Source organism: Rhinoderma darwinii, chromosome 6 (genome assembly GCF_050947455.1).
Source record: "Rhinoderma darwinii isolate aRhiDar2 chromosome 6, aRhiDar2.hap1, whole genome shotgun sequence".
Taxonomy (NCBI): domain Eukaryota; kingdom Metazoa; phylum Chordata; class Amphibia; order Anura; family Rhinodermatidae; genus Rhinoderma; species Rhinoderma darwinii.
Window position 1 is genome coordinate 67,637,324 of NC_134692.1, and position 1,153,433 is coordinate 68,790,756.

At 42.3% G+C, this 1,153,433-nt stretch overlaps 1 protein-coding gene across 8 annotated transcripts; it reads left to right on the forward strand.

The window, feature by feature from the left end:
- Positions 1-230,718: 230,718 nt before the first annotated feature.
- Positions 230,719-821,060, forward strand: GULP1 (GULP PTB domain containing engulfment adaptor 1). Of its 8 annotated transcripts, XM_075829911.1 has the most exons (15): positions 230,719-230,835; positions 397,578-397,729; positions 513,772-513,854; positions 577,079-577,200; positions 582,443-582,514; positions 604,761-604,822; positions 662,190-662,261; positions 669,570-669,668; positions 739,469-739,606; positions 761,876-761,992; positions 763,846-763,938; positions 791,011-791,238; positions 793,639-793,777; positions 805,310-805,404; positions 819,484-821,060. In XM_075829911.1, the coding sequence occupies exons 5-15, from the start codon at positions 582,487-582,489 to the stop codon at positions 819,553-819,555; spliced, it is 1,143 nt and encodes a 380-aa protein (XP_075686026.1). In that variant the 5' UTR covers positions 230,719-230,835; positions 397,578-397,729; positions 513,772-513,854; positions 577,079-577,200; positions 582,443-582,486; the 3' UTR covers positions 819,556-821,060. The 8 variants fall into 8 exon arrangements, with proteins under 8 accessions (XP_075686026.1, XP_075686029.1, XP_075686025.1 ...); XM_075829910.1 differs by lacking the exon at positions 577,079-577,200 and having other exon boundaries at positions 230,720-230,835; XM_075829914.1 differs by lacking the exons at positions 577,079-577,200; positions 582,443-582,514.
- Positions 821,061-1,153,433: the final 332,373 nt, after the last annotated feature.

Here is a 1,153,433-nt window from a genome sequence, read left to right on the forward strand (position 1 = left end):
GACACCCTTCCGTAGCTGCTAGTGGCACCACCGGGCATGGGGGGCCCACAGGCCCCGTAGCAGCCACTATGGTTGCTGCATCGGTAGTTACGCCACTGTATGGGCCCCCCCCCCCAATGCCACTTCACAACGGAACACCTGTAAAAATAGCCCTTCTTTCTGCTAAAGTTCTAAGCCTCGTAATATCCTAGAGAAATAAAAGAATGCTTATAAGACGATGCCAATCTAAAGTAGACATATGGGAAATGTTAATTGACATCTATTTTGTGTGGTATTACTATCTGTCTTAGAAGCAGATACATTTAAATTTAGAAAAATGCAAATTTTTGCAATTTCAAAAAATTTTGGAAAATGCTGTTTTTCACAATTAAATACTGAATGTCTCGACCAAATTCTACCAGTAACATAAAGTCCAATGTGTCTCACGAGAATACAATCTCAGAATCGCTTGGATAGGTAAAAGCATTCCAAAGTTATTACCACATAAAGTGAGACATGTCAGATTTGAAAAATGAGGCTCTGTCAGGAAGGTAAAAAGTGGCTGCAGCAGGAAGGAGTTAATATTTATTAATTATTTAAAAATTTATTACAAAAGTATTCTTAAAATTAGGGGTGCAAAGTTGAGTGCCAGGTACCCAAAGTTGTGTGGCAGTTTTGATTCTGCTGAATGGCTGTGAGGGCTTACGGTCATGAGTGATATAAATGCAAGCTATTTCCAAAATCTCATATTACCACTTTGAGCATTTTTAGGGCATCTTACAAATATAATAAATAAGCAGAAGCGCTTGTATGCAGTTGTACACAGTTATTTACACACATTGCTGTTGTGAAAAGTGATACTACTACTACTGCTACTACTATTGTGTTAGCTAATAAATATTATACTTTTAAATACTTGAAATAGGCATTTTTTATATAGTCATAAAAATGTGAGATATTTCTGGTCTCATACTAAAACTATAGAGAGTAAGAAGAGCATGATATAGAAATATAATGAGAACCTCAGGGAAAGATAATTCTGAGGCAGTTCTAATCCTTAGCTTTCACCCTCATTTTAACCCATAAATGCTGCTGGCTTTCTGAGTACAGTTTTTTTATTTTTTTTTATTTGCTAACTTAAACGCTCCAATTTTAAAAAAATGGGTAGATAGGGGAAGTATATAACTAAGCATTTATTAGGTATTTATTCTAAATTATTAAAATATATCTGTAAACATGTTTATCTCCTTACCACCGCAGCCCCACAGGTGTTTCACAGAATTTATTTGAACACTTGTCAAAATAAAAAACTGTATTTTTTCCAATGAAATGTAGTTTTAGTTAAAAAAAAATATTAATTTTCACAATGAATACAGGAGAAAAAGCACCCCAAAATTTGTAAAGCCATTTCTCCAGAGTACAGCAATAGACCATTTTAGGAAATAAACTGCTGTTTGGACACACGGCAGGGCTCAGAAGGGAAAGAGCGACATTTGGCTTTTGGAGCATCAATTTTGCTGGAATGGTTTGCAAAGACCCTTAGTGACCAAAACAGTGAAAACCCCCAGTGTGACCCTATTTTGTGAACTACCTCCCTCAAGGAACTAATCTAGGAATATAGTGAGCATTTTAACCCCACATTTTTTTTATTTATGTTTCTACAAAGTATTAGTATTGGCCAGTGAAAATGAAAAACAAAATTTTCCAATAAAATATGGTTTTAGCTAAGAAAAATGTAGGAGAGAAAGGCCGTCAGACTGAGAGTGAGAGAACACAGTTAGATAGTGGATTAGTGTCATTGGGTGTGTTTCATAGTGAGGAGAAGATAATAATTTAATTTATGATAATTTGATATAGGAGGTAGATATTAGAGAGCGATTGGAGTCAGTGTCATAGTGTTAGTTAGACAGGCACAGGCAGCCATTGCTGTGAGTGAGTGCTGCTGCACCTATACAATTCTTAATTCATTTTTTAATCACTAATCTTCATCAGATCATTTGCAAATCTTCTTCAATAATATTAACCCTGGAGCTCATAAGGTGCCGCTGACTGCTGAAACAGACGTCATGGACGTGACATTACTCATTGTTTTGCATACATCTAATTGCTAATAGTGGCACCAAAAATTGGTGTATTATTCTGCGTCAAGCAGTTGTACAGCACCGTTATACATCAGTCTGTGTCAAAGTGACAATTTTTGTTTAAATAAATACATTTTAAATTTAAATCCTGGTGTTGATAGTGTGTTGCTGCCTGCTGATACAGATGACACGAACGTGATGTCACTCATTGTTTTGAATATTTCTTATTGCTAATAGTGCCAACAAAAATTGGTGTATTATTATAATAAATTAAATAATAGAAGAAAACCCCAAAAAGTGACCCATCTTAGAAATTACACTCATCAAGACAATTATCAAGGGATGCAGTGAGCATTATGAACCAACAGGTGTTTCACAGAATGTATTATTCAGAAATGAATTGCTAAACAGATGGTGCAAAGTAAAAAGTATACCATTATGCTGTACCCAGCTTGTGCAACCAGAAAAACACACCATGAAATTTTAGCCGGGTTCTCCCGGGCACAGCAATGCATACATTTGGATGTTAACTCATATTGGACACATGGCAAGGTTCAGAAGGCAAGAAGCAGTATTCGGCTTTTGGAGCGCAGATTTTGCTAGATTGATTTACAGGCGCCTTGACGCTTTTGTAGAGCCTCTGAGGTACCAGTACAGTTAAAACCCTCGAGAAGTGACCCCATTTTGGAAACTTTAAGCCCTTAAGGTATTCATCTATAGGTACAATGAGAAGTAGTAGTGTTATTTGGGATTTTAAAATCACAATATGGGGCACATGTAAACTGTGCAGCGTATATCAGGGCATAATAAGGTGGTGTAATATTGGGATAAAAATAAAAATTAAATCTAAAATTCATGAATATGTGGTACGTTTTAAGCTATCCTTAAGGCACAGGCCAAGTTTTTTGGGGCAGATTTCATATTGGTAAATAGTATCCTTTCTTATGCCCTTTTTTGAACATACTCCACACCTTTTTTGGTACTTCCCTTCTTTGATATTTGGGCAACTTCATTGTGGAAATGATGTCCTGCTACAACATGGGCGTTCTCACTTCTAGGAGTACGTGGGGCGCTTCCATTCTGGGTTTCCATAGAGCCTTGATAACCAACTTAAAATTTCTGCGATTGTCAGTCAGAATTGGTTAATTGGGGAGTGGGGGAGATGGTCCCCTGGGCGATGAGTAGAGATCTCCTGCTAGCAGATATGGCTGCCATCCTTACTTGGTCACATTGTCATTAGACATAATGACTTCTTCCCGTTGCACCGTACATGTTTGGCAGTTTGCAGGAAGCACACTTCCTGACAGCGCAGTACCTATATGGTAGCTGTCAGGAAGGCATTAATGAACAGATTACTGATGGAAAAAGAAACATAACACTAGAATGCTGTATTATATTTGGAAAATGTTGCAGTTCCTGTGATTTACATCTGTATGCTTTTTATAGAGTGCTACGATCTCTTCCAAATTTATTCCATGTATGTATATATTGTGAGGGATTTAGCGTCAGTCCAGAGAGGCAAGTAACTTCACAGCAGTAAGGGACAGTGACACAGCAAATATAGTCCAATTAGGAAATAAGTATTTGATCCCCTACCAACCATTAAGAGTTCAGCCTCCTCCAGACCAGTTACATGCTCCAAATAAACTAGGTGCCTGCATTATAGACAGCTCTTACATGATCACCTGTATAAAAGACTCCTGTCCACAGACTCAATTAATCAGTCTGACTCTAACCTCTACAACATGGGCAAGACCAAAGAGCTTTCTAAGGATGTCAGGGACAAGATCATAGACCTGCACAAGGCTGGAATGGGCTACAAAACCATAAGTAAGACGCTGGGTGAGAAGGAGACAACTGTTGGTGCAATAGTAAGAAAATGGAAGACATACAAAATGACTGTCAATCGACATCGATCTGGGGCTCCATGCAAAATCTCACCTCGTGGGGTATCCTTGATCCTGAGGAAGGTGAGAGCTCAGCCGAAAACTACACGGGGCAACTTGTTAATGATCTCAAGGCAGCTGGGACCACAGTCACCAAGAAAACCATTGGTAACACATTACGCCGTAATGGATTAAAATCCTGCAGTGCCCGCAAGGTCCCCCTGCTCAAGAAGGCACATGTACAGGCCCGTCTGAAGTTTGCAAATGAACATCTGGATGATTCTGAGAGTGATTGGGAGAAGGTGCTGTGGTCAGATGAGACAAAAATTTAGCTCTTTAGCATTAACTCAACTCACCGTGTTTGGAGGAAGAGAAATGCTGCCTATGACCCAAAGAATACCGTCCCCACTGTCAAGCATGGAGGTAGAAACATTATGTTTTGGGGGTGTTTCTCTGCTAAGGGCACAGGGCTACTTCACCGCATCTATGGGAGAATGGCTGGAGCCATGTACCGTCAAATCCTGAGTGACAACCTCCTTCCCTCCACCAGGACATTAAAAATGGCTCATGGCTGGGTCTTCCAGCACGACAATGACCCGAAACATACAGCCAAGGCAACAAAGGAGTGGCTCAAAAAGAAGCACAATAAGGTCATGGAGTGGCCTAGCCAGTCTCCAGACCTTAATCCCATCGAAAACTTATGGAGGGAGCTGTAGATCCGAGGTGCCAAACGACATTCTCGAAATCTTAATGATTTACAGATGATCTGCAAAGTGGAGTGGGCCAAAATTCCATCTAACATGTGTGCAAACCTCATCATCAACTACAAAAAAGTCTGACTGCTGTGCTTGCCAACAAGGGTTTTGCCACCAAGTATTAAGTCTTGTTTGCCAAAGGGATCAAATACTTATTTCTCTGTGCACAATGCAAATAAATATATATAATTTTGACTATGTGATTTTCTTTTTTTTTTTTCATATAATCTATTTCTCACTGATATAACACCTACAAAGAATGGGGTACAATTAACACACAAAATATAGAGCAAAATAATCACAATCTTTATTAATATATGTAACAATGATAAAAGATGAGTCATGCAAAGCATTGATAAAAACGTTCTAAGATTACAGGGAATGTAAGTACAGAAAACAGAGTATGGTGGCATGAACTAAGGTAGTCAAAACAGCAATACAGCAATGGTAAAGTTTTTATATAATCAAGTAACATACATTGATGCTGATATATGATAGTGGTAAGTATATAGCAAGTCTGTTGCCAAAACACTACTCTACCATGAAACTGTAATGAAGATGAATACATATAAATACATAATGCTCCAAGTGAGTATTTTCATGGAAACAAGCAGCATGGGGGGAGTAAATGCAATGACATACCCATGGTGGTGATAACCCTGTAATGAGAGACCGTCAGACCCGACGCGCGTTTCGGCGGGATGCCTTCGTCCGGGGGTGGCGTCTCTCCAGCTGGTATCCTCCCTTTTCTATAAACCACTGACCAATCGTGTGCCTGTGCACAAAGGTGATGTAATTCAATGTCAGCTTGTCATCGGTGTCATGCGCCAGGTGTAGATGGGACCGCTTACAAACCTCCGACAGCACGTCATCAGAGTGGTAGAGGAACAACGGCGTCTGACGCCGGAGTGCAGCGCCACCTCCGATGCAGACACACCAATCGGAGGAAAACGGAAACCCATCCCCCTGACGTAAGCGCACAGCACAAGCGCCAGTATAGATGATTGGATGTACAGAGGAGGCACACGATTGGACAAATTGGCAGAAACCATCGAGACAGCATTACATTGTGATATAAACAACTACTGTGGATTCCTTATACCCCATGTTAATAATCCATATGTATGTATACAAACATTTAATACTAGTGACCATTAGGAGTGGTGTCATTTATAAAGTGAATATCGATTTCCAAATAACTCTCAAAAAATGATGAATCAATCAAATAACCGTGTGTAAATCTGTATAAGTTATGTTGATATGAAAAACGCACCAATGTGAACAGGGCTATACCCAAAATAACAAGTGAAGAGATAAACTAGAAAATAATAATAAATAATAATAAAATTAGTTGGAGGGTGATAAATATTTTATGAATAATGTTCCATACAGAAACATCGATACTCATAAGATCAAATAAAGAAATAAAGTATGTAGTGCAGCATAGGAAAGAGTATATCTGAAAAAATATGTATAATATATATATGTATACATAAAAATATGTGTGTGTAAACAAATAATGAAAAATTAATAGTATTAATGAACAATAAAAAATAAAAAATAGTAAAAAATAAAAAATAATAATATAATAATAAAAGTGGAAAATTAAAAAATGATAAATAAAGAGTGAAATGTGAAGGAAAAGCTCAGTAATCGATAATATATCGGATGGATATAAAGTATATGTAGTATGTATATGTGTATGAATCACAATAAATAAATATATATCCAAGTGTACAAAAGTATATACATAGTGAATTTTATAAAAATATAAAAAAATATATATAAAGAAATTGATTACATAAATAAGGATATAAATATAAATATAGGCAATTGTATACAATATATATATACATACACAAATATGAATATATAAGAATGTATAAAAGTACAGATGGATGACATAAATAGTAGTAAGGGATAATAATACAACCATAAATAATCAGCCAGTAGTATATTATTATTACACGAAAAAGAAAATTTCTTCACATTCTTCGTAGTTTCCAAGTCTCGGTTTCCTCTAGCTATAAAGTAGTCAATTGGTTCTATATGAAAGGGAAGAGAGTAATTAGTTAAATATATAAAATAACAAAAATAGTTAAAACATACTTAAAAGAAATAACCCGCTGGAGGTCAACGGTCAGAGAAATGGAGCAAAATTTAGGTTTTCATTGAGTCCCAGAGGACGCATTGTTCTCAGAGTCCAGATCCATTTTGACTCGCACTTCGCCAGGTTTTTTGCAACTTCCCCTTTATGGATATTGTGTTTGATACAGTCTATCCCTTTTATTTTCAGTTTGGTGGGATCACAGGAGTGATACGTTTTAAAATGTCTTGCAATAGGTTCTAAGGTCTCAGTCGCCTCTATCTCCTTAGCCATTAGGATGTCGCGTACATGTTCCCTTACTCGAATTTTAAATTCTCTCGTGGTCAAGCCAACGTAGATCTTGTGACAGGGGCAAGTTGCATAATAGACAACTGCTTTCGTCGAACAGGTAATTGAGTGTGTAATATTGTAAGAAATTTTACCTGTTGAATCGGAGAAGGATGTCGCTTGCTCAATGTTGGGGCAGGCAACACAATGCCCACATGCCTTGCATCCCCATTTAGGACCTTTAGTTCCAAAAGGGAATCTGTGGTTCTTACTCTGATAGTGGCTTCTCCCCAGATAGTCTTTAAGATTCTTGGACCGTCTCGCTGTGACACTAGGGTATCTAGGAATATATTTTGCGATGGTCGAATCTGTGAGTAAGATAGGCCAGAATTGTTTTAAAATTCCCTTCATCTGGTGCCAGTGTGAGTGGTATTCTGTAATAAATCTCACCTGTGTGCCGGATTTGTTTTTGGACTTGGGGAACAGAAGGTTTTCTCTGGAGGTGTTCCTAGCGCGATGGTAAGCCTTCTTTATTGAGCGCTTACTATACCCCCGTGCCAAGAAACGATTGGTGAGATCGTATGCCTGTTTCTCGAATCCGTCCAAGGAGGAACAGATCCGTCTAATACGTAGGAATTGACCCGTTGGAACGGCCCGAACTGTCTGTATGGGGTGAGAGGAAGAGGCAAGGAGAAGAGAGTTAACTGCAGTGGCCTTCCGAAAAACATCAGACTGGAGAAAACCATCTGAGTCTCTAGTTAATTTAACATCCAAAAATTCCACCTGATGTTTATCACAATGATATGTAAGTTTGATGTTCAATTTATTTTTGTTCAAGTCCCCAATAAAGGTTTCAAATGACTCAGATGTACCCTTCCAGACGAGGAGGATGTCATCTATGTACCTGGCCCAAAAGATGACCCTGTCCATAGAGACATCCTGCCTCCCCTGGAAGAGGTCCCTCTCCCACAACCCCAGGAACAAATTGGCATATGACAGGGCACAAGCTGCCCCCATCGCCGTTCCCTGGAGTTGTAGGTAGAAGTTCTCGTTAAAGACAAAAAAATTATGCGTAAGTGCAAACTCCAATAGTGTGACCAAGAAGCTGGAGAAGGCACTTTCCCTATTCCCTGACGTCAAAAAGAAGGAGACCGCTTCTAAACCATCGGAGTGTCGAATGCTGGTGTAGAGCGACAACACGTCGCATGTAGCTAACAGCATGTCTTCCTCTATACTGATGCCATCTATTTTTTGCAATAGGTCTGCCGTGTCTCGAATATATGATGGTAAAAGTTCTACAAGGCTCTTTAGATGATGATCGATAAATTTACAGATCTTCTCAGTCAGGTTACCCCTACCTGAGATTATAGGTCTTCCTGGAGGAATTTTTGGGTCTTTATGAACCTTCGGGGTAGATAAAATGTAGATTTCGTCGGTTCTGTTGGAATGAGTGTTTCGTAGAGTGCTTTAGTAATGATGTTATCCGATACAGCTCTTGTCAGAATCTTATCCAATTCTGTTCTAAAAGTGCAAAGGGGGTTAAATGTTAGTTTTTTATAACAATTTTTCTGATGCAATTGTCTATAGGCCTCTGTTTCGTACATTGTACATGGCCAAATTACAATATTACCGCCTTTGTCGGCTGCTTTGATTACAAGGTCACTGAGTTTGGTTAATTTATTTAGACTTTGACGTTGCATTTTTGACAGATTATCATTGTTAATATTACTGGAGATTCTCTCAAATTCTTGGCTCACTGCCTTGACAAAAGAGTCCACTGCTGGACACATTGTCATTGCTGGAAAGCGTTTTGATTTAGTCCTTAAAGATAAGGGGATTATACCTGTTGGGTCATGTATTTGTTCATTCAGCAGTTCCTCTAAATCCCGCAGAGTCTGCTGTTCAGTATCGGTTGGATAATTGTCATCGTGTTCTGATCTGTGAAAGAATTTTTTATATATCAGAGACCTACCAAATATGTGTAAGTCCTTGACGGCAGAAAATGTATCAAACTTAGCACATGGAGAGAAAGTCAGACCTTTTTCTAAAACCTCCATGTCAGTGGTAGAAAAAATATGCGTGGATAGATTAATTACCTTGAGAGGGTTTGGTATCTCATCCATCTCAGGTTTTCTTTTATTAGACGTTTGTCTATATGTTGCTTTTCTTTTCTGTCTAGTTCCGTATGGATGGTAAGGTCGTTGGTGTGACCCACCTTCTGGTTCGCTTTGAGATGATAAAGATGTTATGGACAGAGAGCGATTGTTCTGTGACGGATGGTTACTTTTTCTCCATTTATATATTTTCTTCTGGGCATAGTCATTAGTGTCACGTAAAAAATTTTTGGACCTTATTTCTTTAATATCCTTCTCCCATTCACCAAACTGTTCCTCCAGTGAACGGTTAAACAAAGCAAGGCCCTCTGATGTCATTCTTTGATTCAGGTGACCTTGCACTTCATCGATCTCTACATCCATCTGATCGAGTGTGGTTTGGTTTAGATTCATAAGTAACTCCATGAATCGAAACGAACTCTGATCACAGATCTCTTCCCATCGTGTGATGAAGGTGATGTCATCTATGGGAAAGGACGGGAAGATCTGGACTCTGAGACCTTTTTTTTTATTTTTTATTTTTTATTGTTCATTAATACTATTAATTTTTCATTATTTGTTTACACACACGTATTTTTATGTATACATATATATATTATACATATTTTTTCAAATATACTCTTTCCTATGCTGCACTACATACTTTATTTCATTATTTGATCTTATGAGTAGCGATGTTTATGTATGGAACATTATTCATTAAATATTTATCACCCTCCAACTAATTTTATTATTATTTATTATTATTTTCTAGTTTATCTCTTCACTTGTTATTTTGGGTATAGCCCTGTTCACATTGGTGCGTTTTTCATATCAACATAACTTATACAGATTTACACATGGTTATTTGATTGATTCATCATTTTTTGAGAGTTATTTGGAAATCGATATTCACTTTATAAATGACACCACTCCTAATGGTCACTAGTATTAAATGTTTGTATACATACATATGGATTATTAACATGGGGTATAAGGAATCCACAGTAGTTGTTTATATCACGATATAATGCTGTCTCGATGGTTTCTGCCAATTTGTCCAATCGTGTGCCTCCTCTGTACATCCAATCATCTATACTGGCGCTTGTGCTGTGCGCTTACGTCAGGGGGATGGGTTTCCGTTTTCCTCCGATTGGTGTGTCTGCATCGGAGGGGGCGCGGCACTCCGGCGTCAGACGCCGTTGTTCCGCTACCACTCTGATGACGTGCTGTCGGAGGTTTGTAAGCGGTCCCATCTACACCTGGCGCATGACGCCGATGACAAGCTGACATTGAATTACATCACCTTTGTGCACAGGCACACGATTGGTCAGTGGTTTATAGAAAAGGGAGGATACCAGCTGGAGAGACGCCACCCTCGGACGAAGGCATCCCGCCGAAACGCGCGTCGGGTCTGACGGTCTCTCATTACAGGGTTATCACCACCATGGGTATGTCATTGCATTTACTCCCCCCATGCTGCTTGTTTCCATGAAAATACTCACTTGGAGCATTATGTATTTATATGTATTCATCTTCATTACAGTTTCATGGTAGAGTAGTGTTTTGGCAACAGACTTGCTATATACTTACCACTATCATATATCAGCATCAATGTATGTTACTTGATTATATAAAAACTTTACCATTGCTGTATTGCTGTTTTGACTACCTTAGTTCATGCCACCATACTCTGTTTTCTGTACTTACATTCCCTGTAATCTTAGAACGTTTTTATCCATGCTTTGCATGACTCATCTTTTATCATTGTTACATATATTAATAAAGATTGTGATTATTTTGCTCTACATTTTGTGTGTTAATTGTACCCCATTCTTTGTAGGTGTTATATCAGTTGTTGAGGATCAATGCACCAAGTTATACTTGGTTTTACGCAAGATCTTGTGTTCAGCATTAATGCTATGATTTTTTTCATTTGTTAAACAAGATCATTTCCTGTCTGTACGAATAGGTTTTCGTTCTATTTCTCACTGGTACAATTAACCTAGCCTAAAAATTCTAGACTGTTCATGTCTTTGACAGTGGGCAAACTTACAAAATCAGCAAGGGATCAAATACTTATTTCCTTCACTGTATATATATACACTACCATTCAAAATTTGGGGTCACCCAGACAATTTTGTGTTTTCCATGAAAACTCACACTTATATTTATCAAATGAGTTGCATAATGACTAGAAAATATAGTCAAGACATTGACAAGGTTAGAAATAATGATTTTTATTTGAAATAATAATTTTCTCCTTCAAACTTTGCTTTCATCAAAGAATGCTCCATTTGCAGCAATTACAGCATTGCAGACCTTTGGCATTCTAACTGTTAATTTGCTGAGGTAATCAGGAGAAATTTCACCCCATGCTTCCAGAAGCCCCTCCCACAAGTTGGATTGGCTTGATGGGCACTTCTTGCGTACCATACGGTCAAGCTGCTCCCACAACAGCTCTATGGGGTTGAGATCTGGTGACTGCGATGGCCACTCCATTACAGATAGAATACCAACTGCCTGCTTCTTACCTAAATAGTTCTTGCATAATTTGGAGGTGTGCTTTGGGTCATTGTCCTGTTGTAGGATGAAATTGGCTCCAATCAAGCGCTGTCCACAGGGTATGGCATGGCGTTGCAAAATGGAGTGATAGCCCTCCTTATTCAAAATCCCTTTTACCTTGTACAAATCTCCCACTTTACCAGCACCAAAGCAACCCCAGACCATCACATTACCTCCACCATGCTTGACAGATGGCGTCAGGCACTCTTCCAGCATCTTTTCAGTTGTTCTGTGTCTCACAAATGTTCTTCTGTGTGATCCAAACACCTCAAACTTCGATTTGTCTGTCCCTAACACTTTTTTCCAATCTTCCTCTGTCCAATGTCTGTGTGCTTTTGCCCATATTAATCTTTTCCTTTTATTAGCCAGTCTCAGATATGACTTTTTCTTTGCCACTCTGCCCTGAAGGCTAGCTTATCGAAGTCGCCTCTTCACTGCAGACGTTGACACTGGCGTTTTGCGGGTACTATTTAATGAAGCTGCCAGTTGAGGACCTGTGAGGCGTCTATTTTACAAACTAGAGACTCTAATGTACTTGTCTTGTTGCTCAGTTGTGCAGCGGGGCCTCCCACTTATCTTTCTACTGTGGTTAGAGCCTGTTTGTGCTGTCCTCTGAAGGGAGTAGTACACACCTTTGTAGGAAATCTTCAGTTTCTTGGCAATTTCTCGCATGGAATAGCCTTAATTTCTAAGAACAAGAATAGACTGTCGAGTTTCACATGAAAGCTCTCTTTTTCTAGCCATTCTGAGAGTTTAATCGAACCCACAAATGTAATGCTCCAGATTCTCAACTAGCTCAAAGGAAGGTCAGTTTTATAGCTCCTCCAAACAGCAAAACTGTTTACAGCGGTGCTAACATAATTGCACAAGGGGTTTCAAGTGTTTTCTAATCATCCATTAGCCTTCTAACACAGTTAGCACACACAATATACCATTAGAACACTGGAGTGATGGTTGCTGGAAATGGGCCTCTATACACCTATGCAGATATTGCATTAAAAACCAGACGTTTGCAGCTAGAATAGTCATTTAGCACATTAACAATGTATAGAGTGTATTTTTGATTAATTTAATGTTATCTTCATTGAAAAAAACTGTGCTTTTCTTTCAAAAATAAGGGAATTTCTAAGTGACCCTAAACTTTTGAACGGTAGTGTGTGTATATATATATATATATATATATATATATATATATACACAGTCGAGTCACATTATTATGACCTCCTCCTACTTTCTAAGTAGGCAGCGCATAGCCCATGAAGGAAGTAATGTGTCGTGGGCTGGCTAGGTGGGTATATAAGGTGTGTGATAGGCTATCTGAATACATATCACTCGTTGTTGCCATGGGTAATAGGGGTGATTTATTAGAGTTGTAAAAAGGGATGATTATTGCCTTTTTTCGGCCGAGGGTGGCAGCATTTCATAAACAGCGCAGTTTGTGAACTGTTCACGTGCTGCTGTGGTGACAGTGTATCGTGAGTGGAGAAATGCCACCTTTGGGAATAACCGACGTGGAAACAGCGGAGCACCACGTGCCATTGATGTGAGAGGTGAACGTCAGCTACGAAGGTGCAAAGAAGGTAGAAAAACTGCAGCACAACGTTACCCAAGTACAAAATAAGGTGTCTTTGTTTCACCAAAACAGCGACGTTTCGACCCCAAGGGTCTTTCTCTCGCTGTTTTGGTGAAATAAAGACACCTTATTTTGTACTTGGATAACGTTGTTCTGTGGTTTTTCTACCTTCTTTGCCTGTTTTGAAGTTGTTTTGGCTGCAACTCGACACTGCCTGCACCGACTGAAAAATGCCTTCCTGCTTAAAAGCACGCTGTGAATGCTCTCTGGGACTGTGATGTGCTGCTGATCTCTCTTTTTTAGCTACGAAGGTGCATGGGGGCCGAACGACATGATACATTGGAGCAGCTCACCGTGAAAATCAACCAGGGGGCTACCAGACGTGTGTCTAAAACAGCAGTTCAGCGAACCCTACTGCTTATGGGGCTCCGAAGCAGATTAATGGTCACTTCTCCTATGCTAACAAAGGTGCATCGTAAAAAAAGGCTTCAATTTGTACGGCAGTATCGGATTTGGACCACCGATGATTGGCAAAGTATTGCCTTCTCTGATAAGTCACGTTTTATGCTTCATCGAACGTGTCAGGCGAGAAACATCAGAGAACAAACACCCTGCAACCATTGCTGGAAGAACTCAAGCTGGTGGCGGCAGCGTTATGGTCTGGGAAATTTCTTCAATGCATTCTCTGGGCCCACTCATCCATGTGGCAGGCAATCTGAGCCAATTGGGGTATGAATCCATAATTTCAGATCACGTACACCCATACATGCTGTTTATCTTCCCTGGGGCAGATGGAATCTTCCAGAAAGACAATGCGACATGTCATGTCAGATACCTGAGACAACCTACCAGCAGCTTATTGAGTCACTCCCAGCCCGTCTACCGGCTGTCCGTGCTGCACATGGCGGTTACCCTGGATATTAGCTGGTGGTCATAATAATGTGACATATATACAATAATGATAAATATATACAATGTATATGTATATATATACAGTGCCCACCAAAAGTTCCGGAACACCCTCATAACTTTTGAACGGCTCGAGGTAGAGGGTTAAAATTTGGTGGAATTTAATGGGGTCATAAAATCTAACAGTTAACGCCAAAAAATAACACCCCCACCCCCTTGGGGGCAGCAAAATCTTAAATGACACGGGGTATCGAGTGGGGGCTCATTTGAAAGCTCTTTTCAATACAAAAACGATGCTGCTAACGATTTTGAGAAAGGATTTTTTTCGCTGAGATATTTAACGTTAAAATTATCATCTTCATTATCGGCAACCGCCGGTGTAAGCATTACCCAAAATGTACCGCGCAGGTAAATTCCTAAATATGTGTGGGCACGTGTGCGTGTGTGTGAGCTTGGGAATATCACATCAAGGTGACTTTAAATTATATATCATTACAATCGGCCTCGGCGATACAAAATGGACCTTGTCTATGATTGTAACATGATTTCATGTGTACACTACTAGCACTCTGCCTGGGACTCCTGCTCTGCTCCTGACATCACTGTCCATATATGGATAATGATGTCTGGAACAGAGATGAAGTCCCGGGCAGAGCGCTAGTAAAGTCTCTGCTCCGGTACTCCGGCTCTGGGGATGTCCCTGAAATCACTGTCCATATATGGATAGTGATGTCAGGGGCAACCCCAGAGCCAAAGTCCTGTGCAGAGCGCTACTAGCACTCTGCCTGGGACATGGGTCAGCTCCTAACAACACTGTCCATGTATGGACAGTGTTGTCAGGGGCTTCCCCAGAGACGTAGTCCCGGAGCAGAGCCACTTGCGCTCTGCCAGTGACTCCTTCTCCCCTACTGACATCACATATGGACAGTGATGCCATGACAATGGCAGCGTCAGCACCCGGTAGCCGAGTGGGCCCCACCAAGGGCACTGGGCCCCGGCACTTGCCCGGGTTCACCGGGTGCTGATGCCGGCCCTGGTTTGGACACAGCCTTAGTGTTTGTATAGGGGGTGAAAAATTCAGTCAAGATAAACCTTGCTACATCTGTACCTATATTATCCCCAATTTAATTTGCATAATTTGGTTAGTGTATTTCTGCGGTTTTGGCGTTTAACACGCCCACCTCTAAAAGTAGACATGTGAGGTTTGCGTAAACCCCTTACATATACGTTTTTTTCTGAGTACATTTTGTTTACATAAGGTGTTTGCTTATGTATGCATTTTAGTCACAAAGTTAAATTTTTTAGGCAATTTTTACTTATAACCACAGTTTGATGAAAAGTTTCGAAAAGGTGGTTGATTGTATAAATGATTAAATTGTATTTTAATGCACAAAATACCATGCGCTGTCAAAAATGTAAATTTTTCTAGCATAGTAGCTGTTTGCCGTGTGCAGTATATATTTAACACATTTGTGGATGACAGGTCCGCTGTGATATTCGCAACGTATGAATTACCTGTCAAATATGCAAATGTTGGTGCAGATTCGTTGGGTAATTGCCCCGAATCTGCACCAACATTTTCAGTGGAAAAATTCCACCATGTCTGAACATGGCCTTTCAGTGTTTCAGAACACAAGCTCTTGTTCAAGCAGATGCATGAGGTATATTTAAACTTTAAACACCTTGGTCTTTAGTTTTTACATTGTTTTTGTGTGTAAACCTCTGCTTGTAGGTGAGTTTTAGGAAAATTTGTATACTTCCTATAATGTTTTAAAAGATAAATTCCTGTTTGTCAGAAAGTTACATAAAGGTGGTGTGATGGTGCATTATGTGTGGTTTATTGTGAGTCCTCAGCAGAGAGGGATTACTCTCTAATCAAGTACCACAGGTCATGTCTCCAGCCTATGGACAATAGGAGAAGTCCACAAGACATAAAGTGAACTCATTGTCCAGTCTCCACAGGGGGTCATCAGGAGGCACCACAGTTATATTCAGCTCAGGTGCAGACCAGCCAACAATGGTGATCCAATTATCTCCCCCATTGTGTTCTCATCCCGGATGTGGCAATACACATGATAGCACAAAGGACCACAACTCATTTACAGAAAGTGAAACTGAAAAGATATTCCTCCCCCTGAGGGGTATATAAGGGCTTGTCCTGGGGAAGATGGAGATCTTCTGGATTTAGACCTTCAGAAGAGCTGAAGCTGAGACCAGCGCTCTGAAGATGTTCCTGTGATCACCTTATTTTGTGGACTGTGTGTTGTTCCTGCATTGAACGCGACTTGTTCTGTCAACATTGGATACAATAAACCCTGTTGAAGTTGCCCTGTCGTCACTGGCTCTGTTGATCGTGCATTAACCTAACGAACCCCATGACAACTGGTGTCAGAAGTGGGATCAACAGAGCGCAGGAGAGATGGACAGAGGTCTGCACACCAGGATGTATATTGTGAGGAGAGCAATTGTGTTTTACCAGGAGGCAATGGACTACCTTGGACCAAAGTTTACAGAAGACATTGAACGCTGGGCTTGGGATAAGGCTCTGACTATGGCAAGGAAGGAACAAGTCCTTGTGCGAGCTCGGGAGTTGTACCAGGAGACCATGGATGTTCTGGGATGTTTGGCCTCCAAGGATGATAAGTTCTGGGACTGGAATTGGCGTCTGGCACAAGCGGAGAGAGAGGTGCCGCAAACATGGTGTGAACGGCCAGCACAGTGTTATAAGGATCGTGCTGCTGCTCCAGGCTCTGTTCGCTACAGGTCTCCAGAGAAAGCTCTAGAGTGTCCTGAGGTGAGTGATGTGAAGTCTGTGGGAAGCTTATACCATAAGACATGGGAGCACCAGGAGGAAGTAAAGGATTCTGGGCTTGATTCAGGACCGGAAGGAATGCATATAGGGGATGTCAGTGTATCTGCAGAAACGAGTCCTGCGGATGATGAAGTTGCAGGAGATGTGGCTAGCACTGATGTGGATGATGAAGATACAGGAGATATAACTAGCACTGGTGTGGATGATGAGGACACAGGAGATATAACTAGCACTGGTGTGGATGATGAGGACACAGGCTATATGGCTAGCACTGGACCTCCTGAAACCTTTGCCACTGAGATCACCAGTGCCAGTTCTGAAAGCCCAACTAAGGTTAAGTCACACGATACAGCCCCACTAGTGAGCAATGATGTTTGTGCTTCTCCTGGCGATGTGTTTCCTGCATTCCCTTCACCCCAGGATTTCCAAGAGGTTGAGGAATCCAGCTGTGTTGTTGCCTTGAGGTCTGATTTGTCTTTGTCCAATGATGTTGTGGATGTTACGGTCAGTATGGACTCTCCAAGCGCACAGTCTTCCAACATGGATGAGGATGACACTGGAGTGCCAGCAAGTTCTAAGGTGGAAGAAGGTGCGTTGGAGGAGCAGGTCTGCGAAGGACGACAACAGACTGGTCCTAACAACAGTGGTGACCTTCATGATGGTGAGACTTCAGACCCTTTTCAAATATGCCCATGACCCTTGTTTTCTCGAACCGATTGGACTTCTATCTCCCCATCTTTTGCCACCAAGCTCTCAGGAGTCACTACAGTTCTGAACGGTGACTGTGTTTTCTGGTGTGATCTTTGCCTGGGTGGTGGGTCGGATAGTGGGCCAGCGTTACCCAATGTGTTGTGCTGGGATGCAATGTGGAGATAGGTGTCTGGATGGTCCATGTGGAGTCTGCGGCGACATGTAAACTGGATAAAAGGTCCCAAGGAACCTCCAGACTCCAGAGACTCCATCTCACGTGCTGGACTGTCCTGGAGGCTATTGGATCAGCTCTTCGAAAGCAAACAGATGACGTGGAACTTTTGTGGAAGTGTCTTGAACTTTGTGGTTGTGTTTCCAGACATTGCCCCGGATGTACATGTGCACTGGACTTTCTTTACAGCCTGTGGACTGTTCTTATTGAACTGTAATAAGTGGCTTATGAGTGAGGTGGCCAGCGGCCTGTGTAGGCCACATGGCCAGCTCACTTATTATATGAGGGGAGAGGTTGTGATGGTGCTTTATGTGTGGTTTATTGTGAGTCCTCAGCAGAGAGGGATGACTCTCTAATCAAGTACCACAGGTCGTGTCTCCAGCATATCAGACGAGTCAGAGGTGAAGTCCACAAGACATAAAGTGTTGTCATTGTCCAGTCTCCACAGGGGGTCATCAGGAGGCACCACAGTAATATTCAGCTCAGGTGCAGACCAGCAAACAAGGCAGATCCAATTATCTTCCCCATTGTGTTTTCATCCTGGCTGTGGCAATACACATAATAGCACAAAGGACCACAACTCACATACAGACAGTGAAACTGAAAAGCTCTTCCTGGGCTTGTCCTGGGGAGGAAGGAGATCTTCTGGATTTAGACCTTAAAGGAACAGTGTCGCCACAATTTTTTTTTTTAATATCAGTTTGATGTTAGTGTTTTATTAAAAACGTTTGTATTTATTTGTGTGTTTGTGTGTTACTTTTTTTTCTTTTTACACTTTTTCTTCCCTTTGGGGGCTGCCATTTTTTTTCCATTTCTGTATGTGTCGATTAACGACACATACAGACATGGAATGCGGCAGCTCCAGTCCCATAGGGACTGCGAACGGGGCCCGTTCCATCCACTATGGTGTACGCCGTCTGTGGGAACGGCGCATGCGCCGCTCCCACACAGTCCAATTTGAAATGCGCGCCGTCCGGCGCCATTTTCCTGTGGACCGGAAGTCGCGGGCGGACAGTAAGATAACTACTTCTGGTCGCGGCTTCCGGAGTTGTGCACATGGAGCAGCGGCAGCAGACGGAGCGGACGGTCCGGTGGGAGCGGCGGCGACTGGAGCAGGTAAGTGATTTCTATGTATGTTCGTGTTTTACTGTGTGTTTACTAGTGTATGTTAACCTACTACACTGTGTGTTAGCTCAAAAAATGGCGACACACAGTGTAGGAGGTTAGACCGTTCAATCCCCTCGTTTCTCCCGGCACTAGCCAGGATAAAGGAGGGGGGGATTCTGAGAGCTCACTAGAGCGTGGGATTTTTTCCCAATTTTGCAGCATAAAGCAATGTGGTTGCTTTACCACATGCAATGCTGCAATTTTGGGAATTGCTCCTTCTAGTGACCAGCAATGGAAAATATTATAAATTGAATCCAATTTATAATATTTCCTGACTCGTGAAAAAAATAAAAAACATTAGAACAATGTTTAATCACCCACACACTAATTGTTTAACTAAAAAAAAAAATACCTTTTTTTGCTAACAACACATTCCCTTTAAGGAGAACTGAAGCTGAGGGCAGTACTCTGAGGATGTTCCTGTGATCACCTTATTTTGTGGACTGTGTGTTGTTCCTGCATTGAACACGACTTGTTCTGTCAGCATTGGATGCAATAAACAGCCTGTCAAGACTACTGCAATCAGATTTTTGCTCTCTTAAATTCTGGTGATATTATAAAGAAATATGTATGTAGACTTAGGCATACCTAGTATGTATGAACTCAGCACATATTACTATTTTTATTTTCAAGATGTTAGGGGCATCTAATGTTCTGCTTGGGTTATACTTGTAGCCATATATAAAAATGTATATGCGTTTTCTATGAAAAATTACACTTTGAAACAATTTTAACAACGTGTAGTTGGCGTTGGACTTACTTTGCAGTGCTGTTGAGCGGTAAAAATGTTCCTTTTTTTTGTAATACTTGTATGGTGTTTTGGATTTCACCAGTTTTTTTTTTTACCTGCTCTGGCCTGAGGGTTATATATTCTGTTGTGAGTTATAGAGCCAGGGTTTTTCTTCTATTTTGAATTTTAACAACATGCCAGGTGTCTACTTTCAGAAAATATATAGGTATTGGAATTTAGTATGATTTAGAATTTTGTAATTTAGGTTTTATTTGTACATGTCAAAAGTGTGAACATTTGTCCTTGCTACCAGAGGTGCAAAATGTCCAAAACCCTCTGATAGTGAAAGGGTTAATTGTTGGTGGATTAAAAACACCTCAGTTACAGGAGCTACATTTCACTAAGTCTGGTACTGCAGCTCAGCTCTGCTCATTTGAATTGGTTGAACTACAGTATTGCACCCATGCACATGTGCGTGAATGTCTGTGTGTGTCACGTAATGCCTGTAAAGTAGACGTTAAAGTCAATGGTTGATGTATTAAAAATCTCACACAAAGAAATAAAAAACACATCTGAGGCCGAATTCACAAGAGTGTGTGCGTTTGGCGCACGCAAAAAATGCGGCATTTTGCGTGCGCAAAAGGCACTTAACAGCTCTGTGTGTCATGATCATATGGTGCGCGGCTGTGTGCTTTTCGCGCAGCCGCCATCATTATGACACTTTGTATGTTTGTAAAAAGAAAAGCACGTGGTGCTTTTCTGTTTTCATTCATACTTTTCACTGCTGTTGCGCGAAGTGCTTCCGTGTGGTGCGCGTGATTTTCACGCACCCATTGACTTCAATGGGTGCGTGATGCGTGAAGAACGCACAAATACAGGATGTTGCGAGTTTTACGCAGCGGACACCCGCTGCGTAAAAATCACGGTCTGTCTGCACGGCCCCATAGACTAATATAGGTCTGTGCGAGGCGCGTGAAAATCATGTTCGTCTGAATAAGCCCTGAGGGTATGTGCACACAACCTCTTTTCAGATGTAATGGAGGCGTTTTAAGCCTCGAATTACGCCTGAAAAGACGGCTCCAATACGTCGGCAAACATCTGCCCATTGCTTGCAATGGGTCTTACAATGTTCTGTGAAGACGAGCTGTCATTTTACTCGTCGCTGTCAAAAGACGGTGCGTAAAATTACGGCCACGCCAAAGAAGTGCAGGACACTTCTTGGGACGTAATTAGAGCCATTTTTCATTGACTCCAATGAAAACCAGCTCCAATTAAGTCCGTAAAAGACGCCGTGAAAAACAGCTCTGTAATTTCAGACGTATTTGGCGTTATCGTGTGAACATAACCTAAGGTCTCTTTCACATGGCACTATTTAGGTCAGTATTTTTCTTCAATGTTTGGAAGCCAAAGCCAGGAGTGAAACATGAACAGAGAAAAGTATAATGACAAGAGTTGCACCTCTTTGGGTATGTGCACACGAGAACTGACTTTTACGTCTGAAAAGACAGACTGTTTTCAGGAGAAAACAGCTGCGTCGTTTCAGACGTAAAAGCTCCTCCTCGCATTATGCGAGGCGTCTTTGACGGCCGAAAATTTGAGCTGTTCTTCATTGAATTCAATGGAAAACTTCTCAAATTACGTTTCAAAGAAGTGTCCTGCACTTCTTTGACGAGGCAGTCATTTTACGAGTCGTCGTTTGACAGCTGTCAAACGACAACGTGTATATGACAGGTCGTCGGCACAGTACGTCGGCAAACCCATTCAAATGAATGGGCAGATGTTTGCCGACGTATTGGAGCCGTATTTTCAGACGTAAAACGAGGCGTAATACGCCTCGTTTACGTCTGAAAATAGGTCATGTGAACCCAGCCTTTCTGTATTTCGTTTTGGCTTAAAACTGCTATGTCAAAGTGTCCTAAAAATGCCTAAAAACGTAAGTGTGATCCCAGCATTATTAATGTTTAACTGCGAGCTGCAACCAATGTTAAAAAACACTGTTCCACTGTACTTCAGATATTTCCTATAGCAGATCGTAAGTGCGTGCATTTATGCTTCTCTATTAATGCCTTGTATTGCACATATTTTATTTAAGGAACCCTTTTACTTAGGCTATTAGTGTCTGAACACATTTGCTGTTTCTTTCTGTGATGTATAGCAGTTTGGGACTATTTCCTCTATTATATAAACAGATAAATTGAGTTATTCTCCTGAAAAAATAAAAAATTCTATCAATTATGGCTGCAAGGGGTGTGAGACTGATAATTCAATCATTAATGGTTCTGCAAAACATAAACTAACAGAACATGTATTTTATGTAATATACATAAATAACATAAATTAAGAAAAAAGGAAAAATATATTTAAAAAAATAATTGAGCGATAAAGAAGGGCGGAAACGTAATGGCTCTATATATATATATATATATATATATATATATACTAAACTAAACGTTAAAATTTAAGATGCCATCAAGTAAGACGTCAATTACTTAAAAGGGTTGTATTAGATAAGAATAAAAGCATCTGCCTTATTCAAGAAACAATATCTCACTTGTCCAGGCACTATATCTGGAATTGAAGTTCAGCACGATTCAAACAAATTGGGCTAAACGGCGATACCACACAAAGGCCATGAAAAAGAATGATGCTCCCTTCTCCCATGGGCACCTGCATTGCCGTAGAATGCATGTGCATACACATGAAAGGATTAATCTTTGCGACCAGCATTTTTGGGCTCCCAGGATCTACCAGGTAGCCCCCCCTTCCCCATTGTTCACTTGCTAGGATAATCGAGTGACCAATCCTGTTCTAAACACCATTTATCACACTTTTATGGCATATCTAATAGAAATGCCATATGTCTTGATCGGAAGAAAACTCATTTGTCTTGAAGTATAACTGATAGGGAAAACAAAAACGCCAAAATCCCTAGTTATTAATTATTCACAGTGGAACAAACCTGATGATCCAAATTAGACAATTGCCAGAGAGAAAATTATTAAAAGTATGCTCAGCTTCAGTGCGGAGGTACTCAAGATCCAACATATCAGGAAAAAGTGTTGCTAATTTACAATGTAAGGTTTAGACAGATAGCATTAATCGGAATTTTGTGGAAGTGGAAATAAAAAAAAAAGAATTTGAAAACAGTAGGCAGAAATTTTATGAACAAAGATGAAAAGGCAAATAAGGGTATCGTATGAAGAACATAGGGGGAGAGCAACAGCAGTTTATGTAAAGGTATAATAAATGGCCTCCTTGGTTAGTGCGGCAGTCATGGATACGTTTTAAATGCTGTACAGTAAGGTTGTGTCTCTAGTTAACAGCACCTGGCCAGGCTATTGCTTATACGAGTTGGTAAACTATGGAGCACGGTGTGTTTTCCTTCTTGTATACACTACCGTTCAAAAGTTTAGGGTCACTTAGAAATTTCCTTATTTTTGCAAGAAAAGCACAGTTTTTTTCAATGAAGATAATATTAAATTAATCAGAAATACACTCTATACATTGTTAATGTGCTAAATGACCATGCTAGCTGCAAATATCTGGTTTTTAATGCAATATCTACATAGGTGTATAGAGGCCCATTTCCAGCAACCAGCACTCCAGTGTTCTAATGGTACATTGTGTTAGAAGGCTAATAGATGATTAGAAAACACTTGAAAACCCTTGTGCAATTATGTTAGCACCGCTGTAAACAGTTTTATTGTTTAGAGGAGCTATAAAACTGACCTTCCTTTGAGCTAGTTGAGAATCTGGAGCATTACATTTGTGGGTTCGATTAAACTCTCAGAATGGCTAGAAAAAGAGAGCTTTCATGTGAAACTCGACAGTCTATTCTTGTTCTTATAAATGAAGGCTATTCCATGCGAGAAATTGCCAAGAAACTGAAGATTTCCTACAACGGTGTGTACTACTCCCTTCAGAGGACAGCACAAACAGGCTCTAACCAGAGTAGAAATAGAAGTGGGAGGCCCCGCTGCACAACTGAGCAACAGGACAAGTACATTAGAGTCTCTAGTTTGAGAAATAGACGCCTCACAGGTCCTCAACTGGCAGCTTCATTAAATAGTACCAGCAAAACGCCAGTGTCAACGTATACAGTGAGGAGGCGACTCCGGGTTGCGGGCCTTCAGGGCAGAGTGGCAAAGAAAAAGCCATATCTGAGACTGGCTAATAAGAGGAAAAGATTAATATGGGCAAAATCACACAGACATTGGACAGAGGAAGATTGGAAAAAAGTGTTATGGACAGACAGACGAATCGAAGTTTGAGGTGTTTGGATCACACAGAAGAACATTTGTGAGACGCAGAACAACTGAAAAGATGCTGGAAGAGTGCCTGACGCCATCTGTCAAGCATGGTGGAGGTAATGTGATGGTCTGGGGTTGCTTTGGTGCTGGTAAAGTGGGAGATTTTTTACAAGGTAAAAGGGATTTTGAATAAGGAAGGCTATCACTCCATTTTGCAACGCCATGCCATACCCTGTGGACAGCGCTTGATTGGAGGCAATTTCATCCTACAACAGGACAATGACCCAAAGCACACCTCCAAATTATGCAAGAACTATTTAGGGAAGAAGCAGGCAGCTGGTATTCTATCTGTAATGGAGTGGCCATCGCAGTCACCAGATTTCAACCCCATAGAGCTGTTGTGGGAGCAGCTTAACCGTATGGTACGCAAGAAGTGCCCATCAAGCCAATCCAACTTGTGGGAGGGGCTTCTGGAAGCATGGGGTGAAATTTCTCCTGATTACCTCAGCAAATTAACAGTTAGAATGCCAAAGGTCTGCAATGCTGTAATTGCTGCAAATGGAGCATTCTTTGATGAAAGCAAAGTTTGAAGGAGAAAATTATTATTTGAAATAAAAATCATTATTTCTAACCTTGTTAATGTCTTGACTATATTTTCTAGTAATTTTGCAACTCATTTGATAAATATAAGTGTGAGTTTTCATGGAAAACACAAAATTGTCTGGGTGACCCCAAACTTTTGAACAGTAGTGTAGCTCTCATAGTATTGTAGAAACCTGGATCAGCAGCATGACTGATTAATCGTGGAAAGCATCAAGCACAGCACTGTGGGCAGCAGGATGGAGCTTGTGTTGCTAGAGTGGATTGAGATGTGTTGCAAAAGTGAGGAGCCAAAGATGTCTGGGTGGTAAACTCTGCTGAGATGAGTCGTATCTGGGAGAAGTCTTCATGCTGGTCTAGGCCAAATGGAGAATAAAAGGGAAAGCAAATGACAATCAAAGAAGTCGTCAATTGCGAATCATTGGATTTCATTGTTGTTTATTCTGCCTCTGATTGTGTCTGATCAGTATGTATGGCAATGAGGTGGTACCATTTTGGATTATGAAATAAAAACTCACAGCATACCCTTACCATTGTCCAGGCCACACTAGGAGCTGTAGTTTCACACTGCCCAAACTACTTATATAACAGTGGTTAACTTGACTCGCTAATTAATAATCCATGGGAACCATTCAAAAGTTTGGTATGGGGCCCAGCGTTTTCTAAAGAATCAATGTAATTCCTCTGCGCCACATGGCTTCAGCTCTCTTCAACCTTTTAGATCTGTGCATTGCTTGGTGTGATATTCCACCTCTTATTGCCAGGTAATCACGTAGATCAAAATGGGTTTCCAAAGCACTGGATATAGATTTTCTAGTTACGCCCCTGGTAGTCACTATTTTTATAGGTAGTGTTAAAATGCTCGCCCCTGAAACCCCCACCTCTCAGAAAGCCTGGGGTCCCCTGGTGACCGTTTTGCAATCCTATTTAGCCGAGAAGAAGTGGAGAGGTGGTCATGTATGCAAGTGAATCCCAGCATTGAAACTGTTGGCTCTGTTGTAACTCTAATTGACTTCAGTGGAGAGGGCAACATGAATGTGCGGCACCCCTCCTTCATGTTGTTGCTACAAGGGGACAGGTGGTCTCAGAGGTGTGGACAGGTGGTATCAGAGTTGGGAAAGAGGCCCCATTAAATTTCTTGCCCAGGGCCCCTATGTTAGGCCCCATGCACACGACCGTATTTTTTCCCTCCCGTAAATACTGGCGTAAATACGGGTCCCTTGTCACACGTTTTTAACCAATATTTAACCCGTATTTACGGACCCGTACCCGTAAATACGGGTCCATTGTCATCCATATTCCACCCGTATTTACGTACCCGTAAAAAGAAAGTGGGTCTGGAAGTGATGTCACAATCATGTCCAAACCCCTTAAAAGGGTCACATGATTGCTCAGGTGCCATTTTATCTGACATTTGTGCATTGTGAGAGCTGTGTGGGATTCCTGTGCTGATATAGTTTGGGATCTTGGCGTTTATTACATAGCAAGGATGTCAGACCGTCTGTTGTCAGACTTCCATCCTGGAATCACCTTACAGGACACCAACATGTGACGGTGCATCTCTCCAGAGGAATGGCTCATCGTCACCCTCAGGTAAGAACACATAATGTCCCCTGTACCCATTCCTGCCATGCCTTACTACAGATAGTATAACCGTACTTGTCCCCTGTGCCCATTCCCGCCATGTCCTGCATAACCATAGTTGTCCCCTGTGTGAACTGATGTCCTGTCACACCAGCAGTACTATTTTTTTTTTGTTTTCTTCACAGATTCCTGGCAACCGGCAACTCATTTGCATCACTGCATTTTGAGTTTTTGCTGAGTTTCTCAACCATTTCGCAGATCATCCGTCTGACCCGCAAAGTCATCTCGCAGCGTCTGAGAGCATCGGTGATGCCACAGCCCAAGGCAGAAGATTGGCTACAGATAGCTGAGGGCTTCTACCAATCTGCCCAGTTTCCCAACTGTGTCGGCGCGCTGGATGGGAAACACATTCGTGTGAAGAAGCCGCCTCACTCTGGGTCACTATATTACAATTACAAACAGTTTTTCTCTGTGGTGCTGTTGGCCTTGGCTGACAGTGACTACTGGTTTGTGATTGTTAATATAGGGGCCTATGAGAGCTCCTTGGATGCTGCCATCTTCAGGGCTTCCCGAATGGGTGAACGTCTTCTGTCCAACCAGCTCGTCATTCCTGAACCTAGACAACTACCTGGATCTTCAGGACCACCAGCGCAATTCGTCATCGTGGCAGATGAAGGTTTTGGGCTATCACCCCATGTGTTGCGGCCATTCCCCCGCCGTGATCTTGATGACCGGAGGCACATTTCTAATTACCGGCTCACCTGTGTGAGACGGTATTTGGAATGTGCCTTTGGGATTCTGAGCAACAAATGGCGTTTATTCCAGAGCCCCTTTCAATTTGATCCCCAGCATGTGATGCTGGTTATCCAAGCCAGCGTCATTCTCCACAATTTTTTCAGAATTCACAAGTAAGCGCTAGACATTGACCTGGACAATGTACCTGCAAATTCTTGCATCCCTGTGGACAACACCCTGCATGGAAGATACGGAGCAGCAGGTCTGTTGACACGGGAATTCTATGCGGACTACTTTGTGTCCTCTGCTGGGGTGGTCCCTTGGCAGATAGATGCAATCCACAGCGGAACATTGTTGGATATGGGAAGTTGTCATTTTTTAATTGGTTCAGGACTGTTTATTTTAGTTAGTTGAAGTTATTTAGTTAGGGACTCGCAAGCCAATGAGGACCCTTGACGTGGGTTGCGAGCTTATACATTTCTGCTGCAATATCATTGTATGTTATGTAAGGGCATGGTTAAAGCTATTGTGTGCAGAAATACATACCAATACTTCATTACAATTGTATTTTCACTTTTTCAATAAATAAAAATACAAACACAATACACAGAGTTCACACTTAGACGTAGAGGCAGTATAGATACACACTGCATATATATCCTGCAGTGGAATTTCTGCAGGGGCCGAAGCGCTTAAGCTCAAAGAAATAAGGGAAAAGAAAGACTCCTACGAGCGCTGCGGCCCCTTCCAACCACAACATAGCCGGGTGACCTGGCATTCGCAACCCGCCACATCAGCTGTTAAAGAGCTATTCCCAGGATAGTCGACCATTTTTAAGAGGCAGGATAACCACTTTTACATCAAACAGTTATGAATCTGCCTAAAATGTTTTAAAAAATTAAATTGATAAATTTTGGTGTTGGGTAAAATTAACACACGTTCACAAATGCATGTTGCTAAAATCCATACCAATATGAAGAGTAATGTGGAAATCTACATACATTTTGAATACAGTACAACAAAACATACATTCCACATACAACGAACGTAACCATACATTAATCTGAAATGTATTGTACCTAATAAGAGAAAAAAAAGGACAACGCCAATTATTTCGGTGCAAAATTTTTTAAGTAAAAAAAGCTCCATTTCCAGAAAATCAACAAACTTTAAAACAGTCACATAAAATAAAAAAAACTACTAATGGACAAAGTCCTCAGTAGAAGACCCCACCACATTATCGCCTTGCAGTTCCCCTCCCTGCCCTTGCTGGTAACCGTATTGGCAACTGGGAAACTGGCCGGGGACTCTGAACGTGTGCCGATCCTAGGAGAATTGAGGCTGTGAAGAGGGAACATATCCACGATAGGTGAAGGCACACGGTGGCGGTGGAGAGGCGAGAGGTGCTAGATGCATGACATGCCTGCTTAGATGAAACTCTATTGCACTGTAGAGTTCCATCGGAGCAGGATTGACCATGAAGGCCTCCAGGACTCCAAGTATTGCTGATTTCGTAAGGCATCCGTTTTAGGTGTAGAGCCACTGTACGCCCAAATACGTCCTCCACACTGTCCTCTGCTCGTCGCTGGAGATGGGCCAGCACCTGGGTGTCTATGGACGACCTTGTCTCCTCTTGTTGACGTCTTCGATTACGACGACGTGGTGTGGGCGATGTCGTATCTTGTTGTCCAGGCTGATCTGTACTTTGGACTTGGGTGTAGGGATTTGTGGATCCTGAACGAGACTCCACCAACGTCACATCAGAGTCCCCTTCCTGAAGGTTATCGATAGTTCTATGTTTAAAAAAATATTATTGAATCAGTTCAATATACCTAGCTAAAATATTATTAAAGCTTTTTTTAAGGGAAAAAAAAATAATTACAGATGGAGCTATGCGATGTCCCACAGGTACTTGTGGGACATAACATATCTCCATGCATTTAAAATAAACACAATACCATCTCTCCTAGCAAAATTACAAAGTGTGACGGGTGGGGATATGCGATGTCACACAGGTATCTGGGGGACATAACAAATCCCCATGCGTATAAAATAAACACAATAGCATGTGATATTTGACATAATTGTATACTTACAACCCAATGTTCATCACAGCTTTCAAAAACTGCAACTGCTGGGTGTAGACATATGGCCTTTTCTTGTTCTGTCCTTTCTCGCTGCGGCCTTTGAACACCATCTCCCGCCTGAACTGGTCGCGGCAGGAGCTCCATCGCGATTTAGCATTGGCCACTGTGAGAGAAAAAGAAATTCAAAAGTTTAATGTATAATAAAACATGTTTTTTCAAAAAAGGGTGATTGCAATAACATTTGGGGGGAGGGGGTGGCAACTTACCGAGTTGTGGCGATCTCTCGCCGTAGCTTATTCCCATTCCTCCGGTTAGAGGGACTTAACAACCTTGTTCCAACCTTGCTCTTTGGCGACTGTGTCTTTATACTCTTCAAGCCTTTTATCCCATATCACCGGGTAGTCCTCAAATAAGAGAATGAGGCTTTCCACTTGTAATTTAGTGAGGGCCATTTTCTCTGCCTCTCTTAATTTAAAAATTAAAATCGGGCATCGGCCTACAGACAGGGGAATCCCCTGACGTCGCCTAGCAACGCTCTCGTAATTACGGGTGCACACACATAGCCACCCGTTATTACGGGAGCCCCATAGACTTCTATGGGCCTGCCCGTGCCGTAATTACGGCCTGAAATAGGATATATTTTTCAACGGCCGCGGGCACCTTCTCGTAAGCAAAGTTAGCCTCCGTGTCTGCCATGGACGGAAGCCTATCAGGACCAGCCTCCAGCAGGAAGTGACAGGAAGTCATTGTGTCATTCCTGATGCACACACTGTGTCATTCCTGATGCTGATTTCGGCACATAACTCCTTAAATGCGGCGATCGATTGCGATCACCGCATTTATGGGGTTTGTAGCACATCGGCAGCCCCCATGCAATCGTGGGGGTTGCAATGGTAACCGGAGGCCAGACAATGGCCTCCGGGTCTGCTATGTATGTAAGCCTAAGAGGACCAGCCAGAGAATTACTGTCAGAGTGACTGTGACGTCTTACTGACAGTTGGAATGCATTACACTACTAGGTAGTGTAATGTATTCCAGCAGCGATAAGTGCTGCAGGTCAAAAAAAAAAGTGTCAAAAGTTAATAAAAATGTTTTCTAAAAGTGTAAAAATAAAAAAAAAATTCTCCTATAATTAGTCATTTATTATAGGAAAAAAATGAAAACATTAAAAAAAGTACAGATATTTGGTATCACCGCATTCGTAATGACCAAAACTATAAAACTATAATGTTATTTTTCCTGCACGTTGAACACCACAAAAAAATAAATGAAAAACTATGCCAGCATCGCTATTTTTTGGTCACTACCCCTCTCAAGATATAGAACAAAAAGTTGCATGTACCCCAAGATAGTATCAATAAAAACTAACACCCGTCCCGCAAAAAATAAGCCCTTACACAGCTTTTTTGACTAAAAAAAAATAAAAAAGCTATGGCTCTCAGAATATGGTGACACAAATTTTTTTTTCATAATAATATTATTTTATTGTGCTACTAAACATATGGTATCGCCGTAATCGTACCAACTTGCAAAATAAAGTAAAATGTAATTAAATGTGCACGATGAACACCGTAAGAAATAAAGAATTTAAAACGCCAAAATCGCTGTTTTTAGGTCACCCTAGCTCTAAATTTCTTTTTATAAAAAGTGATCAAGAAGTTGTATGTACCATAAAATGGTACCAATAAAAGCTACAGCTCATCCCACCAAAAATAAGCCCACACACCGCTCAATCGACCAAAAAATTAAAAAGTTATGCCTCTCAGGATGTGATGATACAAAACAATTTTTTTTTTAACAAATAGTGTTTTCTTCGTAAAAGTAGTAAAATATTAAAAAAACCTATATAAATTTGGCATCCCTGTAATCATATTGAGACGCAGAATAAAAAAAAATTGTTGTTTTTACCCCACGGTGAAAGACGTAAAAACAAAACCCCAAAAACAATGGAGGAATCACAGTTTTTTCCAATTTCAGCCCACAAATAATTTTCTTTCAGTTTCCCAGTACATTATATGGTACTTTAAATGGTGTTAATAGAAACTACAACTCCTCCTGCAAAAAATAAGCCCTCACACCAATCTATCGACAGAAAAATTTAAATGTTATGGCGCTTGGAAGTGAAAAATGAAAATTAAAAAGCAAAAAAGGATCAGTCAGGAAAGGGTTAATTCATTTCTAAAAAAAAAAAAAAAAAAAAAAAAGACCATTTATGACCACATATTGTTGTACTCGGGAGAAGTTGATTTTCAAATGTTGTTGTGCTTTTTATCTTTTATACCTTGTGAAAATTTAAAATTTCAACATTTTACTGGACAAAAATGTTGATATTAATTTTCACAGCCTAATTCCACTAAATACTACAAATAAACTGTGGGGTCAAAATGCTAACTATACCCCTAGAAAAATTCCTTGAGGGGTGTAGTTTCCAAAATGGGGTCACTTTTGGGGGGTTACTACTGTTTTGGGCCCTCCAGGGCATTGCAAACCCGACATGGCACTGAAAACCAATCCAGCAAAATCTGCACTCCAAAATCCAAAAGGTGCTCCTTCCCTACTGAGCACTGCTGTGGGTCTAATCAGTTTATGACCACATATGGGGTATTGCCTTAATCGGGAGTAATTGTTTTACAAATGTTGGGGTGCTTTTTCCCCTTTATTCCTTGTAAAAATGAAAAAAAGCAGATTTTCCACTAAATTCTACAAAAAAACTATGGAGTCAAAATGCCAACTATACCCCTAGAAAAACGCCTTGAGGGGTGTAGTTTCCAAAAATGGAGTCACTTTTGGTGGGTTTCCAGGTCTTTTGGCACCACAAGACCTCTTCAAACCTGACATAGTGCTTAAAATATATTCCTAAAAAAGGAGGCCCCAAAATCTTCTAGGTGCCCTTTTGCTTCTGAGGCCTGTTTTTCAGACCATTAGCACACAGAGTGGGCCCCCTACACCCTCTAGACCCTCTAGGCACTTGTGCAGCTGAACAGGCTGAACAAATTATGTCAGTCCCTGGTGATTTGTTAGAAGTACATAGATGACATTATATTCTTATAGATATATAAATAATAGGCAATTATTGCAGGAAAGGACATATTGTCTGTGTTCGCGCTGTTACTCACCACGCCATGATCCAGCTCCCTTCTCTCGCTTCCTCGCAGCGGTCGCACCATGTTGCTATGACTTCCATTGGCTACTTCCATGATGAGGTAATTAAAGGGGTTTCTCCCGTTGAAGTAAATGAAAGAAAAAGGCTGCAATACTTGTGAATTGCGCCATATCCGTGTCAAAGATTCACAGTGAGCAAATAGAAATTAAGTGGAAGCAGCGCTCATACAAAACAGCTGATCAGCGGGGAGTCCCGGGAGTCGTACCCCAACCCATCAGCTATTGATGGCCTATCCTCAGCATAGGCCATCAATAGCAGAGGATAGGCCATACTGCGGATAGGCCATCAATTTTTATTGGCTGGAAAATCCCTTTAAAATCAGCGAGGCCTTCACTCATTGCCTGTGTGTCAGCCTAGCTACTTCTGGTTCCGTTTTAGCTCCTGGCCTGTATACTGCCTCAAGCCGTTTTGTACCTTTAGTAATTCTTCAGTTTGTTCCTCTGTCCAGATTCCGTTTCTAGGTTTACAACAGATTTCAGACTGTGTCTAGGTTCAAGCTCCAGGTTGTTTCTCTGCTTCTGTCAAGTCTTCACATCCAATCCAATTGTCGATGCTGTATCCAGCTGCCCCATTAGTTGCGGCCTACATGGTCCACTGTCTCGCCCGAGAACTTTACATATTTGTTACAGTGTGAGCACGGGCGTAACTAGGAAAGACTGGGCCCCATAGCAAACTTTTGACTGGGACCCTCCTCCCCTGGGTATGACACAGCCCCCCCTTGTAGATAGTGCCTACCTATAGATTCCACCACACAGCGCCCCCCTATAGATAGCACCATACACAGCCCCCTGTAGATAACGCCTTACAGCCCCCTGTAGATAACGCCATACAGCCCTCCCCTGTAGATAATGCCATACAGCCCTCCCCTGTAGATAACACCTTACTGCCCCCCTGTAGATAACGCCATACAGCCCTCCACCTGTAAATAACACCATACAGCCCCCTGTAGATAACGCCATACAGCCCCCCTGTAGATAACGCCATACAACCCCAAACCCCCTGTAGATAACGCTATACAGCCCCCCTGTAGATAACGCCATACAGCCCCCCTGTTGATAACGCCATACAGCCCCCCAGTAGATAACGCCATACAGCCCCCTGTAGATAGTGCCATACAGCCCCTCCCTTGTAGATAAAGCCATACAGCCCCCTGTAGACAACGCCATACAGCCCCCTGCAGATAACGCCATACAGCTCCCCTGTAGATAGTGCCATACAGCCCCCTGTAGATAATGCCATACAGCCCCCACTGTAGATAACGTCATACAGCCCCCAGTAGATAACGCCATACAGCCCCCCTGTAGATAACGACATACAACCCCAAACCCCACTGTAGATAACGCCATACAGCCCCCCCTGTAGATAACGCCATACAGCCCCTCCCCTGTAGATAATGCCATACAGCCTCCCTGTAGATCATGCCATACAGCTCCCCCTGTAGATAACGCCATACAGTCCCCCTGTAGATAGTGCCATACAGCCCCCTGTAGATAACGCCATACAGCCCCCCTGTAGATAACGTCATACAGCCCTCCCCCTGTAGATAACGCCATACAGCCCCCCCTGTAGATAACGCCATACAGACCCCCTGTAGATAATTCCATACAGCCCCCCTGTAGATACTGCCATACAGCCCCCCCTGTAGATAGTGCCATACAGCCCCCCTGTAGATAACGCCTTACAGCCCCCCTGTAGATAACGCCATACAGCCCCCAACCCCTCCCAAAAAAAAACAGCCTATAGTTTGTCCTACAAAAGAGATGTATCCCCTATCCACAGGATAGGGGATACATGTGTGATCGCTGGCAGCGATAAGGAGAACGGGGGACCGAAAATCCCCCGAAGTTCTAAATGGCAACCCTCTGACTTCCGGGGTCTGCGCAGTTCAATAAAAATTAAAGGAGCGCTGGTCACGCATGCGCACAAGCGCGACCGATGCACAATTCATTTCTATGGAGCTGCTGACAGACCCCGGAAGTCCAAGGTTTGTCATGGAGAACTTCGGGGAACTTTCGGTCCCCCGTTCTCCTTATCACTGGCTGTCCCAGCGATCCCACATGTATCCGCTATACTGTGGATAGGGGATGCATCTCTTTTGTAGGAACAACCCCTTCAGTGGCGTCGCGCTGTAGCAGCCATAGGGGCTGCTAGCGGAGCCTCCAGCCATGGAGCTCAAATCACATGATGAGGGCCTCGCATCACCGGACCTCATCATGTGATTTGAGCGCCGATTTGCAGATCATCCACAGGTGAAAAAAGTTTTGTGTTTCCAGCATTTCTACTTAAACTCCGATTATTTTAGTATAGTCAGCTCCTGGGCGAACCCGGTCGTAGGCGAAACGCGCATCGAGGCATTTTTTCTGTGCCACATCTCCTGACTTGCCCACCTCCCTCTACCATGTCTTTAGGTACGGTTTCATATATTTTTTGGTGATACATCACTAGGTAATATTGACATTGCTGCATTTAGGTCTGGCCTTATGCGTATGCACCAATTATTCTGCATACCTATAAGTTTTACATCTGGTTATTTGGCCATTGTCGTTTAGCAACATATGTTTTGTATTTTAAGGTGAGGCAGGGTATGGGATGTCTTGTCTGAAATGGGTTGTTCTGTTTACCTCTGGGTATAAATACATCTATACCTCTTTGGTGCTGCTCTTCGTGTATAACCTGTTTTATTGTGTTCATTTATATATATACTTATGTGATACCATGTATTGTTGTTATTTATTATCAATAAAGATTTCTATTTTTGACAATACGTCTTAGCTACATATTTTCATATTCTAATTGGGTGTTATGTTCCCTGTGCTTTAGGTTGTTCTACATTCTAGTTGGGACTCTGTAATGACGGGGTAGGGAGACAGACAGGTGAGCCTTAATCTACCCGACACTCAGTCCCTGCCTACTTGAATGACCCGTCCTAGGCGACGGCGTACAACTGGACGACGGTCCCTACGCTCAATACGTGCACAACAGACAAACAGACAAGGGTACACAGAAGCTAAGGGAAATGGGGCAGTTGCCCACGGCAACACCGTGATCAACAAGAGTAGTGAACGAGCCGAGTCAAAGCAGGAGTGTACGAGGTACCAAACGCAGAGCAGGAGCGTAGTCAGTAAGCCAAGGCCAATTTGAAGCAGAGGTCAATAGTACTAGCAGAAACAGCAGAGCCAGGAAACAAGACAGAATCACAGGCAAAGGAGTAGCAGGAAATGAAGGTATAAATAGACCGAGGGCGGGAGCTAGCTCCGTCTGGCCAGGCTGTGATAGGTTCTCCCACTCCTCAGCCTACCAGCCTGAGTGGTAGCAGACCGAGTCACTCTATCAGACCTAGGAGCAGGTGCAGACTGATTAACCACGGGCATCGACACAGAAGCTGTGTCTGGCAAATCCTTTACAGTACCCCCCCTTTTATGAGGGGCCACTGGACCCTTCCTAGGTAGACCTGGCTTATTGGTGAACCGAAGATGGAACCTCCTGAGCAATACCCCAGCGCGAACATCCCGGGCGGGTACCCAAGTCCTCTCCTCAGGCCCGTATCCTCTCCAATGGACCATGTACTGGAGGGAGCCTTGGACCATCCTGCTGTCCACAATCTTGGCCACCTCGAATTCTACCCCCTCACGGGTGAGAACAGGGACCGGAGGTTTCCTCGAGGGAGCCAAGGACGGGGAGCAGCGTTTAAGGAGGGAGGCATGAAAGACGTCGTGCACTCGAAAATACGGGGCAACTCCATCGGAAGGAGACAGGGTTAAGGACTTCAATGACCTTGTATGGCCCTATAAACCGGGGAGCTAATTTTTTGGACGGAACTCTAAGACGCAAATTCCTTGAAGACAGCCACACCAGATCCCCGACCACAAACAAGGGGTTAGCAGAATGTCTTCTATCTGCCTGAGTCTTTTGTATGATCTGGGACGCCTCTAGGTTCTTCTGAACCTGGGCCCAGACTGTGCACAGTTCCCGATGAACTACATCTATCTCGGGATTGTTGGAACCACCAGGTGAAACGGAGGAGAACCTTGGATTAAACCCAAAATTACAGAAAAAGGGGGAGACCCCTGACGAGTTACTGACTCGGTTATTAAGGGAAAATTCGGCGAGGGGAATGAAGGAGACCCAATCATATTGACAGTCAGAGATAAAACATCTTAAATATTGTTCTAGAGACTGATTAGTCCTCTCAGTTTGGCCATTAATTTCAGGATGGAAGGCCGAGGAGAAGGACAGATCAATCTCCAAATTTTTACTTAAAGCTCTCCAAAACAATGAAACAAATTGTACCCCTCTGTCAGAAACAATATTGACAGGAACCCCATGGAGACGCAGGATGTGTTCGACAAACAAGGTAGCTAACGTCTTGGCATTGGGTAGTTTCTTGAGGGGCACAAAGTGGCACATCTTACTGAAGTGGTCTACTACAACCCACACCACTGACTTTACTTGAGATGGAGGCAGATCAGTGATAAAATCCATGGAGATATGGGTCCAAGGTATCTGGGGAATGGGCAAAGAACATAGTAAGCCCGCTGGTCGGGACCTGGGAGTCTTGGACCTAGCACAAATTTCACAAGCGGCGACGTAGGCCTTAACGTCTTTAGGCAACACAGGCCACATATAGTTTCTAGCAATGAGGTGCTTGGTACCCAGGATGCCTGGATGGCCAGATAGTGCAGAGTCATGATATTCCCTGAGTACCCTTAGCCGGAATTGGAGGGGAACAAACAGCTTGTTCTCAGAAAGGTTCCCGTGGCTGAACCTTGATCAGCCGCAATTTCGGAGGATATTATTATACCTGGGGGCAAAACACAAGCAGGATCTTCCTCCGAAGGAGGGCTGGCCATGAAGCTACGTGGCAGTGCATCAGCTTTAATATTTTTAGACCCAGCCCTATAAGTGACCACAAAGTTGAATCTAGTAAAAAACAATGCCATCGAGCTTGTCTCGGGTTTAGCCTCCGGGCAGATTCTAGGAAAACCAGATTCTTGTGGTCGGTAAGGACCTATACCTTGTGCCTAGCCACCTCCAAGAAGTGGCGCCACTCTTCAAATTCCCATTTAATGGCTAAGAGTTCGTGGTTGCCCACGTCATAGTTACTCTCAGTGGGCGAGAACTTCCTGGAGAAGTAGGCACAGGGACGGAGATGGGTGAGGGACCTGGTACCCTGAGACAAGACAGCACTTACTCCGACCTCGGAGGTGTCAACCTCCACGATGATTGGCTCCATTTGGTTAGACTGAATCAGCACTGGGGCAGAGATAAAGCACTTCTTGAGGATCTCAAAAGCCTGGACCGCCTCCTGAGGCCAGTGGAGGAGATCAGCACCTTTTCGAGTAAGATCCACAAGAGGCTTAGCGATGACCGAGAAGTTAGCAATAAATCTGTAATAATTAGCAAACCCCAGGAAGCACTGTAAAGCCTTCAGGGAGGCAGGTTGGACCCATTCAGCCACAGCCTGAACCTTGACAGGTCCCATGCGGAATTCATTAGGAGTGAGGATTTAACCCAAAAATGGTATCTCCTGCACCCCAAACACACATTTTTCGGATTTAGCAAACAGTTTGTTTTCCCGAAGGGCCTGGAGCACCTTCCTGACATGCTCAATGTGGGAAGACCAGTCCTTGGAAAACACAAGTATGTCATCAAGGTACAGTACAAGAAGTACCCCCAGGCAGTCTCTTAAAATCTCATTTATGAAATTCTGGAAGACCGTGGGAGCATTACACAACCCAAAGGGCATGACAAGGTATTCGAAATGACCTTCGGGCGTGTTAAACGCAGTCTTCCACTCATCCCCTTCTCTGACTCGGATAAGGTTATAAGCCCCCCGAAGATCAAATTTAGAGAACCATTGGGCCCCCTGAACCTGATTGAAGAGATCAGGAATCAAATGAAGGGGATACTGGTTCCTTACAGTGACCTTATTCAAGTTTCGGTGATCGATGCACGTCCTAAGACCACCGTCCTTCTTCCCTACGAAGAAGAAGCCAGCACCTACCGGAGAAGTGTAGGGGCGAATGTAACCCTTGGCCAGGCTTTCCTTTCATATATTCTCTCATGGCCTTACGTTCGGGGAAAGAGAGATTAAATATCCTACCCTTAGGGAGCTTAGCTCCTGGTACCAAATCGATTGCGCAATCGTATACTCTATGAGGAGGTAACACTTCGGAGGACTTTTTAGAAAAAACATCAGCAAAGTCCTGAATAAACTCAGGTAGAGTGTTCACCTCCTCAGCTAGAGAAATAAAATTAACAGAAAAACAGGACGTCATGCATTCATTACCCCATTTAGTAAGATCCCCAGTACTCCAGTTAAACGTGGGATTATGCATCTGCAACCAGGGAAGGCCTAAAACCAAATCGGACGATAATCCCTGCATCACCAGTACAGAAAACTGCTCCAAATGAATGGAGCCAACAATGAGTTCAAAAACAGGGGTATGCTGCGTAAAATAACCACTAGCAAGTGGGGTGGAGTCGATACCCACTACCAGGACAGGTTTAGGCAAATCAATCAATGGCATAGCTAGAGACATAGCAAATTCCACAGACATAATATTAGCAGAAGACCCTGAATCCACGAAGGCACTGCCGGTGGCAGACCTACCGTAAAAAGAGACCTGAAAGGGAAGCAAGATCTTATTAGGTTTCATATTTCATATACCTGTGCGCCCAAGCGACCTCCCCGATGGTCACTTAGGCGCGGAAGTTTTCCGGCTGGAGTATTCTTACGCCTAGGATAGTCGTTCACTTGATGCCTGTCATCCCCACAGTAGAAGCAGAGACCATTCTTCCTGCGGAGCTCTCTACGTTGTTGGGGAGACACGGAGGCCCCGAGTTGCATTGGTTCATCTGAGTTTTCCGTGGAAGAACGAAGCAACGGAACCTCGGGAGCCATCATGGGGGAGTCAGAGGAGAAAACAGAAAAACGTTAAAGTCGTCGTTCCCTGAGACGTCGGTCAAGACGTACCGCTAAAGTCATAACCTGATCTAGAGAGTCAGAAGAGGGATAGATAACTAACAGGGCTTTCAGGGCGTTCGACAGACCCAATCTAAAATGGCACCTCAAGGCAGGGTCATTCCAGCGAGTAGCTACACACCACTTCCTAAAGTCAGAACAGTACTCTTCAACGGGTCTCTTACCCTGACGTAAGGTCACCAGCTGATTCTCGGCAAAGACAGTCTTGTCAGTCTCGTCATAGATGAGCCCGAGAGCGAAAAAAAAAGGTCAACAGAGGAAAGTTCAGGGACGTCAGGAGCCAAGAAGAAGGCCCATTCTTGGGGGCCGTCCTGGAGCCGGGAGACAATAATACCCACTCGCTGGCTCTCAGAACCTGAGGAGTGGGGCCTTAGACGGAAATAGAGTCTACAACTCTCCCGAAAGGAGAAAAAAGTCTTCCTGTTCCCTGAGAACCGGTCAGGCAACTTGAGATGGGGTTCAAAAGGTGAGGTGGAGGGCACTAGCTGGTTAGCATCACGCTGGTCGCACCTCTCAGCCAGGGCTTGGACCTGTAGGGAGAGACCCTGCATTTTCTGAGCCAGGGTCTCAAGGGAGTCCATAGTAGTAGGAACCAGGGTAGAAAAGGTATATGGGCCTGTGATTATGTAATGACGGGGTAGGGAGACAGACAGGTGAGCCCTAATCTACCCGCCACTCAGTCCCTGCCTACTTGCACGACCCATCCTAGGCGACGGCGTACAACTGGGTGACGGTCCCTACGCTCAATACGTGCACAACAGACAAACAGACAAGGGTACACAGAAGCTAAGGTAAATGGGGCAGTTGCCCACGGCAACACCGTGAGCAACAAGAGTAGTGAACGAGCCGAGTCAAACCAGGAGTGTACGAGGTACCAAACGCAGAGCAGGAGCGTAGTCAGTAAGCCAGGGTCAATTTGAAGCAGAGGTCAATAGTACTAGCAGAAACAGCAGAGCCAGGAAACAAGAGAGAATCACAGGCAAAGGAGGAGCAGGAAATGAAGGTATAAATAGACCGAGGGCGGGAGCTAGCTCCGTCTGGCCAGGCTGTGATAGGTTCTCCCACTCCTTAGCCTACCAGCCTGATTGGTAGCAGATCGAGTCACTCTATCAGACCTAGGAGCAGATGCAGACTCATTAACCACGGGCGTCGACACAGAAGCTGTGTCTGGCAAATCCTTTACAGACTCCCTTGTTCTTTAGTTTTAGGTTTCTTGTAGGTTTACCGTTTGTTGCAATCCAGACTTTTTGCCGGGTCTCCAACCACTGGCCTTTTGGTAGTGGCTTAACAAAGGCTCCTATAGAATTAAGGACTCTTTGTGGGGTGGGGGTGACATGAGATCTTTAGAATTTTTTCAGGATTTTCATGCACTTCCTTCCCCTGAGGTGTTTCGATATCACCAGATTAAACAATTTCTCCAGACCTGGAAATCCAACCATGATGATATCACTATCATGACACCTTTAGAAAGATTATGTTGGTCCTCTTCTGCTTTGGGGGGAAACATATCCTGTTTATATGCTAAATTGGTCTCCCGGGGGGAGATTGCTTTATATGTTACAGTGGGAAGGGGATATGGGACAGGAGTTAGAGATATCCCAATGGAGAGAGATGGCCTATACTATCTCTAAGGTTGGATTCACACGAGCTTGTTCGGTCCGTAAAGGACGGAACGTATTTCGGCCGCAAGTCCCGGACCGAACACACTGCAGGGAGCCGGGCTCCTAGCATCATAGTTATGTACGACGCTAGGAGTCCCTGCCTCTCTGTGGAACTACTGTCCCGTACTGAAAACATGATTACAGTAGGGGACAGTTGTCCCGCAGGGAGGCAGGGACTCCTAGTGTAATACAGAGTTTGATTGTATCCAGGTTGTGGAGTCCAGTTTGTCTTCTTCCTTGATGTTTCTTTTCCCATCCCAGCTTGTGATGTCATATGTGTTTTGTCAGAAAATAATTCTTTCAGCTGCAATCTGCGGAAGTATTTCTCCACATCGCTGCAAAACTGAGCCCTGTCAAGTGGTCCTCATAGGTTTCTATACTTAGCAGACCTGGAGGCCGTTGTCTGGCCTCCGGTTGCCATGACAAACATCAGAAACCCCCACGATTGCATGGGGGCTGCCAATGTGCTAAAAAACCCCTAAATGCGGCAATCGCAATAGATTGCCACATTTAAGGGGTTATTTGGCAATGAACCGCTGATTGGCAGCAGTGGATTGTCAGCTGTCGGGGACAGCTGACCTCCCAGTTCTCGATGCACACTGTCACCGACAGGAGAGCTAGCCTTAGGCTTCCATCCATGGCAGACACGGAGGCCATTGTTTGGCCTCCGGTTGCCATACCAACCATCGGCAAACTCCGCTATTTCATTGTGGGATCTGCCGATGTGCTAGAATCCCCTAAAATGCGGCGATCACAATTGATCGCCGCATTTAAGGGGTTAATTGCCAAAACCAGTTGCAAAGGACCGCTGGCCAGCAAGAGTGGAGTGTCAGTAGTCGGAGACAGCTGACCTCCCAATTCCCAGTGTACACTGTCACCGACAGTGTGCAACGGGAACCGCGCAGTAACTGTGCATCGTGGTGCGTGAAGTAACCTCCTGCCGCGACGTACAGCTGCGTCCTGTTGTGCCTAGGGGTTAATACTTGCTTGGTTAGACTTGATTCAGGTCCTTGTATTGAATAATTTAGGGAATTAATCTAATTTTGGATGATGGTTCTTTTCTTGTTGTAAACAAATTTTATAAAGTGATTCTACAGTCTTTCAGATAATCCATATCAAAGTTTCTGTAAAAATTTGTGTTGTAGCTATATTTAGTTGGATTCTCGATCATGAGGCATTTGGGGACTAAGGAAGAGGGTGGGTTTCAAAATACCAGAAGGAAATCAAAATCCACATAACAATTTGGATATACCATCCTCTGTTGCAAACCTCTCTCAGTATGAGAGCAAAATGGAAATTAATGTTCTATCTAAAGGACTTACATTTTGTTCCACAAAACCACTTGACAGGGCCCAGTTTTGCAGTGACGTGGAGGAATACTTCCACAGATTGTGGCTGAAAGAATTATTTTCTGACAAAAGCGAAAGCGCCGCAGATCTGCTAAAAAGAATGTATTAATAAGTTTCTTATTTTAATGTTTGACTCTCATTTAGAAATAGTGCACCTAAAGTGGCCAACCCTGTTAAAGCAGACCTCCAGTTTCACTGAAAAACAGTTATAGTGCAGGAGTAATAATCGTTTTTCTAAATAACTTGTATCAATTATTCTGATTCTAACTACATCATGGACTGGCTGCTGGCAGCTCATAACTCTGCAGTTGTACAGGTCTATCTGCAAAAAGATCCTGTCCTTCTGCAGGTGATTATGCTCCTGTTTTAGTAGATCCTACACCACTTAGCATGCTCTGCTGTACTTGAAACAGTAAAACAGTCTTCCGCAGTATTTTGTGCTGTCTAATATTCTTATACAGTTAAATTTTATTCTGCACATGCCAGACAGCAGAGAGCTGTCAAAAGAATATCTCCTGTAGGACATTAGCAAAGCAGATAACTTGTACCTGGAATTCAGGCTCTGACAGCTCATCAGGGATTCCTGACACATCTTCAGGTTCTTTGAGGAGGCCACTCAATTTGTGAGCAGTGCTGAACCCTCCCTTAACAATGCCATCCTGCTCATATTTATTTTAAGACAGAATCTCATTGCAGCATTGTGAGGGAAAACAACATTTCTAGAGATCAGTGTATCAAAGATCTGAGAGACATGAATAACTAATTTTATACAAAATAAAAAGAAGAAACAGCAAGTCTTGTATAAAAAAATATATATTTTTTTAATGTCCCCAGAAGATAAACCCTATTTAATGAGGTTGTTCATTTTGAAGGGCTATACTTATGGTACAACACCTTTTAGGGCCTTGAGTGAAAACTAGCTGCTGCTGCTGCCTGCCTCTGCTGGGCCAGGAGGTCTGTAAGTTTTCAGTTTCAGAAGTCCAAGAAAAGGAAGGATCTTTCTTGGCCGCACTGCTTTCTTAAGAAATCCAGTGGATCCAGAGTTTTGTTTAACCTCTTAGGGCGGGTTCACACATAGCGGAATTTCACTTAAATTCCGCTGCGGACACTCCGCAGCGTTAATCCGCAGCGGAGCCGTTTCTCCATTGACTTTCACTTTAAATTAGCAGTGTTCGTTTACACGATGCGTACAATTCCGCTGCGGAGCATAGGCTGCGGAGCGGAATTTGGTGTCCGCAGCATGCTCTGTCTGTTGCGGAGCAGTGGCGGACTCATGGCGGAATTTCTCCATTGACTTCAATGGAGATTCAAAGTTCCGCAATGAAGTCCGCAGCTGTCATGCACATGTCATGTGTGCTGCGGATACGTCTTGCTTTTTTAACTTGACATTTCTTCATTCTGGCTGGACCTATGTATTTCTAGGTCTACAGCCAGACTGAGGAAGTCAATGGGGCTCCCGTAATGACGGGAGCGTTGCTAGGAGACGTCTGTAAATAGTCACTGTCCAGGGTGCTGAAAGAGTTACGCGATCGGCAGTAACTGTTTCTGCACCCGGGACAGTGACTACCGATCTTAATATACATGTATCTGTAAAAAAAAATGAAGTTCGTACTTACCGAGAACTCCCTGCGTCTGTCTCCAGTCCGGCCTCCCAGGATGACGTTTCAGTGTAAGTGACGGCTGCAGCCAATCACAGGCCAAGCACAGGCTGCAGCGGTCACATGGACTGGCGCGTCATCCAGGGAGGTCGGGCTGGATGCCGAAAGAGGGACGCGTCACCAAGACAACGGGCGGTAAGTATGAAAATCGTTTCCTTTCACTAGGGAAAGTGCTGTCCCTTCTCTCTATCCTGCACTGAATAGGGAGAAGAGAAGCACTTTTCCTGCAGTCCGCAGCGGCCAGTCCGCATCAATTTTCTGCACATTTTGTGCAGATCCGCTGCAGAATCTGCAACGCAGATTCTGTGCGGGATTGATGCGGACAGTTGCGGAGGAATTCCGCCATGTGTGGTCATGCCCTTATAGACACACACAATTTTAATATATATTTTTTTCATACTCGCATTTCAAGAGCAATTAAGTTTTTATTTTTCATTTGACATACATATACTTTGTATAATGTTGTTTTTTGTTTTTTTTTGTGGGACGAGTTGTATTTTTTAATGGTACCAGTGTAGGATGGAATTGGAAAAAAATGCAATACGCCTTAGTTTTTGGGTTTGTTTTTACAGTGCAGTAAAAATTCCATTAGCATTATTCTTCGGGTCAGTACGATTATGGCAATACCAAATTTATATTGTTATTTTTATTTCTTTATTACTTTTACTACATAAAATAAATTTGTAAAAAAAAAATCTCAGTCTTTCCATATTCTGAAACTTTTAATTCCATTATATTGGGGAAGTGAGGTGACCAAAAAATAGCAATTATAATATTGTGAATGTTTTTTTTCTTTTAGCATTTATGCTGCGGATTTAATAGCGTGATATTTTAGTAGAAATTGTAAGGAGGAAAGAGGGGGTAGGAGGAAACCTCCAGCTCACCAGCTCCACGTTCTTGCATTTGGATCTCGCCCGGATCACCGCGACGGCACACGGCAGGCAATACAAGGAAAAAAGGAGAGGATCCAGCGTTGTATAATAGAAGTGGGGAAACTCGGTTTCCAATTTTATTGGATGTGAGCAATAAATAACGAACACAAGAGGAGTAACAAAGTGGTTGGGATGGAAAATAAATAGAAGCCTATGCGTTTAGAGCACTGACCGTGCTCTTATTCATGGCTAATTCAAGTGAGCTGCTGCAAGCCATAGATGTAGATATATCCTTGGATAAATGAAAGGCACTGCCCAGACAGTGACCACAATCCAACCTCCAGTTTTCAACAATCCCTTGTGAATCTGCTTAATAGAGGCTTGGGTAACGGCACAATTACGAAAAAACAATATGACTACCTGTTAGTCAAAAACCCGACTATTCCCTTTCTTTATGCCCTACCCAAGACACACAAAGGTATCATTCCCCCACCCATGCGCCCCATCGTTTCTGGCATTGGGTCACTCACTGAAAAATTCTCTGAGTGGCTGGACTTTCCGTTACAGCCTCTTGTACAGAGAACCCCTGGTCACCTTAGAGACACCAAAGATGTCCTACACATTCTTGACAACAAAACTTGGGGCCATAACCACACCTGGCTGAGCTGTGACGTGGTGGCATTATATACATCTATACCCCACTCTACAGCCACTCAAGCTCTAGAACATCATCTATCAAAGTATAGCTCTTATGACGAGACAGTACAGCTTTATCTGTTAGATGTACTTCAATTCCTTATGACCCATAACTTTTTTCAATACGAGGGTTGTTTTTTCATCCAAAATAGAGGGGTTTCCATGGGCGCCAAGTTCTCCCCCTCTATAGCGAATCTGGTCATGGCGTGGTGGGAGGAAACTGCTCTGTTTTCCGTTCTCAACCCGTTTTTTCAACAGGTACACTGGTATGGCAGATACATCGATGACCTCCTAATCATCTGGGAGGGAGATGTCTCTGCCATACCCGAATTCCTTGAATACATCAACATTAATTCTTGCAATCTAAAATTTACCCACACTTTCCACCAAACCACCATTAACTATTTGGATCTGACATTGTCGGGTACTGCGGGTAATATTATTCAGACCGAGATTTTCCACAAACCCATTTCTGGTAATACCATCCTCCATGCTTCCAGTAGCCACCCTAAGCATACCATTTCGGCAATACCTGTGGGTGAGCTAACCAGGGCGTAAAGAAATTGTACCAGTAACCAAAGTTTCGTACTGGAACAACAAAAAATCTGCAAAAAATTGTCTAACAGGGGGTATAAGAAATGGACCCTCAATAGAGCGCAAGCTATAGTCAGCTCCAAAGACAGGAAGGACCTATTAGCCATAGATAATGGCAGGATAGATAGTGACCCCTCAGGAGCTTCAAGAGTATCAAAACCCACACTTGTCCTACAATTCAGCAATCAGTTCAACGAAATACGAGATATGGTGCACTGCTATATTCTCATACTCTTTGAGGATGCCAAACTTGAATCAATACTTAAGAACGGCTGTCGCATAGTTTCCCGCAGGGCACCAACTTTGGGGAACATTCTTTCCCCCTTATTTTTGTCATCTCACAAAACAATTCCGACTTGGTTACATTACACAGGTTTTTTCAAGTGTGGATCTCATCCCTGTAAGGTATGCACAGTCAGCAAAACCACTAAGAAGTTCTCAGATTCCAATGGTGCAACTAATTCTCCAATAAAACTCACATTAACTGTAACAGTGACCATGTAGTTTACATTATTGAATGTTCTCAATGTAATCTAAAATATGTGGGTTGTACCACAAGGAAACTCAAGGTCAGAATTTTAGAACACCTAAGCTATATTAGAAACCCGGCCATTGTTAATATTTCAAATGTCAGCAGACATTTCATAACCTGTCATAACAAAAATATAATTTTTTTCAAAATATACGGTATTGAAAAAATAATTAGAACCAATAGAGGAGGGGATCTTAATCATAGATTACTAACACGTGAAGCATTCTGGATCTATCATCTCAACACGAGATTTCCCTCGGGTCTTAATCTTAGTAAAGAACTGATGTTTCACTACTGACATTTAAATATCATTTTTAACCACTATCTATATATAATGAAAGAACATTATTATAAAAAAAACAAAAAATTAAAACAAAATTACATAAGTCAGATACACATGATATCTTCCAAACTAGTACTGATGTACTGTTCAGGGCTAACATTACCTTTTCAGTACGTTTTTGTCTGTGCTATTTCCATTCTGCTGACCTGGTCCTGTTCACACCTGTTGCTTCTTCGTGACCGCTTTTGATCCATTTATTCTATCTGCAAAATAAAGCATACATAGTCATTATCACTATCATTATTAATGTGACTTACACACTATTGCTCTCGTATACTAACCTCCAAACTTTGTTTGTTTGGCTGTAGCTCTTTGATTGCGACTATTCCGTTCTAGACCCTCTCTCTTTTTTCTGCAAAATAATGCATATATATAGACAACACTACTGCTGCCCATATGTACACCAGTGCTTTAGCATACGTATCTATGCATAGTTTTTAATAGCAATCTTGTATTATTCACTTCTGTGCTTTATTATACCGATCTAGTCTTCTAGTTCGCTGTCATTACAAAGATACTCCGTTTTTATGTTTACACGTCATATGCTTGTTACATTTTTATATTACTATTAATCTTCTATTATAACGATTATTGTGCTTAGGTACTACTCTACTATCTCACAGCTCATGTGTTAAGGATCTGCCAGGCACAGCTTCTGTATCCACGCCCATAGGTAATCAGTCTGCACCTGCTTCTATGTCTGGGAGACTGACTACTTCTTCCACCACTCAGGATGGCAGGCTTAGGAGTGGGAGAGCCTATCATAGCCTGGCCAGACGGAGCTAGCACCCACCCTCTGTCTATTTATACCTGCCTTTCCTGTTCCTCCTTGCTTGTGATTCTTCTTATTTGGTTTCCTGGCCCTGCTGCAGCTTCTTGATCTATTTCACCCTTCTTTATATTGACCCTGGCTTACTGACTACTCTCCTGCTCTGCGTTTGGGTACCTCGTACACTCCTGGTTTGACTCGGCTTGTTCACTACTCTCCTGCTCTGCGTTTGGTACCTTGTACACTCAGGGGTGAACCAAGCCCCTCTGCTGCCTGAGGCGAACTATAAAAAGGCGCCCCCCCCCAATCTATCGGAGTTTTCACATTACTAGCTTTACACAAACACGCAATATATAAATTTTTTAAATAGGAAAACATTTGATGTTTATTTGTTAGGCCCTGTTCACATGGAGTATTTTGACGAGTTTTTTGGCGTGGAAACCGCTCCGCAAAACTCGTCAAAAGCCAGCCGAAAATGCCTCCTGAGAAAGAATGGACATGCCCTATCTTCACGCGTTTACGCCTCTGACTTCCCATTGACATCAATGGGAGGCAGAGAAAGCATATTTCGCTGAGTTTTTTGCCCGTAGCACTCAATGGGCGCAAGCGAAAAACGCGGCAAACGACGTGCAGGAAGGGACAAAATCCGCCTCAAAATCTCAAACTGAATTTTGAGGCAGAATTTTCCTCCTGCAAAAAACTCAGTGTGAACACAGCCTTAAAGTGCTGTTTGAAGTATGGAAAATATTTAAAGAATTATTCTTACTGCCAATCAGTGTAGTGCAAATAGTACAGTCTGCCCTGCACTGCCCCATATCTCTCCTCGGCAGCCAGTCTCATTTGCGGCGTCACTCTCTGCAATTACATTCAGGCCAGTCCAGGACAGATCGCGCTTAGTGCTGTTTTGAAGCGGCACATCCTGGGCCGGTTTCTTTGCTCTACCTGCTGCATTGTAGTGGTCTGCCTGTGCTGGCTCGATGCCAGTGGTGGATTAATATGATCTTAGGCCCTGGGCTGTGCACAAGTTATGGGGGTAACAGTATGGGGGTATTATTCAGTAACAGTATGGGGGTATTATTCAGTAACAGTATGGAGGTATTATTCACTAACAGTATGGGGATATTATTCAGTAACAGTATGGGGATATTATTCAGTAACAGTATGGGGATATTATTCAGTAACAGTATGGGGATATTATTCAGTAACAGTATGGGGGTATTATTCAGTATCAGTATGGGGGTATTATTCAGTAACAGTATGGAGGTATTATTCAGTATCAGTATGGAGGTATTATTCAGTATCTGTATGGAGGTATTATTCAGTAACAGTATGGGGGTATTATTCAGTAACAGTATGGCGGTATTATTTGTAATGTTGGTCTTACAATCTATGTACATTACTGTGGTGGGGGCTGTGGGGAGGTGTGAGTGTGGCAGCAGATGATCAGGCTAAGAGACCGTCTGCAGAGTGGCATGTGATGTACTTTGACATGTAGGTGATACTTACGTGTAGGATGTGTAGCAAGTTATGTGCAGGGTAATGAACATACAGACAAGCAGTATAAGGGTATGTTCACACGCTGAGAGGCAGTTACGTGTGAAAAGACAGACTGTTAACAGCTGCCTCGTTTCACACGTAAAAGCTCCTCCTCGTAATTTACGAGGCGTCTGAGACGCTCGTAAACCTTGAGCCGTGCTTCATTGATTTCAATGAAGAACGGCTCAAATTACGTGGCAAAGAAGTGCCCTGCACTTCTTTGCCGAGGCAGTCAATTTACGGGTCGTCGTTTGACAGCTGTCAAACGACGACTCGTAAATAACAGGTCGTCTGCACAGTACGTCGGCAAACCCATTCAAATGAATGGGCAGATGTTTGCCGACGTATTGTAGCCATATTTTCAGACGTAAAACGAGGCATAATACGCCTCGTATACGTCTGAAATTTGGCCGTGTGAACATACCCTAAGACTGAATTCAATGAAATGCTCAGCCCTTAGTCAGTCTTCTACTGCTTGTCTGTATGTTCATTACCCTGCACATAAACCAATCACGTTCTCCGAATATTCACAGCGCAACCAATCTGAAAGTTTACAGTGCTTGGGAATAAGTGACTGGGGCAGCAGAGGATGGAGGCGCAGCCTTATATAGTGGATCGAGCGAGTTCCCCAGCAGCATTTAAAAAAAACAGGATCCTCACCTGTCCACAGAGTTTAAGGCAGCACAGAGTATTTCAGGAGATGAGCGTGCGGATCTTGTGCGGGGTGGTGACTTGCCAATCATGTGAAGGTGTTATTGAAGACAGGAGTGGAGGAGAGGTAACAGACTGAGAGATACGTAATGGTAAGAGCAGAGTTCACAGCAGCACAGAATATTTCAGGAGAGGAGCGTGCAGATGTTGAGGAGTGTATGACGCTGACTGGTCACTGATTGGTCAGCGTCATACACATAAACACGCCCAGTTAAAAACACAATACACGCCCAGTTGGACATAACGAAAAAAAAACGCCCAGTTGTCCATTTCAAAGCTCTTTTGCATATATAAAATAGCTCATAACTTGGCCAAAAATGAACGTTTTAAAAAAAACAAAACGTTACTGTTATCTACATTGCAGCGCCGATCACATGCAATAGGAGATAGGGATTTGAGAATCTGGTGACAGAGCCTCTTTAATGTTAGCAGGTGCAGAGGCTAACACTAACCCCCATTATTACCCCGGTACCCACCGCCACCAGGGGTACTGGGAAGAGCCGGGTACGAACCAGTACCCGACCATCTGCAGTGACGGCCAGACACCGGGGCGGCCGCAGGCTGGTAGTATTAGGCTGGGGAAGGCCAAAAACAGTGTCCCCTACCACCCTGGTAATGCTGCCTGCTGCTGCTGTGTTGTATCTGGCTGGTTATGAAAATTAGGGGGGACCCCACATCGTTCTTTCCAATTATTTTGTATTTTTTTTTTTTTTAAATAACGTGGGGTCCCCCCCATTTTTCATAACCAGCCAGATACAATAAAGCAGCAGCAGCCTAGCATTACCAGGGTGGGAAGGGCCACTCTATAAGGCCTTCCACAGCCTGCGGCCGCCCCATTGCCCGACCATCACTACAGATGGTCAGGTACTGGATCGTACCCGGCTCTTCCCAGCACCCCTGGTGGCGGTGGGTACCGGGGTAATAAAGAGGGTTAGTGTTCGCCTCTGCACCAGCTAACACTAAGCCCCGCCTTAGCAATGGACGCTGTCAATCAGCCGGCGGCCATTACTAAGTCGGTAGTAATAAAGTTAAAAAAAAAACACAAAGACATAGAAAAAATATTTTATTGAAATAAAAATAAACCACACAACCCTCATTAACAATTTTATTGATAATAAAAAAAAGCCGTCATCGAAGTAGTCCTGGAATCTAAAATCTTGTGTAAGAAAACACACAAAAAACGATTAGTAACACGTGTTAGGCTTAGATACAGGGCCCATGTGTGATACTGTCTGTGGGACCCTGTATCTAAGCCTACCACAAGGTCGGCTTATATACAGGGTCAGGCAGACAGTAATCTTATACAGTAATACAGGGCCCATCAGACAGGATCACACATGGGCCATGTATCTAAGCCTACCATGTGATTGGCTTAGATACAGGGCCCAGCAGAAAGCATCACACAATCTGTGATCCTGTCTCATGGGCCCTCTAAACCTGCTACATCGTAGGCTTAAAGGACTTGTCCAGTCCCTAAACATTGATGGCCTATCCTCAGGATAGGCCATCAATAGCTGATGTGTCGTTGTCCATCTCCCGGGACCCGCCAATCAGCAGTTTTGAAGGGGCCGCAGCACTCGTACGAGAGCTGCTTCCCCTTCATTTCACCACTCGCTCACACTGTGAATCGCCGACACCGATTCACAATCTGACCGGAATGAAGTGACCGGAATGAAGGGGAAGCAGCTCTCGTACAAACACTGCGGCCCCTTCAAAACAGCTGATTGGCCGGCTCCCGGGAGACGGACCCCACCAATCAGCTTCAGCAGACAGGGATATTAATCTTACTCTCCTCTTCATCCGTGGAGGAAGCTCTGTCCTAACTCTATCCAGGATCACGATGTTGTGTGCGGTGAATAGCGCTGTGACGTCATGCGCTGCGCACAGCGCTTGACGTCAGGACCTCCACTGCGCTCCGGAACCAGGAGGGTAAGTACTGTCAGTTACTATAGTAACAGGGGCCCGCGGCCCGAGTTACTATAGTAACTTTTTATTGATGTGGTGCGGGGGGCTGCGGGCCCCCCTGGCTCTGGGGCCCGGTCGTAATTGCGACCGCTGCGACCCCTACAGCTACGCCACTGCCTATTATATTGCAGCATACACTACGCACAATACTGCTACACAGTCTACACACACAATACCAGTATATACACTATATACTCTACACATCAGTTTTCCCACTATTTACAAAAAAGCACAGCAAAAACAGTTTCTAAATTATTGCTGCAAAACTACAATGTGTGAATGACCTTACAGTATCATATGTACATGAGAATCATATATATCCACATACACACAGATTATATATACATATATATATATATAACACACACATTTACACACTCATACACACACTTACCTTCTATGTAGGATCTCTAATGCAGATAGTCTCATATATAGACGAGAATAATATATATATATATATATATATATATATATGCACGCACACACACACACACACACACACACACAAACAAACATTTTCACACTCATACACACACTTACCTTCTATGTGGGATCTCTCATGCAGTCTCTTGAAGCAGCAGAGGCATCCCATGACAGCAGATATAACCAGCTGCAGAAGTAGCTGGTCTGTTAGACAAGTAGGGGGACACAGCACACGAGAGGAGGGGGGCAGAGGAGAGGGGGGATACAGGGGACACAGGAGAGGAGGGGGGCAGAGGAGAGGGGGGGATACAGGGGGCAGAGGAGAGGGGGGATACAGGGGGCAGAGGAGAGGGGGGGATACAGGGGGCAGAGGAGAGGGGGGATACAGGGGGCAGAGGAGAGGAGGGGGGCAGAGGAGACACAGAAGAGTGACCCAGGGGAGGACTAGACACGGAGCTTCCTCTGTGCAGACGCTGAGGCTGTGAACTCTCCCCTCCCCCTCTTCTCTGCACCGACTGCTTCAGACGAAAGGGAGAGAGAGGGAGAGGAAGTAGTTTGTTTGCACAGCAGTCTCACCTCATTCGTTTGGTCACTTGTTTGAGGAGACGACCGCTCCTCCTGCAGACCTGCTCCTCTCTAGTGGCGCGTGCTTCATACAGCGTCAGAGAGGAGCAGGAGTGTGGGCACGTCTGCTAAGTAAAATAATCCCCCTCCCCGGTCCAGTCCGTCTCTGGATCAAAATGCCGCCCCCCACTTTCAGCTGGGCTGCACCGCCTGAGGCTGTCGGCTCACATTGCCTCATGGTAGATGCGGCACTGCGTACACTCCTGGTTTGACTCGGCTCGTTCACCACTCTTGTTGCTCTCGGTGTTGCCGTGGGCAACTGCCCCTTTCCCTTGCTTCTGTGTACCCTTGTCTGTTTGTCTGTCGTGCACATATTGAGCGTAGGGACTGTCGCCCAGTTGTACCCCGTCGCCTAGGGCGGGTCATTGCAAGTAGGCAGGGACTGAGTGGCGGGTAGATTAGGGCTCACTTGTCTGTTCCCTTACCCCCGTCATTACATAATCACAAGCCCTATACCTAGTCTACCCTGGTCCCTCACACTACTATGGACCCCCTTGAGACGCTGGCTCAGCAAATGCAGGGTCTCTCCTTACAGGTCCAGGCCCTGGCTCAGAGGGTCAACCAGCCTGATGCTACCATGGTAGTGCCCCTCACCTCACCTCTTGAACCCCACCTCAAGTTGCCTGACCGGTTCTCAGGGGACCGGAAGACTTTTCTCTCCTTTCGGCAGAGTTGTAATCTCTATTTTTGCTTAAAGCCCCACTCCTCAGGTTCTGAGAGCCAGCGGGTGGGTATAATTATGTCCCGGCTCCAGGAAGGGCCCCAAGAATGGGCCTTCTCCTTGGCTCCTGACACCCCTGAACTTTCCTCCGTTGATCTTTTCTTTTCCGCTCTCAGACTCATTTATGACGAGACTGACAGGACTGCCTTTGCCGAGAGTCAGCTGGTGACCTTAAGTCAGGGTAAGAGACCTGTTGAGGAGTATTGCTCTGACTTTAGGAAGTGGTGCGTAGCTTCTCGGTGGAATGACCCTGCCTTAAGGTGCCAGTTTAGGTTGGGTCTGTCGAACGCCCTGAAAGACCTGCTAGTTAGCTATCCCTCTTCTGACTCCCTAGACCAGGTTATGGCTTTAGCGGTACGACTTGACCGACATCTCAGGGAACAACAACGTGAACGTTTTTGTGTTTTCTCCTCTGACTCCCCCATGATGCATCCCGAGGTTCCGTTGCTTCGTTCTTCCACGGAAGACTCGGAGGTACCTATACAACTCGGAGCCTCCGTGTCTCCCCAACAACGTAGAGAGTTCCGCAGGAAGAATGGTCTCTGCTTCTATTGTGGGGATGACAAACATCAAGTGAACACCTGTCCTAGGCGTAAGAATAAGCCGCCGGAAAACTTCCGTGCCTAAGTGATCATCGGGGAGGTCACTTGGGCGCACAGGTATTTCCCGTAAATATGAAACGTAATAAAATCTTGCTTCCCTTTCAGGTCTCTTTTTGTGGTAGGTCTGCTACCGGCAGTGCCTTCGTGGATTCAGGGTCGTCTGCTAATATCATGTCTGTGGAATTTGTTATGTCTCTAGCTATGCCTTTGATTGATTTGCCTAAACCTGTCCCGGTAGTGGGTATTGACTCCACTCCTCTTGCTAATGGTTATTTTACACAGCATACCCCTGTTTTTGAACTCCTTGTTGGCTCCAAGCATTTGGAGCAGTGCTCTGCACTGTTGATGCAGGGATTATCGTCCGATTTGGTTTTAGGCCTTCCCTGGTTGCAGTTGCATAATCCCACGTTTGACTGGAATACTGGGGATCTTACCAAATGGGGTAATGAATGCTTGACGTCATGTTTTTCTGTTAATTCTATTTCTCCCCCTGAGGAGGTGAAAACGCTTCCTGAGTTTGTTCAGGACTTCGCTGATGTTTTCTCTAAGGAGGCCTCCGAAGTTTACCTCCTCATAGAGAATACGATTGCGCTATCGATTTGGTACCAGGAGCTAAGATCCCTAAGGGTAGGATATTTAATCTCTCTTGTCCCGAACGTGAAGCCATGAGAGAGTATATCCAGGAATGCCTGGCCAAGGGTTACATTCGCCCCTCTACTTCTCCGGTAGGTGCTGGCTTCTTCTTTGTAGGGAAGAAGGATGGTGGTCTTAGGCCATGCATTGACTACCGTAACTTGAATAAGGTCACTGTAAGGAACCAGTATCCCCTTCCTTTGATTCCTGATCTCTTTAATCAGGTTCAGGGGGCCCAATGGTTCTCTAAGTTTGATCTACGGGGGGCGTATAACCTTATCCGCATCAAAGAGGGGGATGAGTGGAAGACTGCGTTTAACACGCCCGAAGGTCATTTCGAATACCTCGTCATGCCCTTTGCGTTGTGTAATGCTCCCGCGGTATTACAGAATTTCATAAATGAGATTTAAGAGATTACCTTGGGGTATTTCTTGTAGTTTACCTTGATGACATACTTGTTTTTTCCAAGGACTGGTCCTCCCACATTGAGCATGTCAGGAAGGTGCACCAGGTCGTTCGGGAAAACAAACTGTTTGCGAAATCCGAAAAATGTGTGTTTGGGGTGCAGGAGATACCATTTTTGGGTCAAATCCTCACTCCTCATGATTTCCGCATGGATCCCGCCAAGGTCCAGGCTGTGGCGGAATGGGTCCAACCTGCCTCCCTGAAGGCAATACAGTGCTTCTTGTGGTTCGCTAATTATTACAGGAGATGTATTACTAACTTCTCCGTCATCGCTAAGCCTCTTACGGATCTCACTCGCAAGGGTGCTGATCTCCTCTGCTGGCCTCCTGAGGCTGTCCAGGCTTTTGAGGTCCTTAAGAAGTGCTTTATCTCGGCCCCGGTGTTGGTTCAGCCCAACCAAATGGAGCCATTTATCGGGGAGGTTGACACGTCCGAGGTGGGAGTGGGGGCTGTCTTGTCCCAGGGTACCAGGTCCCTCACCCATCTCCGTCCCTGTGCCTACTTCTCCAGGAAGTTTTCGCCCACTGAGAGTAACTATGATATTGGCAACCGCGAACTCTTAGCCATTAAATGGGCATTTGAAGAGTGGCGCCACTTCCTGGAGGGGGCTAGGCACCAGGTAATGGTCCTTACCGACCACAAGAATCTGGTTTTCCTAGAATCTGCCCGGAGGCTAAACCCGAGACAAGCTCGATGGGCGTTATTTTTTACCAGATTCAACTTTTTGGGTCTAAAAATATTAAGGCTGATGCACTGTCGCATAGCTTCATGGCCAGCCCTCCTTTGGAGGAAGATCCTGCTTGTATTTTGCCTCCAGGTATAATCATTTCCTCTATTGATTCTGATTTAGTTTCTGAAATTGCTGCTGATCAAGGTTCAGCTCCCGGGAACCTTCCTGAGAACAAGCTGTTTGTTCCCCTTCAATTCCGGCTAAGGGTACTTAGGGAAAATCATGACTCCGCTCTATCTGGTCATCCAGGCATCCTGGGTACCAAGCACCTCATTGCCGGAAACTATTGGTGGCCTTGGTTGCCTAAGGACGTTAAGGCCTACGTCGCCGCTTGTGAGGTTTGTGCTAGGTCCAAGACTCCCAGCTCCCGACCAGCGGGCTTACTATGTTCTTTGCCCATTCCCCAGAGACCTTGGACCCATATCTCCATGGATTTTATCACCGATTTGCCTCCATCTCAAGGCAAGTCGGTGGTGTGGGTTGTAGTAGACCGCTTCAGTAAGATGTGCCACTTTGTGCCCCTCAAAATACTACCCAATGCTAAGACGTTAGCTACCTTGTTTGTCAAACATATCCTGCGCCTCCATGGGGTCCCTGTCAATATTGTTTCTGATAGAGGGGTACAATTTGTTTCCTTGTTTTGGAGAGCCTTCTGTAAAAAGTTGGAGATTGATCTGTCCTTCTCCTCTGCCTTCCATCCTGAAACTAATGGCCAAACTGAGAGGACTAATCAGTCTCTAGAACAATATTTAAGGTGTTTTATCTCTGACTGTCAATATGATTGGGTCTCATTCATCCCCCTCGCCGAATTTTCCCTTAATAACCGGGTCAGTAACTCGTCAGGGGTCTCCCCCTTTTTCTGTAATTTTGGGTTTAATCCACGGTTCTCCTCCGTTTCACCTGGTAGTTCCAACAATCCCGAGGTAGAGGTCGTTCATCGGGAACTGTGCACAGTCTGGGCCCAGGTTCAGAAGAACCTAGAGGCGTCCCAGAGCATACAAAAAACTCAGGCAGATAGAAGACGTTCTGCTAACCCCTTGTTTATGGTCGGGGATCTGGTGTGGCTATCGTCTAAGAACTTGCGCCTTAAAGTCCCGTCCAAGAAGTTTGCTCCCCGGTTTATAGGGCCGTACAAGGTCATTGAAGTCCTCAATCCTGTCTCCTTCCGACTGGAGTTGCCCCCATGTTTTCGAGTACATGACGTGTTTCATGCATCCCTCCTTAAACGCTGCTCTCCGTCCTTGGCTCCCTCGAGGAAACCTCCTGTCCCCGTTCTCACCCCTGAGGGGGTAGAATTCGAGGTCGCCAAGATTGTGGACAGCAAGATGGTCCAAGGCTCCCTCGAGTACCTGGTCCATTGGAGAGGATACGGGCCTGAGGAGAGGACTTGGGTACCCGCCCGGGATGTTCACGCTGGGGTATTGGTCAGGAGGTTCCACATTAGTTTCCCCAATAAACCAGGTCCATCTAGAAAGGGTCCGGTGGTCCCTCATAAAAGGGGGCTACTGTTAAGTATCTGATAGGCACAGCTTCTGTATCCACGCCCATAGGTAATCAGTTTGCACCTGCTTCTATGTCTGGGAGACTGACTCCTTCTTCCACCACTCAGGATGGCAGGCTTAGGAGTGGGAGAGCCTATCATAGCCTGGCCAGACGGAGCTAGCTCCCGCCCTCTGTCTATTTATAGCTGCCTTTCCTGTTCCTCCTTGCTTGTGATTCTTCTCATTTGGTTTCCTGGCCCTGCTGCAGCTTTTTGATCTATTTGACCCTGCTTCATATTGACCCTGGCTTACTGACTACTCTCCTGCTCTGCGTTTGGGTACCTCGTACACTCCTGGTTTGACTCGGCTTGTTCACTACTCTCCTGCATTTTTTCTTCTTTAAATCTAATGTATATTTTTTTCTATTTGTGTTTCTCTTTCCCTGCCTTCCAAACATTCATTGGTGATGCCCTGCAAGCCTATCATTTCTGGTTATCGCTGCGTTGCGTTCATATTTTTGCAACCTTTTCTATGTTACAACTCTTTTGGTCCTGTTATTTGAGACCATTACGTTACCATCATTTATAAATTATTCGGTGTATTGTATTTTGCCCGGACTCACGTACATCCAGTTTTATTCCTTCCACTTCCAATTCTGCTATGGGAGATCAATCTCCCACCTGAAACCATTATGATTTAGGGGCGTTGTCACTGTCTGGGCACTGCCTTTCATTTATCCAACGATATATTTACATCTATGGCTTGCAGCAGTTCACTTGGACTAGCCATGAATAAGAGCACGGTCAGTGCTCGAAACGCGTAGCCTTCTATTTATTTGCCAAAACATCAGTAATGGTCACTACTCCTATGCTAACAAAGTTGCATCGGAAAAAAGGCTTCAATTTGCACAGCAGTATCGGAATTGGACCACCGATGATTGGCAAAGGTTTGCCTTCTCCGATGAGTGAGGTGTTCTGCTTCATCGAACGGATGGACGTTGGTGTGCCAAGCGAGAAACATCAGAGAACAAACACCCTAAAACCATTGGTAGAAGAACACAAGTTGGTGGTGGCAGCGTTATGGTCTGGGGAATTTTTTCATGTCATTCTCAGGGCCCACTCATCCATGTGGAAGGCACTCTGAACTGATTTGGGTTTAAATACATCATTGCAGATCATGTCCACCCATACATGCTGTTTGTCTTCCTTGGGGCAGATGGAAACTTCCAGCAAGACAATGCGACATGTCACAAGGCTAGAAATGTCTGACAGTGGTTGGAAGAGCACGACCAAGACTTCCAAGTACTTCCCTGGCACCCTAATTCTCCAGACTTGAACCCAGTTGAGCATCTGTGGGACCACCTCGATCGTCTTGTTCGCTCTATGAATCCTCCGCCATGCACCCTCAAGGAATTGTGGGATGTACTGAAGTCAGTATGGCTCCAGATACCTAAGACAACCTACCAGCACCTTATTGAGTCACTCCCAGCTCGTCTAGCTGCTTTGCGTGCTGCACACGGCGGTTACTCTGAATATTAGCTGGTAGCAGGGCCGTCTCTAGGATAGATATCGCCCCTTGCAAAATTATGTTTCGGCGCCCCACCCAATGGCGGATTCTTAACCCTAGAGTCTACCTGAGTAGCATCAGAGGGGCTCCGCCTTTTTTTTTGCAGCTGGCTGGTCTCTTCGCTGGCCAGGTTTCACCAGGAGGAGGTCTGGACACTGTTGCCTTTGAGGATGTCTCCGGAAGTGCTGAACCTTTTGCTTTATGCTCCGGTGAGTTCTGCACTAGAGTGACAGGAGATGTTTCCTCCCATTCTGCACTCTCTTCTTCTTGGTTGTTCTCTATTCTAAAAAAAGCCCTTTCTGACATATAAAAAAAAACATTCAATGCGCAGTAAAAATGACATGGCAACTTGATTCTTTGGGTCAGTAAGATACCTGTATTTTTTTTTCTCATATTTACTACTTTTACAAAATGTAAAACTTTTTTTTTTCTTTTTAAATTTCCTTTGTATTGCCATATTTTGAGATCCATAACTCTTTATTTTCCATAAGTGAGCTGAAAGGATTTTTGTGGGGGGCTGTAGATTTTGCTGACAACATTTTGGGTAACAGGACTGTTTGATGACATTTCGTACAATTTCTATGTGGGTAAGATCACCCAAAAACAGAAATTCGGTGTCATTGCGAATTTTTTTCATTAAGGCATTTACTGTGTGGTACATATAACATAAAAATTTTTAAATTCAAACCTTTTTTTGGATGTAGCCATGCCAAATTACCATTATCATTTACTATTAACCCTTTACTATTATTTACCATTTATTGCCAGTATTACCATGAAATAAAAAAAAAAAATAGAAAAGGAAATCTAAAAACTTACAGTCGCAGAACCAACACCTCACACAGAAACATCAGCTGCTGGGTGAAATAGGCCTCTTTTGTGTAGAGCAGCTCCACTTCTCCCCTTCTTGGTCAGCTCTTGCCAAGTCTAGCCTAGATCTCTTCCAGTACAAGAACAAACATAAAAAGGTGACATATTGTGTCATTGGGTAAAAGGGCATTTACGGTAGCAGCAGCTCAATCAAGGGCACAGGGTGGCAAATGTGTAAAGGGGCATTTACGTTGGAATTTGGTGAACATAGGAGCACAACTATGGTTGCGCTTAACAACCTTATCTCTCTCTAAAGTAATGCTTTTCTCCCTTTGTCGAGGGAACAGGTTTTGGAGACCTCGTGCCATGCACCATAATTTTTGACCCAGTTGTGGTAATTGATTTATTTGCCCTGGTGTCCCACCATCAGTCCGTGTGGGAAATTAATTGCCACATTGACTACCATAGGTCCGTTTCCTGTTTGTGTGCAGTCCATTGTACATATGGACAGCACACAGATGTAAACAACATTTGTGCGAACTGTGCCTAACTCGGAAAAATATTTTTTACTTTTAACCCAATATTATGACGGCTTGGTCTACATAGTCACATAAGATTGTGGTAATTTTTAGTATAATTGTAGTTGCAATGAAAATACAATTATTCCCAGTGGGGAAAATGATGCAAGTGACCATACAACTTTTGTAAAAATTCTAAAAGTGTTGAAATTTTTGCCATTGTCGCACAGCTCACTTGATATGTTTTTCCTCATCTGGAACAATTGAACTTGTGTTGTGACTATGATTTTACCAACTTCACTGTGTAGCCTAAGCTTTAATCAATGATTGACGAGATGCAATATATTTCCAGAACAAATTGGTCAAACAAGCTTACATACAGGACAGACTTGTATAGTAAGTAAACACAAATATTGATTTTAGCTAAGTGTCAGTGACGAATATGTTTTTAAAACATACAGGATTGATTCTGACAGCTGACAATGATGATTTACAGAGCTGGCATGTAGCAGCAAGAAGTTTATTTATTTTTTTATTATTATTATTGTGGCATGTATAGACTTTTAAATGGACATTGTGCACTTTCCTTACTGTTTTAGTCCAAATGCTCCTTATTTTATGGCATTATTACTAGAACATTGGTATCATTATCCAAATTTAGTCTAAATTATTTCGGCTAGATGATTATTTATTGACGAATGGCATTGAAGGTTAAAATTAATCAAGCAATAAATCAAAGGGTAATTGATTAAGAGAGGTTGAAATTGTTGGAACTGTGTCTATTTTCATCATACTGTATGTCATTAACATCCATTAACAAAACATAAATGTAACCTGCAATACTTACTTCTCACTCAGCGGTTTGAATCCAAAAGGTTAAACATCTGCATAGAGCTTGCCTGTCTCCAGGTGTAGAGCTTTCTACTTCATTCCTCAAATTATTATTTAACACACACATATGATGAGTATGTATCAACGATTGTGAGTACAACCTACTCCATTTTCTTAAAGGAAAATAAAGAAACAAATCTGCTACCTTTCCAAAATCTCTTGACCATGGTCTAGTTCTAGTATTGCAAATCATCCGAATTCAAGAGGAAAAAATTGAAAAAAACAAACATTATATGGACAAAAGTATTGGGACACCTTAATATTATACCTAGAGGAATTTCCTGAAATCCCTATCTAAATTCATAGGCACATAGGCATTAATATAAAGTTGGTCCACCTTTGTAGCTAAAATAGCTACCACACTTCTGAGAAGGATTTCTACAAGATCTCTGAGGTGTGTGCAGAAAAGGGCCTTCCTCAAACTGTTCCCACAAAGTTGGAAGCATACAATTGTGCAAAATGTCTTGATATGTTGAAACATTAAGATTTCCCTTTACTGCAACTAAGGGGCCTAGGCCAACCCCTTAAAAACAATCCTGTACCATTATCCCTCCTCAACCAAACATTACAGTTGGCACAATGCAGTCAGACAGGTAACGTTCTCCTGGGATTCGCCAAACCCAGACTCGTCCATCAGACTACCAGATAAAAAAACGTGATTCATCACTCCACAGAACATTTCCACTGCTCCAGAGTCCAGTGTTGGCGTGCTTTACACCATTACACTTGACATTGTGCTTGGTTGGTTATGTAAGGCTTGCATGCAGCTGTTTGGCTAAGGAAACCCATGTCAAGTTGCTCCCAGAACACAGTTTTTGTGCACATGTTAATGCTAGTGGAGGTTTAGAACTCTACAGTTATTGAGTTAGCAGGGCATTGGTGACTTTTATGCACAATGCGCCTCAACATTCAGTGACCCTGCTCTGTAACTTTACGTGGTCTGCCACTTTGTGGCTTAGTTTCTGTGGTTCCTAAATAATTCCACTCTGCTATACTACCACTCACAGTTGATGGTGGAATATCTAGGAGGAAAGAAATGTACGAACTGACCTGCAACGGTGGCATCCTATTACATTACTGTGCTTGAACTCAGTGAAATCTTTAGAATGACCCATTCTTTCATAAATATTTGTAACCGCAGACTGCATGGCTAAGTGCTGGATTTTATACACAATGGGACTGAATGAAACACCTGAATTCAATGATTGGGAGGTTTGTCCCAATACTTTTGTCCATATAGTGTATGTAAAAATGCATTACAGAATTGTGATTGGCAAAATAACTAGCATCCTAAAAAGAATAGAACTGAACCCTAGCGAAGTTCATTTTTGACAGGAAGCAGATTTATTAATAATCGTCTTTCTTGTTTTACTATTGTAAAGACTATTACATATCCTATGTTTTGTACATATCTCTATTCCCTGTGTTCAACAAACTTCTCATCTACTGAAAATAGATCAATCTATAAATGCCATCTTGCTAAAATAGTTCTTATCTTGTTTAGTAATGCATAATAAACATGAATCACTCACTCCTCCATCAGTGAAACCATATTACTAGCCAAGCCTTCTGAAAATAATCAACTACTACTTTACCTAGCACAAAAAAATGCCTAAAGTTATTTTAAAAATTGTATTTGATGTCAGGGGAATCATGTGCATTAAACTATATTAAATCTTAAGAAAATGAGCTGTCTCATTGAATTTAGAGAAAATAATGAATTGCGTTACTCTCCTGAAAACTAGATGGAAATTCGAAGTCAATATATTCATAATGTTGCTACTGGGGCTGCAGGTTTAAAGCAGATGTTTTTACCTAAATATGGTAACTTATTTAAAGGGGTAGTCTCATCGCTAAGATATGTTCTCAATTTATGATCGATGATCCGACCTATAGGACTTCACCAACCCTGATAAGGAAAGGGCCGCAGTGCTGCTTTAGTACTGCGGTCACTTATTGTTTTTCCATGCACAGCGACACCTTGGCCACCCCACGTTGCAGGGAACTGCAGCACTGCTCTATTCAAGTGAATGCTGTGCAGGGAAACCCTAAGAGGAAACGCAGCGCTAAATAAAAATAAAAAGTAAATAAATATAAAAATTACACAATCTTCCCTAAAAAGGAAAAATTCCCTCCTGATCCCAAGTAGCATTCCAATTGTATTAACATTCAGACAACAATTCTATATATTGACATAGGCGCTGATATTTGCTAGTTCTAGGAATTATGTAAACCTTTTTTTAAAGCCACCTACTGTCCCTGCTGTGACCAGCTCCTGCAGAAGCCTATTCCATAGATTCACAGTTCTCACAGTAAAGAAGACTTGTCCCCTCTGCAGATTGAACCATTTTTTTCTCCAGAAGGAGGGAGTGGCCCATTGTCTATTGAGAGGGTTTTACATGGAAAAGGTTTTCATTATATTTATTGTATGGGCCATTCATATATTTATAAAAGTTAATCATGTCCCCCTTTAGGCCTCATGCACACGAACGTGCTTTTGCGGCCGCAATTCCCCCGAAAATCCACGGGAGAATTGTGGCCCCATTCATTCCTATGGGGCCATTCACACGACTGTGGTTTTCACGGTCTGTGCATGGCCCAGGAGCCCGCACCGCAGAAAGAACGGGTATGTCTTATTACGGCCGTGTTCTGCGGTCCGGGCTCATTGAAAATAATGGCCGCGGCCATGTTCACGGCCCGAGATTTGCGGGCGGCTTGTGGCTGTCACTCCGTAGCCGGCCGACCCAAAAATCACGGCCGTGCACATGGCTACGGTCGTGTGCATGAGGCCTTAGTCGTCTCTTTTCAAGGCTAAATAGGTTTAATTATTTTAATCTTTCCTCATAACTTAGATTCTCCATGTTCCTTATTAGTTTAGTTGCTCTTTGTATTTTTTCAGGGCAACCTTTCTATGAACTGGAGACCAGAACTGAACTGCATATTCTAGATGAGGCCTCACTAATGCTTTGTAAAGTGGTAATATTATATCCCTGTCCCGCGAGTCCATGCCTCTTTTAATACATAATATATATAATGAATGCATAATGAACTGCTGTGCACCGGTTTGTTCCCAGTTTTTTTTACTGCATATATGTGCAAACTACACGTGCAAACATTGTTAACTGACCTGACGAAGGGACCAGTCCGGTCCAGAAACGCGTCGTACTTTGAATTAAAGATCTCCTTGATCAAACTCATCTGGCTCCGTTCCTTGTCCTCCTGACCCTGGCGCCGAGGCCCGTTACTACACTGCAATTTTTCTTATACATACCTTGTCCCAGGTACTAAGAATTTAGCACCGAGGGACCGCAGTGGGCGGCAGCCGGCAACCTATACCTCTCCACTTCACACATCGTCTCGGAGGAGCGCCACCAATCCCTCAACTTTTTCCGCTGTGCAACTCATCTTTTAATACACAACAGTATATTGCTGGCCTTAGAAGCAGCTGACTGACATTGCATGCTGTTATTTAGTTTATGATCTACAAGTACACCCAGATCCTTCTCAACAGGTGAGTAAAGCTCCATCTAGGACATATGATACATGCAGATTGTTGGTACTCTGGTCAAGTATGATACTATTTTTTGTCACATACTCCGTTATATAGTCTCTTAAGAGCCCCTCAAACATTTTCCCCACGATGGATGTTAAGCTTACTGGTCTGTAATTACCCGGGCCAAAACCTAGAGCCATTTTTGAAAATAGGCACCACATTTGTTCTGCGCCCATCCCTTGGCACTATACCAGCCACTAGAGAATCTCTGAATATTATGAACAGGGGACAGAAATAACTGAACTAAGTACATTAAGATCACTTGGGTGTAACCCATCTGGTCCCGGAACCTTGTTCACATTTATTTTATTTAGCTTGGATCATATTCAGGGGCATATTTGGAGTTGGTGCTGCCCTATGCACTTTTAGTGCTGTCACCCCCGATAACGCAACTTTTCTGCCACAAAAATCTCAACATGTGGTAATTGTTGCGGGTTCTATCTTCCCATTATATTCAATGGGGAAAACCAGCGATCCCGCAGCATAATTTTACATGCTGTGGATTAAAAAACGCACCGCAGGTCAATTTATGAACGATTTTTCTGTGAGTTTTTTATGCAGTGTGTGGATGAGATTTGTTCAAATCTCATCCACTTTACTGCTACTGTATTACAATGCAGATTTTTCAGAATGAAATCTGTTGCAGAAAATCTGCAGTGTTTACGCAACATGTGGATTTACCCTAAAAAAATGTTCAGTGCTACCCAATTAACATTCCCGTCCGTGCCACCCCACATGAACAATGGGGCCCATTTCCTTTATTATTGATCAGGTCACAGTTTATTATTTTTTTGTAAAAAACAAAACACTCCTGCAGCGGACCACCATTCCGACTAGAGCAAATTACACCCCACCGGTTACATCAGTACATTGTCTTACTTTTAAAAGTAGGCCAATGAACTGAGGTAACCTTGGATGATGTGATGTCAACTAACCAATGGCAGTTTAGAGCTGTCACTGCTTAGTTTACTGTCACAGACCCAGGAAGAAACGTATGTGTCACGATCTATGGGTATGTGAACCCACTGGGCTGTATCGCCATAGCGGTATAGAAGCTGTCCAATACAGAGTACCAAGTAAAGTCTATAGTTCAAACAAGAGAACCTGTGGTGGTTCAGACAGTAGCGATGACTAGGCTCAGATGGGATCTTGGCAGCAAACACCAGGCATTGTGTAACACAGCAGACAGATTGGTAGTACAACACGACTCCAACTCTTTAAGGCACAGGAACAAGGTAGCACTGGATACTGGACACAGGTAGCAGGTACGGGAACACTGGGAACTGGAAGACACTAAGAGACCATTTGCATAGACTAATACAGGTAACACAAACAAACCTTAGGCAATGGAGGAAGGGGCAGGGTCCTTCTTATAGTCCAGGGTGATCATGGGAGCAATCAGTCAATCTAAAACATGTGTGTTCTCTGGCTCATTAAGGCCGGGAATGAGTTTGAGCGCGCACCCTAGTTGTCAATGCAGGACAGGACGGCCACATGTGCTGGCATCTCTGGGGAGGAAGACGTCTGCAGGATGATAGAATAGGAGTCGTACCGTTACAGTATGTTTTTTGTGTGTTTTTTTACAGGTTCGGTTGTTGGACTACATCGGATTCGAGGACTACTTTGATGACGGCATTTTTATTTTTAATAAAATGTTTACCGATGGTTGTGTGGGGGGGGGTTTATTTCAATAAAATATTTTTTCTGTGTTGGTGTGTTTTTTTTAAACTTCATTACTACCGCCTTAGTAATAGTGGTTGTCTGATAGATAGCGTCCATTACTAACCCCGATTATTACCCCAATACCCACTACCACCAAAGCCAGGTAGCTATCATTGGTTAGTTTACACCCCATGGTATCAGGTTACCTCAGTTCATTGGCCTACTTTTAAAAGTAGGCAAATGAACTTAGCTAACTGGCCTCCACATGATTTAAGCTAACCAATGACAGATTAGAGCTATCACTTTTTAGTTTAGTGAGCCATGTAAGTGGTGGAGGACCACCTGAGATGCGCCAGAATTTTGGCCCATCTCAGGTGCGTGCGCCGTTATAAACCTAGTGTGCGGGCTCCTTCAGATACAAAGGAGTCCCTGTGCTAGGATTTACTAGCATTTGCGGGCCTCACCAATAACATTTCTGTTGATGCAGGCCTGGTCTTTTCTAATCAGGCCTGCTCTAGCGGAACGACGGGAGGCAGTGCGATGATGTCATCACGCGGCCTGCACCAGAAAAAAAGCGCTGAATGATAAGGAAGAGAACTGATGGTTCCCTTGCTTCACAGTTGCTTTCAATTGTATCTGCTTCCTAAGGACTCAGATGCAAAAGAAGTATATTACATTACACAGTTCATTTATACATACCAGACCTGAAATTTGGTATTACTTTAAGCAATGAGCAATGGAGGAGGGTGGGGGTGGGGGGGGGTAAAGTGAGACGACGAAGAGAGAAGAAATAAGAATAGATGACTGAGAGGATTTCGTTTTTTAGGTTAGTTATATTTATTTTATTTTTGTTGAGTTTCGTTTTATTTTTTAGCTCTTTTTTTCTTAATATTATGGTATATTGTAATATTTTAGTAATCTACATTATGATTTGCATTTTTTTTTGGGGTATTTGTTTTAATATTAAAAAAAATTCTGAGTAACAACAAAAAGAGGATTGAAGCTTTTAATTATAAAGATTTAACCCGTTAGTGACCGCCAATACGCCTTTTCACGGTGGCCACTAACGGGCTTTATTCTGATGCATAGGCCTTTTCACGGCACTGCATCAGAATAAAATTGCGGCGCCGTGAAAAGAGATAGCTCCCTGCTCTCAGCTACCGGAGGTAGCTGAGGGCTTGGAGCACACTCTGGGGACCGTTGTTTGCGGTCCCCAAACTGGCGTTCGCCGGTATTCAACGAATACCGGCGACCGCCGTTACAATTAACGCAGCGGTGGAAAATCGACATTTTTATCTCCTCTCACCATGAATGTTTGGTGAGAGGAGATAAAAAACTAACCTGAAGGGCCTCGGATGCCCGCGATCGTGCCCCCCTTCTCTTCTCCTCCCGCAGCTGCCGGGAAGAGAAAAAAAATGGCGCCCGCGCATGCGCACACAATCTAATTAAGATTGCGGCGCCGTGCAGAGTGATAGCTCCCTTCCCTCAGCTACCAGAGGTAGCTGAGGGCTTGGAGCACAGTCTGGGGACCGTAGTTTGCGGCCCCCAAACCGGCGATCGCCGGTATTCAACGAATACCGGCGATCGCCGTTACAATTAATGCAGCATTGAAATCTAACTTTTTATCTCCTCTCACCATGAATGTTTGGTGAGAGGAGATAAAAAACTACTTGTTAGGCCTCCGATCGTGCCCCCCCCTCCCCCCAACCGCCGGGAAAAAAAAAAATGTTGCACGCATGCGCTGTCAGTTGAAAGGCAGCTATTCTGCCTGTAAATAGAAACTGATCAGGGACCGTTATAATTGGTCCCTGATCAGATGGTCACTGTGATATACCTATCACAGTGACCATAGTCCCATATTTTCAAAATACAGTACAAGATTTGTGCTCTTTCCCTCTCTCCTCTCACTGTAGTTGATCTGTGAGAGGAGAGAGAGAGATACTATACAAATCTTGTGCTGTATTATACTGTAAAATACACCACATACTTACTCACCAGTGTTCCGATATTATCCGAATATTGTCCGTAATTTACCCCAGATTACCCGTAATCACCCCAGATTACCCGTAATTACCCCAGATTACCCGTAATTAACCCAGATTACCCGTAATCACCCCAGATTACACGTAATCACCCCCGTTTTTTTGTTTGTATTCTAAAAAAACAAAACAAAAAACAATTATTAGTGTGGTGAACATGAACCGCAGAAGCCGCAGAATGTTCTCTGCAGAGCAGGCATACGCCATGCTATGCTCTAGCGGTTCCGGCAGTGATACGGACACTGCGTCAGAAGCAGAACTTGGCTCAGAAAGCGACACAAGTTCTGCTTCTGCCACTGGACTCCCCAGCCCTATGGTGGTGGACGCAGCGGTCAGCGGTGAAGCGTCAGGAGATGGGCCTAGTACTGCAGTCCCTTCCGCAATTTGGGATCCTGCAATTGCTTTCTCCCCCCAAGTTTTGCCATTTACAGAGACTCCAGGCATCAACGCAGATGTCTCAAATTTTAGTCCCTATAATTTTTTTCATTTGTTTATAGGCGATCAGGTCCTGGAACTAATCGTCCAGCAGACGAATTTATACGCCAGGCAATTTGGCACCCAAAATCCCAGGTCTTGCTATGCCAGAGGATGGATCCCCACAACAGTTTCTGAAATAAAAAATTTTTGGGGAATTACCCTAAACATGGGGATAGTAAAAAAAACCTCTATCAGCTCCTATTGGGCTACCAGCGCTATCCATAGCACGCCTGTATTTGCAGCCGTTATGGCCCGAACGCGCTATGAGACTAATGCGTTTCATGCATTTTTCTGACAATACACAAATCCCCCCAAGAAGTGACCCAGCCTATGATCGCCTCAACAAACTGAGACCCCTAATCTCCCTCCTAAGTGACTCATTTTTCAATTTATACACCCCAGTCCAAAAACTAGCGGTAGATGAGTCCCTTATGTCCTTCAAGGGCCGTCTATCGTTTCGACAATACATCCCCTCCAAAAGAGCCCGATACGGAGTGAAACTCTATAAGGTGTGCGAGAGCACAACGGGCTACACCTGTGGCTTTTTCATTTATGAGGGCAGGGACCGCCACCTTAATCCCCCAGGATGCCCAGAGGATATTGGCATTAGTGGGAAAATTGTCTGGGAACTCATGGTGCCATTCCTACAAAAAGGGTACCATGTGTACACCGACAATTATTACACCAGTGTCCCCCTGTATAAGTTCCTCCATGCTGCTAATACAGGGGCCTGTGGGACGGTACGAAAAAATAGAGTCGGCTTCCCTCAACGACTGGTGTCCAGGCGACTAGTAAGGGGTGCGTCACTCTCATTTGCAAGTGACCAGTTGCTCGCTGTCAAATGGAGTGACAAAAAGGACGTGTACATGCTCTTCACCGTGCACGAGGACACCACAGTGGCAGTAAGAGAGAGGGGCGCTACCTCCGATAAGAGGAAACCGGTCTGCGTGGTGGACTATAACAAGTTCATGGGGGGAGTCGATCTATCTGACCAGGTCCTACAACCGTACCTGGTCAAGCGCAAAACTAGAGCCTGGTATAAAAAGGTAGCGATCTAACTTATCCAAATGGCCACTTACAACAGCTATGTGCTCTACAAGACCCAGGGAACGCTCAGTTTCCTCCAGTATCAGGAGAAAATTATAGAGCACCTCCTGTTTGACTCCCCCGCACCTAGAGACTCCTTCGAGTCAGAGGATGTCAAAAGGCTCACTGAGCGCCACTTCCTTTACCCCGTCCCTGCCTCTGTGAACCACAGATACCCCCAAAAGAGATGCCGGGTGTGCAGTAAACACGGAAAGAGGAACGATTCCCGGTTTTACTGCCCCATGTGCCCTTCAAATCCAGGCCTGTGCAACTTCCCCTGTTTTGAGACCTACCACACCGTTTCTAATTATTAATTTTATCTATAATTTAGGGAAAACCAAAAAGGGTAGGGTGGGGGGGGGGGATTCTTTTTAGGGAGTCAATTTCATTTATGCATATTTTTTTGTTTAGTTTCTGGGCTTTCCAAGGGAGGGAGGAATTCTCATGGGGAGGTTTATTTATTTCAGACTGTAAAACTAATTTTCCCCTTTAGGATTTTTTTTATACAATTCTTGGACAATTAAATCCAGGACTTGATCACTCACAAATGAATACAGTTTATTGTGCAGGAGCCCACATCTGTCTATTCAGAACATGGACCCCACAAGTGTTCTTGAAATAAAAAATAAATGTGGGCATTGCATTTATTAGTAGATAAATCCAACACCTGCGGCCCGTGCCGCCCCTGAATTAGTGGAAGTCGTGCATTTTAGCAATGGTTACAAGAATAAATTGAGGACGTGTTTCCTTGTTCTGATGACTATGTCCTGCCACATACAGCTGTTACATTCCTAATTCTGTACCGTGATACGGGCATGATATTTTTTTTTTGGAGGATCTCTAATAATCGAGCTGTTCCTTATCAATACACCATGGGCTTTGTTACGGTTCTTCTGGAAATACTGACATCATTTTGGGGATTAATGATCCTTTACTGTTCCTATAGATGGTTTTGGACACTGTCCCTTTATATATTCTGTAGGTGATTGGTTGTTTTGTGCACATAGCGGTTCCTACCTTGCCGGGCAGGGGCCTGTTATGGTGTACCGCGTCACTTGGCACATTCGTCCCTCATAAGGATTGATGGAGCTAAAGAGACGTTGTACAACCAGTCACTGAAAAAAAAAAACCTTGTCTTGACAGCCCTGCAGGTGTTCTTCTATCTAGTGAACAGACTCGAGTTTGCAACATAGTTGGATACATTTTCCTCCATTTGTTTGAAGATATTGCCCGTCACTCCAGTACAGTTTATTTTTTCCTCTCTGACTGATTTTATATTAGGACAGAATTCTGTCCACAATGACATCATAATGGCACCTACTGCTTCTTCAGCAAGACATAGTCATAAGTACAGGCAAATACGTCTATAGCGACATGTATCCGTTATGAAAACACGGCTTCACTTCTATTCTGTGCCGCACAAATTTATTAATGTGGCATATTTCTAACAAAATAACCTTCTACCACATCTCCTCTATTTCATGTGGAAACGTAATAAGAGTTTGAAGAAAACATTATATACCCATAGTGTCTGAAATGATACCCATTATTTCCTCCTTTAAAAAATTTTTGGTCCGCATGCCCACTACACCACTAGATGAATACCTTTAGGGGTTTAGTTTTTAAAATGGGGTCATTTCTGCGTGGTTTTTTTTTTTGTTCAGGCAGCTCAATGCCTCTAAATGCATGATATTGTGCCTAGAATTTATTCAATTGTGCCCTGAAAGCCAAAGGGTGCTCCCTCTCTTTTTGTCCCAGCCACACGTCTAATAAGCAGATTGGGGCAACAATGAGAGTATTTTTGAAAACAGGAGAAACGGGGTGATAGATTTTGGGGTGTGTTTCTTCATTTTCATGTTCGCTTTACAAAGAAATCGGTCTTCAAAGTGATACTTTTATGAAAAAAGTGAAGTTTAATTTTTTTTCACCTGCTATGTATTAAATTTAGCAAAAAACTGTGGGGTCAAAATACTCACTACACCCCTAGATAAATACCTTAAGGGGTCTAGTTTTCTAAATGGGGTCGTTTATGGGGAGTTTCTATAGTTCTGCTAGTTCAAAACCTCTCCAAATATACAGTGGGGCCTAAAACATTTTCAAGCAAAATATGAGTCCTGAAAGCCTCCGGGTGCTCCCTTCCTTTCAAGCCCTGCTGTGTGTCCAGGCAATGCATTAGAGCCACAATGGGGGCATTTTTGAAAACAGGAGAAACAGGGTGATAGATTTTGGGGTGTGTTTCTTCATTCTTATGGTTGCTTTACACAGAAATCGGTCTTCAAAGTGATATTTTTATGGAAAAAGTGATTTTTTATTTTTTTTCACCTGCTATGCATTAAATTTAGCAAAAAACTGTGGGGTCAAAATACTCACTACACCCCTAGATAAATACCTTAAGGGGTCTAGTTTTCTAAATGGGGTCGTTTATGGGGAGTTTCTATCGTTCTGCTAGTTCAAAACCTCTCCAAATATACAGTGGGCCTAAAACATTTTCAAGCAAAATATGAGTCCTGAAAGACTTCGGGTGCTCCCTTCCTTTCAAGCCCTGCTGTGTGTCCAGGCAATGCATTAGAGTCACAATGGGGGAATTTTTGAAAACAGGAGAAACAGGGTGATAGATTTTGGGTTGTGTTTCTTCATTCTCATGGTCGCTTTACAAAGAAATCGGTCTTCAAAGTTATACTTTTATGAAAAAAGTGAGATTATATTTTTTTACGCCTGCTTTGCATGAATTCTTACAAAAAAACTGTGGGGTCAAAATACTTACAACACCCCTTAATAAATACCTTAAGGGGTGTAGTTTGCAAAATGGGCTCACTTGTGGGGGTTTCCACCATTCTGACACCTATGAGCCTCTGAAAACCTGGCTTGGTGCAGGAAAACCAAATGTACTTCAAAATGTATAAAATTATTACTAAACTTGTAAGTCTTCTAAATTGCTAAAAAAAAAAATGTTTTTTCAAAAGTGCTGCCAAAATAGAGTAAAGAGATGGAAATATATATTTAATAAAAAAAAATTGTACTGTATGTATGTACATATGTGACATATTGCCGTTAAAAATAGGGAAAAATTATAATTTTTACAAAATGTCTTCATTTTTTCAATTTTTTTTATTAATTTCCGTAAATCGTATCAGTCTACTTTTACCACTAAAATAAAGTACAACATGTGACGAAAAAACAATGTCAGAATTACTTGGATATTCAAAACTTTCGCTGAGTTATTCTCTGATAAAGTCAGACATACCAGATTTAACAAATCTGGCTTGGTCATTAAGGCCCAAACAGGCCCGGTCAATAACACTCCATAAAATATTATTCCTCTTAAAATATAGCCTATGAGAGTATAATGGTTAACCAATCTTAAAATGAAATATATACTTCCTATATTTGTTTTATAATACAATTTTCAAAACTGTTAATGTCATTTTATGTACCAGTGTGCCGCATATCATATAGGGTATCAAAATGTATATGACAATTTCCTGGTAAAACACTGCTATGCATGGTAATAGAGCAATGTGTCTCCTGTTCGCCTAAAGTCGAAGTATGACGTGCTCCATTCTAGAATTCATTTCTGTAATATTGACTGTAAAATTGCTGTTTTTATGAACATAATGTCTGTTTCTTATTGATTGCTAAAGCAAAATTTAGAAATAAATAAATTCAAAGGCCTTAATAAATGATGTTAACGTCAGGAACAAAAACTTTTCTGAAATGAATTTGTTTTCAGTTATATAAATATGATTTGCAGTGATTTGAAATATGTTTCCAATGGTAATTAGATTTCAGACTTTCCTGTGCCAATGAATTAGTATTTCCTTATTTCCTACAACAGATTTTCAGCATCTCTCTGTATCACACCAATGTATATGACAACACAGTGTTTGTGCTACTAAAATATTTATGCTTTTTAACCCTTTCACGTTGCCAATCTGGATATTTACATCACTGCAGCATACAGTATACCTCATGCTGCAGCAACATAATTATACATGGACCTCCTTAATGGCAGATTATTGCCATTAGAGACATCAGGCTGACACTGTGTCATTGGTGCATAGTGAAAGGGATATGATCTGTGTCATCCCAGCAATCCTCCCTATGCAGGTCACTACAAAAGAGATTTAATGGCCAGAAGGTATTAGATCACTATTATCTATGATCTGCACACAGAGAAATGCTGGGATAAAACAAATTGTTATCCTAGCTTCCTCCAGACACACCCACAAAAAAAGAATAAAATTAAAAATTAAAAATAAATAATTATGAAAAGTAAAAAAAAATTATACAAAAAAAATGTAGACATATATAAAAAAAATTATATAAAAGTGAAATAAAAAAAATATTCTAACACATCGGCACTGTCAGTGACTATTGTCTTTAACATTGATGCAATTTACATAGATGGATACAATAATGTGTCCATAACTGCAGAATCTATGTTATATCAAATCCACAAAAATGATTACCTGTCATATCCTATCATGTCATGTCATATCTTATCTCTAGCTCCTAGCAGACCCTAACTGCTCTTATGCCTACAATAAAAATGTCTTGGCCATTAGAGCGATGATGTAGGGAAAGTGGGGCAAGTGCACATTTTTGGTATCGTAACACCTGGGAGAGAGCAGGAATTATTTTGGAACATTCATTTGTCTGGTTAAACTAATTATGTCAACTATATATATAAAAAAAAAAAAGAAAATTAGCATTTTCCCCTACATAAAACTTAAAAAATTAAAAGATACATGTTGTATCTTGGTACCACATTAAAACCCCCAAAAATTACTTGGCCAAAGTCACGTTATGGTTTGCCATGGACATTATGGCATTGGAATACCTTGGTCTTGAAAGGGTAAATTACATACTATATTATCAGGCTGGAATTACACTAGCTTCTCTTTAGGGCTCATGCACACGGCAGTATTGTAGCTGCATTTTCTCCTGAACAGTTAAACAGCTCACCTCACCTACTACAGTACCTCCGCATGCCTCCAATTTGATCCTCAGAATCCAACAGGGAAAAAATTGTTGCATGCATCCTTAGACTTTACATCTACGGCATCTATGGAGATATGCCTCTCTAGTAGCAATGCTTTTATGTGTGTTAGTTGTCCAATTTATAACTAATAATAAGGAAAAGTATACAACTCTGCAAAAAAAGACAGAGTAAATGCATGAATTAGAGACAGGGGACAAAGGTAGGATCCAGCGCTGAAAGGCGTTAAAATGGAATTCGATTTTCCAAGTTTAATGTTGTAGGTTTAAAAGGGAGTCCAGTGGTATTAGGTCCTGGGTGTGTATGAAGTGGAGGGAGGGTATCCTCTTGGGCCTACGCGTTTCGGACGACGCTGCCAAGTCTAAGGACGCAGCGTCGTCCGAAACGCGTAGGCCCAAGAGGATACCCTCCCTCCACTTCATACACACCCAGGACCTAATACCACTGGACTCCCTTTTAAACCTACAACATTAAACTTGGAAAATCGAATTCCATTTTAACGCCTTTCAGCGCTGGATCCTACCTTTGTCCCCTGTCTCTACTTGATATTCCGTGTGCCGACACGAGGATCCGGGCGCTATCAACGACACACCGGAGTGTGTCAGGTGAGCTGGAGGATTTCTCTACATTTTTCTCTTGTCATAAATGCATGAATTATCTAGTCTAGTGCGCACGTACAAACATGGACTTACTATATATAACTGACGTTACTTCACTTATATATGTAAAATAATCTGTACTTTAATGGATTCTGTAGTATTTAATTTAACCTTTAGCTTTAAACATTATTTTGTTTTACGTCCAAAATTCTATCCTGATTAAACTGAAAATACATCTTTATATGGGTTGGAATTCCATGTTGCTCATACAGAACTCCAACCTCCATGCTTCCTGCACATATCTATAGCGTTAAATGATAACGTTCTGGCTGTCTGTAGGCACTACTAGGAGGAGTTTACTGAGCTTACTGCATACACATTTACTATTGAGTTCAATGGGAGCTTTTTTAAACCCATATGCAGCACGCTTCCCCTAGTGGTGGGTGCAGGCAGCCACATTTTATTTAGCATTATGGGGCAATTTATCAACCTTTTGACGTATTTATACCACCCTTGCCACTTTTGCTGCATCGCATATAAGGCCCTGATGCTGCTTGGTGTTAGCACCTTGTATGATCCGCACTGCAAACATGAAGGGACCCGGATGGGAGAAGAGGAGCGGTGAGTATGTATTTTTAAAATTACGAGCGATGTAGGGTGGTGCATGGCCGCGCCGAAAAATGTGACACATTTGTTAAGAAGCTTTTGCCAATTTTTCTTGCTATTTACAGAGCAATTTATTAAGACACCCGATTTATACACCAGTCTAAATAGAAAGAAAAATTGGAGTAAAGCGCGACACATTTATTAAGAGGCGAAAGCTTCTTAATCAATGTGTCACATTTTTGGGCCGGGACGTGCAGCGCAGATGTGGTGCAACGACGGCGGCCATGTACTACCCATTCCCCTTACAACGCTCATAAATGAAAAAAAAACATACTTACCTAACAGCTCCACTTCTCCATTCTGGGTGTCTTCAACATTCTAGCGCTGCTCATACAAGGTCCTGACACTGAGCAGCGTCATGGCCTTCAACGTCATCAGTGCTGCGACGCATAAAACTTTCTGATGCTGCCCAGGGTCAGTAAGTTGTAAGAGCCACTTACTGGAATGATGAGGGACCCGGAGATGATAAGTGAGGTAAGCACAATGATTTTTTTACTTAACTCTCCAATGGGGAGGGGCAAGGTATGTGCCTGGCACGGTCCTATACCTTGCTATGCCCCATAAAATCAGTCTTAATATATTCCCCTCTTAGGGTATGTTCACACATCTTAACAAATTACGTCTAACAGCTCCTGAATTTCAGACGTTTTTGCAAGTACTCGCGTTTTTCGCGGCGTCCATTACGGACGTTATTGGAGCTGTTTTTCAATGGAGTCAATGAATAACGGCTCCAAAAACGTCTAAAGAAGTGACATGCACTTCTTTGACGCAGGCGTCTTTTTACGCGCTGTCTTTTGACAGCGACGCGTAAAATTACACCTCGTCTGAACAGAACATCGTAAAACCCATTGCAAGCAATGGGCAGATGTTTGCAGGCGTAATGGAGCCATCTTTTCAGGCTAATTCGAGGTGTAAAACGCCCGAATTACGTCTGAAAATAGGCCGTGTGAACATACCCTAAGTCTGTTTGAATGGAAGCAGGTTATTGGATAAACAGGGTGTTAAAAATAATCTGTGTCTGCTAATGGGCTGCCAGGAGAGCCACAGCAAATAAAAATTACTCATGGCTTCCCTGTCCTGTTTTAAGAATACTCACATTTATATGGGGAGCAATTCCAATTATGGTCACATTATAGACTATATCAGAGTTCACCCTTCACTTTAAATTAAATCAACATCAGACTTCAATGTGCCCCAATGATTTGTGATAATTTGTAATGCTACATTTTCAAAAACCTTAATTTTTACGCCTTTGAAATAGTTGTTTTTTGTTTGTTTTTTTAATAAAAAAAAGTGTATCAGTGTGTTTGGTGCAACTTTCTAAATACTTTTTATTAAAAAAATATTTTAACTTTTTGAGATACAGCTGCTTTATATGCTGTATACAGCAGTTGTATTGTTTTACATTGGATATTTTTTTCCCACTATTTCTTTTGAAAATGTAATTTAAGTTTTTGTAAGATTTTACTTTAGTTCCACTATGGGAGTTCACGTCTGAGATGCACCCATGCGGGACGAGTTATCACTGATGCCTCATAGACTGGAGTCTATGGAGGGATGCGTGAAAACGCAAGAGAATAGGACATGTCCTATTTTTCCACGGACCCTTCACACGCTCCATTGAAACAATGACCGTGTGAATGGCTCCATTGAAATACATGTGTCCGTGTGACGGCCGTTGTTTTAACGGCCGTCACACAGACTAGTTACGTGCTCGTATGAATGAGCCCTTTGGTGCTGAGGTGATTGAAGCAGGGTGTAAGCTGTATGATACAGCTGACATCTCCGGTGACTGCACCATCACCGCGCCATATTTTAATGGGGCTGTGCGGGGAAGTACATTTAATGAGTGCTGTATGGCACGATGTGGGAAAGGGTTATAGTCTATAGCACATCCTATCTGTTGTGGATTTCATTATTGTAATGTAATCGGTAAAAAATTAACATGCAGATTTAATTAGATTATTTCCACTGAACGTGAACCCAAACTAAGGCCAGATTCACATGAGTATTTCCGTTTTGCGTCCGCAAAAATCGGGCACGTTTGTTATGCATTGCAGTTCCGTGTGCCATCAGTGTTTGTGCCGTGTGGCATCAGTTGTTTATGTCAGTGTTGGTGCACATTTCTTAATTTTTTTTTCTCTGCATCTCAAGGAACTGGTGCATGAATCACGGGCAGCACACTGATGTGCGTTCGTGTGCTGTCCGTGATTTACACGCACCCATTGACTGCATGTCTGAATGGCTCCATTGAATTGCATAGGTCTGTGTGACGACCGTTGTTTTAACGGCTGTCATACAGCATCTCAGCGGGAGTCAGGGGTCCGGGTGATGCTAGCGCCTGTGAGAGTTTTTTCCCTGCTGCGTACTGCTACGTGCGGCTATAAACACTGCTTTTAAGCATAGCTCTTGTTGGTTGATATTTAGCCAATCAGTGCTATGCTTGTTTTTGCTCCGCACCCACCCCCCCCCCCCCCCCCCGGCTCAAGTTGTCAAGTCAGTGCAGTCTGGGGCCGCATAGGAGTCAGGAGGGACTCCATTTCCTTCAATAGGTAATTCATCTTCTCCAGAATTTTTTCACTAGAAGTGCCCTGCTCTAAAGGGGTGGGTCTCAAACAGTGTATGGGGCCCCCCACACAACCCCCTCAGCCTACCACAACCCCCCTTCCCCCAAAACCCCACCAGCCCACTACAACCTACCCCCCGGCCCACTAAAACCCCCCTCCCCCACGACCACCTTCTCTAATTAATGTTTTCTCTAATTAATGTTAGTAGTACAACTGGACAAGAGCTGTTCTCAGGCATGAAAGAGCAATTGGAGAGTTGTTCTTTGGATGGGGATGCAAATATGAGCGGATGTTACAATAGTGTTCAAGCTTACATAAAGACCATGTCATGCAATTCTGTATATACTTGGTGCCATGCGCATATTCTAAACTTGGTCATTGTTGAAGCTACTAAATGTGCCTATAAGGTGAAATCTTTCTTTGGTATTTTAGAGAAGACCACTGTCTTTTTCTCAGAATCGTATAAAAGATCTGCTGTATGGACTGAACATGTTTCATCCAGACTCAAGGGCATGCCAAATTGGCTAGGCTTAAAAAAAATTGGTGACACTCGCTGGTGGAGCAAGCCAAGGGCACTACGTACAATATTTGTTTCCTCCCATGACCATTCTAAGCAACTGTATAGCACACTATTGTACTGCTTGCAGTACATTTCAACATGCCCCACATTTGATGACAAAGCTATAAGTGAGGAAAATAATCTACTTCATTGCTGGATAAGATATAAAACATTGCTTGTTGCATTTTTGTTTATACAAATTTTCAAAATTGCTACTCCAGTATAAGATTATTGTGGTCTAGATGTTTTACAGGCTTGGCACACGATTGAAAGTGCCAAAAGCCAAATTTTAGGCTTAGGAGTATCTTTCCTGATCTTATTGAAACAGTGAATTCATTTATTGAAAAGATTGATTCCACACTTGAGGAGCACTCCGTAAATGCTGTGATTGAAAAGACTTTATGTAAAGGATTTGCCAGACACAGCTTCTGTGTCGACGCCCGTGGGCAATTAGTCTGCACATGCTCCTATGTCTGTGAGACTGACTCCATCTTCCACCACTCAGGATAGCAGGCTTAGGAGTGGGAGAGCCTATCACAGCCTGGCCAGACGGAGCTAGCTCCCGCCCACTGTCTATTTATACCTGCCTTTCCTGTTCCTCTTTTGCCTGTGATTCTTCTATGCTTGTTTCCTGGCTTGCTGCTGCTGCGTGTACTACTCATCATCTGCTTGTCATTGACCTTGGCTTTCTGACCACTCTCCTGCTCAGCGTTTGGTACCTCGTTCTCTCCTGGTTTGACTCGGCTCGTTCACTACTTTTGTTGCTCACGGTGTTTCCGTGGGCAGCTGCCCCGTTTCCCTAGCTTCTGTGTACCCTTGTCTGTTCGTCTGTCTTGCACTTACTGAGCGTAGGGACCGTCGCCCAGTTGTACCCCACCGCTTAGGACGGGTCGTTGCAAGTAGGCAGGGACTGAGTGGCGGGTAGATTAGGGCTCACCTGTCTGTCTCCCTACCCTGTCATTACATAATCACAGGCCCATATACCTAGTCTACCCTGGTCCCTGACACATCGATGGACCCCCAGGAGACCCTGGCTCAGCAGATGCACGGCCTCTCCCTACAGGTCCAGGCCCTGGCTCAGAGGGACAACCTGCGTGATGCTTCCCTGGTAGTGGCCCCCACCTCACCTCTTGAACCCCACCTCAAGTTGCCTGACCGGTTCTCAGGGGACCGGAATACTTTTTTCTTCTTTCGGGAGAGTTGTAGGCTCTATTTTCGCTTAAAGCCCCACTCCTCAGGTTCTGAGAGCCAGCGGGTGGGTATAATTATGTCCCGGCTCCAGGACGGGCCCCAAGAATGGGCCTTCTCCTTGGCTCCTGACGCCCCTGAACTTTCCTCCGTTGATCTTTTCTTTTCTGCTCTCGGGCTCATTTATGACGAGACTGACAAGACTGCCTTTGCCGAGAGTCAGCTGGTGACCTTACGTCAGTGTAAGAGACCTGTAGAGGAGTATTGTTCTGACTTTAGGAAGTGGTGTGTAGCTTCTTGGTGGAATGACCCTGCCTTGAGGTGCCAGTTTAGATTGGGTCTGTCGAATGCCCTGAAAGACCTGCTAGTTAGCTATCCCTCTGCTGACTCCCTAGATCAGGTTATGGCTTCAGCGGTACGACTTGACCGACATCTCAGGGAACGACGACTTGAACGTTTTTGTGCCTTCTCCTCTGACTCCCCCATAATGCCTCCCGAGGTTCCGTTGCATTGTTCATCCACGGAAGACAAGGATGTACCTTTGCAACTCGGAGCCTCTGTGTCCCCCCAACAATGTAGTGAGTTCCGCAGGAAGAATGGTCTCTGCTTCTACTGTGGGGATGACAAGCATCAAGTGAACAACTGTCCTAGGCGTAAGAATAAGCAGCCGGAAGAACTTCCGCGCCTAAGTGATCATCGGGGAGGTCACTTGGGCGCACAGGTATTTCCCGTAAAGATGAAACCTAATAAAATCTTGCTTCCCTTTCAGGCCTCTTTTGGTGGTAGGTCTGCTACCGGCAGTGCCTTTGTGGATTCAGGGTCTTCTGCTAATATTATGTCTGCGGAATTTGCTATGTCTCTAGCTATGCCATTGATTGATTTGCCTAAACCTGTCCCGGTAGTGGGTATCGACTCCACTACTCTTGCTAATGGTTATTTTACACAGCATACCCCTGTTTTTAAAATCCTTGTTGGCTCCATGCATTTGGAGCAGTGCTCTGTACTGGTGATGCAGGGATTATCGTCCGATTTGGTTTTAGGCCTTCCCTGGTTGCAGATGCATAATCCCATGTTTAACTGGAATACTGGGGATCTTACCAAATGGGGTAATGAATGCATGACATCATGTTTTTCTGTTAATTCTATTTCTCTCCCTGAGCAGGTGAACACTCTACCTGAGTTTGTTCAGGACTTCGCTGGTGTTTTCTCTAAACAGGCCTCCGAAGTGTTACCTCCTCATAGAGAATACGATTGCGCAATCGATTTGGTACCAGGAGCTAAGCTCCCTAAGGGTAGGATTTTCAATCTCTCTTGTCCCGAACGTGAAGCAATGAGAGAGTATATCCAGGAATACCTGGCCAAGGGTTACATTCGCCCCTCTACTTCTCCGGTAGGTGCTGGCTTCTTCTTCGTAGGGAAGAAGGATGGTGGTCTTAGGCCGTGCATCGACTACCGGAACTTGAATAAGGTCACTGTAAGGAACCAGTACCCCCTTCCTTTGATTCCTGATCTCTTCAATCAGGTTCAGGGGGCCCAATGGTTCTCTAAGTTTGATCTACGGGGGGCTTATAACCTTATCCTCATCAAAGAGGGGGATGAGTGGAAGACTGCGTTTAACATGCCCGAAGGTCATTTCGAATACCTCGTCATGCCCTTTTGGTTGTGTAATGCTCCCGCGGTCTTCCAGAATTTCATAAATGAGATTTTAAGAGACTACCTCGGGGTATTTCTTGTAGTGTACCTTGATGACATACTTGTGTTTTCCAAGGACTGGTCCTCCCACATTGAGCATGTCAGGAAGGAGCTCCAGGTCCTTCGGGAAAACAAACTGTTTGCTAAGACCGAAAAATGTGTGTTTGGGGTACAAGAGATACCATTTTTGGGTCAAATCCTCACTCCTCATGAATTCCGCATGGACCCTGCCAAGGTTCAGGCCGTGGCTGAATGGGTCCAACCTGCCTCCCTGAAGGCGTTACAGTGCTTCCTGGGATTTGCTAATTATTACAGGAGATTTATTGCTAACTTCTCGGTCATGGCTAAGCCTCTTACGGATCTTACTCGCAAAGGTGCTGACCTCCTCCACTGGCCTCCAGAGGCGGTCCAGGCTTTTGAGGTCCTTAAGAAGTGCTTTATCTCTGCCCCTGTGCTGATTCAGCCTAACCAAATGGAACCATTCATCGTGGAGGTTGACGCCTCCGTGGTGGGAGTGGGTGCTGTCTTGTCCCAAGGTACCAGGTCCCTCACCCATCTTCGTCCCTGTGCCTACTTCTCCAGGAAGTTCTCGCCCACTGAGAGTAACTATGATATTGACAACCGCGAACTCTTAGCAATTAAATGGGCATTTGAAGAGTGGTGCCACTTCCTGGAGGGGGCTAGGCACCAGGTAACGGTCCTTACCGACCACAAGAATCTGGTTTTCTTAGACTCTGCCCGGAGGCTAAACCCGAGACAAGCTCAATGGGCGTTATTTTTTACTAGATTCAACTTTTTGGTCACCTATAGGGCTGGGTCTAAAAATATTAAGACGGATGCACTGTCACGTAGCTTCATGGCCAGTCCTCCTTCGGAGGAAGATCCTGCATGTGTTTTGCTTCCAGGTATAATCATTTCCTCTATTGATTCTGATTTAGTCTGCGAAATTGCGGCTGATCAAGGTGCAGCTCCCGGGAACCTTCCTGAGATTAAGCTGTTTGTTCCCCTGCAACTCTGGCTAAGGGTACTTAGAGAAAATCATGACTCTGCACTATCTAGCCATCCAGGCATCCTGGGTACCAAGCACCTCATTGCCAGAAACTACTGGTGGCCTGGGTTGCTTAAAGACGTAAATGCCTACGTCGCCGCTTGTGAGGTTTCTGCTAGGTCCAAGACTCCCAGGTCCCGACCAGCGGGCTTACTACGTTCTTTGCCCATTCCCCAGAGACCTTGGACCCATATCTCCATGGATTTTATCACCGATTTGCCTCCATCTCAAGGCAAGTCGGTGGTATGGGTTGTAGTAGACCGCTTCAGTAAGATGTGCCACTTTGTGCCCCTCAAGAAACTACCCAATGCTAAGACGTTAGCTACCTTGTTTGTCAAACACATCCTGCGTCTCCATGGGGTTCCTGTCAATATTGTTTCTGACAGAGGGGTACAATTTGTTTCATTGTTTTGGAGAGCCTTCTGTAAAAAGTTGGAGATTGATCTGTCCTTCTCCTCGGCTTCCCATCCTGAAACTAATGGCCAAATGGAGAGGACTAATCAGTTTCTAGAACAATATTTAAGGTGTTTTATCTCTGACTGTCAATATGATTGGGTCTCATTCATTCCCCTCGCTGAATTTTCCCTTAATAACCGGGTCAGTAACTCGTCAGGGGTCTCCCCCTTTTTCTGTAATTTTGGGTTTAATCCACGGTTCTCCTCCATTTCACCTGGTAGTTCCAACAATCCCGAGGTAGATGTCGTTCATCAGGAACTGTGCACAGTCTGGGCCCAGGTTCAGAAGAACCTAGAGGCGTCCCAGAGCATACAAAAGACTCAGGCAGATAGAAGACGTTCTGCTAACCCCTTGTTTGTGGTCGGGGATCTGGTGTGGCTTTCTTCTAGAAATTTGCGCCTTAAAGTCCCGTCCAAGAAGTTTGCTCCCCGGTTTATAGGGCCATACAAGGTCATTGAATTCCTTAACCCTGTCTCCTTCCGACTGGAGTTGCCCCCGTTTTTTCGAGTGCACGACGTCTTTCATGCCTCCCTCCTTAAACGCTGCTCCCCGTCCTTGGCTCCCTCGAGGAAACCTCCGGTCCCTGTTCTCACCCCTGAGGGGGTAGAATTAGAGGTGGCCAAGATTGTGGATAGCAGGATGGTCCAAGGCTCCCTCCAGTACCTGGTCCATTGGAGGGGATACGGGCCTGAGGAGAGGACTTGAGTACCCGCCCAGGATGTTCACGCTGGGGTATTGCTCAGGAGGTTCCACCTTCGTTTCCCCAATAAACCAGGTCCACCTAGAAAGGGTCCGGTGGCCCCTCATAAAAGGGGGGGTACTGTAAAGGATTTGCCAGACACAGCTTCTGTGTCGACGCCCGTGGGCAATTAGTCTGCACATGCTCCTATGTCTGTGAGACTGACTCCATCTTCCACCACTCAGGATAGCAGGCTTAGGAGTGGGAGAGCCTATCACAGCCTGGCCAGACGGAGCTAGCTCCCGCCCACTGTCTATTTATACCTGCCTTTCCTGTTCCTCTTTTGCCTGTGATTCTTCTATGCTTGTTTCCTGGCTTGCTGCTGCTGCGTGTACTACTCATCATCTGCTTGTCATTGACCTTGGCTTTCTGACCACTCTCCTGCTCAGCGTTTGGTACCTCGTTCTCTCCTGGTTTGACTCGGCTCGTTCACTACTTTTGTTGCTCACGGTGTTTCCGTGGGCAGCTGCCCCGTTTCCCTAGCTTCTGTGTACCCTTGTCTGTTCGTCTGTCTTGCACTTACTGAGCGTAGGGACCGTCGCCCAGTTGTACCCCACCGCTTAGGACGGGTCGTTGCAAGTAGGCAGGGACTGAGTGGCGGGTAGATTAGGGCTCACCTGTCTGTCTCCCTACCCTGTCATTACACTTTACCAAAAAAGAATAGCAAAAAAAAGACAATGCCTGGTGAGTTAGTAAATAATGAGTCCTCTTCTGACCCCCTGAAATGTTTTCGGCATTGTGTTTTCTATGTAGTCATTGACCAGGCAACAATGAGTATTGAAACTAAATTCTCAAAAAACAAAAACCTGATCCAAGTTCTAGTTTACCTTGACCCCAGACAGTTTGGGCAAATGAGCCATACTAACATTCGATCACAGGCATTGAAGACTGTAGCTGAGTTGATATTATAAAACTTAACATTGAGCTGCTTAGTTTAAAAGAGAACTATGCAGATCTAAAAAATCCCTGCCCTCCTGTGAATAAAATCATAGAAGAAACAGAGGAAGAGGTAGTCATTGATGCCAAAACGTTAGCGTGTGAAAACTGCCTCACTTGCTGCTACAGACTTTTGTATGACTGCAATTTGCAATCTGTTGCTTTCACAAACCTTTATGCTTAGTACAAGACTCTTCTTACCCTTGCTTGCACCCAGGTTTCATATGAAAGAGTGTTCTCAAAGCAGAAAATCGTAAAAAATCGACTGAAGTCCCTGATTGGACAGGAACTTTTGGAGTCACTTATTTTGTTAAACATTGAGCCTGATATTTCAAGGGATTTAGACTATGTTGACATTATTAATAGATTTTGCAATGTCATCTTCTGCTAGCCTTCTCTATTAGGTCTAATTCACACGAGCGTTGCGCATCTCGGACGTGAAAACGCCAGTTTTTCACGTCCGAGGTGCATCCGTGCTCAGCGATGCGGGACGCGATGTCTCACATTACCCATAGATGAGACTTTATGGAGGGATGCGTGATGCGTGAAAAAATAGGACATGCCCTATTTTCCCACGGACCCTTCACATGGTCCATTGAAACAACGGCTGTGTGAACGGCCACATTCAATTACAAAGGTCCGTGGGATGGCCGATGTTTCAACGGCCATCCCACGGACGTTAAACACGCTCGTGTGATTTAAGCCTAAGCGTGTGTTTATTTGTTGTTAGGTGGTTTTAAGAAAGACGTATCATTATCTAAAGCAGTGTATTGAGTTTATGTCATGCCATGCCTCCAGAGACCCAGTACAAGGAATTACACCGTGTTTCTGTTTTCCTGGAATGGAGTCTTTCTTTAATTTGTTATTTATTCAGTAAGTTAAATTGGTTAAGTGATTAATAAATATCTTGCTTTCTCTTACATACAGTGAAGGAAATAAGTATTTGATCCCTTGCTGATTTTGTAAGTTTGCCCACTGTCAAAGACATGAACAGTCTAGAATTTTTAGGCTAGGTTAATTTTACCAGTGAGAGATAGATTATATATAAAAAAAAAAAACAACAGAAAATCACATAGTCAAAATTATATATATTTATTTGAATTGTGCACAGAGAAATAAGTATTTGATCCCTTTGGCAAACAAGACTTAATACTTGGTGGCAAAACCCTTGTTGGCAAGCAAAGCAGTCAGACGTTTTTTGTAGTTGATGATGAGGTTTGCACACATGTTAGATGGAATTTTGGCCCACTCCTCTTTGTAGATCATCTGTAAATCATTAAGATTTTGAGGCTGTTGCTTGGCAACTCGGATCTTCAGCTCCCTCCAAAAGTTTTCGATGGGATTTAGGTCTGGAGACTGGCCTGGAAATACTTTATATCAATATAAATTAGATAGATAGATAGATAGATAGATAGATAGATAGATAGATAGATAGATGATAGATAGAAAGAAAGATAGATAGATAGATAGATAGATAGATAGATAGATAGATAGATAGATAGATAGATAGATAGATAGATAGATAGATAGATAGATAGATAGATAGATAGATAGATAGATGGAGGGGCATAGCTAAAGGCTCATGGGCCCCGATGCAAAAGTTAATCTTTACCCCCCAAACTTCTTCTCATGGCCCCAATACATATGTCCCCCCCCCCCAAAAAAAAAGTGTGTGCGTGCATGTATATGTATATATATATATATTTATATATATATATACATACAGTATATATATATATATATATATATATATATATATATATATAGGAGGAAGCATATCTATAGCACTACGACCCTATAGCTATGGATAGGATTAGATACATTGCTTCAGCAGACAGTATCACACATGATAGGCTTAGTTAGCTATAGGGACCAGGTAAGATAATAATTGTTTTACTTTTTTATGTGTTAACAAAATAATTTGTGTTTGTGTTTTTTTACAGGTTCGGATGTTGGACTACTTCTGATTCGAGGACTACTTTGATGCATTTTATTTTAATTCTTAATAAAATGGTTAATGAGGGTGGTGTGTTTTTTATTATTTCAATAAAATATTTTTTTATCTATCCTTGTATTTTTTTCAACTTTATTACTACCACCTTAGTAATGGCTGATTGACAGTGTCCATTACTAAGGCGAGGCTTAATGTTAGCCGATGAAAAGGCTAACACTATCACCCCATTATTACCCCGGTACCCACTGCCACCAGGCGTAATAGCTGATAGGTCAGGCTCCGACTGCCAGGATTCCTGCCAATCAGCTGTTTTGAAGGGGGTGCGCTGCTTCCCCTTCATTCCGGTCACTCGCGGTGTGTCGGCCATTCACAGTGTACTGTGAATGCACAGCATACTTACCCTCCTCTTCGGCCCCGGCCGCAGTGGAGGTCCTGACTCCATCCAGATTCAGGATGATATGCGCGGCGCACAGCGTCGTGACATCATGCGCGATGCACAGCATAGTTTATTACATAGGCCCCAGCTACTATAGTCAACGTGGTGCGGGGGGACAGCGAGCCCCCCTGGCTTCGGAACCCAGTCACAATTTCGACCGTTGCAACCCCTATAGTTACGCCACTGGATAGATAGATATGAGAGAGATACATACATATATATATATATATATATATATATATATATATATATATATATATATATATATATATGAGAGAGATAGATGTTAAGTGACAGAAGTCATGCAAGTCTTGATCCTGTAAATGTCGAATGACCTTGTGAGAATAGCTACAGGCCTGCATGTAATAAAATAAGTGTTGTCGCAAGAAATCGTATTGTATACGTAGTTCATTAAATAAGTAAAGACGACGAGTAAGCATGTCAATTATCTGGTTTATACAAGTGACTGCAAATTTATACAACAGACAAGAAAATGGTGACAGCACACTACGAACACTAATGCCACTTAAACCACTAAATATAAATAAATATGCATTACTGCTGAATCTACTTACAATAGGAAGGTTCTTAGCGCACACTTTAATCACATTGTGTAAAACCACCTGCCACGGCAAGGCGCCCTCTATAAGGTGGGTCCCTAACGCTGCTCATACACCCAGAACTGAGACTAAACCTACATATATATGAGGATCGTAGAAACTAGCATTAAATTAATTAAAATCACCCAGGGCAAAATGGGAGGAGTACAAGATCAAAATATGGAGGCAGTCACTAACCCCACATATATGCAATACATAAGAACACAAAAGTTTGATTAGCACATTCCAGCAAAATGAAACAAAATGTGTATACAGGTGCAAGAACGCCTGTGACTGCAAATTTATACAGCAGACAAGAAAATGGCGACAGCACACTGCGAACACTAATGCCACCTAAGCCGCTAAATATAAATAAATATGCATTACTGCTGTACTACTATATGTAGGTTTAGTCCCAGTTCTGAGTGTATGAGCAGCGTCAGGGACCCACCTTATAGAGGTCGCCTTGTCGTGGCAGGTGTGTGCTAAGAACCCCTCTATTGTAAGTAGATTCAGCAGTAATGCATATTTATTTATATTTAGTGGTTTAGGTGGTATCACAATCGCTCTACCGTTGGATTTTGGCCCTGGGGAAGCTCCTTACTGTCCAAATATGGAAATCAGGAACAGCGCCTGGAGTCCCTGGGCAGAGCACTAGTAGAAGCCCTGCCCGGGGACTCTAGCCCTGGGAAAGCTAGTAACGTTGCTGTCCATTTATGGACAGTCAGACAAAAAATGGACAGAGGCAGCACTTCCAAAAAGTATCAACAATTTATTGACCCGTGGAACGGTTGAGTCCAGCAGGACCTTTCTCAAGCATGGACGACTGAAACGTCGCACGGGTGAATAAATTGCTGATACTTTTTGGAAGTGCTGCCTCTGTCCATTTTTTGTCTGCCTGATATTGAGGACCGTGGACCAGGTCCAATTGAGGTGTGCACTCAGCTGCAGTCCAGTGCTGTGGAAGCTATTTGTTTTGTGGTATTTATGGACAGTGACTTCAGGAGTTTCCCCTGGGTCATTCCCCGGGGCGACATAGTCCATACAGTGGGATACGTTTTGGCTGAATTGAAGGAAATCCAGGGAATTAACCGATTATGTGCCTGACCCATGGTTTCGTTCACTGTAATTTACATCAGTACGAAAATCAGTTAACGCGCATAATGTACAAACGTGAGCGCACCGCTTTCCGGTGCCATTTTCTATTTTAAATGTTTGGGAAAACCTACCATTGACCGCTATTCTAGCTGAGGGGTGTTGGTACATCGTCAAGTTTGCGTTCACAAATTGTAGTGGGATTATAAATTTAAGAAGGGTAGCTTTCATAAAGGGCAAGGAAATTCTGGCATATGTCTTTTCAGCTTTTGTACCAAGCAAAATTGTATTAATCTTATTAGTTTGAGCAAATTGAATGAGATTAAGAATTTTGTATGTATTATCTTTCCCTTCTCTCATAGGGACAAAACCCACTTGGTCTGTGTTACTAAGGGTGGTCAGGAAAGGTTTTAAATGCATAGCCAATAGTTTAGCAAACAATTTTAAATCCGAACTTAGTAAGGATATGGGTCTATAATTATTGTATTTGGAGGAATCTTTACCTTCTTTTTGGATAATATATATGTTTGCTGATAGGGTCTGGGGCGTAAATGGAATTCCACCTAGAGCATTGTTTAATAGACGAGATATGTAGGGTATCAGAGTATCTTGGAAGGTGAGGTAATAATGTGGAGGAAGTCCATCAGGACCTGAGCATTTATTTTTAGGCATATGTTTAAGTGTTGTAAGGATTTCACTACTATTAATTGGCGCACAACTTCTTAACCTATGTTTCAGATATACATGGCAGGGATATCGAGTCTAGCAAATCGGCTGTAAGTTTTTCTTTGAGAAGTGAGGTTACCACATCATCTTTGGAATTAAGGTTATATAAACTATAATAGAATTTATGGAATTCTTTAGCTTTGGAATCTGTATCCTAGCACAAAGTTCCATCTAAAGCAGCAATTTTGCTTATAAAATCTTTTGCTTTCCTTTTCTTTACTTGGGAGATCATAAATTTTGTGGGTTTGTCTCCATGTGTATAGTGTTTAAATTTCGAGGCCAAATAAGCCTTGGCAGACTTTAGATTTAGAAGGGTTTTAACCTCAGATCTCAATGAAGATAATTCTTCAACACTTTGGCCGTGTTCCCACGGGACGGATACGCTGCGTAAAAATCATGCAGCGTGTCCGACCTGGAAGCCGCAGGACATTCCGTCCGAAAAATCGCACCACATTATGAAAGCCATTCATACTAACCCCCTCCCTCCTCTGACATCCGCTCCGGCCTCCCTGGATGACGTTGCAGGCCATGTGATGTTTCAGCCTGTGATTGGCTGCAGCGGTCACATGGGACGTCATCCCAGGAGGCCGGACTGCAGGAAGAAGGAGGGCGTTCTGGGTAAGTATGATTTAATTTTTTATTTTGCAATGTGGCGATTTTTGCAGCGTAAACGCTGTGATTACGCCGCAAAAGTCGCAACGCTTGGCTTTCTGTTGCGGGTTTTACATTCCCATTGAATTCAATGGGGGAAAACCCTCAATGGAATATCAACAAAAACACAGCATAAATTGACATGCTGCGGATTTAAATTCTGCACTGCAGGTCACGTTATTAACGTTTACGCTGCTTTTTTTTCTGCAAATCTGCAAAAAAGCATGTGATATGAATAAGTAATCTATTCTATTGATAAGAGCCATGAGGATCTGAGTAATGTGTATAATCTTTCATGTGCGGATTAATTATGTCTTTAATACCATATCCATGAATGCAGCGTTTTAAGTTACTCAGGGCCCTATAAGAGATTGCAGATTTACCTGTAGATGTGTCTAATAGTGGATCTAGAGTGACATTGAAGTCGCCTCTCAATATTGTAATACCCTCTACAAAGTAGATTTCAGCCATTTAGTTTGATCCGAGTTTGGAACATATACATTTGCGTACCTAATTTACATTTTAGGAATATATATCTACCATCTACGTCTTTTGCGCATCTATAAAAGAGAAAGGTATGTGTTTGGAGATCCCAATACTGACTCCCTTGGTGCTCCCGTGGGGTATTCACTGTAGAACAAGTTAGAGAACTGTTATTTAATTAATTAATTTATTTTTTTAAAACATTAAGGCCCTGTTTAGGCCTCATGCACACGACCGTAAAAACAATAACGGGCCCATAGACTTCTGTTAGCCACGGGTACCTTCCCGTTTTCTCACGGAAAGGTGCCCGTGCTGTTAAAAAAATAGAATATTTTCTATTTTTTTATTTTACGGGCCGTGCTGCTATACTTTATAATGGGAGCACGGCTCGGAAAAGCGGCCGGCTGCCCGCGGCCGGCAGTGCTCGTAATTACGAGTTGCAATTACGAGCACGGTCGTGTGCATGAGGCCTAACACTAAGTTTTTTGACACTTTTTTTTACGCGGAAACCACGCCGGAAAAAGCGCCAAAAAATGGCCGAAAACGCCTACCATTGATTTCAATGGGAGGAGGAGGGCTTTTTTCCCCACAAGCGGTAAGACTGGCTCGCGGGAAAAGGAAGCGACATGCCCTATCTTCGGGAGAAAGCGTTTTTCGCGGCGTTTTTGCCCACAGCGCACAATTGGCGTGGGCAAAAAAAGCTGCGAGAAACGCAGCAAATTGCGTGCAGGCAGAAGAAAATCTGCCTCAAAATTCCAGACGGAATTTTGAGGTAGAATTTTCAGTCTGCATAAAACTCTATGTGAACATACCCTAACTTTTTATTGTTTAAAGTACATGCAAAGAATATAAAAGCAATGGTTCTTTTTCAAGGAAAGTAATTATTTGACCCCTTTTAGATGGGGAGTTCATACCTCTGATATTCTAAGAAATAAAAATAATATCAGCCATATTACATAATGAATCGTGTAGGACTGAAATCATCTTGAGTTTGGTCTTCTAATCTCATATAAGAGAAATGTATCCCTGTGTATTTCTTGGGTGAAAAGGAGAGGGGTAGGTAATTAAACTTTTGCAGGGAAGGGGTAAATGTTGAACAAAAATGTGAACCAAGGTGTATACCTTGTATACCAGGAGAAGACATGCTTTCTGAGCATGAGAATTGCATCATAGTGTTTGACATTAGTTGACTCCTATAGTTAATCTATCATAGGCCACTATGGGTCTTTTAGTTACATATGCAAATAACAGCTATATGTAGCATCATAAATGAAGAGGTTAATTGAAGTTATTAACAGTAAACATTTTAGAAACCAAAGGATACAGCTGGGTTCAGGTTAGAAATGTTCAACCCTTTAAGTATTATCAGCGAGTAGTCTTTTCGGTGTTGATTTGCCTGTACGTCTCTTGGACTTAGTGCTGCCATCAGACGCCACCATGGACTGCGGTGTTGGAGGTGGAATAGTCGATAGGTATGACATGACTTGAACGATGGACCAGTCCTGAATTGTATCTCTAGATGTTCTAGTAGTCCATCCAAATCTGTATGATGACGAATGAGATATCTTTTCCCATCTACAGACGTAGTAAGATTAAAAGGAAACAGCCAGCCGCACAGGATTTTTTTTAGAATGAAGAACATCTGTGAGCAGTTTTAAGAGTCATCTCTTGTTCAATGTAAAAGGAGCCAAGTCTTGAAAAATGGTGATGATTTGGTTTCATCGTATGGATCCTTCAATGTATGGATCCTTTTGCTCTCACCTTCCTTAAAAGTTATTCTTTGGTTTTGTAATTTAGTATACAGCAGACAACATCTCTAGGTGGTTCAGTTGGTATTGGTCTGGCTTTCAGTGACCTACCGGTATGTGCTTGCTTAATAACAATCGAGTCCGGATAGTTCCATCGCTAGTTGTTTTATGGTGGAGGGGAGCAATTCTGGAGCGATTTCCTCTGAGATATCTCTTAGATGAATATTATTGTGACACCCTCTATTATATTGGTCTTCTAGGTAATCAAAGAGCAAGTTTAAGTGTTTTTGACAAGACTTGAAGTTTTCGGCGGTAGCCATTGTACGTTCACTTATAGAGGCTTGAGCTGCTTCCAATGCCTCTACTCTAGATCCAATTTGTTTGACATCTTGCTTTATATCTTGAAGGTCTCTTGCTATAGGATCCAATGCTGTATGGAGAACTTGCTGTACAAATGAGCGGGATATGGGTAGGATATTGCTATTCTATGCCTTCATGCTATCACTTTGCTCCCCATCAGACTCTTCTCGTATCTTAGGTTGGGTTGTCTTAGAGGAATGAGGTTTGTTCACGACACCCAACATAGTCTAGCTTTCTTTGTATGAATTTGTCAATCTCGCCTTTCAGAGCTTGAGATTTAGAGTTTGAGCTGTGGACCTTAGGGGTGCTTCCACCGTATTTAGACATTATGAATTATCTGCACAGACATTTGGAGCACAGGAATCATAGTAATGGAGATTTCTGTTTACATCATGTTGTGTGCAGGTTCAAGTACAGGCTGATTGATCAATGGCTTGATTTCCAGTGTCATTTTTACTTTAAGGTGTTTTGTCTGACACCTATTGATGCCAATGTCATCTGAAGCGAAAAATCTCTGACAGTCTAAATGGGGTCCAACGAAGGTCTGTGGTAGCAGAGTTTTTGAGATGGTGGCTCCTACAGTGTTAGAACAATTGCAAAATGTAGCGGTAGGCGCTTCCAGTCCAGGAGTGTCTTTATGGGGTACTCTGGGGGAGCTAAAGCCACATCATGTGGTGTCAGTCCCTTAGAAAAAGTGTGGGCGGGTGTGGGCCGCTGTAGATGAACTTTAAAATAAAGTCTGGGGATCCGGCTCCCTCATTAGGCCCTATTTGTAGTAAATCTTTCTCATTGTATGTAACAAAACTGCACTGACAAACATTCATGTGAATGTGACCTAAAAAGGGAAGATGATGACAAAAGAACATTTTATAGCATAAATCGGCTCAGGGCCAGATTAAGGTTGGTGGAGACCTTAGGGCAAAAAATTTGGTGAGACCCCAATCCTACCTCTGGGACCCAGAACCCACCTGACCACATATAACAGTCACATACAGAACAGGTGCCACCCATGCACATTGCCCTCTCCACTGAGGTCTATGGGTATAACCGAGCCAGCAACTCCCTTAGACTTCAAAAAAGTAAGCTTCACGCATGCATACCTACCTTTCCACCTATTCTCAGCTGAATAGGATCGCCAAACAGCTATCAATGGAACTCTATTTTCCCAAAAGGTGGAGTTCCCAACGGTTGTCACTCTCATGGGCGTAACAAGAAAATGCTGGGCAAGGTGGATTTGGTGGGTGGAGGCCCCCTAAATTCTGAAAGATTACCTATTAAGCCCTCCATATAATTTATACCATATAGCCTAATATGTACATAAGACATTTCAACAAATTTTATATCAGATTCAATTAAATGTTAATGCGGTGGCTTTCGTTTTCACAGATTCTAGAGACAAAGTAAAACTAAACGCCTGTTGATATCAGTACAGAATCCAGTTCTGGTTAATTTGCGCAATAACAGATTGTAATAGCTTTTTTTTTTCTTCATAAATCTGTTATGAAATGAAATCTTTAGCTCAGTCATTAGTCACTGTTGTATTTCAGTCACAGCTTTGCTCAGTTTATGCTAGTTATCTTTCATATCTAGAAATATATGAACCAGTTTTGATTGGTATCTATCTCTTATCCTCTGCACCTTGTTAATATGGAAGCATGCATATAGATTTTTCATGTTGCTGTTTGGAAGATGAACATTCATTTGCAGATTTTTTTGATCATGACGATTGATGAAATGTCCTTGCCACCTGCAAGTAAATGAAAGAAAAAATTCAAAAAAAAATAGCTTAGGATAGTGTGGATCTATACACAATAAACATATCTTTTTTAATACCTGTCACCTTTGAAGCCATGTTAAGACAACTAGCCTGCTTACATATTGCAGTTCAATAAAGTCCTTTTCATATAAATACACGTTGTGATAAAATGTTAACATTCAAAATAAAAACGATGAAAAGTAAAAATAATAAATGTCATAGCTTTGAATTGACATTGCAAGCTAAATCCAGCTATTTTTTTTAATTACAAAATATGAATTTGTTGTTGACATCGTTTCTTATGGTAGTATAGCCGATGCTTTAATATTTCCTGCATCAATTATAGGATAGTGCTTGATGTCCTATAATTTATCACTACTTATTTAGACCAAGCTTTCTGGCACCCAGGATACCTCAGTTGTCATATGTGATCATAGCAGATTAGGTCTTTGCACTTTGCCCAAAATTTGTTAGGCCACACCCAAAGAGAGGTCTGTATGTGCATAGAAGAGTATTTATTTAGGAAGATTATATTGAAGAAGTAGAGACTGTACCTCAATGCCCTATTTATTTGGCCCATTATAGGTGAATAATGTCAGGACTTTCCACAGAGTAAAAGCTAGGCTTTCTTCACCCGGGGAAAAAATTCAGTTTGCTGCCCTAGACCATTATCTAAATACCCTGGGTATTCAGCCCCCAAACTAAGCATCTAAAGCAGGGGTCTCAAACTCAGCTTGGTAAATGGGCCACACATAGAAAAAATGTGAAGTTGACGGGCCGCATTACATTCAAATCCGATACAATGCAAAATTACTGTTAATCAATTAGTTATTTGAACTACAGTACTACTATAACAATACTACATTACTATAACAATACTACATTACTATAATAATAATACTACATTACTATAATACTACATTACTATAACAATACTACAATGCTATAAAAGTACTACATTACTATAATAATACTACATTACTATAACAATGCTACATTACTATGATACTACATTACTATAACAGTACTACATTACTATAATAATACTACATTACTATAACAATACTACATTACTATAACAATACTACATTACTATAATAATACTACATTACTATGATACTACATTACTATAACAATACTACATTACTATAATAATACTACATTACTATGATACTACATTAATATAATAATACTACATTACCATAATAATACTACATTACTATAATAATACTACATTACTATGATACTACATTACTATAATAATACTACATTACCATAATAATACTACATTACTATAATAATACTACATGACTATAACAATGCTACATTACTATGATACATTACTATAACAATACAACATTACTATAATAATACTACATTACTATAACAATGCTACATTACTATGATACTACATTACTATAACAATACAACATTACTATAATAATACTACATTACTATAATAATGCTACATTACTATGATACTACATTACTATAACAATACTACATTACTATAATATTAACCACAGAAAAGGCCATACTTAATACATGGGTTGGTAGACACCAGTTCCCACCAGGCCTTTTCTGGTTTGGTTTTTGAGTATATCTAGGTTCCCATTTTTTCTGTGTTTTGCTTTTATGTAGGGAACGAAAAGTTCTAGCGTAGGGACTCACAAGACCATGAGGACCCTTGACGTTGGGTTCCGAGCTTGCATATTTGGCCAAAATAACAACTAATACCTTAGGTTTTTCATGGATATGTTTACTGTATATACTTTTTTCAGGATGCAGCCAGGTCTTATAATGTCGGGAGTGTATAGTGTGCCTTTGTTTGTTGTGGCGTGCAGGGCAGCCCGCCTGATCGAATAGTATGGGCGTGACTAATAGGCTGTGATCTGGCAAGATACGCTGCGCCTTGCAAACTGGCACATTATTTGAAGCTTTAGTTGTGTGTAGTGATAACACTGAGCAGCCACTCCCCTAAAGACTAGTGGGAGTGGATATTACTATTTAATGCACCTCAGCCCTCTCCCTCTGTAGCATTTTTGACTTGTCTGTGTCCTGGTGGGCACTGGTGTCTACCAACCCATGTAGTAAGTATGGCCTTTTCTGTGGTTTTTGAGTATATCTATGTCCCCATTTTTCTGTATTTTACTATAATAATACTACAATACTATAACAGTACTACATTACTATAATAATTCTACATTACTATAACAGTACTACATTACTATAAGGGTATGTTCACACGGCCAAATTTCAGACGTATACGAGGCGTATTATGCCTCGTTTTACGTCTGAAAATAGGGCTGCAATACGTCGGCAAACATCTGCCCATTCATTTGAATGGGTTTGCCGACGTACTGTGCAGACGACCTGTTATTTACGAGTCGTCGTTTGACAGCTGTCAAACGACGACCCGTAAATTTACTGCCTCGGCAAAGAAGTGCAGGGCACTTCTTTGCCACGTAATTTGAGCCGTTCTTCATTGAAATCAATGAAGCACGGCTCAAGGTTTACGAGCGTCTCAGACGCCTCGTAAATTACGAGGAGGAGCATTTACGTGTGAAACGAGGCAGCTGTTAACAGCCTGTCTTTTCACACGTAACTGCCTCTCAGCGTGTGAACATACCCTAAGGCTGGGTTCACACGACCTATTTTCAGGCGTAAACGAGGCGTATCATGCCTCGATTTACGCTTTAAAATAGGGCTACAATACGTCGGCAAACATCTGCCCATTCATTTGAATGGGTTTGCCAACGTACTGTGCAGACGACCTGTAATTTACGCGTCGTCGTTTGACAGCTGTCAAACGACGACTCGTAAATTGACTGCCTCGGCAAAGAAGTGCAGGGCACTTCTTTGTAACGTAATTTGAGCCATTCTTCATTGAAGTCAATGAAGAGCAGCACAAGATTTACGAGCGTCACAGTCGCATCGCAGAATGCGAGGAGGAGCTTTTACGTCTGAAACGAGGCAGCTGTTTTCTCCTGAAAACAGTCTGTCTTTTCAAACGTAAAAGCCTCTCATCGTGTGCACATACCCTAATAATACTACATTACTATAATACTACATTAATATAACAGTACTACATTACTATAATAATACTACAATACTATAAGGGCATGGCCACACGTGGCGGAATTGCTCTGGAATTCCACTGCGGACACTCCGCATGGGAAATCCACAGCGGAGCCGTTTCTCCATTGCCTTCCACAGCTTTTTAGTAGGGTTCATTTGCACGTTGCGGACAATTCCGCAGCGGAGCATAGGCTGCGGTGCGGAATTTGGTGTCCGCAGCATACAATGGTTGTTGCGGACGTGTGGCGGACTGGTTGCGGAGTCATTGCGGAATTTCTCCATTGACTTCAATTGATATTCAAAATTCCGCAATGAAGTCTGCCGATGTTATGTAGATGCTATGTGTGCTGCGGAGCGTATTGGATTTTTAACATGACATTTCTTCATTCTGGCTGGACCTATGTATTTCTAGGTCTACAGCCAGACTGAGAAAGTCAATGGGGCTCCCGTAATTATGGGTGACTACGTGTGTGCACCCATAATTACGCGTGGCTACGTGTGTGCACCCATAATTACGGGTGACTACGTGTGTGCACCCGTTATTACAGGGGTGTTGCTAGGCGACGTCAGTAAATAGTCACTGTCCAGGGTGCTGAAAGAGTTAAGCGATCGGCAGTAACTGTTTCAGCAGCCTGGACAGTGACTTCCGATCACAATATACATCAACCTGTAAAAAAAATTGAAGTTCAAACTTACCGAGAACTCCCTGCTTCTTCCTCCAGTCCGGCTTCCCAGGATGACGTTTCAGTCTAAGTGACGGCTGCAGCCAATCACAGGCTGCAGCGGTCACATGGCCGCATCATCCAGGGAGGTCGAGCTGGATGCCGAAAGAGGGACGCGTCACCAAGACAACGGCCGGTAAGTATGAAATTCTTTTACTTTCACTAGGGAAAGTGCTGTCCCTTCTCTCTATCCTGCACTGATAAAGAGAAGGGAAGTACTTTCACCTCAATACGCAACGGCTAGTCCGCATTAATTTACTGCACATTTTAGGCAGAGCCGCAACAGAATCTGCAACGCAGATTCTGTGCGGCATTGATGCGGACAGTTGCGGAAGAAATCCGCCACGTCTGGGCATGCCCTAACAGTACTACATTACTATAAAAATTCTACATTACTATAACAGTACTACATTACTATAACAGTCCTACATTACTATAACAGTACTATATTAATTTAATAATTCTACATTACTATAACAGTACTACATTACTATAATAATTATACAATACTATAACAGTACTACATTACTATAATAATCCTACATTAGGAAAAGGAGAGAAAAATCCAGTGCTGTGTTGATTTTAAAAAGGAAATATATTCCCAATTTTATTGCAAAAACAATTTAAAAAACACACGGAGACGCAGTCTCAATGTGTATGTGGTAGTGGGCTGTATAGCCTTAGCCTACGCGTTTCGAGCAAACATGTTGCTCTTAGTCATGGCAAAAGAATGTGAATGTCCCTAGTGCTGTGTCTGCTTAATATGCAAAGGTGGTGATTGAACAAGGATCGGAATTGGCTAGCATTAATTGGTAATTAATTCTGCAGGTGGAATCTTTAGCTGATGTGGTAAGTATGGGCGGAGAGTGTTTTCGTTACACTGTGCAACCACCTTTGGCTGCACAGTGAATCGGCTCAGGTTATTGATAATCCACTTATTAGTTGATACAGGGATAAAACATTATTAGTATATTTTTAGTTGTTGAACCGTGCTTATTGGGCCATGTTTAATACGATAATAATTGTATTTGCAATTAATACCTACTGCTGCATGTAAAAGCAGTCATCCGGCAAAGCAAAGACACAGCATATAAGGGCAGACACAAGTAAAACATTCAAGATATACAACAGACAAAATAAAGATAAAAAAATATGCAAATCATGATCTAATAATATAAATCCAAATAAATCTGAAACAAATGTAGATAAAGATAAATACAGCGGAAAATCTGTATGTAAGTAGTATTTAGACACAGAATTGCATTGGCGAGTGTTTAAAATAAAAAAAGGGGGGAGAAAAACTCCCTACTAGTATGACCGAACGTACTTAAAACCAAGAATTCTCAAACATATATATGAGATATGGGAATTATATTTCTTCCATAAATATACTTGTATTCTATTTGGAAAGTCGGGACATGCACGATTCTACTTGAGTTGGAATATCTTGCCAATGTATCTCCCTTTTTGTAAATATTGTTTAAAAGCCCAAAAAAATATTTTTTGGTGATAGTATGGTGGAACAAACTCCAGATATAGGTGAATACAACACCCAAGAATCCCCATGGTTTTGGTGCTGATACTATACGTATAAAAACTGAAGGGGTATTTAAGTGTATAAATATAATACTTGCAATAACTGTTCATATAGAAATTTTATCTCTTATTATAATTTTTAATTGAATGTTGTCAACACTTATACCAGGAGACTCCCCTCTTGGGAACACCAGAGGACACAGCTGGACCTCAATTGACCCAAAAAAAAAAAAAAACAGTCTAAGAAACGCTCAGTGTGAACGGTGAGTAGAACTCTGCTATTTTATTTGTCTTTACTTTTCGATTTATTAAGGTTTCACTTAAACTGGATATCCCGGGTATTTTGACAATGTAAAAAAATAAGAAATTAAGTATTTGCAAGTGTAAATATAAACAGATGATAAAATACAAGGATAACTATAAATAAGCACCGAAAAGTATAGATGAGTGCCATTAACCATCTGGTTGTGTTTGAAGATTGATAATGAAATGCCCCAAAGGGAATATGGACCCAATAATAAATTAATTATGTCCTGTAATTGTGTGGTTCTTCTATCAATTCTCTAGACCGTAATATATTTCATATTCTATGCTTTAACCATTGTAACTGGAAATATGTACATCCGATAATTGTTATTTATACATATTTATAACCGTTATTAGTATACATAGTAACTAGGAAAAATATAGAATGTCCATTCAATTTGTTTTATACATGCTTGTGGTTATTATACGCATGGTCGAGTGTAGAAAAAAGTTGTTGTTTTGTCTAGCTTGATGTTTGGAACTTTGTAGTTTTGGATATCTTTGGTTGGAAACTACTTGGGCTATGCAGAGTTTAATGATAATATAATGTGTTTAATAATGAAACATAAGCTCTTTTTTGAAGTTTAAACCTGCAGGAAAACGTGTCTGAAGATTATATATCCAGAAAGCCTCTCGGGTCAGGAGAAGGTGTTTAAGATCCCCTCCTCTCATTGTTCCTCTAGTTTTTTCTATTGCATATGTACGGAAGGAATTTATACATCTGTCATGGCAAGATATGAAATGTCTGGCGGCATTGGAGATATTGGTTATATTGGGATTTCTTATATAACCTAAGTGTTCTAGGATGCGTATTTTAAATTTTCTTGTCGTGCATCCCACATATTTTAAATTGCATGTGGTGCATTCGATGATATAGACCACGTTAGTACTATTGCAATTAATGTATGATTTGATTGGGAAGTTAATATTCTCCGTAGAATTAGAAAATTGTTTTGTAATTTTGGATATGTTGCATGTTTAGCAAGGATGTGTTCCACATTTAATATAACCCTTCTGTGTTAACCAAGTAGGTTTGGGATTGTTACATACTAGAAGTGAAGGAGACAGCATGTTGCCTAGGGTGGTTGCCCTCCGAGATACAACTCTACAACCATTTTGCAAAACCTGTTCTAGTTTAGAATCTTCAAACAAAAGGGGGATATATTTTAGAACCATGTTTTTTATTAAATTGAACTGATTACTGAATTGTAATACTAAAGTTGGCATGTTGGAATTCATTGTATCCAACTTAGAAAATTTCGTATTTTTGTCGGTAACCAGGAGGGAATCTCTAGTTTTGGTACTGACTATTTTTTTAGCCCTATCTAATGTCCAGTTTTTATATCCTCTGGCTTTTAGTCTATGACATGCCTCATATTCTTCTTTAAGATAACCAATCTCTGTGCTGCAGTTCCTTTTGCCACGTGTTAATTCACCTACTGGTATTGCCGTGATGGTATGTTTTGGATGACAACTAGTGGCATGCAGTATAGTGTTTCCCGAAATGGGTTTGTGAAAAATTTCTGAGTCAATATAGGAACCTGTAGTAGATGTAAATTTTATATCAAGAAAATTGATGGTAGTGTTGTTATAAGAGTGAGTAAATCTGAGATTGAGGTCATTATCATTTAGAAATGCAAGAAATTTAGGTATGGCAGATACATCCCCCTCCGAGAATCCTACATTACTCTAACAGTACAACATTACTATAATAATTCTACATTACTATAACAGTACTACATTACTATAACAGTACTACATTACTATAATAATCCTACATTACTATAACAGTACTTCATTACTATAATAATCCCACATTACTATAACAGTACTACATTACTATAATAATCCTACATTACTATAACAGTACTACATTACTATAATAATTCTACATTACTATAATAATACTACATTACTATAATAATCCCACATTACTATAACAGTACTACATTACTATAATAATCCTACATTACTATAACAGTACTACATTACTATAATAATTCTACATTACTATAATAATACTACATTACTATAATAATCCTACATTACTATAACAATACTACATTACTATAATAATATTACATGACTATAACAATACTACATTACTATAATACTACATTACTATAATAATCCTACATTACTATAACAGTACTACATTACTACAATAATACTACATTACTATAATACTACATTACTATAACAGTACTACATTACTATAACAATACTACATTACTATAACAGTACTACATTACTATAATAATACTACATTACTATAACAATACTACATTACTATAATAATACTATATTACTATAACAATACTACATTACTATAACAATACTACATTACTATAATAATAATACTACATTACTATAACAATACTACATTACTATAATAATACTATATTACTATAACAATACTACATTACTATAACAATACTACATTACTATAATAATAATACTACTTTACTATAACAATACTACATTACTATAATACTACATTACCATAATAATACTACTACATTACTATAATACTACATTACTATAATAATACTACATTACTATAATAATTCTACATTACTATAACAATACTACATTACTATAATAATCCTACATTACTATAACAGTACTACATTACTATAACAATACTACATTACTATAATACTACATTACTATAATATTACTACTACATTACTATAACAATACTACATTACTATAGTAATCCTACATTACTATAACAATACTACATTACTATAATAATACTACATTACTATAATAATTCTACATTACTATAACAGTACTACATTACTATAATAATTCTACATTACTATAACAACACTACATTACTATAACAATACTACATTACTATAATACTACATTACTATAATATTACTACTACCTTACTGTAATACTACATTACTATAACACTACTACATTACTATAATAATCCTACATTACTATAACAATACTACATTACTATAATAATACTACATTACTATAACAATACTGCATTACTATAAAAAAAATACTACAGTAATATAACAAAACTACATTACTATAATTATTGCGATAGGTTTAAACTTAATGGAAATTTTTGAGTTCACTCCACGTGCTTATTTTAACAATCGTGTTTTCCAGTTTAAGTGTCGCTAAATGCAGTCTGGCTGGTAAGTTGGCAGCATTTGTCAGGCACAAGAATATGAAGATTGGGCAGCAACTTTTTATATAGTGCCACAGTGTCCTCTGTAGATAATGCCACAGTGCCCTCTGTAGATACTGCCACACACCCAACCGTAGATAATGCCACAGTGTCCTCTGTTAATAATGCCACAGTGCCCTCTGTAGATATGGCCACATTGCCCTCTGTAAATAATGGCATAGTGCCCACTGTAAATAATGCCACAGTGTACTCTGTAGATAATGCCACAGTGCCCGCTTTAGATATTGCCCCTGTGCCCTGTGTAGACGGCAGGGGATCCTACTGAGCCAGAATGTGATGTCAGGGGCAACCCCAGAGTCGGAGTCCCAGAGCAGAGAACTAAAATAGGCTCTGCTCCGGAACTCTGGGGGAAGCCCCTGACAATTCTGTTCATATATGGACAATGATGTCAGGGGCAATACCAGAGCCGAAGTCCTGGGCAGAGTGCTTCCAGCTCTCTGCCTTGAATTCCATCTCTGCTTCTAACATCACTGTCCTTATATGAACAGTGATGTCAGGGGCTTCCCCAGCCGGAGCCCCGAATCAGAGCCGCTTCTAGCACTCTGATTGGGACTCCAGCTCTGCTCCTGACATCACTGTTCATATATAAACAGTGATGTCGGGGGCTTTCTCAGGGCAGGTGTCCCAGAGCAGAGCACTACTATAAACTCTGCAACTCCGGCTCTGGGGAAGCCCCTGACATCACTGTCCATATATGGACAGTGACGTCAGGTGCTCATCATTCGCCCGTGCACTCCTCCTTCGGCCTGCTCTCCTCTCCCTAGGAAGCTGTCGTGCCCCACGTGTTTAAGACCACTAAACAAAAGCCTATGCAAAGCATTTCCAGTCTCTAAAGTTGCTGTGACCCCGGCAGATGGTTTATGTATATTTTTTCATAGCTAGTACCTTATTTATTTTCTTTAAATACGTGTATGGGAAGTTGAATTTTTTTTATTTTGTAATAAAAAAAACAATACCTTGACAATGTGTTGTTTTACTAGTACATACATTTTGTTTACATTTTTTTAGGGGGACATATGTATTGGGGCCTTGAGAAGAAGTCTAGAGAACTGGGTTGTGACACTAAGGTAGGGGAAAAAGGGGTATATCAATAAATCAACTAAACATTTCAAAGGATGAATTCTAAAATAATATACATTTAAAAATAATTTCCACAGTTGCAAATCATCAAAGTCCACCCACTAAATATACAAGTGTCGCTCCCTGAATCCTGCTGATAAAGTCTCTCATAGCTTGGGATGACTTTGGATTATTCCCTGTGATGTGGCATCTTGGCTGAAATCAGGGTCCTGCAAATCCTACAAAGTGTGATTGCCGCTTTCTGTTACTCCCCTTAAAGGGATCCTGTCATCAACATCTTACCTGTTAAACTAGCCAGACCCCTCAATGGCCGCAGCTGTCCAGAGTTCGTTCCTGTTCTCTTCTTTCCTGAAGTCCTCCTCTGTCTGTAAATATCGTCGTTTAAACTTTTCCCGCCTTTTATGGTAATTATTTTTCCCTCTGGGATGCAGCTTCTTAACCCCGCCCACCGCTGCCACCTGTCCTGCCCTGACTGGCTAAGGAGCTGTCAATCAAAAAGAAGGAGGTGGAGTCCACTCTGAGATGCTGAGGAATGAAAACCTGACTCTTTTCAGATGAAGATTTGACTCTTTTCTGCTCATTTACATACAGCGTGGGACCACTGAAAAACTGAATACTAAAGCTACAGAGCTTAGAACATATTTATAGCTTAGATGACAATGATTTTTCACCCACTTTCACCAGGTATTGCTGGCTTTATAGCTAAAATGCTGGTGACAGGTTCCCTTTAACAACCCATCCTAATTATTGATGTGAAAATATGGATGCAATCAAGATGCCATTCGGAGGAAATTTGGATGATATACAGATAAATCTGTAATTTGAGGGGCCCCAAAGAATTTATTTGGCATATTTTCGCTCCAAAAGGTAAACTAAATACTGTTTATAAAAAAACAACTGCATTTTAAATACATATGCAAACAGCCACATTGATTACAATTAGTTCTGTATAGCAAACCAACAAAAAAATGCTTTGATACTGATAAAAATGCCCTTGTGTGAAAGCAGCCAAAGGCCTCATGAACATGGCAGAACCGTAGCTGTGACGTGATACCTCCCTCACAGATATACTGTCCCCTTAAGACAATACTTGAAGGATAGGATACCTCTATAATACAGAATTAGATGGAGCACAGCACAAATATTTTCTATTAGCTTCTTTATGAATGCAGCAGAGAACAATCTCCATATGCTTCCAGACAATGTTAATATGACCCCAAAGACTGCTATAGGTGCCATATTATAGTTTATTTTTATTTCCAGATGCTTACTAAACTGTATGGCAGAAAATCAACAAAGCCTTAGTAATTTTTGCTGTTCCACTATAAGGATGCTAATAATAACCTGCCTTCAATCTTCTGCTGTCCTTTAGCAGTTGTCGTCATGCCAGTTGCTTTTGGCAGCCACTTGTGACATTACTTGTACTGTGTTCTGTTTACTTGTCTGCTTATTCAGGTATAGGTATCATCATTGCACAAGTAAGCTCCTAAACTATCTGACAACTTCTACTACAGGAGAGAATAGCTCCATAATAAGGGATCCAATGGAGCACGCTGCAATTTTACATCCTCCATTCCTTCATACAGTATGGTTCTGCGTGAAAAGGCATACGGAGGTACAGTCAGGCCCCATAGAAGTGTATGGGTGCCCTATTAATATTCAGTAAAACTCTGAAGTTGTACAGAGTTGTAAGACGACCATGTTCAAGCGCATTAAATCATAATTTTGAAAAACAATATCAGGATGAGATACAAAAACGACCAACTTCAATATGTACTAACAAAAACAGAAAACATGACATCCTTGTAACTGTATGCTATACATAAGTGTACTGTATAAACATTGTATTTACTTTCCAAGATACTTTTCCCTTAAAGGGGTATTTCAGAACCTGTATATTGATGGCCTACCTTTAGAACATGTCATCAATATAAGATTGGTAGGGGTACGACTCCCAGCACCCTCGCCGATCAGCTGATTGATGGGGTCGCGGCTTTTGTCGCCACAGCCTTTTCCCAGCTTGCAGGCACAGCGCCATACCATTCCATAGCGGCTGCGCCTGGGATTGTAGTTCAGGTCCCATTCCTGCAATCCCAGGCACAGTCGCTACGTAAGTGTAGGGCACTTTTCCTGGTAAACACTGAAGAGGCCACGACACAAACACCATGGCCCCTTCAGTCAGCTGATCGGTGGGGGTGCCGGGAGTCAGACCCCCACTGATCTTAGAATGATGACCAATCCTAAGGATAGGCCATCAATATAAAAGTCCCGGAGAACCCGTTTGACTGATAAAGCTTATTTATGTAGTTAAACAGATTGGCATGGCTTATTTCATTATTTGTGTGCATGTTGTTCATGACAGCTTGATAAAAGACAGCTATTTCCTTCCCTACTTCTCTTACTGAAATTTAAGGCATTACTGTATGTTATTAGAATAGAATTTAGTAAATCACTAGAGACTAGAGACTAAATATCACACCAGGAAGTGTGCACTCTGTTGTGTCAGTGAATTTCTTTACTGCTCATGTTTAGTATTGGTAATAGGTAAATAGTTATTTTCTAAGGCTTCGTTCACATCTGCGTTGGAACTCCGTTCATGGGTTCCGTTGTACCTTTCCGTTAAGTGAACCCATGAACGGAATCCAAACTGAAACAAACGGAAATCATAGATTTCCATTTGCATCACCATGCCTTGATGAATGCAATACCGTAGTCGACTGCACTATTCATTCCGTAAAAACAACGGAACCCTTAAACAAGGGTTTGTTTCAGTTTGGATTCTGTTCATGGGTTCCCCTGACGGAATTCTCAGACGGAACCCATGAATGGAGTCCCGACACAGATGTGAACGAAGCCTTAGCTGCGTAAAATGTATGGAAAGGTAGCTCATAATCTGCATGCAGGGGGAGTGTTTTGGGTATAAATGTAATGTGATTAGCCAGGGCACAGATTGTATTTTGAAAGTTAGCTCAGAATAGAAATAAAATAAAATAAATAACTTTACTAAGGCACTAATATTATCAATAAATAATTCAAGGGAATACAAGACTACAGAGTCAATGCATTTTAAACCAACATTCTGTTTCACAAAGGGTTGGGATTTTATTAAAATGTATATTCTTAATTCTATAGCTGTTTTAAATGCATTTAATATGTAAAAAAAGATAACTAATAATAAAGAGGTAAATATAGAAAGATGGACCTTTCTTGTGACACCTTCAAGATCTGATTTTGTTTCTCAAATTCTTAACAGTTACCTACCAGTTCAGCCTTTTATCCTGTAATGTGGATTCAGAGGAAGGCAAAAAACCTGATGAGACGAAAGACAATTTTCCTCATCTTAGGGAAGAAATTTCCTTCCCAACTCCAATATGGCTATCAATATATATTCCTGGATTGGCTGTTTGGAGGTACTGGAGGAGTTTGGGGAGGGTACCATCATCCTAGGCAGGGATTTTAATGTTGCATTAGACCCAACCGTAGACATCTCTACCGGTTAATCTTCGCTCTCACTTTCCCATCTCCGTTGTTTTCACCGGACCCTTCATGACCATAAATTTATCGACTCTTGGCGTCTTCTCCATCCTTCGGACAGGGACTTTTCTGTCTACTCCCCAGCACATGACACCTATTCCAGACTAGATCTTGTTTTTTCTCAAACATCATTCTCTTCATTCCCTCACATCTGCTGACATTGACACGATCACCTTCCCTGACCATGCTCTCGTCACAGTGAGCCTTTCTTTTCACTCCCCACTCCCATTCCAGTCTCAATGGAAATTGAACTCCTCCCTTCTTAATGACACGATTGTTGCCTCTGACATACAACGCTCCATTGATGAGTATTTCACATTCAACGCCACAGACGCCACTAACCCGTGCGTTACGTGGGAAGCCCACAAATGTGTCATTCATGGTACGTTTATCAAACATGGTGCTCGCTTGAGAAAGGAACGTTCTAAGGCCATCACCCTCTTACCTTCTGAGCTTATGACTTTGGAAACTGCTTATAAACGTTCCCGCGATCTAGATTGTAAGGTAGCCCTTCTTCAGAAACGTGAAGCCCTTAGCTCCCTCCTGTTATCTAAGGCTAAAACTTCCCTATCCAAATGTAAACGTCATTTTTATGAATACGGAAACAAATGTAGTAAATCTCATGCTAGAGCTTTGCGCATTCAGCAATCACACTCTTATGTGCCCTTTCTAATCCCCTCTCCTCGCTTTCGGGTCCACCTTCTATTGGACATAGCAGCCACATTTCGCGACTTCTATGCTTCTATATACAACACTGACTCTACTAATCCAGCTACTCTCTCTAGTAATTTTAGATCACATATTAAAGCCTACATTGCTGACTCTGTCCTCCCCTCCTTGTCAGAGGATAATCTCTCTGCTTTGGAAATTCCGATTTCTCTACAAGAATTACCTCATGCCCTCAAACACTCCCAGTCGGGCAAAGCTCCCGGACCTGATGGGTTTACGCTACTGTACTATAAAAAAAATTTGGATACCTTGAGCCCGCATTTATTGGCCTCCTTGAACTCTATTTCCACCTCTTCTACCACCACTCCTGATGCACTCAGAGCACATATTGCGGCGATTCCTAAACCCTAAACCTCTCACAATGCGCTAGTTACAGATTGATTTCCCTTCTCAACGCAGACGTAAAGATCTTTGCTAAGATTCTTGCTGTTCGTTTGGCTCCACTATTGGGGGATGTCGTTCACGTAGACCAGGCTGGGTTCATGTCAGGAAGGGAGGCACGTGACAACACTACTAAGACCATTAATCTAATCCATAAAGCCCAGTTGTTTAATATACCACTCGTGCTCCTTTCCACAGATGCTGAAAAAGCTTTTGACAGAGTTAACTGGACATACATGGAGGAAACTCTCCTCTGTCTTGGTCTTAAATCCCACATCCCACATGATGGGTTGGATGATATCCTTGTATTCATGTCCCTCTGCTAGGGTTCATGTGAACGGCATCCTTTCGGACAAGTTCTCCATTCATAATGGGACCAGACAGGGTTGTCCTCTATCTCCCCTAATTTTTATTCTGACCCTAGAGCCTTTTCTCTGACATATCCGCGCGAACCCCGATATTAATGGTATAAAACTGAGAGAGGATAAAGTTGCAGCTTACGCAGACGACCTTCTATTTTTCTTGACCAACCCATCTATTTCACTCCCGAACCTTATGCATGAGTTTCAGCAATATACTAAACTCTCCAATTTTAAAATTATTTTTTCTAAGTTGGAAGCCATGAACATCTCCCTTCCCCCATCTATCTTATATCCCTTGGAACAGTGATTTCGTTTTAAGTGGACCACGTCAGCTCTCAATTACCTTGGGGTTAAAATCCCGTCTGATCAGAAAGACCTTTTTAGATTGAATTTCCCCCCGCTCCTTGCTAACATACAGTCTGACTGCGCTAGGTGGACGAAAGGTACTTTCACATGGATGGGTCGATGTACCATATTCAAAATGAATATTTTACACAGGCTCTTGTATTTGTTCCAGGCTCTTCCTATAGCTATTCCTCTTTAATTTTTCAAAGCAGTCAACTCCCTGCAAATTTTGTTCGTTTGGGCCGGGAACCCGCCTAGGCTTAAACGCACGCTGCTATGTAGATCTAAGGAGTCAGGGGCTTAACACTTCCTGATATCAGATCTTATTACATTGCCTCCTACTTTCGAGGGTAGCAGACTGGTGCAGGCATGCTCTCCTCAAACCGTGGGTAGGTTTGGAACAGAGTTTCACTGAGATCCCTCTTTCTGTCATCCCCTGGTTAGACCGTAGTAAACTCAAACCCCTTCGCCAACACCCTACCGTTGGCCCTGCATTGCTATCCTGCTCCTTATCCTCAGTGAGCTCCTCCCTACTCCCGGTCCACTCCTCAATGTATCCCATTTTTGGAAATCCACTCTTCCTTTCAGGTCTGGAGGATTCAATATTCCGGTCTTGGTCCGCCTCCGGCACCTTTAGGGCCTCAAGTTTCCAGAGTGGTTCGGATTGGCTCTCTATTGTTGAAGTGTCTCATTTGCCTAATCTCGCGCACTTGGGTCACTGGAGATCTTTTCAGTTTAGGCATTTTTGCTCCTCCCTTTTGCCCCCCTCCTTGAATCAAGCCAGCAGGACTCCTCTGGAAGATTTGTGTGACGGATCTGGACTGATTCTCCATACATTATCGATGATCTATACCATGCTTCAGAACCCTCCGGATCTAACTCCCCTAGCTACCTCTTGCAATGGGAGGTGGATTTGAATATGTCTCTCTCAGATGCACAAAGATCTCGTATCCTCATCCTGGCGCACAAGACTTCGATCAGTTCTCGTTACCAAGAAGTCAGTTATAAATTGCTTTCTCGTTGGTACCGGGTCCCGGTTCGTTTATACCGCTTTTTCCTTTCACTTTCTCCTCTTTGCTGGAGATGTGGTTTGGAGGAAGGTACCCTCCTTCACACCTTTTGGTCCTGTTCTCTACTTATGCCATTTCGGGATGGAGTTAAGCAGGTGATCCGCGAGGTTACGGATACAGACCTTCCTTTGGATCCAGTTTTCTTCCTCCTCCATCACTGCGACGTCCCAGTTGATGCTTATAGACGTTCTCTGCTCCACTTTTTGGTGATGGCAGCTTGCCATTGCAACCCCTTAAAGCGGAAGTATACCTCTCCTCCTTCCCTGTCCCTCTGGATTTCCAAGGTCAATGGTCTCATGCACATGGAAGACAACCTCTTCTCTCCATGACTCATATAAGAAGTTTTTTCAAATATGGGCTCCTTAGATGGATTTTCAGAGCTCTGACTCATACACGGATATCCTGCTTATGACGAATCTTGACCGACAACCCGATTGAGAATCCACTGTCACGATGCGACATGCTACACCCTGATACTCTACAATCCTTTCCTTCCCCTCCCCTTTTTTTTTTTGTCTTTCTCTCTTCTCGCTCTCCTTTCTTCTAGTATTCTTAATTGCTTTGTAGCTTGAAGTCTTTTTCTCTTTTTCTTTCCAAGTGTTCTGGGGTATTTGTATTTCGCCTTACACCCTATGTATGTATAGGGATTATTGTTCATGTTGAGTACCTAGATATTTCTTTCTTTGGTTCTTGTTATCTGTATCCCTTATGCTATGGAAATGGACCTCCTAGGTCATGAAAATAAAGAATTTAAAAAAAAAGAGATATATTCCTGTATTAACAACCCACTTCCAGTTATCTAGTAACAATGACTTGTAATATTATTACTTCCAAGAAAGGCATCCAGGCCCCTTTTTAACTCTTTCACTGAATTCACTATAAAAGCTTTCTCTAGCAGAGAGTTCCATAGTCTCACTGTTCTTACAGTAAAGAATCCCTTTCTATGTTTGTGTAGAAACCTTCTGTCCTCTAGACGTAGAGAATGTCCCCATGTTATATTTAAAGTCCTGGGTATAAAAAAATATATATCATTGGACAGATCTCTGTATTGAGAGTTGATATATTCAACCTTTTCATGACTGGGGATGATTTGGTCCTTCATGCCAAGAGAAAACATTCACTTTTTGGAGTGCTGCATTCTAAAGGTGGTCACGCTGTAGAAAAAGAAGGAAACAAAGCGCACATCGTGCATGAACCTATATAATAAAAGGGATAGAAATGGTGGTAAATTGTGCTGACCTGATAGTGTTATGCAAGGAGCATAACATCCAATGATGCGTGTCCAAGTATACACTTGTGTGAGACAGTTGAAGCCCAATATCCGATCTGGAGATTTTGGAACAAACTCCGCTGTGTAAATCCCGGAGATAAAAGAGTAAAAACTGAATATCCAAGGGCGCATCAGTGTCGAAAAGTAATTTTCGACACGTCTGCGCCCTTGGATATTCAGTTTTTACTCTTTTATCTCCTGCATTCTAAACGTGAGTGTTTGTTTGTTTCTTAGTCTACTCCAAAATGTTTTGCTTGTTTGTTGGCAGGAAACATAAGACTTTTTTAGGAAAAATAACGTAAGGTAACAGAGAAAAATAAAGAACCGTATTACAGCTTCCTCTCATTCAAGTGAATGATGGATTCAATTATGTGCTATCAAAGTTTTTATTTGTGGTGTATTTATCGGGATTATTGTAATATATTTAATCTACATGCTGTTCTATAAGGATCTATTGTGTCATTGATATATTGTACCACATATTGGCCAGTAACATTTTTATGAGTTGTGGACTGTATAGATAATGTATGTTCGATTCAGTAACTATTTATTCTAGACTGCGGCAGTGGAATATTTTTATTGCAGTTATAGTTAATATGGAAACATCGACACCCCATAAGAATCAGATACAAAGTGTCTGTAACTTAATAGCGGCTGTGGGATTTGTTGACCATGGATATTCAAAGTATAGGGACATTAAGAGACTTTTGCAAATGCTTCCCTTTTCCACAAATTTGTGGATAAAGCTGCGGTATGCAGTGACAATTTGATAAGTCAGAGCACTCCTGATGACAGATAGGAAGAGAAAAACCTCCCAACCTTGTTATTCTGTCAGGTCTATTGGTTGATATTCAGTCCAAAAGTGTTACAAAACAACGCTCAGCCTGTACTTACCTGGGCAAGAGCTCCCTCTAGTGTCTGGAATGCAAAATTACAATCTGGAACTCCCTCTAGTGGCTAGTGCATGGCATTACCTACAATTCTGGTAAACTCCCCCCTGACCTCAAATGACCTCAGCATTGTACATACCTTATCTGACTCCCTGTGTAATGACTTCTGCTTGTATCTCTGACCTCTGCATCCGTGCCTGTGACCCTGACCTCGGCTATTCCTGACCACATCCTGTGCTGCATCCGTGGTAACATCTGCACGGTTCTTTTAAGGGACGTGATCTGCATATTCCCCGCAGCGAAGTAAAAACAGCCTTGCGGCGGTCCCAGGTGAAAACCGGGGAATGTTAGTATCGGCGCCTCCATGATTTAGGCGCTACTAGAAGCTGGCAAAACGGAATCCCATCTGCCCTGCCAAGTTCGTGACAAAAAGGGCACTCCCTCTAGTTGGGTCCTGCACCGGTTGGGAAAGGTAATTGTAAAGGATTTGCCAGACACAGCTTCTGTGTCGACGCCAGTGGTTAATCAGTCTGCACCTGCTCCAAGGTCTGATAGAGTGACTCGATCTGCTACCACTCAGGCTGGTAGGCTCAGGAGTGGGAGAACATATGCCAGACGGTTCTAGCTCCCGCCCTCGGTCTATTTATACCTTCATTTCCTGCTTGTCTGTGCCTGTGATTCTTTCTTGTTTCCTGGCTCTGCTGCTCCTGCTATTATTATTTACGGGAAATACCTGTGCACCCAAGTGACCTCCCCGATGGTCACTTAGGCGCGGAAGTTCTTCCGGCTGCTTATTCTTATGCCTAGGACAGTTGTTCACTTGATTCTTGTCATCCCCACAGTAGAAGCAGAGACCATTCTTCCTGCAGAGCTCTCTACGTTGTTGGGGAGAGACGGAGGCCCCGAGTTGCATTGGTTCATCCGAGTTTTCAGTGGAAGAACGAAGCAACGGAACCTCGGGAGCCATCATGGGGGAGCCAGAGGAGAAAGCACAAAAACGTTCAAGTCGTCGTTCCCTGAGACGTCGGTCAAGACGTACCGCTAAAGCCATAACCTGATCTAGAGAGTCAGAAGAGGGATAGCTAACTAACAGGTCTTTCAGGGCGTTCGACAGACCCAATCTAAACTGGCACCTCAAGGCAGGGTCATTCCACCGAGAAGCTATACACCACTTTCTAAAGTCAGAACAGTACTCCTCAATTGGTCTCTTACCCTGACGTAAGGTCACCAGCTGACTCTCGGCAAAGGCAGTCTTGTCAGTCTCGTCATATATGAGCCCGAGAGCAGAAAAAAAAAGATCAACAGAGGAAAGTTCAGGGGCGTCAGGAGCCAAGGAGAAGGCCCATTCTTGGGGCCCGTCCTGGAGCCAGGACATAATTATACCCACTCGCTGTCTCTCAGAACCTGAGGAGTGGGGCCTTAGACAGAAATAGAGCCTACAACTCTCCCGAAAGCAGAAAAAAGTCTTCCGGTCCCCTGAGAACCAGTCAGGCAACTTGTGGTGGGGTTCAAGAGGTGAGGTGGGGGGCACTACCAGGGTAGCATCACGCTGGTTGCCCCTCTGAGCCAGGGCTTGGACCTGTAGGGAGAGGCCCTGCTTTTGCTGAGCCAGGATCTCAAGGGGGTCCATAGTAGTGTCAGGGACCAGGGTAGAAAAGGTATATGGGCCTAATCTACCCGCCACTGAGTCCCTGCCTACTTGCACGGCCCATCCTAGGCGACGGAGTACAACTGGGCGACGGTCCCTACGCTCAATATGTGTACGACAGACAAACAGACAAGGGTACACAGAAGCTAAGGGAAATGGGGCAGTTGCCTACCGCAACACCGTGAGCAACAGGAGTAGTGAACGAGCCGAGTCAAACCAGGAGTGTATGAGGTACCAAATGCAGAGCAGGAGCATAGTCAGTAAAGCCAGGGTCAAAATGAAGCAAGGTCAATAATAATAGCAGGTGCAGCAGAGCCAGGAAACAGGATAGAATCACAGGCACAGACAAGCAGGAAATTAAGGTATAAATAGACCGAGGGCGGGAGCTAGAACCGTCTGGCCAGGCTGTGATAGGTTCTCCTGCTCCTGAGCCTACCAGCCTGAGTGGTAGCAGATCGAGTCACTCTATCAGACCTAGGAGCAAGTGCAGACTGATTAACAGAAGCTGTGTCTGGCAGATCCTTTACAGTAATGATCTTTACTGGTTGACAGAAACCGGTTCCCTTTATGAGATCCACAGGTTTCAGTTTCCCAATTTATATCTGGGTAGTGGAAGTCGCTCATAAAAACAATCTCATTGTGATTTGCTTCCTCATCTATTTGCTTTAGCAGTAGATTTTCTGTGGTTATATTTGGTGGCTTAAATCAAACCTCTAAGAATATCTTATTACTGTTTTCCCTCCATATATTTCCACCGACATATTCATTTCCCTCACAAATATTATCCTGTATTGTGGGCTTTATACAGGGCTTTACATAAATGCAAATACCCATTCCTTTTCATTTTTTATGATTTGTGACCAAACTGTAACCTTATAAGATAACTGCCCAGTCATAGCTATCATCCAGCCATGTTTCCATTACTACCAGTTTGTCATACTTTTCCTCTGACATTATTAATTCCAGTTCATCAATTTTATGTGTCAGTGTTCTACCATTGGTCAGCATACAATTTAAAGGTTTTGGGGGTATTTTTTAAATTACGCGATTACGGGGGCCGATTGTTGCTATGGCAACCAGAAGCCTAACAAAGGCTTCCGGTCTGTCATCTATGGAAGGTGATTAGGTCCTGCCAGAGGCAGGACCTAATATGCCACCTGTCAGTGTGAAACTGACAGGTATAATACCCATAAGTATTGCAGGGTATTATAACAACGATCCAACAATTGGATCTTCAAGTCCCTAGTGGGACTAAAAGTTAAAAAAAAATAAGTAAAAAAAAGTTACAAAAAAAACGTACAAAAGTAAAATTTCAAAATAATAAAATAAAAAATCGCCCTTTTCCCTTATAGAGTCCTTTATTCTTAGAAAAAATAAAAAAAATAAACTATGCATAATTTGTATTGCCGCGTCCATAACGACCTGAACTATAAAAATATAATGTAATTTATCCCGCACGGTGACCGCCATAAAACAAAATAATAAAAAAACGATACCAGAGTCGCTATTTTTAGTCACTTCAGCTCAAAAAAATGGAATAAATAGGAATCAAAAATTAGCATGTACCCAAAAATTGTACCAATAAAAACTACAGTTTGTTCCGCAAAAAACAAGCCCTCACACAGCTTTCTTGTTGGAAAAATAAAAAAGTTGTGGCTCTTAGAATATGGCGACACAAAAACTAAATATTTTTTTTAAAACCGTGATTTTATCGTGCAAACGCCGTAAAACATAAAAAAGCTATATACATATGGTATCGCCGTAATCGGATCGACCCACAGAATAAATTAAATATGTCATTTTTAATGCACGGTGAACGGCGTAAAAAAAAACAAAAAAAAACAATAGAAGTTTTCACGGCCTAATTCCACTAAATTCAGCAAAAAACCTATGGGATCAAAATGCTCACTATACCCCTAGATAAATTCTAAATTCTTTTTAGAGCTGTAGTTCCCCAAATGGGCTCACTTCTGGGGGATGTCCACTGATTTGGTCCCGCAGGGGCTTTGCAAATGCGGCATGACACCCGAAAACTAATCCAGCAAACTTGAGCTCCAAAAACCAAATAGCGCTCCTTTCCTTCTGAGTCCCGCTGTGTGTCCAAACAGCCGTTTTTTACCACATATGGGGTATTGCCGTAATTAGGAGAAATTGCTTTACAAATCTTGGGGTACTTTTTCTTCTTTATTCCTTCTAAAAATGAATAATTTCTAAGTTTTATTGGAAAAAATTTAGATTTTCATTTTTACGGACAAATTCCACTAAATTCAGCAAAATAACCTGTGGGGTTAAAATGCTCTATACCCTTTTATAAATTCCTTGAGCGGGGTAGTTTGCCAAATGGTCTCTTTTTGGAGGTGTTTCCACTATTTTGGCCTCACAAGACCTCTTCAAACCTGACATGGTGCCTAAAATATATTCTAATAAAAAGGAGGCCCCAAAATCCTCTAGGTGCTTCTTTGCTTCTGAGGCCAGTGCTTCAGTCCAGTAGCACACTAGAGCCACATGTGGGATATTTCTAAAAACTTCAGAATTTGGGCAATAAATATTGAGTTGCGTTTCTCTGGTAAAACCTTTTGTGTTACAGAAAAAAATGGATTAAAATGAACTTTCTGACAAAAAAAAGAAATTTGTAAATTTCCCCTCTACTTTGCTTTAATTCCTGTGAAATACCTAAAGGGTTAAGAATTTTTCTAAATGCTGTTTTGAAAACTTTGAGGGGTGCAGTTTTCAAAATTGGGTGACTTATGGGGGTTTCTAATATATAAGACCCCCAAAGCCACTTCAGAAGTGAACTGGTCCCTATAAAAATAGGTTTTGGAAATTTTCTTGAAAACTTGAAAAATTGCTGCTAAAGTTCTAAGCCTTGTAACGCCCTAGAAAAAATAAAGGATGTTCAAAAAATAATGGCAACATAAAGTAGACATATGGTAAATGTTAATTAGTAACTATTTTGTGTGGTATTGCTATCTGTTTTACAAGCAGATACATTTAAATTTCAAAAAATGCTAATTTTTGCAAATTTTCTCTAAAGTTTGGTGTTTTTCACAAACAAGTACTGAACTTATTGATCACATTTTTCCACTAACATAAAGTACCATATGTCACAAGAAAAGAATCTCAGAATTGCATGGATAGTTAAAAGCATTCCCAAGTTATTACCACATAAAGTGACACATGTCAGATTTGAAAAAATCGGCTGCGTCTACAAGGCCAAAATACGCGAAGGGGGTTAAACACAGCTTCACACTCCCTATTTAGCTGCAGCACATCCTTACCGATGAGTCTGAAGCCAATAGAAAAGTCGGCCCAGTTTTCCAAGAGTCAAAACCCTTCCCTTGGCTGTCAGTAAAAGTGTCTTGCCGCAGCAGTGCAATCCCTGAACTGTTGTCCCCCTCTTTCACTAACTTGGCACAGTTATTGGGGTGTCCCGGTTTAGGACTAGCCTTCCAGAAACTTTTCCCTCTACAAGTCATTCTAACTGTTACCAAGTTAGGCTTCGTTCACATATCCATCAGGGCTCTATTTTAACGCTCCATCAGAGCTTTCCGTCAGAATGGAGCCCAGACTGAAACAAATGGAAAGCATAGGTTTCCGTTTCCATCACCATTGATTTCAACGGTGGCAGATCTGGTGTCAAGGGTTCCGTCATTTTGACGGAATGAATAGCGTAGCGTAGCGTAGCATTACCAGGGTAGGAACGCCCACTGTTTTTGGCTTTTCCCAGTCTACTAATACCAGCCTGTGGCTGCTCCAGTGCCCGACCATCACTACAGATGGCGGTGGGTACCGGGGTAATAATGAGGGTTAGTATTAGCCTTTGCACATTCTAACACTAAGCCCCGCCTTAGTAATGGATGTTGTCAATCAGCCAGCGGCCAGTACTAAGGCGGTAGTAATAAAGTTTAAAAAAATACAAGGACATAGAAAAAGTATTTTATTGAAATAATAAAAAAACACATTCCTCATTATTCATTTTATTGAGAATAAAAAAGCCGTAATTTAAGTAGTTCTCAAATCCGATGAATTCCAACAACTGAACCTGTAAAAAAACACAAACATACCCAATGTCAGCAAGCTCGGCCCTATATCTAATCCTATCATGTGTGATACTGTCTGCTGAGCCACTGTATCTAATCTAATCTTATGCATAGCTATAGGGTTGTAGTGCTGTAGATATGCTGTCTCATATATATATATATATATATATATATATATACACACATACATACATACATACATACATACATACATACATGCACACACAATTCAATTTGTTTTAGGAGGTGAACATATGTTAGTACAAGGATACTTAGATACAGGGCCCCAGCAGTAAGTATCATGTGTGATACTGTTTGCTGGCCAATGTATCTAAGCCTATCATGTGTGATACTGTCTGCTGGAGCCCTGTGTCTAAGTCGCTCATATGTGATACTGACTGCTGCGGCACTTTATTTAAGTCAATCATGTGTAATACTGACTGCTGGGCTATCTGTCTAAGCCTATCTTGTGTGATACTGTGCTGGGGCCATGTATCTAAGCTTATCATGTATGATACTGTCTGCTGATACAAGGTGGGTATGTGGGACTACATACAGGGGACTGCATGACACTGTCTACAAGGGGGATGTATGGCAGGGGGACTGTGTGTGGAACCATACAGGGGGGCTGTGACACTGTAAACAGGGGGCATTGTGTGGATAACTTTCTTCAGGTGTCTTTGATTAGAGCCCCGAGGCATAACTTTGCTTGGGGCCCCAGAAATGCCAAATTTTCCCCTGAGGTTTAGTACAAGGATACTTACTGCTGGGACCCTGTATCTAAGGCTACATTCCCACGAGCATGACAGATTTACGTGTGTAAAAAAACGCGCATAAATCTTGTCGTGTGGGGGGCTCACTATGCTTCACATGTGGCATGTGTTTCTCACGCACTTGCAAGCACTTTTGGGTTTTTTTCAGTGTACTTAATGCGTGAAAAACGGACAGCACACAGATGGTTTTCACGCACCCATTGACTTCAATGGGTGACTAGGTGAGTGAAAACGCACCAATATAGGACATGCAGTGAGTTTCACGCAATGGACACTGAAATCAATGGGTCCGTGTGCTGTGCGTTGTTTCAATGCACAGCACACGGACGAGAATCACGCTCGTCTGAATGAGCCTTAAGTCTATCATGTGTGGTATTGTCTGCTGGAGCCTTGTATCTAAGCCTATCATGTGTGATACTGTCTGCTGAGACAATACATCCAATTCTATCTAGCAGCGTAGCTATAGGAGCCTTAGTCTTAAGGATTGCAATCTCTGATATGTATGTAAAAATGTATTGATTTTTCCTGAGTCGCATAAGAATATTCTCAGATAAGGTGACCATTCTTCTTGCATTCTTGCGGAAGACTCAGCAAACAAATCTCAGGTGTATACGGTATCGAGACAGAATGAAGCTTAGACAGAAAAACAATAACCTGCAATAGGTGGACAGCTCCACATCATATGCTAGAAGTCTGCAACCAGCGCATGGCATCTTGGGCAAGCAGTGTCAGGGGAGCAACCCATCCTATAAAATTGGAGGTGAGTGAGATAAGATTGATGAATAATGTAAAGTTGTGTCATCTAGATACTAATGGATGGTGATACGTGTATGTGCAATACTAATGAATCTGAAATTTATTCATCTGTAAGAGTCGGAATATTTATTTTACATGCATCTATCTCTTTCAGCCGGTTCTGCATTCGTTTATTGTGTGTTTATAAGGTGGGTATACAAAGCAGAGATCAATCCCCTGGGTCCCTGAAATGTAAAAACTCCTGTAAATAGGTAATATGAAATAGGTTGCAAAGCAAGGCAAGGTTGTTAATAACAGAAGAATATATGTCTGGGCAGGTCATAGTTGTAACGTCCACAGACGCGGACCGTCGTTCTGACTTACCCCTCGACGGCCGCGGCTATGGACGTGTGAGTGCTGGGTGGAATCTCCCTCCTCAGAGACGCCGGCACTCACTTATGCCTCGACATGCTGGTTCCCGTAGGAAGCGCGCACAAGCTCGAGCCCAGCCTTATAGGGCCAGTGCGCGCACATGTAAAATATCACTAATTAGCCCATGATCACCCTGGACTATGAAAAGGGCTCTGCCCTTTCACTCATTGCCTGAGCGCTGTTGTGTTTACCCATGTTAGTCTTAGCAAATGGTTCCTTAGTGTTATCCTGTTCCCATTGTTCCCGTGCCCTGCTACCTGTATCCCGTGCTATATTTGTTCTTGTGCCTTAGAGTGTTGTAGTCTTGTTGTGCCACCTGTCACGCCTGCTGTTATACACCACATCTGGTGTCGTCTGTCTTCAAGTTCATCTGTGCCTAGCCTCCGCTACTGTCTGGACTATCAAAGGTACTCTTGTACTAGGACTGTTGTTTGGCCAGCTGCTACTCAGATACGGCGGTGCGGCCTAGTGGGTCCACATACCCACAGATGGTTATAATACGTTACTTTCATATATATCCTCTAGAGTTCGATCTCTCAAATTAGCCCATATTGAAGCCCCAGAAAGGCTGTAAAGTAGTGTTAGTATAGGATTATGAAATATAGCCATATCAGCCACCACATCATTAGGCCTTATTCACATGAACGTGTACGTTTCGCGCGCATAAAAAAAGACGTTTTTCCTGCGTTGCAGTTCCGTGTGATGGTGCGTGTGTGCGTTTTTTACGCGTGCATGTCATCCGTATGTCACGCGTTTTAAGTCAGCAAAAAAAACTGAAGGCGGTGTTTTGGAGACCCAACCCTTTAAATACCCTCCCAAGAACGACACATGATTGCTCAGTGCACATGTTCTCATGCTTTTCCTGCTTGTTAAAAGTTTGTAGGTATTTGTGAGCTTACTGCGTTTGTTCTTGTTTGCATTTTTGATCGCAATCCAAGCCGTATACACCGCTGGACCATGTGATGTTAGCGTGGCTGATTTCACGGTGATTTGGCGAGCGCCATCAGATGGTTGAGGAGGAACCGCGGAGGAGGCGGCTTTGGGTTCATCCTCTTGTGTCCCAACGCAACTCAAAAGGTCACTTTCATACCCTGTATGAGGACCTGCACCATCACCCTGAGAAATTTCACTCATTTTGCCGGATGTCTGTACCCACCTTTAATCTGCTGCTTGAGGAGATTCGTACAGGAATCACACTCAAGGACACAAACATGCGGCGCATCATTTCCCCTGAGGAACGACTCATTGTCACCTTGAGGTATTTATGGATCATCTTTATTTGAAATCTGAATAATTGTGTCATTTTTTACCTACATAACATGTTCCCTTTGTTTTATGTTGTTTTTATTTTCTTACTTTCATACAGATTTCTTCCCAGCGGGAAACAGTTACCGTTCCCTACATTTTGACTTTCGCATATTTAGGGCATCCAGAATGGGTCAACAGCTTATGAGCAACCAGCTTGGTGTACCTGAACCCTGCATACTCCCTGACTCAAGCGGACTACCGGCTCCATATGTAATTGTGGCAGATGAGGGTTTTGGCCTTATAACCCTTGTGATGCGTCCATTTCCTCGAAGGGGCTTGGATGTTCGAAGGCGCATCTTCAATTATCGGCTAAGCAGAGCACGACGATTTGTGGATTGTGCCTTTGGCATTATGTCCAACAAGTGGAGGGTATTTCTGGCAGCGATGCAAATGAATCCGGATAATGTTAGTCGTGTCATTCAAGCCTGTGTAGTTTTGCATAATTTTACACACATACATGATGCTACATTTGATGCTGATTTTATTGAAACCATGCCAACCACACCAGGCATTGTTCCACAAAATCCTCAAGGGAGGGCCGTAACATCTGGACTCCGAATTCGCTAAATGTTTACGGAATATTTTGTGAGCCCTGTTGGAGCGGTTCCATGGCAGCACGATTGTATTTAGGTTGACACATTTGGCGAGAATAATGCAGAATATTTAGATTTAATATATGTCTTGTTTTTTGGGTTGTAGTGTAGGGCCTCGCAATACATGAGGACCCTTGACTTGGGTTGCGAGCTTATTTTTGTTGGTGTTTCCACATTATTTTTATATGCAATACATTCTTGGGTTGCATTTATCTTCGCATAAAGCAATGTTAATTTTCTGTCTTTGATGATCTTTTTATTTAAAATATTAAAGCACAGCAAGGTCTGCATTACTTGTGATTTTAATAATGACAAACACCAAGAGATGAACTAATACCTCATTTATGTTGTTTCTCAATGTTTCGTTTTTAAGAACAGCTAAAAGAATTAAAGACCATCATGTATTTAAAACATTAATAACCATGTGTAAAATAAGAGACACACTTATTGTCACCAACTAATTCAAACTTTATCTTGGGTATGGTTTTTTCACTTAGCAAAAAAAAAAGCAAAAAAGTGTTTTTTAAAAAACAAATAACAAACATCAACATGATGTGAACATAAAAATCAAAAGCATATGTAGAAATGTTTACAAACTTGGTACCCAAATTATACCATTTACAGGTCTTGAAAATGGTGGGGCGAGGATGCTGTTGTGTAAGGTTCAGCACCAGTATGCTCTCCTCGGGCCTGATGTGCATGTTCAGGTACAGAATAGTGGTGCTGATGTTGACTGTGGAACACATGGCTAGCTTGAGGAGGACAGCTCTCTACTGGTCTGGAGTAGGCCTGATAAAGTCTATCCTGTGTAAAATATGGACCAGGAGACATTCGTGTGGACATTGGCCGATACGGATGCTGCGTCCCAAGATGGGAAGCAGAATGTGATGGTGTGCTGGAACCAATGGCGTTCTCTGCAAATAGAGCTATAGAGCAGTGGCGTGGATTGTTCGGTAGGGTGTCACTTTCAATCAAAGAGAGAATGGCCACCTGTAGTCGCATTAGCCAGTCCTCAGGCACCTTTCGTAGAAAAGGGGCAATAGTGCAGCAGAATGAGTCACAACTGTTCTCCTGGGTGCTCCGCCTCAGAAACTCAAGGACATGCGAGTCCACCTGGCTAGCAGGCCTCCTGCCTGTTGGTTGGCTTTGCAAATTTACATCATGTGCCACATCTATTTGGGAGGAAGACTGTGCCACCGGCTCATCCATTCTGGGCTCAGGTGTACTTGGCAGTAAGGTGGACATTTGCTCTACTGCCTGCGACTGGTCCTGCCCATCCTCCTCTTCAGAGTCTGCCATATTGTCAGTGGTTCTAGAATTAAAATATAAGTTTCATATTAGTATTTCAAAAAGGGGCAAAGAAACTAATGACTGTATGAGAGGCAAAAACAGACATTACAATAATTAATAATTAGAAAACTTACGGCCTTATCTCCAAGATGTCTTTCAAAAACATTAACAATTTCGTGTACATGTATCTTCTCTTCTTGGAGGATCCATCACCACTTTTCCTTTTTACACCATATTCGCGGCGAAATTGATCTCTGGTGCTTCGCCATCTTGTCTTCACATCATCAACTGAAAGAGTATAAACAAACTGTGTTTTAAAGCCTTTTTTTTAACAAAACAATTAAACATTTAAAAACACTTAAAAAAAACCTCAAAAAAGGGCCAGAACAGCAAATTCAACAGTGACACCTGGGACAGCCTGTACAAACAGGGATATTTAACACCAAAAACAGTATGTACTTACCAATTTTTTTCCTTTCACCAGTTGTGCTTTTACTCCACTGCTAGGGAAACAATGTTTTCCCTATGTCGTCCCACGCAACATCCTTTTTAATATGGTCGTTGTAGTCTTCACTCCGACTGTCCCAGAGTTCAGGCTTCTCTTGAACCAGACATTAATTTCTCAATATCAAAAGAGCGTGGCATGGCTGCACTTCCATCCTGACAAACTCACACTGCTAAAACCAGCTCAACCAGCACTTCCTGGTTTCTGCCTGTTTCTAGATCTTTTCAAACTCATTTACATGTAATTTGCAACTCTTGCGTGAAAAACGCATGTCACACGGATGTGCGTCCGTGTGCTGTCTGTGATTTTCACTCACCCATTTATTCCAATAGGTGCGTGATGCGCAAAAAACGCACAAGTATAGGACACGTAGTAAGTTTCACGCAGCGGACACACGCTGCGTGAAAAACACTGAATGTCTAAATGACCCCATTGACTTGAAAAGGTCAGTGTGAAGTGCGTTGTTTTCACGCGCGTAACACGGACGTGAAATACGCTCGTGTGAATAAGACCTTACTGCCAGTTATTGATTTTGTGACTTCCCATACCTGAATAGCTTGGCGATGTATCGGTAGTAGGTTAGTCTGAGGCAAGGAGTTAGTCTATAGAAGGCTCCAGAGACTGCAAATATCCATGAAGTGTTGTAAGTGGTGTCCCCAGTTCGGTAGGTAAGTTGGGAATGTTTTTCAAAGGTGACATGATACTTAGATACAAATTTTTGTCTCTTGAATAAAGAGCCATCTCAGAAATACAGTATTCGTACTAGAACTGAAACAGAACATAGCATTAAAAAAAAATAAAAAAATAGATCAATCAAGAACCAAAAGTGTTTGAATGTAACGGTGTACTTGAAATAATTAAAAAGTATAAATCTCTCATGCATTAATTAGGAAATCAGTAAGTATGTAAGTAAATTCACACAAATGTCCCCATGTCCTCATGTATGTAAGGAAAATTATCAATACATCATACTCCTAAGGGCGGATTCAGACGAACGTGAGCGTTTTTCGCCCGCACAAAACGCATGTGTTTTGCGCGCGTGGCAGCAGCGTGACAGCTCCGTGTGTCCTGTTCATATGGATGCGCGGCTGCAGGCTTTTCGCGCAGCCGCCATCTTTATGACACTCCGTTTGGATGTTTGTAAACAGAAAAGCACGTGGTGCTTTTCTGTTTACATTCATTCTTTTACTGTTGTTGCGCGAATAACGCTCGTCCCACGGAAGGGCTTCCGTGGGGTGTGCGTGATTTTCACACACCCATTGACTTCAATGGGTGCGTGATGCGCGAAAAACGCCTAAATATAGAACATGCCGTGAGTTTTACGCAGCTGACTCACGCTGCGCAAAACTCACGGACTGGCTGCACTGCCCCATAGACTAGTATAGGTCCGTGCAACCTGCGTGAAAACCACGGACGAAAATCACGTTCGTCTGAATTCGCCATAATAGTTATAGTGACTGTGCCACTTAAAAGTACATAATACAGAAGATAGCTAGCATTTTCCCACGTGTTTTCCTCTTGCATTCATTTGCAAGAATTTTTATTAAAGGCTGCAAGTTTAGAAGTGAGGAAGAAATAGTTTTTTAAAGAAAAGTATGATAAGAAAATGACATATTATTTAGTCAGGTTTTTCACTATAAGTATAGTTTTAAAAAAAAAATGATTAGTGGTTTGTTTTGTTTTATTTTTTTATGAAAATATCCATATTAAAAAAAATCCTAAATATTGCAGTTTTTACACTGGTCACTGAAGCACACAATAGACTGTTTCCTGTTTTTTTAAGCTCACTTGACAGCTTTGCTGTGGAGACTGGGACATAGTCAGCACAGGGGAGGAGATTTAATAACATGTGACAGCTCTATTGTAATGTTGAAAGACTAGATAAGACAACACTATACATTACATTATATACACAGATAAGGCTGTATGCATTTTCGGGGAAGAAGAATGTACTCCATCACTTTTGGAGATTATATTAGTGTAATGACATTTATCTGTCCTTCTCTAGTCACAACTTCTCATTCATTGCAGCTGCCATAAAGCATACACTCTCTGCTGAACAGTCTATAGACAATGCATGTAGAATGTGTGTGCCTCCAATATGTCTGATCCCATTTAAGTCTTTAAAAAATTAAAATTAAAAAGGTTATGACATAAAAAAAATAACAACGTTTCTCATCTAACATTACACATATACTTTCCATTTAAACTTAAGAGATATTGTACTTTGATTCATTTTCTTCCACTACGCAAAGAAATAAGATATTATAATTTTATGTTTTTATGCTGTTGGTGTTTTATCCTTGTCATAATTATTCAGAATTCTAGGGTTTGTCTGTTCTTACAATGGAACATTTTTTATTATCTTTAACATAGTGCAAAAAATAAATAATTAAAAGAGCAACCTATTCCAAAGCGAATGAAATACACTGACTAGAACTCTTCCAATTACAGAAGTACCATATAGCTTGTATGTATGTCTGTCAACCTGTCAGGTCCGTATTTCACACCGAATAACCACCTCTGTAAATTGAAAGCTGAAGGCATGCCTGGAAAGAAGTAAACCAGCCAGAGATGTTTGGTACACAGCTTTCCCTTCATCAGACAAGAGGAGAACTGCCCTTTATTCAGAAAAAAGAAACACACAGAGAAAAGACACATGCCCCTCCCTAGAGATGTGGGACTTGCTTAAGTCCCATTGGCTCCTCAGCTGTAAGTTCTCCTGTACATTCTTCTGCACACTCCTCTTTGCATTCCAGGGGGCGGTGTCTTCCATAGGCGTGTTATGCAGGATCTTTGTGCTCCATGAATCCAATCTCTTTGTGTAATATACTGAATATATATATATATATATATATATATATATATATATATATATATATATATATATGTAAGGATTATATTTTTCAAACAATATACATGGTAATGATCCCTGACAAACCCACCTGGCATTGCAATTCACTTTCACTGAATTTAATACAGTAAATACATTAAAAATATATATTTTACATAGCTCTAATAAATTCTTGTTCCATTATCCTGTCAAAATAAGCAATATGCATAGCTAAGCGGACAACTCAGACACAGGCAAAGAGAAAGAGAAGCACATGATGCACTTATATACATGGGAAATTAGCATTGCTAGAGGTTGTGACCTTCTTAACTATATATATATATATATATATATCTATACATATAGATAGATAGATATATATCTATATATATACATATATACATACATATCTATATATATATATATATATATATATATATATATATCTATATATATAGATATCTCTATATATATATATATATATATATATATAGAGATATCTATATATATATATATATATATATTGATAGATAGATAGATAGATAGATAGATAGATAGATAGATAGATAGATATACGTATATAGCTATATACATATATATATATATATATATATATATATATATATATATATATATATGCACATGAGATGATAGATTAAGGCTCTGTTCTCATCACACTATGGCTTCCGTTCATAACAGAAGCCATACCGCTGTTTCAGAGCTGTGGTACAAAAGATCTGAACAGCACCCCGAGGACCCCACTGGCTTATAAATAAGTCAATCGGGGTTCTGTCACTATTCTTGCCACCATATGTGGAAGAAATCCTGCTACAATGTACTTTACTGTGAAATATTGTGCCCTATATTCTTTCTATTTCATCAGTTATAATATATGATAAACTGGCTTTTTGATGGACATGTGTCTTTTTTCAACCGTACAAACTATGTAACTATGTAACTATGTAACTATATGTTGTTTAAAGCATAAAACCTTCTCTACTCAAAAAAAAAAAAAAAAAGACTCCTGTAGTCCCCCATTCACTCAAAATAAAGACATTTAGCCCATCCATATTGCTCTCACTCAGGCAAGGAGCAACCTCCACCCCAGAGACCTACTTTGTGAAGCATACACTATGGGGAAGAGCTTTCAATACATTAACAAACTTTGCACACGTCTTACCCCCATTGTATCGTGTTGATCGCTAAGTCAAAGGATTGAAACAACATTGTTTTTTTACCGACACATTCTAAGAAAAAATGTCGCAAATCTTTGATAATTAAGCCACTCTCAACATGTATGTGTCACAAAAAGCGGCAAAGGGACTTCATAAATATGGCATTTGTCCCGAACACAGATTTTTTTCACTGCATTCACACCAGAAAATTGGAGTAAATACATCCATAAATCTTCCCTAATGTCACTGTTCAATCCACGACAGCTACTTCCCTGCAGCAATATTATAATCACAAGACATAGTCTGTAGTTAAGAAAACCTATATACGCCTCATATAATTATATCCATAAAAAGAGTCTTTTAGACATATGTAAGTCCAAAAAAGAAATGTTATTATTCCACAAATTGGAAGCCCTCCCAAGGATACCCATACATATACATACAAAATTAAAACATACTTAAAATTGAACAATCTCCGATTGGTGCCGCGGCGATGTGTGGTGCAGCAGCGGGGTTCCAGGTGGGGGATTTCCACCGCCGGTGTTGGGCACTGGTGGTGGTCTCCCTTACCCGTGCCTCCGCTGATGGTGCTTGGTGTACCGCACATTGGCGTGGCACACACATATTTGGGCTATACCTATGGTGCAGGTATAGGGATACAGCATATATCTGTTCACATATAAACATAGTTGATATAACTGACTGTGATGTGAACTGATGGCTGTTGATGGACACTATAAACATTTTCTACTCCTCTCCGTATTAACAATAATAATTTTTAGATAGTCTGAATGGCAGATTCATATTGTAACGCTAGAACGCTTGACACATAGGGTGATGTGCGTATGCGCTTGATTGGCCGTCCACATGTTGTGTCGGAAGTTGTCAGAGATAGGGCGGAAGTGCAGGGATGGGGAAACCTGCCACTGCACTGAACGCTCCTGACGCAGATTACACACGTGGGAGGGCTTAATGAACCGCTATGTGCCATTGGTCACTGGTATACAGGTGGAGTATTTAAAGAGGTTCTGTCACCAGATTATAAGTGCCCTATCTCCTACATAATCTGATCAGCGCTGGAATGTATATAACAGCAGTGGTTTTTATTTTGAAAAACGATCATTTTTGAGCAAGTTATGAGCAATTTTAGATTTAGTTTCTTATTGCCCAACTGGGCGTGTTTTTACTTTTGACCAAGTGGGTGTTGTAAAGAAGTGTATGAGGCTGACCAATCAGTGACCAATCAGTGACCAATCAGTGACCAATCAGCGTCCTGCACAATCTCACTGTGCTGTGGATCATGCTTGGCTGGAACAATGAGAAGTGTATGTCACTGATTGGTCACTGATTGGTCAGCCTCATACACTTCTTTACAACACCCACTTGGTCAAAAGTAAAAACACGCCCAGTTGGGCATTAAGAAACTAAATCTAAAATTGCTCATAACTTGCTCAAAGATGAACGTTTTTCAAAATAAAAACCACTGCTGTTATCTACATTCCAGCGCCGATCAGATTATGTAGGAGATAGGGCACTTATAATCTGGTGCCAGAGTCTCTTTAAACCATACTCCATTACACTTTCATCAACTCCTGACGAAGGGTGCGAAACGCGCATCGAGGTGTTCCTCTGCTGAGACCATCAACAGCCATCATGTCAGCCACAGGTAATAGAGATATAACTATGCACATTACTTACGTATGGTAGCCAGTTTAATATCTTTAACAGACATTATCTAGGTAGAGTGGAGGCAGATACTATTAGGACCTCTTACGAGTTAAAGATTACATGCTCTTTCTCTGTGTTGTTACGCTACCTGATGTATACCATGCACTATTATAATAATTAGGCTATGGTGGTCATTTGATGACTTCGGAGATTGTTCAATTTTAAGTATGTTTTAATTTTGTATGTAAATGTATGGGCATCTTTGGGAGTGTTTCCAATTTGTGGAATAATAAAATTTATTTTTTGGACTTACATATGTCTAAAAGACTCTTTTTATGGATATAATTATATTAGGAGTATATAGGTTTTCTTCCCTGCATTGGAGGGCTAAACCCTTAACGCAAAACGACATTCATGTGGGAGCCGGGGTGATTGAAAGCTGGTCTCCTGCTGAAACCGCCCTTTAACGCCTTAGTGACTAGCCTATTTTAGGCCTTAATGACCAAGCTATTTTTTACGTTTTTCCATGGTCTCATTCAAAGAGCTATAACTTTTTTATTTTTGCGTCGACATAGATGTATAAGGTCTTGATTTTTTGCACCGTTTATCGTGTGGTATAAATAACATAATAACTTTATTTAGCGGGTTGTTACGATTGCAACTATACCAAATTGATATAGATTTTCTATGTTTTACTACTTATACACAGTAAAAACACTTTTTTAAAAAATTATTTGTTTTTGTGTCTCAATATTTGAAGAGCCATAACTTTTTTATTTTTCCGCAGATGCAGTTGCATGAGGGCTTTGTTTTTGCGGGACAACTTGTAGTTTTTATTGGTATCATTTTGGTGTAGATGCAACTTTTTGATCACTTTTTCTCACATTTTTTTTACGGCAGGTTTCACAGAAAACAGCAGTTTTTGTATTGTTTTTTATTTTATTTTTTATGGCGTCTACCGTGCGGGTTAAATAATGTAATAACTTTATAGTCTGGGTCGTAGCGAACGCAGCAATATCAAATACGTGTACCTTTTTAAAAAAAATTAAGTTTTTTTAATAATAGCATTTTGTAAGGGGAAAAAGTGGGTTTTTCATTTCTTTTTTACTTTTTTTCTATTAACTTTATTAAACTTTTTTTTACTTTTTTACTAGTCCCACTAGGGGACTTCACTATAAGATCCTCTGATCACATTTATAATACACTGCAATACTTTTGAATTGCAGTGTATTAGTGCCTGTTCGTGTAAAACTGATAGGCATCTGCTAGGCCATGCCTCTGGCATACACTACAGGCAGACCTGGGGTCCTTTCTTAGGCTACCCGGCTGCCATAGAAGACACTGACACCCGGCGATCTTATCGCCGGGTGCCGGTGTTATGAGAGGGAGCTCCCTCCCTCTCTCCAAAACCACTCAAATGCGGCGCTCGCTATTGAGCGCCGCATCTGAGGGGTTAAACGGATGAGATCTATACTGATATTGATCTCATCCGTTAGAGCAGGGATGCCACCAGCCCTCAGCTACCTCTGGTAGCTGAGAGCAGGGAGATTTAAACCCTTCCCGACATTTGTCGTAAGTATACGACATGGAAAGCCAGTGCTTCCCGCAAAATGTCGTATACTTACGCCAAATGTTTGGTACCGGCTCAAAAGCTGAGCCGGTGCCATCATCGCCGGATCTCAGCTGTATCTTACAGTTGACATCCGGCTGTAATGGTGGGGATCGAAATTAGCTTAGATCCCCGCCATTAACCCCTTCAATGCAGCATTCAAACGTGATCGCTACATTTAAGCTGTTTGCAGCTCATCGAAACCCGAGCAATAAAATTGCCGGGGTTCCGGTGGCTGCAATGGCAACCGGAGGCCTAAAACTGGCCTCCCGGTCTGCCTAGCATGGAAGCCGGTCAAGATCCGCCCGGCGGCGCAGCCTGATCGGCTTCTGATGGCGCCTGCTCAGGAGCTGATCCGGCGTCATCAGGGGTGGAAGTTAGCTGTATGTTACAACTGACATCCACCTGTAATGGCAGGAACCGGAGCTAGCACCGATCCCTGCCATTAACCCCTTCGAAGCAGCAATCGAAAGCGATTGCTGCATCGTAGCGGTTACTAGCAGATCGCCCGCCCTGACAGGCAATCAGGACTGGCGACTGCTACTATGGCAACAGGAGACACAATAACCTCCTGCTCTGCCATTACGGAAGCCGATTAGGCCCCGCCGGGAGGCGAAGCCTAATCGCCTTGCTGTCAGTGAATAACTGACAGATCTAATACATTGCACTGTGTAGGTAGTGAAATGTATTAGAAAAAAAACATCAGACAGTTGGAACTTCAAGTCCCCTAGTGGGACTTGAAAAAAAGTGTAAAAAAAAAAAAGTATAAAAATGTGTTAAAAAAAGTGAAAAAAATAAAAGTTTGAAAACAATAAAAGTTTCAAGTAATAAAATAAAACACAATCGCCCTTTTTCCTTTATCAAGTCCTTTATTATTGAAAAAAAATAATAAACCATACATATTTGGTATCGCCGCGACCGTAACGTAAATATTATATTATTTATTGCACGCGGTGAAGAGCATAAAAGACAAACGTAAAAAACGATACCAGAGTTTCTGTTTTTTGATCACTTTGCCCTACAAATATTGCAATAAAAAGTGATCAAAAAGTCGCACGTGTCCAAAAATGGAACCTATAAAAACTATAGCTTGTCTTGCAAAAAACAAGCCCTCATACAGCTCCGTTGACAAAAAAATTTAAAAGTTATGGTTCTCACAACTTGGTGACAGAAAAAATACATTCTTTTTACAAAAGTAATTTTATTGTGCAAAAAGTTGTAAAATATAAAAAAGTGCTATAAATTAGGTATCGCTGGAATTGTACTGACCCGCAGAATAACGTGAACGTGTAGTTTATAACGCATGGGGAACGCTGTATAGAAAAAACTAAAAAAACTATGGCAGAATTGCGGTTTTTTGTTTACCTGGCCTCCCAAAAAATAGGATAAAAGGTGATCAAAAAGTCGCATGTACCCCAAAATGGTACCAATAATAACTACAGCTCGTCCCGCAAAAAAAAAGCCCTCAAACCACTACGTCTATGAAAAAATAAAATTAGTTAAGGCTCCAATAAGTCAGGAAATAAAAAATATGCAGTTGTGCCGACCCGAGGGGAACATTTCTTCTGTTTCAATAGGCGATTTATCAAGGACCTAAAATTAGGGAACCAGGAAGGGGAGGGCCCAAACATATCTGCTGGAAGCGAGGGTGCCCGTATTATACCAGGACTTTCCCAGCAAAATTCCCCAAACTGCAAAGGTGCGGAGTGCGGACCAAAATGAGCATAAGAAAGGACGCCATATATTAATGCGACACCGGCCTGTGCAGAAAGGATTGTGTCACAGCATAACACACATCTATGGATTATCTTATTGTTTTTTTACCCCATTATTATGCCACCTGACTATGCTCCTGATGTACTCTGCCCAGCTTACATGTACCCCCACATTATAAACGGAAACACCAGCAATACTCAAACAAAACTACTACCAAGCAAAACCCGCTCTCCAAAAGCCAAATGGCGTTCCCTCCCATCTGAACCCTACAGTGTACCCAAACAGCAGTTTCTTCCACATATATGGCATCGTCATACCCGGGAGAACCCTTTTAACAATTTTTGGGATGTGTGTCTCCAGTGGCATAAGCTGGGCATGACATATTTGTCACTGAAATGGCATATCTAGGGAAAAATATAAATTTTTAATTTGCACCATCCGCAGTGCAATCATTTATGGAAAAGAACGGTGGGGTGAAAATGCTCATTACACCCCTTAATAAATGCCTTGAGGGGTGTAGTTTCCAAATGGGGTCACTTCTCAGGGGTTTCTTTTTAGTATTTCACATCTGAGCCTCTGCAGTTGTGAACCAATACTTTGTAAATCGCCAAATTTGGCCTAAATTTTGCATGGTACGCTTTCACTCCTGAGCCTGGTCGAATGTCCAGGCAAAAGATTAGTGCCCCATCTAGGGTGTTTCTAAAACCGGGAAACACTGCATAATAAGAGAGCTGTCTTGTTATGGTGGTACAAGCTGGGCACCACATATTGGCATATCTATGGAAAAAATCCAATTTTCACTCTGTGACATCGAGTGCAAACTAATTTCCACAAAACATCTGCAGGGTTAAAATGCTCACTACATGCCTAGGTAAATGCATTGAGGGGTGTAGTTTCCAAAATTGGGTCACTTCTGGGGGGTTTCCACTGTTTTGGGCCCACAGGCGCCCAGAAACCAATCCAGCAACATCTGCACTCCAAATGGCGCTTCTTCCATCTGAGCCGTGCCGTGTGCCCAAACAGCAGTTTATGACCACATATGGGGTATTGCCGTACTCGGGAGAAATTGCTTTACAAATGTTGGTTTCTTTTTTTCCTTTATTTGTTGAGAAAATGAAAAAATTTTCGCTAAAGCTACGTCTTATTGAAGAAAAAGGATTGTTTTTATTTTCACTGCCCAAATCTAATAAATTCTATGAAACATCTGTTCGGTCAAAATGCTTACTACACTCCTAGATGAATTCATCAAGAGGTGTAGTTTCCTAAATGGTGTCACTTTTTGGGCGTTTTTATTGTTTTGTCCCCTCAGGGGCTCTGCAAATGTGACCTGGCCTCCACAAACCATTCCTGCTAAATGTGATCTCCTAAAGCCAAATAGCGCTCTTTCCCTTCTAAGCCCTGCCGTGTATCCAAACAGCCGGTTATTACCACATGTGGGGTATTGTTTTACTCGGGAGAAATTGCTTTCCAAATTTTACGGTGCTTTTTCTCCTTCAGACCTTGTGGAAATGAAAAAAAATTTGCTAAACCTACATTTTCTTTGAAAAAATTTAGATTGTCATTTTCAGAGCCTACTTCCAATAATTTCTGCAAAAAACCTGTGGAGTCAAAACGCTCACTATACCCCTAGATAATTTCCTCAATGAGTGTAGTTTCCAAAATGGGGTCACTTGTGGGGGGTTTCCACTGTTTTGTCCCCTCAGGGGCTTTGTAAATGTGACATGGCCTCCGCAAACTATTCCTGCTAAATTTGAGCTCCAAAAGCCAAATACCGCTCTTTGGGCATGACCACACGTGGCGGATTTCCTCCGCAACTGTCCGCATCAATGCCGCACAGAATCTGCGTTGCAGATTCTGCTGCGGATCTGCACAAAATGTGCAGTAAATTGATGCGGACTAGCTGCTGCGGACTGCGGTAAAAGTACTTCCCTTCTCCCTATCAGTGCAGGATAGAGAGAAGGGACAGCACTTTCCCTTGTGAAAGTCAAAGAAATTCATACTAACCGCCCGTTGTCTTGGTGACGCGTCCCTCCTTCGGCATCCAGCCCGATCTCCCTGGATGACGCGGCAGTCCATGTGACCGCTGCAGCCTGTTATTAGCCTGTGATTGGCTGCAGCCGTCACTTAGACTGAAACGTCATCCTGGGAGGCCGGACTGGAGACAGAAGCAGGGAGTTCTCGGTAAGTATGAACTTCTATTTTTTTACAGGTTGCTGTATATTGGGATCGGTAGTCACTGTCCCGGGTGCAGAAACATTTACTGCCGATCGCTTAACTCTTTCAGCACCCTGGACAGTGACTATTTACTGACGTCTCCTAGCAACGCTCCCGTCATTACGGGAGCCCCATTGACTTCCTCAGTCTGGCTGTAGACCTAGAAATACATAGGTCCAGCCAGAATAAAGAAATGTCAAGTTAAAAAAGCAAGACGGATCCGCAGCACACATAACATGTGCATGACAGCTGCGGACTTCATTGCGGAAATTAGAATCTCCATTGAAGTCAATGGAGAAATTCCGCCATGAGTCCGCCACTGCTCCGCAACAGACAGAGCATGCTGCGGACACCAAATTCCGCTCCGCAGCCTATGCTCCGCAGCGGAATTTTACGCCTCGTCTAAACGAACACTGCTAAATTAAAGTGTAAGTCAATGGACAAACGGCTCCGCTGCGGATTAACGCTGCGGAGTGTCCGCAGCGGAATTTAAGTGAAATTCCGCCACGTGTGAACCCAGCCTTTCACTTCTAAGCCCTGCCGTGTGTCAAAACAGCCGTTTATTATCACATGTGAGGTATTGTTTTACTCGGGAGAGATTGCTTTACAGATTTTTGCTGTGCTTTTTCTCCTTTAGTCCTTGTGGAATGATGAAAAAAAATCGCTAAACCTACATTTTCTTTGAAAAAATGTAGATTTTAATTTTCACGGCCTAATTCCAATGATTTCTGTAAAAAACCTGTGCGGTCAAAATGCTCACTATACCCCAGATAATTTCCTTGAGGTATGTAGTTTCCCAAATGGGGTCACTTTTGAGGGATTTTCACTGTCTTGGCAACGCAGGAGCCCTTCAAACCTGACATGGTGCCTAAAATATATTATAATAAAAATAAGGCCCCAAAATCCTGTAGGTACTACTTTGCTTCTGAGGCCGGTGCTTCATTGCAGTAGCACGCTATGGCCACATGTGGGATATTTCCAAAAACTGCAGAACCTGGGCAATAAATATTGAGTTGCATTTCTCTGGTAAAACCTTCTGTGTTATAAAAAAAAATTATTTCTGCAAACAAATATGAAATTTGTAAGTTTCACCTCCACTTTGCTTTAAATCCTGTGAAATGTGTAAAGGGTTAAGACATTTTCTAAATGCTGTTTTGAATACTTTGTGGGGTGAAGTTTTTAAAATGGGGTGACTTTTTTGGGGTTTCTAATATATAAGGCCCTCAAAGCCACTTCACAACTGAACTGGCCCCTGTAAAAATAGCCTTTTGACATTTTCTTGCAAATGTGAGAAATTGCTGATAAAGTTCAAAGCCTTGTAACGTCCTAGAGAAATAAACGGATTAAAAAAACGCTGCCAATCCAAAGTAGACATATGGGGGATGTTAATTAGGAACAATTTTGTGTGTTATAACTGCCTGCCTTACAAGCAGATACATTTAAATTGAGAAAAATGTTAATTTTTGCAATTTTTGGTGTTTTTCACAATTAAATACTGAACATATCGAGCAAATTTTTCCAGTAACTTAAAAGTCCAATGTGTCACGAGAAAACAATCTCAGAATCGCTTGGATAGGTGAAAGCGTTCCGGAGGCTCTGTCAGGAAGGTCAAAAGTGGCCAAAGAGGGAAGGGTTTAACCCTTTCACGACCAAGGACGAAAATGCACGGCCTGGTCGGTTGCTAGTTCCCACACCAGGACGTGCATTTTCGTCCGAATTTCAAACTGTCACTCTGTGTAAACACAGAGTGACAGACGCGCGCTGACAGCTGTCCTAGACAGCTGAGACATCAGTCTCGCCGGACAGCGGACCATCGCCGCTGCTTTCGGCAGTTAACCCCTTAAGTGCGGCGACGGATTGCTGTCGCCGCATTTAATGGTTTGAAGCACATCGGCAGCCCCCACGAAGTGATCGTGGGGGCTACCGATGGTTGTCACGGCAATCGGAGGTCAGATAATGACCTCCGGGTTGCCATCTATGGAGGCCTCGGAGGAACAGCCTCCGGCCGTTCCTCCTCTGCTTCCTGTCAGTGTGACAGTCACGTCACAATGACAGTTAGAGTACATTACACTACGTGTGTAGTGTAATGTACTCTAGCAGCGATCAAAGCTGCAAGACTAAGTGTCCCCTAGTGGGACAAGTGAAAAAAGTAAAAAAAAGTAATAAAAATGTTTTAAAAAAAGTGTAAAAATAAAAGTTATAAGTTCTATAAACACTAAATGCTTTTTTTCCTATAATAAGACTTTTTTTATAGAAAAAAAATGAACACGTTAAAAAAGTACACATATTTGGTATCACTGCGTTCGTAACGACCCCAACTATAAAACTATAATGTTATTTTTCCCGCACGATGAACACACCTAAAAAAAAATCAATAAAAATCTACGACAGAGTCACCACTGCTCCCTAAATAAAGAATAAAAAGTGATCAATAAGTCGCATGTACCCGAAAATAGTACCAATAAAAACTTCTATCCGTCCCGCAAAAAACAAGCCCTTACACAGCTTTTTTGACTAAAAAATTAAAAAATTATGGCTCTCAGAATATGGTGACACAGAAATTAGTTTTTTTATAAATAAGTCATTTTATTGTGCAAATGCTAAAAAAAAGGACCAAACCTATATACATATGGTATCGCCGTAACCGTACCAACCCGCAGAATAAAGTAAAAATGTCATTTATAGCGTACGGTGAGCGCCGCAAAAAGAAAACCTAAAAAACGGTGTCAGAATTCCTGTTTTTTTGCTCAGGATTGCAAAAAAATGTAATAAATCGTGATCAAAAAAAATCGCATGTACCCCAAAATGGTACCAATGAAAACGACAGATTGTCCCGCAACAAATAAGCCCTCACAGGGCTCCGGTGGTGAAAAAATAAAAAAGTTCTGTCTCTCTGAATATGGCGATGCAAAATGTGCAGAGTGTCCAAAAGTGGATAAGATCAGGCGCCATTTATCAGTGCGACACCGGCCACATATCTATGAAATATTATTTATTTACCGCATTATTATACACTCTTATTATGCCCTGATGTTCTCCGCACAGATTACACATGCCCCCCACATTATAAACTGAAATACCAGCGAAACCCAAAACAGAAACCTACCAAGCAAAATCTGCGCTCCAAAAGAAAATGGCACTCCCTTCCTTCTGAGGTCTGCAGCGTGCCCAAACAGCAGTTTGCGCCCACACATATGGCATCGCCATACCCGAGAGAACCCGCTTAACGTTTTATGAGGTATTTGTCTTCTGTGGCACAAACTGGGCACAACATATTATGCACTAAAATGGCGTATCAGTGGAAAATTGCAATTTTCACTTTGAACCATGCGCTGCGCATTAACCCCTTTGCGCACTATGACTTAATTGCCCGTCATGGTGCGGCGGTTGATGTATGGAGCCGGCTCACGTGCTGAGCCCGCTCCATAAGCTGCGGGTGTCGGCTGTGTATTACAGCAGGCCCCCTCGTTACTAATGGACAGGTACAGCGATCGCTCTGTTACAGAAGCCTGTAAGAATAACAATATACTGCAATACATTAGTATTGCAGTATATTGTACCAGTAATCCAATGATCGCTGGATCAATTCCCCTAAGGGGATTGATTAATAAAATGTGTAGAAGAATTATAGTTATTAGTAGTGAGAATTATTTTTTTTAAGTTAAAAAAACAAAACACCTTTTCGCATTTTTCTTCTAAAGTAATGTACACCTTAAAAAAATGTAATAATTGAAACCGCCAAAATCGCAGTTTTTTTTTTTTTGTCAACTTCGCTCTAAAAAAAAAATGTAATACAACTTTTGAATCACTTCTTATGTACCAAAAAATGGTACCAATAAAAACTGCAGCTCCTCCCGCAAGAAGTAAGCCCTCCCACCGCTCTATTGATGGAAAAATAAAAAAGTTATGGCTCTTGGAAAGCAGGGAATGAAAATCTAAAATATGAAAGCAACAAATGGATCAGTTCTGAAAGGGTTAATTAATTTCTAATGAAAAAAAAACTTTTGACCACATGTGGGGTATTTCCGTACTTGGGAGAAATTGCTTTATAAAAAATGGTTGTTTTTTTCCTCCTTAATCCCTTGTGAAAATGAGAAAATGCAACATTTTAGTGGAAAAATTTTTGATATTAATTTTCGCGCCCTAATTCCAATAAACTCTGCAAAAGACCCGTGGGGTGTAAATGCTCACTATACCCCTATAAAAATTCCTTGAAGGTTTTTCCAAAATGGGGTCACTTTTGGTGGGTTTCCACTGTTTTGGTCCCTCCAGTGCATTGCAAATGCGACATGGCACCGAAAACCATTCCAGCAAAATCATAAATCCAAATGGCGCTCCTTCCCTTATGAGCCCTGCTGTGGGTCCAAACAGCAGTTTATTACCACATATGGGGTATTGTCATAATCGAGAGACATTGCTTTACAAATGTTGGGGTGCATTTTCTTCGTTATTCCTTGTAAATAATAAAAATTTCTATGTTGTTTCAGAAAAAAAGTACATTTTAATTTTTACATACTAATTCCAATATATTTAGCGAAAAACCTGTGTGGTCAAAATGCTAACTATACCCCTAGATAAATACCTTAAGGGGTCTAGTTTTCGAAATGGGGTCGTTTATGGGGAGTTTCTATCGTTCTGGCAGCTCAAAGCTTCTCCAAATGTACAGTGGGGCCTAAAACATTTTCAAGCAAAATATGAGTCCTGAAAGCCTCCGGGTGCTCCCTTCCTTTGGGGCCCTGCCGTGTGTCCAAACAACGCATTAGGGCCACAATGTGAGTATTTTTGAAAACAGGAGAAAGAGGGTGATAGATTTTGGGGGGTGTTTCTTCATTTTCATGTTCGCTTTACAAAGAAATCGGTCTTCAAACAAATACTTTTATGAAAAAAGTGAAATTATTATTTTTTTCACCTGATATGCATTAAATTTAGCAAAGAACTGTGGGGTCAAAATTATTACTATACCCCTAAATAAATACCTTATGGGGTCTAGTTTTCTAAATGGGGTCGTTTATGGGGAGTTTCTATCGTTCTGGCAGCTCAAAGCCTCTCCAAATGTGCAGTGGGGCCTAAAACATTTTCAAGCAAAATATGAGACCTGAAAGCCTCCGGGTGCTCCCTTCCTTTTGGGTCCTGCCATGTGTCCAGGCAGCGCATTAGGGCCACAATGTGGGTATTTTTGAAAACAGAAGAAACAGGGTGATAGATTTTGTGGTGTGTTTCTTCATTCTCATGGTCGCTTTACAAAGAAATTGGTCTTCAAACTGATACTTTTATGAAAAAAAGTGAAATTATTATATTTTTCACCTGCTATGTATTAAATTTAGCAAAAAACTGTGGGGTCAAAATACTTACTATACCCTTAGGTAAATAGCTTAAGGGGTCTAGTTTTCTAAATGGGGTCATTTGTGGGGGTCTCCATCACTCTGAGACCTATGAGCCTCTGAAAACCTGGCTTGGTGCAGGAAAACAAAATGTACTTCAAAATTTATAAAATTATTATTCAATTTGTAAGTCCTCTAAATTGCTGAAAATGTATTTTATTTTTTCAAAAGTGCTGCCAAAATAGAGTAAAGAGATAGAAATATATTTAATTTAAAAAATTATACAGTATTTGTGTACATATGTGACATATTGCAGTTAAAAATAGGGGAAAATGGTAATTTTTACAAAATTTCTTCCATTTTTCTATTTTTTTATTAATTTCCACAAAACGTATCAGTCTACTTTTACCACTAAAATAAAGTACAACATGTGACGAAAAAACAATGTCAGAATTACTTGGATATTCAAAACTTTCACAGAGTTATTCTCTGATAAAGTCAGACATACCAGATTTGACAAATCTGGCTTGGTCATTAAGGTACAAACATGCCCGGTCATTAAGGGGTTAACGGCTCCCTACTCTGTTTATTTATTCTGATGCAGAGCCCGCCCCCAAAAATATTTTTTTAAATATCACCATGAGAAATTGTTCTGTAGAATATAATTAACCTACTATTTATACCCTTAAACAAGCCCTCATACAGCTACGTTGATGGAAAAATCAAAACATTATGTCTCTCAGAATGTGAAGAAAATTTACTTATTTCCATAAAACATGTTTTAATTAAGCAAAGGTACTAAGAACTATATCAATTTGGTATCAACTTATTTCTAACGACCGGACCCTTGAGCAAATTTAAAATGCAATCGACAATGGTGAAATTCCAATTATATGTACCCCAAAATGGTACCATTGAAAAATACAACTTTTGCGCTTGCTGGATAAGTGTCTTGTGTAAAATTGGAGTTAATAAACCATAGTTGTGCTGTTGTGTGTGATTCTGTGAATGGATTGAGTGCTGGCAAATAGATTGCAAGGTTATTTTTTTTGTGCAGCTTGTGTACTAACAAGTGACATAATTTAAAACACTTTTTTATTTTCTGCTGTGCACCTAATAAGGTGGAGGAGTAAATTACTCTCATGTGCTTCCATTTACACTGCAGAACTCATTTTGAGCTCGCTCTCACTGAGCTTGGTGGACTAAATGGCTTGTGTATAAGTGAAGGTAATAAACTGGAGTTAGGCCTAATTCACACGAGCGTTTTTCACGTCCGTGTTACGCACGTGAAAATAACGCACGTCACACGGACCTATGGAAGTCAATGGGGCCATTCAGACATTCAGTGTTCCGCTGCGTGAAACTCACTGCATGTCCTATACTTGTGCGTTTATTGCGCATCACGCACCCATTGAAGACAATGGGTGCGTGAAAATCACGGACAGCACACAGACGCACATCCGTGTGCTGTGCGTGATTCACGCAACAGTTGCTAAAGAAATTATGAGAAAAATAAAACCACCTCCTTCAGTTTATTTTGCTGAAGTAAAAAACGCATGACATACGGATGACATACACGTGTAGAAAAACGCTGACAAGCACCATACACTGATGTCACACGGAACTGCCACGCAGAAAAAACGCTGCATTGTTTACGCGTGCAAAAAGGCACACGTTTGTGTGAATAAGGCCTAAAAGGAGGAATAAAAGTCCCTGTAAATACTCTTCTTCTTTTCTTTTACTTTTTAAATTGTTCACTGTTCCCTGTAACTGGGATAATGGATAGTAAGATTGGAGTTTTTTTTATCAGTACACGGTACTCAATATGTATGCACAACTAGAGCCGGAGTTCCAGGGTAAATACCTCTGTGGCAGATGTTGAAGCTCGCATTAGAAATCTGGAGGAGCGAAATACAACACTGAGGGTGATAGACAATCTTGAGCGGAGCATTCTGCTCACTGAGCAAACAGTTAGTGGGATAGATCTGGAGGGTGAAGACGTGGGTCGGCAGGACCAGGCAAGTAGCTGGGTTAATATAGTTTGGGGCAGTATAAAATGGTCCAAGAAAAGGAAGGCCACTCCTGTTTCTATTATTTCAAGCAATATTGCCAAGTTAAGTGATGATCCAAGGGTTTCAGTCTCAGAAATTCTGGCCCTAGTGGATACTGATGTCCCTAACAGCCGGGAGAACAGCCCAGCTAGTAGTCGGCGGGATGGTAATGCAGGTAAAGCAAGACAATTAGTTAGATAGAATAATTTGTCGCCAAGACCGCCTCAACCGAATAGTTTGCAGTTTCCCTAGTGCCAGTGGTTGGCATGTGGTGGATTGGGTGGATAAATTACTGGGAAGGACTGGTGATGATCCGGCTGTCGTGGTCCATGTGGGTACCAACGATAGAATACATGGTAGGCGAAGGAACCCTAAGTATAATTTTAAAGAACTAGGCTACAAGCTGAAGGGAAGGACCTCCAAGGTTGTATTCTCTGGAATACTGCCTGTGCCATGCGCATCACAGGAAAGACAACAGGAGCTCAGGGAGTTAAATGCATGGCTGAAGTCTTGATGTAGAGGAGAAGGCTTTGGGCTCCTAGAGCACTGGGCTGACTTTTCATTGGGGTACAAACTGTATTCTGCAGACGACTTAATGGAAGGGGGTCCGCTGTGCTGGGGGAGAGAATTCTAGCAGGGGTGGTGGAGTATTTAAACTAGAAATAAAGAGAGAGATCAATGTAGAAAATAAAGGGGTACTTAGCTTAGAAAGGTGTCAGACTATATTGGTGGGTGGAGAAATGGACTGTGGGGAGAGGATTATGCAACAGGATTAGGAGACCCGTGTGTTACGAAACACCATTGAAGATAAATATGCCAACAAAATGTAAAAAAAAAATCACATTTCTGATACTAAATGTGAAAAATTGGAAGGCAGGTTAAAGTGTATGTTCACAAATGCCAGAAGTCTGGCAAGCAAAAGGTGGAGCTTGAGGCCTTGGTACTGGAGATACATATCGATATAGTTGATGTTGCTGAAACTTGGCTGGACTCTTCACCTGATTGGGCTTTAAATCTACAGGGCTTTACACTGTTTTGGAAAGACAGGGCAAATAGGAAAGGTGGTGGTGTATGTCTGTATGTGAGAAGTGATATGAAGGTGAATGTGAAAGAGGTAATAGTGAGTTTAGATTGAGTGGAGGTTGAAACCTCGTGGGTGGAATTACAAAGGGAGGTAAACACTGAAAAAAATATTTTTGGTGTAATCTATAGACCCCCCAATATAACTGAGGAGATGGAAGGTCAGCTATATAAACAGATGTAGCGGGCTGCACAGGCTGGTACTGTAGTGATAAGGGGAGATTTTAATTACCGCAATATTAATTGGTGCCATAGTTCGGCTACAACTGCCAAGGGGAGAAATTTCCTCAACCTGTTGCAGGATAATTTTATGGCCCAGTATGGAAGACCCGACTAGAGGTGAAGCTCTGTTGAATCTGGTCATTTCTAATAATGCAGAGCTTGTTGCGAGTGTCACTGTTCATGAAATCCTTGGTAACAGTGACCACAATATAGTTGCATTTTACCTATACTGTAAAAACAAACAAAGGCTGAGAGGACAAAAAATAAAGCCCCATTTTTCTACAGTATATGATTGGTGGGGGTCTGACACCCGGACCCTGCACCGATCAGCTGCTCTGGGCACGGGATGTCTATGCCGGAAGCAGGTGGCTCCGGTAATGGAATAGCGGCCAAGCTGCTGTACTGCAGCTCTGCTACTATTCAAGTGAATAGTAGCAGAGTTCCTGTTCTGCAGCATGGCCGCTATGCATTATTCCGAGCCATCTGCTTCCGACTCCGAAAACTGCATAACATTCGGCGCCTGAAGGTAGCCGGTGCATCTGATCGGTGTTGGGTCCTCCCACCGTTCATATACTGATGACCTATCCTGTGAATAGGTCATCAGTTGTCTGTGCATGGACAACCCCTTTAAGGTCACAGACTGGGAATAACTAATGTCAAATAATGGTACAAAGGATAAATGGTAAATCTTAAAAGTGCAAAATGTATTCCGATAGCTTACAAGTATAAATGACTAAAATTAAACCCCACAATTAAACACCTTCTGTAAAATGGGCAATATATGACAAAAAAAAAAGACATTTGAATAACATAAATCTGAGGGTACAACTCTATAGTTTGAAATTACAAAGAGCTAATAAAATCTGTAAAAAAGTAATAAAATCAGCAAAAAAAATACAAAATAATACGGAGGTGGTGAAAGATAGCAAAAAAAATCCCCAAAAATTCTTCAAGTAAATAAATGCAAAAAAGCCTAGGTCCCTAAAAATGTAGGACCCCTAAATAGTGATAATGGGGAGTTTGTCACAAGGGACCAAGAGAAGTCAGAGTTACTAAATTAGTTTTTTTAGTTCTGTGTATACAACAGAAGAAAGAGCAGCTGATATGGGCAGTGCCAGTACTGTTAATACTTCCCGACATTTGACGTATCCATATGCCAAAGTTGGGTAGGGGAAGTATGGAATGGGCTCACGGAGTGAACCCGCTCCATACGATGCGGGTGACGGCTGTTTGTTACAGCCGACACTTCAGAGTAACAAGCGGCATCGCGCTCGAGCGCGATCCCACTCGTTTAAAGGGAATGTGTCGAATGATTACACATTGTTCTATTATTTTATTTTTTTTCACAAGTCAGGAAATATTATAAATTAGATTCTAGAGGGAGCAATTCCCAAAATTGCAGCATTGCAATGTGGTAAAGCAACCTCATTACTTTATGCTGCAAATTTGGTGTAGACACACCCACGCTCTAGTGTGCTCACACAATGCCCCCTCCTTTATCCTTTCTTTTGGACTGTGTGGGAGCGGCGCATGCGCCGTTCCCACACAGACGGCGTACGCTATAGTGAATGGAACGGCTCCCATTCGCATTCTCTATGGGGATGTATGTGCCGAATTCCATCTCTGTATGTGTCATTAATCGACACATACAGAGATGAAAAAAAATGGCAGCCCCCATAGAGAAGTAAAATAAATAAAAAATAAAAAAGTAAAACACAAAAACACAAATAAATAACATTTAATTTAATATCATACTAAAAGCAAAAACATACAAAAAAAACAATTTTCGTGACACCTTCCCTTTAACTCGTTCATTGCTGCAGTCAATAGCGACCGCAGCATTTAAATCGTTAGAAAGAGGGGGGTGACCCCCTCTAACAGCTCATCGCACCCCCCACAACGCAATCGCGGGGGAGCGATGATTGCTATGGCTGCCTGGAGGCCTAATGAAGGCCTCCGGCAGGGCTTAATGGATGCCTGTCAGAATCACGATATACTGCAATACATGCAAGTGATCTAACGATTGCTGGTTGAAGTCTCCTAGGGGGACTAATAAAAAAAAGTAGTAAAAATAGTTAAATAAAGTTGTATTTTTGTGTAAAAAAAATAATAATTCAAAGTTCAAAAAACCCCCCTTTTCCCATTTTCGTAATAGAGCATAGTAATAAAATAAATAAATAAACATAATTGGTATCGCCGCGTCCATAAAAGTCTGAACTATTACAATATATCATTATTTAACCCGCACGGTGAACACTGTAAAAAAAACTAAATTCTAAACGCCAATATCTATTTTTTGGTCACCTAATCACCCACAAAAAATTTGATAAAAAGTGATCAAACCATCGTATGTACACAAAAATGGTATTAATAAAAACTACAGCTTATCCTGCAAAAATAAGCACTAATACCACTTAATCGACGGAGAAATAAAAAAGTTATGGCTCTCGGAATTTGGCGACACAAAATAAATTTTCTTTTTTACACTTAGGTTTTTACTTGTAAAAGTAGTAAAATATAGAAAAAACGATATATATTTGGTATCACCGTAATCTTATTGACCCACAGAATAAAGCTAACATGTTGTTTAATTGCACAGTGAATTCCGTAAAAACGGCACACGGAGGAATCGCTGTTTTTTTCATTTTCTACCCCACAAATATTTTTTTTCCCATTACCTAGTACATTATATGACAAAATAAATGGTGCTACTAAAAATTACAACTCATCCCGCAAAAATCAAGCCCTCATAGTACTATATCGACGGAAAAATGGCTTTTGGAAGGTGGAGACGAAAAAAAGAAAATGAAAATCTGAAAAAGGGCTGCGGCGGGAAGGGGTTAATTAATATATTACATTTGCTTAATGTAGATGTGGTCCAAGCTAAGTTAAAGATAATGTTAACAAGGCTCTGGGACCACATGGGTTACACCCAAGCGTTCTTAAAGAACTTAGTTCAGTTATTTCGCTCCCCCTGTTCATAATATTCTGAGATTCTCTAGTGACTGGTATAATGCCAAGGGACTGGTGCAGGGCAAATGTGGTACCCAGTTTCAAAAGGGGGTCTAGGTCTTTCCTGGGTAATTACAGACCAGTAAGTCTAACATCCATTGTGGGAGAGCTTTTTGAGGGGCTCTTAATGGACTACATACAGGAGTATATGACAAAATTTTTTATTATAAGTGAAAGCCAGCATGGATTTACTAAAAACAGAAGTGGTCAAACCAACCTGATTTGTTTTATGAAGAGGTGAGTAGAAACCTAGACAGAGGGGTGGTTGTAGATATAAGGTTTTTGGGCTTTGCAAAGGCATTTGACACTGTCCCTCATAGATGTCTAATGGGTAAATTAAGGACTATACATTTAGAAAATAGTTTGTAATTGGATTGAAAATTGGCTCAAGTACCGTATCCAGAGAGTTGTGGTCAATGATGCCTAATCTGAATGGTCCCCGGTTATAAGTAGTGTAAACCAGGGTTCAGTGCTGGGGCCACTATTATTCAACTTATTTATTAATGATATAGAGGATGGGATTAATAGCACTTTTTCTATTTTTGCAGATGACACCAAGCTATGTAGTATTGTTCAGTCTATGGAAGATGTTCGTAAATTACAAGCCGGTTTGGACACACTGAGTGTTTGGGCATTCACTTGGCAAATGAGGCTCAATGTGGATAAATGTAAAATTATGCATCTGGGTACCAACAATCTGCATGCGTCTTATGTCCTAGAGGGAGCTACACTGAGGGAGTCACTTGTTCAGAAGGATCTGGGTGTACTTGTAGATCATAAACTAAATAACAGCATGCAATGTCAATCAACTGATTCTAAGAACATCAAGTTATTGTTGTGTATTAAAAGAGGCATGGACTCACGGGACAGGGATGTAATATTACCATTTACAAAGCATTAGTGAGGCCTCATCTAGAATATGCAGTTCAGTTCTGGGCTCCACTTCATAGAAAGGATGCCTTGTGTAACGTCTATGGCCGTGGTCTGTCGTTCTAACTTACCCTTCGACGACCACGGCCATGGACATCCTGCTGCTGAGCTGCATCGTCCCCCTGTGAGGCATCGGCACTCACTTCCGGGTATCGAGTCTGTCTCCCGGAGGGTGCGCGCGCTCATGCCCGCTCTTAAAGGGTCAACATGCGCGCATGAAATCATCATCAACTCACATGATTTCCTGAACTATAAGAAGGCCCCCACCCTTCTGATCCTCGCCCGAGCATTGTTGTTGTTTCCCAAAGTCTGTCTTGCAAATGGTCTTCAGAGTGTCTTCCAGCTTCCCAGTGTTCCCCATACCTGTATCCTGCTATCCAGTGCTAGCCTGATCTACTGCCGTGCTGAACTGTTGCCGTGCTGTGCTGCATTTCCACGCCTGCTCTGCTACTCCACGCCTGACGTCTACCTGCCGCCTGGTCCCATCCATGCCTGCCTTGCCACTGTCTACATTGCCTCAGGTAACCTTTCTGGACTATTGACTCTGTACCATACCTGTTTGGCCAGCTGCCATTCTGCTATGTGGTATGGCCCAGTGTGTCCACACCCCGCATCGTGACACCTTGGAGTTGGAAAAAATACAAAGATGAGCAACTAAACTAATAAAGGGCATGAAGGATCTTAGTTATGAGGAAAGATTTAAATAATTAAACTTATTTATCCTCGAAAAGAGGCAACTAAGGGGGACATGATTAACTTTTATAAATATATAAATGGCCCATACAAGAAGTATAGTAAAAACCTGTTCAATGTAATATCCCCTGAATAGACAATGGGGCACTCCCTCCGTCTGGAGAAAAAAAGGTTCAATCACCAGAAGCGACAAGCGTTCTTCACTGTGAGAACTGTGAATCTGTGGTATAGGCTACCGCAGGAGCTGGTCACAGCAGGAACAGTAGATGGCTTTTAAAAAAGCTTAGCTAATGTCCTAGAATGAAAAAATATCAGTTCCTATGTCAATATGTAGAATTCTTGTTTGAATGTTGAACCAGTCGGATTGGCCCTTGGGATCAAGAGTGGATTTTTCCTTTTGAGGGAAGATTGGTTAATGCCTTATGGGTAATTTTTATATTTATTATTTTTTTACATTTATTTTCTTAAACCTTCCTCTGAATCAATATGGGTAAAACCAACTTCTATAAATTCTCCCATCCCTTCCCTTTCTCCCAGTCCTTTGTTGAATTTGATGGACATATGTCTTTTTTCAACCGTACTAACTATGTAACTATGTAACTTGGCCCGTAAAAAATAAAAAACAACCCTTACACAGCTACATCGATGATAAAAAAAAAAAAATAGCTTGTTACGTAATGCCCAAAATTGGCTGGTACATAAGGGGTTAATTAATTTTAAAGAAAATAAAAATAACTATAAATAGCTTCTTGATAATAATCATATTCATGATATATTACGTTACAACGTATAACTTGATATTTATACTGCAAATATTCTCAAACATGGACTGGGGAATACCAACATCTGGTTATGTTTCATGGGAGTTTCTTGAAAAAATACAGTTTAAATTATTGAAATTTTTCATCTAAAAGAAATATTGTATATATATATATATATATATATATATATATATATATATATACATATATACATTGTAGCAGAGCATATTTATAGTTGTGGTTAGTCTGCCTGGAACAGCTGTTCAAACTTGCTTGTTTATCCAAGCCTTGTTTAATTCACAACTCTGATTTTGCTTAAAAGCTTTCCACAGAAAAGTGGCTGCTGATCTAAGCACCATTTTCCATTTTAATATTATAATATGTAATACTGAAACATAAAAAAAATCCCACATGTTGTATCTGGCTTGAGTGCATATGTTTTTTTTAAAAGCCAAGCAAGCAATATGGCGGCCTCTATGGTTTTTGAAATCTTTAAATATTTAATTTCTGAGTCCTTTCTCAAATATAATGCTGATTATTGAGTCTTAGGAGAGTTTGAAATAGTTTCATATATAAACTGTTAGCAGTCTGACACATTATTGTACACCTTCTCAGACATAATGTGACAATGTAAAACATGGATTGAAGTGACCACAAAGCAAATGCAGAATTTAGATGAGAACACTATATAATACATACTATCAAATACAAATACCAGAAATGAGAAAACAGAGACTATTTTTAGGAATATACAGATGAACTGTACCACTTTTTGTCTTGACCCTTTACGCATTAAATACACTGCGGCAGGAAGGTTTAACTAGACTTTTTCAATGACTTTTCAATGGCTTTTGCAAGTTTTTAGAGTCAAGATAAACTGGCCACGGCTGTACAGTGTCTTTACACTAAGTGGCAATTAGTTTATTGAAGTAATCGACAATATTAGCCCATCAGAGTGACATTCACTTCCCTAGCCTGTTCTCTTGATTTAGTTATTATCTGGACATGCCTGCATGGCAGTGAAAGTGTCCATCAGTGTGTATTGACATGCTTATAACCTCTCTTGACGTGTATGTTTTAGAAAACACATGTATTCCCCATGAAATAATAATTCTGAAGCATCTTTTCTTAGAACTCTACGTTGTACAGTTCCTCTGTTATTCCTCCTAGAGATTTATGAATAAATTGACAACTGGGTGTTTCCAGTTGGGGGTGTGTCCCTATACAGTTTGAAACTATCCAATTAGTGGTGACAGAGTAAGGGTATGTGCACACGATAACTGCAATTACATCTGAAATTATGGAGCTGTTTTCAGGAGAAAACAGCTCCTGAATTTCAGACGTAATTGCATGTACTCGCGTTTTGCGGGGCATCCATTACGGATGTATATTGGAGCTGTTCTTCATTGGATTCAATGAAAAACGGCTCCAATTACGTCCCAAGAAGTGTCCTGCACTTCTTTGACAAAGCTGTTATTTTACGCGCCGTCTTTTGACAGCGACGCGTAAAATTACAGGTCGTCAGCACAGTACATCGGCAAACCCATTGAAATGAATGGGCAGATGTTTGCCGATGTATTGGAGCCGTGTTTTCAGGCATAATTCGAGGCGTAAAACACCTACATTATGTCTGAAAATAGGTTGTGTGAACCCAGCCTGAGAGTGTATAAGGACACAACTATTTGACAAGCGGAATGGCAACACCCAGTTGTCAATTTATTCATTAACTTCTGGGAGAAATAACAGTGGAAAACAACAACGCAGAATTCAAAGAAAAGAATACAAATATTTACTAAAATAGACATATCTGGAGACAGAATATATCCTCTTTAATAAAAATCCTGAAACTCACAGTCCACCAAGCTTCTGAAAGGGAATACTTATCCAATAATCCTACAAAGATAAAAAGGAGGGAGAGAAATGCATTTATAATTAATACTATCCTGAAAGATATTGAGAATGTAGCAGTTATCTAATCGAATCCATTGACAGCTAGGTTACATAATTTAGGCTTTATGCACATGACCGTAACCGCTGCACGGTCCGTGATTACAGCACAGGCGGACCGCAATCGCGGATCGCGCACTCACAAGATGAGCATTGACTTTAAATGCGGCAAAATGACTTGTCCTATTTTTTGTTGTCCGGGCTCCCGGACAATGCACTTACTGCGGAAAACACGATCGTGTTCTGCAACGTCTGGCAGGTATGTGGACCCACTGGGCCACTCTGCCGTAATGGAGCAGCTGCTGATTAACAAAGTCAATGGCAGTCAAAGAGTTGAAAGTATCTGGATAGTCAGAAGTGGGTAAATGCCAGATAGTCAGGGGGAAGCCTCTGCAGGATGATGACGGGAAGCTAGGGCTTCGGACTGGAGTAGTGCAGTCGTCTCGGACACTGGACTTAGCTAGAACCAAGGACTGGAGTAATGCAGTCGTGAAGCAGAGTGGCGTGTAGTAGTGCAGATGGTGACGTCGTCTCGGACACTTGGTTTGGCATGGGCACCGGACACAGATGGTGAAGTCATTTTAGACACTCGACTTAGGCACTGGAACTAAACACAAATACTGGATACGGGAAACAGGATACAGCTAAGGAACGATTTGCAAGACAAACGTAGGGAAGACACAACATTGATCAGGCAAGGTGGAAGTGGGCAGAGTCCTTCTTAAAGTCCCAGTTGAGCTGGGATTAGACAGGGACAATTTTACTGGTTTTACAGGTTTTACTGTCCTTAGAGCCCTGCGGTCGCAGCAGGCATTTAGTGGGAAATGCCGGCGGTCAGCGACCACAGGCATTACAGAACCCCTTCTAATTCCCCTCTTCTTAGGTCCAGAGCATAGGAGGAACTTCCTGATGAGAGCTGGGGCATCCACATTTCCTTCAGGCTCCCATGACCTCCCCTCAGGACCAAACCCTTTCCAGTCCACCAATTAGAAGGTCTCCCATCCTACCTTCTTATAGTCCAGGATCTCTTTTACTTCAAAGACATCAGAAGAACCGCAGGGAGCAACTGCAGAACCAGGGGATTTGCTGTATAGGTTCAGGACCACAAGCTTTAGGAGGGACACATGGAACAAGTTGGGAATTTTGAGTGTAGGAGAAAGCCGAAGCTTATAGGACACCGACGAATCTGGGAGCAAATTTGTGGGAAGGGATCTTCAGGCGAATATTTTTTGAGGACAGCCAGACCTTGACTCCGGGAGGAAACTGAGGAGGAACTTTTCTTTTCCTATCGGCATATCTCTTCATGCGATCAACTACCTTAAGGTCAGCGGACTTAGTTTGCCGCCAGATGTGTAGGAAACTTCCGAAAGAAGAATTAGCTGCAGGCGCTTGAGACATAGCTGGCACAGTAAGAGGAACATGTGGATGTTGACTGTACACAATGAAGAATGGAGAAGAGGCAGTAGACTCACTCGTATAGTTATTAAATTAGAAAGATAAAAACAAGACACGGCGCCACATAGTGCAATAAAGCGAGGGACTATAGTGAGCAATATGACCACAAGAAAATTGCTCACCTTGGAGAATGGATACCAGTAGGTATCAAAAAAGCAAGAAGCTGCAGCCAGCCAAAAGTGTTTTGCTGTCAAGGTAAATATTTGAGATGATTCAGGAAAAAGGACCACCGGCGCTGCTAAGTAGGATGTCGAGGCAATGAAATAAATAAATAATATTTATTTGTAAAGACAGGGCTACGCGTTTCGACGCCGGACCGGCGTCTTCATCAGGCCAATACACAATGTGCGATGCACGCATGTTTAAATACACAGTAAATAAGGACTAATTAACATTCAAACACAAAAAAAACGCCAATGCGGGCGGGTCAAAGGTCAGACAATTCAGATTACATAAGCGTCTTTTTGCAAAGACACAACCAACAACAGAAGAACATGTTTAAAACACTAAAAGAATTTGCATGAAAAATAGGGAAGATGCATAAATATAATATGGTTAATTAGAAATAAAAACAGTTATAAAGAGCAACAGTGGCATAAAAAGAAAAAAATGCTGTAAGCAAACACAATTATTTGTATTATTAGACTCACCCTACGTACACTAGGAGTAGATCCGAGATAGAAGGGGAAATTTACGGGATGTGTTATAAAAATAAAGATTACCGTAGCGCTGAAAAGAAATTATAAGGCGTCCCTAAAACCTAGGTAACGCAAAAATTACGGTGGCCGAAATGGGACATATGTATAATGAACCGCATATTGGAACGCAAGCATGACCTAACGCAATCACATGGGCAGTGAGCCGCAAGGTGGAACGCGAAATTCCAGAGACCAACGTCGGAAACAAACCCACGATATTGCGAAGAGAAAAAAGGACACTATAAATTGTGAGTAATAAATGGAATAGGCTATAGTTGTATGTAAATGTAAGAATAAAAATTTAAAAACTTTCCTAAATAAAAATTACTACAGTTATTACATTTACGGTATGATTTCTTACTTTATGCAAAAATTTCTTTCTTTACATAAACATTAGTATAGATGCATGTAGAAAAGAACGGGAAAAGAACAATTTATATTAAAAACCCGTATACATAGATATTACTCAATTATTAAGAGAAATAATATATTTAATCTAAAGACGTTTCAGTAAGGTGGTTTAGACCACTAGGGTGTAAAGTCTCAAGTTTAAAAATCCAGAAATTTTCTCTTTGCTTTAACCTATTAAACCTATTAGGCACATCCACTGGGATTTGTTCAATTGGTGTCACGACTATATTTCCAAAGCTACACTTGTGTTTGAGTGCACAGTGGCGGGACACACTGTGTTTAAAGAGGCTCTGTCACCAGATTTTGCAACCCCTATCTGCTATTGCAGCAGATCGGCGCTGCAATGTAGATAAGAGTAACGTTTTTATTTTTAAAAAACAAGCATTTTTGGCCAAGTTATGACCATTTTTGTAGTTATGCAAATGAGGCTTGCAAAAGTCCAAGTGGGTGTGTTTAAAAGTAAAAGTCCAAGTGGGCGTGTATTATGTGTGTACATCGGGGCGTTTTTAAACACACCCACTTAAACTTTTGCAAGCCTCATTTGCATAACTACAAAAATGGTCATAACTTGGCCAAAAATGCTCGTTTTTTAAAAATAAAAACGTTACTGTAATCTACATTGCAGCGCCTATCTGGTGACAGAGCCTCTTTAAGGAAACCCTGTCTAACATTGAAACGATGTTTATTAACCCGATTTCTCAGCGTTTGGGTGGTCCGACCCACATATTGCAAACCACATGTACAGTGTAGCAAATAGACCACATAAGAGCTCCCACAGTCTAAATGATTTTTAATGGGAAATTTTGCACCAGTTTTAAATGAGGAAAATTCTATCATTTTATCAGAGATGTTATCACAGCAAAGGCATATCTTATGCCCACAGGAAAAAGACCCCTTATTTCTCATTAGAGGATCTAAAGTTTTCTTTTTATTATTAGACAGTTTACTAGGTGCTAATAGGTTCCTCAGTGTTTTCGATCTTCGGAACGTAATTAACGGTTTTTCAGGGAGTAGTGGTTTAAGAAAAGGATCACTAGTCAGAATGTGCCAATGTTTCATAAAAATGGACGTAATGTGTTTGCTACCTTTATTAAAAGACGTAATAAAATTTAAATTATATTCACTTGATTTGACTTTTTTGCCATCGGTAACGTTAGGTGCAAGTGTTTGGATGCATTCGAGTTGTGTCATGCCCCTAGCTCTTAATTCTGCCCCCTTAATCAGACTCTTAGGAAAACCTTTATCTATAAACCTTTTGTTTAGGATACCACATTCTCTATTAAAACTAAAATCATCAGAACAATTCTTCCTTATTCTGCGGTACTGGCCAAAAGGGAAATTTTTTAGCCAAGGTGTATAATGCGCACTCCTAAAATCCAAATAGCTGTTTACGTCGACACTTTTAAAATGGGTATTAGTACAAAACTGACTCCCATTATTAGTAATCGTAAGATCCAAAAAATCAATAGTAGTCCCCGAGAATGTATGCGTAAAACTGAGACCGAACTTATTCTTATTTAAAAAATCTATAAAAGCATTTGCAGAAAATACGTCACCTTTCCAAATAAAAAATAAATCGTCAATGTAATGTTTATAAAAGACGATATTGTTGGTAAAATCATGTGCATTCATAATATGAGATTCCTCAAAACAACCCATGTAAAGGTTTGCGTAGGAGGGTGCGAAACGCGACCCCATTGCACACCCCTTTATCTGTCTGTAAAATTGATTGTCAAATGTAAAAGCATTGTGTGTTAAAATAAAATCAATGCATTCAATGATGAAATTAAGCTGTTTATTTGAAAAACGGAGGTCTGATGTAAGAAATGAAGAGATAGATTCCATACCCTGTGTGTGTGGAATATTGGTATCTAATGAAGACACGTCAGCAGTTAAAAAACTAAAATCAGATATATCACAATTGGATTGCAATTCAAAGAGATCCCTAATCAATTGGGTGGAATCTTTGAGGAAGGAAGGCAATTTCAAAACAAAAGGTTGGAGGTGAATATCAACAAAATGGGACAAATTATTAGTAAGGGATCCTATTCCAGAGATGATAGGTCTACCCGGAGGATTCAACAAGGACTTATGTATTTTTGGGAGATGATACATGAAAGGGGTAGCAGGAAAGGGAACAGTAAGAAAACTCCTCTCTTTTTTGCATAGTAGATCATCATTGAAGGCTGACTCAATAAGGGTTTTGTATTCAAGCTCATACTTAGGAATGGGATTAAAAGTAAGCTTTTCATAAAATAATGTGTCCGAAAGTAGTCTCAATGCTTCATTAACATAATCTCCTCTGTCCTGTACCAGAATGCCACCCCCTTTATCCGCAGAGCGTATGACTATATCAGACATTTTATGCAAATTCCTCAGTGCAATGCGCTGAGATTTGGACAAGTTATCAGGAATATTGCAACAGTGTTCTATAGTCTTAAATTCGTTACTGATCAAATTTGAAAATGTTTCAATTGCCGGACCCCGATGATGGAGAGGATAGAAAGAGATCTTGGGTTGTACATTAGTTCTCACAGGCATAGTATTGTCTAATGGAATAGTGACCAGAGGGGGCACAAAGGGAGATATTGAAAAATGGCGTTGTAGGGTCAATTTGCGAAGAAATTTATTGAGATCCATAAACAAGTCAAATTCGTCAGGAGAGGAAGTGGGGCAGAAAGATAATCCTTTAGAAAGTAAACTTAGTTCATTATCATTAAAAATATGTTTTGATAAATTGAAAATTTTTACTGTGTCAGCCTGTGTTTTCTCTTTGGTGATAAGGGTAGGGTCCTTGTGATGACCTCTACCCCCTCTGCAACCTCTGAATCTAATTCTAGTTTTCTTTTGGATGAGAATTTTTGAATTTTTTGGAAATAAGTGCTGATATTCTGAGTCTTTGGGTATATGGATGTTAGTGGATTGCCGTCCTGAATTGGAAGTCTGGGAGTGATGGGGGGCATTGTGAGATGAGCAGACAGAAAATTTGAAGAATTTTCAATGATTCCACAGATATTACTGTATGTCCCACTAATCCCCCCTGTTCCATATCACCTGCTCTCTACTCCATTCCATCCGTTCCACATGCCCTTTTTCACAATTCTTCCAATCCTGATGATCTCATCTTCTTCCCCGATTCTACTAATCATAGTAGTTCTTTTTTAGGTCTGTCTGCTCATCTCACAATGCCCCCCATCACTCCCAGACTTCCAATTAAGGACTGCAATCCACTAACATCCATATACCCAAATACTCAGAATATCAGCACTTATTTCCAAAAAATTCAAAAATTCTCATCCAAAAGAAAACTAGAATTAGATTCAGAGGTTGCAGAGGGGGTAGAGGTCATCACAAGGACCCTACCCTTATCACCAAAGAGAAAAAACAGGCTGACACAGTAAAAATTTTCAATTTATCAAAACACATTTTTAATGATAATGAACTAAGTTTACTTTCTAAAGGATTATCTTTCTGCCCCACTTCCTCCCCTGACGAATTTGACTTGTTCAATAAATTTCTGCGCAAATTGACCCTACAACGCCATTTTTCAATATCTCCCTTTGTGCCCCCTCTGGTCACTATTCCATTAGACAATACTATGCCTGTGAGAACTAATGTACAACCCAAGTCCTCTTTCTATCCTCTCCATCATCGGGGTCCGGCAATTGAAACATTTTCAAATTTCATCAGTAACGAATTTAAGACTATAGAACACTGTTCCAATATTCCTGATAACTTGTCCAAATCTCAGCGCATTGCACTGAGGAATTTGCAAAAAATGTCTGATATAGTCATACGCTCTGCGGATAAAGGGGGTGGCATTGTGGTACAGGACAGAGGAGATTATGTTAATGAAGCATTGAGACTACTTTCGGACACATTATTTTATGAAAAGCTTACTTTTAATCCCATTCCTAAGTATGAGCTTGAATACAAAACCCTTATTGAGTCAGCCTTCAATGATGATCTACTATGCAAAAAAGAGAGGAGTTTTCTTACTGTTCCCTTTCCTGCTACCCCTTTCATGTATCATCTCCCAAAAATACATCAGTCCTTGTTGAATCCTCCGGGTAGACCTATCATCTCTGGAATAGGATCCCTTACTAATAATTTGTCCCATTTTGTTGATATTCACCTCCAACCTTTTGTTTTGAAATTGCCTTCCTTCCTCAAAGATTCCACCCAATTGATTAGGGATCTCTTTGAATTGCAATCCAATTGTGATATATCTGATTTTAGTTTTTTAACTGCTGACGTGTCCTCATTATATACCAATATTCCACACACACAGGGTATGGAAGCTATCTCTTCATTTCTTACATCAGACCTCCGTTTTTCAAATAAACAGCTTAATTTCATCATTGAATGCATTGATTTTATTTTAACACACAATGCTTTTACATTTGACAATCAATTTTACAGACAGATAAAGGGGTGTGCAATGGGGTCGCGTTTCGCACCCTCCTACGCAAACCTTTACATGGGTTGTTTTGAGGAATCTCATATTATGAATGCACATGATTTTACCAACAATATCGTCTTTTATAAACATTACATTGACGATTTATTTTTTATTTGGAAAGGTGACGTATTTTCTGCAAATGCTTTTATAGATTTTTTAAATAAGAATAAGTTCGGTCTCAGTTTTACGCATACATTCTCGGGGACTACTATTGATTTTTTGGATCTTACGATTACTAATAATGGGAGTCAGTTTTGTACTAATACCCATTTTAAAAGTGTCGACGTAAACAGCTATTTGGATTTTAGGAGTGCGCATTATACACCTTGGCTAAAAAATTTCCCTTTTGGCCAGTACCGCAGAATAAGGAAGAATTGTTCTGACGATTTTAGTTTTAATAGAGAATGTGGTATCCTAAACAAAAGGTTTATAGATAAAGGTTTTCCTAAGAGTCTGATTAAGGGGGCAGAATTAAGAGCTAGGGGCATGACACAACTCGAATGCATCCAAACACTTGCACCTAACGTTACCGATGGCAAAAAAGTCAAATCAAGTGAATATAATTAAAATTTTATTACGTCTTTTAATAAAGGTAGCAAACACATTAGGTCCATTTTTATGAAACATTGGCACATTCTGACTAGTGATCCTTTTCTTAAACCACTACTCCCTGAAAAACCGTTAATTATGTTCCGAAGATCGAAAACACTGAGGAACCTATTAGCACCTAGTAAACTGTCTAATAATAAAAAGAAAACTTTAGATCCTCTAATGAGAAATAAGGGGTCTTTTTCCTGTGGGCATAAGAGATGCCTTTGCTGTGATAACATCTCTGATAAAATGATAGAATTTTCCTCATTTAAAACTGGTGCAAAATTTCCCATTAAAAATCATTTAGACTGTGGGAGCTCTTATGTGGTCTATTTGCTACACTGTACATGTGGTTTGCAATATGTGGGTCGGACCACCCAAACGCTGAGAAATCGGGTTAATAAACATCTTTCAATGTTAGACAGGGTTTCCTTAAACACAGTGTATCCCGCCACTGTGCACTCAAACACAAGTGTAGCTTTGGAAATATAGTCGTGACACCAATTGAACAAATCCCAGTGGATGTGCCTAATAGGTTTAATAGGTTAAAGCAAAGAGAAAATTTCTGGATTTTTAAACTTGAGACTTTACACCCTAGTGGTCTAAACGACCTTACTGAAACGTCTTTAGATTAAATATATTATTTCTTTTAATAATTGAGTAATATCTATGTATACGGGTTTTTAATATAAATTGTTCTTTTCCCGTTCTTTTCTACCTGCATCTATAAAAATGTTTATGTAAAGAAAGAAATTTTTGCATAAAGTAAGAAATCATACCGTAAATGTAATAACTGTAGTAATTTTTATTTAGGAAAGTTTTTAAATTTTTATTCTTACATTTACATACAACTATAGCCTATTCCATTTATTACTCACAATTTATAGTGTCCTTTTTTCTCTTCGCAATATCGTGGGTTTGTTTCCGACGTTGGTCTCTGGAATTTCGCGTTCCACCTTGCGGCTCACTGCCCATGTGATTGCTTTAGGTCATGCTTGCGTTCCAATATGCGGTTCATTATACATATGTCCCATTTCGGCCACCGTAATTTTTGCGTTACCTAGGTTTTAGGGACGCCTTATAATTTCTTTTCAGCGCTACGGTAATCTTTCTTTTTATAACACATCCCGTATATTTCCCCTTCTATCTCGGATCTACTCCTAGTGTACGTAGGGTGAGTCTAATAATACAAATAATTGTGTTTGCTTACAGCATTTTTTTCTTTTTATGCCACTGTTGCTCTTTATAACTGTTTTTATTTCTAATTAACCATATGATATTTATGCGTCTTCCCTTTTTTTCATGCAAATTCTTTTAGTGTTTTAAACATGTTCTTCTGTTGTTGGTTGTGTCTTTGCAAAAAGACGCTTATGTAATCTGAATTGTCTGACCTTTGACCCGCCCGCATTGGCGGTTTTTTTGTGTTTGAATGTTAATTAGTCCTTATTTACTGTGTATTTAAACATGCGTGCATCGCACATTGTGTATTGGCCTGATGAAGACGCCGGTCCGGCGTCGAAACGCGTAGCCCTGTCTTTACAAATAAATATTATTTATTTATTTCATTGCCTCGACATCCTACTTAGCAGCGCCGGTGGTCCTTTTTCCTGAATCATCTCAAATATCGTATAGTTATTGTATGGGGCCGAATTGTCGTGTTGAACTGAAACAAAATGACAAAGATAATTTTCAAGTACTTGGTTAATTCTTTCAACTGGGCTTTTAGATTGCGGGTGAAAAGCAGAGGAAATGTTCAATATCACTTCTAAAAGTTTACATAGGGCTATATATGCTGAATGAACACTTGCCAGACGAGGAGCTGAGGGAAGGCCATTTAGACGAACGAAATGTGCTATCTTAGAGAAGCAGTCCACAATGACCCAGACGGTGGTACACCTAGCAGAAGGAGGAAGGTCGGTAATAAAATCCATGCCCCTGGCAGTCTGAAACGCGTAAGCGTGGTCCTGGGATTTTTGTTTTAATCTTTATGTTTTAAAATGACCGAATAAACCATTAACTTTTATACCGAGTGCTGGATACACCTTTCATTGTTCACTTCCATTAGCTTGTATACCTGCTGTCGACACAGGACTTCGTTGGGGGTATTTTCAAGCACCTGCAGCATCTGGACAAAATGACCAACTAGCACATCGGAAACGCGGTGAGCAAACTTTCTGTAATATATTTCTTCTTTAATAAAATCCATAGCAATATGTTGACAGGGACCATCAGGAACAGTCACAAGTTGGAAAAGACCAGCTGGCTTGGAATGGGTAGCCTTGTTTTGGGCACAGTTGGTACAGTAGGAGACATAGTCTACAACATCTTTAGGTAGCGTGGGCCACCAGTAGTGACAAGAAATAAAGACACCTGAGTGACCAGTCAGCTTGAAAGTATGTCCCCAGAGGAGAATTATTTTCCTGTCAGCAGGTCGAACATTAATATTTCCAGGAGGAATGTCTTTGATCTGTAGAGGGTTAACTGCAATAATCCTAGAAGGATCAATAATATTTTGAGAATCTCCTTCAGAGTTGTCAGTTTCAAACGGACGGGACAGGCCATCAGCCTTAATATTTTTATCTCCTGGGCGGAAATGGAGCAAGAATTGAAATCTGGCAAAGAATAGTGACCATCTGGCTTGATGAGGATTCAAAGTTGTGCAGACTATAAATATGTGACATTCTTGTGATCGGTGAAGATGATGATGTGATGAGCAGTCACCTTCAGCAGGTGCCTCCACTCTTCTAAGGCTAACTTGACAGCCAGTAATTCACGATCCCCAATGGAGTATAGTTGCGCTCGGCCGAAGAGAAGAGTTTGGAGAAAAATCCACAGGATATTGCCTTACCCTTGGAATTTCTTTGGAAAATAAGTGCTCCAGCACCAATGGAACAAGCGTCAACCTCCAATGAGAACTACCGAATCACATCTGGCTGGTGAATGATGGGAACCGAAGTGAAGGCGTTCTTGAGACTGATGAAAGCCAACTCTTCCTCAGGGGTCCAGTCCTTAGCATTCACTCCCTTCTTGGTAAGAGCAGAGATGGGAGCAGTAAGAGATGAGAAATTTGGGATGAATTGTCTATAGAAATTTGTTTCTCCAATCAACCCTAGGTGATGGAGTTTCCCAGCTTCTTTGGACATTCACGTACAAAATGACCCTTGTGGCCGCAATACAGACACAAGTGTCTGCGCTGTTGCTTTTAGTCGGATAATCTGAGACTGCCCACCTGCATGGGCTCCTCAGGAGCGACCACTGGAGGAGGGAGTAGGGGTCTCTGGAACCTGGGTGCCAGTCTATAGGACCTTTTCTCCCAGCGAGCTACCTGGACACGTTCCTGGATCCTCATGTCTATCCGAGTAGCCAACAGAATTAAGGCACTGAAGGTGGATGGTAGGTGATGAGCCGCCAGATCATCCTTTATTTGAGGAGCCAGTCCCTGACAGAAAGTTGCCACCAAGGCCTCGTTTTTCCAGGCAAGTTTAACTGCTAAGGTATGGAACTGGATGGCATATTCTCCTACTGTCGGTTCCACTTGATGGAGAATCAGAAGAGAGGCAGCTGCAAAAGATATTCAGCCCGGATCTTCAAATACAGTACGAAAAGTCTCCAGGAACAACTGTAGGTCTGATGACTCTGGCCCCTCACATTTCCAGATAGGGTTCGGCCCTGCCAGGGTTTTGCCAGGGAGGAGGGAGACAATAAAAGCAACCTTGGTCACATCAAAGGGAAAAAGATGAGCGTGTAGTTTAAAGTGGATCTGACACTGGTTGATGAAGCCTCTACAGTTTTTTGCATCTCCATCATAGCAAGGTGGTAGAGGCAGCGAAGTTCTTGGCCCATAACTGGCAGGAGGGATAGCAGGTTGTGGAGCAGTGGAAGCAGCCACAGAAGGCACAGAAGGAAGATCCAAACGAGTAATAATAGAATTTACAGCGTGTAGGACCTGATCCTGTCCTGCCGGAAGGCCACGTATGTCTGCTTGCATCAACTGGACCGCTGTCTTGGTTTGACTAGCGGGATCAATGGCCTGAGCAAACTGTAATGACTGGCAGGTATGTGGACCCACTGGCCACTCCGCCGTAACGGAGCAGCTGCTGATCAACAAAGTCAATGGCAGTCAGAGAGGTGAAAGTAACTGGATAGTCAGAAGTGGTTAAATGCCAGACAGTCAGGTGGAATCAGGCTTGTTCAGGATGATGACGTGATGCTAGGGCTCTGGACTGGGGTAGTGCACTTGTCTTGGACACTGGACTTGGCTAGGACACCAGACTGGAGTAGTGCAGTTGTCTTGGACACTGGACTTGGCTAGGAAACCGTACTGGAGTAGTGCAGTCGTCTCGGACACTCGGTTTGGCATGGGCACCAGACACAGATGGTGAAGTCGTCTCGGACACTCGATTTGGCACGGCAACGGACACAGATGGTCAAGTCGTCTTGGACACTCGATTTTGCATGGGCACCAGACACAGATAGTGAAGTCGTCTCGGACACACGCAGACCCTAAGGGTAGCAGCGGGGAGATGAAGAAGTGTGTGCCGTAGTCTCTGGGGAAGGAGACACCAGCAAGTTCTGAGAGCCCTGCGGTCGTGGCTGCCGGTAAGTTGGGAATGCCGGGTGCTCAGCGACCATGGGCATTACATGTTCATTGGACTATAGGATAGAATGTCTCCTACACTAAGCGCAATTGTGGCTAGGCAAAACTATGATCGCGTGCATGAGGCTTTAGAGTGTACGTATAACCTCCAACTATGCTAGCAAAATATCAAAAAATGGCCTTAAGAAACATCAGTTGTTAGAATCTACAAAAGCATTGTTTAAGGAGACTGTGTCAACTTCCCTAAACTACAGTAATCCGGTAATAGATTAAAAGATGCTCATTCTGAATCTTTAATTTTTATCTTCCTACTCACTTTCATTCCCCTGCTGATGACAAGTTCTAGGAGTCCTCTCCATTATATCGCCGAGCTTATGAGTCTTCTAGAATTAGCGTCTTTTAAGCTATTTACTGATTACTGTAATTTAGGGAGGTTTACGGAGTCACAGTCTCTTTAAAGAGGCTCTGTCACCAGATTTTGCAACCCCTATCTGCTATTGCAGCAGATAGGCGCTGCAATGTAGATTACAGTAACGTTTTTATTTTTAAAAAACGAGCATTTTTGGCCAAGTTATGACCATTTTCGTATTTATGCAAATGAGGCTTGCAAAAGTACAACTGGGCGTGTTGAAAAGTAAAAGTACAACTGGGCGTGTATTATGTGCGTACATCGGGGCGTTTTTACTTCTTTTACTAGCTGGGCGTTCTGACGAGAAGTTTCATCCACTTCTCTTCAGAACGCCCAGCTTCTGGCAGATCACGCTGTGACGTCACTTCCCCAGGTCCTGCATCGTGTCAGACGAGCGAGGACACATCGGCACCAGAGGCTACAGATGATTCTGCAGCAACATCTGCGTTTGCAGGTAAGTCGATGTAGCTACTTACCTGCAAACGCTGATGCTGCTGCAGAATCAACTGTAGCCTCTGTCTAGTCCTCTCCCCACAGTCTATTTCTCCTACCCCTAATATAGTCTGACCGCTCCCTAACCTGACTACCCCTTTATTTTCTACATTGACCTCCCTCCTCAGCCCTAGTTTAAATACTCCACCACCCCTGCTAGAATTCTCTCCCCCAACACAGCGGACCCCCTTCCATTTAGGTGCAAATCATCTGCAGAATACAGTTTGTACCCCAATGAAAAGTCAGCCCAGTGCTCTAGGAAACCAAAGCCTTCTCCTCTGCACCAAGACTACAGCCATGCATTTAACTCCCTGAGCTCCCGCTGTCTTTCCTGTGATGCGCATGGCACAGGCAGTATTCCTGAGAATACAACCTTGGAGGTCCTTCCCTTCAGCTTGTAGCCTAGTTCTTTAAAATAATTCTTAAGGCTCCTCCCCCTACTATTTATTCTGTCGTTGGTACCTACATGGACCACAACAGCTGGATCAGCACCAGCCCCTCCCAGCAATTTGTCCACCCGTTCCACAACATGCCGAACCCAGGGAGACAGCAAACCATTCGGTTGAGGCGGTCTTGGCGACAAATTATTCTATCCGTCTTCCTGATTATAGAATCCCCTACAACTCGCAATTGTCTTGGCTTACCTGCATTACCATCCCGCTAACTACTAGCTGGGCTGTTCTCCCGGCTGTTAGGGAGATCAGTATCCACCAGGGCTGCCATTTCTGAGACAGACACCCTCGCATCATCACCCAACTTGGCAATTTTGCTTGGAATATCAGAAACACGGTTGGCCTTCCTTTTCTTGGACCCCTTTCTACTGCCCCTAACTACATTAACCCAGCTACTTGCCTGATCCTGCTGACCCATGTCTTCACCCTCCAATTCTACCCCATTAACTGCATGTTCCGTCAGCAGCATGTTCCGCTCAAGATTGTCTATCCCCCTCAGTGTTTTGCATTCTGCTCCTCCAGATCACTAATGCGAGCTTCCAGGTTACCAACATGCTCACATCTGCCACAGAGGTATTCACGTTGGAACTCAGGCTCCAGTCGTGCATACATATGGCAGACTGTGCACTGAAGAAAACCTTCAATCCTGCTCTCCATTATCCCAGTTACAAAATAAACAGTGAACAGTTGTTAAAGTAAAAGAAAAGAAGAGTACTTACAGGGGCTGTAACTTCTCTTTTTAACTCCGGTTTTGTAACTCCACTTGATATACAAACCACTTGTTTAGCAAGCACACCAGAGCAGGCTCTCCAGAGTCTAATTTATACCACCTGGGACCAGTTAACCCTTCCCCCTAGTCAGCTGCTCAGCAGGATATAAGCTGAAAAGAAAAAAATCATTTTAAATTGTGTCAGTTTTACAAACTTCTTTTAGCAAGCACTTAATTCATATATCACATACAATAGCCCACACTTTGTCAGACACAAATACAGCAAGTCAATGCGGTTTTGTAACTCTACTTGATATACAAACCACTTGTTTAGCAAGCCCACCAGAGCAGGACCCCGATTCCCCCTCACAGTGAGAAGTATTTTGAATAGAGCAGTTGTGCAGTGAGATGGAATGGGGTTCAAACCCCCGCTCTAGTGATCGGTGGGGCCCCCAGTGATCATACATTTATCATCTATCCTGTGAATAGGTGATAAATGTGTTTAGTGGGAAAATCCCTTACACAGTGACAAGAAACTTTAACGTGACTTTTGTTGTGTTAAGTGAGAAGTTATAACGCTGCAGGAAGTTATTAGTTATTAGTGTCTAGTTAAAAATTGCTACATCTGTAGGGCAAAAAAAGCACCTAAATGTTTTTGACATATAGACCAGGTTCACCAACACTGGTGCAACGAAATTTCAATGTTTTCCCTATCTCTAATTACTGTCTATTAATCTTCATTTGATAAAATCAGCATAGCACCTTTACATTGTAGCTGTATATTGCTATCTAAATGAACATTATACAACCATTGACTTGTGTAGTCTGTTGTATATGTTGCCTACAGTTTTGGTTTGTTTGTAAAAGAGTTTTCACGCAGTCCGTTGCGTGAAACTCACTGCATGTCCTATATTGATGCGTTTTCACGCACCTAGTCGCTCATTGAAGTCAATCTGTGCATTAAAACCACGTACAGCACATGGACGACATCCGTGTGCTGTCTGTGTTTCATACATCAATTACATTGAAAAAAAAAAATTCTTGCAAGTGCGTGAAAAACACATGCTACACACAAAGCACACTGATGCAAAAACGCAACGCAAATGGACAGATTTCCGTGTGTTTTTTTTACGTGCGTAAATCTTACATGCACGTGTGAATGTAGCCCAATGATGAAAGTCAAAAGGGAGTCCCTGTGGTGAATGAATTTTCAGTTGACAGGTTCACGCGGTATTTGACACATTTTTTTGAGCATTTTTTATGTGCCGAAAAACGTGTGAAAAAGGACTTGACTAAGCTTTTCATTTAGATAAAGCGCACCGTTTGTATATACAATGTGCTTTTTTATGCAAGCGGTTTTTAACCCCTTCCCGCAAATGGGCGTTACTGTACGTCCTTTTTAGCGGCTCGATCCCGCAAATGGGCGTACAGTAACGTCCTGAGGATGAAGCAGGCACAGGAGCTGTGCGCGCTTCATCCTCAGCGGGTGTCGGCTGTAATATACAGCTGACATCCCGCTGCAACGGCGGCGATCACTGTTATGTCCGATCGCCGCCATCTAACCCCTCAAATGCCGCTGTCAATAGCGACAGCGGCATTTAAGTGATTGATACAGAGGGAGGGGGCTCCCTCTGTACCCCGTTGGCCCCCCGTGAAAAATCGCGGGTTTCTGATGGTTGCAATGGCAACCAGGAAGCCTAGCAATGGCTTCCTGGTTGCCAGGTACTGGAGCCTATTAGGTCCTGCCCGAGGCAGGAAGTAATAGGCTCAACTGTCAGTTATAAAATGACAGTTATAATACACTGCACTGCACAAGTAGTGCAGTGTATTGTACAGGGGATCAGAAGATCAGATCTTCCAGTCCCCTAGTATGTGTAAAATAAAAAGTAAAAAAAAGTTTAAAAAAAGTTTTAGATAAATAAATAAATAAAAGTTTTATGTAATAAAAACAATAATCATCTTGTATCCCTGATCAAGTCCTTTATAATTAGAAAAAAATGGAAAAAAAGACAAAAACTAGACATAATAGGTATCGCCGCGTTCGTATCGGCGTGACCTATAAAAATATAATATTATTTATCCCGCACGGTGAACACCGTAAAAAAAATACAATAAAAAACAATGCCAGAATTTCCTTTTTTGGTCACTTTGTTTCCAATAAAATGGAATAAAAAGTGATCAAAAAGCCGCATGTACCCAAACTTGGTACCAATAAAAACTACAGTGTGTCACGCAAAAAACAAGCCCTCACAAAGCTCCGTCGACATAAAAATAAAAAAGTTATGACTCTCAGGACATGGTGACACTAAAATATTTTATTTATAAAAAGGGTTTTTATTGTGTAAAAGTAGTAAAACATATAAAAACAATATAAATTTGGTATTGCCATAATCGTATCAAACCGCAGAATAAAGCAAACATGTTGTTTATGCAGCACAGAGAACGCCGTTAAAAATAGATTTAAAAAAAACAGCGAGAGAATTTCTGTTTTTTGGTCTTCAAAAAATTGAATAAAAACTGATCACATTATCACATTTACCCCAAAATGATACTAATAAAAACGACAGCTCATCACATGAAAATCAAGCACTCACACAGCTCGTCAACGGAAAAATAAAAAGTTCTGACTCTTGGAACGCAATAATGCAAAACGACGACCCAGACTAATTTATATGTGCAGCAGTTCTTCACCTAAAACCCCACGTCATCATTTGCAGCCCCCATTTGTAGACCCTGTAAATGCAGCGGAATCTATGAAATTTTGGGGTCTGTGCTACATATGGGGCTAGTGAAGTCAAATATTAGACAATGCTGGAGTGCGGATATTTTGTACAATACCACGGACACCCTTTAGAAGTGCGACTCCTACACCCAAAAATCCGGCCTGTGCATGAAGGATTGGTTGAAAGCGTACGTCACTATCCATGGATCATTCATTGTATTATTCATTCTCCCCATTATTACATCATCCTATTATGACCTGTTGCACTCCGCACAGCTTACATATACCCTGATGTACTCCACATAGCTTACATATACCCTGATGTACTCCGCACAGTTTACATATACCCTGATGTACTCCACATAGCTTACATATACCCTGATGTACTCTGCACAGCTTACATATACCCTGATGTACTCCGCCCAGTTTACATATATCCTGATGTACTCGCACAGCTTACATATACCCTGATGTACCCCTCACATATTGCATATACCCTGATGTACTCCGCCCAGCTTACATATACCCTAATGTACTCCTCACATATTACATATACCCTAATGTACTCCGCCCAGCTTACATATACCCTGATGCACTCCGCCAAGCTTACATATACCCTGATACACTCCACCCAGCTAACATATACCCTGATGCACTCCGCCCAGTTTACATATGCCCACATATTATAAGCTGAAACACCAGTAAAATACTAAACAAAACTACTACCAAGCAAAATCTGCGTTCCAAAAGCCAAATGGAGCTCCTTCTGGGCCTGGCAGTGTGCCCAAACAGCAGTTAATGACCACATATGGGGTATTACTGTACTCTGGAGAACCCCTTAACAATAATTTATGGGGTGTGTGTCTACGGTGGTACAAGCTGGGCACAACACATTGGGCACTGAAATAGCATATATGTGGAAAATGGCAATTTTAAATCTGCAACATCCACTGTGCACTAATTTCTACAAAACCTTTGGGGTTAAAATGCTCACTACGCTTCTAGATGAATTCTGTAATGGCAGGGGGTAGGGAGACGGACAAGTGAGCCCTAATCTACCCGCCACTCTGACCCTGCCTACTTGCAACGACCCGCCCTAGGCGACGGGGTACAACTGAGCGGCGGTCCCTGCTCTCAGTAAGTGCACGACAAACACGACAAACATACAAAGGAACACAAGCAAGGAAAAGGGGCCATTGCCCACGGCAACACCGTGAGCAACCAGAGTGGTGAACGAGCCGAGTCAAGCCAGGAGTGTGCGAGGTACAAAACGAAAAGCAGAAGAGTAGTCGGTAAGCCAGGGTCTGTATGGAGCAGGATCAAAAATAGCAGGAGCTGTAGCTGGGCCAGGAAACCACAAGGAGGGAAACACAAGCAATAACAAGCACCGAGGGACAGGAAGTGCAGGCTTAAATAGACCGAGGGCGGGAGCTAGCTGAGTCTGGCCAGGTTACGATAGGCTCTCCCACTCCTAAGCCTGCCAGCCTGAATGGTGGAAGCAGGAGTCAGTCTCAGGGATGTATTCTCAGGTGCTGACTGATTAGTTCTGGGAGTTAACCCCGAAGCTGTGCCTGGCAGATCCTTTACAGTACCCCCCCTTTTATGAGGGGCCACCGGACCCTTTCTAAGTGGACCTGGCTTACTGGGGAAACGCAGGTGGAACCTCCTGACCAATACCCCAGCGTGAACATCCCGGGCGGGTACCCAAGTCCTCTCCTCGGGCCCGTATCTTCTCCAATGGACCAGGTACTGGAGGGAGCCTTGGACCATCTTGCTGTCCACAATCCTGGCCACCTCGAATTCCACCCCCTCCGGGGTGAGGATGGGAACAGGAGGTCTCCACGAGGGAGCCAAGGACGGGGAGCAGCGTTTGAGGAGGGAGGCATGAAACACGTCGTGTATCCGAAAAGACGGGGGTAACTCCAGCCGGAAGGAGACAGGATTGAGGACCTCAATGACCTTATATGGCCCAATAAACCGGGGAGCAAACTTCTTGGACGGAACCTTGAGACGCAAGTTCCTAGACGACAACCACACCAGATCCCCAACCATAAACAGGGGGTTAGCAGAACGTTTTTTATCAGCCTGAGTTTTTTGTACGCTCTGGGACACCTCTAGGTTTTTCTGAACCTGGGCCCAGACTGTGCACAGTTCCCGATGAACGACCTCTACCTCGGGATTGTTGGAACTACCAGGTGAAACGGAGGAGAACCGTGGATTAAACCCAAAATTACAAAAAAAAGGAGAGACCCCTGACGAGTTACTGACCCGGTTATTAAGGGAAAATTCGGCGAGGGGAATGAAAGAGACCCAATCAAATTGACAGTCAGAGACAAAACACCTTAAGTATTGTTCTAGAGATTGATTAGTCCTCTCCGTTTGGCCATTGGTTTCAGGATGGAAGGCAGAGGAGAAGGACAGATCAATCCCCAACTTCATACAGAAGGCTCTCCAAAACAATGAAACAAATTGTACCCCTCTGTCCAAAACAATATTGACAGGGACCCCATGGAGACGCAGGATGTGTTTGACAAACAAGGTAGCCAACGTTTTGGCGTTGGGTAGTTTCTTGAGGGGCACAAGGTGGCACATCTTACTGAAGCGGTCCACCACCACCCACACCACCGACTTGCCTTGGGATGGAGGCAAATCGGTGATAAAATCCATGGAGATATGTGTCCAAGGTCTCTGGGGAATGGGCAACGAACGCAGTAAGCCCGCTGGTCGGGACCTGGGAGTCTTGGACCTAGCACAAACCTCACAAGCGGCGACGTAGGCCTTAACGTCTTTAGGCAACCCAGGCCACCAATAATTTCTGGTAATGAGGTGTTTGGTACCCAGGGTGCCTGGATGGCCAGATAGTGCAGAGTCATGATTTTCCCTTAGTACCCTTAGCCGGAATTGCAGGGGAACAAACAGCTTGTTCTCAGGAAGGTTCCCGGGAGCTGCACCTTGATCAGCAGCAATATCAGAGACTAAATCAGAATCGATCGAGGAAATGATTATACCTGGAGGCAAAATACAAGCAGGATCTTCCTCCGAAGGAGGGCTGGCCATGAAGCTACGCGACAGTGCATCAGCCTTAATATTTTTAGACCCAGCCCTATAGGTAACCAAAAAATTGAATCTGGTAAAAAATAACGCCCATCGAGCTTGTCTCGGGTTTAGCCTCCCGGCAGATTCTAGGAAAACCAGATTCTTGTGGTCGGTAAGGACCGTTACCTGGTGCCTAGCCCCCTCCAGGAAGTGGCGCCACTCTTCAAATGCCCATTTAATGGCTAAGAGTTCGCGGTTGCCAATATCATAGTTACTTTCAGTTGGCGAAAACTTCCTGGAGAAGTAGGCACAGGGGCGGAGATGGGTGAGGGACCTGGTACCCTGGGACAAGACAGCCCCCACTCCCACCTCAGATGCGTCAACTTCCACGATAAATGGCTCCATTTGGTTGGGCTGAACCAGCACCGGGGCCGAGACAAAGCACTTCTTAAGGACCTCAAAAGCCTGGACAGCCTCAGGAGGCCAGTGGAGGAGATCAGCACCTTTGCGAGTGAGGTCCGTAAGGGGCATAGCGATGACCGAGAAATTAGCAATAAATCTCCTGTAATAATTAGCGAACCCCAAAAAACACTGTAACGCCTTCAGGGAGGCAGGTTGGATCCATTCCGCCACAGCCTGAACCTTGGCGGGGTCCATGCGAAATTCATGAGGAGTGAGGATTTGACCCAAAAATGGAATCTCCTGTACCACAAACACACATTTTTCAGTTTTGGCAAACAGTTTATTTTCCCGAAGGACCTGGAGCACCTTCCTGACATGCTCAATGTGGGAGGACCAGTCCTTGGAAAACACCAGTATGTCATCAAGGTACACTACCAGAAAAATCCCCAGGTAATTTCTCAAAATCTCATTTATGAAATTCTGGAAGACCGCAGGGGCATTACACAACCCAAAGGGCATGACGAGGTATTCGAAATGGCCTTCGGGCGTGTTAAACGCAGTCTTCCACTCATCCCCCTCTTTGATGCGAATAAGGTTATACGCCCCCCGTAGATCCAATTTAGAAAATCATTGGGCCCCCTGAACCTGATTAAAGAGATCAGGAATCAAAGGAAGGGGATACTGGTTCCTTACCGTGACCTTATTCAGGCTACGGTAGTCAATGCATGGCCTAAGACCACCATCCTTATTCCCCACGAAGAAGAAGCCAGCACCTACCGGAGAAGAAGAGGGACGAATGTAACCCTTGGCCAGGGATTCCTGGATATACACTCTCATAGCTTCACGTTCGGGACAAGAAAGATTAAATATCCTACCCTTAGGAAGCTTAGCTCCTGGTACCAATTTGATAGCGCAATCGTATTCTCTATGAGGAGGTAACACTTCGGAGGCCTCCCTAGAGAAAACATCAGCGAAGTCCTGAACAAACTCTGGTAGCGTATTCGCCTCCTTAGGGGGAGAAATAGAATTAACAGAAAAACATGACGTACAACATTCATTACCCCATTTGGTTAGCTCCCCAGTATTCCAGTCAAACGTAGGATTATGCAACTGCAACCAGGGAAGACCTAGAACCAAATCGTACGATAATCCCTGCATCAACGGTACAGAGCATTGCTCCAAATGCATGGAGCCAACAAGGAGTTCAAAAACAGGGGTATGCTGTGTAAAATTACCATTAGCAAGAGGAGTGGAGTCGATACCCACTACCGGGACAGGTTTAGGCAAATCAATCAGAGGCATAGCAAGGGACATAGCAAATTCCACAGACATGATATTAGTAGAGGACCCTGAATCCACGAAGGCACTGCCGGTAGCAGACCTACCACCAAAAGAGACCTGAAAGGGAAGCAAGATCTTAGTACGTTTCATATTTACGGGAAATACCTGTGCGCCCAAGTGACCTTCCCGATGATCACTTAGACGCGGAAGTTCTCTGGCTGCAATCTTACGCTTAGGACAGTTGTTCACTTGATGCTTGTCGTCCCCACAGTAGAAGCAGAGACCATTCTTCCTGCGGAATTCTCTACGTTGTTGGGGGGACACGGAGGCCCCGAGTTGCATAGGTATCTCTGAATCTTTCGGGGAGGAACGAAGCAACGGAGCTTCGGGAGGCATCATGGGGGAGTCGGAGGAGAAAACACATAAACGTTCACGTTGTCGTTCCCTGAGACGTCGGTCAAGTCGTATCGCTAAAGCCATAACCTGGTCTAGGGAGTCAGAAGAGGGATAGCTAACTAGCAGGTCTTTCAGGGCATTCGACAGACCCAACCTAAACTGGCACCTTAAGGCAGGGTCATTCCACCGAGAAGCTACGCACCATTTCCGAAAGTCAGAGCAATACTCCTCAACAGGTCTCTTACCCTGACTTAAGGTCACCAGCTGACTCTCGGCAAAGGCAGTCCTGTCAGTCTCGTCATAAATAAGTCCGAGAGCAGAAAAGAAACAATCAACGGAGGAAAGTTCAGGGGCGTCAGGAGCCAAGGAGAAGGCCCACTCTTGGGGCCCTTCCTGGAGCCGGGACATAATTATACCCACTCGCTGGCTCTCAGAACCTGAGGAATGAGGCTTTAAACGAAAGTAAAGCCTACAACTCTCCCGAAAGGAGAGAAAAGCCCTCCGGTCCCCTGAGAACCGGTCGGGCAACTTGAGGTGGGGTTCAAGAGGTGCGGTGAGGGGAACTACCAGGGTAGCATCAGGCTGGTTGACCCTCTGAGCCAGGGCCTGGACCTGTAGGGAGAGACCCTGCATTTGCTGAGCCAGGGTCTCACGGGGATCCATAGTGGTGTCAGGGACCAGGGGTAGACTAGGTATGGGCTTGTTATTATGTAATGGCAGGGGGTAGGGAGACGGACAAGTGAGCCCTAATCTACCCGCCACTCTGACCCTGCCTACTTGCAACGACCCGCCCTAGGCGACGGGGTACAACTGGGCGGCGGTCCCTGCGCTCAGTAAGTGCACGACAAACACGACAAACATACAAAGGAACACAAGCAAGGAAAAGGGGCCGTTGCCCACGGCAACACCGTGAGCAACCAGAGTGGTGAACGAGCCGAGTCAAACCAGGAGTGTGCGAGGTACAAAACGAAAAGCAGAAGAGTAGTCGGTAAGCCAGGGTCTGTATGGAGCAGGATCAAAAATAGCAGGAGCTGTAGCTGGGCCAGGAAACCACAAGGAGGGAAACACAAGCAATAACAAGCACCGAGGGACAGGAAGTGCAGGCTTAAATAGACCGAGGGCGGGAGCTAGCGGAGTCTGGCCAGGTTACGATAGGCTCTCCCACTCCTAAGCCTGCCAGCCTGAATGGTGGAAGCAGGAGTCAGTCTCAGGGATGTATTCTCAGGTGCTGACTGATTAGTTCTGGGAGTTAACCCCGAAGCTGTGCCTGGCAGATCCTTTACAAATTCCTTGAGGGGTGTAGTTTCCCAAATGGGGTCACTTTTCGGAGGTTTTCACTGTACTGGTACCTCAGCGCAATGCAACATGGAGTAAAAAAGAAATTTTGTAAAATCTCCACTCCAAAAACGAAATTGCGCTTTTTCACTTTAGACTCTTGCTGTAAGTCCAAATAGCAGTTTACAACTACATATGTGGTACTTCCCTATTCAGGAGAAATTTTGTCACACATTTTGGGGTGTCTTTTCTCCTGTATTGCTTGTGTAAATTATGTGCTAAATCTATAGGTTATTGGAAAAAATAAATTTTTCATTTTCACGGCCCAATTCTAATAAAATCTATAAAACACCTGAGGGCTCAAAATGCTCACTACACCTCTAATTTAATTCTTTGATAGGTATAGTCTCCAAAATGGGATCACACCTGGGGAATTTCTACTATACTGGTACTTCAGGGGCTCTGCAAATGCGACACGGCCCCCGGAAACCAATTCAGCAAAATCTGAGCTGCAAAATCCAAATGGTGCTCCGTCCCCTCTGAGCCCTGCCGTGGGTCCAAACAGCAGTTTATTACCACATATGGGGTATTGCCGTAATCAGGAGAAATTGCTTTACAAATGTTGAGGTGCTTTTTCTCCTTTATTCCTTATAAAAATTAGAAAATTCTATGTTTTTTCAGAAAAAAAGTCTATTTTCATCTTCACAGACTAATTCTAATAAATTCAGCAAAAAACCTGTGGGGTCAAAATGCCAACTATACCACTAGAAAAATTCCTTGAGGGGCATAGTTTCCAAAATTGATTCACTTTTGGGGGGTTTCCCCTGTTTAGGTCCCTCCAGGGCATTGCAAACACGACACGGCACCGAAAAATATTCCAGTAAAATCAGTGCTCCAAAATCCAAAAGGCGCTCCTTCCCTTCTGAGCACTGCCGTGGGTCCAAGCAGCAGTTTATTACCACATGTGGGGTATTTCCGTAATCGGGAGAAGTAGCTTTACAAGTTTTGGGGTGCTTTTTCTCCTTTATTCCTTGCAAAAATTCGAAAATTCTAAGTTTTTCCACAATAAAAGTAGATTTTCATTTTCACAGACTAATTCGAATAAATTTAGCAGAAAATCTGTGGGGTCAAAATGCTAACTATACCCATAGATAAATTCCCTGATGGGTGTAGTTTCAAAAATGGGGTCACTTTTGGGGGTTTCCACTGTTTTGGCACCACAAGACCTCTTCAAACCTGACATGGTGCCTAAAATATATTCTAAAAAATGGAGGCCCCAAAATCCTCTAGGTGCTCCTTTGCTTCTGAGGCCTGTGTTTCAGTCCATTAGCGCACTAGGGCCACATGCGGGACATTTCTAAAAGCTGCAGAATCTGGGCAATAAATATTGAGTTGCATTTCTCGGGTAAAACCTTCTGTGCTACAGAAAAAAAATGTATTACAAATGAATTTCAGCAAAAAAAATAAAATTTGTAAATTTCACCTCTACTTTCCTTCAATTCCTGTGAAACGCCTAAAGGGTTGAAACACTTTCTGAATGCTGTTTTGAATACTTTGAGGGGTGAAGTTTTCAAAATGGGGTGTTTTATGGGGGTTTCTAATATATAAGGCCCTCAAAACCACTTCAGAACTGAACTCGTCCCTGAAAAAAGTAGCCTTTTGAAATGTTCTTAAAAATGTGAGAAATTGCTGGTAAAACTCTAAGCCTTGTAACGTCCTAGAAAAATAAAAGAATGTTCAAAAAACGATGCAAACATAAAGTAGACATATGGAAAATGTTAATTAGTAACTATTTTGTGTGGTATTACTATCTGTTTTACAAGCAGATACATTTAAAATTAGAAAAATCATAATTTCTTCAAATTTTCTCTAAATTTTGGTGTTTTTCACAAATAAGCAATAAATTTATCGACCAAATTTTTTCACTAACCTAAAGTACAATATGTCACGAGAAAACAATCTCATAATCGCTTGGATAGGTAAAAGCATTCCAGAGTTATTACCACATAAAGTTACACATGTCAGATTTGAAAAAATGGGTCTGGAACTGAAGGCCAAAAATAGCTTGGTCTTAAAGGGGTTAAAAATTCGTTGCGTAAATAAAGAAGTGTTGAGTCATTTCTTTGGCACGTAAAATGCGCCAAATGTTCCCATAGCCAATGGGAGTCCCAATTATGCGCCAAAAAGTGAGCGGTTAGTACATACTATGCTCTTTATTACACAAGTGTTTTTTAAATATAACACGTTGGATCAATTCTTTTGTGCGTAAAATGTGCCAAATGTTCCCAGAATCAGTGGGAGTCCTAACTATGCGGACAAAATATGCAAAAAGTGCAAACAAAACACGCAAAAAAAACACGCAAAAAATTTGTCAAAATCCCTGTATTCTAAAAACCGCTTCACATGTCATTTTTTCTTAGCGCTGTGTGAACATATCCTAAAGGAATTATTTTTCATTGGCCCCTACTTTACATTGCGGCGCAGTGAGAAGACAGAAGTCTGCTGTAGGTGATTATTTTTCATAATAATTAAATTTTCATAGTAAGGCCTCATACACACATCTGTTGCTCGTCGTACAGCTGCAAATCACAATTCCATGAATCATGGACCGCATAAGAATGGCTTCTGTGTGCGGTCCGTTGTTTCAACGGACTAAATGAATGGAATGGCCGAGACGGTTCCACAATTAACAGACAGGAATAGGACCTGTTAAAAAATAGAAATAAATGGGTCACTGTGCTATCCGTTAAAAAAACCACATAGTGCACTGAAGCATTACACTGAAGTGTGCTTGAGGCCTAACTTTACTTTTCTGTTTCAGGTTCTGTACCTATTGGACTACGTCGTAGATTCGGTGGACTACTGCAATGATCTACGTTTTTTTTTTAAATAAAATTATTAGCGAGGATTGTGTGGGGGATTTTTTATTTCAATGATGCTAGCCTTCTGGTATGTTGCAGCTGGCTGGTTATGAAAATTGGGGGGGACCCCACGTAATATCTGTCATTTATTAATCTTTTTCTTTTAAAAAAAACGATGTGGGGTTCTCCCCCATTTTTTATAATCAGCCAGATACAACATAGCAGCAGCAGGCTATTATTACCGGGGTGGGAAGGGCCACGTTCTTGGCCCTTCCTAGCCTCTTAATACCAACCTGCAGCCTTCCCAGTGCCCTACCTTCACTACAGATGGTCGGATACTGTACTCGGCTCTTCCCAGCACACCTGGTGGCGGTGGGTACCGGGGTACTAATGGGGGTTAGTATTAGCCTTTTTACTGTCTAACACTAAGCCACGTCTTAGTAGTAGACGCTGTCAAACAGACAACTGCCATTATCAAGGCACTAATAAAGTATTAAAAAAACACAGAGACATAAGAATATATTTTTATCTAAATAAAAACTCCCCCCCACACACACCCTGCAAACCACCACACAACCCCCCTCCCACAAGCACCCCCCCAGACACTCCCGCACCACCCACACGTGCACCCCCCCACAAGCACCCGGCACACACCCCCCACAAGCACTCTGCTCGCACCACCCCCACAGACACCCTAGCATGCATCCTTCCACAATCACCCTGCACTTGCCACCACCGCAAACCACCGCAAACCACCACAACCCACCCCAAGAACCCTGCACGCTCCCCCCCCCACAGTCACCGCCACACGAACCCCCCACAAGCGCCCTGCACGCACCTCACCCAGACGCAACCCCGCAAACCTTACCTGCTATGCTGCCGTGCTGCTGGGCTTCAACAAGATGGCACCGGTTATCCCCCTACAAATCAGCTTCTACGTTGGTCGCTGTGAACTGCGCATGTCACAGAGCATGCACAGTTCAGAGTTAGAATGGTAGAAGCTTAGGAGATAGGGTCGGCTACCTTCCCTATCTCCTATGCCCTGTAGCTGCCGTATTCCATCTGTGTATGTGTCGTGAAGAGACACATACACAGAAGCAATAAAAAATGGCAGCTGCCATAAAAATAAAAAAATGTTAATAAAAAAATAATTTAATGTGAAAAAATAAATAAATGAAATATAATATTAAAATAAAGAAAAACATATACAGTGGAGGAAATAAGTATTTGATCCCTTGCTGATTTTGTAAGTTTGCCCACTGTCAAATTCATGAACAGTCTAGAATTTTTAGGCTAGGTTAATTTTACCAGTAAAAGATAGATTATATAAAATAAAAATAAGAAAATCACATTGTCAAAATTATATATATATATTTGCATTGTGCACAGAGAAATAAGTATTTGATCCCCTACCAACCATTAAGAGTTCAGCCTCCTCCAGACCAGTTACACGCTCCAAATCAACTTGGTGCCTGCATTAAAGACAGCTGTCTTACATGGTCACCTGTATAAAAGACTCCTGTCCACAGACTCAATTAATCTGTCTGACTCTAACATCTACAACATGGGCAAGACCAAAGAGCTTTCTAAGGATGTCAGGGACAAGATCATAGACCTGCACAAGGCTGGAATGGGCTACAAAACCATAAGTAAGACGCTGGGTGAGAAGGAGACAACTGTTGGTGCAATAGTTAGAAAATGGAAGACATACAAAATGACTGTCAATCGACATCGATCTGGGGCTCCATGCAAAATCTCACCTCGTGGGGTATCCTTGATCCTGAGGAAGGTGAGAGCTCAGCCGAAAACTACACGGGGGGAACTTGTTAATGATCTCAAGGCAGCTGGGACCACAGTCACCAAGAAAACCATTGGTAGCACATTACGCCGTAATGGATTAAAATCCTGCAGTGCCCGCAAGGTCCCCCTGCTCAAGAAGGCACATGTACAGGCCCGTCTGAAGTTTGCAAATGAACATCTGGATGATTCTGAGAGTGATTGGGAGAAGGTGCTGTGGTCAGATGAGACTAAAATTGAGCTCTTTGGCATTAACTCAACTCGCCGTTTTTGGAGGAAGAGAAATGCTGCCTATGACCCAAAGAACACCGTCCCCACTGTCAAGCATGGAGGTGGAAACATTATGTTTTGGGGGTGTTTCTCTGCTAAGGGCACAGGACTACTTCACCGCATCAGTGCGAGAATGGATGGAGCCATGTACTGTCAAATCCTGAGTGACAACCTCCTTCCCTCCACCAGGACATTAAAAATGGCTCGTGGCTGGGTCTTCCAGCACGACAATTACCCGAAACATACAGCCAAGGCAACAAAAAAGTGGCTCAAAAAGAAGCACATTAAGGTCATGGAGTGGCCTAGCCAGTCTCCAGACCTTAATCCCATCGAAAACTTATGGAGGGAGCTGAAGATCCGAGTTGCCAAGCGACAGCCTCGAAATCTTTTTTTTTTTATCAAATCTGTTTTTATTAATTAATAACAGGTACAAGGTACAGCAACTCCAAAATACAAAAGTACACAAATAGATAGAAACACATGTCATTTCCATACTGCAGTACTAGGTAGGGTAGCATTAAACATGACAGCCATTTTTGCATTCAATGATTGTACTAGTTTGTAATACGATTTTACTGAATTTGAATAACTCTGCGGTCTCAGACATTTGGTTTGATAACATAATACCAATTCATTCTTGGTAAATATCTGTTACCCCAACTCTTACAGTTCACTATTCCGCCCTCTTTAATGAACGGTGCCCCTTTGGAGAACCTGTACCCACCAAAACAGGGTCAAAATGATAATAATACAAAAACTTGGCTCTAGGAGCCGGATAAATCGAGAAACAGGGGATGGTAAGATGACAGAAGAGCAGGAAGAAAAGAAAGGAGTAAGGGGGGGGGGATACCTCTCAAGCTAAGTCAATAAATTGGCGTTAACAGCTCTGCATGATACTTCAAGTTACTGTGAAGCTCTAAGTAAGTCATCCCGGTGTTGTGTCCAGGGAGCCCATATCTTTATAAACGAGTCATATGTGCCCTCACCTCTATTGGTCAATTCTTCTAACCGATAAATTTGATTCACCTTATCAATCCACTGGTTCATTGTGGGAGGTTCAATTTGCAGCCAGTGTAAAGGTATTAATGTTTTTGCCGCAGCCAGCAAATGAGTGAATAAGTTTTTCTTAGATAGAATTATATCTGATGAAGGGAGTGCCAGAACAATAAGCGCTGCATTCAACTTAACCTGTGTGTCGCATACTGTGTTGGCAGCTACCTCAATTTGTTTCCAGAACTTTGTTATCAGTGAGCAATGCCACCAAATGTGCGAGTAAGATCCTTGCTGAGATTTGCATCTCCAACAGATATCCGAATCTGCCAAACCTATTTTATAGAGAGCTACTGGTGTTTTATACCATCTAGTAAGCAACTTATAATGATTTTCTTGTAGTTTTACGCACCTTGAAAATCCATGAGAATGAGCTAGGATGAAACCTCTCTCCCGTTCTGACAGCTGCAGCCCAAGCTCCATCTCCCACGAAGAGACAAAGGATGGCAGATCCGCCACATCGGGTATCAACAAATGGGCATAGATACTCGAAAGTTTATGTTTCTTCAACTTATGTGTAGCTAGGCATTTTTCAAACCAGGTAAGTTCTCTATTTGCCTTGTGTGTTACTAAAAATTACTTGTATACTATGCAATTGGAGGAAGTTAAGCTTTCGGGCCGAGGACGACATCAGAGACTGGAGCTCCCCTGTCGTAGGGATCTGATTCCCCGGCATCATCTCCGCAATCTGCACTCCGGAGAAGTGTGTCCATATATCTGAACTATAATGCACTGGGGTGGAAAGTAGTTTTGGCAATGCTACCGCTGGTGTCAAAGGTGACGGTTGAGAGACCCCTTTATCCGTTGAACAATATCTTGCCCAGACTTCTAACGTCCCCTTTAATAAAGGGTTCGACAATGACCTAAGGTCTTGATGTGTGGGCACCCATAATGTGGAATGAAAACTCTCTACGGAGTATAAGGAAGATTGATCAGCTCCTCCTGGACCACCTATCGCTGAGGCCATATCCAGCCATCTCTGTAGATGAATAGCTTTATAATAAGTTTCTATGCTAGGGAGGCCAAGGCCTCCGTACCGCTTCCCCCTGGCTAGGAGTCTATATGAGATGCGTGGCCTTCTTTGTTTCCACAAAAATGTGGAAAAAAGGGACTGAACTTTCTGAAAGAACGTTTTCGGTAGGTGAATGGGTACCATAATCATAGTGTATGGGAGCACTGGAAGTATATATGTTTGAAGCAGATTTTTTCGTCCTATCCATGAGAGATATGGGATATCATAAGATACCAGCAGACCCTTAATTTTTTGTAGCAGAGGTATATAATTAAGAGCATACAAGGAGTCAAGATCTTTAGGAAGTCTAATCCCAAGATATTTTACCGAATGAGTGGGCCATGTAAAATCTGAGGTAGTTTCCAACCGTCTCGCCTGGGCCGATGTTAATGATATATTGAGGATTTCAGATTTAGTATAGTTTATTTTAAAATTTGAAATAAGGCCATATTTACTGAAAATTTGTAGGATAAATGGAAACGCCGACACTGGGTTCGTGATGGTTAGTAGCAAGTCATCCGCGAAGGCGTGCACCAGATGTTGTCGAGAGTCTACCTCTATACCCGCAATCCGCGCATCCTGTCGCAGTGTCTGCAAAAGGGGTTCTAAAGTTAATATGAACAAAGTGGGTGACAGGGGGCATCCCTGCCTAGTTCCATTACCAATAGAGAAAGAGGGGGACAGAGTCCCATTTACCCTGATCCTGGCTGAGGGTTTACTATACAACGTAAAAATTGCTTTTATGAGACCTACTGGGAATTTAAACTTGGCCAGTGTAGCCGCCATGAAGTCCCATGCAACTCGGTCAAAAGCTTTTTCAGCATCTGTACTCATTAGGACCATAGGTATCTTAGAATCTCTAGCCTTTTGAATATAATTCATCAAGCGGATGGAATTCTGTCTCCCCTCTCTCCCCGGGACGAATCCCTCTTGGTCCGGGTTTACTAGGTTTGCTAGGTATTTATTAATTCGCGTCGAGAGTAATTTAGCCCAAATTTTTAAATCTAGGTTTAAAAGCGATATAGGTCTGTAGCTTGAACACAAGGTAGGGTCTTTACCCTCTTTAGGCAGTATGGTAATGTAAGCCTCTAGAGATTGTGCTGTGAAGTCCCTGCCCTGGAGTAATTCATTAAATGTGTCAACTAAGTGAGGTAACAGTATGTCTTTAAATTTCCTATAATATTTAATCGTTAGGCCGTCCGGGCCTGGGCTCTTCCCTGAAGGAAAGGATCTTAGAATGTTAACCACTTCGTCAAGTGTAATCTGTTTCATAAGATCCCCTGCTTCTTCATCTGAAAGTGACGGCAACATTAATGGGTCTAAAAAATCCTGTATTTGTTGCTGTCGGGAATCGTCTGCAATGTTTGGAGGTGTTGAAATGTTGTACAATTCCGAATAATATGCACTAAACGCTTCTGCAATATCTGCAGTATTTTTGCACTTATTGCTGAGTTTTTAATTACTTTAATGAAAGATTTTTCCTTTTTCTTTTTGATAAGTGCCGACATAAGTTTTCCTCCTTTGTCGCCATGTGCGTAAAGCTTCTGACGATAATACATTAAGTTAGTCGCATCTTTCTTATTTAATAAATCATTTAATTTAGTTCTAAGGATTGTTAACTCTGTTTGAGTGGCTTTAGTGGAAGAACATTTATGTACTTTTTCGGATGCTGCAATTTGCGAAAGCAAAGATCTGAGTTCCTGTTCTCTTTCTTTTTTCACTCTTGTGCCCAATGATATCAGCATACCCCTTATGTATGTTTTATGTGCTTCCCACACTATAGTAGCTGATACATCCTCTGTAACATTCGTTTCAAAATACTTCTGCAACGAATCAGTTAAATACTTAATGTGCTCCGGGTGGTCCAGAAGGGTCTCATTCAACCTCCATGTCCATTCTCTAGCGGGCAAAGCGGATATAACCAGTGTGGTGAACACTGGTGCATGGTCTGATACTGTCATCGGGCCAATACTAGCCGATTGCAGAGTCTGTACTAAGTGGGTATGTACAAGAAGGTAATCCAGTCTCTGATGCGATCCATGAGGATGAGAATAAAATGTATAATCAGATATCTGGGATGTAGTAGTCTCCAGGTATCGATCAAGTTAAGTTTCTGTAACTTGTTCAAAAATTTTCTACGGCCTGCTTTTGGTAAAGAAGATTTATGTGTTAAGGAATCAATCTCTGGGTGAAGCATGAGATTTAGGTCTCCTCCCATAATTATGGGGCCTTCCGCAAAAGATCGCAACTCCTCCATAATATGTAGGAGCCATGAAATCTGCGATTTGTTAGGTACATATAAATTCGCTAGTGTGCATGTCAATGACCCCAGTTTACCTTTTATCAATAGCGCTCTGCCATCCCTTGAATCATGACTAGCTGTTCCGATGAATGGTAAGTCCTTGTGGATTGCAATTGATACTCCTCGCGAAGCAGAGCTCGAGCTGCAGCTATGATACCAGGAGGAAAAGAAATTAGTGGGTAATTTTGGCACTCTATCTACTTTAAAATGAGTTTCCTGTAAAAAGGCTATAGACACTTGTTCCTTTTTTAACAATGCAAATACCTGGCTCCGCTTCTGAGGAGAACCTAAGCCATTAGCGTTATAAGTTACTATCTTCATAGTCGCCATTTTTTGGCAGTTTGCGGTTTCGTCTGATTTCTGATAAAGCCATAGGGGTAGGGATAAAGAAGAGGAACTAAAGGGAAAAAAAGGAAAAAGGGGGAAAAAGTGGAAAAGGGGGGACAGAAACATGTGGAATAAAGAATCAACATATAGCTGCAGCTAATCTGTGTTCCGGTTGGCATCCAGAACTCTCTTATACGAGATCTAAGGCCAACACACTGCTGCATCTGGGGGAGGGGAAATAACTTCCTGAGCCGAGGCCCAGCTCAGATCCTTCATGAGTTAAGAATAAACTTAAAAAATCAAGTAAATTAAAATTGTCTAACAGAGGCAAAATATATCCTAGAGTACACTTGGTTGCAAGATGACCCGACACTTTTGGTCGAGTATAGTACGCCAGTCTGAGGATGAGAGTTAAGTCATATCAGTGAAAGCAAATTGCACCGCTCCCTGTTACCTCCACAGAAGAACGCGCAATATCGCTTCATCCCTATCCTCATGCATTGGCAACCACGTGACTCTACGTCATAGACCCGGATACTTCTCCTTGGTCTATTGCAATGATAATAATAATATTAACCATGGTACATTTGGCGGCAAGCGGTTTGTGAAGTAAGAAACAAAATGAATAAAATGAAATGAATAAAATGAACAATATGAACAATCTCAATACCGCTAGTAAAATCACCAGTATTCATCTAGTAGCACAATATGGAGAAAATACATAATAAAGAAACACATAGCGTTATATATATATAAAGGATTCAAGTGGTGGCATCTTCTGATGCTGTAGCACGCGATTTCTTCCCCTTCGAGGATCGTTGCTTGGAGTGCACCGACCACGCTTCCATTCTTGGTAGTGCAGGTAGAGATATGTCCGTTTGGGCCGGCAGCCATGATGGCAATTGTAATGGCGGAATTCCCAAACGCTCCCATGCCTCCTCCAGGTCAGCAGGTGTATGGATCAAGATCCTCCTTCCATCCTTCAGTATGGCCAACCCAAAAGGAAATAGCCAAGTATAGGGTAGCTTGAGATCTCGCAATTTTGCAAGTAGTGGACGCATTATACGTCATTTCGCCAATGTGGAAGCTGCGATATCATGGTATAATTGTAAGGGCGCTTCTTCGAAAACTAGATGTTGTTGCTCTCTGTTTGCAGCCAGAATAGCCGCTGTGTCCACAAAGCTTAAGAGGCCACATATGACATCTCTAGGCGGGTCAGCAGGTTTCGGTTTGGGACGTAGCGCTCTGTGGATACGTTCTATCACCACTCTACTGGCCCTGTCTTCTCCCAAGAGTGAGGTAAAAATTTGCTTCGCTACTGCAGGTAAGACTTCATTAGCGTAGGATTCTGGGAGCCCCTTCAGCCTAACATTCTTTCTACGGCTTCTATTCTCCATATCTTCCAACAGGGTAAAAGCTCTATTGAGCTGTGTTTCTTGCACTTGTAACTTATGCTCCACTGAGTCTGAGTGATTTACAACCTCCGACACCACATTCTCTAAATGCTCAAGTCTATTCCCCATGAGTTTGAAATCTGACCTGAAGTCGGTGAGTTCCTTTAGCACCGGTGTGATAGCCTGCTGTAGGGTTTTTTTGAAGAAAGCCTTCGTTATCATACCAGAGTCTGTGGCTGAGTTGTACGCCGTCGCTCCACACATGCTGTCTGCATCAGAGTCCTCTGAAGCAGGATACGGCGCCATCTTGGCTGCTCCAGCTCCGGACGGCATGTCCTTCTTTTGAAGGAATTTTCCCAGGTCTGCTTGATGCTTTTGCATTCCTGGAGTGCCTGAGTAGTCTCTTATCTTGTCCTTTCCAATCTTGACCATGGTTAAGCTGTTATGCCTCGATAATATGAAGGATCCAAGCTGGTTTGTGAGGAGCTCAAGTTTTATGCGTCCATCACGTTCAGCGGTCAGGCTCCGCCCCCCGACAGCCTCGAAATCTTAATGATTTACAGATGATCTGCAAAGAGGAGTGGGCCAAAATTCCATCTAACATGTGTGCAAACCTCATCATCAACTACTAAAAATGTCTGACTGCTGTGCGTGCCAACAAGGGTTTTGCCACCAAGTATTAAGTCTTGTTTGCCAAAGGGATCAAATACTTATTTCTCTGTGCACAATGCAAATAAATATATATAATTTTGACAATGTGATTTTTTTTTTATTTTTTTTATATAATCTATCTCTCACTGGTAAAATTAACCTAAAAAGAAAAGAAAAAGAAAAAAGATCCAGAAATATATGCAGGCACTCTCAGGTATAAACAATTCATATAAAAATCACATTTATTTAAACCTCCGAATAATTCCAGATATATCAATATATACATACAAATATTATATAAAAAAATCTCCTGACCATAAGAGATGGATAACAAGTGATCTAATACACCAAAACATGTAGATAAATTCTCTCATATGCTACATTTGTTCTCACTAAGCATAGGGACAAAAAAGAAGAAAAAATAATCTGAACAGTCACTGGGTTGTGTTCACACTTGCGTTTTTTGACAAAATAAATTTTATCATTTCAAGGTGGCCACCATTCCTATTCGCAATGGGTAGCATTCTTTTTTGAGTAGTAAACTCCTATGCGTAGGAGATTTAGACTTAGGAAATAAATGATCCTATGGAACATGATCTGTTTTAACGGCAGATTTGTATGATATTAAGCTCTTCCCTCCTATTTCATGCAGCCTTATATTTTAAGGATGATAGATAGTTATAGGCAGTCTATTCAATAGACACAAGATCTCAATAGATCCCACTCCATCCTCTTTATTCAAGGGCGAATGATTTTCCCAGACTTTATCTGGAGGCTTATGTATTTACCTCTGATGTTCAGGTCAGCCTCTGTGATCCATATGCGGGAGCAGTCCATTCATAAGTGGGACGGAAAGACCTTCCAAAGAGAAGTCCCAGGCTGTGTGATCATCCGTATAACAGACCACTTCCGAACTCCACTGTAAAACCGGATGGCCGGCGACTTTCTCCTTTTCAACGTCCACTCAGTCCACAACGTGCGCGAGGAGATACGCAGTCCGGGAGGGCAAGAGCATATGCCGGTAAATGAGTGAACTTCTATTCACATGGTGTCTCCTTCCATATCGTGTCTCCAAATTTAGTCAGGGATTTGCAGGGCCAGGTAAGGACGTCACTACCTGTCCAGCTTGATTAGATCCATTAGAACAGCTGACGCGTTTCATCCCTACACGGGATTTCCTCAGAGCCGTTTTGGCAAGTGTAATCAAAGGCATTGTATTTATAGTGTCCCAAACGTTTTTTATTGGTTCCTCCATTACAGATATCAAGAGGCTTCATTTCATATATATAGGCAAAATGTGTATAGATTCTTTGTACATTGTATTTATTCACAACTTATAATTCGTTCCAAAAAGAAAACTTTTCTTTTACAGGTTATTCTGAACGAATAAACAAATAATTCATCTTATTATAAATCCATATCTATATAATATTCTATTTATTCGCGTAATAGCGGAGGATCAGTGGCACACCTTCAAAAGGAACTGAAATATTCCCATGGTTCAAACATAAGTAGCGAAAGGTAAAGAACATTTTTGTGATAGTACTATCATTACAGATTATATGTTTATTATTAACTAATAGTGGGACGGGCAAAGAATTAATTATCCTCCCCCAGTGGGACCATTCCAGACATACAGCCAAGATCTCATCTTTTTTAGCGTCATGCACTATCGCGACTATACAGTCTCTCGGAGAGGGCAGGGAAACCAGGCCTCATGCCAAAGGGCAATGAAACCTGTGTCCCCACCCACTCCAAGATTCCGCAAATCCATAGCCAATAACCACAAGGAAAATTCCTTTAATAAAACATTCTTGGTGCAAAGTTTTTATTATCATTCCATATAGGACAATCCTTTTTAATTTTGTGTTTCTCCACTAGTTATATAGAGTGCCTATTCCTAAGGACGTATAATTACTTCTCCTATAGTACAAATCAATCATAACATTTCGTATGCAAATTTCTGATCATACGAGAAATTTTTTGAAACAAAAGTCAAATCTTCACCATGTTCCAAAATCAAATCATTCCATATTCTTGAAGTACTTTATCCATGTATTTCAATTATTTTTATTTTAATTTTAAAGTTTTTATTTTCATCACATCCCAAAATTAGAGCCCTTACATAGGGATATCTAATATATACTGGAATCAACATTTATTTTAGGGAACTATAGAGGAAAAGGGGGAGAAAAAGGGGGAAAAAGGCCCATATGTTGTCATCCTATGGTATTTGGAAATCCTATAGAGAACAGGAATTTGTGTCATTCCATTTTCAATAATTGGGAGCAAGTGGAGACTGCTAAAGACGCTGGTAAAACAGCCATCCCAGAAGTAATCAACCCGCTCCCAACATTGTATATTCAGAGGAACATATTGAATTTTATTTCGTTGTTAAGTCCCTTGGGGCTTAAAGTCCCTAACGTATAAATCCACATAGTCTCCTTTTGTAGGAGTATGCGATTCCGATCGCCCCCTCTTCTATCTTCAAACAATTGATAGATTCCCATGAATTTCAAACCAACAGGTGACTGTTCATGGTGTGTCTTAAAATGTGCTGCTAGTGGGTTCTTTATTTCCCCCTTGGTGATATCTCGGATGTGTTCATTTATGCGTATATGTAGCTCACGTTTCGTTTTCCCGATATATTGTTTCCCACAAGGACAAGTAACAGAATAAACAACCATCATCGAGCGACAATTGATAAAATTATAAACTTTAAATTCTTTTTTGTGTTCACTATCGAAAAAGGTATCTGATTTTGTTGCATATTTGCAACATCTACACGAGCCACACTTAAACATCCCCTTTGGGCGTTTTTGCAGCCATAGGTCCCTTTCTGGGGTATTTCTCTTGAATTCAGAACTAACCAGTTTATCCCTAAGTGTAGGTGCCCTTTTGGGGACCATACTAGGGATGTTCCCTACTATTGAATTAATCCTTTTGTCCAATGTTAAGTATGGCCAGTTCTTTATCATAAGGTTCCGCAATATATCCCAATGAGACCCAAATCTGGAAATTAATCGAACTCTATTATCACCATTATCTCCCTTGTTTCTCCTCATAATTTCCTCTCTACTTTGTCTAAAGTGTGGGTGGGGACACAGGTTTCATTGCCCTTTGGCATGAGGCCTGCTTTCCCTGCCCTCTCCGAGAGACTGTATAGTCGCGATAGTTTTTTCTCTCAGTCCAAGTAATAAGTAGACATACAGGGGGAGGTTTTTCAAACAGTCTAAAATTATTTCATTTCTGAAAATTAAATCTTAGTGGCACTGGCATTTACTCAAAGACCAAAAAATTGAAAAATAGAGCTTCTCAAGAGTTGGACAATTCCCGTAGATCTTTGGGTCGTCTAATGCAATGATTAGAGTTGAAAATGTATCAGCCAAGATTAATCCATAGATTATTAGAGGTTGATATAGATCGTCGTTTACCATTTTGAATGAAGAAACACAAGGAGACGGTATTATTAGAAAAATAACTCGGCCCAATGAAGCCAAGTTCAAATTTTCAGGTTGTTTATTACTCAACAGAAAACCCCCTTGCAACAATTGAAGAACAATCGAATCAATCTGGGGTTACAATTTGGATGGCCCTTTCATGTAAAGGGGTAATTGGACCTATCTACTACAATACAACGGTTACCTCAAACCTGTACCTTAACATGCTCCAAGAAAATGTAATACCTCAATTCCTTGACGAAAATTACCCAATAGGTGGATAGGTAGACAAGGCCCGGTTGAATGGCCACCACGATCACCAGACTTTACCTCGATGGACTTTTTCTTTTGGGGAGTTATCAAAGATAAGGTATATTCAAGAAAACCACGCACGGTTGATAACATGATTCAGTTCAGAAGCATGCCAAGAAATTAATGCCAATAAAGACCTTTGTGCCAGAGTGTGCTTGAGTGTAAAAACTAGATTACAGCACTGTGTAAATAGTGAGGGCTGCCAATTTTGGCATATAAAAGATTGTAGTTAATTGATTTGTTATTCTATAAAATACTATTTAAACTATATATCTATTATTATTATTAGTACTGCTTTCTCATGTAATCCTTGCAGTAGCTGCTTCTGTCTCCCTGTCTGCTTTTTTCTTATAGCCTGTTGCGTAACTATAGGGGTTGCAGCGGTCGCATTTGCGACCAGGCCCCGAAGCCAGGGGGCCCGCGGCCCCCAGCACCACATCAATGAAAAGTTACTATAGTAACTGGGGCCTATGTTCTACATGGCCCTCCGTTACTATAGCAACTGACAGTACTTACCCTCCCTCTTTCCGGAGCACAGCGGAGATCCTGACGTCACAGCGCTGTGTGCAGCACATGACATCACAACGCCATGCGCTGCGCATAACATCCCGACCCTCGATGGAGTCAGGAGCTCTGCTGCGGCCGAAGAGGAGAGTAAGTTTAGTACCACTGTCTGCTGAAGCTGATTGGTTGGGGTCCGACTACCAGGACCCCCGCCAATCAGCGGTTTTGAAGGGGTGCAGCCGCTCATACCAGCGCTACTTCCCCTTCATTACCTTCAATTTTTTACACACTGAATCGCCGATACAGACGTGTCATGTATTCACAGTGTGAGCAAGTAAGGGAAATGAAGGGGAAGCAGTGCTTGTAGGAGCGCTGCAACCCCTTCAAAACAGCTGAACTTGGGGGTCCCGGGAGTCAGACCCCGACCATCAGTTATTGATTGCCATCCGTTTTTTTACATCTGTAAAAAAAAAACGAAGAATGTCCTTAATAGTCCCTACCCACTGAAAAACACCACCTGGGTGGTCACATGACTGCGTAAGCGCCATTTCCTATTGCATATAGCATTGCGAGATTCTTCTCGTGTGTATTTTTGGCTTCTGACAATGTCTTGTATTCGGGACCCCACTGTTCTGGCTATACGTCTTAATTATTAAAGGGAATGTGTTGCCAGAAAAACATGTTTTTTTTTAAAAAATTAAACATTTAGTGTGTGGGTGATTAAACATTGTTCAAATTTTTTTTATTTTTTTGCACGAGTCCATGTAATATTATAAATTATTTCTAATTTATAATACTACCCATTTTTGGTCACTAGATGGAGCTGTTCCCAAAATTGCAGCATTGCAACATTGGGTTAAAAGCCCTCGCTCTAGTGAGCTCTCAGCATCCCCCCCTCCTTTATCCTGGCTAGTGCCGGGATAAACGAGGGGTTTGAACGATGTAACCTCCTACACTGTGTGTCGCCATTTTTTGAGCTAACCCACAGTGTAGTAGGTTTACATACAGTAGTAAACACACACAAACACGAACATACATTGAAATCGCTTACCTGCTCCTGCCGCCGCGGCTCCCTCCGGCCCGTCCGCTCCGTTTGCTGCCGCTGGTGCAAGTGCACAAATCCGGAAGCCGCGACCGGAAGTAGTAATATTACTGTCCGGCCGCGACTTCCGGTCCACAGGAAAATGGCGCCGGACGGCGCCAATTTCGAATAGGACTGTGTGGGAGCGGCGCATGCGCAGTTCCCACACAGACGCCGTACACTGCAGTCAATGGGACGGGAGCCGTTCGCAGTCCCTATGGGACTGTGGCTGCCGTATTCCATGTCTGTATGTGTCGTTAATCGACACACACAGAAATGGAACAAAAAATGGCAGCCCCCATAGGGAAGAAAAAGTGTAAAAATAAGAAAAAGTAAAACACAAACACACAAATGAATATAAACGTTTTTAATAAAGCACTAACATCTTTAACATATAAAAAAATAATTTGTGATGACACTGTTCCTTTAAGTATCCTCAGGCCACCATCCCTGAAAAATGGAATGGAACAAATGGCCTCTGTGTGGTTCGTGAATAAAGACTTACATCTGAATTGGCTCATTAACTATAATGTGTCAGAGTTCAGTCTGGGTGCTGTCCATTTTACATTCGGACAGCACCCGGATGTGAAAATCGTTCATCTGTATGAGCTCTGAGAAGATAACCTACATGTGCTCCAGTAGCGATTAACTGGCTGCTTGCAGTCAGGCAGGCTGAGTACAGGAAACGAGCTTTAGCCGAGAGACACAGCCACTTCCTGCATTCTGTCTCCTATTCTCTGTAACTAGAGAAAGTAGAGACTGAATTTGCATGACAACCAGGTTGGACAGCAGTTGACAGCAAGGGAGACACCTAGTGGCAGAAAATTCATACACACTTTACAAGGAAATAACAGATTGTTTTGTGAAGAAAGTTGCTTGATATCCGGTATGCTATTAGAAAAGCACAAGCCGTATGAAAAGTCCATTAACCCCTTGAGTACCCAGCTCATTTTGGCCTTGAGGACCAGACCCATTTTTTCAAATCTGACATGTATCACTTTATGTGGTAATAACTCCGGAATGCTTTTACCTATCCAATTGATTCTGAGATTGTTTTCTCGTGACATATTGTACTTTAGTTTAGTGCAAAAATTTGGTCGATAAATTCATTGCTTATTTGTGAAAAACACCAACATTTAGCGAAAATATGAAGAAATTATGATTTTTCCAATTTTAAATGTATCTGCTTGTAAAACAGATGGTAATACCACACAAAATAGTTACCAGTTAACATCTCCCATATGTCTACTTTATGTTTGCATCGTTTTTTGAACATCCTTTTATTTTTCTATGACCTCACAAGGCTTAGAACTTTAGCAGCAATTTCTCATATTTTTAAGAAAATTTCAAAAAGCGATTTTGTCAGGGACGAGTTCAGTTCTGAAGTGGTTTTGAGGGCCATATATATTAGAAACCCCCATAAAACACGCCATTTTGAAAACTGCACCCCTCAAAGTATCCAAAACAGCATTCAGAAAGTGTTTCAACCCTTTAGGCGTTTTACAGGAATTGAAGGAAAGTAGAGCTGAAATTTTCAAATTTCATTTTTTTTTACAAAATTCATATGTAATAAATTTTCTTCTGTACCACAGAAGGTTTTACCTGAGAAACGCAACTCAATATTTATTGCCCAGATTCTGCAGTTTTTAGAAATATCCCACATGTGGCCCTAGTGCGCTAATGGACTGAAACACAGGCCTCAGAAGCAAAGGAGCACCTCTTGGATTTTGGGGCCTCCTTTTTTCAGAATATATTTTAGGCACGATGTCCGGTTTGAAGAGGTCTTGTGGTGCCAAAACAGTGGAAACCCCCAAAAGTGACCCCCATTTTTTAAACTACACCCCTCAGGGAATTTATCTAGGGGTATAGTTAGCATTTTGACCCCACAGGTATTTTGCTATATTTTCTGGAGTTAGTCTGTGAAAATGAAAATCTACTTTTTTTCTGGAAAAACGTAAAAATGTCTAATTTTTGCAAGAAATAAAGAAAAGAAAGCACCCCAACATTTGTAAAGCAATTTCTCGCGTTTACGGAAATACCCCATATGTGGTAATAAACTGCTGTTTGGACACACAGCACGGCTCAGAAGGGAAGGACCCCCATTTGGATTTTGGAGCTCTGATTTTACTGGAATGGTTTTCAGTGCCGTGTCACGTTTGCAACGCCCTGGAGGGACCTAAACAGTGAAATCCCCCCAAAAGTGACCCCATTTTGGAAACTATACCCCTCAAGGAATTTTTCTAGTGGTATAGTTAGCATTTTGACCCCACAGGTTTTTTGCTGAATTTATTGGAATTAGTCTGTGAAGATGAAAAGAGACTTTTTTTTGGAAAAAACACAGAATTTTCTAATTTTTATAAGGAATAAAGGAGAAAAAGCACCTCAACATTTGTAAAGCAATTTCTCCTGATTACGGTAATACCCCATTATGTGGTAATAAACTGCTGTTTGGACCCACGGCAGGGCTCAGAAGGGACGGAGCACCATTTGGATTTTGCAGCTCAGATTTTGCTGAATTGGTTTCTGGGGGCCATGTCGCATTTGCAGAGTCCCTGAAGTACCAGTACAGTAGAAATTCCCCAGATGTGATCCAAATTTGGAGACTATACCCCTGAAAGAATTAAATTAGAGGTGTAGTGAGCATTTTGAGCCCTCAGGTGTTTTATAGATTTTATTAGAATTGGTCCGTGAAAATGAAAACATTTTTTTTTTTCAAATAACCTGTAGCTTTAGCTCTGAATTTTTCATTTCCACAAGGAATACAGGAGAAAAGACACCCCAAAATGTGTTACACAATTTCTCCTGATTACGGAAATACCCCATATGTGGTTGTAAACGGCTATTTGGACATACGGCAAGGGTCTAAACGGAAAAAGTGCAATTTCGTTTTTAGAGTGGAGATTTTACAAAATTTGTTTTTGACGCCATGTTGCATTGCGCTGAGGTACCAGTACAGTGAAAACTCCCGAGAAGTGACCCCCATTTAGGAAATTACACCCCTCCAGGAATTCATCTAGAAGTGTAGTGAGCATTTTGACCCCCAAAGGTTTTGCAGAAATTAGTGCACAGTGGATGTTGCAGATTGAAAATTGACATTTTCCACATATATGCTATTTCAGTGCCCAATGCGTTGGGCCCAGCTTGTACCACTGGAGACATACGCCCCATAAATTGTTAAGCGGTTCTCCAGAGTACGGTAATACCCCATATGTGGTCATAAACTGCTGTTTGGGCACACTGCCAGGCCCAGAAGGAGCGCCATTTGGCTTTTGGAGCGCAGATTTTGCTTGGTAGTAGTTTTGTTTAGTGTTTTACTGGTGTTTCAGTTTATAATGTGGGGGCATATGTAAGCTGGGCGGAGTGTATCAGGGTATATGTAAGCTGTGCGGAGTACATCAGGGTATATGTAAGCTGTGCGGAGTACATCAGGGTATATGTAAGCTGGGCGGAGTACATCAGGGTATATGTAAGCTGTGCAGAGTACATCAGGGTATATGTAAGCTGGGCGGAGTACATCAGGGCATATGTAAGCTGGGCGGAGTACATCAGGGCATATGTAAGCCGGGCGGAGTACATCAGGGTATATGTAAGCTGGGCGGAGTACATCAGGATATATGTAAGCTGGGCGGAGTGTATCAGGGTATATGTAAACTGTGCGGAGTACATCAGGGTATATGTAAGCTATGTGGAGTACATCAGGGTATATGTAAGCTGGACGGAGTGCAACAGGTCATAATAGGATGATGTAATAATGGGGAGAATGAATAATAAAATTAATTATCCCTGGATAGTGACGTACGCTTTGAACCAATCCTTCATGCACGGGCCGGATTATTGGGTGCAGGAGTCGCATTTCTAAAGGGTGTCTGTGGTGTTGTACAAAATATCCGCACTCCAGTATTGCCTAATCTTTGACTTCTTCACTAGCCCCATATGTAGCACAGACCCAAAAATGTCATCGTTTTCGCTGCATTTACAGGGTCTACCAGTGGGGGCTGCAAATTATGACGTGGGGTTTTAGGTGAAGAACTGCTGCACATATAAATTAGTCTGGGCCGTCGTTTTGCATTGTTGCGTTCCAAGAGTCAGAACTTTTTATTTTTCCGTTGACGAGCTATGTGAGTGCTTGATTTTCACGGAACGAGCTGTCGTTTTTATTAGTATCATTTTGTGGTACATGCGATAATTTGATCAGTTTTTATTCCATTTTTTCTGAGGTGAGGAGACCAAATACCAGAAATTCTTTCACTATTTTTTTTATAATTTTTTACCGGCGTTCTCTGTGCAGTATAAACAACATGTTTACTTTATTCTGCGGTTTGATACGATTATGGCAATACCAAATTTATATAGTTTTTATATGCTTTACTACTTTTACAAAAAAAACAAAACTTTTTTCTAAATAAAATGTTTTAGTGTCACCATGTCCTGAGAGCCATAACTTTTTTATTTTTTTGTCGACGGAGCTTTGTGAGGGCTTGTTTTTTGCGTGACACACTGTAGTTTTTATTGGTACCATGTTTGGCTACGCGCGACTTTTTGATCACTTTTTATTCCATTTTTTTGGAAACAACGTGACCAAAAAAGGAAATTCTGCCATTGTTTTTTATGGTATTTTTTTTACGGTGTTGACCGTGCAGGATAAATAATATGATATTTTTTTAGGTCAGGCCAATACGAACGCGGCGATACCTATTATGTCTAGTTTTTGTCTTTTTTTTCATTTTTTTTCTAATTGTAAAGGGCTTGATCAGGGAAACAAGGCGATTATTGTTTTTATTACGTAAAACTTGTATTTATTTATTTATCTAAAACGTTTTTTTTACTTTTTTTTCACTTTTTATTTTACACATACTAGGGGACTGGAAGATCTGATCTTCTGATCCCCTGCACAATACACTGCACTACTTCTGTATGTACTGATGTAGTGCAGTGTATTGTAACTGTCACTTTACAACTGACAGTTGAGCCTATTACGTCCTGCCTTGGGCAGGACCTAATAGGCTCCCGTACCTGGCAACCAGGAAGCCGTTGCTAGGCTTCCTGGTTGCCATTGCAACCATCAGAACCCCGCGATTTTTCGCGGGGGGGGGGGCAATGGGGTGCAGAGGGAGCCCCCTCCCTCTGTATCAATCACTTAAATGCCGCTGTCACTATTGACAGCGGCATTTAAGGGGTTAAACTACAGCGATCGGAGAGGACAGTGATTGCTGTAGTTGCAGTGGGATGTCGGCTATATATTACAGCCGACATCCGATGAAGATGGAGCGAGCACAGCTCCTGTGCCCGCTTCATCCTCAGGGCGTTACTATACGCCCATTTTCGGGAAGGGGTTAATAAAAATAGTGTTTTGTTTTTTTACACCGCTTTCTCTGATCTCCTCACGTATCTCACAGAAGTAAGGAGATCAGAGAAAGTGACAGGAGCTTTCTCCTGCAGACGACGTCACAGACGGCTGTGATTGGTCAGTCTTCAGAGACTGACCAATCACAGCAATCGCCGGCATTGGGGACTGCTAATTGGTCCCAAGGCCGGTAGCAGAGACGGTTAGCTGTCAATGACAGCTGCCGTCGCTGTTATGTCACTATGTGATTTCACATAGTGACAGTTTATTCCTGCGCCGTAATAGTACGGCGAAGGTACGCTGGAATAAGCGGCCAGCGACGTACTATTACGGCGAAGGTACGCAAGGGGTTAAAGTTCGGTGTTCATTTTGCAAAAGTAAAAACAAAATGCCTTATTCTAGTGACTTTTCCTTAGGTTAGATCACATAGGTTTTACAGAGGCTTTACAGCCGACCAGCATAGAAAGCTGTGAGTGAATTTATAATTTCCAGAGTCTTCCTCCCTATCAGTAAGAAAACCCTGGGGATTATGTTGCCTGGTCCACGCCAATCTTGTAGCAACGCAACACATTGTAATCTAATGAGAACCCCTGTGTCCTCCAGAAGGACATGCAATTTTATTCTTTATGTGAATCTGCTCCACATGCACAACACAGACTTTCTTAATTCTAGTATTGACTGTGACAAACAACATTAACACCACAGGTTCCCATAGCAGTTTCACAGAACTAGCAACTAAACTATGAGATATAATAGAAAAAAAGTAGATAAATGCCAGCAACAGGCCCTAAAGCTTGTTATCAACAATATAAATGCTGTATTTCTAATTAGTGTAAATATCTAAATAGATTGAGAATTTTATTACATAGAACTTTCCCATCCCACTTCCCCTTTCCCATCCCTTGGTTGAACTTGATGGACATGTGTCTTTTTTCAACCGTACAAACTATGTAACTTAGCTACTGATAAACTTGACAACTAACAAAAAAAAATAACAAAAGTGTCAAAGAAAATGAACAAGCATTTTTATTGATATACAGCAGACTGGAAAACAAAGTTAGCGCAGAATATATTGGGCCACATTTTTTTCATCAGATTTTGCCGTAACTGTGCCTTAAAAAGTTGCAAATAATGGCTATTACCTAACAGCGACCGAGGTCGCAAGCGCCGCATATCCTTATCCACGGGAGTAATCCGTGTCTGAAGAAGGTGGAATGTATAGACCGAAACGTTAAACCTATTTTTGGATTACTACTTTTCGCTATATGTAAAATAAAATATCACTTATTGCATAATACCTTGGAGTGCTGAGTTTCCATTTTTTATACGTTGGCGTGGAAGCCTATTCACGCACCCTTGAAACATGGAGTGCTGCGGGATCAAGAAAGTACACCATACTTGCCCAAAAATGTTTTACTTTTCTCAGTATTTACCAAATTTGAAAAGTGCTGCAAAAAGTGGTCGCGGTTTTCAGGGCGTAGGCATGGTCTCAAAGTTTCAGGGTGTATTCACACTGTGCATTTTTGCCACGTTTCTGGCGTGCATCCTGTTACAGGACTGGTATTTAATGGGGTTCACTTGGCTATTATCCCTCACTCTTACTATCCCTTTTTTTAGAGTCACTAGGGTTATGCCTAACTCCCTTACCTTTTTCCTTGTTTTACACTTACTATTTGCCTTATTAACTAAGTGTGTGTGCAGTGATTCACGACACAAGTGTATAATAAGGCAAGGTTTACACAGTATATAAAAAATATATATAATCACGGTATAGTATCAGTATACCTCAATACATATAATAACTAATAATATGTAATAAGTATACTAGCACTATACATGGTACAATTTAACAATAAAATATTACAATCTGATCCTAGTACCCACCCACGTACCTAAATACACATATTAAATACAATGCACACACTCACGCGCAGGGGTGGGATTAAAAATTTTAACAACAGGTTCCCTGTTTTGCGGACAAAGATATACGCGTCAGGGGGTGACACGTGTTTTGCGCTGTATCACGCACGGAAAATTATTCTAACAATATGCCCTATATTAAAGTGGACTCTAAATAAAGACATTCCATGTACAGAATGTTTTAGTGTGGATTTCCACACTATGTATATAATTTACATAAGCCTAACTACCTACCAACCGAAGCTCATTATATTAAACTCACCCATTACGTATAGACCTATATGTGCACATTCAGTATCCTAAGCGGGCTCAGCCCATTGAGTTAGGCTGTGGACTGTGAAAAGGGTGGAGGACAGTGCGGCGTGCACAGTAAGCTGTGACCACTCCCCCAGCTAATGCACCGATACGGTGCCAGGAAAAAGCTCAGTACATATAAGCAGCTCCAGAACCAAGCTCAGTACATATACACAGCTCCAGAACAAAGCTCAGTACATATATACAACACCAGAACCAAGCTCAGTACATATATACAACACCAGAACAAAGCTCATACAAATATACAACACCAGAACCAAGCTCATATACATATATTCAGCACCAGAACCAAGCTCAGTACATATATACAGCACCAGAACAAAGCTCCGTACATAAATACAACATCAGAACCAAGCTCAGGACATATATACAACACCAGAACCTAGCTCAGTACATATATACAACACCAGAACCAAGCTCATTACATATATACAACACCAGAACCAAGCTCAGTACATATATGCAACACCAGAACCAAGCTCAGGTCATATATATAACACCAGAACCAAGCTCAGTATATAAATACAACACCAGAACCAAGCTCCTAAATATAATAGTATCATACACTGTGCCCCCAAATATAATAGTATCATACACTGTGCCCACGAATATAAAAGTATCATACACTGTGCTCTCGAATATAATAGTGCTACACACTGTGCTGAATATAATAGTACCATACACTGCGCTCCTGAATATAATAGTACCATACACTGTGTCCATGAAAAAAATTGTGTCAAACACTGTAAAGCAATGCACCACATACAGTGCCCCTTGTAGATAGTGCCCCTTATAGAGCCCCCTGTAAATGAGGGCCTTTTACACCTGCCGATATTCGTCCAGTGCAGCGAGCACCGATCAACGATACATCGTTGCTTGTTTGCTCCTGTTATACGGAGCTATGGATGGGGATGAGCGGTCGTTTACACAGGGAGATGTGCTGCCGACAACGATAATATTTCACTTTTTTTAAAAACAATGCGACCAGTAGATGATCAAGCGTTTGCTCGTTCATCTGCTGATCGCTGCCCTGTTTACACAGGGCAATTATCAGAAACGAGTGTTATATGAACACTGGTCTGCACGATAGTTGCTGAGTGTAGAACCTCCTATAGTGGCTCCCATAGAGCGCCCTGTAGATAGTGCCTCTCACAGTGCCCTCTGTAGATAGTAGCGTTCCCTGTAGATAGAGCCCTCTGTGGCATTGTTATTATTGTTGTTCCCTATAGATAGTGCCCCCTATATAATCCTCCCCTGTAGTTATTGCCCCCTATATAGTCCTCCGTTGTAGTTAGTGCCCCCTATAGAGTCCTCCCCTGTAGTTATTGTCCACTATACAGTCCTCCCCTGTAGTTAGTGCCCCTAGATAGTCATCCACTGTAGTTAGTGCCCTCTATATAGTCCTCCCCTGTCGTTACTGCTCCCTATATAGTCCTCCCCTGTAGTTAGTGTCCCCTATACAGTCCTCCCCTGTAGTTAGTGTCCCCTATATAGTCATCACCTGCAGTAAGTGTCCTTATATAGTCCTCCCCTATAGTTAGTGCCTCCTATAGAGTCCTCCCCTGTAGTCATTGTTTCATATATAGTCCTCCCCTGTACTTATTGTCCCCTATAGTTAAGGCCCCAACACTGCCCACAGTAAAAGGAAAAAAACATTATCATTACCTGTCCTGTTGCTGCGCTATCCACCAGCGACACAGTCCTCCTCCGCCGACTGCATCATCACTAAGGCGCAGAATGGTGAGGCATCATGTGCCTCGCCAGGGCAGCGCTAGTGAACTCAATTGTATCCACGTCCTAAGGATTATTATTGTTCTCTATAGTTAGTGCCCCCTATATAGTTCCACCTGTAGTTAGTGCCTCCTATATAGTCCTCCCCTGTAGTTAGTGCCCCCTATATAGCCCTCCCCTGTAGTAAGTGCCCCCTAAATAATCCTTCCCTGTAGTTAATGCCCCTATAGAGTCCTCCCCTGTAGTTAGTGCCCCCTATATAGTCCTCTTCTGTAGTTATTGTCCCCATATAGTCCTCCCCTGTAGTTAGTGCTCCCAATAGAGTCCTCCCCTGTAGTTAGTGCCCCTCATATAGTCCCCCCTGTAGTTAGTGCCCTCTATATAGTCCTCCCCTGTAGTTAGTGCCCCCCTATATAGTCCTCCTCTGTAGTTATTGTCCCCTATAGAGTGCTCCCATGTAGTTAGTGACCCCAATAGAGTCCTCCCCTCTAGTTAGTGACCCCTATATAGTCCTTCCCTGTAGTTAGTGCACCCTATATAGTCCTTCCCTGCAGTTAGTTCCCCTATATAGTCCTCCCCTATAGTTATTGGCCCTCATATAGTCCTCCCCTGTAGTTCGTGCCCTATATAGTCTTCCCCTGTAGTTAGTGCCCCCTATATAGTCCTCATCTGTAGTTATTGTTCCCTATAGAGTCCTCCCCTGTAGTTAGTGCCCTCTATATAGTCCTCCCCTGTAGTTTGTGCCTCTATATAGTCCTCCCCTGTAGTTAGCGCCGCCTATATAGTCCTCCCCTGTAGTTAGTGACCCCTATATAGTCCTTCCCTGTAGTTAGTGTGCCCTATATAGTCCTTCCCTGTAGTTGTCCCCTATATAGTCCTCCCCTGTAGTAAGTGCCCCTACATAGTTCTCCCCTGTAGTTAGTGCCTTCTATATAGTCCTCCCCTGTAATTAGTGCCCACTATATAGTCCTCCCCTGTAGATAGTAACCCCTATATAGTCCTTACCTGTAGTAAGTTCCCCCTCTATAGTCCTCCCCTGTAGTTAGTATCTCCTATATAGTCCTCCTCTGTAGTTAGTGTCCTATAAGGTCCTCCCCTGTAGTTAGTGCCCCTGTATAGTCCTTCCATGTACTTAGTGTGTCCTATATAGTCCTTCTCTGTAGATAGTGCCCTATAGAGTCCTCACCTGCAGTTAGTGCCTCCTATATAGTCCTCTCCTGTAGTTAGTGACCCCTATATAGTCCTCCCTGTAGTTAGTGCCCCTATATAGTCCTTTCCTGTAGTTAGTGCCCCTATATTGTCCTCCCCTGTAGTAAGTGCCTCCTATATAGTCCTTCCCTGTAGTTAGTGCCCCCTATATAGTCCTCCCATGTAGTAAGTGCCCCTATATAGTCCTCCCCTGTAGTTAGTGTCCCTTATATAGTCCCCCCTGTAGTTAGTGCCCCTATATAGTCCTCCCCTGTAGTAAGTGCCTCCTATATAGTCCTCCCCTGTAGTTAGTGCCCCCTATATAGTACTCCCCTGTGGTAAGTGTCCCTATATAGTCCTCCCCTGTTGTTAATGTCCCTTATATAGTCCTCCCCTGTAATTAGTGCCCACTATATAGTCCTTCCCTGTAGATAGTGACCCCTATATAGTCCGTCCCTGTAGTAAGTGCCCCCTATGTAGTCCTCCCCTGTAGTTAGTGCCCCCTATATAGTCCTCCTCTGTAGTTATTGTCCCCTATAGAGTCCTCCCATGTAGTTAGTTCCCCAATAGAGTCCTCCCCTCTAGTTAGTGACCCCTATATAGTCCTCCTCTGTAGTTAGTGCCTTACATATAGTCCTCCCCTGTAGTTAGTGCCCTCTATATAGTCCTTGCCTGTAGTTAGTGCCGCTATATAGTCCTTCCATGTAGTTAGTGTGCCCTATATAGTCCTTCCCTGTAGATAGTGCCCCTATAGAGTCCTCCCCTGTAGTTAGTGCCTCCTATATAGTCCTCTCCTGTAGTTAGTGACACCTATATAGTCCTCCCCTGCAGTTAGTGCCCCTATATAGTCCTTCCCTGTAGTTAGTGTGCCCTATATAGTCCTCCCCTGTAGTTAGTGCCCCAAGCTAGTCCTCCCCTGTAGTTAGTGCCCCTATATAGTCCTTCCCTGTAGTTAGTGGCCCTATATAGTCCTCCCTTGTAGTTAGTGCCCCTATATAGTCCCCCTGTAGTTATTGTCCCCTATAGAGTCCTCCCCTGTAGTTAGTTCCCCCTATATAGCCCTCCCCTGTAGTTTGTGTCCCTATATAGTTCTCCCCTGTAGTTGTTGTCCCCTATAGAGTCCTCCCCTGTAGTTAGTGCCCCCTGTAGGGTCCTCCCCTGTAGTTATTGTCCCCTATAGAGTCCTCCCCTGTAGTTAGTGCCCCTATATAGTCAACCCCTGTAGTTAGTGCCCCCTATGTAGTCCTCCTCTGTAGTTAGTGCCCCCTGTATAGTCCTCCCCTGTAGTTAGAGCTCACTATATAGTCCTTCCCTGTAGGTAGTGTCCCTATATAGTCCTTTCCTGAAGTTAGTGCCTCCTATATAGTCCTCCCCTGTAAATAGTGACACCTATATAGTCCTCTCCTCCAGTTAGTGCCCCTATATAGTCCTCCCCTGTAGTTAGTGTCCCTATATAGTCCTCCCCTGTAGTTAGTGCCCACTATAGAGTCCTCCCCTGTAGATATTGTCCCTTATATAGTCCTCCCCTGTGGTTATTCTTCCCTATAGTTAAAGCCCCCAACACTGCCCACAGTAAAAGGAAAAAAACATTATCTTATGCTTACCTGTCCAATGCCGCGCCATCCTCCAGCGACGCACAGCTCCTCCAGCGGAAAATCGCAGTGGCGCGATGACGTTACCGCGCCGACTGCATCATCACTAAGGTACCGAATGATGAGGCATCATGTGCTTTGCCAGGGCAGCGCTAGTGAACTCAATTGTATTCGCGTCCTAAGGGGTGCAGGGGACCGGTTCCGTTTTCCCGCTCCACCCAGTTTCTGCGAACCGGCTGTAATTTTAACAACTGGTTTGGGGGTACCGGGGTGAACCGGCCGAATCACATCCCTGCTCACGCAAAATTCTTTGACCCTTGCTTATCTGGCTTTAACTGTCCCTGTAACTAAGGGGTTAATACAAAAAGGGGCTATAGGGAATTGAGTGATAAGTACAAAGGGTAGATTGTCGTTGCAGCTGACTGGCAGTGAAGGGGTTAACTTGCTTTGGTGCTGATGATAGTGAAGGGGTCAACTTGCTTTGCTGCTGATGGCACCGAAGTGCTTAACGTGCTTTGAAGGGGTTACAGTAGGGAGGTTGAGGTTATAGTGTAGGGTTAGGGTTAATACAGCTATTGCTGTATATTGTGTACAGGGTTATGATAGGAGGGGTTTAATGTCCAGGGGATATAGAGGTTAATGCTCGTTGTCCAGGGGAAGGGAAGGGTTAAATGTAGGCGAAGAAGGGTAGGATAGTGTATAGGCGAGATAAGGGTTAAATGCTCGTTGTCTAGGGGAGAAAGGTAAGGTTTAAGTGCAGCTACTGCTGCAGGAGGACAAAAGGTGGAGGATACTTATTCTATAAAAGCTTGTTCCTCCAGGGCAATATAGCATGGCCAGCGGTAGTGTTGATCGTTGGTGGCGGTGAGCGGACTCTGCGAGGAGAGCGGTGAGTTGGTGGAGCGGTGGGTATGCTTGTTTGTGAGGGGAGCGTCTCTGGATAGGAACTAGTGCACAAGCCCTGGGCTATTTAAATGCAGCGGGTGTGCTCGTTCCTGAGCCAGGGGCAGGCACAATAGTGTCGCTTGCGCCCTGCTCACATGGGACGGCACAGTGATATGACGTCACCGGCTAACTCATGAGCGCGCAAGGGGGAAGCAGCCTGTAAGACTGTCCTGTAATGCAGGAATGCATGACAGGGCGTATCCTCAGTTTATGGCTCCCACCGCCCTCAGGGTAGGAGACAAGAGGATCAAAGGAGAACCTCTGCTCCTCCCAGTGTAAACAAGACAAGACATAGCAGACATAGATTTAATTTTCTGACTTTTCAACAGTCCAAATTGCACCAAATTTATTATAAGACATGTAACTTTTAACAAATTTAGCGCAAATCACTCCAACTATCTTTTTCCTTAGACTGACATTTCTTAGTAAATGTAGACTATTGTCTTATATTATTTTCTGGAATTTTATTGCATCAACCACAAAATGATTGTCCTTGCAATCTAAGTAAGTCAGGTAAAAAAGAAAAGCTATCTATGCTAGTAACATTGCCTCATCACATGCCAGTATATTACATTAACTAGCCATATCTGTCTCTTTATTCCATGCTGCAGTGTTCCAACTTCTACAGGTATATTCACACACAGATTTGTTGCAGAAATATCTGCCGCTGTCCTATTCATCTTAAAAGGGCTAGCAAAAATCTGTGTGCTTGCTCCCAAAACAACTCTATGCAGATGAATGGAACAGTTTTTCAGTCACATGTCCCAAATCTGCCACGCCATCTATGCCCTAATAAAACCTAACCTAGAAAGAAAAGAAAAAAACAGGTACAACCCTGATGTATGCAGAAGGTAATGGTGAGATGAAGCTGCGGCTTGGTTAGATCCGGTCACAACTACAGTTACCGCAAGTAGTACAATAATCGATAAGAGCAAAAATAAACCATAAATAGCTCTGCTAATACCAAACCAGATCCACAACATTGATAAAGTAGATAAGGGCTTTATTAAGACTTGATATGGCTACATGTTTTGACACTGCACTAGTGTCTTCCTCAGGCCGTGGAACAAACTAGACAAGTGAGAACAACTTATATAATGTAGTCCAATTGTATCAACTGTTTAAAAAGAAAAAACGCTAGAAAGAGTAACTGCTCTCTGATGTCAGGGGGCAGTTTGACAGGAGATAAGGGAAATTATGTTCATTTTGTCTCGCAAAAGGACACAGTCAATATACATAAACATAGATACACAAGGGAGGGGTTAAATGAAAAGGAAAATAACAATATAAATGTAATTCATATATGCACACGTAATGACATATTGGTACTGGGAAATGAGAGTAAAATAGCAAACAGCATCAGTCAGTAAAGTAAAACCAGACTTTGAAGAGGGTAGTGAGTGGGGAGTAATATGGAATAATAGATTGGGGAAAACAAAAGTTAAGTTACGGAGGCAAGTCTCAGGTTAACGAAAAGCCCTGTGGCAGCCAAAGCATCCCTGTTGTCATGGAGGTGTCGGTAAGAGAAGAAACTACGGCAAGAGAGGAGGGACAAACAAAAAATTTAAAAAAAGCAAAAGATTGCGTCCACTTACGGGTAACTCACTGTATACAAACAAGGGACAAGTTAGGGGGAGAAACAGAACTAAGGGCAAAATCAAGCAGAATTTGAGAAAATGTATGGATATGGAGGATAAGTTGATTACTAGAGGCAGTAACAAAAAAAAAAATGAGTATATGGACCATTAAAATATATGTTGTGGAAGATTCACATGAATGTGACAATAAATAAATTATACATGATATTAATACTTAGAAGGTAACAAATTGTTGCTAAAAATATAATATAGTACAGTAAAAAATATATATATGTGTAATATATTGTGTGATATAAAAGCAAACATATTTTGTAATAGACAATAAATAGCAAATGATATAAAAACGCTACAAAATGATGTGCATAAGGAATAATTAGTCATAAAAATGTACAGTTGGAAGGAAACAATATATTCAGGGGTATCATTAAGTCCACCAGTTGTAAACACGCCATTTTGTATATCCGATAATTTCCTATCGCTTCCGTTTGCATTACCATATAATTCCTCTCAGCAGCGCCTAAAGTCCAGCCATTGTTTTTCCTCTACAGGTATGTTCAAGAATTGCACAGGAGAGATCTAAAAGACAATATTGTGTTAGCATGGTGTTACTTTTTTTTTATATGCCAATATGTTGAAAGTGAATATGTGGGCATGTTTTACTAAAGGACCTTTTACACTGGGCGATTATCGGGCAGACAAGCATTCATAGAACGCTCGTTCCCACTAATTGCCCTGTGTTAACAGGGCAACGATCAGCAGATGAACGAGCAAACGCTCGATCATCTACTTATCGTATCGTTTTAAAAAAGTGAAATATTATCGTTGTCGCAAGCACATCTCCCACGCTGCCGACATGATAACGTATGGGGACGAGTGATCGGAGTAACGACCGCTCGTCCTCATCCATAGCTCCACGTGACAGGAGCAAACGAGTGCCGATCAACGATGTCTCGTTGATCGGCGCTCGCTGCACCGGCCGAATATCGGCAGGTGTAAAAGGCCCTTTAGATACACTTCTGTAAGTTATATAGGCCAGGAAACTTCTATAAAAAAATAATGTGGGAAATGTCTAAACCTTTTTATACCCACTGAGAGGGTTCATGATGAAGGAACCTCATACTTCAATTGGATTAAAGTTTGTACCTTAAATTTCCAAAGTGTCTACTTCTATATAAATTTATTTTATTTTTGATGTGTTGACATTTTGCAGCTGAAAATAATTATATCAAATAACTTTTAGTCACAGGCTAAATGAGCCACAGCTTTCGAACTGGCAAACATAATCGGGCATGGTAATTTGTAAATGCAACTAAATGTATTAATCAGAGTATTTTTGGAAGCATGGCTTAGAATAGCAATAAAGGCTCTAAGTGATAAATATCACATACTCTGTATTAAGCTGATGCATATGATAGTCAAGGTGATCTTCAGCTCGGAGCTCAGCCTATGTACTCCTAAAGAATTTTAAAGTAATGCATAGTGTTCTTATCTTTTACATTTCAGAATTATTGTTATACTGTCTGCCTTACAAACATTTTTTATTACACTACCATAGCTAGGACTATTAAAAGTTCACATGGCTTAGTTCTAATGTTACTATTACGCATACTGTGGCATATGTTTTCTTTCAGAATTTCTAAAAAAAATTCTGTCATTGAATAAAAGTTAAATTGTATATCTGAAAAAATGAAGCTTTTTTATTTTATTTTACTATAGATACAACAACTTTGAATGTGCATGGGCAGCTTAAATCCAGACTCAGTAGAAATAAACATCAATGGCGTGGAAATTATCATTTACTAGCATTAGAATATGTACATATGTCACAATTTGATCCCAATAATTTCTAATTACCGGGCAGGAGATAAAGAAATAAAATATATATGTATATATATATATGAGATGTATATATATATATGAGATGTTATGAAAAGATATGGATATAAAATAAATAGCAAGAAATCAGATGCATTAATGTTAAATAAGGAGGTAAATACTTTATGGAACTCTACTTATAAAATGCACATAACAAAATCATATTTCCAATATTTAGGGGGTCTGAATAGATAGAAATCCAACAGAATAGTATAGAGTGAACTATGTCCATAGTTCTTCCTTTGTCTGTTTGGAAGATGTAATATTATAAAGATGATTCGTTTTCCCAAATTACTGTATTGTATGCAGATGCTACCCTGTTTAATAAAGCATATGGATATAAAATTGCTTAAAAATGCATTTCAGAGAGTTATTCGGAAAAGGAAAGTTCCAAGAGTGCCTATCTCACGTTTAAAGAAAGAGAGTAACAAAAGAGGTGTCTCACTTACAAATATAATGGTTCACAAGATTGCTTTCCTGGTCATTATTGCAATGGAGTGGTCATACAAGAGGAATAATTTCCAGGCTTGTTGCTGTCTACCTCCAATTTTCCTTTGCTTTTATACGCTTTTATTAAATCCAATTTTTCCTTAAAGTTCAAGATTCTTGTATGTACAGGTCTACTTTTTTTTGTATCCCTCCTCTCTTAGAGATCCTAATCTATGAATTCTTTCAATTTTGATTTCTTCTTGTAGGCCCACCTTCTCAGTTCTGTTGTAGGCACATTTCTGGTACCCCCACTATTCGTATATTGCTCTGTCTAGATCTTTTCTCTGAGTTGTTAACCTTCTCTTCTTATGCATCATTTTATTTTTTATTGTCCTGTAGCTTCGTATATAGTTCTTCTATTTCATCCTCCATGGTTATCATTTGATGTTCTAGTTGTTCCACCTTTTATTTTTGATCAGTCAGTTCTATTTGCATTTTTTAAATGGCTTTTTGAACTGCACTCAATACATGGCCCTTTATAGTATTGAGAATTTCCTTTGCTACTGCTTCCACTAGGCTCCTCATGTTATTCTATGTGTAATTAACCTCCACAAATTAATTGACTTTCGTTTTGCTGTGGAGGCCATAGCTCTCTTTGCGCCCCCCTCCCCAGCTTACTGAGCCCACTCATCCTCCTCCCATCCCTCCCCTCTACACCCTCCAGATCTTCCCCCACACTCATAGAGAAAGGGCAATGGAGAGGAGGGGAGAAAAAGAGAGGGGAAAAAAAAGAAGAAACAATAAAAAGAGAGAAGAAAGAAAAAACACAGCCAGTAAAATATGTATGTATACTGATGTTACATAGTTACATAGTTAGTATGGTTGAAAAAAGAAACATGTACATCAAGTTCAACCAAGGGATGGGAAAAGGAAAGGGAAACATTTCTACACATTGACATAGGAGCTGATATTTTTTTGTTCTAGGAAATTATCTAAGCATTTTTTAAAGCCATCTGCTGTCCCTGCTGTGACCAGCTCCTGCGGTAAACTATTCCATAGATTCACAGTTCTCACAGTAAAGAAGGCTTGTCGCCTCTGCAGGTTGAACCTTTTTTTCTCCACAGAGGGAGTGCCCCTTTGTTTTTTGAGTGGGTTTCACCATATTTTTTGTATGTGCCATTCATATATTCATATAAGTTAATCATGTCCCCCTTTAGTCGTCTCTTTTTAAGGCTAAATAGGTTTAATTCTTTTAATCTTTCCTTAAAACTTAGATTCTCCATGCCCCTTATGAGTTTAGTTACTCTTCTTTTTATTTTTTCCAACTCCAGGGCATCCTTTCTATGAACTGGAGCCCAGAACTGAACTGCATATTCTAGAAGAGGCTACACTAATGCTTTGTAAAGTGGTTATATTATATCCCTGTCCGGCGAGCCCATGCCTCTTTTAATACACAAATAAATTTCCAGGAATACATTTTATTTATATTTTAACTTAATGGGACATATATAATTAACTTTGTAATATAATGACTATTTACCTGTGGTAGCGTTACTTAGTTCTGATTAGCGGTCACGTACCGCACCCAGAGTACATATTTCATTTCCTGCTATGTTCTGTGTCTGTGCTTAGCCAGCACTTTCGTCTATTCAGAGGCACAGCTCGCCATTAACTACATTTAAAGGCAGGGGGCCGGGCGGATGTTTCATGAGCTCTTCAGAGCTCCGCCTCTGGTCCCAATGCCTGTAAATGTAGTTGATAACGCACCATGCCTCTAAATAGCCAGAAGTCCTGGCTGATCATAAACACGGAGCGTCACCTCTGCTAGTACACGTCCCCTCCTCCTATTATCTCGTCGTCCACACCTCCTTCTCCTTCTTCACACTTGTAATTCCGTACTGCCTGGCCGCCTTGTCACTCCAATAAAACACCCCCTCCACTGCTTATCTCGACTGCCAGGCTCCCTCCTCCTTCTTCTCTATGTTCACCGCACCAGCCTCCTCTTGCTGCGTCCGAACCTACGCTACTGTCCCTTTTTCATCTATTAGCCCAGGGGTCTCAAACACGTGAGGTAGCCCCTGACATTACTGTCCGTACACAGTATGGACAGTGATGTCAGGGGCTTCCACAGAGTCCCAGAGCAGAGCCTATACTAGCGCTCTGCTCTTGTTCTGCGAGTCTGGGGCAACCCCTGACATCCCGGTCCATATATGGACAGGAATATCAGGGGCTTCCCCAGAGCTGGAGTCCCGGGCAGAGCGCTAGTATAGGCTCTGCTCCAGGACTCTGGGGAAGCCCCTGACATCACTGTCCATATATGGACAGTGGTGTCAGGGGCTTACCCAGAGGCGGAGTCCTGGGCAGAGCGAAATTATAGGCTCTGCTCCAGTACTCTGTGGAATCCCCTGACATCACTGCCCATATTTGGACAGTGATGTCAGGGGCTTCCCCAGAGTCGGCTAGTAGAGGCTCTGCTCCGGGACTCTGGGGGAACTTCTGACATCTACACAGGGCACTGTGGCATTATCTAGAGGGGGTGTGGCATTATCTACGGGTGGGTGTGCAGCAGTATCTACAGAGGGCACTGTGGCAGTATATACAGAGGGCACTGTGGCAGTATCTACAGAGGGCACTATGGCACTGTGGCAGTATCTACAGAGGGCACTGTGGCAGTATCTACAGAAGGCACTATGGCAGTATCTACAGAGGGCACTGCGGCATTATCTACAGAGGGCACACTGGCCATATCTATGGGTGGGTGTGTGGCATTATATACAGAGGGCAATGTGGCATTATCTACAGAGGGCACTGCGGCAGTATCTACGGGTGAGTGTGTGGCATTATCTACAGAGGGCACTGTAGCATTATCTACAGAGGGCACAGTGGCATTATCTAGGGGGTGTGGCATTATCTACAGAGGGCACTGTGGCATTATCTAGGGGGATGTAGCAGTATCTACAGAGGGCATTGTGGCATTATCTACCTCTATTATCTATCTGTAAAAAAAAAAAAATTAACCATTGTTTGGACTAGTGTTTGATGTTTGATTCACTGAAAGGGTAAGTTCACATGTTGTGTAAATACTGCGGTTTTTCTGCAACGTAACTAGTTGCGGAAAAATCTGCAGCAAATACGGTAGCAGAAAAGTGGATATAAAACAAATCTCATTCACACGCTGCGTAAATACTGAGCGGGAAAAAACGCTCATCAATTGACCTGCGGTGCAGAGTTTTATTCCGCAGCATGTCAATTGTATTTGCGTAAACGCTGCTTATTTGTTACAGGTTTTGCCCATTGAATTCAATGGGGAGGTAAATCCCGCAACAATTTGCAGTTGTTGTGTTTTCTGCGGCGGGTTCGCAGCCATCCCGCCGCAAAAAACGCAACTCAAAAAACAAAAAATATATTATACTTACCTAGGAGTCTGTTTCTTCCTCCAGGCTGGACTTCTGGGATGATGCATCATCTAATGTAACCGCCGTTGCAGCCAATCACAGGCTGCAGCGGTCTCATGGGACGAAACGTCCAGCCTGCTAGCAAGTGCTGCAGTTTTTCGCAGTGGACATTCCGGGCGAAAAACAGCACCACAGCTTGGTGCGGTTTTTAATACGGAATTCCCTATGGCGCACAGGGTGGATACACTGCGTGCTTTTACGCAGCATATCTGCCCTGTGTGAACTTAGCCCAATACAGGATCTCTTGGAACAGATCTAGCAGCAGGTGAGGAAGACGTGCTGACTGGATTGTGTGTCAAGCTGGATTCACACGAGGTCATTACGTCCGTAATTGACGGGCGTATTTCGGCCGCAAGTCCCGGACCGAACACAGTGCAGGGAGCCGGGCTCCTAGCATCATAGTTATGTACGATGCTAGGAGTCCCTGCCTCGCTGCCGGACAACTGTCCCGTACTGAAAACATGATTACAGTTCAGGGCATCTGCACAATTGAATACTTTAGCCCAGCCTCTTCTACCTTTATGCCAGCACACAAATCATTTCTGCCCTTTAAAAAGTATTCACAAAAGTTAAATTTTCATATGGCCTGAATCCCAGTGCTTGTAGCGGCTGCTCAGCTGATGCTTTGCTTCTGCTCTTCAGTTCTTCAGCATCTCCACTGCCGCGCTCCCTCAATTCAGTGCTCTCCTCTCTGGGTTTTCCCACGTGTGTTGCTCCTGCAATGCTGGCTGGAGTGTGTCTCTCCTTTTTATCTCCCTTTTCGAACACATTTTGTACCTTTTTTTGTCGCCATATTCTGAAAGCTAAAACATTTTAAATTTTTTGTTGACAAAGCTGCATGATGGCTTATTTTTTTTTGGGACAATCTATAGTTTTGATTAGTACCATTTTTGGATACATGCAACTTTTTTTATTACTTTTTATTCTATTTTTGAAAGGCAAGGTGACCCAAAAAATTGCAATTCTGATATTGTTGCTTTTTTTTTTTTATGGCGTTCACGGTGCGCTATAAATTACATTAACTTGATTCTGCGGGTCGATACGATTATGGCGATACTAAATTTATAAAGTTTTAGCGCGTTTGCACAATAAAATCACTTTTTTCAAAAATCATTTATTTTTTGTGTTGCTGTATCCTAAGAGCCATAACTTTTTTCTGTCGAGAAAGCCGTGTGATCTGTGCTTTTTGATCAATTTATATGACATTTTTTTTGAGGTGAGGTGATTTAAAAAACAGCGATTCTGGCATTGTTTTTACTTTGACTTTTTTTTTACGCCGCTTACCGTGCGGAAAAAGTAAAGTAATAGTTTTATAGTTCGGATCATTACGGACGCGACAATGCCAAATATATATATATATTTTTTAATGATTTCATTATACATATAATGAGATAAAAGGAGTTTTGTGGTTTTTGAACCTGTAATTTGTATTTTTTTTATTTTTCTAAAACACTATTTGTTAATTTTTTTTTAGCTTTTATTTTTTAGTTCCTCTAGGGTACTTGAAGATCCTAGTATCTGGTATACAGTAATCCACTGCAATACTTCTGTATTTCGGTGTCCTATACCTGTCAAATCTAAACTGACAGGCAACCTATTAGGCCTTGCCTCTCACAGGGCCTTATAGGCTTCCGTAGATGGCAGAGTTGGAGGGCATTGTTGCCATAAGAAGGTGATGTCCTTCTAACCCCTCAGATGCTGCTTTCGCTTTTAATGTTATTAAATATGTTTTATTATTTGTATACATTTTAAAATTTTAAACCTTTTTTTCCATTTTTAGGCATATCACAACGTTTTAAAAAAATGAACACATTTTGTAGATATTTAGTGTTTACTGTTTCTATCAGCCAAGTAGACTTTGAATGCAGCCTCTGCTCCATTCAAACCCCTCCTAGACGCTATCTTGCGGCTGGGAGGAACGGGGACCGTAGTCTATCTTCTGGCTTTCAGTGGGTGTCGCAGCGGTTGGATCCTCATGATCTTGCATTTTTCACCTATCTATAAATGATTAAATAACCCCACTTGATGTTTGAAGAGACTGAGCTGCCAGAATGATATAAAACCAACAAAAGTGACCTATTTTGAAAACTACACCCCTCAAATAATTAATCTAGGGTTATGAACAGTATTTTGACACCAATATTTTTTTGCAGATTTTAGTCGAAAGAAGCAGTGAAAAATTGTGTTTTCTATTTTTTTTGACAAATGTGTCATTTAGAGGACATCTTTTTCAGACACAGAGAAAATGGAGAAAGGCACACCCCCAAAGTGTGAAAAATCTGCTGCCTGCACACATGGCAGGGACTGGAAGTAAAGAAGCAGCTTAAGGCTTTCAGAGGCCAAATTTTATTTGAATAGTTCAACAACCCCATTTGATGCTTGATGGGGCTCTGAGCTTTTTAGAATGATGGAAAAACTCCAAAAGTGACCTTATTTAAAAAACTACACCCCTCAAAGAATTTATCTCGAGGTATGATCAGTATTTTGGCTGTATGTTATTTTTTTTGTAGAAGTTAGTGGAAAGCAGGAGTGAAGAATAACATTTTCAGTTATTTTCAGTAATTCAAACTTACAAGCTGACAAATTGATTCTGACAGGGCTGACAAGTTGACAAACTGACCCCATCTGAGGCTGAGAGACTGACAAGTTAAAGGACTTACACTGATGGACTGACAACCTGATGGACCGACAATCTGACATGATGGACTGATGCTGACGAACTGATGCAGATGGATTGACAATCATACAATCCGACAAATTGACAATCTGATGCTGACGGACTGACAAGCTAAAGGACTATCGCTGACATATTGAAAGGCTGACCTTGATCACAATCTGACACAACAGATTAATGCTGATGAACTAACGCTGACGTACTGACAATCGGATGCAATGGATTGACGCTGACAAACTGATGATCTAAAGCAATGGATTGACGCAAACAAACTGTAATGACGGGGTAGGGAGACAGACAGGTGAGCCCTAATCTACCCGCCACTCAGTCCCTGCCTACTTGCACGGCCCGTCCTAGGTGACGGCGTACAACTGGGCGACGGTCCCTACTCTCACTATGTGCACGACAGACAGACAGACAAGGGTACAAAGAAGCTAAGGGAAAAGGGGCAGATGCCCACGACAACACCGTGAGCTACAAGAGTAGTGAACGAGCCGAGTCAAAGCAGGAGTGTACGAGGTGCCAAACGCAGAGCAAGAGAGTAGTCAGTAAAGCCAGGGTCAATAAGAAGCAGAGGACAAATAGTACAAGCAGCAGCAGCAGCAGAGCCAGGAAACCAGCAGAATCACAGGCAAAGGAGAAGCAGGAAACGAAGGTATAAATAGACAGAGGGCGGGAGCTAGCTCCGTCTAGCCAGGCTGTGATAGGCTCTCCCACTTCTCAGCCTCCCAGCCCGAGTGGTAGATGATCGAGTCACTCTATCAGACTTAGGAGCAGGTGCAGACTGAGTAACCACGGGCGTCGACACAGAAGCTGTGTCTGGCAGATCCTTTACACAAACTACCTAAATACCTAAAGCTAATAGATTTTATTTTGTTTCTTTGCTGCTTTATGGCAAAAAAAAAATGACAGCTAATCTCCCATTCCCCAGACACTGTCAATTGTGACAGTTAGCTCTGGGACATAACCGTACGTTTTGGTGCAGTGAGGCCTTATTCACACGACCGTGAAAAACAGCCGTGTGATGGCCGTCCTTTTAACGGCCTTCACATGGCCGTTTTCAGAAAAAATGATATTCCATGGGTACATTCACATGGCCGTTTTTTTAATGGCCCGTGAATAATGGCCGTCAAAAAATAGGACATGTCCTATTTTTGGGCCGTTTTAACGGCCTGACGGCCCCATAGAAGTCAATGAATCAGTTTTTAACGGCTGTCAATACATGTAACAACCGTTAAAAATGGATCTGTTACATGGGGATTGGCAGGGGAACTACTAGTTCTCTTGCTGGCTATCGTTGGCATACTCACTGTTGCAGCGCTTCTTCAGGTGTGGTCACTCGTCTTCGCGGGTTTGAAGGCGCATCGATGACGTCATCGCGCCGTCGCGCTGCCTTGCCAGATCCCGTTCAGACGAGTGACTACACCTGAAGAAGACGAGAGACGGCACTGCACCCGTGAGTATTTATGGCATTGTTGTATTGAGTATGTAGGTAATCATATACACGGATGGGTGTGGCATAAATTACAGGGGGTCTGTGTCGCATATACAGGGGGTCAGTGTGGCATGATCTACAAGGAGGCTGTCTGGCATCATATACAGGGAGGTGTGTGGCAGCAACTACAGTGGGTCTGTGTCGCTTATATAGGAGGTCTGTGTGGTATAATCTACAGTGGGCTGTGTGGCATCATATATAGTGGGTCTGTGTCACATATACAGGGGGTCAGTGTGGCATCAACTACAGGAGGTCTGTGTGGCATGATCTAAGGGAGGCTGTGTGGCATCAACTACAGGAGGTCTGTGTGGCGTGATCTAAGGGAGGCTGTGTGGCATCAACTAAAGGGGGTCTGTGTGGCATGATCTAAGGGAGGCTGTGTGGCATCAACTACAGGGGGTCTGTGTGGCATGATCTAAGGGAGGCTGTGTAGCATAGTTACATAGTTACATAGTTACATAGTTAGTACGGCTGAAAAAAGACACATGTCCATCAAGTTCAACCAAGGGAAGGGACAAGGGATGGAAAAATTTCTACACATAGGAGCTAATATTTTTTTGTTCTAGGAAATTATCTAACCCTTTTTTAAAGCCATCTACTGTCCCTGCTGTGACCAGCTCCTGCGGTAGACTATTCCATAAATTCACCGTTCTTACTGTAAAGAAGCCTTGTCGCCTCTGCAGCTTGAACCTTTTTTTCTCCAGACGGAGGGAGTGCCCCCTTGTTTTTTGAGGGGGTTTTACAAGGAACAGGATTTCACCATATTTTTTGTATGTGCCATTAATATATTTATATAAGTTAATCATGTCCCCCCTTAGTCGTCTTTTTTCAAGGCTAAATAGGTTTAATTCTTTCAATCTTTCCTCATAACTTAAATACTCCATGCCCCTTATTAGCTTCGTTGCTCTTCTTTGTATTTTTTCCAACTCCAGGGCATCCTTTCTATGAACTGGAGCCCAGAACTGGACTGCATATTCTAGATGAGGCCTCACTAATGCTTTGTAAAGTGGTAATATTACATCCCTGTCCCGCGAGTCCATGCCTCTTTTAATACACGACAATATCCTGCTGGCCTTTGAAGCAGCTGACTGACACTGCATGCTGTTATTGAGTTTATGATTTACAAGTACACCCAGATCCTTCTCAACAAGTGAATCCGCCAGTGTAGCTCCCCCTAGGACATATGATGCATGCAGGTTGTTCGTACCCAGATGCATAACTTTACATTTATCTACATTAAACTTCATCTGCCAAGTGGACGCCCAAACACTTAGTTTGTTTAAATCTGCCTGTAATTCATGAACATCTTCCATAGTCTGAACTATATTACATAGCTTGGTGTCATCTGCAAAAATAGAAATCGTGCTATTAATCCCATCCTCTATATCATTAATAAATAAGTTGAATAATAGGGGTCCCAGCACTGAACCCTGGGGTACACCACTTATAACCGGTGACCATTCAGAGAAGGAATCATTGACCACAACTCTCTGGATACGGTCCTTGAGCCAATTCTCAATCCAATTACAAACTATATTTTCTAAACCTATAGTCCTTAATTTACCCATTAGGCGTCTATGGGGGACAGTGTCAAATGCCTTTGCAAAGTCCAAAAACACTAAATCCACAGCGGCCCCTCTGTCTAGACTTCTGCTCACCTCTTCATAAAAACAAATTAGGTTGGTTTGACAACTTCTGTCCTTAGTAAAACCGTGCTGGCTGTCACTTATAATGCTATTTATTGTCACATAATCCTGTATATAGTCCCTCAATAGCCCCTCAAACATTTTCCCCACGATGGATGTTAAGCTTACTGGTCTATAATTACCCGGGGAAGACCTAGAGCCCTTTTTGAAAATAGGCACCACATTTGCCCTGCGCCAGTCCCTTGGCACTATACCAGTCACTAGAGATTCTCTGAATATTATGAAAAGGGGGACAGAAATAACTGAACTAAGCTCTTTAAGAATTCTAGGGTGTAACCCATCTGGTCCCGGGGCCTTGTGCACATTTATTTTATTTAATTTAGCTTGGACCATCTCTACATTCATCCAATTCAGTATATCAACTGATATATTAACAGCACTGGCACCGGCTACATCAGCTGCTCCTTCTTCAGTTGTATATACAGAGCTAAAGAACCCATTTAGTAACTCTGCCTTCTCTTGATCCCCTGTGATCAACTCCCCATTACCATTATCTAGGGGTCCTAGATGTTCAGACCTGGGCTTTTTTGCATTTATATGCTTGAAGAATTTTTTGGGATTTGTTTTACTATCCCTGGCCACCTGCCTTTCATTTTGTGTTTTTGCTAATTTTATTACATTTTTACAGATTTTATTAAGCTCTTTATATTTTACAAAGGCTACAGCTGTACCCTCAGATTTGTATTTTTTAAATGCCCTTTTTTTGTCATGTATTGCCCCTTTCACAGAAGGTGTAAGCCATGTGGGGTTTAATTTGAGTCGTTTATACTTGTTACCTGTAGGAATAAATTTTGCACTATAATAACTCAAAGTAGATTTGAAAATCTCCCATTTATCATTTGTTCCATTATTTGACATTAGTTCTTCCCAGTCCATATCCTGAATTGCAGCCCTCATCCTGGGGAAATTGGCTTTCTTAAAATTAAATGTTTTTGCCCTCCCAGCCTGCGTTTGTTTTTTACAGTATAGGTAAAATGTAACTATATTATGATCACTGTTACCGAGGTTTTCACGAACATTGACATTCCCAACAAGATCTGCATTATTAGAAATGACCAGATCCAACAGAGCTTCACCTCTAGTCGGGTCTTACACAAACTGGCCCATAAAATTTTCCTGCAACAGGTTGAGGAAATGTCTCCCTTTTGCAGTTGAAGCCGAACCATGACACCAATTAATATCCCGGAAATTAAAATCTCCCATTATCACTACAGTACCCGCCTGTGCAGCCCGCTCCATCTGTTTATATAGCTGAACTTCCATCTCCTCAGTTATATTGGGGGGTCTATAGATTACAACAAAAGTAATTTTTTCAGTGTTTACCTCCCTTTCTAGTTCCACCCACAAGGTTTCAACCTCCTCACAGTATTCACCCACTATTGTCTCTTTCACACTCGTCTTCATATCATTTCTCACATACAGACATACACCACCACCTTTCCTATTTGTCCTGTCTTTACGAAAAAGTGTAAAACCCTGTAGATTTACAGCCCAGTCATGTGAAGAGTCCAGCCATGTTTCAGCAACACCAACTATATCTATATTTTCTTCCAGTATCAAGGCCTCCAGCTCCCCCATTTTGCTTGCTAGACTTCTGGCATTTGTGAACATACACTTTAACTTGCCTGTCAGTTTTTCACTTTTATTATCAGAAATGTGATTTGACATTAATCGGGCCTTTTTATTTACACTGATGTTTTGTAACGAAAGGATCTCCTTATCTTGTTGTCTAGTCCTCTCCCCACATTCTGTTTCTCCCCCCACCAATATAGTCTGACCCCTCTCTAACCTGGCTACCCCTTTTTTTTCTACATTGACCTCCCTCCTCAGCCCTAGTTTAAATACTCCGCCACCCCAGCTAGAATTCTCTCCCCCAGCACAGCGGACCCCCTTCCATTTAGGTGCAAATCATCTGCAGAATACAGTTTGTACCCCAATGAAAAGTCAGCCCAGTGCTCTAGGAACCCAAATCCTTCTCCTCTACACCAAGACTTCAGCCATGCATTTAACTCCCTGAGCTCCCGCTGTCTTTCCTGTGATGCGCATGGCACAGGCAGTATTCCTGAGAATACTACCTTGGAGGTCCTTCCCTTCAGCTTGTAGCCTAGTTCTTTAAAATTATTCTTAAGGCTCCTCCACCAACCATTTATTCTGTCGTTGGTACCGACATGGACCACGACAGCTGGATCATCACCAGCCCCTCCCAGCAATTTGTCCACCCGTTCCACCACATGCCGAACCCTGGCACCAGGGAGACAGCAAACCATTCGGTTGAGGTGGTCTTGGCGACAAATTATTCTATCCGTCTTCCTGATTATAGAATCCCCTACGACTATCAATTGTCTTGGCTTACCTGCATTACCATCCCGCCGACTACTAGCTGGGCTGTTCTCCCGGCTGTTAGGGAGATCAGTATCCACTAGGGCTGCCATTTCTGAGACTGACACCCTCGCATCATCACCCAACTTGGCAATTTTGCCTGGAATGTCAGAAACCGGATCGGCCTTCCTTGTCTTTGACCCCTTTCTACTGCCCCTAACTACATTAACCCAGCTACTTACCTGATCCTGCTCACCCATGTCTTCACCCTCCAGTTGTAACCCACTAACTGCATGCTCTGTGAGCAGCAAGCTCCGCTCAAAATTGTCTATCCTCCTCAGTGTTGCATTCTGCTCCTCCAGATCTCTAATACGAGCTTCCAGGTGAACAACATGCTCACATCTGCCACAGAGATATTCACCCTGGAACTCCGGCTCCAGTCGTGCATACATATGGCAAACTGTGCACTGAAGAAAACCTCCAATCTTGCTATCCATTATCCAAGTTACCAAAAAAACAGCGAACAGGTGTTAATCAAAAAGATAAAGAAGTAGACGAGTACTTACTGGGACTTTAACTCCTCTTTTGAACTCCGGTTTTTGGAACTCCACTTGATATACAAACCACTTGTTATTCAAGCCACAGAGCAGGCTCTACAGAGTAGTGAGGCCTGATTTATAGCACCTGGTAGCAGCTAACCCCTCCCCCTTACTCAGCTATTCAGCAGGAAGGAAGCTGCAAGGGAAAAATGGTTTAAAATAATGTCACTTTTGCAAACTTTGTAGCAAGCAAGCAATCAATACATATATCACATACAATGGCCCCCCACTTTATCACCCACAACACAGTAAATCAATCCGGTTTTTGGAACTCCACTTGATATACAAACCACTTGTTATTCAAGCCACAGAGCAGGCTCTACAGAGTAGTGAGGCCTGATTTATAGCACCTGGTAGCAGCTAACCCCTCCCCCTTACTCAGCTATTCAGCAGGAAGGAAGCTGCAAGGGAAAAATGGTTTAAAATAATGTCACTTTTGCAAACTTTGTAGCAAGCAAGCAATCAATACATATATCACATACAATGCCCCCCCACTTTATCACCCACAACACAGTAAATCAATCCGGTTTTTGGAACTCCACTTGATATACAAACCACTTGTTATTCAAGCCACAGAGCAGCCACATGATCTAAGGGAAGCTCTGTGGCATGATCTACAGGGAGGCTGTGTGGCATCATATACAGTGATGCGTGTGGCATTATCTACAGGGAGGCTGTGTGGCATGGTCTAAAGGGAGGCTGTGTGGCATCATATACAGTGAGGCGTGTGGCATCATATACAGGGAGGTGTGTGGCATCATATACAGGGAGATATGTGACATCATATAAAGGGGGGCTGTAAATAGTGTCTAGGTGAACATGTGACCTTCCTTTGGGTGTTTTCAGGGGGCTGGGAGAAAAAAAACCTGACCAATGAAATTCATCAGTTTTTTTAACGGCCTTGAAAAACTGATGTAAAGTGGATGCCAAACGGCCATTAAAAACGGACAGACGGACTGGAAATGGATGAAAAGTTGGAGACAAACTGATGCAAAATGGCCATGAAAAACTGACAGTTGATCAGTTTTTAATGGACATTTTTTTTCATTGTCGTGTGAATAAGGCCTAACTTAGTCAAAGCCAATACGTACAGTTATGTCATTGTGCACATAGAAGTTCAACTAAAATAGTTTAATTTAAAATAATAGTTGCAGAGTCGATAAGTTTGAAAGAAAACACAGGTCCATTAAGTCACACCTATAATCCTAACGTGTTGATCCAAAGAAAAGCAAAAATGCCTATAAGGCAGTTGCCAATTGCCCCATAATATGGGAAAAAATGCCATCTTCAGAATCTAGTACCCATAATTAGTAATATTTTATTTTTCAAGAAAGGCATTCTGGCCCTTCTTGAACTTGTTCAATTATTAAGCCATCACAACATCCTGTGGCAGAGAGTTCTATACTCTTATTGCTCTTACCGTAAAGAATCCCTGTCGTGATGATGGTGAAGCCTTCTTTACTCTAAAAGTAGAGGATTTCCCCTTGTCAGGGTTACAGCTTAGGTATCAGTAGAACATTAGTCACCTCTCTGTAATGTCCATTTATATATTTGTACGTTGTTATTAAAGGCGTTATCCGGAGACCAAAAATTGCAGTAATATATTTATGTGAAACGACGTAACTTATTAATATACTTTAATTAAAAATTCTGTACTAAATCCAGCCCCACTCCCGACGTCACTGTCCATATATGGTCAGTGACCTCAGGGGTTTGCTATCGCTGGAGTTCCCATGCAGAGCATCAGCTGATGCTCTGCCCAGGGACTCCATCCCTGCTCCCGACATCACTCTCCATATATGGTTAGTGACCTCAGGTGTTTCCTATCACTGGAATTCCCAAGCAGAGCATCAGTTGATTCTCTTCTCGGGACTCCAGTACTACTGCCGACGTCATTGCCCATATATGGACAGTGACAGTGACGTTGGCAGCAGTACCGGAGTCCCTGAGCAGAGCATCAGCTGATGCTCTGCTCGGGAACTCCAGCGATAGGAAACCCCTGAATTGACCAAATATGAACGTCGGGATCAGGGCTGGTGTCCCGAGCAAAGCGTTAGCTAATGCTCTGCTCGTGACTCATGCAATTTGCAATGTGATTGCCCCTTGCGGTCATGTTCATGAACAACACATGAAGCAAGCCCTCAGTTACGTGGGGCTGTGTCGGAGCGTCATCATTATTAGAAAAGCTCCAGCACTTCCGGCAACAATTCACGAGGTTTGAACGGCACCATTTAGTACAAAATTTTAAATGAAAGTACATTAGTAAGTTACTTCGTTTCACATAAATATATTATTGCAATGCAATTTTTGGTCCACGGATAACTCCTTTAAATTGCCCCTAAGCCATCTTTTTATAAACTGAAAAACACAAAGTTTGATAACCTTTTTTGGTACTGCAACCATGTACTTTCATAAGCATCTATGCCTCTTTTGATGTACTTAATGATTTTATGTGCCATGGCAGTAGCTGCATGGCACTGGTTGCTGTAGCTAAGTGTCCCACTGGTAACTGTGACCCAATCTCAGGATGTACTATAAATAGCCACCCAATTACAAATTTTTCCGTAGACTCAGCATTCTCATTTTATGTACCAATTTTTTATGTTTCACAGGATCATGCTTATTGAAATATCCAGAAACACAACATCCACGGAAATTACAGTATCACCTCATAGAAAAACATCAGATTAATTTAACAGGACCGATCCCTCATCAACCCACGCTGATGCTGTGTTATAAATTTATTTGTATCGAAATACTGAATACAGCTGGATTAAGCAAGTCATATTTAATGTATAATTGACGTTATCCCTAATCATGTCTACTGTCATTAGATTTTCCTGTGTAAAGACAGTAGAGAAGTAGGCATTTAATAGATTGGCATTCTCCAATACCTTCTCATACTTAAAGCTAACCTGTTGCCATAACATAAAATTAACCCCTTCCCGATATTTGATGAATGGCTACGTCATAGACGGGTAGTGTTAGTATGGAGCGGGCTCACGGATTACAATGCGGGTGTCGGCTGTATGTTACAGCCGACACTTTAAAGTAACGAGGGGGATCATGCTCGAGTACGATCCTGCTTGTTTAACCCGTTAAATGCTGTGGTCAATAGCAGCATTTAAATCGTTAGAAAGAGGGGGCGACCCCCTCTAGCAGCTCATCGCGCCCCCTGCAATGCAATCGTGGGGGGGGCGAAGTTGCTATGGCAGCCTGAGGGCTAATGAAGGCCCCCAGGTCTGCCATCTTTGTGATCCTATTAAGCTCTGCCTAGAAGGCTGTCAGAAAAATGATATACTGCAATACATTAGTATTGAAGTATAGTGCAAGCGATCCAATGATCGCTGGTTCAAGTCCCCTAGGGGGACTAATATTTGGGGGTCCATGTGAGAAGTGAGAATGCACATGTGTGTATCGATATCTGTAGTAACTGTGCATGTTGTGAGCATAGATTTGTGTGTGTCCATGTAATGTAGTAACAAAGTATTAATGTAATGAAAGTAATGTAATGACGTGTATGTAATGTAATGTAAGTAAAAAGTAGTACGGCACTCACCAATATTCTTGATGCATTTATTTCACATAGTAAATAAAAAACTCGTGAGTGCTGTACTACTTTATTGTGGATTGTTACTCCTGCTACATTGTGTCTCTGTTTAGGAAACGTACGGAGCACCACTGAAATGCTGTCTAGCCACATGTAGAGTGTGAACATTGACCTACCAAGATTGTGTAATGCAATATGTAGTGCCGATCACACCTTTTCTATATGAAAGAACTATCCAAGTATTATAGAGATTGCACTCTGGGGGGCATATTCTGTTAAATTAAAATTGGGGGTTGGCTAACAAAAAGGATGTCAGGAAATCTTTGTATGGATCTCACCGCATGACATACTGTTTTTACGGAGACCAGTGGGGGTGGGGGGTAACTGTACCTCCTTCTCATTTTAAAATGTTGAAGGTTATGAAAATAGTAAGAAAGGGGGTGCCACTCTTTGAAATCTTTGCACTAAGCTCACCAACGCTGAAACAAAGGGGCAAAAGTGCCAGAAGTGTGAAGTTATCCTATGATAGTCTAAGGGGCACTGTGCTGTGCTGACTTAGACCCCCACCAATCAAAACTATTTAACCCTTTGCCGACCCAAGACGGAAATACACGTCATGGAGGGGGTGATGTTTGGAGCGGGCTCACGTGCTAAACCTCGCTACATACACCACAGATGTGTTTTACAGCTGACACGCTTCTCTAACGGCCAGAAACAGCGATCGCACTGTTCCTGGCTGTTTAACTAGTTAAATGCCACGGTCAATAGCGACCGCGGCATTACAACCATTAGAAAGAGGGGGCAGCCACCTCCGACAGCCCTATGGCCCATCACAGCGCGATCGGGGGGCGCTGATTTTTGTTATGGCAGCCCGGGGGCCTAATGAAGGCCCCCAGGTCTGCCTTCTGTCTGCCTCTGCTAAGCCATGCCTGTGGCAGGGCTTAACAGAAGCCTGTAAAAATGCCAACATACTGTAATGCATTAGTATTGCAGTGTATTGCATGAGCGATCTGACGATCATTGGCTCAAGTCCCCTAGGGGGACTAATCAAAAGTGTAAAAAAAACGCAAATACATTTTTCAGGATTATAAAAAAAATAAAAAATAAATATTAAAAGTAAAAAAAAAAAACAACTTTTGGCATTTTACCCCAAGCACAATGTAAGAAAAACAACCCAAAAAAACTAAATTTATATCGCCGTGTCCGTAAAAGTCCAAACATTTACAATATACCATTATTTAGCTCGCATGGTGAAGGCGTAAAAAACTAAACATTTTAAAACATGAGAAAGGTTGTTTTTTGGTCACTTTAAAAGCTGAACATTTTTTTTATAAAAATTTCTCTAAAATCGTATGTAACAAAAAATGGTACCAGCAAAAATACAGTTCATCCTGCAAAAAATAAGCCCCACACCGCTCAATCGACCAAAAAATAAAGACGTTATGGCTCTCAGAATGTGGTGAAACAGAACAAATTTTTTTTCAACAAATAGTTCATTCTTTGTAAAAGTAGTAACATAAAGCATAAAAAAACCTATATAAATTTGGTATCACCATAATCGTATTAAGCCGCAGAATAAAGTTACGTTGTCGGTGAAAGCCGTACAAACAGGGCTGGCCTTCGGATAAATGGCACCCTGTGCGAAATGATCTTTCGGCACCCCATCCCATGAGGCAGCACTGGCAAAATAAAATTTCCTCAGGGCACCCCTACCAAAAATTATTTAGGGAAAGACAGAAAACGGATAAAAACAAGCACTACACTCGTAGGGTATTTTCACACAGTGTTTTTTGTAAGGCCAAAATAATCTGCCTCAAAATTCCTTCAGGAATTGACAACGTTGTTTGACCTTTTTTTTTTAAGCCGTTGAAGCTAATGCAGCCCCCCACTGACAATAAAATGACCATCAGCCCCCCACTGACAATAAAATGACCATCAGCCCCCCACTCACAGATTCCCCCTGTAGTGCCACACAGCCCCTTGTAGGTAGTGTCACACAGCCCCCTTGTAGATAGTGTTACACAGCCCCTTGTAGGTAGTGCCACACAGCCCCTTGTAGGTAGTGCCACACAGCCCCTTGTAGATTGCACCACATAGCCCCCTTGTAGATAGCGCCACACAGCCATCTTGTAGATAGTGCCACACAGCCCCTTTGTAGGTAGTGCCACACAGCCCCTTGTAGATAGCGCCACACAACCCCCTTGTAGATCGCGCCACACAGCCCCCTTGTATATGGTGCCACACAGCCAACTTGTAGATAGTGCCACACAGCTCCCTTGTATAGTGCCACAAGCCCCTTGTAAGTAGTGCCACACAGCCTTTGTAGGTAGTGCCACACAGCCCCTTGTAGATTGCGCCACACAGCCCCCTTGAAGATTGCGCAACACAGCCCCCTTGTAGGTAGTGCCAAACAGACCCTTGTAGATAGCGCCACACAGCCCCCTTGTAGATCGCGCCAGACAGTCCCCTTGTAGATTGCGCCACACAGCCCCCTTGTAGATAGAGCCACACAGCCCACTTGTAGATAGCGCCACACATCCCCCTTGTAGATCGCGCCACACAGCCCCCTTGTAGATAGCGCCACACAGCCCCCTTGTAGATAGTGCCACACAGCCCCTTTGTAGATAGCGCCACACAGCCCCTTTGTAGGTAGTGCCACACAGCCCCTTGTAGGCAGTGCCACAAAGCCACTTGTAGATTGCACCACACAGCCCCCTTGTAGGTAGCGCCACACAGCCCCCTTGTAGATTGCGCCACACAAACCCCTTGTAGATAGTGCCACAGAGCCCCCTTGTATAGTGCCACACAGTCCCTTGTAGGTAGTGACACACAGCTCCTTGTAGGTAGTGCCACACAGCCCCTTGTTGGTAGTGCCACACAGCCCCTTGTTGGTAGTTCCACACAGCCCCCTTGTAGATTGCTCCACACAGCCCCCTTGTAGATTGCGCCACACAGCCCCCTTGTAGATTGCGCCACACAGCCCCCTTTTAGATAGCACCACACAGCCCCCTTGTAGATAGCGCAAAACAGCCCCCTTTTAGATAGCGCCACACAGCCCCCTTGTAGATAGCACCTCACAGCCCCCTTGTAGATAGCGCCACACAGCCCCCTTGTAGATAGCGCCACACAGCCCCCTTGTAGATAGTGCCACACAGCCCCCTTGTAGATAGCGCCACACAGCCCCCTTGTAGATAGCACCACACAGGGTCTGTGTGGCGCTATCTTCAAGGGTGCTGTGTGGTGCTATCTACAAGGGGGTTGTGTGGCGGTATCTACAAGGGGTTGTGTGGCACTATCTTTTGTATTGTGGAGAGGACACCGCTGTTCATCCACAAATATGATAGGGGTTAATATTAATACTCAGTACCTATTATTGGTATATAAGTTTGATTATTCATGTATGTGTATTTTCCTTTATATATTTGTTTAATAATACAATTATAATAACATATAAAAAATAGGGAAATATATATAGGACCTTGTGTCTTAGTACAAAAAATAATTTTTGCAGTAGAGTGAATAAGTGAATAAACCTGTTCAATTCAAGCCTGGCACTATAAATATAGCACATTCTATTGCATTCTTTGAATGGCTGTGAGGAAATCCTGGTCAGGGATGAAACGCGTCAGCTGATCAATCAAAACATACTCGGCAGGTAGCGACATCAACCTTGCCTTGCAATCTCCGACGGTGTTGAAAGCACCACATGGAAAACAGCACTACACAATTTCGAACTTACCTTCCTGACGGTGCATGCCTCCTTCTGGACTCTGTGTCTCTCCCTGTGTCCTTTTGGCCGCCTTCGAGTCCTTGAAAGTGAGGACTTTGCAACCTAATATCCTCGGCGGCGTTTAAAGCACCTTAAGGACAACAGCATTATATCATTTTCAACTTCCCTTCCTGGCGGTGTGCGTTTCTCCCTTAGTAGTGACTCTGCCTCTCTCCTTGCGCTCTCTCGGCTGCCTTCGGGTGTTTGGAGGTGGGGACTCTACATACAAATACCGATATCGATGTGATACATAGAAGCAACATTGTGACAGTCATGGATATCTATTTTGAGACCTAAGAGATAAATCCTAATCTAAAAGAAGATTCCAAAGCGTATTCCTGCCTCATTCATGTAAAACTCGGATTTCAAACAGATGAGTATAAAATGCATATAAAACTGACATCTTAGTCCCATTTTTTGATTACTATCATGTCTGATGAAGTGTTTATGCCAGCTTGTGATCAAAACATAAAAATATAGAAAATCGCAAGTGTGAACTGAGACCAGCAGTTTTGACATAAAATAAATAAGTTTTGCTAAATTATGTATGCGACTTATCTTATCACATGTATGTGCTTGTATTTATTTTAGTCCCTATTTTATTTATCATCATGCTTGATGAAATGTTCGTGCCAGCTTCAGATTGAGAACCGCAAGTGTGAACGGAGACCAGCGGTTGAGATATGAAATGAATAAGTCCTGTGAAATTACATATGTAACTTATTCTATATGAAGGGGGACATGCTAAACGGAAGTGGTGTCATAAATATGTACAGTATGCGTCTGTATCCTGGCCAGGAGATTTTGTAAATAATTTTGTACATTCTGTTTGGTAAAAGTAATTCTATCCAAGCTTCTTTTTCTATAAATGTATACTCAATACTCTAAAATTTATTTGGAACTTAATAAAATATTTGTATCTATTTCTTATCATCCCAAGAGTACCTGTCTTGTTTCTGGAAATATATATATTTCCAGAAACAAGACAGGTACTCTATATATATACTGCAGCACTTGAGCGGGCACTTCCCCAGCACTTCACCTCACACTCAGCAGCAGTAGGAACATCAAGGCTCCTCTACAAAAAGCGCATGGATTCCTGTCGTTTGTTCCAAGATTAGTAAATAGGGCTTTTTATTGCCTGAGCCAGAAGCATGCAGAGAGGGTGTGACAGCAGTAATCCCTGGCTGCCGTCCCAGTCATGGGCACAGGGGGATAGAGGTTGCCCCTGGTCGCCTCAGCGCTCTAGCAGGCAAAGGGTGCTTGGAGCGAGCGGCAGGGAGGGGGCATGTCGTGACGTCACTGGGCTGGCTGAGGCGCTGCGTCTCTGCTCGCACCGAACACAGGGAGAGCTGGTGTCGCGGCGGCGGCGGTTCTTCTGCAGAGCTGGGGGTAAGTGACTGGCACCGGTGGGGGCTGGGCTCCTCGCATTGGCAGTGTTTGCGTGTGACAGGTATAGGCAGTTGGAGCCGCGTAATAATAACATGAGCGGCTGTAAGTAAGCGGAGGAGGCTAAACTTTATGTCAAACTCTTCTAGGATGTGTTTCTTTTACATAAATGCAGACGCGACTGGAAACTTTCTATTTTCTGTTACACTGGTGTGTGCCGTGCCTGGAAGTGATTCCCACAGAGCAGCAGCAAGTTCAGCCTTCACATTGCCGCTCATAGTGCACGGTGTGTGGAGAGGATGAGGCAGTGTCACCGGCTCAGTGCGCTCCCTGTACTCCGCATATGATGCTCCGGACACGGGTGACCCTCCTCCCGACCCTTCCTACTGTCCTCTATGGGGCCGCTCGCTTTATATTTGGCTGTTACGGGCATGTGTGGGCTATTTGGCTGTTTGAGTCATGTTGGAAGAGTTGATGAAACTTTTGGCAGAGGAACGTGCATTGGAAGGACTGCTGCTAGAGATTCTGTTTCCCTTGTTACAACCCCTCTGTGGTACTGGAATGCCAGGGACAGATCCTCTGTGGTACTGAAATGCCAGGGACAGATCCTCTGTGGTACTGAAATGGCAGGGACAGATCCTCTGTGATACTGAACCAGGGACAGATCCTCTGTGGTACTGAAATGCCAGGGACAGATCCTCTGTGGTACTGAAATGCCAGGGACAGATCCTCTGTGGTACTGAAATGCCAGGGACAGATCCTCTGTGGTACTGAAATGGCAGGGACAGATTCTCTGTGATACTGAACCAGGGACAGATCCTCTGTGGTACTGAAATGCCAGGGACAGATCCTCTGTGGTACTGGAATGCCAGGGACAGATCTTCTGTGGTACTGAAATGCCAGGGACAGATCATCTGTGGTACTGGAATGCGAGGGACAAGATCCTCTGTGGTACTGAAATGCCAGGGACAGATCCTCTCTGGAACCGAAATGCCAGGGACAGATCCTCTGTGGTACTGAAATGCCAGGGACAGATCCTCTGTGGTACTGAAATGCCAGGGACAGATCCTCTGGGGAACTGGAATGCCAGGGACAGATCCTCTGTGGTACTGGAATGCCAGGGACAGATCCTCTGTGGTACTGGAATGCCAGGGACAGATGCTCCTCTATAGTACTGGAATGAGGGACGGATCTTCCTCTGGGGTACTAGAATGCCAGGGACAGATCCTCCTCTGTGGTACTTGAATATCAGAGACAGATGCCCCTCTGCGGTACTGTATTGCCAGGGACCGATCCTGTTGTGTAGTACTGGAATGCCAGGCACAGGTGCTCTTTTGTGATACTGGAATGCCAGTAATGGATCCTCCTCTGTGGTGTTGGAATGCCATGGACAGATGCCTTGGCGATGTGGTGATGGAGTTCCAGCCACGGGTTCTCTTCCGTGATACTGCAATCCCAGGGACGTAGTCTTCCCTATGGTACTGGACAGGGACAGATCCTCCTTTGTAGTACTTGATTGCCAGGAATAGATCCTTCTCTGTGGTACTGGAATGCCAGGGACAAATGATCTTCTGTGGTACTGAAATGGCAGGGAACGATTCTTCTTTGTGGTAATGGAATTTGGAGTTGGAATGCCAGGGACAGACTCTCTTCTGTGGTACTAGAATGCCAAGGACGGATCATTTTCTGTGGTACAGGAATGCCAGGGGCAGATGCTCTTCTGCGGTGCTGGAATGCCATAGACGGATCCCCCTCTGTGGTACTGGAATGCCAGGAAAGGATCCTCCTTTGTGGTGCTGGAATGCCACTGACTGATCCTCCTCTGTTGTACTGGAATGCCAGGGACAGATCCCCTTCGCCAGGGACAGATCCTCCTCTGTGGTACTGGAATGCCAAAGACAGATCCTCCTCTGTGATACTGGAATGCCAGGCACAGATCCTTCCCTGTGGTACTGGAATGCCAGGAATTGATCCTCCTCTGTGTTACTGAAATGGCAGGGAGAGATCCTTCTCTGTGGTACTGGATTGCCAGGGATGGGTGCTCTTCTGTGGTACTAAAATGCCAGGGATGGACCCTCCTCTGTGGTACTGGAATGCTAGGGATGGACCCTCCTCTGTGGTACTGGAATGCTAGGGATGGACCCTCCTCTCTGGTGTTGGAATGCCAGGGACGGATCCCCCTCTATAGTTCTGGAATGTCAGGAACAGATCCCCCTCTGTGGTACTGGAATGCCAGGGACAGATCCTCCTCTGTGGTACTGAAATGTCAGGAACATATCCCCCTCCATGGTACTGGAATGCCAGGAATAGATCCTCCTCTGTAGTACTAGAACGCCATTGACAGATTTTTTTATGTGGTACTGGAATGTCAGTGATGAATCCTTCTCTGTGGTCTTGGAATGCCAGGGACGGATCCCCCTAGCCAGGGACAGATCCTCCTCTGTGGTACTGGAATGATAAAGACAGATCCTCCTCTGTGGTACTGAAATGTCAGGAACATATCCCCCTCCATGGTACGCCATGACAGATTTTTTTCTGTGGTACTGGAATGCCAGGTACGAATGTTCTTCTGTGCTACTGGAATGTCAGTGATGAATCCTTCTCTGTGATCTTGGAATGCCAGGGACGGATCCCCCTCGCCAGGGACAGATCCTCCTCTGTGGTACTGGAATGCTAAAGACAGATCCTCCTCTGTGATACTGGAATGCCAGGCACAGATCCTCCCCTGTGGTACTGGAATGCCAGGAATTGATCCTCCTCTGTGTTACTGAAATGGCAGGGAGTGATCCTTTTCTGTGGTACTGGATTGCCAGGGATGGATGCTCTTCTGTGGTACTAAAATGCCAGGGATAGATCCTCCTCTGTGGTAATAGAATGCCAGGGGCAAATCCACCACTGTAGTACTGGAATACCAGGAATAGAACCTACTCTGTGGTACTGGAATGCCATTGGCAGATCCTCTTCTGTGGTACCGGAATGCCAGGGATGGATTCTTCTCTGTGGTAATAGAATTCCAGGGGCAGATCCCCCCGCTGTGGTACTGGAATACCAGGAATAGATCCTCCTCTGTGGTACTAGAATGCCATTGGAAGATCCTCTTCTGTGGTACTGGAATGCCAGGCATGAATGCTCTCCTGTGGTACTGGAATGTGGTGTTGGAATGCCAGGAATGGATTCTCTTCTGTGGTACTGGGATGCCATGGACAGGTTCTCTTCTGCGGTACTGAAATTCCTGTGATAGATCCTCCTCTGTGGTGTTGGAATACCACAGACATTTCCCTTTTCTGTGGTAATGGATCGCCAGGGACAGATTCTGCTCTGTGATGCTGGAATGCCACAGATGAATCTTCTTCTGTGGTAATTAAATGCCAGGGATGGATCCTTGTCTGGAGTTCTGAAATGTCAGGGATGGATCTTCCTCTGTGGTACAGGAATAACAAGGATGGATTCTCTTCTGTTGTAGTGGAATGCCAGGGACGGATCCATTTCTGTGGTGCTGTAATTACTGGAATGGATGCCCTTCTGTGGTACAGGAATGCCAGGGACAAATGTTCTTCTGCGTTTTGGAATGCCAGGGACAGATCCCCCTCTCTGGTAGTGGAATGCCAGGGACAGATCCTCCTCTGTGGTACTGGAATTCCAGGGACAGATCCTCCTCTGTTGTTCTGGAATGCAAAGGACGATTCCCCTATGTGGTAATTAAATGCCAGCAAAGGATCCTCCTCAGTGGTACTAGAATGCAAGGGACGAATCCTTCTCTGTGGTGTTGGAATGCCAGGGACTGATCCTCCTCTGTTCTACTGGAATTCCAGGGAAGGATCCCCCCTCTCTCGTACTGGAATGTAAGAGACAGATTCCCCTCTGTGGTACTGTATTGCCAGGGACCAATCCTCCTACGTGGTACTGGAATGCTACTATTGAGAAAGAGATAAAAAGTACACAGCGCACATAGTGCATCATCCAATGAAATACGGTGACAATTATAGGTGCTTATGTGCTACTCACCTGTTGACGTTGTGCAAGGAGCACAACTTCCTGAAGTGCCAATAGAAATGGAGAGGACTGCCACCCGGAATTCAGACGGGAACCAACAGGATACCATTGAGACTTGAAGAGAATGAGGAAAAAAATGCAATCCAATCTTGGCGCTGTACCTCTTCTGCAGCGATGTATGCTTGGAGTGTTCTGATGGTGGAAACCCCATAGATATGATAAAATACTGCATTTGCGCTTAAATAGTCCAAGGGTTTATTAAAATGTTAACTTAAAAGAGTACTGGAATGCTAGGCACAGATGCTCTTCTGTGGTACTGGACTGCTAGTGATGGATCCTCTGTAGTTTTGGAATGCCACGGACAGATCCCTATCTGTGGTAATGGAATGCCAGCTACATATTCTCCTCTGTGGTACCGCAATGCCAGCGACTGATTCTCATCTATGGTACTAGAATGCCAGGGACAGATCCTCCTCTGTGGTACTGGAATGCCAGGTACAGATCCTACTCTGGTGTTGGAATGCCACGAACAATACCCTTTCTGTGGTAATGGAATGCCAGCGGCAGATTTTCCTCTGTAGTGCTGGAATACCACGGATGGATCTTTGTGGTACTGGACTGCCAGTGAGGGATCCTCCTCTGTAGTGTTGGAATGCCATGGACAGATACCTTTCTGTGGTAATGGAATGCCAGCCACAGATTCTCCTCTGTGGTAACGCAATGCCATGGACATGTGCTCCTCTGTGGTACTGAAATTCCTGTGATGGATTCTCCTCTGTGGTGCTGGAATGTCACAGATGGAATTTCTTCCATGGTAATGAAATGCCAGGGAGGGATCCTTGTCTGAAGTTCTGAAATGTCATGGATGGATCCTCCTCTGTGGTACAGGAATATCAGGGATGAATTCTCTGTGATGCTGGAATGCCAGGGATGGATCATCCTCCGTAATACTGGAGTGTCGGGGATGGATCATCCTCCGTAATACTGGAGTGCCAGGGATGGATCCTCCTTTGTGGTACAGGAATATCAGGGATGAATTCTCTGTGATGCTGGAATGCCAGGGATGGATCATCCTCCGTAATACTGGAGTGCCAGGGATGGATTCTCCTCTGTGTTACAGGAATGACAGGGATGGAACCTCCTCTGTAGTTCTGGAATGTCAGGGACAAATTCTCCTCTGTGGTGTTGGAATGCCTGGGATGGATCTTCCTCTGTAATACTGGAATACCAGGGATGGATCCTCCTATGTGGTACAGGAATGACTGGGATGGATCTTCCTCTGTAATACTGGAATACCAGGGATGGATCCTCCTATGTGGTACAGGAATGACTGGGATGGAACCTCCTCTGTAGTTTTGGAATGTCAAGGACAAATTCTCCTCTGTAGTACTGGAATGTCAGGGATAGATCCCCCTCTGTAGTGCTGGATATCACAGATGGATTTTCCTCTGAGGTACGATAATGCCACAGATGGATTCTCATCCGTGGTGCTGGAATGTCACAGATGAATCCTGCTTTGTGGTGCTAAAATCTCAGACATGGTTCTCCTCTGTGGTTCTAGAATGTCATGGATGGATGCTTTATAGTGCTGGAATATCAGGGACAAATCTTTTATACTCAGACTATGCAGGGACTAACATTTGCACCCAAATTTTGGTGAAATTATCACGATGATGCATTCTTTATTGCCTCTGGTGAATTACGCAATTGAAGTTCAATCATGACTGCCATTTTTTCAAAATTTGCACAAAACTTTAATCTTACATGTAGCTAAAGTTTTACAGTGCTTGAATGTCAGGGATGGAACATGCTCTCATACTGTTAGTTTTGCTGCAGAGTTTAAGAGGTTGTATTGATGGCATATCCCCAGGATTTGGCACTATTTCGGGATCATTAAGAGCTCATTCACACGAGCGTAAATCTCATCCGTGTTTTCATAGAAACAACGCACAGCACACGGCCCCATTGATTTCAATGGAGCTATTCCCACATGTGTGAGTTTTCAAGCAGCGAGTGTCCATTGCATGAAACTTACTGCATGTCCTATATTGGTGCGTTTTCATGCACCTAGCCTCAAGTCAATGAGTGCGTGAAATTTACGGACGGCACACGGATGCACATCCATGTGCCATCCGTGTTTTCCATATCAATTACATTGAAAAAAAAAGAAGTGCTTGCGAGTGCGTGAAAAACACATGCCACTTGCAAAGCACACTGATGCGCAGCGCACACGGACAGATTTACACACGTTTTTTATGTAGCCTTAGGATCCGACTAAGAACACAAGAATAAAATAACTGAATAAAGCTGAGCTGCAATACTATACACAGCGCGCCGTGGACAAGTGTGGCTATATTCGTGGAAAACAATTGCTGCATCGCCTGGTAATCAATCAGGGTTCTAGTGGTGGGACCCCTAATTATTACACAGTGATGCAATATCCTAGCAGTATGCCATTCATGTTTAAGGTCAATGCAAATCTTTATGGAACATGGACATAAAATTATATAGGTGCCATCCCCAGCATCAGTGTGCGCTCCATGCAGTGACATAGGTAAACTGGTGACAATGGAGCTTGTATAATGTGGCGTATTTATGAATTACAATTTTTATTAGATGTAATTGAGATACACGGAGGTTTAACAATATCTTTTAATAACTGTTTAGTTATATGTAAGACAACATATTTTAAATGATGTCGCATTGGTTTACACTGAAAAGGAGGGAGGACTGGCGGCTGCTGGACATGCCAATGTCACTTCACACTCGAGATATTTGTATAGCATGTTATGTAATCTGTGTGGTAATATTTTGTTGAATGCTGTGCCCAGCAGGTAAACAATGGTCCGATTCTTATCGTTTTGATGCATGTCTCCATTGTAGGATGCGTCGTGAATTTGCATTATTGTTTTGTATAATAAAACATAATTTGGTTCAATTATAATTACGGGCTGTGTAGCCCGAAAATGTGCCTTCTAAAAGATCAACTTATTTTATATGGTGTTGATATAATGGCATGCAGATTTAATGATTGACCATCCATGCAACAAATTTCGTGTTCCACCACGTGCCAAAGATACTATGGGATTAATAGCTGGCCACTGAGCTCATTGTCTGGTTTGAGGAGCCGGCTGGATATGACGTTTGCTTTATGACTAGGTGCTGTATCCCATTAGAAGTAGCCATCAGATGAGTAGACTGTAGCCATAGAGAGATGTCCATGATCAGTAACAATACTCAGGTAGTTTATGGCATTCAAACTAAACCCAGTTCGTATCAAGGATTAATGTATTACAAGAAAACATTTCCCACACCACCAGCCTGAACCATTGTAACAAAGCAGGATGGATCCATTGGTAATGCCAAGTTCTAACCATACCAACTGCATGAAGGAGCAGAAATTCAGACTATTCAACAGACCAAGATTGGTGAGTCTGTGCCCATTGTAGGCACCTTTTGTTCGTAGTTGTAGTGGAACCTGATGTGGTTTAAAGAAAAAAAAAAACATGTTCACAGTAAAAATGAAATATATTTTTTCCCACCAAAAACATTTTAATTTTGCAGAGTGTTAAAAATTATATTAAAATACACATATATGGTATCACCGCAATAGTGACGACCCATATAATAAAGCTAGTACGATATTCTAAGCGTAAATTGTACGGCATTAAAAGGAGACCAGGAAAAGACAACAGGAAAAATCGTTTTTTTTTTTCCCACCCCATCCCCAATAAAAATAGTCAATCAATAATTTTTAAGTACCCCAACATAATTCCATTAAAAAATCGGCCCTTAAAAATCATGCCTACATACGGCTACATCGACGGAAAAAAAAAAAAAGGTTATGTTTCTAGGAATGAAATAGTCTTAAAAATATTTTTTTTTTCTATGAAATGTTCTATTGTGCAAAAGCAGTAAAAAAAAACAAAAAATGACACATATTTGGTATCGCCGTTATCATACCAACCCATAGAATTAAGGTAATATGTTATTCATGCTGCACGGCGAACAGCATTAAAAAACAAAATGGCGGAATTTTGTTGTTTTCGATTCCACCCCCCAAAAAGCTAATAAAAGTTAATCAATAATCTATATGTATCACAAATTAGTTCCATTAAAAAATATGACTTTTCCTGCAAAAATCAAGCCCTCATACAGTTACATTAACGGAAAAAAAAGTTTGGGCTCTCAGAATGCGACTAAAAAAAAATTAAATAAGATGCTTCCTCATAAAAACCCAAAATAGGCCAGTCCTGAAAGGGTTAACAAGCAGGTTATTGTTGTTTTTTCAATAGCCAAAAAAAGGATTTGAACCTAAAGGGAGCAGCAGTATATGAAGTGTTCACATGTATTCACATGTACTAGATTTTAAAAATCCTGCTCACACAAAGCAGTAGACAACTACACCGTTCTTACAGCATAGTGCATTCTTACTATTGTAAGTTCCCTAAGGCTGGGTTCACACACAGAATTTAAACTACATCAATAAACGCTTCTAAAAATGCTAGCATTATCAAAACGTCTCATGCGTTTTGTATGGTGTTTTTTGTATGGTGTTTTTTGGGCGTTTTTTTAGTTAGTATCATTTTGCGCATGCTTTTTTTTTCTAGCTTTTTTTGAAGTCCTATCGAGAAGCCTATGGGAAAAAAGCCTTAAAAAAAGTCATACACAGAGAATGCTGCGTTTATAAAAATGCCACTAACCACAAAATTGCCTGCAGTGCATTTTATATTTCACCATAGACTTTAATGTAACATCTGGCCGCACTAATAGACGCATCAAAAAATGCTGTTAAAAATGCACAAAAACACAGCAAAAACACTGTGAGTGAATCCATAATGCTAGAATTTCACATGCAGTTTTTGCGTCACTTTTGAGCCAAAGCCAGAAATGAATCCAAAAAGTGGGAAACGTATTAGGCCAGGATCACACATGCAATTTTGTTGCAGTTTTTGGTTCATCTTTTGGTTCCATACACAGGAGTGGATAGAAAAAGGAAATGCATCAGTCTTTTCATTATACCTTTCCTTCCTTTTGGATCCACTTCTGTATTTGGCAAAAAAACTGAGCCAAAAACTGCATCAAAACTGTGTGTGTGGTTCTGGCCTTAAAGAGGCTCTGTCACCAGATTTTGCAACCCCTATCTCCTATTGCAGCAGATCGGCGCTGCAATGTAGATAAGAGTAATGTTTTTTTTTTTTTAAAAACAAGCATTTTTGGCCAAGTTATGACCATTTTTATATTTATGTAAATGAGGCTTTCTAAAGTACAACTGGGCGTGTTTAAAGTAAAAGTCCAACTGGGCGTGTATTATGTATGTACATCTGGGCGTTTTTACTTCTTTTACTAGCTGGGCGTTGTGACGAGAAGTATCATCCACTTCTCTTCACAACGCCCAGCTTCTGGCAGTGCAGACACACAGCGTGTTCTCGAGAGATCACGCTGTGACGTCACTCACTTCCTGCCCCAGGTCCTGCATCGTGTCGGACGAGCGAGGACACATCGGCACCAGAGGCTACAGTTGATTCTGCAGCAGCATCAGCGTTTGCAGGTAAGTAGCTACATGGACTTACCTGCAAACGCCGATGCTTCTGCAGAATCAACTGTAGCCTCTGGTGCCGATGTGTCCTCGCTGGTCCGACACGATGCAGGACCTGGGGCAGGAAGTGAGTGACGTCACAGCGTGATCTCTCGAGAACACGCTGTGTCTGTGCACTGCCAGAAGCTGGGCGTTGTGAAGAGAAGTGGATGATACTTCTATACACAACGCCCAGCTAGTAAAATAAGTAAACACGCCCCGATGTACATACACAATACACGCCCAGTTGTACTTTAGAAAGCCTCATTTACATAAATATAAAAATGGTCATAACTTGGCCAAAAATGCTCGTTTTTAAAAAAAACAAAAAAACGTTACTCTTATCTACATTGCAGCGCCGATCTGCTGCAATAGGAGATAGGGGTTGCAAAATCTGGTGACAGAGCCTCTTTAAGTAAAGACTGAATGTCTCCACTTTGTTGTGTCCACTCCTGTGTTAAGCTCAAAAACTGCCCAAAAAAAAAACCCTGCAGTGCAATGCTAACCTAATATTGCTAGCCACTATCTTCTCATTGATTGACAGATGTCTCTATATACATACACACAGGAAAGACTGACCATCATTGAGTCTTTCACTGGGCTCATAAAACTTAAGCGAGCAGGGATTCAACGCGTACCTGTCATTTCAGGTGACTTTAGAATCGGCTGTCATGTGTGTGTACCTGAGAAATAATACTATTTCTGACCATTATATGACTTATATCTGGACTTTTCAGCAGTTTTCACCTCTGCAGACCTTATCTCTAATTGTCAGTTGTCCCATAGCTCAGGACCGGAGTGGGCAGAGACTAACTGCTATGATGTCTCCTATACATAGCACACACAGGGAAGAGGAAATCCTGCTCCCCTTTCTCTCTCTCTCTCTCTCTCACACACTCAGAAGCAGCTGCAGCTCTGTGTGTCTGTGTCTCTCTCTCGCTCTCTGCAGCAGCAGCTCCCTCCTAATGCTCCCCCTCACCTCTCCATAGACCTCTCTTGGCAGCAGATGTAAGCTGAACTCTCAGTGAGGCAGATAATCTGTCTTTATCACTGCCACCCTATTGATGTAGCGCATAAAATACCACGCGTTTCGGGTAACCCCTTTTTCAAGTAAGCATAAGACAGTCTGAACTGTCTCAAGCTTACTTGAAAAAATGGCTTCTGTTTCCCCAAAACGCGTTGTATTTTAGAGACTCTTGTTTTTTATTATTTTTTATTGTTCGTATGCAATAACTTTTACCAAACATCCGATTGACCCGTGGATGTTTTTTTTGGATGGTTTCGTTTTCTTATAGTGAATCCCACCTGGTCTCCATTGCTTATATATCCCTATTGATTTATGAAAAGGTTGTTGTACCGACACACCATGCGCAACAATATTCCCATTAATGAAGTGTATATTGTGAATTTGGCGCACCTCAACCAGTGTGAAATGTTATAGGAATATTCTGTGTGAAATATGTAAATATGTAAAACATTTTGAGAAATCTTTACTTTAAAGGATATTATCTATGTACTTTCTGCTTTTTTTTCAAAGCTGCCTTTGAAAGTTTTCATGTTTAAGTATATTTATGGTAATCAATGCTAATAATGGTTTATGTGATGGTGCGAACTCCTTCGCTGAAATGTTTGCTGATAATGTTGGAAAATAAATATCTGTTATATAGTTACATAGTACAGATAAAAAAAAGACATATCCATCAATGATTCAGTCTATATTTACACGTAGCCGAAATGCTGCAGATTTCCTGTGTGGATTTGTGGACAGATAATCCGCCGCAGCATGCAAGTGACTACAAAGGAGAAGTTGAAAACCAGAATCAAATTCTAGTGTTACAGATTTTGCTGCGGATTACCTGAATATCCGCTGAAAAATCTGCAGGTGTGAATAATCGTTTAAATCTTTAATTAAAAAAAAGCAGTATACTCGCATTACCAATCCCGTAGCGCTCCCGTGGTGACACTTCCCTAGTCCACCACCAGTCCCTGTTTATTGACCTCCAGCGATGACGTATTTAATCGCAGGCTAGCGGTCACTTATGTTGACACACATTACGTCATTACTGGAGTTTTGTGAGAAACCAGCAAAAGGTAAATCCGCCCCAAAATTTGGCTCAAAATCCACATGAATTGCTTCCGATTTTCCTCTGCGGATTTATTTGGCTCTTCTGCAGAAAATCTGCCGCATGTTTACTTTTTCCTAAAGTAATTCCTCATGAAGATGGCACAGGGACTGTACAGAGGCACAGGGAATTCTATAAGTCACTGTACTACGGAGCCACAGGGACATTGTGTGCCGCTGTACAATGCACAGTCATGTGCTGAACATACGGAGCTAATCTCCCGTGTTCATATCGTATATGTTCAGGCAGAAACATGCGGAGCTAATTTCAAGAGAAAACAGTCTCTAAAATCGAGGTGTTTCACTAGCGGATTTTCAAAGTGTTTTTCAATTTTGCAAACGTATGTGCAGCGTATTTTGAATCAAATTTAGAAACCTCTATGGGAAAGACTTCAATGGAAAAAATTAGCTTGTAAAACGCTTCAAAAAGTGATATGTCGCTACTTTCTTATGGAACAGCTCAATACGCAGCGTTTTTCAATTCAGCACCGTAAAAATACGCATTGTGGACATCAATTAAAAGCTGTTTGCAGGCATATTTCAAGTGTATTTTGGCGTGTAATATGAGCGTTTTACACACAAAAATATGCCTGAAAATATTCCATGTGAACATTGCCTCCTTGATTATTAGCAATATTACAGCAATATTATATTAGTAGGGATTGGGATTTTATCAAGCTTAATCAGTAGTTACAAACCCAGTGCATTTAAGTAGACATTGACCAATCAACATGTCTGGATGATTAACAAATCACAACATTTCATTCAATAAAACATCTTAATAATACTGTTATAATAGTGCATTACATATAATAATATAAGTGTATCATACCTCCATGTGAACCCTTCAACAATAATATATGCGATTGCATAATGGAACATTCCATACACAGTTTAAAATGATAAGAACGACACTCACTGACGAACGGCTCAATTTCTAAGAATTGCTACTGGGCATGCTCAGTGATTACTGCCATTGGTCTGATTCAGACAAACCCCCATTATCATGGGAACTCACATCAAGATTACACAGTGAGCCTATTACACAGGTGCAGTATTCAACCAAGCTCATTCGTTTGTCGGATCACTTCCCCCTACTGCCATGACAATAGTGAAATACATGAGAAAACCTCATTACAATAGATAGCATAAATAAAGTTAAAAAAAACAAGGATATCTGGGCACTGCTGGATAAAAGGACATAGACTGTAATCCATCTAAAAGTGTGTTTTATAGGGCTACGCATTTCAACACCGAACAGGTGTCATCCTCAGTTTCTTCGACTTTCCAGAGGAAGACACATGTTTTATTGGTACCATTATAGGGTACATGCAGCTTTTTGATCACTTTTTATTCAATTTTTTTGGGGAGCTTAGGTGACCAAAAAACAGCAAATTGGGGATTTTTTTTTTTTTTAAGGTGTTCACCGTGTGGGTAAATAACTTTTTATTTTAATAGTTTTTACCCTTATGGATGCGGCAACACCAGTTATGGTAACTTTTATTTTTTTATAACATTACGTTAGGGAAACAATGGGAAAATGTTTTTGTTTTTTTTAATTTCTTATATTTAATTTTTTGACATAAAGAAAGCTTTATTTAACTGTTTATTATTTTTTTTTATCCCCTACGGGATTGAACCAGTGATTGTCACTGTAAGGCCTCATTTACACGAGCGTATTATACGCGCGTGCGACGCGCGTGCTTTTCACGCGTGTCGTACGCACCTATAATAGTCTATGGGGCTGTTTAGACGATGCGTGAATTTTGCGCAGTGCACGTGCGTTGCGTAAAACTCACGACATGTTCTAAAATCGTGCGTTTTTCGCGCATCACGCACCCATTGAAGTCAATGGGTGCGTGAAAACCACGCATGCCGCACGGAAGCACTTCCGTGCGAACTGCGTGATTCGCGCAAGAGCTGTCAAACTCCTGAATGTAAACAGAAAAGCACCACGTGCTTTTCTGTTTACAAACATCCAAACGGAGTGTCAAATTCGAGATGAGCGCACCGAACTTCACCGGGTTCGGCCAAACTCGTTTTGACCGAAACCGGTAAAAAATGTTCGGGTACGCGACGTCAGGAGACAGTCTCTGTCCACGGTGCTGAAAGCGTTAAACTGGTTCAGCACCATGGACAGTGACTTCCGCTCCGAAAATCCATGAACCTGTAAAAAAAAAAAGACGTTCTGACTTACCGATAACTCCGGTCCGACCTCCCGGGATGACAGTTAAGTCCAAGTGACAGCTGCAGCCAATCACAGGCCAAGCACAGGCTGCAGCCAATCACAGGCTGCAGCGGTCTCATGGACTGCGGCGTCATCCTGGGAGGTGGGGCCGGATGACGAGAGAGGGACGCGTCACCAAGGCAACGGCCGGGAGACCGGACTGGAGGAAGCAGGCAGTTCATGGTAAGTTTGAACATCTTTTTTTATTCACAGGTTGGTGTATATTGTGATCGGCATTCACTGTCGAGGGTGCTGAAAGAGTTACTGCCGATCAGTTAGCTCTTTCAGCACCTTGGACAGTGACGGGCGTCGACTAGCCTCATCTCTATGATGGCGGCTGCGCGAAAATCACGCAGCCGCGCATCATACACGGATGACACACGGAGCTGCCAAGTGCCTTTTGCGCGCGCAAAACGCAGCGTTTTTTGCGCGCGCAAAACGCAGCGTTTTTTGCGCGCGCAAAACGCACACGCTCGTGTAAATGAGGCCTAATACTAATGTATTTTTCCCCCCCCCCCTCCTTCTTCATGTTACACATCACAGAATCCACACCATAGGAAGCCGTTCCATGCTACTCTTTATTTTTAACTATACACAACACCCTGCAAACCATTCATATTGTAAGTTCTTCTTTTTCCTGTTTCCCTCTGGCACACATCGCTGATGGATCGCGCGCTGGTGTTCATGACATCCTGATCAGATGTCTATGTCCGAGGGGGGAGTGGCCCTGGCCTCTTCAGACCGCTGTCTAGATTCGGAGTAGGATATGTGGGGGGCGTGGTTAGTCCGCGCTGCCCCACATCCTCTCTGATGACGCGGACCGGAAGTGGGGCAGCGCCATCTTGGTACCCCGCACCAGACGCCGTTTTTCGTCATTTGATTCTGCCTCCTCCTCTTTTTACATTACAAACACCTGAACTATGCTCTATATATGGGTAGATTTTAGCAGCTTGACCCTAACCCCGGACGAAGGCAGTTGCCGAAACGCGCGTCGGGTCCAGACATCCTCATCATGTCCACTGGTATGTTATACAGCTTCCACTGATTTCTTTTGCCTGGTATTGGCCTGGTACCTTTCTATACGTCCATGTTATACAGCTTTCACTGACTTTTTTGCCTGGCATTGGCCTGGTACCTTTCTATGCGTTCATGCACATTGCTGCATGTCACCTGTAGCACTGATCCTGTAATACACACTATGGCGTATATCTGATTATCATACATATACAGATAATCACTATAATCAGGTATCCGCACATAATTATTGCCACATATATACTTTCATAGAGGGTATCCAGGCAGTACATACATGCATTTTTTCCTTGTTGACCTCTTTCTTGCCATCATTTATTAGGCCTCATTAGCCTTAGGTCCGCATAGGCACGTACACCGTCCTCCCTTGCTGTATCAACAAATAAATAAGCTTGTATAGATTTATGTTACATCTACATCCAGTGCATGATTGTTGTCGATGTCCTTTTATTGAGTTACTCATTCCCTGTTCCAGTTTTAACCTTTGTTATGGCTTCATGTTAATAAAATTTTGTATTTTTTGCTATCCATTTGTTGTGCTTCAGTCGATCATTTCTCTCTGTTGGTTTCATCTATTGTTGATCGATGCACCAAGGTCATCTTGGTCATATTTGGGATGCAAACACAGTAGATTTCATATTGTTCAGCAACGTTGCTTTATATTGAACATTACTCTGTGTCTGTGCCCCCTTTTTTTCGGTGGTATTGTATTTGTATATACTTAACCCTTTCTGTGTTCTCACAGAGTCCAATACATCGGGTCCCATGGACTATAAAGCCAGGGAATGTGCCTGGCGTTCTCAGATGGAACAGGTTTTTAAGGATGAGTCCCCAATACATGGTTTTAATGTGTGCAGAAACGTGACTGAGCTCCAGAACAAATACACCAATTTATTACACCGCCGCATGAAAGTGTGGTGGAACAAAACCTTCCTGGAAAATTATATCCAGAGAGACCTGGTCCCAAGGGGTCTAAGAATTCAGATCTTCCCATCATTTCCTATCATAGAAGAAGAATTCATCTCCAAGTGGGAAGAGGTATGCAACCAGGGCTCCAAAAAATTCATGGAACTTCTGGTTGACCTCAACCACAAAATGATACTGGCCATGGATGTAGAGATTGAAAGTGTACAGGCACAATTGTTCCCACTCATGTCTGCAGATGGTATGTCCAAATTTAAACACAACCTTGATATCCAATTTGTGGAGTGGGAGAAAGACATCCAAGAAGTTAAGTCCAGAAAATTTTCCAGAGATATTGGAGATTTCCAAAATAATAAAGTATACAGGTGGAGAAGGTATCAGGCCCCAGGTGGTCTTAATCGCACCCCTTCCATCTCCTCCATTTCGTCTCAGAGTGAAACCGATACAATGCCCTATAGATCTACCTTCAACACTCGGCCTAAAAGAAAACTGGCACAAAAACAAGCAGCTAATAAAAAACGACCAGATATACGCGAACCAAGTAGTCAACTAAAGGTAATTAATTTGTCATCACATGTATTTTCTAAAATTGATTTGGAATTGATAGCCAAGGGCCTGACTTTTTCACCCAGTGCTGCCTTTGATATATTTTCTGCAGTAAAAGATTTACACGTCTTTGGCCGCTCACTCATTTTCAACAAATGGTTTAACAAACCAGTGGATAGGGATCTGTTCCCTACATCTGAGGAACAGCAGGCACTCAAGGCGCTTGAAGATTTGCTGGGAGAACATAACACGGATGAAATTGCAGGTAATATTCCTGCATGCATTAGGATTAAATCAAAAAACTTTCCTGCCCTTAGTCTATGCCCCGCGGTGGACCTTTTCATTAAATCAGTAACTCAAGAATTTCATAACATCCCTAGATACATCAAATGTGATAATTTAACTTTGCTAGAGAGAAACAGCTTAAAACAATTGAAAAAAATCAAAGATGTGGTATTCAAGGCAGCAGATAAAGGGGGTAATGTGGTAGTGTGGCCATGTGTTATGTATGAGGCGGAGGCTAACAGACAGCTGAGAGACAAACATTGCTACAAGAGGCTGACTTTCAACCCTTTATCGGCCTTCAAACGGGAGTTGCAGATCAAACTTCTCCAGGCAGTGGAAGATAATGTCATCTCTAAAGAACTCAACTTGGCACTCTCAATTGATGAACCCACAATTCCCACCCTTTATCTGCTGCCTAAGATCCATAAAAATGAGAGGATTCCACCAGGGAGACCTATCATCTCAGGCAGGGGCAGTCTCACTGAAGGGATATGCAGATTCATTGACCACCATTTAAAAAATCTGGTGGTCAACTTACCATCGTATATTCGCGATACTGCTGATCTTTTGCAGAAGATCAGCGGTATCAGCATTGATGGTGACATGCTCCTAGTCACCATCGATGTAGAGTCTCTTTACACATGCATTAAGCATGAAGATGGTCTGAGAGCAGTCCAGTACTTTTTGTCAACATCAGAACTTGACAAATCAACATGTGCATTTATTGCACAGATGCTTGAACACATTTTAACACACAATTTCTTTGTGTTCAATGATCACTTCTACCTACAGCTCCAGGGAACAGCCATGGGGGCAGCATGTGCACCATCTTACGCTAACCTTTTCCTGGGGCTGTGGGAGAGGACTCTATTCTCAGATGACCGGGAGGAATCAATGGCGCGGGTCCTTTTTTGGGCCCGCTACATTGATGACATTCTGGTCATCTGGAAGGGCACACATGCAGACCTGGATTCCTTCATGGTTGGGCTCAACATGAATGATATAAACCTCAAATTCACCCATAAAGCACATCCCAGTTGTGTGGATTTTTTGGATGTCAAGATTTTTACTGATGAGAAGGGCTTCATACATAGTGACGTATTCCGCAAGGAAACCTCTGTGAATGCACTGCTCCATTCTTCCTCATCGCATCCCCCACAGACCATTTCAGCGGTCCCCATTGGACAATTTTTACGGATTAAGAGGATATGTTCCTCTGACTCGTTATTTGAGAAACAGGCAGTAGATCTGAAACGTCGTTTCCTAGAGAGAGGATATAGCGCTAGATCAATCAAAAAAGCCTATCGTAGGGCAAAAGGGACCCCTAGGGATGATCTGCTTTTTCCTAAAAAGAAGGCAGAGAAACAGAACCAGGTCAGGTTCATTACAGGATACCATTCTCGATGGCCTCAAATGAAGGAAATCCTTAAAAGATACTGGCCGATTCTCCTGACCGATCCCTCCCTAAGCAGATTCATCACAAAATATCCCTCCGTGACTGCAAGACGATCTAAAAATCTAAAAGATCATCTTGTAAGAAGTTTCTATGACCCAATAAAAACTAAATATCCATTCGGGACCAAGGGTCCAAGATGGGGATGTAAGCCTTGCGGAAGATGTGTAGCGTGCCCTAATGTAGAAGATGTCACTACTTTCACCGATGTATCTGGCAGTAAAACCTTTAATATCACTCACTCCATCACATGTACTACCAAAGCCGTCATATATTATGCTGTATGTCCGTGCCCGAAGATTTATATTGGTCTTACTTCCAGAGAGCTGAAGGTGCGAGTACGTGAACATATGGCGGACATAAAGCGAGCAGCAGGGGCAGAAATTTTGGAGATGTTGAAACCTGTGGCCCGACATTTTAGAACACACCATGCATGCGATCCCTCTAAGCTTAAGGTGAGAGGGATTGATCATATTATATGCGGTACGAGAGGCGGGGCCACTAAACAAAAACTCGCACAATGCGAGTCTCGTTGGATCTGGACCCTTGGGACAATGTCTCCACATGGATTAAATGAATCTTTGAGCTTTGTTTCGTTTCTGTAACCATTGACTCCTTGTGGGTCTTGGCTTTTATCTTTTCCTCATCCCTTTGTCATTTTTTTAAAAAACTAACTACCCTCTTTTGTTGTGTTTTCCTGATATACAGAATTACGATATTTTTCCATTGAGTTCATCTGAGGAGGTGTCTTGCGGTCCATGCTTCGCAACTTCCAGGAGGAAACAAGATACATTATACTGCGCTCTACATATATTTTCTGCATTGGCCATTATATATATATGGTATTATTTGTATCACACACTTCTCATTTACTATTTATCTTTATCCTGTATGGATCATTTCGATCCTTTACGTTGTACGATTCATTTCCAATACTTTATTTCTGTATTTTGTTATATTATGCTCTTGTGTATGTGTTCTGTATAAATTTATTTAGTGCCACCAGTAGCATTTATCAGACACAATTATATATGTTCAGTTCTTATAAACATAGAGAACTTAAAGTGATGTATATATTGCTTACTGTATGTATGGACATTGGTGTGCAGTGTATTTTTGTACTAATACATGCGGCTTCAATATTATGGTTCTTCCAGACTTAGTATTTAGGTGTTATTCAGTAATTGATTTTTATAGCATAATTGGGTGTTTACTACACTTGCATTTTTACACACACATTAACCGGCATATCTTTTTGATTTTTTTGCTTTCTCTATGTTTCATCACATTCCCAGCACAACTCACCAGCATCACACTTCACATCTGTCATCCCATTCACGATTTTATTAGCACTCACATTCATCATCCTATACATTCACAAATTTTCATTTTTAATTTTCTACATTCATATTCATCTCACTATTGCCAGTGGTGCATTTATTTATCGTTTCACATCACAACCAACCCTCTTTTCTCTCCCCCCTTTTCCCCCCCCCCCCCTCCTTCTTCATGTTACACATCACAGAATCCACACCATAGGAAGCCGTTCCATGCTACTCTTTATTTTTAACTATACACAACACCCTGCAAACCATTCATATTGTAAGTTCTTCTTTTTCCTGTTTCCCTCTGGCACACATCGCTGATGGATCGCGCGCTGGTGTTCATGACATCCTGATCAGATGTCTATGTCCGAGGGGGGAGTGGCCCTGGCCTCTTCAGACCGCTGTCTAGATTCGGAGTAGGATATGTGGGGGGCGTGGTTAGTCCGCGCTGCCCCACATCCTCTCTGATGACGCGGACCGGAAGTGGGGCAGCGCCATCTTGGTACCCCGCACCAGACGCCGTTTTTCGTCATTTGATTCTGCCTCCTCCTCTTTTTACATTACAAACACCTGAACTATGCTCTATATATGGGTAGATTTTAGCAGCTTGACCCTAACCCCGGACGAAGGCAGTTGCCGAAACGCGCGTCGGGTCCAGACATCCTCATCATGTCCACTGGTATGTTATACAGCTTCCACTGATTTCTTTTGCCTGGTATTGGCCTGGTACCTTTCTATACGTCCATGTTATACAGCTTTCACTGACTTTTTTGCCTGGCATTGGCCTGGTACCTTTCTATGCGTTCATGCACATTGCTGCATGTCACCTGTAGCACTGATCCTGTAATACACACTATGGCGTATATCTGATTATCATACATATACAGATAATCACTATAATCAGGTATCCGCACATAATTATTGCCACATATATACTTTCATAGAGGGTATCCAGGCAGTACATACATGCATTTTTTCCTTGTTGACCTCTTTCTTGCCATCATTTATTAGGCCTCATTAGCCTTAGGTCCGCATAGGCACGTACACCGTCCTCCCTTGCTGTATCAACAAATAAATAAGCTTGTATAGATTTATGTTACATCTACATCCAGTGCATGATTGTTGTCGATGTCCTTTTATTGAGTGACTCATTCCCTGTTCCAGTTTTAACCTTTGTTATGGCTTCATGTTAATAAAATTTTGTATTTTTTGCTATCCATTTGTTGTGCTTCAGTCGATCATTTCTCTCTGTTGGTTTCATCTATTGTTGATCGATGCACCAAGGTCATCTTGGTCATATTTGGGATGCAAACACAGTAGATTTCATATTGTTCAGCAACGTTGCTTTATATTGAACATTACTCTGTGTCTGTGCCCCCTTTTTTTCGGTGGTATTGTATTTGTATATAATGTATCACAGTGTATAGTCATCTTTTACAGGCTCCAGCAGGGCTTAAAAGGAGCAGAAAAAAGGCAGTCGTTGGGGCCCTCATTAGTCGCGAGGGGCCTATGGGCTGTTGGAGGTGTCATCTAAAGGGGGCTAAATGGGAGCAATCAAAGTGATATTTGATTCCACCCGTTGCAGTGAGGTGTCAGCTGTATTACACAGTCAACACCCACTAAGTATGGAGCGCGCTCAGCCCGTTAGCCCGCTCCATACTTCTCTTTAACGGCTGTCATGTACATGTTAAAGAGGTTGTCCACTACCGGACAACTGATGACCTATCCACCAGATAGGTCATCAATACATCATTGGTGCGTGTCCGACACCCGAACCCCGCACCAATCAGCTGCTTTGGTGGCCTGCGGGCACCGGATCTTATGGCACATTATGCAATGTACGGAGCCGGAAGCAGTTGGCTCCGTACATTGCATAGCAGCCGTGTTGCCGATCTGCAGCTCGGCTGCTATTCGATGAACGAGCTATCTACTTTTGGCAGCAGCTTAACGGTGCGGGGTCCGGGTGTCTGACCTCCACTGATCATGTACTGATGACCTATCCGGTGAATAGGTCATCAGTTGTCCGGTAGTGGACAACCCCTTTAAGGGGTTAAACAGGTTTTCATTCTAATAGATAACCAGGTCGTGAGGCAAAACAGTATTACATGGATCCCTAGATCCTGGTTAGTTACAATAATAATGTAGATTGTGTAGTGCATTAGCCTTATTTTTAATAGGATTTTTAATATATGTTTTTGAATGTTTCAGAAAAGAAATGTATAAAGGATGACACTCACTTTTGGCGTCGGCATGACATATTAATTGAAGACTGCACGTTCATCCCGGATATACTCACCCTACTGCCACAAAGATTAATCATAAATATAGTAATGACTTTATTGTGATGAACAAGGTAGTGCAGTGTGATATGTATATACACGCATTCCAAATTATTATGCAAATGTTATTTTTCGCTGATTTTCCTAAATAGTCTATGCAAATGACAGTCAGTATAATCTTCAAGCCATCAACCGTTGGAGTATAATGCAAATTTTATTGAACAAATCTCCTAACAGATTTTTTTTTAGAAGTAAAAAACTCAAAATGCACTGTTTCAAATTATTATGCACAACAGAGATCAAACCATTTTAAAGGTTGTAAAGAGAACTAAAATGGTAATTTGTTGAATTTGCAGCATCAGGAGGTCATATTTACAGAAATCAAAAGCTCAATCAATAAAAAAAACACTTCACAGGCCAAGTTACATGTTAACATAGGACCCCTTCTTTGATATCACCTTCACAATTCTTGCATCCATTGAATTTGTGAGTATTTGGACAGTTTCTGCTTGAATATCTTTGCAGGATGTCAGAATAGCCTCCCAGAGCTTCTGTTTTGATGTGAACTGCCTCCCACCCTCATAGATATTTTGCTTGAGGATGCTCCAAAGGTTCTCAATAGGGTTGAGGTCAGGGGAACATGGGGGCCACACCATGAGTTTCTCTCCTTTTATGCCCATAGCAGCCAATGACACAGAGGTATTCTTTGCAGCATGAGATGGTGCATTGTCATGCATGAAGATAATTTTGCTACGGAAGGCACGGTTCTTCTTTTTATACCACGGAAGAAAGTGGTCAGTCATAAACTCTACGTACATTTCAGAGGTCATTTTCACACCGTCAGGGACCCTAAAGGGGCCTGCCAGCTCTCTCCCCATGATTCCAGCCCAAAACATGACTCCGCCACCTCCTTACTGACGTCGCAGCCTTGTTGGGACATGGTGGCCATTCACCAGCCATTCACTACTCCATCCATCTGGACCATCCAGGGTTACACGGCACTCATCAGTAAACAACACGGTTTGAAAATGAGTCTTCATGTATTTCTGAGCCCACTGCAACCGTTTCTGCTTGTGGGCATTGTTTAGGGGTGGCCAAATAATAGCTTTATGCTACACCTTGAGGTTCGCGGGACTCCAGAGGCACCAGCGGCTTCAAATACCTGTTTGCTGCTTTGCAATGGCATTTTAGCAGCTGCTCTCCTAATCCTATTAATATGTCTGCCAGAAACCTTCCTCATTATGCCTTTATCTGAACGAACCAGTCTGTGCTCTGAATCAGCCACAAATCTTTTCACAGTACGATGATCACGCTTAAGATTTCTTGAAATATCCAATGTTTTCATACCTTGTCCAAGGTATTGCACTATTTCACGCTTTTCGGCAGCAGAGAGATCCTTTTTCTTTCCCATATTGCTTGAAACCTGTGGCCTGCTTAATAATGTGGAACGTCCTTCTTAAGTAGTTTTCCTTTGATTGGGCACACCTGGAAAACAAATTATCACAGGTGTCTGAGATTGATTACAATGATCCAAAGAGCCCTAAGGCCTCATTCACACGACAGGGATTCCCGGCCGGGTGCCGGCCGTTCATAAATCGGCCGGCACCCGGCTGCATTAGGAATAATAGACCCCTAATGGGGCTATTCACACAACCGATTTTTTGCCGGCCGGGAAAAAATAGGACATGCTCTATCTTCGCCCGGGTACCCGGCCGCCCGGCTCCCATAGAAGTCTATGGGGCCGGGTATTACACGGCCATCACCGGAATGTGTTCCGAGTGATGGCCGGGTTTCCCGGCGCTTGCGCTCTATCTCCTCCTCCTCACAGCGCAGAGTGCATGTGAGGAGGAGGAGTTGATGCCATTCTGACGAATGGCATCGCTGCACACGGTGTGGCAGGGCCGGGGTGTACAGCAGGTGGAAGGGAGCGCTGCGCTGGCTCCTGTCCCCTGCTTGTTTTCCTGGCCCGGCGACACCTTCGATGGCGCCGCTAGTAGCAGCAGCTGCTGCTGCTGCTACTACTACTGCAGCGACGCCACTATAGCAGAGCGGGGAGGTATCTCCCCGCTCTGCTATGTGCTAGCCGCACTTTAGCTCCTTGAAGGAGCGGAATCTCCGTGTTTTCGGGGATTCCGCTCCTGGACAGAGCGCTTTATGTCTCTGTCCATATCTGGGCAGTGACATCAGGGGAAACTCCTGAAGCGAAATCCCCGAACACATGGGGATTCCCCTTCAGGAGTTGCCGCTGATGTCACTGTCCGGATCTGCCCGGCCCGGCACGGATGCAAAACTTTATGCAAACCGGCCGGGCAGAATGGCCGATTTTATCGGCCGGCACTCGGGCTCGGGCGCGACCCGTTCGTGTGAATCCCGCCTAAGACACAATACCATCCATAAGTTTAACCCCTTCAGAACTGAGCATGTTTTGGCCTTCGGGACGAAGCCGATTTTTCAAATCTGACGTGTCACTTTATGTGGCAATAACTCGGAATGCTTTTACCCATCTTTACCCATCCAAGTGATTCTGAGATTGTTTTCTCATGACATATTGTACTTTGTTAGGGAAAAAATTTGGTCGATAAATTCAATATTTATTTGTAAAAAACACCAAGATTTAGAGAAAATTAGCAAAAATGAGCATTTTTCTAAATTTAAATGTATCTACTTGTAAAACAGATAGTAATACCACACAAAATAGTTACTAGTTTATATTTCCCATATGTCTACTTTATGTTTGCATCGTTTTTTGAACGTCCTTTTATTTTTCTAGGACGTTACAAGGCTTAGAACTTTAGCAGCAATTTCTCATATTTTCCAGAAAATTTCAAAAGCCTATTTTTTCAGAGACCAGTTCAGTTCTGAAGTGACTTTGAGGGCCTTATATATTAGAAAGTCCCCATAAATCACCCCATTTTGAAAACTGCACCCCTCAAAGTATTCAAAACAGCATTCAGAAAGTGTTTTAACCCTTTAGGCGTTTCACAGGAATTAAAGCAAAGTAGAGGTGAAATTTACAAATTTCATATTTATTTTTTTCGAAAATTCATCTGTAATACATTTTTTCTGTACCACAGAAGGTTTTACCCAAGAAATGCAACTCAATATTTATTGCCCAGATTCTGCAGTTTTAGAAATATCCAACATGTGGTCCTAGTGCGGTAATGGACTGAAGCACCGGCCTCAGAAGCAAAGGAGCACCTAGTGGATTTTGGGGCCTCCTTTTTTTAGAATATATTTTAGGCACCATGTCAGGTTTGAATAGGTCTTATGGTACCAAAACAGTTAGGACCCCTCAAAGTGACCCCATTTTGGAAACTATACCCCTCAAGGAATTTATGGGTATAGTTAGCATTTTGAACCCACAGTTTTTTTTTCTAAATTTATTTGAATTAGTATGTGAAGATGAAAATCTACTTTTTTTGTGAAAAAACGTAGAAATTTTAAATTTTTACAAAGAATAAAGTAGAAAAAACACCCCAACATATGTAAAGCAATTTCTTCCGATTATAGCAATACCCCATATGTGGTAATAAACTGCTGTTTGGACTCACAGCAGGCCTCAGAAGAGAAGGAGCACCATTTGGATTTCTGATTTTGCTGGAATAGTTTTTCAGTGCCGTGTCGTGTTTGCAATGCACTGGAGGGATGAAAACTTTAGAAACCCCCCAATAGTGACACAATTTTGGAAACTACACCCCTCAAGGAATTTTTCTAGGGGTAAAGTTAGCATTTTGACCCCACAGTTGTTTTGCTAAATTCATTGGAATTAGTCTGTAAAAATAAAAATCTACTTTTTTTCTGTAAGAACTTAGACATTTTTCATTTTTACAAGGAGAAAATGCACCCCAACATTTGTAAATCAATTTCTTCTGAGTACGGCTATACCCCACATGTGGTCATAAATGTTTTTTCATTAGAAAGTAATTAACCCTGATCCATGTTTTGCTTTTTCTTTTTCGTTTTTCCTCCCCGCTTTCCGAGAGCCACAACTTTTTTATTTTTCCGTCACTAGAGTGGTGTGAGGGCTTATTTTTTGCGGGACGAGCTGTAGTTTTTATTGGTACCAGTTCATGCCACTGAAGACAAATACCTCAAACTGTTAAGCGGGTTCTCCCGGGTATGGCGATGCCATATATGTGGACGTAAACTGCCCGTTGGGCACGCTGTGGGGCTTAGTAGGGAGAGGCGCCATTTGGCTTTTGGAGCGCAGATTTTGCTTATCGGCAGTTTTGTTTGGCATTTTGCTGGTATTTCAGTTTATAATGTGGGGGCATATGTAGGCTGGGCAGAGTACATCAGGGGCATAATAAGAGGGTATAATAATGTAAATAAATAATAATCCGCAGATATGTGGCCAGTCTCGCACTTATAAATGGCGCCCGATCTTATTCGCTTTTGGAACACTGCACATTTTGCATCGCCATAATCTGGGAGCCGGAACTTTTTTTATTTTTTCACCATCGGAGCTGCGTGAGGGCTTATTTGTTGCGGGACAATCTGTAATTTTCATTGGTACCATTTTGGGGTACATGCGATTTTGTTGGTTACTTTTTATTCCATTTTTCGGCAAGCAAGGTGACAAAAAACCATCGATTCTGACAATGATTTTTATTTCTTTTTTACGGCGTTCACCCTGGGCTATAAATGACCATTATATTTTATTCTGCGGGTCGGTACGATTATGGCGATACCATATGTATATAGGTTTTTTTTATGTTTTGCAGCGTTTGCGCAATAAAATAATTTATTTACAAAATAAATTATTTTTTGTGTCACCGTATTCTGAGAGCTGTAACTTTTTTATTTTTCAGTCAAAAATGCTGTGTAAGGGCTTGTTTTTTGCGGGACGGGTTGTAGTTTGTATCGGTACTATTTTGGCGTACATGCGACTTTTTGATCACTTTTTATTGTATATTTTGGGAGGGGTAGTGACCAAAAAATAGTGATTTTGGCATTGCTTTTTTATTTTTTTTGCGGTGTTCACCGTGCGGGAAAAATAATATTCTAATTTTATAGTTGGGGTTATTACGAACGCGGTGATACCCAATATGTGTACTTTTTTTTTACGTGTTCATTTTTTTCCTATAATAAGAGACTTACTATAGGAAAAAAAGCAGTTCTTGTTTATGTCACTTCTAACTTTTATTTTTGCACTTTTTTAAAATATTTTCATTCTTTTTTTTTACTTGTCCCACTAGGGGACACTTAGATTTGCAGCTCTGATCGCTGCTGGAATACATTACACTACCTACGTAGTGTAATGCATTCCAACTGTCATTGTGACGTAACAGTCACACTGACAGGAAGCCTACGACGACCGGCCTCCGGCTGGTTCTCATAGGCCTCTGTATATGGCAGCCCGGAAGCCATTGTCTGGCGTCCGGTTGCCATGGGTACCATCGCCAGCCCCCGTGATTTCACGTGGGGGCTTCCGATCGGCGCTAAACACCTTAATTGTGGTGATCAAAATCGAACGCCGCAATTAAGGGGTTAACTGCCGAAATCAGCGGCGATGGGCCGCTGATCGGCAACGGGGAATGCAGGGCAGACACCCTGCACAGTTAACCGCTGCTGTAGTGTAGCGCCGCGCGGCGGTTAACTGTCAAAGCACAGACGTAACTGCACGTCAAGGTGCGCGAACTTACTGCACACATCGACGTGCAGTTACGTCAAGGTGCGGGAAGAGGTTAATTGAAAAACGAATAATTAAATGTTTATGACACCTAAATCCAATGTGCATAATAATTTGGAACATGGTATATGGCCTCTGTAATAAAGATGATGTTGGTAACATTCCTGATGATAGTTTTATATGTGGCACTTACAACAATATGATGGTATGGACATTTGCGTCACATCTATGTTGGACACCGATTTGCCGATTTGGGCAGCAGTGGAACATCTTGGATATTGGTGATCTGTTAACTTGAATAAGGACTTCATCCTTTTGCACTCTGTAGTTATAGGATTATAGATTGGTTACATGCAGTGGAGCACCCCTGACTGGTTGTTGCACGTTTTTCCTCATGGGTGGACTGTGCTCATAGTTGAGCATAGAGTACGTTTAAGAATATGCTTTTCAGACACCAACATTTTTTTTAAGTACTTTAAACCACATAGTGCATGATATGAAAATAATGGGGCTATATATATGTGGAGACCTTTGGGTATTGTTGCTCCAATTCTAAATACAGCCGCTTGCATATCAACCCCTTAACGCACCATGACGTGCCGGTACATCATGGTGCATGACGAGAAGTATGGAGTGGGCTCACACGTTGAGCCCGCTCTATACGCTGTGTGTGTCAGCTGTGTATTACAGCTGACACCCGGGACTAACGGCCAGGAACAGCGATCGCGCTGTTCCCGGCAGTTTAACCCTTTAAATGCTGCGGTCAATCACAACCGCAGCATCGGAGGCATTAAAAAGAGGGGGTGGCCTCCTCTGACAGCTGATCACTCAGCCGCGATGCGATCACGGGGTGCCGATGGTTGTCATGGCAGCCCAGGGGCCTAATGAAGGCACACAGGTCTGCCTTCACTCTGCCTCTGTTAAGCCGTGCCTGTGGCTGGGCTTAAAGATGCTCTGTCACCGCATTATAAGTGCCCTATCTCCTACATAAGGAGATCGGCGCTATAATGTAGATGACAGCAGTGCTTTTTATTTAATAAAACGATCTATTTTCACCACTTTATTAGCGATTTTAGATTTATGCTAATGAGTTGCTTAATGCCCAAGTGGGCGTGTTTTTACTTTAGACCAAGTGGGCGTTGTACAGAGGAGTGTATGACGCTGACCAATCAGCATCATACACTTCTCTCCATTCATTTAGTCAGCGCATAGGGATCCTTTTAGATCAGTATGTGCTGTCTTATACTAACACATTAACAATACTGAAGTGTTTAGACAGTGAATAGACATTCCACGGGATGTCTATTCAAATCTCTGCACTTCATTACTGTTTCTATGGTAGTTACAGCGGAGGAGGCGTAATCTCGTTGTAACCTGTCATTTACTGCGTAATCTCGCGAGATTACGCTTCCTCTGCTGTAACTACCACAGACAGAGTAACCAAGTGCACAGATTGTGAATAGACATCCCAGTATTGTTAATGTGTTAGTATAAGACAGCACATAAGGATCTAGCAGGATCCCTATGCGCTGAGTAAATGAAGAGAGGAGTGCATGACGCTGATTGGTCAGCGTCATACACTCCTCTGTACAATGCCCACTTGGTCTAAAGTAAAAACACGCCCAGTTGGGCATTAAGCAACTCATTAGCATAAATCTAAAATCGCTAATAAAGTGGTGAAAACAGATCGTCTTATTAAATAAAAAGCAGTACTGTCACCTACATTATAGCGCCCATCTCCTTATGTAGGAGATAGGGCACCTATAATGTGGTGACAGAGCCTCTTTAACAGTAGCCTTTAAAAATTACAATATACTGCAAAACATTAGTATTGCAGTGTATTGTACCAGAGATATCTGGATCAAATCCCCTAAGGGAATTAATAAAATGTGTTAAATAAAGTTATTAGTAGTAAAAAAAAAAAATGTTTAAAAACGAAAACGTTAAAAAAAAAACCTTTTCCTGAATTTCCTCTAAAGTAATGTAAAAAAAATTCAATAAATGAAAAAAAAAAAAAATTGGTATCGCTGTGTCCGTAAAAGTCCGAACTATTACAACATAGCATCGTTTAATTCGCATGGTGTATGCCGTAAAAAGAAAAAAATACACCAGAATTACTGCTTTTTGGTCAAGCTAGTGGTGGAAAAAAAATTATAAAAAGTGATCGTATTGACCAGCAGAATAAAGTTAAATTGTCGCGTAAAAACAAAACCCATGAGAAAATGGAGGAATCACAGTATTTTCCCAATTCCAAACCACATGGATTTTTTTTTCCGTTTTCAAGTACATAATATAGTAGTTTAAATCGTGCCAGTAGAAACTACAACTCCACCTGCAAAAAAACTAGCGTTCACACCACACCAATGACAGAAAAATAAAAAAGTTAGGGCTCATAGAATGTGGGGAGTGAAAAACTAAAATGAAAAATCAACAGATGGCTTGGCTTGGACTTCAAGGGGTTAAAGCACTGCAATGCAGGTTGAATAACAGCCATGTAATACTGTTGCCTCATGACCTGGTTATCTATTATAATGAGGTTTTCTCACGTATTTCACTATTGTCATGGCAGTAGGGGGAAGTGATCCGACAATCTAATGAGCTTGGTTGTATATTGCACCTGTGCAATAGGCTCACTGTGTAATCTTGATGTGAGTTCCCATGATGATGGGGGTTTGTCTGAATCAGACCAATGGCAGTAATCACTGAGCATGCCAAGAAGCAACGTCAGTGAGTGTCGTTCTTATCATTTTAAACTTTGTATCGAATGTTCCACTATGTAACATACATTTAGGTCCAGAATTATTTGGACAGTGACACAATCTTCATGATTTGGGCTCTGCATGCCACCACGTTGGATTTGAAATTAAACAACTGAGATACAATTGAAGTGTAGACTTTCCAGTTTAACTCAAAGGGTTGAACAGAAATATCCTGTGAAACGTTTAGGAATTGCAACTATTTTTCTACACAGCCTCCTCATTTCAGCGGTTCAAAAGGAATTGGACAAATTTCCATTACCATAAATAAAATGTTTTTTTTTAATACTTTGTAGAGAATCCTTTGCAGGCAATGACTGCCTGAAGTCTGGAACCCATGGACATCACCAAATGCTGGGTTTCCTCCTTTGTGTTGCTTTGCCAGGTCTTTACTGCAGCGTCTTCAGTTGTTGCTTGTTTGTGGGTCTTTCTGCATTAAGATTTGTCTTAAGCAAGTGACACGCATGCTCGATCGGGTTGAGAGCTGGTGATTGACTTGGTCATTGCAGAATATTCCACTTCTTTGCATTATAAAACTCCTGGGTTGCTTTCGCAGTATGTTTTGGGTCATTGTCCATCTGTACTGTGAAGTGACGTCCAATCAACCTTGCTGCATTTGGTTGAATCTGAGCAGAAAGTTTATCCCTGTGCACTTCACAATTCATCCGGCTGCTTCTGTCTTTAGTCACAAGTAACCCAGTGCCTTTGGCAGCCATGCATGCCATCACACTGCCTCCACCATGCTTTACAGGGGATGTGGTGTTCTTTGGATCAGATCATGAGCCATTCCAAGCCTTCTCCATACTTTCTTCCTCCCATCATTCTGGTACAGGTTGATCTTAGTTTCATGCTGTTCCAGAGCTGAGCTGGCTTATTTAGATGTTGTTTGGCAAAGTCGAATCTGGCCTTTCTATTTTTGAGGCTGATTAATGGTTTGCACCTTGTGGGGAACCCTCTGTATTTGCTCTCATGAAGTCTTCTGTTTATGGTAGACTTAGATACTGATACACCTACTTCCAGGAGAATGTTCTTCACTTGGGTAGATGTTGTGAAGGGGTTTTTCTTCACCATGGAAAGGATTCAGTGATCATCAACGACATCCGTCGATGTCCAGGCCTTTTGGAGTTCATGAGATCACCAGTGCGCTCTCCAGACCTTTTACCTGCTTAATTGATAATGAATTAAGGAGGGAATAACCCATGCAGCCCATTAGATAGCTTTGGAGATAATTGTCCAAATACCTTTGGTCCCTTGAAAAAGAGGCAGCTACATATTAAAGAGTTGTAATTCCTAAACCCTTCCTCAAATTAGGATGTGAATGCCCTCAAGTTAAAGCTGAGAGTCTGCACTTTAAGCCCATATTGGTTATATAACTGTATATTCAATATGATTTGGTAAACAGCTAAAATGGCAAAATTTGTGTCACTGTCCAAATTATTCCGGACCTAACTGTATATTATTGTTGAAGGGTACACATGGAGGTATGATACACTTATATTATTATATGTAATGCACTATTATAACCGTATTATTAAGATGTTTTATTGAATGAAATGTTGTGATTTGTTAATCATCCAGACGTGTTTATTGGTCAATGTCTACTTAAATGCACTGGGTTTGTAACTACTGATTAAGCTTGATAAAGTCCCAATCACTACTACAGGTCGAAACGTTGCTGTTTTTTATTCTGTATGACTACTTGGGCAAAATAATAATTTTTGAATACCGAGTTGGATTCTGTTGCCTTTACTATTCTTTTGGATATCGTACTTGGAGTGCACACGTTTCAATTTTATGCATACCTGCCTCCTATTGCTTGGGTCTGTTGATGTTCAGCAATGTGGTTTGTTGGATGAAAATTCTTTGTTTATAATCACAAGCAAATAAAAGTACAGTAAAGGCCCTATGTAATTTATAACATGACCTTGAACATTTGCATGGATCCAAAAAAAAATAGTTGCACACACAAACAGCATGGGCCGGTTTTCTACTTTTGGTATATGAGGGACTAATACCCTTATTGCTGTGCAGCAAATGGAAGATGGCAAGTCTTCTAAATTCCACGTAGTGATCAGAGAGGTTCTCAGCAGCAAAAAAACAATTAGTCACCACTGAGCCCTCTGATTGGCTGTGGCGGTTACATTCTACGAGTATGTAAACAACCGCCTGGAGTGCCGCCGGAACATCAGCCTGCATTGCTGGGGGCAAGGATAGGTAAGTATTGCTTTTTTGGTATATTTATTCCATTTCCAGCCCCTTCTAAAAAAATATTTAAGTAAAGTACTTTAGCTATTCAACACTACAAAAAATAAAAATGACAGTTTTTTGTTTTTATTTTTGTGCAATAGAAGTTAATAGGCAAGAAGAATTATTGTCTATTTGGCACGTTTGCACAGTATTAGTAATATAAAAAAATATATAGATTTGTTTGATGACTTCATCAAACAGAACGCTCAAAAATGTAAACATGTACATCAAAACAAATACATTTAAATGTTTTAGTGCAGACAATGCAGGTTGAGGAGCCACACATGGCAATTTGTGAATGTGAGGCAGGAGCAATGTAATTGGTGCACCAAACAAGTGTTTATTGTAGATGCAAACAACGTATTGTGGAAGTGATAGATTTGTTTCTAAGAAATTTTACAGAAGATTAGTAATTGGATCTCTTTTACTCGGTTACATGAGGATTATATTCCGGGTGAATTTCTAGCAGTACACACGAAAGCTACTGCTTGTGTTTCTTTTGTTTTAGCAAAAGTGAGTTTAACGGGTAACTAAACGTTTAACAAACTTCTGACATGTCATAGTGACATGTCAGAAGTTTTGATTGGTGGGGATCCGAGCACTGAGACGCCCACCAATTGCTAAAACTTTTTCTTTTTTTGTTGCCACTTGATAAACTATAACAGATGCATCTCACCATTGTTGTTTATTCTGCCAAAAACATATTCCTGTAAAAACCAAGCAACACAAAAGCCATACATTAGGAAAATATGATTCCTAGTGGTTTTTAGATTTTATACCACCGTGGTTAAGATTTCTTTAGTGTTTTGAAAATTTACAAGAAATGTGCAAACATGTGGGTTGATTATGCTACAGATTTTAAAATGTGAATTGCTGAACTCTGTTAAAGGGTTAATGCATGTTACTTAGGCTGGATTCACGCGATCGTGTTCAGTCCGTGATATACGGTCCGCAGGTCGGCTGCATTTCCCAGACTGAGCACACTGCAGGGAGCTGGGCTCTTATCGTCATCATTATCTATGACGCTAGGAGTCACTGCCTCGTTGCGGGGCAACTGTCCTGTACTCTAATCATGTTTTCAGTACGGGACAGTAGTTCCGCGGAGAGGCAGGGAATCCTAGCATCATAGATAACAATGATGCTAGGAGCCCGGCTCCCTGCAGTGTGCTCAGTCTGGGAAATCCGGCCGACCTGCGGACCGTATATCACGGACTGAACACGCTCGTGTGAATCCGGCCTAATGGTCATGAATTATTTAGAAATGTCCTCTTTTAAGGCACTTTTGAGCGGTAGCAATGCATGTTCTTTTACTACATACTACATACAATCATGGACATACTATGGCATTGAAATCTGTGTACACACTTATAGCAGCAGCGTTACAATGTACAGGGTGGGCCATTTATATGGATACACCTAAATAAAATGGGAATGGTTGGTGATATTAACTTCCTGTTTGTGGCACATTAGTATATGGGAGGGGGGAAACTTTTCAAGATGGGTGTTGACCATGTCGGCCATTTTGAAGTCGGCCATTTTGTATCCAACTTTAGTTTTTTCAATGGGAAGAGGGTCATGTGACACATCAAACTTATCGAGAATTTCACAAGAAAAACAATGGTGTGCTTGGTTTTAACGTTACTTTATTCTTTCATGAGTTATTTACAAGTTTCTGACCACTTATAAAATTTGTTCAAAGTGCTGCCCATCGTGTTGGATTGTCAATGCAACCCTCTTCTCCCACTCTTCACACACTGATAGCAACACCGCAGAAGAAATGCCTGTGAAGATACGAGATGTGCAGCAACTGAAACTACGGATACTGGAAGCCTGTGCTAGCATTTCTTCTGCGGTGTTGCTATCAGTGTGTGAAGAGTGGGAGAATAGGGTTGCATTGACAATCCAACACAATGGGCAGCACTTTGAACACATTTTATAAGTGGTCAGAAACTTGTAAATAACTCATGAAAGAATAAAGTAACGTTAAAACCAAGAACACCATTGTTTTTCTTGTGAAATTCTCGATAAGTTTGATGTGTCACATGACCCTCTTCCCATTGAAAAAACTAAAGTTGGATACAAAATGGCCGACTTCAAAATGGCCGCCATGGTCAACACCCAGCTTGAAAAGTTTCCCTCCTCCCATATACTAATGTGCCACAAACAGGAAGTTAATATCAGCAACCATTCCCATTTTATTTAGGTGTATCCATATAAATGGCCCACCCTGTAGATGTGCTGATGTATGAAACTACCCAAGTTGACAATGTTTATGCACCTTCCGTGCTAAGGACAATTAGTTGTATTCCTTAGTCTTGGAGAAACCCCTAAAGCTTCTCTTATAGAAGCGAGATGAGTGTTTTATTTCAATTGTCATTTAGAATTTACTTCTTTGCTCATCATTTCACTTACAAAACTTCTGTTGGCATTAGAAAGCAATAACTAGCAATAGTTCTTGTTCAATTGTCAGGCTAAGGAATTTCCTAGGAGAGCTTGATTTTAACTTAGTTCGCTCCTCTTTGTAGTTTTGACTTTTCCTTCCAGCGTAGAATGTCTGTCATGCTTATCAGGTATAGTTTTGCTTTGTTTTTACTTCAGATCTTTTTCTGCTTCTGGCAGGACATAGATTTATTTTTAGCTTTTCTGTTGCATTCGTTAAAATGAGGGGTACAGTTGCAAATAAAAGTAAGTGTAACCTTTGGAATTACCTGCATTTTCTTCATTGATTTCTAATCAAGAGTGGTCTGATTGTTCTATAAGTCAGAATCATAGACAAACACAATCTAACGAAACTAATAACACAAAGAGTTGTACTGTTCATGTCTTTTATTGAGCACATTGAATAAACATCCTCAGTGCAGGGAGAAAAAGTAAGTGAATCCTTGAATTGAATAACATGTAAATCCCTTAGCAACAATCACCTCTACTAAATGTTTCCTGTAGCTGCAAAAAATATTTGCATAACATTGAGTAGGAATTTTGGACTATTCCTCCCTGCAAATATTTTTTAGTTCATCAATATTTCATGGAAAGGTCATGCCTCAGCATCTCCATAAGGTTAAACGGGTTTCTGGCAAACTAAAAAAAAAATACCTTAAATCCATTTGTTATCTGGTTCTTCTTCTCCCTGGCAAGTTAGAGTTGCTAATTTTTATTTATTCACTATATAGTCTGTTTCTGTTCCCGGACTGCAAACAAGCTGTACTTCCTGAGAATGGGTGGTCCATAAGCTAAGCGCACACCACTTAAAACTACAATTTCCATTAGAATTTGCAACATATTGTCTGTATACCCTCCTCTCACCCTTATTCTACATAGCTCCACCCCTTCATGTTACGTCTTCTCCCTCCCATCCCCATTATCTGTCTCCCCACTCTGTAAACATTACGTGGACTATTCCTGCTTTCCTTCCACATTCATTACATCTCTTTCTGCCCCTTACTCTTTTCATGCTCTCTCTGCGCCTCTCTCTCCTCCACAATCTCGGTAATTACACCCCACAACTCCCTTCAGTAGTGTAAAGAAGGGGGACCAAGCTGCGGTCACGTGATTACGTCATGCAGTTAAGGCAGGCAACGTTATGCATTGGGAGGATAGAGGGGGGACGCAGCACGTGGGACTGGCATGCATCACCGCGAGGAATGCAAGCCAAGCCCACAAGAATGACGACTGCTATGACGTATAGACACAGAACTGAGGGGAGGAGTTTACTAGTGCAAGAGCCTATGTCAACAAGCTATTATGAATCCACAAAATACTGAACTTCCGGCCGAGCAGCGTTCGGACTAGAAAAGAATGAAGCAGGCAAAATTTGAATACGAGTTACATTAGGAAGGTATGTAACTCTGTACATACTGTCACTTTCTAAATAATTTTGTTTGCCCGGAAAACCCCTTTAAGGTCAAGACTTTGACTTGGCCATTCCAAAACACCAATCTTCTTTTTGTAACCATTCTTTAGTCTTTACTTTTGTGCTTTTGTCAATGTCTGGTTGCATCACCCAACCTCTCTTCAACTTGAGGTCATGGACTGCTGCCCGTACATTCTCCTGTAAAATGTTTGCCACTAACCATAATGCTCACTCCGCGAGGCTTCACAGTTGGGATAAGATTTTGGTGATGTTGTACAGTGTTCTTTTTTTCTCTAAGCATATCGTTGTGCATTTGTGCTAAAAAAAAGTAAATTTTTCTCTCATTTGTCCTCAGAAAATAGTTCTTGTAATAGTGGACACATGAACAAAGTTTTTTTTGCTGTTTGTGGAGACTTTAGTAGCTCTTTTGTTCTAACCCAGATCAAAACCTCTTTCAGGATTGAGCGTGGTACTCTTGGAGTGATTTTAGGACGGCCACTCCTAGGAAATAATTTGTCTAACAGGGTTTATATACACACAGGTCTGAAAGTTGTTTCCTTGAAGCATGGTTTACACTAACCAATTTTTCTTGAGAAGAACAGATTTGTCAGTAACCAGGCTTTATGTGCCTTTATTTAATGGGCAACACACCTGAAACCCGCACATCCAATCTCATTTCCTTAATAAAAACACATTTTGCTATAGTTTGTGTGTTAGTTTAGTTGGATTGTGTTTGTCTATAATTGTGACTTAGATAACAATCAGACTATGTTTTATTTGTTATCAATGCAGAAATTCAGGTACTTTTTCTTGTAACTGTAGAAATTAAACAATAGCAACTTCTGTCATATCTAACTAGATGCTCTATTATAAGTGTTGCTACCGTCCTTTGTGAAAGTTTGGGTACAACTAGTCAAACTACATGCTCTGTTAATTCTAAGTAAAAAGAAGTTAAATAGGTTGACACACGTGACTGCTACTGCCAATTAATGTCCACAGCAGTGGCTGCAGAGGTCACGTGTGTCAAAGTGATGTCATTACTGCAGCACAGTAAACAGAGACCGGCGGGAGCACTAGAGCGGTGGTGCTGGAGCGACAGGGGCTATTATTATTTGATGGCATTTCTCCCGATTGGTTAGTTTTTGGTGATCCCGGACAACCCTGTCAAAAATTTTTTTTCAAGGAACAAACGTATACTTATATTAATGCAACATAACTTTTTATTTTCTGAGTTTATCATAGTGGAAAAAATAAAATAAAAATTTGGCATATGCAACAATCAGTGCATCCTATTGTAAATTCTTGGCAAAGCCCAATTTATCAGAAATCCTAACCTCCAAACATTTCTTGTAGCTAACCTTACATGTTTTTAAGAATTTTTGTTTTTACTTTTCTTTGCAGAACGTTTTTAGTTTAGAAATATACTTTGGTCGCTTTACATGCATAGCATGTTTGAGAAGTACCCACATATTTAGAATAATATTCAAGTCTGAGGACTGTGGACCATTCCAAAACTTTAAAGTGTAACTAAACGTTTGACAAACTTCTGACATGTCATAGTGACATGTCAGAAGTTTTGATTGGTGATGGTCCGAGCACTGAGACCCCCACCAATCTCTAAAACAAAGCGGCAGAAGAACTTGTGTGAGCGCTCAGCCGCTTAGTTTATTTTCTGCTTTTTCCGAAAATCAATGTAGCGGTGTACGGGCTCAATAGAAAGTCTATGAGCCCCTACTCCGCTACATCGGCTTTCCAGAAAAAGCTGAACAGAAACGAAGTGGCTGAGCTCGGACCACCACAGATCAAAACTTCTGACATGTCACTGTAACATGTCAGAAGTTTGTCAAACGTTTAGTTACACTTGAACCCTAAATTTCCAAATAAAAAAAATCATACTAAACCCCCAATCCATATATTTTTTTAAAGAGGCTCTGTCACCAGATTTTGCAACCTCTATCTGCTATTGCAGCAGATCGGCGCTGCAATGTAGATTACAGTAACGTTTTTATTTTTTAAAAACTAGCATTTTTGGCCAAGTTATGACCATTTTTGTATTTATGCAAATGAGGCTTGCAAAAGTCCAAGTGGGCGTGTTTAAAGTAAAAGTCCAACTGGGCGTGTATTATGTGCGTACATCGGGGCGTTTTTACTACTTTTACTAGCTGGGCGTTCTGACGAGAAGTATCATCCACTTCTCTTCAGAACGCCCAGCTTCTGGCAGTGCAGACACACAGCGTGTTCTCGAGAGATCACGCTGTGACGTCACTCACTTCCTGCCCCAGGTCCTGCATTGTGTCGGACGAGCGAGGACACATCGGCACCAGAGGCTACAGTTGATTCTGCAGCAGCATCGGCGTTTGCAGGTAAGTCGATGTAGCTGCTTACCTGCAAACGCTGATGCTGCTGCAGAATCAACTATAGCCTCTGGTGCCGATGTGGCCGACACGATGCAGGACCTGGGGCAGGAAGTGAGTGACGTCACAGCGTGATCTCTCGAGAACACGCTGTGTGTCTGCACTGCCAGAAGCTGGGCGTTCTGAAGAGAAGTGGATGATACTTCTCGTCAGAACGCCCAGCTAGTAAAAGTAGTAAAAACGCCCCGATGTACGCACATAATACACGCCCAGTTGGACTTTTACTTTAAACACGCCCACTTGGACTTTTGCAAGCCTCATTTACATAAATATAAAAATGGTCATAACTTGGCCAAAAATGCTCGTTTTTTAAAAATAAAAATGTTACTGTAATCTACATTGCAGTGCCTATCTGCTGCAATAGCAGATAGGGGTTGCAAAATCTGGTGACAGAGCCTCTTTAAAGTAGACACCTGACACATTGCCAAAATACCACTCTGCAGTTTACAGTATACACACAGACACCTTCATGCAATTTTGTGTCAAAATGTTTTTTTACCCCAAAAAATGCATACAAAAAGCAGAAAATTAGACGCATTACACATCCTAAAAATTTTGTTTCAAGTTTATACAGAGTTCATACATACTTCTTAGGCCTATATCTACATGCATATATCTTCATAAAATCACCGGAACTGGAGAGAGCAAAATTCTGGCTTTAATATGGAAATGTAAATGAAGTAAAAACCTATAAATACAGGGACTACACATCTTGAGAATTAAATTGAGATTTTTTTTTTAAAAATGCATTAAAACATACATATGTGATTAAAACTTACATACAAGCTGAGGTTTACACACAAAAAAATAATAGATCAAAGAGTGCAAAGTTCATATATACCTCAAACATCTACATAAACAAGATATTGTTCTCTTAAAAAATATTAAATAAATTGCACACCACAAACAGCTACTATGCTACCAAACTAATTTTTTTTGAAAGCGCACAGCATACTGTGTATAACAATACAACTTAAGGGCTATGTACACTTTTTATTTTATTTTTATAAAACAGTGTATCAGTGTGATTGGTGCAACTTTTTTATTAAAAAAGTTTTTATTTTTTAGATACAGCTGCTTTGCATCCTATATACAGAGCAGCTGTATCGTGCACGTCCTGTGTGTGTCTCTCACATGCAGGATCGAGCTGTTATCGGTCACATCTAAGTTCATAATCGCAAGATACAGCTGCTCTGTATACAGGATAAAAAGCAGCTGTATCTGGAAAAGTTAAAATAATTTTTAATAAAAAGTAATTAGAAAGTTGCACCAAACACACTGATACACTGTTTTATTTTTGTAAATTTTTTTTCAAAGGTGTACATAGACTTTAATAATTTATACAATTTATACACTCAACCACCTTCAAGCAGCTTTGCATCAACCAACTAAGGAAAAGTTGCTAAAAAATTCTAAGATGTGAGGAGTTTATACATGCCACACATGTCTAGGTTCACAGGTGCATGTGTTAAAGAAACGCCAACATCACAGAAATGATATATAATATTCCATCCTATTTGTAATTTGAGGAACTCTAATCAGTAATTTCAAATCCCAAAACTTAATCGAATGTGTTAACTAATACTGATTTTTTTGGGAGAACTAGTTGGACACAATAATTTATGTTGACAGTCAGCTGGTGAAAATAAATTTTATGACTGACAAAAAAAGTTTATATCCATCTGAAATGTATAGTATAAGGGTACATTCACACATTGCTGTCATATTTCGGTTTATTGCCACAAAATTTCTGAAAAACACTGCAATTTTTGCAAATTTGACGCAAAATCACTGCAGTAATCATGGAAATAAACCGCAATTTGACCACAACATGTGACTGTACCCTAAGACTTTCCTTTCTAGCGATAATCTTTTGATACGATTGTAGAGTGTAACGGATATCGCTAGAGTAGCGGGACATTTTATAGATTTTGACACTTTAGACCTAGTCTTTGAGGCTTCAAAAGATGTGCAAATGAACATCCGTTTGTCCAGTCTAAGGAGAAATATTGAGGTGAAAATTGGGGATAATGAATTATATTTAATATTCCTGGTCTTGCTGCAACGAAACCCATGAACGGAATTCCGACGCTGACGTGAACAGGCCCTAACCGAACCACCCCTTGTACTTTTTGTTTTTTTCTCCAATAATTTTTATGGTGATTGTAATATTTTATTTTCATCGAACTTAAGCACTTGATTTCAAAATGCCTGTAATTTAAGTGTGCTTGTTTTTTGTGCGCAAATGGACATGTCAGAAGAACTTTGTCGTTTACGTTCAGCTTGTAAAGGACTGTGGAACATATAATGTGCGTTGCACAGTCTGGATCTTTAAGCCTACATCCCCGCTATAGGAATGGGTTACAAAGTTACATAGTTAGTACGGTTGAAAAAATACATATGTCCATCAAGTTCAACCAAGTGATGGGAGAAAGGGAAGGAATGACACAAAAATGTTACACATTGACATAGGAGCTGATATTTTTTTGTTCTAGGAAATTATCTAAGCCTTTTTTAAAGCCATCTATTGTAGCTACTGTGATCAGCTCCTGCGGTAGGCTGTTCCATAGATTCACAGTTCCCACAGTAAAGAAGACTTGTCGCCTCTGCAGGTTGAACCTTTTTTTCTCCAGATGGAGGGAGTGCCCCCTAGTCTTTTGGGGGGGTTTTACATGGAACAGGTTTTCATGATATTTCTTGTATGGGCCATTCATATATTTATATAAGTTAATTATGTCCCCCCTTAGTCGTCTCTTTTCAAATAGGTTTTATTCTTTTAATCTTTGCTCATAACTTATATTCTCCATGCCCCTTATTAGTTTAGTTGCTCTTCTTTATATTTTTTCCAACTTGAGGGCATCCTTTCTATGAACTGGAGCCCAGAACTGAATTGCATATTCTATATGAGGCACGAATCCATGCCTCTTTTAATACACGACAATATCTTGCTGACCTTAGGAGCAGCTGATTGACATTGCATGCTGTTATTTAGTCTATATGACATATGATGCATGCAGATTATTATTACCCAGATGCATAACTTTACATTTATCTACATTAACCCCTTCCCGCTGTGGCCACTTTTGACCTTCCTGACAGAGCCTGATTTTTCAAATCTGACATATCTCACTTTATGTGGTAATAACTTTGGAATGCTTTTACCTATCCAAGCAATTCTGAGTTTGTTTTCTCGTGACACAAAGGACGTCATGTTACTGGTAAAATTTGATCGATACGTTCAGTATTTAATTCTGAAAAACACCCTAATTTTACGAAAAATTACAAAAATGTGAATTATTATAAATTTAAATGTATCTGCTTGTAAGACAAATATTTATACCACACAAAATAGTTGCTAATTAACATTTCCCATATGTCTACATTAGATTGGCATAATCTTTTGAGCATTCTCTTATTTTTCTAGGACGTTACAGGGCTTAGAACCTTAGCAGAAATGTCTCACATTTTCCCCAAAAATTCAAAAGGCTATTTTTTCAGTGACCAGCTTTGAGAGGCATTACAATACAAACCCCCATAAATCACCCCATTTTAAAAACTGTACCCCTCAAAGTATTGAAAACAGCATTAAGAAAGTTTTATAACCCTTTAGGCGTTTTCACAAGAATTAAAGCAATGTAGAGGTGAAATTTACAACATTCATTTTTTTTGCAGAAATTCATTTTTAATAAAAAAAATTCTATAACACAGATGATTTTATGAGAGAAACACAACTCAATATTTATTGCGGGTTTTTTAGCCACCGGCACCCCAGCAACGTGATCGCTGGGTTGCCGGTGGCTGCAATGGCAACTGAAGGCCTAATACTGGCCTCCTGGTCTGCCAGCTACGGAAGCCTCCTATGCCCCACTCGGAGGCGGGGCCAAAAAAGGCTTCTGGTAAAGACAGGAAGATGGTGCCGGTTCAGCTTCCGGCTCAGAAGCTGAGCCAGCATCATCAGCGGCGGGTGTCCGTATGTTACGCGGACACCCTGCTGTAATGGCAGGAACCGGAGCCAGCTTCGATCCCTGCCATTAACCCCTTAGATGGAGCGATCGAAAGTGATCGCTGCATCTTAGTGGTCTGTAGCAGTCCTGCCATGCGATCACAGAGCTGCCGACTGCTACTATTGCAAGAGGAGGCCTAACAATTGCCTCCTGGTCTGCCATTACGGAAGCCGAACTATAAAAATATTATATTCTTTATTCAGCACAGTGAACACCGTAAAAAAAAACACCTAAAAAACATTACCAGATTTGCTGTTTTTTGGTCACTTTGACTTCCAAAAATGTAAATAAAAAGTGATCAAAAAGTCACATGAATCCAAAAATGATACCTATAAAAACTATAGCTCGTCTCACAAAAAACAAGCCCTCATACAGCTCCGTCAATGAAAAAAATTAAAAAGTTATGGCTCTTACAAAATGATCAGAGCCCCTGCAATTGTGAACCAATACTTTGTAAGTCGCCAAATTAGGCCTTAATTTCACATGGTACTCTTTCCCTCCTAAGCCCGGAAGATCGTCCAGGCAAAAGATTAGGGCCACATGTAGGGTGTTTCTAAACACAGCATAGTAATTAAGAGAGCTGTATCTTCATGGTGGCACAAGCTAGGCATTATATATTGGCATATCTATAGAAAAATTGCCATTTTCACTCTAATACATCGAGTGTACACTAATTTCTGTAAAACAAATGCGGGGTTAACACTATCACTACACCCCTAGGTGAATACCTTGAGGGGTGTAGTTTCAAAAATAGTGTTCACTTCTCGTGGGTTTCCACTGTTTTGGTCCCACAGGGGCATTGCAAATGCGACATAGCGCCCAGAAACCAATCCCGCAAAATCTGCACTCCAAAAGTCAAATGGCGTCACTTCCTCCCACAGGAACTTCATCGCGTTGGACGAGCGAGGACACGCTGTCTGTCTGTGCTCTGCCAGAAGCTGGGTGGTAACGATGAGAAGTGTATGCTGCTGATTTGTCAGCATCATACACTTCTATTTACAACGCCCAGCTAATAAAACAAGTAAACACGCCCAGATGTTACAAACACAATACACGCCCAGTTGGAAATAAAAGAAAACACGCCCAGTTGTCCATTAGAAAGGCTTATTTGCATAAATATATAATTGCTCATAACTTGGCCAAAAATGATCGTTTTTAAAAAATAAAAAAAACGTTACTGTTATCTACATTGCAGCGCCAATCACATGCAATTGGAGATAGGGATTTGATAATCTGGTGACAGAGCCTCTTTAAGTTGATCACCTTAACTTCGGGCATTAGCTATATTTATACACATGTTGCAGATTTGAACCCCATCTCAGCAACAAAAATATTTCACATGAATATGGCCTTAATTTTGAATGAGCATTGAGGTAAAAAAAAGTTCCTTACAAGGTTGGAATATTTTTATTGTGTGTTTTATATTGTGTTTCAGCTTACAATGTATTGAACTTATTTAAGTTCTAACAAATTATTATTTTTTTTTAACTTTTTCTGTTGATTAGACATAGAACTTAACACACATGTACATAGAGTATCTAGTATTTTTTTGTGCATTAAATTGCTTTTGGTATATGTACATATATATTTTGATTATATAATTTCTCTAATTTAGTTTGCCTCTCATTCAATAACCTGACTATGCGTTAAATCATCCAAGCTCACCACCCACGACTATTGTAATGGTGGGGGTAGGGAAACAGACAAGTGAGCCCTAATCTACCCGCCACTCAGTCCCTGCCTACTTGCAACGACCCGCCCTAGGCGACGAGGTACAACTGGACGACGGTCCCTACGCTCAGTAAGTGCACGACAGAAAAACAGACAAGGGTACACAAAGCTAAGGGAAATGGTGCAGTTGCCCACGGTAACACCGTGAGCAACCAGAGTGGTGAACGAGCCGAGTCAAACCAGGAGTGTACGAGGTACCAAACGCTGAGCAGGAGAGTAATGAACAAGCCGAGTCAAACCAGGAGTGTACGAGGTACCAAACACAGAGCAGGAGAGTAGTCAGTAAGCCAGGGTCAGTATGAAGCAGGATCAAATAGTACAGAATCTGCAGCAGGGCCAGGAAACCACACGAGAAGAATCACAAGCAAAAAGGGACAGAAAAGGCAGGTATAAATAGACAGAGGGCGGGAGCTAGCTCAGTCTGGCCAGCTGTGATAGGCTCTCCCACTCCTAAGCCTGCCATCCTGAGTGGTGGAAGAAGGAGTCAGTCTCACAGACATAGAAGCAGGTGCAGACTGATTACCTATGGGCGTATACACAGAAGCTGTGCCTGGCAGATCCTTTACAGTACCCCCCCTTTTATGAGGGGCCACCGGACCCTTTCTAGGTGGACCTGGTTTATTGGGGAAACGTAGGTGGAACTTCCTGACCAATACCCCAGCGTGAACATCCCGGGCGGGTACCCAAGTCCTCTCCTCAGGCCCGTATCCTCTCCAATGGACCAGGTACTGGAGGGAGCCTTGGACCATCTTGCTGTCCACAATCTTGGCCACCTCGAATTCCACCCCCTCAGGGGTGAGAACGGGGACAGGAGGTTTCCTCGAGGGAGCCAAGGACGGGGAGCAGCGTTTAAGGAGGGATGCATGAAACACGTCGTGTATTTGAAAGGATGGGGGCAACTCCAGTCGGAAGGAGACAGGATTGAGGACTTCAATGGCCTTATACGGCCCTATAAACCGAGGAGCAAACTTCTTAGACGATAACCACACCAGATCCCCGACCATAAACAAGGGGTTAGCAGAACGTCTTCTATCTGAGTTTTTTGTATGCTCTGGGACATCTCTAGGTTCTTCTGAACCTGGGCCCAGACTGTGCACAGTTCCCGATGAACGACCTCTACCTCGGGATTGTTGGAACTACCAGGTGAAACGGAGGAGAACTGTGGATTAAACACAAAATTACAGAAAAAGGGGGAGGCCCCTGACGAGTTACTGACCCGGTTATTAAGGGAAAATTCGGCGAGGGTAATGAATGAGACCCAATCATATTGACAGTCAGAGATAAAACACCTTAAATATTGTTCTAGAGACTGATTAGTCCTCTCGGTTTGGCCATTAGTTTCAGGATGGAAGGCAGAGGAGAAGGACAGATCAATCTCCAACTTTTTACAGAAGGCTCTCCAAAACAATGAAACAAATTGTACCCCTCTGTCCGAAACAATATTGACAGGGACCCCATGGAGACGCAGGATGTGTTTGACAAACAAGGTAGCTAACGTCTTAGCATTGGGTAGTTTCTTGAGGGGCACAAAGTGGCACATCTTACTGAAGCGTTCTACTACAACCCACACCACCGACTTGCCTTGAGATGGAGGCAAATCGGTGATAAAATCCATGGAGATATGGGTCCAAGGTCTCTGGGGAATGGGCAAAGAACGTAGTAAGCCCGCTGGTCGGGACCTGGGAGTCTTGGACCTAGTACAAACCTCACAAGCGGCGACGTAGGCCTTAACGTCTTTAGGCAACCCAGGCCACCAATAGTTTCTGGCAATGAGGTGCTTGGTACCCAGGATGCCTGGATGACCAGATAGTGCGGAGTCATGATTTTCCCTAAGTACCCTTAGCCGGAATTGCAGGGGAATAAACAGCTTGTTCACAGGAAGGTTCCTGGGAGCTGAACTTTGATCAGCCGCAATTTCAGAGACTAAATCAGAATCAATAGAAGAAATGATTATACCTGGAGGCAAAATACAAGCAGGATCTTCCTCCGAAGGAGGGCTGGCCATGAAGCTACGCGACAGTGCATCAGCCTTAATATTTTTAGACCCAGCCCTATAGGTAACCAAAAAGTTGAATCTGGTAAAAAATAGCGCCCATCGAGCTTGTCTCGGGTTTAGCCTTCGGGCAGATTCTAGGAAAACCAGATTCTTGTGGTCGGTAAGGACCGTTACCTGGTGCCTAGCCCCCTCCAGGAAGTGGCGCCACTCTTCAAATGCCCATTTAATGGGTAAAAGTTTGCGGTTGCCAATATCATAGTTACTCTCAGTGGGCGAAAACTTCCTGGAGAAGTAGGCACAGGGACGGAGATGGGTGAGGGACCTGATACCCTGGGACAAGACAGCCCCCACTTCCACCTCGGATGCGTCAACCTCCACGATAAATGGCTCCATTTGGTTGGGCTAAACCAGCACCGGGGCCGAGATAAAGCACTTCTTAAGGACCTCAAAAGCCTGGACAGCCTCAGGAGGCCAGTGGAGGAGATCAGCACCTTTGCGAGTGAGGTCCGTAAGAGGCTTAGCAATGACCATGAAGTTAGCAATAAATCTCCTGTAATAATTAGCGAACCCCAAAAAACACTGTAACGCCTTCAGGGAGGCAGGTTGGACCCATTTCGCCACAGCCTGGACCTTGGCTGGGTCCATGCGGAATTCATGAGGAGTGAGGATTTGACCCAAAAATGGTATCTCCTGCACCTCAAACACACATTTTTCGGTCTTCGCAAACAGTTTGTTTTCCCGAAGGACCTGGAGCACCTTCCTGACATGCTCAATGTGGTAGGACCAGTCCTTGGAAAACACAAGTATGTCATCAAGGTACACTACAAGAAATACCCCCAGGTAATCTCTTAAAATCTCATTGATAAAATTCTGGAAGACCGCGGGAGCATTACACAACCCAAAGGGCATGACGAGGTATTCTAAATGACCTTCGGGCGTGTTAAACGCAGTCTTCCACTCATCCCCCTCTTTGATGCGGATAAGGTTATACGCCCCCCGTAGATCAAACTTAGAGAACCATTGGGCCCCCTGAACCTGATTAAAGAGATCAGGAATCAAAGGAAGGGGATACTGGTTCCTTACAGTGACCTTATTCAAGTTACGGTAGTCAATGCATGGCCTAAGACCACCATCCTTCTTCCCTACGAAGAAGAAGCCAGCACCTACCGGAGAAGTAGAGGGGCGAATGTAACCCTTGGCCAGGCATTCCTGGATATACTCTCTCATAGCTTCACGTTCGGGACAAGAGAGATTAAATATCCTACCCTTAGGGAGCTTAGCTCCTGGTACCAAATCGATAGCGCAATCGTATTCTCTATGAGGAGGTAACACTTCGGAGGCCTCCTTAGAGAAAACATCAGCGAAGTCCTGAACAAACTCAGGTAGCGTGTTCACCTCCTCAGGGGGAGAAATAGAATTAACAGAAAAACATGACGTCAAGCATTCATTACCCCATTTGGTAAGTTCCCCAGTATTCCAGTCAAACGTGGGATTATGCAACTGCAACCAGGGAAGGCCTAAAACCAAATCGGACGATAATCCCTGCATCAACAGTACAGAGCACTGCTCCAAATGCATGGAGCCAACAAGGAGTTCAAAAACAAGGGTATGCTGTGTAAAATAACCATTAGCAAGAGGAGTGGAGTCGATACCCACTACCGGGACAGGTTTAGGCAAATCAATTAAAGGCATAGCTAGAGACATAGCAAATTCCACAGACATGATATTAGCAGAAGACCCTGAATCCACGAAGGCACTGCCGGTAGCAGACCTACCACCAAAAGAGACCTGAAAGGGAAGCAAGATTTTATTACGTTTCATATTTACGGGAAATACCTGTGCGCCCAAGTGACCTCCCCGATGATCACTTAGGCGCGGAAGTTTTCCAGCTGCTTATTCTTACGCCTAGGACAGGTGTTCACTTGATGCTTGTCATCCCCACAATAGAAGCAGAGACCATTCTTCCTGCGGAACTCTCTACGTTGTCGGGGGGACACGGAGGCCCCGAGTTGCATAGGTACCTCCGAGTCTTCCGTGGAAGAGCGAAGCAACGGGACCTCGGGAGGCATCATGGGGGAGTCAGAGGGGAAAACACAAAAACGTTCAAGTTGTCGTTCCCTGAGACGTCGGTCAAGTCGTACCGCTAAAGCCATAACCTGGTCTAGGGAGTCAGAAGAGGGATAGCTAACTAGCAGGTCTTTCAGGGCGTTCAACAGACCCAACCTAAACTGGCACCTTAAGGCAGGGTCATTCCACCGAGAAGCTACGCACCACTTCCTAAAGTCAGAACAATACTCCTCAACAGGTCTCTTACCCTGACGTAAGGTTACCAGCTGACTCTCGGCAAAGGCAGTCCTGTCAGTCTCGTCATAAATGGGTCCGAGAGCAGAAAAGAAACAATCAACGGAGGAAAGTTCAGGGGCGTCAGGAGCCAGGGAGAAGGCCCATTCTTGGGGCCCTTCCTGGAGCCGGGACATAATTATACCCACCCGCTGGCTCTCAGAACCTGAGGAATGAGGCTTTAAGCGAAAGTAGAGCCTACAACTCTCCCGAAAGGAGAGAAAAGTCCCCTGAGAACCGGTCTGGCAACTTGAGATGGGTTTCAAGAGGTGAGGTGAGGGGCACTACCATGGTAGCGTCAGGCTGGTTGACCCTCTGAGCCAGGGCCTGGACCTGTAGAGAGAGACACTGCATTTGCTGACCCAGGGTCTCAAGGGGGTCCATAGCAGTGTGAGGGACCAGGGTAGCCTAGGTATATGGGCTTGTGATTATGTAATGGTGGGGGTAGGGAAACAGACAAGTGAGCCCTAATCTACCCGCCACTCAGTCCCTGCCTACTTTCAACGACCCGCCCTAGGCGACGGGGTACAAATGGTCGACGGTCCCTACGCTCAGTAAGTTCACGACAGACAAACAGACAAGGGTACACAAAGCTAAGGGAAATGGTGCAGTTGCCCACGGTAACACCGTGAACAACCAGAGTGGTGAACGAGTCGAGTCAAACCAGGAGTGTACGAGGTATCAAACGCTGAGCAGGAGAGTAGTGAACAAGCCGAGTCATACCAGGAGTGTACGAGGTACCAAACGCAGAGCAGGAGAGTAGTCAGTAAGCCAGGGTCAGTATGAAGCAGGATCAAATAGTACAGAATCTGCAGCAGGGCCAGGAAACCACAAGAGAAGAATCACAAGCAAAAAGGGACAGAAAAGGCAGGTATAAATAGACAGAGGGTGGGAGCTAGCTCCGTCTGGCCAGGCTGTGATAGGCTCTCCCAGTCCTAAGCCTGCCATCCTGAGTGGTGGAAGAAGGAGTCAGTCTCACAGACATAGAAGCAGGTGCAGACTGATTACCTATGGGCGTATACACAGAAGCTGTGCCTGGCAGATCCTTTACAACTATGTGCCTTTATTTTCCTGTATGTCTCCACTATAAGAAACTGGGGTCTGTCGCGTGCTGTGGAATCTGTGATACAACGTTATGGTATGTCATGAATGGAGTCCGTAACGCATGTGTGAACAGAGCCTTTAGAGAAATTGATATAACTTCTTTGCTAAGGTGCTCTTTATGCAGACAAGTTTTTCCCCTCAGCAAAACTCCAAAAAGGGTCATGACATTTGAATATGGCTTTTACTTTATGGGGACTATCTCTATCATAGATTGCTTTCTCTATGAAATATTCCATTTAACGTACACATTGCCGGACTAGTGTGCTTTGGACGTACCCGAGGATATTATTCTACTGGCCTACAGTCAAACTAAATGGAGTGTGTACATTTCTACTACTAGTTAAATACTAAATTATTATGTAATCTATGTATCCGCAGATCATATTATGAATAAATTCGATTCTGTTATTTGTGAATCATTAAGATTTGCTGGCAAAATGTGATTGGCTCCGAATCATCTTCAGAGTTGTCAGTGCTGTTCAGAAGTAATATGAAAGCGAGTGTGAGAGAGGCAATGTTGGATGAACATTGCGAAGTTGTTAAAAACTTGTGGGGTGGCATTACAAAGGGAGGTAAAGGTTGAAAAATATTTTTTGGGTGCAATCTATAGATCCCCAAACAGCACTGAGGAGTTGGAATGTCAGCTGTAAAAACAAATGGAGCGGGTTGCACAGGCTGGTACTGTAGAGATAATGAGGGATTTTAAATACCCAAGTAATGCTTTGAGGGATCTGGTCATTTCTAACAATGCAGAGCCTGTTGGGAATGTCACCTGGAAAACCTAAGTAACAGTGATCACAGTATAATTTAATTTTGCCTAAACTATAAAAAATAAACACGGCCGGGAGGACAAAAACATTTAATTTTAAGAATGGCAATTACCCAGGTTGAGGGCTGCACTTCAGGACAAAGACTGGGAACAACTAATGTCAAATAACGATGCAAATGCTAAATGGGAAATGTTAAAATCTACTTTTGAGTAATTACGCTGCAAAATCTATTCCCATAAGTAACCAGTATAAACAACTAAAATTAAACCACACATGGCTTACACCTTCTGTAAAAAGGGCAACACATGACATTTGATAAATACAAATCTGAGTGGTCTGCTCTAGTCATTGAAAGTTACAAAGAGCATAAAGGGGTTTTCCCATAATCATTATTTATCACCTATCCACAGGATAGGTGATAAATATCTGAACGGGACCCCCACCGATCACGAGAACAGGCTTATCTTGCTGCTTCTGGATGCCCCATAGGAGTGGAGCGGTAATGTGCATTCTCCCCCGCCGCTACATTAATTTCTATGGGGCTGCAGAGCCCTACCTTTAGCAGCCCCATTGAAATGAATAGAGCAGTGGCCGAGCATACGCACTACTGCTCCATTCCTATGGTGCACCCAGAAACGACAAGATAAGCTTGATCTTGTGATCGGTGGGGGTCCCAGCGGTTGGACCCTCACCGATAAGATAGAAATCACCTTTTCTGTGGATAGGTGATAAATAATGATTATGGGAAAACCCCTTTAATGCAATCTGTAAAAATGTTATGAAATTGGCAAAAATACTAAATGAAAGGCAGGTGGCCAAAGAAAGCAAAAGAAATTCCCAAAATTCTTTAAGTATATAAATGCAAAACAATAGAACGTGTAGGACCTTTAAATTGTGGTAATGCTGAGTTGGTTACTCGGGATAAAGAGAAGACAGAGTTACTAAATAGGTTCTTAAGTTCTGTATAAGCAAAACAAGAAAAAAGTAGATGATGTAGGTGGTGCTACTGCTGTTAATACATCAGTTAATACACTTAATTGGCTGCTAAATGTAGATTTGGTCTAAGCAAAATTAAAACAAATGTAAACAAGGCTCCGGGACCAGATGGGTTACACCCAAGAGTTCTTAAAGAACTCAGTTCAGTCATTTCTGTACCCCTGTTATAATATTTAGAGATTCTATAGTGACTTGTATAGTGCCAATGGACTTGTGAACTGGTGCAATGCAAATGTAAAAAGGTCTCTAGGTCTTCCCCAAGTAATTCTAGACCAGTTAGCTTCACATCCATTGTGGAAAAAACGTTTAAGCAGCTCTTAACCCCTTACGGACCACTACACGTAAATATACAGCAGCTTGCAGTGTGCCAGTCTGCAGAGCTGCCATTTATTTACGATCCCACTGCTGCATCGAGTGTTGAGATCTTGTTGTAACTACAGCCTATAGTCCAGATGCAGCCATCGGCACCTGATTGGTTCGGGTTTCGATAACGGCACCTGGACCAGAAGCTGTTAATTACTTTCAGACTTGGACACCTTTATGCTTCTGGAACGCTGCGATCACCAGGTTCCAGCAGCATAAGGTTGTTTACGTCTAACAGTAACTAACAAGAGCTGATCTGGATGTCATTATCGGACCTGAATAAATAAATGTAAATTATAAATAAATAAACTGTTAATCCGGTAGTGGCAATACGCCTTTTCACATAGGTCACTAATCAATTATACCTCACAAACCGACAATAACCTTCAAACGTGCCCCCACACTAAAAAGCATACTGGCACCCAGCAGAGTACGACACTGGAATGAAGATAAACCCTCTGAGAATAAAATTGGAGCATTGGGGAGCTACAAGTGTGGGGTAACAAAATGCCTTTGTTGCAACTCCATTACCCACCAACTTACCAGTCTCAAATCAAATTCACTAATGGTCCTTAGGCTAGGCCGCCACCTTTTCATGGCGGCCTAGTCTTTGTTCAGCACGGATGTCCCACGCTGGCTGAAGCGGTTGCTTGCCTGTCTTATGACAGTCGGGCTCCTTCTGTAACGGTTGCGATTTAAGTTTTCTTCTATCGCGACCGTTTAACCATTCAAGCACGGCATCTAAATGTATTACTGAGGGAGACGACTCCCTCTGTCACCCATCAGCGACCTGCAAATACAATCGCGTGCCGCTGATGTTTTGCCATGGTAGCCGGGAGCCTATCACTGGCTCCCAGGCCTGCCATGACTGTATGCCTAATATACTGCCTGTCAGTTTTACACTAAATTCATGATCTTAGATGTGATTGATAACAGCTGTATCCTGCGTGTTAGAGACATGCAGCACCAGCGTTCACCAAAGCTTTCACCGCAAGATAAAACGTCTATGTATACAGGATACATAGGGTCTGTATCTCAAAACGTAAAAAAAAAAAAATCCAATTCAAAAGTTGTTCAAAAATAAATAAAACATTGATTTAATTATGTTTTTTAATTGTCTTCAAAAGTGTACATAAAATGTAAGATCTGTCACTCTGTGGAATAGCCTACCTTAGGAGCTGTGGCCCCAGCTATGCCAATCTTTTCATGGGGGATTTCGAAGATTCATACATCTTGAACCATCCCTGTGCTAAACCAAATATACTGATGTGCAAGAGGTACATTGATGATCTCTTCTTTCTATGAAAAGGAGATAAGGAGAAAGCTATACTCTTTTGTGAATCCCTAAACAATAACTCGTGGGGCCTCACTTTCACCAGCAATTGAATACAGTGATACAGCCATTGAATATCTGGATCTTGTTATTTCATTCACTAATCACCAATTTACAATGAAAACCTTCTTCAAAGAAGTAGATACGAATAGCTATTTGGATTACAAAAGTGGACATTTTTCAATATGGATAAAGAACATACCATTTAGCCAATATAACAGAATCTGAAAAAATTGCACTAGACAAAGATTTTGTCACTCAGTCAAGAATTCTAATACCCCTATTCTGTGAAAAAGGCTATCCCAAGCAACTACTAGTAGAAGTTTTCAAAAAAACTTCCCAACTATCCCAAGAAGCTAGTTTAGCTCCTAAAAATTCCCTTTCCCGACTCAGACCGCAACGCCAACTGCCAATAATCTCAATTTTATTACCACCTACAACATAGCACATAAAAAAATCTGTGAGAGTTTGAAGAGACACTGGCATATTCTTGAATTGGATCCATATCTTAAATCAATTATACCTCACAAACCGACAATAACCTTCAAACGTGCCCCCACACTAAAAAGCATACTGGCACCCAGCAGAGTACGACACTGGAATGAAGATAAACCCTCTGAGAATAAAATTGGAGCATTGGGGAGCTACAAGTGTGGGGTAACAAAATGCCTTTGTTGCAACTCCATTACCCACCAACTTACCAGTCTCAAATCAAATTCCACAGGAACTTCCTTTTAAATCATCTAATGTTATTTACCTAATCAGCTGCACCTGTAAAAAAATGTATGTAGGTAGAACAATACAACCCCTACACTGTCGCCTCAACAAACATAGGTCAAACTGTATGAAACAAATTATGCAGCACAGCATATCACGTCATTGCACTACCGAACATAAGGGAGATTTTAATCGTTTTTTGATCACTCCAATTGAACAAATAGACCCCTCCCTCAGTAACAGTTTTGAGAATTTATGCAAAAGGGAGATCTTCTTGATCTACAAACTAGACACCCTCAAACCTATGGGTCTCAATGAGGTCACTGAAACCATCATTTGACACCTGAAACTGTGTTAGAGGCGGTAACGCGTCTCCTTAGCAACCAGAGATGCCTACCTGTCTCCTGGCTTCCGAGCGTTAGCGCTCGATCTCCATAGCGACCTGAGACGCACATCCTGCGATCCCCGCTGTAAACGGCAGACACATATTCTGGAACATTCCTTAACTGTTAGTATGATATACAGTATCCCAAGCCCTTGAAGTTTTAATCTTTGATCACACGGTTAGAAATGTCAATGACCGTAATACTGGCGGAATTTTTTAATTTTCAATTTGAACAATTTTTTTAGTTCCACGAGCACAACGGCAAAAGCGCTCATGTTTCTCCTACACTGAGCCACATACACTGCAGAACAGTAATACAGTTCATGTGTACAGTCTCTATGTTTAGCATCAATTTTGGGTATTTGTTCAATTGCATTTGTTATTAAAGTTATTATTATTTTTTTTTGCCTTTGACCTTTGACCCCAGAAACGTTCTTTTTGGCAGTCTTTTTAAGCTATTTAAACCCGGCTGGGTCCTCCATCATCATGTATGTTTCTTTGCCTGATGAAGAGATCGGTCCGATCTCGTAACGCGTAGCATTCTTATCCATTAAACATATATCTTATTTAAACTTCTTGCCTTGCATTGAATCCTTCAATTCCACAACATTTGGACAGCGCTGGAGAATTTTATCCTCCTTTTTTTTCTCCATTTATCTCGATCTACTGAGGGAGCCCTGACAGCCCCTGCACGGATTTACCAGCTGCAGTCCTTTGAGACCATACAGGCACTTCTGGGTGTTGTGCTCCTAGCACAACACCACAAGGTAAGCACAATCGCTTACCCCCGACCCTTTGTCACTTTAAAAACGAGATGATGCACAATGTGCGCCGGGTGTTTTTTGTTTTTTTCTCTCCTTGTCTATAGATACCTCAGGAGCTGGTCACAGCAGGAACAGAAGATGACTTAAAAAAAGGCTTAGATCATTTGTTAGAACTAAACAATAACAACGCCTATGTCAATGTATAGAATTCTTGTCTCAATGTTCATCCAGTCTGATTGCCACATGGGATCAGGAGGGACATTTTTCCTTTTAGGACAGATTGGCTTATGCCTTATGGAATTTTTTACTTCCTCTGGATCAATATGGGTGAAATAAAGTTCTTAAGTTTACCCATACCCCTTCCCTTTATCTACATACTCTCCCATCCCTTGTTTGAACTTGATGGACATATTTCAATCATACTAACTATGTAACAACGGGGTTGTCTTCTGCTGGACCTTTGGGGCCCATTATTGTGGCAGGACCTGGGCCAACTATAGGATCCTGGGCAACAGTGGTGGGCCCGTCTGGCCTTCAGCAAAAATATCATATTTTTTAAGAATAAGATTCATTTTATTTTGATAAGTAAATGTCTATTCTGTTGCAGAACAAACAACAGAAATGTGTCTTAAAATCTTGGCCAGACAATGTATATTTGTATTATGTGTTTTATACAGCTAGATGATTCCAAATACTGATAGTGTTTGCTCAACACCACTGAACTCATTAATACAAAGGCACCAAGCATCTAGTAGAATGTATTGATTTTCTGTCTAGATCAGCTCGAGCTTGATTTGAACCAGCCTGAGAAAAGGCAGACTGTTTTTTTAATGTCACTCAATACTAGTCAGTTGCCTTTTAGTTAAAACCAATCATTACAGAGCTAAAAGAAAAACCCTGTAAAACAGCATCATGTTATCCCAAATAACAAAATAAAATAAATATCCTTTATGTAAACATACATAATAATTCTAATATGTTTTAATGGAGATACAGAAAGTAATCTATTTAAATACTCATAGCATATTGTTAAAAATGAGTGAAGTTATTCATGCATTTTATTCTGCTGTAATGTAACTTTTTGCAGTCACTCAATCACATTGCAGCTGAAAACGTCACGTTAATGGAAATTTATTGTAAAATATACTCTTTGAGTCACATAAGCAGCATGCAGTGCTGTGAGCTTATTATTGATACGTTTACTCCCCCACTCATTGCATACTTGTCACACTGAATAGCTTCTAAGCTTAACTTCGGGGCTTACATGTATATATTGATGCCGATAGGGACACGCTGATGTTCATGACCATGTGTGTAAAACAGAGCTCCGCTGTATTGGATGAAAAAAAATAATAATTTTCTTATGGTGGAGATCAGAGAAACCTTGTATCTCTACTATTATTGTTAAAGGAACTCTGTTGTCTGCACTAACTGCATGAAAGTATAGGAAAACAAGTGACAATAAACCAGAGTTTTATTTTGGCCGGACTGGGTCCCAGGGAGGAAACAGAGCTGTCTTGCTACCTTTTATACTGCCTGATATGCCCTGAAATTAGTTTATATCTGTAATATATCTGAATCACTGTTTCTTAAGGTTCCTAAACCAAGTACCCCCTTATCAAATAAACTACATCAAAGTACTCAGAATGGTAATACACTGTGCTGTCCATGAAACGTACCGCATGTGCACACTGTGACTAGGGTCTAAAGATATCACATGTACCCTTTGGTTGAAATCCTAGGTTTTAAATCTATGTTCGACAAACGATTGGTGGTTTAAAGAGGCTCTGTCACCAGATTTTGCAACCCCTATCTGCTATTGCAGCAGATAGGCGCTGCAATGTAGATTACAGTAACGTTTTTATTTTTAAAAAACGAGCATTTTTGGCCAAGTTATGACCATTTTCGTATTTATGCAAATGAGGCTTGCAAAAGTACAACTGGGCGTGTTGAAAAGTAAAAGTACAACTGGGCGTGTATTATGTGCGTACATCGGGGCGTGTTTACTACTTTTACAAGCTGGGCGTTGTGTATAGAAGTATCATCCACTTCTCTTCACAACGCCCAGCTTCTGGCAGTGCAGACACAGCGTGTTCTCCAGAGATCACGCTGTGACGTCACTCACAGGTCCTGCATCGTGTCAGACGAGCGAGGACACATCGGCACCAGAGGCTACAGATGATTCTGCAGCAGCATCGGCGTTTGCAGGTAAGTCGATGTAGCTACTTACCTGCAAACGCTGATGCTGCTGCAGAATCAACTGTAGCCTCTGGTGCCGACACGATGCAGGACCTGTGAGTGACGTCACAGATCTGCACTGCCAGAAGCTGGGCGTTCTGAAGAGAAGTGGATGATACTTCTCATCAGAGCGCCCAGCTAGTAAAAGTAGTAAACACGCCCCGATGTACGCACATAATACACGCCCAGTTGTACTTTTACTTTTCAACACGCCCAGTTGTACTTTTGCAAGCCTCATTTGCATAAATACGAAAATGGTCATAACTTGGCCAAAAATGCTCGTTTTTTAACAATAAAAACGTTACTGTAATCTACATTGCAGCGCCGATCTGCTGCAATAGCAGATAGGGGTTGCAAAATCTGGTGACAGAGCCTCTTTAAATAGTCCTTACGACTATCTAATGGACATTTCCATCGGTACAAGGATAAAAATGTACTGATATGTCCATCACTACAAGGATCATATGGTCCCAGTTCAAAGAGAAATTAGGTCGGCACTGCTCTCATGGTTCCTATGACTTCGAGCGTTCCGTACTCCAGTGCCATAGTAACCATAAACTATCATCATGATGAAATAACACATTACAAACACGTTACAAAACATTATAAAAATACACTAAAATAATTTTTAGCATTAAAACCTAAAGAACCCATTGGAATGTATAATCCACCTCACTTTTTTTCTCAATAGCATTTTTGTCACCTCCTGTCTGTAAGACCAAAACATATTCAATACCTTCAAACCTCAATACATCTGGATTCCCCATATGGGCCTTTCTTATGTGTTTTATTAAACGCGGGGAACTTTCTCTCGTGGAGATGGATTTGTAATGTGCTTTGGACCTTTTGTAAGGCATCTAATTGTCTTGCCTATATAGAAATAGCTGCAAGGGCAGAATATTACATATACCGTGAATTCCATTTAACAATTAATAATTAGTTTCATAACATGAGAGACAACTCCAAAATCCAAATATTTGGCTTTTAAATGAGTCACAAAAGGCACAATGGCAATATCTAAATTTCCATTAGGGATCATCCTGTTTAGCCAAGTGGTTTTGAGGGTTATTGTCCCTAATAAGGTGTCTAATAATGTAGGACTCCGACTGAATGTATTCGGGGTGGGGGGGAATTATGTTCTGTAAGCGATTTTCTTTTAAATCTTTATCTTCTTTAATCAGATGCCAGTTCTTTCTGATAGCTGATCTAATCACCGGAACTATGTTTAAAAGAGAAGGTATATCTTCTCTTTCTTTTTCTGAGGTGATGTAGCAGATCATGCTGACCATAGCTACTTGCTTTTCATAAAGCTTCATCTAAGATTTTGATGGGGTAACTTCTCTGTACTAATTGTACCTTTAACTCAGCCACCTGTTGAAAAGAACATGTCATCATTACTATGGATTCTCCTTAACCCCTTCCCGACATTTGCCGTACATGTACGTCATGGAAAGCATTGACTTCCCGCATCTTGCCGTACATGTACGCCGAATGTTTGGGACCGGCTCAGAAGCTGAGCCGGTGCCATCATCACCGGATCTCAGCTGTATCTTACAGCTGACATCCGGCTGTAACGGCGGGGACCGAAATTAGCTTCGATCCCCGCCATTAACCCCTTAAGTGCAGCGCTCAAACGCGATCGCTGCACTTAAGGTGTTTGCAGCTCATCGGAACCCCAGTAATGAAATTGCCGGGGTTCCGGTGGCTGCAATGGCAACCGGAGGCCTAATACTGGCCTCCCGGTCTGCCTAGCACCGAAGCCGGTCAAGATCTGCCCGGCGGCGGAGCCTGATCGGCTTCCGTAGCTGCCGGCAAGATGGCGCCGGGTCAGGAGCTGATCCGGCGTCATCAGCGGTGGAAGTCAGCTGTACTGTACAGCTGACATCCACCTGTAACGGCAGGAACCGGAGCTAGTTCCGATCCCTGCCATTAACCCCTTCGATGCAGCAATCGAAAGCGATTGCTGCATCGTAGCGGTTACTAGCAGATCGCCAGCCCTGACAGGCAATCAGGACTGGCGACTGCTGTTATGGCAACAGGAGACACAATGTCCTCCTGCTCTGCCATTACGGAAGCCGATTTAGGCCCCGCCGGGAGGCGAAGCCTAATCGGCTTGCTGTCAGTGAATGACTGACAGATCTAATACATTGCACTACATAGGTAGTGCAATGTATTAGAAAAAAAAAATATATGACCGTTGGACCTTCAAGTCCCCTAGTGGGACTTGAGAAAAAGTGTAAAAAAAGTATAAAAAAGTGTAAATAATAAAAGTTTGAAAACAATAAAAGTTTCAAGTAATCAAATAAAACACAATCCCCCTTTTACTCTTATCAAGTCGTTTATTATTGAAAAATAATAATAAACCATATGTATTTGGTATCGCCACGACCGTAACGACCTGAGGTATCAAAATATTATATTATTTATTGCACGCGGTGAACAGCGTAAAAAAAAACGTTACCAGAGTTTCTGTTTTTTAGTCACTTTGCCCTACAAATGTTAGAATAAAAAGTGATCAAAAAGTCGCACGTATCCAAAAATGGTACCTATAAAAACTATAGCTCGTCCCGCAAAAAAACAAGCCCTCATACCATACACCTCCGTCGACAAAAAAGTTAAAAATTTATGGTTCTCACAACTTGGCGACAGAAAAAATACATTCTTTTTACAAAAGTAATTTTATTGTGCAAAAAGTTGTAAAACATAAAAAAGTGCTATAAATTAGGTATCACCGGAATCATACTGACCCGCAGAATAAAGGTAACATGTAGTTTATAATGCATGGTGAACGCTGTATAAAAAAAAACGAAAAAAGCTGTGCCAGAATTGCGTTTTTTTGTTTACCTGGCATCCCAAAAAATAGGATAAAAGGTGATCAAAAAGTCGCATGTACCCCAAAATGGTACCAATAATAACTACAGCTCGTCCCGCAACAAACCAGCCCTCATACCACTACGTCTATGAAAAATAAAATTAGTTATGGCTCCAATAAGTCAGCGAATAAAAAAATATGCAGTTGTGCCCGAGGGGAACATTTCTTCTGTTTGAAGAGGCGATTTATCAAGGACCTAAAATTAGGGAACCAGGAAAGGGAGGGCCAAAACATATCCGCTGGAAGCGACGGTGCCCGTATTATACCAGGACAACACTTCCTATCAAAATTCCCCAAACTACAAAGGCACGGAGTGTGGATCAAAAGGGGGATAATAAAGGACGCCATATATCAGTGCGACACCGGCCTGTGCAGAAAGGATTGCTTCACAGCGTAACACACATCTATGGATTATTTTATTGTTTTTTTACCCCATTATTATACCACCTGACTATGCCCCTTATATACTCCACCCGGCTTACATATGCCCTACATTATAAACGGAAACACCAGTAAGACTCCAAACAAAACTACTACCAAGCAAAATCCACGCTCCAAAAGCCAAATGGCATTTCCTCCCATCTGAACCCTACAGCGTGCCCAAACAGCAGTTTCCTTCCACATATATGGCATCGTCATACCCGGGAGAACCCTTTTAGCAATTTTTGGGGTGTGTGTCTGCAGTGGCATAAGCTGGGCACGACATATTTACCACTGAATGGCATATCTAGGGAAAAATATAAATTTTTAATTTGCACCCTCCACAGCGCATTCATTTATGGAAAAGACCTGTGGGGTGAAAATGCTCACTACACCCCTTAATAAATGCCTTGAGGGGTGCAGATTCCATAATGGGGTCACTTCCCAGGGGTTTATTTTTATTATTTCACATCTGAGCCTCTGCAGTTGTGAACCAATACTTTGTAAATCGCCAAATTAGGCCTCAATTTTACATGGTACGCTTTCACTCCTGAGCCTTGTCGACTGTCCAGGCAAGAGATTAGGGCCACATGTAGGGTTTCTAAAACCAGGAAACCCAGCATAATAATTAGAGAGCTGTCTTGTTATGGTGGCACAAGCCGGGCACCACATATTGTCCACATATCTGTGGAAAAAATCCCATTTTCACTCTGCAACATCGAGTTCACACTAATTTCTACAAAACACCTGCAGGGTTAACATGCTCACTACACCCCTAGGTAAATGCATTGAGGGGTGTAGTTTCCAAAATTGGGTCACTTCTGGGGGGTTTCCACTGTTTTGGGCCCACAGGCGCCCAGAAACCAATCCAGCAACATCTGCACTCCAAATGGCGGTCCTTCCCTTCTAAGCCCTGCCGTGTGCACAAACAGCAGTTTATGACCACATATGGGTATTGCCGTACTCGGTAGAAATTGCTTTACAAATGTTGGGTTCTTTTTTTTCCTTTATTTGTTGCGAAAATGAAAAAAATTTGCGCTAAAGCTACGTCTTATTGAAGAAAAAGGATTGTTTTTATTTTCACTGCCCAATTCTAATAAATTCTATGAAACATCTGTGGGGTCAAAATGCTCACTACGCCCCTAGATGAATTCCTCAAGAGGTGTAGTTTCCTAAATGGTGTCACTTTTTGGGCGTTTTCATTGTTTTTTCCCCTCAGGGGCTTTGAAAATTTGACATGGCCGCCGCAAACCATTCCTGCTCAATGTGATCTCCAATAGCCAAATAGCGCTCTTTCCCTTCTAAGCCAAGCCGTGTCTCCAAACAGCTGTTTATTACCACATGTGGGGCATTGTTTTACTCGGGAGAAATTGCTTTACAAATTTTGTGGTGCTTTTTCTCCTTCAGTCCTTGTGGAAATGAGAAAAAAAATTTTCAGGGCCTATTTACAATCATTTATTCAAAAAACCTGTTGGGTCAAAACGCTCACTATACCCCTAGATAATTTCCTCAATGGGTGTAGTTTCCAAAATGGGGTCACTTGTGGGGGGTTTCCACTGTTTTGTCCCCTCAGGGGCTTTGTAAATGTGACATGGCCTCCGCAAACCATTCCTGCTAAACTTGAGCTCCAAAAGCCAAATAGCGCTCTTTCCCTTCTCAGCCCTGCCGTGTCTCCAAACAACCGTTTATTACCACATGTGGGGTATTGTTTTACTTGGGAGAAATTGCTTTACAAATTTTACGGTGCTTTTTCTCCTTTAGTCCTTGTGGAAATGAGAAAAAAAATCGCTAAACCTACATTTTCTTTGAAGAAATGTTGATTTTAATTTTCACGGCCTACTTCCAATAATTTCTGTAAAAAACCTGTGAGGTCAAAATGCTCACTGTACCCCTAGATAATTTCCTTGAGGTGTGTAGTGTCCCAGATGGGGTCACTTTTGGGGGATTTTGACTGTTTTGGCACCGCAAGAGCCCTTCAAACCTGACATGGTGCCTAAAATTTATTCTAACAAAAATAAGGCCCCAAAACCCACTAGGTGTTCCTTTGCTTCTGAGGTCGGGGGTTCAGTCCAGTAGCATGCTACGGCCACATGTGGGATATTTCCTAAAACTGCAGAAACTGGGCAACAAATATTGAGTTGCATTTCTCTGGTAAAACCTTCTGTGTTATAAAAAAAATTGTACTAAAAATTTATTTCTGCAAAAAAATATGAAATTTGTAAATTTCACCTCTACTTTGCTTTAATTCCTGTGACATGTGTAAAGGGTTAAGACATTTTCTAAATGCTGTTTTGAATACTTTGAGGGGTGAAGTTTTTAAAATGGGGTGACTTTTTGGGGGTTTCTAATATATAAGGCCCTCAAAGCCACTTCACAACTGAACTGGCCCCTGTAAAAATGGCCTTTTGAAATTTTCTTGAAAATGTGAGAAATTGCTGCTAAAGTTCTAAGCCTTGAAACGTCATAGAAAAATAAAAGGATGTTCAAAAAACGATGCCAATCTAAAGTAGACATATGGGGGATGTTAATTAGCAACAATTTTGTGTGGTCTAACTGCCTGTCTTACAAGCAGATACATTTAAATTGAGAAAAATGCAAATTTTTGCAATTTTTCGCAAAATTTTGGTGTTTTTCACAATTAAATACTGAACATATCGAGCAAATTTTGCCAGTAACTTAAAGTCCAATGTGTCACGAGAAAACAATCTTAGAATCACTTGGATAGGTGAAAGCATTCCGGAGTTATTACCACATAAAGTGACACGTCAGATTTGAAAAATGAGGCTCGGTCAGGAAGGTCAAAAGTGGCTAAAGAGGGAAGGGGTTAATCTAATGAATTGACCATAAGGTATTGCTTTTTTAACATGGTAGTACTAAAAACTCAAAAATTTTAGGAGTAAATTTGTAGCTGTCGGTTTTCTAAACCCGGAAGTAACCAGGGTGTTATTCTGAACTGTGATTAATATATCTAAAAACTTCAATTGTGTCTCACCAAATTGTCACGAACTCCAGGAACTGAGATTCAATGACGGTCCAAATTATGAAGATGTCATCCACAAACCTCAAAAGGAATTTTATATATTGTATATACGGGATACATTGAGTGAATACCTTCCAATCCTCGAAAACTGCAAGGAATTTATTGGCATAAGTGCAAGCGACACGCGTACCCATCACTGTGGCTATTACGATACCAGAATTTGGACTTCGATACCGATACTTCATTTAGTATTGTGATTTCGATACCAATTCGATACTTTGCCAACAGTAATAAAAAAAAAAAAAAGTTCTTCCTTTTTCTGATGTGAGGCGCGTGGTGTGATGATGAATTTAACCTCCACGTGCCTCACGTTAATAGTAATTAACCCCATCATGTGTCTCAGTCATAATGGGTTAATGTGTAAGGTACATGATGGGGTTAATTACTATTAATGTGAGGCACATGCAGGTTAAATTCATCACACCTCGTGCCCCACAATAAGTGATAGAAAGCAGTTTCTATTTTTTATTTTTTTACAGCGTACACATCATAAATGATGCAAAAAAAAGTGTTGTGCAGGTTATTACGGCCGCGCCAATTCTGAATGTGTGTATTTTATGTATTGAGACTTATTTTAATGTTTATTGTAAAAAAGGTGTATGTGTATTTTTTTTAAAAATTGAATATTACTTTATGTTTTTATTTTATTTTTTAAACTTTAATGTACTGGCATATATCTATATTACAGTACATTAGCCTGTGTACTGATAGCACACAGGCAGTTAGGACATACCTAAGTATGCCCTAACAACCCTTCAATGGACCCTGGGCTGTCTGCCCATATATGGTATGTCCCTCAATCACGTCACAGGAATTCCCTGCGACACGATCTGAGGGTATGTGCACACGATAGCAGGCTTTTACGTCTGAAAAGACAGATTGTTTTCAGGAGAAAACAGCTGCCTCGTTTCAGACGTAAATGCTCCTCCTCGCATTTTGCGAGGCTTCTCTGACAGCCGTAAATTTTGAGCTGTGCTTCATTGAGTTCAATGAAGAACAGCTCAAATTACGTCTGAAAGAAGTGTCCTGCACTTCTTTTGACGAGGCTGTATTTTTACGCGTCGTCGTTTGACAGCTGTCAAACGACGACGCGTAAATGACAGGTTGTCTGCACAGTACTTCGGCAAACCCATTCAAATGAATGGGCAGATGTTTGCCGACGTATTGTAGCATTATTTTCAGACGTAAAACGAGGCATAATACGCCTCGTTTACGTCAGAAAATAGGTCGTGTGAACCCAGCCTAAGGGGCATCCCCCCTTCTCATTTTCCCCTGAATGCTGCAGTCCGCTGTGATCGCAGCATTCACGGGAATAATGGCGGAGAGGAGAGGTTTCTCAGATCTCCGCGGTTATAGAGTGGGGCTGCGGCTGTGAAATACAGCCATTGCCCCGCTCCTGACAAGTGCGCGCGCGGTCAGCATGAGGAGATGCGGCCGGCGCTGCACTAATGAGCTGCGGCGCAGGAACTTAGGATTGAACATGGGGGTGTTTTGCAGCGCGCCCGCCATGTTCTGTCTTCAGTGCCGCCGCTCATTAGTGCAGCGCCGGCCGCATCGCATCATCCTGACCCCGCGCACTTGTTATCAGGACTCAGGAGCGTGGCAATAACTGTATCACACAGCTGCAGCCCCGCTCTCATACATTCATGTATTACAATACTGAGCTGTGATGCCGCACAGCTCAATATCGAAATACATTAAATAACGGTATCGAACCGTTTTGGGGATGCACAGTATCGAAACAGTATCGAAGTTTCCATGCATCGTGCATCCCTAGTGCCTATTCTGTAAGATACTGAAAATCTCCGAACTTGAAAGCATTACGGGTAAGTATAAATAAAAGGAATTGCAGACAAAGCCAATATATTCCCTGCTTTTCCCGGCACTGCATAAGACCTGACTAATTAATTTCATACCGTCATCATAAGGAATTCGAGTATATAGACTTTCATCATCAATTAAGGCAATTGGAAATCCTCTTGCCATGGGACATTCCTCAATGCCCACAGAAATACATTAGTGTCTTTAAGATATGAAGGAATGTCCCTCAGTACATAATAGCCAGTCGACATAGCTTGACGGTGGCTTGGTAATTGAACTGAACCCTGCCTAATGCATTTTAAGTAAAAAGTGCCAACTGTATCGTTCGCTATAACCTGAATCTGTTAGATACGCCTACTTGACGGGTTTAGTATCAGTGGGTCCTTCGAGTCTCTGACACGCAGGATCCACGTGTACTCTCTCGCATCTAAATTATTAACTTAGATGTGATAGATTACAGGTGGATCCTGCGTGTCAGAGACACGCAGGTACTGCTTTCACTAAACCCGTTAATCCCTTGGACTTGACGGGAACAAGATTTAGCGAATGATACAGCTGCTCTGTATAGAGAATACAGAGCTGTATCTCAAAAAGTAAAAATATTTTTTTTACAAAAACTGTTTAGAAAATTGCACCAATCACACTGATTGATCTTTTTTTATTAAAAAAAATGCCTTTCAAAGGTTTACACAGCCTTTAAGAAAAGAAGTGAGTGTTACGATTAGCAGCAGGACTACTGCTAATCAATTATTTCTGCTATCTCTGTGTTTGGGCATTGCTAGGCAATGCCTTTGGTCTGAATCTGGATTTGGTCATCATTTAGCTTTGCCTGGTTGATTAGGGCAGAGTACTTTTCATGGGCCTATATATACTTCAGGCCTGGATTACTCGAGTGCTGGTTATACTGTTTCTGGCACTCTTTCCAGATTCTTGTTTGTGACTTTGTTCTTGTGTAGTGTTTGTACTGTGGGACCTGTTGGTCCTCTGAGGGATCTAGTTTTTGTATAATAGTTTTGTGTGCATCCTGGGATCAGTAGTTCCACTGGTTTGCTTGCCATTCCTGTGCTTTTGGTCTGATGCCAAGCTGTTGCCTTACCCTGCTGTGGGATATTATTCAGATTACAGTGAGTGCTGTAAATTTTGTCCACTCTCTATTCGTCTGTTAACTGCTTGCACGCTATTCATCTGCCATCCACTTAATTTGTGCATCATCTCGATCTTCTGCTGCCTTCGATGTTCGGTTCTGCTCATCCACTAGTGAGTTGCTTGTTCCTTTTGTTTAATGTCAGCGTTGATGCGTGCTTCAGACATTCGATAGAGATTGTCTGGTGTTGCGGTCTTGAGCACCAAAAACACCGAAAAAGGCCATACTTACAAATGGACACAGCCAGGTCAGAAACGCTGATGAAGGCGAGTGAGCAGGTGCCTTAAATAATAATAGCCACTCCCACTAGTCTTGAGGGGAGTGGTATGTGGTGCATGGGATGTGTAGTAAGAAATAATAAATGAATAGTGTATGTGCAAGTGTAATAATGTAAGTGAAATATAGGGGCAGTAATGAGTAAAGTGCCTAAAAAATAAATGAATAATGGGATGCAAGTGTGTGAAACATGGAGGGATAGTGTGTAAGTCATGAGGCGCAACGTGTGTAGCCAGGTAGAAGCCTATTTGTGACGCCTTGATAATTCATAGAGCGGGCTACCCTGCTTACACACTATCCCTCCATGTTTCACACACTTGCATCCCATTATTCATTTATTTTTTAGGCACTTTACTCATTACTGCCCCCTATATTTCACTTACATTATTACATGTAAATGAGGCCTCACAGTGATGGCCTGTTACTAGAAATTTCAGATTCACAATGGAAATTGTGTTTTTTTGTATAAAAGTTATGCAATTAAGTAATATACTTAGGTGCAGATTTACTAGTTGTTCTACTACGTTACCTATTTATGAAGAAAATGTGGCAAAAAGAACAGATGTTTATGCCTCACTAGAGACTTTTGTAAAGTGTGTCTGAAAAGAGAGTGGCTTAGCGAACAATGGATGTGGATTAAATATGCCAAAGAAAATATCTGGCGTGAACTAAGCTAACAAGTCTAGCAGGATGCGCCAAATTTGTCATTTTCTGACTGCCTGGTTCAAGTTTACGCTATTTAAATCTTAGACAGCATTAGTAAATATGCCCCTTTGTGTATCAATTCCTTAAAATGTATAACCCCTTCCTGCCCACACTAGGTAAATTAACGGACTCTGTGTCAAAAGCCCATCATTTATATGCTCTCCTTGATGGCACTACATGCTTCTGCACACAGTGCCATCAGCTAAATCGGACTGTCACACCTACAACTTGATCCTGTACTGAAATAATCAGTTTCCTTTCACTAAGGGTATGTTCACACGAGGTCATTACGTCCGTATTTGACGGACGTATTTCGGCCGCAAGTACCAGACCGAACACAGTGCAGGGAGCCGGGCTCCTAGCATCATAGTTATGTACGACGCTAGGAGTCCCTGCCTCGCTGTCGGACAACTGTCCCGTAGTGTAATCATGTTTTCAGTACGAGACAGTTGTCCGGCAGCGAGGCAGGGACTCCTAGCGTCGTACATACACATCCCATGCACCACATACCACTCCCCTCAAGACTAGTGGGAGTGGCTATTATTATTTAAGGCACCTGCTCACTCGCCTTCATCAGCGTTTCTGACCTGGCTGTGTCCATTTGTAAGTATGGCCTTTTTCGGTGTTTTTGTATAAATGTCCTTGTTTTTATCTGTTTGGTCTTGAGCACCACCAGCGTCGTAACAGCGAGGTGTATTGTACTTTCAGCACAATGGGTTCTATAGCATTTAATGATAAACATGACTTTGTAACAAATTTTTGATGTGTTGTTTCACCATGATGATTGTTTAAAGTTGTTTAAAGTTACCATGGCAACACGCCATGATGCATGATACCAGAGAAAGTGCATTGGAACGGCCGTCACCTAGTCACTAACTGCTTCTTTATTTGGAGACTAGTGGCATACGGTATGTATTACAAATGTAAATGTTGGAGGAGCTAACAAATTTTTGTGTATGCACATTCAATTTTAATCAAATCTTTTTAGACAAAGTCCTTCCGATACCTTTTCGATGAATATTTTTTTAATTTTATTTTATACTTTGGCCAAATGTTATTTTTTCCTTTTTTTAAAAATTTTTTTTTTTTTTTGTGGTACCAAGCCAGAACTGGTATTTTTTTAAGGTTTATGTTGAGAAAATGGGAAAATAGGGGAAAAATGCAAATTTCCTTTTGTAATTTAACATAATTAGTTCAACTGGACAAAATAATCCTCCCACTCTGTCGTGTATAACGATATCAAATACTTTTCCCCACTGACATCATCACTATACTTCCTGAATAAAGGTTAGCATTTTTATCTAGCGCGCCACCTGTGCATAGAAATTGTCATTGTAGGCATAAGGACTGATAGGGGTGGGGATAGTGGGACAAACATTAATGACAGGTAATAAATTGTGTGGATTTTCTGTATGTTACAGAAAATAGTCCCTGGCAGTGCAGGTGGCTTGTTAGAATTTTTTTTATTTCACAGGCTTTTTAAAAAAAAATATATATATATATGTCTTAGTTTTTTTTTATTATTTATTTATTTATTCCTTAAACTATTTTTTAAATGGTTTTTTTTTCTGGTATGGAGGAAACTGGGATAACATGATGTGAGTTGTCGCAGCATTCATCTGTATGTAGATAATGGATAATAGTGGTCTGATGCCTGCAGACCATTAGACCACTATTGGCTGTGATCTGCATACAGAGGAATGCTGGGAGGAAACAGATCATATCCTCCCAGCATGTTCTTCGCCCCCCCCCCCCCCCCCAATCCATCAGACTGTTTGAGCCTGTGATGTAATTATTTTTCTCATTTATTTTCATTAGTTTATTTATTTTTACAACGTACTATATTTATTTATAAATTAATTTGTTTTTAACTTTGGGCACAGATAAGCAAGGAGCACATTATCTGTGTGTACCCTGTTTTCCCTATATACAGATCACTGATAACAGTGATTTAATGATAACAGCCCATTAGATCACTGCTATTCTATTAGTGATCTGTATACAGAAACATGCAAGGAGGACGCAAGTCACATCTTCGCTGCATGTCTCCAAGACCTCTCTGCACATGGAATCACTATAATGTCATGAATGATGTTACAGGGTTCTCTAAAAACAGCCGGAGTGCAGAAGCGTCATTGTGAATGCTGTGTTCTGGAATTTTAGGGTATGTTCACACGAGGTCATTACGTCCGTAATTGACGGACGTATTTCGGCCACAAGTACCGGACCGAACACAGTGCAGGGAGCCGGGCTCCTAGCATCATACTTATGTACGACGCTAGGAGTCCCTGCCTCGCTGCCGGACAACTGTCTCGTACTGAAAACATGATTACAGTACGGGACAGTTGTCCGACAGCGAGGCAGGGACTCCTAGCGTCGTACATAACTATGATGCTAGGAGCCCGGCTCCCTGCACTGTGTTCGGTCTGGTACTTGCGGCCGAAATACGTCCGTCAAATACGGACGTAATGACCTCGTGTGAACATACCCTTACTGAAAGGAAACTGATTATTTCAGTACAGGATCAAGTTGTAGGTGTGACAGTCCGATTAAGCTGATGGCACTGTGTGCAGAAGCATGTAGTGTCATCAAGGAGAGCATATAAATGGTGGGCTTTTGACACAGAGTCCGTTAATTTACCTAGTGTGGGCAGGAAGGGGTTATACATTTTAAGGAATTGATACACAAAGGGGCATATTTACTAATGCTGTCTAAGATTTAAATAGCGTAAACTTGAACCAGGCAGTCAGAAAATGACAAATTTGGCGCATCCTGCTAGACTTGTTAGCTTAGTTCACGCCAGATATTTTCTTTGGCATATTTAATCCACATCCATTGTTCGCTAAGCCACTCTCTTTTCAGACACACTTTACAAAAGCCTCTAGTGAGGCATAAACATCTGTTCTTTTTGCGACATTTTCTTCATAAATAGGTAACGTAGTAGAACAACTAGTAAATCTGCACCTAAGTATATTACTTAATTGCATAACTTTTATACAAAAAAACACAATTTCCATTGTGAATCTGAAATTTCTAGTTACAGGCCATCACTGTGAGGCCTCATTTACACGAGCGTGTGCGTTTTGCGCGCGCAAAAAACGCAGCGTTTAGCGTGCGCAAAAGGCACTTGACAGCTCCGTGTGTCATCCGCGTATGATGCGCGGCTGCGTGATTTTCGTGCAGCCACCATCATAGAGATGAGGCTAGTCGATGTCAGTCACTGTCCAGGGTGCTGAAAGAGTTAACTGATCGGCAGTAACTCTTTCAGCACCCTAGACAGTGAATTCCGATCAGCATATCGAGTAACCTGTTTAAAAAAAAGAGCTTCATACTTACCGAGAACTTCCCGGCCGTTGCCTTGGTGACGCGTCCTTGGTGACGCGTCCTTGGTGACGCGCCTCTCTTGACATCTGGCCCCACCTCCCTGGATGACGCGGCAGTCCATGTGACCGCTGCAGCCTGTGCTTGGCTTGTGATTGGCTGCAGCTGTCACTTGGACTGAATTGTCATCCCGGGAGGTCAGACTGGAGGAAGAAGCCGGGAGTTATCGGTAAGTCAGAACTTTTTTTTTTTTTTACACGTTCACGTATATTGGGATCGGAAGTCACTGTCTAGGGTGCTGAAACAGTTTAACTCTTTCAGCACCCTGGACAGTGACTGTCTCCTGCTGGGTTCGGTCAAAACGAGTTCGGCCGAACCCGGTGAAGTTCGGTTCGGTCATCTCTAAGACACTCCGTTCGGATGTTTGTAAACAGAAAAGCACGTGGTGCGTTTCTGTTTACATTCAGTTTGACAGCTCTTGCGCGAATCACGCAGTTCGCACGGAAGTGCTTCCGTGCGACCTTCGTGGTTTTCACGCACCCATTGACTTCAATGGGTGCGTGATGCGCGAAAAACGCAGATTTTTAGAACATGCCGTGAGTTTTTTTCAGCGCACTCACGCTGAGCAAAACTCACGGACTGTCTGCATGCCCCCATAGACTTGTATAGGTCCGTGCGACCCGCGTGAAAAGCACGCGAGTCTCACGGACGTATATCACGTTCGTGTAAATGAGGCCTGAGGGTAAGTTCACACGGCTTATTTTCACCCGTTTGTAGGGGCGTACACATCCAAAAAAATTCTGAAGCAGAATGCCTTCAAACATCTGCCCATTGATTTCAAAGGGAAAAAATGCATTCTAAGGGTATGTTCACACGCTGAGCAAAAAACGTCTGAAAATACGGAGCTGTTTTCAAGAGAAAACCGCTCCTGATTTTCAGACTTTTTTAAGCAACTCGCGTTTTTTACGGAAGTTTTTGGAGCTGTTTTTCTATAGAGTCAATGAATAACGGCTCCAAAAACGGCTCAAGAAGTGACAAGCACTTCTTTTTCGTATGCGTTTTTCAAAACGGCCACTTAAAAAAACGGCCCGTCGGAACAGAGCAGCTTTTTTCCAATTGAAATCAATGGGCAGATGTTTGGAGGCTTCTGCTTTCGATTTTTCGGCCGTTTACGGCCTGGAAAACGTCCGAAAATAAGCCATGTGAACATACCCTTAGTGTATGTTCGCATTGTGTTTTTTGCAGGCAGAGAAAAATCTGCCTCAAAATTCCATCAGGAATTTTGAGGCAGATTTTGACCTGCCTGCACTTTGCCTGCACGGCAAAAACCGCCGTGAAAAACGATTTCTCTGCCTCCCATTGATGTTAATGTGAGGTCAGAGATGGGAACGCGGGAAAAAAGAGCATAATGGCAATTCTTTGGCGCGGTTTCCAACATGGTATCCGCATTAAAAACCGGCAAAAAAACTCAGTGTGAACAAGCCCTAAGGCCCTGTTCACACTGAGTTTTTTTGACGAGTTTTTGGGCACGGAAACCGCTCCGCAAAACTCGTCAAAAACCGCCCGAAAATGCCTCCCATTGGTTTCAATGGGAGTTGGACGAGTTTTTTTACCGCGAGCAAAAAAAAACGCGTTGCGGTAAAAAGAAGCGACATGACCTATCTTGAGGCGGTTTCCGCCTCCAAAACCCCCTTTCAATCAGTCAGTCAGAAAGGGTAAAAAAACACCTCGACGAGTGTTTTGACGAGTTTTTGTCAAACCACTGTGCAAAAAACGTCTGGAGCAGTTTTTGCAGGAGGAATTTTCATCCTGCAAAAAACTCAGTGTGAACACAGCCTTAGGCTATGTTCACACGGGGTATTTTGGCGAGTTTTTTGACGCGGAAACCGCGTCGCAAAACTCGGCAAAAACGGCCCGAGAACGCCTCCCATTGATTTCAATGGGAGGCGTCGGCGTCTTTTTCCCGCGAGCAGTAAAACTGCCTTGCGGGAAAAAGAAGCGACATGCCCTATCTTCGGGCGCTTCCGCCTCTGACCTCCCATTGACTTCAATGGGAGGCAGAGAAAGTGTATTTCGCGCTGTTTTATGCCCGCGGCGCTCAATGGCCGCGGGCGAAAAACGGCGAGAAAATCGCCGCGAAAATCGGCGTGCAGGGAGAGGAAAATCTGCCTCAAAGTTCCAAACGGAATTTTGAGGCAGATATTCCTCCCCCAAAATACTCCGTGTGAACATAGCCTTATGGCTTTCGAATAATAACATTAAATTAGGAAATATAAATGTATAAACAACAAATATGTTTTGTTGTACTGACTACCACAAATTATCTCCTCTAATATTTTTATCATTAGCTATTGTAATTAGCTTTTAAATTAGTTTCAAATATATTTATTTTTTTCGTTTGTGCTCAGTAATTGCTTAGTATTAAATTCAGTACTGCATTTTTGTCTTTCCGTTATTCGCTTTTCTCCCCCCATAAAACGGTGTATGCTGTCAATTACAGACTGTCCTTATCTTTTGCTCTTGAAGTCTTGAAATATAAATTTACCACCATAGATCCTGTGCAGTGATATCAGCTGGAGAATGACTGCTTGTGTGCTGCTAAAACTGGCAGAGAGGTAATTAGTTATCTTGGTGACAAGCGCTGTAATATTAAAGTCCTGGAAGTACTATACACGTGTGTTATACAGCAGATATGAGAATGTGAAGGAGAAGATAAGCAGAGAAACAGTCTTGAATTGTTGTGTGCTTTATTTGATTTAAAGGGTACGTGTCGTTTCATTTGACTTTTCAGGATAAGCTACCATGTGTGTGTACATGAGGAGTAGCATTATTTTTGGCCATTATATGACTTTGATTTTGCAATTTTTAGCAGTTTTCCCTTTTGCATGCTAGATCTGTAATTTGCATTTCTCTCTGAGCTAGATGGGTGGAAACTAGCAGCAATACACTACAACAGTAAAAAGAGGAGAATCTGTTCCATAGCCTTCTCTCTCACTCAGAGACAGCCCCAGGATCATGCGGAGCATATATACATAAGCACTGACCTGTACAGGTGTGAATAAAGTGCTTTGGTTGGGATAACAGCAGAACGACAGTCATAGAAATATCTCTTATCTCCTTTACTTCCTGCTCACTCTTCCCGCCCTTCCCATCTCCATAAACTTCCATAGACATGTGTAATCTGATACATGTGAGCTGCAGTCCAATTCGAGACGGATAGAGCTGAATTTTCAGAGTGAGTCAGTTTAACTGAGGTAGGGGGAGAAGGAAAAAAGCCATATAAGAGCAGAAACAGCTTGTTACTCTAATAAGATATATTACAAAGTTTCTTATAATGGCCTGTACTTGTAAAGGATCTGCCAGTCACAGCCTCGGGGTTAACTCCCATAGGTAATCAGTCTACACCTAAATCTACGTATCGGAGACTAACTCCATCTTCCACCACTCAGGATGGCAGGCTTAGGAGTGGGAGAACCTATCGCAGCCTGGCCAGACGGAGCTAGCTCCCGCCCTCTGTCTATTTATACCTGCCTTTCCTGTTCCTCCCTTGCTTGTGATTCTTTCCGTGTGGTTTCCTGGCCCAGCTACAGCTCCTGACTTTTTGATCCTGCTCCATACTGACCCTGGCTTACTGACTACTCTCCTGCTCTGCGTTTGGTACCTCGTGCTCTCCTGGTTTGACTTGGCTCATTCACCACTCTGTTGCTCACGGTGTTGCCGTGGGCAACTGCCCCTTTCCCTTTGCTTTGTATTCCCTTGTATGTTTGTCTCGTGCACTTACTGAGCGTAGGGACCGCCGCCCAGTTGTACCCCGTCGCCTAGGGCGGGTCGTTGCAAGTAGGCAGGGACAGAGTGGCGGGTAGATTAGGGCTCACTTGTTCGTTTCCCTACCCCCGTCGTTACAGTACTATTAATTTATGCAAAGTTTGTTGAAATGACAGTGTCCATTTTGAGGTAAATATTCCTGTAGTATGATATACGCTTGGCTTTATTCTATGTTGTTGTTTGATGCCTGGCTACTGTAAACTTACAGTTTGTCTTCATTTTCATGCTCACATAATGAAACACAGAGCATTTATTTCTTTATTTTAGTAGTCAATAAAGCTACTCGAATTATACATTTTAAAGAGCTTTTTCATCTAAAAAAATCCATTAAATAGTGGAAATAAATGCTGTGCATTTGGGGTGGCGGAGTATTTAAACTAGGGCTGAGGAGGTAGGTCAATGTAGAAAATAAAGGGGTAGTTAGGTTAGAGAGGGGTCAGACTATATCGGTGCGTGGAGGAATAGACTGGGGAGAGGATTATGTAACAGACCTGTGTTTTACAAAACAAAATTTACGATAAAAATTCTTCTCTCTTGAAGGATTTGAGGGTTGGAAAGCAAGAGGTATCCTTTATGTCTCACAGTTGCTCCAGGAGGATGTATTTAAAACTTATCAACAGATCCAAGAGGAGTTTGAATTACCTCGAAATTCCCTCTATCAATACTTATAGATAAGACATGCTTTTGATGCCCAGAAGAAGGTTGTGGATTTGGCAATACATGCAGATGGGGTGTTGTCTGTTTTACATACCGGGAGTGTTACATCGGGGGTTATCTCACATATTTATCAGTTGTTGATCAGTAAATTTTTTGATAAATACCCCCTGATGGCTTCTAAAAAATGGGAAAGAGATATGGGTCCCATCTCTGAAGAACAATGGATAGATATTATGAAAGCAGTTCCGAATATTTCTCTTAGTGAGGCTGGGCGCCTTTCTCAATTATATATTATCCATAGAGTATATAGGACTCCTAAATTTCTCTTTCATATTGGGGTAAGGAGTGATTCGAAATGCCCCAGATGCGCGGAAGAGGGGGCTGACCATATGCATATGTTGTGGTCCTGCCCACAGTTAACCACGTACTGGATGGATGTACTGAAGGTGATTCAGGAGGCCTATGGACCTGTGTTGCAAGGGACTCCTATGTAGTGCGTTTTGGGATGTATTATGGACACCCCACCCTCTACTTTGGAGTGGTTGGCTATTGTAAGGTTGCTATATATAGCTAGAAAACTAATTGCACTACATTGGATACAAGGCGCCCCGCCGACTAGGAGCGAATTCATTGCAAAAGTGAATAAAATGATTGTATTGGAAAAGGTTGTCTATGTAAAGCGCAAAACGCTTATAAAATTCGGATCCATATTGGGACCATGGGTAGGGGTAATGGAATCTGTATTATAAAATTTATTCAGGGACTCTGTATGACCGCCAGCCTTTACACGGTATTGGGGTTATGTATGTGGGATAAGGAGAAGGGGGGAAATAGAGAGGATTAAATATCTGCCATATATTATATCTGTTTTGTATTATGCATGCTTGTAGATGATTAAGCTACTTGACATTTGGAAAATGATCTGTCCCATGTACCTTGTATTTTGTGAATAATGTATTCGATATTTGGTACAATTTCTATTTCATATACTATCTAATTTGGAATTTTATGACGGTGCCTGGGGGAGGGTTTGGGATAGAGTGTGTTTAATATGTTTTGTACTAAATAATTTTGAAACTTCAATAAAAAAAACAGTATGCAATGTCAATCAGTTGCTTCTAAGGCCAGCAAGATATTGTCGTGTTTTAAAATAGGCATGGACTCACGGGACACGAATATAATATTACCATTTTACAAAGCCTAAGTGCAGCCTTATCTAAAATACACAGTTCAATTCTGGGCTGCAGTTCATAAAAAGGATGACTTGGAGTTAGAAAAAAAACAAAGAAGAGCAACTAAACTAATAAGAAATAAGATTAAAAGAATTAAACCCATTTAGCCTTGAAAAGAGACGACTAAGGGAGGACATGATTAACTTGTATAAATATATGAATGGCCCATATAGAAAATATGGTAAAAACCTGTTCCATGTAAAATCCCCTCAAAAGAGAAGGGGGCACTCCCTCCGTCTGGAGAAAAAAAAGGTTCAATCTGCAGAGATGACAAGCCTTCTTTACTGTGAGAACGGTGAATCTGTAGAATAGTCACCGCAGGAGCCGGTCACGGCAGGGACAGTAGATGGCTTTAAAAAAAGTTTGGATCATTTCCTAGAACGAAAAAATATCATTTCCTATGTCAATGTATAGAATTCTTGTTTGAATGTTGAACCAGTCAGATTGCTCCTTTAGATCAGGAGGGAATTCTTCCTTTTTAGGGAAGAATGATTAATTATTTATGGGTAATTTTTATATTTATTATTTTTATTTATTTATTTTTAAACCTTCCTCTGGATCAATAGGAGTAAAACAAACTTCTATAATTTCTCCCATCCCTTCGTATTCTCCCACCTCTCTGTTGAACTTGATGGACATATGTCTTTTTTCGACCATACTAACTATGTAACTACACTACCTGTCAAAAGTCTTAGAACACCTCAATTTTTTTATTGATATTTACACATTTTAATTTCTCAAATGTACTTTGAAATGAAAGCACAGAAGAAATAAACAAGTTAAGATGAATAAAAATAATGGATTAACTTTGTTTCACAAATTATATCTAGATTTTTGACTCTTCAAATTAGCCACCTCTAGCTGATATAACAGCTTTACACAATCAAGCCATTTTCCTACAATTGCATTCAGATATTGTTCAGTAATTTTTTCCCAACATTTTTGCAGTGGTGCCCACAAATGTGCTGCACTTGTAGGTTGCTTTGCTTTCACCCTTCTGTCCAGTTCATCCCAAACAATCTCAATTGCGTTTAAGTCTGAAAACTGCAGGCCATTCCATACTTTGAAGCCTACCGGCTTCTTCTTGTCTTCTTAGGTAGTTCTGACATAACCTACAAGTATGTTTTGGATCATTGTCTTGCTGTAATATGAACCCCTGACCAAGTAGTTGTACACCAGAGGGTACTGCATGGCACATCAAAACTATGTGGTAGCATTTTTTATTCAGTGTGCCAGTAACTCTGTGCAAGTTGCCAATTCTGGATTCAGCAAAAGAGCCATAGACCATCTCACTTCCTCCTCCATGTTTGACAGTTTGTGTCATACACTGAGGAAGCATCCTTTTACGTACTAATTGACATACAAAAACGCTGTGTGATGTACCAAAATAGTCAAATTTTGATTAATTAGTCCAGAAGACCTTCTTCCACTCTTCAGTAGTCCACTGCATGTGCTTCTTGGCCCAGACAAGTATTTTTATTTATTTTGCAATCTTAGCAGTGGCTTACGTACGGATACTCATCCTTTCAAACCTGCAGATAGAAGTCTTCTCTTCACATTTGAAATGGAGAGGTGTTTATATTTTGCTGCATTAAGCTGGGCTTGAAGATTTTGTGTCAGAAATTCAGACTATTGTTGCTTTTGAGGTTAAAAATTCATTTTATTTTGTTGTTTTTAACTTACTTTTGAACCTTTGAACCATTTCACGTTATTTGCTGTATCAAACTGTGTTAATGTAATAAGTAACTGGAAAATTGAGGTGTTCTAAACTTTTGACAGGTTGTGTATGTAAAAAGTTGTTTTCCAAAAATGTCAGGAAGTTGCTGCCAGGTTGGTACCTAGATTTCTTAGACTCCTGAGTAGGTATGCAGTGAGTAATATGAAACTAGAGAGGATATACTTTTATTTTAATAGGCATATTTACTTTTCAAGAGTCTGGAACTTCTATTTGACCATTTCCAAGTGAGTTTTGGACTTCTAGTTATATTTAGAAAACACCACAGGAAGAATGGATGAATAGGATTATACATTTTAATGAAGAGGGCAATGCAAGGAACTTATATTCATTGACGATTTGTATTTTTATCATAGGTGACAGTCCACATACTTACACTACCGTTCAAAAGTTTGGGGTCACCCAGAAAATTCTGGATTCATCATCTCATCCATAATAACCAGCCTGTTGAGAAATACACCCCCTCCATTAAGTTTTCAGCCACAGGCTTACAAATATATATATATATATATATATATATATATATATATATATATATATATATATATATATATACATATATACACACTACCGTTCAAAAGTTTGGGGTCACCCAGACAATTTTGTGTTTTCCATGAAAACTCACACTTATATTTATCAAATGAGTTGCAAAATGACTAGAAAATATAGTCAAGACATTGACAAGGTTAGAAATAATGATTTTTATTTGAAATAATTTCTCCTTCAAACTTTGCTTTCGTCAAAGAATGCTCCATTTGCAGCAATTACAGCATTGCAGACCTTTGCATTCTAGCTGTTAATTTGCTGAGGTAATCGGGAGAAATTTCACCCTATGCTTCCAGAAGCCCCTCCCACAAGTTGTATTGGCTTGATGGGCACTTCTTGCGTACCATATGGTCAAGCTGCTCCCACAACAGCTCTATGGGGATGAGATCCGGCCACTCCATTTCAGATAGAATACCAGCTGCCTGCTTCTTCCATAAATAATTCTTGCATAATTTGGAGGTGTGCTTTGGGTCATTGTCCTGTTGTAGGATGAAATTGGCTCCAATCAAGCGCTGTCCACAGGGTATGGCATGGCATTGCAAAATGGAGTGATAGCCTTCCTTATTCAAAATCCCTTTTACCTTGTACAAATCTCCCACTTTACCAGCACCAAAGCAACCCCAAACTATCACATTACCTCCACCATGCTTGACAGATGGCGTCAGGCACTCTTCCAGCATCTTTTCAGTTGTTCTGCGTCTCACAAATGTTCTTCTGTGTGATCCAAACACCTCAAACTTCAATTTGTTTGTCCATAACACTTTTTTCCAATCTTCCTCTGTACAATGTCTGTGTGCTTTTGCCCATATTAATCTTTTCCTTTTATTAGCCAGTCTCAGATATGGCTTTTTATTTGCCACTCTGCCCTGAAGGCCAGCATCCCGGAGTCGCCTCTTTACTGTAGACGTTGACACTGGAGTTTTGCGGGTACTATTTAATGAAGCTGCCAGTTGAGGACCTGTGAGGCGTCTATTTCTCAAACTAGAGACTCTAATGTACTTGTCTTGTTATTCAGTTGTGCAGCGGGGCCTCCCACTTCTCTTTCTACTCTGGTTAGAGCCTGTTTGTGCTGTCCTCTGAAGGGAGTAGTACACACCGTTGTAGGAAATCTCCAGTTTCTTGGCAATTTCTCGCATGGATTAGCCTTCATTTCTAAGAACAAGAATAGACTGTCTCTTTTTCTAGCCATTTTGAGAGTTTAATCGAACCCACAAATGTAATGCTCCAGATTCTCAACTAGCTCAAAGGAAGGTCAGTTTTATAGCTCCTCTAAACAGCAAAACTGTTTACAGCGGTGCTAACATAATTGCACAAGGGTTTTCAAGTGTTTTCTAATCATCTATTAGCCTTCTAACACAGTTAGCAAACACAATGTACCATTAGAACACTGGAGTGATGGTTGCTGGAAATGGGCCTCTTTACACCTATGTAGATATTGCATTAAAAACCAGACGTTTGCAGCTAGAATGGTCATTTAGCACATTAACAATGTATAGAGTGTATTTCTGATTAATTTAATGTTATCTTCATTGAAAAAAACTGTGCTTTTCTTTCAAAAATAAGGAAATTTCTAAGTGACCCTAAACTTTTGAACGGTAGTGTACATGCTGGTAATATTTGCCTTAGGGTCCATTTAGACGGTGTAATTAAGGTGCAGTTAAAACTGCATAGAAAAACTGCATCCGAAACCCGCACTTGTTTTTACTGTGATTTGGTGCTTTTTTCGATGCAGTAGAAAAAACAACTGTATCGGAAAACCCACCAAGTCACAGTAAAAACACGTGGATTTCAGAGGTGGTTTTTCTATGCAAATTTATCCAGCCCTTAACCGCAACATCTAAATTGACCTTTGGAACTATACACTGTTCAGCCACAACATTAAAACCACTGACAGGTTAAATTAATAGCATTAATTATCTTGATACAATGGCACCTGTTAAGAGGTGGGATATACTGTAATAGCACATCCCGGTGCGGGGTGTGATGTATGGAGCAGGCCCATCCGCTGAGACCTCTCCATACGCTGTATATTACAGCTCACACCGAGGACTGATGGCCAAGAACAGCGATCTCGCTATTCCTGGTCGTTTAGGCCCTTAAATGCTGCGGTCAATCGCAACCGTAGCACCTAAGGTGTTAGAAAGAGGGGGGCACACCCCTTAAACAGCTCATCGGCCCCAGCGCGATGCGATTGCAGGGTGCCGATGTTTGTCATGACAGCCCAGGGGCCTAATGAAGGCTCCCAGGTCTGCCTTCTCTCTGCCTCTATTAAGCCCTGCCTCTGGCCTGTCAAAATCACATTATACTGCAATACATTAGTATTGCAGTGTATTATACTAGCGATCTAATGTATTATACCAGCAATTTAATGATCGCTGGTTCAAGTCCCCTAGGGGGACTAATAAAATGTGTAAAGAAAAACGTAACATTTTTAGTAGTGTAAAAAAGACAATTAAAAATTCAAAAAAACACCCTTTTTTCCATTTTTCTTCTTAAGTAATGTAAAAAATAAGAATCAGAGCGACATTAACAAGGGCCAAATTGTGATGGCTAGACAACGAGGTCAGTGCATCTTCAAAACAGTAGGTTTTGTGGGATGTTTCTTGTATGCAATGGTTTGTACCTACCAAAAGTGTCCCAAACAAGGACAATCAGTGAACTGCCTACATGGTCATAAGTTCCCAATGCTTATTATGGTGCGTGGGGAGCAAAGGCTAGCCCATCAGAAGAGCTACTGTGGCACAAATAGCTGAAAAATGTAATGCTGGCTATGATAAAAAGTTGTCAGAACACACAGTAAATCGTTGCTTGCTGTATTTGAAGTCCATGCTGACCCATTTTCACCCCTGAAAGCACCTACAATGAGCATCAGAACTGGACTATGGATCAATGGAAGAAGGTGGTGTAGCGCTGGCGGCCGCCGTTTGCCGCTATCCGGCTTCTCCTAGCGGCCGCCAACAGCTGTTACCTGTGCGCCGGCATCCTCCTCTTCGAGGACGCCTGCATATACTGCACCCGTCCTCTGCTCGCTCCCGTAGGGTTCGCGTGTCCTGGAGTCCTCTTAAAGGGCCAGTACGCACCATTAGAAACTTTCCCAGCCTATCCTTGTGCATACTGTCCTATATAAGTCTGTCCTGCCCTACTTCCTGTGCCTGAGCGTTGTTGTTGTTGTCCCATGTTAGTTAAGCAAATGGTCCCTTCGTTGTATCCTGTTCCCAGTGTTCTCGTATACTGCGTCCAGTATCCTGTAACTGTGTTTTTGTTTCTGAGCTGAAGTCTAGTGTTGGAGTCATGTTTGTTCTATCTGCTATATCCAGTGTCATATACCAAGCCAAGCGTCATCTGTCACGCCAGGTGTCACCTGTGCCACAAATCATCTATGCCAAAGCATCTGCTACATCTCGTGTCTGTCTGGAATCTCATAAAGGTACTCTTGTGCTAAGACTTTCCATTGACTGTTGTTTGGCCAGCTGCCACTCCGCTATGGCGGAGCAGCCTAGTGGGTCCACATACCCCAGAATCGTGACAGGTGGCCTGGTCTTATGAATTATGTTTTCTTTTACACCATGTGGACAGCAGGGTGCGTGTTCGTCGCTTACCTAGGGAAAAGATTGCACTAGGATCCACAATAGCAGAAGGTAAGCTGATGGAAGAAGTGTGATAATCTGGGCAATGTTCTGCTGGGAAACCTTGGGTTCCGGCATTCATGTGGATGTTACTTTGACATGTACCACCTATCTAAACATTATTACAGACCAAGTACACCCCTGCATGATAACAGTATTTCCTAAAGGCAGTCGTCTTCAGCAGGATAGGTGTCTTGCAACACTGCAAACATGTTTCAGGAATGGTTTTAGTTCAAGGTGTTGATAACAAATTTCCCAGATCTCAATCTGATAGAGCATGTGTAGAATGTGCTGGAAAAACAAGTCCGATCCATGGAAGCCTCACCTTGAAATTTACAGGACTTAAAGGATCTGCTGCTAATGTCTATACCACAGGACACCTTCAGAAGAAGTCTTGTGGAGTCCATGCTTCAGTGGGTTAGACCAGTTTTGGTGGCACGAACGGGACCTACACATTATTAGCCAAGTGGTTTTAATGTTATGGCTGAATGGTGTATCTCCTGAGAATTTTGTGAGCAAATTTTGTTCAATCTGCAGAGGCGACAAGCCTTCTTTACTGTGAGAACTGTGAATCTATAGAATAGCCTACCGCAGGAGCCGGTCACAGCAGGGACAGTAGATGGCTTCAAAAAAGGGTTAGATAATTTCCTAGAACAAAAAATATCAGCTCCTATGTCAGTGTGTAAAAATTTTGTTTCATCCCTTCCCCTTTTCCCTTCCCTTGGTTGAATTTGATGGACATGTGTCTTTTTTCAACCGTACTAACTATGTAAGTATGTAAAATATAAGGGAAACATTTGAAAATGATTTCCATCTGATAGTATAGCACAGCAATTTGCTATAAAAGAACAAGACAGATTATTTGGTGAACACTTAACAATGGTTAGTCTCTCAATGTCATTTTTCTTATTTGCATTGTCAAAATGATTCAATGTAGGAATAGAAATATCCTTTAAATGCAATCGCTGTTTTAAAATTCCCAAATCCTAAAACTAAAATTACCATAGTAACTGCAATTGAAACGAATGAGCTGATCTGCAAACAGAAATCTGTGACAGGGAAGAAAAGAAAATGTCAGATGAGCAACATATTGCTGGGGAATGAGACAATAGTGGAAAATAAATGAGCTAAAATGATTCCAATAGCTATTAACAATCTAAAACACCAGTGAAATGCAGCTAAAAATACTAAAGGAACCAAGTCCTCCCAGTCCAGCAGCTGCCTACTTGGTATGACTTGTTTTTTTGTAGGCGAGCACAGCATTGCATTGTTTATGAAAGAACATGAATTTGTTATTATGATCATTTCTGTTTAATTACTGATACACTGTTATTACTGTTTGAAGCATACAATTGTCCAAAATGTCTTGGTATGCTAAAGCATTAAGATTTCCCTTCGCTGGTACTATGGAGCCTAGGCCAAGCCCTGAAAACAAACCATAGCATTATCCCTTTACCACACATTTTTACAGCTGGCACAATGCAGTCAGGCAGGTAACGTAATCCTGGCATTCGCCAAACCCAAACTCATCGACCAGACTGCCAGATAGAAAAGCGTGATTTCTAGTTCTCCATGGTCCAGTGGTGGCATGCTTTACATCACTCCATCTGACGCGTGGCATTGAGCTTGGTGATGTAAGGCAGGTAACATTCTCCTCATTTGCCAAATTAGACTCGTTCATCAGACTGCCAGATAGAGAAGCATGATTCATCACTCCACAGAACACGTTTCCATCTCTCCATACGGCACCTGGCATTGTGCTTTCTAAAGTAAGGCTTGCATGCAGCTGCTCGCCAAGGAAACCCATGCCATAATGCTTCCCCGGCACAGTTTTTGTATGGATGTTATTGAGTCAGTAGAGTGTTGGTGACTTTTATGCTCCCAGCACTAGGTGACCCCACTCTAACTTTACGTCGTCTGACACTTCGTGGCTGAATTGCTGTGATTTCTAAACGCTTCCACTTTGCAATAATACCTCTCACAGTTGATCGTGAAATATCAATATGTTGCAGCCGTGGCATCCTATTACAGTACTACGCTGGAATTCAGAGAGCTCTTTAGAACGACCCATTCGTTCACAAATGTTTATAAAGACGAACTGCATGGCTAGGTAATGGATTGTATACACCTGTTACAATGGGACTGAATAACACCTGAATTCAATGATTAAGAGGTGTGTCCCAATACTTTTGTCCATATAGTTTATATAAGGGATACGATTAGATTAGTATACGTTGTTTGAAAAGTTAGTGTCCATTGAAAAAAACAAAAAGCAGCAGGACAAGGAGGGTAAAACTGTAGTTATCGAGCCAAACCAGGCAAAATTCAGATTTAAAGTTTTTCCTAGAATGTCACTTTAGCAATAGAAATTTTGTCATAATGGCGACACTAATAAAAATTACAGCAGTAAATAATGATTAAATAAATGTAAAGAACAGAAGTTACAAAGTTTTGTTTTAGTTATAGAGCTCACCTTTAATTTTTCAGAGCAATCAAATGACTTCCTGGTTGTCAAATTATTTTTGAGTTTTAGGCTTTGTTCACATCACGTTTTTTGGCCTACGTTTGACGTACTGTATATGCCGGGAAAAGCTCCTGACTTATACGTTAAGCGTAGGCTGTGACTGATGACTAGCAGTGGCATCCGTCACCCATAGGCTACTAATGGTATCCATTTAACGGATACGTCATGAACTTTTTTGACCCTTTTCATGAGGTATCCATTAAACGGAACCCTTATAGCCCATGATTAACGGATGCCACTGTTTGCCATCTGTTTAACACATCCATCACCTATAGGCTACAATGGCAATCATTTAACAGAAAAACTATTGAAAAGCTCATGAAGCATACTTTTAATGGATGCCTGTGTCAAATGGCATAAAGTGGCATCCATCATCCATAGGCTACAATGTTAAAAAAAAAGTATACCTTTAACGTATGCGTTGTTTAACGGATTTCACGGGGTTGAATAGCGTAGTCTACTATGCTACTGCATTATTGTTTTTTGTTTTTTTTGCAGTATACTAACTTATGCCACCCATCAGGAGGCCAAAAGGGCACTCTTGGTCTCCACGTCTGACTATAAACATGAAGCCCTATGGACATCTTTAAAGTCGACCTGTCACCAATTCAGTAAAGCCCAATAGCCTACCTCATATCATAGGTGTATCAGAATATATCAATATCAGTGTAATTTGTATCTCTATCCGTTTTTTACTTTAAAAAATATGAGCCATTTTTATTATGCTAAATGGGCCGTACTAGCCAAAGGGGCGGTAATGCTGAGGTTTCACTGGGTGCGGTGTCTGTGTTGGCTGTATGATGCGGCCTTATGTGGTGCTTAATTGCAAGTAAATACTGTTGTATTCATTTATAGCAATCTTGGTGTTTTATTAAGTATTAACCCCTTAATGACCGGGCCATTTTGCACGTTAATGACAAAGGATTATTTTTTGCTTTTTCATGGTCGCATTCCAAGAGTCGTAACTTTTTTTTTATTCCGTCGACATAGCCGTATAAGGGCTTGTTTTTTGCGGGACGAGTTGTATTTTGTAATTGCACCATTTTTAGGTGCTTACAATATATTGATTAACTTTTATTAACTTTATTTTAGGAGAGAATTGAAAATAAGCAGCTATTCCAGCATTAATTTTCACGTTATAAATTTACGCCGTTTACTATGCAGCGTAAATAACATGTTAACTTTATTCTATGGGTCGGCACGATTACGGGGATACCAAATATGTAAAAGTTTTATAATTTTTTTCTACGTTTGCACAATAAAAACCCTTTTAGAAAAAAAATACTTGTTTTTGCATCGCCGCATTCCAAGAGCCGTAATTTTTTTATTTTTCCGTCTATGTGGCCGTACGTGGTCTTGATTTTTGTGGGACAATGTGTAGTTTTCATTAGTACTATTTTGGGGTACATAGGACTTATAGATTAACTTTTATTTTATTTTGCCGTTGTTTTTTGCGTTTTTTTTGGACGCCGTTCATCCGGCAGTTTAATTAATGTGTTCATTTTATTGGTCAAGTTGTTACGATCGCGGGGATACCATATATGTGTATGTGGTATTTGTTTTGACACTTTTACTGAATAAAACCACTTTTTGGGCAAAAAAAGTAGTTTTATTTGATTTTGACTGTAATTATTATAGTTTTTTTTTCAACAAACTTTGTTTAACTGATTGACATTTTTTTTTTTTAAGTCCCACCAGGGGACTTCACTATGCGATGTGCCGACTAACAGGCAGATGCTGAAGGCAGACCTGGGGGTCTTTGTTAGACCCCCGGCTGTCATGGAAACCCGACGGCGACCCGCGATTTGTTTGCGGGGGCGCCGATCGGGTGACAGAGGGAGCTCCCTCCCTCTGTCAAACACATAATAGTGACAGCGGCATCTAGACAGCGGCATTTAATGGGTTAAACTGCCGGAATCGGAGCGCACTTTGATTCCAGCAGTTGCAGCAGGAGCCAGGCTGTGTATAACAGCCGTGCTCCTGCCGCTGATCGCGTGGGTACACTGTCAGTACCCGCGCCATCACAGGACGGATATATCCGTCCTCCTGCGCGAACTAGCAGCTGCTGAGGACGGATATATCCGTCCTTCGGCGTTAAGGAGTTAAGTTTGCTGAAATACAAAAGCAAAAAAGTATATACATTTCTGTTTGTGTAGTGGAGAGCCAAAATGAAGTGATATAAAGAGCTACCAAACTTCTCTAAGCTACTGAGTTTCACATCTGTACACCTACAATTATCTAAGTTTCAAGTCTAACAACTTTCCTTATTCTCAGAGATGTCAGCATAGGTATGTGGTAGCCATAATAGAAGTGCTTTGGCAAACGCTTTACTGTGAGACGTGGACTGGGGCCATTATATTATATTATAATCTAATACACTATGTGTTCTATATGTTTGAAGGTTCTTGCGTGGACCTATTGTTAAAGTCTGATATCGTTCTTGTTTTTCTTTTCCTGTACTTCTGAAAAGTTAAGAAGTGCTTTGGCAGACACTATAAGGGCCCTATAGTCACAGGTTTATTTGTATGGACATTAGGGCTGGTACTATTATAATGGCATTATAGCTGCCATTCTTACACTGTTCAGCCATAATATTAAAGCCAACTGCTTTGTGCCACCAAAACAGCTCTGACTCCTCAAGGCATTGACTCCACAAATCCCACAGAGGCTCGATACGGATTGAGATCTGGGGAATGTGTAGGCCAGGTCAACACTTTGTGTCAAATTTCTCAAACCATTCCTGAACAATTTTTGGAATGTGACAGTGCGCATTAACATCTTGGATTTTCATTTTTGTTTTTTCCTCCCCGCCTCCCAAAAGTCATAACTTTTACATTTTTCCATTGACATAACTGTATGAGGGCTTGTTTTTTGTGGGACAAGTTGTAGTTTTTCACTGCATTATTTAATATAATTTACTGAGAAGCTGAAAAAAAATGCTTTGTGGGGTGAAATGGGAAAAAAACTGCGAGTCCACCTTTGTTTTTTGGGTTTCATATTTACTACGTACATCGTGCTGTAAAAACGACATGTTAAAGTTATTCTATGGGTTGATAGAATTATGGAGATAACTTTAAATAGTTTATATAGTCTTTCATGTTTTACTACTTTTATTAAAAAAAAATAAAAAAAAAGGGGGTTTTTGAACTTTTAATTATTTCATTTTTTTTCATTACAAAACTTTCTTTAGCTGTATTTTACTTTTTTATTATTCCCCCCTCTGGGACTTGAACCAGGGATTCATAGGAGTACAAGAATGGCAGACCTGGGGCCTTCATTAGGCCCCCAGGCTGCCATAACAACCATTGCCCTCACCGATCGTGTCATGGGGGGTCTGATGGCACCCTTATTTTAGTTTGTTATAGTTATAGTCCTGGGTTTAAATAGATTATGAGAGAGATCTCTGTATTGACCTTTGATGTATTTATACATAGTTATTAGACCACCCCTCAGATGTCATTTTTCTAAACTAAATAACCCTCATTTTAATAATCTTTCTGGGTAATATAGTCCACCCATTCCATTTATTACTTTAGTTGCCCGCCTTTGAACCCATTTAAGCTCTACAATGTCTGTCTTGTGCATTGGTACCCAAAACTGTACACCGCATTCCATGCGCGGTCTTATTAGAGATTTATAAAGTGGTAGAACTTATTTGTCATGTGTATCTATGCCCCTTTTAAGGCACCCCATGATCTTATTTGCCTTGGCAGCAGCTGCCTTACACTTGTTGTTACAGTTAAGGTTACTGTCAACTAAAATTCCTAATTCCTTTCCCTTGTCAGTTTTACCCACTATTTTTGCACTTAGTATGTGATGGTGACATGTATCTTCCCTTTCCAGGTGCATAACCTTACATTTATCAGTTAGGTAGTAGTTCAGAGCGCACATGACCAAGGTAAGTGCACGAATAGGGTCCCAACCCAATCGTATAACAAAGAAGTATTCGGCACACAAGTTAGAAGTTTTTTGAAAATTGTTGAAATTTATTTAATCAATAGTTGATGCCAGAGGCTTAGTGCGTGCGACGTTTCGGTCGTAACTTAGACCTTTATCAGGCACTATTGGAGCAAATTATATTGTAAATAAATATATTAGCATCATGTAAATGTATATATTTCATATAAGTCATATATCATAACAAACAAAATGTAAAGAAAATAAATTGTATCTAAATAAAAATAAAATTAGAATAGGAACAGTATCTATGACATGTGCGCAGACATTGTACATAGAGGTAATACATTGTGGAAAATTTCGTAATATACATATCATAATGCAAAGATATATTATATAGCGTATGTACAAGGATATGACATATAATATATGCACATAGAGAAAAGAAGACATCCTAGCATAGGAAACAATGTCAGGATATGCAGTATTGTTGTGTAAGTAATTAGAGTAAAATATTTAAAGGAAAGTATTTGAAAAAGATCTGTTTATCATGTTTTATGTCGCTAAATTGAAGTCTAAGTGCCGGCCACAGCTCCACCCACATGACATCACATAAAACCGCTTTTTTCAGCTACGATCTTTTGCGCCAAATGCAGCGGTCAGTCTTTTTTTCGACCTGCTGACTAGTGTCGTGCACGAGCCGGGTTAATGATATAGGTACGCAATAGGTGTCTCCTGGTCATTAGGTGTGTTAACCTAATATTATTGTGACCCCTGATGAAGCACCCTGATAAATAAGTGGTGCGGAAACGCGTAGGGACACATCTTTACTGGCACGGATTGACCAGGTGTTTATTACATAACTCAGGAAGGGTGAATTATCTCCTTGCGTTGTGTGGTACACTCACCTGACAGTATCCACATGTACCACCCCCCCCCCCCTTTTGCTGGACAATCGTGCTTACGCCTTCATTAGTATTTTGGCTATCTAGCCTCACTTTAGTTTGGTATTTCTATAATAAAATTCAATTTTAACCCCTTTAGGACACAGCCTGTTTTGGCCTTGTGGACACAGCCTATTTTTTCAAATCTGACATGTGTCACTTTATGTGGTAATAACTCCGGAATGCTTTTACCTATCCAAGCGATTCTGAGATTGTTTTCTCGTGACATATTGTACTTTATGTTAGTGAAAAAATTTGGTCGATAAATTCAATATTTATTTGTGAAAAACTTCAAATTTTAGCAAAAATTTGCAAAAATTAGCATTTTTCTAAATTTAAATGTATTTGCTTGTGAAACAGATAGTAATACCACACAAAATAGTTACTAGTTAACATCCACTATATGTCTACTTTATGTTTGCATCATTTTTTTTCACGTACTTTTATTTTTCTAGGACTTTACGAGGCTTAGAACTTTAGCAGCAATTTCTCATATTTTCAATAAAATTTCAAAAGGCTATTTTTTCAGGGACCAGTTCAGTTCTGAAGTGGCTTTGAGGGACTTATATATTAGAAAGTCCCCATAAATCACCCCATTTTGAAAACTGCACCCCTCAAGGTATTCAAAACCACATTCAGAAAATATTTTAACCCTTTAGGCGTTTCACAGGAATTAAGGCAAAGTAGAGGTGAAATTTACAAATTTCATTTTTTTTGCCGAAATTCATTTGTAATAAAAAAAAATCTGTAACACAGAAGGTTTTTCCAGGGAAACGCAACTCAATATTTATTGCCCAGATTCTGCAGATTTTAGAAATATCCAACATGTGGCCCTAGTGTCCTAATGGACTGAAACACAGGCCTCAGAAGCAAAGGAGCAGCTAGTGGATTTCGGGGCCTCCTTTTTTTAGGAATATATTTTAGGCACCATGTCAGGTTTGAGGCGGTCTTGTGGTACCTAAACAGCCGAAACCCCTCCAAAGTGACCCCATTTTGGAAACTACACCCCTCAAGGCATTTTTCTAGGGGTATAGATAGCATATTGACCCCACAGTTTTTTTGCAGAATTTAGTGGAATTAGTCTGTGAAGATGAAAATCACCTATTTTTCTGTGGAAACATAGAATTTTTTCATTTTTACAAGGAATAAAGGAGAAAAAGCACCCCAAAATTTGTAAAGCAATTTCTCCCGATTACGGCAATACCCCATATGTGGTCGTAAACTGATGTTTGGACCCACAGCAGGGCTCAGAAGGAAGGGAGCGCCTTTTGGATTTTGGAGTGCAGATTTTGCTGGATTGGTTTTCAGTGCCATGTCGGGTTTGCAATGCCCCGGAGGGACCAAAACAGTGGAAACCCGCCAAAAGTGACCCCATTTTGGAATCTACACCCCTCAAGGAATTTTTCTAGTGGTATAGTGAGCATTTTGGCCCCTCAGGATCTTTTTTAGAGCTAGGGTGACCAAAAAAACAGCGATTTTGGCGCTTTAAATTCTTTATTTATTACAGCGTTCACCGTGCGCAATAAATTACGTTTTAATTTATTCTGCCGGTCGGTACCATTACGCCGATACCATATGTGTATAGTTTTTTTTAAGTTTTGCAGCGTTTGCACAATAAAATTAAGTTTCTATAAAATAATTTATTTTCTGGGACACGCTATTCTGAGCCGTAACTTTTTTATTTTTTCGTCAAAAAAGCTGTGGGAGGTCTTGTTTTTTGCGGGACGGGTTGTAGTTTTTGTTGGTACCATTTTGGGGTAAATGCGACTTTTTGATCACTTTTTATTCTATATCTTGGGAGGGGTGGTGACCAAAAAATAGCGATGCTGACAGTTTTCCGTTTATTTTGTTTGCGGCGTTCACCGTGCGGAAAAATTAACATTATAGTTTCATAGATTGGGTCGTTACGAACGCGGCGATACCAAATATGTGTACTTTTTTTTTAACGTTTTCATCTTTTCCTTATAATAAATGACTTATTATAGGAAAACAAAACCTTTTATTTTTAATTTTTATTAACTTTTTTTTACTTTTTACACTTTATATTTTTGTTTATTAACTTTTCTTTTACTTTTTACACTTTATTTTTTTGACCTGCAGCTCTGATCGCTGCTAGAATACATTACACTACCTAGGTAGTGTAACGTATTCCAACTGTCAGTGTGACGTCACAGTCACTCTGACAGTTGGTCTACGAGGATCAGCAGAGGCTAATCCTCATAGGCTGACATACATGGCAGACCCGGGGGCCGTTGTCTGGCCCCCGGGTGCCATCACAAGCATCAGAAGCCCCCACGATTGCATGGGGGCTGCTGATGCGCTACAAACCCGCTACATGCGGAGATCGCAATCGAGCCCCGCATGTAACGGGTTAATTGCCGAAATCAGCGGCGATGAGCCGCTGATCGGCAACACTGGAGAGTGTCAGCTGTCGGGGACAGCTGATCTCCAAGTTCCCGACGCACACTGTCGCCGACAGTGTGCATCGGGAACGGCACAGTGACTTTCTGTCACTCTGACAGGAAGCCTATCAGGACCAGCCGAAGGTTGGTCCTGATGGGCTTCTGTCCATGGCAAACCCGGAAGCCATTGTTTGGCTTCCGTTTGCCATGCTAACTATCGGCAGACCCCGCGATTTCGGACGGGGGTCTGCCGATATGTTAGAAACCCCTAAAATTCGGCGATTGCACCCGATCGCCGAATTTAAGGGGTTAATTCGCCGAAATCAGCGGCAAAGGACCGCTGGCCGGCAAGAGGGGAGTGTCAGCTGTCGGCGACAGCTGACCTCCTGGTTCCCGGTGCACACTGTCGCCGACAGTGTGCACCGGGATTAACTCAGTAACTGTACGTCCTCGTGCGGGAAGTAACTTCCCGCAACGACGGACAGTTACGTCCTGGTGCGGGTAGGGGTTAATCGTTCATATAGGCAGTGACATACATCCTAGCATAGGAAACAATGTCAGGGAATGTCAAGCAAAACAAATAAATACAATCTGTGTTAGAGATCGGCTCACTATTTTGTATGCATTACAAGGAAGAACAAGCTTCAGTAGCAGGCACAAGGAAAAGTGGGTTTATTGTGAATTTAATTCATATCTGGACTTGGTGTTAAGGAGCATGGTCCTGAAGTTATTGAATACGTATATTTCATTCTTAGTGTGGGTGAAACATAGGTAGAATGTATATATTATTATTGAGTGTAAAATCGTTTGAGAGGGATATTGCGTTGTGCATAGATAGCCCCACAGTGTTGCTTGTCAGAGGTGTATTCTCTGTACGTAAGTGTTTGTACGTTGGTGTTTGTATGTTGCTTGGGAAACCAAAGACCAAACTTTTTTCTGTGCGTCACCCAGGGCACACCTACAGTCTCTATTATTATGCAGAGTACGTCACTTGACAGTTTTCTATGTTCTTACCTTTGTCCTTCTGGTTACTGGTGTATCGAGTCGTTGGCGCTATGTCTTCAATGGCGGCTGACCGCTGCATTTGGCGCAAAAGATCGTATCTAAAAACAGCGGTTTTATGTGATGTCATGTGGGTGGAGCGGTGGCCGGCACTTAGACTTCAATTTAGCGACATAGAACATGTTAAACAGATCTTTTTCAAATACTTTCCTTTAAATATTTTACTCTAATTACTTACACAACAATACTGCATATCCTGACATTGTTTCCTATGCTAGAATACTTCTTTGTTGAGAGAACCTATAGAGAATAGTCAAAAAACTAATACAAATATAACAAATAAATAGAAGTTCATTTTATTAACAGATAGATACAAACAAGATTAAAAATTATGAGTCATACAATGTTAAAAAATGGCGTCAACCGATTGTGGGACACAGATAATACATATAGGGTATAAATAAAGTGCTGGGAAATAGGATGACAGCATGAAATGTACTGGTTATGCCTGATATGCAACCAGATAATTGGATATGAAGTACTCTTTGACAGTGATGGTATATTAGTAAGGCTAATGTGCTCTGGAAAAGATATAAGTGCAGAGCACTAATGAAGGAATAAATGGATACAGGCCAGGACATATAGAAAACACCAGTACATTGGTACAATGTAATACACATTCATGTCAGAAGATGGTGCTGTTTAACCATCCCAGATTGTGTACCATCAATATGGAGTAGTAAAGTACGTACCCAGATAAGTTAAGTGATCCCACATGCAGGAGACGCCAGACCCGACGCGCGTTTCGGCAGATGCCTTCGTCCGGGGGTGGCGTCATCCAAACGGGGCCCTCCCTTTTATGTTGAAGGTAAAAAACCTAACATCCAATCCGTGGAAGCCCAAGAGAAGGAGCAATGGCGACAGGGCGAGGGTACAAAGATGACCACTGCCCCACTTCCGGATCCGCGTCATCAGAGAGGATGTGGGCTGGCACTGTCTGACAGCGCCACCCACATCTCACCCTGATAGGAGACAGTGTCCCGTAAGCTGCAGAGGCCACTCCCCCCCTCCCCCAGCGCACCAGCCCCTCTCCAAGACCCACGGACTGGAGTAGCAATATGTGCAGCCGAACAGAAGTAAACAAAGGAAGACATGGTGAATGTTACAATCTGTCAGTGTGTGTTCTTTCATTCATAAAAGCAGCAATGCCTCTGACTTGATATATGACCGAACAAAGAGGGAAATAAAGATAACAAAAACAAAACTCGGTGTATACAAACGTGTTAATGTAAGACGGATGCTGAAAAAAGAAGACCCGATGGTGATATATGAAAAATTGGGTATACGATTGGGTTGGGACCCTATTCGTGCACTTACCTTGGTCTTGTGCGCTCTGAACTACTACCGAACTACTACCTATTTAGTTTAGAAAAATGACGTCTGAGGGGAGGCCTAATAACCTAGTAACTATGTATAAAAACATCAAAGGTCAATACAGAGATCTCTCTCATAATCTATTTATACCCTGGACTATAACTATAACAAGGGGCAAGCTGGCAGAGGCAGTGTCATGCTCTGGGCAATGTTCTGCTGGAAAACCTTTGGTCCTGGCATTCATATGGATGTTAATTTGGTCTTCAACAAGGTTTAGGTTGGCTGTACATGTCAAATACACACTTTTATGGCAACGATATTTCCTAATGGCTGTGGCTTCTTAACCCCTTGGCGACATGACACATACATACGTACGTCACATGTCGCCAATGGGAAGTATGGAGTGCGCTGCGCTCACTGGTTAAGCACGCTCCATACTGAGCGTGTGCCAGCTGTATGTTACAGCTGACACCACAGTGCAACTTAGATTCCTACCGTTTAACTACTTAAACGCTGCGGTCAATAGCGACCGCTTCATTTAAGCCGTTAAAATAAGGGTGGCTGCCCCCTCTGATGTGCCCCCATGATGCGATCGGTGGGGGTGATGGTTGTTATGGCAGCCTGGTGGCCTAATGAAGGCCCCAGGTCTGCCATCCTTGTACTCTATGAATCCCCGGTTAAAGTCCCAGAGGGGGGAATAATATAAAAGTAAAATACAGTTAAGGAAAGTTTTGTAATGAAAAAAAATGAATAATTAAAAGTTCAAAATATATGACTTATATGAAATATATAAATTTACATGATGCTAATATATTTATGTGCAATATAATTAGCTCCAATAGTGCCTGATGAAGGTCTAAGTCACCTGCGAAACATCGCACGCACTACGCCTCTGGCATCAACGATTGATGAAATAAATTTCAAGAATTTTCAAAAAACGTCTAACATTGTTTTACATTTATCAGCGTTAAACCTAATCTGCCCAAACCTCCAATTTCTCCGGATTTGTAACAGAATAGTATTTCTGTGTTAATTACTTTACCCAATTTAGTATCATCTGGAAAACATTTAATTTTACTGTCTAATCCATCTACAAGGTCATTAACCCTTTCAGGACCAAGCTCATTTTGGCCCTTGAGGACCAGCCCCATTTTTTTCAAAACTGACGTGTCATTTTATGTGGTAATAACTCTGGAATGCTTTTGCCTATCCAAGCGATTCTGGGAGCGGCATTTGGCTTTTGCTTGGTAGTGGTTTGGAGTTTTGCTGGTATTTCAGTTTATAATGTGGGGGCATATGTAAGCTGGACAGAGTACATCAGGGCATTTTAAGAGGGTATAATAATGTGGTAAATAAATAATAATTCATAGATATGTGGCCGGTGTCGCACTGATAAATAGTGCCCAATCTTATCCGCTTTTGGAACGCTCTACACAATTATGTCGTTCTATTCTGAGCGCCAGAACTTTATTTTTTCTCCACCGGAGCTGTGCGAGGGCTTATTTATTCTGTTACAATCTGTAGTTTTCATTGGTACAGTTTTAGGGTACATCACTTTTATTAGATTTTTTTTTTGCCAAGCAGTGACAAAAAAACACATTGTGACAATGTTTGTTTTTTGTCATTTTTTGTTTTTTGCAGTGTTCACCGTGCGCTATAAATGACATTTTACTTTATTCTACGATTTAATTTCCTATAATTTATTCTACGATTACGGCGATACCATATGTATATAGGATTTTTTTATGTTTTGTGGAGTTTGCGCAATAAAATCACTTTTCTATAAAATTATTTATTTTTTGTGTCACCATATTCTGAAATTTTTTTTTTGCGGTGTTCACCATGCGGGAAAAATAATATAGTTTTATAGTTTGGGTCGATACGAACGCGGTGATACCAAATATGTGTACTTTTTTAAAGTTTTTTCCTATAATAAAATACTTATTATAGGAAAAAAGCATTTTTTGTTTTTACACTTTTATAAAACATTTTTATAACTTTTTTTTTTTTTACTTTTAGACCTGCAGCACTGATAGCTGCTATAATACATTACACTACCTAAGTAGTGTAACGTGTTATAAACTGTCAGTGTGGCGCTGAGAGTCACACTGGCAGGAAGCCTATGAGGACCAGCCTCCAGCTGGTCCTCATAGGCTTCCGTGCATGGCAGACCCGGAGGCCGTTGTATGGCCTCCGGTTTGCCATGCAACCGACGGCAGCACCCGCAATTAGTCCCCGGGAAAGTTTGTTGTAGCAACAAACTTTCCCTGCGATCACATGATCGGGACATGAAACAATCAGGTCCCGATCATGTCTCCGGGACCAGAGGCAGGGGTTAACAGCGCTACTCTGAGACACCCGGATGGTGCTTTTAACACCCACTGTGAATTCACGTCGGCGCTGCACAGAGTCCAGCAAGCGCCTACGTGAATTTACTGTGGGCGGTCGGGAAACAGTTAAAAATGGTGATCATATTCTCTGTAGCCAAACCAATCGGTTCGGCTGTCAGAGAACAGGTTGCTGGGGAGCCGCGGACACTGACACCACCGGCGTCAGAGCGATCTCCCCAGCGCTATGAGGGCAGAAGGAGAGGTCTGCAGATTCACGTCCTATCTGCACGGGGTATATGCGAATAGGACGTGAATCTACAGATTGTCGAAATGAAAGGGTTAATAAATATATTAGGGCTTGTCCACACATAACGGATTGCTGCAGAAAATTTCTGCAGCATTTCCGTTAAAACACGCAGACTTTCCGCTGTGGAAAAACCGCACCATTTCCTGCGTTTTTTACTGCAGAAAATGGTGCGGATTTTGTTGCGTTTTATTTAAGTCTGTGAGATGGTGAATTTCGGGCCGGAAATTTTACGCAGTGTGTGAATGAGATTTGTTAAATCTCACCCTCTTTGCTGCTACTGTATTCGGCTGCGTATTTTCTGTCCGCAATTTCGGAGGGAAAATACGCAGCAATTTCGTTACGTGTGGACAAGCCCTTAAACAGTTTATGGCACAATATTGACCCCTATGGTAGCTTACTAGTAATGGTGACCTCATATAAGTATATACCTTTAATAAACACCCTCAGTTTTATATTACTGAGTTACTTACCATCTTACGTACATTTCCCCATAGTCCCAGCAATCTAATTTTATGTACCAACCTTTTATGCGGCACAGTATCAAATGTTTTGGAAAAATCAAGATATAGCACATCCAATAACTCACCCCAGACCTCCTCATAGAAGCTGATCAGATTAGGTTGACAGGAACGATCCCTCATAAACCCATGCAGATATGGAGTTACACCTTTATTCTCATTGAGGCACTCCAGGATAGCATCTTTTAGACAACATTCAAACATTTTACCTACAATGGAGGTTAAAAATGTACAGGCCTATAATTTCCTGGCTCACTTTTTAAACCCCTTTTTAAATATTGACATAGCATTTTCTTCCCATAGTGCATCCCCTAGTGTCGTTTTTCCCTAGGTAAGTGACGCACACGCACCTGTCCAAATATTCTAAAATATTGTGTAATAAGGTCACCTTTTTCCATTGCTCCATAGTCCAATTCTGATTTTTACATACTCATTGTAAGTGCTTTCGGCGGTAAAAAACAGGGTCACCACGGCACTCTGACCAGTTTGCAGCTATACAGCTCTAAACGTAGCAAGCTGTGATACACTGTATGTTTTGACACCTTTCTATCATAGCCATCATTATATTTTTCAGCAATTTATGCTACATTAGCTCTCCTGTGGGAACAGACTAAAGAGGCTATCCTTCTATGTTATGCGCAACAATGAACCTTGGGCACCCTTCAACATATCGCCAGATAACCTCATGTCCTTCCTTGGGCCACTTTTGGCAGATACTAACCACTGCTTACTTTGAACACCCCAAAAAAATTACTGTTTTGCAGATGCTCTGACCCAGTCATTTGGCCATTACAATTTAATGCTTGTCAAAGTCACTCAGATCATTACACTTGCCCACTTCCCCGGCTTCCATCAAATCAACTTCAAGTACTGAAGCGTCGGCAAACTTGTGGTCTGGCATTCCACTCCTAGAGGTAGCTTCAGTGGCGCTATCAACAGGGGGTGTGTGGCTGAATATAGCCTTATAATCTTCTTCACTCTCCCCTCACAGCGATCCAGGCTGACGGAGAGAGAAGACGACTAATTGCTACAGGGCTGCAACAGTGTGTATATACATAAATCTTTATACATATAATATATATAAATATTTATATACATATATCTATATATCTATATATACAGTCCAAGGGTAGATGAACACAGCACTCCAATGGTTCAAAAAGATCAGGCCATGTGCTCGTTACCTGGGGGTGAATCAATTGCCCAACATCCAAATAGAGAAAAACAAAGAGCGCAGTAACGGCACCAGGACTTCAAGGTAGATGAAAGCAAAAGTGGATTTATTCACCTCAACACAGCAACGTTTCGGTTCAACAGGAACCTTTCTCAAGCCAAGTGGTGACGAGCACATGGCCTGATTTTCTGGATCTGTGGAGTGCTGTGTTTATCTGCTCTTGGCCTGTATGTCTATATATAGATGTATAGGTAGAGATAAGCAGCACTCTGCGACAGATTCCAACACGGTAATGGGTGCAAGCAGGTAATCCAGATCCGTGGATTATAAAACAAACGAAAGAAATCCCACAGCACTCCGATGGTTCCAAAAAGCATGCTTGAAAGGTCCTATAGCAGGACGGAAACGTTGCAGCTGTTGACTGAATAAATCACATACTTTTTGGAACCATCGGAGTGCTGTGGGATTTCTTTTGTTTATGTATATATATATATATATATATATATATATATATATAGATATATATATATAGAGATATATATATATATATATATATATATATATATATATAAAGTCCAAATACAATGTCAGCCGCACAGACTTGTGAATCATGGATGGGTGCCGACCTGCCCAGGTCAGGGCTAACAGACCTGCTGTAGTAGAATCCAAAAATCAGGCAGCACTCCAGTGGAGTGCTGCCTGATTTTCGGATTCTATATATATATATATATATATATATATCGGGGTTGTAGAATAGGTGGAGAACTTTTGGTTTAGTCACCAAGGGAGCAACGTTTCAGTTCACATCTGAACATTTCTCAAGAAATTGCAAAGTGATAGATATAAATAGGAAGTGCATACAGTGAACAATGAATCACTGTATTAGCAAACATTTAATAAGTTAGGCCCCATACACACGACTGTAGAATTTGTCTGTAATTGTATTGACCACAGACACATTCCCACATATTTGCGGGAATGTGTCCGGGCCATAGAAAGCCTCTACAAAAGATAGGACATGTCCTATCTTTTGCTTTTTATGAACCATGCTCCCATACTTTATATGGGAGCACGGGCCGAAAATACGGATTGCAGTCCACGGCCGCCAGTGGCCAGCCATGCCCGTAATCGTGGAGCGTGATTACGGGCACGGCCATGTGCAGGGGGCCTTATACAAAATGTCAAAGTATATATGTGTAAACAATAATCCACATTACATAGATATATAACAATACAATGTGCAATGAAATATCAACAGAAAGTCAAGGTAGATATCAAAATATTATAATAAATATTAATGATACTAATTAGGGGGAGGACAGAGACCAATCATATATTTAAATAACTGTTTTATGAACTTACATTGCCATACAGAGGAACGCGTGTGCACCGATGATTGACTTATAGACACTACTGGATTTACATCTTATGAGTCTGAAGGTACAAAATGTCTGGTATATGAATTCTAGGGCCCTCTTATTGTTCACACTGAAAACCAAGTCCATTTTCCAAATAAACTTCTGAATTGAATCTGAGATAAATTCATATTATTGGCCAAGATCCATCAGAGCTACATCATGTGCGCAGCAATGTTGAATGGAACATTGCATTGATCTTTTGGAGCAATGTTTACTTTCTAATTTTATAAATTTTATATACTATTAGATATTTTAATACTATATTATATATACATGTACATCACCACATATAAGCTAGGTGCCAGTAACTTAAAATATATATATATTTTTTTAATTGCAGAGCGTAATCACTTTCCTATGCTCACGTTTTCTGGCTGAATGTTACAAAACTGTGGCTTTTGGAACAGCTGTCACTAGGATATATTAGCTTTAGCTAAGGCTTTCCAGTGGAATACACAATGAAGCTGACAGTGTCATTATTGAAGTATTTCCTGATAAACGTAACTACTAGTTACTATGTATAAATTTATATATGTAAACTGTAATATGTCCTATTTATTTCAAGACCTGTGTAAATGTTTTATAGTCCAAATATAATATATGTGTATCTTACATTGTCACAGCAAGGTGTATTTGAGCTGTCAAATTCATTATATATTGAACTGTCAGTTTGGGAGTTTATATGAAACAAAAAAAAATCCAAGAAGGGATGGATGTGATTCTGTTATCGTTGACTATTATGTGTAATATTTCTTTCTCTGACAATCTGCAGTCAAAAATTGTAAATTATATATAGTATTCCCCCATACAATGTTTCAGATCCAATATTTTTTATTATCAGATTCTATAAGCAAGCATAGAAACAATGAACAAAACATATTATCATGATGATTATTATAATTTTAATCCTAATTATTTTGGCATAACCAGGCTAAAAAAAAATATTTGGGCACCTTTGATTGAAGTCTAATCAATTAGGAACCAAATTATATGTTTTGGTCACTATATTAAAAATGTACATTACTACATGTAAAAGAAAGAAAGCATGTACATTAAACTGTGAACTGACCAACTGCAGCATTTACTTTAGACTGAGGACTGACTTACCTTAACGTTGACTGATCTGGCCAACCAAAGCATTTACACTAGACTGTGGGCTGACGGTAGAGTTTCCACTAAACTATGGAGTGATTGACCACAGTGTCTACACTAGACTGTGGATTGACTTTAGTGTTTACATATGACTGTGAACTGCCCGACCACAGCGTTTACACTAGACTGTGGACTGCCCGACCACAGCGCTTACACTAGACTATGGACTGCCCGACCACAGCGCTTACACTAGACTATGGACTGCCCGACCACAGCGCTTACACTAGACTATGGACTGCCCGACCACAGCGTTTACACTAGACTATGGACTGCCCGACCACAGCGCTTACACTAGACTATGGACGGCCCGACCACAGCGCTTACACTAGACTATGGACTGCCCGACCACAGCGCTTACACTAGACTATGGACTGACCGACCACATCGCTTACACTAGACTATGGACTGCCCGACCACAGCGTTTACACTAGACTATGGACTGCCCGACCACAGCGCTTACACTAGACTTTGGACTGCCCGACCACAGCGCTTACACTAGACTATGGACTGCCCGACCACAGCGTTTACACTAGACTGTGGACTGACTGACGGAAGCGTTTCCACTAGGGTTGTCATAATACCAGAATTTGGACTTCGATACCGAAACTTTTTTTAATTTTTTTTATTTTTTATTAACATTTACTTTATCGTTTACTTTTTTACTTTTAAACTTTAATGTACTGGCATATATATATATATATATATATATATATATATATATATATACAGTGAAGGAGATAAGTATTCGATCCCTTGCTGATTTTGTAAGTTTGCCCACTGTCAAAGACATGAACAGTCTAGAATTTTTAGGCTAGGTTAATTTTACCAGTGAGAGCTAGATGATATAAAAAAAAAAAAGAAAATCACATTGTCAAAATTATATATATTTATTTGCATTGTGCACAGAGAAATAAGTATTTGATCCCCTACCAACCAGAGTTCAGCCTCCTCCAGACCAGTTACACGCTCCAAATCAACTTGGTGCCTGCATTAAAGACAGCTGTCTTACATGGTCACCTGTATAAAAGACTCCTGTCCACAGACTCAATTAATCAGTCTGACTCTAACCTCTACAACATGGGCAAGACCAAAGAGCTTTCTAAGGATGTCAGGGACAAGATCATAGACCTGCACAAGGCTGGAATGGGCTACAAAACCATAAGTAAGAGGATGGGTGAGAAGGAGACAACTGTTGGTGCAATGGTAAGAAAATGGAAGACATACAAAATGACTGTCAATCGACATCGATCTGGGGCTCCATGCAAAATCTCCCCTTGTGGGGTATCCTTGATCCTGAGGAAGGTGAGAGCTCAGCCAAAAACTACACGGGGGGGAACTTGTTAATGATCTCAAGGCAGCTGGGACCACAGTCACCAAGAAAACCATTGGTAACACATTACGCCGTAATGGATTAAAATCCTGCAGTGCCCGCAAGGTCCCCCTGCTCAAGAAGGCACATGTACAGGCCCGTCTGAAGTTTGCAAATGAAAATCTGGATGATTCTGAGAGTGATTGGGAGAAGGTGCTGTGGTCAGATGAGACTAAAATTGAGCTCTTTGGCATTAACTCAACTCGCCGTGTTTGGAGGAAGAGAAATGCTGCCTATGACCCGAGGAACACCGTCCCCACTGTCAAGCATGGAGGTGGAAACATTAGGTTTTGGGGGTGTTTCTCTGCTAAGGGCACAGGACTACTTCACCGCATCAATGGGAGAATGGATGGAGCCATGTACCGTCAAATCGTGAGTGACAACCTCCTTCCCTCCACCAGGACATTAAAAATGGCTTGTGGCTGGGTCTTCCAGCACGACAATGACCCGAAACATACAGCCAAGGCAACAAAGGAGTGGCTCAAAAAGAAGCACATTAAGGTCATGGAGTGGCCTAGCCAGTCTCCAGACCTTAATCCCATCGAAAACTTATGGAGGGAGCTGAAGACCCGAATTGCCAAGCGACAGCCTCGAAATCTTAATGATTTACAGATGATCTGCAAAGAGGAGTGGGCCAAAATTCCATCTAACATGTGTGCAAACCTCATCATCAACTACAAAAAACGTCTGACTGCTGTGCTTGCCAACAAGGGTTTTGCCACCAAGTATTAAGTCTTGTTTGCCAAAGGGATCAAATACTTATTTCTCTGTGCACAATGCAAATAAATATATATAATTTTGACAATGTGATTTTCTTTTTTTTTTTTTATATAATCTATCTCTCACTGGTAAAATTAACCTAGCCTAAAAATTCTAGACTGTTCATGCCTTTGACAGTGGGCAAACTTACAAAATCAGCAAGGGATCAAATACTTATTTCCTTCACTGTACATACATATACCAGTACACTAGCCTGTGTACTGATAGTACACAGGCAGTTGTTACGACATACCCAAGTAAGCTCTATCAAAAGAAAATTTGATCAGACAGCGCTGGGATCCTTCAATGTGCCCTGGGCTGTCTGCTCATATATGGTTAGCCCTCGATCGCGTCACAGGGATTCCCTGTCACGCGATCCAAGGGGCATCCCCCCTTCTCATTTTACCCTTGAATGCTGCGGTCAACATTGATCGCAGCATTCAAGGGAATAGCGACGGATATCAGAAGTTTCTCTGATCTCCGCCGTTAGAACGGGGCTGCGGCTGTGTAATACAGCCATTGCCACGCTCCTGACAGCAAGTGTGTGCACGTGGTCAGCATGAGGTGATGCAGCCGGCACTGAACACAGTATATGGGGGTGTTTTGCAGTGCGCCCACCATGTACTGTCATCTGTGTCGGCGCTCATTAGTGCAGTGCCAGCTGCATCACCTCATGCTCACCGCGTGCACATACTCGTTGTCCGGACGTGGCAATGGCTGTATAACATAGCCGCAGCCCCGCTCTGACAGCTTTCATGTGTTACAATACTAAGCTGTGTAACCACACAGCTTAGTATCGAAATACATGAATTAACGGTATTGAACCATTTGAAGGTGCACGGCAAGGAAATAGTATCGATATTTAGATGCATCATGCAACCCTAGTTTAAACCATACTGACAAACGGCAGCGTTAACACAGGAGTGTGGACTGTGGACCGACCGGCTGTAGCAAGTACACTACACTGTGACTTACCAGTGACAGGATTGACCATAGACTTTGTACTGACCGGCGGCAGCATTTACACTAGACTATAAATTGACCGACTACAGCGTTTACACGAGACTGTGGACTGACCGACATCAGCATTTACACTATACGGTTGTCTGACCGGGCAGCAGCACTTACATTATACTGTGGAACACAGCATTTATTCTATACTATGGATTGACCAACCGGTGGCAGTATTTACAATATACTATGGACTGACCAGTGGCAGGATGGACCATAGACTAGGGCTGGGCAATTAATCGAAAAATAACCAAAACCGAAATTCAGTGCAATTATTAAATGTCATCTTGTACATTTCGTTTTTTTCAATTATTTCAATTTTTTATTTCCCCAGGCATTATACTGTGTGGAGGGCAGCAATAGTGGGCATTATACTGTGGGGAGGGTAGCTATAGGAGACATTATACAGTGTGGAGGGCAGCTATAGGGGGCATTATACTGTGGAGGGCATCTATCGAGGGCATTATACTGTGTGGAGGACAGCTAAACGGGCATTATAATGTATGGAGTGAAGCTATAGGGACATTATAATGAGTGGAGGCAAGTTATGGGGGCATTATACTGTCTGGAGGGCAGTTATGGGGGCATTATACTGTGTTAAGGGCAGCTACAGGGGCATTTTACTGTGTTGGGGCAGTTATGGGGCATTATACTGTGTGGTGAGCACTATGGGGCAGTGTCAGGGGGTATTTTATATACAGTAGTATACAGCAGGCTCGGACGATAAATATAAATTCAATGGTGTAGCATGCAAATAGGGGCGTGGCATGAAAAATAGGTGTGGCCTAAATAATCGTTCATTAATCGTAATCGGGGTTTCATGTTCAATTAATTGTGATTTTGATTAAGGTCATAATCGCCCAGTCCTACCATAGACTGTTGACTGGCAACAGATGTCTACAGTGGACTGACCAACCACAGCTTTTAGACTAGACTATGAACTGGCCAACCCTAGCCTTTACCCTATGCTGTGGATTGACCAACCGCAGCGTTTACTCTACTAAACCAGCACAGCATTTACACTAGACTGAATTGGCCGACTGCAGCGATTACTCTAGACTATGGACTTACTGGGAGCAGCGTTTACACAATACTGTGGACTGACCAGTAGCAGCACTGACCATTGACTAGCGGCAGCATTTACACTTGACTGTGGACTGACCAACAGCAGCTTTTTCACTATACTGTGAACTGACCCACGACATTATTGAAACAATACTGTAAACTGACAAACCACAATGTTTATACTAGACTTGTGACTGACAAGCTGCAGCATTTACACTTGATTGCAGACTGACTATACAAAGCTTTTACACTAGACAGTTAACTAACTCACTGCAGAGTTTTTATTAGACTATGGACTGACCAACCCTAGCATTTACCCTATACTGCGGACTGACCGACCACAGAGTTTACCCTAGACTTTGACCCACTGCAGCATTTACACCAGACTGTGGGCTGGCAGTGTTTACACTACACTGTGGACTTACCAATGTCAGCATTGATCATAGACTGGGGACTGGCTGACTATAGCGTTTACCCTATACTATGGTCTGAAAAAACGCAGCATTTATACTAGAATGTGGACTGATAAAACACAGCGTTTACCCTATACTGTGGACTGAAAGACCGCAGCGTTTACACTAGACTGTGGACTAACCAACCCTAGCGTTCACCCTACACTCTGGAGTGACCAACCACAGAATTTACTCTAGACTGTGGACTGACCAACCACAGCGTTTATACCAAACTGTAAACTGACCGACTGTAGTGTTTACACTAGACTGTGAACTGACCAACCCTAGACTGTGAGCTGACTGGCAGCAGCATTTACACTATACTGTAGACTGACCAATGGTAACATTGACCATAGACTATGGACTGGCTGACCGGCAGCACCATTTACATTATACTGTGGACTGATTGAGCACAGCATTCAGCACTTACCCTATGCTGTAGACTGACTGAACAAAGTGTTCACAGAACATTATGTTCTCTACCTCCTTGCTACCTGCAGCTGCCACTAGAGGGAGCATATGCGTATACTGCATACTATTATCCATTGAAGCCAATAATAATCAATATACAGTATGCTCCATGTCATCTGGGCTTTGCCCATGGACCTTGGCTTGATTTTTTACTTCTTATGGGGCACCCTCCAGCTTAGTTCTTGGTCTTCTGTAAATACAGTTTTGGATAGATACTTTTATTGGTTAGCCACAGAAGAGATGGTTTCAGTAATCTAGGCTGGACATAACGAGTGATTGGACTAGCATTTTGCATATTTCATGCATGATGAAGTGACACAGTTGAATTGGAGGTGGCAGAAGTTTATTTCAAATGTTATCCCTTACCATTAGGCTAGTTGAGAAAAGGTTTAGTTGGGCATTGCCAACAAATATTGGTATAGAAAACAAAATAAATTGGGGACTTGGTCTAAACAATAGTTGTAGATGGAAAAAACAAAACCTTGTTTCAGGCTAATAAAGGAAGAGAAAAAGAGATTGGTGGCTGGATGGCATGAAATGCTCAATCAGAAAGATAGAAGGAAATCCAAGAAATAGCGGTATCACAGACACATACAATAAATAGTGTCTGACAGTGTCAGGTCCAGAAGAATGACTATGGAGCCTCAAGATTTGGTAGTAAAGATGATTATTAGCAACTTTAGTTAACACCGTTTCAGTAGCATGGTTAGTGTGGAATCCAAATTGTACTCTAATATAATAGCAGTAATTCTTATACAGCTTTAGAGCTTTGGGGGAAGTTTCCAGAAAAAAACTGCTGACTGCTTCATAGACCGTGCCACATGATCCTTCTCAACCAATCAGGAGCTCTGACTGAGACTAACGGAAAGGTTAACACTGCATTGTTGGTCCATTTTGTGAATGATTTTTTTTTTTACCTCAGTTTTGCTTAAATAGAACCATGCAGAATATATATTTTCTACATCTAACTTTATTTGGCTGTGTTATGTATTGGAGTACTGTACAGATGTATTATAACATTGACAAGAATTATCTTTGTATTGTCAATTAAAACACTGTTAGTGAAATACTTTTGGTTACCAAGTGACGTTTCAAGCTAATTAAAGAGATGAGACTGCATCCTTGAGTCATTTGCAGCACACAATGGAAATTCCTGAAAGATTAGTAATATGACTGTTCTGAAGGAATAATTCAGAACAATTAGCATTTAATGGATTCATTAACCATAGTTTAAGAAGTGATTCAATTCCGAAAATGTGTCTAGCATGCATAAAGATGTTATGGTGATTTACACTGCACTGTCTTATAGATGGATGTCATGGTCTGAGGGTATGTGGACCCACTAGGCCGCCCCACTGTATCGGAGAGGCAGCTGGCCAAGTCACAGTCTGTGCAAAGTCCATACAAGTCCGTAGCATATGGGTACCTCAGATAGTCCAGACAGTGGCAGGGGCTCTGGCACAGATGGGGCGAGATGGGTCTGGTTGCGCCAGACGTGACGGATGGTACCAGGAGTGGCAGATGACAGCAGACGTGGTGTATACCAGCAGGTGTGGCAGGTTGCACCAGATGTGGCGGATGATACCGCAGGCAGCACAACACGACTCCAATACTAAACAGGCTCAGAAACAAAACACAGTACGGGATACAGGATACGGGTAGCAGAGCACGGGAACACAGGGAGCAGGATAACACTAAGGGACCATTTGCAATACAAACATGGGAAAAACGACACAACAACCCTCAGGCAAGGAGTGAAAGGGCAGAGCCCTTTTTATAGTTCTGGGTGATTATGGGTAATTAACCATATTTTGCTTGTGCACACGCTGGCCCTTCAAGGCCGGGCACGAGCGCGCGCACACGCACTACGGGAGGCTGCAGAGCGGAGGTGAGTTCTGGTGTCTCCTAGGGAGCAGATGCCGGCCAGCACTTACAAGTCCATGGCCGCGGCCGTCGAGGGGTGAGTAGGAACGACGGTCCGCGGCCATTACAGTATCCCCCCTCTTATGCCCCCTCTTCTTGATTCCAAAGTGAGAGGAATTTCCTAATGAGTGTAGGAGCATTAAGGTTTTCTTCTTGTTCCCAGGACCTCTCCTCAGGACCAAACCCTCTCCAGTCCACCAAATAGAAAATCCTTCCTCCTACCCTCTTGTAGTCCAGAATCTCCTTGACCTCAAACACATCAGATGAACTGCTGGGAGCAACTGCAGGACTTGGAGTTTTAATGTAGCGGTTCAGGACCACAGGTTTCAGGAGGCACACATGAAACGAGTTCGGGATTCTGAGGGTTGGAGGCAGCCGAAGCTTATAGGAGACAGGGTTTATCTGTTGTAGGATCTCAAAGGGTCCGAGGAACCTGGGATCAGTTTTGTATGAGGGCACCTTCAAAATGAATGTTCCTTGAGGATAGCCAGACCTTAACTTCAGGAGAGAACTGAGGTGGAATTTTTCTTCTTTTATCGGCATGCGTTTTCATGTGGTCCACTGCCTGGAGGATCACAGACTTTGTTTGCTGCCAGATATGAATAAAAGTCCCAAATGAGGAATTTGCTGCTGATAATTGAGTCATGTATGTAGAAAGGAGACGAGGCAGTAGAATCACTTGTGTGATTGTGGTTACAAGAATTCTGCCCAAGGTAGAAGTACCCAATTGTCGTGTTTTTGGACGGAAACGAAATGACGAAGATAATTCTCCAAAATTTGATTGATCCTCTCCACTTGACCATTGGACTGTGGGTGATAGGCGGAAGAGAAGTAAATTTTAACGTCTAGCAGGTTGCACACGGTTCTCCAGAACTTAGATGTAAACTGTACACCCCGGTCCGAGACAATATGCAGAGGAAGTCCTTGTAGCCGGAAGATGTGCAGAATAAACAGATTTGCCAGGCTAAGAGCAGATGGAAGACCAGTCAATGGAAAAAAAAGTGCCATTTTAGGGAAATGATCCACTACTACCCAGATTGTAGTACATCCAGCTGAGGGGGGAAGGTCAGTGGTAAAGTTTATAGTGATATGCTGCCAAGGGGCATCAGAAACAGGCACAGGTAGTAACAGGACTGCAGGTTTGGAGCGGGTAGATCTGTTCGAGGCACATTTCATACATGAGGAGACATAGTCTGCAACATCTCCAGGCAGAGTAGGCCGCCAATAGTGAGGAGGAATGCTCTAATTTGCAGAGGGTTAGCTGCAATTATCCTAGAAGGATCTACTATGTAATGAGGAGTCTCCTCAGAGTCATTGGTTTCAAAGGAGTGATACAAGGCGCCAGCCTTCACATTCTAGTCTGCAGGACGGAAGTGAAGCAGAAATTGAAACCGAGCAAAGAACAACGACCATCTGGCTTGGAGTGGATTTGATTGCTGAGCCGACTGTAGGTATGTGAGGTTCTCGTGGTCAGTATAGATGATGATAGGATGGATAGCACCCTCCAGCAAGTATCTCCACTCCTCTAAGGCCAACTTGATGGCCAGCAATTCCCGATCCCCAATAGAATAGTTATGTTTTGCTTGAGAGAATAACTTTGAGAAGAAGCCACAAGCCACCATCTTGCTTTAAGTGTTCTTTTGGAACAGTAGAGCTCCCGCACCTACGGAAGAGGCGTCCACCTCCAGAAAGAACTACCGAGAAGCATCAGGGTGATGGAGAACAGATGCGGAGGTGAAAGTGCTCTTGAGATTAGTAAACGCGGATTCTACCTCTGTAGACCAAACCTTGGAGTTCACTCCCTTTTTGGTGAGGGCCGAGATTGGGGCAGTCAGAGATGAGAAGTTCGGGATGATTTGCCGATAGAAGTTTTCAAATCCTAGAAATCGTTGGATGGAACAAAGACCCTGTGGTCGTGGCAATTCTAAGACGGATCTCACCTTCTCTGGATCCATCTTGAGACCATGGTCAGATACAATGTAGCCCAGGAAGGGCAGAGAGTTCCTCTCGAACACACATTTCTCGAATTTAGCATACAGGCGATTCCCCCTTAACCGTGAAAGAACTTGGCGAACATGCTTCCGATGTGTCATCAAATCAGGTGAGTAGATCAGGATGTCGTGCAGATACGAAGCCATGGCAGGCCCAGCAGAACAGGGTTGATTGCTTTAGGCAGCACGAGGAAGATGATTTGTTCCGAGTGCAGACTCCCGATTTTTAGTGTCAGTGGTTTGCTGATAGCCACAAAAGCGTCCGGCAATGGCAGTCCATTTACAGAGGCAGCAGCCAGGGATCTCTCTAGAAGAACTGTGGGTAGATATAGGCAATCCACTAAATCCTGCTGGATGAAATTTGCAGCTGCTCCGGAATCCAGATAGGCAGAGGAAGAGTGTGAAGTCTCTCCAGAGATGAAGGTCACAAGAAAAGATAATTTGGGGGAGGCTTGGACGTATGACATCGTCCCACCTAGAGTTGTCTCTCCAACCAAACCTAGGTGCTGGAGTTTCCTGGCTTTTGCGGACATTGGTGCACAAAATGGCCTTTAAGGCCGCAATACAAACACAGACCTGAGGAGCGTCTGCATTATTTCTCCTGCTCGGACAATTTGATTCTGTCTACCTGCATAGGTTCCCCAGGTAGAGCAACAGGAGGAGGCAATAGTGATCTCTGGAACGAGGGTGCCAGTCTGTGGAAATGTCTCTCCCGCCGAACTCCCTGAGCACGATCCTGGGTCATGTCGACCCGGGTAGCCAACAGGATAAGGGCATCCAGTGTAGAAGGAAGATTGTGGACTGCTAACTCGTATTTGATGTCCGAGGACAGTACCTGCCAAAATGTCGCCACCAATGCGTCATTGTTTCCAGCCAACTCTGCTGCCAGTGTACGGAAGGCTATAGCATACTCTCCTACCGTGGACTCTCCTTGCTTGAGGGTTAGCAGAGTGGCAACTGCAGAGGATGTTTGACCTGGCTCCTCGAACACAGTATGAAAAGTCTCAAGAAATAACCACAGGTCCGAGAATTCAGGGCCCTATCGTCCGAAGATGGGGTTCGCCCATGCCAGTACATTACCAATGAGAATGGAAATGATGAACGCTACCTTGGCCTCATCAGAGGGGTAAAGGTGAGCACGCAGTCTAAAATGGATGGTACATTGATTGAGGAAACCTCTACAGGCTCTAGGATCACTGTCATAGCAAAGTGGTAGAGGCAGCAAAACTGTGGATCTGGAACAGACAGGAGGAGTAACAGGCAGTGGCGTGGCAGCAGCAACCTGAAGCGGAGCAAGGGGCTGATCCAGTCGGGCGATGATGGAGTTTACTGCCACGAGGAGTTGATCCTGGTGTGCATGCAGGTTACGCATATCTAATTGCATTACCTGAATCGCAGTCTTAAGTTGGCCAGTGAGTTCCATGGCCTGAGCGTACTGTCACGGTCTGAGGGTATGTGGACCTACTAGGCAGCTCCGCCGTAGCGGAGAGGCAGCTGGCCAAGTCACACTCTATGCAAAGTCTATACAAATACATAGTACAAGGGTACCTTAGATAGTCCAGACGGTGGAAGGGGCTCTGGAACGGATGGGGCTAGATGTGGCGGATGATACCAGCAGTGGCAGATGACACATGGCGTATAACCACAGGCGGCACAACACTGCTGCAATACTAAACAGGCTCAGGAATAAAACACAGCACAGGATACAGGTAGCAGGACACGGGAACACTGGAAGTAGGATAACACTAAGGGACCATTTGCATTACGATAATGGGAAAACTACAGCAATGCTCATTCAAGGAGTGAAAGGGCAGAGCCCTTTTTATAGTTCAAGATGATTATGGCTAATTAACCATATTTTGCATGTGCGTGCGCTGGCCCTTTAAGGCCCGGAACAAGCACGCGCACACTACGGGAGGCTGCAGAGCAGAGTGGAGGTGAGTGCTGGCGTCTCCTAGGGAGGAGATTCCGGCCAGCACTCACAAATCCTTGGCCGCGGCCGTAGAGGGGCGAGTAGGAACGACAGTCCGCGGCCGTGGACGTTACAATGGATTTGTTGATTTAAGATATTGCTTCTAATATTCACAGCTTTAAAGGTGTATTCCTGCACTTAACATTTTTAGCCTATCCACATTTCCCTGTCCCTCTCAACCAGCACATTCAGTGTGGGGAGAACTTGTATGGAGCACTGGCCAAGCATTCATACTGCCGTTCTATACAAAAATTTGGGTTTAGAGCTGAACTAGAACACTTTGTTGTTTACTGTCATGACTGAATTCATGCAACTTTGCAGCACCAACATCAATATTGAATGGGTTAAACGCCCTGAAAAGTGAAAGTACCCGGAACCAAGTTTTTTCCTGAAAGCTGGCAACTCAACAATTGCAAGGGTATATAGTTGATGAGGTAAAAAAAAAACAAGTCCAACCTATAATCCTACCGTGTTCATCCAGAGTAAGGCAAAACACCCCTATGAGTTCACAGCTTTGAGCACCTTCCTACAACTTTGAGGCACAAATTAATTAGTTTTTTTTTAAATTGCATGAAAGTTTAAGTTCACTTACCTAGAAAGGTTCTTCAATTTAATGGAATTCATACATGCCACATATTCATATGTACTGGCACAAAACCTAGGTTTTAGGCCTCTTTTATGATAATTCCTAATAAAGGGTCATGCAGCAGCCACTGTGAATTGGCAAACGGGGTCATGGGACCCCCTTCTCATAGATGAGTGTCCTTGAGGTGAGACCCTCACTTTTCAAGCATTTATGACATATTCCGTGGATATGGTTCCTAAAAAAATCTAAAAAACATCTTATATGGCTACAGTGATAAAATAAAAAACTAAATAATGCCCAATCATATGCAGAACAACAATAAATTTTACTCATTTAAGGCAAAAATCAGCTACATCATAAGAGTTAATATTCACCAGACATTTAAATTTATATACCAACAATTTTTACAAACATAAGTTCAATGGGGCAGATTTATTATTCAAAATGCACTAAAATTCTGAGTCAAATTGAGCCAGAATTCTGGTGTACATGCCGTGCGCCAAATTTATTACGTGTTTTAGACAGTTTTTTTACACTCTCGACAAGAGGGTGTGGATTATAGGGAAACGGAAGTAGTCTAGCGGGAAGGGCGTGGCTTAATTGTAACACTGTGCGCCAAAAATGTGCAAAAACGTTGGTGTAAAAAACAGGTGTAAACTAAGCCAACTAATAAGTAGTATAAAAAAGAGAATAGTGTCTAGCATGTTTAGCAGGATCTGCCAAATATTTCATACAGCATGCACCATTTTTTCATATTTGCCATATTTTCTGACTATCTTAAATACGTTTATGCTGTTTAACCGGTTAAGGACTAGGCTGTTTTACAGCTAAATGACCAGAGCAAATTTCACAATTTTGCTATGCGCTTCTTTAGATGACTATAACTCTGCAGGTGAATAAAGTTCATCTTTGAATTTTACACTCTTTTTAAAGGACAGATAGGGCTTTGTTTTAGTGGCATTGGTCAGTATATATCATTTTTATTTTTTTCTCTAAAGTGGGCAAAATGTGAAAAAAATTGCAAGAATTTAGCAATTGCGTCAGCTTATGCTAGCATTTTTCACACATAGTATGGACCACGGACAAAATTCATCTCCTTTCACATTCCTCCACTTATCCCGTGCATGGGGATACCAAATATGTGTGCTTTATTCACTGTGCGGGCATGTGCCAGGGCTTGGCATAAAAGGAAGCTTTTTGGCCTTTTCGGTCCAGGAATTCTGCATTTGATTTAATAGCAGCATACTGTTTTCTGGGGGGCGTAATGCTGCTGAAACATTAGAAACACCCCATAAATGACTTCATTCACACAAGTAGACCCCACAAGGTTTTCTTCAAGGGGTTTATCATATTTTTAGAAAGTCCAGTTTTCTTCTGAAAGTTTCTTGAATAAGATGGAACAAAATAAAATTAGCAAATGCGTCAGTTTATGCTAGCGTTTTTCACACACGGTATAGACCACGGACAAAATTAATCTCCTTTCACATTCTGACACTTCTCCTGTGCATGGGGATACCAAATATGTGTGCCTTATTTATCACATCGAGATGTAGGAGGGCGGACGATAGAAGAAGCTTATTTCACAAATCGCCTTTTTTCAAAGCTGGTTTTACAAAACTCAGAGTTTCTATAACACTACCAAAATATCTGCTCTTGAAGCAGAGATCCCAAAATATTCATCTAGGGGTATAGTGGGAATTTATTTTTTTGGGTTTTCTAAAATAATAAATTGCAGGTTTATGCAAATGGAGCTCTCCAGCAGATGAACTTTAGAAAATATGCAAACATGACATCCACCCCCCAACCATTCCCTCCCTCACCCTTGGAGTAAAAATCAGGGGAAAAATAAAAATGTAATGTAGGGCAAATATATTCAAGTAATTAACTAAAATCTAATAATTTAGAACAGTGTGGTATTTTTTAAAACATGGGTCAATGCACAGGCCTGGTTGCGAGGGACATGAGGGACAGAAATATCGGGAATCTTTGCGGTGCCCGTCTTTTCTGCAGACGCAGCACTTTTTCTGGCGGTTGCTTCTAGTTGGTGTTGGGGGAACGCGAGTGATGAAATGTCTTTCAGTCAGTCACGTGACATCCTCAGACTGGGGGCATTCTCTGGTGTCCTGAACATCAAATATGAGGCCTTCGATAATTTTCTCCTGGAAATCCAGGTATGTGTCTCTGCCTCTGTTTTTTTTTATAGAGCACAAATGAATTGTGGATTGCCACCTGTAACAGATAAATGGCCACTTTTTTGTACCAGGTTTTTGTTTTGCGTTTTACTAAATATGGCTATAAAACCTGGTCGCTTAAATCCACCCCCCCCATGTACTTGTTATATTCGGACACGCTCACTGGTTTGTGCTTGTCCGATGTTGCCCCCCTTTCCCTCACTGCCACTGTTCCTGCGGTATGAATCGTGCTTAGCACATATACATCTTTGCGATCCCTGTACTTGACCGCCAGCAATTCCTCAGATGCATAAGCACAGGAGTCCCCCTTTACCATGCGCTTCCCCACTAATTGCTGCGGAAAAACAATTCGGTTTTTGCGCATGGTACCACATGCCCCAGTCCTTGCAGCATGCAAATGCCTAAACAGGGGCACACTCAAATAAAAATTATCGCAGTACAGGTGGTATCCCTTGTGAAGCAGAGGCTGCATTATCTCCCACACGATCTTACTGCTGGTATATCCTGACTCGCTTTCACACAATTTGTAGAGCTTAACGCCATATCTTGCTCTTTTGGAAGGTAGATATTGGCAAAAGCTAAGTCTTCCATGGAAGTTGAGGAGGGATTCGTCCACGCTTACATTCTGCTCAGGGGTGTAAAGTTGCAGGAATAAATTATTGAGGGAATTTATTAGCGGTCTTATTTTGAACAACTGATCACGGTTTGCATCGGTACTTGGGGGGGGGGGGCTGTGCATTGTCATTGAAGTGGAGGAACCTCATTATTGTCTCATAACAAGACCTGGGCATTACTGCAGAATACACAGGGGTGGCTTGGGCGGGTCTTGTTGACCAGTAAGACCTAATGGAGGGCTTTTTGACAATACCCATATTTAGGGTGAGCCCCAAAACATTTTTTAATTCCTGCAAATTGGTGGGCGTCCAATCTCTGGCATGGGTGGATGAAGGTTTCTGCCTTATATACTGAGCGGCATATACATTTGTTTCGTGGACAATGATATTTAGGAGGTCGTCGGGAATAAATAAATGAAAGTAATCCATTTGGACAAAATTTTTATTGTCCACGGTTATGCCAGGCGTGGCAGTAAATCTGTGGATTCTAGGCCCAAAAGATGGAGCAGGTACTCAAACAAGAGCCTGAACTGGAGGGACCAGGCTGTCCCGTGCTACAGCGCTACTAGGCCCTGCGCTTCCATGTTCTCCAGTTTCAACTGCATCAGTGACCACGTCCCCTGAAGATGAACCTGAAGTGACGCTTTCATCGTCACCACCTAAAACAGGTTCCAACTCTGACGGCATTTCTGATGCGGTCTCAGACTCAGACCACAGCATGGCGTATGCCTCCTCAGCGCTACAAAACTTACTCGCCATAACGTCCCTAACACTGACTAAACAAACTTTTTATTTGTATTTTTTATAAACACACAAACTAACTGATATATATATATATATATATATATATATATATATATATATATATATATATATATATAATATATATATATATATATTGAAGAAAGTCCTACAGCACTCCGTGTTAGTGAAAAAATGGTGGTTTATTAAGCTGGCACAAGCTGCATGCTTGATAAAGGTCCTATAGCAGGACGGAAACGTTGCAGCTTGTGCTGGCTTAATAAACCACCATTTTTTTCACTAACACGGAGTGCTGTGGGACTTTCTTCATTATTGATCTATATCCCCTGGATCGGGATTACCTGCTTGCACCTGAGACCGTCTTGGAATTGCATTGTGAGTGCTGCTGCTTTTCCATTGTATGTATGTATGTATGTATATATATATATATATCTAAACTACCGCTAACAAAAAAATTAACCGCTATATATATATATATATATATATATATATATATATATATATAGAAAATTATATATTCCCTACCTGCCTATTCTAATATAATAAAAGATAGAAAGGTACATAGATAGAAAAAAAGACAGATGGATAGATTGTATAGATAGAAATCTATGTATACAGAGAATGTTTTATAGTGTAACACTGTATTTTTTTTGTAACTGTAATCTTGTAATCTTCTGGCAGCAATTCTCTCGAGTCTCTTCTTCTCCTCACACTGAAACAATGTTTGAGGAGAAGAAAGGAGGCAGGAGATTTGCTGCCAGAAATGTCAAAATAAAACAAATGTGATCGCTGTGATTGTTTGTCACAGCGATCACATGTTCAGGGACCAAAAGATTGGCCCCTGACACTCTGCCCAGTGCCCATGGCTGTAAGCAACAGCCAGGGCACAGAGCTGTGTGCACGCGATCGCGCATGCACAGTCTCTGAAGTGCCGCCGTAATTAGTCTATACGGCGGACTTCAGAGACCCTGACCGCTGGCTGTAAATACACAGCCAGCGGTCGGGAACCTGTTAAAACTTAGACATTAATAGTAAATCTGCCCCAATATCTATAGTAAAAAAAAAAAAAAATGTGCTTTCTGCTATTTTAACCCCTTCCCGACATTTGTCGTAAGTATACGACATGGAAAGCCTGTGCTTCCTGCAAAATGCCGTATACTTACGCCAAATGCAGGGCACCGGCTCAGAAGATGAGTCGGTACCACCATCCCCGGATGTCAGCTGTATCTGACAGCTGACATCCTGCTGTAGCGGCGGGGACCGAAGTTAGCTTCGATCCCCGCCATTAACCCCTTGAATGCAGCCATCAAAACCGATGGCTACATTTAAGGTGTTTGCAACTCATCGACATCCCAACAATGAAATTGCCGGGGTGTCGGTGGCTGCAATGGCAACCGGAGGCCTAATACTGACCTCCCAGTGTGCCTAGCACGGAAAACTTCCTGCCCCCGCCCGGAGGCGGGCCTGAAAGGCTTCTGCAAGATGGCGCCGGCTGAGGAGATGAGCCGGCGTCATCAGTGGTGGATATCAGCTGTATGTTACAGCTGACATCCACCTATAACGGCAGGAACCGGAGCTAGCTCCGATCCCTGCCATTAACCCCTCAGATGCAGCGATTGAATGCAATCGCTGTATCTTTGTGGTTTCTAGCAGATCGGCAGCTGTGCCCTGCAATCGCACGACTGTCGACTGCTATTATGACACCAGGAGACCTAACAATGGCCTCCTGTTTGCCATTACGGAAGTCGATTAGGCCCTGCTCGGAGGCGAAGCCTAATCGGCTTGCTGTCAGTGAATACTGACAGATCTAATGCATTGCACTACGTAGGTAGTGCAATGTATTAGAAAAAAAATCTGACAGTTGGACCTTCAAGTCCCCTAGTGGGACTAAAGGAAAGTGTAAAAAAAAAGTGAAAAAAATATAATAAACGTTTTAATTCATAAAATAAAACACAATTGCCCTTTTTCCCTTATCAAGTCCTTTATTATTGATAAGAAATAAACCATACATATTTGGTCTCACCACAACCGTAACGGCCTAAGCTATAAAAATATTATGTTATTTATTCCACACAGTGAATGGCGTAAAAAAAACATAAAAAATAATGGCAGAATTTCTGTTTTTTGGTCACTTTGCCCTACAAAAATTGAAATAAAAAGTGATCAAAAAGTCGCATGTATCCAAAAATGGTGCCTATAAAAACTATAGCTCGTATCGCAAAAAACAATCCCTCATACAGCTCCGTCGACAAAAAAATTAAAAAGTTATGGTTCTCACAACATGGCGACAGAAAAAGTACATTCTTTTTACAAAAGTAATTTTATTGTGCAAAAAGTTGTAAAACATAAAAAAGTGCTATAAATTAGGTATCGCCGGAATCGTACGAACCCGCAGAATAAAGTTAACATGTAAATTATAATGCATGGTGAACGCTGTATAATAAACCCCTAAAAAGCTATGGCAGAATTGCAGTTTTTTGTTTACCTTGCCTCTCACAAAATAGGATAAAAAGTGATCAAAAAGTCTCATGTACCCCAAAATGGTACCAAAATAACTACAGCTCATCCCGCAAAAAAACAGCCCTCATACCACTAAGGCCTCATGCACACGACCGTAAAAACTCCCGTTATTACGGGTCATAATTACGACCCGTAATAACGGGCTCATAGACTTCTATTGGCGACGTGTGCCTTCCCGTTTTCTCACGGGAAGGTGCCCGTGCCGTTGAAAAAGATAGAACATGTCCTATTTCAGGCCGTAATAACGGCACGGACAGTCCATAGAAGTCTATGGAGCTCTCGTAATGACGGGTGGCTACATGTGTGCACCCGTCATTACGGCAGCGTTGCTAAGCGACGTCAGTAAATAGTCACTGTCCAGGGAGCTGAAAGAGTTAACTGATCGGCAGTAACTCTTTCAGCACCCTGGACAGTGACTACCGATCAGTATAAACCTGTAAAAAATAAAAATAAAAGACTTTCATACTTACCGACAACTTCCTGCATCCTCAAGTCCGGTCTCCCGCCCGTTGCCTTGGTGACGCGTCCCTCTCGACATCCGGCCAGACGTCCTGGATGACGTTTCAGGCCATGTGACCGCTGCAGCCAATCACAGGTCAATCACAGGCTGCAGCGGTCACATGGACTGCCGCGTCATCCAGGGATTTCGGGCTGGATGTGAAGAGAGGGACGCGTCACCAAGACAACGGCCGGGTAAGTATGAATTTCTTTAACTTTTATTACAGAAAAGGCTGTCCCTTCTCTCTATCCTGCACTGATAGAGAGAAGGGGCTGCCGATTAGTGCAGTGCTATTTTGCCGCCAAAAACGTGCTCGTAAATACGGGTAGAATACGTGTGATACCGGACCCATATTTACGGGCACGGGTTCGTAAATACTGGTGCAAAACGGGTGGAATACGTGTGACACCGAACCCGTATTTACGCCAGTATTTACGGGTGGGAAAAAATACGGTCGTGTGCATGAGGCCTTAGTCTATGAAAAAATACAATTAGTTAAGGCTTCCATAAGTGAGGATATAAAAAATATGCAGTTGTGCAGATCAGAGGGGAACATTTCATCTGTTTCAAGAGGCGATTTATCGGGGCCCTAAAATTAGGGAACCAATTATATCTACTAGAAGCGAGAGTGCCCGTATTATACCAGGACAACACTTCCTAGCAAAATTCCCCAAACGGCAAAGGTGCGGAGTGTGGACCAAAAAGGGGGATAAGTAAAGGCACCGTTTATCAGTGCGACGCCGGCCTGTGCAGAAATTATTGCTTCACAGCGTAATACACATCTATGGATCATTTTATTGTTTACCCCATTATTATACCCCCTGACTATTCCCCTGATGTACTCTGCCCAGCTTACATATGCCCCCACATTATAAACTGAAACACCAGTAAAACTCCAAACAAAACTACCACCAAGCAAAATCCACGCTCCAAAAGCCAAATGGCGCTCCCACCCATCTGAGCCCTACAGTGTGCCCAAACAGCAGTTTACTTCCACATATATGGCACCGCCATAGCCTGGGGAACCCTTTTAACAATTTTTGGTGTGTGTGTCTACAGTGGCATAAGCTGGGCACGACATATTGGCAACTGAATTGGCAATTCTGGGGAAAAATGTTAATTTTTACTTTGCACCATCCGCAGCGCATTCATTTATGGAAAAGACCTGTGGGGTGAAAATGCTCACTACACACCTTAATAAATGCCTTGAGGGGTGTAGTTTCTAAAATGGGGTCACTTCTGGGGGGTTTCTTTTATCATTTCCCATCTGAGCCTCTTCAATTGTGAACCAATTCTGTGTAAATCGCCAAATTAGGCCTCAATTTTGCATGGTACTCTCACTCCTGGGCCCTGTCAAATGTCCAGGCAAAAGATTAGGGCCCCATGTAGGGTGATTCTAAGACCAGGAAACACAGCATAATAATTAGAGAGCTGTGTTGTTATGGTAATTGAAGAAAAATGGAAAAGGAAGGATCTTATAAAGCGCTGCTACGTGGCTGATAGAAAGTACAGGAAAATAGCAAGCAGACTTTCCCATACTTTCTATCAGCCACGTAGCAGCGCCTTATAAGATCCTTCCTTTTCCATTTTTCTTCAATTATTTTGTCAAGCGGTGACCGTACGGTTAACCGTTCTGGATCTTGGCAGCAGCACTTGGGGATTATCTTTGTGACTACCTTTTCAATATTGTTCCTATGCAATATCTAGGTGAGCATGGTATGTTACTACCTTTAGCTTGCCTAACCCGATTGGCCTGCACTATGTGGCGCCGTGCTTTTTGTTCTTATTTCCACCGTGTTGTTATGGTGGCACATGCTGGGCACCACATATTGGCATATCTATTGAAAAATCCCATTTTTACTCTGCAATATCGAGTGCACACTAATTTATGCAAAACACCTGCGGGGGTTATCATGCTCACTACACCCCTAGGAGAATAACTTGAGGGGTGTAGTTTCCAAAATGGGGGTCACTTTTGGGGGTTTCCACTGTTTTGGTCCCACAGGGGTTTTGCAAATGCTACATAGCGGCCAGAAACCAATCCAGCAAAATCTGTAGTCCGAAAGCCAAATGGCACTCCTTCCCTTCTGAGCCCTGCCGTGTGCCCAAAAAATTGTTTATAACCACATATGTGGTATTGCCATACTCGGGAGAAATTGCTTAACAAATGTTCGGGTTCTTTTTCTGCTTTTATTTTTGAGAAAATGAAAAATTTTGCACTAAAACTATGTCTTATTGGAAAAAATATGTAATTTTTATTTTCACTGCCCAATTCAAATAAAATCTATGAAACAGCTGTGGGGTCAAAATTCTCACTACACCCCTAGATTAATTCCTCAAGGGGTGTAGTATCACAAATGGAGTCCCACTGTACTGGTACATTAGGGGCTTTGCAAAAGCGACATGGTGTCAAGAAACGAATCCAGCAAAATCTGTGCTCCAAAGGCCAAATACCGCTCCTTCTCTTCTGAGCCCTGCCGTGTGCCCAAACTGCAGTTTATGACCACATATGGGGTATTGCCGTAGTACTAGGGAGAAGTTGCCTTACATATGTTGGGGTTCTTTTTTTCCTTTATTTGTTGAAATTTTTTATATTTTCACTGCCCAATTCGAATAAATTCTATGAAACGCCTGTGGGGTCAAAATATTCACTAAACCTGTAGATTAATTCTACAAGGGGTGTAGTTTCTAAAATGGGGTCACTTTTTGGGCGTTTTCATTGTTTTGTCCCCTCAGGGGCTCTGCAAATGTGACATGGCCTCCGCAAACCATTCCTGCTAAATTTGAACTCCAAAAGCCAAATGGCGCTCTTTCCCTTCTCAGCCCTGCCGTGTGTCCAAACAGCCGTTCATTACCACATGTGGGGTACTATTTTACTCGGGAGAAATTGCTTTACAAATTCTGCAGTGCTTTTTCTCCTTTAGTCCTTGTGGAAATGAGAAAAAATTTGCTTAACCTACATTTTCTTTGAAAGAATGTAGATTTTCATTTTCACGGCCTACTTCCAATAATTTCTGCAAACAAACGGTCTGGTCAAAATGCTTACTATACCCCTAAATAAATTCCTCGAGGGGTGTAGTTTCCCAAATGGGGTCCCTTTTGGGGGGTTTCCACTGTTTTGGTACCACAAGAGCTCTTCAAAGCTGATAGGGTGCCTAAAATATATTCTAATAGAAATGAGTGTCCAAAATCCAGGTGCTCCTTTACTTCTGAGGCCTGTGCTTCAGTCCAGTACCACACTAGAGCCACATGTGGGAAATTTTCTTAAAAATGTGAGAAATTGCTGCTAAATTTCTAAGCCTCGTAACGTCCTAGAAAAATAAAAGGATGTTCCAAAAAACTATACCAATCTAAAGTAGACATGTGGGGGATGTTAATTAGCGACTATTATGTGTGGTATAAGTGCCTGTCTTACAAGCAGATACATTTAAATTTAGAAAAATTCAAATTTTTGCAATTTTTTGCTAAATTTTGTTGTTTTTCACATTTAAATACTGAATGTGTAGAGCAAATTTTGCCAGTAACATAAAGTCCAATGTGTCACGAGAAAACAGTTTCAGAATCGCTTGGATGAGTGAAAGCATTCCGAAGTTATTACCACATAAAGTGAAATATGTCAGATTTGAAAAATTAGGCTCTGTCAGGAAGGTAACTGTTAGGCGCTTCAAAATACACATAGAATACCCACCCAAATTACCCTGACCCAATTACCCTAAAATAGAAATGTAATATATCAAAATTTACGGTAGACGATAATAAATAAAAGTTCTATTTTAGGGTAAAACGATATTATTACCAGAAAAAAAATAGCTAAAATATAAAAAAGCTTATTTTTTTTACTATTTATTTCAAACTTTAAGCCAAAAAGTCTAAAATAGCATATGTATAAAAATGATAAAAAAAGAAACCTGCATTGCCTACGGAAAAAACATCGCAAAAATCACGTCGCTAGCCCAACCGATAAATAAGTCATAGCTGTTTAACTAACGCGAGCTAAATATGGCTAAACAGTGTCTGGTCCTGAAGGCTCAAAATAGCCCGGTCCTGAACCGGTTAAACAGTATGCTTTTCTGCTGTATCAGAAAAACAAAATTCCACCGAAGGCATTTGTTAGGTGGCCTGGAGAAAGGATTCACTAATACGTAATGATATGTCACCAGAAATTCTGCATTACAGTGAGAAACTGAAATATAGATTCTTAATATAGCAACTGTGTTGATAGAAACGGGGGATTACAACATGGTGGTCCTGCCAGTGTTTTCAACTGTAGTTGAATGATTTCTGAAAATGTTTTACCTAATGTAAAATCGAATATAATTCAACTGATTCAGTGTAGATACAGAAGGGTAAGAACACCAGTTATCACTGTAATTATTGCACGAAAATGTAGTTAAATAATTATAAAGCTTAGAACACAAGACTACAGGAAATGTCAATGAGAGTGCATTGATATATAACAAAAGAAAAGCAGCAGCATTTGCCTAAAGTTCCAAATTATTTATTCAAATATCAGTGCAATACGTAATAGATTCTAAATCCTTAGCCGAAAACCAGTAGATCGAGAACTACTGGTAGATCTTTGACCGGTCCCAAGTAGATAACTGATATTTTAGTTCAACAACACTATATGGACAAATATATTATGACACATACATACACATTACATCTACAGGAGCTTTTATGACATTCCATTTTTTAATTTATGGGCATTATTATGGAGTTGGTTCCCCCCTTTGCAGCTAAAAGAGCTTCCACTCTTCTGAGGACTTTCTACAAGATTGTGGAGTGTGTCTGTGGGATTTTTTTCTCATCAAGAAGAGCATTTGTGCGGTTAGATACTGATGTTGGATGAGAGGGCCTTCCGCAATCTCTGTTCTAGTTCATATCAAAGGTGTTCGCTGGGGTTGAGGTCAGAGCTCTGTGCGGGCCAGTCAAGTTCTTCCACACAAAATTCAACCAACCATGCCTTTATAGACCTTGCTTTGTGCACTGGGTCCCAGTCATGCAGGAAAAAAAGCTTCTTCCCCAAACTGTTCCAAAAAAGTTGAAACCATAAATTTTTCCAAAATGTCTTGGTATGCTGAAGCATTAAGATTTCCAGTCACTGGAACTAAGAGGCCTAGGCCAACCGCTGGGAAAGAAAAAAATCACCATAGTATTATCCCTCCTCCACCAAACTTTACAGTTGGCACAATGCAGGCAGGTAACGTTCTCCTGGCATTCACCAAATCCAAACTGACAGAGTAGGGTGATTCGTCACTCCACAGAACACATTTCAACTGTTCCAAAGTCAAGTCGTACACCACCCCATCTGATGCTTGGCATTGTGCTTGGTGATGTAAGGCTTGCATGCAGCTGCTCGGCCATAGAAACCCATGTCATGAAGCTCCCGGCGCACTGTTCTAGTGCGGACGTTAATGCCAAAGGAGGTTTGGAAACCTTCAGGTTTTTGAGTCAGAGCGTTGGCGGCTTTTATTCATTATGCGCCTCAGTTCTTGGTGACCCCGCTCTGTAACTTTACTTGGTCTGCTACTTCCTGGCTGAGTTACTGTGCTTCCTAAACGCTTCAATTTTAATAATACCACTTACAGTTCATCGTGGAATATGTAGGAGGGAAGAAATTTCACGAACAGACTTGTTGCAGCGATGGCATCCTTTTACAGTACCACGCTGAAATTAAGTGATCTCTTTAGAACAACCCATTATTTCACAAATGTTTGTAAAGTCAGACTAGACCTCATGGCTAGGTGCTGGATTTTATACACCTCCGGCAATGGGACTGAATGAAACACCTGAATTCCATGATTATGAGGTGTGTCCCAATACTTTTGTCCATATAGTGTGAATATATATATAATATATATATATATATATATATATATAAAATCAGGATTGCCAACCTCCACTTCAGAAATTTCTGGACAACGGAGCTAAAATTCATGGACAGACCAACATTTTTACGGATGCATTACAAAATCAATGCCTGTGCACTGTGCAACGGGCTAGGAGTGACTCCCCAACCACAGCTCCGCTTGTAGCTTTCCCACACTAACTTCGGTGATGTTTTCTATGATTGGTCATTCACTTCCCTTTTTTTTCTCCACCGGCCCAGACCACTGTGACGAATTATTCCAGCCACGACTCGTCTCTGTAGAATTTGACACACAGACATGTTGGTTTCTCGCTTTTCCAGCACCCTCCATGCCTATACCCCACCCTCTAAACAAACTCGTAATCCAGTGATCCAGATGGTAATAATGATCCCTTAGTGCCCGACATAATAAAAGTGCTCCATCTGTAACCGTGCCCCCTGCAGATAACTCCACCGACAGCCCCTTGTAGATAGCGCCACACAGCCCCCCTTGTAGATAGCGCCCCACAGCCCCTCCTTGTAGATAGCGCCACACAAAGCTCTCCCTTGTAGATAGCCACACATAGCCGCCCCTTGTAGATAGCCACACACAGCCCCCTGTAGATAGCCACACACAGCCCCCTGTAGATAGCGCCACACACAGCCCCCCTTGTAGATAGTGCCACACAGCCCCCCTTTTAGATAGAGCCACACAGCCCCCCTTTAGATAGAGCCACACACAGCCCCCTTGTAGATAGCCGCACAGCTCCCCCTTGTAGATAGCCACACACAGCCCCCCCTTCTAGATAGCCCCTCTTCCCTTGTGAGTAGTGCCGCACAGCCCCCCCCCCCTTCCCTTGTACTTAGTGCAAACAGATCAGAGAGCGGTAGCCTACCGCTACCACTCTCCGCTCTGCTTAACACGACTCACCGTCTAGAGGAGGAGGTGGTCACAAAGCGAAGTGGCGCCGCGGCGGATCACTTTTGAATGGGGTCGGGGACGGCGCAGGACTGGACCAGTCCAGTCACCTGACTTGAGTCACCTGACCTCATGTCAGGTGACAGGATTGGTCCACTCCCGTCACCGAACTCACTTGGCAGCAGCCGCCCTGAATATTTTCAGATTCCTGCAAAATCTGAATATAATCCTGGCCGCAGCATACTATTCTTTTGCACTATGTACATTTGGCGCATGCGCAATGCAAAGTACCGGGAGACTTCAGAAAAATCCCAGACGTTGCATTTTTCTGCCGGACACTATGGACAGCAGAAAAAAACATCCGTTTTTACAGACTGTCCGTAGATTTACATACGGTTGGTAACCCTGATATATATATATATATATATATATATATATATATATATATATATATATATATATATATATATATATATTTATTTATTTATTTATTTATATATATATAAATGCTATTTATGTATATTTGTTTGTGATTTTTTTTTGCAGTACTGGTAGCGGTGATTATGATGAATATATAATATATGTTTTTCAATCAACTTAGAATGAATATAATGAAATACATTTTGCTAAATTTTATGTAAAAATGGAAGAATTCCTTTTGCAAAGAATGCAATTTGGCTACAACTTAAAGCAAAATGAATTACAAACAATTTCATGCCCTTTAATTCTTAAGCAGCTTTAAAGCCCCCCTTGAATCCTAATAGATAATAGTAATAAGAAAATCATTGAGGTCTGAGTTTTGAGAGTTTCCAGGAAGTGATTTGCATGACATTAAAAGTTCTAAATGGAATAGATGAGAAGGGAAGTCTCAATAATATGCCTTTATGAAAGAGATTCATAGATAGAAGTACACCTACTGCATGTTTATTGGCATTGTAACTTTTCATTACTTTGCAGTGTTAGAAATATCTATTTACCTTCCAGATGTCCTTTATTATCAAAAGTTGATTACTGTAGTTGATATAAAAAAAATTATTCAGCATATAACACATATGAAAACGTTACTGCCCCCATAGTTACTAATAGCAATAATTAGCTAAGTTGTTATTATTTTATGTATTAATAAAGTTTATAATATTGTCACAGTCCATGAACATAAGTGGTGCTGTGTCCGTAATAAAAACTATTTGTTATTTCTAATCTTATACAACCCCTTTAATCCGATCCTTCCTTTCTACTACTCAGTGTGCACTTTCAATGAGAATGGAAAAGATCTTATCGGATGCTAACATCTTAGCGCCTGATACCACAGCACATCTTCAGGGGGGTCCATGCAGAGGACCTACACAATATTAAGCAACTGATTTTAATTCCTTTCTGCAAAAGGATGTATGTATATATGTCCTAGCAGGAGGGGAGTGGGCTGTTAGCTGTTTATTATGATCCCAGCCGTTTACCACGTAGATTCCGCAGTCAATAGTGACCAGGGCATCGAAGACGCTAGATAGAGAGGGAAGGGTTCCTCCCTCATCCTATCGCCCTTCCCAAACAGTGCGAGGTGCCAAATAATTATCATGGCAGTCGGGGTCCTAATGAAGGCCATCAGGTCTGCTATCTTGGTCCTCCTAATAAGCCCTGGTCCCGCTGTGAAAAAAAACAAACAGAATTGCTGTTTTTTTTGGTAACCTCACCTACCCGAAAAATTTGAATAAAATATTATCTAAAATAAAATCGTATTTACACCAAAATGGTTGCTCACAAAAAAACAAGCCCTCACAGTGCTCAATCAACATAAAAATAAAAAAGTTATGGTTCTCAGCACATGTCATTATTATCGAAGAAACCACGGCACTTAGTATAGAAGGGTGCTCAGGTAGGGTTCAACTCCGTAGTATTTTGGAAGAAAAACTAGCACTCCGAAAATTCTTTGTTTTTGAAAAATAATTTTATTTGCAATCCACAGACTTAGACGATGTGACGTTTCGGTCAAAATAACAAGATCTTTTTCAAACAGTCTGTAAAATTAATAAAGAAGTTTTTTCTATTAACCAATAACAATATTCATGTCATCACCATCAAAAATTTACATTTTAGCCAATATGAAAATCATCATATCAATATAAACAAATGTTCTACATACTGCATTATATATAATCAAAAAATGAAACAAAACTACTCATATGTTATAGATATTGCAAATCATATCTTATTATACATAGGAAACGAATATGAGCAACATTCATTGGAAAATTTGTACACTGTAACAGAAAATACTTTTTCTGCTGCATGGAAAAAATAGGATAAAAAAATAAGCATAGGTATAATGAGTCAGCCTTACCGGATTGTGTTTAGTATGAACAGGATCTATGCTGTGCTGCGACGTCCGCCGCTAGCAAGGAAATGAGCCGCTCATTCATATCCCTCAAGGTTTTTAAACACTGAGCCAATCACATGATCAGCAGCTGGGTGTAATTATCGTGAGTACTTCCCCTCTTGTGTTGCCAAGTAATGCAATGTATCAAACAGAATGTGCCAGGTTTTCTTCCAAAATTCTCAGAATATGTCGACACAAATTTTTTTTTTTTACAAATTTGTAAAAATTTGTAAAACATAAAGAAAACTATACCAATTTTGTATTGCCATAATCATATTGACCCACAGAATCAGTTAACATAAAAAAACAAAAAAACATGGAGAATATTTTTTTAAAAAGATTCTCAGTACCTTATACGGTGCATTCAATTCTGGTACTAAAAAAATACATCACATGGCTATGGCTCTTGAAAGGTGGGATGCAAAAACAAAAAACAAAAACAGGCCTGGTCCTAAAATTGATTAATGTTATGGCTGATCGTGTATACATATAGAGGTTGTACTAAATATTTTTCACCCTATTTACTTTTAAATTGAGTTATCATAAATTATATAATCTTCCTTGGCTTAAAATCCACCTAAGAAATTCTAAGAATAATATTTTTACCCTGCTGAAAATCTATTTAGTGCGACCTCTGGCCCCAACAGAATTAAAAGGCGTTATCAATTGCACTTTTCCAAACAGCTGTATACAAAGAAAAAGTTTACTGTGCGGTATATGTTTTTTTTACAGCTCTCTATTTAACTGAGTAGGCATACAGTTGCATATGTTTGACTATAAGATTGGTGGGACCGTTTTAAATGTCCAAAACCAAACACCACATGAGATATGAATTTAGCCATAGCCATATTTCTACATAATGTGAGGTTATGGGGGAATGGTTGTAGGAAGAGGTCTCACATTGATTGGTCGTAGGGAGAAAGCGGTAATATATGTAAACATAATTTTACTCTATTATAAGAGCAATTACAATTATGCTGGAGTTCTAAACTCTGCAGAGGCTTGACTGCAACATCACCATTGTTTGTTTAAAGTGCTGATCCAAGATCACATCCCCGTAAGAGATTAACTTTGTGACCCCAGGGGTGGCATTTTAGACCAGTGTTCTACCAGCATCAAAGTTAGTTTCTAAGGTCTTGAGGATATGGCCACACTGTGTATGTATTATTAAAATGTTCTCCATATGATTTATGCTGCAAGCTTTTCTAGAGATATATGAAAATGTGATTTCTGTAACCAGAAAAAAATGCTGTAGGTGCAACACTGCAAGGGCTTTGAATACAGTTCATTTTACAATAAATTCTAGAATAAAGGACTATTTAGATTTCATGACTATTTAACTATAATTTCCCTGGATATTGTACATGTCATTTTCATTGAAAGGACAAGAACTAGGCACTGTGAGGGTATGTTCACACGCCCTATTTACGGACGTAATTCAGGCGCTTTACGCCTCGAATTACGTCCGAAAAAATTTCTCCAAAGCCTTTTTTTAAAAAGACGCCCGCCTCAAAGAAGTGTATGTCACTTCGTGGGACGTAATCGGAGCCGTTTTTCATTGACTCCAATGAAAACCTGCTCCAGTTACGTCCGTAAAAGACGCCGCTAAAAACGCGTGCACTTGTCAAAACGTCTTCAATTCAGGAGCTGTTTTTGCCTGAAATGTTAAACAATGCAATATATTAGAACTTTGATGAACTTTAAAAGAACAACTACAACTTAAATAACAACCTTTGACCCCCAACATTAACTGCTGTTAAATGAGAACATATTAATAACCTACACCGCATTCCAAATTATTATGTAAATGTTATTTTTCGCTGATTTTCCTAAATAGTCGATGCAAATGACAGTCAGTATAATCTTCAAGCCATCAACCGTTGGAGTATAATGCAAATTTTATTGAACAAATCTCCTAATGATAACAGATTTTTTTTTAGAAGTAAAAAACTCAAAATGCACTGTTTCAAATTATTATGCGCAACAGAGATCAAAACATTTTAAAGGTTGTAAAGAGAACTAAAATGGTAATTAGTTGAATTTGCAGCATCAGGAGGTCATATTTACAGAAATCAAAAGCTCTTTCAATAAAAAAAAACTTAACAGGCCAAGTTACATGTTAACATAGGACCCCTTCTTTGATATCACCTTCACAATTCTTGCAGCCATTGAATTTGTGAGTATTTGGACAGTTTCTGCTTGAATATCTTTGCAGGATGTCAGAATAGCCTCCCAGAGCTTCTGTTTTGATGTGAACTGCCTCCCACCCTCATAGATAGTTTGCTTGAGGATGCTCCAAAGGTTCTCAATAGTGTTGAGGTCAGGGGAACATGGGGTCCACACCATGAGTTTCTCTCCTTTTATGCCCATAGCAGCCAATGACACAGAGGTATTCTTTGCAGCATGAGATGGTGCATTGTCATGCATGAAGATAATTTTGCTACAGAAGGCACGGTTCTTCTTTTTGTACCATGGAAGAAAGTGGTCAGTCATAAACTCTACGTACTTTGCAGAGGTCATTTTCACACCGTCAGGGACCCTAAAGGGGCCTGCCAGCTCTCTCCCCATGATTCCAGCCCAAAACATGACTCCGCCAACTCCTTGCTGACGTCGCAGCCTTGTTGGGACATGGTGGCCATTCACCAACCATCCACTACTCCATCCATCTGGACCATCCAGGGTTGCACGGCACTCATCAGTAAACAACACGGTTTGAAAATGAGTCTTCATGTATTTCTGAGCCCACTGCAACCGTTTCTGCTTGTGAGCATTGTTTAGGGGTGGCTGAATAATAGCTATATGCACACTTGAAAACCTCTGGAGGATCCTACATCTTGATGTTCGCTGGACTCCAGAGGCACCAGCGGCTTCAAATACCTGTTTGCTGCTTTGCAATGCCATTTTAGCAGCTGCTCTCCTAATCCTATTAATTTGTCTGGCAGAAACCTTCCTCGTTATGCCTTTATCTGAATGAACCCGTCTGTGCTCTGAATCAGCCACAAATCTTTTCACAGTACGATGATCACGCCTATGTTTTCTTGAAATATACAATGTTTTCATACCTTGTCCAAGGTATTGCACTATTTCACGCTTTTCGGCAGCAGAGAGATCCTTTTTCTTTCCCATATTGCTTGAGACCTGTGGCCTTATTAATAATGTGGAACGTCCTTCTTAAGTAGTTTTCCTTTGATTGGGCACACCTGGCAAACAAATTATCACAGGTGTCTGAGATTGATTACAATGAGCCCTAAGACACAATACCATCCATGAGTTTAATTGGAAAAACTAATGATTAAATGTTTATGACACTTAAATCCAATGTGCAGAATAATTTGGAACTCGGTGTACAGTTCCTAGAAAAAGTAAGTGAACCCTTTGGAATTACCTGTATTTCTTTATTGATTAATAATATAAAAAGTGGTGTGATTGTTATTTATGTCACAAACAATTATAGACAAACACAATCCAACAAAACTAATAACGCATAAAGAGTTGTACTGTTCATGTCTTTTGTTGAGCACATTGAGCAAATATCCACAGCACAGGTAGAAAAAATAAGTGAACCGTGTACATCCCTCTTTAGCAGCATTCACCTCCACTAAATGTTTCCTGGAACAACAAATAAGATTTGCACAATGTTGTAGAGGAATTTTGGAACATTCCTCCCTGTAAAAGTGCTTTAGTTCATCAATATATCTGGGATGGCTTAACTGCACAGCCCTCTGTAGGTCATGCTCCATCGTCTCAATAGGGTTAAGCTCGTGACTCTGACTTCGCTATTCCAAAACAAAGATCTTTTTTTTAAAGATTCTTTAGGTGATTTACTTGCATGCTTTTGGTCATTGCTTTGTTACATCACCCAACATCTCTTCAGCTTGAGGTCATGGACTGTTGCCCTAACATTCTCCTGTGAAATGTTTTGATACACCTTTGAGTTCATTGTTCCCCCAATGATCTCAAGGAGTCCAGACCCTAAAGCAGCAAAGCGGCCCCAAACCATGATGCTCCCTCCACCATACTTCACACTTGGGTTAAAGTTTTAGTGTGCATTATTCTTTTTCCTCCAAGCATAGCATTGAGCATTTGCGCTAAAAAGTTCCACTCTTGTCTCATCTGTCTATAGAACATTTCCCTGCCTTATGGAACATTCACGTGGCAAATTTAAGATGGGCTGCAATGTTTTTTGTGGACAGCAGCGACTTTCTTCACGGTGTCCTTCCATGAACACCCTTTTTGTTCAATGTTTTACTAAGGCCTCATGCACACGTCAGTATTCTGGTCAGTATTTTGAGTGGGTCCATAACACGGAAGAAGTGCAAATCTTTCCATTATAGGTATTCTCTGTTTATGCTACACTACTGGTTTTGGCTTCAAAGTACTGAAGAAAATGCTGACCAGAATACTGACGTGTGCATGAGGCCTAATGGTGGACATATGAACACAGGTTTTTGCAGTTTGTAGAGTCTTCAATAGGTCTTTTGCTGTTACCCTCAGGTTCTTTCTCACCGCAAAGCACATGTAAAACCTACACTTCCAATCTCATATCCTTATTTGGAATACTTTTTGCCAATTATCTCTTTTAGAAGTCATTAACACAGAAGTTCACTTACTTTTTCTCTATGCACTGTGGATGTTTACTCAATGTGCTTAATAGAAGACTTAAATAGTACAGTGTTATTAATTTAGTTATATTGTGTTTGTGTATAATTGTGACTTAGATAACAATGAGAACACATTTTATTAGTAAGCAATGCAGCAATCCAGGTAATTCCAAAGGGATGACTTACTTTTTCTTGCAACTTTATATAAGTAGAGAGTAAAGTATTATTTTAAAGTACAAGCCTGTGCAGAGGGACTACAGAGTTATTCGGGAATTTTCTATGTTCTTGGCTTGTTGAAGTTCATGGAGATACATTGTATCTTATTAATTATATAAATTTAACTATCCAACAGCTGCATTCCTGTTATGTCATTGTCCCTGCCTAGTGAGACTGCCCTGGGACCCACCTCAAAGAAGACCTGTAAGCTCTTCTGACATGTCAAAGTAAATACTTGTATTCCTCATGAAATAATGCTGGCGCATCTTTTGTGAGAACTCTGCATAGTGCCATTCCTGTTATTCTTTCTGTATATGTACGAATAATTTGACAACTAGGTGTTCCCCCAGCAAGGTGACTGCTGGGTTGTCAGTGGCTTCAATGGCAACCGGAAGCCTACTATGCCCCGCTTGGAGGCGGGGCCTAAAAGGCTTCTGTACTGTCGGTAAAATGGTGCCGGCTCAGCTTCCGGCTCAGAAGCCGAGCAGGCGCCATCAGCAGTGGGTGTCCGACTGTATGCTACAGCTGACACCGCGCTGTAATGGCAGGCACTGGAGCTAGCTCTGATCCCTTCCATTGACCCCTTAGATGCAGCGATCGAAATCGATCGCTGCATGTTAGTGGTTTGTCGCAAATCGGCAGCCCTGATATGCAATGGCAAGGCTGCTGACTGCTACTATGGCAACAGGAGGCCTAACAATGGCCTCCTGTCTGCCATTACAGAAGCCATTTATGCCCCGCCCAGATGCGGCGTCTGATCGGCTTGCTGTCAGTGAACAACTGACAGTTCTAATACATTGTACTACATAGGTAGTGCAATGTATTAGAACATCAAGTCCCCTAGTGGGACTAAAAAAAAGTGTCAATAAAGTTAAAATAAAAGTTGAAATAATAAAATAAAAGTTTAAAGTAATAAAATAAACACAATAGACCCTTTTTCCCTTATCAAGTCATTTATTATTGAAAAAATAATAAACCATACATATTTGGTATCGCTGCGTCCGTAATGACCTGAACTATAAAAAATATTGTGTTATTTGTCCAGCACAGTGAACGCCGTAAAAAAAAACTAAAAAATACTGCCAGAATTGCTGTTTTTTTGGTCACTTTGTCTTACAAAAATTTAAATAAAAAGTGATCAAAAAGTTGCATGTATCCAAAATTGGTACCTATAAAAAGTATAGCTCGTCTCACAAAAAAACAAGCCCTCATACAGCTTCGTCAACAAAAAAATGAAAAAGTTATGGCTCTTAGAACTTGGCGACAGAAAAAATACATTATTTTTACAAAAGTTCTTTTATTGTGCAATAAGTTGTAAAACCATAAAGTGCTATGAATTTGGTATCGCCGGAATCGCACTGACCCGCACAATAAAGTTAACATGTCATTTATGATGCGTGGTGAACGCTATATGAAAAAAAACAATATCAAATTGCTGTTTTTTGGTCACCTTGCCTCCCAAAAAAAGGATAAGAAGTGATCAAAAAGTCGCATGTACCCCAAAATGCTGCCGATAATAACTATAGCTTGACCCGCAAAAAAATAGTCCTCATACCACTACGTCTATGAAAAAATAAAATTAGTTAAGACTCCAATAAGTCAGGAAAGAAAAATATGCAGTTGCGCAGGCCCGAGGGGAACATTTCTTCTGTTTCAAGAGGGGATTTATCAAGGCACTAAAATTAGGGATCAAGGAAGTGGAGGGCCCAAACACATCTGCTGGAAGCGAGGGTGCCCGTATCATACCAGGACAACACTTTCCCAGCAAAATTCCTCAAACTACAAAGGTACAGAGTGTGGACCAAAAGAGGGATAAGAAAGGACATTTATCAGTGCGACTCCGGCCTGTGCAGAAAGGATTGTGTCACAGCATAACACACATCTATGGATTATTTTACCCCATTATTATACCACCTGACTATGCCCCTGATGTACTCTGCCCGGTTTACATGTACTCCCACATTATAAACTAAAATACCAGTTAAATTCCAAAATGAAAAGAAAAAAAAAGAAAAATCCCCGCTCCAAAAGCCAAATGGCGTTCCCTCCCTTCTGAACCCTGCTCAAACAGCAGTTTACTTCCACATATATGCCATCGCCAAACCAGGAAGAACCCTTTTAACAATTTTTGGGGTGTGTCCAGTGGCACAAGCTGGGCACAACATACTTGCCACTGAAATTGCATACTTGGGAAAAAATGGTATTTGTACTTTGCACCATCCACAGCGCAATAATTTATGGAAAAGACTTGTGGGCTGGAAGTGCTCACTACACCCCTTAATAAATGCCTTGATGGGTGTAGTTTCCAAAATGGAGTAACTTCTCAGGGGTTTCTTTTATTATTTCACATCCGAGCCTCTCCAATTGTGTACCAATAATTTGTAAGCCAAATTAGTCCTCAATTTTGCATGTTACTCTTTCACTCTTGAGCCCTATAGATCGTCCAGGCAAAAGATTAGGGCCACATGTAGGGTGTTTCTAAAACCGGGAAACACAGCATAATAATTAGAGAGTTGTCTTTTCATGGTGGCACAAGCTGGGCACCACATATTGGCATATCTATGGAAAAATTCCCATTTTCACACTGCAATATCTAGTGCACACTAATTCCTGGAAAACACCTGTGGGGTTAACATCCTCACTACACCCCTAGGTGAATACCTTGAGGAGTGTAGGTCTAAAATGGGGTCACTTCTACGGGATTTCCACTGTTTTGGTCCTACAGGGGCTTTGAAAATGTTATATAGCGCCCAGAAACCAATCCAGCAAAATCTGCACTCCAAATGCCAAATGGCCATCCTTCGCTTCTGAGCCCTACTGTCCCAAACAGAAGTTTATGACCACATATGGGGTATTGCCGTACTAGGGAGAAATTGCTTTACAAATGTTGGGGTGCTTTTTCTCCTTTTACTTGTTGAGAAAATGAATAATTTTGAGCTAAAGCTACATCTTACTTGAAAAAATATATATTTTTATTTTCACTTTGCAGTTCTAATAAAATCTATGAAACACTTGTGGGGTCAAAATGCTCACTACACCCCTAGATGAATTCCTCAAGGTGTGCAGTTTCCCAAATAGAGTGACTTTTAAGGTGTTTCCACTGTTTTGGTCCCACAGGGGTTTTGCAAAAGCGACATGGTGCCAAGAAACCAATTCAGTAAAATATGCGCTCCAAAAGCCAAATAGCGTGCCTTCCTTTCTAAACTCTGCCATGTGCCCAAACAGCAGTTTATGACAACATATGAGGTATTTCCGTACTCTGGAGAAGTTGCTTTACAAATGTTGGGGTTCTTTTTTTCCTTTTAGTAAGATAGTCTTCCCCAGCAGTATCAGGTACTATTGAGAGTGAGTTTCTCTTTGAAGTTCTTTGAAGTGACGAGTGACGCCTGAGATACAGACATTTCAGAGTCTGTGTCTTGAAGCATGGTAGGCAGAGAATTTCTGCAAAATATAGCCAGGATTGAGGACTGTGTTGAGGATGCTTTAGGTGTCTAGCCCTGCTTTGTCATTAGGTCGTAGTCAGGGGACCTTGTAGTCAGTTGGCTGTTATGGAGTTAATTCAGGTCCGTGGTAGGAGGGCATGTGGCGTGTCAGATCATATAGGAGGTTAAGGCATTTTATGGAGCAAATTGACTGTAGAAGAGCAAAACAGGTACTTTCTGCTATATTGTTGTATGATGTGTCAGAAAAAAACATTCTGTTGAAACATAAAGGTAGAGGAAACAGGTGTTGGATTAACAGTTATGGCCTGGTTTGATATTGAAGACTGTAAGTTCTGTCCCAACTCTGCGCTCCGTTGAGCAATACACCACAATTTAGATGTGCTCTCCCTGTATAACCTGGCTTAGTTCAATTTTAAGCACCCATTCTGACTGTGTAAAGACACTGACATACATACAGCGTCACAGAGTTCAATCTGGACTTGGAAAGAACTCCAGGAGTATTCAGTGGATCCCTGGGTAGATTAGATAGCATTGATGTGGGCAGTTTGGGATGTTATGTTACTGCCAGCCTATATCAGTCCTATTTCTTTACAAGCGCCATCTTCCTCATCAGAGTCTATTGTTAATAAGCTGCAGGAAAGAGACCTCTAGCTCTTATTTCTGCCGCAATTATCTGGCCACTGCTGTTTTCTCACAGGCAGGAGAGGTGTTGGGAATGGGTGCTTACCTTTTTGTATGTTCCAGCCGTGGTCCCGGCCAAGGGTCGATCCGAAGGCGGCCTCGTGCCCAAATCTAGGCCACGGCTTCACATGCGGCGCTAGGCTGCAAATTTAAAAATGTCTATAGGGGTTTAGTATAGGTGTCAAAGTTTTCCCCTCTCTCCGGTGACACCTAATATCAGTATATCTTTCTCCTTGGAAGAAAGGGAGAGCAGTACACGGCCTCCCTGAACTATTACAATATATTTTACTCGTGTGCGGTGAACGCCGTGAAGAAAAAAAACCATTTAAAATGTCCAAATATCTGTTTTTTGGTCAACTTAGCTCTAAAAAAAATGTTATCCCTCACACTGCTCAATCGACGGAAAAATAAAAAAAGTTATGGCTCTCAGAATGTGGTGAAACAAAATAATTTTTCAAAAAAATAAAAAAACATAAATTTGGTATCACGATAATCGTATTGAGCCTCAGAATAAAGTTAAGTTGTCATTTTTTAACGCACCGTAAGGCCGTAAAAATAAAACCCAAAAAACAATGGAGGAATTGCAGATTTTTCCGATTTCAGCCCGCAAAGTTCAAAGTTGTTTTTTTTTTTTTTTCAGTTTCCCAGTACAATACACTCTATTGGCGGAAAAATAAGTGTTATGGCTCTTGGAAGGCGGGAAGTGAAAAACGAAAATAAAAAATAACAAAATGACTCAGATATTAAGGGGTTAATTTAGAATTTTTGCAATGTAATAAAAAAAATCGTAATAATAAAAAGGAACAGTACAAAACATGCTGTTCATAGATGAAACACAAGCATTAGCATAATAATAAGCACTTATAAAAACAAATGAAAACACTGAGTAACATAGCTGAGATGGCTACATTGTTTATATATAAATTATTCTAGTCTATTTAATTAGTTAGATGTTAATAAATTGTTAAGTCATACCAATCCCCTTATATCACAATTAGCTAAATATTAGTAGCTGAACGATACATGTAGATGAAGTATATTGCATATACTTAAATGCCCTCATTGTGTCTTTTGGATCAGCCACTTTTCTAAAGTGAGGCTACTTTAGTGGTTCATTTTAATCTTTCTCCTTTAGAAATGGTGAAATGCTTGTAGGACAGAGAAAGTGTTTCTTATACCTTTTAAATGGATTAATATTAAATATGGAAGACTTTAATAAAACTTTCATGGTGATACACACTGAGTAACTTGTACAGACTAGATAAAGACTTGAAAGGATTCTTATTCAGCTTTTAATTATGTTTCCAATTTAAATGAGAAGATCTAGTTTTTTGCCCGCAAGAAACAATAGGTTAAGCGAAAAAATGGAACTAATTATTACCAAAAGTAAGAATGTAAAGGTAAGATATAATTAGAATTTTCCAAACCAATTTTTGTGTTCGGTGAGATCTTTCATTCCGGATATAATTAATAAGTGTCCTTTATATCTCTCATTATTCCTTTTGGCCTTTAGCATTTAACTTGATAAGCAAAACTAAAAGCAATTAAAAGAGCATGAAAACGAATATAATGAATGATAGTTCTGTGACGTTATCTGAATCTCAGGAAGTATTTTTCTTTTTATTGGTATTCTCCCACACTCATAACACTAAAAACAGTTTATATTTTTGCTAAAAGTTTTTGTTGCTCTATATTACATAAATATGTGTATTTTTTTTTTTCATTTGAATACATCTGTATGATTTCTAAGTTTGAAGTAACTTTACAACAATTTGTTTCCGAAGTAATTTTATAAAGTGGAAAACTGTAACCGCTCCAATTTCAATCCTCATTTACTTAATCCCTTAGCCAATTTCATAGATTCACAATTCTGGAAAGGCAGAAACATTTAAATCCTGCTCTAAATGTTAAATTTTAACTCCTGCTAAAAGTTTTAAAAAAAAAAAAAATACTGTACATCTCACTAAATATCAATTTTGGATTCAAGCATACAAACTGTGCATTGTTTCTTTTTTTAATCTTGGTCATGGAAATGTGCTTAGAAAACCATATGAGATTAAAAAAAAAAAAGCAAAAAATACAAATAGCACATTAGTTGTGAATGATTTGTTTTTTCATCAAAAACCTTTCCTTATTCTGCCTACATTAAAAGCATCTTCTTTTCACTAATATCTTTTTTTTTCTAACCTCCTTACGCTTTCTTTTTCTTCCCTTCTATCACATTGCTATATGCAACTTGAAGGCTTGATTATGTTCCTATGAATAAATCATGTACAAGTTCTTTGTATTAACCACACATGTTAATAAGATAACCTCTAAGGGATAAATGTGTGTGTGTATATATATATATATATATATATATATATACACACAGGGTGGGCCATTTATATGGATACACCTAAATAAAATGGGAATGGTTGGTGATATTAACTTCCTGTTTGTGGCACATTAGTATATGGGAGGGGGGAAACTTTTCAAGCTGGGTGTTGACCATGGCGGCCATTTTGAAGTCGGCCATTTTGTATCCAACTTTAGTTTTTTCAAAGGGAAGAGGGTCATGTGACACATCAAACTTATCGAGAATTTCACAAGAAAAACAATGGTGTGCTTGGTTTTAACGTTACTTTATTCTTTCATGGGTTATTAACAAGTTTCGGACCACTTATAAAATGTGTTCAAAGTGCTGCCCATTGTGTTGGATTGTCAATGCAACCCTCTTCTTTCACTCTTCACACACTGATAGCAACACCGCAGAAGAAATTCTAGCACAGGCTTCCAGTATCCATAGTTTCAGTTGCTGCACATCTCGTATCTTCACAGCATAGACAATTGCCTTCAGATGACCCCAAAGATAAAAGTCTAAGGGGTTCAGATCGGGAGGCATTTCTTCTGCGGTGTTGCTATCAGTGTGTGAAGAGTGGGAGAAGAGGGTTGCATTGACAATCCAACACAATGGGCAGCACGTTGAACACATTTTATAAGTGGTCAGAAACTTGTAAATAACTCATGAAAGAATGAAGTAACGTTAAAACCAAGCACACCATTGTTTTTCTTGTGAAATTCTTGATAAGTTTGATGTGTCACATGACCCTCTTCCCATTGAAAAAACTAAAGTTGGATACAAAATGTCCGACTTCAAAATGGCCGCCATGGTCAACACCCAGCTTGAAAAGTTTCCCCCCTCCCATATACTAATGTGCCACAAACAGGAAGTTAATATCACCAACCATTCCCATTTTATTTAGGTTTATCCATATAAATGGCCCACCCTATATATATATATATATATAGGCAATATTACATTGGGGTCTCCCTCTTTTGTATACCCATAACTCTTTTGCAGCAGCTGCTAGATATTGAGTACTGCTGCTTAGCTTACTTGTAACCAAAATACCAAGTACATAGTTAAAAAAAGACAAATGTTCATCAACTAAGGGATGGGAGAGGATGTGGATGAAGGAAAGAGGTACACTGTTTCCGTAACTGCCATTCACTTCTATGAAAGTTACGAAAACAGCGTAGCTCAGCGAGCTAATCTTTTTTTCTGACTACATGGTCAGAAATTACAAGTGGCAGCGAGATCAGAGAAAGGTAGAACAGTGTTTATGGGGCACCGTTCTAGAGATGGGTACGAGTCCCCCAAGTGGGACCCTTTCCTATCTGACATTTATGGCATATCCTGTGGATATGCCATGAATGTCCCTGATGGGCAAATCACATTTTTGTATAGGCAATAATGCTATTACTGCGGCCTAGAAACATTACTTTACATTTATCTATATTAAATTTAATCTCCCAGCTTTTCAAGGTCTTTCTGTACTATTTTATAGTCAAGTTTAGTTTTAAGTATCCTACAAATCTTTTTATCACCAGCAAAAACTGACGCTTTCCTTTCAGTCCCATCCACAATGTCATCAATAAAACGATTTTACAGATGTACTGTAGCTTCAGTACAAGGCTGTTGTGATGTACAGTATAAAATGCTTTTGCAAAATCCAGATATATCCCATCATCATGACCAACATCCAGATTTGCACTTACCTCCTCATAGAAACCAGGCAAGTTGGTTAGACACAAACTGTTTTCATGAATCCATGCTGGTTATCAGTTATTAGATTATTTGCTGTTGTGTAATTTACAGTTAATCGCTTAGAATACCTTTAATATTTTACATACCACAGCTGTCAGACTTAACAGACTGTAGTTTCCCAGTTCCACTATCTTCTTAAATAATGGTAAAAAATCAGCCATACTCCAATCTTGTAGTATTGATCCTGTTACAAGAGAGTCTAAGAAGATGAGGTCCAGTATAACGGCCTATAAATTACAAAGCTTAATTCCCTTAATATCCCTGGATAAATGCTCTCTGAGCCAGGGGCTTTATCAATATTTAATTTTCTCAGAGGCAGCTGTTTTTCCTCTTGCGTTAAGTACAGTTGTGTCCACCCTTAAAGTTATACAATTTGTGAGATATCAATTCAAAACTTATCTCAAGCTATCCAGGATTTTTTTTTTTAACATATATATTTTTTAACATAGAAGTCTATAGGTGATGGATGGCCTAGCAATAGTATCAGTCAGAGACGCCTGTCACAGCCATCGAGTAAAAAAAAACGTATAAGGTAAACGTATATGCTATTTTAACATAAGGCTATGTGTACACACACTAATTACGGACGTAATTCGAGCGTTTTTGCCCCGAATTACGTCCGAAAATAGCGCCTCAATAGCGTTGACAAACATCTTCCCATTGAAAGCAATGGGCTGACGTTTGTCTGTTCACACGAGGCGTATATTTACGCGCCGCTGTCAAATGACGGCGCGTAAATAGACGCCCGCGTCAAAGAAGTGACCTGTCACTTCTTTGGGCGTAATTGGAGCCGTTATTCATTGACTCCAATGAATAGCAGCGCCAATTACGTCCGTAATGGACGCGGCATTCAAGCGCCTGCACATACCGTCACGGCTGAAATTACGGGGATGTTTCCTCCTGAAAACATCCCCGTAATTTCAGCCGTTACGGACGCTGTCATGTGAACATACCCTGAGGGTTTATGGGCTAGGAATGGCTGAGTATCCATGAGGGGCATCTGTCAGAGGTATACTTCTTTTAACATGTTTAACATCTTGCGCCACACATCTCGAGATATGTCGGGTTTGGAGATAAGTGAAGTTAGCACACATTAGTAGGTAATATTAGGTGGATAACATAGATTACTGTCCCCTTGAATAAATTCTGTCACTGGCAGCTCATCAGTGAACACAAATTAAAAGTACATGTTTAACCCCTTGGTGAATCTGCCTTATATTTACGGCGCTTGCGCTATGTAGTTAGCACAAAATACCATAAATGTGTGGCATGGGAATGGTGCAGACACAGAAGCAGTGCCATCCAGAGCGAATGCCAGCTGTTCAGTATAGCTGACACTCTGCTCATCAGCCGGGATCGGCGGAGTGCCAATGTTTTGCTATGGCAGCCTAAAGAAGGCCCCCAAGTCTGCCATGTGTGTATGATGGCATAATACACTGCAGTACAGAATGTATTGCGATGTATTATGTAAGCAGTCAAAATGCTTTATTATGGACAGAACAAAAAATATTTTAAAAAATGTACACATAGTTGATATTGCTTCAAATAGTTCTATATAAAATAAAACTATTTCGTTATTTTTCCCACACGGTAAAAATGTATCAATAAGTTCAATGTACTGCAAAATGGAATCAATGAAAACAAGAACTAATTCCGCAAAATAGCAGTCATGAAGCTCTGTCGACAAAAAAAAAAAAGAATTGTTCTCAAAATGTGGCAATGCAAAAACATAATTTTTTTTAAAGTGTTTTTATCGTGCAATAGTAGTAAAACATAAAAAAACAATAAAAATGTGGTATCGTTGTGATTGTAATGACCTGCAAAATATAGTCAGAATGTCATTTTATACGCACAGTAAACACTGTAAAAAACTGAACCCAGAAAACAATGGCAGAATTGCTTTCCATTTTCTTTTTTTCCACCCCACCCCCCCCCCCAAAAAAAAATTGTTTATAAAAGTTTTTTAAGGCCAGGATCACACAGTTGTGGTGCAGTTTTTGGCTCAGTTTTTTTTTCTTTCGCTAAACACAGAAATGGACACAAAAGGAAGAAAATGCATCAGCCTTTTCTTTATACCTTTCCTTTCTTTTGGATCCACTACTGGCTTTGGCTAAAAAAAATAATGAGCAAAAACTGCATGAAAACTGTTTGTGTGATCCTGGTCTAATACATTATATATACCCAAAATAATGGCATTAAAAAACAAAACTTAAGGCGCATGCGGGGCTAATGGCGGATGTACCTCAGCGAGAGGCTCCAGCTAATTTTAGCTATTTTCATCTACTCACTCTGCCCGGAGTAATCCAGAATCCCTCCATCTCTCTCCTGGGGATCTTTTAATGGCGAATGGGAATGCCAGTAAGTCTGGGATCCTCACTAGATTAGCGGCAGCTGAAACGGAGCCATTGCACCAGGCCGCACATACAGAGCTGACGGCTGTAATGGTGCCTCACTTACCAAACCTGCACCCATCTCCATCAGAGCGGATGCACAGCATTGATGAAGGTACTCACATTTTCAGAACCCAAGCCCTGTCTCTGACTGATTTGGTGAGGAGGACTCTATTGCATCCTCCATGAATCAAGCGAAGGCTGGGGTCTCTTTTAGCTAGAAAAGACAGAAGACATCCTCTCAGATATCTAAAGCACAAACACCTATTAAAACAAATGTGACATCTGGGGCTTATTCAAGTGATAAAGTCCTTATAGACCGTTTCTCACAACTACTGCAACAAGAATTAGAATAGACTTGAGTTAAGAATACTTCTAAACTTATAGCTGACTTTCATGCATTGGGGTGTGGGATGAAAGATATGGAGGCTAAAATTGATGATACAGTGAATACTGTTAACCAACACTCTGATCGCATTGATGATATTTACCAACAGCATGAAGAGGCTCAATCCAAACTATAGGACATGGAAAATAGATCCAGAAGGAAAATTTTCCGTATACAGGGTCTATCCGAAAATATCCTGAACTTGGAAGCTATGGTTCATGAACTCTTTAAAACTCCTCTGCCCGATTTACCTAACCGTTACTTTAATATTGACAAAGTGCATAGAGCGCTTACAGCATTTCGTACTGACGGTCTGCCTAAAAATTTGCTGGGAAAACCACAATATTTTTCTGTGAAAGAAGAAATCATGCAAGCCTCAGAGCGGCAACAACTGCACAATTGCAATATTCAGATCTTTGCTGACATGGCACCTTCCACAATTCAAAGGCGTTGTGCTTTAAAACCTCTTGTAATGACGAGGTAGGGAGACAGACCGGTGAGCCCTAATCTACACGCCACTTAGTCCCTCCCTACTTTCACGGCCCGTCCTAGGCGACTGCGTACAACTGGGCGACGGTCCCTACGCTCAATAAGTGCACGACAGACAACAGACAAGGGTACACAGAAGCTAAGGGAAATGGGGCAGTTGCCCACGGCAACACCGTGAGCAACAAGAGTAGTGAACAAGCCTAGTCAAACCAGGAGTGTACGAGGTACCAAACGCAGAGCAGGAGAGTAGTCAGTAAAGCCAGGTTCAATAGGTTCAAGAGGACAATAGTACAAGCAGCAGCAGCAGAGCCAGGAAACAGGCAGAATTACAGGCAAAGGAGGAGCAGGAAATGAAGGTATAAATAGACAGAGGGCGGGAGCTAGCCAGGCTGTGATAGGCTCTCCCACTTCTCAGCCTCCCAGCCTTAGTGGTAGATGATCGAGTGACTCTATCAGACTTAGGAGCAGGAGCAGACTGATTAACCACGGGCGTCGACATGGACCTGGCTTATTGGGGAACCGAAGATAGATCCTCCTGAGCAATACCCCAGCGTGAACATCCCGGGCGGGTACCCAAGTCCTCTCCTCAGGCCCATATCCTCTCCAATGGACCAAGTACTGGAGGGAGCCTTGGACCATCCTGCTGTCCACAATCTTGGCCACCTCGAATTCTACCCCTTCAGGGGTGAGAACAGGGACCGCAGGTTTCCTCGAGGTAGCCAAGAACTGGGAGCAGCGTTTCAGGAGGGAGGCATGAAACACGTCGTGTATTCGAAAAGACGGCGGTAACTCCAGTCGGAAGGAGACAGGGTTAAGGACTTCAATGACCTTGTACGGCCCTATATACCGGGGAGCAAATTTTTGGGACGGGACTTTAAGGCGCAAATTTTTGGAAGACAGCCACATCAGATCCCCAACAACAAACAAGGGGTTAGCAGAACATCTTCTATCTGCCTGAGTCTTTTGTATGCTCTGGGACGCCTCTAGGTTCTTCTGAACCTGGGCCCAGACTGTGCACAGTTCCCGATGAACTACATCTACCTCGGGATTGTTGGAACCACCAGGTGAAACGGAGGATAACCGTGGATTAAACCCCAAATTACAGAAAAAAGGGGAGACCCCTGATGAGTTACTGACCCGGTTATTAAGGGAAAATTCGGCGAGGGAAATGAAGGAGACCCAATCATATTGACAGTCAGAGATAAAACACCTTAAATATTGTTCTAGAGACTGATTAGTCCTCTCGGTTTGGCCATTAGTTTCAGGATGGAAGGCCGAGGAGAAGGACAGATCAATCTCCAACTTTTTACAGAAAGCTCTCCAAAACAATGAAAGAAATTGTACCCCTCTGTCAGAAATTATATTGACAGGAACCCCATGGAGATGCAGGATGTGTTTGACAAACAAGGTAGCTAACATCTTAGCATTGGGTAGTTTCTTGAGGGGCACAAAGTGGCACATCTTTCTGAAGCGGTCTACTACAACCCACGCCACCGACTTGCCTTGAGATGGAGGCAGATCAGTGATAAAATCCATGGAAATATGGGTCCAAGGTCTCGGGGGAATGGGCAAAGAACATAGTAAGCCCGCTGGTCGGGACCTGGGACTCTTGGACCTAGCACAAATTTCACAAGCGGCGACGTAGGCCCTAATGTCTTTAGGCAACCCAGGCCACCAATAGTTTCTGGCAATGAGGTGCTTGGTACCCAGGATGCCTGGATGACCAGATAGTGCAGAGTCATGATTTTCCCTGAGTACCCTTAGCCGGAATTGCAGGGGAACAAACAGCTTGTTCTCAGGAAGGTTCCCGGGAGCTGAACCTTGATCAGCCGCAATTTCGGAGACTAAGTCAGAATCAACAGAGGAAATTATTATACCTGGGGGCAAAACACAAGCAGGATCTTCCTCCGAAGGAGGGCTGGCCATGAAACTACGGGACAGTGCATCAGCTTTAATATTTTTAGACCCAGCCCTATAGGTGACCAAAAAGTTGAATCTAGTAAAAAACAACGCCCATCGAGCTTGTCTCGGGTTTAGCCTCCGGGCAGATTCTAGGAAAACCAGATTCTTGTGGTCGGTAAGGACCGTTACCTGGTGCCTAGCCCCCTCCAAGAAGTGGCGCCACTCTTCAAATGCCCATTTAATGGCTAAGAGTTTGCGGTTGCCAATGTCATAGTTACTCTCAGTGGCGAGAACTTCCTGGAGAAGTAGGCACAGGGACGGAGATGGGTGAGGGACCTGGTACCCTGGGACAAGACAGCACCCACTCCAACCTTGGAGGCGTCAACCTCCACAATGAATGGCTCCATTTGGTTAGGCTGAATCAGCACTGGGGCCGAGATAAAGCACTTCTTAAGGACCTCAAAAGCCTGGACCGCCTCTGGAGGCCAGTGGAGGAGATCAGCACCTTTGCGAGTAAGATCCGTAAGAAGCTTAGGGATGACCGAGAAGTTAGCAATAAATCTCCTGTAATAATTAGCAAACCCCAGGAAGCACTGTAACGCCTTCAGGGAGGCAGGTTGGACCCATTCAGCCACAGCCTGAACCTTGGCAGGGTCCATGCGTAATTCATGAGGAGTGAGGTTTTGACGCAAAAATGGTATCTCCTGCACCCCAAACACACATTTTTCGGTTTTAGCAAACAGTTTGTTTTCCCACAGGGCCTGGAGCACCTTCCTGACATGCTCAATGTGGGAGGACCAGTCCTTGGAAAACACAAGTATGTCATCAAGGTACACTACAAGAAATACCCCCAGGTATTCTATTAAAATCTAATTTATGAAATTCTGGAAGACCGCGGGAGTATTACACAACCCAAAGGGCATGACGAGGTATTCGAAATGACCTTCGGGCGTGTTAAACGCAGTCTTCCACTCATCCCCCTCTCTGATGCGGATAAGGTTATAAGCTCACCGTAGATCAAACTTAGAGAACCATTGGGCCCCCTGAACCTGATTGAAGAGATCAGGAATCAAAGGAAGGGGATACTGGTTCCTTACAGTGACCTTATTCAAGTTTCGGTAATCGATGCACGGCCTAAGACCACCATCCTTCTTCCCTACGAAGAAGAAGCCAGCACCTACCGGAGAAGTAGAGGGGCGAATGTAACCCTTGGCCAGGCATTCCTGGATATACTCTCTCATGGCTTCACGTTCGGGACAAGAGAGATTAAATATCCTACCCTTAGGGAGCTTAGCTCCTGGTACCAAATCGATTGCGCAATCATATTCTCTATGAGGAGGTTAAACTTCGGAGGCCTTTTTACAAAAAACATCAGTGAAGTCCTGAATAAACTCAGGTAGAGTGTTCACCTCAGGGAGAGAAATAAAATTAACAGAAAAACATGACGTCATGCATTAATTATCCCATTTGGTAAGATCCCCAGTATTCCAGTTAAACGTGGGTTTATGCTTCTGCAACCAGGGAAGGCCTAAAATCAAATTGGACCATAATCCCTGCATCACCAGTACAGAGCACTGCTCCAAATGCATGGAGCCAACAAGGAGTTCAAAAACAGGGATATGCTGCGTAAAATAACCATTAGCAAGTGGAGTGGAGTCAATACCCACTACCGGGACAGGTTTAGGCAAATCAATCAATGGCATATCTAGAGACATAGCAAATTCCACAGACATAATATTAGCAGAAGATCCTGAATCCACGAAGGCACTGCCGGTAGCAGACCTACCCTCAAAAGAGACCTGAAAGGGAAGCAATATCTCATTAGGTTTCATATTTACGGGAAATACCTGTGGGCCCAAGTGACCTCCCCGATGCTCACTTAGGCGCGGAAGTTCTTCCGGCTGCTTATTCTTACGCCTAGGACAGTTGTTCACTTGATGCTTGTCATCCCCACAGTAGAAGCAGAGACCATTCTTCCTGCGGAGCTCTCTACGTTGTTGGGGAGACACGGAGGCACCGAGTTGCATTGGTTCATCCGAGTTTTCCGTGGAAGAACGAAGCAAAGGAACCTCGGGAGCCATCATGGGGGAGCCAGAGGAGAAAGCACAAAAACGTTCAAGTCGTCGTTCCCTGAGACGTCGGTCAAGACGTATCGCTAAAGCCATAACCTGATCTAGAGAGTCAGAAGAGGGATAGCTAACTAACAGGTCTTTCAGGGCGTTCGACAGACCCAATCTAAACTGGCACCTCAAGGCAGGGTCATGCCACCGAGAAGCTACACACCGCTTCCTAAAGTCAGAATAGTACTCCTCAACGGGTCTCCTACTCTGACGTAAGGTCACCAGCTGACTTTCGGCAAAGGCAGTCTTGTCAGTAACGTCATATATGAGCCCGAGAGCAGAAAAAAAATATCAACAGAGGAAAGTTCAGGGGCGTCAGGAGCCAAGGAGAAGGCCCATTCTTGGGGCCCGTTCTGGAGCCGGGACATAATTATACCCTCTCGCTGGCTCTCAGAACCTGAGGAGTGGGGCCTTAGACGGAAATAGAGCCTACAACTCTCCCGAAAGGAGAAAAAAGTTTTCCGGTCCCCTGAGAACCTGTCAGGCAACTTGAGGTGGGTTTCAAGAGTTGAGGTGGGGTGCACTACCAGTGTAGCAACATGCTGGTTGTCCCTCTGAGCCAGGGCTTGGACCTGTAGGGAGAGGCCCTGCATTTGCTGAGCCAGGGTCTCAAGGGGGTCCATAGTTGTGTCAGGGACCAGGGTAGAAAAGGTATATGGGCCTGTGATTATGTAATGGTGGGGGTAGGGAGACAGACAGGTGAGCCCTAATCTACCCGCCACTCAGTCCCTGCCTACTTGCACGGCCCGTCCTAGGCGACGGCGTACAACTGGGCGACGGTCCCTACGCTCAATAAGTGCACGACAGACAACAGACAAGGGTACACAGAAGCTAAGGGAAATGGGGCAGTTGCCCACGGCAACACCGTGAGCAACAAGAGTAGTGAACAAGGCGAGTCAAACCAGGATTGTACGAGGTACCAAACGCAGAGCAGGAGAGTAGTCAGTAAAGCTAGGTTCAATATGAAGCAGAGGAAAATAGTACAAGCAGCAGCAGCAGAGCCAGGAAACAGGCAGAATTACAGGCAAAGGAGGAGCAGGAAATGAAGGTATAAATAGTCAGAGGGCGGGAGCTAGCTTCATCAGATTTAGGAGCAGGTGCAGACTGATTAACGATGGGCGTCGACACAGAAGCTGTGTCTGGCAGATCTTTTACACCTCTACTTCAAGTCCTGATGCGACAAGAGATCAAATATAGATGGGCTTTTCCTTTTCGCCTAATGTTTTCCTACCTCAATCGACCATACAGCTTCACATCCCTCCAGGAAGAATAATCCACTGTGGAACACCTGGGCCTCATCTCTAAAGATGGACCACCTCCTTCAAAGAAATCACCGCTACGCGCTTGCTCTTCTTCTGCTGGCCATCTTCAACCACTATGGTGCTGCATCTCGTCCTTCCATCTCTCCTATGACTTGAAAATGTTGAGGCCCTATTATCTGGTTATTTTGTATACCACAGTATCCCATGACTGGGAATCTCTAGCCGTTTTGACCTCTTTTGTTGGTTATAAGTATGTGTGTTCTTTTGTATATCTTTGCCACTGATGTCCCGGCATATTATGCCCTTGGATCTAGCTCTAGATAAAAGTTGAGTAATTAAGAACTGCCCGTTCCATGCCCTCCTTGGGATCTTGAGATACCCCACTGGTAATAGTTTTATGCTGTTGGTGTTGGTCTGTCAACACCCCCTAATGATCCTGACTGGGCATTGTTCTGTATGTTTCTGTACGTACCTAGATCATTTTTTTTCTAGATTATCTCTCTTTTTCCTTTTGTTCTTTTTCTTTTCTGTCCTGTCTCCCTGTCTCGATTAGACCATGGCTGACTCACAAACTTCCTTTTAAATTGTCACCCACAATATGCAGGGACTCAATTTGCAGACTAAAAGGCGACAATCCTTCCAAACATATAAATCGTTATACTGTGATATACTATTTCTTCAAGAATTACATTTCTCTACTAAGTACTGTCCTAAATTTACGCGTAACCATTATCCTTTGTATTATCTAGCAGTAGCTGCGGAGAAGAGAGGCGTGTGCATTTTTTTTTTTAAAGAGGAACCTTCCTTTTACACATCAACCCACAATCGCAGACCTGAGGGACGGTTTCTGCTTGTTAATGGCCAACTTCAAGATATCTAGATTACATTTATTTCATACTATGCTCCAAAGGTATTCTTAGGTGGAGATTTCAATTTAGCGCTAGATCACCTCCTAGATACATCTGTTCCTGGGTCCTCCTCCCTACGCCCCCTTCTAAACAAGGCCTTAAATTAGCTAAGCTTTTACATGCCCATGATTTTGTAGTCGCATGGAGGTCAGTTAGCCTCTCTGCCAGAGATTATACCTTTTTTTCCCCATGCTCATTCTTCTTACTCTCGCATAGATCACATCTTCCTTCCAGCTTTTACATAGCCTCCTTCATGCCAAGATTCACCCTATTTTGTGGTCAGACCACGATTTGGGTTTGTTCATGCTAGATTGCTTCTGGCTTAAGCATTTGCCTTACTCATGGCGCTTGAATGAATCCTTCCTAACTAACCCCCAGATTTCCCAAGAAATATCGACTGAACTCTTACACTACTTTCAAACTAACTGCACAATTGACACTTCTGCTATTCATTGGGAAGCCCACAAAGCTACCCTCAGAGGGAAACTTATTCAACTTGCCTCACGACTGAAAAAAACTAGAGATAAAACTATCAAAGATAAAGAAGCAGCCTACTTAGCCTGATACAACAGCAAAAATCTGACACTAAATTAGATTTTCGCTCTAAAATCGAAGAAGCCTGTACAGAACTAAACTTGTGCCTAACTACATTATCTGAACGTCATCTTAGATGGACACAATATAGATTTCTTGCCCAAAGCGATAAACTAGGTACTCTTTTAGCTAGGAAGCTTGGTCCTTTGTCTCGCACTTTAATGGTACTTAAACTAAGCTCGGCGAATGGCAATCTTACACAACATCCTAAAGAGGTTCTAAACTGTTTTTTCTCCTTCTATTCCTCACTATACAAATCTCCTTCCCAGTTTGATAACTTTAGAGCTGAAAACCTGTTTAAAGATATCTCCTTACCTACAGTAGCTGACCCCAATAAAGATAGCTTAGAGACCTTTATCACTTTACCTGAGGACTTGGCAGCTTTTAAATCTCTTGAACCTGCTAAAACTCCAGGCCCTGATGGTTTTTCCAAATTATATTATAAACAAATTGCTGATATATGAGCTCCCCATTTAGTTACTTTTGACAACTCTTTGAGGGATGGAAGGTCTCCTGGCCCAAAGCACTTAAAGCTTATATTTCAGTCATTCCAAAACCAGGTTAAGACCCTCCTCTTGCCAAAATTATAGGCCTATCTCACTCAATAATGTTGATATGAAAATATAAAAAATTTTGGCCACAAGAATTAATGCTTTTTAATATATTTATCCTGATCAGGTAGGATTCGTCCCTAATAGGCAGGCGGCTGACCAGACTAGAAGGATTATTGATTTTATATCCCTTGTTCGTTCACATTGGGACGGTTCATTTAAAACTGGAGTGTTGTGTTTGTCTTTAAACCTGCACAAAGCCTTTGATTCCTTGACTTGGGAAGAATCCCTTACGGTACCCTATATTCTCCTAAGGTATCTGGGGGATTAGGTTTACCAAATCACACCAAGTATTATTATTCTGCTCGCCTTGGTTTCACTCTATAAAATACGCAACCAACCGTGCTGGGTTCCCATTGAACAAGCTGCTTCTCCTAACATTCCTGTAGTGTATGTGGTTGAGACTCAATTAAGATCAACTGTGTTATGCTCACTCCCCTCTTCTTCATTGTAGTTGTGGGATCGTTTGAGCCATAGATTCCAACTTTGTTATATACACACGCACCATCTGCCAGATTATTTTCTAATCCTAATTTTGCTCCTGGGCTCCAACCTCCAGCGTTCAAATGGTGGATAGACAAGAATCTTTACCGTATTGGACATTTCTGTAGTAGTTTCGGCATAAAACCTTGTCACTTTCATCAATCTATATATCAAATGCCAGATTCTGAACTTTTCCGGTTTCATCAAATACATCATTTTATGTCATATCTCAAACCTCTGACGGACATTACCATTACTTCTGTATTTGAAAATTTATGTCTGAATAAATCTGATGGTCGTCACCTACTCTCCAGTATATATGTATATTTGATATAAACTATCATATAGGACTATGTGGGGAAGAGAATTACATAAATCTTTTTCTGTTAGATAATGGCAAGATATGGCGGAGCGAACTGCTAATGTGTCCATTAATTTTTTGCTGGTTAACCCCCGAAGGACGCAGCCTAGTTTGGGCCTTAAGGCTCAGAGCCCATTTTTCAAATCTGACATATTTCACTTTATGTGGTAATAACGTCAGAGTGCTTAAACCTATTCAGTGTTTATTGGTGAAAAATTGCAAAATTGAGTGAAAATTTATAAAAAATAGCATTTTTCAGAATTTAAATGCATCTGCTTGTAAAACAGATGGTTATACCACCAAAAATAGTTACTAGTTCACATTTCCCATATGTCTACTTTAGATTGGCATCGTGTTTTGAACATTATTTTATTAGAACATAAACAGCAATTTCTCATATTTGTAAGAAAATTTCAAAAGCCTTTTTTTTAAGGTACCTGTTCGGTTCCAAAGTGGCTTTGAGGGGCCTATGTATTAGAAACCCAAATAAAACACCCCATTTTGAATACTAGACCCCTCAAAGTATTCAAAACAGCATTTAGAAAGTTTATTTAACCCTTTAGGCATTTCACAGGAATTAAAGCAAAGTGGAGGTGAAATTTGCAAATTTAATTTTTCTTGCTGAATTTCGATTGTATTAATTTTTTTCTGTAACACAGAAGGTTTCACATGTGTCTCTAGTGCACACGTGGACTAAAACACAAGCCCCAGAAGCAAAGAAGCACCTAGTGCATTTTGAGGCCTCTTTTTTATTAGAATATATTTTAGGCAGCATGCCAGGTTTGAAGAGGTGTTGAGGTGCCAAAACAGTAGGAATCCCCCAAAAGTGACCCCATTTCGGAAACTACACCCCTCAAGGAATTTATGGTTGTTGTTTTGACCCCACCGTTTTTACACGGCACGTATTTGAATTGGGTTGCGAAATTTAAAAAAAATGAAATTTTTTACAATAAAATGTCATTTTTCATCAAAATTTCTTATTTTCACAGGAAACAAAATATCCCATTTTGTTGCCCAATTTCTCCTGAATGCAGCAATACCCCATTTGTGGCGATAAATTGCCGTTTGGGCCCATGGGCGGCCTCAGAAGGGAAGGAGCACTGTGTGTTCTTTGGAGTGCAGATTTTGCTGGATTGGTTTTTGGGTGCCATGTCGCATTTGCAGAGCCCCAGAGGTATCAAAGCAATGGAAACCCACTAGAAGTGACCCCATTTTGGAAACTTCACCCCTCAGGGAATTTATTTATGGTTGTTGTGACCATTTTGACCGCACAGTTTTTTCACAGCGCGTATTTGAATTGGGCTGTGAAATTTAAAAAAAATATTTTTTTCCAATTAGATGTAATTTCTGATCAAAATGTCTTATTTTCACAGGGAACAAAATACCCCATTTTGTTGCCCAATTTGTCCTGAGTGCAGCAATACCCCATTTGTGGTGATAAACTGCAGTTTGGGCCCATGGGAGAGCTCTGAAGGAAAGGACTACCATTTGGCCTACTGGGGATTTTCCTCATGCAAAGTCATGTATGCAGAAGCCCCTGAGGTACCAGTAAAGTTGAAACCCCCAAGAAGTGACCCCGTTTTAAAACTACACCCCTTAAGGCATTCATCTAGAGATGTAGTGAGCAATTTGACCAGAGACATACACCCCATAAACTGTAATGTGGGTTCACCTGGGTATGGCAATACCCTACATGTGGCTGTTATCAGCTGCCTGGGCACACAGCATGGCTCAGAAGGGAAAGATGAGGGGGGTAAGCTGTGCGGAGTGCTTCAGGGTAAGTAAAACTGGGGTAGATTAAAAATCAAGGAATGTATGATACATTTTAAAACACTCTTTCATACAGAGCCTTAGTTTTTCAGGACACGTGTCACATTGATATATTGTGTCCTCCCTTACCCCCCTCTTATAACAGACTTTGCACCTCTTTTGACTTTTTTTTTCACTTCTTGCCAGTTTGGGGAACTTCTCCTGGAAAGTTTTGCCCTGGTGCGATGTGTGTGGCCTCGCTTCCAGAAGTACTGGGAGCCCCCCCCATTCCTGGTCCCTAAAAATTAGTTTCTTGATAACCACCTCTTGAAATTCCAGGAAAGTTACTGTCTGGCCTGTACATCGACGTAGCACGTATGCATTGTATAATGCCATCGGTATGATGTGCACGGCCAGCTTCTTATACCACACCGCATGGCACTGTAGGGCTTCAGGTCTTTATCTGACAAGTCCACCCCTCCCATGTACCTATTGTAGTCCAGGATGCAGTCTGGTTTGGGGGTCTCTGTACTGGTACCTCGTACAGGTACATGGGTACTGGTGTGGCCATGTATTGTTGTTAATACAAGGACATCTCTCTTGACCTTGTACTTGACACACAGTATGTTGCTGCTGGATTGTGCCCTGCTCTCACCCCTTCTGAGTGTTTGCCCAAGCAGAGTCTTAGGGAGGCCTCTCAGATTTCTTCTAGCAGTGCCGCATTCCGCAGTACTTGTGGAAGCGAGGCACTTGAAGAGTGAGACACTGGTAAAAAAAATTATCCAGGTAGAGGTGGTAACCCTGGTCCAGCAGTGGGTGCACCAAATCCCAAACAATTTTTTCATTAACTCCCAGTCTGGGGGGGGGGGCATTCTGGGGGCTGAATACTGCTGTCCTTCCCTTCATATATCCTAAATCTGTGGGTATACGCTGAAGCACTCTCGCGCATCTTATACATCTTCACACCATACCTTGCTTGCCCTCTTACCCTGCAGGTACTGGCAGAATTGAAGCCTCCCTTTAAAATGTACCAAGGACACATCAATAGAAATACAATTCTCGGGGGCGTATGCTTGGGAAAACCAGGCACTGAAACGGTCTAATAGGGGTCTCTGTTTATACAAACGATCAAAACTGGGTTCATCTCAGGGTGGGCACGACTCATCAGTATAATGTAAGAAGCGAAGTATTGCCTCATTTTTTATTTATTTTTTAGGTTCCAGTTCAGTTCTGATGTTGCTTTGAGGGGCCCATATATTAGAAGCCCCTATCAAACACCCCATTTTAGAAACTAGACCCCTCAAAGTATTCACAACAGCATTTAGAAAGTTTATGAACCCTTTAGGTGTTTCACAGAAATTTAGAGCAAAGTAGATGTGAAATTTACATTTTTTTTTTTGTCAGAGAATCCTTTTTATACCATTCTTTTTTATAACACAAAAGGTTTTCCCAGAGAAACGCCACTCAATACTTATTGCCAAGATTCTGCAGTTTTGAGAAATATCCCACATGTGGCCCTAGTGCGGTAATGAACTGAAACACCAGCCTCTGAAGCAAAGGAGTGCCTAGTGGATTTTGAGGCCTCCTTTTTATTAGGCACCATGTCCGGTTTGAAGAGGTCTTGTGGTGCCAAAACATTGGAAACCCCCCAAAAGTGACCCAATTTTGAAAACTAGACCCCTTGAGGAATTCATTGCAGTTTTCATGGGGTGCATGCGACTTTTTGATCAGTTTTTATTCTATTTTTAGGTGGCGGTGTGACTAAAAAACAGCAATTCTACTATTGTTTTTTTCATTCTATTTTTTTTTACAACGTTCACCGTGCGCTATATATGACATATTCACTTTATTCTGCGGGGCGATACGATTACGGCGATACCAGATGTTTATAGCTTTTTTATGTCTTATGGCGTTTGCACAATAAAATACTTTTTGTAAAAAATCATTAACTTTTTGTGCTACCTTATTCTAAGAGCTATAACTTTTTTTTATTTTTCCATCAATAAATCCGTGCGAGGACTTATGTTTTGCATAATGAACTGTAGTTTCGATCGGTACCATTTTTAGGTACATGCGACTTTTTGATCTCTTTTTAATCCATTTTTGGGAGGTGAAGTGACCAAACAATTGTGATTCTGGTACGGTTTATTATTATTTTCTTTTACAGCGTTCACCGCGCTGGATAAATAATGAAATAATTTTGTAGGTCAGGCCGTTACGGACGCGTCAATACCAATTATGTATAGTTTATTTGTTTGTTTATATATTTTTATTAATAATAAAAGACTGATAAGGGAAAAGGGGGGATTTTTACTTTTATTACTTTTAAAACTTTTATTTTCTTATTTTTACACATCTTTTTTTTTACTTTATTACTTTGTCCCACTAGGGGACTTGAGGACAGGAGGCCCTGGTCGCTATTTTAATACACTGCACTACATGCGTAGTGCAGTGTATTAGAACTGTCAGCTACTCACTGACAGCAAGCACAGTGGGTCCTGACTTGGTCAGGACCCACTAGGCTTCCGTCGATGGCATAGCCGGATGCCATTGTTAGGTGTCCGGTTGCCATAGTCACCATCGCCGGCCGCTATCATGTAGCAGGCCGGTAATTGTAGCTTAACCCATAAAAAGCCGCGTTCGGTATTGAACACGGCTTTTAAGGGGTTAATCAGCGGGGACACAGCGATCTGTCCCCGCTGTTGGAGCTGCGGCAGCTGCTGTATGAGACCGCAGCTGTCACAGCTCCTGCATGTGTTGGGAAGACGGCCGAAATGGCCGTTACTCCCGCTGAGTGCGAACGGCATGGTTAGCGCGACGGAATATTACGCCGCTGAGCGTTAAGGGGTTAAAGCTAATTACAAAGTTTAAGTACGCTGGTATCTTGTTCCCTCAAGATTAGCCAAGATGTTCCCTACTTCCTCATCTTTCTGCTTTAGAAACTGTGGAAATGTGGGAGACCCGTTGCATATATGGTGGGATTGTCCGAAGGTGCATAGTTTTTGTAGATGGATTTTTAATATGTTGTATTCTATAACACAGATTAATTTGAAACTATCTACTTCTCAAGTTTTACTAAATGAGACCGTCCCAGGTTTATCCAAAGCCTCACATTGATTTGTTTCCTTCCTTTCCTTGGCGGCAAAAATCACTATAGCTACGTAATGGAAAAGTCCGGTTATTCCTCTACACCTGGTAAAGACTAAACTGAGTTGGATTATGGTCAATGACCATTTGCACTGTATGGTTTCAGAAAAAGATGACCTATTCCTTAAAGAGGCTCTGTCACCAGATTTTGCAACCCCTATCTGCTATTGCAGCAGATCGGCGCTGCAATGTAGATAAGAGTAACGTTTTTTTGTTTGCAGGTAAGTAGCTACATCGACTTACCTGCAAACGCCGATGCTGCTTCAAAATCAAATGTAGCCTCTGGTGCCGATGTGTCCTCGCTCGTCCGACACGATGCAGGACCTGGGGAAGTGACGTCACAGCGTGATCTCTCGAGAACACGCTCTGTGTCTGTGCACTGCCAGAAGCTGGGTGTTAACGAAGAGAAGTGGATGATGCTGAATCGTCAGCATCATACACTCCTAGTCACAACGCCCAGCTAGTAAAAGTAAAAACGCCCAGATGTACATACACAATACACGCCCACTTGTACATAACTTTAAACACGCCCAGTTGTACTTTAGAAACCCTCATTTGCATAAATATAAAAATGGTCATAACTTGGCCAAAAATGCTCGTTTTTGAAAAAAAACGTTACTCTTATTTACATTGCGCCTATCTGCTGCAATAGGAGATAGGGGTTGCAAAATCTGGTGACAGAGCCTCTTTAAAGTTTGGCAACCATGGCTTAACCAGTCTCTTAAATTCAAGTCACCTAGAGAATGTCTGACCAATTCCCTTTTTTTCCCCCTTCTTTTTTCTATTTCTTTCTCCTCTTATTCACTTTATCTGATTTCATAACGTATGTCTATACGTCTGCAATTGTTTGCATTAAGGGGCATGTAACCCCACATGCTAATTACACTATTCGGTGTATAGTTTGTTCTGATTTGAACTCTTTAATAAAACTTATTAAAATATAAAAAACAAAACTCATTCCGCAAAAACAAGCCCTCTTACAGCTATGTCATCAGAAAAATGGAAAAGATATTGCTCTTAGAACGCAGCAATAAAAAAAAAATACTAAATTGTTGTTTTCTCAAGGCCCAAAATAGCTTCATCCTTAAGGGGTTAATATTTCAGTCTTTTCTTTGTCCTTTACAATTATATTTCCCTGGTCATCTTTTAAAGGACCGATTTATTATCAGATATTTATGTTCTTCTTTGCCTTCATATATTTCTGAGTTTTTGGGGGATTTATTTTAGCCCCTTCCCTCCGTAGCCATTTTTTTGTAAAAAAATGTTTATTTTTGCTTTTTCCTCCCCACCTTTCAAGCCACAACTTTTTTATTTTTCTGTCGATATAGCCGTAGAAGGGTTTGTATTTTGCAGTACGAGTTGTAGTTTTTCATGGCACCATTTATTTCACCATATAATGTACTGGAAAACTGAATTTTTTTCATTCCTGCCGTGGAATGGGAAAAAAAAAATGATTCCATCATTGCTTCTGTGGTTTTGTTTTTATGGTGTTCGCTGTGAGGTAAAAACTGCATGTTAACTTTATTCTGCCGGTCAATACAATTACGGCGATACCAAATTTATACCAATTTTTTTATGTTTTACTACTTTTACAAGGAAAAAACAAATTTTTAAAAATGTAATTTGTTTTGTGTCACCATATCCTGAGAGCCATAACTTTTTATTTTGACTTGAACCAGTCGCTTGCAAATATTTCTCTTAACCCCTTGGCGACATACGACGTACTTTCCATAGCATTTTAATTGGATTCTAGTCAGGAGTTTGACTCGGCCACCGTAATTTTGTTTCTTTTAACCACTTCACGCAAAATCACGTAACTGTACGTCATGAGGGTTAAGGGGAAGTATGGAGCGAGCTCACAGGCTGAGCTCGCTCCATACACAGCGGGTGACAGCTGTTACACACAGCCGATACCTCCCTGCAATGAGCGGAATCAAAGTTCACTTTGATTCCGCCCGTTCAACACCTTAAATGCCGCGATCAATCGCGACCGCAGCATTTAAGGTGTTAGAAACAGGGGGGCGCTCCCTCAAACATACGATCGTGCCCCGCCCACCCCCACCCACGGCACGATCGGCCGGTTACAACGGTTGCTATGGCAGCCTTTGGGCCGAATAAAAGCCTCCAGGTCTGCCAACTTTGTACTCCTTTGAAGCTCTGCCTCCGGCAGGGCTTAAAAGGAGACTGTCAGAATCATGATATACTGCAATACATTAGTATTGCAGTATATCATGCAAGCGATCCAACGATCGCTGCTTCAAGTCTCCTTGGGGGACTAATAAAAAAAGTAAAAACAGTTAAATAAAGATTTTTGTTATGTTCCAAAAACAATAAAGTATTAAAAGTTCAAAAAACCCCCCTTTTCATATTTTTCCCCTAAATCAATGTTAAAAAAAATAAAAGTTAACATAACTGGTATCGCCACGTCCGTAAAAGTCAGAGCTATCACAATATAGCGTTGTTTAACCCACTTGGTGAATGCTGTAAAAAAAGTATATATAAAACACGCAAATTGCTGTTTTTTGAGTGAAAACTACAGCTCGCCCCGCAAAACTTAAGCCCTCACATCGCTAAATTGATGGAAAAAATAAAAATATTATGGCTCTCAGAATACGGCGAGTTTTTTTTATTTAGCAAATGGTTTTATTTTTTTAAAAGTGGTAAAACATAAAACAAAACATATAAATTTGGTATCGCCGTAATTGTATCAACTTGTAGAATAAGGCGAATATGTAGTTTTTACCGCCTGATGGACTCCGTAAAAACAAAACCCCCCAAAATATGACGTAATCGCAGTTTTTTTGCCCATTTCACCCCACAAATATTTTTTTTTCAGCTTCCCAATACATTATGCAGTATAATAAATGGTGCTATGAAAAACTACAACTTGTCCTGGAAAAAACAAGCCCTTGTATGGCGATATAGACAGAAAAATAAAAAAATGATAGCTATTGAAAGGTGGGGAGAAAAAAACAAAAGTAAAAATTTGAAAAAGGGCTGCGTCCTGAAGGGGTTAATTAAGTCATTCAGAGGTGAACTTGCTTGTGTGCTTCGGATCATTGTCCTGCTGCATAATCCAACTTGAGCTTTTGGTTACGCACTGACGGCTGGACATTCTCCTTCAAGATTTTTTGATAGAGAGCAGAATTCATGGTTCTATCAATGATGACAAGTCCAGGTACTGCAGAAGCAAAGCAGTCCCAGACCATCACAATACCATCACCATGTTTATCTGTTGGCAATGGCATGATGTTCTTATGGTAGAATGTGGTGTTAGCTTTACTCCAAATGTAACGATATCCATGTCTTCCAAAAAGTTTCACCTTGGAATCATCAGTCCACAGAATATTACCTAAAAAGTCTCAGGGGTGATGTTTTTGGGCAAATGTAAGATGAGTCTTTGTGTTCTTTTTGGTCAGCAGTAATTTGCGACTTTTAACACACCCGGACGTTATTTTTACCCAGGTTCTTATTGTGGAATCATGTAAAATTACCTTAACTGAGGCAAGTGAGACCTACAGCTTTAGATGTTTGTTTGGGTTCTTTTGTATGCTCCTGGATGAGTCTTCGATGCGCTCATGGTGAAATTTTGTTAGGCCGGCCACTCCTGTTCCAAGTTTTCTCCATTTGTGGATATTGGCCTCTGCTGTGGTTTGCTGGAGTTCCAGAGCCTTAGCAATAAACCCTTTCCAGACTGTTAGATTTCAATGGCTCTGTTTGGCATCTGTATTTGAATCTCTTTAGAACGTGGCATAATATGCTATTTTTTGAGTCCTTCTAGCCTGCTTCACATTGCAGGACAGGTTCTATTTAAGTATTGTTTAGATTCAACAGGTCTGGCAGTAATTATTTCTGGGTGTGGCTAGTAAAATTTAACCATTTTTTGGTCAACTAAAATAATCATTTAAGAACAGAATTGTGTTCTTACTGCGGTTCTCTTTGACTAATCTTAAAAGTAGTTTAATGATCCAAAACATTCAAGTGTGACACATACGCTTTTACACAGCACTGTATATTCTTCTGTTACTAATTATCAGATTTAGGCCTCATCCAAATAGCAGAGCAGTGTGTTTGAGGCTGTAGGCACACGGACTCCCTGCAGCTCTGCATCATGGAGTGTGTATGAGCCTTAAAGGGGTTGTCCAAGCACGGACAACTGATGACCCACCCACAAGATATGTCTTTAGTATATGATCGGTGGGGGCCGGACACCAGGACCCCGCACCGATCAGCTGCTCTGGCTGCCTCCAGGCATCGGATTTCCATGCCGGAAGCAGATGGCTCCGGTCACAGAATAGTGGCTGACTCTGCAGTACTGCAGCTCTGCTCCTATTCAAGTGAATAGGAGCCCAGTTGCTGCTCTGCAGCACGGCCGCTATGCAGTGGTTATATCCATCTACTTCCGTCTCCGAATACTGCATACCCTGCATAGCATCCGGCGCCTGTAGACAGCCGGAGCAGCTGATCAGTGCGGGGTCCGGGTGTCAGACTCTGACCGATCATATACTGATGACCTACCCTGTGGATAGGTCATCAATTGTCCGTGCCTGGACAGCTACTTTAAAATCATTAGTCCATATGTCCAGTCTCATTGTTCTAGTGCTTATTTATTCAAAACCATAGCATGATGTTGTCTTATTATAATGTACTGTACTGTAAGGCTATGTTCACATGCTGCTGATTTGTTACAGAAATTTCTGTGACTGAAAATCAGTTCTATTTATCTAAATGGGGTTGTTTTGCATCAGGCACATGGATTTCTGCAAACCTCAACTAGATGAACGGCACAGATATTTCTGCAACAAAATTGCCACCTACAAATTCGCCATAATTAATATATTTAAAAAAACGCTGATATACTTGATTGGACAATACAGTGTGTCAAAAGACAATCTCTGCAATATCTGTAACATACAAATAGTCCAGGAGTTTTGACTGAATTTGGTGTAGGAACCTTTATTGATTTTTGTTTATTAATCTGAGAATCTTACATCTCTTATTTGGCACTTACGAGCTTTCAGATAATATCCAAATTAGGAGGCAGATTTTCATTCTGCTTGTTTATATCTAATTAAATGTTTAAGTTTCCAAAAATTGATATTGAATTGATTTTATGTATCACCCTTTTACTATAAAAGTTGTGGACACACATATCCTCTGAGTGGGGAAACCTAATAGGATATAATTAGAACTGCATCTGTCATGAGAAATATACTTGAAATAAAAAGCAACACCTGACGGATATTCATACAGAGTTTACCTGTTATACATCCACTTGAACTCCAGTTTACAAGTGATGCAGCCTGATGCCACTTACTGGCTGAAGCAGTCAGCTGGGCCATGCACTACTATGGAATCGCTACCTATCATGCCACTCTTGAGTGTTTGTATAGGTGTTTACAATGTATAAATCTCTCACAATATATGTCTATATGCCCATAGACATTAATAGCTAAACGGATGCCAAAAGCTAGTATACAGTACATCAGGATATTGAGCCTCAACTGTATTGAAAGGGTAGCTGATGCTTTCCAATACAACTGTATAAAAAAACATACTGAATGCTATATTTTATTTTTAATTGGAGTCAACTGTGTAGGCGCACCCTACAACAAAATACCATACTGGGCACTCCTCTGCAGTACGCCATTATTATTAAATGTCCTCCAATACCTAATTTTGCTATTTTTGCCTTGAGTAATGATTAAGTTACGGTGTGCAAGTACAGTAGAAGCTAAAGTTAGCATCCGAAATTATATTCAAAATAAATCCGTAAAGAAAGTTCTAATAGTCATCGCCAAAGTTTTTAATATTCTGACTTGACGTTACTTAAGGTTAATTGTGGCCGAGATATTGCTTTTATATTGGATGCATATTTAGCATTTTTCTAGAACAAATCATCTATTTGCTAGACAGAACATAATTAAGCACATGTTTATTATTATTATTCACCTTTGCACTGGTCAGCAGAGCTGTAGGGAAGCAATAAATGAATAATGAACAGAGTAATTTGTAGTGAACTGTGGTATGAACTTCTGTACCACATCAAGTGCTCAAACTCTGAAATGCCCATTAAATTGTTTTTTCCTATCTGAGTTTTACATTTTAAACCAAACCATACCAAGTAATTGAAGTAAAATGTGATCGCCTCATTTTATAATTCTTGCTTAAAATTTTTAGTGGTAAATTTCTAGATTATGTGATTGTGATTAATTTATAATTTTACAACATTCTATGTCATAATGACCCCATTTAGAAGAAATTATCATGTTTAATTAGTTAAGTAAATAATTGATTATTCACAATTTTTAAAACAATGTTTCATATGGACTGTGCAATAGATGTATGTAAAGTATATATATATATATATATATATATATATATATATATATATATATATATATATATATATATATATATATTATTGTAAGCCTGTGGCTGGTATTGTGCTGGAGGGGCTGCATTTCTCCCCGGGCTGGTTAAGATGGATGAGGTGAGAAATCCAGGAATGTTGGGTTTCTCGGCAAAACGTAGTTTGCAGGGGTTTTTGTTAAGTCTGTTTTCCGGGCCAGTATTTCTATGCAATGGCAGGTAGAATTGGTAGAGGAACTTGCCATTGCTCCAGTACATGTTTTTTCCCTAGCACAAATCAGTACAGGTATAGCTATTGGGCTATTTAAGGCTGCGGTGGTTGCAGTCCAGAGTCAGAACTTGGAAATCCACACAAGGATAGTATGAAAAGCCCGATCTAAGGAATACTGTACTTATGATATATTATAGGTGAGAAAACCTGCTGTTTAGTTAGTGCCCGGACAGGTCAGGTGTTTGTTTTATTTATACACTGCAAGTCTTGTATGCTGGATAAGCACTTGTTTATTTTGGACTGCAATGAAGCCGAGTGTGGATTTTAAATTTTAACTACATCTACATTTTCATTGCCAACCGCAACTCCCCCATACATACAGATCCCGACCTCGTTGGTTGTCGTATTCCGAAACCATGGGTGTTAATATGAAGTTGACTTCCTTTTGCGGCTATATCAGCCTCCACTCTTCTGGGAAAACTTTCCACAAGATTTTGTATTGTGTCTGTGGTGATTTGTGCCCATTTAGCAAAATAGCATTTGTGAGGTCCAGTTTACTATCATCCTTCCAATTTATCCCAAAGTTGTTCAATGGTGTTGAGCTCATGGCTCTGTGTAGGCCACTTGAGTTCCTCCACACCAATCTTGTCAAACCATGTCTTTGTGGAGCACAAGGGCACAGGCATGCTGAAACAGGAAAGGGCTTTACCCAAACTGTTGCCTTAAAGTTGGAAGCATACAATTGTCTAAAATGTGTTTGTATGGTGTAGCATTAAAATGACCCTTCACTGGAAACAAGTGACCTAGCCTATACCCTGAAAATCCGCTTCCAACCATAATCGCTTCTTCACAAAATTTTACAGTAGGCAGTATGCTGCTGGTAAGTAGCTATCCCTTGGTATACACAAAACCTAGGTTCGTCTATCATACTGCCAGATAGTCTTATCCAGAGAACGTGTTTCCACTACACCAGGGTCCAGTGGCAGCGTGATTTACACCACACTTGCCAATCCACATTGTGATCATAGGCTTGTGTACAGCTGCTCGACCCTGGAAAACAGTGCTTGGGCCGATGTCACTTAAAGAGGCAGTTTAGAACGCTAGTGAGTAATATAAAAAGGATAGGCGGTTTTTAAGTGTAGCACATTTCAGCACTGGGCGGTTATGCTCTGTGAGTTTGGGTTTTCTTTTGCTTTGTGACTGAGCTGTTGACACTACTAGACGCTACCACTTCACGATTATAGCACGTAAAGAAAAAGTATTGAGGGAATACTGATACCTCTTCTATCTTTTGTATCCACTACTGGCTTTGACTTAAAAAATTCTTCAAAAACTATCAAAACTGAATGTGTGAATCCAACCTAGTAGTCAAGTCTGATGTTGCAAAAATTAATTCTGTCTTTGTTTATAGGTGGTTGGAACATTCTAATTCTCTTTTTGTTTCTTCTTAAATATAGGATCTGAAAAATTCATTTATTTTTGTTCCTTGGTCTTAAGGCAATTGCACATACAGTATTACGTGTGTTTTGTTTGATGTTTTCCAGTTCTTTGAGATTTTTTTTATAAAGTTTGTAAGGTGAGCAACTGAGACCGCTTTAGCTGGGTAAATATAGGTTCACAATAATTACTTGCTCTATTATACACCCTATATCCTTTTTGAAAAACCTATTTTAGCTACTTTATGTAGACATATCCACTTGATTTTTTTGATGTGTTCTTCATGTTTTCCAGAGTGACACTTAAACATTGAAAGTCGGAATACACTTGGATGCACAACTGGAAAAATCTGAATAATTTAAAGTAAAGGAAAATTTGGAAATAATCTCAAGTTTAAAGTTGGTTTAATCAACAGCGCCAAGAAGCTTTGCGGCCAGGCTCAGCAGGTAAGCCATCTGCGACAGGGGTTAAAACATTGTAAATTAAGTTCTAAATTATTCCTCATAATCCCCAAATATATTGTAGCTGTACATAATTTGACAATTTTTTTTAGACACTGAATATGATAATATTGATCATATTCTTAGCATGGAAGACGTGTATAGGAATCTTTTATTTCCCTGGAGGGATGCCTAGCATTATTGTACAAAGTTACATAAATAGGAAAAGAAACAATTGAACATTTCATTGCCATAGTTTTATATACAGATTGTTATAAAGTGTCACCAGCACAATGGTTTTAGTATGGTAAAGCTGGTAAAATTATACCAGTCTGTAATATTAGTTGCCAGGTCATGATTTGATGCTCATTTGTTTCACGTTTTGTGTCTAAGTCTTTGTTTGGTGGCCTAGTCTCTACTAGTATAGAATCCAGTCCCTGAACTCTAGGGGTTTAGTTCACCAGTGCCTTCTGTCTGTTGGTGTAGTTCCTTTATTTAATATTTTCAGTTGTTTGCTGCTTTCCAATGGTGTGTATTCTATATTCCAGATATCAAGTGTTTTTACCATACACCGAGGCAGATGCTGCCCTCTCTCTTTGTGTTCTCCCAAACTTGTCCAGAAATATACAGTATATTTGACATGAACACATTTTATTGTAGGTATTGTAAACTTTGTAACTGTGAAACAAGCTAACACATAATTCCTTTTTTAGAGGTTACACATTAATTAAACAAGTCCTGCCAGTTTTTGATGGTTTGAAATTACCCCCTAAAAATTAAAATATGTTTTCCAGCACCCCTGTGCACAGTTGTTTCAAATGCTACTTGTTTGCAACTGTCATGTGAAGCCTGTCTGTACTTATAATGAAATACGGCATCCATTGTGTACCTCGATATGCTCATTATGTACCTCCGTATGCCCACTGTGTACCTCCATATGTCTTCAATTTTCTACGGAGGCCTTCTGAAGGTTTTGCTGTTGGATTCTGTACAAATCTGACAGAAATAAAATCATAGCATTCTCCATTGGATCCTGTATGTTTAGAGGTATTCTCTGAAGGACACGTACAGCCTCCATTTATTGCTAAACAGGCACCGTGAAAAATTTAACTTAAAAACAATGTTTAAAAAATAAGTATATTATTTATTTATACAGCGCTATAAACTTTCAGGGATTTTATTGAATTTTTACATGAAATACGAAAAACAAAATAAACAAAGTTTTAGATATGAGAAACAAGCATAGATTAGACTGGATAAACCCCAGTCTTTGAAATATTTGCCTGAGAGAGACCTTGCTGATGCAATATAACTATCTTCTGTTTTGGTGCTGTGCTCAGTCTTGCCACAGTGGACCTGTGATATGAAACTGTCTTCCACAACCTCACCCTTGTAACAGAGTTTGGCTGTTCCTCACCCAGTTTTAAGCCTCCTACACAGCTGTTTCTGTTACAATTAATGACTGTATTTCAACTTACTGAATATGGTTTAACCTACTGAACTTAAACAATACCTGGAAACTTTCATCAAAACGTTGCTACATACTATATTATCATAGACCGAGCTCAAAGCGTGCCAAGGCCAAGGGATGTGCTGGCACGTAATATTTTCTGTTATAAAAAAAAATTAAAAAATATATATATATATGTATATGAGCCATAGCATTGGGACACCTATACATTAAACCTACAGGAGCTTTTATGACATCCCATTCTAAATTTATAGGCACTAATTAATTAATTAACACTGGGGAACAGTCATGCTGGAACAGAAAAGGGCCTTCCCCAAATTGCACAATGCAGTCATGCAGGTAACATCCTTCTGGCATTCGCAAACCCAGACTCGTCTATCAGACAGCTAGTGTAGCGTTAATCATCACTTCACAGAGTCCAGTGGCGGCATGCTTCATACCACTCGATCCAACGCTGTCACCTAGGGTTTCGTGGACCCACTGGGATTTACCGCCTTGGTGGTATGGCAGCTGGTATGGCAGCTGGCCAACAGGGCGCAGGTCAGAGTCTATAGTTCATATAGGGTACCTGTGGCAGCTCGGACAGTAGCAAGGCAGGCTTGGCAGGAATTAGGCAGCAGGTAGACGTCAGGCATGGAGAGGCATGGTATACAGCACGGCTACAGCTCAGAACGGCACTGGATCAGGATACAGGTTACAGGATACAAAAACAGGGAACACTGGGAGCAGGAAACACTAAGACCATTTGCAAGACAGACTTGGAATACGACAACAACGCTCAGGCGTGGGAGGATGGGGCTGGGACCTTCTTATAGCCCAGGGTGCTCTCGGAGCAATTAGCTCAATCTGCAACATGCGTGCGCTCTGGCTTCTTAAGTCTGGACTGAGCTCGTGAGTGCACCCTGGTGGTCACTGTGGAGCAGGACGGCCGTATGTGCAGACATCTCTTGAGAGAAGGGCATTGACTGGATGGAAGGAGTTTGTGGTCAGCGACCACGGGCGTTACAGACGCTTTGCATTGTGCCTGGTAATGTAAGACTTGCATGCAGCTTCTGAGCCATAACAATCCATGACATAAAGCTCCCGGGGCACAGTTTTTGTGCTGATGTTATTGAACTGACTTGTTGCAATGGTTGCATCATATTACAGTACCACACTCAAATTCAGTAAGCTCCTTAGAACAACCCATTCTTTCACAAATGTTTGTAAAGGCAGAGATGCTTGAGTTTATACACCTGTGGCAATGGAACTGATTGAAACACCTGCATACAATGATTAAGAGGTGTGTCTCAATACTTTTTGTCCATATAGTGTTTCTGATGAAGGTAGCTAGAAAAAAAATTTGTTGAACCCCAGGGGCGTAACTAGGAAAGACTGGGCCCCATAACAAACATTTGACTGAGCCCCCCTACCCACAACCAACGCCAGCCCCACCCCCACAACCCCTGCCCTCCCGACGATGAATGTTTATCATTCTGTGTGCAATATAAAAATACAGAGGGGCCACAAAGTTGTAGATGATCTACCCTCTCATTTTATGAGATCCCATTAAGAATGATTTCACTGTTCTCCTGTAGATAGTGCCACACACCCTTGTAGATAGTGCCAAACTGCCACCTGCAGACAGTGCCCCACAGCCCCCTCTTATAGATCAAGCCACACAGCCGCCTTGTAGATAGTGCCACACAGCTCCCCATTATAGATCGTGCCACACAGCCCCCCTTGTAGATCGTGCCAGTGCCACACAGCCCTCCTTGTAGATAGTGACAGTGCCACACAGTCCCCCCTTGTAGATAGTGCCATACAGCCCCCCTCGTAGATAGTGCCCGCCAAACAAATAAAAATATATTGTACATATCTAGCCCCGTTCCCACGACCAAGAGAGCTGCTCCACAGCCTCCTCTGCAGCCTGTGAACGCTGAGACGGGATAACTTGCATATGGTGGTATGATCTGTTGACGTCATCACGCCGACCTGCGCACAGATCCTGTCCCAGCGCCTTATAGGCTGAAGGCCTACTGTGACCTGTAGCCTAGTGAATGGCATAGTAGGGAGCTAGCTAACTACGCAGATACAATTGAATGTGGCAATTGACCGGGCCCACGGATGCCTGGTTCTAGCGACGCCATCGGGCATGAGGTGACCCGTGCCGCTCATTTTGGGCAGGGGTCCCCTCATGCTGCGGGCTCTGGGGGCAGCTGCTACGACTGCTATAGCGGTAGTTTTGTTACTACTGAACTCTATCAACATTTTTCTTTTCACATTTACTTATCTGCAACAATTCTTCAACTTTGCCACCAGTTGGATCTAGCACATCAACACTCCGTGACAATAAAATTCCTCACAGATCGGGATTTGCAGTTCACCTTATGATCACCCAGTGCAACACCCCTCACACCATTAAAACCATACAAACTCCTACAGCAATGGTACTTACAGATACCAGATATATATACAGCACCTAAAAAGCCACCTCATCACGTAATTGATAACTGACAAACTATCTGTCCCCGCAAGTAGGTACATCACTGAGTTACAGCCTTTTTTCAATGGAGTATCATAGGACAGATTAACTTTTTACCCATTTGTTTTGCAACTGCTCATAATGCTGTTATTGTTTTACTCTCCACAGGTACACAAGTAAGTTTTTGCTGCCCATATTATAATTTTTATTTAATTTGTATTACGTTTGCTCTGGGATAGAGTGTATTATGCCATATTGTAATGGACGCGGTCACGGACCGCAGCCTCCCCTTACCTGCTGACGACCACAGACCTCGTTCCTGTGGCCGACGTCTCGTTCCCCAGAGACGTCAGCATATCCGGCCGCTCTGTCCTGCAATGTCCGCGAGGGGGCGCGCGCTTATGTAATTAATTAATTATTTCCTAGACCTCCCTACCCTTTCACTCCTTGCCTGAGCGTTGTTGTAGTCTTCCCATGTTTGTATTTCAAATGGTCCCTTCGTGTTATCCTGCTCCCAGGGTTCCCGTGCCCTGCTACCTGTATCCTGTATCCTGTGCTGTGTTTTGAAACCTGAGCCTGTCTAGTGTTGGAGTCGTGTTATGCTGTCTGCTATCATGCACCACGTCTGGCGTAACCAGCCACGCCTACTGCTATATACCATGTCTGGCGCAACCTGCCACATCTAGCCATGTCCGTTCTAAAGCCTCTGCCATTGTCTGGACTATCTCAGGTACCCTTGTGCTACGAACTCTTTGTATAGACTTTTGCATTCACTGTGACTTAGCCAGCTGCATCTCCGCTACAGCGGAGCGGCCTAGTGGGTCCACATACCCCTAGATCGTGACACATATTTTGGGTTCATCCTCATACTTATCCCACCCTGATATTCATCTCTCCATTTAAGTTTTCAATTCTTGTTAATGATATTATGTGGGGCTTATTCAGTGCACTTATACTTACCTGTAAATCTACTTAAAATTGCCTCAATTAATGTTAAGGGCTTTCAGTGTCCAAAAAGGAGGGATACATATGGCCTGAAGACAGACTGTTAATATGTTATATTTTCTTTACAGCCTTCCATTTTGTACAGGAAATAATAGACCCCATTGGACGCTATATAATATTGGTATGTTCCTTCAATAATATTCTCCATACCATTGCCACACTATATTACCCCTGCAAGGGCCAAATTCGGCTTTTCCGTAAAATACAGATACTAACTTCTAAAATTAAACAAGAGAAGCTTATAATCTGTGGGGACTTAAATGTTGTCTCTGATCAACATACACAGACTGCTAATGTTTATTACAGACAGAGATCTTTTGTTGCTATCCATGGAAACTACAGTTGACACAGCCATAGCACTAACAATTGAAGAACACCAAAACTTACACCTACTTATCTCTGGAGAAGTAACCCCTACCCTATGTCCCCCTCCATTTGAAAGAAAGAAACTTAAACTGAACTGAATAAATATTTTCAATACTCCTTAGTGTTGGAATACCCTGTCTAACACTAACATACATTGGAATTCCCATAAAGCATACATAATTGAAACTTTTATTAAATTGGGACACAGGGGCAAAAAAGAGAGGAATAAATTGATCACTTCTACTCTGGTAGAAATAAGGAGGTAAGAATCCATTAACAAAATAAACCAGATCCCCCAACAAGTTGAACAACTATTTCAACTATGACAACACCTATGTAGTTGCTTATTGCATTACTATGAATAAATAACTCAAAAAAGTTACATCTAAATGTTCAGAAAATAATAAGGAATGAAAACTGTTAGCCTCCTATCTAAAAATCTAATATGCAAAAGCTAGAATCCCTTACTAGTTGAACTCAAATTTGGAGGAAACTTGTATAGACATCAAGAAAGTACTAACAGATCTGAGGACTATTATTTAACACTTTATTATTTACACTTAGACTCTTTTATCTCTCTCATTTTTCAATTTCAGAACATAATATTCAGATGTTCTCACAAAAAGTTAAACTTACAAATTTATCAGAAGTACATTTGAACATCTGGAAAATCGGCCGGACGGCTGTTTATCAAACGACCACTATAAAACATTTCAACATATCTGACCAACACATTTGTGTACCATGTGCCAATTGTCAATGACTACGGGCTCCTTCCCTAAGAAGAACCAAGCAGCATTAATTGTTACCCTCTCCAAACCAGGCAAAGCTACAAACATCCCCAAAACTTTAGGATCATCATACGCCAAACTTCTTGCTCTACTCACTATCCCCATTTCTTCCGAGTTTGATCAAGTAAAATCAGGTTGGTTTTGTAAAGGGATTGCAAAACTCTAAAAATACAAGAAAAGTAATAAATATTATACAGTCTCTAGGGTCCAAATGGATCCCTTCAGATTAACTATCACTTGATGGCAAGAAGACGTTCGACCACATCTACTGGTCGCATTCCTTTATGGTCCTGAGGGAGATGGGTTTCATGGGCTACATTCCTAAGTTCCATCTTTGCAGTATACTTAGCTATACCAGATAAGGTATTTGCCAATGGGTATCTCTCTGAAGAATTCCCCAAAACAAATGGCACATCATTATCCCCATTAATTTTATTCTTTCTATGGAGCCACTGTCTAAAGTCCTTACTGACAACCCGAACATGAAGGGAATTCAAATAGGCAACCACACACTCACTGTATCGATATATGCAGATGAGTAATTTTTACTCTTTCGGACCCTCAACCTATTGCAACAATTTCTCAATTTCTTCAAGAGTAAATTTCTTTGTCAATCTAAGGGAATTCAATGCCTGGGAATTACTATGACATCCCCATATAAGCTCTTATACTCTTCAGGACCACCCACTGTGAATATACGTTTGCATTTTCTGGTCACTATGCCGAACCAATGTATATTTACGTCCATCCTTTTGCTGGCGATTATGTCCCCCAGAGCAGCCCCAACACCTGGATCTGGATGTTACTAGCAGCCTTTATTCCTGGTGAGATCATTGGGACCTAAATGGTGCATTTCCAAATCATGTGATCACAATAAGAAAAAAATTTTTGGCATTCACGGGAAAAGTCAGTGGCAATAACACATTTTCTCAGAGTCTCTCTCTTCCTGTCTCCTGTCAGAGTGAGATCTAAAGAGAGCAAGTAGGTGTTATATAGAACAGACATACATTCGGCTGAAAGAAATTAGCCATCAACACCTACCTGCCAGCTCCAGTTATATTAAAGTGCTACCAGCTTAGTCATTTGAATTTACATGCAATTTAATAATTATTAAGTTGTACTTTAGTACACGGCATGCTGTGTGCTTTCTCAGAAAATAATGATTTTGGTAGCATAGTAGCTGTTTGGTGGGTGCAATACATATATGTTATCACATTTGCGGATGAAGGCCAAATGTTGCATTGTCCCTGTTTCAGTGCTTTTGATTGTCGAGTGTATTTGATGGTATCTTTCACTACTATATCAGGTAGCATGACTTTCTCCAAAGCTAAATTAACAATATTATTCACTAGCATTAAGCCTGTAAGCACCATAGTTGTTATTGGTAGACACTCCATTCAGTGCTACTATTTGTTCACGTATCTTTCTATTTTCCCTCAAGCCTGATAGAAAATAAACTATCATGAAGCAAAGATGGAGGCTGTCTGGCTAGTAATTCTGCTGACTGTCTAAACTACGATTCTGCAAAGAAATATTTTCTACAGTATGCTGGTACTGTTCACCTCAACACTATCGTATATATCATATATCCCACCTACATCCTTTGACAATGTCTTGTGTCTTTTCGGTCTTTGAGCTTTAAAATGATATTGTAAATACTACACCTAGAGGTTCACTCCAACCATTAAATAGCATTACTTTTCCTAGTAATCTCCGACAGTTTAGACTCCTGACTTGTAGAAGGCTAATAATAAAATTGGCCTTGAGTCGTTACTTGAGTCAGGACTATCAATACTATTTATACCTAAGGAAGGGTACTTGTATTTAAAAACGCAGACGCTCACTCTCTCAACAACACATGGGCTCCTTAGACAGATGCACTAATGACCTGGTAACATTTATGGCACACTGTATATTAATTATTTTGTTCATGTTTTGGGTATGTTAACTTTGTAAAAAAAAAAAATTTGTGGATGTCTAAAGACCTATATTTATTGTTGGTAGATTTATTTCAGTCTCAATAAGTGTCCTGAAAAGCTGATACCTGCTCCTTTTAAACTTGTTTGCAAGTATTTATCTAAAACGCGGTATACTACATACAAAAACCTGTTAACATAATTTATTATTTTTTAAATATGGATGTTGGGAATGTACAATATAATCTAAATAATCTAAATATCATATAAATATATAGAAATATATCTTCAAATGCACCATGAACTATGAATAGTAAATATACATTTTTAACCTTAACCCGTTAGTGACCGCCTCATAGTGTTTCTACGTCGGTCACTTACGGGCCTTATTCCGATGCAATAGACTTTTTACGTCGCTGCATCGGAATAAGTAAACAGAGCAGGGAGCTGTCAAATGTCCCTGCTCTCAGCTGCTAGAGGTAGCTGAGGGCTGGGGGCGTCTCTGCTCGAATGTGTGAGATCGATATTAGTATCGATCTCACCCGTTTAACCCTTCAGATGCGGTGCTCAATAGTGTGCACCGCATCTACGTGGTTTTGGAGAGAGGGAGGGAGCTCCCTCTCATCCCACTGACACCCGGCGATTAGATCGCCGATTGTCTGTGTCTCCAATGGCTGCCGGGTGCCTAATAAAGGCCCCCAGGTCTGCCTGTAATGAATGATTGCTAGACCTAGCAGATGCCTGTCCGTTTTACACGGACAGGCATAATACACTGCAATATAGAAGTATTGCAGTGTATTATAAATGCGATCTTATAATCGCACAGTGAAGTCCCCTAGTGGGACTAGTAAAAAAGTTTAAAAAAATTTAATAAAAAGGAAAAAAAAAAAAAGGGAAAAAAGAATGAAAAACCCACTTTTCCCCCTTACAAACTGCTTTATTATTAACAAACAAAATAAAGTAAAAAAGTTACACATATTTGGTATTGCCGCATCCATAACTACCCCAACTATAAACTTATTGCATCATTTAACCCGCACGGTGAACGTCGTAAACAATAAAGTAAAAAACCATTCAAAAATTGCTGTTATCTTTTTATCCAGCCTTAAAAAAAATGTGATAAAAAGTGATCAAAAAGTCACATCTACTCTAAAATGGTACCGATAAAACTACAAGTCGTCCCACAAAAAAAAAAAGCCCTCCTACAATTGCATCGCCGAAAAAAAAAAACGTTACGGCTTCAAGTATAGAGACACAAAAACAAATAATTTTGAAAAAAAAGTGTTTTCACTGTGTAAAAGTAGTAAAACATACAAAAACTATACAAATTTGTTATCGTTGCAATTGCAACAACCCACTGAATAAAGTTATTGTGTTATTTATACCACACGGTAAACGGCGTAAATTTAGGACACAAAAAAGTGTGGCGAAATTGCTGTTTTTTTTCTATTACCCCCCCCCCCCCCAAAAAAAAAGTTAATAAAAGTTAATCAATAAATTCTATGTACCCCAAAATGGTGCTTTTAAAAATTACAACTTTTGCCGCAAGAAACAAGACCTTATACAGCTATGTCGACGCAAAAATAAAAAGTGTGTAGCTCTTTGAATGAGATGATGGAAAAACGTAAAAAATGGCTTGGTCATTAAGGTCTAAAATAGGCTGGTCATTAAGGGGTTAAGCATTAACAACACATGTTTATGACTTCTTCATATTGTTCACTGTATACGACTAGTGAGAACGTCGATACTAATTTATGAAGTGCCTTCAAATAAATACAATCCTTGGACTACCATTTAGAAAAAGGAACTAAATCGATAGACCGAGATAAAAAATGAATGCAGTGAATGAAATTGTAAATAACATTGAATAGCAACATTGTATTTCAAAGAGCATCTTAATGCAAGCTAAATATGAGTATTGAAGTTAAAATATACAGCTCAGACAGATCAATTATGTTTAGTATCAGGGCGTAGATGTTGTCCTGCAAAAATATTGATTTTGGCAGATCATATCCAATGTAATAATAGGGCCTTGATGTTGTTGTGAAAAAATATTGACCTTGGTAGATCATCTCCAATGTAGTAGCAGGGTCAAAATGTTGCATGAAAAATAGAAGTAGTAATGTATCAGGGGGACTGCAGCTCTGCTATAATTGTTGTAACACTATGATGCAAATCTATTACATACAAGGTCAAAATTCCAATTCTGCAAGGTGAAAGAAATTATGGTCAATCAATAATGCATGATGTTATCACAAAGCTCTACATAGTCGAACCTTAAATCCTAAACACTTGTTTTCTGTGCATAGATGGTTCTAAAGCAGTTTACGGTAACACACTTAAATATACAGTATAACAAATGATGTACTTAGTATGATGGAGCGCCTCCGTGCTTGTATGAGCCCTCATGCAGCTACTACAGGATTGCTAGTGTCTGATTGATAGCGCAACTATAGCGTTGCATACATATACTGTAGATATGAAAATACATTCTTGTTATTGAAGTCACATATTTCTATGAACCGTATTCAGTTGGCAGTGCAGATAATAGTACTAGCTGTAAGACAGGTGAAGTATAAATCTTAATCCTAGCTTTCAACTGATTTATTACAAAGCCTATAGACTATATATATGTTATTTAAAGACTAACAGTCTCTATAAAATAAAGAATTCCGGTGTTTCATTAAACAGAGTATGGATATAAATCACACTACATGTTGGTATGAACTATCGTTATTGACTTAGGGCTTATTAATCGAAATGCCATCTGTAGTTTAACCCCTTCATGACCAAGGGTCATTGATGCCCCTGTGTCCAGGTCAAATTTTCCAATTTGATACGCACTTCTTCAAACGATAATATCTTTGCAACCGCTTTGAATATCACAACTATTTTTTACATTTTTTATTTTTTTTTTACAAGACTTAAGAGGTATTCACTGTCTGGATTAGTTTAATTAATTCCACTATTTAAATTTTATTATGAGCAGACAAATCAGAAAATGTGAAAAAAAAGAATTCTTAGATACATTTTTCTATATTATATATATATATAGATATAACTATATAAACTTTTGCAGCTCTGTAACAATTAGTCTTCCTCTCTCCGTCAGCCTGGGTGGCTGTGAGGGGAAAATGAAGAGGGCTATAAGGCTATAATCACGCAACATGCCATGAAAGAAAAGGCAGTTAAAAACGGATCAACTGTCTGTTTTTCATCAGTATGTCTCAAAATTTGAATCAATTTCCTGGCTGTCTGACTGTTCTTAACCGGCATTTGCGGTCTGTGTTTCATGGTAGTTAAAGAACCCATGTAAGTAGTGTCACAATACCCCTATAGATAGTGCCACATTGCCCACTGTAGATAGTGCCAGTGCCCACATAAATAATGCCAACTCTAAATAGTGCCACAGTACCCGCATAGTGCCACAGTTCCCACTGTAGATAGTGCCCACATAGTGCCACAGTTCCCACTAGAGATAGTGCCCATGTAGTTCCACACACAGCGCCCATGTAGATTTTGCCACTGTTTCCCCTGTAAGTAGTTCCCATATAGTGCCACGGTGCCAATGTAGATAGTGCCACACCCCCTGTAGATAGCGCCAAACCTCCTGTATTCAGCATCCCATCCCATGTAGATAGTGCAACCTCCTGCAGATAGTGCCACCCCCTGTAAATGGCACTCCTCCCTGTAGACAGCACCATCCCCCTGTATATAGCACCATCCCTTTGTAGATAGTGCTACCCCCTGCAGATAATACACTCCTTCAGAAACTCCCCCCGTAGATAGCACCAGATCGCCCCCCTGTAGATAGCGCGACCTAAGCTCCCTTTAGGAGCAGAATCCCCGTCAGAGTGCTCTGGCTGGGGATTCCACTCCATATATAGACAGTGATGTCAGGGGTTCCCAGCCAGAGTGTTGCCGACGCTGAGAGGCCTATATAATAGAAATCCCCAATAAATCCCCCCATTTTAAAAACTGCACCCCTATGACTATTCAAAACAGCATTTATAAAAAAAAAGTAGAAGTAAATTAAAGCAAAGTAGAAGTAAAATGTAAAAATTGTTCTTTTCTTTTCAGATATTAAATTTTCATCAAATCTTTTTTTTAGCACAGCAAGGGAAATGCATCTTAATATTTATTACACTGATTCCGCAGTTTTTAGAAATGTTCCATATGTGGCCTTAGTGTGCAACTTGCCTGAAACACAGGCCTTAGAAAAAAGAGCACCTTGTGGATTCTGGGACATTTTTTTAATTTTTATTGGATGTTTTCCAGGCACCACTATAGGTTTGCTGAGGCCTTGAGGTGGCAAAACACCCCCCAAAAAAACCATATTGGATACTACACCCCTCAAAAAATTCATCTAGGGGGATAATGTGTATTTTGTTGCCACATGTGTTTCTTAGAGTTTATCAGAATTGGGCCGTGAAAATAGAAAATTATACTTTTTCTAATAATACGTAGTTTTAGCTCAACATTTTTTATTTTCACAAGGCATAATTGTAGTAAAAACACCCAATAATTTGTTATGCAATTTCTTTCAAATACAGTAATACCTCATATGTAATCATAAACTGCTGTTTTGGCAGACAGTAGGACTGAGAAAGGGAGGATCGCCATTTTAACAGGAGACAGGTTAACTTTATTCGGCGGGTCAGTATGATTGCGGCGATACCAAATTGATATAGTTCTTTTTATGTTTTACTACTTTTACACAATTAAAACACTAATGTCTTTTGTGTTGCCATATTCTAAAAGCCATAACTTTTTTTTATTTTTCCATATATGGAGCTGTTTGAGGGCATGTTTTTTTGCGAGACAATCTCTTTTTCATGTGACTATGTCATCACTTTTTGTTATTTTTTTTGGCAGGCGTGGTGACAAAAAACAGCAATTCTGCCATTGTTTTTACTGGTGCTCACAGTGCGGGATAAATAATGTAATGTGTTATAGTTTGGGTCGTTACAAACATTTGGTGATACCAGGGGACTTGAAAGTCCAACTATCTGATCGCTGTTATAACACATTGCACTACTTTTGTAGTGCAATGCATATATCTATCCGTTTTACCCTGACAGCCTCTGGCAATGCCTGATGGGCTTCCACAGATGGTAGAACTGTAGGCCATTTTTAGGCCCTATGGTTGCCATATAAATAATTAGCACCCCCACTAGTGCGTTGCAGGCGAGGGGGGTGATGAAGTTCTGACCACTTCGCCATTGACCTCAGTATCTAAGGGGTTAAACGGCTGGGATGTAACATACAGCTGACACCCACTGGTAATTGCGCTAGACTTAGCTTCTGAGCCTGCACCATCATCACGCAATAACTGTATGATTGTTTGCTGGAAACCCCTGCCGACAAAAATTATTTACATTATTTTATTTACATTATTTGGCAGATGTTCCCAATTTTTAGTAGTATACTTCTCACACTGAAAGGTTTCTCATCTTTAAGGCCCCATGCACACGACCCTGCATCTGCGTCCGTATACTATTCACAATTGCAGAGCAGCAATTGCGGATAGTATAGGGCACGTTATGTCCTATGGGCTAATGCATACGATTGTGGTTTCCACGGTTCGTGCATTGGCCGAAGCCCAGACTATAACAAAATAGGACTATTTATTTTACGGGCCGCATTTGCACGATCCGTGATTGCGGACGGCCCACAGATGACACTCCTCCGGCCATCCGTGCAGAATCTGCACACCTCTACGGTCATGTGCATGAGACCAAAGTGGGATGTTTAACATTGCAAAAAGATGGCAGCTTTCTTCTAGAAACAGCGCTATTCTTGTACATGAATTGTCTGCTATTGCAGCTCAGCCCCCTTTACTTGAATGGGGATGAGCTGCGAAAACAGACACTGCCTATGGGTAAGATTGGTGCTGATTCTTGAAGAAAGCAGACATGTTTTTTTTTAATCTTAAAAAAAAAATTTGCATGTCAAATATGTACCTACTTAATCTTAACAACTAATTATATCTAGTAAAGTAGTAACTCTTGCAACCATGATGGCCGTAGCTGTGGAAAATGGTCACAGTGCATGGTTTACATAAATAGAAAAATATTACATTAAGTTACGAAGGACACCTTTAGACATTTGTGAAACACTGATCCATATATTGAGACAGTCTATCAGGCAAATATTTTTAGAGATTGAACTGAGGCAGTGTTTCCCAAGGTGTGTTCTATAGTGGGGTCCCCAAGGTTCCATGGACTTCGTCACATTCATATTGATGGTCTGTTCACAAAAAAAAGAGTGTTTTTCTTTAAGAACGCTACTGTCAGACACTGCCGAGCTTCTCCTCATGCCTGTTTGGCCATACACAACTGCGGGCCAACTGTCACTTGCTGTCACTTGGCTCTGTTCCTAGGCAATTGTGCTAGTGAAGGGAAAAAAATTAGGAACAGAGAAATATTTCAATTATAAAAGTAAAAGACAAGCCTATTGAGTTACTAAACCTAGTAGCCAGAATTGTCCTTTACAATCCATGATTATGTTTCTTGACTTCAGCTCAGTGCCTTTATACATAGTTGTAAACTGCAGAGATGTATGTTTACCAAAGCTTGAAAAGAATGAAAACCAAGATTATACCCACGGAGGGATTTGATTCAATAGCGATAGTACAGTAAATGACATCAAGGTATTAGTACACTATGTTTGCCTTAAGTTAATAACACTATGAAAGATCCGTAAAACTTGGTGCATTGATCATATACACAGCTAGAAGAACACTACAGAGTGAAAAAATGATCAACTTCAGCAACAAATGTTGAGATATAAAAATATACAAATTTTATTATAAATATACATAACAGAATAAAAAGATGACCAATACAAAGATGAGTCACACAATGAGAAAGGCGTCAACCTATGCTAGACCAAGAGAATGAATGAGTATAATCAGCATGTTAATGCATATCTACAGCAGGATACCCACAATGTATATCAAAGCCCAAGGGAAACAGCCAAATCGTATACGAAGTGCATCAAATTTTTGCTGGATGTGAAGTGGTAATCAAGAACAATACTAAATGAAATAAATATATGGTGAATACTCCAGATACACAGCACTGGAGAAACTGAGTTGAAATACTGTAAAAACCAGGGGACTGGATCATATCAACCTGTCAATGTAAAATAGCTGACAAATGTAGGAAGGTACATACCAAAGGTCATGGTCTCACAAAGGAACAAGGCCCACACCCGACGCGCGTTTTGGCAAATGCCTTCGTCTGGGGGTGACAGCTTGAAAAGACATATGCTGTTTCAGAAAATCCTGCTGCTAAATGTATAAAATATATTGTTATATGTTACATTTTACAACAAAGAGATCAAACTAGATAACACACGGCAACATTTAATGACTAGTTATAGATCAGTTTAGTACTATACTACAATCTCTTCATGTATTACCTGACATTGCATTATATGCACAGTGAAAACATTACATTTGTAGACATTCATGCCGTCAAGCCGGGGAGGTTACGTTCTAGGATGGGAATCAGAGCACTCTTTAGTCCGGTTGCTAATATGTATTCTCTTAGGTCCTGCAGCAGCACAATGATGGGGTATCTCTGGCTCCTGTGAACTAGTAGGGCAGTTCCTACTAGAGACAACTAGTTATTAAGATTAAGTGGGTAGATATTTTCTCACATAGTTGACATGCAAAAAAAAATATTTTTGCCCTTTGGACTTGGACAAGATGGGTTTGCACTGCTTGTTTGCATTGTGTTAGGGTATGTTCACACGGTTAACAAAATACAGCCGAAAATATGGAGCTGTTTTCAGGGGAAAACAGCCTCTGATTTTCAGCCGTTTTTTAAGCTACTTGAATTTTTTGCAACGTTTTTTTACGCCCGTTTTTGGAGGTGTTTTTCTATTGAGTCAATGAAAAACGGCTACAAAAATGTCTCAAGAAGGGACATGCACTTCTTTTTTTACGGGGTGTTTTTTTTTACGCTTTTTTTTTAAAACGGCACGTAAAAAAATGGGCAGATGTTTGGAGGCGTTCAACCTACATATTTTCAGCCGTTTTTCGGGGCGTTTACGGTTGTTATGCTGAACTTCTGACATTCCTGGGAGATGTACTAAGGGTGTTTTAACCCTATTTCAGTCCGGAGACTGATGCTGTAATCTGATATTAGGGTTTAGCTGTTGTTACAAAAAATGCACTTTAAACTTTTCCCTCCCACTAGGAAGCTGACTGCGGAAATGCCCAGAGAGTTCAGCGTTTCAGATAAGAGTCTTTGAGAAAGTTTATTATGAAGAGCAATCCTCTTCCGTTTGTTCATGTATGCATTTAGTCTGAACATATTGCTACACTGCCTCATTGAGCGCAGCTATTGCTTGGTATAAAGTGCTAACTAATCTATTTATTAGATGTCTTCAGAAGGTTCTGGTGATAGATATTGTAGGAAGCTCCTCAGCAGATACAGTTGCCTGCTAGAGAAGGAGCAATATACTCAGACATATTGGAACATGTCTGCTGTGTAACAAGGATCTGTGTGCAGCCCCAGCTGTGGGTTTTAAAAGGAAGAACAACCTCCAATTGAGAGCACAGTAGCTGCAGGGACTGTGATATTCCCCTGCCTGTGGCTAGGAACCATGGCTGTGTTAGACTAATGTGCCTCCCTGTGTCAGATTACAGAAGCTATGCAGCTTAAGGCCTGGCAAGCACCTCTATGGGAGACAGCATGATTTAAGGACAGTTCAAAGATCCATGTGGAATAGAAGAATTGTGATTCCTTCTTCAGGAAATTCTAAGTGTTGCCAGGGGCAGCGCCTCAAGTCAATTTATCATTCCCATGGAAATTGTGGAAGTCCATCTGGTCAAGGGACCAGGATGTTGACCAGGGAGAAGCGCTTGTCTCCACCTCCAGGGGGCCTAGGGCCATTTAAGTGGATGATGCTTTGGAATAAAGCTATAATGGCAGAAGAGGAAGCATCTTGAATATGGTCCATATTTTCTTGGAAGGGCCACACTTAAGCAGTGAGGTCCTCCTCCAAGACCATTGAGGCTATTGTACCTGCTGAGTCAGGTCAATTCTCCCAAGTGTGCAGCTGAAGGGCCTACTCTGCTGAGCAGGGCCAGTAGAGCAATTTATTACGGACCACAGAAATACACAGCAAGCTGTTGTGGAACTGCAACTCCCAGCATTTCCTGACAGCCAAATAAAATGAAAAAGACCTATTCTACAGCTAGGCTAAATATGGAGGGCTAGGCTGTAGGTGCCTGGTCTCATCAGATCGCAGAAGTTACTCAGCTTGAATTCTTGCAAGTACCAGCGTGGGAGAGCTGTCTGTGAATCCGTGCTTAGTTTCATTGACTTCTGGAAGTCTCTCTCTACTTTAAAGAGGCTCTGTCACCAGATTTTTGCAACCCCTATCTGCTATTGCAGCAGATAGGCGCTGCAATGTAGATTCCAGTAACGTTTTTATTTTTAAAAAACTAGCATTTTTGGCCAAGTTATGACCATTTTTGTCGTTATGCAAATGAGGCTTGCAAAAGTCCAAGTGGGTGTGTTTAAAAGTAAAAGTCCAAGTGGGCATGTATTATGTGCGTACATCGTGGCGTTTTTAATACTTTTACTAGCTGGGCGTTCTGACGAGAAGTATCATCCACTTCTCTTCAGAACGCCCAGCTTCTGCCAGATCACGCTGTGACGTCACTCACAGGTCCTGCATCATGTCAGACGAGCGAGGACACATCGGCACCAGAGGCTACAGTTGATTCTGCAGCAGCATCAGCGTTTGCAGGTAAGTAGCTACATCGACTTACCTGCTAACGCCGATGCTGCTGCAGAATCAACTGAAGCCTCTGGTGCCGATGTGTCCTCGCTCGTCTGACACGATGCAGGACCTGTGAGTGACGATGTACGCACATAATACACGCCCACTTGGACTTTTACTTTTAAACACACCCACTTGGACTTTTGCAAGCCTCATTTGCATAACGACAAAAATGGTCATAACTTGACCAAAAATGCTCGTTTTTTTTAAATAAAAACGTTACTGTAATCTACATTGCAGCGCCTATCTGCTGCAATAGTAGATAGGGGTTGCAAAATCTGGTGACAGAGCCTCTTTAAACTCTGACTCGCAGTTAATGCTTCCAGGTACAGCATCTGTGAGTTAAAGTATGAGTCAATAGACTCTTGGGGTCCAAGCTGACTAAAGGTTTAGAGAGCTTCTCTAAGAAGAAGGTAGAATCATTACCGCAGTCAGTTCAGGTAGTTCAACGTGAAACTTCATCTGACATCACAGACGTCAATACCAAGGCAGGCCAAGGTTCCTTAGAAGGGAACTAATAGGCCCCATAACCCTTAACAAGGTCAATCAGGATGACCGAGCAGTCTAGGGCTCTGCGTTAAGTCGCATTTCCCCCTGGAGACGGTGATTCTAATTCCACTTCTGACACCAGAAAGACTAAACTCTGACACTGGATCCCTTCCTGTAGGGGGCGCCTCCAACGCTCTTCTGAAGCTGGTAAGGTATAACCCTTCCTACAGTTGAAGATCAGGCAGTCCAGCTATTCAATACGCTTCCTCTGAAGGCATTTCCCGCACTGCTCCTTTACATCAGGTCATCCTGGATGTCTCCTTTCTACAATTCCTTGAAGGAAAGGTATCGACCTCCTTTTTTTCAGAAAGAAGAAAAGTAAAATAGGAGACAATTAGATCCATGGAAATGAGATGTTATGGCCTCCCTAGTCTTAAAGGATGCATTCCTTCATATAGAGATTTTCCAAGAGGCAGAGAAAATGGCAAAGTACAGCTGTGTAGATATGAGGCAGTGTCAATTCACAGCTCTTTTCTTTAGGATCTCTTCGGTTCTCAGGCTTTGTTATAATTTCCCAGGAGATATTCTCCCTTCTGTCTGCTTGTCAGGAAAGAATATTGGCATCGGATGGGGTTAGGTTTAGGTCAGCAGCTGCAGAGGCAGTTCTTTGGGCCTTAGGGCACTGGTGACCCCTCCAGAGAGAGATCCAGAACCGAAAGGTAACACAACCCGGAGTGGTTGAACAATACGTGTACCCTGTCATTCCAAACTCATGAATCCATAACATGTGGAAACATTTTAGGGACGTGAGGTGCCTGGACCAGAGAATTGGATCTTGTCGATTACAGATGCACCTCAACTAAGTTGGGAATACTCCTAGAGTGGTACGCAGAGTCCCCTCTAGAGCTCTATGTCCTTGATCCTAAATGAACTCAAAGAGGCAGGGTGGTACCTGAGCAGAACCCCTTCTCAGGAAGGTGGGAAAGATCTTGATATGGACAGAGTTGAATCTACCCATCTTCTGCTGTATATATGCAAAGCTCCGACTGAGTCAATGGCTAACAGTCCAGGAGCAATGTCTCAATCTAGAGATCGTCAAGCAGATCACCAGGATGTGGGAAGTGCCAGAGGTCGATCTCATGGCCAACAGGTTCAGCGCCAAGGTGGAAACATTCTCTCCCTTTGTCAGAGTGACAATCCCTTGGAAGCGGATGCCCTGTCCATCCCTAGGCGGTTCAAGCTGGCCTACGTTTTCCCTCCGGTTTCCTTGATACCCAGGGTATTGATGATAATTATTCAAGACCAGGCCACGGTAAAAGCCATCATACCGTTCTGGCCACAGAGGTCATGGTATTCCCACCTCATTCAGATGAGTTGAGGGTGTTACTGGAGACTTCCACCAGTGCAGAACTTGGTGTCATAGCACTCAAACTCTGCCAGGCCCCATAGAGTCTCAACTGACAGCCTGGAGGTTGACCAGCCCCTTTATAAGCTAAAGGGCACTCCAATCAATTCATGAAAACCTGCCCACTGTCCAGGTCTGGAACTACCAAGAAGGCTTACACAAGGGGCAAATAGTTTGTTTCAGCTTTTTCCATTTATGGAGTGGATAGTTGCAACCTGCGGCTTAACAACATCCTACACTTCCAGCAGGAAGGATTCGGGAAAGGACTGAGTCTATCAACCTGGAAGGTCCAAAATTTAGTCCGTGCCACATTTTGGGTAAGATCCTTTCCACAGGTGCCCTTTGTGAAAAGGTTCCTGAAACGGTCTTCTGGATGAGACCTGTTATCCTCAGACCTATTGCAAAAGGAGACTTTGCATTAGTCCTAAGAGATTTATGATCAACTACCTCTGAACCTCGGGAAGAGGTCCCACATAATTACCTATCTTAAAAGGTTATTTCCTTCTGGTCATAATTAAGGGTGGACAAAGGCGGTGGATAGCGTGTAGTGGGTTGGGTGTGTGGGACACCATACTCTCCAATGGTTTACCATGGCCTACTATGTTGCGTCATTCCAATGGTGCACCAGTAAATGTGAGCACGGTTTCGGTCCCTCAATTATATTATACTGGGCACCTGTGCATCTGCACGGTTTGTCCGCCCCTAACCATAATATCTGTCAGAACAGGGGATCTTCAAGCCTTGTCATCAGTGGATCCATACATCAGATTCCTCCAGGACAGGGTCTTGCTGAAGCTACTACCAGGCTTCACTCCAAAGTTCCTCATTTTTAACCTGAAATCAGGTCAACTCCCTTTCAGTGTTCTGGCACGTGTCTTCCTTTCATGAGGAACATAATCTCCATTCCTAGATCTCTGCTGTTGTCTTGAAATCTATTGGGCTTAGAGTAAGACATTAGGAAGGTTGAAAATGTATTGTTGCCTAAAAGAAACAAAGACTTAAAATCCAAAAAACCAACCCTAGGTAGAAGAAGTGTAGAGGCCAGTAGTCTGGCTTAAATTGTCAGATCTCCGATTCACATAATTTAGTCTAAAACTACTGGACTAGAGCAGCGGCCACCTCTTGGGCTAAATAAAGGCTGAGCCTGTGGGATCAGATTTACTGTGCAGCTTGGATCTGAATTTTTGTTTCTCTGAAGAGACGGCTCTTCATCGGACAATCTTGAGTTCCACCAGTCAAGAGGGCCCTCACGATGGGGATACTTCTTGCTATTTCCCCATTATTGTGCTGCTGCAGTAAATAAGGGAAGAGTAGATTTCTAACGTTAATCTGTTTTCCCTTAGTCCTCGCAGCAGCACAGGCTTCCCGGCCAAATTAAGCATACTACTTTATAATAAACACATGGTAGGAGGGGGTAGACATCCTTATGTAGGGAGGAGGCTTCAGTTGATTAGTTTGATTAAGGCCTCATGCACACGAACGTGCTTTTGCGGCCGCAATTCCCCCGAAAATCCACGGGAGAATTGTGGCCCTATTCATTCCTATGGGGCCATGCACACGACCATGGTTTTCATGGTCCGTGCATGGCCCAGGAGCCTGCACCGCCGAAAGAACGGACATGCCTTATTACGGCCGTCTTCTGGGGTCCGGGCTCATTGAAAATAATGGCCACGGACATGTGCACAGCCCGCGATTTGCGGGTGGCTCGCGGCTGTCACTCCGTGGCCGGCCGACCCGAAAATCACGGTCATTCACATGGCTACGGTCGTGTGCATGAGGCCTAAATGAAAAATTCCATCTGTCCTACTAGTTCACAGGGGCAGAGATACCCCATTATTTATGCTGCTGCTAGGACTAAGAGAAAACAGATTAACGTTAGAAATTACTTTTATATTCTGTGTGCCCGTATACTTATAGTACATTTATTGATTTGGTTCTCTGAAAAATAAAAATCGAACATTAGTTGTATTAACATAGATTCTGCTTTGTACATTGATTACCTTATATATACATTTTGGAGGTTAACAAAAATGTATTTTGTATACACCTAAATGTAACTTTTCGGAGGTTGCTTTTAGAACAAAGTAATTGTGTTTAAAGTTTAAAAATAGCACCATATATTGCTAAAAAGTCTTGTCAGCTGCCCTTCCTTCCTAAATGAGGCTGTTAGGATTTTCTGGGTGGGGAAATATTTTTAATGCCATAATGACTATCTTGATGGGTTTCCTTCTGACCGCTTTTCTAATTGCACTACATTTACTCCACCTCTGGTTCCAAAACTCCAGATCTGAAAATAATAATTTATAGTGTTAAGCATACAGCTTGACATACTTTATTTCTGTACTGCAATGAACTTGAAGTACTTATAAGAACTTCTAATACCCTTAAGCAATTTTTCATAGACACAAATATATAAATTTCTCTGCCCGCTGTAGGATAAGTAATAAATGTTCTTTGATGGATCAAGTTTCGTTTTTAAACATAAAGCCTTCTTCTCTTGATAAGGAATTCTGTCTGCTACTCAACACGAGTTATACGTTTACCAGGGCGGATTAAGACGACAGGAAAAGCTGCAGCCTCCAGCTTGTTTTTCTGTTTTCCAACAAACTTGGCAGTATTGCAAGTCCTATCTTATACACACAGGGTACCTTTACTTAAGACACTGTCATGGATGTTTTATATACTGCTGTTTTTCTCCACGCAGTAAGCCTATATATATCTTTCTTTCTGCTGATAAACCTCCACAGAAAACATGGAGCTATGCTATGAAAAGTAGAAGGTTCATATTTTCACATAAAATATGTCAATTTGTTTTCTGTGTTTTAATATGACTGTTAGAACGACATTAAGGCCTCATTTACACGAGCGTAATATACGCGCGTGCGACGCGCGTGCTTTTCACGCGTGTCGTACGCACCTATATTACTCTATGGGGCAGTTTAGACGATGCGTGAATTTTGCGCAGCGTGAGTGCGTTGCGTAAAACTCACGACATGTTCTATAATCGTGCGTTTTTCACGCAACACGCACTCATTGAAGTCAATGGGTGCGTGAAAGCAACGCATGGCACACGGACGCTACTGCATTGCATGCGCGAAAATCACGCAAGAGCTGTCAAAAGGATGAATGTAAACAGAAAAGCACCACGTGCTTTTCTGTTTACAAACATCCAAATGGAGTGTCAAATTAGAGATGAGCGCACCGAACTTAACCGGGTTCGGCCGAACTCGTTTTGACCGAACCCGGCAAAAAATGTTCGGGTACGCGACGTCAGGAGACAGTCACTGCCCACGGTGCTGAAAGACTTAAACGGTTTCAGCACCATGGACAGTGACTTTCGATCACAATATACATATACGTGTAAAAAAAAAACAGAAGTTCGGACTTACCGATAAGTCCCGGCTCCTTCCTCCAGTCCGACCTCCCGGGATGACAATTCAGGCCAAGTGACAGCTGCAGCCAATCACAGGCCAAGCACAGCCTGCAGCCAATCACAGGCTGCAGCGGTCTCATGGACTGCCGTGTCATCCTGGGAGGTGGGGCCGGATGACAAGAGAGCGACGCGTCACCAAGGCAACGGCCGGGAGACCGGACTGGAGGAAGCAGGCAGTTCATGGTAAGTTTGAACGTCTTTTTTTATTCACAGGTTGGTGTATATTGTGATCGGAACTCACTGTCGAGGGTGCTGAAAGAGTTACTGCCGATCAGTTAGCTCTTTCAGCACCTTGGACAGTGACGGGCGTCGACTAGCCTCATCTCTATGATGGCGGCTGCGCGAAAATCACGCAGCCGCGCATCATACACGGATGACACACGGAGCTATCAAATGCCTTTTGCGCGCGCAAAACGCAGCGTTTTTTGCGCGCGCAAAACGCACACGCTCGTGTAAATCAGGCCTAAAATGGTTTTCTCGGAAATACTAAAGAAGTTAAATCATCAGAGTTCATTAACATGATCAATTTTGCAACTTACACTTGCTATGGAGATATTTTCCTACCTGTAACCATGTGCAGTAAATAATGTTTTTCTTCTGGTTGCTATTGGTTATACCCTGCTATCGGACATGGGATTAAGTGGCTAAGCATGCACATTTCGTCTTGACTAGTCTCTACACTCAGCGCGGAACTTTTATGCTTGGTGCATGCACAGAAGTCCTGACAATCCTGCAGGGATAAGTTGGTTTTGTGCATGTTCGGCCAGCTCCATAGACTTCCATGGGCTCTATAGACTTCATGGGCTAAAAAAAATAGTTAGTTGGCAAAACCAAGCTTGCACAGGCTAGAATCCTCTCCAGCCAAGGATATGTGATTCCTTTCTTTAGTGAAATACATAAGTCAGAATTGCTAAACGATCTCTTGTACTTATGAAAGCTTATCATGTTTACATACTTGGTATGTGATGGTAGGCGGCTTGGTGCATAACCATTAGTGGGAAAACCCCTTTAACCCCTTCCTGCCGCAGCCCTTTTTCAGATTTTCATTTTCGTTTTTTCCTCCCCACCTTCCAAAAGCCATAACTTTTTAATTTTTCCGTTGATATAGTCCTATTAGGGCTTGATTTTTGCGGGATGAGTTGTAGTTTTTCGTAGCACCATTTATTGTGCCATATAATGTACTAAGAAATGGGAAAAAAATATTTGTGGGGTAGAAAATGAAAAAAAAACAGCGATTGCACTGTGCACTTAAAACAACATGTTAACTTTATTCTGTGGGTCAATACGATAACGGTGATACCAAATATATATAGTTTTTTTCTATATTAAACTACTTTTACAAGTAAAAACCTAAGTGTAAAAAATTAAAATAATTTTGTGTCGCCAAATTCAGAGAGCCATAACTGTTTTATTTTTCCGTTGATTAAGTGGTTCGAGGGCTTATTTTTTGTGGGATAAGCTGTAGTTTATAATGATACAATTTTGTGCGAGAAGAGGTGACAATAATAGATATTCTAGCTTTTACAATTTTTTTTTATGTATTGTAATAGTTCAGACTTTTACGGACGCGGCTATACCAATTATGTATATATTTTTTTTTTTTACAATTCTCCTAGGGGGAAAAAGGGAAAAGGTTTTTATTTTACTCATTTTTACTTTTTTTATTAGTCCCCCTAGGGGACTTCAACCAGCGATCGTTAGATCGCTTGCACGATATACTTCAATACTAATGTATTGCAGTATATCGTGATTCCGACAGGCTTCTATTAAGCCCTGCCAGAGGCAGGGCTTAATAGGAGCACAAAGATGGAGGACCTGGGGGCTTTCATTAGGCCCCCAGGCAGCCATAGCAACCATCGCCCCCCAGCGATTGCGTTGCGGGGGGCACGACTAGCTGTTAGACGGGGTCTCCCCCTCTTTCTAACAATTTAAATGCTACGGTCGCTATTGACTGCGGCATTTAACGACATTAAAATTTAGCTAAATTGGTTTCTGAGGCCCTGTCACATTTGCAGAGCCCCTGAGGTATCAGTACAGTAAAAATTCCCCATTTGTGAACCCATTTTGGAGACTATACCTATCAAAGAGTTAAATTAGGTGTGTAGTGAGCATTTTGACCCCCTGGTGTTTTATAGCTCCTATTAGAATTGGGCCATGAAAATGAAAAATTTTATTTTTTCTAATCGTATGTAGTTTTAGCTGATAATTTTTCATTTTCACAAGGAATACAGGAGAAAAGGCACCACAAAATTTGTTACACTATTTCTCCTGAGTAAGGAAATACCCCATATGTTTCCAAAACTGCTGTTTGGACACACCGCAAGGCTCTAAAGGGTGAGAGCGCAATTTCGTTTTTGGAGTAAAGATTTTACAAAATAGTTTTTTGACGACATGTTGCATTGAGCTGAGGTACCAATACAGTGAAAACCCCCGAGAAGCGACCCCATTCGGGAAACAAAACCCCTTTAAGGAATTTATCATGAGGTGTAGTGAGCATTTTGACCCCACATGTTTTGGAGAAATTACTTCACAGTGGATATTGCAGATTGAACACTGGCATTTTTCCACAGACTTGCCATTTCAGTGCCCAATATGTTGTGCCCAGCTTGTACCACTGGAGACACGCACAACATAAATTGTTGAGCGGGTCCTCCAGAGTACAGTAATACCCCATATAGGGATGTCACGATACCAGAATTTGGACTTCGATACTGATACTTCGTTTAGTATTGCGATTTCGATACCAATTCGATACTTTGCCAACAGTAATAACAGTAATCAAAAAAAAAAAAAGGTCTTCCATTTTCTGATGTGAGGAATTTAACCTCCATGTGCCTCACATTAATAGCAATTAACCCCATCATGTTTCTCAGTCATAATGGGTTAATATGTACGGTACATGATGGGGTTAATTACTATTAATGTGAGGCACATGGAGGTTAAATTCATCATCACACCTCATGCCCCAGAATAAGTGATAAAAAGCAGTTTTTCTTTTTTTACAGCGTATACATCATAAATGATGCAAAAAAATTGTTGTGCAGGTTATTACGGCCGCGCCAATACCGAATATGTATATTTTATGTATTGAGACTTATTTTAATGTTTATTGTAAAAAAGGTGTATGTGTGTATTTTTTAATTTAACATTACTTTATGTTTTTACTTTATTTTTTAACTTTAATGTACTGGCATATATCTATATTACAGTACATTAGTCTGTGTACGGATAGTACACAGGCAGTTGTTAGGACATACCTAAGTATGCCCTAACAACAGGAAATATGGTAGCACAGCCCAGGGGTCCTTCCATGGACCCTGGGCTGTCTGCCCATATATGGTATGGTCCTCGATCTCGCGCCACAGGAATTCCCTGTGACGCGATCCAAGGGGCACCCCCCCTTCTCATTTTTCCCTGAATGCTGCAGTCTGCTGTGATCGCAGCATTCATGGGAATAGCGGCAGAGATGAGAGGTTTCTCTTATCTCCACCAGCGGGGTTGCGGCTGTCATTGCCCAGCTCCTGACAGGAAGTGCGTGCGCAGTCAGCATGAGGAGATGTGGTCGGCGCTGCACTAATGAGCGGCGGCGCAGGCACTGAAGACAGAACATGGGGGGTGTTTTGTGGTGCGCCCGCCATGTTCTGTTCTCAGTGCCGCCGCTCATTAGTGCAGTGCTGGCCGCATCGCATCATCCTAACAGCGCGCACATGTCAGGACTCCGGAGTGCGGAAATTGCTGTATCACACAGCCGCAGCCCCGCTTTCATACATTGATGTGTTACTATACTGAGCTGTGCGGCCGCTCAGCTAAGTATCGAAATACATGAAATAACGTTATCGAACCGTTTGGGGATGCAGAGTATCGAAACAGTATCGAAGTTTCGATGCATCGTGCTTCCCTAACCCCATATGTGGTCTGCTGTTTGGACACACTGCCAGGCTCGGAAGGAGCACCATTTAGCTTTTGGAGAGTCGATTTTGCTTGGTAGTAGTTTTGTTTAGGGTTTTACTGATATTTCCGTTTCTAATGTGGGGGCATATGTAATCTGTGTGGAGTATATCAGCACAAAATAAGGTGGTATAATAATGGGGTAAATAAATAATAAAATTAATTATCCATGAATACTGATTTACACTTTGAATCAAACCTTTATGCACAGGCACGTTTTTTTTTTTTTGGGGGGGGGGGGCTATAAAGGGTGGTTTAGTACAAAATATCCGCACTCTAGTGTTGCCTAATCTTTGACTTCTTCACTAGCCCCATATGCAGCACAAGACCCTAAAATGTCATAGTCTCTGCTGCATCTACGGTGTCAATCTGACCTGAGTCACCTGACCTCATGCCACTGTCGTGAGATCAGGTTGACACGTCAGGTGACTGGACTGGTCCACTCCCGCGCCGGCACCGACCCCAGTCAGAACGCCACTGCAAGACCTCCTGCCTCCTAACGCTGATCGCTACTGCAGCCGCCCGGCATATAGGACGCCTTTCAGCAGCGATCAGCTGTTTGGTATGGCTGCTCTGCACCACTCCCCCTTCCCTACCTCAGAGTTATGCACGGGGAACATGCCTCGCCTGCCCCCCCTAACTATGCCCCTGCTGTAGTCACCGTATGTTATGATTTGTTTATTTTAATTTAATTTCTTTACTTTGCTGTTATAACTCTCCTAACAATACATTACTGATAGGAACAACAATGCAAATCTTGTTTTTGTTTACCCAGTAGTTGACAGCAAATTTTATGTTGCTTGTACATTATTAGTTAAGTAATTTCCTTGCAAAATAAAGTAGGTCAATTTTGATATAGAAATAATAGAACAACCTAGGTTTAATCATTTGTCTAATGAAATAGCTGCATGTATATTTTGAAGCTTTGATTTAACTTGTAATATTTTTGGCTCTCATCAGTAGAGTTCTTATGATTAGAGTGGATTCCAGTAGAAGATTATTCATTTAAATGCTGATTTTGGTACAAGTGTTGACATCAAGGTTATTTTTTAATGTATGACTTCACTTCAGCGACAGAAATGAAGAAAATTATATTAAAGGCTATGTGCACCTTTGAAATCGTTATTTATTTTTTATTTTTTTATTAAAAATGTCTAATCAGTGTGATTGGTGCAACTTTCAAAATACATTTTATTAAAAAAAAATACTTTTTGAGATACAACTGCTTTGTATTCTGTATACAGAGCAGCTGTATCTAGCACTGAAACCTGTGTCTGTCAGGTCCGCGGGACTGACGGGTTCAGTGATAGCGGGTCTTGTGTGTCTCTTGCAGGATCGAGCTGCTATCAATCACATCTAAGTTCATAACTTAGCGTACGATACAGCTACTCTGTATAAAGAAATCAAAGCAACTGTGTCTCAAAAAGTAAAATGAATTTTTAATAAAACGTATTTTGAAAGTTGCACCAATCAACTTCTTACTATAATTTTTTTGTGTATATAGCCTTTAACCCTTTACCATTACAGATATTTTTGGGATTTTTGTTTTAATGTTTTCCTCCCCACCTTCCAAAAGCCATAACTTTTTTATTTTTCCGTTGATCAAGCCATATGAGAGCTTTTTTTTTTTTTTTTTTGCGGGACGAGTTGTAGTTTTTTTACTGCACCATTTATTTTACCATATAATATATTGGGAAACTGGAAAAAATTCTTTGAGTGGAATAGGAAAAAAAACTGATTCCTCAACCTTTTGAGGGGTTTCGTTTTTACGCCTTTCACCATACGGTAAAAAATGGCATGGTAACTTTATTCTACTGGTCAATACAATTACGCTGATACCAAATTTATTAAGTTTTTTTTATATTTTACTACTTTACAAGGAAGAAACTAATTGTTACAAATAACATTTGTTTTTTGTCGCCACATTCTGAGAGCCATAACTTTTTTAATTTTCCGTCAATTGAGCGTTATGAGGGCTTATTTTTTACGAGCTGTAGTTTCTATTGGTACCATTTTGTGCTAAATGAGACTTTTTGATCATTTTTTATTTAATTTTTTGTAGGATATGAAGTGACGAAAAAACTACGATACCGGCAGTTTAATTTTGTATTTTATATGGCGCTCACCATGCGGGATAAATAATGGTATATTGTAATAGTTGGGACTTTTACAGACGTGGCAATTCCAATTTTGTTTATAATTTTTACATTACTTTAGAAGAAAAATGGGAAAATGTTTTTTTTTTTTACTTTTGTATTTTTTTTTACACTACTAAAAACTTTATTAAACTTTTTTTTACACATTTTATTAGTCCCCCTAGGGGACTTGTACAATACACTTCAATACTAATGTATTGCAGTATATTGTTATTTTTACAGGCTTCTGTCAAGCCATGTTAAGCCTTCATTAGGCCCCTGGGCTGCCATGACAAACATTAGCACCCACTAATCACATCGTGGCATGAATGTGATTTATCTCAGCATCTAAGGTGTTAAACGGACAGTTCACTGTTCCTGGCTGATAGTCCCAGGTGTCAGCTGTAATACACAGCTGACACCCGCTGTGTACGGAAATGGTAGAACTTTCTAACCCTGATTTTACCGTCTGGTAACTTTAAAGTACACAGGCATTCAAGGTAGTTGACTTTATACATTATAGAATGCATTGTGTTTAATTACTGACTAAGAAATAGAGCTTAAAGTCTTAACCCTTTAAATAAGCACGCAAAACAACCACTTTTGTATTGGAATCATTTTTTAAAAATTCTCCTGTGTCCTCCTGTGATATTGCTTTGAAATGTTTATAATTATTTATCATTATTGATTATACCAATTCACATATATGAAAACAATATATATAAATAACTAATAAAAATAATAAAAATTGGTGAGCACAACACAGCCAACGTGATAAAGTGCAATGGTGCAAAAAAAGAAAAAAAAAGTCAGAATTAAAAGAGGGGGGGGGGGTAAAGGGAAGGAAAGAGAGGGTACGGAAAAGTAAATTGATGAATCTTGTTGGACTCAAGCAAGAGAACCTACAACAATAAATAGATTAAAACAAAAAATATACACATATATCATAGTGACCAAATCATAGTGAATAAACACAATTTTTTTTATATATGTAATAAAGGGTCAATATACCCATAAGTGATTTATGATAGAGGGTTGATGTACCCATGAAAATAATAAATAAATAATAAAAAATAAATCTATATAGATATCTATATATATATATATATATATATATATATATATATATAGATATCTCTATCTATATATATATATATATATATATCTATATAGAAAGTCCACAGTCCAGCAGCACCAGTCAAAGTTGTGGATGGGTGCGCACCCTGGGAGCTTGATCACTGCTCCAAATCGAAGTATAGTCGTCCAAAGACAGGCAGCACTCCAAGTTTTAGTGAAAAAATGGCTTTTATTCGCACAAGGGCTAAATAAAAGCCATTTTTTCACTAAAACTTGGAGTGCTGCCTGTCTTTGGACGACTATATATATATATATATATATATATATATATATTTATATAGATATATATATATCTATATAGATATCTATACATATATACTAGTCCTTCTCAATTAATTAGAATATCATCAAAAAGTTAATTTATTTCAGTATTTCAATTCAAAAAGTGAAACTCATATATTATATAGATTAATTACACACAGAGTGATCTATCTTCAGCATTGTTTTCTTTTAATGTTGATGATTATGGGAACAGTTAATGAAAACCCAAAATTTTGTGTCTCAGAAAATTAGAATATTATATAAGCCCAATTTAAAAAATGATTTTTTTAATACAGAAATGTTGGCCTACTGAAAAGTATGTACAATATATGCACTCAATACTTGGTCGGGGCTCCTTTTGCGTGAATTACTGCATCAATGCGGCGTGGCATGGAGGCGATCAGATGTGGCACTGCTGAGGTGTTATGAAAGCCCAGGTTGCTTTGATAGCAGCCTTCAGCTCGTCTGCATTGTTGGGTCTGGTGTCTCTCATCTTCCTCTTGACAATACCCCATAGATTCTCTAAGGGGTTTAGGCTAGGAGAGTTTTCTGGCCAATCAAGCACAGTGATACTGTGGTTATTAAACCAGGTATTGGTACTTTTGGCAGTGTGGGCAGGTGCCAAGTCCTGCTGGAAAATACCATATCCCATTTCTGAAAAGCCACGCACTTTTGTTGCCGAGCCACACTTTTTTTTCAGTCACTTTTAAAAAATATCTATTGAGGTGCAAACAACAAAATTGTGCCAAAATGGGCCAATTTTGCAAATTTGCGCCAACATTTGGCACATTTTTCGTCACATTCTAGACCCTGACAAGGTAGTTCACATCACGTTTTTACTGTACGTCTGATGTGCACGTTTTGAGATGAGAAAACCGTGTGAAAACGTGTACCACAGCGTGTACATTGATTTCCACGGTCAGGACGGATGTCCTAATAGTGTAGTTTGTGCTTACGTTTTGTTTGCTTACGTTGTTTCCTTTTTTTTTTCCATGTCCTGAAAGCGTACTCTACTACACTTTTCAGTACTTTTCAAAAACGTATACATTTGTATTTGTATTGAAGTTAATGGCGACGTATGGACGACGTATGCAATATTAAGCCCTACGTTTGCATACGTAAATTGTATACGTTTTTGTAACCTTATATGAGAAATCTTGACTTTACAAAGTTTGATTTAGCTACTTTTTATAAGTAAGAATGGACACAAACGTATAAAAATGTATACTACAAAAAAGTAAGCATATGTTGCCAATGCATACGTTTTTGTAACTTCAAAAACGTATATATGTCGTCGTATACCACAAACGTGTGCACAAAACGAGATGTGAACTGAGCCTAATAAAAGTACTAAAAGTAGTAAATCTTAGGTGTGGTTAAGGTGATGCCAATTGGGTTCATATAATATGGAGATGTCCGATATTTATTAAATATTGGTCGGAAGTGATAATTATATTTGTATAATTCTGTATGATATCTAATTATGTTTATTGGATGATCTTTGCTGGAGTCGCAAAGAGAGCATATTGCTAGACCAATTGAAAAGTTATTTTTTTTGGCCAAAAAATTGATTGCCAGACACTGGATAAGGGAATGTATATCTTACTCTTTCAAAGATATCCTAAAAGATTTAGATTCAGAAGGGTTATTGTCCACTGTCCCCAAATACAAGGAAAATTGGAAAGCCTCCAGATCATCACAAAGTTTCTATTGACTAGAGAAGTTATTAAAAGGGTTTTCCAGCCACTAAAAAATGATGACCTATCCTCAGGATAGGCCATCAATAGCTGATGGTTCGGGGTCCGAATTTCGGGACCCCCGCCGATTAGCTGTCTTGAAGGGGCCGCAGCGCTCATACGAGCGCTGCTTCCCCTTCATTTCTTGTTGCTCACTGTGAGTCGTTGACACGCATTTAGTGGCGATTCACAGGTATTGCAGGCTTTTATCCCATTATCTTTAATAGGAGAAAAGGCTGCAGTACCTGTGAATCGCCACTAAATGCGCGTCGACAACTCGCAGTGAGCAAGAAGAAATGAAGAGGAAGCATATATCCTACGAGCGCTGCATCTCTCATCAGCTATTGATGGCGTGCACATATATATATATATATATATATATATATATATATATATATATATATATATATAACATGTTTAATGCATGTTATAAATGCATGTCATAAAGACGTATTCAATTAACTCACATGAAATTATTAGCTTGCATCATATGTTATGTACAGTTAGGTCCAGAATTATTTGGACAGTGACACAAGTTTTGCCATTTTAGCTGTTTACCAAAACATATTGAATATACAGTTATATAATCAATATGGGCTTAAAGTGCAGACTCTTAGCTTTAATTTGAGGGTATTCACATCTTAATTTGAGTAAGGGTTTAGGAATTACAACTCTTTAATATGTAGCTGCCTCTTCAAGGGACCAAAGGTAATTGGACAATTATCTCAAAAGCTATTTAATGGGCTGCATGGTAAAAGGTCTGGAGTTGATTCCAGGTGTGGCATTTGCATTTGGAAGCTGTTGCTGTGAACCCACAATATGAAGTCAAAGGAGATCTCAATGCAAGTGGAACAGACCATCGTTAGGCTGAAAAAAATTAAGAAATCCATCAGAGAGATAGCACAAATGTTAGGAGTGGCCAAATCAACAGTTTGGTACATTCTTGAAAAAAAAAAGAGATCACTGGTGATCTCATGAACTCCAAAAGCCTGGACGTCCACGGAAAGCAACAGTGGTGGATGATCGCAGAATCCTTTCCATGGTGAAGAAAAACCCCTTCACAACATCTACCCAAGTGAAGAACACTTTCCTGGAAGTAGGTGTATCACTATCTAAGTCTACCATAAAGAGAAGACTTCATGACCGCAAATACAGAGGGTTCACCACAAGGTGGAAACGATTAATCAGCCTCCAAAATAGAAAGGCCAGATTAGACTTTGCCAAACAACATCTAAAGAAGCCAGCCCAGTTCTGGAACAGCATTCTTTGGACGGATGAAACTAAGGTCAACCTGTACCAGAATGATGGGAGCAAGAAAGTATGGAGAAGGCTTGGAACGGTACATGATCCAAAGCACACCACATCCTCTGTAAAACATGGTGGAGGCAGTGTGATGGCATGGGCATGCATGGATGCCAAAGGCACTGGGTTACTAGTGTTTATTGATGATGTAACTGAGGACAGAAGCAGCCAGATGAATTCTGAAGTGTTCAGGGATTTACTTTCTGCTCAGATTCAACCAATTGCAGCAAGGTTAATTGGACGTCGCTTCCCAGTAAAGATGGACAATGACCCAAAACGTACTGAGAAACCCAGGAGTTTTTTTTAAGGCAAAGAAGTGGAATATTCTGCAATTGCCAGGTCAATCACCAGATCTCAACCCGATCGAGCATGTATTTCACTTGCTTAAGACAAAACTTAAGGCAGAAAGACCCACAAACAAGCAACAACTAAAGACAGCTGCAGTAAAGGCCTTGCAAAGCATCACAAAGGAGGAAACCCAGCGTTTGGTGATGTCCATTGGTTCCAGAATTCTGTCAGTCATTGCCTGCAAAGGATTCTCCACAAAGTATTTAAAAAATACATTTTATTTATGGTAATGTTAATTTGTCCAATTACTTTTGAGCCCCTGAAATGAGGAGGCTGTGTAGAAAAATGGTTGCAACTCCTAAACGTTTCACAGGATACTTTTGTTCAACCCCTTGAATTAAACCTGAAAATCTACACTTGCATCTCAGTTGTTTCATTTCAAATCCAATGTGGTGGCATGCAGAGCCCAAATCATGAAGATTGTGTCACTGTCCAAATAATTCTGGACCTAACTGTACATAAAACATGGACAAAATAATAACATCTCCAACTAAATATTCACACAGTAATAAGAAGGGCTGATGGTATTGGAGAGTAGAATTGAGGATATATGGGAGTGTCAGTGTGAAGGGATCTGTCACAGGTTGCATCCATGCACTGGATAACAGCTGTAAGACAGAATCCTACCGCACCTGAGATGTATCCGTGTGATCTGTATCTCTTTATAAAAACACAAAAATCTCAAGTACAATTATGCTTAAAATTCTATATTGACCAAATGGCACATTTAATAACCAACTCGATAGATGGCAGCTGCTATATAAAATGTAGCTATTTTTTTCCATTGGTTTATGGCATGTGTTGCATTTAATATTTTTGATTCTGATACTTTAATCTGTAATTCTAAATAATTAATGGATTCTTGGCTAATATGGGGCATAAACTGTATATTAAGTTATTTACATATGACATCATTATAAAAATGTTCTAATTCAGTTATAGACCTTTTTTCCACACCGGAATTACATCATTTTTGTAACGACACCAGAGCATTAGGCCTGCGCTCAGCTCGGTCAGAATGGTAATTATTTAAAAATACTCTATAAAAAGATTGGCAAAGCTGGGCGCAAACCTGGTGCTTATGGTGGTACCCGACTGTTGACAGAAAAACTCTGTGCAAAAGTAAGTATTTGTGTATTAATATATATTCTACACTTTCAAGTATAAATCTAATTTGTTATTATTGATATTTCTTTGTTGTTCTAAATAAAATTTTACAGCTTGTATGACTTTCTTACCGTGGTCAATACATGTAAAGAGTGAACTGACGTACAAGGTTCTTAAAACCCAGTTGTTTCAGATATACTACGATTTTTACTATGTCTATTACTATTTCTATGTGTTTTACATAGGTTGGAGTTTAACATCAGGTTGTAATAATTTGTTACTGTACTATGATAAATTTGATGCAATAGATCCGATCCCTGATACGATCTGTCTTTATCTTTATGCATTTTTGTAATACAATAAAATTGATATACATTGTTGTGTACCCGTTATAAACTCATCTTAATGTAATGGCTAATTGGTGAATATGGGAATGGATCTAAAAGCACGATTAGTTCCTTATGTTGTGTTTTAACATAATTGATTATTTCAATCAATAACATTTACATTTTGAACATTACCTCAAAAAATGAATTTCATCTGTCACAGCAGCTCCCCCTTCCAGCATTCAGAAGTTTCTATATCTTTAATCATGTGGAGCATTTGTGACATAAACTGTATTATTTTGTGCAATGCATTAACACATGTAGAAGATGACCCTTGAATTTATCCCCAAATTATATTCTCCTCTCAAGAAGAAAAAACTTATTCTCTAACTTATTTTTTAGACAAGGGAATCTCAAAATGTTTCTACTATGGCCTCACCAGGGAAAAACAATACTACTACTACTGCACAGCACCAAACAAAAACCACTGCACAGCACCCATATTATCCCCAACAGGGCCAACCAAGTACCACAGGGCAGCACCACTGGCAGTAGCATTTCTTCCTTTCCCAGAACTCCCCCACTGGCAACGGAATTGTCCATATTCCCACACCTCCCCCAGTGGCAGCATCATTGCTCCCCTTCCCACCCCACCCCCACTGGCAACAGCATAGTTGCCAACATTTTCATTTTTTTTCCAGGGACACTAGGGTGTAATGTCTTTGTTAGGTGTGACTTATGGGGCCGTGGTTTATCTGGTGGGTGTGGCTAGTGGGACATGGCTTTATTTCCAGAATTTCTGCATACAAGTAAAAAAAAATGTCTGCACTGATTATCCAGTTGTTTACAGGCAGATGATGTCTCTTTATCACTAGGGCTAGATAATATGTGCTGACCACTACTGGCAGCATAAAAACTAGCGTAGATAGTTCCACACTTAGCTCCCCTTGCAGATAGTGCTCCAGACTGCCCCCAGTAGATATTGCCACACACTGTTTCCTGTAGATAATGCCACAGTGCCCTCTGTAGATAGTGCCACACATCCCCTTTTTAGATAATACCACATTGCCCTCTGTAGATAGTGTCACAGTGCCCTCGGTAGATAGTGCCATACACCCCCCGGTAGATGATGCCACACAGCCCCCATGTAGATGATGCCACACAGCCCACTGTAGATGATGCCACACAGCCCACTGTAGATGATGCCACACAGCCCCCTTGTAGATGATGCCACACAGCCCCCCTGTTGATGATGCCACACAGCCTCACTGTAGATGATGCCACACAGCCCCCTCTGTAGATAGTGCCACATACTCCCCCCTGTAGATAGTGCCCTACACACCCTCTCGTAGATAGCACCACACCCCTCCCTCCCTATGGCTAGAGCCATTGTGGCTTCCTCTAAGAGGGGAATCCCCAGCCAGAGTGTTGCCGACGCCCTGGTCAGGGATTCCTCTCCTGGGAGCCATTCCCTCTATGAGTGAAATCCTTGGCCAGAGCATCGGCAACGCTCTGGCAGGGGATTCCGTTGCCGGACGAGCCTCTGACGTCACTGTCCTTATGTGGACTGTGACGTCGGGGCTCACTCTATGAGTGGAATCCCCGGCCAGAGCGTCGGTAACGCTCTGGCCAGGGATTCCGCTCCTGGAGGAGTGAATGGCAGAACAGGAAGCGTATAGTTTCCTGCTCTGTCAAAGTATTCAATTGTATCTGCGTTCTGAGGACTCTGATACAATTGAATCTGGCACTTTCCAGGTACTGACTCTGTGAATTCGAGACACTCCCATCAATCCGTTGGCAGCTATGGCAGCAGCATTATTCCCCCTTACCCACTGGCAGCAGCATTGCCCACCATCCCACACCTCCTCCACTGGCAGAAGCATACAAATACCACTGCACAGCACACATCCCCAGCAGGGCCAACCAAATACCACAGTGGAGCACCACTGGCAGCAGCATTTATTCCTTTTCCAGACCTCTCCCACTGGCAACAGCATTGTCCGCATTCCCACACCTCCCCCACTGGCAGCAGCATTGTCCCCCCTTCCACCCCTTTCCTCACTAACAATAGCATTGTTCTCTTTTCCACTCCTCCACCACTGACAGCATCATTGTCCTCCTTTCCACCAATCCCCCACCAACAGCAACAGCATTGTCCCCATAAGCATCCCTTCTCCTTACATTGTCACTTTTTCCTGAACTTGCTTTACTTTCATGAGCAACATGCCTTTCCGTTTCCAGAATGCTTGCTTTTATATGATCTTTACAGAATGTATTCATTTCCTTTTTAATGCCTCATCGCTGTTTTAGTATTTTAAAAGCTTTCTTTTTCTTATAGATTGCTTCTCTTTTTTTAAACACATTGGTTTCCTTTTATTTCTAACTTCTCTTTCACAGGACCTATTTACGATGTTTCTATCAATATCCCATTTATATTGTGTGCTTTTATTTTTGATGATACAGCCGCACTCTATTGGATTTAGTGCATTTATAAGCTGGATAAAATGTGTCTTCCTGAAGTTAAAAGTTTTTGTACTTCCTATTGAAATTATCTTATTCACAAATAAATAGAATCTTATTATGTTGTGGTCACACAACTTTGCGCAAAATGATGTACATCTATATAGTCAGAGGGAGGTAATTCCCCACCTATGCTATTTTTGCGTAATCACCAAATCCCTGACGAATATACCTTTAAGCACTTTGTTCAGTGTTTATCGCTGGGGCTGGCGGTTTACAATTGTTTTTTTTTTATGCACTCCACCATGAAGGAAAATTCTTATAAAGTAAACGCTACAATGTATGTACCTATAAATAATGACAAAAATTTTTTACAACTGATCTCATAAAAAAAAAAAAGGTCTTAAATAGCTACTTAACCCGTTAGTGACCACCAATACTCCTTTTCCCCATGGTCATTAATGGGCCTAGGCTAGGTCACCGCCTTTTCACGGTAGCCTAGTCTATGTCCTACACGGGTGTGCCGTGCAGGCTGGAGTGGGTGCTCGGCTGTCTTATGCCTATTAGGCTGTTTTACACTGACAGGCTATAATACGTTGGTATACTAAGTATATCAAAGCATTATATATCAGAAGATCACACAGTGAATGTACCCTAGTCGAACTAGGGGACTCCTCTGATGTCTGTTGTCAGTCGTCCATCCGTTGCACACTTGTTAAAAACTAGTATACATATCACACTTGTTAAAAACAAGTATACATATCACAAAATCATGTTTTTTATTCAAAGCTGGTCATCTCGCGCTACACATCTCAGAATATTTTGAGATAAGAGCTAAGGGAAGGACACATCTGTGTAAGGCATTGCATTGTCAATTATGGGGTTTATTAGCAAACCAGGAATATATTTTAGATAAACACGGTTAGGTTTTTAGTTACTAGGGAAACCTTCTCAAGTTCTTGGTAGTAATTGACTGTTAGTATCTTTACATAGATCTACATATTGTTAAAAATGGGAGGTTGCTTCATTAGCTCATATTTTAATACACTCCTGACAACTATTAAGTACTTCAAGTCTACAAATTATATTTACCTTTTACATTTACACTGATATAAATCTTTGAAATGTTTAACTGAACCTCACAAACAGTCCCACGTCAGAAAATCTCAAACATTGTGAAACTTTTCAGTCAGCTGTAATAAAAAAATAATACATGAAACTGATACAGTTCCAATGTGAGTGTAATGTCCGTGGCTGCAGGCTGTCAGCTCCAACCTCCCCCTGACAGCCGCAGCCACGAGTCGGCAAGCGCTGGTCCCAGCCTCCTCCTCAGGAGACGCCAGCGCTCGCGTCCACTCACCTCTGCCGGATCCTGTAGGGTGCGCGCGCACGCTCGTACCCGCTATTAAATGGGCAGCGCGCGCACCGGACCTCATGGACGAACTTTGACCTGTGAGTACCCTGGACTATAAGAGGGGTCCAGCCCCCTAGTTCTATGCCTGAGAGTTGTTGTGTTCCCTATAGTTTGTCTATGTGATGGCCTCCTAGTGTGTTTCCTGTTCCAGTCCCTGTACCTATACTTGTTCCTGTTCCTAGCAATCCATACCTTCCTGGTCTAGCACGGAGCTGTGCCAAAGTCGTGCTGCGCTACATCCACGTCTGTCCTGCTTCACCTCGCCTGACGTCCGCCTGCTACCTAAGTCCCAGCCGAGCCTGCCCTGCTGCTGTCTGAGCTGCCACAGGTACCTATAGAACTATAGACAATCACCTGCTCCCTGTTGGCCAGCTGCCTTACCGCCAAGGCGGTACGGCCCAGTGGGTCCACAGACCCTTCGTGACAGTGAGTCATTGAAGCAGACATAATATCCTCGCATTTCTGTCTCCACTTTTGAGCATTTTAACATTAAGTATAACTGAAATGTTGATCACATTTATAGCACAGGCTTTTATTTTAAGAATGTAAAATAAAATGTTATGTAACTGAGTGCTACATTACATTAGTGCAGGTTTTCCCATTTAGATTACCTGCCAAATTATAATTTTATGTCACTTATAATCAAAGATAATAAAATCTCCATGTGTGTGATTACGGTGTTGCTTTATATTATTTTTTTTTATTGTTATTTGTGATGTGTTAATGCAAAACCATTTTTGTTCTCTAAAGTAATAAAAATTACTTGAGAACTGCTTTTTTGATAATCAAACTTTATGACCAATGCACTACATAGAAATGTGGACATTTGGAGCAGGAAATTAAATAGTAATTTCAATATTGGCAGGAGAAATGTTTTGGATCACAGCTGACATCGACATTTGTGGGATTACTAATAAGTTTTATTAGTAAAAAGATTTAATTGAATTATTGTTTTTTAACTCCTTAATGACTGACCATATGGCAGTCCTTAAGGGTACTTATGACACAGCGCTGTGAAAAGGCGGCACTGTGACATAAACGCTGCATCTAAGTGGTTTTAGAGGGAGGGGACTAGCCCTCTAACTCCATTGGCACACCCGCAACGCGATGGTGGGTGTGCATACCTCAGCTGCTGCAGGACACCATAATACACCCCACATAAGCTGCTGTAGACCTTTCATTTTATCAATAATTTTTGTCTGGGATCTCCCTCTTACTGTCCAATCAGAGCTTCTGCAGCAGCTACTGTTAATTAATAAAGTGTCCCTCCAGTTGTAGTCTTTTGTCCTAACTGACATGGGGCGTGGAGAGACGCTTCTGCACGCTGGGTGGGACAGTTGCCATGGCAACGCACATCGCCTGGGCTATAGCGTGCACATGTCCAATTCAAATTAATGGAACCCATGCACGATATTCTCTGGACGACGTACCGTTGCCATGGCAACTCTACCCCGAGTGCACAGGAGCGTTTCTCCATGTCCGATGTCAGTTCAGGTGGGAGAGTACAACAGGACACGGGAGGGGCACTTTAATATTAGAAGTTACCTCAGATTTCTGTGGCCTAAAAAACACTGCTCGCAGCATTTACTTTTCTACACCAAACAGTATGAAAGTTGCCATAGCCTTTAAGGGTTATTCCCAAGTTGAGTCATATTTTTTTTTAAATGCATCCTAAACCTAAATAAAATTCTAAATCTAGTGTTGTAAAAATTAGTAAAAAAATTCCTTCCCTAACTACCTTTTTTTCCAACTAGATAATGCAGCTAGTGCTGGTTATCTTTTCTAAAAGGGGGCGTGAGCGGCTCGATTAAATCAAGCCGCTCTGCTCTGTTAGTGCGCGCTCCCGACGTTGCTAGATAATCTAGCTCTAGCAGCATCGGGAGAACGATCGTCTCATCCAGGCATGGTAAGCATGGTTGAGACGACCCCCTCTATTCCCTTTTGTATAGTTTTATAGTGCCACTTTGTATTTCACAGCACACCCGCCCCTCCTCCCTGCAAACCCCCACCACCCTGCACGGAAACACACTTACCCCCCCTCGCGGAAAGCCACTTCCCCCCCTTGCGGCACGAACGCCCCCCTTGCAAGCTACATCCCCCCCTCACGACAACCCTTCCCCCCTATGTGAACACCTACCTAGTAAGCAGGACCTGGAGTCGACCGCTGATGCATCCACCGAGACGTATCCGGGCAGGCATCTAATGCGCATGCGCGTATAAGCGCGTTCATGAGTACACTGACATCCTCTCCTAAGTACGGAAAGGATATCATTGCGCAACCGCGGCCACCACTAGAGGAAAACCGTGGTGGCTGGATCCCTGGACAACGAGGAAGAAACAAAGATGCAACGAACAAGACTTTGAGAGGATATCCCAGGAAAAGTACATCATTTAGAAAAATAAAGGTAATTACAAAAATGTATATCTTTACATGGTTTAGCGAAATAAATAGATTTATAAAGATGGGAATAAGCCTTTAAGCTAGGTTCACACGTCGCTGTCAAAATGCGTTTTGACAGTGATGTGTGAACCCAGCCTTACATATTACATTGCTCACAACGTTAATGTTTCCACACCAAACCAGCATGATGGCAGCAATTGCCCTATACATTACATGGTGATTTGGTGTGGAAAAATAAGCTATGCGAACAATGTAATGATCAAATTGCTCACTCACATCGATACTACTTTGACGCCAAATTATATTTTCCTGCTTTGTCATAGTGAAATAGAGGAGTCAGAGAGAGGCAGTAGTACTGTATTATATTTTTTGCAATGAGATCAACCCAGATCTTCTCTCAGACCAGACTGACTGACTGAGAGACGTAGCCCATACCACAGCCACCCTCCATCCTGCTCCTGTTGTCTAGTAAGATATTGAGGAGAGGAGACTGAGGATGGAGAAGACAGTATTCAACGCTACACAGCCAAAGTGAAAGGCCATAATGACAGCTCACACAGTCCCTAAAGCTCCATCCCAGGCTCAGCAACCGCCGCCCATCACTCATCACTGGCTTTGGCTGCTGCCTGCCTGCAAACTAGTGCCGGCAAGTGTGCCCTACTCACTACTGGAGACTCTGCCTCTGGGGATGACGCTGGTCCACGTTGGCTTTCCTCTTCCATCCTGCAGTTGGCTCCAAAAGGTAGAGAGAAGGAGGACAAAGGAGTCAGTAGAGGCGGTGCTTCAATGTGACTGATCTCCACGTTGGCTCTATATGTATCAGTGGCGCTGGTGCGGAGACATTTAAAAAAACAAATTAGCCCACCTGTTTTACAAAAGCATCATATCAGCGATCAGTAGATCGCATTGATAAGTCCCGTAGTGGGACGTAAAAATAAATAAAGGTTAATTAAGTTTATTTTAAAAATAAGTGCTCACAAAAAAAATAAATACACATTTATGCTATTGCTGCAATCGTAACGAGATTTATAATAACGTTTTCACATCATTTAAACCACATGGCGAACAGCATTAATTTGAACTTGAAAAACAACAGAGGAATTCCTTATTTTTTTATTTCCCCCTGCAAAAAAAACCTCAAAAAACAGTTATTTCATAATGTATTTTTACCCCTAAATAATTCTATTGATGGCTCAGCTGACAGCGTCCCCTGTGTGCCTCTAACACACAATCTGATCTGATCAGTATTAGGGTTAGATTGTATGTTAGAGGCACATAAAATCCGCTGTCAGCCGAGCCATCAGTCAGCATTCTGCAGCTTTTATGTAAAGTGGATACATAGAAGCTGCAGAGCTAAAACAATACAAAATTTGTAATAAATGTATATTATAGATGTGTTTAAAATCGCAATATACAAACAGTTCTATGGAAAAAATATATATTCACTAAAGGTTCACATAGCCTTTAACTTCTTTACTGTCCTAGGCAACCAGAGGTGCTGAGAATAACCCCATATCTGCCCTAGACCACCAGGGATGCTCAGTCTGACGTTAACCCTTCACAGCCTTAGGTCACCAGGGATTCAGGTGTTAACCTCACTACTGCCCTAGGCAACCAGAGGTGCTGAGAATAACCCCATATGTGCCCTAGACCACCAGGGATGCTCAGTCTAACATTAACCTCTTCACTGCCATAGACCACCAGGGTTTGAGACGTTAACCTCTCTACTCCTCTAGACGAAGCACTTGAAGACCTTTTGGATGAGCACAAGAATGATGTTGCAGGTAAAATTCCACCATGCGTCAGAAATAAATGTAAAATTGTTCCTGCCCTTAGCCTTTGCCCTGCGGTAGATCTATTTGTTAAGTTAGTGACTCAAGAATTTAGGAACATTCCGAATAGTATAAAATATGACAATCTTACTCCACCGCAGAGACACAGCTTGAAGAAATTACAAAAAATAAAAGACGTTGTGTTCAAGGCTGCGGCTAAAGGCGGTAATGTGGTAGTGTGGCCTTGTCATATGTATGAGGTGGAAGCAAATAGGTAGTTACGGGATAAACAATCCTATAAAAAACTGACCTTCAATCCTCTACTGTCCTTCAGATCTGAGCTACACTTAATACTCTGTCAAGCTGTGGTCTTAAGAAAACATAGTTTCAAAAGAGCTAAGTACAGTACTCTCTATTGATGAACCAACTGTACCCACACTATACCTGCTCCCTAAAATCCATAAAAACGAAAAAAAAAAAAACCTGGAAGACCTATCATCTCAGGTAGGGGTAGTCTAACTGAATGTATCTGTAAATTCATTGATTTCCATCTTAAGAGTTTGGTTATAAATTTGCCCTTTTATGTTCTTGACACCACTGATCTGCTACAAAAGATCAGCGGTGTCAGTATTGAGGAAGATATGCTTCTCGTCACAATTGACATGAAATCGCTCTACACGAGCATAAGACATTCGGATGGGGTATAAGCAGCAGAGTATTTCCTCTCTATGTCTGATTTGGAAAAACCCTTGTGCTCATTCATTATCAAAATGTTGGAATATGCTCTAACACATAATTTACTTGTTTTCAATGGCCACTGCTACCTACAGCTTCAGGGTACAGCAATGGGGGCAGCGTGCGCACCGTCGTACGCCAACCTCTTCCTGGGGCTGTGGGAGAGGGATCTCTTCTCAGATGGCCGGGATGACTCAATGGACCGGGTCTTTTTTTGGGCCCGCTACATTGATGACATCCTGGTCATCTGGAAGGTCACACATTCTGATTTGGATGCATTCATGATCAATTTGAATGCAAATACACTAAATTTGAAATTCACTTATAAATCGCATCCCAAACAAATAGAATTCCTTGACATTAAACTTTTTACAGATGCACACGGGTTCCTCCAAAGCAACGTACATCGCAAGGAGACTTCCGTGAACTCACTCTTACATTCTTCTTCCTCCCACCCTCCACAGACTATTCAGGCAGTCCCTATTGGCCAATTCCTGTGGATCAAGAGAATATGTTCTTCAGACAAATTGTTTGAAGAACAGGCAGAAGATTTAAAAAATAGTTTTCTTAATCGGGGATACAGTATGAGGTGTATTAAAAAAGCCTATCATAGGGCAAAACATACTCCCAGAGATGACCTTCTCTTCCCTAAGAAAAGGATAGATACAAAGACCCAGGTAAGATTTATAACCAGCTATCATTCAAGATGGTCACAGATGAGGGAGATTTTTAAACGACACTGGCCCATTTTATTGACAGACCCCACATTGGAGAGATTTATTACAAAATACCCGAGAATTACAGCAAGATGCTCCAAAAACTTGAGGGACCACTTGGTAAGGAGCCACTACGATCCAATGAAAACTAAATACCCTTTTGGGACTAAGGGCCCGAAATGGGGCTGCAACCCCTGTGGACATTGCATTGCATGCCCCAACATTTACAAACGTTTTAGGTACTAGAACATACAATATTATCCACTCAATAACTTGCACTACAAAAGCTGTAGTATACTATGCAGTATGTCCCTGCCCTAAAGTTTATGTTGGTCTTACATCCAGAGAATTGAAGGTTCGAGTAAGAGAGCACATGGCTGACATCAAGCGAGCAACTGGGGTGGACAATTTGGAAGATCTTAAACCAGTAGCCCGACACTTTAAGCTACATCATTCTTGTGATCCATCTAAACTAAAGGTGAGAAAAATTGACCATATTATATCTGGAATGAGGAGAGGTGCCGTTAAACAAAAATTGGCACAATGTGAGACCCGCTGGAAATGGACTCTTGGGACAATGTTTCCACATGGTCTGAATGAATCTCGGAGTTTCGCTCCGTTTCTATAACCATTGACTCCTAGCGGGTCCTGGTTTTTTAATCGTTCCATGCTTTGTACATTTTTTATTTGGCTGATTACCCTCTCCTTGTCTATTTTCCCATATAGAATTAATCATTTATAACCCATAAGAGAGTTATCGAGTGGACTGAATGGGAAGAAACAAAGAAGAATCCGGATATTACCTGTATATATGGATTTGTTCTCTGATCATACATCTCGACTCCTTCTTAACATACTTAGAGTGACAATATTCACTATTGTGTTTAATCTGTCCATTTTTCATTGTGCACGCACAATTTATCTTCATTTTTTCACACACATCACTTCACTCACACTTTATTATTTAATCCTTTATTTTTATTCCTCCACACAACTGTTCATCACGTGCACTTGCACTCCATCACTTCGTATTGTTTCCTGGTTCTTACATTCATAATTATACCCTCTCCCTTCCCCCAAATCTCCTCCCTTTTCCCCTTCCCTTTTTTCTTGTGTTTAACTGACTATATCGGCCATCCCTGTATTTATTTATTTTGCTTGATATTCATTCACCACATATCGGTCCCTTAACCTTTTTATGACTATTTTTGGACCGTCTTCTTCTTTTTTACCAGTCTCATCATTTATCCTTTCTCCCCTTCCCTCCCTCATTTTGTTCCTTTTCATGGGCCCTCTTTCATAACATGTGCTCACAATATGCATTTTTAGTGTCCGTTCTAATGTTTATGTTACATACACTTGCTTCCGATCACTTTCATTCGCATATAATATAACACCAGCACTTATACCTATGTGTATAAATATGCTCAAAGATTAAGATATGAGCGTCTACTCTGTTTTTCGTCCCTTCACTTTACACTCGGTACTTGCCACTCTTTTCTCTAGATGCCGTAGTTACATCGCGTATATCAGGGGTTTCAAGCACGCGGCCCGCGGGCCGCATGCGGCCCCTGGGTCTGTCATCTGTGGCCCGCGGGACACAGAGCCTCTAGTATCGGCTCTGCTCCAAGACTTTGGAATTCCCTGACATCGCTGTCCACATATGAACAGCGATGTCTGGGGCTTTCCCAGAGCCGGAGTCCCGAGCAGAGCGCTGGTGTCGGCTCTGCTCCGGGACTCTGTGGAATTCCCTGACATCGCTGCCCATATATGGACAGTGTGTCAGGGTCTTGCCCAGAGCAGAGCAGAGCGCTGGTGTCGGCTCTGCTCCTGGACTCTGTGGAATTCCTTGACATCGCTGTCCACATATGAACAGCGATGTCTGGGGCTTCCCCAGAGCCGGAGTCCCGAGCAGAGCGCTGGTGTCGGCTCTGCTCCGGGACTCTGTGGAATTCCCTGACATCGCTGCCCATATATGGACAGTGTGTCAGGGTCTTCCCCAGAGCGGAGTCCCGGGCAGAGCGCTATTATCGGCTCTGCTCCGGGACTCTGGGGAAGCCTCTGACATCGCTGTCCATACATCGACAATGATGTCAGGGGCTTCCCCAGAGCAGGAGTCCCAGTGATGTCAGGAGCACAGCTGGAGTCCCAGGAAGAGCCTACTAGCGCTCTGCCTGGGACTCCAGCTCTGGGCAAGCCCCTGACATCACTGGGGCAGCCTCTACAGAGGGCACTGGGGCAGCCTCTACAGAGGGCACTGGGGCAGCCTCTACAGAGGGGACTGGGGCAGCCTCTACAGAGGGCACTGGGGCAGCCTCTACAGAGGGCACTGGGGCATCCTCTACAGAGGGCACTTTGGCAGCCTCTACAGCGGGCACTTTGGCAGCCTCTACAGCGGGCACTTTGGCAGCCTCTACAGAGGGCACTGTGGCAGCCTCTACAGAAGGCACTGTGGCAGCCTCTACAGAGGGCACTGTGGCGTTATGTACAAGTGGGTGTGTGACAGTATCTGAAGAGGACACTGGCATTATCTAGGGGTGTGTTGCATTATCTACAGAGGGCAATGTGGCCTTATCTACAGAGGGCACTGTGGCCTTATCTACAGCGGGCACTGTGGCCTTATCTACAGAGGGCACTGTGGCCTTATCTAGGGGTGTGTTGCATTATCCACAGAGGGCACTGCGGCAGCATCCACAGAGGGCACTGCGGCAGCATTCACAGAGGGCACTGCGGCGGCATCCACAGAGGGCACTTCGGTAACATCCACAGAGGGCACTGCGGCAGCATCCACAGAGGGCACTGCGGCACTATCTAAAAAGGGGCTCCCCAATCTTGACATGTGTGCTAACTGAGCCGCCGGACTGCATTTAGCGACACTTAAACTGGGAAGCTGGATTGTTGAAATAAGCACGTGGAGAAATATCTCAAATTTTAAACCTAGCGCTATTATTATAGTAATGTAGTATTATTATTCTAGTAATATAGTGTTATAGTAGTTCAAATAACTAATTGATTAACAATAATTTTGTATTGTATCAAATTTGAAAGTAATGCGGCCCGTCAACTTCCCATTTTTTCTATATGCGGCCCACTTACCCGGCCGAGTTTGAGACCCCTGGCATATATCATCCCTTCCTCTCACCTGATTCACTTGACTCAGCGATGGGCGGGTGCGCTGATGAGGGGGGGACTTGTCCACGCACCTTTTGCCTGTTGTCTGTGATCGGGTGGTATGTGGGAGGCGCTGTCAGTCATCGCCGTCCCACATCCTCCGTGGTGACGCGGTCACCGGAAGTGGGGCGGCCTCCATCTTTGTACCCCTCATTTGACGCCGACTTCCTCCTTCCTCTTGTGCTCGATTATTTTCTAATTCACAATACATGGGATAGACAGTATATAGGAGTGGGTCCCGCTAGGATGATGCCACCCCCAGACGAAGGCATTTGCCGAAACGCGCGTCGGGTGCGAGCGTGCCTCCTGTGTGCGACCATGTCTCTTGGTATGTAAACACTCTCCACATTTGTCAGTTACCTTACATTGGCATTTTCTGACAGGATTTAGCCCTTTGCTGTACATCAATATCAGTTTTTCTATTGTTGTGTATCTGGCATATTTATTGAACACTGTTTCTATGATTGCATTTATTCATTGCCACCTCATATCTGGAAAAATTTCTTGGAAAAATTTCTTTAATACATTTTTACATGCTGCCTGACTCTCTCCAGACCTTCCATATATATAGTTTGTCTGCAATGTGCTATTAATATGTGTAAACTATTCATTTTATGCTTTGGTCTAGCATAGATTGACGCCTATTCATTGTGTGACTCATCTTTTTATTCCATCTTTTTAACCTGTCCATGTCTCTATGTAATAAAATTTATATATTTCCACACTTTGTGCCTAAGTTGATCATTCTTTCACTTTATAGTGTCCTCCAGACGACCAGAGGTGCTGAATTTAGACACTTCACTTAGAAGGAAAAGTGTCCTGCCCCAGTCACTAGCTAGAATGACTTTGAGGGAACAATGTTGCTGCCCATAAAAATAATTTGCTACTGTCCCTGACCGTGTTCCTGGATACACTCTTGCCTTGCCCTTTGGAATGTTCATCTGGTACCTGTTGTTGCACTTGCTATCTGCTGACTATGCTTCTGTCTCATCCTGACTGCTCTCCTGGTCACGACCCTTGGCTAAGTTTCTGTCTATGTTACTACTCTATCACTACTACTGCTGCCAATGCATGACTTCTCCCAGGATCGTAACCTGGGGATCTTCCTGCAGCAAAAAGCCCCCACCGCATTGGTTAAGAGTGAAAACCAGGAGTTTCCTTAGACTTTGCGCCAAACAGATTGCGGCTTATAGATTCAAAAGAAAGGCTATGTTTGCTATGTTTGCTTCCCTGCCTATTGATATTTATGAACTTACCTACTATGTGGCCCTGAAATTACAGGCTCTCATAGGATTACTGGTCATTTGGACACCTTGCAATCACCTGTCTCAATTACTTCTGCTGCTCCGTAATCCAGCCTCCATTGTGACCACTCAAGCTGAGCCTTCCACGTTCATTACCAATTTGTGGCCCTTTCTTTTGGCCTGGCCAGTCCCGAGAGTGTTTACGAAGGTTCTCTTTGTCATGATGGTACTCCTTCGCACCAGGGACTGTCAGTCACCCAGTACCTGGACGGCATCCTAATCATGTCTCCCTCCAGGGAGGACAAAGAGATGGCTCTCCAGATAACTCCAGACACTTTGAGTCGGTTCGGTTGGATAATCAACCGGTCCAAGTCTTTCCAATCTCCTTCACAGCAGATAGCGATACTCGCTCTGCAAAGGTTTCCCTTCCTCCGGAGCATCGTCTCATTATTGAGGAAGGGATCTGTTCCCTACAGACGCCTGTGCCAACTTCACTCCGCTTCTGCATGCTAGTGCTTGGACCATGGTGGCCTTAATTGAGATTCTTCCATTTGTGTAGTTCCACACGCGCCATCTACAGCAAGCAATCCTCTCCCAGTAGGACAGATCCTTGCAATTGCTGGATCTGAAGTTAATCTTCCCCTCTCAGTCCGTCGCTCGCCTCCGTGGTGGATCAATTCTCTGGCCGTTCCCCAGGGGTGCTACGCCCCCCCCCCCATGGATGCCAGCCTCAAGGGATGGGGAGCACCTTTCTAAATCTCACAACTAAGGGGCTGTGGTCTCCACAGGAGTCTTCCCTTCCCCTCAATCTTCTGGAATTGAGAGCCTTTTTTCTGTGCCTCCTGCACTCGACTCAGTCTCTGTCGGACACCCGTTGAGGGTTCAAACGGACAATGCCACGGCGGTGTCTTATCTAATTTACCAGGGTGGCACTCGCAGCACAGCAGTGATGGCTGAGGCTGACTGGATCCTGGTCTGGGCGAAAGCTCACGTTCCGGCTCTCACAGTGGTTTACATTATCAGGATCGACAATTGGGTTGCAGACTTTCTCAGTTGCGAAACTATGGATCCAGGGAAGTGGTCTCTTTACCAAGATGTCTTTGACCAAATTTGTCTCAAGTTGGTTCGTCCGGACATGGACGTGATGGCCTGAAGGTTCGATCAACAGTTTCCATGATTCATCTTCTGAGCACGGGATATGGAGGCATGCACCATGGATGCTCTCGTGGCGCCATGGTCCGACTTCAGGCTCTTATTCGTCTTTTCTCCTCTGCCTCTACTGCCATGGATTCTCAGGCGGCTGAAGGCAGAAGGGATTCCTGCCATTCTGGAAGTCCCAGATTGGTTGGGCCGCTGTTGGTACTTGGACCTTGTGTCCCTGTAGCTGACATCCTTTGGCCCTTACCTCTTTGTCCCGACCTTCTTTCTCAGGGACTTCTTTTCCCCTAGACTTTAAGGTCACTATGTGTAAAGGCGTGGCTGTTGAAGCCGCCGATCTGAGGGCTCATGGCTTTTTGAAGAGTGTTATCTTTACTATGCTTAAGGCTAGAAAGTCTTCTTCAGCCCATATTTACCATCGTACGTGGAAGGCTTACCTTGGTTGGTGTGAGGATTGCAAGCTTCTCTCTTGCATTTTTTCTTGTCCAGGATTCTATCCTTTTTACAGAGGGGTTTGGATCATGGTTTAACTCTCAGCTCCTTGAAGGGGCAGGTGTCTGCTCTTTCCATCTTCTTTGGTTGCCGTTGGCGTCTAAAGATAACATTAAGACTCATGTGGTCCCCCCTTATCGTCCTCCAATTCCCTTGTGGGTTCTGAATTTGGTTTTGGATCTCTTATATTTGACTCCATTCAAACCTTTGAGCGAAATCTCTCTTCGTTTTCTGTCCTGGATGGTGGTTTCTCTGCTCGCAGTGACCTCCATCTGGTTTCGGAGTTGGCAGCTCTCTCTTGTCTTTCTCCATTTCTGACTTCATCAAGACAATGCAGTGCTCTGCACAGTGCCCTCCTTTTTGCCTAAAATAGTTTTGGCCCTTCCACATAATTGTGGACATTGTCTTGCCATCATTTTGTCCTTCATCCGAGGGAGCATTAACTCCACAACATGGATTTTTTCCTTTGATCTGCGGATTTACCTTTATATCACTGTATCCTTCCGGTGGTCGGATTCCCTCTTCATTCTCCCAGGAAGTGTTTGGTGGCATCTTCGGTCACCATTGCTCTGTGGATTCAAATTATTGTTCGAGAGGCTCATCGCGTCCGCGGAAAGGTTCCCCCTTTCCTGGTCACAGCCCACTCTACCAGAGCAGCTGGGGCTTCCTGGGCTGTGCGCCATAAAGCCTCTGCCCTTCAATTGTGCAAGGTGGCCACGTGGTCTTCTCTGCACACCTTTGCCAAGTTCTACCAGGTGAATGCCTTCACCTCTGCATATGCTTCTCTTGGTCACAAGCTTTTGCAGGAATCTCTGAAATAGCTGACCATGTCCTGTGTTCTCTTCCCGCCCCTGGGGACTGCTCTAAGGTGCCCCGTGGTCTGTGTCCCACAGTGTAATGAACAAGAAAACAGTATTTTTTCAGAAATTTCTTACTTGTCAAGTTCATTGGAGGACACAGCTCCCACGCATTTGCTTCAAGGTTTTTTCGTTTAGAGTTGTCAGTTTGAGGGATTCCCCTTTTGTGTTTTGATATACTTTCTTACCTTGTATCTTCTTCTCCTACTACTTGTGGACAGACTGAATAGCTCAGCGCCTGTTGGCAGGGTATATCCTGTAGAAGGAGTCACTTTTTATTTCATAGTGTCAAGCCTCCTAGCGGGATCAGCATATACCCACAGTCTGTGTCCCACCAATGTACCGGACAAGAAAAGGATTTTACGGTACTCAGGAAATCCTGTAGTAATCCTTTTATTTTCTAGATTAACCCCTTAATGACCAGCCTATTTTAAACCTTAATGACCAAGCCATTTTTTAAGTTTTTCCATCGTCGCATTCCAAGAGCGATAACTTTTTTATTTTTGCGTCGACATAGCTGTATAAGGTCTTGATTTTTGCGGGACAAGTTGTATTTTTTAATAGCACCATTTTGAGGTACATATTATTTATTGATTAACTTTTTTTTGGGGGGGAATAGAAAAAAACCTGAAATTTCGCCACACTTTTTTGCGTCTTAAAGCTACGCCGTTTACCGTGTGATATTGTTAACGCAATCATGGGCCAAAATATATTAGACTGAAATTTGTAATGGGTATGTCAACCGATACCCGCCCTCCAGTGATTTATCCAGTTTCCAAATCATAGGTAATAGATATATATATCTGAGAGAAAAGACGACACAAGAGACCATGTTTGTATGCTCAAAATCCTTATCTGCTCTTTATTGATCCAAACAAGTATATAAGTATAATGACAGGAAAGGTGTAGGCTTTGGTTTCAGCCAATCATCTACAATATGATAATGACTCTGATTCAGCCAATGAGAATATTTCAATGCATTATAATAATTCTTCACCCTCCAAGCCCCAGGTGGCCTGAACCTTGTCCCATGGGAAGACACACATTTCAGAGACACAAGTTAATTTGTCTCCTTCTTATCTCACTAGAGAATGGAGACTGCAGATAAGTTGAAATAATTTAAACAGAGGGCTGAATCCCCTTCCCTCATGGTAAACAATGTCATTGTTCATTCGGCCAAGGCTATTTGATCTGCTCCTTACAAGAGTAATAAAGCATTCAATTCAAGAACACAACATAGAATTGCTTCAGGACATCTGCTGACATTTACTTTTTACTTATTAATCTCAAGATGGCTCCTTCAGGCCAAAAGATGGATTCCAACGATCCAAAATGGACGCCTACCATACAAGATGGAGTCCATGCAAAATGTTATCTTTTAAACATATTCTAATCACTTTCACATTTCCCACCTTTTGTTTATATGAGGACATTTTGCATCCACGCCAGGTACTTAAAGGAGGGCTTATCCCCCCTTGAGGACTTACCTAACCATTTCACCTCATCCCTTGGCAGATAAGAGACACAAAACACAGCGCCACATAGTGTAGATTTACCAAGGTAAAGAGATGCAAAAATCCAGAAATCCAATTAGGTGCTCACCTAGGATCAAAGGACAACGAACAGTGGAGAGAAAGGTTGCTGCTGCTTCCAGGACTCGGTGCCGGTGTTCCACGGAAAACCGCAAGGGATATACTGATATAAAAATAAAAAATAGAGTCTCCAAGGCGCTGCTGCACGGGGAAGTAATGAGCATAAAGGAAGTATAAGGTATAGGTGATTTATTAGAAACAAGGCTACGCGTTTCAATGCCGCACCGGCATCTTCATCAGGCCATAAAAGAAACATAACATCTGCACAGTTTAAATACACACTGAACAATTAAAAAAAACCGCCAATGTGACTGGGGTCAAAGTTCTCAGATGACGTCACGAATGAAAAGGAATGTAACAATTCACACGAGGCAATAGACGGTATAATCAGCGGTCAGGACCATGGACAGCAGCAATGTCAAACATACGCAACTGCATAGAAGGAAAACACATAGCCGACAAGACAATAATGGTACATAAGGTGTAAAATAGCAAAATTGCAAATGGGATAAATTATGATAAAATACACATAATGTTGGATTAAAAATTATGACATTTATAAAAGAAAAAAAGAAGAAAGATCCAAATCTACAGTAAAACTTATATATATATAAGTGCGGCAATAAGATTACTTAGAAAAGAAGGCATCCAAATGGATGTTTAAATGATAGCATCCAAATGGATGTTAAAAAACATGTGAATGATTTTAGAGGGACAGAATGATGATAACAGAATGATGTAGAAACATCTGAAACAAAAGCTGAAAATAATAACATCCGAAAGTATGCTAAAATGACAGCGCATTTGTAGATAGAAAGACGGGCATAAAAAACTGTAATGGGAAAATGATAACAATAGCGATACAATAAGATACCATTATAAACTGATGTTATGATGAGATACTAAACAATTATGAAATACAATTATGTAATGATATACAATTCTGGAATCCAATGATGTAAATACAGTACAATAAATAAATGAACGGATAATAGACATAAAAACGGGATAAAAGGGAAAGGAATGTATAACCACCAATGTATAGATATATCATCAGGGCGCTGGGTAAGGAAAAAATTAAACCTAAATAAAAGGGAGTATATAGGAAAAATAGGGTATCAAGAAAATAAAGAGCAAGAAGGGAAGGACCCTAATAATCTTTATTTAATTGCCAAAAAATGCCGCTGTATCGAAATTACTGTTGAATGGATAGACAAACTGTTTATCAATGATGATTAATCTAGGGAGGATTCAGTAAGATCATTTAGACCATATGGTTGTAGAGTCCTGAGTTTAAAAATCCAATAATTTTCGCGCTGCTTGAGTTTATTAAATCTATTTGCAAATACTGCAAATAGATTTAATAAACTCAAGCAGCGCGAAAATTATTGGATTTTTAAACTCAGGACTCTACAACCATATGGTCTAAATGATCTTACTGAATCCTCCCTAGATTAATCATCATTGATAAACAGTTTGTCTATCCATTCAACAGTAATTTCTGTGCTCGTTCATTCGGGTCCATTTTTTCCTTACATTTGCGAGTGTTTTGCACTTCCTAGCTCCTTGTACTCCTTTAAATTCGTTTGCCTCATAACTTTAGGTCATTTCGATACAGCGGCATTTTTTGGCAATTAAATAAAGATTATTAGGGTCCTTCCCTTCTTGCTCTTTATTTTCTTGATACCCTATTTTCCTATATACTCCCTTTTATTTAGGTTTAATTTTTTCCTTACCCAGCCCCCTGATGATATATCTATACATTGGTGGTTATACATTCCTTTCCCTTTTATCCCGTTTTTATGTCTATTATCCGTTCATTTATTTATTGTACTGTATTTACATCATTGGATTCCAGAATTGTATATCATTACATAATTGTATTTCATAATTGTTTAGTATCTCATCATAACATCAGTTTATAATGGTATCTTATTGTATCGCTATTGTTATCATTTTCCCATTACAGTTTTTTATGCCCGTCTTTCTATCTACAAATGCGCTGTCATTTTAGCATACTTTCGGATGTTATTATTTTCAGCTTTTGTTTCAGATGTTTCTACATCATTCTGTTATCATCATTCTGTCCCTCTAAAATCATTCACATGTTTTTTAACATCCATTTGGATGCTATCATTTAAACATCCATTTGGATGCCTTCTTTTCTAAGTAATCTTATTGCCGCACTTATATATATATAAGTTTTACTGTAGATTTGGATCTTTCTTCTTTTTTTCTTTTATAAATGTCATAATTTTTAATCCAACATTATGTGTATTTTATCATAATTTATCCCATTTGCAATTTTGCTATTTTACACCTTATGTACCATTATTGTCTTGTCGGCTATGTGTTTTCCTTCTATGCAGTTGCGTATGTTTGACATTGCTGCTGTCCATGGTCCTGACCGCTGATTATACCGTCTATTGCCTCGTGTGAATTGTTACATTCCTTTTCATTCGTGACGTCATCTGAGAACTTTGACCCCAGTCACATTGGCGGTTTTTTTTAATTGTTCAGTGTGTATTTAAACTGTGCAGATGTTATGTTTCTTTTATGGCCTGATGAAGATGCCGGTGCGGCATTGAAACGCGTAGCCTTGTTTCTAATAAATCACCTATACCTTATACTTCCTTTATGCTCATTACTTCCCCGTGCAGCAGCGCCTTGGAGACTCTATTTTTTATTTTTATATCAGTGTATACCTCATCCCTTGGTCATTTCAACAAAATTCCTTCCCATAATTGTTTCACTCATAGGGTACACTTGATCAAAAGATCCAATATGGCAGGTAATCATTCCAACCTTTGCTGCGAAGCATTGCCAAAGATTTGTCAGGCCTCAAAATATGAGCCTCAGAAGCAAATATAATGCAATACATAATAAACCTGCAGGACACTCTAGAGCAGACCCATTACCCATCCCCTAACACCCTTAAACCAGTTAGAGGGATTGAGCCATTACAACCAATCCGGCCGCCACTCCAGATTCAATCATCTTAAGAATTGGCTTTCCTGAACTCTTCCTTTATTTTCTCAGCTTTATCTACAGTCATACTTGTCCTGCATAATGTCAAAAAGGTCTATATCATGGCAACAGGCTGTATCAACTACTTGGCACATGCACATCCCACCTTGGCAGCATTCAGAACATCAAACACATAATCTGTAACCGTCTCCAATCTGTCGCCCACTTTCTCTATATTATGAGCATTTTTTACTGTCAAACCTACTAATATTGGCAATAATCCAAACTTCTCCTCTACGGTACTTGTATTGGTCATAATTGTCACACTGTCACTTACTGTCCTAATGGGACTTTTACCCCTGCAGATATAACAGGTCATGGGCAGCATCTTCCTCAAACCTAAAGACGCACGGGTAACATAACCTCCGGGCTCTCATTGCTGCCATGCATTTCTTACATATGAGTGACAACAACCAGTGACCTTCACCTCACATCTCCACATAAAACACCTCAAGTTGTTATTCACAGTACCGTGGCATGTTTACATACATTATAATTATAAACCTCAGACAATATAAACAATAGGGCCTCAATTAATAATATAATGATATCACCAATCTCATGCTATCAACTCTCAGGTTTTGGGTCCCATCAGTTCATTGCAAGTCCTGTACATCATCGTCCTCTTCTTCTTCTGTCTTCTGCTACTGCTGACGGATTCACTCAGGTCTTTGGACTTTACTTTGAACTTTGCTGATGTCATCAGGACTTGGTTTGGTCCTTCTCATCTGTCTGACACCGTCTCTTTTAGTATAAGTCACCGGGCTGTACATAGCACCTCATGCTGTGAGCCTGGGGTGAGATCCCACGTAGACGGATTAGTGGAGTTTTATTGTGACTACCACAAACCCTCCGTATCTGTCCTCTTCCTCTGGCAAGTTACTTGTCTGGGCGGCTGCTTGGAATTGTGACACTGCCATCAGTTCATGACAAACGCGTTGTATTGGCTCAGGCTGCACCTGCCGCATCCCAGTGATGGAGTTCATCATATTAAAAGTCTTCTAGTTCATGTTTACTGGCACTTGCTGGGGACCCCCAACCCTCGTCAATTGTTAAAATAAATGCTAATCTGGTGATAACATCATCCGCATACACTATAAACGTTGTTCTAAGTACATACAATAATAATGACAGGCCCTTAAACTACATCAAACCAACACCTTTATGTAAGAAAAACTTCTCTGTTCCACTGGACAGTTACTGGGTACATTTAATTTGCACTTGGTGTTTACACTTTTCAGCAGGATTTATACCATATTCTGAGCTGATTACTTTTAACAGCTCCTACTCACATAAATATTCACAGATACCATACGTTTTATCTGACAAGTGTCTCAAACCAATTTTTTCCTACTCTGGTTTGTATTGCCTTGGAAGGCCTCTCAAGATCTGTTCTCTTCGTGGGAGGCGGGTATGATAAGGTTGGCACCCGTCTGCCAGGACTGTTCTGTAGGCAAATCAAACAGCTCTAACAGAATTTAGCAGCAACAGCTGTAAAACCTGGGACATACCAATTAGATCTTACCAAATCGATCCTTTCAGTCTTGGGGCATATGTGAGGTCATACCCCATCAATACAAGTGCCATCAAGAATGTCTTGGATGCTGCCGTTTTACCTTCCTTTATCTGTCCACATTCTGTTAGAATCTGGTTTTCACGCCTTCCGCTCCCAGTTGGACTCTTCCTGTGGAGAACAATCTTTTTCATCACGTAATCATTAATTGATCTTAATCAGATAATTCAGTTGAAGAAAAGCATTGACAATGGCAGATTTATGTTAAACGTTCACACTGGGCAGTAACTAAAACTGATACATACAAACTGATTCTTCTTCTTTATATATTTTTACTGCACAGAATCCTTTCACAACAAAAATATTTTCAAATGGGAATCTACTTGCACTAAGTAGTTATCATTTACACAAACATAATACTGACACATGCCTCCAATAGTCCAATGCTAAGGCACGCTGGTCCAGAACTTTACATAAAACTTAACCTCAGTATTTAATATTCCCACAACACTTCTTGAATACCCTTATTAAAGGGAACCTGTCACAAGCATTTCACCTATTAAACCAACTATACCTGGTGGTAGTGGGTGCAAAATCATTTCTATATAACCTATAATTATCTTCTTAGTCGGCTCTGTAGCTTTAGTATTTAACGTTTTAGTGTTCCCACATCATATGCTAATGAGCAGAAAAGAGTCAGATCTTCATTTGAAAAGAGTCAAATCTTCGTTTGGAAAGAGTCATATCTTCATTCCTCAAGTCTTTCCAAGTTTACTTCGCCTCCTTACTTTTGATTGACAGCTCCTCGCCTTCCCCCAGCACACAACATCCCGCGCTTGTGCATTGATGTCCTCTTCTGGTGTGTGCGCACAAAGGGACACCGCATAATTACGATAAAAGGCGCAAAACGTTTGCAGACCGATATTTACAGTTGGAAGAGGAGTTTAGGAGCGGGAATAACGGCAATGAACTTTTTATAGCAGCGGCCAGTGAGGGAGAAGTAAAGTTCAATAGGTGAAATGCTGGTGACAGGTTCCCTTTAAACAAACTAACTTTGGAATAACATCTAGAGAACTGCTGACATCTTATTATTGTACAAACACCAGTTCAATACTTGGGAGAACACTATTCCCCTGTCACTACACACAACGTCTGCAGTGGGGAAGATAAAGGCCGTGCTTCAGGCCCCCCTGAGAAAAGGTCTACACATACGAGCACATTTTCATACACCTCTACCTCGGGTAGTTGTATGTTCTGCAGTTGCTGGGACAGGTAATCTGGCCGGGCTGCACTTTTCACAGGTACCTTTGCTGTTTTACCTATGTCATGCCGTGCGCACATCATGCCGGCTGATACAAACCTAGTGGTGGCATTATTGTATCCAGGGACAAGCCAATTTACTGATACCTGGCTGCACATACTCTATTTGTCAGGTCTTTCATCTCTTACGCTCTCAATTGGTTTACCCGATGATCCAATAAAGTTCCTACTACCAATGGGCCCATAATTGTGGGCGATGCCAAAAGCGTACCTAGAGTCAGTGTAAATGTTGGTCGTCTTACCTCCTGCCAGGTTACAAGCCTCAGCGAGCACCTCCAGCTCTGCTCCTTGAGATGAACAAGAAGGTGAGAGTGGTTTCTGGATGATTTACCTTGTGCCTTGTATCCTGTTTTGTACATACTGTATATGATCAAGTATCTCTACATTACAAATTTACATTAAAAAAAACCATGTCACATATAGATAGAACATTTCAAAGGGGTGGCGTCTTCATTCTCAAAAATAAAAACAAATTTTATACACTTCTTCACACTCATCAGATAACCTAGAATGCTTGAGAATCCCACCCCCATCAGGTCCTATAGATACCTGAATAATACCACAATAAAAATATTCTTACTAAAAATCTGGCATAAAATTAACAATGTTCAGATATTTTTCACCTCCTTCCCAACTAAATCTGTAAAAACTCATGGTCTCTTACACAATACCTCATATTGTGTGGAGACTACAGCACAGCATACCCAGTGCCATATTTACCGTTCTGGAAGGATCTACTCAGAAAAACCTCAACATTTAGGTTACTCTCATACACATTTAATCTGGATTACTCATTAGGGTCTCATACACATTTTGTAGACCTCCTCAAACCAAATTCATTAATTCCAAACAAAATAAACTTGTACCTGATCAGTCCCCTCACTACTCTCCCTTTTTGGACTCTGCGAAAGTAATGTAGCAGGGTTCAAAACTACATCTCTCAACATAACAAGGTTGGACACTCTATCTGGGGGGCACTAGTTTTCCCCCTTTTAATACACAATAGCCTAAAACAAAAGTGACTTTCTCCTGACAAAACAGCATGTTATCTTTTTAGATACCTTGCATCCATTTATTTTTAAAACCTCATACATTTTCAAAAATGACATTTAGTCAGCACTATAGCACTTCCTATGCATATGTAAAAACAAAAATAACAACTATAATTCTTTATCCAATAAAACAGAAAATAATATATCTGCTAATATTAATTACTGCAAACCAATAAACTATATGTGGGAGTAGGGAACAGTAGGGGTACATACATCTTCAAGACCCCATGTCTCACAATATCTGTATTTTAATTCATTTGAATTAAGTTCAAAACATCCCAACGTTAAATCTTATCACACCATAACACAAATATGCAACGTAACTTTTATCTTTTATGCAGACAAATCCTGACATAATATTTTACACACTCGGTACTTATGGACAACAGCGCATGCGCAAAGATAAGAAACATTCCTAACTACTGCAACCAGCAAGCGGCCTTCTCCTGTCACACATATAACCCCCCTTCAGGCCAATGCTTTTCTAAAATGACTCCAATTTAACCCTATACACAAAACACTAACATTTTTTACACAGTACTGCTATTAAAAATGAGAACATACAATATAGATCTAAAATCAGTGCAATATTGTAATTACTTGTCTCATCAGTCCATGCTCTATATATAAGCTTATATCAGTCTGCTTTTCAGACTTCACACTGCACATGTTATATCACACACATGTTACATCACACAGCCCCTCTCCGTCACAATCAATATTTGTCATCATCATCATCATCATCATCATCATCATCATCATCATCACCATCAATTCCTTATATGCAGCACTCCGGATTCATTTTCTGTCTCTGTCTGTTCGCAAACAGCCATTTATTAACATCCACCTATATTTTTGAAAAATCAATTCATTTGACTTATATCTCATCCTCCCCACTCAGACATTCACTCTGTGGGCTGTAGTCCGGGGATTTTCTACGTATATTGGTGATTATTTCTTTAAAGGCCTCCGGTGTGCGCCAATACCAATGTCCTTCACTGTAATTGTGTAGGTAGTTATACTACTACGACACATGTGGGTCATTCTTTGCTTTGAACACAGATTGTTATGTTACAACAGTATTCATTTCCAGTGGTCTCATATTAATACAGACTGACTGACTTGGATGTTATACTACATCAAAAGTCCATACCAGATTATCAAATGCGTGCTAGAAATCAGTCTGTACTGATCCCCACTTTATGCCAGTCTGACAATGCATACAACTGGTTCTTGTTAAGGACCCTTACACATAATATTACAAGCTGGCAGTGTGCTAAAAGTGTATCAATGATTATTCAAAACAACATTCAAAAAGTTTTCCCAATTGCACTGGGTAATGGTACATACACCCTTATCACACGTCTCACATGCACTTTCATATATATTAATTTGACTACTACAATCCTGACAAAGAACCTATTATTACAGAACCCCTTTTAGTTGTTATAGCGTTTTCTTCCCCTGTTTGTCACAATAATCTTTGGCTGTATATCACACTACGGAGCTTCCCCTGTTGCTCTGCTCTCCAAGTTCTCCATTATCAGGACTTAACCACAGAAGTCCTAATGATACTACTGGATATCACCTCTGAATATCCAACTTTTCTGTCCCAGACTCTCTGCTATAAACACGCAGTCTGTCTATCCGCGACTCTCTGCTATACTCGCACAGTCTTTCGATGTTCGCAACTCTCTGCTATAAACGCGCAGTCTGTCTATTCGGACAGTTGCCAAGTCAGGCGTCCCTGATACTCGGCTCCCTCAGAACAACCAGGCAACAGGAAAACATTCCCCTTTGATCCTTAACAGTTTCTACACAACAGCCAAATAATAAATACAATTTTCAACAGACCTATAACAATACACAGTTCATTGCAGGTTCACTACACCACATTCAGCTTCCTCATCTTACACAGACAGATGTACGCCATGGATTCACACTACTTCTACACAAGTTTCTCTCTTTTTTTTGTCCTACATCATCACATAACACATGAGGGGGTCACGCACTCACTCCTTACAGCTTCTGTTCTCACAATCATAACAATTTCAATATTCAATGCCGGGAAAAAATGTTCTCATAGTCACACATCTGTACAACAACTCAAGATAACGTACGCATCTGCAATCATTCATCGCACTAAAAGCGTTCAACATACCTGCTGGATAAACACTGCGTATCAGGAGATGTGACGTCATGACTGCTAATTCCGGCCTCGGCAATGAATGAGTGAACCATGTTTGTAAGAATAAGCTTCTTACGTACCGGCCGGTTTTTGATATTCACTGATGCAAATGCCGTCAGGCCTCCAGCGACAGCATATCAGACGAGCAATCTCCCGCGTTTTCGGCACCAAAAACTGTTAACGCAATCATGGGCCACAATATATTAGAGTGAAATTTGTAATCGGTATGTCAACCGATACCCGCCCTCCAGTGATTTATCCAGTTTCCAAATCATAGGTAATAGATATATATATCTGAGAGAAAAGACGACACAAGAGACCATGCTTGTATGCTCAAAATCCTTCTCTGCTCTTTATTGATCCAAACAAGTATATAAGTATAATGACAGGAAAGGTGTAGGCTTTGGTTTCAGCCAATCATCTACAATATGATAATGACTCTGATTCAGCCAATGAGAATATTTCAATGCACTATAATAATTCTTCACCCTCCAAGCCCCAGGTGGCCTGAACCTTGTCCCATGGGAAGACACACATTTCAGAGACACAAGTTAATTTGTCTCCTTCTTATCTCACTAGAGAATGGAGACTGCAGATAAGTTTAAATAATTTAAACAGAGGGCTGAATCCCCTTCCCTCATGGTAAACAATGTCATTGTTCATTCGGCCAAGGCTATTTGATCTGCTCCTTACAAGAGTAATAAAGCATTCAATTCAAGAACACAACATAGAATTGCTTCAGGACATCTGCTGACATTTACTTTTTACTTATTAATCTCAAAATGGCTCCTTCAGGCCAAAAGATGGATTCCAACGATCCAAAATGGACGCCTACCATACAAGATGGAGTCCATGCAAAATGTTATCTTTTAAACATATTCTAATCACTTTCACAGATATAAATAACACAATAACTTTATTCAGCGGGTTGTTACGATTGCAACAATACCAAATTTGTATAGTTTTTGTGTTTTACTACTTTTACACAGTAAAAACGCTTTTTTTTCAAAATTATTTGTTTTTGTGTCTCCATATTTGAAGAGCCATAACTTTTTTATTGTTCCGCCAATGCAATTGTATGAGGGCTTTTTTTTTGCGGGAAGACTTATCGTTTTTATTAGTACCATTTTTGAGTAGAGGCGACTTTTTGATCACTTTTTATCACATTTTTTTTAAGTCAGGATTCACAGAAAACAGCAATTTTTCCATCGTTTTTTATTACATTTTTTTACGCCGTTCACCGTGCGGGTTAAATAATGTAATAGATTTATAGTCGGGGTCGTTATGGACGCGGCGATACTAAATATGCTTAACTTTTTTACTTTATTTTGGTTTTTTAATAGTAAAGCATTTTGTAAGGGGAAAAAGTGGGTTTTTCATTTTTTTTCACATTTTTTTTAAATGAACTTTATTAAACTTTTTTTTTTACTTTTTTACTAGTCCTACCAGGGGACGTTAAAAGGCGTATTGGCGGTCACTAACGGGTTAAAATACATAATCTAAAGTTATATATATATAAACACACGTAGTTGGGTTTGCTGCCCTATCCTGCTACCTGTGTTTATGCATGCCATTGTGAATTATGATTTTTATTTGGGACAATAAAGGATCATGGTTTTATTAATCTGATTTAATCCTGGACATCCTCCTTTTGATCCTTTCTGAGCTTCAGCATATCCCGACTACCGTCCTTGCACCATAACCTACACCTAGGTGAATTTAGTCACTCCTTATTTTGACTCTGATAACTTGCTGCAGCATGATAACTTATCATTTAAGCCATTGAAAACCATTGAAAAAGTCAAGTTAAAGTTTCTTGCTAATGTTTATTTAACTCATTAAATGTCAGGTTAAGGATCGCTTTATCTGTATATGTTTTGAAACTGTTTCCTGCTAAACTTCCAAAGAAATAACCAGGCAAGGACTTAAAGGCTATGTACACCTGTGAAAGGCAATTTTTTTTCTTAATAAAAAGGTGTATCAGTGTGTTTTTACTTTTTTAGATACAGCTGCTCTGTATTCTCTATACAGAGCAGCTGTATCTAGTGCTTTTCACTGAATCCGTTAGTCCCTGAGGGCTTCAGTGAAAGTGGTTCCTGCGTGTCTGTTACAAGCAGGATCCACCTGTCAACTATCACATCTAAGTTATGAACTTAGATGTAATAGATTACAGGTGGATCCTGCGTGTCAGAGACATACAGGACCCACCGACACTGGACCCGTCAGGTTTAGGAGAATGTGTTCCCATTTTTACAGATATTATTCAGCTTTTTACAGCATTTAAACCTATTCCTTGTATTTTCATATTTTTGTTTTTTAAATTATGGAATCAAAATATGTTTAAAAATGTTGTACTGACTTATGTGTACTTATGTACAGCTACTACTTGAGTACTGGTGTCCAGACGATGGCCAACAGTGTGTGATCGGTAGAAGCGTAACACCTTGGTCCCCCATAAAAAGCAGAATGAAGGGAGTAAGCACCGATATAAGTTCAGACGAGGCGGACAATTTCCGATATGGATTTTGCCCCAAATTCACGACAAATCTGCAAGGATCTGTGGCAAAATATTCACATGTGACATGTAGATTTTGTTGCAGAATTAGCAGTGGATTTACCACAGTTTTCAGCCTATGCATGGCAAAAGGGAAAATCCGCAGTGTAAATCCTCTGCTTGTCCGCAATAGAATGATCTTACTGCGGAATGTAAATTCTGCTCCGCAAGCTATTTTCTGCACAGATTTTTTGGCAACATCTGCACTAACTAAAAGAAGCATCTTTATAAACAAAATGAAATACTGCATCAGAAATCATCAACTGGTTCGCCACATCTAAACATGCCCTCACACAGCGGCATTTCCATACTGTTACTGTCACTTATCCTGAACTTACCATTTTTCACTTTAATGGGATTGAACTGCAGTGCCAGCTATGAATGGTACAACAGTGAAGGGAGCACCACGCTCGCTCCCTCCCTTCATTCGTTAGGGTCAGACTTCCACATTTTAAATCTCAAAATATATTTCCAATATTATTATTTATTTCAGTTACTTATTTAGCACCAACATATTACCCAGCGCTGTACAGAGGTCCTCTTTTACTGTCCCTATTGGGGATCACAATCTAAATTACCTATTGGTATGTTTTTGTGGTGTGGGAGGAAACCAGAGTACCCAGAGGAAACCTACGTAAACCATACAAACTCCATGCAGATGTTGACTGTGGTTGAATTTGAACCCAGGCCCCCAGCGCTGCAATGCAATAGTACTAACCACTGAGCCACCGTCCCACACAATATGCAGTAAAAATAAACAGATCTGCTTTATTGGATGAAAAATGTGTCAAGGAAGGATGAAAGGAAATAATTTCTATTAACTCAAGTCACATTTTTTTTATATATATATTTTTAAATAATCATGCATGTCTACAAAAATGGAATAAAAAAATGTAGCACTGATGCATGAGCAATATAAGGTACACTGTGCATTATATGACAAATACACAATACTATTTGGTGTTTAGCAATTACCTAATTGAATGTTTATTTCTAACTATATTTATTGCTATATGCAGCTTAGTGCTTAATATCGTCTAGGGCTTAATAAGTGGCTTTATATTTCTATGATTATCTTTCAATACATATGATTGGGTAATTTGTATAGTGTATTTTATGAAGTGTATATAGCTATGCAGATTATGTTGCCTTCACACAAAATGATTCATCTGTTTCTGCAAGTATAAATGAATAAGAAACTGAACAGATACTTGGATATTTTACTAGACAATCTGCATTTTTTCTACTAAAACAAATTCAGATTTGTACTTTTATCTTTTTAGAAAATTACACCAAGTAATATTAACACCTGTACAATAAATCTCATATTTTATGGGAATTAATAAAATGAAATAAAATAAAAAATTAAAGTGTTAAAAAGATCTGAAAGACATCAGGAAGTTCTTGTGGAGAAATGTAACCCTAGCAATGTCCCATGCAGAACAAGCAGGCCATATACTGTACGTAGGGCCGCACCTACCATGAGGTGAGATCATCTTCCCTTAGGCGGCGACCTAAATCATCTCATAGGGGCGGCAGCAAAAAGATGCGATCCCGGGCCTGTCCATGGCTGCTATGGCAACCGAAGGCCTATCAATGGCCTTCTGGTCTGCCAAGTACAGAAGCCTATTAGGCCCCCTAATGGGACTAAATAAAAGGTAAAGTAAAAAAAAAGGTGTTGTACAAAAATAAAATTAGTATGGCCGCATCCATAACAGCCTAAAATGTAAAAATATTGTGTTATTTATCCTGTGTGGTGAACGCAGTAAAAAACCAAAAACTTAAAAACAATCCCAAAATTGCTGATTTTTGGTCACCTTGCCTTTAAAAAATTGGAATGAAAAGTGATCAAGAAGGTGCATGTATCCAAAAATTGTACCAATAAAAACTACAGCTCGCCTCGCGAATAGCAATTCCTCATACAGCTCCGTCAACAAAATAGTTATGGCTCTCAGAACATAGCAGCACAAAAAAAAACATTCTTTTACAAAGAAGTTAATTTGTTGTACAAAAAGTTGTAAAACATAAAAAACACAATATAAATTTGGTATCGCTGGAATTGTGCTGACCCACAGAATAACGTTAACATGTCATTTATAATGCACGATGAATGCTGTATAAAAGAAAACCTAAAAACTATGACAGAATTTCTGTTTTTTGGTCACTTTGTCTCTTAAAAAATAGGATTCAAAGTGATTAAAAAGTCGCAAGTACCCCAAAATGGTACCAATAAAAACTACAGCTCGTCCTGCAAATAACAAGCCCTCTCATCTTCGTAGACGGAGAAGCAAAAACGTTATGGCTTTCTCTTCAGCATGGGCAGGAGGGTCATCATAACAAAATATAACTCTTTCCATTCTTTTTATTTTTGGTTGAAGGATACAGAATTCCATTAACTGAATTAACCTATGTAGCTTGCCGATTTTAAGTTACTATTTTCAAAGAGAGGTTGTTTTTAAAGTTTTCTCCACAAGTGTGCAGATGTGTAACACATTCTCCAGAAAAATAGCATTATTTTATTATTTTATTTGATGTGGGTTCAGTGAGGCTGGGGGCCTTTCACCGGCTTAACTTAATATACTGTTCCACTATGTTGAGTTCCTTTTTTCAAAGGAAAGGCTTTGCATAATTTTCGGTAAAGTTTTCTCCTCTTTTAACTCCTATGGCATGTACATCTGAAATGCATAAAGGCATGATCGCCACAGATCTCACACCATATTAAAAAAAAACAGCAGGTGTTCCAGATGTCTGGTGAAAGCTGAATTGAACATCTGCGTCCCTCAATTTGAAAACCAAAAAATTTGAAGGATTCCAAAAGCTTGGCCCCTCCCAGCCCCACAGATTGCAGTCACCAGACTGTGAGATCCCTAATTTACATATAATAACAGTTTAAAGGTAAGGAACTTTAGTCTCCAACTCGCTATTCTACTTGATCAAAAATTATATTCATATAATATATATTCATATATAATATATAATATATATATATATATATATATATATATATATATATATATATACACAGTACGGTGCAAAAGTTTTAGGCAGTTGTGGAAAAGTGCTTTAAAAATAAGAATGCTATCAAAAAAGTGTTAATCGTTTTTTTTAATCAATTAACAAAATGCAAAGTGGATGAACAGAAGAAGAGAAATCTAAATCAAATACATGTTCAGTGTAACCAGCCTTTGCCTTCAAAACAGGAGCAATACTTCTAGGTACACTTGCATAAGGTCATAGATTTTGTAGGATTATAGTCAGGTGTATGATTAACCATTTACACCAAACAGGTGATAATGATGATCATTTTCATATGTAGTTTTAAACACAGTCGTTGACTGTAACAGAAACAGCCGTGTAGGAGGCTTAAAACTTGGTGAAGAAAGCTACAAACGTGAGGTTGTGGAAGACAGTTTCATGTCACAGGTCCAACATGTTTTCACAGAGCCAAACAAATGCAACGGCTTTAGCAGGCCGTATAATAGCCAGCGGTTATATAAGAAAAACGTAAAGTCACAGAAAAAACCGACTGATCAAAAAAATGAAACAATAAAACTTAAATTTTACTTCATATTGATAAATAGGAGGTTGTCATTTTAAAAAAAAGGGTGGGTCAAAAATGCTATAGGGAAAACAACTGACCCTGTTAAACCCTACCAGGTCACCCTACCTAAACAGAGCAACACCCCTACTCAAGGGACGGCCACCGTTTTAATGAGGCTTAAAACTAGGTAGGGAACAGCCAAACTCTGCTACAAGAGTGAGGTTGTGGAAGACCGTTTCATGTCACAGGTGCTCGATAGCAAGACTGAGCACAGCAACAAGACACAAGGTAGTTATACTGCATCAGCAAGGTCTCTCCCAGGCAAAGATTTCAAAGCAGACTGGGGGTTCAAGATGTGCTGTTTAAGCTCTTTTAAAGAAGCACAAAGAAACAGGCAATGTTGAGTGCCATAGATGCAGTGGTCGGCCAAGGAAACTTAGTGCAGCCAATCAAAGACACATCATGCTTAATTCCCTTTGAAAATCGGAAGATGTCCAACAGTGCCATCAGCTCTGAACTGGCAGAAACCAGTGGGACCCAGGTACACCCATCCACTGTTTAGAGAAGTCTGGCCAGGAGTGGTCTTCATGGTATAACTGCGGCCAAAAAGCTATACCTTCGACGTGGAAATGAGGCCAAATGATTCAAAATGTTAAATATTTTGCTGTAACAGAAGGCAGTTGGTTCGCCGAAGGGCTGGAGTGCAGTAAAATAATGAGTGTCTGAAGGCAACAGTAAAGCATGGTGGAGGCAAGTTTGGCGCTGCATTTCAGCAAATAGAGTTGTGGATTTGGTTAGGATTAATGGTGTCCTCAATGCTAAGAAATACAGGCAGATACTTATCCATCATGCAATACCATCAGGGAGGCATCTGATTGGCTCCAAATTTATCCTGCAGCAGGACAATGACCCCAAAAATACAGCCAATGTCATTAAGAATTATCTTTAGTGTGAAGAAGAACCAGGAGCCCGAAAGTGATGATATGGCCCCCACAGAACCCTGATCTCAAAATCATCGAGCCTGTCTGGGATTACATGAAGAGAAGGTATCAAGAAGAAATATGGATTGTCCCCTTGGCGCGGCTGGATTTAGTCAGTTGTTTTTACCAAGAAAATGGTTCTCTAGTAATGTATTTTCATAAAATGTATTGTATAAGTATGCATACTTATACAAACCGTATTTTTTCCAGATACCTTCTCTAAATATAAACATCTGGACACTACCATCCAGATCGGAACCCAGACTGCAGCACCTTTTGGAGAAACACGCACATGGATGTTGTGCTCCCAGCACAACAATACCAGGTCAAAGCAAGTGATCAACTAATTGTTTTTTACTTCCTTTAACGTTGATGCATTATGTGCGCAGTGTGTACTTTTTCTTCAGAAGAATCTGTAGAAGCCTGCATCCACAAAAGATCTGTGGTTAGTTCTCCAAGATGTTTGGAAGAACCTCCATGCCGAGTTCCTTCAAAAACTGGTGCAAGTGTACCTGGAAGTATTGATTCTGTTGTGGACGCACTAAATATTGATTTTATTTACATTTTCTGTTCATTCACTTTGCATTTTTTTAATTGAAAAAAAAACCCAACTATTAACACTTCTATTTCTGAAAGAATTCTTACTTTGAAGTATTTTCCCACAACTGCCTTTAACTTTTGCACAGTACTGTGTATATCAGTTTGCAAAGCTAAATAGACGTCCAGATTCACTAAAATGCTGGCTAATCAAGTTTTAAAAGCTTTTCTCACCTCTGTTTGTAATATATAGGCTATAGTAAGAACAGTTCTTGGGAACTATTTTCCTCTCTTTATTTTGAAAATTTTAACCCCTTCCCGACATTTGACGTATCCATACGCCAAAGTCGGGTAGGGGAAGTATGGAGCTGGCTCACGGAGTCAACTCGCTCCATACGATGCCGGTGTCGGCTGTTTGTTACAGGCGACACTTTAGAGTAACGAGCGGCATAGCGCTTGAGCACGAACCCGCTCGTTTAACTCGTTAAATGCCGCGGTAAATAGAGACCGCAGCATTTAAATCGTTAGAAAGACGGGGCGACCCCCTCTAACAGCTCATCGCTCCCCCTGCAACACAATCGCTGGGCGGCGATGGTTGCTATGGCTGCCTGGGGGCTTAATGAAAGCCCCCAGGTACGCCATCTTTGTACACCTATTAAACCTTGCCTCTGGCAGGGCTTAGTAGATGCCTGTCAGAATCACGATATACTTCAATACATTAGTATTGCAGTATATCGTGCAAACGTTCTAATGATCGCTGGTTGAAGTCCCCTAGGGGGACTAATAAAAATAGTAAAAATGAGTTAAATAAAGTTGTTTTTTTGTGTAAAAAAAATAAAAAACATTAAAAGTTCAAAAACCCCCACTTTTCCCATTTCCCCCTAGAGCATAGTAAAAAAATAAATAAATAAACATAATTGGTATCGCCACGTCCGTAAAAGTCTGAACTATTACAATATATTTTTATTTAACCCGCACGCTGAACGCCGTAAAAAAAAAATTGTAAACGCCAGAATGTCTATTTTTTGGTCACCTAATCTCCCACAAAAAATGAAATAAAAAGTGATAAAACTGTCGCATGTACCCCAAAATGATATTATTAAAAACTACAGCTTATCCCGCAAAAAATAAGCCCTCATACCACTTAATCGACGGAAAAATAAAAAAGTTATGGCTCTCGGAATTTGGCGACACAAAATAAATTCTTTTTTACACTTAGGTTTTTACTTGTAAAAGTTGTAAAATATAGAAAAAACTATATATATTTGGTATCGCCGTAATTGTATTGACCCGCAGAATAAAGTTAACATGCTGTTATTTGCACAGTGAATTCCGTAAAAACGGCGCACAAAAAACCATGGAGGAATCGCTGTTTTTTTCATTTTCTACCCCACAAATAATTTTTTCCCGTTTTCTAGTACATTATATGGCAAAATAAATGGTGCTACGAAAAACTACAACTCGTCCCGCAAAAATCAAGCCCTCATAGTACTATATCGACGGAAAAATAAAGACGTTATGGCTTTTGGAAGGTGGGGAGGAAAAAATTAAAATCTGAATAAGAGCTGCGGCGGGAAGGGGTTAAACACCTGATTGTCGATAAACAAGTATTGTGTATTCTATATTTCAAATCCGTTCTGAAAAAAATCTTGATAGATTAGCTTGGGGAGGGAATGCCTCATCAGTGAAAAAAACATAGTAAATGTTTGCCTTAGTATCATGACATGAATAAAAAATAACTTCATGTGAAAACCAGTAAGCTTAACAACTCATATTTGATACTCCGATATTCCATTTTGCCAACATCTACCATCCACATAATATACCTACTCATGTCACTTAAAGGGAATGTGTCACGTATATATTTAGTTCCTAATTAAAACCAGATAGTGAAACATAATCTTTTTTTCTGATCTATTTAAAAAAAAAATAATGTATATTTTTCTAGTTTTTTTTTTCTGTACATGATTATGTGGTCAGTCCACTGATTTGGTCCCGCAGGGACTTTGCAAATGCGACATGACACCCGATAACCAATCGAGAAAACATAAGCTCCAAAAGCCAAATAGCGCTCCTTCCCTTCTGAGCCTTGCCGTGTGTCCAAACAGCCGTTTATTACCACATATGGGGTAATGCCGTAATTAGGATAAATTGCTTTACAAATCTTGGAGTGCTTTTTCTTCTTTATTCCTTGTAAAAATTGATAATTTCTAGGTTTTACTGGAAAAAATTTAGATTTTCATTTTTACGGATGAATTACAGTAAATTCAGCAAAACACCTGTGGGGTTAAAATGCTCACTATACCCCTTGATAAATTCTTTGAGGGGTGTAGTTTGCCAAATGGTGTCTTTTTGGGGGGTTTCCACAGTTTTGGCCCCACAAGACCTCTTCAAACCTGACATGGTACTTAAAATATATTCTAATAAAAAGGAGGCCCCAAAATCCTCTAGCTGCTCATTTGCTTCTGTGGCCTATGCTTCAGTCCATTAGCACAATAGAGCCACATGTGGGATATTTCTAAAAACTGCAGTATCTGGGCAATAAATATTGAATTGCGTTTCTCTGGTAAAACCCTTTGTGTTACAGAAAAAAATGGATTAAATTGGATTTTCTGACAAAAAAAAGAAATTTGTAAATTTCCCCTCTACTTTGATTTAATTCCTGTGAAACACCTAAAGGGTTAAGAAACTTTCTAAATGCTGTTTTGAAAACTTTGAGGGGTGCAGTTTTTAAAATTGGGTGACTTATGGGGGTTTCTAATATATAAGGCCCTCAAAGCCACTTCACAACTTCACTGGTACCTATAAAAATAGGTTTTGGAAATTTTCTTGAAAATGTGAGAAAAGTTCTAAGCCTTGTAACGTCCCAGAAAAAAAAGGATGTTCAAAAAACGATGCCAACATAAAGTAGACATATGGGAAATGTTAATTAGTAACTATTTTGTGTTGTATTGCTGTTTTCCAAGCAGATACATTTAAATTTAGAAAATGCTAATTTTTGCACATTTTCTCTAAAGTTTGGTGATTTTCACAAACAAATACTGAATTGATTGATCAAGTTTTTCCACTAACATAAAGTACAATATGTCACAAGGGAACAATCTCAGAATTGCTAAATTAATTGTATTAAGTCAATATCTGATTTTTATAACACTACATCAAAAATACATAATTATAATTAATTATTTCCATTAAGCATTTTATAATTATAGAAGAACCAATATTAGCACTTTTGTAAACTTTATATGAGTAACACATTTATATTATATGCAGTATTAATGTTTGATTACTATATTGTTAATTAAATCTGTATATTTAAGCATGTTTTAGAATCCATATAAAAATGTGGACAATATTGTTTGAGAAAAGGCTCCTCCAGTGGTAAGCTGATCAAAGGTAGCCCCGCTGTTTGAACCCGCAGTATTCAGCTATGATCTGCTGGGAAACATGGCAACAAATGTTCCATTTCCCTGTATTGTTACCATACGGGAAATTAAGCTTTACACATGTCAGATACACTCTTATGCCACTTTGTCCCAAAGATGGGTATCTCAAATGAGGGACCCTCTCTACATTAACACATACTGCCCTAATAGGACATTTGAAAATAGGTTTTCCAAACCAGACAGCCCTTTTAAAGATAAAATGGACTTACATGAAACTATTGTCCCTGTAGACATACTTGAGCAAGAGCAAAACATCTATATTTTCCTTATTATTTTATTCTAAAATACACCTTAATATCTCTCTTTAGAATATGTGTCATAAATAATCCCAGCTTCCAGTGGCAATGTGGGTAGAAACACGCCTACTGTTAACAAGTTATTAATGGAAAAGTTTAATTTAGATCTGTGACAAGTAACATTTACAGAAATCTCCTATTCTGCTGAAAATAATGAGTTAACGCTAGAAAGTAGAGCAGAAAAATTAGTTAAATATTTGAAACAAGTTTTGACAAATGCAATTACAACATGAGATCAATGTATCATTCAGAAAATGTTTGATGATTTCACCATGGACTAATCATAAGCAAGAAATGTGCATTGCACATGATTGTACTAGTGCTATATTGTTGGCACCATAAAGTAATATTTCCATAAATAGTATATATTGCCTATACTTATGCATTCATATGACATTTCTGTGTGACCTCACCTTGAGGAATATTTTTTCACTTACTAAGAATAACTGCATTTTATAAGACCGTATGAATATTTAGACTATTCGTTTCTTTAGACATATAGCAGAACAAAACCTAGTGAACATCTAGGGCAGTTTCTTACAACCTGGCTTGGGGTTCCCCAGAACCCAGCAGCAAGACATGTCACTTTAAAGAAGATCTATCACTAGTTTAGTAAAGCCCAATCTCCTAACTAATCGAATAGGCGCTGTCACACTGAAAATTCAAGTGAAAATTATGTCCCAAAACGTTACATAGTTACATAATTACATAGTTACACTGGCGTAGCTATAGGGGTCGCAGCGGTCGCAATTGCGACCGGGCCCCGAAGCCAGGGGGGCCCACGGCCCCCCGCACCACATCAATAAAAAGTTACTATAGTAACTCGGGCCGCGGGCCCCTGTTACTATAGTAACATACTTTACTTACCTTCCTGGTTCCGGATCGCAGCGGAGGTCCTGACGTCAAGCGCTGTGCGCAGCGCATGACGTCACAGCGCTATGCCGTCGCGCACAGCATCGAGACTACAGAACTCCCGCCGCGGCCGAAGAGGAAGGTAAGGTTAGCCCTGACTGGCGGGGTCTGACTCCCGGGACCCGCCAATCAGCTGTTTTGAAGGGGCCGCAGCACTCGTACGAGAGCTGCTCCCCTTCATTCCTGTCACTTCATTCCGGTCACACTGTGAATCGGTGTCGGCGATTCACAGTGTGACCGAGTAGTGAAATGAAGGGGAAGCAGCTCTCGTACGACGCTGCGGCCCCTTCAAAACAGCTGATTTGCGGGTCCCGAGAGACACATCAGCTATTGATGGCCTATCCTGTGGATAGGCCATCAATGTTTAGGGACTGCACAACCCCTAAGCCTACGATGTAGCAGGCTTAGGGGGCCCATTAAACAGGATCACAGATTGTGTGATCCTGTCTGCTGGGCCCTGTATCTAAGCCAATCACATGGTAGGCTTAGATACATGGCCCATGCGTGATCCTGTCTGCTGGGCCCTGTATCTAAGCCTACCACACTGTAGGTTTAGATACAGGGTCCCAGCACAGTAATCTTATACTGTATAAGATTACTGTCTGCTGGACCCTGTATCTAAGCCTACCTTGTGGTAGGCTTAGATACAGGGTCCCACAGACAGTATTACACATGGGCCCTGTATCTAAGCCTTAGGGTATGTGCACAGACACTAATTACGTCCGTAATTGACGGACGTATTTCGGTCGCAAGTACCGGACCGAACACAGTGCAGGGAGCCGGGCTCCTAGCATCATACTTATGTACGATGCTAGGAGTCCCTGGCTCGCTGCAGGACAACTGTCCCATACTGTAATCATGTTTTCAGTACGGGACAGTTGTCCTGCAGCAAGGCAGGGACTCCTAGCATCGTACATAAGTATGATGCTAGGAGCCCGGCTCCCTGCACTGTGTTCGGTCCGGTACTTGCGGCCGAAATATGTCCGTCAATTACGGACGTAATTAGTGTGTGTGCACATACCCTAACACATGTGTTACTAATCATTTTTTGTGTGTTTTCTTACAGGTTCGGTCGTTGGACTACGGCGGATTCCAGGACTACTTCGATGACAGCTTTTTTTTTATTAATAAAATGGTTAATGAGGGCTGTGTGTGTGTTTTTTTTTTTATTTCAATAAAATATTTTTTCTATGTCTTTGTGTTTTTTTTAAAAACTTTATTACTACCGCCTTAGTAATAGCCGCCGGCTGATTGACAGCATCCATTGCTAAGGCGGGGCTTAGTGTTAGCGGATGCAGAGGCTAACACTAACCCCCTTTATTACCCCGGTACCCACCGCCACCAGGGGTGCTGGGAAGAGCCGGGTACGATCCAGTACCTGACCATCTGTAGTGATGGTCGGCCACTGGGGTGGCCGCAGGCTGGTATTATCAGGAGGGGAAAGGCCAAAAACAGTGGCCCTTCCCATCCTGGTAATGCTGCCTGCTGCTGCTTTATTGTATCTGGCTGGTTATGAAAATGGGGGGAACCCCACGTCATTTAAAAAAAAAAAAAATAATTGGAAAGAACGATGTCGGGTCCCCCCCAATTTTCATAACCAGCCAGATACAACACAGCAGCAGCAGGCAGCATTACAAGGGTGGGAAGGGCCACTGTTTTTGGCCTTCCCCAGCCTAATACTACCAGCCTGCGGCCACCCCGGTGCCTGCCCGTCACTACAGATGGTCGGGTACTGGTTTGTACCCGGCTCTTCCCAGTACCCCTGGTGGTGGTGGGTACCGGGGTAATAATGGGGGTTAGTGTAGCCTCTGCACCGGCTAACATTAAGCCTCGCCTTAGTAATGGAGGTTGTCAATCAGCCAGCGGCCATTACTAAGGCGGTGATAATAAAGTTTAAAAAGATACAAGCACATAGAAAAAATATTTTATTGAAATAAAAAAACACAACCCTCATTAACCATTTTATTGAGAATAAAAAAAAACGCCGTCATTGAAGTCCTCGTATCCGAAGTCCAACAACCGAACCTGTAAAAAAAACACAAACACACAAAAATAATCAGTAACACATAAAGAAGCAAAATTATTATTCTTACCTATCCTGGGTCCAGCGCTGGAGCCGCAATGTCAGCGAGCTGGGCCCTGTATCTAATCCTATCATGTGTGATACAGTCTGCTGAGCTGTGTATCTAATCCAATCATGTATGATACTGTCTGCTGGGCCCTATATCTAATCCGATCATGTGTGATACTGTCTGCTGAGCCACTGTATCTAATCCTATCATGTGTGATACTGTCTGCTGAGCCACTGTATCTAATCCTATCATGTGTGGTACTGTCTGCTGAGCTACTGTATCTAATCCTATCATGTGTGATACTGTCTGCTGGGCCACTGTATCTAATCCTATCATGTGTGATACTGTCTGCTGAGCTGTGTATCTAATCCTATCATGTGTGATACTGTCTGCTCAGCCACTGTATCTAATCCTATCCATAGTTTATAGGGTCGTAGTGCTATAGATATGCTATGCTGTCTCATATACACACTTTTTTTTGGGGCGGACACATGTATTGGGGCTATTTCCCGGACATTTTAAGCCCTGAGGGTATGTTCACACGGCAGCGTCCGTTACGGCTGAAATTACTGTGCTGTTTTCAGGAGAAAACAGCACCGTAATTTCAGCCGTAATGACATGTGCAGGCGTCTTTTGCTGCGTCCATTACGGAAGTAATTGAAGCTGGTTTTCCAAGGAGTCCATGGAAAACGGCTCCATTTACGTCTGAAGAAGTGACAGGCACTTTTTTACGCGCCGCCTTTTGACAGCGGCGCGTAAAAAATAATGACCATCGGCACAGAACATCGTAAGACCCATTCAAATGAATGGGCAGATGTTTGCCGACGCATTCTCGGACAAAATTCAATGCTAAAACGCCCGAATTACGTCCGTAAATAGTGTGTGTGAACCCAGCCTTAGTGACGCCCCGGCTGCTAGTGCTGCATTGTTGGGTCACTTAGGAGACCCAGCGATGCAGCTGAAAGCAAACTGTCGGCCATGAGAAGTTTGCGGGGGGGGGGGCCCAGTAAGAATTTTTGCATCGGGGCCCATGAGCCTCTAGCTACGCCCCTGCATAGTTAGTATGGGTTGAAAAAAGACACATGTCCATCAAGTTCAAACTTTTATTTTAAAAGTTATGAGCTTATTTCTAAATATGCAAATGAGGCTATAATAGACAAAGGGGCGGTAACGCTTCTTCTCTGTGAAAGGTGTTTGTGTTGTCTGTATGACGATGTCCAATCATCGTCATACAGCTTCTCCTCTTTCTTGTACAGCATAATCTCAGCTTCAATTGTGAGATCATGCTGTCTTTACACTTCTGGCCACCGCTCCTTCAACGTATCACCTCGGCGCCCATCCAGGGACCGTCTTCCTGGATGAGCGCTGAGGCGATTTCACTGGAATTATCAACCATCTGACCCCAGGGTTTTTTGCTGTTTCATAAACATTCTTTTGCTATCCGCTTGTTCTAACAAGTGAGACCGCAGCTGACCTTGATCTTCTTTACAATTATTCAAGGACTCAGAAGTATAAGGCTTTATTTACACAAATGTAAATATCGTCCGTGTGACGCCCATTTTTTTTAATAGTCGTCACATGGCTGCATGTATTTCTATGGGGCTGTTTATATGGCCATTGCTTTAACGGACCGTGTGAAGGGCCCGTGAAAAAATAGCACATGTCTTATTTTTGTCTGTTTTCACGGATCCCTCAATGGACTCAAGTCAAGCTCAGTGTTAGCTGGTGAAAAGACTAGCAATAAGCCCCCATTATTACACTAGTACCCATCACCACTAGGGCTACTGGGAAAAGACGGGTACGATCCAGTACCCAACCATCTGCAGTGATCATTATTAGGCTAAGAAAGCCCAAAAACAGTTGCCCTTCCCACCCTGGTAATGCTAGGCTAGCCTGCTGCTGCTATGTTGTATCTGGCTGGTTATGAAAAATATATATATTTTTTTTATAAATAATTGAAAAAAAAAAACAACATGAGCCCCCCCCCCCCCATTTTTTATAACCAGCCAGAAACAACATAGGAGCAGGCTAGCATTACCAGCATGGGAAGGCCCATGGTTTTTGTGTTTTCCCAGGCTACTGTTACCAGCATGCGGCTGCCCCAGTGGCCAACCATCCCGGCTCTTCCCAGTACAAACAGTGGCGGTGGGTATGGGGTAATAATGGGGGGTTACTGCTAGACTTTTCATCAGCCAACACTAAGCCCCACCTTAGTAATGGACGCTGTCCATCAGAGAGTGGCCATTACTAAGGCGATAGTAATAAAATTAAAAAGCAACAGACACACAGGAGAAATATTTTAATGAAATAAAAAACCTACATAACGCTCACAACCCTCTTTAACCATTTTATTGAAAATAAAAAACGCTGTAATCGAATAAGTCCTTGAATCCGAAGTAGTCCAACAACCGAACCTGTAAAAAAACATAATCCAACATAAAAAAACAACCATTTCCTTTCCTGGGTCCAGCGCTGGGGCTGCAATGTCAGTGAGTTACGTTGTTTCCATAACTTCAGGAGTTATGTGGGAGTCAGCACTAAAAGGTGCCTAGGGCAGCATCAACTCTAAATACGCCCTGCCCGTGAGCAACCTCTGCCACCTGCCTTGGCCTCTGACTACTGACCCATGTCGAGCCTTGCCCGCCTGCCCTGACCTTTTGCTTTACCTGACCCTGCATACTGTTCTTGAGTTTGCACTACATCTGTTAATGTTGGCCATCACTAAAGGAGACTGCACTGAGGTAGGGGACTTGGGGTTCCCCTGCAGCAAAGTCTACATCCCTGTATAGATGTTAAAGGGGCTACCTTTAAACTCTGCTCTTATTTTAGCCCTACGTCAAATTTCTCGTTGACAAAGTGGGTTTACACGAACCTCTGCTGGCGCCGTGACAGATTTTTTCCCACGGGCCCTGTGACATTTTCACAGGCATTGTTTATATTTTCGAATGTTTGAAGCTATGCATACCGTCCAGGGGTGAATCAGTGGATGACATACTGTTTTGTTGAAATCTATGGCATCTGACAAACTATTATCATGGGCATCTGTAACTGACAGTCAACGCACATGTTCTTTGTTATACAGATCACATCTGGAATATCCAGAGCATTAGGTTGGTTTCACACAGTTCTGTTGTGATGTATTTGCTGCATTGTGTTTCTTTGTTTAAAGAGGCTCTGTCACCAGATTTTGCAACCGCTATCTCCTATTGCAGCAGATCGGCGCTGCAATGTAGATAAGAGTAACATGTTTTTTTTTTTTTTAAACGAGCATTTTTGGCCAAGTTATGACCATTTTTATATTTATGCAAATTAGGCTTTCTACAGTACAACTGGGCGTGTTTAAAGTTATATACAAGTGGGAGTGTATTGTGTATGTACATCTGTGCGTTTTTACTTCTTTTACTAGCTGGGCGTTGTGAATAGAAGTTTATGATGCTGACGAATCAGCATCATCCACTTCTCTTCGTTACCACCCAGCTTCTGTCAGTGCACAGACACACAGCGTGTTCTCGAGAGATCACGCTGTGACGTCACTCACTTCCTGCCCCAGGTCCTGCATCGTGTCGGACGAGCGAGGACACATCGGCACCAGAGGCTACATTTGATTCTGCAGCAGCATCGGCGTTTGCAGGTAAGTCGATGTAGCTACTTACCTGCAAACGCTGATGCTGCTGCAGAATCAACTGTAGCCTCTGGTGCCGATGTGGCCGACACGATGCAGGACCTGGGGCAGGAAGTGAGTGACGTCACAGCGTGATCTCTCGAGAACACGCTGTGGGTCTGTGCACTGCCAGAAGCTGGGCGTTGTGAAGAGAAGTGGATGATGCTGATTCGTCAGCATCATAAACTTCTATTCACAACGTCTAGCTAGTAAAAGAAGTAAAAACGCCCAGATGTACATACACAATACACGCCCACTTGTACATAACTTTAAACACGCCCAGTTGTACTTTAGAAAGCCTCATTTGCATAAATATAAAAATGGTCATAACTTGGCCAAAAATGCTTGTTTTAAAAAAAAAAGTTTCTCTTATCTACATTGCCGCGCCGATCTGCTGCAATAGGAGATATTGGTTGCAAAATCTGGTGACAGAGCCTCTTTAAACAGTCTGTAGGCTCAATTCAATAATAATAGTTAGTAGATCACTTAGCTCAGGCTCAACAAAATGTAGCTTGTGTACCAGAAAAGTCTGGCACCCCTGCACTTACTAGTTCTGCGCCTCTGGCAATTAAAATACTTCAAAATATGACATCTCTAATTTTCTAAAAGAAAAGACAAAAATTTCACTAGGAAGAGACTACTGCTAATGCCTCATTATGGAATTATGCATAATTAAAAGGCATCATAGGCTCATAAGTATATATTATATTGCCCTTTATAGTTTTGTTCTATAGGCATACCTATACAGTATAGTCAATATCTGATTAAAATTGCATGGGAAAAGAAACGATAAAAAATATTTCACTGGATAAAACGGATCTGCATATTAAAAGCTAGTGAGTGCATGTCTTGATTGTACAAAGAATTACATCTATTAAATGCATATCTTTATTCACTTACACTAAATGCATTATTGCAGGCAGATGGCTAAGTAGCTTGATTAGATCGAATTATAAAGACTTTACATATATTCAGTTCTCTCAGGCTCTGTCATGTCATAATCCATATGTTTTACTCTTTTATATGACTGTACATATCTAACTGAAGAAATAGCATACTCATTAACTCATAAAAGGTATACATTTTTGTTTCTGTTTGGTTTTCTTTACTATGAAAGTCAGTGGCAGCTTTCCATACAGTTGTGTCTGTTTTCTGGATACAGTTGAAGAAAAAATACAAGTCAAATGCTGTTTGCCTAAAATGTGGTGTGAAGGGGCCTTTTTCAGATGATCTATAATAGTTACCACAGTCAGTTACTTAAAGAGGCTCTATCACCACATTATAAGTGCCCTATCTAGTACATAAGGAGATGGGCGCTATAATGTAGGTGACAGTATTGCTTTTTATTTAGAAAAACAAGACATTTTTACCACTTTATGAGCGATTTTTAGTTTTATGCTAATGAGTTTCTTAATGCCCAAGTGGGTGTGTTTTTACTTTAGACCAAGTGGGTGTTGTACAGAGGAGTGTATGACGCTGACCAATCAACATCATACACTTCTCTCCATTCATTTACACTGCATATTCATATTCATTTGATGTATATTCATTATCAGGACACTGCAGTAATGTTAGTGTTTGTGTATGTAGCTGCACATAGCGATATAGCTATATCGCTAGTGCAGTGTAAATGAATGGAGAGAAGTGTATGATGCTGATTGGTCACAATGCCCACTTGGTCTAAAGTAAAAACACGCCCACTTGGGCATTAACAAACTCATTAGCATAAAGCTAAAAATCGCTCATAAAGTGGTTTAAAATAGATAGTTTTTCTAAATAAAAAGCATTACTGTCACCTACATTACAGCGCCGATCTCCTTATATAGGAGATAGGGCACTTATAATGTGGTGACAGAGCCTCTTTAATGTACTTCTTCTCAGGCATTTTTGGCTTTGAGTGTATATTAGCCATCAGTGAATGTGTAAGAACCACACAAGCTCCTAAAATTGTGAAGTCCTTATATCATTCCCCAAACAGGGCCGCACCGTCCTTTAGATTAGATGAGCACCTCGCCTCAGGCAGCACTGACTGCAGGGGATGGAAAATTAATACAAAGATCTTGCCCCTTGTATATTTTGACATCTCATGGTTTTTCCGTGATTTAGCCAGAACTGTGTTGCTTCTGATGCGATTCTAAGTAAATTGCAAAAAAACAGGTGCCATCATTGCCACAATTTTGTGTAAATCCTTGCAAGTCCACAATTTGAAGGGGTGCAAGAACTTTTGTGACATCATGGTCACATGACCAATGTCCCGTACGCAGGCCCCGTGTGTGCGTTTAGTGTGTGCAGTGTATTTAGTGTAGTGCGTGTGCGTGCATGTGTGTGTGTGTGTGTGTGTGTGTGTTAGAGTGGTAAATATACTAAAGGGATTTGTTCTGGGGTCTCTTTTTCTTTTTTAGTCTGAGGTCTGATTCATTTAAGGGTCTCATCTGGAGTCTGAAAAATGTAGGGGCCTTGGGTATTAATTATGGGTCTTGTGTCTGATTATTTTAGGGGGTCTGATTATTTTAGGGGGTCTAATTATTTTAGGTGTCCAGTCTGGGATCTGAATTAATTCAGGGGTCTTGTCTGGAGTCTGATTAATATAATGGTTCTCACCTGTTTGTTTGTGGATCCTCTGTGTCGTCTGGGAGATGGTGCTTGGAACCCAGGGCAACGCTTGGCACAGCGGGTTTAGAGTCGGTCGGATGGTGAAGCCAGAAGTCAGGACAGGCAGTAGACTTCGTAACGGGTATGGATAGCAAAAGGTCAAGACAGGCAAGGATAGTCAAGTTCAGGCAGAGGTCACAACGGGAAATCCAGACAAAGGCAGAAGGGACGGAAACAGAGAACCAGGGTACAGTGAAGCTCACAGGAAACTTGGTTGAACAAGCATGGATTAGAGGAAGGAGGATCCTTAAATAGGAAGTCTTTGAATTAAGGCGCACGCTGGTCCTTTAAGAAAGGACGAGTCAGCGCACGCCCTCTAGTGGCTGCAGCTGCACATCGAGGATGACGGCCGCGGTGGGAGGTAAGGGATGCACTTACCTGATGCCGCCCAGGGCCAGCAGAGCATCCGGATCTGGTAAGTGGAGCTCAGGATGAGCATGAGGGAAAGGAGGGCGCAGGAACCGGAGCAGAGGCCGTGGGGAAGGCGGAGAATGGCGCGGCAGCCGTTACAATTAATTTAGGGGTCTTGGGCCTGAGTTTATTTAGAGATCTGGTATTTAGTGGTCTGGTCTGTGGTGTAAATTAATTTAGCAGTCTGCCCTTTTGGATTTTGTGCTCTGATCTGGGGTTCTGAATTCATTTAGGGTTCTGGTCGGATATAGAAAAAATAGAGAATAACTCCAATCAGAGAAGACATTATTTGTAAGTCACTGAATCTCATTGTTTATTCTACCAATGACTACATCTGATCAGTATTGGATTTACTCATAAGGTCTGCAGCGAGATGATGGGTGGTACCATTCTTGCTTCTGAAAAGTAACAACCCAGCATATCCCTACCATGTTTCAGCACATTCATAATTAACCTCTGTACTGAGCTTATTAACTGCAATCAGTTCTGATACTGTATTTTATTTACAGTGCTTGGATCTAGTACTGCATATGTGTACTAAGCTTGGTTTTGTTGCTATTGTTATTTCCTGTGCTTGGTTCTAATACCATATCAATTTACTGAGCTTAGTTCTGGCACACTATTTATGAACTGAACTTCGTTCTGGTACTATATTTGTTTACTGAGATTAGTTTTAGTACTATATTTATTAACCCTGCTTATATCTGATACTGTATTTATGTACAGGGCTTGGTTCTGGTACCGTATTTATTTACTGTGTTTAGTTCCGGTACCATATTTATGAATTTAGCTGAATTCTGATACAGTATTTAAGTGTAACTAACTTTTCAGGTGATTTTTCAGAATAAACTGTCATATGCGTGTACATGAAGAATAACACATTTTTGTTGCCATTATATGACTTGTATTCTGCATTATTTAGCCGTTTTCCCCTCTGCAGGCTCTGTCTCTAATTTTCAGTTCTCTCTGAGCTAGTGGGCGGGGCATTACATTTATCATGTCTTCTATTCACTGCATACATAGATGAGGAAAATCCTGCTCAGTAGTGTAGCTGAGAATCCAGCACTAGGATGACATATAAATGTTACCAACACATCTGTATGTCTTTGTGCTCCTGCTCCCTCCTCCTGCTCTGCCCTCCCATCTCCAAAGTGACAGACCCTCCCCTTCTGCAGCCCGTCAATTCTGCTCTGTAACCAGGGATGGACTTTGCTTAACAACAGACGGTGGACAGCAGACTACAGGAAGTAAGACACCTAGTGACAGTTACTTTACACAGAATTTGCATGGAATAAAACAATTACATTTTAACAATAAGTAAATTACAAAGTGGATGTGTATCAGGTATACTATTAGATTAGCAGAAGTTAAGTTGTTTGAAAATGTTGTGTCCATTTTAGTAATGGGCTTGATACTGATACCGCATATGTTTGGTTTTTTAGCCTAATTCTGGTACCGTACTTATGAACTGAGCTTAGTTCTTGTAACATATTTGTTTTCTGCGCCTGGTTCTGGCACCATAATTGTGAAAGCTTGGTTTTAGTGGGGAAAAAAGCAGACTGCACCCCTATGATTCTGAATATGCACATATACTGTAGGTCTATAATGGATGAGCATAATATGAGTGCAGGAAGGTAGGTATGAAATCTTGTTTGGAAAAATTGAACTAAATGGGTTATCTCACAAAGACAACTCCTTTTTAAATGGAAGCAGGCCCAGCAATCGGCTGATTGTTATTGGTTCCACTTCTCTAAACCCCAATTGATGTCTGGCCATTTATATAGGATGGCTGACCATGTAATACATTGATGAGCTGTGTCCAAAAATATACTGAATGCAATTCTGATCAATGCTGAATCGCTATAACAAAGTAAATCTCATGTAATTGATGAAATTGGTGATTGAGATAAAATGAGATTAGATGGCCAGAAGTCATGCTTCTAGATCCTTCTACATAAAATTCCCTGAGATATTAAGTTGATACTACAGCAACCATATTTATCAGTAACTAACCAGCTACCTGCTGTATTATCTAGTATGGTTTCAATTACTAACCATAAACAACGCTCTTCCAAATAGTGTGGGTTTTAAATAATCATTCATTGTATAAAGATAAATTATGCAACTTTATTTTATACTTTATATGTTTTATGTACATAAAACTGAAATGAAGAAAATCGTTCACTTTTTTACAGGAAGAGAAAAAGTAATTTACAAAACACAAAATGGAATCCTTGGTTGCAGGGGTGAACACTAACAACAGAGGATCTCATTCAAGAACAGTATATAAACTCTTGCTTTCCAACTGTTTTATGATGGCTAGCCATATACCTTAATTTATAGCTCTCCAGCAAGTCTAAAGGCCCTTTTACGCTGACCAATTATAGGGCAAACGAGCGTTCACAGATTGCTCGTTCCCGATAATTGCCCTGTGTAAACAGGGCAACGATCAGCAGATGAACTAGCAAATGCTCGTTCATCAGCTGACCGTATCGTTTTATATACTGAAAATATTATCGTTGTCGGCAGCACATCTCCCTGTGTAAACGGAGATGCACTGCCGACATGATAATAATGTATGGCGAAAAAGCGATCGGAGTAACGAGCTGTCTCGTTGGTCGGAGCTCGTTCACATGGCCTACATCGGGCCATGTAAGAGGACTTTTACAGTGGTAGTTTTGAGACATGGATGGGAATTAGTGTAACATGGGATCTAGTGGAGTGTAGGGAGCAGCCTACTAAACCTTACTTCATTGTGATATGTTCTGCTCCTTTGTCAGAATTACAGAATGTTTATTATTTTATTTAGCTATTTTAGCAGCGTGCTGCTGACTTCTTACACCATGTACAATGTGACCTACGTCAGACGTCTGTTTTTCTTTGTAAAATAAAATAAACTATACTAAAAAAGAATTCATCCATCAAGTATGTATACAGTTGCTTGGATCTGGGTTTTGCGTTTTTTTGTTTTGTTATTTTATTAAGTGGAAGAAAAGGATTTTTATGCCTTTTATGTCTTCAGGACAATCTAAAGTATACTTTACAAATATATACAAGCAAATGTGTGACATTTACTTCCATTATACAATTAAAGTAAGCTTTAAGCCAGTCTGGAGTCTGATAAATTTAGGGGTCTTGGGTATTAATTAATTTAGGGGTCTGGTGTCTGATTATTTTAGGTGTCCAGTCTGGGATCTAATTTAATTTAGTATTTAGGGGTCTTGTCTGGAGTCTAATTAATTTAGGGGTCTGGGGCCTGAATTTATTTAGAGATCTGGTTTAGGGTCTGAATTAATTTAGTGGTCTGGTCTGTGGTGTGAATTAATTTAGCAGTCTGGCCTGAATTGAGTTTGTACTCTGATCTGGAGGTCTGAATTCATATAGGGTTCTGGTTGGATATATAAAAAAAAAAGAGAATGACTCCAACCAGAGAAGACATTACCTGTGAGTCACTGAATCTCATTGTTTATTCTACCAATGACTACATCTGATCAGTATTGGATTTACTCATAAGGTCTGCAGCGAGATGATGGGTGGTACCATACTTGCTTCTGAAAAGTAACCACCCAGCATATCCCTACCATGTTTCAGCACATTCATAATTAATCTCTGTACTGAGCTTATTAACTGCAATTACTTCTGATACTGTATTTTATTTACAGTGCTTGGATCTAGTACTGTATATGTGTACTAAGCTTGGTTTTGTTGCCATTGTTATTTCCTGTGCTTGGTTCTAATACCATATCAATTTACTGAGCTTAGTTCTGGTACACTATTTATGAACTGAACCTCGTTCTAGTACTATATTACTTTACTGATATTAGTTTCAGTACTATATTTATTAACTCTGCTTATATCTAATAGTGTATTGATGTACAGGGCTTGGTTCTGGTACCATATTGATTTACTGTGTTTAGTTCTGGTACCATATTTATGAACTTAGCTTGATTCTCATACAGTATTTAAAGCGTATCTAACTTTTTAGGTGATTTTTCAGAATAAACTGTCGTGTGTACATGAAGAATAACACAATTTTTTGCCATTTTATGACTTGTATTCTGCATTATTTAGCAGTTTACCCCTCTTTCTCTAATTTTCAGTTCTCTCTGAGCTAGTGGGCAGTGCATAACAGCTATCATGTCTTCTATACACTGCACACAGAGAAGAGGAGAATCCTGTTCAGTAGTGTAGCTGAGAATCCAGCACTGGGATGACATAGAAATCTTACCAGCCAATCTGTATGTCTTTGTGCTCCTGCTCCCTCCTCCTGCTCTCCCCTCCCTTTGCTTTTTTAGCCAGGTAGAAAAGTGACACACCCTCCCCTTCTGCAGCCCGTCAAATCTGCTCTGCAACCAGGGACGGATAGAGGTTGGACAGCAGATTACAGGAAATAAGACACCTAGTGGCAGTTACTTTACACAGAATTTGCAAGGATAAAACAACTACATTTTAACAATAAGTAAACTACAAAGTGGATCTGTATCAGGTATACTATTAGATTAGCATAAGTTGAATTGTTTGGAAATGTAGTGTCCATTTTAGTAATGGGCTTGATTCTAAAACATATGTTTTTTAGCTTAATTCTGGTATTGTACATATGAACTGAGCTTTTTTTTTTGTAACATATGCATTTTCTGTGCCTGGTTCTTGTACTGTAAGGGTATGTTCACACGCAGTATTTTCAGACGTAATTCGGGCGTTTTACGTTTCGAATTACGCCTGAAAAAACAGCTCCATTACGCCTACAAACATTTGCCCATTGCTTTTTACGGTGTTCTGTTCCCACAAGGTGTAATTTTACCCGTCGCTGTCAAAATACGGTGCGTAAAAAGACGCCCGCAAAAAAGAAGTGCATGTCACTTCTTGGGACGTTTTTGGAGCCGTTTTTCATTGACTCCATTGAAAAACAACTCCAATAACGTCCGTAAAATACGCCGCTAAAAATGCGAGTTGCTTCAAAAACGTCTGAAAATCAGCAGCTGTTTTCACCTGAAATCAGCTCCGTATTTTCAGACGTTTTTGGTCACTGCGTGTGAACATACCCTAATTATGAAATCTTGATTTTAGTGGGAGATAAATAGACCGTGCACCCCTTATCATATGCACATAAAGGTCTATAGTGAATATATACTAGTATAATATTGTGAGTGCAGGAATTAAGAGTATTATTACACTTATTAATTATTATTAAGTGGAAGAAAATTATTTTTATGCCTTTTATTTCTTCAGAACATTCTAAACTATACTTTACAAACATATGCAAGCAAATGTGTGACATTGACTTCCATCATACAAATAAAGTATGCTTTAAACCAGTGGTCCCCAAGGCAGTGGCTCCGGAGCCAGATGTGGCTCACAACCCCCTGCTGTGTAGCTCTCCATAGGAGCCTTGAGTTATAACCATATGCTCTTGCTACAATATGACATCCACATTAACAGTATTACAGAAATATGCTATTGCCAGAATAGTGCCAATTTGGGTGGTGGAATACCAGTGTATTAAATTGAATTTGGCTGACAAGGTATAAAAGGTTGGGGACCGCTACTTTAAACTATACTTTTTTGCATCCTGAAAAGCGTGGCAGTCTGAGGTTTAAATTGCTCTAAGTTGGAATCACACACATACAGATTTTTTTTTAGTTTTTTTGAGCCAAACACAGAAGTGAATACAAATTAGAAGAGGCATTTCAGTCTTTCTTTTTTTTCCTTCTTTTTGGGTCCACTCCTGGCTTTAGCACAGAAAAACTGCCTAACAAAATAGCCAAGAAAAATGCATGTGTGATTCTAGCTCAAAAAAGAAAAAGTTGTCCAGACAAATGCTACTCCAGGACACACAGAACACTCTTTTAGTATACATCTGCATAATGGAGACCCATGGGAATATTATAGTATATGGGCTCGTCCACACGCTGCAGAATTGGCGCGTTTTTCCGGACGTAATTTTGGACTGAAAAAATGCGGGAGAATACAGTAGAAGCATAGTGGACGAGATTTAACAAATCTCATCAACACGCTGCATAAAAATTCCGAGCAGAAATTTACCTGCGGTGCGTATATTTCGGACCGCAGCATGTCAATTCGTGCTGCGGAAAGTGTCCAGAATTGCTGCGTTTTTCAGTGGAGATGTCTAAATCTCCTAACATTGTGAAAAACGCAGCAAAATAAGCACCATTTTCTGCCGTAAAAAACGCAGGAAATGGTGCATTTTTGCCGCAACGGAATGTCTGCGTTTTTCTCAAATCTTTGTTTTTATCGAAAATTAACAACAAGAGAACATCCTTACATAGATCATGAGGAACATGAGAGGAAGCGTACGACAGGCAGCCCGAAGTTCCTAGCAAGAATGATAATACAGGACGACAAACATTAGAATAGAAAACATTAGTAACTAATATACAAGGTACCCGTGTCACAGTTGGAGAAAATTAAATCAATAAGATAATGTATGAGAAAAATCTGATGAAATACATAGTATGAGAGTAAGAGGAGTAATGTTAGGGTCTTCATATTTGGAGGGAAATATAAAGGACCATCAGACCCTGTCGAAAGCTTTCTCGGCATCGGTCCCTAGTAAGCCTAAAAGGGATTGCCTTCTGTGTGGGATAATGAATTATGTTAAGAAGTCTAGTGGTGTTATGCTTGCCTTCTCTCGAGGGTACAAACCCCACTTGTTCGGGGTTGATCAGGCGGGAGAGGAGAGGGGTGAGTCTGTTGGCCAGAAGTTTTGCCCACCATTTGAGATCAGTGTTAAGAAGTATAATTAGACCATACGTTAAGTTATGGAGAATACATTGCTGATGGTAGAGCCTTTGGATGTCGATCCAAGAGGAGTGACGGCGTTAATGTAGCATAAGTACAGAGGTATGTCACACACACAAGAGATGAAAATCTGTAGGGTGTAGGTCCTCATCAAAAATTAGAGCCAGGCTCTAGTGAGAGTTCATATAGTAGTATGGAGAGGATATGCCCCAAGATGGTACTATGGGGTTAAACTGCAGGCCTAATTCGGTGCTCTAGAGGTGGAGTAGGGTGCAGTTGTGGGGGTGACCGGCTTTGTTTCCAGGGGTTATGTAGCCCTGATAGGCTGTGTAGAAGCAGGAAACATTTTGTTTTCACCTACCCTTGAGTGGAGCAAGGTCTGTTTTTTTGTTTGAGAATTGGGGCCTCGATCTGTGCAGGCGTACGTGCCGCAGCAAATGGCGCATGGCAACAAAGTGCAGGGAGCTGTCAGGCAGTCAAGTTGGTGGCCTGGGCAAGGTAGCGTGTTTGCGGGCACAACAGTGTGTAGAGACCCAGGGGCAGGGTGAGGAGGATGGGGAGGAAGGGGAAGTAGAGCCCCTAATGGAGGATGCGACATCACCTTTAGTTATCTCTTTCCTCTTCTCCCACTTGCTGCCGGGTCACCAGGAAGGAGCGTTGGCAGGGTCAAAGGTTCACCTTTGTAAAGGCTCCTGTGCTGTTTCTGGCAGAAGGGGAGGCCACGCTCGAGTCCGTGAGTGGGCGACTCCAAAATCGAGGCCGCGGCTACACCTGCAGCGCTGGGCCGCAACTTCAAAAATGGTCTGACGGCCGAAATAAAAGTTTCAGAGCAGCCCTCTTTTGTCACTGACACTGGGGTGAGGGTGGATGGTCACTGTGGGGCAACGTATAGGCAGGATTCACATGGATCGTAACACTGTGTACAGGAGCTCTGAGACAACATGTCCTCTCAGAGCTGCGTTAGGCCACACCCCCATGGCTGCGTTTTTCAACGGAATTGCTGCAGACATTTTCTGCAGCAATTCCGTTGTGTGTGGACAAGCCCTTAGGGTATATTTACATGTGCTGATTTTTTGATATATTGCAATCACTAAATAAAAAGGTGCAAAACAAGAATTTGTAAATGTGGCCAAAAATGTGGCGTGAACAGAGCCTTATGTTTTTTGACTGTACTCTAAACCACAGAACAATAGTACATTTTACTATGTAATATATATTTTGGCAAAATTATTTATTATGTACACAATTTAGCTTTGTCAATGTTTTTACTGAGAGACAAAATGCATAACGTTTGTGTGATTAGAGGAGTTGGAGAACATATTGATCTACTCAGGCTTGTGGTTTGGTTGTTAAATTTAATTATCATGTTAGTGAAGTCTCTAGTGTTTGATGCCTGAGGTGACAAGTTATCATTACAGCACTGGGCTCATGGGAAGAAGGTCTAATAAAGAAGTGATAGAGCACTATGGGGTTGATGAACATCTTTGCTAATGCTTGTTGGACTAGCAGGTCTTAAAATCATCGACATCTGCAATTTTGATAACATAAATAGAAGCTAGAGATCTGTAAGAGGGTTTTAACTTTCTTTTTTATTCTCTGCCCTTCATTTTTTTTTTTATTCTCACACAATATTATTCGAATCATGTTTTTTTTTGTTTTTTTTTATTACAACCATAACTTGTGTTCTTTAGCACATTTAGAATATTTTACAAGGAAGTAAATTATTTGCAAAGTTTTATTTCAGAACAAAAATGTTTTATGTATATTATTTCTTAATATGATGGTAATCTAATTAAAGGTTATATCCACTTATGTAACCATTTCTTTTTGCTCCAATGCATACCCAGCTAATATAAAAAACTAAGCAACTGAAGCCCTGATTTAAAAAAGCTAACAAGTTTGCGTGCACATCTCTTATAAAACCTTGTGAAGAGTGGAAGTCTTCTAACTTGATAAAAGGTTTTAGCAGCTATAGTAATAGCCTATCTCCATTTACTGCCTCCATTAGTACAGTATGTCATCTCTTGGAACACACTGGGAAGGCCTTGCCAGTGTTGAGATCTAAAAGTTTTCTCTCTTCTCAAAGGGTAACTAAACGTTTAACAAACTTCTGACATGTCATAGTGACATGTCAGAAGTTTTTATTGGTGGGTGTCCGAGCAATGAGACCCCCACCAATCGCTAAAACAAAGCGGCAGAAGTGCTCGTGTGAGCGCTCAGCCACTTAGTTTCTGTTCGGCTTTTTCTGGAAATCAATGTATCGGAGTATGGGCTCAATAGAAAGTCTATGAGCCTGTACCCCTAAACATCGACTTTCCAGAAAAAGCTGAATAGAAACTAAGAGGCTGAGCGCTCACACAAGAACTTCTGCCACCATGTTTTAGCTCTCATCTGTATGCCCTTAAAAAAGGTATACCAAAGGGCAATACCTCCGCCTCAGGAGGAACTGTTCCAATATGAAGACTTTTCTGTCACAAGCAGGAGATCTGAGACATAGATTCCGACATGGGGGATATCCTGACAGAATCATGAAAGAGTAAAATAGGAAAAAATAGGAAAAAAGGAAAATAGGAATTCCTATTTTACTATTACATTGCGGTACCACGCTTCCATGATACCGGCATCTGGATTGGGGAGCAGCAGCTATTTGTTTCATTCTTACATGCTCACATCAGTGTTGTACCTGATTTGTACAACTTGTTAAGGTGAGCGCGATCACCTATTTTTACTCTTTTCAACCTTTTCCATCAGGTTTATCTTGCACCATGTGGCGCTGTGTACCCTTTTTTTTCCTTTAGGTTTAGAATCATGAAAGAGGCATTTAATAATGCAGTGGGAATGAAGAGATGTGATCTCCTGATACCCAATATAACAAGAGAACCCAAAGCCAATAGAATGCGCATCATAGGGACCTATGATGGGTCTCATATAGAAGTAAGGTAAATAATCAACAAGCACTGGGGAATGGAAGATGAAGACCTCAGACAGGCTATAAGAGATAGGCCCAAAATTACCTTCAGACAAAATAAAAGCCTGAAGCATAAACTAGTACGGAGCACAGGAAATCCCTGGGGACTGTTAGATGCGGCAGATGTCTCGCATGTGAAGCGATTCAAGTCTCTAAAGCATTTAATAGTGCGACGACAGGTACTGTTTACCTGAACAAACCGTTTATTAACTGTAAGTCTAGGGAAGTGATATATCTAGAAAAATGCATGTGCCCCAAAAACTACATAGGTAAGACCAAGAGAGAATTCCGAAGACGCATTAGAAATCATTATAATGACATCTTAAATTAAAGAAACACTACGATATGTAGACACATACTAGCGGAGACCCCAAAGCCATTAAATTCCAGGGCATACAACAGATTGAGCCTGGCTCTAGAGAGGGCAACCGGGACAAATTGCTATTACAGACAGAGTCAAGATGGATATACAGGATGAGATTGGTGGCCCCAGAAGGCCTAAATGAAAATGTGAACTTTGCATATTTCCTATAAGGATTCAGTGCTTTTGATACCGCTAGGAGTCAGCTGAGTAAGACACTATCTAGTGCCATGAACTGAGATATACCTGAGGACTAGATGTGACATACCACCTATACCTTACCCTATCTCCAATCAGAATATAACCATAATGAATGTAGTAGATTATAACCTAGCAACAAACTATACATCCATATAGGATATGGATTGCTATGGCATGTGTAAGGGGGGGGGACGGACGGACTTGTACAATGTTCAACTGATGATACACAATAGATCGATATTGGATGTCTGCTCTCCAATGCATAGTATGTATTCCGATCCTTATAAATGGGCAATGAAATTAATTATGAGACCCATGTCTGTCACAGATTACCACAGATGCCAATATGATATGGTGGAAAGATGACACCTGGTTTTGAAATGTAATATGGATTTAATCTCACAGACACTAATATACATTATATGAGGCACATGCAGGTGATGGAGATATATGATATGTGATCATGTGCCACACTATCTATTTGGGTATATACTGGTCGGCGGTACAACATATAGATATATATTTTTATATGTATACAAATAAGGTACACATGAATACTGACTTCAACCTATTTTTGAATTTGATGAAATACAATGCATATTTATCAGTTCAACGACGATGTAAAATCCTTGAGGAGATAAGGAGGACAATTCTCCTATAAACTTGAACCTGGTCTTTCAACTAATGGTTATGAGGACTATTGCTAGCTAAAGTAATTTCACATATACAAGATAAATTTGATGAGAAGAACATGGAGATAGCAGCAGATGTAAAGATCCCTGACACTGTAAGAGCTTTTATGTTCCAATACGTAATAACAATAATTGAGTACACTGATCTGTATAATGCGCACTGATGGACGAAGACAGAGGCCAAAAGGGGAGATGCAAAAAATACCCCCACACGACGACAGACTCGGCCCAATGAAGAACTGAGAATTACGGAGGGTGATGACGCAGATGAACCTCTCCGTTGAATGGCAAACTTACGGCCGAGCCTCCAGACTATGAGGGCCCCACTGACATAAAACATGCTAGAGTACGGCGCTCACTGCCACTGCCAAACACTAACAAACCTTATATCTGAAACTCCAGACGTTTCCCTGATGAGCCCAAACTAAGGGTGAAACGCGTAGGAGTAGGAGTTCTTTACTTAGTGAATTTAACTATTAGGCAATAGGGATTAGTTCCAGGTTCATAGAAGGTTGGTTGAGTCTGAATGCAGATCTGACCACAGTACATTACAAAAGGCTAGACAATTCAGACATAGCGGATGGCAAGAGTGCTAGTGTGCGATGCTCTTAGAAGACTCTGAATACATCCTGAGCCGAATCAAACAATACAAGAAGGGAACCATTACCCACTGCCTATCTGACACTTATGTTGAGTATGTTTCACAATAAATGTGTGTTCCACGTTTTAACAGCTTAATAAAAACTACGTTTTATAATTACTCCTTTCTTATTTTTATAATATAATTTAAACTGGAAGGAATAACGGGAACCAGCCCGTTGTTTAGAATCTGGGAATTTCACAAATGTTTAGTTACCCTTTAAATTTGGCCACTAGGCAGATGGCATGCTTAATTTTTGTAGTTAAAAATCAAATCTGATTGAGTGACGAATAAATTCAGGTTTACTTTTAACTAGGTCTGTGTTAAGCATCGGTTATACCAGGTGTGCCTCTGGATTCTATTTTTTACACGTTCTATAGACTGTTATATATAAATGTAAAGAAATTGCTGTTCTTAAAGGTTAGTATTGAGAACGCCTTAAAGTGGACCTGACATGTCTATCTTAATAAATAATTGTATTCACCATGAAATAACAATTCTGGAGCATCATTTCCAAGAACTCTGTTGTGCCCTAACTCTTTTATTTCTCCTAGATATGTATGAATAAATTGCCAACTAGGTGGTACCAGTAAGGGGTGTGTCCCTACACAGACTGACACTGACCAATCAGCGTTGACAGTGCCAGAATATGTAGGGACACACAACTTTTACAAGGGGAATGGTACCACCCAGTTGTCAAATTATTCATTCAGAGGACACAACCCAGAGGTCAAAGAAAATATTTTCAGAATTATTTCATAGGGAATACAAGTATTTTCTAAAATAGACATGTCACAAGAGGTGACAGGACTTGTTTAAAGGGACTGTGCAAAAAATTAGACTAAACCCTTAGTGAATTTTCACAGTGGTTTTATGTTGGCTGGAACATACATTGTTGCCATTTTTTTTCTCCACTGTCATTGTGTGATATGCTTGGCATTCTGACACAAGGAGGAATTGGCCATGAAAAGTATCAGGTAGCTCTCTTTAACCCACAGAGGTGTGTGAGTGATCCAGGACGAGGTAATAAAACACTCAGTCCAACTGGAAGTTGAACTTGATGGACATTTTTATTTTTCAAACTAAGTAACTACAGTATGTAACAACTTCTCCCCTGTAAGCTGTATTGTAGTGGCTAGCCCTCAGCCTTCATGACCACAGCAGCTCGCAGGTGGTGAAAGACCTCCACTTTAGCAAGGGCTTTGGCACAACCAGTTTTAGGGGAATTTCCATGGTATTCCACGCTTGAAGTCAGCACTGTCTATAGATTTGAGTCGTTACATGCAGACCCTGTGTCTCTTTGGTTACAAACTACAAATAACCTTGTGTGTAGGCCAGTTGTCTTCTGCCTGTGCCTCTCCAGCTGTTGCACAACTCTAACTCCCAGCATGTGGTTGCGAGGTCATTCTGGAATTTGTAGTTTTGCAAGAACTACCAAGCCACAGATTGAAGACCAATGATGTAGTCAGATCCTGCAGTCCTGTGTTACTCCATCCCTCTGCCCTTTCCTCTTGCTCACTTGTAGACATTATTAGACAAAGCAGGGGGAAGGGAGTAACTCATGACTTCAGGGTCAGACTGTGTACCCTATAAGGATAAGGAGACATTTTTGCACCTAATCAATTTAGGCCATTATTTCACATAGTTGTTTCGATATTTATGTCAATTATTTTATGGCACTATGAGGATGATGGATAACAGTGTCACTAGGATAAGCTGATATATACTAGGTCTACATAATGCTTTATCAAATGCTTCACTTTCCAAGCAGTCACTGACAATGTGTCACTAAAAAGTAACAGCACATGCATTAATTCTATAGACTATGTGGAGCAGATGTAGTCAACATCCAACTTTTGTCATTTTCAGAATTGGGTTTTAAATAAAATTTATTTTTCTTTGTATACATCATCCTTTGTATGTGTAATCTTCATTCATTTATTATGTTGGTATAATATTGTATAACAATCCTGATCACAAGGCTGCATACAGTAAACGGCAGTGTAGGAATTTAAAGTAAAATTCTAGTTTGATAATCCAAAAGGTATCTTGCTTCTTTTTCCTATTTAAACCCATATCCCTTTCCTTTAGCACACATCATTGCTCAAAATAGAACATCATAGAGGAGGATAACCAGCCTTTCTTTTTGCTTAAAAACACCAACTTTATTCAATGGTCCAAATAAAACACATCCATAGTCATAGCATGCTATTATGTTCTTAAAGTGTAGCTAAACGTTCGACAAACTTCTGACGTGTCATAGTGACATGTCAGAAGTTTGTATTGGTGGAGGTCTGAGCACGGAGACCCCCACCAATCGCTAGAACGAAGCAGCTGAAGCGCTCGTGTGGGCGCTCAGCTGCTTCGTGTCTGCTCGGCTTTTTTCCGGAAATAAATGTATTGGTGTACGGACTCAATAGAAAGTCTATGAGCCCGTACTCCGATACATTGGCTGGCGATTTGTGTACTGCAAAAATACAGCAGAACTCACATGAACACCGATGATAAGTTACCAATAGCATGTTTGTATGTATTGTTGTAATATGTATTAGTCATTATATCAGTCAAGTATTGACATAACAATTAGCATATACAGTAGCTTCCTTAGTAGATTACATGTATATATCATTAGTGTATATCTAGTTGAAGTCTAATAAATTATATTCACTGCACCATGGATTATACTTATTTGCCATTTACAGTCTTCCATGTTTGCCACTTTATAGCTCTGCTACATAAGGACAAAGCTATAGTCAGCATCTGTAGGATAGTCTAAGCTGCAGAGGAATTCTCACGTAGTCTGAAACTTGCCTCCTAAATGGCTCAAGCTTTCTCCCAACTGCAGCTCTATGTGTTCAGATTGGCTGCTGTGTATAAACATGAGCCCAGCACAAGCTCACCAGGACGTTAGTGCACAGAAAGCAAATTTCCATTAAAGCAAACAGAGAAAGATCGAGAACTAATAGCAACTGAATCATCAGTGAAGAAAGTAAATTATCAGGTTATTGCTGAACGTATAAAATGAGCCTCCGTGAGGAGGAAGCCTAGAGTTCCGCTGTGATAAGGTATTCCAATCACATCTGAGCGGATTAAAAACTCCTAGCTGAAAATATGTCTTCAGAAGAGGCACCTTGAACTTTTGAACGTAATGGAAAGTGGCTAGGCATAAGATTAGGAAATTCCTTTCATTTGATTAAAATGGTTAAAAAAAATGGATGTAGGCACCTTTAATGCCTCTGACCATGAAGACTACAAGTGGTATTTAGGAATTCTTCAGTGCATAATTTAAGTGTGACAGAATAGATTTTCATCAAGATTTTCTGTGAAGCTGTTGAACACATAAATTTTACAATGCTGTAGATCAGCTTGTCACTGAGTAAACGCGCCAGTAGCACTGAAAAAAGTTTAAACCATTTCACTGCTAGCAGTATATGCCAATATTGCATCTTTATAAATCTCATATATTTCAAAATTTTTCGCTCAGTTTTGACTAAAATAATTGTTTTAACTCCACTCATACAAAATGTGTGTTATTTTGAAACAGAGACCTTGTTGTAGTATGATAGCTGCTTATGTATCTTTTTCGTTTTATAAGTATTATGTAGGAAAAGAGACCTATTTACAATTTGGACATTTACAAAAAAATTCAAAAATGTGGATTGTAGCGTCCACAGCCGTGGACCGTCGGGATTACTCACCCCCTGATGGCCGCAGCCATGGATCTGTGAGCGCTGGCCTGCATCTCCTCTGCAGGAGGACATAGACATTGACTTGGTACACTGTTTGGACAGCTGCTATCTCGCTATGGCTGTACGGCCCAGTGTGTCCACATACCCACAGATCGTGACATGCATATGTGCATATAAAATTACTTCAAACAAATAGTGAAATCCAGGTTGTTATTATAGATGCTAACATCGTATAATCCTAAATAAAACAGACTTAGGCTTCGTTCAGATCTGCGTCAGGGCTCCGTTCAGGCGTTCTGTGGGAGCTTTCCGTCAGAACGGAACCCTGATTAAAACAAACGGAAGCCATAGGTTTCCGTTTGCATCACCATTGATTTCATACGCAGATGTGAATGAAGCCTTACTGATAATATGGAATAATTATACCAATAGCCAATTGTATTTTTTGTAGTCCGCATTATTGTCATATAGAAGTGGTAAAATTGTTCCTTTCTAGTAATACAACTAAATCATCTAAAATTTAGTTTAACTATAATTTGTAAAATTAGCAAAATGTTGAAAACTCGCCATGTGGTTCTGTAATTGGAAATATTGAAAACTGCCTGATGGTGAACCGACGCAAGCCTTTACATTTCTTCATCTTTTACTAATATATTATGGTTTGCTTTCTTTGTTTTCTCTAATTTGTTTTAAGATTATCTTAAACAGTTGATTGAATGTAATTTTACATTTATATATAGTACATTTGCAAATTGAAATTATTTATTTAAATCAATTATAAACCGGAGCAGCATTCCTAATTGTGCTGTTTGCTGCTGAAACATATTGACAATTTCTTCAATTTTATTGGTGCATGCTGCATGATTATTTTGGCGCATATTGCATGACCTGTCAGAAACTTTTCACTGCCTTATACCAGTTTGATTTGGTTTATTTTGTACCAGAATTTAGTGCCATGTTTTTGGTGCATTTTTTGGCGATTTAAAAAGACATCTCTCAAATCAAGCCATGCCCCTTTATACGTCCAATTAGAAAAATGTGTCTAGAGAGTGTAAAAAATTGCACCAAACTGAGCCAATTAGCGCTAAAATTTGGCTCCTTTTTGGACACTTTATAGATTTAGACACAGTAGTAATTCTGCCCCAGTATTTTTTCTCTCAAGATGTACTATGTGCCTTCTACTGTGCACAGATCTGCAGCAGTGTTTAATTGTGTCTTTACTGCTATGTGGTACACAGCTTAATATTATGAAAATAATGTTGCAGGGGCCAACGTGTACAGAGAAATTATATTTATTTAAAGCAGGGGTGGGGAACATCCAGCATGCGGGCCGTATAAGGCCCGTGAGATCATTTGGTCTGGTCCGACCTCACTCAGACCGTGCTGCCGCCGCGTTATTCGCTACTTGGCTCCGTCTTCCCTACTCATATTTAGGCACAGGAGGAGGTCGGTTGGAGCCAAGTATGGCGGCGGACTGAGTTAGGTCGGTGCATGCCTGCCCGAGAGTGGGCCAGCCTGTCATCTGACCTGAGTCACCTGACCTCACGTCAGTGACGTGAGCTCAGCTGACTAAAATGGTCCACTCCCGTAACAACACACACTTACCTCACTGACCTCTACTGTCGCTATGTCATTCCCTGCTTGGCTCACATTTAAGAGCAGGAGGAGGGAAGACGGAGCCAAGTATGGCAGCGGTCTGAGTGAGGCCGGTGCGTGCCGGCTGGGAGTGGACCAGTCCATTCACCTGACCTGAGTCACCTGACGTGAGGTGATTTCCCTACCGACTCACATTTAGGAGCAGGAGGGGGGCAGACGGAGCCAAGTATGGCGGCGGTCTGATTGAGGCTGGTGCGTGCTGGCCGGGAGTGGACCAGTCCATTCACCTGACCTGAGTCACCTGACGTGAGGTGACTGGACTGGTCCACTCCCGGGCCGGCAGGCACTGACCTCCCCACTCAGACCGCCATATCCTCATTCACTAGTTGTGAATGAGAGTACTTGGCTCCAACTGCCCTGCTCCTGATCTAAAATTTAGACACTTAGCTTGAGGCCTAAATAAAGAAATTTAGCTTTAGTGTAGACATAGGACCTGTTCTAAATGTATGAAGTGAGGTCAGGTGATCTAAGGGGGTTTTCCAATCAGCCGGAACACAGGGAGGTAGAACAGGGTTTAGGGGGCCCCGTTCTAGGGATAGGTGCGGGTCCCAGAGGTGGGTACCACATCTTTCTGACATTTAAGACATATCCTCTGGATATGTCATAAATTTGCCTGATGGAAACTGCTTTAAGTAAGTAAGTCAGAACGACTTACTGCTGCGAGCAGTTCTTTTCAAAACTTACCATTGCAAAGTGTCGTCTACGCTCCAGACTGACCGACGCAGTAGCAACATCATCAATACCAGCTAACATCACACACCTCACCAAAGAGAAGCAGTTGCAGCCATCACATTAGGGGTGAGTTAATTAAATGTTTGACAAAATATACGATAGCAGACAAATTTTTAAGTTGTTAATTTTGTATGGCCCGCAAATGATGTTATAAATGGCCCTTGGCAGAAAAATGTTCCCCACCCCTGATTTAAAGTATGCCAGATTGTTACTTTACTGTACTACTTCTTTGACTAAAGTGAAAGTCTACCTTTGAACAACCTCCGTTTCTATTCTGATTTATTTCATAATACGTATATCTCTATATTACTATAGCTCAGAGCTGCCTTTTGTGACACAAAGTTAAAGGGGCATTCCCACCGCAGACATTTATGGCATATCCACGGAATATGCCTTAAATGTCTGAAAAGTGACAGTTATATTGTAGCTCTAGGACCCACACCAATCTCCAGAATTGTAGTCACCAGATCCCGTCCCGCCTTAGATCAGAAAAACCCTTTAAGATTGTATTCAACATGAAACTTGTTTTTTTTGTTGCTTTTTTTCATAATTGCAGCAAAACCCATAACATTTCTGTACAAACCAGCATAGTTTTGCCGCAAAATCGCGGCAAAAATTGTAAAAAATGTCTCATCTAATTTAGATTTTGTTACAACTCATAAAGTTTATTATTATTTATGAACTTTACACAGTAAGTCCAATGATCCTCGTGTTAATCCTGTCCGCTTCCGAGTCCCTCTACACTGGAAGAGGGGTGAAGTTGCACAGGGGTTTGGGAGGCCTTTTCTGGCCAGACTAACATATACAGTAATAGCTTGATATGTGGAGGAAAAAAAGGGGAAAAGAATGGTGCTCCTCTAAGGTGATAACGTACTGATAGAGAATGGATATGGTGCAGGTAAGTGTTGGTAGACTCACCTGGTTAAAGGGAACCTGTCACCAGCATTTCACCTATTGAACTTTACTTCTCCCTCACTGGCCTCTGCTATAAAAAGTTCATTGCCATTATCCCCGCTCCTAAACTCCTCTCTCGACTGTAAATATCGGTCTGCAAACGTTTTGCGCCTTTTATCGTAATTATGCGGTGTCCCTTTGTGCGCACACACCAAAAGAGGACATCAATGCACAAGCGCAGGATTTTGTGTGCTGGGGGAAGGCGAGGAGCTGTCAATCAAAAGTAAGGAGGCGAAGTAAACTTGGAAAGACTTGAGGAATGAAGATATGACTCTTTCCAAACGAAGATTTGACTCTTTTCAAATGAAGATCTGACTCTTTTCTGCTCATTAGCATACGGTTAGAGAACACTAAAAAGCTAAATACTAAAGCTACAGAGGCGACTAAGAAGATAATTATAGGTTATATAGAAATGATTTTTCACCCACTCTCACCAGGTATAGTCGGTTTAATAGGTGAAATGCTGGTGACAGGTTGTCGTCAGCACAACTTGACTTTAATGCTTGACGGGTGATTTAACCAAAATTTACAGAGCAAGCCTCCGGAGCCAACCCATGGTTTTGAGCTCCAGGGTGGAATGTATTTTCCGTGGTCACTTGGAATCGATAATCTAGAAAAAAGATGCTCCTTGTGTCGGGCGCTCCTGTGTATCTGGTTCAGTAAATCCACAGAACCATCGGATGAATTTAAATCAATTTATTGGACATACTAAAACAATAAAAGTAGCTGCTGCAACGCGTTTCAACCTCGTGCTGAGGTCTTCGTCAGGCATATCTATTGATTTAAATTCATCCGATGGTTCTGTGGATTTACTGAACCAGATACACAGTAGTGTCCGACACAAGGAGCATCTTTTTCTGGATTATCGATATACAGTAATAGGGGGCCTAAGTGGTTCCACCTTATTTAGGTTTCATTTTTTACTCCTTCTGGGCTAGGAAATATGGCTTTGTGGGCGACAGTGGCTGTGTCTTTCTGTTGTGGAGAAAAACTGCAAACTCTATTGCACTCCTGTGAGCTGGCAGCACTTGCAGATGGACAGGTGGAAACGTGCAACTACTCAACGTCCCCCAGCAACAGTAATTAGCAAATTGTAGTTGGGATATTGGAAAAATGTTTGTTATATCAATGATGCTGTGTTGTACTGTGAGTGAACTTTGTACATGGGTGATGGTTAAGATGCGGTGACTGATCTGTGTTTGATAGAAGTACATAAAATGTTTAGACTAATCTATGTCTAATTGTGGTACAGTGCAGTATTGTATGTGAATTACAGTAATATAATGCAGTAACTGATTTGTGTGTGAGTGATGGTGATACAATGCAGTGACTGATCGGTGTGTTTATCAGTATAATGTGGTAATTGATCTGTGTGTGATAGCAGCATGATGGGGTGACTGATCAGTGTGTGATAGTTGTATGAAATGTTTACTAATCCATGTGTGAGTGACAAGGGTATGATGCAGTGACTGATCTTTGTCTGAGCAGTGGTGGCACATTGTGTTGATTGTTCTGTATGTAAGATATTGGTGTGATACAATGCCTGTACTTTATGTGTGATGTAGGCTTGTGATCTGTTATCTATGATTTACACTATTTTCTTTGGGATTAGTGGTCTGGAACATCCAGCTAAATCAGACCCTACAAATTTGTCACTGTATGGTTAAAATATTAAGTCGCTGCATGGCGGTATTATACAGTCACTGTATGGTGGTATTATTCAGTCACTCTATGGTGGTGTTATACAGTCACTGTATGGCGGTATTATACATTCACTGTATGGTGGTATTATACAGTCACTGTATGGCAGTATTATACAGTCACTGTATGGCGGTATTATACAGTCACTGTAAGGCAGTATTACACAGTCACTGTATGGCGGTATTATACAGTCACTATATGGTGGTATTATACAGTCACTGTATGGCGGTATTATACAGTCACTGTATGGTGGTATTATTCAGTCACTGTAAGGCAGTATTACACAGTCACTGTATGGCGGTATTATACAGTCACTATATGGTGGTATTATACAGTCACTGTATGGCGGTATTATACAGTCACTGTATGGTGGTATTATTCAGTCCCTTTTGAGGGCTATAATTCAGTTGCGGTATGGTGGTATTATACATTCACTGTATGGTGGTATTATACAGTCACTGTATGGCTGTATTATAAAGTCACTGTATGGCGGTATTATACAGTCACTGTACGGCGGTATTATACAGTCACTGTATGGCTGTATTATACAGTCACTGTATGGCAGTATTATACAGTCACTGTATGGCTGTATTATACAGTCACTGTAAGGCAGTATTACACAGTCACTGTATGGCAGTGTTATACAGTCACTATATGGTGGTATTATACAGTCACTGTATGGCAGTATTATATAGTCACTGTATGGCGGTATTATACAGTCACTGTATGGCGGTATTATAAAATCACTGTACGGTGGTATTATACAGTCACTGTATGGTGGTATTATACAGTCACTTTTGGGGGCTATAATTCAGTTGCGGTATGGTGGTATTATTCAGTCACTCAATAGTAGGGATTATATTTTGTCACAGTATGGTTTTATACCATAGTATGTAATTATATAGTCACTATATGGCCACATTATTATTATTATTATTATAACACTAGTATAACAAATGCTGATATTTGCTTTATCCAAATTATGTAAAATAATGTGACAGTATCCAGGGATGCTGGAGGAGACTGTCAGCAGGATTGTATGGTGTCGCTGGAGGAGACTGTCAGCAGTATTGGGTGGTGATGCTGGAGGAGACTATCAGCAGGATTGTATGGTTACGCTGGAGGAGACTGTCAGCAAGATTGGGTGGTGGTGATGGAGGAGACTGTTAGCAGGATTGTATGGTGACGCTGGAGGAGACTGTCAGGAAGATTGGGTGATGATGATGACGGAGGAGACTATCAGCAGGATTGTATGGTGACGCTGGAGGAGACTGTCAGCAAGATTGGGTGGGGACGCTGGAGGAGACTATCAGCAGTATTGGGTGGTGATCCTGGAGGAGACTGTCAGCAGGATGGAGGGATAAAGACATTTAGCAGGAGAGGCATGTAAAATGCGCAAACATTTTTTGTCAAATACACGCCTTATGAACCTGTCAACTGAAAAGTCATTCACTTCTCTTTCATCATTCTAAGGGTATGTTCACACGCAGTGTTTTCAGCCATTTTTCGGGCCTTAAACGAAAAGTCGGAAGCATCTGCCGATTGGTTTAAAAAAGAAGTACATATCACTTCTTGGGACGTTTTTGGAGCCTTTTTTTCATTGACTCTATAGAAAAACAGCTCCAAAACGGCCGTAAAAAACTCAGCCAAAAACGCGAGTTTGATTAAAAAATGGCTGAAAATCAGGAGCTGTTTTCCCTTTGTTTATTAAGCGTGTGAACATACCCTTAGCCTTTTGGTGTGTTCTATAGCTGCTGCCAGCTGCATTTCAACAATCACACCCAAAATAGCAGCTGGACACTGCTTAGCAATTTGAAGACACTTTTTCCTGGCTTGCAGGAGGGGGGGGGGGGGGGGTGAGATTCCCTCCCACATTTACGGCAGCTGTGAGTCAGGTTGCTTTGCCTTATTGACCTTGCTGTAATTCTGGGAAGTGCTCCCTCTGGTGGCCAATATAGGAAAACATATCAAATTATTATTTAATTTTTAAAACTTTCCACCATGTGGAAGAAAAAAAATACCGCAAAAAACGTAAGAAATATAATAAAAATAAGTAACTTACTTAAAAAAAAGGTTTCATTTGCGACACATTCCCTTTAAGCAAGGAAATATTATTTAAGATTGTTATGTTTTGCCTAATCTACAATTTCATCTTATCTGAGCTGTCCCACAGGAAGAATTTATAAAGGTCATGGAACCATGTGACACACTCAAAAACAAACATCTGTAACTGAATATTAAATTGAGCAAGCTTCAGACTAAGCAAAATAAATACTTTTAAGAAGCTACTTACCACAGAATCAAAACAGCTCTCAATTATGCATCATTCTAAAGTCAACTTCTATCTAAAGTATAGCATCATATGTACATATATATATATATATATATATATATATATATATATATATATATATATATATATACACTACCGTTCAAAAGTTTGGGGTCAGCAGACAATTTTGTGTTTTCCATGAAAACTCACACTTATATTTATCAAATGAGTTGCAAAATGACTAGAAAATATAGTCAAGACATTGACAAGGTTAGAAATAATGATTTTTATTTCAAATAATAACTTTCTCCTTCAAACTTTGCTTTCGTCAAAGAATGCTCCATTTGCAGCAATTACAGCATTGCAGACTTTTGGCATTCTAGCTGTTAATTTGCTGAGGTAATCTGGAGAAATTTCACCCCATGCTTCCAGAAGCCCCTCCCACAAGTTGGATTGGCTTGATGGGCACTTCTTGCGTACCATACGGTCAAGCTGCTCCCACAACAGTTCTATGGGGTTGAGATATGGTGATTGCGCTGGCCACTCCATTACAGATAGAATACCAGCTGCCTGCTTCTTCCCTAAATAAATCTTGCATAATTTGGAGCTGTGCTTTGGGTCATTGTCCTGTTGTAGGATGAAATTGGCTCCAATCAAGCATTGTCCACAGGGTATGGCATGGCGTTGCAAAATGGAGTGATAGCCTTCCTTATTCAAAATCCCTTTTACCTTGTACAAATCTCCCACTTTACCAGTACCAAAGCAACCCCAGACCATCACATTACCTCCACCATGCTTGACAGATGGTGTCAGGCACTCTTTCAGCATCTTTTCAGTTGTTCTGCGTCTCACAAATGTTCTTCTGTGTGATCCAAACACCTCAAACTTCGATTCGTCTGTCCATAACACTTTTTTCCAATCTTCCTCTGTCCAATGTCTGTGTGCTTTTGCCCATATTAATCTTTTCCTTTTATTAGCCAGTCTCAGATATGGATTTTTCTTTGCCACCTTGCCCTGAAGGCCAACTTCCCGGAGTCGCCTCTTCACTGTAGACGTTGACACTGGCTTTTTGCGGGTACTATTTAATGAAGCTGCCAGTTGAGGACCTGTGAGGCGTCTATTTCTCAAACTAGAGACTCTAATATACTTGTCTTGTTGCTCAGTTGTGCAGCGGGGCCTCCCACTTCTCTTTCTACTCTGGTTAGAGCCTGTTTGTGCTGTCCCCTGAAGGGAGTAGTACACACCGTTGTAGGAAATCTTCAGTTTCTTGGCAATTTCTCTCATGGAATAGCCTTCATTTCTAAGAACAAGAATAGACTGTCGAGTTTCACATGAAAGCTCTCTTTTTCTAGCCATTTTGAGAGTTTAATCGAACCCACAAATGTAATGCTCCCGATTCTCAACTAGTTCAAAGGAAGGTCAGTTTTATAGCTCCTCTAAACAGCAAAACTGTTTACAGCGGTGCTAACATAATTTCACAAGGGTTTTCAAGTGTTTTCTAATCATCCATTAGCCTTCTAACACAGTTAGCAAACACAATGTACCATTAGAACACTGGCGTGATGGTTGCTGGAAATGGGCCTCTATACACCTATGTAGATATTGCATTAAAAACCAGATGTTTGCAGCTAGAATAGTCATTTAGCACATTAACAATGTATAGAGTGTATTTCTGATTAATTTAATGTTATCTTCATTGAAAAAAACTGCTTTTCTTTAAAAAATAAGGAAATTTCTAAGTGACCCTAAACTTTTGAAGGGTAGTATATATATTTATATATATATATATATATATATATATATATATATATATATATATATATATATATATATATATATACACAGTGAAGGAAATAAGTATTTGATCCCTTGCTGATTTTGTAAGTTTGCCCACTGTCAAAGTCATGAACAGTCTAGAATTTTTTGGCTAGGTTAATTTTACCAGTGAGAGATAGATTGTATTAAAAAAAAAACAGAAAATCACATTGTCAAAATTATATATATTTATTTGCATTGTGCACAGAGAAATAAGTATTTGATCCCCTACCAACCATTAAGAGTTCAGCCTCTTCCAGACCAGTTACACGCTCCAAATCAACTTCGTGCCTGCATTAAAGACAGCTGTCTTAAATGGTCACCTGTATAAAAGACTCCTGTCCACAGACTCAATTAATCAGTCTGACTCTAACCTCTACAACATGGGCAAGACCAAAGAGCTTTCTAAGGATGTCAGGGACAAGATCATAGACCTGCACAAGGCTGGAATGGGCTACAAAACCATAAGTAAGACGCTGGGTGAGAAGGAGACAACTGTTGGTGCAATAGTAAGAAAATGGAAGACATACAAAATGACTGTCAATCGGCATCGATCTTGGGCTCCATGCAAAATCTCACCTCTTGGGGTATCCTTGATCCTGAGGAAGGTGAGAGCTCAGCCGGAAACTACACGGGGGGAACTTGTTAATGATCTCAAGGCAGCTGGGACCACAGTCACCAAGAAAACCATTGGTAACACATTACGCCGTAATGGATTAAAATCCTGCAGTGCCCGCAAGGTCCCCCTGCTCAAGAAGGCACATGTGCAGGCCCGTCTGAAGTTTGCAAATGAACATCTGGATGATTCTGAGAGTGATTGGGAAAAGGTGCTGTGGTCGGATGAGACTAAAATTGAGCTCTTTGGCATTAACTCAACTCGCCATGTTTGGAGGAAGAGAAATGCTGCCTATGACCCAAAGAACACTGTCCCCACTGTCAAGCATGGAGGTGGAAACATTATGTTTTGGGGGTGTTTCTCTGCTAAGGGCAAAGGACTACTTCACCTATAACTAAACTACCATTTTGACCACATAATAGCAGCGGCTTGTTGTCACAGACACGCTATACCTATTATTGATCCTGAGGTATTTGTCAGATGTATTACATATCCCCACATGGGGATCTTCGGAGTACTGTCAGAGTTCACGAATAGCAGCTTTTTATATAGGGGATTAATCTTGCTATCTAATATACTTACCACATTCTATACAGGAGGCGGCCCTTTCTAGCCTTAATTCTAAGTATGTCTACACCAGTAATGCACATGCGCCATTTCCTAGTGATGTTTTGAACATCAAACCAGAATAATCTACTTGCTTACATCATGGCCCTGTCTGTAATTTGATTTGCGGCATAAGTGCTGTCAGCTTCATTTTGTAGTCATGGTTATGGTAATATGGGATATATAGTTACTATATTAGTTTCGCTCTCTATCGTTTATTAGTGCTAGTAAATACCTATTTCACCCTTACATAGCCACAGGCCCTTTACCCTTATTCTTTCAAGTACAAACATATCCTATGAATGCACAAATGCCGGTCATCGGCAGTCCGACGATGACAAAAATCCGTACTTTTTCATCCATTGGTTAAATCCTGGTCTGGTAGAGTGAACTTGCTGGCACTAAGTTGAAACTTTGTTTATCTACGCATGCGCCCGAAACTCACTCGGATAGTTACGGTCCGGGTGATGCTGATTGTACTAAGTCTCCGTGTCACCGCTACACGCATGCGCCGCTTCCTGTCTCTCATTGGAGTGTCTTATCCCATTGCTTATTCGCTGGTCAGCTACAGCTGAGAGGCCATAGTGTCTTCCTCACTGTCATAGGCTGCCTTTCCTGACACACCCTCAGATCTGTCATCTGACACATCTATATTAGGATCTCTTTCATTCCGCGCCGCCATTAGCCCCGTGTACCCCTGAGGACGCTACTTGGTAGCGAAACATGTCGGGGGGGGCTGCTAAGATTTTAAACACTCACCGCTGACCGAACTACTGTCATACATTAGTTACTCTAACAATCTAACTGGCTAGGGAAGATACTAGTGCTCCTATGTCAATTACTACATGTGCCTGGTAACACAGGGAACATATGTTTATGTCCGGTCATCAGGTAGTGATCATTTTAACCCATTGTTTGTGGTCTGTCTAGCTACACGTAGCTGAATAAAGGTTATTTATTTTATTATATTTTTGGTAGTTGGGAAATTGGGCTTGGTTGTTGGCAGGCAGCCTTTCTTTGTGTAATTGTATATTGTGCCCGCCAACTACCAGGGGTCATATCCTTGTATTGTTTCTCTGCTAAGGGCACAGGACTACTTCACTGCATCAATGGGAGAATGGATGGAGCCATGTACCGTCAAATCCTGAGTGACAACCTCCTTCCCTCCACCAGGAGATTAAAAATGGCCCGTGGCTGGGTCTTCCAGCACGACAATGACCCGAAACATACAGCCAAGGCAACAAAGGAGTGGCTCAAAAAGAAGCGCATTAAGGTCATGGAGTGGCCTAGCCAGTCTCCAGACCTTAATCCCATCGAAAACTTATGGAGGGAGCTGAAGATTCGAGTTGCCAAGCGACAGCCTCGAAATCTTAATGATTTACAGATGATCTGCAAAGAGGAGTGGGCCAAAATTCCATCTAACATGTGTGCAAACCTCATCATCAACTACAAAAAACGTCTGACTGCTGTGCTTGCCAACATGGGTTTTGCCACCAAGTGTTAAGTCTTGTTTGCCAAAGGGATCAAATACTTATTTCTCTGTGCACAATGCAAATAAATATATATAATTTTGACTAAGTGATTTCCTGTTTTGTTTTTTTTAGATAATCTGTCTCTCACTGGTAAAATTAACCTATATATATATATGTATATATATATACATATGTGTGTCAAATATAATAATATTATATTATAATATACATATTGTTGGGATCTGTGCATATGGGGGTGTTGGCAATAAAAATTGCAGAGCATTTATGGCTCAGTAACAAGCCCAGTTGCTTCACCTCAGCTATCTGGGCTAGGGGTAACGCCTGTACTGGAGTGGGAAAAAGAATGACAGGTCCCGCTACCATTTCATAGAAATACAGTCCCAGAATACACATTTTACAAAAGCCTCAGAAAACTTGATATGCTGAGGTAACCAAATTTTCCTGGATTTTTTTATCTTACCCATCTCAGGAAACTCAGTGAGATATACTCAGCATTAGGCTGTAATTTACCCGGTCTATGTTGGAGAACAAAATTTTGTAGCGACAGAAACCACCAAATCACCCTTGCCTTTTTTGTTTTGCTTTATTTATGCCAGGGAATATGATCTGACAGTAGTCTAAACTTTCTGCCAAGTATGCCTTACTTCAGTGATTCAAGTGCCCACTTGACTGAGTGCCAAGCACTCATGCTCAACAATTGTATCATATTTTTCGGCAGGAGTCGACTTCCTGTTCAAGTACATGACCAGGTGTTCCTTTCCATTCACCACTTGTGACAGTACCATGCCCAAACCTGCATCAGAAGAATCCGTCTGGACCAGAAAATCCTTCTTAAAATCACAGGTAATGAGTACTGGCTGATGGCATAGAGCAAACTTTAGGTTTTAAAAGGCCTCTCTGCCTCTGGGGTCCACGTCAACATTACAGACTTTAGAGTTTTTGTCAAGTCAGACAACAAAGCTGCAATTGAGGCAAAATTTGGCACTACATACGACAGTAGCCGGTGATCCTGAGAAATGCCCTGACCTGTTTTTTTCTCAGAGGCCTAGGCTAGTTCTGTATTGTCTCAACTTTGCTAACCTGGTATCTGGCTTCCTCTAACCCTAATGCACATTTCTCAGGGTTAATTGTCAGGCCTGCATCACTTATAAAATCCAGTATGGCCTGACCTTTACAGAGGTGACTTTTCCAATCCAAGTTAAAAATTACCACTTAGTCCAGGTAGGAATCTGCATAGTCACTATGTGGCCACAAGATCAGGTCCATCAACCTTTGAAATGTAGTAGGGCTCTATGCAACCCAAATTACATCATTACATACTGGAACATCACATCTGGGGTTGAAAAGGTGGTCTTTACTTTGGCCTCAACAGAATTTGCCAGTAACCTTTTGTAAGATCAAGCGTTGTTATATATCTTGCGCTACCCATCCTCTCAATTAGTTCATCCACCCTTAAGCGTCATATTTTGGAACCTCATTCAGTTTTCTAAAGTCATTACAAAACCTTCATGTACCATTGGGCCTTGGAATTGGGACAATTGGGCTTGTCCACTTGCTTTTATACTCTTCAATTACAGCCAGGTCAAGCATATGTTTAACCTCCAGTGACACAGTTTTGTTTTTTACAAGTCTCTGGAATACAGTATGACTTAAGATTAACTTTTGTTCTGAGCTCAGTTTCTTTATGGTGTTTAAGAAGCTATGTAAGCTCTGCTAGGTCAGAAAACTTACCTTTGTTTTCCTCCTGGAATGCTTTGGCGTCTTGTTGTTGTGACGCTGAAAGAGGCTGACCTATTTTTTACCAGAGGGCTTGGTTGCAGCAAATTACGTTTCACAGTATTTGAGGCCACCAAGGATTTTCTGACTTTCCAGGGTTTGATCAAGTTTATATGAGAAACTTGAAAATTGTTCCTTCTGCCTGTTTAGTGCACTTTGTAGAATACTTTACCAACCTTCTGTAAGGTTTGTAACTCCAATTATGTACCCACGTACAGCTGTGACCGCTAGACAAGCAAATATCTGTGCCTTCAGCTTTGCATAGTCCTTGACATCCATCTTGATGAGGTCATAATAGGCTTTTTGAGGTTCAGCTCTCAGGGAAGGTGCAGGAACTTCCACCCATTCAGCAGCTGGGAACCTCTCTCGTTCAGAAACTTTTTAAAACGCTGCATGATAGGCCTCTATGTCATCATCTGGTGTCATCTTTTGCAAGGCACATTGCACAGCATTTCTCCCATTTAAAGGGGCTCTGTCACCAGATTATAATCTCCTACATAATCTGATTGGCGCTGTAATGTAGATAACAACAGTGGTTTTTATTTTGAAAAACGATCATTTTTGACCAAGTTATTAACAATTTTAGATTTATGCTAATTAGTTTTTTAATGCCCAACTGGACGTTTTTTTAAATTTTGACCAAGTGGGCGTTGTAAAGAGAAGTGGATGGCGCTGACCAATCAGCATCATACATTTCTCCCCATTCATGTCCATTTGTAATCACAGCACAGCGTGATCTCGCGAGATCACTCTGTGCTGTCACATACACCCACATTAACTTTACTGAAGTGTCTTGAGAGTGAATAGACATTGCCTCCATCCAGGATGTGATATCACACTCCCGACACTTCAGTAAAGTTTCTGTGGGACTTACTTACACAGCACAGCGTGATCTCGCTGTATGTTCTAGACCAGTGGTTCACAACCGGGGTGCCGTGAGAACCGTCCAGAGGTGCCACAACACTCCACTCATCCACTGCCATTAAAAAAAATATATTTTGCTTTGGAGCAGAAGTGACGCACGCATGTCTGCTACAAGTTCCGCCCCCGTCGCTTACTTCTTAAATCTATCCTTGCAGCAGACGTAACGCAAGCACGCACGCACGTCTGCTACAAGTACCGCCTACTACTTCCCGCCACAAGAGCCTGACGAGAGGAGAGCGCCATTAACGCTGAGGGCCATTAACCATGAGAGAAGCCATTAACGCTGCGGTCCTGTGTAGCGTATTTATTCTGCCATTCATGTCTGTGATGGTCAGTTTACTGGGGGGGGGGCTGATTGTCACTTTACTGGGAAGGGGCTGATGGTCATTTTACTGTGAGTGGGGGCTGATGGTCATTTTTCTGTGAGTGCGGGCTAATGGTCATTTTACTGTGAGTGGTGGCTGATGGCCATTTTACTGTGGGTGGGGGCTAATGGTCATTTTACTGTGAGTGGGGGGCTGATGGTCATTTTACTGTGAGGAGGGCTGATGGTCACTTTTCTGTGAGTGCAGGCTAATGGTCATTTTAATGTGAGTGGTGGCTGGTGGTCATTTTACTGTGAGTGGGGGCTAATGGTGATTTTACTGTGAGTGGGGGGCTGATGGTCATTTTACTGTGAGGGGGGCTGATTGTCATTTTACCATGAGTGGGGGCTGATGGTCATATTACCGTGAGAGGGGTTGATGGTCATTTTACTGTGAGTGGGGGCTGATGGTCATATTACTGTGAGGGGGGCTGATGGTCATTTTACTGTGAGTGGGGGCTGATGGTCATTATATTGTGAATGGGGGATGATGATCATTTTACTGTGAGAGGGGGCTAATGGCCTTTGAGTGGTTTCCGCTCTGCCCTCCCATTGAAATTAATAGGGGGCAGAAAAAAAACATCAGCGCTTGTTTGGAGTGGGTTTTTTGCCTGCAGTTTTTGCATTAGCTTTAACAGCTTTAAAAACCGGGGGCAAAAAACTCAGCAAAAAAACGCGAAAACAAAGCGTCAAACAACGCTGTCAATTCATAATCTGCCTCAAAATTCCTGAAGGGATTTTGAGGCAGATTTTTTCTGCCTTTCAAAAAACGTTGTAGCTAGTTTTTTTTGTCTTTTTGTAAAGAATTTTTGGTAGGGATGCCCTGAGGATTTTTTTTTATGGGTGCCTCAAGCCTGAAAAGGTTGGGAAGCTCTGTACTAGACAGTAGAAAAAATGGACAGGGTAAAAATGTCAAAATAATGGATGCTCAAAAATACTGCTGCATGACCTAAGAATCGATAATTAACTAGAGGTCTCCAGACAGCTAGTGAGAAGAATAATGTTACAAGTAGTAAACACAAATAGTATCTGAGTATTTCATGTTTACTTGTAACACTGCAGTATGATAAATCTATATTTTCAATCCTTAACAAGTTATCTATTAATAAAATATTGACTTGTTTTGCTGCATTCCACTGGGTTCGGCACTGGGACCTTTGAAGATTCATTAATGTGAATACATTTTTATTTTTTATTTTTTACAGTCTGTTGAGAACCAACTATTCATTTATTAATTCCAATTTTCACTACTTCTGCTGCATATATATATTCTCTTATCTTGTATTTTTCTATTACTTTTCAGCAACATAAAAATGCTATAAGATTATCACCAGGGATTTGAACCCCCAGGATGACATCCATATCACCTTAGTAGGGGACAAGACAACCCCTTAAAGATTTGCAAGGAACTCATTTAGGCTTTCAATATACATAATCATCTTTTTTTATAGACATGGGCTGAATACAAGTGACATTAATTCAATCTTAGCAAAAAAACAACCTATCCGCTCCTCATAAACATGTGTGGATCCAACATGCGGCCCTCACTACCTCTGTATTGCTATCACCACAAATGTGCTAAAGCTGTAAAAAAAAATAAAAAAAATAAAAGGTTTTGTGGTCACATCTCTTCAGGGTGCTACAATTAGCTTTAAAACATGGGACTTATTTAAATAAGCTCCAGCTTCTTTGTACCCTAATAAAATTCAAGATTCAGTTTTTGTTTATATTTTTAATAAATGTAATTTTTTTTTTGTTTGTTTTTTTAATGAGTAGTGTATGTGTGAGTTCAGGGCCGAATTAAAAATTCTCTACCTATGCATTATTCGTTTTGTAGGCTAGCATATGGAGAAAAAAAAAACTATGAAAAATGTAATATTTTACTGTAGAATTGGAGAAGGCTATTATTGAAGCTGCCTGAACTTGATATTATATTGTAATTTTCCTTTTACACAGAATAGTAACTGTAACATTTAATGTTAGGTGTGTTCTATGGCTGTGCAGAACATTGATCGTACTGATTAACTACCAAATTACACATTGATCTAAACCTTTCCTTATCTAGCACATGCTCAGTCTTAAAAGAGTAGAGAAGGCAGAATCATTGTGAGTAGCATGTCTCCTGTGTGTTGTTATAGAAGACTACAAACTGATGGGTGCCTGAACAGCAGATAACCCAGGGATGATCATATTTCTTTTCTGCTGTCTCTGCAGATCCCTGTCGAAGCATGAAATGCCATTTTCCTTATCAACGGGGCCAAGCAAATAAAGCTTCTTTGAAAGTTAGTGACTCAACAGTAAGTTATTGTGTCCTTCCTACTTATGCCAAAACATAGACTTCTCATTCTCTAAAAATATTTTCCTCAACTTTGTGGGTGTAAAGAATGTTATATGATTGATAAAAAGTCTATTAGTCATTTCTGTACAAAGACATATTGATTCCGGAATACCCATATAATGTTCACAGTTTAATAAAATTGCTCTTTTAATCAGTGCTACACACATGGCTTATCCATACAACATATTACAGACAAAGGTCATACTTACTGATACAAGGGCAGGTTAACCCTTTAATGATTGGATTATTTTGGCCCTTAAAGGGCTTGTCCAGGAATACATTTTATTTACATTTAAACTTAATTGGACATATTTATTTACATTTCTAATATAGTGTCTGTTTACCTGTGCCAGCGTTACCCTGTTCTGATCTGCGGTCACATGACCACACCCAGGGTAATTTTTTTATTTCCTGTGACGTTCCGTGTCTTTGCTCAGCCAGCATTTCCAGCAGAAGAAAGACACTGCGCGTCATCAACTACATTTACAGGCAGTGGGCTGGGCTGATGTTCCATGAGCTCCTCAGAGCGCCGCCTCTGGTCCCACTGCCTGTAGACGTAGTTGATGACGTGCCGTTCCTCTGTTCAATTGCAAGTGCTGGATTAGCAAATACACGAATCGTCATCAATCATAGTACACGCCCCCTCCTCCTCCAGTCTCGTCGTCCATGCCTCCTCCTCCTCCTTCTTCACTCTTGGAGTCCGGGCACAGAAGTGCATGTGAGAAGGAGGAGAAGGAGGAGATTTTTTGGCTCCCTGTAGGAGCGGAATCCCTAATCTCCGGCCACAGCTTTGCCGAAGCTGTGGCCGGGGATTACGCTCCAGGAGAAGCCCCTGACATGGCAGTGATTCCGTTCCAGGAGAAGTCCCTGACTTCACTGTCCATATATGGACAGTGACGTCAGGGACTGCTCCTAGAGTGGAATCCCCAGCCACATCAGCCGACGCTGTGGCAGGGGAATCCGCTCCAGGAGAAGTCCCTGCCTTCAATGTCCATATATGGACACAGTGACGTCAGGGACATTTGAAGCTCAATCCCCACCGCTGTGGCCGGGGATTCCGATCCAGGAGATGTCCCTCACTTCACTACGGACAGTGAAGTGAGGGACGTCTCCTGGAGCCGTCCCCTACAGGAAGGTAGGGGGGTGCCATCTATGGGGGTGACTATGTACAAGGGGGCTGTGTGGCATTATCTACAGGGGGCTGTGTGGCATTGCTTACAGGGGTCTGTGTGGCATGGCTGTGTGGCACTACCTACAGGGGGACTGTGTGACATTAACTAGAGGGAGGCTGTGTGGCATTGCTTATAGGGGAGCTGTGTGGCAATACCTACAGGAGGTTTTGTGGCACTACCTACAGGGGGTCTGTGTGGCACTACCTACAAGGGGGTCTGTGTGGCACTACCTACAAGGGGATCTATGTGGCACTACCTACAATGGGGACTGTGTGACACTACCTACAAGGTAGGCTGTGTGGCATTACCTACAGGGGGGCTGTTGCAGTATCTATAGAAGGTAGTGTGTGGCATTATCTCCACAATTTCCAAATTTAATTCATCCATTTTTAAAACGGGCAGGGGGAAAAAAGGGAGGCAAATTGGCCGTTAAAAACGGAAACACAGCCTGGAACGGAAACGGAATGGATGCAAAACGGATGCAAAACGGCCAAATAAAAATGGACCAAAACGGATGTTTTTATCTGCCAACACTCGGACCCTGTCATGTGAATAGAGCCTACAAGTAGTTGATGACGCGCCGTGCCTCTGTTCAGCCGGAAGTTCCGGCTGATCAAAGACATGAAGCGTCGCCTGTCCTAGTACACGCCCCCTGCTCCTTCTACTCTCTGATGCAGAAGGAGAAGGAGGCGGCATTGTTATTCCTCAATCTCCATGCGCCCTGATGGTTACATAAACACAGGGCTGATTGGTTTACATGACTCTCAACATCCCTGTCTATTACCCTCAACATCCCTGTCTATTACCCCCAACATCCCTGTCCATTACTCCCAACATCCCTGTATATTACCCCCAACATCCCTGTATATTACTCCCCACATACCTGTATATAACCCCCATCATCCCTGTGTGATTATTAGGGTATGTTCACACAACCTCTTTTCAGACGTAATGGAGGTGTTTTACACCTCCAATTACGCCTGAAAAGACGGCTCCAATATGTCGGCAAACATCTGCCCATTGCTTGCAATGGGTCTTACGATGTTTTGTGAAGACGAGCTGTCATTTTTACGCGTCACTGTCGAACGACAGCGCGTAAAATTACGGCCGCGTCAAAGAAGTGCAGGACACTTCTTGGGACGTAATTGGAGCCATTTTATATTGACTCCAATGAAAACCAGCTCCAATTATGTCCGTAAAAGACGTTGCGAAAAACGCGTGCACTTGTAAAAACGTCTGAAATTCAGGAGCTGTTTTCTCCTGAAAAGAGCTTAGTAAATTCAGACGTATTTGGCGTTGCCTTGTGAACATATCCTTACTGGGTGTGTGCGACTGTGCAGGGAGCTGGCTGACTGTAATAAAAGCAGGGAATGACCTTGCAAACATAGATGGGCGTGGCAGTTTGCAAATAGCTGAGATGCTGTGGCGGGAGGATATGCAAGCTGTCTCCTCAGATGCAGCAAGGGATCATGGGTATGGTGGGTTACAAGACCAGAAACAGACAGGAACAGAAGCAAGGGATGTAAACAAACAGAAAGAGCAGCAGTGAAGTTGGAGATCAAACAGAAACTGGTTAAAAGGTTAGTAGGGGGTTTTAGGGAAGGCAAACCAATGCTGGGGGATACTTTTTAGAAAATATTTCTTTCCTGGTCAACCCTTTAACCCCTTCGAAGCAATTTTTGGATTTTTGATTTTCGTTTTTCACTCCCTGCATTCCAAGATTGATAACTTTTTTATTTTTCCGTCAATAGAGTGGTGTGAGGGCTTATTTTTTGCGGGAGGAGTTGTAGTCCATTTATAGTGTCATATAATGTACTGGCAAACGGAAAAAAAATCTTTTTGGGCTGAAGTTGGAAAAAACTGTGGCTCCTCAATTTTTTGGGGGGTTTAGTGTTTACTGCTTTCATTGTGCGGTAAAAACGACAACTTATCTTTATTCTGTAGCTCAATACAATTACGGTCATACCAAATTTATACAGTTTTTTTTATATTTTACTACTTTTATTGATAATAAGCTTGTTAAAAAAAATGTTTTGTGTCGCAACAACCGTCGTCACCCCCGATCTCACTGCGTGGGGGGGGGGCAATGAACTATCGGAGGTGGATGCCCCCTCTCCAATGCCTCATGTGCTGCGGTCGTGATTGACCAACCTTTGAAGGGTTAAACAGCCAGGAACAGCGCGATCGCTGCTCCCCGGCTGTTAGTCCCGGGTGTCCGCTGCAAAATACAGCCGACGCGCGTAATAGCACGTCTGGGTGCTCGAAGGGGTTAAAGGCTATGTACACCTTTGAACAATTTTTGCTTCTTTAATTAAACAATGTTTTAGGTGATTTTAAGCTATTTATTCATTTAACTTTAATTTTTTTTTTTTACTTTTTAAGATTCAGCTTCTATATACCTTGTTTACATAAAAGCTGTAAACGCCCGAAAAACGGCCAAAAAATTGTAAGCAGAATGCCTCCAAACATCTGCCCATTGATTTCAAGGGGAAAACGGCGTTCCGTTCCGACGGAGCGTTTTTTTATGCGTAAAAATACGGCCGCGAAAAAAAAGTGCATGTCTCTCCTATGGACATTTTTGGAGCTGTTTTTCATTGACTCCATTGAAAAACAGCTCCAATTACGTCTGTAATGGATGCCGCGAAAAACGCGAGTACTTGCAAAAACGTCTGAAATTCAGGAGCTGTTTTCGCCTGAAAACAGCTCTGTAATTTCAAACGTAATTTGTTAAGACGTGTGAACATACCCTATTAGATCAAGGCTGATTGCTCAGCTTATCCCCGGTTTAATGGCTGGCATATTTAATTTCTATCTCATGATCTGCCACTAGTATAGTCTGTGACAATCTCCTGGCACAATTCCTTTTTTTTATTTTTTATTTTTTTAAATATCTTAATATTTTTAATAAAGTTTTACATTTAAAACATAAAGAAGTTGTTACAGTCACAATATTAGTGTAGCACAAAACATTGTGGAAAGCAGCATAGCAATTACACATATTGTAGGCATTGTTTACAGGTGGCATACACATGTTACTTCTAAAGAACAGATGTAGAAAAACCCCCATTGCTGTACAGTAAGAGCACGTATTATCATGTAGCCAGATGTGAAATGGGTTGGATCAGTATAAAATTATACTACACCCATCAGGAACAAAATAGCATATTGGTTATGTGGCAAGTCACTTAGAGGAAAAACAGGCGCTGCATCCAGATGCTCCAACGTTTTAGAAATGTTTGATATTAATGTTTGTCTCAGAGCAATCATACAGGTGATATTGAAAAGGGTCAAGACCTCTTGAGTGTGGGGTTGGGAGGTTTCCTTCCGATAGCGTGTTAACACTAATTTTCTGGACATAATGGGAGTAACTACTGTAAGAGAGTTGATTGGGAACTATTCTAAATTTATAAGTACTAGCACTATTTGTGGGTATAGTACTAACTCTAGTTTAGTTCCATTTTTAATAACATGATTATTTGCACCCCATATTGGGTGAATTGAAGGACAGTCCCAAAGAGTATGAAGTAGAGTACCTGGAAGACCACATCTTCTCTAACAAGTGGGGGAGTTGGATGGTAACATCTTATGGGTTCTAGTAGGAGTATAGTACCATCTTAGGCTGGCTTTAAAGACCGGCTCTTGGACAGAGGTACTAAATAATTTATACATAGTACCAAACACAGATTTCCATTGAGCTTGATAAAGATTTATATTCTGTTTTCCATTTGAGAAGAGGAGGTGTCTTAACAAAATCAGTTTTGTTCTCCGAAAGCACTATAAAAAGAAAATATTCCTTTTTTCTTTGGGATTTATCTGGAATTTCCAGATTGCCTCATTAAAGGAGTGTTTTCATCCAAGAAATCATATTTAAACTGTTAGATAATTTCAATATACTGTATATATTTTAGTAAATACATTAATTTTTAAAATCTGTACCGTTTTGCGGATATAAATTATTCTGCAGCTGTAACGTCTATGGTCACGGCCCGTCGTTCTGACTTACCTCTCAACGGCCGTGGCCATGTACATCTGAGTTACTTGCAGCTTCGTCCTACTGTGAGGCGCTGGCACTCACTTCCGGATATTGAGACTGTCTCCGGAGGGAGCGTGTGCACGGTCTTAAAAGGCCAGTGTGTGCATATTCCAGGAAGCTGCAATCTAGCCCAGAATGCTCTGGACAATAAGAGGGGCTCTGCCCTCTTGTTCCTTGCCAGAGCCTTGTTTGTTACCCAATGTCTGTCATGCTAATGGTCCCCTAGTGTCTCCCAGTTTCCTAGTGTTTCCTGTTCCTATGTCCTGTTCCCGTGCTATCCTGATCTAGTGCCGTGCTGAGCTGTTGCCATATTGTGCTGCATTCCACGCCTGTTCTGCTACGCCACGCATGACGTCTACCTGGTCCCAGCCGTGCCTGCCTTGCTACTGTCTACATTGCCTCAGGTATGCTCTCTGAAATATAGACTCTGTACTTTACCTGTTTGGCCAGCTGCCATCCCGCTACGCGGTACAGCCCAGTGCGTCCACACCCCGCATCGTGACAGTACGCTCTGGCCATGGACTCCGCTGGTCAATTCAAGGGCATGTCACCCCCCACAAGCCATGCAGGTGGACCTGCAGGATCTCCGAGCAAGACAGGATCATCTTCTTGTGGCAGTGGACTCCATGGCACAGCAGCTAGGGACGCTGGCTGCTTCTCTTCCTTCCTCTATGCAAGCTCCTCAGGTCGACCCCACTGCTACACCTCCTGCTAGTTCCGGCTCGGATCCTCGGTTCTCACTGCCATTGCCCTCTCGGTTCTATGGAGACACCAGTACGTGTCGAAGGTTTCTGAACCAATGCTATATCCATTTTACCATGCACGCCCGAGCATTTCCATCGGACGGAACCATGATCGCCTTCATCGTGTTTCTACTTGATGGCAAGGCCCTGGCATGGGCAAACCCTATCTGGGAATGTCAGGGACCCGAGACCCAAGACTTCCAGGGGTTCGTGCAGTTATTCTGGACTGTTTTCGAGGAGCCGGGGCGACTCTCATCGGCAGCCACTGCTATCTTCAACCTTCGCCAAGAGGACACCTCCGTGGACAAATACACCATCCAGTTCCGGACCCTGGCAGGAGAACTATCCTGGAACAATGTGGCCTTGGTGGCATCCTTTTGGCATAGTCTATCGTCCGAGATCAAGGACGAACTGGCCGCTCGAGATCTGCCAACTGCCTTGGACGACTTGATTCTGCTTGCCACTCAGGTGGACATAAGGCTGACGGAGAGATCTCATGAAGTTCGTCAGGAGAGATGGCTTCCTAGACTGGCACCCAACTTCCAGCAACCCCTCTTGCCTCCTTCTATTGCTTTGCCCGAGGTTCCGATGCAAGTGGACCAGCTAAAATTGTCCGTCCAGGAGAAACAGCGCAAGCGCACCTCTGGACTCTGTTTATATTGCGGCCTCGCTGGCCGTGTCATGCGTCTGTGTCCTCAGAAGCCAAAAAACCCCATCGCCTAGGTTTGGTTGAAGAGACAACCCTGGGCATCACTGCATTTAATCGAGAACTCTCTTCCAAACTGTTCATTCCCGTAACCATCATTGCTGGCGAGAGGTCCCATCCGGTCTCTGCCTACCTGGACTCTGGCTCTGCAGCCAACTTCATCTGCCAAGACCTTGTGGATCTTCTTCAGTTGCCCACTGTCCTTCTGGAAAGGCCGTTGATTGTTGCCTCGGTAGATGGACTGCCATTGCCTGACCCAGTTGTGTTTGTGACCGAGCCGTTAAGACTCCAAGTAGGAGCTCTTCATGCTAAGCTCATCTCCCTGTTTGTACTGTCCAAGGCCGTCAACCCCATGCTGCTGGGTTTGCCTTGGCACGCCCCAGTCCTGGATTGGAACTCTGGTGAGGTTCTCCAGTGGGGTCCGAAGTGTCTTGACTGCTGTCTGGGTCATATCCAGCCACTGCAGCCTTCTCCGCTTCAGTCATTGGCAGGGTTGCCTTCTTGTTTCTCCATGTTCTCCGATGTCTTCAATAAAAAGGAAGCTGAGACCTTGCCGCCATACCGAGCATATGAATGTCCAATCGACTTAGTTCCTGAGTTGTCTCCTCCTCGCGGTAGAGTGTACCCTCTTTCCTTGCCAGAGACCCAGTCTATGTCGGCCCACATTAAAGAGAATTTGGAGAGGGGCTTCATTCGGAAATCCTCATCCTCGGCCGTAGCTGGGTTCTTCTTTGTCAAGAAGAAAGATGGATCGCTACGACCTTGCATTGACTACCGAGGCCTCAACCAGATCACAGTGAAGAACAGGTACCCACTGCCTTTGATTTCTGAACTGTTTGATCGTATACGGGGGGCAAACATTTTTTTCTAAACTGGACCTGCGGGAGGCCTACAATCTGATCCGGATTCGTCGAGGTGACGAGTGGAAGACTGCTTTTAATACTCGTGATGGGCACTACGACTATCTAGTTATGCCCTTTGGCCTGTGTAATGCCCCGTGGTGTTTCAAGAATTTGTCAATTACATTTTTCGTGATCTCCTTTATGTTTGTGTTGTATCTCGATGACATTTAGATTTTTTCCCCAGATCCAGTAACTTATCAAATTCATGTCCGCCACGTGTTGCGTCGTCTAAGTGAGAATCACCTTTATGCCAAGCTGGAGAAGTGTGTGTTTGAGGAAAAGTCTCTATCCTTCCTGGGCTATATCATCTCCGATCAGGGTCTCAAGATGGACCCTGAGAAGGTAAAGGCTTTCCTGGAGTGGCCATGCCCCCAAGGCTTAAGTGCCATACAACGCTTCCTAGGATTCGCCAACTTCTACCAGCAGTTTATTCCCAACTTCTCATCTTTGACTGCTCCCATTTCTACCCTCACTAAAAAGGGTATGAATGCCAAAGTGTGGACTCCGGAGGCAGAAGCCGCATTTGAATCCTTAAAGAAAGCCTTCATGTCAGCCTCTATTCTTCACCACCCTGATGTATCCCTACAGTTTTCGTTAGAGGTGGACGCTTCCTCTGTTGGTGCTGGTGCACTGTTGTTCCAGAGAGTTTCGAAAGGCAAGGCTGTGGTATGTGGCTACTATTCCAAGCTGTTTTCTTCTGCAGAGTGCAACTACTCGATTGGGGATCGGGAGTTACTGGCCATCAAGCTGGCTCTGCAGGAGTGGAGACATCTACTGGAGGGCGATGTTCATCCTATACTGGTCTTCACGGATCACAAGAACTTGACCTACCTACAGACGGCCCAGCGGTTGAATCCTCGTCAAGCCAGGTGGTCGTTGTTCTTTACTCGGTTCCGGTTCGAACTCCTCTACCGACCTGCCGACAAGAATGTGAGGGCCGACTCCTTGTCTAGGTCATTTGAAACTAAGGACACTGTGGAGTCCCCACAGAATATTATTGATCCTTCCTGCAGAACCCCCTACAAGTTAGAGGCATTCCTCCGGGAAGGACTTTTGTGCGTCTGGCAGACAGAGGAAGAATCCTTCACTGGAGTCACAGTTCCAAGCTGGCAGGTCACGCGGGTGCTCGTAAGACCCAAGATCTAATCGCCTGTCAGTTCTGGTGGCCCACGCTGCCCAAAGAAGTTATGGGTTTTGTCTCTTCATGCACGGTATGCGCAGCAAATAAAGTTGCTCACTCCAGATCTCCTGGCCTGCTCCAACTACTGCCTGTGCCAGTTGCTCCCTGGCAGCATTTCGCAATGTACTTTGTCACGGATCTTCCTCCTTCTGCGGGTTGCAGTGTGATCTGGGTGGTGGTGGATCAATTTTCTAAGATGGCTCATTTCATTCCCTTGACCGGTCTGCCATCTGATACGTGATTGGCTGACCTCGTCATTCAACACATCTTCCATCTTGACGGCTTGCCCCTACATATTGTCTCGGACCGAGGGGTCCAGTTCACCTCGAAGTTTGGTGGACCGCATGAAGAGAAAGGCAGATACAAGAAGACAGGCTCCTCCTCTTCCAGGTACATAGGTCTGGTTGTCTTCAAGGAATATCTGGCTGAGGGTGCTGTCCTGCAAATTTGCTCCTAGGTTCCTCGGACCCTTTGAAATCCTGCTACAGGTCAACCCGGTATCTTACAAGCTGCGGCTGCCTCCAACCCTCAAGATTCATAACTCCTTCCATTTCTCCTTGCTGAAGCCCGTGGTCCTGAACCGCTACTCCAGGACTCCTAGTTCCCCAGTGGTCCCTGGCTTCTAAATCTGGGACTTTTGAAGTAAGGGAGATTCTGGCCACCAAGAAGGTGGGAGGAAGGACGTTTTATTTAGTGGATTGGAAAGGGTCCGGTCCAGAAGAGAGGTCTTGGGAGTCAGAGGAGAACATCGATGCTCCTGTCCTCATGAGGAAGTTTCTCTCCCGCTCTGGTCCCAAGATGAGGGGGCGTAAGAGGGGGGATAATGTAACGTCTATGGCCACGGCCCGTCGTTCTGACTTACCCCTCGATGGCCGTGGCCATGGACATCCGAGTTGCTTGCAGAGTCGTCCTCCTGTGAGGCGCCGGCACTTACTTCCGGATATCGACATTGTCTCTGGAGGGCGCGTGCACATCTTAAAGGGCCAGTGCGCACATATTGCAGGAAGTCTGCCATCTAGCGTTGTTCGTTACCCAAAGTTTGTTGTGCTAATTTCCCCTAGTGTCTTCCAGTTTCCTAGTGTTCCCTGTTCCTGCATCCTGTTCCCGCTCTATCCTGATCTAGTACCGTGCTGAGCTGTTGCCGTATTGTGGGGCTTTCTACATCTGTTCTGCTACACCACGCCTGACGTCTACCTGCCGCCTGGTCCCAGCCGTGCCTGCCTTGCTACTGTCTACATTGCCTCAGGTATGCTCTCAATAGACTCTGTACTTTACCTGTTTGGCTAGCTGCCATCCCGCTACGCGGTACGGCCCAGTGGGTCCACACCCTGGATCGTGACAGCAGCCGGGATGCTCTTTATTGTTGCAATCTGTTGCCTATGGTTACGACCACCGCCGCGGTCCAGCAGCGGTGCCCGGGCTTGCATCGCTCTACCTCTTTATTTTGCAGTGTGGATGGACATGATTTTGGGAGCGCGCATTTTAGAGCAGTAGCTCCCTGTCCGGCCATCTCACTTCTGTTCTATTCAAGTCTATAGGACGGCCTCCAAGCATGCACAGTAGCCCTGGAGTCTTCCCATACTTTGCACACGAGTGAAGAGCAGCAGAGTAGAGCTGAGTCCTTATCAAGGCTATGTATGTAACATTGTCTGTTACATACTTGTTCTACAGAGCAGTTGTTTCTTGGACATCTTCCCAGGAGGAAATCCCTTATATGCAAAAATTTTGAAAAGGTATTTGGAAGTTGTTATTGAGGTGTAGAAATTAAAGCATACCATCAGGCGTGAAAAAGTCGCTAAGGTAGGGTATGCTTTTTCTTTTCCAGCTTGATAAATTCAGGGAAGGGATCTGATCCTCGAGATGAGACATCGGTTTGGGAGTGAGTTGGACAAGCTGTTCATTGGTGCATCTGCTGAGATGGTTTTCCATAGTTTCTGTGTAATTTGTATAGAGTTCATGTAGGGAGGGGAGGCGGGGAGGCACCATAGGTACCTAATAAGGCCAAATGTTAAGGAGGTTTCTCTTCTCCTGTGGTGCTCAATTTTAACCCAGTGTTTGTCGCTCGTGCCATGCCACCAATGAGTCAATTAGTCAAGAATGCAGGCCCTGTAGTACACGCAGATTGGGAACTCACAGTCCACCAGTTTTGTTATGCTTGGTAACAGAAATCTGGGGGTGTTTATTGTTCCAGATAAAGTTTGTCACTAGTTTGTAAACTTGTGGGAAAAAAATAATTAGGTAAGTTGATTGGGTGTCATAAAAATATATAGGATTTTTGGTAGTAACAGAACCAGGATATGATGAATCTGGAAAGATTTTGAATGTCTTTTTGTCACAGAATCTAGTAGTGGCAAAAAGTTGAGTTCATAGGTTTTGAAGGAGGGGGAAACCAGATTAATCCTTAGGTAGGTAATAACTTTAGTTTGCCAGAAGTAAGAATTTACTTTTAAGTAGGCTTCACAAAAATACCTGAAATAGGGTGAACGAAAATACAGGAAGCACCGGATCCGATGCAGAATGGACACCACCTGCGCTCGACAGAACCCATTGATTTTATTGGTTGACTGGTAAGATTTGTTAAACTTGCAATAAGAAGGATTAGGAAAGGTTAGCGCTGCTGATTATCAGGTCATCCACGAAAATTGCTAGCTTGGGGTCAAAGTTGCCCACTTTAATGCCAAATGAGTCAGAGTTGGTATTAGTTCTGTGAGGGGTTCAATGGACAATACAAACAATAATGAGCATAATAGACATGCTTGACGAGTGCCATTTTTCAGAACAAATTAATCTTGACTGGCACCTATTCACAAAGACTTAAGCTGCATGGTTAGAGTAGAGGGCTTTTATAGCCGATACATTTGGGCCTACAAAACCAATCTTATTGATGATGGAAAAGGCGTAGTTCTAATTTACTCAAATGCCTTTTCAGCTTTAAGGGTGAGAAATGTTGCAGGGATTTTTTATTTTTCTGCTATTTGTAGTAGAGAGAAGTCATCTCGTGTTGTGTGGCCTGTCTTCCCTATGTGAAACCCGTTTTGTCCGGTTTAATTAACGTTGGTACAATAGACATTGGTACAATAGACATAAACCTAATAGCTAATGATTTGGCATAGATTTTTACATCCCTATTTAAAAGGGAGAAAGTCCTTTAATTAGATTTCAGATATTTGTGATTTCCCCGGTTTAGGGATGGTTCCTATTAGGTCTGAGAGCATCTCCTTCGGGAAGTAGCTGAAGAGAACATCAGAGTCATGTGGCAAGTTAGAAGGTGGGATAATTTTCTTTATAGTAGGCATTTGACAAACTGTCTGGGCTTGGGGGACTTGTGGGGGAGGGGTAGCGATTTTATCATCTTTTGATTTTTTTTTCGTCTGTGATTGTTTTGTTGGGGGAGGAGAGGTGAAACAAGGAAAGTTTGGGTAATTCAGTTTTTTCCATAAGAGCATTAATGACATCTGGGTTGAGTTGAGGGGTCTGAACATGTTCTTTGAAATTGTATAAATTGTAGTAATAGTATTTGAATCAATTTGCTATTCCTCTCCGGGACAAGATGGTTTGTTTAACCTCTTAACGCCGAAGGACGGCTATATCCGTCCTCTGCAGCTGCTAGTTCGCGCAGGAGGACGGATATATCCGTCCTGTGATAGCGCGGGTACTGAGACTGTACCCACGCGATCAGCGGCAGGAGCACGGCTGTTATACACAGCCTGGCTCCTGCTGCAACTGCCGGATTCCATCAGTTTAACCCATTAAATGCCACTGTCAATAGTGACAGCGGCATCTAATGTGTTTGACAGAGGGAGGGAGCTCCCTCTGTCACCCCATCGGCGCCCCCGCAAACAAATCGCGGGTCGCTGTCGGGTTTCCATGGCAGCGGGGGGTCTAACAAATACCCCCAGGTCTGCCTTCTGCATCTGCCTGTTAGGCGATGTCGGAGGCATCGCCTAACAGATTGCCTGTCAGTTTTACACTGACAGGCAATAATGCTTCGGTATACTAAGTATACCAAAGCATTATATATGCGATCGGCACATCGCATAGTGAAGTCCCCTGATGGGACTAAAAAAAAAAAAATGTCAATCAGTTAAATAAAGTTGGTGAAAAAAAACAAAAACTTATTATTATTTAGTAAAAGTGTCAAAACAAATCACACATACACATATATGGTATCCCCGGAATCGTAACGGCTTGAACAATAAAATGAACACATTAATTAAACCGCCGGATGAACGGCGTCCAAAAAAACCGCAAAAAACAACGGCAAAATTCTCTCTTTTCTCCCATTCCCCCCATAAAAAATTTAATAAAATTTAATCTATAAGTCCTATGTACCCCAAAATAGTACTAATGAAAACTACACATTGGCCCGCAAAAATCAAGCCCACATACGACCACATTGACAGAAAAATAAAAACTTTACGGCTCTTGGAATGCGGCGATGCAAAAACAAGTAATTTTTTTCTAAAAGGCTTTTTATTGTGCAAACGTAGGAAAACATATAAAACCTTTACATATTTGGTATCCCCGTAATCGTGCCGACCCATAGAATAAAGTGAACATGTTATTTACGCTGCATAGTAAACGGCGTAAATTTATAACGTGAAAATCAATGCTGGAATAGCTGCTTATTTTCAATTCTCTCCTAAAATAAAGTTAATAAAAGTTAATCGATATATTATAAGCATCTAAAAATGGTGCAATTACAAAATACAACTCGTCCCGCAAAAAACAAGCCCTTATACGGCTATATAGACGGAATACAAAAACAGTTACGACTCTTGGAATGCGACCATGAAAAAACAAAAAATAATCCTTGGTCATTAACGTGCAAAATGGCCCGGTCATTAAGGGGTTAATAAATGGATGTTGTATTTTTCTATTTTTATGTGATTGATTTTAGTCTTCTTGCTACGTGAAGTAAAGATTCGGATCTGGTCAATGCTTCCATCGATGCCACTTTCCTCCTGCATTTCAGCTTCTTCCTAGTGGGCCACATTACTATCCAGCTTTTCCAGTCTAGCTTGTCTGAGCAATTAGTTTCCTACTAGCTTGTAGTGATACCCTGCGTTATTATTTTTTGGGAATTTTCTGTGATTGACCTCTGCCTGTACCTTTGATTATCCTTGCCAGCAGCCTGCCCTGGCTCTAACAACTGTGAGTGCCTGCCTGACACCTTCCCTGACTTAAGCGATACCTGACCTCACATTCTGTCTGCTGATTTTGCACTTTGCCTGCTAAAGGCAACTGTTGCCAAGGGAGACAACTTTGGGGTAAGCAACCTGAAGTTTCCCAGCAGCGAAGTCCAGATGCCTGTATAGGGGGTTAAAGGGTGAATATCTGGGGTCTTTTCAGATGCCACTCCCTGGTTTAGCCCCAAATCAAATACCTTAGTGGGTTCACACCATCCTCTGCAGGCCCCATGACAGTCTAATTTTCTATGGGCACCGTGACAGTTTGCTCAGGCAATGGATCCCACTGACGTTACCCTGCCTGAAGTTTCTGGCCTGGCTCAGGAATTATCTAGGCAATGTGTCCACCAGGATCAACTGTGTCATCTATTACAGAGTGTTTCCTCACATTTAAATGGTTTGTCCACACCAGCTGCTCATGTGGCGCAACCGCCATTACCTCAAGCTACTGCCTTCAGTCCTGGATTGCATCTACTCACTCACTCTTGCTATGAATGTGATTCTAAGCCTTGTAGAGGATTCCTTAACTAATGTATGATCCATTTTGAGATAATATCACATCAATTTACTTCTGACCGGGCCAAGGTAGCCTACAGTACATCCTGTCCCTGTCTGGTGAGGCACTGGCTTCAGCATCACCATTATGGAAAAGGAATGATCCCTTTCATGTTTGATATCCAAGCATTCCTTACGACTCTTATAAAAGGTGACAAACCTGGTTGGGCATCAACTGCTGCTTCACTGGTTAAACTCTACCAAGGCACCTCTACAGTAGGACAATATGCCATACAGTTCCGCACTCTAGCCACGGAGTTACAGTGGTACAAAGAAGATCTTGTGGCTATAATTCTGGATCCTTTGCCAGCTGGATCCCGTCCTAAACATATATGTTGAAACCTGGACGATGCCTGTAACTTGAAGGTATTAGAGGAAAACTTCTAGCAGATAGCTAGACAAAAATCTCTCTCCCCAAACAGATTCTGGGAGTGTCTGCTTTGTCTCTCGTTCAAACGCATAATGTGAACGGCATGCAGCTGAACTTTGGGAGGGAATAATCTGCTTTCGTTCCTATTGGATGTTATGTTCCCTTAAATCACATATTGTTATTGTATTATCTTATTTAACATATGTTTTGACACATGTATTTAATTGTCGGTATACTGCAATAGTACTCGCATCAATGTTAGCAACCCAGTCCTATGCATAATGAATTTTCATAAATATGACAATTGTGCATGCATAATGAAATTTATATCAATACTTTTTAAAAAAAATCTTAATAATAAATAATTTTGTATTTTGTTTAAACAGCTTTATTTTGTATTTAATTTCTACCCAAAGTGTGCTGGTTGGTCCATCAGTTTTTCGTTTTTCTTTTTTGCTATAATTTGGGAAGATCTGGTAAGCCGAATCAAGAATGAACTGGCAGGTCAGAATCTACCTGCTGTATTGGACGATTTAATATTGTCTATTACATTAGTCCTTAGAACCTGAGCCCTTCATTCAACAGTATCCCCCACACACCTTGCACCGTAATTCATATCTGTGCATACACAGATACTGGCTGGTGAATGGCTCATCCAGCTTTTTGTATACTACCCTATATTTGTGAAAGATGCTGGACCATTGTACAGAAACTAAAACTTTTTTCCATTTCGTGTCACCTCTGTTTCCTCATAGATTGTAATCTCTTACGAGCACAGACCTCACCCCTCTTGTTTGAATTGTTAAATAGTTTTGTCGCCATGTAATGTCTGATTTTATATCTAATTGCAAAGTGTTCCAGAATATGTTGGTGCTATATAAATAAATATTATTATTACTAGAAAGAAAAAAAAGCTGATAAAAGGTGTGTAAAGGATGCCTTACATTATATTTTGCTGTGACCTGCTTTATAACTTTCTCTTTCGTTTGATGGGGGTTTGAAAATGAACCTAATTATGAAATCTTTGCAGTGGGACTAAAAATGATAACCTTAATATGGACAGAGGTTGTTCATATGGGACAACTCCTTAAACCCTTCCCGACATTTGCCTATGGGTACGCGCATGGAAAGCTAGTGCTTCCCGCAATTTGCCGTATCCATACGCCAAATGCTTGGCACCGGCTCAGAAACTGACATCCGGCTGTAATGGCGGGGACCAAAATTAGCTTAGATTCCCGCCATTAAAAAATTAGGGAACCAGGAAGGGGAGGGCCCAAACATATCTGCTGGAAGCGACGATGTCCATATTATACCAGGACAACACTTTCCCAGCAAAATTCCCCAAACTGCAAAGATGCGGAGTGTGGACAAAAAGGGGCATAAAGGATGCCATATATCAGTTCGACACTGGCCTGTGCGAAGAGGTTTGCTTCACAGCGTAAAACACATCTATGGATCATTTTATTGTTTTTTTACCCCATTATTATACCACCTGACTATGCCCCTGATGTACTCTGCCCAGCTTACATGTACCCCCACATTATAAATGGAAACACCAGCAATACGCAAACAAATCTACTACCAAGCAAAATCTGCTCTCCAAAAGCCAAATGGCGCTCCCTCCGCTCTGAACCCTACAGAATGCCAAAACAGCAGTTTCCTTCCACATATATGGCAACGTCATACCCGGGAGAACCCTTTTAACAATTTTTGGTTTGTGTGTCTCCAGTGGCATGAACTGGGCATGACATATTTGCCACTGAAATGGCATATCTAGGGAAAAATATAAATTTTTAATTTGCACCATCCTCAGCGCATTCATTTATGGAAAAGATCTGTGGGGTGAAAATGCTTACTACACCCCTTAATAAATGCCTAGAGGGGGTGTAGTTTCCAAATGGGGTCACTTCTCAGGGGTTTCTTTTTATTATTTCAAATCTGAGCCCTGCAATTGTGAATCAATACTTTGTAAATAATCGACAAATTAGGCCTCAATTTTACATGGTACGCTTTCACTCCTGAGCCTGGTCGAATGTCCAGGCAAAAGATTAGGGCCACATGAAGGGTGTTTCTAAAACCGGGAAACACTGCATAATAATTAGTGAGCAGTCTTGTTATGGTGGCACAAGCTGGGCACCACATATTGGCATATCTATGGAAAAAATCCCATTTTCACTCTGCAACATCGAGTGCACTCTAATTTCTACAAAACACCTGCGGGGTTAACATGCTCACTACAATGCATTGAGGGGTGTAGTTTCCAAAATGGGGTCACTTCTGGGGGGTTTCCACTGTTTTGGTCCCACAGGAGCCCAGAAACCAAGCCAGCAAAATCTGCACTCCAAATGGCGCTCCTTCCCTTCTGAGCCCTACCGTGTGCCCAAACAGCAGTTTATGACCACATATAGGGTATTGCTGTACTCGGGAGAAATTGGTTTATAAATGTTGGGTTCTTTTTTGCCAATATTTGTTTAGAAAATGAAAAATTTTGCTCTAAAGCTATGTCTTATTGAAGAAAAAGGATTGTTTTTATTTTCACTGCCCAATTCTAATAAATTCTATGAAACATCTGTGGGGTCAAAATGCTTACTACACCCCTAGATGAATTCCTCAAGGGGTGTAGTTTCTTAAATGGAGTCATTTTTTTGGGCGTTTTCATTGTTTTGTCCCCTCAGGGGCTTTGCATATGCGACATGGCCTACGCAAATCATTCCTGCTAAATGTGATCTACAAAAGCCAAATAGCGCTCTTTCCCATTTAAGCCCTGCCGTGTTTCCAAACAGCTGTTTATGACCACATGTGGGGTATTCTTTTACTCGCAAGAAATTGCTTTACAAATTTTGGGATGCTTTTTCTTCTTCAGTCCTTGTGGAAATGAGAAAAAATTACCTAAACCTACATTTTCTTTGAAAAAATGTAGATTGTCATTTTCAGGGCCTACTTCCAATAATTCCTGTAAAAAAAAACTTGTGCAGTCAAAATGCTCACTACACCCCTAGATAATTTCTTTGAGGTGTGTAGTTTCCCAAATGAGGTCACTTTTGAGGGATTTCCACTGTTTTGGCACCGCAAGAGCCCTTCAAACCTGACATGGTGCCTAAAATATATTCTAATAAAAATAAGGCCCCAAAATTCACTAGGTGCTCCTTTGCTTCTGAGGCCGGTGCTTCAGTCCTGTAGCACGCTAGGGCCACATGTGGGATATTTCATAAAACTGCAGAACCTGGGCAATAAATATTGAGTTGCATTTCTCTGGTAAAACTTTCTGTGTTATAAAAAAAATTGGATTAAATATTTATTTCTGCAAGAAAAAATTAATTTTGAACATTTCACCTCTACTTTCTTTAATTCCTGTGAAACATCTAAAGGGTTAAGAAATTTTCTAAATGCTGTTTTGAATACTTTGAGGGGAGAAGTTTTTAAAATGGGGTGACTGAAAATGTGAGAAAGTAATGCTAAAGTTCAAAGCCTTGTAACGTCCTAGAAAAATAAAAGGATGTTCAAAAAACAATGCCAATCTAAAGTAAACATATGGGGGATGTTAGTTAGCAACAATTTTTTGTGTTATAAGTGCATGTCTTACAAGCAGATACATTTAAATTAAGAAAGATGCTAATTTTTGCAATTTTTCGCTAAATTTTGGTGTTTTTCACAATTAAATACTAAACATATCGAGCAAATTTTATCAGTAACATAAAGTCCAATGTGTCACGAGAAAACAAACTAAGAATCGCTTGGATAGGTAAAAGCATTCCGAAGTTATTACCACATAAAGTGAAACATGTCAGATTTGAAAAATTAGTCTATGTCAGGAATGTCAAAAGTGGCAAAAGAGGGAAGGGGTTAAAAGGATGTTTTTTTGGAGTATTTACACAAAAATGTACTGATACAACAGCATCAGCATGGGTTTATTGAGATCTGTCTTTTCAAACTATGACCAGCTAGTATGAGGAGATGAGTTCTAAATTAGATTTGGTTAAGGGTGTATTGGATGTCTTGCTTTTTAAAAATGATTTGTTTCTGTGTTGTTGTGCCCGCAGTCGCTGACCCCCGGCATTGCCCACTTGCCGGCAGCCGCGACCGCAGGACTGTGTCATCATGCCGATGTCTCCGTCCCTGGAGACGCCGACACACGCGGCTGCAGCCCTCACCTGTGTCCCGTAGCGTGTGCGCGCGTGCACGCTCACTCACAGTCTTAAAGAGCCAGCGCATGCACCTGTCTAAACTTCCATGCCAACCCAGTTACACCCTGGACATTAAAAAGGGCCCTGCCCTTCCTCTCCTTGCCTGAGAATGGTTTTTATTCCTGTGTTGGTCTATGCAAATGGTCCCTTAGTTGTAGCCTGCTCCCAGTGTTCCCGTATCCTGCTTCCTGTATCCTGTATCCCGTTGCTGTGTTAGTTCCTGAGCCGAAGCCTATTGCTGGAGTCATGTGTGCCTCATCTGCCACGTCTGGTGCCATCTGCCAAGACTGGTGCCATCTGCCACATCTATTGCCATCTGCCACATCTGGTGCCATCTGCCCTGTCCAGTGTCATCTGCTACGCCAAACATCATCTGTGCCTGCTTCACCAGGTGTCTGCTACTTCGAGTATCTGCCTGATCATCTACCCAAGTACTCATATCCGAGAAACTGTTATTGACTGTTGTTTACCCAGCTGCTTCTCCGCTACGGCGGAGCAGTCTAGTGGGTTCACATACCCTACAGCCATGAAATGTGTCACATGAGAATGCTGAGACCTGTGGACATTCTTTGTAAATTAATAAATAATTCATAAAGAGGTTGTCCAGGTTTTTTAAAGTTTTTTTAAAATTTGTTTGTAGAATATGAAACCATAGAGTGTTCTAACATACATGTTGTCATGGCGCGTGGGTGTGGACCCACTGGGCCGTACCGCGTAGCGGGATAGCAGCTGGCCAAACAGGTACAATGCAATGTCTAAAGTCCAGAAAGGGTACCTGAGGCATTGTAGACAGTAGCGGTGGATTCAGGCTAAGATGAGGCTCCGACAGTAGACAGACACCCGGCAGGTGTGACACAATAGATGCAGTGGAGGGCAGAACACGACCTTCTACTCTTGAAGGCACAAAAGCATGGGATACAGGGCACAGGCAGCAGGAACGGGTAACACTGGGAACTGGAAAACACTAGGAGACCATTTGCAATGACAAACTTAGGTAACACAACAACGCTCAGTCAAGGATCAAGAGGGCAGAGCCCCATTTATAGTCCAGCAGCATTCAGGGGTAATTGCAAATATTCTGCAACTGTGCACGCACTGGCCCTTTAAGGCCATCCATGTGCGCGCGCCCTGTGGGGGACAGTGTCTGGACCAGGAAGTGAGTGGCGGCGTCGCTCAGGAGGGAGATGCCACCGGGAACTCACTCGTCCATGGCTGCGGCCGTCAGAGGGTAAGTCAGGACGACTTTCCGCGGCCATAGACATTACAGTATCCCTTCTCTTACCCCCCCCCCTCTTCTTGGGACCACAGCGGGAGAGAAACGTATTTTTTTTTTCTTTATCAAAACAATTTTATTTAGAGTAGAAAACATAACAGAGCATATAAAACATCTCGCAAAGTTGCAAAAGTGTGCACGCAGTGCAACATAATAAATTCAAACTGTATGAAATGTTACAAAGACATATGAACATTGGTAGGAGGTAGCCTCCCAGCCACTGAAGCAATGGGAAGAAGATAATAACAGCTAATGGCAATTATCAATACCCAATTTACATCAAAGGTAGTGCAAAATGTAGGGAAACCAGTCCCGAAAAAAACAAACGAGCAATAATGACACGGTTAAGTGCAAATTTCAACCCAAGGTTACATAAACACAAGACAACAAAGGGAAACACAAACGGACAAAAGCACGCAGTTTTGGCTATCTGATCAGTCAACAAAAAAGGCCATCAAGCCAGAGAGGCAGATCAGCACCACCCTGGAATCCAGACAAGATAGACCAGGTACGAACAAAGATCTCTGATGTACCCCGATCAGCAGACATCAGCTCCTCCATCCTCATAATTCCATTCAGCTCCGTTACCCATTCCTTCAAAGAAGGCACACTACTAGACTTCCAATGACGTGGGATGACAGTTCTAGCTGCAGTAAGAATATGCCTAAAGACCCCCTTTTTGAGGTGTGGTAGTGATCCAGGAACCATGGAAAGCAACCCAACAGAAGCCGAGGTAGGCACTTCAGTGCCCAAAAGTTTGTTGCCGAGATCAAAAATTTTTCCCCAAAAGGCAATCCCACCAAATATGCAACATAGTTCCAGGAGCCTCCCCACACAACAGTCGGCAGACACATTAAGAAAGATCCTATGTAAAAAGGAAGGACAGCGGTACCATCTGGTAAGTATCTTATATTTCTTCTCCTGAGCAAAACACGAAGTCGGTAATTTATGAGCCAGCAAGAATGAAGTTCTCCATTCCTCCTCAGAGTGCCGAACTCCCATTTCCTCATCCCAAGCTGCAGTGAATGTCAACTGAGAGTAAGAATATCTAGGTTGGAGGACACCATGTAAATGAGACAGTGTGTGAGAAGGAGCAGAGATAAGGGACAGATAACGTTCCAGAGGAGTCTTATCCTGTAGCAACACAAGACAATCACCCATGGAAGAGAGATAGGAGCGCAGCTGAAAATAAGACCACCATATTGATCGTCTCACCGGGCAGGCCTCAGAGACAGCAGTCAGTGACAAGGTTGAACCATCAGGTGTAAGGGTCTGAGCCAGACATCCACTGCCCCGTCTCTCCCAACAGAGGAATGTATCCACACCCACTGCCGGAGGGAAGGAATGGTTATCAAAAAGGGGAGTCATAGGACACGGACGGTGAACAAGGTCCAGAGTACCAATGATCCGCTCCCAAACTACAAGAAATTGACGTGTGAGGAAAGGCAAAGAAGACGTTGGTCGCTGGGAGGCAGTCAACCACGGCAAGGAGGACAAGGCGAGGGAAGACATTCCCTTCTCAATGCGCACCTATTGCTTACCGGCATCTGATCGGAACCAGTCCACCAAACGCATGAGGATTGCAGCTTGATGATAACGCTTAAAATCTGGCAAACTCGCGCCCCCCTCCAGTTTCGGTCGGCTAAGGACAGAAAATCGAATGCGCGACTTAGAGGACCCCCATACAAATTTGGCTATGGCCCTATGTAAGGACTGGACTTAACAGGCTGGCACTACAATAGGGACGGTCTGAAAGATGTATAGGAATTTGGGCAAGATATCCATTTTGACAGCGTTAATACGCCCAAACCATGACATGCGGCTCTCGCCATACGCCGCCAATTCCCTCAAAGTACGTTGTAAGATAGGTGTGTAATTCAAGGTAAACAGGTCAGACAAATGTGTAGTGATATGTATCCCAAGGTATTTTAAAGACTTAGATTGCCACTTAAACGGGAAAACCCTGAGTGAGATGAGCAGCAAGAGGAGCATCCAGAGATATATTCAGTGCCTCGATTTAGAGTAATTAACTTTAAAATTACTCAAATGCCCAAACCGCTCAAACTCCCCAGTCAAAGATGGCAAAGAAATCATAGGAGTCGTGATGTATACAAGAACATCATCAGCATAGAGTGCGAGTTTGTGATGCTGTGCGCCAACACATATGCCATTAATGTTAGGGTTCTTCCGTAGTGCCACGGCCAGGTGTTCCATGACCAAAACATATAGTAGAGGCGAGAGTGGGCATCCCTGTCTCGTGCCATTAGTAATAGACAAAGAGTCAGATAAGAGACCGTTTACTCGAACGTGAGCTGTAGGCCCACGGTACAATGCCATAATCCTGTCCACCATAGTGGTGCCAAGGCCAACCTGTATCAAGACACTACGGAGAAACATCCAGTGCACCCTGTCAAAAGCCTTTTCGGCATAAACTGAGAGGAGATACATCGGTATTTTACGTGAATGGCAATATGGCGTTAAAAGAAGGGTCTTGTTGGTATTATCCTGGGATTCTCTACCACGTACAAACCCCACCTGATCATCCATGATCAGGCCAGGCAATAACAGAGAGAGGCGAGAGGCAAGCAGTTTCGCAAAGAGCTTTACATCGACATTGATCAGCGAGATGGGCCTAAAGTTTGCGCATATCGTAGGATCCTTACCCGGTTTTGGGAGAAGGGTAATATGAGCCTCGAGGGACTGAGGCGCAAAGGGACAAGAGGAAGACACTGAATTAAAGACTTTCGTCAAAAAGGGAGCAAATTGATCTTTAAATGTCTTATAAAATTTAGTATTAAACCCATCCGGGCCTGGGCTTTTGCCCAAAGGAGAGTCTCCAATTGCACACTCCACTTCGGATTACAAGAAATCCTCCTCAAGTCCCAAAGCCTCCCCGTCCCCCCAAGGACGGTAGAGCAGTGTCATGTACATACTGGTTAATTTTGTCCCGCAACGAATCTGCTGGCATATCATGAAAATGTCCTATTATACAAGGCAGAGTAATATCGTCTGAAACAGTCAGTAATGCCAACCGGATCATGAACTTCACCGCCAGTGGGAGACATAATTTTAGGAATGTATGACGCCTGTGTACGGGGATGTAAAATCTTCGCAAGAGACCTACCACATTTATCTGCAAATTCATAAGAATGCTTCCGCATCCGATCCCTGAACCTAGCGTGTGACTGGTCTAGTAGAGAACGCAATGATTCTCTCGCTATGGTAATGTCCGAGAAAACCTGTGAGGAGGGATCGCGTTTTTGACAGGATTCCAAATCCCGTATCTGATCAAGGTGCCACGGAATAGCTACCCCCTTTTTTCTCTTTAAACGTGCCCCCTGCTGTATCAGGACTGCTCGAACTACACATTTCAGTGCTTCCCACTGGAGTGGCAGAGGTGTAGAGTCACGCGCGTGCACTTCAAAAAAGACATTAAGCGTGTCCTTAAGAGCTGATACACAGACTGCGTCGTGCAATAGATTGTCATTAATTTTCCATGACTGAAAGTTGGGCACCGATTTAGGAAACGTAAGCGACAAAAATACAGGGGCATGATCCGACCACACCATAGGACCCACCGCAGAAGTAGGATGCCATGTAAGCAAGTGGTGGCTAACTAGAAAGGCGTCTAGACGACTGTACATATTGTGCAATGGGGAGGAATAAGTATACTCTCTTACCTGAGGATGGAGAATCCTCCACACGTCAATCAATTGCATGGAGTGCATTGTGTTCTTCAACGCCACCATGTGTGATTCAGGAACAGCAGACCTGCCCGAGGAGGTATCAAGCCTATAATCAAACGTCAGATTAAAATCACCTCCCACAATTAAAACCCCCTCCGAAAACTCCTCCAATTTCTTCAAAAACAATCGGCACACCCGAGCCTGATCCTGATTAGGAGAGATACAAATTAGCCAATGTGAAGATCTTATTCTGGATGGACAATTTAAGAAAAACATAACGACCACCCGGGTCGACAAGGACATCTACGGTCTTGTGAGAGAGCGATTTATGAAGAGATATACTAGCACCCTTGGACTTGGACTCCGGGTTGGCACTTTGAAACCAAGTAGGATAGTATCTATTAGTAAACTGTGGTGTATGACCCACCTGAAAATGAGTCTCTTGTAAGGATAGAATATGCACCCGCTATTTGTGCATGTTATACAGGATCTGCGAGCGTTTTTCAGGGACGTTAAGTCCTCTAGCATTAAAAGTACAGACTTTCAACTGTGCCATCTCCACTGCACTTAAAATGACCAAGCCAATAATACGAGCTAAGGCACCGAAGAAAAAGACAAGACAAACAGGGAAGGGAAACCACGACAACAAAGACGGACAAACGGGCAAAACAATCACCCACTCCTTGATCTAATCAAGGAGAAAACAAGCAAGTAGACACCGGATACAACCAGTGAGTCCCTAAGAGCAGAAGTGTCAGGAGAAGGACTAGCCAGCGCCCCGCGCCCCCCAACCCATTGACAAAATAAACATAGCTAAATAAAGATATAAAATAAGAAGGAAAAGAAAAACCAAGGCATTTGGAATTACACCCCAAGATAACTAACCAAGGGTATACAGCATTATCAGGAGCATAAAGAGACCCCAGCAAAGAACTCCCCTGAATACATTCCTTGTCAGCATAAATGTACATACAGGCAAATAATAATAAAAAAGAAATAAGAAAAATATAAACATTCACATTGAAGTAAATCTTTTTTTGTAATAATAAAAGTTTTTATTCAACCAATACGCTTTACAACATATGAAGCCACAGGATTCGAGACATATTATACATTTATATCCAATTGTTGGTTCACAAGTTTTTCAGATAAGAGAAACAACGAACTTCAAAGAAACAAAAGAAGAACATAAGAAGAAAAACAAGAACGTGGTCTACATAGACACATACAGTATTGTTACCCATTATTATTACAACACAATGCTATGACAATTAGAATTTTTCCATTTATCCCAATAGGAAGCCCTTCTGTACACACCTTGAATGGAAGTCAACGAGCACTCCATCATACAATTATTATTCACATAATGCATGAGCTCCGAGATGTGGGGAATGTTAGTGGATTTCCAATATTTGGCTATTAATATTTTGGTTGATACCAGCATATGAAAAAGTATAAGTCTATCGGAATAAGCGTAGTTGAAGTAAATCTTATAGCTCATTTGCAACAAGTGACCACCAGCAAGTGGTCCGCCTGTGATCCGGAAGTAACCACCTAGAACAAGAAAAAAGAAAGAAACAGGCGGCAGTTTCCTCAGTGAAACACAGCAGGCAACAGCCTCATATTAATGGACACAAAAAATTAAAATCTAACAGCAAACTGTGGCGGAGAAGGTATCACACCGGATCAGCAGGACAACCACCACGACTCCCCATAGGAGATGCAGGAGATCGACCCCGCCTGTGCGATCGTGGAAGTGGAGGTGGAGGTGGAACATAAGGCCAATCAGGAAGAGAAACTCTAGGTAAATGGAGAGCAGCGCAAAAAGCAGGAACATCACCTGGGTCTCTAACAATCAGCAACCCTCCATCCTTGCGAATCTGCAGATGGAAGGGGTGACCCCACGAGTAAGAAATCTCATGCTCTCTTAGGACATCCAGTAGAGGACGCAGCACACAACGTTTATCCAGAGTCATCCTGGACAGGTCAGACAGCAGCTGGATCTTGACACCATTCAATAGAACTTCGCCTTTATCACAGGCCTTCCTCATAATCTGCTCTTTGATAGAGAAAAAATGAACACGGCACAGAACATCTCTAGGCCTATCAGGATCTGGATTACGAGGGCCAAGAGTCCTGTGAGCTCTATCCAGCTCCAGAGGATCACCAGCAGGATGCTCCAGTAAGGAGTTAAACAGAGACTGTAAAGTGGGTATGAGTTGCCCAGGAGAAACATCCTCCGGAATGCCCCGAAGCCGAATATTATTACGGCGATTGCGATTTTCGTGATCTTCAGCTATGTTAAAGAGCATGTGAATCTGCTGAGAGTGTTGATCCAAACGATCTGCATGGGAAGCCCGTTGCTGTGTAACAGTGGAAATATCCCCCTCCATACGTTACACTTGATCAGACAATTGAGAGAGATTAGTGGTGAGAGATTGTATCTCTGACTTATAAGTCGTCTCCAGACGATTTACATAGCGCTCCATTTCCTGTTTAGTGGATAATGTAGAGAGCTGTAGTCTCAAGGACTGTAAATCATTCCCCAGGACAGCAGATCCAGCTACAGGCGGAGAGAGATGGGTATTCTGATCAATGGGAGACATGGCAGGCAGTGATGCAGGTTCCAGCACATGGGGGGATGAAGAAGGGGAGACCAGGACGCCATGACAGACACGACGTGGTAAACGGTCCAGAGCAGGAGGCGCCGGCATCACCTCAGAAGGATACCGCTCTTCCCTAACCAGCAGGGAAGGAGACTGCCCCGAAGGACCAGGATCTGAGGAGAGGGTACATTTGGTACCTGATACAGCAGCAGTAGTCACAGATGACATCCCCCCTGCAAGCGGAGTCCCGGCGCCATCTCGTCTCTCCTCCAGCGGCACCATCTTGGGAAGTGCTCCAGCAGCAGCGTCCGAGAGATAACGCTGAATGGAGCCGGCTGAAGACATCTGCCCCATAAGATAAGGAGTCCCCGTGGTAGTCTTGGTCTTCCTGACCATCAGGTAGGTATAATTCTGCTTATAGAAGAGCTTATGATCGGGTTAGGGAAGCGCAGGAACGGAGCTCTCAGGCAGCACGTCTGGTCAGCGCCATGTCCAAGCCACGCCCCCGGGAGAGAAACTTCTTCATGAGGGCAGGAGCATTGTAGTTCTCCTCTGGCTCCCAAGACCTCTCGTCTGGACCAAATCCCCTCCAAACCACCAAATAAAACGTCCTTCCTCCTACTTTCTTGGTGGCCAGGATCTCCCTCACCTCAAAAGTCCCTGACGATCCGCCGGGAGCCACTGCGGAACAAGGAGTTCTGGAGTAGCGGTTCAGGACCATAGGCTTCAGGCGGGAGACATAGAAGGAGTTTGGGATCTTGAGGGTAGGAGGCAGCCGAAGCTCGTAAGACAGGATTTATTTGCAGCATAATCTCGAAGGGTCCAAGGAACCTGGGAGCAAACTTGCAAGATAGCACCCTCAGCCGGATATTCCTGAAAATCAAAAATAGATATTGGGATGCACTCCTCAATCAATTGGCGTGGTGCTAGTAAGGTAGGGACGAGAATACCACAATATTGAAAATATATAACCCCAGCACTCACAGAGGTACGCAAAAGATCCAGATGCAAACAAATTTAAGTTTTATTGCAACAAAAGATGGTAAAGTTGAGGTGGAAAGCTCCACCTCAACTTTACCATCTTTTGTTGCAATAAAACTTAAATTTGTTTGCATCTGGATCTTTTGCGTACCTCTGTGAGTGCTGGGGTTATATATTTTGGATATTCCTGAAAGACAGCCAGACCTTAGTACCTGGAAGAAGCTGGGGAGGTTCTCGTCTTCTAGTGTCTGCCTTTTTCTTCATGCGGTCAACTTCCAGCAGAATAGAAGATCGGGTCTGCTGTCATATCTGCAGAAAGTCCCTGATGGTAGAGTCAGCTGCAGGCACCTGGGACATAGTGGAGACAGGAAGAGGTATTCGTGGATGTTGGCCATAGACAATGAAGAACGGACTGGAGGTGGTGGACTCACTAGTATAGTTGTTATAAGAGAACTCACTGGCTCGACGTGGGGTGTGGACCCAGAGGGCAGTACCACGTAGCGGAATAGCAGCTGGCCAAACAGGTACAAATCAATGTCTATAGTTCAGAAAGGGTACCGGAGGGCACAACACGACTTCCACTCTTGAATGCACAGGGGCACGGTAGCACAGGATACAGGGTAAAGGCAGCAGGAACGGATAACACTGGGAACTGGAAAACACTAGGAGACCATTTACAATGACAAACTTTAGGAAACACAACAACGCTCAGGCAAGGATCGAGAGGGCAGAGCCCTTTTATAGTCCTGAAGCATTCTGGGCTGATTGCAGTGTTTCTCAACTGTGTGCGTACTGCCCCTTTAAGGTCATGCATGCGCGGGCACGCGCACCCTGCGGGAGACAGTGTCCGGACCAGGGAGTGAGTGCCGGCTACTCTCAGGAGGGAGATGCCACCGGGAACTCACTCGTCCATGGCCTGCGGCCGTCAGAGGGTAAGTCAGGTTGACGGTCCGCGGACATAGACGTTACACTCAGCCCAAGGAAGCAGCTGCACCCAGTCATCATGCTGCCTGGAGATAAAGTGCCGCAGATAGTTCATAATCTGATTAACCCTCTCGACCTGAGCATTGGACTGGGGATGGTAGGCCGAGGCGAAGTCCAACTTTACACCGAGGAGACCGCAGATTGCTCTCCAGAACTTTGAGGTGAACTGGACCCCTCGATTCGAGACAATATGCAGAGGCAAGCCGTGCAGATGGAAGTTGTGTTGGATGAAGAGATCGGCCAGTCTGGACGCAGAAGGCAGAACAGTCGGTGGAACAAAATCACCCATCTTGGAAAATCGATCCACCACCACCCAGATCACACTGCATTTAGCAGAGAGATGCAGATCTGTGACAAAGTCCATTGCAATATGTCTCCAGGGGGCATCAGGCACAGGCAGTGGTTGGAGCAGGCCAGCTGGTCTGGAGTGGGCACACAGTACAGGAGGAGACAAAGTCTGTGACGTCTTTGGGCAGCGTGGACCACCAGAACTGACAGACAATTAGGTCTCGGGTCTTACGGGCACCCGCGTGACCTGCCAGCTTGGAACTGTGTCCCCAGCGAAGGATTTTTCCTTTGTCTGCCAGACATACAAAGGTCCTCCCTGAAGGAATATCTCTAACTTGCAGAGGATTGACAGAGATGATGCAGGAAGGGTCAATGATATTCTGTGGGGACTCCACAGTGTCCTCTGTCTCAAACGAACTAGACAAGGCATCGGCCCTCACATTCTTGTCGGCAGGTCGGTAGTGGAGCTCAAACTGGAACCGAGCGAAGAACAACGACCATCTAGCATGACGAGGTTCTTGTGGTCCATGAAGACCGGGATTGGATGAGCTGCGCCTTCTAGTAGGTGTCTCCACTCCTGCAGAGCCTACTTGATGGCCAGTAACTCCCGAACCCCAATCGAGTAGTTGCGCTCTGCGGGAGAAAAAAGCTTACAGTAGTAGCCACATACCACAGTCTTGCCTTTGGAACCTCTCTGGAACAGAAGTGTGCCAGCACCAACAGAGGAGGCGTCCACCTCCAACGAAAACTGTAGGGATATATCAGGAGTCTTCTGGAGTCCACATCTTGGCATTCATGCCCTTTTTGATGAGGGTAGAGATGGGGGCTGTCAGTGAGGAGAAGTTGGGGATGTCCGGAGTTGCAATCCAGGACTGGGGGGTGTAAACAGAGCCAAGGCAAACCAAGCAGCACGGGGTTGACGGCCTTGGGCAGGACAAACAGGGAGATGAGCTCAGAATGAAAGGCTCCCTCTTGAAGCCTTAGCGGCTTGGTCACAGACAATATTGGGTTGGGCAGCGGCAGTCCATCCACCGAGGCAACGATCAACGTTTTCTCCAGAAGGGTAGTAGGCAAGTGAAGAAGATCCACAAGGTCTTTACGTATGAAATTGGCTTCGGAGCCAGAGTCCAGATAGGCAGAGACCAGATGGGGCCTCTCGCCAGCAACAATCGTCACAGGGATGAACAGCTTGGAGGAGAGTTCTCTATCGAATACTTTGTTGCCCAGGGTTGTCTCTCCAACCAATCTTAGGCGTTGGAGTTTTTTGGCTTCTGGGGACACAGACACGACATGGCCAGCGAGGCCGCAATATGCACAGAGTCCAGAAGTGCGCCTGCGCTATTTTTCCTGGACAGACAGTTTAAGCCGATCCACTTGCATCGGGACCTCGGGTGGGGCAGCAGATGAAGACAAGAGGGGTTGCTGAAAGTTGGGGGCCAACCTAGGAAACCTTCTCTCTTGACGAACCTCTTGGGATCTTTCTCTGAGCCTCATGTCCACTCAGGTGGCAAGTAGAATTATGTCATCCAAGGTAGGTGGTAGATCACCAGCAGCCAGTTCGTCTTTGATCTCGGACGACAGGCGATGCCAGAAGGAGGCTACTAACGCCTCGTTGTTCCAGGACAGCTCTCCTGCCAGGGTCCGGAACTCGAAGGTGTACTCGTCCACGGAGGTGTCCTCTTGGCGAAGGTTCAACATAGAAGTAGCTGCTGATGAGACTCGTCCAGGCTCCTCGAACACAGTGCGGAACTGTACGAACCCCTGGAAGTCTCGGGTCTCGGGTCCCTGTCGTTCCCAGATTGAGTTCGCCCACGCCAGGGCCTTACCGGCAAGTAAAGAAATAATGAAGGCAATCCTGGCTCCATCTGAAGGAAATGCTCTGGCATGCAGGGTGAAGTGGATATGACACTGGTTAAGAAATCCTCTGCACGCGCTTGCATCTCCATGAAAACGAGATGTCAGTGGCAGCGAGAACCAAGGATCAGAACCGGTGCTGCCAGGAGGTGTAGCAGGAGGATCAGTCGGAGAAGCTGGAACAAGAGCAGAGAAAGAAGCGGCTAGCGCCCCTAGCTGCTATGCCATGGAGTCTACTGCCACAAGTTGATACTGTCGTGCTCGCAGGTCCTGCAGGTCCACCTGCATGGCTTGGGAGGGTGACAGGCCCTTGAATAGACCAGCGGGGTCCATGGCCTGAGCGTACTGTCACGATGCAGTGTGTGGACCCACTCGGCCATACTGCGTAGCGGGACAGCAGCTGGCCAAAGAGGTACAAATCAATGTCTATAGTCCAGATAGGGTACCTGAGGCAATGTAGACAGTAGCGGTGGATTCAGGCTAAGATGAGGCTCCGACAGTAGACAGACACCCGGCTGTACAGGATACAGGGTACAGGCAGCAGGAACGGGTAACACTGGGAACTGGAAAACACTAGGAGACCATTTGCAATGACAAACTTAGGTAACACAACAATGCTCAGGCAATTATCAAGAGGGTAGAGCCCCTTTTATAGTCCAGCAGCATTCTGGGCTAATTGCAGATATTCTGCAACCGTGTGCACACTGGCCCTTTTAATGCCGTGCAGGCGCGGGCGCGCGCGCCTTGCTGGAGACAGTGTCCGGACCTGTAAGTGAGTGCCGACATCTCTCAGGAGGGAGATGCCGCCGGAAACTCACTTGTCCATGGCCGCGGCCATCAGAGGGTAAGTCAGGACGACGGTCCATGGCCATAGACGTTACACATGTATTAGAAATTCTGTTTACATATCTATCTTCTACCAGTCTAGTAGGTCCCAATATCTTCACAGTACCATGGTATAGCCCGCAGATTAGTCCTGTCTAATTCATCTATTGGCTAACTGGATATGACTAAACATGGTGTTAGTCATGGGACCACGCACGCACGCACGCACGCACGCGCACACACACACACACACACACATTGTGATGCATATAATTAAATTAACAATAGAGTTACATGACATACAGGTGATGGATTAACATAGTGGACACATCCATGGGCTAAGTGAACAGGAATAATGATGAACAACTGATTCACTGTGCACATATTTACTATCTTTAGATGATGTATAAAATGGCCGCCTGTCACTAGGGGATGTTGTCATGTTGTTAATAAAGTTAACTTTTAAAAAAAAAAACACAACACACACACACACATAGAAGACAGGGAGGAGAATGCAGGGGTAAGGTCACACAGAGGTTTTTCTCAGGCAGAAAAACTATGCTTTAAAATTCCTTCAGGATTTTCGAGCCAGATTTTAAAATGCCAGTGGCTTTTGGTGCTTTTTTTGGCACATTGTTTATTTACAGCTATTTTGCTACAGGTTTTTGTAATCATTTTTTTTTTTTTTTCAAATTCAATTCAAAAACGACAGCAAAAAAAGCTTAAAATGAGTGATGTGGTTTCTTTCTGCCTCCCATTTCAATGGAGGTTCAAAGGCAGAAACTGTTCCAAGAAAGGGCATGCTGGTTTTTTCCCGCAAGTGGTCAAAAGCCTCCCGCAAAAAAACGCTTCTGCCTCCCATTGTAATCAATGGTGGAAGATTTGGAGCATTTTCTGGGCGCTGATTCCGACGCGTTTTCCGTGTCAAAATTAGTGCTAAAAGACTCTGGCTGAACTGGACTGAAGAGCTGCTCCTACACGGACACTGACAGACATGATGAGATGCTGCTGTAGATAAAAATACTTTATAACTTCTGCTCCTCAATAATCTACGATTAACCTTTCATATACCTGGACAGTGTTACCTGAATGTCAGGGGTCACATGATGTGGGTCACATGACTGCCACAATCGCCAACATTCAGTTATCCTATGGATTACTTTAGACTAATCTTTTGGTTATATAATTTTATTATTTTTTAGACAGAGACAACTGCAATAATATAAGAAAGGGATGTGAGCAGAATTTTAAATACTATTCGAAAACTGTATAATTTACTATTCTATAAATAAATGAATAAAAATATAAAAAGTTCACAACCCCTTTAGCAATACAATATAGGGAGATGTTATTAATTGAACATAGTCAGACTGGGTCACAGTGATTTGTGGTGTACCACAGGAATAAGAATTGGCCCTGCTCTTTTCAATATATTTAGAATGATGTGATAAAAAGCATACAGCGTACAATTTCATAGATGTAGGTCGTCTTAAGCTGTGTACTGTAATTAACATAGAGGAGGACAGTATTATAATGCAGGTGGATTTAGAGAAGTAGACAGGTTGAGCAAAAACGTGGTTGACAGAGGGAGGGGGCTCCCTTTGTACCCCATAAGCCTACCACAAGCAATCACAGGGAGCTGGTATTTCTTATAGACCTAATAGGCAGAACCTAATAGTCTGACTGTCAGTGAAAAGATGACAGTTACAATACATTGCATCACATTAGTAGTGCAATATATTATAACAGTAATCAGAAAACCATAATTTTTTTTATAAATAATAGTGCTAGAATTGGCAGAAGTTTTTTGGCCTCCTCGCCACACAAAAATATAAAATAAAAAGTGGCCAAAAAAACACATAATGGTATCAATAAAAACAACATCTTGTCCCGCAAACACCAAGCCCTCACACAGCTCGGTTAAAGGAAGAATTACATGTTATTTCCAGTGGCGTAACTACCGCCGTAGCAGCCGTAGAGGCTGCTACGGGGCCCACGGCATGAGGGGGCCCGTGTCACCCGCCGGCACGGGCCCCCACCACGGCCGGAGGCTCCGCCAACAGCCGCTATGGCTGCTACAGCGGGACACCACTGAACACTACGGCAGAGCAGGGAGGTATCTCCCCGCTCTGCCATTAAACAAAAGACATGTATCCCCTTTCCACAGGATAGGGGATACTTGTGTGATCGCTGGCATTGATAGGGAGAACGGGGGACCGAAAGTCCCCTGAAGTTCTTCATCACAAACCTCGGACTTCTGGGGTCTGTGTCGGCAGCTCCGTAGAAATGAATGGAGCGCCGGTCGCACTTGTGCGCATGCGTGACTAGCGCTCCTCTCATTTTTATTGAGCTGCGCAGACGCCGGAAGTCAGAGGTTAGTCATGGAGAACTTCAGGGTACTTTTAGTCCCCCGTTCTCCCTATCACTGCCAGTGATCACACATGTATCCACTATTCTGAGGATAGGGTATACATGTCTTCTGTAGAACACACTGTAGGTTGCATTTTTTTGGGGGGTTGGGGACGCTGTATGGCGTTCCCTACTGGGGGGGGGGCTGTATGGCGTTCACTACAGGGGGGGCTGTATGGTGTTCCCTACAGGGGGGGCTGAATGGCGTTCCCTACAGGGGGGGCTGTATGGCGTTCCCTACAGGGGCGGCTGTATGGCGTTCCCTACAGGGAGGGGCTGTATGGCGTTCCCTACAGGGGGGCTGTATGGCGTTCCCTACAGGGGGGCTGTATGGCGATCCCTACAGGGGGGCTGTATGGCGTTCCCTACAGGGGGGACTGTATGGCGTTCCCTACAGGGGGGGGCTGTATGGCTGTAGATAACGCCATACAGCCCCCCCTGTAGATAACACCATACAGCTTTCTCTGTAAATAGCGCCATACAGCCCCTCTGTAGATAGCGCCATACAGCCCCCTCTGTAGATAACGCCATACAGTCCCCTCTGTAGATAACGCCATACAGTCCCTCCTGTAGATAACGGCATACAGACCCCCTGTAGATAATGCCAAACAGCCCCCTCTGTAGATATCTACAAAGTGGGCTGTATGGCATTATCTACAGGGGTGGCTGTATGGCGTTATCTACAGAGGGGGCTGTATGGCGCTATCTACAGAGGGGCTGTATGGCGCTATCTACAGAGGGGGCTGTATGGTGTTATCTACAGAGGGGCTGTATGGCGCTATCTACAGAGGGGGCTGTATGGTGTTATCTACAGGGGGGGCTGTATGGCGTTATCTACAGAGGGGGCTGTATGTATCTATCTACAGAGGGGGCTGTATGGCGCTATCTACAGAGGGGGCTGTATGGCGCTATCTACAGAGGGGGCTGTATGGCGTTATCTACAGGGGGGGCTGTATGGCGTTATCTACAGAGGGGGCTGTATGGTGCTATCTACAGAGGGGCTGTATGGCGCTATCTACAGAGGGGGCTGTATGGTGTTATCTACAGGGGGGGCTGTATGGCGTTATCTACAGAGGGGGCTTTATGTATCTATCTACAGAGGGTGCTGTATGGCGCTATCTACAGAGGGGGCTGTATGGCGCTATCTACAGAGGGGGCTGTATGGCGCTATCTACAGGGGGGCTGTATGGCGCTATCTACAGAGGGGGCTGTATGGTGCTATCTACAGAGGGGGCTGTATGGCACTATCTACAGAGGGGCTGTACGGCGCTATCTACAGAGGGGGCTGTATGGTGTTATTTACAGGGGGGCTGTATGGCGTTATCTACAGAGGGGGCTGTATGTATCTATCTACAGAGGGGGCTGTATGGCGTTATCTACAGAGGGGGCTGTATGGCGCTATCTACAGAGGGGGCTGTATGGCGCTATCTACAGAGGGGGCTGTATGGCGCTATCTACACGGGGTGTATGGCGTTATCTACAGAGGGGGCTGTATGGCGCTATCTACAGAGGGGGCTGTATGGCGCTATCTACAGAGGGGGCTGTATGGCGCTATCTACAGGGGGGCTGTATGGCGCTATCTACAGGGGGGATGTATGGCGCTATCTACAGGGGGGCTGTATGGCGCTATCTACAGGGGGGCTGTATGGCGCTATCTACAGGGGGGCTGTATGGCGCTATCTACAGGGGGGCTCTATGGTGCTATCTACAGGGGGGCTGTATGGCGTTATCTACAGGGGGGCTGTATGGCATTATCTACAGGGGGGCTGTAAAAAAGGCACTATCTACAAGGGGGGGTTGTGTGCCACCCAATCGAGGGGGGGGCCCCAGTCAAAAGTTTGCTATGGGGCCCAGTCTTTCCTAGTTACGCCCCTGGTTATGTCTCTCAGAACGCAATGATGCAAAATCATGGCCATGACTAATTTAGGTCCAGTAGTTTTTCACCAAAAAACCCACATCATCATTTGCTTGACCGCACAGATGGACCCCGTAGATGTAGCTGAGATGAAGATGTTTTAGGGCCTTGTAAAAGTCAAAGATTGGACAAAAATAGAGTGCGAATATTTTGTTTAAATAACCCTGTATTTACCATATAGCCATGACCCAATGTGCAAAATGCTGACCGTGCACATTGTACAAATGGCATTGTATAACAATTACATGCTATCCGAATGTACAGGCCAGATGGGAAAGTTTTAAGAGGTTATTATCAAGGCCCTAATATTTGGCAACCAGGAAGGGGAGGGTGCAAACACATCCGCCCCAAAACTTAATCTCCACTGGAAACGAAGCCGTATTCCCAGAAAACTTCCCCAAACTGCAAAGAAGGGAAGGACCCAAAAAAGTGCAGAGTGTGTTCCAAAAAGAGGATAAGAAAGGACATCATTTATAAGCGCGACACCTGCCCCAAAAACCTGGTCTGTGTATTTATTTACTGCATTATTATACCACCTTATTATGCTCTGATATGTCCGCACAGCTTACATATCCTCACATTATAAACTGAAATACCAGTAAAACTCCAAACAAAACTAGTACCAAGCAAAATCCACGTTCCAATAGCCAAATGGCAGTCCTTCCAAGCTTCGCAGTGAGCCCAAACAGCAGTTTATGACCACATATGGGGTATTACTGCACTCAGGAAAATCTGCTTAACAATTTATGGGGGCTATGTTTCCAGTTGCTCAAGCTGACCACACCATATTGGGCAATGAAATGGCATATCTATGGAAAAATGGCAATTCATTGTAAACTAATTCCTGTAAAACACCTGTGGAGTCAAAATGCTCACTACACCTCTAGATGAATTCCTTGAGGGGTGTAGTTTCCATAATGGGGTCACTTCTCAGGGGTTTCTACTGTACTGGCACCTCAGCTATGTAACATGTTGTCCAAAAAAACAAGCCTGTAAAATCTGCACTAAAATTATTATTAAATTGTGCTCCTTCCCCTTAGAGCAGGGGTCAGCAACCTCTGGCACTCCAGCGGTTGTGAATCTACAAGTCCCAGCATTCACTAACAACTAAAGGCTTTATTATTCCAGCCAAAGGCTTTAGAGCATTCTCGTGTGTCCAAACAACATTATACTACCACATATGGGATATTGCCGTACTCAGAAAAAAATTGGTGTGCCTTTTCATCTGTATATCATGTAAAAAACTAAAATGAAGCTAGAACTACATATTGGTGGGAAAAAAATTTTTTTTTGCATTTTCACAGGCCAATTCTAATAAAATCTATAAAGCATCAATGGAGTCAAAATGCTCACTACACCCCTAATTTAATTCTTTAATGGGTATAGTCTCGGCCAGGCGGTGCCATTATTAAGCCGATTCAATGATTCTGTCTAAAAACAGAATTGCCAGAGGCCTCAAAGGCGAATGAATCAAATTAATTTGATTAATCGCCTAGTACTGGTACATCAGGGGCTCTGCAAATGAGACATGGCGCTCAATAGCCCTCCTTCTGTTCTGAGCCCTGCCGTGTATCCAAACAGTTTATGACCACATGGGGTATTGTCATTCTCAAAAGAAATTATGTAGCAAATAATCGGGTGCTATTTCTCCTATAGTCCTTGTCAAAATAAAAAATTTGAGCAATAATTACAAATTGTAAAAAAAAAAATGTTTTTCCATTATAAGGGAATGTTCACACGGCCTGTTTTCAGACGTAATTCGGACTTTACGCCTCGAATTATGCCTGAAAAGACGGCTCCATTACGCCTGCAAACATCTGCCCATTGCTTGCAATGGGTTTTATGATGTTCTGTTCAGACGAGGTGTAATTTTATGCATCGCTGTCAAAAGACGGCGCGTAAAAAGACGGCCGCGTCAAAGAAGTGCATGTCACTTCTTTGGACGTTTTTGCAGCTGTTTTTCATAGACTCCACTGAAAAACAGCTCCAATTACCTCCGTAATGGACGCCACGAATAACTCGAGTACTTGCAAAAAAGTCAGTAACTTCAGACGTAATTTGTTAAGACTTGTGGATATACCCTTACAGTGCAATTCTAATTATTTTGCTGAAACACCTGTGGGGTCAAAATTTTGGCTACATCCCTGAATGAATTCCTTGAGGGGTGTAGTTTCCTAAATGTGGTCACTTTTTTGGGGCTTCCACTGTACAGGTACCTCAGGGGCATTGTAAATGTGACATGGTGTCAGAAAACCATTCCAACAAAATCTGCACTCCAAAAGGCAAATGACGCTCCTTCCCTTCTAAGCCCTGATGTGTGCTCAAATAGCAGTTTATGACCACATATTGGGTATTGCTATACTCAGGAGAAATTGCTTAACAATATTTTTCTTCTAAATTCCTTGTGTAAATATTTTTTTTTTAGCTAAAACTACATATTATTGGGGAAAAAAATGTTTTTCATTTTTATGGCCCAATTCTGATGATTTCTATGAAATACCTGTGTAATTAAAACACTCACTACATGATAATAACTACAAAAAAAAACAACTTTTTTTTGGGGTGTTTCTTATGTTTTGGCACCTGAAAGCCTCGCAAAACATGAAATAGGCTTTGAAAACAATGTAATAAAAAGGAGGTCCTAAAATTCACCAGGTCCTCCTTCATTTCTCAGGCCTGTGTTTCAGTCTCGTAGCATACTAGGGCCACATATAGAATATTTCTGAACACAGCATAATCTGGGTAATAAATATTGAGTTGTGTTTTTCTGTTAACACTTGCTGTGTTACTGAAATAAATGGATTAAAATTGAATATCTGCAAAAAAAAATTACATTTGTAAATTTAACCTCCACATTGCTTTAATTGTGAAAAGCACCTTTAGGACAGTTTCCCACGTAGCGTAAAAGCTGTGGAATTTCCGCAACGGAATTCTGTACGAAATTCCGCAGCATTTACAGTACCAGCAAAGTCGATGAGATCTTGAAAATCTCATGCCCACGCTGCGTAAAAAAAAACGCAGCAAAAACATTAATAAATTGACCTACAGTGCGGAATTTAAATCAGCAACATGTAATTTTATGCTGCGTTGTTATTGCTTTTCTGATGCTTCTGACCTTTCATTCCATGTGACCGCTGCAGCCAATCACAGGCTACAGCGGTTATATGGGCTGCAGTGTTATCCAGGGGAGGCCGGACCATCACGATGACAATGGCCAGGGTAATGATGAATGTTTTTTTTTCGTTTTTTTTCTACTGCTTCTTTCCACAGCGGATATTCCGCCCGAAAATCTGCACCACAATGTGTGGTTTTTTAGACAGAATGTTCTGTGGGTTCCAGGTCAGATAAGCTGCGTAGTTATCTGCAGCATATCCGACCCGTGGGAACTCGGCCTAAGGGTTAACAAACTTCCTAAATGCTTTTCTAAAGGGGTTTTCCTATGAGGGACATTTATGACATATCCACAGAAGATGTCATAAATGTCAGATACATAAAGGTCCCACCTCTGGGACAGGCACCTATCTCTATAACGTGGTCCCCTAGACCACGTTCTAGCTTTCTGCACTCACAATGCCTCCGGCCACTTACTAATTACATGGTTGGGAGTTACGGAAACAGCATAACTCACTGAGCTACGCTGTTTCCGTAACTCCCATGGAACTGAATAGTAGTTACGGAAACAGCGTAGCTCAGTTATCCTGTTTCCATTACTCCCGTACATGTCCCCACCATGTAATCAGGAATGTCCCTCATGGGCAAACTCCTTTAACCCCTTAAGGACACAGCCTGTTTTGGCCTTCAGGACACAGCCGATTTTTTCAAATCTGACATGTGTTACTTTATGTGGTAATAACTCCGGAACGCTTTTACCTATCCAAGCGATTCTGAGATTGTTTTCTCGTGACATATTGTACTTGATGATAGTGAAAAAAAATGGTCGATAAATTCAGTATTTATTTGTGAAAAACACGAAAATTTAGAGAAAATTTGTGAAAATTAGCATTTTTCTTAATTTAAATGTATATGCTTGTAAGACAGATAGTAATACCACACAAAATAGTTACTAGTTAACATCCCCTATATGTCTACTTTATGTTTGCTTCGTTTTTTGAACGTCCTTTTATTTTTCTAGGACGTTACAAGGCTTAGAACTTTAGCAGCAATTTCTCACATTTTCAAGAAAATTTCAAAAGGCCATTTTTACAGGGACCAGTTCAGTTCTGAAGTGGCTTTGAAGGCCTTATGTACTAGATAGACCCCATAAATCACCACATTTTAAAAACTGCACCCCTCAAAGTATTCAAAACAGCATTCAAAAAGTTTCTTAACCCTTTAGGCGTTTCACAGGAATTATAGCAAAATAGACGTGAAATTTACTAATTTCATTTTTTTGGGACAAAATTAATTTGTGATAAAAGAATTTGTATCACAGAAGGTTTTAGCCAAGAATTGCAACTCAAAATTTATTACCCTGATTCTAGTTTTTCGAAATACCCTACATGTGGCCCTAGTGTCCTCTTGGACTGAAACACGGACCTCAGAAGCAAAGGAGCACCTAGAAGATTTTGGGGCCTCCTTTTTTTAGATTATATTTTAGACACCATGTCAGGTTTGAAGAGGTCTTGTTGTACCCAAACAGTGGAGAGCCCCCAAAAGTGACCCCATTTTGGAAACTACACCCCTCAGGGAATTTATCGAGGGGTATAGTTAGCATTTTAACCCAACAGGTTTTTTGCTAAAATTATTGGAAATAGTCTGTAAAATTGAAAGTCCACCTTTTTTCTGAAAAAACGTAGACATTTTTAATTTTTACTAGAAATAAAGGAGAAAAAGAACCACAAAATTTGTAAAGCAACTTCTCCCGATTATGGGAATACCGCATATGTGGTAATAAACCGCTGTTTGGACCCACAGCACGGCTCAGAAGGGAAACAGCGCCATTTGGATTTTGGAGCACAGATTTTGCTGGAATGATTTTCGGTGCCATGTCGCGTTTGCAAAGTCCTGGAGGTACCAAAACAGTGGAAACCCCCCATAAGCGACCCCATTTTAGAAAGTATACCCCTCAAGGAATTTTCCTAGGGGTATAGTGAGCATTTTGACCCCACAGGTTATTTGCAGAATTTAGTGGAATTCGGCCATGAATATGAAAATCAACTTTTTTTCTGAAAAAACGTAGACATTTTTAATTTTTACTAGGAATAAAGGAGAAAAAGAACCACAAAATTTGTAAAGCAACTTACCCGATTACGGGAATACCGCATATGTGGTAATAAACCGCTGTTTGGACCCACGGCAGGGCTCAGAAGGGAAACAGAGCCATTTGGATTTTGGAGCACAGATTTTGCTGGAATGATTTTCGGTGCCATGTCGCGTTTGCAACGTCCTGGAGGTACCAAAACAGTGGAAACCACCCAAAAGCGACCCCATTTTAGAAAGTACACCCCTCAAGGAATTTTCCTAGGGGTATAGTGAGCATTTTGACCACACAGGTTATTTGCAGAATTTAGTGGAATTCGGCCATGAATATGAAAATCGACTTTTTTTCTGAAAAAACGTAGACATTTTTAATTTTTACTAGGAATAAAGCAGAAAAAGAACCACAAAATTTGTAAAGAAACTTCTCCTGATTTCGGGAATACCTCATATGTGGTAATAAACTGCTGTTTGGACCCACGACAGGGCTCAGAAGGGAAGTAGTGCCATTTGGCATTTTGAGAACAGATTTTGCTGGAATGGTTTTCGGTGTCATGTCACGTTTACAGAGCCACTGAGGTGCCAGTACAGTGGAAACTCCAAAAAAGTTACACCATTTTGGAAACTACACCCTGAAAGTATTCATTTAGGAGTATAGTGATTATGTTGACCATGTCGTTTTGTTTAGCTAGAATTACGGGAGAGGATAAAACTGAAGGAGCGCCTTGTGGCTTTTTGGGCCTAGTTAGATGAATTCCTGGCACAATTTATTTGCAGACTTTCTGAAGTGACTGAGCAGAAAACACTGTCCTTCAGTATTCATCTAGGGGTATAATGAAGTATTTAGTTTTTCAGTATTCATCTAGGGGTATAATGAAGTATTTAGTTTTTCAGTATTCATCTAGGGGTATAATGAAGTATTTAGTTATTTTTTTAGGTTTAATTCCAATTCACAAATGGGCAATAATGTACTAGTATTCATCTAGGGGTATAATGAAGTATTTAGGTTTTTTTTTAGGTTAAAATCCAATTCATAAATGGGCAATAATGTACCGGAAATAGGGATGAAAGGCCAAAAATGGGTACAAAAAAAGTAGAGAGTAAGTCATAAAATTAATAATTTAGGGAGGAATGGTAGGCGCGAAAACAGTCCTTGATACACAATCCTGGCTTATCTGGACAAGTCTCACACTGATAGCCCGTGTCTTTTCGCATTCCGTTTATATAACAGACGCAACATTTTTTGTATGGTCTTCTCTTTTTCTCAGTGGGGGGCACACTGATACAATTCTGCTGGCCTCGCTGCTATGGGATGTACTTGCAGCCTCTTCTGCTCGGTCTTTGAAAAGTAGTTGCTTTATTACTTTTTCCTGGCATTTAAGATACCGTGCTTGATTCCCTGACTTCCTATAAATAATAAAAGAATTGTACAGCGCTGTTTGTATGAGGTGCACTGCAGTCTTCTTGTACCATATGCGGGACTTCCTCATTGCGCTGTATGGCTGTAGCATTTGATCTGCCAGGTCTACGCCACCCATGTGCTGGTTATATTCCTGTATACACACAGGCTTGAGGGCGGTGGCATTACGCCCTCTTACTGGAACAGGGGTGCTGCTGTCCCCATGAATGGACGTGATGATAAAAACTTATTTTTTATCCCTAAATTTGGTCACCATCACAGTCCCATTAGACAATGACCTGCTATCACCAGGTCTCAGTTTCTGGTCGACCAAATTTTTTGGGAGGCCCTTTTGATTCCTCCGTATTGTGCCACAGGCGACTGTATTTTTATCAAATAGGCAGTGGAACAGTGGGACGCTAGTATAGAAATTATCTATATAAAGGTTATAACCTTTATCTAGCAGGGGGTACAAAAGGTCCCACACAATTTTGCCGCTTATATTGAGGACAGGGGGACACTCTGTTGGGCAGATTTGGGAGTCTTTTCCCTCGTAAATTCGAAATCTGTGAGTGTACCCACTTTCACTCTCACAGAGCTTATACATTTTGATCCCGTATTTTGTCCTTTTACTTGGCAAGTATTGCCTAAATCGTAGCCTTCCTTTGAAGAGCACGAGTGAGTCATCTATGTCAATATTTTTATTAGGGGTGTATGCCTCTGAAAATTTTTCACTCAGAAGTGAAATGAGCGGCCTAATTTTAAATAATCTGTCCTGGTTGGGGTCACCAGGCGGAGGACACTGGCTGTTGTCAGTGTAATGGAGGAATCTCAATATTGCCTCAAACCGAGTTCTCACCATTACAGCCCTGTACATTGGGGTAGCATACAGAACGTCGGTCGACCAGTAGGACCGTATGGTGGATTTCTTAATAAGCCCCATATTAAGGAGCCCCCAGAACTTTTTAATTTCTGCAGCACATGTTGGATGACACTTCTGGCCTCTAGCGTAATATGACGCGGGGTGACTGGCCAGATACTGTTCGGCATAAATATTTGTTTGGGTGACCATTAGGTTCACCAATTCCTCCGTGAAGCAAATTTGAAAAAAATTTAATTCCGTGTACCCAGTGGTATCAATTTTTATTCCTGGGGCAGAAGTGAATTCAGGAATTTGGGGTGAAAAAATATTTGGGGGCACCCAATTGGAGTTACTTGAGTGACTGTCACTCTGCCTACTCCGCCTTTGTGGGGGTTCCTCACTATCGCTAGAGGATGACAAAATAAGGAAGTGTTCCTCATCCTCACTGGCGGTTTCCATGTCTGTGTCTGAACACAGCATGGCGTAGGCCTCCTCCACAGTGTAATTCTGTTTAGCCATAACTTTATACTTATTTTTAAATTTTATGACAAATAAAAAAACGACGTCTGAAATGTCGTCAGAAACCTGGTGTATGAGTGTGCATATATGTAAACCTACCTAAACTACTACTAAAATTTTTTAGATTATTTAAAATTTCAACTTTTTATTTTATGCTAAAACAAAAAATCGCGCCTAAAACCTCAGCGCAGGAAGGGTTAACACTCTTTTTCAGACGTCTGCGTACGATATATATAGCATATATTTATTACCTATATATATATATATATATATACTATATAACGTATATATGTATGTATATAATATACACGTGTATATATATATATATATATATAAAATAATCACCTATATATATCCTACACTACCTATAATTTTTTTAGATTTTTTTTAGATTTTTTTTTAGATATTTTTATTTTATTTTTTTATTTTTTTAACAAATTAAGTAACTTGGCGAAAGGAGAGGGAAGGGGAGGTGGATTGGGGAGCTCTATGGGGTTAAAAAACGGGTTTGTGTGCTGTTTTACACTTGTGAGGGGACGCACTAAATTCACTCTGGTCCGTTCTCCTCAGAACTGTCACAACTGTGACAGAAATGAGGAGATCCGTCACAGAGGAAGGGCGGCAATTCACTTTTCTGCTGTGATTGGTCAGTCTGGAGTGACTGACCAATCACAGCGATGCACGGGGGGGAGAGCCATGATTGGTCCCACCGCCGATAGCTGTGACGCTCAGCTGTCTGTTTGTTTACAAGCGGTGACAGTTTAACTGCAGGACGAGAATGCTCGTCCTAATGTGGCAACGACCAGCCGCTCAGGACGAGCATTCTCATCCTGCGTCTTCAACCAGTTAAATACGTTGAGGGTGCAGTTTTTAAAATGGGGTGATTTTTGAGGTGTTTCTAATATATTGGCTCCTCCAAGCCACTTCAAAACTGAAGTGGTGCCTAAAAAAATATGTTTTGAAATTCTTTTGAATATTTGAAAAACTGCTAGTAAACTTATAAACCTTATAATGTCCTAAAAATGTAAATAAAAAAAAAAAATATGTCTACACAAAGAAGAATTTTATCATTATCCATTTTAGAATTAGAGGATTTAAAATCTAGAAAATGATTATTTTTCATTTTTTTTTTTACATTTTTTATTTATATAATATTTTTTTATACATAACATATCAACCAAAATTTACCACTAAACTAAAGAGCAATGTGTTCCGGAAAAACAATCTCAGAATCACTTGGATAAGTAATAGCATTCTAGAGTTATTACCACATAAAGTGACACATGTCCTATTTGAAAAATGGGGTTGGTCCTAAAGACCAAAATAGGCTTGGTCCTGAAGTGGTTAAACTAAACTTGTCAGTAGGTTTGGAGTTACTAAACCACCTGCATGTGGTTATGTACTGTAGCTGGGTTTTAGCATTCTAAACCGCCTACCTCAAAAACAGACATTAAGGGAGTAGTTAGTAAACTAGATTACAATTTACAGAATGGAGTCCAGGTAAGGAGTCTGGTGGCATCGGGCACATGCATATTACACACATGAAGCCGAGGATAGCACACCTCGCTTCACTGTGCAATGCGTATGCGCCCGATACCGCTCCCAGTCTCATGTTGGTAAGTTATCATTTACTTTACTAACTATTCCCTAAACATCTGTTTTTGAGGTAGGCAGGTTTGGAACACTAAACCCATGCTGGTGGTTTAGTGGCGCCAAACCTACTCACAGGTTTGCTTTAAAGGCTTATGTAAACCAGTGTATTGCAACTTTATAATTAGTTTTTATTAAAAAAAATAGTTTTTACTTTTTGAGATATAGTGCTCTGCCAATTCTGATTGACCTTTTTATTCAAAAAATAATAATAATTGCTTTCGAAGATGTGCATAGCCTTTAACCCCTTCCCGCTTTGGCCACTTTTGACATTCCTGACGGAGCCTCATTTTTCAAATCTGACATGTTTCACTTAATGTGTTAATAACTTCGGAAAGCTTTTACAAGCGATTCTGAGATTGTTTTCTCGTGACACACTAGACTTTATGTTAATGGTAAAATGTGCTCGATACATTCAGTATTTATTTGTGAAACACACCACAATTTTGATAAAAATTGCAAAACTTAGCATCTTTCTAAATTAGAATGTATCTACTTGTTAGACAGGCAGTTATAACACACAAAATTAATGCTAGTTAACATCCCCATATGTCTACTTTAGATTGGCATAGTTTTTTGAACATTCTTTTATTTTTCTAGGACATTACAAGGCTTAGAACTTTAGCAGCAATTTCTGACATCTATAAGAAAATTTCAAAAGGCTATTTTTTTTACAGGGGCCAGTTCAGTTGTGAAGTGGCTTTGAGGGCATTATATATTAGAAACCCCCAATATGTCACCCCATTTTAAAAGCTTCACCCCCTCAAAGTATTCAAAACAGCATTTAGAAAGTTTCTTAACCTTTTAAATGTTTCACAGGATTTAAAGCAAAGTAGAGGTGAACTTTACTCATTTCATTTTTTTTTTTTGCAGAAATTCTTTTTTAATCCATTTTATTTTGTAACACAGAAGGTTTTACCAGAGAAACACAACTCAATATTTATTGCCCAGATTCAGCAGTTTTTTTAAATATCCCATATGTGGCCCTAGTGTGCTTATGGACTTAAACACAGGCCTCAGAAGCAAAGGAGCACCTAGTGGATTTTGGGGCCTCCTTTTTATTAGGATATATTTTAGGCACCATGTCAGGTTTGTAGAGCTCTTGCGGTGCCAAAACAGAGGAAATCCTCCAAAAGTGACCTCATGTGGGAAACTACACCCCTCAAGGAAATTATCTAGGGTTATAGTGAGCATTTTGACCCCACAAGTTTTTTTGCAGAAATTATTGGAAGTAGGCCCTGAAAATAAAATTTTTATTTTGTTTTCAAAGAAAATGTAGGTTTAGTTTTTTTTTCTCATTTCCACAAGGACTGAAGAAGAAAAAGCATCACAACATTTGTAAAGCAATTTCTTCCAAGTAAAATAATACCCCATATGTGGTCATAAACTGATGTTTGTACCCACGGCAGGGCTTAGAAGTGAAAGAGCGCCATTTGGCTTTTGGAGCTCAAAATTAGCAGGAATGGTTTGGGGAGGCCATATCACATTTGCAGAGCCCCTGAGGGGATGAAACAGTGGAAACCCCCACAAGTGACCCCATTTTGGAAACTACACCCCTTGAGAAAATTATCTAGGGTTCTAGTGCACATTTTGACCCCACAGGTTTTTTGCAGAAATTATTGTAGGTATGCTGTGAAAATGAAAATCTAAATTTTTTTCAAAGAAAATATAAGTTTAGCTCATTTTTTCTCATTTCCACAAGGACTAAAGGAAAAAAAGCAATGCAATGTTTGCAATTTCTCCTGAGTAAAATATTATCGCATATGTGGTCATAAATGGCTGTTTGGACACACAGCAGGGCTTAGAATGGGAGGAGTGCCATTTGGCTTTTGGAGCTCAAATTTAGCAGGAATGGTTTGCGGAGGCCATGTTGCAATTGCAAAGCCAGTGAGTGACCAAAACGGCGAAAACGGACAAAAAGTGGTTCTATTTAGGAAACTACACCCCTTGAAGAATTCATCTAGGGGTGTAGTGTGCATTTTGACACCACAGGTGTTTCATAGATTTCATTAGACTTGGGCAGTGAAAAAATAAATAAATATTTTTCTTCAATATAGACGTAGATTTAGCTAAAAATGTTTCATTTTCTCAACAAATAAAGGAAAGTCGCCAATCAGATATGTTTGGGCCCTACCCTTCCTGGTTCCCTAATTTTAGGGCCGTGATAAATCGCCTTTTGAAACAGAAGAAATGTTCCCCTCGGGCTGGCACAACTGAATATTTTTCTTTCCTGACATATTGGAGCCTTAACTAATTTATTTTTTTCATAGACGTAGTGGTATGAGGGCTGTTTTTTTTTACGGGACAAGCTGTAGGTATTATTGGTACATGCGACTTTTGGATCACTTTTGATCCTATTTTTTGGGAGGCAAGGTGACCAAAAAACAGCAATTCTGGCATTGTTTTTTAGTTTTTTTATACAGCGTTCACTACGCATCATAAATTACATGTTCAGTTTATTCTGCGGGTCAGTCCGATTCCGGCGATACCTAATTTATAGCACTTTTTTATGTTTTACAAATTTTTGAACAATAAAATTACTTTAGTGAAAAGAATGTCTTTTTTCTGTCGCCATGTTCTGAGAACCATAACTTTTAAATTTTTTCATCGACGGAGCTGTATAAGAACTGTTTTTTTACGGGACAAGCTGTAGTTGGTATTGGTACCATTTTTGGATACATGCAACTTTTTGATCACTTTTTATTCCAATTTTTGTAGGGCAAAGTGACCAAAAAACAGAAATTCTGGCAATGTTTCTTACGTTATTTTTTTACGCCGTTCAACGCGTGGCATAAATAACATAATATTTTTATAGCTCAGACGATTACGGACGTGGCGGTACCAAATATGTATGTTTTTGTCGTTTTTCTCAATAATAAAAAACTTGATAAGGGAAAAAGGGCAATTGTGTTTTATTTTATTGCTTGAAACATTTATTTTACTTTTAACAACTTTATGTTTACTTTTTTTACACTTTTTTTTCACTTTTCTTTAGTCCCACTAGGGGACTTGAAGGTCCAACTGTTAGGTAGTAAAATGTATTAGAAAAAGAATCTATGTAGTGCAATGGATTAGATCTGTCAGTCATTCACTGACAGCAAGCCGATTAGGCTTCACCACCGGGCGGGGCCTAATCGGCTTCAGTAATGGCAAAGCAGGAGGCCATTGTTAGGCCTTCTATTGCAATAGCAGCAGTCGGCAGTCCTGCTATTGCAGGGCAGAGCTGCCGATCTGCTGCCAACCACTAAGATGCAGCGATCGCTTCATCTAAGTGGTTAATTGCAGGAATCTGAGTTAACTCCGGTTACAGCAATTACAGGTGGATGTCAGCTGTAACATACAGCTGACATCCACCGCTGATGACGCCGGCTCAGCTCCTGAGATGGCGCCATCTTGCCGGCGACTACGGAAGCCTTTTAGGCCCGGCCTCTGGTCGCGGTGTGAAAGTCTTCCATACTAGGCATACCGGGAGGCCAGTGTTAGGTTGAACTGCAAACACCTTAAATGCAGCGATCTCTTTTGACCACTGCATATAAGTGGTTAGTGGCGGGGATAAGAGCAAACTTCGGTACTCGCCATTACCCCAGTGTGTCAGCTATAACATGCAGCCGACACCTGGGGATGGTGGCACTGACTTCGCTTCTGAGCCGGTGTCCACCATTCCTCATATGGATACGGCATAATGTGGGAAGCACTAGCTTTCCATGATGTATCCATACAACAAATGTGGGGAAGGGGGTTAAAAGCTATGGACAATTTTTGTAGACCTTTTTTTAAATTATTATTATTAAATGTATGTTTTAGGTGTTTTTTTTAAGTTTTTTAATTTGACTTATTAAAAAATTTCAATTGTTTTTCAGATGCAGCTTCTATGTATTTTCTATACATAGAAGCTGCATCATTCGCTATCAGTTGATTCCATCAGTGAACTGAACATATGGCTCGGCTGAGAATGGGTCCCGTGTGTCTCAAACACACAGAATCACTATAGATGTAATCAATATTGTGGTGATCCTGTGTGTTAGAGAAACACAGGACCCACACTCAGCTGAGCCATCAGTTCAGTTCACTGACGGAATTGGCTGATAGCAAATGATGCAGCTACTATGCATAGAGGATCCATAGATGCTGCATCTGAAAAATGATTAAACATTCTTAAGAAAAGTTAAATTAAAGAAACTTTAAAAACACCTACAACATACATTTATGACAAAAAAAGGCATGAAATGTGTCCATTGACTTTAACCCCTTCCCGCTGCAGCCACTTTTGACCTTCCTGACAGTCTTATTTTTCAAATCTGTCACTTTATGTGGTAATAACTTGGAATGCTTTTACGTTTTCAAGCGATTCTGAGATTGCTTTCTCGTGACACTTTGTACTCTATGTGAGAGGTAAAATTTGGTCGATACATTCAGTATTTATTTGTGAAAAAAACAAAATTTTGTGAAACTTTGCAAACATAAACATTTTTCGAACTTTAAATACATCTGCTTGTAAGGCAGCCAGTTATACCACACAAAATAGTAACTAATTAACATTTTCCGTACGTCTACTTTATGTTGGCATTGTTTTTTGAACATCCTTTTAATTTTTATAGGATGTTACAAGGCTTATAAGTTTAGCAGAAATTTCTCACATTTTCAAGAAAATTTAGAAAGCCTATTTATTTTCTTAGCGACCAGTACAGTTCTGAAGTGGCTTTGAAGGGCCTATATATTATAAACTCCCATGAATCATCTCATTTTAAAAAACTGCACCCATCAAAGTATTCAAAACAGCATTTCGAAAGTTTCTTAACCCTTTAGGCGTTTCACAGGAATTAAAGCAATGTGGAGGTAAAATGTACACATTTAATTGTTTTTTAAGCAATTCCATTTTAGTAATTTTTTTCTGTAATACAGAAGGTTTTACCAGAGAAAGACAAATAAACATGTTCCATCAATTTTATTAGAATTGGGCAGTGAAAATAAAAATTATATATTTTTTTTCCAATAAGATGTAGATTTAGCTCAAAATGTTTCATATTCTTAACAAATAAAAGCAGAAAAAGAACACCAACAGTTGTAAAGCAATTTTACCCGAGTGCAGAAATACCCCATATGTGGTCATAAACTGCTGTTTGGACACACATCGGGGCTCAGAAGGGAAGAAGCACCATTTGGCTTTTGGAATGCAGATTTTGCTTGATCGGTTTCTGAGTGCCAAGTCGCATTGGCAAAGCCCCTTTTGGACCAAAACAGTGGAAACCCCACAGAAGTGACCTCATTTTGGAAACTACACCCCTCAAGGTATTCACGTAGGGGTGTAGTGAGCATGTGAACCCCACAGGAGATTTCCCGAAAATTAGTGTGCACTCGAAGTTTCAGAGTGAAAATGGCAATTTTTCCGTAGATATGCCATTTCAGTGTCCAATATGTGGTGCCCAGCTTGTTCCACCATGAAAAGACAGCTGTCTAATTGTTATGCTGTGTTTCCCAGATTTAGAAACACCCTACATGTGGCCCCAATCTTTTCCTGTACATTCAACAGGGCTCATGAGTGAAAGCGTACCATGCAAAATTTAAGCCTAATTTGGCGATTTACAAAGTATTGGTTCATAATTGCAGTGCTCTGATGTGAAATAATAAAAGAAAAGCGTGAGAAGTGACCCCCATTTTGGAAACTACACCCCTCAAGGCATTTATTAAAGGGTGTAGTGAGCATTTTGACCCCACAGGTCTTTTCCATAAATAATTGTGCTGCGGATGGTGCAAAGTAAAAATTGCAATTTTTCCCTAGATATTCTATTTCAGTGGCTAATATGCTTTACCCAGTTTGTGGTACTGGTTACACACACCTCAAAAATTGTTAAAAGGTTTCTTCCGGGGTATGTCGATGTCATATGTGTGGAAGTAAACTGCCGTTTGGGCACAGTGTTGGGCTCAGAAATGAGGAAGCGCCAGTAAGCTTTTGGAGAGCGGATTTTGCTTGGTAGTAGTTTTGTTTGGAGTATTACTGGTATTTCAGTTTATAATGTGGGGGCTTATGTAAGATGGGCAGCGTACATCAGGGGCATAGTCAGGTGGTATAATAATGGGGTAAAAAAAAACAAAATAATCCATAGATGTGTGTTACGCTGTGAAGCAATCCTTTATGCGCAGGCCATTGTCGCACTGATATAAGGTCCTTCCTTATACCCCATTTGGTCCACACTCCGCACCTTTGCAATTTGGGGAATTTTGTTGGGAAAGTGTTGTCCTGGTTTAATACGGGCACCCTGGCTTCCAGCAGATATGTTTGAGCCCTCCCCTTCCTGGTTCCCTCATTTTTTGGCCTTGATAAGTTGCCTCTTGAAACAGAAGTAATGTTCCCCTCGGGCCTGCACAACTGCATATTTTTTCTATCCTGACTTATGGGAGCCTTAACTTATTTTATTTTTTCAAAGACATAGTGGTATGAGGGCTCTTTTTGCAGAATGAGATGTGGTTTTAATTGGTACCATTTTGAGGTACATGCAACTTTTTGATCACTTCTTATCCTAGTTTTTTTGGGAGGTAAAGTGACCAAAAAATAGCAATTCTGGCATAGCAATTTTTTTATACAGTGTTCCCCATGCGTTATAAATGACATGTTATCTTTATTCTATGGGTCAGTACAATTCCAGCTATGCCAGATTTATAGTGCTTTTACAACTTTTTGCACAATAAAGTTACTTTTGTAAAAATAATGCATTTTTGTTTACAGCGTTTACTGTGCAGGATAAATAACATAATAGTTTTATAGTTCACGCCTTTACATACCGAGTATGTATAGTTTATGTATTTATTTTAATAGTAAAGCACTTGATAAGGGAAAAGGGGATATAGTTAAATTTGATTTGTTTTATTTTCACTTTTTGTTTTTTAGTCCCGCTAGGGGACTTGAAGGTCCAACTGTTTCATTGCTGTTTAATACATTGCACTACCCATGTAGTGCAATGTATTAGAACTGTCAGTAGTTCACTGACAGCAAGCCTGTTAGGCTCCGGCTCCGAGCAGGGACTAATCGGCTTTTGTAATTGGCAGAACAGAAGGCCATTGTTAGACCTCCTGTTGCCATAGCAGCCATTGGCACCCCCGCAATTGCGTTGTAGGGGTGCCGATTTGCTACAAACCACTTAGGTGCAGCAATCACTTTTGATTGATGCATCTAAGGGGTTAATAGTGGGGATTGGAGCTATCTCTGGTCCCTGCCATTACAGCATGGTGTCAGCTGTAACATACAGCTGACACCCGCTGTTGATGACCCAGGCTCAGCTTCTGAGCCTGTGCCAGCTGCCTGTCGCCACTGGAAGCATTTTAATCAACATTGTTTTTTATTGAAAAAATTTTCAGTACAAATTATGCATTGCAAGGACAAGAATAACATACTCATCATCACATAAAGTTTATCAAAACAAACAACTGCATCAAAAAATTATGCTTAAGATAGAGTAATTACATATTTAATTCTTGGGCCTATAGCTTCCCAGGCAACCCCTAAGCATCATGGAAATATACAGTTCTGAGGAAGAAGCAACCACCCCCTCCATTCCTCTGTGAATCTTGTAAATCTGTGAGTTTTATATGCTATCATTTTTTCATAAGCACACGTAACATTCAGCATAGTATGAATCTCATCAATGGACGGAATGGTTGTACTCCTCCAGTATCTGGTTATTGCTAATTTGGTAGCTAATAAAAAATGAGCAACCAGCACCCTAAACTCCCTTGGTATCTCCTCAAGACCCAGTAAAAGGAGTGCCAGAGACGGTGATGTGTGCAAATTAGTTTTACATATTCGGGAAATAGTTCTGAATATCGAGGACCACAAGGACTGAAGATAAGGACATGCCCACAATATATGAAGCAGTGTGCCCCTATGTCCACATCCTCTCCAACATAGATTGGAAGAATTAGGATATATATGGCTCAACCTATCAGGCGTATAATACCAACGCAGTACCGTCTTGATAGCAGACTCGTAATGCGAGACGCATGTAAAAGTAGTAGTGATGAATTTCAAAGAGAATTTCCACTGGGATGTTTCAAAGACCTGTTTCAATTCCTTCTCCCATGCCAGGAATGGAGACGTTTTAAGAAATAAGGACTTTGAACCCATGAGTGAGTAAATAGGTCTAAGGCGGACTGGAGTACTTGATGGGGCTGACCATAGTTGAAACACCTCCTCGTTGGCTGTTAATTGAGTATAGTCTCCGGTAGATAGGAGGTGTCTTATTCTTAAATACTTATAGAAATCTTTATGGGAGATGCCATATTTGTGTGTTATATCGGAATATGGAGCTAATTGAGCCTCTTCCATCATATCATTGAGGTATACAATGCCTCTTTCTTTCCAGGGTCTCAAATCCATATCGCTTAAGGCTATGCAGAAAGTCTCGATAGGTGTTACCTTCTGAATTGAAAACTTTGTATTCGGACTACGTGAATGAAACTGTTTCCAATAATGCAAGGAAGTATGTAGAAAGTAAGGAAGAGAGGTAGGTATGGCTATGGGCATTAGTGAAGCCAATAGTAAAGCCCTCAAGTTATGGCTAGGTGCCCAAAAAGTCTCAATATGTATCCAATGTTGTGAGACATCACCTGTCCACCAGTTTCTTAAGAGCGAGACTTGAGTTGCACAAAAATAATCTTGAATATTGGGTAGACTCAAACCTCCACATTTTTTATCTCTACTCAAGATCGAGGAAGCGATTCTGGGTCTTCCCGGCTTCCAAATAAATGTATTCAACAGTTTCTGCACCTTATTGAAGAAGGAACTCGGTAGTTTAATAGGGACCGTTCTAAATATATACAGCATTTTTGGTAGAATTAGCATTTTAAAGGCCGCTATGCGACCCACCCAGGATATTTCGGATTTATTGTACAACAACATATCTTGTTCAATGGTTTTTAACAGTGGGATATAATTATATTTATATAACGCAGGTATAGAGTTAGTAACTGCTATACCTAGATAGGTAACATGGTGTGATTGCCAATCCATGGGAAACTTACATTTAAGTGATTGAGTATCCAGAGGAATGTTAAACGGTAAAATTTGAGATTTATTCTCATTAACTTTATGAAGAGATAGTGTCCCAAATTCTTTAATAATGTTTAGTGCTGTCTCTAAAGACTTCTCCGGGTGTTCCAGTGTCAGCATGATGTCATCTGCGAACAACGAAATGCGATGTTGTCTATTTCCTATGCAAACCCCAGTGATATCTTTGTTCAGTCTAATCGCTTGAGCTAGCGGTTCTATTGATAGTATGAATATCAAGGGGGAAAGTGGACACCCCTGCCTAGTCCCATTAGAAATATCAAAGTTATCTGAGAGTGCCCCATTAACATACACTCTCGCGGAAGGTGCAGAGTATAACGCCTTGATAGCCTGCAATATCCCACCTTTTATGCCCATAGTCTCCAACACCGAGAAGGCAAATGACCAACGCACTCGGTCGAACGCTTTTTCAGCATCTAGTGTCACCATCACTGAGGCTTCCTTTGAGCCCTGGACATAGTCCAATATATCCAGAACCCTTCTGGTATTCTCAGTTATTTGTCTGCCCTTCACAAATCCTACTTGATCTCCTCCTATCAGGGAGGGTATTAATGGTGCCAGTCGGTTAGCCAAAAGTTTTGCATATATTTTGAGATCTGTATTAAGTAACGATATTGGTCTAAAGTTTTGCGGGATATCTGGGGATTTCCCAGGCTTTGGAAGTGTTATGATTAGAGCTGAAAGCATTTCTTTTGGAAATGAGCCCTCTTTAAAGGCCTGTGTTAGAGTATTATGCAAATGAGGGATCAGAATATCTATAAATGTTTGATAGTAGCAATTTGTGAGGCCATCTGGACCTGGTGCTTTCTGCAAGGGAAGTGCTTTAACAATGTCTTCTATTTCCGACAGTTGTATCGGGGAATTTAGGGCCTCCAGCTGTCGTTTAGGAAGGATAGGTAGGTTTAATTTTGTTAGAAATTGGCTAATAGAAGTCACAGGGACAGATGGGGAATTTGAAGACCCATCCAAATTGTAAAGACTAGAGTAAAATTCCATAAACTCATTGGCTATATCTCGGGGGTCATATATCTTGGACTGTGTAGATCTTCGATATAAAAAGGGGATCCTAGTCTTATATGATTTTGCCTTTAACCGTTGAGCCAGTAATCTGCCTGCTTTATTATTTTGTGAGTAGTACTGGGCTTTAAGTCTGGTGAGGGATTTTTCATATTCATGTAGTAAACAATCTCTCAATTGTATTCGTAGATCTCTAAGTTGTGACACCTGTTCTGCGGATACTGAAGATTTGTTTAGATCTTCTAATGTACGGATGTTCTGCATGATATCTTGCATCTTTTTTTCCCTTTCTACCTTAGCTCTGTGTCCTAATTTAATGAATACTCCCCTGATTATGGCTTTATGAGCATTCCAAATTGTGAAGGGGCTAGTAACTGAACCCACATTTAACTGGAAGTATTCTTTTAAGGCCGATTCTATCTCAGTTCTATATTCCGTGTGGGCTAATAGGAAGGGATTACATCGCCATAAAGACGTATTGGATGCCACATAGGATTCTTCGATTTGAAGTGATATGGAGGCATGATCTGACCATTTAATAAGGTCAATGGTAGTGTTAGTAACAGTATGCAACAAGGACTTCTGTATCAAAAACATGTCTATGCGTGAATAGGTTGCATGTGCGGAGGAGAAAAATTTATAATCCCTCTCATTTTCATGGTGAATGCGCCATATGTCATATAACTCATTCGTGTGTAAAAATGCGCCCAAGGGTTGGGAGGCCGATCTCTGCTCCGCTGTAGAGTCCAGAGCCTTATCGTGGATAGTATTAAAATCTCCACACATGACTAAATGACCTTGTTGAACTTTTTTAAGTTTCCGAAAAAATTTACCCAAGAACCGGATTTGATGCTGGTTAGGGGCATACACCACCCCCAGTGTGTACAGAGTGTTGTTCAAATTGCAGACATGTATGATAAATCTGCCATTTGGATCTACAATTGTCTCAATAGACTTATGAGCGACTGTGTCTTTAATTGCCAACATTACGCCTCGTTGTTTTTTATTGTGGTGTGATTGTATAATACACGGGAACTTATAATGTTTGAGTCTATGTGCATCCTTAGCAATGATGTGCGTTTCTTGCGCACACAATACATCTCCCCTGGATTGGATAGCCTCTTTCCACATATACGAGCGTTTATGCGGACTATTCAGTCCTTTGACATTTAAAGAAAGAAATTTAAGAACCATGAGGACTATAAATACCAGATATTACTACCATCATTACATCTGCATAAAAAGCTTTAGAAGATAATCGGTACCTAGATATGCTCTCTAAGAAAAGGTACACTTCGTTGGAATAGAGACCCTTCTTTGAATTCACACCCATTACTCTGCGTACACAAAATCTTTCCGTTTTATACATCCTGCAATGCCCAAAAGAAAAAAAACAAACCTGTGAAACAATAACAAAGATGAACAAAAGAAAATGGTAAAACATATACAGCCTCATCTGCTGTATCCATAGAAACGGGTACCCACTCACGGTTACACACCGAGAGGGTCAGAGAACTCTCAATGCACCATTTGAAGTAGCGAACAGAGTTCAATGCTTGGTGCGTCTTCCATGTGTCACGGTATGCCATTCTTGATGTATATGAGTCGATGATCTTCCATTATCTCCACTTTTCTCTGGTGCTGGAAGATTCCACATCTGCAGTAATTTAGCACCTTCCTCCAGTGATGAAATAGAATGCATAGTCCCCTGGCGTAGAATCAGGATTTTGACCGGGAATCCCCAACGATATGCCACTTTTTGATCACGTAGTACGGTCGTAATGGGCGCAAGTTGCCTCCTCAAGCGTAGCGTAGCTGCAGATAGGTCCGCATATAACTTCACATGCTGATACGGAGTTGGAAGATCTTTTGTTTTCCTTGCAATATCCATAAGATACTCCTTAATGTGGAAGAAATGTATTCTCGCCAGAACATCCCTCGGCGTTGTCTCTGGCAGATGCTTTGGCCGGGGGATTCTGTGAGCTCTATCTATAATAACGTCATGCAGGGAGCACATAGGCATCATTGCTTTAATGAAGGATTGCAAATACTGTTGTATCTCCTGCTGTGTCACCTCCTCCGAGATTCCTCGAAATTTAATATTATTTCGCCTAGAGCGATCTTCCAGGTCATTGATTTTCATATGGATCTGCTCTATTTCTTCTGATAAAGCATTGTGCGAATCGACCAGATTATTATGAGAGGATGCAAAATCCGCCATTTTATTTTCCACATGATCAACTCTCACTTCTAGTTCATTAACTGTGGTGTGAATTGGTAAAAGAAGCTGTGCAAATTCTTTGTGCATGGATGCACTAAACGCTACCAACATGTCCCTCAGTAAAGTGCCAGAAGCTGGTGCATCAGTAGTGTGAAAACTCTGCAGCGTTGCATTGACATGTGCTGGGGAGGATCTCACCTCAGATAGTGAACCCGGCTGCTCCTGGAGCTTCTGCTTCTGTTGGGCAGGAGCATGAGCTTTACCATCAGCCCGCTCGGGGGAAGGGACATGCCTGTTCTCAGAGTTTAAACTACCCTCTCTCTCTGCATGCTGTCGATAGCAGCCAGCACTACTGTTTCCCTCCTCTGCTCCTACCTCTTGTGATGATTCCGGTTGCTCTTGTCTGGGCGAGGAGCACGACGGGGGAGATGTCCCAGAGTGAGAGGAAGATGGCGACCTGCCCGATTTCGCGCCTTTCACTCCCCGCTCTTTATCAAAGAAGAACTCCAGTTTCTCCTGCTTTTGATGCTGTCTCTTGCCGCGGGTCATCATCAGGGATGAATCTGCTTCACCGGGGGAAGGTTTGTAGAAAGTGAAAGTAGCTTTATACGCTGTGTCAGTCGCTCGGTGCCGGAGCTCTCTGTTCAAGCTGCCATCAGTCTCGGCTGCCAAGCCACGCCCCCCACTGGAAGCATTTTAAGCCCCGTCCTTGCTCCGGGCTTAGGGCTTAGGAGGCTTCTGTACTAGGCAGACCGAGAGGTCAGCATTAGGCCTCCAGTTGTCATTGCAGCCATCGGAGCCACGACGATCGCGTCACAGGGGGGGGGGGGGCGATTGGCTACAAACCCCTTAAATGCAGTGGTCGCTTTTGACCGCTGCATTTAAGAGGTTAATGGTGGGAATCGGAGCTAACTTCAGTCCCTGCCAATACAGCAGGGTGTCAGCTGTAACATACAGCTGAAACCCGCGGCTGATGGCACGGGCCCAGCTTCTGAGTCCATGCCATCCATTTGTCGTAAGTATGCGACAAAGTGCGAGAAGCACTACATTTCCATTATGAATACTTACGACAAATATCGGGAAGGAATTAACATCCAATCAATTTTTTTGTTTTTCATTGTCACGTTCTGAGATCCATGGCTTTTTTTACTTTTCCTCTTGATGTAGGTGTGTGAGTGCTTGTTATTTGTGTGGGACAAGTTGTTTTTTCAAAATGTATTTTTTTGGGTTACATATAATAAATTAATTAGCTTTTATTAATTTTTATTTGGGGGAAATGCAAAAAAAAAAAGCAATTCTGCTATTAAATTTACTCTAACATAGGAAGGAGTCTCCCACTGTCAGCCCGTCAAACACCTTAGATTAGTGGTTCCCAAACTTCCTGAGGCCGGGACCCACTTTTGTCTGAGAATTTTGTTTGGGACACCGCACTACTGTACTTTTCCCCATTTTGTCTGACGTATGTCAACATCATTCAAAATCAGATGACTCCCACACAGTATAATGCCCCTCTTGCTGCCCCCACATGGTATAATGCTCCATAGTGCCCCCCCCACAGTATAATGCCCCGTAGCTGCCCACACACAGGATAATGCCCCTAATGCTGCCCCCACACTGTATAATGCCCCTATAGTGCCTCCTCACACAGTATAACGCCCCTAAAGCTGCCCCCACACAGAATAGTTCTCCAAAGCTGCTCCCACACGGTATAATGTCCCCAAAGCTGCCCCGTTTAGTATATTGTCCCACAGTGGCCCCCCCTATACCTGGTATAATGCTTGAAAGTGCCTAATAAAAAAAAATACTCACCTATCCCTGTTCCCACTACGAGTAAAGGAGATCCTTCTGCTCCTCTGGTCTGTGCAGTATGCGGCTCAGCACAGACATGTGTGGTCACTACAGCACGCCTGTCTGCGCCGAGGCGCACACGGCATATATAACTCTGGAACAAGGAGCCGTCAGCTCCCTTCTCCACCATTGTATTCAACTTTATCTGCGTTCTGAGGACGAAGATACAGTGGAATATGGGACATCGGTGAGTGTCTCGTGACCCCCTAGGGGGTCGCAATCCAGTTTGGGAAACACTTCCTTAGATACTGTGCTCTCTATTTACTGTGCTATATAAGAGATATAAAGGACAGAATCAGAGATTTCTTTGATCCTGGCCATTACAGCAGGAGCCCAGTTGTCAATCACTACTGGGAAGAGAGGAAATTTTAATGAAGTACATTTACATCATATTGCGTTAAGGGGTTTGCGTAGATAAATGCAAAGTAATGCACTTAAAAGCTATGTAAACCTTTGGAGTCTTTTTTTGATTTTTTACTAAAACAGTGTATTTTAGTGTTTAGTGCAACTTTGTTATTTGTTTTTATTAAAATTTTGTTTTACTTTTTGAGATAAAGCTTCCATGCATCCTGGATACATAGAAGCTGTAGCTTGCGCTGAAACCTGAATCCGTCAGGTCAGCAGGACTGACGGCTTCAGTGACACGCAGGAACCACCTGTTATCAATCACATCTAAGTACATCTAAGTTCATAACCGGAGCCGTCAGTCCTGGCGGATTGAGGTTTCAGAGCAAGATACAGCCTCTATTATTTCTGGATACATAGAAGCTGTATCTCAAAAAGTAAAACAACAGTTTAATAAATAAAAACAATTACAAAGTTATACTAAACACAAAAATACACTGTTTTAGTAAAAAAAACATAGCCTTTAAGTATTTAATCACATATGAGGTGTTTTCTAAAATCCTACAGACCATTAAGGGCATGACCAGACATGGCGGAATTGATCTGGAATTCCGCTGCAGACAGTCCGCTGTGGAATTCCGCAGCGTACACGTTTCTCCATAGCTTTCCACACCATTTTTGTTAGGTTCGTTTACATGTTGCGGACAATTCCGCTGCGGAGCATAGGCTGCGGTGCGGAATTTGGTGTCCACAGCATACACTGGCTGTTGTGGACGTCTAGCGAACTTGTTGCGGACTCATTGCGGAATTTCTCCATTGACTTCAATGGAGAGTCAAAATTCCGCAATGAAGTCCGCAGATGTTATGTGTGCTGCGTAGCGTATTTGTTTTACGAACATGATCTTTCTTCATTCTGGCTGGACCTATGTATTTCTAGGTCTACAGCCAGACTGAAGCCCCATGCACACTAATGTAAAAACGCCCCTAATTACGGCACGGGCAGGCCCATAGAAGTCAATGGGGCTCCCGTAATTACGGGTGACTACGTTTGTGCACCCGTAATTACGGGAGCGTTGCTAGGCGACGTTAGTAAATAGTCACTGTCCAGGGTGCTGAAAGAGTTAAACGATCGGCAGTAACTGTTTCAGCACCCTGGACAGTGACTTCCGATCACAATATACATCAACCTGTAAAAAAAATAGAAGTTCATACTTACCGAGAACTACCTGCTTCTTCCTCCAGTCCGGCCTCCCGGGATCACGTTTCAGTCCAAGTGACGGCTGCAGCCAATCACAGGCTGCAGCGGTCACATGGGCTGCCGCGTCATCCAGGGAGGTTGGGCTAGATGTCAAGAGAGGGACGCGTCACCAAGGCAACGGCCGGGTAAGTATGAATTTCTTTTACTAGGGAAAGGGTTGTCCCTTCTCTCTATCCTGCACTGATAGAGAGAAGGGAAGTACTTTCACCTCAATACGCAACGGCTAGTCCGCATCAATTTAATGCCCATTTTAGGCAGAGCCGCAACAGAATCTGCAACACAGATTATGTGCGGCATTGATGCGGACAGTGGCGGAAAAAATACACCACGTCTGGTCATGCCCTAAGGGTGAATTCAAACGTGTTAGATATTTTCCACCACAGAATTTGCAGCAAATCTTTGGCAAGTTACATTTTGATTTTTTTTGCGGATTTGATATATTGCAAATGGCGAAATCCGCTATTAAAATCTGCGACAAATATGTGACATAATTTCTTTGCTGGAAATTGGAAAATCCGCAGCATGCCCTCAATTCCACAAAGATTTTTACCGCTACATGAGGAAGGGGTTTTGATACTCCTACCCACATGTAATGTATCGTATTTGCCTGCATAGTAAGGAGCATTCAAGACACTACCATGGTAATTCATTTCCATAACAGAACCTATGATCTATTGGTGTCCCACGTGGTGAGCTGTCTTCATTGCTATTTATTACATTGTAAGAGGATCGATCTGTTAATGTCATCACATCTAATGGTACATTTTCTGCATAATGTTACACTGGAGACAAGAACTAATGTCAGTGATTACAATCTGTGTACAGTGCTACAGAGATGCAAGCAATGGTAAATAAATTATATAAGTATATCTCAAATAGATAGATAGATAGATAGATAGATAGATAGATAGATAGATAGATAGATAGATAGATAGATAGGTGATAGATAGGTGATAGATAGATAGATAGATAGATAGATAGATAGATAGATAGATAGATAGATAGATAGATAGATAGATAGGTGATAGATAGATAGATAGATAGATAGATAGATAGATAGATAGATAGATAGATAGATAGATAGATAGATAGATAGATAGATAGATAGGTGATAGATAGATGATAGATAGATAGATAGATAGATAGATAGATAGATAGATAGATAGATAGATAGATAGATAGATAGATTATTAATTGTGTCATCACAACAATTAACTTTTTGTAAAAATAAAATTTTAGATTGTATTACACTTTTCTGTACTGCGGTCGTTGTTTTTGCAAGATGTATTAAAATCTGTAAATGTACAATATAGAAATATTTAGGTTTGTTATATAAAGTGTAGGTAAATACTGCCTTACCCTGGACTATAGTAAATGAATAAATATGACTTCTAATGTTACTAAATACTTTAGAAGTCTCTACCAATAAAATGCTGTGCTCAGAGTCTAGCAAGCATCTGTAAACCATTAAGACTCGCAGCAACACTTCCCGTCTCAGATTCCTGTCCTTTTGTCTGCTAAGTAAGTAGTCTCTGTTTTGTCTCGTTTTCTTTTAGGCATTTGAAAGGAATTGTGTTTGTAACGTGTTTGTAAATGAAGTTTCTAGAAATGTCGCCTTCAGAGGTCCGAGCAGTGTATTTTTGTCTCCCATTAACCCATACTTGTTGTTAGGGAATCACATGTTTCAGTGATCTGGATTTCTACACCAATAACATGGCAGCATGCCAACATCATTTTCCACCGAGAATCTGGAAAATAGTAGTTCCATGTAAAGAGAAGGATTTGCTTATTAGGTTTAGACACCACAGTTTTTGATATATATATTTTTTTTAACTGAACGGAAATATTTATTCACTTTTAAATGAGTATGTCAGCGTGTTTAGATACGAGGCTTGTGATACTTGAATAAACAGAATCCACTGATAAACAGAGAATTGGGTCATGTTTTTCAGATTGGTGATTTGCTGTGTTGAAGTACAGTATGCTGAATGCTAAATGTTAAGCTAAATGAGAACTCTATTCATGGAATGAGAACAGAAATATCAGAGACTTCAGAATGCTAACAAAACCAGCAGTTGAGTATTTAACTACGGATTTATAATGTGCTGCTTTTTTATCACTTCATATTCACTCAATGTAACAAAGGAGAACAGCAATGTCCCTGTTACCTTGAAAGAACACATTTCAGAAACTTGGGGCGTGAAAATTGCAAGTCTTTCATTTTTTTATTATGAAAATCTTACTTCTGAGTACAGAAAAGAGCAATCCCAGATGAAAGAAAGCCTGTACGATGTGCTCTGCAGTGCAGGTCCCCCTAAGTACAAGCCCCTCCACTTGTGCTTCACCCATCAGGAAATGGCACAGAACTAAGTTACTGCCATTGTAGTAGTATAGTGGCCACTCTGTAATACAATTCTAACTACGATATATATGTTGTCCCACTAGTAAGTCCTGAGTTAACTGTGGCTTGGAGATCAAGGGGGAGATTTACTTAGAATTGCGTTGTTCAGTGTAAAACCAAACTAGGTTGGAGTAAGATGCACTACATTTATGAAGACGTGCATTACTCCTAATAAATTTGGCCTATCTTTGCTTGTCTGTGCTCTGGAAATGCAAATCTACGCCTGCTATGAGCTGGGGTAGATTTGCTCTATAATTTGCGCTAATTTCTAGCATAAGTTTAAAGTAAATCTTTCGGTCCGTGGGAGAACGCGCTTTTCCCGCTAAGTGGGAGCTTCTGCTTTTGAAAGTGGTGGTAGAAGCTCAAAATGGTAAAAAGTTGCAAATCTTTGAGCAAATATGACATGTGCTATACTTTGAAACTTTTTTAACACCACAAATGTAATGTAAAGCTGTTGTTAAATTGCCTCCCTAGTGTTTTTCTTTCCTTTCAGGACAGAGATAATATTCAAAAAATCTGAAAGGAAACTGGAAAATATCATTTAGAATATTGAAAAGAAATCTATTTACCCTGAATTTTCTAAAGACACACAAAAGAGACGAGCTAGCTTCAACGGAGTTCTAAAAAGACTGCAAGTGCATCAGATTTAATACGCTTTGATTTATACAGCAAAGCTCAGTATTACTTCCCTTAGCGGCTTCTAATTGAATTGACAGCCATTGTGGCCCTGATCACTTAGTATATTAGGAGCCATGGTCACACCAGTGGCTCTCTATGCTTTAATTTAGAGAGATGGTAGGGGACAGTGTTTGGCGTAGTGGTATATAGTGGGTGGGAAGGCCTGGCAAGTATTGTCTTTTTTTGATTATATATATATATATATATATATGTATTTATTTATTTTTATAAATTATGCAAACTAGAATTGTTTCATGGAATGTGAGAGGGACAAATGATAACAGGATAAGCGATTTGCCATCTTAAATATCCTTAATATTTTTCACCTTTATAATATGTCTTCAAGAGACATATTTAATGGACCAAAGTTCAGTTTACTTCCAGGATGGAATGGTTTCAACCTTACGTATGAAATACCAGTCTTGACTGGTATTTCATACCAGTTAACTGGTATTTCATACCATATATGGACAGTGACCTCAGGAGTAGTGCGGGAGACCCAGGCAGAATGCCAAATGATGGTCTGTCCGGGACTCCAGCGATATGCAATGTGCCAGCCACTTGCGGTCATGCACTTGATAACACACCGACACGAACAGCACAGGAAGAAAGCCCTCAATCCTCATGGGGCCGTGTCGGTGCGTCATCAGTATTAGGGAAACGACAGGACTTCTGGCGCCAATTGACTGTGTTTGAACTGAACGATTCAGTACATAATTAAAAATGAAAGTATATTAGTAAGTGACTTCTTTTCACGATAAAATATAAATCCAAAGCAATTTTTTTGTCCTCGGATAATCCCTTTAACTAAGCAGTTATTGGTTAGTTTTCATCACGTGGCCCAGATTACCTCAGTTCATTGGACTACTTTTAAAAGTAGGCCAATAACCTTAGGTAAGCGGCCATCACAAAATGTAAACTAACCAATGACAGCTTAGAGCTGTCACTGCTTAGTTTACTGAGCCTTGTAAGTGGCGCAGCATCACCCGTGATGCGCCAGACTTTTGGCTAATCTCGTGTGTGTGTGCCACTATGAACCTAGTGCTGGACTCCTTTAGATACAAAGGAATCCCCGCGCTAGGAGTTACTAGCGTCGGGCCGGGATCACCATTTATGTTTGCTGTTGAGGCAAGCATGGTCTTTTCTGATCGAGCCTGCTCCAATTGAATGATGTCAGATGGTGTGATGACGTTTATTTATGTGCTGGATGCCCTAGGCAGTGCACACCCAGTGCCTAGTGGCAAATATGGGGCTGGTTATGGATATAGACAGGTCATTGCTTTCAGCTAGGAAGGCCGTTTTGCCGTTCTGGATCTCTCATAGGATACCAGTAAATTTGCAATGGTTATCTCGTTTAAGTGTAATCGATCAAATTGAGATATTGTACTTTGACTCATTAAATAATATGGATACATTTATAGACATCTGGAGTCCATGGTTAGGAACTCTGAAATATAATGTTGTGCCTAGCTTGGGTTTATTTGGGGAGCAATAATTTGATGTGATTATTATATTTTGGTTTTTTTCTGTGTTTTTTCCTTTTTTCTCTGTGCTTAATTTATACTAAAGATTGTGGGAAAAAAAATATCTTTACAGGTGGCATATCCTCTTTAAATTATAATATTTTGGCTGCCTGCAGTTGGCATTTGAGTAAGCTTTTGAGCTTACAGAAGTTGAATTTATTTTTTTGTTTAGGCGAGCTGTAAATATCTTCATTCAGGAAACTACCTAATTTTATGGCTGCAGGAGACAAGATTTTATAATTTTATAATGTTGTTCAATTCTGACTTTCATAAAGATATATCATGATATCAAACAGCATAACACTATACCACAAAGGAGTTACTGCATCCAGTTTGCGTCTAAAATTAAATATCTACTTTTGAACATTACATTACAGTTTACATGTAGATAAAACCTACATAGAACCATGAGTAACTGAATAGTTTCCTTTACTTACCTTGAGTTGCATTATATCCTATATTCCAAGTAATGTATTTAGATTCCTAGTTGCTGCTCGGACCCCATCACTGTGCTCACAAATACATCCCTGCTTAAAGAGGCTCTGTCACCAGATTTTGCAACCCCTATCTGCTATTGCAGCAGATAGGCGCTGCAATGTAGATTACAGTAACGTTTTTATTTTTAAAAAACAAGCATTTTTGGCCAAGTTATGACCATTTTCGTATTTATGCAAATGAGGCTTGCAAAAGTACAACTGGGCGTGTTGAAAAGTAAAAGTACAACTGGGCGTGTATTATGTGCGTACATCGGGGCGTTTTTACTACTTTTACTAGCTGGGCATTCTGATGAGAAGTATCATCCACTTCTCTTCAGAACGCCCAGCTTCTGGCAGTGCAGATCTGTGACGTCACTCACAGGTCCTGCATCGTGTCGGCACCAGAGGCTACAGTTGATTCTGCAGCAGCATCAGCGTTTGCAGGTAAGTAGCTACATCGACTTACCTGCAAACGCCGATGCTGCTGCAGAATCATCTGTAGCCTCTGGTGCCGACACGATGCAGGACCTGTGAGTGACGTCACAGATCTGCACTGCCAGATGCTGGGCGTTCTGAAGAGAAGTGGATGATACTTCTCTTCAGAACGCCCAGCTATTAAAAGTAGTAAACACGCCCCGATGTACGCACATAATACACGCCCAGTTGTACTTTTACTTTTCAACACGCCCAGTTGTACTTTTGCAAGCCTCATTTGCATAAATACGAAAATGGTCATAACTTGGCCAAAAATGCTCGTTTTTTAAAAATAAAAACGTTACTGTAATCTACATTGCAGCGCCTATCTGCTGCAATAGCAGATAGGGGTTGCAAAATCTGGTGACAGAGCCTCTTTAAGTGAGACCCTATGATGACACTATGATGAAGTGTACCCCTCTGCAATGCATTAAAGGGGTATTCTCAACCTAAACATTTATGACATATCAACAGTATATGCCATAAATGTATGATAGATGCGGGTCCCAGCACTGGTACCCACACCGGTTTCCCCCCTTATCCCGCCTTGTGAGGCCGCTTGCTCAACTGTTTCGGTAACTCCCATAGGAATGAATAGAAACGTGCACATGTGAGGCCACCTCTCTATTCTGTCTCCTGGTCTGGAGGTATGTGCGAGTCCCAGAGAAGTCCCGTGGATAGTCCATAGTTTAAGTTGGGAATACCCATTTAAGGAAAAGTGTTTGTAATAATAACCAAAATATGTTTATTTTATGTACATTTTATGCCTAATACAAGTGTCTGACTAGAATTATATATAGGGCCAGGGCTACACGACTTTGATTGAGAATTGCGGTAAAATCACAAGTGACCTTGCAACCATTGTAAAATTTTGCTTGTGCCATTTTTCCATAGGGAAGCACTTGGTGGTGTCACTTAGTAGCCCTAGACTCATAGTAAAAAGGAATAAAATAAAGCATAATTTTTAATTCTAGAGTTAGGGCACATTCACATGTGGTTGAATTGCTGTTGAATTCCACTTCGGACAGTCCGCAGTGGAATTCTGCAGCAGCCGTTTTTTTCATTTATTTTTATACATTTTTAGGTAAGTTAGTTCAGACTTTACAGAAAATAACTGTGCGGAAATTAGGCTGCGGTGCAGAATTTTCCCTCCGCAGCATGCTCATTACATTGCGGAGAAGAAGCGGAATTTCACTGCAGATTTCAGCCTTTGCAATGCAAAAACTGAAATCTGTGGCAAGTCCGGTGTGATATCTGCAACGTCTGAATTACCTGTCAAATATGCAAACGTTGGTGCAGATTCGTTGCGTAATTGCCCCAAATCTGCACAAACATTTGCAGCGGAAAAATTCTGCCACGTCTGAACGTGCCCTAAGGATGTCGACATAGTAATTTGAGATCTTATAATTTGCAGGACGAGGTGCCGTTTTTAATGGAACCATTTGGGGTACATGTACAGAATTTCCCCTCCGCAGCATGCTCGTGATGTTGCGGAGAAGAAGCGGAATTTCACTGCAGATTTCAGCCTTTGCAATGCAAAAACTGAAATCAGTGGCAAGTCTGCTGTGATATCTGCAACGTCTGAATTACCTGTCAAATATTCAAATGTTGGTGCAGATTTGTTGCGTAATTGCCCCAAATCTGCACCAACATTTGCAGCGGAAAAATTCTGCCACATCTGAACCTGCCCTTATGAATAAAACTGCATGTATGTGGCATGCTCACACGTATGCTTCACATCATTAATATATCTGTTTCATTTAGTTTTAGAAAAAAAGAAGCACAGGCTGAATTTTTCAGTACGCAACATGAATCGGGCATTTAGCAGGAAGAAAGGTAAGCAGTTTTATAAGTTAAAATAGCAGATTCCTCTACTTATGATCAAGAAAGGTCAAGTGTTTTCTCTTGAAACTGACGGATCCAAATCATACTAATTATCGTGGCTAATATTACATTAACCGAATGACAATATGTTACTGAACAAGTCCTTACATAGTATAGCAAATTAATGCTTTGTATGATTGTAATCAATCCTTCTATTTAAAATTAGTATATTTAGAGACAGTTACATTATCATGGAAATGCTACATGAATATTCAGATGTCTCTGTTCAATATTTGCGGCAGTTGTAGAGAATTAAATTACATGCACAAGTAGAATGTTGTATCAGCGATAATTATTTCTAATTCTGCGTTAAAACCTGCAACTTCTCCAAGGTTTCATCGAATTTCTCCAATACTTTTCTGATAATGTATATCACAGTCTATAATGGAGATGGAAAGTTATTATATGCATATAAAAGCATAGAAATTTTTGTCTCTATTATACTGTAAATACCTTTTCATTGTCATCTGCATCATGTCATATAGTTGTGATTGACTGCATGTGAAGTACGAATCCCATATAATTCTCGAGTTAAAAATTTTGTAGAATGGCAGGAATGCCAACATAAATAGGGGAAAAAGACTGGTCTTGGTCAACAACATAATATTAATTATTTAGCAGATAATAAATGATCAAGGGCAGGTATTACAGGTTCAGGTCCTATAACAGTGAGGGATAACTGAAAATAGGTTTCTAAAAACTGGACATAGCCATAGCCATAGCGTGACTTTTGAAGCAGGCAGAATATTGGTATTGAAGCAGGTAGAAGACTGACATTGAAGCAGGCACAAGACTTGTATATAAAAAAAAAACAATAGAAACGTGGAATAGAGAGGACAAAATAGAGTCCAATCTTATCTCCCAGCTTTTGGTCTTTATTTTTTCTTTATTTATTTTTTTAATTAAAGGGTTTGTAAACCTTTGAATATAATTTTTGTATTGCTCAAATGCATATAAAATAAAAAATGAAGTAATACCTACCATTTTATGTATACAGCTCCTATGAAGACCAATAAAAAAAATCATAGCTTCGTTGGACTAGTCCAAAAGCTTTCAACTACGGTCATACTAAACATTGCAGTATAAGCACATACATTTTCCATATTTTTTTTCTAAATTGCAGGAAGCTTCTACTCATATATACGTACATGGTATAAGGTCGACCCACAAGCACTTAGCATGTTTATCTTTACTTATATTGGTTGTCCTCAGGTTTAGCCAGAGCATTGTTAAGAGTGGCTACTTTGGTGAACTTAATACCATTGCAGAGAATGCACCTAATCCAGGAGTCACATGATGATCAGCTCCCCATCAGCGGAGCTACCTAACAAGGGGACTGTCCTGATGCGTAAACCATTTTTTAAAGGGCATGTTCACTTGTGGCGTATTTGCACTACAGAATCTGGAGTGCAAATCCACAGCAATTAACAGTACATTATAAGTGGAAGGGGTTTTCCAAATCCCATCTACTGTATATATAGCGTAAAAAATCCTCACTGAAAGCAGAGTATGCTGCAGATCCATAAAATGCACAGTCTGTTGCGGAGAAGCAGAAAATTTTCTGCGAGACCCGCCACGTCTGGATGCACCCTCACGTATTAGGATTTTGTGGCAAACTCTGCAATGGAAATTGTCAGCCACATCTGAACATGCCCTTATCGGTAATTAGGTGCAAGCATCCCAATAAACATAAATATATGAGTCCACTTACATTAACATATTCAAATTTTGTCACATTGATCTGGAACTTTTGCATAAATAAAAAGTTAGAAGGCTATGTAAACCTTTGAACCCATTTTTTTATTTTTTTGTATATAAAACAATGTTTTAGGTAAATTAAAGCAACTTTTAGGGCAAAGCCACACGTGGCGGAATTGCTCTTGAAGTCTGCAGCTGTCCTGCACATGTTATGTGTGGTGCGGATGCGTCTTGCTTTTTTGACATGACATTTCTTCATTCTGGCTGGACCTATGTATTTCTAGGTCTACAGCCAGACTGAGGAAGTCAATGGGGCTCCCGTAATTACGGGAGCGTTGCTAGGAGACGTCAGTAAATAGTCACTGTCCAGGGTGTTGAAAGAGTTAAGCGATCGGCAGTAACTGTTTCTGCACCCTGGACAGTGACTACCGATCCCAATATACAGCAACCTGTCAAAAAAATAGAAGTTCATACTTACCGAGAACTCCCTGCTTCTGTCTCCAGTCCGGCTTCCCAGTATGACGTTTCAGTCTAAGTGACGGCTGCAGCCAATCACAGGCTGCAGCGGTCACATGGACTGCCGCGTCATCCAGGGAGGTCGGGCTGGATGCCGAAAGAGGGACGCGTCACCAAGACAACGGCCGGTAAGTATGAAATTCGTTTACTTTCACTAGGGAAAGTGCTGGCCCTTCTCTCTATCCTGCACTGATAGAGAGAAGGGAAGCACTTTTACCGCAGTCCGCAGCAGCTAGTCCGCATCAATTTACTGCACATTTTGGGCAGATCCGCCGCAGAATCTGCAACACAGATTCTGTGCGGCATTGATGCGGACAGTTGCGGAGGAAATCCGCCACGTGTGAGCATGCCCTTAAATTGACTTTCATTGAATTTTTTTTTTACTTTTTAAAATACAACTTCGACTGAACGCTGGTCTCAGACACATAGGATCCAGCTAATAATGAACACATCTAAGTTCATGAAAATATGTAAATAAACAATAAAGAATATGTTCTATAGCAATTTCCTTAACCCCTTAAGGTCTAAGCCTATTTTGGCCTTGTGGACACAGCCAATTTTTGCACATCTGATATGTGTTACTTTATGTGGTAATAACTCCAGAATGCTTTTGCCTATCCAAGCGATTCTGAGATTGTTTTCTCGTGACATGTTGTACTTTATGATACTGAAAAAATGTTAGAGAAAATTTGCAAAAATCTGCATTTTTCTAAATTGTAATGTATCTGCTTGTAAAACAGATAGTAATACCGCACAAAATAGTTACTAGTTAACATTTCCTATATGTCTACTTTATGTTTGCATCGTTTTTTGAACGTGCTTTTATTTTTCTAGGACGTTACAAGGCTTAGAACTTTAGCTGCAATTTCTCACATTTTCAAGAAAATTTCAAAAGGCTATTTTTTCAGGGACCAGTTCAGTTCTGAAGTGGCTTTGAGGGCCTTATATATTAGAAACCCCCTATAAAACACCCCATTTAAAAAACTACACACCTCAAAGAATTCAAAACAGCATTCAGAAATTACTTGAACCCTTTAGGCATTTCACAAGAAATAAAGCAAAGTAGAGGTGAAATGTACAAATTTCAATTTTTTTTTACGAAATTCATTTGTAATACAGTTTTGTCTGTAACACAGAAGATTTTACCAGAGAAATGCAACTCAATATTTATTGCCCAGATTCTGCAATTTTTAGAAATATCCCACATGTGGTCCGAGTGCGGTAATGGACTGAAATACCGGCCTCAGAAGCAAAGGAGCACCTAGTGGATTTTGGGGCCTCTATTTTATTAGAATATATTTTAGGCACCATGTCAGGTTTGAAGAGGTCTTGTGGTGCCAAAACAGTGGAAACACCCCAAAAGTGACCCCATCTTGGAAACTACACCCCTCAAGGAATTTTTCTAGGGGTATAGTTAGCATTTTTAGCCCACAGGTTTTTTGCTAAATTTATTGGAACTTGTCTGTGAAAATGAAAATCTACTTTCTTTCTGAAAAAACATACGATGTTTTCATTTTTACAAGGAATAAAGGAGAAAAAGCACCCCAACATTTGTAAAGCAATGTCTCCCGATTACGGCAATACCCCATATGTGGTAATAAACTGCTGTTTGGACCCACGGCAGGGCTCAGAAAGGAACGAGGGCCATTTGGATTTTGGAGCGCAGATTTTGCTGGAATGGTTTTCGGTGCCATGTCGTGTTTGCAAAGCCCTGGAGGGACCATAAAAGTGGAAACTCCCCAAAAGTGACCCCATTTTGGAAACTACACCCCTCAAGGAATTTTTCTAGGGGTATAGTTAACATTTTGACCCTACACGGTTTTTGCTGAATCTATGGAAATTATGCCGTGAAATTGAAAATCTAAATTTTTTCTAATAAAATGTCGTTTTAGCTCAGATTTTTTCATTTTTACAACAGATAGAGGAGAAAAAACACCCCAATATTTGTAAAGCAAACTCTTCTGAGCACAGCAATACCCCATATGTAATAAACTGCTGTTTAGACACATGGCGGAAGTTAGAAAGGATGGAGCGCCATTTGACTTTTGGAGCTCAAGTTTTGCTGGAATGGTTTGCGGCCCCATGTCACATTTGCAAAGCCACTGAGGGGCCAAAATAGTGCAAACCCGGCAAAAGTTACCCCATTTGGGAAACTATACCCCTGGTGGAATTTATGTAGCGTTATAGTGAGCATTTTGACCCCACAGTTTTTTTGCTGAATTATTGGGATTATGCAGTGAAAATGAAAATCTACATTCTTTCCACTAAAATGTTGAATTGTTTTCATTTTCACAAGGAATAAAGGAGAAAAAGCGCCCCAATAATTGTAAAGCAATTTCTCCCGAGTACGGCAATACCCTATATGTGGTTATAAACTGCTGCTTGGCTCAGAATGGTAGGAGTGCTACTTGGCATGTAGATTTTGGTTGATTGTTTTTTGGGCGCCATGTCGCATTTGCAGAGCCCCTGAGGTACCCGTACAGTAGAAACCCCTGAGAAGTGACTCCATTTTTTAAACTTTACCCTTCAGGGTAATCATCTAGGGGTGTACTGAGCATTTTGATCTCACAGGTGTTACATAGATTGTATTAGAATCAGGCAGTGAAAATGAAAAAAAAATTTTTTTCCCAAAAAGATGTCGTTTTGCACCAAATTTTTTTTCCCCACAAGGGGTAATTGGAGAAAAAACAACACCTAATTTGTTACCCAATTTCTCCCGAGTACGGCAATACCCCATGTGTGGCCCTAAACTGCTGTTTGGGCACATGGCAGAGTTCAAAATGGAAGGAGTGCCATGTGGCTTTTAGAGCACAGATTTTGCTGGACTGGTGTAGGGGCGCCATGTCGCATTTGCAGAGCGCTCTTAGGTACCAGAGTAGAGTGTAAAACCATGAGAAGTGACACTATTTTGTAAATTACACCCCTCAAGGCATTTATCATTTGCCTGGACATATGACAGGGCTTAGGAGTGAAAGGAGCATGTGAGGCCTATTTTGGTGATTTTCGCAGCATTAGCCCACAACGGCAGGGCTCTGGGGTCAAATAGTAAAACAAACCCCCAAGTAGTGACCCCCATTTTGGAAACTGCACCCCTGAAGGCATTTTATTAACGGGTGTAGTGAGCATTTTGACCACACAGGTTTTTTTTTTTTCTATTAGAAATGAATGCTCAGTGGATGGTGCAAAGTGAAAATTGCAAATTTCCACAGGTATGTGCCATTTTAGTGCACAATATTTTGTGCCCAGTTTTTGCCACTGAAGACAAATACCTCAAACTGTTAAGCGGGTTCTCACGGGTATGGTGATGCCATATATGTGGACGCACACTGCTGCTTGGGCACGCTGCAGGGCTCAGAAGGGAGGGAGCGCCATTTGGCTTTTGGAGCGTGGATTTTGCTCGCTAGTTGTTCTGTTTGGGGTTTTGCTGGTTTTTCAGTTTATGATGTGGGGGAATATGTAATCTGTGCGGAGAACATCAGGGGTGTAATAAGAGGGTATAATAATGCGGTAAAGAAATAATAATCCGCAGATATGTGGCAGGTGTCACACTGATAAATGGCGCCCGATCTTATCCGCTTTTGGACACTTTGCACATTTTGCATCGCCATATTCTTCTTTATTTTTTCTCCCCCGGAGCTGGGTGAGGGCTTATTTGTTGCGGGACAATCTGTAGATTTCATTGGCACCATTTTGGGGTGCATGCGATTTTTTGATCACTTTGTATTTCATTTTTTTGGCAAGCAAGGCGACCAAAAACCTGCAATTCTGATGTTTTTTATTATTATTTTTTTTACGGCGTTCGCCATGCACTATGAATGACAATTTTACGTTATTCTGCGGGTCGGTACGATTACGGCGATACCATATATATATAGTTTTTCTTATGTTTTGCAGCGTCTGCACGATAAAATCACTTTTGTTTCAAATAATTTATTTTTTGTGTCACCATTTTCTGAGAGTCATAACTTTTTTATTATTCCGTCAAAAAAGCGGTGGGAGAGCTTGTTTTTTGCCGGACGGGCTGCGTTTTTTAATGGTATAATTTTGGGGTACATGCAACTTTTAGATCCCTTTTTTTATTCTGTTTTGCAAGGGGTCGTGACTAACAAACAGCGATTCTGGAATAGTTTTTTATTTAATTTTTTTACTGTTTTCACCGTACGAGTAAAATAGCGTGATATTTTTATAGTTTGGGTTGTTACGGATGCGGGGATACCACATATGTGTACTTTTTTATGTTTTTTGTTTTTTCCTATAATAAAAGACTTATAGTGTTTTTTACTTTTTTACAACATTTTAATTAACTTGTTTTAACTTTTTTTTGTGTCCCACTAGGGAACTTGAAGGCATGAAGCCCTGATCGCTATTCTAATACACTAATACACTGCAGTACCTACATAGTGCAGTGTATTAGAGCTGTCAGCTATTCACTGACAGCAAGCCTCCCGGCGGGGCCTAATAGGCTTCCGTACTAGGAAGCGATTGTTAGGCTATGGTTGCCATAGCAACCATCGGAACACTCGCGGGTGCCGATGGTTATTAGCAACCATAGGGTACGATCTAATCACTTAGATGCAGCGATAGCTGCATCTAAGGGGTTAATCGGCCGAATCGGAGCCTTGCTCCGGTCCTGGCCGTTAGGGCACGATGTCAGCTGTGACAAACAGCTGACACCCGCGCCCGTGGCAACCATCGTGGTTGCCGACAGGCTACAAGCCACTTCGATGCATCGATCACGTTTATCGATGCATCGAAGGGGTTAATCGGCCGGATCGGAGCCTAGCTCTGGTCCTGGCCATTGCAGACGGGCGTCGGACAGCTGATTCCCGGCGGTGATAACGCTGGCTCAGCTTCTGAGCCAGCGTCATCACATACACACGTCATAGAGCTGTGATTGGTCAGTCTGCTTTGACTGACCAATCACAGCGATCGCCGGCAGGAGACCGCTGTGAATGGTCCCCTGCCGTCTTACTGTGCCGATCAACTGTCATAAACAGTTGACGGCACAGTTCTGTCACCTTGTCCTTTGACAGGGTGACAGTTTTTAGCCAGGACGCACCGGTACGTCCCTGTGGCTTAAAGCACTTCAATGCAGGACGTACCGGTGCGTCTTGGTGCGCTAAGGGGTTAAAGGGGTTGTCCGAGATACCATCATATTTTTAAAAACCCCTTTAATGCATGTAAGTTATAAATGTAAATACATTTGTAATATACTAACGTTTTCCAAAGTGACCCCGTTTCCAGATCCTGCCGACGGGAACTTGACTGGCGACGTCACTCTCTGCTTTGGCTCTCCTGCTTTGTTGATCTTGAATTCTTTGCCGGGTATACGACACGTCACTTGTGACGTGGTGTATATCGGCTTGTTCTGTTGTAACGTGCATGTGCGGCCCCTGCTGTTATCTCGAGAACAGCAGGAACCGCGAGAACAGCATTGACAGCGCATGTGCTTTACGGGCTGTGAAGCAGAACAAGTCGATATACACCACGTGACAAGTGACGTGTCGTATACCATCCGAGGTCTCTCTGGTTCGAGACCATGTGATCGGGATACGACACGACAGTGGAGGAGGCTGAAAACGTGACGTCAGAGCTCATGTGATCAGAAGGAAAAGGCAGCCAGAGCAGAGAACAGAAGCAAGATTGCACGGGTAAGTATATTATACAATTGTAAATATGTGCAATGTGGTTTTAAATGTATTAAAAAAAAAAAAATCTCGGACAACCCCTTTAAAGGAATTCTAAATGTAGAAAATACACCAAACATGGATACAAAACCATCCCAGCAATCCCTCCTTTAAGCCCTCCGCAGCCATTTTTCGGATTTTCACTTTTGTATTTTCCTCCCCACCTTCCAAAATCCATAACTTTTGTATTTTTCCATCAATATTGCTATATGAGGGCTTGCTTTTTCGTTACCAGTTCTAATAGCTTTTTAATTTTTTTACATTGTGCTTGCGGGAAAATGGGCAAAGTTATTTTTTTGAGCTTTTAATTTTAAATTTTTTTTTATTTGTTAAAAAAACTTTATTTTACTGTTTTTTACTTGTGCCCCTAGGGACTTTAACCAGCGATCGTTAGATCGCTTGCACGATATACTGCAATACTAATGTATTGCAGTATATCGTGATTCTGAGGGCATGTTCAGACGTGGCGGAATTCTGCAGACACTATCCGCATTCATGCCGCACATAATCTGCGTTGCAGATTCCATTGCACCTTTGCCTAAAATGTGAAGTAAAATGCTGCGGATTAGTAGTTGCGGGTTCAGGTGAAGAGTACATCCTGTTCTCTTTTAAAACATTCCATCTCAGTCTGGCTATAGACCTGGAAACACATAGGTCCAGCTAGAATGATGAAATATCTTGTTCGCGAAAGCAATCCGCAACGCAACACACATAACATCTGTGGATTTCATTGCGTAATTTTGCAACTCCATTGAAGTCAATGGAGAAATTACGCCACAAGTACGCATCAAGTCCGCAACAGCCAGTGTATGCTGCGGACACCAAATTTCTCACTTCCACCTATGGTCCGCAGCGGAGTTGTCCGCAACATCTACACGAAGATAACTAAAAAGGTGTGGAAACCAATGGACAGACTGTCTGCTGCGGATTTCCACAGCAATTCTGCCATGTGTGAACGTGCCCTGACAGTCTCCTATGAAGCCCTGCCGGTTGTCCACTCTCCCATACTGTAATCATGTTTTCAGTACGGGACAGTAGTTCCACGGAGAGGCAGGGACTCCTAGCGTTGTACATAAGTATGATGCTAGGAGCCCGGCTACCTGCAGTGTGTTCGGTACGGGACTTGCGGCCGAAATAGGTTCTGTCCTTTACGGACCGAACATGCTCGTGTGAATCCAGCCTTACAATGGCCGCTCGGTCTGCCATGTATGAGAGCCTATTGGGCCCTTATAGGCTGCTTGTCAATGTAAAACTGACAGGCATAATACATTGCAATACAGGTATATTGTGATGTTGCGGCCAATAGCTGTAAAAAAAATCAATGCCAGAATTGCTGTTATGGATCTATGAATCTGGATAAACCAAAATAATAATTTTTTGTATTTTTTTGTGCAAAAGTAGTCATAAGTTTGGTATTAACTTATATAAGTTTGGTATTACCATTATCGTACTGACCCGCAGAATAGCATGTCATTTATGGCGATGGCGAGCACCGTAAAAACAAAACCCCAAAAAATCAGTGGTGGAATTGCTCATTTTTTTAAATTCCTCTCAGAAAAAAATAATAATAAAAGTTATACAATACATTACATGCACCCCAAATGGTTCCATTAAAAACGACACCTCGTCCTGCAAATTATAAGATCTCAAACTACTATGTCGACATCCTTAGGGCACGTTCAGACGTGGCAGAATTTTTCCGCTGCAAATGTTTGTGCAGATTTGGGGCAATTACGCAACGAATCTGCACCAACGTTTGCATATTTGACAGGTAATTCAGACGTTGCAGATATCACACCGGACTTGCTACAGATTTCAGTTTTTGCATTACAAAGGTTGAAATCTGCAGTGAAATTCAGCTTCTTCTCCGCAACTCCATGAGCATGCTGCAGAGGGAAAATTCTGCACCGAATTTCCGCACAGAATTTCCCCTCCGCAGCATGCTCGTGATGTTGCGGAGAAGAAGCGCAATTTCACTGCGCATTTCAGCCTTTGCAATGCAACAACTGGAATCTGTGGCAAGTCCGCTGTGATATCTGCAACGTCTGAATTACCTGTCAAACATGCAAATGTTGGTGCAGATTCGTTGCGTTATTGCCCCAAATCTGCACCAACATTTGCAGCGGAAAAATTCCGCTAAGTCTGAACGTGCCCTTAAGGTCAAAACTGAGTGCGTCCTAAAGGGATCAATACCTTAACTAGGAAGCATCCTCATGGCTTTCTTCACACATCGCGATTTGTTGCAGATTTTGTTGCAGATTTTTGAGTGCATACCAGAAGTGGATCCAAGAGGAAGGAGAATTATACGTTCTTCCCTTATGTTTCTCATTACTTTCAAAACCAGTTCTGGTTTGGCTCAAAAATCTGCATCAAAATCTGCACAAAAATCTGCAACACATCGGGATGTGTGAACATTGCTTAAAGGCTTGTCCACACACAACTGAATTGCTGCAGCAACTCCGTTGAAAATAGCAAACATTCCGCTGCAGCAAAAATGCACCATTTCCTGTGTTTTTTTACTGCAGAAAATGGTGCGTATTTTGGTCCATTTTTTTCACAGTTGAGAGATGGTGACATCTCCTCTGAAAAACGCAGCATTTCAGTCCACTTTCCGCAGCAGGAATTGACATGCTGCGGTTCAAAATTTACGCACCACAGGTCAAATTCTGCACGGAAATTCTGCATGGAAATTTCACCCACTCGGCTGCTACTGTATTCTGCTGTGTATTTTCCGTCCGCAATTCCGGACTGAAAAATACGCAGCAATTCCGCAGCGTGTGGACGAGCCCTAAGAAATTATGTTATTCAGCTCCCCACTTTGGAGTTTTTCTTAGACACCCAATTTTTGTTACTAAGCTAAATATTTTAATACATGTTATATCTTTTAGCAATATTGGTAATGCTAAAACCGGCAGCTGCTCCCTATGTACTATCATGTCTAAATGAAGCATTAAATTGATTTTTGGGCAAAAAGTGTAGTTTAATTAAAGTTATTATATTTGTAATCAAGTATGCTTGACTTTATTTCTATATCTCATTTAAAAGTAGTAAGAAGCCATTTTCGGATTTAACTGAGCGGGTCATTACTTTCTTAAAAGTCTCTTATAGTCAATTTAAAAATTATAATCCACTTGTTGACCAAATAGAAATAAGATTTATATGATTGTTGAAATGGAATTTCAGTAAGCGAGTATCGTTTATGAAATATTTATGCCTATGTCATTTACAGTGTTAGAAATCAATTTAATGGGAATATGTACTTAGGCGTTCCCAAGTGGATATTATAATCAATTTAATAATAATCACATTAATCTGTATTGTAAGGCCGGGTTCCCATGTAGCGTAAATGCTGCAGAATTTCCGCAACATAATTCTGTGCGGAAATTCCGCAGCATTTCAAGTAGCAGCAAAGTGGATGTGTAATGTCACCCAAGACTTTACTTGTGAGATAATGTGTTGGAAATGAATTTTATGATATGTTTTGCACTTGATGTACCGTCACTTAAGGAAAAATAACAACCCCCCCCCCCCCACTCCGTGCAATAAAACCTGATATAGCCCTGTTGCCTTTAATGCGAGCCTTGTTGACCCTAGCCACAGAGCGAGACAACCGCCAACTCTTCCTCGGGACCATTTCTGACCACACAATCACCAGCTTGGGATGGGATGACCACAAGCACAACAGGTCATGTTTCACATCTCTCACCAATTCCCGGAAAGGGCGTAAGCCCAAATCATTTCCCCCAACATGTAGGACCAGCACCTCCGGTACCCTGTCCAAAAGTACAAAGGTGTTAAACTCCGGCAACACACCCTGCTCCAGGTCATGCCACGGAAACCCATCCATCGCAATATCGCAGTGTCCCCCGGAATCCGGAGCTATCTACCGTCTGGCCGTACGTCCGCCCGTATGGCACCCCAGTACACATACGAATGCCCCATAATCCATACCAAGCAAGGGTTAGGGCCTGCAAGACAAAGGAAAACACACTCGCACCACTCACACACGCTCACAACGACATATCAGGCGGAAATGCACACACCCAGAGCATTAATGCAGAAATACACATATCACAGTATATGTGGGCGAACATACGAGCGGAAACGCGCTGATTCCCAGCATCCTATACGCTGCACCCGTGCATCGTCTAAACCCCACCTCACCGCTTCTGTCGCCGCCCTGATCCGAAATGAATGAGACGAGTACTGTTCCGCCCACACATGACACGCCACCAGGCATTTTCTAAACACTGCAGCAAACTGAATACGAGACAAAAAAGTACCGTCTGAATGCCTAATTAACGGGGAATCCGAGAGACCCGCTCCCGCTAAAAGCTCCCTGAGGCAGAAAACTGGACCTACTGCATTCCCCGGCAATGCGAACAACACTAACCTCCTCCCCCTACCCATTTAATCAGTCTTTGAACGACGGATAACTATTTCCACCCTATCCTCATACACATCCACATCATCCTGTCTCAAACCCCCCGGTTTTGCAGAACTAGGCGACACCAATTCCCCCACCCGAAAAGCCCCAAAGAAAGCCAGCGAGAAGGACAAACTAAACAGCTTGCTCTCATATGGTGATCTAAACACCTGCCACACCACCTCATCCATATCACACAGCAGTTGGAATGACACTAGACTCCTCTGAATCCTCACAAGCACACCCTTTCTCAGTCCCCGTAATCCTTGGCTCACCAAGAAATGCTTTGTGACGTCCACCAACCCCCGGAGCTTAAAACCTAAAGCAATAGCCGCCACAAAGCGATTGACCTTGGCAACTGTGCAACCAGCAGAAAAGGCATCCCACAACCAAAACAACAACACAAGTATTCTGTCATTGTCAGACACCACATCCCCCAGGGACCTAATCTACTCCTCCTATTGACGCCATCCGGCGGAATACGCTGCCCACGTCGATCTGGCTAGCGATCGCTCGATCAAGGCACCTGCAGACCGGACACCAGCTCCCAAAGATGACTGGGACAGTCCACCCCAGTCAATTCCGCGTCCGGCACCAGCTGACGAAACCGATCCCACTGCGAGTGAGAAAGCGCATCAGCGATACAATTCTCCACCCCTCGGACATGCACCGCTACCACCCACGCATTCAATTGCAGGCACGTGAGCACCAACTGCCGTAACAAGCGAACTACCGGGGGAGACGACGCCAACACGTTTATCGCCATTACTACCCCCAGATTATCCCAATGGAAGCAAACTTTCTTGTCCCGGAACCTGTCCCCCTAAATGGTAGCTGCTACCACGATGGGAAATAGTTTGAGCAGGGCCAAGTTGCGCGTAAAACCCTTCTCCCCCATTTAGCCGGCCGCGCACCATTGACCTTTACAAAACGCTCCGAAACCCACTGCACTTGATGCATCAGTGAATAACTCCAGATCAAAACTATCCATAGCCCGAGACATCCATAACGAGCGACCATTATATCTAGCCAGGAAATGAAGCCACACTCGCAAGAACTCCCTGTGATCAGCGACTAATTGAATAAAATGATGTGGCTCCCTAACCCCCGCCGTCGTGGCTGCCAGCCAACGGCAAAACACCCTACCCATCGGCATGATGCGGCAGGCAAAATTTTACTTCCCCAACAGCGACTGTAACGCACGTAACGTGATTTTCCTAAGATGACAAGCTCTGTCAACTTCAGAACGCAAAGCAACCAGCTTATCCTCAGATAATCTACACTCCATCGCCACTTAGTCTATTGAAATCCCCAAATAATGGACATCGTAGGACCCTCCGTCTTTTCAGCCGCCAATGGGGCACCAAACTCCCGTGTCACCCATGTAACCGTCTCCAGCAAGTTCGCGCATACTCCAGAACCCGCCGGACCGACGCACAAAAAGTCATCGAGTGTATAACCTAATTCACCCCAGCGAGACTTCTAACAGCCCACTCCAAAAATGAACTAAAAACTTTGAAATATGCACACGACAGAGAACAGCCCATATGCAGGCAACGATCAACAAAATATCTCCCGTTCCAGTAACACCCCAACAGCCGCTGGCTGTCCGGATGCCCTGGCAGTAAACGAAAAGCTGCCTCGATGTCAGTCTTTGCCATCAAAGCCCCTTTCCCCTAACCGCGCACCAGTGCTACCGCAGCATCAAACGACGTATAAACGACTTAACACAATTCTGGATCTATACCATCATTAACCGACACACCTTTGGGAAACGACAAGTGGTGTATAAGACGGAACTTGTTCAGTTCCCGTTTTGGAACCACACCCAGGGGCGACACTACTAAATCCAGCACCGGAACTGATGTGAAAGGGCCCGCCATTATACCTAGCCCCACCTCCTTTTGAAGTTTTTCCGACACCACCCCTGCATGCTGATAGGCAGACCGAAAGTTGCGCTGCGTAAAAGGGACCGCGTGAGGCAGCGGCAGAATAATAAAACCCGAACTGAAACCAGAACTAATCTGCAGCGCTCCTTTCCAATCGGGGTATCTATTTAGAAAGGGAGCCATCTTTGTGAGCCTCACTGGCGTTACCCCCATGACCAGAGGAGCCACAGGCTCCCCCTTGACGTCGCCCTTTTTTAAAGCATTTGGACGCCCAGTGTGACTGACCGTTACAGTGGGAACAGACATGTTTAAACTTGCAAGTGGCTCCAAATTTACATTGGCCCTCATTAAACTGCCAACATGTTCCAAGCTTGGAGCCCGAGGCCTGCTCTGCTGGATTAGAAGTTCCTGCCCCACTCCCGCTCCCGGGAAAGGACTGACCCTGCTTGAACAGCGCCGTCACCTTCAACCACAGGGCTATATCCTTTTGGTCCCACCGTATGTTTGGCCATACCGCTTTCCGCTGACGAAATTGTTCGTCATACCGGAGCCACGCCTGACCCCCATAAGCCCTGTGTGCCTCCCCCACTGCGTCCAAATAACAAAAGAGAGCGAAGCAATTGTCCGGCGCTTTTTCCCCAATAATACTAGCCAATATAGCAAAAGCTTGCAACCAATTAACAAATGTTTTTGGGATCAACCGGTACCTTATTTTTTCTTCCTCGTCTTTCTTAGTTTTGTCACGCTTAACCTTATCTAAATTAAACTTTTCCAAAGGCAGAGGGGAAAATATTAACGTACTCGTCCTTCCAAATACGCTCCTTCACTTCCTGTTTCAAATGTGCCGCCAACGGGCCCTCATAACACACATAAACCTCTCCCCGTGCACGATCATCCAAACGCACCCTGTCTACTCCCTTCGGTGACTCAGTCTGCACCGAAACCGTTACTGCGTCCACTGCCACTCCATGTGTCATTACTCCAGTATTAAGAACCGGGGCGCTAATGTGGGAACCTGTCCAAACCGCAACTGGTGATGCGACCGCCTGCCGTGGGGATGGGGACCCCCCATTATTAATTTTATTATTTATTTACTCCATTATTTTATAATTGTACCCCCTTATTATGACCTTACATATTTTCCCACATTATAAATTTAAATACCATTAAAACACCAAACAAAATTACTACCATGAAAAATTTGCACTCCAAAAGTCAAATGGCGGTCCTTCCGAGCGTGGCATTGTGTCCAAATAGCAGTTTGTGACCACGTATTCAAAGAAGCATTTAGAAAGTTTCTTAACCCTTTAAGCGTTTCACACAAATGAAAGCAAAGTAGAGGTGAAATTTACAACTTTCATTTTTGCAGAAATTCATTTTTAATCCATTGTTTTTGTAACACAGAAGGCTATACCAGATAAACACAACTAAATATTTATTGCCCAGATTTTACCGTTTTAGGAAATATCCCACATGTGGCCCTAGTGTGCTTAAGGACTAAAGCACCGACCTCAGGAGCAAAGGAGCACCTAGTGGATTATGGGCCTCCTTTTTATTAGAATATATTTTAGGCACCATGTCAGGTTTGAAGGGCTCTTGCGGTGCCAAAACAGTGAAAATCCCCCAAAAGTGACTGCATGTGGAAAACTACACCCCTCAAGAAATTCATCTAGGGGTATTGTGAGCATTTTGACCCCACAGGTTTTTTGGAGAAATTATTGGAAGTAGGCGGTGAAATTGAAAATCTACATTTTTTCAAATAAAATGTATACTTAGCTAGTTTTTTTTCATTTCCACAAGGACTAAAGGAGAATAAGCACCACAACATATGTAAAGCAATTTATCTTGAGTACAACACTACCCCACATGTGTCCTAAATGGCTGTTTGGACACACGGCAGGGCTTAGAAGGGAAAGAGCGCCATTTGCCTTTTGGAGCTCAAATTTAGCAGGAATGGTTTGCGGAGGCCATGTCGCATTTGCAAAGCCCCTGAGGGGACAAAACAGGGGAAACCCCCAACAAGTGACCTTATTTTAGAAACTACACCCCTTGAGGAAATTATCTAGGGGTATAGTGAGCATTTTGACCCTACAGGTGTTTTGCAGAAATTATTCAAAATAGGCCATGAAAATATAAATCAAAATTTTTTCAAAGAAAATATAGGGTTAGCTATTTTTTTTTTTTCATTTATATGAGGACTAAAGGAGAAAAAGCACCACAACATTTCTAAAGCAATTTCTCCCGAGTAAAAAAAGTACCCCATATGTGGTCATAAACGGCTGTTTGGACACACGTAGAGCTCATTAGGGAAGGAGCACCATTTGGATTTTGGAATGGTTTCTGGGTGCCATGTCACATTTGCTTAGCCCCTGTAGTATTAATTTAGTGGAAACTCCCCAAAAGTGACTCTATTTGGGAAACTACACCCCATGAGGAATCATATAGGGATATAGTGAGAATTTTGACCCCAAAGGATTTTTGCTGAGTTAATTAGAATTAAGCCATGAAAAGAAAAAACATTTTTTTTTTCCAATAAGATGTCGATTTAGATGAACAATTTTTCAATTTCTCAAGGAATAAAGAAGAAGAAAAAAAACAACATTTGTAAAGTAATTTCTCCTGAGTATGGTAATACCCCATAAGTGGTTATAAACTGCTGTTTACATATATGGGAGGGTTCAGAAGAAAAGGAGCGTTATTTGACTTTTGGAACGCAGATTTTGCTGGGATGGTTTACAGACACCATGTCGCATTCGCAAAACCCCTGATGTACCAAAAAAACAGTGACCCCATTTTAGAAACGACACCCCTAAAGGCATTTATGAAGGGGTGTAGTGAGAATTTAGACCTCACAGGCGTTTTTCAGAAATTAATACGCAGTGGATGATGCAAAGTGAAAAATGCATTTTTTCCACTGATCTGCTTATTCACCGCACAGTATGGTGCGCCCAGCTTGTACCACTGGAGAATCTTACCCCATAAATTGTTAAGCGGGTTCTCCCGGGTATGGTAATTCCTTACTTGTCGACGTAAACTGCTGTTTGGGCACACTGTAGGGCTAAGAAAGGAAGGACCACCATTTGGAACATGGATTTTGCTTGGTAGAAGTTAGTTTGGAGTTCTACTGGTATTTCAGTTTATAATGTGGGGTATATGTAATCTGTGTGGAGTACATCAGGGCATGATAAGAGGGTATAATAATAATAATACAATTATCCATAGATGTGTGGTACACTGTGGAGCAATCCGTTATGCACAGGCCAGTGTCGCACTGATAAACCTTTTTCTTTCTTATGCCCCTTTTGTAACACTTCACATTTTGGGGTATTTTTCTCCTTTGTAGTTTGGGAAATTTTGCTGGGAAAATGTTGCGCTGGTATAATACGGGCGCCCTCGCTTCCAGCGGATGTGCAGTGTCCCTTCCCTTATTATTTCCTAAATACTATGGCCCTGAAACTGAAGGAATGTTCCCCTCCGGCCTGCACATCGGGATGTTTTTTCATTACCGCATTACTAGTGGCATAACTTTTTTATTTTTCGGTTGATGGAGCTAGGTGCGGGCACGTTTTTTTGCGAAACAAGCTGTATATTTTATTGGTATCATTTTGGAACACATACGACTTTTTGATCACTCTTCATTTAATTTTTTGGAATAGGAAATTACCAAAAACAAGCAATTCTGGAATAGATTTTATTGGGGGTTTTTTTGGTCTGCATTCACCGTGCACCATAAATTACATGTCAACTTTATTCTGCGGGTCGATACGATTAGGTCGATACCAAATTGACATAGCTTTTTATGTATTGCAGCTTTTGCACAATTAAATCCCTTTTTTTTTTTAAATAATTTGTTTTCTGTGTCCCATATTCTAAGACCCATAACTATTTACTTTTGCGTGGACAAAGGGACGGGGGCAGTTTGTTGTTTTTTTTTTACTTGAAACTTGTGTGTTTTTATTTTTTTACAACATTTTAATTAACGTTTTTTACTTGTCCCACTAGGGGACTTGAAGGCCTGATGCTCCAATCACTACTCTAATACACCGAACTACATACGTAGTGCAGTGCATTAGAGCTGTCAGTTATTAACTGACAGCAAGCCTATGCGAACCCGCCGGAAGCAGGTCCTCATTGGCTTCCATATAAGGCAGACACGGAGGCCATTATTTGGCCTCCAGTTGCCATAGCAAACCAGCGACTGCATTTCTGGGTTGCCGGTCGGGTAAAAACCTCTCAGATGCTGCGCTCCTTATTGAGTGCAGAATCTGAGGGGTTAATCGGCCAGATCGGAGAATAGCTCCGGTTCTGGCCGTTACAGGAGGGTGCTCCGCTTCTGAGCCCGCACCATCACCGCAGCATAACTGTACTGCAAGTTTGCGGGAACAAGGCGGATGTCAATAAGGGGTCAATAATATGCTGTATCTACATAAGTAGCTAATCCTTCACTTTTAATTTTTATTATATGTAAATTTTGACCCTGAACTCCACCCACTGCGGGTTGTAGAAATGTATTGGAACACCGGTGTATTACAGCTTGACAAAGGCTGCATTGAGCAGCTGAAACGTTGCATTCCTTTGCACATATGTGTAATGATACTGAAAAGATACCAGTCCAGCAAAAGCGCACCCACAACCAGACTTGGCGCAAGCTGTCAGACTAGGCAAGTGGTGGCAAACTCCTCCTGCCTACCAGAAATGAGATGGGGCATTTCTAGCCGACAGGGAACTCGGGCAGTGGGCGATCTAGGGACATGTAAAGATACTGAGATCCAGCAGGTGAAAAGGTGAACTTGCTTTCGACCTGGCAGCTGCTGGTAGATGGAGCGAACAGGTAGAGTAGTCAGACAAGCAGAGGTAACAACAGAGAGGTAATGTAGTACAATGCAGTGAAACACAAGATAAGTCAAGCAGTCCGAGATCTAAACACTATAAATCAAATGAGGTACAAAATCGGAAGACAAGAGCAGGGGCGTAGCTAAAGGCTCATGGGCCCTGGTGCAAAAGTTCTTCTTGGGCCCCCCAAATTTCTTCTCATGGTCGACGGTCCGCAGCTTTCAGCTGCATCAATGGGTTTCCTAAGTGACTCAATGATACAACACTAGCAGCCAGGGGCGTCACTAAGGTCTTAAAATATCAGGGGCAAGATATATATATATATATATATATATATATATATATAAAAAAGCAAAGCAAAAGCAGCACCGTTCTTCCAGTGTTGGGTGCACAAGTTCCTGTTCAGACACACGACTAGTGTCTCAAATAAACAGCGAAATCCAATACACAAGACAGCACTCCAAGTTCAGTGAAAAAATCGGATCTCTTTAATCACCACATGCAACGTTTCAGCCCTACTCCATGGGGCCTTTCTCAAGCAAGAAGAAAGGCCCCATGGAGTAGGGCTGAAACGTTGCATGTGGTGATTAAAGAGATCCGATTTTTTCACTGAACTTTTAGTGCTGTCTTGTGTATTGGATTTCGCTATATATATATATATATATATATATATATATATATATATATATAGCGAAATCCAATACACAAGACAGCACTAAAAGTTCAGTGAAAAAATCGGATCTCTTTAATCACCACATGCAACGTTATATATATGAGACAGCATATCTATAGCACTACGACCCTATAGATATTGATAGGATTAGATACATTGGCTCAACAGACAGTATCACACATGATAGGCTTAGATACAGGGCCCATTCGCTGACATTGCCGCTCCAGCGCTGGACCCCGGAAACGTAAGTATAAGAATTGTTTCGCTTTTTTATGTTACAAATTCTTTTTGGGTTTGTGTTTTTTTACAGGTTCGGATGTCGGACTACTTCAGATGTTGGACTACTTTGATTGCGCCGTTTTTTTATTCTCAATAAAATGGTTAATGAGGGTCTGTGTTTTTTTTTTATTTCAATAAAATATTTTTTGTATTTTTTTTAAACTTTATTACTATCGCCTTCGTAATTGTCACCCCCACACAACCCTCATTAACATTTTATTAAAAATAAAAAAAGCTGTCATCGAAGTAGTCCTCGAATCCAAAGTAGTCCATGACCAAACCTGCAAAAAAACACAAGCAAACAAAAAAAACATTAGTAACAGACATTGTAGGCTTAGATACAGGGCCCACGTCTGTTGGACTCTGTGTTTAAGCCTAACACGAGCTAGACTTAGATACAGGGTCCAGCAGACAGGAACACACATGGGCCATGTATCTAAGCCTACCATGTGGTTGGCTTAGATACAGTGCCTAGCAGACACCCGCCGGGACCCCCGCTAATCAGCTATTTTGAAGGGGGAGCAGTGCTCGTACGAGCATTGCTTCCCCTTCATTCCGGTCACTTGTTCACTCTGTGAATCGCCGACCACCGCGATTGGATAAGAGATAGATAGATAGATAAGATAGATAGATAGATAGATAGATAGATAGATAGATAGATAGATAGATAGATAGATAGATAGATAGATAGATAGATAGATAGATAGATAGATGTATTGTAGATAGATATGTGATGGATGGATGGATGGATAGATGTATTGTAGATAGATATGGGATGGATGGATGGATGGATGGATAGATGTATTGTAGATAGATATGGGATGGATGGATATACTTTGTCTGTTATGCTAAATAGTCAGCCCTGAAGTGTGACTGCTCAGCATGACAGACATACACAGTGAAGGGGTTAATAGCTGCATTACTAGCAGCTACTTACATACATCGGGTGTGGGGTCAGGGAGCAGCAGGAGTCAGGATTCCTGGGAGGAGCAGACACGCACACGATCTTCTTGCTGTAGCCATTCCTTTCCCTCTGCACAGGCCACGAGGAAGAGGGAAACAGCTAGAAGTGAGCTGATTGGGTGGACAGCACAGTGGGCGGGCAAGAGTCTTCCCCCTCCGTGCAATGACTATTTCACCGCCGAGCTGCCACCAATGCTTTAAAATACATTACTGGGTCTCTTTTGTACCCCAGCAGGGACCCAGCAATGCAGAGTAATCATTTTAGCACTACTGTGCTACTGTGGTGAGGGGGGCCTGCGGCCCCCCCTAGCTGGGGGCCCGGTCGCAGTTGCGACCGCTGCGACCCCTATAGCTACGCCGCTGGACAAGAGAATGGTCAGGGGAGCCGGGTTCAGACAACAAGGTAACAAACAGATCACAGGCAGACAAAGAACAAATGAGCCACAGGAAGTTGTCAATCTCTGGCAAAGAGGTCTAGCACCATGGGTGTTCTATAGGAGGCTAATTAGAAAATTGAGATTGACAGCTAAGCAAAGCATTCAAGATTTTAACCCTCGCCTACCTCTCAGACCAGTTCTGAGAACAAGGAATGTGACACTATGGGTGAATAATTTCATTTTTGAGATTTCTGCTTCAGAGTGCCGCTTCTTCTCTTTGGTCTGTACACATATTTGGTATCGCTGTAATCATGCCAACCCATTGAATAAGGGTAACATTTTACATAAAATGTTATCTATGTCGCATGGCGAATGGTGTAAGTTTGAAATCCCAAAAACAATTGCAGAAATGCCTTTTTTTTCTATTCCCCTTCAAAAAAAATGTTAATAAAAAACGTAATCAATAAGTTATATGTACCCGAAAATGGTGCCATTAAAAATAAAAATCATCTTGCAAAAAACAAGCCCTCATATGGGTACGTATATAGAAAAATAAAAAAATGATGGCTCTCGGAATATGGTTATGAAAAAACAAAACGCAAAACTGCTGTGTCCTGGAGGCTTAAAATGAAAGTTGGTAATTTGATGGTAATCTATACAGTATTGCTTTAAACCAAACTTAGTTATTTCATGATGTGACATTCTATGCTTTTTTTTTTTATGTGCTACTTTTTCTACTCTGTCACCGGAAAGAATTACTGTTCACATTAGACTAAAATGCAATGTTGAGGAAATGAAGGACAAAAATGCTGTACTATAAGATGCACTATGAAATCAGTTCAATCTTGTTTTTGCAGATAAATCATGGATGCACACCCCTGAAGCTTTATCAAAAAACTTCATTCCCTACAATGCTAAGGTAAGCACTGTGTCATTTCACAGAACTCTTCAGATGGATTATATCTATAAACAGATATTGAATTCTGTTCACTTACTGTCTCATTTCTGCTGAAGATAATAGCTCTATGGTAATATGTTCCACATGAAATGATCGAGTTATTTATTAGGTTTGATAACTAGAAAGGTTAATACCTGACAATACACCACAATCTAAACCGATGTAGAGGAAAATGACTCTCATTTAGACATTTAATTTGAAAGTTTATCATTTCCATGTTTGTACAATTTTTTTTCTCTGAAAATCCACTAGCAACAAGTTATGATCAGCTAGGGCACACACACCATCGAAGGCTGTTGCTAAGGTCTTAAAAGATCAGCGGTAAAAGCCCTAAGACATATGTCCCCCACACAAACAAAAAATTATTTATATACGGATGTCGCCATCTTTATCTTGACTCTGATAAATTGTTGCAGCGTGATATCGGGGGTGGAGGAGTATCTTCAGGCTATCTTCCATGCACGGGCTTCAGAACTACTAGGTCGCGTTATTAGACATCACTAGCACAGCCAGCCAATGTGCAGGTGACATCTAATGCTGCAGGCAGCCCTGCGGACCCACAACACTGAAGCAGGATAGGGGAACACCTACTACACCGTGTTACTATAGGAGAATTGGTGCACAGTTAAAACACGCCATAGGCCACTGCATCTCAGAGGAAGAAACACTGCAGCTATTTTTCCGTTGTTCTGCTCTGTCAGAGTATCAGTGATGAATCAGTCGCATTTAGGACACCATCACTGTCCGATGGACCCCATTGACTACAATGAGGTCCATCAGGTTTCTGTCATGTGTGTTGTTTTTCGTCCGGATCTGCGACGGTAGCTTCTAACGGAGCCTCTGACACAGATGTAAAAACAGGCTGGCCGAGCTCCCTCTGTTTAAAAGCTGCAAGGTATCCTGCTCCCTTGGTATCCCTACCCCTGCCTTGCTCTTAACAAAAGGACCTGCTCTTGCCCACACTGTACATATTACAACCAACATCCATAGCTTCGTCTGACTGTTGTAAATATGATACATCTCTGCCGTCCGGACCGAGGTCAGGGCGGAAGGGGGTGTATACAGACACAGGTCTGGGTTGAGATCAGGATAAGTACAGGAGGCTATTAGTTTTGCGCCCACCCCTCTAGCTTCTGATTTTTTTTATCTACATCTTCTGAACTCCCCTTCCACTACATGATGAAGATGAAGATAAAAGCGAGTGTATGTGTACATGTGTGTATGTGTATAATGTGCGTATGTATATATATATATATATATATATATATATATATATATATATATATACTAGTCCTCAATGACTTAGAATATCATCAAAAAGTAAATTAATTTCAGTAATTCAATTGAAAAATTTAAACTCATATATTATATAGTCATTTTTTTCTTTTAATGTTGATGATTACGCAGCCGTCTACCAGGGAATTTTAGAGCACTTCATGCTTCCAACTGCTGACAAGCTTTATGGAGATGCTGATTTCATTTTCCAGCAGGACTTGGCACCTGCCCACACTGCCAAAAGTACCAATACCTGGTTTAATAACCACAGTATCACTGTGCTTGATTGGCCAGCAGACTCGCCTGACCTAAACCCAGTAGAGAATCTATGTGGTATTGGTCAAGAGGAAGATGAGAGACACCAGACCCAACAATGCAGACGAGCTGAAGGCTGCTATCAAAGCAACCTGGGCTTCCATAACACCTCAGCAGTGCCACAGGCTAATCGCCTCCATGCCACGCCGCATTAATGCAGTAATTCATGCAAAAGGAGACCCGACCAAGTATTGAGGGCATATACTGTACATACTTTTCAGTAGGCCCACATTTCGGTATTAAAAATCTTTTTTGAAATTAGGCTTATATAATATTCAAATTTTCTGAGATTTAAAATTTTGGGTTTTCATTAACTGTTAGCCATAATCATCAACATTAAAAGAAAAAAATCCAGGAAATAGATCAATCTGTGTGTAATTAATCTATATAATATATGAGTTTCACTTTTTACATTCAATTACTGAAATAAATTAACTTTTTGATGATATTCTAATTCATTGAGAAGCACTAGCATATGGTGCCTCAAAAGCAATAGAGCACCTAGTGGATTTTCAGGCCACCTTTGTATTAGAAAATCCTTTAGGCACCATGTCAGGTATGAAAAGGTCTTGAGGTGCCAAAACATAGAAAAAACACCCCCATAAAGACATCATTTTGGAAACTACACCCATAAAGAATTTATCTACGGGTATAGTGAGCATTTTGACTGCACAGTTTTTTTGCTAAATTTCTTTGAATTAAGCCATAAAAATGAAAGTCACTTTTTTCTTCTAATAAAATATACAATGTTTTCATTTTTACAAGGAATAAAATAGAAAAACACCCCAACATTTGTAAAGCAATTTTTCCCGCTTACCAAAATACCCCATATGTGGTCATAAACTGATGTTTGAACACATGGCAGCCGTCAGAAAGGAAGGAGCGCTGTTTGGCTTTTGGAGCTTAAGGGGTTTTTTGCTCATCAGAGACATTTCCGACCATGAATTATGACCATGAATTACGGAAACAGTGTAGCCCACTGAGCTGCGCTGTTTCCTGTAACTTCCATATTAGTAAAAGGCAGCTACGCTATTTCCATAGCTACCATTGAGTTCTATGGGACTTACAGAACCAATATCATCAAGCTATGCTTTTTCCGTAATTCATGATCGGAAATCACAAGCTTCAAACACAAAACAGAGCAGTAGAACGGGGTTTAGGGGGTCCCAATCTAGAGATAGGTGCGGGTCCCGGAGGTGGTCCCCGCATCTATCAGACATTTCTAACATATCATGTGGATATGTCATAAATGTCTCTTATGGTTAAACCCTTTTAAGTTTTGCTGGTATGGTTTTTAGGAGCCTTGTTGCATTTGCAATGCCCCTGAGGGATCAAACCAGTAGAAACCCCCCAAAAGTGACCCCATTTTGGAAACTACACCCCTTATGGAATTTATCTAGAGGTATAGTGAGCATATTGACCCCACATGTTTTTTGCAGAATTAATTGGAAGTATGCCGTGAAAATGAAAATCTACATATTTTTTTTCAACCATAAAATGTCGTTTTAGCTTAGATTTTTTCATTTTCACAGGACTAAAGGAGAAAAAGTACCCCAACATTTGTAAAGCAAATTCTTTTGAGCACGGCAATACCCTAAATGTGGTCATAAACTGCTGTTTGGACACACGGCAGGGTTTAGAGGGGAAGGAGTCCTTTTTGGCTATACCCCTTATGGGGGTATAGTGAACATTTTGACCACAGGTTTTTTTCAAAATTAATTGGAAGTAGGCCTTGAAAATGAAAATCAACATTCCTTCCCATAACATGTAGTTTTGTCTTAGATTTTTTTCATTTTCACAAGGGCTAAAGGAGAAAAACTACCCCAACACTTATAAAGCAATTTCTCCTGAGCAGGGAAATGCCCTATATGTTGTCCTAAACTTCTGTTTGGGCACCCGGTAGGGCTCAGAAATTTTCATGTGCCATGTCGCATTTGGCAAAGCACCTGAGGGATCAAAAAAGTGGAAACCCCCCAAAAGTAACCCCATTTTGGAAACTACATCCCTTATGGAATTTATCTAGGGGTATAGTGAAGTGAGCATTTTGATTCCACAGGTTTTTTTGCAGCATTAATTGGAAGTAGGACGTGAAAATGAAAATCGACATTCTTCCCATAAAATTTAGTTTTAGCTTCGATTTTTTCATTTTCACAAGGGCTAAAGGAGAAAAAGTACCCCAACATTTGTAATGCAATTTCTCAGTGCATGGAAATACCCCATATGTGGTCCTAAACTGATGTTTGGGCACACGGTAGGGCTCAGATTGGAAAGAGTTTTTTATGGCGTGCAGATTTTGCTGGATTGATTTTCAGGTGCCATGTCACATTGGCAAAGCCCTTGATGGATCAGAACAGTAGAAAACCCCCAAAAGTGACCCCATTTGGGAAACTACACCCCTTATGGAATGTATCTATGGGTATAGTGAGCATTTTGACCCCACAGGATTTTTTTCCAGAATTTATGGGAAGTAGGCAGTGAAAATTAAAATCCAAATTTTTTACCATAAAATTAGTTTTAGTTTGGAGCTTTTCATTTTCACAAAGGCTAAAGGAGAAAAAGCACTTCAACATTTGTTAAACAATTTCTCCTGAGCACGGCAATACCCCATATGTGGTCATGTGCTGTTTGGGCACATGGCAGGACTGAGAAGAAAATAAACGCTTTTTGGTGTGCAGATTCTGTTGGAATGGTTTTTGGACACCATGTCGCTTTTGCAGATCCCCTGAGGTACCAATACAATGAAAACCCCCCCAAAAATGACCCTACAAACTGGAAAATACACCCCTCAGGGCATCTCCAGCTAGACATATAAATAAGAAGTAGTATTTTTTTTGGAATTTTGCTGGTGTATCAATTCATAATGTGGGGGCATATGTAAGCTGTGCGGAGTACATCAGGGTAAAATAAGGTGGTATAGAAAAAAAGGGTACATAAATAATAAAATGAATAATCCATAGATATGTAATACACTTTGAAACACTCCTTTATGCACAGGCCAGGTTTTTTCTGGGCAGGTGTCGCAATGATAAGTGGTGTCCCTTCTAATCCCCCTTTTGGAACACACTTTGCACCATTTTTGGGACCTTGCTTCCTTATCAGTTTGGGGAACATCGCTGGGAAAGTACTGCACCGGTATAATATGGGTGCCCTCCCTTTCAGCAGATGTGCTTGGGCCCTCTGCTTCTTGGTTTCCAAATAGAAGTGCCTTGGTAACCACCTCTTGTAACTGAAGAAATGTCCCTGTCCAGCCTGCACATCGGGATAGAACGTAAGCATTATACAATGCCATCTGTACAATGTGCATGGGCACTTTTTTGTACCACATCCTTGTCTCCCGCATTGCACTATATGGCTTCAGCACTCGATCTGATCAACCCCTCCAATTTATTTATTATATCGCAGGATGAAATCTGTCTTGGGTGTCACTGTACTGGTACCTCGTACAGGGACAGGGGTGTTGCCGTTCCCATGTATTGTGGTCAAGGTAAGAACACCTCTCTTGTCCTTATACTTGACAAACAATATGTTCTTGCTTCATACTGCCCTGCTCTCACCCATTCTGAGACTTTGGCCACGCTGTGTTTTAGTGAGGCCTCTCTGGTTTTTGCGCATAGTGTCGCGTGCTGCAGTACTTCTGGTGGAAAGGCACTTAATTAGTCGGATGCTTGTATAGAATTTATCCATGTAAAGGTGGTAACCCTGGTCCAGCAGTGGGTGCATCAAATCCCACATTATTTTCCCACTTACTCCCAGGACCCCGAAAACTGTGGGTGTACCTAGAGCTACTTTCTCACAGCTTGTATATTTTTATCCCATAGTTTGCCCTCTTACTCAGCAGGTACAGGTATTGGTGGAATTTAGCCTCCCTTTAACCCCTTCCCCCTGCTGGCATTCTGGGCCCTAATGTCCAAGCCATTTTTTAGATTTTTCCATTGTCACATTCGAAGAGCTGTAACTTTTTTATTTTTGCGTCGGCATAGCTGTATAAGGTCTTGTTTTTTGCGGGACGACTTGCAGTTTTTATTGGTACCATTTGAGAGTAGATGCGACTTTTTGATCACTTTCTATCACATTTTTTTTAAGTCAGGATTAACAGAAAACAGCAATTTTTCCATTGTTTTTTATTTTATTTTTTATGGCGTTCACCGTGCGGGTTAAATAACGTAACAGCTTTATAGTCGGGGTCGTTATGGAGGCGGCGATACCAAATATGTGTAACTTTTTTGCTTTATTGTAGTTTTTTTTAATAGTAAAGCATTTTGTAAGGGGAAAAGCTGGGTTTTTCATTTTTTTTTTTTCACTTTTTTTTTTTATTAACTTTATTAAACTTTTTTTACTTTTTTACTAGTCCCACTAGGGGACTTCACTATCCTCCGATCGCTATTATAATACACTGCAATACTTTTGTATTGCAGTGTATTACTGCCTGTCCGTTTAAAACGGACAGGCATCTGCTAGGTCATGCCTGCGGCATGATCTAGCAGGCATTCGCTGCAGGCAGACCTGGGGGTCTTTATTAGACCCCCGGCTGCCATAGAAGACACAGACACTCGGCGATTTTATCGCCGGGTGTCAGTGAGATGAGAGGGAGCTCCCTCCCTCTCTCCAAAACCATTCAGATGCGGTGCTCGCTATTGTGCACCGCATCTGAAGGGTTAAACAGGTGAGATCGATACTAATATCGATCTCACCCGGCAGAGCAGGGACGCCCCCAGCCCTCAGCTGCTTCTGGCAGCTGAGAGCAGGGAGATTTCACGGCTCCCTGCTCTGTTTACTTTATTCTACAGCAGCGACGTAGTTTGGCGGCGCTCTAGAATAAAGCCCACTAATGACCGCCGTAAAAAGACGTATCGGCGGTCATTAAGGGGTTAAAATGTGCAAGGAACTCGTCTGTTGAAATATTATTTTCGGGGATGTACACTTGGCTAAATGTGGTGCTAAAATGATCAATGACTGGCCTTATTTTGAATATGCAGTCATATGTAGGGTCATCACAGGGCGGGCACTGTGCATTGTCATTACAATGCTAAATTTTTGAAATCGCTTAAAAGCGAATCCGATTCATGGCCATGCAATAAATTGGGCTGTTGTACAAAATATCTGTACTCCAGTATTGCCTAATCATTGGCTTCTTTACTAGCCCTATATGCAGCACAAGGCCTCCGCTGCATCTACATGGGTCCACCGGAGGGGTCTAGCATATGATGATGTGGGGTTCTGGGCAATGAATTCCTGGGTGTATAAATTGGTCTGGTCCATTATTAAATTCACTAATTCCTCACTGAAAAAAAACTTAGCGACAGCAAATGAAGGTAGGACAGGGGTCTTATTCTAGAGATACAGTAGGTGCGGGTCCTAGATGTGGGACCCGCATTGATCAAACATTTATGGCGTATCCTGTGAATATGCAATAAAAATTTCTCCTTCAAGCTACATTCTGTCATCTAATAAGCTTCATTCTGGTACCATATATTGGGTTTAGTCCTATTAATGTATCTATGCACTTTGCCTGGTTTTCTTATCATAGCTATACAGTAAGCTTGGTTTTGTTACTGTATCTATGCATTATGCTTGGGCCTGTTCCTGTATCTAAGCTCTTTTCTTGCTCTGTTACCGAATATATGCGGTAAGCTTGGTTCTGTTACTACATCCATACAGTTAGCTAGGTTCTGTTATGGTGTCTATGCAGTTAGCTTGGTACTGTTACTTTATCTATGCAGTTGGCTTGGTTCTGCTATTGTATGTATATTACAAGCTTGGTTCTGTTACTGTATCTATGGAGTGTGCCTATTTATGTTACTGTATCTATGCACTGAGCTTAGTTCTAGTACTGTATCGATGCACTGAGCTTAGTTCTGGTACTGTGTCTATGTATAATTCTTGGTTCTGTTACTGTATGCAATGAACGTATTTCTGCTACCCTATTCATGCACTGAACTTGGTTCTGTTACTGTATCTATGCCTAAGCTTAGTTCTGCTACAATATCTTATCTATACTTGGATTGTTACTGTATCTATATAGAATTAATTCACTGGGTTTGGTCCTTTTAATGAATGTGTGCGCTGAGCTTAGTTCTGTTATCATATCTATGCACTGAGCTTGGTTCTGGTACCTTATCTATGCATTAAAGGGGTTTTCTACTTTCTGAAAACTGATGACCTATCCACTGGATAGGTTATTTGTATATGATCGGTGCATGTCCGACACCCGGACTACGCACCAATCCGCCACCCCAGCTGCCTCCGGGCACCGGATGATATTGCCGGAAGCAGATACCTCCGGTCAAAGAATAGCGGCCGAGCTGCAGTACTGCTACTCTGCTCCTATTCAAATGAATAGGAGCAGAGCTGCAGTTCTGCTGAGTGGTTTCCGCCTCTGACCTCCCATTGAAATTAATAGTAGGCAGAAAAAAACCTGTGCAGCTCGTTTTTTTCTGCCCTACAAAAAACGCAGTGTGAACATACCCTAAGAGTGCAGTTCTTGTTTTTAGCAGTTGTTTTGTCGTTTTGTAAACAATTTTTGGTAGGAGTGCCATGAGGATTTTTTTTTCCAGGGGTGCCTCGAGCCTGAAAAGGTTGGGAAAATCTGCCCTAATACATGAGGTTCCACATTCCTAAATTAAGTCTCCAGTCTCTAACCAAAATCAGTATCATCTTTATTTCTCTCTTATAATATGGAAATGTTCATAGTGTTTGAAGTTTGGGTATTATGCCTGGAGGATTTGATTATCCTAAATAATTTGCAGTGGTGTGCACAGCTCAATGATTCACATGGTCCCCTATGTATTTTCTGTAATTATTCAAGTAGTGAATGTGTGTATGTACTGTATATACTGAAGGTGCACATATAGATGTATAAATAATAAATGTGTGTAATGCAGTTAGTGTACATAAGTATGTATATATATGTAATTATAATAGTGTGGCAAACCATGTTAAAATCCTGAGCTGGAGGTGGGTCCACATTTTCCATGCAATCCAGGGCCCATGGTACTCTTAATTCGCTTTGATATTTTGAGGGACAAGTTGTACTTTCTTTCATGCCTAATGAACACGACCTTAGCGGTTAATCGGGCTGCAAACTATGGATCCTAGTGTCCGTCTTTGGGTCCGTAATGCCTCCGTGTTGTTTCCGTCATCGTTCTGTATTTCCATATATTACGGTCGTGTTGTTTCCATGTGTCATCCGTGTTTCATGATTCGCACCGATAAGAAAATTATGTGATCGAATTTCTCAGGCATTTCCTAGCAACGTGTCTGAAAAATGCAGACCGCAAACAGATGGCTTCCATGTGCTGTGTGTTTTTTTTTGCGGACTCTGAGACTTGAATTACGGCACGGGACCGAAAAAACGGACAGGAATAGGACATGCTCTATAATTTGTGAAATGGAACAACAAATCCGAAAAAACACTGATGTGTGCATGGCCCCATAGAAATAATTTGGACAGTGTGCTACTTGCAGAAAATGCAGATAGCATGCTGAAGAAACAGTCGTGGGCATGAGCCCTTAGCCTAATATTGAAGCAAATACACGTTAGTTTTTTTTTCATATTATAAGGGAAATGCAGGCTAAAAAGTGACATGATAATTCTTTATTTTTTCTAATGAAAATAAATTAGAGTTTATGGAGATACCTAATATGTCTGTATTATTTGGTGTCTTGTGATGTATACTTAATAAGATTTGATACAGCTTTATATACATGTAGACTTGTTATCAATAAAAACTCAGATGCTGCAGTACATACAATAAGCTTTAGCTCTGTAATATAGTTCATTGGCAGGGTCCTCTTTTCTTAGATACAGCTGCACAGACACCAGTGCTGTACCCTCCAGCAACGAGCAGTAAAGCTCAAGGAGCAGACAGAGCACCCTCCTAAGCATCTGGATCCAACAGCAAGCCTCACCGTACTGCTTCTATGGTAGGAGCTTTGCATCAGAGACTTCCTGCTGGCTATGGATACCAAGGAGCAGTAGTGAATTAAGCAGACCATAATCCCTGGGCTATTCTCTAAACTATTTTCTTTCATTTTCTTCTCCATCCACACCAGACCGTCAAGTTGACTTTTACTGACCACTGCAGAGTTTGCTGTTGAGACATCTTTGGCCACTCACTTCTAAAGTCATCCCTAGCCTTTATAGCAACACAAATACATTCAGACCCAAGACCAGACTCCTCAATTAATTTAGACCCCAAAGAGCAATGGGGTTATAGAGCGCTTAATGCAGGGAGCTGAGGACATTTCAGCATTAGTCTACGCCTACTGGGCACTTGTGAACGTTGCACGCGACAGATTAAAACTTTTATTTTTTACTCATGCTACTACGGACACCCTACACAATGGTGTAGTATGTGTAAACAGTTTTCCAGGGCTCCTATCTAGCGCTGTCAGAAATTTTGCAGGGTCAACTGCTGGCAGACTTCCTTTAACAGTTAATTTATTTATTTTTCCACGTTTTTTTAATCCGATAAAAGGATTTTGATTACTTTATTTTTACACTACAATATTATGGTATACAGCATATTTGTATGCAGTACATTAGCCTGTGTATCACTTAGTACACAGGCAGTTGTTAGAACTTCCCTAATTGTGGCCTAATAGCAATCAATATGAAAAGACAGTCCCTGGACTGTCTGTCAATATTAGATACGAGCACAAATGGTGTCACAGTTGAACCTGCACCAGAGACTTCATGACAGCATCCATATCGCAAAAAAATCATTATTTTATTCATGTTTATTAACACGTTTATCCAACACGTGCAACGTTTCAACTCATGCAAGAGTCTTTGTGAAGGTGTGCCACATTTCGTCTCTTGCATGAGTCGAAACGTTGCACACGTTGTTGGATTGTGTTAATAAACACCTGGATGGATGTGGTCGTGAAGTTTCTGCTGGATATAAAGGTCTGAAATGGGATTTTTGGACTTTTAAATCTGTGCACCCCGTTGACTGAAATTGGATTGGGTGAGAGCTGTGGGCATCTCTCTTTTTCTGTGACAGTTGAACCTGCATGCCACAGCTCTGACAATTGTTTCAAACTTTTAGCACTGCAGGCTATACAACTCTAATTCATGTTTTTGTTGTTATTTTGATGTGCAGTTTGCAACACATCATATCACTTGGTCAAGCAGCATATCTTTACCATCTGTGACTCTGCAGATAAGACAGTGTCTGGATGGAGAATTGCTGATTTTCATGCATTTATTTTGTGCTACTTAAATACCAGAATGTCCTTTACTCTGTTTTAAGAGTCATGGTTGGGCTGTATTCGCACACTAAGTTGCTCATGAAGTTCAATATCCTGCACTATTAGACATTTGGAAGTAGCTTATTATTCCAGGAGGAACTGTTGGGTTCTGTGCGAGTCAGTTACCTATTGGAATCACTATGCCGAAGCAGCACAAGGAGCAGTTTGTTAAGGGTAGTTAGGTTTCTAGTATGTAGTAAAAGGAAACAAGCTAAGCAATCTAATTTAAAAGCAAGCACAGATGAAGAGCTATTCTCGTAAGGTTTTTAGTCTTGTCATTTAGTGACATATTATAATAATATACATGGATATTTAATTTTATGCCCATTGTTAACACTGAAATTTGCTAGACAGGAAACCCGGAAGAACAGAGTTATGATGAAGTTGTCATTAGTCCTGAATATTGAGGCATGGCATTATGCTAAGACACTCCAAAACATATTTAGTTATCTTTTGTCTATGGTGATTGGATTTAAATAATCAGAAGATTATATGATTCTAACTAGAGGTCCATAAATCTTTTATTTCCAACTTCCTCCATTGAAAATTTCATAGCAGCAAGCAGCGATTTACTCGAGTGATTTACTCACTGTAACAAAGTAACCACAAACTAAGCAGACAGTCGATCATGGTCTGCAAACATTTGCACTATTTCAATCATTTTTTTATTTTTGCTGTGGTAACACGATGCACTCTTGAGCTAGCATCTTTATTTTATATTACAAATAATGTGGTATATAAATAATAATGATAGCATAGATACAGTGGAGGAGCGTACACAATTGCCAGAAATATAGATGTCATGATGAATAACCACTGTTAAGCCATAACATTAGAACCACCTACCTAATATTGCATAGTGCCCCAAAGGCTGGATTCACACGAGCATGATCGGTCCATAAGGGACGGAACGTATTTCGGCCGCAAGTCCCAGACCGAACACACTGCAGGGAGTGCCTGCCTCTCCGTGGAACTACTGTCCCCTAGATGAATACTTTGGGGATCTCTGATTCAAGAGCAGATGTTTTGAAAGTGTTACAGAAACTCTGTTGAGTTTTGTAAAACCACCTTTGAAAAAAGGTGATTTTTAAAAAAATAAGAAGCCCTCCTACATCTCTATGTGATAAATAAGGCACACATATTTGGCAGAGGCGTAGCTAGGTTCTTCTGCACCCGGGGCAAAGATTCAGATTGGCGCCCCCCCCCAACTTATTTCCCGACATCTCCTTCCCCCTCGCCATGTTTTCTTTCCCTACCAATCAATGAGGTGTAATTTTTTTTCACGATTTTTTTAATGTAACGCGAGTATAAAAGCATTTCTAAATTTTACAAGCGATATAGTTCTATAATGTAATTAACATAAAAATAAATTAAAAGAAAATAAATTAAAGAGGCCACACACAGCCCTCCTTGTAAATAGCGCCACACAGCCCCCCTTGTACTTAGCGCCACACTCCTCCCCCCATGTACTTAGCGCCACACTGTGAACAGACCGGTGAGCGGTAGCCTACCTCTACCACTCTCCGCTCTGCCTGGTGTGACTTACCGCAGAAGCCGAGGAGGTCATGCAGTGTAGGCAGCGGCGGAGTTCCTTCTGACTAGGGTTGGTGACAGCCAGGGCCGGCCTTCACTTGGATGGCGCCCTGTGCGGGACTCTCTATTGCGGCCCCCTACACAAACCAAAAATTAACCACATATATGGACACGCTGGAACATATATACTGTACATACATAAAGATAGATATTTAGACATACAGGCAAATATACATACACACATCAGGAATATATACAAACAGGTAAATATATAGACGTACAAACACATATATACACACACACACACACACACACACAGATAAATACACAGACAGGATCATATACAAATACATAAAAGGCACAAATATACAAGCACAAAGACACATTCACAAACAGACCCATATATACGCACACAGGCACATATGTACACAACACAGATAATGTAGTAGATGTTACCTGCAGTCCTATGTAACACCACAGATAACACAGTGATAACTATCTGAGTACAGATAATGTAGTAACTGCTGCCTGCAGTCCTATGTAACAACACAGATAACACAGCGATAACTCTCTAAATACAGATAGTAGTGTTACCTGCAGTCCTATGTAACACCACAGATAACACACAGTGATAACTCTCTGAGTACAGATAGTAGTGTTACCTGCAGTCCTATGTAACACCACAGATAACACACAGTGATAACTCTCTGAGTACAGATAATGTAGTAGCTGTTGCCTGCAGTCCTATGTAACACCACAGATAACACATTTTAACAGAGCTGAGATTGTAATTTAGCACAATGTGTTATCTGTGGTGTTACATAGGACTGCAGGCAACAGCTACTACATTATCTGTAATCAGAGTTATCACTGTGTTATCTGTGGTGTTACATAGGACTGCAGGTAACACTACTACATTATCTGTACTCAGAGAGATATCACTGTGTTATCTGTGGTGTTACATAGGACTGCAGGTAACATCTAATACATTATCTGTACTGTGTAGCAGAGCTGAGATTGTAATTTAGCACACAGTACAGATAATGTAGTATATGTTACCTGCAGTCCTATGTAACACCACAAATAACACAGTCATGTCTCTCTGAGTACAGATAATGTAGTACTGTTATCTGCAGTCCTATGTAACACCACAGATAACACAGTGATAACTCTCTGAGTACAGATAATGTAGTAGATGTCAGAGACAAACACATGCAGAGACAAACACATGCAGAGACAAACACATGCAGAGACAAACACATGCAGAGACAAACACATGCAGAGACAAACACATGCAGAGACAAACACATGCAGAGACAAACACATGCAGAGAGACACACACGCAGAGACACACAAACACACGCAGAGAGACACTCACCATGTCTTCTTGCTGACAGGTCAGGACGGGCTGTGTGTGGGTCGGAGCTTCCTCTCTGCTTCTCGGCAGAGCACAGAGCACAGGCAGATGCAGGGAGGCTGCAGCACGGGAGTGGACCTGTCCCCTGACCTGAGTCATCTGACCTCATGTCACTGACGTGAGGTCAGGTGACTGGACTGGTCCACTCCCTGGCCGTCACAGACCCCAGTCAGAACGCCGTAATGTCCTGGCTGTTCCTAAGCTGCTGCAGGTGTCCCACATACGGGGCGCCTGTCAGCAGCGATCAGCTGCTCTTCGGCGCCCCCCTTCCCTATCCTCCGGGTTGCGCCCGGGGCAAATGCCCCGCCTGCCCCCCCTAGCTACGCCCCTGTATTTGGTATCCCCATGCACAGGAGAAGTGAAAGGAGATGAATTTTGTCTGTGGTCTATACTATGTGTGAAAAATGCTAGCATAAACTGAAGCATTTGCTAAAAAATGCTAATTTTATTTTGCTCCATCTTATTCAAGAAACTTTCAGAAGAAAACTGGACTTTCTAAAAATATGATGAACCCCTTGAAGAAAACCTTGTGGGGTCTACTTGTGTGAATGAAGTCATTTATGGGGTGTTTCTAATATTTTAGCAGCATTAGGCCCCCCAGAAAACAGTTTGCTCCTATAAAATCAAGTGTAGAATTCCTGGGCCGAAAAGGCCAAAAAGCCTCATTTTATGCCAAGCCCTGGCACATGCCCGCACAGTGAATAAAGCACACATATTTTGTATCCCCATGCACGGGAGAAGTGGAGGAATGTGAAAGGAGATTAATTTTATCCGTGGTCTATACTGTGTGAAAAATGCTAGCATACACTGACGCAATTGCTAAATTCTTGAATTTTTTTTCCAATTTTGCCCACTTTAGAGAAAAAAAAAATGATGTATACTGACAAATGCCATTAAAACAAAGCCCTATATGTACTTTAAAAAGAGTGTAAAATTCAAAGATGAACTTTATTCACGTGCAAAGTTATAATCATCTAAAGAAGCGCATAGTAAAACTGTGAAATTTGCTCTGGTCATTTAGCTGTAAAACAGCCTAGGCCTTAACCGGTTAAAGAGTGGCACCTCTGAATTGTGTGAGGAGCTAGGTCAGCAAAGATCTGTATAGTGCAGTTACAGGCTTTCCAAGGTCCTAGAAGCTTTCATAATTTGTTCTTTCACATGCTAGGAGTCACTGCCTCGCTGCAGGGCAACTGTCCTGTACTGTAATCATGTTTTCAGTACAGGACAGTAGTTCCACGGAGAGGCAGGGACTCCTAGCGTTGTACATAACTATGATGCTGGGAGCCCAGCTCCCTGCCGTGTCTTCGGTCCGGGACTTGCGGCCGAAATAGGTTCCGTCCTTTACAGACCGAACATGCTCGTGTGAATCCAGCCTAACAATTAGTTAACCTTTCATGGATTTTCATTTAAGTATTTGGAACTTGTTTTCTAGAGACATTTCTCCTCCTCCAATATTTTTTCATGAAACAGATAGAGCGGTCTTATTCATGTCTCCCCCACTATTTGATCAATGATGTACTGTAGAACAGATCTGAAATTAGCACAGTCCTCAGTCCTCCCAGCCCTATATTAAGATATCCCCTTGTTGAAAACCTGCTGAAAGGCAAGTCATTGTTTGTCAAATAAAAAATTACTAAACTATTCTGTATTTATTATGTACAAAGCGATATGTGTGACAAGTCTGCAGATAGTTTATAATAAATCATTACCCATTATCATACCAAAGATTTAGTTTCATATTTTTTTTTTATTTTTTTTTACTTATAATAAGCAATTGTAGAATAAAAGCGTGGAGCGAACAACAGACAAAGAAAATAATAAATCTTCCTTTTGAGAAGAACAATGTCTGACAACTACGGATTTAAATCTGCTTACTTCCTTGGACTTGTTACAATCTTTCCACATTATAACATAATATTTTAATAATGTGTCATAGACGTTATGATTAATGTATGATTTAAAGTCCTATAGAACACAGGAAAACCGATTCACACTTATTTGAAAAATTAATCTACTAAACTTTCATAGTAAATGTATCAGGTCTGTCTAACTAACATATGGGTGCATAATGTAGCAGGCATAATATTTCAATAGCATGCTTGTTATATTTTTATATTATGTCAGTCTGGACTTAGTGAGGTCACAGCGGTTGCTAGTACAACTGTCATGATTGGTGTTGTCACAGTCAAGAATTAGGCCCCCTTTACATCACATTTGGAGCCTTCCATTGGAGGTGTAAGTCGGGAGGACTCCTGACGTATACATTCGATGAAAGCTGCAATGTATCCCACTGTATCGGCATATAGTGGGACAGGGCCGGCCTTAGGATAGATGGCGCCCCGTGCAAAATTATCTTTTGGTGTCCCACCCCATAATAAAAAAGTGTAATGCCCCCCCACAGTATAATGCCCTATATAGTTCCCCCACACAGTATAATGCCCCCTGTAGTGGCCCTACACAGTATAATGTTTGCTTAATGGCCTCCACACATTATAATTCCCCCCTCATCTGGCTGTGACACACCGCCCATATATGGACAGATAGACAAAATAGACGAGGAGACAGCACTTCCAACATATGTCAGGTTTTTAATCACCCGTGCGACGTTTCAGTTCAACAGGACCTTTCTCAAGCATGCTTGAGAAAGGTCCTGTTGGACTGAAACGTCGCACGGGTGATGAAAAAGCTGACATATGTTGGAAGTGCAGTCTCCTCGTCTATTTTGTCTATCTGATATCGGGAACCGCGGATCCGGTCCTATTGAGGCGTGCACCCACTTGTGGTCCAGTGCTGTGGTAATTTTCTGCTTTGCATATATGGTCAGAGACATCAAGCGCTCCATGCAGGAGCGTAATTCCCGTAAACAAGGTTTACGCTCCTTCAGGGATCTACAGTGGCGCTAGTAGATAGCAGCACAGGGAGATACATCCCTGCTCTGCTGTAGTATTCAATAGTATCTGCGTCCGCAGATACTATTAAATGTGGTATCGCTACCGCTGTAGCAGTGCAGCGGCTGCTGGCGGCGCCATCGGCCATGGAGGGGCTCGTCCCAATGGGGGGCACGGGCGCCCTCATGCCCAGTGTCGCTGCTAGCAGCCACTATCGTTGCTACAGCGGTAGCAACACCACTAAGAGAAGAAGCGCCCGGGCGGAAAGGCAGCTGCTGAGGCACTGAGGAGCTTTTGAAACAAGCAGGGGAAGGGAGCCAGCGCAGCACCCCCTTCCACCTGCTGGAGTGATGCGCCCTGTGCAATGTCACACACACTTAAGGCTGGCCCTGTAGTGGGATACGTCGCTATACAGCCCCCTCCCCCTCTCTTGGCACAATAGAGGCCATGGGAAAGCTCCTGATGTCACTGTCCATACCTTCCTTCTAGCGGGGCAGGGGAATGATGCAGGGAAGTAGTTTATTTCCGTTGGGTGGCTCTGTTAAAGAGTACCTATCAAAAACAAGCTATCGGTTTTATTCTAAAAAAAAATCAATAGCCCCCTGAGAAAAAGACCATATATTGTCAAAATGCAAGATGTTGTGGCTCTGCCTAAAAGGTCACTATCTACTGCAGCGTACAGACAAGGCAGTGACTACCAGTCACGTTACATGTGACCACATGACCCAGTCCGGCCTTAGCCCACGCCTAGCACACAGACAATAGCCGCTTTCACTTTTTTCATCCCCTATTCCTATTCTGTCACCTTCCTCCCGCTGCCACCTGCCCCGCCACATACTGACAGCGCTGGGCACAGATCCTGCTCTTCTGCTGCCTGTTCTGTGGTGACCTTACCAGAGCACTCAAACCAGCAGCGCCTCGGCCCCGCTGCCTACTCATTATATTTAAAGTTCGACTGCTTCCCCTATGTGTCCTTAGCACATACATGATAACTAGAGAGATCTCGTGTTATGTCAGTGTATGGTGGGTTGTGGAAAGGAGTTGTGCATGTCAGGATCTCACAACCTGGAAGTTCAGTCCCGACTCCTGTTTGAAGTTGGGTCATTTAAATACTGGTTTTTTTTTCTTTAGAAAAGTATAACATTTTTTGAGGGGCTATTGATTTTTTTAATAAAACTGATAGGTACTGTTTCTGGTGATAGGTACTCATTAAAGGGCTATTTTAGGAGCTCTGTGGAAGGCACATGTCAGCAGTGTTACGGTGACATTAGGCATTTAAAAAAGGGTAATTTTAAAGTTGGCATAAGCAGCCCACAGCTGCACAAGGAAGTGCGCTGTTGATGGCTTTATTATGTGGGCACTGTGGCTAGGGCTGTAAGAGGTTACTGGCTTCTACTGTTTTGTGGACACTGAGGCTGTAACTGTTTATAGGAGCGCTACTGTAGGTGCTGTTATGGGACCATTGTGACTGGCAATATTAAAGGAATACTGGGAATCCTAAAAGAGCCACAGAAAAACTTCCCAAAGCACATATGGATGTAGCCAAGTTTATCTTGACTCTGATAACTTGCTGCAGCGTGATATCACATCAAAAGCCATTGAAAAGCCATTTAAAAAGTCAAGTTAAAGTTTCTTGTCACTGTGTTTTTAATGCGTTAAAAGTCAAGATAAAGATGGCCACATCTGTAGCTTATTCTTGCACTTTAAACTAGTCCCTGAAAGTTTGAAGACACACCAATGCAAGATGGAGACATCTATAGAGTGATGGTGTCACATGTACTGTGTGGTGCAGCTGCCCTTACATGTTTAAACTATATATACCCCCACTCCTATACATGCCCCTTTGGTAGGTAATTAGTTTCATTGCCAGTATGATTAAATATAGTTACAGTTTAATCAATTATGCAGTGTTGATGCAAAGACTACCAAACATGAGGTAACTGTCCACTCCTCAAGTAGAATATTTAGAGGAAAGCAGAAAAAAAAACATGAAGTACTTGTCTATTCCTGAATTAAAATAGGATTTGTGACTTTAAATCCCTGGATGGATTATCCATTTTGCTAACAGATAACTTGTGTTATATCTTTAAAAAAAGACATCTATATAGCAATAAGCTATTTTATATACATGAAACGTATCTACCCACATCAAAAAATAAACAGAAAAAGATTGTGGCACCACAGGATAAACCAATCCACAATGTGCATCTATGTAAATAATCGTCTCAATACATTTTAATGTTGTCACTTGCTGTGTTATAAGCGTTGGGATTAGAATTTTGTTTAAAAAAAATAATTTGGTAAGAATATCATTTACCTCTACTGTGAAGTTATTTATATGACCGTGAAATCAGTTTTTAGTGACATTTTTCAAATTTAAATTTTTAACCACCATGGAGATTTGTATTGAGTGCTTATGGTGCTTTATAGATGTTTTGTCCTTTTTTACAGATCTCCCCTATCATTAGATATTTGTCAGATCTGTAATATTTGTATTACAAGACAAAGAAACCTAGTGAACACATAACTCAGTCTCTGAATCATTGCTGCAGTTTTTAACCTCTTTTCGCATCAGTGCAGAATTGTGCTGACCTCAGTACACTGCCCAAAGTGCCTATTAATCACGTTTTCTTTTACATCATGTGAACGACCTGGTGCGTGTGCATCGCTTACCTTGGGAAGAAATAGCACCAGGATGCACTATGGGAAGAGGGAAAGTCAGTGGAGGCAGTGTGATGCTCTGGGCAATGTTCTGCTGGGAAACTTTGGCTTCTGGCATTCATGTGGATATTACTTTGACAAGTTTCCCCTAACTAAACTTTATTGCAGACCAAGCAGACCTCATCATGGCAATGGTATTCCATAATGGCAGTGGCATGGCAGGATAGTGTGCCCTGTTATACTGCAAGAAGTGTTCAGGAATAGTTTGAGAAACATGACAAAGAGTTCAAGGTGTTGACTTGGCCTCCAAATTCCCCAGATCTCAATCTGATCTAAAATATGTGGGACGTGCTGGAAAACCGGAGGTTTTGTTGAGTCCATAAAAGTTAGCCTATCAAAGGATTACCTCCAAATTTATATATTGGGTATCTTATTTGCTTTAGCAACCAATGGCATTATTGGTACTTGAATCTATGACAGCACCCCCCCCCCCCCACACACACACACACACAACTATCTATGTCAAACAGAAATTCTGCCATTGTGTTATGGGATATTTATTTGTATTTTTTACATCATTTACTGTGGCTTATAAATTATGTGTTATATTAATCGTTTATTTTTTTAATATGTACATATGTATCGTTTTTTTATATGTTTCTTCTATAAAGCATGTTTTTATGGAAACAGGGGGTTAATTATTTTTGTACTTTGCATTATTTTTTTTCAATACATTTGTAAATAAATGAAACTTTTTTTTTTCCTTTTAAGTACCACTAAGGGTTCCCCTAGGTGTTCTCCTAAGCACTTCTTTAATACATTACAATACTGCTGTATTGCAATGTTGTATGCCTGTCTGTGTATCACATATTAATCCCTTTTAATGTATGCATTAGGCCACGTGCATACAATGCATATTAGGTGCGGATTTCCCATGCAAATTTTCTGCAGAAAATCCGCAGTGTAATACAGTACAATTCACAATGAAATATACAAAACTATGAACATAAGAGTTCAATGTAACATCTTTTTGTTTCTTCAGAAGTTATGGGTCAGACAAGTAGCAGTTATTGTTCTATAGCCTAAACCTAAGGAGAGAGAAAGAGAACCCCACCTCTTTCAATTATCACGGTAATGATCACATCACAGGTAAAATCAAAGCATTGCATTATGTGTAAGACACAAATGCAGTTATACATAAATATTAGAAAAAACAAAAAATAACTAAACAAAAAATATGTACACAAAAGTATTTCTGAAATAGAAAAATATAAATCTTTATTATCCCATTAAGGGAAATACCCCCCTCTCAATCACATACAATGGTTTTTAAAAACATACATTAAAAAAGCCTTGGATAGGAAGATCCTCCATAACCCTATAAGGTTATGTAATCAAACAATTATATAAAATATATCACCAGAGACCAGGAGTCTAGAATCTGGCCTCCTGGCGAAGGTTGCGAAACGCGCGTCGAGGTGTTCCCTCAGCAGGGGCGTAACTAGGAAAGACTGGGCCCCATAGCAAACTTTTGACTGGGGCCCCCCTCCCCTGGGTGTCACACAACCCCCCCCTTGTAGATAGTGCCTTTTTTACAGCCCCCCCTGTAGATAACGCCATACAGCCCCCCTCTGTAGATAGCGCCATACATCCCCCTGTGGAGAACGCCATACAGCCCCCCCCCTGTAGAGAACGCCATACAGCCCCCCCCCCCTGTAGAGAACGCCATACAGCCCCCCCTGTAGAGAACGCCATACAGCCCCCCCCTGTAGGGAACGCCATACAGCTCCCCCCCTGTAGGGAACGCCATACAGCCACCCCCCCCTGTAGGGAACGCCATACAGCGTCCCCCCCTCCCAAAAAAATGCGACCTACAGTGTGTCCTACAAAAGACATGTATCCCCTCTCCACAGGATCTCCACAGGACAGGGGATACATGAGTGATCGCTGGCAGCGATAGGGAGAACGGGGGATTGAAAGTCCCCTGAACTTCTCCATGACTAACCTCTGACTTCCGGCGCCTGCGCAGCTCAATAAAAATGAAAGGAGCGCTGGTCACGCATGCGCACAAGCGCGACCGGCGCTCCATTCATTTCTACGAAGCTGCCGACACAGACCCCGGAAGTCCGAGGTTTGTGATGGAGAACTTCAGGGTACTTTCAGTCCCCCGTTCTCCCTATCAATGCCAGCGATCACACATGTATCCCCTGTCCTGTGGAGATCCTGTGGAGAGGGGATACATGTCCTGTGGAGAGGGGATACATGTCCTGTGGAGAGGGGATACAAGTCCTGTGGAGAGGGGATACATGTCCTGTGGAGAGGGGACACATGTCCTGTGTATATCCTGTGGAGAGGGGGGGATACATGTCTTTTGCTCTATTTTGCGCCTTCAGGACCAGACACCGTTTAGCCATTTTTAGCACGTGTTAGTTAAATGGCTATAACTTTTTTATTTGTTGGGCTAACGACGTGATTTTTGCGACGTTTTTTCCGTAGACAATGCAGGTTTCATTTTTTATCGTTTTTATACACACCTTTTTTGCTATTTTAGAATTTTTATTCATAAAGTTTGAAAATAATAGTAAAAAAATAAGCTTTTTTACATTTCAGCTATTTTTTTTTTGGTAATAACATAGTTTTACCCTAAAATAGACCTTTTATTTGTGATCGTCATTGTCTACCGTAAATGTTTATATATTACATGTCTATATTAGGGTAATTGGGTCAGCGCTAGCGTTACAACAATGATTGGCGGGGGGGAACGTTTTTTTTTGGGGGTGGGTATTTTATGTGTATTTATTATTTACATTTTTTTTGCACTTTACTTTATTCTTTTTTTATTACTATGGTCTGATCCTCAAAGGTCAAAAAAGACCTTTGGGGAACTTTATATATATGTTTTCTTTCTTTTACACCATGTTTTTCCACTGTAACTGGAGATGCACAGCAGCCCCAGTTACAGGGGAATCAGCCCTCTCATAGTGACGATTGTCACTAATAGGGCTGTGCTGGGTCTAGTAAGACCCAGCAGCAGTCTGTCACTAACGGCACCCGGCAATCATGTGACCAGTCACATGATCACCGGGAGGAATAGAGACAGCGCCGCTGCTGCTGTCTCTATTCCTGTACACAGCGCGCATTCAGCGCTGTGTACAAGTGATCAGAGAAGACAGAAGCAGCGAAAGCTGCTTCTATCCTCTCCTCAGGGTCCCCGGCAGTCACTGACAGCCGGAGACCCGACATTCAGCTGCCCGATCGCGCGGGCAGCAAGTTAAAACCCGAGCCGTAGAAAGTCTATAGCTCGGGTTTTAAGGACCCTGACCGCTGGCCGTAAAAACACAGCCAGCGGTCAGGAACCATTTAATGGCAGAGCGGGGAGATACCTCCCTGCTCTGCCGTAGTGTTCAGTGGCGTCCCACTGTAGCAGCCATAGCGGCTGCTAGCGGAGCCTCCGGCCATGGTGGGGGCCCGTGCCGGCGGGCGACACGGGCCCCCTCATGCCGCGGGCCCCGTAGCAGCCGCTACTGCTGCTACGGCGGTAGTTACGCCACTGTCCCTCAGATTAGGGATTGTCATCTGCCAGTATGTCTACTATAGGTAAATTATTTATGCATTGATATTTACTGTTATCGTGTTACTGCTGTTATGCACTAATCCCATGGTGTACACAGGGAGACCAGATTCTAGACTCCTGGTCTCTAATGATATATTTTATATCATAGTTTGATTACATAACCTTATAGGGTTACGGTGGACCTTCCTATCCGAGACTTTTTTAATTGTATGCTTTTTAAAACCATTGTATGTGATTGAGGAGGGGGGGGGGGGTATTTCCCTTAATGGGATAATAAAGATTTTTATTTTTATATTTCAGAAATACTTTTGTGTATATATTTTTTGTTTAGGCAGTTTTGGGTTTTTCTAAGATATATTTATGTCTTGACTGTTCATTATATGCTTGGGATACATTTTGGTGGATATATACATAAATATTAGTCCATAGAAACAAATATTAAACAGAATTGTCCTTTAGTCTCTGTCCTTTAGAATCTGTCCTTTAGTCTCCTTATCGTGCACCCTACATACTGCAGGTTGCAGTAGCATTAAAACAGATACACAACTTTCGCAGGTGAACTGATGTTTCAGTGGTTGAGGACATGAACTCTTTACCTATGGTCATACGAGTGCACGTTATGCATCCTGAAATATGTAATTTTTTTATTACCAACGGAGGATATAGGAGCAGGCAACACAGAAGGGAGAAGAACGGACAGTGCCAATATGCCTTTGCCTTTATGAAAATAAGTTTTTCAGGTCTTAGGTCCTTTTGTATAGTATCACTCAAGAGGATGAAATAATTCTTCGATAAAATTTATTTAATAATATTGTGTTGGTTGGAATAATTGTAAAATGTATGTTGGACTGTCTGCCTGCACTTGTGTGGTAAATGTCTTATTACTGCTGTAAGGATCCTGGATGCGTTCTCTCCTAGTTCTTTCCAAAGCAGAATTAGTTAGCCAGTTGGAATAAATGTGTTGACCAATTCATGAGTCTGAGCGTCAACGTCTTCTTGACTAATACAATTTCAACATTATGTTTTTGAATTGCCCATACAAGATGTTCGTTTTCAATTCATCAAGATGACTACTGTAAAAATGAAGATAGCTGTATGCATCCAAAAGTTTAAAGTAGATATTAGTCTTAATAAATTCCTCCTCAAAGAACAAAGTTAAATCCCAAAGATTACTTCATTGTCATTAGACTGTGTTATAAATTGGGTATTGTATGTGTTATAATTAATACATTTCTCTAATTCGTCTAAAGGGCCCTTCCAGATGATAACATTTAATGTACTTATAAAAATAAAGCACATTCTGTCACGGTACCACAACCCCTTATACATAGAACTAGTTCTACTGTGACTAGTGATTATATTTATGGATTTGTTTATTTAATTTTTTGGAATAATAAACGCCCATTTGAATACATTCATAAATTTATATTATGCATTAGCTCCTAACATTGAGCAGCCCTATCTGGCAGATACAACTGTGTAGGTGTTAATTTCGAACCAGGATCCACTGCAATTGAAGACGTGTTCCATGCACCAGTGAGCGCGATGGACCTATCATTCAAAAGGATCTGGTGAGTGCAATGGCTTCCTGGTTCATTTTGTGCTTTCCTGTTTACTGCCTATTTGGTGTAGGTATTTGTTTCTTCATGTCTCTGTATATACTGGTAATGAGGATCATCCAGAACTTGAAACCCCACAGCCGGCCCTACCGGGATCGCTGAACATTCCTCCAATAAGTTTTTGCACTGACATTGCTGTTTTTTGCTGGACTGTCCTGTGAAGAAGACCATAAAGCAGGTGGAGCTTATGCACATTTTCACAAAAAGGGGTATGTCTAGGTTCCTGTGTGGAGTGGAGATGGAGCTTAATATGTTCCATGATTTGGAATTTAAATGTTGAGACTAATGCTAATGCAACTTTATCTTGCTTTTTAGAATGGAATAGTCCCGTTTCTGCACTCCATGTTGAATGTAGAAATCACTGTCTTTAGGCACTACAGTAGCTCTGGTAACTACAGTGAAGGAAATAAGTATTTGATCCCTTGCTGATTTTGTAAGTTTGCCCACTATCAAAGATATGAACAGTCTAGAATTTTTAGGCTAGGTTAATTTTACCAGTGAGCGATAGATTATATAAAAAAAACAACAGAAAATCACATAGTCAAAATGTTAAGGATCTGCCAGGCACAGCTTCTGTATCTACGCCCATTGGTAATCAGTTTGCACCTGATTCTATGTCTGTGAGACTGACTCCATCTTCCACCACTCAGGAAGGCAGGCTTAGGAGTGGGAGAGCCTATCACAGCCTGGCCAGACGGAGCTAGCTCCCGCCCTCTGTCTATTTATACCTGCCTTTCCTGTTCCTCCTTGCTTGTGATTCTTCTCGTTTGGTTTCCTGGCCCTGCTGCAGCTTCTTGAACTATTTGACCCTGCTTCATATTGACCCTGGCTTACTGACTACTCTCCTGCTCTGCGTTTGGTACCTCGTACACTCCTGGTTTGACTCGGCTTGTTCACTACTCTCCTGCTCTGCGTTTGGTACTTCGTACACTCCTGGTTTGACTCGGCTCGTTCACCACTCTTGTTGCTCACGGTGTTGCCGTGGGCAACTGCCCCTTTTCCCTTGCTTCTGTGTACCCTTGTCTGTTTGTCTGTCGTGCACTTATTGAGCGTAGGGACCGTCGCCCAGTTGTACCCCGTCGCCTAGGGCGGGTCGTTGCAAGTAGGCAGGGACTGAGTGGCGGGTAGATTAGGGCTCCCTTGTCTGTTTCCTTACCCCCATCATTACACAAAATTATATATATTTATTTGCATTGTGCACAGAGAAATAAGTATTTGATCCCTTTGCCAAACAAGACTTAATACTTGGTGGAAAAACCCTTGTTGGCAAGTACAGCAGTCAGACGGTTTTTGTAGTTGATGATGAGGTTTGCACACATGTTAGATGGAATTTTGGCCCACTCCTCTTTGCAGATCATCTGTAAATCATTAAGATTTCGAGGCTGTCGCTTGGCAACTCGGATCTTCAGCTCCCTCCATAAGTTCCTAGGGCGGGTCGTTGCAAGTAGGCAGGGACTGAGTGGCGGGTAGATTAGGGCTCACTTGTCTGTTTCCTTACCCCCATCATTACATAATCACAAGCCCTTATACCTAGTCTACCCTGGTCCCTCACACTACTATGGACCCCCTTGAGACCCTGGCTCAGCAAATGCAGGGTCTCTCATTACAGGTCCAGGCCCTGGCTCAGAGGGTCAACCAGCCTGACACTACCATGGTAGTGCCCCTCACCTCCCCTCTTGAACCCCACCTCAAGCTGCCTGACCGGTTCTCAGGGGACCGGAAGACTTTTCTCTCCTTTCGGGAGAGTTGTAAGCTCTATTTTCACTTAAAGCCCCACTCCTCAGGTTCTGAGAGTCAGCGGGTGGGTATAATTATGTCCCGGCTCCAGGAAGGGCCCCAAGAATGGGCCTTCTCCTTGGCTCCACGCCCCCCCCCCCGAACTTTCCTCCGTTGATCTTTTCTTTTCTGCTCTCGGACTCATTTATGATGAGACTGACAGGACTGCCTTTGCCGAGAGTCAGCTGGTGACCTTACGTTAGGGTAAGAGACCTCTGGAGGAGTATTGCTCTGACTTTAGGAAGTGGTGCGTAGCTTCTCGGTGGAATGACCCTGCCTTAAGGTGCCAGTTTAGGTTGGGTCTGTCGAATGCCCTGAAAGACCTGTTAGTTAGCTATCCCTCTTCTGACTCCCTAGACCAGGTTATGGCTTTAGCGGTACGACTTGACCGACGTCTCAGGGAACGACAACGTGAACGTTTTTGTGTTTTCTCCTCTGACTCCCCCATGATGCATCCGGAGGTTCCGTTGCTTCGTTCTTCCACGGAAGACTCAGAGGTACCTATGCAACTCGGGGCCTCCGTGTCCCCCCAACAACGTAGAGAGTTCCGCAGGAAGAATGGTCTCTGCTTCTATTGTGGGGATGACAAGCATCAAGTGAACACCTGTCCTAGGCGTAAGAATAAGCAGCCGGAAAACTTCCGCGCCTAAGTGATCATCGGGGAGGTCAATTGGGCGCACAGGTATTTCCCGTAAATATGAAACATAATAAAATCTTGCTTCCCTTTCAGGTCTCTTTTGGTGGTAGGTCTGCTACTGGCAGTGCCTTCGTGGATTCAGGGTCGTCTGCTAATATCATGTCTGTGGAATTTGCTATGTCTCTAGCTATGCCTTTGATTGATTTGCCTAAACCTGTCCCGGTAGTGGGTATCGACTCCACTCCTCTTGCTAATGGTTATTTTACACAGCATACCCCTGTTTTTGAACTCCTTGTTGGCTCCATGCATTTGGAGCAGTGCTCTGTACTGTTGATGCAGGGATTATCGTCCGATTTGGTTGTAGGCCTTCCCTGGTTGCAGTTGCATAATCCCACGTTTGACTGGAATACTGGGGAGCTTACCAAATGGGGTAATGAATGCTTGACGTCATGTTTTTCTGTTAATTATATTTCTCCCCCTGAGGAGGTGAACACGCTACCTGAGTTTGTTCAGGACTTCGCTGATGTTTTCTCTAAGGAGGCCTCCGAAGTGTTACCTCCTCATAGAGAATACGATTGCGCTATCGATTTGGTACCAGGAGGTAAGCTCCCTAAGGGTAGGATATTTAATCTCTCTTGTCCCGAACGTGAAGCCATGAGAGAGTATATCCAGGAATGCCTGGCCAAGGGTTACATTCGCCCCTCTACTTCTCCGGTAGGTGCTGGCTTCTTCTTCGTAGGGAAGAAGGATGGTGGTCTTAGGCCATGCATTGACTACCGTAACTTAAATAAGGTCACTGTAAGGAACCAGTATCCCCTTCCTTTGATTCCTGATCTCTTTAATCAGGTTCAGGGGGCCCAATGGTTCTCTAAGTTTGATCTACGGGGGGCGTATAACCTTATCCGCATCAAAGAGGGGGATGAGTGGAAGACTGCGTTTAACATGCCCGAAGGTCATTTCGAATACCTCGTCATGCCCTTTGGGTTGTGTAATGATCCTGCGGTCTTCCAGAATTTCATAAATGAGATTTTAAGAGATTACCTGGGGGTATTTCTTGTAGTGTACCTTGATGACATACTTGTGTTTTCCAAGGACTGGTCCTCCCACATTAAGCATGTCAGGAAGGTCCTCCAGGTCCTTCGGGAAAACAAACTGTTTGCGAAGACCGAAAAATGTGTGTTTGGGGTGCAGGAGATACCATTTTTGGGTCAAATCCTCACTCCTCATGACTTCCGCATGGACCCCGCCAAGGTCCAGTCTGTTCGGAATGGGTCAAACCTGCCTCCCTGAAGGCGTTACAGTGCTTCTTGGGGTTCGCTAATTATTACAGGAGATTTATTGCTAACTTCTCGGTCATCGCTAAGCCTCTTACGGATCTCACTCGCAAGGGTGCTGATCTCCTCCACTGGCCTCCTGAGGCTGTCCAGGCTTTTGAGGTCCTTAAGAAGTGCTTTATCTCGGCCCCGGTGTTGGTTCAGCCCAACCAAATGGAGCCATTTATCGTGGAGGTTGACGCGTCCGAGGTGGGAGTGGGGGCTGTCTTGTCCCAGGGTACCAAGTCCCTCACCCATCTCCGTCCCTGTGCCTACTTCTCCAGGAAGTTTTCGCCCACTAAGAGTAACTATGATATTGGCAACCGTGAACTCTTAGCCATTAAATGGGCATTTGAAGAGTGGCGACACTTCCTGGAGGGGGCTAGGCACCAGGTAACGGTCCTTACCGACCACAAGAATCTGGTTTTCCTAGAATCTGCCCGGAGGCTAAACCCGAGAGAAGCTCGATGGGCGTTATTTTTTACCAGATTCAACTTTTTGGCTACCTATAGTGCTGGGTCTAAAAATATTAATGCCGATGCACTGTCGCGTAGCTTCATGGCCAACCCTCCTTCGGAGGAAGATCCTGCTTGTATTTTGCCTCCAGGTATAATCATTTCCTCTATTGATTCTGATTTAGTTTCTGAATTGCTGCTGATCAAGGTTCAGCTCCCGGGAACCTTCCTGAGAACAAGCTGTTTGTTCCCCTGCAATTCCGGCTAAGGGTACTTAGGGAAAATCATGACTCCGCACTATCTGGTTATCCAGGCATCCTGGGTACCAAGCACCTCATTGCCAGAAACTATTGGTGGCCTGGGTTGCCTAAAGACGTTAAGGCCTACGTCGCCGCTTGTGAGGTTTGTGCTTGCTCCAAGACTCCCAGGTCCCGACCAGCGGGCTTACTACGTTCCTTACCCATTCCCCAGAGATCTTGGACCCATATCTCCATGGATTTTATCACCGATTTGCCTCCATCTCAAGGCAAGTCGGTGGTGTGGGTTGTAGTAGACCGCTTCAGTAAGATGTGCCACTTTGTGCCCCTCAAAAAACTACCCAATGCTAAGACGTTAGCTACCTTGTTTGTCAAACACATCCTGCGTCTCCATGGGGTCCCTGTCAATATTGTTTCTGACAGAGGGGTACAATTTGATTCTTTGTTTTGGAGAGCCTTCTGTAAAAAGTTGGAGATTGATCTGTCCTTCTCCTCTGCCTTCCATCCTGAAACTAATGGCCAAACTGAGAGGACTAATCAATCTCTAGAACAATATTTAAGGTGTTTTATCTCTGACTGTCAATATGATTGGGTCTCATTCATTCCCCTCGCCAAATTTTTCCTTAATAACCGGGTCAGTAACTCGTCAGGGGTCTCCCCCTTTTTCTGTAATTTTGGGTTTAATCCACGGTTCTCCTCCATTTCACCTGGTAGTTCCAACAATCCCGAGGTAGATGTCGTTCATCAGGAACTGTGCACAGTCTGGTCCCAGGTTCAGAAGAACCTAGAGGCGTCCCAGAGCATACAAAAAACTCAGGCAGATAGAAGACGTTCTGCTAACCCCTTGTTTATGGTCGGGGATCTGGTGTGGTTATCGTCTAGGAACTTGCGCCTTAAGGTCCCGTCCAAGAAGTTTGCTCCCCGGTTTATAGGGCCGTACAAGGTCATTGAAGTCCTCAATCCTGTCTCCTTCCGACTGGAGTTGCCCCCATCTTTGTGTTTCATGCCTCCCTCCTTAAACGCTGCTCCCCGTCCTTGTCTCCCTCGAGGAAACCTCCTGTCCCCGTTCTCACCCCTGAGGGGGTAGAATTCGAGGTGGCCAAGATTGTGGACAGCAAGATGGTCTAAGGCTCCCTCCAGTACCTGGTCCATTGGAGAGGATACGGGCCTGAGGAGAGGACTTGGGTACCCGCCCGGGATGTTCACGCTGGGGTATTGGTCAGGAGGTTCCACCTTCGTTTCCCCAATAAACCAGGTCCACCTAGAAAGGGTCCGGTGGCCCCTCATAAAAGGGGGGGGGTACTGTTAAGGATCTGCCAGGCACAGCTTCTGTATCTACGCCCATGGGTAATCAGTCTGCACCTGCTTCTATGTCGGTGAGACTGACTCCATGTTTCACCACTCAGGATGGCAGGCTTAGGAGTGGGAGAGCCTATCACAGCCTGGCTAGACGGAGCTAGCTCCCGCCCTCTGTCTTTTTATACCTGCCTTTCCTGTTCCTCCTTGCTTGTGATTCTTCTCGTTTGGTTTCCTGGCCCTGCTGCAGCTTCTTGAACTATTTGACCCTGCTTCATATTGACCCTGGCTTACTGACTACTCTCCTGCTCTGCGTTTGGTACCTCGTACACTCCTGGTTTGACTCGGCTTGTTCACTACTCTCCTGCTCTGCGTTTGGTACTTCGTACACTCCTGGTTTGACTCGGCTCGTTCACCACTCTTGTTGCTCACGGTGTTGCCGTGGGCAACTGCCCCTTTTCCCTTGCTTCTGTGTACCCTTGTCTGTTTGTCTGTCGTGCACTTATTGAGCGTAGGGACCGTCGCCCAGTTGTACCCCGTCGCCTAGGGCGGGTCGTTGCAAGTAGGCAGGGACTGAGTGGCGGGTAGATTAGGGCTCCCTTGTCTGTTTCCTTACCCCCATCATTACACAAAATTATATATATTTATTTGCATTGTGCACAGAGAAATAAGTATTTGATCCCTTTGCCAAACAAGACTTAATACTTAGTGGCAAAACCCTTGTTGGCAAGTACAGCAGTCAGACGTTTTTTGTAGTTGATGATGAGGTTTGCACACATGTTAGATGGAATTTTGGCCCACTCCTCTTTGCAGATCATCTGTAAATCATTAAGATTTCGAGGCTGTCGCTTGGCAACTCGGATCTTCAACTCCCTCCATAAGTTTTCGATGGGATTAAGGTCTGGAGACTGGCTAGGCCACTCCATGACCTTAATGTGCTTCTTTTTGAGCCACTCCTTTGTTGCCTTGGCTGTATGTTTCAGGTCATTGTCGTGCTGGAAGACCCAGCCATGAGCCATTTTTAATGTCCTTGTGGAGGGAAGGAGGTTGTCACTCTGGATTTGATGGTACATGGCTCCATCCATTCTCCCATTGATGCGGTGAAGTAGTCCTGTGCTCTTACCAGATAAACACCCCCAAAACATAATGTTTCCGCCTCCATGCTTGACAGTGGGGACGGTGTTCTTTGGGTCTTAGGCAGCATTTCTCTTCCTCCAAACACGGCGAGTTGAGTTAATGCCAAAAAACTCAATTTTAGTCTCATCTGACCACAGCACCTTCTCCCAATCACTCTCAGAATCATCCAGATGTTCATTTGCAAACTTCAGACCGGCCTATACATGTGCCTTCTTGAGCAGAGGGACCTTGCGGGCACTGCAGGATTTTAATCCATTACGGCGTAATGTGTTACAAATGGTTTTCTTGGTGACTGTGGTCCCAGCTGCCTTGAGGTCATTAACAAGTTCCCCCCGTGTAGTTTTCGGCTGAGCTCTAACCTTCCTCAGGATCAAGGATACCCCACGAGGTGAGATTTTGCATGGAGCCCCAGATCGATGTCGATTGACAGTCATTTTGTATGTCTTCCATTTTCTTACTATTGCACCAACAGTTGTCTCCTTCTTACCCAGCGTCTTACTTATGGTTTTGTAGCCCATTCCAGCCTTGTGCAGTTCTATGATCTTTTCCCTGACATCCTTAGAAAGCTCTTTGGTCTTGCCCATGTTGTAGAGGTTACAGTCAGACTGATTAATTGAGTCTGTGGACAGGAGTCTTTTATACAGGTGACCATTTAAGACAGCTGTCTTTAATGCAGGCACCAAGTTGATTTGGAGCGTGTAACTGGTCTGGAGGAGGCTGAACTCTTAATGGTTGGTAGGGGATAAAATACTTATTTCTCTGTGCACAATGCAAATAAATATATATAATTTTGACTATGTGATTTTCTGTTTTTTGTTTTTTTATAATCTATCTCTCACTGGTAAAATTTACCTAGCCTAAAAATTCTAGACTGTTCATGACTTTGACAGTGGGCAAACTTACAAAATCAGCAAGGGATCAAATACTTATTTCCTTCACTGTGCATATCCCATGATGCTGTAACATTGCTGTATGATGATACTGGCAATCTAGCAAAAGGGCTACACTTGTCAGACTTGGCTGTGGCTACTCTGTTTACCAGGGACCTCTGGTTCTCACCCTTTAACCCCAGTATGGGGTTTGGTCTTTGCTGCAGTAAATCCCCAGGTAGCTGCAGACAGATGGAGCAAATAGGCAACAGAAAAACAGACGGGTCAAACCAAGAGAAAAAAAAACTGCAGTTTATTAGGGTATGTTCACACAGAGTTTTTTGCAGGCTGAAAATTCTGCCTAGAAAAATCAGCTCCGGTTTTTTTGAAGTCGTTTTGCACCACACGCTTTTTTTGCCGCGTTTTTTGCCGCGATTTTAGACGTGGTTTTTTAAGATGTTTTTTTCCCTATTTCAAAATGAATTTCCGTATGCGTTTTTTGCTGAAAAAAGCGTAAAAAAACGCATTTATTTCCGTCTCCCATAGATTTCAATATGGTTTTTGAGGCGAAAAACGCCTCAATATAGGGCGTGTCGCTTCTTTTTACCGCGAGTATTTATTTTTTTCTCATGGTAAAAAAAACACCTCCACCTCTCATTGAAATCAATGGGAGTCAATTTCGGCCGTTTTTTGCCGCGGTTTTTGCAAAAAAATACTATGTGTGAACAGTGCCTAACAGAAAAATGGAGCGTAATCAGCAAATGGTCTGAGGTCATACATTGTAGCAAAAACTAGGGAGAAGCAAAGAGTAGTCTGATAAAAAAAAATCCAAAACACAAGAATACTCACTAAATGCACAGACTGGGTGAATGAAATATCTGGCAAAAACATCAGGTCCGCAGGATTTAAGCAGAGCACAGATTTAACTCAATCTAAGTTGGTACAGGTGAACTCTGGCTCTCCGGCCAGACCCCCTCCTAACTCTTTGCCTGGTTCCTGGAGTAGAAATAGGCAAAGTTGTTACAGATGCCTAGTCCAGTAATCACATAGGGAGCTGTGGTCATATCACATCTATAAGAAGGTATAAATATATGCATGAGGTATTATTGTTTATGTGCCTCATGTTTCAGATAATATATTGTATTACTACTTTATTATTAATTTATTACTACTTTATGATTTATTTATTTTAATGATTTATGTGTTTTCAGTTTCTTTAGTTATTTTTTCTTACTTTGGGTTACTTTAAAAAGAATTAATATCCATCCATAGAGTTACGGTCTCAACAATATTTTCATGGTTGCTTTGGAATTCATTTTAAAAAGTGAGGGATCGCTATTTCATGTCCTGCACTGCTCTCTTCTGGTATGAGTCTGTATAAACTTTGTAAAGAATATCTCGGTAGAGTCTTTCCTACTTATATTGCTGCTCTGAAACACGTATTATGTGAATTTCTATGCTTTCTGACTTCGATATTGTCAGTTATAACAAGAATAAGTAAATATAAATAGCTTTGATGTTGTTAGTGTAGACTAAGGAGGATATACAAGTGATGATGTCACATTCTGATACAGCTTCCAATGCCGAAGCTTTAGGCCCCTTCATTTGTTGCGTATGCACTGCAGAATTTCCAACCGGATTTACTGTGCCGAAATTCTGCATGTTCAGAATTAGCACCGCAGGTCAATTCCGGCATGTCTTCTCTGCGTATTTCTTCAGAAATTTTGTAGCATTTATGCGACGTGTGTAGGAGGCCTTACAGTATTTATTCAAACCCTATGCAAGAAAAGGTAACTGTCACCTTAGAGCAGGGGTCTCAAGTACGCGGTCCGCGGGCCACATGCGGCCCCTGGGGATGTCATCTGCAGCCCGCGGGACACAGAGCAGCTAGTATAGGCTCTGCTCCGAGACTCTGGAATTCCCTGACATCGCTGTCCACATATGAACAGCGATGTCTGGGGCTTCCCCAGAGCGGAGTTCCGGCCAGAGCGCTAGTATCGGCTCTTGTCCGGGACTCTGTGGAATTCCCTGACATCGCTGTCCATATATGGACAGTGTGTCAGGGTCTTCCCCAGAGCGGAGTTCCGGCCAGAGCGCTAGTATCGGCTCTCCTCCGGGACTCTGTGGAATTCCCTGACATCACTGTCCATATATGGACAGTGTGTCAGGGTCTTCCCCAGAGCGGAGTCCCGGGCAGAGCGCTAGTATAGGCTCTGCTCCGGGACTCTGTGGAATTTCCTGACATCACTGTCTATATATATGGACAGTGTGTCAGGGTCTTCCCCAGAGCGGAGTCCCGGGCAGAGCGCTAGTATAGGCTCTGCTCCGGGACTCTGTGGAATTCCCTGACATCACTGTCTATATATATGGACAGTGTGTCAGGGTCTTCCCTAGAGCAGAGACCCGGGCAGAGTGTTAGTATCGGCTCTGCTCCGGGACTCTGTGGAATTCCCTGACATTGGTGTCCATGTTTGGACACACGATGTCTGGGACTTCCCCAGAGCCGGAGTCCCGGGCAGAGCGCTAGTATAGGCTCTGTTCTGGGACTCAGGGAAAGCCTCTGACATCGCTGTCCATACATCGACAATGATGTCAGGGGCTTCCCCAGAGCAGGAGTCCCAGTGATGTCAGGAGCACAGCTGGAGTCCCAGGAAGAGCCTACTAGCGCTTTGCCCGGGACTCCAGCTCTGGGGTTGCCCCTGACATCTCTGTCCATATATGGACAGTGATGTCAGGAGCAGAGCAGGAATCCCAGGCAGAGTGCTAGAAGCGGCTCTGCTCCGGAACTCCAGCTCTGGGCAAGCCCCTGACATCACTGTGGCAGCATCTGCGGAGGGCACTGTGGCAGCATCTGCAAAGGGCACTGTGGCAGCATCTGCAGAGGGCACTGTGGCAGCATCTGCAGAGGGCACTGTGGCAGCATCTGCGGAGGGCACTGTGGCAGCATCTGCGGAGGGAACTGTGGCAGCATCTACAGAGGGAACTGTGGCAGCATCTACAGAGGGCACTGTGGCAGCATCTACAGAGGGCACTGTGGCAGCATCTACAGAGGACACTGTGGCAGCATCTACAGAGGGCACTGTGGCAGCATCTACAGAGGGAACTTTGGCAGCATCTACAGAGGACACTGTGGCAGCATCTACAGAGGGCACTGTGGCAGCATCTACAGAGGGCACTGTGGCAGCATCTACAGAGGCACTGTGGCAGCATCTACAGAGGGCACTGTGGCAGCATCTACAGAGGGCACTGTGGCAGCATCTACAGAGGGAACTTTGGCAGCATCTACAGAGGACACTGTGGCAGCATCTACAGAGGGCACTGTGGCAGCATCTACAGAGGGCACTGTGGAGGTATGTACAGAGGACACTGTGGCATTATCTAGGGATGTGTTGCATTATCTACAGAGGGCACTGGGGCATTATCTACAGAGGGCACTGTGGCATTATCTAGGGGTGTGTTGCATTATGTACAGAGGGCACTGTGGCATTATCTACAGAGGGCACTGTGTCAGCATCTACGGAGGGCACTGTGGCAGCATCTACAGAGGGAACTGTGGCAGCATCTACAGAGGGCACTGTGGCAGCATCTACAGAGGGCACTGTGGAAGCATCTACAGAGGACACTGTGGCAGCATCTACAGAGGGCAGTGTGGCAGCATCTACAGAGGGCACTGTAGCAGCATCTACAGAGGGCACTGTGGCAGCATCTACAGAGGGCACTGTGGCAGGATCTACAGAGGGCACTGTGGCAGCATCTACAGAGCAAACTTTGGAAGCATCTACAGAGGACAATGTGGCAGTATCTACAGAGGGCACTGTGGCAGCATCTACAGAGGGCACTGTGGCAGCATCTACAGAGGGCACTGTGGCAGCATCTACAGAGGGCACTGTGGCAGCATCTACAGAGGGCACTGTGGCAGGATCTACAGAGGACACTGTGGCAGCATCTACAGAGGGAACTTTGGCAGCATCTACAGAGGACACTGTGGCAGCATCTACAGAGGGCACTGTGGCAGCATCTACAGAGGGCACTGTGGAGGTATGTACAGAGGACACTGTGGCATTATCTAGGGATGTGCTGCATTATCTACAGAGGGCACTGTGGCATTATCTACAGAGGGCACTGTGGCATTATCTAAGGGTGTGTTGCATTATGTACAGAGGGCACTGTGGCATTATCTACAGAGGGCACTGTGTCAGCATCTACGGAAGGCACTGTGGCAGCATCTACAGAGGGAACTGTGGCAGCATCTACAGAGGGCACTGTGGCAGCATCTACAGAGGGCACTGTAGCAGCATCTACAGAGGACACTGTTGCAGCATCTACAGAGGGCAGTGTGGCAGCATCTACAGAGGGCACTGTAGCAGCATCTACAGAGGGCACTGTGGCAGCATCTACAGAGGGCACTGTGGCAGGATCTACAGAGGGCACTGTGGCAGCATCTACAGAGCAAACTTTGGCAGCATCTACAGAGAACACTGTGGCAGCATCTACAGAGGGCACTGTGGCAGCATCTACAGAGGGCACTGTGGCAGTATGTACAGAGGACACTGTGGCATTATCTAGGGGTGTGTTGCATTATCTACAGAGGGCACTGTGGCATTATCTACAGAGGGCACTGTGGCAGCATCTACAGAGGGCACTGTGGCAGCATCTACAGAGGGCACTGTGGCATTATCTACAGAGGGCACTGTGGCATTATCTAGGGGTGTGTTGCATTATGTACAGAGGGCACTGTGGCATTATCTACAGAGGGCACTGTGGCAGCATCTACAGAGGACTCTGTGGCAGCATCTACAGAGGGCACTGTGGCAGCATCTACAGAGGGCACTGTGGCAGCATCCACAGAGGGCACTGTGGCATTATCTAGTGGTGTATTGCATTATCTACAGAGGGCACTGTGGCAGCATCTGCAGAGGACTCTGTGGCAGCATCTACAGAGGGCACTGCGGCAGCATCTACAGAGGGCACTGCGGCGGCACTGTGGCAGCATCCACAGAGGGCACTGCGGCAGCATCCACAGAGGGCACTGCGGCAGCATCTACAGAGTGCACAGCGGCAGCATCCACCGAGGGCACTGTGGCACTATCTAAAAAGGGGCTGCCCAATCTTGATATGTGTGTCTGCCAAACGCTGCCAACTGAGCCGCCGTACTGCATTTAGCAATACTTAAACCGGAAAACTGGATTGTTGAAATAAGCACGTGGAGAATTCTCTCAAATTTTAAACCTAGTGGTATTATTATAGTAATATAGTGTTATAATAGTTCAAATAACTAATTGATTAACAATAATTTTGTATTGTATCAAATTTGAAAGTAATGCGGCCCGTCAACTTCCCATTTTTTCTATATGTGGCCCACTTACCCGGCTGAGTTTGAGACCCCTGCCTTAGAGGCAACAAGTGTAGGGAATAATCGTGCTAAAGCTTAAGGCAATTCAGTCCATTTAGAACTAACAATCTTCAGTGGGCATTTGCAACTTCATTTAACCCAAGAATACATGGTTTTACTGCAAATAATAAAAAGAATACACTTTTTCTCAGATTAAAAGGTTTGTCCCTTAAAGGGAATGTGTCGCTGGAATTTTTTTTTTTTTTTTTAGATAAACAGTTAGTGTATACATGATTAAACATTGCTATAATTTTTTTTAATTTTTAAAGTCAGGAAATATTATAAATTAGATTCTAATGTTCAAGCCTCCTACACTGTGTGCAGCCATTTTTTGAGCGAATACACAGTGTAGTAGGCTTACATACAGTGGTAATCACACACTAAAACACGAACATACACAGACATGACTTACCTGCTCTTGCCACCGCCGCTCCTTCCGGTCCGTACGCTCCGTCTGCTCCCTCCGCTCCTAGTGCTTGCTTCAGAACACATGTCCGGAAGCCGCGACCGGAAGTTGTCATCTTACTGTCCGGCCGCGGCTTCCGGTCCACAAGAAAATGGCGCCGGATGTCGCTCGGCCGAAGACCTTCCATTTGGACTGTGTGGGAGCGGCGCATGCGCCGTTCTCACACAGACGGCGTACACCATAGTGAATGCGAACGGCTCCCGTTCGCATTCTCTATGGGGATGTATGTGCCATATTCCATCTCTGTATATGTCGTTAATCGACACATACAGAGATGAAAAAAAAAATGGCAGCCCCCATAGTGAAGAAAAACTTTGAAAAAAAAAAAGTAACACACAAATAAATAACATTTTTTTTAATAAAAGACTAAAAGCGAATTGATCTAAAAAAATTTTTTTTCGCGATACCCTTCCTTTAACAACACTTGTTTTATATTTATGACCATTTAGACCTCTGGGACCCCTAACGTTATTGAGTGTTAGGGGTCAGAGTTGTCTGTACGTGTGCAAGTTCTCTCCAACTAAATAAGACCTTTAGAAACTATGGGTTCTTGGCTGTTTCTTTTGCAGAATTAACATAGAATTAGCATGGAGACATTACCAAATTTGATCTGGTTACAAACTATGACGGCTTATTATGTACTCATTTAGTTTACTCTATATGGACTGTTTATGTGACATAACGCTTAATAAAAAAAACGAAACAAGAAACTCTGTCAAAATCTTGTAATTGATAACTTATTTAACCCCTCCAGGACCGAGCTCATTTTGGCCTTCAGGACCAGTCCCATTTTTTCAAATCTGACATGTGTCACTTTATGTGGTAATAACTCTGGAATGCTTTTATGCATCCAAGTGATTCTGAGCTTGTTTTCTCGTCACATATTGTACTTTATGTTAGTGGAAAAATGTGGTTGATAAATTCATTGCTTACTTGTGAAAAACACCACATTTAAAGTAAATGTACAAAAATTATGATTTTTCTAATTTGAAATGTATTTGCTTGTAAAACAGATAGTAATACCCCATAAAATAGTTACTATTCACATATTCCATATGTCTACTTTATGTTGGCATCATTATTTGAACTTCCTTTTATTTTTCTAGGACGTTACAAGGCTTACAACATTAGCAGTAATTTCCCACATTTTCAAGAAAATTTCAAAAGGCTATGTTTTCAGGGGCCCATATATTAGAAAGCCCCCATAAACTGCACCCCTCAAAGTATTCAAAACAGCATTCAGATAGTGTTTTAACCCTTTAGGCGTTTCACAGGAATTGAAGAAACATAGAGGTGAAATGTACAAATTTCATTTTTTTTTGCCAAAATTTATTTGTAATACATTTTGTTCTGTAACACAGAAGGTTTTACCCAAGAAATTCAACTCAATATTTGTTGCCCAGATTCTGCAGTTTTTAGAAATAACCCACATGTGCCACTAGTGTGCTATTGGACTGAAAGACAGGCCTCAGAAGCAAAGGAGCACCTAGTGGATTTTGGGCCTTCTTTTTATTAGAATAAATTTTAGGCACCATGTCAGGTTTAAAGAGGTCTTGTGATGCCGAAACAGCGGAAACAATTTTTATCGATTACGGCAATACCCCATATGTGGTACCGTAATTAACTGCTGTTTGGACCAACGCAGGGCTCAGAAGGGAAGGAGCACCATTTGGATTTTTGCAGTGTAGATTTTGCTGAATTGGTTTCTGGGGGCCATGTCGCATTTACAGAGCCCCTGAAGTACTTGTACAGTAAATATTCCCCAGGTGTGATCCCATTTTGGAGACTATACCCATCAAATAATTAAATTAGAGGTGTCGTGAGCATTTTGATCCCTCATGTGTTTTATAGATTTTATTAGATTTGAGCCGCGAAAATGAAAAAAAAAAAAATTTCTCCAATAATATGTCGATTTAGCTCATAATTTTTCATTTCCACAAGGAATACAGGCAAAAAAAAAAACACAATTATTTACGCACAGGCCAATTTTTGGATGCAGGAGTTGCACTTCTAAGGGTGTCCGTGGTATTGTACAAAATATGCGCACTACAGTATTAACTAATCTTTGACTTCTTCACTATGTAGCACAGACCCCAAAATGTCATAGTTTCCACTGCATTTACAGGATCTACCAGTGGGGGCTGCAAATGATTATTGCGTTCCGAGAGTCATAACTTTTTAATTTTTCTGTTGACGAGCTGTGTGAGTGCTTGATTTACATGGGATAAGCTGTAGTTTTTATTAGTATCATTTTGGGGTACATGCGATTTTTTGGATGACTTTTTATTAAATTTTCTGGGCGGTGAGGAGACCAAAAAACAAAAATTCTCTCACTGTTTTCTAGAAATTTTTAACGACGTTCTCTGTGCAGTATAAACAACATGTTTACTTTATTTTGTGGTTTGATAAAACTACCCAATGCTAAGACGTTAGCTACCTTGTTTGTCAAACACATCCTGCGTCTCCATGGGGTCCCTGTCAATATTGTTTCTGACAGAGGGGTACAATTTGATTCTTTGTTTTGGAGAGCCTTCTGTAAAAAGTTGGAGATTGATCTGTCCTTCTCCTCTGCCTTCCATCCTGAAACTAATGGCCAAACTGAGAGGACTAATCAATCTCTAGAACAATATTTAAGGTGTTTTATCTCTGACTGTCAATATGATTGGGTCTCATTCATTCCCCTCGCCAAATTTTCCCTTAATAACCGGGTCAGTAACTCGTCAGGGGTCTCCCCCTTTTTCTGTAATTTTGGGTTTAATCCACGGTTCTCCTCCGTTTCACCTGGTAGTTCCAACAATCCCGAGGTAGATGTCGTTCATCAGGAACTGTGCACAGTCTGGTCCCAGGTTCAGAAGAACCTAGAGGCGTCCCAGAGCATACAAAAAACTCAGGCAGATAGAAGACGTTCTGCTAACCCCTTGTTTATGGTCGGGGATCTGGTGTGGTTATCGTCTAGGAACTTGCGCCTTAAGGTCCCGTCCAAGAAGTTTGCTCCCAGGTTTATAGGGCCGTACAAGGTCATTGAAGTCCTCAATCCTGTCTCCTTCCGACTGGAGTTGCCCCCATCTTTGTGTTTCATGCCTCCCTCCTTAAACGCTGCTCCCCGTCCTTGGCTCCCTCGAGGAAACCTCCTGTCCCCGTTCTCACCCCTGAGGGGGTAGAATTCGAGGTGGCCAAGATTGTGGACAGCAAGATGGTCTAAGGCTCCCTCCAGTACCTGGTCCATTGGAGAGGATACGGGCCTGAGGAGAGGACTTGGGTACCCGCCCGGGATGTTCACGCTGGGGTATTGGTCAAGAGGTTCCACCTTCGTTTCCCCAATAAACCAGGTCCACCTAGAAAGGGTCCGGTGGCCCCTCATAAAAGGGGGGGGGGTACTGTTAAGGATCTGCCAGGCACAGCTTCTGTATCTACGCCCATAGGTAATCAGTCTGCACCTGCTTCTATGTCGGTGAGACTGACTCCATCTTTCACCACTCAGGATGGCAGGCTTAGGAGTGGGAGAGCCTATCACAGCCTGGCTAGACGGAGCTAGCTCCCGCCCTCTGTCTTTTTATACCTGCCTTTCCTGTTCCTCCTTGCTTGTGATTCTTCTCGTTTGGTTTCCTGGCCCTGCTGCAGCTTCTTGAACTATTTGACCCTGCTTCATATTGACCCTGGCTTACTGACTACTCTCCTGCTCTGCGTTTGGTACCTCGTACACTCCTGGTTTGACTCGGCTTGTTCACTACTCTCCTGCTCTGCGTTTGGTACTTCGTACACTCCTGGTTTGACTCGGCTCGTTCACCACTCTTGTTGCTCACGGTGTTGCCGTGGGCAACTGCCCCTTTTCCCTTGCTTCTGTGTACCCTTGTCTGTTTGTCTGTCGTGCACTTATTGAGCGTAGGGACCGTCGCCCAGTTGTACCCCGTCGCCTAGGGCGGGTCGTTGCAAGTAGGCAGGGACTGAGTGGCGGGTAGATTAGGGCTCCCTTGTCTGTTTCCTTACCCCCATCATTACACAAAATTATATATATTTATTTGCATTGTGCACAGAGAAATAAGTATTTGATCCCTTTGCCAAACAAGACTTAATACTTGGTGGCAAAACCCTTGTTGGCAAGTACAGCAGTCAGACGTTTTTTGTAGTTGATGATGAGGTTTGCACACATGTTAGATGGAATTTTGGCCCACTCCTCTTTGCAGATCATCTGTAAATCATTAAGATTTCGAGGCTGTCGCTTGGCAACTCGGATCTTCAGCTCCCTCCATAAGTTTTCGATGGGATTAAGGTCTGGAGACTGGCTAGGCCACTCCATGACATTAATGTGCTTCTTTTTGAGCCACTCCTTTGTTGCCTTGGCTGTATGTTTCGGGTCATTGTCGTGCTGGAATACCCAGCCACGAGCCATTTTTAATGTCCTGGTGGAGGGAAGGAGGTTGTCACTCAGGATTTGACGGTACATGGCTCCATCCATTCACCCATTGATGCGGTGAAGTAGTCCTGTGCTCTTACCAGATAAACACCCCCAAAACATAATGTTTCCGCCTCCATGCTTGACAGTGGGGACGGTGTTCTTTGGGTCATAGGCAGCATTTCTCTTCCTCCAAACACGGCGAGTTGAGTTAATGCCAAAAAACTCAATTTTAGTCTCATCTGACCACAGCACCTTCTCCCAATCACTCTCAGAATCATCCAGATGTTCATTTGCAAACTTCAGACGGGCCTGTACATGTGCCTTCTTGAGCAGAGGGACCTTGCGGGCACTGCAGGATTTTAATCCATTACGGCGTAATGTGTTACCAATGGTTTTCTTGGTGACTGTGGTCCCAGCTGCCTTGAGATCATTAACAAGTTCCCCCCGTGTAGTTTTCGGCTGAGCTCTAACCTTCCTCAGGATCAAGGATACCCCACGAGGTGAGATTTTGCATGGAGCCCCAGATCGATGTCGATTGACAGTCATTTTGTATGTCTTCCATTTTCTTACTATTGCACCAACAGTTGTCTCCTTCTTACCCAGCGTCTTACTTATGGTTTTGTAGCCCATTCCAGCCTTGTGCAGTTCTATGATCTTTTCCCTGACATCCTTAGAAAGCTCTTTGGTCTTGCCCATGTTGTATAGGTTACAGTCAGACTGATTAATTGAGTCTGTGGACAGGAGTCTTTTATACAGGTGACCATTTAAGACAGCTGTCTTTAATGCAGGCACCAAGTTGATTTGGAGCGTGTAACTGGTCTGGAGGAGGCTGAACTCTTAATGGTTGGTAGGGGATAAAATACTTATTTCTCTGTGCACAATGCAAATAAATATATATAATTTTGACTATGTGATTTTCTGTTTTTTGTTTTTTTATAATCTATCTCTCACTGGTAAAATTTACCTAGCCTAAAAATTCTAGACTGTTCATGACTTTGACAGTGGGCAAACTTACAAAATCAGCAAGGGATCAAATACTTATTTCCTTCACTGTGCATATCCCATGATGCTGTAACATTGCTGTATGATGATACTGGCAATCTAGCAAAAGGGCTACACTTGTCAGACTTGGCTGTGGCTACTCTGTTTACCAGGGACCTCTGGTTCTCACCCTTTAACCCCAGTATGGGGTTTGGTCTTTGCTGCAGTAAATCCCCAGGTAGCTGCAGACAGATGGAGCAAATAGGCAACAGAAAAACAGACGAGTCAAACCAGGAGAAAAAAAAACTGCAGTTTATTAGGTTATGTTCACACAGAGTTTTTTGCAGGCAGAAAATTCTGCCTAGAAAAATCAGCTCCGGTTTTTTTGAAGTCGTTTTGCACCACACGCTTTTTTTGCCGTGTTTTTTGCCGCGATTTTAGACGTGGTTTTTTTAAGATGTTTTTTTCCCTATTTCATCAAGAGACAAAATGAATTTCCGTATGCGTTTTTTGCTGAAAAACATGTCAAAAAACGCATTTATTTCCGTCTCCCATAGATTTCAATATGGTTTTTGAGGCGAAAAACGCCTCAATATAGGGCATGTCGCTTCTTTTTACCGCGAGTATTTATTTTTTTCTCATGGTAAAAAAAACACCTCCACCTCTCATTGAAATCAATGGGAGTCAATTTCGGCCGTTTTTTGCCGCGGTTTTTGCAAAAAAATACTATGTGTGAACAGTGCCTAACAGAAAAATGGAGCGTAATCAGCAAATGGTCTGAGGTCATACATTGTAGCAAGGTGAACTCTGGCTCTCCGGCCAGACCCCCTCCTAACTCTTTGCCTGGTTCCTGGAGTAGAAATAGGCAAAGTTGTTACAGATGCCTAGTCCAGTAATCACATAGGGAGCTGTGGTCATATCACATCTATAAGAAGGTATAAATATATGCATGAGGTATTATTGTTTATGTGCCTCATGTTTCAGATAATATATTGTATTACTACTTTATTATTAATTTATTACTACTTTATGATTTATTTATTTTAATGATTTATGTGTTTTCAGTTTCTTTAGTTATTTTTTCTTACTTTGGGTAACTTTAAAAAGAATTAATATCCATCCATAGAGTTACGGTCTCAACAATATTTTCATGGTTGCTTTGGAATTCATTTTAAAAAGTGAGGGATCGCTATTTCATGTCCTGCACTGCTCTCTTCTGGTATGAGTCTGTATAAACTTTGTAAAGAATATCTCGGTAGAGTCCTTCCTACTTATATTGCTGCTCTGAAACACGTATTATGTGAATTTCTATGCTTTCTGACTTCGATATTGTCAGTTATAACAAGAATAAGTAAATATAAATAGCTTTGATGTTGTTAGTGTAGACTAAGGAGGATATACAAGTGATGATGTCACATTCTGATACAGCTTCCAATGCCTAAGCTTTAGGCCCCTTCATTTGTTGCGTATGCACTGCAGAATTTCCATCCAGATTTACTGTGCCGAAATTCTGCATGTTCAGAATTAGCACCGCAGGTCAATTCCGGCATGTCTTCTCTGCGTATTTCTTCAGAAATTTTGTAGCATTTATGCGACGTGTGTAGGAGGCCTTACAGTATTTATTCAAACCCTATGCAAGAAAAGGTAACTGTCACCTTAGAGCAGGGGTCTCAAGTACGCGGTCCGCGGGCCACATGCGGCCCCTGGGGATGTCATCTGCAGCCCGCGGGACACAGAGCAGCTAGTATAGGCTCTGCTCCGAGACTCTGGAATTCCCTGACATCGCTGTCCACATATGAACAGCGATGTCTGGGGCTTCCCCAGAGCTGCAGTGCCGTGCAGAGCGCTAGTACAGGCTCTTCTCCGGGACTCTGTGGAATTCCCTGACATCGCTGTCCATATATGGACAGTGTGTCAGGGTCTTCCCCAGAGCGGAGTTCCGGGCAGAGCGCTAGTATCGGCTCTTGTCCGGGACTCTGTGGAATTCCCTAACATCGGTGTCCATGTGTGTCAGGGTCTTCCCCAGAGTGGAGTCCCAGGCAGAGCGCTTGTATAGGCTCTCCTCCGGGACTCTGTGGAATTCCCTGACATCACTGTCCATATATGGACAGTGTGTCAGGGTCTTCCCCAGAGCGGAGTCCCGGGCAGAGCGCTAGTATAGGCTCTGCTCCGGGACTCTGTGGAATTCCCTGACATCACTGTCTATATATATGGACAGTGTGTCAGGGTCTTCCCTAGAGCAGAGACCCGGGCAGAGTGTTAGTATCGGCTCTGCTCCGGGACTCTGTGGAATTCCCTGACATTGGTGTCCATGTTTGGACACACGATGTCTGGGACTTCCCCAGAGCCGGAGTCCCGGGCAGAGCGCTAGTATAGGCTCTGTTCTGGGACTCAGGGGAAGCCTCTGACATCGCTGTCCATACATCGACAATGATGTCAGGGGCTTCCCCAGAGCAGGAGTCCCAGTGATGTCAGAAGCACAACTGGAGTCCCAGGAAGAGCCTACTAGCGCTTTGCCCGGGACTCCAGCTCTGGGGTTGCCCCTGACATCTCTGTCCATATATGGACAGTGATGTCAGGAGCAGAGCAGGAATCCCAGGCAGAGTGCTAGAAGCGGCTCTGCTCCGGAACTCCAGCTCTGGGCAAGCCCCTGACATCACTGTGGCAGCATCTGCGGAGGGCACTGTGGCAGCATCTGCAAAGGGCACTGTGGCAGCATCTGCGGAGGGCACTGTGGCAGCATCTGCAAAGGGCACTGTGGCAGCATCTGCGGAGGGCACTGTGGCAGCATCTGCGGAGGGAACTGTGGCAGCATCTACGGAGGGAACTGTGGCAGCATCTACAGAGGGCACTGTGGCAGTATCTACAGAGGGCACTGTGGCAGCATCTACAGAGGACACTGTGGCAACATCTACAGAGGGCACTGTGGCAGCATCTACAGAGGGCACTGTGGCAGCATCTACAGAGGGCACTGTGGAAGCATCTACAGAGGGAACTGTGGCAGCATCTACAGAGGGCACTGTGGCAGCATTTATAGAGGGCACTGTGGCAGCATCTACAGAGGGCACTGTGGCAGCATCTACAGAGGGAACTTTGGCAGCATCTACAGAGGACACTGTGGCAGCATCTACAGAGGGCACTGTGGCAGCATCTACAGAGGGCACTGTGGAGGTATGTACAGAGGACACTGTGGCATTATCTAGGGATGTGTTGCATTATCTACAGAGGGCACTGGGGCATTATCTACAGAGGGCACTGTGGCATTATCTAGGGGTGTGTTGCATTATGTACAGAGGGCACTGTGGCATTATCTACAGAGGGCACTGTGTCAGCATCTACGGAGGGCACTGTGGCAGCATCTACAGAGGGAACTGTGGCAGCATCTACAGAGGGCACTGTGGCAGCATCTACAGAGGGCACTGTGGCAGCATCTACAGAGGACACTGTGGCAGCATCTACAGAGGGCAGTGTGGCAGCATCTACAGAGGGCACTGTGGCAGGATCTACAGAGGGCACTGTGGCAGCATCTACAGAGGGAACTTTGGCAGCATCTACAGAGGACACTGTGGCAGCATCTACAGAGGGCACTGTGGCAGCATCTACAGAGGGCACTGTGGAGGTATGTACAGAGGACACTGTGGCATTATCTAGGGATGTGTTGCATTATCTACAGAGGGCACTGTGGCATTATCTACAGAGGGCACTGTGGCATTATCTAGGGGTGTGTTGCATTATGTACAGAGGGCACTGTGGCATTATCTACAGAGGGCACTGTGTCAGCATCTACGGAGGGCACTGTGGCAGCATCTACAGAGGGAACTGTGGCAGCATCTACAGAGGGCACTGTGGCAGCATCTACAGAGGGCACTGTGGCAGCATCTACAGAGGACACTGTGGCAGCATCTACAGAGGGCAGTGTGGCAGCATCTACAGAGGGCACTGTAGCAGCATCTACAGAGGGCACTGTGGCAGCATCTACAGAGGGCACTGTGGCAGGATCTACAGAGGGCACTGTGGCAGCATCTACAGAGCAAACTTTGGCAGCATCTACAGAGGACACTGTGGCAGCATCTACAGAGGGCACTGTGGCAGTATCTACAGAGGGCACTGTGGCAGTATGTACAGATGACACTGTGGCATTATCTAGGGGTGTGTTGCATTATCTACAGAGGGCACTGTGGCATTATCTACAGAGGGCACTGTGGCAGCATCTACAGAGGGCACTGTGGCAGCATCTACAGAGGGCACTGTGGCATTATCTACAGAGGGCACTGTGGCATTATCTAGGGGTGTGTTGCATTATGTACAGAAGGCACTGTGGCATTATCTACAGAGGGCACTGTGGCAGCATCTACAGAGGGCACTGTGGCAGCATCTACAGAGGGCACTGTGGCAGCATCCACAGAGGGCACTGTGGCATTATCTAGTGGTGTATTGCATTATCTACAGAGGGCACTGTGGCAGCATCTGCAGAGGACTCTGTGGCAGCATCTACAGAGGGCACTGCGGCAGCATCTACAGAGGGCACTGCGGCGGCACTGTGGCAGTATGTACAGATGACACTGTGGCATTATCTAGGGGTGTGTTGCATTATCTACAGAGGGCACTGTGGCATTATCTACAGAGGGCACTGTGGCAGCATCTACAGAGGGCACTGTGGCAGCATCTACAGAGGGCACTGTGGCATTATCTACAGAGGGCACTGTGGCATTATCTAGGGGTGTGTTGCATTATGTACAGAAGGCACTGTGGCATTATCTACAGAGGGCACTGTGGCAGCATCTACAGAGGGCACTGTGGCAGCATCTACAGAGGGCACTGTGGCAGCATCCACAGAGGGCACTGTGGCATTATCTAGTGGTGTATTGCATTATCTACAGAGGGCACTGTGGCAGCATCTGCAGAGGACTCTGTGGCAGCATCTACAGAGGGCACTGCGGCAGCATCTACAGAGGGCACTGCGGCGGCACTGTGGCAGCATCCACAGAGGGCACTGCGGCAGCATCCACAGAGGGCACTGCGGCAGCATCTACAGAGTGCACAGCGGCAGCATCCACCGAGGGCACTGTGGCACTATCTAAAAAGGGGCTGCCCAATCTTGATATGTGTGTCTGCCAAACGCTGCCAACTGAGCCGCCGTACTGCATTTAGCAATACTTAAACCGGAAAACTGGATTGTTGAAATAAGCACGTGGAGAATTCTCTCAAATTTTAAACCTAGTGGTATTATTATAGTAATATAGTGTTATAATAGTTCAAATAACTAATTGATTAACAATAATTTTGTATTGTATCAAATTTGAAAGTAATGCGGCCCGTCAACTTCCCATTTTTTCTATATGTGACCCGGCTGAGTTTGAGACCCCTGCCTTAGAGGCAATAAGTGTAGGGAATAATAGTGCTAAAGCTTAAGGTAATTCAGTCCATTTAAAACTAACAATCTTCAGTGGGCATTTGCAACTTCATTTAACCCAAGAATACATGGTTTTACTGCAAATAATAAAAAGAATACACTTTTTCTCAGATTAAAAGGTTTGTCCCTTAAAGGGAATGTGTCGCTGGAATTTTTTTTTTTTTTTTTAGATAAACAGTTAGTGTATACATGATTAGACATTGCTATAATTTTTTTTAATTTTTAAAGTCAGGAAATATTATAAATTAGATTGTAATGTTCAAGCCTCCTACACTGTGTGCAGCCATTTTTTGAGCGAATACACAGTGTAGTAGGCATACATACAGTGGTAATCACACACTAAAACACGAACATACACAGACATGACTTACCTGCTCTTGCCGCCGCCGCTCCTTCCGGTCCGTACGCTCCGTCTGCTCCCTCCGCTCCTAGTGCTTGCTTCAGAACACATGTCCGGAAGCCGCGACCGGAAGTTGTCATCTTACTGTCCGGCCGCGGCTTCCGGTCCACAAGAAAATGGCGCCGGATGTCGCTCGGCCGAAGACCTTCCATTTGGACTGTGTGGGAGCGGCGCATGCGCCGTTCTCACACAGACGACATACACCATAGTGAATGCGAACGGCTCCCGTTCGCATTCTCTATGGGGATGTATGTGCCGTATTCCATCTCTGTATATGTCGTTAATCGACACATACAGAGATGAAAAAAAAAATGGCAGCCCCCATAGTGAAGAAAAACTTTGAAAAAAAAAAAAAGTAACACACAAATAAATAACAATTTTTTTAATAAAAGACTAAAAGCAAATTGATCTAAAAAAAATTTTTTTCGCGATACCCTTCCTTTAACAACACTTGTTTTATATTTATGACCATTTAGACCTCTGGGACCCCTAACGTTATTGAGTGTTAGGGGTCAGAGTTGTCTGTACGTGTGCAAGTTCTCTCCAACTAAATAAGACCTTTAGAAACTATGGGTTCTTGGCTGTTTCTTTTGCAGAATTAACATAGATTTAGCATGGAAACATTACCAAATTTGATCTGGTTACAAACTATGACGGCTTATTATGTACTCATTTAGTTTACTGTATATGGACTGTTTATGTGATATAACGCTTAATAAAAAAAACTAAACAAGAAACTCTGTCAAAATCTTGTAATTGATAACTTATTTAACCCCTCCAGGACCGAGCTCATTTTGGCCTTCAGGACCAGTCCCATTTTTTCAAATCTGACATGTGTCACTTTATGTGGTAATAACTCTGGAATGCTTTTATGTATCCAAGTGATTCTGAGCTTGTTTTCTCGTCACATATTGTACTTTATGTTAGTGGAAAAATGTGGTTGATAAATTCATTGCTTACTTGTGAAAAACACCAACATTTAAAGTAAATGTACAAAAATTATGATTTTTCTAATTTGAAATGTATTTGCTTGTAAAACAGATAGTAATACCCCATAAAATAGTTACTATTCACATATTCCATATGTCTACTTTATGTTGGCATCATTATTTGAACTTCCTTTTATTTTTCTAGGACGTTACAAGGCTTACAACATTAGCAGTAATTTCCCACATTTTCAAGAAAATTTCAAAAGGCTATGTTTTCAGGGGCCCATATATTAGAAAGCCCCCATAAACTGCACCCCTCAAAGTATTCAAAACAGCATTCAGATAGTGTTTTAACCCTTTAGGCGTTTCACAGGAATTGAAGAAACATAGAGGTGAAATGTACAAATTTCATTTTTTTTTGCCAAAATTTATTTGTAATACATTTTGTTCTGTAACACAGAAGGTTTTACCCAAGAAATTCAACTCAATATTTGTTGCCCAGATTCTGCAGTTTTTAGAAATAACCCACATGTGCCACTAGTGTGCTATTGGACTGAAAGACAGGCCTCAGAAGCAAAGGAGCACCTAGTGGATTTTGGGCCTTCTTTTTATTAGAATAAATTTTAGGCACCATGTCAGGTTTAAAGAGGTCTTGTGATGCCGAAACAGCGGAAACAATTTTTACCGATTACGGCAATACCCCATTTGTGGTACCGTAATTAACTGCTGTTTGGACCCACGCAGGGCTCAGAAGGGAAGGAGCATCATTTGGATTTTGCAGTGTAGATTTTGCTGAATTGGTTTCTGGGGGCCATGTCGCATTTACAGAGCCCCTGAAGTACTCGTACAGTAAATATTCCCCAGGTGTGATCCCATTTTGGAGACTATACCCATCAAATAATTAAATTAGAGGTGTCGTGAGCATTTTGATCCCTCATGTGTTTTATAGATTTTATTAGATTTGAGCCGCGAAAATTTTCTAGAAATTTTTAACGACGTTCTCTGTGCAGTATAAACAACATGTTTACTTTATTTTGTGGTTTGATATTACTATGGCAATACCAAATTTATATAGTTTTTAATTGTTTTACTACCTTTACACAATAAAACCACTTTTTTCTAAATAAAATAATGTTTTAGTGTCACCATATCCTGAGAGCCATAACGTTTATATTTTTTTGTCGACGGAGCTGTGTAAAAAACTGTAGTTTTTATGGTACCATGTTGGGGTACTTGCGACTTTTAGATGACTTTTTACTCAATTTTTTTGGAAACAACATGACCAAAAAAGGACATTTTGCCATTGTTTTTTATTTTATATTATTACAGTGTTCACCGTGCGGGATAAATAATATGATATTTTTATAGTTCAAGCCGATACGATTGCGGCGATACCCATTATGTATAGTTTTTTCTTTTTTTTCTTTTTTTTTCTAATTATAAAGGACTTTATCAGGGAAACAGGTTGATCATTGCTTTTATTACATAAAACTTTTTATTTTTTATTTTTCTAAAACTTTTTTTTTTACACTTACTTGGAGACTTGAAGATCCGATCTTCTGAATCCCAGTACAATACACTGCACTAATTATGTAGTGCAGTGTATTGCAACCGTCTTTTTAGAACCGACAGTTGGACCTAATAGACTTCCGTACCTGGCCGACCAGGAAGCCATTGCTAGGCTTCCTGGTTGCCATAACAACAATCGACAACCCGCGATTTTTCACGGGGGGGGGGGCAATGAGGTACAGAGGGAGCCCCCTCCCTCTGTGTTAATCACTTAAATGCTGCTGTCGCTTTTGACATCGGAATTTAAGGGGTTAAACAGCGGCGCTGGGAGAGAACTGTGATTGGCGCTGTTGCAGTGGAATCTCGGCAATATATTACAGTCGACACTCGCTGAAGATCAAGCTAGCACAGCTCCTGTGCTCGCTTCATCCTCAGGGCAATACTGTACGCGCATTTGCGGGAATGCACCGCTAAAAAGGACATACTGTAACGCCCATTTGTGGGAAGGGGTTAAAGGGTAACTAACGTTTCAGAATTTTTTTACATATCATAGTGACATGTCAGAATTTTGATTGGTGGGGGTCCGAGCACTGAGACCCCCATCGCTAAAACGAAGCTGCAGAATTGCTTGTGTGAGCGCTGAGCTGCTTAGTTTCTAATCAGCTTTCCTCGGAAAGCTGATGTGACGGTGTAGGGGCCAACAGACTTTCTATTGAGTCCGTACACCGTTACATTGGCTTTCCTAGGAAAGCAAACCAAGCAGCTCAGTGCCCACACGTTTGCTTCTGCGCTTCGTTTTAGAGATCAGTGGGGGTGTAAGTGCTCAGACCCCCACCGATCAAAACTTCATGGCCGAAACGCGTGTCGGGGTGGAGTGATCCTGTGTAAGGAACCTTATGTGAATTTTGTTATAACTTCTTTATGGGTATCTCCTTATGATTTTTTCACATGTCATTTCAGTATTCTATGTCACATGGTTTATTTATTAACCTTATACTAGCTCTAGCTCCATGTTCTGAATTTGCATACAAATACCATTATATCAGATATATCATTATTTGTTTCTATGTATTGTTACTACTGTTTTCCTCCACGGGCTGACACCATTTTTCATCATCGTATGTTTTTTACTCTTGTATTACAATACAATGTTTAATAAAAAGTTTTCTATTTTTCTAAAAAATGTGTATGTGCTATTACTGATCTCCTCTATATAAGCGATCTAGTTACCCATTAACCCTTATACCAGAAGTGTACAATTTACACTTTGGAATGCTGCATTAAAAAAGGGGATTTTAACTTTTATTTCTTATTTTCCAAATAGGAGGGGATGTTTTTTTATTTTGTAGTCCTTACGTGGGAAAAAACGTCCAGAGACGGGAAACAAATACACGGTGTCTTAATATTTCCATATTCTTTTCTGAGGCAGTTCATTATTTACCCATAAAAAGAATCTCCTATTCATAGCAATGCCAAATATGTACATTTTCTACTGCATGACTCTTCTATAGAACTACAAGAACAAAGCCCCCTTTTTAGTTTTATAAGGGTATGTGCAGAAGGGCTATTTTCAGCCGTTTTTCGGGCCGTAAACGTCCCGAAAAACGGCTGAAAAATCGGAAGCAGAACTCCTACAAACATCTGCCCATTGATTTCAATGGGAAATACGGCATTCTCTTCCGACTGAGCTTTTTTTTACGCCTCATTTTCATTGACTCAAAAGAAAAACTGCTCTAAAAACGTCTGTAAAAAACGCATTGAAAATCGCTAGTTTGATTAAAAAATGGTTGAAAATCAGGAGCTGTTTTCCCTTGAAAACAGCTCCGTATTTTCAGCTGTTTTTTGTTAAGCGTGTGAACATACCCTTAGGCTGTGTTCACACTGAGTTTTTTGCAGGAGGAAAATTCCTCCTGCAAATACTGCTCCAGTAGGTTTTTGCACAGTGGTTTAAAAAAAACTCGTCAAAACACTCGTCGAGGTTTTTTTTTTTCCTCTTTCTGACTGATTGAAATGGGGTTTTGGAGGCGGAAACCGCCTCAAGATGGGTCATGATGCTTCTTTTTACCGCGACGTGTTTTTTTACTCGCGGTAAAAAAACTCGTCCAACTCCCATTGAAATCAATGGGAGGCATTTTCGGGCGGTTTTTGAGGAGTTTTTGGGCGCAGTTTCCGCGTCAAAAAACTCATCAAAAAAACTCAGTGTGAACAGGGCCTTAGAGCACTCTCTCCAGGAGTTTTACAGACAATTAAATATCTCTGTTCACTTTCACAGTGCGGGGTTGGTTTGTCATGACATTTCAATACTATTAGGGCATGACCACACATGGCGGAATTCCTCCGCAACTGTCCGCATCAATGCCGCACCTAATCCGGGTTGCGGATTACGGCTGCGGATCTGCACAAAATGTGCAGTAAATTGATGCGGACTAGCTGCTGCGGACTGCGGGAAAAGTGCTTCCCTTCTCCCTATCAGTGCAGGATAGAGAGAAGGGACAGCACTTTCCCTAGTGAAAGTAAACGATTTTCATACTTACCGGCCGTTGTCTTGGTGACGCGTCCCTCTTTCGGCATCCAGCCCGACCTCCCTGGATGACGCGCCAGTCCATGTGACCGCTGCAGCCTGTGCTTGGCCTGTGATTGGCTGCAGCCGTCACTTACACTGAAACGTCATCCTGGGAGGCCGGACTGGAGACAGACGCAGGGAGTTCTCGGTAAGTATGAACTTATATGTTTTTTTACAGATACATGTATATTGAGATCGGTAGTCACTGTCCCGGGTGCAGAAACAGTTACTGCCGATCGCTTAACTCTTTCAGCACCCTGGACAGTGACTATTTACAGACGTCTCCTAGCAACGCTCCCGTCATTACGGGAGCCCCATTGACTTCCTCAGTCTGGCTGTAGACCTAGAAATACATAGGTCCAGCCAGAATGAAGAAATGTCATGGTAGTAAAACCAATACGCTCCGCAGCACACATAATATCTGCGGACTTCATTGCGGAATTTTGACTCTCCATTGAAGTCAATGGAGAAATTCCGCCATGAGTCCGCCACTGCTCCGCAACAGACAGAGCATGCTGCGGACACCAAATTCCGCTCCGCAGCCTATGCTCCGCAGCGGAATTTTACGCCTCGTCTAAATGAACACTGCTAAATTAAAGTGTAAGTCAATGGACAAACGGCACCGCTGCGGATTAACGCTGCGGAGTGTCCACAGCGGAATTTAAGTGAAATTCCGCCACGTGTGAACCCAGCCTTAATGACACTGTTCAAATGACCTAGTAGTGTTATCAAACAGAGAACATAAAATAGTGAGGATTGCGTCCTTAGGGCTTGTCCACACGTAACAGAATTGCTGCAGATGATTTCTGCAGCAATTCCATTTAAAATAGCAGACTTTCCACTGCGGCAAAAACGCACCATTTCCTGCATTTTTTACTGCAGAAAATTGTGCAGATTTTGCTGCGTTTTTCTCAATACTGGTAGATGGTGACATCTCCTCTGAAAAACGCAGCAATTCAGTCCACTTTCCACAGCAGGAATTCACATGCTGCGGTCTGAAATATATGCACCGCAGGTCAATTTCTGCACGGAAATTTTACGCAGCGTGTGGATGAGATTCGTTATATCTCACCCACTTTGCTGCTACTATATTCTGCTGCGTTTTTTCCGTCCGCAATTCCGGACGGAAAAAATGCAGAAATTCCGCTATGTGTGGATGAGCACTTCAGCCAATTGTATGTCTGTTCTGTGCAACAGTTTCTCTCTCCCCTGATTTTATTATAACAGGAGTAGGGAGAGTATTATTTACTGCACAAACACTTTTCCTGTGAACGCTCTGATTAGTTGTCATAGTGATCGCAAGATTGAGACCTGTACCAATAGGCCCGATGATGTCACCAGGACCAGAGGCTGGTAGTAAGATCAGGATCCGGGTGTTGGGGCTACTGTGGGGGACATATAAATATAAATCCAACAAGATATTTGTGTAACCCCATTTGTGGGAATACAATGACTGGAGAGATGTTAGCTACATATCAAATTACAAATCCCAACAATCCCAGCTGCCTAATCCTGTCTTCTTGCCTGAGGATTTATTAAGAGAAGGTTCAGAGTGCCTAGCAGGAATTTGTAGTTTGATATGCAGCTGACATCCCTTCAGTGATTGTATTCCCCCAAACTGGCGTTGAACTTGATTTTTTTTTATTGTTTTTCTGCTCTCTTTTTTTCTCTCTTATTATGTATGTTCCCACGGGTCAGATACGCTTCGTAAAAATCATGTATTTGACCTGGAATTTCCGTAGCGTAAAAAAAGCGCCCATACTTACCCCTCCGCTCCGGCCTTCTACAATGACGTTGCAGGCCATGTGACGCTGCAGCCTGTGATTGGCTGCAGCGGTCACATGGGATGAAACGTCATCCCAGGAGGCCGGACTTGCGGAAGAAGGCGGGCATTCTGGGTAAGTACGATTTTTTTTTTTTCGGAGTTGCGATTTGTAATCGCTGCAATTACACCGCAAAAGCCGCAGCACTTGGCATTCTGTTGCGGGTTTTGCATCCCCATTGAATTCAATGGGGAAAACCCACAACAGAAAATCAACAAAAACGGAGCATAAATTGACATTCTGCGGAATTAAATTCCGCACCGCAGGTTAATTTATTAACGTTTACGCTGCGTTTTTTTTCCGCAGCGTGGGCATGAGATTTTCTAAATCCCATTTGCTTTGCTGCTACTGTAAATGCTGTGGAATTTCCGCACAGAATTCTGCAAAGTTTACGCTACGTGGGCCTTAGACAGCTACATTGCAGCGAGATCCTTTCAGCTGGAAACATTTAAGGCCAGGTATTTTACCACAGTGGCCAGATGTGCAGTGTTTACCAGTGGAATTTATAACATTCTATAAGCCAAAATGTTTTACTTTGAGGTGGTTTTAAGAGCGGGCTTTTTATTTATTCTTTGGGTTTTGGTCTGCAGCATGTTCTGGGTGTGCCATTTTGTTCAGCAATGACTTCAATATAAAAAATGCTTCTCCAGGAAATACACAGGAAATACACAGAACCAAATATTATGCAAATACAAATTTATCTTTCTTAAGAGTATTTCAAATGTAAAAGCAGTTGTAATAGTAGTCAGATAATTAACCACGATAATATAATATCCTATCTGCATCCCATGCCATATTGAAATATACCAAAATAGTATTACAAATGCCAAAAACATGTTAAGGAAGAGTAAAGCTGCACTACCCGCAATATATTCTAGATGTATAAACAACAGTGTGTATACAGTATAGAGGATTTGTATTTTCATAATATTTGGTTCTGTGTCTTCTGTTTTTGAAACATTTAAGCAACACAGGACAATCCTTATTTGAAACAACAAAAAGTCCTTAAAAGCGCAGTGACCCCTATTTTTTCAGGGGGTGCCGGTGTTGCTGTTGCATTGAACATTGGTGTCATGACGTCAGTAAAGGGATGTTGTTGAGCCAATTGTGTGATTGAAAGTGAATTTGATTATTTTCCATTTTTCTGAAGTTCTCAACAGTTATTTATGTTTGTTTTTGCAGTTTCTAGGTAGCACAGAGGTAGAACAACCCAAAGGTACTGAAGTTGTGAGGGATGCAGTGAGAAAACTTAAGGTAAAAAGATGAATGTTTAGTCCATGTATATTTATTTCTCATGTATTTTCTTACTTTTATAACTATTATTTTTCTTTTCGGAAATGAAGAAACTTTCTAATATACTTTCTTTTTCAAACCTGAACAGATCGCAGGATTTCAGTCGCCGTCACATGGACCCGGAAGTTCAGAGCTGATGTTCTTGCGGTGACGCGTCGACACAGGCTCTGGGGGAAGGAGCTCCCCCTCCTCTCTATGACGTGGATGAAGGGCCTGGCTGCCTGGCTAAATTCATCAGTTAAGCTAGCCCCTTTCTCGGTCTCTGAATCAGTCGTGATGGAGAAGGGGACTGGCTTAGCTGATAATTTGAGTCAGGCAGCCAGCCCCTTAATCTATATTCTCGACACACAGAGTGGAGCCTGTGTCGAAACATTACCGCAAGAATGGCAGCTCCAAACTTCCTGATCCACGTGACGGGGACTGAAAACCTGTGATCCGTGCAGGTTTAAAAAAGTAAGTATATGAGAAAGTTTCTTAAAAATAAATCGTTTTTCTTTCCGCCAGACAACACCTTTAAAGAAAACTAAACATACAAAATGCACACAAAAAAATCAAATGTCTGGCTATAAGACAACTGGATGCAGCAAGAGCCTCTCCCTCCTGCCCTTTCTGCAGTACGGCAAAGATATTATTAAGCTCCCTACACAGCGAGTGGAGAGGTGCCTGACTGTGAAGGAAAAAGGCCAAACTAGGCTTTTGCTTCTTTGATCAGGTGATCAGCGGTGGTCCTAAAAATCGGCCCTTTGCCAATCATGAAGCGATGGCATATCCTAATGATATGACATCGCTTCTTATAATAGAATAATAGAAATTTATAGGAAGTGATTGCTGCTAAAGATGAAACCATTTAATAGTGTATGGAGTTAGTTATTTTTCACAAAGATAATGATGTAGAATCTGTTATTTAGTTATATATGGTAATAATTTATAAACTGTGCTTACTCTGCTTGTCTGATATTAATTCTTATTTAAACCCTTAACGAATTCGGCATTCTATTACGTCGCTGTCGTTAAGGACTTAGCGCAATACAACGTAACTACGTTGTGTTTATGGTGCATTGTGTTTATTAGTGCAACACAACGTAACTGTACACTGTGTTTATGGTGCGTTGTGTTTATGGTTCATGATACGTTGTGTTTATGGTTCTTGGTGGGGGCTCAGAAGCTGAGCCTGCACCATCACCAGTGGACACCCTGCTGCAAGGCCAGGACCAGAGCTAGCCTCCGTTCTGGCCAATTAACCCTTTAGATGCAGTGCACAAAAGCGAGCGCTGCATCTATGGGGTTTTCTAGTAGATTGGCACCCCGCGATGCGATTCCGGGGTTCCGATGGCTGCTTTGACAGACCAGAGGCCTGACATTGGCCTCCTTTCTGCCAAGTATGGTAGCCTGTTAGGCCCCGCGATGGGGGCGTGGCCTAAAAGGTTTCCGGCCGCAGAGAAAAGATGGAGCAGGCTCAGAAGCTGAGCCTGCGACATCAGCCATGGGTGTCAGCTGTATGTTACAGCTGACACCCTGCAGTAATGGCAAGGAACGGAGCAAGTTACGAACCCTGCCATTAACCCCTTAGGTGACGCGATCTTAACGGGTTGAAGCCAATAGGCATCGACGCAATATGATAGTGGGGGTGCTGATCGTTGCTATGGCAACCGGAGGCCTAAACATGGTCTCCTCGTCTGCCATGTACGGGAAGCCCATAAGGCCCCACCCAGAGGAGGGGCCCAGTGGGCTTGCTGTCAGTGAATAACTGACAGATCTAATGTATTGCACTACATGGGTGGTGCAATGTATTAGAGTAAAGATCAGAGGTCAAGTCCCCTAGTGGGATCAAAGTTTGTGTTGGTATTGGTTGGGGAGGTGTTTTGGAGGGTGGGGCGATTTTGGTATATATATCTCTGGAACTTCAAAATGTCAATAAAAACATGCAATAAAAAAAAGTATCAAAAGCATTCCCTATAACAAATGTGTATAGTACTTTTTCTAATCTCTCTAAACCATGAATGAGACTAAATATCTAAAGTTCCAGACACAATGGAGCAAATATACAGTAGAGAGACAGTATACGTCTCTTAACTAAATCTATAAATGTTATTAACTATTCCTTATTGCTGTAATAGCTTGTCCATAGATACATAGATAACAGTTCCAGTAACCTCCCTGCAATAAGGTAAGTAAAGTAGTTATAAGCCACAATGCTCAGTCCAACTCACAAAGCACCTCAGTTCCCCTCGATTATTTGAACATACAGATGTAGCAATCCTTATCTTGGCTTTGATAGCTTACCACTTAAACCATTACAAAGTAATTTAAAAAGTCAAGTTAGGCTTCGTTCACATCTGCGTCAGGGCTCCGTACCAATATTCCGTCTGAACTCTCCGTCGGAACGGAGCCCTGACTGACACAAACAGAAACCATAGGTTTCCGTTTCCATCACCATTGATTTCAATGGTGAAGGATCCGGTGCCAATGGTTTCAGTTTGTCTCCATTGTGCAAGGGTTCCGTCGTTTTGACGAGATGAATACCGTAGTCGACTACTGGTGATGGAAACCGAAACCTATGGTTTCAGCTTGTTTCAGTCAGGGCTCCGTTCTGACGGAAAGCTCAGACGGAACGTCGGAACGGAGCCCTGACGCAGATGTGAACATAGCCTTAGTTTCTTGCCACTGTGTGTTAAATACTTTAAAAGTCAAGATAAAGATCGCTACATCTGTATACTATGGAGAGAGGCATAACAATCCCTAAAGGTTTTTTTGCCATCTGATACAGACTCCTTCAGACATGAACTTCAGCTCTCCCATTAAGGATTACTTCTGCACCTATATAGTTCTGTAACTAATAACGATTTGACTTACTAAGGAAAAAATACAATAAAATATAAATATTTAAGGGAAAGGCTTATTAGTTGTTCTAGGAATCTGAATTCAGAGATTGGGTTCACTAATCTGTGGGATTACGACCCAAGGTGTTTGGTTGTTTCTTTAAATATTGGCTCTTTTTAACATTGAATATATCTATTACATATCCCATCTATCTATATTAGCCAGTATGGATGGGGCTTATACAAACAATTTCATCCCTGCAACTACAATCTTGGACATCAGTAATAGGAGTCAAGAAATAGTGGGTGATTCTTTTCAAAAGGTTGTAGCTGAAGAGGATTGTCTTGTGCTTGTACCCAAGGTCATCCTGGAGTAGTGTACTCACATTGTGAGATGAGTCTCCAGAATTTTGCCTCATTCAAGTCCTTGCCCCTTTGCAGCTTCTTCCTGTCATTGCCCCATTTGAATGTAGCGAACTTGTATTTTGGTGATTTCTATTATTTCCCTGTCAAAATGATAGTAGTTTCACCTAGGTCAGCATAGGACTAATTATTGTCTAAAGTCATACTAAGCTTTGATTAAATGCGCTCAAATGCACAGGGACATTAAAATACTGCAGTACTGCTAAGTACTACATTCGTCATCAATGGACACTGCATGGTATTAACTTAAAATAACTTTAGATTTACTAACAGCATTGATTTAGACATGTTTGATAATAATGTGTGACTATTCTGAATATTCATGTCAGACGCTAAAGCCTTTATATCACAAATAGACCAGTAGGTGGTGCTAAGATTCCTTGTTCTAATTCAAAAATAAAATATTCATAGATGTACACACTGTGTGTGTGTGTGTGTGTGTGTGTGTGTGTGTGTGTGTGTGTGTGTGTGTGTGTATGTATGTGTGTGTGTGTGTATGTGTATATACAGTTAGGTCCAGAATTATTTGGACAGTGACACAATCTTCATGATTTGGGCTCCGCTGCCACCGCATTGGATTTGAAATGAAACAACTGAGATGCAATTGAAGTGTAGACTTCCAGGTTTAAAGAGGCTCTGTCACCAGATTTTGCAACCCCTATCTGCTATTGCAGCAGATAGGCTCTGCAATGTAGATTACAGTAACGTTTTTATTTTTAAAAAACGAGCATTTTTGGCCAAGTTATGGGCATTTATGTATTTATGCAAATGAGGCTTGCAAAAGTCCAAGTGGGTGTGTTTAAAAGTAAAAGTCCAAGTGGGTGTGTTTAAAAGTAAAAGTCCAAGTGGGCGTGTATTATGTGCGTACATCGGGGCGTGTTTACTACTTTTACTAGCTGGGCTTTCTGATGAGAAGTATCATCCACTTCTCTTCACAACGCCCAGCTTCTGGCAGTGCAGACACAGCCGTGTTCTCGAGAGATCACGCTGTGTCGTCACTCACTTTCTGCCCCAGGTCCTGCATCGTGTCGGCCACATCGGCACCAGAGGCTACAGTTGATTCTGCAGCAGCATCAGCGTTTGCAGGTAAGTAGCTACATCGATTTACCTGCAAACGCCGATGCTGCTGCAGAATCATCTGTAGCCTCTGGTGCCGGCTCGTCTGACACGATGCAGGACCTGTGAGTGACGACACAGCGTGATCTCTCGAGAACACGGCTGTGTCTGCACTGCCAGAAGCTGGGCGTTCTGAAGAGAAGTGGATGATACTTCTCGTCAGAAAGCCCAGCTAGTAAAAGTAGTAAACACGCCCGATGTACGCACACAATACACGCCCAGTTGGACTTTTACTTTTCAACACGCCCAGTTGTACTTTTGCAAGCCTCATTTGCATAAATACAAAAATGGTCATAACTTGGCCAAAAATGCTCGTTTTTTAAAAATAAAAACGTTACTGTAATCTACATTGCAGCGCCGATCTGCTGCAATAGCAGATAGGGGTTGCCAAATCTGGTGACAGAGCCTCTTTAAATCAAGGGGTTGAACAAAAATATCCTGTGAAACGTTTAGGAATTGCAGCCATTTTTCTACACAGCCTCCTCATTTCAGGGGCTCAAAAGTATTTGGACAAATTAACATTACCATAAATAAAATGTTTTTTTAAAATTTCTTTGTAGAGAATCCTTTGCAGGCAATGACTGCCTGGAGTCTGGAACCCATGGACATCGCTAAACGCTGGGTTTCCTCCTTTGTGATGCTTTGCCGGGCCTTTACTGCAGTGTCTTCAGTTGTTGCTTGTTTGTAGGTCTTTCCGCCGTAAATGTTGTCTTAAGCAAGTGAAATGCAGCTCGATCGGGTTGAGATCTGGTCTGGTGATTGACTTGGCCATTGCAGAATATTCCACTTCTTTGCCTTAAAAAACGTGTGGGTTGCTTTTGCAGTATGTTTTGGGTCATTGTCCATCTGTACGAGAAGTGACGTCCAATCAACCTTGCTGGATTTGGTTGAATCTGAGCAGAAAGTATATCCCTGAACATTTCAGAATTCATCCGGCTGCTTCTGTCTTCAGTCACATCATCAGTAAACACTAGCGACCCAGTGCCTTTGGCAGCCATGCATGCCCATGGCATCACACTGCCTCCACCATGTTTTACAGAGGATGTGGTGTGCTTTGTATCATAATGAGCCGTTCCAAGCCTTCTCCATACTTTCTTCCTCCCATTATTCTAGTACAGGTTGATCTTAGTTTTATCTGTCCAAAGAATGCTGTTCCAGAACTGGGCTGGCTTCTTTAGATGTTGTTTGGCAAAGTCTAATCCGGCCTTTCTATTTTTGAGGCTGATTAATGGTTTGCACCTTGTGGTGAATCCTCTGTATTTGCTCTCATGAAGTCTTCTGTTTATGGTAGACTTAGATGCTGATACATCTACTTCCAGGAGAGTGTTCTTCACTTGGCTAGATGTTGTGAAGGGGTTTTTCTTCACCATGGAAAGGATTCTGCGAACATCCACTACTACTATCTTCCGTGGACATCCAGGCCTGTTGGAGTTCACGAGATCACCAGTGCGCTCTTTTTTTCCAAGAATGTACCAAACTGTTGATTTGGCCACTCCTAACATTTCTGCTCTCTACGATGGATTTCTTCATTTTTTTCAGCCTAACGATGGTCTGTTTCACTAGCATTGAGAGCTCCTTTGACCTCATGTTGCGGGTTCACAGCAACAGCTTCCAAATGCAGATGCCACACCTGGAATCAACTCCAGACCTTTTACCTGATTAATTGATGATGGATTAACGAGGGAATAGCCCATGCAGCCCATTAAATAGCTTTTGAGATAATTGTCCAATTACCTTTGGTAAACAGCTAAAATGCCAAAACTTGTGTCACTGTTCAAATATTTCTGCACCTAACTGTATATGTATGTATATACACACACACATATATATATATATATATATATATATATATATATATACACACACATACAAAGAGAAGTGACGTCCAATCAACCCTGCTGCATTTGGTTGAATCTGAGCAGAAAGTATATTCCTGAACACTTCAGAATTCATCCGGCTGCTTCTGTCTTCAGTCACATCCTCAATAAACACTAGCGACCCAGTGCCTTTGGCAGCCATGCATGCCCATGGCATCACACTGCCTCCACCATGTTTTACAGAGGATGTGGTGTGCTTTGTATCATAATGAGCCGTTCCAAGCCTTCTCCATACTTTCTTCCTCCCATTATTCTAGTACAGGTTGATCTTAGTTTTATCTGTCCAAAGAATGCTGTTCCAGAACTGGGCTGGCTTCTTTAGATGTTGTTTGGCAAAGTCTAATCCGGCCTTTCTATTTTTGAGGCTGATTAATGGTTTGCACCTTGTGGTGAATGCTCTGTATTTGCTCTCATGAAGTCTTCTCTTATGGTAGACTTAGATGCTGATACAGCTACTTCCAGGAGAGTGTTCTTCACTTGGGTAGATGTTGTGAAGGAGTTTTTCTTCACGATGGAAAGGATTCTGCGAACATCCACTACTATTGTCTTCCGTGGACATCCAGGCCTGTTGTAGTTCACGAGATCACCAGTGCGCTCTTTTTTTCCAAGAATGTACCAAACTGTTGATTTGGCCGCTCCTAACATTTCTGCTCTCTACGATGGATTTCTTCATTTTTTTCAGCCTAACGATGGTCTGTTTCACTAGCATTGAGAGCTCCTTTGACCTCATGTTGCGGGTTCACAGCAACAGCTTCCAAATGCAAATGCCACACCTGGAATCAACTCCAGACCTTTTACCTGATTAATTGATGATAGATTAACGAGGGAATAGCCTATGCAGCTCATTAAATAGCTTTTGAGATAATTGTCCAATTACCTTTGGTAAATAGCTAAAATACGAAAACTTGTGTCACTGTTCAAATAATTCTGCACATAACTGTATATATATGTATATATGTATGTATATACACACATATATATATATAATTTTTAATATGTAGTAGGAGGTAATTTTTTTTTTTTTTTTTTTAAAGTTTGCAAGACATATCAAGAAATCTGAAGGTCAGAAAACTCCAAAGGTTGAACTACAAATATCAATATATGGTGTGAAAATTCTTGAGCCAAAAACAAAGGTAGGTTTTATTGTAACCATATTATTAGTAATGTATGTAGCTAGTGAAGCATATCATCTGTCTACCTACAGAATCAGGGTATGTTCACACGCAGTAGCAAAATCCGTCTGAAATTACGGAGCTGTTTTCGCCTGAAAACAGCTCCTGATTTTCAGACGTTTTTTAACAACTCTCGTTTTTCGGGGCGTATTTTACGGACGTTATTGGAGCTGTTTTTTAATGGAGTCCATGAAAAACGGCTCCAAAAACATCCCAAGAAGTGACATGCACTTCTTTGACGCGGGCGTCTTTTTACGCGCCGTCTTTTGACAGTGACGCGTAAAATTACACCTCGTGGGAACAGAACATCGTAAATCCCATTGAAAGCAATGGGCTGATGTTTGTAGGCGTAATGGAGCCGTTTTTTCAGGTGTAATTCGAGGCGTAAAACGCCCGAATTCCGTCTGCAAATAGGCTGTGTGAACATACCCTCAAGGTACCACAATGATCTAGAAAGATACAGGAAAGTTGAATTACATCTGTAACACTGGCTGGTGCACACATAGTACATCCAAACCAAATTTAATGTGGGCAAGATGAGGGCTTCTAAAACCAACCTTGGCCTGACATACAGATGTATCTTTATCTTGACTTTTAACTCATTAAATACACAGTAAGGCCCCATGCACATGAACGTGCTTTTGCGGCCGCAATTCCCCCGAAAATCCATGGGAGATTTGCGGCCCCATTCATTTCTATGGGCCCATGCACACGACCGTGGTTTCCATGCATGGCCCAGGAGCCTGGACTGCAGAAAGAACGGGCATGTCTTATTACGGCCGTGTTCTGCGGTCCAGGCCCTTAGGAAATAATGAACTCGGCCATGTGCATGGCCCGCGATTTTCGGGCGGCTCGTGGGTGACACTCCACAGCCGGTCGACCCGAAAATCATGACCGTACACATGGCTATGGTCGTGTGCATGAGGCCTAAAGATAATTTTTAACTTGACTTTTGAAATAATTTTTTCAATGGCTTTTGTTGTGTGATATCATGCTGCAGCAAGTAACAGAGTCAAGATAAACTTGGCTACATAAATAAATATACAGAGTTGCTAAGCTCTATAAAACAGCAGCAAATTTTACTGTAACTTTATATTTATATATGATAAATAGTTCATGTACACACTGATATATTTTCATAGTTCAATCTGCTCTGCGCTCCCATTTAACTTCACCGCTCTACAGTTTATATTCCTAAAATGTTCTCACATGGACTGCTACTTTGATCTGGTACTTAAAGTCTTAGGGCTCGCCCACACGCTGCGGAATTACCGCATTTTTTTCCGGCTGTAATTTCGGCTGGAAAAACACAGCAGAATACAATAGCAGCATAGTGGATGAGATTTAAAAAATCTCATCCACACGGTGCGTAAAATGTTTAAGCAAAAATTGCCCTGTGGTGCGTATTTTTCGGACCGCAGCATGTCAATTCCTGTTACGGAAAGTGTCCAGAATTGCTGCGTTTTTCAGAGGAGATGTCTTCATCTCACAACATTGAGAAAAATGCAGCAATTTACGCACCCTTTTCTGCTGCAAAAACCACAGGAAATTGTGTGTTTTTGCCGCAGAGGAAAGCCTATGACTTTTAACGGAATTGCTGCAGAAATTTTCTGCAGCAATTCCGTTGTGTGTGGACAAGCGATAAGATTTGAGAATTTACACACACATTGAATCAATTTTGCTACACTTTGTGTAATATACTACCGTGGCCCTCATCGACCAGTCACGGCGAGGCTCCTGGGGACGATCATTAGGCTTGACCGGCTAACCAATAAGAATGTCCACGACTCTGCACGGAGCTAAAAAGGTAAAAACCAGGGATCCCTTAGATCCAGCTGACATCTGGTTTTAAACATCAGCAGTTGAGCAGTACCCAGGGGCGGATTGGGAGCTTAAAGTGGCCCTGGAAAAAAATCTAATCTATCCTTGGTATTGTAGGTAGGTCAAAATTGGCAGCAGGCGAGGCCAACACAAGTAGACAGGCAAAAAATGCTTTAGCCATAGTCACATTGGTGGTAAGTTGAGCCATTGCAAAAATACAAAGTCGGAACATTTACAGTAGGGGGGCTAACGCACAATTAAGTGAGGCAATGCACTGGTAGGCAGGGCAAATACTCCAAAAAAGTAGGTGGTGCAAACAGCCAAATCACTGACCTCAGCAGTCCCGTGCCGTACATTAGGCTGGGTTCAAACACGGCGGTTGTCGTGCGTCTTTTTGCCGCTACTACTGTGAAATTACGGCAAGACACAGCTTTTTTTGCAAAATCACAAAAAAAAACTGTAGCATTTAGCCACTATATTGTGCTAATCACAGCAAAAAAAGGACCAAAACTGCAGCTCAAAAATCCAGCCTGAGGTGGGGTGCCCACGGGTCGGATACGCTGCGTAAAAATTGTGCAGCATATCTGACCTGGAATCCGCAGCACCTTCCGTCCAAAAAACCACACCGTATTGTGGTGCGGTTTTTCGAACCTTATTTTTGCTGCGGAATGCATGCAGTGGTGGGGTAAAAATAAAAATGTCCATACTTAGGCCGAATTCACACGAGCGTGTTTGGTCCGTGATATACGGACCGTATGTCGGCAGTATTTCCCAGACCGAACACACTTCAGGTAGCCGGGCTCCTAGCGTCATAGTTATCTATGACGCCAGGAGTCCCTGCCTCACTGCGGGAAAACTGTCCTATACTGTAAATATGATTACAGTACGGGACAGTCTTCACTCTCCCTCTTTTCTGCGCATACTCTGGCCTCCCAAGATGACGATGCAGGCCATGTGAAGCTGCAATCTGTTATTGGCTGCAGAGGTCACTTGGGATGAATCATCATCCCAGGAGGACGTAACTGCAGGAAGAAGGAGAGAGTTTTGGGTACGTATGATTTATTTTTTCCTGAGTTGCGATTCTTGCGCAAAAGTCGCAACACATGGCTTTCTCTTGTGGGTTTTGCATCCCCATTGAATTCAATGGGGAAAACCCGCAACAGAAAATCAATGAAAACGCAACATAAATTGACATGCTGCGGATTTCAATTCCGCACCGCAGGTAAATTTTTTTACATTTACGCTGCTTTTTTTTCTGTTGTGTGGGCATGAGATTTTCTAAATCTCATCCACTTTGCTGCTATTGTAAATGCTGCAGAATTTACATACAGAACTCTGTTGCGGAAATTCTGCAGCGTTCACGCTATGTGGGAAACCGGCCTGAGGCTGGGTTTTCCTGGCGCAGTCAAGACACGTTTTGACTGCGACATGTAAAGTCACAGCTATAGAACAGGGGACAGGAGCAGCAAATATTCATGAGGCCTGGTTCACATGCCGCGGTCAAAATATGTTTTTCACAGCACCATTGTGCTGTGATTTTCTGAAAATTGCGGCAAAACTGCACCCTTTTTCCCACAAATTTTCCGAAAATCGCGTCAAAACAGCACGGTACGGTTTTGCCACGCTCTTCGAAAAATCACAGCAAAATAGTGCGCTTTTGCCGCGATTTTCTGAAAATTGTAGGAAAGTGGTGCAGTAAAAAAAGCATTTTGACCGCTGCATGTGAAACCAGCCTTATGAATGCCGCAATTTTTTGAAAGTTTTCTTCTCACCTGCCCCAACACATTAAATATAATCAGACATTTCCCCCCAACATTATTTACTTTTAGTAGTACGTTGCAGCCTAGGCTCTTAGGCCCCATGCACACAAACGTGCTTTTGCGGCCGCAATTACCCCGAAAATCCACGGGAGAATTTCAGCCCCATTCATTCCTATGGACCCATGCACACGACCGTTGTTTCCACGGTCCGTGCATGGCCCAGGAACCTGGACCGCAGAAAGAACGGGCATGTCTTATTACGGCCGTGTTCTGCGATTTGCAGGTAACACTCCGCTGCCGGCCGACCAGAAAATCACGGCCGTGCACATGGCTACGGTCGTGTGCATGAGGCCTTACACTCTCTCCTGTAATTTGCCTGCATTACCTTGCAGGGCCGCGATCTCGTCATGCCTACACCCACTATTGGTTCTCCCATAGCTGCAAGAGGACCTGCTAATTGGATGAATGCCTGTCAGCTAAGGAGACTGACTGGTTCTCATCCAATCAGCAATTCCAAGTGGCACAGAGTGTGCTGCATCCAGGGGAGCTGGCAGTTGGAGGTATCAGGGCGGCCCACTGACTGACCGGCCCACCGGGAATCTTCCCGGTGTTTTACATTGCAAATCCACCCCTGGCAGTACCATTACAGATTAACTGGCACTGAAGCCAGACTACAGAGATGTTTAAATACTACGCCTAGTGTTCTGATTGGCCAGAGAGGGGACGTTCTTTGATTGGCCAGCCGGCCAAGCCTCCTGATTGGCCGAACAAAGGTAACTTTACTAATGACTTTAGTAATTACTTGCAGTGGCAAATTACATGGTAATATGGTAATACTCTGCAAAATTGTGCGGACATTAACCACTGAATATGGGCAGGGTTTCAGCCGCATGTGGGGGGCTAGACCATGGCCTTCTATATATTGAAACATGTAAGCCTTTATTTGCTCACACTGTTTAATCCTATTTAGTAGGGTACAAACCCCTTTTGTCAGGAAACAATTTGCAGCATGTCTTGAATATGAGCCAGCGTAATCAAATCATAAAATAAAAATCATGTAATAAAGTGTATCCTAAGGACCATTTGCTTACAACTCTTTTTTTGGACGTGGTTCAGCCAACAGAACTTAATTACAGTGGTATTTCCCTTAATAAACTCTCCAGTACTCTCCAGTAAGGAATCTATCGTCACAAAAATGACCTATTGTTTAAATCAACTTTTTATTGAAAACATATTTTATCATTTTTGTTGGTGTTTTTTTAAATCAATTTACCATGTTACTATATTAAGATAATTCCTGAAATAGCATTTGTCTTATTATTATCTTAGGCAGGATGAAAGGTAACCACTTCTAGTATAATGCGAGATAAGTTTAGATAGCACCAGGTGATCTTGAGGATGGGTGCATACATAGGGGCCCAAACCACTGTAGACTGTAGAAAGTATTACGCACACCAATAGGAGTAGATTTGCAAGTAAAATATCTTTAATTTCTCATACTAGGTTGCATAGTTTCGATCCAAACATAGGCCCTTCTCAAGCACTAGAAATACATATTAATAAATACATATATATTATTTCCATAAAATGCCTAGTATGTGATGAATAAAAACAGTTAAGTACTATATATCATAAAGTATATACATATATACAGAGTTGGATAAATAATACAGGGGATCATACAACATAGGAAAAAATGGATACATGCAATCACAAGTTTGAGCCAATAACATCTTGTATTGTATATAGTTGAATAAATCGAGGATACCACTGTCGGTCACAATGTGTAGTCACAATGTGTAAATTGTAGCAGATAGAGTTGTACTGTATTCCTATATATATGCACATTCCACCAACCACTGTAAGTGCACATAGGGTTCATAGAAGTGATGTATGGTACAGTGTCATGACGTGCTGTTGGTTAAGTATATTAAGATCAAAAGTAGAGACCAATATATAGTCAGAGGGAGGCATCCAGGTATAAGTAGTATACTTGCTTTCTGTTTAAACATATACTAAGTGAAGTAGCTCATCAATTTATTGGCATATAAATATATGATGGTCTAAATGTACTTACCTTCTTTATACTGGTGAGTTGGCATGACGGCGCAAGGAAGAGCGGATATTGGAATCGAGATGCCCCGGGTCACTGCCTATCTGGATTCAGAGTCCACGGCAAACTTCATCCAAAAAGACCTAGTGGATCATCTCCAGTCGCCCACAGTCCCTCTGGAGACATCTTTGGCTGTTGCCTCGGTGAATGGACTGCCTCTGCCCGACCCGATCCTATCTGAAACCAAGCCGCTGAAGCTCCAAGTTGGAGCCCTCCATCCTGAACTGGTTTAGTTTCTTGTTTTGCCTAAAGTTGTCAATCCTGTCCTACTGGGCCTGCCTTGGCTCCGGTTACATACCCCAGTCCTGGACAGGAATTCCGGAGAGGTTCTCCAATGGGGCTCCAAATATCTCAACTGCTGTCTGTTACAGATCCATCCTGTCCAGCCTCCTCTGCCTCAGTCATTGGCAGGATTAACTCCTCTTTTCTCTCAGTTTGCAGATGACTTCAGCAAGAAGGAGGCTGAGACGCTTCCCCCACATCGGGCTTATGACTGCCCCATTGAACTGGTTCCAAATGCGTCACCTCCCCGTGGGTGAGTATACCCTCACTCCTTACCAGAGATTCAGTCCATGTCGGCCTATATCAAGGAGAATCTGGAGAGGGGTTTCATACAAAAATCCTCCTCCACGGCCGGGGCCGGGTGCTTCTTTGTCAAGAAAAAAAAACGGATCTCTTCGACCTTGCATTGACTACCGTGGTCTCAATAAAATAACGGTCAAGAACAAATATCCATTGCCACTAATTTCCAAACTATTTGAGGAGTCAAGATTTTTTCTAAACTAGACTTGTGTGGGGCTTACTATTTTATCCGGATCCGCCAGCGCAATGAATGGCAGACGGCACTCAACACTCGAGATGGGCATTATGAATACCTGCTAATGCCCTTCGGTCTGTGTAACGCTCCTGCGGTCTTCCAAGAATTTGTTAATGATATCTTCCACGATCTCCTCTAAGTCTGTGTTTTGGTCTATCGCGACGATAGTTTGATTTTCTCTCCAGATCTGATGACTCATCGGAGGCATGTGATTAAGGGAGAATCGTCTGTATGCCAAGCTGGAGAAGTGCATTTTTGCGAAGAATTCTCTACCCTTCCTGGGCTACAACATCTCGTATCAAGGCCTCAAGATGGATCCTGAGAAAGTAAAGTCCGTTCTGGAACGGCCACATCCTCAAGGCCTGAGGTCCATACAGCGTTTTTTTTGGGATTCTCCAGCATCTACCGGCAGTTTATCCCAAACTTCTCTTCACTGACGGACCCACATCTCTACACTCACCAAAAAAGGTATGAACGCCAAGGTCTGGACTCTAGAGGCAGAATCTGCATTCAATAGCCTTAAGAGTGCCTTCACATCAGCCTCAACCTTCCATCATCCTGATGTGTCTCAAGAGTTTTTGTTGAAGGTGGACGCCTCCTCTGTTGGTGCAGGTGCAGTTCTGTGTCAGAGAGGTTCCAAAGGGAAGGCAGTGGTATGTGGCTATTACTCTAGACTTTTTTCTCCTGCAGAGCGCAATTACTCTATTTGGGATCTGGAGTTACTGCCCATCAAATTGGCTCTGGAGGAGTGGAGACATCTACTAGAGGGCGCAGCTCACCCCATCCTGATATATACCGACCACAAGAACCTCACCTATCTCCAGTCGGCCCAACAGCTGAACCACAATCAAGCCAGGTGGTCGCTGTTCTTCACTCGGTTCCAATTTGTGCTCCACTACCGTCCCGCTGACAAAAATGTGAGGGCCAATGCCCTGTCCAGGTCGTTTGAAACAGAGGACACCATGGAGTCCCCACAAAGTATCATTGACCCGTCCTGTATTATTTCTGCTAATCCTCTGCAAGTTAGAGACATCCCTCCAGGGAGAACATTTGTGCGGTTGGCAGACAGGAGGAGAATCCTTCAGTGGGGGCACAGCTCCAAACTGGCTGGACACGCGGGTGCACCTAAAACCCGAGATCTGATTGCTCGTCATTTCTGGTGGCCCACGCTACCCTAAGATATTGTGGACTTTGTCTCGTCCTGCACTGTGTGTACTTCCAACAAAGTTGCTCACTCCAAGCCTGCCGGTCTGCTCCAACCTCTGCCTGTGCCCAATGCTCCCTGGCAGCATATAGCAATGGACTTTGTCACAGACCTCCCTTCCTCTGCAGGATGCAATATGGTCAGTGGTGGTGGACCGGTTCTCGAAGATGGCTAGTTTTGTCCCGCTGACCGGCCTACCTTCTGCTGCTCGACTGGCTAACCTCTTCATCCAGCACATCTTCCGTTTGCATGGCTTCATATCGTGTCTGATCGGGGGGTTCAGTTCACCTGGAAATTCTGGAGAGCCCTCTGTAAACTCCAAGACGTGAAGTTAGACTTTTCTTCAGCCTATCATTCCCAGTCCAATGGCCAAGTCGAGAGGATTAAACAAATCATGTAGAATTATCTTCGCCACTTCATCTCCATGCAGCATGATGACTGGGTACAGCTTCTTCCATGTGCCGAGTACTCATACAACAACCACACAAGTGAGTCCACTACTTCCACACCATTCTACATTGTGTACGGCCAACATCCACGAATCTCTCTTCCTGTTCCTGTTACATCCCTGGTACCCGCAGCTGACTCTGCATTTGGAGGTTTTATACAGGTATGGCAGCAAAACCGGTTCTCTATTCTGCATGCAGTCGATCGCATGAAGCGAAAGGCAGATACTAGGAGAGGAGAGACGCCTCTGTATCTTCCATGTACCAAAGTCTGGCTGTCCTTAAGGCATATCCGGCTGAAGGTGCCGTCATACAAATTTGCTCCCAGGTTCCTCTGACCCTTTGAGAGCCTGATGCATATTAAACCTGTCTCTTATAAACTTTGGCTGTCTCCTACCCTCAGGATCCCCCAACTTATTTAATGTGTCTCTCCTGAAGCCTGTGGTCCTGAACAGCTACTCTAAGACTCCAAGCCCTGCAGTTGCTGCCAGCGGTTGTGACAATGTGTTTGAAGTTAAGTAGATCCTGGACTTCAAAAAAATAGGAGGAAGAACTTTTTATTTGGTGGTTTTAAAGGGGTTTGGTCCAGAGGAGAGGTCCTGGGAGCCAGAAGAGAACCCCAATGCTCCTACCCTCATTGAGAAGTTTCACTCTCGCTCTGGCCCCAAGAACAGGGGGCGTAAGAAGGGGGATACCGTAACGTCCACAGCCGCGGACCGTGGTTCTAACTTACCCCTCAACGGCCGCGGCCATGGACGAGTTTGTCATTGACGGCATCTCCCTCCTGAGGGACACCGGAACTCATTTCCACATTACTGTGATGGTTCTCGTAGGGTACGCACGCTCACGCCCGGCCTTAGAAGGCCAGTATGCGCACATGTGTAAAATCTGTAATTAGCCCATGATCACCCTGGACTATAAAAAGGGTTTTTCCCTTTCACCCATTGCTTGAGCGTTGTTGTATTTACCCATGTTAGTCTTAACAAATGGTCCCTTACTGTTATCCTGTTCATGTTGTTCCCATGCCCTGCTACCTGTATCCCGTGCTATATTTGTTCCTGTGCCTTAGAGTATTGTAGTCGTGTTGTGCCACCTGTCACACCTGTCACACGTATTGTGTCATCTGCCTGAAAGTTCATCTGTGCCTAGACTCTGCTACTATCTGGACTATCAAAGGTACCTTTGTACTAGGACTGTTGTTTGGCCAGCTACTACTCCGCTACAGCGGTGCGGCCTACTCGGTCCACATACACACGGATCATGACAAGAACATATATTAAGCTCCAGAACCAAGCTCAGTACAAATATGCAGCACCAGAACAAAGCTTAGTACATATATACAGCACCAGAACTAAGCTCAGCACATATATACAACTACATAACCAAGCTTAGTACATATATACAACACCAGTACCAAGCTCAGTACATATATACACCACCAGAACCAAGCTCAGTACATATATACAGCCCCAGAACCAAGCTCAGTACATATATACAGCCCCAGAACTAAGCTCAGTACATATATACAACACCAGAACCAAGCTCAGTACATAAATACAGCACCAGAAACAAGCTCAGTACATATATACAGCCCCAGAACCAAGCTCAGTACATATATACAGCCCCAGAACCAAGCTAAGTACATATATACAGCACCAGAACAAATACAGTTCAGTACTTAGATCATTTACAAATTCAGTTTAACCCCTGCCATATAAGTTTGTATGACATAAAACGACAGCTCCCATTACAGCCTGAACAATGGTTAGGATATGCTGGGAGTTGCTGTTTAACAAAAAAGAATGTTAACAACCGTCATCCCCCTGCAGATCATACAGTGACTACAGTACTGATCAGTCACAGGGAGAATAAGCATTTACATTGAGTGACTCACAGGTGATGTCTCAGATTCTTTTGCGTTGTTTTTCTCTTTTCTTCTCCATTAGTTCCAGACCTCTATGATGACTTCTCCCGGGCACGACACATTTCTGCAGTTTGAAGCTCAGATGTCTTCGCCTCCTTACTTTTTCAACATTTCCGCACCTAATACAAAGATAAAATATTCATGGTGCCACACTCTATGCCCCTGAATATAATAGTATCATACACTGCGCCCACGAATACAATAGTACCATACACTGTGCCCCTGAATACAATAGTACTATACACTGCGCCCCTGAATATAATAGTATTATACACTGTGCCCCATAATATAATAGTACTATACACAGTGCCCCTGAAACTGTGGCACTGATTATAATAGTACTATACACCGTGCCCCTGAATATAATTGCACCATACACTGTGCCCATTAATTAAATTGGGTCAAACACTGTAAAGTAAAACACCAAACGCACTAACAATGCCCCCTGTGGATAGCGCCAGTTACAATGTCCCGTGTAGATAGTGCCAGTTACAGTACCCTCTGTAGATAATGCCCCATGTAGATAGCGCCACTTACAATGCACTCTGTAGGTAATGCCCCTTGTAGATGGCACCAGTCACAATGCCCCCTGTAGATAGTGCCAGTTACAGTGCCCTCTGTAGATAATGCCCCCTGTATATAGTGACAATTACAATGCCCTCTTTAGATAATACCCCCTGTAGATAGTGCCAGTTACAATGCCCTCTGCACACAATGCCCCCTGTAGATATTGCCCCCAACGCTTCCCAGAAAAAACAAAACATCCTCACCTGTCCCCATTCCCACGCCGTCCTCCAGCGACGCAGGACTGGTCAGAGACCAGACGACGTCATCCACCATATTGGCGCAGTCGGCGTAATGACGTCATCGCACCGACTGTGTCATTAGTAAAGCGCCGAATGGGAGTAAGGGAAGAAGGGAATGGATAGCTCCGTCTCTGGTCAGCGCTAAAGTAAACATTTGCATCTGCATCCTAACGACACGGATACAATGGGGTGAGAGGTCCCGCTTCACCCCGATTCTGTAAACCGTCTGTAATGTCAACAGCCGATACGGGAGAACCTGGGCGAACTGGGCCCCCTTCCAGCCTCGGGCCTCGGGCACTTGCTCAGATTGCCATCATTATAATCCGCCCCTGTATATATACACACAACCGTTCAAAAGTTTGGGGTCATCCAGACAATTTTGTGTTTTCCATGAAAACTCACACTTATATTTATCAAATGAGTTGCAAAATGACTAGAAAATATAGTCAAGACATTGACAAGGTTTAAAATAATGATTTTTATTTGAAATAATCATTTTCTCCTTCAAACTTTGCTTTTGTCAAAGAATGCTCCATTTGCAGCAATTACAGCATTGCAGACTTTTGGCATTCTAGCTGTTAATTTGCTTAGGTAATCTGGAGAAATTTCAACCCATGCTTCCAGAAGGCCCTCCCACAAGTTGGATTGGCTTGATGGGCTGCTCCCAAAACAGCTCTACGGGGTTGAGATCTGGTGACTGCGCTGGCCACTCCATTACAGATAGAATACCAGCTGCCTGCTTCTTCCCTAAATAGTTCTTGCATAATTTGGAGGTGTGCTTTAGGTCATTGTCCTGTTGTAGGATGAAATTGGCTCCAATCAAGCACTGTCCACAGGGTATGGCATGGCGTTGCAAAATGGAGTGATAGCCTTCCTTATTCAAAATCCCTTTTACCTTGTACAAATCTTCCACTTCACCAGCACCAAAGCAACCCCGGACCATCACATTACCTCCACCATGCAAACACCTCAAACTTCGATTCGTCTGTCCATAACACTTTTTTCCAATCTTCCTCTGTCCAATGTCTGGGTGCTTTTGCCCATATTAATCTTTTCCTTTTATTAGCCAGTCTCAGATATGGCTTTTCTTTGCCACTATGCCCTGAAGGCCAGCATCCCGGAGTCGCCTCTTCACTGTTGACACTGGCGTTTTGCGGGTACTATTTAATGAAGCTGCCAGTTGAGGACCTGTGAGGCGTCTAATGAACTTGTCTTGTTGCTCAGTTGTGCAGCGGGGCCTCCCACTTCTCTTTCTACTCTGGTTAGAGCCTGTGTGTGCTGTCCTCTATAGGGAGTAGTACACACCGTTGTAGGAAATCTTCAGTTTCTTGACAATTTCTCGCATGGAATAGCTTTCATTTCTAAGAACAAGAATAGACTGTCAAGTTTCACATGAAAGCTCTCTTTTTCTAGCCATTTTGAGAGTTTAATCGAACCCACAAATGTAATGCTCCAGATTCTCAACTAGCTCAAAGGAAGGTCAGTTTTATAGCTCCTCTAAACAGCAAAACTGTTTACAGCGGTGCTAACATAATTGCACAAGGGTTTTCAAGTGTTTTCTAATCATCCATTAGCCTTCTAACACAGTTATCAAACACAATGTACCATTAGAACACTGGAGTGATGGTTGCTGGAAATGGGCCTCTATACACCTATGTAGATATTGCATTAAAAACCAGACGTTTGCAGCTAGAATAGTCATTTAGCACATTAACAATGTATAGAGTGTATTTCTGATTAATTTAACCCCTTAAGGACGCAGCCTAGTTTTGGCCTTAAGGCTCAGAGCCCATTTTTCAAATCTGACATATTTCAATTTATGTGGTAATAACGTCGGAATGCTTAAACCTATCCAAGCAATTCTGAGATTGTTTTCTCGTGACACATTGGGCTTCATGTTCGTGGTAAAAGTTGGTCGATATATTCAGTGTTTATTGGTGAAAAATTGCAACATTTAGAGAAAATGTAGAAAAAATAGAATTTTTCAGAATTTAAATGCATCTGCTTGTAAAACAGACGGTTATACCACCCAAAATTGTTACTAGTTCACATTTCCCATATGTCTACTTTAGATTGACATTATTTTTTGAACATTCTTTTATTTTTCTTGGACGTTACAAGGCTTAGAACATAAACAGGAATTTCTCATATTTTGAAGAAAATTTCAAAAGCCTTTTTTTTAAGGTGCCTGTTCAGTTCTGAAGTGGCTTTGAGGGGCCTATCTATTAGAAACCCTGATAAAACACCCCATTTTAAAAACTAGACCCCTCAAAGTATTCAAAACAGCATTTAGAAAGTTTTTTAACCCTTCAGGCATTTCACAAGAATTAAAGCAAAGTGGAGGTGAAATTTGCTGAATTTCAATTTTATTAAATTTTTTTTCTGTAATACAGAAGTTTTTACCAGAGAAATACTACTAAGTATGTATTGTCCAGAATCTGCAGTTTTTAGAAATGTCCCATATGTGGCTTTAGTGCGCTTGTGGACTAAAACACAAGACCCAGAAGCAAAGAAGCACCTAGTGCATTTTGAGGCCTCTTTTTTTTTATTAGAATATATTTTAGGCAGCATGCCAGGTTTGAAGAGGTGTTGGGGTGCCAAAACAGTAGGAATCCCCCAATAGTGACCCCATTTTGGAAACTGCACCCCTCAAGGAATTCATTTATGGTTGTTGTTACCATTTTGACCGCACAGTTTTTTCACAGCACCTATTTGAATTGGGCTGTGAAATTAAAAAAATGTCATTTTTTCCAATAAGATGTAATTTGTGATAAATATTTCTTCTTTTCACAGGGAACAAAATACCCCATTTTGTTGCCCAATTTGTCCTGAGTGCAGCAATATGCCATTAGTGGCAATAAACTTCTGTTTGGGCCCATGGGAGGGCTCAGAAGGAAAGGAGCGCTATGTGTTTGTTGGAGTCCAGATTTTGCTGGATTGGTTTTCGGGTGCCATGTCGCATTTGCAGAGCCCCAGAGGTATCAAAGCAATGGAAACCCACAAGAAGTGACCCCATTTTGGAAACTACACCCCTCAAGGAATTCATTTATGGGTGTTGTGACCATTTTGACCCCATAGTTTTTTCACAGAACTTATTTGAATTGGGCTGGGAATTAAAACAAAATTATTTTTTTCCAATAATATGTAGTTTTGGCTGAAAATGTCTTATTTTCACAAGAAATAAAATACCCCATTCTGTTGCGCAATTTGTCCTGAGTGAAACAATACCCCATTTGTGGTGATAAACTGCCGTTTGGGCCTATAGGTGGGCTCAGAACGAAAGGACCACCATTTGGCCTACTGGGGATTTTCTGGTGCGAAGTCATGTATACAGAAGCCCCTGAGATACCAGTACAGTTTTAACTCGAAAGAAGTGACCCCGTTTTAAAAACTACACCCTTAAGGCATTCATCTAGAGGTGTAGTGAGCATTTTGACCGGAGACATACACCCCATAAACTGTAATGTTGGTTCTCACGGGTACGACAATACCCTACATGTGGCTATTATCAGCTGCCTGGGCACACAGCAGGGCTCAGAAGCGAAAGATGAGGGGGGATAAGCTGTGCGGAGTGCATCAGGGTAAGTAAAATTGGGGTAAATTATAAACCAAGGGATGTATGATACATTTTAAAACACACTTTCATACAGATCTCTGGTTTTTCGGGACACGCGTCACATTGGTATATTGTGTCCTCCCTTATCCCCCTCTTATAGCAGACTTTGCACCTCTTTTGACTTTTTCCCTTCTTGCCAGTTTGGGGAACTTCTCCTGGAAAGTGTTGCCCTTGTACGATGTGTGTGGGCCCCGCTTCCAGAAGTACTGGCTGTCCCCCTTCTTGGTCCCTAAAGATTAGGTTCTTGATAATCACCTCTTGAAATTCCAGGAAAGTTCCTGTCTGGCCTGCACATCGATGTAGCACGTACACATTGTAAAAAGCCATCGGTATGATGTGCCCGGCCAGCTTCTTATACCAAACCGCATGGCGCTGTAGTGCTTCAGGACTTGATCTGACAAATCCACCCGTCCCATGTACCTATTGTAGTCCAGGATGCAGTCTGGTTTGGGGGTCTCTGTACTGGTACCTCGTACTGGTACATGGGTACTGGTGTGACATCTCTCTTGTCCTTGTACTTGACACACAATATGTTGCTGCTAGAATGTGCTCTGCTCTCACCCCTTCTTGTTTGCCCAAGCAGAGTCTTAGGGAGGCCTCTCAGATTTCTTCTAGCAGTGCCGCATGCCGCAGTACTTCTGGAAGCGACGCAGTTGAAGAGTGGGACGCTGGTATAAAAATTATCCAGGTAGAGGCAGTTGAAGAGTGGGACGCTGGTATAAAAATTATCCAGGTAGAGGTGGTAAAACTAGTCCAGCAGTGGGTGCACCAAATCCCACACAATTTTTGCATTAACTCCCAGTAAGGGGGGGGGGCATTCTGGGGGTTGAATGCTGGTGTCCTTCCCTTCATATATCCTAAATTTGTAGGTCTACCCTGATGCACTCTCGCACAGCTTATACATCTTCACGCCATACCTTGCCCTCTTACCCGGCAGGTACTCGCGGAATTTAACCCTCCATTTAAAATCTACCAAGGACTCATCAATAGAAATACACTTCTCGGGGTGTATGATTGGGAAAACCGGGCACTGAAACAGTCTAATAGGGGTCTCCGTTTATACAAACGGTCAAAACTGGGGTCATCTCGGGGTGGGCACGGCTCATTATCAGTATAATGTAAGAGGCGAACTATTGCCTAATTTATTAATTTTTTTAGGTTCCAGTTCAGTTCTGAAGTTGCTTTGATGGGCCTATATATTAGAAACCCCTATGAAACACCCCATTTTAGAAACTAGACCCCTCAAAGTATTCACAACAGCATATAGAAAGTTTCTGAACTCTTTAGGTGTTTCACAGGAATTTAGAGCAAAGTAGAGGTGAAATTTACATTTTTTTTTTGTCAGAAAATCCTCTTTATACCCTTTTTTTTATAACACAAAAGGTTTTACCAGAGAAACGCAACTTAATACTTATTGCCCAGATTCTGCAGTTTTGAGAAATATCCCACATGTGGCCCTAGTTCGGTAATGGACTGAAGCACAGGCCTCCGAAGCAAAGGAGCAGATTTTGAGCCCTTCTTTTTATTAGGCACCATATCCGGTTTGAAGAGGTCTTGTGGTGCCAAAACAGTGGAAAACCCCCAAAAGTTACCCCATTTTGGAAACTAGACCCCTTTTTTCATGGGGTGCATGTGACTTTTTGATCAGTTTTTATTCTATTTTTAAGTGGCGCGGTGACTAAAAAACCGCAATTCTACTATTGTTTTTTTATTCTATTTTTTTTACAGTGTTCACCTTGCGCTATAAATGACATATTCACTTTATTCTGCGGGGCGATACGATTACGGCGATACCAGATGTTTATAGTTTTTTTTATGTCTTATGGCGTTTGCACAATAAAATACTTTTTGTAAAAAATCATTTACTTTTTGTGTTACCTTATTCTTAGAGTCATAACTTTTTTATTTTTCCATCAAGAAAGCCGTGCGAGGACTTATTTTTTGCGTAACGAACTGTAGTTTCGATCAGTACCATTTTTAGGTACATGCGACATTTTGATCTCATTTTATTCGATTTTTTGGGAGGTGAAGTGACAAAACAATTGTGATTCTGTTACGGTTTATTATTATTTTCTTTTACGGCGTTCACCGCGCGGGATAAATAACAAAATAATTTTGTAGTTCATGCCGTTACGGACGCGGCGATACCAATTATGTATAGTTTATTTGTTTATATATTTTTATTAATAATAAAGGACTGATAAGGGTAAAGGGGGGATTTTTATTACTTTTAAAACTTTTATTTTCTTATTTTTACACATCTTTTTTTTCACTTTTTTTTTACTTTATTACTTTGTCCCACTAGGGGACTTGAGGGCAGGAGGCCCTGATCGCTATTCTAATACACTGCACTACATGCGTAGTGCAGTGTATTAGAGCTGTCAGCTACTCACTGACAGCAAGCATAGTGGGTTCTGACTTCGTCAGGACCCACTAGGCTTCCGTCGATGGCATAGCCGGACACCATTGTTTGGTGTCCGGTTGCCATAGTCACCATCGCCGGCCGCTATCGTGTAGCAGGCTGGGGATTGTAGCTTAACCCCTAAAAAGCCGTGATCACTATTGAACACAGCTTTTAAAGGGTTAATCAGCGGGGACACAGCGATCGGTCCCCGCTGTAGGAGCTGCGGCAGCTGCTGTATGAGACAGCAGCTGTCACAGCTCCTGTATGTGTCGGGAGGACGGCCAAAATGGCTGTTACTCCCGCGACGTAATAGTCCGTCGCTGAGCGCGAACGATACACTTAGCGCGACGGATTATTACGCCGCTGAGCGTTAAGGGGTTAATGTTATCTTCATTGAAAAAAACTGTGCTTTTCTTTCAAAAATAAGGAAATTTCTAAGTGACCCTAAACTTTTGAACGGTAGTATATATATATATATATATATATATATATATATATATATATATATACTAGTCCTCAATCAGTTAGAATATCATCAAATAGTTAATTTATTTCAGTGATTAAATTCAAAAAGTGAAGCTCATATATTATATAGGTTCATTACACACAGAGTGATCTATTTCCAGAATTTTTTTTCTTCTACTGTTGATGAGTATAGCTAACAGTTAACCCCTTCCCTCTTTAGCCACTTTTGACCTTCCTGACAGAGCCTCATTTTTCAAATCTGACATGTGTCACTTTATGTGGTAATAACTCCGGAATGCTTTCACCTATCCAAGCGATTCTGAGATTGTTTTCTCGTGACACATTGGACTTTATGTTACTGGCAAAATTTGCTCGATATGTTCAGTATTTAATTGTGAAAAACACCAAAATTTAGCGAAAAATTGCAAAAATTAGCATTTTTCTCAATTTAAATGTATCTGCTTGTAAGACAGGCAGTTATAATACACAAAATTGTTGCTAATTAACATCCCCCATATGTCTACTTTAGATTGGCATCGTTTTTTGAACATCCTTTTATTTTTCTATGACCTCACAAGGCTTAGAACTTTAGCAGCAATTTCTCACATTTTCAAGAAAATTTCAAAAGGCTATTTTTACAGGGGCCAGTTCAGTTGTGAAGTGGTTTTGAGGGCCTTATATATTAGAAACCCCAAAAAAGTCACCCCATTTTAAAAACTTCACCCCTCAAAGTATTCAAAACAGCATTTAGAAAATGTCTTAACCCTTTAAACATTTCACAGGAATTAAAGCAAAGTAGAGGTGAAATTTACAAATTTCATATTTTTCTGCAGAAATACATTTTTAATACAATTTTTTTTATAACACAGAAGGTTTTACCAGAGAAATGCAACTCAATATTTGTTGCCCAGTTTTTGCAGTTTTAGGAAATATCCCACATGTGGCCGTAGCGTGCTACTGGACTGAAACACCGGCCTCAGAAGCAAAGGAGCACCTAGTGGATTTTGGGGCCTTATTTTTGTTAGAATATATTTTAGGCACCATGTCAGGTTTGAAGGGCTCTTGTGGTGCCAAAACAGTCAAAATCCCCCAAAAGTGACCCCATCTGGGAAACTAGACACCTCAAGGAAATTATCTAGGGGTGTAGTGAGCATTTTCACCGCACAGGTTTTTTACAGAAATTATTGGAAGTAGGCCGTGAAAATTAAAATCAACATTTCTTCAAAGAAAATGTAGGTTTAGCGATTTTTTTTCTCATTTCCACAAGGACTAAAGGAGAAAAAGCACCGCAAAATTTGTAAAGCAATTTCTCCCGAGTAAAACAATACCTCACATGTGGTAATAAACGGTTGTTTGGAGACACGGCGTGGCTGAGAAGGGAAAGAGCGCCATTTGGCTTTTGGAGTTCACATTTAGCAGGAATGGTTTGCGGAGGCCATGTCACATTTACAAAGCCCCTGAGGGGACAAAACAGTGAAAACCCCAAACAAGTGACCCCATTTTGGAAACTATACCCCTTGAGGAAATTATCTAGGGGTATAGTGAGCATTTTGACCCCACAGGTTTTTTGCAGAAATTTTTGCAAGTAGGCTGTGAAAATGAAAATCTACATTTTTTCAAATAAAATGTAGGTTTAGCTAATTTTTTTTCATTTCCACAAGGACTAAAGGAGAAAAATCACCATAAAATTTGTAAAGAAATTTCTCCCGAGTAAAACAGTACCCCACATGTGGTAATAAACGGCTGTTTGGACACACGGCGAGGCTGAGAAGGGAAAGAGCGCCATTTGGCTTTTGGAACTCAAATTTAGCAGGAATCGTTTGCGGAGGCCATGTTACATTTACAAAGCCCCTGAGGGGACAAAACAGTGGAAACCCCCCACAAGTGACCCCATTTTGGAAACAACACCCATTGAGGAAATTATCTAGGGGTATAGTGAGCGATTTGACACCACAGTTTTTTTGCAGAAATTATTGGAAGTAGGCCCTGAAAATAATAATCTACATTTTTTCAAAGAAAATGTAGGTTTAGCTAATTTTTTCTCATTTCCAGAAGGACTGAAGGAGAAAAAGCACCACAAAATTTGTAAAGCAATTTCTCCCGAGTAAAACAATACCCCACATGTGGTAATAAACGGCTGTTTGGACACACGGCAGGGCTTAGAAGGGAAAGAGCACTATTTGACTTTTTGAGATCACATTTAGCAGGAATGATTTGCGGAGGCCAGGTCACATTTGCAAAGCCCCTGAGGGGACAAAACAATGAAAACGCCCAAAAAGGGACTCCATTTAGGAAACTACACCTCTTGAAGAATGCATCTAGGGGTGTAGTGAGCATTTTGACCCCACAGATGTTTCATAGAATTTATTAGAATTAGGCAGTGAAAATAAAAACAGTCCTTTTTCTTCAATAAGACGTAGCTTTAGCGCAAATTTTTTCATTTTCTCAACAAATAAAGGAAAAAAAGAACCCAACATTTGTAAAGCTATTTCTCCCGAGTACGGCAATACCCCATATGTGGTCATAAACTGCTGTTTGGGCAAACGGCAGGGCTCAGAAGGGAAGGACCGCCATTTGGAGTGCAGATGTTGCTGGATTGGTTTCTGGGCACCTGTGGGCCCAAAACAGTGGAAACCCCCCAGAAGTGACCCCATTTTGTAAACTACACCCCTCAATGCATTTACCAAGGGGTGTAGTAAGCATTTTAACCCTGCAGGTGTTTTGTAGAAATTAGTGTGCGCTCAATGTTGCAGAGTGAAAATGGGATTTTTTTCCATAGATATGCCAATATGTGGTGCCCGGCTTGTGCCACCATAACAAGACAGCTCTCTAATTATTATGCGGTGTTTCCCGGTTTTAGAAACACCCTACATGTGGCCCTAATCTTTTGTCTGGACATATGACAGGGCTCAGAAGTGAAGAGTACCATGCGGAGTGGAGGCCTAATTTGGCGATTTACAAAGTATTGGTTCACAACTGCAGAGGCTCAGATGTGAAATAATAAAAAGAAACCCCTGATAAGTGACCCCATTATGGAACTGCACCCCTCAAGGCATTTATTAAGGGGTGTAGTGAGCATTTTCACCCCACAGGTCTTTTCCATAAATGAATGCGCTGCGGATGGTGCAAATTAAAAATTTATATTTTTCCCTAGATATGCCATTCAGTGGCAAATATGTCATGCCCAGCTTATGACGCTGGAGACACACACCACAAAAATTGTTAAAAGGGTTCTCACGGGTATGACGGTGCCATATATGTTGAAGGAAACTGCTGTTTGGGCACGCTGTAGGGTTCAGGGCCGAGGGAGCACCATTTGGCTTTTGGAGAGCGGATTTTGCTTGGTACTATATTTGTTTGAGTATTGCTGGTGTTTTATAATGTGGGGGTACATGTAAGCGGGGCGGAGTATATAAGGGGCATAGTCAGGTGGTATAAAAAAATAAAAATAATCCATAGATGTGTGTTACGCTGTGAAGCAATCCTTTCTGCACAGGCCGGTGTCGCACTGATAAATGGTGTCATTTCTTATCCCCCTTTTGGTCCACACTCCGCGCCTTTGTAGTTTGGGGAATTTTGCTGGGAAAGTATTATCCTGGTATAATACGGGCACCGTCGCTTCCATCGGATATGATTGGGCCCTCCCTTCCTGGTTCCCTAATTTTAGGTCCTTGATAAATCGCCTCTTGAAACAGAAGAAATGTTCTCCTCGGGCACAACTGCATATTTTTTTATTTCCTGACTTATTGGAGCCATAACTAATTTTATTTTTCATAGACGTAGCGGTATGAGGGCTGGTTTGTTGCGGGACGAGCTGTAGTTATTATTGGTACCATTTTGGGGTACATGTGACTTTTTGATCACCTTTTATCCTATTTTTTGGGATGCCAGGTAAACCAAAAAACGCAATTCTGGCACAGCTTTTTTTGGTTTTTTTTTATACAGAGTTCACCACGCATTATAAACTACATGTTACCTTTATTCTGCGGGTCAGTACGATTCCGGCGATACCTCATTTATAGAACTTTTTTATGTTTTACAACTTTTTGCACAATAAAATTACTTTTGTAAAAAGAATGTATTTTTTCTGTCGCCAAGTTGTGAGAACCATAACGTTTTAATTTTTTTGTCGACGGAGTTGTATGAGGGCTTGTTTTTTGCGGGACGAGCTATAGTTTTTATAGGTACCATTTTTGGATACGTGCGACTTTTTGATCACTTTTTATTGTAATATTTGTAGGGCAAAGTGACTAAAAAACAGAAACTCTGGTAACGTTTTTTACGGGTTTTTTTTACGCTGTTCACCGCGTGCAATAAATAATATAATATTTTGATACCTCCGGTCGTTACGGTCGTGGCGATACCAAATACATATGGTTTATTATTATTTTTCAATAATAAAGGACTTGATAAGAGTAAAAGGGGGATTGTGTGTTATTTGATTACTTGAAACTTTTATTGTTTTCAAACTTTTATTTTTTGCACTTTTTTTTACACTTTTTTATACTTTTTTTACACTTTTTCTCAAGTCCCACTAGGGGACTTGAAGGTCCAACGGTCAGATTTTTTTTTTTCTAATACATTGCACTACCTATGTAGTGCAATGTATTAGATCTGTCAGTCATTCACTGACAGCAAGCCGTTTAGGCTTCGCCTCCCGGCGGGGCCTAAATCGGCTTCCGTAATGGCAGAGCAGGAGACCATTGTGTCTCCTGTTGCCATAACAGCAGTCGCCAGTCCCGATTGCCTGTCAGGGCTGGCGATCTGCTTGTAACCGCTACGATGCAGCAATCGCTTTCGATTGCTGCATCGAAGGGGTTAATGGCAGGGATCGGAGCTAGCTCCGGTTCCTGCCGTTACAGGTGGATGTCAGCTGTACAGTACAGCTGACTTCCACCGCTGATGACGCCGGATCAGCTCCTGACCCGGCGCCATCTTGCCGGCAGCTACGGAAGCCGATCAGGCTCCGCCGCCGGGCGGATCTTGACCGGCTTCGGTGCTAGGCAGACCGGGAGGCCAGTATTAGGCCTCCGGTTGCCATTGCAGCCACCGGAACCCCGGCAATTTCATTACTGGGGTTCCGATGAGCTGCAAACACCTTAAGTGCAGCGATCGCGTTTGAGCGCTGCACTTAAGGGGTTAATGGCGGGGATCGAAGCTAATTTCGGTCCCCGCCGTTACAGTCGGATGTCAGCTGTAAGATACAGCTGAGATCCGGTGATGATGGGACCGGCTCAGCTTCTGAGCCGGTGCCAAACGTTTGACGTACATGTACGGCAAGATGCGGGAAGTCAGTACTTTCCATGACGTACATGTACGTCAAATGTCGGGAAGGGGTTAATGAAAACCCAAAGTTTAGTGTCTCAGAAAATTCGAATATTATATAAGCCCAATATCAAAAATTATTTTTAATACCGAAATGTTGGCCTAGTGAAAAGTATGTACAGTATATGCCCTCAATACTTGGTCGGGGCTCCTTTTGCATGAATTACTGCATCAATGCGGCGTGGCATGGAGGCGATCAGCCTGTGGCACTGCTGAGGTGTTATGGAAGCCCAGGTTGCTTTGATAGTGGCCTTCAGCTTGTCTGCATTGTTGGGTCTAGTGTCTCTCATCTTCCTCTTGACAATACCCCATAGGTTCTCTGTGGGGTTTAGGTCAGACGAGTTTGCTGGCCAATTATGATGTGATACTGTGGTTATTAAACCAGGTATTGGTACTTTTGGCAGTGTGGGCAGGTGCCAAGTCCTGCTGGAAAATGAAATCAGCATCTCCATAAAGCTTGTCAGCAGAGAGAAGCATGAAGTGCTCTAAAATTTCCTGCTTGACAGCTGCGTTGACTCTGGACTTGATATAACACAGTGGACCAAAACCAGTAGATGACATGGCTCCCTAAACCATCACTGACTGTGGAAACTTCACACTGGACCGCATGCAACTTGGATTGACTCCTCTCCACTCTTCCTCCAGACTCTGGGACCTTGATATCCAAATGAAATGCAAAATTTACCTTCATCTGAAAGCAGGGCTTTGGACCACTGAGCACTAATGTTTATACTCATAAACATTAGAAGAAAACAATGCTGGAAATAGATCACTCTGTGTGTAATGAATCTATATAAGATATGAGTTTCACTTTTTGAATTGAATTACTGAAATAAATTAAATTTTTGATGATATTCTAATTCATTGAGAAGGACTAGTGTATATATACAGTTAGGTCCGGAACTATATGGACAGTGACACTTTTTGTGACAGTTTTTGGCATTTTAGCTGTTTACCAAAACACATTTAATATACAGTTATATAATCCTTATGGGCTTAAAGTGCAAACTCTCAGCTTTAATTTGAGGGTATTCACATCCTAATTTGAGGAAGGGGTTAGGAATTACATCTCTTTAATATGTAGACCGCAATAATCACGTAAAGAAATAAAAATGTAAATAAAAAATTCAATTCCAATCAGAAAATATATGTATTTAGTTTTAATTAGAAGAAAGCATCATTTATATATTCCATTTAATTTTTCGTCATCTTCCCCATTTTTATCTTTTAATTTCTGACTTATAAACCAGTAACTAATGAGACAGAAATGCTGAAATAGTTATGGAAAGATTTTGTGGGTCCACCAGATAATTTTCAGATTGCTTTTAATACGTTGATGACCAATTTATATTTACATGTTGAGCTTCCACACTTGTGTCCATAGCAAACACCCGGTGTGAGTTTAGCGGTATTACAGGCAGGCAACTGATTATTTTAGTACCCTGTCACAGCAGAGAGCCGGGTTGTTACATTGAACCTGCTGTGGAACTGTAAAGAGGAGAGCGCAGTTCCCTTAAACAGAGCGCATACGGTACGGAGACTGTGAAATTTACTAATAAATTGAATTTGGGTGGTCACAAAAGCTTGTTCACGTAATCACTATATTAAAACCAGGATATAATAGTGTCACATCCTCTTCTTTTGGCACACATAATGGTCTCTGTCTTCTTTTTCCAACCTTTCTTCGAAAAATGAGCATTGTTATGTGACTGGTTTGTAAACCGGGCCAGCAGACTCAAGCAGATGATCTACCACCAGTTGGTTCCTTGCAATTTTTTTTTATTAAAGAATAACATACTGTATACACATAGTGACAAATCGCAATGTCCCATTCACTGAGTTTGGATACTTCGACCCCGCGGGAGTTTCTTATCAGAATCTATTGAACAGGTGGCAGGTACGACTGCGACCACCTTTTGTCTGTATGGGTCTTTGTGGAGCTGCTACTACCTCAGACAGTGCAGACCAGGTGTCCTCACAAGCGCCACCTGGTCGGCTGCACCGCGCTCTATTCCCTTTGCTTGTCTGCACTGGACAGCTTCCGGCAGTGGCTAACCACTACATTTTTTAACTTTTCTGATCCCTCATTGGCCCTTTGTAACACTCGAGGGTTAACTCACACCCATTAATGCACAGTCTATGTCAGATATTCTGACCACTCTGCATAGCAGGCCGTCAAGGTTCTCAAACAGCAACCCTTGAAATAACATACGCTTTAGGAACATAACATCTTTAGCAGAAGCTCAGCATAATAGGGCAAACAGTCAATATTACTCAGGGATATAATTGTAATTTACTTAGGATGAATTCATTACCTAGTATACATACTGTAGGTGTATGTGGGCCACAGCACATTAGACCTTCCTCATTGGGGAAGAATGTAGTAGCTAGGTTGCCCCCCATTTCTAACAGGACTAGCAGTCACTGAATTGGAGTATTCTGAATATTGAAGTCTGTCCATGCTTGTGCCGCTATATTTATTCTTTCTTTCCATTGTTGGCTGCTTCTCTCTTCCCTATGGTGCGTCTGACGCACTCCCCTACTCTCTCATGACTCCTATCCTAAATAACCTTCCTCCCCCTCTACATCTCCCAGCCGGAGTCTCACTCACAAAGCGTGTCCAGCAGGGGCATCATGCCCCTAGGTACAATGCAACGGAGGCTGAATCAGCCCTGTACCACCGATTCTCTTTTGATTCGCCCCTCCCGCCTAACAGAGAGGAGCTGTGAACCAAGCATTTTTGCTGCCAATAAAGTTGAATAAAATGATGGACGCCTAATAAGAAGCGGTTCAGGACATCTTGCAGTTGTTTAAAACACGTCATTGCTAATTAGAATGATGAAGAAGACATATTGGAGATCTCCCTATTTTACCTGAGAATCGCTAGTTACTGCAAATATCAGTGGGTAAGATTTATGCTGTGGTAAATACAAGGCCTTGAAATTTTATTATGCAGACGTCGTGTAGGAGTTCCCTAGACATAAGCACCTAAGTGATATTACTATACCGCAGTTACTTCACTGAATAATATTACAAACATCTGTAAAATAAGGAAAAAGGAAACCCACATTTAATGGCTTAAACCAAAAATACACATTTGATACACTGCATTTACAGTATATGCAGAATTATAATACCAGAGACAGAAATTTTCCTTATTTTTTTTTAATGGTCAGTCGAAAGTTTCTTTCATTGCTAAAACCATGTGGATTTTAATGACTCATTTTTTCCATGTTTATGTTCCACAGTAATCCCGTGAGCCTGGACAACTTCCTTATTTATTCTCACTAAAACAAGCAATACAGATTGTTTTCTTAGGCTGAGACATGCTTAGTTTCACAGATATACTTTTTAGGAAGAAATGAGCACTGTAAGATATATTAAGTGTAATAAAAGATTTAGGGCATTTTATAGTTATGAATATCAACAATAAATTGCTATATGAAAGCATAACTCGTGTCGCAAACTGTGTGCACAAAATAAAATAGATACTGATATCATCTTGTCAACAAGATCTTTACTATGCTAGCGTTAGGGCACATAGTCTACCTTTAACCATCTGACAACCAGCAACGCCATAAAATATTTGCATACATCATGGTGAATGGAGTTTGGCAGGTGCGCGGAGACACAATGGGAATTCAAACTGGTGTGACTGTGATGTTTTCCAGGCTCTCATAGAAGTTTTATTTTTACATAACTATTCTCTGTGCGGGAGAAAAAAATCTTGTTGAATTTTTATACAAATAGCATAAATATATAAACTCTAGACTTAGATACACTTGAAATAACTGTGTACTTTCTTTTTCCCATGACTGTAGATGACAATCGAGAGTTACCATCTTGAAAGTTATTTTCTCCATTTCTTTCTTTTCGTTGGTCTTAATATTACAAGGGCATCCCAAAATGTATGAGCATAAGGGTATGTGCACACACAAAATCAATAACGTCTGAAAATACGGAGCAGTTTTCAAGGGAAAACAGCTCCTGATTTTTAGAAATTTTTTAAGCCACTTGCGATTTTCACTGCGTTTTTTTACGGCCATTTTTGGAGCTGTTTTTCTATAGAGTCAATGAAAAACGGTTCCAAAATTGTCCCAAGAAGTGACATGCACTTCTTTTTCGCGGGCGTCTTTTTACGTGCCGTTTTTGGAAAAAAACGCCCCGTCGGAACAGAACACCGTATTTCCCATTGAAATCAATGGGCAGATGTTTGGAGGCATTCTGCTTCCGTTTTTCAGGTATTTTTCGAGGTGTAAACGCCCCGAAATATGCCTGAAAACACTCCGTGTGAACATACCCTAATTGCAACAACATATTCCTCAGTTTTCCTAATTATTTTATCATAACATTTTAAGGTAACATCCAAAGGGGACTATTGAAGTCCTTTCTAGATGGATGTCTTTACATCTATTTAGGATGCAGCATTAGGTTTATCACCCTGACCAAAAGTTATATGAATCGCTCTGAACACTTTCATTCCTATGATCATGATAGAATAATAGTTAAAACTCATTTACACAGCACTTCACACTGCTGCATCTATATATCTGATATTCTTTTACCAACCTACCCATGGCCTCTGATGAGCCAATGACCACTGGCTATCATTCAAAGTCATGGTAAGTTCCCACTTCTGCCAATTCAGCTATCAATCTCCCCTATCATAATCTTTTACTCCTATCTCCAATGTCTCTGTTGCCACATTAAAATGCTTTGCTTCAGATTCTAATATTCACAGTCTTGAGCATGCCTTAAAGGTGTTGTCTCACGAAGATAACCCCTTTGCTTTTGCTCTAATTGAGCATATGGTCATCATAAAGGGAGCCTTTGTTTGGGACCCTAATCTATGACGCTTAGCAGAGATATTCTCTGATGGGTCCAACCCATCCATGTATTACATGGAAAACCATTCATTAAATGGCCTCAACATAATACTACATTTTGGCCATTGTGGTCACGGCAGGGGAAATGTATGATTGGCAGCAATCTCTCTGGCCTCGGAAATCCCCAAAAATAACATCTGATCACCAGAGGTTTTAGAAGCTTAATTTAAAAAAGGGATTGTCTCATACAACCCCTTTGACTCATCTTTTTCGTTTTTCACGTGTCCTAATTACAAGAACAGCCGATTGATCACATATTGTTCATACTTATGAACTAATACATTTTCATTGGAGTTTTTTTCTCTTACATTCTTGACTTTTGAATTCTCCTTTGTTTACAGGAAGCTTCATATAGACTATCAGAGGCTGATCCTATAACATTGTATGTTCCTACTAATATCTGTGTTAAAAGATTTGTTTAGGAAGGGAGAGAACGAAGCAGTTGTCATTGGCCAGCTGCAGTGCTTCTGTTTATTGGCAGGGGTGGCTGTCATCTGTCAGCTGTTTCCTTCAGAGTAAGTAACTGCTGCCTTTTTTTTTTTTTCCAACCGCTTGAGCAAATAAAGAGAACATATAATACTAGTAACTAGTAGTATAAGGGTGCAGTCACACGCAGCGGATTTTGTTGCTGAAATATCTGCGACTGATAACCAGTTCCATTCATCTGAATGGAACTTGCAGAAATCCATGCACCTGCTGCAAAAACAACCCCATTCAAATGAATGGAACTGGTTTTCAGCCGTACAAATTTCTGCAACAAAATATGCTGCATGTGACTGCACCCCAACGGTATGTTCACACGCTTAAGTAAAAACGGCTGTAAAATATGGAGCTGTTTTCAAGGGAAAATAGCCTCTGATCTTCAGCCATTTTTTGAGGCGTTTACACCCCGAACAACTGGTGAAAATAAGCCGAGTGAACATACCCTAATAGTAACTGGAAACTTTTTTGTTGCAAGCATTGTATAAATGCTAGATCATTGTTTATAGCCATATAGTCTTTAATTACTTAATAGTGGAAGTCATTTAAAAATGTGGAAAATGTTGAAATATCGCTTTGAGATGTTCCTGCAAATCTGGGTGTCCATTTTTATTACTAACAAAAACCGGCAAAATTTAAAAAATACTAAGGGCCAGTTCACACTGAGTTTTTTTGGCACTGATTTTGACGCAGAAACTGCATAAAAACGTGGAAGCCACTCGTGGGGAAAAAAAGCAACATGCTCTTTCTTGCCGCGGTTCCGCTTCAGACCACCCATTGAAATCAATGGGAGGCAGAGAAAGCGTTTTCCGCTGCATTTTTTGCCTGCGGCTGTCAGAAAAGAAAGTGCACGCAGGTCAAAATCTGCCTTCAAATTCCTGAAGGAAGTTTGTGGCAGATTTTTTTCCGCCTGCAAATTCCCCCATGTGAACAGGGCCTAATAGATTTTGGTGCATAGCCAGAGCCACAGCTCACAAAAATTAAACTATTTACATAGCAGGGGGCACTGTCCATGCCATAGATGAAAAAAACTTTATTGATGCATGTAGGGTACACTACAACTGCACATTTTAATTATATTCTGTAAATTTATCTTCACAACCAGTATAAGATCATGCTTTGAAATAATGCAAATTGTATTTCTAAGGCAAAAAGGAGACAGTTGGGGCAGTTTAATTCTGTTTTTGATGCCTCATATAAATAATTTTTATCAGTTTTCTAGTAATGTAATACATTTATATTTTGAATTTCTTATGCCCTTAGTTCACACATTTCAAAGTGTGCTGTCTGTTCGGTGTGCTGCCATACTGAATCCCTTCTACAGAATAACATCAAATATTTTACGTTTGTTATATTCTTTTACTGGAAAAGAACAACTTCACTTTGGACCTTCTTTCTCTGAAGGCTCATGTACACGACTATATTATGGCTCTGTTATGTATGGAGCCGTAATTCTTCCAAAGAAGTGTATGAGGTCCCTACTTGAAACGCCTGTTGCCCCTGATTTCATGTGGAGGTATACAGTATTTTTCTGTCAGATTCTGTACAAATCCTACAAATATAAAACGTGTCATGTTCCATCGGATGCTGTAGATACAGAGATATTCTCCCCTTGAAGCATCAAGAGAATATCTCCTTACACTCAGCGCTCAATAGATGCTGTACGACAGCACACAGAGACTGTGCAGGCCGTTCAGACTCCGTGCACTACCGGGCAGGATTAGTGCGCACAGCTCTGCTATGTGCATGACCCCTTATTGTATTTGTACAGGGCCGGCTCCAGGTTTATGTGGACCCTTGGGCGACACAGACTTAGTAGGCCCCTTTTCGGGGAACTCACGGCGGCAGTAAAATGGCAGAAAACGTCATCTATCTCATATCTCTCTATCTATCTATCTATCTATCTATCTATCTATCTATCTATCTATCTATCTATCTATCTATCTATCTATCTATCTATCTATCTATCTATCTATCTATCTATCATCTATCTATCATCTATCATGCCCCCATATAGAAGTTAGTCCGTTGTTTGTGCTCCCATATAAAAGCCAGTCCCCCAGTTTGTGACCCCATGTAAAAGTGAAGCCATCAGTTTCTGCCCTACCCCCATGTAAAAGTCAAGCCCCAAGTTTCTGCCCTGCCCCCATTTAATAGTTAGGCCCACAGTTTATGCCCCCATGTAAAAGTTTTAGATCACAGGTTTGTGCCCCCAGTTTGGTGCCTTTGCTCCAATAAAAAAAATAAAAAAAACCCTCACCTAACACGTTCCCACGACGAGCTGAACGGTCCCGTCACTGTCTTCTTACTGGTACTTGGCGCCGCTCGCATCCACAATAACATAGCGGTGCGTTATTATGGATGCGAGAGGCGGGGCCTCTGCTCCTCTCTGCAATCTGACGCCGCGCACCACGGACGGCTACAGTTCATTTAAGCAGGTGGGCGGCGTAAAGCAGACGCCGGCCCTGTATTTGTAGATATGTTATGAGTCTAACAATGTATAGTGATAGTTTAGAAAACCTTGATGGTAGTTAATTTGGTAACAAGGTGGTGATAGGGAAACTGCTTTTTGGCAGACCTGAGTATTATGACTGTTTTTTAATGCAAATCTTTTTTTTTTCTACTTTTTGGGCGGGGAGACACAAAAATGTGTGGGAAAATTGCACAAAGTAATGCTGTGATTATTTCAGAGTTTATGTGAATCCTATTATGTAAAAATAACATCACTTGAGTAAGCAAAAAGCTTTGTTTTTCTCTTCAGCACTAGAGGCATCTGTGCCAAATTAGCCTTGTAACAGTAATTCAATTATCTTGTCTTGGGGACATATTCTTTTCTAATAAAACTCTCAACTATAATTTACCAATCTATAATGTTTATTGCAAATTGCTTTAGGGAAATAGTACACAATCCTCCAACATTACTACTGTTTGTATAATAATTAGGCAGTATTTTATCCCCTAGCATATTTTAGCATAACTTAATAATCACCCTTCCCAAAACAACAGTGAGATGTTTTTCTTTAGCCGTTTCTTTAAGAGTTTTTAACTTCTAGAAGTATTATAAAAGCTTGTTAAGGCTATGTTCAGTATTTTGGGGGAGGAATATCTGCCTCAAAATTCCGTTTGGAACTTTGAGGCAGATATTCCTCTCCCTGCACGCCGATTTTCGTGGCAATTATCGCGCCGTTTTTCGCCCGCGGCCATTGAACGCCGCGGGCATAAAACAGCGAGATATACGCTTTCTCCTGCCTCCCATTGAAGTCAATGGGAGGTCGGAGGCGGAAGCGCCCGAAGATAGGGCATGTCGCTTCTTTTTCCCGCGAGGCAGTTTTACTGCTCGCGGGAAAAAGACGCTGACGCCTCCCATTGAAATCAATGGGAGGCGTTCTCGGGCCGTTTCTGCCGAGTTTTGCGACGCGGTTTCCGCGTCAAAAAACTCGGCAAAATACCCCGTGTGAACATAGCCTAAGAAGCGCACAGCTTACATTTAAATTGCATGGTCCTGGACTTTAATATTGCACTGTAACATATATACAGTATGGTACAAGCCTGCTGCAGAGACTGCTGGGTATATACTGAACATATAAATAAGCATTATATACCCACCACTCCTAATTATTGAGTTTCAGCCACACCCATATAAAACTGGTGCAAAAAAAATCAAGCACACAGCACATGCAATCTATGTATACAAAAACTGGTATTAGTATGGGTCATACTGAAGAGCTCAGTGACTTTAAATTTGCCACTGTCATAGGACGCCATAAGTCCGATTGTGGAATTCCTGATCTGCTAGATCTGCCGCAGTGAATTGTAAATGCTATTATTGTGAAGTGAAAGAAATGTCTACGAGTAGCATCTCAGTCACGAAGTAGTAGACCACACAAACTCACAGATCGGAGCCACCAAGTTCTGAAGCCGGTGGTGCGTAATAGTTGCCTATCCTCTGTTGCATCACTCACTACAGAGTTTTAAACTGCCCTCTGGATGTGACATCAGCACAGGAATTGTGTGTCGGGAAATTCATGAAATAGGTTTCCATGGTCGAGCAGCTGCACACATGCCCTGAGATCACCTTACTCAATGCCAAACTTCAGCTGGAATGGCGTGTCAGAATACATAGTGTCTACTGTAAAATTTGAAGGAGAGGGGTAATGTTTTGTGAGTGTTTTTTTAGGGTTAGGGCCAGACCACTTATTTTCAGTGGAGGGTAATTTTAATTCTACAGCATAAAAATACTTTTTAGACAATTTTTTGTATCCAACTTTGTGGGAACAGTTTGGGGAAGGCCCAATCCTGTTCCAGCAAGATCCATAAAAACATGAGTAGTTTGGTGTGCACAGAGCCCTGACCTCAACCCCATCAAACACCTTTTTAATTAATTGAAATGCCGATTGCAAGCCTGACTCTTTCCATCCAACATCAGTTCCTGACCTTACAAAGTCTCTATTGGCCCTGGTGATCATGTGAGTGATCATGTGACTGCTGGGATGCTAATGACACGGGGATGTTACTGAGTTTAACAAGACTCAGCACAGCCCTAATAGTGACAACTGCTACCATAACATGACTGGTTTCTACTGTAATCAGAAACCTATGGCAACCCTGGTACTTAAAAGTTCAAAGATGTGAAAAACTTTTCACCACCGTATTTCTGTGCAGATAGTCAAGTGTTCAAATACTTTTGGCCATATAGTGTAAATGTCAGTATAGCTGTCTCAATTGGTCTTGGTGGTAATGTGGGGGGATGCGTGTGGCAGGGGGGAGCTGCTGTGCTTATCAACACTCAGCACAGTCTTAATAGTAACAATTGTTACCATAATATGGTTTATTTCTCCTGTAACTCAGAGTCCTATGACAACCCTGGTTTTTATAAGTTTAACCCCTTCCCGACATCCGCCGTGTATATATAGGGCGCTGTTGGGAAGGTTTTCCTGCAAACTCCAGTACAGTTACATTGCGGTGATGCTGCGGGCTCAGAAGCAGAGCCTGCATCATCACCACGGGGTGACAGCTGTATTATACAACTGGCACCCTCCTGTAACGGCCAGGACCGGAGCTATTCTCCGATCCGGCCGATTAACCCCTCAGATGCTGCGCTCAATAGAGACCGCAGCATCTGAGGGGTTTTTTACCCGACCAGCGACGCTATCGCTGGGTTGCTATGGCAACCGGAGGCCAAATAATGGCCTCCGTGTCTGCCTTGTACGGAAGCCGATGACGACCCGCTTCTGGCAGGTCCTCATAGGCTTGCTGTCAGTAAATAACTGACAGCTCTAATACACTGCACTACGTATGTAGTGCAGTGTATTAGAGTAGCGATCGGAGCATCAGGCCTTCAAGTCCCCTAGTGGGACAAGTAAAAAAGTTTATAAAACTGTAGACTTCCAATTAGTTCTGCAAAAAACCTGTGGAGTCAAAATGCACACTATACCCCTAGATAAATTGCTTGAGAGGTGTAGTTTCCCAAATGGGGTAACTTTTGGGGGATTTCCACTGTTTTGGCACCGCAAGAGCTCTTCAATTCTGACATGGTGCCTAAAATATATTCTAATAAACAGGAGGCCCCAAAATCCTCTAGGTACTCCTTTGCTTCTGAGGCATGTGTTTCAGTCCATAAGCACACAAGGGCCACATGTGGGATATTTCCCAAAATTGCAAAATCTTGGCAATAAATATTGAGTTGTGTTTCTCTAGTAAAACCTTCTGTGTTACAAAAAAATGGTTTCAAAATGAATTTCTGCAAAAAAAAATGACATTTGTAAATTTCACCTCTACTTTGCTTTAATTCTTGTGAAACGCCTGAACGGTTATCTTTCTAAATGCTGTTTTAACTTTTTGAGGGATGCTGTTGTTAAAATGGGGTGCCTTATTGGGGGTTTCTGATATATATCAAAGCCACTTCACAACTGAACTGATCCCTGAAAAAATAGCCTTTTGAAATTTTATTGAAAATGCGATAAATTGCTTCTAAAGTTCTAAGCCTTGTAACGTCCAAGAAAAATAAAAGGATGTTCAAGAAACTATCCAGAGATAAAGTAAACGTATGGGGTATGTTAATTAGCAACTATTTTGTGTGATATAATTGCCTGTCTTACAAGCAGGTACATTTACATTTAGAAAAATGCAAATTTTTGACATTTTTCGCGAAATTTTGGTGTTTTTCACAATTAAATACTGAATGTATCAAGCAAATTTTGCAAGTGACAAAGTCCAATGTGTCACGAGAAAACAATCTCAGAATCGCTTGGATAGGTAAAAGCATTCCGAAGTTATTACCACATAAAGAGAAACGTCAGATTTGAAAAATGAGGCTCTGTCAGGAAGGTCAAAAGTGGCCACAGCGGGAAGGGATTAAAGATGTGAAAAACGTTTTCACGACCTTAGTCCAGTGCAGACATAACATTGATTAAAGTTACATGCCTAATATCCACAGCTCTCCTGCTTAAGTGTCCCCAATATGTTTTGTGGCAGTTCAATGTTTTTTATAAGGATATTGTGGAGTTTCAAATCAAAATCATCTTATAATTGCACATCTATTGTGCCATAAATAGTGGTAATCAGGATGTGGATGTTATTGTGGATGGTGATTTGGATCAACAAAGTAGAAATGTTTATCTGCCACAGGACAGGAAATGTTGTCGCTACCAGACTGACTGACATTGACTGACTCAGAGCGCAGAGTCTAAGGGTATGTTCACATGCTTAACAAAAAACGGCTGTAAAATATGGAACTGTTTTCAAGGAAAAACAGCCTCTGGTTTTCAGACGTTTTTTTATGCATCAAGCATTTTTTGGCGCTGTTTTTGCAACGGTTGTTTTTGGAGTAATTTTTCTATTGACACAATGAAAAACGGCTCCAAAAACAGCTCAAGAAGTGACATGCATTTCTTTTTACGGGGTATTTTTTTACATGCCGTTTCGAACATACCCTAAGTATACCACGTTGTATTCACCCTCGAACCCTGCAAGGAATGTTTGGACTCTGCTGCAAGGGAACTCCGAAATTGCTTCCCCCAAGATCGCCTATGTTAGGCGATCGCTGAGAGGAAGATGGTCAGGCATGCTGGGTCACTAACATGCATACAATGGCACCAGATCAGCAGACAAACTCGGAACGTAGCAATCGTAGCCAACATGGTCGGAGCAAATGAAAATGAGAACAGCAGGCAAAAATGCGGAATCCATAAAAGAAACCAGGGCCAAATGCAGGAGAACAAACAGAGCTGGGAAACACCAGATAATCTAGCAATTACCTGCATATGGAGTGCTCTTTTAAATCCCTGTTGATGTCATGAGGCTGCGACTTGTCGACTTCCTATCCTTCGGCATTGGCCAGGTAACGCAATACTAACACAATGATTGTCCGCCCCTTGCTGGCCATTAACAGCGATGCTGCAGTGACAGTGCCCCTCCTTCAAGGGTGGTCTCTGGATACTTCTTCATGGAGAAGTAGGATGAGAGACAAAATAAATAAGGGGCATGCGTATTGCAGAGTTATAGTTATGAATTTTCTTTGGTTACCAAACCCTTCCATGATATCAGATATTGAAGGGAGCCCCGGTTCTCTTGCAACAATTTTCTCTACCTTGCATACTTTACTAGCCATGGAGGAATGAATGGTTTTAGCAAAGATACACGGAAAACAGGATGGTTAGACATGGAGGGAGGAAGTTGAAGTTTAAACATCACTACATTGATACGTATGTTGGATGATATTGTATTGCTTGATGAATTGAGGAGCTAACTTTCGTGGGCACAGAAGAAAAATGAAGGTTGGTAGTAGATAGACAGGTCCTATCTCTTACTTGAAAGGAGGGTGGATGTTGGCGATATTTATCGTCTCGGTTTTTATGTAATTTTTTTGCTTGGCCAGGATTGTTGAACGTTTTCTCTTAAGAATCTAATTTGGGAGGCGTGGATGCCGATGTGACAGGACGCTGAGAGACGGAGCTCATGACAAAAGTTCTGTGGACGTTGTGAAACGGTCGGTGGGACAAATGACGGGGTCCAAGAAGGCTAAAACGGGGCCGGGAAGTCCAGAGTGTGAGGCCCAAGATGTCGCTGAGGAGCGGGGACATGGCGGTAGGAGAGGAGATCTGAGGATAGAGACGGCAGAGAGATTGGAGAGTTTTCCCATACTCCCAGAGCAATGCACAGCTCGACTAAGACGGTAATGATTCATCCGATAAGCCCATCGTTTGGTTTGTTGTGTTGGGAGAAGAGGTGGCTGAGGAGGGAGATGGGGAGGAGAAAGAAGATGGTGGTAGCCAACACGGAGTCTCACGACCTAGCAACAGAGAGCAGGGAGGAGGTGAGACGCCGACTGATATCCTAATGCCGGTTAAACAGAATTTAACTGCTCTCAGTGCTATAACATGTCAGATGGGTGGCCTGAAAGAGGACATAATGTTAAGAAACCATTTGCAGAAAGTGTTGGAATGCACTACAGATGTGGAGGGCAGAGTCACGGTTGAGAATATTTTTCCACCTATGCAGCGCAATATCCAATCCCATTCACATGCGGTAATGGTGCTGCAAGCAAAAACGGATGATTTGGAAAATAGGCTGCGCCACAATAATGTTAATCTAGTGGGAGTTCCGGAGAAAATGAAGGAAGCGAACCCGGATGAGTACTTTCAAAAATAGCTACTGGACGTTTTTGGCCGTGAGGTGCTGTCGTCTCAATTTGCAGTTGAGAGGGCACATAGGGTGCCTACCCATCCGGGCCCCCCGGGACGCCCGCCAGGACCATTGCTGGTCAAAATCCTGCATTATAGAGACAGAGATTTGATTCTTCACAAGTCGTGCGAGCATCAGGATACAAATATTAATGGTGTGAGAGTGGCCTTCTATCCGGATTTCTCTGCAGAAGTACAGCAAAAAAGAATACAGTTTTTGGACATTAAGAAGAGATTGAGAGCACTAGATGTCCAGTACTCGATGATTTACCTGGATAAGCTGCGGGTGGTGGCACTTGGGTCCACATCTTTCTTCGAAACGCCGAAGGATGCACTAAGATGGCTGGAGAGTCATGAGCAGCAGCTGAGACGCCACAGGCAGCTGACAGAGAAGAACCAAAGGACTGAGCACTGTAACGTTAATATTGTTATATATGCTGGGTTTTTAGGAATGGATACCTGCAAACTGGGGAAGTCTTTCATAAATGTATAGTCTGGTGGGGGAATAGAAGGGAGGCATTGTAGAAACGGGAGTCTCTACATGTTTATGTGAATTTAATTGTTGTACGAGCGGTTCTGTTAATCAGTGTACTTTTTAACGCCGAGCATTTGGCGTGTACTTGCATCTGCTGATAGGGCAGATGTCTGTTGACCTGACCCTCTGAGGAGGGGAGGTTTATTGGCTATAAGTTTTGGGAGGGTTGGTTGGGGGGGATTTGTTGCACAACTCAGAATCTACCTTGTATGGAAGTGAGGGGAAGAACTTTACATATGTACATTTGAATGGGAATGGCGGGACTAGTTAATTGTATTTCATGGAACATTAGAGGTATGAGGCAGGCTAGGAAATGTATTGCAATATTTGAATTTTTTAAGGCACAGTCTGCTTTGATAATGGGATTGCAGGAAACACACCTTACGCGCAAAACTGTGTCACTTGTTCATAGGTTGTGGTTGGGGAATGCATTCCACTCTTTCCATACTAGTTTACTTATACACCGAAATCTACCATTTGTATGTCATTCCTCAATCACTGACGGGGAGGGCATTGTACTATTTTTAATTGGGAATGTATTTTAGTAGTGATGTATGTTCCTCCCCCATACTCTAGTATTCTTATGCGCAAAATGTTAGAACATTTGGCTACTCTTCCAAATGTCCCCTTGTTAGTTATGGAAGACATTAATGCTGTAGTAGATACGGGAAGAGATAAATTCCCGCACGGGGTGGGTTCAGGAAGGGGGACGATTACTTCATTTGGTAAACTACATGGGGAAATAAGATTATCTGATATATGGAGGGCTAAACACATGGGGGAATGTCAGTATTCCTGTGCTTCTGCTACCTATGGATCACTATCCAGGATAGATTTAATGCTATGTAGTTCAGATGCATTACCCTGTATTTCACAAGTTGATTATTTTCCGAGAGCATTGTTTGACCACTCTCCTATGATATTAGTTTTGAAGCTAGAAGGGTATAGTGGGGGAGGCAGATGGCGTGGAAATTGAATCTGTTTTGGATGAAACTGATTTTTAAGGTGGGAAGGATATTCAGATGCCTGATTCCTATAGGCCTGTGTCCTGATTGAACGCAGATGTCAAAATATTAGCGAATCTTATGGCTAAAACATTGACCAAAGTAGTGGCGACGGTGGTTCATCACGATCAGTCATGCTTTATGCCCTCTAAGTCTACGGCAGTGAATTTGAGAAGAATATTTTTAACTTGCTGGCGGTCCCGGATTCCCCCACTGGAAGAGCGATACTGTCTTTAGATGCAGCAAAGGCATTTGTTAGTATTGAGTAGGGGTATCTGTGGTCCTGGCTAAGTTTGGATTCGGTACTAATTTTATTAGATGGGTACAACATTTGTACACGGCTCCAACAGCTAGGATACGGGTGAATGGGAAGGTTTTCGTTGACCAAAGGGACGAGGCAGGGGTGTCCTCTGTCACCCTTGTTATTTTCTCTAGCAGTGGAAACATTGGCGTGTGTTGTCAGACAACATTCACGGATAAAGGGATTTACATATGGGGAGTTAGAGGAACGTATTGCGCTTTACGTGGATGATTTATTATTGTTTATGACAGAATCGGACGCTACACTGCCAGTGGTTATGGATGTTATCACGAAATTTGGCAGTTTTTCTCGTTTGTCTATTAACTGGATGAAGTCAGCTGTAATGCCATTGGATCCTATTAAAACTCCTAGGGTATTGAGTGGGGAGAGCATACCGATTGTGTCTGAATTTAAGTACCTAGGAATTAGGGTGATAAAACAGGTGTCTGAATATCTTACTTTGAATTTACATCCATTGCTGGAAAGAATCAAGGCCAGGTTGGAGACATGGTCCAAATCGCCTCTTTCATCACTGGGTCCTTCAAACTTAATTAAAATTACGCTGATGCCACATATTCTATATATTGTGCATAGTACGCCTGTTTGGATTCCAAAAGGGTGCTTTAGTCATATACATGCACTGTTTAGAGATCTGGTGTGGAAGCAGGGAGTACCATGTATTAAGTTGGAAAAGTTACAACTTCCGAAAGTTGACAAAGGATTGGCTATACCAAATGGTTGGGTGTACTATTTAGCAGCGCAATGTCAGAACTATGGGGTGTGGGATAGGGAGTGCAGTGAGTGGTCTAGTGTGAGGATTCTAACCCATTTAGGGAAAGAACTGCCGTTATTGTTGGCTCTTGAAGCACATAAATTTAAAGTTTTAGCCTCCTCTGGACACAGAGGGGGGTAGTGAGATTAGGTCATTTATACACAAACGAAACCTTGAAGTCCTTTCAGCAGCTAAGGGATGAATTTGGTATGGAAATTAATAAAGAGTTAACACTGCACATAAAACGTTGTGCTGATATTGCTTGATGTACGTTCACTTAAATTACAAAATGCATATCACTGCCTTAATGAACGATTAAAATTGATATTTATTATAGTCATCAGTACTAAAAATGGGCTAGATAGCCAAAAAGAACTGTATAAGGCGAAAGCAGGTGAACCAGTAGGGAAACGCTGGTGGATACTACAGTTGTCCGTGTGTATCTGCACTTGCGTATAAAATAGAGGTCCCTTTACGTTATATTATAAACCTGGTGATCCCTGCCACTAAAGCTGTGTCCCTATAGCTGTGTCCCAACGCGTTTCAGCGCCCTCAGTTGTTAGTGCGCGTCATCAGGGGTCACAATATTTGTTGTTTGAATTAAAAACACGAATAGGCTGGTTAGCACATGTTACTTGCCATTAACATTCACCCGGCTCGTGCACGACACTAGTCAGCTAGTCGAACACGAGCCGAGTGAACGGCGACCTGATATAGTCCTGAACCACTGCCACCGTCTGGAGGCACGGCGCCCAGCTGACCAATCCCAAGCAGGCACGCGTGAGTGACGTCACCCGCTCGAGACGAGCCAAAGACGGCGCAGTGAAGCCGACGATGGGAGGAGAATAGAGCGTCCCTAGAAACCAGGGATGCAAAGCGGCCATGTAAAACACCTGGTAAAGATAAACTTGCAATGGAGGGCTTTTATATAAGGCAGCATTAGTACAATATCTAGGGACCGTAAAGTATAATGGTATACATGGCCCGATTGCTATGACCATTATAAAATCGCACAGATCCCATAGTGTCGTATGGGCAATGACTCATACGATAGGAAACAAGTCATAGAGGAGGGGTACAGTGGAAGCCGCAAAATATATTAATGTATATGGTCCGATTGAATGACCATAATCAAATAGCATATATCACCAATTGTGATATACATCTAGACTGAGCGATGATTCATGAAAAGAAAGCAGGTCATGCAGAAGAGGTACATTCGGTTAAACGATAACGTAGCAAGTGGTGTACAAGGATGCTTGTTGCAAAAATGGGAAATATGTGACAATTCAGGATAGGATTCGGCCATAGACGTATTGTAGAAATAGGGTTATAAAAAACAGTTAAAGGACAATTGCTCATTGAGGCCTGCAGGCTTCACAGTATGCATACGGAAAATCCATTGGGCCTCTTTTTGCAGGATCCTCTTGTCCAGATCACCCCCCCTGGCCGATGGTCGTATATGTTCAATCCCCGGAAATAGAATCACATTGGTATTACCAGCGTGACACTCCCATACATGTCTTGCCACCGGGGTATCCTCATTTCTGCGAATGTCCCCTATGTGGTCCCTGATCCTCCTCCTAAATTCCCTTGATGTCTTTCCAATATACTGCAGCCCACAAGTACAGGATATAAGATATACCACTCCTCTTGTTTTGCAATTGATGAATGATCTATTGGCAAACGTCCTCCCTGTAGTATGATTCTGAAAAGTTTTGCGGCATAGTATGGAATCACACGCCTTGCAAGAGCCACATCTAAAGGTGCCCTTGATGTCAAGTGGTAACCACGATGTAGAGGAGGTGGGCTGCAGATGGCTAGGTACCAAGCGGTCCCTTATATTTCTACCCCTCCTATATGTCACCATAGGTCTCTCACCCACCATACTTCCAATATCAGGATCAGCTTTGAGAATACCCCAGTACGCTTGGAGTATCCTCTTCAATCGGACCATATACATTAATATATTTTGCGGCTTCCACTGTACCCCTCCTCTATGACTTGTTTCCTATCGTATGAGCCATTGCCCATAAGACCCTATGGGATCTGTGCGATTTTATAATGGTCATAGCAATCGGGCCATGTATACCATTATACTTTACGGTCCCTATATATTGTACTAATGCTGCCTTATATAATAAGCCCTCCATTGCCAGTTTATCTTTACCAGGTGTTTTACATGGCCGCTTTGTATCCCTGGTTTCTAGGGACGCGCTATTCTCCTCCCATCGTCGGCTTCACTGCGCCGTCTTTGGCTCGTCTCGAGCGGGTGAGATCACTCACGCGTGCCTGCTTGGGATTGGTCAGCTGGGCGCCGTGCCTCCAGACGGTGGGAGTGATTCAGGACTATATCAGGTCGGCGTTCACTCGGCTCGTGTTCGACCAGCTGACTAGTGTCGTGCACGAGCCGGGTGAATATTAATGGCACGTAACATGTGCTAACCGGCCTATCTGTGTTTTTAATTCAAACAAAAAATATTGTGACCCCTGATGACGCGCACTAACAACTGAGGGCGCTGAAACGCATTGGGACACAGCTATAGGGACACAGCTTTAGTGGCAGGGATCACCAGGTTTATAATATAACGTAAATGGACCTCTATTTTATACGCAAGTGCAGATACACACGGACAACTGTAGTATCCACCAGCGTTTCCCTACTGGTTCACCTGCTTTCGCCATATACAGTTATTTTTGGCTATCTAGCCCATTTTTAGTACTGATGACTATAATAAATATCAATTTTAATTGCTCATTATGGCAGTGATATACATATGGTATGGAAATTAGCGTATTTTATCAATACTTACAAATCAGTCATGCACTTCAGGCTCAGGCTCGAACGATGGATATAGAAATTAGGTCGTTGGGAATTCCGGAATGGGTGGTTCAGGCAGAAACTATTAAAGGCCTTATCTCCATGGTATATCGTAGACTGCTTCAAGATTATCTGGGAGATCAGACGGACCAGGTTAAAGTAAAATGAGAGCAAGATGTGGGGACTATTTCAAAGCATGAATGGGCAGAAGAGTCTCCTAAGTACCTGTCAGTCAATGTAGCTTGGAGAAGATCACAATTGTTCCTCATACATAGAGCCTATAGAACCAAAGTAGTATTAAGAAGCATGGGAGTGAGAGCAGACGCCCGTTGTCCATGCTGTCCGGAACAGAACGCTGATCTTTTATACATGTTTTGGTCTTGTGGAAAGTTGGAAGAATTGTGGTCAGAGATGCGAGACCTGGTCAGAAGGGTGTAAGGGGTAGAACTACAGGACACATCGAGAGTCAGAGTGCTGGGAATTGTGAAAGATGTAGTGGAAGATAGGATGGAATGACTGGATGTGGCAAAAATGTTATATCATGTCCAAAAGGGTATAGCGAAACATTGGCTGCATGTGGAACCGTCTAGTATAGGGGAAATTGTAAACTCTGTTAATGATACCATAATGATGGAAAGAACAGTTTACTTGAAAAGGGGGACTTCCAAAAAGTTTTATAAACAATGGGGGAGGTGGTTGGATTATCCAGCATTGGCGACAAGGGAATTACGTAGGCATAAAGGGGTTAATCTGATCACTTGAAAGAAATTTTCTACCGGTAGAGGTATAGATAGCGGAGAAGTAAAAAGCGGTGAGAGGGGGAGGTTAAGGGGCTTAGGAAAGGGTAGAGGTTAATGGAACTGTACAATTGAGGGGGGCATTTAGTTTGGGGGTTTTTAGGGGTTTAAGACATATTTATGCTGTGATTTTATTTGAATGTGTGACTGTCAACACATTGCTTACTGTTATGTAATTTTTGCACAGCTGTAATTTATTTTTTGTACTGTCTCAATAAACTTGATTTGATTACAAAAAAAAAAAAAAAGAATCTGATTTGGTCCAGAATAGCTTGCAAGGAAATTTATTTGGGCAGACAAGTCAAAGTAGCAGGGTGGAAACCATTGTAAGGAAAATTTTGTTGTTTGCAATATGGAAGAATGATAGGTATTATTTTAGGCAAATTTGGATAGGGGGAATACAGAAAGCCACTTGTCCAGAGAGGAAGAAAAAAAAACAATGTAGATATTGTTCCAAGGCTGGTTCTTTCAGTTTGGTCAGTGGTCTATGGATGAATAGCAGTGGAAAAGGACAGTTGGATTTGAAGACATTTACAGAGAGCTCTCTAGAAACGAGCAATGAATTGTACTCCACAGGCAGAAACTATTTCTTCTTGAATTCCATTAAACCAGACACCCCCGCGAATCACCCGGGGTGGCTACGGTGCGTAGACGAGGTAGGGGTATGAAGTGATACATTTTTGTGAGGCGGTCAACTATGACAAAGATGACAGCGAAACCTTGTACTGGTGGAAGGTCTATAATGAAGACCAATAAAATAGAGCTTCAGGGTTTCGAAGAAACAGGCAAAGATTATAAAAGTACCAGCAGCTTAAAGGGAGAAGATTTGTTACAGGCACGGACAGGACAAGATTTAATAAAAGTCTTGCAATATGAGGCTAGACCTAGTCACCAGAAGGTTCTGCGGACAAGTTCAAAGGATTTCCCATGTGGTCAGGAAATGAACAGTGAAGCTAATGTATATAACCGTCTGTCGAAGGTTAGTAGGAACAAGGATTTTTTTTTATAGAAGAAAAAGTGTCCATCTTAGAAGAGGCATTGTCCTGGGTGTGGACCTTCAGGCAAGTATTGGAGTGGCCCCTCTTTCAGAAGAGGTAGAAGATCAGGAAAAGTGGCAAGAAAGTGATGTTCTGGAATTTTGGGTATGTTGGTTTGGTTATTTAGTGTTACAGGTAGTGCATATGGCTTTGTCATTCTCAAGGGCGATAGGTAATAATAAAAGAGTGGCACTGTCACAATGCACTATCCCAGATAACCAGCTACATCCAGTGTTTTTTTTCTACAGAAAGCTACTTCCAGCTGAGCTTACCTATGATAGTGCAGACAAAGAACTCCTGGCTATAAAACTAGAACTTGAAGAATGAAGGCACTTACTAGAATAGGTTGTACAATACTCAGGCCTCGGCAAGCCATGTGGACTCTTTTCTTCTATCGTTTCTCTTTCTCGTTTTAAAGAATCTGCAACATTGGCAAGATAATCAAGAAATTACATGCAGAAGGAGTGCTCTTTTAAATCCCTGGTAAAGTCAGGCTTCCTTGGTGTCAGCATTGCCTAGGAAATGCCACACTAATGCAATGCCTGCCCGACCATTGTTTACCTTTAGCAGGGGTATGGCTGGGAAAGTTCTTATGGAGGGTCCGAAGTAGATAAGTTGCTGGCAAAAAGTATTTTATATCTTCAATGTGCGGTAAAGAGTATTTTGGTAGGTATTAGATTCCCTCTTCTTATGCTAAATAAATTGTGTAGTAACGTGCAATGCATCTGAAAAGTCAGAAGGCATGTAGCTGAAGACGTTTGGTGGAAGCTTACTAACATTTTAATCTCAAATCACGGTACATTTGTAAACCCTGCACGGTTCAACATGGGAAAACCCACAAACTGCCCAAAACGTCCCTTTAGATGCAAAATCCGTAAACACCTGCAAAAAAAACAGAACTGTTGGCAAGTACATAGCTTAATAAGTGCCCCATGTGACTGAAAGTCCAGGCAGAGCAGTAATAAAGGAAGCCGCTTTTACTGTATTGTATGTGCAAGAGTTTCTTTATTTACTGGAATCCAAAGAAGGTCACAATTAGATAATCTGCAATACAATTCTGCTGTTTAATATTTAGCTGCTTTTCAAAGGATTTATAATAAAAGTAGTGCTGCTTCGTCATATCATTTGATACAATATTATCTAAAAGACACATACAGTAAAAATCATCCTAAAATATGGAAAAAGCTACAAAGTGTCCAAAAATGTAATGCATACAGTATTTCCCATATAAATATTGCAAACACATTACTCAAATAGTTTCTATATGGCTAGTGACAAGCAGATCACAGATAAATAGTGCCATACAGTGCTCATATTAATAGTGCCATGAAGTGACCCATTATAGTGTCATACAGTGACCTTTGAGGGTATGTGCACACGGTAGCAGGCTTTTACGTCTGAAAAGACAGACTGTTTTCAGGAGAAAACAGCTGCCTCGTTTCAGACGTAAATGCTCCTCCTCGCATTTTGCGAGGCTTCTCTGACAGCCGTAAATTTTGAGATGTGCGTCATTGAGTTCAATGAAGAACGGCTCAAATTACGTCTGAAAGAAGTGCCCTGCACTTCTTTGCCGAGGCAGTCAACTTACGCGTCGTCGTTTGACAGCTGTCTGCACAGTACGTCGGCAAACCCATTTAAATTAATGGGCAGATGTTTGCTGACGTATTGTAGCCCTATTTTCAGGCGTAAATCGAGGCATAATACGCCTCGTTTACGCCTGAAAATAGGTCGTGTGAACCCAGCCTTATAGTGTCATACAGTTCTCCTTTAAAGTGCGACAATTAATTGCCATACAATGTTCAGATAGATAATGTCATTCGCTGCTAGTGCAATACAATGCTTTAAAGAATAGTGCCATACAGTGCCTGATACGTCTCATACAGTGTCCTATTAAACAGTAGTTCATTACATAAAAAGTCTGCAGCTACATGATAAATGGTGGGGTAGGTAGTCATGGCATTGCTCACACCCACCAATTGGCAGTTTAGAAAAAACAACTTTAGTTAGGAGGGCGTGAGCCCTCCCAAGTGCAATGGGCCTGGGCAAATGTAGTGGACCCTGTCCTCAGTGAACCCACTAGGCCACTGAATAGGGCAGAGAGAGCTCACATGACCTGCTCCTGGACTCTTTTGAGATATTTTATAATGAGCCCGGGAGCATTCTGTATTACTGTCGATTTTACAAACTCTTTTACAGTACCTAACCAACTGTGAACCTAAATAATTTTTGATTTTATTTGAGCTTATAATTGTCTACAATTTTTCCTGAGCTTTATTACTGCTGCTTTAGCAAAATTTTTATGTTTTCATGGCCAGAAATAATTATTGCAAACAAGAGACATGAGTAAATATTGGCAGAATAGTCTTACAAACCAAAAACACTTTCAAAATACTGACATAGCAAACCCACTGATGAAATTGTATGGCTGGAGCAATGAAATGTACTGGAATTGGACACCGTTTCACTATTTCTAAATGTGATATATTGCTAAACATACTTATAATTTTAAGTCAGATACTGTACAATAAAGCGCAGTTAAATAGAATATACACCGATCAGCCATAACTTTGAACCCACTGACCAGTTAATTAACATTAATTATCTCTTTACAATTTCACCTGTCAGGGCATGGTATATATTAGGCAGCAAGTGAACAGTCAGTTTTTTTAAGTTAATGTGCTGGTAGCAGGAAAAAAATGGGCATGTGTAAGGATCTCAGCGACTTTGACAAGTGCCAAATTGTGATGGCTCGAATACTGGATCAGAGCATCTCCAAAATGGCATGCAGTAATTACTATTAACCAAAGTGTTCCAAGGACGGACAAGCAAGGAACCAGCTCCAGGTTAATGGGCACCCAAGGCTCATTTATGCACGTTGGTAGTGAAGGTAAGCCCGTTTGGTTTGATACACATAAGAGCTACTGTAGCAAAAATTTCTGAAAAAGTTCATGCTGGTTATGATAAAAAGGTGACAGAACACACAGTGTATCATGGCTTGCTGCATATGGGGCTGTGTAGCCGCAGACTGGTCAGAGTTCCTATGCTGACCCCTGTCCATAGCCGAAATGGCCTAAAAGGGCACGTGCATATCAGAACTGGACCATGGAGCAATGGAAGAAGGCGGCTTTGTGTGATAAATCATGTTTGTTTTTTTTACATCGTGTGGATGGGTGCATGTGTGTCATTTACCTGGGGAAGAGGTGGCACCAGGATGCTCTATGAGTAGAAAGCAAGCCAATAGAGGCAGTGGGATACTCCGGGCAATGTCCTGGTGAGAAATATTATAGATGATACGCTGACACGTACCAAATATCTAAACATTTTTTTCTCTAATGGCAGTGGCCTCTTTCAGCACAATAGTGTGCTCTCCCACATTGCAAAATTTGTTCAGAAATGGTTTGAGGAACATGGCCCAGAGTTCAAGGTGTTGACTTGACCACCAAATTTCCCAGATCTCAATTTGATTGAGTGTCTGTGGGATCTGCTGGAAAAACATGTCCGATCTATGGAGGCCCCACCTCGCGACTTACATGACTTAAAGGTTCTGCTGCTAACGTATTGATGCCAGATACCACAGGACACCTTAAATGGTCTTGTGGAGTCCTTGTCTTAACGGGTCAGAGCTGTTTTGGTGGCGTTAGGCAGCTGGTTTTAATATTTGCTCATTGGTGTTTGTATAACATCATATGTAATAGTGAATAAATTTTGAAATAAAAAGTAAATATTAAAGATTACCATAATATACATACCTTAAATGTACCATAGTCCACAAAGTCTAATCTCTTGAAATAGATGTGGCTATATGTAAATTAGTGTAGAGTACATTACATACGTTACTTTACATTTGTCTATAGACAGTGCATATGGCTTTAGCACTACAGCAGTGACGGGTACCTATCATGTGGGACCCTGGGCTGAACATTTCATATGCTGACTTGCTGTTTGCTATTCATTAACAAGTGAATGACCAAGGATGAAAAAGAAGACTTTGGGGATACAGTAGTGTAGCGGAAGAGTTAGGCTATGTTTACACAGGGTATTTTGCCGAGTTTTTTGACGCGGAAACCGCGTCGCAAAACTCGGCAAAAACGGCCCGAAAATGCCTCCCATTGATTTCAATGGGAGGCGTCGGCGTCTTTTTCCCGCGAGCAGTAAAACTGCCTCGCGGGAAAAAGAAGCGACATGCCCTATCTTCGGGCGCTTCCGCCTCTGACCTCCCATTGACTTCAATGGGAGGCAGAGAAAGCGTATTTCGCGCTGTTTTATGCCCGCGGCGCTCAATGGCCGCGGGCGAAAAACGGCGCGAAAATCGCCACGAAAATCGGCGTGCAGGGAGAGGAAAATCTGCCTCAAAGTTCCAAACGGAATTTTGAGGCAGATATTCCTCCCCCAAAATACTCCGTGTGAACATAGCCTTAATGTGTATCTGTTCATTTACATTAAATGACTTTATACACACACACATGCAAAGTATATCATTATTTTTCTGATTTAGCTGAATAGTACTTCATTTATATGGGTAACTAATCTAGGGATTTGTTGTGATTGGCAAATTTAGAGTAAAAAATAATTATTTTCTGCTCTTAAATGATGACAAATTGTATTCTAGTCCTTTATAGGGGCTTTGTGTTTGCATTCCTCTGGATCAACATAGTGACATAACAATAGGTTTAACTTGATGAACTTATTTACAGACAATATGTAGTTGTACGATATTCATCTTTTACTTGTGGCCTGTTTATCCCCAGCTATTCTTTCCTTCATACCCTTAATATATTGTTAATATGGCAATAAGAGATAACGAAATGAGAGGTTTAGGTCTTGTAAAGCCACATTACTGTACCTCTTTTCTCTCTGCTCAGTGGTAATTCTGCTTTGAGCTAAAGAACTCAGTAATTTGAGTCAGACTGGTTGCTAGCGACATGCTGTCTGACAACCAAATTGTTAAGGCTTTAGTTGTTAGGTAGTTTATTCATAGCAGCCAAACAGTTAGACATGACATTTTAGCTAAAAGCTGAATTGGCCCCGTACTGAGAAGGAGTTATGTCAGTCCCCGTCTTAGCCTGAATTCTAATGGCAGGTTTACACAGTGAAGTTTTTGAAGAATTGTAGATTCTGTGCTTTATGTATATGTAAGTTTAAAATTGCAGCTTCTTTCAGTGGAATGACGGTTAGGCCTCATTTACACAAGCGTGTGCGTTTTGCGCACACAAAAAACGCAGCGTTTTGCGTGCACAAAAGGCACTTAACAGCTCCGTGTGTCATCAGCGTGTGATGCGCGGCTGCGAGATTTTCTCGCAGCCGGCATCATTATGACACTCCGTTTGGATGTTTGTAAACAGAAAAGCACGTGGTGCTTTTCTGTTTACATTCAGAGTTTGACAGCTGTTGCGCGAATCACGCTGTTCGCACGGAAGTGCTTCCGTGTGACCTGCGTGATTTTCACACACCCATTGACTTCAATGGGTGCGTGATGCGCGAACAGCGCACAAATATAGGACATGTCGTGAGTTTTTTTCAGCGGACTCACGCTGAGCAAAACTCACGGACTGTCTGCATGCCCCCATAGACTTACATAGGTCCGTACGACACACGTGAAAAGCACGCGCGTCGCACGGATGTATATCACGCTCGTGTAAACGAGGCCTTAATCTGTATTTTTGAATGCAGATGTTGACAATAATGATTTCTTTTGTAAAATGACATGTTAATATCAATGCGGCATCTTGTCTACTACATCTTTTACTTAACACACATTTACTGAGCCTGGTTGCTAGATTTCGATATTTTTTGGTATATAAAATATTTTAGATCATCGTTTATAAATATTGGTTGAAAAGTGTAATCTATCAAACAGTCCATTCAAACGGTTGATATTTTGGTAAAATCTGTAAACTGAAAATGAAATGTGCACAAGAAACAGATATGAATGATCAGATTTACCTAGACTTTAAAATAATAATGTGCCCTTTATCTACTCAGCCACTGGCGTAGCTATAGGGGTCGCAGCGGTCGCAATTGCGACCGGGCCCAGAAGCCAGGGGGGCCCACGGCCCCCCGCACCACATCAATAAAAAGTTACTATAGTAACTCGGGCCGCGGGCCCCTGTTACTATAGTAACATACTTTACTTACCTTCCTGGTTCCGGATCGCAGCGGAGGTCCTGACGTCAGGCGCTGTGCGCAGCGCATGACGTCACAGCGCTATGCCGCCGCGCACAGCATCGAGACTACAGAACTCCCGCCGCGGCCGAAGAGGAAGGTAAGATTAGCCCTGACTGGCGGGGTCCGACTCCCGGGACCCGCCAATCAGCTGTTTTGAAGGGGCCGCAGCACTCGTACGAGAGCTGCTCCCCTTCATTCCTGTCACTTCATTCCGGTCACACTGTGAATCGGTGTCGGCGATTCACAGTGTGAGCGAGTAGTGAAATGAAGGGGAAGCAGCTCTCGTACGAGTGCTGCGGCCCCTTCAAAACAGCTGATTTGCGGGTCCCGGGCGACACATCAGCTATTGATGGCCTATCCTGTGGATAGGCCATCAATGTTTAGTGACTGCACAACCCCTAAGCCTACGATGTATCAGGCTTAGGGGGCCCATGAGACAGGATCACAGATTGTGTGATCCTGTCTGCTGGGCCCTGTATCTAAGCCAATCACATGGTAGGCTTAGATACATGGCCCATGCGTGATCCTGTCTGCTGGGCCCTGTATCTAAGCCTACCACACTGTAGGTTTAGATACAGGGCCCCAGCACACAGTAATCTTATACTGTATAAGATTACTGTCTGCTGGACCCTGTATCTAAGCCTACCTTGTGGTAGGCTTAGATACAGGGTCCCACAGACAGTATCACACATGGGCCCTGTATCTAAGCCTTAGGGTATGTGCACAGACACTAATTACGTCCGTAATTGACGGACGTATTTCGGCCGCAAGTACTGGACCGAACACAGTGCAGGGAGCCGGGCTCCTAGCATCATAGTTATGTACGATGCTAGGAGTCCCTGGCTCGCTGCAGGACAACTGTCCCATACTGTAAACATGTTTTCAGTACGGGACAGTTGTTCGGCAGCGAGGCAGGGACTCCTAGCATCGTACATAAGTACGACGCTAGGAGCCCGGCTCCCTGCACTGTGTTCGGTCCAGTACTTGCGGCCGAAATACGTCCGTCAATTACGGACGTAATTAGTGTGTGTGCACATACCCTAACACGTGTTACTAATCATTTTTTGTGTGTTTTCTTACAGGTTCGGTCGTTGGACTACGGCGGATTCCAGGACTACTTCGATGACAGCTTTTTTTTTATTAATAAAATGGTTAATGAGGGTTGTGTGTTTTGTTTTTTTTATTTCAATAAAATATTTTTTCTATGTCTTTGTGTTTTTTTTTTAAACTATATTAGTACTGCCTTAGTAATGGCCGCCGGGTGATTGACAGCATCCATTGCTAAGGCGGGGCTTAGTGTTAGCGGATGCAGAGGCTAACACTAACCCCCTTTATTACCCCGGTACCCACCGCCACCAGGGGTGCTGGGAAGAGCCGGGTACGATCCAGTACCTGACCATCTGTAGTGATTGTCGGCCACTGGGGTGGCCGCAGGCTGGTATTATCAGGAGGGGAAAGGCCAAAAACAGTGGCCCTTCCCATCCTGGTGATGCTGCCTGCTGCTGCTTTATTGTATCTGGCTGGTTATGAAAATGGGGGGGACCCCACGTCATTTAAAAAAAAAAAAAATAATAATTGGAAAGAACGATTTCGGGTCCCCCCCAATTTTCATAACCAGCCAGATACAACACAGCAGCAGCAGGCAGCATTACAAGGGTGGGAAGGGCCACTGTTTTTGGCCTTCCCCAGCCTAATACTACCAGCCTGCGGCCACCCCGATGCCTGCCCGTCACTACAGATGGTCGGGTACTGGTTCATACCCGGCTCTTCCCAGTACCCCTGGTGGCGGTGGGTACCGGGGTAATAATGGGGGTTAGTGTAGCCTCTGCACCGGCTAACATTAAGCCTCGCCTTAGTAATGGAGGTTGTCAATCAGCCAGCGGCCATTATTACTAAGGCGGTGATAATAAAGTTTAAAAAGATACAAGCACATAGAAAAATATTTTATTGAAATAAAAAAAACAACCCTCATTAACCATTTTATTGAGAATAAAAAAAACGCCGTCATTGAAGTCCTCGTATCCGAAGTCCAACAACCGAACCTGTAAAAAAAACACAAAAATAATCAGTAACACATAAAGAAGCAAAATTATTATTCTTACCTATCCTGGGTCCAGCGCTGGAGACGCAATGTCAGCGAGCTGAGCCCTGTATCTAATCCAATCATGTGTGATACAGTCTGCTGAGCTGTGTATCTAATCCAATCATGTATGATACTGTCTGCTGGGCCCTATATCTAATCCGATCATGTGTGATACTGTCTGCTGAGCCACTGTATCTAATCCTATCATGTGTGATACTGTCTGCTGAGCCACTGTATCTAATCCTATCATGTGTGATACTGTCTGCTGGGCCACTGTATCTAATCCTATCATGTGTGATACTGCCTTCTGAGCCACTGTATCTAATCCTATCATGTGTGATACTGTCTGCTCAGCCACTGTATCTAATCCTATCCATAGTTTATAGGGTCGTAGTGCTATAGATATGCTATGCTGTCTCATATACACACTTTTTTTTGGGGCGGACACATATGTATTGGGGCTATTTCCCGGACATTTTAAGCCCTGAGGGTATGTTCACACGGCAGCATCTGTTACGGCTGAAATTACTGTGCTCTTTTCAGGAGAAAACAGCACCGTAATTTCAGCCGTAATGGCAAGTGCAGGCGTCTTTTGCTGCGTCCATTACGGAAGTAATTGAAGCTGGTTTTCCATGGAGTCCATGGAAAACGGCTCCATTTACGTCTGAAGAAGTGACAGGCACTTTTTTACGCGCCGCCTTTTGACAGCGACGCGTAAAAAAAAATGACCGTCGGCACAGAACATCGTAAGACTCATTCAAATGAATGGGCAGATGTTTGCCGACGCTTTTGAGCCGCATTTTCGGACGTAATTCAATGCTAAAACGCCCGAATTACGTCCGTAAATAGTGTGTGTGAACCCAGCCTTAGTGACGCCCCCGGCTGCTAGTGCTGCATTGTTGGGTCACTTAGGAGACCCAGCGATGCAGCTGAAAGCGGACCGTCGGCCATGAGAAGTTTGCGGGGGGGGGGGGCCCAGTAAGAATTTTTGCATCGGGGCCCATGAGCCTCTAGCTACGCCCCTGTACTCAGCGCTAGCTTCCCATGTGAAAAAAGAAGTAATCATAGCTGTTAGGGACTCTCTGACGTTTAATCTAATAGACTGTAAAATCGATATGGAGGGAAGGTATTTTATCCTAATATGTACAGTAAAGCACTTGTGTGCTCATAAAGCTTTCATGAGGGGAATCTTTATCCAAATGGCAAGAAGGGAAAAGAAGGCTAGATTTGAACAGACTAAATCTGTACTTTTTCACACTTAGAGAATGTACATAAAAAAAATATAATCTCAAACCATCGGATACTAGATCAGTTTAAACCCTTAATGACCAGGACATGTTGCGCTTTAATGACCAAGGATTATTTTTTTGTTTTTTCACGGTCGCATTCCAAGGGTCGTAACTGTTTTTTTTATTCCATTGACATAGCCGCATAAGGGCTTGTTTTTTGCGGGACGAGTTGTATTTTGTAATTGTACCATTTTTAGATGCTTATATTATATTGATTAACTTTTATTAACTTTTTTTTAGGAGAGAATTGAAAATAAGCAGCTATTCCAGCATTGATTTTCACGTTATAAATTTACGCCATTTACTATGCAGCGTAAATAACATGTTAACTTTATTCTACGGTTCGGCACGATTATGGGGATATGAAATATGTAAAGGTTTTATATGTTTTCCTACGTTTGCACAATAAAAACCATTATAGAAAAAAATTACTTGTTTTTGCATCGCCGCATTCCAAGAGACGTAACTTTTTTATTTTTCCGTCAATGTGGCCGTATGTGGGCTTGATTTTTGTGGGCCAAAGTGTAGTTTTCATTAGTACTATTTTGGGGTACACAGGACTTATAGATTTACTTTTATTTAATTTTTTATGGGGGGAATGGGAGAAAAGAGAGAATTTTGCTGTTGTTTTTCGCGGTTTTTTTGGACGCAGTTCATCCGGCGGTTTAATTAACTTGTTCATTTTATTGTTTAAGTCGTTACGATCACGGGGATACCATATATGTGTATGTGTTATTTGTTTTGACACTTTTACTAAATAAAACCACCTTTTGGGCAAAAAAAAAGTTTTATTTTTTCACAAACTTTATTTAACTGCTTTACATTTTTTTTTAGTCCCACCAGGGGACTTCACTATGCGATCTACTGATCACATTTATATAAAGCTTTGGTATACTTAGTATACCAAAGCATTATTGCCTGTCAGTGTAAAACTGACAGGCAATCTATTAGGCCTAACAGGCATTTGCTGAAGGCAGACCTGGGGGCCTTTGTTAGGCCCCCGGCTGCCATGGAAACCCAACGGCGCCCCGCGATTTCTTTGCAGGGGCGCCGATCGGGTGAGAGAGGGAGCTCCCTCTGTCAAACACATTCGATGTCGCTGTCGCTTTTGGCAGCGGCATTTAATGGGTTAAACTGCCGGAATCGGAGCGCGCTTCGATTCCGGCAGTTGCGGCAGGAGCCAGGCTGTGTATAACAGCCGTTCTCTTGCCGCTAATCGCGTGGGTACACTGGCAGTGCCCACGCGATCAGAGGACGGATATATCCGCCATCCTGCGCGAACTAGCAGTTGCAGAGGACGGATATATCCATCCTTCGGCGTTAAGAGGTTAAAGACCTAAAGAGGCTCTGTCACCACATTATAAGTGCCCTATCTCCTATATAAGGAGTTCGGCGCTGTAATGTAGGTGACAGTAATGCTTTTTATTTAAAAAAATCATCTATTTTCACAACGTTAGGAGCGATTTTGGTTTATGCTAATGAGCTTTCTTAATGCCCAAGTGGGCGTATTTTTACTTTCGACCAAGTGGGCGTTGTACAGAGGAGTGTATGACGCTGACCAATCGGCATCATGCACTCCTCTCCATTCATTTACACTGCACTAGCGATATAGTTATATCACTGTGTGCAGCCTCATACACAAGCCCTAACATTGCTACAGTGTCCTGATAATGAATACACATGACCATCCAGCCTGGACGTCATGTGTACTCAGAATCCTGACACGTCTGAATCTTTTCTGTGAGATTCCAGCAACGGATACGAAATCTCGCGAGATTACGAGGTAAACGAGATTTCGTATCCATTGCTGTAAATCTCACAGAAAAGAGTCAGAAGTATCAGGATTCTGAGTACACATGACGTCCAGGCTGGATGGTCATGTGTATTCATTATCAAGACACTGTAGTAATGTTAGGGTTTGTGTATGTAGCTGCACATAGTGATATAACTATATCGCTAGTGCAGTGTAAATGAATGGAGAGGAGTGCATGATGTCGATTGGTCAGCGTCATGCACAACGCCCACTTGGTCGAAAGTAAAAATACGCCCACTTGGGCATTAAGAAAGCTCATTAGCATAAACCAAAATCGCTCCTAACGTTGTGAAAATAGATGATTTTTTTAAATAAAAAGCATTACTGTCACCTACATTACAGCGCCGATCTCCTTATATAGGAGATAGGGCACTTATAATGTGGTGACAGAGCCTCTTTAAGATACCAACTGTATGAAATATATCAATACAAATATAAAAACTATTTAAGCGCAATGAAAGCTAAATATTAATGACGGGAATAGAGCAGGGGCTTTATTAGCTTAAAAAAAGCAAACAAAGAATAGATTTTCTAAAAGATGGACAAAGGTGGTTAAATACAGTCAGTCATGGCCAAAAGTTCTGAGACTGACACAAATTTTGTTTTTTAGTCAGATGTTTCTATGGTTTACTGAAGTACAATATAAGTGTTTCAAAAGTTTTTAAACTTTTATTGACAAATACATCAGGTTTATGCAAAGATTAAATATTTACAGTGTTTACCCTTAGTTTTCATGCTTGCTGGATGTCAGCTTCTGAGCCAAATCCTGACTGATGGCAAACCATTCTTGCCTAATCAGTGCTTGGAGTTTGTCACAATTTCTGTGTTTTTGTTTGTCCACCCACTTTTTAAGGATTAACCACAGGTTCTCAATTCGATTAAGATCTGGGGAGTTTCCTGGCCATGTAACCAAAAATGTCAATGTTCTGTTCACTGAGCCACTTAGCTAATACTTTTGCCTCGTGACATGGTGCTCCATCATGCTGAAAAAGCATTGTTCATCACCAAATTGCTCAGGGATCGTTGGGAGAAGTTGCTCTTGGAGGATGTTTAGATACCATTCTTTATTCATGGAAGTGCTCTTTATTGAAAAATTGTGAGTGAGCCCACTTCCTTGGATGAAAAGCGACCCCACACATAAACGTTCTCAGGATGCTTTAGTGTTGGCATGACAAAGGACTCATTGTAGCGCTCACCTTTTATTCTCCGGACAATCATTTTTCAGATGTCCCAAACAGTCTGAGGAAGGCTTCACCCCAGGCCTCCGCAGTCCAATTCCTGTACTTTCTGCAGAATGTCAGTCTGACCTTGATGTTTTTCTTGGAGAGAAGTGGCTTCTTTGCTACACCAGGCCAGCCTCCAAAAGCCTTCGCCCCACTGTGCGTGCAGATACACTGACACCTGCCTGCTGCCTTACCTGAACAAATTCTGCACAGGTGTTGGACCGATCCCATAGCTGAATTCTCTTTAGGAGTGTCCTGGCACTTGCTGGACTTTCTTGGCACCCTGAAGCCTTCTTCACAGCAATAGAACCTCTCTACTTGAAGTTCTTGATGATCCGGTAAATGGTTGATTTAGGGGCAATCTTACAAGCAGCACAATGTCCTTGACTGTAAAGCCCTATTGATGCAAAGCAATGGTGACTGCACGTGTTTCCTTAGAGGTAACCATGGTTAACAGAAGAAAACAATGATTTCAAGCACCATCCCCATTTTAAAGCAACCAGTCTGCTCATATAATTCAATCAGCATGACAGAGTGATATCAGCTGCCTTGTCATTGTTACCCCTTTCTCCTGAAATAAAGAGAATATCACTGAAATTATGTTAGCAGTTATGTGGCAGGGCTGAAATGCAGTGAAAATGTTTTTTGTGATTAAGTTAATTTTTATGGCTTTGCAATTAATTGCAATTCATCTGATCACTTTTCATAACAATCTAGAGCGAATGCAACTTGCCACTATAAAAACTGAAGCAGCAAACTTTGTAAAAAAGCAAAATTTGAGTCAGTCTCAACTTTTGGCCAGGACTGTAGATGACACACGGAGGCATCCATATTTTAACTACTCTCCTTAGATTTTAATAGGTGTTTTACATTGGCAAAACGCATGCTGCCTATTTCAATTACGCCCATGTGAAAAGCCCTATTTACATTCCGCAATACAGATCATATAAATATGGATGTAAAACTTGTAAAATTCACTTATGTGGACCTGCCAAATCAGGTGCGTATGAAAAATAAAAAAGAAAAGTATAAACCTTTCATTCTACTTATTCTGTTTTTAGGTTACACTCCTGGTCTTTGCAAAATTGGAATCTGCACAGCAATCCTTATAAGTTCTGGTGTTCAGTATCCCACTCCTTCAGTAACAGTTGAAGTAAATCTGGTACTCAAAGGAAGTGATAAAGTAGTGGCTTTTATTTATATACAATCCAATTCAAATATACATGACGATTCCGTCCCAAATTTGGACCTTCTTCAGATAGTCTGAAAAACAAAAAATATATACAGTAGATATGAACATAATTATATAATATAAGGAAATCATATTAATTATAAGAATATTAAATATCAAGGTTATACCATATAATAGTCCTGAAAAAAATAATAATAATAAGCTAACAGAAAAAGGTATCCTCCTAGGAATAATGAAAAACTGTATTATAAACAGTGGTACTGGCAAGTGTGTAAACTAGTGTAAAATAGTGATAATAGCATAATATAGAGGAACACAAATAGTCCTAATGGTATAAGTTATTCAGTACAGCACATCGGGGTCCCAACAAAAGATAGTAGATGTAAGATCAGAAAAGACATATGAACATAGTAAGGAATGGTAGTAGAAGTGTTAGGGATCTGCCAGGTACTTCATCTAGCTATACTCCTGGGATTAATCAATCCACACCTGAGGCCAGACCTGTTCGACTGACACCATCTCCCACCAACCAGGGTGGCAGGCTCAGGAGTGGGAGAGCCTATCGCGGCCTGGTCTCTCGGAGTTAGCTCCGCCCCCTGCCCTTTATTACCTGCCCTGTGCTCTCCCTCAGTGCTTGTAATTCTTTTGGATTCCTGGCCCCACTGCTGCTTGCTCCAGCCTGCTTCTGCCGTGCTTCTGCCTTGCTGCAGTTCTGCTTGACCTGCTTTGCTTCTGTCTCCGTGCCCGCTCGGGTGTACTCACTTCGTCCTGGTCCTGACTGTTCGTTCGCCGCCCCGTTTCCTCGTGGCGTTCCGTGGCTACTGCCCCTTCCCCTGCGTGTTCCCTGTTTGTCTTCCTGTGCACTTAGCCAGCGTAGGGACCGCCGCCCAGTTGTACCTCGTCGCCTAGGGCGGGTCGTTGCAAGTAGGCAGGGACAGGGCGGTGGGTAGATTAGGGCTCACTTTCCCTTCACCTCCTTCCTGCCATTACATAATTACAAGCCCTTACCTAGTCTACCATTTCTCCTACGCTGACGCTATCATGGACCCCCTTGAGACCCTGACCCAGCAGATGCAGGGCCTCTCCCTACAGGTCCAGGCCCTGGCCCAAAGGGTCAATCAGGGTGACGCTGCTTTAGTAGTACCCCTCACCTCACCTCTAGAACCCGACCTCAAGTTACCTGACCGGTTTTCAGGGGACCGTAAGACGTTTCTCTCCTTCCGGGAGAGTTGCAGACTGTATTTCCGCCTAAAGCCCCACTCCTCAGGTTCCGAGAACCAGCGGGTGGGTATCATCATATCCCGACTCCAGGAAGGGCCCCAAGAGTGGGCCTTCTCCTTGGCTCCTGACGCCCCTGAACTTTCCTCTGTTGATCGTTTTTTCTCTGCCCTCGGACTCATTTACGACGAGACTGACAGGACTGCTTTAGCCGAGAGTCAGCTGGTGACCTTACGTCAGGGTAGGAGACCGGTTGAGGAATACTGTTCTGATTTTAGGAAGTGGTGCGTAGCTTCTCAGTGGAACGATCCGGCCCTAAGGTGCCAGTTTAGGTTAGGATTATCTGACGCCCTGAAGGATCTGCTGGTTAGCTACCCCTCGCCTGACTCCCTTGACCAGGTTATGGCCCTAGCAGTACGACTTGACCGACGTCTCAGGGAACGTCAGCTAGAACGCTTCAGTGTGCTCCCCTCTGACTTTTCTGCGATTCCCCCCGAGGTCCCGTCTCCTCGCCCCTCCACGGAGGACTCGGAGGTACCTATGCAACTCGGGGCCTCCATGTCCCCTCGACAACGTAGGGAGTTTCGCAGAATGAATGGTCTCTGCTTCTACTGTGGGGACGACAAGCATCTACTGAACACCTGCCCCAGGCGCAAGAATAAGAAGCCGGAAAACTTCCGCGCCTAAGTGATCATCGGGGAGGTCACTTGGGCGCACAGGTATTTCCCGTTAATGTGAAACGCAATAAAATTTTGCTTCCCTTTCAGGTCTCGTTTGCTGGCCGGTCTGCCACTGGCAGTGCTTTCGTGGATTCTGGCTCATCTGCTAATATCATGTCTGTGGAATTTGCTATGTCTCTAAAGATGCCTTGTATTGATTTACCTTATCCTATCCCTGTAGTAGGAATCGACTCAACCCCCCTTGCTAATGGTTATTTTACTCAGCATACTCCTGTTTTTGAACTCCTGGTTGGCTCCATGCATTTGGAGCAGTGCTCTGTACTGGTGATGCAGGGATTATCGTCTGATCTGGTATTAGGTCTTCCCTGGTTGCAGTTGCATAATCCCACGTTTGATTGGAATACTGGGGATCTCACCAAATGGGGTAATGAATGTCTTATGTCATGTCTTTCTGTTAACTCTATTTCTCCCCGGGAGGAGGTAAACACGCTTCCTGAGTTTGTTCAGGACTTCGCCGATGTGTTTTCTAAGGAGGCCTCCGAGGTGTTGCCCCCCCATAGAGATTACGATTGCGCTATCGATTTGGTGCCTGGTGCCAAGCTTCCTAAGGGTAGGATATTTAATCTTTCATGTCCTGAACGTGAAGCGATGAGGGTGTATATCCAAGAATGCCTGGCCAAGGGTTTCATTCGCCCCTCGACTTCTCCTGTAGGTGCTGGCTTCTTCTTCGTGGGGAAGAAGGATGGTGGTCTTAGGCCGTGCATTGATTATCGTAACCTGAATAAGGTCACCGTAAGGAACCAGTACCCACTTCCTTTGATTCCGGATCTTTTTAATCAGGTTCAGGGAGCCCAATGGTTTTCTAAGTTCGATCTACGGGGGGCATATAACCTTATCCGCATCAAAGAGGGGGATGAGTGGAAAACTGCGTTCAACACACCCGAGGGTCATTTCGAATACCTGGTCATGCCCTTTGGGTTGTGTAATGCCCCTGCTGTCTTCCAGAATTTTATTAATGAAATCCTGAGAGAGTACCTAGGTAATTTTCTTGTTGTGTACCTTGATGACATACTGGTGTTTTCCAAGGACTGGTCCTCCCACGTGGAGCATGTCAGGAAGGTGCTCCAGGTCCTTCGGGAGAATAATCTGTTTGCTAAGACTGAAAAATGTGTCTTTGGGGTACAGGAGATACCATTTTTAGGGCAAATCCTCACTCCTCATGAATTCCGCATGGACCCTGCCAAGGTTCAAGCTGTGGCGGAATGGGTCCAACCTGCCTCCCTTAAGGCGTTACAGTGTTTTTTAGGGTTCGCCAACTATTACAGGAGATTTATTGCCAACTTCTCAGTCGTCGCTAAGCCTCTTACGGACCTTACCCGCAAGGGTGCCGATGTCCTCCATTGGCCCCCTGAGGCCGTCCAGGCCTTTGAGACTCTCAAGAAGTGCTTTATCTCGGCCCCCGTGCTGATTCATCCCAACCAAGAGGAGCCATTTATTGTGGAGGTTGACGCTTCCGAGGTGGGAGTGGGGGCCGTCTTGTCCCAGGGTACCAGCTCCCTCACCCATCTCCGCCCCTGTGCTTACTTCTCTAGGAAGTTTTCGCCCACGGAGAGTAACTATGATATTGGCAACCGCGAACTTCTAGCCATTAAATGGGCTTTTGAGGAGTGGCGGCACTTCCTGGAGGGGGCCAGACACCAGGTAACGGTCCTTACGGATCACAAGAATCTGGTTTTCCTAGAATCGGCCCGGAGGCTTAATCCTAGACAAGCTCGGTGGACACTATTCTTTACCAGATTTAATTTCTTGGTTACCTATAGGGCTGGGTCCAAGAATATTAAGGCTGACGCTCTGTCACGTAGTTTCATGGCCAATCCTCCTTCCGAGAAGGATCCCGCTTGTATTTTACCCCCTGGTATAATCGTCTCTGCCACGGATTCTGATTTAGCTTCTGATATCGCGGCTGATCAGGGTGCAGCTCCCGGGAACGTCCCTGGGGACAAACTGTTTGTTCCCCTGCAATACCGGCTGAGGGTACTCAGGGAAAATCATGACTCCGCACTATCTGGTTATCCAGGCATCCTGGGTACCAAGCACCTCATTGCCAGAAACTATTGGTGGCCTGGGTTGCCTAAAGACGTTAAGGCCTACGTCGCCGCTTGTGAGGTTTGTGCTTGCTCCAAGACTCCCAGGTCCCGACCAGCGGGCTTACTACGTTCCTTGCCCATTCCCCAGAGACCTTGGACCCATATCTCCATGGATTTTATCACCGATTTGCCTCCATCTCAGGGCAAGTCGGTGGTGTGGGTGGTAGTCGACCGCTTCAGCAAGATGTGCCACTTTGTGCCCCTTAAGAAGCTACCTAACGCCAAGACGTTAGCTTCTTTGTTTGTGAAACACATCCTGCGTCTCCATGGGGCCCCAGTCAATATCGTTTCTGACAGAGGGGTACAATTTGTTTCCTTATTTTGGAGAGCTTTTTGTAAAAAGTTGGAGATTGATCTGTCCTTCTCCTCCGCCTTCCATCCCGAAACTAATGGCCAAACGGAAAGGACCAACCAATCCCTGGAACAATATTTAAGGTGTTTCATCTCTGACTGTCAATTCGATTGGGTCTCATTCCTTCCCCTTGCTGAATTTTCCCTGAATAACCGGGTCAGTAACTCGTCAGGGGTCTCCCCGTTTTTCTGTAATTTCGGGTTTAACCCAAGGTTCTCCTCCGTCTCCCCTGGTTGTTCCAATAATCCTGAGGTAGAGGAGGTTCATCGGGAACTGTGCACTGTCTGGGCCCAGGTTCAGAAGAACCTAGAGGCGTCCCAGAGCGCACAAAAGATTCAGGCGGATAGTAGACGTTCTGCTAACCCCCGGTTTGTCGTCGGGGATTTGGTCTGGTTGTCGTCCAGGAACTTGCGCCTTAAGGTCCCGTCCAGGAAGTTTGCTCCCCGATTTATTGGACCTTATAAGATCATTGAAGTCCTCAACCCTGTATCCTTCCGTCTGGAGCTCCCCCCATCCTTTCGCATACATGACGTCTTCCATGCCTCCCTCCTTAAACGCTGCTCCCCGTCCTGGTCCCCCTCGAGGATACCTCCTGTTCCCGTTCTCACCCCTGAGGGGGTGGAATTCGAGGTGGCCAAGATTATGGACAGTAGGATGGTCCAGGGCTCCCTCCAGTACCTGGTCCATTGGAGAGGATACGGGCCGGAGGAGAGGACTTGGGTACCTGCCCGTGATGTTCACGCTGGGGTATTGATCAGGAGGTTCCACCTCCTCTTCCCCACTAAACCGGGTCCCCTTAGTAAGGGTCCGGTGGCCCCTCATAAAAGGGGGAGTACTGTTAGGGATCTGCCAGGTACTTCATCTAGCTATACTCCTGGGATTAATCAATCCACACCTGAGGCCAGACCTGTTCGACTGACACCATCTCCCACCAACCAGGGTGGCAGGCTCAGGAGTGGGAGAGCCTATCGCGGCCTGGTCTCTCGGAGTTAGCTCCGCCCCCTGCCCTTTATTACCTGCCCTGTGCTCTCCCTCAGTGCTTGTAATTCTTTTGGATTCCTGGCCCCACTGCTGCTTGCTCCAGCCTGCTTCTGCCATGCTTCTGCCTTGCTGCAGTTCTGCTTGACCTGCTTTGCTTGCCCTGGCTTGCTTCTGTCTCCGTGCCCGCTCGGGTGTACTCACTTCGTCCTGGTCCTGACTGTTCGTTCGCCGCCCCGTTTCCTCGTGGCGTTCCGTGGCTACTGCCCCTTCCCCTGCGTGTTCCCTGTTTGTCTTCCTGTGCACTTAGCCAGCGTAGGGACCGCCGCCCAGTTGTACCTCGTCGCCTAGGGCGGGTCGTTGCAAGTAGGCAGGGACAGGGCGGTGGGTAGATTAGGGCTCACTTTCCCTTCACCTCCTTCCTGCCATTACAAGAAGCATATTGTAGGATGAGTAGTTGCTTACCAGATTGCTCAGGATTGTTATGTCTATATATAAAGATAAACTCGCGCAAAGGTTATGTGGCGTTCGCCGCTACTGTAAGGCGCTGTCGTGTATGTTTGGATTGAATTGTATATAAATAAAAGCCACTACTTTATGACTCACTTTGAGTGCCGGATTTACTTCAACACTCCTGGTTTTGGCTTTAAAAAATGAATGCAAAATACAGACAAAATCTGCTCTGTTTGAAAGTCGACTACGGCCAGTTTCACTTGAGTGTATTTGCTAAATGTGTGTGTGAAATCAATGGTGATGCAAACAGTTTGCATTTATTTCAGTCAGGGTTCCGTTCATGAGTTCCCCTGATGGAAAGCTTAGATGGCACGCCTGAATGGAGCCCTGACGCAGATGTGAATGAAGCCTTAACTAGATAATAGTCTTGATTCCAAAGATGCTCTAAAACCTAAGATGCTCTTGCAGAATTGGCTGCAGTATATATTGTCACAGAACTGACTCATAAGCCGTCAGCAGCTAGAACGTTAACCCTATTGTTCTCAGTTTAAACAAGTAGTCACAGGAAGACCTAACAATATATAACGTAACCATTAATTAAAAAGAATACACGTAAAAGACGGCTTGTACAGCCGGGTTACACAGAATAAACATTTGATAAACAAGGAAGGGAATGGTATATACTGTGGAAAGGGAAATCTCACCCTACATATATCCCTTCTTCTAATGGACAATGCCTGCAGCAGAACTACCGCCCTGATAAGGGCGATACCACTATCTGTAACCTCCTCTTTGCACCATAGTAACTCTCTACTAGGCATAAAGCAAAAGGGATCCCACTCTGGAGCCTCCTAACAAAAATCCCTGATTGGTACCTCTTATCAAGAGGTGCAAAAAGGTTATCACAGAGTAAAGAACAGCATGTATAATACGTCACATATTATAAATGAATTATTTCTTGTATCACACATATTTCAGGTCACACTGATATCTCACACATAAAGCTCCAACATGTGTATGACCACAAAAGTTAACACAAGGCAGTCTTCTTAGGTACAACTGATAGTGCTATAACATAGATACAATACTGTGCAAAAGTTTTAGTCAGTTATGATAAAATCCTGCAAAGTAAGTATGCTGTAAAAAATAGAAGTGTTAATAGTTTTTTTTATCAATTAACAAAATACAAAGTGAACGAACAGAAGAGAGATCTAGATCGAATCAATATTTGGTGTGACCCTTTTCTTTCAAAACAGCATCAATTCTTCTAGGTACACTTGCACAAATTCATGGATTTTGTAGGATTTTAATAGGGTGTATGATTAACCAATTATAGGAAACGTGATAATGATCATCATTTTCGTGTGTAGGTTTAAACACAGTAATTAACTGTAATATAAACTGCTCTGTAGGAGGCTTAAAACTGGTTAACTCTGCTACAAAGGTGAGGTTGTGGAAGACTGTTTCATGTCACAGGTCCACCATGGCAGGACTTAGCACAGCAACAAGACACAAGGTAGTTATACTGCATCAGCAAGGTCTCTCCCAGGCAAAGATTTCAAAGCAGACTGGGGTTTCAGGATGTGCTGCCAAGCTCTTTTTAAGAAGCACAAAGAAACGGGCAACTTTGAGGACTGTAGATGCAGTGGTCGGCCAAGAAAACTTAGTGCAGCAGATCAAAGACACATAATGCTTACATCCCTTCAAAATCGGAAGATGTCCAGCAGCGCCATCAGAAACCAGTGGGACCCAGGCACATCCATCTACTGTTCGGAGAAGTCTGGCCTGAAGTGGTCTTCATGGAAGAATTGTGGCTAAACCTGCGACATGGAAGCAAGGCCAAGTGACTCAACTATGCACGAAAACATAGGTACTGTGTTGCAGAAAATTGGCAGCAGGTGCTCTGGAATAATGAGTCAAATTTTGAAATGTTTGGCTGTAATAGAAGGCAGTTTGTTGGCCAAACGGCTGGAGAGTGGTACAATAATAAGTGTCTGCAGGCAACGGTGAAACATGGTGGACGTTCTGCAGCAGGACAATGACCCCAAACATACAGCCAATGTCATTAAGAGCTATCTTCAGCGTAAAGAAGAACAAGGAGCCATGGAAGTGATGATATGGGCCCCACACTGCCCTTATCTCAACATCATTGAGTCTGTCTGGGATTACATGAAGCGATACAAGGATTTGAGGAAGCCTACATCCACAGAAGATCTGTGGTTAGTTCTCTAAGATGTTTGGAACAACCTCCCTGCCGAGTTCCTTCAAAACTGTGTGTAAGTGTACATAGAAGAATTGATGCTGCTTTGAAGGCAAAGGGTGTATTATCTATTTGTATCTATAAATTTCATAGCTGAAGTCTTTTGCATGTCTGCTTAAGGCCGGAATCACACATGCAGTGTTTGTGGCAGTTTTTTTTGTGCCAAAACCAGGGGTGGATGCAGAGAGATTATACTTTTCCTCTCTTTTCTACCCACTCTATACATAGACAATTACTGCATGGGAAACATTCTTGCTTACATGAATAAGGCTCAAGTACGCACTTGATGAAACAAGTTTGAAGCCGATGACAGATGTAATGTTTCTTTTTCAGTTAAGCATAACAAGGTTGAATATACAGAAGATTCTTGGAATAACTCTATCCCTCTACTCTGGAAGAAGTAAATTTTGAGGATAATAGGGTTTATTGTTGCAGTGACATAATCCTTTATGATGAGATGACTAGGTATATGAGGAATATCATCTTCGAATGTTTGCTTTGGTCGTGCTGAAGAGTGACTTGTGCATTGCTATCATACTGAGTGCAGGGCAGAGCATAGGACTTTCAGCAAGTGTTCTGGTAAATGTCAGTTGTGTCATTGTGAAAAGTACATGCTCATATATTTCCTATTATTTATATCTGGTAGTAGTTTGGCAGTGCTCCTTCTCTTATCATGTCTCCTGCAACACTTTGTATTAAAAATAAGTAAATGGTAACATAAAGTGATATTATCTGCTAATACAGAAGATATATTATTTGTTTACCTGTTTGTGCTTATTGTTAACTTTTATATTTGCTCTTTACGACATTATTTTTACTGCTGTTAACATATCCAGAGCTTCTATGTTCCAATCATGTACCAATCACATATAGTTCCTTAAAGGGGTTTTCCCATGAGAGGCATTTATGACATATCCACAGGATATGTCATTAATGTCAGATAGATGCGGGTCCTACCTCTTTGGACCGGCACCTATTTCTAGAACGGGGTCCCCTAACGGGGTTCTAGCTTTGTCTACTATCGCTGCCTCCCGGCCACTTCCTGGTTATATGGTCGGGAGTTACAAAAACAGCATAGCTTGCTGAGCTGTAACTCCCATAGTCGTGAATGGCAGTTGTGGAAGTAGCATAGCATGCGAGCTACGCTGTTTCCGTAACTCCAGACCATATATCCTTTTTCATGGTCGGAATTCTCCTAGTTCAGCCACAACACAGAGAGGCTGAACTTGGTTTAGGGGGCCCCGTTCCGGAGATAGGTGCGGGTCCCAGAGGTGGGACCTGCATCTATCTAACATTTATGACATATCCTGTGGATGTCATAAATGTCTCTCATGGGAAAACCCCTTTAAATGATTAAGTCTTCTGTTTATGCCAGTCACATAATATTTAAAAGTTTTTACCCAAGTTTTGTCTTTGTGGCAATAATAAGTTACAATATTGATTCTAAGTGAAGCTGCAGTTTTGAGCATCAAGCACTTGATGGCGATAGCACACCATAAATGGTTATCCGAACCATCCATACTTATTTGCAGCAATGTATAAAATACATCAACAATTGTTGACATCCGAGCATAATATACCGAGTTATAATTCATTTTAAATAAGAAGCTGCATTATATTGTGATCACTGTAATGGTATCTGCATCAGAAGCACCACTATATGCGTCTATGTGCATTACTGCCGTTGTCATGGGCAGATCTTACAGTCTTTTTATTCAGATATAGATATATTGGGTATGTTGTGGCTGGTAAGAAAATTATAATGTAAGAAAACTGAAAGAATAGAATAGAAACACTTTATCCATATGTTACAGCATCACATAAAAAGAACAATACACTTAAAAAACATAAAAACAATCAAAGCCAATAAATTACCAATTAAAAATAAATAATCTTTAGCGGATCACTAACTAAACTACAAAGTCTATCTCAACATCATTACCGGATCCTACTTCCATCTTTCCTTGCCTGTGATTTGTTGTAAAGGCCTATAGCAGTTGATAGAAAAGATCGCCTATAGCTCTCCTACATGCATTGCAACTATGATGCGTAGCCATGGATATCTATAAACATAATGACTTATAGTATATTGGTTATATTATATGCCGGAAAGAGACAACGCTAATGTTTTATTAAAGTGTAAGAAAATACTGAGGATAGACATGTAGCAGTGGGACTCAAACGTCAACCTTCTCATCCAGTCATATTCCTTTTATGCATTTCTAAGCATATAAAATTACACAAAGTACATGACAAGACAAACATTATATACTATACAAATGCAAAATGTGTGTGGGTTCATAGATAAAGCAAAGCAATCAGAAAAAAAGAGGATTTAGATGGAATTGATAAAGTAAAACCATCTGGAAGATGAGCTGTAATAGCACATATTTTAACAATTAAACATAAAAATAAACAGATTTAAGACAACAGGGGAAAGCCAAAAGCATAAAATATAGACAGTGTAGAGGTTTACTGGTGGGGGTTTGATTCAACCTTAAAGAGGACCTGTCACTAGGTTATAGAAAGTGAACCAGCAGTCTCGCCTTACTACTGCTGTCTCCTGGACTCCAGCGGTGCATTCATTTTATTTCTACGCCCCTCCCCCGTTCCCGAGATATGGCCCCTGGTTGTTTTGGTTCCAAATATGGTAGCTGCTATCAATCACATTTAAGTATGTAGTGGTTCAGATCGCACTAGACTTGTCTGGTGCACGAATAGGGTCCCAACCCAATTGTGATGAACAAAAGTATTCGCACACAATGTTCTAGATTGAAGAAATCTTGTTTTTATTGGAATATGCCAATGAATTAGTGCGACGTTTCGGTCATTATGACCTTCATCAGGCACTGAGTCGTTCGGGCAGTCGGTTTATCCTGAAGTTGGCGCTTGTGTTTCTAATTGCGGCTGGCCATGACCGAAACGTTGCACTAAGTCATTGGCATATTCCAATAAAAACAAGATTTCTTCAATCTGCAACATTGTGTGCTGAATACTTTTGTTCATCAATCACATTTAAGTTATGAACTTAGATGTGTTCGATAACATGTGAATCCAGTGTGTCAGATACACGCAGGATCCGCTGTCACCGAAGCCGCCAGTCCCACTCACCTGACGGACTCAGGTTTCAGCGCAGGATATAGCTTCTATGTATCCAGGATACAAAGAAGCTGTGTCTCAAAATGGAAATAAACATTTTTAATAAAAAACAATTATAAAGTTGCACTAAACACTATAATACATTGTTTTAGTAAAAAAAAAGTCTTCAGAGGTTTCCATAGCCTTTAAAACCATGATTGAACTATGGACATTCCCCTATAAGAGGAGCCACTTTATTTTAAGAAGCTGAATTGGGATAGTATTTCATAAATACATTGAACCCTCTAACCCTTTACAGGCTGGCAGAAAAATACTGGAAAAACATAAGATGAGACCCAAATATTTAATGGATGAGATACATAACATTTTTAAATTAAACATAACCTAACATTTCTGCCCCTAAAGGTGAACACATTAGTTATGTAATATATCTTCTTGTCATCTTAGCCGCCCCCTTTTATCTGCATGGAAAATAATGTTCTCCCACACTCCAGACAACATATTTTACTAACAAAGTCAGAATGTTTTCCAGGGATCTGTAGATTGATTAGGAGTGGACAGAAACTATGTTTTCTTTGGAAACTTACCACACACATTGTATGTACGTGACATAGTTTTAAGTCAAGAACTAATTTAAAACATAAAGTATTATATCTTGTATCATTAAACCTAGTACTGAAACAATCACAATAGCACAGCAGTCCTTGTGGAGAAATATGATGCTGGACAGACAGAATTTCTTCTTTTGCTTTATGTATGTGTGTATTTATTTATTCTTTTATGTTTTTTTATAGGAAGTACTACACAACTGTCAGTTACACAGGATATCGTTTTGTGCTGATGATAAAACAGACAAAAGGATTTTTACATTCATATGCAAGGATTCAGAGTCCAATAAGCACTTGTGTTATGTGTTCGATAGCGAGAAGTGTGTAAGTATGGCAGATGTTTTAGGGCGTTTTTTGTCTTACATGGAAAGGGTTTGACTTGGCTGTAGGCTGCTATAACGGCTTGGGATCAGATGAAATCTGCAGATGTTTATCTTCATTAATGATTCCAACTCGTCATGAGAAAACAGATCAAGATGTTTCACTTGTATTTCGTCCCATTCTCAGCTTCATGTTACTTTAAATTAAAGTTCCTCTGCTCTTTGTATTCCAGATTAATTTTCTGAGCAGAAGTTAAACAAAGCAATTTTTATAAATATAACAACGCAGAGGAAAAAAAATTCAATCTCTTTGACATTTCAGAATAAAAAGCAGACCAGTAGGTCACCTACTAACACTCTTTAACACTATACGAGCTGATATTAGATTACATGATTGTCCCTTTGTAAACTTTAGACAGGCAAACTTTGAATTGTACTCTGTCTTGTTCAATCAGAAGGTGGCTGGTTGATAGATTCACTAAGTTTTTTATGAACATACTACTTCATGCAGAAAATAAAATGAAGTCCAATGTAATAGACTATAACAATATATGACTAGAGATGAGCGAACCGGGACAACCGAACCCGGTTTCGGTCCGAACATCGGGAAAAGTTCGGTTCGCAGCGAATCCGAAATTCACCGGGTTCGGCCAAACCCGTTTTGACCGAACCCGGCTACATTTTGGCGCCTGCCACATGTTAGATGTAAAATGGAGGATTTCACAATATCACCTGACATCAGGCTACCCCATAATGCCTTGCAAACGGCTCTCCCAGCCAATCGGGAGGCAGCATAGGGGCGGGCTCAAGCCTGCAATAAAAGTCTATGCACGGAGCTCAGCGACCATTTTACAAACAGGAGCTGTAGGGATAGCATCTCTGTGCAGTTAGGGAAAGCTTTAGGAATCTAAAAGCCAGGAATCCAGCAATCGAAGGGGCTCATCCACTACAGCGGGAGTCTACTCTCAACATCAAAATTGCAATGCAAATTCTCCATTTGCCAAGCCAGTGTGTGAATAAACTTTTAGAAGGGGCTCATCCCCGGCCGTTAACATAACAATCCAACTTGCAATACAGGCAGCCTTTGTAGTACTACAACGCCCAGCATTCCCTGAGTGCACAGTGGCTGATAGAAATTCTCATTCATTGCCATTTGCCAAGCCAGTGTGTGAATACACCTTTAGAAGGGGCTCATCCCCGTTGCATCCAACTTGCAATACAGGCAGCTGAGGCAGCCTTTGTAGTACTACAACACCCAGCATTCCCTGAGTCAGTGCAGTGGCTGATAGAAATTCTCATTCATTGCCATTTGCCAAGCCAGTGTGTGAATATGCTTTTAGAAGGGGCTCATCCCCGGCCGTTAACATAACAATCCAACTTGCAATACAGGCAGCATTTGTAGTACTACAACGCCCAGCATTCCCTGAGTGCACCGCGGCGTGGCTGATAGAAATTCTCATTCATTGCCATTTGCCAAGCCAGTGTGTGAATACGCTTTTCGAAGGGGCTCATCCCCGTTGCATCCAACTTGCAATACAGGTGCAGCCTTTGTAGTACTACAACGCCCAGCATTCCCTGAGTCAGTGCACAGTGGCTGATAGAAATTCTCATTCATTGCCATTTGGCAAGCCAGTGTGTGAATACGCTTTTAGAAGGGGCTCATCCCCGTTGCATCCAACTTGCAATACAGGCAGCTGAGGCAGACTTTGTAGTACTACAACGCCCAGCATTCCCTGAGTCAGTGCAGTGGCTGATAGAAATTCTCATTCATTGCCATTTGCCAAGCCAGTGTGTGAATACGCTTTTAGAAGGGGCTCATCCCCGTTGCATCCAACTTGCAATACAGGCAGCTGAGGCAGCCTTTGTAGTATTACAACGCCCAGCATTCCCTGAGTCAGTGCAGTGGCTGATAGAAATTCTCATTCATTGCCATTTGCCAAGCCAGTGTGTGAATACGCTTTTAGAAGGGGCTCATCCCCGGCCGTTAACATAACAATCCAACTTGCAATACAGGCAGCCGTTGTAGTACTACAACGCCCAGCATTCCCTGAGTGCACCGCGGCGTGGCTGATAGAATTTTTCATTCATTGCCATTTACCAAGCCAGTGTGTGAATACGCTTTTAGAAGGGGCTCATCCTTGTTGCATCCAACTTGCAATACAGGCAGCTGAGGCAGCCTTTGTAGTACTACAATGCCCAGCATTCCCTGAGTGCACCGCGGCGTGGCTGATAGAAATTCTCATTCATTGCCATTTGCCAAGCCAGTGTGTGAATAAGCTTTTAGAAGGGGCTCGTCCCCGTTGCATCCAACTTGCAATACAGGCAGCTGAGGCAGCCTTTGTAGTACTACAATGCCCAGCATTCCCTGAGTGCACCGCAGCGTGGCTGATAGAAATTCTCATTCATTGCCATTTGCCAAGCCAGTGTGTGAATACGCTTTTAGAAGGGGCTCATCCCAGTTACATCCAACTTGCAATACAGGCAGCTGAGGCAGCCGTTGTAGTACTACAACGCCCAGCATTCCCTGAGTCAGTGCAGTGGCTGATAGAAATTCTCATTCATTGCCATTTGCCAAGCCAGTGTGTGAATAAGCTTTTAGAAGGGGCTCGTCCCCGTTGCATCCAACTTGCAATACAGGCAGCTGAGGCAACCTTTGTAGTACTACAACGCCCAGCATTCCCTGAGTGCACCGCAGCGTGGCTGATAGAAATTCTCATTCATTGCCATTTGCCAAGCCAGTGTGTGAATACGCTTTTAGAAGGGGCTCATCCCCGGCCGTTAACATAACAATCCAACTTGCAATACAGGCAGCATTTGTAGTACTACAACGCCCAGCATTCCCTGAGTGCACCGCGGCGTGGCTGATAGAAATTCTCATTCATTGCCATTTGCCAAGCCAGTGTGTGAATACGCTTTTAGTAGGGGCTCATCCCCGTTGCATCCAACTTGCAATACAGGCAGCCTTTGTAGTACTACAACGCCCAGCATTCCCTGAGTCAGTGCACAGTGGCTGATAGAAATTCTCATTCATTGCCATTTGGCAAGCCAGTGTGTGAAAACGCTTTTAGAAGGGGCTCATCCCTGTTGCATCCAACTTGCAATACAGGCAGCTGAGGCAGACTTTGTAGTACTACAACGCCCAGCATTCCCTGAGTCAGTGCAGTGGCTGATAGAAATTCTCATTCATTGCCATTTGCCAAGCCAGTGTGTGAATACGCTTTTAGAAGGGGCTCATCCCCGGCCGTTAACATAACAATCCAACTTGCAATACAGACAGCCTTTGTAGTACTAAACGCCCAGCATTCCCTGAGTGCACAGTGGCTGATAGAAATTCTCATTCATTGCCATTTGCCAAGCCAGTGTGTGAATACGCTTTTAGAAGGGGCTCATCCCTGTTGCATCCAACTTGCAATACAGGCAGCTGAGGCAGACTTTGTAGTACTACAACGCCCAGCATTCCCTGAGTCAGTGCACAGTGGCTGATAGAAATTCTCATTCATTGCCATTTGCCAAGCCAGTGTGTGAATACGCTTTTAGTAGGGGCTCATCCCCGTTGCATCCAACTTGCAATACAGGCAGCCTTTGTAGTACTACAACGCCCAGCATTCCCTGAGTCAGTGCACAGTGGCTGATAGAAATTCTCATTCATTGCCATTTGGCAAGCCAGTGTGTGAAAACGCTTTTAGAAGGGGCTCATCCCTGTTGCATCCAACTTGCAATACAGGCAGCTGAGGCAGACTTTGTAGTACTACAACGCCCAGCATTCCCTGAGTCAGTGCAGTGGCTGATAGAAATTCTCATTCATTGCCATTTGCCAAGCCAGTGTGTGAATACGCTTTTAGAAGGGGCTCATCCCCGGCCGTTAACATAACAATCCAACTTGCAATACAGACAGCCTTTGTAGTACTAAACGCCCAGCATTCCCTGAGTGCACAGTGGCTGATAGAAATTCTCATTCATTGCCATTTGCCAAGCCAGTGTGTGAATACGCTTTTAGAAGGGGCTCATCCCTGTTGCATCCAACTTGCAATACAGGCAGCTGAGGCAGACTTTGTAGTACTACAACGCCCAGAATTCCCTGAGTCAGTGCAGTGGCTGATAGAAATTCTCATTCATTGCCATTTGCCAAGCCAGTGTGTGAATACGCTTTTAGAAGGGGCTCATCCCCGGCCGTTAACATAACAATCCAACTTGCAATACAGACAGCCTTTGTAGTACTAAACGCCCAGCATTCCCTGAGTGCACAGTGGCTGATAGAAATTCTCATTCATTGCCATTTGCCAAGCCAGTGTGTGAATACGCTTTTAGAAGGGGCTCATCCCCGGCCGTTAACATAACAATCCAACTTGCAATAAAGGCAGCCGTTGTAGTACTAAACGCCCAGCATTCCCTGAGTGCACAGTGGCTTATAGAAATTCTCATTCATTGCCATTTGCCAAGCCAGTGTGTGAATACGCTTTTAGAAGGGGCTCATCCCTGTTGCATCCAACTTGCAATACAGGCAGCTGAGGCAGACTTTGTAGTACTACAACGCCCAGCATTCCCTGAGTCAGTGCAGTGGCTGATAGAAATTCTCATTCATTGCCATTTGCCAAGCCAGTGTGTGAATACGCTTTTAGAAGGGGCTCATCCCTGTTGCATCCAACTTGCAATACAGGCAGCTGAGGCAGACTTTGTAGTACTACAACGCCCAGCATTCCCTGAGTCAGTGCAGTGGCTGATAGAAATTCTCATTCATTGCCATTTGCCAAGCCAGTGTGTGAATACGCTTTTAGAAGGGGCTCATCCCCGTTGCATCCAACTTGCAATACAGGCAGCCTTTGTAGTACTACAACGCCCAGCATTCCCTGAGTCAGTGCACAGTGGCTGATAGAAATTCTCATTCATTGCCATTTGCCAAGCCAGTGTGTGAATACGCTTTTAGTAGGGGCTCATCCCCGTTGCATCCAACTTGCAATACAGGCAGCCTTTGTAGTACTACAACGCCCAGCATTCCCTGAGTCAGTGCACAGTGGCTGATAGAAATTCTCATTCATTGCCATTTGGCAAGCCAGTGTGTGAAAACGCTTTTAGAAGGGGCTCATCCCTGTTGCATCCAACTTGCAATACAGGCAGCTGAGGCAGACTTTGTAGTACTACAACGCCCAGCATTCCCTGAGTCAGTGCAGTGGCTGATAGAAATTCTCATTCATTGCCATTTGCCAAGCCAGTGTGTGAATACGCTTTTAGAAGGGGCTCATCCCCGGCCGTTAACATAACAATCCAACTTGCAATACAGACAGCCTTTGTAGTACTAAACGCCCAGCATTCCCTGAGTGCACAGTGGCTGATAGAAATTCTCATTCATTGCCATTTGCCAAGCCAGTGTGTGAATACGCTTTTAGAAGGGGCTCATCCCTGTTGCATCCAACTTGCAATACAGGCAGCTGAGGCAGACTTTGTAGTACTACAACGCCCAGCATTCCCTGAGTCAGTGCACAGTGGCTGATAGAAATTCTCATTCATTGCCATTTGCCAAGCCAGTGTGTGAATACGCTTTTAGTAGGGGCTCATCCCCGTTGCATCCAACTTGCAATACAGGCAGCCTTTGTAGTACTACAACGCCCAGCATTCCCTGAGTCAGTGCACAGTGGCTGATAGAAATTCTCATTCATTGCCATTTGGCAAGCCAGTGTGTGAAAACGCTTTTAGAAGGGGCTCATCCCTGTTGCATCCAACTTGCAATACAGGCAGCTGAGGCAGACTTTGTAGTACTACAACGCCCAGCATTCCCTGAGTCAGTGCAGTGGCTGATAGAAATTCTCATTCATTGCCATTTGCCAAGCCAGTGTGTGAATACGCTTTTAGAAGGGGCTCATCCCCGGCCGTTAACATAACAATCCAACTTGCAATACAGACAGCCTTTGTAGTACTAAACGCCCAGCATTCCCTGAGTGCACAGTGGCTGATAGAAATTCTCATTCATTGCCATTTGCCAAGCCAGTGTGTGAATACGCTTTTAGAAGGGGCTCATCCCTGTTGCATCCAACTTGCAATACAGGCAGCTGAGGCAGACTTTGTAGTACTACAACGCCCAGAATTCCCTGAGTCAGTGCAGTGGCTGATAGAAATTCTCATTCATTGCCATTTGCCAAGCCAGTGTGTGAATACGCTTTTAGAAGGGGCTCATCCCCGGCCGTTAACATAACAATCCAACTTGCAATACAGACAGCCTTTGTAGTACTAAACGCCCAGCATTCCCTGAGTGCACAGTGGCTGATAGAAATTCTCATTCATTGCCATTTGCCAAGCCAGTGTGTGAATACGCTTTTAGAAGGGGCTCATCCCCGGCCGTTAACATAACAATCCAACTTGCAATAAAGGCAGCCGTTGTAGTACTAAACGCCCAGCATTCCCTGAGTGCACAGTGGCTTATAGAAATTCTCATTCATTGCCATTTGCCAAGCCAGTGTGTGAATACGCTTTTAGAAGGGGCTCATCCCTGTTGCATCCAACTTGCAATACAGGCAGCTGAGGCAGACTTTGTAGTACTACAACGCCCAGCATTCCCTGAGTCAGTGCAGTGGCTGATAGAAATTCTCATTCATTGCCATTTGCCAAGCCAGTGTGTGAATACGCTTTTAGAAGGGGCTCATCCCCGGCCGTTAACATAACAATCCAACTTGCAATACAGACAGCCTTTGTAGTACTAAACGCCCAGCATTCCCTGAGTGCACAGTGGCTTATAGAAATTCTCATTCATTGCCATTTGCCAAGCCAGTGTGTGAATACGCTTTTAGAAGGGGCTCATCCCTGTTGCATCCAACTTGCAATACAGGCAGCTGAGGCAGACTTTGTAGTACTACAACGCCCAGCATTCCCTGAGTCAGTGCAGTGGCTGATAGAAATTCTCATTCATTGCCATTTGCCAAGCCAGTGTGTGAATACGCTTTTAGAAGGGGCTCATCCCCGGCCGTTAACATAACAATCCAACTTGCAATACAGACAGCCTTTGTAGTACTAAACGCCCAGCATTCCCTGAGTGCACAGTGGCTGATAGAAATTCTCATTCATTGCCATTTGCCAAGCCAGTGTGTGAATACGCTTTTAGAAGGGGCTCATCCCTGTTGCATCCAACTTGCAATACAGGCAGCTGAGGCAGCCTTTGTAGTACTACAACGCCCAGCATTCCCTGAGTGCACTGCAGCGTGGCTGATAGAAATTCTCATTCATTGCCATTTGCCAAGCCAGTGTGTGAATACGCTTTTAGAAGGGGCTCATCACCGTTGCATCCAACTTGCAATACAGGCAGCTGAGGCAGCCGTTGTAGTACTACAACGCCCAGCATTCCCTGAGTCAGGGCAGTAGTAGCAGTAGTAGCAGGTAGTAGCAGTATCAGCAAGCCAGACTTGTCCATCTCCTCCGGTGGGCGGGTTACTTTAGACAATACGGCCATTGTGAACTGGTTGGCTGGCTCGCGGTCATCTCAGCAGGAAGACTCTGACGATCTGGCTTCAAGCCAGGTTTCGTTGGATTCCAGATCCTCTACAGTTCCTTGGCACAGTGACAGTAGTAATATGGGTATTTCTAGCGTTTCCATTCCATCATCTATGTCTTCACTCCCCCTTCCTAGCGAGAAGCAATCTTTCCTTAAAGTCCTAAGAGACATCTCCTCGGGTGCGAAGGAAGATACTGAACAACATAGTGATGATGATTTATTTTCCACGAGTCAGCCAACGGAGTGTGTTGCGGCGGTGGTGGAGGTGGAAGCGGTGTCCGAGACGCATAGCTGTGGTAGTGGGGGTGTTGGGGGTAGCCGTGGTGGCAGACGCAGTTTAGAGGGGGGGCATGGAGCCCGCCATGATGTCACATCACATTCACAACACAGTGGCAGAAGTGGCGGGAATGATGAGGAGGGCTATGATGATGTTGTTTTAGACAGGACGTGGGAACCAGGTGACGAGGTGATGACGGCGTCAGAGGAGGAGGGTAGTAGTGGCGGCACTGGCAGTGATAAACAGCCAAGCCGAGGTAGGGGCAGAAGTCAATCTGCAAAACGTTGCAGCGGTAGGGTCAGCTCAGGAGCCGGCGACACTGATGCTACTGGTGTAGGCTCCTGAAAAAAGCCTGCCAGACAAGGGGCAAGCTCGGGTGGTGGTGGTTTTGGTGGTGGTGGTGGTGGACGTGGTACTACCTCTTTACAGTACTCTGCCGTGTGGCAATTTTTCTGTACCTTCCCGGAGGACGAAAACATGGCACAGTGCCGTATCTGCAAGCAGAAAGTAAGGCGTGGGCAGGACAGCAATGTAGGAACTACCGCTCTACGTAAACACATGGAGTGGCATCACAAGGCCATGTGGGACAATCGACATGCCCCACCATCATCATGTACATCTAATGAAGACCCCTCTGCCGCTGCTGCTGCTGCTGCTCCGAGTCCCTGTCATCTAAGTAGTAGCCAGGCCTTATCCACCATGTCGTTTTCATCATCATCATCACTGTCATCTAGTGCTCCTCCTACGTCCCGTCAGTTATCCATTATGGAATCGTTGTCCAATAAGCAACAATATATACCCAGTCATCCACTTGTCGTGCGGAATAATTCACACCTGGCTAAGTTGTTGGTGGTGCAGTCGCTGCCGTACCACCTGGTCGACTCCGCCGGCTTCAAGCAATTGATGGCGTGCGCTCAGCCTAGGTGGCGAATACCTAACCGACATTACTTCTCCAAAACAGCTGTCCCTGCCTTGCACAAGCATGTGGAGGAAAAGGTGGGCCAGTCCTTGCAATTATCCGTGTGCAGCAGGGTACATGCCACTGTCGACACGTGGAGCAGCAACTATGGGCAGGGACAGTACATGTCTTTCACGGCCCACTGGGTCAATATTTTGCAGTCCGATGCACCACCGCAACAATGCCAGGCATTACCACCTCCACGCTTGTATCTTTCTGGTTCAACTCCGGACACCAGGCGCCTACCATCCTCCTCCTCCTACTCCTCCTCCTCCTCCTTGCCCTCCTCAATGGAGGTCTTCCCGTCCCCGACAGGACACAGCGTATCTTCCACTCCTCCTCCCTCCTCTTTTCATAGGTGCAAGGTGAAGCGCCACAACTCTATCTTACACCTGCTGAGCCTGGGCGAGAAAAGCCACACAGGGCAGGAGCTGCTGCTGTGCATCAAGGAGGAAATCGCACGCTGGCTGTCTCCTCTGAAACTCACACTGGGCAACGTTGTCTCTGATAACGGGAAGAACGTTGTGGCTGCACTGCGTCTAGGTCACCTGACACACGCTCCTTGCATGGCACATGTGATCAATCTGGTCATAACACGCTTCTTAAAGTCATATGTTGGTTTGAAGGGTGTGCTGGCCATGTCCAGGAGGGTTTGCGTTCGCTTTAGACGTTCGTATGCATTTAAGCACGCCCTCCTGGACTTGCAGCGTCAAAACAATCTCCCAGAACACAGCCTGATTTGCGACGTTCCAACACGCTGGAATTCCACCCTGCACATGTTGGACCGTCTGTACGAACAGCGGAAAGCCGTGAATGATTTCCTGATGCAGCAGACGGGCAGCGTTTGGAGCCAGTGTAATTTCGAGCTCAGGCACTGGCAGCTGGTTAGAGACGCATGTCGCGTTTTGAAGCCCTTTGAAGAGGCCACACGATTTGTGAGCCGTGACGCTAGCAATGATTCAGTAAAGGATGGAGGAAGGATCACATCTGGCTATGGATGTTGAGGAGGAGGAGGAGGATGAGGATGAGGAAACAGGACCTGAAGAGGAGCTGGATTTGGAGATGGAATCACAGGAAGGGATAGGGGACGAGGCAGCCGCACAACATGACAGTGATGGTGATGACGAGTCTGACGACGACCTTGATGATGGACAAACATGCCAGTATGGGGGCGGAGATGGAACCAACCGGGCCCTCTGAAACGCTGGCCAGGATGGCAAGCTGTGTGCTTCGTTACTTGCGCGCTGACTGTCGTATTGTTAGCATGAAGCAAAGAGATGAGTACTGGATAGCCACACTTTTAAACCCTCGGTATAAAGCCAGAATGGGGGAGTTTTTTGCGCCTTCCGAGAGGGAGGCAAAATTGGCTTATTATCGAGAGAAGCTATGCAGCCAGCTTATCACTGCTTTCAAACGGCAAACACCTGCTGCAAGCACTCTCCGCTCCCCACTGTCTCATCGTTCCACCGCCTCTGGCAGAGCTACCTCTGCAATAGGCGACAGCAGCGGCAGCAGCAGCAGCAGCCAATTCAGTTTGGAAAATATGATGACAAAATTTTTACATCCAATACCCCGACCTGACACACATCGTAGTCACCAAAGGGATGTTCACCATCACCAGGTCCAGCACCTAAACAACCAGGCTCACTCGTACCTGGACTGTGCCCTTTCTCTGTCAGAAATCCTGATCCCAGACCCCATGGACTTCTGGGTCAGCAGATTGGATCATTGGCAAGAACTGGCCCAGTTTGCCATGGGTGTACTGTCTTGTCCACCCGCCAGTGTAGCGTCAGAGAGGGTATTCAGCGCGGCAGGGGGCTTCGTCACCCCTAAGCGAACAAGATTGTCCGCCAACAGCTTGGAAAATCTCCCGTTTCTGAAAATGAATCAAGCGTGGATCGGTGAGGATTTTAAAACCCCTGTGCCTGATGCCACTGATTAGATCTGACATTGCTGCTGCCGCCTGCTACTGCGGGATTCTGTCCTGTCCACTCTTTTTATAATGTGCCGCTGTTGGTGCTGCTACTACTTCTACCACCAATCCACCCTTAGTGCCGTCTGCTACAAGCAGGCCTGCCCCACCACAGGGCTTTGTCCTGTGACTTTCCAGTCTCTTTTAATGTGCTGCTACTACTACTACTACCACTACCCTTGCTGTCCGTTGGCTACCTCTACTACCACCAATACACCTCCACTGCCGTCTGCTGCAAGCAGGCCTGAGGCCTGCCCTACCACAGGGCTTTGTCCTGTGACTGTCCAGTCTCTTTTAATGTGCTGCTACTACTACTACTACTACTACTACTACTACTACCACCACCCGTGCTGTCCGTTGGCTACCTCTACTACCACCAATACACCTCCACTGCCGTCTGCTACAAGCAGGCCTGGAGGGCTTGTGAAAAGCCATTGCTTGTTGCTTTTACATCCATGTATGGATGAACCCCGGCAGGCATCTGCCAATAAAAATGGTACATTTTTGGAGGGCTTGTGAAAAGCCATTGCTTGTTGCTTTTACATCCATGTATGGATGAACCCCGGCAGGCATCTGCCAATAAAAATGGTAAATTTTTGGAGGGCTTGTGAAAAGCCATTGCTTTTACATCCATGTATGGATGAACCCCGGCAGGCATCTGCCAATAAAAAGGGTACATTTTTGGAGGGCTTGTCAAAAGCCATTGCTTGTTGCTTTTACATCCATGTATGGATGAACCCCGGCAGGCATCTGCCAATAAAAAGGGTACATTTTTGGAGGGCTTGTCAAAAGCCATTGCTTGTTGCTTTTACATCCATGTATGGATGAACCCCGGCAGGCATCTGCCAATAAAAAGGGTAAATTTTTGCAGGGCTTGTCAAAAGCCATTGCTTGTTGCTTTTACATCCATGTATGGATGAACCCCGGCAGGCATCTGCCAATAAAAAGGGTACATTTTTGGACGGCTTGTCAAAAGCCATTGCTTGTTGCTTTTACATTACATCCATGTATTGATGAACCCCGGCAGGCATCTGCCAATAAAAAGGGTACATTTTTGGAGGGCTTGTCAAAAGCCATTGCTTGTTGCTTTTACATCCATGTATGGATGAACCCCGGCAGGCATCTGCCACTATAAAGGGTAAATTTTTTGAGGGCTTGTCAAAAGCCATTGCTTCTTCTTTTACCACCTTATAGGTATGAACCCTGGCAGGCATCTGCCGCCAAAAATGGTTAATTTTTGTACCTTTTTTAATAATGCATTAAGCATACAACATGCACAAGTGCAGTGGTTTCTGTTAGTTATCACCGTGTCCCATCCGTTTTCCTATAGCCATACATGTTGGCGTAACTTTGACACTAACTTTGCCTTAAAGACAGCTCAAAAGTACTTGGATACACTCATGGGTGACCTAAGAGTGTTATACAGGGCTTCTAGGGCTTTTAAACAGTGTTATACACGGTTTTTAGGGGCTTTCTTGTATTACAGGTTCGGTCAGAACTAGTTCAGTCCGAATCGAACTTTTTCATGAAATTCGGCGAACCAGCCGAGCCGAACTTTTCATAAGTTCGCTCATCTCTATATATGACGTAAAGAAAACATGAGGTCTTTAAGAAACACGCACACACAATGTTAACTAGGTTTAGGAATTTCAGATTGCTCATAGAGATTCACTAAGATGTTTAATGGTCAAATTGATCTGGATTATCATATCTGAAATGTCTCAATAATGCAGCATCATGCTTTGGGCCTCTAACTTCAATCGATCTTATCTCACCATAGAAGTTACATTTTTAAAAAAACGATGTCCTTTAGGCACTGGATTACACAGAGAGAATTGTACCTTCACATATTGCAATATCTGCTCAGAAAAAATTCACATCCCCCTGCATACATCTTCATTTAAATATGGAAGGGATATTTCTATCATGAAGAATAGGCTCCTCTGATTAAGACATCTTATACATCCTCTTTTGGTGGTCACCAATTACAGAAATAAATAGTCCCAAAATGACTAATTAGAAGTTAAATTGGCACCACTTCTAAAATGTTCCATCTCTTCTGGTAGCCTTCTAGGTCACTGACATAGTACCAAGAAGGCTAAAGTCACACTTTTCCACCTATGTGACTCTTTCTGTTTTAGAGGTGAAAACATAGGGGAGCTTTGTACCCTAACATAGTCCACACATCTCAGATCTGCACCTTGCCACAATTACTTACAAAGTTCTCAGCCGATCTAACCTCACACACGCCGTCCTTAAGTAGACAAAGGGATAACACAGCAGAGCACACATCCTCTAAAGAATTCAGTCATAAAATTTTTGCTCTGCTAGATGTTCTCTGGTCAACTGTATGTGCTATTATTGTAAAGTGAAAGTGTCTAGGTGTAGAAATGGCTTAGATTGAAGCAGTAGAGCATGGAAACTCACGGAGTTGGGCCACCGGGTGCTGCATGACTCATTAAAGAATTCCAAACTGCCTCTGGAAGTGACATCAGTGCAAATGGGAACATCATGAAACAGGTTTTCATGCAAGGTCACCAGGTGCAATGCCAAGTGTCAGCTGGAGTGGTATAAAGTATGCTGCCACTGAACTCTGGAGCAGTCAAAACTGACGTAATGAATCACAATTCATTATCTGGCAGTGTGATGGAATCAGCGTTTGGTGGATGTCAGGATAATGCTACCTACTGAACTACATTGTGCCTACTGTAAAATTTGGTGGAGGAAGCAAAATAGTCTATGGATTTTTTTCAGGGGTTTGGCGAGATCTGTAACGTGAACCTAGATTGTGTATGGCCCTGGCAGGGTTGTCGCGGAATATATGGTATGGAGATGGTGTGGAGACCAGCAGTAGGGGCAAAAAAGTCTTTACTCAGGTTGGTGTTGCAGCACACCCAACCACAACAGACAAATAAACATTTCTGTACACTTCTGAGAGGTACAGTCTCTTAAGTACAGGTTGCAGTTGGTTCAGGTCGGCTTATGATGAGCAGTTGCCTTACACTTGTCAACAGAGTCAAGAACACTCTTCCCTGATACAGGGCCACATACTGAACGGATCTCCAGTCTACTTGCACTAGTCCTCAACTGGCTTGCTGACCTGCTTGCGGCTCTGCTCTACTCACACTTACCATCTACAGGGATTCATCACACACAAGTGGGGAGGCTACTGCCTGTCACCTCCTCTGGACACAGCGGCTCTTATGACACAACGGCTCCTAGACCACACAGACTCTGGCAATCAGTTTGTTCCACTTGCACCAATAGCAGCTCCAGCAGCTTCATTTTCTCTACCAGCTTGTTCTTAAAGACTTTGCCCCGACGCTGAACACTAAAGGGCGGGAACATCACTTTTCGTTATGGTGCTGAAAATATACTTCCTTAAATGGTGTCCGGGCCCCAGTGCACAAAGCAAGGTCCATAAAGATATGTTTTAAAGAGTTCATTGTAGAGGAACTCAAGTGACTTGCACAGAGCCCTGACCACAACCTAATTGAACACCTTTAGGATGAATTGTAATGTCGGTTGCCTGTCAAATTTTCTTGTCCAACATCAATGCCTGACCTCATACATGCTATTTGGTTGAAGAGGCACAAATTGCCACAGACACTCTCCAAAATCTTGCGGAAAGCCTTCCGAGAAGAGAGAAGGCTGTTATAGCCAAAAAATAGGGTCCAATTCTATGTTAACATCCATGGGTCTGGAATGCGATTTCCAAGATCAACACCATATAGGTCAGTTGTCCACATACTTTTGGCCATACAGTGTATGTTACAAAATAAATTGTAGAAAATAACATAGGAACTTAGACAGTAAAAATGTTCTACGGGGCAGTGTAGCACACTTCGGGCTTGGATCTAATTTTCATAACATTAACAGCTTTTTAGTTACCAAAATCATATTTTATACCCTGCTACATATTTCCAGACACTTTCTCAGTAATTCAACTAATCTAAGAGCAGTGTCGGACTGGGGTTCCATGGAACCAACAGAGAAATTACATTTTGAGGCACACCCTCCTTCTATATAAAAACAATGCATATTCAGTCCTAACCCCTTGACACACCATGACGACACTGTACGTCATGGTGCAGTGGTTGAAGTATGGAATGGGCTCACGGGCTGAACCCGCTTCATATGCTGCGGTGTCAGGTGTGTATTACAGCTGATACCTCGCACTAAAGACGAGGAACAGAGAGAACTCTGTACCTGGCCTTTTAACCACTTAGATTGGTCGACCACGAAATCTAAGCCATTAGAAAGTGAGGGGTGAAGCGATCTTGGGGTGCCAATGGTTGTCATGGCAGCTGGGGTCTCTGGCAGGGCTTAACAGGAGCCTGTAAAAATGACAATACACAGCAATACATTTTTATTGCAGTGTATTGTACCAGCGATCTGACGATCACTTGTATAAATCCCCTAGGGGGAATAATAAAAAATTCTAAAATTTGTAAAATAAACTTTTTAGTAGTGTACAAAAAAAAAGTTAAAAAAACAAAACATTTTTCCTCTAAAATAATGTAAAAAATAAACAAAATTGGCATCACCGCTTCTGTAAAAGTTCAAACTATTACAATATAACATTATTTAACCCAGCACAGTACATTATATGGTACTTTATAGTGCCAATAGAAACTACAACTCCTCCCATCAAAAGTAAGCATTTACAACACTCCATTGACTGAAAACTAAAATAGTTATGGCTCTTGGAAGGCAGGGAGTGAAAAATAAAAAAAATAAAAAATACGAAAAATGGCTTGGACTACAAGGGTTTTAATTTTGACATATCAATGTATGAACTTAAGCAGTTTTTGATGCTTCCTGAAGCAACACTTTTCTACTACGATGCTCAGATATTCCATAAATCAGTAAATCCCACAGAATTGTTGAATGAGGGTTTAATATACAGGAACTGTCTGATTACTTGTGTGTGCTTGTTACATAGTAACATAGGTTGAGAAAAACCCAGGTCCATCAAGTTCAACCCTTCTCAATAAATTACACGACATTCATTTCTAGATTAATTATAACTCTCAATGCCATTTGTCAGTAAATAATCATCTAGCCCTTTTTTCACTGCTGATATAGTATCTGCCATTTCCAACTCTTGGGGTATGGCATTCCATCGTTTGACTACTGTAACTGTAAAGAATCCTTTCCTATATTGATGTCTGAAACGTCTTTCTTCCACAAATGGCTGTCCACTAGTCCTTTGTAAAGTCCTTGGAAAGAACAAATTATGTGATATTTCTTTGTGTTTACCACACATATATTAAAACATGTTAATAAGATCACCTCTAAAGTGTCTTTTTTCCAAGCTGAACAAGCTCCCATCCCATTTAATAATCTAGTTGTCTGTCTTTGAACCCTCTCCAGGTCTCCTATATCCTTTTTACATTGTGGAGCCCAGCTATATTTGGACACGCATGCACAGCTAGATTCAGCCGGTGCTCTGATGATAATGCTCAGAAATCATGCTGACATACAATACAAATAAACAATGCTTCCATAGCATACACATAAATAGTACAACCAAACATATACATAAAAATGACATATACTGTTCACCTAAATACTACTGCTATATAGTGTGTTTATAAATAATATCGCTATATACTGTATGCAAAAATAATGTTGCTTTATACTGGATTTATAAATAATCCCACCATATACTGCACACAATGATTGCTGTGTGCGGCTCTGGAGTGTAGTTGTGGTGAAAACAAACGTGGCCTAATCAGAAGCAATTGCATTAGTAGTGGTGGACCCACCAGAGGATGCCCCGGTCCCCTTAAAAAGCCAGAATGTTGCTAAGAGACACGGCAGTGTATATTTACTAGCCCTTTTTTGGACCTCACTGTGAATATTTAGTCTGGAAACAGGAAAAGTAATGGAGTTTCAGGCTTATGCCCGAACGGCTGGTAGTACACCCTTAATCCTCTGATTGTAGTGGCTTAGGCCGTCCTGAGGGGTGGAGTCTAAGGTAGCCCTTGTCTTCACTCTTAACCCCTCACAGAGGTATGTCCTTTGCTGCAGTGTACGCCTTATCTCATTTTCTACAATTAGTAGCCACTGACTACAAAAACCAGACGGCTGAGACAAGGTCAAGCTCAAGAATAAAGGCTTTGTTGTTCTTGTACAGCCTAATAGCAAGTGTACGGATGAAATACTGACCTATCACAGAAGAGTAGATCCTTGTTTTAGACGGAATAGAGATGAGACTGCTGAAGAGTTTCGATAAAGTTCCTAGAAAATCTTTTTTAAAGGTACCCAGAAAGTCAGAGAGTTTGGATATGGGTAGATCTCCAGGCTCCCACAAAGCCAGGGCTTTCACAGAAAAACTAGTATAGGCGATCTTGTATTGATCGGTTGTAAACTGCCAGGACAAAAATTGAATATTACACTGGTTATTAAAGTCACGACATGGCTTGGGGTCATTTTGATCTTGTTGTTCATTTATTAGATTAAGCCCTACGAGAACCATGATGTGATAGTAATGTCAAAAGTATGAAAACTGTCACTCTCCAGTGACATGTCTTAACCCCTTGAGTACCCAGCTCATTTTGGCCTTGAGGACCAGACCCATTTTTTCAAATCTGATGTGTCACTTTATGTGGTAATAACTCTGGAATGCTTTTACCTATCCAATTGATTCTGAGATTGTTTTCTTGTGACATATTGTACTTTATGTTAGTGAAAAAATTTGGTCGATAAATTCATTGCTTATTTGTGAAAAACACGAAAATTGTGAGAAAATTTGATGAAATTATGATTTTTCCAATTATAAATGTATCTGCTTGTAAAACAGATAGTAATACCACACAAAATAGTTACTAATTAACATTTCCCATATGTCTACTTTATGTTTGCATCGTTTTTTGAACATCCTTTTATTTTTCTAGGACGTTAAAAGGCTTAGAACTTTAGCAGCAATTTCTCACATTTTTAAGAAAATTTCAAAAAGCTATTTTTTTCAGGGACGAGTTCAGTTCTGAAGTGGTTTTGAGGGCCCTATATATTAGAAACTCCCATAAAAGACCCCATTTTGAAAACTGCACCCCTCAAAGTATCCAAAACAGCATTCAGAAAGTGTTTCAACCCTTTAGGCGTTTTACAGGAATAGAAGGAAAGTAGAGCTGACATTTTCAAGTTTAATTTTTTTTTACAAAATTCATATGTAATAAAAAAAAATCTGTACACAGAAGGTTTTACCTGTGAAACGCAACTCAATATTTATTGCTCAGGTTCTGCAGTTTTTAGAAATATCCCACACGTGGCCCTAGTGTGCTAATGGACTGAAACACAGGCCTCAGAAGCAAAAGAGCACCTAGAGGATTTTGGGGCCTCCTTTTTTCAGAATATATTTTAGGCACCATGTCAGGTTTGAAGAGGTCTTGTGGTGCCAAAACAGTGGAAACCCTCAAAAGTGACCCCATTTTTTAAACTACACCCCTCAGGGAATTTATCTAGGGGTATAGTTAGCATTTTGACTCCACAGGTATTTTGCTATATTTATTGGAGTTAGTCTGTGAAAATGAAAATCTACTTTTTTTTCTGGAAAAACGTAAAAATTTCTAATTTTTGCAAGAAATAAAGGAGAAAAAGCACCCCAACATTTGTAAAGCAATTTCTCCCAATTACGGAAATACCCCATATGTGGTAATAAACTGCTGTTTGGACCCACAGCAGGGCTCAGAAGGGAAGGAGCGCCGTTTGGATTTTGGAGCTTTGATTTTACTGGAATGGTTTTCGGTGCCGTGTCACGTTTGCAACGCCTTGGAGGGACCTAAACAGTGTAAATCCCCCAAAAGTGACCCCATTTTGGAAACTATACCCTCAAGAAATTTTTCTAGTGGTATAGTTAGCATTTTGACCCCACAGGTTTTTTGCTGAATTTATTGGAATTAGTCTGTGAAGATGAAAAGAGACTTTTTTTTGGAAAAAAACTGAATTTTCTAATTTTTATAAGGAATAAAGGAGAAAAAGCACCTCAACATTTGTAAAGCAATTTCTCCTGATTACGGTAATACCCCATATGTGGTAATAAACTGCTGTTTGGACCCACGGCAGGGCTCAGAAGGGACGGAGCACCATTTGGATTTTGCAGCTCAGATTTTGCTGAATGAGTTTCTGGGGGCCATGTCGCATTTGCAGAGTCCCTGAAGTACCAGTACAGTAGAAATTCCCCAGGTGTGATCCCAATTTGGAGACTATATTGGAGACTATAAGAATTAAATTAGAGGTGTAGTGAGCATTTTGAGCCCTCATGTGTTTTATACATTTTATTAGAATTGGTCCGTGAAAATGTAATTTTTTTTTTTTCCAATAAGACACCCCAAAATGTGTTACACAATTTCTCCTGAGTAGGGAAATACCCCATATGTGGTTGTAAAAGGCGATTTGGACATACGGCAAGGGTCTAAACTGAAAAATCGCAATTTCGTTTTTGGAGTGGAGATTTTACAAAATTTTATTTTTGACGCCATGTTGCATTGCGCTGAGGTACCAGTACAGTGAAAACTCCCGAGAAGTGACCCCATTTAGGAAACTACACCCCTCAAGGAATTAATCTAGAAGTGTAGTGAGCATTTTGGCCCCCAAAGGTTTTGCAGAAATTAGTGCACAGTGGATGTTGCAGATTGAAAATTGCCATTTTCCACAGATATGCGCTATTTCAGTGCCCAATGTGTTGGGCCTAGCTTGTACCACTGGAGACATAAGCCCCATAAATTGTTAAGCGGTTCTCCAGAGTACGGTAATACCCCATATGTGGTCATAAACTGCTGTTTGAGCACACTGCCAGGCCCAGAAGGAACGCCATTTGGCTTTTGGAGCGCAGATTTTGCTTGGTAGTAGTTTTGTTTAGTGTTTTACTGGTGTTTCAGTTTATAATGTGGGGGCATATGTAAGCTGGGCGGAGTGCATCAGGGTATATGTAAGCTGTGCAGAGTACATCAGGGTATATGTAAGCTGGGCGGAGTGTATCAGGGTATATGTAAACTGGGAGGAGTACATCAGGGTATATGTAAGCTGCGCAGAGTACATCAGGGTATATGTAAGCTGCACGGAGTACATCAGGGTATATGTAAGCTGTGATGAGTACATCAGGGTATATGTAAGCTGGGCGGAGTACATCAGGGTATATGTAAGCTGCACGGAGTACATCAGGGTATATGTAAACTGGGCGGAGTACATCAGGGTATATGTAAGCTATGTGGAGTACATATGGGTATATTTAAGCTGGGCGGAGTGCAACAGGTCATAATAGGATGATGTAATAATGGGGAGAATGAATAATAAAATTAATTATCCATGGATAGTGACATACGCTTTGAACCAATCCTTTATGCACGGCCGGATTATTGGGTGCAGGAGTCGCACTTCTAAAGGGTGTCTGTGGTGTTGTACAAAACATCCGCACTCCAGAATTGCCTAATCTTTAACTTCTTCACTAGCCCCATATGTAGCACAGACCCCAAAATGTCATAGTTTCCGCTGCATTTACAGGGTCTACCAGTGGGGGCTGCAAATGATGACGTGGGGTTTTAGGTGAAGAACTGCTGCACATATAAATTAGTTTGGGCCGTCGTTTTGCATTATTGCGTTCCAAGAGTCATAACTTTTTATTTTTCTGTTGACGAGCTGTGTGAGTGCTTGATTTTCACGGAACGAGCTGTCGTTTTTATTAGTATCATTTTGGGGTACATGCGATAATTTGATCAGTTTTTATTCCATTTTTTCTGAGGTGAGGAGACCAAAAAACAGAACAGAAATTCTTTCACTGTTTTTCTTATAATTTTTTAACGGTGTTCTCTGTGCAGTATAAACAACATTTTTACTTTATTCTGCGGTTTGATACGATTATGGCAATATTATATGTTTTACTACTTTTACAAAATAAAAACACTTTTTTCTAAATAAAATGTTTTAGTGTCACCATGTCCTGAGAGTCATAACTTTTTTATTTTTTTGTCGACGGAGCTTTGTGAGGGCTTGTTTTTTGCGTGCCACACTGTCGTTTTTATTGGTACCATGTTTGGCTACGCGCAACTTTTTGATCACTTTTTATTACATTTTTTTGGAAACAACGTGACCAAAAAAGGAAATTCTGCCATTGTTTTTTATTGTATTATTTTTACGGTGTTCACCGTGCGGGATAAATAATATGATATTTTTTTAGGTCAGGCCGATACAAACGCGGCGATACCTATTATGTCTATTTTTTTTTTTTTCATTTTTTCTAATTCTAAAAGACTTGATCAGGGAAACAGGGCGATTATTGGTTTTATTACGTAAAACGTTTATTTATTTATTTATCTAAAACTTTTTTTTTCACCTTTTATTTTACACTTACTAGGTGACTGGAAGATCTTATCTTCTGATCCCCTGCACAATACACTGCACTACTTCTGTATGTACTTGTGTAGTGCAGTGTATTGTAACTGTCACTTTACAACTGACATTTGAGCCTATTACATCCCAATTAAATACATCACTTAAATGCCGCTGTCGCTATTGACAGCGGCATTTAAGGGGTTAAACTACAGCGATCGTAGAGAACAATGATCGCTGTTGTTGGAGTGGTATGTCGGCTGTATATTACAGCCGACACCCGATGAAGATGGAGCGCGCACAGCTCCTGTGCCCGCTTCATCCTCAGGGCGTTACTATATGCCCATTTTCGGGAAGGGGTTAATAAAAATAGTGTTGTTTTTTTTACACAGCTTTCTCTGATGGATCTCACAGAAATGAGATCAGAGAAAGTGACAGGAGCTTTCTCCTGTAGACGACGTCACAGACGGCTGTGATTGGTCCGTCTCTGAAGACTGACCAATCACAGCAATCGCCGGCATGGGGGACTGCTAATTGGTCCCCAGGCCGGTAACAGAGACGGTTAGCTGTCAATGACAGTTGCCGCCGCTGTTATATCACTATGTGATTTCACATAGTGACAGTTTATTCCTTCTCCGCAATAGTTCGGCGAAGGTCCGCTGCAATGAGCGGCCCTCGCCATACTATTGCGGAGAAGGTACGCAGCGGGTTAAACTCTGGTCTGCTTTAAACCACGGTCCAATACATCCAGAACAGTAATAACATTTCATAAAGTCAACGTTTATTTCTCCCAAATCAGAAATGTAACCATGTTGTCACCAGTTGCATAATCATTTTCATTACAGGTAAGTTAAATTATTTGCTTCATTCAAGATACAGAAGGAATCACAGACAAGTCAAAAATGATTCTGTAGTTTTTCTTTCTTTCTGTCAATTAATATTCTCATTTAGAAGCAGAGAATAAAGTGTCAGAATGACAATGTGAGAATGACAATGACATAAAAAATATAATCGGAGGCCATACTATGGCGTTTCATTTTTCAGATCAACAGAAGCAAATCCACCCATTACCCACCAGTTCCAAGTTTTACACTAAAAACACATTTCTTTTATTAATATAAATAGGCACTTTCTATCTACAACAATCCTTGTTTGTTCAAGGGATGTATTAAATATTTTGTGAAAAATGACCAAAAAGAAGACAAAAGTACTGTAAATTATTTGTAAACAGTTCTTTATTTCATTGCTTTATTAAAGGCTGAAGAGATAACATTAACAATTGGTCAAGCCTTTGATCTAGCATACAGAAAGTTCCTTGAGTCTGGAGGAAAAGATGTTGAGGCAAGGAAACAAATAGCAAGCTTGCAAAAAAGGGTAAGTCCTGTGATGTTACTGCTTGATCTGCAGAAGAACTGTATGCCGCTGTTAAATTCACACATGTATGTATCTTTGCCAAAGAGGCTTTTATTAAAGCAATATGTATCTATTTTAATAAAATTTATTTTTGGATTAGGGAATCAGAATGGCTTAAATTTATAGCCGTGAATTAATAAAATATTCTTCCATATATAGATTGCATTTATATCTAAAAGCTCTTTTATCCAAAAGTATTAATGTACAGTATGGTAGTCATCGGCCTGATACATAAAAAAGGCGACGGTCTGTTTTACATTACCTGCCTAGGGCAGCAGTGGTAAATCTTTGATCCTCTACCTTTCAATAAAAATCTGGAAAGTCACATTCAGGCCTACTGCATTATTTTTTGTATTGTCCATTAAAATCCATGTGCTGAATGATGATTCATATGTTATGACCGATGTAATTATGAGAATATAAACAACCCTCTCAATGCAAAGTACAGGGAATCTTGGGTAGCACGGGAAATGGTCATTAAAAGTAGTGGCGGTTATTATTCTCGCCCAACATTATTACAGCTGGAAAATAGGTAACTCCAAGCTCTCCTCCAAAGTCATTCTGTAGGAGGATCTAATGGGTGTTGCTAGTGAGAACAAGATCAACATTTTTAAACATTACTGCAGGGTGTAGCACCCTACCTGAGTCTTCTTCTGAAAAAGGCACCTGTGCGTGGAGGCAACGCACAGAATATTTCAAAATTATAAAACCTTTGATTCCCACTTTTGATCTGGTCATCACTGGCAGTGCTTGTTAGATCAATCTTAGCTTCATAAATCTACTGGTTCCTGATTCTTTTGTCTTTGTCGTGTCTGGAAAGAGGAGCTGCAGCCAGACACCGCTGTTAAAAAAACGCTTTTTAGAGTTGTGCCTTAGTTTCCACAGCCCAGCAAGGTGAGCACCCGTACGACTGGCTAAATCTGTGTTTTTATTTATATTATTGATCCAAACAATTCTGCACTATGGAGCACAGTGTGTTTTTTATAAAGTGCCGTGTTTTTTAATCTTTCAATCTATTATGTAAAAGGGTTGTCTTTAACTAGATTTTAATTTATAGGGGTGCTCCTGCCCCATTCCATTCATATACCCTAACAGGGCACATGCAAATAAGTTGTCTGAGCCCCTTTCAGTAGCAGTAAGGAGAGATAATTTGTAGAAAGATCATATTTAGAGCAGCAAAACAGAGTTTATTCATGAGAGAGTCCTTCAAGCATGTCCTTCAGACATCATAATGAATAACTCATACAAGCTTGCTACTTGCTAGCCACTACCCGAATAAGTTCGGTTGGTTGCATAAGAACAGGCCTAGCTCCCAGAAGTGACCAAGATGGATCTTCATGCTCTTGTAAAGACCAGCATGGCAATATTCTATGCTATTAAAGTGCATAATGACTTTATCCATCTATATATATATATATATATATATATATATATATATATATATATATATATATATTGTACATACAGTAAATATGAAATTCTGGAATCCTTTTCAATTTTGCTACAGGCCTACCCTCCATAGTGTAGGTCACATAGTATATGTAACATATATAATTTATCACCTAGGGACCTACACTATGCAGAGTAGGCATGTAGCAAAATTTCAATGGATTCCAAAATTGTAATGGATAAATAGGATTACCCTTTTAAAATTCACTTAGACTTCAGACGGCTAAACGTATGTACAACCTCCTCTTCTATATGTGGCTCTGTATTTTATTATATAGAAAATCAATACTACAGGATACATGAATAGCTGCACTATTTTTTATTTTTTTTTACGTTTTTTAATGTCGGATGTGCTTATATTGCAGATACAGGAACTAGAGACTGAAAATACAGAATTAAAATATAAAGTGCAAGATTTGGAGAACCAGTTAAGAATAACTGACCTAACTTCCTCACCTGTAAGGAATATATCATACTCTTAATTTGACTATGTATAATAGATAATTTTTTTTTATATATAAATAAAGGTGCTTAGTCATAATCTGAAAAACAAAGTAACTATATAATATACATTTAATTTATATTACATATATTTCCAGTTCTCAGTATGTACCCAACAATGTAAACAATTAATGCTTTTCAACCTGGGTGTCATGGCTACATTCATGTATACAGTTAGGTCCAGAATTATTTGGACAGTGACACAATCTTCATGATTTGCGCTCTTCATGCCACCACATTGAATTTGAAATGAAACAACTGAGATGCAATTGAAGTGTAGACTTTCAGGTTTAATTCAAGGGGTTGAACAAAAATATCCTGTGAAACGTTTAGGAATTGCAACCATTTTTCTACACAGCCTCCTCATTTCAGGGGCTCAAAAATAATTGGACAAATTAAGATTACCATAAATAAAATGTGTTTTTCTTAATACTTTGTAGAGAATCCTTTGCAGGCGATGACTGCCTGAAGTCTGGAACCCATGGACATCACCAAACGCTGGGTTTCCTCCTTTGTGATGCTTTGCCAGGCCTTTACTACAGCTGTCTTCAGTTGTTGCTTGTTTGTGGGTCTTTCTGCCTTAAGTTTTGTCTTAAGCAAGTGAAATGCAGCTCCATCGGGTTGAGATCTGGTGATTGACTTGGCCATTGCAGAATATTCCACTTCTTTGCCTTATAAAACTCCAGGGTTGCTTTTGCAGTATGTTTTGGGTCATTGTCCATCTGTACTGTGAAGCAAAGTCCAATCAACCTTGCAGCATTTGGTTGAATCTGAGCAGAAACTATATCCCTGAACACTTCAGAAGTCATCCTGCTGCTTCTGTCTTCAGTCACATCATCAATAAACACTAGTGACCCAGTGCCTTTGGCAGCCATGCAAGCCCATGCCATCACACTGCCTCCACCATGTTTTACAGAGGATGTGGTGTGCTTTGGATCATGAGCCGTTCCAAGCCTTCTCCATACTTTCTTCCTCCGATCATACTGGTACAGGTTGATATTAGTTTCATGCTGTTCCAGAACTGGGCTGGTTTCTTTAGATGTTGTTTGGCAAAGTCTAATCTGGCCTTTCTATTTTTGAGGCTGATTAATGGTTTGCAACTTGTGGTGAACCCTCTGTTCTTCACTTGGGTAGATGTTGTGAAGGGGTTTTTCTTCACCATGGAAAGGATTGCGATCATCCACCAGTGTTGTCTTCCGTGGACGTCCAGGCCTTTTGAAGTTCACAAGAACACCAGTGCGCTCTTTTTTTTTTTCAAGAATGTACCAAACTGATGATTTGGTCACTGCTAACATTTGTGCCATCTCTCTGGTGGATTTCTTCATTTTTTTCAGCCTAACGATGGTCTGTTTTACTTGCATTGAGAGCTCCTTTGACCTCATGTTGTGGGTTCACAGCAACAGCTTCCAAATGCAAATGTCACACCTGGAATCAACTCCAGACCTTTTACCTGCTTAATTGTTGATGGATTAACGAGGGAATAGCCCATGCAGCCCATTAAATAGCTTTTGAGATAATTGTCCAATTACCTTTGTTCCCTTGAAAAAGAGGCAGCTACATATTGAAGAGATGTAATTCCTAAACCCGTCCTCAAATTAGGATGTGAATACCCTCAAATTAAAGCTGAGAGTCTGAACTTTAAAGGGTTATTCCCAAGTTGACCCATTTTTTTTTATTATTCAATGTTACATATTAATAAATAATAATTTTCCCATAAATATGATTTTTGCCAGTCAAATGTTATTTTTTATTTAATCAATTTCAATCTAAAAAGTTCTTCTTTATTTTTACTAAATGTGTGTTTCTATTACTTTTCACCAGAGCGCTACAATGATTATAAACCATATATAATTAAACAAATGTAAGTAAATTTAGGAAGGTACTTACAGAGCCAACACAATGTGCTTGTTACAAAAGGCTCACAAAATTATCTCTATATTATAATGTAAAGATAACATAGGGAGAGCAAGCGCAGTGTGTGTCTGATAAGAGGTATGACTCTTATAAGCGGTATTCCGGCAAGACAGTGTGCACGCGTCGCTATAGAAGAGAGAGGAGAAAAGGGAGAAGTGCGCAGGCGCGACAGAATGAAGAAAATGGTGGTGGGGGTCGTTTCCATAGAAACGACTGGCACAACTAAACTAATGACATGCGCTATAGAGGAGGGCATACCTTACAAATGCTGCACTACAGAAAACAGAAGGTATATATAAAGATGTTTGTTTTTACATTTCTAGGTCTTTGAACATTGAACGTTATGTTGTAAATAACCCTTTAAGCCCATATTGATTATATAACTGTAGATTTAATACGTTTTGGTAAACAGCTAAAATGCCAAAACTTGTGTCACTGTCCAAATAATTCTGGACCTGACTGTATGTGTATATACAGTGAAGGAAATAAGTATTTGATCCCTTGCTGATTTTGTAAGTTTGCCCACTGTCAAAGACATGAACAGTCTAGAATTTTTAGGCTAGGTTAATTTTACCAGTGAGAGATAGATTATATATAAAAAAAAAAAACTGAAAATCACATTGTCAAAATTATATATATTTATTTGCATTGTGCATAGAGAAATAAGTATTTGATCCCTTTGGCAAACAAGACTTAATACTTGGTGGCAAAACCCTTGTTGGCAAGCACAGCAGTCAGACGTTTTTTGTAGTTGATGATGAGGTTTGCACACATGTTAGATGGAATTTTGGCCCACTCCTCTTTGCAGATCATCTGTAAATCATTAAGATTTCGAGGCTGTCGCTTGGCAACTCTGATCTTCAGCTCCCTCCATAAGTTTTCGATGGGATTAAGGTCTGGAGACTGGCTAGGCCACTCCATGACATTAATGTGCTTCTTTTTGAGCCACTCCTTTGTTGCCTTGGCTGTATGTTTCGGGTCATTGTCGTGCTGGAATACCCAGCCACGAGCCATTTTTAATGTCCTGGTGGAGGGAAGGAGGTTGTCACTCAGGATTTGACGGTACATGGCTCCATCCATTCTCCCATTGATGCGGTGAAGTAGTCCTGTGCCCTTAGCAGAGAAACACCCCCAAAACATAATGTTTCCACCTCCATGCTTGACAGTGGGGACGGTGTTCTTTGGGTCATAGGCAGCATTTCTCTTCCTCTAAAGACGACGAGTTGAGTTAATGCCAAAGAGCTCAATTTTAGTCTCATCTGACCACAGCACCTTCTCCCAATCACTCTCAGAATCATCCAGATGTTCATTTGCAAACTTCAGACGGGCCTGTACATGTGCCTTCTTGAGCAGGGGGACCTTGCGGGCACTGCAGGATTTTAATTCATTACGGCGTAATGTGTTACCAATGGTTTTCTTGGTGACTGTGGTCCCAGCTGCCTTGAGATCATTAACAAGTTCCCCCCCGTGTAGTTTTCGGCTGAGCTCTCACCTTTCTCAGGATCAAGGATACCCCAAGAGGTGAGATTTTGCATGGAGCCCCAAATCGATGTCGATTGACAGTCATTTTGTATGTCTTCCATTTTCTTACTATTGCACCAACAGTTGTCTCCTTCTCACCCAGCGTCTTACTTATGGTTTTGTAGCCCATTCCAGCCTTGTGCAGGTCTATGATCTTGTCCCTGACATCCTTAGAAAGCTCTTTGGTCTTGCCCATGTTGTAGAGGTTAGAGTCAGACTGATTAATTGAGTCTGTGGACAGGAGTCTTTTATACAGGTGACCATGTAAGAGCTGTCTTTAATGCAGGCACCAAGTTCATTTGGAGCGTGTAACTGGTCTGGAGGAGCCTGAACTCTTAATGGTTGGTAGGGGATCAAATACTTATTTCTCTGTGCACAATGCAAATAAATATATATAATTTTGACAATGTGATTTTTATTTTATTTTTTTTAATATAATTTATCACTCACTGGTAAAATTAACCTAGCCTAAAAATTCTAGACTATTCATGTCTTTGACAGTGGGCAAACTTACAAAATCAGCAAGGGATCAAATACTTATTTCCTTCACTGTGTATGTATATATATATATATATATATATATATATATATATATATATATATATATAATATTTCTTGTAATCTTTACTAGATATACTAACATGCAAGCATAATATTATACATTTGGAAATGTTACTCAAGCCAAAAGATGTGATTTTGTAAACAAAAACGACGCTATCACTGTAGACACAGATATAATATATACTTGTGTCTGGACATTGCCATGACAGCCACAATGAAAACATGAATTGTTTATGATTTTGGCTGCATGGATTGAAAAACAATGAACTAAGATTTTTGTTTCAAAGATTCTCTTAGCTTTTTTTTTTATGAAATAGCCTCATAGATTGAAATACTAATATAATGATAACTTTCTTACCAACTGTAGCTTTGTGATTTAAATGGAGTCAAGTTGAAATCTTGACTGGACTGCTTGCTGCTAATTGTGGATTTTATTACAGTTAATCCATTGCTGCAACTGTGTCACTAGAGTTCTGTAGAATTGTACCAGTGAAAAGGGGAGGGTGGCATCTAAAAGTGAGCATTTTTTTGCATATTATTGCATTATATATTTTTATTACAGTCACCATAATAACCAAATAGTAGCACCATATAGTGCTTCACCTACACAGCAGTCCTATATTGATATGTCAAATAACTAAACAGTACTGTATAGTGCCAATTAAGTATAACAGTGTCCACACATCAGTGTCATACAGTGCTGGCATAACCGGATGATTATTAAGCATGATTCTTTCCCTCAGCCGAGCCCACATATGGTGCCACAAAGCAGAATGAAAGGAGCACATATAGGTGGCAATTTATTAAAACTGGCCTTTTTATATACCAGTCTTAATTAAAAGAATGTTGCAGTATGTTGCGACACTTAATAAATTAGTTGCATCTCTAGCCATTCATGCGCCAGAAAGCATTGAGGTGGAGTAGATTTGTGCTATAATTTATGCCAATTTTCTTGCTTAAATTATGGTAAATTTATACTATATAGAGTCTTTAGCGTAGCTAGCGGGGCGGCAGAGGGGGCGGTGGCCACGGGCCCACCGAAATGATAGGGCCCAGGGCCTGTCCCTCAGCGGCGGTGTGTCCCGGTTTCAACTGTATCTGCGTCCTCAGGATGCTGATACAATTGAATCCAATGCTGGAACAAGAAGCTGAGGGCTCCTTGCTCCAGTATTCACTGTATAATGCCAGCTCCAGCTGTGAGCGGCTCGACACAGACGGGCGCGATGTAGTGACATCATGACGCCTGTCTGCGCAGAGCCACACACTGCACAGAGCAGAGGAGCAGAAAGATCTCCTCCACTCGTCGTGGGAACAGGGATAGGTAAATATTTATTTTATAATTTTATTATTAGGCACTATGGGGCAGTATACTGTGTAGTAACAACTAAGGGGGCATTATAGTTGGTATTGGGGGGCCACAAATGTGCATTATACTTTATGAGGGCAGCTTTTGGGGCATTATACTGTATGGGGCAGCTATGGGGGCATTTTACTGTATGGGGCAGCTATGGGGGCATTATACAGTATGGGGCAGCTATGTGGGCATTATACTGTATGGGGCAGCTATGGGTGCTGTATACTGTATGTGGGCAGCTATGGGGCGTTATACTGTATGAAGCAGCTATGGGGCATTTACTGCATGGGGCAGCTATGGGGACATTATACTGTGCAGGGGCAGCTATGGGGGCATTATACTGTGTGGCGGCAGAAATGGGAGCATGATACTGTGTGGGAGGAACTATAGGGGCATTATACTTTATCGAGCATCTATGGGGCATTATACTGTGTGGAGGGCAGTTAAAGGGGCATTTTACTGTCTAAGGGCAGCTATAGTGGCGTTATACTATATGGGGCAGCTATGGGGCATTATACGGTGTGGGAGGCACTATAGGGGAATTATACTATGTAGGAGGCACTATAGGGGCATTATACTGTTTGGGAAAGCTATAGGGACATTATACTGTGTAGGGGCCCTAATAGGTCATTATGCTATGTAGAGGCAGCTATGGGGGCTTTATTCTGTGTGGAGAGGTACTATAGGGGCAATATACTTTGTGTTGGGCCACTAAAGGGTAATAATACTGTGTGTGGGTCACTGGAGGGGTCATTATACTATGTCGGGGGCACTAATGGGTTTTTATACTGTGTGGGGGCAGCTATTGGAGCATTATTCTGTGTGGGGGGGAACCATAGGGGCATTATCTTGTGTGAGAACAGCTATAGGGGCATTATTCTGTGTGGGGTAGCTATTAGGGCATTATACTGTGTGGGGGCATCTATAAGGGCATTATGCTGTGTGGGGGTCACTAAGGGGTCATTATACTGTGTGGGTTGGGGCCCACTCAGATGTGTTTCGCCCCCCCCTGTGCTAAAGTCCTAGCTACGCCACTGTATAGAGTAAAATATTTACGTGGTAATTAAATGTGGATGTTCACTTTAGACACAAATAGGTCACATGATAGACACACAATAGAAGAAAAAAGGTGGTTGTGATCCTCCACAAGATGGTTCCAGGGCACATTGCTTCTCCTTTTGCGATCAATGAATTCTCTAACCCGTGTGAGGTAAACTTAACTTCAAAGTAAGACCACAGGGCATAGAAAGTTACAATAAAGAAAGCGTCATAAAAACTGAGAAGCTCAGAAGGCTATGCAACAAAAACAATGTAGACAAGCAAACTCTTTATTATAAATCAGACCTCGGGCCTCTTGCACACAGCAAAACCATGTGCACGGAGCCTGTATGGTGGCATACGGAGTTCCTATGGTTTCTGTATTACATAGGGTTGAGCTTTAGAAAAAAAAAATCTCAAAATGCATCTCAAAAAAAGAATATGCTACAGAAACTTCTAGTGTGACTGTGTTACTTGGTCAGTAAAGAGTTTTGCTAACATGAAATATCTCTTGAGAATATGTCTTATTTGCTTTATTTTTCCCTAAGCGGTTTCTGAAAATGAAATTTTAATTAAAGACAATGCTTCAGCTAGAACCAGCCAGTTCCCACAAATTATTTGTGGTTTTAGTGATGTTTCCCGAGCATAGCTGAAACATGCCAAAACCATGCAGTCAACTCTTTATAGTTGGGAAAATTGACTTCAACAATGACACAACAGTGGTCTGCTTTTATCTCTTGTTGTTAGGAATACAGGACTATGATCATTACTAAAAGAGATGGATTTTATGAGTAATAGTCTGCTTTCCACATGTCAGCCTGAGATTCAGCATATGCTTAATGAGGTCAATTAAATTTAGCATTGTCCTTTTCTCTACTGTAAGCACGAAAGATTAAAGATTACCGTATGAGCCCAACATATATGATTCGGTAACAGCTTCCTTCAAATAACAATACTCAATAGTGCATTGGAGTTTTTAACTGTACAATACATTGATACTAAAGCAACTTAGGCTCTAAGGGGATGTCAGGCATTTAGTTACTTAGTCAAATAAAGTTAGTATAGTTGAAAAAGAGATATGCCCATCAAGTTCAACCGGAGAGGGAGAGAGGACGTGGATAAAAGCAAGAGGGAGGAGTAAATTAACCTATTAATCCAAATAAAGGCAAAAAACCCATAAAGCATAGGCAAATTTGCCTTTAAAGGGAACTTGTCAGCAGTTTTAAGCCCTCAGTAATGCTGGCAGTTCTACACACAGGGTGGGGAGTGCAGTGTAACGATACTTTTGTTGTCGGTCATGCAACTTGCATGAACAAAAAATGTAATTTTTCATGTCCCCGGAACCGAGATCGAGAGTGACACTTTGCTCTTAGTGACGGCTCTAGCGGTCTCCTGATTGGATGCTAAAGCCGTTGCTCAGAGCAGAGGAGAGTGGCATTCAACATTCAGTGAAGAAAGTCTAGGTATGTTTATGCTGCACTCTCCACCCTATGAGGGCACAAAACTGCTGACAGGTTCTCTTTAAAAGAAAAAAAAATCCTGTTCTGGCCCCATGTGGAGATCAGACTGGATCAAGATTTCAATGAGGATTTTATAGGTTTACATGATAACTGATGTTATTTTCTTTAAAAAAGAATCTACACTTTTATATTTCCTGTGCTACTTTGCACACTTTTCAGCAATTCTAATAATATCATATACATTTAGATTTTTATTCACAAATCAGAAGTTTATCAAATAATATTGGACCAAAGCAGTGATGATGCCCAAAGCAATGGGAGTAAGTATGACTAACCGTTTATAGTGGGCCGCCTCCTTAATTCCCTAATAATAATAATCTTCATCAGTTCTCAGCATTGATGTTAATTTTTTTCTATAAAACTTCAGCCCCATTTAAATCAACCATTACAGAACCTTTCCTTGATTTTCATCACTACTATCTATCAAAGTGTCATTTCCCTGATGAATAACATTTTGGTTTTGTTTCTGGGCAGAAGCAGTAGCCTTCATAGGAGAAGCCAAGGGAGGGACTGTTTCATGTGCTAGTTGAGATCACAGCTTGATCACATGGAGGTGTTTACACTTCTTTCCATCTCTGACTGATGGTAAGAAACACTTGCCAAAGGGCAGTGATCACATTGCAATATGTGGCAAACACTCCAGATGAAGTAAATACTAATAAAGTTGCTCTTAAGACCAGGACACTTTGCAGAAATGCTTGAATTTATTGAGTAGTTTATTTAATGAGCGATGTAATGTGATTGGAACTGAATGGCTTAAAAAAGATACATAGAACCAAAACAATTCTCCAGTGTTAAACTATACCCTATTCTCATCCTATCTTAGATAGGTAGATTTCTTCTGAAAAACGCAACAGAATTCTATTGCAAAAAAATTGTGTGCATGCAGTGCATTGGGCTTGGTTCACACCAGCGACGTTGTATTCAGTTGTTCTGCTCCATCAGAGGAGCAGAACAAAGGAATAATGGAGGCAACGATTATGTTGCACCACAGATGCCACCGGCGGCCAAAGGAACCCATTGACTTTACTGGGTTCCATCGGCTTTCCGTTGATGTGTCTGTCATTGTACCGTAGACAATAGCGCAGATCTCTGCCAGATCTGCGACGGAGGCCCCTAACGGAACCTCCAACGCAGATGTGAATAACGCCTTATGTGTTGAGAAACTTTATATGAATACCTAGTTTTGAAATGTGTTAGACAAAAATGGGTTAGCTAAAAAGAGTCATAATAAGTGGCAAATATATTAAAAACATATTCCATTTCTTGATGCAATTTACTGGTGTACATGTATGCCAGCCAACGAGGTGGCTTAAGGGAGAGAAAAGTATCCAACATGCCTACCGAGTTACACCAAATATATTATGCCATGTGTGCCATTTTGATACATTTTGCGCAATTTGCACAATTTTCACAATTTCCTCTGACTTGTAAATTCATATATCCTACAACACTATTAATAAATGACCCCCACAGACCTTCTACAGTTGTAGAACTGCTGCAAATGATCAAAGAGTAATAGTTTAAAACCTGTTCATAAGGAGGGAGGTAGTGTTTTTGTCTCCATCCATATTGCCTGCAATTCTATGAACCTCTGTCGCACAGAGCCACAAATCTATTCTATTTCTGCTGCACTCAAAATGAAGTGCAAATGAAGAACTCATGTACCATGGATTCTTTTTGACCAAAATATGGATGAGACAAAAAAGTAACAAAAAAATAAATATGGATGTAGTCCAGGGGACACAAAATAGTCCCGCTCCCAGTAGTTCTTCTAAAATCCACAAAGGTGAAGTGAATTTTCTATTATAGAAAACCAGTCTTGGATCAAAAAGTAACTCAAATGGTCTAAGGCTGGGTTCACACGTGGCGGAATTTCACTTGAATTCCGCTGCGGACATTCCGCAGCGTTAATCCGCAGCAGAGCCGTTTCTCCATTGACTTCCACTTCTATTTAGAAGTGTTCGTTTAGACGATGCGTAAAATTCCGCTGCGGAGCATAGGCTGCGGAGCGGAATTTGGTGTCCGCAGCATGCTCTGTCTGTTGCGGACCAGTGGCGAACTGGTTGCGGACTCATGGCGGAATTTTTCCATTGACTTCAATGGAGATTCTAAATTCCGCAATGAAGTCCGCAGCTGTCATGCACATGTTATGTGTGCTGCGGATGCGTCTTGCTTTTTTGCCATGACATTTCTTCATTCTGGCTGGACCTATGTATTTCTAGGTCTACAGCCAGACTGAGGAAGTCAATGGGGCTCCCGGAATTACGGGAGCGTTGCTAGGAGACATCAGTAAATAGTCACTGTCCAGGGTGCTGAAAGAGTTAAGCGATCGGCAGTAACTGTTTCTGCACCCTGGACAGTGACTACCGATCCCAATATACAGCTACCTGTAAAAAAAATAGAAGTTCATACTTACCGAGAACTCCCTGCTTCTGTCTCCAGTCCGGCTTCCCAGGATGACGTTTCAGTCTAAGTGACGGCTGCAGCCAATCACAGGCTGCAGCGGTCACATGGACTGCCGCGTCATCCAGGGAGGTCGGGCTGGATGCCGAAAGAGGGACGCGTCACCAAGACAACGGCCGGTAAGTATGAAATTCGTTTATTTTCACTAGGGAAAGTGCTGTCCCTTCTCTCTATCCTGCACTGATAGAGAGAAGGGAAGCACTTTTCCCGCAGTCCGCAGCAGCTAGTCCGCATCAATTTACTGCACATTTTGGGCAGATCCGCCGCAGAATCTGCAACGCAGATTCTGTGCGGCATTGATGCGAACAGTTGCGGAGGAAATCCGCCACGTGGGGGCATGCCCTTAAGGTCTCGTTAGGCTAGATTTACACGGGCGTTGCGCATCTCGGACGTGAAAAACTTTCGTTTTTCACGTCCGAGGTGCATCCGTAGTCTGCGCTGTGGGTCGCGATATCACGCATCCCCCATAGACGAGTCTATGGAGGAATGTGTGAAGCGTGAAAAAATAGGACATGTCCTATTTTCTCACTGACCCTTCACACTGTCCGTTGAAACAAATAGACGTATAGTATAACACATTAGTTTGAATAGGGCCTTACTGTGTGAAAATCTACTAGTAGTTGGATATTTTAAACACTTAATAACCAGAGTGTTTTAAAACTAAATTACATGACACTTTTTAGCGCTTTTGCACATGGTGGTTTGAGATACCTAATTTTTTTATTTGTTGGGCTACTGAAGTAATGTTTGTGTCACTTTTTTTAAATTTCAGTTTTATTTAATGATATCTGAGAGAACAGTGCAAACAGGGAATATACGTTGGGGAAGGATGATCTGAAGTCCACGCATGGACTACTGAAGCATAAAGTTGTTAGGTTGAATAAAAACCATAAACAGAGAACAAATAATAAAGAGCTTATGGCTACGAGCAGAGCAGACATACAGCATAAATAAAAAGCATACATACATGAATAAGAATAGTATATATGACCACAGGTACTCGCACGTATATCGTTCCAGTACTCTTTACATCTGACGAGAGCAATACAGTTTATTAAATTGAAAAGTGCCTGACAAAACAAAAGCAAAGCTGTTGGACCTAGAGAAAGAAGAGGGCTATAGGATGATTCCCTTGGCAGATAAGTCACCATCAGATGACAATTTGGCACAATGGTGCAGGTCAGGTGGTTGAAGCAGGTGCGTAACTAGGAAAGACTGGGCCCCATAGCAAACTCTTGACCAGGCCCCACAAGCAGCCCCCCTTATAAATAGTGCCCCCTTGTAGATAGTTCCATACAGCCCCCCTGTAGATTTTGCCATAAAGCCCCCACTGTATATAGCGTTATACAGCTCCCACTGTATATAGTGCCTCACAGCCCCCTCCCTTGTATATAGTGCCACAAAGCCCCCCCTTAGTAGAAAGTGCAGCACAGCCGCCCCTTAGTAAAAAGTGCCACACACAGACCCCTGTAGATTGTGCCACACTCAGCCCCCTGTAGATAGAGCCACAGCCCCCCTTGTAAATAGTGCTATACAGTTCCCCCTTGTGTATAGTGCCACACAGCTCCCCCTTGTGTATAGTGCCACACAGCCCCCCTTTGGGGGTTAATTTGCCGAAATCAGGGGCAAAGGACTGCTGGCCGGCAAGAGTGGAGTGTCAGCTGTCGGCGACAGCTGACCTCACGGTTCCCGGTGCACACTGTCGGAAACAACTCAGTAACTATACGTCCTCGTGCGGGAAGTAACCTCCCGCGACGACGTATAGTTACTTACTTGTGCGGATAGGGGTTAAGCCTTGAAAAGACAACATAAAGGATCTGCATAAAAAATATGGTGAAAACCTGTTTGTTGTAATACCTCTAAAAAACAAGAGGGCACTCCCTCAGTATGGAGAAAAAAAAGGTTCAATCTCCAGAGGCGACAAGCATTCTTTACTGTGAGAACTGTGAATCTATGGAATAGTCACCGCAGGAGCTTGTCACAGCAGGGACAGTAGATGGCTTTAAAAAAGGCTTAGATAATTTCCTAGAACAAAAAAATATCCGCTCCTATGTCAAAGTGTAGAATTCTTGTTTAAATGTTGATCCAATCAGATTGCCACTTGGGATCAGGAGGGAAATTTTTCCTTTTTGGGGCAAACTGTTTCATGCCTTATGGGTATTTTTTGTTAACCATTTTCTGGGTCAATAGAGGTAAAAATAAAAAATTCTATAGTTTAACCATATCCCTTCACTTTCTCCCATCCCTTGGTGGAACTTGATTGACATTTGTCTTTTTTTTAAATCATATTAATTATGTAAGTATGTAGCTACATATATAGGAATTTGGGGGAACTGGAGGATTGGGTGGAGAAATGACAAATTAAGTTTAATATGGATAAATGTAAGGTTATGCACTTGGGCCAAGAAAACAAATTTTACAATGATATATAACCCCTTAGTGACCACCAATACGCCTTTTCACGTCGGTCACTAAGGAGCCTTAGGCTATGCTGACGCCTTTTAACGTTCGCCTAGTCTAAGTCCTGCACGGGTCTCCCGTGCAGGCTGGAGCCGGGGCCGGGGCTCTGCTGTCTGCTGTCTGCTCCAATAGCGACCGCGGCATTTAACTTTGTTTACAAAGGGAGTGAGCTCCCTCTGTCACCCATCGGCGGCACGCAAATGCAATCGCGGGTCTCCGATGGGGTGTCATGGCAGCTGGGGGCTTGATAAAAGCCCCCAGGTCTGCCCTGGACATATGCCTGTTAGGACGCGCCGGAGGCACGTCCTAACAGATTGCCTGTCAGATTTACACTGACAGGCAATAATGCTCTGATATACGAAGTATACCAGAGCATTATATCAGCGATCTGAAGATCGCACAGTAAAGTCCCCTAGTGGGACTAATGAAATAAATAATAAATGTGAAATAAAGATTAATAATAAAAGTTACAGTAAAAAAATAAATAAAACCATTTTTTTCCATAAAAAGTGGTTTTATTTAGTAAAAGTGTAAAAAAAAAAAAAAGTACACATATATGGTATCGCCGCGACCGTAATGACTCCATTAATAAAGTTAATATGTCATTTAAACCGCAAGGTGAACACTGTAAAAAAAAAACGCAAAAAACAATGGCGAAATTGCTATTTTTTTCCATTGCCCCCCAAAAAAGTTATAATAAAAATGAATCAATAAGTCCCATGCACCCCAAAACAGTACCAATCAAAACTACGTCTCGTCCCGCAGAAAACAAGCCCAAAAAATCACTACATTGATGGAAAAATAAAAAAGTTACGCCTCTTGGAAAGCGACGATGCAAAAACAAATAATTTTAGTTCAAAAGTGTTTTTATTGTGCAAAAGTCGTAAAACATAAAAAACCTCTACATATGTGGTATCGCCGTAATCGTACCGATCCATAGAATAAAGGTAACATGTTATTTACGTCGCATAGTGAACGGCGTCAATTTAAAAACGTATAGAACAATGGCGGAATTTCAGTTTTTTTTAATAATCCCCCCCAAAAAAGTTAATAAAAGTTCATAAAAAAATTATATGTACACAAAAATGGTGCTATTAAAAAGTACAACTAATCCTAAGTCCTCATACAGCTATGTAGACGAAAAAATAAAAAAGCTCTTTGAATGCGACTATAGAAAAACGAATAAAATAGCTTGGTCATTAGGGCCTAAAATGGGCTGGTCACTAAGGGGTTAAGTCGCAAAAACACTGGGTAAACTACTACTGAAAGGGACTTGGGGATATCGCTTAACTTGAAACTTAACTTTAGCAACCAGAGCCAGGTAGCTGATGCCAAGGTTAATAAAATAATGGGATGCATCAAAAGAGCCTAGTTTTGTCTCCATACAAATCACTAGTCAGACCAAACATGGATTATTTTGAGCATCCTTGTATAAGAAGGACACAACTGAACTGTTTTTTAAAGTGCAGTAGATTCAAAAGCAGAATCAGTAACTCTGGGTAGTGAAGAGTCTGCTCACGTTGAGGAGTTGTTTTCCAAAAAAATGGACACTCAGCGTTTAATTCCTGCACAGAACTTCACTAAAACATCTTCTAACATTGCCTGCTTACAGGGGAAGCCTATTCTACTGCCGGATTGCTTTTTCAGCGAGATCTCTGAGGTTCTCGACCTTCTCCCTTGCATCTGCCTGAGCACCTTCCGCTACTATCTGGATCCATCTGGCTAATAGGGAGACACATGCACTCTGTTATACACCTCCGGTGCCTGATTATACTTCCCGCAGGGGACTTCATAATAAATCTCTCCTCCCGAGCCTACCTGCATATTGCCGCCTACCACTCCACCGCATCCCCAACCTCAATTAGGTGCACAGCGGTCTGGCTAGAGCTTCCGGTATATGTAAAAATGCTACTGCTACACGCTCCTGCCTTCCGGCTGCTATGTTCTTCTGGCGCCTCACCTGCTCCCATCACGTAGTGTGCGGAGATTCATTGCTTCCGCTGCCTCATTGGAGGAACTAGTGGCTTCACAAACGGCTTGAACTTGGACACAGACTGCACTGGATGTCAGGTATAGGACATTTAATTATACGTTATAATGGGGCTTGACTGGACATATTGGTTGCTGTTTTTCCTAGTCTCTGCCATTGAACCCTCGCAGGGATCGCCTATACCTGTTTGAGTACACAGGCCTTATGCAGCTACAAGGACTTAAAGTTGGAAATATTACTCTGTGCTATGGTCAAAAGAAGGTGTAAGTCCACAGGCCCCAGAAAGCTAACTGCTTATTTTAACTCTGTGGACCGGAGGTGCCAGCTTTGTCACCGGGTTTCAACTCTCCATCGGGGGCAACCACATCTGCATATGATTCCCCTGGAGGGATTCCATCACCTCCTAATAATAGAGATGGTTTGAAACATTCATCAGAAATATCCCACTCCGCATCTCCAATGAGTAAGGGCCCGTCCCCAAAGAGGAATATTATTTCCCCCTCCGGAGATGCACTGAACACTTCGACGGATCTAGAAAGTTATAACTTGAAATGCTTTCCTTCCTCCTTAGCACCTATAATGGGAGATACTCTTCAGAGCATGTTGGTTATTCCTCAAAACAATATTTCTAAACGGGTCTCTACACAGGCCAAGAATCTCCAAACTAATATTGATGCCATTTGGACCAGAAAAGGTAATTTGGAAAATAAAATGTCAGACTTTTCTTCCACCCATAATGAGCTTGTGGATGCTTACAATGCATTGGAGGATGAAGGGCAGTGGTTGAAATCTAAAGCTGGGATGCTGAGGGCAGGTCCAGAAAGAATATCATTAAAGTTAGAGGAGTACTAGGGGATGTCACTACTTCTGATATAGCAGACTACCTATAACTCATGTTCAAAACCTTACTTCCATGCCTGTCAGACTTAGACATTGCGCTTGATCGAGCTCACTGGATTCCCAAGCCTAAATCTGCTCCGGATAAAGTTCCTAGAGATATCCTGTTAAGGGTTCATTTCTTGCTCATAAAGGAGTGGTTAATGTATGATGCCTGCTTGAAGAGGCCGGCTTCTGGATCCATATTGCAATGTGGCATTGTACCCAGATGATCTAGATCTATCAGCGGCAACGTTACAGGCTTGCCGACAGTTCTCTCTAATCACACAAGCATTACAGGTTTCTCACATAAAATCCAAGTGGGGATTCCCAGTAAAACTCCTAATATCAAGTAACGGACTTACGACAGTGCTGCACACAGTGGAGGATGGTTGTTCTTTATTGAAAAAGTGGAATGTCTCTCGGCAGACCTCTGCACCCATCAACACCAAGGCTCTTACCTCTTCTTGACTTGCAGAAGATTGTGCTACTGCGAGCCCATCAAGCGGCAAAACTTGAAATTTTGTACATCACAGCAGGTTTCCAGAAGCGATTCTCTAGCCTGAGCATAAGGACTATGTAGTATCCTTTTTCTGTTTCCTTCCCCTGATTTTCTGTGCGCTAGTGCACTTGGACTGTTTTCTTTGTTTTGCCTTATGGGTATCATGTTTTTCTTATAGTATTGCTATATATTGTTGTGTTCTCTTTCTATTTTTCTGCAGGGATATTCATTTTCAGTCATCTTGCACATTCATGATTTGTAGTATACCGTTATATATAGTTCCCGAATGGTTCCTGTGATGGTGTCTCCACACGCTAATCCAGCTGCTCCTGTTTTGTTCTCATGGCAGTTAAATTTTCCTCCATTAATGTCCATGGGCTCACTAGCCCATGAAAATAAATCTTACTTTGGAGGGATTAAAACCTATACAATATATTTCCTACTATTAATTATACTCAAGATACCACAAAATTCACATATTAAACCAAAAAAGGAAATCTTGAAATCATGTAATAAATTTCATCAAAATGCAATTTTATTAAACAAATTATACAATTTATTTTTCATCAGTACATAGTACAAAGATAACCCCCCCTCCCAAGTATATACTATAGACACTTTTAAAATAGGTTAAAAGAAAGGCAGGTGATTCCCGATATAATATCGTAGTTAATGAGTTGTAATGATTCCTCACAAACTATATCACCACTACTCAGGTAGAATACAAATTAAATACCATGTGTGTTAATGTGTACACTAATCAATCAGAACAGTGCTGTATGTGTTACTTTATACATAACACACAAAGCACAATCAATTTAGAGCAATGCTAGATAACGATCGATAAATGTTTGCTCGTATGTGTTGCTGTATACACTGATCATTCAAAACAGTGCTATCGAAAAATGTGTGCTCATACGGAATAGTATGGCCGTTTTGGTAATCCTATATCAAAACAGTGTAAGAGAGAGGATAAGAGTGCAAAAGATAACACACACTGGTACAAAGTTACTAGTGGTTGAAAGTCGATATACCTGAGGAGGACATGATGATGAGAATGGCGTGGGACACCTGGACACCAAGCACCTCGACGCGTGTTTCGCAACCTTCGTCAGGAGGTGTGATCAATGGCAGTTAAATTTTCCTCCATTAATGTCCATGGGCTCACTAGCCCATGAAAACAAATCTTACTTTGGAGGGAGGCTCGTACTTTAAAATGTGATGTACTTCTGGTTCAGGAGACACACTTGAATAAGTTAAAATCTTCCACCTGTACTAATAAGGCATTTCCCCATATTTTTCTATCTTCGACCTCTGCAAAACAGAAAGCAGTACTCATAGTAGTAAAAAATACTGTGGCCTTATGGGACATTTCATAATTCTGGTATGTATTATCAATAATGCATTATACACGTTAGTTAATGTGTATTTTCCCAATTTCAGACCAGGGAGATTTTTTTCCAAATTGGTAACAAAGCTTCGGGCTGTACAACAAAGTCGTCTTATTGTCGGTGGTGATTTTAATACTGTATTGAATAGGGAACTTGACTCTACCAATGCCAGCAGACACATTGACTTTCTTACTCAAAAAATTTTGGATGATGGTTTGTTTGACGCGTGGAGATGCCAGCATGGCACCAAAAGGGATTGCACATTTTTCTCTTCATCAAGAAAGTCATACTCTTGACTTTTTGGCAGATAGGAATGCCCTTCTCCTCTACAAATCTTCCTCCAGAGGGGTTATTACATGGTCCGACCATGCTCCTATTTTTTTGGTAATTGCGTACCATTTTAGTTATCCCCCGTCCAACTCAGTGGATTTAATGACTGACAGAAACTTCCCTCAATGCTATAATAAAGAATATTCATCCAATGTAGAGAAAAATACAAAATTCTTTATTAAGACACAAAAACAGTTGTACATACAGTTTAAAAACACCAATAAAAATACATGTACACAAAGTACAATAAGAGGACAGTGTATATCATAAGGCAGGGTATATATGCATAGGTCAGTATCTCTAAATATCATAACATACCTTATATGTATACAACTACTATGTGCATAACAGTTACTCTAAAATAGAGCCAAGGTGACACCAAATCAATGTCTAAATTAGTACTTATCCAAACTAAGACCATGTATCACAAGAAACCTCACCCACCATAAGCCATCGTAGCTGCCTATACACTGTCCAACACCCTAATGCGCGTTTCGCACCTGGCTTTGTAGACCCCATTTCCTTCCTGTAAAGATATTTGTTGGCGCATGCGAGAGGAGAGGCGGCACATCAATAGAAATGAACAGGGCGTCTGGAAGTAAGTAGTGCGCAAATGCGGAAAACCCATTTCCACATTGTGCCATGAACAACGTCACAAACGTCCCCCCATCACCCACATGCGCACTACATCAATGAATCGGCTGCAGCCATGTTGGGTACTGGCACTGATAATAAACAATACCAGCAATCAAATGTAAAAAGTGTTACTAATCACCCCACCATGCATAGGAATGTGCAGTATGCAATAAATACAGAGGATGTCAAACTATAATAATCAATAGTAGCCACAGAGGTCATCCTGTACAGTTAGTATATAAATTTATAATTCCCAATCCCAATGGAGGTCATCCCATACAGAGCGACCCCTATTGTACGGAGAACATAATTCTGATTATTGGCAGTACATATCTTTGGGAAAGGATATTGTGAGCACATAAACCAAAGTCACTTATACCTAACTATTTTTAAATATGCCAAGCATGTTAGAAAGAGACCTGACGCATGTCTAGGGTCTTAAAGAGGCTCTGTCACCAGATTATCAAATCCCTATCTCCTATTGCATGTGATCGGCGCTGCAATGTAGATAACAGTAACATTTTGTTTTTTAAAAAACGATCATTTTTGGCCAAGTTATGAGCAATTTTATATTTATGCAAATGAGCCTTTCTAATGGACAACTGGGCGTGTTTTCTCTTATTTCCAACTGGGCGTGTATTGTGTTTGTAACATCTGGGCGTGTTTACTTGTTTTACTGGCTGGGTGTTGTGAATAAAAGTGTATGTCAGCATCATACACTTCTATTCACAACGCCCAGCTAGTAAAACAAGTAAACACGCCCAGATGTTACAAACACAATACACGCCCATTTGGAAATAAGAGAAAACACAAACCGCAAACTCTTAGCCATTAAATGGGCATTTGAAGAGTGGCACCACTTCCTGGAGGGATCTAGGCACCAGGAAACGGTCCTTACCGACCACAAGAATCAGTTTTTTCTAGAATCTGCCCGGAGGTTAAACCCGAGACAAGCTCGATGGGTGTTGTTTTTTACTAGATTCAACTTTGTGGTCACCTATAGGGCTGGGTCTAAAAATATTAAAGCTGATGCGCTGTTGCGTAGCTTCATGGCCAGCCCTCCTCCGGAGGAGGATCCTGCTTGTGTTTTGCCCCCAGGTATAATCATATCCTCTATTGATTCTGACTTAGTCTCCGAAATTGCGGCTGATCAAGGTTCAGCTCTCGAGAACCTTCCTGAGATCAAGCTGTTTGTTCCCTAGCAATTCCGGCTAAGGGTACTCAGGGAGAATCATGACTCTCCACTATCTGGCCATCCAGGCAACCTGGGTACCAAGCACCTCATTTCTAGAACCTATTGGTGGCCTGGGTTACTTAAAGACGTTAAGGCCTACGTCGCCGCTTGTGAAATTTGTGCTAGGTCCAAGACTCCCAGATCCCGACCAGCGGGCTTACTATGTTCTTTGCCCATTCCCCAGAGACCTTGGACCCATATCTCCAAGGATTTTATCACCGATCTGCCTCCATCCCAAGGCAAGACGGTGGTGTGGGTTGTAGTAGACCGCTTCAGTAAGATGTGCCTCTTTGTGTTGTGCCCCTCAAGAAACTACCCAATGCCAAGACGTTAGCTACCTTGTTTGTCGAACACATCCTGCGTCTCCATGTGGTTCCTGTCAATATTGTTTCTGACAGAGGGGTACAGTTTGTTTCATTGTTTTGGAGGGCTTTCTGTAAGAAGTTGGAGACTGATCTATCCTTCTCCTCGGCCTTCCATCCTGAAACTAATGGCCAAACTGAGAGGACTAATCAGTCTCTAGAACAATAGTTAAGGTGTTTTATCTCTGACTGCCAAGATGATTGGGTCTCCTTCATTCCCCTCCGAATTTTCCCTCAATAACCGGGTCAGTAACTCGTCAGGGGTCTCCCCCTTTTTCTGTAATTTTGGATTTAATCCACAGTTCTCCTCCGTTTCTCCTGGTGGTTCCAACAATCCCGAGGTAGATGTCGTTTATCGGGAACTGTGCACAGTCTGGGCCCAGGTTCAGAAGAACCTTGAGGCGTCCCAGAGCATACAAAAGACTCAGGCAGATAAAAGACGTTCTGCTAACCCCTTGTTTCTGGTCAGGGATCTGGTGTGGCTGTCTTCAAAAAATGTGCGCCTTAAAGTTCAGTCCCAAAAATTTGCTCCCGGTATATAGGGCCATACAAGGTCATTGAGGTCCTTAACCCTGTCTCCTTCCGGCTGGAGTTACCCCCATATTTTCAAATACAGAACGTGTTCCATGCCTTTCTCCTGAAACGCTGCTCCCCGTCCTTGGCTACCTCGTGGAAACCTCCGGTCCCTGTTCTCACCCCTGAAGGGGTAGAATTCGAGGTGGCCAAGATTGTGGACAGCAGGATGGTCCAAGGCTACCTCCAGTACCTGGTCCATTGGAGAGGATACAGGCCTGAGGAGAGTGCTTGGGTACCCGCCCGGGATGTTCACGCCGGGTTATTGCTCAGGAAGTTCCATCTTCGGTTTCCCAACAATCCAGGTCCACCTAGGAAGGGTCCAGTGGCCCCTCATAAAAGGGGGGGTACTGTGAAGGATTTGCCTGACACAGATTCTGTGTCGACGCCTGTGGTTAATCAGCCTGCATCTGTTCCTAGGCCTGCTAGAGTGACTCGATCTGCTACCACTCCGGCTGTTAGGCTGAGGAGTGGGAGAGCCTATCGCAGCCTGGCAATACGGTTCTAGCTCCCGCCCTTGGTCTACTTATACCTTCATTTGCTGCTTGTCCTTTGCCTGTGATTCTCTTGTTTCCTGGCTCTGCTGTTCCTGCCGTTACCATTGACCTTTGCTTCATATTGACCCTGGCTTGACTGACTATTCTCCTGCTCTGCATTTGTTACCACGTACACTCCTGGCTTGACTCAGCTCGTCCACTACTCTGTTGCTCACGGTGTTGACGTAGGCAACTGCCCCACTTCCCTTGCTTTTGTGTACCCTTGTCTTGTTTGTCTGTAATGCACATATTGAGCGTAGGGACCGTCGCCCAGTTGTACGCCGTCGCCTAGGACGGGCTGTGCAAGTAGGCAGGGACTGAGTGGCGGGTAGATTAGGGCTAACCTGTCTGTCTCCCTATCCTTTCATTACAGTCCGTGGATGAATTTGTGAGCTCAGGCACAGATGTTGGACCAGAAGGTCTAGCTCGCAATCTGTGTACTAATTCATCCTAAAGATGTTTGATGGGGCTGAGGGCAAGGCTTTGTGGAGATCACTCATGTTCTTGCAAACCAAACTTGTCAATCCATCTCTTGCACAGGGGCATAGTCATGTTGGAACAGGCAGGAATATTCCCCAAACAGTTGCCACAAAGTTGGAAGCATACAAGTGTCTAAAATATCTTTGCATGCTGTGGCAGTAAGATCATATTTCACTAAGATAAGAGGCCGAGCTCAAACCCTGAAAAACAGACCGAGACCATTATCTGTCCTTCACCAACTTTTACATCTACTCATTATGCATTGCAGTTGTAAGCAATCTCCTGGCAAACCCAGATTTATCCATCAGACTGACAGATAGTGAAACGTGATTCATCACTTCAGAGAACACGTTTCCGATGTTCCAGAGTCTAGTAGCGACGTGCTTTACACCACACCAGTCAACGCTTGGCATTGCGCATGGTGATCTTAAGCTTGTGTGCAGCTGCTCCCCCATGGAAATTAATTCCATGAAACTTGTGACGCACAGTACTTGTGCTGATGTAACTTCCGGAGGTAGTTTGGAACTCTGTACTGAGTAATGCAACAGAGGATAGGTGATTTTTACATGCTTTACACTGCATAGTCTACCACTTCTCTTGGCTGAGCTGTTGTTACTCCTAGACGCTTCTTCGGATGTGCCATAAATGTATATAATGGAAATGCCCCTTTAAACCAATGGGTGTTGTACATTAATTATAAAAAAAAAAAGATGACTAAACTATGTCAGATTATGAAAACGCAGATGGAACATTTTGCCCAATTACAAAAGTTGCTATGTAACCCTAGTTTTAGTCTGAAGGAAATGAATGAAAAACAGATGTCTAACTATTATGTTTTCTATGGTATCTTTCTTTTCTCATGAATTCTCATTTGTAAAAAATGAAAAGACATTTGCTGCCAAAAATGAGACATAAGCTGTGATTAATATGGTAAATGATATGTAAAATACTGTAGATTGCTGTATGATGTGGACTGTTTTTGGCTACAACATTTTGGTCTCTTTATGCAGAATATATTATAGAAGTCTGCTAGAAATCTCTGATTTCTTCTTTAGCCACAAATTTTCTTGTATTTTATAAACACCCCCTTTATCCACACATTTATTTTGACTTTTAGGGTCAGTTCACACGTAGCGTAAATGCAATGGATTTTGTTGCGGAAAATACACAGCAAAATACAGTAGCAGCAGAGTGGATAAGATTTAGGCCTTATTCACACGAACGTTGAATACGTCCGCGTGACGGCCGTTAAAACAAGGGTCATCACACGGACCTATGCAATTCAATGGGGCTATTCAGACATGCGTTATTTTTCACACAGCGTATGTCCGTTGCGTGAAACTCACCACATGTCCTACTTTGGTGCGTTTTTGTGCACCACGCACCCATTGAAGTCACTACGCGGACGTCTTCCGTGTACTGTCCGTGATTCATGCACCAGTTGCTAAATAAATGCAGAGAAAAAATAAATAAATAAAAAAATGTGCACCAACACTGACATCAAAAACTGATGCCACACAGAACACACACTGATGACACACGGAACTGCAACACATGAAAAATGCTGCGCTTTTTACGCACACAAAACGGACACGCTCATGTTAATCTAGCCTCAAACAAGTGTTATCTGGAAAAAACGCTCAGAAATTGACATGCGGTGCGGTTTTTTCATCCACAGCATGTCAATTGTATTTGCGTAATCGCTGCTTACTTGTTTTGGGATTTCCCCATTGAATTTAATGGGGAGGTAAATCCTGCAACAAATAGCAGATGTTGCGTTTTTTTGCGGCAGAATCGCAGCGATTCCGCTGCAAAAAACGCAACTCAGAAAAAAAATCTTAGAATTACCCAGAAGTCTGTGTTTCTCACTCCAGGCTGGCCTCCTTGGATGACGTTTCAACTTATATGACCGCTGCAACCAATCACAGGCTGCAGCGGTCATATGGGATGAAACAAAGGTCGTGCTGCAGGACGGTGGAAGGAGTTGTCACCATAGGTAAGTAAGTACGACTTTTTTTTCTTTTTTCAGGTGCAGTTTTCCGCAGCGAACATTCTGGTCAAGAAACTGCTCCACAATTTGGTGTGTTTTTTTGGCCGGAATTCCCTAATTCACTAACTTTGGTTACATGAATTGTTTAAGCAAAGTATGTAATGTCTTTATAACAATTTATGGTAAATTCAGCTATACTATGTATGTATATGAAGAATGTGCAAAAGACAATGACACAGTGGGGAAGATAAACTAAGCAAAATACTCAAGAATTCTGGCATAAAATGCACCCAAAAACTGTCATATCCTGCCTCAAATTTTGATATATTTTAGACACTTTTTATACCTTTCTAGACTATTTTGAAAAATCTGTCTCAAAAAGGGCATGGCTTAGAGGAGTCGTAAAATGTGACAGATTTATTAATGGCGTGCACCGTTTTTTTGTGCAATATATTGGTGCAAACTAAATCATCAGTCTGTTCTTGACAAGTACTATTGAAGGAGTACTATGCTATAAATTAATAGTGACCAGAGGATGGAATCAAAATGTTACAACTTTTTAACTTAAGTTAATTTTGATTAAGATAATTTTGATTATGTTATTAATCAATGGCGCTATTAAAACAATCAATATGTAGATATTCTCTAAAATTTAAGCAGCCCGTACAGAACTAAACTTGTGCCTAACTACATTAGCGGAATATCATCTTAGATGGACACATTATAGATTTTTTGCCCAAAGCGATAAACCGGGTAGCCTTTTAGTTAGGAAGCTCGTTCCTTTGTCTGCTTTAGAAACTGTGGAAATGTGGGAGACCCGTTGCATATATGGTAGGATTGTCCGAAGGTGCGCCATTTTTGGAGCTGGATTTTTAATATGCTGTATTCTATAACACAGATTAATTTGAAACTATCTCCTTCTCAGGCTTTACTAAATGAGACCGTCCCAGGTTTATTTAAAGCCTCCCATTGATTTGTTTCCTTCGTTTTCTTGGCAGCAAAAATCGCTATAGCTACGTAATGCAAAAGTCCTGTTATTCCCCTACATCTAGTGAAGACTAAATTGAATTGGATTATGGTCAATGACCATTTGCACTGTTTGGTATCAGATAAAGAGGATCTATGGCTTAACTATGTTGGGACGATCTCTTAAGTTTAAGTCACCTAGAGTACGTCTGACAGGAATTCCCTATTTCGCCTCCTTCGTTTCTCTTTCTTTCTTTATCCACTTATTCACTTGATCTGATTTTATAACGTATGTCTATACGTCTGCTATTGTTTGCGTTAAGGGGCATGTAACCCCTCATGCTTATTACACTGTTTGGTGTATAGTTTGTTCTTATTGAAATTCTTCAATAAAAATTATTGGAATATAAAACAATCAATATGATACAAAATGTCAGAGAGTTTTGCTGTCCAGTGGAAAAGCTGCTATTATAAGTTGTTAGAGAACGGCGTCGAAGCAGTATAAAAAAATGTCCTGAATCATCCCCCATTGGTTTCAATGTGAAGCAGAGGCGTTTATTGTCCCTGGTGGCTATTGGCCGCTCACCAAAAAAAAATGCTCTTTCTTCGAGTAGTTTCCGCCTCTGGCTTTACATGAAAATCAATGGGAGGCAGAATAACCCTGCGTCACTCCGCTCGTTTGGAGTGTTATTTTGTGGAGGTTTGTGCCCGCGGTTTTTGCATTAGCTTCAACGGCTTAAAAAAAAAACAAGGGTAAAAAGATTCAATCAATGATGGCACTTCAAAATCTGTCTCAAAATTCCTGAAGAAATGTTAAGCCGATTTTTTTTCTGCCTGTCAAAAAACCCTGTGTGAACTAGGCCTTAGAATAAAGACTATTGTAGACCAAAGTACAAGTAGTTCTAAAATAAAACATATTTTAGATAATAATAATAAACATTTTAACTACTGCATAAATGTTTAAAAACGTTGTCCAGTATCAAAAACTTCATGGCATGTCCTCAGGATAGGCCATCAATATCTTATCAGACGGGTCCGACTCCAGACACCTCCATCAATCAACAGTTTTAAAGGGGCTGCAGCTCTTGCACATTTCCTTTGCTGCTCACACTATGAATCCCTGACACACATGTAGCGGCTGTTCACAGTATTACAGCCTTCTCCTATTGAAGTGAAAAGGAGGCGTGGTTTAACAAAAGGGGTCGTGGCCTCTGCGGACCTACAATTTATTATGTTTTATGCCACAAAAACTGGCATACATTTTAGCGGAAATCTATGCCAGCCCCCACCTATCAGACAACTTCCCCATCTGAATTTTTTTTTTTAAATTTGAATGTTCACCTCACTGCTCCTCTTTGCTTCTCCCCTCCGGGTCCTCTTAGAATGCCAAACGTTGTGTGCTTGATCACATATAAGGCCCTGGCGCTGCTCAGCATCAGGATCTTTAATGAGCCGCAGCTTGCTGAGGGGACCCAGAGGGGAGAAGCGAAGAGGAGTGGTGAATATATATATTTTTTATTTTCAATAGGGGGAAAAGTAAATAGTTGGTGCATGGCTGCGGACAATACGCCACAATTGTGGCCCTCCTACAGCAGAAAGTAGTGTGCTCCTCTTACTAAATCTGTCACATTTTACTCAAGCGCCAGTAGGAAAGCCAGTCTTAGTAAATATGCCCCTATATCTATACAGTGGATTTGGAGCTCTTTGTTGGGAAATTGGAGCAGCAACTTCTGTAAAGAAATTAATCAGCACATAATTGTTGACCTATTTAGATGAAAAAAAAATAATAATAATTGTGTTCTAGTGTGGTCATTATGGGAAACCCACAGTTTAATTTTTTTTTCCAGATCAGTAATGCAGTAATGTCAGCTTGGCTTTCAACAGTGAAAACATAATTGCAGTTTGTGTTTTTTGGTTTTTTTTTATGAAATGTTAAATACTTTTGTGTCAAAAAAGACAAAAGTATAATAGGTATGATACCTTTATTGGCTAACCATAAAAGTTCTATATGCAAGCTTTCAGAGCACAGAGGCCCCTTCTTCAGGCAGTTTACAAATGAATGACTTAGAAAAAAGCACAACATTTTTTTTTGTAATAGAACTTGACCCACACATCGTACTTTACAAAGATAAATAACCCTGGTAGACGACACTTTGGAATGTCATGAATGTATAGTTATATACTGTGGGGATTGGGGATTTTCATGTAATAGGCATTTTGTATATATCCTTTTCTGTGTCCGTCTACCAAACTTTTTCTACTCTTTTACTCTCTGTATATTTTCCACTATTTGTTGTCTAGACTTTGTTTCCTCTTCATTCTTCTGCAGTTGCTGCATATAAGACCTGGTCATGAGCAAAGTGTGGTTGACAGATCCTCCACGTTTTTCTGGTGTCATAATGAAGCTTCAGTTCCATGTTTAGATATCTGCTCTATAACATTTACTCCCATGAACTCTCCTGACTCTAGACTATCAACAGGATTGCATCTAACTCCTCCACCTTCCAAAAACATTCAACCAAAACTTAACAATGAATACAGCATCCCAAGGCCTCGTGTAATTCTGTTATACTCTTTAAAGTATTGGTCTGTTAAGTGTTGTTTTGTTTGACAGTTTCATGTTATTACATTTCCAAGTTCCGGAGGGTAAAAAAATAATATTAATACAAAGTATATACTATAACTTATAATAGTACTAAATACAAAATCTATACTATAACTAATAATAATAATACTAAAATACAAAATCTATACTATAACTAATAATACTAAAATGAAAACTGTATAATATAACTAATAATAATACTAAAATACTAAATCTAAAGTGTAACTAATAATACTAAATTACAAAATCTATGATATAACTAAAATAATACTTAAAGAGGCTCTGTCACCAGATTTTGCAACCCCTATCTGCTATTGCAGCAGATAGGCGCTGCAATGTAGATTACAGTAACGTTTTTATTTTAAAAAAACGAGCATTTTTGGCCAAGTTATGACCATTTTTGTAGTTATGCAAATGAGGCTTGCAAAAGTCCAAGTGGGTGTGTTTAAAAGTACAAGTCCAAGTGGGTGTGTATTAGGTGCGTACATCGGGGCGTTTTTAATACTTTTACTAGCTGGGCGCTGTGAAGAGAAGTAACATCCTCTTCTCTTCAGAACGCCCAGCTTGTGACAGTGCAGATCTGTGACGTCACTCACAGGTCCTGCATCGTGACGGCCACATCGGCAGCAGAGGCTACAGTTGATTCTGCAGCAGCATCAGCGTTTGCAGGTAAGATCGACTTACCTGCAAACGCTGATGCTGCTGCAGAATCAGCTGTAGCCTCTGGTGCCGATGTGGCCGTCACGATGCAGGACCTGTGAGTGACGTCACAGATCTGCACTGTCACAAGCTGGGCGTTCTGAAGAGAAGAGGATGTTACTTCTCATCAGAGCGCCCAGCTAGTAAAAGTATTAAAAACGCCCCGATGTACGCACCTAATACACACCCACTTGGACTTGTACTTTTAAACACACCCACTTGGACTTTTGCAAGCCTCATTTGCATAACTACAAAAATGGTCATAACTTGGCCAAAAATGCTCGTTTTTTTAAAATAAAAACGTTACTGTAATCTACATTGCAGCGCCTATCTGCTGCAATAGCAGATAGGGGTTGCAAAATCTGGTGACAGAGCCTCTTTAATTACAAAATATAGACTATAACTAATAATAATAATACTGAAATACATAATCTATGCTATAATTAAAATAATACCAACATACAAAATATATATTATAACTAATAATAATAAAAAATACAAAATATATACTATAACTAATAATAATAACAAAATACGAAATATATACTATAAGTAATAATAATAATAATAATAATAATAATAAAATACAAATATATGCAATGACTAATTATACAAAAAAATGAAATATATACCATAACTAATAATAATACTAAAATACTAACTATATACTAAAACTAATAATAATACTAAAATACTAAATCTATACTATAACTGTACTATAAATCAAGAACAACCTGTCGGATGATTTTTACCCTCAAAATACGAAAAATGTTAGATGTTTACATATTTTGCACTTCTTTATATCATAATTAAAATTATGTTTCAGGGTTCTGTTGTAAATGTAGAAAGATATTTCACGTTTTATACTGAAAGTGTTTTAAACTGAATAATTTAAACTTTTGTTGGACACATTTATAGCAGGTTTTAAATATAAGTTTATTACTACTACTTTTCTTTAAAGGGGCTGTCTTGGTCAATAGCCCCTTACCAAATTTCCTATTGGGATAATTAAGCTGATTTACATTCATAATGGCCAACAAAAAATAGGTTGTAATTTTGTAACTTGCTATCGAGAGATATTACAGCTAATTGTTTAGTTTGACAACCCCTGCACATATGCTCTATGAGGGCATATGGACGTCATACTCAGCACCCCTTCTAGTAGCCAGAGTGGAGTGCCATTTACTATGTGGTCGTCCAATGACTACAATGGGTGCTGTGTGATTTTCCTGCCAGCTTCATGCATTGAAAACAGCTGATCATCTGCGGTTTCCACAGCTAAATCCACGGTAATCAGCTCATCATAGGGGTAGTTGTCTAAATAAATGGCAGTTGTCCTAGGTGAAAAGGTCCTTGAAGTTGCTTCCCTAAAATTCACCTTAACATAGTACCTCTAAGCTGTAAAGTGTCATGACACAGATAGAAAAGAAAGTCACAAATAAATACAATTTTTTTTTTACTATGATCTCAGCATCGTTTTTTTTAAATATTTTTCCATTTTACAAAAGGCATATTGTTTCAAAAAAATATCATATATATGTGTGTGGCGTTTGTACAGAAGTTGTTATGCATGTTTTTATTTGGATTTTTGCATGATACATGTGACATTTATGACTGAAGTAAACAATTCTCATGCAAGACTTTTTATTTCAGGCTGGCAGCGTGACACCTAAATCTCCCTCCACTGATATTTTTGATATGGTTCCCTTTGCCGCACTTTCCCCTGAATCAACCCCACCTACAAGAAACGGTACACAGCTTCCACCTGTGCCCAGCAGGTTGACTGAGATAAGTAAGTTGTTTTGATCAACAACAAAAAAAATCAGTTAAAAGTGTTTAGAGACATTGATAGCATATCAACAGGAATAATGTCGAATTTGGTAGGAAAGTCCAACCACTTGGTCTCCAATGGATACAGATAGCGATGGAGTTCTGAACTCTTCTTTTTTTTTTTACACAGCTGAGCTCTTGACCTAGTGTGGAGGAAAAAATTGCAACACAGTGCCTATGAGTGGCAAGGTGTTAAGGGAGAATGTTAAAGGGGCTGCTGCAGATATGCCAACAATATCTCTTCTTCTAGGGGAGAAAAACTCAGAGCATAAGCCCACCAACAGAGCCTATAAATTCTGGGATTAATATTCTAAGAGCACAATAAAATAACAACCAAAGAGACTAACTAGAGACAAAGAAAATCAGATCCATCAACAGAAGTTTTTATATTTATTGTGATTTCATAAAATTGGGATTTCTCTACTTTTTCCAATACTGGCAATAGTATGACTCCTTTGTGAATATACATCAACAGAAGTTTGTTGACAAATTCAACATAACAGATGATTTTCAATACTGCATTAAGTGAAAAAAAAAATGCACTCCTTTATTGAATTTCATTTCTTTTTTAAAGATATGTTACAAAGATGCTAGATTTTGCATTTACTTACCACATGGCTAATATTAAAGTGTAGCTAAACGTTTGACAAACTTCTGACACGTTATAGTGACATTTCAGAAGTTTGGATTGGTGGGGGTCCGAGCACTGAGACCCCACCAATCGCTACAAAGAAGCAGCTGAGGCACTCGTGTGAGAGCTCAGCTGCTTCGTGTCTGTTCGGCTTTTTCAGATGTATCGGAGTACGGGACTTTCTATTGAGTCCGTACACCGATACATTTATTTCCGGAAAAAGCCGAACAGACACGAAGCGGCTGAGGGCTCACACGAGCACTTCCGCTGCTTCGTTCTAGCCAGTGGTGGGGGTCTCATTGCTCGGACCACCACCAATCCAAACTTCTGACATGTCACTATGACATGTCAGAAGTTTGTAAAACGTTTAGCTACACTTTAATGACATTTTGGTTTCAAGCACATTCTTATGCCAGTCTCAAGAGGACATCTAAATGCAGTTTTAGCATTTTGCTTTAAAGCAATCTGTCATTAAGACAGACTTATTAAAATAAGGACAGCAGTATGATACCCTAAGGCCAGAATCACACACAGTTTGAATTCAGTTATTGGCTCAGGTTTTTTGTGCTAAAGCCAGAAGTGGATCCAAAAGTAAGGAAAGGTATAAATAAAAGACTGATGCATCTCCTTTCTTTTATGTCTACTCCTGTGTTTAGTTTAAAAAACGGAGACAAAAACTGCATCAAAACTGTGTGTGATCCTGGCCTAAGGCTGAAATCACGCATTCAGTTTTTTGTGGCAGCTTTTGATACAGTTTTTGAGCCAAACATAATAGTAAATCCCAAAAGAAGGAAAGACTGATATGTCTCCATTATTTTGCATTCAATATTTTTGTTTGGCTCAAACAAACTGCATCAAAAACTGCATGTGTGATTCCAACCTATGGAGTAATACTAGTGGGTACAATTAGGGCATGTTTAGATGTGGCAGAACTTTTCTGCTGCAAATTCGTGGCAATTACGCAAGGAATCTGAAGCCACATTTTCATATTTGACAGGTAATTCAGACGTTGCGGATATCACAGCGGACATGCCGCAGGTTTTAGCCTTTGCATCGCAAAGGCTGAAATCTGCAGTGAAAACCTGCTGCTTCTCCGCTGGCGTCCATGCATGCTGCGGAATGAAAATTCTGCACAGCACCCTAAATTCTGCACTGTTATATTCTGAAACATCTGAACTCATTTATCTAAAAATGTATAGAAAACAATGGAAAAACCGTCTGCTGCAGATTTACACTGCGGACTGTCCGCAGCGGAATTCAACAGAAAATCCGCCACGTCTGAACATGCCCTTACACTCCCTGAACAGCTCCCATAAGTGCCAAATAGAGGGTCAATCAGTCAGTCAGCAGATCTTGACAGGATCATGTGATGTTATCTGCGAGCAGTCAGAGTGTATGTCACAGAATGGGGCAAACAACCCACTGTGTCTGCGTCTAGAATGTGTAGAAAAAAGGTGCCACATTTTGGTGCAAATTGTCGCAGTTTGGTGCAATTTTGATGTATTCACCTCACTAGATGTTTATGAAAAGTGTTCTGCAAATGGGTGTTACTTAACTAGAAAAGAGTGTGACTTGCGTGAAAGGAGGCATGTCAAAAATGCACCAAAATGTGCCTAAATTAGGATGCAGCATGAACCACTGTGACAAATGTGCCACATTTTGTGCCTGCCTGGTTTAGGTTTGCGCTGTTTAACTTCTAGACGGTATTAGCAAATGTGGACCAATATTTTTATATCTGCTGTTTGAGAGTGATCGCGTAATACACAATGTGGCTACACTGTTTGCCATTTTGTTGGCTGTTCAGTGGATGCAATTACAATCACTAGTATGGTTATAAAAGTCAACCTATATTGACATGTCCATTATACAATATAGATATTTAAGAGAACCATAGTTAGTTTTGTAACGTCCTCTACACTGCGCATTTAGGGATCTGACAACTTCACTACCTAATGAAGCAAATGCTTGTTCACTTGCTGAATCAGACAGTGTGGCTACAAAAGGTGACGTCTCCTTAAATCAGAACCACATTAGTGAATGGAAAAGTTGAGCTGACTTATTTACATGATCAGATAATTGGTCAAATTCGAGCGCAAATAAGTGAGCATACATGATAATAGCTCAACCCCTTCCTGACATCCGCCGTATATACACTACCGTTCAAAAGTTTAGGTTCACTTAGAAATTTCCTTATTTTTGCAAGAAAAGCACAATTTTTTTCAATGAAGATAACATTAAATTAATCAGAAATACACTCTATACATTGTTAATGTGCTAAATGACTATTCTAACTGCAAACGTCTGGTTTTTAATGCAATATTTACATAGGTGTATAGAGGCCCATCACTCCAGTGTTCTAATGGTACATTGTGTTTGCTAACTGTGTTAGAAGGCTAATGGATGATTAGAAAACACTTGAAAACCCTTGTGCAATTATATTAGCACCGCTGTAAACAGTTTTGCTGTTTAGAGGAGCTATAAAACTGACCTTCCTTTGAGCTAGTTGAGAATCTGGAGCATTACATTTGTGGGTTCTATTAAACTCTCAAAATGGCTAGAAAAAGAGAACTTTCATGTGAAATTCGACAGTCTATTCTTGTTCTTAGAAATGAAGGCTATTCCATGCGAGAAATTGCCAAGAAACTGAAGATTTCCTACAACGGTGTGTACTACTCCCTTCAGAGGACAGCACAAACAGGCTCTAACCAGAGTAGAAAGAGAAGTGGGAGGCCCCGCTGCACAACTGAGCAACAAGACAAGTACATTAGAGTCTCTAGTTTGAGAAATAGACGCCTCACAGGTCCTCAACTGGCAGCTTCATTAAATAGTACCCGCAAAACGCCAGTGTCAACGTCTACAGTGAAGAGGCGACTCCGGGATGCTGGCCTTCAGGGCAGAGTGGCAAAGAAAAAGCCATATCTGAGACTGGCTAATAAAATGAAAAGATTAATATGGGCAAAAGCACACAGACATTGGACAGAGGAAGATTAGAAAAAAGTGTTATGGACAGACAAATCGAAGTTTGAGGTGTTTGGATCACATGGAAGAACATTTGTGAGATGCAGAACAACTGAAAAGATGCTGGAAGAGTGCCTGACGCCATCTGTCAAGCATGGTGGAGGTAATGTAATGGTCTGGGGTTGCTTCGGTGCTGGTAAAGTGGGAGATTTGTACAAGGTAAAAGGGATTTTGAATAAGGAAGGCTATCACTCCATTTTGCAACGCCATGCCATACCCTGTGGACAGCGCTTGATTGGAGCCAATTTCATCCTACAACAGGACAATGACCCTAAGCACACATCCAAATTATGCAAGAACTATTTAGGGAAGAAGCAGGCAGCTGGTATTCTATCTGTAATGGAGTGGCCAGCGCAGTCACCAGATCTCAACTCCATAGAGCTGTTGTGGGAGCAGCTTGACTGTATGTTACGCAAGAAGTGACCATCAAGCCAATCCAACTTGTGGGAGGGCCTTCTAGAAGCATGGGGTGAAATTTCTCCCGATTACCTCAGCAAATTAACAGCTAGAATGCCAAAGGTCTGAAATGCTGTAATTGCTGCAAATGGAGCATTCTTTGACGAAAGCAAAGTTTGAAGGAGAAAATTATTATTTGAAATAAAAATCATTATTTCTAACCTTGTCAATGTCTTGACTATATTTTCTACTCATTTTGCAACTCATTTGATAAATATAAGTGTGAGTTTTCATGGAAAACACAAAATTGTCTGGGTGACCCCAAATTTTTGAACGGTAGTGTATATGGCAGAGGTTGGGTGCGGGAGTATGGAGCGGGCTCACGGGCTGAGCCCACCCCATAGAATGAGTGTGTTAACGGACTGAGCCCACTCCATAGAATAAGCGTGTTGGCTGTATGAAACAGCTGACACTTCAGTGTAACAGGCGGGGTCCCAGTGAGCGGATTCCTGCTGGTTTAACCCCTTAGATGCCATGATCAACAGCTACTGCGGCATCTAAGCTGTAAGAGTGAGGTGGCGGACCCCTCTAAGGTGCCATTGTCCTACTGCGACGCTATCGCGGGGTGCTCATGGTCATCATGGTAGCCTGGGGGCCTAATGAAGGCCCTCCGGTCTGCCATCTTAGGACACCTATTAAGTCCTGTCAGAGGCAGGAGTAAATAGGTGACTGTCAGCATCATGATATATTGCAATACATTGGTACTGCAGTATATAGTGTAAGTGATTGCTGGTTCAAGTCCCCTAGGGGAACTAGTAAAAAAAATTAAAGCAGTTAAAGTTTTTTCATATATATGAAAACATATATATATATATATATATATATATATATATATATATATATATATATATATATATATATATATATATATGGACAAATCAAGGGTAGGAACAGCACTGTGATTTCTTGCCTGTTAAGGCTGGTGCTCAGCTTTCAAACGAGGAGTGACTTCTCCCTGCACAAACGTGTATCCAAAAAAGAGAGAAAGAAGCAGCACTCAAATAAACTCTGGTTTATTCATCCAGCATCCACTGCAACGTTTCACCTTCTCTATGAAGGCTTTTTCAAGTCAGGTGTGTTAAAGCATACACATGTGTGTATATATAGGGGGCAAAGCCCAGACAATCAGTGTTACAAATCAGTACATAGTCAATAAAAAATATAAAAATACATAAATATTATAAACATAAAGTGACAAGTGAAACAAAATTCAGATAGTGTACATGAGTTATAACATGATGCAATGATACAAACAGACGATGCAACATGGCTAACATATAAAAATTGATCTTTATGATTGATTAAACCAACACAGTGTAATTAATAAAAAATTAGATCAGCTGGCACTCACCAATCTATGAAAGGGAAAAGGATAATCATGAGACTGATATGTAACGCACATAATCCTCCATAGTCATCAAAACCGGCGTTAAACACACGATACTGCGCATGCCCGCAGGGAGCGCATAGATTGGATAAACTGAACGTCAAATCAAATATCGTCAAGGCAACATGGAGCAGCAGAACCTCAAGTATGTCTCGCGAGATTCAACTATACAGACGACATCCCTTGTTTGGTATTCAAAACCGCCATCTTAAGGCTATGTTCACACGGAGTATTTTGCAGGAGGAATATCTGCCTCAAAATTCCGTTTGGAAGTTTGAGGCAGATTTTCCTCTCCCTGCACGCCGATTTTCGCAGAGCTTTTCGCTGCGTTTTTCGCCCGCGCCCATTGAGTGCCGCGGGCATAAAACACCGCGAAATACGCTTTCTCTGCCTCCCATTGAAGTCAATGGGAGGTCAGAGGCAGAAACGCCCGAAGATAGGGCATGTCGCTTCTTTTTCCCGCGAGGCAGTTTTACTGCTCGCGGGAAAAAGACGCCGACGCCTACCCTTTGAAATCAGTGGGAGGCATTTTCGGGGCGTTTTTGCCGACTTTTGCGACGCGGTTTCCTCGTCAAAAAACTCGGCAAAATACTCTGTGTGAACATAGCCTTCAAGAGGGAATATTGCAACAGCCAGGTAAAGCCATAGTTTAACCATAACCTATTTCTATTATATAAAAGAGGATAATCATCTCAAAAGGGGAATTTATAAGATCCAACATGTCCAACAAGAGGGAAAACGGTCCGTTCGCATTTACGCAAACAACATCATTTAAGCAATTTTCGTTCAGGCACTTACAAGGTATTCAACATCCCGGTACAGATCACATCTCTCATTATCCATAAGAGAGTAACCTGTCTCCAGTCACCACATAAATCTCCAATGGATATATCATCCCCAAGATGTTTTATAGTGGGTACTAGCCAAGAGGTGAATAAACCTAATTGACTATCAGAGCGTGTCATATTCTAATGACTATTCTTATTAAAAGTTTATTAGTGCCATCACTGCTGCCGATCGAGACGCCACCGACCTCATAGTGGATACACATATAGGATCAAAATTAGTAAAATTTAAAATATAGAAAAAATGGACAGATTAATCCAAGGGTATTATTCATACTCATGCGGTACCGCTGCACCATATCACCAATAGAAAATTCAAAAAAATTATATAATTTTATCAACATAAATGTAATCTAGAAGAACAACAGTCACATATGAGTCCAACGATTCCTTCTTCCGATCGTGTGATTCCAATAACAATTATGAAGTAGTCCTTAAAAAAGAAGAAAAAAGGAGAATGTCACTATACAGTCACCTTGGAATATATACTCAAGATTTAACACACATATTATATTCCAAATACCAACCATACATGTGTCAACAGGATTTATTGGAAGAAACACAGGCCAAAAGAGCAAATCCAGATGTATCAATATATACAAAAAATTCATTTGGACAACCGAGGTATGTTGTTAAGTGAGCCTAGCATTAGCCTTATCTATACACATTGAGTGGATAATCCACATTCAGACCATAAGGATGTAAGGAATTAAGTTTTGTAATCCACTGTATCTCACGTTGTTTTAAAATCAGTTCCCTGTTACCTCCCCGTTTTAATGGGGAAACCCCATCGATGATGGTAAATTTAAGTTGCTGTACTGTGTGTCCAGTTTCAGCAAAATGTCGTGCTACGGGCAATTCCACCTTTTTGGTCCTTATACTAGATTTATGATTGTTCAATCTCAAACGACATTCCGTCGTGGTCTCACCCACATAGATTAAATCACACGGGCACTGTAGTATATATATTACATATTCACTTCTACATGTGTAGAAGGAATTAATGTTAAAGATTTTATGTGTCTTGGGGTGGGTGTAGACATACCCCTTGATCATAAGGGGACAGTTGTCACAGGAGAGGCAAGGGAAACATCCCTTGCGTGTCCTGCAAGCCTGTCCACCATGTATACTGCCAACATCTGTTCTGACCAATTTGTCTTTCAAATTACGACATCTTTTGTAGGAAAATAGAGGAGGGGAACAAAATTCTGAATCCTTGTCATAAAAGTTTCCCAAAACGTGCCAATGTTTTCTAATGATTCCTGCAACATTAGCGCTCCCAGTGCTAAAAGTAGATACCATCAGGAGTCTTTTATCCTTAGTTGTCTCTTTTCTCACTCAAAACCTCCCTATCCAATTGTTGTACCCTATCTCAGCCTAAATGATGTTGTTTGCGTAAATGCGAACGGACCGTTTTCCCTCTTGCTGGAATGACATGTTGGATCTTATAAATTCCCCTTTTGAGATGATTATCCTCTTTTATATAATATGAATAGGTTATGGTTAAACTATGGATTTACCTGGCTGTTGCAATATTCCCTCTTTAAAGATGTCGGTTTTGAATACCAAACAAGGGATGACGTCTGTATAGTTAAATCTCGCGAGACATACTTGAGGTTCTGCTGCTCCATGTTGCCTTGACAATATTTGATCTGACGTTTAGTTTATCCAATCTATGCGCTCCCTGCGGGCATGAGCAGTATCGTGTGTTTAACGCCGGTTTTGATGACTATGGAGGATTATGTGCGTTACATATGAGTCTCATGATTATCCTTTTCCCTTTCATAGATCGGTGAGTGCCAGCTGATCTAATTTTTAATTAATTACACTGTGTTGGTTTAATCAATCATAAAGATCAATTTTTATATGTTAGCCATGTTGCATCGTCTGTTTGTATCATTGCATCATGTCATAGCTATCTGAATTTTGTTTCACTTGTCACTTTATATTTATAATATTTATGTATTTTTATATTTTTTATTAACTATGTACTGATTTGTAACACTGATTGTCTGGGCTTTGCCCCTTATATATACACGTGTATGCTTTAACACACCTGACTTGAAAAAGCCTTCATAGAGAAGGTGAAACGTTGCAGTGGATGCTAGATGAATAAACCAGAGTTTTTTTGAGTGCTGCTTCTTTCTCTCTTTTTTGGATATACAGGGTGGGCCATTTATATGGATACACCTAAATAAAATGGGAATGGTTGGTGATATTAACTTCCTGTTTGTGGCACTTTAGTATATGGGAGGGGGGAAACTTTTCAAGCTGGGTGTTGACCATGGCGGCCATTTTGAAGTCGGCCATTTTGTATCCAACTTTAGTTTTTTCAATGGGAAGAGGGTCATGTGACACATCAAACTTATCGAGAATTTCACAAGAAAAACAATGGTGTGCTTGGTTTTAACGTTACTTTATTCTTTCATGAGTTATTTACAAGTTTCTGACCACTTATAAAATGTGTTCAAAGTGCTGCCCATTGTGTTGGATTGTCAATGCGACCCTCTTCTCCCACTCTTCACACACTGATAGCAACACCGCAGAAGAAATGCTAGCACAGGCTTCCAGTATCCGTAGTTTCAGTTGCTGCACATCTCGTATCTTCACAGCATAGACAATTGCCTTCAGATGACCCCAAAGATAAAAGTCTAAGGGGGTCAGATTGGGAGGCATTTCTTCTGCGGTGTTGCTATGTACCCACTTAGGCCACTGCCACACGGCAGTACAGTATTTTGGTCAGTACTTTGCATCAAAATTTGTAAGTCAAAATCAGTAGTGGAACCTACACAGAGGAGACGTATACCGGAAAGATTTTTGGACTCATTCCTGGTTTTGGCTTACAAGTACTGAAATAAAATATTGCCATGTGAAGTGGTCTTTAATACAAGAGAAAATGTAGACAAGATTAGCATAATACTAGAAAGTTCCCATCAAACATCATCTTCACAGGACGGTTTATCTAAGAAATGTGCATGCACGATAGATATTGTAGCTTGTTTTTACGGTTCGTTATAGCATAGCTTGATATTTGTATTGCTGTTTTATTTAGCACACTAACAGTTCTCGTGCAGCAGACTACTTTGTAATGTTTTATTTTTGTATTACATTTTTTTCTAAGAATTGTAGCAATTTTCCTTTTTGTCTATAAATATCAAAACTGTTCAATTACAGACAAACAATGTACCATATTCTTCTCCCTAATATGGAATAAGAAATTGTTTTTTCGTTAACACATACTGAAATGAAAGGTTTTATTAGGGAAACAAATAAATATATATTTATGTTATTTATTGAGTTAACCTCCTAAAAGCTACCATTGGCAAAGAACCTGATTCTTTCTATAGAACGATGATAAATGTTACACATTAGACCTCATACACACCACAATTTCATACTGTGACATACAGAGGTTTCCTCTATCGGATTCCATATGAGTATAGCATTGCTTTTAGGGGAGAATATCTCCGTACACACAAACTCCAATGGCCATGCATGAAGGCAGTATGGCTACGTATGAGCCCTTAGTCAGGGAAACCTGTTGATGAGTGTGGTCATACCTGGTATATCGTGGGTGATAGGGACGTGGTGCCCTGAACGTAGCCACAGTTATATGAAAACGTTATGTCAATACATTTGGTGGAAGTCAAATGTTCTCCTATATATTCAGTAAAAGCCCTTATTTTTGGCTGTGATCATGTCCAAGTTAAGGCATGGTGCCAGTTCCTATAGCTGTATCATTTTCACTATAGAAAAATGGGAACTTAGATCAACCCATCACAATGCTACAATTTGAGTTCTAGTTCCTCAAAGGGCTAAATTACCAAGCCCAATAGCTCCACACTTTTCAGATATCACCAACAGCACCATTCTATATAGACACAGTTGGGTACTATGACACTGGACAGAGCCGGGCCTTTTCCATGGAAGGAACCACTTTTTACAAGACACTAAGGCTGGATTCACACACCCTATTTACGGACGTAATTCGGGAGTTGCAGCCCCAAATTACGTCCGAAAATACGGCTCCAAAGCGGCAGCAAACATCTGCCCATTCATTTGAATGGGCTTTACGATGTTCTGTGCCGACGGTCATTTTTTTTACGCACCGCTATCAAAAGAGGGCGCGTAAAAAAGACGCCCGCGTCAAAGAAGTACCTGTCACTTCTTGAGACGTAATTGGAGCCGTTTTCCATTGACTCCATGGAAAAACAGCTCCAATTACGTACGTATGGACGCAGCGAAAATCGCCTGCAACATGCCATTACGTCTGAAATTCCGGAACTGTTTTCTCCTGAAAACAGCACCGTAATTTAAGACGTAACGGATGCTGCCGTGTGAACATACCCTAATAGGACTCCATCCCCGCCCCCCAGAGGGTACAATCTTAAATGGAATGAGGATATGTGGGGTCAGGATTACGCTTACTCGTGTTAAACACCATCTATTCCTTCCCAGATTGCTCATAAAAACTAAGCTCTCTGGCATAAGCCCAGTTGACAATGAGTATTTTTGCGCTGATATTGACACGGAAACCGCGTCCCATTGATTTCAATGGGAGGCTGAGGCGTGTTTTTTTCCCCAGCGGCTTTTAGCCATTCTCTGTAAAAATAAGCGGCATGCTCTTTCTTGCCGCAGTTCCGCCTCTGACCTTTCATTGAAATCAATGGGAGGCAGAGAAAGCGTTTTTCACAGCGTTTTTTTTTGCCCGCACGCTCAATGTCTGCGGAAGAGAAACACCGCAAAAATTGCAGCAAGAAATTGTAGGCAGATCAAAATTCTCTCAAAATTCCCGAAGGAATTTTGAGGCAGATTTTTCTGCCTGCAAAAAACCTCAGTGTGAACAGGGTCATACACTGACATTTTGCCCATTAATTAAAGACTATCCTACGTTACCATATAATTAGTATATAACAGTAGTAGGTGTGCAGTCTGTGACATGATTTGGGCATGGTATGGTTTTTATTATATTGGAAAATGTACTGCATGTATCTTGGAAAAAAATTTAGGAGCGCCCATGACTGCAGAATATTGTCTTGTTAGTGGGGTCTAGAAATTATACGTACAGTCCTCAATATGGTAGTTCTCTTATTAAATCTTTGTAAATAAAAATTCTAGATTAAAATGTCTATGTACTAAAATACTTTTGTCTTGCAGAAAAAGATCTATTTGGTGCAGAACCATTTGATCCATTTTGCTGTGCTGTGGGCGACTATACACCAGACATACAGTCCAAACTTGATGAGATGCAGGTAGGTCATGAAGTTGCTGTTGCTTTTGCCTACTGCAGTTCATATTCTAATGTTTTCCTTCTTTAGAATGAGCCAATGCCCTGCATTTTTATTTATAGCTACTTGTGCCGCCATCATGTTTTTTCATTGTGGATGAAAAACATATTAGCCAAAGTAAGCTCACCTGAACAATGTAAGGGTATATTCACACGGCTTGTTTTTAGCCATTTTTCAGGCTGTAATTGCCCCGAGAAAATGGAAGCTGAACGCCTCCAAACATCTGCCCATTGATTTCAATGGGAAAAACGGCATTTTGTTCCAACGGGGCATTTTTTTACATGGCCGTTTGAAAAAACGGCGCGTAAAAAACGCCCCATAAAAAGAAATGCATGCCACTTCTTGAGCCGTTTTTGGAGCCGTTTTTCATTGTGTTAATAGAAAAACAGCTCCAAAGAACGCATCAAAAAACGTTTGATGCTTTAAAAACGGCTGAAAATCAGAGACTGTTTTCCCTTGAAAACAGCTCCTTATTTTACATCCATTTTTACTTTAGCGTGTGAACGTACCCTTACAGGGTTATTCACAACTTAGACATTTATGGCAAATCCACAGGAAATGCGCTGCTCAGCTTTTTCTGCAACTCCCATGAAACACAATGGACAGAGCCGCACTCATGAACGGCCCCATAACAACTTATTCCCTGCCTGGAATCGGCAGCCAACGGCTGCCTCACCAGGCGAAATGGGGGTCGAGTGACCCCTGTTGTTGATATAGGTGCAGGTCCCACAGCCGAAACTCGCATCTATCGGACATTAATGGCATATACTGTGGATATGCCATAAAGGTTTAGGTTGGGAATAACCATTTGAGACATAAATACTTTAGTATTCCTGGTATTGATGTTTAATTCATATTCATGGAAAAAAAAATCAGAACTTCGATACAGTAGCTGTGTCAGAGCATAGTACTCAAACTTCCACTGTTTCTGGGATATATACATAGATGGCAGATTTTTTTAAAGAAATCTGTGCACATTTTTCAGAAACAACCCCATTCAGATGTATGGAACAAATTTTCTGCAAGGAATTTGCTGCTTGTGAACTTACCCTTAGGGCGGATTCACACGAACGTGAATTGCGTCCGTGCAGGCCGCGTGGTTTTCACGCGGCTCGCATGGACCAATAGAAGTATATGGGGCAGTACAGACAGTCTGTGCTTTTTGGCAGCGTTTGTCCGCTGCGTAAAAAGCGCGACATGTTCAATATCTCTGCGTATTTCGCGCATCACGCACCCATTGAAGTCAATGGGTGCGTGAAAACCACGCAGGTCGCACGGAAGCACTTCCGTACGAACTGCCTGTTTCGCGCAACAGCTGTCAAAAGGATGAATGTAAACAGAAAAGCACCACGTGCTTTTCTGTTTACAAACATCCAAATGGCGTGTCATAATGATGGCGGCTGCGCGAAAAGCACCCAGCCGCGCATCATATGATGCTGCCTCACGGAGCAGGTAAGTGGCTTTTGCGCATGAAAAATGCCACGTGTTTTGCGTGCGCAAAAATTCCACGTTCGTCTGAATCAGGCCTTAGGCCTTATTCAGACGAATGTTGTATATGTCCGTGTGCTGTCCGTTAAAAAACGGACGGAATGTGCTGCGGGTTCCAGGCCGGATACACTACCTAGTTTTTACGCAGCGTATCCGACTCGTGGGAACCTGGCCTAAGTCCTTATTCACACGAACGCGTCCGTTTTGTGCGTGTAAAAAACACAGTGTTTTTACTTAGTTGCAGTTCCATGTGACATCCGTGTACGGCACACGTCTGTGTTTTTTAAGCGCGTATGCCATCCATATCTAACGCGTTTTTTACGCCAGCAAAAAAAACTGAAGGAGGTGTTTTTCTTTTTCTTTAGCAACTGTTGCGTCAATCACGGACAGCACAAGTATAGGACATGCAGTGAGTTTCACGCAGCGGACACATTGAATTGCATAGGTCCGTGTGACGGCCGTTGTTTTTAACGTAAAATACGCTCGTGTGAATAAGGCCTTCACGAATCTGCAGCAAATCTGCACTGTGTGATCAAGGCCTTACTCAGCTGAACATCACTCTTTAGAAATGACTGTAAATGGCAAGTGTGGTCAAATAAATAAATTGTAATGGTTTGCACAGCCGGATGTATCATAAAGAATAGGCATCTTTGCAAAACGTTGCTTTCATACAAATCAAGCTACAGAAGATGAAAAAAGAATGTGTGCCAATTGTCAGTTTGCATTTGCCCTTGGTGTCCAGACTCTTCTGACGGTTAATATCACAGCCTGCCTTGATTTTGTCTCTCTAATTTCTTTTAATGCTTCATGGGACTTTAGCGACAGAGATGGTTAGTATTGTGAATATTTCCATTTTCAGATGTACGGTAGATATGTAAACTTTGTATGTGTACATTAAAGGGGCATGGTTTCAGGCTGAGCTAAAGCTTTTTTTTTTAAATATTGCACAAAAATGTATTTTCATTACATGAACAATATAAAAAAAAAGGAAAAACACGTAAATGTCTGCTTTTCACATGTTACGGGCTTGTCCACACGTAACGGAATTGCTGCATATTTTCTGTCCGGAATTGCGAACGGAAAATCTGCAGCAGAATAGAGTAGCAGCAAAGCGGGTGAGATTTAAGCCACATTCAGACGTGGCAGAATTTTTCCGCTGCAAATGTTGGTGCAGATTTGGGGCAATTACACAATGAATCTGCACCAACATTTGCATATTTGACAGGTAATTCAGACGTTGCAGATATCACAGCGGACTTGCTGCAGATTTCAGTTTTTGCATTGCAAAGGCTGAAATCCGCAGTTAAATTACGCTGCTTTTCCGCAACAAAATGTGCATGCTGCGGAGGGGAAATTCTGCAGTTATTTTCCACAACGTCTGAACTAAGTTTCCTAAAAATGTATAGAAACAAATGTAAAAAACGGCTGCTGCAGAATTCCACAGCGGACTGTCCTCAGCGCAATTCAACAGCAATTCCACCACGTCTGAACGTGGCCTTAACAAATCTCATACACACGCTGTGTTAAATTTCCGACTAGAAATTCACCTGCGGTGCATATATTTCGTACCGCAGCATGTCAATTCCTGCTGTGGAAAGTGGACTGAATTGCTGCATGTTTTTAGAGGCGATATCACCATCTCCCAGCATTGAGAAAAACGCAGCAAAATCTGCACAATTTTCTGAAGTAAAAACCATAGGAAATGGTGCGGTTTTCCCGCAGTGGAATGTCTTCTAGTTTTAACGGAAATGCTGCAGAAATTTTCTGCAGCCATTCTATTACGTGTGGACAAGCCCTTACTGTTTAATTCTGATAGTATAAATTTGCAGTAAGATCATGTCTAAATTGGGGTCACCTTGCCGGTGCAGTAATTTTCATACAGTATGTATAGATTTGGCTTATCGGGGCAGGCCTAGCGCTGTGGTTTTGTTTGTCTGTGGTGTTTGTATTTTGTTTTGTACACAATTTGTCCCCATTAAGTCATAAGAGACATTTGAGGGACATTTTAACATTATATTTATTGTTTACATTACTGTATCTATGGCAGCACCAGTTACTACAGCTTGGGTCTTTATATTTTAGAATTGTTTGGGTCTGCTAAGCACATTATTTGTCACATGATAACCTGGACTAGTACAATGAGCCCCATGGCTGCTTATGTTATTGGATACACAAGTCTCATTGAGCTCTGTGTATTTCTTATCCCCTTTCCGACATTTGACATACATGTACATCATAGTTCGAAGAGAGGTATAATACTGGCTACCAGGCTGAGCCCACTCCATATACCGCGCCTATCAGCTGTATATAAGGGCTCATTTACAATTTACACGAGCGTGTTAAATGTCCGTGCAACGCGCATGATTTTCACGTGTGTCACACAGACCTATATTAGTCTATGGGGCCATGCAGACAGGTGCGTGATTTTTACGCAGCGTGAGTCCGCTGCGAAAAACTCATGACATGTTCTATATTTGTGCGCTGTTCGCGCATCACGCACCCATTGAAGTCAATGGGTGCGTGAAAACCACGCATGTCACATGGAAGCACTTCCGTGGGACATGCGTGATTCGCGCAACAGCACTGAATAGGATGAATGAAAACAGAAAAGCTTTTCTGTTTACAAACATCCAAACGGAGTGTCATAATGATGGCGGCTAAGCGAAAATCACACAGCCGTGCATCATACGGGGCTGACACACGGAGCTGTTAAGTGCCTTTTGCGCACGCAAAACGCCACATTTTTTGCGTGCGCAAAACGCACACGCTCGTGTAAACCCGGCCTAACTGTGATAACGGCTGTTAAACCGCTTAGATGCTGTGGTCAATAGCGACCACAGCATCTAAGCTGTTAGACAGAGGGGGGTACAGTGTCGGCGGGTCTTGCGTGTTTATAACTTAGATGTGATCGATTACAGGTGGGACTGATGGATCCAGTGTAAAACGAGCGATACAGCTGCACTGTATAGAGAATATAGAACAGCTGTATCTCCAAAAGTAAAAGTTTTTTTTTTAATAAAGACTAATTACAAAATTACACTAAACACACTGACTAATCTATTTTTTTTTTTTAAATGCCCTCAAAGGTGTACATAGCCTTTAATAGGAGATAGCAAAAAGCACTATACACTGCAATATAAAAGTATTGCAGTGTATTGCGCAAGCGATCTAACAATAGCATGTTTATGTTTTCAGGAATATAGAAAAATTGTAAAAGTGAAAAAAAATGTGTTTCCCCTAATAATGTTTACAGTAAAAAATTCTATATAGATGCTATTGTCGCATATGTAAAATTCAAAACTATTACATTACATTATTTAACACGCCGGGTAAACGTCTATCAAGGATCTATGATAGATCCTTGTTTTTTGGATTAAAGGTATGTTCACACGCAGAGTCAAAAACGTCTCAAAATACGGAGCTGTTTTCAAGGGAAAACAGCTCCTGATTTTCAGACGTTTTTTGAGCAACTCGCGTTTTTCGCTGCGTTTTTCGCTGCGTTTTTCGCTGCGTTTTTCGCTGCGTTTTCATGTCCGTTTTTGGAGCTGTTTTCAATAGAGTCTATGAGAAAACGGCTCCAAAAACTTCCCAAGAAGTGTCCTGCACTTTTGACGAGCCGCCATTTTACGCGCCGTATTTTGACAGCGACGCATAAAATTACAGCTTGTCTGCACAGAGCATCGTAAGACCCATTGCAAGCAATGAGCAGATGTTTGGCGACGTATTTGAGCCGTCTTTTCAGGCGTAACTCGAGGCGTAAAACGCCTCCATTATGTCTGAAAAGAGGTCGTGTGCACATACCCTAAATGTGTTTGGATTTCGGCAAAGGAAATGGTAACTATAACACTTTTTTAATTAATAAATACTTTTTATTCTTTTGATATTCAATCATTGTTACTCAGAGTATGCTGGTCCGGGAATTTTTTGTTATTGTTTTTGTCAAGGTTAATCTTAACTTGGACGGCACCATGCAAAGTAGCTTTGCATTATCTGGCTTATTTAATTGGATAAAAATTCTAGTTATTCTGTAAACGTCGTAACCCCCCCCCCACCCCCCAAAAAAAAAAAACCTGAATACCTTCTGCAAAGATAAATGGAATAAAAAGTGATCAAAACATGAACCCCAAAATGGTACCAATAACAATTACAGCTCGCCCTCACACAGCTCCATCGATAAAAAAGAAAAATTTTATGGGTCTTAGAATATGGCTTCACAAAACTATTTTGTTTTGTAAAAGCAGTAAAAGCTGAAAAAAAATTATATACACTTTGTATCCAGCAAAATAAAGTTAATCTATGATTTTTACCGCAGGATGAACATCTTAAAAACGATATCCAAAAAACTATCCAGGAACTGCTGTGTTTTTTAAATTCAGCCCACAAAATAATTTTTAAAAGTTTCCCAATACATCATAGGGCACATTAAGGGCTTGTCCACACGTAACGGAATTGCTGCAGAATTCGGCAGACACTAGCAGGATTTCAGCTGCGGAAAAACCGCACCATTTCCTGCTTTTTTTACTGCAGAAAATGGTGCGTATTTTGCTGCGTTTTTCTCAATGCTGGGAGATGGAGACATCTCCTCTGAAAAACGCAGCAATTCAGTCCACATTCTGCCGCGGTACGAAAAATACGCACTGCAGGTCAATTTCTGCTCAGAAATTTTACTCAGTGTGTGGATGAGATTTGTTGGCGTGATCTACAGGGGAGGCTGTATGGAGTTATCTACAGGGGGGATGTATGGTGCTATCTACAGGGGGGGCTGTATGGCGCTATCTACAGGGGGGGGCTGTATGGCGCTATCTACAGGGGGGGCTGTATGGCGTTATCTACAGGGGGGCTGTATGGCGTTATCTACAGGGGGATGTATGGCGCTATCTACAGGGGGGGTGTATGGCGCTATCTACAGGGGGGATGTATGGCGTTATCTACAGGGGGGCTGTATGGCGTTATCTACAGGGGGGGTTGTGTGACACCCAGGGGAGGGGGGCCCCAGTCAAAAGTTTGCTATGGGGCCCAGTCTTTCCTAGTTCTGGTCCTGGTCATGTGATGTACACACAGGGGCTCGGCTCCTGTTACAGTCCAGTTATCAGAGTTATGTCTTGTAATGAACAGAACTCCTGTGTGTCCATCACATGACCAGGACAAATTAGTATCTCCTGAAAACATACAATTGACGTTCCCTTTGAATGAGTGGAAGCAAGGAGTTTGGTAACCGTGATGAATTGATACAGAAAGTTTAGGGCAGGTTCAGACGTGGCAACGTTTTTCCGCTGCAAATGTTGGTGCAGATTTGGGGCAATTACGCAACAAATCTGCACCAACATTTGTATACAGTATTTGACAGGTAAGTCAGACGTTGCCGAAAAGACAGCGGACGTGCCACAGATTTCAGTTTTTGCATTGCAAAGGCTGAGATCCGCAGTGAAATTCCGCTTCTTCTCCGCAACAGTCAGTGCTTGCTGCGGAGGGAAAATTCCGCACCCCAGCCTATGGTCCGCAGCGGATTTTTCCGCAACGTCTGAACTAACGCCTCAAAATTTATTGAAACAACTGTAAAAAACGGCCGCTGGAGAATTTCACTTCGGACTGTCCGCAGCGGAATTCCACAGCAATTCCGCCATGTCTTGCTGTGCCCTTATTGGAATATTTTATAACCTTTCATTACACAAATACTAAAATGTATTTGCTGAAACGGGACAACGCCTTGAGGATATGTTCACACGGCCTATTTTCGGCCGTCGTTCGGGCCGTAAATGGCCAAAAACGGCCAGAGAATCGGAAGCAGAACACCTCCAACCATCTGCCAATTGATTTCAATGGGAAAAACTGTGTTCTGTTCCGACGGGGCATTTTTTAACGCAGCCGTTTTGAAAAACGCCCACGAAAAAGAAGTGCATGTCACTTCTTGAGCCATTTTTGGAGCCGTATTACATTGACTCTAATGAAAAATAGCTACAAAAACGGCCGTAATAAACGCAGCGAAAAATGCTAGTTAATTAAAAACGTCTGAAAATCAGTAGCTGTTTTCCCTTGCAATTTTTTTTTATGTGGAATCGCAGCTTTTCTGCAACATTCGCTACATGTTCCAGCTTCTACCTCCACGTTGAGCAATGGGGAAAAACCGCAATTAAAGTGCAACGATTCCGCAGCATAAATTGATATCCTGCCGATTAGAAATCTGTACTGCAGGTCAATTTATGAACGTTTTCTCAGCTGATTTTTTCTGGAGCGTGTGGATGAGATTTGTTCAAATCTCAGCCACTATGCTGCTACAGTATTACACTGTAGATTTTCTGAAGTGACATCCATTGCGGAAAATCCACAACTAATCTGCCCCGTGTGAACACACCCTTAATCAACATTTTTATCCAAGCAAAGTAGGAAAGCCACTGTAAAATGGAACCACACTCAACATACAATGCCACAGACAGTGGGTACATGCAATTGGCCGAAAGACCCAGCTAATCAACAGTCACATTTCACTTAGGGCTTATTCAGACGAACGTGATATACGTCCGTGCAACGCAAGCTCTCTGGCTGGGGACTCCTGTCTTGTGAAAGCCCTTGACGTCACTGTCCATATAGGAACAGTGACATCAGGGTCTTCTCCAGGAGTGGAGTCCCCGGCCACAGCGTGGCCGATGCTCTGGCTGGGGATTCCGCTCCTAGATGGAGCCCGAATGGCGCTATTTACAGGGGGGTTTAGCACTATCTACGGGGGTGGCACTATCTTCAAGGGGGGTGTAACACTATCTACTTGGGCACTGTGGCACCATTTGGGCACTGTCTTTGTGGGTCCTGCCCTTTATATGTGGGCCCTGGCACTTTATATGTGGGCACTATGGCACTTTATATGTTGGCACTGTGGCCCTTTGTGGGCACTGTGGTAGTATGCGGGCACTGGCACCATCTATGTGGACAATATCTACAGTGGGCACTGTGCCATTATCTGCAGGGGCATTGTGGCACTATGCTCAATTATACTGTATGGTGGCAGCTAAGGGGGCATTGTACTGTATAGGGGCCGCTCTGGGGGCATTTTACTGCATGGTGGCATCTGTATGGACATTATACTGTATGGGGGCAGCTATGGGGGCATTATACTGTATGGGGGCAGCTATGGGCATTATGCTGTATGAGGGAATTTATCTGGGCATTATACTGTAGGGGGGCATCAGTGTGGGCATTATAATGTATGGAGGCATATGTGTTGGCTTTATACTGTATGGGTGCATCTAAGGGGGCATTATACTGCATGGGGCAGCTATGGGGTATTATATGGGGCAGGGGGACGCTATTTGACATTATATTGTGTGGGAGGCACTATGGGGTATTATGCTGTGTGATGGGCAGTAATAGTGGAATTATACTGTGTTGGGGTTCTATGGGGGCATTATACTGTGTCGAGGCACTATGGGAGCATGATACTGTGTGGGCTGAACCGGTGTGTATGGCCGGGGATTGCGTGGTGTTAGAGGCATGGCTCAAAAGGAAAAAAATGTACATGCCGCATCGGTTGTCACTCTTTGTGATACTTCAAAGTTGGGAGGTATGCTACATGTACTGTACTGTTATCTACCTTGTGTCAGAACCAGCTGCTTCTTTGGATACCATTTTAATACTTTTCCATAGAGCTATGGTTAAATTTTTTCTAGATACATTGCTAGAATACATTTATATTATAACTATAGGGAGAACTGTGTATGTAAGGCCTAAATTGTTGGTAATTGGTTAAGCAATAATAACTATAGGCTATCTAGTAACATGAAAACACACATACATTTATGTTGTGTTACATATTATAGCATTTTCAGACAGTGTACAAAATTATTATAACATGTGCATAACGTAGAACATAAAAATCCTTTACACTCTGCAACATTATACATTCATGTAACTGTGCATTATTTGTTATCCATATCATTTGACATTTTATTGACATTGATTTCCAGTTCTATAGTGGATTATATATGCAACAATGTACACTACTGTGTGCGTTTGTTACTGTGAGAATTTCACCTCCGTATAATAGAATTTCTGTACTGTAGTCCAAACCACACTAACTGCTTTCTCTGTAGGCAGTCCAAACCACAGTCATATTTAACGTTACACATCCTTAAAGGGAATGTGTCGCAAACGAAAACTTTAAGCAAGTTATTCATTTTTATTATATTTTTTAGTTTTTTTGTGTATTTTTTTTTCTTCCACAAGGTGGGAAGTATTAAAAATTAAATAATGATTTGACATGTTTTCCTATGTTGGCCACCAGAGTGAACATTTTCGAGAAATACAGCAAGGTGAATCATGTTACGTGCCGAAAACCGCATAAAAAACACTCAATTACAATTCTCATTTACATAAATGGGAATGCAGTTAGTACATAAAACGCGCTTTTTTACACACGCATTTTAAAAAAAAGTTTTTAAATAAAGAAGTGTCCAATCAATTCTTTTGCACTTAAAACATGCCAAATGTTCCCATAGTCAATGGGAGTCCTAATTATGCGACAAAAAACTTGCAAAAAGCGCACACAAAATGCGCAGAAAAAAACGTCAAACGCTTGATTAACCCCTTCAGGACTGAGCCTGTTTTGGCCTTGTGGACGCAGCCAATTATTTCAAATCTGACATGTGTCACTTTATGTGGTAATAACTTGGGAATGCTTTTACCTATCCAAGCGATTCTAAGATTGTTTTCTCATATTGTATTGTATGTTAGTGGAAAAATTTGATCAATAAATTCAGTATTTGTTTGTGAAAATCACCAAGCATTTTTCTAAATTTAAATGTATCTGCTTGTAAGACGGATAGTAATACCACACACAATAGTGACTAATAAACATTTCCATTTCCAATATGTCATTGTTTTTTGTACATCCTTTTTTTTTCTAGGACGTTACAAGGCTTAGGACTTTAGCATCAATTTCTCTCATTTTCAAGAAAATTTCCAAAACCTATTTTTATAGGTACCAGTTCAGTTGTGAAGTGGCTTTGAGGGCCTTATATATTGGAAACCCCCATGTCACCCAATTTTAAAAACTGCACCCCTCAAAGTATTCAGTACAGCATTTAGAAAGTTTCTTAACCCTTTGAGTATGTTCACACGCAGTAGCAAAATACATCTGAAATTACGGAGCTGTTTTTGCCTGAAAATAGCTCCTGATTTTCAGAGACTTTTTTAACAACTCGCGTTTTTTCGTGGCATATTTTACGTTTGTTATTGGAGCTGTTTTTCAATGTAGTCAATGAAAAACGGCTCTAAAAACGTCCCAAGAAGTGACATGCACTTCTTTGACGTGGGCGTCTTTTTACGCGCCGTCTTTTGACAGTGACGCGTAAAATTACACCTTGTGGGAACAGAACATCGTAAAACCCATTGAAAGCAATGGGCAGATGTTTGTAGGCGTAATGGAGACGTTTTTTCACTCGCAATTTGAGGCATAAAACGCCTGAATTACGTCTGAAAACAGTGCGTCTGAACATACCCTAAAGGTGTTTCACAGGAATTAAAGCAAAGTAGAGGGGAAATTTACAAATTTCTTTTTTTTGTCGGAAAATCCATTTTAATCCATTTTTTTCTGTAACACAAAAGGTTTTACCAGAGAAACGCAACTCAATATTTATTGCCGATATACTGCAGTTTTTAGAAATATCGCACATGTACCCCTAGTGTGCTAATGGACTGAAGCCTCAGAAGCAAAGGCGCACCTAGAGGATTTTGGGCCCTCTTTTTATTAGAATATATTTTAGGCACCATGTCAGGTTTGATGAAATCTTGTAGTGCCAAAACAGTGGAAACACCCCCAAAAAGACACCTTTTGGCAAACTACACCCCTCGAGAAATTCATCAAGGGGTAGAGTGAGCATTTAAACCCCACAGTTTTTTTGCTGCAGCGTTCCTTCCCTTCTGAGCCCTGCTGTGTGTAAAGTATAGTAGGTATGATACCTTTATTGGCTAACCATTAAAGAGGCTCTGTCACCACATTATAAGTGCCCTGTCTCCCACATAAGGAGATGGGCGATGTAATGTAGGTGACAGTAATGCTTTTTATTTAAAAAAACGATATTTTTTCACAAAGTTAGGAGCGATTTAAGTTTATGCTAATGAGCTTTCTTAATGCCCAAGTGGGTGTACTTTTACTTTCGACCAAGTGGGCGTTGTACAGAGGAGGGCATAACGCTGACCAATCAGCATCATGCACTCCTCTCCATTCATTTACACTGCACTAGCGATATAGATATATCGCTATGTGCAGCCTCATACACAAACCCTAACATTACTACAGTGTCCTGATAATGAATACACATGAAATCCAGCCTGGACGTCATGTGTACTCAGAATCCTGACACTTCTGACTCTTTTCTGTGAGATTCCGGCAAGTGAAACCAAATCTCGTTTAGCTCCAAGATCTCGCGAGATTTCGTATCCGTTGCTGGAATCTCACAAAAAAGAGTCAGAAGTGTCAGGATTCTGAGTACACATGACGTCTAGGCTGGATTTCATGTGTATTCATTATCAGGACACTGTAGTAATGTTAGGGTTTGTGTATGAGGCTGCACATAGCGATATAACTATATCGCTAGTGCAGTGTAAATGAATGGAGAGGAGTGCATGATGCTGATTGGTCAGCGTCATGCACTCCTCTGTACAACACCCACTTGGTCGAAAGTAAAAGTATGCCCACTTGGGCATTAAGAAAGCTCATTAGCATAAACTTAAATCGCTCCTAACTTTGTGAAAAAAGATCGTTTTTTTAAATAAAAAGCATTACTGTCACCTATATTACAGCGCCGATCTCCTTATGTAGGAGATAGGGCACTTATAATGTGGTGACAGAGTCTCTTTAAAGTTCTATATGCAAGCTTTCAGAGCACAGAGGCCCCTTCTTCAGGCATTTAGAAATGAATGACTTAGAAAAAAGCACAACATTTAAGATGTTACACAAAGACAATTAGTACATGAGGTGATACATCATTAAGATAAGCCGGGGCAATAAAACTGAGGTTATAGGGGTGAATACTTTGGAGTTAAGGAGAAGAAGGGGCCTGTGTGCTCTGAAAGCTGCATATAGAACTTTTATGGTTAGCCAATAAAGGTATCATACCTTCTATACTTTTGTCTTTTTTGACACAAAAGTATTTAAAGAGGCTCTGTCACCAGATTTTGCAACCCCTATCTGCTATTGCAGCAGATAGGCGCTGCAATGTAGATTACAGTAACGTTTTTATTTTTAAAAAACGAGCATTTTTGGCCAAGTTATGACCATTTTTGTAGTTATGCAAATGAGGCTTGCAAAAGTCCAAGTGGGTGTGTTTAAAAGTAAAAGTCCAAGTGGGCGTGTATTAGGTGCGTACATCGGGGCGTTTTTAATACTTTTACTAGCTGGGCGCTCTGAAGAGAAGTAACATCTTACCTGCAAACGCTGATGCTGCTGCAGAATCAACTGTAGCCTCTGGTGCCGATGTGGCCGTCACGATGCAGGACCTGTGAGTGACGTCACAGATCTGCACTGTCAGAAGCTGGGCGTTCTGAAGAGAAGAGGATGTTACTTCTCTTCAGAGCGCCCAGCTAGTAAAAGTATTAAAAACGCCCCGATGTACGCACCTAATACACGCCCACTTGGACTTTTACTTTTAAACACACCCACTTGGACTTTTGCAAGCCTCATTTGCATAACTACAAAAATGGTCATAACTTGGCCAAAAATGCTCGTTTTTTAAAAATAAAAACGTTACTGTAATCTACATTGCAGCGCCTATCTGCTGCAATAGCAGATAGGGGTTGCAAAATCTGGTGACAGAGCCTCTTTAACATTAGATATTGTTTCTGGCTAACACGGTACTACACTATTTTTTACAATACTTCGTACATTTTTTTATAACTATTTGTAACTTTTTTCTATCTGTTTGACAACGTCCATTACCAAGGTGGGGCTTAATGTTAGCCAGTAAAAAGGCTAATACTAAACCCCATTATTACCCCGGTACCCACCAAGGTTGCCAGGAAGAGCCAGGTACAATCTTCTATCCCTGCACTAAGCTGAACCTAAACTGCATGCTCCATTGACTATTGTGAAAGCGGAATTTTAAATAGTCTTCTTGCAGTAACCTTCGACTTTGGTTAACCCTTAACAAATGTATAAAGTTGACTGGTCTGCAATTTGCAGCTCTCCAGTTGCTGTTAAAAGTTCATATCATGGCAGTCGGCAACTTTTAAAGCCGCTAGGAGCTTTTATGTTCACACCAGCTGAAGAGTCACATGTTGCAAACCACTGATGTAAATGTACAATGCTAATGTATGCGGCATATGTCCTCTTGCATTTTCAAGATAGGAGGGTTGTTTCACAGTGATTGGTTGTTAGGAATAGTTTACAGAGGTAGGGGAAGCTAGGTGTGAGTTTTACATATAGACACAGACTAGTAGTCTCTATACTTGGCTGACTGACTTTAGTAGCTAACTGACATCAAGACTAAAAACTGTCCATACTCCAAATAATGTTTTATGTACAGTAATTCAATCCACATTCAACTAACTTTTATTTTTATTTTGCAGGAGGGGTTCAAAATGGGACTAACTGTGGAAGGAACTGTGTTTTGTCTTGATCCCATTGACAACAGAAGCTGAGGCTGTGGATCCTATTTTCTTTATATTAGCAAGGATACCAAATAATGAAGATATACTGAAGACATTTTTGTAGGACAGCCAACATTCTTGGAGAGAAAATAAATAACTAATGACAATAATGGTTCCAGTTAGCAGCAGATCAGCGGTGGACGGCTGCCACACCTTTTTCTATGCAGACTAATGAATTTCATTCTATTTGTTCAGATGGTTGTTTATGGTTTGTCTGTACTCATTTAACAAATTAGCCACAAATTATAATTTTGGGTTATAATATATTACTAACACTCAAATATCTATGTCTATTTTATTGGATTAAGCAGTTGGGTTTAGGAGACATACACATGTCGTACAGACACTTTTTAGCAGGATAAACATGTGCTGAAAAGTGTATGCTACTCATAGTTGACTTTGAAAGATCGTGACTAGGTTTACGGAAGAACAGCAATTTTCAGCATAGAGAGATCGGCAACGCAAGATAATCCGCTGGCTAATAGATAGGAAGGGGAGTAGCCTGGGTACTTGAGGGGCCGGCCAAACAGTTTTGGAATACATTTTTTGATCCAAATACCCGAACAGGTTCTTCGAGTGCCCTAGTTTGTGATGCGCCTGGATTGTCTAGCGTCATCTTGCCCTGCTCTGCCTCTTGATCATCTTATAGGTCCTGCCTCTTGCTGCCACAGTTGATGTTAGTCACCAGCTCCTGAAAGTATTAAAGAAGCTCCTTGATGCTGATGATCCCCCTACACTGCACACGGTGTTGCCATCCCATCTGAATTTTCACAACACTGCACAAGAGTTGAAACAAGAAACCTTGCTCATACTGTACATGTAACAAAGTGCAAGTCCTGCTTTTTATTCTGCCAAGCTGGTGCCAAAATGTAGATGTGCTCCAATATTCCAATTTCTCCATAGCTCTTTATGGCTTCTACTATGTTTATTTGTAACTACACAGGGAAAACAGCAGAACTGAAAACAAGAGAATGGGGGCAACTGTATAATTTTTCCTTTTAGTTAAATACATATGTAGACTTGATAGTAAGTAGGTAGTATGCACCTGAATGCCAAGGCAGTAATTGTGATATTTTAGAGCATAAATTAGGCCAATATATTGTTTTCACTTTTGACTGTGTCTTTTCATGAGGTGCGTCTCATAGTCTTGAAAATATAGTCGTTTCCATCAAGTTTGACTTAATGTATATAATTCATTGCCTGTGATATTTTTGTACTGGAAATAACTTTTAGTTATGTTTGGTAGTTAACCTGCTCTTTCATTAGGACCAGCTATATATTCCCTGTACTCCTATTTCATATTTATCTGACCATGAATATTTTGTATACTAAAATGTAACATTCACACTTTTATAAAAAATATATATATATATATCTTGCCAGTGTCAACTTAACAATACTCCCTGGACATCTGTAAGAAACATAATACAATAAAACAAATGAAAAACATGAAACTATAGTAAGCATCTTTGAATATTATCTCAAAGCATCATATGGAGGTGTATGTGCAATACGTGATCAGACCAAATGGAATTCATTACTATGTAATCAAAATGAAAAAAAAAATCAATATAGTTGCTTATATGGCAAGAACTCTGGTGTTTTGTTTATTTGCTAACTCTAGTCATAATGGATAATACACTTTTAGTAGTTTTTCATATAAGTTAATAATTTTGTATTATTTAGTATTCTAAATGTTAACACATTAAAATCAAATAATATAATATAATAATATAATAAATAATATGTAAACAATATTAAGTAATTTTAATTATAAGTAGTTCCTTGCTCCAGTTAGTGATAGTTATTGCTTCTAATAGATTTGTACTTTGAAGGGTTAACATATAATATATTAGTAAAAATGTGCTAAAAAAAGGCTCTTGGATTATGGAAGACCTACAATATATAGTCCTACAGATAAAAAAACATAACCCATCCAAAATGCAGCTACTTCTCTAACTTCCTAAAGGGATATTAAAGTTTGAATATTCAGTGTATAATAAAAAGTTATTACATTTTCCAATATACTTTCTGTATCAATTCCTCACAGTCTTCAAAATGCTTGCAGTCATTCTTTATGAAACTTTGTTCTTAACCTATGGGGGATAAAAGCGTGTCCTGGCCATGTGTTGGACACACAGGTGCTTGGCTTGTTACAGGACACAGTGGTGCATTAGTGTGATTATCACATAAACAGACCAAATTTTTATCCCAGGAAGTTAAAAATAAACGTACCTATTAAATGACAGCAAGCTGAGGTATTAACACCTGTGAGGAATTGATTGATAAAACAAAATTAAAATATAAAAAGGCAGCGTAGCAATAGGGGATGCAGAGGTAGCAGCCATACCAGGGCCCTGGTGCCTGGGGAGAGCCCAAAAGCCCCACTTTCACATAAGAAGACACCAGTATTATAAATGTCACATTGTAGGTGGGGGCCCTGAAATAATTTGTTGTATTGAGGCCCAGTGTCACGTTGGGTTCGTGGACCCACTGGCCAACAGGGTGCAGGTCACAGTCTATAGTTCGTATAGTGTACCTGTGGCAGCTCGGACAGTAGCAAGGCAGGCTCGACTGGGACTAGGCAGCAGGCAGACGTCAGGCATGGTGTAGCAGGACAGGCGTGTTATGCAGCACAGCTCGACTACAGCTCAGCACGGCTCTTGACCAGGATAGCACGGGATACAGGATACAGGTACGGGAAACACTGGGAACTGGCAGACACTAGGAGAACATTTGCATAGACAAACTTAGGGTATGACAATAACAGGCATGGGAGGAAGGTACTGGGCCCTTCTTATAGTCCAGGGTGCTCATGGGCTAATTAAACATAATAGTCGGCCAAGAAGAGCGGAAGTGAGCGCTTCTCGGCCACGGGACAGGAATGTAATATTACCACTTTACAAAGCATTAGTGAGGCCTCATCTAGAATATGCAGTTCAGTTCTGGGCTCCAGTTCATAGAAAGGATGCCCTGGAGTTGGAAAAATACAAAGAAGAGCAACGAAGCTAATAAGGGGCATGGAGAATCTAAGTTATGAGGAAAGATTAAAAGACCTAAACCTGTTTAGCCTTGAAAAAAGAGGGGGGACATGATTAACTTATATAAATATATGAATGGCACATACAAAAAATATGGTGAAATCCTGTTCCATGTAAAACCCCCTCAATAAACAAGGGGGCACTCCCTCCATCTGGAAAAAGAAAAGGTTCAACCTGCAGAGCCGAGAAGCATTCTTTACTGTGAGAACAGTGAATTTATGGAATAGTCTACCGCAGGAGCTGGTCACAGCAGGGACAGTAGATGGCTTTAAAAAAGGCTTAGATCATTTCCTAGAACAAAAAAATATTAGCTCCTATGTGTAGAAATGTTTTACTTCCCCTTTCCCATCCCTTGGTTGAACTTGATGGACATGTGTCTTTTTTCAACTGTACAAACTATGTAACTATGTAACCATGGCTGCGACCGTCAGGAGGTGAGTGAGCCTGATGGCCTGCACTCATGGACATGACAGTATCCCTCCTCTTACGCCCCCTCTTCTTGGGACCGGAGTGAGAGAGAAACTTCTTCAGAAGAATAGGAGCATTGAGGTTCTCCTCTGGCTCCCAGGACCTCTCTTCAGAACCAAACACCCTCCAATCCACAAAATAAAAAGTCATTCCTCTTACTCTCTTGGTGTCCAAGATCTCCTTAACCTCGAAGGTGTCTGAAGGACCGCTGGAGGCAACCGCAGGGCTAGGAGTCTTGGTAAAGCGGTTCAGAACCACCGGTTTCAGGAGGAAGACGTGGAAGGAGTTGGGGATCTTGAGGGTAAGAGGCAGCCGAAGCTTGTAGGCGACAGGGTTGATCTGCTGTTTAGGATCTCGAAGAGTCTGAGGAACCTGGGAGAAAATTTGTATGATGGCACCCTCAGTCGAATATTACTGGAGGACAGCAAGACCTTCGTGCCAGGAAGAAACTGAGGGGTTCTCTTCTCCTAGTGTCCGCCTTCCATTTCATGCGGTCGACCGCCAGCAGGATGGAGGATCGGGTCTGCTGCCAGATCTGCAGAAAGTCCCTAAAACCAGTGTCAGTGAGAATACAGCCCACGGAAGCAACTGCACCCAGTCATCATGCTGCTTTGAGATGAAGTGGCGTAGGCAGTTCTCCAAGATCTGATTGATCCTCTCGACCTGATCATTGGACTGAGGATGGTAGGCTGAGGAAAAGTCCAACTTTACACCTAGGGGTCCGCAGAATGCTCTCCAGAACTTTGAGGTGAACTGAACCCCCCGATCAGCCACAATATGCTGCAGCCAGTCATGCAGTCGGAAGATGTGTTGGATGAAAAGCTTGGCCAGTAGAGGAGCAGAAGGAAGACCGGTCAGAGGAACGAAGTGGGCCATCTTCGAAAATCGATCCACCACCTCCCAGACAGTACTACATCCAGCAGGGAGAGGCAGGTCAGTGATAAAGTCCATAGCTATATACTGCCAGGGAGCATCGGGCACAGGCGATGGCTGGAGCAGGCCAGTAGGTCTGGAGTGAGTGACCTTGTTAGCTGCACACACTGAACAGGAAGAAACAAAGTTCATAATGTCCTTGGGCAGCATTGGCCACCAGAAATTACGGGCAAACAGATCTCGGGTCTTACAGGTACCCGCGTGACCTGCCACTCTAGAGGAGTGTCCCCAGCGGAGGATTCTCCCTCTGTCATCCAGGCGCACAAAAGTTCTCCCTGGAGGAATGTCCCCAACTTGCAGAGGATTGACAGAGACAACGTAAGACAGATCAATAATGTTCTGTGGAATCTCCATGGAGTCTTCTGTCTCGAAAGACCTGGACAAGGCATCGGCCCTCACATTTTTGTCAGCCGGGCGATAATGGAGCTCAAACTGGAACCTGGTAAGGAACAGCGACCACCTGGCTGAAGAGGATTCAGCTGTTGGGCCGTCTGGAGATAGGTGAGATTCTTGTGGTCCGTAAAAGTTAGGATAGGATGAGCTGCGCCCTCTAGTAGATGTCTCCACTCCTCCAGAGCCAATTTGATGGCCAGTAACTCCCGATCCCCAATCGAGTAGTTGTGTTCTGCGGAAGAGAAGAGCTTAGAGAAATATCCACATACCATTGACTTGCCCTTGGAACCTCTCTGGAACAGGAGAGCACCAGCACCGACAGAGGAGGCGTCCACCTACAAAGAGAAACATCTGGATGACGGAGGATAGAGGCTGACGTGAAGGCACTCTTTAGGCTATTGAATGCGGATTCTGCCTCAGGAGTCCACACCTTGGCGTGCATGCCCTTCTTAGTGAGGTTAGAGATAGGAAAAGTCAGTGAGGAGAAGTTTGGGATGAACTGTCTGTACAAATTGGCGAATCCCAGAAAGCGCTGTATGGCCCTCAAGCCTTGAGGGCGTGGCCATTCCAGGACGGACTTTACCTTTTCAGGATCCATCTCGAGACCTTGATTCGAGACGATGTAGCCCAGGAAGGGTAGAGCATTTTTCTCCAATATGCACTTCTCCAACTTAGCGTACAGACGATTCTCCCTTAACCTCAGCAAAACTTGACGGACATGTCTCTGATGAGTCATAGAATCTGGAGAAAAAAATCAAGATGTCATCAAGATAGACTACTACACAAACATAGAGGAGGTCACGGAAGATGTCATTAACGAACTCCTGGGAGACCGCAAGAGCATTACATAGGCCGAAGGGCATTACAAGATATTCATAGTGTCCATCACAGGTGTTAAATGCAGTCTTCCATTCATCACCCTGGCGAATCTGGATTAGGTTGTAAGCCCCACGTAGGTCTAGTTTGGAAAAAATCTTGGCACCACGTATACGATCAAACAGTTCTGAGATCAATGGCAATGGATACTTATTTTTCACCATGATCTGGTTGAGACCCCGGTAGTCGATACAGGGACGCAGAGGACCATCCTTTTTCTTGATTTCCGTATGAAGCCCCGCTCCAAGTTCTCTTTAATATAAGCGGACATGGACAGAGTCTCTGGTAAGGAGAGAGGATATACCCTACCACGGGGAAGGAATGCACCAGGAATCAGCTTGATAGGACAGTCATATGCCCAGTGTTGGGGCAGCGTCTCCGCCTCCCTCTTGCTGAAGACGTCCGAAAATGCAGCATTATGACCAGGCAATCCTGCCAATGACTGAGGCAGGGGAGGCTGAGCCGAACGAATCTGTCCCAGGCAACGGTTGTGACACTCGGGGCCCCACTGGAGAACTTCTCCAGAGTTCCAGTCCAGGACTGGGGCATGTAATCGAAGTCAAGGCAGTCCCAGCAGCACAGGGTTAACGGCCTTGGACAAGTCAAAGAACAGTAACAGCTCGGAGTGGAGAGCTCCCACTTGGAGCCTCAGAGGCTTGGTCACAGCTATAACTGGGTCTGGCAGAGGTAGTCCATTTACCGATGCAACCATCAACGGCCTCTCCAGAGGGGTAGTGGGTAATTGAAGAAGATCCACCAGGTGTAAGGGATCTGCCAAACACAACTTCTGTGTCGACGCCCATAGGTAATCAGTCTGCACCTGCTTCTATGTCTGTGAGACTGACTCCATCTTCCACCACCCAGGATGGCAGGCTTAGGAGTGGGAGAGCCTATCACAGCCTGGCCAGACGGAGCTAGCTCCCGCCCTCTGTCTATTTATGCCTGCCTTTCCTGTTCCTCCTTTGCTTGTGATTCTTCTCTGTTGGTTTCCTGGCCCTGCTGCAGCTTCTTGAACTACTGATCCTCTGCTTGTGATTGACCTTGGCTTTTCTGACCACTCTTCTGCTCTGCGTTTTTGTACCTCGCTCATCTCCTGGTTTGACTCGGCTCGTTCACCTCGCTTGTTGCTCACGGTGTTCCCGTGGGCAACTTCCTCATTTCCCTGGCTTCTTTGTACCCTTGTCTGTTTGTCTGTCGTGCACCTATTGAGTGTAGGGAACGTCGCCCAGTTGTACCCCGTCGCCTAGGGCGGGTCGTTGCAAGTAGGCAGGGACTGAGTGGCGGGTAGATTAGGGCTCACTTGTCTGTTTCCCTACCCCCGCCATTACATAATCACAAGCCCATATACCTAGTCTACCCTGGTCCCTGACACTACTATGGACCTCCTTGAGACCCTGGCTCAGCAAATGCAGGGCCTCTCCCTACAGGTCCAGGCCCTGGCTCAGAGGGACAACCAGCCTGATACTGCTCTGGTAGTGCCCCTCACCTCACCTCTTGAACCCCACCTCAAGTTGCCTGACCGGTTCTCAGGGGACCGGAAGACTTTTTTCTCCTTTCGGGAGAGTTGTAGGCTCTATTTTCGCTTAAAGCCCCACTCCTCTGGTTCTGAGAGCCAGCGGGTGGGTATAATTATGTCCCGGCTCCAGGACGGGCCCCAAGAATGGGCCTTCTCCTTGGCTCCTGACGCCCCTGAACTTTCCTCCGTTGATCTTTTCTGCTCTCGGGCTCATTTATGACGAGACTGACAAGACTGCCTTTGCCGAGAGTCAGCTGGTGACCTTACGTCAGGGTAAGAGACCTGTTGATGAGTATTGTTCTGACTTTAGGAAGGGGTGTGTAGCTTCTCGGTGTAATGACCCTGCCTTAAGGTGCCAGTTTAGATTGGGTCTGTCGAACGCCCTGAAAGACCTGCTAGTTAGCTATCCCTCTTCTGACTCCCTAGATCAGGTTATGGCTTTGACCGACGTCTCAGGGAACGACGACTTGAACGTGTTTGTGTTTTCTCCTCTGACTCCCCCATGATGCCTCCCGAGGTTCCGTTGCTTCGTTCTTCCACGGAAGACTCGGAGGTACCTATGCAACTCGGGGCCTCTGTGTCCCCCCAACAACGTAGAGAGTTCCGCAGGAAGAATGGTCTCTGCTTCTACTGTGAGGATGACAAGCATCTAGTGAACAACTGTCCTAGGCGTAAGAATAAGCAGCCGGAAGAACTTCCGCGCCTAAGTGACCATCGGGGAGGTCACTTGGGCGCACAGGTATTTCCCGTAAATATGAAACGTAATAAAATCTTGCTTGCCTTTCAGGTCTCTTTTGGTGGTAGGTCTGCTACCGGCAGTGCCTTCGTGGATTCAGGGTCTTCTGCTAATATTATGTCTGTGGAATTTGCTATGTCTCTAGCTATGCCATTGATTGATTTGCCTAAACCTGTCCCGGTAGTGGGTATCGACTCCACTCCTCTTGCTAATGGTTATTTTACACAGCATACCCCAGTTTTTGAACTCCTTGTGGGCTCCATGCATTTGGAGCAGTGCTCTGTACTGGTGATGCAGGGATTATCGTCCGATTTGGTTTTAGGCCTTCCCTGGTTGCAGTTGCATAATCCCACTTTTGACTGGAATACTGGGGATCTTACCAAATGGGGTAATGAATGCATGATGTCATGTTTTCCTGTTAATTCTATTTCTCTCCCTGAGGAGGTGAACACTCTACCTGAGTTTGTTCAGGACTTCGCTGATGTTTTCTCTAAAGAGGCATCCGAAGTGTTACCACCTCATAGAGAATATGATTGCGCAATTGATTTGGTACCAGGAGCTAAGCTCCCTAAGGGTAGGATATTTAATCTCTCTTGTCCCGAACATGAAGCCATGAGAGAGTATATCCAGGAATGCCTGGCCAAGGGTTACATTCGCCCCTCTACTTCTCCGGTAGGTGCTGGCTTCTTCTTCGTAGGGAAGAAGGATGGTGGTCTTAGGCCATGCATTGACTGCCGAAACTGGAATAAGGTCACTGTAAGGAACCAGTATCCCCTTCCTTTGATTCCTGATCTCTTCAATCAGGTTCAGGGGGCCCAATGGTTCTCTAAGTTTGATCTACGGAAGGGCTTATAACCTTATCCGCATCAAAGAGGGGGATGAGTGGAAGACTGCGTTTAACACGCCCGAAGGTCATTTCGAATACCTCGTCATGCCCTTTGGGTTGTGTAATGCTCCCGCGGTCTTCCAGAATTTCATAAATGAGGTTTTAAGAGACTACCTGGGGGTATTTCTTGTAGTGTACCTTGATGACATACTTGTGTTTTCCAAGGACTGGTCCTCTCACATTGAGCATGTCAGGAAGGTGCTCCAGGCCCTTCGGGAAAACAAACTGTTTGCTAAGACTGAAAAATGTGTGTTTGGGGTGCAGGAGATACCATTTTGGGTAAAATCCTCACTCCTCATGAATTCCGCATGGACCCAGCCAAGGTCCAGGCTGTGGCGGAATGGGTCCAACCTGCCTCCCTGAAGGCGTTACAGTGCTTCCTGGGGTTCGCTAATTATTACAGGAGATTTATTGCTAACTTCTCGGTCATCGCTAAGCCTCTTACGGATCTCACTCGCAAAGGTGCTGATCTCCTTCACTGGCCTCCTGAGGCTGTCCAGGCTTTTGAGGTCCTTAAGAAGTGCTTTATTTCGGCCCCAGTGCTGGTTCAGCCCAACCAAATGGAGCCATTTATCGTGGAGGTTGACGCGTCTGAGGTGGGAGTGGGGGCTGTCTTGTCCCAGGGTACCAGGTCCCTCACCCATCTCCGCCCCTGTGCCTACTTCTCCAGGAAGTTTTCGCCCACTGAGAGTAACTATGATATTGGCAACCGCGAACTCTTAGCCATTAAATGGGCATTTGAAGAGTGGCGCCACTTCCTGGAGGGGGCTAGGCACCAGGTTACGGTCCTTACTGACCACAAGAATCTGGTTTTCCTAGAATCTGCCCGGAGGCTAAACCCGAGACAAGCTCGATGGGCATTATTTTTTACCAGATTCAACTTTTTGGTCACCTATAGGGCTGGGTCTAAAAATATTAAGGCTGATGCACTGTCGCGTAGCTTCATGGCCAGCCCTCCTTCGGAGGAAGATCCTGCTTGTGTTTTGCCTCCAGGTATAATCATTTCCTCTATTGATTCTGATTTAGTCTCTGAAATTGCGGCTGATCAAGGTTCAGCTCCCGGGAACCTTCCTGAAAACAAGCTGTTTGTTCCCCTGCAATTCCGGCTAAGGGTACTTAGGGAAAATCATGACTCTGCACTATCTGGCCATCCAGGCATCCTGGGTACCAAGCACCTCATTGCCAGAAACTATTGGTGGCTTCGGTTGCTCAAAGATGTTAAGGCCTACGTCGCCGCTTGTGAAGTTTGTGCTAGGTCCAAGACTCCCAGGTCCCGACCAGCGGGCTTACTATGTTCTTTGCCCGTTCCCCAGAGACCTTGGACCCATATCTCCATGGATTTCATCACCGATTTGCCTCCATCTCAAGGCAAGTATGTGGTGTGGGCTGTAGTAGACCGCTTCAGTAAGATGTGCCACTTTGTGCCCCTAAAGAAACTACCCAATGCTAAGACGTTAGCTACCTTGTTTGTCAAACACATCCTGCGTCTCCATGGGGTCCCTGTCAATATTGTTTCTGACAGAGGGGTACAATTTGTTTCATTGTTTTGGAGAGCCTTCTGTAAAAAGTTGGAGATTGATCTGTCCTTCTCCTATGCCTTCCATCCTGAAACTAATGGCCAAACTGAGAGGACTAATCAGTCTCTAGAACAATATTTAAGGTGTTTTATCTCTGACTGTCAATATGATTGGGTCTCATTCATTCCCCTCGCCGAATTTTCCCTTAATAACCGGGTCAGTAACTCGTCAGGGGTCTCCCCCTTTTTATTTAATTTTGGGTTTAATCCACGGTTCTCCTCCGTTTCACCTGGTAGTTCCAACAATCCCGAGGTAGATGTCGTTCATCGGGAACTGTGCACAGTCTGGGCCCAGGTTCAGAAGAACCTAGAGAAGTCCCAGCGCATACAAAAGACTCAGGCAGATAGAAGACGTTCTGCTAACCCCTTGTTTGTGGTCGGGGATCTGGTGTGGCTATCGTCAAAAAATTTGCGCCTTAAAGTCCCTTTCAAGAAGTTTGCTCCCCGGTTTATAGGGCCATACAAGGTCATTGAAGTCCTTAACCCTGTCTCCTTCCGACTGGAGTTGCCCCCGTCTTTTCGAGTACACAACGTGTTTCATGCCTCCCTCCTTAAACACTGCTCCCCGTGCTTGGCTCCCTCGAGGAAACCTCCGGTCCCAGTTCTCACCCCTGAGGGGGTAGAATTCGAGGTGGCCAAGATTGTGGACAGCAGGATGGTCCAAGGCTCCCTCCAGTACCTGGTCCATTGGAGGGGATACGGGCCTGAGGAGAGGACTTGGGTACCCGCCCGGGATGTTCATGCTGGGGTTTTGCTCAGGAGGTTCCACCTTTGTTTCCCCAATAAACCAGGTCCACCTAGAAAGGGTCCGGTGGCCCCTCATAAAAGGGGGGGTACTGTAAAGGATCTGCCAGACACAACTTCTGTGTCGACGTCGATAGGTAATCAGTCTGCACCTGCTTCTATGTCTGTGAGACTGACTCCATCTTCCACCACCTAGGATGGCAGGCTTAGGAGTGGGAGAGCCTATCACAGCCTGGCCAGACGGAGCTAGCTCCCGCCCTCTGTCTATTTATACCTGCCTTTCCTGTTCCTCCTTTGCTTGTGATTCTTCTTTGTTGGTTTCCTGGCCCTGCTGCAGCTTCTTGAACTACTGATCCTCTGCTTGTGATTGACCTTGGCTTTTCTGACCACTCTTCTGCTCTGCGTTTTTGTACCTCGCTCTTCTCCTGGTTTGACTCGGCTCGTTCACCTCGCTTGTTGCTCACGGTGTTCCCGTGGGCAACTTCCCCATTTCCCTGGCTTCTTTGTACCCTTGTCTGTTTGTCTGTCGTGCACCTATTGAGTGTAGGGACCGTCGCCCAGTTGTACCCCGTCGCCTAGGGCGGGTCGTTGCAAGTAGGCAGGGACTGAGTGGCGGGTAGATTAGGGCTCACTTGTCTGTTTCCCTACCCCGACATTACACCAGGTCTCTACAAATGAAATTAGCAGCGGATCCAGAGTCCAGATACGCAGAGACCCGATGCGTTTTCTCACTGGACACTATGGTCACGGGTATGGACAATTTAGACGAAAGTGCTTTTTTACCCAAGCTCTTCTCTCCTAGCAACCCTAGGCTTTGGGATTTTTGGGGGCACAGATGCACAAGATGGCCTCTGAGTCCCGAAGTGCGTCTGCATTGTTTCTCCTGGGTGGATAGCTTACACTGGTCCATCCTCACAGACTCCTTAGGAGGATTAGCACCTGAGGACAGCAGAGGTTGCTGCAAGGGTGGGTCCGGACTAGGGAGGCCTCCCTGCCGACGAGATACTTGGAGCCATTCTTGGAACCTCATATCAATCCGGCAGACAGAAGGATGAGGTCATCCAGGGTAGACGGTAGACCTCGAGCGGCAAGTTTGTCCTTAATCTTAGGAGACTGTCCCTGCCAGAATGTAGCCACCAGAGCCTCATTGTTCCACAACAGTTCTCCCGCTGGGGTGCGGAAGTGGATGTCGTCTCCTTGGCGTAGGTTTAACAAGGAAGCCACTTCAGATGAGACTCGTCCAGGCTCCTCAAACATCATGCGAAAAGTCCAGAGGAAGTCACGGGTTTCTGGTCCTTTTCTCGCCCAAATAGGATTCGCTCATGCAAGAGCCTTGTCAGTCTGGAGAGAGATGATGAAATCGACCCTTGCACCATCAGACAAAAATACCCTTACATACAGTCTGAAGTGGATCTGGCACTAGTTCAAAAATGCACGACAGGTACTTGCGTCTCCATCGTAGCGGTCAGGAAGTGGCAAAGAAAAACGGGTAGCAACACTGCCAGGAGGTGTAGCCTGAGGATCAACACTGCCAGGAGGTGTAGTAGGAGGAACGGCAGCTTGTGCCTCCTGCCGACGTGCGAGAATGTTCAAGGCCTGGAGGAGTTGGTCCTGTCATGACCGGAGGTCCAGAATATCCGCACGCATCTCTTGTGACGTCATTTTGGTCTTGGATCGACTAGCGGGGTCCATGGCCTGAGCGTACTGTCACGTTGGGTTTGTAGACCCACTGGGCCATACCGCCTTGACATTATGGCAGCTGGCCAACAGGGCGCAGGTCACAGTCTATAGTTTGTATAGTGTACCTATGGCAGCTCGGACAGTAGCAAGGCAGGCTCGGCTGGGACTAGGCAGCAAGCAGACGTCAGGCTGGGACTACAGCTCAGCACGGCTCTTGACCAGGATAGCATGGGATACAGGATACAAGTACGGGAAACACTGGGAACTGGAAGACACTAGGAGACCATTTGCATAGACAAACTTAGAGTACGACAACAACGCTCAGTCATGGGAGGAAGGGGCTGAGCCCTTCTTATAGTCAAGGGTGCTCATGGGCTAATTAAACATAAAATGGGACCCGGCCGAGGTAAGAGGAAGTGAGCGCTGGCATCTCCTTAGGAGGAGACTGGGGCCAGCGCTCGCAGAAACATGGCTGCGGCCGCCAGGAGGTGAGTAAGCCTGACGGCCCGAGGCCATGGACATGACACCCAGGAGTTTCAAGTTCCTCTTCTATATGGGCATGTGTACTACATATACCCATGTGAGAGGCACCTTTGAGAAGTTTTAGGCTGGGGCTACACGGAGACTTTTTGTAGCACAATTCTCCAATTCTGAGTGCACAGAGTTACATGCTTTGTACTCAAAGCATTCATCTGTACTGAAGACTTGATAGTTAAAATTAAGATGCGCTCCAAAAAGTTTCCATGAATCCCCAGATTTAGGGTAAGTACACACAGGGTGGATACGGTGCGTAAAAGTACACAGAGTATCTGTCATAGAAACCACAGGGAAATTCTACCGAAAAACCAAACCAGATTGTAGAGCAGTTCTTCGGGCGGAATGTAAATACTGCAGTTTATACATGCGCATTATCTTGGCGACGCGTATTTCTTCTCTGTGTACAGCCCGGCCTCCTGGAATAACACTGTAGTCCATGTGACCGCTGCAGCCTGTGATTGGCTGCTGCAGTCACATTGGATGACACGTCATTCCAGGAGGCTGGTGTTATGGAATCACTGGTTGCGCAATTTCCAAAATGCTGCTGGGGACTGTCGGGAGTAAGCGTGCAAATAAAACCTCAACCCCCAAATCCGTCACAACTCTGATCGACAGAATCTAAGTCTACTCTGAAGTATTCACCAGTGCCCAGCGAAAAGCGGGATGATTTTTCTAACAGAGTTCAGTATTGGATAATGGGTGCAATGCAGAATATACCCTAACAGGTAACCAGACAGCCAGAGGGTAAACAGAAAGTCCAAAAGAGAGCGAGTGGAAATAAGGTTCAGCAGAGGTCAGAACCAGCCAGGAGCAGATAATCAAAATCGGTAAACAAGGGGTTAACGAGAAACAAGCCGAGTTGAGTTTCCAAGAAGTCCAGAAGTCTAGGGCACAGGGTAAGTGAGAGCTTGATAACAACATCTAAGTGAGGAGAATATTAGCAAGCAAAGAAAGAGGGAGGAGGCCAGGTACAAATACCCCACCCTACACCGGACAGGAGGAAGACAGAGAAGTGGGATAGGCTCAGGAAGTAAACAGAACCACCCAGAAGCTAGATCAGTAGTCATGGCGATCTTAAAGACACAGATGCTTCCTAACAGCTGAGATGTGCTCAGAACAGAGGATAGCGTCACTATGACAACGGCCTGGGTTAAGTAAAAACATTTTTGTTATTTTTTTAATCAAAAACAGCTTTTTATTTTTTTTCTGAATTGCATTTTTGCGGATACTCTTGCAATTGCTGCCAGGCCCAGCATGTACAGTCAGATCACCTTACTTTTAGATGCCCTTTAAAAACTGCACCCCTCAAAGTATTCAAAACAGCATTCAGAACGTTTCCGAACCCTTTAGGCGTTAAAGGAGTTAAAATTTACAAATTTCATAATTTTTTTTGCAGAAAATCTGGCCTCAGAAACAAAGAGGCACATTTTGGGGCCTCCTTTTTATTAGAATATATTTTAGGCACCATGTCAGGTTTGAAGAGGTCTTCTGGTGCAAAAACAGTGGAAACCCCCCTGAAAAAAGCACCATTTGGCAAGCTACACCCCTAAGGAATTTATCAAGGGTTATAGTGGGAATTTTTACCCCAAAAGTTTTTTGCTGAATTTAGTGGAATTTGGCTGTGAAAATGAAAATTACATTTTTTTAAAATAAAACGTAGAAATGTTCCATTTTTGCAGGCATAAAGGAGAAAAGGCACCCCAACATTTGAAAAGCAATTTCTCCCGATTATGGGAATACTCTATGTGGTAATAAACTGCTGTTTGGACCCACGGCAAGGCTCAGAAGGGAAGGAGCGCCATTTGGCTTTTGGAGCTCAAGTTTTGCTGGAATGGTTTTCGGGTGCAATGTCACATTTGCAAAACCCCTGAGGGACCAAAACAGTGGAAACCCCCCAAAAAGTGACCCCATTTTGGAAATAACACCCCCAAGAAATTTATAGAGGGATATAGTGAGCATTTTTACCCTACAGTTTTTTTTGCTGAATTTAGTGGAATTAGGCTGTGAAAATTAAAATCTATTTTTTTTTACAATAAAACGTAGACATTTTCAATTTTTACAAGGCATAAAGGAGAAATAGCACCACAACATTTGAAATGCAATTTCTCCAGATTACGGGAATACCCAATACGTGGTAATAAACTGCTGTTTGGACACATGGCAGGGCTCAGAAGGGAAGGAGAACCATTTTGCTTTTGGAGCTCATTTTGCCGGAATGGTTTTCGGGTGCCATGTCGCATTTTCAAAGCCCCTTGAGGGGCCAAAACAGTGGAAACCCCTAAAAAGTGACCCCATTTTGGAAACTACACTCCTCAAGGAATTTATCTAGGGGGTATAGTGAGCATTTTGACCCCAGAGGTTTTTTGCATATATTATTGGAATTAGGCCGTTAATAATTGTATGGACTCACTTAATATATCATTGCACTCCAGGTCCCATATATAGGGCAGAAATCTCTTCAGCAGCACTATATGTATTGGAACATACAGAGGAACAAGGAGGGTGAAGCTGGTTGAGGAGGGAATTTGTCTCCGAGCTGCCAGGAAGGATTCTATAGGTAATGATGTAATCCTGTAGTTCACAGGAAGTCAGCCACACAGGAGAAATTACCTCCTGTCTACCCATGAGAGCATGGTCTATTCTGGTGGTGAGACCATAGATCACACAACTGCCCATAATGAAAGGGTCCAAAATGTATAAATGCAACTAAGTTGGGAAGAAACAAATGACAAAAAATTATTGGAGTGCTTCTTTAAAAAAAAGCAACCGTCAAAGAAAAAATAATGAAAAAACTCTCTTTTTCATTTTGGACGAGTATGAATGTATGCATCATATTTAGTAAAGCAAGCAGATATTCAATAGCATCATATGTCCTAAAAAGAATGTGAACAAGAGCCTTATTATTTTACATATTTAGATTTCCCCTTTTCCTGCACTGTATTACTGTACATATTACATTGACATGTAATACTTTAATAGGTTTTTTTACCTCAGTGTTCTAAAGAAGTCTTTCTGATTAGTTATTTATTCTTTGGCTGTGCTTGCCAACCATTTGATTGCTAGTTTGGAAACTGCGTGTGGATATTAAAGATGTGAATATGAATATTCATTATGCATTGTGCCGATGAATGCTGTGGGGGAATAAGAAAGTTGTACTGCTATTTAGACGTTTTGGCCCAAAACTAACCGTGCAATCTAAACAGGATTATTACAAGTAGAGATGAGCGAACTTATCAAAAGTTCGGTTCGGCTAGTTCGCCGAATTTCACAAAAAAGTTCGGTTCGGACCGAACTAGTTCTGACCGAACCTGTCACTTACGTGCGCCGAGCATGCTACTGTCCAGGGTGCTGATAGAGTTAATGGGCTGCACTAACTCTTTCAGCAACCTTCACAGTACATGCTCGGCGCGCGGAAAACACTATTTAAATGTAATAAAAAAATAAAAATTATACGTTCGTACTTACTTTCCTCCTGTCCGGCCTCCAGCGATGACGTTTCATCCCTTTCGCCGCTGCAGCCAATCACAGGCTGTAGTGGCGGTCACGCACGTCAGGATGACGCTTCATCCCACGTGACCGCCTCTGCAGCCAATCACAGGCTGCAGCGGCGACATGAATGAAACGTCATCGCTGGAGGCCGGACAGGAGGAAAGTAAGTATGAACGTATTATTATTATTTTTTGGCATGTATGTATGTTGGCATGTATGTATGTATGTATGTATGTATGTTGGCATGTATGTATGTTGTCATGTATGTATGTATGTATATCTGTGCATGTATGTTGGCATGTATGTATATATGTGCATGTTTGTATGTATATTTGCATGTATATATTTGCATGTATGTTTGCATGTATGTATTTTTGCATGTATGTTGTCATGTATGTATGTATGTTGTCATGTATGTATATATGTGCATGTGTGTATGTATATTTGTATGTATGTATGTTTGCATGTATGTGTGTTTGCATGAATGTATGTTTGCATGTATGTATGCATGTTTGTATGTATATTTGCATGTGTGTATATATATATATATATGTATGTATGTTGTCATCTATGCATGTATGTTGTCATGTATGTATATATGTGCATGTATGTTGGCATGTATGTATATATGTGCATGTGTGTATGTATGTATATTTGCATGTATGTATGTTGTCATGTATGTATGTATATATGTGCATGTATGTTTGCATGTATGTTGGCATGTATGTATACATGTGCATGTTTGTATGTATATTTGCATGTATATATGTTTGCATGTGTGTACATATGTTTGCATGTATGTATGTTTGCATGTATGTATGTTGTCATGTATGTTTGTATGTATGTTGTCATGTATGTATGTATATATGTGCATGTATGTATGTTTGCATGTTTTTATTTTTGCATGTATGTTTGCATGTATGTTTATATATATGTGCATGTATGTAATTATGTTTGCATGTATTTATGTTTGCATGTATATTTGTGCATGCTTGTATATATGTATGTATGTATCTTTGCATGTTTGTTTGTATGTATGTTTTCATGTGTGTGTGTATGCATGTATGTATGATAGTTTGCATGTATATATGTGTGTATGTTTGCATGTATGTATATTTGCATGTATATATGTGCATGCTTGTATATATGTATGTATGTTTGTATATATGTATGTATGTATATTTGTATATATGTATGTATGGCCATGTATGATACTGTCTGCTGGCGCCCTGTATCTAAGTCAACTTCACGGCAGGCTTCTATACATGGTATAACAGTCAGTATCACACATTAAACTGAATCTAAGCCTACGACATGTTTTATTTCATTTTTTTTTTTTTTTACAGGTTTGGTGTTTGGACTACGTCGGTTTCGAGGACTACTTAGATGCCGTTTTTTTTTTCTACAATAAAATGGTTAATGAGGGTTGTGTTGGGGGTGCTTTATTTCAATAAAATATTTTATCTATATCTTTGTCTTTTCAAATTTTATTATTACCACTTTAGTAATGGCCGCTGTCTGAGTGACAACATCCATTACTAAGGCGAGGCTTAGTGTTAGCCGGTGCAGAGGCTAACACTAACCACCATTATTACCCCGGTACCCAAAACCACCAGGGGTGCCGGGAAGAGCCAGGTACGATCCAGTACCCGACCATCTGTTGTGATGGTCGGGCCCTGGGGCGGCCGCAGGCTGGTATTATGAGGCTGGGAAGGGCCAAAAACAGTGGACCTTCCCACCCTTGTAATGCTAGGCTGCTGCTGCTGTGTTGTATCTGGCTGGTTATAAAAGTGGGGGGGACCCCACGTCATTTTTTTAAATTATTTATTTATTTACATTTTTTTTTTTAAAAAGACATGGGGTTCCACCCAATTTATCATAACCAGCCACATACAACACAGTGTTATTAGCCTGGGAATGGACAAAACCAGTGGCCCTTCCCACCCATGTAATGCCAGACTGCTGCGGCCTTGTATATGGCTGGTTATTAAAAATGTGGGGGACCCGTCTATTGCTAAATTTGTTAAATTCAAAAAAAAAAACGACGTGGGGGTCCCCCCCATTTTTATAACCAGCCCGATACAACACAGCAGCAGCAGCCTAGCATTACAAGGGTGGGAAGGTCCACTGATTTTGGCCCTTCCCAGCCTCATAATACCAGCCTATGGCCGCCCCAGTACCCGACCATCACAACAGATGGTCGGGTACTGGATCGTACCAAGCTCTTCCCGGCACCCCTGGTGGTGGTGGGTACCGGGGTAATAATGGGTGGTTAGTGCTAGCCTCTGCACCGGCTAACACTAAGTACCGCCTTAATAATGGACGCTGTCAATCAGCCAACTGCCATTATCTAGGCACTAATAAAGTTTGAAAAAAAAAACACAAAGACAATTCTTTTTTATTGAAATAAGAAATCCCCAACAAAACCCTCCTTAACCATTTTATTAAAATTTGAAAAAACGCAGATCTACGCAGTAGTCCAACGAATCGAAGATGTAGTCCAATCGGTACATCAAAATCTGCAACAACATAAAAAAACAGTTATCAATGTGAACAATACCAATACTTCTACTCACCTACACACATATATACACGCACACACAAACAAACAACCATACACAGACACACACATATATACACAAACACAACAAGATATACACACACACACACACACACACACACACACACATAAACAGACAAACACACATATACACGAACTCACACATATACAAACAAAAACACACATATCCAAACACACACACACACACAGTTATACACACATACACGAACACATATACACAAACACATATACAAACAAAAACACACATACCCAAACACACATATACACAAACACATATACACAAACACACCCATATATACACACAAACACACACCCATATACACACATATACACATATACAAAAACACACACAAACATCTACACACAAACATATACACAAATACACCCATATATACACAAACATATACACAAAACACATATACACAAACACACCCATATATACACACACATATACACAAACACACATATAAAAACAAAAACAGACAAAGTCACATACCCAAACACACATATATACACAAACACACACATACACAAACACGGTTTCTTTTAAATGCTGCTGGGGAACCCGCTCGATCCACTATATAAGGCTGCGCTACAGTGCAGCATTTAAAAGAAACAGGATCCTGACCTGTCCATAGAGTTTAAGGCAGCACAGAGTATTTCAGGAGATGAGCGTGCAGATTCAGTGCTGCTGCGAACTCTGCTCTTACCATTACGTAGCTCTCAGTCTGTTACCTCTCTTCCACTCCTGTCCTCCAGAACACCTTCACATGATTGGCAAGTCACCACGTAATGGTAAGAGCAGAGTTCACAGCAGCACAGAGTATTTCAGGAGATGAGCGTGCGGATCTTGTGCGGGGTGGTGACTTGCCAATCATGTGAAGGTGTTATTGAGGACAGGAGTGGAGGAGAGGTAACAGACTGAGCTACGTAATGGTAAGAGCAGAGTTCACAGCAGCACTGAATCTGCACGCTCCTCTCCTGAAATACTCTGTGCTGCTGTGAACTCTGTTCTTACCATTACGTAGCTCAGTCTGTTACATCTCCTCCACTCCTGTCCTCTATAACACGTTCACATGATTGGCAAGTCACCACCACGCACAAGATCCGCACGCTCATCTCCTGAAATACTCTGTGCTGCTGTGAACTCTGCTCTTACCATTACGTGGTGACTTGCCAATCATGTGAAGGTGTTCTTGAGGACAGGAGTGGAGGAGAGATAACAGACTGAGAGCTACGTAATGGTAAGAGCAGAGTTCACAGCAGCACTGAATCTGCACGCTCATCTCCTGAAATACTCTGTGCTGCCTTAAATTCTGTGGACAGGTCAGGATCCTGTTTCTTTTAAATGCTGCACTGTAGCGTAGCCTTATATAGTGGATCGAGCGGGTTCCCTAGCAGCATTTAAAAGAAACAGGATCCTGACCTGTCCACAGAGTTTAAGGCAGCACAGATTATTTCAGGAGATGAGCACGGGCAGCCGTTCGTTTTTCCGAGCCGTGCTCCCATCATGCACACGACCGTAAAAACACCCGTTATTGCGGGTCGTAATTACGACCCGCAATAACGGGCTCATAGACTTCTGTTACCCACGGGTACCTTTCCGTATTCTCACGGGAAGGTGCCCGTGCCGTTAAAAAAATAGAACATGTTCTATTTTTCGGGCCGTGCTGCTATAATTATAATGACAGCACGGTTCGCAAAAGCGGCCGGCTGCCCGTGGCCGGCCGGCCGTGCTCGTAGTTACGAGTCGTAATTACGAGCACGGCCCGTAAAATAAAAAAATAGAACATGTTCTATCTTTTTAACGGCACGGGCACCTTCCCGTGAGAAAACGGGAAGGTACCCGTGGCTAACAGAAGTCTATGGGCCCGCTATTTCGGGTCGTAATTACGACCCGTGATAACGGGTGTTTTTATGGTCGTGCGCATGAGGCCCCGTAATGACGGGTGGCTACATGTGTGCACCCGTCATTACGGCAGCGTTGCTAGGCGACGTCAGTAAGGGTATGTGCACACACACTAATTACGTCCGTAATTGACGGACGTATTTCGGCCGCAAGTACCGGACCGAACACCCTGCAGGGAGCCGGGCTCCTAGCATCATATTTATGTACGATGCTAGGAGTCCCTGCCTCTCCGTGGAACTACTGTCCCGTACTGAAAACATGATTACAGTACGGGACAGTTGTCCTGCAGAGAGGCAGGGACTCCTAGCATCGTACATAACTATGATGCTAGGAGCCCGGCTCCCTGCACTGTGTTCGGTCCGGTACTTGCGGCCGAAATACGTCCGTCATTTACGGACGTAATTAGTGTGTGTGCACATACCCTAAATAGTCACTGTCCAGGGTGTTGAAAGAGTTAACTGATCGGCAGTAACTGTTTCAGTACCCTGGACAGTGACTACCGATCACAGTACCTGTAAAAAAAAAGACGTTCATACTTACCGAGAACTTTCTGCTTCCTCCAGTCCGGTCTCCTGGCCGTTGCCTTGGTGACCCGTCCCTCTCGACATCCGGCCCGACATTCCTTGATGACGATGCAGCCCATGTGAGCGCTGCAGCCAATCACAGGCTGCCGCGGCCTCTGCAGCCAATCACAGGCTGCAGAGGCCTCTGCAGCCAATCACAGGCTGCCGCGTCAGAAAAGGTCGGACTGGAGGAAGAAGAGGGACTCGTCACTAAGACAACGACCGGGTACGTATGAAATGCTTTTTATTTTATTTTTAATCAGCAGCCTCTTTTCTCTATCAGTGATTGATAGAGATAAGTGGCTGCCGATTTGTATAATGTTTTTGACCGGGTTCGGCCGAACCCGGTGAAGTTCGGATTCGCTGCGAACCGAACTTTACCGGAAGTTCGGACCGAAACCGGGTTCGGTTGTCCCGGTTCGCTCATCTCTAATTACAAGGTATTGGTGTCCTTCAAAAAGCTTTTTCTGGGGCGTGGCTTGGCAGCCGAGAGACATGGCAGCTTGAATCCGGAGCTCCGGCAACATCACAGCTACTTTCAACGCTAGACTCTTCCACAAGTGATTTCGGCACTTGAAAAGTGGTTATAACCGCTCATGATGACGAGGGGCAAGAGAAGCCTTAAACTACAAGGCAAACTGGACTTTTATTTTGAGAAAGACCGGGAGGGAGAGGACGGGGCTGCTGGCCTCACATCACATCCTTCTTCAAGCCCGGGAAAACCAGCCTCACCCCAGGCCGCCAGTGAGACGATCCACACTTACCTCGGCGGAATCCAGGAGGTCGATGCAGACGACAATCTCGGGATCCCGTTACAGTCCGTTAGCAGTGGAGCCTTTGGAGGAGGTTAGTGACGAGGGCGCCACGAGGTCGACGCCATCTTCCCCTTCACTCAGTCCTGAGAAGCAACGCCTCAAGCTACAAGTGCAGACAGGTCGGGACGCCGAGGTCAGGGGGAGAGATTCTCATTCCCGGGGTTCATCTTCAGGGGTGCAATCATTCAGGGACATCCCTACTAATGATAGTCCAGCATCGGGCACTCTGATGAAGGAGATGCTGACGGCGTTTAGCACCTCTATGCATGCAGAGTTCACTGCCTTACTGGCCCCCATTACGGCTACACTGCAGGGACTGGGGCAACGAACTCAACATATGGAACACAAAATGGGAGAGTTTGCAACATCCCATAACAACTTAGTGGATTCACATTCAGATATGGCAGCAGAAATTGAAAGTTTGCAAGCCAAAGTAATAGACTTGGAAGATCGTTCCAGGCGGAACAATGTGAAGGTGAGAGGAATTTCGGAAGACATCCAGAATATAGACCTCACCAAATATGTGCAAGCACTCATGCTGGCAATACTACCAACAAGCTCAGATACTGATATAATAATTGACAGGGCACACAGAGTGCCAAAACCGAAGCACTTACCGGAAACTTTACCGAGGGATGTCCTTATCAGGATCCATTACTACCATGTCAAAGACGCGTTGATGGCCGCGGTACGATCGATGGGAGATATACCAGCGCCATATCAGCATATCAAACTGTATGCGGATCTCTCATTAGCCACTCTTCGCATGCGTAAAAGCTTAGCTCCAATAACGGCAACTCTACGGGATCATGACATCGCATATAGATGGGGCTTCCCGGTGAAAATTTTGATACGCCATAACGGAACTTTCCATGTTATATCAAGCTTAGAAGAGGGACGAAAGTTCTTACAATCTAGGAATCTTCCCTGCCCGGAGAGGATGGAGGAACAAGAGCGATTACATAATCGCATAAGGCAAGATTGGCAAACAGTGCCAACACGAAAGAGACTTCCTCGCTAAAGAGTCTTTAATCCAACGCGGCACAGTTGCCGTTTGGGGTTCTGACATGTCTCTGGGATTCGAGCCCTGAGAAATTGTCCCAATATACAACAACAGCTTATTCAGCTGTATATGTGTTTAAATTGTTTGTATGGTTGGTGCGACTCTACATGGGTCATGAGGCACCCGAAAAAGTTGATTTGTTATAAATGTCGTTTGAATAATGCACTGTTGAAATCGGAGGATTATAACATAGAAATACCTAGGCCCAAAGGAAGAAATACAAAGTCGTTCTTGGTGGATATGGGTACATACATAATCCCCCTCAGACTAGATAAACAGTTAGGATCTGAAAGGTCACAGTAATGTTATAAGGTGCCTCAGGGTCATACTCTAGCCTCTAATCTAGACTGCAATGGTTAAATTTGTATCTATAAATGTGAAAGGCTTGAACAGCCCTCACAAAAGAGCGTTTATGTGGAAAGAAGCTTTGACTTTGAAAGGGGATATACTATGTGTACAGGAGACCCATATACTAGAACAAGATGCTCATAGAATAAAACACCCCCAATTTCCTAACATTATTCTTTCCCATTATAACAAGAAACAGAGAGGGGTATTATTAGCGATAAGAAATACAGTTGCTTTCAAGCCAATAGAGTCCTTTTCAGACCTGGGAGGGAGATACATTATTCAGATACGAGAGCTCAATAATGTGTTATTTACAATAGTGGTGGCATATGTCCCAAATACACATCAAATTCGCTTCGTAAACAAATTATTTAAAAAAATTAATAAGGTTAGAAGAGGAGAACTAGTGGTATGCGGAGACTTTAACACTATTCATGATCCTACAATGGATTCCACGAGCGATCATAAAACCCAATATCAATCCTTAGCAAATGTCTTACTTCGGGAAAATATATACGACATCTGGCGTATCCAACATGACACAGAAAGGGATTATACCTTTTACTCTTCAGCGCATAAGTCATATTCGCGTATTGATCTATTTCTAGTGGGTCGCTCTTTGATACAAAAGGTGGAAAAATCGTCTATCGAATTGATTAAATGGTCAGATCATGCTCCTATTACTATGTGTGTTAGGGAGGTTCATAACGCAACTTCTCATTTTCTTTGGAGAAACAATGCATATTTGATGTCTCACCCTAAATACAGGGAAGAATTGTGTAGGGGAATAGAGGAGTATTTTTTGCTGAACAAGAATTCTGTAAGCGACCCTTTTGTTATATGGAATGCGCATAAGGCGTTTATGAGAGGTCTTTTTATAAAATGGGGACATAGAGCAAAGAAGGAGAGGGAGAAACAATTTGATGAGATAATAACACAACTACACCAAGTAGAAACCCAAAACAAGGTGAAGGTTTCCCAGGCCAACAATGAAAAGATAAGAAACCTTCGGATTAAATTAAAGGATTGTTTGATGTACAAATATGAAAAGAACCTGCAATCCATTAAGGCACAATACTATTCTCAGGATAATAAAGCTAGTAAGCTTCTGGCGCTTAGATTAACCCCTTCCCGACATTTGACGTACATGTACGTCATGGAAAGTACTGACTTCCCGCATCTTGCCGTACATGTACGTCAAACGTTTGGCACCGGCTCAGAAGCTGAGCCGGTCCCATCATCACCGGATCTCAGCTGTATCTTACAGCTGACATCCGACTGTAACGGCGGGGACCGAAATTAGCTTCGATCCCCGCCATTAACCCCTTAAGTGCAGCGCTCAAACGCGATCGCTGCACTTAAGGTGTTTGCAGCTCATCGGAACCCCAGTAATGAAATTGCCGGGGTTCCGGTGGCTGCAATGGCAACCGGAGGCCTAATACTGGCCTCCCGGTCTGCCTAGCACCGAAGCCGGTCAAGATCCGCCCGGCGGCGGAGCCTGATCGGCTTCCGTAGCTGCCGGCAAGATGGCGCCGGGTCAGGAGCTGATCCGGCGTCATCAGCGGTGGAAGTCAGCTGTACTGTACAGCTGACATCCACCTGTAATGGCAGGAACCGGAGCTAGCTCCGATCCCTGCCATTAACCCCTTCGATGCAGCAATCGAAAGCGATTGCTGCATCGTAGCGGTTACAAGCAGATCGCCAGCCCTGACAGGCAATCGGGACTGGCGACTGCTGTTATGGCAACAGGAGACACAATGGTCTCCTGCTCTGCCATTACGGAAGCCGATTTAGGCCCCGTCGGGAGGCGAAGCCTAAACGGCTTGCTGTCAGTGAATGACTGACAGATCTAATACATTGCACTACATAGGTAGTGCAATGTATTAGAAAAAAAAAAATCTGACCGTTGGACCTTCAAGTCCCCTAGTGGGACTTGAGAAAAAGTGTAAAAAAAGTATAAAAAAGTGTAAAAAAAAGTGCAAAAAATAAAAGTTTGAAAACAATAAAAGTTTCAAGTAATCAAATAACACACAATCCCCCTTTTACTCTTATCAAGTCCTTTATTATTGAAAAATAATAATAAACCATATGTATTTGGTATCGCCACGACCGTAACGACCGGAGGTATCAAAATATTATATTATTTATTGCACGCGGTGAACAGCGTAAAAAAAACCCGTAAAAAACGTTACCAGAGTTTCTGTTTTTTAGTCACTTTGCCCTACAAATATTACAATAAAAAGTGATCAAAAAGTCGCACGTATCCAAAAATGGTACCTATAAAAACTATAGCTCGTCCCGCAAAAAACAAGCCCTCATACAACTCCGTCGACAAAAAAATTAAAACGTTATGGTTCTCACAACTTGGCGACAGAAAAAATACATTCTTTTTACAAAAGTAATTTTATTGTGCAAAAAGTTGTAAAACATAAAAAAGTTCTATAAATGAGGTATCGCCGGAATCGTACTGACCCGCAGAATAAAGGTAACATGTAGTTTATAATGCGTGGTGAACTCTGTATAAAAAAAAACCAAAAAAAGCTGTGCCAGAATTGCGTTTTTTGGTTTACCTGGCATCCCAAAAAATAGGATAAAAGGTGATCAAAAAGTCACATGTACCCCAAAATGGTACCAATAATAACTACAGCTCGTCCCGCAACAAACCAGCCCTCATACCGCTACGTCTATGAAAAATAAAATTAGTTATGGCTCCAATAAGTCAGGAAATAAAAAAATATGCAGTTGTGCCCGAGGAGAACATTTCTTCTGTTTCAAGAGGCGATTTATCAAGGACCTAAAATTAGGGAACCAGGAAGGGAGGGCCCAATCATATCCGATGGAAGCGACGGTGCCCGTATTATACCAGGATAATACTTTCCCAGCAAAATTCCCCAAACTACAAAGGCGCGGAGTGTGGACCAAAAGGGGGATAAGAAATGACACCATTTATCAGTGCGACACCGGCCTGTGCAGAAAGGATTGCTTCACAGCGTAACACACATCTATGGATTATTTTTATTTTTTTATACCACCTGACTATGCCCCTTATATACTCCGCCCCGCTTACATGTACCCCCACATTATAAAACACCAGCAATACTCAAACAAATATAGTACCAAGCAAAATCCGCTCTCCAAAAGCCAAATGGTGCTCCCTCGGCCCTGAACCCTACAGCGTGCCCAAACAGCAGTTTCCTTCAACATATATGGCACCGTCATACCCGTGAGAACCCTTTTAACAATTTTTGTGGTGTGTGTCTCCAGCGTCATAAGCTGGGCATGACATATTTGCCACTGAATGGCATATCTAGGGAAAAATATAAATTTTTAATTTGCACCATCCGCAGCGCATTCATTTATGGAAAAGACCTGTGGGGTGAAAATGCTCACTACACCCCTTAATAAATGCCTTGAGGGGTGCAGTTCCATAATGGGGTCACTTATCAGGGGTTTCTTTTTATTATTTCACATCTGAGCCTCTGCAGTTGTGAACCAATACTTTGTAAATCGCCAAATTAGGCCTCCACTCCGCATGGTACTCTTCACTTCTGAGCCCTGTCATATGTCCAGACAAAAGATTAGGGCCACATGTAGGGTGTTTCTAAAACCGGGAAACACCGCATAATAATTAGAGAGCTGTCTTGTTATGGTGGCACAAGCCGGGCACCACATATTGGCATATCTATGGAAAAAAATCCCATTTTCACTCTGCAACATTGAGCGCACACTAATTTCTACAAAACACCTGCAGGGTTAAAATGCTTACTACACCCCTTGGTAAATGCATTGAGGGGTGTAGTTTACAAAATGGGGTCACTTCTGGGGGGTTTCCACTGTTTTGGGCCCACAGGTGCCCAGAAACCAATCCAGCAACATCTGCACTCCAAATGGCGGTCCTTCCCTTCTGAGCCCTGCCGTTTGCCCAAACAGCAGTTTATGACCACATATGGGGTATTGCCGTACTCGGGAGAAATAGCTTTACAAATGTTGGGTTCTTTTTTTCCTTTATTTGTTGAGAAAATGAAAAAATTTGCGCTAAAGCTACGTCTTATTGAAGAAAAAGGACTGTTTTTATTTTCACTGCCTAATTCTAATAAATTCTATGAAACATCTGTGGGGTCAAAATGCTCTAGTTTCCTAAATGGAGTCCCTTTTTGGGCGTTTTCATTGTTTTGTCCCCTCAGGGGCTTTGCAAATGTGACCTGGCCTCCGCAAATCATTCCTGCTAAATGTGATCTCAAAAAGTCAAATAGTGCTCTTTCCCTTCTAAGCCCTGCCGTGTGTCCAAACAGCCGTTTATTACCACATGTGGGGTATTGTTTTACTCGGGAGAAATTGCTTTACAAATTTTGTGGTGCTTTTTCTCCTTTAGTCCTTCTGGAAATGAGAAAAAATTAGCTAAACCTACATTTTCTTTGAAAAAATGTAGATTATTATTTTCAGGGCCTACTTCCAATAATTTCTGCAAAAAAACTGTGGTGTCAAATCGCTCACTATACCCCTAGATAATTTCCTCAATGGGTGTTGTTTCCAAAATGGGGTCACTTGTGGGGGGTTTCCACTGTTTTGTCCCCTCAGGGGCTTTGTAAATGTAACATGGCCTCCGCAAACCATTCCTGCTAAATTTGAGTTCCAAAAGCCAAATGGCGCTCTTTCCCTTCTCAGCCTCGCCGTGTGTCCAAACAGCCGTTTATTACCACATGTGGGGTACTGTTTTACTCGGGAGAAATTTCTTTACAAATTTTATGGTGATTTTTCTCCTTTAGTCCTTGTGGAAATGAAAAAAAATTAGCTAAACCTACATTTTATTTGAAAAAATTTAGATTTTCATTTTCACAGCCTACTTGCAAAAATTTCTGCAAAAAACCTGTGGGGTCAAAATGCTCACTATACCCCTAGATAATTTCCTCAAGGGGTATAGTTTCCAAAATGGGGTCACTTGTTTGGGGTTTTCACAGTTTTGTCCCCTCAGGGGCTTTGTAAATGTGACATGGCCTCCGCAAACCATTCCTGCTAAATGTGAACTCCAAAAGCCAAATGGCGCTCTTTCCCTTCTCAGCCACGCCGTGTCTCCAAACAACCGTTTATTACCACATGTGAGGTATTGTTTTACTCGGGAGAAATTGCTTTACAAATTTTGCGGTGCTTTTTCTCCTTTAGTCCTTGTGGAAATGAGAAAAAAAATCGCTAAACCTACATTTTCTTTGAAGAAATGTTGATTTTAATTTTCACGGCCTACTTCCAATAATTTCTGTAAAAAACCTGTGCGGTGAAAATGCTCACTACACCCCTAGATAATTTCCTTGAGGTGTCTAGTTTCCCAGATGGGGTCACTTTTGGGGGATTTTGACTGTTTTGGCACCGCAAGAGCCCTTCAAACCTGACATGGTGCCTAAAATATATTCTAACAAAAATAAGGCCCCAAAATCCACTAGGTGCTCCTTTGCTTCTGAGGCCGGTGTTTCAGTCCAGTAGCACGCTACGGCCACATGTGGGATATTTCCTAAAACTGCAAAAACTGGGCAACAAATATTGAGTTGCATTTCTCTGGTAAAACCTTCTGTGTTATAAAAAAAATTGTATTAAAAATGTATTTCTGCAGAAAAATATGAAATTTGTAAATTTCACCTCTACTTTGCTTTAATTCCTGTGAAATGTTTAAAGGGTTAAGACATTTTCTAAATGCTGTTTTGAATACTTTGAGGGGTGAAGTTTTTAAAATGGGGTGACTTTTTTGGGGTTTCTAATATATAAGGCCCTCAAAACCACTTCACAACTGAACTGGCCCCTGTAAAAATAGCCTTTTGAAATTTTCTTGAAAATGTGAGAAATTGCTGCTAAAGTTCTAAGCCTTGTGAGGTCATAGAAAAATAAAAGGATGTTCAAAAAACGATGCCAATCTAAAGTAGACATATGGGGGATGTTAATTAGCAACAATTTTGTGTATTATAACTGCCTGTCTTACAAGCAGATACATTTAAATTGAGAAAAATGCTAATTTTTGCAATTTTTCGCTAAATTTTGGTGTTTTTCACAATTAAATACTGAACATATCGAGCAAATTTTGCCAGTAACATAAAGTCCAATGTGTCACGAGAAAACAATCTCAGAATCGCTTGGATAGGTGAAAGCATTCCGGAGTTATTACCATATAAAGTGACACATGTCAGATTTGAAAAATGAGGCTCTGTCAGGAAGGTCAAAAGTGGCTAAAGAGGGAAGGGGTTAAAAGCCAGGGCTGTGAAAAGTAAAATACCATTTCTAAAAGATCCCCGGGGTACTACTAAAAAATATTCACCTGAAGATATAGCGCAGGAATTTAAAAAATACTACGAATCCTTGTACAATTTACAGTCTCACTCAGCAAATCCTCAACCAACCCGACAAGCGGTCAAAGATTTTTTGACTAACTTAAAGCTCCCACGTCTATCACCCCAGCAATTAGAAGACCTTAACCTTCCCTTATCAGAAATAGAGGTTTTCAAAATAATCAGGGCTCTCCCGCTTCATAAAGCCCCTGGCCCTGATGGTTTATCTGGAGCCTATTATAAAACCTTTGAAAAAGCTCTCCTCCCTCATCTGTTTGAAATCTTGAAACATGCAATTTTGAAAGGCTCTTTTCCGAAAGAAATGCTGAGTGCAGTAATAGTGACACTTCCGAAAACAGGAAAAACGCCGGATACACCGCAAAACTTTAGGCCTATATCACTCCTTAATTCTGACTTAAAAATATACGCCAAAGTGTTAGCAAATCGCTTGGCAGATGTGATCCCACTTTTGGTTAACAGGGACCAGGTTGGTTTTGTTAAAGGTAGGCAGGCCACGGAAAACACCAGGAGGGTTCTTAATATCTTAGACTATGTAGACAGGAAAAGAATCGAAGCAGTTATAGTAACTCTAGACGCAGAAAAAGCCTTTGACAGGGTTAATTGGTCATTTGTCTTTGCGGTATTAGAGGAAATGGGATTTGAAGGCTCTATTACGGATGCCATTAAAGCTTTATATACGGTTCCGTCGGCAAAAGTTTTCGTTAATGGTGCCCTATCTAAAGATTTTGAAATAACAAATGGGACAAGGCAAGGTTGTCCATTGTCACCTTTGATTTTTGTCCTCTCTATAGAACCATTGGCTCAAGCTCTTAGGCAACAACAAGAGATCTCAGGGATAACAATAGGTGGGCGTACTCACTGTATATCCTTATATGCGGATGACATAATATTAACCCTAGAAAAACCAAAAACCTCAATGGCAGTTGCATTTCAGATCATACAGAAATTTGGACAGATAGTGTTTTATAAAATTAACATGGGAAAATCCCAAGCAATGTCTTTAAATTGCTCATCAGCGGTCAGCGAATTTATGAGGAAAGAATTTCAGTTGGATTGGCAGCAATCACACCTAAAATATCTAGGGATAAATATTACGCCCAAAATGTCGCAGATATATCAAGCTAATTATTATAATATGTTATCCCAAATAGAATTAGAATTGAAACAATTAGCAATACATGAAGTCTCATGGATAGGCCGCATAGCAGCTTTTAAAATGTTAGTACTTCCGAAATTACTATATTTGTTCCGGACACTGCCGATTAAAATGCCCTTTTCCTTTTTTAACAAAGCAAATAAATTGGTAAACACGTATATTTGGCAGAAGTGTAGGCCGCGAATAGCTGCTAGGATATTGAATAAAGGAAAGAAATATGGGGGCTTGAGTTTACCAAATATTCAACATTATTATCTAGCTACCCAGATATCCCAATTAAAAGATTGGTGGGAAGGAGATACCTCCAAACATTGGGTACACATTGAAACATCAGTATCCCCCATAACCAATTTAAAAGCTCTTCTAAATTACACTCTAAAGCACATAATTCTCACCTGCCATATTTTCTAGCTACCTCCATACAAAACTGGGAGAAATTTCACACATTAAGCGATGTTTCTACATTCTCTACTCTCCCAATTTCGCCAGTAGATGTCTTAGAGCTCCTTATACCTGACCTTGATCTTCGGACTTGGAAGGAAAAAGGTCTGACACAGATGTCATCTTTAATAGAGGGTAGCCAACTGGTACAATTTAATTCCTTACATACTAAATTTGGTATCCCAAACACGGAATTTTATAAATTTCTGAGAATCAGACATCTCATGCAAACAGAGTGTCCGTTTGAGGTTACAGCCAATGTGGATATATTCCGAATGTGGTCTCAAACCGAGAGACATTTTAAAGGATTGAGGCCTCTGTATGATATTTTGGGATCTAAAAATACCTTTGTAAAGTCTTCACCTTATCTAGCCTGGGAGAGAGAACTTATGAGTGTACATTCTGAGAAAGAGTGGACCACTGCACTTACGTTCATAGCAAAGCACTTGAAATGCACTCTTCATTATGAATCAGGGATGAAGACGATACTTCGTTGGTATTACACGCCAGATAAACTTCAACGCATATATCCAAATGCTTCTCACTACTGTTGGAGGAATTGTGGAGGTAGAGGAACTTTGATACATATTTTATGGACCTGTCCACTACTCCAAAGCATATGGAAGTCCACATTCCAATTATTGTCAGATATCATAGGGATTACAATAATTCCCTCCCCTTCACTAGCTTTACTTTTTTTAAACATTACAGACATTCCGAGAGAATTTAGAATAATAGCCGCACATATTTTTATTGAAACCAAATTGGCAATAACCCGGTATTGGAAAAGCATAACATTACCCTCAATTACAGAAATTATCGCACGTGTTAACAGCACATGCTCGTATGAGAAGATGATGGCACATATGAACCATTCAATAGCTCAATATGAGATAGAGTGGGACCCGTGGTTACATAGCATACACAACCTTATTTCTTAAAGAGGAAATACAAATTAGAGGAAGATAGAGAAATGAAGAGATTAATTCGCTAAGAGTCAAAAGGGAAGCTAGGCTTTTATATAATATGTAGGGAAAGATTACATATTTCATATATACTGTGTTATCTCAAATGTAAGGCTGTATGGTGAAGGTACAGTGTTTTTCTTTTTTGGAATATGTCTGAATATGGTATATGTCGGTTTATTAGATTATAATGGTCTGACGATGCAAGTAATAAATTTGTGTTGAAAAATTTCAAATAAAAAAAAGCTGGGGCCTCGCCAGTGGTTGAAGTATACTCCAAAAATGGGGAAAAAAACAACAATCAATTTTTTTTAATTGTTTTCGATAACCCAGATTTTAGAGATTTATGCCGCCAAAGAAAGACCTGTCCCATATCAAGAGTGACCAGAATATGACCACTTCTGTCAAAACTGTCTCCCCATCCATGTCCCACCAACAACTAGAGGGGCGGTTTGAAAGGCAATACTTTAAAATAAATTTACAGTTACAAAAAGGGGACATCACTTGCCCTAAAATTTCCTAAACTCAATGTGACTAGAGCCAGAGGTGCAGCATGGGGGTGTAGAGGTAGTAGTCGCACCAAAGTTCTGGTGCCTGAAGGGCACATAGTAGGTGGAGGGCTCTGTTACAGCTTCAAGTTACACGTCTTTTTAGAGCCTTATACTTGAATGTGTTAAGTAAACTGAAAAAGAAAAACTGTTTGTTTTAACATGTAACAGTAGTGCCTTTTCCATATTTTTGGGCACTTTTCCTATTCTTTTTTGCATTATGTTTATTATATGCTTATGTAATACTGTTTTCTATTATGCTTTACACATGAAACAAATGAGTCTACATGTTAATATTTCATCACCTTTTATTAATTCCTTAAATAAAAACTAAGGACGACAAAAAAAAGTCTGGTCTAGAAGCAGAACAAATCACGCCATATTTTAACCCCTTCCCGACATTTGACGTATCCATACGCCAAAGTCGGGTAGGGGAAGTATGGAGCGGGCTCACGCAGTGAGCTCGCTTCATACGATGACAGTGTCGGCTATATGTTACAGCCGACATTTCAGAGTAACTAGCGGCATCGCGCTCGAGCGCGATCCCGCTAGTTTAACTCGTTAAATGCTGCTGTCAATACTGACCGCAGCATTTAAATCGTCAGAAAGAGGGGGGCGACCCCCTCTAACAGCTCATCGCTCCCCCCGCAACAGAATCGCAGGGGGGGGCGATGGTTGCTATGGCTGCCTGGGGGCTTAATGAATGCCCCCAGGTCCGCCATCTTTGTACACCTATTAAGCCCTGCCTCTGGCAGGGCTTAATAGATGCCTGTCAGAATCACGATATACTGCAATACATTACATTAGTATTGTAGTATATCGTACAAGCGATCTAACAATCGCTGGTTGAAGTCCCCTAGTGGGACTGATAAAAAAAAGTAAAAATGAGTTAAATAAAGTTTTTTTTGGTGTAAAAAAAAATAAAAAAATTAAAAGTTCAAAAAACCCCCCTTTTCCCATTTTCCCCCTAGAGCATAGTAAAAAAAAAAATAAATACACATAATTGGTATCGCCGCGTCCGCAAAAGTCTGAACTATTACAATATATCATTAATTAACATGCATGGGGAACGCCGTAAAAAAAAAACTGTAAACGCCAGAATCTCTATTTTTTGGTCACTTCATCTCCCACAAAAAATGAAATAAAAAGTGATCACACTGTCGCATGTACACCAAAATGGTATTATTAAAAACTACAGCTTATGCCGCAAAAAATAAGCCCTCCTACCACTTAATCGACGAAAAAATTTAAAAGTTGTGGCTCTCGGAATTTGGCGACAAAGAATAAATTTTCTTTTTTACACTTAGGTTTTTACATGTAAAAGTAGTAAAATATAGAAAAAACTATATATATTTGGTATCGCTGTAATCATATTGACCCACAGAATAAAGTTAACATGTTGTTTTAATTGCACAGTGAATTCCGTAAAAACGGTGTGCAAAAAACCATGGAGGAATCACTGTTTTTTCATTTTCTACCCCACAAATATTTTTTTTCCCGTTTCCTAGTACATTATACGGCAAAATAAATGCTGCTACCAAAATCTACAACTTGTCCCGCAAAAATCAAGCCCTCATAGTACTATATCGACGGAAAAATAAAGACGCTATGGCTTCTGGAATGTGGAGAGGAAAAAACGAAAATGAAAATCTAAAAGTTGTTTACGACGGGAAGGGGTTAAATAAGCTAAAAACAAATTATAAAAGTCCTGTAGCTAAGTAAATAAACAAGTAGATAAATATAAATTTTCCCCGAGCCACTTATACAATAAGAGCAATTACTACTGTTCTGTTATAGAGGTTTCTTTCCGTGTGAAAAAAAATTGTTATTGTGGTAATACTTTTAGCTTCGGATTCTCGACAGTCAAAGCTTCAGATACACAGGATATATAACCCCAAGGTCTCGTAAACAAAGCCATAGTATAGAGTTTAAGGCATTCTGTGGGCCGCTGTATGGCACTGTATTATGGAGATATGCCCCCATGAAGTAATGCTTCTGGGGGAGAATATCTCTGCAATACAGTGTCCAATGGAGCATGCCACTTCTGTATGAAATCATAGGGATACAGAAATAGACTACGAAAGGTGCCACATTACGGCTCTATACAACTCAGCCATGTGCATGAGCCCTTACGGTATAGCTCAGCTAGAAGGTTTATGTCAAAATGATACGTCATTATGCATTGGAGCAGGGTTAGTGTATCGAAGTATTTAGATTTAGAAATTTTGCATTCAGTATACCTGATAATTTAACTATCTACAAAACTTTATCTACGCTATCAATACTATCATGGACGAGTTAACTTTCTTGAAACATTGGATGAAATTTATAATTCAAGAAATGTGGTAGCACACAAATTCTTAGCTTTTAGTTGTACTCAATCTTCTTCTCCTCTTTAGTTGTTTGAGGTTTCTAGTCATACACGCAGTAATATAATATGTCTCCTGGAAGATTATATACTGTTTAATGAAGTCTAGCTTTCCAGGGTTTTTTGAGGTGGAAGTATTTATTTTCCAATGTTATTTTTCAAATTGCCCTAATCTATTGTGATTATTAAGGCAATAAAACATACGACTATAACTAAATCATTAAGAAATAATAGTGCAAGCTTTGTTGAATGATATGGTTTTATAGCCCATTCATGATGTTCATTGGTTTCCAACTTTCCATATTTGCCATTGCATTATGTATAAAACTATTCTGATGGGGATTACATACTTCCATAATAGGGAAATGTTGTAGCTTATTTTTTTAAATTATTGCAAAAAATTATATTATCAGACATTATTTGAAGCCCATTTGGCACACGTGTATTACACAACTTAAAGGGGTTGTTTATTTCGGACAATCTAGTATATATAGTATTCCTAAGGAGAAACTTATCAAATGGCATCCACTGCTGGGACCTCTAATAATGATCTGTAAATTGTGGGGGTAGCAGTAGCAAGTGTTCAATGTCGCCGCAGATCCACCACAGCTGACAAGAAGCATTACAAAGTTCCCATTTAAATCAATGTTCTGTCCATGCAGCACACGGATGTGCCACGCTTTCTTTGCCCTGGCTAATGAAGACCGAACTTTATATTCTCAAAATGGATATTTAAAATTATTTTTTTTGTTTTTTTAAACCAGACAACCTCTGTAAATAGAAAGCCCCCTTTATTGGTTGTAGTAACATGTTTCTGTTACAATTGTCATCAGAAGGAAGATAAAGAAAATGGATCCAGCGCTGAGTTCTCTGAAGTCTTTTTTAAAAGGAAACTATTTCCAAGTTTTATTGTAGAATTATCAAAAAATTAAAAACAATAGCATGGTAGGAAAATATTCTCAGATAGAATGGGGATTTATGGCAGTGTAAGCGTCATTGATGCGATAAGGTGAGCTGGAGGAATCCTCCCAAACATTTTTTCTACAATTGTCATCAATTGGTAAGCCAGTTATCTAGTAAATTGGTAAACTACTTATCTTTTATGTTTTTAAAGGTCTATCACCAGGGCCGGCCTTAGGGTAGATGGCGCCGCGTGCAAAATTATCTTTCGGCAGCCCACCCCATCCTAAAAAATGCCCCATAAAAAAAGTATGTTGCCTCCACAGTATAATGCCCTATATAGTGCCCCCACACAGTATAATGCCCCTTTAGTACCCCCATACAATATAATAATAATATTTAATAATATAATATATTATAACCCCTTCAAGGACACAGTATTTTGTCCTCTAATTGTGCCCACACAGTATTATGCCCCCTGTATTGCCCCTACACAGTATAATGTCTGCTTAGTGGCCTCCACACAGTATAATGCCACCCTCCCCTGGCTGCCACACACAGCCCCCCCCCCCTTGTAGATAGTGCCCCCTGTAGATTGTGGCACACAGCCTACCTGTAGACAGTGCCATAGTCCCCCACATCCTCCCTGTAGATCGTACCATACGGCCCACACCTCCTCCTTGTAGACAGTGCCCCCAAACAAAAATTATTTTTACTCACCTAGGCTCCGTTTCCTCGACGAACTGAGCTGCTCCACGACGGGATCCTTGCATAGGCCGGCATGATCCTGTAGCCTAGTACAGAGTTTCCCCATCTTTTCGGACTCGAGGCACCACTGGAAAAAAAAAAATCCTCACGGCACCCCTACCAAAAATTTATTCAAGAAAGATAGAAAATGGCTAAAAACAAGCACTACACTCTTAGGGTATATTCACACTGCCTTTTTTTGTAAGGCAAAAAAAATCGGCCTCAAATTTCCTTCAGGCATTTCGAAGCAGATTTTGAATTTACAGCGTTGTTTGACCTTTTTTTGGGGGTTTTTTTCAAGCCGTTGAGGCTAATGTAGAAGACGCAGGAAAAAAAGCGCCAAACGAGTGCCGCAGGTATTTTCTGCCTCCTATTAATTTCTATTGGAGCTCAGAGGTGGAAACCACTTGAAGACCATCAGCCCCCCACTCACAGTAAAATGACCATCAGCCTGCCACTCAGTAAAATTACCATCAGCCCCCACTCACAGTAAAATGACCATCAGTCCCCCCACTCACAGTAAAATGACCATCAGCCCCCCACTCACAGTAATGACCATCAGCCCGCCACTCGCAGTAATGACCATCAGCCCGCCACTCACAGATTCCCCCTGTAGATAGTGCCACACAGCCCCCTTGTAGGTAGTGCCACACAGCCCCCTTTAGATAATGCCACACATCCCCCTCTATGTAGTGCCACACAGCCCCCTCTAGGTAGTGCCACACAGCCCCCTTGTAGGTAGTGCCACACAGCCCCCTTGTAGGTAGTGTCACACAGCCCCCATGTAGGTAGTGCCACATAGCCCCCTTGTAGGTAGTGCCACACAACCCACAGCCCCTTGTAGATAGCGCCCACCCCTCCTGTAGATAGCGCCACTGCTGTAGCTCCCTGAAGGAGTGGAATCCCCTTGTGGCCGGGGATTCCGCTCCTGGAGCTCTCTACTTGATGTCTCTGTCCATATATGGACAGTGACATCAGGGGCAACTCCTGGAGTGGAATCCCCAGTCACAGCATTGGGGATTCCAATCCAGAGGAAGCCACTGACATCTCTGTCCATTTATGGACAGAGACATCAAGCTCTCCGTCCAGGAGCGGAATCCCCGGCCACATGGGGATTCGGCCCCTTCAGGGAGCTACAGTTGCGCTAGTAGATAGCAGAGCAGGAGATGCCTCCCTGCTCTGCTATAGTGGCATCGCTACCGCTGTAGCAGCCGCAGTGGCTGCTAGCAGCGACGCCGGCCACCGGGTGGGAGGCCGTTCCAATGGGCAGCACGGGTGCCCTCATGCCCGGTGTCACTTCTAGCAGCCGCTATCGCTGCTACAGCGGTAGCGACACCGCTTATTGAAGAATCGCCGGGCGGAATCTCCGCCCGGGGCGCTTCTGAAACAAGCAGGGGAAGCGAGCCAGCACAGCGCTGCCTTCCATCTGCTGGCCGTGTCTGTCACCAGATGTCCGTATTTATCTACCAACAGGCTATTATAGATTAGTCTAACCTGTTTCTGACGTGTATAGTGTCTTTCCACAGAGTGCCTCCTTTGAAGAGAAAAAGCTTTTATTACAATTATGCAAATGAGCATTTTGGAGCACTGTTGCTCCAAAATGATCTCTCGTCATTCCCCAGTTCAAGCCTGCTCCCTCCCTGCTTGCTATGATTAACAGGGTCAGGCAGCATACTAGACGAGTTCACGCCTGGCCCCGTAGTGTATTGAACGTGCGCGTCCCTACAGCCTAATCGGCGCATGCGCAGTAGTGTCGATTAGAATGATGAGCATAAAAATGACACTGTGCATGCACCGATTAGGATACAGCGCACGCACAGCACAACCTTTAAGTCACCATTCTAATCGGCACTACTGTGCATGCGTCAATTAGGATGTAGGGACGCGTGCGCGTTCACTACACTATAGGGCCAGGCATTAACTCGCCTAGTACGCTGCCTGGCCCCTGTCAATCAAAGGAAGCTAGATTAAGCTTCCCATTTACATCAATGGGAAAGCAAGCCCATACTACGCTCTTTTTAAAATATGCCAAATGTTCCCAGGGTCAGTGGGAGTCCTAACAATGCGGCAAGAAACTTTCAAAAAGCGCACACTAAACCCGCAAAAAAAAACTGCAAAACAATTGCCTCAAAATCCCTGTATTTTAAATACCGCTTCACAAGAAATGCTAGTAGATTCGATACGTTCACACGTAAATTTTTGTTAGTGCCGTGTGAGCATGCCCTAAGGGAATTATTTTTAATTGGCCCCTACTTTACATTGCGACGCAGGGAGAAGACAGAAGTCTGCTGTAGGTGAGTATAAGTATTTTTATTTCTCATATTACTAAGGCCTCATGCACACATCCGTTGCTCGTCGTACAGCCCCAAATCATGGATCCTTGAAACACAGACCTCACATGGATGGCTTCCGTGTGCAGTCTGTTGTTTCAACGGACCAAATGATTGGAATGGCCAAGACTGTTCCGCAAAAAAACGGACAGGACCTGATTTTTTGCGTCATTAATTTATTTAAAAAAACAACAAAAAAACTACGTGGGGTTCCCCCTAATTTTTATAATCAGCCAGATACAACAGAGCAGCAGGCTAGCATTACCGGGGTGGGAAGGGCCACAATTTTTGGCCCTTCCCAGCCTCATAATACTAGCCTGCGGCCGCTCCAGTGCCCGGCCATCACTACAGATGGTCGGGTACTGGATCGTACCCGGCTCTTCCTGGCAGACCTGGTGGCGGTGGGTACCGGGGTAATACTTGGGGGGATAGTAATAGCCTTTTTACTGGCTAACAGTAAGCCACGCCTAAGTGATGGATGCTGTCAAACAGACAACTGACATTATCAAGGCGCTAAAAATGTATTTAAAAAACAGAGACATAAGAAAATATTTTTATTGAAATAAAAACTACCCCACATAACCCTCGTTAACTATTATATTTAAAGAAAACAAAAAAAACAACGTAGATCATCGTAGTAGTCCACCAAATCTACGATGTAGTCCAATAGGTCCAGCAGAACCTGCAAAACAAAAAAAAGTTAGCAATAAGAAAAATATAAATACTTCTACTCCCCCACCACAGACGCCTGTCTTCTCCCCTGCGCCACAATAAATACTAGAGGTCAATGAACTGTAGTTTCTATTGCGGCGCCCTGGACCCATGGAGCTCCCCCACAAACCTCTCCCACACATGCAGTCCCTCCGCAAACCTACCCCGCCACACACACACACAAACCCCCCACACCCGCACCCCCTAACCCTACAAGCATCCTGCACGCATCCCCCAAAACCCCCCACACACAAAACACTCCGACACCCCGCAAACCACCACACCACCCCACACAAGCACCCTCCCACAGATGCCCCCCACATGCACCCCCCTACAAGCACCCTGCACGCACCCACCCACACACAACATCCCCCCACACACACCCCCACAAGTACCCTGCATGCACCCCCAGACACCCCCGCACGCATGCACACCCCACCTGAACGCACGCACACCTTACCCAGGGGCGTAGGGGGGCAGACGGGGGAGAGTTCCCTGGGCGAATCTTAGTGGGGGGCGCCAGGGCTGCACCATCCTTGATGGCGGCCTGCTGCCTCTACGAAGGGTCGGCGGCACCACTGAAACCAGCTGCCGCCACCCCCTCCTGCACTATAATTGTACCTGCGTCTATAGGACACATGTACAATTAGAAGCGACACGATACTTTGCGCCGCTTGCGCCCTTGAAAGTCATTCTGCCCTGCCAATCAGCGCCTTTCGTAGATGCAAGCAGCGCGATCACGTCATCGCGCTGCTTGCATCGTTCAACCCCAGGAGACCTGCGCAGAAGACAGCAGGTCTCCATTGCCGCTGGACGGTGCGGGAATAGGATTAAGGTGAGTTTTTATGTTTTTTTTTATCCTAATAAAAAAGTGTGTGACATTATCTACAGGGGGTGGCTTTATCTACGGGGTGGCTTTATCTACAGGTGGGGGGCTTTATCTATGGGGGGGGCTCTATCTACAGGGGGGCTATATACTGGGGTGGGCTAAATGTGGAGCACTATATACAGGGGTGGGCTATATGTGGCACACTATATACAGGGGTGGGCTATATCTACAGGGGGACTATATACCAGGGTGGACTATCTGTGGAGCACTATATACAGGGGTGGGCTATATGTGGAGCACTATATACAGGGGTGGGCTATATCTACAGGGGGCTATATACAGGGGTGGGCTATCTGTGGAGCACTATAGGCGGAGATATAAGTGAGGCACTATGTACAGGGGTGAGCTATATGTGGGGCACTATCTACAAGGGGCTCTTTGGCAGGCACTATCTACAGGGGGTACGGTGTGTGTGTGTGGGACACAGTGTACGGTGCTATTATAATTAGAGGTGCAGCGTATGGCGCGATTATATTTATGGGCCTAGTGTGTGTTATAATGAGAACTTTATCTTTGTATATAGGTGTAGAAATGTTTGAGAAGTGAGAAGCTGAAGACATCTGAGCGGCAAACTGCAGAAATGGGCTGTGACCGGGAGAAGTCATCATAGAGGTCTGGACCGGATAGAGCTAAAGAACTAGAATCTGAGAGGTCACTTAATGTAAATGTTTTTTTCTGCCTCTAATCGGTACTGTAGTCACTGGAAGATCTGTAGCGAGATGATTGGTTGTATGATTATGATATGATATTTTTTGTGAAACAGCAACTACCAGCATATCCTTACCATTGTTCGGGCCATTCTGGGAGCTGGAAACAATTTAGTGCAAACCTATATGGCAGGGGTTGCACTAAATTGAGCTGTATTTGTGCTGGTGTTGTATATAAGTACTGAGCTTTGTTCTGGTACTATATATATGTACTGAACTTGGTTCTGGTGCTGTATATAAGTAATAATCTTGGTACTGGAGCTGTATTTATGTTCTGAACTTTGTTCTGGTACTGTATGTATGTAATGAGCTGTGTTCTGGTGCTGTATATATGTAATGAGCTTTGTTCTGGTGCTGTATATATGTATAGAGCTTGGTTCTTGTGTTGTGTATAGAACTATATTGCTTGTAAAATGTACAAATGTTTTTATGCTCTAGTTACATAAAAAAAATGTGGAAAAGAAATGACATGTCATTGATTGGTAGAGAAAACAAACATGTCAAGAAAGAGGTTGGGGGGGGGGTGCCAAACTGAATATTTGTCCCGGCTGCTGAAGAACCTAGCTACGCCTCTGCCTTACCTGCTATGCTGCCGGGCTTCAACAAGATGGCGCTGGCATTCCCCCTACAAACCAGCTTCTACACTGGTTGCTGTGAACTGCACATGTCACAGAGCATGCACAGTTTAGAGTTAGAACGGCAGAAGCTTAGGAGATAGGGTTTGCTCCTGTCCCTATCTCCCATGCCCTATAGGTGCCGTATTACATCTTTGAATGTGTCGTCAAGAGACACATACACAGAAGCAATTAAAAATGTCAGCCCCCATAAAAATAAAAAGTGTTAATAAAAAATAATGTGAAAAAATTAATAAATTAAATATAATATAATAAATAATAAATAAAAACACATAACTTATAAAAAAATTTTTTTTTTTATGACTCCTTTCTTTTAAAGCTCTCTCCCTCTATCAAACTTCTTGTTGTTACAGTCGCTATTGACTGCCGCATCTAAGGGATTAAACCTCTAATCTCTGCGTTTGAAGAGGGTAAATAACTGCAATTAGGGTTTAATAGTACAGTATATCAACTATTTCAAAGCATTATTAGCTGTCATGTACATTGTCCTCTACTCTGAAGAAGGGATTATACCCCAAATGCGTTATTTTTTGACATTTTAAACTAATAAAATAATTTTTTTTTACTATTTGGCAGCACCAGGGTGTGTATTTTCACATTTTTATTTCGCATTTCTCTGATGCCTGGAGCTAACTAGGATCCTCCTTAAAGAGGCTCTGTTGCCACAATATAAGTGCCCTATATCCTACATAATGTAATTGGTGCTGTAATGTAGATAACAACAGTGGTTTTTATTTTGAAAAACGATCAATTTTGAGCAAGTTATGAGCAATTTTAGATTTAGGCTAATGAGTTTCTTCATGACCAACTGGGCGTGTTTTTACTTTTGACCAAGTGGGCGTTGTACAGAGGAGTGTATGATGCTGAACAATCAGTGTCCAGTCAGAGTCATGCACTGATTGGTCAGCGTCATACACTTCTCTTTACAACACCCTCTTGGTAAAAAAATAAAAATACCACCCAGTTTGTCATTAAGAAACGAATTAGCATGAATCGAAAATTGTTCATAACTTGCTCAAAAATGTTTGTTTTTAAAAATAAAAACCACTGTTGTTATCTACATTATCAGATTAGGTTGGAGATAGGGCACTTAAAAACTGGTGACAGAGCCTCTTTAAGTTTGTCACATAATGCTTTGTGATTGTGCCTATAATTATAAATCTGGTGAATTGTAAACAGATGATGCTTAGGGTGTATTCACATCAATTATAATCAAGTACAGATTTTTCTTAAGAATCTAGCAGGCTTTTTGTTCTCAGAGCACATAAATGTTGTGTATGAATGCATGTATAGAAAATATCAAGCCTGGCTCTCCATCGTACTAATAAAATCCGGTGTCTGCAAATGAATGTTCAATTACGTTCCTGAGTTTCTTTTAATGTAATCACACAATAATACAATAACAAAGGCCGATTTTGTTAGTGTTTCCTGTAAGTTTTTCAATGCAGTTGTACAAACAAAGGTCTTGATATTTGATAAAAACCACGTTTGCAGTTTTGTTTATATTTAATGAATCACAAATAAAAGATTACGTTAATTTGGGAGAAAAACAACAATCATCTAGATGACAAATTTATTTGTACAATTAGTTCCGTACTAAGCTCTGAAATTATTAATATTGAGACGGAACAGTATACAGAAATGTGACCAATATAATCTCAGTTTTAAGTAAGTAAGTAATCAAAACTTTAAACCCTTAAAATATGTAAACCTTTGAACACTTTTTTTTTTAATAAAGCAATGTATTATGGTGTTTAATGCAACTTTTTATTTGGTTTTATTAAAAAACTGTTTTTACTTTTTAAGATACAGCTTCTGTGCATCCTGGATACATAGAAGCCATGTCTTGCGCTGAAACCCGAATCCGTCGGGTCAGCGGGACTGACTGCTTTGGTGACAGCGGGTTCTGTGTGTCTCTGACACGCAGGATCCACCTGTTATTGATTACATCTAAGTTTTAAGCTTAGATGTGATCGATACCAGCTGGATCCTGCATCGCAACACACGTTGCTGCAACATATTTGATTTGCCAGACACAGGTTCTGTGTCGACGCCCGTGGGCAATCAGTCTGCACCTGCTCCTATGTCTGTGAGACTGACTCCATATTCCACCACTCAGGATGGCATGCTTAGGAGTGGGAGAGCCTATCACAGCCTGGCCAGACGGAGCTAGTTCCCGCCTACTGTCTATTTATACCTGCCTTTCCTGTTCCTCCTTTGCCTGTGATTCTTCTATGCTTGTTTCCTGGTTTGCTGCTGCTGCTTGTACTACTGATCCTCTGCTTGTTATTGACCTTGGCTTTCTGACCACTCTCCTGCTCAGCATTTTGTACCTCGCTCTCTCCTGGTTTGACTCGGCTCATTCACCACTCTTGTTGCTCACGGTGTTCCGTGGGTAGCTGCCCCGTTTTCCTAGCTTCTGTGTACCCCTGTCTGTTTTGTCTGTCTTGCACTTACTGAGCGTAGGGACCGTCGCCCAGTTGTACCCCGTCGCTTAGGACGGGTCGTTGCAAGTAGGCAGGGACTGAGTGGCGGGTAGATTAAGGGCTCACCTGTCTGTCTCCCTACCCTGTCATTACATAATCACAGGCCCATATACCTAGTCTACCCTGGTCCCTGACTCGCATGGACCCCGCCAAGGTCCAGGCTGTGGCGGAATGGGCCCAACCTGCCTCCTTGAAGGCGTTACAGTGCTTCCTGGGATTCGCTAATTATTACAGGAGATTTATTGCTAACTTCTCAGTCATCGCTGAGCCTCTTACGGACCTCACTCGCAAAGGTGCTGATCTCCTCCACTGGCCTCCTGAGGCTGTCCAGGCTTTTGAGGTCCTTAAGAAGTGCTTTATCTCGGCCCCAGTGCTAGTTCAGCCCAACCAAATTGAGCCATTCATCGTGGAGGTTGACGCCTCCGAGGTGGGAGTGGGTGCTGTCTTGTCCCAGGGTACCAGGTCCCTCAACCATCTCCGTCCCTGTGCCTACTTCTCAAGGAAGTTTTCGCCCACTGAGAGTAAATATGATATTGGCAACCGCGAACTCTTAGCCATTAAATGGGCATTTGAAGAGTGGCGCCACTTCCTGGAGGGGGCTAGGCACCAGGTAACGGTCCTTACCGACCACAAGAATCTGGTTTTCTTAGAATCTGTGCGGAGGCTAAACCTGAGACAAGCTCGATGGGCGTTATTTTTTACCAGATTCAACTTTGTGGTCACCTATAGGGCTGGGTATAAAAATATTAAGGCTGACGCACTGTCGCGTAGCTTCATGGCCAGCCCTCCTTCGGAGGAGGATCCTGCTTGTGTTTTGCCTCCAGGTATAATCATTTCCTCTATTGATTCTGATTTAGTCTCTGAAATTGCGGCTGATCAAGGTTCAGCTCCCGGGAACCTTCCTGAGAACAAGCTGTTTGTTCCCCTGCAACTCCGGCTAAGGGTACTTAGGGAAAATCATGACTCTGCACTATCTGGCCATCCAGGCATCCTGGGAACCAAGCACCTCATTGCCAGAAACTACTGCTGGCCTGGGTGGCTTAAAGACGTTAAGGCCTACGTCGCCGCTTGTGAGGTTTGTGCTAGGTCCAAGATTCCCAGGTCCCGACCAGCGGGCTTACTATGTTCTTTGCCCATTCCCCAGAGACCTTGGACCCATATCTCCATGGATTTCATCACCGATTTGCCTCCATCTCAAGGCAAGTCGGTGGTGTGGGTTGTAGTAAACCGCTTCAGTAAGATGTGCCACTTTGTGCCCCTCAAGAAACGACCCAATGCTAAGACGTTAGCTACCTTGTTTATCAAACACATCCTGCGTCTCCATGGGGTTCCTGTCAATATTGTTTCTGACAGAGGGGTACAATTTGTTTCATTGTTTTGGAGAGCCTTCTGTAAAAAGTTGGAGATTGATCTGTCCTTCTCCTTGGCTTTCCATCCTGAAACTAATGGCCAAACGGAGAGGACTAATCGGTCTCTAGAACAATATTTAAGGTGTTTTATCTCTGACTGTCAACATGATTGGGTCTCATTCATTCCCCTCGCCGAATTTTCCCTTAATAACCGGGTCAGTAATTTGTCAGGGGTCTCCCCCTTTTTCTGTAATTTTGGGTTTAATCCACGGTTCTCCTCCGTTTCACCTGGTAGTTCCAACAATCCCGAGGTAGATGTCGTTCATCAGGAACTGTGCACAGTCTGGGCCCAGGTTCAGAAGAACCTAGAGGCGTCCCAGAGTATACAAAAGACTCAGGCAGATAGAAGACGTTCTGCTAACCCCTTGTTTGTGGTCGGGGATCTGGTGTGGCTATCTTCTAAAAATTTGCGCCTTAAAGTCCCGTCTAAGAAATTTGCTCCCCGGTTTATAGGGCCGTACAAGGTCATTGAAGTCCTTAACCCTGTCTCTTTCCGACTGGAGTTGCCCCCGTCTTTTCGAGTGCACGACGTCTTTCATGCCTCCCTCCTTAAACGCTGCTCCCCGTCCTTGGCTCCCTCGAGGAAACCTCCGGTCCCTGTTCTCACCCCTGAGGGGGTAGAATTCAAGGTGGCCAAGATTGTGGACAGCAGGATGGTCCAAGGCTCCCTCCAGTACCTGGTCCATTGGAGAGGATACGGCCCTGAGGAGAGGACTTGGGTACCTGCCCGGGATGTTCACCCCGGGGGTATTGCTCAGGAGGTTCCACCTTCGTTTCCCCAATAAACCAGGTCCACCTAGAAAGGGTCCGGTAGCCCCTCATAAAAGGGGGGGTACTGTAAAGGATTTGCCAGACGCAGGTTCTGTGTCGACGCCCGTGGGCAATCAGTCTGCACCTGCTCCTATGTCTGTGAGACTGACTCCATCTTCCACCACTCAGGATGGCAGGCTTAGGAGTGGGAGAGCCTATCACAGCCTGGCCAGATGGAGCTGGTTCCCGCCCACTGTCTATTTATACCTGCCTTTCCTATTCCTCCTTTGCCTGTGATTCTTCTATGCTTGTTTCCTGGCTTGCTGCTGCTTGTACTACTGATCCTCTGCTTGTTATTGACCTTGGCTTTCTGACCACTCTCCTGCTCAGCGTTTTGTACCTCGCTCTCTCCTGGTTTGACTCGGCTCGTTCAACACTCTTGTTGCTCACGGTGTTCCGTGGGCAGCTGCCCCGTTTCCCTAGCTTCTGTGTACCCCTGTCTGTTTTGTCTGTCTTGCACTTACTGAGCGTAGGGACCATCGCCCAGTTGTACCCCGTCGCTTAGGACGGGTCGTTGCAAGTAGGCAGGGACTGAGTGGCGGGTAGATTAGGGCTCACCTGTCTGTCTCCCTACCCTGTTATTACAGTTCCTGTGAAACTGTGCTGCCTCCTGCACACAAAACTTTTCCACCATAATTCTACATATTGCATTAAAGTATATACTTAAAGAGCTGGCTTTTCCCTACTAATATTGTACTTAACTTATAGATCAGTATATCTAGGTCCATGTATCTGGGACTGCTGACAGGTGGAGGTCTGAGCTGAACACTAACAGTAAGACTATATTCATTTTCCATAGAGCTGTTAGGGATCTGCCAGGTACTTCATCTAGCTATACTCCTGGGATTAATCAATCCACACCTGAGGCCAGACCTGTTCGACTGACACCATCTCCCACCAACCAGGGTGGCAGGCTCAGGAGTGGGAGAGCCTATCGCGGCCTGGTCTCTCGGAGTTAGCTCCGCCCCCTGCCCTTTATTACCTGCCCTGTGCTCTCCCTCAGTGCTTGTAATTCTTTTGGATTCCTGGCCCCACTGCTGCTTGCTCCAGCCTGCTTCTGCCGTGCTTCTGCCTTGCTGCAGTTCTGCTTGACCTGCTTTGCTTTGCCCCTGGCTTGCTTCTGTCTCCGTGCCCGCTCGGGTGTACTCACTTCGTCCTGGTCCTGACTGTTCGTTCGCCGCTCCGTTTCCTCGTGGCGTTCCGTGGCTACTGCCCCTTCCCTTGCGTGTTCCCTGTTTGTCTTCCTGTGCACTTAGCCAGCGTAGGGACCGCCGCCCAGTTGTACCTCGTCGCCTAGGGCGGGTCGTTGCAAGTAGGCAGGGACAGGGCGGTGGGTAGATTAGGGCTCACTTTCCCTTCACCTCCTTCCTGCCATTACATAATTACCTCCCCTGTGCTCTCCCTCAGTGCTTGTAATTCTTTTGGATTCCTGGCCCCACTGCTGCTTGCTCCAGCCTGCTTCTGCCGTGCTTCTGCCTTGCTGCAGTTCTGCTTGACCTGCTTTGCTTTGCCCCTGGCTTGCTTCTGTCTCCGTGCCCGCTCGGGTGTACTCACTTCGTCCTGGTCCTGACTGTTCGTTCGCCGCTCCGTTTCCTCGTGGCGTTCCGTGGCTACTGCCCCTTCCCTTGCGTGTTCCCTGTTTGTCTTCCTGTGCACTTAGCCAACGTAGGGAGTTTCGCAGAATGAATGGTCTCTGCTTCTACTGTGGGGACGACAAGCATCTACTGAACACCTGTCCCAGGCGCAAGAATAAGAAGCCGGAAAACTTCCGCGCCTAAGTGATCATCGGGGAGGTCACTTGGGCGCACAGGTATTTCCCGTTAATGTGAAACGCAATAAAATTTTGCTTCCCTTTCAGGTCTCGTTTGCTGGCCGGTCTGCCACGTGCAGTGCTTTCGTGGATTCTGGCTCATCTGCTAATATCATGTCTGTGGAATTTGCTATGTCTCTAAAGATGCCTTGTATTGATTTACCTTATCCTATCCCTGTAGTAGGAATCGACTCAACCCCCCTTGCTAATGGTTATTTTACTCAGCATACTCCTGTTTTTGAACTCCTGGTTGGCTCCATGCATTTGGAGCAGTGCTCTGTACTGGTGATGCAGGGATTATCGTCTGATCTGGTTTTAGGCCTTCCCTGGTTGCAGTTGCATAATCCCACGTTTGATTGGAATACTGGGGATCTCACCAAATGGGGTAATGAATGTCTTATGTCATGTCTTTCTGTTAACTCTATTTCTCCCCGGGAGGAGGTAAACACGCTTCCTGAGTTTGTTCAGGACTTCGCCGATGTGTTTTCTAAGGAGGCCTCCGAGGTGTTGCCCCCCCATAGAGATTACGATTGCGCTATCGATTTGGTGCCTGGTGCCAAGCTTCCTAAGGGTAGGATATTTAATCTTTCATGTCCTGAACGTGAAGCGATGAGGGTGTATATCCAAGAATGCCTGGCCAAGGGTTTCATTCGCCCCTCGACTTCTCCTGTAGGTGCTGGCTTCTTCTTCGTGGGGAAGAAGGATGGTGGTCTTAGGCCGTGCATTGATTATCGTAACCTGAATAAGGTCACCGTAAGGAACCAGTACCCACTTCCTTTGATTCCGGATCTTTTTAATCAGGTTCAGGGAGACCAATGGTTTTCTAAGTTCGACCCTGCCAAGGTTCAAGCTGTGGCGGAATGGGTCCAACCTGCCTCCCTTAAGGCGTTACAGTGTTTTTTAGGGTTCGCCAACTATTACAGGAGATTTATTGCCAACTTCTCGGTCGTCGCTAAGCCTCTTACGGACCTTACCCGCAAGGGTGCCGATGTCCTCCATTGGCCCCCTGAGGCCGTCCAGGCCTTTGAGACTCTCAAGAAGTGCTTTATCTCGGCCCCCGTGCTGATTCAGCCCAACCAAGAGGAGCCATTTATTGTGGAGGTTGACGCTTCCGAGTTGGGAGTGGGGGCCGTCTTGTCCCAGGGTACCAGCTCCCTCACCCATCTCCGCCCCTGTGCTTACTTCTCTAGGAAGTTTTCGCCCACGGAGAGTAACTATGATATTGACAACCGCGAACTTCTAGCCATTAAATGGGCTTTTGAGGAGTGGCGGCATTTCCTGGAGGGGGCCAGACACCAGGTAACGGTCCTTACGGATCACAAGAATCTGGTTTTGCTAGAATCGGCTCGGAGGCTTAATCCTAGACAAGCTCGGTGGGCACTATTCTTTACCAGATTTAATTTCTTGGTTACCTATAGGGCTGGGTCCAAGAATATTAAGGCTGACGCTCTGTCACGTAGTTTCATGGCCAATCCTCCTTCCGAGAAGGATCCCGCTTGTATTTTACCCCCTGGTATAATCGTCTCTGCCACGGATTCTGATTTAGCTTCTGATATCGCGGCTGATCAGGGTGCAGCTCCCGGGAACGTCCCTGGGGACAAACTGTTTGTTCCCCTGCAATACCGGCTGAGGGTACTCAGGGAAAACCATGACTCCGCTCTATCTGGTCATCCTGGCATCTTGGGCACCAAACACCTCATTACCAGAAACTATTGGTGGCCGGGGTTGCCTAAAGATGTTAGGGCTTACGTCGCCGCCTGTGAGGTTTGCGCTAGGTCCAAAACCCCTAGGTCCCGACCTGCGGGCCTACTACGTTCCTTGCCCATTCCCCAGAGACCTTGGACCCATATCTCCATGGATTTTATCACCGATTTGCCTCCATCTCAGGGCAAGTCGGTGGTGTGGGTGGTAGTCGACCGCTTCAGCAAGATGTGCCACTTTGTGCCCCTTAAGAAGCTACCTAACGCCAAGACGTTAGCTTCTTTGTTTGTGAAACACATCCTGCGTCTCCATGGGGCCCCAGTCAATATCGTTTCTGACAGAGGGGTACAATTTGTTTCCTTATTTTGGAGAGCTTTTTGTAAAAAGTTGGAGATTGATCTGTCCTTCTCCTCCGCCTTCCATCCCGAAACTAATGGCCAAACGGAAAGGACCAACCAATCCCTGGAACAATATTTAAGGTGTTTCATCTCTGACTGTCAATTCGATTGGGTCTCATTCCTTCCCCTTGCTGAATTTTCCCTGAATAACCAAGTCAGTAACTCGTCAGGGGTCTCCCCGTTTTTCTGTAATTTCGGGTTTAACCCAAGGTTCTCCTCCGTCTCCCCTGGTTGTTCCAATAATCCTGAGGTAGAGGAGGTTCATCGGGAACTGTGCACTGTCTGGGCCCAGGTTCAGAAGAACCTAGAGGCGTCCCAGAGCGCACAAAAGATTCAGGCGGATAGTAGACGTTCTGCTAACCCCCGGTTTGTCGTCGGGGATTTGGTCTGGTTGTCGTCCAGGAACTTGCGCCTTAAGGTCCCGTCCAGGAAGTTTGCTCCCCGATTTATTGGACCTTATAAGATCATTGAAGTCCTCAACCCTGTATCCTTCCGTCTGGAGCTCCCCCCATCCTTTCGCATACATGACGTCTTCCATGCCTCCCTCCTTAAACGCTGCTCCCCGTCCTGGTCCCCCTCGAGGATACCTCCTGTTCCCGTTCTCACCCCTGAGGGGGTGGAATTCGAGGTGGCCAAGATTATGGACAGTAGGATGGTCCAGGGCTCCCTCCAGTACCTGGTCCATTGGAGAGGATACGGGCCGGAGGAGAGGACTTGGGTACCTGCCCGTGATGTTCACGCTGGGGTATTGATCAGGAGGTTCCACCTCCTCTTCCCCACTAAACCGGGTCCCCTTAGTAAGGGTCCGGTGGCCCCTCATAAAAGGGGGAGTACTGTTAGGGATCTGCCAGGTACTTCATCTAGCTATACTCCTGGGATTAATCAATCCACACCTGAGGCCAGACCTGTTCGACTGACACCATCTCCCACCAACCAGGGTGGCAGGCTCAGGAGTGGGAGAGCCTATCGCGGCCTGGTCTCTCGGAGTTAGCTCCGCCCCCTGCCCTTTATTACCTGCCCTGTGCTCTCCCTCAGTGCTTGTAATTCTTTTGGATTCCTGGCCCCACTTTGGATTCCCTGTTTGTCTTCCTGTGCACTTAGCCAGCGTAGGGACCGCCGCCCAGTTGTACCTCGTCGCCTAGGGCGGGTCGTTGCAAGTAGGCAGGGACAGGGCGGTGGGTAGATTAGGGCTCACTTTCCCTTCACCTCCTTCCTGCCATTACAAGAGCATTCCGACCTGTGGATCTGCGGCAGAAATCTGAGAGCCTTATATGCCACGATGCACCCTATATAGAGTATCCCAGTGCTCCCCCTGTAGATAGTGCCACACATCGTGCCCTTTTAGATAGATGCCACACAGTGCCCCCTGTGCCACACAATTCCCCTTTTAGATAGTGAAGGACAATGCCTCTTGTAGATGGTGCCCTACAGTTTCCCATGTTCATAGTGCCAAGCCCTCCCCTGTAGATAGTGTCACACCCTCCCCTGTAGATAGTGCCACACCCTCACCTCTAGATAGTGCCACACACCCCCTGTAGAATGTGCCACACACACACACACACACACACACCCACCTCTGTAGATAATAACACACACCACCCAGTAGATAGTGCCACACACCACCCTGTAGATAGTGCCACACAACCCCTGTAGGTTATGCCGCACACAGCCCCCTGTAGATAATGACACCTCCAGTAGATAGCGCCACACACCCCAGTAGATAGTGCCATACACACCCAAAGAAGATACTTCCACACCCCCTGTAGATCGTGCCACACAGTCTCCCTTGTAAATAGTGCTACACTATCCCCCATGTAGATAGTGCCACACAGCCCCCTTTATAGATAGTGCCACAAAGCGACCCTTGCAGATAGGGCCACAGAGCCCTCTTGTAGACAATGTCACACAGCCCCATTGTAGATAGTGCCACACAGGCCCTTGTAGATAGTGTCACACAGCCCCCTTGTAGATAGTGCTACACAGCCCACATTCCTGTCCTGTTAAACAGTGCGGACGCACTCCCCTGGAGTTAGTGTCACACACCCTCTGTAGAAAGTGTCACATACACCCCCTTTAGATAGTGTCACACAACACCCTGCAGGTAGTGCCACAAACCCCTTGTAGATAGTGCCACAAACCACCTGTAGTTAGTGCCACACCCGCTATAGATTATGCAACAGACAGAACCCTTTAGATAGTGACACCCCCTGTAGATAGTGCCACACACCCCAATAGACAGTACCATACACATCCCAGTAGATAGTGCCACATCCCCTGTATATAGTGCCACACACACCCTGTAGATAGTGCCACAGTGCCCCTGTAGACTGTAGATAATGCCACATACCCACCTGTAGATAGTGCCACCCCCTGTAGATCGTGCCACACAGTACCCCTTGTAAATAGTGCTACACTATCCCCCATGTAGATAGTGCTACACAGACCCCTTTATAGATAGTGCCACACAGCGACCCTTGCAGATAGTGCCACACAGCCCCCTTGTAGACAATGTCACACAGCCCCCCTTGTAGATAGTGCCACACAGGCCCTTGTAGATAGTGCCACACAGGCCCTTGTAAATAGTGCTCTGCAGCCCCCCTCCTCTACAATGTAGACACTTTAAATGAGGGCCAAAGCTTAGACTTTTATAATTTATGATTTCAGCTTCATGTATTTCTTCTGTTTGCTCTGAATATGAAGGAAATAAAATAAAATACCTTCCTATAGGTTCTTCTCAATTGCACAAGGTTTTTTTATTTAGACTTATGTAACTGTGATTTTTTATTGACCTATTACTGACCCAAAATATACCCAGTAGGTAATTAGTATGAGAACATACTACAGTATGTAGTAATAGATAAACAAACCTACAAAGCCATGAGACCTTGTACCAATGTTCTGAAAAAATATATATATTTTTTTATTATAATACATATAAAATAAATAAATAAGTAAATAAAAAGAGTCACACAATGGCTAAGGCAAGATCACTGGGATGAAATATACTGGATTTACAGATGTCCATAGCCATGAGTGTATGTCTGCATATTAAGGTGCATTAAGGTGCATATCATACGGATAAGCAAATAAATCCAAACATATATGGATGAAGATGTATGACATAAACAGAGTACCTTTCAGTATTACTAGGCAAATATGGACTAAATAGTAGGCTGTATGTATATGATCTAGTTAGGATATTTGTATAGGACAAGTGCTTTGAAACAATATGCTTTAACAAGTTCCATCACTAGATACATATGATGCAAAGATACTTGCCTCAATACATACCCATGTGGATAACAACACCGGGGTGGCACCAGCTCACTTTTTGCCCAAGCATGGATTTTGTAATGTTAACTGTCAGACAGTGGTGTAACTACCGCAGTAGCAGTCATAGCGGCTGCTACAGGGCCCGTGGCATGAGGCGGCCTGTGTCGCCCACCAACACGCCCCCCCCCCCATATGCCCGGTGGCGCCGCTAGCAACCGTTATGGCTGCTACAGTGGGAGCGATGCTACTAAGGGGCCTGCGCCGCTAAGTCTCCAATATTTATGGACCGGGTGGCACGGGCTCTCTCATGCCCGGTGGCATCACTAGCACCGAAGGGGGCCTAGTAGCTAGCAACAGCCACCCCCTCTTGCAGTAATTGTACCTGCGTCTATAGCACGCAGCTACAAATACATGCATTAGCGCGTGTATTGACGGTGCAAGTCATTCTGCCCTGCCAATCAGTGGCTTTCAATGACACGCCGCTTGTCCAGCTCAAGCAGGCCTGCCGGATGGCGCGGGAACGGGATCACATGAGTATGTAACGTTTTATATTTTTTTTCTACTAAAACTGTGAGTGGCATTATCTATAGTGGGGGCTCTATCTACATGGGGGTCTATATGTGGGGATGCAGAGCACTATATACAGGGGGAGCTATATGTAAGGCACTATCTACAGGGGTGGGCTATATGTGTGATGCTATGTACAGGTGTGGGCTATATGTGGGACACTATATACAGGGGTGGGCTATATGTGGGACACTATATACAGGGGTGGGCTATATGTGGGACACTAAATACAGGGGTGGGCTATATTTGGGAGTCGGGACACTATATACAGGGGGAGCTATATGTAGGGCTCTATCTACAGGGGTGGGCTATATGTGGGACACTATATACAGGGGTGGACTATATGTGGGACACTATATAAAGGGGGAGCTATGTGTAGGGCTCTATCTACAGGGGTGGTCTATATGTGGGACACTATATACAGCGGTGGGCTATATGTTTGACACTATATACAGGGGTGGGCTATATTTTGGATACTATTTACAGGGGTGGGCTAAATGTGGAGCTTTATCTGTAGGGGGAGCTATTTGTAGGGCACTATCTATAGGGTTGGGCTAAATGTGGGACACTATATACATGGGTGGGCTGTACGTGGAGCACTATCTATAGGGGAAGCTATATGTAGGGCAGCACGGTGGCTCAGTGGTTAGCACTATTGCCTTGCAGCTCTGGAGTCCATATGTGGGCACTATCTACAGAGGCTTTATGCGGTTCACTATCTACAGGGGTGCTTTGGGGGCACTATCTACAGGGGGCACGGTGCGCGTGTGTGTGGGACACAGTGTATGGCGCTATTATAGTTACGGGTGCAGTGGGTGGGGCTATTATATTTTGAAGTGTTGAGAATTTTATCTTTGTTTATAGGTACAGAAATGTTTTAAAAGTGAGAAGCTGAAGACATCTGAGCGGAAAACTGCAGAAATGGGTCGTGGCCAGGAGAAATCCATCATAAAGTTCTGTACCAGAGGGAGAAGAAAAGAGAAAAATAACTAGAATCTGAGACGTCACTGGTGAGTCACTTAATGTAAATGTTTATTCTGCCTCTAATCAGCACTGTAGTCACTGTATTATCTGCAGCGAGATGATGGGTGGTTAAATTTTTTCATTTTGTGAAACAGCATCTCCCAGCACATCCTTACCATTGATCGGACCATGCAGGGAGCTGTAGTTTTACGCCGTACAAACGCAGGGGTTCCACTAAATTAAGCTGTATTTGTTCTGGTGTTGTATATATGTACTGAGCTTGGTTCTGGGGCTGTATATATGTACTGAGCTTTGTTCTAGGGCTGTATTTATGTACTAAGGTTGGTTCTGTGCTGTATATATGTTTTGAGCTTGATTCTAGTGCTGTATGCATGTATGAGCTTGGTTATGGTGTTGTATTTATGTACTGAGCTTTGTTCTGGTGCTGTATTTATGTACTGAGCTTGGTTGTGGTTAGAGATGAGCGAACTTATGAAAAGTTCGGTTCGGCTGGTTCGCCGAATTTCATGAAAAAGTTTGATTCGGACCGAACTAGTTCTGACCGAACCTGTAATACAAGAAAGCCCCTAAAAATCGTGTATAACACTGTTTAAAAGCCCTAGAAGTCCTGTATAACACTCTTAGGTCACCCATGAGTGTATCCAAGTACTTTTGAGCTGTCTTTAAGGCAAAATTAGTGTCAAAGTTACGCCAACATGTATGGCTATAGGAAAATGGATAGGACACGGTGATAACTAACAGAAACCACTGCACTTGTGCATGTTGTATGCTTAATGCATTATTAACCCCTTAAGGACGCAGCCTAGTTTTGGCCTTAAGGCTCAGAGCCCATTTTTCAAATCTGACATATTTCACTTTATGTGGTAATAACGTCGGAATGCTTAAACCTACCCAAGCGATTCTGAGACTGTTTTCTCGTGACACATTGGGCTTCATGTTCGTGGTAAAATTTGGTCGATATATTCAGTGTTTATTGGTGAAAAATTGCAAAATGTAGAGAAAATTTTGAAAAAATAGCATTTTTCAGAATTTAAATGCATCTGCTTGTAAAACAGACAGTTATACCACCCAAAATAGTTACTAGTTCACATTTTCCATATGTCTACTTTAGATTGGCATCGTTTTTTGAACATTCTTTTATTTTTCTTGGACGTTACAAGGCTTAGAACATATACAGCAATTTCTCATATTTTTAAGAAAATTTCAAAAGCCTTTTTTTTAAGGTACCTCTTGAGTTCTGAAGTGGCTTTGAGGGGCCTATGTATTAGAAACCCTGATAAAACACACCATTTTAAAAACTAGACCCCTCAAAGTATTCAAAACAGCATTTAGAAAGTTTTTTAACCCTTCAGGCATTTCACAGGAATTAAAGCAAAGTGGAGGTGAAATTTGCAAATTTCATTTTTCTTGCTGAATTTCAATTTTATTCATTTTTTTTCTGTAACAAAGAAGGTTTTACCAGAGAAACACTACTAAATATGTATTGCCCAGATTCTGCAGTTTTTAGAAATGTCCCACATGTGGCTCTACTGCGCTCGTGGAATAAAACACAAGCCCTAGAAGCAAAGAAGCACCTAGTGCATTTTGAGTCCTCTTTTTTATTAGAATATATTTTAGGCAGAATGCCAGGTTTGAAGAGGTGTTGAGGTGCCAAAACAGTAGGAATCCCCCAAAAGTGACCCCATTTTGGAAACTACACCCCTCAAGGAATTCATTTATGGTTGTTGTTACCATTTTGACCACACAGTTTTTTCACAGCACGTATTTGAATTGGGATGTGAAATGAAAAAAAATGTAATTTTTCCAATAAAATGTCATTTGTGATCAAAATTTCTTATTTTCACAGGGAACAAAATACCCCATTTTGTTGCCCAATTTGTCCTTAGTGTGGCAATACCCCATTTGTGGTGATAAACTGCCGTTTGGGCTCATGGGAGGGCTCAGAAGGAAAGGAGCGCTATGTGTTTGTTGGAGTCCAGATTTTGCTGGATTGGTTTTCGGGTGCCATGTTGCATTTGCAGAGCCTCAGAGGTATCAAAGCAATGGAAACCCACCAGAAGTGACCCCATTTTGGAAACTACACCCCTCAAGGAATTCATTTATGGTTGTTGTTAGCATTTTGACAGCACAGTTTTTTCACAACACCTATTTCAATTGGGCTGTGACATTAAAAAAAATGACATTTTTTCCAATAAGATGTAATTTTTTATGAAAAATTCTTATTTTCACAGGGAACAAAATACTCCATTTTGTTGCCCAATTTGTCCTTAGTGTGGCAATACCCCATTTGTGGTGATAAACTGCCGTTTGGGCTCATGGGAGGCCTCAGAAGGAAAGAAGCGCTGTGTGTTCTTTGGAGTGCAGATTTTGCTGGTTTGGTTTTCGGGTGCCATGTCACATTTGCAGAGCCCCAGAGGTATCAAAGCAATGGAAACCCACCAGAAGTGACCCCATTTTGGAAACTACACCCCTCAAGGAATTCATTTATGGATAATGTGACCATTTAGAACCAATAGTTTCTTCACAGAACTTATTTGAATTGGGCTGGGAATGAAAAAAATATATATTTTTTCCAATAATATGTCATTTTAGCTCAAAAATTCTTATTTTCACAAGAAATAAAATACTCCATTTTGTTGCCCAATTTGTCCTGAGTGCGGCAATACCCCATTTGTGGTGATAAACTGCTGTTTGGGCCCATTGGAGGGCTCAAAAGCAAAGGAGCGCTATTTGTTCTTTGGAGTCCAGATTTTGCTGGATTGGTTTTCGGGTGCCATGTCACATTTGCAGAGCCCCAGAGGTATCAAAGCAATAGAAACCCACCAGAAGTGACCCCATTTTGGAAACTAAACCCCTCAAGGAATTCATTTATGGGTGTTGTGACCATTTTGACCCCATAGTTTTTTCACAGAACTTATTTGAATTGGGCTGGGAATGAAAACAAAATTATTTTTGCAAATAATATGTCGTTTTGGCTGAAAATTTCTTATTTTCACAAGAAACAAAATACCCCATTCTGTTGCGCAATTTGTTCTGAGTGCAGCAATACCCCATTTGTGGTGATAAACTGCCGTTTGGGCCCATGGGAGGGCTCAGAAGGAAAGGACCACCATTTGGCCTACTTGGGATTTTCTAGTGCGAAGTCATGTATGCAGAAGCCCCTGAGGTACCAGTACAGTTGAAACCTGCAAGAAGTGACCCCGTTTTAAAAACAACACCCTTAAGGCATTCATCTAGAGGTGTAGTGAGCATTTTGACCGGAGACCTACACCCCATAAACTGTAATGTGGGTTCTCCCGGGTATGGCAATACCCTACATGTGACTGTTATCAGCTGCCTGGGCACACAGCAGGGCTCAGAGGGGAAAGACGAGGGGGGATAAGCTGTGCGGGGGGCGTCAGGGTAAGTAAAATTTGGGTAAATTATAAACCAAGGGATGTATGATAAATTTTAAAACACTCTTTCATACAGAGCTCTGGTTATTCGGGACACGTGTCACATTGATATATTGTGTCATCCCTTATAGCAGACTTTGCACCTCTTTTGACTTTTTCCCTTCTTGCCAGTTTGGGGAACTTCACCTGGAAAGTGTTGCCGCCCTGGTACTATGCGTGTGGCCCCGCTTCCAGAAGTACTGGGTGCCCCCCCTTCTTGGTCCCTAAAGATTAGGTTCTTGATAATCACCTCTTGAAATTCCAGGAAAGTTCCCGTCTAGCCTGCACATCGATGTAGCACGTACGCATTGTACAAAGCCATCTGTATGATGTGCCCGGCCAGCTTCTTATACCACACCGCAAGACGCTGTAGGGCTTCAGGATTTGATCTGACAAGTCCACCTCTCCCATGTACCTATTGTAGTCCAGGAAGCAGTCTGGTTTGGGGGTGGCCTTTCCTTCATATATCCTAAATTTGTAGGTATACCCATATGCACTCTCGCAGCTTATATATCTTCACGCCATACCTTGCCCTCTTACCCGGCAGGTACTCGCGGAATTGAACCCTCCCTTTAAAATGTACCAGGGACTCATCAATAGAAATACACGTCTCGGGGGTGAATGCTTGGGAAAACCGGGCACTGAAACGGTCTAATAGGGGTCTCCGTTTATACAAACGGTCAAAACTGGGGTCACCTCGGGGTGGGCACGGCTCATTTTCAGTATAATGTAAGAAGCGAAGTATTGCCTCATTTATTTATTTTTTTAGGTTCCAGTTCAGTTCTGAAGTTGCTTTGAGGGACCCATATATTAGAAACCCCTATCAAACACCCCAGTTTAGAAACTAGACCCCTCAAAGTATTCACAACAGCATTTAGAAAGTTTATGAACCCTTTAGGTGTTTCACAGGAATTTAGAGCAAAGTAGGTGTGAAATGTACATTTTTTTTTTGTCAGAAAATCCTCTTTATACCATTTTTTTTACAACACAAAAGGATTTATCAGAGAAACGCAACTTAATACGTATTGCCCAGATTCTGCAGTTTTGAGAAATATCCCACATGTGGCCCTCGGGCGGTAATGGACTGAAGCTCCGGCCTCCGAAGCAAAGGAGCACCCAGTGGATTATGAGACCTCTTTTTTATTAGGCACCATGTCCGGTTTGAAGAGGTCTTGTGGTGCCAAAACATTGGAAATCCCCCAAAAGTGACCCCATTTTGGACGCTAAACCCCTTGAGGAATTCATTGTAGTTTTCATGGGGTGCATGCGGCTTTTTGATCAGTTTTTATTCTATTTTTAGGTGGCGTGGTGACTAAAAAACAGCAATCCTACTATTGTTTTTTTATTCTATTTTTTTTTACAGCGTTTCCCGTGCGCTATAAATGACATATTTACTTTATTCTGCGGGGCGATACGATTACGGCGATACCAGATGTTTATAGTTTTTTTTTATGTCTTATGGCGTTTGCACAATAAAATACGTTTTGTAATAAATCACTCACTTTTGGTGTTACCTTATTCTAAGTGCCATAACGTTTTTATTTTTCCATCAATAAAGCCGTGCGAGGACTTATTTTTTGCGTAACGAACTGTTGTTTCAATCAGTACCACTTTTCGGTACATGCGACTTTTTGATCTCTTTTTATTCCATTTTTTGCGAGGTGAAGTGACCAAACAATTGTGATTCTGGGACGGTTTATTATTATTTTCTTTTACGGCGTTCACCGCGCGGGATAAATAACGAAATAATTTTGTAGATCAGGCCGTTACGGACGCGGCGATACCAATTATGTATAGTTTATTTGTTTGTTTATATATTTTTATTAATAATAAATGTCTGATAAGGGAAAAGGGGGGATTTTTACTTTTAATACTTTTAAATCTTTTATTTTCTTATTTTTACACATCTTTTTTTAACTTTTTTTTAACTTTTTTACTTTGTCCCACTAGGGGACTTGAGGACAGGAGGCCCTGATCGCTATTCTAATACACTGCACTACATGCGTAGTGCAGTGTATTAGAACTGTCAGCTACTCACTGACAGCAAGCATAGTGGGTCCTGACGTTGTCAGGACCCACTAGGCTTCCGTCTATGGCATAGCCGGACGCCATTGTTTGGTGTCCGGTTGCCATAGTCACCATCGCCGGCCGCTATCGTGTAGCAGGCCGGCGATGGCAGCTTAACCCCTAAAAAGCCGCAATCTCTATAGAACGCGGCTTTTAAGGGGTTAATCAGCGGGGACACAACGATCGGTCCCCGCTGTAGGAGCTGTGACAGCTGCTGTACGAGACAGCAGCTGTCACAGCTCCTGTATGTGTCGGGAGGATGGCCGAAACGGCCGTTACTCCCGAGACGTGCTATTCCGTCATGGAGCGCGCACAGGGTGCTTTCCATGACGTAATAGTACGTCACTGAGCGTTAAGGGGTTAAAAAAGGTACAAAAATTAACAATTTTAGGCGGCTGATGCCTGCCAGGGTTTATACATATAAGGTGGTAAAAGAAGAAGCAATGGCTTTTGACAAGCCCTCCAAAAATTTACCCTTTATGGTGGCAGATGCCTGCCGGGGTTCATCCATACATGGATGTAAAAGCAACAAGCAATGGCTTTTCACAAGCCCTCCATGCCTGCTTGTAGCAGACGGCAGTGGAGGTGTATTGGTGGTAGTAGAGATAGCCAACGTACAGCAAGTGTGGTGGTAGTAGTAGTAGCAGCAGCACATTAAAAGAGACTGGACAGTCACAGGACAAAGCCCTGTGGTGGGGCAAGCCTCAGGCCTGCTTGTAGCAGACGGCAGTGGAGGTGTATTGGTGGTAGTAGAGGTAGCCAGCGGACAGCAAGGGTGGTAGTAGTAGTAGTAGTAGTAGCAGCACATTAAAAGAGACTGGACAGTCACAGGACAAAGCCCTATGGTGGGGCAAGCCTCAGGCCTGCTTGTAGCAGACGGCAGTGGAGGTGTATTTGTGGTAGTAGAGGTAGCCAGCGGACAGCAAGGGTGGTAGTAGTAGTAGTAGCAGCACATTAAAAGAGACTGGACAGTCATAGGACAAAGCCCTGTGGTGGGGCAGGCCTCAGGCCTGCTTGTAGCAGACGGCAGTGGAGGTGTATTGGTGGTAGCAGAGGTAGCCAACACAGACAGCAAGGGTGGTAGTAGTAGTAGCAGCACATTAAAAGAGACTGGACAGTCACAGGACAAAGCCCTGTGGTGGGGCAAGCCTCAGGCCTGCTTGTAGCAGACGGCAGTGGAGGTGTATTGGTGGTAGTAGAGGTAGCCAACAGACAGCAAGGGTGGTAGTAGTAGTAGTAGCAGCACATTAAAAGAGACTGGACAGTCACAGGACAAAGCCCTGTGGTGGGGCAAGCCTCAGGCCTGTTTGTAGCAGACGGCAGTGGAGGTGTATTGGTGGTAGTAGAGGTAGCCAACACAGAGAGCAAGGGTGGTAGTAGTAGTAGCAGCACATTAAAAGACACTGGACAGTCACAGGACAAAGCCCTGTGGTGGGGCAAGCCTCAGGCCTGCTTGTAGCAGACGGCAGTGGAGGTGTATTGGTGGTAGTAGAGGTAGCCAACAGACAGCAAGGGTGGTAGTAGTAGTAGTAGCAGCAGCACATTAAAAGAGACTGGACAGTCACAGGACAAAGCCCTGTGGTGGGGCAAGCCTCAGGCCTGCTTGTAGCAGACGGCAGTGGAGGTGTATTGGTGGTAGTAGAGGTAGCCAACGGACAGCAAGGGTGGTGGTAGTAGTAGTAGTAGCAGCAGCACATTAAAAGAGACTGGACAGTCACAGGACAAAGCCCTGTGGTGGGGCAGGCCTCAGGCCTGCTTGTAGCAGAAGGCAGTGGAGGTGTATTGGTGGTAGTAGAGGTAGCCAACGGACAGCAAGGGTGGTGGTAGTAGTAGTAGTATTAGTAGTAGTAGTAGTAGTAGCAGCAGCACATTAAAAGAGACTGGACAGTCACAGGACAAAGCCCTGTGGTGGGGCAGGCCTCAGGCCTGCTTGTAGCAGAAGGCAGTGGAGGTGTATTGGCGGTAGTAGAGGTAGCCAACACAGACAGCAAGGGTGGTAGTAGTAGTAGTAGTAGCAGCACATTAAAAGAGACTGGACAGTCACAGGACAAAGCCCTGTGGTGGGGCAAGCCTCAGGCCTGCTTGTAGCAGACGGCAGTGGAGGTGTATTGGTGGTAGTAGAGGTAGCCAACAGACAGCAAGGGTGGTAGTAGTAGTAGTAGCAGCACATTAAAAGAGACTGAACAGTCACAGGACAAAGCCCTGTGGTGGGGCAAGCCTCAGGCCTGCTTGTAGCAGACGGCAGTGGAGGTTTATTGGTGGTAGTAGAGGTAGCCAACACAGACAGCAAGGGTGGTAGTAGTAGTAGCAGCACATTAAAAGACACTGGACAGTCACAGGACAAAGCCCTGTGGTGGGGCAGGCCTCAGGCCTGCTTGTAGCAGACGGCAGTGGAGGTGTATTGGTGGTAGTAGATGTTGCCAACGGACAGCAAGGGTGGTGGTAGTAGTAGTAGTAGCAGCAGCACATTAAAAGAGACTGGACAGTCACAGGACAAAGCCCTGTGGTGGGGCAGGCCTCAGGCCTGCTTGTAGCAGAAGGCAGTGGAGGTGTATTGGTGGTAGTAGAGGTAGCCAACACAGACAGCAAGGGTGGTGGTAGTAGTAGCAGCACATTAAAAGACACTGGACAGTCACAGGACAAAGCCCTGTGGTGGGGCAAGCCTCAGGCCTGCTTGTAGCAGACGGCAGTGGAGGTGTATTTGTGGTAGTAGAGGTAGCCAACAGACAGCAAGGGTGGTGGTAGTAGTAGTAGTAGTAGCAGCACATTAAAAGAGACTGGACAGTCACAGGACAAAGCCCTGTGGTGGGGCAGGCCTCAGGCCTGCTTGTAGCAGACGGCAGTGGAGGTGTATTGGTGGTAGTAGAGGTAGACAACACAGACAGCAAGGGTGGTAGTAGTAGTAGCAGCACATTAAAAGACACTGGACAGTCACAGGACAAAGCCCTGTGGTGGGGCAGGCCTCAGGCCTGCTTGTAGCAGACGGCAGTGGAGGTGTATTGGTGATAGTAGAGGTAGCCAACGGACAGCAAGGGTGGTGGTAGTAGTAGTAGTAGTAGCAGCAGCACATTAAAAGAGACTGGACAGTCACAGGACAAAGCCCTGTGGTGGGAAAGGCCTCAGGCCTGCTTGTAGCAGAAGGCAGTGGAGGTGTATTGGTGGTAGTAGAGGTAGCCAACACACACAGCAAGGGTGGTAGTAGTAGTAGCAGCACATTAAAAGACACTGGACAGTCACAGGACAAAGCCCTGTGGTGGGGCAGGCCTCAGGCCTGCTTGTAGCAGACGGCAGTGGAGGTGTATTGGTGATAGTAGAGGTAGCCAACGGACAGCAAGGGTGGTGGTAGTAGTAGTAGTAGTAGCAGCACATTAAAAGAGACTGCACAGTCACAGGACAAAGCCCTGTGGTGGGGCAGGCCTCAGGCCTGCTTGTAGCAGACGGCAGTGGAGGTGTATTGGTGGTAGTAGAGGTAGCCAACAGACAGCAAGGGTGGTGGTAGTAGTAGTAGTAGTAGCAGCACATTAAAAGAGACTGGACAGTCACAGGACAAAGCCCTGTGGTGGGGCAGGCCTCAGGCCTGCTTGTAGCAGACGGCAGTGGAGGTGTATTGGTGGTAGTAGAGGTAGACAACACAGACAGCAAGGGTGGTAGTAGTAGTAGCAGCACATTAAAAGACACTGGACAGTCACAGGACAAAGCCCTGTGGTGGGGCAGGCCTCAGGCCTGCTTGTAGCAGACGGCAGTGGAGGTGTATTGGTGGTAGTAGAGGTAGACAACACAGACAGCAAGGGTGGTAGTAGTAGTAGCAGCACATTAAAAGACACTGGACAGTCACAGGACAAAGCCCTGTGGTGGGGCAGGCCTCAGGCCTGCTTGTAGCAGACGGCAGTGGAGGTGTATTGGTGATAGTAGAGGTAGCCAGCGGACAGCAAGGGTGGTGGTAGTAGTAGTAGTAGTAGTAGCAGCAGCACATTAAAAGAGACTGGACAGTCACAGGACAAAGCCTTGTGGTGGGGCAGGCCTCAGGCCTGCTTGTAGCAGAAGGCAGTGGAGGTGTATTGGTGGTAGTAGAGGTAGCCAACACAGACAGCAAGGGTGGTAGTAGTAGTAGCAGCACATTAAAAGACACTGGACAGTCACAGGACAAAGCCCTATGGTGGGGCAAGCCTCAGGCCTGCTTGTAGCAGACGGCAATGGAGGTGTATTGGTGGTAGTAGAGGTAGCCAACGGACAGCAAGGGTGGTGGTAGTAGTAGTAGTAGTAGCAGCACATTAAAAGAGACTGCACAGTCACAGGACAAAGCCCTGTGGTGGGGCAGGCCTCAGGCCTGCTTGTAGCAGACGGCAGTGGAGGTGTATTGGTGGTAGTAGAGGTAGCCAACAGACAGCAAGGGTGGTAGTAGTAGTAGTAGTAGTAGCAGCACATTAAAAGAGACTGGACAGTCACAGGACAAAGCCCTGTGGTGGGGCAGGCCTCAGGCCTGCTTGTAGCAGACGGCAGTAGAGGTGTATTGGTGGTAGTAGAGGTAGACAACACAGACAGCAAGGGTGGTAGTAGTAGTAGCAGCACATTAAAAGACACTGGACAGTCACAGGACAAAGCCCTGTGGTGGGGCAGGCCTCAGGCCTGCTTGTAGCAGACGGCAGTGGAGGTGTATTGGTGATAGTAGAGGTAGCCAACGGACAGCAAGGGTGGTGGTAGTAGTAGTAGTAGTAGCAGCAGCACATTAAAAGAGACTGGACAGTCACAGGACAAAGCCCTGTGGTGGGGCAGGCCTCAGGCCTGCTTGTAGCAGAAGGCAGTGGAGGTGTATTGGTGGTAGTAGAGGTAGCCAACACAGACAGCAAGGGTGGTAGTAGTAGTAGCAGCACATTAAAAGACACTGGACAGTCACAGGACAAAGCCCTATGGTGGGGCAAGCCTCAGGCCTGCTTATAGCAGACGGCAGTGGAGGTGTATTGGTGGTAGTAGAGGTAGCCAACGGACAGCAAGGGTGGTGGTAGTAGTAGTAGTAGTAGCAGCACATTAAAAGAGACTGCACAGTCACAGGACAAAGCCCTGTGGTGGGGCAGGCCTCAGGCCTGCTTGTAGCAGACGGCAGTGGAGGTGTATTGGTGGTAGTAGAGGTAGCCAACACAGACAGCAAGGGTGGTAGTAGTAGTAGCACATTAAAAGACACTGGACAGTCACAGGACAAAGCCCTGTGGTGGGGCAGGCCTCAGGCCTGCTTGTAGCAGACGGCAGTGGAGGTGTATTGGTGGTAGTAGATGTAGCCAACGGACAGCAAGGGTGGTGGTAGTAGTAGTAGTAGTAGTAGTAGTAGTAGCAGCAGCACATTAAAAGAGACTGGACAGTCACAGGACAAAGCCCTGTGGTGGGGCAGGCCTCAGGCCTGCTTGTAGCAGAAGGCAGTGGAGGTGTATTGGTGGTAGTAGAGGAAGCCAACACAGACAGCAAGGGTGGTAGTAGTAGTAGCAGCACATTAAAAGACACTGGACAGTCACAGGACAAAGCCCTGTAGTGGGGCAGGCCTCAGGCCTGCTTGTAGCAGACGGCAGTGGAGGTGTATTGGTGGTAGTAGAGGTAGCCAACACAGACAGCAAGGGTGGTAGTAGTAGCAGCACATTAAAAGACACTGGACAGTCATAGGACAAAGCCCTGTGGTGGGGCAGGCCTCAGGCCTGCTTGTAGCAGACGGCAGTGGAGGTGTATTGGTGGTAGTAGAGGTAGCCAACGGACAGCAAGGGTGGTGGTAGTAGTAGTAGTAGTAGTGGTAGTAGTAGTAGTAGTAGTAGTAGTAGTAGCAGCACATTAAAAGAGACTGGACAGTCACAGGACAAAGCCCTGTGGTGGGGCAGGCCTCAGGCCTGCTTGTAGCAGACGGCAGTGGAGGTGTATTGGTGGTAGTAGAGGTAGCCAACAGACAGCAAGGGTGGTAGTAGTAGTAGCAGCACATTAAAATACACTGGACAGTCACAGGACAAAGCCCTATGGTGGGCCAAGCCTCAGGCCTGCATGTAGCAGACGGCAGTGGAGGTGTATTTGTGGTAGTGGAGGTAGCCAACAGACAGCAAGGGCGGTAGTAGTAGTAGTAGTAGCAGCAGCACATTAAAAGACACTGGACAGTCACAGGACAAAGCCCTGTGGTGGGGCAGGCCTGCTTGTAGCAGATGGCACTGGGGGTGGATTGGTGGTAGACGTAGTAGCATCACCAACAGCGGCACATTAAAAAAAGAGTAAATAGGACAGTATCCCGTAGTAGCAGGCGGCAGTAGCAGGCGGCAGCAGCAGCAGCAATGTCAGATCTAATCAGTGGCATCAGGCACAGGGGTTTTAAAACCCTCACCGATCCACGCTTTATTCATTTTCAGAAACGTGAGATTTTCCAAGCTGTTGGCGGACAATCTTGTTCGCTTAGGGGTGACGATGCCCCCTGCCGCGCTGATTACACTCTACACTGGAGGGTGGACAAGACAGTACACCCATGGCAAACTGGGCCAGTTCTTGCCAATGATCCAATCTGCTGACCCAGAAGTCCATGGGGTCTGGGATCAGCATTTCTGACTAAGAAAGGGCACAGTCCAGGTACGAGTGAACCTGGTTGTTTAGGTGCTGCACCTGGTGATGGTGAACATCCCTTTGGTGACTACGATGTGTGTCAGGTCGGGGTATTGGATGTAAAAATGTTGTCATCATATTTTCCAAACTGAATTGGCGGTGGAACGATGAGACAGTGGGGAGCGGAGAGTGGCCCCCCTGGTCAGACATGCTTGCAGCAGGTGTTTGCCGTTTGAAAGCCGTGACAAGCTGGCTGCATAGCTTCCCTCGATAATAAGCCAATTTTGCCTCCCTCTCGGAAGGCGCAAAAAACTCCACCATTCTGGCTTTATACCGAGGGTCTAAAAGTGTGGCTATCCAGTACTCATCTCTTTGCTTCATGCTAACAATACGACAGTCAGCGCGCAAGTAACGAAGCATACAGCTCGCCATCCTGGCCAGCGTTTCAGAGGGCCCGGTTGGTTCCATCTCCGCCCCATACTGCCATGGTTGTCCATCATCAAGGTCGTCGTCAGACTCGTCATCACCATCACTGTCATGTTGTGCGGCTGCCTCGTCCCCTATCCCTTCCTGTGATTCCATCTCCAAATCCAGCTCCTCTTCAGGTCCTGTTTCCTCATCCTCCTCCTCCTCCTCAACATCCATAGCCAGATGTGATCCTTCCTCCATCCTTTGCTGAATCATCGCTGTGAGCGTTTGCTCCATAATGAATATCAGCGGCATAACATCGTTCATTCCGCTAGCATCACGGCTCACAAATCGTGTGGCCTCTTCAAAGGGCCTCAAAACGCGACATGCGTCTCTAACCAGCTGCCAGTGCCTGAGCTCGAAATTACACTGGCTCCAAACGCTGCCCGTCTGCTGCATCAGGAAATCATTCACGGCTTTCTGCTGTTCGTACAGACGGTCCAACATGTGCAGGGTGGAATTCCAGCATGTTGGAACGTCGCAAATTAGGCTGTGTTCTGGGAGATTCTTTTAACGCTGCAAGTCCAGGAGGGCGTGCTTAAATGCATACGAACGTCTAAAGCGAACGCAAACCCTCCTTGACTTGGCCAGCACACCCTTCAAACCAACATATGACTTTAAGAAGCGTGTTATGACCAGATTGATTACATGTGCCATGCAAGGAGCGTGTGTCAGGTTACCTAGACGCAGTGCAGCCACAACGTTCTTCCCGTTATCAGAGACAACGTTGCCCAGTGTGAGTTTCAGAGGAGACAGCCAGCATGCGATTTCCTCCTTGATGCACAGCAGCAGCACCTGCCCTGTGTGGCTTTTCTCGCCCAAGCTCAGCAGGTGTAAGACAGCGTTGTGGCGCCTTACCTTGCACCTATGAAAAGAGGAGGGAGTGGAAGATACGCTGTGTCCTGTTGGGGACGGGAAGACCTCCATTGAGGAGGGCAAGGAGGAGGAGTAGGAGGAGGAGGATGGTAGGCGCCTGGTGTCCGGAGTTGAACCAGAAAGATACAAGCGTGGAGGTGGTAATGCCTGGCATTACTGCGGTGGTGCATCGGACTGCAAAATATTGACCCAGTGGGCCGTGAAAGACATGTACTGTCCCTGCCCATAGGTGCTGCTCTACGTGTCGACGGTGGCATGTACCCTGCTGCACACGGATAATTGCAAGGACTGGCACACCTTTTCCTCCACGTGCTTGTGCAAGGCAGGGACAGCTGTTTTGGAGAAGTAATGTCGGCTAGGTATTCGCCACCTTGGCTGAGCGCACACCATCAATTGCTTGAAGCCGGCGGAGTCGACCAGATGGTACGGCAGCGACTGCACCACCAACAACTTAGCCAGGTGTGAATTAAGCCGCACGACAAGTGGATTACTGGGTATATATTGTTGCTTATTGGACAACGATTCTGTAATGGATAACTGACGGGACGTAGGAGGAGCACTAGATGACAGTGATGATGATGATGATGATGACAACGACATGGTGGATAAGGCCTGGCTACTACTTAGATGACAGGGACTCGGAGCAGCAGCAGCAGCGGCACAGGGGTCTTCATTAGATGTACATGATGATGGTGGGGCATGCCGATTGTCCCACATGGCCTTGTGATGCCGCTCCATGTGTTTACGTAGAGCGGTAGATCCTACATTGCTGCCCTGCCCACGCCTTACTTTCTGCTTGCACTGTGCCATGTTTTCGTCCTCCGGGAAGGTACAGAAAAATTGCCAGACGGCAGAGTACCGTAAAGAGGTAGTACCACGTCCACCACCACCACCACCACCCGAGCTTGCCCCTTGTCTGGCAGGCTTTTTTCGGGAGCCTACACCAGCATCAGTGTCGCCGTCACCGGCTCCTGAGCTGACCCTACGGCTGCAACGTTTTGCAGATTGACTTCTGCCCCTACCTTGGCTTGGCTGTTTATCACAGTCAGTGCCGCCACTACTACCCTCCTTTTCTGACGCCGTCATCACCTCGTCACCTGGTTCCCACGTCCTGTCTAAAACAACATCATAATCATAGCCCTCCTCATCATCCCGCCACTTCTGTCACTGTGTTGTGAATGTGATGTGACATCATGGCGAGCTCCATGCCCCCCCTCATTACTGCGTCTGCCACCACGGCTACCACCACCAACACCCCCACTACCACAGCTATGCGTCTCGGACACGGCTTCCACCTCCACCACCGCCGCAACACACTCCGTTGGCTGACTCGCGGAAAACAAATCATCATCACTATGTTGTTCAGTATCTTCCTTTGCACCCGAGGAGATGTCTCTTAGGACTCTCAGGAAAGATGGCTTCCCGCTAGGAAGGGGGAGTGAAGACATAGATGATGGAATGGAAACGCTAGAAATACCGATATTACTACTGTCACTGTGCCAAGGAACTGTAGAGGATCTGGAATCCAACGAAACCTGGCTTGAAGCCAGATCGGCAGAGTCTTCCTGCTGAGATAACCGCGAGCCAGCCAACCAGTCCACAATGGCCGTATTGTCTAAAGTAACCTGCCCACCGGAGGAGATGGACAAGTCTGGCTTGCTGATACTGCTACTACTACCAGCAGGCACATGGCTGCTGCTACTAGTGGAACTGGGCACATGTCTTGTGCCACAAATGCTGGTACTGGGTCTGGCACCAACAGATCCAACATTTGGACTGGAAGAGGACACGGCATGGGTGTTTTTTCCTCTACCCCGTCCTTTCACAACCTTTTTTTTACCAGACATTTCACTGCTGGAGTGCAGCAAGTTGAATCAAAACCCGGGGGATGAGCCCATTCTAAAAGCGTATTCACACTGACACTGGCTTCGCAAATGGCAATGAATGAGAATTTCTATCAGCCACGCCGCTGTGCACTCAGGGAATGCTGGGCGTTGTAGTAGTACTACTACTACAAAGGCTGCCTGTATTGCAAGTTGGATTGTTATTTTGTTATGTTAGCGGCCGGGGATGAGCCCCTTCTAAAAGCGTATTCACACTGACACTGGCTTGGCAAATGGCAATGAATGAGAATTTTTATCAGCCACGCCGCGGTGCACTCAGGGAATGCTGGGCCTTGTAGTAGTACTACTACAATGGCTGCCTGTATTGCAAGTTGGATTGTTATTTATGTTAACGGCCGGGGATGAGCCCCTTCTAAAAGCGTATACACACTGATACTGGCTTGGCAAATGGCAATGAATGAGAATTTCTATCAGCCACGCCGCGGTGCACTTAGGGAATGCTGGGCCTTGTAGTACTACTACAAAGGATGCCTGTATTGCAAGTTGGATTGTTATGTATGTTAACGGCCCGGGATGAGCCCCTTCTAAAAGCGTATTCACACTGACACTGGCTTGGCAAATGGCAATGAATGAGAATTTCTATCAGCCACGCCGCGGTGCACTCAGGGAATGCTGGGCATTGTAGTACTACTAGGCTGCCTGTATTGCAAGTTGGATTGTTATTTCGTTATGTTAACGGCCGGGGATGAGCCCCTTCTAAAAGCGTATTCACACACTGACACTGGCTTGGCAAATGGCAATGAATGAGAATTTCTATCAGCCACGCCGTGGTGCACTCAGGGAATGCTGGGCGTTGTAGTACTACTAGGCTGCCTGTATTGCAAGTTGGATTGTTATTTCGTTATGTTAACGGCCGAGGATGAGCCCCTACTAAAAGCGTATTCACACTGACACTGGCTTGGCAAATGGCAATGAATGAGAATTTCTATCAGCCACGCCGCGGTGCACTCAGGGAATGCTGGGCCTTGTAGTACTACTACAAAGGATGCCTGTATTGCAAGTTGGATTGTTATTTATGTTAACGGCCGGGGATGAGCCCCTTCTAAAAGCGTATTTACACTGACACTGGCTTGGCAAATGGCAATGAATGAGAATTTCTATCAGCCACGCCGCGGTACACTCAAGGAATGCTGGGCGTTGTAGTACTACTACTACCACAAAGGCTGCCTATATTGCAAGTTGGATTGTTATTTCGTTATGTTAACGGCCGGGGATGAGCCCTTTCTAAAAGCGTATTCACACTGACACTGGCTTGGCAAATGGCAATGAATGAGAATTTCTATCAGCCACGCCGCGGTGCACTCAGGGAATGCTGGGCGTTGTAGTACTACTACTACTACTACTACAAAGGCTGCCTGTATAGCAAGTTGGATTGTTATTTCGTTATGTTAACGGCGGGGGAAGAGCCCCTTCTAAAAGCGTATTCACACTGACGCTTGGCAAATGGCAATGAATGAGAATTTCTATCAGCCACGTCGCGGTGCACTCAGGGAATGCCGGGCCTTGTAGTACTACTACAAAGGATGCCTGTGTTGCAAGTTGGATTGTTATTTATGTTAACGGCCGGGGATGAGCCCCTTCTAAAAGCGTATTCACACATTGACACTGGCTTGACAAATGGCAATGAATAAGAATTTCTATCAGCCACGCCGCGGTGTACTCAGGGAATGCTGGGCGTTGTAGTACTACTAGGCTGCCTGTATTGCATTTTGGATTGTTATTTCGTTATGTTAACGGCCGGGGATGAGCCCCTTCTAAAATCATATTCACACTGACACTGGCTTGGCAAATGGGAATGAATGAGAATTTCTATCAGCCACGCCGCGGTGCACTCAGGGAATGCTGGGCCTTGTAGTACTACCACAAAGGATGCCTGTATTGCAAGTTGGATTGTTATTTCATTAAGTTAACAGCCGGGGATGAGCCCCTTCTAAAAGCGTATTCACACTGACACTGGCTTGGCAAATGGCAATGAATGAGAATTTCTATCAGCCACGCCGCGGTGCACTCAGGGAATGTTGGGCGTTGTAGTACTACTAGGCTGCCTGTATTGCAAGTTGGATTGCTATTTCGTTATGTTAACGGCCGGGGATGAGCCCCTTCTAAAAGCGTATTCACACTGACACTGGCTTGGCAAATGGCAATGAATGAGATTTTCTATCAGCCACGCCGCGGTGCACTCAGGGAATGCTGGGCGTTGTAGTACTACTACTACTACAAAGGCTACCTGTATTGCAAGTTGGATTGTTATTTCGTTATGTTAACGGCCGGGGATGAGCCCCTTCTTAAAGCGTATTCACACGGACACTGGCTTGGCAAATGGCAATGAATCAGAATTTCTATCAGGCACGCCGCGGTACACTCAGGGAATGCTGAGCGTTGTAGTACTACTACTACTACAAAGACTGCCTGTATTGCAAGTTGGATTGTTATTTCGTTATGTTAACGGCCAGGGATATGCCCCTTCTAAAAGCGTATTCACACTGACACTGGCTTGGCAAATGGCAATGAATGAGAATTTCTATCAGGCACAGTGGCGTAACTACCGCCGTAGCAGCAGTTGCGGCTGCTACGGGGCCCGCGGCATAGGGGGGCCGTGTCGCCCGCCGGCACGGGCCCCCACTATGGCCGGAGGCTCCGCTAGCAACCACTATGGCTGCTACAGCGGGACGCCACTGAACAGTACATCAGAGTAGGGAGGTATCTCCCTGCTCTGCCATTTAACAAAAGACATGTATCCCCTATCCACAGGACAGGGGATACATGTGTGATCGCCTGCAGCGATAGGGAGAACGGGGGACTGAAAGTCCCCTGAAGTTCTACATCACAAACCTCTGACTTCCGGGGTCTGTGTCGGCAGCTCCGGAGAAATGAATGGAGCGCCGGTCGCACTTGTGTGCATGCGTGACCAGCGCTCCTTTAATTTCTATTGAGCTGCCGACACAGACGCCGGAAGTCAGAGGTTAGTCTTGGAGGAGTTGGGGGACTTTCGGTCCCCGGTTCTCCTTATCGCAGCCAGCGATCACACATGTATCCCCTCTCCTGTGGCATTCCCTACAGGGGGGGTGTATGGCGTTCCCTACAGGGGGGGCTCTGTATGGTGTTCTCTACAGAGGGGGGACTGTATGCCATACAGCCCCCCCTGTAGGGAACGCCATACAGCCCCCCCTGTAGTGAGCGCCATACAGCCCCCCCTGTAGGGAACGCCATACACCACCCTGTAGGGAACGCCATACAGCCCCCCCTGTAGGGAACGCCATAAAGCCCCCCTGTAGATAACGCCATACAGCCCCCTGTATATAACACCATACAGCCCCCACTGTAGAGAACGCCATACAGAGTACCCCCTGTAGATAACGCCATGCAGCCCCCTTTGTAGATAACGCCATACAGACCCCTCTGTAGATAACGCCATACAGACCCCTCTGTAGATATCTACAGAGGGGGCTGTATGGCGTTATCTACAGGGGGGGCTGTATGGTGTTATCTACAGGGGGATGTATGGCACTATCTACAGAGGGGGCTGTATGGCGTTATATACAGGGGGGGCTGTAAAAAAGGCACTATCTACAAGGGGGGGTTGTTTGACATCCAGGGGAGGGGGTGCCCCAGTCAAAAGTTTGCTATGGGGCCCTGTCTTTCCTAGTTACGCCCCTGATCAAGCACGCCGCGGTGCACTCAGGGAATGCTGGGCGTTGTAGTACTACTACTACTACTACTACAAAGGCTGCCTGTATTGCAAGTTGGATTGTTATTTCGTTATGTTAACGGCCGGGGATGAGCCCCTTCTAAAGGCGTATTCACACTGACACTGGCTTGGCAAATGGCAATGAATGAGAATTTCTATCAGCCACGCCGCGGTGCACTCAGGGAATGCTGGGCCTTGTAGTACTACTACAAAGGATGCCTGTATTGCAAGTTGGATTGTTATTTATGTTAACGGTCGGGGATGAGCCCCTTCTAAAAGCGTATTTACACTGACACTGGCTTGGCAAATGGCAATGAATGAGAATTTCTATCAGCCACGCCGCGGTGCACTCAGGGAATGCTGGGCGTTGTAGTACTACTACTACTACTACTACTACAAAGGCTGCCTGTATTGAAAGTTGGATTGTTATTTCGTTATGTTAACGGCGGGGATGAGCCCCTTCTAAAAGCGTATTCACACTGACACTGGCTTGGCAAATGGCAATGAATGAGAATTTCTATCAGCCACGCCGCGGTGCACTCAGGGAATGCTGGGCGTTGTAGTACTACTAGGCTGCCTGTATTGCATTTTGGATTGTTATTTCGTAATGTTAACGGCCGGGGATGAGCCCCTTCTAAAAGCGTATTCACACTGACACTGGCTTGGCAAATGGGAATGAATGAGAATTTCTATCAGACACGCCGTGGTGCACTCAGGGAATGCTGGGTGTAGTACTACTACTACTACTACAAAGGCTGCTTGTATTGCAAGTTGGATTGTTATTTCGTTATGTTAACGTCCGGGGATGAGCCCCTTCTAAAAGCGTATTCACACTGACACTGGCTTGGCAAATGGCAATGAATGAGAATTTCTATCAGGCACAGTGGCGTAACTACCGCCATAGCAGCATTAGCGGCTGCTACGGGGCCCGCGGCATGGGGGGGCCATGTTGCCCGCCGTCACGGGCCCCCACTATGGCCGGAGGCTCCGCTAGCAGCCGCTATGGCTGCTACAGCGGGACGCCACTGAACAGTACGGCAGAGCAGGGAGGTATCTCCCCGCTCTGCCATTAAACAAAAGACATGTATCCCCTATCCACAGGACAGGGGATACATGTGTGATCGCCTGCAGCGATAGGGAGAACGGGGGACTGAAAGTCCCCTGAAGTTCTCCATCACAAACCTCTGACTTCCGGGGTCTGTGTCGGCAGCTCCGGAGAAATGAATGGAGCGCCGGTCGCACTTGTGCGCATGCGTGACCAGCGCTCCTTTCATTTCTATTGAGCTGCCGACACAGACGCCGTAAGTCAGAGGTTAGTCTTGGAGGACTTGGGGGACTTTCGGTCCCCCGTTCTCTTTATCGCAGCCAGGAAATGGCTGACACTGGCTTGGCAAATGGCAATGAATGAGAATTTCTATCTGCCACGCCGCGGTGCACTCAGGGAATGCTGGGCCTTGTAGTACTACTACAAAGGATGCCTGTATTGCAAGTTGGATGCAACGGGGATGAGCCCTCATAAAAGCGTATTCACACACTGGCTGGGTAGTGAGTAGTGGATGAGCCCCTTCGATTGCTGGATTCCTGGCTTTTAGATTCCTAAAGCTTTCCCTAACTGCACAGAGATGCTATCCCTACAGCTCCTGTCTGTAAAATGGCCGCTGAGCTATGTGCATAGACTTTTATTGCAGGCTTGAGCCCGCCCCTATGCTGCCTCCCGATTGGCTGGGAGAGCCGTTTGCAAGGCATTATGGGGTAGCCTGATGTCAGGTGATATTGTGAAATCCTCCATTTTAAATCTAACATGTGGCAGGCGCCAAAATGTAGCCGGGTTCGGTCAAAATGGGTTCGGCCGAACCCGGTGAAGTTCGGATTCGCTGCGAACCGAACTTTTCCTGATGTTCGGACCGAAACCGGGTTCGGTTGTCCCGGTTCACTCATCTCTAGTTGTGGTACTGTATATCCTATTCCAAGTTACACTTCTGCTGTCAGATAAGCAATCATTAATTGAATTTCCCTGTATTGCAGTAAAATGAAGCACCCTTCGGACTCCAGCACCGACAGCTTTATCATCAGCTTGATCACAGTGGTACAAAGAAATTTCAAGAAAAAGTTATTTTTTTTTATACATTATTTTTTTTTTAAATTCAGTCCCCATTCCCTCCTTAAATGGCACCCCATGTGGCTGCCTGCTCTGCTTAACCCTTATCCTGGCCCTGGCAGTAAGCTCATCTTGACAGTTTTATACAAATGAATGTTTTTGTTTACATAGTAGAATGTTTATCTTTATTCCTTCTCTGCACAGATCTGTGTGATGAGTGCTTCTAGAGAGGTAGAACTCAACAGACATTGCTCCAGCCTGAGAGGTAAATAAACCACTGCTGAACATCTGGCATTAACCTCTTCATTACCCTAGGCCACTAAGGAAAGAGTCATCAACTCCTCTACTACCCTAGGAAAATTGGTATTAACTTCTTCCCTAGATCACCATGGAAAGAGGAAACAATTGTCCACTATCCTAGCTAACCATGGAAAATGGCAGTAGCCCCACATTAGCCTAGCCCCCCCATGGAAGCAGTCTTTAAACCCACCACCATCATAGACTGCCAGGAAAGCAGCATTAGCCCCTCCACTACTTTAGACAATTAGGAAAATGGGCAGTAACCCTCCGCTATCGTAGACCATCAGGAAAATAGGCAGTAACCCTCCGCTACCCTAGACCACTAGGGAAGTTGGTAGTAAACCATAATCCCAAACAACCAGGGGAACGGGCATGAACCCCTCCACTAACCTAGACTACCAGGGAAATGGGCATTAACCCTCCATTACTTTAAACCGCCCGGGGAATGAGCACTAACCCATTCACTACCTTAGGTTATGGAAAAGGCCATTACCCTGTCTGCTACCCCAGTCCCAGGGGGCAGGGAATTTTTTGGGCCACATGGAGTAAAGGGTAATGCAGGGGAGCGTTGGAGAGAAGAGCAGTAGCTGTGCTACACAATCCCTGTGCTTCTGCTGCATAGAACATGTGACATCCGGCCTAGTGGCTGCATTATATGACGTCACCATCTGATGTATAATGCAGCCACCAGGCCGTCATCACACACTTACAAGTCCTCTCTCCGACCAGACTGTAATAAAATATGGGGCCCTGCAATTTGCTGCAGTGCACGGCCCCATCTAGTTCACAAGTAAGCAGGGAGAACGGAGGAAGAAGAAAGGGCTGGAGAGGAGCAGTAACACACAGCTATTCCTCCCCAGAGCTCGGAACAGCTAAGAAGGAACTGTAAAATGTTATGTTTGGGGAAGAGGATTCTTTATACATAGTTTTTTGGGGGACGGATGACTTAACTGTAAATTCTATATGCGGGGGAGGGAATTCTGTGTATAACGTTTTTGTGGGGAAGGGGGACTTGGCTGCGAATGCTATGTGTGGGGGAAGGGATTCAATAATTTTTTTTACGGGGATGGGGAACTTGACTGTGAATGTTATGTGTGGGGTGAGGGGATTTTGTATAAAGGCTATGTACACATTTGAAAAGTTGTTTTTCAATGATAATGTGTATCACTGTGATTGGTGCGACTTTGTAATTACATGAAACATTATTTTAACTTTTTGAGATATAGCTGCTTTGTATCCTGTATACAGAGCAGCCTGGGCTGGACTGGCTATCTGGCAGTTCTGGCAAATGCCAGATGGGCCGGTGAACAGTGGGCCGCCTACTGGCCGCCCAAACAATCAGTGTCGGACAGTGTCGGCGGCCTGCTGCCTCTCTGAGAGGGCGGCGGCACCACTGAAACCACCCACCGCCATGCCCTCCTGCACTAATTGTACCTGCCTTAGAATGACGCTGATTGGCAGGGCACAATGACATGCCCCGCCAATCAGCGCCTTTCAATGATGCTAGCGGAACGATGACATCATCAAACCGCTTCCGTTGTTGAAAGGTGCTGATTGTTGGGGCAAGTCATTCTGGGGCAACGACGCTAGCGACGTGATGATGTCATCATGCCACTTCCATTGTTGAAAGGCACTGATTGACAGGGCAAGTCATTCTGCCCTGCCAATCAGTGCCGTCGTTCAGCCCCAGAAGACCTGCTAAGAAGAGACCAGGCCTGCATTGACACAAGACGGCTTGGGAGCTGGTTCAAGGTGTGGCATTATATACATGGGGGAGCTACATGTGAGACAATATCTACAGGGGAGGCTGTATGTGGGACACTAAGGGGGGCTATATGTGGGGCACTATATACAAGGGGAGCTATATGTTGGGCACTATCTACAGGGGAGGTTATATGTGGGACACTATCTATAGGGGAGGCTAGATGCGGGGCACAGTCTACAAGGAATGCTATATGTGGGACACTAAAGGGGGTTATATGTGGGGCACTATACACAGGAGTAGCTATATGTGGGGCACAATCTACAGGGAAGAATATATGTGGGGCACAATATACGGAGGGGGGCATATATATGGGGAGCTATGTACAGGGGGCTATATGTGGTGCACTATCTACAGGGTGCTCTATGTGGGCACTATCTACAGGGGGCTCTCTGGGGTCACTATCTATGTGCGTCACTGTGTGTGTGTGGGACAGTGTATGGTGCTATTATAATCAGAGACACAGTGTATGGCGCTATTATAATCAGGGACACAGTGTATGGTGCCATTATAATCCAGGACATAGTGTATGGTGCTATTGTAATCGGGGACACTAAATAGTGCTATTATAATTAGAGGTGCAGTGTATGGAACTATTATATTTAGGGGTACAGTGTGTGTCACCATGAGAGTTTTATCTTCATTTATAGGTGTAAAAATGTTTGAATAGTGAGAAGCTGAAGACATCTGAGCGACAAACTGCAGAAATAGGCTGTGTCCGGGAGAAGTCCTTATAGAGGTCTGGACCGGATGGAGAAGAAAAGAGATAAAGAACAACTAGAATCTGATATCGTCACCGGTGAGTCACTTAATATAAATGTTTATTCTGCCTCTAATCAGTACTGTAGTCACTGTATGATCTGCAGCTAGATGATGGGTGGTATTATTGTTTTTTTTCTTGTGAAACAGCAACTCCCAGCATTTCCTTACCATTGTTCAGTCCATGTTGGGAGCAGTAGCTTTACGCCAAACAAACCTATACGGCAGGGGTTGCGCTAAATTGAGCTGTATTTGTGCTGTTGCTCTATTTATGTACTGAGCTTTGTTCTGGTACTGTATATATGTATTAAGCTTAGTTCTGGTGTTGTATATGTGTGCTGAGCTTTGTTCTCGTGCTGTATAAATGTACTTATCTTGGTTCTGGTGTTGTATTTATGGGCTGAGCTTGGTTCTGGTGTTGTATTTATGTGCTGAGCTTTGTTCTGGTGCTGTATATATGCACTGAGCTTGGTTCTGGTACTATATATATATATGTATTAAGCTTAGTTCTGGTGTTGTATATATGTGCTGAGATTTGTTCTGGTGCTGTATAAATGTACTTATCTTGGTTCTGGTGTTGTATTTATGGGCAGAGCTTGGTTCTGGTGTTGTATTTATGTGCTGAGCTTTGTTCTGGTGCTGTATATATGTACTAAACTTGGTTCTGGTGTTGTATATATGTACTGAGCTTAGTTCTGGTGTTGTATTTATGTGCTGAGCTTTTTTCTGGTGCTGTATTTATGTACTGAGCTTGGTTCTGGTGCTGTATATATGTACTGAGCTTGGTACTGGTACTGTATATATGTAATGAGCTTTGTTCTGGAGCTGTAAATATGTACTGAGCTTTGTTATGGTGCTGTATATATTCACTGCGCTTGGTTCTGGTGTTGTATTTATGTTCTGAGCTTGGTTATAGTGCTGTATATATGTACTGAGCTTGGTTATAGCGCTGTATATATGCACTTAGCTTTGTTCCGGTGCTGTATATATGTACTGAGCTTTGTTCTGGTGCTGTATATATATATACTGAGCTTTGTTCTGGTGCTGTATTTATGAAGTGAGCTCGGTTCTGGTGCTGGGTTAAGCTACCATCGCCGGCCTGCTACACGATAGCGGACGGCGATGGTGACTATGGCAACCGCACACCTAACAATGTCGTCTGGCTATGCCATCGATGGAAGCATAGTGGGTCCTGACAAAGTCAGGACCCACTATGCTTGCTGTCAGTGAGTAGCTTACAGCTCTAATACACTGCACTACGCATGTAGTGCAGTGTATTAGAATTGCGATCAGGGCCCCCTGCCCTCAAGTCCCCTAGTGGGACAAAGTAATAAAGTAAAAAAAAAGTAAAAGAAAGATGTGTAAAAATAAGAAAATAAAAGTTTTAAAAGTAATAAAAGTAAAAATCCCCCTTTTTCCCTTATCAGTCCTTTCGCCGCGTCTGTAACGGCCTGAACTACAAAATTATTTCATTATTTAACCCGCGTGGTGAACGCCGTAAAAGAAAATAATAATAAACCGTACCAGAATCACAAATCTAAAAATGGTGCTGATCGAAACTACAGTTCGTTACGCAAAAAAAACAAGTCCTCGCACAGCTTTCTTGATGGAAAAATAAAGAAGTTATGGCTCTTAGAATAAGGGAACAGAAAAAGTAAATGATTTTTTACTAAAAGTATTTTATTGTGCAAACGTCATAAGACATAAAAAAACTATAAACATATGGTATCACCGTAATTGTATCGCCCCGCAGAATAAAGTGAATATGTCATTTATAGCGCACGGTGAACGCTGTAAAAAAAATTTAATAAAAAAATAATGGTAGAATTGCTGTTTTTTAGTCACAACGCCACTTAAAAATAGAGTAAAAACTGACCAAAAAGCCGCATGCACCCCATGAAAACTACAATGAATTCCTCAAGGGGTCTAGTTTCCAAAATGGGGTCACTTTTTGGGAGTTTCCACTGTTTTGGCACCACAAGACCTCTTCAAACCGGACATGGTGCCTAATAAAAAGGAGGCCTCAAAATCCACTAGCTGCTCCTTTGCTTCAGAGGCCAGTGCTTTAGTCCATTACCACACTAGGGCCACATGTGGGATATTTCTCAAAACGGCAGAATCTGGGCAATAAATATTGAGTTGCGTTTCTCTGATAAAACCTTTTGTGTTATAAAAAAAAAATGGTATAAAATGGATTTTCTGACAAAAAAAATTACATTTGTAAATTTCACCTCTACTTTGCTCTAAATTCCGTGAAACACCTAAAGGGTTCATAAACTTTCTAAATGCTGTTGTGAATACTTTGAGGGGTCTAGTTTCTAAAATGGGGTGTTTGATAGGGGTTTCTAGTATATGGGCCCCTCAAAGCAACTTCAGAACTGAACTGGAACCTAAAAAAATAAATAATTAGGCAATACTTCTCTTCTTACATTAAACTAATAATGAGCAGTGCCCACCCCGAGATGACACCAGGTTTGACCGTTTGTATAAACAGAGACCCCTATTAGACCATTTCAGTGCCCGGTTTTCCCAAGCATACACCCCCGAGAATTGTATTACTATTGATAAGTCCTTGGTACATTTTAAAGGAAGGCTTCAATTCCGCCAGTACCTTCCGAGTAAGAGGGCAAGGTATGGCGTGAAGATGTATAAGCTGTGCGAGAGTGCATCAGGGTATACCTACAAATTTAGGATATATGAAGGGAAGGACACCTGTATTCAGCCCCCAGAATGCCCCCCCCCCTTACTGGGAGTTAACGCAAAAATTGTGTGGGATTTGGTGCACACACTGCTGGACCAGGGTTACCACCTCTACTTGGATCATTTTTATACCAGCGTCCCACTCTTCAAGTGCCTCACTTCCAGGAGTACTGCGGCATGCGGCACTGCTATAAGAAATCTGAGAGGCCTCCCTAAGACTCTGCTTGGGCAAACAAGAAGGGGTGAGAGCAGGGCATATTCTAGCAGCAACATATTGTGTGTCAAGTACAAAGCAAGAGAGATGTCCTTGTATTGACAACAATACATGCCCACACCAGTACCCATGTACCTGTACGAGGTACCAGTACAAAGACCCCCAAACCAGACTGCATCCTTGCATCCTGGACTACAATACGTACATGGGAGGGGTGGACTTGTCAGATCAAGCCCTTAAGCCCTACAGCGCCATGCGGTGTGGTATAAGAAGCTGGCCGTGCACATCATACCGATGGCATTGTACAATGCGTACGTGCTACGTCGATGTACAGGCCAGAGGGGAACTTTCCTGGAATTTCAAGAGGTGGTTATCAAGAAACTAATTTTCAGGGACCAGGAAGGGGGGGGGCACCCAGTACTTCTGGAAGCGAGGCCACACGCATCGCACTAGGGCAACACTTTCCAGGAGAAGTTCCCCAAACTGGCAAGAAGGGAAAAAGTCAAAAGAGGTGCAAAGTCTGCTATAAGAGGGGGATAAGGAAGGATACAATATATCGATGTGATACGTGTCCTGAAAAACTAAAGCTCTGTATGAAAGAGTGTTTTAAAATGTATCATACATCCCTTGATTTTTAACATACCCCAGTTTTACTTACCCTGATGCACTCCGCACAGCTTATCCCGCTCATCTTTCCCTTCTGAGCCCTGCTGTGTGCCGAGGCAGCTGATAACAGCCACATGTAGGGTATTGCCATACCCGGGAGAACCCAAATTACAGTTTATGCAGGGGCGTAACTAGGGGGGGGCAGGCGGGGCATGTGCCCCGGGCGCAACTTAGCGGGGTGCGCCAGCACCGCACATTCCATGATGCAGCAGTCTGCCTGGAGAGAGGGAGCAGACACACCGGAACAGAGCACTGCAGAGGACAGGAAAACACAGGACAGTGGTGAGTACACTGTAAACAGTTTAGTGCCTGGGAACACTGGCGTTTCTAAAATCATAAAATAAATTACATTAGTTTATGATTTTAGAAACTCTTGTGTCTCCAGGCACATTCTTTTTGCAGCTGTCGCGAACCACCATCGCGGCTCCTGCGCCCCCCCCGCGGCCCCCCCTCGCCCCCCCGAATCCCCCGCAGTCCCCCCTCGACCCCCCCTCACGGGACTGCTATAACTTTTTCTTTATAGGTGTAGAAATGTTTGAAAAGTGAGAAGCTGAAGACATCTGAGCGGCAAACTGCAGAAATGGGCTGTGGCCGGGAGAAGTCATTATAGAGGTCTGGACCGGATGGAGAAAAAAACTAGAATCTGAAACGTCACTGGTGAGTCACTTAAAGAAGCTCTGTCACCACATTATAAGTGCCCTATCTCCTACATAAGGAGATGGGCGCTGTAATGTAGGTGACAGCAGTGTTTTTTATTTAGAAAAACAATCTATTTTTACCACGTTATGAGCGATTTTAGCTTTATGCTAATTAGTTTCTTAATGCCCAACTGGGAGTGTTTTTACTTTAGACCAAGTGAGCGTTGTAAAGAAAAGTGTATGACGCTGACCAATCAGTGACCAATCAGCGTCATAAACTTCTCTCCATTAATTTACTCCACGCATAGTGACACTGCGTTGCTTACGCTGTGCTGTCTTATACTGACACATTAACTTTACTGAAGTGTCTTGACAGGGAATAGACATTCCTTCCAGCCAGGACGGGATGTCTATTCACAATCCTGACACTTCGGTAACGTTTGTGTGGGATTTATAGCAGAGCAAGCGTAATCTCGCGAGATCACGCTGTAAATGACAGATTACAGTGAGATTATGCTTGCTCTGCTGTAAGTCCCACACAAACATTACTGAAGTGTCAGGATTGTGACTAGACATCCCGTCCTGGCTGGAAGGAATGTCTATTCACTGTCAAGACACTTCAGTAACGTTAATGTGTCAGTATAAAACAGCACATACTGATCTAGCAGGATCTCTGCACTGAGGAAATGAATGGAGAGAAGTGTATGATGCTGATTAGTCAGCGTCATACACTCCTCTGTACAACGCCCACTTGGTCAAAAGTAGAAAAACGCCCAGTTAGGCATTAACCCCTTCCCGCTGCTTGCATTATGGGCCCTAATGGCCGAGCCATTTTTTACATTTTTCCCTTGTCACATTCGAAGAGCTCTTACTTTTTTATTTTTGCGTCTACATAGCTGTATAAGGTCTTGTTTTTTGCAGGACGACTTGTAGTTTTTATTGGTACCATTTGAGAGTAGATGCGACTTTTTGATCACTTTTTATAAAAAAAAATTAAAGTCAGGATTAACAGAAAACAGCAATTTTTCCATTGCTTTTTATTTTATTTTTTACGGCCTTCACCGTGCGTGGTAAAATAATGTAACAGCTTTATAGTCGGGGTTGTTATGGACGTGGCGATACCAAATATGTGTAACTTTTTTGCTTTATTGTGTTTTTTTTTTTAACAGTAAAGCATTTTGTAAGGGGAAAAGTGGGTTTTTTAATTGTAATTTTTTTACTTTTTTACTAGTCCTACTAGGGGACTTCACTATGCGATCCTCCGATTGCTATTATAATACACTGCAATACTTTTGTATTGCAGTGTATTACTGCCTGTCCGTTTAAAACGGACAGGCATCCGCTAGGTCATGCCTCTGGCAGGCATTTACTACAGGCAGACCTGGGGGCCTTTATTAGGCCCCCAGCTGCCATCGGAGACACAGACACTCTGCGATTTTATCGCCGGGTGTCAGTAAGATGAGAGGGAGCTCCCTCCCTCTCTCCAAAACCACTCAGATGCGGTGCACGCTATTCAGCACTGCATCTGAGGGGTTAAACGGGTGAGATCGATACTAATATCGATCTCACCCGGTCGAGCAGGGACGCCCCCAGCCCTCAGCTACCCTGCACTTCTTTGCCGAGGCAGTCCATTTACGCGTCGTCGTTTGACAGCTGTCAAACGACGACTCGTAAATTACAGGTCGTCTGCACAATACGTCGGCAAACCCATTCAAATGAATGGGCAGATGTTTGCCGACGTATTGTAGCCCTATTTTCAGGCGTAAAACAAGGCATAATACGCCTTGTTTACGCCTGAAAATAGGTCGTGTGAACCCAGCCTTAACGTGCTAAATGACTATTCTAGCAACAAACGTCTGGTTTTTAATGCAATATCTACATAGTGTATAAAGGCCCATTTCCAGCAACCATCACTCCAGTGTTCTAATGGTACATTGTGTTTGCTAACTATGCTAGAAGGCTAATGGATGATTAGAAAACCCTTGAAAACCCTTGTGCAATTATGTTAGCACCGCTGTAAACAGTTTTGCTGTTTAGAGGAGCTATAAAACTGACCTTCCTTTGAGCTAGTTGAGAATCTGGACCATTACATTTGTGGGTTCGATTAAACTCTCCAAATGGCTAGAAAAAGAGAGCTTTCATGTGAAACTCGATAGTCTATTCTTGTTCTTAGAAATGAAGGCTATTCCATGCGAGAAATTGCCAAGAAACTGAAGATTTCCTACAACGGTGTGTACTACTCCCTTTAGAGGACAGCACAAACAGGCTCTAACCAGAGTAGAAAGAGAAGTGGGGGGCCCCGCTGCACAACTGAGCAACAAGACAAGTACATTAAAATAGACGCCTCACAGGTCCTCAACTGGAAGCTTCATTAAATAGTACCTGCAAAACGCCAGTGTCAACGTCTACAGTGAAGAGGCGACTCTGGGATGCTGGCCTTCAGGGCAGAGTGGCAAAGAAAAAGCCATATCTGAGACTGGCTAATAAAAGGAAAAAATGTATATGGGCAAAAGCACACAGACATTGGACAGAGGAAGATTGGAAAAAAGTGTTATGGACAGACGAATCGAAGTTTGAGGCGTTTGGATCACACAGAAGAACATTTATGAGACGCATAACAACTGAAAAGATGCTGGAAGAGTGCCTGACACCATCTGTCAAGCATGGTGGAGGTAAGGTGATGGTCTGGGGTTGCTTTGGTGCTGGTAAAGTGGGAGATTTGTACAAGGTAAAAGGGATTTTGAATAAGGAAGGCTATCACTCCATTTTGCATCACCATGCCATACCCTGTGGACAGCGCTTAATTGGAGCCAATTTCATCCTACAACAGGACAATGACCCAAAGCCCACCTCCAAATTATGCAAGAACTATTTAGGGAAGAAGCAGGCAGCTGGTATTCTATCTGTAATGGAGTGGCCAGCGCAGTCACCAGATCTCAACCTCATAGAGCTGTTGTGGGAGCAGCTTGACCGTATGGTACGCAAGAAGTGCAAATCAAGCCAATCCAACTTGTGGGAGGGGCTTCTGGAAGCATGTGGTGAAATTTCTCGCGATTACGTCAGCAAATTAACAGCTAGAATGCCAAAGGTCTGCAATGCTGTAATTGCTGCAAATGGAGCATTCTTTGACGAAAGCAAAGTTTGAAGGAGAAAATTATTATTTGAAATAAAAATCATTATTTCTAACCTTGTCAATGTCTTGACTATATTTTCTAGTCATTTTGCAACTCATTTGATAAATATAAGTGTGAGTTTTCATGGAAAACACAAAATTGTCTGGGTGACCCCTAACTTTTTAACGGTAGTGTATATGTAATGAGCTGTGTTCTGGTGCTGTATATATGTGATGAGCTTTGTTCTGGTGCTGTATATATGTACAGAGTTTGGTACTTGAGCTGTATATATGTACTGAGCTTTGTTCTGAGGATATATATATGCATTGAGCTTTCTTCTGATGCTGTATATATGTAATGAGCTTTGTTCTGGTGCTGTATATATGTAATGAGCTGGTTGTGTATAGAACTATATTGCTTGTAAAATGTACAAATGTTTTTATGCTTGAGTTACATAAAAAAAAACGTGGAAAAGAAATGACACGTCATTGATTGGTAGGGAAAACAAACATGGCGAGAGGGAAGGAGATGTCGGGAAAGAGGTTGGGGGGGCGCCAAACTGAATCTTTGCCCCGGGTGCTGGAGAACCTAGCTACGCCTCTGGTTTATGGGGTGTATGTCAAAATGCTCACTACACCGCTAGAGGAATGCCTTAAGGGTGTAGTTTTTAAAACGGGGTCACTTCTTGGGGGTTTCAACTGTACTGGTACCTCAGGGGCTTCTGCATACATGACTTCGCACCAGAAAATCCCCAGTAGGCCAAATAGTGGTACTTTCCTTCTGAGCCCTTCCTTGGGACCAAGCGGCAGTTTATCACCACAAATGGGGTATTGACGCACTCAGGACAAATTGGGCAACAAAATGTGGTATTTTATTGTGAATTTAAGAAGTTTTCAGCCAAAACTACATATTATTGGAAAAAATTATTATTTTTTTAATTCGCAGCCCAATTCAAATAAGTTCTGTGAAGAAACTATGGGGTCTAAATGGTCACATTACCCATAAATTAATTCCTTGAGGGGTGTTGTTGCCAAAATGGGGTCACTTCTGGTGGGTTTCCATTGCTTTGATACCTCTGGGGCTCTGCAAATGCGACATGGCACCCAAAAAGTAATACAGCAAAATCTGCACTCCAAAGAATACACAGCGCTCTTTCCCTTCTGAGGTCTCCCATTGGCCCAAACGGCAGTTTATCACCACAAATGGGGCATTGCTGCACTCAGGAGAGATTGGGTAACAAAATAGGGTATTTTGTTTCCTGTGAAAATAAGAAATTTTGATGAAAAATGAAATTTTATTGGAAAAAATGACATTTTTTTAATTTCACAGCCCAATTCAAATACGTGCTGTGTAAAAACTGTGGGGTCAAAATGGTAAAAACAACCATAAATTAATTCCTTGAGGGGTGTAGTTTCCGAAATGGATTCCTACTGTTTTGGCACCTCAACACCTCAGCAAACCGAGCAATGCCCCAAATTGTGCCGGTGGTCACAGTGACTGATATAATAAACCAGAAAGAGAAGAAAAGTCACGACCAAGTATTTGCAAAATTACAAACAATCTTTATTTCAGTCAAAAATACACAGAAAAAACACATTACAACTATACACAGTAAAAAGAATGAACCCTCATAAAGAGATGGAATCCGAACATGAAAGCAGCCTGGTCCCCCAGATGTTAAAATGGTCACAAGATCCCACAAAGAGCATAAATCAATATTTTTAGGCAGGTGCTAAGCATAGTACATTTGCACAGATAGATACCTAATAAAATACATGCAAAGTGCAGTCATAGGCAAACTAATGAGCAGTATACCTACACCTATGTAGTGGAAAATGAGCAGGAGATCAGGACCGGGAGGGGAGACCGCTGCCAGAACCGACACGCGTTTCGCTGGTGCTTCGTCAGGGAGGATGACCTCACCTCAACACCTCTTCAAACCTGGCATGCTGCCTAAAATATATTCTAATAAAAAAGAGGCCTCAAAATGCACTAGGTGCTTCTTTGCTTCTGGGGCTTGTGTATTAGTCCACGAGCCCACTAGAGACACATGTGGGACATTTCTAAAAACTGCAGAACCTGAACAATACATATTTAGTAGTGTTTCTTTGGTAAAAACTTCTGTGTTACAGAATTTTTTTTAATACAATTGAAACTCAGCAAGAAAAATGAAATTTGCAAATTTCACCTCCACTTTGCTTTAATTCCTGTGAAATGCCTAAAGGGTTAAATAAACTTTCTAAATGCTGTTTTGAATACTTTGAGGGATCTAGTTTTCAAAATGGGGTGTTTTATGGGGGTTTCTAATACATAGGCCCCTCAAAGCCACTTCAGAACAAAACAGGTACCTTAAAAAAAGGCTTTTGAAATTTTCTTAAAAATATGAGAAATTGCTGTTTAGAGTTCTAAGCCTAGTAACGTCAAAGAAAAATAAAAGAATGTTCAAAAAACAATGCCAATCTAAAGTAGACATATGGGAAATGTGAACTAGTAACTATTTTGGGTGGTATAACCATCTGTTTTACAAGCAGATGCATTTAATTCTGAAAAATTCTATTTTTTATAATTTTTCTCTAAATTTTGCAATTTTTCACCAATAAACACTGAATATATCGTCCAAATTTCACCACTAACATAAAGCCCAATGTGTCACGAGAAAACAGTCTCATAATCGCTTGGATAGGTTTAAGCATTCCAACGTTATTACCACATAAAGTGAAATATGTCAGATTTGAGAAATGGGCTCTGAGCCTTAAGGCCCAAACTAGGCTGCGTCCCTAAGGGGTTAATAAATAAGTTGAATAATAGTCGTTCCAGCACAGAACCCTAGGGTACACCACTTATAAATGGGGACCATTCAGAGTAGGACTCATAGACCACAACACTCTGGATACGGTCCTTGAGCCAATTCTCAATCCAATTACAAACTATACTTTCTAAACCTATAGTCCTTAATTTACCCATTAGACGTCTATGGGGGACAGTGTCAAATGCCTTTGTAAAGTCCAAAAACACTATATCCACAGCGGCCCCTCTGTCTAGGCTTCTGCTCACCTCTGCATGAAAACAGATCAGGTTAGTTTGACAACTTCTGTCCTTAGTTAAACCGTGCTGGCTGTCACTTGTAATGCTATTTTTGTCACATAATGCTGTATATAGTCCCACCATAGCCCCTCAAACATTTTTCCCACGATTGATGTTGATGTAGTGTTAACAGTGTATGTCAATTGTATAAGTGAAATATGCAATTTGTTTGGGTTTTGTGTCTTCTTCTAATGTATTAATGGCATTAGTGTGGGTGTTGTTTTTAATGTGAGTGTGAGTGGTATGTGTTGTATAGGTCTAGTGTGTAAGTGTTATGTGAGGTATGTGTTTAGCATTTGTGTGGTGTGTGCGGTAATTGTCTAGTGTACATAGTGTGTGCGGTATGTGTCTAGTATGTGGTACGTGTCTAGTGTGTGAGTGGTATGTGTCAAGTATGTGTGCAGCATCTGTGCCAGGTGTGAGTAGTGCATGTTGAACATGTGTCCTTTGTGTGGGTAGGCATCGTGTGGCATATGTCTTAGGTGTGAGTGACGAGAGTGGTGGATGTGCGGCATTTGTCCGAGGTGTGAGTGGCGGATGTGTTCTAGGTGTAAGTTATGTGCGTGCACATGTGTCCTTAGGTGTGCGTGCACATGTGTCATAGTGTGTGTGGTGTGCCTGCGCATGTGTCCTAGGTGTGAGTGGTGTGTGTGCAACATGTGTCCTAGGGGTGAGTGGTGTGTGTGCGCATGTATCTTAGGTGTGAGTGGTGTGCATGCGCATGTGTCCTAGGTGTCAATGGCACGAATGCAGCATGTGTCCAGTTTGTGGGTTGCATCTGTGCGTCATGTGAAAATCAGGATTTGATTAGGTAAGTCCCTGATTCCACACCTAAATCCCTTTCAAATCCACTAATATTCTGCATCCATTACAAGTGAATTATACCCCATTCACATGCAGTGCAAATAAGTCTGCTTAAATTATTTTCTGCTCCGCAAAAAAAAATCCTCTAGAATTATAAGCATGTTCATTATTCTCGGGGAAAAGCAGTGGATTCGTTGGAGTTGGAGCTATTCCTCTTTTCATTTACACCTGTTTTAATAAATCTCCCCATGTCTTGTATAGCTGACAGGTGGTCCCATGTACTCCAGCCCAACACTGGCGGCTGCGTATTGCCTGCGGTGGGCCTGTGTGCTTAAAAACGGCAGGGCTGATTTTAAGTCCCCGTCTGGCCCTGAGAGCAGCTGTTTCTAGCTCCAAGACCTGAATCGCGGGACTGACGGGTTCAGAGACAGCGGGACCTGGGTGTTTTGCAGAGATTTTCGCAAAAACATTGCAAATGGCATGGTTATAGAGCAATTTTATGAAAACTGTTGCAAAAAACTTGATTTTACCTCGACGTGTGAAAAGACACTTGTAGTTCATTTGTGTAGGGTCAGGGGGTTTTGCTGTAGATGTTATGCAAGAGAAAAGTTTATTATAGTTTTTGTGTGGGGGAGGGAGGCTTGAATTTTTGTTCCATTTGGGAATATTCACATGTAGCGTTTAAGGTGTAGTCTGGGCCAGACTTTGGGGTGTGCGACCTATGCCATCGCACAGGGCGCATCACTCCAGCAGGTGGAAGGGGGCGCTGGACTGGCTCCCTTCCGCTGCTTGTTAAGCCCCCGGGCCCGGCGACTCTGCAGCTGCATGTAATGTCCGTGGCTGCGGACTGTCAGCTCCAACCTCCCCCTGACAGCCGCAGCCATGAGTCGGCAAGCGCTGGCTCCAGCCTCCTCCTCAGGAGACACCAGCGCTCGCGTCTACTCACCTCTGCCAGATCCCGTAGGGTGTGCGCGCACGCTCGTGCCCGCTCTTAAAGGGGCAGCATGCGCACCGGACCTCATGGATGAACTTTGACCCGTGAGTACCCTGGACTGTAAGAGGGGTCCAGCCCCCTAGTTCTATGCCTGAGCGTTGTTGTGTTCCCTAGTTTGTCTATGTGATGGCCTCCTAGTGTGTTTCCTGTTCCAGTCCCTGTCTCTGTACCTATACCTGTTTCCAGTTCCTGTTCCTAGCAATCCACACCTTCCTGGTCTAGCACTGAGCTGTTCCAAAGTCATGCCGTGCTGCATCCACATCTGACCTGCTTCACCTCACCTGACGTTCGCCTGCTACCTAAGTCCCAGCCGAGCCTGCCCTGCTGCTGTCTGAGCTGCCACAGGTACCTATAGAACTATAGACATTCACCTGCTCCCTGTTGGCCAGCTGCCTTACCTCCAAGGTGGTACAGCCCAGTGGGTCCACAGACTCTTCGTGACACTGCCTTTCCGCCCGGGTGCTCCTTCTCTGCTCTGTGGCGTAACAACCACTGTAGCAGCCATAGCGGCTGTTAGCTGCGCCACCGGGCAAGCAGGCGCCCATGCCATCCACGAGCTTCCCCATGCCTGGTGGTGCCTCTAGCAGCCGCTATGTCTGCTACAGTGGTAGCGACGCTACATTCAATAGTATATGTGTCCAGGGCCGGCCTTATGGTAGATGGTGCCCCATACAAAATTATCTTTCGGGCCCTATCCCATCATATAAAAAATTCACAATAAAAAGTATAATGCCCCCCCACAGTATAATGCCCTATATAATGCCCGCACACAGTATAATAAATTGTACTCACCTAGGCCCCGTTCCCCCGACGAACTGAGCTGCTCCACTACGGGATTCTAGCATAGGCCGGCCTGATCCTGTAGCCTAGTAGAGAGTTTCCCAACCTTTTTGGACTAAAGGCACCCCATTAAAAAAATTGTCTTGAGAAAGACATAAAAAGGCTAAAGGACGCAGATACTATTGAATGTAGCGTCGCTACTGCTGCAGCGGTGCCGCCGGCCATGGGAGGACCCGTCCCGACAGGCGGCACAGGCACCCTCATGCCCGGTGTCGCCGCTATGGCTGCTACAGCAGTAGCGACGCCACTGAGAGAAGAAGCGCCCAGGTGGAAAGGCAGCTGCTAAGATGAGGGCCCCCGCCGCTTCTGAAACAAGCAGGGTGAGGGAGCCAGCGCACATGCTGAAGTGATGCACCCTGTGCAATGGCATAGGACGCACACCCCTGTCTGCGTCCTTAGGACGCAGATACCATTGAATCCTATGACAGGGAAGAACAGTATCTCCCTCCTCTGCCATAGGCTACAGCCTATTAGGTGCTGGGACGGGATCCAGAGGCAGGCTCGCATGATAACGCCACTGGATCACGCCAGCCTACAGAAGGATCCTGTCGGTGTTGTGGAGGAGCTCCTTTCGTCGCAGGAATGGGGCGTAGATGAGTACAATTTTTTTGTTTTATTTGTTTGTGGGCACTGTCTACAAGGGTGAGGTGGGGGTGCTGTATGGCACTGTTTACAAGGGGGAGGTGGGCTGTATGGTACTATCTACAAAAGGACGTGGAGACTGTATGGCGCTGTTTACTGGGGAGAGGTGGGGGGCTGTATGGCACTATCTAAAAAGGGGAGGTGGGGGGCTGTATGGCAGAATCTACAGGGGGAGGTGGGGGCTGTATGGCACTGTCTACAAGGGGGTCATGGGGGCTGTGTGGCAGAATCTACAGGGGAGGTGGGGGGCTGTATGGCACTGTCTACAATGAGGATGTGGGGGGCTTTATGGCAGATTCTACAGAGGGAGATGGGGCTGTATGCCACTGTTTACAAGGGGGAGGTGGGGGACTGTATGGCACTATCTACAAAGGGTATGTGGGAGGCACTGTCATCAAGGGGGATGTGGGGGCTGTATGGCAGAATCTACTGGGGGCAGTATGTGGCACCCAGGGGAGGAAAGGGGGGACATTATACTGTGGGGGGCATAAAGAGTGCATTATACTGTGTGGGGGCCACTAAGGGGACATTATATTGTGTGGGGGCACTATAAAGGACATTATACTGTGTGGGGGCACTAAAAAGGGCATTATACTGTGGGGGGAATTATACTTTTTTATTCTGTGTTTCTTTTATGATGGGGTATGGCGCTGAAAGAACATTTTGCAAGGGGCACCATATATCCTAAGGCCGGCCGCAGTTAAAAAAAAAAACGCCTCAAAACCGCTTCTGAGCAAACACAAGCAGTTTTATTGTGATTTGCCGTAGTTTAATGATGCAGTAATTGCCATTGTTTCATATACGGTTCTTAACCATACCTCAACCGCTACGTAAGCAATATACCCTAAGACTTTCTTCAATAACAATGTCACATCACGCTGTGGTAATGTGGGATTGTTATGGACGATACTCAATGGCACTAGGTTTTAAAAAACAAATAGCATCAGGGGACTGAGAAATTCATCAGTGGTGGAACATCCAAAAATCAGCAACGTAAGGGTATGTTCATAAGCAGAGTCAAAAACGTCTCAAAATACGGAGCTGTTTTCAAGAAAAAATAGCTCCTGATTTTCAGAAGTTTTTTGAGCAACTCGCGTTTTTCACAGCGTTTTCGCCACGTTTTTTTTACAGCTGTTTTTGGAGCTGTTTTCAATAGAGTCTATGGAAAAACGGCTCCAAAAACGTCCCAAGAAGTGTCCTGCACTTCTTTTGACAGCGTCGCGTAAAATAAAGGCACGTGGGAACAGAACATCGTAAAACCCATTGCAGGTAATGGGCAGATGTTTGCAGGTGTAATGGAGCCATCTTTTCAGGCATAATTCGAGGCGTAAAATGCCTGAATTACGTCTGAAAATAGGTCGTGTGAACATACCCTTAAAGTATGATTCTGACAACGTTTCTTAAGTTTTAATGTTCGGCTAATACTGTATGAGCTTTAAAGAAAAAATGTTCGATCTCAGCATGAAAACATCCCCACCAGCCGCCATCTTTTGATGACGGCTATATCTAAAGCCCAGTTACCTCTGTCACCTTTATATGGCAGGTAAAGGCAAAAACAGGTTAACGATGGGCCACTACTTATGGGCCAGTGAAGTGTGCTTGCCTCCCAGGCTAAAATTTGCCAGCCAGTCCCTGCCCAGGGGAGCAACCCGTTAAACTAAAATCCAAAATTGTATGCTTTTATTAAGAGCCTTTGTGTGTTTAAAACATGTGAGATAATTGATTTTTGCCTTTGTGAAAAGTGTTCTTATTGGATTTGCATGTAAACAATCGCGCAAACCTCAGAGCAGTGAGTCGTCTTTGTTTTAACACTTTTAATTGGAGATTTTTTCCACTCCACTACCCTATTCCACCAGTGAAATAATCATTCCTTGACTTCCACAGCAGCAGCACCAATGGGGATTTTGTCCTCTTGGAAAATAGAAAAGATTATCAATTAACTAATTATTTAATTAGGCACCATATATATATATATATATATATATATATATATATATATATATATATAGGATATCCACTAGTTAGCCGCATTGTGTTTTTTTCTTCTGTCTTCCTTGAAAGGTCAGACAGTAAAGACCAAGGATATGTTGGGAAGTATCTCTTCTTTTCTTTTTTCCTTCTTCTGGGTTTTCTTTCCATCTCATGTACACCTGGATCCAGGTGTCTGCGGTGGATTTTCAGACTCAATGATAGCTGGTCTGAGTTTTCTCATCCTGCTGACAGCCCCCCTCCTCACAACCACCTTCTGCACACCTGTGTAAGAAATCCTGATCTCTCTGAAATTTTCATTGCCAGAATCTGTCATGGCTCCAGGAGTCTTCTCTGCCCCTCCTCCTGACACTGCCTGGAGTCCGTCTGGCATCCTGTGACGTGGAATTGAATAGACACCAATATTTAAAAAGCCATCTGTGGTATCCATTTTCTCCACTGGCCATGCTGTTGTTTCTATTATTATAGTTGCAGCAGTAAGGTATGGATGCTGTTTTTTTCCCATGCTCTGCGGATTATGAAAGAGCAGGAGGAGGAGGGAGGTGAAGGCTTTGTGATTAGGAGTATCACTATGGTTCAACCATTTAGTGGATGTTTGTAACATGTTCAACACATAGTTTTACTGTAGACTAGTGGTTTGTGCCTTTGTATTGAAGGTTGTAGGTTCAATTCCCCTAATAACCCGTTTAGTAATTATACAAACGATAAAAAAAAAAAAATAAGAATAAAGGGGAGGCTAAGGAGCATGTTGTGAGTACTTTAATAAAAAAAAAATCTGACATTGCTCTCAAAGCACAGTCTTATCCTTTTTCCTTTATTTTTTCTATTGTCCACAGATGTCTAGTCAATGCTCTGGGGATAGGGGCTCCTCTAAGAGAAAAGCATCTGTGAAGCATGTAGAGCATGTGATACACCTCTGCCAGATGGCACTGAGTAATTTTTCTGTAAGGACTTAAGGGCCGATGAATATCCCTTGGAAGATCGTCCCATGTCTCACAGGGAAATGTTGCTATGGATGAAAAACTTTGTGAGCGATTCACTCACAGAATTAAAAGATCCTTATGTCAGCAGGAGTAACCTGCAGGAACGGTCCCTTCTCAGGCCCGACTTAGTATGCTAAGGGACAATACAAGATCAGGAATTATTGTTTGTGAAAGAATACAAATTTATTAACGAGGTTGATACCTCTACCTCCGAGTCGCATGATGAGTAGGAGATTAGTCGCTTTCCATTGGATAAGATGTCTGGTCTGTTTAAGGCAATAAAAATGGATGAGCGGGTTCAGACTGAGATCGGGGGGATGATGGTCTTCCCAAGAACGTCAGAGCTTTAAAAGTGGACTCAGTAGTAAAGAACCTGATGTCCAATGAATTGAAATCACCTGACATGGGTCCTATTTTGAATAAGCGTTTTAAGAACATGTTTGTTATTAATGATGAGCAAGAGAAGGAGTGGGGCCGAGCCCCCCAAGGTGGACGTACCCATTGCAAGACTCTATATGCGCACAGTGGTTCCAAGTGAGGATGGGTCAAACTTCCATGAGCCCATGGAACAGTGCATTCCGACGAGGGTACCTTTAGTCTTCTGCTCAAGCCGGGGTAGCCCTATGCGCATCAGTCATTGCTAAAAACCTGCAACATGGCTACTCCAGATGAAGGAAGAAATCGAAAATGTCTGTGTCTAGAGATGATATTCTTAAATCTTTTGGGCAGGTCTCTTTAGCATCTGTTTTTTTGTGTGATGCAGCCGTCCAGCAAGCGAGATTTGTATCTTGTGCTATGGCTTTCTCCTCTGCTGGGAGAAGAACTCTTTGCAGTGGCGTAACTAGCCATAGCAAACTTTTGACTACCGCCCCCACTCCCCTCGGTGCCACACACAGCCCCCCTTGTAGATAGTGCCCCCCTGTAGGTTGTGTTATATCCCCCCTGTATGTTCTGCAAAACAGAAGCCCCCTTGTAGCTAGTGCCATACAGCCCCCCTCATAGTGCCATAAAGCCCACCATAGATAGTGCCATACAGCCAACCTGTAGATTGTGCCATAAAACCCCCCATTGTAGACAGTGCTATACTGCCCCCTGTAGACAGTGTTACCCCCCTTGTAGATAATGCCACACAGTCCCCTATAGATAGTGTCCGCCTCCCCACTTGTAGACAGTGCCATACGCCCCCCTTGTAGATAGTGTCCCCCACCTTCCCCTTGTAGATAGTGCCATACAGCTCCCACTTCCCCCTTGTAGATACTGCCCCCACCTCCCTCTTGTAGATAGTGCCCCCACCTCCCCTTGTAGATAGTGCTCCCACCTCCCTCTTGTAGATAGTCCACCCACCTCCCTCTTGTAGACAGTGCCATGCAGCCCCCACCTCCCCCTTGTAGACAGGGCCCCCAACTCCAGCTTGTAGACAGTGCCCCCAACACCCCCTTGTAAATAGTGCCCCCCAAACAAATAAAACAAAATTGTACTCACCTCACTCCCGGGACGAACGGAGCTGCTCCACAAAGCCAACGGGATCCTGGCGTAGGTCGGCGTGATCCAGTGAAGTCATCACGCCAGCCTGCACAGGGATCCCTTCCCTGCGCCTGATAGGCTGCAGGTCTTTAGCCTAGTAGATGGCAGAGTAGGGAGATACCTCCCCACTCTGTCATAGTGTTCAATAGTATCTGCGTCTTAAGGATACAGATACTATTGAATGTGGCATCGCTACCGCTGTAGCAGCCATAGCGGCTGATAGCAGCGCCACTGAACATAGGGGGGCCCATGCCGGCGGGCGGCATGGGCCCCCTTATGCTGCTTGCCCCGTAGCAGCCGCTATCGCTGCTACAGCTGTAGTTACCCCACTGGCTCTTTGGATTAAACCGTGGGGGGGCACATGCTCACTCAAAGAATTCGCTCTGCGCAATGGAGTATAAGCCTGATAGGCTTTTTTCGCCAGAGTTAGACTCCTTGATGGAGAACCTGTTATACAAAAAGGGGAAATCCCTTCCCCAGACAGGCAAACGTAAGTGGAAGTCTATTTTTTTGGCTCATCAAGGAATTTTTAGATCCAGTAAACAGAGAAGAGGAGGTAGTTCATCTTCCAGTGTCCAGAAATCAGGCTACAGTCGTTCCGGAGGTCGTGGAAGGGGCAACCCGTCTTCTGGGAAAAATCAGGATTTCTGACGCCAAGAAAACTCCTGTAAAAGGGAGACTATCATTCTTCTACCCCAATGGTTGTTATCAATAAAGGATCTTTGGGTGCTGAACTCTATAAGATGGGGCTGTTGGATAGAATTTTCCCCCAGACACTCCCAAATTCTGCCCAAAAAACAAGTCCTCCTAGAAAGGTAAATTCAAATCTTCATAGATATGAGGGTCTTAGAAGGTGTCACCCCCGATATATGAAGGGGTGTTTACTCGCGGGTGTTTCTTCTGCCCAAGACAGGCAACATTCGGAGTACCATGATCGAATTGCGGTACCTAAACAAGTTTATCCACAAGAAGAGATTTTAAATGGAGACAGTTCGTCTCCCTTAGTACTTCTGGACGAGGGGAATTTCGTTGCCATTATAGACTTGAAGGATGCATATCTGCACATCCCCGTCCATCTAGACCACAGAAGATTTCTGCATATTGCTGTGTGGATAAAAGGGGAACTGCGTCATCTCCAGTGCTGCCAAAGATCTCAGTCAGCCCAAACGCGTGTCTATCCATGTCATGATGAAGGTCTTAGGCCTTCTGACAGCGGTCAGCGACGCAATAAAATTGGCAAAGTGGCACTGTTCCCTTGCAACAGGAAATCCTGCACGTATGCACGTGTGCAGAAAAAAACAAGTTTCTTCAGAGCATCCTCCTATCCGGGATATCCTGAAATTTCTGAAAAATGGGTTTGACAGGGGCCTTAAACCTGCCACGATCAGAGTGCAGATTTCTCTTCAATATGTATGTGGATTATGTTGAAAAAGACAAAAATTTGTCACAACGTTGAAAAAAAGGAATCAGGCAGAAAAAAAAAATGCAAAACAAGAAGACATGTGTCAAAAATGTTTAACCCCTTCCCGCGATTGGGTGTGACTGTACGTCCAGAATCAAAGTGATTTCCCGCAATAGGACATACATTTACGCCCAAGCTTTAAACTGTCAAAATGTCAATAGACATGGTCATAGACAGTTGCCGAGCAGGACTCATGGCACAGGACCAATCAGAATGGTCCCTTGCTGGCAAGCGCTGTGATTGGCCAGTCAGTACAGAATGGTCAATCACAACGCAGGAGACTTATATTGCCGGCATCTCCAGCTCTAACAAGCTAATTTCTGTCAGAGAGCTTGTCAGAGACGGGAGCCAGTGAAAAGACAGTGTAATAGAGTTATAAAAACCCCAAAACCCAGTGATCTGCCCCTTTTCTGCCCCTTTTGTGCCCACTGACGAGTGATCACCCCCTTTGGTGCCCACTGGTTATCAAATATATAATTTCAGTCACACACAGTGTCCTTCTGCCATGCTGTGATCTGTGCCTAGCTATCACCTGTCACAGTACCTGGTCGCTGTGTCCCTAGATTGTCCACTGCCCGAGTTTCCTGTTAGGTAGCAATGCCACGCCTCATTTAGGTTTTCCCCTGGTAGGTAGGGTACAATTACTCATTGAATACAGCAGGGTCGATAGTCGCCGGTCTGTTCTCATTCCCCAGTTGGGAGTAGCGCTGTTTATTTTTTGTTAAAAGAAAGTATTAAAAAAAATGCAAAAAAAAAAAGTTGAAAAAAGTTTTACAAAAAAGTTACAAAATGTATTTGTTAGTTAATTAGTAGCTGAACTAAATTATTCAATAGGGCCAAAAGAGTCTTCACAGCTGAGGAGGCATATCAAATGATGTGTTCCGATACAGACAGTGCAAGTGAAGGTGAAGTGCAGTTCGTGCTTTCATCTTCATCTGTATCCAGTGACTCTGAGTCTGCACCCCCCCATCAGAACAGAAGAGCCGTAGGTCCTGCTCTGCCTGAGCTGTCATGGGAAGCTGAGGACAATTATACACCCAGGTGCCTGAATTTACAGCCCCCTCAGGCATTCAAATTGACACTACGGGTTTCAGCCCCATTGATTATTTTAAATGTTTTTTTTGGATGCCCTTTTAGATTTAATGGTCCAGCAGACCAACATCTATGCGTAACAGTAAATCTCCCAGAACCCCGACTCTTTTTATGAGAGAGGCCAAAATTGGACCCCCACAAACGCGGTGGAATTGCGGAAGTTTTGGGGCTTATTTTTAAGCTTTGGTCTCATAAAAAAGCCCAGTATTAGAGACTATTGGTCCCCTGATATTTTATATAACACCCCACTTTACCGCACAGTAATGACAAGCATGCGATTCTAAGCTATCTTAAAGTTACTGCATTACAATGACAATAGTCACTGCCCACCCCCACGGGACCAAAATTTTGATAGGCTCTATAAAATAAGACCATTAATTGCCCACTACTACCAAAGGTTTTCCCAAGTTTATACCCCCCAACAAAATATTTTGGTGGATGAGTGATTGGTAAGTTTCAAGGGTAGTGTAAAGGATTTGCCAGACACAGCTTCTGTGTCGATGCCCGTGAGCAATCAGTCTGCACCTGCTCCTATGTCTGTGAGTCATCTTCCACCACTCAGGATGGCAGGCTTAGGAGTGGTAGAGCCTTTCACAGCCTGGCCAGACGGAGCTAGCTCCCGCCCACTGTCTATTTATACCTGCCTTTCCTGTTCCTCCTTTGCCTGTGATTCTTCTATGCTTGTTTCCTGGCTTGCTGCTGCTGCTTGTACTACTCATCCTCTGCTTGTTATTGACCTTGGCTTTCTGACCACTCTCCTGCTCAGCGTTTTGTACCTCGTTCTCTCCTGGTTTGACTCGGCTCGTTCACTACTCTTGTTGCTCACGGTGTTTCCGTGGGCAGCTGCCCCGTTTCCCTAGCTTCTGTGTACCCTTGTCTGTTTGTCTGTCTTGCACTTACTGAGCGTAGGGACCGTCGCCCAGTTGTACCCCGTCGCTTAGGACGGGTCATTGCAAGTAGGCAGGGACTGAGTGGCGGGTAGATTAGGGCTCACCTGTCTGTCTCCCTACCCTGTCATTACAGGTAGACTGCACTTCAGGCATTATCTACCCAATAAAAGAGCCCGGTACGGCATAAAACAGTATACATTATGTGAAAGTGCCACCGGTTACACCTACTCTTTTAGGGTTTATGAGGGGAAAGACTCCCGTATAGATCCCCCAGAATGCCCCACTCCTATGAATTAGTGGAAAGATCATATGGGATCTTGTTCATCCTTTGCTTGGCAAAGGATATCATTTATATCTGGACAACATTTACAATAGTGTTCCATTGCTAAAAGTTATCTCGTCCTGATCCTCCTTGGCGTGTGGAACAATCGTCAAAAATCAGAAGGGCCTCCCCAAAACTTTGAGGGTCAGATGCTAAAATTAGGAGAGAGCAGAGCTGTCTGCAGCGACGACCTGCTGCTCCTGAAATATAAGGATAAAAGGGGCGTCCTTATACTGACCAGCATTCATGACAGCAGCTGCAGCCTTGTCTCTGTACGTGGATCCACCACCCAAGTTCCCAAACCATTTTGTGTACAAGATAGAACAAATATATGGGTGGCGTTGACCTGTCTGAACAGGTCATAAAACCATACAGCACTATGCGCAAGACCAAGGTATCGTATAAAAAGCTGTCTGTGCATCTTACACAGATGGCTTTATACAACGCCATTGTCCTCTGCAGATATGCTGGCAGTACGGATACGTTCCTGCATTTTCAGGAAAAAGTAATCAAGGCCCTGATATTTGATGACCAGGTAGGAGAGGGCAGTTCATCTGGTTCTTCCGTCAGCAGGATAATTCCCAGCCAGCATTTCCCCACAGAAATCCCCCCCCAATGGAAAAAAACAGAAGCCCCCCCAAAAAATGCTGTGTCTGCGCCAAGCGAGGCATTCGTAAGGACACCATATACCAATGTGAGACTTGTCCCACAAATCCCAGCCTGTGCATGAAATGTTTAAAAATATATCATACCTCCTTGGATTTTTTATTTATTTATTCTTTATTCACCTTTTCTGTCTCCCATATTGGCAATGACAAATTATCTTTTTTTTACTGACCAGCCCCATTTAAAATTTGGTCATTTAGAATTTGTAAATAAAAACACCTAAAACAAAACTAAAAATTCTCACTATACCAAGAACCCGAGGGAGTGTCTTTCTCACCTAGGTTGCAAATCTGGGTGAGAAGAATAAATTCAGATAAGATCGGTTGTCTCAGCAAATCTTTTTTTGCTAAGGCCTTTGATTTATTTTTTGGGCTGGATTTTATGGAATGGTGGGTAGGTTGGTAGTGGGACTGTCACGTTGGGTACGTGGAGCCACTGGGCCATACTGCCTTGCCAGTATGGCAGCTGGCCAACAGGACATAGGTCTATAGTTCGTATAATGTACCTGTGGTAGCTCAGACAGTAGCAAGACAGAGCAATCAGCTCAATCTCCCACCTGTGTGTGCTTTGGCTCCTTAAGTCTGGACTGAGCTCGCGATCGCACCCTGTTGGTCACTGTGGTACAGGACGGCTGCATGTGCAGACATCTCTAGAGAGAAGGGCGTCGGCTGGATGGAAGGAGTTTGTGGTTAGCGACCACGGACATTACAGTATCCCCATCTTACGCCCACTCCTCTTGGGACCAGAACAAGAGAGAAACCTCTTAATGAGGGTAGGAGCTTTGAGATTCTCTTCTGGCTCCCAGGACCTCTCTTCTGGACCAAACCCCTACCAATCTACTAAATAAAAGGTTCTTCCTCTTACTTTTTTAGTGTCCAGGATCTCCTTAACCTCAAAAGTCTCTGATGAACCGCTGGGAGCCACTGAAGGAGTGAAAGTCTTGGAGTAGCGGTTCAAGATCACCGGCTTCAGCAGGGAGACATGGAAGGAGTTGGGGATCTTGAGGGTAGGAGGCAGCCTAAGCTTGTAGGAAACAGGTTTGATTTGTTGCAAAATCTCGAAGGGTCCAAGGAACCTGGGAGCAAACTTGTACAATGTCACCCTCAGCCAGATATTCCTAGAGGAAAGCCAGACCTTAGTACTTGGAAGGAACTGGGTAGGCTCTCGTCTTCTTGTGTCTGCCTTTCTCTTCATGCGGTTGACCGTGATCAGAATAGAAGATCGAGTCTGCTGCCAGATCTGTAGAAAGGCTCTGAATGCAGAGTCAGCTGCAGGCACCTGGGACTTAGTGCAAATAGGAAGAGGTATACGAGGGTGTTGGCCATAGACAATGAAGAATGGACTCTGTCACGGTATGTGTGTACGTGGACCCACTAGGCCGCACCGCCGTAGCAGGGAGGCAGCTGGCCAAACAACAGGAACCCCAGAAATACAAAGTCCCGCACAAGGGTACCTGGATAGTCCAGACAATGGCCGCAGCTCTGGCATCTATGGAGGTGGGTGCAGCAGGTAACACCAGACATGGCAGATGACAGCAGGTGCCGCAGGTTGCGCCAAGCGTGGTGAATCCCTCTGGACGTGGCAGATGTCACAGGATGTGGCAGATGACAGCAGGTGCCACAGGTTGCGCCACACGTGGTGAATCTCTCTGGACGTGGCAGATGACACAGGACATGGCAAGGCAACAGCAGGGGTAGTAGACACGACTCCAACTAGTAGGCACAGGAAGAAGAACACAGGACGGGATACAGGAACAGGTAACAGGGCACGGGAAATAACTGGAACGGGAAACACTAAGGGACCATTTGCAAGACAGACTTGGGAATACTAACAACGCTCAGACAAGGATCAGAAGGGCTGGGGCTGGGGCCTTCTTATAGACCAGGAAATCATGTGGTTGATAATGATGATTGTTTTACAGGCGCGCACGCTCATGCCCGGTCTTAAAGGGCCAGCGCGCACACCTGTAAAACAATCATCATTATCAACCACATGATTTCCTGGTCTATAAGCACCCTACGGGACACAGCAGACCGGAGCAGAAGTGAGCGCTGGCGTCTCCTAGGAAGGAGATGGGAACCAGCGCTCATGGATCCATGGCTGCGGGCGTCAGGAGTTGAGTAAATCCGACGGCCCGTGGCCATGGACGCTACAGACTCTTAGCGGTGGACTCACTAGTATGGTTGTTGTAGGAGAACTCAGCCCAAGGAAGCAGTTGCATTATGCTGCCTGGAGATAAAGTGTCGTAGATAGTTCTCCATAATCTGGTTTATTCTCTCGACTTGACTATTGGACTGGGGATGGTAAGCAAAAGAAAAGTCCAACTTCACACCGAGGAGTACGCAGAGGGCTCTCCAGAACTTAGAGGTGAACTGAACCCCAGATCCGACACAATATGTAGAGGCAAGCCGTGCAGACAGAAGATGTGTTGAACGAAGAGATTTGCCAGTCAGGAAGCAGACAGTAGGCCGGTAAGTGGAAGGAAATGAGAAATTTTGGAGAATCGGTCCACCACCACCCAGACCGTACTGCAACCAGCAGAGAGAGGCAGGTCTGTGACAAAGTCCATAGCAATATGTTGCCAGGGGGCATTAGGCACAGGCAACGGCTGGAGCGAGCCTGCTGGTTTGGAGTGGGCAACCTTATTTGCTGCACACACCGTGCAGGAGGAAACAAAGTCTGTGATGTCTTTGGGCAGCGTGGGCAACCAGAACTGACGAGCGATCAGGTCTCGGGACTTACGGGCGCCTGCATGACCTGCCAATTTGGAACTGTATCCTCAGCAGAGGATTCTTCTTCTGTCCGCCAGACGCACGAAAGTCCTCCCCGGGGGAATGTCTCTAACTTGCAGAGGGTTGACAGGGATGATGCAGGGTGGGTTAATGATACTCTGTAGAGAACCCATAGTGTCCTCTGTCTCGAATGACCTGGACAAGGCATCGGCCCTCACATTCTTGTTGGCTGGACGGTAGTGGAGCTCAAACTGGAACCGGGCAAAGAACAGCGACCACCTGGCTAGACGAGGATTCAGTTGCTGGGCCGTCTGGAGATAAGTGAGGTTCTTGTGTCCCGTAAATATCAAGATTGGATGAACTGCGCCCTCTAATAGATTTCTCCACTCCTCCAGAGCCAATTTGATGGCCACTAACTACTGATCCCCAATCGAGTAGTTGCGTTCTGCAGAAGAGAAGAGCTTACAGTAATAGCCACATACCATTGACTTGCCCTTGGAACCTCTCCGGAGCAGGAGTGCACCAGAACCAACAGAGGAGGCATCCACCTCCAACGAGAACTGTCGAGAAACATTTGGATGAAGGAGGATAGAGGCTGACATGAAGGCACTCTTCAGGCTACTATATGCGGATTCTGCTTCTGGAGTCCACACCTAGGCGTTCATGCCTTTTTTGGTGAGGTTAGAAATAGGAGATATCAGTGAGGACATGTTTGGAATGAACTGTCTGTAGAAATTGGCGAATCCCAGGAAACACTGTATGGCCCTCAAGCCTTGAGGGCGTGGCCATTCCTGGACGGACTTTACCTTTTCAGGATCCATCTTCAGACCTTGATTCGAGATGATGTAGCCCAGGAGGGGTAGAGCATCTTTCTCAAATATGCACTTCTCTAACTTGGCGTACAGGTGATTGTTACATAACCACAGCAAAGCTTGACAGACATGTCTCCGATGAGTCATTGGATCTGGAGAAAAAATCAGATGTCATCAAGATAGACCACAACACAAAAATAGAGGAGTATGCGGAAGATGTCATTAACAAACTCCTGGAAGACTGCAGGAGCATTACACAGGCCGAAGGGCATTATTAGATATTCATAGTGTCCATCACGGGTGTTAAATGCAGTCTTCCATTCGTCACCCCGCCGAATCCGGATTAGGTTGTTAGCCCCACACAGGTCTAGTTTCGAAAAAATCTTAGCACCACGTATACGATCAAACAGTTCAGAGATCAATGGCAATGGATACCTATTTTTCACCGTGATCTGGTTGAGACCCCGGTAGTCGATGCAAGGGCGCAGAAAACCATCCTTTTTCTTGACAAAGAAGAACCCGGCTCCTGCTGGGGTGGAAGACTTCCGTATGAAGCCTCTCTCCAAGTTCTCTTTAACATAGGCGGACATGGACAGAGTCTCTGGCAAGGAGAAATGATATACCCTACCACGGGGAAGGGAAGCACCAGGAACTAGGTCGATAGGACAGTCATACACCTGGTGTGGGGGCAGCGTCTCCACCTCTTTCTTGCTGAAGACATCCGAAAATGCAGAATAATAACCAGGCAATCCTGCCAAGGACCGAGGCAAAGGAGGCTGAGCCGAACTAATCAGTACCAGGCAATGGTTGAGACACTCGGAGCCTCATTGGAGAACCTCTTGTAGACCTAGAAACTAACCATAGAGGGACATAGCCCTTAGAAAAATAATGTACTCAATAATAAAAGTACAAAAAATCTTTATTGGATATAATGACAAATAACAAATAATGGAAAAAGAGATATGATACAACATACACGGAGACATATACAACAGGGTCAGATGAATTAGACCAAGACCAACAGAATCAACCATCCACTAATGACCAAAACACGCTGAAATACTAGTGAAACAATTTATAAGCCCAAGGGTGTGGGGTGGTAAGTCCCACACATAGTGTAGTGTTGTCAGCTGAAGGTAATGATATACAGAAATATAATAGCCTAGACCGGCTACAGGGCGAAACGCGCGTCGAGGCGTTTATTCACCCATCCATCCTTCTGATCTCTCACGCTCTTCACCATGTCCCAGGGTATGTGTATGTCTTTTCAGCTATTTTAGCCTCCATATCGTTGTGCTATTGTGTCCAGCTATTGGCAGTCACATTTCCTTGGCTATTTGAGCCGTTATGTTGTCTGTGCACGTCCTTAGCTGCACTTTCTACGTACTATTATATACTTTGTAGGCTATTATATTTCTGTATATCATTACTTTCAGCTGACAACACTACACTATGTGTGGGACTTACCACCCCATACCCTTGGGCTTATAAATTGTTTCACTAGTATTTGAGCGTGTTTTGGTCATTAGTGGACGGTTGATTCTGTTGGTCTTGGTCTAATTCATCTGACCCTGTTGTATATGTCTCCGTGTATGTTGTATCATATCTATTTTTCCATTATTTGTTATTGTCATTATATTCAATAAAGATTTTTTGTACTTTTATTATTGAGTACATTATTTTTCTAAGGGCTATGTCCCTCTATGGTTCGTTTCTAGGTCTACATGCTATAAGGGACCCCAGTATACGCCATCTCTTGGTGTGAGGTTTTGGTTAGGTTGTCTCATTGGAGAACCTCTCCAGAATTTCAGTCATGGGGCATGTAGTCCGAGCCAAGGCAGATCCACCTGCCCAAGTTCTGGAGGAGTTGGTCCTATTGAGACCAGAGGTCTAGCATATCCGCCCGCATATCTTGTGACTTCATCATGGTCTTGGATTGACCAGTGGGGTCCATGGCCTGAGCGTACTGTCACGTTGGGTACGTAGACCCACTGCGCCGTACCGCCTTGACGGTATCGCAGCTGGCCAACAGGACACAGGTCGCAGTCTATAGTTCGTATAGTGTACCGGTGGTAGCTCGGATAGTAGCAAGACAGGCTCGGCTGGGTCTAGGCAGCAGGCAGGCTCCAGGCGTGGTGTAGCAAAACAGGCATGGTATACAGCACAGCACGACTTCAGCTCAACACGGTACTTGACCAGGATAGCACGGGATACAGCTTACAGGCAGCAGGAACAGGAAACACTGGGAACTGGGAAACACTAGGAGACCATTTGCTTAGACAGACTAGGGTATGACAACAATGCTCAGGCATTGCAGGGAGGTGCACAGCCCTTCATAAAGCCCAGGGTGCTCTGGGAGCAATCAGCGCAATCTCCCACCTGTGTGCAATTTGGCTCCTTAAGTCTGGACTGAGCTCGCGAGCGCACCCTGGTGGTCACTGTCGAACAGTATGGCCGCATGTGCAGACGTCTCTGGAGAGAAGGTCGTCGACTGGATGGAAGGAGTTTGTGGTCAGCAACCACGGACGTTACAGGGACCTGCCATTCCCTCTCCCTCCATTGCAGGTTTTCCAGGTTGTCCTCCATAGTTACTAAAATTAAATTATTTCTTATTATACCCCTAGATGAATACCTAGAGGGTTGTCACTTCACAATTTAAAAATTCTCCCTATACCTGTCACGTATTCTCTTCCTGCGGCTCCCTCGGTCTCCAGGACGTCGAGAGTAACTCGCTCGGGCGTCGCTCGGCCTGGCAGACTGAGGCAGTCTGCAGCCAATAGGTGCTCAGGAACGTCAGGCCAATCAAAGCCTGGCTGATGTTCCTGAGCCTCCGCCCTCTCTTTATTTAGTTCAGCATGGGGTAGTAGACCTTTGCCTGTAATTAAAGTTACCTAGCCTGGTGCTTTCCCTTGTTTCAGACTCCCCTAAGCGACTTGCATTTTTACTCCTTTGTGACACCTGACCCTGGCTGGACTCCTGACTTTTTTTTGCCTTCTGACTTTTTGTTTTTCCGCACTCTCCCGGTTTGACCCTGCCTGCCTGACTCCGCCTTTTGCTCCCGGACTTGTCCGTGGCGCAATTGCCCTGCCTCTCCCTACATGTACTTCCCAGGTTACCCTTTGTTATTTCGTACTGTATCTGTCTTATCCGTTTGTCAGTTTCACTTGTACGAGTATAGGGAACGCCGCCCAGTTGTGCGCCGTCGTTTAGGTCGGGTCGTACAAGTAGGTAGGGACAGAAGTTTGGGAAGAACAGGGAGCTCACTGTTTATCATGTATTTCTTTGTGACAGTACCCCTAGATGAATACCTTGAAAGGTGTTACATTACAATCTAAATCTTCTCACTATACCGCTAGATGAATTCTTTGAGGGGTTTAGTTTCCTAAATGGGGACACTTTGTTGGGTTTCTAATGTTTTGACACCCCAGAGCATCTGTTTTCATGACACAGGGCAGTAAATGCCATTGTAGTAGGCCTCAGATGCTGCATGGTGCTCTTTACCTTCTAAGCCCTGCCATGTGCTCAAACAGCAGTTTATCTTCACAAATGCGGTATTGCCTAATTCAGGAGAAATTGCGTAACAAACTGTGGGTGCTTTTTCTCCTTTAACACCTTGTGAAAATTATGAATTTGGGACTAAAGCAACATTTTCTTTGTAAAAATGTACATTTTCTTTTTTTACTGCCCAGTGTATGAAATACCTGTGGGGTCAAAATGCTAATTATACCACTTGAAAAATTCCTTGAGGGGTGTAGTTTCCCAAATGGAGTCACTTTTTGGGGGTTTCCACTATACTGGTATGTTGGTATGTACTAGTACTGGTATGTACTGTTGGGGTGCTTTTCCTCATTTATTTGTTGAAAATGTTTCATTTCTGTCCAATTCTAATGAAATCTATGAAACACCTGTGGGGTCAGAATGCTTACTACACTCCTAGATGAATTCCTCAAGGGGTGTAGTTTCCCAAATGTAGTCACTTTTTGGGGGGTTTCCACTGCACTGGTACCTTAGAAACTTTACAATTGTGACATGGTGCAGAGAAATCAATCCAGCAAAATCTGCGCTCCAAAAGCTAAATGGCATGCCTTCCCTTCCGAGTCCTGCTGCTTGCCCAAACGGCAGTTTATGACCACATGTTGGGTATTTCCGTACTCTGGAGAAGTTGCTTTACAAATTTTGGAGTGCATTTCCTCATTTATTTGTTGAAAAAGTTAAACATTTTGAGGTAAAGCTACATCTTATTGGAAAATAATGTAATTTTTCATTTTCACTGCCCAATTCTAATGAAATCTATGAAACACCTTGGCGGTCAAAATGCTCACTACACCCCTAGATTAATTCCTCAAGGGGTTTAGTTTCCCAAATGTAGTCACTTTTGGGGGGTTTCCACTTTACTGGTACCTTAGGAGCTTTAAAAATGAAACATGGTGCAGAGAAATCAATCCAGCAAAATCTGCGCTCCAAAAGCTAAATGGCGTGCCTTCCCTTCCGAGTTCTGCCGCTTGCCCAAACAGCATTTATGACCACATGTTTGGTATTTCCGTACTCTGGAGAAATTGCTTTACAAATGTTAGGGTGCTTTTCCTCATTTATTTGTTGAAAAAGTAAATTTTTTTTGGTAAAACTACATCTTATTGGAAAATAATGTACCTTTTCCTTTGTTTCGGCACCACAAGACCTCTTTTATCCTGACATGGTGCCTGATTTATAATCTAAGAAAAGGAAGGCCATAAAATCCACTAGGTGCTCCTTTGCTTCTGGGGCCTTTGTTTCAGTCCATTAGCACACTAGGGCCACATGCGGGATATTTCTAAAAACTGCAGAATCAGGGCAATAAATATTCCATTGTGTTTCTCTGGTAAAACATTCAGTATTACAGGAAAAATTTATAAAAATTGAATTTATGAAAAAAACAAATGAAATGTGCAAATTTTCCTTCCACTTTGCTTTAATTCCTGTGAAACGTCTAAAGGGTTAAAACAAACTTTCTGAATACTGTTTTGAATACTTTGAGGGGTGCATTTTTCAAAATGGGGTGAACTGTGGGGCTTTCTAATATATGAGGCCCTTAAAGCCGCTTCACAACTGAACTGTTGCCTAAAATATGGGCTTTTGACATTTTCTTGAAAATGTGAGAAATTGCTGCTAAAATTATAAGCCTTGTAACGTCCTAGAAAAATAAAAGGATGTTCAAAAAAACTATGCCAATCTCAAGTAGACATATGGGAAATGTTAAATAGTAACTATTTTGTGTGGTATGACTATCTGTATTACAAGCAGATACATTTTAATTTAGAAAATGCTAATTTTGTGCAAATTTTCTCTAAATTTTGGTGTTTTTCACAAAAAATATTGAATATATCGAGCAAATTTTTTTTACTAACATAAAGTACAATATGTCACGAAAAAACAATCTCAGAATCGCTTGGATAGGTAAAAGCATTCCCAAGTTATTACCACATATAGTAACACACGTCAGATTTAAAAAATTTCGGCACTGTTATTTGGTCCAAAAGTGGCTGCGGAGGGATGGGGTTAAAAGAATGCAAACAAATATTTGCAATGGTAAGTTTTGAAAAGAACTGCTCGCAGCAGTAAGTTATTTAGGCTTACTTACTTAAAGGGGTTTTCCCATCAGGGCCATTTATGACATATCCACCGGATATGTCATAAATGTCAGATAGATGCGGGTTCCACCTCTGGGACCCCCACTTATCTCTAGAACGGGGCCCCCTAAACTCCGTTCTACTACTCTGTGTTGTGGCTAAAGCGCGTGATTCCCGACCATGAATTACAGAAACAGCGTTTCTCGCTGAGCTATGCTGGTTTCGTAACTCCCATAGTAGTGAATGGCAGTTACGGTAGGAGCATAGCATGCGAGCTAGACTGTTTCTGTAACTACCATTCAGTTCTATGCGAGGTGCGCTGTTTTCGTAATTCATGGTAAGAAGTCACATGAATCAGCCACAACACAGAGAGATGGACCGGGTTTAGGGGGCTTCTCTGTGATCTGGTTGATTTCCGACCATGAAGAAAAAAACTGCGTAACTCGCAGAGCTGCACTGTTTCCGTAACACCCATAGTAGTGAATGCCAGTTACGGAAGCAGCGTATCATGCTGTCGCGAAGGGTTCGTGGATCCACTGGGCCATACCGTCTTGGCGGTAGGACAGCTGGCCAACAGGACGCAGGTCAAAGTCTATAGTTCGTATAGGGTACCTGTGGAAGCAGGAACTTAGCAGCAGGTGGACGTCAGGTGTGGAGAGTCAGGTCAGGTGTGAAATACGGCACAGCACGGCTACAGCAAGCACAACACTAGATTCAGGATACAAGAACAGGAAACAGGAACAGGAACAGGAAACCACTGGGAGCAGGAAACACTAGGGGGCCATTTGCAAGACAGACTAGGGATACAACAACAAAGCTCAGGCATAGAACTAGGGGGCTGGACCCCTCTTATAGTCCAGAGTACTCACAGGTCAAAGGTAAGGAACGAGGTCCGGTGCGCGTGCTGCTCCTTTAAGAGCGGGCACGAGCGTGCGCGCGCACCCTACGGGACCCGGCATTGGTGAGTAGACGCGAGCGCAGGCTTCTCCTGAGGAGGAGGCTGGGGCCAGCGCTTGCCGACTCGTGGCTGCGGCTGTCAGGGGAGGAACGGAGCTGACAGCCTGCAGCCACGGACATGACACATGCGAGTTCTGCTGTTTCCATAACCACCATTCAGTTCTATGGGACATACGGAAACAGAGTAGCTATGGTGTTTTCTTATTTATGGTCGGAAATCACAAGCTTCAGACACAACACAAAGAGGTAGAACAGGGTTTAGGAGTCCCTGTTCTAGAGATAGATCTAGGACCCCCACCTATCTGACATTTTTGACATATCCTGTGGATATATCATAAATATCCTTGGTGGGAAACCCCTTTAAGTAACCTGACCTCACTTCATGCGTTTAGTACAGGTCCTATGTCTACACTACAGATACAATTCTACATTTAGGCCTCAGCTATGTTTCTAAATTTTAGGTCAAGAGCAGCAGGAGGGCAGATGGAGCCAAGTACTGTCATTCACTACTAGTGAATGAGAATGCGACAAACTGAGTTAGGAGGTCAGTGTGTGCTGGCCCAGGAGTGGACCAGTCCAGTCACCTGACCTGAGTCACCTGACCTCACGTCAGACGACTCAGGTCTGGTGACTGGACTGATCCACTCCCGGGCCGATGCGCACAGGCCTTACTCAGACCACCGCCAGACTCTCCGTCGCACTCCTCCTGCTCCTAAATGTGAGTGAGTAGGGCGGACAGAGCCAAGCAGGGAATGACACGGGGCAGCATGCTGTGACAGGAGTGGAGCCACGTCAGGTGACTGGACTGTACCGGACCGGGAGTGGACCAGTCTGGTCACCTGACCTCACGTCACTGACTGGACTGGTCCATTTTCGGGCCGGCACGCACGGACCTTACTCTGACCGCCGCCATACTTGGCTCCGTCCGCCCTCCTCCTGCTCCTAAATGTGAGTGAGTAGGGCAGATGAAGCCAAGCAGCGAATGAGGCGGCGGCAGTGAGGTCGGGCCAGACCAAATGATCTCACAGGTCGGACAGTCCTCATCCCTGCTGTAGTCCATACAAGTAAATCAAGTACTCATCAGATGCAGTCAGAAGCAGAATAAACAATTACATTTAGTAACTCATTGGTAACTCATGCTGTGCACTAGAGAGTAAAAGTGACACCAATACTGTGTCACAGAAATATACATTGTGCCCCAGGGAGTAATAGTGCCACATGTCCATGCCCCATAAATATATACTATGCCTAAAATAGAGATACAATGAAACCAATACTGAGTCCCAGAGATAACTGTGACAAACACATGCACCAGAGATATACTGTGCTGCCATATGTTTCCCTCAGAGATATAGTGTACAGCCATATGTGCCCCCAAAGATATACTCTACAGACCAGACCCCAAAATGTATAATTTCAACCCATGCCCAGTCTTCTAAATAAATTCTGACCCCAGACCAGACTCCAAAATTCATTTAAACCCCATGCCAAGTCCAAAAAATTGTATTCAGACCACACCCCAAAATTAATTCAGATCCTAGACCGGACTCGTAAATGATTTCAGAACTCCAAACCAAACCCGAAAATTAATTCAGAACCCCAGTCTCCTAAATAAATTTAAACCCTAGCCAAGACCCAAAAATAAATTTAGGCCCAGGCCTTAAAATTAATTCTGATCCCAGATCAGACCCCTAAATAAATTTAGACCACATACCAGACCCGTGCATTTACTTTCTGCTCCTCACTGCAGTCCCTTTCACTCCTGGGCGGTGTTGCACACACAGTCCTTATGCCGGCCAGCATCAGGTTATCGTGTGCTGCGGCACTCAAGTGTGAAGAAGACTAAATCCCTCTCCCCAAAAGCTGACCAGCTGTGCACTGCGGTCCACTTACCCTGCTGTTAATCACGTGATTTGGAGTATGACAGAACCGCCATTGGCGGAAGTTCTTGGATTTTACAAAGTCTTGGTGTTCTTCATCCCTATACTTGTGTTGTTCAGTGCCTGTATTCAGTTCACGGCTAAGCTTGTGACAAATGTTTTCTTTATTTTCTTGTGAAAAAGGTTTGTGTTTTATTCTCACTGTCAGAACAGATTTTTCTAACAAACACAATACAACATTCTTTTTGCTGGCTATCTGCCTCAGAAAAAATACTGTTGACCCCTAGGGAAGGAAAAAAAATGATAAAGTATGCTTCACCGAAAACATTCATGTTAAGGAATGCCAGAAGACATAGTTAAGAACAGGAAGGAACATGACATGTTGGAAATGAACAAATTAGTACTTAGTATGTTTAGAATGTATATCATGATAGTATGGAGGTTTTTTGACATTTAAATAAGTTAGAAGATAATTATGTATCTCAATACAGAATAAACGTTCAAAAGTTTTCTTTTTATATTTGATCAAATAGTAATGCCCTCAAACACAGTATTCTGTCTGATATTTTAAGAACATGGGAATCTCTGAAGTAGTGCCGTTAACGTAAGTAAATTCTGTGAACTTGTAGCGCTCCATATTTACATAGTAACATAGTTGCCCATTGCCTCATATTAGGGGGACAATGTCATTCCCGACTCAAATTCTGGCAATTAGAAAAAATCCCTGGATCAAAGTCCCATCTTCAGATATCTAGTATCCCCAATTTGTAATATTATGTCTTTCAATAAACACATACAGACCCCTCTCGATTATGAATCACCCATCACAGCATCTTGTGACAGCGAGTCCCATACTCTCATTGTTCAAACAGTAGAAATGGTGAAACCTTCTTTCCTCTGGACGAAGAGGATGCCATCTTGTCATGGTTACAGGCCTAGGTATAAAAATATCATTAAATAAATCTCTGTATTGTATATACTGTACTTATATATTAGTACATTGTCATTAGATCACCCCTAAGACGTCTTTTTCCAAACCAAATAGCCCCAAGTTTGATAACCTGTCTTTGAATACAATCCACCCATTTCCTTAATTACTTCAGTCGCCCTCCCCTGCACCTGCTCAAGTTCATCTATGTCCTTGTTTTATACATAGGTGACAAACTTATATACAATATTTCATGTGGTCTAGTGATTCGTATTGAGGCAAAACTACATTCTCGTCATGAGCAGCTATGCCTCTTTTGATGTATCCCATGATTGTATAAGCCTTGGCAGCAGCTGTCTTTCACTGGTTGCAAAAGTTATGAATAATGTCTACCAATATCGAATAGTCTTTCAGTGGCAATTGTACCCAATGTTTTACTATTTAATACATAATTCTAGAATTTATTACCGCAGCCCAAGTTCACGACCTTACATTTATCCACATTTAACTTAATTTGCCGCCCACGCCTACATCTTCCCCAAATCCTTTTACATTATTTTCTTACTCTTTGTTGATTACTTTACAGAACTTAGTATCATCTGCCAATATTGAAACTATACTAAGTCCTCTATAAGGTTATCAATAAATATATTTAAAAGAAGAGAGCCCAATATTGTGGCCCAGAACTCGGGCTAATAGCTGAATTTTCAGTTTCTGCCTGCAGTGTCAAATTACCGGATAGTAAATTTCATGAATCAATGTGAGTGTAGATATATTGATCATATAGTAAATACAATTTCGTCAGAAGTAGCACAGGTGAAAAGTAGCATCTAGAATGAGCAGAAGATGTGGCTACCAGTTATCGGAGAGGAGGCTTCTAGTTTCCTCTTCTGGAGAGGAGAATGGGATTCTTTCTCTGTACTACTTAGCCTGCCCTGCCAGTCCTTTCGCTGTTTTGCCAGGACAGAACACTTGCTACCTGCATTAATAGTTAGCAAGTGTCCTCTCCTAGTGCTAGGAGAGCAGGCTGTGTACAGTACACTAGACTTTGCTTTGCAGAGCAAGTGGCTGCCGATGTTCTGGGGAAAAAGTAGCCGCATTCTCTGCTCTGCAGGCTCTGGTGTACTTTACACAGCCTCTTAAAAATACAGTTATACAGTTACCATGTTATACCACTATACAAGGTCCAAATAATACCACCACACCATGTCCACACATTACCACCACATTGTGACTAAATAATACCCCCACACTGATGCTGAATTAAAAAATGCTATATAAAGACAAATATTATCACCATAAAGTGACCATATAGTGGTAGATACCAGTTCTACACTGGCACTTAGCAGACTGTATGAAGGAATATTGTATAGTTAAATCCAATGACTCACAGTTAACAGCTTCTCTGATTGGAGTCATTCACTTTCCCATTTCTTGTTCATCTGGCCAAGAAATCCATGACCACTTCTTCCAGCCGTAACTTGTCTCTGCAGAGTTTGCTCCCCAGAAATCTTTGACACTTTGCTTTTCCAACACCCTTCCCACCTATTCCCCTATTACACAAACTTCCCATCCTGCTGCTACTTAAACAGTACCATCCTGTTGCTTCCCCTAATATTGTGCCTGCTGTTGCCCCAGGTACCCCCATAACTGTAGTAACTCCCCAAAAAATAGTGAAAAACAGACAGTGCCCCAGATGGTAATAGTGCCCCATACAGTAAGAGTGCTCCCGTTTTTGCACCACACAGTAATACTACCATCCCCCTATGCCCCATACAGTAATAGTGCTCCCTTAGTGGCATCAGCACAGTAATAATGGCACAAATACAATAAAATTGCTCCTTTTGTGTCAGCACATAGTAATAGGCCCCCAGCAAAGTAATAATACCTCACACACAATAATGATGGCCCCTAAGTTCACTCCTACATAGTAAAAGTACCCTTCCAGTACCCTATTTACAGTAATAGGGCCACCTTACTGCCCCTAAATTACACAGTAAAAGTGCCCCTTAGTGCTCTTTTCACAGAAAAGGTGCGGTTTTGGCGCTTTTTACACAGTAATATTTCCCCCTTTCTGCCCCTACACATTAATAGTACCGCCTTAGTATCCCCCACACAGTATTAGTGCCCCTTTAGTGCTTTCCTTACATTAATAGTGCCCCGTTACTGTTACTACACAGCGATAGTGTAATTCCTATTTTAAAATAATCTTTTATGAAATAAATCTTTTTTTGTTCTTTTCTTAACATGTAACAATCATCAAAAAAAAACAAAAACATCTAATGAAATCCCTTACAGCAAAGAAAGAGCTCAAGGGCAGTAAAGGAGTATAAAGCGCCACTTTAGTGTCTTACACACGCAGTTAAAGTGTCCTACTAGTGACCCCCATGCAGTCAAAGTGCCCCTGAAAAATTATAAAATTAATTCTCACCTAACCCTATTCTCAATATGAATGGAGCAGCTCAGGCTACTGGCCTCTACTGTGGCTGGCGATGTCAGCGGCACTGCACAGGCGGATGTGATGGCGTCACTGAATTGGGCCGGCCTGCGCGCCGGCCAATTTCCGTGCAGAATTTCATGTGAATAAGTAGCATGCTTATTCTAGCAGATATTTTTTTTGTGTTGCAGGCAACAAACTGTGTGGTAATTTTCGCACCATGTGGACGGGGTAGGCGGATTTAATGCATATTTCAGCATGAAATCTGCACTGGAGTCCTTAGTGGTTTTGAAACTCTTGCGATAAATTGTTTTTAACACTGCATTTAAGCATGTAGATAACTGAGGTTGTGTTAAAAAAAATAATGTTTTAATTAATTTGCCATTCATAATGATTTTTTATGGGACCTTCTTTTTTTTGTTGTGTGGTTAGGAATCATACATATTTTTATGCTTTCTCCACAATTAAATAAAATCCTCAGGGAAGCATAGTGCTCAATTTTTAAACACTGAGAGTAGTCGCCAATGTCAGTGACTAGAGGCAAGGACTCTCGTTTCCTATTGTTCAAAAGAAGATGCCAATGTCTCTTGTGTTTCCTATTTTGTAATAATCGTTTTTGAATACGTTTTTTCTTAGTCCCTTTTATCAAATAAATTATTATATATTATTTTCTTCATGTATAACAATTATTCAAACAAAAAACATCTCATTAAATCCCTGACAACAAAGAAAGAGCACGAGGTCATGTACCAAAATTGGAATGAATACAAGTCAACAACATATAGAAACATATATCCAAAAGGAAGCAATATCCCTACGCACTCAAAACCCCTAAAAAAAAACAAAAAAACCCTCTCACCCCCTAAATATTTCTCCCTTCTTCGCCCCTACTCAACCACTACACCGCATTCGCCATGTACCAAGGTCCATGGATGCCATATTTCCAGAGAGCGGTTTTCTTAGTCCTTGAGATACAGAAAAAGGATCTATCCAATAAACATACTCTTCCAAATGTCTTTTAAATAAATAGGACTAAAGGTAATGTCTTAAAAATTGGGATCAATTAGCAGTTGTAAAGCTAATCTTCGGTGGAATCCCAACTCCCACCAATATACAATAATACTCACAATAGCTGCACTTCACTAGGTTACATAGAATGTGTCCAATGTGAAAAATCCAGTTTTTTTTAATGTCCCGCGAGTACTGGCCATCAAAAAATAGGACATGTCCTAGTTTTGGCTATTTTCACGGCCAGACAGCCCCCATAGAACTCAATGGATCAGTTTTCTAACTGATGTTTTTCAGGAATCAATCCTTGTGACATCTGTTAAAAACTGATCCTGGCCGAGAGGACTCCCAGGGCACAGCGCTACTTTAAGCTCTGAGCCCGAGGAAGCCAATTACGTCACTGCTGGAATCCCTGTACAGAGAGTCGGCAATGCTCTGGCTAGCGTACCGCTCCTAGAGAGGGACCCTGACGTTACTATCCCTATGTGGACTGTGACATCAGGGGATGCTCCTGAAGCAGGAATCTCTGGCCAAAGCGTTGCCGAAGCTCTGGTTGGGGATTTCGCTCCTAGAAGGAGCCCAAATGGTGCTATATACAGGGAAGGGGGGTGTAACGCTTTCCACAGGGTGGGGGTGTGTGTGGCACTATCTACAGGGGGGAGATGTGGCACCATCTACAGGGGTGTGTGATGCTACCCACAGGGGGTGTGGCGCTATGTACATAGGCACTGTGGAACTATATGGGCACTGTGGCACTATATGGGCACTATCTAGAGGGGACACTGTGGCGCTATCTACATGGGCACTGTGTATGGCACGATCTACATTGGCACTGTGGCACTATGTGGACATTGGCACTTTATATGTAGTCACTATGTCACTTTATATGTGGCCACTATGGTGCACTATGTGGGCAGGCAGTATCTACAGTGGGCACTGTGACACTGTCTACATGGGTGCCATAGTATTTTCAGGGGGTTTGGATAAAAAAAATCCCTGACAAATTGAATCCATCAGTTTTTTTTAACAAACATAAAAAAAATGGATGTCAAACAGATAGACGGACTGGAAATGGATGAAAATGTTGAGACACACTGGTGCAAAACGGCATATGAAAAGCTGACAGTTGATCAGTTTTTAATGGTGATTTTTTTTTCAATGTCCTATGAATGTAGGCAAAGACTACATTCACTCGACATTTAAAAACGGCCGTTTTCAGAACAATGATGTTCTATGGGTTTATTCACATGGCCGTTTTTTAACGGACCGTGAATATTGGCCATCAAAAAATAGGAAATGTCCTATTTTTGGCCGTTTTCACCGCCAGACGGCCCCCATAGAAGTCAATGGATCCATTTTTAACGGCTTTAATACATGTAACAAGCATTAAAAACAGATCTGTAACTTGGGGATTGGCAAGGGAACTACTATTTCTCTTGCTGGCTATCGGCGGCATACTCACCGATGCAGCGCCTTCTACTTCAGGTGTGATCTCTCGTCATCACAGGTTCTGCGAAGGCGACGCGATGACATATGCTGTCATATGTGTGTACATGAGAAAAAACACTATTTCTGATCATTAAATGACTCTGAGCTGGTTGGGACTTAACTGCTAGCACGTCTCTTATGCACTGCACACATAGAAGAGGAGAATCCTGCTCTCCCATCTCTATCTATCACATATGCAGAAGTTGCAGCAGCATGGAGGAGATTATACAGCATGGGCAGTGTAGCTGAGAATCCAGAACTGCGGTGAAATATAAAGCTTATTATAAGAAGCTGCAGCACGTCTGCATGCATTTCTCCTCTCTCACTCTGCTCCTGCTCTTCTCCTCTTTCACCTAAGTGTTTTTAGCGACATTAAGTGAATGTGAGTTTTCTAGATTCTTTTTCCTATAAGGTGTCAAATAAGGTGTCAAATAAGGTGGAAATTTTCTGATGCGGAAACGTCCTGAAATTCACAGAAAATACATGTAATACATGTATTGATTACATATTTCACCATTTGTATTGCAATAGTTGAAATTTGCTTCATATTTGGAAGAAATATGTGGAATGCCCTAAAATTCATGAATGGGTTTTGCAGATCCAGTTACACTGTAGTGTACTTCTTGTGGATCTTTTGTGCGGAATATAAGAAATCAGTAACAATTAGTGTAGTAAATTATAGCAGTGGTCACTGAACACAGTTTTGTCTTGATGAGAGCAGATAGACGTGTCAACTGGTGCCCAAGGGCTCATTTATAGTCCCTGCATAACCCTGAATGGTAACCTTTATTCGGCTAATAGATTTGCTAGACAAAGACAAGGAGTGTGAATTGACTGTATTCTGTATTAAGGGCCTTTCAAATATGGACAACCGAAAATATACTCATGTCAAAAACTCTGACTTGTTGGGTTTTAAAGTTTATGTTTGCTGCTGTATTTAATTAGTGAATAAATACCTATCTTTCAATTTCACTGAACGGCATCTGGTATTTACAAAAAAATAACTTGACTTACTTTGGAGCTGAAAATTTGCTAATATATTCAGCACTGAACAAGCTTACAGATATAGAAAGTAATTGTAGTGATTAATTTGGCAAACATGAACTTCAACATCTGCAAGGAAGCTCTATTCTTAGGAAACGCTATAGAAAATACTGTGAAAAAGCATTCAATAAGAATATTAACTATATATTAAAACCAAAACCATAAAAACTTTTAGGGAAATATTAAGTATGTGATAGTAGATTAAATTATAAGACTTTTCTTAAACATATATTATTAGCATAACTGTTGTGTCCACGGTCGCTAACCACCGGCACGCTGTCCTTACCGGCAGCTATGACCGCGGAACCCTGAGGGCTTGTCGGCTTCTCCCTCCCAGGAGACGAAAACACACGCAGCTGCAATCTCCTACCTCAAGGGTGCGCTCGTCCCTGGCCTTAAAGGGCCGGCACGCGCACCAACAAAATGTTCCCTAACCTATCTCCTTTCATCCTGGACTATATAAAGGGCTCCACCCTTCCACCTCTTGCCTGAGTGTTGTTGTATTCCCATGTTAGTCTAGCAAATGGTCCCTTAGTTGTATCCTGCTCCCAGTGTTCCTGTATCCTACTTCCTGTATCCTGTATCCCGTAACTGTGCTTGTTCCTGAGTTGTATCTAGTGTTAGAGTCGTGTTGTCATCTGCCACGTCCAGTGTTATCTGCCACATCCACTGTCGTCTGCAACTTCCGGTGTCATCTGCCACGTCCAGTGTCATCTACCACGCCAAGTATCATCTGTTCCAAGTGTCTACTACCCCACGTGCCTGCTTCTCCGAGTATCTGCCAGATTATCTTCCCAAGTACTCTACCCCAGAGACTGTTACTGACTATTGTTTTGGCCAGAAGCTACTCCGCTATGGCAAAGCGGCTATGTGGGTCCACATACCCCACAGGCATGAGAATAACAGAGAATCACCAAGTATTACAGAGTTCTATTTTGGAAGATTTCCTACTTCTCTAAGAGGTATCAACTATGATGGAAAGGAGCTGATTCTTGACAACATTTACAGTTAGGTCCAGAATTATTTGGACAGTGTCACAATCTTTATGTTTTGGGCTCTGCATTCCACCACATTGGATTTGTAATGAAACAACTGAGATACAATTGAAGTGTAGACTTTCAGGTTTAATTCGAGGGGTTGAACAAAAATATCCTGTGAAACGTTTAGGAATTGCAACCATTTTCTACACAGCCTCCTCATTTCAGGGGCTCAAAAGTTATTGGACAAATTAACATTACCATAAATAAAATGTTTTTTTTTTTATATTCTGTAAAGAATCCTTTGCAGGCAATGACTGCCTGAAGTCTGGAACCCATGGACATCACCAAATGCTGGGTTTCCTCCTTTGTGATGTCTTCAGTTGTTGCTTGTTTGGGGGTCTTTCTGACTTAAGTTTTGTCTTAAGCAAAATAAATACATGCTCGATCGGGTTGAGATCAGGTGATTGACTTGGCCATTGCAGAATATTCCTGTAATGATGGGGGTAGGGAAACGGACAAGTGAGCCCTAATCTACCCGCCACTCTGTCCCTGCCTACTTGCAACGACCCGCCCTAGGCGACGGGGTACAACTGGGCGGCGGTCCCTACGCTCAGTAAGTGCACGAGACAAACAGACAAGGGTACACAAAGCTAAGGGAAATGGGGCAGTTGCCCACGGAAACACAGTGAGCAACAAGAGTGGTGAACGAGCCGAGTCAAAGCAGGAGTGTACGAGGTACCAAACGCAGAGCAGGAGAGTAGTCAGTAAGCCAGGGTCAGTATGGAGCAGGATCAAATAGTTAGAAGCTGTAGCTGGGCCAGGAAACTACACGAGAAGAATCACAAGCAAAGGAGGAACAGGAAGGGCAGGTATAAATAGACAGAGGGCGGGAGCTAGCTCCGTCTGGCCAGGCTGCGATAGGCTCTCCCACTCCTAAGCCTGCCAGCCTGAGTGGTGGAAGCTGGAGTCAGTCTCAGAGACATAGACTCAGGTGCAGACTGATTACCTATGGGCATATCCACAGAAGTTGTGCCTGGCAGATCCTTTACAATTCCACTTCTTTGCCTTAAAAATCTCCTGGGTTGCTTTCGCAGTATGCTTTGGGTCATTGTCCATCTCTACTATGAAGCGACGTCCAATCAACCTTGCTGCAATTGGTTGAATCTAAGCAGAAAGTATATCGCTGATGTAACGTCCGTGGTCGCTGACCACGAACTCCTCCCATCCTGTCGACGCCCTTCTCTCCAGAGATATATCTGCACATGCGGCCATACTGTTCTGCAGCCACCACTAGGGAGCGCTCGTGAGCTTAGTCCAGCCTGAAGGAGCCAGAGCGCACACATGTGTGAGATTGAGCTGATTGCTCCCATATCACTCTGAACTATAAGAAGGGCTTTGCCCCTCCCTGAATTTCCTGATCTTTGTTGTCGTTACCCTAATTTGTCTCTGTAAATGGTCTCCTAGTGTCTTCCAGTTCCCAGTGTTTCCCGTTCCTGCTACCTGTAACCTGTATCCTGTGCCTGTATCCTGTGCTATCCTGGTCAAGTGCCGCATTGAGTTGGAGTCGTGCTGTGCTGTATACCACACCTGTCCTGTTACACCCCGTCTGGTGTCCACCTGCTGCCAAAGTTCCTTCCAAGCCTGCCTCGCTACTGTCCGAAGCTATCACAGGTACACCTATACGAACTATAGACTTTGACCTGTGTCCTGTTGGCCATCTGCCATACCGTTAAGGCGGTATGGCCCAGTGGGTCCACGTACTCAACGTGACAGTAAGCTCAGGCCATGGACCCCACTGGTTAATCAAAGACCATGATGACATCACAAGAGATGCGAGCGGATATGCTAGACCTCCAGTCTCGACAGGACCAACTCCTCCAGGCATTGAACATTATTGCACATCGGCTGGATGTGCAAGCTGCCGTTCCTCCTACTACACCTACTGGCAGTACGGTCTGGGTGGTGGACCGATTCTCCAAAACGGCTCATTTTGTTCCACTGACCGGCCTACCTTCTGCTTCCTAACTGGCCAATCTCTTTATCCAACACATCTTCCATCTGCACGGCTTGAATCTGCATATTGTGTCGGATCGAGGGGTTCAGTTCACCTCAAAGTTCTGAAGAGCCCTCTGCGGACTCCTCGGTGTGAAGTTGGACTTTTCCTCAGCCTACCATCCCCAGTCCAATGGTCGAGTCGAGAGAATAAATCAGATTATGGATAACTATATACAACACTTTATCTCAAGGCAGCATGATGACTTGGTGCAGCTACTTCCTTGTTCTCTTGAGTTCTCCTACAACAACCACACTAATGAGTCCACCGCCTCCAGCCCATTCTTCATTGTCTACAGCCAACACCCATGAATACCTCTCCCTGTTTCCATTACGTCCCAGGTGCCGGCAGCTGACTCTACATTCAGGGACTTACTACAAATCTGGCAGCAGACCCGATCTTCTATTCTGCTGGCGGTCGACCGCATGAAAAGATAGGCAGACACAAGAAGACGAGAGCCTTCCCAGTTTCTTCCAGGCACTAAGGTCTGGCTGTCCTCTAAGAATATCCGGCTGAGGGTGCCATCGTACAAGTTTGCTCCCAGGACCCTTTGAGATTTTGCAACAAATCAAACCTGTCTCCAACAAGCTTCGGCTGCTTCCAACCCTCTAGATCACCAACTCCTTCAATGTCTCCCTTCTGGAACCTGTCTAATATGGCCTTTCTATTTTTGAGGGTGATTAATGGTTTACACCTTGTGATGAACCCTCTGTATTTGCTCTCATGAACTCTTCTCTTTATGGTAGACTTAGATACTGATGCATCTACTTCCAAGAGAGTGTTTTACACTTGGGTAGATGTTGTGAAGGGGTTTTTCTTCACCATGGAAAGTATTCTGCGATCATCCACCACTGTTGTCTTCCGTGGACGTCCAGGCCTTTTGGAGTGCACGAGATCATCAGTGCGCTCTTTTTTTCAAGAATGTACCAAACTGTTGATTTTGGCACTCCTAACATTTGTGCTATCTTTCTGATCTTTTCTTCATTTTTTTCATCCCATCGATGGTCTGTTTCACTTGCATTGAGAGCTCCTTTGACCAGCAACAGCTTCCAAATGCAAATGCCACACCTGGAATCAACTCCAGACCTTTTAACTTCTTAATTGATGACGATTTAATGAGGGGAAAAGCCCATGCAGCCCATTTAATAGCTTTTGAGATAATTGTCCAATTACCTTTGGTCCCTTGAAAAAAGGCAGCTACATATTAAAGAGCTGTAATTCCTAAACCCTTCCTCAAATTAGGATGTCAATACCCTCAAATTAAAGCTGAGAGTCTGCACTTTAACCCCTTAGTGACCAGCCCATTTTAGGCCCTAATGACCAAGCTATTTTATTCGTTTTTCTATAGTCGCATTCAAAGAGCTATAGCTTTTTTATTTTTTCGTCTACATAGCTGTATGAGGACTTGTTTTTTGCGGGATTAGTTGTGCTTTTTAATAGCACCATTTTTGGGTACATATAATTTTTTTATTAACTTTTATTAACCTTTTTGGGGGGGATTATAAAAAAAACTGAAATTCCGCCATTGTTCTATGCGTTTTTAAATTGACGCCGTTCACTATGCGACATAAATAACATGTTACCTTTATTCTATGGGTCGGTACGATTACGGCGATACCACATATGTAGAGGTTTTTTTATGTTTTACGACTTTTGCACAATAAAAACACTTTTGAACTAAAATTATTTGCTTTTGCATCGTCGCTTTCCAAGAGCCGTAATTTTTTTATTTTTCCATCAATGTAGTGATTTTTTGGGCTTGTTTTCTGCGGGACAAGACGTAGTTTTGAATGGTACTGTTTTGGGGTGCATGGGACTTATTGATTCATTTTTATTATGACTTTTTTGGGGGGCAATGGAAAAAAATTGCAATTTCGCCATGTTTTTTTGCGTTTTTTTTTTACGGTGTTCACTTTGCGGTTTAAATTACCTATTAACTTTATTAATGGAGTCATTACGGTCGCGGCGATACCACATATGTGTACTTTTTTTTTTTTTTTACACTTTTACTAAATAAAACCACTTTTTATGGAAAAAAATGGTTTTATTTATTTTTTTACTGTACTTTTTATTAATAATCTTTATTTCACTTTGATGACTGATTTTATTAGTCCCACTAGGGGACTTTACTGTGCGATATTCCGATCGCTGCTATAATGCTCTGGTATACTTCGTATACCAGAGCATTATTGCCTGTCAGTGTAAATCTGACAGGCAATCTGTTAGGACGTGCCTCCGGCGCGTCCTAACAGGAATATGTCCAGGGCAGACCTGGGGGCTTTTATCAAGCCCCCGGCTGCCATGACACCCCATCGGAGACCCGCGATTTCATTTGCGGGCCGCCGATGGGTGACAGAGGGAGCGCACTCCCTCTGTAAACAAAGTTAAATGCCGCGGTCGCTATTGACAGCGGCATTTAACGGGTTAAACGGCCGCGATCGAAGTAAACTTTGATCGCGGGCGTTGGAGCAGGAGCTCAGCTGTCATCAGACAGCAGAGCCCCGGCTCCTGCCTGCACGGGAGACCCGTGCAGGACTTAGACTAGGCTGACGTGAAAAGGCGTCAGCCTAGCCTAAAGCCCATTAGTGAATCACGTGAAAAGGCGTATTGGTGGTCACTAAGGGGTTAAGCCCATATTGATTATATAACTGTATATTCAATATGTTATGGTAAACCACTAATATGCCAAAACCTGTTTAACTGTCCAAATAATTCTGGACCTAACTGTACATGGCAAAATTAAGCTTTGCTATCAGATCAGGTAAGGAGGACCATCTTGTCTATTCGCTGATTTGCTGGTCCATAGAATAGGAGAATTGATTCCCCTAGTTTTCTTATAAATCTTTGCAAAACCAAATCTGAAACCTGGTGAATTAGTTTGCCAATGTATCCTATTGTTCGGCGCATCAGAAAAATGTCCTTATCTCCAGCCACTTTACTGCTAATCTATACTTTATTCAGAAAAAATAATAACTTATCAGCCATGTAATAATATTTCCCTCTGTTTTAACCCCTACCCGCTGTGGCCAGTTTTGACCTTCCTTACAGAGCCTAATTTTTCAAATTTGACATGTATCAATTTATGTGGTAATAAATTTGGAATGCTTTTACCTATCCAAGCAGTTCTAAATTGTTTTTTCGTGACATATTGTAATTTATGTCAGAAGCAAAATTTGGTCGATGCGTTCATTGCTTATTTGTGAAAACACCAAAATTTAGAGAAAATGTGCAAAAAAACTTGTTTAGTGTAGCGTCCATGGACACTGGCCGTCGGGTTTACTCACCTCCCGACGCCCGCAGCCATGGATCCGTGAGCGCTGGTCCCCATCTCCTTCCCAGGAGATGCCAGCGCTCACTTCTGCTGTGTCCCGTAGGGTGCGCGCGTACGCTCATGCCCGGCCTTGAAGGGCCAGCGCACGCACAAGAGGAAATCATCATCATCAACTGCCATGATATCCTGGTCTATAAGAAGGCCCCATCCCTTCTGATCCTTGCCTGAGCGTTGTTAGTTATCCCAAGTCTGTCTCTACCTGAGACCTTGATGACACAAGCCGTGCTGGCTGAGATGCAAGACCTCCAGTCACGACAAGACCAGCTCCTCCTGTCGGTGAACGCCATAGCCCATCGGCTGCTTGCTCCAACCACAGTCGTCCCTGCACCCATTCCTTCTGTTCCTCCTGCTACCCTTCCTGTCTGTACCAGTACCAATCATCTGTGCTTCCTGATGCTACCTCCACGCTATGACGGAGATCCGAGGTCCTGCAGGGGATTTTGAATTAGTGCCAGATCCACTTCAGACTACATGCCACGTCCTTCTCTTCGGATGACGCCAGGATCGCCTTCATCATATCTCTCCTTACTGGCAAAGCCCTGGCATGGGCTAATCCTCTGTGGGGACAGAAGACCCATGACTTGCAGTGCTTCTTATGGACCTTACGCTCGATCTTTGAGGAACCTGGGAGAGTTTCTTCGACTGCTGCATCCCTGCTGACCCTACACCAGAGAGACCTCTCCATGGGCGAGTATGCCATTCAGTTCCGTATCCTGGCTGCTGAGTTGACCTGGAACAACAAGGCTTTGGTGGCCACATTCTTGCAGGGACTGTCTTCAGGGATTAAGTACAAGCTGGCTGCTCGTGATCTGCCATCTACCCTACTTGACACCCGGGTTGACATGAGGAACCGGGAGCGTTCCCAAGAGGTTCTCCGGGGGAGAGAACTTCCGAGGCTGGATTCTACTGTCCAGCAATCCTCCTCAGTCCACCCACCAGATGACCTTGTGCAGAGTAACCAAGCCAAGTTGTCTATCCAGGTGAGACAGCGCAAACGCACTTCTGGACTTTGTCTGTATTGCGGCCTCGGAGGCCATATTGTGTGTCTGTGTCCCCAGAGGCCAGAGAGACCCCATTGCCTAGGATTGGTTGGAGAGACAATCCTAGGTGGAACGGTACCTAATAGAGAATTCTGTTCCAAACTGACTATTCCTGTGACCCTAGTATCCGGCGAGATGACGCATCGGGTTTCTGCCTATCTTGACTCTGGGTCTGCGGCAAACTTCATTCAAAAGCATCTAGTGGATCATCTTCAGTTGCCCACAGTTCCCCTGGAGACATCTTTGGCTGTTGCCTCGGTGAATGGACTGCCTCTACCTGATCCTATCAAATGTTCTAAGCTAGACCTGCAGGGGGCTTATAACCTAGTCCGGATTCGCCGGGGTGACGAATGGAAGATGGCATTTAACACCGGGGATGGGCACTACGAATACCTAGTTATGCCCTTCGGACTGTGTAACGCTCCCGCAGTGTTTCAGGAGTTCGTTAATGATATCTTCCGAGATCTCCTCTATGTCTGTGTTGTTGTTAATCTCGATGATATTTTGATTTTCTCTGCAGATTCGACGACTCATCAGAGGCATGTCCGTCAAGTTCTGCTACCATTAAGGGAAAATAGCTTATACGCCAAGCTGGAGAAATGCGTCTTTGAGAGGAGTTCCCTGCCCTTCCTGGCCTACATCATCTCGGATCAAGTTCTCAAGATGGATCCTGAGAAAGTGAGAGCTGTCCTGGAGTGGCCACGTCCTTAAGGCCTAAGGGACATACAGTGGTTACTGGGATTTGCCAATTTCTATCGCCATTTTATTCCTAACTTCTCATCTCCGACGGCTCCCATCTCTACCCTTACCAAGAAGGGTGTGAACTCCAAGGTGTGGACTCCAGAGGCAGAGTCCGCATTTATTAGCCTCAAGATAGCCTTGACTTCAGCTTTGATCCTCCATCATCCTGACGTATCCCGGCAGTTCTCACTGGAAGTGGACGCTTCCTCTGTTGGTGCTGGTGCACTTCTGTTCCAGAGGAGCTCCAAAGGAAAGGCAGTAGTATGTGGCTACTATTCTCGACTTTTATCTTCTGCTGAGCGCAATTACTCTATTGGAGATCGGGAGCTACTAGCCATCAAATTGGCTCTAGAGGAGTGGAGACATCTTCTAGAGGGCGCAACTCACCTCATCCTGATCTTCACCGACCACAAGAACCTTACCTACCTTCAGTCTGCTCAACGACTGAATCCCTGTCAAGCCAGGTGGTCGCTGTTCTTCACACGTTTCCAGTTTGTGCTCAACTACCGTCCCGCGGACAAAAATGTGAGGGCCGATGCCCTGTCCAGATCGTTTGAGACAGAAGACACGGTGGAGTCCCTTCAGACTATCATAGACCCGTCCTGCAATGTCACTGCTAATCCTCTGCAGGTTAGAGACATCCCTCCGGGGAGGACTTTTGTTCAGTTGGCAGACTGGAGAAGAATTCTCTGCTGGGGACACAGTTCTAAACTTGCTGGGGACGCTGGTGTCCGTAAAACCCGAGACCTGATTGCTCGTCACTTCTGGTGGCCCACGCTACCTAAAGATGTTCTGGACTTTGTGTCTTCTTGCACGGTGTTTGATGCCAACAAAGTTACTCACTCCAAGCCTGCCGGCTTGCTTCAACCTCTGCCTGTACCCAACGCCCCCTGGCAGCACATTGCGATGGACTTTGTCACAGACCTTCCCCCCTCTGCAGGATGCAACACTGTCTGGGTGGTGGTGGACCGGTTCTCCAAGATGGCACATTTTATCCCGCTGACCGGCCTACCTTCTTCTCCCCGACTGGCGAGTCTCTTCATTCAACACATCTTTCGCTTGCCTGGCTTGCCTCTTCACATTGTGTCCGACCGGGGGGTTCAGTTTACTTCAAAGTTCTGGAGAGCCCACTGTAAACTCCTGGATGTGCGATTGGACTTTTCCTCAGCCTATCACCACCAGTCCAATGGACAAGTTGAGAGGATCAACCAGATCATGGAGAATTATATCCGCCACTTCATCTCTTCACAGCACTATAACTGGGTACAGCTTCTTCCATGGGCCGAGTTCTCGTACAACAACCACACAAGTGAGTCCACCACTTCCACTCCATTTCACATTGTGTACAGTCAACATCTTCCCGTGTCGAACACATCTCCGGTACCCGCTGCTGACTCTGCTTATGGGTGCTTTCTGTAAATCTGGCAACAGACACGGTCCTCTATTTTGCTGGCAGTCGATCGCATGATGCGAAAAGCAGATATAAGGAGAAGAGAGCCGCCTCAGTATCTTCCGGGTACCAAAGTATGGTTATCCTCACGGAACATTCATTTGAAGGTGGCTTTGTACAAGTTTGCTCCCAGGTTCCTTGGTCCTTTCGAGATTCTGCAACAGATAAACCCTGTCTCCTATAAGCTGCGGCTGCCTCCTAGCCTCAGAATCCCCAACTCCTTTCATGTGTCCCTCCTGAAGCCTGTGGTCCTGAACCGCTACAGCAAGACTTCTAGTTCCACAGTTGTTCCCAGCGGTCCTTCTTATGTGTTCGAGGTGAGGGAGATACTGGACTACAAAAGGGTAGGAGGAAGGACTTTTTATTTGGTGGACTGGAGAGGGTTTGGTCCTGAGGAGAGTTCCTGGGAGCCAGAATAGAACCTCAGTGCTCCTGCTCTTATTAAAAAATTCCTCTCTTGCTCTGGCCCCAAGAAGTGAGGGGGTAAGAAGGGGAATACTGTAGCGTCCATGGCCACGGGCCGTCAGGCTTACTCGCCTCCCGTCGCCTGCAGCCATGGATCCGTGGGCGCTGGTCCCCATCTCCTTCCTAGGAGATGCCAGCGCTCACTTCCGCTCCGTTCTTGTCTTCTGCATTGCACTATACAGCTTTAGCACTTGATCGGAAAAATCAACCCCACCCATGTATTTATTATATCCCAGTATGCAATCTGGCTTGGGGGTTAGTGTACTGGTACCTTGTACAGGGACAGGGGGGCTGCCATTCCCATGTATCGTGGTCAAGAGAAGGACATCCCGCCTGTCTTTGTGCTTGACAAATTAAGGTGTTAGTGGTATATTTGAAGCCTTCCACCGCAGGACTTGATATTTTGTATACTCTACAAGAATTTATAATTAAATCACTGGAATAGGACTAGAGTTTCGTTTAAAATGTAACTTTTACTTGTAACATATTTAAAAAGTGTGTAAAACAAATGACACACCAGGACAAGACTGTTTACAAAAAAATCTTCCTTATTGTACAGGAGATATAGTGCTCCATGCAAAAAAAGTCAATTCAATATTGGTAATATTATCCTTTCTTTGCAGAGTTAAAGAAAATGCTCCAAATTGTTGCAAAACATGTGAGTGATCTATTTCCCAGGAGGATATATATAAATCTCTGTGGGGTAATGACCCCTCCTACCTGTTCCTTAGTGTGTTAAAGTCCTGTTCCGTTCTTATGGCTGGGGACTGGGAAGCCTCACTTGTTTCTTTTATATGATTTTAGGCAATCAATCATTGCTTTCTCCCGACGCGTTTCCTTATGGCCAGAATTCCTCAGGGGAGATAAGGCCAGATAACCTCCTTGACAGGGGGCACAAATGAAGTTGGAGCTGTATTGAAGTTTAAATCTTCTGCAGTGGCAGAGATTCCTCAAAGCACTTGTTTCCTCGTGCTGGAGTAAACGCTGGTTCCGGCGTGTGACGTCCTTGTGCTTGACAAACAACATTTTCTCGCTGCATAGTGCCCTGCTCTCACCCCTTCTGAGACTTTGGCCCAGCAGGGTTTTAGGGAGGCCTTTCTGGTTTTTGTGCACGGTGCCGCATGCTGCAGCATTTCTGGTGGCGAGGCAGTTAAATAATGGAATGCTGGTGTAAAAGTTATCCACATAAATGAGATAACCCTGGTCCAGCAGTCGGTGCACCAAATCCCACACTATTTTCCCACTAACTCCAAGGATAGGGGGGCATTCTGGAGGTTTAATCCTGGAGTCCTTCTTGTCATAAACCCGAAACTTGTGGGTGTACCCTGAGCTACTCTCGCACAGCTTGTACATTTTTATCCCATACCTTGCCCTCTTAGGCCCCATGCACACGAACATGCTTTTGCGGTCGCAATTCCCCCAAAAATCCACGGGAGCATTGCGGCCCCATTCATTCCTATGGGGCCATGCACATGACCGTGGTTTCCACGTTCCACGGTCCGTGGATGGCCCAGGAGCTCAGACCAGAGAAAGAACAGGCAAGTCTTATTACGGCTGCGGTCCAGGCTCATAGCAAGTAATGGCCGCGGCCATGTACACGGCCCGCAATTAGCGGACGGCTTGCGGGTGAGACTCCGCCCCCGGCCGAGCCGAAAATCATGGCCGTGTACATGGCTACGGTCGTGTGCATGAGGCCTTACTTTGCAGGTATTGGCGGAATTTTAGCATCCCCTTAAAATGTACAAGGGACTCGTCTGCAATGTTCTTTTCGGAGGTGTACACTTCTTGAAATTTGGTGCTATGACTGGCCAATGAAAGATGATCAATGACTGGCCTGATTTTAAATAGGCGGTCATATGTGGGGTCATCACGGGGCGGGCACTGTGCATTATCATTATAATGCAAAAACGTTGAAATTGCTGCAAAGCGAGTACGGTTCATGGCCATGTGGTAAATTGGGGTGTTGTACAAAACATCTGTACTCCAGTATTGCCTAATCTTTGGCTTCTTCACTAGACCCATATGCAGCACCAGGCCCCAAAATTTCCTCATATCCGCTGCATCTGTGGGGGTCCAACTGAGGGGTCTAGCCTATGATGATGTGGGATCCTGGGCAATAAATTCCTGGGCATATAAATTGGTCTGGGCACCATTAAATTCCCAATTTCTAACTAAAAAAAACCTTTAAAAAATCTATTTCTGTGAGGCCTTCAGTCTCAAAATTAATTCCTGAGTTGCCCATGAAATCAGATATCTGAGGGTGATAATTTATGGGGGGTGGGTTCCACATGAGCTCAGTAATTTGGGGCGTTTCCTAAGCTGATGTTCTGGGGCGCCTTTGCTGGGGGTTCTCATCACCGGATGATGAGGAAGAGGAGGAGGACAAGATGTATGGGGCAAATTCCTCTTCTCCATCGTAGGCCCAATCAGTGTCAGAGGCCAGAATGGTGTATGCCTCCTCTGCTGAATAGACCCTTTGGGATGATTGGAACATTTTTATTAGGGGTTGTAAAGGGAAGTGTTTTCTATGTCAGGTATTAGTTAGGTGTGTATCTCTGGTGGGGGGGGGGGAGACATTAGACACATCCAATGCATTCACACAAGCTGCCCCCCCCCTCACCAGGTACATCCTGGGGGGGGTGAAAGCCATAAGCAGTGAATGAATCCAGGAAGCAGGAAGTTCCAACTGCTTCCATACCCCTCACCAGGTAATGGTATTCCATGAGGTAGCCATAAGCCCATGCCCTTCCCCACTTGCACGTGTATGAGCATGGGATGTCACACAGATGTGCACAGGAGGGTTTAAAAGGACAAACGGTCCCACACTTCTGTCTCTCTCTTGTTTCCTGCTCCCCGGCTCCCAACGGACTCTCCTTCCCTCCTGGTCTGCTCTTGCCTCATGGCTCTCCCCTTCTGAGACCACACCAACCTTGGACCAGATGAACCGCTAAGTATCCATGTGTAGGAGCAGCTACACGCAACTTCTCCCCCCTAACACAACACATCCCTGTCCAACCCATTTCCACTATTTACCTTCTATCCCCTGGCATACAGCAACCCTTCCCATTTGCAGTAACTCTTGCAGTCCCAGTGTACCCTTGCAGTCCCAGTGAACCCTTGCAGTCCCTGTGAACCCTTGCAGTCCCTGTTTACCCTTGCTGCCCTAAGTACCCTGCAGTTACCCTTGACCTGCACATCCCCAGGTACACAGAAACCCATTCCCCTTGTTCCTCCTTATCCCATATTAACCCTTAGTGGATAGGGAAAGTTATATTAGGAGGGAGTGGGACAGAGATAGTGAGCGTGTGAGAATTACAAGTAACTTAAGTGTATTGTAACGTAACTGTAACATATGTATGTCTAGATAAGTGGGTGGTGGCATAACATAGGATTGTGATACCGTGTTTATACTGTACTACGTATAGTGTGAGTATACTCAGTATATATTAACGTGTTATGTGTATTGGGGTATACTGACACTATACCGTGATCAGTTACTGGATTCTGTTTTTGTGTATTTTATATGTAAGTGTGATTATTGTTAGTGTGTACTCAGTATATATTAACGTGTTATATGTATTGGTGTATACTGATACTATACTGTGATCAGTTAGTGTGTGCTGTGTATTATATATGTAAGTGTGATTATACTGTGAACTCAGGTTGAGCACTGCGAACAGGTAACATAAGTTCACGGTGTAGTGTTTTATGTTATTCTGTGCACCTAGACCTGGGGGGTTCAGACAGGTAACACAACTTCATCTGAGGCCTAATGCGAGTGCAAATAAATACAGCAAATAACAGTATGGCTGATTCTTTTGTGTTTAACTGCAGTTTTCCTTTAGGAAAGGTTGACAGGGGAAGGTAACCCGGGCATTACACCCATATCTTGATTTTAAGATAATGGGTTTGGTAAGATGGGGATATAGTTCCACAAACATGAGAATTGTGAAGATCCACAAAATGGTACTTCATCTACAGCTCCCCTCAGATATCCTCACCTATATGGGCAGTCAACCATATTTGTCTGTACAGATAGATGTTGGAAGAAGGAGGATGCAATCCTCTACCAAGGTAGTTAGGCCCGGGTGCCTAGACACCAGTGTTGAGATACCGAGGGTACCTGTGAGATGAAGGTCAACCCAATACCCTCTTCAAGCTTAAGATACATGGGTCAAGGGTATTGGAGTTGGTACCGAGTGCAATATGTTTACTACACCATCTATGCGACTAATTGCACCCGAAGAGGAATACTCCTACAAGGAGCATTTTTACCTTTTTGTATTATCACAGGTATCGATGTAGCAGAATGGAAGAACTCCAGTCACCCCTGAGTAGAGGCTCGATATCCGCTCAGATGCTCCTGTAAGACTCCAGATGATCCTGAAAAGAGACTCAGAGATGTCCTGATGGGAGAGCCTGTTTGGGTACAACCCCAAAGCAATTTTCTTCATCAACCTGCTCATCCACCCTGTGATAGTACTGATGGGTGAAAGGACTTGCCGACCAAGTTAAACTAGGTCAGGCGTAAAAGCATGAACTTGGATTAAGGACATAACACCAATACTGTCATGCGACCTGTAATCGGCGAGTTTTTGATATATGTATATATATATATATATATATATATATATATATATATATTTGTGTAATGTAATATGAATCAATGTGTTGTACAAAAACTTTCAAGGTGTACATATAGACATTCTAAGTGTAGATATGTGTCCGCAACATAGGCATACTCAGTGAGGACGTGCCCGTCCCACAGTGATTGTGTGTGTACGTGTAGGCGGGCATATAGTTACCGCCTGTAGTCACCCCATTTGCATGTGTACTTTCACGTGTTTATGGAGGAGTAGTGAGAGATGCTGTTTGAGCATGAATCTCTATATTTACATATACCTATGGTTTGGGGGGAATATTTTTGTATGTTTGATTATTTTACATTTTGTGTGTATGATTGGGTAGTGTGTAGGAAACGTTAGGGATTGGTAAGGTACACACACACACACACACCCTTGTAGGTAATTGCCACCTCAACCTTAGAACTGGTATGTTTCATAAGATGATGGATTGAATGTTAGGTAGAGGGGAAATGGAAGGATGTTCTGCCCCACAATTAGATATCTTGGTACCAAGACATCACCTCCTCCTCAGGGATGTTAACCTGCCGTGATAGAGACATGGATATTGGCCCACAAAGATTGTTTTGTCTTCAATTAAGATACTGAAAATATTTGGAAAGATAACGGATTGCGTACAAAGGTTGGTCGAAAGGCAGGCTAAGCCATTCCAAGGCTGACAGTGTGAGGGCACAAGTAGCCTTACACGGGTCGGCATGCTAAAATGGGATCGACCGCTAAAAAGGCCTGCTGACGCCGCTAAAGAGGAATAGATTCATAAGAAAGATCAAGATTCAAGAAAGAAGAAGATCAAGGACTTTGAGTTTGGTTATAGACTTTGAGTTTCTATGGACTTTCAGCTTCGTTCTATGGACTTTGAGTTTTGTTATATACTTTGAGTTTCTATGGACTTTCAGCTTCGTTCTATGGACTTTGAGTTTTGTTATAGACTTTGAGTTTCTATGGACTTTCAGCTTCGTTCTATGGACTTTGAGTTTTGTTATAGACTTTGAGTTTCTATGGACTTTTTGAGGTTCTGTCTATGGACATTGAGGATAGTTCAATGGGCTTTGCCTTTATATGGATTTTTGAGTTTGAGAACTGGCAGGAAGGTGTCCTTGAGGCGATAAGTGATGTCTGGAGTACCTATATCCAAAATTACACTTCATTCCATCTACGACCATTACCAGTAACAAGGTTGAGGGGGTAATACAGAACAAACACTTCCACAAATTTCATTGTTGTGTTCCCGACAACAACAACAGGGGGATTGTAAAGGGAAGTATTTTCTATGTCAGGTATTAGTTAGGTGTGTATCTCTGCCCTCTATGGGAGGGGGGAGAAGACATTAGACACATCCAATGCATTCACACAAGCTGCCCTCCCCCCCTCACCAGGTACATCCTGGGGGGGGGGTGGAAGCCATAAGCAGAGAACGAATCCAGGAAGCAGGAAGTTCCAACTGCTTCCATCCCCCCCCCTCACTAGGTAATGGTATTTCATGAGGTAGCCATAAGCCCATGCCCTCCCCCCTTGCACGTGCATGAGCATGTGATGTCACACAGATGTGCACGGGAAAGTTTAAAAGGACAAACGGTCCCACACTTCTGTCTCTCTCTTGTTTCCTGCTCCTCGGCTCCCAACGGACTCCCCTTCCCTCCTGGTCTGCTCTTGCCTCATGGCTCTCCCCTCCTGAGACCACACCAACCGTTGACCAGATGAACCGCTAAGTATCCAAGCGTAGCAGCAGCTACACGCAACTTCTCCCCCCTAACACAACACTTCCCTGTTCAACCCTTTCCCACTGTTTACCTGCTATCCCCTGGCATACAGCAACCCTTCCCATTTGCAGTAACCCTTGCAGTCCCAGTGTACCCTTGCAGTCCCTGTGAACCCTTGCAGTCCCTGTGAACCCTTGCAGTCCCTGTGAACCCGTGCAGTCCCTGTTTACCCTTGCTGCCCTAAGTACCCTACAGTTACCCTTCACCTGCACATCCCCAGGTGCACAGAAACCCATTCCCCTTGTTCCTCCTTATCCCGTATTAACCCTTAGTGTATAGGGAAAGTTATATTAGGAGGGAGTGGGACAGAGATAGTGAGCTATGGCTGCTACAGCGCGACGCCACTGAACACTACGGCAGAGCAGGGAGGTATCTCTCCGCTCTGCCATTAAACAAAAGACATGTATCCCCTATCCACAGGATAGGGGATACATGTGTGATCGCTGGCATTGATAGGGAGAACGGGGGACAGAAAGTCCTCTGAAGTTCTCCATCACAAACCTCGGATCTCGGATCTCCTGCTCCGTAGAAATGAATGGAGCGCCGGTTGCGCTTGTGCGAATGCGTGACCAGTGCTCCTTTCATTTTTATTGAGCTGCGCAGACGCCGGAAGTCAGAGGTTAGTCATGGAGAACTTCAGGGGACTTTCGGTCCCCCGTTCTCCCTATCGCTGCCAGCGATCACACATGTATCCCCTCTCCTGTGGAGAGCGGATACATGTCTTTTGTAGGACACACTGTAGGTCGGCTTGTTTGGGGAGGGGGGACGCTGTATGGCGTTCCCTACAGGGGGGCTGTATGGCGTTCCCTACAGGGGGGGCTGTATGGCGTTCCCTACAGGGGGGGCTGTATGGCATTCCCTACAGTGGGGGGGCTGTATGGCATTCCCTATGGGGGGGCTGTATGGCGTTCCCTACAGGGGGGGCTGTATAGCGTTCCCTACAGGGGGGGCTGTATGGCGTTTCCTACAGGGGGCTATATGGCATTCCCTACAGTGGGGGCGCTGTATGGCATTCCCTATGGGGGGGCTGTATGGCGTTCCGTACAGGTGGGGCTGTATAGCGTTCTCTACAGGAGGGGCTGTATGGCGTTCCCTATGGGGGGGCTGTATGGCGTTCTCTACAGGGGGGCTGTATGGCGTTCTCTACAGGGGGGCTGTATGGCGTTCTCTACAGGGGGTGCTGTATGGTGTTCCCTACAGGGAAAGTTATATTAGGAGGGAGTGGGACAGAGATAGTGAGCGTGTGAGAATTACAAGTAACTTATGTGTATTGTAACATAACTTCTATGTATGTTTAGGTAAGTGGGTGGCGGTATAATTAGGATTGTGATACCGTATTTATACTGTACTGTGATTAGTTACTGTATTTTATACGTGAGAGTGATTACTGTATGTTAATAAATATTACCTTTATTTACTATACGGTCTTATTCCCTTGAGTAACAGCAAAAGCAATTAGATCAATGTTAGTATAAGGAAAAGGTAGGGATCTAGGCATAACTCTAGTGACCCTGAATATAAAGGAGTTAGTAATAGTGGGCGACCAAGTAGGTGAAATCCACCATTACACCTGCCCTTTAACAGGGGGTGTATAGTGCTTCAACATGTGTAATACACAATACATTTTTACACAGGCGGTTGTGTGCGTTGTGATTTTATACGTGTATAGATGTACAAATAAAAAAAAATTGGAGAATAAAAAGTACTGAATAAACTTCAGTAAAAAAAAAAATATGGCAATACAAAACTACAAAAAAAAGCCCTGACTTCCTGACACTAAAAAATTATCCCTTGCTGTAGTAAAAAAAATATATACTACAGTAAATTTAGACTAAAACTGTAAAGATACGCTATGTAAAATTTTGTGAACGAACTTCAGTAAAAACTAAACAGAACCTCCGTCACTGATGCTAATCCTGCAACGCTTATTTATTAGTGCTAAAAAAAACTGTAGTAATAGAAAATTACTACAGTAAATTTAGACTAAAACTATAAATTTATGTAAAATTTAGTGAACGAACTTTTGTAAAAACCAAACTGAACGTCCGTCACAAACTGACTCTAATCTTGTAACACTACGGTATCATTAACTGACGCTAATCTTGTAACACTACGGTATCACTAACTGACGCTAATCTTGTAACACTACGGTATCACTAACTGACGCTAATCTTGTAACACTACAGTATCACTAACTGACGCTAAACTTGTAACACTACGGTATCACTAACTGACGCTAATCTTGTAACACTACGGTATCACTAAATGGCGCTAATCTTGTAACAATACGGTATCACTAACTGATGCTAACAAAGAAACTGTAGTATAAAAAATATACCATAGTAAATTTACACTAACTCCCTACCTAAGCAGGTACTTTTTTTTTGCATTTCACTTTTTTTTACAGTTTTATAAAAGGCCAATAAAAACCCTGCGTAAACAAATTATCACTGAGGCTGATTATCGACTCAGCACTCAATGGCCGCAGGGCGCACACAAAAAGACGGTGCTGTAAAAATAGGCCCAAAATCAAAAAACCTGTGCTAAGAAGTGTCAGGGACTGGAAAATTTAGGGACAGATCACGGTGCTGCTGCTAATAAAAACAAAAAAACAGCAGCACAGTTGATGATGATGATGACGATGATGATGACAGAAGGATGCAGGAGCAGTGGCGTAACTACCGCCATAGCAGCCGTATCGACTGCTACGGGCCCGCGGCACGGGCCCCCACCATGGCCGCTATGGCTGCTACAGCGCGACACCACTGAACACTACGGCAGAGCAGGGAGGTATCTCTCCGCTCTGCCATTAAACAAAAGACATGTATCCCCTATCCACAGGATAGGGGATACATGTGTGATCGCTGGCATTGATAGGGAGAACGGGGGACTGAAAGTCCCCTGAAGTTCTCCATCACAAACCTCGGACTTCCAGGGTCTGTGACGGCAGCTCCGTAGAAATGAATGGAGCGCCGGTCACGCATGTGCGCATGCGTGACCAGTGCTCCTTTCATTTTTATTGAGCTGCGCAGACGCCGGAAGTCAGAGGTTAGTCATGGAGAACTTCAGGGGAATTTCGGTCCCACGTTCTCCCTATCACTGCCAGCGATCACACATGTATCCCCTCTCCTGTGGTGAGGGGATACATGTCTTTTGTAGGACACATTGTAGGTCGGCTTTTTTTGGGAGGGGGGACGATGTATGGAGTTCCCTACAGGGGGGGGGGCTGTATGGCGTTCGCTACAGGGGGGGCTGTATCGCGTTCCCTACAGGGGGGGCTGTATGGCGTTCTCTACAGGGGGTGCTGTATGATGTTCCCTACAGGGGGAGGCTGTATGGCGTTCTCTACAGGGGATCCTGTATGGCGTTCCTTAGAGGGGAGGCTGTATGGCGTTCCCTACAGGGGGGGGCTGTATGGCGTTCTCTACAGGGGGGCCTGTATGGCGTTCCTTAGAGGGGGGCTGTATGGCGTTCCCTACAGGGGGGGTTGTATGGCGTTCCCTACAGGGGAGGGCTGTATGGCGTTCCCTACATGGGGGGCTGTATGGCTTTCTCTACAGGGGTGGGCTGTATGGCGTTCTCTACAGGGGGGCTGTATGGCGTTCTCTACAGGAGCTGGTGTATGGTGTTAGCGCCATACAGCCCCCTCTGTAGATAACGCCATACAGCCCCCTCTGTAGATATCTACAAAGTGAGCTGTATGGCATTATCTACAGGGGGGGGCTGTAAAAAAGGCACTATCTACAAGTAGGGGTTGTGTGACACCCAGGGGAGGGGGGGCCCCAGTCAAAAGTTTGCTATGGGGCCCAGTCTTTCCTAGTTAAGCCCCTGTGCAGGAGACGACGATTGCCAGCAACACAGGCCTCAAAAATGGTCAGTATGGTTCACAGTAGGTATGCACCAGCTCTTCTCACCGTTCCTAACTAGAATGAGTCAGGCAAAGCTGGTGCAGGGTGTTTGAAACACCCGCAATGGCTACGATTGGTCGGTCTGTGCAGACCAATTGTAGCAATCGGGTTATACCAGCCAGTGAGTGCAAGGCAGGTATTGGTGCTGTCCTAGACAGCACCAATCACCACCTATCACTGTGCCGTATATATGATGAAAAAAGCTGTGGTTGTCCGGTCAGGGACAGCAGCCAGCTTTACTCGGTCACCTCACACACGGTGAGCGCTTAAAAATCCACTGTAACTGTACGTTGGATTGCGTTAAGACCTTGGCGACCGTGAAGTAATAGTACATTGCATGTCGCCAAGGGGTTAACAAATGCCTTGAGGGGTGCAGATTTCAAAATGGGCTCACTTCTCAGGGTTTCTTTTATTATTTCAAATCAGAGCCCTGCAATTGTGAACCAATACTTTGTAAATTGCCAAATTGGGCCTCAATTTTGCATGGTACTCTTTCACTCCTGAGCCCTGTCAAATGTCCAGGCAAAAGATTAGGGCCACATGTAGGGTGACTCTAAAACCAGAAAACACAGCATAATAATTAGAGAGCTGTCTTGTTATGGTTGCACAAGCTGAGCACCACATATTGGCATATCTATGGAAAAAAATCCGATTTTTTACTCTGCAACTACGAGTGCACACTAATTTCTGCAAAACACCATCGGGGTTAACATGCTCACTACACCCCTAGGTGAATGCCTTAAGGGGTGTAGTTTCCAAAATGGGGTCACTTGTGGGGGTTTCCACTGCATTGGTCCCACAGGGGCTTTGCAAATGCAACATAGCGCCCAGAAACCAATCCAGAATCTGCACTCTAAAAGCCAAATGGCGCTCCTCCCCTTCTGAGCCCTACTGTGTGCCCAAACAGCAGTTTATGACCACATATGGGGTATTGCCGTGCTCGGGAGAAATTGTTTTACAAATGTTGGTGTTCTTTTTTCCTTTATTTGTTGAGAAAATGAAAATTTTTGAGCTAAATCTACGTCTTATTGAAAAAAGGGAGTGTTTTTATTTTCACTGCCCAATTGTAATTAATTCTATGAAACACCTGTGGGGTCAAAATGCTCACTACACCTGTAGATAAATTCTTCAAGGTGTGTAGTTTCCTAAATTTAGTCACTTTTGGGGGGTTTTCACTGTTTTGTCCCCTCAGGGGCTTTGCAAATGCGATATTCCTGCAAACCATTCCTGCTTAATTTGAGTTCCAAAAGCCAAATGGCACTCTTTCCCTTCTAAGCCCTGCCGTGTGTCCAAACAGCCGTTTATAACCACATGTGGGGTATTGTTTTACTCGGGAGAAATTGCTTTACAAATTTTGTGGATGATGTTTCCACTTTAGTCCTTGTGGAAATGGAAAAAAATTACCTAAACCTACATTTTCATGGCCTGCTTCCAATAATTTCTGCAATAAACCTGTGGGGTCAAAATGCTCACTATACCCTTAGATAATTTCCTTGTGAGGGGTGTACTTTCCCAAATGGGGTAACTTTTTGTGGATTTCCACTGTTTGGCACCGCAAGAGCTCTTCGAACCTGACATGGTGCCTAAAATATATTCTAATTAAAAGAAGGCCCCAAAATCCTCTAGGTGCTCCTTTGCTTCTGAGGCCTGTGCTTCAGACCATTAGTACACTAGTCAAGACAACCTAACCAAAAACCTCGCACCATAGAAATGGCATGTAGTGGGGTCCCCTATAGCAATAGAACCTAACAACGAACCAAATGGGACATATCCCTTAAGAAAATATTGTACTCAATATAAAAAGCACAAAAAATATCTTTATTAAATATAATGACAAAATAACGCAGTAATAGAAAAAGAGAAATAATACAGCATATACGGAGACATATACAGCAGGGTCAGATGGAAAAGACCATGACCAACAGAATCAACCATATACTAATGATCACTCACACGCTCGAATAATATCCAATAATAACACAAGCCCAGGGGTGTGTAATATAAATCCCACATGTAGCAAATAGAAATGAGAAGGTGGCCTGTACAATATCAGAACCTATACAAAAAAGGGAGGGCAGGATAACATGTGGCAGCATGCATATAATGATAATACGTCAGAGCCAACACAGAAAGGGTGCAGCTAAATCGATATGTATACAATAATACGTATAAAGACAACGCAGTATAAAAAAATAGATATATGTATACTGCTAAATAGGAGTCAGCACAAGAAAAGAGTGTAGCTATTGACGTATAACAAGAGATAGTGTAGCTCAAATAGCTATAGAAAAATGCAGCTGCCAAAGTTAGACAATATAGCCCAAAAGTCAGTATAGGTTTAGCAAAAACACATACACATACCCTGAGACATGTTGAAAGAGCGTGGAGGATCAGAAGATCTGGGTGAACAAGCGCCTCGACGCGCGTTTCGCCCGATAGACCGGCTTCGTCAGGAGGCTAATTTAAAATGGTACTCCAGGGTTATAAATAGAGGACATAAAGTTAGGCTCACCTGTGATGAGCGCAAATCGGCGCTCAGAACACACGCCCAGTGACGCCCACATCACGGGACGCGCCGCGCGTCAGATGGAGAGGACGCCGCATGATGAAAGATCACCATAGCGACGTAAGACGCTAAGCGGCACTCCCGGATGTAGGCCACACTGCGCATGCGCAGCCGAGCGTCTGTGCGGACACCACAGGGGAGACAACATAAAACAAGACTAACACAATGGCAGTTTAGGAGTGGGGAGTAACTACGAGAATGCAATATATTCAACGAAATCTAGCAATAGAGGGTACATATAGATAGAACAGGATGTAAAAAATACACAAAATACCGGGGGTCACATAACTAAAAATAATAAAATTAAAATAGGACTGGGGACATACAACAAGACTGTGCACAAAAGGAAAAAGTAAGTGGACTGTGATCCAGTAAAGTGAAGCAGATATAAATAAGGAGGGGGGGGGGGGGGGCATTTCAATAAAATAATAAATATAATACATCGTGCGAAAAGTGATATACATGAATGTGAATGGGCAATTCCCAAACACCCTATAAGAAATAAATGTACATGGTACAAAAATTAAATAATGAAATAGTGACAAGTGAATACATATATATATATATAAATAAATATACAAGAAACAAAATACATCAAAATGTTTAAAATACATCAATATACTCCATCCTATATATCCCACTATATATAGCAGATGGAAAGCCGACAAAGTGGAACCCAAAATATAATAATACAATGGAATCCACAATATCGGCAAAAATACACACATATAGATACATTAGTGGATGTACAAAATGCTGCAACATCAAATATACCAAAAATAGATATAAAGTGCTACACAATATATATGAAAAATACATATATAAATAGAAATATATTCTTATATAGTTAGTTGAAAAACGCAGCAATCGCTCCAAAAAAGTTTTTTTTAGAAAAATACACACATTGGCAGAAATGATACAACAAATACACAATACATCAGAATTACAATATGTGTATAACTTCTCCACTTCTGGTTTGCAATAAAGGCCATATGCGATCCTCGTAGACATATAGAGAAGTAGACCCACTCACTGGACAAGATAAACTGCAATATACAAAAGTAAGTATAAAACACAAGAAAAAAACCCTAGAGAAATTAAAATTCACGCATGGTTAAAAAGATTACAAGAAAGGCCTAAAACTAGTGGCTTCATTTAAGCCAGATGGAGCTACAGTATTAAGTAACGTGATCCACTTCATCTCTTTTCTTAATAACGCCACACGTACATCCCCACCTCTACAGCCCAAAGAGATCTTGTCAATTCCACGTACCTCAAAACCCTTTGGATTACAGGAGTGGAACTCGCGAAAATGCCGGGCAACAGGCTGGAGTTTGTCAATGTCCACGACAGTAAGTGCCGATTTAATCTTACTCACGTGTTCCAGCACCCGCACCTTCAATTGCCTGGTAGTCATACCAACATAAATAAGCCCACACGGACAGGTCGCAAAGTACACCACAGCCACGGTATTACACGTGATGTGGTAGACAATTTTATAATCTTTCCTTCCACTTGAGCTATAAAAGTTAGAGGTACGTAGAATATATTTACAGGCAGAACAATGGCCGCAGTTATACGAGCCCCAAGGAGGGCCTCTACTCCCAAACGGGTTGGGGGGAGCACTAGGAATATAGTGACTCGCAGTCAGAAGGTCCTTAAGATTTTTAGACCGCCTCCAGGTAATGGAGGGATAACTGGGTAAGACCCCTGCCAAGTCGCGATCAGTGAGAAGGACCCGCCAGTGCTTTTGCAAAATATCACGAATCTCAGTCCAATGAGGGTTGAAAGTAGTGATAAATCTGACATTCTGATCTATTTTGTGTCTCTTGGGTCTACTCACCAGAAGTCCATCGCGAGTTGAGTTTTTAGCTCTTAGATAGCCTTTCTTAATGACCCTCTGACTGTACCCACGACTCTTGAATCTGGCTGTAAGATCCAAAGCCTGACGCTCAAAGTTGCTGTCACTGGAGCAGATACGCTTTGCCCTCAAAAACTGGCCCACGGGTATGGATGTTGTAACCTTTGGGTAGTGGGCAGACGTAGCATGGAGGAGGGCATTTGTAGAAGTTTTTTTTCTGAAAATATCGGTAGAAATAAAACCGCTATTATCTCTGCAAATCCTGATATCCAGAAAGTCAACGCAAGTGAAGCTAAACTGCCACGTCAATTTGATGTTGATATCATTCCTATTAAGGGAATTGAGGAAAGATTCCAAGCTAGACGTGGAGCCCTGCCAGATGAATAGAATATCATCTATATACCGTGACCACAGGAGCACTGAATCATGACCCGGAGTCTGCTGCACAGTCTCCCACTCCCACAGCCCCAAGAACAAATTAGCATATGAGGGCGCACAAGTGGCCCCCATTGCTGTGCCCTGGAGCTGTAGGAAGAGACGGTCCTTAAATACAAAAAAATTGTGTGTTAGTGCAAAGTCGAGAAGGCATAGAATAAACTCAACAAGATCCGGGTCATGATTGGTCATCTGTAAAAAATGTCTAGATGCTCGGATCCCGTGGTCATGGCATATAGATGTGTACAGGGACTCCACGTCACATGTAACAAGAAGCATGTCATCCTCAAGATACAGCCCATCAAGACGTTGCAACATATCCGTGGTATCCCTAATATATGACGGCAAAGTTTCCACACATTTCTGTAGATAAAAATCCACGAATCTGCAGATGTTCTCACATAAGCCTCCAATCCCTGACACTATTGGGCGCCCAGGAGGGCAGATGACATTTTTATGCACTTTAGGCAGTAAATAAAAAGTGGGCTTAATGGGAAAGTCCACGGAAAGACCATCTCTTAATTTGGAGTTGATAATATTTGAATCCACACCACGTTGCAATAAACTATCTAGTTCTGCTTTAAAGGCTAGCGTAGGATCAGATGGTAACCTACGGTAACATTGGCTCATATCTAGTTGACGAAAGGCCTCACATTCATACATCTGTGCCGGCCATAATACAACATTGCCCCCCTTATCAGCTGGTTTGATAATAACATCCCTGAGTTTTCTAAGTTCCAGAACAGCCTGCCTCTCCTTATAGTTGAGATTGCATGATGTCCTAGACTCGGAAATACTTTCAAGATCCTTCTTGACTAGTTTGAAAAAAATATCCACTGAGGGGCATAGAGTGAAAGGGGGGAAATGTTGGGAGCGGCGGCACAGATGCATTGGAAGTCTGGGATCAGTGTGAGCCTCCTGTTCCTCTAGAAGTGATAGAAGGGCATCAAATGCCTGTCTCTCTGCCGGGGAACCCATAGCAGCACTATAATCCCTTCTACCAAAATGTTTTTTAAACAGTAGTTTTCTAGAAAAAAGAGCCAAATCCTTAATAGTGGTAAAGAGATCAAATTTACCCGTAGGGGAAAAGGACAGACCCTTTTGCAAAACATTAATTTGGGAGGACGACAAAGTATGGGAAGAGAGGTTAATTACCTTTAGAGCCTCCTGTTTCTCTTGTCCCTGTTGAATACCCCTCTGGTCTTTCTTTTGACTGCCGGGGTTCTGGGGTCGAACAGGGGGTCTCCATCTCCCGTGGCCTGAGGTTTGTCTAAAAAACCGCCACATTCTTCTTCAGATACAAGAGAAGCAGAAGAGACAGAACGGGACAAGGACCGAGCTCTATCCCTTTTGGTATGCCAACGGTAGATTTTATTTGACTGGAAATCACCCAAATCGCGCTGGAATTTTCTGGTTTTAAGATCTTGTATCTCTCTCTCCCACTTTTTCAGCTCCTCCTCCAATGCCTTATCAAAAATGCCAAGCTCTTCTGTACTAAGAGATTGATGTATCTTTTCCTTAAGGGAATCAATTTCCTTTTCCATAGAGTCGAGGGTTCTACGATCTGCCCCAATGAGCAGCTCAATAAGCGTGCGCGAACATTTAGTAAGGGAATCTTCCCATTTCGCAACAAAAGAAGGATCTTCCGTATCCAAAGTGGGGAACACCTGCAGGCGTAGGCCGCGAGGTATAATATCTTTCTGCAGATAATTTTCCAAGGCTGCCTTGTTCCACCAAACCTTGGTGCGTTTTTTGAGAAGATCACGTATTTTAAGTTTCAAGCCCTTAATGTTACTACTTTCTGTAGTCACTGCTGAATTCTCTCCGAATATGGTACCGAGTTGTGTAATCCAATCCTTATCTCTTTTCCTGAAATCCATAAATCCTGAGGTATTTTCTGTAAACACAGACAAGAATAGTCAAGACAACCTAACCAAAAACCTCGCACCATAGAAATGGCATGTAGTGGGGTCCCCTATAGCAATAGAACCTAACAACGAACCAAATGGGACATATCCCTTAAGAAAATATTGTACTCAATATAAAAAGCACAAAAAATATCTTTATTAAATATAATGACAAAATAACGCAGTAATAGAAAAAGAGAAATAATACAGCATATACGGAGACATATACAGCAGGGTCAGATGGAAAAGACCATGACCAACAGAATCAACCATATACTAATGATCACTCACACGCTCGAATAATATCCAATAATAACACAAGCCCAGGGGTGTGTAATATAAATCCCACATGTAGCAAATAGAAATGAGAAGGTGGCCTGTACAATATCAGAACCTATACAAAAAAGGGAGGGCAGGATAACATGTGGCAGCATGCATATAATGATAATACGTCAGAGCCAACACAGAAAGGGTGCAGCTAAATCGATATGTATACAATAATACGTATAAAGACAACGCAGTATAAAAAAATAGATATATGTATACTGCTAAATAGGAGTCAGCACAAGAAAAGAGTGTAGCTATTGACGTATAACAAGAGATAGTGTAGCTCAAATAGCTATAGAAAAATGCAGCTGCCAAAGTTAGACAATATAGCCCAAAAGTCAGTATAGGTTTAGCAAAAACACATACACATACCCTGAGACATGTTGAAAGAGCGTGGAGGATCAGAAGATCTGGGTGAACAAGCGCCTCGACGCGCGTTTCGCCCGATAGACCGGCTTCGTCAGGAGGCTAATTTAAAATGGTACTCCAGGGTTATAAATAGAGGACATAAAGTTAGGCTCACCTGTGATGAGCGCAAATCGGCGCTCAGAACACACGCCCAGTGACGCCCACATCACGGGACGCGCCGCGCGTCAGATGGAGAGGACGCCGCATGATGAAAGATCACCATAGCGACGTAAGACGCTAAGCGGCACTCCCGGATGTAGGCCACACTGCGCATGCGCAGCCGAGCGTCTGTGCGGACACCACAGGGGAGACAACATAAAACAAGACTAACACAATGGCAGTTTAGGAGTGGGGAGTAACTACGAGAATGCAATATATTCAACGAAATCTAGCAATAGAGGGTACATATAGATAGAACAGGATGTAAAAAATACACAAAATACCGGGGGTCACATAACTAAAAATAATAAAATTAAAATAGGACTGGGGACATACAACAAGACTGTGCACAAAAGGAAAAAGTAAGTGGACTGTGATCCAGTAAAGTGAAGCAGATATAAATAAGGAGGGGGGGGGGGGGCATTTCAATAAAATAATAAATATAATACATCGTGCGAAAAGTGATATACATGAATGTGAATGGGCAATTCCCAAACACCCTATAAGAAATAAATGTACATGGTACAAAAATTAAATAATGAAATAGTGACAAGTGAATACATATATATATATATAAATAAATATACAAGAAACAAAATACATCAAAATGTTTAAAATACATCAATATACTCCATCCTATATATCCCACTATATATAGCAGATGGAAAGCCGACAAAGTGGAACCCAAAATATAATAATACAATGGAATCCACAATATCGGCAAAAATACACACATATAGATACATTAGTGGATGTACAAAATGCTGCAACATCAAATATACCAAAAATAGATATAAAGTGCTACACAATATATATGAAAAATACATATATAAATAGAAATATATTCTTATATAGTTAGTTGAAAAACGCAGCAATCGCTCAAAAAAATTTTTTTTTTAGAAAAATACACACATTGGCAGAAATGATACAACAAATACACAATACATCAGAATTACAATATGTGTATAACTTCTCCACTTCTGGTTTGCAATAAAGGCCATATGCGATCCTCGTAGACATATAGAGAAGTAGACCCACTCACTGGACAAGATAAACTGCAATATACAAAAGTAAGTATAAAACACAAGAAAAAAACCCTAGAGAAATTAAAATTCACGCATGGTTAAAAAGATTACAAGAAAGGCCTAAAACTAGTGGCTTCATTTAAGCCAGATGGAGCTACAGTATTAAGTAACGTGATCCACTTCATCTCTTTTCTTAATAACGCCACACGTACATCCCCACCTCTACAGCCCAAAGAGATCTTGTCAATTCCACGTACCTCAAAACCCTTTGGATTACAGGAGTGGAACTCGCGAAAATGCCGGGCAACAGGCTGGAGTTTGTCAATGTCCACGACAGTAAGTGCCGATTTAATCTTACTCACGTGTTCCAGCACCCGCACCTTCAATTGCCTGGTAGTCATACCAACATAAATAAGCCCACACGGACAGGTCGCAAAGTACACCACAGCCACGGTATTACACGTGATGTGGTAGACAATTTTATAATCTTTCCTTCCACTTGAGCTATAAAAGTTAGAGGTACGTAGAATATATTTACAGGCAGAACAATGGCCGCAGTTATACGAGCCCCAAGGAGGGCCTCTACTCCCAAACGGGTTGGGGGGAGCACTAGGAATATAGTGACTCGCAGTCAGAAGGTCCTTAAGATTTTTAGACCGCCTCCAGGTAATGGAGGGATAACTGGGTAAGACCCCTGCCAAGTCGCGATCAGTGAGAAGGACCCGCCAGTGCTTTTGCAAAATATCACGAATCTCAGTCCAATGAGGGTTGAAAGTAGTGATAAATCTGACATTCTGATCTATTTTGTGTCTCTTGGGTCTACTCACCAGAAGTCCATCGCGAGTTGAGTTTTTAGCTCTTAGATAGCCTTTCTTAATGACCCTCTGACTGTACCCACGACTCTTGAATCTGGCTGTAAGATCCAAAGCCTGACGCTCAAAGTTGCTGTCACTGGAGCAGATACGCTTTGCCCTCAAAAACTGGCCCACGGGTATGGATGTTGTAACCTTTGGGTAGTGGGCAGACGTAGCATGGAGGAGGGCATTTGTAGAAGTTTTTTTTCTGAAAATATCGGTAGAAATAAAACCGCTATTATCTCTGCAAATCCTGATATCCAGAAAGTCAACGCAAGTGAAGCTAAACTGCCACGTCAATTTGATGTTGATATCATTCCTATTAAGGGAATTGAGGAAAGATTCCAAGCTAGACGTGGAGCCCTGCCAGATGAATAGAATATCATCTATATACCGTGACCACAGGAGCACTGAATCATGACCCGGAGTCTGCTGCACAGTCTCCCACTCCCACAGCCCCAAGAACAAATTAGCATATGAGGGCGCACAAGTGGCCCCCATTGCTGTGCCCTGGAGCTGTAGGAAGAGACGGTCCTTAAATACAAAAAAATTGTGTGTTAGTGCAAAGTCGAGAAGGCATAGAATAAACTCAACAAGATCCGGGTCATGATTGGTCATCTGTAAAAAATGTCTAGATGCTCGGATCCCGTGGTCATGGCATATAGATGTGTACAGGGACTCCACGTCACATGTAACAAGAAGCATGTCATCCTCAAGATACAGCCCATCAAGACGTTGCAACATATCCGTGGTATCCCTAATATATGACGGCAAAGTTTCCACACATTTCTGTAGATAAAAATCCACGAATCTGCAGATGTTCTCACATAAGCCTCCAATCCCTGACACTATTGGGCGCCCAGGAGGGCAGATGACATTTTTATGCACTTTAGGCAGTAAATAAAAAGTGGGCTTAATGGGAAAGTCCACGGAAAGACCATCTCTTAATTTGGAGTTGATAATATTTGAATCCACACCACGTTGCAATAAACTATCTAGTTCTGCTTTAAAGGCTAGCGTAGGATCAGATGGTAACCTACGGTAACATTGGCTCATATCTAGTTGACGAAAGGCCTCACATTCATACATCTGTGCCGGCCATAATACAACATTGCCCCCCTTATCAGCTGGTTTGATAATAACATCCCTGAGTTTTCTAAGTTCCAGAACAGCCTGCCTCTCCTTATAGTTGAGATTGCATGATGTCCTAGACTCGGAAATACTTTCAAGATCCTTCTTGACTAGTTTGAAAAAAATATCCACTGAGGGGCATAGAGTGGGGCAGATCGTAGAACCCTCGACTCTATGGAAAAGGAAATTGATTCCCTTAAGGAAAAGATACATCAATCTCTTAGTACAGAAGAGCTTGGCATTTTTGATAAGGCATTGGAGGAGGAGCTGAAAAAGTGGGAGAGAGAGATACAAGATCTTAAAACCAGAAAATTCCAGCGCGATTTGGGTGATTTCCAGTCAAATAAAATCTACCGTTGGCATACCAAAAGGGATAGAGCTCGGTCCTTGTCCCGTTCTGTCTCTTCTGCTTCTCTTGTATCTGAAGAAGAATGTGGCGGTTTTTTAGACAAACCTCAGGCCACGGGAGATGGAGACCCCCTGTTCGACCCCAGAACCCCGGCAGTCAAAAGAAAGACCAGAGGGGTATTCAACAGGGACAAGAGAAACAGGAGGCTCTAAAGGTAATTAACCTCTCTTCCCATACTTTGTCGTCCTCCCAAATTAATGTTTTGCAAAAGGGTCTGTCCTTTTCCCCTACGGGTAAATTTGATCTCTTTACCACTATTAAGGATTTGGCTCTTTTTTCTAGAAAACTACTGTTTAAAAAACATTTTGGTAGAAGGGATTATAGTGCTGCTATGGGTTCCCCGGCAGAGAGACAGGCATTTGATGCCCTTCTATCACTTCTAGAGGAACAGGAGGCTCACACTGATCCCAGACTTCCAATGCATCTGTGCCGCCGCTCCCAACATTTCCCCCCTTTCACTCTATGCCCCTCAGTGGATATTTTTTTCAAACTAGTCAAGTAGGATCTTGAAAGTATTTCCGAGTCTAGGACATCATGCAATCTCAACTATAAGGAGAGGCAGGCTGTTCTGGAACTTAGAAAACTCAGGGATGTTATTATCAAACCAGCTGATAAGGGGGGCAATGTTGTATTATGGCCGGCACAGATGTATGAATGTGAGGCCTTTCGTCAACTAGATATGAGCCAATGTTACCGTAGGTTACCATCTGATCCTACGCTAGCCTTTAAAGCAGAACTAGATAGTTTATTGCAACGTGGTGTGGATTCAAATATTATCAACTCCAAATTAAGAGATGGTCTTTCCGTGGACTTTCCCATTAAGCCCACTTTTTATTTACTGCCTAAAGTGCATAAAAATGTCATCTGCCCTCCTGGGCGCCCAATAGTGTCAGGGATTGGAGGCTTATGTGAGAACATCTGCAGATTCGTGGATTTTTATCTACAGAAATGTGTGGAAACTTTGCCGTCATATATTAGGGATACCACGGATATGTTGCAACGTCTTGATGGGCTGTATCTTGAGGATGACATGCTTCTTGTTACATGTGACGTGGAGTCCCTGTACACATCTATATGCCATGACCACGGGATCCGAGCATCTAGACATTTTTTACAGATGACCAATCATGACCCGGATCTTGTTGAGTTTATTCTATGCCTTCTCGACTTTGCACTAACACACAATTTTTTTGTATTTAAGGACCGTCTCTTCCTACAGCTCCAGGGCACAGCAATGGGGGCCACTTGTGCGCCCTCATATGCTAATTTGTTCTTGGGGCTGTGGGAGTGGGAGACTGTGCAGCAGACTCCGGGTCATGATTCAGTGCTCCTGTGGTCACGGTATATAGATGATATTCTATTCATCTGGCAGGGCTCCACGTCTAGCTTGGAATCTTTCCTCAATTCCCTTAATAGGAATGATATCAACATCAAATTGACGTGGCAGTTTAGCTTCACTTGCGTTGACTTTCTGGATATCAGGATTTGCAGAGATAATAGCGGTTTTATTTCTACCGATATTTTCAGAAAAAAAACTTCTACAAATGCCCTCCTCCATGCTACGTCTGCCCACTACCCAAAGGTTACAACATCCATACCCGTGGGCCAGTTTTTGAGGGCAAAGCGTATCTGCTCCAGTGACAGCAACTTTGAGCGTCAGGCTTTGGATCTTACAGCCAGATTCAAGAGTCGTGGGTACAGTCAGAGGGTCATTAAGAAAGGCTATCTAAGAGCTAAAAACTCAACTCGCGATGGACTTCTGGTGAGTAGACCCAAGAGACACAAAATAGATCAGAATGTCAGATTTATCACTACTTTCAACCCTCATTGGACTGAGATTCGTGATATTTTGCAAAAGCACTGGCGGGTCCTTCTCACTGATCGCGACTTGGCAGGGGTCTTACCCAGTTATCCCTCCATTACCTGGAGGCGGTCTAAAAATCTTAAGGACCTTCTGACTGCGAGTCACTATATTCCTAGTGCTCCCCCCAACCCGTTTGGGAGTAGAGGCCCTCCTTGGGGCTCGTATAACTGCGGCCATTGTTCTGCCTGTAAATATATTCTACGTACCTCTAACTTTTATAGCTCAAGTGGAAGGAAAGATTATAAAATTGTCTACCACATCACGTGTAATACCGTGGCTGTGGTGTACTTTGCGACCTGTCCGTGTGGGCTTATTTATGTTGGTATGACTACCAGGCAATTGAAGGTGCGGGTGCTGGAACACGTGAGTAAGATTAAATCGGCACTTACTGTCGTGGACATTGACAAACTCCAGCCTGTTGCCCGGCATTTTCGCGAGTTCCACTCCTGTAATCCAAAGGGTTTTGAGGTACGTGGAATTGACAAGATCTCTTTGGGCTGTAGAGGTGGGGATGTACGTGTGGCGTTATTAAGAAAAGAGATGAAGTGGATCACGTTACTTAATACTGTAGCTCCATCTGGCTTAAATGAAGCCACTAGTTTTAGGCCTTTCTTGTAATCTTTTTAACCATGCGTGAATTTTAATTTCTCTAGGGTTTTTTTCTTGTGTTTTATACTTACTTTTGTATATTGCAGTTTATCTTGTCCAGTGAGTGGGTCTACTTCTCTATATGTCTACGAGGATCGCATATGGCCTTTATTGCAAACCAGAAGTGGAGAAGTTATACACATATTGTAATTCTGATGTATTGTGTATTTGTTGTATCATTTCTGCCAATGTGTGTATTTTTCTAAAAAAAACTTTTTTGGAGCGATTGCTGCGTTTTTCAACTAACTATATAAGAATATATTTCTATTTATATATGTATTTTTCATATATATTGTGTAGCACTTTATATCTATTTTTGGTATATTTGATGTTGCAGCATTTTGTACATCCACTAATGTATCTATATGTGTGTATTTTTGCCGATATTGTGGATTCCATTGTATTATTATATTTTGGGTTCCACTTTGTCGGCTTTCCATCTGCTATATATAGTGGGATATATAGGATGGAGTATATTGATGTATTTTAAACATTTTGATGTATTTTGTTTCTTGTATATTTATTTATATATATATATATGTATTCACTTGTCACTATTTCATTATTTAATTTTTGTACCATGTACATTTATTTCTTATAGGGTGTTTGGGAATTGCCCATTCACATTCATGTATATCACTTTTCGCACGATGTATTATATTTATTATTTTATTGAAATGCCCCCCCCCCCCCCTCCTTATTTATATCTGCTTCACTTTACTGGATCACAGTCCACTTACTTTTTCCTTTTGTGCACAGTCTTGTTGTATGTCCCCAGTCCTATTTTAATTTTATTATTTTTAGTTATGTGACCCCCGGTATTTTGTGTATTTTTTACATCCTGTTCTATCTATATGTACCCTCTATTGCTAGATTTCGTTGAATATATTGCATTCTCGTAGTTACTCCCCACTCCTAAACTGCCATTGTGTTAGTCTTGTTTTATGTTGTCTCCCCTGTGGTGTCCGCACAGACGCTCGGCTGCGCATGCGCAGTGTGGCCTACATCCGGGAGTGCCGCTTAGCGTCTTACGTCGCTATGGTGATCTTTCATCATGCGGCGTCCTCTCCATCTGACGCGCGGCGCGTCCCGTGATGTGGGCGTCACTGGGCGTGTGTTCTGAGCGCCGATTTGCGCTCATCACAGGTGAGCCTAACTTTATGTCCTCTATTTATAACCCTGGAGTACCATTTTAAATTAGCCTCCTGACGAAGCCGGTCTATCGGGCGAAACGCGCGTCGAGGCGCTTGTTCACCCAGATCTTCTGATCCTCCACGCTCTTTCAACATGTCTCAGGGTATGTGTATGTGTTTTTGCTAAACCTATACTGACTTTTGGGCTATATTGTCTAACTTTGGCAGCTGCATTTTTCTATAGCTATTTGAGCTACACTATCTCTTGTTATACGTCAATAGCTACACTCTTTTCTTGTGCTGACTCCTATTTAGCAGTATACATATATCTATTTTTTTATACTGCGTTGTCTTTATACGTATTATTGTATACATATCGATTTAGCTGCACCCTTTCTGTGTTGGCTCTGACGTATTATCATTATATGCATGCTGCCACATGTTATCCTGCCCTCCCTTTTTTGTATAGGTTCTGATATTGTACAGGCCACCTTCTCATTTCTATTTGCTACATGTGGGATTTATATTACACACCCCTGGGCTTGTGTTATTATTGGATATTATTCGAGCGTGTGAGTGATCATTAGTATATGGTTGATTCTGTTGGTCATGGTCTTTTCCATCTGACCCTGCTGTATATGTCTCCGTATATGCTGTATTATTTCTCTTTTTCTATTACTGCGTTATTTTGTCATTATATTTAATAAAGATATTTTTTGTGCTTTTTATATTGAGTACAATATTTTCTTAAGGGATATGTCCCATTTGGTTCGTTGTTAGGTTCTATTGCTATAGGGGACCCCACTACATGCCATTTCTATGGTGCGAGGTTTTTGGTTAGGTTGTCTTGACTATTCTTGTCTGTGTTTACAGAAAATACCTCAGGATTTATGGATTTCAGGAAAAGAGATAAGGATTGGATTACACAACTCGGTACCATATTCGGAGAGAATTCAGCAGTGACTACAGAAAGTAGTAACATTAAGGGCTTGAAACTTAAAATACGTGATCTTCTCAAAAAACGCACCAAGGTTTGGTGGAACAAGGCAGCCTTGGAAAATTATCTGCAGAAAGATATTATACCTCGCGGCCTACGCCTGCAGGTGTTCCCCACTTTGGATACGGAAGATCCTTCTTTTGTTGCGAAATGGGAAGATTCCCTTACTAAATGTTCGCGCACGCTTATTGAGCTGCTCATTGGGGCAGATCGTAGAACCCTCGACTCTATGGAAAAGGAAATTGATTCCCTTAAGGAAAAGATACATCAATCTCTTAGTACAGAAGAGCTTGGCATTTTTGATAAGGCATTGGAGGAGGAGCTGAAAAAGTGGGAGAGAGAGATACAAGATCTTAAAACCAGAAAATTCCAGCGCGATTTGGGTGATTTCCAGTCAAATAAAATCTACCGTTGGCATACCAAAAGGGATAGAGCTCGGTCCTTGTCCCGTTCTGTCTCTTCTGCTTCTCTTGTATCTGAAGAAGAATGTGGCGGTTTTTTAGACAAACCTCAGGCCACGGGAGATGGAGACCCCCTGTTCGACCCCAGAACCCCGGCAGTCAAAAGAAAGACCAGAGGGGTATTCAACAGGGACAAGAGAAACAGGAGGCTCTAAAGGTAATTAACCTCTCTTCCCATACTTTGTCGTCCTCCCAAATTAATGTTTTGCAAAAGGGTCTGTCCTTTTCCCCTACGGGTAAATTTGATCTCTTTACCACTATTAAGGATTTGGCTCTTTTTTCTAGAAAACTACTGTTTAAAAAACATTTTGGTAGAAGGGATTATAGTGCTGCTATGGGTTCCCCGGCAGAGAGACAGGCATTTGATGCCCTTCTATCACTTCTAGAGGAACAGGAGGCTCACACTGATCCCAGACTTCCAATGCATCTGTGCCGCCGCTCCCAACATTTCCCCCCTTTCACTCTATGCCCCTCAGTGGATATTTTTTTCAAACTAGTCAAGAAGGATCTTGAAAGTATTTCCGAGTCTAGGACATCATGCAATCTCAACTATAAGGAGAGGCAGGCTGTTCTGGAACTTAGAAAACTCAGGGATGTTATTATCAAACCAGCTGATAAGGGGGGCAATGTTGTATTATGGCCGGCACAGATGTATGAATGTGAGGCCTTTCGTCAACTAGATATGAGCCAATGTTACCGTAGGTTACCATCTGATCCTACGCTAGCCTTTAAAGCAGAACTAGATAGTTTATTGCAACGTGGTGTGGATTCAAATATTATCAACTCCAAATTAAGAGATGGTCTTTCCGTGGACTTTCCCATTAAGCCCACTTTTTATTTACTGCCTAAAGTGCATAAAAATGTCATCTGCCCTCCTGGGCGCCCAATAGTGTCAGGGATTGGAGGCTTATGTGAGAACATCTGCAGATTCGTGGATTTTTATCTACAGAAATGTGTGGAAACTTTGCCGTCATATATTAGGGATACCACGGATATGTTGCAACGTCTTGATGGGCTGTATCTTGAGGATGACATGCTTCTTGTTACATGTGACGTGGAGTCCCTGTACACATCTATATGCCATGACCACGGGATCCGAGCATCTAGACATTTTTTACAGATGACCAATCATGACCCGGATCTTGTTGAGTTTATTCTATGCCTTCTCGACTTTGCACTAACACACAATTTTTTTGTATTTAAGGACCGTCTCTTCCTACAGCTCCAGGGCACAGCAATGGGGGCCACTTGTGCGCCCTCATATGCTAATTTGTTCTTGGGGCTGTGGGAGTGGGAGACTGTGCAGCAGACTCCGGGTCATGATTCAGTGCTCCTGTGGTCACGGTATATAGATGATATTCTATTCATCTGGCAGGGCTCCACGTCTAGCTTGGAATCTTTCCTCAATTCCCTTAATAGGAATGATATCAACATCAAATTGACGTGGCAGTTTAGCTTCACTTGCGTTGACTTTCTGGATATCAGGATTTGCAGAGATAATAGCGGTTTTATTTCTACCGATATTTTCAGAAAAAAAACTTCTACAAATGCCCTCCTCCATGCTACGTCTGCCCACTACCCAAAGGTTACAACATCCATACCCGTGGGCCAGTTTTTGAGGGCAAAGCGTATCTGCTCCAGTGACAGCAACTTTGAGCGTCAGGCTTTGGATCTTACAGCCAGATTCAAGAGTCGTGGGTACAGTCAGAGGGTCATTAAGAAAGGCTATCTAAGAGCTAAAAACTCAACTCGCGATGGACTTCTGGTGAGTAGACCCAAGAGACACAAAATAGATCAGAATGTCAGATTTATCACTACTTTCAACCCTCATTGGACTGAGATTCGTGATATTTTGCAAAAGCACTGGCGGGTCCTTCTCACTGATCGCGACTTGGCAGGGGTCTTACCCAGTTATCCCTCCATTACCTGGAGGCGGTCTAAAAATCTTAAGGACCTTCTGACTGCGAGTCACTATATTCCTAGTGCTCCCCCCAACCCGTTTGGGAGTAGAGGCCCTCCTTGGGGCTCGTATAACTGCGGCCATTGTTCTGCCTGTAAATATATTCTACGTACCTCTAACTTTTATAGCTCAAGTGGAAGGAAAGATTATAAAATTGTCTACCACATCACGTGTAATACCGTGGCTGTGGTGTACTTTGCGACCTGTCCGTGTGGGCTTATTTATGTTGGTATGACTACCAGGCAATTGAAGGTGCGGGTGCTGGAACACGTGAGTAAGATTAAATCGGCACTTACTGTCGTGGACATTGACAAACTCCAGCCTGTTGCCCGGCATTTTCGCGAGTTCCACTCCTGTAATCCAAAGGGTTTTGAGGTACGTGGAATTGACAAGATCTCTTTGGGCTGTAGAGGTGGGGATGTACGTGTGGCGTTATTAAGAAAAGAGATGAAGTGGATCACGTTACTTAATACTGTAGCTCCATCTGGCTTAAATGAAGCCACTAGTTTTAGGCCTTTCTTGTAATCTTTTTAACCATGCGTGAATTTTAATTTCTCTAGGGTTTTTTTCTTGTGTTTTATACTTACTTTTGTATATTGCAGTTTATCTTGTCCAGTGAGTGGGTCTACTTCTCTATATGTCTACGAGGATCGCATATGGCCTTTATTGCAAACCAGAAGAGGAGAAGTTATACACATATTGTAATTCTGATGTATTGTGTATTTGTTGTATCATTTCTGCCAATGTGTGTATTTTTCTAAAAAAAACTTTTTTGGAGCGATTGCTGCGTTTTTCAACTAACTATATAAGAATATATTTCTATTTATATATGTATTTTTCATATATATTGTGTAGCACTTTATATCTATTTTTGGTATATTTGATGTTGCAGCATTTTGTACATCCACTAATGTATCTATATGTGTGTATTTTTGCCGATATTGTGGATTCCATTGTATTATTATATTTTGGGTTCCACTTTGTCGGCTTTCCATCTGCTATATATAGTGGGATATATAGGATGGAGTATATTGATGTATTTTAAACATTTTGATGTATTTTGTTTCTTGTATATTTATTTATATATATATATATGTATTCACTTGTCACTATTTCATTATTTAATTTTTGTACCATGTACATTTATTTCTTATAGGGTGTTTGGGAATTGCCCATTCACATTCATGTATATCACTTTTCGCACGATGTATTATATTTATTATTTTATTGAAATGCCCCCCCCCCCCCCTCCTTATTTATATCTGCTTCACTTTACTGGATCACAGTCCACTTACTTTTTCCTTTTGTGCACAGTCTTGTTGTATGTCCCCAGTCCTATTTTAATTTTATTATTTTTAGTTATGTGACCCCCGGTATTTTGTGTATTTTTTACATCCTGTTCTATCTATATGTACCCTCTATTGCTAGATTTCGTTGAATATATTGCATTCTCGTAGTTACTCCCCACTCCTAAACTGCCATTGTGTTAGTCTTGTTTTATGTTGTCTCCCCTGTGGTGTCCGCACAGACGCTCGGCTGCGCATGCGCAGTGTGGCCTACATCCGGGAGTGCCGCTTAGCGTCTTACGTCGCTATGGTGATCTTTCATCATGCGGCGTCCTCTCCATCTGACGCGCGGCGCGTCCCGTGATGTGGGCGTCACTGGGCGTGTGTTCTGAGCGCCGATTTGCGCTCATCACAGGTGAGCCTAACTTTATGTCCTCTATTTATAACCCTGGAGTACCATTTTAAATTAGCCTCCTGACGAAGCCGGTCTATCGGGCGAAACGCGCGTCGAGGCGCTTGTTCACCCAGATCTTCTGATCCTCCACGCTCTTTCAACATGTCTCAGGGTATGTGTATGTGTTTTTGCTAAACCTATACTGACTTTTGGGCTATATTGTCTAACTTTGGCAGCTGCATTTTTCTATAGCTATTTGAGCTACACTATCTCTTGTTATACGTCAATAGCTACACTCTTTTCTTGTGCTGACTCCTATTTAGCAGTATACATATATCTATTTTTTTATACTGCGTTGTCTTTATACGTATTATTGTATACATATCGATTTAGCTGCACCCTTTCTGTGTTGGCTCTGACGTATTATCATTATATGCATGCTGCCACATGTTATCCTGCCCTCCCTTTTTTGTATAGGTTCTGATATTGTACAGGCCACCTTCTCATTTCTATTTGCTACATGTGGGATTTATATTACACACCCCTGGGCTTGTGTTATTATTGGATATTATTCGAGCGTGTGAGTGATCATTAGTATATGGTTGATTCTGTTGGTCATGGTCTTTTCCATCTGACCCTGCTGTATATGTCTCCGTATATGCTGTATTATTTCTCTTTTTCTATTACTGCGTTATTTTGTCATTATATTTAATAAAGATATTTTTTGTGCTTTTTATATTGAGTACAATATTTTCTTAAGGGATATGTCCCATTTGGTTCGTTGTTAGGTTCCATTAGTACACTAGTGCCACGTTTGGGATATTTCCTAATACCGCAGAACCTGGGCAATAAATATTGAGTTGCATTTCTCTGGTAATACTTTCTGTGTTACAATTTTTTTTATTAAAATTGAATTTCTGCAAAAAAACAATGACATTTGTAAATTTCACCTTTACTTTGCATTAATTCTTGTGAAACATCTAAAGGGTTAAGAAACTTTCTAAATGCTGTTTTGAATACTTTGAGGGGTGACTTAATGGGGTTGTCTAATATACAAGGCCCTCAAAGCCACTTAACAACTGAACTGGCCCCTGTAAAAATATCCTTTTGAAATTTTCTTGAAAATGGGAGTTACTACTTTTAACCGAAAGGAGAATAAGATAAGAGAGATCTTAAACAATAATCAATTTAGAATACATAATGATGTACTTCTGAAGCATGTTGTGATGCTCGTGGTGCACAGGACTCTAGATATTCACCGGCGTCTCCTTACCCAGGGATGCCGGCATGCTCTGCTCTCTCCTCCGGCCTGTGCCCACAGGGTGCGCGCGCTAGTTCTCGGTCTTAAAGGCCTAGCGCGCGCACCAGGAATATTGCTCCCAACCTATCCCAGCACACCCTGGACTCCATAAGAAACTCTGCCAACTTCCTCAGTGCCTGAGCAATGTTGTTTCTAACCTTGTGTTACTCTACAAAGTTCCATAGCCTGTGCCAGATCTCAATAACAATGCATTGATTTTGCCATAAACTGCAATACTGTGATTATTGCAGTCTATGGCATAAGGGATCTAATGATCGCAGGTTCAAACCACCCCTTTCCCTAGATCACATAAAAATAAATAAACAAAAATAAACATAAGCACATTACGTATCCCCACATCCGAAAATGCCTAAACTATAACAATATTTATCCAATACGGTGAACATCGTAGTTAAAAATAACAAAATGGTCGAATCGAAGTTTTTTTGCCACTTCAACCCCCCCCCAATTTTTTTCTAATAAATAGTGATCGAAATGCAAGACATTCCCCCAAATGGTATCAATAATATATACACATTTCAATATATACACAAAAATATGCATTACACAGCTCTATACACAGAAATATAAAAACAAGTTACAGGTGTCACAATGCGAGTATTCTTTCAAAGTTTTACATTTTTTTATCGGTACTAAAACATAAAAAAACCTATATAAATTTGGTATCACCATGACCGCACTGACCCGCAGAATAAAGATAACGTGTCATTTTCACCATACAGTGATCACCGTAAAAACTAAATATAAGAAATTGGTGTAACTGCTATTTATTTCATATTCCACCTCATTCTGAATTTTTTTCCGGCTTTCCAGTACATCACACACATGGCCGGCCTTAGGTACGTGTGACCGATGTGGTCGCACAGGGTGCCACAAGTCGCACTGTAAGAGAAGCACCAGCAGGTGTGTGTACCGCGCACCGTGGCCACCACTCGGGGCGCCAGCAGGTCAGGTGCCACTCGCTAACTGCCCTGATCTCAATACTGGCTGTCCCGCGCCCTGGCACTGCTCAGCCGCTCACTCTTCCTGTCCTGCGTCCTGATTAACGAGACAGGCATGATGACATCATTCAGGACGCAAGACAGAGAGGAGACACTGTGCTATCTTCCTATGCGTTTCCTGGAATGTTGGGGACACCGAGGAAAAATTTTCTCAAGTGTCAGCTCCAGCTTCAGCAGCATCAGTGGGCAGTGTTTGTCAGAAGCCTAGCAGGTCAGTCACTGACTGTGGTCTCTGGTTGAATGGGGACACTAATGGCGGTCTAAAAAGGGAAATAATGGCAAATGGGCAGAGGATTTAGTGCCAACTTGGTACCCATTTGCCACTTATTGCCCCTTTAGTGTCCTTCTGTTCAGTGTCCCCTTCATGCCCATTTGCCATTTTGAAGCCCCTTTATTGTTCTTCTGTGATAAAAGGTGCTAAAGGGGCAGTAAATGGCAAATGATCATCAAGGGGCACACAAACAGAAGGATGCTAGAGGGGCAATAAATGGCAAATGGGCACCATGGTGGCACTGAACAACTCTAAATTGTTAATAAATGTCAAATGGGCACATAATTCAGTGCCTTCACATTTACCATTTGTTGCCTTTTTAAACACTGTCCAAATTATGTTAAAAGCTATGTACACCTACGTTTTTTTTAAATAAAAATGTGTATCAGTGTGCTTGGTGCAACTTTGTAATTACATTTTATTAAATTATTTTAAATAAAACCGGTTCAGTGTCAGTAAGTCAGACACGCAGGATCCACCTGTTATCGATCACATCTAAGTTATGGCCTTAGATGTGATCGATAACAGGTGGATCCTGCGTGTCAGAGACCCGCAAGACCCGCTTACACTGAACCCGTCAGTCCAAAATTATTTCAAAGGTGTACATAGCCTTTAAAGTGGTTGTCCGGAATAAAAAACAAGGAGATAAAATAAAAATAAAAAATGATACTTACCTCTCCCAAACGTTCCTGCGCTGGGTGCTCCCGTCAGATCTGTTCTCTGTTTGTATATAGCGGTGACATCATGTTGACCGTACACCACCACTGCAGCCTATTAATAGCCTCAGCGGTGTTCAGCTGAGACCAGTAATAAGCTGCAGCGGTGCTGTACTGTCAACCTGATGTCACCCTTGCAACTGCTCTGTGTACACACAGAACAGAGATGACAGAAGCCCCCAGTGCAGGAACGTCTGGGAGGAGAGAGGTAAGTAAGGCTGCTTTTTTATTTGAAGCCCTCCTCTCCTGCTGCCACATAAATAGTTTAAACCCGGACAACCCCTTTAACCTCTTAACGCTATATGGCGGATGTGCATTCCAACAATATTGCACGTGCCTCTGTGTGTTATCTGTGGTGTTACGTACGACTGCAGGTAACACTAATACATTATCTGTAATCAGAGAGTTAGCACTGTGTTATCTGTGGTGTTACATAGGACTCCAGGTAACACTAATACATTATCTGTAATCAGAGGGTTGTCACTGTGTTATTTGTGGTGTTAGATAGGACACCAGGTAATATACTACATTATCTGTACTCAGAGAGTTATCACTGTGTGTTATCTGCGGTGTTACATAGGACTGCAGGTAAGGACTCATTCAGACGAGCGTGCAACTCGTCTGTGTGACGGCCGTTAAAACAACGGCCGTCACATGGACGCATGTATTTTAATGGATGCTACGCTGCTTCTGTAACTGCCATTCACTACTATGAGAGTTAGGGAAACAGCGTACTCCACATGTAACCAAGTAGCCGCTGGTTCAAGTCCCCTAGGGGAACTAATAAAATCTGTAAAAAAAAGAAAATGTTAGATAGATTTTCAGGAGTGTAAAAAAATATAATATTAAAAGTTTAAAAAAAAAACCTTTTCCCATTTTTCCCCAAGCACAATGTAAAAAATAAAATAATTTGGCATCGCTGCGCCCGTAAAAGTCCGATCTATTACACTATACCATTATTTAACTCGCACGGTGAGTTTAAAAATGTAAAACATCAAAATAGTTTTTTGGTCACCTTAGTGCTTAAAAAAAAAAATGGTGCCAATAAAACTACAGCTCATCCCGCAAAAAATAAGCCATCACACAGCTCAATCGATGAAAAAAATATAAAAAAATGTTGGCTCTCAGAATGTGGTGAAAAAGAATAAATTATTTCTTAACAAATATTTTTTTTCCTATTTTCTGTTGTCTAAAACCTGGGTGCGTCTTATGGTCAGGTGCGTCTTATAGTCCGAAAAATCCGGTAGATATAATAGTTCACATGTGGACCCTGCGTGTCACAAATAAACTTTTTAACCCCTTCAGGACCAAGCTCATTTTGGCCTTCAGGACCAGACCCATTTTTTCAAATCTGACATATTTCACTTTATGTGGTAATAACTCCGGAACGCTTTTACCTATCAAAGCGATTCTGAGATTGTTTTCTCGTGACACATTGGACTTTATGATAGTGGAAAAATGTGGTCGATAAATTCAATATTTACCAGTGAAAAACACCAAAATTTGGTGAAAAATTGCAAAAAATAGCATTTTTCTAAATGTAAATGTATCTGATTGTAAGACAGGCAGTTATACCACACAAAATTGTTGCTAATTAACATCCCCCATATGTCTACTTTAGATTGGCATCGTTTTTTGAACATCCTTTTATTTTTCTAGGACGTTACAAGGCTTAGAACTTTAGCAGCAATTTCTCACATTTTCAAGAAAATTTCAAAAGGCTATTTTTACAGGGGCCAGTTCAGTTGTGAAGCGGCTTTTAGGGCCTTATATATTAGAAACCGCCAAAAAGTCACCCCATTTTAAAATCTTCACCCCTCAAAGTATTCAAAACAGCATTTAGAAAGTTTCTTAACCCTTTAAACGTTTCACAGGAATTAAAGCAACGTAGAGCTGAAATTTTCAAATTTAATTTTTTTTTGCAGAAATTCATTTTTATTCTATTTTTTTTGTAACACAGAAGTTTTTACCAGAGAAACACAACTCAATATTTATTGCCCAGATTCTGCAGTTTTTAGAAATATCCCACATGTGGCCCTAGTGTGGTAATGGACTGAAGCACCGGCCTCAGAAGCAAAGGAGCACCCAGTGGATTTTGGGCCTCCTTTTTATTCGAAAATATTTTAGGCACCATGTCAGGTTTCAAGGGCTCTTTCGGTGCCAAAACAGTGGAAATCCACCAAAAGTGACCCCATTTTGGAAACTACACCCCTTGAGGAAATTATCTAGGGGTATAGTGAGCATTTTGACCCCGCAGGTTTTTTGCAGAAATTATTGGAAGTAGGCCGTGAAAATAAAAATCGTCATTCTTTCAAAGATTATGTAGGTTTAGCTAATTTTTTCTAATTTCCATGAGGACTAAAGGAGAAAAAGCACCACAACATTTGTAAAGCAATTTCTCCCGAGTAAAACAATACCCCACATGTGGTTATAAATGGATGTTTGGACACACGGCGGAGCTTAGAAGGGAAAGAGCGCCATTTGGCTTTTGGAGCTCAAATTTAGCAGGAATGGTTTGCGCAGGCCATGTCGCATTTGCAAAGCCCCTGAGGTACCAAAACAGTGAAAACGCCAAAAAAGTGACTCCATTGAGAAAACTACACCCCTTGAGGAATCCATCTAGGGGTGTAGTGAGCATTTTGCCCCCACAGGTGTTTCATAGATTTTATTAGAATTGGGCAGTGAAAATAAAAAAAATCCTTTTTCTTCAATAAGACGTAGCTTTAGCTCCAAATTTTTAATTTTCTCAACAAATAAAGGAAAAAAAGAACCCCAACGCTTGTAAAGCAACTTCTCTGGAGTACGGCAATACCCCACACGTGGTCGTAAAATGCTGTTTGGGCACACGGCAGGGCTCAGAAGGGAAGGAGCGCCATTTGCTTTTGGTGTACAGATTTTGCTGCATTTGGTTTCTGGTCGCTATGTTGCATTTGCAAAGTCCCTGTGGGACCAAAACAGTGGATCCCCCCAGAAGTGACCCCATTTTGGAAACAACACCCTCAAGGTATTCACCTAGGGGTGTAGTGAGCATGTTAACCCCACAGGTGTTTTGCAGAAATTCGTGTGCACACGATGTGGGAGAATGAAAATGGGAATTTTTCCTTAGATACGCCAATATGTGGTGCCCAGCTTGTGCCACCATAACAAGACAGCTCTCAATTATTATGCAGTGTTTCCCTGTTTTAGAATCACCCTACATGTGGCCCTAATCTTTTGCCTGGACATTCGACAGGGCTCAGGAGTGAAAGAGTACCATGTAAAATTGAGACCTAATTTGGCGACTTATTAAGTATTGGTTCACAATTGCAGAGGCTTTGATGTGAAATAATAAAAGAAACCCCTGAGAAGTGACCCCATTTTGGAAACTGCACCCCTCAAGGCATTTATTAAGAGGTGTAGTGAGCATTTTCACCCCACGTGTCTTTTCCATAAATGATTGCGCTGCGGAAGGTACAAATTAAAATGTTTCCCTAGATATGCCAATTCAGTGTCAAATATGTCATGACCAGCTTGTACCACTTTTTTTTTTATATACACCGTTCACCGTACGTTATAAACTACATGTTACCTTTATTCTGCGGGTCAGTACGATTCCGGCGATACCAAATTTATAGAACTTTTTTATAACTTTTTGCACAATAAAATTACTTTTGGAAAGAGAATGTATTTTTTCTGTCGCCAAGTTGTGAGAGCCATAACTTTTACATTTTTTCATCGATGGAGCTGTGTGAGGGCTTGTTTTTTTGCGAGACGAGGTATAGATTTTATCGGTACCATTTTTGGATACATGCGACTTTTTGATCACTTTTTATTTCAATTTTTGGAAGACAGTGACCAAAAAAACAGTAATTATGGCAGCGTTTTTGAGGTTTTTTTTTTACGGCGTTCACTGCGCTGGATAAATAACATAATATTTTTATAGTTTAGGTCTTTACGGTCGCAGCGATACCAAATATGTATGGCTTTATTATTTTTTTCAATAATAAATGACTTGATAAGGGAAAAAGGGCGATTGTGTTTTGTGTTATTATTTGAAACTTTTATTGTATGTTTTCCAACTTTTATTTTTACTTTTTTTACACTTTTCTTTAGTCCCACTAGGGGACTTGAATGTCCAACTGTTTGTTTGATGTTCTAATACATTGCACTACCTATGTAGTGCAATGTATTGGAACTGTCAGTTGTTCACTGACAGCAAGCCGATCAGGCTCCGCCTCTGGGCGGGGCCTAATCAGCTTACGTAATGGCAGACAGGAGTCCATTGTTAGGGCTCCTGTTGCCATGGAAGCAGTCGCCAGCCTTGCCATCGCATGGCAAGGCTGCCGATTTTCTACAAACCTCTAGGATGCAGCGATCACAATGGATCGCTGCATCGAAGGGGTTAATGCCAGGAATCGGAGCTAGCTCCGGTTCCTGGCGATAGATCGGGGTGTCCGCTGTAACATACAGCGGACACCCACTGCTGATGACGCCGGCTCAGCTTCTGAGCCGGTAGCTGAGACGGCGCCATCTTGCCGATGTTACCGGAAGCCTCCTGGGCCCCGCCGACGACGGGGCATAGGAGGATTCCGTTACAGGCTGATCGGGAGGTAAGCATTAGCCCTCCGATCGCCTTTGCAGCCACCGGCAACCCAGCGATCACGTTGCTGGGGTGCCGGTGGCTATAAACTCCTCACATGCTGCGATCTCTATTGAACGCAGCATGTGAGGGGTTAATCGGTCGGATCGGAGGCTAGCTCCGGTCCTGGCCGATACCTCAGGGTGCCAGCTGTAACATACAGCTGTCACCCGGTGGTGATGTCGCTGGCTCAGCTCCTGAGCCAGCTTCATCTCCATGACGTACATTTACGTGAAAAGGCGGTAAGCCACCGATTTTAACCCCTTAATGACCGCCGATACGTCTTTTTACGGCGGTCATTAGTGGGCTTTATTCTAGAGCGCCGCTATTCTACGTCGCTGCTGTAGAATAAAGTAAACAGAGCAGGGAGCCGTGAAATCTCCCTGCTCTCGGCTGCCAGAAGCAGCTGAGGGCTGGGGGCGTCCCTGCTCTGCCGGGTGAGATCGATATTAGTATCGATCTCACCTGTTTAACCCTTCAGATGCGGTGCACAATAACGAGCACCGCATCTGAATGGTTTTGGAGAGAGGGAGGGAGCTCCCTCTCATCTCACTGACACCCGGCGATAAGATCGCCGAGTGTCTGTGTCTTCTATGGCAGCCGGGGGTCTAATAAAGACCCCCAGGTCTGCCTGCAGCGAATGCCTGCTAGATCATGCCGCAGGCATGTGCCTAGCAGATGCCTGTCCGTTTTAAACGGACAGGCAGTAATACACTGCAATACAAAAGTATTGCAGTGTATTATAATAGCGATCGGAGGATAGTGAAGTCCCCTAGTGGGACTAGTAAAAAAGTAAAAAAAGTTTAATAAAGTTAATAAAAAAAAAAAGTGAAAAAAAAAAATGAAAAACCCAGCTTTTCCCCTTACACAATGCTTTACTATTTAAAAAACTACAATAAAGCAAAAAAGTTACACATATTTGGTATCGCCGCGTCCGTAACGACCCCGACTAAAAAGCTGTTACATTATTTAACCCGCACTGTGAACGCCGTAAAAAATAAAATAAAAAACAATGGAAAAATTGCTGTTTTCTGTTAATCCTGACTTAAAAAAAATGTGATAGAAAGTGATCAAAAAGTCGCATCTACTCTCAAATGGTACCAATAAAAACTGCAAGTCGTCCCGCAAAAAACAAGACCTTATACAGCTATGCCGACGCAAAAATAAAAAAGTTACAGCTCTTCGAATGTGACAATGGAAAAATCTAAAAAATGGCTTGGACATTAGGGCCCAGAATGCCAGCAGGGGGAAGGGGTTAATGACGTTTATATACGTGATCCGGCGGGAAGGGGTTAATAAAGAGTATTTACAAAGTTGCACCAAACACACCTTTATATATATATATATATACATATATATATATATATATATATATATATATATATATATGTATATATATATATATATATATATATATATATGTATAGATATAAATAAAAGTATATATGTATGCATATATTTACATATATAATATATATATATATATATATATATATATATATATATATGTATAAGCTAATATATATATATATATATATATATATATATATATATAAAAGAATTGCCTTTCAAAGATTTACATAGAGTTTAGAGTAGTTGTTATTGTTAGGGTACATGGATGTCATACAGAGGATTCGACCATTTTGTACCCCCCTCAATGAGATAGAACAGAGCCTCTCTATAAGAGCAGTTCTGAATAGTTTTTTTAAAAATTTTCCGTACCTTATGACCCTGTAACTCCAACCAAAGTAGGCAGTATTTTCACCAATTTTTCATGTTATCTTTGCTATACATCCTGACTAATGGAGTTATAACCGTTCTCAAGGCACGGCACCATGAAGGTTTATATTACATAGTTACATAGTACGGTTGAAAAAAGACACATGTCCATCAAGTTCAACCAAGGGATGGGAAAGGGAAGGTAAAACTTTCTACACATAGGAGCTAATATTTTTTTGTTCTAGGAAATTATCTAACCCTTTTTTAAAGCCATCTACTGTCCCTGCTGTGACCAGCTCCTGCGGTAGGCTATTCTATAGATTCACAGTTATTACAGTAAAGAAGGCTTGTTGCCTCTGCAGGTTGAACCTTTTTTTGCTCCAGACGGAGGGAGTGCCCCCTTGTTTTTTGAGAGGGATTTACATGGAACAGGATGTTTTTATTTTACTTCTTTCTGCTATACTATCTCGCATACCAGCATACAGTTTGCTTATTTTTGAACTTACACATGCATACATTTTATATACAATAATAATTATTTACAGAAACTTTTATAATATTTAAAAAAAAATTCTTCTGCATTGTTAACCATTTTGTGCTAAGGCCCCATGCAGAAGACCGTAAAAATCTCCGTAATTGCGGACCGTAATACGGTCCGCAATTATGGACCGATTCAGTGCTATTGGCCGCGGACAACTTTCCTTATAGCTACGGATAGTAGTCCGTGCCGTAGAACTGTACCGCACATTACGTGTGCCACAAAAGGGGTAATCTACATGCTAAGATGTACCTGCAATCTGCATTACATAGGAAAAGCTAAAAGGGAGCTCAAAATCATAATAAGGGAACATATAGGTAGCATCAAAAATTATGATAAACTGGAAGCAGAGAGTAAGAGACAAAATAAACCATTCCAACCACCTCCGGTTGCTTGACATTTTAAACATCACCATAACCTTAATGTAAAGGAACTATCAGGATGGGCTATCTGTCATCTCACTACAGGAATAAGAGGTGGCGATATAGATTCCATCTTTCTAAAAGAGGAAAGCAAGTGGATCTATAAGATGAATTCAGTGAGCCCTAATGGACTCAATGAGTCCTTTAATTTTGGTTGCTTCCTTTGAAAAGTATGGTCCTTGATGCAGATTTCTAAATGAACCATGAGCAAATGGGAATCTTTTTGAGCTAATTGATAGAGGAATTATTTATAATTAATTTTAATGTCAATTTTGATGTTAATAATTTCTCTCTATGTCTGTCCCTTCGCTCTATGTAAGTACCAGTTCCTAGGTGCACGATACATAAAACACTGGGAATGCAGACTCGCAATGATGATAAACTATGCAATATTTTATTATACTCCTTATAATGAACATAATCAAAATAACAAAAATGAAATAAAAATAAAAATAATATTAACAAAATTCCACTGAACACAGACCATGATATCAACACTCTGACTTAAAATTTGTGAAAACATATGTCAAAACATGTCAAAACATAACTTTGTTGCAAATGTCTGGATGCTATGAACAAGTAAACTCACACTGCTATGTTTTGACGAAAATGTAGCGAAAAATATTTTTCCTGTAGTATTCTGACTGTCTAAAATTACTGTCAGTCAACATTTGGCCTATAAAAAGGGCCATAAACAAAAGGTTCCCGCCCCCGGAAGAAGCTGATTTTGATCAGCGAATCGTACGTCGGGAATATACCGACTCTGTAAATAGGGAAAGAAAATAGAGGGAGAGAAGTAGTGTAGAATTACCCAGTCCTACCTGCAAAATTGCCTTAGCTGTACCAATGCGAACGAGGAACGGCGTTGACATCACTCGCTCACGCTGTTTGAACGGCAGGCTTTGATGTCATCACAGTCATCTACCTCCTAAAAACTAGTCGCTAGCTACTAGCAACTCTAGACGCACTTGTGGCTTTACTCCCAGACTCGCTGCCGGGGAGATAGTCTCAGTGCAGCGACGCGGTGAGATATCACTGCTGAGACTCAGCCACAATAGGTTTGTGTTGCAGTTCTGGTCTCGTTGGGAAGAAATCTCTGTGCAGCGATACTGTGGGATATCGCTGCAGCTGCTCAGCTGCATCTAGGTCTGGGCTACGATCTCGGTCCTGTGATGTGAGACAACTACAGCGAAATATTCTATCAATACGCCTATATGACCCAGAAATAAGTTCAACTTAGGCGATCTTGATGTGGGCTTGGTGAATAAAAATAAAAACACAAATACTCTAATCTAGCTCTAAGAGCACTCCCTCCCTAGTCCCGGGGATACGGACACATAGGAGGGTGTCTCAAATCATTGGGAATTTAAATATACAACATAGTAATACTTATAAAAATACTATATAAAATACACATAAAAAGTAAAAACATTAAAAATGAAAAAATAAATAAATATATTAATAAAGATATTTTGCTAGTGCAATTGAAAGGGGACATTGCATTGGATTTTCTTTCCCTATCAAATTGTCGGTATCAATTTTTACATTAATTGAAGGCGACCCAAAACATAACAGTCTTGCCCCTCTTCCTCTTTCCTCTTTCCTACTTCGATGATGGCTTTTTTATTCTCAATAAAATGGTTAATGAGGGTTGTGTGGGGGTGTTTTATTTCAATAAATCTTTGTCTTTGTATTTTTTTTTTTACTTTATCGCTACCAACTTACTAATGGCCGTTGACAGGTTGACAGCGTCCATTACTAAGGTGGGTCTTAGTGTTAGCTGGTGAAAAGGCTAACACTAACCACTGTTATTACCCCGGTACCCACTGCCACCAGGGGTGCCAGGAAGAGCCGGGTACGATCCAGTACCCAAACATCTGTAGTGATGGCCGGGCACTAGGGCGGCCACAGGCTGGTATTATTAGGCTGGGAAAGGCCAAAAACAGTGGCCCTTCCTACCCTGGTAATGTTAGCCTGCTGCTGCTGTGTTGTATATGGCTGGTTATGAAAAATGGGGGGGACACCACATCATTTTTTTTATAAATAATTGGACAGCACTATGTGGGGTTCCCCCATTTTTATAACCAGCCAGATACAACATAGTAGCAGCCTAGCATTACCAGGGTGGGAAGGGTCACAGTTTTTGACCTTTCCCATCCTAATAGTACCAGCCTGCGGCCGCCCCAGTGCCCCTCCGTCACTACAGATGGTCGGATACTAGATCGTACCCGGCTCTTCTTGGTGGCGCTGGGTATCAGTATAATAATGGGGATAAGTGTTAACCTCTTAACATCTATTACTAAGGTGGTAGTTATAAAGTTTAAACAAATACAAAGACATAGATAAGATATATTACTGAAATAAAAACTCCACACAACCCTCGTTATCCATTTTATTGAGAATAAAAAAGAACGCAGTTATCGAAGTAGTCCTCGAATCTGAAGTAGTCCAAGAACCGAACTTGTAAAAAAACACAAACACACAAAAATAATTAGTAACACATCAAAAAGGAAAACAATTCTTATAAGTACCTCTCCTGGGTCCAGCGCTGGAGCTGCAATGTCAGCGAGCAGGGCCCTATATCTAATCCTATAATGTCTGATGCTGTCTGCTGGGCCCTATATCTAATCCTATCATGTGTGATACTGTCTGCTGAGCCACTGTGTCTAATCCTATCATGTGTGATACTGTCTGTTGAGCCACTGTATCTAATCCTATAATGTGTGCTACTGTCTGCTAAGCCGCTGTATCTAATCCTATCCATAGCTATAGGGTTGTAGTGCTATAGATATGCTGTCTCATATATACAGGGTGGGCCATTTATATGGATACACCTAAATAAAATGGGAATGGTTGGTGATATTAACTTCCTGTTTGTGGCACATTAGTATATGGTCAACACCCAGCTTGAAAAGTTTCCCCCCTCCCATATACTAATGTGCCACAAACAGGAAGTTAATATCACCAACCATTCCCATTTTATTTAGGTGTATCCATATAAATGGCCCACCCTGTATATACACTACCGTTCAAAAGTTTAAGAAATACACTCTATACATTGTTAATGTGCTAAATGACTATTCTAGCTGCAAACGTCTGGTTTTTAATGCAATATCTACATAGGTGTATAGAGGCCCATTTCCAGCAACCATCACTCCAGTGTTCTAATGGTACATTGTGTTTGCTAACTGTGTTAGAAGGCTAATGGATGATTAGAAAACACTTGAAAACCCTTGTGCAATAATGTTAGCACCGCTGTAAACAGTCTTGCTGTTTAGAGGAGCTATAAAACTGGCCTTCCTTTGAGCTAGTTGAGAATCTGGACCATTACATTTGTGGGTTCGATTAAACTCTCAAAATGGCTAGAAAAAGAGAGCTTTCATGTGAAACTCGACAGTCTATACTTGTTCTTAGAAATGAAGGCTATTCCATGCGAAAAATTGCCAAGAAACTGAAGATTTCCTACTCCCTTCACAGGACAGCACAAACAGGCTCTAACCAGAGTATAAAGAGAAGTGGTAGGCCCTGTTGCACAACTGAGCAACAAGACAAGTACATTAGAGTCTCTAGTTTGAGAAATAGATGCCTCACATGTCCTCAACTGGCAGCCTCATTAAATAGTACCCGCAAAACGCCAGTGTCAACGTCTACAGTGAAGAGGCGACTCCGGGATGCTGGCCTTCAGGGCAGAGTGGCAAAGAAAAAGCCATATCTGAGACTGGCTAATAAAAGGAAAAGATTAATATGGGCAAAAGCACACAGACATTGGACAGAGGAAGATTGGAAAAGAGTGTTATGGACAGACTAATCGAAGTTTGAGGTGTTTGGATCACACAGAAGAACATTTGTGAGACGCAGAACAACTGAAAAGATGCTGGAAGAGTGCCTGACGCCATCTGTAAAGCATGGTGGAGGTAATGTGATGGTCTGGGGTTACTTTGGTGCTGGTACAAGGTAAAAGGGATTTTGAATAAGGAAGGCTATCACTCCATTTTGCAACGCCATGCCATACCCTGTGGACAGCGCTTGATTGGAGCCAATTTCATCCTACAACAGGACAATGACCCAAAGCACACCTCCAAATTATGCAAGAACTATTTAGGGAAGAAGCAGGCAGCTGGTATTCTATCTGTAATGGAGTGGCCAGCGCAGTCACCAGATATCAACCCCATAGAGCTGTTGTGGGAGCAGCTTGACCGTATGGTACGCAAGAAGTGCCCATCAAGCCAATCCAACTTGTGGGAGGGGCTTCTGGAAGCATGTGGTGAAATTTCTCCCGATTACCTCAGCAAATTAACAGCTAGAATGCCAAAGGTCTGCAATGCTGTAATTGCTGCAAATGGAGCATTCTTTGCCGAAAGCAAAGTTTGAAGGAGAAAATTATTATTTAAAATAAAAATCATTATTTCTAACCTTGTCAATATCTTGACTATATTTTCTAGTCATTTTGCAACTCATTTGATAAATATAAGTGTGAGTTTTCATGGAAAACACAAAATTGAAAATTATATAAATTAATATATATATACGCACATATTCATACACGCACACATTTATTTTTTATTTATTTTTGTGGGGGGCACATATGTTTTGGGGCTTTTCCCCCTGATGTTTTAAGTCCTTAGTGATGTCCCTGGCTGCTAGTGCTGCATTGTTGGATCACTTAGGAGCCCCAGTGATGCAGCTGAAAGATTGGGGGAGGGGGGCCCAAGAAGAACCTTTGCATTGGGGCCCATGAGCCTTTAGCTATGCCCCTGGGAAAGCACTTTATGTCATCAATAACTTCATCATTGACAGGATAACTTTAAGCTCTATAGCTGTGTATGATGACTGCGCCTTTTAGGTGAGTATTGTATTAACAAACCTGTGTATCGTTTTGAAGATGTTGATGATGATGGAAATAAATATTTGTCTTTTTATACTGTTTTAATGCATTAACCATTCTACTAGTATGTTCACACAGAGTTTTTTGCAGGCAGCAACATCTGGATCAAAATTCTTGAGGAATTTTTTGTGGGTGTTTTTCGCTGCGTTTTTCGGCAGTGGCCATTGAGAGCCACCAGCAAAAAACACAGTGAAAACCACTTTCTTTGCCTACTATTGATGTCAGTGGGAAGTCAGAGACAGAAACGCCTGAAGAAAGAGCATGACACTTCTTTTTTTCTCAAGCGTTTTTTCCCACTCACGGGAACAAAACGCATCTGCCTCCCATTGAAATCAATGGGAGGCGGTTTCGACCATTTTTTGTCGCGGTTTCCGACGTGGTTTCCACGTCAAAAGCAGTGCCAAAAGACTCTGTGTGAACTAGGCCCAGGGGCGTAGCTAGGGGGGGGGGGCAGGCGGGGCACGTGCCCCGGGCGCAGTTTAGAGGGGGGCGCCAGCGCCCCCTCCTCCTGCACTATAATTGTACCTGTGTCGCAAGGACACAGGTACAATTAGAAGCAATGAATGACCGGGCACGTTCCGTGCCCGGCCATTCAGCGCCTCTCCACGAATGAAGCGACTGGTACCTTTTGTACCAGTGACGCTTCGGTCGATGAAAGGCGCTGATTGACAGGGAAAGTCATCCTGCCCAGCCAATCAGCGCCTTTCATAGACGCTGTGTTCAACCCCCTGGAGACCTGCGCAGAAGAGAGCAGGTCTCCATGGCTGCCGGACGGCGTGGGAGCGGGAATAAGGTGAGTTTGAATATTTTTTATTTTTTTAAAATTGTAATAGAAGTGTGTGGCTGTATCTGCGGGGGACTATATCTACAGGGGGGCTATATCTACAGGGGTGGGCTATCTACAGGGGGTGGGCTATATACAGGGGGACTATATCTACAGGGGGGCTATATCTACTGGGGGTGGGCTATCTACAGGGGGTGGGCTATATACAGGGGGACTATATCTACAGGGGGTGGGCTATATACAGGTGGACTATATCTACAGGGGGTGGGCTATATACAGGTGGACTATATCTACAGGGGGTGGGCTATATACGGGTGGACTATACCTACAGGGGGTGGGCTATATACAGGTGGACTATATTTACAGGGGGTGGGCTATATACAGAGGGACTATATCTACAGGGGGTGGGCTATATACAGGTGGACTATATCTACAGGGGGCTATATACTGGGGTGGCTATCTACAGGGGGACCATATCTACAGGGGGTGGGCTATATACAGGTGGACTATATCTACAGGGGGTGTGCTATATACAGGGGGACTATATCTACAGGGGGGCTATATACTGGGGTGGGCTATGGAGCACCATATACAGGGGTGGGCTATAGCTACAGGGGGGGCTATATAGTATATAGCCCCCTGTAGATATAGCCCACCCCTGTAGATATAGCCAAACCCTGTAGATATAGCCTACCCCTGTAGATATAGCCCACCCCTGTAGATATAGCCCACCCCTGTAGATATAGCCTACCCCTGTATATATAGCCCACCCCTGTAGATATAGCCCACCCCTGTAGATATAGCCCACCCCTGTAGATTTAGCCCACCCCTGTAGATTTAGCCCACCCCTGTAGATTTAGCCCCCCCTGTAGATTTAGCCCACCCCTGTAGATTTAGCCCACCCCTGTAGATATGGTCCCCCTGTAGATAGCCCACCCCTGTATATAGTCCCCCTGTAGATATAATCCCCCTGTAGATATAGCCCACCCCTGTATATAGTCCCCCTGTAGATATAGCCCACCCCTGTATATAGTATCCCACAAATAGCTCCCCCTATAGTGCTCCACAGAAAGCCCACCCCTGTATATAGCCCCCTTGTACATATAGTCCACCCCTGTATATAGTGCTCCACAGATAGCCCACCCTTGTATATAGTATATACAGGGGTGGGCTATCTAGTGGAGCACTATATACAGGGGTGGACTATATGTACAAGGGGGGCTATATACAGGGGTGGGCTATCTGTGAAACACTATATACAGGGGTGGATTATATGTGGAGCACTATATACAGGGGTGGGCTATATCTACAGGGGGGCTACATACATGGTTGGGCTATCTGTAGAGTACTATATACAGGGGTGGGCTATATCTACAGGGGGCTATATACAGGGGTGGGCTATCTGTAGAGCACTATAGGGGGAGTTATTTGTGGGACACTATACAGGGGTGGTCTGTATGGGGACACTATCTACAGGGGCTCTATGGCAGGCACTATCTACAGGGGGCTCTATGGCAGGCACTATCTACAGGGGGCACAGTGTGTGTGTGGGACATGGTGTATGGTGCTATTATAATTAGAGGTGCAGTGTATGGCGCTATTATATTTAGGGGCGTAGTGTGTGGTATAATGATAACTTTATATTTATTTATAGGTGCAGAAATGTTGGAAAAGTGAGAAGCTGATGACATCTGAGCAGCAAACTGCAGAAATGGTCTGAGAGAAGCCACCATAGAGGTCTGGACCGGATGGAGAAAAAGAACTAGAATCTGAGACGTCACCGGTGAGTCACTTAATGTAAATGTTTATTCTGCCTCTAATCAGCACTGTAGTTACTGTATGATCTGCAGCGAGATGATGGGTGGTGTGATTATGATAGGATTTATTTTTTGTGAAACGGCATCTCCCAGCATATCCTTACCATTGTTTGGGCCATGCTGGGAGCTGTAGTTTTACGCCATACACACCTATGCAGCAGGGGTTGCACTAAATTGAGCTGTATTTGTGCTGGTGTTGTATATATGTAGTGAGCTTGCTTCTGGGGCTGTATATATGTACTGAGCTTGGTTCTGGTGTTGTGTATAGAACTATATTGCTTGTAAAATGTACAAATGTTTTTATGCTCGCGTTACATAAAAATAAATGACACGTCGATTGGTAGGGAAAACAAACACGGCGAGGGGGAAGGAGATGTCGGGAAAGAGGTTGGGGGGGGGGCGCCAAACGGAATCTTTTCCCCGGGTGCTGGAGAACCTAGCTACACCTCTGACTAGGCCTCAGTTATATTTTAAGATTGTACCTTCTAAAACATATGCTTGCAATTCTTTCTTTAGGTCTTGTTCTTACAGTACAATTTTAAATGTGTTTTATTTTACTAACACCAGGATCAGATAAAAAATGTCATTCTTTAACCCCACCTCGTTTTTTTTCACCCCACCTTCCTTGAATTTTGGGGAACGAGTTGTAGTTTTTTGTAACACCATTTATTTTGCCATATAATGTACTAGGAAACGGTCAAAAAATTATTTGTGCGGTAGAAAATGAAAAAAACAGCAGTAACTCCATGGTTTTTACGGAATTCACTGTGCCATTAAAACAACATGTTAACTTTATTCTGTGGGTCAATATGATTACGACGATACCAAATATATATAGTTTTTTCTATATTTTACTACTTTTACAAGTAAAAACCTAAGTGTAAAAAAGAAAATTTATTTGTATTGCCAAATTCTGAGAGCCATAACTTTTTTATTTTTCCGTCGATTAAGTGGTATGAGGGCTTATTTTTTGAGGGATAAGCTGTAGTTTTTAATAATACAATTTTGGTGTACATGCGATATTTTGAGCACTTTTTATTTCATTTTTTGTGGACATTAGGTGATCAAAAGATAGAGATTCTGGCTTTTACAATTTTTTTTTCTTACGCCGTTTCACCGTGCGGGTTAAATAATGATATATTGTAATAGTTCAGACTTTTACGGATGTGGCGATACCGATTAAGTTTATTTATTTATTTTTTTACTATGCTGTAGGGGGAAAATGGGAAAAGGTTCATAAAAAAAAAACTTTATTTAACTAATTTTTACTTTTTTTATTAGTCCCCCTAGGGGACTTCAACCAGCGATCGTTAGATCGCTTGTACGATATACTGCAATACTAATGTATTGCAGTATATCGTGATTCTGACAGGCATCTAATAAGCTCTGCCGAAGGCACGGCTTAATAGGTGCACAAAGATGGCAGACCTGGGGGCCTTCATTAGGCCCCCAGGCAGCCATAGCAACCATGGCCCCCCGCGATTGCGTTGCGGGGGGCGTGATGAGCTGTTAGAGGGAGTCGCCCCCCTCTTTCTAACGATTTAAATGCTGCGGTCGCTATTGACCACAGCATTTAACGAGTTAAACGAGCGGGATCGTGCTCGAGCGTGATGCCGCTCGTTACTCTGAAGTGTCGGCTTGTTACAGCTGACACCCGCATCGTATGGAGCAGGTTCACTCCGTGAGCCCGTTCCATACTTCCCCTACACGACTTTGGAGTATGGATACGTCAAATATCGGGAAGGGGTTAATACTTTCCTTCTCTTTAGACTACACTCTAAAAGAAGAAAAAAGCTGCATAAAAATTGCGTGGTGTGAAGTTGGCCAAATTAAGAAGACCGTTGTTAAAACAACGGTCGTCACACGGATGCATGCATTTCAATGGGGCCACTTGTTTCAACGGATCGTGTGAAGGGTCCATTGAAAAATAGAACATGTCCTATTTTCTTCCGTTTTCACGGATCGACTCAAGTCTATGAGGGATCCGTGAAAACGGGTCCCGCATGGGTGCAACTCGGATGTGAAGAATTGCCGTTTTTCACGTCCGAGTTTGCACTCGTTCGTGTGAATCTGGCTTTTCAGTTTATACATTTATTTTTAGGTTACAGAAAGAAAGAAATGCATGTGGTAATTTCTTTTTAAAATTTGCCTGTAATCTCTTAAATCAGAATTGGCAAAAACTTCGCCCCCAGCTGTGCAGTCTCTTGGAACCATCTGGCTCCTTTCCTAACACCATCTTTCAAAAAGCTTTTCCAGCAAGATGTAATTTGCAACAGTGAAATATAATTTCCAACAATTACAGCTGAAAGAAATAAAGTCTTTACCATCATGTTTTAAGAACTCATTTGGGAAAGTCCTAAATTCATTTTCCGTGCATTGTAGATGAGGAAGAAAGCCTGCAGATTATTTTCCCTTACTATCCCTATTAGTCTTATGAATCACAATGTCTGAAATAATGAACTTCGAAAAGTATAAGAGTCAGATCTTTGTTATACTATTAGAGCTTTTTTTTTGTTGCTTTTTTTGTACCTATACAGGCCGCAGAGACTCAATGCTTAACAACATAATGTGGGTCACTAATCAACAAACACAAACTATAAGGCTCTGTTCACATATGCAGCGTGACTCCATTTATAACGAAAGCCTTGACGCAGTGCCGGATCCGTTTCACAATGAATACCAGAAGCTCCTGACAGACCCCATAAACTCATAATGGAGTCCATCGAGTCCGGCCAAGGTGTTGGTTGTTTGGACAGGAATGTTAAATTTGATAGAATCTGCAAGCGAGGCTACGACGCAGATAGAACACAAATTAAAACTTATCCAGGTCAGATAACATTTAGAGGGATTCTGTCACCATGAAAAACATCCCTGAACTGCTATAATGTGTGGATAGCTGAAAAGACAAAGATTCCTATAATTCCTTTTTACAGTGACAGACTGTATAAAAAAGTTCAGCAGGCGGCAGTACAGTAAAAACGAACTGCCCGGACACTTTTTTTCCATCTGTCAATCTATAGGGGTCTTTGAACCCATTCAGCGATTGCGCCGGGGAGTATGCACCGGTGCATATGCTGATGGTGTATACCCAATTGTGGTGTGAACATAGCCTAAGGCTTTATTTGAAAAGCTTTAATATGGCCATGCCATGTGTTGAAGCAGTTAAATCAGCTGCTGAATGTGGCCTTACCAGGGCTGGGACAAGGGGCATGTGAGCAAGGCAGCAATTTAGGACGCAATGTGAGCTGATAGAGAAGGGGCGCTCTTTCATTAATAGCAGCTACAACATATTTTATTTCTAACAGTTGCTGGGTGACTTCCATCCCTTCTTCTAAGAAGCTTGGCTCTGTAAAAGGGCACCTAGCAGGGGCATCTCTGTTAAAATAACAAAGAAGCCAGCTTGTATTTAAATAAGATAAAATAGCACCTGCCATGTTTTAGGCGAGGGGTAATCGATTTACACTATAAATTCCTCCAGTCACAAAGCAGAAAGACTGAAACATGGAAGAAGTGCTCAGCAAGGAATTTCTATATGTAACTCCTCAGACCTGTCTGAACCATAGGATAATGTATGTTCTTTCCCTGCTGAATAGTAACCTGATAAGTTGTTGAGGGAACTGGTACTGTTTTGCCTCTAGAATAAGCAGTTGCTAACCCCTACTTAGCCTGCACACAGTCACACCAAGTTGGTAAAAGTAATGACTGTTATATAATCTCCATATGAATGTATTATCTTGATCCTCAGCCAGATTGTGGTGGTGGGGTCGCATTTAGCTATCTTTGCCTTGGGTACTCAAGTGTGATTATTAATAAGGTACTACATTGGTCCCTATTTTTAATATTTAAATATATATATATATATATATATATATATATATATATATATTTATTGACCCTTTCCCGCTGTGGTCACTTTTGACCTTCCTGACAGTGCCTCATTTTTCAAATCTGACATGTGTCACTTTGTGGTAATAACTTCAGAATGCTTTTACCTATCCAAGCGATTCTGCGATTGTTTTCTCGTGACACATTGGACTTTATGTTACTGGCAATATTTGCTCGACTCATTCAGTACTTAATTGTGAAAAATACCCAAATTTTGTGAAAAATGGCAAACATTTGCATTTTTTTAAATTTAAATGTATCTGCTTGTAAGACAGGCAGTTATACCACACAAAATGGTTGCTAATTAACATCCCCCATATGTCTACTTTAGATTGGCATAGTTTTTTTAATATCCTTTTATTTTTCTAGGATGTTATAATGCTTAGAACTTTAGCAGCAATTTCTCACATTTTGAAGAAAATTTCAAAAGGCTATTTTTTTAAGGGACCAGTTCAGTTGTGAAGTGGCTTTGAGGGCCTTATATATTAGAAACCCCCAATAAGTCACCCCATTTTAAAAAAAATGGCACCCCTCAAAGTATTCAAAACAGCATTTAGAAAGTTTCTTTACCCTTTAGGCGTTTCACAAGAATTAAAGCAAATCCATTTTTAATCCATTTTTTTTTGTAACACAGAAGGTTTTACTAGAGAAACACAACTCAATATTTATTGCCCAGATTCTGCAGTTTTAGAAATATTCCACATGTGGTCCTAGTGTGCTAATGGACTGAAGCACAGGTCTCAATAGCAAAGGAGCACCTAGAGGATTTTTGGGCCTCCTTTTTATTAGGATATATTTTGGGCACCATGTCAGGTTTGAAGAGGTCTTGTGATGCCGAAACAGTGGAAACCCCCAAAAAGTGACCCCATTTGGGGAACTACACCCTTCAAGCAACTAATCTAGAGGTATAGAGAGCAGTTTGACTCCACAGGTTTTTTGCAGAAATGACTGGAGGTAGGCCATGAAAATGAAAAACGAAATTTTTTTCAAGGAAAATGTAGGTTTAGCTAGTTTTTTTTTCATTTCCACAAGGGCTAAAGGAGAAAAAGCACCACAACATTTGTAAAGCAATTTATCCCGAGCAAAACAGGTCCCCATATGTGGTCCTAAACGGCTATTTGGACACACGGCAGGGCTAAGAAGGGAAAGAGCACCATTTGGCTTTTGGTGCTCAAAGTTAACAGGAATGGTTTGCGGAGGCCATATTGCATTTGCAAAGCCCCTGAAGGGACAAAACAGTGGAACCCCCACAAGTGACCCCATTTTGGAGACTACACCCCTTGAGTAATTTATCTAGGGGTATAGTGAGCATTTTGACCCCACAGGTTTTTTGCAGAAATTATTGGAATTAGGCCGTGAAAATGAAAATCTACATTTCTTAAAGAAAATGTAGGTTAGCTAGTTTTTTTCTCATTTCCACAAGGACTAAATGAGAAAATGCACCACAAAATTTGTAAAGCAATTTCTCCTGAGTAAAACAATACCCCATATGCGGTCATAAACGGTTATTTGAAGACACGGTAGGGCTCAGACACGGTAGGGCTCAGAAGGGAAGGAGTGCCATTTTTGATTTTGGAATGGTTTCTAGGTGCCATGTCACATTTGCTGAGCCCCTGTAGTACTAATTTAGTGAAAACACCCCAAAAGTGATTCCATTTGGGAAACTACACCCCTTGAGGAATCATCTAGGGGTATAGTGAGAATGTTTACCCCATAGGTTTTCTGCTGCATTAATTAGATTTAAGCCGTGAAAATGAAAAAACATTTTTTTTGCCCAATAAGATGTAGATTTAGATTAACACTTTTCATTTTTACAAGGAATAAAGAAGAAAAAGCCCCCCAACATTTGTAAAGTAATTTCTCCCGAGTATAGTAATACCCCATATGTGGTTATAAACTGCTGTTTACATATATGGGAGGGTTCAGAAGAAAAGGAGTGGTATTTGACTTTTTGGAGCGTAGATTTTGCTGGAATGATTTGCGGACGCCATATTGCATTCACAAAACCCCTGATGTACCAATAAAAAAAAGTGACCCCATTTTAGAAATTACTCCCCTAAAGGCATTTATCAAGGGGTGTAGTGAGAATTTACATCCCACAGGTGCTTTTTCAGAAATTAATACACAGTCGATGATGCAAAGTGAAAATTGCAATTTTTCCACTTATCTGCCTATTCACCGCACAATATGTTGTGCCCAGTTTGTGCCACTGGAGAATCTTACCCCATAAATTGTTAAGCGATTCTCCCGGGTACAGTATCTCACTGAGAAACGTTTTTCTTTCTTATGCCTCTTTTGTAACACACTGCACCTTTTGGGGACTTTTTCTCCTTTGTAGTTTGGGATATTTTGCTGGGAAAGTTTTGCACTGGTATAATACGGGCACCCTCGCTTCCAGTGGATAGGCTATGTCCCTTCCCTTCCTAGTTCCTAAATACTAGGGCCCTTAAACTGAAGGAATGTTCCCCTCCGGCCTGCACATCGGGATGTTTTTTCACCGCATTACTAGTGGCATAACTTTTTTACTTTTCGGTTGATGGAGCTGTGTAAGGGCTTGTTTTTTGCGAAACAAGATATAGATTTTATTGGTATCATTTTGGGACACATACGACTTTTTGATCACTTTATTTCATTTTTTGAAAGAGGAAGTTACCAAAAACAAGCAATTCTGGAATAGTTTTATTATTGTTTTTTTATTTTGGCATTCGCCATGCGCCATAAATTACATGTTAACTTTATTCTGTGGGTCGATACGATTACGGCAATAACAAATTTACATAGTTTTTTTTATGTATTGCAGCTTTTGCACAATAAAATCCCTTTTTTTTTTTTTTTTAAATAATTGTTTTTCTGTGTTGCAATATTCTAAGACCCATAACTTTTTATTTTTGCGTGGACAAATCTGTTTGTTTTGCGGGACAAGTTGTCGTTTTTATTGGTACTATTTTGGAGTAAGTGTGACTTTTTGATCACTTTTTATACTATTTTTTCAGAGGAGACGTGACCTAAAAACAAAGATTCTGCTGCTGTTTTTAATTTTTATTTTTTTTACGGCGTTCACCGTTCGGGATAAATTTACATAATAGTTTTATAGTTTGGGTCATTACAGACGCGGCGATACCAATTATGTATAATTTTTTTTTTTCATTTTTACGTTTACTCCAATAATAAAAGACTTATCATGGGAAAAAAGGCAGTTTGGCTTTTTTTTTACTTGAAACTTGCGTGTTTATTTTTCTACAACATTTTTATTAACTTTTTTTACTTGTCCCACTAGGGGACTTGAACGCCTGATGCTCCAATCGTACTCTAATACACTGCACTACATACGTAGTGCAGTGTAATAGAGCTGTCAGTTATTCACTGACAGCAAGCCCATGAGGACCCGCAGCTTCCATACAAGGTAGACACGGAGGCCATTATTTGGCATCTGGTTGCCATAGCAACCCAGCGATTGCGTCGCTGGGTTGCGGGTCGGGTAAAAACCCCACAGATGCTGCACTCTCTAGTGAGCGCAGCATCTGAGGGGCTAACTAACCAGATCGGAGAATAGCTCCTGGACTGGGCATTACAGGAGGGTGTCAGCTGTAATATACAGCTGTCACCCTGCGGTGATGGTGCAGGCTCCGCTTCTGAGCCCGCACCATCACCGCGACGTAACTATACTGCGGTTTGCGGGAACACCTTCCCGACAGCACTTTATATATACGGCGGATGTCGGGAAGGGGTTAACAACCTTGTAGAGACCTTGTTGGGCTGGTATACGTCGGTATACCTTTTTTTCAACTGTATGGAATAGTGCAGTCTCTTGTGCTATTCCATACAGAGTTATTGCGTAAAGAAAAGTATCCTGCGCGGTATAATTATTTTTAACCTGGGAGCCTATAGATGACGAATGGCACTGTATGCTTGCAAAGTGGCATTTGTTGAGGTGTACTTCTAACGGATACCTCCCAATTTACACAGCAAGCACAACGCAAATAGACCCTAAATTGGAAGCTTGGGCAGAAGTGGCAGATGAAGATTAACACCGATAAATGTAAGGTTATGCCCTTGGGAAGGGAGAATACATGTCGCCATTGCATTAAGTACTAAATGGGAAAACACTGGGTAAAACTGTAGTGAGAAAGAACATAGGGATATTAGTCTACTTTACTGCAGCAACCAGTGTCAGGCAGCTGCTGCCAAGGCAAATAAGATCATTGGATGCATCAAAAAGTGTATAGATGCACATGATCAGAACATACACTATATGGACAAAAGTATTGAGACACACCTCCTAATCATTGAATTCAGGTGTTTCATTCAGTCTCGTTGCCACAGGTGTATAAAATCAAGCACCTAGCCATGCAGTTTGTTTTTACAAACATTTGTAAAATAAAGGGTTATTCTTAAGAACTGACTGAATTTGAGGGTGGCACTGTAAAAGGATGCCACCGTTGCAGCATGTCAGTTTGTGAAATTTCTTCCCTGTTAGATATTCCGCAATCAATTGTGAGTGGTATTATTACCAAGTGGAAGCATTTAAAAACCACAGCAACTCAGCCACAAAGTAGCAGACCACGTAAAGTTAAAGAGCGGGGTCACCAAGTACTCAGGTGCATAGTGCAAAAAAGTCCCCAATGCTCTGCTGACTCAAGAACTCCAGAGTTACAAACATACTCTATCATTAACATCCACACAGAAAACTGTGCGCCAGGAGCTTCTTGAAATGAGTTTTCTTTGCCAAGTAGCTGCAGGCAAACCTTACATCACCAAGCACAATGCCAAATGTCGTATGAAGTGATGTAAAGCATACCACCACTGGACTCTGGAGCAGTGGAAAAGTGTTCTGTGGAGTGACAAATCACTCTTCTCTATCTGGCAGTCTGATGGACGTGTCTGGGTTTGGCAAATGCCAGGAGAACATTACCAGCCTGACTGCATTGTGCCAACTGTAAAGTTTGGTGGAGGAGGGATAATGCTAGGGGGCTGTTTTTTTTAGGTTTTTCACTAGGACGCTTAGTTTCAGTGAAGGGAAATCTTAATGGTGCAGCAAACGAAGATATTTTGAACAACTATATGCTTCCAACTTTGTAGGTACAGTTTGAGGAAAGTCTCCAGCATGACTCTGACCCAGTGCACAAAGCAAGGTCCATAAAGACATAGGTGAGTGAGTTTGGTGTAGAAGAACTTGACCGGCCAACACAGAGCCCTAATCTCAACCCCATCAAATACCTTTGGGTTAAACTAGAATGGAGATTGCAAGCCAGGCCCTCTTGTCCAAAGCAGTGTCTGACTTCACAAATGCTCTTCTGGATGAATGGACAAGAATTCCAACAGACAGTCCAAAATCTTGAAGAAAGCCTTCCCAGAAAAGTTGAAGCTGTTTTAGCTGCCAAGGGGGGGGGACCAACTCCATATTAATGCCTACGGATTTAGAATGGGATGTCATAAAAACTTCTGTAGGTGTAAAGTGCCAATACTTTTGCATGGGGATTAAAAACTCACTTAAGATGTTGTAACAGTGTTTTGGAAGCAGCAATGTGTGGACACTTATAATGCACCTGTTATAGTGGATGTTGACCCACTGAGTTGCTACGAAATTTACTTTTGGCTAAACTCAGGAGCATAGTCTAAGCAATTCCCTGGTTTCCACACTTTAACCCCTGTACAGGGCAGGGAATTCCCAGGTCACTATCCCAGGAGTAGTCTCCATTAGCAACAGCTGACATAGTTGAATAAATGGTAACAAGATGTGGGAGCAAATCAGAGGAAAAAGACGGTAGTCTGACAGTCAAATGGTCAGGGCAGACAAAGTTTATTCACACTTGGTAGACAATTACAGGTCAGGGCAAGCAGAGTTCTGTCATAATTGGTAAATAGACAGAGGTCAAGGCAGGCAGCGAACAATATAGGTGGTTAGGAAAAGCAGGTTAATAACAGATGTAACGAAACAGGAGTAAACTAAGCACAATTTTTAGACTAAAGAACCTATTTGCTCAGGAACAGAGTAATGGGGGAAGACCCCTTAAAAAAACCTGAAACAAAATGGTATTGGTGGAGGAGCAAAGATTTTGGCTTGTCCTGCCAGAAGTTAGTATGCATTCATGGTGAGCAGTCAGTGAAGATCGTGCAGGAGAAAAAGCGATGGCTGGAAGAACGCCGGGTGCAAGAGTCAGCAGCAGAGGAGCGGCGGCCAGAAGACCTCTTAGCAGAGCGGGATGCCGACAGGAGGCTGGAACAGAACGGTGGCTGGCTCAGCGGCTGTCTGGAACAAGACTGGTTTGCAGCTGAGACCTGTGTACCAGGACTAATCTTATACTTCCAGCTGAGTGGGAGCTAACCCTGAAAGGATCTGGACTGTACCTTAATTTAACAAAAGGACTGTATTATTTTTTATTAGGACTTTCACTACATAAGCTTATTTCTGTTATAATTTTTTTTTATGCTGAAGAAATTCAACATATGTGTTTGTAGGACTTCACTGCTTAATGAATATCAAGCCACTGCCTTGATGGAAAGATGCATTGAGAGTGTCTCTTTGCCTAAGACAATACCTTAAACTGTTACGATATAAAAAAAGATCAATACAAAGATCTGTTTAATGATCTATTTAATCACAGGACTATAACAGGGGGACATCCAGTACATCTAAAGGAGAGAAGGTTTCCACACCAATATAGAAAAAGATTTGCTACTGTAAGAGCAGTAAGACTATGGAACTTTCTGCCATGGAAGGTTCTGGAGTTCTGCTTACTAGAGATACGTCGTTGATCTAGTAAATATATTCTTATTGCCATACAGTATTTGGAGTGAGGAAGGAATTTTAGCTTCTGCCTCATGGGCAGAGAACCTATTTTTTTTGCCTTCCTCTGGATCAACACTGCAGAAAAATGGGTTAAAGTAGGTACTTATGTATTTATTTTTTTTAAAACGTCCAAAATCGGCTACTATGTCACCTTGTCCCACCCCTGAGTTTTACAACTTTATATTGATGGTGAATGTATATGATATAATACATTACACTTGTTTATCATGCATACTGTCAGACTTACATTTTATATGCCACCTTTAGACTTAAGCCCACCGGAGTGCACCACAAAGGGAAATATACGCCGACTACTGATTATATGGTGGCCTTTGCCAGTCATTGCTGGTAATGGGGAAGTGAACTTGAAGAAGAGCTCTGACAAATGCAGCCAGAGCCAAAAGAGCAGCCACCCAAGAGAGGAAGAGGTTGCACATTGCTTCACACGCTGAAAGAGGCAGGTGTGCATCCTGGTGCCCCAAGAAGCAAGTTGCGGCTGTCACATTGGTTGGTGGGGCGGATGGGATCAATTCTCTAGGAGTAGAGCGAGAAAGAGGAGTTGCTTCATGAGTTTCTTCAGATTTAAAGGGAGAGACACGTCAAAGAGACCTTGATATATATTCCAAAAATCAGAAATTCAGAGAAGAAAGGGCCAGATAAACCGTCAATAAGAGCAAGGGGTATGGCTTGGCTTCAGTGGACGCAATGGGAGGTCAGTGCAGTTGAAGTCACAGCTGTTGCTAACGCCACAATGGAGGAAAATAAGTGGTTTCAGGAGTCTCTGCTGTGGTCCTGAGCTTCCAACAGCTGGACACGAAGAATGTATGGTGGTCAAGTACTCCTTCAGCGTGACGGCAAACAAGACCATCCTTGTTCACACCAGGATTGTAATCCACTCCAAACCAGGATCTCCAGATCATCGTTTGTAAAGAGGACTATGTAAATTCTGCATTACTGTAGTTGGGCCTCAGCCAGGGATGGTGTAGAATAAACCTTGAGGAGACGGAATACCTAAGAACACTAAAACAGTCCTCTCAGGAAGAGACCGGGTGGCCAACAGAAACAGGAATCAAAAGAAATTTTGCAGCCTATTACGAATCTTCATTTACATTTTAATAATTTATATACTGACAGATGTCCGTTTTAATGGATTTACACAAAGGCATATAATTGACTAAATACTTGCATGACTTATACAAGACCAGCATTCATTAAAGGTGTTGTGTCATGATATGGATAATGAAAGGATATGCAATAAATGTCTGATATATGCGGGTCCCACGACCCTGTCCAGACCGTCTGGTGAGGTCTCCACTACCCCAGCATTTAGGCAGAGCAATACTGCACTGCAGTTTGGGTTTCTGCAAACAGCCGACCTCGTTGAGCTATGCTGTTTGCGTAACTCTCATAGAACTGAATTGGAGTTATGGAAAGAGCACAGCGAGCTAGGCTGTTTCCTTAACTCCAGAACTAATGTAGTTTGTGTGCTGCATTGCTTCCATAACTCCCATTTACTTCTGTGGGAGTTATGGAAACAGTAAAGCTCAGCGAGCTCGGTCGTTTTGGAAACTCATCCTGCTGTGCACTGATTGCCCACCTCACCAGGCCGGATTGGGTCATGGGCATCCTGTGAATATGACATTAATACCTGTCATGACACTACTCCTTTAAGGTTACAATTCCATGGTCTGCTGCACCATTTTTTATGCCTGAAGATTTTAATTGATTAGTTGAGAGTATATCCCTGGGTGTCATTTTTATTTTTTAATGGGGCTTTGTATGGAAATGCATAAGCAGTATATGTAGTAGCAGATTTTACCAATAACGTTTGAAGTAAAATAAACGTTGTGCATATTATTATTTTTTTACATTTGCTCCTATTGTAGAAGTCAGCTTTACAAATACCACCCTTATTACCTAAACAATAAACTTGGGAATTAAATTATAAAAATTCTGATTTAATCATACCACTTAAAATATTTATTTTATCAGAACATTTGGAATGTTTAAAGAAACTAGAATCCATTATCTTCCACTGGAAGGAGCCCCTGGTCCTTTTAATATGATTCCAATTGCAAAGCCAAATTTATTTGACAGTCTTCCAGGAAGTTAGAAAAAAAAGATTAAAATGGTCACGCTCTGACTAAATTTTCCATGTAGAAAAAAAAGTATCATCCCAAACCACATATTTTTTTGTTATTTAAAAAAAAAAATGTTTACTCGTTGGCTTTGTACTGTAGTTTCTACTCAAGGGAAAATATCTTGAGACATTCACTGTGTATTATAAAAAAGTTTAAAACTGAACTCCAGGCTTACTGAGGCTCATTTGGCTAAGTACTGTATATGAATGACAATTACTTGATAATCTTATTCTTCCAATGGTAGTTTATTTACGTGGAATTTATAATCATTCTTAACTTATTGTAAAGTTTCTAATGTCAACATGCACTAACTTTCTGGTGAGCTTGTGCTGGGCTCGTGCGTACACATAACAACCAATCTGAGCACAGCTTGAGACACTGATGAGACAGGAGGTAAAGTTCAGACTACCTCAGGACTTGTTTGCAGCTTAGACACAACGAAATGTAACAGATTGGCACACTCCTCCGGGGCTTTGAATCCACTACCTGCAGGTTCCCATGGTCAATATGACTTGGCCCTTCCAAATGTTTGCATTTAAGATAATTTGCAGCTGGGGGAGGACGTGAGTCATGTCCACTATAGTGGGGTTAGCATAAGTAAGCGATTCGTTTACATGCCACATCTGAGAGGCTGGTCTTCGAAGAGAAAGCAAGACCGGTCAGTTGCCATTTCTCTTTGTAGGTGATACTCAGATTTGGTCATCTCGTCTCTTAGTTTCTAGGTGCAAATCTAATTCAGTTAACAATCCACCACATCTAAATCATTAAAGGGGTTGTCCCATCAGGATAACCCATTTTCTGTTTGTCTTATTAAGGATGTCATAGAAGGATTCCCCTGCTCAGATCTCCCCTCTAATTACCAAAGCAGAGATGCTGGGAAATTAACTAGGTGAACATTTTGTTCCCTTTTGTTTTGTATTCCTTGCATTCTACTTTTTAATGCATTTTATAAAAAGGAATAAAGCTTGATGCAATTAGATAGTATCTAAAGACAAGCTTCCAGATGTTGCCTTTCTGTAATAAATTCCAAAGCAAAGGAAGTTTAAATGTCATATAGTACAGGGTTCTTCCCGGTTTCTAATGTCTTTAAATGACTTATATTTCCCTAACTAACTATACTCTGACCTACCAAGTCATTAGAACATTTTACAGAAAGAGTTTCATTTTTTGTGACTCATATGTCTGAGAATCTCTCTAAAAAGTCAACTTTTTTTTCACTTAAACTGGCAACTTTACAAGAGTTTATGTTTGAAAAATGATATAAAAGTGTTACTGAGTTATTTATCTTTAGGGTTTGTGGTTTATTGGAAATAGTTGAGTCCCAAAACAAATTTCTATGATACTGTTGGTAAATGCCAATGTGGTGTCACTGTTGAATTAAACTTCCTCAATCCAATGTATCCTGTTTTATCTAAGGCCAGACACTAATGCAAAGAGCAAAAACCTACATTAATACATTGCTGTGTTATTACTGAGGTGTTGTACGCCTGAATATAGCGTTCTAGGAAATAGATTTCTTAAATAAACAATAAAATATATGACATCTCTTACAACTTCGACAAGTAGTTGAAAAGCAAATATTTATTTTCATTTAGTTAGGAACTGCAGTAAAAGAAACCAAAGGATAATCATGTGCAATATTTTAGAGGAGTTAATCTTTTAACTAAAAATATTTGTTTTTCCCATCCATTTCAGTAAATTGTGCACTACTTTTGGGATTAATCTTAAAAACATACAATATGTTAAAGAAATATGTCAGCTACAGAAGGCAAAAAAAAACAAAACATAGCTAAAGCACCTCATACAGCAACAGCTACAAAACACCCAAATACAGTGCAGCCATATAAAGTCCTGCCCTATTGCCCATTTAGAATGCAGCAACATGTGCCCCCAAATGCACCCAAGTGCCTATGAAAGGTGCAGTTTATCACCAAATTCAGAGTTAAGCCACATGTGCTCCCAAGTGCAGCTGCATTCCCACCATAAAAAATGCAGCTACATGCCGCTCATACACAATGAAGCTATTGCTCCATATGTAAATACTCCATTTCCTCCATGTAACCACTTACCTCATGCAGGCTGCAGTCTCCTGCAAGTTTTCATGTCATTTATATGACGGTGAACGCCAAAAAGGCAAATCCCAAAAAACTATTGGCAGAATTGCTGCTTTTTCTTCCACCCCCCCCAAAAACATTTTATACAATTTATTCTATACATTACATGTACCCAAAGTTGGTGCCATTTAAAAATATGAATCTTCATGCAAATAAAGTTCTCATACGGCTTCGTCAATCGAAAAATAAAAAGTTATACCTTTTAGAATGCAGAGATAATTTATCATGTCCCCCCTTATACATCTCTTCTCAAGAATAAATAAATTTAATTATTTTCATCTTTGCTCATAATTAAGATCCTTTATGCCCCGTATTATTTTGTTTGCTCTTCTTTTTACCTTTTCCAACTCCAGGGCATCATTTCTACTGACTAAACATCGCCCTCCAATCTTAGGCTCCTCTTACCTGTGCCGACATGGGCCATGTAAACGAGTGGAGATAAACGAGACAACTTGTTGATTGGCGCTCGTTTGCTCCTTTCACTACGATCGTTAGTCTCAATATATTTCTATCATGTCGGCAGAATGTCTGTCACGATCCGTGGGTATGTGGACCCACTAGGCTGCACCGCTGTAGCAGAGTAGCTGCTGGCCAAACAACAGTTCTAGTACAAGAGTACCTTTGATAGTCCAGACAGTAGCGGAGGCTAGGCATAGATGAACTTGAAAACAGATGACACCAGACGTGGTGTATAACAGCAGGCATGACAGGTGACACAACACAACTCCAACACTCTAAGGAACAGGAACAAATATAGCACGGGATACAGGATACAGGATACAGGTATCAGGGCACAGGGACAACGGGTACAGGATAACACTAAGGGACCATTTGCTAAGACTAACATGGGTAAACACAACAACGCTCAGGCAATGTGTGAAAGTTCAGAGCCCTTTTAATAGTCCAGGGTGATCATGGGCTAATTCGTGATTTTTTTTTTACATGTGCTCGCACTGGCTCTTTAAGGCCGGGCACGAGCGCACGCGCGTATCCTACGGGAACCAGCAGGATGTCACAATGTCTCCCTGTTTACACAGGGAGATGTGCTACCGACAACGATAAAATTTGATGCTGCAGAAACTATACGATCAGCCGATGAATGAGCGTTTGCTAGTTAATCGGCTGATCGTTGCCCTGCTTACACATGGCAATGATCGGGAACAAGCGTTCATATGAACGCTCGTTTGCCGGATAATTGTAAAAGGCTAAAATACTAAACTTTGTTGCTTTTCCTTCTTTCTAATTCCCATACAGAGAAAACATGTTTATTTCTGATATAGTAAATGAAATCCTTAAGGGGTTGTGGAAACAGTGCATTGTGCTATAGTATAGGACCAGTAAATCCTGTAATCTTCCTGCACAAGGAGACTAATCCAAATTGTGAAAGTGGGTAAACAAATTAATGCTTGAATGGTAAATTTGTAAATTACATTTTTGTGACAAGAAACGTGTGTCCTTAATTCTATTGGAGGGGAAAAAAATTGCTATATATGGGTGGGATAATAGGAAGCAAAGGGTAACGCTTATTTTCTTAAAGAAACACATTACTGTATCAAGGATATTACAAACATGAAATACAAAAGCACTATAAAACATTTAGCTACTGCATCATTATTAAAAATTCCCATAATACATAAAAATATTTTTTTAGTGTAGATATGACTTTACTAAGTATTGGGTGTCTGCAAAGTACACTCCAATGTTTGATCAAAATATTTTTGATTACGGTGTCTCCGGATCTGAAATCAGTATAAAGTGACATCTAAAGATACCGTTTCCTGTTTAGTTGGTCTACCTTTTTGGGTGAATATGTTGTTCCAGACTTTTTGTCTGTCATAGGTCATTTTTTAATAGTTGTCTAGGATAATTTTTTTTACACTAAACCCGTAAACACCCTAAAATCAGATAGATCGGGGAAAACATGATTGTGGAACATCCCATTAAATATCCACACCTTCCAGTAGAACCCTTGTTAACACCAAGCGTAAGGGCATCCCCCACTAAAAAAAAATATACACCCTAAAACAACAAGAGAAATACCTAGCACTATACTGGAGAAGATTAACCTGCCGACCCATAGTGACAACTTCTTATCAAAAACAAATAAACTGCTGTCTCCTATCCTTGAGAATTCCCTTCTCACTATTCATAAGGATACAAAGTACTATGCCATCATCAAAGCCTAGGTCACCTGATCTAGCACTGTTTTTCTAATACTACAGCAGCAATACTTTTTCAGGACTCCTCCATATTATCAAAACAATCCCTGATACCCACACTCACTACGTTTAAAATCGTAAACTATTTTAGGTTCAAGGAACCACCACAGGCACAATTCATTATAAAAAAAGGAGACCCAGTGGCATAAAACAAGCAGAAAAGAGGAAACAAACAAGCTGAACCTAAAAAGGAACAAAATCAAGTAAAAATCTCCAATCTATCTGCAACGCCCGCGGTCGCAGACTGCAGACTCCTATCATCCTGCAGACGACTTCCTTGCCAGAGGTGCCAGCACATGCGGCCGTCCTGTCCTGCAGTCACCATGCGCTTGAGCTCATTCCTGGCCTTAATGGGCCGGAACACACACATGTTTTAGATTGACTGATTGCTCCCAGATCACCCTGGACTATAAGAAGTGCCTGAGTGTTGTTGGGTTTACCCGTGTTAGTTCTCTGCAAATGGTCCCTTAGTGTTTTCCCGTTCCCAGTGTTCCCGTAACTGCTACCTGTATCCTGTATCCCGTGCTACCTTGTACCTGTGGCGTAGAGAGTTGGAGTCGTGTTGTGTCATATACTACACCTGCTGTATTTCACCGCGCCTGGTGTCTGCCTGCTGCCAAGGTCCCATCTGAGCCTGCCATCGCTACTATCTGTATTGCCACAGGTACCCTTATTCAAACTATTGACTTTGCCTTGGTATCCTGTTTGGCCAGCTGCTATCTCGCTACAGCGGTACGGCCAAGTGGGTCCACACACCCATCGTTACAGTATGCTCAGGCTATGGACCCCGCTGGTCAACCCAAGACCGTGACGACGTCACAAGTGATGCGAGCGGATATGCTAGACCTCTGTTCTCGACAGGACCAACTCCACCAGGCGTTGAACATTATTGCACAGCGGCTGGATATGCAAGCTGCAGTTCCCCCGGAACCTGCTTCTATCGCCTCTGCTGTTCCTCCTACTACACCTCCTGGCAGTACGGACCCTCCAACCTCACCTCCTGGCAGTGCTGACCCCCGATTTTCTCTGCCACTACCTCATCGCTATGATGGAGATGCGAGGACATGCAAGGGATTTCTGAACCAGTGCCAGATCCACTTCAGCCTGTATGCCAGAACATTTTCTACTGTGGAAACCGCGAAAACTCTCATTGTTGCTCTGATTCACTCTCGTCTTGACTACTGTAACTCATTATTAGTCGGTCTTCCCCTCACTAAACTCTCCTCTCTCCAATCTATCCTTAATGCAGCAGCCATTCTTATCTTTCTGACCAACCACTACATCAACGCCTCTACCCTGTGCCAGTCACTGCACTGGTTGTCCATACCCTTCAGAATTAAATTCAAACTTTTAACTCTCACCCACAAAGCTCTCCATAGTGCTCCACCTCCTTACATCTCCTCCCTCATCTCTGTCTACTACCCTATCCGCACTCTACGTTCTCCAAGATTTTTCTCGTGCTGCACCAGTCCTCTGAAAAGGGCTACCCCAGACAATCAGATTATTTTCCAACATCCACAGTTTTAAACGTGCCCTAAAAATACATCTATTTAGACAGGTCTATAACATACCCAAATAACATTTCCCTGGCCCCCCTTTTACATTAGTCTTGGGGATTTGACCAGCTCATTCAGCAGTATCGCCCACACACCTTGCACCATAATGTACTTCATGTCTGCCATACACAGACACAGGCTGGTGACCGGCTCCTGCAGCTTTATGTGTACTACCCCATATTTATCAAAGATGGCTGGACTATTGTACTTAACAAGCACTTTTTACATTTTGTGTCGCCCTTATTTCCTCATAGGTAGTAAGCTCTTGCGAGCAGGGTCCTCACTCCTCTTGTTTGAATTTTATATAAGTTTTGTCACTATGTAATGTCTAAAATAGTCTGTACATGAAACCTCTAAATTGTAAAGAGCTGCAGAATATGTTGGCGCTATAACAAATAAAGATTATTATTATTATTAATATCATTTCCTACAAAAAAGAGGACACTGTTTAGAGACTTTTACCTCATTAGTGGTGAATGATTTTTGCTTACTCTCCGAATAGGTAACAAGTGGTTTCACAAAGAAAAATCTAAAGTACATTGAGAGGGCAGCATTTAAAAAATCACTGGACACAAATATTGACATATTCATTTGAACAGCGGATAAAGGTGGTGGTACATTATTTTAGGACCACACATGCAAGCAGATTTAATAATAGAATCTATCCAATTTATTCTCTGAAAAATTGTTTACTACAAAAGATACATATATGACCTGTTTGTGCTATGGAATGGTAGTGTACAAGAAGATATTTCATTTGTTTAATAGCTTAATACCAATGATTAGGTGATTTATTTTACTATGGATTTCTTTCATACAACAATTTATTTTCTTGAAATCACTTTAATGTGTTATTTTGGGAATGTCTGACTATTCTCGGCCCACATAAACCATAAAATAACCCCCCCTCCCTGCCATTTACTAGATTACTTTAACTGAATAAAGACAAATGCTGCATGACTTTGGATGAAATGGCTACAGCAGCCGCCTTATTGACAACATACTTAAGAAATATGCCTAAAATAACATTTTATATATATATATATATATATATATATATATATATATATATATATATATATATATATATATATATATATATATATATATATATACAGTGGAGGAAATAAGTATTTGATCCCTTGCTGATTTTGTAAGTTTGCCCACTGTCAAAGTCATGAACAGTCTAGAATTTTTAGGCTAGGTTAATTTTACCAGTGAGAGATAGATTATATTAAAAAAAAAAAAGAAAATCACATTGTCAAAATTATATATATTTATTTGCATTGTGCACAGAGAAATAAGTATTTGATCCCCTACCAACCATTAAGAGTTCAGCCTCCTCCAGACCAGTTACACGCTCCAAAACAACTTGGTGCCTGCATTAAAGACAGCTGTCTTACATGGTCACCTGTATAAAAGACTCCTGTCCACAGACTCAATTAATCAGTCTGACTCTAACCTCTACAACATGGGCAAGACCAAAGAGCTTTCTAAGGATGTCAGGGACAAGATCATAGACCTGCACAAGGCTAGAATGGGCTACAAAACCATAAGTAAGATGCTGGGTGAGAAGGAGACAACTGTTGGTGCAATAGTAAGAAAATGGAAGACATACAAAATGACTGTCAATCGATCTGGGGCTCCATGCAAAATCTCACCTCATGGGGTATCCTTGATCCTGAGGAAGGTGAGAGCTCAGCCGAAAACTACACGGGGGGAACTTGTTAATGATCTCAAGACATTACGCCGTAATGGATTAAAATCCTGCAGTGCCCGCAAGGTCCCCCTGCTCAAGAAGGCACATGTACCGGCCCGTCTGAAGTTTGCAAATGAACATCTGGATGATTCTGAGAGTAATTGGGAGAAGGTGCTGTGGTCAGATGAGACTAAAATTGAGCTCTTTGGCATTAACTCAACTCGCCGTTTTTGGAGGAAGAGAAATGCTGCCTATGACCCAAAGAACACCGTCCCCACTGTCAAGCATTGAGGTGGAAACATTATGTTTTGGGGGTGTTTCTCTGCTAAGGGCACAGGACTACTTCACCGCATCAATGGGAGAATGGATGGAGCCATGTACCGTCAAATCCTGAGTGACAACCTCCTTCCCTCCACAAGGACATTAAAAATGGCTCGTGGCTGTGTCTTCCAGCACGACAATTACCCAAAACATACAGCCAAGGCAACAAAGGAGTGGCTCAAAAAGAAGCACATTAAGGTCATGGAGTGGCCTAGCCAGTCTCCAGACCTTAATTCCATCGAAAACTTATGGAGGGAGCTGAAGATCCGAGTTGCCAAGCAACAGCCTCGAAATCTTAATGATTTACAGATGATCTGCAAAGAGGAGTGGGCCAAATTTCCATCTAACATGTGTGCAAACCTCATCATCAACTACTATTAATGTCTGACTGCTGTGCTTGCCAACAAGGGTTTTGCCACCAAGTATTAAGTCTTGTTTGCCAAAGGGATCAAATACTTATTTCTCTGTGCACAATGCAAATAAATATATATAATTTTGACAATGTGATTTTTTTTTTTTTTTTTTTACATAATCTATCTCTCACTGGTAAAATTAACCTAGCCTAAAAATTCTAGACTGTTCATGTCTTTGACAGTGGGCAAACTTACAAAATCAGCAAGGGATCAAATACTTATTTCCTTCACTGTATATATATATATATATATATATATATATATATATATATGTATATATATATATATATATATATATATATATATATATATATGTATATGTATATATATATATATATATATATATATATATATATATATATATATATATATAAAATGAATTAGAGAGTTAATTTATAAATAAAATACCTGCAAAGGTTTCCTAACACTTTAAAAAAATACGGCTGTTGCTCAGTGGTCCAAAGTCCTGTCTTCAGATGAAAGTAAATTTTGCATTTCATTTGGAAATCAAGGTCCCAGAGTCTGGAGAGGCATCAATCCAATTTGCTTGCGGTCCAGTGTGAAGTTTCCACAGTCAGTGATGGTTTGGGAGCCATCTCATCTGCTGGTGTTGGTCCTCTGTGTTATATCAAGTCCAGCATCAGCGCAGCCGTCTACCAGGAAATTTTAGAGCACTTCATGCTTCCCTCTGCTGACAAGCTTTATGGAGATGCCCACACTGCCAAAAGTACTAATACCTGGTTTAATAACCACAGTATCACTGTGCATCAAGCAAACTCGCCTGACCTAAACCCCATAGAGAATCTATGGAGTATTGTCAAGAGGAAGATGGGAGACACTAGACCCAACAATGCAGACGAGCTGAATGCCGCTATCAAAGCAACCTGGGCTTCCATAACAACTCAGCAGTGCCACAGGCTGATCGCCTCCATGACATGCCGCATTGATGCAGTAATTCATGCAAAAGGTGCCCCGACCAAGTATTGAGGGCATATACTGTGCATACTTTTCAGCGTGTCAACGTTTCAGCATTAAAAATCATTTTTGAAATTGAGCTTATATAATATTCAAATTTTCTGAGACACTAAATTTGGGGTTTTCATTAACTGTTAGCCATAATCCTCAACATTAAAAGAAAAAATGCTGGAAATAGATCAATCTGTGTGTAATGAACCTATATAATATATGAGTTTCACTTTTTAAATGAAATAAATGACCTTTTTGATGATATTCTAATTTATTGAGAAGGACTAATGTATGTATATGTATATGTATGTATATATATATATATATATATATATATATATATATATATATATATATATATATATTTATGCTATATACATAGCATATTAACCATAGGAAGGGGTCTTTGAAGTTCCCTCATATAGTACCAGTAACATTAGCACCTACTCTCCACACTCAGATGCACACTGCCTGCTGAATGTTACCCAAAATTAATGTCCTGCTGAGACCAAGACCTAGTAGGGACACGCTTCCAGCAATTTACCATGAGTAATGTATAACCTGGGGAACATCCCATACCTGCAACGAGCCCCCATTCATCCAGCAATGTACCTCCTTCAAAGACCCACACTGCTGTCACAGTGAGCATGCATGAGATCTTGTGTGTGTGAACCATGCCACACCCAAACTGCCTTCTCAATGCTATCCATCAGCACTAGTGCCCAGAGATCAATGCCAATTGTATTCAAATGGACCACATCTTGCCTCAAATTCATGTTAATGTGGGCCTTTTTGAGCCTCTCAATGAACCTTGCTTGCCTCCAGATCAAACATGCTACTATGTCTGACCACACCAACACCATACCTGGGAAATAAGACAAGAGTCCCAATAAATCATACTTAATGCCACATATCATGTTTTTCTGTTAATACCTAACAGTTGGTTCCTAAAAAATTATATTGAAAATGTAAAAAATTGCTACTTAAATTATAAGCCTTCTAACATCCTTGAAAAAATGCACATTTGAAAAATAATGCCAACATAAAGTAGACATGGTAGTATCTATTTTTTGTGGTATGAATATCACTCTTAAAAGCAAATAATTTCAAACTTAGTAAAATGCTAATTTGTTTGTATTTTCTATACATTTTGTGATTTTCTCAAATAAACACTGAATGTATCAACCAAATTTTACTACTAACATAAAATACGACGTGTCACGAGAAAACCGTCTCAGAATCGTTTGTTTAAGTAAAAGCATTTTATGTTAATACCACATGAAGTGACACATGTCAGTTTTAAAAATAAGGCTCGGTCAGGTAGGTCATAATTGGCTAAAGCGGTAAGGGGATAAGGAGTACAGAACAAACTTTGAGCGCTTGCATAAATAAACATCGATGGGACACTATAAATTGATTCCTGAAACATAGCATCTCTCAACATAGTTACATGGTTAAATAGTTGATAAGGTTGAAAAAGGACAAAGGTCCATGAAGTCCAATCTATAATCCTATCGTGTTGATCTAGAGGAAGGCAAAATTCCCCCGAAAGTGGATGACAATTGCTTCATTAGGGAAATAATTCCTCCCCGACTCCAAATATTTCAATCAGGTTAAATCTCAGGATCAACGTCCCATCTCCAGAATCTAGTACTCATAACTTTATATTTTATTGTTAAAGAAAGACTTCTAGGCCCTATTTGAATGAACTTTCTCAATGAACCAACCATAACAACATGCTGTGGCAGGGAGTTCCAAAGTATCACTTCTCTTACAGTAAAGAATTCCCATCTATAACTATGCCTACTTCTCATGGTTATAGGTCTAGGTAAAAAAGATTATGAAAATGATCTCTGTGCTGTTAATTCATATATTTGTACATTGCTTGGTACTGCATTCTACCCAATCCCTTAAATACCTTCGTCACCCTCCTTTGCACCTGCTCTAGTTCAGCTATGTCCTTCTTATACACAGGTGCCCAAAATTGTATACAGTACTCCATGTATGGTCTGACTAGTGATTTGTATGGAGGCAAAACTATGTTTTTGTCATGAGCGTCTATGCCTTCCATGATTTTATTTGCCTTGGCATCAACTGCCTGGTACTAGTTACTAAAGGTACATGTACTGTCCACCAATATTCCCAAATTATTTTCAGTGGTAGTTTTACCCAGTGTTTTACCATTTAATGCATAATTGTAAAACTTGTTTCCTCCGCCCAAGTGCATAACCTTACATTTATCCACATTAAACTTAATTTGCCATTTCTCTATCCACACCTCAAGCTTCTACAACATTCCTCTGTAGTATTGCACTATCCTCCTCTGTGTTGATTACTTTACAGAGCTTAGTACTATCTGCAAATATTGAAATTTTACTCTGTGAACCCTCTACAAGGTCATTAATAAACATATTAAAAAAAAGAGGTTCCAATACTAACCCCTGTGGAACCCACTGGTAACTGTGACCCACTCTGAGGATGTACAATTAATAACCACCCTCTGTTTTATATCACTGAGACAGTTGTAAAATCAATTACACATATTTTCCCCCCAGTACCAGCATTTTATGTACAAAATCTTTTATGCAGTATCAAACACTTTTGAAAAGTCTAGATACACAACATGGAACTCTTTTTAAGTATTGTGGGACTTTATGTTATGTCCCTCTAGGGGAATTGCCTAAAAAATACAAGGATCACACACCTTGAAAAGAAAGTGCACCCCCAAACCCTGTTGGCAGCGATGTCCACCTTCATGTAACTTTGTGACAAACAGGAGCTAATTAAAAAACAAAAATGCATTAAAACCTACATTTGTGCCAAAAACTTATATGAAAGGGCCTGTTCACATCACCATTCAGGTTCCGTTCATCGGTCCCGTTCAACCTGTCTGTCAGAGGAACTGCATTTTTCCAAATTTAAATGTATCTGCTTGTAAGACTGATAGTAACACCACACAAAATTGTTGCTAATTAACATCTCCATATGTCTACTTTAGAATGGCATCGTTTTTTTAACCTCCTTTTATTTTACTAGGACGTTATAAGGCTTAGAACTTGAGCAGAAATTTCTCACATTTTCAAGAAAATTTCAAAAGGCTATTTTTACAGGGGCCAGTTCAGTTGTGAAGTGGCTTTGAGGGACTTATGTATTAGAAACCACCAATAAGTTACCCCATGTTAAAAACGTCAACCCTCAAAGTAATCAAAACAGCATTTAGAAAGTTTTGTAACCCTTTAGGCGTTTCACAAGAATTAATGCAAAGTAGAGGTGAAATTTACAAATTATTTTTTTTTTTGCAGAAATTCATAATTAATATTTTTTTTTTCTGTAACACCAGAAGGTTTTACCAGAGAAACACAACTTAATATTTATTGCCCAAATTCTGCAGTTTTTCGAAATATCCCACATGTGGCCCTAGTGTGCTAATGTACTGAAACAAAGGACTTTGGGGCCTTCTTTTTATTAGAATATATTTTAGGCACCATGTCAGGTTTGATGCGGTTTTCTTATTCCAAAACAAAGCAAACACCCCAAAACAGACCCCATTTTGAAAACAACACCCCACAAGGAATTCATCTAGGGGTGTAGTGAGCATTTTGACCCCACAGGTGTTTCATAGATTTTGTTAGAATTTGGACTTGAAACTGAAAAATGTTAATTATTTACAATGTCCTCAAGGAATAAAGAATAAAAATCCCCCTAACATCTCTAAAGCCACTTCTCTGAAGTACGGAAATACCCCACATGTGGGCATAAACTGCTGTTTGGGCACACGGGAGAGCTCATAAGAGAAGGAGCGCCATTTGGCTTTTGGAGTACAGATTTTGCTAGATTGGTTTCTTGGCACCATGTCACTTTTTCAAGTACCTAAGGTACCAGTACAATGGAAACTACTCAAAAGTGATTCCATTTACAAAACTACACCCCTTGAGGAATTCATATAGGGGTGTAGTAAGCATTTTGACCCCACAGGTGTTTCATAGATTTTATTAGAATTGGGCAGTGAAAAACCTTTTTCTTCAATAAAACATAGCTTTAGCTCAAAAATGTTAATTGTCTCAATAAATAAAGGAAAAAAAGGACCGCAACATTTGTAAAGCAATTTCTCCCGAGTGCGGCAATACCCCATATGTGGTCATAAACTGCTGTTTGGGCACATGGCAGAGCTCAGAAGAGAAGAAGCGCCATTTGACTGCTGGACCACAGATTTTGCTGGATTGGTTTGTGGGTGCTATGTCGCATTTGCAAAGCCCCTGTGGAACCAAAACAGTAGAAACCCCCCAGAAGTGACCCCATTTTGGAAACTACACCCCTCAATGTATTCACCTAAGGGTGTAGTGAACATGTTAACCACACAGGTGTTTTGCAGAAATTAGTGTGCACTCGATGTTGAAGAGTGAAAATGGGAATTGTTCAATAGATATGCCAATATGTGGTGCCCAGCTTGTGCCACCATAGCAAGGAAGCTCTCTAATTATTATGCTGTGTTTCCCGGGTTTAGAAACACCCTATAGGTGGCCCTAATATTTTGATAATAAATAATAAAATAAACCCCTGAGAAGTGACCCCATTTTGGAATCTGCACTCCTCAAAGCATTTATTAAGCAGTGTAGTGAGCATTTTCACCCCACAGGTCTTTTGCATAAATGAATGCGCTGCGGATGGTGCAAGTAAAAATGAAAATTTTTCCCTAGGTATGCTATTTCAGTGGCAAATATGTTGTGCCCAGCTTGTGCCACTGGAGACACATGTCCCAAAAATTGTTAAAAGGGTTCTCCCGGGTATGGCGATGCTATATATGTGGTCGTAAGCTTCTGTTTGGGCACACGCTAGGGCTCAGAAGGGATAGAGCACCATTTGTCTTTTGGAACGTGGATTTTGCTTGGTAATTGTTTTGTTTGGAGTTTTACTGGTATGTACGTTTATAATGTGGGGGCATATGTAAGCTGGGCAAAGTACATCAGGGCATAGTCAGGTGGTATAATAATGGGGTAAAAAAAATAATCCATAAATGTGTGTTACGCTGTGAAGCAATCCTTTATGTACAGGCCTGTGATAAATGGTATCCTATCCTATCCCCCTTTTGGTCCACACTCTGCACCATTGCAGTTTGGGGAATTTTGCTGGGAAGTGTTATCTTGCTATAATGCGGGCACCCTCGCTTTCAGAAGATATGTTTGGGCCATCCCCTTCCTGTTTCACTCATTTTTGGGCTTTGACAAATCGCCTATTGAAACAGAAGAAAAGTTTCCCTCGGGCCTGCACAACTGCATATTCTTTCTTTCCTGACTTTCTTTTGGAGCCTTAACTAATTTTATTTTTTCATAGACGTAGTGGTATGAGGGCTGCTTTTTTGCGGGATGAGCTGTTGTTATTATTGGTACCATTTTGGGGTACATGCGACTTTTTGATCACTTTATATCCTATTTTTTGGGAGGCAAGGTGACCAAAAAACTGCAATTCTGGCATAGTCTTTTAACTTTTTTTTATACAGCGTTCACCATGCATTAAAAGTTACATGTTAACTTTTCTCTGCTGGTCAGTACGATTCCGCCGATACCAAATTTATAGCACTTTTCTATGTTTTACAACTTTTTGCACAATATAATTACTTTTGTAAAAATAATGTATTTTTTCTGTCGCCATGTTGTGAGAACCATAACTTTTTTTTTTTTTGTCGACGAAGCTGTATGAGGATTTTTTTTTTGCGAGACGAGCTATAGTGTTTATATGTACCATTTTTGGATAAATGCGACTTTTTGATCACGTTTTATTCCAATTTTGGTAGGGCACAGTGTCAAAAAAACTGAAATTCTGGCCGTCGGCTACAGAAGTTTTTTAGGCCTCGTTTCCGGGCGGGGCCTGGAAGGCTTCCATACTAGGCAGACCGGGAGGCCAGTATTACGCCTCCGGTTTCTATTGCAGCAACCGGAACCACGGCAATTTCGTTGCTGGGGTGCCAATGAGCTGCAAACCCCTTAAATGCAGTGATAGCTTTTGACCGCTGCATTTAAGGGGTTAATGGTGGGGATCGGAGTCCATCCCCCCCATTACAGCAGGGTGTCAGCTGTAACATACAGCTGACACCTGGGGTTGATGGCACCATCTCAGCTTCTGAGCCGGTGTCCACCATTTGTTGTATGGATACGGCAAAATGCGGGATGCACTAGCTTTCCATGACGTATACTTACGACAAATGTTGGGAAGGGGTTGATCCATATAGCAATAGAACTCTAAGAAACTGTTATCCCTTTGTTTTTTTTCTTGGAATTGAATGAATAAGTTTCAATCTGTTCTCCAAGGTTCAGAAACCTCGAAGTATTGAGTAATAACTCTTTTTACATCCAGGGTATGGAATATTTCCTCACTACTATTCTTAGGATGTTGACAAAAAGAGGGTAGAAGGATTTCCTGACTTCTATGAAATTTTGATACTATTTTTGGGAGAAATCCGGGATCTAGTTTAAGGATGACTCTGTCTTCTAAATTTTCTAATATGGTGTCCAAATCTGGACCAAAAAGATAAGTGCCCCTAAAAGGGAGTGCACAAAGATTGTATTTAGATTTATTATTCCCCATTCCAGCTTTTTAGCCATAGACCTTTTCTACTGGAATTTTCTAGGGCTGCAGATTTAGCCGCTAACCTGGCAAATTCTGCCGATGCATCATTAAGAAGCCCTGTGGCCATTTTTAACAGGAGAAGGAAATGAATTATTAACTGATTAATCCATATACACATGACGCTAGCTAGCGAGGTATCTGCGACGTTAGTTTTCATAGTGGTAGCTGAGGTTTCCCATGCTTTCCTTGGGGCGCTATCCATTTTCCTCTCCATAGGATCACATAACTGATTTTAATCTCAAAGGGAAGAGAGGTTTTCTTAACTCTCTTGGCCACCTGTATATCTACCTTGGCAATTTCATCCCAAATGTCTGTATATTCAGGATGAAATAAAAGCCTATTCCTGAATTCCCAGGACATGATAAGTTTACTTTTAGCATACTTTCATTCTTTCTTGACCAAGCATTTTACATTTTCATTAACCGTAAACACACAAGTAGGTTTAGCTCTGAGACTACCAAACATCTCATCTTGTATAGATATAGGTTTTAATCCTCTGCCAAATCCATCGTGTCTCAGTGTTTTTAGATTTTTTTAGTCAGATGTTTCTATGGTATACTGAAGTACAATTATAAGCATTTTATATGTTTTTTAACTTTTATTGACAAATACATCAACTTAATGCAAAGACTCAAAATTTACAATGTAAACCCTTCTTCTTCAAGACTTCTGAAATTCGCCCTAGCCTGCTGGATATCAGCTTCTGGGCCAAATCCTGATGACAACCCATTCTTGCCTAATAAGTGCTTGGAGTTTATCCCAATTTCTGTGTTTTTGTTTATCCACTGCCTTTAGAGGATTGACCACAGGTTCCCATGGGATTGAGATCTGGGGAGTTTCCTGGCCATGGACCTAAAATGTCAATGTTTTGATCACTGAGCCACTTAGTTATCACTTTTGCCCTGTGACATGGTGTGCCATCATGCTGAAGAAAGCATTGTTCATCACCAAATTGCTCCTTGATCGTTGAGAGAAGTTGTTCTTGGAGGATCTTTAAATACCATTCTTTATTCATTAATGTGTTTTTAGGCAAAACTGTGAGTGAGCCCACTCCCTTGGATGAAAAGTAACCCCACACATGAATGTCCATAGGATGCTTTACACCGAACTCATGGTAGTGCTCACGTTTTCTTCTCCAGACAATCATTCTTCCAGATGTCCCAAACAGTTTGAAGGGGGTTTCATCAGAGAAAATAACTTTACCCGAGTCCTCTGCAGTCTAATCACTGTATTTCCTTCAGAATATCAGTCTATCCTTGATGTGTTTGTTGGAGAAAAGTGACTACTTTGCTGCCCTTCTTGACACCAGGCCAGCCTCCAAAAGCCTCACTGTGATGCTAATGCACCGACACCTGCCTGCTGCTATTCCTGAGCAAGCTCTGCACTGGTGTTAAACCGATTCCGTAGCTGAATCCTCTTTAGGAGACGGACCTAGTGCTTGCTGCACCTTCTTGGGCGCCCTGGAAGCTTGTTCATGTCAATTGAACCTGTCTCTTTGAAGTTCTTGAAGATTCAATAATTGGTGGATTTAGGGGCAATCTTACAAACAGCAATGTTCTTGCCTGTACAATCCTTTGATGCAAGTCAATGATTACTGTATGTGTTTCCTTGTAGGTAATCATGGTTAACAGAAGAAGACAATGAATTCAAGCACCATCTCGCTTTTAAAGTAACCAGTCTGCTCTTATAATTCAATCAGCATGACAGAGTGATATCAGCTGCCTTCACATTGTTAACCCTTTATCCTGAACTAATTAGAAGATCACTGAAATGATGTTAGCAGGTCATTTTGTGGCTGGGCTGAAATGCAATGGGAATGGGTTTTTTGTGATTAAGTTTATTTGTGTGTAATGTGTACATGTGTATGTGTGATGTGTATATGTTACGTGTATGGTTAGTAGTACTATTTATATGTACAGAATACAGGGGTATTATTTATATATGCAGTACATGGAATTACTTAAATGTACAGTATATGGTGGGATTATTTATATGTGCAATCCATGGGGTATTATTTATATATATCTTAAATAGCTGTATTATTTAATTGTTGATGATTTTTGTGTACAGTATAACGGTACTATTTAAACGTACAGTTAAGCGGTAATATTTACTTGTATGGCTAGTGATACTGTTTATATGAGTATTATAGTAGCACTGTTCTTTTGTTTATGATCTGGCAGCATATTTTATTTGTATTGTATATCAGCATTATTTCTGGGCTTTATTATGAGGACATTGACTGCATCTACTGTCCTAGTATTTCTGCGACAAAGTCATTGTTACAGTCCTGTTTGTATGTACAGTATATAGCGGAATTATTTGTGTATACAACACTATTATTTATACGTACAGTACTTGGAACTACTATTTTTATATACAGTATATAGCTGGATCAGTTATATGTGAATTATTTTTTTTCCCATTATATTTATCTTTATTTTCCAATTCAATTATAGAATAACATTCGCCATATCCATAACATTAGGTTTTTTGAAGGATGAAAAATACATATAAAAGCTTCAAGACAATATTCTAAGACCGAGTAATTACAGTTATTTTCCTTTTTTCCCCCACTTTTTCCATCTTTTCTTTTCTCTTATTATATCCTTTTAACATATTATTTTCCTGGGGATGGCCATCCGAGGTACAACAGCCTAGGTTTATATAGAAATTCTAACACTTCTCTAACTCACGGAAGAAAAAAAAATATATAATTATACTTGTTAGGTGAAATAGAGACGGGTCTGTTTTCTGTTCTTCTCTTTTCCTCTTTATCTCCTTCCACTTTATTATGCTTTACTCACTACTTAGTCTGTCATGACTTCATTATATTTAATTTATCAAATCCCTGGGGAGGCATACCCCGAGTTATCTGTTCCCCCCATAATATATCATTATGAGGTGGGCCCAGCTCTTGGGGCGCATCAAGCCCTCTCCCCACCCCCTTATAAGAGGGGAAGAGTTCAAGCGCCACTTTGCCTATTTCCCCATAAGGGATAATCAATCATCTTTTACTAAATTTCATTAACGCCTCATTTATTATACTTCTTTAACCCCTTAAGGATGCAGCCTAGTTTTGGCCTTAAGGCTCAAAGCCCATTTTACAAATCTGTCATATTTCCCTTTATGTGGTAATAACTTCAGAATGCTTATACCTATCCAAGCAATTCTGAGAATGTTTTCTCGTGAGACAATGGGCTTTATGTTAGTGGTAACATTTGTTATATATATTTAGTGTTTATTTGTGAAAAATAGCAACATTTAGGCCGGATTCACACGAGCGTGTGCGCACGCAAAAAATGTGGCGTTTTGCGTACGCAAAAGTCACTTAACAGCTCCGTGTGTCAGCCCCGTATGATGCGTGGCTGCGAGATTTTCGCATCATTATGACACTCCGTTTGGATGTTTGTAAACAGAAAAGCACGTGGTGCTTTTCTGTTTTCATTCATAGTTTTACAGCTGTTGCGCGAATCACGCGCATCCCACGGAAGTGATTTTCACGCACCCATTGACTTCAATGGGTGCGTGATGCGCGAAATACGCACAAAGAAATGACATGTCGTGATTTTTTCGCAGCGGTCTCAAGCTGCGTAAAAATCACGCAACTGTCTGCACGGCCCCATAGACTAATATAGGTCCGTGCGACGCGCGTGAAAATCACGCGCGTTGTACGGAATTTTATCCCGTTCGTCTGAATAAGCCCTTAGAGAAAATTTGGAAAAAATAGAATTTTTCTGAATTTAAATGTATCTGCTTGTAAGACAGATGGTTAAACCACCCAAAATAGTTACTACTCCTTGACGTACTATTCCATCATGGTAAGTAGATCGTTTGCGCCCCATGACGGAATAGTACGTAGCGGGAGGAATGGCCATTTCGGCCGTCCTCCTGACACATACAGGAGCTGTAACAACTGCTGTCTTTAATTGTGCTTTGCCATTGTAATCCAGCCCTACTAACTGTTTTATTGGATACTTCATTTAATATTATCTCATATATTTTTGACACCTTTCCCCTGTTCTTATCGGATATTTTAACAAGCTGAGAAATCGTGTTTTATTGATTTATAATAAATCTACTTTTGTCTACACATGAATCAAACCTGTATTTTATTTGTGAATATCTTAAATAACATATTTGTGTTGTGTTAATCGCATTTATCTTCCTCTAGTGTTAAAGGAATCCACATAAAAAAAATGTGTGACCCTATATAGTCCTTATAGTCCTTTACTTTGCCAATATTTACTCTCTACTTCACTAACTAACACACCAAAAGTAGGATTACCGAAGAGAGGTGTAAAACTAAGAGATCCTGTTTCTCCCCAAATCTTCCTAATGTCTTTCCAAACTAGTGATACTAATCAAAGTATTTTTTTTTTTTTCCCTTATCATGTAGTAATATTTCCAAAAACTCAAAGCCATCTTTTATTTTTACAGGATGGTTCTTGATGGTCTCCCTTAACAAGTCTAGGTTCTTCCAATTTAATACCAATGTTAACTGTTTGGCCAAAAAATAACAATAAAAAATGTGGGACTGCTAAACCCCCTGCTTTTCAGGCAGGGAAAGATGTATTTGTTTTATCCTAACTCTTTTGCTATTCCAAATTAGTTCACTCATACTCCTTTCTATCTTCCTAAATATTTTTTTTCCTATCCAGATCAAGGTATTCTTTAGAACATAAAGGATTTGAGGAAGGATTAAAATTTTATCAACCCAATTTTATCTGATTTTTGATAGCGGCATCCTGTTCCAGATGTCAACCTTTTTCTTAATTCTGTCCAATAATGGGACAATATTTAAATCTATATAACGCTTAGGGTCTGCTGTCAGATTAATCCCAAGATATTTACAATGCCATGTTGGATCAACACAAATCTAATCAGAATAATCCTTGGGTCCAGAGGGAGAATTGTCGATTTTGGCCAATTAATTTCTAACCCTGAATATCGCCCAAACTCCGATAACAAGTCCATCAGGTATGGGAGACTATTTTCGGTGCCAGTCAAAAATACTAACAAATCGTCTGCATACAAGGACACCTTGTCCTCTCCTCTCTCCCCCTCACTCCAAAACCCCCCATAAAAAGATAATCTAGAATTCTAATGGCCAAAGGTTCAATGGCCAGGGCAAATAGTAGGGGGGAGAGAGGACAACCCTGCCTAGTACCCCTACTCAGGGCGAACCGCTCTGAAGGCTCTCCATTTATGCAAATCCTTGCCCGAGGACTATAATAAAACATTTTAATCCATCCAATAAATGTTTCTCCCTAGTCCAACCGCTCAAGCAGTCTCCAAAGGTACGGCTGCTCCACACTATAAAACACCTTTGTGGTATCTAGTGACAGTAGTTCTCCCCCCTGCGGAGAACCAACCAGAATATTCGCGTGTGCCTGAAAAATATTATCCTGGGTCGATTTGCTCGGTATGAATCCACATTGGTCCTGTGAAATATATGCTGTATTAGTTTAGAAACCCTATTAGCCAATATTTTCGCTAATATTTTAGCATCTGTATTTATAATGGATAAGGGTCTATATGATGCCGGATCTGTTGCATCTTTATCTTGTTTTAATATTAATACAATGTTTACACTTGACATTGACGTCTGGATTTTACCCGTTCGACCTGCACAATCAAGTTCCCCTTTGAATCTTTCCACCATACATTTCTCAAACTTTCTATATACCTCGAATGGAAGGCCACCCGGGGCCAGATGCTGTGAAGGATTTGCCTGACACAGCTTATGTGTCGACGCCCGTGGTTAATCAGCCTGCATCTGTTCCTAGGTCTGCTAGAGTGACTCGATCTGCTACCATTCAGGCTGGTAGGCTGAGGAGTGGGAGAGCCTATCGCAGCCTGGCCAGACGGTTCTAGCTCCCGTCCTTGGTCTACTTATACCTTCTTTTGCTGCTTCACCTTTGCCTGTGATTCTCCTGTTTCCTGGCTCTGCTGTTCCTGCTGTTACCATTGACCTCTGCTTCATATTGACCCTGGCTTGACTGACTATTCTCCTGCTCTGCATTTGTTACCTCGTACACTCCTGGTTTGACTCGGCTCATCCACTACTCTGTTGCTCATGGAGGCACCGTGGGCAACTGCCCCACATCCCTTGCTTTTGTGTTCCCTTGTCTTGTTTGTCTGTCGTGCACATATTGAGCGTAGGGACCGTCGCTCAGTTGTACGCCGTCGCCTAGGACGGGCTGTGCAAGTAGGCAGGGACTGAGTGGCGGTAGATTAGGGCTCACCTGTCTGTCTCCCTATCCTGTCATTACATACCTTAAAATTCCATCCCAAAAATTTTCTCCCCGGTATATAGGGCCGTACAAGGTCAGTGAGGTTCTTAACCCTGTCTCCTTCCGGCTTGATTTACCCCCGTCTTTTCAAATACACAACGTGTTCCATTCCTCCCCCTGAAACGCTGCTCCCCGTCCTTGGCTACCTCGAGGAAACCTCCGGTCCCTGTTCTTACCCCTGAAGGGGTAGAATTCGAGGTGGCCAAGATTGTCGACAGCAGGATGGTCCAAGGCTTCCTCCAGTACCTGGTCCATTGGAGAGGATACGGGCCTGAGGAGAGGACTTGGGTACCCGCCCGGGATGTTCATGCCGGGTTATTGCTCAGGAAGTTCCATCTTCGGTTCCCCAATAAGCCAGGTCCACCTAGGAAGGGTCCAGTGGCCCCTTATAAAAGTGGGGGGTACTGTGAAGGATTTGTCTGACACAGCTTCTGTGTCGACGCCCGTGGTTAATCAGCCTGCATCTTTTCCTAGGTCTGCTAGAGTGACTCGATCTGCTATCACTCAGGCTTGTAGGCTGAGGAGTGGGAGAGCCTATCGCAGCCTGGCCAGACGGTTCTAGTTCCCGCCCTTTGTCGACTTATACCTTCTTTTGCTGCTTGTTCTTTGCCTGTGATTCTCCTGTTTCCTGGCTCTGCTGTTCCTGCTGTTACCATTGACCTCTGCTTCATATTGACCCTGGCTTGACTGACTATTCTCCTGCTCTGCATTTGTTACCTCGTACACTCCTGGTTTGACTCGGCTCGTCCACTACTCTGTGCTCACGGAGGCAATGTGGGCAACTGCCCCACATCCCTTGCTTTTGTGTTCCCTTGTCTTGTTTGTCTGTCGTGCACATATTGAGCGTAGGGACCGTCGCCCAGTTGTACGCCGTCGCCTAGGGTGGGCTGTGCAAGTAGGCAGGGCAAGTGGCAGGTAGATTAGGGCTCACCAAGTTCCTGCCAAGGGGTGTTCGGTGTTCGGGTGGAAGAAGAGGAACCTGGCTGTAGTGCTGCTGAGAGAAATCTGTGGGTGAAAACTATGAAAACCTGCTAGAGGAGTGACAGCACCTTTGCTTGGTCTGTGGTCTGTAGAGTACATTGTGGAGATAGGTACGAACCTCCCTGCGATTGAGTCAAGGGGCGTGAGCAGTGGTGGGTACGGGCAGGAGCCTTCCCACATACAGTCAGTAAAGCAGTAAGCAGTCAGCTCTTTGTGGCCTATTAGGCCATATGTTTCCTGACCAATCCCTGTAACAGGGAGGGGGGCCCTTGGGCCTATCCGCGACAAACAAGCAAACATCCATTTGACAAATGTGCCATACTAAGATGAACTCTTGTATTTCTTGCTGTGACTGGTAGTGGCGATAACTCCTGCCTAAGTTAAGTTGAGCTTTGCAAACAATCTTCTGCTTCACACCGCCTTTGCAACACCATGCCTGCATCAGAGCCTCGGCCACCTCTTTGCTGAGGTACACACTTTACAGGAGCTCAGAATAAATTTTTCTGGTGTGCCATATGTTCCCAAGGTTGACACTGTAAGGCTGGGTTCACACGTGGCGGAATTTCACTTAAATTCCGCTGCGGACACTCCGCAGCGTTAATCCGCAGCGGAGCCGTTTGTCCATTGACTTACACTTTAATTTAGCAGTGTTCGTTTAGACGAGGCGTAAAATTCCGCTGCGGAGCATAGGCTGCGGAGCGGAATTTGGTGTCCGCAGCATGCTCTGTCTGTTGCGGAGCAGTGGCGGACTCATGGCGGAATTTCTCCATTGACTTCAATGGAGATTGAAAGTTCCGCAATGAAGTCCGCAGCTGTCATGCACATGTCATGTGTGCTGCGGATACGTCTTGCTTTTTTAACTTGACATTTCTTCATTCTGGCTGGACCTATGTATTTCTAGGTCTACAGCCAGACTGAGGAAGTCATTGGGGCTCCCGTAATTACGGGAGCGTTGCTAGGAGACGTCAGTAAATAGTCACTGTCCAGGGTGCTGAAAGAGTTAAGCGATCGGCAGTAACTGTTTCTGCACCCGGGACAGTGACTACCGATCCCAATATACAAGTATCTGTAAAAAAAAATGAAGTTCGTACTTACCGAGAACTCCCTGCTTCTGTCTCCAGTCCGGCCTCCCAGGATGACGTTTGAGTCTAAGTGACGGCTGCAGCCAATCACAGGCCAAGCACAGGCTGCAGCGGTCACATGGACTGGCGCGTCAGCCAGGGAGGTCGGGCTGGATGCCGAAAGAGGGACGCGTCACCAAGACAACGGCCGGTAAGTATGAAAGTCGTTTACTTTCACTAGGGAAAGTGCTGGCCCTTCTCTCTATCCTGCACTGATAGGGAGAAGGGAAGCACTTTTCCCGCAGTCCGCAGCAGCTAGTCCGCATCAATTTTCTGCACATTTTGTGCAGATCCGCAGCCGTAATCCGCAACCCGGATTAGGTGCGGCATTGATGCGGACAGTTGCGGAGGAAATCCGCCACGTGTGGTCATGGCCCTAAAAGAGGAAGAATGATATTTCCAAAACACATATTTTTTTAATCGTTTCAAATCCAGCTATTTTCAAGGTAACACCATTTCTATTAGACCACCCACACCCAAAAGACAAAAAAAGTTGCATGGTCTAAAATATCAAAAAAATATTACTGATTTTTAAAGGCTTTTTTTCTTCTTTTTTTTATGAAAGCAATAGCCTCATGTACATATAATTCCAGCCAATTCAAGTTACATGTAAATAATCTGTGACAAAATATTAAGGAAAGATTAAAAGAATTAAACCTATTTAAAAACGACTAAAGGGGGACATGATTAATTTATATAAATATATTAATGGCACATACAAAAAATATGGTGAAATCCTGTTCCATGTAAAACCCCCTCAAAAAACAAGGGGGCACTCCCTCTGTCTGGAGAATAAAAGGTTCAACCTGCAGAGGCGACAAGCCTTCTTTACTGTGAGAACTGTGAATATGTGGAATAGTCTACCACAGGAGCTGGTCACAGTAGCTACAGTAGATGGCTTTTAAAAAGGCTTAGATAATTTCCTAGAACAAAAAAATATTAGCTCCTAATGTGTAGAAATTTTTACCTTCCCCTTTCCCATCCCTTGGTTAAACTTGATGGACATGTGTCTTTTTTAAACCGTACTATGTAAAAAAAAAATTTTTTTTTGTAAGTTACGATTTTAGTTTTACTATGAAAGGAAAAGGTCCATGAAGCATCTCTTGTACATTTTATCTGGTGCAGATATTTGAATCTACACAGCCTCCATCTGTACATTATTTCTCTTGGCTAAGACATTGCTATATAGGAATACAGATGATTTTAATTAGACATTTTCAACAAAGGAAATCCCAGTGTTCTCTTATTTCTGTTTATAGCATTTGTTTTAGATACCTGAGAGTGAAGCATTCCTTGCAATGTATTTCTCTGAGGAGGAAAGTCCCAAAATGATGTATTCATGTAAGAATCTGTCCAGATGTTTTTATTCTTTATTCAATCTGTAAACTATGTGGTAAAGCTTTAGAAACCAGGACATTATTCCCATTGTCTTTTTGCAAGATGTGAATATTTCTTTCATCATTCAGAACAATTATAGTACTTGTTTTAATATTTTCTGGCTAGGTAGAGATAAGCACTGAAATTGTTCAACACAAAGTGTCAGTATCATAAAATGTAACGTGGCATGTTCTTGTATTGTAAGTCAAGGAAAGTAACTGTGCAATAGGTTTACTATTTTGTTAATTCTTTATTATGAAAATGTATTTGTCTTTCACATAGTCCCATAAATGAAAATGTTTCAGTCTCACTTTTTGCCATGAGGCTTCCGTACTTAGCAAGCCCATTATAAATACGTTATCTCAGCAATGCTGGCTACGAAGGGTTAAACATTTATGCAATCTAATACACAGCCAAGCATAAACTGTAAAAGCTTTGGCTGTCGACAGTCTCCATTTATTGGGCTATGTTTAAACTTATGTTGTGGTTTCAATTTGCAATGGAAACCATAATGCACAGCCATTTTTTTTGCACATTGGATACTACCAACATTTGATAGACGCGGTTGATTTATAGTGGGATCCCTTGAGGTGTCCGTTGTTTTGTCTTACGATTAGAGTGTACGTCGGCAAAGCTCGCTAGGTACATTCCAAACTTGCCCATAGGGCTCTATTGTCAGACGGAGGCCAAAAGAGTTTCCTTTTGTCCTTTTCCTGGCCCGTATATGTTAAATACCAAAAGAAAAGAAATGCAATAACGTAATAGAAAATACTGTTAGATCACGCAGAAAAAAGTATATCACATAACATATGTTTTTTTTAAACATTAGAGCCTATGGGTGTCGTATGCCACTGTGTTGGAGCTTAAGGAGAGAAAAGTGGAATATTCCAGGACGCAGCCGTAGGTTATTTTCTCCGTAATCGCGTCGGTCCGGTATTTAAACCATGAAGAGCAAAATCAGATGGGGTTAAAGGGAGATTTATCTGCACAGATAAGAACGAGGCATTTCAAGGCCGAACTGGCCTATTCATCAGGTTAAGTACAATTGATGTGTGAGTTCACGATACATACTTTTTTAGAACAAAATCTCGGGTCGGCAGTAGCAGCCAGTTCATGGCTGAACTGGCCTCTTCATTAGGTTAATTACAAATGATGTGTGAGTTCACGATACATACTTTTTTTTAACAAAATCTCGGGTCGGCAGTAATAAAGACAACCGGGTCGAGGTTACAGGTCACATCCACATTATACACAGTATACGGTCAATCTCAAAAAGGAAACACAGTTGATTCTTCATTATACTAATATATACTATACTATACTTCTTTATAATGTGGATGTGACCTGTAACCTCGACCCGGTTGTCTTTATTACTGCCGACCCGAGATTTTGTTAAAAAAAAGTATGTATCGTGAACTCACACATCATTTGTAATTAACCTAATGAAGAGGCCAGTTCAGCCATGAAATGCATAGTTTTTATCTGTGCAAATAAGTCTCCCTTTAACCCCATCTGATTTTACTCTTCATGGTTTAAACACCGGACCGACACGATTATGGAGAAAATAACCTATGGCTTAAATAGGTTAAATAATAGTGGTGGAAATGGAGATGTGACAGAAAATAAAATAAATAAATAAAATCGTCACAAATATGATAGCAAATCTGCAGCATTTTCTTCAGATTAAGGATGAAATCTGCACAAAACTTCAGAATTAGTTTGCAACATATAGGGAATTCTTCAAAATATGAAAGTATTGAACATGCCCTAAAATCCACTCTCATTTTTTCCACCATGTGTAAATGGTGTATTGTAAAACCCTGTTCATTTGCATCATACTGTTCTCTGTTGTAGATCTCTTTTGATTTTACTTATATTGGCATTGAATTCAGGCAAAGTAAGGCTAAGATTCATTCGGCCACTTCAGTTACTTATGAACTTAGATGTGATCAGTAACAGCTCAATCTTGCATGTCAAAGACAAGCAGAACCTACTGTCACTGAACCCGTCAGTGCCGCTGATGTGATGGATACAGGTATCAGTGCTAGATACCGCTGCTCTGTATACAGGATATAAAGCAGCTGCATCTCAAAAAGTAAAAATATTTTTTAATAAAAACTATCTAGAAAGTTGCACAGAACACAGTGAAAGACATTTTTATTAAAAAAAAAATAATAATAATTTCAAAGGTGTACATAGCCTTTGAATTGCCCTAAATGTACAGCTTCTGTATGGAGCCAAATTGTGTCCATTTGATTGTAGCCTTTCATTGGGGGTCTCTAGGTATACTGAATACTTATATGTACTCCCACAAAACACAATTTAACCAGTTGAATTAGGGTGTATTCACACATGTTTTTGCACACCAGTAATATGCAGCATGGTAAAACAGTTTCACCTGTAATTGCCTTACAAATAAAACCACCATAAAAAAAAAGGCCAAAAATCATGGATAGCCAAAATGAAAACTAAACATGGATCGCAAAGATTATAATATATGTCTAAATGTCAGAAAACGGATATGAGCACCTTTTCAACATTTACTGTGAACTATAAAATGTTGACAATTATAATATTCTGCACTAAAAAATATCACAGACACATGTATTTTGTATTACGGACAAATTCCCAATTTTTATGCACTGTCCAACAAATTAAGGATTTAGGTACCCACACACATGGACAATGTTTATCTTGTGGATCCCTCTTTTGTGGAATCCTTTTCCTCATATTAAACTCCATAAACTGCTGCAATACTAGAACAATCCCAGAACATGAATGGTGGTGTTTTTTTAAATAGACCTTTTCTTTCTAATTTCATGCATAGGCCAGATGGCACATTGTGATGAAAGTCATTTAAAAAAAATCCCAGTCATTCAATGGTGTAGATTGAAAAAGTACTGCATGCCCTATGCCTGTTGTCATGTCATATTTAGTCAGTTGCAAAACACTGTGCCTTACTGTACAGCAGTAAGAATTAAAATATCCTTCTAATTATACTCGCCTCCCCCGGTTCCTGCAGTCCATTTAATTTCTGGGTGCTATCACACACGACATCCTGATGCTGATTCACCCAGAAGTGAAGAGGACTACAAAAATGGGGAAAGGTGAGTACATGCATTTCTGGTCTGGGGACTGTATTAAGAGGAGTCTGATCTAGGGTCTGTATTAAGGGGCTCTGGTCTGAGGTCTGTATTTAGGAGCTTTGTTCTGGGGTTTGTATGAAGGGGTCTTGTCTGAAGTCTGAATTTGTTTAGGGGGTCTGGTCTGGGGTCTGTATTCCTTTAGGACGTCTGTTTTGGAAGTTGTAGGGCATCTGTATTTATTTATGGTGTCATGTCTGAAGATTGTATTTATTTAGGGGTCTAGGGTCTGTATTAATTTAGGGGATTGATTTGTATCTAATAATATTTGCCTTCCTGAGGCTGATGCTGTTGTTATCAGACAAAGACGCTCAGGAGCAGGAGGCAATGTGACGGCAAAATGTCTACACCAAAAACGGAGACTACTACGGATCAAGGAAGTAAGGCTGGTCAGAATAAGATGGAGATATACCTTATACTTCTTCAGACAGAAAAAAACGTAATCAGAGAGGTTTTGAAGAAGCAAGATAGAGTTTATAGAACAATAAGCTGGAGATGACGATAGAAATATTGGAATGGGAGAGGGACCGATGAAGAGTCCTGAAAGCAGAATGAACATCCAGCAAATGATACGTAACTCAGATGCGTAAAATCTAAATTATTTCCTGCTATAACAGATCGTTAGTGTGGTTCTGAAATTAAAACAGGCCCTGAAATTTGTCAAAACATAGATGAATTGAGATAGGACGGATATAATGCTTGCAAGAGACGACATCAAGTAAATGGAAGTGGAAAATAGAGTGGGAGCTCTAGAGGATACAGTTAACACAATGCTGAAAATGCTGGAAAATCTGCTCAGCTCCAATCAAAATGTGAGCCAGCAGGTTAAATAGCAGGAAGATAGGTCTTGTCGCTGTAATTAGGGATGAGCGAACTTATCAAAAGTTCGGTTCGGCTAGTTCGCCGAATTTCCCGAAAAAGTTTGATTCGGACCGAACTAGTTCGGACCGAACCTGTAATTTCCGTGTGCCGAGCATGCTACTGTCCAGGGTGCTGATAGAGTTAATGGGCTACACTAACTCTTTCAGCAACCTTGACAGTACATGCTCGGCGCGCGGAAAATATAATTTTAATGTAATAAAAAAATATATATAATGCGTTCATACTTACTTTCCTCCTGTCCGGCCTCCAGCGATGACGTTTCATCCATGTCGCCGCTGCAGCCAATCACAGGCTGTAGTGGTGGTCACGCACGTCAGGATGACGTCAGAAGGCCGGCCTCCAGGGATGGCGCTTCATCTCACGTGACCGCCTCTGCAGCCAATCACAGGCTGCAGCGGCGACATGGATGAAACGTCATTGCTGGAGGCCGGACAGGAGGAAAGTAAGTATGAACGTATTATTTGATTTTTTTGGCATGTATGTATGTATGTTGGCATGTATGTATGTTGTCATGTATGTATGTATGTATGTATGTTGTCATGTATGTATGTATGTATGTATATATGTGCATGTATGTTTGCATGTATGTTGGCATGTATGTATATATGTGCAAGTTTGTATGTATATTTGCATGTATATATTTGCATGTATGTATGTTTGCATGTATGTATGTTTGCATGTATGTATGTTTGCATGTATGTTTGTATGTATGTATGTTTGCATGTATGTATGTTTGCATGTATGTATGTTGGCATGTATGTATGTTGGCATGTATGTATGTATGTATATATGTGCATGTATGTATGTTTGCATGTTTTTATTTTTGCATGTATGTTTGCATGTATGTTTATATATATATGTGCATGTATGTAATTATGTTTGCATGTATTTATGTTTGCATGTATATTTGTGCATGCTTGTATATATGTATGTATGTATCTTTGCATGTTTGTTTGTATGTATGTATGTATGTTTTCATGTGTGTGTGTGTATGCATGTATGTATGTATGATAGTTTGCATGCATGTATGTATATGTGTGTATGTTTGCATGTATGTATATTTGCATGTATATATGTGCATGCTTGTACATATGTATGTATGTATGTTTGTATATATGTATGTATGTATGTTTGCATGTATGTTTGTTTGTATATATGTCTGTATGGCCATGTATGATACTGTCTGCTGGCGCCCTGTATCTAAGTCAACTTCGCGGCAGGCTTCTATACATGGTATAACAGTAAGTATCACACATTAAACTGAATCTAAGCCTACGACATGTTTTATTTCATTTTTTTTTAATTTTTTTTTTTACAGGTTTGGTGATTGGACTACGTCGGTTTCGAGGACTACTTAGATGATGGTTTTTTTTCTACAATAAAATGGTTAATGAGGGTTGTGTTGGGGGTGCTTTATTTCAATAAAATATTTTATCTATATCTTTGTCTTTTCTTTTCAAATTTTATTACTACCACTTTAGTAATGGCCGCTATCTGAGTGACAACATCCATTACTAAGGCGAGGCTTAGTGTTAGCCGGTGCAGAGGCTAACACTAACCACCATTATTAGTCAACGTTAAAACATAGCTTATACTGCTTATCGAAATTGATTCCCCTCCCCTCGATTCTTTATCCACTAATAAACAGCCCTCTTTGGATTGAAGAAAGAATTTTTTAAATCATAGTAAGTGTTCTAAGAGAATAGGTATGAAGAGAGAGGAAATCTAGAATTGAACTTACACAACTGATAGTTGAAAAAAAAAAAAAAAGGAGTCTCTCAGTTCCCGATATAAGACTATACTTCTTAGCCGGGCGATTTCAATATCTGGTAAGGTGGAGACAATTACAGTTTATTGAAAATGTTGTCAATAATAGGGCAGGTTACTGACAGTTTTTTTTTTTTAAGGATTAGAGTCTGGGCAACTGAAAGCAACAGGCTATAAACTCTGTCTAATATTAGATCTATTGTCTAAACTTTGGAAAAAAAATATAAAGTAGATATAATATTAAAGGTGCACGCTAATGATATGCAAATGCTAAAAAAATAAAAACAAAATATTCCAAACATCTTGATTTATTCAGTATCGTATATGAGCGCCACGCGAAGAAATACACGCACATACACGCCTTGGCAGGCTATCAATGAGGTCAATGGTTGAGGAATGCTATGCCATGCTGAATGCTGACAGCTCTCTTTGCAATTGCTGACCAATGACATCCCTCCCAGATGTGCTCAATGGGAGACAAGTCCGAAGACACTACAGGCCATGGTAGCACGTTTAGGCCACACAGGCTGCTCACGGTAGCACGAGCAACATGCAGCTTGGCATCATGTTGAAAATTGACTTCTGGGACACCTTGGAGAAATGGCCGTACCACTGGCACCAAAACCAAATCAATAGGATAGACCTCCATTCCAGGCTTCATTGCCATATTGCTCTGCACCATGATAGCCTTTGAGAGCGGTGGCGTGTGGATGATGGAACACCTGTAGCTGGACGTCTAACTCATAGCTCAATGTCGTACAAACACCATTGGTTTGTGTTGACACTGGTTGCCGTCCTAGGTTTGGGATGTGACGTCCAATTTCACTTGCAGAACAGAATGGATCACTGCGCGCCATTCTTTCAATGAGACGATCCATCCGTGCAGAGGCTCGCCTCCGTGCACCTCTTGCTATCATTCCCATTCATTGTTGTTCTCCCAACCTCCGGTACACCCAACGTTGAACAGTGCTGACATCTCGACCTAGGCGCATAGCGATCTTCTGGAGTAATAAACCGGGGGTTTTCAGTTGAATGATTCTGTCCCTCTCAGTTTGCGACAAGTGGCGATAACTAGCACTTCGAATAACAGAATGCATTGCACAATCATCCCACACCACTTTATCAGATTTTTGAGGTTTTACGTCGCTAAAAAAATTTGCTTTCAATCTGGCTTTTATGTCCTTCCCACATGCAGATCATTTGCAGATCTTAGCGACACCTGCTACTACTTCGATTTGCAAAACCTTACTGTTACGTCCATGGCCGGGGATCGCCGTTCTAACTCACCCCCTGACGATCCCGGCCATGGACACCTCTCTGCTCGGCGTCCTCCTCCCCCTGGCAGGCGCCGGCACTGTCTTCCGGGTCCTCGCGCCGTTCCCCGCAGGGCGCGCGCGCCCGCGCGTGCACAGCCTTAAAGGGCCAGTACGCGTCCAGCTGCCAGTAATCAGTTATTAGCCCAAATGGCTTCTGGACTATAAAAATGAGCTCTGCCCACTGGTTCCTTGCCTGAGCGTTGTTGTATACCCTAGTCTGTCTTGCTAAAGGTCTCCCAGTGTTTTCCAGTTCCCAGTGTTGCCCGTTCCTGCTGCCTGTACCCTGTATCCCGTACTATCGTTACCTGCTGTAAAAGCCAAGTCGTGTCTTCCGCCGCATCCGCGGCATCACCTGCTGTGAAAGCCAAGTCGTGCCTTCCCGCTGCATCTGCGGCTTCACCTGCTGTGAAAGCCAAGTCGTGCCTTCCCGCTGAATCCGCGGCGTCACCTGCTGTGAAAGCCAAGTCGTGATCCTGCCACTGTCTACTATTCCGTCAGGTACCCGTTTTGAACTATAGACATTGTTTTGTACCTAGTTGGCCAGCTGCTACCCCGCTACGCGGTACGGCCCAGTGGGTCCACACCCCGCGCCGTGACAGTACGCTCAGGCCATGGACCCCGCTGGCCAAGTCAAGAGTCTGTCATCCTCCCAAGCCATGCAGGCAGACCTGCAGGATCTGCAAGCGCGACAGGATCAACTCATTGTGGCAGTAGACTCCATGGCGCAGCATCTTGGTGCACTAGTTTCTTCCGTCATCGCTCCTAGTGAAACTCCTCCGATCAACCCTCCAGCTACACCTCCTGGCAGCTCCAGTTCGGACTCTCGGTTCTCGCTGCCATTGCCACCACGGTTTTATGGAGATGCAAGTTCGTGCAGGGGGTTCCTGAACCAATGCCAAATCCATTTCACTCTGCACGCCCAAGCATTTCCTTCGGACGGAGCCAGGATCGCCTTTATTGTATCCCTACTCGCCAGCAAGGCCCTGGCGTGGGCGAACCCAATCTGGGAACGACAGGGACCCGTGACCAGAGACTTCCTGGGGTTTGTGCGGTTGTTCCGTTCCGTATTTGAGGAGCCTGGACGAGCCTCATCGGCTGCTACTGCTATTTTTAACCTGCGTCAGGAGGACGTCTCCGTGGGCGAATACACCATCCAGTTCCGGACTCTGGCAGGAGAATTGTCTTGGAATAATGAGGCCTTGGTAGCATCCTTCTGGCATCGCCTATCGCCTGAGATCAAAGACGAACTGGCTGCTCGAGATCTCCCAGCTGCCCTGGATGATCTGATTCAGCTGGCTAGCCGCGTGGACATAAGGCTCAGAGAGAGATCCCAAGAGATTCTTCAGGAGAGACGGCTTCCTAGACTGGCGCCCAACTTCCAGCAACCCCTCTTGCCCGGTTCTTCTGCTGCGTCCGAGGTCCCGATGCGGGTGGATCGGCTTAAACTGTCTGATCAGGAGAAACAGCGCAGGCGCACCTCTGGACTCTGTCTGTATTGTGGCCTCGCTGGCCATGTCGTGCGTCTGTGTCCCCAGAGGCCTAAGAAACCCCAATTTCTGGGATTGGTTGGAGAGACAACCCTGGGCGCTACTTCACTTGATAGAGAATTCTCGTCCAAACTGTTCATTCCTGTAACCATTGTCGCTGGCGGGAGACCTCATCCAGTCTCTGCTTACCTGGACTCTGGCTCCGCAGCCAATTTCATCTGTCAAGACCTTGTGGATCTCCTTCAGTTGCCCACTGTTTTGCTGGAGAGACCATTGATCGTTGCCTCGGTAGATGGACTGCCTTTGCCTGACCCAGTATTGTCTGTGACCAAGCCATTGAGACTCCAGGTGGGAGCTCTTCATTCCGAGCTGATCTCTGTATGTCCTGTCCAAGGCCGTCAACCCCGTGCTGCTGGGCTTGCCTTGGCTCCGTCTTCACGCCCCAGTCCTGAATTGGAACTCTGGAGAGGTTCTTCAGTGGGGTCCCAAGTGTCTAGACCGCTGTCTGGGTCATGTCCTTCCATCCCAGCCTTCTTCGCCTCAGTCATTGTCTGGGCTACCTCCTTGTTACTCTCAGTTCGCTGATGTCTTCGACAAAAAGGAGGCAGAGATATTGCCACCACATCGAGAATACGACTGTCCTATCGACTTGATTCCTGACTCCTCTCCTCCTCGTGGTAGAGTATACCCTCTTTCCTTGCCAGAGACCCAGTCTATGTCGGCCTACATTAAAGAGAATCTAGAGAGGGGCTTCATACGAAAGTCTTCATCCCCGGCCGGAGCCGGGTTTTTCTTTGTCAAAAAGAAGGATGGATCCCTTCGACCCTGTATTGACTACCGGGGTCTCAATCAGATCACGGTGAAGAACAGGTACCCCTTGCCGTTGATTTCTGAGCTCTTTGATCGTATACGGGGGGCGAAAATTTTTTCCAAGCTTGACCTGCGGGGAGCCTACAATCTAATCCGGATCCGTCAGGGAGACGAGTGGAAGACTGCCTTTAACACGCGTGATGGACACTACGAATATTTGGTCATGCCCTTCGGCCTGTGTAACGCTCCCGCAGTATTTCAAGAATTTGTGAATGACATATTTCGTGACCTCCTCTATGTCTATGTTGTGGTGTACCTCGATGATATCTTGATTTTTTTCCCCAGATCTTGTGACTCATCAGGGCCATGTCCGCCAGGTGTTGCTTAGATTAAGAGAGAATCATCTCTACGCCAAGTTGGAGAAGTGTGTGTTCCAAGAAAAGTCTCTTCCCTTCCTGGGCTACACTATCTCTGATCAGGGTCTCAAGATGGATCCTGAGTAGGTCAAGGCTGTCCTGGAGTGGCCACGTCCCCAAGGCTTAAGGGCCATACAACGCTTCCTGGGATTCGCCAACTTCTACAGACTATTCATCCCCAACTTCTCTTCTCTGACAGCTCCCATCTCCACCCTTACTAAAAAGGGTATGAATGCCAAAGTATGGACTCCAGAGGCGGAGATCGCATTTGAAACCTTAAAGAAAGCCTTCACGTCTGCCTCCATTCTGCACCATCCTGATGTGTCTCTGCAGTTTTCGTTGGAGGTGGACGCCTCCTCTATTGTTGCCGGGGCTCTATTGTACCAGAGGGGTTCGAAAGGCAAGACGGTGGTATGTGGTTACTACTCCAAGCTGTTTTCTTCTGCAGAGCGCAACTACTCGATTGGGGACCGGGAGTTACTGGCCATCAAGATGGCTCTGCAGGAATGGAGACACCTACTGGAAGGCGCAGCTCATCCTATCCTGGTCTTCACGGACCACAAGAACTTGGCCTATCTACAGACGGCTCAACGACTGAATCCTCGTCAAGCCAGATGGTCATTGTTTTTTGCACGGTTCCAGTTCGAACTCCACTACCGACCTGCCGACAAGAATGTGAGGGCCGATGCCTTGTCTAGGTCTTTTGAAATAGAGGACACTGTGGAGCCCCCACAGAATATTATCGATCCCTCCTGCATCTACCCTGTCAACCCTCTGCAGGTTAGAGGCATTCCCCCAGGAAAAACTTTCGTACGGCTGGCAGACAGAGGAAGAATCCTTCGCTGGGGTCACTGTTCCAAGCTGGCAGGACATGCGGGTGCCCGTAAGACCCGATACCTGATTGCCCGTCAGTTCTGGTGGCCCACGCTGCCCAAAGACGTCATAGACTTTGTCTCCTCCTGTACGGTGTGTGCAGCCAACAAGGGTTTCCACTCCAGACCAGCCGGTCTGCTCCAACCACTGCCGGTGCCCGAGGCCCCCTGGCGGCATACTGCTATGGATTTTGTTACGGATCTGCCTCCCTCTGCAGGATGCAGTGTGATCTGGGTGATGGTGGATCGTTTTTCAAAGATGGCTCATTTTGTTCCCCTGACTGGCCTGCCTTCTGCCGCTCGACTGGCTGACCTCTTCATGCAACACATCTTCCGTCTGCATGGATTACCTCTGCATATTGTCTCGGATCGAGGGGTCCAGTTCACCTCTAAGTTCTGGAGAGCACTCTGTGGCCTACTCGGGGTAAAGTTGGACTTCTCCTCAGCTTATCACCCTCAGTCCAATGGGCAAGTTGAGAGGATTAATCAAATTATGGAGAACTACCTACGGCACTTTGTTTCCAGAAGACATGATGACTGGGTGCAGCTGCTTCCATGGGCGGAGTTCTCTTATAATAACCATACCAGTGAGTCCACCACTTCCAGTCCGTTCTTTATAGTCTATGGCCAACATCCTCGAATACCCCTGCCCGGCTCTACTATGTCTCAGGTGCCTGCAGCCGATTCTACCTTCAGGAACTTTCTGCAATTATGGCAGCAGACACGGTCTTCTATTCTGCTGGCGGTGGACCGCATGAAGAGAAAGGCAGACACTAGAAGACGAGAACCTCCCCAGTTTCTTCCAGGTACAAAGGTCTGGCTGTCTTCCAGGAATATCCTTCTGAGGGTGCCTTCTTGCAAGTTTGCCCCCAGGTTCCTTGGACCCTTCGAGAATCTGCTGCAGATCAATCCTGTGTCGTACAAGCTTCGACTGCCTCCTACCCTCAAGATCCCTAATTCCTTCCACGTCTCCTTACTAAAACCTGTGGTTCTAAACCGCTACTCCAGGACTCCTAGTTCCGCAGTGGCTCCTGGCCGTTCATCCGGAACTTTTGAAGTGAGGGAGATCCTGGCCACCAAGAAAGTAGGAGGCAGGACATTTTACTTGGTGGATTGGAGGGGATTTGGTCCAGAGGAAGGTCTTGGAAGCCAGAGGAGAATATCGATGCCCCGGTCCTCGTGAAGAAATTTCTTTCCCGCTCTGGTCCCAAGGGGAGGGGATGCGTAAGAGGGGGGATACTGTTACGTCCATGGCCGGGGATCGCCGTTCTAACTCACCCCCTGACGATCCCGGCCATGGACACCTCTCTGCTCGGCGTCCTCCTCCCCCTGGCAGGCGCCGGCACTGTCTTCCGGGTCCTCGCGCCGTTCCCCACAGGGCGCGCACGCCCGCGCGTGCACGGCCTTAAAGGGCCAGTACGCGTCCAGCTGCCAGTAATCAGTTATTAGCCCAAATGGCTGCTGGACTATAAAAATGAGCTCTGCCCACTGGTTCCTTGCCTGAGCGTTGTTGTATACCCTAGTCTGTCTTTCTAAAGGTCTCCCAGTGTTTTCCAGTTCCCAGTGTTGCCCATTCCTGCTGCCTGTACCCTGTATCCCGTACTATCGTTACCTGCTGTAAAAGCCAAGTCGTGTCTTCCGCCGCATCCGCGGCGTCACCTGCTGTGAAAGCCAAGTTGTGCCTTCCCGCTGCATCCGCGGCGTCACCTGCTGTGAAAGCCAAGTCGTGCCTTCCCGCTGAATCCGCGGCGTCACCTGCTGTGAAAGCCAAGTCGTGATCCTGCCACTGTCTACTATTCCGTCAGGTACCCGTTTTGAACTATAGACATTGTTTTGTACCTAGTTGGCCAGCTGCTACCCCGCTACGCGGTACGGCCCAGTGGGTCCACACCCCGCGCCGTGACACTTACACAGGGCCGTCATCAGGGCAGTACTGGCGGTACTGCAGTCAGGGGCCCGGGCATACATTTTTAAAAAAGGGGCCCTTATGATTTCATTTTGGTGAAAGGAACAGGTCCCATCACTAAGCCGGGGCCCATTCTTTACATCAGAAGAAAACCATAAGGGCCCGCTGGAGAGTGAGATGTGCCCGCCTCTCCTCCTCCTCCACAACAGTGTGACAGCGTGTGGGGAGGAGACAAGGAGTGGAGACATCACGGCAGCAGGAGTTATGAGATCAGCCTCAGAGGATACGTCCAGCAGCGGTCTTCTTCTGACACAGTGAGTACTAAGTTATGTCTGTGCCCGGCTGCTGCTGCCCGGAGTCTCCTGAAAAAATCTCCTCCTGCCCCCATAGAAAGTAAATATCTTACCCACCTCTGTATTATTTCCTCTTCAGTGTAAACTAATACAGACGTGGGTAAGATTTTTGCTTTCTATGGGGAGCGGGTAGATTTAGGTGATAATGAAGGCAGGGAGATGATAATAGGGAGAGGGAGATGATAATGCGGGCAGGGAGATGATAATGGGGCAGGGAGATGGAATTGGGTCGGGAGGGAAATTATGCTAGAGTGGGAAGGAGATAATACTGTAATGTAGGGAGTATGGCACTGGAGAAGGCATTATACTAGGAGGGTAATAATTGTGGAAAATAGATGATATCTGAAGGGAGGGGAGAAATTATACATGGGGAGGGGTAGAGGAAGGAGAGAGTATACCTGGGTAGGGGGGAGAGCTTATACCGGAGGCATAGTTGGCAACAGTCCCAAATTTGCAGGGACTGTCCTGAATCTACAGAGACAGTCCTGGCAAATTACTGTCTCATACGTGTCCCAGCCACTGCCATATTCAATTGCATCTGCGTCCATTCCTGCTCTGCCATTCACCTAAACAGGAGCGGAATCCCCGGCAAGAGAGTTGCCGACTCTCTGGCCGGGGATTCCTCTCCTAGATGTAGCCCCTGAGGTCACTGTCCACATATGGACAGTGAGGTCAGGGTCTCCTCCTGTGTGGAATCCACTGTAGAGAGTGCCACACACACCCGACTGTAGATATTGGCACACCCACCCCTGTAGAAAGCACCGCACATAATCCCCTGTAGATAGCACCACACCCCCCTGTAGGTAGTGCCACACACCCTTCCCTGTAGATAGTGCCACACACCCCCTGTAGCTAGCGCCACACACACCCTGTATAAAGTGCCACACACCCGTATAGATAGCGCCACACACACCCCTGTAGATAGTGCCACACACCCCATTGTAGATAGTGCCACACCCCCCTGTAGATAGCTCAACTCCCCTGTAGATAGCGCCACACACCCCCTGTAGATAGTGCCACACACACCCCTGTAGATAGTCCCACACACCTCTGTAGATAGTCCTACATAGCCCTGTAGATTGTGCCATCCCCCATTAGATAGCGCACCACACAGCCCCCTGTAGATAGTGCCACCCCCTGTAAATAGTGCCCCACACCCATCCCTGTAGATAGCTCCCCACACACCTCCTGTAGATAGTGCCACCCCCTGTAACTAGCGCTCCACACCCCCTGTAGATAGCACCACACACAGCCCCCTGTAGAGAGTGCCACACACAGCCCCCTGTAGATAAAAGTCTAAATGTTAAACTCTGGCCACAGGTATGGGTCTGGTGGAAAGGTGTCTGAATTACCTAACAGGTCTGGTCTAGGGTCTGAATTTTTTTCTGGTTTGGTGTCTGAATTTATTTTGTTGTGTGGTTTTTAAACAGATAACGTATGTGCGGCATGTGAAGAGGATGCAAAAACATTATCCAGGCGTGCCCGTGGCAGTGGGAGATCTTAGGGACTGCAGCAGCCAGAACTACATTTTGGTGAGTGACTCTGCTGTGTATAGGACTTCAGCAGATTCAGTGCAACGATTTTTGTTTATGTTGCCCCCCCTACACCCAGACAGATTCTTTGCACACACACACTGTTTCCCTTTTTGCCCCCCACAGAGCCGCTGTCTTTTCCCTGTCACTCCACAGAGCCCCTGTGAGGTTGCGTCTCCCCCCTGGCTACCATTGCTACTTTCAGTTCTCCCAGCCCTGGCACTTAATCTCTCCCCTTTGCCCTCCGACACCCACCTCCTGTCTCTGCCCTGCTCCTCCAAAGAAACCCTGCTAGTTTTCTTTTTACTGTGCCCTACCTCCCTCACCTTTACATTTCACCTCCCCCATCCTAATAAGGAGCGGGGGTGCAGGGGCCCAGACTCATTGGCAGTATGGGGCCCAGAAATACCTGATGGAAGCCATGACCTTACGGCTTGCCCTTCTTGGTGTTGCAATTTCAAAGTTGAGGAGTATAATTACACAATACGGTAGTAGATAACGTTTTTGTCTAGGTGGAAAGTGCTGCTTTGTTGAATGAACAGAAAGATTTGATTAAGCAAAAATGTTTACTATCGATAATATATAAAATGATGAAAAGTAGAAAAGGAGAAGGGAGGGCACATGACTGTAAAGGGAAATAGGAAAAACAAATGGAGATATTGGAGGATGAAGTGTGGATTAGACTCAATGTTTCTACCAGATTACTGAGTAATAGGTCACAAACACAATTCCTTATACTTAATCAATTATATTTTACTCTGAAGAAATTAACTAGATTTTCTGCGAAAAAACAACAGAAAATGTCCTAAATGTGGGAGAACGGATGCAGGATCTATCCATTTGTATTGTAGGTGCCTGCTTGTTTTGAGCACAGTGAGTCCTAGAGATTAAGTTTCCAGAATTAGCCTCTGTAAGGTTATTTATTTATTTATGTTACTTATATAGTGCGAACATATCCTGCAGTGCTGTACACAGGTCCACACTTACTGTCCCCATCTGGGCTCACAATCTAAATTCCCTACAAGTATGTTTAGGGGTGTGGGAGGGAAGCCATGCAAACACAGGGAGAACATACAAACTCCATGCAGATGTTGGATTTGAACCCAGGACCAACGTGCTACAAGGCAACAGTGCTAACCACTGAGCCACTGCTGCGGAGCATTGACCAGATTCAGGCATCCCTTTCTGTTAAAAATCTGATGTTTAAATTATTATTGTTTGCAAGACTGGATACTGCCAGGATTCAAATAAGCAGGAGAGAGGCATCCATAACGAAATGGAAAATGCTGTTATTAAAGAATATCGATATTGAATATGGTCTCTATAATAGAAACCATAAAATAAATTCTGGAAGCAATGGGGTCCCAGGATTCAAGGTATGTTGGTTGAGGACAAGATCCTTTTAACCCCTTCCCGCTCCTGGACGTACTATTAGGTCATGGTATGTGTATCGTTCGCGCTCCATGACCTAATAGTACGTCTCGGGAGTAACGGCCGTCTCAGCCCTCCTCCCGACACATACAGCAGCTGCCGCAGCTCCTACGGCGGGGACCGATCGCTGTGTCCCCGCTGATTAACCCCTTAAAAGCCGCGTTCAATAGAGATAATACGCATGTAGTGCAGTGTATTAGAATAGCGATCAGGGCATCCTGCCCTCAACTCCCCTAGTGGGACAAAGTAATAAAGTAAAAAAAAGATGTGTAAAAATAAGAAAATAAAAGTAAAAATCCCCCTTTTTCCCTTATCAGTCCTTTATTATTAATAAAAATAGATAAATAAACAAATAAACTATACATAATTGGTATTGCCGCGTCCGTAACGGCCTGAACTACAAAATTATTTTGTTATTTATTCCGCACTGTGAACACCGTAAAAGAAAATAATAATAAACCGTACCACAATCACAATTGTTTGGTCACTTCACCTCCCAAAAAATGTAATGAAAAGAAATCAAAAGGTTGCATGTACCTAAAAATGGTAATGATCGAAACTACAGTTCGTTACGCAAAAAATAAGTCCTCGCACTGCTTTATTGATGGAAAAATAAAAAAGTTCTGGCTCTTAGAATAAGGTAACACAAAAAGTGAATGATTTTTTTACAAAACATATTTTATTGTGCAAACGCCATAAGACATAAAAAAAACTATAAACATATGGTATCGCCGTAATCGTATCGCCCCGCAGAATAAAGTGAATATGTCATTTATAGCGCACGATGAACGCTGTAAAAAATATAGAATAAAAAAAGCAATAGTAGAATTGCTGTTTTTTAGTCACCACGCCACCTAATAATAGAATAAAAACTTATCAAAAAGCCGCGTGCACCCCATGAAAACTGCAATAAATTCCTCAAGGGGTCTAGTTTCCAAAATGGGGTCACTTTTGGGGGGTTTCCACTATTTTGGCACCACAAGACCTCTTCAAACCGGACATGGTGCCTAATAAAAAAGAGGCCTCAAAATCCACTAGGTGCTCCTTTGCTTCGGAGGCCGGTGTTTCAGTCCATTACCACACTGGGGCCACATGTGGGATATTTCTCAAAACTGCAGAATCTGGGCAATAAGTATTAAGTTGCGTTTCTCTGGTAAAACCTTTTGTGTTATAGAAAAAAAGGGTATAAAAAGTATTTTCTGACAAAAATAAATATGTAAATTTCACCACTACTTTGCTCTAAATTCCGTGAAACACCTAAAGAGTTCATAAACTTTCTAAATGCTGTTGTGAATACTTTGAGGGGTCGAGTTTCTAAAATGGGGTGTTTAATGGGGGTGTCTAATATATAAGTCCCTCAAAGCAACTTCAGAACTAAACTGGAACCTAAAAAAAAAAAAATGAGGCAATACTTCGCTTCTCCTAATGAGCATTGCCTACTCCAAGACAACCCCAGTTTTGACCGTTTGTATAAACGGAGACCCCTATTCGACCGTTTCAGTGCCCGGTTTTCCCAAGCATACACCACCGAGACGTGTATTTCTATTGATGAGTCCTTGGTACATTTTAAAGGGAGGCTTCAATTCCGCGAGTACCTGCCGGGTAGGAGGGCAAGGTATGGTGTGAAGATGTATAAGCTGTGCGAGAGTGCATCAGGGTATACCTACAAATTTAGGATATATGAAGGGAAGGACACCAGTGCTCAGCCCCCAGAATGCCCACCCTTACTGGGAGTTAATGCAAAAATTGTGTGGGATTTGGTGCACCCACTGCTGGACCAGGGTTACCACCACTACCTGGATAATTTTTATACCAGCGTCCCACTCTTCAAGTGCCTCACTTCCAGAAGTCCTGCGGCATGCGGCACTGCTAGAAGAAATCTGAGAGGCCTCCCTAAGACTCTGCTTGGGCAAACACTCAGAAGGGGTGAGAGCAGGGCACATTCTAGCAGCAACATATTGTGTGTCAAGTACAAGGACAAGAGAGATGCCATACCAGTACCCATGTACCTGTATGAGGTACGAGTACAGAGACCACCAAACCAGACTGCATCCTGGACTACAATAGGTACATGGGAGGGGTGGACTTGTCAGATCAAGTCCTGAAGCCCTACAGCGCCATGCGGTGTGGTATAAGAAGCTGCCCGGTCACCTCATACAGATGGCATTGTACAATGCGTACCTGCTACATCGATATGCAGGCCAGACGGGAACTTTCCTGGAATTTCAAGAGGTGGTTATCAAGAACCTAATTTTTAGGGACCAAGAAGGGGGGGGGCACCCAGTACCTCTGGAAGCGGGGTCGCACGCATCGTACCAGGGCAACACTTTCCAGGAGAAGTTCCCCAAACTGGCAAGAAAGGAAAAAGTCAAAAGAAGTGCAAAGTCTGCTATAAGAGGGGGATAAGGGAGGACACAATATATCAATGTGACGCGTGTCCAGAAAAACTAAGGCTCCGTATGAAAGAGTGCTTCAAAATGTATCATACATCCCTTGATTTTTAATTTACCCCAGTTTTACTTACTCTGATGCACTCTGCACAGGTTATCCCCCTCATATTTCCCTTCTGAGCCCTCCTGTGTGCCCAGGCAGCTGATAACAGCCACATTGAGGGTATTGCCATACCCGTGAGAACACACATTACAGTTTATGGGGTGCATGTCTCCGGTAAATATGCTCACTACACCTCTAGATAAATGCCTTAAGGGGTGTAGTTTTTAAAACGGGGTCACTTCTTGGGGTTTCAACTGTACTGGTACCTCAGGGGCTTCTGCATATATGACTTCGCACCAGAAAATCCCCAGTAGGCCAAATGGTGGTCCTTTCCTTCTGAGCCCTCCCATGGGCCCAAACATCAGTTTATCACCACAAATTGGGCATTGCCGCACTCAGGACAAATTGGGCAACAATATAGGGTATTTTATTTATTGTGAAAATACGAAATTTTCAGCCAAAACTACATATTATTGGAAAAAATTAATTTTGTTTGAATTCCCAGCCCAATTCAAATAAGTTATGTGAAAAAACTATGGGGTCAAAATGGTCACAACACCAATAAATTAATTCCTTGAGGGGTGTAGTTTCCAAAATGGGGTCACTTCTGGTGGGTTTCCATTGCTTTGATACCTCTGGGGCTCTGCAAATGCGACATGGCACCCAAAAACCAATCCAGCAAAATCTGCACTCCAAAGAACACACAGCGCTCCTTCCATTCTGAGGCCTCTCATGGGCTCAAACGGCAGTTTATCACCACAAATGGGGTATTGCTGCACTCAGGAGAAATTGGGCAACAAAATGGGGTATTTTGTTCCCTGTGAAAATAAGAAATTTTAATAAAAGGTGACATCTTATTTGAAAAAATATAATATTTTTAATTTCACAACCCAATTCAAATAGGTGCTGTGTAAAAACTGTGAGGTCAAAATGGTAACAACAACCATAAATTAATTCATTGAGGGGTGTTGTTTCCAAAATGGGGTCACTTCTGGTGGGTTTCCATTGCTTTGATACCTCTGGGGCTCTGCAAATGTGACATGGCACCCGAAAACCAATTCAGCAAAATCTGTACTCCAAAGAACACACAGCACTCCTTCAAATGGCAGTTTATCGCCACAAATGGGGTATTGCTGCACTCAGGAGAAATTGGCAACAAAATGGGGAATTTTGTTCCCTGTGAAAATAAGAAATTTTGATAAAAAATGACATCTTATTGGAAAAAATATCATTTTTTTAAATTTCACAGCCCAATTCAAATACGTGCTGTGTAAAAACTGTGGGGTCAAAATGGTAACAACAACCATAAATTAATTCCTTGAGGGGTGTAGTTTCCGAAATGGCGGCACTTTTGTGGGATTCCTACTGTTTTGGCACCTCAACACCTCTTCAAACCTGGCATGCTGCCTAAAATATATTCTAATAAAAAAGGAGGACTCAAAATGTACTAGGTCCTTTTTTGCTTCTGGGGCTTGTATTTTAGTCCACGAGCGCACTAGAGACACATGTGGGACATTTCTAAAAACTGCAGAATCTGGACAATACATACTTAGTAGTGTTTCTCTGGTAAAACCTTCTGTGTTACAGAAAAAAAATTAATACAATTGAAATTCTGAAAAGAAAAATTAAATTTGCAAATTTCACCTCCACTTTGCTTTAATACCTGTGAAATGCCTGAAGGGTTAAATAAATGTTCTAAATGCTGTTTTGAATACTTTGAGGGGTCTAGTTGTCAAAATGAGGTGTTTTATGGGGGTTTCTAATTCTGTGTTACAGAAAAAAATTGAATACAATTTAAATTCAGCAAGAAAAATTAAATTTGCAAATTTCACCTCCACTTTGCTTTAATACCTGTGAAATGCCTGAAGGGTTAAATAAACGTTCTAAATGCTGTTTTGAATTATTTGAGGGGTCTAGTTTTCAAAATGAGGTGTTTTATGGGGGTTTCTAATTCTGTGTTACAGAAAAAAATTTAATACAATTTAAATTCAGCAAGAAAAATTTAATTTGCAAATTTCACCTCCACTTTGCTTTAATACCTGTGAAATGCCTGAAGGGTTAAATAAACGTTCTAAATGCTGTTTTGAATACTTTGAGGGGTCTAGTTTTCAAAATGAGGTGTTTTATGGGGGTTTCTAATTCTGTGTTACAGAAAAAAATTTAATACAATTTAAATTCAGCAAGAAAAATTAAATTTGCAAATTTCACCTCCACTTTGCTTTAATACCTGTGAAATGCCTGAAGGGTTAAATAAACGTTCTAAATGCTGTTTTAAATACTTTGAGGGGTCTAGTTTTCAAAATGAGGTGTTTTATGGGGGTTTCTAATTCTTTGTTACAGAAAAAAATCGAATACAATTTAAATTCAGCAAGAAAAATTAAATTTGCAAATTTCACCTCCACTTTGCTTTAATTCCTGTGAAATGCCTGAAGGGTTAAATAAACTTTCTAAATGCTGTTTTGAATACTTTAAGGGGTCTAGTTTTCAAAATGGGGTGTTTATGGGGGTTTCTATTACATAGACTCCTCAAAGCCACTTCGGAACTGAACAGGTGCCTTAAAAAATAAGGCTTTTGAAATTTTCTTAAAAATATGAGAAATTGCTGTTTATGTTCTAAGCCTTGTAACGTCCAAGAAAAATAAAAGAATGTTCAAAAATCGATGCCAATCTAAAGTAGACATATGGAAAATGTGAACTAGTAACTATTTTGGGTGGTATAATCGTCTGTTTTACAAGCAGATGCATTTAAATTCTGAAAAATGCTATTTTTTATAAATTTTCTCTATATTTTGCAATTTTTCACCAATAAACACTGAATATATCGTCCAATTTTACCACTAACATAAAGCCCAATGTGTCATGGGAAAACAATCTCAGAATCGCTTGGATAGGTTTAAGCATTCTGACGTTATTACCACATAAAATGAAATACGTCAGAATTGAAAAATGGGCTCTGAGCCTTAAGGCCAAAACAAGGTTACGTCCTTAAAGGGTTAAATAATAAATTGAGATGCTGAGGCAGAGACGAGGTAAGAGAGGGAATTCAATTTAATTTATTTAATTTTTTTTCTACTTTGCTTTGGGTGGTGGGGTGTCTTTGGGGCTGATTAATTGTTGCAGGATTTTGACGTGTATTTTGGGAGATATAAAATATTGAAATAAAAAAATGTAATAAAAGCTAATCAATGAGGTTTGTGTACCCCAAAAAGTTACTATTGAAAAATATAACTCGCCCTGCAAAAACAAGCCCTCATAAAGCTACAGTGACAGAAAACTAAAAAAAAGTTATAGCTCTGGGAATGGGGCAATTAAAAAAAACTATTTTTTCTAAGAATTTTTTTTATTGTACAAAAGTATTAAAATATTAAACAAGACGGAGATTGAGAAACTCTGGATTTCCCCTAGCCATCTCAATGCACTGTTGTGGTCTGGGGCTCTAGACACCTAGCCGATGCCCTTACTTAGCTTGGCTTTCACTAAGAACATTTGGATACTTTCTAATAAACTCCACTCCCTGTCCTACTTAAAATCCCTTATGACGTTCTTTTTATTCACTCCTTCCCTACCCAACATTTTAACCCCTTCCCGCCGCAGCCATTTTTCAGATTTTCATTTTCTTTTTTTCCTCCCCACCTTCCAAAAGCCATAACTTTTTTATGTTTCCATCGATATAGTCCTATGAGGGCTTAATTTTTGCGGAACGAGTTGTAGTTTTTTGTAACACCATTTATTGCGCCATATAATGTACTAGGAAACGGGGAAAAAAATATTTGTGGGGTAGAAAATGAAAAAAACGGCGATTCCTCCATTGTTTTTTGCGCTATGTTTTTACGTAATTCACTGTGCAATTAAAACAGCATGTTAACTTTATTCTGGGGGTAAATACAATTACGGTGATACCAAATATATATAGTTTTTTTCTATATTTTACTACTTTTACAAGTAAAAACCTAAGTGTAAAAACTAAAATTTATTTTGTGTCGCCAAATTCTGAGAGCCATAACGGTTTTATTTTTCCATCGATTAAGTGGTAGGGGGGGCTTATTTTTTGTGGGATAAGCTGTAGTTTCTAATGATACCATTTTGGGGTACATGAAATTTTTTGATCACTTTTTATTTCATTATTTTGTGGGAGATGAGGTGACCAAAAAAGAGCGATTCTGGCGCTTACATTTTTTTTTTTACGGCGTTCACCGTGCGGGTTAAATAATGATATATTGTGATAGTTCAGACTTTTTCGGATGCGGCGATACCAATTATATTTATTTATTTATTTTTTTACTATGACCTAGGGGGAAAATGGTAAAAGGTTTTTTTTGGGAATTTTTAATATTTTTTTATTTTTGTAACATACAGCCGACACCCACATCGTATGGAGCGGGTTCACTCTGTGAGCCGCTCCATACTTCCCCTACCTGACATTGGCGTATGGATACGTCAAATGTCGGGAAGGGGTTAACTGCAAGAATGAACAAACCCTGGTCAGAGGCTGGCCTTTTCTATTTTGCTGACATAGCGGACCCATGCACTAGAACTATATTACCATTCCAAACTCTACAATCTAAATATCATCTACCTTTTACTGCATACTTCAGCTATCTCCAAATCGTCCACATAGCCCGTTCTCTTCATAAAGACACTAGCTTTTCTAAACCAACACCCTTCAAGTATATTTGCAAAAATAGCTCATCCACTCGGGGCCTGATCACTGAGATCTATGGCATTCTCTTTTCTACAAACACAAATGTACCTCTCAAACATGGATACATGGTTAAATAGGAGACCTACCTGGATAGGGAGCCCCCCTTGTTCCTGTGGCAAAATATTTGGTCTAATGCAGCTAAATCATCTCTATGTGCTTCCTATAAGGAGAAGAAATATAAGATACTAATGCACTGGTATCCTACTCTAGCATTCCTACATCATGTCTACAGACAGAAGCAGGAGATGCCGCAGTGATAAGGGGACACTTCCTCACATTTTTTTACATTTATTGTCCCCTTTTGGAGGGAGGTCAACACTTTTCTACATAACATAATGGGAACTTCGTTTCCTCTATAAGCTATAACTTTTTTGCTTGATGTTCCGCCTAAGGGCTTAAAGAAAGTGAAAACTTGATTGCTTTTACATATTTTGACTGTTGCTAAATGTCTTATATCAGCTCATTAGAAAAGAGCTAACCCTCTCGTGATAGTTGATCTTCACAATAGGGTTAGGGAGGTTAGAAGAATGGAATCCCTGACGACCTCTATGAATAATCAGATGGATCACTTCAATACGGTTTGGTCAGCTTGGGATATGTATGACTCCTCCAGACCACCTTGAGTTCACCAAATATGTATTCGGTTCCTGTTACTCACCCACGTACGACTAGGATTTCTCTTTACTTCCTCCCCCACCCTCTATCCTTTTGTGTCAGTCTATTGTCTTGCCTGATATGATTATATGTTATGTGTCCTTTTTTATAGAGTTTAAGTGCAAAACTAGGAAGTATGTTGGAATAGACTTTGGATAAAAACATCTATACGTCCTATTGTCTATGTACTGCTATTGATTGTATGTAAAGACATCTGCTTAGTATATATACACGACAGCTTGCTATATGTTACAACTTCCTATCATTATTAACCTGGATTATTTCCTGTATTATTGTTTTAAGTTCCTTTTCTATGAGCATTATATTTTGTGAAAAAACGTTTTTGAAGGTAAAAAATAAACAATTATTTAAAAAAAATATATATTAAACAAAACTATACATATCTAATATTGCCATATTTTCATTATACCATATTATAAATGTCGTAAAAATGAAAACAAGAAACATTTTCCCTTTTCCAAAATAAATAAAAATTTATGAGTTATAGGAACCTTTGAAAATATAACTCATTCCACAAAAAACAAGCCCTTATTCAGCTACATCGATGGTAAAATAAAAAACTTACGCCTCTCGGAATGTTCAATTATGGCATTTAATTATAATGATGTTAGAGAATTGCAATGTGGGGACCTAGTGCTGCTTTAATAGTTTTTTTTTTTACATAAGTACAGTCATGTTAAAAAGTAAGGACACCCCATTTATAAATAAATATTCAAGTGCTTACTGTAAGCCATGTCTATGTTTGAGGGAAGTGGAATAAAGCCATATAAACCATATGCATCATAGTTTTTAGCTCAGTCATGTCTGGCAAATCTATTATCCATTACAGTTGACCAGGTTAGTAATTTCCAGCAAGCCTATTATTACTCGATTATACTTGGCTGTAAAGCAATAAAATGTTCTACTCAGTCAGAATTGTACAAGATTTTAGTTTAAAGGGAACCTATCCCTAGATTTTAGGGCAGTACACAACCAGCATGTGGTTATACTGCTGGGGTTTAGCATCCTAACATGCCCCTCTCAAAACTGTCCGCTTTAGCATTTCAGTCTAAAATAAAGTTATAAAACAGCGTGCGCTGAATGTAAAATCACAAAGAACAGTCCTGAGATATGTCCAACGGCATCCAGTGCATGCATAGTGTTCAGATGAAGCCAAGGCAGGTAAACCTGGATTATTCTCAGGACTATTCTCTGGTCATTTTCTGTTGGAAAAATCAGTTGCAGATTTGACCTAGAAGCAGAAGCTGACCCTCGGTTTTCCACCAAGGATTGACAGTTTCATTTCCTGCAGATCTGCATGCAGATAAGCTCCATTCCATTGGGCTAATCTGCGTGTGTCTACTATCTGAAACAGTTTTCACGCGGAAACCGTGTCAAGAAGTTACATGTCACTACTTTTTTATCTGTAACGCAATTTACAATTTGCAATTCTGCGTCGTATGAACTCAGGCTCCCAATGCATTCCTATGGGAGTCAGAACGAGGCTCCACAGGAATGCATTGAGAGCATTAGTTCCGGTTTTCTGAAAAGCAGTAATTCCAGACCAGATCAGAATGAAGATCACGTGGGCAGCGCTGTACCCGAAAACTACGTGATGCACGGATCGGTAAATGTTTCTGTACACAGCACCCCACTGAAACACCAATGTACAAAGGGAGGGGGAAATAAAAGAAAAAAACATGGTAAATATCGCCCCTGCATTTGTCATTGACGTGATAACATTTTAACATTGTTTTTTTTACAGTATTACTTACATGAGCTGTTTGGCCAGGATTGTGCTAAATTATAAAGCACTGTCTCTAAAATGAAACAATATTTTTCAAAAAAAGTTTCTGAAACCTCAGTAATGAAATAAACTTGGCTGGGCCTGTGGGATGCTATGGTATTCTTAAAATAATTGATTTCCTATGTGCTGTTTTTGTGTGTGTTCCCATGACAGCATTATCAAAAGGCAGAAACCACTCTATTATTTGGCGGCTCAGCTGAAATAGATTGGTAAATGGAAAGACTCTGTATTCTTGGTAAAGATAGTTAAAAATAAGCTGAAAACACAGAATATTTGAAAGGTTTTGGAATCAGGTTGGAAAGAGTGTGATCCCCTGCTTGGCCTACCCACAGGTAAAATGATATTGAAATTGGTTAAAGAAATGAATGAAATGTGAGGGATCATTTGCATTTACCCCAATATGAGAAAATATGCAAATTCAAGAAATTTGTATAATCATTGGACCCTCGCTTCTTTGGAGAGACAGGGGATTTGACACATATCAAAAGTTTTTGAACAAAACAATTTGGTTGGCTGAGATGTATTGAAGGTGAACTTTAATCTCTCAGATACAAAATTCTTCTCATATTTGCAATAAAAACATGCATTCCATTTATCCAGGGATAAGGAAGTATATAAACTGGCCGTGGACATGGATATTTAGAAGCTTATAACTATTTCTATAAAGAAAAAGATGAGTATCTCCTGTATTTTTACTTTTCTCCAGGAGGTATTTAGTAAAGACAAATGATTTAATAGTAGAATAAGATGGGAGCAGGAATTCAATCTACAGCAACTAATAAAATGGGAAATTGTTGATCAAAATGCCTCAACATTTTTTTATAATTGTAACTATAGCATAGCACCGATTTATATAATCCATAGGTTGTACAGTTCTGCTCTATTTTAACTCTTGCCGCAATAATCACTTAGTAAATTTTTTCCTTCCTAGCGTTTAAAAGCCATAACTTTTTTATTTTTCCATCGATATAGCCGTATAAGGGCTTTTTTTTTTTGTATGACGAGTTGTAGTATTTCAAGGCACCATTTAATATACCATATAGAGTACTGGGAACTAAGAAAAAATCTCTGCGGAGTGAAATGGGAAAAAAAATCTGATTCCTCCATTGTTTTCTGGGTTTCGTTTTTTACAGTATTCACCATGCGGTAAAAATGACATGTTAACTTTATTTCATGGGTCAATACAATTACGGGGATAGCAATTGTATATAGTTTTTTTTATATAAAAATATTATTTGTATCACCATATTCTGAGAGCCATAACTTTTAAATGTTTTGTTGTCGAATGAGCAGTGTGAGGGCTTATTTTTTTGCGAAGTTGGCTGTAGTTTGTTATCAGTACCCTTTTGGGGTACATAAGACTTTTTGATCACTTTTTAGTTAATTTTTTGTTGAAGTTGAGAAAACAGCAATTCTGTCATATACGGCGATTTTTATGGCGCTCACTGTGCAGGTTAAATAATGATTTATTGTAATAGAATGGACAGCTACAGACACGGCAATATGAACTATTTTTTCTTTTTTACATTGCTTTTGGGGAGGAAAATGAATATAAGGGCAAGGCCCCACGTGGCGGAATTGCTCTGGAATTCCGCTGCGGACATTCCGCAGCGTTAATCCGCAGCGGAACCGTTTCTCCATTGCCTTCCACTTCTTTTTAGTAGGGTTCGTTTAGACGATGCGGAAAATTCCGCTGCGGAGCATAGGCTGCGGTGCGGAATTTGGTGTCCTCAGCATACAATGGATGTTGCGGACCTGTGGCGGACTGGTTGCGGACTCATTGCGGAAGTTCTCCATTGACTTCAATGGATATTCTAAATTCCGCAATGAAGTCCGCAGATGTCATGTACATGTTATGTGTGCTGCGGAGCGTATTTGTTTTACTAACATGACATTTCTTCATTCTGGCTGGACCTATGTATTTCTAGGTCTACAGCCAGACTGAGGAAGTCAATGGGGCTCCCGTAATTACGGGTGACTACGTGTGTGCACCCATAATTACGGGTGACTACGTGTGTGTGTGCACCCATAATTACGGGTGACTACGTGTGTGCACCCGTAATTATGGGAGCGTTGCTAGGCGACGTCAGTAAATAGTCACTGTCCAGGGTGCTGAAAGAGTTAAGCGATCGGCAGTAACTGTTTTAGCACCCTGGACAGTGACTACCGATCACAATATACATCAACCTGTAAAAAAAAGTTCATACTTACCGAGAACTCCCTGCTTCTTTCTCCAGTCCGGCTTCCCAGGATGACGTTTCAGTCTAAGTGACGGCTGCAGCCAATCACAGGCTGCAGCGGTCACATGGACTGCCGCGTCATCCAGGGAGGTCGGGCTGGATGCCGAAAGAGGGACGCGTCACCAAGACAACGGCCGGTAAGTATGAAATTCTTTTACTTTCACTAGGGAAAGTGCTGTCCCTTCTCTCTATCCTGCACTGATAAAGAGAAGGGAAGTACTTTCACCTCAATACGCAACGGCCAGTCCGCATCAATTTACTGCACATTTTGGGCAGATCCGCAACAGAATCTGCAACACAGATTCTGTGCGGCATTGATGCGGACAGTTGCGGAAGAAATACGCCACGTGGGGCCATGCCCTAATAAAAAAGGGCATAAGAGGGGCGTAAAGATGGTATTACATGGTGCTTGTTGTATTTTTAAAGAAAATACCTTTTATAATGAAAAAAAATATTGATTAAAAAAAAAGATGTTGTAGTCAACAATCCAATTGGAATTGGTAAGTTATTTCAAAGGAGTTTATGGTGAGGCAAGCCCAAACATTTCTAGATGCCAGATAAACAAATGCATGTTGTCTAATGAGCTGTTTTTTTTTTTGTTACGGCGTGTTCAGACATGGCAGAAAATTTCCACTGAGAGTTTTGCCCCAAAATTCTGCGTCAAAATCTGCATATAAAACATACACACTTTGTTGATTTACAACAGGTTTCAGACTGCATGGCAAAGTCTGAAATCCTCAGTGAAAATCTGCTGCTTTTCTGCAACAGACTGAGCAGCTGCGAAGTTGAAAATGTATGGCTTGCTCTGCAGATTTTTTTCTGCTACAGGTAAATGGAGTTTTGAAAACCACATCCACTTGTATTGCACTGTAAATCGCCATGTTTAAACATGTACTTACACACTAAAATAGAGTCCTGTTAGGCCTAAAACACACAAACGTGTTTCATGTACCCGTGCTGTTGGTTTAAATAACTGACAACTCACTGACCAATCCAATTCAATTAGGCTTTTCAGACATCCGTGGTTTTTCACAGAGCATGTGCCTGTTGCGTTAAACTCAACACATGTCCTAATCTTGATAGTTTTTTGCGACTCAGACTCGCCCATTGAAGCCTACAGGTGCATGAAAAAAAAACATAGCTCACGGATGACATACAGTTGCTAAAGAAATGCAGAGAAAAAGAAAAGTAAAACCAAGAAGTGCTTGCAGAGGAGAAACACGGATGAGAAAAACGGATGAGAGACAGAAACAACTCTGCTGCAACACAGACAGTCGTATGCATAAAGAACAGCCCGTTTCTTTTTTTTTGCTGATCCAAATCGTATACACTTGCATGAATAGAGAAGACTTTGTACAGAAATTACAAATTGTCATTCTCACTAGTATTGCTTGGTGCTATAAGTATTACTGAGCTCGTGGGCTCTCTCTGTGTCATGTTAGGAGGCTGGGAATTTAGAGGGTGGTAGAGCGCTCAAGGGAGATTTTGTAAAGTTGAAGCCACTAGTTCCAGTATTTAAAAGGATGTAAAAACAACCAGAAAACTGTTTACTTGTTAGTTTAACCTACATTATGGATAAAAAGAGTTTTAAGGGATGTTATTTTGCATCTATAAAAACAAACATTATCAGCTATTGTTGACACACCAGGGCCCTGTTCACGCTGAGATTTTTTGCTGGAAGAAATTTCTGTCACAAAATTAGTTCAGGAAATTCTTGCCGCGTTTTTCGGGTAATTTTTTGCTGCGTTTTTCGCCTGCGGCCATTAACCCCTTAGTGACCAGCCCATTTTAGGCCCTAATGACCAAGCTATTTTATTCGTTTTTCTATAGTAGCATTTACAGAGCTATAACTTTTTTATTTTTTCGTCTACATAGCTGTATGAGGACTTGTTTTTTGCGGGATTAGTTGTACTTTTTAAAAGCACCATTTTTGGGTACATATAATTTTTTTATTAACTTTTATTAACTTTTTTTGGGGGGATTATAAAAAAACCTGAAATTCCGCCATTGTTCTATGCGTTTTTAAATTGACGCCGTTCACTGTGCGACGTAAATAACATGTTACCTTTATTCTATGGGTCGGTACGATTACGGCGATACCACATATGTAGAGGTTTTTTTTATGTTTTACGACTTTTGCACAAAAAAAACACTCTTGAACTAAAATTATTTGTTTTTGCATCGTTGCTCTCCAAGAGCTGTAACTGTTATATTTTTCCATCAATGTAGTGATTTTTTGGGCTTGTTTTCTGTGGGACGAGACATAGTTTTAATTGATACTGTTTTGGGGTGCATGGCACTTATTGATTCATTTTTATTATGACTTTTTTGGGGGGCAATGGAAAAAAATTGCAATTTTGCCATCGTTTTTTGCGTTTTTTTTTTACGGTGTTCACCTTGCGGTTTAAATTACATATTAACTTTATTAATGGAGTTATTACGGTCGCGGCGAAACCATATATGTGTATTTTTTAAAATTTTTACACTTTTACTAAATAAAACTACTTCGATCGCGGGCATTAGAGCAGGAGCTCAGCTGTCATCAGACAGCTGAGCCCCGGCTCCAGCCTGCATGGGAGACCCATGCAGGACTTAGATTAGGCTCACGTGAAAAGGTGTCAGCCTAGCCTAAGGCCCCTTAGTAACTCACGTCAAAAGGCGTATGGGTGGTCACTAAGGGGTTAAGTGCCGCAGGCAAAAAACGCTGCGAAAGATGTATTCTCTGCCTTCTTTTGATTCTAATGGGAGGTCTGAGGCAAAATCAATGGGAGACGGTTTTAGATGTTTTTTGCCGCTGTTTCCGTGTCAAAATCAGTGTAAGGGTATGTGCACACACACTAATTACGTCCGTAATTGACGGACGTATTTCGGCCGCAAGTAGTGGACCGAACACAGTGCAGGGAGCCGGGCTCCTAGCATCATACTTATGTACGATGCTAGGAGTCCCTGCCTCTCCGTGGAACTACTGTCCCGTACTGAAAACATGATTACAGTACGGGACAGTTGTCCTGCAGAGAGGCAGGGACTCCTAGCATCGTATATAACTATGATGCTAGGAGCCCGGCTCCCTGCACTGTGTTCGGTCCACTACTTGCGGCCGAAATACGTCCGTCAATTACGGACGTAAATAGTGTGTGTGCACATACCCTAAGTGTGAACTGCCTAGGCAGCTTTATGAGGTGGTAAGTTCTAGACTGGACTTGGCTGATGATGATGTACAGCATACCTAGATTTGTCAGCAGCATTTGATACTGTTCCGCATAAAAGACTGGTATAAAAAATGTAATTGTGGAACTTGTGTTTAAGGCTGGGTTCACACGTGGCGGAATTTCACTTGAATTCCGCTGCGGACACTCCGCAGCGTTAATCCGCAGCGGAGCCGTTTCTCCATTGACTTTCACTTCTATTTAGAAGTGTTCGTTTAGACGATGCGTAAAATTCCGCTGCGGAGCATAGGCTGCGGAGCGGAATTTGGTGTCCGCAGCATGCAAGGGATGTTGCGGAGTTGTGGCGGACTGGTTGCGGACTCATGGCGGAATTTCTCCATTGACTTCAATAGAGATTCTAAGTTCCGCAATGAAGTCCGCAGCTGTCATGCACATGTTATGTGTGCTGCGGATGCGTCTTGCTTTTTTGACATGACATTTCTTCATTCTGGCTGGACCTATGTATTTCTAGGTCTACAGCCAGACTGAGGAAGTCAATGGGGCTCCCGTAATTACGGGAGCGTTGCTAGGCGACGTCAGTAAATAGTCACTGTCCAGGGTGCTGAAAGAGTTAAGCGATCGGCAGTAACTGTTTCTGCACCCTGGACAGTGACTACCGATCCCAATATACAGCAACCTGTAAAAAAAATAGAAGTTCATACTTACCGAGAACTCCCTGCTTCTGTCTCCAGTCCGGCTTCCCAGGATGACGTTTCAGTCTAAGTGACAGCTGCAGCCAATCACAGGCTGCAGCGGTCACATGGACTGCCGCGTCATCCAGGGAGGTCGGGCTGGATGCCGAATGAGGGACGCGTCACCAAGACAACGGCCGGTAAGTATGAAATTCTTTTACTTTCACTAGGGAAAGTGCTGTCCCTTCTCTCTATCCTGCACTGATAGAGAGAAGGGAAGCACTTTGACCGCAGTCCGCAGCAGCTAGTCCGCATCAATTTACTGCACATTTTGGGCAGATCCGCCGCAGACTCTGCAACGCAGATTCTGTGCGGCATTGATGCGGACAGTTGCGGAGGAAATCCGCCACGTGTGGCCATGCCCTAACACCTTCCCGACAAAACCGCAGTGTAGTTACCATCTCTGGCAAGGTGTCAGCTGTATATTACAGTTTATTTTATTGTGGTATCACCGTAAGGCCACGTTCAGACATGGCAGAATTTCTCTGCTGCAAATTTTGGTGCAGATTCAGGACAATTACGCAACGAATCTGCAGCAACATTTGCATACTTGACAGGTAATTCAGACATTGCAGATATCACAGCGGACTTGTCACAGATTTCAGTTTTTGCGTTGCAAAGGCTGAAATCTGCAGTGAAATTCTGCTGCTTCATACTTACGGTGTGTTTTAAGCCGTTTTTCGGGCCGTAAACTTCACGAAAAACGGCTGAAAATTCGAAAGCAGACCGCCTCCAAACATTAGCCCATTGATTTCAATGGGAAAAACGGCGTTGTGTTCCGACATTGCGTTTTTTTTACGCGGCCGTTTTTCAAAATGGCCGCATAAAAAAACGGCCGCGAAAAAGAAGTGCATGTCACTTCTTCAGCCGTTTCTGGAGACTCTATAGAAAAACAGTTAAAAAAAAATGGCCGTTAAAAAACGCAGCGAAAAACGCGACTTTGATTAAAAAACGACTGAAAATCAGGAGCTGTTTTCCACTGAAAATAGCTCCATATTTTGAGACGTTTTATATTTTGTGTTTGCATATACATTTATTTTCCACAACGTCTGAACTAAGTTTCCTAGAAATGTATAGAAACAAAGGTAAAAAACGTCTGCTGCAGATTCCACTGCGGACTGTCCGCAGCTAAATTCAACAGCAATTCTGAATGTGGCCTAATGGTATTGACCCGCAGAATAAAGTTAACATTTATTTTATGGCGCACGGTGAATGCAGAAAAAAACAAAACAATTCCAGAGTTGCTTGTTCTTGGTCATTTCCTCTTCCAAAAATGAAGTGAAAAGTGATCAAAAAGTTGCATGTGTCCCAAAATTGTACTAATAAAATCTACAGCTTGTCTCGCAAAAAACAAGCTCTCACACAGCTCCATCAACCGAAAAATAAAAAAGTTATGGCACTAGTAATGCGGTGATGAAAAAACATCCCGATGTGCAGGCCGGAAGGGAACATTTCATCAGTTTCAGTAAGTGGTTATCAAGGAAAAATTGCAATTTCCACTTTGCATCATCTACTTGCATATTAATTTCTGAAAAACACGTGTAGGGTCTTAATTCTCACTATTCTCACTGGACAGTGCAGAAACTCGGGTTTTAAGCAACTAGGGAGCATGTACAGCAGAGAGGGTTTTCTCTGCTGTTGCTTGGGTGTAAAGCCTGGAATAGGGCCTGGTTTGCGGAAGTGTGAAGGAGAAGGGCGTCTTCCACTCCATACAGACAGTCCGTGTCTTGGGCTTCCACTCCATACAGACAGTCCGTGTCTTGGGCTGTCTGATGAGCTTAGTTAGGCTTCACCTGAGACGCCTCTTTAATTCAGGTGCGTGCAGTTCACACAGGATCTCAGTCTGGGGAAGACAGGCATGCTAGCCTGTGAGTCACCACCGTGTGAGGTAAAGCTGTGAAGGTTTTGAGGTGCTGGGCACAAGGCTCAGTGTCTCGTAGTGAGGGACACTGAATGTGTTAGTTAGAGGCTGGACGGCCTACGGTTTATTTTGTATGTTTATTGTTGTAACACTGACTGCTGTGGTGAAGACAATAAAGCTAGCTGCGGCTGGTTTAAACCTTTTATTCAAGGAGTTGGAGTGAACTTTCTACGTGTGCCAACCATCTCACCCGGGAGATGGCGATCCTGTGAGCTAAGTGGTCCCCAGGTTTTCACACCCTTGATAAATGCCCTTGGGGGTGTAGTTTTTAAAATGGGGTCACTTTTTTTGGTACATTAAGGGTTTTGCAAATGCAACATTGTTTCCATAAACCAATCCATCAAAATCTACGCTCTGAAAGTCAAATACCACTCCTTTTTTTCTGAACCCTCCCATATGTTCAAACAGCAGTCTATGACCACTTGTGGGTTATTGCCGTACTCGGGAGACATTGCTTTACAAATTTTGGAGTGCTTTTTCTTTTTTAGTCTTTGTGAAAATGAAAAATCTTGATATAAATCTACATCTTATTGGAAAAAAAATTTAATTTTCATTTTCACAGCCTAAGGCTTTATTCAGACGAACGGGAAATACGTGCATGCAACGCTCGTGATTTTCACGCGCGTTGCACGGACCTATATTAGTCTATGGGCCGTACAGACATATGCGTGATTTTTGCGCTGCATTGCTCCATTGCAAAAAAGTCACGACATGTCCGTTCTTTCTGCGTTTTCAACGCATCACGCACCCATTGATGTCAATGGGTGCGTGAAAACAACGCACGGCACACGGAAGCACCTCCGTACGCACAGCGTTTTTCACGCAACACTTGTTAAGTCTATGTAAATGAGTTGACCAAACTAGACAAAACAAGTACAAACCAGGAAGTGGCTTTTCACTTTCTGAGCACATGCACACAGTTCCAACCGACATCTGCTGCAGTGCCACGTGCGTGCGATGTTGAAAAACGTATCTGCTTGGTCCATGACAGACCCCAGTTGTGGAACACCAACGCAGAGGCCTACCACGACCGCACGGGCAAGGAGGTTGGCTGGGATGAGGTCGCGCAGAGCCTCTTCGGACAGGAGTGGGATAAAAGCACCACAAGAGACCGCAAAAGCATAGGTAAGCGCAGATCTCTATTGATGCTAATGCAATCAGCCATGCTGTAGTGTATATCCTTGTGTTTCACATGTTTGTACTGTGCTTGGTCACGGGTGTGTAACTGCATCATTAGGCAAGTGTTTAATGTTTAGTTGTGTTTAAAGTTTAGCGACGTTTCGGACAAGTGCAGTTTTCAGTTAGGTCACATGTTCTCCTTTTTTTGTCTGTTTCCTGTTCCTATGTCCAGTTGATGATGTTAAAACCCGGTGGAGGAGCTGTCGGGATCAGTTCAGGAGGGAATTTGGAAGCAGAGGGCGAAGTGGGGATGGGGCGTCCAAAAAACGCCCCTAGATATATATGAAACAGCTGATGTTCCTCAAGGACATTATGGAGATGCAGCCGTAAGTACTGACTGTACCTTGATGACATGTGTGTGTTCACTGTATAATCGGCCAAAAAAAGCTGTTTGTCCCTTGTGGACATGTTAAAAGGAGTAACGCAAAATGTTTCTGGCAGATGCAGTGATAATCTCAATGACACCGAGGAGGAGGCTGGCCATATGGAGTCGCAGCTGGTCATGGAACAACATCCCGTGCTGCCCTTGACCCCCAAGCTCACGCAAACACAAGCAGCCACCCAGTTAAGCAGCCAACCACAGGTGCCACGGGACGTGGACAATCCCCGGACGCCACCAGCCAGACGCCGGAGCACGCAGGTTGCGACAGCAGGTGCCAACGTGGACTCGAGAGTCCTGGAGTACCTCCGGCGCTGTTCGGAGTAGGATGGATGTGATGCTTTTGGCCGTAGCATAGCGCCGCTACTACCGGATGGCACGCGTCCAAGGGTCCATCCTTGCTATAATTGACTCCGCCACTCCTCCTAACAATCCACGCCAGTGCTTCCAGGTAATAGAGCAATGGCGTGGATTGCCTGAGGATTTGGTGCCCTCTACTGCACCTCTCCCTTCCCAGCCTGCACACACCTTTCCATGGCCACAGTACCAACGGCCGATGGTGAGCATAATGTCACCTGGTCATGTGGTGCCTCGGGAGCGCCCTTTCGCCCCCTACGTCAGACCCCAGCCACCCTTTGGCCAGGGTCCTCCGGCAGGGTTCAACCCTCTGTATCAGCACCACTATGCTGTTGAGGAACATCCTCAGCAGGCCCAGGGACAGTATAGTGGTGCTGAAATGCAGAGCCATCAGTCGCCATCACAGAGGTATCATGATTTATAGATGTGTGTAGGCCGATTACGGGTGGCTCGATGTGGTGATGTAAACATCGAAGTCCCAGTTTGTAAATGTAGCATCATGTTGGTGCGTTTTCTATTTTTGGATGCCTGCTGGTTTCTGTTAAAAGTTACCGTTCGAAATTACACATTAAATTGTTTTCCTGTTTGCAAGTAAGATTTGATGTGTTTGCCTCCATCTATGTGGTGGAACCCAGGTTCCCCAAAAGGTTCTTTTAGGTAATGTTCAAGCATTATGCCGACAGAGCAAGATTGTTGCATGCCATGATTGAGGTATTAGTGTATCTTTGGTGGTTTTCCTCCATTCCTCATATTGTGCTCACCTGCATTGCAGTGGTGTGAGAAATGTGGAACAAATGTATTTTGGTTTGGGATTAGTGAACATGGGCTAAGCCAATCTGCCTCCCATGCTAATTCGTTTAGAGGACATTCAAAATAAAAATAAAAACCACCAAAGATATAAGCTCGCAACCCACGTCAAGGGTCCTCATGTCTTGCGAGTCCCTAATCAAAATATCCCCTCCCCAAATAACAACAAATTTAACTTAAAAATGCTACAGTGGGCTACTAGTCTACTCTAGGACAGCCCTCACAGAACATCCTCCTGCCATGGCACAGCTCCATCGGGGCTGTCAAAATATTGTGCAAATATGTGGCGTACTCGAATCCCAGATGTTTGAGCCCTTCCAAGTGGAATTTGCTGAGGAATGGTTGATGTGGAAACATTTTGCCTAATATATTCGGCATCACAACCGGCGTCATGTATGCGACAAAAATTATGAAGCACGACACACGCTTGTATGAGACGGGTGACATTTTGCGGCGTCAGTTGCATGGTGGTGAGAAAAACACGCCATTTGGAGGACATTATGCCAAATGCACATTCCACACATCGGCGTGCTCTGCTAAGCCGGTAATTGAATATGCGCCGGCGGTCATCCAAGCCTCTTCGAGCAAATGGGCGCATTACTTGACTTGTGAGTCCAAAACCCTCATCTGCCACGATTACATAAGGGACTGGTGGTCCTCGCGAGCCAGGCAGGTGGCTCGGCGCCGGCACGGAAAGTAGATTGCACATCAGACGATGGTCCATCCTGGATGTACGAAAGATGCGGGCATCAGCTGAGCTTCCATAGGACCCTATATGTACAATGGTAAAACAATAATTGCTGTCTGACAAGGCCAACAAGACGATGGAAAAAAACTGTTTGTAGTTATAGAATCGGGATCCTGAGTGGGGGGGCTTCTTGACCCGTATATGCTTCCCATCTAGGGCACCAATACAATTTGGAAATTGGGTGGTGGTGATAAAGTCGGCAGAAATCGAAAGCCAGTGCTCTGTCGTGGGCTGAGGCATCACTGTGGCCTTCAATCGCAGCCACATCACAACACAGGTGCCTGTCACAATGCCCGAAATTGTGCTCACTCCAAGAAGGAATTCGAAATGTAACGAATGATAGCTGTTTCCGGTAGCTAGAAATCTACATGGGTGAGATGCAAAAACACAACACACAAATAAACGTGATGTAGGACATGACAACCACACACCATCCTGGAAGCTGAAATTGTTTAAAACACACATACCTCAACGTCACAAGGAGTCGCTCCTCGGGGGAAATGCAGCGCCGCATATTTGTGTCCTGGTCGGTTATTCCTGTGCGAATCAGGTCCAGCAGAATATCAAAAGTCGACACAGACATGCGGCAAAACGTCCGAAATTTCTCGGGGTGGCTGCGAAGGTCATCATATAGAGTATGAAAATGGCCTTTGGAGGTGCGCTGGGCCACAAGTGGATGAACCCAAATCCTCCCTCTTCTCCGGGTTCCCTCCTGAAGCATGGGTCGGCGCTCACCAAATCTCAGAGAAACCATCCATGATATCAGCACACGGCCCAGCGGAGTCAAGGGCATAGTGTAGCTTTTTTACCTGGAAAAATCCCAAAAAACACCCAACACGGCCAAAAGTAGTTTGCAAGGTGCAAACTTGATGCGAACATGTGCTTACATCAAGCAGGTGTTGGAGAAGGTGTCTTTTTGTATGCTGCCCTCTCCATTACTCCACCCTCCGTTGTTTTGACGCGCGTAAAAAACGCATGCCATACGCGCGTAAAATACGCAATCATGCAGTCCTAACGCAGCCCTAACGGATGCCACACGCAACTACCACGCAACCAAAACGCCGCGTTTTTCACGTGCGCAAAAACGCCACGTTCGTGTGAATCCAGCCTAAGGCTGGGTTCACACTAGCGTGGCGTTTTTGCACACGGAAAAACGCGGCATTTTGCGTGCGCAAAAACCACTTAACAGCTGCGTGTGGCAGCAGCATATGATGCACGGCTGCGTGGTTTTCGCGCAGCCGCCATCATTATGACACGCCATTTGGATGTTTGTAAACAGAAAAGCACGTGGTGCTTTTCTGTTTACATTCATCCTTTTGACAGCTGGTGTGCGAAACAGGCAGTTCGCACGGAAGTGCTTCCGTGCGGCATGCGTGGTTTTCACGCACCCATTGACTTCAATGGGTGCGTGATTCGCGCAAAACGCTGAAAGAACTGACTTGTCGTGACTTTTTTTCAGCGGACTCACTCTGAGTAAAAATCACGCACATGTCCGCACGGCCCCATAGACTAATATAGGTCCGTGCGACACGCATGAAAATCCCGCGCGTTGCACGGACGTAATTCCCGTTCGTCTGAATGAAGCCTAATGCTAATTCATTCAGCAAAAAAATCTTGTGAGGTCAAAAAGCTCACTATACCCCTAGATGAATTCCTCAAGGGGTGTAGTTTTCCAGATGGAGTCACTTTTTAGAGGCTTCCACTGCAGTGGTACCTCAAAGGCTCTGCAAATGAGACATGGCTCCCAGAAACCAATCCAGCAAAATCTGCGCTCCAAAAGCCAATTGCCGTGCCTTCCCTTCTGAATCCTGCCGTGTGTCCAAACAGTAGTTTATGACCGCATATGGGGTCTTTCCTTACTCGGGAGAAGTTGATTTACAAATGTGGAAATGAAAAAAATTTGAGCTAAAATGAATTCTTATTGGAAAACATTTTTTTTTTCATTTTCATGGCTTAATTCTAACAAAATCTATGAAACAACTGTAGGGTCATAATGTAGTTTCCAAAATATAGTTTCCAAAATGGTGTATTTTTGGGGGTTATTCCTATGATTTGACATCACAAGACCTCTTCAAACCTGACATGGTGTCTAAAATATGTTCCATTAAAAAGAAGGCCTCAAAATCCACAAGCTGCTCCTTCATTTCTGAGGCCTGTGTTGCAGTAAAGTAACACACTAGGGCCACATATGGGATATTTCTAAACTTCAGAATCAGGGTAATAAATATTGAGTTGTGTTTCTCTGTTAGCACTTGTTGTGTTACAGAAAATAAAGGATTAAAATTGAATATCTGCAAAAAAAAAAGGAAATTTTGAAATTCCTGATCGTCCTTGTCAGCACAACACATATGGGTTTTAGTCCCCTAGGTACAATCAAGCAGAGACAGGTTAATTAGCAATAAGCATTAAGCAATTAAACAATTAAGGACTTCCCCTATAAGTATGTACCGGAAACCGGGTCCCAGCGTATTTTTTGATTGCAAGCTCTTGCGAGCAGGGTCCTCACTCCTCAGGTTTGAATTGTAAATTAACTTTGTCACTATGTAATGTCTGATATTGTTTGTTTCATGTTCCCTCTAAATTGTATGGTGCTGCGTAATATGTTGGCGCTATATAAATAAAGATTATTATTATTAATAAGAAACTTTCTTAAATGTGAGAAAATTACTGCTAAACTCATAAGCCTTGTTGTCACAAGGCGGGTTGTGGACCCACTGGTCCATACCACGTAGCGGGATGGTGGCTGGCCAAACAGGTATGGTACAGAGTCTATAGTCAGAAAAGGGTACCTGAGGCAATGTAGACAGTAGCAAGGCAGGCTCGGCTGGGACCAAGCGGCAGGTAGACGTCAGACGTGGTGCAGTAGAACAGGCGTGGAGATGCAGCAAAACACGACAACAGCTCGGCACGGCAGTAGATCAGCATGGCACTGATATCACAGAATACAGGATACAGGTACGAGGAACACTGGGAAGCTGGAAGACACTTAGGAGACCATTTGCAAGACAGACTAAGGGAAACAACAACAACGCTCAGACCAGGATAAGAAGGGCGGTGACCCTCTTATAGTCCAGGAATTCATGAATTGATGATGATGATTTTCAGGTACGCGCGCTGGCCCTTTAAGAGCGGGCACGAGCACGCGCGCACCCTCCGGGAGATAGGCTCGATACCCAGAAGAGAGTGCCAGCGCGTCACAGAGGGACGACGCAGCACAGCAGCAGGACGTCCATGGCCGCGGTCGTCGAGGGGTAAGTTAGAACGACAGACCGTAAAAATAAAAGGAGGTTTAAAAACCGATGCCAACATAAAGTAGACAAATGTGTCATGAGAAATTGGATAATGCTTGGATAAGTAAAAGCACTTCAAAGTTATAACCACATACATACATACATACATACATGCAAATATATACATGCAAATATACATACAAACATGCACATATATACATACATGCCAACATACATGTAAACATACATGCACATATATACATACATACATACATACATGACAACATACATACATACATACATACATGACAACATACATACATGCCAACATACATACATACATGCCAAAAATAAATAAATAATACGTTCATACTTACTTTCCTCCTGTCCGGCCTCCAGCGATGACGTTTCATCCATGTCGCCGCTGCAGCCTGTGATTGGCTGCAGAGGCGGTCACATGGGATGAAGCGTCATCCCTGGAGGCCGGCCTTCTGACGTCATCCTGACATGCGTGACCGCCACTACAGCCTGTGATTGGCTGCAGCGGCTACATGGATGAAACGTCATCGCTAGAGGCCGGACAGGAGGAAAGTAAGTATGAACGTATTATTTTTATTTTTTTATTACATTAAAATTGTATTTTCCGCACGCCGAGCATGTACTGTCAAGGTTGCTGAAAGAGTTAGTGCAGCCCATTAACTCTATCAGCACCCTGGACAGTAGCATGCTCGGCGCACGGAAATTACAGGTTCGGTCCGAACTAGTTAGGTCCGAATCTAACTTTTTCGGGAAATTCGGCGGACTAGCCGAACCGAACTTTTGATAAGTTCGCTCATCTCTATCCAGGAGGTATTTAGTAAAGACAAATGATTTAATAGTAAAATAAGATGGGAGCAGGAATTCAATCTACAGCAACTAATAAAATGGGAAATTGTTGATCAAAATGCCTCAACATTTTTTTATAATTGTAACTATAGCATAGCACCGATTTATATAATCCATAGGTTGTACAGTTCTGCTCTATTTTTAACTCTTGCCGCAATAATCACTTAGTAAATTTTTTCCTTCCTAGCGTTTAAAAGCCATAACTTTTTTATTTTTCCATCGATATAGCCGTATAAGGGCTTTTTTTTTTTTGTATGACGAGTTGTAGTATTTCAAGGCACCATTTAATATACCATATAGAGTACTGGGAACTAAGAAAAAATCTCAGCGGAGTGAAATGGGAAAAAAAATCTGATTCCTCCATTGTTTTCTGGGTTTCGTTTTTTACAGTATTCACCATGCGGTAAAAATGACATGTTAACTTTATTTCATGGGTCAATACAATTACGGGGATAGCAATTGTATATAGTTTTTTTTATATAAAAAAATTATTTTTATCACCATATTCTGAGAGCCATAACTTTTAAATGTTTTGTTGTCGAATGAGCAGTGTGAGGGCTTATTTTTTTGCGAAGTTGGCTGTAGTTTTTATCAGTACCCTTTTGGGGTACATAAGACTTTTTGATCACTTTTTAGTTAATTTTTTGTGGGAGACGAGAAAACAGCAATTCTGTCATATACGGCGATTTTTATGGCGCTCACTGTGCAGGTTAAATAATGATTTATTGAAATAGAACGGACAGCTACAGACACGGCAATATGAATTATTTTTTCTTTTTTACATTGCTTTTGGGGAGGAAAATGTATATAATAAAAAAGGGCATAAGAGGGGCGTAAAGACGGTATTACATGGTGCTTGTTGTATTTTTAAAGAAAATACCTTTTATAATGAAAAAAAATATTGATTGAAAAAAAAGATGTTGTAGTCAACAATCAAATTGGAATTGGTAAGTTATTTCAAAGGAGTTTATGGTGAGGCAAGCCCAAACATTTCTAGATGCCAGATGAACAAGTGCATGTTGTCTAATGAGCTGTTTGTTTTTTTGTTACGGCGTGTTCAGACATGGCAGAAAATTTCCACTGAGAGTTTTGCCCCAAAATTCTGCGTCAAAATCTGCATATAAAACATACACACTTTGTTGATTTACAACAGGTTTCAGACTGCATGGCAAAGTCTGAAATCCTCAGTGAAAATCCGCTGCTTTTCTGCAACAGACTGAGCAGCTGCGAAGTTGAAAATGTATGGCTTGCTCTGCAGATTTTTTTCTGCTTCAGGTAAATGGAGTTTTGAAAACCACATCCACTTGTATTGCACTGTAAATCGCCATGTTTAAACATGTACTTACACACTAAAATACAGTCCTGTTAGGCCTAAAACACACAAACGTGTTTCATGTACCCGTGCTGTTGGTTTAAATAACTGACAGCTTTCTGACCAATCCAATTCAATTGGGCTTTTCAGACATCCGTGGTTTTTCACAGAGCATGTACCTGTTGCGTTTAACTCAACACATGTCCTAATCTAAGCCTATAGGTCCATGAAAAAAAAAACATAGCTCACGGATGACATACAGTTGCTAAAGAAATGCAGAGAAAAAGAAAAGTAAAACCAAGAAGTGCTTGCAGAGGAGAAACACGGATGAGAAAAACGGATGAGAGACAGAAACAACACTGCTGCAACACAGACAGTCATATGCATAAAGAACAGCCCGTTTGTTTTTTTTGCTGACCCAAATCGTATACACTTGCATGAATAGAGAAGACTTTGTACAAAATTTACAAATTGTCATTCTCACTGGTATTGCTTGGTGCTATAAGTATTACTGCGCTTGTGGGTTCTCTCTGCGTCATGTTAGGAGGCTGGGAATTTAGAGGGTGGTAGAGCGCTCAAGGGAGATTTTGTAAAGTTGAAGCCACTAGTTCCAGTATTTAAAAGGATGTAAAAACAACCAGAAAACTGTTTACTTGTTAGTTTAACCTACATTATGGATAAAAAGAGTTTTAACCCCTTGAGTACCCAGCTCATTTTGGCCTTGAGGACCAGACCCATTTTTTCAAATCTGACATGTGTCACTTTATGTGGTAATAACTTTGGAATGCTTTTACCTATCCAATTGATTCTGAGATTGTTTTCTTGTGACATATTGTACTTTAGGTTAGTGAAAAAATGTTGTCGATAAATTTATTGGTTATTTGTGAAAAACACCAAAATTTAGAGAAAATATGAAGAAATTATGATTTTTCTAATTTTAAATGTATCTGCTTGTAAAACAGATAGTAATACCACACAAAATAGTTACTATTTCACATTTCCCATATCTCTACTTTATGTTTGCATCGTTTTTTGAACGTCCTTTTATTTTTCTACGACGTTACAAGGCTTAGAACTTTAGCAGCAATTTCTCACATTTTCAAGAAAATTTCAAAAGGCTATTTTTACAGGGGCCAGTTCAGTTCTGAAGGGGTTTTGAGGGCCTTATATATTAGAAACCCCCATAAAACACCCCATTTTGAAAACTGCACCCCTCAAAGTATTCAAAAAAGCATTCAGAAAGTATTTCAGCCCTTTAGGCGTCTTACAGGAATTGAAGGAAAGTAGAGCTGACATTTTCAAATTTCATTTTTTTTTACAAAATTCATTTGTAATACATTTTTTTCTATACCACAAAAAGTTTTACCTTAGAAACGCATCTCAATATTTATTGCCCAGATTCTGCAGTTTTTAGAAATATCCCACATGTGGCCCTAGTGTGATAATGGACTGAAACACAGGCCTCAGAAGCAAAGGAGTACCTAGTGGATTTTGGGGCCTGATTTTTTTAGAATATGTTTTAGGCACTATGTCAGGTTTGAAAAGGTCTTGAGGTGTCAAAACAGTGGAAACACCCAAAAGTGACCCCATTTTGGAAACTACACCCCTCAGTGAATTTATCTAGGGGTATAGTTAGCATTTTGACCCCACAGGTATTTTGCTATGTTTATTGGAGTTAGGGTATGTTCACACGAGGGCGTCCGTAACGGCTGAAATTACGGGGATGTTTCAGCCTGAAAACATCCCCGTAATTTCAGCCGTAACGGCATGTGCAGGCGCTTGAACGCCGCGTCCATTACGGACGTAATTGGCGCTGCTATTCATTGGAGTCAATGAATAACGGCTCCAATTACGGCCAAAGAAGTGACAGGTCACTTCTTTGACGCAGGCGTCTATTTACGCGCCGTCATTTGACAGCGGCGCGTAAATTATGCCTCGTGTGAACAGACAAACGTCTGCCCATTGCTTTCAATGGGCAGATGTTTGTCAGCGCTATTGAGGCGCTATTTTCGGACGTAATTCGGGGCAAAAACGCCCGAATTACGTCCGTAATTAGTGCGTGTGAACATACCCTTAGTCTGTGAAGATGAAAATTTTTGCAAGGAATAAAGGACAAAAAGCACCCCAACATTTGTAAAGCAATTTCTCCCTATTACGGCAATACCCCATATGTGGTAATAAACTGTTGTTTGGACCCACAGCAGGGCTCAGAAGGGAAGGAACGCCATTTTGATTTTGGAGTGCTGATTTTACTGGAATGGTTTTCGGTGCCGTGTCATGTTTGCAATGCCCTGGAGGGACCTAAACAGTGGAAACCCCCCAAAAGTGACCCCATTTTGGAAACTATACCCCTCAAGGAATTTTTATAGCGTATAGTTAGCATTTTGACCCCACAGGTTTTTTGCTGCATTTATTGGAATTAGTCTGTGAAGATGAAAATATACTTTTTTTCTGAAAAAACACAGAAATTTCGAATTTTTGCAAGGAATAAAGGAGAAAAACCACCCCAACATTTGTAAAGCATTTTCTCCTGATTACGGAAATACCCCATATGTGGTCATAAACTTCTGCTCAGAAGGGAAGGAGCACCATTTGGATTTTGGAGCGCAGATTTTGCTGGAATGGTTTTCAGGCGCCATGTTGCATTTGAAGTGCCCCTGAGGTATTAGTACAGTGGAAACCCCCAAGAAGTGACCCAATTTTGGAAACTACACCCATTGAGGATTTTGTTTTAGGGGTGTAGTGAGCATTTGGACTCCACAGATGTTTCATAGAAGTCATAAACATTGGGCAGTGAAAATGAAAAATTGCATTTTTTCCAATAAAAAGTCGATTAAGCCCCAAACTTTTCATTTATACAAGGGGCAATAGGAGAAGGAGCACTGCTCAATTTGTTACCCATATGCTCTTGATTACAGCAATACCCCATATGTGGCTTTAAACTGCTATATGGGCACATGGCAAGGGTCAGAAAGGAGGGAGCACCATTTGGTTTTTGATCACAGATTCTGCTGGAATATTTTTCAGGCATCATATTGTTTTTTCAGAGCCCATGAGGTACCAATATAGAGGAAACTCACAAGATGTGACCCAATTAAGAAAACGACACCGCTCAAGGTATTCATCTAGGGGTATAGTGAGAAATTTTACTTTTCAGATTAGGAATTAAAACAAAATTGGTAGAATTTTATTTTTTATTTATTTTACAAACGAGTGAGTTTGATGAAACATTTTGGGGATATATCAAGCACCAATGAGAAAAAAAAGAACTCACAATTCATTCTTTTTTTTTTCCTGTGTTCATTGATACCCTATATAGGACCTTTTTGTATTGAGGCACACGGTGAGGCCCGGAAGTGAAGGTGTACCATGAAGCTCTTCAAGGCCTAGTTTTCTCTTGGGTGATTTTGGGCCACCATGGTGGTATTCATCTAGGGGTATAATGATTTTTTGTTTTGTTTTATATATCCAATTGGTGCACAAGTGGACAATTTTTAAATGAAGGTGACATAAAATTTAAGATGAAGTTTATATGGACATCCTGAAAATGGCATTAAAAAAATTAGTAGTCCACTGAAGAATGGTAAATTCTGAAACATTCTTTCATGCAAAGCCCTGGTTTGGAGGGGCAAGTGCTGCATTGATATATCGTATCCTTTCGGATACCCCTCTTCGCGCACACGCGACATCGTTTTTGTGGATGGCTCTTTTTTTCCGTTGGGGGGACTTCACTGGGGAAGTGCTGGCGAGGGACAATTCTACTTGCCTCACTTCCTGAAGCCCTGCTACTCGCTCCTTCCTCTTGGTCTTTAAAAATTAATTTTTTAATTACTTTTTCAAGGTACTCGAGGTACCTAGAACGATTGCCAGCACTTCGGTACAAAATAAAAGAATTGAGGAGGGCCATTTCAATTAAATATACGGACAGTTTTTTGTACCATACTTTCGTCTATTGCATGGCACAGTATGGCTTCATTAGTTGATCTCCCAAATCCACCCCTCCCATATGCTTGTTGTAGGCCTGTATGCATACAGGCTTTGAAACAGTGGTGCTTGTTCCACACACTGAAACTGGGTTTGTGGTGTTGCCATGTATTGTGGAGAGCATGAGGACCTCTTTTTTGTCCCTGAATTTTACCAGGAGCACATTTTCATCATATCGTGCCCTGGTTTCGCCAACTGACAGTTTCTCAGCAAGAAAAGGCTGTAGGAGGTATTTTAGATTCCTGCGACCAGTGCCACAGGCCATTGTTTTCCTTTCAACAAGGCACTTAAAAAGCGGAACGCTAGTGTAGAAGTTGTCGAGGTATAGGTGGTACCCCTTATCCATCAGAAGATGCAGCAGGTCCCACACTATTTTACCGTTTGTGCCAAGAACTGGGGGGCACTCTGGGGGACTAATCTGTTTGTCTTTCCCCTCGTACACACGAAAGGAGTATGTGTATCCAGACTGGCTCTCGGACAGTTTATATATTTTTATGCCATATCTGGCTCTTTTGTTTTGCAAATATTGTCAGAAATGAAGCCGTCCTTTGAAATGGACTAAAGATTCGTCAATGGCTATGTTTTTTTCAGGAACATAAACTTCTGCAAAAACCAAATTAAAATATGTGATGATGGGCCTAATTTTGAACAGCCTATCAAAATTTGGATGATCCGGGGGGGGGGGGGGGGGCACTGCTCATTGTCAGCAAAGTGCAAAAACTTTAAAAGGGCCTCAAAACGTTTTCGCGGCATCACAGCACGGAATACAGGTGTATCATACAAAACATCTGTGGACCAATATGATTTGATGGTTGGCTTTTTTACAAGGCCCATGTGGAGCAAGAGCCCCCAGAAGGTTGCAATTTCATTTGCATTGGTTGGATGCCAAGCTTGGGTTCTGGCATAATGGGATGTCGGATTTTTGCCTAAGAATTGTTGTGCATATAAATTTGTTTGCACAACCATTAGGTCAACTAAAGTATCCGAAAAAAGACATTTAAAAAAATCTATTTCCTGAAAGTCAGTTGGATTTATTTTTATGCCAGGGGCAGAGGTAAACGCAGGAATTTCAGGTGTGTAAGAGGTAGGCGGTAGCCATATGGGGTCACTGGTGGTGGGGTCACTTGTGCTGGGCTCATTCGGATCACTAGCCCTGCTTCGTTTCTGAGGGGTTCCTCACCATCACTGGAGGAGGATAACACAAACTCAGATCCAGCCTCACTGGCGCTTTCTGTATCTGAACATAAAATGGCATATGCCTCCTCCACGCTAAATAGACGAGACATTATGGGTGTGTAATAAAACTGCACTAATCCTGACGTGCAAAACTAAATTCAGGAACAGTATTGGCAAGGAAACTGTGACGTGCAAAAGTAGCACACAAAATGACTACTAAATTACTAAAACTTTTTTAGTATTTTTTTTATTTTTTTATTTTTTTTTATATTTTTTTTATGAAGATAAAATGTAGAACCCCACAAAACTACTACTCAAATATATGGTAGTAGTGGGCGAGGTTGAACTAGTGCTGATTGGCACTAAAGGGTGGGCAGTAAACGGTGCTGGTGGACGATAAAAGGTGCTGGTAGGATCTATAGCAGAACTAAAGGATAGGCAGTAATGGATGGGCAGTAAAGAGGGCTGATGGGCACTAAAGGGGGCTAATATACTGATGGGCACTAAAGAAAAGTATTATATAGGTTTGATTGTTACTAGGGAGGACTGATGGGCACTATAATGAGCAGCAAAGGGGGCTGGTGGGCACTAAAGATTGCTGGTGGGCACTAAAATGGCTGGTGGGCACTAAAATGGCTGGTGGGCACTAAAGATGGCTTGTGGGCACTGGAGAGGGCTGATGGGCCCTAATGGGCACTAAAGAATATTATTAGTTATATTCTGAGGGATGATGGGCACTATAAAGGGCAGATGGGAACTATAAAGGGCAGATGGGCACTATAAAGGGCAAATGGGCACTATAAAGGGCAGATGGGCACTAAAAACGCTGTTTTTCCATTGTATTTCTGTCACTCTCCGATCTCCTCACAGTTCTCACAGAAATGGGCGCTATAAAGGGCAGATGGGAACTATAAAGGGCAGATGGGCACTATAAAGGGCAGATGGGCACTATAAAGGGCAGATGGGCACTAAAAACGCTGTTTTTCCACTGTATTTCTGTCACTCTCCGATCTCCTCACAGTTCTCACAGAAATGAGGCTCTGACAGAGACGCTGACAGAAGCTTTCTCCGGTTTCCTACGTCATAGATAACTGTGATTGGTCAGTCTCTAAAGACTGACCAATCACAGCAATCACCGACATCGGGGCATGCAGATCTGTCCCCAGCCCGGCAACAGAGGTGGTCAGCTATCACTGACAGCTGCCGCCATGTCGCTATTACTATGTGATTTCACATAGTGACAGTTTGATCCTTCGCCGTAATAGTACGGCAAAGGTACGCTGGAATAAGCGGCCAGCGACGTACTATTACGGCGAAGGTACGCAAGGGGTTAAGGGATGTTATTTTGCATCTATAAAAACAAACAAAAAACATGTAACACATTATCAGCTATTGTTGACACACCAGGGCCCTGTTCAAGCTGAGATTTTTTGCTGGAAGAAATTTCTGTCACAAAATTAGTTCAGGAAATTCTTGCCGCGTTTTTTGGGTGATTTTTTTGCGGCGTTTTTCGCCTGCGGCCATTAACCCCTTAGTGACCAGCCCATTTTAGGCCCTAATGACCAAGCTATTTTATTCGTTTTTCTATAGTCGCATTCAAAGAGCTATAACTTTATTCTTTTTCGTCTACATAGCTGTATGAGGACTTGTTTTTTGCGGGATTAGTTGTACTTTTTAATAGCACTATTTTTGGGTACATATAATTTTTTTATTAACCTTTATTAACTTTTTTGGGGGGGATTATAAAAAAAAAACTGAAATTACACCATTGTTCTATGCATTTTAAATTGACGGCGTTCATTGTGCGACGTAAATAACATGTTACCTTTATTCTATGGGTCGGTACGATTACGGCGATACCACATATGTAGAGGTTTTTTATGTTTTACGACTTTTGCACAATGAAAACACTTTTGAACTAAAATTATTTGTTTTTGCATCGTTGCTCTCCAAGAGGTGTAACTTTTTTATTTTTCCATCAATGTAGTGATTTTTTGGGCTTGTTTTCTGCGTGATGAGACGTAGTTTTAATGGATACTGTTTTGGGGTGCATGGCACTTATTGATTCATTTTTATTATGACTTTTTTGGGGGGCAATGGAAAAAAATTGCAATTTTGCCATAGTTTTCTGCGTTTTTTTTTTACGGTGTTCACCTTGCGGTTTAAATTACATATTAACTTTATTAATGGAGTCATTACGGTCGCGGCGATACCATATATGTGTACTTTTATTTATTTTTACACTTTTACTAAATAAAACCACTTTTTATGGAAAAAAAATTGTTTTATTTATTTATTTACTGTCATTTTTATTATTAATCTTTATTTCACATTTATTATTTATTTCACTAGTCCCACTAGGGGACTTTACTGTGCAATCTTCGTATACCAGAGCATTATTGCCTGTCAGTGTAAATCTGACAGGCAATCTGTTAAGACGTGCCTCCGGCGCGTCCTAACAGGCATATGTCCAGTGCAGACCTGGGGGCTTTTATCAAGCCCCGGCTGCCATGACACCCCAACGGAGACCCACGATTGCATTTGCGGGCCGCCGATGGGTGACAGAGGGAGCTCACTCCCTCTGTAAACAAAGTTAAATGCCGCCATCGCTATTGACGGCGGCATTTAACGGGTTAAACGGCCGCGATCGAAGTAAACTTCGATCGCGGGCGTTAGAGCAGGAGCTCAGCTGTCATCAGACAGCTGAGCCCCGGCTCCAGCCTGCACGGGAGACCCATGCAGGACTTAGATTAGGCTCACGTGAAAAGGCGTCAGCCTAGCCTAAGGCCCCTTAGTAACTCACGTCAAAAGGCGTATTGGTGGTCACTAAGGGGTTAAGTGCCGCAGGCAAAAAAGCTGCAAAAGATGTATGCTCTGCCTCCTTTTGATTCTAATGGGAGGTCTGAGGCAAAATCAATAGGAGACGGTTTTAGATGTTTTTTGCCGCTGTTTCCGCGTCAAAATCAGTGTAAGGCTGGGTTCACACGTGGCGGAATTTCACTTAAATTCCGCTGTGGACACTCCGCAGCGTTAATCCGCAGCGGAGCCGTTTCTCCATTGACTTCCACTTTAATTTAGCAGTGTTCGTTTAGACGATGCGTAAAATCCCGCTGCGGAGCATAGGCTGCGGAGCGGAATTTGGTGTCCGCAGCATGCTCTGTCTGTTGCGGAGCAGTGGCGGACTCATGGCGGAATTTCTCCATTGACTTCAATGGAGATTCTAATTTCCGCAATGAAGTCTGCAGCTGTCATGCACATGTTATGTGTGCTGCGGATGCGTCTTGCTTTTTTAACTTGACATTTCTTCATTCTGGCTGGACCTATGTATTTCTAGGTCTACAGCCAGACTGAGGAAGTCAATGGGGCTCCCGTAATGACGGGAGCGTTGCTAGGAGACGTCTGTAAATAGTCACTGTCCAGGGTGCTGAAAGAGTTAAGCGATCGGCAGTAACTGTTTCTGCACCCGGGACAGTGACTACTGATCCCAATATACAGCAACCTGTAAAAAAATATAAGTTCATACTTACCGAGAACTCCCTGCTTCTGTCTCCAGTCCGGCCTCCCAGGATGACGTTTCAGTCTAAGTGACGGCTGCAGCCAATCACAGGCCAAGCACAGGCTGCAGCGGTCACATGGACTGGCGCGTCATCCAGGGAGGTCGGGCTGGATGCCGAAAGAGGGACGCGTCACCAAGACAACGGCCGGTAAGTATGAAATTCGTTTACTTTCACTAGGGAAAGTGCTGTCCCTTCTCTCTATCCTGCACTGATAGGGAGAAGGGAAGCACTTTTCCCGCAGTCCGCAGCAGCTAGTCCGCATCAATTTTCTGCACATTTTGGGCAGATCCGCAGCCGTAATCCGCAACCAGGATTAGGTGCGGCATTGATGCGGACAGTTGCAGAGGAAATCCGCCACGTGTGGCCATGCCCTAAGTGTGAACTGCCTAGGCAGCTTTATGAGGTGGTAAGTTCTAGACTGGACTTGGCTGATGATGATGTACAGCATACCTAGATTTGTCAGCAGCATTTGATACTGTTCCGCATAAAAGACTGGTATAAAAAATTTAATTGTGGAACTTGTGTTTAACACCTTCCCGACAAAACCGCAGTGTAGTTACCATCTCCGCCAGGTGTCAGCTGTATTACAGCTGACACGGTGCTGTAACGGCCAGGACCAGATCTGGTCTCTGATCCGGATGATTAACCCCTCAGATGCCACGCTCAATAGCGACCACAGCATCTGAAGGGTTTTTACCCGACCGGCACCCGAGCGACGCGATCACTGGAGTGCCGATAGTTGGTATGGCGACCGGAGGCACAACAATAGCCTCCGTGTCTGCCAAGTACAAAAGCTTATGTGGTCCCACCTCTGGCGGGTCCTCATAGGCTTGCTGTCAGTGTATGACTTACAGCTCTAATACACTGCATTATGTAGGTTGTGCCGTGAATTAGAATAGCGATCAGAGTTTCAGGCTTTCAAGTCCCCTAGTGGGACAAAAGAAAAAAGTTAATAAAAATGTTTTCAAAAGTAAAAAAAATAAAAGTTCCATGTTCCAAAACCCAAATTGCCTTTTTTCCCATAATATGTATTTTATCATTGGAAAAAACAGTAAAAAAATATATACATAATTGGTATCGCCACGTCCGTAACGACCCAAACTATAAAACTTTGACATCATTTATCCCGCACGGTGAACGCCGTGTTTTTTTAAAAAAAAAACAATGCCAGAATTGCTGTTTTTAGGTCAAAAAATTAATAAAAAGTGATCAAAAAGTTACATTTACCCCAAAATGGTACCAATAAAAATGATAGCCCGTCCTGGAAAAAACAAAAATCCCTGACACAGCTTTCTCCACACAAAAGTAAAAAAGTTATGGGTCTTAGAATATGGCAACACAAAAAGCAAATTTTTTTTAAAAAAAAAAGTTATTTTATTGTGGTATCACCGTAAGGCCACGTTCAGACATTGCAGAATTTCTCTGCTGCAAATTTTGGTGCAGATTCAGGACAATTACGCAACGAATCTGCAGCAACATTTGCATATTTGACAGGTAATTCAGACAATGCAGATATCACAGCGGACTTGTCACAGATTTCAGTTTTTGCATTGCAAAGGCTGAAATCTGCAGTGAAATTCCGCTGCTTCATACTTACGGTGTGTTTTCAGCCGTTTTTCGGGCCGTAAACTTCACGAAAAACGGCTGAAAACTCGGAAGCAGACCGCCTCCAAACATTAGCCCATTGATTTCAATGGGAAAAACGGCGTTCTGTTCCGACATTGCGTTTTTTTTACGCGGCCGTTTTTCAAAATGGCCGCATAAAAAAACAGCTGCGAAAAAGAAGTGCATGTCACTTCTTCAGCCGTTTCTGGAGACTCTATAGAAAAACAGTTAAAAAAAATGGCCGTTAAAAAACGCAGCGAAAAACGCGACTTTGATTAAAAAACTTCTGAAAATCAGGAGCTGTTTTCCACTGAAAATAGCTCCATATTTTGAGACGTTTTTTATTTTGTGTTTGCATATACATTTATTTTCCACAACGTCTGAACTAAGTTTCCTAGAAATGTATAGAAACAAAGGTAAAAAAGATCTGCTGCAGATTCCACTGCGGACTGCCCGCAGCTAAATTCAACAGCAATTCTGCCACATCTGAATGTGGCCTAATGGTATTGACCCGCGGAATAAAGTTAACATTTATTTTATGGCGCACGGTGAATGCAGAAAAAAACAAAACAATTCCAGAGTTGCTTGTTCTTGGTCATTTCCTCTTCCAAAAATGAAGTGAAAAGTGATCAAAAAGTTGCATGTGTCCCAAAATTGTACTAATAAAATCCACAGCTTGTCTCGCAAAAAACAAGCTCTCACACAGCTCCATCAATCGAAAAATAAAAAAGTTATGGCACTAGTAATGCGGTGATGAAAAAACATCCTGATGTGCAGGCCGGAGGGGAACATTTCATCAGTTTCAGTAAGTGGTTATCAAGTAAAAATTGCAATTTACACTTTGCATCATCTACTTGCATATTAATTTCTGAAAAACACGTGTAGGGTCTTAATTCTCACTATTCTCACTGGACAGTGCAGAAACTCGGGTTTTAAGCAACTAGGGAGCATGTACAGCAGGGAGGGTTTTCTCTGCTGTTGCTTGGGTGTAAAGCCTGGAATAGGGCCTGGTTGCGGGAGTGTGAAGGAGAAGGGCGTCTTCCACTCCATACAGACAGTCCGTGTCTTGGGCTTCCACTCCATACAGATAGTCCATGTCTTGGGCTGTCTGATGAGCTTAGTTAGGCTTCACCTGAGACGCCTCTTTAATTCAGGTGCGTGCAGTTCACACAGGGCTCTCAGTCTGGGGAAGACAGGCATGCTAGCCTGTGAGTCACCACCGTGTGAGGTAAAGCTGTGAAGGTTTTGAGGTGCTGGGCACAAGGCTCAGTGTCTCGTAGTGAGGGACACTGAATGTGTTAGTTAGAGGCTGGACGGCCTACGGTTTATTTTGTATGTTTATTGTTGTAACACTGACTGCTGTGGTGAAGACAATAAAGCTAGCTGCGGCTGGTTTAAACCTTTTATTCAAGGAGTTGGAGTGAACTTTCTACGTGTGCCAACCATCTCACCCGGGAGATGGCGATCCTGTGAGCTAAGTGGTCCCCAGGTTGTCACACCCTTGATAAATGCCCTTGGGGGTGTAGTTTTTAAAATGGGGTCACTTTTTTTGGTACATTAAGGGTTTTGCAAATGCGACATGGTTTCTGTAAACCAATCCATCAAAATCTACGCTCCGAAAGTCAAATACCACTCCTTTTTTTCTGAACCCTCCCATATGTCCAAACAGCAGTCTATGACCACTTGTGGGTTATTGCCGTACTCGGGAGACATTGCTTTACAAATTTTGGAGTGCTTTTTCTTTTTTAGTCTTTGTGAAAATGAAAAATCTTGATCTAAATCTACATCTTATTGGAAAAAAAATGTAATTTTCATTTTCACAGCCTAAGGCTGGGTTCACACTAGCGTGGCGTTTTTGCGCACGGAAAAACGCGGCATTTTGCGTGCGCAAAAACCACTTAACAGCTGCGTGTGGCAGCAGCATATGATGCACGGCTGCGTGGTTTTCGCGCAGCCGCCATCATTATGACACGCCATTCGGATGTTTGTAAACAGAAAAGCACGTGGTGCTTTTCTGTTTACATTCATCCTTTTGACAGCTGGTGCGCGAAACAGGCAGTTCGCACGGAAGTGCTTCCGTGCGGCATGCGTGGTTTTCACGCACCCATTCACTTCAATGGGTGCGTGATTCGCGCAAAACGCTGAAAGAACGGACTTGTCGTGACTTTTTTTCAGCGGACTCACGCTGAGTAAAAATCACGCACATGTCCGCACGGCCCCATAGACTAATATAGGTCCGTGCGACGCGCGTGAAAATCTCGCGCGTTGCATGGACGTAATTCCCGTTCGTCTGAATGAAGCCTAATGCTAATTAATTCAGCAAAAAAAACTTGTGAGGTCAAAAAGCTCACTATACCCCTAGATGAATTCCTCAAGGGGTGTAGTTTTCCAGATGGAGTCACTTTTTAGAGGCTTCCACTGCAGTGGTACTTCAAAGGCTCTGCAAATGAGACATGGCTCCCAGAAACCAATCCAGCAAAATCTGCGCTCCAAAAGCCAATTGCCGTGCCTTTCCTTCTGAATCCTGCCGTGTGTCCAAACAGTAGTTTATGACCGCATATGGGGTCTTTCCTTACTCAGGAGAAGTTGATTTACAAATGTGGAAATGAAAAAAATTTGAGCTAAAACGAATTCTTATTGGAAAACATTTTTTTTTTCATTTTCATGGCTTAATTCTAACAAAATCTATGAAACAACTGTAGGGTCATAATATAGTTTCCAAAATATAGTTTCCAAAATGGTGTATTTTTGGGGGTTATTCCTATGTTTTGACATCACAAGACCTCTTCAAACCTGACATGGTATCTAAAATATGTTCCATTAAAAAGAAGGCCTCAAAATCCACAAGCTGCTCCTTCATTTCTGAGGCCTGTGTTGCAGTAAAGTAACACACTAGGGCCACATATGGGATATTTCTAAACTTCAGAATCAGGGTAATAAATACTGAGTTGTGTTTCTCTGTTAGCACTTGTTTTGTTACAGAAAATAAAGGATTAAAATTGAATATCTGCAAAAAAAAAAAGGAAATTTTGAAATTCCTGATCGTCCTTGTCAGCACAACACATATGGGTTTTAGTCCCCTAGGTACAATCAAGCAGAGACAGGTTAATTAGCAATAAGCATTAAGCAATTAAACAATTAAGGACTTCCCCTATAAGTATGTACCGGAAACCGGGTCCCAGCGTATTTTTTTATTGCAATCTCTTGCGAGTAGGGTCCTCACTCCTCAGGTTTGAATTGTAAATTAACTTTGTCACTATGTAATGTCTGATATTGTTTGTTTCATGTTCCCCTCTCAATTGTAAGGTGCTGCGTAATATGTTGGCGCTATATAAATAAAGATTATTATTATTAATAAGAAACTTTCTTAAATGTGGGAAAATTACTGCTAAACTCATAAGCCTTGTTGTCACAAGGCTGGTTGTGGACCCACTGGTCCATACCACGTAGCGGGATGGTGGCTGGCCAAACAGGTATGGTACAGAGTCTATAGTCAGAAAAGGGTACCTGAGGCAATGTAGAGAGTAGCAAGGCAGGCTCGGCTGGGACCAAGCGGCAGGTAGACGTCAGACGTGGTGCAGTAGAACAGGCGTGGAGATGCAGCAAAACACGACAACAGCTCGGCACGGCAGTAGACCAGGATGGCACTGATAGCACAGAATACAGGATACAGGTACGAGGAACACTGGGAAGCTGGAAGACACTTAGGAGACCATTTGCAAGACAGACTAAGGGAAACAACAACAACGCTCAGACCAGGATAAGAAGGGCAGTGATTTTCAGGTACGCGCACTGGCCCTTTAAGAGCGGGCACGAGCACCCTCCGGGAGATAGGCTCGATACCCGGAAGAGAGTGCCAGCGCCTCACAGAGGGACGACGCAGCACAGCAGCAGGACGTCCATGGCCGCGGTCGTCGAGGGGTAAGTTAGAACGACAGACCGTAAAAATAAAAGGAGGTTTAAAAAGCGATGCCAACATAAAGTAGACAAATGTGTCATGAGAAATTGGATAATGCTTGGATAAGTAAAAGCACTTCAAAGTTATAACCACATAAAGTGACACATTTCAGATTGGAAAAATGAGGCTCTGTCAGGAAGGTCAAAACTGGCTGCAACGGGAAGTGGTTAAAGCGGTTGTAAAGGATTAAAAAAAAAGACTCTGCATTTTTTTCTAGAAACAGTGCCACCTTTGTCCATGGACATTGCATACTATAGAAGTTGAATAGGGATACACTGCAATATTAGACATAGTGCATGGACAGACGTGGAATTGTTTGTGAAAAAAAAAAAATAACTAGACCAATTATCTTAATCCTAGATAACCCCTTTAGATAACTGGCTCAAAAACAGAGGGTATTTATTAATTAGGCATGGTCACATGGTCCGAATTGTGGCCTGCTTTAAAGCATATATTTATTAAGAACCTTGAATAGTGTAGACAGTAAAAATTTCATACTGTACACATATATGCAGTTGATATTAAGCTGTGTAGAGAAAAAACTAGAGCAGAGGAAAGTGTTGTATTACAAATTGATTTAGAGAAGTTGGAGGTCTGTGAGGAGAAATTGAAAAAATGTAGGTTATAGTTGAGAAATCTGTACGGCAAGAGTACATGTCAGGGAATAATTACTTACTGAATGTAATAACAGTAAGATCAACTAACACGAAATTTATGACATCCCCTAAATCCATAGGCATTAATATGGAGTCACCCCCCCCCCCCCTTGTTTCCACTCTTCTGGGAAGGCTTTCTACCAGATTTGAGGGAATTTTTGCCCATTCATTCAGAAGAGCACTTGTGAGGTCAGACACTGATGTTGGATGAGAGGTTTTGGCTCGAAATTTCCCAAAAGTTCATTCCTAAAGTGTAGGAATGGGGATGTGGTCAAGGCTGTCTGCAGGCCAGTTAAGAAATTCCACACCAAACTCACCCAACCATGTCTTTATGAACCTTGCTTTGTGTACTGGTGCACAGTCATACTGGAACTTAAAGGAACAGTGTCATCACAAATAATTTTTTTATATGTTAAAGATGTTAGTGCTTTAATAAAAACGTTTATATTCATTTGTGTGTTTGTGTTTTACTGTTTCTTATTTTTACACTTTTTCTTCCCTATGGGGGCTGCCATTTTTTGTTCCATTTCTGTGTGTGTCGATTAACGACACACACAGACATGGAATACGGCAGCCACAGTCCCATAGGGACTGCGAACGGCTCCCGTCCCATTGACTGCCGTGTACGGCGTCTGTGTGGGAACTGCGCATGCGCCGCTCCCACACAGTCCTATTCGAAATTGGCGCCGTCCGGCGCCATTTTCCTGTGGACCGGAAGTCGCGGCCGGACAGTAATATTACTACTTCCGGTCGCGGCTTCCGGACTTGTGCACATGGAACAGCGACAGCAAACGGAGCGGACGGGCCGGAGGGAGCCGCGGCGGCAGGAGCAGGTAAGAGATTTCAATGTATGTTAGTGTTTGTGTGTGTTTACTACTGTATGTAAACCTACTACACTGTGGGTTACCTCAAAAAATGGCGACACACAGTGTAGGAGGTTAAACCTTTCAAACCCCTCGTTTATCCCGGCACTAGCCAGGATAAAGGAGGGGGGATGCTGAGAGCTCACTAGAGCGAGGGCTTTTAACCCAATGTTGCAATGCTGCAATTTTGGGAACTAGCTCCATCTAGTGACCAAAAATGGGTAGTATTATAAATTAGAAATAATTTATAATATTTCCTGACTCGCGAAAAAAATAAAAAAAATTTGAACAATGTTTAATCACCCACACACTAAATGTTTAATTTTTAAAAAAAAAACATGTTTTTCTGGCAACACATTCCCTTTAAAAAAGCCTTCCCTAAACTCTTCCCACAAAGTTAGAAACATAAAATTGTCCAGAATGGCTTGATATGCTAAAGCATTATAATTTTCCTTCACTGGAACTAAGGGGCCTAAGACAACCCCTGAAAACCACCAGATTGCATTATCCCTACCACCAAACTTTACAGTTGTAACAATGCAGTCAGGCTGGTAACGTTCTCCTGGCATTCGCCAAACCCAGACAAGGCCATCAGATTTCCAGATAGAGAAATGTGATTCATCACTCCACAGAACACGTTTCCACTGCTTCAGATTTCAGTGGTGGCGTGCCTTTCACCACTCCATATGCATGGAATTGTGCTCAGTGATGTAAGGCTTGCATGCAGCTGGTCGACCATGGAAACCCATACCATGAAGCTCCCAGTTTACAGTTTTTGTGCAGATGTTAATGCCAGAACAGTTTTGGAACTCTGCAATTATTGACTCAGCAGAGCATTGTCAACTTTTACGTACTAAGCGCCTGATCACTCGGCGACCCCGCTCTGTTACTTTTACGTGGTTTCTAATTGCTTCCACTTTACAATAATACCACTCCCAGTTGAATATGTAGGATGGAAGAAATTTCACGAACTGACTTGTTGCAGCGGTGGCATCCTATTACAGTACCATGCTGGAATTCAGTGAACTCTTTAGAATGACCTATTCTTTCACAAATGTTTATAAAGGCAGACTGCATGGCTAGGTGCTTGACTTTATACACCTGTGACAATGGGACTGAATGAAACACCTGAATTCAATGATAAAGAGGTGTGTCCCAATACTTTAGTCCATATAGTGTATATCACATATCATGGAATATGTCAAAAGAGGAATTCAGTACATGCACATTATGAGAACATAGAATTACTGTTATAAATATCCCTAGACATAAATAAGAACACCAACAGCCTGGTCCCAGTGCGTGAAACAAGCATCACTGCCTCCAAACAGATATGTATTTAAATGTACAATAAACATAGGTTTGATCTTGCAGACCAAATGATAAAGCCATACTGTGCAATGCAGAAAATTAAAGTATGGTACAAAAAACTCTAACTGCACCTACTTGAAATGGCACTCTTTAATTGTTTCATTCTACACAGATGTAACGGGAAACGTTCTAGGTATCTTTACACCCTGAAAAAAATTAAAAACGTAGTATTTGGCGTACAGGAGGAAAGAGTGGGAAGCAGAACTTCAGCAAGTAGGATTGTTCCGGGGCTGCCCTTTCCAAGTGAAGTACCCCCCAAAGAAAAAAAGGGGCTTCCACCAAAGAGTGACATCCAAAAAATACACAACATATCATTGTGACCAGGGGCATAGCTAAAGTCTCAAGGGCCCTGGTGAAAAAAATTCAGCTTCGGCCTCCCTACCCCTCCCCAACACCACCAGACCCCTGCCCGCACCTATGCCCAGCCGCCTTGACCAACAGCCCTCATGGATGCCCCACAGTATAATGCTCCCCATAGTAATCCTCATACAGTATAATGCCCCCATAGCTGCCCCATACAGTATAATGCCCCGCCATAGCAGCCCCCATACAGTATAATGACACAATAGCTGCCCATCACAGTATAATGCCCCCATAGCTGCCCCAATACAGTATAATGCCCCCATAGCTGCCCCAATACAGTATAATGCCTCGCATAGCTGCCCAAATACAGTGTAATACCCCCGTAGCTGCTCCAATACAGTATAATGTCTCCAATAGCTGCCCCCATAGCTGCCCCATACAGTATAATGCCTCCCATTCCTGCCCCCAATACAGTATAATGCCACCCATAAATGCCCCTATACAGTATAATGGCCTCATAAAGTATAATTCCCCCATAGCTGCCCCCACACAGTATACTGCCCCCACAGTTCTTCCTCCACACTTCAATACAGTTTGTTTTTTTTGGTCTAACTGATTATTTTTCAGACCAAGTTGCTATTCATAACAGCTAAGGCCTCATTCACAGGACTGTATTTTTGAGGCCAGAATTTATCCGCATTTTTGTGGATAAATTGCGGATCCATTCTTTTTTAATGGCCCGATGCAAATGACCATAATTCACAGGGATCAATGTGGGGGACCGCAGATACTAAGAACAAGTCATGTTAGGGTCCCGATTTGCGTCTTCACCAATACTGTTGAAATGTTGTGGATCCGTGTTTCCGGATGACAAATGGATGCAGAACAAAGTTTTTTTGGCGATTGGATGGACCGCAACGTACCTGTGGTTTTCCGGAGCACAAAAACTATACGGTCGTTTGCATGAGGACTAAGAAATCGCGTTTGTGGAACAGCTGTTTTGTTAGCCAGTCATATCTAGAGGTCGAACAGAAGTTGCCATCACTCACAGTGGGACTTTCAATATAAATTCCCAAACTGTATGTTTTTGAAATGTGGTAAGAAAGCCAGAGTTCCAGGGGGAAAATCACTTATGAGTATGTTGTCATTCCTCTTCTGTCTGGCCCCCAATGATAGGTATGAGTAATATTTCCAAACACAGGAGTTATATAGTTATACTTTTTAAGGTGTGGTTTTATGTACTGTACTACGTATGAATAATGTGTCCTGAAAATGACATTTTAGTAGGAAATTTTTTTTTTTTTCCTGTTTTTTAACACCTATTATTTCCTGCTATAAAACCTTTGAGGACGACATGCTCACTACGTACCTAGATAAATACTCTAAAAGATGTTGTTTTAAAAATGGGGTCACTTTTGGGGAGTTTCCAATGTCTGGAAATCTGTAATTTCCTCACTATAACCCTAGAGGACTTCAACAGGTTTTGCTTTAAGAAATAGGGTCACTTGTGAGTGGGGGGGGGGGGTTTAATGTTTTGGCACCTCAGAGCCTCCGCCAATATGACATGGTGTCTAAAAATGATCTGGTGAAAAGTAAGCCTGAAAAGTGCTTCATAACTTCTGGGCCCCACCTAGTGCCTGTGCAATCAGAGGGGTCATATACATATAAGGTCATATACAGGGTATTTATTAGCACAATAGGTATAGCACAATTAATATTGAGGTGATTTTCTTTATTGGTGCTTGATGCATAAAAAAAATTATGTCAATCCCTGCAAAACTCTGTGCTGTCAACTTTTTCACTAGACCCCTATATTAATACTTTAAGTGGTGTAGCTTTCAAAAAAAGGGGTCACTCTGTGTTTTTTTTAATTTAATGTTTGGACACATCAGAGCCTGTGGAAACATATTTTGGTGCCTGAAAATGTTCTCCAAAAATTTGAAACTTACTGTTAAATGTATATTAATTTTTAAGTTCTCCTAAAGTAAAAAATATGAATAATTGCTACTTAGATAAAAAGAAAACAAGGTACACTATATTTCGTTTCCTTATAGTACAATTTGTAAATGCACAGTATTTTAGATCTAATGTAGTTAAACATGAAAGATTTTAATTAGGCATTTTTAAATTTGAATAATTCACAATTTTTTAAACCACTAAATGCAAGCTGTATCATTCAGAATTTAAGTTAAATGTGTCACAAAAAAAAACAATGTTAGAATGACATGAATGCACAAAAGCATTACAAAATGATACCCAGATAAATGAACACATGTTAATCTAGATGACTAAATCCTCAAGGCCAAAATTAGCTGGGTCCTCAAGGGGTAAGGCTACATGCACTGCAAAACACACACGCATCCAGAACACATGGATGGCTCGGATTGCGGTCAATAGCGACCACGACATCTAAATCGCTAGGTTGAGATTACGGGGGCGGGGGCGATGGGCTAATGAAGGCTGCCATGTTGGTGATCCTGTTAAGCTCTGCCTGAAGCAGGGCTTAATTAGAGATGTCAAAAAGCACAATACACTGCAATACGTATTGCAGTGTACTGTGCAAGCAATCAAATGATTGCATGTTCTGCTCCCTTACTGGGACAAAATAAGTGTAAAAATTAAATACATAAAGATACACTTCTCATCATTGAAATTGCAACACCAAGAAGTCCAAGCCATAAGATTATGCAATTTGAGGAACTAGCAGGTGTCGCTGAGATCTGCAAATTATCAAATTTTTAAGCACCTAGCTCCTAGCACCTAGCTGAGAAGGGCATAAAAGCCAGATTGAATGCAGCGTTTTTTAGCCACATGAAATCTCAAAAATGGGATCAAGTGGTGCCGGGTGATTTTGCGATACCTCCTGTTCGTCGACGTGCCAGTTATCGCCACTTGATGCAAACTGAGAGGGACAGAAACCTTGAACTGAGAGAACTTGGTGTATTACTGCGGCAGAGCACTACGCGCCTAGGCCGAGTTCTCCCTGACTATTGCACTGATTTGATGCGAACATGGTATAGTTATTGCCGTTATATCTCTCTTATCATTCAATTCTGATAGGTGGGAGGCTACCTTCTACTGTTGTTCTTATACATGTATATATATATATATATATATATATATATATATATACATACTGTTGTTATACTATGATACTTCACTTAAATGTATTGCACTGCGTGCAAATTTCTATTTTTTGCACAAACCGTGAAATGTTTTTGTATTGTTATATTTTCAAAATAAAAATCTTTGATAAAGAAAAAAAAACATTCGAAAAGCACTTTTTTTTACATTTTCCCTGAAGTAATGTAAATAATTTAAAAAACAAACATGATTTATATTGCCGCAGCCGTAAAATTCCAAATAATTATAATATTATGTTACTTATTTGGTAGCATTGCTATTTATTGGTCACCTTGCCTCCACAAAAAAAATTTAATAAAAAGTTATTTAAAAAAAAGTCACATTTACACCAATATACTAGTATATGAATAAAAACTACAGCTCACCCTACAAAAACAAGTCCTCCCACAACTTCACCAACACTAGAACCTAAAAGTTATGAGTAGAGATGAGCGAACCGGGACAACCGAACCCGGTTTCGGTCCGAACTTCCGGAAAAGTTCGGTTCGCAGCGAATCCGAACTTCACCGGGTTCGGCCGAACCCGTTTTGACCGAACCCGGTCAAAAACATTATACAAATCGGCAGCCACTTGTCTCTATCAATCACTGATAGAGAAAAGAGGCTGCTGATTTAAAATAAAATAAAAAGCATTTCATACGTACCCGGTCGTTGTCTTGCGGACGAGTCCCTCTTCTTCCTCCAGTCCGACCTTTTCTGACGCGGCAGCCTGTGATTGGCTGCAGAGGCCTCTGCAGCCTGTGATTGGCTGCAGAGGCCGCGGCAGCCTGTGATTGGCTGCAGCGCTCACATGGGCTGCATCGTCATCAAGGGATGTCGAGAGGGACGCGTCACCAAGGCAACGGCCAGGAGACCGGACTGGAGGAAGCAGGGAGTTCCCGGTAAGTATGAACGTCTTTTTTTTTTACAGGTGCTGTGATCGGTAGTCACTGTCCAGGGTACTGAAACAGTTACTGCCGATCAGTTAACTCTTTCAGCACCCTGAACAGTGACTATTTAGTGTATGTGCACACACACTAATTACGTCCGTAATTGACGGACGTATTTCGGCCGCAAGTACCGGACCGAACACAGTGCAGTGAGCCGGGCTCCTAGCATCATACTTATGTACGATGCTAGGAGTCCCTGCCTCTCTGCAGGACAACTGTCCCGTACTGTAATCATGTTTTCAGCACGGGGCAGCAGTTCCACGGAGAGGCAGGGACTCCTAGCATCGTATATAAGTATGATGCTAGGAGCCCGACTCCCTGCAGTGTGTTCGGCCCGGTACTTGCGGCTGAAATACGTCCGTCAGTTACGGACGTAATTAGTGTGTGTGCACATACCCTTACTGACGTCGAGTAGCAACGCTGCCGTAATGACGGGTGCACACATGTAGCCACCCGTCATTACGGGGCCTCATGCACACGACCATAAAAACACCCGTTATCACGGGTCGTAATTACGACCCGAAATAGCGGGCCCATAGACTTCTGTTAGCCACGGGTACCTTCCCGTTTTCTCACGGGAAGGTGCCCGTGCCGTTAAAAAGATAGAACATGTTCTATTTTTTTATTTTACGGGCCGTGCTCGTAATTACGACTCGTAACTACGAGCACGGCCGGCCGGCCACGGGCAGCCGGCCGCTTTTGCGAACCGTGCTGTCATTATAATTATAGCAGCACGGCCCGTAAAATAGAAAAATAGAACATGTTCTATTTTTTTAACGGCACGGGCACCTTCCCGTGAGAAAACGGAAAGGTACCCGTGGGTAACAGAAGTCTATGGGCCCGTTATTGCGGGTCGTAATTCCGACCCGCAATAACGGGTGTTTTTACGGTCGTGTGCATAATGGGAGCACGGCTCGGAAAAACGAACGGCTGCCCGTGCTCATCTCCTGAAATACTCTGTGCTGCCTAAGGGTATGTTCACACGGCCAAATTTCAGACGTATTCGAGGCGTATTTTGCCTCGTTTTACGTCTGGAAATACGTCTCAAATACGTCGGCAAACATCTGCCCATTCATTTGAATGGGTTTGCCGACGTACTGTGCAGACGACCTGTTATTTACGCGTCGTCGTTTGACAGCTGTCAAACGACGACGCGTAAAAATACAGCCTCGTCAAAAGAAGTGCAGCACACTTCTTTGGACGTTTTTGGAGCTGTTTTCTCATAGACTCCAATGCAAACAGCTCCAAAAACGGACCTAAAAAACGCAGCGAAAACGGCGTGAAAACGCCGCGAAAAATGCGAATTGGTAAAAAAACGTCTGAAAAGCAGGGTCTGTTTTCCCTTGAAAACAGCTCTGGATTTTCAGACGTTTTTGTTGACTACGTGTGAACATACCCTTAAACTCTGTGGACAGGTCAGGATCCTGTTTATTTTAAATGCTGCTAGGGAACCTGCTCGATCCACTATATAAGGCTACGCTACAGTGCAGCATTTAAAAGAAACAGGATCCTGACCTGTCCACAGAGTTTAAGGCAGCACAGAGTATTTCAGGAGATGAGCGTGCAGATTCAGTGCTGCTGTGAACTCTGCTCTTACCATTACGTAGCTCTCAGTCTGTTACCTCTCCTCCACTCCTGTCCTCAAGAACACCTTCACATGATTGGCAAGTCACCACGTAATGGTAAGAGCAGAGTTCACAGCAGCACAGAGTATTTCAGGAGATGAGCATGCGGATCTTGTGCGTGGTGGTGACTTGCCAATCATGTGAACGTGTTATAGAGGACAGGAGTGGAGGAGATGTAACAGACTGAGCTACATAATGGTAAGAACAGAGTTCACAGCAGCACAGAGTATTTCAGGAGAGGAGCTTGCAGATTCAGTGCTGCTGTGAACTCTGCTCTTACCATTACGTAGCTCAGTCTGTTACCTCTCCTCCACTCCTGTCCTCAATAACACCTTCACATGATTGACAAGTCACCACCCCGCACAAGATCTGCACGCTCATCTCCTGAAATACTCTGTGCTGCTGTGAACTCTGCTCTTACCATTACGTGGTGACTTGCCAATCATGTGAAGGTGTTCTGGAGGACAGGAGTGGAGAAGAGGTAACAGACTGAGAGCTACGTAATGGTAAGAGCAGAGTTCACAGCAGCACTGAATCTGCATGCTCATCTCCTGAAATACTCTGTGCTGCCTTAAACTCTATGGACAGGTCAGGATCCTGTTTCTTTTAAATGCTGCACTGTAGCGCAGCCTTATATAGTGGATCGAGCGGGTTCCCCAGCAGCATTTAAAAGAAACCGTGTATGTGTATGTGTGTGTTTGTGTATATATGTGTGTTTGGGTATGTGACTTTGTCTGTTTTTGTTTTTATATGTATGTTTGTGTATATGTGTGTGTGTGTATATATGGGTGTGTTTGTGTATATGCGTTTGTGTATATGTTTGTGTATATATGGGTGTGTTTGTGTATATGTTTGTGTGTAGATGTTTGTGTGTGTTTTTGTATGTGTGTGTTTGTGTATATGGGTGTGTGTTTGTGTGTATATATGGGTGTGTTTGTGTATATGTGTTTGTGTATATGTGTGTTTGGGTATGTGTGTTTTTGTTTGTATATGTGTTCGTGTATGTGTGTGTATAACTGTGTGTGTGTGTTTGGATATGTGTTTTTGTTTGTATATGTGTGAGTTCGTGTATATGTGTGTGTTTGTCTGTTTATGTGTGTGTGTGTGTGTGTGTGTTTATATCTTGTTGTGTTTGTGTATATGTGTGTGTCTGTGTATGGTTGTTTGTTTGTATGTGCGTGTATATATGTGTGTAGGTGAGTAGAAGTATTGTTATTGTTCACATTGATAACTGTTTTTTTATGTTGTTGCAGATTTTGATGTACCGATTGGACTACATCTTCGATTCGTTGGACTACTGCGTAGATCTACGTTTTTTTCAAATTTTAATAAAATGGTTAACGAGGGTTTTGTTGGGGATTTCTTATTTCAATAAAAAAGAATTGTCTTTGTGTTTTTTTTTAAACTTTATTAGTGCCTAGATAATGGCAGTTGGCTGATTGACAGCGTCCATTATTAAGGCGGTACTTAGTGTTAGCCGGTGCAGAGGCTAGCACTAACCACCCATTATTACCCCGGTACCCACCACCACCAGGGGTGCCGGGAAGAGCTTGGTACGATCCAGTACCCAACCATCTGTTGTGATGGTCGGGTACTGGGGCGGCCGCAGGCTGGTATTATGAGGCTGGGAAGGGCCAAAATCAGTGGACCTTCCCACCCTTGTAATGCTAGGCTGCTGCTGCTGTGTTGTATCGGGCTGGTTATAAAAATGGGGGGGACCCCCACGTCGTTTTTTTTTTTGAATTTAACAAATTTAGCAATAGACGGGTCCCCCACATTTTTAATAACCAGCCATATACAAGGCCGCAGCAGTCTGGCATTACATGGGTGGGAAGGGCCACTGGTTTTGTCCATTCCCAGGCTAATAACACTGTGTTGTATGTGGCTGGTTATGATAAATTGGGTGGAACCCCATGTCTTTTAAAAAAAAAAAATTAAATAAATAATTAAAAAAAATGACGTGGGGTCCCCCCACTTTTATAACCAGCCAGATACAACACAGCAGCAGCAGCCTAGCATTACAAGGGTGGGAAGGTCCACTGTTTTTGGCCCTTCCCAGCCTCATAATACCAGCCTGCGGCCGCCCCAGAGCCCGACCATCACAACAGATGGTCGGGTACTGGATCGTACCTGGCTCTTCCCGGCACCCCTGGTGGTGGTGGGTACCGGGGTAATAATGGTGGTTAGTGTTAGCCTCTGCACCGGCTAGCACTAAGCCTCGCCTTAGTAATGGATGTTGTCACTCAGACAGCGACCATTACTAAAGTGGTAGTAATAAAATTTGAAAAGAAAAAGACAAAGATATAGATAAAATATTTTATTGAAATAAAGCACCCCCAACACAACCCTCATTAACCATTTTATTGTAGAAAAAAAAACGTCATCTAAGTAGTCCTCGAAACCGACGTAGTCCAAACACCAAACCTGTGAAAAAAAAAATGAAATAAAACATGTCGTAGGCTTAGATTCAGTTTAATGTGTGATACTGACTTTTATACCATGTATAGAAGCCTGCCGTGAAGTTGACTTAGATACAGGGCGCCAGCAGACAGTATCATACATGGCCATACATACATATATACAAACATACATACAAGCATGCACATATATACATGCAAATATACATACATGCAAACATACACACATATATACATGCAAACTATCATACATACATGCATACACACACACACATGAAAACATACATACATACAAACAAACATGCAAAGATACATACATACATATATACAAGCATGCACAAATATACATGCAAACATAAATACATGCAAACATAATTACATACATGCACATATATACATACATACATACATACATGACAACATACATACAAACATACATGACAACATACATACATGCAAACATACATACATACATGCAAACATACATACACACATGCAAACATATACATGCAAATATACATACAAACATGCACATGTATACATACATGCAAACATACATGCACATATATACATACATACATGACAACATACATACATGCAAATATATACATGCAAATATACATACATACACACATGCACATATATACATACATGCCAACATACATGCACATATATACATACATGACAACATACATACATACATACATACATACATACATGACAACATACATATATATATACACACATGCAAATATACATACAAACATGCATACATACATACATGCAAACATACATACATTCATGCAAACACACATACATGCAAACATACATACATTCATGCAAACATACATACATACAAATATACATACACACATGCACATATATACATACATACATGACAACATACATACATGACAACATACATGCAAAAATACATACATGCAAAAATACATACATGCAAACATACATACATGCAAACATACATACATATATACATGCAAATATATACATGCAAATATACATACAAACATGCACATATATACATACATGCCAACATACATGCACAGATATACATACATGACAACATACATACATACATACATGCCAAAAAAAATAATAATACGTTCATACTTACTTTCCTCCTGTCCGGCCTCCAGCGATGACGTTTCATCCATGTCGCCGCTGCAGCCTGTGATTGGCTGCAGAGGCGGTCACGTGGGATGAAGCGTCATCCTGGCGTGCGTGACCGCCACTACAGCCTGTGATTGGCTGCAGCGGCGAAAGGGATGAAACGTCATCGCTGGAGGCCGGACAGGAGGAAAGTAAGTACGAACGTATAATTTTTATTTTTTTATTACATTTATTAAAATTGTATTTTCCGCGCGCCGAGCATGTACTGTGAAGGTTGCTGAAAGAGTTAGTGCAGCCCATTAACTCTATCCTCACCCGAGACAGTAGCATGCTCGGCGCACGTAAGTGACAGGTTCGGTCAGAACTAGTTCGGTCCGAACCGAACTTTTTTGTGAAATTCGGCGAACTAGCCGAACCGAACTTTTGATAAGTTCGCTCATCTCTAGTTATGAGTCTCAGTGTATGGCGACACAAAACTAGTTTTTTTGGTTTAACAAATTATTTTTATCTTGTAAAAGTAGTAAAACATAGAAAAAAATATTTTTATGTGGTATTATTGTAATCATATTGACCCGCAGAATAAAGTTAACATGTAATTTTTACCACAGAATGAACGCCGTAAAAACGAAACTCAGAAAATAATGAAGCAATTGCTGAAGCTATTTTTTTTTTTCATTCCACTACTGTAAAGGATCTGCCAGACACAACTTCTGTGACGACGCCCATAGGTAATCAGTCTGCACCTGCTTCTATGTCTTTGAGACTGACTCCATCTTCCACCACCCAGGATGGCAGGCTTAGGAGTGGGAGAGCCTATCACAGCCTGGCCAGACGGAGCTAGCTCCCGCCCTCTGTCTATTTATACCTGCCTTTCCTGTTCCTCCTTTGCTTGTGATTCTTCTCTGTTTGTTTCCTGGCCCTGCTGCAGCTTCTTGTACTACTGATCCTCTGCTTGTGATTGATGTTGGCTTTTCTGACCACTCTTCTGCTCTGCGTTTTTGTACCTCGCTCATCTCCTGGTTTGACTCGGCTCGTTCACCTCGCTTGTTGCTCACGGTGTTCCCGTGGGCAACTTCCCCATTTCCCTGGCTTCTTTGTACCCTTGTCTGTTTGTCTGTCGTGCACCTATTGAGTGTAGGGACCGTCGCCCATTTGTACCCCGTCGACTAGGGCGGGTCGTTGCAAGTAGGCAGGGACTGAGTGGCGGGTAGATTAGGGCTCACTTGTCTGTTTCCCTACCCCGACATTACATAATCACAAGCCCATATACCTAGTCTACCCTGGTCCCTTACACTACTATTGACCCCCTTGAGACCCTGGCTCAGCAAATGCAGGGCCTCTCCCTACAGGTCCAGGCCCTGGCTCAGAGGGACAACCAGCCTGATGCTACCCTGGTAGTGCCCCTAACCTCACCTCTTGAACCCCACCTCAAGTTGCCTGACCGGTTCTCAGGGGACCGGAAGACTTTTTTCTCCTTTCGGGAGAGTTGTAGGCTCTATTTTTGCTTAAAGCCCCACTCCTCTGGTTCTGAGAGCCAGCGGGTGGGTATAATTATGTCCTGGCTCCAGGACGGGCCCCAAGAATGGGCCTTCTCCTTGGCTCCTGACGCCCCTGAACTTTCCTTTTCTTTTCTGCTCTCGGGCTCATTTATGACGAGACTGACAAGACTGCCTTTGCCGAGAGTCAGCTGGTGACCTTACGTCGGGGTAAGAGACCTGTTGAGGAGTATTGTTCTGACTTTAGGAAGTGGTGCGTAGCTTCTCGGTGGAATGACCCTGCCTTAAGGTGCCAGTTTAGATTGGGTCTGTCGAACGCCCTGAAAGACCTGCTAGTTAGCTATCCCTCTTCTGACTCCTTAGATCAGGTTATGGCTTTAGTGGTACGACTTGACCGACGTCTCAGGGAACGACGACTTGAATGTGTTTGTGTTTTCTCCTCTGACTCCCCCATGATGCTTCCCGAGGTTCCGTTGCTTCGTTCTTCCACGGAAGACTCAGAGGTACTATGCAACTCGGGACCTCCGTGTCCCCCCAACAGCGTAGAGAGTTCCGCAGGAAGAATGGTCTCTGCTTCTACTGTGGGAATGACAAGCATCGAGTGAACAACTGTCCTAGGCATAAGAATAAGCAGCCGGAAGAACTTCCGTGCCTAAGTGACCATCGGGGAGGTCACTTGGGCGCACAGGTATTTCCCGTAAATATGAAACGTAATAAAATCTTGCTTCCCTTTCAGGTCTCTTTTGGTGGTAGGTCTGCTACCGGCAGTGCCTTCGTGGATTCAGGGTCTTCTGCTAATATTATGTCTGTGGAATTTGCTATGTCTCTAGCTATGCCATTAATTGATTTGCCTAAACCTGTTCCGGTAGTAGGTATCGACTCCACTCCTCTTGCTAATGGTTATTTTACACAGCATACCCCTGTTTTTGAACTCCTTGTGGGCTCCATGCATTTGGAGCAGTGCTCTGTACTGGTGATGCAGGGATTATCGTCCGATTTGTTTTTAGGCCTTCCCTGGTTGCAGTTGCATAATCCCACTTTTGACTGGAATACTGGGGATCTTACAAAATGGGGTAATGAATGCATGACGTCATGTTTTCCTGTTAATTCTATTTCTCTCCCTGAGGAGGTGAACACTCTACCTGAGTTTGTTCAGGACTTCGCTGATGTTTTCTCTAAAGAGGCCTCCGAAGTGTTACCACCTCATAGAGAATATGATTGCGCAATTGATTTGGTACCAGGAGCTAAGCTCCCTAAGGGTAGGATATTTAATCTCTCTTGTCCCGAACGTGAAGCCATGAGAGAGTATATCCAGGAATGCCTGGCCAAGGGTTACATTCGTCCCTCTACTTCTCCGGTAGGTGCTGGCTTCTTCTTGGTAGGGAAGAAGGATGGTGGTCTTAGGCCATGCATTGACTACCGAAACTTGAATAAGGTCACTGTAAGGAACCAGTATCCCCTTCCTTTGATTCCTGATCTCTTCAATCAGGTTCAGGGGGCCCAATTGTTCTCTAAGTTTGATCTACGGGGGGCTTATAACCTTATCCGCATCAAAGAGGGGGATGAGTGGAAGACTGCGTTTAACACGCCCGAAGGTCATTCCGAATACCTCGTCATGCCCTTTGGGTTGTGTAATGCTCCCGCGGTCTTCCAGAATTTCATAAATGATGTTTTAAGAGATTACCTGGGGGTATTTCTTGTAGTGTACCTTGATGACATACTTGTGTTTTCCAAGGACTGGTCCTCCCACATTGAGCATGTCAGGAAGGTGCTCCAGGCCCTTCGGGAAAACAAACTGTTTGCTAAGACCGAAAAATGTGTGTTTGGGGTGCAGGAGATACAATTTTTGGGTCAAATCCTCACTCCTCATGAATTCCGCATGGACCCAGCCAAGGTCCAGGCTGTGGCGGAATGGGTCCAACCTGCCTCCCTGAAGGCGTTACAGTGCTTTGCCTCCAGGTATAATAATTTCCTCTATTGATTCTGATTTAGTCTCTGAAATTGGGGCTGATCAAGGTTCAGCTCCCGGGAACCTTCCTGAGAACAAGCTGTTTGTTCCCCTGCAATTCCGGCTAAGGGTACTTAGGGAAAATCATGACTCCACACTATCTGGTCATCCAGGCATCCTGGGTACCAAGCACTTCATTGCCAGAAACTATTGGTGGCCTGGGTTGCTCAAAGACGTTAAGGCCTACGTCGCCGCTTGTGAAGTTTGTGCTAGGTCCAAGACTCCCAGGTCCCGACAAGCGGGCTTACTATGTTCTTTGCCCGTTCCCCAGAGACCTTGGACCCATATCTCCATGGATTTCATCACCGATTTGCCTCCATCTCAAGGCAAGTCGGTGGTGTGGGTTGTAGTAGACCGCTTCAGTAAGATGTGCCACTTTGTACCCCTCAAGAAACTACCCAATGCTAAGACGTTAGCTACCTTGTTTGTCAAACACATCCTGCGTCTCCATGGGGTCCCTGTCAATATTGTTTCTGACAGAGGGGTACAATTTGTTTCATTGTTTTGGAGAGCCTTCTGTAAAAAGTTGGAGATTGTTCTGTCCTTCTCCTCTGCCTTCCATCCTGAAACTAATGGCCAAACTGAGAGGACTAATCAGTCTCTAGAACTATATTTAAGGTGTTTTATCTCTGACTGTCAATATGATTGGGTCTCATTCATTCCCCTCGCCGAATTTCCTTTAATAACCGGGTCAGTAACTCGTCAGGAGTCTCCCCCTTTTTCTGTAATTTTGGATTTAATCCACGGTTCTCCTCCGTCTCACCTGGTAATTCCAACAATCCCGAGGTAGAGGTCGTTAATCGGGAACTGTGCACAGTCTGGGCCCAGGTTCAGAAGAACCTAGAGGCGTCCCAGAGCATACAAAAAACTCAGGCAGATAGAAGACGTTCTGCTAACCCCTTGTTTGTGGTCGGGGATCTGGTGTGGCTATCGTCAAAGAATTTGCGCCTTAAAGTCCCGTCCAAGACACAACTTCTGTGACGACGCCCATAGGTAATCAGTCTGCACCTGCTTCTATGTCTGTGAGACTGACTCCATCTTCCACCACCCAGGATGGCAGGCTTAGGAGTGGGAGAGCCTATCACAGCCTGGCCAGACGGAGCTAGCTCCCGCCCTCTGTCTTTTTATACCTGCCTTTCCTGTTCCTCCTTTGCTTGTGATTCTTCTCTGTTTGTTTCCTGGCCCTGCTGCAGCTTCTTGTACTACTGATCCTCTGCTTGTGATTGACCTTGGCTTTTCTGACCACTCTTCTGCTCTGCGTTTTTGTACCTCGCTCATCTCCTGGTTTGACTCGGATCGTTCACCTCGCTTGTTGCTCACGGTGTTCCCGTGGGCAACTTCCCCATTTCCCTGGCTTCTTTGTACCCTTGTCTGTTTGTCTGTCATGCACCTATTGAGTGTAGGGACCGTGGCCCATTTGTACCCCGTCGCCTAGGGCGGGTCGTTGCAAGTAGGCAGGGACTGAGTGGCGGGTTGATTAGGGCTCACTTGTCTGTTTCCCTACCCCGACATTACAACTACACAAAATTACTTTTAATAGTTTCCCATTACATTATATGTTAGATTAAATGGTACCTTTAAAAAACGGCAACTAAAGAAAAAAAAAACCCTCATAAGGCTTTGTCAATAGAAAAATAAAATAGTTATGACATTTGGAATGTGGGGTAGAAAAGATGAAAAGGAAAAAATAAAAAATAACTGCAGCAGGAAGGTGTTAACATATCTTTAAGAGCTCAGGCACACGACCGTTGTTTTCGTCAGTGTGCTATCTGTTTTTTTAACGGAGCACACTGACCCATTAATTTGTATAGCTACATGCACTTGAACATGGTTTTCATGGATCTGTGTGGGGGCCATGTGACCAAGTCTCAAAACTCAGTGCAGGTTCTATACCTGTACATGCTTGCGGCTCTACTCACCTATTCAAGTGCGTGGTGATGTAAAAACCACGGACAGCACACGGATGCCATACGTGTGCTGTCTGTGTTTTGCGGATCCATTGTTTACAGACTGCATAATACAAACGGTCGTGTGCATGAGTCCATAGGGAGATGAAGCGTTGTTTTTTTTTTATACAAAGCTTCAAATTCCCTGAATAAATGATGGTTAAATTATAACATTTCTGGCATCGTCACTAGAAGGAGCTTAAGTGCCTAATGCATATGACTTATTCATTGGACTCAATAATAAAACAATATGCAGTAAGCTACTAAGCTTCTTCTTCTTGTGGTGGCATCAGGCAGTCAGAATTTAATAAATAACTCTGCACAGGGGATAAAGCAATCTGACCATCATAAAGATATATTAAGAAATTATTCAGCAGATAATGTGGGACCTAACATCGATTGTTACGACCAGCAGGTTGTCGACCCACTGGGCTACTCCACTGGTTTGGCTTTGTGCCACCTCTAAGGGTTTTATCTAAGTAGTCTCCCAGTCCTCACCCTTTAACCTCTATACAGGGATCTGGTCTTCGCTGCGGGGGTTACTACCTCTTGCGGTGGTACCGGCGCAGTTGCTGTTGGCTCCGTGGACCAGGAACAGGCACTGACAGATCGTACCTTGATAGGTGGAAGCTTCAGACTTGTTACCGACAGTTAGGCGGAAATCATATGAGCGCTGCGCATCTCGAACGTGAACAACGGCAATTTTTCACGTCCGAGGTGCATCGGTGCTCTGCGCTGCAGGATGCATTATCACACATCCCCAATGAATGCCCCATTGAATTACATAGGTCTGTGTGACGGCCATTGTTTTAATGGCCGTCACACGGACGTATAACACGTTCGTGTGAATTAGGCCTTAGAGGCAGACTGACAGCGGGCAGCTGGATGGAAGCAGGTAGCGTATAGCAGGACACAGGCAGGTAGTGGCTAGCTGGAGGCTAGCTGATAACAGGTAGCTGGACAGAGGCAGACAGCAGATAACTGGATACATTCTGACAACAGACAGCAATAGCGGACTGGACACAGTCTGGTAGCAGATAACTGCATACAGGATGACTACAGAAAGCAATAGCGGACTGGAATCAGATGCACACAGGAACCTTTGCAGAACACAACTAGGTTGTTTCAATGTTGCTCGAGCAGCAGGTGGATAGTGGAGGTGCCTTAAATAGTCCTGGGATTGGAATGAGTGAATTTTGAATTTCACGCGCGCTGGCTTTTTAAGAGGCGCGCACTAGGGACACTGCGACTGCAAGTGGAGAGCCGCTGCAGATGCCGGCGGCCTGGGAGAGAGGCAGGACCAGGCTGCCAGAGCCGTTAAGAGACCCACGGTGGGGACCGCCAGCCACTGCCGGCTTTACAACGAGATTGTGGTGAAAGGTGGATGCACAATGATGCATCATGATGCACCCTTATAGTACTTTTCATGTAAACACATAAGAAAATGCTATGTTACTGAGCAAATTTATGTTCATGTGTTGAGGTAACATAGTAGCAAAATCAAACTTAACACAATAATTCACTAAGATGTTATACACATCATCATTATGCTTTGTACCATAGTAGTTCTTCTCTGGTAAATAGCTGTATGAAGTTCATGACTGAATGATGGCATCATTTGGTTATGTGTTCTAATCACTATAGTTGGAGGTCAGGGTTTAACCTTTAAACTTATATTGTGACTTAACTTTGTTCTTGTAGCAGTCACATTTCCATACTAAAGAAGTTGGCCTTTTATGATGAGGGAATTATAAAAGATGTACTATCTTCCTTTAATCTAGTTGTTTGGCTGCTTGCCATTCATCTATAAAATCACAGAAAGACATCTTTGTTTCAAGTGCCACAAACTCATCGTGAATGGGAATGATACTTGACTAATATGAAAGATTTCCATGTAATTGAGAATTATGATATATGTAATATTTAACCAACTAAATGCATAATTATATTGAGAACTGTGAAAACAAAACTTGCATGACAAACAAGGCTTAAAAAAATAAAATATAATAACAATAATAATACTAATATTTCTCCGCTACCACTCTCAATAACCTTTTCCTGTTTATATTTTTCCAGATACTATCAGCTTTAAATTGATCGAAATGCATTATATATTGCTTAAAGGCTATATACTCCTTTGTAAGCAATTATTTTTCTTAAATGAATGTATTTTGTGTTTTAATACAACTTTCAAATTTTCTTTTTTATTATTTTTTAAAACTCTTCCAGATACAGCTTCTATGTATCCTGTATACATAGAAGCTGTATTGTTCGCTCTCAGTTAAATCCGTCAGCTCAGCTGAATTGATGGCTCGGCTGAGAGCAGGTTTTGCGAGTCTCTGACTTACAGGATCCAGCTAATAAGTTATTTTCCAGATTCACAGTTCTTAAGGTAAAGAAGGCTTCTCTCCTTTGGAGAATAAACCTTTTCTCCAGAGAAATGAAATGCCCCTTGTCTTTTGAGAGGATTTTTACATGGAACAGGTTTTTACCTTCAATCATGTCCTCCCTTAGAAGTCTATTCTCAAGACTACATACGTTGAATTATTTCAATATTTCCTCATAACTAACATCCTACTTGCCCCTTATTAGTGTAGTTGCAATTCTTTGTATTTTTTCCAATTCCAGGGTATTCTTTCTATGAACTGTTGTTGCATATTCCTAATTCCTTGTAAAGTGGTAATATTATATCCCTGTCCTGTGAGTCCATGCCTCTTTTAATACACGACAATATCTTGCTTGCCTTCGAAGCAGCCGATTGACATTGCATGCTGTTTTTTAGTCTATGATCTACAAGCAGTGGCATAACTACTGCTGTAGCAGCCATATTGCTGGGACGGGGTCCGCGGCATGAGGGGGCCGCCCATACCCAGTGGCCCCGCTAGCAGCTGCTATGACTGCTACAGCGGTAGCGATGCCACATTCAATAGTATCTGCATCCTTAGGACACAGAAACTATTGAACACTATGGCAGAGCAGGGAGATATCTCCCTGCTCTGCCATTTACTAAGCTACAGGCCACGTTCAGCCTGCAGCCTATCAGGCACAGGGGCAGGATCCCTGCGCAGCCTCACTGGATCACTCCAGCCAATGCAATAATTCAGTCGGCGTTGTGGAGCAGCTCCTTCCATCGCAGGAACAGGGCCTGGGTGAGTACAATTTTTTTTGTTTTACTTGTTTGGGAGGCTCTATCTACAAGGGGGAGGTGGGGGGCTGTATGGCACTATCTTCAAGGGGGAGGTGGGGGGCTGTATGGCAATCTGCAGGTGCGATGGACGTCATGGCAGCTTGACGGCCTAATGAAGGCCCCCAGGCATGCCATCTTTGTACGCCTTTGAAGCCCTGTCTCTTGCAGGGCTTCAAAGGAGACTGTCTGTATAGCGATATACTTCAATAAATTAGCATGCACGCGATCCAATGATCGCTGGCTCAAGTCCCCTAGAGGGACTAATAAAAAAAAGTAAAAACAGTTAAACAAGGTTTTTTATAACGTTCAAAAAAAAAATAATAAACAAAAACAAAACATTTTTCCTTTTTTCCTTAAAGCAATGTTAAAAAAAATAAAAGTTACTAAAACATAACTGGTTTTGCTGCGTCCGTAAAAGTCCGAACTATTACAATATAGCGTTATTTAAACTGCTCGGTGAAAGCCGTAAAAAAAATCAATACAAATAATAATAATACACACTGTTGTTTTATTGGTCACCTTAGCTCTCCAAAAAAAATAGAATATAAAGTGATCAAATAACTCAATAAAAACTATAGCTCGCCCTGCAAAAAATAAGCCTTCACATCACTCAATGAACCTGAAAAAAAAGTTTTTTTTTTTTTATAAAAGTGGTAAAACATAAAAAAAATATAAATGTGGTGTTGCTGTTATCATATGAACCTGTAAAATAAGGTGAACATGTCGTTTTTACCGCCTGATGGACGTCGTAAAAACAAAACCCCCAAAAAATGGCGTAATCACAGTTGTTTGTCCATATCACCACAGAAATTATTTTTTTTCTGGTGCAACCGAAAACTACAACTTGTCCCACAAAAAACAAGTCCTCATATGGCTATGTCAACAAAAACATTTAAAAGTTAAGGCTTCTGGAAGGCAGGGAGGAGAAAACAAAAATGAAAAAACAAAGATTGTCCATATCCTTAGGGTGGTTAAAGAAATTGCTATGACTACTGAAAACAAAGATAAGACTTAGGGTATGTTCACACGGCCTATTTTTTTAAAAACGGCCGCGTTAAAAAAACGGCTGCAAAAAAGAAGTGCAGGTCACTTCTTGGGACGTTTTTGGAGCCGTTTTTCATAGACTCTATAGAAAATCGCTCCAAAAACGGCCGTAAAAAGCGCAGTGAAAAACGCAGCAAAAATCGCGAGTGGCTTAAAAAACTTCTGAAAATCAGGAGCTGTTTTCCCTTGAAAACAGCTCCGTATTTTCAGACGTTTTTCCTAAGCATGTGAATATACCCTTACACATATACGGAGGCTGAGAGTACTAATATCCGATTCCTGCAATTATCTGAATCAGCTGGCTTCTCCCTCACTAAAGTAAAAGAGGTTACTAAAGTTGATCATCCCCAAAAATGAGAACAACTAAAGAAAAAGGAAACCAGCCTGCTAATGCATGCTTCGACACTAACAGAATATGTTAAGTGCAAAGAATCCCGAGAGGACTTAGGAGTGCTCTTAGGCTGGATTCACACGAGCATGTTCGGTCCGTAAAGGACGGAACGTATTTAGGCCGCAAGTACCGGACTGTACACACTGCAGGGAGCCGGGCTCCTAGCATCATAGTTATGTACGACGCTAGGAGTCCCTGCCTCGCTGCGGGACAACTGTCCCGTACTGTAATCATGTTTTCAGTACGGGACAGTAGTTACACGGAGAGGCAGGGACTCCTAGAGTCACACATAACTATGATGCTAAGAGCCCGGCTCCCTGCAGTGTGATCGGTCCGTGACTTGCGTCCGAAATACGTTCCGTCCTTTATGGACCGAACATGCTCGTGTGAATCCAGCCTAAGTCTTATTCTGTTAAAAAGTGACATCATCTATCACCAACGCTGATATGCACTCAGCAGAGTCAGCAAATGATAACCGTGGAGCATTAAAGAATTTTCTACATCAGACCGGGTGAGTGCGGATTTTTTCTCTCTACTTACATTGTGTTACATATGGTCTTACCTACGAAGCCCAGCACCTCCCTAGACTTATACAGCAGGCCTTGTTGCGCCTCTGTGGGCAGTGTACAGCCGAATGTCCAGAAGGACTACTGGTCACAGCAGTGCCGACTGATTCTCTTGTAGAAGAAGATTAGAGCATTTAAATGATATTGATAATCCCAATAACAGAAATGTTTCAATATACAACCAAACATTTTTTTACAAGAACACTCAGGTTCCTAACGCAATATCTGCATGCAGGGTATAGAAAGAGTAATATATATTGTGCGTCTTGTGCATGCTCCAAAACTAATGTGAGTTGACATCCAGGGAGCTCTGTGTATGAACAAGAGCACGCCCGTATTTGCCACTAGGCACCGGGGGTGCAGTGAGTAGGTCATCCAGTAGGTCATTTTTTTCTAAAAATAATTACTTTGTGACCTGACTGACCGGCAGGCAGGTCACTCACAGGGCAGGGGGAGAGACTACACCAGCGATTCAGACTGTAATACAAACCCTATGTTATGATTTGGACAGAACTGCTCATGTGAGTAGCTGTAGCCAATCCGAGAACAGTGGGAGTGTCTTAGACTCATAGTCTACTAAGCGCTGTAGGGAACGGACGGCCCAGCAGGAAGGCACTGCACCATGTCAGGTATGTATATATGTACTTTATGTTGTACATTGCGGAGAGTTGTTTCAATTGTATCGTAGTCCTTATAGAACTGCAGCTCTGCTCTTCTTGAGCACGTGTGAACATTTCAGCAGAACGTGTCCCACGTCGGCATCAGTAGGTGAGGTGTACATGTTCACTGGGCTGTATGACTCATCTGGCCCCTGAGCAGGCATACACACATGATTGCCGAAAGTTAGATAGATGTAACCCATTCACCAGAAAACAGTGACGACTTTGGCCATATAGAATCCACAGGGTATTTAACCCCTAACACTCACAATAATATTTGAAAAACCCTTCTGAAAATGTCAGTTTTTATTGAAGATTTTTAATTTATGTCTGAAGTAAATATAGTTGGTGCATAATTTAGGTCCTTAGTCAGGTAAGTAATTTTAGCCTTAAGGAGTAGTCATTCTTTTCTATTCTGTGTTCCAACGGTCATAATTTTTGATTTTTTCTTGAATATAGCTATATGAGACTTTGTATTTTGTGAGATGAGTTGTAGTTTATAGGAACTATTTTGGGGCACATATAATGTGTTGAATAACTCTTAATTTTTTTAGGGGGCGTAGTGGAAACAAAACGCAATTTTGCCGATTAACTTAAAGCGATTTTGTGGGTCTAGATATACAGATTTAGGCACCAGGATTAATATTTGCTTTTGTGAAAGGCTCAGAGAATCAGTGTACTCGGCGAGTCCCTTGGTTGGCTCCTACATTTCACAGAACACAGGAGTCTGCTACACCTGCACCTTCTGAAGATTCCATGCAAGATAAACATCTGAAGCTTCATTGCCACCAGAATAATCTCTGTTTATACTAAACAGGTAAATAAAATTTTGTTTTCAATTGTCCTAATAAGCTGGGAAACTTCTCAACCTAGGCTTAATAAGTGAGGCTTGCCTATGTAAGTGTTCTACCTCCCCAAAACAGAAAATTATTTTCTCAATTTAGCTGTCTACCCGAAGTACCAAAGCACTGGAAATTTCACTGACCGGGCCAAGGTTGAACTTTAGCACATACTGCTATAAACTCTGTAAACTGCCTAAAACACTCTACATTTCTTCTGTGGATAGCAAAGTGTTACCAGGTGCCATTTTTTTTTCCTCTGCATGTAGGTGCACTTTATGAAGAAGAAATGTTGTCAGTCATTTTGGGTCTGCTGTGGTTATGTTTACATTCACTTGCTTTTGACTGGTTGTCCACAGATATCCTACATTGGGGTCCTGTATGCTTCCAGAAATGTACTCTCTGTCATACCAATTGCTGTGAAGTGCTCTGCCTCTGGCTCTGAGCCTCTTCCCGCTCATTCATCACTTCTGCACCCTTGTGGCCCCCATCTCTGCTCTAACTTGCAAGGTAGAAAATCCTAAAGTATGGCTGACTGAAACGGTATAAGTTTAAAAAAAATAAAAAATAAAATTGAATTTGCTTCTGCTCTAGTACTTTAGCGCTTTGACTGTCAGTTTGTTCTGGAGGTCGATGCTTCATCCGTGGGAGTTGGGGACATATACTGGAAGGAACTCTTTATCATAAATAATTATCCATACCGATCACTAGAACCTATTTTAAGTGCAAACTGTCCATAGACTGAATCCTCGCCTAGTGAGATGGTCTTGTTTTTCTATTTGACTTTGAGCTCTACTTCCATCCTGCTAAAAAAATTGAAGGCTGATGCTCTGTGCGGATAATTTGATCTGGGAAAATTGATGTTGCTGATGTTTCAACTGCAAATAAAAAATATTAAATAGTGACATAGTACCAAAGTGGCTGGTCACTCTGGTATTTGTAAGTCCCTGGAACTCATCTTCTGTGTGTATTGGTGGCCAATTTTGTTTAAAGACTTTGTCGCAGCCTGCACTGTCTGTGCACAAAATTAAACCTCCCTGCAGAGACCTGAGGGTCTTGTTCATCTTCATGCCTGATTGTCCTTGAGTCATTATTTTCATGGATTTTATTAGACTTTCTAGAATTGTCTAAGGGTCTGTTTACACGCTTAACAAAAAACGTCTGAAAATACGGAGCTGTTTTCAAGGGAATTTTCAGCCGTTTTTTAAGCAAACTTTTTTACGGCTGTTTTTGGAGCTGTTTTCAATGAAAAATGGCTCCAAAAACGGCTCAAGAAGTGACATGCACTTCTTTTTTGCGGGCATTTTTTTATGCGACCGTTTTTTCAAAATTGCAACGTAAAAAACACAGCCCGTCGGAACAGAACACCATGTTTCCCTTTGAAATGGTGGACAGATTTTCCAAGATGCCATATTTGATACCACTCAGAGATTTACCTTCCGCTGTCAAAGTGGCTTGACATTTTCACAGACTTTGTGATCACATTGTGTCTGATAGAGGTATGCCTTTTACTTCTATATTATGGCGTGTCCTTTGCAAATCTAGAAATTAGGCTGCATTTCTACCCTGCATATCATCCTCAAACAAATACCCAGACTTAGTGTATTATCCAGATACTTGAATGTCTTTTAAAGAACTTTGTGTCTTCCCAACAGAATATAGATGGTGAACTTGGAGAACTTTCACCAAAGGTGTTGGGCAGTATTAAATACTCCACTTAAATTGACACAATAAAATCATTAGGGTTATGTCACGGTCTGTGGACCCACTAGGCCGCACCACCGTAGCGGGCGGGGGGGGGGGGGCAACTGGCCAAACAACAGAGCACCCCAGCAATACAAAGTCCCACACTTGGGTACCTGAATAGTCCAGATAGTGGCCGAGGCTTTGGCATGGATGGAGGTGAGTGCAGCAGGTTACATCAGACATGGTGGATGACAGCAGGTGCAGCAGGTTGCGCCAGACGTGGTGGATCACACTGGACGTGGAAGATGACACTGGACGTGGCAGATGACACTGGACATGGCAGACGGCAGCAGATGCAGTAGGACACGACTCCAACACTAATAGCCTCAGGAATAAGAACACAGCACGGGATAGAGGATATAGGTAACAGGGCACAGGTAACAACAGGAACGCGATAACACTAAGGGACCTTTTGCAAGACTGATATAGGATGCACTAACAATGCTCAGACAAAGATCAGAAGGGCACAGCCCTTTTTATAGTCCAGGGAATCATGGGCAGTTGATAGTGATGATTCCATTTGTGCGTGCGCTGGCCCTTTAAGGCCGGGCACGAGAATGCGCGCGCACCCTGCGGGACATAGTGGACCAGAGCGGAAGTGAGCGCTGGCATCTCCTGGGAAGGAGATGCGAGAAAGCGCTCACAGATCCATGGCTGCGGCCGCCGAGGGGTGAGTAGACCCGACGGTCCGTGGCCATGGACGGTACAGGTTAGATTGGAGTTTAAATAAAATATAACTTTTACTGATATAATATTAAAAAGCGTACAAATATAGACTCACAAAAATATGTTTTTACAAAAATTGAAGAATTGTTTTTCCTTCCTTGTAGCAGGGGCAAAAACCATGGTTATTCAACTTTTCCCCTCAATGATGAAATATGCAACTATTAGAGGTAATTATGTATAAATTCCTTATTTCTATTCATAGAGTATGTAAAATGCCCCAAAACAGACAACTGATTTATAAAAGCAAGAAAGTATTTCTTCTGTCACCTATAAGCTGATATAGCCCCCTCTGGGGTAATGAACCCCCCTACCCATTCCATAGTACAGCAGGGTCAATTCCACTCCTCAGTAAGGGGACTGGGAAACCTCCTTACCCATGTTTAAGGAACAATGTTCTCTTTCTCCTGAAGAAATTTCCTTACGGCCAGAATTAATCATAGGAGATATGGCCAAGTAACCTATCAAACAAGGCTCAACAGAGTGTGCTGGAGCAGCACATATTTTTGGAAAAAGGAAACAACTTATTTTACCGCTCTGACGGTCGTATCGAAGGCAGTCCAAAAAGTCTAAAAATCTTCAGAGGGCATAACTTCTCCCTGCCCATGTGTAAAAAGACAACTCCACAGTCAAACTTGTGCACTACCGTTTCATCTGGATCGAAGCACCCCTGCATCCCTGTGTGGAGCTATAAGGTGAAGAAGATCTGCACAAGTTTGGACTGTGGAGTTGTCTTTTTGCATACGGGCTCATGCCCTGTATCAGCCATGTTACTAAACAATGTCTGGATGGTTTAAATTCCTGAGATGGTACCCAGAGAAGAACCTCATCAAGATTAAGAGAGAAATCTAGGCCACATATCGCTAGCAAAGGTCGGCATCACAAAGCCCAATCTTACATAAAAATACAGTCGTTCTGTACCAGCGGGAGAGCAGTTTCAGCTAACTTTCCTGGATTGTGACACAATGGGAAAAACCATGTGAGCCGGACAGGATAGACTTAACCTCCAACTCAGTAAATTGTCGATCAATAATGTGTATATGTGGGACATAGATCTAGTCCTTCATGTAGTGGCAGTAAGAAGCCTTTCCATCCAGATTTGCTCCCTGAGTGAGGAAGCAATACATTTCTTAAATCTCCTAAACATCTGCCTAAAGGACAACTTATGAAGAAACGTCAGTTCTACAGTCTGGTTATCCGGTATTCATTTTGAAAAATAAGGCTCCGTCTCTCGGGCATACATGTTCCTCAAAGGGCAGTTTAGAAGTCTAAACCACGGTGTCGTGACGTCTACTAGTGCATCCACACACCAGGAGGGTATCGTTTCAACTGGCATTAGGGGAGAAGGTTCTTCTCCAGTGCCTAAGAGCTTGGACATAGCATGACTAATTTTAACTGTACCTCTGGTAATAGCACTTGAAACATCCAGTTTCCTAGGAAAAATTCCTTGGTTCCACAGAAGGGGGACAGCCCGCGTTCCCATGAACCCTTTTTTTTTATCTCTACATGAATGGAGTTTGATTGAGGCGCTACCAAATCCAACCACCTTAATATATGGTTTGCTGTATAATACGTTTAAATGTCTGTGATAGCGACTACACCTGGTTTCTTTTTTTGTGTCAGGAGTGTGTACACTAGTCTGGGTCTTTGGCCGTTCCATAAGAAGGAGGTGAATAAACTGCTAAAAGCTTAAAAAATGGTTTAGGAAGCTCAATAGGCACAGTCTGCATAACATAGATGATTTTGGGTAAAATATAAGTTTTCAGAATATTTTCACGGCCCATCTAGAATGTGAATGGAAGTCTCATATTTGTAATTTGTGATTCAATACTAGATATTAAGGGGGCATATATTTCAGGGAATATATTAGTTTAGGGTCAGCTGGGATCTGCACTCTCAGTACTTTGATAGATCTACTTGGCCACATAAAGGGGGTGACCAGCTTCAGTAACCTAATGACAAATGGGGAGGCTGAAATATTTAAAATTTCAGATTTGCCCAGGTTGACTTTGAAGTTGGAGACTTTGCCAAATTGGTAAAATAATTGAAGGAGCAGAGGAACTGCTGTTGACGGGTTGGTGATCAAGACCACCAGGTCATCTGCAAATGCTGCAGCAGTATGAGTGTGGCTCGCCACTGTTAAATCCAGTATATCTGGGGACTGTCTTATCTAAAAATATCTAATTTCTTTGGATTTAATGCATCTAGAGTCCAGTACATTTATCTAATGAAGTAGAAAATTAAGATCTAATTATTTTAAGAAGTGTTTCCATAATTAAAATGAAAAGTGCGGGGGAAAGGGGGCAACCCTGTCTTGTGCCATTTTGAATGCCAAAGCTATCTGAGAGCATGCCATTAACTCGCCATCTAATTCGAGCTGTGGGTTTTTAATACAGTGAAAAATTTGCTGTGACAAAACTAGAAGGGAAACCAAACTTCATTAGGACGGCCCTCATATATTCTCAATATACCCGGTCAAAAGGTTTTTCTGCATCTGTACCCATAAGAACCAGTGGTATCTTATGTGTTTTTGAATATGTCACAGCATTTATAAGTCTAGCTGTATAATGGAGATATATACCTCCAAACCTTGAGGTGGCCAAGAGGCATCTGTCATGAGGGAGTTACACACTTGTACAAATCTGAGGACCAGGGATCTGGAATTTTTTTATAATAAGTAATCGGGGATCCATCAGGGCCCAAACTTTTACCTGTCGGTATGGCCAAGGGAACCTTCAAAGCTGCAGCCACTGTAATTGGGGCTGAACGTTTTTTTTTTCCCCTAAGTCTTTTATTTTTAAGACAAATTTCAAATACAAAAAAACAACAACTGTACATATCGCATATACCCTGTATACAACAATAAATATTAGCAACATGATCTGAAACCAACAACCTAAATTCATTGTGCTCATTTCTATGCACTAGTACCATAGAAACAAATGGCCCATATATAATAGTTCCACTTTCTTACCACGTCCTTGCTGAGTACATATACTCTATAACCCTTATAAAAAACAGAGCATATCACTAGATAGTTTTAACTCAGCACAAAAAAATATGAACCAACAATGTACAGCTGCTTAGTTTCTTCACAAAACATCATAGCAGTTATGACAAACATTATAAACCCCCATCCCAAACTAAAATAAATAAATAAATAATGAAATAATAATATCTCCAAACCACTTTCTCTTCCCCCTCCGCTACATCACCACCAATGCTTCCCTTTCCAGTGCCTCAAATCGACACTAAATCCATGAGGCCCAACCTGAGAAGAAAAAAGAGATCTTCCCCTTCTTTCTAAAATCATTATTTTCCAACATTATAATTCTATTGGTGTATTTAACCCATTTATCTACCGATGGAGGGCTTTTACTCTTCCAATTCAACAAAATACACTTCCTAGCATAATAAAGTAATTTTCCCACTGCCATAGTTCTCCCTGCAGACAGCCCCCCCCCCTTCCACCTCCAGAGCTCACAATAAACAAATCCTAGATATATTCTTACTTGAAAAATACCAAAAATATCATTACAGATCTCTTCCCAGAACAAATTTATTTTTGGACACATCCATAATAAATGCATGTTATTAGCTTCTAGACTATCACATTTAGGACACCTGGCTTCCTGATGCCCATAGAATTTGGCTATCTTGGCCAGGGAGAAATGTAGAATGTGAACAATAAAAAATTGTGATATACTATGGGACGGGCTGGTTGACACTTTTTTAAGACCTCTTAATTCCTGAGGCCATTCTCTACCATCCCTAGTACCTAGAATCTCTTCCCAGTACTTCCTGGATTTACCTGGATTCCTTACCAACCTCTGCCTCATATAGGTTGTATATAATTTAGATGAAAGCCCCTTATTAGAAAGTGAATTCATCATTAATTTAACAAATTTTGGAACCTCCACAATCCTCATTGCTCCATGATCTTCTGACATAAAGGCTTGATACAGTTGCCTGAAATAGAACCAACCACCTTTACCCAGTCCAAATTTCTTATCAAGAGTTTCAAAGTCCAACAGGACTCCATTCTCTAGTAATTGCTCAAGAAACAAAATGCCTCTTCTTTCCCAGTATTTAATATTCAAGATTTTATTGAATTCTGGAAGATAGATATTCCCCCATACTGGGCTAAAGCCATATCTTCCCTTTGCATTCCATTTAATTTTAATTTCCCATCATAACTTGTCCAACATTACCATAGTCGGGCAGTTCCTAAAGCGGTGTATCCGAAATATTCGCATCTCCAGCATTTGAAACAGCTCCCCCTAGTTTCTCCCTATTTCCAATATCCCTGTTCATCTCAACAAGCTGTTTCATTTGAGAAGCTAAGTAATATCCACGGATATCCGTAACAGCCAATCCTCCATATGGGATAGGATACGGCAAATATTAAAATTTCATTCTTGGTTGTCTTCCCCTCCAGACTAGCTCTCTCAATATTCCCTCAAATTTTTTAAAAATCTTTTCTGCTATGTTTATAGGAGAATTTCCAAAAATATACAACATTTGGGGAAGAAGAATCATCTTAATCAGGGCTATTCTCCCAGGAATAGAAAAATACATTTTCTTCCACACCTGGATTCGTCCTTTGATTTTATCAAAAAGAGGTTCAATATTTAATTAAATAAAATCCATTAAGTTTTTAGTGAAATAAATCCCCAAATATTTTATATGTTGGTCATCTCGAACAGACATTTGCCTGAGAGAAAATGTATCCATTTTATCAATCATCAAACAGGCAGATTTGTCCCAAATAATTTTTAACCCTGAAAATTATCCATACCGTTCAAATATCTCAATAACTCTATTTATAGAGTGGGAAGAACCCATATTTAACAAAACATCATCTGCGTAGCGAGATATTTTTTCGATAACTTCTCCTTACTTAAAGCCAACTATGCTCCTATCTTCACGTATGATTACTGCCAGGGGTTCAAAGAGAAGAGCAAAGATGATAAGTGACGACCCTGTCTTGTACCCCATTCAATCTTAAAATCTCTGGAGACAACCCCATTGACTGTTACTCGAAATTTCGGGTTTGCATACAAAAGTTTAATCCACTAAATAAATCTGGAGCCAAAACACATCCTCTCGAAGACTGACCATATAAAATTCCACTCTAGAGTGTCAAATGCCTTACAGGCATCAAGGGACAAAATTGACTTTTCCCCTGGGTTAGATGGCTCCACCTGGAGATTCACGCACAAACTCCTAATATTATCTGACGTAGACTTGTTTGACATAAAGCCACATTGGTCCTTATGAATCAAATAAGAGCTAACCCTCATCAACCTATTTGCCAAGATTTTAGCCAGCAATTTAACATCCGTATGAATCAAAGAGATTGGTCTATAAGACTCCATTTTAATAGGGTCTTTCCCTGATTTTAAAATAAATGTAATCAACACCTCTCTCATAGAAACAGACATTTCCCCTTCCCCATGTAAGTTATTCCATAGAGCCATAAGTTTATCCCCTAATGCCTCAATATATTGTGCGTATACCTCAAAGGGCAACTCATCCAACCCAGGGGACTTACCTCTAGGGGCGTTCCTAATAACCACCTCCAATTCCATCACTGTGATTGGGGCATCCAAAATATCCATTTGTTCTTGTTTAAGTCTTGACAATGGAAGAGTCTCCAGAAACTCACTTATCTCCCCCATCTCCCCCCTTTTTCTTGTTTTATAGATATTGGCATAATAACAAGCAAATTCCTCAACCATCAATTTTGGGTCCTTAACCAAACCCCCCTGGATTTTCAATTACCCCCACACTTTTTTGACTATGTTGAGCCTGGACCATTGCCAAGAGCTTACCTGGTAGATCGGATTCCGATAAATATTTTTTATCTTATTGCAACATATATCTATTTGCCTTGGCATTCAAGATATCTTTATACAGAGTCGGGCTTTTCCCCAGTTTTCTCTATTTACCTCAGACCGATCCAGCAGAAAAGCTCTTTCTTCCACTATTACCCTTTCTGCAGCGTCCCTCTCCACCTTTACTAATTTTCTCTTGACCTCAGAAATCCCTTTCAAAATTAACCCTCGCAGCACTGCCTTTGCAGTATCCCAAACCATCCCAGGAGATGCCGAATCTCCATTTTCCTTAAAAAAACAGATAAGTTCATCTTTAATTTTACAATGATTCACCATAACAAACCAATTATTGTTTACTCTAAATCTCCTACCCCCATAATTATCCTCTTTTCTTAATACCACTGTCAAAGGTGAATGGTCCGAAATTCCACGTGCTTCATATTTAACTTTAACAATATCTTGAAGTGCTTTTTTTATTAAATATAGTCATATCAATTCGTGATAATCTGTTGTGCGATTTCGTTTAACAAGAATATAGCCTACTCATCGGGTTTCTACTACGCCAAGCATCGATCAACCCAATTTCCTCTAGTACATTTCCCAAACCCTTTCTATCCTGTTTATTGTTTCTATTTAATAAATGAGTTCTATCCAGGGATGCATCAATAACCCAGTTGAAATTTCCTACGATCAAAAGTGCACAGTGCATCTTATCTATCATAAATTCATTGATTCTTATCAACACTTCCATCATGAATGTTGGTGGGTTATAAATATTAACCAACACCCAAGGTTCGTCATGCAAAGAACAATGCAAGATCATAAATCTTCCCTCTGAGTCTTTCTTAACTGAGATAATCTCCACTCCAATATCTTTATGTATCTAAATTGATACACCTCTTGAATGAGAGGAAAATACTGAGTGGAAAAATTTCTGTGCCCATTTTTTTTCTATTACATGAAGTGAGATTTATCAAGATGGGACTCCTGAAGACAAACTATGTCAGGGAGAAAATTCCTAATAAGATTAAATATAGCAATCCTTTTTAATCTAGAGCCCCCCTACCTCTAATATCCAAGAGAGAATTCTTATCCCATTTGCCTGCACCATTTAAGCATAGATACTACTTATTATGGGTATGACAAGCAGAAGAGGGGAAGAAGAAATAAGTAGAGAAAAAAAAATATATATATAAAAAATGAAAAGAAAAAAACACAAAAAACACACAACCCTCCCACCGCACCCTTACCATAACCCCTACACAGCCCATCTAGTACAATACCAAGTTTCACTAAACAGACTCCTTTTCACTATCTAGTAATTCCACCTATTGCTAATATGTGATATACGTTCAATTTGATATAATATATTACTACCTGCAAGAGCAATTAAGAAAAAACAATTATAAATTTGATTGAATATATATTTAAATTGGGCTAATAGCCAAAAAACTCAGGTAACAGGCATAAGCATTTGGCATCAAGGTGAAAGGGAGAGTGCTAGTGACAAGGAGCATCAGCTCAGTTCAACATATCTAACAGCCCCTATCATACAACCATATAGCAATGATGCAAACTGCACTAAAAATTACACATGCCTAAATAAACAGTGTTCCTACGCGTTTCTGCACTCTATTTTACTGAGAGTGCGTCCCCAGCGGTCACAAGCAACCAGGCGGTCCTCTGATATATTTTAGGACTTAGCCCAGTTTCTGTATTTTACAGTAAATTATTATAAAGTGCTGTATCGTGTCTCTCGGCATGCAAACGACACTGATATCTGGCCGCTCACAAAGTATAAATGGACTTAGTCCCACCCATAGAATCAGCGGCCAATCACAATTAAGGGTGTCATACATGACGTTCGTGACCAGGGACGGCCCCGCTGTCAGTGAGCCGCCAATAGGAAACCCAGACGACTTGTTTATATAATTAACTGGAAATACCAATGGAGCGGAGAACGAACAAACAGGTCAGTTATAACCTAGGTAAAGGAATGAAAGTACACATGACCCACACTATAGAAGAAACCATATAGTAGATCATGCATATAAGTAAGGGGACCAACTACCCTAAGGGGATTAATAATTACGTTATTGAAATACACTCAGAATGAAAGGGATAATTAGTATGCCACATCATGGTACATAAGATATCCAAAGGTGGAGGCATTGACTGTACACCTATAAAGTGTACTGACCAGAAGGAGAATAAATATAGGACAATATCTGTATCATCAAACTAGTGGTACTGGACAAAAGAGGTCCAGTCAGGATAACACTAATATATATAGACATGCATCTAGGGAACAAGACCTAAAGTCCCAGAAAGTGAAAACTAATAACTCTAGTAGTCACTATGGTCAAAGAAAACATGTAAACAAAATGTGTTCATTTAAACACAGTGGTTTCGTTGTCTCCATTCTGAAAATCCACTGGGCCTCTTTTTGGAGAATACGTCTGTCCCAAATTCCACCTCTGTCAGATGAGCAAACCTTTTCTATTCCTTGGAACTTGATCAATCTGTGATGTCCCTGGTGAACATCCCACATATGTTGAGAAACAGGGGTATCTACTTTCCTAAGAATATCACCTACATGATCTCTGATACGTCTCCTAAATTCTCTAATTGTTTTTCCTATGTATTGGATATTACAAATAGACGTTAGGAGATAGACCACACCTTTGGTTTTACAGTGAATGAAAGACCTATTTTCATAGGTTTTCCAGGTAGAATTGCTCTTAAAGGTTTTACTTGTCAGAATTGAGTCACAAGCCTTGCATGTCCCACATCGATGGTTGCCCTTAGTATATGAGGTCAGCCACGTTGTTATTTGGAGTGGAGTGAGATTACTATGTACCAGCCTATCTCTAATGTTACGCCCTCGTCTAAATGTAATCGAAGGGTATTCTCCTACTAAGTCTCCCACATCAGAATCAGCTCTTAAAATCCCCCAGTATGTTTCTAGGATCTTAAGGATTTCCCAGCTGGCTGTATCATACGTCCCTAGAATTCTAAGCTGGTTTTCCCGGGTCTGCTTTTGTTTAGGGTTAAGGAGTTGGTCTCTGTTGGTATGCACTCTTTAAGACTCCCTCAGGATAATCTCTTATTTTAAACCTTGCTTTCATCTCCTGGGCCAAAGTCTTAAAATCAGAAATCGAGGAGCAGTTATGTCGAGCCCTTCGATATTGGCTCTTGGGTATCCCCTTCTTAAGGGCTGTTGGATGACGACTCTCCCATCCTAATAGATTATTCATAGCAGTATCCTTCCTGTACATATTTGTCCAAATAAATCCTTGTTCAGTTTTCTGAATAGAGATGTCCAGGAAGATAATTTTGTTTTCGTGAATTTCCGATGTGAAGAACAGGCCCAGATCGTTAATATTAAGGACCAAAACAAAGCTATGAAACGGCTCTCTTGTGCCAGACCACATAATAAAGACATCATCTATAAACCTTAGCCATAGCAGGACATTCAACGTCCACACCTCCATGTCTTCACAAAAACAACTTCCTTCTCCCACCAGCCTAGAAAGAAATTGGCGTACGATGGGGCACAAGGGCTACCCATCGCCACACCCCTTATCTGCTGGAAAATGTTGTTGTCATAGAGGAAGAAGTTGTGCTGTAACACAAACAAGAGTAATCTAGTAACGAAGCGATTGTGGGACCTACAATATGTGCCTCTTCCCTGAAGGAAGTTCTCCACAGCCCTACTCCCAAGGTTATGAGGAATAGAGCTGTAGAGAGCCTCTACATCAAGACTGGCCAAGAACACCTCTCCGTCACATCTGACATCCTCAAGTTTCCTGAGGACATCCATCGTATCCCTAATGTATGACGGAAGGGAGATAACGAAAGGTCTCAAAATAGTATCCACATAGAGACTAGCATTTTGAGAGATGCTGTCTATACCGGACACGATTGGTCTACCTTTGAGAGGATCAAGGCCTTTATGGATCTTTGGTAAGCTATAGAAAGTTGCATGTTGGTGATATTCATCTATGATGAAGGCTTTTTCTCTATCATCAATTAGTTTCTCCTTATAGGCATCATTCAAAATATCTCTAAGTCCATTGAGAAAGCCCACAGTGGGGTCATTTGCAAGAATTCTATAGCATGCCCTATCCTTCAGGATGCGATCACACATCTGGCCGTATTGTATTCGACTCATAATCACAATATTTCCCTCTTTATCCGAGGGTTTTATCACAATTGAGTCATCATTTTCAAGTGACTGAAGTGTGTGCATCTCTTCCCTCAATGTATTATATTTCGTGTGAGTATGGCCCTCAAGTTTTTTAATTTGGTTACTCACTATATCCAAAAACACATCAATGGGGGTATTTTCGTTGATGGGGGGATTTTTCACCGAGGATAGTCTTAGATCGGTGAATGGACCCTCTCCCATCTCTCTCTGACCATCCTCCCATAGGTCACTTGAGGCAAATCCTTCTCAAGAATACCTACTTCCTGGCATTGTAGTCTATCATGGGTCGTAAAAAAAAAAATGTCAATTTGAGTTTGCATGAAAATAAATTCAGATCTTTCACCCAGGCAAAAGCATCGAAGCTGTTGGTAGGGACAAATGATAACCCCTTTTTCAAGAGATTAATCTCATCGGTGGTCAGTGGACGTGATGATAAATTAATAATCTGTAGGTCATCCTCAGAATGAGCTGCCACCCCCTTTAGGTATCCCTTCTCTCTCGTAAGAGGTAATCCGAGATCGGATGGTTCTTGGACAAAAAACCCTCCCGATTGGGGCCCTTTCCCCTATCTCTTCCTCTCTGATTGGGACGCCCAGGGTACCTATTCTGGGCAGAGTTCCCTCTAGGTCTCCTTGAACGGTACCTTGGATTATCAATGTCAGAAACATCTTGTTCTGAGGACGACAGTTCCGTGTCCACCTCCTGATGCACATTCTGTCTGCTGCTGTAGTCAAAGATTCTGCCCTCCTTGAAATCAATTGTGTCTCTAACAAACTGAAAGTGCTTACGTTCCTTAACCCCTTCCCGACATTTGACATATCCATACGCCAAAGTCAAGTAGGGGAAGTATGGAATGGGCTCACGGAGTGAACCCGCTCCATACGATACCGGTGTTGGCTGTATGTTACAGCCGACAATTAAGAGTAACCAGCGGCATCGCGCTCGAGCGCGGTCCTGCCTGTTTAACTCATTAAATGCTGCGGTCAATAGCGACTGCAACATTTAAAGAGTTAGAAAGAGGGGGTCCCCCAGAGCCGCCATCTTTGTGCTCCTATTAAGCCCTGCCTTTGACAGGGCTTAGTAGAAGCCTGTCAGAATCATGATATACTGCAATACATTAGTATTGCAGCATATAGTGCAAGCGCTCTAATGATCGCTGGTTGAAGTCCACTAGGGGGACTAATAAAAAAAGTAAAAATGAGTAAAATAAAAAAAAAAATTTATGTAAAAAAAATAAATAAAGTCTTTAAAGTTCAAAAACCCCCCTTTTCCTATTTTATACCAAGGGCATAGCAAAAAATGAAATAAATAAACATAATTGGTATCGCCGCGTCCGTAAAAGTCTGAACTATTACAATATATCATTATTTAACCCGCATGGTGAACTCTGTAAAAAAAATACATTGTAAACCCCAGAATCTCTATTTTTTTGGTCACCTCATCTCCCACAAAAAAATGAAATAAAAAGTGATCAAAACGTCGCATTTACCCCAAAATGGTATCATTAAAAACTAAAGCTTATCCCGCAAAAAATAATTTTGGCGACACAAAATATTTTTTTTTTTAGACTTAGGTTTTTACTTGTAAAAGTAGTAAAATATAGAAAAAACTATATATATTTGGTATTGCCATAATCATATTGCCCCAGAAAATAAAGTGAACATGTTGTTTTAATTGCACAGTGAATTCCGTAAAAACGACGCGCAAAAAACAATGGAGGAATCGCTCTTTATTTCATTTTCTACCCCACAAATATATTTTTTCCCATTTCCTAGTACATTATATAGCACAATAAATGATGCTACGAAAAATTGAAACTCGTCCCGCAAAAATCAAGCCCTCATAGGACTATATCGACTGAAAAATAAAAAAGTTATGGCTTTTGGAAGGTAGAGAGGAAACAACGAAAATGAAAATCTGAAAAAGGGCTGCGGCGGAAAAGGGTTAATGTGGACGGTAAACTTCTCAATCGCCTGCTGTAGGACAGTCTCCTTCCTTTCAAACTCCTGACTACCCATACATTTCTTTACTGACTCAATCCCATGTTTAAGATCTTTAGAGCTACGATCAAGTAACAGTTTTTCTTCCTCCAGAAGAATATGCATGAATCTAAGAGATGACTCGATTGATTATTTTTCCCACTTTTTAATCAAATCCCCATATCTCAGCCTCAGTGCTGGAACCAGGGTAATTCGTAAGCCACGCGGTACAATGGAATTTTTTAAGTACGTTTCGATGGTCTGAACCTCCCACCATGACCTGATGTGGTCTTTATAAATTTTAGTAAGACTACGGAATGCAGCTGTGATGCTCAAGTTTTGCGACTGAGGAGTAAATGAATTCTCTGAAAAAACCTCCCTGGCAGCATTTATCTATTTATCCATATTTATATCACCAGTGAGAGAGCCTGCCATTCCTTCTAATGAAAATATTTAATTCGATAAGTAATTACACCTATTGCTAATATGTGATATACGTTCAATTTGATATAATATATTACTACCTGCAAGAACGATTAAGAGAAAACTATTATAAATTTTATTTAAAATATATTTAAAATGGGCTAATAGCCAAAAAAACTCAGGTAACAGGCATAAGCACTTGGCATCAAGATGAAAGGGAGAGTGCTAGTGACAAGGAGCATCAGCTCAGTTCACAAATATCTAACAAATATCTAACAGCCCCTCACATACAACCATATAGCAATCCATCGTATCCCTAATGTATGACGGCAGTGAGATAACGAAAGGTCTCAGAATAGTGTCCACACAGAGACTAGGATTTTCAGAGATGCTGTCTATACCGGACACGATTGGTCTACCTTTGAGAGGATCAAGGCCTTTATGGATGTTTGGTAATCTATAGAAAGTTGTATGTTGGTATTATTCACATATGATGAAGGCTTTTTCTCTATCATCAATTAGTTTCTCCTTATAGGCATCATTCAAAATATCTCTAAGTTCATTAAGAAAGCCCTATACTTCAGGATGCGATCACACATCTGTCCGTATTGTATTCGACTCATAATCACAATATTTCCCCCTTTATCCGAGGGTTTTGTCACAATTGAGTCATCATTTTCAAGTGACTGAAGTGCGTGCATCTCTTCCCTCAATGTATTATATTTCGTGTGAGTATGGCCCTCAAGTTTTTTCATTTGGTCACTAACTACTTCCAAAAACACATCAATGGGGGTATTATCGTTGATGGGGGGATTTTTCACAGAGGATAGTCTTAGATCGGTGAATGGACCTTCTCCTATCTCTCTCTTGCCTACCTCCCATAGGTCACCAGCAGTCTCACTTGAGGCAAATCCTCCTCAAGAATTCACAGTTCCTGGCATTGTAGTCTATCATGGGTCTTAAAAAAAAATTCCATTTGAGTTTGCGTGAAAATAAATTCAGATCTTTCAGCCAGGCAAAAGCATTGAAGCTGTTAGTAGGGATAAATAATAACCCCTTTTTGAAGAGATTAATCTCATCGGTGGTCAGTGGGCGTGATGATAAATGAATAATCTGTAGGTCATCCTTCGCACGCTGGGAGACACGATACAGAACTTTACAGTGCTGTCCGGCATTATAATAATTGACTGTAAAATACAGAAACTGGGCTAAGTCCTAAAATACATTGGAGGACCGCCTCGTTGCTTGTGACCCCTGAGGATGCAGTCTCAATAAAATAGAGTGCAGAAACGCGTAGGGACATGGTTTATTTAGGCAGGTGTAATTTTTAGGGGCAGTTTGCATCATTGCTATAAGGTTGTATGAGAGGGGCTGTTAGATATTTGTTAGATATTTGTGAACTGAGCTGATGCTCGTTGTCACTAGCGCTCTCCCTTTCACCTTGATGGCAAGTGCTTATGCCTGTTACCTGAGTTTTTTGCCTATCAGTCCATTTTAAATATACATTCAATAAAATGTATAATTGTCTTTTCACTATCTAACTCTAACTCTATGCAACTTTTTATTTTTTACTTTCAGTAAATTTATTTTATTAAATTTTTTAGACCTACTCACCAACCATTATTCTGCTGCCTCATACACTAACTGCCTCCCCCTACTCATTGAATTAATCCTTCCAGATTATTTTCAGTTTAGCGGGAAACATCATTGAGTATTTAACCCCACATTCTCGCGACACTTTTTTTGTCCCAATGAATTTTGCACAATCATTTTGTGTCTCCACAGCATAATCCGGAAAAAACATAATTTTCTGACCTTCAAATTCCATATTCCTCACATTTCGTAATGATCTTATGACAAGATATCTATCTTTAGATGACATCATTTTTATTCATATCTGTCTCGGTCTGTTTCCAAGAATGATCCGTCCGACTGGAACTCTATGTGCTCTCTCTATAAAATTGGAAATAGAAAATTCCTCTTCTCCAATTCTGTCTGTAATCCACCTTTTCAAAAAGGAAATAATGTCAGAGCCTTCCGCCCCCCTCTGGGAAACCTAGAAACCTCAAATTAGCTATTCTAGACCTATTCTCCAGGTTTATAATGTTCAGCTTCATGTCTTTATTACTTCCTTTTAGCGATTGCATTTCTTTTTGTAACACATCTACTCTATCTTCCAGCTTAGAAATTCTAGCTTCCACATTTTCCATATGCTCTTTATACTTGAACATACTGTTCCTTAAAAAGTTCACCTGCTCCCCCAGTGTACCCACCTGGGCAACAACGAAACGTATTGATGCGTTACATTGGTTAACAGCCATTAAGATATCCGTCAAACTAGGGGGTCCATTCTCAGTAAACTCCAGAGATACCAGTCCATCACCGTTCCTATCTTCCAATTCAGCACTCGTATCTGCCATTACACAAGCCACTTCTTTTTAACTACTGCTTGACTCTCCCACAGTCTTAGGGGGGATTCACACGAGCGTGTATTCGGTCCGTGCGGGCCGCGTGGTTTTCACGCGGCACGCATGGACAATACAAGTCTATGGGGCAGTACAGACAGTCCGTGCTTTTTGCGCAGCGTTTGTCTGCTGCGCAAAAAGCGCGACAGGTTCAAAAACTCTGCGTATTTCGCGCATCACGCACCCATTGAAGTCAATGGGTGCGTGAAAATCACGCGCACCACACGGAAGCACTTCCGTTGAACGAGCGTGATTCGCGCAACAGCAGTGAAAAGGATGAATGAAAACCGAAAAGCACCACGTGCTTTTCTGTTTCCGAACATCCAAACGGAGTGTCTTTGCGATTAGCGAAGCCGGACAAGCGTACCGAACTTCACCGGGTTCGGCCAAACTCGTTTTGGCCGATCCCGGCAAAAAAATTATCGGTACGCGACGTCAGGAGATAGTCACTGTCCATGGTGCTGAAAGAGTTAAACTGTTTCAGCACCATGGACAGTGACTTGCGATCCCAAAATACATTAACCTGTAAAAAAAAACCGAAGTTCTAACTTACCGATTACTCCTGTCTCCTTCCTACAGTCCGACCTCCCGGGATGACACTTCAGTTCAAGTGACAGCTCCAGCCAATCACAGGCCAAGCACAGGCTGCAGCCAATCACAGGCTGCAGCGGTCACTTGGACTGCTGCGTCATCCAGGGAGGTGGGGCCCGATGTCAAGAGAGGCGCGTCACCAAGGACGCGTCACCAAGGACGCGTCACCAAGGCAACGGCCGGGAAGTTCTCGGTAAGTAGGAACTTCATCTTTTTTTTTAACATGTTTTTCGCTGTTGTGTTCGGCATTCACTGTCGAGGGTGCTGAAACATTTAGCTCTTTCAGCACCTTGGACAGTGACGGGCGTTGACAAGCCTCATCTCTATGATGCCGGCTGCGCGAAAATCACGCAGCCGCGCATCAGACACGCATGACACACGCAGCTGTCAAATGGTTTTTGCGCTCGCAAAACGCTGCGTTGTTTGCGCGCGCAAAAACGCAACGTTCGTGTGTATCTCCCCTTATCCTGAGCTCTCCCTTCTGTCTCCTTCAAAGCGCCTTTTTTTAGAACAGCTAAACGCAGCTGGGGATATCATTGCAAATCTACCCAGTTTTGTGGCAGCTACCTCTTTAACTTTATCCACTCTTCTAGCCATTACAGGCGTGGTGACTGGGGTAGTGACTGGAGTAGGCATGGACGATTTATCCTTCCTAGTCGCTGTCTCCCGTGTCATATTCACTTCTCCCAGCTTTACTTTATCTCACAGTCGGCGTATTTGTTTTATACCGCTGCCACCCACGAACCACAATATTAAAAGATTAAAGGTTTTTTTTATTTTATTTTTATTTAATACTTAGCTTTAGCTGTAAAAACGCCAACCACCACTTTTTTTTTCCATTTTTTTTTTTACTTGGTTTAGCAATTCCAGATTTTTTTCAGACTGAATCCAAAATCATTATGTAGCGAGAAGCTACTAAACATGTAGCAAAAGCAATGGCAATATAGCAGCAATTGTAGTCAAAATCGACAACAGAAAGTCATCTGAGGGGCATCCAGCAACCAACAAACAGAGAAAGAGCTAAAAAAAACAGTACTCAATACATAATTCTCACATGAACCAGCTACTCCAGCAGTAATGTGCAATAGTGCTAACAGCTCCAGCACTAAAATCTTCTTTCCCAAAGAAGCAGCCCAATATCAGGTCCAAGGTATAAGCAGTGTAGAATCCAAGGCAATCCAAGGACTGGGAGAACCAAAATCTTGCCGTAGCAGCGCAGGTAGCAAGGCTGGTAAGTCGGCATCAGAACCCGTGGAGTATCACATAATCACGGTCACATGGTGCGCTGTATCCCAGGCTACATGGAGCTAGAGCAGAGCAGACCTACGCACATCCGCTCACATAGCTAACACCGGGGCTGAGAGTTTTCGTTTAGCTGTCTCTGATAGAGTAGGGAGACTAACTGATTCTAGAAAGGAGGAATTACAGTCCTGTCCAGTTCGAGATTCTGCTTTCTCAGATTCCCTGTCAATATTCTAGAGGGACTAGTAGTAGAGGTTGAATTCCCAAGCAATGCTATATGTGTCGACACAGCAATTTTCCCTCTGTTTTTTAAGTTGGGCTGAGGTAATTTTAGAACTTTTGTCTCCATGGACATAGTGTTTGTATTTACATAAGTGTGGTGCTCTGGCAGCGTTTAGAAGTTCCTCAGTTCCTGTCTCAGGAGAGTAAGATCATCTTGGGTTTTTTGTGTGACTCAGCGTTTGTTCAGATTCTCAAGAGATGAAATTCGGGTCAAAAGAGAAATAATGTTCTTCTCCTTTTTGTTTCTTTAATCTAGAACCCTGACTAATAAAGATTCCACTGAGAACAGCCTTATGTGATTCCCACAATATGCTATCAGATACGTCTGGAGTGCTATTAATAGCAAAAAATTCCACCAGTGAGTCTATAACACTCTGGATAAGACCAGGGTCTTGGAGTAAAATATTATTTAATATCCATGTGAAGATTATTTTGGGTAGGCAGTTAAAGAGGCTCTGTCACCAGATTTTGCAACCCCTATCTGCTATTGCAGCAGATAGGCGCTGCAATGTAGATTACAGTAAAGTTTTTATTTTAAAAAAACGAGCATTTTTGGCCAAGTTATGACCATTTTTGTAGTTATGCAAATGAGGCTTGCAAAAGTCCAAGTGGGTGTGTTTAAAAGTAAAAGTCCAAGTGGGCGTGTATTATGTGCGTACATCGGGGCGTTTTTAATACTTTTACTAGCTGGGCGTTCTGATGAGAAGTATCATCCACTTCTCTTCAGAACGCCCAGCTTCTGCCAGATCACGCTGTGACGTCACTCACAGGTCCTGCATTGTGTCAGACGAGCGAGGACACATCGGCACCCGAGGCTTAAGTTGATTCTGCAGCAGCATCGGCGTTAGCAGGTAAGTCGATGTAGCTACTTACCTGCAAACGCTGATGCTGCTGCAGAATCAACTGTAGCCTCTGGTGCCGATGTGTCCTCGCTCGTCTGACACGATGCAGGACCTGTGAGTGACGTCACAGCGTGATCTGGCAGAAGCTGGGCGTTCTGAAGAGAAGTGGATGATACTTCTCATCAGAACGCCCAGCTAGTAAAAGTATTAAAAACGCCCCGATGTACGCACATAATACACGCCCACTTGGACTTTTACTTTTAAACACACCCACTTGGACTTTTGCAAGCCTCATTTGCATAACTACAAAAATGGTCATAATTTGGCCAAAAATGCTCGTTTTTTAAAAATAAAAACGTTACTGTAATCTACATTGCAGCGCCTATCTGCTGCAATAGCAGATAGGGGTTGCAAAATCTGGTGACAGAGCCTCTTTAAGTTTTGTTGTAATTTAAATCATGGTCAGAAAAAGCTATCATGCCTATCTCTGAATCTAGTACTGCCGGTAGCATGTGTTCAGAAGGAATAAATAGTCCAGTCTGTTATAAGATTGATGTCTACAAGAGTAATAAGTATAGTCCTTCATATCTGCATTTAGGCATCTCCAAATGTCTCTGAGGTGTAAAGAGGACAGGGAAAATCTCAGTTTCCTTAGTAGTTTACTAGGGGGAGGGCAGACATTATTAGAAGAATCCAAGGTGGGGTCTAATAAGGTATTGAAATCACCAACCAGTATCAGCATACCCTGAGTGAATAGAGAGACCTTGTCCAAAACCATATTAAGCCAGTTTAGTGGCTTAAAATTAGGAGGATACATGTCAACAAAAGTGAACATCTGATTTGCTATAGTCCCTTTAAGGAACAGGAAGCGTCCCTCAGGAGCTTGTTGCATGGCAGCGAGTATGAAGGGGACATGATTTTTAAAGGCTATACTGGTACCTCTCGATGCCATTGAGAAGGTGCTATAATACCAAGAGTGGAACATGGTGTGTGATAGGACGGTATATGATTAAGGTGAAAGTGTGTTCCCTGGACCACATTGGATTTTCTGAAAAGTGTGAAAATTTGACTACGCTTTTAGGGGTCATTGAAGTTCCATACATTGAAAGAACAAATTTTAAGGGAACCCATTACAGATAATCAAAGATAATACAAGACAACATTCTGGTCTGGTAACGATACCCAACATCAACACATGTGCAATTGTTACATACTTAGATATTTAACTAAATATTGTAAACTCCTAAAAGAAAGTGCTACCGCAAATAGAGGATTACTTGATAGCGTCATCACCGAGAAAATTGTCGACGACTCAATCAAGCAATAAGGGGGAAAGGGAGTTAGAGGGTAACAGGTACAGGTAATGTGTCATGGGCTCGTGGCACGCATCCGTGTTCTCAAGAAAGCTAATAATATAAAAAAATGGAATTTGAAATTTATTCGGACTATAAACAGGTATGTTAAAGTAGTAAATGATGGTGTCTCAGATTCAGAACAGTAATGCCCCATGCACACGAATGGGGGAGTAATGCTCCACGGGAGAATTGCGGCCCCATTCATTTCTATGGGGTCATGCACACGACCGTGGTTTCCACGGTCCGTGAATGGCCCAGGAGCCTGGACCTCAGAAAGAACGGACATGTCTTATTACGGCCGTGTTTTGCGGTCCAGGCTCATAGAAAATAATTGACGCGGCCATGTGCACAGCCCGTGATTTGCGGGTGACTCGCGGGTGACACTCCGCTGCCGGCTGACTGGAGAATCACGGCCGTGCACATGGCTACGGTCGTGTGCATGAGGCCTTAAGGTTAAGATGAGAGATATTATATTAAACAAACATTCCTAGCGGTAAGGTCAATATGAGGAAAAACAAGTAAAGAAGAAGTAAACAGAGATTTCAGAACTTGCAATCGTGTCGTCGGGTAAGAGGTATTCTCTTTCTTCAAGTCCTTAAGACACAAACGACTTCAGAAGGTCAACAGTTCTGATTCAAGTGCTTGGAGAGTCAGAAGAGGGTTTCTTTCTCTTGGGAGATTTGCCAGTGGAGCTGGTCGTCCACTGGAATGAAGACGGCAAATTAGGCAAAGGTGCTTTACCGGTGATCGGGAGCCAAGACTAGATGTCCACCGGATCAATGTCAAGATTGGTCCAGAGGGCCATCTTGATAGAGTTGCAACTTTGTATTTCAAAAAGCACCTCACCAACTTCTCTAGCCTTTTGTAATATTTTGGCTGTGTCCACAAAACTCAATAGGCTGTGTATGACATCTCTTGGTGGGTCAGATCTTCTCAGTTTAGGTCGAAGGGCTCTGTGTATTCTTTTGATGACCACTTGCTCTTCTCTAGGTTGGCCTAGTAGTGTAGCGTAGATTTGACGAGCCACCATCTACTCCTGTACTCTTGATCTTCCAGCATCAAATAAGCATTATTCAAGTGGGTCATCTGAGCTGTCAGATTGGATTGAATCTAAGCCGTGTGTTGGAGATGGGTTGCGTGAGCCGTCTCAAGTGCTTCTACACGGTGGCCGATGTGTTTGCTATCAGCTTTTATGTCTGATAATTCTCTCAAAACAGGTAACAAAGCTTTGCTCAATGCCTTTGTTAGAGAGGAGCATGATATGTTGTTGGAAGAGTTCAAATTGTCGGATGCAGTGAAGGAGCTATCCTCATCAGAGTCATCATGTGCATCCTGGTCTCTCAATTTTGCCAAGGCTATTTTAGAGTGGCTTGGAGGTGGTGTAGCACCTTTCCTATGCAAGTACTTGTCCAGCTCTGATTGGTGTTTCCTCTGTTTAGGAGTGTTTGTTAAATCTTTCTGATTGCCTTTACCAATTTTACCCATGGCGTGAGATTCAGAAAAGTCCAAATGCTGGAGAACACGGATGGATGGGCCACAAGCCACCATTTTATGAAAGTGATAGTTGCAAAAGTCAAACATTCAAAGCAAACAAGACACACCAGACAGAAATGCGAGCTTATGCGGCTGTGTAGAAGTAGAAGACAATAGCAAGGTGAAATGAAATATCCCCTTCTCTAGGGGGGATGTAAGGTCGTGGGAGACAGTCTTATGCAGTTAGACAATCAAGTAACAGAGATGGCTTAATAGAATGAAAGGCTAGTTGAGGCCTTAGTGTTGCCCAGAGATGGAGTTTTACACTAGGGCAAACTAAAGTGTCCAGGTACAGATTCTGCAGTTTTAAACTGAGTCAGGCCTACCCGTGTTGCAGATAATGTCAGGTGCTACAGCTCGATTTCAAAGCCAGGGAGGCATGGGCCGCTATATAGGAGGTCCACTATTAGGTGCTGGTGGGTGTTGTGGTCCCCAAATAAACACCAGGTGTCCTGGACAGGCTCTGCTGACATGGCAGGGTTAGGCATTCTGTTTTCCGGCTTTTTCTTGCCTCCGGTCCCCTAGTGCAGCAGCTGCAGGTCGGACCAGCCGAAAGTCTGCGGCTTCAGCTGCGTGTGTAGGCCGCAACTCGGAGCGGCTTATTTTCAGGCAATTCGCCCCTCAAAATGTTTCCCACGTTCGTGGGGAGGGAGTACTTGCCAGCAGATCTCCCCAAAGTCCTACTTTTTAGCGGATGGAAGCAGATACTGTGGTAGGAGCGGGAGCCCTAAAAAAATCTGTCCGCCCTCAGTGCGGCTCAAGCCACGCCCCGAGTTAATATTATTTTATGTATAAATAAAAGTTATATAATTTTCCAATATGCTTTCTGTATTAATTCATAGTGGTTTTCAAGATCTATGCTTGTTGTTATTCAGTAGGAACATTCATTGTTTACTTCTAAGGGGTAAAATTCTGTCCACGGTCATGTGATGGACACACAGGGGCTGGTATCGCTAGAAGACACATACTGTGACTGTAACGAGCAGAACACCTGAGTGTCCATCGCATGATCATGTACAGAATTTTATCCACTGGTAAACAATAAATTTTCCTACTAATTACAACAAGCAGAGATCTTGAAAACTATATAACTTTTAATTATACATAAAACAACATCAATTTGCTAAAACCGGACAACCACTTTAATTTTTGATCCTACAGAGAAACTTGTTTTATAACTGTTCCTTTCATCTGTGCACACTATGGTCTACCTTATCCACAAATTAGACAAATTAAGACAAATTAGCACAGTTTATGGACTTCTTGATATCTTGTAACCTTCCAGCTCCCCCCTATCATGGCAGAGGGACATGGGAAATTGTATCAAAATGCTGCTGATGGGCAATGACCCTGTACCTTATGGCTTGATGTACTTATGCTACGAGACTTTTACCCTTCGTTTGTCTCCTCACGCGGTAGATTGGGTAGCTCAAATCCAAACTTCCTGATCCATTTCTTTATTACGTTTATGCCTAAGCAAGGCAAAGATTTCTGAAATCTGATTCGTTTTTTTTTTGTTTTCTTTTACAAAGTATTGTCAAGTTGTTGCTACATGTTTAAAAAGAGGCCAGATGCTTGATCACACAATTCTGGAAGAAGACCCCCCCCCCACCCCCCTATAGAACAGACCTAGATGTTACAATATAGGAAGTTAGGTGGTACACCTAACTACTTCCATGCAGGACAGATTTGAATTATCCCAAGTGACAACTACTGAATGCTAACCGATATGTAATCTTATGTCTCCCCTACATGGGCCCCCGCTCTTTATATGCATGATAATGATGGATCCCCGATGACTTGACATATGTAATACGTAATATTATTTTCCATGCTGTAAAATACATTTTAGAAACCTTATTTAAAACCACACTTCTATACTATGCTGTACTTTTTGTTTATTCGAGTTACCCAGTTATAATTGTGCAAACGTGAAGAGTTTAGACATGCTAGTGTTTTAACATTAGATTAAACAAAAAAAAGGTCTCAGCAATATGTATTTTCAACAAGCTGATTGAACCTTTTGATGAACCTTTTACTGTATTATGGCTAGCATTTAGAATGGCAAAAGTTTGGCAAGCCAATTTAAAAAAATTTCTGGCTTTAAATCAAAAAGTTACAATATTTAGTTACTACGTTTTTATGTATGTGCCACTAGACTAGTTGGTAATAGAGGCATAGGAAAATGCTGACATACAGTTACTGGATATTATAGGCCAAAAACCTGAGGCTATAAAACTGAGAGTAAAATAAACTTCAACGATCAGGGGCAGGCATCTGCTGCCAGTGCAATAAAATGTTGGGATGCATTAAATGGGGCCTAAATGAAATTATGAGGACATACAGTAACTTTTCCCTTATATAAGGGTTTAAGAAAAACATAGCAGAGCTGGAGATATAGCAGAGCAGGAGATGGTTTAGATGCACAAGCAAACCATTATTAGGTGAATTGATGTATTACTGTTCCCAGAAAGCTTCGAAAAATTTGTGTCGAGAAAATATGGCTTAGAAGTCACTAAAAGAGGACCTATCGGTTCTGAAAAAAACACAAAAAGGTGACTATATAATAAGTTATATATATAAAATTATATATATATATATATATATATATATATATATATATATATATATATATATATATATATATATATATATATATAAATATATATACAGAGCACACAAAAACATGGTGACAGCACACTGCGGACACTAATGACACCTAAGCTACTAAATATAAATAAATATGCATTAATAGTGAGGTTCTTAGTGCACATTTTGATCAAATTGTGTGAGCCCACCTGCCACGACAAGGCGACCTAGATAGATAGATAGATAGATAGATAGATAGATAGATAGATAGATAGATAGATAGATAGATAGATAGATAGATGATAGATGTGAGGAAGGGGATTAGGGGTGAGCATAATAATTTGCCTGTTTCACGGTTCTGTCAATTTGCTGCTCTCTAGAATACAAAAATAGCTACAATTCCCCCTTTTTCCTATAACTTCGCCAAAAACAAATCTCAAACCTAGTGAATTAATTCCCTTATGCATCCTAATGGGTGACAAATCGGCAAAGTGCAAATCAGGCGAAACATTGGCTTAACTCTAGCCAGGAACCTGGACTTTACTTGATACTGAATATTGTTATTTTATCAGCCATATAATAATATTTCCCTGTGTATTATGCAGCCCAGCTAGAGGAGTAGGAGGAGGAGACTACTCCTTGTAAAGGGATAATCTGCTAGAGGAGAAGATGAGATCAGTCTCTCACTACATACACACACCAGCAGTCAAACAGAAAGGTAGAAAGCTGTGACAGGATTTACCTCTGCTACTGCTCCTTTTTGCATCTGCCCCACTGCTCCATAATACACAGGAATCCATTTTACATTTACTAATATAACAACATCCAGCATGGAAAAAAGATGGCATCAGAGTTCTCTGGGGCATCCACCACATGGGAAGAAAAGAATGCACATAATGTTATACATTTTTCCTCCATAAAGTTAGAAAAAATAATGAAAAGGGTATATGCACATTTTTAACTATTTTTCTCCATGGTTACAGATCATAAAGAAATCCTGTGTTGTCGGATCCTATAGTCATACTCCCTTTTATCTGTCCCCTACTTCTTGCTAATCAGCCGGATGATTGTTAAGAAAAAAAAGAGGGAAAGATAGCGGGTGTATGAATGCAAAATTAGACTACACTGGGCTTCTTTGTAGTTTGTTAATGTCTAATGTATGTTGTGACAGATTTATCAAAGGAAGGAACATGCAGTGATAAATATGTTGCAACATATGTCAATGAAGTAGTCTAGCTTTAACCTAGAAATTGACTTAAATTACGCCACCTTAATATATGTGGGCCAATGGGTATTCCCAAAGCATTTTACATGGGTAACTACATTGTCTAGGTATAGCAACACTTGATAACCAGATATTCAACCAGATAAGCCAATGTACCCAGTGAGCGGGTTAGTAAGGGGCCTAGTTACTGTACCAAAACAGCATCAAATAAATATTGCCGTATAGAGCAAAAATAATTAGCCATACAGCAAACAGATACACAGTGCCACATAGCGTCCAGCATAAATAGTTTTATACATTATCTACATAAATAGATTTATAGTGTCTCTACCAACATGCACCACCGGTATCTAGAGCATTGAAGAAGTCAAAGCCTACATTCCTGATTGTCTAGGGTAGTGAAGGGTTTATGGAAGGATTCCTGGTGGCCTACGGCATAAAAATGGCAGGCAGACAGGCTGCTTGCTGTTTCTGCAACTTGCCGCTAAGTGAAGATCCCCTTCTGACTTTCCACTACCGCTATTGCTCAACCTAACCCCTTCTGTGATGCTACTACTCCTTCACAAGCATTACCCTTCTGCTCATGCCTCTCACCAAGGACTTCCTACTGTCTTTTAGATTACATGTAAGGGACTGTGCTAATGAATTTCATGGCTGAAATTATTTGTAGTTTGTTAGAGAAATATCAGAGGAGTGCTCTATGATGAACTATTGGAGAGCAAGGCGCCCATAAACTGTTCTTACATGGGAAGTCCACTGCTGTTTGTGTATGCCTCTGCCTCCCACCTACAAACCTCCTTTCATGTCATCCCCAATTCCATGTCCTCTCTGGTACCTCTGAAGGGTTATTGTATATCCCTCTATTCTCCTTTCAGAACAATATATGCAGTGTTTGTGGCAGGCAGCCAACAATTTCTCTGGCAATGAAGAGAATTACTGATGAAGTAAAGAATGATAATGTCTGCACTCTCCTCCTTAGCCCACAATTGGAGAACATCAAATATTCCTACATTATCAGATATTACTTGGAAAATTAACAGAACTTACCATTATGAATATATCTATGCATGCAGCCAACAAAAATTTAATAAATTCAATAAAGAGTGGTTTTGTTGGAAAACATCTAAACTCGTCGACCCAGTTCCTTTTTAAGCTAAAGACTAGAACTTCCCACATTCAACAGCTCTTTTATTCCGAGCTCCCCTTTTTCTGGTGACCTGAGGATTCACTATTTTTCTTTCTTTTGTTATTATCTGGTTGAGAACACAGTCCATGCTGTTGAGGATTTGCTGTAATCTACTTAGTTTGTTGCAGCTCTTACAGCAAGAAACCACCCTTCCCCGTTCCCCGCGTATTTCTGCTACTCTTTGTTTGAGACTTTACTGAACCATTGTATAACTGTGTATGTAAAATTTAACCGCTTAATGACCTGCGTATAGTCTTTTTACATCAGTCATTAGGGGTAGTTGTTGTGAAGCCCCCCCTTTTCACATCGGTGTTTCAGAAGAAGTTTTCCCGCATCAAGCCGGGTGCTCCTGAAGCTCGGGCTGTTGCTAAATAGAAGTGGTCTCTCCGATCATGTTTAACCCCTCAGATGCAGCACTCAATAGCGACCGCTGCATCTGAGTGGTTTTACAGGGATGGGGCTCGGCTCCATCCCTCACCCCATCGGCATTTCGCGATGCAATCGCGGGAAGCGGATGGTTTCTATGGCAGCCTGGTGGGGCTAACAAAGGCCCCCAGGTCTGCCTTTAGTAAGTTTTACACTGACATGCATAATACACTGCAATACAGAAGAATTTCAGTGTATTATAAAAGCAATCAAGTGGGACTAATAAAAAGTTAAAAATAAGTTTAAATAAAGTTTATAATAAATAAATAAAAGTCCCAAGTAAAAAAACATTAAAAACCCAATTTTTCCCCTTACAAAATACTTCATTATGAAAAAAAGTCAAAAGTTACACATATTTGATATTGCCACGTCCATAACGACCCCAACTATAAAACTATTGCATTATTTAACCCACATGGTGAATGCCGTACAAAATAAAATAAAAAACAATGCTAGAATTGCGGTTTTCTGTTCATCCGGCTTTCAAAAAAAATTGATAAAAAATTATCAAAAAGTTGCATGTACTCCAAAATGGTACCAATAAAAACTACAAGTCATCCTGCAAAAAAAATGCCCTCATACAGTTATGTCAGCAGAAAAATAAAGAACTTATGGCTATTAACCCGTTAGTGACCACCAATATGCTTTTTCACGGCGGCCACTAATGGGCTTTATTCTGATGCATAGGCCTTTTCACGGCGCTGAATCAGAATAAATAAACACAGCAGGGAGCCGTTAAATCTCCCTGCTCTCAGCTACCAGATGTAGCTGAGGGCTGGGGGCATCCCTGCTAGAACGAGTGAGATTGATATAAGCATCGATCTCACTAGTTTAACCCCTCAGATGTATCGCTCAATAGCGAGCTCCGCATCTGAGTGGTTTTGGAGAGAGAGAGGGAGCTCCCTCTCATCCCACCGGCACCCGGCGATAAAATCGCAGAGTGTCTGTGTTTCCGATGGCATGATAAAGGCCCCCAGGTCTGCCTGTAGTGAATGCCTGCTAGGCTATGCCGTTTTAAAAGGACAGGCAGTAATACACTGCAATACAAAAGTATTGCAGTGTATTATAAATACGATCGGAGAATCGCATATTAAAGTCCCCTAGTGGGACTAGTAAAAAAGTAAAAAAAAAGTTTAATAAAGTTAATGAAAATAAAAATGTGAAGAAAAAATGAAAAACACACTTTTTCCCCTTACAAACTGCTTTACTATTAAAAAACTAAAATAAAGTAAAAATGTTACACATATTTGGTATCGCCGCGCCCGTAACGACCCCGACTATAGAGGTATTACATTATTTAACCCGCACGGTGAACGCCGTAAAAAGTTACATTAAAAACTATGGAACAATTGTGAATCCTGACATAAACAAAATGTGATAAAAAGTGATCAAAAAGTCGCATCTACTCCAAAATTGTACCAATAAAAACTACAAGTCTTCCCGCAAAAAAAAAAGCCCTAATACAACTGCATTGGCGGAACAATGAAAACGTTATGGCTCTTCAAACAATTTTGAAAAAAAAAAGTTTTTACTGTGTAAAAGTAGTAAAACATACAAAATCTATACAAATTTGGTATTGTTGCAATTGTAACAACCCGCTGAATAAAGTTATTGTGTTATTTATACCACACAGTAAACGGTGTAGATTTAGAACGCAAAAAGAGTGGCAAAATTTCTGGGTTTTTTCTGTTCCCCCCCCCCCCCCCCCGAAAAATAAGTTATTAAAAGTTAATCAATAAATAATATGTACCTCAAAATTGTGCTATTAAAAAATACAACTTGTCCCAAAAAAACAAGACCTTATACAGCTATGTCGACGCAAAAATAAAAAAGTTAGAGCTCTTGGAATGCGACGATGGAAAAATGTAAAAAATACCTTGGTCATTAAGTTTTAAAATAGGCTGGTCATTAAGGGGTTGCCGACACAGGACGAGAATGCTCGTCCTGTGTGACAGCCGTCTCTGCGCGCGATCGAGAGCGGGGCAACGGCTGTAATACACAGCCATGGCCCCACTCTGACAGCGCAGAGAAGAGAAACATCTTCTCTCCGCCGTTAATCCTTTGAATGCCGCGATGAAAGCTGATCGCGGCGTTCAAGGAGAGGGGACTTCACTTTGATCGCGTCACAGAAGATAACTGTTACACGATCAAAGCCCACAACTTGCATAGCCAGACAGCCCAGGCTCCATTGAAGGACCCCAGAGCTGTCTGAACTTATTTCCTGTTGTTAGGGCATACTGAGGTATGCCCTAACAACTGCCTGTGTACAATCAGTACACAGGATAATGTACTAGCATATAGATCTATGCCAGTACATTAAAGTTACAAAATCAAAATCAAAATGATAAATCCCTTTATGGGATTAAAAAAAAAAGTTAAATGAATGTAAAAAAAAATTATGATAAATAAATAAATAAAAAGTAAAGTAAATACACAGAAACACACATTTTCTTTATAATAAATAAACTTTTTAAAATATAAGTCCCAAAACATGAAATAATATAGACATATTTGGTATCCCCATGACCATAACAACCTGTACAACAAATGCATAAATTATTTATGATGATCGGTGTATGGTGTAAAAAAAAAATATTAAAAATGCTGCGGAATTGCTTTTTTTCTGCATTTTCGCCAAAATAAAAATGTATACAAATTAAACGATAATGTATTTGTACCAAAAAATGGTACCTACATAAAGTACAACTCGTCCCGCAAAAAACAAAGTCTCATACAACTACGTCGTACAAAAAATAAAAGAGTTATGATCGTCGGGATGCAAAGAGGGAAATATAAAAAAATTGTTCTGTCCTCAAGGCCAAAATTTAGTGAGCGGGTGAATCGCGTGAAGTGTAGAGAAGGCTGCAGGAGTTGTGCATTGGCAGAGATAAAGATCCAGTGACCAGATCGGCTTGTCTTATTGCGAAAGCGCAGTGGAAGGCTGGAGGTTGCAGCTTCTGGTGGTGGATGACCGAAGGGGACACAGGGCTATGCGGAATTGAAGCAAATACTGCTGTAGTGTGGAGTGAAGCAAGAGGCAGGAGTCATGGAGCAGACGGTGAGCTTCCAGACTACTTATATAATCTGGAACAGAACCTTGGATTCCATATCATATAAAAGCGTTAGGAAACGTCAGTTTATTTACGATTGTCATGACTACAAGCCTAGCTTCTCGGCGGCCCTGGTTTGAGTTGCAGAGCCAATCTCAGTTCTCTGTTTTTATGCTCTCAGATTCTAGGGTGAAGTATTTAAGTCTGGTTAGTTCTTTCATTGTTGCTTGTGAATTTCTTTGTGTATGCAAGTTCTGATCAAGCTCCTGGCTACACCCTGTATCACCTGTCTATTCTTAGAACTGGCACTCGGTTTTGTCTTTAGCTTAACCCTTTTGCTCACTGATTTGGACATTGTGCTCTCGGCTGGTTTTGACATCTGCAGCTCCTGGTATTCTTGTTTTCTGATTTGGACTACAGTCTCTTCTGGTTGTGAATTATGTTTGCTCTTTATCCTCTGGCTGTCTGGTTTTTCATTCTGGTATTGCCTGCATTGCAACTCCTGTCCAACACCATATTCTCTTAATGCAACCCGGGTACTATGCAGCCAAATCCAACCTACCTTGCGGTGGGCTCTGGTGAAGACCATAGAGTAGCCTTAGATTCTGCTGATCAGGGTAGTGACGGACCTGAGGTAGCGAATTATTTGCATGCTTATTCCTGAAGGTTTCCAGGTGCCTTTGTGGAATAGTTTACAGAACAATTCCATAACTTGCACTCTGGGGAATTGCCCAACTAGTGATTCCATTATAAAAAGTACAACGAGGGAGAAAATAATTGGAGAGCGGCTGATCTAGGGTTTGGTACAACAAGTATATAGATGCCAAATGCAATAAAAACGTACTCACATACACTACCGTTCAAAAGTTTAGGGTCACTTAGAAATTTCCTTAATTTTGAAAGAAAAGCAACGTTTTTTTCAATGAAGATAACATTAAATTAATCAGAAATACACTCTATACATTGTTAATGTGCTAAATGGCTATTCTAGCTGCAAACGTCTGGTTTTTAATGCAATATCTACATAGGTGTATAGAGGCCAATTTCCAGCAACAATCACTCCAGTGTTCTAATGGTACATTGTGTTTGCTAACTTTGTTAGAAGGCTAATGGATGATTAGAAAACACTTGAAAACCCTTGTGCAATTATGTTAGCACCGCTGTAAACAGTTTTGCTGTTTAGTGGAGCTATAAAACTGACCTTTGTTTGAGCTAGTTGAGAATCTGGAGCATTACATTTGTGGGTTCGATTAAACTCTCAAAATGGCTAGAAAAAGAGAGTTCTTAGAAATGAAGGTTATTCCATGCGAGAAATTGCCAAGAAACTGAAGATTTCCTACAACGGTGTGTACTACTCCCTTCAGAGGACAGCACACACAGACTCTAACCAGAGTAGAAAGAGAAGTGGGAGGTCCCGCTGTACAACTGAGCAACAAGACAAGTACATTAGAGTCTCTAGTTTGAGAAATAGACGCCTCACAGGTCCTCAACTGGCAGCTTCATTAAATAGTACCCGCAAAACGCCAGTGTCAACATCTACAGTGAAGAGGCGACTCCGGGATGCTGGCCTTCAGGGCAGAGTGGCAAAGAAAAAGCCATATCTGAGACTGGTTAATAAAAGGAAAAGATTAATATGAGCAAAAGCAAACCTTGGACAGAGGAAGATTGGAAAAAAGTGTTATGGACAGACGAATCGAAGTTTGAGGTGTTTGGATCACACAGAAGAACATTTGTGAGATGCAGAACAACTGAAAAGATGCTGGAAGAGTGCCTGACGCCATCTGTCAAGCATGGTGGAGGTAATGTGATGGTCTGGGGTTGCTTTGGTGCTGGTAAAGTGGGAGATTTGTACAAGGTAAAAGGGATTTTTAAAAAGGAAGGCTATCACTCCATTTTGCAACGCCATGCCATACCCTGTGGACAGCCTTTGATTGGAGCCAATTTCATCTTACAACAGGACAATGACCCAAAGCACACCTCCAAATTATGCAAGAACTATTTAGGGAAGAAGCAGGCAGCTGGTATTCTATCTGTAATGGAGTGGCCAGGGCAGTCACCAGATCTCAACCCCATAGAGCTGTTGTGGGAGCAGCTTGACCGTATGGTACGCAAGAAGTACCCATCAAGCCAATCCAACTTGTGGGAGGGCCTTCTGGAAGCATGGGGTGAAAATTCTCCCGATTACCTCAGCAAATTAACAGCTAGAATGCCAAAGGACTGCAATGCTGTAATTGCTGCAAATGGAG

Excerpts from the sequence above, each read along its gene's own strand:
- GULP1 (XM_075829909.1), top strand. The coding sequence starts at position 603,899 with ATGGTCAGGGGAGCCGGGTTCAGACAACAAG. Across the intron at positions 604,823-662,189 it reads TCATTCCCTACAATGCTAAG|TTTCTAGGTAGCACAGAGGT; the intron begins GTAAGCACTGTG and ends TTGTTTTTGCAG. Across the intron at positions 805,405-819,483 it reads CCAAACTTGATGAGATGCAG|GAGGGGTTCAAAATGGGACT; the intron begins GTAGGTCATGAA and ends TTTATTTTGCAG.